This window comes from Mauremys reevesii, linkage group 8 (assembly GCF_016161935.1).
Source record: "Mauremys reevesii isolate NIE-2019 linkage group 8, ASM1616193v1, whole genome shotgun sequence".
NCBI lineage: Eukaryota > Metazoa > Chordata > Testudines > Geoemydidae > Mauremys > Mauremys reevesii.
The window spans coordinates 12678467-13690756 of NC_052630.1; the positions used below are offsets into that span (position 1 = coordinate 12678467).

At 41.6% G+C, this 1012290-nt stretch overlaps 1 protein-coding gene and 1 long non-coding RNA gene across 4 annotated transcripts; one reads left to right on the forward strand and one right to left on the reverse strand.

The window, feature by feature from the left end:
* The first annotated feature begins 5102 nt into the window (after nt 1-5102).
* Nucleotides 5103-822212, forward strand: FSTL4 (follistatin like 4). 2 transcript variants are annotated; one of them, XM_039485151.1, is made up of 22 exons: nt 5103-5304; nt 5983-6196; nt 104809-104894; nt 141865-142031; nt 147438-147487; nt 157485-157682; nt 368577-368626; nt 377822-377957; nt 408132-408165; nt 506987-507235; nt 623489-623679; nt 629358-629478; nt 748415-748581; nt 781242-781362; nt 797109-797270; nt 798235-798369; nt 800206-800232; nt 805282-805400; nt 808531-808680; nt 809301-809408; nt 812495-812604; nt 818797-822212. In XM_039485151.1, exons 5-22 carry the CDS (start codon nt 147452-147454, stop codon nt 819497-819499), a joined length of 2817 nt encoding a protein of 938 aa, XP_039341085.1. In that variant the 5' UTR covers nt 5103-5304; nt 5983-6196; nt 104809-104894; nt 141865-142031; nt 147438-147451; the 3' UTR covers nt 819500-822212. The 2 variants fall into 2 exon arrangements, with proteins under 2 accessions (XP_039341085.1, XP_039341086.1); XM_039485152.1 differs by lacking the exons at nt 5103-5304; nt 800206-800232 and having other exon boundaries at nt 5926-6196.
* Nucleotides 822213-823514: 1302 nt separating this feature from the next.
* LOC120370441 lies at nt 823515-947822 on the reverse strand. Of its 2 annotated transcripts, XR_005583737.1 has the most exons (4): nt 947500-947822; nt 937102-937226; nt 924091-924238; nt 823515-823942 (listed from the first exon to the last, which is right to left on the reverse strand). It is a non-coding gene; the product is annotated as an uncharacterized LOC120370441 (long non-coding RNA). The 2 variants fall into 2 exon arrangements; XR_005583736.1 differs by lacking the exon at nt 823515-823942 and having other exon boundaries at nt 923960-924238.
* Nucleotides 947823-1012290: the final 64468 nt, after the last annotated feature.

Consider the following 1012290-nt stretch of genomic DNA (forward strand, 5'->3'; position numbering starts at 1 on the left):
CCTCCTCTTCCAGGGCTGTTAACATCAGGTTTGTTACCAAGTGTACATAGGAATAGATGGGTTTTGGGCTTACTATGAAATGCAGCCCACTACGCTGTACAGGGACACAACTAATAGTCTTCTTGAGGTTTGACTTTGTTTACAATTAACTATAATATAACATAAGTCTCCTCCCCCAGGCTTGGCTGCTTCTACGGTTCCTTCTTTTGGACTGTTCAGACTAGAACGTCTCTACTCAGATGCTCTCATGTCCCTTTATATCCAGGGTGCATCTAATGAACCCCATTGCATCAAGTCATCAGGAGCCCATCAGCTTTCATTGCAGGGTTCCAACACTTGCCCCTGCAGAAGATCAGCAGAACCACCCTGCTGTTGTGTTACATACAGTTTAGCAGAACCTTGTCTCCCTCCTCCCCCCGCGTGGCCTCCCAAGTGAACTGCGCAATTTTTTTTTTTTTGCATGTACATTTCAAAATGTGTGTTGTCTTGTGAGCAAGTTGGGTAGTGTGAGACTAAGCCAACGTTTTCTGAGGGACAGGAGCCATACACCACAACCTATCCTAGAGGACACATGCTCATTTAACACAGCTCTCCTAGGACCTGTTAATTTGCTCCACTTGCTTCAGTCACAAACTTGAAGTATACATATTTCTCTCTCTAATGCTGTGTGACTAGCTGAACTTTCCTAAGGGCTTTATGGCACAGTGCAGATCTTATAGTCAGTTCATGGCAAACAAGAGAGCTATAAGGGTCTCTTTACATATCCTGTTCTTTAGAAGCATGGATCCTTAATCGCAGAATGTCCAAAGCAAACCTGGTATTGGGGATTCTTTTTTTTTTCATGTTTACAGTACCACTTTTCTTCTGTTTTAAAATCAACTGTTATTCCAAACACTAAGTCTTCAAAGGGGAGCTTTGTTAAAGTTCAAAGCAGTCTAATATATTTCTCTGAAGCATGTCAAAGTTCTGGATACTGTTCCCTTTCGAGCTGTATGCAAAAGAATTTAGAAAACACCCACTAAATTGACAGGAATACTAACATGGCTCCTTTCCAAAGACTAACTTTTGTTAGGAAATCCATTGCGTTCATCAGAACTGTAAGAATCAAAAGAAAATGCCCATTATCCAGCCCTCCATACTTTCTGCTTGACTTCCAGATTTCCCCTCTTACGCTCACCTATCAGACAATGCAGAGTAGAAGGCAGAATGGTGGGAAGATTCAAGGGAGCTGATTTTGTTTATTTAAAAAATAAACACATTTTTCAGATCATTTGGAGCCATCAAGATGTGCCAGGATAGGTAGCATGTCGATAGCTTTGGAGTGACACTTAGAATGGTGACTTATGACTATTCTAATATGTGTATTAAGTATCTGATTATACTCAGTGTGAACGAAATATCTCCAGAAGTCCTAGCAGACTTGGTCTCACGGAGTGCCTCTGCATCAAATAAATGGGCTGTACCCTCACTCAGACTACCTGATTTCCAAGTGCTGTATTAAATGTTGCTCTAGAAATGCACACAACAATAATGACCTGTTCTTTGGGGTTTCTTTGTATAAAGCTTCCAGTTCAGTGTTTATTGCCGTAATGCCTAAGAACCCCATTAGGCCTCTGTTGTACTAGCAAACAAACAAATAACACACAGATAATCCCTGCCTCAGAAAACTCATAAATTAGAACTTGGACAATAGATGACCGGAGCATAGGGCCAAGCAGCAGAATTAGAATGTAAAGTGAATATTGCTGGAGGGTGACATTGCAATGGGCATAGTAGGATTAGGTGTCTTTGGGATAAACTATAGTTTAATCTACATACTTAAGTACCAAATACCTCCAGTGAGGCCCTCTGTTCTGCAACAAATCCCACAACTCTCTATTGAGGTTAATGGATCTTTGTTTAGTGGGAGGTTCACTTGCAGGACTGGGGCCATAAAGACAATGGGGCAGTTTCTTGTACTCAAGTTGGGTAGCACCTTACTTTACCTCAGAAAGAGTGCGTGAGGCTTTCTGGTGCTCTTGGACATGAGTAAGTATCTGAATCTGGTACTATAGGATAAACATTTATACTTGCTGAAACTTCAATGTTGCTGAACAGGGGGATGAAGTAGGCTCAGTGTTTCAGATGGATAAATGTATTGGGCAGAAAGTTATGAAGGGCCAGACTGACTTTTACCCTTACTTGGGCATCCAGCTCTCCCCTCTGTCCCCCCTCTCCTCGCTTTACACAAGCTACTGGGACTGTTTCCAGCAATAGCTACAGAGGGCTGCATTGAGAGTGGAGTCAAGGGAGGAGGAAAATTTTCCTTCTCTGAAAGGATAAATGGGGGTACATCAAATTAGAGGCCAGGCCAGGCCTGGCCGTTTGGTTCCTGCTGTGAATGCAGTATGAATGGCCTTTCTCTGTATTCCGGTTTGCAAGCTCATGCACCGTCCCCCCTCCTCCCCCGCCCCACTGCTGTTTGTAGGTTTGCTAATGCCCTGCCGGTTGTGGGGAAGGGAATATATGCGAGGGTCATGGGGGAGGAGCTGTTTGTTATGAAAGGAGGGAAAAGAAGCCATGTTTTCGCTAGTGGTTAATTCCTGCTCTTCAGTTCAGGGAGCTTTCTGCAAAGCATATCTTTAAAATGACCAGCTGACTGAAGGTGTATGCAGTGTTGTAGCCGTGTTGGTCCCAGGATATTAGAGAGACAAGGTGAGTGAAGAAATAGCTTTTAGTGGAGCAACTTCTGTTGGTGAGAATCAAGTTTTTGAGCTACTGTGTGACAGAAGTTGGTCCAACAAAAGAGATTTCCTCACCCACCTTGTCTCAGCTGGCTGAAGGACAAGGCTGGCTGTGTTTGGCTTGTAAATAGGGAACATTTCTTTGTGCAGTTAAAGCCGTTAGTATTCTAGGCAGGAGTTGATAGGTTAGCTCCCGCATACACAATGTACATGTGAAAGTTTGGGCTTGTGGGTATTTAGGCTTCACCAGACAAGCTTTTCCAAAGAGCTTGAGAGTGTCTTTGTAGGCTATGACCTGGATGACTCCAAAGCCAGAGTGAGCACTAACTTTGCAGCTCGTATGGATGAACTACAGCATTTTTAGTAGCTTCTCTGTCCTGAAGGATTATGGAAATGTTGTACGCAGTGTTGTTGTAGCCATGTTGGTCCCAGGCTGTTAGAGAGACCTGGTGTATGAGAGAAACCTTTTATTGGACCAACTTCTGTTGGTGAGAGTGACAAGCTTTCAAACTTACACAGAGCGTACGATGGAAGTTGGTCCAGTAAAAGATATCACCTCACCCACATTGTCTCTCCAGTTTTCCTTGTGTTGGAAATGCAGCATCTGAGCTATTTCCACTGGGGTTTGGAGTATTAGTTGGTATTTCAGATGCTGTTTATTATGTACTGCTGTGGGGATGAACTGAGACTTGTTAAGGCCTTGATTCTTCAAGGCTCTGCATAGCACAGAGCAGGATGCACAAGGTAGCTGGGTTCCTGTGCAGGTGTGAATGAAGGCAATAGGTAGGCACAAGTAAAATTATGCACCAGGCATTATTAGTGTATAATACCCTGCCCTTCTCTTCCCTTGCAATTTTGTGCTCAGGGAAAGGGAGGGATGGGAGTGTTTTAGCTTCTAGTTGCTTCTGATCAGTGACTGGGAAGAATAAATTCTGCAGGCCAGTAAATGAAAAAACCTGTACTCCTGAGGGAATTCTGCCCCACAAAATTAAAATTTTTGTGTGCAATATTTTAAAATTCTGCAAGTTTTATTTGTCAATAAATAAACGTGGAGGCTCCAGCATGGCAGTGGGGAGCACAGGCCACTGGCTGTACAAATGTGGGAGATCGCCCTGCAGCCTCCCCATCTCCAGAACATGGACTCAGAACATGGACTGCACCTGACCCTGACACAGCAAAAGGCCTGGGCCTGCCCCAGAAATACCCTGGGGCCCTGCCTCTCTGTGCCAGATGCACCAGGTGTGGGACAGGCAGTCTCAAGCCTTATCCAAGTGTGAAGGGGCTCAGTGTGGGGGAATCCCAGGTGTGGGGTGAGGGGGTTCTGTGTGGGACAATCTGGGTGCAGGCAGCTCAGTGGGGGGGTGGGGGCTCGATGCACAGAGGCTCATTGGGGGGGTTCCAGGTGCAGGGGCCATGTGACTCCGCAGGGGCTTCCAGGTGATGGTGGTTGGGGCTCAGTGGAGGGATCTGGGTGTGGGGGTCTCAGTGGGGGACTCTGGATACTGGGGGAGTGGGGCTAGGTGGGGTGGGGGTCTGGGTGCAGCTAGTTGGGGGTCAGTGGCATGGGGTCTGGATGTGGGGGCTTAGGGTGATGTGGGTGGGACTCATCAGGATGGGGGGTTGAGTGCAGGGAGCTCAGTGGGTGTGGTCCAGGTGCATAGGGTCTCCAGATGCAGGGGTTGAGGTTCAGTGGGGTGGGGTTTTGGGTATGTAGTGCTAGGGGGGGTCTGGGTGCGTGGGGTGAGGCTTGGCAGGGGTGTCTGGGTATGGAAGGTCTGGATTCACAGGGGTTGGGAGGATGAGGGAGCAGCTTCCCATACAGTCACCCCCTCCACCCTGAAGCTGAGGAGTGATGGGGACTGGAAGAGTGCGTGTGTGGCGGGGGCGGGGGGGGTCTGGGAGGATGACCTTGCTGCAGCTGGGGGAGGTTTCTGGGGGTGGGTCTGGCTGGGGTGTCTCCAGGCCTGTGGTGATTTACCTCTCCTCTGGCTGTTCTGGGTGCCTGAAACATGCAGTTTCCCTGCAGAAAAGTGACTGACAGGGGAGCAAAGACATGCATGGAGGACATGAATTCTGTGCATGCGCAGTGGTGCAGAATTCCCCCCGGAGTAGGTAACCTTCCCCTCTTTTCTGTCCCATGCATCTCCACCATCTGATCTAAGTAGGCACGAAGGAACAGATTGGCCATAGCTTGCCAGCTGAGAATCCCTTTGGTGGGGTGGGAGGGGTATCTCCACTGGATGAAGCTGCTGGCTTAGATCTTGGAGCAGGTTCTGTGTTGGGGGTGGGGGAGAGGCACAGCTGTACTCACTGATTTTCAACTAGTGTATAGTGGTGACTTGTGCTGGGGTCATGCAGACTGGTCCTTGGAATCAAATTGATGGGGTGTGTACACTGTGCTTGCCCTGAAGGGGTTAATGGAGGCCAGATGGGCCAATTAACCTATTAGGCTAAAGGCTGAGAGGAAAGCCCTAATTACGGGAAGCTCACCTGTGTGGGAACAGGCAGGGCTTCTATAAAGCTGGGCTCAGGAGGGGTGCTGTAGGGAGACAGACTGCAATTGTTTCCTGGTGGAATGGAGGTGGGTTTGGGGGGCTATAGAGACAAGTAGCCCATAATTGCTCTCTCGGAGGAGGGAGTAGAGGCTGGCAAACCCCAGAGTGCTGGGTGGGCTGGGATAGGAAGTAGGCGGGCGGAGGGTTAGGAAGGGGCCCACCAATTTCAAGGCCCGGGGGGGCCCTGGCAAAAAAAAAAAAAAAAAAAAAAAAAAAAAACGGGGCTTGTATTGTAGGCGGTGGTGCTTGTCTTTAGCGGCACACGCGGTGGGGTCCTCACTCGCTCCAACGAAGACCAAGAGCGCGAAGGGACCCGCCCGCGCTCCGTGAAGGAAGAAGAGAGGAAGGACCCGCCGCTGAAAGTGCACTGAAGACCCAAAGCGCGCCAGGTGTAAAAAAATTAAAAAAATAGCCAGGAGAAAAAAAGAACAGAAGTAGGCAGACTAACAAGACAAATTTATTTTTTTTAAAAAAATTTGTTAAATTCAGGTAGCTCAAATACCTCCTGTTTTTCTTGATTGATAACAACACAGCTGCTACTCTACTCTAAATCTAGCAGAGAAGGGATCACTGGGCGGGGCTCCCTTAGGCGGGGCCCGATTTGGGGGAATTGGTGGAATAGGCCTAAAGCCGGCCCTGGGAAGTAGCCCTGGGAGTCAGCAGCAAGGTTGGGAACTGAACACTCCTTGGCTGTATGTTGTAAGGTCCTTGGGCCAGAACCCAGAGTAGAGGGTGGGCCCAGGTTGCCCTACCCGCCACTGGGGCGGCAGAAAAGCTGGAGCCGGCCCTGCCTGGAAGAAGGGGAAGCGCTGAGTGACCTGTGGTTCCTGGAGCGAGAGAGAGGCTGCAGACCAGAGTGACAGCATCTACCTCATCAGCTAATCCCCAGAGCACCCGGGAGGAGGCACCAGCCAAGGGGTGAGTGGAGCACCCTGTGACAGATGCCCAGTGCTGCTACCCTGTCTTTCCCCTCTGCACTGCTAAGTGGCTCTCAGCACAAGGGAAGTTCTGATTCTCTGTTTATACAGCATGCTGCAGGTGGAAAGACACTGTCAGTGCAAAGTGGTCGTGCTGATCATTGCGGAACATTTTTTTTTTTAAATCAACCTTGTCATTTGAAAAGATGATAAAGGTGTGTAAATGACACCTGCTTTGTTTATGGGTTTAATTATTTTACTGCATTTTAAGGCTTACATATGAACATTGTGTCTCTTTTAAATAACTAGCATATTTTATAAATATAAGAAATTATTAAAGCTCTGGAAAAGGAAAGTACTTGTGGGGGAAAGTTATGCAGTAGTTTCCCCTGTGATGTGTCGTGTGAATGCTTTAATGGGACTCTTGCAACATGACAGTGACATATTTTCTCTGATACCAACCTGTGGAAATTCCTGTGGTGGTTTCTGTGCCAATTGTAAGATAAGCCTGTTCTGCACATCCTTGATGGAACTAGTTGAACAGGTTTTTAGGCTTGCGCCCCTGGCCGCATTAATTGGCAGTACGATACAAGCATATGCCTGTATTGGACTTTAGTCATCTGTTGTCTGTATTCTTCATATCTGTATTTTTACAAGTCAACATGAACCTAGACTCCCATACAACAACTCAGCAGTAAAGCCCCATAATATCTACACTATGTCTGTATTCTTCTAAAGAAAATTACCATATGCATCCTGTGATTAAAATTTCCGAACTCTTTGCACCTTCACAGAAAGGTTCAAGTTTTTACTAGTGTTGACTATCTAGTGGAAACTTTTAATTTTGCAAATATTTATAAGGTTTTCCAAGAAACTAATAACTTTTTCACATAACCTGCTGCATTTTTTAAAACCTGTTTTTTTTTAAACTCAGACCTGCTTTGAAAGTGACTTTCTTTCCCCCCCAACAAAATGTTTATAGAAATTTCTGATGACTTCCTGTGAGAACTGAGAGTTACAGTTGATTGTGAAGCCCTGGGGTCAGATGAGATGACTTTTCAGTAAAATTGCACATCACACCTGACTTATTTCATACTTCTGAAGGAGGGAAAAGGTAGTTATTTTAGATGCACTTTTCACAGTGTACGTTGGGTGCCTTTTCTAGTTGTAGCAATTTCTAAACCAGATGTAGTCAAGTGGCAGATTCCAGCACCCACGAACACAGTCGTTATTGGTAATAAAATGACTTAAATGGGACATGTGGAAAATGCATGAAATAAAACTCTGGATGTGTCCCAGAGACTGAAGGAAAAACCCTCAACTTGCCTGAGTTTATCTTAGCCCATTGCCAGCAGAGCTGGTTTGTTTTCTTACGCTCTTGGTAGCACATCGGCTCTTCTATGGAAAGCAGCAGTGAGAAGGGCCCAGATCCTCCAAGGTATTTAGGCTCCTAACTTCTGTCAAAATAAAAATACCTTTTTGAGGATCAGGGCCAAGGACTTGACCCCTCTGCTGGGTTTTAAACATTAGGCAAACTATAGAAAAATCAATATTACATCTGTGCTTCCACAGTGGCAATGTACGTTCTCTTCCCAACTATTAGTAGTAACTATTTTTATTACGGCGTTGCCCAGAGGCCAAAATCGGAATTGGAGCCCCGTTGTGCTGGGTGCAGATGGAGACTAGCTCTGAAAGGGTTACATGGGAGAGGTTGGGTTAACTTGTAATCACCATTGTTGCCATCTAATGGTTGAAAATACTGCAGCAAATCATGCTGTCGCTGCCTTTGATTTCTGTTGGCAGTTTTGTGTTTTATGGCAAGAGTGGTGGAATTTGGCTTAAAGCCATAGCTGTAATTTTAAATGGATTTTGATGACTTCTTGTGATGGTGTGTATATCCCCCACTGGCACTGAAAGGATTAAAGGGGAGCTCAGTTAAGTCACCTGGTGGCAACTTCAGGATGTGTCAGGCTCATTTAAGGATGAGACCCATCAGTGGAGGAGCTGGGTGGCCAAAATAAAGGGGAGTCTGTGGGGCAGGTTGGGGGAAGGCTGTAGGATCCTTTCCTGGGAGGGGAATGCTGACCATAGGGCAGAAGGGACACTGAGAAGCCACAGGGTGGAGTGAGCTCCTGTGATGAGCCTTGGTAAAATGGCAGGAAGTGGATTTCCAGGGAGAAAGCCCTGGGAGGTGTGTTGTTCCCAACAAGAGTTAGGCTGGAGAAAAGGGCCTAGAGACAGCCAAGCTAGGGAGACATCTGGGGGAAGCAAACCTGGGCTGATCACTACAGGATCCCTGGACTGGAACCAACGGTAGCGGGAGGCCTGGGTTTTTCTAAAGTCACAGAAGAAGGTGGCATGAAGCCCTCTGATGCCAGGGGTAAGGGCTATTGGAAGCTCTGAGATAAGGATGTAAGGACTCCCCTGGGTCTAAACTCAGGGGCTGAAGGCCTGACACATGGTCATTTGACTATTTGTTGGCCAGAACTTTCTGTTACCCTAGAAGGGATGGGAAAGAGCATGGCCTTGCTGGAAGGTTGAGTCATGAGAAGAAGCAGACCACCTCATGACCGGCATGGGTATCAGCGATGGCGGCCAAAGGAGAAGCGCCTGCTATGCTATAACCAGCCATGAGTGGGGTGTCAGCCAGTGAGTCATTCTTCTGTACTTGTATAGCAACATAAATAAACACCAGACTTCTTACAATGTAATATACATAGAGCTTTCCTGCCCAGAAGAGCATCATTAAGGAATATCTGATCAACCCAATGACTGAGTTTTATATATAAAGTTCAATACAAAAACCCATCTACTTTTACAGGTAATGATTACAAAGAGAGATTCCTTAAAAACATCCAATCAGTGACTCCAAATTGAATATAGTGTCTTTTCAATGTCAGTTCTTAGTGCATGTCTCCCTCCGCTCCCCCCTGAAAGATGCACCTTTGGGCTTGCACTGCTGCAAGGGTGGGAACATAGCAGGGGTTGCAAAATGAATCTCTACTTATTCAGGCAGCTGTGTAGGAAGTGACCATCTTGTTCAGCCTTCATAAAACAGCAAAGGTTAAAGGACCCAGTTTGGGAATGGATAATTTTAGTTTTTCTACATGCTGTTTTCAGAAATGCTCAACCACTTACAATTCCCAGGGGAGATTTGGGGAGCTGTGGTGGGTCAGCAGCACCTGTGTCCAAAAGGGTCTGATTTTCACATCTGTGACAAAAATCAGAGTTCAGCATCTTTGCACTTTCAGTAGAAATCAATGGGTGACAATACAGGGCCAGTTCCTCGGCTGCTATAAATTGGCATAGCCCCCACTCACTTCAGTGGAACTACTCTTATTTACACCAGATGAGGAGCTCTCATAGTCTTTCGAGTGAAGAGCTGCTTATCTCCAGATTCTTTAATGTTCATGGGGCTGGATTGACCCTTTTGTTGATAATGTATTAATCATAGTGTCTAAATGTTAAGATCTAATGCCTACAATTATTTCTCTTAGAAACTCCCTGTCTGTTGCACCCACAAAATATGTAATTATCTGAAAGCCATGACATCTGTCATTTATTGCCTCTGATTTTGGGCTTAAAGGGCAGAGTAATTCCCAATGGTATATTATTAGAGGAGATTACTAATACACTTGCTCAAATCTCTCTAAGAGACAAGATTATTAGATGGGTAATGTTGCCATGGAAAACCAATCACTTTAATCATACCTATGTGTAGTAATGGATTTCCACTAGCCACGCTATCCAAAAACTAAATGAAAACAGCTACTCAGTACTTAAACATTAAAAAGCAGTTAAAGGAACTCTTAACAGTGCAATGTACTATTGCTCTGTGTGTGGCTACAAAGCTGAAATGGGAACATTTCATGTTCATTTTGTATTGGTGTGAACATCTGTGCAAGATGCAGGGCAATGATGAATCCAGTCCTAAACCTCTAACTTGCCCTTATAAAAGCTAGGAAATCTGGTTACAGAATCCTGTAGCTCTAGTCTGCATTTTCTAGCTTAAAGGTGGCAGTGACTCTTTTTAAATCTGTCCAGTTCCTAGTGGACAGGAGTCATTGTTATCTCTCAGACCATCCTAATGCAGCTCTGGGCTGAACTCTACTTCCCTTTATGAATGAAAATGGTGAGCACATCATTTTCAGAGAGAACTGTTTGAGACCAGTTGTTTTAAGTGATGGGATCACTGGAGACCCTGTCCTATATAATTGAAAAAGCCTTTCCACTGTAAGAATACTTGCAACAGTGATACCCCTTCTTTATCAACCCCCCATCCCAATAATCCACCCCAAAAAGTGCCAGGGACTCCATGAAGTCCACTAAGGACTTTGTTATTGCTACTGATTTTACTGGAAGATGCTCAGATACTACAGTGACTGGGAGACACTATAAAACCCTAAGATAGATATTGAGCCAGATTTACCTCTGTGGATATAGGGGTTTGAAATTACTCATCCTTGCACCTCAGGGCTAAGCCAGGGAGAGTGGGAGTCACACCAGGGAAGGGCAGCCTACAGTGTTGCTGCCACCCTCTCCTTGGGGTTCACCTGAGAAGGTAAATGCAGCTTAAAATCCAACAAAATTGCATAGGAAGTGCTTTCCTTTGGGGCTTCTCAGGAGCTGATGCAGCACATCTGTTAGCTATGCAGCCTTGGTCAGCCTCACCCACTCTGTGGGATGCTTTGAGCCCCTCTCCTGGGCCACTTTGGCAGAGGACAGGTGGGAGGCGGCTTGAGCAACAGTGTCTCTGCTCCTAGCAGCCTTCTTACTGCTGGGGCCTGCAGCTCAGAGTGAAGCTGGAAGTATCAAACCAGCACTCACTGGGTATGGCTACACTGGCAATTTGCAGCGCTGGAAAGCCTCCACCACGCTGGCTGCAGTTAGTACACCACACCACTGCAGCACTCAGCCAGCGCTGCTCCCTGGCTGCAGCGCTGGCACCACTCACTCGGCATGGGGGGGATCCATTCCAGCGCTGGTCAAGTGTACACACACCAGCGCTGTGATTGGCCCAGGGTATAAAGGTGTATCCAGAAATGCTTTATAAATTACTCTTTGTTTTGTTTGGCAGGTGTGAGAGGAGCTCCGACAGGAGCGAGAACAAACTGCTCCTGTTTTGCTGTGTCCTGAAAAAAACAAACTGTAAACAATCAAATGAGGAGGAGGCAGAGAGAGTGAATGAATGAGAATGAAGAGAAGGTTGCTCTGCAGAACTGCTTAAACTAAAAAACATTTAAAAAAACATCTCTCACAGCTATCTGTACCTGGCTGTGTACGAGAGTGGGAAGAGCAGGGGAGAGCAGGTGGAGGGTGTGGGTGCATTTTTTTTTTTTTTTCTCTCTCTCTCTCTCTCTCTTCCATTTTTGTGACATTTTACCACAGGAACACAGAGTCCAGTGTGGTTGGCAGGCTGTTTGCCTCTCAATTTTCTCTCTAAAGTACACCACTCTCCACCCCTTTTTTTTTCCAATCAAGCACCACACACTAAATGCTGGTGTCCAAAATCCCTCTCTCTCCTTCTCCCCCCGCTCCCACCACACCACCACCCCCCCCCCTTTTGAAAAGCACGTTGTTGCACTTGAATGCTGGGATAGCTGCCTCCTATGCAGCACTCTGACCAGCGCTGCTAATTGTAATGGAAGAAGAGAACCCTCTGTCTCCACTCTCCCTGGCCCTGAACAGAACCTATTCAGACTGTGAAACCAGAACAGTCTCCAGTTCCAAAACTTGTGACCTACCTAAACTCAGACTTTTTATTATCAACCCAAACTCAGGGAATGTGAAGAAGAAAAGTCAGTGGGAATTTCCTAGTGTCATTGAGAGAGACTCACTTAGCCACTTTACTATAGCTATTGGAATTAATGTAAATTCAACTGTTTTAAAAAAAAATGAAACCAATAAAAAGCAGAGATTTAAATAGGAAAGTGGCACTGGGCAGTTGGATTTAGAGCCAGTTTGAGGTTATGCAGTGGCGCTGAGATTAGGGAAGCCAAAAAGAGAGCCCTGGGACAAAATAAAGCTGATTTGTTCCAGGCACATGGCAGAAATAAAACAAATTCTCCATTCTGTTTGTTCCCTCACACATCCCCCGATCTCATAAAGTTACTAAGATCATAATGAAACACTGGCAAATTTTGGCATCTGTTGTAAAACTTGAAGGGCATAGTCACGTCTTTCAAATGTTACAGGATCGGTCTGGAGCTGGGACACACTATCTTGGTTCCTTCTGATGCAATCAAGCTATGCATTTTTTTGGTTGCATTTTCTCTCAGCAGGTTTTAGTGCCAGAATGGTGATTGGTGTCTACAGTTTAATGTTGTTTTCCCACCTATTTGTCATTTGATATTACTTTTTATAACTCAAAGAGATGAGCTTGGTACAAATTAGGAGCTCTGTTTCCATGTGTTCCTCTGTGGCTTTGGCTCTCTGTAAGGGATGTAGATCAACAGAAGGGTTTGTGAAGGTACAAACAAGTATATTCCGTGGCTTTTACATGCCAGCCTGTGAGATCTTGCAGACTATCACTCAATCAGTATAAAATGAATTTGTGCTAATACTGAATAGTTGCTATGCTGGGACAATAAACTATCCCATCACCTTGCAAAATGTTTCTTGCCCTTTTGTATTGGGTAGAGTAGTTCTTGGGTTCAGACCTCTGAACCGGATGCCTGTGGGAAACAGACATAAAATTAAATCTGGCTAATTTTAATAGCACATAGGCTTCTACATTATGGGGGGGGGGGAGAGATTCCTTTCATGTAACTAACTATGAACCTGACCTTACAGACAAAAAATGTGCCTGGGGTCAATTTATAGTAACGAAAACCAGATGCCATGTAAGACATGGGCAAATAGGACTCTAAAGGCAAAGAGGGACAACTGAGGTGTGCTGCCCAATTCGGCCATGTTTCCAATTCCCACCTGTGACTAATAATCTTGTTTATTCCTGGAGGGAGCATTTCACTTGATGGTTTTAAAGTGGTGGGTTTTTTTGCAGACATTAATGAAGGCTCACAGTATATTATACTGTTCTGTAAAATGGGTAAGATGGGGAACAGAGAACTTGTTCCTAGCCCAACCATAACAGGTGACGGTCTAGCTCATACTCAATTTATTTCTACCACTGGAGATCCCACTGTAACCATGTCTTCATGGGCCACAACCGAGAGTGCCAAATTTAGGACAAACTGCTGAGAAATAGGGCAGATACACCCACAAGACTGGTGACGAATCCCCCATAGGATATATCAAACCAGCGACAAAAGTAAACTTGTGCTTCACCGCACTGACTAATGAAGTCATAAAAGCAGTTTTCTTAGGCATTCCAGTCCTTGTATTACCACTGAAAACAACAGACTTAGAGATGAGTGGTTCTTTAAAAACAGTTTCGGCATAAAAGGTGGTTCTGATCCCAAAGGACCAGCTACACACCCTGGTCAATATATAACTTAGCTCTTACCCAAAAATCACACTGATGCTTATCCTTTAGTATCAAATCTAAAGGTTTATTCATAAAAAGAAAGAAAGGCGAGCATTAAAATGGGTTAAAGCAATCAAATACATACAGTAATTGCAAAGTTTGTGGTTTAGGCTTGTAGCAGTGATGGATTAAACTGCTGTCTTAAGTCAAGTCTCTGTTTGCTTCCAAATCATTGGAAGGTCCTTAGTCCATTTGTTAGAATGCTCCCATTAGTATAAGTCCATATTCCAGAGGTTTGAGCAGGCCAAATGGAGGAGTTTCCAGGGCCTTTTATCTTCTGCCACGTGGAGAGAAACACATTGTTCTTACTGTGGAAAAATACAGTAAGAAGACAGTGGTTGGAGTCAAATGGACAAGTCACATGTCCATGCATTTTTGCCTAGTCCTTGCAGGAAGCCATTTTCTATAGTTCGGATGGAACATTTGCAGGACCTTCCATTCAGTGTAGATGGGCATCTCCCATGGTCCATTGTCAGTTAAGTGTTTCTTGATGAGCCACTTAATTTGAATAGTTCCTTCAAAATGTGCAGGCTAAATACCTTGTAGGCGTTACCCCAGGAGCAAACATTTGAAATACAGGTATAGAACCAATACTTATAACTTCATATACAAAATTGATACTTGCATACCGATAGCATAATCATAACCTTTGCATAGACGCCTCACTTGACAACCTTTGTACAAGATTTGTTGCAAACATAACTGGTTGCAACAATGATCTATACGGTTATATTTTAATCAGATAACATCACACCCACCATAACCTCTCTTGGCAGCTTGTTTCGTTGCCTTAATCCTTCTCTCAGTTACAAAGATCTTCCTGATAAGCAACCTCATCTTTTCGCTGGTGCCACTCAAACTCATCACTTCAGCTGTCTTTGGTTGCTAGGGGGAATAATAATGCGATTAATTTTGAGGAAAACACTTGTTTAAAGAAAATGTATTCAGGCTGCAGGTGGAGGTAATGGCTGTTAGCATCTATAATGCATCAGACTGAAATTCTATCTCAGTGAAGACTTTCCTGGAAATGAGAACCTGTATAAGCTCCTTCTGTAAAGGAACAGCAATGCCTTATGGGCATCTTCACAGCTTCAGTCTGCCAAGCTGCCAGTAGAAATATCGCTTACTGTGGCTGACTGTCTTATGCCTATGACAATTTCACTGGCTCAAACTTTTAACTTGAGATCAGTTTTCTCTCCCTGCTGCACCTTCATCTCTCATCTTTCCCACCATTTCCTCTTTCCTTCCCATTTTCTGTCCCTTCTGCTGCTAATGCCCAATGGATAGTTCATTGTTTAGTGGCATGGGGACATCCAAGATAAATCTCCTCTCTCTCTCCTTCATCTGCTCACATCAAAATGATTTTGCTAGTTTATTGGTTAAAATGAAAGGAGCTAACAAATGACATCAATAGTATATAGACTGATAAAACCATACACCCATCATGGCTTTCTCTAGCTGGACAATATTTAGCCATCCAATGGTCCTTGGGTTACTCTTCCTGTATCAGATAAAAGTAACCAAGCAAATTTTCCTTTGGACCTTAAAAATCAGTATAAACCAAACTTGATTATGTATTTGGATGTGTCCAGATTTAAAAATCTGCCATGCCTCAGGCCTAACAAGAAAAGAGGCTGTCTGACCTTGGGAATAACCAGTGCACAAAGCTGGAGCCTCGCTAGGAAGAAAATCGTGCTCTTCTCTTTGACGTAGATTTTTCCCTTTAATTTAGCTACGTAATATTCTTTCAAGAAAATCTTGTTTTTCTTACCAATTAGCAAATCCCTGCCTGGCACTAGTGGGAGGCCGTACTTCAGTCAGGGCTGTTCTACATTCGAAGAGTAAGGCAATTAGCTGTAACATGCACAAAAGCTGATTCTCCGAACTTGTACAAAATCTTTAATGAGACAATTGGGATAGATACGATTGGGATCCAAATGCATTGTAAGTAGCTTGCTGTTATTAAACTGAAGTCATGAGCTTTAGAATCTCTTTAAGCTGCCAAATTTCTGTTGTACTCTCCCTCTTGATCAGATTGCAAATCTCCTAGGAAGATTTTTTTTTTTAAAATGGAACATTTAGATCAATGCAGAGCTCACTAGTACAGATGTATTAAAGGCCTTTCAGGCTTCTCTCTTAGCACCTGAGCTATTAGGGTGCTACAGCCTGGCTGTAAATGTTTTATCTCCCCAGATTTCTTAATTTCTACTGAGAATTGGGGCTTCAAAATCTCAGCTGCAGCTGCAGTGGTCTCTTGCTCTGGAAGCTCGTATATTTAGTTCTAGTTTATTTTTAGTTGAGGTGGCGGTCATTTTAATGCCAAGCAGGCAAACAATCAAGAACACTACCGTTATGTTTTATCCACAAGCCTAATGGATTCCTGTTTCTGGAACGCACACATGTGGTTCTGAGTTCGCACAGTCTAGCAGACCGAACACCCAGTGTTCCTTTAGCTGAAAAGTGCCATTGGTGAATCTGACCTCATTAAACTCTGACAGCCTGCAATTTAAGGGCCATGATTCAGCAAACTGCTCATGTGGGTTCAAGATCCGAATGCGGAGATCTGCTTGTTGGGATTAAAGTCTAAGGGTGCTGGCATTGCATCGTGTGGCACATCATGGCACCATCGTTGTGATCCTTGTGGAATGGTCCCTCGCACTAGGAGTTCAAAGCCTTCAAAGAGCGTATGGGCCAATTTGCCACCACATGGCTGTAACTGAGGAAGGCATTTGGCTCTAAGTGGAACCTAACTGAGATTCTACTTTGGCTCAGACAATGGAGCCTGTTGCTGTTAGATCTGAATGTGTGTGTTTTGAAGATGAAGGGTTTCATAGGCGGCTCTAACAGGATGTTGGAACCGTATGTCTGATTTGATTCTACTGAGTCCCTATTGTTCAAGGTTGGAGAGCTGAAGGTCTAGGTTCTCATTTGGTTCAGAAAAGTCAGACAGGGTCCTGACACCAGTGAGTGATAAACTTCTGCAGCTCCCATTCACAGAACCTCATACACATAAGCCCTCTGGCTTACTCCCAAAGAACTGATCTGTATCTGAGGTTTAATCAAAGATTTACTTACCTTGGACCTATTTCCCCCTCCCACTGAAATCAGAGGAAGCTTCTGCCATTGACTGAAATGGGCACAAGCTATTTTTCTGTGCATTCAGTATTTAGTTACATGTATTGATTTCCTATTTTTGTGTGTAATTTTTATCTGTGCAGGAGGGTGAGATGGGGTGGGAGTCTACTTTCTATTAGTCAGAGGGCCTGGGGGAGGAGAGAGCTCAATCTTATGAGCTGTTGAGAGTGGTGGGGAGTGGAGGGGACTCAGTAGGTCACAAGATCAGGCCCTAAAGTACAGGGGAGGGATTTTGATTTTTGCTGCTGCCCAGGGGGCGCGCGCGCAGCGCGCGGCCCGGGGGACCTGGGACGACGCGGCAGCGCGCGGCTGCGGGGGAGGGTGGGAGGGGGGGCGGCGGACCGGGATCCCCGCCGTCGTGGGAGGCTGGGGGGACTGGGGACGTGGGACCCAGCGACCGTCCGCGCAGGCATGACATGAAAGGTCGCGCCAGCTGCCTGCCGGCAAGATGCCGCCGCGCGGCGCGCCGCGCTGGGGGTCTGGAGCCGGCCCTGCTAAAGTAGCATCTGAAATACATTCAGGCAAATAATTTCTTGAAAGAAATGAGATATCCAGACAAGCACGTAGGGTGTTCATTATGATATGTTATTGGTCACCCTAATCTAAAATGCATCATAGTAAATTAGATGCAGTTCAAAACTTGAAAGTTGGATGCATTTTTCTTTTAATTTATGATATATTCTAGGAAAATATGATCTACCTGCTGGCAAATGTAAGCATTAAAGGAATAGCTTTTTCTTCATAGAACACAGAATGGTTACATTTTCTTTCAATTTCACTTGGTTTTTATTGCTATATCTCTATTAGTAATAGCCAAATGTTTTGTCTAGTCCTTCCTTTGAACCTTATTTAAAAATACCTTTTTGCCAAAAAAAATCCCTAGCTCAGGGGATAAGTGCATTTAAAAGGAAAAGCTCCATAACCTCAGGCTTTCAGCCCACATTACGAAGCAGAGGCAAATTGGACTTAGAAAAGTTGCTGAAATAACTTTCAAGTGATGGTGCTGATTCACTAGTGAGTTAATCTAGATTTATGGCTATGAAACTATTGAAATCACTGGCCCAATAACTTTTCTTTTTTTCCCCCCCATAATAGTCTTTCTAAACCAGGGGTGGGCAAACTTTTTGGGCTGAGGGCCACATCTGGGTGGGGAAATTGTATGCAGGGCAGGGGGTTGGGGTGCGTGAGGGAGTGCAGGGTGTGGGAGGGGGTGCGTTGTGCAGGAAGGGGCTCAGGGCAAGGGATTGGGGCAGAGGAGGGGGGTATAGGGTGTATGAGGGGCCTCAGGGAAGGGGTTTGGGGTGTGGAGTGCAGGAGGGGGCTCGGTGCAGGAGGGATGTGGGGCGCATGAGGGGGCTCAGGGCAGGGGGTTGGGGTGCAGGGTGTGGTGGGGGTTAGGGTGCAGGAGGGGTGCAAGGTGCAGGCAGGGGGCTTAGGGCAGGGAGTTGGGGGGTGGGGTGCAGGAGTCATTCAAGCTCTGGCCCGGCGCTGCTTACCTAAAGTGACTCTGGAGTAGTAGCGGCGCGCACCGGGGCCAGGGCAGGCTCCCTGCATGTCTGCCTTGGCCCCATGCCGTGCTGCTCCAGGAAGCGCTGTGGCCCTTGAGGAAGGGGTTGGGGTGGAGGGCTCTGTGTGCGCTGCCCTTGCCACGCCTCCAGGTATCTCCCCCAAAGCTCCCTTTGGCCGGGAACCGGGAACTGTGGCCAATTGGAGCTGTGGGAGGTGGTGCCTGGAGGCAAGGGCAATGCATGGAGCCCTCTGCCCCCTTCTCCCCCACGGGCTGTAGTTTGCCCACCCCTGTCCTAAACTGTGGTTATCTGTAGAGTGCTGTCCCAAAAACCGTCCTGAATTTAAAACAGTTGGGTAGCAGCATGTGGCAATGTACTTTTATAAATGAAAAAAGGAGATTAGAATTGGAATTTCAAAGTCTGTCTCAAGTCCTGCCACCATTTTAAAAAAAAAATAATTGGATTTCATTTTGATTCCATGGGTGCTGGTGTAAATCCCGAGTAACTCCACTGAAGTCAGTAGCATTAGTTCAGGTTTACACCAGTGTAAATGAGGTCAGAGTCTTGCACTGTGTGTGTATTTCCTGGAGTAGTGTGGCTTTGCTGTATATGGGTATATCTCTGGGTATTACATGGGTGTGCTGTGAATGTGCACTTTGCCATTTATATACCTGTGTGCTATATAGGGCTCTGCTGGCTGTGGATTGCTCTCCCATTCATCATCGATACCTGTGAATCCCTTAGTAGTATTAAGGTCAGTCTAACAAATGTTTCCCAGTTACTTTTGTCTTTGTGGTTTTCTGCCTTGCTTGTTAAGCTTACACAGCACCCTGTTATCTCTGCAGGGTACTTTATAAATCAATAGTGAACATACAGGTGTGTGTATTGTGTGTGTGTTCTGTCTCTTACACACAATCTTGTTGGTTAAATTAACATTTGTAAAAATGAGGGACCCAGAGCAGTAGTTACAGCTGGTCATTGTGGAGTGAGACACTGTGCAAAAATCCCACACGCAGGACTTCCACTACATCCATGCTAACCTGCAGTGCCCCCGCTAGGCTAATCTTGAGCTGCCCTTGCATAGACCCAGCTGTTTTTGCTAATTTGTGTGGTAGTTCCGTATTGCGGAGAAATGTCCCAGGGAAACAAGATTGATATTATCAAGCTGAAATCACACTGTGTGCTTCTAGCCCTGGTGTCTTGTCTCTGAAGGAGTGTATATATGTTAATATGAGTGGCTGTGCACGTGTGCCCATGCCTGAGGGCAAAACAATTAGTCTGGTAACAGGAAATTCACCAGTGATTACATAGTCCTCTTGTTGATGTTTCAGATCATCTTAAATTGGTGAATTAATATCTAATTCTGAGTAGGTCACTTCAGCTTTTTTTTAATATGTCATATGCCATTTATTTTTAGCATGCCTTCTAGCCACCGGGTCTCCCTCTGTGACTGAAGTTCAGGCTGCCACCCTTGGAGGTACATCTTCCATGCATGGCTGGATGGTTTTTTTCTTTCCCTTGTGACCCACTTCCTAGAACTCCCAGGTAATAGATACACAAACAGGGCCATATTGTGACAGATACTTTGCAGCCTCCTCTTCTCTCTGTACCTGTGCATAAAGGCTCCACTGAGTACGAGGTTGGTTTTCAGCCAGGGTTGCTAGCCATCCCACGTGAGGGACGGAGAGGACACAGAGCCTTGGGGTAGCGCTGTGGAGGGTTGTGCTTCCCTAGAATATTTGGGATCTTCCTACCTTCCAAATCTCCCGATGGGGTTGTGCAGCACCATCCTGAACAGGGACCAGAGCCTCAAAAGCACAATGAGCCCATAGCTACCAAGTTTCTATTCTACAGTCTAGTGACCAGTGAGAGGGAAACACTCTGAACAAGTCAGAAGTTCATTTACTTGGGATACCAGTTCGTAAGTCATCTTATTATGACTGGGAAAGAGGCTAAAGTCAGAGCTGGTATAAATGGGTGCACTCCACTGACTTCATTGGAATTGCATCCATTCACACCATTTTCTCACTGTTTGCTGGTTTCAGATCTAGACACTCTGGGAATGTGACTGAGACAGAAGCAAGACAACTTATGAAAAAGGTCGGTTGCTTTGCTCATTATTAAAGAGAACCGCATGTAGGAGGCTGTCATGAGGTCACTTGAAACCTCACTTTTCCCCTTGTATTTAATGCCTTCACTGAGGGGGGAGTGGACGGCAGGTAGTTCCGGAACATTCCTTTTCAAGCTCAGGGTTCTGGCATGCCCTTCTTCTCCCAGATGTGGCTTTGTCTGATTTGCCTGTTCTTGAATCCTTTACTTGGGCAAAAACTCCTTAGGTGTGCGGGATTGAATCCCAGCTTGGCACTTTTACACTAGCGGTTGTCTGTTACCATGGTATATGAGTCCTTTGTCTTGTGGGAGTGTTGCTTGTGAAGGAAAACCCCACATGGCTTATAACTCCCAGGTTGCTAAAGGGTTCATCATCTATCCCTAAATCTGCCCTCTAAACATGTGGTGATAGTAAAAACTTGTGGGTGTTACTGGCTTATGTTTGTAAACAGCTGGTGGCATTTGGGCAACTGTAGGTGGTTTCTAGCCTATTGGTATCTCTTCACTTTCTCTGTAGTTTGAAGCTAGGCAGTACATCAAGTAATACTGCTGCTGCTTGGCGCTTGTGATTGAATTGTTTATTATGATAAATGGTTTATCTGAACCCAATTATTTTGCCTTAACCAAATTTCATCAACATGCCCTGAAGCTGTAAGTAAAAAGTCACCTTTACCTCGCTTTTCCGATAGAAAATTTAGACTCACTTAATTTTCTTGTAACCTTCAGCCGGTTCAATGTGAAGCCTGCAGCCTTATAGCAGCTTAGTGCCCTGTTAATTATTTTGGAGGCTTGGAGTGCAAGGTGGTGTGGGAACTGTGCCTCGTTAGGACTGCAGTGTTCTGAAACAGAAGCCATTTATAGAATGGGAAGTAACTTTATGGCACAGCTTTAAATTTCCTTTAATAAATGGAGGCTGGTCACCAAGGGCAGAGTTTTCCCCTCCAAGGGAAGTGTTTAGTTTCATTGTGACCCAGAGTTTGCCTTGCATAATCTTCTTTTCCTGCAGTGCACACACAGCCACCCACTGTGAATAAACAGGGCTTCAGATGCCCTCTGGAGGTAGGAGAACATAAGATGTTAATCAAGTTCCTTTACTTCATCTGTGCTTCTGCTGCTAAGTCACAGGAAGGAATAACATTGAGTTGGTAATTTATTTCCATATTCTTTAATCATATTCCGTTCGATGTTTGGTTTATGGCCTTTAAAACTACCTTAGATTTTGACTGATAAATGGGAGGCAAATAAATTTAGCAAAATAAGCAATTTTCAGCCAATGGAAGGTCATCAGAGGGCTGTGCAATCATTGTTCCTATTAATGTTGTATTTCAGTCAGAAGCTTTTAAATGTTGAAGGTTTTCAGAGGGAAAAGCCATAGTATTGATTAATGGGTTTCTTCTAATAGCTGAATGGGAAATGGAAATCAAAGCAAGGGGAAAAACAGCCAGTCTTTTGTAGTGGAGGAAAGAAATAACTTTTTGTTTGTTGAATATCGAATTATAGAAGAATTCCAGTGAGTGATGAACCTCTCCTCCCAAAGGAGATCCAACTTGCAAAGGTGTTGCAAATTACATCCCAGTTAATACTCGGGGAATTCACAAAAACTTGAATCTTCTTGTGACACTATGCCCCATATTCTTCAGAGTTATTGTTATGAGTATGGCATAACTAAGATGTGTTTATACAAGATGGACCATGTGAGGTTTCCTTGGAAAGGTTATGATTTATTGAATGATTATCATTTTTGTATCTGAAGTTAGGAATGTTGACTATGTATCAATTACAAAAGTGTTTACACGCGGGGAACGTCCACCTGACAGAATGCAATCAATCAGCCTAGCTTTGCTATTAAGGAGAACAATAGGACTTTGAAGATGCTAATCGCCAACCTTCCTGGGAAGCTTCCTGGGATGCTTCAAATGGCCTTTTGTGCATGGCTGCTTTGATGCTGCAGGGTCATGTGATCATGTCACCTGGTACTGGATTCCATCTTGGACTAACAGTATTTTTCCACAGGGGAGGGGAGGGAATAACACTGAGAGACAAAGGATTCCTGCCATATGTAAATCCTCTTTAAGGCAGAGAAGTGAGTTAATCAGGGCTCATTCTTCACTGAATACCCACCCAGGATGACTGCTGAGAACATCTAAGGGCTTGTCTATACTGGTACTTTTCAGTGCTATCGCTTTCTCGCTCAGGGGTGTGAAAAAACACCCCCTGAGCACTGCAAGTTTCAGCGCTGTAAAGCGCCAGTGTAGGCAGTGCATAAGCCCTGGGAGCCATTTCCCCTCGTGGAGGTGGCTGCCACCGTGACTACACAAACCATGTTAAAGTGGTGCCATGGAGAGCGAGTCTGATTTACACCCACTAAGAATATGGCTTCTCATTGTCTCTGGTGTAGGGAATGAGGATGGAGGAGGGGAGTTATATTTGACTATCAGCTAGACTTTGCTGCTGGTGTAGTATCATTTAAGTAAGTGATGGTGCATGGTTTCAGTTAAGAAACAAAGATGCTTACCGCATCTAAATGATGTTTAGTTGGAAGAAAGTGTGTTGCATGGTCTTTCTGTTGTAGGTGAGGTAAATGGGAGCAAAGGGTCTCTTGTAGGTTGCTCACCGCAAAGGTACTTCACTGATAGTTGAGAAATGAGATTGGACCAAACTCAACCCTTGTGTATCAAAGTCCACGTGAAGTCTCTTAGTCAGATACTCCAAGTGTAAATCAGCACAGTTCCCTTGAAGGCAGGGGAGCTAAGCTTATTTACACCATCTGGGGATCTAGCCCAGGAAAGTCAATACTTCCTTGTAGCAGGAAGTAGACCAGCTCAACTGTGTCTCATATGTTCTATACTACTAACTTCAAACAGATTTTTTGGCTTAAGTGAGAAGGACCAGAGATCTTGGGGTGGGATGATGTGGGGTTCATCCATATTATGCTGTACATTATGGTCCTTCAGAAGACCTGGGTGCCTTCGGATTTGTTAAAATATTAATGCTCTGTCCAGCATTAGTCTCCAAAGGTCCCAGGTGCGAGCTAGAGTGCATGGTGAAATGAGACCTGAGGGCACCATCAAAATATTTTCAACAAGGCCAGCCTCTGTGATGGCTGATTTCATTAACATCTGAAAGGGCTTTATGTAATGGGGATCCAAATACATTCCCGGATGGAATTTGCAGTGTAGTTTTGTTGTGTTGAAGTATTGAGGTCCAATGTTAAAGTAACACTTCCTATTCTGGACTAGCAACCCATGCTCAGTGATGCATGATGATGTGCAGTAGGGAAACATTAGAATGTGGCCTCATGCGGCAACCATCACCTTAGCCATGCAAGCAAGGCCTGAGAGATAAAACTGGCTACTGTCCTGTGCAATCTCTCCTCCTCACCCCCTGAAAATTTGCTGAATGAAAGGAGGAAGCAGCTAGGGAGACAGAAGGATCCACAACACAGTGAATCCTTTGGCCCCATGCTTGTGAGTTGGTAGGGCTAACGAGGCAGAAGACAGCTCCCATGGAGCTAAGATTCAATGCTGCTTAGGAGGTCTGTGTACTCCCTGACTGTCCCAGCGCTCATGCAGTGAAACCACACCAGTTCTGCAGCCAGGGAGTTGGGACCCTTTGCAGCTGTTGTGCTGTTCCAAACAAATTTGCTTCAATCTCAAAATTTTACTTCCTAGTGCAAGAGTCTGAGGGTCCACTGGCTTCTTACTGACCTGGAGTTACACTAGTGACTTGATAATCTTGAAGCTTGGCTAAACAGAGGGGTAGGAGATCCCAGGCTCAATTTGTTATCAAGTGGTGAACAATAAAAACTACACTTCTCATTCTAGGACAGCAAAAACTAGCTAATTTAGGCTAAATTTGATCAGCTAATTGAGGCTTTGAGATGACAGGATATTTGTGCCTAGGGATCATTCCAGCCCTTGCTGAATTCAGCCGCCTCTGTTTCAATGCTCTTTAGAAGTAAAAACTGCCTGTCTCGCTCAGACCAGTAGTCTGAGAATTCAAAGGGGGATAAGAATCACTTCATATTGGGAATAAACTATGGACAGTCTTTGACATGATCGTGTCTAATTAAATTTGACATATTGGGAATGGGGCCTATTGCTGATGGCAGCCATCTTGCTAAAAATTGTCACTTGTGATTTTTACCTGTATGAGAGCTCAGTGTCTGACTGCATAAACCAGAACCCATGTTGGCTTGGTAATTAAGACTTTTTGGCTTACATATTAAATGTTAAGGCCCTGATCCTGCATTCCTTGCACACTCCAGGAGTCTTGTGTGAGTCAGCAGGGGGTCTGGCTGCTCGAGGAATGCAGGATTTAGCCTTAATGTGTCTACTGGTCATGAACGAAATATTGTAGCTGGTTGGAAACTGGTTTTGGATCTCTGGCACAGAGACACATTGTCAGTATTCATCAAGATGATACTGCATTTTGTATAAATTAGTCCCCACTGGCAATGGCACTATTAGGCTCAGAAGAAAAATAAATGCCACTTGTAATTAAAAATGCTCATTTCACATACATATCACTGTGTGCTGGTGAGAGACGTTCCTGAGTTCCAACTGTATGAACTTTCACACTGCTGAGCTAAACAAAATGGCTGTAAATTTTCCTTTAAAATAAGTCAGATGCTAACAAGCACATTAATCAATGCAAGTTAATTTTAGAAGTATTGTTTAGAAAGCACTTTGCTGCTCTTCTTGCTTTACATCACTTTTAACTGCTTATAAGGAGGGATATTTATCAGGAAGAAGGGGGAGGGGGCAATCTATCCCTTGACTGTAGAGTGGAAGTGAAGCTGCTGTGTATTTCATCCTTTAATGGCTAGAATAACCTCTACGGCCCTAGGCTATGATCCACAGAGAAGACTAGGTGATCCGAATATGCAAGTACTCCATCTTTGCTGCCTTCCCAACTGTCACCCGGTGCACAGCTGTACGAGGAGCCCCAGTGGAGCAGTGTGGAGCCCCTGTTTAGCCCTTCTCACTCCTGCTGCTCCCCTATGCAGGCGTTTCAGCACCAGTGCCCTCTGCACCTCCAAAGAAGTGGACTGGTTTTGCCCTTTAATTAGCGGTGACCAAAGTGTAGCTTGCAGGACACTGGCCCTCTGAATTTTAAAATGTGGCCAGAGGCTTTCCTACTCCCAATAGGAATATGGGCCAGGGAGATTATAGGGGGCAGCATGTGTTGGCCCATCTTGATCTGAAGAGACTTCTGCTTGGAGAATTGCGTGCATGGACGAGTGGACCTCACAGGCCACATCTCTAGATAGAAGGTGAGAGTCACTGTGAGTGACTCAATTTTATGTAATTTTGATGCAGCCCTCTGGGCTCCAATTCAGCCCTTTGCACTAGCCACTCCCTTGGCTGTGAGGCATTTGCACACTGCTGTTTAGTCCTTTCATCCTGGCCATTCCTAGGGCACCATAGAATTTAATGTTGCCAGCTCACTCTGTAGCTCCTGTGTAATTCTTCTCCCTTCGATGTTGCTGGAGTGAAGAGAACACTTAGGATAGCCTATGTGATGAGGACATAAGAAGAGCGAGCTATATCATGCATTTTCATGAATAATCACAAGGCAAAGATAAAAACAATGGGTGGATTAAAATATACATTGAAATAGAGGACAAGGTCAAAAATGATGTTGCAATTCTGAGATCATCTCCTGGGGCTGGGAGGAAGGGAACCGAAATAGCTGGAGAGTTAAAGACCAAAAAGGGAAGCGGAGAGAAAGCAACAGAATGCAAGGAAGGACAGATTATTTTTGCCTTCCACTCCTATTTGCTTTGTCTCCATTTTACATAATCAGGGCCAGAAGAAATGGCATGCAAGGAAGTGCAGAAATAATGAGGTGGGAATATGGGTTGCCAAGAAAGATTAGACCGAATATGTAAGCGTTTTGCTAGTGCAGCTGCTATAACAGTCAGTTTCTCTCCTTCTATTCCCCATCTTCAGAGGTTCTAATTGGAAAGATTGGTTATGATTATTCTGGTATTGGTTCTCACTCCCATTTCCAAGCTGACTGACATTATTGGTGGGCCAAGTAAAAGTGAAATTCTGCCTCTGTTCATTGTGTTGAGTGAGAGTCAGGGCAAAACTCCGCCATTAGAAAGGTCCCTTTCTAAGGTGATTTGATTCCTATATCACTGAAGTTCTTTTCTAGCCTTTTCCAGTCTACTCATGACAAATATTGACACCATCAATGTAATGTAAGCTTTGTTTACACCTGTACTGAATGTAGCAATGTAACTTTTTTCTAGATGAGTCTCCCAGCAATGAGGCAGCTGCCATTTTGTGTTCAATTCAGATGCAGAACATTAGTTACTTACAGGCTCCCTCTGTTTTATGGAGACTTTTTTTTGTGCTTTCCATAATCTGAAACAACATATCTAGATTGAAATACTTGTTTTGTGCTCAGTGCATGAGAGAACATTAAAAAAACCACTCCTCTGAGTAACTGCATATTTATCTGGTGGGAAATGCAGAAAGTGCTGTTAATATGTAACATTTACTTTTAAATCTGCTTCTAAATCTGCAGGCTAATATTAAAGGACCTCCCACTGCCATTGTTCTGTGTATGGACTGAGTGAAGTGTATGGGCCTAAACATTAGCAACATAGGAATTGCCATCCAGGGTTCACCTAGTCCAGTATCCTGTCTCTGACAGCAACTAGTAGCAGATGTTCTTGCATGTATTGTACATCTGTGTCCCTCATCTGTCTTCTGTGGGGTTTATCTGCTGCCTTCTCTTCTCCCACCAGGTCTCATCCTCATCTCTAATAGTTCTAGATCAGCTTAAGCCCTGAAGCATAAAGTTTGATATTCCTTCCAAAACTTTTGTTGTTAAATACGCTAACTCTGGATATTTTTTTTTACTAATGTTGCTCAGTTGGATGTCTCCACCTACCACAATCCTTGAGTAACCACTTTCACCAGTGATATAAACAAAGATGCATTTTATAATTTTTCCTTTTTTCACCCCTTCTAAAATTAGACTTCCTATATATTTACCATTGTTTGACTGTCATGCTGTAACGAACACAACAGTCTCATGCGTCTTCCACAGAAGTCTGTTGCCAATTTGCAATAACATGTCTTTGCATGAATCTGGTTGTCAGTGTAAGGATGTTCTCTTACATGGCTCACAGAGAGCTGAAAGGTAGAAATGATATGCATCTTAGATGTGCCACTTACTGTTGAGTTTGATGGGTTTTTTATTTTAAATGAACATTGGTGCTAGATAACTGGTTCAGGGGAATTGTCTGCACACTGTGCTCTTTGTAAGACCTCTTCATTTTCAGTGTAGCTGATTTGAAAACCCATGGAAAAATGTGGTTGTCCTCAAGAGAGACACAGCATAGTGATCAAAGCCAATAGTAATGGTTACAGAGGATCACCCTGGCAACAACCTTCCTTTTCTAGCCAGGTGGTGCTAGAAGGATGCCTCCATTACTCTTTCAACAAGCCTAGGGCGAGACCCAAACAAGTCAAAATTCCAAACCAAAGGACCACATCCTACCCTGCCACAGGAAACTGGTGTGAGGGTAAAATACATGACTAAAATTCTGAGTTACTAGCAAATTGTTGCTTCAAGGGGAGAGGAGAGGAGTTTGGCCTATGCATAGGAAATAGATGTGTGGGCAATAACAACCAATGTCACCTGTTGGGGAGGGGAAGAGGAACCAAGCCAGACCTCACTGCCTGTGGACTGCACCCATCCACCCAACCTTCTCTGATGCATTCCTAGCTCAGGAGCCATGTTGCCATTGGCTATGCCCTCCATGCCTGTGCTCTAACCCTGTTCTGAGAAGATGGCTGGAACAGAAAAGAGTGACTGCTGGTTCAACAGGATTCCTGCTCCTAAGTGGAAGATCTTGCAGCCAGCAAGCACTTCCCTTTCCCACTCCAATATCTAACCTCCAAAGCCAAACAAACCCTATCAAGTAGTGGGGCAAAGAACATGCAGAAGAGGTGCAGCTTTCCTCCATTTTGCTAATTTGAGAGCTTTTTCTGCCTGAATATGCGCCCCTCTGCACTTTGTAGCAGAGAGGCGTGCACGGCTTCACATGAAAGTATCTCCAGATCCATGCGCATGTATGATCATTGCTTTGCTAATGGCAATATCCTTCAGTGATAATACTATGTTGGTTATTATTCCTGTTTGTTTACTGACAGCAGGATTTTCAATTACTGAGCATTGGCTTAACTGTACTCCCTTCTGAAGTTAATGAGTTTTTACCACTGATTTCAATGGGAACAGTTACTCCACCCTGGAGTGCTTTTGAAAGTCCCACACTAAATTAGAGCCATCGGTGTGGTGGGCACTGTACACAGAGAAGAGATGCAGTCCTGGCCCCAAAGAACATACATTCTAAAATGGACAATACGATGCAGAAATGGGGCCCAACCTTGAGAAGTTCTTCGTGCTGTCAGCTCTTGTCGAAGTCAATGGGAATTGGCCTTGCAAACTCACCACCTGTATAACACAGATCAAAAGGTTGGGAGTGCTGCAAATATGTCTTAATTTAAAGAAACAAACACCTCTCTCAGTCACATTGTCATTGGTGGATGAATGTTAGGGTTAACACAGAATTAAACTTAATAAATCTATGCATGAAAAAAGCAATATAAGCACTAAACATTTTAGAGCATTAATTACAGGAAGAAATGTCCAGTTGCTCATCTTATGCATGCTTAAGCTTAGGAAACACTTTAAGTGGCTATTTCCTGAGTGTGCTAAGAACTTGGTATATCCTATTTGGGAGTGCAGTAAGTTGTAATATGCGAGTATCTAAGTGACCTTTGCTTATTTGTATAGGAAGCAGTATGGCCAACTCTGTACCCAAAAAAGAGATGCTGAGTAGAATGCTTCTTGAAGAGGGTGTCTGAGAACCTTTGTCGTAGATTAACGTGAACACTTTTTCAAGTAAGCAGACCCCAGAAGGGGGAAAAAGCAGAACTTGTCTAGGTGTATAATTCAAAAATATCCTCACACTTCAGTGAAAGTGTTTCTTAGAAGCAAAATTTTCAATATTACCAGGAGAATAATGAATGCTAACTGAAACCTCACTGTATCTGACACACATTGCTAGGTGCAACAGCACGGATCCTGAAACAGATGAAAGCTGCACCCCCTGACCTTATAGTGCTTGTGTGTGCGACTTTGATCAAGATCAAGGAGGGGGGGGGTATCTTCACGCAAAAGGCGGGGCAGGACAGGGATTACCTATATAATGTCTTGCTGCTTAGTATATAGTATACTATAACTCTCTATACAGGAAATGGCCTAAGAGCAACAAATTGGCAAGAATTTACAAGATGTATGAGGCTTTGAAAAAATACTACAGTGGTGGTAACTACAAGTACAAATGGCCATTAGATCAAAATGTCATGATGGTAATTGTGTGCAGTGATCTAAAAAGCTAGGCAGGCATCTACAATTATTGACTAAAACCAGATTTTTTTTCCATTGATCGTTGGGCTATGGATGCATCAGAGTGGAATACTTCTTTCTTCTGGCAACAAGATTGTATTGTTCTCATGCAAGGATTTGTATTAGATTCTTTAGGCAGTAAAAAAAGCTTCAGCCTTGGAAGGAAACTTTCTAAATTCAGATCAAGAGCAGCCACCAGAAAGTTTTCTCTTCTTAGACTACTGAAATAATTTACAGTTGAGTCCACCTGGTTAAAGGATGGAAAACTTATCAAGGCCACATCATTAATGCAAAGGTCAAGTGAGTTTAAATTTCTGTTAACTCTGACCATAAGTGATTTCTAAAGTGACGATATTGAGATTCACGTATTCCATTTTTAAATGTGTCCTATCACCTCTAAGTAGTCAAAGGGCCATTAGACAGTCAATGGAAGCCCAGTGTACTGTGCATGAGGAAAGAATCTGGACCTTTTAAAAATTTATTGCAAAGTTAGGTACAAAGTAGTGGGTCGTGAGATGTGGTGGTGGGTTTTTTTGTTACAAGAAAGGGGGAACCATCCTTTTTAAATTTTTAAATTCTTGTAATCCAAGAGGCAAGGTGCCTAGAAATTGTGGCCCTGTTACCTGGGGTTTTCAGAACCCCTACCGGGGCAACTTAACTATTTCACTCCAGGCAGTGTAAGAATAAATCAACAGGAACTCGGCGATTCTGTCTGATCAAGGATTGAATGCAAGTCAGCATGCGCTTGTCTAACAGTGCAGTTTATTATGTTTACCCCCACACACAAACATAAGCGCTAGGTTTAGAACCTCCCAGATATTTACCTAACGGTACCGAGTAATTAACAGCAAGTTTACAGAGACCAGTTGCTCCCCCATCGAGGAGAAAGGGTGTCAGGAAAAAGTCTGTCAAGATGTCTTCAGAGGACTGCTCCAAAGTACTCTCTTAGCTAATCTTTTGTAGAAGTTAGTTATAAAACACATAAGTCGTCATGACCTCCACTGTATCATTTTTTTTCTAACTTTCAATAAACTTTTAATATCAGAAGCATCTAGACTCAAGGTTTTCCAGCCACCACGGTTTTCAGTCTGTTGTTTACTTGTTTGCCCCCTCCTCCCATTCTGATTAGCAGACACTGTGTAGTTAGTTTTGACCTTGCTTCTGAAAGCCTGTCTCCAAATTAGCCCTTAATTATGTGGTGGCTTGTTTCATTACTTCAGGATGGCTGAGTGCACATCATATGGTTGCAATGAGCCTGATCACATTCTGGGGGATACCTACCCTTCAAATCCGGGGCAACAGCCCAAGGTAGTGAAGTAGAGCAAGTACGATGTTGGGAGCCAGGAGTTTTTATATTCAAGTAGCCCCACCTGCATGCGGGGCTGGTCCAAGACCCCCTGCTACCCACCCGCAAGGGGCTGGCCTGGCCCGAGCTGCTCTCTTGCGCCGTCCCTTCCATGCAGGGCTGGCGTTTCCATTTGCCCTCTGCACGTTCCTCTGTGCCCTGCTGGGGGTTGCATCCAACTTTTTTAGCAAAACTGGGCATTTATCCCTTTTGCTCTTGCCAACCGATCATCAGTTGGCAAGAGCAAGGGGGACAAATGCCCAGTTTTGTGTGTCTTCTCCCCTGCCCGCACTCCCCCATCCCCTCCCCCCACCAAAAAAAATCCGGGCAGCCGGGACAGGGCTTAAAAAAGGGACTGCCCGAGCCAAAATGGGATATATGGTCATCCTAATCCAGATTCAATCCTCTTGGCAAATGTACTTTGTCATTTGGGGGTGGACTAGAAGGCCCTTCTAGTTCAAATGACTGATTCATCAGTGCTAGATTGAGCACTTCTTCAGTTGAATCCTTTCCTGAACTGGAGAAAAATCTCTGTTCACTTTGTCTATAAAAATATGGGGAGGGGAGAGTGGTTAGGATAGGGCACTGGAGTAGGAGTCAGGAGAGCTGGGTTTATTCCCTGTTCTGCCACTGACCCACTAGATGACCTTGGGCATCTCACTTTTCCTTTGTGCCTTTGTTTCCCTTCTCAATCTTTATATTTTCTATTTAGAGTGCATGCTTTTTGGAGCAGGGAGTGTCTCCCTGAGTGTCTTGCACAGCGCTCAGCACAATGGGGCCATTTTTATGTAGCATCTAGAGATATGAAATAATGTAACACATCAGTGCCTTTTGATATTTTATGGTTGGTCCTCCTTCCTAGACGTCTAAAGAATTAAACATTCCTCTATTACACACTGAACAGAAAGATCTCACTGTTTATAAGATTCTGAGATATGGACAGGACACAGTAGCTTTCAGTAGCAGTTAATATTGCCATTGTAAGAACATAACGGCCATACTGCCTCAGACCATTGGTCCATCTAGCCCAGTATCCTGTCTTCCAACAGTAGCCAGTGCCAGGTGTTTCAGAGGGAATGAACAGAACAGGTAATCACCAAGTGATCCATCCCTCGTTGCACGTTCCCAGTTTCTGGCAAATGGATCAAATTGTAACAGATTTTTAGTGAAACTAACATGGCCATTATTTTGGCATCACGTAGAGAATTGGTGATTGGGTTAGGACAGTATTCCCCAAACTTGGGATGCCACTTGTGTAGGGAAAGCCCCTGGCGGGCCGGGCCGGTTTGTTTACCTGCCGCATCTGCAGGTTTGGCCGATCGCGGTTCCCACTGGCCGCGGTTCGCTGCTCCAGGCCAATGGGGGCAGCGGGAAGTGGCAGCCAGTACGTCCCTCGGCCCGCGCCACTTCTGTATCTTACCTTTTGAAACCGCATTCCAGGTGGCTTTGTGTTAGCAAATACAAGACCTTGTATGTAAAATGCAGAGGGGTAACTTCACCTGCTGAGGTGTTCTCCTTTTGCACCTTTATATGTGAGCAAGAGGTAATTTATTTAAATGAACGACGGCTAACAGGCTTATCTAACTACAGTTAAAATATCACATGAATAATTCAGTAAATTGTTTGGAATCATGAACAAATTAGCTAACTGGAAATTAATGTTGCTTATTAATGCATAGATTGGGGCAGAATACTGGGAGGGCAGGCAGGTTGATTCAGAGCATACAAATGTGAAACTTTTCCATTTTATAAATATTCTTTCAGTGACACGGTGTGCGGAATTATAGCTGGCAACTGTGTACGACTCCTGGAAACCAGAAGAAGACTTTGTAATTTTAATCAAGTTACTTGCTCTTGAAAATAGTGTCCAGTTCTTGGTATTCAACTGCAATGCTGCTTTTCCATCTTGTGGATGTTGCAAACTGACTAATTAGATACACACTCATGGTGGTCAAATCAGCAAGGTGGTTGGCCTTATGAGCAGAACACCTGTGTGGTGTTAAAGCAGGGGTTCTCCAACTGGGGGTCGGGACCCTCAGGAGGTCGCGAGGTTATTACATGGGGATCACGAGCTGTCAGCCTTCACCCCAAGCCCCGCTTTGCAGCCAGCATTTATAATGGTGTTAAATATATTAAAAAGTGTTTTTAATATATAAGGGAGGTCACACTCAGAGGCTTGTTATGTGAAAGGGGTCACCAGTACAAAAGTTTTGAGAACCACTGTGTTAGAGGGAGGGGGACACAGCCTGAAATGTTGCTGCCTTGCAAATAAGGAAGTGATCATCACAGGAGTAGGAAGAAGTTATTCCTCCTGCAACCTTCCAAACATTAGAAAAGGCAAATTGTGCCCATTTCACTGATTTTTGAAATCAGTTTGGCCTGGAGAGTGCTGCTTTTTGAAGATGAGTTTAACTGGAGTACTGTGTATACAGAACTACCACTTGTCTTCTACTGTGGCTTTCCAGGTCTCAGTGCTAACAGGAGATGAACAAATGATTTCTTACTTCATGTTTCCTAAATGTGTATTCTGGATGAGACTTTTTTCTGAACTAAAGGGCTGAAAATACTAGCTACAAAGGAAGCAGTCTCTTATGGGTAATATCATCGCCCTAGATTTCAAAGGTCTCTCAGTATACCACAGAATTAACACTTTTTGGGGGGAAAACTGTTGTGTCTGACACTAACATTTTTGGGGAATTGCCATTTAAGTTTTGCATTAGTACTGAGGTTCTGTTTCATCATTTGATGTGCCATCAGATAAGGAAAATATAATATACACAGGGCACGAATTGGATAATGAGGGGCAATATGTGAAGTTGCATGATTGCTTTGATTAAGATAATAGTTGGAAGCATGGCGAGAAGGAAATTATAATTTGTATATTGCTGATTGTGAGGTTTATTTTAAGGGCATAATTTAAAGATTGTCAAAATTGGAAAGAAAGATACTGAACTCGTTCAATCAAGATGGGACAAAACCATAGTGACGGTGCAATAGGGAACAAAAACTTAGCAGTCGGCTGGTCCTGAGCCTTGCCTCATTGGGGGACTGGATGAGGGTTTCTGTATTCCAGAATTCTGTGCTGTTTGTATTCAGGGATAGGAGCCAGGGGAGTTGGACAGGGCCGCTCGGGGGGAGGGGCGGGCAATTTGCCCCAGGCCCCCATGAGAGTTTTTCAGGGCCCCTGGAGCAGGGTCCTTCACTTGCCCTGGGGGCCCCGGAGTTTCTTCTGCTCCGGGTCTTTGGCAGCAATTCGGCGACGGGGGCGAGGTCCTTCCACTCCGGGACCCGCCGCCGAAGTGCCGGGTCTTCAGTGGCAATTCGGCGGCGGGGGCCCCCTGCCCGCGGGTCTTTGGGGCACTTCGGCGGTGGGTCCCAGAGCGGAAGGACCCCCTGCCGCTGAAGCGGGGCCCCCCCGCCGCCAAAGCCCCCAGACCCCTGAATCCTTTGGGTGGCCCTGGAGTTGGAGCTTGGGGTGGAGATGGTAATTGGATGGGGGTGACGCAGCTGGGGGTGTGAGCAATCTTGGGATGTAGACAATGAGGAAGAGGTTAGGTAGAAGGGGAAGCAAAGAGATCTGCTGTATGGGATGTGCTGCAAACCACTCAGCCAGCTGCATGCGGCTGGGACTTTGAGGGCTGGCAAAGCATTTGCTGCTGCTGGAGGTGCTTCAGGGGATGGGAACGGGATCAGTTGTTGAAGCGGCCTGTGGAGAGAAGGTGTAGAACAGCGTCTGTACAGAGAGAGCTTGTTTCCACTGTGTCCCCCCCATTATGGATCAAAAGTTTATTCGCGTCTCTTGTTCACGTGCAGGAGATAAAGATACGGTGTATGAGCTCCCAACGTGCACAGTCACAAATGAAATGCCTAAATGGATAGTGAAACTGCCCATGTGTTATGACCTTGATACACGATTAACAAATTAATTTTTCAAGCTGAATGAAACACTTCACATTAGCTGGTAGATGAGCCATTTTGACATGCTACAAATGCAGCCTTTTTGCCTAATTAATACAAAATAGTGGTGGAGTAGATTTATTATTGTCAGGGAAGCAGTTAACTGTCATACCACTTATGAGTCAATGGCTTGTTGTGTGGTAAATGCTGATAATGCCCAGACTTGGACTGGGCACTGAGGCTGTGCTGCAGTGATTTAGTTTTTACACACCATTTAGTTATGCCTCTATCTCCAGTTAATTTCTTTCTCCTCCCTTCTCCCCCCGCAAACCCACTTCAGTTCTAACTGGCTAGGCTCAGACACGGGTCACACTGAAAAGTTGCTGTCCCAGACTGAATTTCAGATTCAGTTGCTATTTGTCGGGCTCTTGTTGAACAGGAAGCACGTGAAGCACAACCAGAGGGATGGATGGAAGGAGCAACAGTTGGGACCAGTATGCCAGCACTCAAGGGTGATTAAGGACCTGAGGCCCATGGAGGGGGCCTACAAAGCAACAGTGAACCAGTGAGTGGCAGGCAGCCAGGCTCCGACAGGGGGAGCAGTGCAGGTCCTAGGGAGGCAACGTAATCCTGGGTTTATGGTGCCTTTTAACCAGACTTGCCTCACCTCAGGCTTTTGTACAATCTCTCGGGCCCTCTGGATAGCATCCAAATATCCAGATTTGTTTGGTGTCTGAGGGCTCTCCCGGTGAGACTAAGCAGGCCACAAGCAAGATGGCGTTTGAGAATGGGGTTCCATTATTATCTAGATCGGGGGTTCTCAACCTTTCTCTTTCTGTTCTCCCCCCTCCCCCGCCAGACATGCTATAAAAACTCCATTGCTCACCTGTGCCAAACTGTTTTTCTACATATAAAAGGCAGAGCCAGGGTTAGGGGGTAGCAAGCAGGACAATTGCCCAGGGCCCTGTGAAGCTAAGTTGCTCAGGCTTCGGCTTCAGCCCTGGGTGGCAGGGCTTGGAACCCCAGGCTTCATCCCCATGTGGTGGGGCTTCAGCTTTCTGTGCTGGGCTACAGCGAATCTAATGCTGGCCCTGCTTGGCAGACCCCCTGAAACCTGCCCTGGGGGGGCCCAGTTGAGAACCACTGATCTGGATTCACCTAAAGCTGAAGATGCCCAGGGTTAGATCCTCAGCAATGGCCAAATTGTGTGGAACCCTGGTTGGGAAAAGTAATGATAGATGAAAGCTCATTTTATGTTCTATGAACTCCAGTGTTGCTCTGTCTGGACCTGGTCTCCACATGTTGAGTTGGAGCAGTTTGCAGCTGTTCCAACTTGTATCAGGCTGTGAATGGCCCCCTTGGGGCCCAAACCACATCAGAGTACTAGCGTAATGCCGGAGTGTCTGGCCACCCTCTTTTTGCCTCCTGTCTTGTCTCAGTGTTTTCTTTGTTATACTGGTAACTGGAAGGTAGTGCAGTGCAGGAGCTCCTACGTTGACTGTATGCTACCAGGGAATCGCTGTTCCTCTGTGATAGGCTGGTTAAGATGGCACTAGGGGTAGGTTAGTCTGGCAGTGCCATATAAGTAGTTCCTTCACAGGGAAGGACCCAGCCCATTTTTCTGATTTAATTTTTGTCACCATTTCCCCCCAAATGTGAAAATTGGGGAGTAAAGGCTGGGAAAGAAGCTGGCTCAGAGGATACTCTCGGGCTTCAAAAATTTTCTCTGTAAACATGTTTTCTCTCAACCCCTCTGGCCATATCATGTGACCCAAATGAAAGGAGGGGAAGCAGCAGATGGGCAACTGAGGTGCATGGAGTCACATGATTCTCATTTGCAAAATAGGGATACAACTTAGATAATTTTTTACCTCAAGGTTCCCAAGACACAGACAAGGTTTTCATCTCAAGGCCAAAAGACCAAAAACATCAAGACACTTGATCACGGCCTTGGATAGACCAAGAGACTACTCACCCCATCTGAGCTCAAAGAGCTGACTCCTGCTCTTTGTCAGCTTTGTCTGTCTAGAGTGTAGGTTGTTTGAGGCAACAAAAAATCTTGTGTGTTGTCCAGCACCTAATAATGCAATGGGGACCTGGTCTCAGTTGGGGCCTCTATACACTTCTATAGCACAAATAGTGATGACTGTGACTTATCTAGCATGGGAGGAGTACCCTTTGGGATGGTGGAAGACTTTGTGCCCCCTTTTAAAAAAAAAAAAATTTGTAGATCTGGGACTCAATATATATTTTTTTCACCCCAGGATATGCTTAACCTATAATTCTCAACCCACTACTTCCAGTCCCGTAAAGGTTTAAGAAATTTATATATGTGTTTTATAAGGCTTAATTCTCTCAACATGCTATTCTCATATTTTTAGAGAATATTCTCTCCTGTTCCAACCCAAAGACTCTTGTATGTTGCAAGTGTAAGCCGGTCTGAATGAATTCTCCCCTGACAGCTAGTTGGGGAGGGGGAAGAGACTTCAGGAGCAAACTGTATTTACATGAACACACCTATTCTGCATAGGTATCTAGCAGACAGGAGCTGTGTAGCTCCAAGTGATCAGCTTTGGCTGGTGTTGGGTTACAAATCACTTTAGTACTGAATGCAGGGGTAGTGAAATGTTATCAATGTTGTCTTTTGTTGGAGTAAAGGGGAGCAGAACTGTACTTAATCTGTCCCAAATGAGGTCCCCCTCAACTGAAAGGACCTTGTTAAGCCAGGGACTCCTATGCCAGACCTCCTCTGGAAGCAGAGGGGTGGGGGACAGGTGTCCCAGCCAGGAGGTATGGACTCTCCATATGGGTCCCTGGTCTAGTTTAACCTGTTCCTCCCTGCTGTTCAAAGATAGTAAAATTAGGAGCCTTTTGTTGTTTGAAGTACTCAGTAAGAGGTGAAATCACTTGTGGTGGTGTAGTGTTTCTCCCCAGCCTGCTGAGAGCTAAAAATCACTGACTGATCTGCAGAGGTCACAGTAGCGAGACAAGTGGCAGCAGAAGGTGACAGACAAGCGGCTGGCAGGGACGGATGTGGAATTAGCGGCTGGCAGGGGCCCAGATGACATAGCAAGCAAGGTGCCTTCTTCCCCAGGTGGGAGGTGAACTCACAGATGGCTGTAGAATTCACAAATATGAGGCAGAAGACTCTGCCCCATGCACTATGGGCAAGGGCGCCAGGTTTGTATAATTTTTGGTGGTGTCCAGAATGGGTCCAAGCAGAGCCATCCCATACATAGGACAGACGGGGACAATTGCCCTGGGTCCTGTGCTTTGGGGACCCCCACGCTTCAGGGGGATGCAGGGTCCAGGGTGACTTGGGTGGTAAGCAGGGGACCTGGTGCTGGCAGCAGCAAGTGACCCGGCCCCAACCTGCTCTGCCCCGCCTGCTCCTGGCATTGCTCGGGGGAGGGGGCAGAAACCAGAAAGAGGTGGGGTGGGATCTTGGGGGAAGGGGTTGGATGGGGGTGGAGCAGGAACAGGGGGCGGGGGCTTTGGGGGAAGGGGTGGAATGGAGGCAGGGCTGAGCAGGCACGGGAAGAGGCGAGGCGGAGTGGAGCTGTCTAGGTCACTTGCTGCTGCCGGCGCCAGGCCCACTGCTAACTCCCCAGGCCGCCCTGGACCCCACATCCCCCTGAAACACAGGGCCCCCCAAAGCATGGGGCCTGAGGCGGTTGCCCCAGTCTGTCCTATGGACAGGAGGGCTCTGAAAATATATCTAAACATTGGTGGAGCCGGGCCCACCTTCCTAAATATTGATGGCGCACGGGCACCACAGGTCCATATAACTTGCCGTCTATGACTATGGGTGGATGTCCTGTTCAGTTTTATTTTTATGGATCATTCTTGTGGCATTTTTCCCTAATTAATGTTGGGTGATTTTTCTCTCCTTTCATTAAAAGTTTCTTTTCTACACTAATACTCTGTGCTTGGGAGTGGGGAAGTATTGCCTGTCACAAGCACCCGGGGCATAGGTGCCAACTTTCCCTGGCACCGGTGGGTGCTCATGCCCCCCCGGTCCTGCCCCCATTCCAACCCCTTCCCCAAAGTTCCTGCCCCAACTCTGCCCCCTTCCTGCCCCTATTGGACCCCTTCTCCAAATCCCCAGCCCCACCTCTTCCCCAAACGCGCTGCGTTCCCCCTGCTCCCCCCCCTGCCAGCCGCACAAAACAGCTGTTTCATGGCGCAAGCGCTAGGAGCAAGGGGGGAAAAAGCGGGCACGCGGTGTGCTCAGGGGAGGAGGCAGAGGTGAGCTGGGGGGGGCATGGAGCTGCCAGTGGGTGCCGAGCACCCATCAGTTTTTCCCCACGGGTGCTCCAGGCCCAGAGCACCCATGGAGTCAGCGCCTATGCCCAGGGGTGGGGTGTAATTTTCCCAGGTTATTGGGTGGGTGCTCGAGCCAGTTCTGTGTGTTGTATTGCTGAAAAGGAACCTCTAGATATTGAACCCGGCCCTGGCTGCTGCTGGCTCCACCTGGCAGAAGGGTTACACTACACAAGGCTCTTGTGCAATAGTTTAGATTTGTGCCTCCTTTATTGACAAACAGGGAATGGAGATCCTGCTTTGCAGCCTGTCTTTAGATTTGTGCAGTGCAAATTGTGATGAGTTTGTGTGTGTGCACTGACTAGTCCTGGGAGGGAGGAGGGGATGGCTCTTTGTGGTGCATGCTGTTTCAGTCCCTGTTGCTTTTCTTCCTTTACTCAGTGTGCTTAAACACCTCTTTTCATCAATGGAGTGACTCACATCAATTTTTTTTAAGTCACTATTTGGTTTGTAATCTTAAGCAGCTGATGCATTTTAAATGGTTGCTCCAGTGCTTGATTTATAATGAAAGAGGTGCTGGGGCTGAAGCAGTGTGTTTTGTTGTTTTTGTTTTGTTTGCTGGAGCCTAGAGGTGTGGAGGCTCAGCCCTGGCACAAATTAAGCACTGGGCAGTTCTAACCCTTTCAGACCGTGCTGTGCTTCAGAAGTGGATTCAGTGTATAGGAATCAGGCATTTCCGTAACATGTCTGGAACAGGAGAGGTTAGGGCTCCCCTCTTCTCCCCCCCCCCCCCCCCAAAAAAAAAAACCCACCAAAACAACCTAAAACAAAAAAACCTCTCATGGATTCACCTCACCTTCATGGACAACTACACTCCCACACAAGCAGTTTAGTGGACCAATCCCCGTGAGCTGAATTAAAAAGGCTTCTGTGCAGCACAAGCTGAAAGCAGGGAAACACTCTGCACTGCACATACCATGAATACCTTTAACTTCCTTCCTATTGTTCCTTTGAAGATTTATGCCGCTAAGCTGTATTGAGTGACTTCATTTGGCAGAGGAAGCCTTTTGGGTTTTTTTAACCCCAAAAATGTAGACCCAGCAATACTACTGGGAAAGTCGCACCCTGGGTATGTAAATAAGATGTATAATCTGTGTTGTGCTTTCAGGAAATCTGACAAATGGCAGGGGGAGGGGAGGAAGCAATTGACTTACAAATGAGGATGAATCTTTTAAATGGCTATTCAATTAAACTAATTCCATTATTATATTTAAATGCATTTTGTTACATAGAATAAGCAGCTCTTTGCTCACTTGAAGCTGTTAGTCCAAGGAAGCTAGAGGAAAGCTTCTGATGAGTGTTGGTCTGAGAGGCCACCAGTTGAGCTGAAAATTTGAGAGCCATTTGAGTCAACCGCTGTTCCCTATATTTCATGAATAAGAGCGATGTTCCGAAGGGTTCACCAAAAAGCCTTTGTTTCCATTGCTCCTGATCCAAAAGCTTTTTTAAAAAAAATTCCATCTAGATGTCTCTGTGCTTGCTGAATATCCACCACCCGGGGAAGGTTTTAAATCTGACAGAGCAGAGCTTGTAAATCTGTTCTAAAATAATAGGGTAAAATTAACCATTTACAAATATCAGCAGGAAGTGGAAGCTGCAAAATTAACATGCAGGTTTACGTAAAGTTAACTTTTGTGTATGGTACATTTGACTCTGAACTGTGGGCCAGATTCTGCCACCCTTTCTTATTTTGGGAGATAAAACATTGCACAATTAGTCTCTCTGATGTCTTGTACAAGGTGTTTCCACCTGTCTGTCTTCATGCCAGTCAGTTTCACTTTTAAATTAGGATAAATTTGTGCAATCACTATAATCCTACATGCTTAAGATATAAAATTCAATGAATTTTCACACACTCGCTCTAATTCAATGACACTCGGGCAAAAACTACATAATTAAAGATACCACTCCCAGTACTGCAATTGGATTTTCATAGGTAGATGCCTGCACCCCATTCACTTCAACAGGTTGCATTTGGGTGCAAGGGTCCACCTCTATAGAGCTGCTTGCAGGACTGGGGCCTAGGGACATGCAAGTATAGGTAAAATGATCAATGAGTTAAATTAAACAAATCTTAAAAAAAACAACAAAAAAAAAACAACCCACCCATAAACACTGAGAACCTCCCACTTCCAATTCTCTATTGTTCAATGCTATTTAAATGAGGCCACTTATTCCCTAGTGGGGAGGAGTTTCTGAAACTAGGCTTCAATGTTACTACTATTATTCTCTCTTTGGACGTGGCCTCAAATTTATAGACTTATTTTTAGCAGGGAACTAACTAGGTTAAAACTGAAAGCCAGCCAACATGTTCAAATGCCAGCATACTATGGAGTTTGTTTGCTCAGAGTAGCTAGTTGGAAGGTCGTGAATTTACTTGGGTTGAAAAAGTCATTATTTATTTAAGTTCAGGACATTTGTCCACATGGTTGCTGTTTAACTCTTATGAATTATAGACTAGGAGCTGGCACTGAATTTGTGTTGTAGAAAGCAAAACTCTGTTGATCAAAGGAAGAATTGACACATGGTTTTTCTCTGTAGGATCCAAGTTATTGCAGCTAGTTGTTCAGCATCACTTTATATCGGCTCAGGAGCTTCTCTGGTGACCATTTAAATCCAGTTTTAATCTAAAAATGGTCAGTGGTGGAGAATCCACCTTAACCCCTGGTAAATTGTTTCAATGGTTAACCACCCTCACTGTTAAAAATTTACATCTTATTAATCTGAATTTGTCTAGCTTCAACTTCCAGCCACTGGATTGTGTTATACAGGGGCGGTTCCAGGCACCAGCACGCCAAACGCGTGCTTGGGGCGGCAAGCTGCAGGGGGCGCTCTGCTGGTCCCCGCGAGGGTGGCAGGCAGGGACCAGCGGACCCTCCGCAGGCAAGCCGTCGAAGGCAGCCTGCCTGCCGTGCTTGGAGTGGCAAAATGCCTAGAGCCGCCCCTGGTGTTATATCTTTCTCTGCTAGACTGAAGAGCTCATTAAATATTTGTTTCCCATTAGGTACTTACAGACTGTAATTAAGTCTCTGCTTAATCTTTTCTTTATTAAGCTAAAATAGATTGAGCTCCTTGAGTCTCACTATCAGGCATGCTTTCTAATCCTTGAATCATTCTTGTGGCTCTTCTCTGAACCCACTCCAATTTATTAACACCCTTCATGAATTGTGAGCACCAGAACTTGACCCATCAGCCAAGCAGTGGTTGCACCAGTGGCAGATAGAGAGGTAAAACAATCTCTCTAATCCTATTCGAGATTCCCCTGTTCATATATCCAAGGATTGTATATTAGCTCTTCTGGCCACGCTGTCGCAATAGGAGCTCCTGTTCAGCTGATTATCCACCAAATCTTTTCCAGAGTCACTGCTTCTCAGGATAGTCCCCCCATTGTGAAGTATGGCCTACGTCCTTTGTTCCTGGATGTTTATGTTTACATGTTCAGTCTTGAAGTGGGCTGCTGTTAGCTTTGTTATCCAAGATTTGGTGGAGTTGTGTGAGCAGTAGGAGAGCTGCATTGGTATCTGGTTGGAGTCTCCTTTTGCTCTCTGGTAACCAAGAATTGATGCTGGGCTGAGTGTCCAACAGGAAAGAATTGCCTGCATGCAGTTTGACTTACACACACACACACACACACACACACACACACACACACACACACACACACACACACACACACACACACACATCCTCTGTTTCACAACGGGTGTGTGTGTGTGTGTAAACAAGCTACACTTAACATGTAGCCATCTACGTCACTGATTTCCTCTCCACAGGGAAGCCGACTGTCAAGGTCCTAGACATATGCATCCATTTGTCAGAAGAGGAACAAAACTGTCTTTGTTGCGCGGATGGAGAATGGAGGCACAGAAAGATGATGTGGCTTCCTCAAAGTCACATGGGAAGCTTGTGGCAGAGCTGTGAAGGGAACCTAGATTGTGCTGGTTCCCAGTCTGTTGCTTTAGCCACAAGACCACCCTTCCCTCTGCCACTGCAGTGTAATGATATCCGGCCACACATGGTATATCACCTTGGTGTTAAGGTTGTCAAACCTGAACACTCAGGAGTTTGGTTTACGATTGGCAGACGTGCATGTGGCTGGTGAGGACTGGCTTAAGTTTCCACCAACTGGGAACCCCTTTGTTCTCTCTTCATGTAAAGATAAAATATACAGGGATGAAAGAAGAAAATGGATATGCTATAGTACGTATAAAAAAGCAGATGATACTAAGTAATGACTGTTACATTCCATAATAAATCCTCAGCTAAAGTCTAATATCTTTGCATCTACTCATAAGGTAGAATTATTTCATTGTTTCCAGTCCACTTGCACTGATGTATGAGGCAGTGTTTCAATGCCTTCAGGACCATATCCACATTGAAGATGTTATTAATTTTCATACCAATGTTTTTTCCTGTCAGCTGAAGGTAATTATGTGGTTAAAGTGGAACCCAGTTTGGTACCTAATGCAAAAATAACTCATGCATTTTATGTCTCTTGGTCTTCTAATTTTTGCCAGAATGTCAGGCCACATTGGTTTTGTATTTACGGTAACAACTTCTCTGTAGTTTTGAGACCAAGCACATTAAGTGTGGGTCTTTATCACTTTTTGTGTTTGAATTCCAAATACCCACAAACCAGGCATGATCAGATTGGAATTTTGAGTCAGGCTGATTTAATACATATTTCAGATTTATGCTTGTGTTTGAAACCAACAGGTGACAGCAATAAGTAAACTAGATGCCTTTTTAATTATTTAATATACTGGACACAGTACAATAACACTCCTTTTCTACATATTCAGCTTTTGAAACTTGTTTTAGCTGTTACGATTTTAAGATACAATTGTTACAAGTATCATGTTTTATTTTCAGTAGCTCTTCTCCCTGGACTGACTGAAAAGGTACAGCAGAGGAGAAGTGCTGTGGAGTTTGTGCTAGTATTCTGCTCTTCTTCAGAAAGCCATTAAGAGTCTTCAGAATGGAATTGTTAGGGTTTGAAAGTGCTCCATTAAGCTGCAGTAATGGGCAAATTCAATATTCCAAGACAGTGCTCTGAGTTTTTTTTTCCAGATCTCATAAAGCTAATCATTTATTTCTGCACCATTCGGTCCGGTGTTTTCAAAGTTTGCATAGCAATATACAATATAAAGAACTACCTTTTAGAGTTGAGGAGGCTTTACTGCACAGGCAGGCACCTTTCTATTACAGCGAGCTTTGCAGTGCGTTCTTTTTTTTTTTTTTTTTTTTAAACGTATTCTATTGGTGAGGCAGTGTGGGATCCACCAATGTGAATTTAGAGTCTCTCTCTCCTTCAGCCAAGCTATGGGCTGACGGTTGGTGGCCAAGGTTGCTCTTTGACACCTCTTGTTCCCTGATTCTGGCCTAGCCAATGGTTGAGTCTGCCCTGTGTGCAAATGAGAACAGTCTCAAGGCTGTTCCTGTATTGTGCCCATCTCTCTGAGGCTATTAGTGGCTTTTCCGTCATGTTAGGATTGCTGTAATAGAGGGGCACTCTGGCTCAAGTCCCTTTCTCCTGAGGAATGTTCCCTACACCAGGAGGCAAGGACTGGGGTAGCATGGAATCCTTAGGTTAGCTCTTCATGCAGAGATTCCCCAAATGCAGGTGGAATCCCTTGGTAACATTTAAGATGGTTAATGGCTCCTTTGTGCTGCAAGTCTGGCCTATAGTAGGTCTCCAGATTTGTCCCTCCAATGCCTCTTCATAAGCAGGGAATCGTCTCCAGTCCCCAGGCACGCACTTCCTCTGGAGCATAAACCCAAAATTATACCAACTGTACAGCTCATAGAGTTTGCGCCCCTTCAATACACAGGCTAGAAATTCCTTTAGCCTGGGTCCAGCATTTTCCCCAGTTCAGTCTTTGTTCCTCAGTTGTTTTCAGGAGTTCTCTTGTGTGGGGAGTGAAGAACCACCGATGATGTCACTCAATGCTCCTCAATGCTCAGGAGCATATGGTGGTTTCAAAACTTGGTTCCCAGACCAGATTGTGGAAAAATACTGACCTCCCAAGATGGAGTCCAGAATCATGTGTCCTGGTCACATGTCCTTGTAGAGCCATAGCAGCCATTACTTGCAGGCTTTCTGGAGTGTTCTCAGGAAGCCTCACCAGGTGGAAGATAGGGAAAACAATAGGCCTTAGGAGATTCTTAATGGCTTATTGCCCTGAATAGGCCCTTCCAACCTGCTATCTAGACTGAAAACATCTTGTCTAGTGGGGGTTATCCAGGTGTAGCTACACTTGAAGTACAGATACAAATATTGACAATGTAACTTCAGATACAAAAGTGATACATTCTTACAAATAGGACACTCATTTAGCAAATCATAACTTTTCCAATGATACCTCACATGATTTACTTTTGCAAAATGCATCATAATATATCACTGAAGAATATGGTGTGCGGTGTCACAACAAGGTTAAAAACAGCTGGTGTGTGTGTGTGAGAAATGCGTGAAGAAACTTATGTAAGGTAAAGCTCTGTGTTATATTCAATGAATGAAGTATGACTGGCTTCAGTGAGTTACAGGCCTGGACAGAGATGCAGCATTCTGACAGTGGGATTCAGTTTCAGCGTAAATTGGTTCCTATTTTATCCAAGCCCAATTCACTCAATCTTGCTTTTGATGGTATAGTTGTTGTGAAGACCTAATTTTTTCCATATCTTATGTGTACTTATTTGGCACATGAGTGAATTAAAAAGCTTTCCTGATTTGACACGTGAAATGTGAAGTATCGATTACTTTTATGTTGCTTTCCCTTCTCTTTGGTCTGCGGTGAAAAATATTTTTAATTAAAAATGAAATATGATATTCACTTTTGAGTATGTCTAGTACAGAGCAATCTAAAATTATTGGAGTGATTTATATACATACATCTTAAAGCCTAGTTTACACTACAGTTACAGACACAAACAGACTTTTTGTTATTAGCTGACCGTTTTCTTTAATGAAATGGAAGTCTGGGGACAAAATCCTGCATATTTAAATAGCTGTAATGACCAGAGGTAATCTTCCTCTAAATTCATTTAATGGCATTTATTTTTATTTTATTTTTAATTTTTTTTTGTATTGACCAGGGAAAGCAACATAGTCATGAATTGTTAATCACAGGGGTTTTGGCGAAGTCTGAATATTTTTTGTCTTAAAAATGAACATCTATGGTTACATTTTAAGCCTATCTGGTGTACATTTGCAAAGCCAGAAGGAGTTGTGTGGCTACTCTATGCTTCAGACAATGCTATCCTCCATGTGCTCAGCTGGAAGAATGATACTCATGTGACTAAAATATACCATTGGTTTCACTTTGACAGCACTCTTTTCTTTGCACTAGAAGGTTGATAGTTAACACCTGCAACACTGGGCTGCAGTATTATAAATTATATTGTTTAGAAGAAAGTTCAGATGAGACCTTTCAAGTTACCCTTCTCAGGCTCTTTCTTCAAATGGTAAAGGATAGACTATGGACCAGTGCACCAAGAGCTATCTCATTACATAGCTTGAGAGGTCATGGCTGAATGCATAATAGGGGTTTTGAGAGAGACAAGGTAGGTGAGGTAGTATCTTTTGTTGGACCAACTTCTATTGGTGGAAGGGCCAAACTTTTGAGCTTCACAGAGCTTTTTCAGGTCTGGGCAAGGAAACCAGACTGAGCTAAATACGAGTTGGGACAGATTATTAAGCACAAGGAGTGCTGTAGGAGACAACTCTTAATTGCCCGCTTCATTTTAAGTTAACAGGCAGTAGGATGTGTTAAAAATGTTAGTGCAAAACAATGCTTATAACTCATTTTTAGTCTTCAGCCATTGGTAGATGAGATTGGTGCCTATTGATAAATATTTGAGTCCCAACTTATTTAATTACACATTACAGCCTTTAGTATGGAATCACTATATAAACTCAAATTACATTCTGTCTCTCAGTATATGAATGTAATTTTATATTCTTCAAGTGCTGTCCCCGTGGGTGCTCCACTCTAGGTGACGGTGTGTCCCGGCGCCATTGATCGGAGATCTTCAGTAGCGGTGCCTGGTCAGGAAGCACATGCTCAGCTGCTGTCTCATGGTCTCGTTAGTCTGCTTGAGCGCGCATGTCCCACACACCCCTCAGTTCCTTCTCAACAGTCCTTGGCTGAAGATGGGACTTGGGGGCACGGCTAACCTCTTCCCTGGTCTCTGAAGGAAAAAAGTACAAAGACATAGAAGTAGTTAGTTAAAAAATCCCAGTTATTTCCCTTCCTTTAAAACAGTTACCTAGTTTAAAATAACCCAACCAAACAAAAACCCTCTTCCCCCGCCCCCCCTCAAGTTTGTCTCCTGTTGAGACACTGTCCTCTGGCATTTCTAGCGCAATAATACCAGGATCTTCAGGATTTAAGAAATGTCCTTCCTGTCAAGAGTCTATACCACGGTCCGATGAACACTCATGCTGTGCGAAGTGCCTTGGTGAGACACATGTCTTTGCCAAGTGTGTCCATTGTACAGCCTCAAAACCAGGGCTCGTCATGACAGGGACATGTGGCTGAAAATGCTCCTGATGGAGAAATCCTTACAGCTGCCGATGGAGATGGGCAATAGCAAACCCTCTCCCTCTCCCTCACGCTCCCTGGCCAGGTCCAAACTGATTGGGAGCGTGGCTTCACCCGCTCGTGCAAAGAGGCAGGAAGCCCAACTGTCTCCATCCAGAGACTTTCAAAAGGGTAAAGGGTCTCCTGCGAGATCCTTACCCTCAGTGCTGACAATGCCGAAGGCAGGTGCCTTCGATCATCCCAGCACCACAGCGATGGCTCCTGCGGAGCGCTGGGGCAGAGACCCAACTTCCCATACCGGGAAGGTCTCCTTGGCACCGGTCCCTTTGGCACCGAAAATAGGCCCAGTGCCGACAGCACGTTCTGCCCTGTTGAACATCAGCACTGAGTCTGCCTGCTACTTCAGCAGCAGCAATTCTTAAGTCAGGATGACATCTCAGTGGCCCCTGAGCCTGACTCTCTGCTCCTTGACACACAGTGCTCAGTCTTTGACCAGCTGCTCTCCCCACCTGACCTGGCTACCTTCACTGACAGCAAGCCCGATATGCAGCAGCAGGTGGAGTTCTCCCCACCTGCCTCTCCTCCTCCACTGGAACCATTTGCACCTCAGGTCATAGCTCACAAGCACCAGCCTCAGTTTGCCTACTTTGACCCCCCTCCCCCTCCCGTGGGCCTCAGTGGTACCCTTGGCCAGCTCCTGCTGCCAGTCGTCCTCATGATTCTTCCACCAGACCACAAGCTTGTTCTGTGCCTCTATCCCAAGCTCAGTCTACTTCTAGAGCACCTGAACGCCCCCCCTCCAAGAGGTGGGCTATGGACCATACCCTGATTCACCGACTCCTAACTGTCCATCCGCTCCAGACAGAGCCCTCATGCCTCTGCCTCCACAGAATGTGGATGACTTTAAACAATTTCAAGAACTTTTCAAGAGGGTGGCACTCAGCCAGGACATCCCTTTTAGAGGAGGTCCAGGAGACACAACACATTCATCAAAATCCTCCAACCCTCTGCACCCTCAAAGATCGCACTCTCCATAAATGATGCACTCCTAGAACCAGCTGACACCTTCTGGCAGACCCCACCCTCTCTCCCACCAACTTGCAAAAAGGCTGAATGTAAATATTATGTTCCTGCTAAGGACGTAGACTTCTTATTTTCCCATCCACAACCAAATTCTCTTCTAGTGGATGCAGTGACACACAAGAGGAAACAGCCACATGACCGGCCCACCCCGCAAGACAAAGACCTCAAATGCCTTGACCTCTTGGGCCACAAGGTCTATACCTCCTCCACTTTGCAATTCAGAATTGCAAACTATTCTGCCCTACTTGCAAGCTACGACTTCGACAATTACAATGAACTCTTTGATTTTTTTTTTTTTTTTACCTCCCATATCCCGGAGGACAGGAGAGCAGACTTTAAGTCTGTCCTTGTTGAGGGCCAATTGATCTCCAGAATGGCCCTACAAGCATCTCTGCGCATGGTGGACACAGCAGCCCATGCTACTGTAACTGCCGTGGTTATGTGCAGATCTTCCTGGCTGTCTGCATCTGGTATCCCCAAAGACCTGCAGACCAAAGTGGAGGACCTCCCCTTTGATAAAGATAAGCTTCCCCCCCCCGCCCCCCAGAAAATGAAGTCTTTCACACTATGAAAGATGCTAGAGCAACCCTGCGCACCCTGGGCATCTACCCATCCCTTCTCAGGAGCCCATGGTATCAACCTTATCAGAGGCCACGCACACAACAATATCACCAGCCCCAGACCATATCATATAGCCAGGAATTACACTAGACCACCTAGGTGTAGACAAAACCAGGCATAACCAGCTACCTCCCACCCATCGGGAAACAAACAACAATTTTGAAGCATTGGTTGAGGGTCTGCACGACCACCCCTTGACTTCACTGCCCATTTGGCCACCGCCTCCAGGTTTTCCACCATGGCAGCAGATCACACAGGACCATTGGGTCCTGGAAATAGTTCAGACCAGTTATTCCATCCCTTTTATATCCTACTCTCCTACCTTTCCCTGTCCCTCTTCAAGGACCCCTCTCACAAGCACCTACTTACATAGAAATGGCTCATTTTCTACAGCTAGGTGCAGTGGAACCTGTGCCGACACAATGTTGAGGAAAAGGGTTCTACTCCCACTGCTTACTGACCCAAAAGAGGAGCGGAGGATGGAGGCCTATACTAGACCTACATTGACTGACTGAACAAATTTGTACATGTACAGAAATTCAAGATGGTCACACTTAATAATAATTATACCCACACTGGAACAAGGGGACTGGTTCATAGCCCTCGACCTAAAGGATGCCTATTTCCATATATCTATTCATCCAGCCCACAGATGCTTCCTGCGATTCACACTTGGACATGACCATTTCCAATACAGGGTACTCCCTTTCAGACTCTCCACTGCACCGAGAGTATTCTCCAAAACCCTAGCTGTAGTCGTGGCCCACCTCCGCAGAGACGGGATCATACTTTTCCCCTACCTAGACAATTGCCTCATCAAAGGCAGCTCATACGACGAGACATTACGAGCTACCCATTTCGCCATCTCCCTCCAACAGCTTAGGTCTGCAAATAAACTTCCAAAAATCCACCCTGACACCTATGCAGCGGATCGAGTTCATCGGCACTCACCTGGACTCAATTCGAACTAGGGCCTCGCTTCAACACAACAGATTCCTTGCTATTGCACATCTCAGACGCCTGTATCCTGGGTTTCTTCATGGTTCCAGACCCTGTTCTGAGCAAGTCTGGTATGTCCTCCTGCAGAGTAGAAAAGACTCCACTCATAAGACTTACTTACCTGCAAAAGTGGAAACGCTCCTCCGTGTAGTGCTCCCATAAATGCTTGACACCCCATACCGTGACCCTCCCTAACATCCTAGACTACCTTTTTGAAACTAAAACAGGATTGGCTCTCACTCAGCTCCATCAGAGTACACCTCGCGGCCCTCACCACCTTCCATGATTTGCTGGACGGATATTCATTGTTTGCCCACCCCACAATAAAATCCTTTCTCAAGGGCCTGCAAAATCTCTACCCTGAGATCTATCCCTTGGCAGCTCCCTGGAATTGCAATCTGGTTCTTCGCAGTCTTATGGAACCTTCCTTCGAGCCCTTAGCTACCTCATCTCTTCTTCACATGTCTATGAAGGTAGCTTTCTTGGCTGCCATAACATCAGCAAGGAGAGTAGGGGAAATAAGCACCCTGATAGCCTACCCTCCCTACACAACTTTCTCTAAAGATAGTTCCTTTGCGATCCCACCCTAAATTTCTCCCTGAGGTGGTGTCACCTTCCACCTTAACCAACCAATATACGTATCTGCATTCTATCCCAAACTTCATGAGGCTCCGCATGAAGTGTCTCTACATACCCTTGACGTCAGACGTGTAATCGCCTTTTATCTAGACAGGACTAAACCATTTTTAAGTCCCCGCGGCTATTTGTCTCCACTACTGAGAGATCAAAGGGTGTGGCTATCTCTAAGCAATGCCTTTCCAGGTGGATCTCTGACTGCATCAGATACTGTTACACTCGTGTGGCTGGGCATTCTGAATGCGGTATCAGAACTCATTCTACTCGAGCTATGTCAACTTCCATTGCCTTCCTCCATAACGTACCTATCACTGATATCTGTAAGGCGGCCACCTGGACATCTGAACACACATTTGCCAAATGTTATGCTATCACGTAGGATACCACAGCAGACAACATAGTAGGCCACACAGTACTGTCTACAGTTGTCACTGCCGCAACTCAAGTCCCACCAGCCATAGTGGGTACCTCTTCACATTCACCTGGAGTGGAGCACTCACAGGAACAGCTCTTGAAAAAGAAGAGACGGTTACTCGCCTTGCAGTAACTGAGGTTCTTCGAGATGTCGTCCTGTGGGTGCTCCACTGCCCACCCTCCTCCCCTCTACTTTGGAGTACTATTCTGACATCTCCACGGTAGAGAAGGAACTGAGGGGATTGTGGGATGCGCATGCTCAGGCAGACTCTAACGAGACAGCAGCTGAGCGCATGCGTCCTGACCAGGCACTGCTACCGAAGAGCTCCCACAGGGGGACACATCTCGAAGAACCTCAGTTACTGCAAGGTGAGTAACCTTCTCTTTTTTCTCTCTCAGAATGGAAACCTCTAGCTAAGTGACTACTATAGACAATACTGTTGGCGTTTTGAAAACTCAACAATAGCTTAAAATGGATTGACAACTTTTTTATACAGTAGAAATACAGAGGAGTAATCTGCCACTTTTTTTTTTTTTTTTTTTTAAACAAAGTGGATGAGGTAATTATCTTTTATTGGCCCAACTTCTGTTCATGACAGACACAAAGATAATTACCTCACCTACCTTGTCTGTCTGTCTAATATCTTGGAACCGACCACGGCTACAACAACTCTGCATACAGCTATTTTAAATAGTCATGAAACATTCAAAATATTTGCAAACGAGTGACTGAACAGATGGCCAAGGTAGCTAAATGCAACACTTACCTTTTTTAATTTTTATTTATTTATTTTTTTAAGAAAATGGGAAAACCGGAATAGAAAATTCCAAACCTTTGTAACTTGTTTGCACTTGCTTTTCAGAATGGTCTCAGAAGTTCATTGAATCATGTACTAAATAAAGGGCAATATTATCTGTCAGTTCTAGAATAGCAGCACTAGATAACAAGGGGAGGTTGTGTAACCATGGGGCCATAAGGCCATGAGTCCAGCCCTTTCTGCTGTGGTCAATGGGGCAGAGCTATGCAGGGGGGAAACATGTGGTTCACCATTTCAAAGGGTGTGGCAGCCCTTGCTTTGTTATGCATGATCCCGGAAGCATATCCAGCTGGCTAAGGTACACCTCCACCCATCAGTAGGAGCTGTATAATCTCATTCTTGCAAGTGGGTGGCAATAGTAAAGGGAAAGGAATAGTGTTTATATAAATTGCCTGGCCTACTGCTGGTGAGTTGTATTAAACTTTTCTGTTGTACTTTAAGATGTATTTTTAAGCAATGTCCATGGTGTCTACAGCATATGGATAGGAACTTTTTATTTTGGCATTTCTGAGAAGGTCAGGATAGAGTTAATAACATTAGTTTATTTACATTAATGATCACTTGTAAGGATCTGATTTTATTTAAAATGTGAAGTCCACAAGTTCTACCCTGACTTCAGTGGGGCCATGGCTTTCATGCTTGGCATCTAATTCCTCTAAATCTGAATGGAAATGTCTCCATTGTATACATTACTTCAAATACTACAGCAGTTGTGAACCTTACCAATTGTATAATCTATTATTTTATTTTACTTAGTGCTGGGATAGTCACCGTACAGGAGGAACTCTTGAAATAAACAATCATTAAATATGGCAATAATAATGGAATGTGTACTGTGAGATAGTTACCTAATTACTGACACGTCAGGTTTGTATCAACAATTTGTTTTGAAATAAAATATAATTAGATTCTTTAGCTCTAAATATTTCTCTGAGGAATAAATGTCAGACAGCAAATAATAGAACAAAGGAAAGAGAGCTCGTAAAAGACCTCCTGATAATTTAGAGAACGTGTACATTGTGACTTGACTAGTCTTGGCCTTGGTTCCTGGGCTCTATTATAAACAGTCAATGGTTGTGAAAATGAAGAATCTTGCCAATGGGGAAAAAAGAGAAGGATAGTAACAGATGCTATAGGCACCCAAATGCTTTATTGTTAGCTGTGGAGGGGATCTAAATTCTGAACTGAACAGTAATTGCTTTATTGGGTCATAGCTTTGGAAAGTAATGTAGCAAAAGAAACAGATGCACCTAATTTGGTATTCAAATCGAGAGTTCTGATAGACGCTTCCAAGAATGACAGCTCATTATTGCAATTTGTTGGTACGGAGTAAGGAATAGTCACATTAGTCAATGAGCTAAATACCAATCAACACTGGACACTTGGCAAATGCGTCTGCTGACATGTTAGCTAAATCTGACTTGCCGCATCGTTTGAACATCTTTGGGTCAGTTTCCCATTCGTTCTATTTGTTCACTTGAGGTGTACAGATGTCTTGGGGTACAGGCTTTTATGTAGGCAAATACAGGTATCCATGCATAGATGAGCAGGTTCACGTGTGATTCTGTGTTTGTACCAAAAGTGGCTGCACGCTACCCCTACATCTTTGGTTTAGAGTATTTGGGAGCTGAGGGTGCTAGGGGGAGACTAGGAGATTGAGAAAGCTAGTGATTACTGTGACATTATGCCCCACATTCTTCTTAGAAATATTATGATATGAATATGGCATAATTAAGATGTTATGCAAGATGGATCATGTGAGGTATCATTGGAGAGGTTATGATTTACTGAATATGATTATCCTATTTGTATGTGTGTATCATTTCTGTATCTCACGTTAGGAATATTGGCTAAGTGTGCAAACATGGTTATAATTGTTATAGTCTGGTGGGCATTCCCCAAATGCAATCCGCCGGATGGGCCATTAGGGAGGACAATAAGATTTAGAAGATGCTAATTTCCCGCCTTCCTGAGAAGTTTTCTGGAATGCTGGTTTGACACTGCATGGTCAGGTGATCATGTCACCTGGTACTGAACACCATTTTGGACCTCTAGTGTTTTTCCATTAAGAGGATTTGGGGGTCAATCTGAGAAACAAAGGATTCCTGCCTTATGCAAATCCTATTTAAGGCTGGGAAGTGAGTTAATCTTGGTTCTCCTCCACTGCCTCCCCACCCAAGAAGGAAGACTGCTGAAAAAACCTTAAGAAACAAAGGAACTAAGCTGGGGCGGGGGGATGTCGGGGCTGAGCCCTGGTGAGAAAGATCTAGCTTTGTGAAAGGAGATTTAAGCTGTAAGCTGTTCAGTTTCCCTTCAAGAAACTCTGCAACCTGCATAAAACAACATTTAGGATGAGCATGTGCTACTATTAACCAGTTAATTTGGTGTATTCAGCTTAGTTTGTGTGTGTGTTTACTCAGTAATCTGCTTTGATCTTTTTGCCATCCCTTATAATCACTTAAAATTTATCCTTTTGTAGTTAATAAACTTCTCGTTTTCTAAAACCCAGTTTGGGCAATTCATAACTGGTGGGGCAAAAGGCTGTGCATACCTTCCTCCACATTGAGGAAGGGAGCGAATTTCATGAGCTTACGCTGTGCCATGCAAGACCATACCATTTTGGGTTTACACTCCAGGGTGTGTGTGCACCTGAGTGTGGGGCAATTCCCTAACTGAAAGCCTTCCCAGGCAGCACTGATTTCAGTATTGGTGTCATTCTGCAGCTGGGTGTGTCCCTACCTGCGTGTGTGCAGTGGGACAGGGGGAGGGAGCCCAGGCTGGTTGAACAGATGGGCTCAGTGGAACCCCAGTTCATCAGGTGGCACCCTGAAGGGCAGTGGGCAACCAGTTACAATTACAACACCAGCACTTAGGATATGTCTACCCTTCAAGCTGGGGATGTGATTCCCAGCTGGAGGAGACATCCTTGTGCTAGCTCTGATGAGCTAGTGTGCTAAAAATAGAACATAACCATGGCAGCATGAGTGCTGGGTGGGGCTAACCACCCCAAGTATGTACTCATTGTGGCTAGCCCCTCTGCTTGCACTATTGTGGCTACACTATTTTTTAGCTTGTGTCTCTTCACACGCTGGGAATCACACCCCCAGCTTGAAGTGTAGACATACCCTTAGTGATCACTGGCAGGAACAGCAATGAAAAGGAGACGTGCGCTAGAAGCAAACAGGTCTCTTGCTTGGAGATATTTTTGTAGTAAGAGACTCACACGGGAAGACTGGCAAGAGATTGATCTTTCTTTTCTGAGTCTGTTGTATGACATTGGTCTGGGTTACAAAAAATCCTGTGTAGAATTTTACAGGAATACGACATAGAAAGCCCAAGGAAATGTGAAACCTTTCCAACCCTCTCCTGTTACAAGAGCATTATATTTAGTGGTGTACAGCTCCAATCAGAGGCAGGGCCAGGAGGGCCACTTGGCTTGGGCCTCAAATTTAGACACTTGTTAATTTTTTAGCATTTGATAAGTTTTGGAACTTGTTTTTTGGTGCCTTATTTTGTTTTCATGTGTCGTCATTTTTTATTTTTATTATAGCTAGGGGCTTCAGAAGCTGGAAATGGCCTGCTGGGCCTCTCTGGACCTCTGAGGGGGGCCTGGCTGTGTGCATTGACTCTGAGGATCACTTGACTCCACGTTAGAATAGAGAACCCTGGATATGATTGGAGGAAGGAATATCTGGCACATAATTCAAGCAAAGGTATCGAGAGAGCCATAAAAGTGGGAGACAGGAAAGAAGAGGCAATGGTCAGCCAAAATTTATCTTCAGGATGCGCTGTTCATAGCTTGCTAGTTACTTTCTGAATGTCTCTTTAATAGGAAATAGTAGTGGCATATATATATATTTTTTTTTTTTAAGGCTGCTTTTTCTCTACTAGAAATCAAAATTGAAAGCAGTTTTTTGTTAATTTTTACATAAATTAGAAAACACATATTCCAGCAGTTTAAAATATTACCATAGCTCACAATGTCATGTACAGCAGTATATAATAAGTCAGAGCGCACACTTTTTTATAACCATTTTTTGTTTGGTGCACATTCTTTATAAAGAACTTTTGGGTTTCAAATCTCTCCCTTGGCCCAAATCCATTCTTAATTTAACCCTATTGACTTCAGTAGAGTCATACCAGGGATGAACCTGGCCCATTGTGTCTTAAGCAAAAGATAGATCTCATATTTTGCTAATCAAATAAAAATATGCATACCCTTGTGCAAACTAATGCTAATGGAATCAATATGGCAATAGAAAGCTTACCTCTCCCCACTTTTCTACAATCTGCTTTCTTTGGCACCTATTAATTCTTATATGGATTTTGCTATAAACACAAACTACATTTCTATCACAGCCCAAGAAAAAAAGCACATTGATTACATTGGAACAAGGTACGTTGTAAAAATGAAATGCCTAAAACATTCAAATGTAGTAAACTCTCAAAGTACATAAATCACATTGCTTAATGTTGTAAATTAGCAGTGCCTCCTTAAACACCAGAAGAATATGATGCCATAAAACAATTTTGACATGAAATAACAATCTCTGTTTCTCTGTATCTGCCATTTCAAAAGTGCTATCAATAATGGTTATGGTTGTTTGTAAGCAGAATGGGAAAGTGTTCTCAATATCCCTTTTAAAAAGTTCCTTCAAAGTCACTTTGTAAAAATGACAACACTGGTGTTGCTTAGCTATAAATAAATCTTGATTTGCTATTGTCACGTTTGCTTTTATCGTTCACTCATCAAACTTTTTGCCCAGCAATTACTAATGATCCCTTTGTGATACAAATATACTGGTGGGTTTGACTATTACTGACACCTTGTCAACACTATGAGGGCCAAATCCACTCTAGATGGAGCTTTGTCCATTTACATCACTTTACATGGGAATAGACTTGCTTACACCTGCTGAGAATTTAGCCCTAAGTATTCAAAACCTCTAGTGGTTCTAAATACATTTTCCTTTGGGGGCATGTTATGTTGTGTGATGGAGCAAGGCCGGATGGCTACAGGAAAGTACTGAGGAACAGGTATGTTAGCCCCAGGCAGTTGCTCCAGGGTAATCAAGGCACCTGGGACCAATTAAGAACTTTCTAGAAGGCACTGGAGAGAGCTACATTGATTAGAGCACCTGCAGCCAATCAGGGCAGGCTAATCAGGGCACCTGGTATAAAAAGGGGAGCTCACTCCAGTCAAGGAGGAGGAGCCAGAGGAAGGAAGGGCGTATGAGGAGCTGGGAGCCAGAGATACAAGGAACTAAGAACTGAGAGGGTGTACTACTGGAGGATTGAGGAAACACCATACAATCAAGCAGTATCAGACACCAGGAGGATCCTATGGTGAGGATAAAGAAGGTGTTTGAAGGAGGTTATGGGGAAGTAGCCCAGGGAGCTGTAGCGGTCAAGCAGCGGTTACAAGTAGCACTATAGAGACTGCTGCAATTCACAGGGCCCTGGGCTGGAACCCGGAGTAGAGGGCGGGCCCGGGTTCCCCCCAAGCCTCGCTACTCCTAATCAGACATAGGAGGAGTTGATCCAGACTGTGGGTTTCATCCAAGGGGAAGACCACTGAGGGGAGGAAATCCGCCAATAAGCGCAGGACCTACTAGAGGAGAGGAGGAACTTTGCCACAGTTGATAAAGAAATAGTGTAGAATTTCATGGTCTCTCTATTTTAAAAAGAGAATGTTTTCATCACAAACATTAGAACTGTTTGCAGAATATTGATGGTACATATATTTTAATCCTTAAATTACTCAGTGCATGGGCTATTCACCCTGTACAACACCATACTCACCAAATGGTGAGTAAAATAAATACAAAAATAAATCTTCCCTTCCTCTGGCATTTCTTAAATGAGTTCAGGTGAGATTACCTGGCCTTGAATTATTTCGATCTTAACGTTCTGAAACACTAAGGTATTGGCTTTGTCCTGATTACCAAAGGGGAATTAATATATTTCACTTTTAAAAACTAGGATGTGGTTAAAATCTATTTCTGGCACTTGGGTATTTCTCTTTTGCTGTTACAGGTACTTTGTTGCTTCTGACATCAGGGCCGCCCAGAGGGGGGGCAAGTGGGGCAATTTGCCCCAGGCCCCACAAGTGCCCCGCAAGCCCTGGCCTGGTGACGGGCCAGGTCTTTGACAGCACTTTGGCAGCAAGGGGCCCTTCAGCGCTGCCGAAGATGCGGAGCGACTGAAGGGCCCCCTGCTGCCGAAATGCCGCTAAAGACCTGGCCCGCCACGGTGTGAGTACAAGCGCCGCAGCTCCCCCGCTTTACCCCTGAACCCTCTGCGCGGCCCTGTCTGACATCAGTGTGTGTATATTAATTTGAGTCTAATTCATATTCTTCCTGAATAACAGTATTTAAAGCAGCGTGAGCTAGAGGACCAACCCAGGACTAGGAGTTAAAGTCATAGTATGACTTTTCGCTCTAAGTCTGACACTGACTCCCTGTGTAGCTATAGGCAAGTCGTGTAGCCTCTTTGGGTCAGTTTCACCGTCTGTAAAATGAAGATAATCAATATGAATTATGGACATATAGGGACAAAACTCTGTTCTTAAATTTTTTTCTATCTGCTCTGATACATTGCTGCAAAATCCAGCCAAATTTAACTGAGTATAAAGGTGTCACTCTGGATTTACACTAGTGAACAGAATTTGGCCTATTAATTCTCAAGGAGAGAGGGAAGCTTTATTTTTGGAGATTGAATAGAATCCAAGGAAGTTCGCTTGCTTTTTATTTCCAAAGAGTTTTATGAACTAAAAGCAATTTAGTAAAGCTACTACTGCTTTACCAGCAGCTGGCCTCCATTCAGAATAGTTTTGGCTGAAGCCAGTGAAAACTGGGCTAAGTAGCAGCCTTTTGGGCAGGTTGTGTGTGCCAGACGATAATCACCAAAGGAACGCAGTGTATGCAGCATGCATGCTGTGTATTTATACTCTGTAAATGTTCCCTTTGTTGGTGCCTTTTCCTCAAGTAGGTGAAGGATGTGAAAATTATCTCACCCTTGGGTAGTGTGAAGTCTGCAGCTGCAAACGGTTCATTACTTGGCACTTCCTTATTCTAATTTCCTAACATTAGCTTTTCCCATATGGCTATCAATCTGCCCCTTTAAACTTGTAAGTACTTGTCTAATGGGAGATGCCTATCATACCAATTTGGCCAGCACTGTAGTGTGTTTTTTCACACCCTGTGAAGCTGTACAATCAGCAGAGAACAGCAGGCCTGTTGTGTTTTGCCAGTACCACTTTCCCCTGCTACCATCACAGGCCGCTGCATAAGGCGATATCAGGAAGCTTGTAAGAAGGTGGGGGGAAGAGGATGAAATTCATAGAAAGCCATGAATGTTGCAAATCTTGTTTAAATGGATTTCTGCACTTGTAAAGTGGCATTCTAAACGGATGGTGCGTATGCAGGAGAGTGTTACAGCTCCCCTTTTAAAGTCAATGGTGAAATTATCTTGGACTTCAGCATCCCGCAGAAAAAGGCCTCTGCTGAGGAGAACTTCATTTGCCAGTGTTCTGATCCTGCAAAGTCCTGAGCACTCTAGTCCTGACATACAAAAACACTTAAGCATGCACTCAGCGTACACTTCAGTGGAACTACTCATGTGCCTAATTATAATACATTGCTGCCAGTATAACATGGAAACAAGTGAATAATTGTATAGCTGCAGAGCCCAGTTCCAACACTAGTGCAGATACCTATTTTAGGTCATTATAAGGCCCCCATTACTGTAGTAGCTGAGACCTCACAATCTTTAATGTATTTATCCTCACAGCATCCCGGGCCTTTGGAGTAGGGAGGTGCTAGTTTCTCCATTTTATAGATGGGAGCTGAAGCACAGAGAGCCTAAGTGATTTGCCCAAGGTGACACAGCAAGTCTGTGGTGGAGCCGGAACTTGAACCTAGTTCTCCTACATTCTCAGCTGGTGCCCTAACACTGCCCCATCCTCTTTCTGCTATCCATTAAAGGTAATGTTACTCCAGATATAGTAACAGACTAACATTTGGCTCTGCAACTAGACAGGCTATTAATTTTTCTTCTGTTTTATGAGACTCTACACAGGTGTGAAGTGTATGATGGAAGATGTATATACTGTGAACTCTCTTCCCAGGCAGCAAACCATAATTACAAACACTAAAGATTTACTTTACTGGCACTGGAATGCTTCTTATTCACCTACACCTAATTTTACATTGGTACATTCTAGAAGACTTTTGGCCGCACTGTTAGGCTCTTCACCTACTTGATTTACTTCCTTGCTGAATTAGGGGCTAGTCTTAAGTCTTTGCTCAGGTGAAATGCAGCAGGTGTTTTTGTTTTCTAATAAGGCTTTCAGGAACAGGGCCTAAAAATCCCTACTGGATTAAGCACGTAGCAATATGAAGCTCAGATTATGTCCATGATGCAGAATGATAGTGACACGGGAGCATCTAATGGATTAGATTCTCGCCGATGAGCAAAGGCCCTGATTCACACTGCATTACGCTGGTTTTATGCCAATGTAAAACCACTGATTTTTTTTTGGGTGTAAAATTGGCACAGCAGAGTAGTGAGTGAGGCCCAAAGTACAGGTGGTGCAAGCAGTATCTGTGATTTAAAGCTTCCTTTTGCTCTCCCATGATGCTAGTGCAGCATCTTGGTCCTTCTGAGGACCACTGAAACTTAAGACTGCTGCAAATGGTGCAATGGGTCAGTGCAGCTGGTGGGGACACACATCAGTGTTCATGTTGCACTCCCTGTCCATGCCCAGCCTGAGCCGGGGCCACTAATGATCCAACCAGTGGACCAAATTTAGTGATGAGTCCTGGTTATATGCCACTTGAGGCACATTGCGCATACACTAAGAAATGCAACTAGTACCCCAATCTATGGTGGCAGTAGCAAAGCAGCCACAGTGCAATGGTGAATCTGTCCCAATAAATTCAATTGGGATACTCAGATTAAGAATTTCAGATGAGGCATAAAGGAAAGAGTTAGTTATTTTTGAGGGTTAAGCCCTTTTGACAGCCTTATTTCACGTGTGTGCAGCAGATCTAAGTGCTGTTATGATGGTTAGAAGAGAATAGATATTGTTCAGTCAAGAATGGACATCTTGGTTAAAATTGCAAGATTTCTTAAAGCACAGCAAATGTGAAGAATTGAATATCTGGGAACTGCAGGGCTTGACTGGGCTTTCCTAGCTGGTGCTAACAGGTGAACACACCAGTTCATACAGTGATTTTTCCCCCCCCACCCCATTTCAGGCCTCTGTATATTAGGCCCTATATACTGTGTGACAAGCTGGGCTTAAATTCTGCAGCAAAATGGAGATTCTAGCAGAGATGGTCAAGTAGCAGCCAGAGAAGAGTGAGTTAGGAGAATCACTTCAACCCTCCTTCAGTTTCATGGAGGATTTTGAACAAGAGTCTTCTGAAATTCCTGGTCCCTCTCAGAGCCCCTCCAGCATAACACTGGGAAAACACTTGGTGTCCTGTGAGGGACATTCTCCCTTTTCTCTTCAACCTGGATAATACTTGCTCCCCTTTAAACCCAAATGGATTTTCAAGCCTGACTTCCGTATTTATCTGGGATGATGATGCACCTCAAAAAAAACTGATCTAAATACATACATGGCCGCATACTCTGCACTCAGTTCAGTTGCTATGCTCTGTCCAGACAGCATAGAAATCCCTTAATGTTGTAGGAGTGGTAAAAAACTGCCACTATTTACAGGGGTGGCTCTAGGAACTTGGCCGCCCCAAGCACGGCGGCACGCCGCAGTGGGCGCGCTGCCGGTCGCTGGTCCCGCGGCTCCGGGGGACCTCTTGCAGACGTGCCTGTGGAGGGTGCGCTGGTCCCGCGGCTCCGGTGGAGCGTCCGCAGGCATGACTGCGGGAGGTCCGCCGGAGCCGCCTGCCGCCCTGCCGGCAAAATGCCGCCCCAAGCGCGCGCTTGGTGCGCTGGGGTCTGGAGCCGGCCCTGACTATTTATGCCAGCCATGGTGAGGGTTCTAGGTCTGGGCTGAGGTGGAAGCATGTGGGTGCTGTGACAATCCCCAGCCCGCAAAATGCTGCCTAGAATCACTCTTGCTGGCATGATTTATATCAGCCCTTAGGTTGCTTTTAAGTTATGTTTGGATGCAGTCAGCCCTAGGATTGGGGGAACAATGGCATAGAGATACTCTTCCTGCCAAACTGCCATTCTGGAGTAAATGCAGCTTGGCTGGCCTGTGGAATTTAGTCAGTGTGGTACAGATTCAAAAGCTGTCCCATAATGATTAGGCTGAAATAGTGAACATGTATAAAATGAAACTGTGGGCCTAGGAAGTAGTGGTATTTCCCCGGAAGACTGGCAGTGCTGTCGGGTTTCTATGAGTCAGTTTTTAAGTAGACACAAGAACATCTCCACCATGCCTTTTTAAAAAATGGAAGGGAAAACAAACCTGTTTTATGTAAATAATGCTGAGGTTAGGACACAGTGACGGACGACAGGACATATGAAGTGAAGCCTGACACTGTTCTTCAGTCACTCCATCCTGTGCCTGACTTCGACACTGTTTTTGTACCTCATGTGCCAACCATGAAGGACAGCGTTAACCCTAATGTTACTTTCCGTGGCTGTTGTGGGTGAGTGTCACAACCTTAAATGGCTTCTTCTATTTAATAGCTGCTGAGGCGCAGATGAAGTCACTTTGATTTTTGACAGATGTTAGATGACTGGGTAAACAAAACTTAATACCGTATCATCTAGAAATATCTTTTTGTGATTGCCTGACTTAGAATTCTGAGGGGATGCAGATACAACTGCTTTGTAATTATCGGTTTTAGATTAATGTAATCGTTATAAAAATACTTCCTTGGATTGGATGATTATCACTTGCCTTGTATTAATATTTACAATAATATTTTTTGCTGGTAACTTTTTGTCACTACAGGAAACTAGATGCAAATTAACTGTAAAGAATGTAACATAATGAAATAAGACACACACTCTAAAGAACTAATGAATAAAGTGGCTTGAAGGCACAAAATGTTTCCCTTCAAAAACAAACATGCAGATAAATGAGATAAATAATTTGGAAGCATTAAACTGATAAAAGGAAAGAAATACCACATTGTAGGATAAATTATTTAGTGTCAAAGTAGTAACTGCATTCTTTCTTTTCTTAACAAAGACATAAAGTTAACCAAGTGTGTAATTATTGCATGGTAAATTTCCTCCAAACTTACATAACAGTGCATCAAAATGTTTTGACCATCCTCATCAGGTTTTTAGCAAATGTACTGAACTAAAACAAACCACAAGTTGTGCAGTATTTATCTCATGTGCCTTCTGTTGTCTGCAGCAAGGTGTGCCTCTGAAGCCAAGAAAGGATTCTACTAGTAATTAAAGTTCTCTGCAAACTAATAGGCCCTGACTCAGCAAAACCCTTTAGTACATGCTTAAGTCCATGGCTTGGGTTACACAGGAGATCGCACTTGATGATTTAATGGCCCCTTCTGGCCTCAGAATCTATGGACATATTCAGATGGCTTTCAGGTGCTTTTTGTTTTTGATTTTAAATTCTGTTCAGCATTTTCTACACTCCTGCATATTTTATTTTTCATACAAATCTCTAGCCCCTTGCTAATTGCAGAATCCCTTCTGACTATTCATTTCTATTCTGATGCTTTTTTCCCTCCTGAAGCTGCCTCCTTCCAGTGGGACACTGTAATTAGTGATTTCACCCAGAAAATAAAGCTGAAGGAAAAAAGGCCAGATAGCCAAAGGTATTTAGGCACCTAAAGATGCCAAAAAACACCTAGTGGGATTTTCAAGAGTGCTAGGTGCCTATTTTGTAGGCATCTAAATATCTTTGAAAAACTGGCCTAAATTGCTATTTCCATTCTTTAGTTCAGAAAAAATGGCTGACATATTTTGAAGACTTGGGTCTTCACCTAGCAAAGTTCTCACTTGTGGCTACTGGGATGCGTAAAGTTTGCATGTGTTTGAGTCAGGGCATCAAAGACCTGCTGATGGCTCATGTTTGAAAACTGTTCCTATTCTATGCCGCTGCAATTCTGCTTTTGTTGCAATTTTTTCTCTGCCCCTTGTAACCAGAAACAAGGAAAATGTCATGAAAACAGGATCTCTTGTTTTCAAGAGAATTCATGTTCTTTGTTCTCAACCTGAAGTCAGAATAATTCCGTGTGCATTCATTGCCAGAGATCCAGATGTGGTAATAGCAAACAAAGGGCTTCACCTCGAGAGCAAACAGCAGGTTTGATTTAAAAAAAAATTTTTTTTTTAAAAATCAAAATTCCCCTTTAAAATGAAAAAAAGTGAATAAAAGCAAAACAGGCAACAGCTTTTCCTGTGGTCCTAATACACCGCACACTCCCGTTGATTTCAGTGGGAGCTGTTTCCCAATATCGTGGCTTTCAACCTGCAGTGGAGCATCTTAAGCTCTTTTAAAGTCATGTTTTATGAGTAAATTTTAGTTTTGTATCTTCTGAGCTCTTTATGGCCCAGGCTTGCACTAGGATCTGCTCATGCATCCCAGTGGGGGATTGGAGCGATAAGTTACACCAGCTAGGAATCTGCCCTTGGCTATGTGAAGGGCCCTTAAAGCTGCACCTGTTTAAGGTCTCTTTACAACACCAGGGTACTTTAAAGGGCCTTGTTGTAAATGAGAATCTGGCCGAATACATTTAATACATACACTTTGTACTTGAAATCTTTATTCAGGCTCCTCTCATTTTCCCCATGCACACATTCAAGTTGAAAGGATTATATTTGCAAATGTTCATAATTAAGCATTTCACTTGATTCACCTGAAAACAGAGTGTAATGGCTTTTTATTTCTGCTAAAAGAAAAGGAAAAATGAATTGGGGCAGCAAGGAATGCTGGGATAGAAATGACCTGGGTAAGTCTAGCTTTCTTGGCTCTGTGTAGAAGGGACAAGGGATGAGAGAACACCTGATAGAGGGGTCTCCACCCAGGAAAGCTGGGAAGCAGTACAGAAGGGGCTGAGGGAAAAGGGGAGAAAACTTTGAGGCAGACAGGATATAGAAGGTGTCCAGGCACAATACATGCTAACCATTAGTTTTGTCATTGTTTTCTTGTGCTCTCCCAGGAGATTGTATTGTGCCTGGACGCCTTCTATGTGGAACTGAGGCCTGAATGGGCATCTGAGGATTGTTTGGGACTTTTGGAGAGAGTGGAAGAAAGCCCCCTTGTCATTCCTGGCAATAACAGAGGGGAAAGATTATTGAACTGCTTAGCCCAAGGAGGCTACATGTCTCTTGGCATTCATCCTGTGCAGAGTCTCATCAAACTTTCAGACCACAGCTATATTTTATTTTTAAAGTAAGCATCAGGTGTTCCAGCCCATAATTGCCATACTACTGTGTCTGACAGCAGCTAGTACCAGGTACAAGTGCGAAAAAGGGGGAGGGGGAAATCCCTGCAATGGAAAATTTTATGAAATAACTGTTCACAGGGAAAGCCTCTTCCTAACCCTTGTCTACTAGTGACACTTGGAATGTGCTTTGTTTTCAGAGGCTAAGGGTGTGAAGGTACTTCCTCATCGGTAGATATTGCAACATTCCAGTAGTCATTGACATGCATTCCTGGTAGTCAAAGCAGTTTAGCAAGTATCTGAGCTCCAGAATATAAAAGACCTGAGAGAGGTCTCAGTACGTTACAAAGACTTTCCCTGACATCAGTTTGTTTAATTTAAAAATGCAAATCTGCAGTAGATGGTTAAATGTGCTCATCTTTAATTACTGGGATTACTCCCAATCTTTTTTTTTTAATCCAGTCTTTTGAGATCTAAACCCATGCTGTACGTTCTGTGGTCTGCCCGTCTATCATAGGAAAGTGTGGCTATGTAGAGTATAATGTTTAGAAATGTGCATAATCCTTTCATATGGCTACAGCAAGGTGGTTTGGAGAAGCGTAGAATGAGGAGGATAAAACAATCTCCTTTGGCACCTGCTTAGGATCAGATTTTCTGCAAGCCAAAGAGCTTCTAATTTTAATGTCTGTTTCCTGTTTTTCTTAGATACTGAGGGAAACTTTGAAAACAACAAAGGGCAGTTGGGCATATTGAAGGTCAATACTCTGTGAACCTGGTACAGAACCAAAGTGTGTGTCTTCTATCTGCAAACATAGGCCCTGTCTATACTTGAGAAATTCAGCAGAACTTTCCCCCTGCTGCATGTGCTGATTGTAAGAATGCTGGGAGCCCTGGTATGGTCTGGCTGCTGTTGGCTTTTTCAGCATTGTGTTCATTAGACTTCCTCTGAGCAGGCTTAGGTGCCATGGTGCTGCAGACGCTTGCAGCAGCTAAGACCTTGTCGGTTTCCAGTGCTGCTGAAAAGGTGCTAGCAACAGTGGGGAATTTTTAGCAAAGTGTAATTCTTTCACCTCCCACAAAATGACAGTGTTTCAGAAAATAGCAGCTATGTCTGAATGAACAGACGGCCTAGCATGTAGTTTTTGTCTGACTGTCTGTCATAGTGTTTTCATAAAGGTTGAACATCAACATGCTATGCTGCAATCCAGAGACTAGGGGGATGCAGTGAAGACTAGTGATCCTTTATGCTCCGAGGATATCAGACTCTGGCTGGTAGGGCACCACGTAGCTCAAAGGGTCAGTGGTTTGGTGCCACAGGGCACTATATCTTGCAATATGTAACTTGGAAATGCACCTGCGTTCCTTCTGTCCCAGGGAGCAGCAGCACAATGCAGTGCTGCTGAGATCAATGTGTTTCAGATAAGGAAGTGTGAAACCCATTGAGGAGTTGGGTATCTGTCAGTCACTGAACTTGCTTGTTTGTTACAAAACAGAATCCTTGGGCCTGATTCTCCACTTCTTTGTACAGCTGTTTACATTGGTGCAAAGCTGTTGTAAATGGCTAACCAGTCAGAATGGTAGCATTAAATTACTTCTCCAGATGTAAGGCAGTGGGGAATCAGGCCTGCTCCGTTCAAATCAGAATCTAAGCTTTCTCTCTGTTGCCAAAGATAATCACTATAATTGCTGGCTGTGCAGCTAATGATACTGATAACTAGAGAGATGCCACAGCTATGAAATTCACAGGACTGCCGGGGGGGGGGGGGGGGGCGGCAAGTGGGGTAATTTGCTCCCGGTCTTCGCTGGCCGGGGGTTCTTCCTCTCCGGGACAGAAGGACCCCCCGCCACCGAATTACCGCCGAAGTGCAGCCGGGTCTTCGGCGGTAATTGGGCGGAGGGGGGTTGGGGGGTCCTTCCATTCCGGGACCCGCTGCCGCTGAAGTGCCCCGAAGACCTGCGGTGGGGGCTGCACTTCAGCGGCGGTCCCGCTTCGGCGGTAATTCGGCAGCAGGGGATCCCCGCCGTGGGTCTTTGGGGCACTTTGGCGGCGGGTCCCGGAACGGAAGGACCTCCCGCCGCTGACTTACGGCTGAAGCAGGGGCCCCCCGCTGCCAAAGACCCCGGGCCCCCGGAATCCTCTGGGCGGCCCTGGAAATTCAGGTCCCAGGTTCTATCCTAGATTTTGAATCCTCGCACTTTCCGCAGGTGATTGGACCTGGGGTTCTAGTACAGGCTTCTCTCTCATAACAAGGAGATCTCTGTATTCCTTACTGACTGTGCTACAAAAGCAGCAGCTGGTCTGGTAAATCTCCCATCCAAGCAATTCTGGAATGATAGTGTTTTGTGAAGGGGGAGGCGGGGGTGGAATCTGAGCAAATGTTAGCTTCAGATAAACTTTCCTGAATTCAAACTGAGACATCTATAGGGTGACCAGATGTCCTGATTTTATAGGGACAGTCCTGATATTTGGGTCTTTTTCTTATATAGGCTCGTATTATCCCCTACCCCGTCCCGATTGTTCACATTTGCTGTCTGGTCATCCTAGACATCTATGACATAAGCTAAATGGAAAAAGCATTTACAGAGGCATGGCTCCATCTCCTTGATCTTCCCAAGATGGTGGTTGCATTGCTCTCTAGTCTGTGATTTCTACTAGTCATTTCATTTGTCTTAATGCTTCAGGCTAATTCCTTCTGAGTAGCAGGAACTGGTGGGCTTTAAGGAGCAGTACAACCTGTGAAGTGTGGAATGGAAGGAAAGGGAGCGAGCAAGAGAGAGGGCTTTCCTTTTGGGTTTGTGTGTGTGGCTTAATAATTTATATAGTACCATTAATCAGTAAATCAAATTGCTTTAGCAATCTTAAGTATGCTTCAAAACACATGGGTGTTCATACCCATGTTAGATCCATTTCAGAGGTAGGGAAACTGAGGCATTAGGGCCTAATTCTGATTTACACACTGACTTAGATCAGGAATAACTCAGCTGAGCTCTATGAAGTTATACTGTTGTAAAATAAGTGAGTGTAGAATCAAATGTAAATCCCTTTGAATATAGACTACACAAATACTTAGAATAGAAATGCTTTTGAATCTGTTCCCAAATACAATCATACAGCTTTTAATTACTTTAGTAAAGCATGAACAAATGTTTATAGTTGTAAATACAGTATATTCCTGATGATAAATGGATCTTTACATTGAGAGAAACAATGCTGGGTTTGCCAGGGTTTATTTAGTTTCATTCACTTACTTTTTTGTTAAAAGATATTTTTAGAATATTTACAGCAATAAAATTTACTCATGACTTTGGTGACTGGATTTCCATGATGCATGGGCAAATATATGTATGAAGGATGAAACAAGGGAAAAAAAAGTTTAGATCAAAATGGGACACGGTAATTTAGTGCTACTAAAATCAGAGGGGGGGTGGGGAAGCCATCAAATATCTTTTTTTAAACTGGCATCAAATCAGTAACTAACATGAAAACACAAGAAAATCTGAATTGTATTGTAGTAATACCTAGTAGCCCCAAGTTATTGACCGAGTCCCCATGTTGCTAGGTACCGTTCAAACACAGAATTGCAAGATGGTCCCTGCCCCAAAGAGATTAGAATCTAAGTATAAGACGAGACAACAGGTGGCCATAGAGCTAAAGATGGGAGAGCACAAGAAAACAATGACAAACTAATGCTTAGCATGAGAGGCAGTGGCCTCAGCATATCACCTGCCTGTCCACTGTCTGGTATTCTCTGATCTAAACCATACAACCAAAAGTAATTCTCATCAGGGATGAGATGGGGTAGGCTTTTAAAAGCTTATGTTAACAGGTGTATTTATCAGTGACTTATGCAGAATGGATGTAGAATTGTTGGTAAGACTTTATTTCATAAGGATTCAAATATTTGGGACCAAGATCTAAAAAATGTAGGAGCCTACGGTTAGGCTCCTACATCTATATTTAAATTCCTAAGGGCGGATCTACACACTACTGTTTAAGTCGATCTAACTTCCGCCGCTCAGGGGTGTGTGAAAGACACCCCCCCCCCCACGAGTGACACAAGTTACAGAGACCTAAGCACTGCCCACATGGGTGCTGTGTCGGTGGGAGACATTCTCCTGCCAAAATAGCTTCTGCCTCGAGTGGAGTGGAGTAATTATGCCGATGGGAGAGTGCTCTTCATCAGATGCAGTATGGTGGTGCAGCTGCACCATTGTAGCAATTTAGTATAGACTTGCCCTTTAACGAGGTCACAGTCTTGCACTCGGAGTTGCTCAGGGAAATAGATCCCTGTGCCTGCATGAAACCCCAAAGATTGCTGAGTGCAGAACTGAGTCCTAGTGTCGAGCACTATGCAGTTCCCATTGAAGTCAGGGGGAGCTGCGGGTTACTTCAGCACCTATGAAATTCAGGTCACTTGTTTAGGAACCTACATATCTGGAGCCCAAAACTAGGCTCATATTTTAAGTCTTTTGATCTTGATGTTCTGTTAAGAAAAAAAAAATTGTTACCCTTAACATGGAGCCTGATTTTTAATGGGAGTTTTAGAGCTGTTTAAATGCCATGTTCTGGTAGATTCGTTAACACCCTCCTTCTCCTCCCCACCCCCCAACACCCCCCTTTCCAACCCCTCCATCATGGGTGGTAATTTCAATCTTCTGTATTAGAAACAGCAGGGGAGAGGTTAATTTCTTCAAGATATCTAGGCTACCTGGATTGATTGATTTTTCACCTCTTCACAACTCTCACTTTCACTTCTCTTGTTTTAGGTACTGAAAACCTCTTTCAGTTCTGCTCAGAGCATAATAAACCTTCTAGTCTGACTGGAATCTTGCCAAAGAATTGTATATCCCTACAAACTTCTCTTCCCATTGTGTATCGGAACAATTGAAATGAGACTGAAAGAAATCAAACTGGTTAGACTTGCAACTCAGGAATTTATGCTTCAGATATTGGTTTTGCAGGTATCACCTCTTGTGCATTGCAGAAGTAATGCACTCATGCTGTGGACCAAATTCTAATCTGAGTAGATTCTGACCCAAAATGTTAATGTCCCCAATGTGCAAATCTAAAACAGAATAAAAAATGGAGACTGGCATATTATTCTAAGTCAGGTGACTGAATTGCTTTGTCATCAAGATCAGTTGAACCTCTAATCTCTCTCATACAGTGAGTGGCCAATTGCCAAACTTTTCTTATTGACCTCAGAGGTGACATTTACATAAGGATTATTTGTCCTCGAAGCATTTTCTAAAATTATTATGCACTGAGGTTCAGATCTTTAAAGATATTTAGGCATTGCTGTGCTCAGCATTGCAATGTTTAACTGATTTAGGAGACGGTATCTCATTTTCAAAAGTGGTTTAGGCGCTTAGGACCCTAAATTCTATTGACTTTGAAAATGACTCCTTTTTGAAAATGAGATCTAGGCTCCTAAATTAGTTAGACATGGCAAGGCTTAGCACAGCAATGCCTAAATACCTTTGAAAAATATGGACCTGAGTGATATTGACAGTGTAATTGTCAGATGTACATGGAATGTGTGTTTTCACCTTTTTTGTGGGGCAGAAAAAATCTTTCATTTCAGTTCTTCCTTATGTCCCATGTGTGCTGCATGTGATCACAAAATGGGGCTTAATTAGGCCTGGTCTACACTTAAGTTAGGTCAATATAGCTAAGGCCATCAGAGGGTATGAAAAGTTCACACCTCTTCACTCTGTAGCCTTGCCAGCCTAATATCAGCACAGCTGTACCGCTGTAAGGTCTCCTGTGTAGCTGCTCTATGCTGGTGGGAGAGAGCTGTCCTGCCACCCCAATGGGGAGTATTATCTATGTTGGTAGGAGAGCCTCTCCTGCCAACATAGCGCTGACCACACCAGCACTTTTGCCGGTGAAACTTATGTTGGTTGGGTGTTTTTTCATACCCCTGAGTGACAAAAGTGGTAGTGTAGATGCAGCTAAGTTGACAAAATACCATTGCTTGGGGTACTGAAGTTCCTGCAGTGATGGGAAACTTCTTCTGTTGCTGTAGAAAGCATCCGCATTGTGGTGCTACAACAGCATAGCTATGGTGCCGTGTCCGCATGCCTGTAGTGTAGACATGTCCTTAGAAAAGACATTTTTCTTAAGTCTCTAGAAAGAGTGGTGTGCCCTCAGGGTATAATCAGCCCATTGAATATCCATTTTGATACAATGAAGCTTCTTGCATGGTGTTTCGTTGGTTGCAAATAATGTTCTTTGTTAGAGAGCTTTAAGGATGGAATTCTGTGAAAGAAAGAAAACCTGCAACTCTCTCTCAAGCTGATGCAGCTTGGACTACATCTACACTTCCTGCCAAAATGGCACATCTGCAGTGGTACGCGTAGTGCTTCAGTGTAGACATTTACCACAGGTGCAGGAGGGGATCTCCCATTGCTGTAAGTAATCCACCTCTCCGAGAGGCCTAGTGCTGTCTACACAGGGGGTTAAATTGGCTTGACTCTGTCTCTCAGATGTGGATTTTTCACAATGTTGAGACGTGTAGCTAAACTGCTGTGACTTTTTGGTGTAAACCAGCCCTTAGATGAGCTATTTGAGAACTGTTTTCTCTCTTCCAGACTCTTAATTACACTGAATCCCATGGGCCTGATCTTAATCTCTCTTACATAAATGTAACTTCATAGACTTCCGTGGAGTGTTTATTCTTGTGAGAAACCAGAATCAGGCCCCATGAAGTTATGTTCAGGATAACATTGAGAAGATAATGCTGGGGAAAAGATTCACAAGTGTTTGCTTGGGAAATATATTGAAACTTGGACGTATTTCTGAATATTTGAAAATTATACCTGCTGAGCAGTTTAGACAGGCCATAATATCATCCAAGTTTTGGATCTGTGTTTGGGTCCGGAGTTTGTCCCAAACCCAAAGTGGAGTGGTGTTTGGTGTCAATTCAGTCTATTACTGAGAATGTAAATGTCACATCCAGGCTGTGGTCTAGATTTTGACCCCATCCCAAAAGGATCAGAGTATTGGCTTGTATTCTAGGTTAAAGCTTTGAAGCTGGATACAGAAAATGGAAAACAAAAGAAAACTAGAAATTTGTATCCCATATAACATCAACCATGATATTCTTCTCTGCAGACTAATATTAACACAGACATGATTTAAAAAAAATCTTACTGCACAGTTTCAGCTGAAAGCTAATTATTAGGATTGGTTATTTGTCATTGTTCAAGCGGGTAGTGTGGATGGCAGAGAAGAGGAGGGATGATTTGTGCTTTACTTTGCCAGCATTTACTGTGCCATTGAAGCAAAAAGATGACTAAGAGGGATTTATGGACCAGTTTGACTAATGAGGCCTCTCAAGACACAGGCTAATACTTGACAAACCAGTCTTGTGGGGTTGGGGGAGAGGGGAAGTAGTCCCAAATGCAACAAGTGTAAGCTGTAATAATACTTAGTTCTTACATAGCATTTTTCACCATTAGATCTCAAAGTGCTTTACAAAGGAGGTAAACATTATCACCATTTTACCAGTGAGGAAACTGAGGCACAGAGAGGTGAAGTGACATGTCTAAGTTCACCCAACAGGCCAGTAGCAACAATGTAATATTGTTGTGGGCGGGACCCCAAAAATCCTAAACGTTGTCCTGGAATGTATTAACAAGAGTGTTTCGTGAGCAGGAAATGAGAAGTAATTCTTCCACACTAGTCGGCACTGACTGGGCCTCGGCTAGAGTACCGTGTCTAGTTCTGCACACCAGACTTTGGGAAAGATGTGAACAAATTGGAGAAAATCCAGAGGAGAGCAACAAAAATGATTAAAGGTCTAGAAAACATGACCAATGAGGAAAGACCGGAAAATCTGTGTTTGCACAGTCGGGAGAAGAGAACTGGGCGGGAGAGTAAGTCTTCAAGTACATAAAAGATTGTTATAAAGGGAAGGGTGATAAATTGTTCTCTTTAACCACTGAGGATAGGACAAGAAGTAATTGGCTTAAATTATAGCAAGGGAGATTTAGGGTAGACATTAGGAAAAACTTGTCAGGGTAGTTAAGCATTGGAACAAATTATCTAGGGAGGTTGTGGAATTTACATCATTTGGAGGTTTTAAAGAGCAGGTTAGACAAACATGTCAGGGAGGGTCTAGATAGTCTTGCCTATGTGCAGGGGACTGGATTAGATGACCTGCTGAGGTCTCTTCCAGTCCTACATTTCTATGATTTGATTATTTTATTCTCATCGATTTCAGTGGCACAGGATTGGCCCCTTTGTTGTCTCCATATTTTGATACTAACATTAACTATACCTTGAGACACTATATTTCATTTTCTCCCCCCCCTTTCATTTTTTGTTTTAGCTTCTGGATGTCTTTATCTGGACTTGTATTCTTGTGATTCTTTCTACAATACAAACATCAGATTCTTCATTGTAAAGAACCCGTTCACTGTCAAGCAGACTAATTTCATTCACTTGTTTGCCTGCCTGCCTCTCAGCTTTGTTGATCGCCTCTTACTCTGTCCCAGTGGCTCAGTACTCTTTTTTAACCATTTCTATGAACTCATTTTTTCTCCATACTTCATAGTTTATCCTACATGCCCTGTAACTGTTGCTGAAAAATGTGTACAAGTTACGCTTACTACCATTAGGCCACTCATCATGCTTTCCCCCCTCTATTTGTGTTGGAATTAGGAAAAACTGATCAGTCAACTTTGTAAAATTAGGAGATAGGATTTTTCTGCACATGCTCAATTATGCATGTAAAAATTATTGTGAATAATTTGCACACGCAATTACCATGATTGATATAAGCATAGGAATGGCTCATGCAAGTGACCAGGTGGACATATCCAATCAGAATACTTGGCAGGTGCAAATAAGCACATTTTTTTTTTACATGCAACTGTAGGTATGTAATTTTGATGATATGGGCTAAGAGATGCACTGAGGACTTAAGATATTGAGTTTGTTCCTTGTTCCAGTACTGATGTTTCTCCTTCTCCCTGAGCTGTTGCCTTCATATATCACTCAGCTCAGGAATATCACCGGAGAATTAAGAACCTGATTTTTTTGGACGCTGTAGGATTGTCACCACCTATAAGCAATGTCATCAGACTGTACAGTTTGAAAAGGTGACAGGTTCACAAAGAGGGGCATCAGTGGAAGCTTACAAACTAAGGACCAGACTAATAAGGAAATTCACAGGCAACTTATACACTGAGATTAGCTGATATTTGAAGGGTTTGCAGCCATGGAAGCAGTGACCATTGATGTATTCAGTAAAGAACTTAATCAGTGCAAAGCAGAAACCATTATAGGATGCACATTTTAGAGTGATACAATAAGTGAACAGACCCGAATGGGTCACATGACTGCCTTGTATTAATGGAACTTTCACATAAGAGTGGCTGCTCTGACTAGACTTGTGAGTTTTGGGTTTTCATCAACAAGCTTTTCTCTCTAGGTTGCTTCATTGCCACTGAGCTTAGGCTGTAAACTACACTGAAAAGACAAACGCTTCTCTCCCGGCTCATGATTTTGCCATGACTCCACCCCCAATTTCTTTTTAAGGGTGGGATTTTAACAAGCACTCGGCATTCTTCTCGCTCTGCTCCCACAGAAGTCGGTAGGAGTTTGACCTTCGGCTGGAGTGGGCACAGAGTTAGGTTAACACCTAACAGAGCATTTTGGAAAATCCCACCCACGATGTACAAAATGTTTGTGTTAGCTTGAGGAATGATGACTGTCGTAATGGTCCCGGAACGTCAGGGACTGGAGGAGCTTGTTATGCTATCTGGAATGGTTCTGCACGTGCTCTCCTTTGCCCCTGCTCTGGGATGGGCAGTGGCTTGGAGTGCAAAGTTTGTGATTGCTGCTGTTGCAGGTGTGCAAGTGGGGGGAAACCTCTTAATCCCCATCTGCACACCCATGTGTGTAACACACACTTCCTGGGTGTGGTGCTCTGTCCCATCAAGTGGCACGGAGACCACTTAGAGAGAGATTAATGAGTTTGTTCTACAGCCTTAGCTAACAGTCATGGCTTTTCGCTCATGCAGTAGAGGCTCATGCACTAAGCTCCAGAGTTGATTTCCTCTCTTCCTCCCCCCCACCCCCAAACCGATGACCGGGGTCTGTCGGCATTACACATGCAGAACTGGTCACAATCTTTTCCTCAATATATGTGCCTCAATTTCCCATTGCTAAATGCCTTCTTATAGCACTTTCTGATCCTCAGATGAAAGGAACTATTTAAATATTGTGTTACTATTCTCTTTATTTTGAGTGTTAGCTGTCACTGTTCTCATTAGTATCATGGAATTCCAAGTATTTAACCTGACATGGACAAAAAGGCTGTGTAATGGGGTATGGTGGCACTTCAAGGGAAGGTCTAGGCTTAGCACTATCCTGTTACTGTGCTTGTCCAGCATTCTAGGGCTTATTGTTAACAGAGGGACTGATGTGAACTGTAGGCTGACAGCAAGGCATGCTGGGAAAAGGGATGCAGGTTATAAATAGGCTGTGTGTGTGTGAAGAACTGAGACAGACCTGTAGAGAATGCTTTGGGAGGGGTTGGGGGGAGAGGCAGGCGAGCATAGAAGCAGACCCATGGGGAAAAGCGAAGCAGGAGATGGTTTAAGTTTTTCATGGACAGCTGCTTCCATGCATAGGGCCTCTGTGCTGGAGCCTAAGGCAAAGCATGGGGGAGAAGGTTGCACAGACCCTAGAAAGAGGGCTTTGGTGGCCCAGGGAAGCTCAGTACTTTATGAACACTGGAAATCGAGGATGGATGGTCTCTCAGACCTTGGGGAAGGAGCTGTGGCTGGCAAAGGGCTGGGTTCTTTTTATTTGGAGTGTCACTCTGGTATGGGTGGACATTTCAGGTGTAACTTTCCACAGTGAGAAGCTGAGGTTAAACTACCTACCAGTGGGTAAACTGAGGCATGGTCAGATCCTTCCTTGGAGAGGTAAAGCATCAATCTAGAGGCTCTTAAGGGCATATTGTGTTCCAGATTCTTCCTCTGCATTCCCTAATGAACTCCTTCCCTGCTTTAAGCTATACGCTGTCTTGAACAAGGGCATAGTCTCCATAGTCACCCTTCACTTAGTATAGTTTGATTGCTGCTAAACTAGGGTTACGAGCCTGTTTTTGTAACATCAGGGCACCAGCTGTGCAGAGTGGCATGTGTGCACAGGCGTTAAACAACCTATTGAACTAGTTGTTAAGCACAGCCCATGGCCATTTGTGCACCCTAGTTAGTTGCAGCAACTGAGGTTAATTGACTTAAAACAAACAGCCACCTGGGTTCAAGATTTGTAAGTGGAGTAAATTCCACTGCAGTATGTGCTGTGCATGGACTAATGAAGTCAGGCTAAGAGTGAAGGGGGGGGGGGGGAAGCCTGATCTAACCAGGCTAAGTAAAGAAGAAATTAAATAGACCATTTTGGTTTAGAAACCATCCTGAGGAATAGCCCATTCTTTTCTTCAGTCTGTGATTGTGAAGGCATCTCATACCCTAATGATCAGATGGTCTTGGGACATCAGAATATTTCAGACTTAGGTGGGCAATTATAAGTGTTCCCATTCTGCCCTGCTGATGGGGGACACACATGTTTGGACACACGAGTTCCTCCTGAGGGTGAGTGTTCAGGTATGACCAATGCAGAAATGGATCAAAACAACACAGTTTCTGATGCATTGAAACAAATACAGGCCAATAAAATCCAACATTTGGGAAACACAGCATGGGAAGATAAAAAGGGCTAATCCCAGCATAGTCCACAAACAAACACCACTGTTCAAACTGGAGAGCGATAACACAAACAACATAAAAGCAGTCTGTAGAGCGTCTAATGGCTCCCCGTCATGTGACAAATCCAATATCTTGCTATGTGACTTGCTTCCATAGAACGGTTTCTGATGACACTATATTTAAAGCTGTGTTAACACTTCCATTTATAAACACTGCTTTGAGTTCCCAGCTGAAATCTGGCTCACAGGATCTCATCTCAGAAGTGATTTTTATTTCAGTTGAATAACAACAAAACCCACCTGAGTGGTGGTTACACCGGTGTTAAAAAAAAAAAAACACAACAAAACAATAGATATTTTCAGTAGGTTGCTCTTTGTGATGCTGCGGCTTCCAGGTTGCCAGTTAAAATAAATGTTGTGGCTACCTGTTCTATTACGTGTGTGTGTAAAAATGTATATAGTTCTGTGCATGCACAATAGTCAGTCTTGAAACCTCTGCACTCTAAACATGTTTTATACTTTTCATAATGCCCTGAAAGACATTAGTCCACAGTGTAGCTTTTTTGTAAATCAGTGTTGTTGTACTGGTGGATGGGTGGGTGCGTGCCTGCCTGCCTGTAAGATAAGCAAAGAAATATTCCCTCCCCTCCCTTGTCCAAACAGTCTGTGGAACTCATTATCACAAGATGTCACTGACATGAAAAACGTAACAAGATTCAAAAAGGGTTGGATAATTATTTCTAATAATGAGAACATCTAACATTACAATAATTTTAAAACAAACCAACCAACCCAAGCATTCAGGAAGGGTTATAAACAATCATGCTTTCATGGCCTAGCCAACCTTTATGTAGTGGGAGCTGGGAGGACACATCCCATTCGATAGATTATTTTCTAATGGCCTACTGCAGTGGTTTTTTTTGCCGTCCTCTGAAACATTTGGTACTGAAAAGATACTGGCCTAGGACAGCTAAGATAATTTGATCCAGTATGGCCATTTCTATGGTCCTATTTTAACCAAATTTTGAAAATACTTTAGGGTTGGACTAATCTTCTTTCCAGTAAATGGATTAATATGAAAGCTTGTCAAGGCAAAAATTCCAAGTCCACTTGCCTCCAAGGTGGGTGTACGTAGTTAATTCTTTCAAGATGTTACCATGTGAACCAGGGGCACCTCCAGTGCTGGAAGCATGAGTCTCTACAGGTTGAGCTAAAGATCTAGAATCTTGAGTGGGGCCCCAACAGACTCTTATCCTCCGTTGATTGGGCAAAAAGTGGGTACATGTTAAACCCACTGACCAGTGGGTTACAGTTGGGAACCAGCGTATGCCTATGTGTCTGTAACATTGGTGCACCCCCCCTTTTGCAAAGATTATCAGTTGTCTGTATAAAAATGGGGATGCAAGATTGTGGGTTGAGGATGAAAATGTAGTCTTGAAGAACACTGAAATCAGCACAGTTGCTGAACCACTTGATTTGTACAATAGAGGAAATCAGTGTGCTCAGAATGAGAACTTGTATATGTGCCTTGGTTCGGGAAGAAGTAATGACAGGTGCAGCAGCACACCGCTCATTCGTGAGCCTATGCACATTTTGGAGGCCCGGAAGGAAGTTACCTGGTATAAAAGAAATATCAAAGTTGCTTTTTAACAGTGTTGCTCGAAATGTCACCAAATTTTTAGTGTGAGGCCTGGTCTACTCTTAAAAAATTAAATCAACCATGCTACAGTGCTTTAAAGCTGGGAAATTTTGCACTGTGAGCCAGTAATTTGGTCAACTAACCCCTGGTGTAGCTACAGCTAATTACCCTCTTGACCTAACTATCACCTCTTGGACAAGTGGATTTAACTACATCTGGGGAAAACCCCACACCCCTAGGAAGGAAGTATTTACACTGCAGTACTACTTCAGGGCCAGGCTCCCCCTCCACACCACCAGTCCTCTTGAGCAGTTTTTGTTTGTTGAAATCATTGCGACTGCTCACAGAGTAAGTGAAGTGAGTAGTGGTATCTGTCAAAGGAAATGACAGTGGACTTTCTGGAAGCCCTTATTCCAAAGGACATTTGTTTTATAAAATTGAACAGACGTAAATAATTACATCCAAAGAGCTGTAAAATTGTGTTCACTTTCTGAGGACTAAACCATTTGATTTGGTCCTGCTGACGGACTGAAGTTTTCAAATGGATAACTAAATTCCAAAGTCCATTAAGCAAGGTAATTTACAATGTTCTCAAGCTTTGCCCATGGAAATACATTAACCCATTTCCCCATTTGGTTTGTAGAAAAGCCATTATTCTAAGCATGCGCGCACGCACAAAAAAATTAATGATGTTTGTGACAATAAAGAAATTGGCTTCCACTGACAAGGTTATTCATAGCACTTGACCAGTGCATTAATTTTAGAAGAAAGCTGTGGAGGTAGACAAGGTTCACAAAATAATTGAAAATGTACCAAAGGCAGATGGGTGGGAGCTGTTTTCTTCTTTGTTCAAGACATGTACTTGAGCAGATCTGTCTGAAAATGCTGCTACTAGGCAGATGACTATTGGGGAATGTGATTAGTAGAATTGTTTCTTTTGTTAGACCATGTACATAATTAGAACTGTGAATATTTTCCCCGCACTCTCCAAATATTTTCAATGGCTAGAGAATTTTTATTTGACTTTGGAGATGTGTGGAATTTACCCAACTGCTCTTTTGCTGAGAAAGATGGACTGTTCCACACTGTTAAGTTACATAAGCTATCCCTACTTGCCTCCCTGTCGCTATTCTGCTGGATGATGTGAGGAGCAGAGGTAGAATGGTGGTACCAAAACAGTTGCATATTTTATCTAAAAACAATAGATATGGTAACTGCAATGCTTGCACGAGTCCCTAGAGTGCTTCCTTACAGGAAACACTGATTAACTAGCAAATCTTACTTAGCTAATTGATCACAGATAACTAAATAACACCACTGCTTAATCTAAGGGAGCTCTTAAAATCCTCTAGGTTAAACATACTCAACACTAGGAGCACTTGTCAGTGATGACAGCCACAGGAAGATACATGTTGAATCCATGTTAGATAAAAATAGACAAATGAAATAGAAAAGTGTTGAATAGTTGATGATGTTAATTATAGTTGACTCCATAGTTCTCAGTACTGGTCTTCCCCAGATACATTTTAATATTTATTCCAATCAGGCTTTTTATATCCTATATTTTTTACGTCAGTAGGAGGTAGACTGGGTAGCTCTATCCTGGCTGAAGAGGACAAAGTCAAGTTCTGAGTTGGACAGAACTTTATTGCAACGTGAAACTTCCCATTAACGACAATAGGAAACTTCAACGAGGCAAAGATTTTGCTGCTGGTCTTTTTCAGTCTGGCTGTTGCCCTCTGTCTGTAGGTTTTGCCCTACTTGATAGTCCCAGAAGATGCTCATTGTTTCATGAAGTGTTTCTCACCCAGAAGATAGGAGGGTATTGTGTTGGCGCCCCACATTCGGTTTATAAGAAGATATTGTAAGGGACAAGGGCATAGGCATTTAGACCTGAGCTTACTGCTTGGCTGGCGCTATGGAATCAAGGTATGGCCATGATGTGGTGGTCAGCAAGCTGGGCTCAGAAGAGTTGAGAGCTAAAATCAGTAGGCGGGAGTCAGGATTGAAGTCAGGCCACCGGTGGGGGTTGGCAGGTGAGGTGAGGTCTGAAGCTGCAGCAAGCTGAAAGTTTTACGTGGTTGCCTGACAACTTCCTGGGGCACCCTCCAGGCTTAGATGGTATGCGTGGTCCAATCAGAGGGGCTGCAGGGTGCTGTCACTCTGGACTCTTAAGTCAGTGCTTTCTGAGGCTCCTAATCTCCACAGTGCTCCCTGTACATCACACTGTGTGGTTTCCCAGTGGCAACATGGGAACATCAGCTTCCCTGGGCTCCACAGACCTGGGTTCTAGTGACATGGATCCTTACAGATATATAAAGCAGGATGATGAGTTTTGTGTTTTGGCATGGGGATCAGACAATTGTTAGTGTATATTGTTTTCTAATTTCTCATTTACTGTTGAAAGTTGGGCTTGGAGGATCTGAACAGGCTTATTGGAACATTAAGAAATGCAGGGGGGAAATAAGACTGTACCAAACTATCTCCAGCGTTATTGTTACAAGTGGAGACATGGAAATCTCAGGTAAGAGCTTGATTTAGGATTATTTAGAGAGGAGGACCCAGATCCTCAAAGATATTTAGGCATCTAACTCCCTTTGAAATCAACAGGACTGAAAGGGGATGTGATAAAGTAGGTACCATAATGAATGGTATTGAGACAGTAAACTGCACACTTTTATTTATCCTCTCAATAACATAAAAAGGAAGGGGAGTCAGTGGAGATGAAAGGCAATCATTTAAAACTGATAAGGAAACCTACACGGTGTACAGTTCACCCATAGAATTCTCTGCCACAAGATATTATTGTGTCTCAGTGCTTAACAAGATTCACAAGAGGAGAAAAGAAGAATATAGACCATGAGAGCATCTGTAGTTACACTGTATATATTTTTATCTTGACTAATGTATATAAAGCTTAACGTTTTGAGGCAAAAACCAACCACTAAGTACTTGAGTCTAAAAGGAAACTTCCCCTTTACCTAGTTTATTCCATAATTCTATAATTGTCTATCACATAGATTGTTGCGCCTTCCTCTGAAGCTTTTGGTCCTGGTCAGAAACAGGGTGCCAGACCAGATGGCCAACTAGTCCGATGTGCTACTGATTCCTCCATCAAAGAATCCAATATTAAAAAACAAGAGCGCTTCAGGAGATGCAAAGTCAGTAAAAGTTCTTACAGCTATTAGAAGTAAACAGTTGGGAGGGACATGCTAGGCCCTTTGAGTCAGTGAGGGGAACCTGGTGGTAGGTTGAGGGAGGGAAACATGTGAGAAACAGGGGTGTTGGTGGCAGACAGAAAATGGGGGAATATTAAGTGAAGAATAACTCGTATAGGCTGTGACCAGAGTCCCAGGGGAGCCGCACTGAGGTCACTCAGTTAGGGTGAATTGCAGAGAATGGGGCAGACAATCCCCAAAGCTGGTGAATATTCATTCCATACTTAGATTTACCAAACCAGCACAAAACAGCTTCTGTAATACCTTACTGGTTATGCAGAAGCCAACAACACAGTTCTCTTAAAGTAACCCAGCCTCAGGCCTCTACCCAGACACTCAAGTCAAATATGATGAGGATTACTGAAAATCTTATTCATCATATAAAAGTTCTACCAATCCCAAAAGATCAGACAGATTACCTCCCAGGTTAATGAATATTCCAGATTTTACCCAAATACACACTTACAGCCAATTCTTATTAACTAAACTAAATTTTTTTTAAAAAGGAGAGTGTATTGGTTAAAAGATCAATATACCTACAGACATGGGTACAGTTCTGAGATCAGATTCATAGTAGAGATGGTGAGCTTTGTAGTTGCAAAGAGTTTTTTCAGAATTAGCCCATATGCTGTAGTCCAATGTTCATATTCAGGGTGATTCAGATCAGGAATGGAGATCTCAGCCTTATGGATTAAGCTTTCCCTGCATGAAGCATTAAGCAGATCTGAGATAAAAAGGATAGAGACCCATGGGGTTTTTATACAGTTCCAGGCCTTCTCTTGACAGTTTGAAGTCCTTAGGTGAACAATAGGCAATCATGGAGACTTTGAAGTAGACTTATTTCCTAAAAAGAACAGGAGTACTTGTGGCACCTTAGAGACTAACAAATTTATTTCAGCATAAGCTTTCGTGGGCTATAGCCCACTTCTTCAGATGCATAGAATGGAACACGCAGGAGATATTTATACATACAGAGAACATGAAAAGGTGGAATTATGCATACCAACCTGTCATTATTTCCTAAGCATCACCTGTAATTAGCAACATGGATTCACATAAGGTAATTGCCTGTTTTTCCACCATTTGCAGGTGATTTGCTATACAGTTTGAAGAGAGATGAATATAGTGATATTAGTATGTTTACAGTTCATTTAAATGTTAAGATGTCCTTTTAATTTCCGAATTCACAGAATACAGTAGACAGGTGGACTGTTAGACTACATTGTTAACATCTAACGACATGAGTGTACACACATAATTAGTATCACCTCTAATTTTCTGACAATACAGGTTTGCATTTCAAAGTTCTAGCCTATCTACCCCAAATGGCCCTAATTACCATTCACATACTTTTCTAACATGTCTCTAAAGGTTGGCTCTGGATCATTTAACCTGTGAGCCGCTTAACCCTTTCTGTAGACACAGTTTGTATAAGATTCATTGCAATGATATAACAGTGGTAGCAACAAGAACAGAAAATGGGGATGGGGGAATATTAAGTGAAGAATAACTCATATGGGCATGCCAGCTCTCCCTCTTTCATATGCTTAAAAAGCGTATAAGTATATGTTGCTCACATTTTTCTTATGCCTTTATTCTCTTCCCCCTCAGCCCCTTCTAAATATTCCTGGAAACAGAAAGTACATGCCAGAGCAATTTGGAGATTCACTTCATAGTCCACCATTTTCTCTTCCTCACTTTTTAGACGCACTCACAAAAGTCAATTAACTGGTGCTTCAGGGCTTAATCTGTGCTTCTTCAGTGCACGCAAAGTCTGGGGCCATCAGATCATCGCTTTCCCACAACAACCATAGAGCAGAAATTACGGAGCACGCAGGGACCTCGTTCTAAAGTTACTTTACTGCTCAGTGGCTTTATTGGATCCCTCACTAGAAGCGGTTTGAATTTCCACTGGCTTTGTGGCGAGATTTAGTGTGTGTGTATGTGTCTTTAGTAAGTCTTGCAATACATCACAAGCTTAATGGTGCTTTCCGGCTTACAAAGCAAGGTGAGGGCTGTAAGCTCACTTTCTTCGAAGGTCAAAGTTTGAAGGTCTGGCTGACTTCATTGCAGCTCTACTGCGCTTTAAATAAAACCAGGATGTTGTTTTACAGATTATCTTGCAATACTAGATAGCAGAGTTTGTACATTCCTAAATCACTGCAGCATGATAGAACTAGTGTGATATGAAGGCTTTACATTTCCAGCTGATGATTCACAGCAGAACATTTGATATTTAGGACTCTGTTCATTAATAAGTTATGCTCCATTTACCTGGTTTTCTGTGGAATTTATGATTCAAAAGTGCAGAGTGCACCAAAAATGATCCATTAATCAATTTCCTTTTCCTTCTGAATAATTGGCTAGCCCATCATTGTAACCCCAAAGGGCACATTACACCAAAAGGTGTATCCTGCATGAAAGAGTAAAGCAGCTTTATTTGAGGAGACAAATTCATCTTTTGTTTAAACAGTTGGCTGCTTCTGTTGGTCTCTTTGAGCTGCCTCTTTTCCCAGACTAGAAACTTCCAAATCCTATTTTTTTTCTTGTTTGCTGTATGTATACAACAGCAGTAGTGATGGGGCAGGGGATTCGGGTCTGAATCCTTCTGACTTTGCACATGCAAATAGTCCCATTGAAGTCACTACTTCGAAGCTAAGAGTTGCAAGTGAAACTGGAAGAATACCATTATGAAAATCTGGATGACACTTGCAGTGCTGTTTATTTCATCTAATTTTCATTAATCAACACCAGTGTAACTATATCAGTGGTACAGAATGTGCTTACATACAAAAGATGAAACAATTGGAGGTAAAACAGGACATATCAATGCAGCACTGGGCATTCCCACAACTTGCAGAAGGCACACGGACCGCAAAACTGACAGATCCAAATCTCCTTTTTATTTTTATTTTGTAATCAACTGGGAAAACATTTGCAAACCATAGACTCACTAGCATATAATCCTAAAATCCAGAGGTGGTGGTTTTGCTGTGTTTAGTGTGACGTTACGCTCCATATTCTTCATAGAAATATTGTTATGATATGAATATGGCATAACTAAGATGTTTTATGCAAGACGGGTCATGTGAGATCTCATTGGAAAGATTATGATTTACTGAATGTGATTTTTTTCAATTTGTATGCATGTTTTATTTCTGTATCTAAAGTTAGGAATATTGACTATGTAACAATTACAGCTGTGTGTGTACATGGGGAAACATCCACCAGACAGCAGGCCATCAGTCTTATTGGGCCATTAGGAAGAAACAATAAGACTTTGAATATACTAATCTCTCTCCTTCCTGAGAAGCTGGGATGTTGCTTTGCCACTACAAGGTCAGGCGGTCATGTCACCTGGTACTAAACACCATCTTGGACTTCCAGTGATTTTCCACTAAAAGGAGGGGGAGGTCAAGACTGGGAAACAAAAGGTTCCTGCCTTATGTAATTCTGTTTAAGGCTGGGGAGTGTGTTGACCCTTCACTGAATCCCCACCCTGGATGACAGTGGGAAAGATCTGAGGAAAACAAGACACAGGGGAAGAGTTGAACCCAGGCTGGAAAAGAGGTCTGGTCTGTGAATAGGGTGTCTGAAGATTTAAGCTGCAAGCAGGATAGCTAACCTTCAAGATTTTCTGCATCCTGCCCCAAAGCAACATTTAGGGTGAGAAATTCCTTCTTGAAACCAGTCTCTTTAAGATCTTAAGCTTAGTATGTGTGTTTTTGTTTTGTTTGCTTAGTAATCTGCTTTGTTCTATTTGCTATCCCTTTTCACTTAAAATCTGCTTTTTGTAGTTAAACTTATTTTTGTTTGTTTATAAAACCCAGTTTGTGCAATTTATAACTTGTGGGTGGGGGGAGAAGTTGTGCATCTCTTCCTCCACATTGAGGGAGGGGGTGAATTTATGAGCTTCCATTGTATAGATTTCTCTACAGTGCAAGACCATGTTATTTTGGGTGTATTTTCCAGAGGGGAGCTGCACTTGAGCACTAGGCAATTTCCTAGCTGAATCTTCCCATAGAGAGCTGCTTGCAGACTGTGTGATTTTATAGAGAGCCTGATTCAGCAAAACAGGGAGAGGGAGCCCAGGCCAGTGGAGCAGGCAGGCCCAGTGAGACCCCAGTACATCAGGTGGCACCCTGAAATGGGATGGGGGGGAAACCTGCCACATTTAGAGTCTAGTTTTATTTTTATTTTTTTTTACCAGCAAAAATTATTGGGAAATGTTCTGTCTAATGCCATTTGTGTTCTGGCATGGCCATTCATTGGAGTTTTACATCTTATTTACAGTGTAGCAGCAATAAAAGAAACTAAACAAATGCTTTAGTTAGCTGGCTTTAGTTACTTGTCTCCCACAGTTGGGTAAATAGATTTATTCCACTAAATCAAACTCTTCTAAAAAGGTTGTTAAATTTCTATTTTAAGGGCTCAGATCCGCAAGGTGCTGGGCACTCTGGCTCTGATCCATCAAACCACTTAAGCACACACCTATTTTAAGGGTGTGCATCATCCCATTGACTTCAGTGGAATTGCCCATTACATAAATGCTTTGGATTGGGGTCAGAGTGCTCACCACCTTGTAGGACTGAACCATAAAATCTCTCCTAGATTTGAGCATAAAAAGTTGTCAATTGGGAGAATCCTAGCATGTGCGTTCAAACTGAGACTATTGGGTTAAATTCTATGGATTGTCATGCTGGAGGTCAGATTAGGTTCTCATGTTGCTCCCATTTGGCCTTCATCTATTAATCTAATCCAGTGGTTCTCAACGTGTGGCCTGCGGGTTGCTTGCGGCCCAATCTGCACACAGCTGTGGCCCCTGTGACCTCAGGGCTGTACAGGTAGTGTATACATTGCATTGATGTGGCCCACATAACATACAGATAGCTGCACATGTGGTCCACAAAGGTAAATAAATGGAGAATCATTTAAGTCTGTTTTTCATGAGCTTGCTAATGTCAGATATAACGTCTATGGGTATGGGAAATGGTGTACCTGAAGAACCCAGGTTGGTTAAAATACTTAGTAAGTGATTAGGAAGTATTAAATTGATTTATGGTATACTTTGGTACCATGCAGTTAAGCACATGCCTAAATGCCTTTCCTGACTCAGCAACTGAATCCTGTTGATTTAAAATTAAGCATGTGCTTAAGTGCTTTCTTGAATGGGGACTTAGATTGAGTCTTGATTCTTCACCGGCATTAACAAGAGTTACATGGCAAAGTCCCTATGTATTGGTGTGGAATATATGCTCCTCCTCATCTGATTCATCAGAATTAAGATCTGCAGATGCTGAACTCTGAAAGAACAGCTAATTCTTTAACAAACTGAGTCCTACAGTATGTGACCAGACTTCAGATATGAGAACGTTGAAAGAGGCGAGAGTAATCTGAATAATTTGTCTTAATTAACTGAATCCTTAATGTTAGGAAAAACTGTGTTTCATAGTGAAAGCAAGAATGAAATATTTAGAAGCATTTTGGAAATTATGCCTCTTGGAAGGGATTTTTGTATGAAATTAACTTATTTGGGCACCAAATCTAATAGTAATGCAGGGGTCAGCAACCTTTCAGAAGTGATGTGTTGAACTTTCATTTATTCGCTCTAATTTAAGGTTTCGCGTGCCAGTAATACATTTTAACGTTTTTAGAAGGTCTCCTTCTATAACTCTATAATATAACTAAACTATTGTTGTATGTAAAGTAAATAAGGCTTTTAAAATGTTTAAGAAGCTTCATTTAAAATTAAATTAAAATGCAGAGCCCCCCGGACGGGTGGCCAGGACCCAGGCAGTGTGAGTGCTACTGAAAATCAGCTCGGGTGCCACAGGTTGCCTACCCCTGTAGTAATGTTACTTAAATAAAATCTGCAGTCAGTAGTAACAGCTTTTCATTTAAAGGCCAAATCATGACTCAACTGGAGTTAATAGTAAAACTCCATTGTCTTCAGTGGGACTGGGATTGACCCCTAGAGAAATATGTCTTTATTACTAAGACTTTATGAAGCCCTCACACAGAGAGGCTATTTTAGGATCCCATGTGGCTTCCTCAGTGTTTACATAGCAGCAGAAGAAATAAAAAGAGAGAACACGCCAGATCTTGATTACAATTTGCAAATCTTAGCACTAGGATATATTAAAAGAATTTACTGAAAGCACTTGGCAAATAGATAAAGTATGTTTCCTTTAGACAAAATTCCCAAGATATTGCACGCACAAAAGATGTGATCGATTTTTTTTTTGTATATAATTCATACAGAACTACACCAGATAACAAACCATATTGTCTACAGTTTACCTTGGTCAACTCTATATGCTACTAATGCTGTTCCCAAAAAGAGAACCTTCACACATTTGATTAGCTTTCCCCTTTCTGGGTTATAGATTTCTAGGATTAATTTAGTTTTGTATTCCTGGTTCATACTTTACTACACCTTGGAAAAGTTTTCAGATTTTCACAAACAATTATTTAACCCATTTCTCATTCAGAAAGTGTCACATACCAATTTCTTTTATTCACATCTATATCATTATCATGCGTTGACCTTACAGCCCTATCAAACCTGTATGTCTCATTTATGGGTACTGCTTTCTCATGTAACTGTAGGGGATTGTTAATCTTATAATTCAGTATAATCTCAATTGAATATCCAGACACCTTAGTTTTGTGCACTGGTCTATGTAAAACGAATAGTAGTCTGTATTATTGAAATAGCATTGCCTACATGTAGAACCAAGTACCCTACCCATAGGAACCCTAACCCTATCTCCAAGTGCGCTACCCTTAGGAACCCTAACCCTAGGGCAGGTAACCCTACCCATAGTAACCCTAATTCTAGCTCCAAGCGCCCTACCCATAGGAACCCTATCCCTAGGGTGGGGCGCCCTACCCATAGGAACCCTATCCCTAGGGTGGGGCGCCCTATCCCTAGGGTGGGGTGCCCTACCCTTAGGAACCCTAACCCTAGCTCCAAGTGCCCTACCCATAGGAACCCTAACCCTAGGGTGGGGTGCCTTAGCCATAGGAACCCTAACCCTAGCTCCAAGTGCCCTACCCATAGGAACCCTAACCCTAGCTCCAAGTGCCCTACCCATAGGAACCCTATCCCTAGGGTGGGGCGCCCTACCCATAGGAACCCTAACCCTAGCTCCAGGTGGCCTACCCATAGGAACCCTAACCCTAGGGTGGGGTGCCCTACCCATAGGAACCCTAACCCTAGCTCCAAGTGCCCTACCCATAGGAACCCTATCCCTAGGGTGGGGCGCCCTATCCCAAGGGTGGGGCGCCCTACCCTTAGGAACCCTAACCCAAGGGTGGGGTGCCTTACCCATAGGAACCCTAACCCTAGGGTGGGGCGCCCTACCCTTAGGAACCCTAACCCAACCTCCAAGTGCCCTACCCATAGGAACCCTAACCCTAGGGTGGGGTGGCCTACCCATAGGAACCCTAGCCCTAGGGTGGGGTGCCTTACACATAGGAACCCTAACCCTAAGGCCCGGCGCCCTACCCTTAGGAACCCTAACCCTAGGGAAGATAGCCCTACCCATAGGAACACTAACCCTTGTTCCAAGTACCCTACCCGTAGGAACCCTAACCCTAGCTCCAGGGGTCCTACCCATAGAAACCCTAAATATAGGGTGGGGCCCTCTACCCATAGAACCCTAACCCTAGCTCCAAGGGCCCTACCCTTAGGAACCCTAACCCTAGGGCAGGGCGTCCTACCCTTAGGAACCCTAACTCTAGCTCCAAGTGCCCTATGGTTAGGATCCCTAACCCTAGGGCGGGGTGCCCTACCCATAGGAACCCTAACCCTAGGGCAGGAAGTCCTACCCATAGGAACCCTAATGCTAGCTGCAAGTGCCCCACCCATAGGAACCCTAACCTTGGGGTAGGGCACCCTACCCTTAGGAACCCTAACTAGGGCTGGGCGCCCTACCCATAGGAACCCTAACCCGAGCTCCCAGTATCCTACCCTGAGGAACCCTAACCCTAGGGTGGGAAGCCCTACCCATAGGAACCCTATCCCTAGCTCCAAGTGCCCTACCCATAGCAATGCTAACCCTAGGGCAGGGCGCCCTACCCATAGGAACCCTAAACAGGGCCGCCTTAGCAAGTGTGGGGCCCGATTCGAAGCGTTGCAACGGGGTTCCAGCAGGGATGACTGAAAAAAAACAAAAACCCCCACACATAAAAAAACATATGGGGCTTGTACTCACTGGGCTGCGCTTGTAGTCTTCGGAGGCGGGTCCTTCACTCACTCTGGGTCTTCGACGGCATTGAAGGACCTACTGCTGAAGTGCTGCCGAAGACATGGAGTGGGTGAAGGACCCACCGCTGACGTGCTCTTGAAGACCCGGAGTGCCGCCAGGTGAGTAAAAATTAAAAAGGAGCCTCTAGCCAGGGAAGAGATTTTCGGCCACTTGCCCCTCTTGGCGGCCCTGCCACTGGGCGTGAAGCCGTCTTTGGCGCGGGGTCCGATTCGGCGGAATTGGTGTAATTGGCCTAAAGCCATCCCTGATGCCAAAGCAGTGCCTCCCACATCCACACCGCTATTTTTAGCAGTCTAGCGTCCCTCTGCAAGTGTCTTTTCCTGTTGCAATGTGAAAGGCTCTGGTGTGTGGGGCACTACTCACCATGAGAGAGAACTGCATGTAAATTGTGAAGTTTAAAGTAGCTGCACTAGATAGTTAGTTATTTAATCAAGCATTCGTTATGGTAGTTAAGCATTTAGGAATAATATGTTAGTGTTTTCAGTACAAGCTGTTTCTTGAAAATGAATATACTCTTGAAGAAAAATTGTTGCAGTAAGATTATGGGGAATATTAATTGTGTGAATTTACATACCCTACAGATGGGTATGCAGATGCTTGTTTTAACAAACAGCTACTTAAGGAATGTAAAAGAGAGAGTTTTTAAGAGATCAGACAGACAAAGGGGCAAAGTCTGTCCTGGATTTTCTTTTTCTGGATTTTAGAACTATTGATTGTGAAGCTGTCTTAAAAGGTAATAGAATAGACCAGAAGTCAAAAAGCTTTCTATCCTTCATCTAGAACACTTATAAAGCCCACTGTTTACTGCAGAAATACTTAGTTGGCATCTGAAGATTTCTCTCCTGTGTAATGGGTGGTCAGAAGAAAAATTTGCCTGGCAAGTAGAGTTTGGTGTGCATCCATCAATGGGAAAGTATGTGCAATGCATTAAATTACTATTAATTTTTTTCCGGTTGAATGACTTAAAACTATGGAACAATGAGTCTTCACCCATACTTCTTTATTACTTACATAATATCATTCTGGCACTGAAGAAGAAATTGAACAGAGCAGATGATCTTATATAATTTGTGTCAAAAGTGTTTGTTCAAATGTGCGGAGAACCATGCAAAGTGTTCCAACGTACATATAGATATACTGTGAGAACAGAGGATCTATGTGAGATAATTCCAGCTCTGCCTATTTGTCATTTCCCAGATGTGAAAGTACATTACTCACACATTAAAAATGTCTGTCGTGGGAGAAATTACCAGTTAGTGACACCTCCCTATTGTAAATATAGCTAATCTTGTTCATACATAGCTTGATTTTCTCCTTCTATCCTGTAGAGCTGATTGGAAAATTTTTCAACTGAGCAGTTTTCTGTTTAAAAAAAAAGGGCAATTTAATTAAAATGTTTAATGGAAACTAGTCAATTTTTCATGGGGGGGAGATGTGTTTTGACTACATTGCAGCTTTTTGTTTTGACTTTATCCCTTTGTTTCATTTTCTTTTTTATTAAAATGTTAATATAATATGGAGATATATTGAACATTTTAATATAATATAAAACTTGAAATTAGATCATCAAAACAAACTTGAAATGAAAATTTTCAGTGATCCAGAATCACTTCTTTGTGGAATTTTTGTCTCTTGTGAAATTTTGAAATCTGGGCTTTTTGTTCCACATCAGAACAATTTTTTGAAAATTTTGTTCTCAAAATGTCAGCATTGTTTCTGGATTGGAAATTTGTTTCCCAGCTTGCTCTAATATTCTGGAAAGTTCTTGGGAACTTTACCAATTCAAAGTGAAAAGGAAAGGCTAGACTCTCAACTGTGCCTGGTGGCAAGAGAGTTGATTGCAGCTCTCTGATTCTGGGACCAGCTCTGTGCCTCACCTGGCCTCAGTATAGTTTACAGCAGGCTGCTTTAAACGACACTAGCTGGATTTGGCTCCCAAGGGGCCTTTTGCTAGTCAGGAGTAGCTGAAGTATAAGGCATCCCAGCCACACCTTTTCTCCCTCACCATCTATGCTAGGGGAGTACAGGCTTGTGGTGGAGGAATCAGCTGTTCTCTATGCCCCTTGGTTATTTGCTCACAGAAGGGGACATGAGTAGCTTTCTGTTCCTTCTTTGCTTCCAGAATGGTGCAAAAAGAGCATAGCAGGCCATAGAGACAGTATATTCTTTAAAGCTGTCTGTCCATGCTATCTGTTGGTGTGTTCTTATGTGGTATGCTCAGTGTAATTGGTGCTTGATTATGCTGCCATTATAAACAGCATTTGAAAATGTTTTAGCAGTAAGTAATCTGCAAATACAAAATGTGTTAAGAATGCACTTTATTATGAGGAATTATCACACTAAAAGTTTCTGTGATGATGTAAACCGTGAAAGCAAAGCTTGAAGATGCAGTCAGTGAAACTCCAAAATCACAATAGCGTGAATACATCAGTTTGTTGATTGATGTTGCTCTTTCTATATATTTGAGAATATTGGATACATTAAAAAGTTTTTAAGGACTAATCCATAAATGTGACTAATTTTAATGTTTTTTTGCTATCTGTTATTTATATACCACATTACAAATCAAGCTTTCTAGTGCATTAGGTCATTAATGCATTCACTTTATAAATTGTGTTAGTTTTAGCTACTCATCTCACAAGTTTTGTATTATCCTTTGGAGGGTGTGTCTGGAGTCTTGGTGAATCTGTCTTTATATAAAACAAAATAAAGTAAGTGACAAATCTAAAAGGGTTCTGTAAGTAAGGAACTGTGACAGACCTAGACCAGTGGGGTACAGGAGTCTGGTAGAAGGCAAATACACTGGCCACTAGATGAATAGTTTTCTGTTCCCAGAGTGACCAGAGCAGGGGCTGCCCTAGGACAATCAGGAACCTGCTAGACCCAATTAAGACAGGCAGGCTAATCAGGACACCTGGTTTAAAAAGGATCTCCCATGCAAGGAGCAGGGAGTCAGAAGGCGTGCTGCTGGAGGACTGAAGACAGAGGTGAAAGTAAGCTGGTCCGGTACAGTGTACCGGCAAGAGCCAGTACGTTGTGCCGGACTGCACCGGCTTCCGCGGCGGGGATTTAAAGGGCTCTGGGCCCGTGGCTCCGGCGGCCAGGCTGGGGCCGGATTTAAAGGGCTCAGAGCTCCCCGCGGCTGCGGGCAGCCCAGAGCCCTTTAAATCCCGCCCACGGCTCCAGCGGCTGGGCTGGGGCCAGATTTAAAGGGCTCAGAGCTCCCCGCCGCTGCCATGCCTCTTCCAGATGAGGCCACGCCCCCTCAGGACTCCGGCAGTACCGGTAAGTCCTGTAAGTTACTTTCACCCCTGACTGAAGAGTACAAGCATGATCAGGCTTCAGGAGGAAGATCCTGCAGTGAGGATAAAGAAGGTTCTGTGGGGAGGCCATGGGGAAGTAGCCCAGGTAGTTGTAGCTGTCATGCAGCTGATACAGGAGACATTGTAGACAGCTGCTATCCACAGGGTCCTGGCCTGGAACCCAGGCTAGAGGGTGGGCCCGGGTTCCCCCCATGCCCCCAACTCCTGATTGGACACAGGAGGTGTTGACCTGGTCTGTGAGGAACACCAGAGGGGAAGGTCTAATTTGGAAAAGGATCTGGCCTGTCCCCGACCCACTAGGTGGGAAACAGACTGCGGGCAGGGCCGGCTCCAGGGTTTTTGCCGCCCCAAGCGGCGGGGGTGGGGGTGGGGGAGTTGCGATTGGCGACAGCTCCACCATGCCACTTCCTTCTTCTGCAGCAATTCGGCAGCAGGTCCTTCCCTCCGAGACGGACCGAGGGACCTGCTGCTGAAGAGCCTGACTTGCCGCCCCTTCCCCTTGGCCGCCCCAAGCACCTGCTTGCTGAGCTGGTGCTTGGAGCCAGCCTTGACTGCAAGGATTGTTCTCCATTTCCCCCATGCTGGCCAGTGATGAGGTTAACTGAGTGAACGGCAGGTTTGAGCCTCTATCAGAAGCAGCCAAACTGAGCGCTGCCCTGAACTTCTGAGGTGAGAAATTCCACCAAGAAGCTCAGGACCCACCAAGGCAGAGGAGGAACTTTGTCTCAGAACATAAACTCTTAGAACTTTTCAGTACCGGACTGTTCAGTTCCCATCCAGCCTGAGTGAAACCTTTTATTAGCTAGTTACTGTATATGCCCGGTAGACTTAGCATTAGTTTTTAAGAAATGTTTCTGAAAGCTAATTTTTCCTTCCTTCCGCCTCATAATTTAAAATCTCCTAACAAAGGTGGTTCAGATTGAGATCTGGTTTCATGTATTTAATTTTTATCTTGGCTTTTACCAGAACTAGGGAAAAACCCAACGTACACTATTCCTTTCATCAGTTACCAAATCCTGCCTGGTGCCCTTGCCATGGCACAGAATCCCCAGGGCTTTTGCAGTCTGGTGCCTTTTGGAGGCTAGAGAGGGAAAATGAAATCCTGAGCACCTGTGTTGCTCCTGTACAGACTCAAAGGGCTGGTCTTCACTATGGGGATATCGACGCTGCTGCGATCGATGCAGCAGGGGTTGATTTAGTGGGTCTAGTGAAGACCCGCTAAATCACCAGCAGAGTGCTTTCCGGTTGACCCCCAGTACTCCACCTCTCCGAGAAGAGTAAGGGAAGTCGACCGGAAAACATCTCCTGTCGATGCAGCGCAGTAAAGATACCAGAGTAAGTTGACCTAAGCTATGTCGTCTCCAACTACATTATTCACATAGCTGGAGCAGCGTAACCTTGGACTTGTCTTCACTACCGGGGTAAGTACACCTAAGTCTCACTTCCTCCTCAGGAGTCCACTCTTCACTATCACTCCCACTCCCCTTATTCCTGTAAATAGTACCACGTGGTCAGGGTTTGACATTTTATTAACAAACAGGTCTAGTGAAAGTTGCCTCCATGTTATTAATATAACTGTAGATTTCCTTTTTGTGACAGTAAAGCCCAAAGTCTCCAGCACTGGCTTGCCCTACAGCGAATCATTCCATCAAAGTTTAACCAGATCTGACACAACCCCAACCCCTTATCTAATCACTAATTCAGAAGCTTGCATAGGAAGCATTTCAACTGCAAAATGTTTAATAAACCAGAAGAACTCTGAAGTTGAGGTTTTTTTTTTTGTTAGTAATGGAAAAGTACATGAATGATGCACAGTTGTGCTATACACTGGCTCACAAAGTATGTATTAGAAAGGCTTGGTCCTAATACAAGACTTCTGGGTCAAGGGTATTCAGATTGGGTTTAATTTGTGATTATAGATTTAGATTAGGGCAGTTTTGTGGTGTTATGGTCATAGCATACACACAAAAGTTAGATTAAAACATAGATGCTGTTGCTGGAAGGATCAAATGTAAAACTATCTTTTCTTAGAATTTATAACAATATCACACAAGAACTCAAACAGAGACACAAAGCAGGCTGCTCCTTAAAACATAGAGGTGCAACATACCTGACCTTGCTATAGACTGTAGAACTGATTCTGATCACATGCTTCTTTACAGAGCCTCCTAGCCTGCAAGCAGGACCAGAAAAAACCCTGAGAATTTAAAGTGATCAGTTTTAACACAATTACGCCACACTTGGCCCACCAACTAGGGTTAGTATTGAGGCCGCTTTGGACCAAGAGTAAGGACATGGCTGGAGCCAGCTTATGTACTTACAGTAAGGTTAGGGTTTTGACAGTCACCAATTAGTTGCTGATGTAAGCCTGTTGACTTAAGTGGAGTTAAGCTGGTTACGAAAGGTAGGAGATGTGATTTCTATTCCTGGCTTTCCACAGACTGCCTGTCCCTTACCATAGAAGTCATGTAAGGCTTGATTTTTAAGAAGGATGGAGAACCCAGAACTCCAACTGAGTCAATGGGAACTGCTTCAGTGCTAAGTATCTCTCAAAACTAAGCCTTTAATCTCTCTCTCCGCCTCAACTTCTCCATGTGCAAAATGGGGCTGACAATACATACTTAATTCTTCTGTGGTCCTGTAAAGCTTAATTGCTGAATGTTTATGAATTCCTTTGATTACTCAAAGATGCCAAATGAATGCAAACCATCATTAATGACTGTTTCTTTCTGTTGCCTAATTACTTCATTATGAATTAGGACTAGAGGCCTTTCCTATAAGGGAGTAGAGCCGTTGGAACTTCTGGTTTCTGTTCTGTGGGCAGTTCCAGCATCCTGAACATGAGAATGGCCGTACTGGGTCAGACCAAGGGTCCATCCAGCCCAGAATCCTGTCTGCTGACAGTGGCCAATGCCAGGTGCCCCAGAGGGGCAAGTGATGTCTCTCCTGCTATACATCTTCACCCTCTGACAAACAGAGGCAAGGGACACCATTCCTTACCCATCCTGGCTAATAGCCGTTAATGGACTTAACTTCCATGAATTTATCTAGTTCTCTTTTAAACCCTGTTATAGTCCTAGCCTTCACAACCTCCTCAGGCAAGGAGTTCCACAGGTTGACTGTGCGCTGTGTGAAGAAGAACTTCCTTTTATTTGTTTTAAACCTGCTGCCCATTAATTTCATTTGGTGGCCCCTAGTTCTTATATTATGGGAACAAGTAAATAACTTTTCCTTATTCACTTTCTCCATACCCCTCATGATTTTATATACCTCTATCATATCCCGCCTTAGTCTCCTCTTTTCCAAGCTGAAAAGTCCTAGCCTCTTTAATCTCTTCTCGTATGGGACCTGTTCCAAACACCTAATAATTTTAGGTGCCCTTCTCTGAACCTTTTCTAATGCCAGTATATCTATTTTTGAGATGAGGAGGCCCCATGTGTATGCAGTATTCAAGATGTGGGTATACCATGGATTTATGTAAGGGCAATAAAATATTCTCCGTCTTATTCTCTAGCCCTTTTTTAATGATTCCTAACATCCTGTTTTTTTTATTGCCGCTACACACTGCATGGACATCTTCAGAGAACTATCCGTGATGATTCCAAGGTCTCTTTCCTGATTAGTTGTAGCTAAAGTAGCCCCCATCATATTGTATGTTTAGTTGGTTATTTTTTTCCAATGTGCATTATTTTACATTTATTTACATTAAATTTCATTTGCCATTTTGTTGCCCAGTCACTTAGTTTTGTGAGATCTTTTTGAAGTTCTTCAGTCTGCTTTGGTCTTAACTATCTGAAGCTTGTTTTCATTCCAAATGAGAATGAAAAGTCTGGATTTCCAGTAGCATGAAGAGTCCAAAAAATTTCCATGTCAAATTGTATCTTTTTCATAATATTAATGTCTAGTTTTGATAAGTAAAATGTTTAGTTTTTGAGACATTTCAATATTATAAATAGCAAACATTAAAATTAATATAATAGTTGAAACAAAATTATTTGAAATAAAGTCTAAATAAACCTGATCAAAATGAAAAAGTTTAAATGAATCACGGACTTTCTCCTGTCAAACTTAATCAGCCACAGTCCTGCAAAATGTTTAGATTTTAACAACTTAATTTTCTGATGGGGAGAACTGTTCTGTCAAAAACTGTTCACCCAAATCTGTAAGGGCTCATACCAGTATCTACAAGCACACAACCTCTCCCTGCATCCCTCTACTCATCAGACAAGAATGAGACTGGAGACAAATATCTGAACAAAATGCTGCAACCAGCAGAATGAAATAATGGATGAACAGTAAGGTCCTCTGGGTATATATCACATTGCTTTTTGAAAGAGTATGGTCAGTTAATGCACAAGATATCGACATGTACATTCATCTCCTAAACTGTCCACCCCAATAGATGTTTTGCTTATTTGAAATATTGTAGCCTAATGCATGTATAAATGTCAGTTAGCATTGACCTGCAGTTTAGAGATGGCCGGGATGCTTTTAGATGTATTTTGCTGTATTTGAACTTTCTGCTGTTTTATTGAGAGCCAGAAAACCTTATGGAAATGTAAAAGAAACAATTGCAGCATTGTATGTTATGCTGGTGCTCTGTTGTTCCATAAAGTACTATGTTTATTTTTAAAGTGCATGATAGTAATTTACAGTATCTATGGAATTTATGGCTGTAATGTTGATAGAATTGTACAATGTTGCCATTATTTTTATATTCTACAATAGTGCAAAAAATGATGGGATTAAGCAAAATGCTAACCATCTATACTAATGTATGTTGTAATTGCATTGACCAATACAACAATCCTTGTGTGAGGCAGTACGATGGGGTCAATCAGCAATGCTGCAGGTAAAGATTTATTAGAGTAGCTGCCTATTACAGCTACCCTGTAAATGCAATGGGGCTTCTACAAATTCCCTTTGTCTAATAGCTCTCCCCAATAAGAAGTTTCCCTATTTAGCCTAATGGTTCCTTTTCTACATCCCACTGGTGCTAGTCCTAAAAATTTCTCTCCTTATTAGGACTGGATTGGTAACTTGTTGCTCATATTGGTGTGTAAAGCTACTGAATTTAGTGGGATGAGTTGTGTGAGGTAAGCGGTTCTCAGGCTGACAGTTACGGTTTCCTTGATAGCATTTGATGGAGCTACGCATATCAAATAACAGTTATTAAACAATTTCATGACTAGGGCCCATTGTTTATATTTAATTTATTCCTCATTCAAGCAAGGAATATTGATCCCTTCAGCATACACAGGCACAATGAAAAACAATGAGACCTTTTCAAGCTGAGCGATTCCAGTGAGGCTCAGAGTTAGCGAGGGCAAGTCAGGGCCAAGCCAGTTAGACAATTTTGACATTTCTTCTTCCACTCTTTGAGTCCTATGAAAAAAGATCTGTAATATGGTATCGGAGTAGGGTCATCTTAAGTGACTTGGCAGCCTCTTGCTTCCTGGATTCATTGCTCCGGACTGGCCCTCCGTCGTGCTGGCTTGCTCAGATTAATGAGTATGCTGACGAGTGTCACACTGACAAGCCTCCTTGAAACTGGTAACACGCAGCTGAGAGCAAGGAAGCGTTTTTTGTAATGCCTGACAATAGGATTTGCAAATAGTAAGCTTCCATTACTGTTTGAGGGAAGCAAAATAGGTACCATTAGTAGAAGTAAGGTGCTTGCTAGAGGGTGGGGGGAATGGAAGCGAGAGAGGAGGACAGAATTGAGCAAGCAAAGCAGCAGCCATAATGGTTGTATTGCAATGCCTGTTATCCTTGAAGAACCAGCCCACCGGTAATCAGTAATTGCTACAAGTCAAAGCACTTCCACTCTTCTGAGAATGTAACCTGATATGCTTCAAGCTCAATGTAATTCCCAAATGGGCTTCTTTTATTAAATAAATTGCACTAAGTAATCAAATGCTGCATTTCTTAAGTACTGAATGTCTATCAGTTTCTTATGGTCACACATTCACATGGTAAACAGGAAAAAAATGAAGAGTTGGCTTATGTGCTTTTGAATATAAACCAGTGAATAAGGTCTTACAAATCGGTATATAGCCTTCTGAAAGCTTGCAGCTGCGCATGATGAAAGGTGGTGCCAGTATGTTCTAGATCAGTGGCTCTCAATCTTTCCAGACTACTGGACCCCTTTCAGGAGTCTGATTTGTCTTGAGTACCCCCAAAGTTTCACCTGACTTAAACTACTTGCTTACAAAATCAGACGTAAAAATACAAAAGTGTCACAGCATGCTCCTGACAAATTGCTTACTCTCTCATTTTTGCAATATAATTATAAAATAAACCAACTGGAATATGAATATTGTACTTGCATTTGTGTATAACAGCAGTACTCCAACTGTGGGTTGGGACCACAAAGTGGGTCGTGATCCCATTCTTTAATGGGGTCTCCAGGGCTGGCATTAGGCTGGCTGGAAGCCCCACCACCTGGGTCCAAAGCCTGAGCCCCACCACCCAGGGTTACAGCCACCTGCCTAGGGATGAAGCCCTCGAAGGAATCGAAAACTTGTGGATGTTTTGGAAAAAATTTGGTGTAAGTGATTTGCCAAAAATTACGCAGCATGTGAGTTTTAGAACCAAGAGTGGAACCCAGGTTTCATGACACCCAGTCCCGCTTCCATGGACATTAGTGCACCCTGAACAAATGATTTAAAAGGGGAAATAGCCAAATAACTACAGGTCTGGGGCTAGGAAAGGTAAACAGGCAGGGGTTAAGCCCCCGCCCCCCTTTCCCAAGAACTGAATATAAGTTACGGTTAAGGAACTGAAAAGGTATTAAACAGAAAAAAAGCCAAGGATTAAAAAAAATATGCAAAGATTATTTTATTTTTGTTACGTTAGTGTCCAGAAGCCACATTTATGATTGGGGCTCCATTGTGCTAGACACTGTAGAAACACAGTGTACATAAAAGACAATCCTTGTAACAAATTCCCTTGTGCTGTATCTCTTTCCTAATCCCTCCTTTCTTGGTCATTTATCTTGTATACTCCAGTACTGTGGTTCTGGAACTTCTTCTATACTGTGACTCTGTTAAAACAGAAAACATTTTTGGTACCCCTTCCCATCTAGCCATAAAGAAAGATGGAGAGTCTGTAACCCCTCTGGATCTGTTGTAACCGTTTTTGATGACTGTGACCCACGGTTTGAGATCCCCTGGTCTACCTACATTCTTAGCTCTTGTGGACAGGGACCTGTCAACAAAAGACTGAGCATGCCTCTGGGTGCCTTCAGTTCTGGTCACCCCATCTCAGAAAAGATATTAGAATTTGAGAAGGTGCAGAGAAAAGCAACAATGATTGGGGTATGGAATAGTTTCCATGTGAGGAGAGATTACAAAGACTTGGACTTCTCAGCATAGAAAAGAGAGAATTGGGAGGGGGAGATATGACCGAGGTCCATAAAATCACAACTGGTATGGAGAAAGTGAATAGGGTAGTGCTCTTTACACCTTCACATATCACAACAACTAGGAGTCAACTGCTGACATTAATAGACAGCAGGCTTAAAACAATCATAAGGAAATACTTCACACGATGCACAGTCAACCTGTGGAACTCATCGCCAGGGAATGTTGTGAAGGCCAAAGGTATAGTTGAGTTTAAAAAAAAAATTAGATAAATTCACAGAGGATAGGTCCATCAGTAGCTATTAGCCAAGATGGTCACAGATGCAATCCCATGCTCTGGGTCACCCTAAACCTCCAGCTGCCAGAAGCTGGGACTGGACAACATGGGATGGATCACTCTCAAAACTACTCTCTTCTGTTTGTTCCATTTGAAGCATCTGGCATTGTCCACTGTCAGAAGACAGGATACTGGGCTAGATGGACCCTTGGTCCAGTATGGCTGTTCTTATGTTCTTATGTGCATCTGCTGCTCTTACTGGGAGAAAATGAAATGATTTCTGTGACTGTATTCATTGTGTGCTAAATGGTGACCTCTGATCCTATTTATCCCACCTCTATAGATTACATTAATTTTAAATTACGTTAAATGTTTCATTTTATCCTTGTCAAATAAAAATAATCTAGCCTTCAAAAACTGTGTGGGGTTGCTAAATCACAGTATTGTTTAGTAGTGAATGTATAAATTACATTACTGAGAGTAACAGGTGATGCAGGTTATTGGATAGTGCAACATATAATTATTGGGGCTGAAAATCCTGGGACACAAACCTTGAAAAGGAGGAAGTTCTCAAAACCTTGAAAAGACATTAAGACTTGAATGATGCACTGAAGTTACTAGAGGCCAGAACTGTTTTTTGGATGAGACTCCAGTATATATTCAGCAAAGGCCATATGTCCTGGCCATAAGGAAAAGGAGTGTAATCAAAAATGTAAACCTAGTTCCATCACCCTTGAGAGTTCATAAAGTACCATTTGTTTTCATTGCAGAACTATTGAACATTTGGCTAATAGCTGTCCCGGCCTTGCTAAGAATGTAAAATGACAGTTATATGGATGTTTTGGTAGAATTAGCTATTCAGCTGCGCTTTGAATGTATGAATACTTTGTGTCTCAATGGAGTATTTTGATGTCTTGTTGTCCATTAGTTGTGTTTGTCAGCAGCTGTACAACATTATATTCTTCATCTGATTTGAGCCTGTATCTATTTACTACCGTTTCTTTTGCCAAGGGGCTTGGGAGTTGGGGCAGTGGGGCGAGGACAAAAGGTAAGTTTCCGCCATCCTCATTCATTGTTTACCTGGATCTTAGGCAGACAAAAGTTGGATAAATAGGCCTCCTTAAGGTAGGCATTCTTATGAAATTTGTAGTACGTCAGTGGTTCTAATGGCTGGGAAATATTGAGAGATACTGGCTCTTTTTGAAGTAGTTTTAGTACATCCAACTAAAAGTGGTTGAAGCCAGTAAGTGCATATTCGCCCATAACTATTGATAAGAAAAGTGTTTATATGGAACCAGTGGGTGGGTGCTTGCTTGTGTGTGTGTGTGTACCAGTCCCCTTCTGTGTCTGATCTGCCAAGGATGTGAATCTGTTATAGCACCATATAGAGAACTTTAGGTCAAGTTGTAGCAGCCTGTGTCCTGGAGGTCCCTGGTGCATCGGCCAAGGTGGCTGCCCATCACAAATGCAAATGTATTAACTTTTGTAAATAGAGCTCTGGTAACTTTCCTCTCCATGATCCTTGAGTAGAGCTGGGTACATAGAAAAGGGATTGCAAGAGTGTGAGATGGTCTCTCGCTATGAGTCAGTTGTGGCTGTACGTGGATGGCCAGATGCCTTCTATGTAGATATACTGCTGATTTGTTTTCCAAGTTAAGAGTGGCTAAGTAGTCTAGTGGGGGAGAAATGACAGCCAGGTATTCTAGTCTGAGATTCTGTGCTGCTCCTCCAGGGGCACAGCACAGAAGGTGCATCCTGCGGAGAAGGGAGGCAAAGATGGCTTTAAGCTGCCCTTATGATTCTGTGCTCCTAGCACAGCTTAAATGGCCCTGGTGTAATTTAGACAGGATGGGTGGCTGCTCCTAGTCACATCAGCCTTGCCTGTGGGTTGTAGTGCAAGCCAGAATTTCTATAGTGGCATGTCCTATTAGCCTGCCCCTCCCACCACTGCCCCACTTCCAGCATGGTCCCAGGGCAAGGTGCTAGCATAAGGCCACCATCTGCAGCCCAATACATGGTTTGTGCTAATGTAACTCTCACACCTCCTGGGTGTGGTGTTACATATGAGAGAGAGAGAGAGAGCGCGCGCGTGCTCTAAGGCTGTAGCAGATTCATTAATATCTCTTCCCCCCCCCCCCGGCTTTTAGCAGGCTCCAGAGATCCCCGGTTTGATCCTGCCTGATGACAACCGGGGTCTGTCAGTGTTACAAGTGGGGCTCATCTGGGATTTCAGCTGGGAAGTCTCTGAAACTTGGAATGCGCTTCCTCAGCTAGGGGCAGTACATAACCCACACACCTCCTGGGTGTGGTGTTCTGTCCCATCTAGTGAGGGGGCAGGAGAGAAAGAGAGAGACAGAGAGAGAGACTGAGACTGCTACAGCCTTAGCTAAGGGCCATGTGCCTTTTAGCTCATGCAGTGCAGGCTCATGCACTTAGCTCCAGAGGTCCCAGGTTTGATCCCGCCCGCCAACAACTGGGGCCCGTCAGCATTACACTAAGGCAATTCTTCTCCAGCCCCTTTCAGGTTGTTTTATGGCCCCTATACATCACCAGCTTGGCATTTGGGGTGTTTCCTCTTGGGCTACTTGCTTAACTCTTTGGGACAAACAAATACAGAATAAATAACGATATAAGTAATATGTCTGTTAGGCTTGTTTATACTCAGAAGGTCAGGCAATACAGCAGAAGGTGTAGGGATGCTTTCTCTTTGTCCTGTTGTTCTCTTTTGACCCCGGGTATGTAAATTTATACCATATCACACCTAATGTTGATTTACATTGACTTGCCAGCATGTAATTTGGCCTCTAGGTCACCTTTGTGTTTGGCCTTCTGACTCAATTCCCCATCTCTGAAATGTATTTATCATACAGGTGTGTTTTTGTGCAAGTAATTACTATTTTTATTTTCCTTTCCATACATTTCTGTATGCCATTGTGGGTTTCTATATGTTCCACAGAGTGCATATGTTTCACTTCAGTTGTAAATGATGTGGGTCTTGGCTATCCCCTGGGGCTTTCTCCTTCTCCCTATGCCATTGCAACTGGAGATAAATATGATAGTGTAGGTCAGCTGAGGTGCTTTCTCTAACTCTTCTATTTTGTCTGCAGACTGGAGGCAAGGCAGTCTTGGTGAAGAGCTGTTGGATGTGGAATTTGCTGCGCTGACCCAGATTTTGTCGTCTTTCAAGACCAAGGTGAAGTGTCTTCCTCAGGAACTGAAATTAGAGGGGGTGTTTGAATTTACAGGGGGGTGAGAACTGAGGGGTGAGACCATGAGGGCAAAGGTGGGTTGTACCTTTTTTATATGTTTTTGTTGGCAAGGCGATTTGGCACTAACTCTCGGCCCCACATTTTAAACACCATGAAACACCAATAAACATCAGCATTTGAATGTGATGGTTTGTTGTTTATAAATCATAATTTGAAATTATTAGGTCTGCCAACATTCCTGAAACGAATGCACTGACACTTCATAACAAGCATAGCCCTGTGAGGAAGCTAGTCTTTATTCATACTTTTCAAACCTATTATGCTTTTTCAAGTACAAGTATTTTTTTTCGTATATATGCTTTTAAAGTGTTTCATTAATGTTTGGATTTCAATTCAAATTTCCAGCCGCCAACTAAATGGACTATTTTTCTGACTAGAATTTTTTTTAAAACAACTAGATCTAGTTGGAAAATGACTAAGTTGTCAACACAATATGTAACAAGCTGACCACTGGCGTAGCTTGGGGTGGGGTTGGGGGGTTTGTAGGGAAATGCCTGCCAAGGTTTAAGGCTTATCTATTCATTCAGGCTTTTGTCTGAGGAGGTAGGATTGTGGGAAATGTATTGAGCTTTATTCTGAGGTGGGGTCTTTTTGGATTGATATGTAATAACTTCTTCATAGTGGGCCATATTCATCCCCTGGGTAAACCCACAGAAGTGAATTGTTACACCGTGGCTGAATCTGGACCACTATTTTTAAATTTCTGTGTATGTGCCCACAGATAGTTTTGATGGTGTCCTTCAAATCTCTAAATAAATAAATATGGGCAACCTGTAAAAACAAAAATGATGACGCTTCCTCTGCGTTAGTTACTGGCAGCTATTCTGTGAGTTTGTACAGTTGGAAAGAAACCAAAGGCATATTTTTATCACTTTTTAGAACTGAGCTGCAGAATGGATTTGTCAATAAATTTGAATTGTGCAGTGACATAAATGTCATGATTCAAAAATGAAAGTATTTGCCTTTGACACTTGGGGCAGCAATGTCTGAAGTACTAAAATACCTGGAAACTACTGGAATAGTTGAAAGGACTGATACATTTGAATGTGTCCTGCTTATATCACAGAGCTTAAGAAATGAAACTTGGATTCATGTTTGTTTGCCTGTTTAAGAGGTTATGACATGTCTTGCCTTCACTGAGTATTTGCTGTCGGCACTGTATTACTCATCTCCAGTTTAAAATAAACATCCTTACTTTCTTCATAAGGTAACTGGCCATATTTATTATGCATGAAAGTTGGTCTTTTTTTTTGGCCACATGCCACAAAATTTTAATGTGGCATCTGCAGTTGATTGAGTGATGACATCAATAATATTGTGCAAATTACTTAACGTATGAGTGTCAGGGATGTAATTGCTAGAGAAGTGCAGATGCCAGTTGAACATGAGAACAGCATATGTGCTTTCTTGTTCTGCATCCGTGAATTAGGCCTGAAACAGAATTTTAAAAAATCTAGGTCCTGATACTAGATCTTGGCTGTTGTGTGTTCAGAGCTACATAAAAGAAGGAATGGATAAAGCAGCCATCCCTTATTTTCTTAGGGGAGTGGTAAGAGCCACACTACTCTCATTGGTCTGTAAAGGCTGGGAAAATACTGTGTTCTTCTTTGAGTAGATGCACCTGTGTATTCTATGTGAGTGTGTGTGTCCTATGCAGCTTTGCCAGAGAACTTTGCCTAACAGGACCATAGAGGCAGTGGCCACACTTTGCAACCGTAACCTCCCCCAGCCGTATAAGGGTGACCCCACCCAGACCTTCTCCGTTCCTTCTCACCATTCATGGCTAGAGTTGGACTTCTGTGTGTTCTTCACTTTACACTCTCTCTTTTTTTCTTTCTTTTTTTGTTTTTGTGTTTTTGTTTCCTGGGAACTCTTTTTGTCTATGACAGTAGCAGCATCTAGAGGTTTTGGGTTAGTTTAGTGTTGATAGAGTAGTTGGCTACCTTGTGTGATGCCCTCACCAGGGTTCATGCATTATCTGTCATGTTGGGTGGCTTTCCCCAACGGTATCCCCCTCATGAGGTGCTTGGAGGGTTTTAGAAAGGGACACATTCAAGAGAGGTGCTCCATCTGCAAGTTGTTCACCAAGAGGACTCAGGTTGCGAGAGACTTGTTATTGAAGTGGCACTTTCTGGAGTAGGCCATGAGGCCTAGTTTGGTACCAACGCCCTTGGCTGATCACCAGTTGCCTTTGGATCTGGCAAGTGATGCTGGTTTGTGGTCGGGATCTGGTGTTTTTGCCAAGAGGCAAAGGAGTCATTTGCCTTCTTTTGGTGTGGCAAGGAAGAGGTCTCATAAAACCAATTGGAACCATTCCACGGCTACTCTTCTAGGAGGAGTGCTGACCAGCTCCGCTTCCTCCGGCACATGGGATGGAGCAAGTCCATCCAGCTGCTCTCTGGTACCTCTCCAAGAGCTTTCCCCTTCGGTTGGGCTCCCTGGCCAGACTACCTTTCCCATGATGCAGCACGGCACGCAATGAGAAGGGACAGAATTGCATTGTGGGAGATGTGGTCTCACCAGAGATCCTGGCCCATAAGAGAGAATGCAGGCAACATGTCTTTCCCATGAGGCAATATGCCAGAATGGGGAAATATAGTTTAATGTTGACCTGCCTCAAAATGAAATGTTTCAGGTCAGTTCAAATAAAAATATTTCAAGTCAGGTCAAACCAACCTGAAACATACTTGTTTTTGTTTTCCTCACAGAAAAATAAAAAAGTCATCTGCAAGTTGTTCACCAAGAGGACTCAGGTTGCGAGAGACTTGTTATTGAAGTGGCACTTTCTGGAGTAGGCCATGAAGCCTAGTTTGGTACCAACGCCCTTGGCTGATCACCAGTTGCCTTTGGATCTGGCAAGTGATGCTGGTCTGTGGTCAGGATCTGGTGTTTTTGCCAAGAGGCAAAGGAGTCATTTGCCTTCTTTTGGTGTGGCAAGGAAGAGGTCTCATAAAACCAATTGGAACCATTTCACGGCTACTCTTCTAGGAGGAGTGCTGACCAGCACCGCTTCCTCCGGCACATGGGATGGAGCAAGTCCATCCAGCTGCTCTCTGGTACCTCTCCAAGAGCTTTCCCCTTCGGTTGGGCTCCCTGGCAAGATGCAGCACGGCACGCAATGAGAAGGGACAGCATTGCATTGTGGGAGATGTGGTCTCACCAGAGATCCTGGCCCATAAGAGAGAATGCAGGCAACATGTCTTTCCCATGAGGCAATATGCCAGAATGGGGAAATATAGTTTAATGTTGACCTGCCTCAAAATGAAATGTTTCAGGTCAGTTCAAATAAAAATATTTCAAGTCAGGTCAAACCAACCTGAAACATACTTGTTTTTGTTTTCCTCACAGAAAAATAAAAAAAGTCATCAGCTTTGGAATTTTCCTAAGGAAAAATTCAATTTGGCAGAAACTGCATTTTCCATTGAAAAATTATTCTGACAGAAAACTTCTGAAAAGCTCTAGTGCTCAGCAATCGGTTTGGTCTCTTTTGTTATTGAGAAGGGCACATTGGCCAAATTATCTTCTTCTCGCAAAGTTTGTAATAGAGAAGATGTAACTCGTGCCTTTCTGAAAAAGGGTGTGTCCCCCTCCCTCTGACTTCGCTGTTCAGTTCTGTATTACTTCCAGATTTCCTTGCTTGAATGCACATAAGACATGAATAAGATAGTCTGTAGCCAAGAATGCATAGACTAGTATAAGGAAACAGTGTAAAGTTGTGGAAGCAGCCCAGACTCCTTGTACTCTCAGCCTGTATTTACTCCTGTGTCACAGTCACATTGTTGCAGCTCAGGGGGGGAGGATCCTTTACTGGGCCCCAACAACCAAACCGTGTGCTACTTTAAATTCTTCCAAGTTAATTTTCTCAGTGTTGTTAAAATGACAGACCTCTGGCAATAGAACTGATGTGGAAGACAATAAACAAGGAAATAGCTTATTCCATTGCAACTATATTAATTTCATAACTTGAAATATGAACTCATTTTCTAGAATGGCCTTTGGTGGTATGTATGGGTGTGCAGCTACCTGACAATCAAGAAGATCTATTTCCTATCATCTTGCAACTTACTGCAGGCTCACCTCCCAGAATGGATTGAATGTGTGTGTATGTGTGGGGGGGGTGGTACTAAACAAACTGCTAATTTGAATTTTGGCCAAAGGATATTGTCAGATTACTGCTAGCTGATGAGATCTTGTGTCATTAGAAGATACAAATGGAGCTCTGCAGTGAGTGGAGATCACTAGGGAGCATTGTCACTTCCCATACTAGATAGAAGGATGAAGGTGATGGCAAGGGTGAATGGTAGAAGTGGTTTGTCTGAGAATAAATGGCAATGTATATTACATGTAGGGTCTGATCCAAAGTCTACTGGCAAGATTCCCTTTGACTTCATTAGGCTGGGTGTGGTGCTCTATCCCATCTAGTGGCACCGAGACCACTTGGAGAGAGAGAGATTAATGAGTTTGCTCTACTGCCTTAGCTAATAGCCAGTTGACTTTTAGCTCATGCAGTAGAGGCTCATGCACTAAGCTCCAGAGGTTCCAGGTTAGATCCTGCCCGCCGCCAACTGGGGTCTGTCGGTGTTGCATATAGTGTTTAATATCGTTATCCCACTGAATTACCAGTTGCAACAGAAATAATAGATCACATTCAGAGGTGATAGCTTAGTTGAAAGGTTTTTGTTATAGTTTACATTTGCTTAGTCTCACCTCAGAACGGGTGTAATTTCATTGACCTTGGAGTTACACCAGGGTTGAATTTGGCCTAGCGATTTTTTTAATTGACCTATGTCCACAGGTAGATGCTATCGCGTAAGTCCGCAGATACGTATGTGGTTCATATGTTCAGTATCTAGTACAACCTCACATGTTAACGACCTTATTTTATAGCCACCTGCTTTCTGCTCTTCCCTAAATCCTTTTTTCCAAATTGTTTGCAGTGCACCCTTCATATTTCATAGCTTTTGCTGTTTAATGCATGAATGTTTCTATGTTGTAAAGGGAGTACTAGCTGGAGATACAGAATGAGCTACAATAGTCTGCTCTTGTAATGTCTATAGCGCGCCAGATCCTTTGCTGGTGCAGCTCTACTGAAGTCAATGGAGCTATGCTGACATAGATCTGAGCCAGTTCCCATAGTAGACAATGGTGAAGATAATCTGATTTCAGTGGCAGATGGATCAGATTTCACCTGAGGATCTGACCCATTAATTGTTTTCTGCACTATTTTGGGGAAGGTTTTTCAATAGGTTAGACAATTGGGACATAGTGATGCTAAACATGGTGGTGTACAAAGTATCTTCAACAATTTCAAGTGTTCCAGAATCTAATACTACTCAGAGTTGCATTTAAAACTGATGATTAAGCGTCCTTTAACTTTTTAATCTTGAACTGTTATTGAGAAGCCTTTAAAAAAGTGTTAGAGTAAAACAATGGCCTTTCTAATCAATCATTTAAAATTATAATATATTGGAAACTTATTATTAATAATGGACTATTATTCTTTATGTATCAAGTTTCACTATCTAATCTATCTGTATTAGTTACTTTTTAAAGGAATAGATTGATGAATTACTCTATTAAAATATCTTTAATAGGGCAAAATCACACAGGAATTTTTACGGAGATTTATAGTTTTGCAAAATACTTTGTGTGCTACTTTTGTCTTTCTGGACATGGCATGATTTAGGGGGAAGAATTTAAGCCAGAGGGGTGTAGAGCATTTGCATCCTGATGCAGTGATTTGGGTGCATATCTCCTGATAATTCTAACAAACGTAGGGTGACCAGACAGCAAATGTGAAAAATCAGACGGGGGGTGTAACCAGTTTCATGCAGATCTGTTGTTTGATTCCAGTTTAATCCTCCACACTCATGAAATTTTAAGTACAGAATATGAGTTTTTGCTCAAGTAAGGACCCATCCAATGACTGAAGTCAATGGGAGTCTATCCAATGGGTGCTGGATTGGAAGTAGAACTGTGGTGATCCATACAGCCGCTGGTAAACGGAGAGCAAGCTGTAGCCTCCCCTAAAGGCAAAAACAGTGATTCAAAGGGAGGGAATGAGGACTAGCAGAGCAGAAATTGCATGTCAGGGCTTCTGACATTTTTGCCCCCTAACTGGTCTGTGTAGACCCTGCCGGCATGCACTGAAAGTGCCCATTAATGTAGTGCTGTTTGAATCAGTATTACATTAGCACACACTAGGGAACTTTTTAGTGTGCGCCAGCAGGGTCTACATGGGCCAGCTGGTGCACAGCATGGTGGGGTGCTTTAGAAATCAGACCTCTCTACTGCATGTTGCTGTGCCATCTAGACAAGCCCTTAGATCTTACTGTAGGGAATGGTAATTAATAAATGGTTCAAAAGAGGCAGTGTGATTCTGAAGTGTGACTATAGGACAGGCAGCCAGGAGCCTCCTGAGCCTGAATACTGGCTCAGTTATGTGCGGCAAGTCACCCTCTCTGTCCCTCGGTGTACTTATTTATTTCTATTACCGTAGTGCCTAGAGACCCTGGATCGGGTCTGCATTGGGCTAGGCCAGGGGTAGGCAACCTATGGCACACGTGCCAAAGGCGGCACGAGAGCTGATTTTCCTGGCCACAAGTCCGGGGGGGGGGGGGGGGGAGCGCTGCATTTTAATTTTTAAATGAAGCTTCTTAAATATTTTAAAAACCTTATTTACTTTACATACAATAGTTTAGTTATATATTGTAGGCTTATAGAAAGAGACCTTCTAAAAACATTAAAATGTATTACTGGCATGTGAAACCTTAAATTAGAGGGAATAAATGAAGACTCGGCACAGCACTTCTGAAAGGTTGCCGACCCCTGGGCTAGGCACTGTACAAACATCTGTAATTTGAGGGGTTTTGTGAAAGAGTTTTGAAAGTATAGGGAGAATTTGGAAACTCAAACAAACCAATAGATGAGGTTAATCTACATTAATATTTCTGGCTGGGAACTCTCCATATATGGGGAAAAACCAATTTACCCAAACACTAAATAAATAAGTGATAATATTTTTTTCTCTCCAATTGAAAACAAAAATGGGAATGGAAAATAAATGGTTTGTATGAATGAACAAAAGTGTTAAAAGCACCCGCAGCAAACTTGGAAGGCTAAAGGGACTTTAATTTTCATTTAAAGCAAAATCTAAAAGCGGCATAAATTGAGGATAAAGGTTGAGTAGTAAGAGGTCTTTGTTTGTTTACTAATGCTCTAAATATCTCATTTCCCCCGCATTTTCATTTAAAATAATCTGAAATGATGGGGAGGGATTTGTTGGAAAGAAGCACAACATGCAGCCTAATCTTCCCTGGCACAGACTTACCAACATTATCATAAAAAAGCTGGAGGTTTTCTTTTTGATCTCACTTTTGTGAAAGTCTTGACAAATGAAACAGAAGTGCATTAATAATGGAACTAGAGTGATTTTTCATGTACACGGAAAAAATATACAAAATCCAAATAATGCATATGTTGTCTTTCACAGTCGTAATGATCCATTAGCATCTACAACCCATTCGTTCGGGATACAATTTGTTAATTGGGATTTTTTTGTGTTCCTCTACATTGCATTACTCCCGTAGCAAACCGATGCTAATCTAAACTTCAGAACAGGTGACTGAAAACTTTTGGCTCTGTGAGAAATAAACAGGATGAATGGCAGGGGACCTGTTAGTAATGTCATCTCTCTAAGAGAAGGGGTCCTAGCTGATCTGATTCCTAAATATGTAGCATTACACTGAAAATTGGATTTTGGGATGCTGCTATAATAACCTGCCTCTCGCCCCCTTTGTCTGTTCTTCCTGAGGTAAAAGTTTCTGGTTGTTAAGGAAAACACTAAAGGACATGGATATAACCTTCTGATAAAGTAATTGACATAGACAGTATTCTTTCCAAAACAAAGTATCTTTTATTAATGTGTAACTAATAATCCCTAATACTGTGGATCCTAAAAATCCTAAACAAAACACACAATCCCTGAGAGAGACATCCCTTATTGCAAGTTAAAGAGCATTCAAACCTCAATAGCATATGGTTTAAATGATTTTAAGCAAAACGATTTGTGACAAGTGGCCAGTTTGCAACAAATCACTGACAGCAATTCTTAAATTATACTTCGTTTTACATAAATGAAATACAATTAAAACACACAAACATTTCAAGCCTGCACATATTAAATGGCAAGCTTACTTTATAAATCCGGTTCTGCAATGAGCTGTGTGTGATTCTTGGGGGTGACCCTACCAGTACCCCCACAAGCAATGTGGACACCTCACAGGTGAGAGTCTGGAGACAACACAGAGGACTATGTGGTGGATGAGAAGGAGAATGGGAGACAGGCGAGTGGTGGATCCACTCTCCCTGAGAGCCAGGAAATATTTTTAACCCTGGAGCCCTGTGGGTCACAGGACATCATGGTGGCTGACCGTGATGCCGGGGAAGGCACCTCTGGTGAGTATACAGTTACAATCAAAGTCCAGTTAAACTTTAGCAGGCACACACATTAGGTGGTATTGCATGTTTACTGTGAAGAAAAAGCGAGGTGTTGTGGTTCTCTGATTACAAGAGGCTGCTCTAGCTACACAGAGGGTGGCCCCTGGAAAAGACTGTTTATGTGGACATGAATCCTCCCTGGATATCTCTAGGAAACTTTCATGGATGTACTCTGCAATCCTTTGCAAAAGGTTTCTGGGCAGGGCAGTCTTACTTCTTCCACCATGGTAGGACACTTTTCCACGCAATTCCTGAATTAATTCTGCTGGCATCACTGAAGTACACAGGATAGCAGCATACAGACCAGCATAAGCAGGTCTATTCACAGACGCTTGCAGAATCTCCTTCCTTTCTGCCTCTGTTACCCTCAGGAGACTATCACATCACATAGGGATGCCTAGGGGAAATGGGGAAAGTTCTCATTAAAAGTGCTCTTTGGGTATGTCTAGACCGGTGGATAGCGATCGATCTTTCGGGGATCAATATATCATGTCTCGTCTAGCCATGATATATCGATCTCCGAATGCGCTCCCGTCGACTCCAGAACTCCACCAGGGCGAGAGGTGGAAGCGGAGTCGACGGGGGAGCTGCGGCCATCGATCCTGCGCCGTGAGGACGAGAGGTAAGTCGTCAGCTACGCTATTCCCATAGCTGAAGTTGCGTATCTTGCATCGACCCCCCGCCCCACAGTGTAGACCAGGCCTTAGAAGATAAAAAAAGAGCATGTAGACCCACTGTGCCCCTCCACATTCTGGATCACCAAACCACGTGGCCACTAATATACCGTTACTGTGCTCGGCATGTGTCGGCAAGTAGTTTAAGTGGCTGATAGTGGACTGGGGCCCCACATGTGAGATTCCACAAGTTAGGAGTGAACACGTTCCCCCATCCCCGCCCCGTTTGTAAACAGCTTCCCGTGGTGCTAGGGGGAGGAGCGATTGTTTGACTAGCTGCCTCTGCTCCCTACATAAGCCTGCCATAAACTTCATTAAAGGTGTGATCACCGATGACTTGCGGGGGGGAAGGGGGAGAGGAGGAGGCTACTCACGATGGCTGGAACTGCAAAATGGCACAGTTAACAGTTATGGATGCTGATTTTCTTATGGCTTGCATGTAGTATAATAAGGTTTTTTTTTATGAAAACAACCTTGCTATGGGAATATTTTATCCATGTACAATGGTCCCTTTCTTTTTTCGCATGACTGACAGCTGAAAATGTGTCCTTCAGTGTGTCATCAACACCTGAAAGCAGACTTTTGTTGATTAGAAGGAAGAGAATGCGGGAGGACATGTTCATTGAGCTAATGAGCGCCTCCAGGACAGCTGACACAGAGTTGAGAGCATGGAGGATTTCACTGTCTGAGAAGTTAGACATGGACATAGGGTGGAGAGTAGAAAAGCTTCCCATGAGCATGAGTATGCAGCTCATTATGAGGGACCAATCAGACATGTTGAGGCATCTGGTTGAACTGCAGAAACAGCAGGAGGAGGGTAGAGTCCCTCTGCAGACACTGGTGGATAGCCAGCCAGCATTGCCTGGTGCAGAATTACCCTCCCCCAAGTGTTCCATGAGGCATGGGCAAAAAGTCCATTATCCCTTTCACTTAACTCAGGGGGTGGGTATAAGGAATAGAAGGCACCCATTCACAGACCTTTGATGGTCTAGAATGCGGTCTTACGTTACACAGCTGAAAATGTTTCTCCCATTCCAACGTTACAATCCCTTTTCCCCAAGGCTACCTTTTTTTCCTGTTCTTCCTCTTTATGTTTGTTAAATCAAGTAAATGGATTCGAGAAATAAATGTTCTTTATTGAGTAGAAGCAGTGGGATTGGGCGGGGATGGGGGGTGTTGGCAGCTTTACAGGCAGTGCATCATTGGATGCTGATGTTCCCATTCTCCCCTGTGACAATGTTTTGCTAGTATAGACCAAGCATATGTTGGTTAAATGTGATTTAAAAAAAAAAAAAAACTAAAATAGTTATACCAGCAATATCCTGAGTGTGGACACAGCTATACCGGTATAAAGGTAACTTATACTGGTATGCTTATTCCCCTTCCTGTACAGGAATGACTATGCCGGTATGAATCATCTTTGTATTAATATAACTGCTGTGACAGGGTCGGGCCAGATGGCTACAGGAGAATGATAGAAGGCAGATATATTAGCCCCAGGTTAAGCAGGTCCCTTTCCCCTGGTTAAGGTAACAGGGGCAGTTCCAGAACAATCAGGAACTTGCTGGAACAAATTAAGGCAGACAGGCTAGTTAGGACACCTGGAGCCAATTAAGAAGCTGGTAGAATCAATTAAGGCAGGCTAATCAGGGCACCTGGTTTAAAAAAGACCTCACTTCAGCCAGTGAGGGGCATTTGTGAGGAGCTGGGAGTAAGAGGTGCAAGAAGCTGAGAGTGAGTAGGCATACTGCTGGAGGACTGCGAAGTACAAGCATTACCAGACATCAGGAGGAAGGTCCTGTGGTGAGGATAAAGAAGGTGTTGGGATGAGGCTGTGGGGAAGTATCCCAGGGAGTTACAGGAGACACTCTGGACAGCTGCAGCCCACAGGGCCCTGGGCTGGAACCCAGAGTAGAGGGCGGGCCTGGGTTCCTTCAATCTCCTCAACTCCCTATTTGATATGAGGCGTCGATCTGGACTGTGGGTCCCACCAGAGGGGAAGGTCTCTGGCCTGTCCCCTGACCCATTAGGTGGGCCAGCAGAGGCTGCGGGGATTGTTCTCCTTTTCCCCATGCTGGCCAGTGATGAGTTTAGCCAAGTGAATGGCAGGTTTGTGTCACTAACAAAAGGAGCCAAACTGAGGACTGCCGGGAACTTCTAAGGCGAGCAAATCTGCCAGAAAGCGCAGAACCCACCAAGGCAGAGGAGGAACTTTATCACACTGCATCCACACTAGGAGGATTGTACTGCTTTAACCAAATCAGTACAGTTAAAATGGTACAATTTGCTAATGCAGACAAGGCCTTAAAAGTTGCTACTCTGGAATTACATCTATATATCGCAGGTTTGGTCTGCACTAAAAACTTTTATTGGCATAACTATGTTGGTCAGGAGTGTGGGGAGTGGTTCCGTCAACATAGCTAATGCTGTTTGGGGAAGAGGTGTTCTTACACTTGTGGACAACTTCCTTCTTTCAGTGTATGCTGCATCTATGCAAGCGGGTTTTCCAGCATAGCTATACAGACATAGCCAGGGTAGTGTAGACATAGCCTGGTATATAATCAAGCCCAGTATGTCTGTCTTGAGTACTACAGCATGTTGGAAAAAGTGTGTAGAAATCCACTAATTTCCTTTTTTTTAAATTCCCAATAAAATGTATTGTTTATTTTATAGATAGTTGACTAATTGTTGATCGTATCATTGCTGCAAGAATTAAGGAAAGCAAATAACAATATTAAACCTTTAAAGTTCTCATAGTGGATTAGATTGACTAAGTGGGTGTAGTGTTTTAGGGTGAAGCAGTAGTGTATAAACTAAAGTTGAACCTGCACTTTTCAGTGTGTTAAAATAGCAGTAGTAGTATCCGTGCTTGAAGATTAATCCAATGAGCATAACTGACTATAATTGTGCAGATAAAGAAAAGGTATCGATCTGACTTTCCTCTTACCACAGAGGATGACATTAATTAGTATTTTTAATTATGTATTTTCCTTATACAGCACTTTAGCTGTGCATAGCACTTTATAGACAATTTTAAAAATTATAAAATCATCAAGACAAGAGGACTATAATCTAAATTAGACATAAATCTGCAAGGAAAGCCAATAAACAATGAATAGTTAGGAGTGGGGGAAAGGAAGGATGACTTACAAAAGTCTACAGTGCTTCTGTCAATTACCAGAAAGTTTTGTAATGGATTTTTCTGGCTGCTGGCTGTCTTTGACTCATAAACCAGAACACAAGTTTAAAAGGTAAGTTTAAATTAGCAAGAGATTTGAGTTTCTCAGTTTACTCATTGGGGCATAAATGAGGCATGTGAGACCTGGCCCATTGATCTGAAGCCTGTGAATTAGAGGATTAAAACAGCTACAGTGCTTAGGCGCATGAAAGTGCTTTGTGGATTGCTGCCATATCCCTTAAGGCTGTGATCCCGTTGAATCTTGGGGAAGCATGTTAAGACCTAAACCACAATCCTGCACGTGGGTGAACAGAAGCTCCTGCCCAGAGCCCCACTAACTATAGTGGAGTTCTGTTCTGCAGGTACAGTACTCTTCCCACTGTCAATGACAGGATCAGGTCCCTAGTTAATATTCAGAATAATAAAGCCTAGGCTGTTTTAGGTATTGGAGATTCAGTTGGTGATATCACTGGCTAAACGGGATGAAGCTTTGGGCATTGACACACAGCTCTTTTTTCTGTACATGAAGGTGGTGGGGCTTGTGTGTAATTTCTGGCCATATTTTTTAGAATGAATTCAGATTTTTTGGCTTTTGTTAATTTAAACCAGATACTTTAGAGCAGTGGTTCTTAACCTGGGGTGCACGCACTGCCTGGGGGAGTGAGATGCCCTTCCTTGGGGTGGGAGACATGTCAGATTTTTTTTTAGAAGGTAAATCATCAAAAACACAAATTAAGCACAGACACGTAAGTACAACTACTTTGTTTAATCAAACCTATGTATTTATTAACATTATACATTTTTAAAACAATTACTGTAATATACAAACAAAAATATCTCGGTTTAAAGAACTGATCTACTTCAATGATTTTTGATAAGGGGTGCGAGAACATATTTTGAGAACCAAAGAGGGGGTGCAGGCTGCAGTAAAGGTTAAGAACCACTGCTTTAGAGGCATAGGGTGGGATTTTTAAGTGACTAGGAGCACAAGGACCACTCCAAGTCAGTAAGACTTGTGCTGCTAAGTCACTTAAGCACTTTTGGAAATCTGTGACTTTCCAGAATATATGCATATAATGTCTCCTAATGCCCATGGATATTGAGGCACTACTGAAGTTAATGGACATATGCTATTGACTTGAATGGGACTAGGATTATGTTCTGGGGGGAGACTAGAACTCCAAATGTGTTTCTTTAGAACACATCTATACATGGGCTAATTGCCAGCAAACATTACCTGTAATTTTTTTTCAAATTGTAAGAGTTCAATATGCATTTTGATGAGCTTGTCTAACTTGGACTTTATTTTAATATGAGAAAGACTTTGAGAATTTTTTTGTAAAAGAATTGTACTTATGAAGCATCTTTCATGTGATGAAACCCAAGCATTTTATTTCAGCAGTGCTGTGAAGTAGCTATCCCTATTAGAGCTGTGTGACTAATGGATTTTTTGGTTTGCTTTGCAATTCTGAAAAGTGTAAAAAAGAAAAATTGTTTCAGGTTCAACAATTTTAGATTAGGTTTAGATTTCCAGTATTTGTTTGTTTTTTTTGAATTTTTAAATAAAATTGAAGGGAATTTTGAAACCAAGTAATTTCAAACTGAAAAATCAAAACAAAAGCTCTTGATTGTCTTCAGATTTTTTTCCTGCTGAAACCATTTGGTGAAATTGCCACATTCACAAAATGTTTTGGGGTTGCCAAATCTGCATTTTTTCCCCCTGAAAAATGTCATCCAGATCTAATTACTACCCCAATTCTACACATGGAAAAACAAAGTATGGACAAAAAGAACAGGAGTACTTGTGGCACCTTAGAGACTAACAAATTTATTTTAGCATGAGCTTTTGTGAGCTACAGCTCACTTCTTCGGATGCATAGAATGGAACACACAGACAGGAGATATTTATACATACAGAGAACATGAAAAGTATGGACAGGTTAGGGGATCTGACCCAGGTCACACAGAGTGAGCATCTGAACTGAAATTATATCCCAGAAACGTTTCCCATTCCCTGCTTTAGGAACTAGGTAATATTCCAAAGGAAAAAAAGTCACTCAACATTTTTACATCTAAGAATGAAGCCATTTGAGGAAAAGGGATTTGGATGGAAATGCTGATTAGCCCTCAACTGCTGTAGAGTGAAAGATTATATTGCTTGAGTAGCATTGCCCATTTCTGCTACAGAGAGAGATTGTTGAATCTTGCTATAACACTAATTACCAAAAATGTCTTGGTGTCCTTTATCTGAATCGTCAAAGGGTGAGGCCATTATTACAGAGAACTATTGTATCACATGAAATAACGCAATTGGGTGTGCAAGGCCATGGATCAGGAAGATTGCTCGAATTAACTCGACTTTGTAATGAATGAGCAGGGCAATAGCTTTCAGAGAGCTGCAGGAGGCTGGCTGTGGGTTGATTAGCAATGATATATCACCTGTAAAGATCTAGTGAGACACCATTTATTTCCAAAAATGACACAACTTGAGTATCTTAGGGCCCTGCTTTGGGGAAGCGACTAGCAGTGCAACAGTGGTAAAGTAAATTCACAAGGAAGATGAGTGCATCAATTGACAGAAGCCAAGGTCACCAGCAAACTAATGTTTTGGAGTCGGATTGCAAGAGGAAATAAGGGAAGGTTCCCGGCTTCTCTGGATCACGCTAAGCTATCCGTGCTGGGGATGACTTGTCTCTGTCTCATAATTCATAATGCTCCTTCTGAAGAGCAAGAGCCTGATTCTCCTCTTACTTACCCTGCGTGAAACTAATATAATCCCACTGATGTCTATGGAGTTTACTCCTGATTGATACCACATAAAAGGTAAGGAGAATTGTGCCCAAAGGGTCACATCTGAAATCAGTGCACTCTGCTGAATTGTGAGGTGACACTGGTTTATACCCATTGAGAATCTGGCCCCTTATGATTTGCCTCTAGAGTGCTCCAGTTTTCAAGTGGACTGCAGTTGCAAAATATTTTCAAGGGGAAGAATATTCCAAGGTCCTACTTCAAAGGATCTATTCCCCCCCGCCTCTATACTATGTACTTGGTTCCAAAATAGTTCAGGAGTAAACCATATACATTATAGCTGTTTGTAGTTTTTTTTAAACGGGCTATTAGATCCATTCATGACATAACATCAACCAGCTGGGACTCTGGAGATGCTGTGATGGGACTCAATGTTTTATGATCTGATCATGATATCTAATGGGCTTTTTATCTTGCTGTTTCTAATGTGTGGTTTTCCTTTTGTGTGGCCTTTTTAAGGTTGCATTTTAATCCAGTTAAATTGTGCTTTAGGACATCATTTCCATGTTTGTATAGTGTACTTAGGTTCTGATCTAAAGCTGACTGAAGTTATTGGGAAGCTTTCTACCAATTTCATATGCATTGGATCAGGCCCTTAGGCTCAGCATGTGCTTTGAAGTCAATGGGATTACTCACAGTTTTAAAAAGTAAGCACAGGAGTAAGAGTTTTGGATGGGAGGCTTAGGGTGCTCTGAAAAATCTACTGAGGAACATTCTAGAAGGTTCAGTGTAGGCTTCAAAATGTCACCATATCTTTAATTTCATTAAATAAATACAATATATTAATTCAATAAAATACAATAAAGTCCCCCTCCCCCTCAGAGTTTAGAACGAGTCCACTTTGAACGAGTTCGGAAAAAACAGTAGAAACCTGGAAACAATTCTGTGGAGGCAGTAATCGAGATCAGATGATAAAATAGGTCTTTGGTTTCTCTAATTTCTATGATTCTCTTTCTAATTGGTTGCAATGAAACAGAAGCCTCATAGGGTGCAGTTCTGCAAACACTTAGACGCCTACTTCACTGATTTCAGTGGGCCTACTCTAGGGTTGCCAACTTTCTACTCACACAAAACCAAACACTCTGGCCCCAACCCTCACTCAGTCCATCTCCCCATGCTGTCACTCGCTCTCCCCACCCTCACTCACTCGCTCATTTTCATCGGGCTAGCTCAGGGGGTTGAGCGGTGTGTGTGTGTGTGGGGGGGGGGCGGTGAGGGCTCCGGCGGAGGGTGCAGCCAGAAATGAGTAGTTCAGGGTTTGGGAAGGGGTTCTGGGTTGTGGCAGCGGGTTTGGATGCAGGAGGGGATGCGGGCTCTGGCATAGGGCCAGGAATGAGGGGTGTAGGGTGCAGGAAGGGACTTGGGGTGGAGCTGAGGAGTTCGGAGTATGAGAGGGGGCTCCAGGCTGAGGCACGGGGTTGGGGTGTGGGAGGGGGTATGGGCTCTGGGCCAGGGGTGCAGGTTCTGGGGTGGGGCCAGAAATGAGGGGCTCAGGGTGCGGGAGAGGCTCTGGGCTGGGGCACAGGGTTAGGGCACGGGTGAGGGGGGCGAGGGCTCGGGGCTGGGACTGAGTTTTGGAGGGTGAGAGGAGGATTAGGGCTGGGCCCAGGGTTGGGGCATGGGAGGGGGCAGGGGTGCAGGGTCTGGGCGGTGCGTACCTTAGGCAGTTTTGGGAAGCAGCGGCATGTTCCATCTCTGGCTCCTACACGGAGGCATGGTCAGGTGGCTCTGTGTGCTGCCCTATCCGCAGGTGCCACCCCTGCAGCTCCCATTGGCCGTGGTTCCTGGCCAATGGGAGATGCGAAGCCAGCACTTTGTGTGGAGCCCCATGGAGGGCTGGTGGGAGGACATGCCATTGCTTCCAGGAGCCTGCCTTAGCCCTGCTGTACTGCCAACCGGACCTTTAATGGACTGATCAGTGGTGCTGACCAGAGCTGCCAGGGTACCTTTTTGACCAGGCGTTCCGGTCAAAAACTGGATACTTAGCAACCCTAGCCTACTCTCATCCTTTAAGTTAGGTACATGCATAAGAATTTTGTTGAGTCAAGACCTTACTAATGAGTATAGTATTTTCTCTGGTGAATACACCCATTGTCTTCACAAGTTGCACTCCGGTGATTTTCCAGATCAGGTCACTGGAGAAAAGTTTAAATTCATATAATCATAGGATTTTTCTAAACTACAGAAAAAATTGGATAAGTGCACTTCTGGTAAAGTGCCCCTAAGTGCATCTGAAGTTTAGTGTAATTACATAAGGTCAATGGGTCCCTTATGTAGGAGCACTTGATTTTCTCTTATATAGTTTAGAGCATCTCCATTGACATGCTCAGTTGATTCAACAAAGATGCAACTGGGAGCCCTTTTTTAAACCTTCAGTGGAGATGAGGGGAGCTTGCTGCTTCCATCCATATACCTATATAGAGCGTGTGTGTGTTTATATATCTTTAAAAGTCAGGCCTAGTTAATTTGCATCAGTTTGCAAACTCACATTTATTTGGATTTTTTTTTAAATCCACATTAACCAGTTCAGTGATACGAGATTATTCCTGAAACGCAGACAATTTAGATTTTCTCCATGATTGTAAAATTGCCATATTAATCCAAATCCCACTTGGTCTTTACGTGAGTATTCACATTATACAAAACCACTTTACCACAACAATTTTATTAAAGTAGCCCTGCAATTTACCCATAATGGTCTTTCTATTGATGAGGCGTTCATACCACCTAATGCACGCACACATGCATTGCCTTTAAAGAGATCACTAAATGCTTTGGGATTAAATTACTCGACAATAGGTTGGTATAAAAGACTTTAAGTCTAAAACTACTGTACATGCTGCAGGATGGATGAGTAAATGAAATCTTTCAGATACACAGGCATATGGAGAAATCAAGCATGAATGCACCACAACTGAGTGCATGGATTTTATATGTCCCTGGGTTTCACTAAAGTACAATGCAGAAAGAATCAAAGTAATATAAACAGTGCCATCTGCTAGGAAGAGTTGTGATGGATCTGTGGCACAAGGGGTAGCCAGGGGATATTCCTGTTGCAAAACTCTGTAGTAATCATTCTGTGAACCATGGTCCCTTTTAGAAATGGGCCTGAAACATAAAATCTGGATTTTGCAATATCATTTTTTTCCCCTCCAACTCTACCTCAAAGTCTGCTCTGAGCAGGGTTTCTGATTTAGTTCAGACTTCAGATTCCTCGTGTGTGTGTGTTTGCATTTTAGGGATGGGGTTTGTCCCTATGTTCAAGGTTTTCATCCCTGTTGTGGGGTGGCTCCCCCACTCCAGCAGAAAAAGGGTTAAAGTCAGCCCTGGGAGCAGGGCTGGCTTTATTCACTGCGGGGCCCAATTCGAATACCTGGTGGTGGTCAGAGGCTTCGGTGGCGGGGGGGGTCTGCTCCGGGTCTTCCGCAGCACCGAAGGCCCCCACCCCCCGCTGCCGAAATGCCGCCAAAAACCCCGGAGCGCACCGCCGCCGGGTGGGTAAAGGGTGGTGGGGAGGGACGGCACCTAAGGTGTGGGGCCCTGGCGCGAGGCCCGATTCCTGGGAATCAGGCGAATCAGCCTAAAGCCGGCCCTGCTGGGAGAAGGTTGTGGCTGAGAGCTGCTAAGCTGGGCTGCTTGGGAAAGCAGCCGCAGCTGGGCCATGCCCCAATCAGGCCACAGCTGGCCTGTATAAAAAGGCTGTGAGCCAGAGGCCCAAAAAAAGAAGGGCTCTCTCTCTCTCCAGCCTGGGAGAGAGCAGGGCCTGGCTGCCTGCAGAAAGGGTACTGGGAGTGAAGCAGGGCTGGGGAGAACCCGAGGAGCAGGGGAGCTCCAGGCTGGCAACTCCCCAGGCTGCAGGGCCTGGTCCAAGGCCCACAGAGCTACTGGGAGGCAGAGGAAGGCAGCAGGTCAAAACCCATCTTGCCTATGATGAGTGGCTTTTACACTGCAGTCTGCCCCAGTGAGCCGGCTAGATGGTGACTGGCAGTAGCCCATGACTGAGGCAAGGTGGGGATAGAGCATTGGGGGATCCCCTGGGTGGGGAAACCCTGAGACTGTGGGGGTATTGCCAGGGGGCAGCACCCCAAAGACAAGGGGTGCTGGGTCCTGGGAAGGACACGGGGGCCAGCGGCAAGCGGGACACGGGCCTGCAGAGGGCGCTCTGAAGCTGGAAAAAGAGCCAATTCCCAGGACACCAGCAGGAGCCTCCGCAGGGGTAAGTCCCGCCCCGTTACAATCCCGCTTGACCACAGGTACTGGCACCAAGATGACAGATTAGTTTTGAGTGGTGTGCGGAGCCTCCCTGGTTTCTGCGCCTAGGATTCAGACATGCCCGCAGCTTTAGGGAGCCACGCGGAGCCAGGGCAGGCAGAGGGCCTGCCTTAGCCCTACTGTGCTGCTGACTAGACTTTTAAAGGCCCGGTCAGCAGTGCTGACTGGAGTCCCTAGGGTCCATTTTTGACCTACGGTGACCAGGTGTCCGTTTTTTGACCGGAGCACCTAGTTGAAAAGGGATCTTGGCAGCTCCAGTCAGCACTGCTGATGAGGCTGTTGACTGTCCAGTTGGTGGCACTGCGCAGTGGGGCTAAGGCAGGCTCCCTGAAGCAGCTGGCATGTTCCTTCTCTGGTTCCTGCCCCAGGCACCACCCCTGCAGCTCCCATTGGCCAGGAACCACAGCTAATGGGAGCTGCAGGGGTGGCGCCTGTGGATGCGGCAGCGTGCAGAGCCACCTGGCCACGCCTGTGCATAGGAGCCAGAAGGGGGAAATGCTGATGCTTCTGGGAGCTGCTTGAGGTATGAGCCACCTGGAGCCAACACCCCTGACCCCCTCCCAGGCCCCAGCCCTCTGAACCCCCTCCTGCCCTCTGAACCCCTCAGTCCCAGCCCGGAGCACTCTCCTGCACCCCATCCCCTCATCCCCAGCTCCACCCCAGAGCCTGTACCCCCACCCGGAGCCCTCACTCCCCCCTTGTTCCCCAATCCCCTGCCCCAGCCCTGATCCCCCTCCCACCCTTTCAACCCCTAGGTCCTATCCTGAAGCCCTCTCCTGCACCCCAAATCCCTCATCCCTGGCCCCACATCAGAGCCTACACTCTCTCATCTGGAGCCCTTTCCCCGCCCCAGCCCGGAGTCTCCTCCCATGCTCCAAAACCCTCGGATTCATCTCCCAGCCTGGAGCCCCCTCCTGTGCCCCCAGCCAGTCAAAGCTCTCACTTCCCCCCTTGTGCCCAAGCCCCTCCTACACCCCAAATCCCTCATCCCTGGCCCCACCCTGGAGCCCTCACCCCCTCTCGCACCCAGCCCCCTGAGCTAGCCCAGTGAAAATGAGCGAGTGAGGGAGGGTGTGGAGAGCGAGAGACAGGGGTGTGTGTGTGTGTGGGGCATGAGCGGGGGCAGGGCCTCAGAAGGGGTGGGGCATGGGTGGGGCCTCAAAGGAGGAGTATGGCAGGGGGCAGGGCAAGGGTGTTCGGTTTTATGTGAGCAGAAAGTTGGCAACCCTATTTTGACCGGGATTCTGGTTGAAAACAGGACGCCTGGCAACCCTACTTTTTTTTGGTCTCTTTTATCTGGCATAAAGAGGCTGGAAGGAAGGTATTATTTTTGTGAAATCCATGTTGCTGGAGTCAGGCAATTATGTGAGACTCTTGGCTTCATTTACGTGCCCTCCCCACCCCCCGGGGGAAAAAAAGCTTCTAGCCTTTCTGGTTGTGGAGAGAAGCTTGAATACATGTCCCAAGAGTACCGTAAATGCTCACAAACCAGAAGGCAAATGAACTTTTTTTTTAAAAAAGGCTCATGATTTTAAAACGAATATCATGTTTTTTTTAGAGGCCTGACCCATGATATTTCACTGCAGATTGAGCACTCCTACTGATCACAACTTTGGCAATGTGGCATGAGGAGAAAGTCGCTTTGTATAGTGCCATTCACATCCCTGGGTATCTCCGAACTCTCCAGCATAGTCCATTGTACGCTGGGACTGCAGTGGCTTCAGTAACATATCCCACTTACGTAGCAACTTTTACATGGGCCTGACAGAGGTGTGTAAATATAATCTCTGTCCTAAAGATGGAGAAACTAAAGTGCAGAGATTAAATGATCTGCCAGGCAAGATCCCTAGGGTACACTATTTACCATTGTCCTCTCTAAGGACAGGCAATGATTTAGCTAGCTTCCTACTTGGAAACAAGCAGTGGACTTGTACAGGCTGATAGTCAGTTGGGTTGGGATAATCATAACGCATCGTTTATTCATACAGGAGCTCTGTTAGTTTTCTGCCTTCAGACTCGCATATGATATTCATGACACTCTCTGGAATTTCAGCTCCATAAGCTGATAAGGGATCTGGTTGTGTATATTAGCATTTTCAGTGGTCTTCTGAAAGGAGAAGTGCATCGTAGAAAGGCCAGGAGGAGTTAATTACTCTGGTAGCATTTATGAGCTATGCAGTACTGTGTGTGGATGTTAGTAGCTGCCTTCCTAAGAGAAGGAATGTTGGACAGCTCTGTTATCCACTTAAAAAATCACTATACTTTGCTGAAATTCCAAGCAGCATAAGGTTTGGGCTCAAGTTTTGTATGGTACCTGAAACACTCCCCTCTTGGTCCCAAAGTGACAGTGCCATAAATTGAGGCATTCTGTGAACTGAAATGACCCCTGGCAGCATTAGACAGTCATGGAGAAACCACACCATTGAGGCAGTGTCATGATGAAGCAAGAGAAAATCTTTACCTGTAGCACACAAGTGTTGCCAGCTCTCGTAATTATTTTTTTATCATGAGTCTATGTACTGCCTTTAAAGAAAAAAAAATTGGCATCCGGAACTAAGAGTGACAGTGGGATACATGTCTGTGCCAATTTATAGACTCCCTTTGGTATTGTGTTGAACACGTCTCAGCTTGCCTGAGGGCAAGCTCTTGTACTACATTCTCATAGACTTTAAGGTCAGAAGGGGTTATCATGATGATCTAGTTTGACTTCCTGCACATTGCAGGCCACAGAACCTCATCCACCTTCTCCTGTAATAAACCTACAACCTCTGGCTGAGTTACTGAAATCCTGACCGTCAACACATGTTAGGAGGACTTGTGGGAGAAAGAGGAGAGGAAGGACTCTGCCCAGCCTGAAATGCTCACAAACCTCAGTCTTGTAGGAGGAGTGAGATCAGACATGAGGAAGGTGGGTCTCGGGGCTCCTGTTTTCAAAGATCTTGAATGCCTTAAGAGTAAATCAGAGGTGAAAGTAAGCTGGTACGGTACATCATACTGGTAAGAGCCAGTATACAGCTGACTGTACCGGCAGTGACCGGGAGCGCCGGGGTTCCGGCAGCTATTTAAAGGGCCCAGGGCTCTGGCCTTTTAAATTGCTGCTGGAGCTCCGGGGTAGCGCTAGCAGCGGCTGAGAGCCCCGGGCCCTTTAAATAGCTGCCGGGCCATGCTGAAGGGCTGACTGGGGGAGTCTGGCCCCAGCCCCACCCCTTCTGCCTGAGGCCCCGCCCCTTCTGGTGGAGCCCCTCCATCACTCACCTGCTCAGGATCCCGGCTGCCCTGCATACCGGTGAGTCCCTTAAGTTACTTTCACCCCTGAGTAAAATGTCTGTGATTAAAAAAAAACTCTTTAGCTAAGACTGTGTGCCTTGCTTTCCTGCAGTGTAGTCCTCAACGCGGTTAAACTAGGAGCCCAGAGAGCTCACAGAGTAGGTGGAGCTCTGGGGGAGGGGAGTGCATGTAAGTTACAGAGGTCTGATTCGGGAAGTCTCAGATCTGTTTTTGGCATCTAGGGTGCCTGGGTTGCATTGTCCCACATCCCAAAGGAGGGGATCAAATAAGATGCCCTATAGACCCAGAGGTAGAAACTGTGACTAGACTCCAATTTGATTTGGAAGCATGTGTGACCTAGTAGTTGGGTCCACTTTCAACAGACTGGTGACCATACAGTGGTCTACTGGGCCAGGTTGTAACACTGTGAATTTCAGCTTTCAGTAAGTTTCTAGCTCTGATGGCTGTGGAGAAAAGCCTGAAAATGTGAATTGAGGGCACCCTAAAGGCTCAGAAACCTAGAAGTCAGAAAGAACGACAAATGTATTTATTTTTAAAATCTGGTGATTTTTTTTAAACTGATTTCATAATTTGTGAGGGCCTGACCCATGATATTTGAATGCTGGAGTATTGGCAATGTTGATTAATCTAAACAGCCCTAATGCTAGTCCAAATAGAAATTAATCCACAAGGGACATGTCATTGTTAGCCTGGAGCTATTGAAATGCTTGCCTGATACTCAGGCAAATAACTTCACCTATGGACATGTAGTTTATCCCACTGTATGTCCCCATTGATGTACACAGCATATTGCAGCTAGAGTATCAAATCAGCTGTGATAGTGATCAGCTTCCTGTGAAGTAACAGTGTGACAGAGGCTCTCTTCTTTGCATTTTAAATGTGACACAAGAGACAAACACTAATCTCGGGTTTCAATTACATGTAGAATGTAGAAGTTGATATTCTATAAAAATTCAATAAACCTTGAAAACAGCATCAGGCCTGATATCTGTAATTTAAAATAATGGCTATCAAGAAATTGTTTCTCATTTATCTTTACTGTGGAGTTTCAGAGGCTCCAAAGAGACTTCATTAGATGTTTTTAAAATAGCTTCATCTATCTCAATCAATGATGAATTCTAGAGGGCTGACTGTTATGTTTAATAATACATAGACTAGAAAAACCTCCATCTTTTCATATATCTCAAAAGGCTGTACAAAATCACTCTGCAGTGGGAGACCATTTTTTTAAAAATTTTGTTAGATAAATGTTTTTTGTGCACAATGCGAGGCTGTGGGTAGAATGAGTTTTTGTTTTACATGGATTGAGGATTCATTAGAAGAAATTACTCCAGAAGCTCTGCTTGTACTGTTTGCTTAAATAATGCTTCCTACACATAACATAATATAATCATACAGATACAGGCACTACTGTTAAGAATCCATCTCCAGAGAACCCAATTTAGTCTGTACTTCTCAATCAGAGTTTAGTCATTTATGGAAAATTGAAAGTTGTAGGCAGCTATTGTTTGTCTTTATTTCTTTAAAAGCATCAACTATCCCAATCATTAGTAGCTTCACGAAGGATGGATTTAACCCATTACTGATCCTGAGATTTGAGGAACCCAATAACCTTGAAGCTGTTTCAGTCCCTGAAAACAAATAAAATGCAACGAACCTACATTTTTCTATCCAAAACGATGCTGTTGTCTGCACAGAGGAACAATTCCCTTCCTGACAAGGAAGTGTGTGTTGTACAAACTTAGATACTGATCCTGCAACTGGATTTGCTAGAGAGGAGAAGGGTCTCCCTCTGCACAGGGATAAAACCTCATGCCAGTGGATCCCATTGCTTTACATCACTAGATGTATTTAGTACATATGAATGTATCTGTACAGCCCATGAATTAGCTGTAGCTGTATAAGTGCATGCCCAGACACAATCATATTGCTTCCAGCCTTACTGGCGTATTTCATACTTCTGTCTGCTATTAAATATTTTAGACATATCTTTATTGTGGGCCAGATCCCTGGCCCATGACGACTCCTTTGTGCCATTCTTCCAGTGGAAAGGGGCCTTAGAGCTGCCCTAAAGGGGAAACTGGGGAATCTCTCATGGTATAAAACCATCTGCCGCTCACTCTGTTTTGAGAGGCTTTCTGGGTTGAGGAGGGGGCATGATGATATGGCGAGGGGCAGAGACCAAGTGCACTTAACGCCAGACAGTCGGAGCTGGTGAATGGTCCCCAACAGCCTGTTCCAGTTGGCATAACTTAGAGCAGACTTGTGGCTATTTTAAGTTATACTGGGGTGAGTGCAGTCTAGACCCAGGATTGGGGAGGTAGAAATCTAGCCTAGAGTCACCATCTTCACCTTTCCCTGAACTACAATGTGCATGAGCTTTGCACCCCATAGGAATTAAGTCCTAGAAGTTTGACTGAATTCTTTATTCCTCACACCTTTCACTAAATATGGTGCAAATTGAGGGGGCACCAGAGCAGGGAGCTGATGTGTCTGATAGCCAGCAAAAGTATCTTATCTATATGAAGAGGCCTTGTATTTGGGAACAGTACAACACAGAGAGTTCATCCAGCCAAAGGGACTAAAGAAAAATGGCACCCACAAAATGAAGTCTAATTGATCTTGCTCTTTTGGGCTCATAGCCAGTGTTAAAATATGGAGTGCTGCTCTCTCGGTTTAGGAGAATTGGAGGAGATCAGATAAGAAAAGATGTGGATTCTCAAGCAAAAGTAATAAACCAGAAGTCAGACGAAGGGGGCAAGCCAGCAGTCACATCCATAATGTTAAATGTGGCGATTCAAAGTGGAAAGGTCCTCTGGTCACGTGGGGATTTTTATTCTATATAAACTGCCTGGCTGCCCTTCTCTTTTATAAAAGAGGACTCCTACCATTTAATAATGGTGTGTTTCGAATGGTTCAAATTACTAGGTCAAGCATAGATGGTAATACCTTAGAGTGTCCCTAATATAGTGGGATAATAAAGTAGAATACTAGTGCATGAACCCATTGAACATGAAGAATTATCACAGCAGTTTCTCAAAGGCTTTGTCCTTCACATTTGTTCTAAAGAACTTTACTTGACAGATGTGCACACGTTGTACTGCCAGATCATACGTCTAGCTGCAATATGAAAAGAGAGCAGTTCTACCACATTCATTAATACGTCCCTCTCCAATCTTAAGAAACACGAGGCTGGAAAAAACAAAAATTCCAGTTAATGAAATGGGGTTTCAGAATTTTTCATATTGTAACAAAATTGAGACCTTTTTTGCAAAGAAATATGAGACTCTACCCCCGAATAACCCAGTGGTTAGGACGCTTATCTGGGATGTGGGGGACCTAGGTTTAAGTCTAGCTGTCTTCATCTAGACTCTGACGTTAAAATCTGTTTAAAAAAACAACAAAAAACAAACACACCAAAATTAATTAAATAAATCCCCCAGTAATCTCCTATTCAAATGGTGCCAAAGAACTCACCAGAATTTGGTTAATCAGGAATTATTTTTCTTTCCAAGCGACTCTGGGTTAAAAAACACAACAAAAATCCCACTGCCTCTATTTTAAAGTGAGCTCAGATTCAGTGTGTCCCATCACTCTTTCTTTCTTTCTGTTCACTATGAGAAAAATGCCATCGTCTTTGGTTATGTACTTTTCTTTCATCCCTTTTAGAGCAGCAGGAGGAACATGGATGTATCCTGACAACATTTTCAGTAGATTATCTGTAATGTCACATACACTAGCAAATTCTCTAGCTGTATGTTGTATCTTTCAGTTTAACTTTGTGGGGTTTGGGATAAAACCATGATGGTGGTGGTAGGATTTTATTAAGATGATGTTCAGTGAGGCATTTTAGGGAGCGCTCGGAATAGCAAAGAGCAAAGACCAGCTCCTGTTCCCAGTGGAAATGATGGCAAAGATTCCCATGGATTTCGATGAGTGCATGATTGGGTTTCAGCCTTATGTAGGCAATGCATCATACATTTTAAATCTGACCCTTCATTCACATGGGGCCTCTAAGGACTTGAGTTCCAGGGATTGTCCTAACTGAGATCCTGTTCAGCCCATGTGCTAAATACTATTGCAAAATGCAGTAGTATTCAAAGGTTAGAACCACTGCTGGAATAATTCCTTCCCAATAGCTCTGGTAGCATCGGTGTCCAGAGCTTAAGCACGCTAAAATATCAGTAAGTGAGGTGCTTCTGTATATGTGTTGGAGGGATGTGGTGGGGTTTTTGGATTTGGCGGGGGTGGTATTGCCCTCCACACAAGGTTATTCTGAAGTGACTGATTTATATAGAACTTAATTTTGAACTCGTAGAAACGAGGGTGGGAAAGTCATGGGCTCTCAGCTCCCTGTAGTGGGCACTTGAGTCCTGATGCTTCAGTTGAAGGAATCATTTATCAGATAGGCTGCCCGTAGTGAAGTGGGTAGAAAATCTTGAAGGAAAAATCATTTGAGTGACCTTGTAGTGCTGTTTTCACACAGGTTGCTGGTTACCAGTGAAAGTTGCTAGACTCTGGTGAGATGAGGCCCTACTTGTGATGTGGCTCTTAAGTGATGCACTCTGGAAGGCACAGGAATGAAAGGGGAAGGAAAAAAACAGAGGGAAAAATAAAAGTAATAAAAATATCTCCAGTAATGAAGCATTTTGGATTTGCTGAATTGAGCTTGTTCTTTTTAGAATAGTTATTGTGAAACTGATTTGTTGTTTGTATTAGTGGTGGAAGTCGGAACTGATTTGGAGCCAACACCAGGACCTAGGGTCTTATTGCATTCGTAGTTATTTCATATCCAGTAAAACAACTGCAGATCACACATTCTTACCTGTGTATGTGTGGTGGTGGTGTTTTTTTTTTAAAGTGTGTAAATACAATGAGAGAGACATTACACCTAGTGTTCTGAGCACAGGACTGGAAGCCAGAAACTTCTGAGTAGAGCTGGGCAAATACTGCTTTTTCAATTAATAGTAAACTTCTCTTCCCCCCCCCCCAAAATAGTGCAGTTCTGGGGGCACTGAAACTATTTGTAAATAGCTTCATCTGAAAAAAAAGACAAAAATTTGTGAAAAAGTAAAATCATTCCATTTTGAAGTGGTCAAAACAAAACATTTTGACTTTTATTTTGACACAATATTTTGTTTTGGATATTAGCTTATTGTTTAAAAAAGGGGTACCAAAACACATGACAACACATGAAATGGACACATGAAATGGAAAAAAGTTGTGGGTCCAATGAAACATTTTGTTTGTTATGCAGTTGCAAAAGAGACTAATTTCATTTTGGCTGTAGTAACAAGAGGGCTGTATGTAAGACACAGGAGGTAACTGTCCCACTCTCCTCAGCACTGGTGAGGCTTCAGCTAGGATAGTGTGTCCAATTCTGGGCACCATTCTTCAGGAAAGACAAACTGGAGAGTGTAGATAGAGAAGAGCAACATAAAAAAATAAAAGGTTTAGAAAACGTGACCTATGAGGAAAGATTTTAAAAAAGTGGGCTTATAAAGTCTTGAGAAAAGAAGATGGGGCAGCGGGGGGGAACCTGATAAGTCTTCAAATATGTTGAGGGCTGTTATAAAGAAGACTGATCAACTGAAGGTAGGACAAGAAGTAATTGGGTTAATCTGCAGTAAGTGAGATTTTTATATTAGATATTAATAATTTTTGAATGATAAGGGTAGTTAAACTCTGGAATAGGCTTTCAAGGAAAGTCGTGGAATGGCCATCATTGGAGGTTTTTAAGAACAGTTTAGACAAACACATAGGGATGGCTAAAGTTTACTTATCTTGCCTCAGCACGGGGGCTGGACTTGATGACTTCTCAAGGTCCCTTCTAGTCCTATATTTCTGTGATTCTGTTGAACAATTTTTTTACTTTTGTTCACCGAACCAAAAACTCAGCTATTCGCTCATCTCTACTTCTGAGTTCTAGTACAGCTCTCTGAACATGTCATTTTATCCTTGCTGCTTCATATTAGTTTGCATGTCTGTAAAGTGAGGATAAAAATTTACTTACCTCATGTAGTGCAGTGTTTACAAAGTGCTTTGAAGATGTTACATCTCATTTTGTATTATTACAAAGACAAGTGGCCACAATAGCACAATTCTCTGTCGTATTTTCCTTTAAAAAAAAAATCTCTCTCTCCATGTTCTTATATTGGTGTGGACTAAGGCCCTACTTGAATTGCAGGATGATTGTCAAATAATTGCGGTTGAGTTGCGGACAAGACATGGAAAATCATGCAAAAGTAATAATGGACCTTTATAAATTGTGGTAATTTGGAAAAGCCAGAGAGGACCTATTGCTGCAACAATATAAACACTCAAGTATTATATTTATGCCTGTTAATTTTTTTGATAACCAGAGATTTTTCTGCAACTATAGTCCAATCATTAATGCAGCCTGAGCCGCTATCGGCTCAGATAAATGGGGTTCTACTGAACCAATGGAGGAAAAAAGTGTGTTGCAAACCTCAAAATGTATGCAAAATTGTGGACTGTGCAAAGTAAGCTAATTAAAATCAAAACTGTATTGGAAGCCTAATATTGCATGATCTGCGATATTGCAAATTAAGTAGGGGCTTAATGGGGACCAGTATACAGAATTGTCTGAATGCCTCCAAAAGCTGGTGAAGTTGAATTCCACTGTTTTTATGGCATACGTTAGCTAACCAATCTTTAGTTTTTCCAGATGTAAAGACCTAAAAACAAGGCCAATGTGAACTACACCAAAGCAATTAGCTATTTTTTTTAAGAGCAAATAAAATGTTTATACTTTTTACCCTTACCCTATAAGATGGTGTCTTCTATAGCTCAGTAGTCTTACCTTTCTAATGCAATGGATGTGCCCCCTCTCCCCTGCTGCAGCAGCCCTCGAGCTGGACTGGGAAGGAGGAGGGTGTCTCTCCCTCTATCCCACACTGCAGCAGCTCCTGAGCTGGGGCTGGGAAGGAGGGGGGTCTCCCCACTGCCAGAGCTGATGCTGGGAAGGAGGGCCTTCCTGGTAGCTGTAACCCTGGAGCTAGGGAAAGTTGCTTCTTTCTCTGGCCGCTGCAGCCCTGCACATCCCAAATTCCCTCCACCCCTCTTTTCACCCCACTGCTCCCTCCCACCTACCCCTTATTCCCCCCAAGGCCACCACTTCACCTTACATGTGCATCTTCTTCAGGGTCTAGGAACCTAATTAGTGGAGCCATGCCTGTGCGGCTCCATTAATTAGGTGGGTGGCCCTTCATTCTCTTGTGTGCAGCCGCCCACGCACACACTGTAGAGGAAGCTATCTGCGGACCACCTGAATGGAGTTCGCAGGCCATTATTTGAGAACCTCTAATATAGCCGATTGGGAATTTCCTATGCAAATACCTTTTGGATGTAAAATGCAATCACTGCCAAACTAAAAAATTTTCCTTGGGGGAAAAATGTTGATTTTTGCCAAACTTTTGTTTTGTGTTATGTTGACCCACATCAAAACATTTTGGTTTTTTGGGAAACAAATTGAAACATTTTGTCTTGGGTCAATTTGACATTGAGTTGTCTGCCTGAGTGGCCACAGTATCTTATGGGAATTGTAGTTTGGGTGCCTCATGCTTACATTTTCTTTTGTGGGCCAGACTGCCTGGGTGGACTACATCTTCCATGATGTACTGCAATATTCCTGCCAGTTGAACTTGCCCTAGGGCATCATGGGGTATGTAGTCCAGACCCAGAACCCAATCCATAGAGGAGAATGGGGACATGAGACACCTGAACTACGAATACCATGAAGCTCAGAGGGGACACAGATTAGTCTCAAAACAAGTAGAAATGAAATATTTAGATTTGGGAATGTTGAAACATTTCATTTTGATCAATTGAAATTGATTGAGTTGAAATTTTTTGAAACTTTCTGTTCCCATGAAACTTCTTGTGGCCAGAGGAAGAGTGTGTCTGTTTTGGCTTTTCTATCAACTCCTCTTGGGCAGTGGGTTGATTCAAACTTGAAGTTTTTAAAGTGTCAAAGACAGAAGGTGACCATCTCCCTCTCCCCCCCTCCATCAATTGATCTTAAGTTTACAAAGAGATGTTTTCTGTATGTATCAGGGTATGTTCTTCATGTTCAGACCGTTTATAATGCTATGCATCAGGTTTTTTTTGTTTTTGTTTTTGTTTTTTTTAAATTAGCAAACTTTTTCAAACTTCAGAGAAGTTTTGAGCAGGGTTGGGCTCAAGAATGGGGCAAAGATTTGTTAATTTTTGTTTTATCTGAATGAACAGTTAATTCCTCCAGACTCTCATCTCTCTTTCAAAGACACATACATAAGACATACTTAGGCTTGGCAGAATTAAATTTTTATTTTTTATAAATTTGCTGGATAATTTTTTTTAAAAGCAATTTTCCACTTTTCATTTAAATTTTCACAGTGGTGGGATATTATCAGTGGGTCAGACAATGGAGGTGGGTGGGGCTGACAATTATTTAATGACGGTAGACACAGAGTAAAAAAGTTAGCTTTATAACTGTTTAAACACAAATTGTCAACATTCACATGCCAAAATATACAAAGTAAATATCCTTAAATTAAACTATAAGTTCTCAAGCAGCATTTTTCTCTCTTTTGCCTCTCTGTAAATTTTGATGATGATAGATGGAAATATTTTTTGTGGGTTTGGGAGTTCAGTGAAATCAACACTTCCTGACAAAAATTGAATCCTTCCAAGCTTAGACATTCTGTATATCCTATACTATTGTCTCCTGGGACAACTGACATGATCTTTGTTGCCTGCCAAATCCAGGAAAAGTCTCGGGAGCAAAATCAGGACCTGTACATGGCTTTCATTGATTTGACAAAGGCCTTTGACTCTGTAAATTGTGCAGTTCTGTGGAAGATGCTGGCTAGATTTGGCTGCCCTCCAAAATTTATTAAGGTCCATGATCAGATGTCTGCCACGATTTTCTGTAATGGCCTTGAGACGGAACCTTTCATCATCAAAACTGGGGTTAAGCAAGGATGTGCTATTGCTCCAACCCTGTTTTCCATCTATTTAGCAGTCATTTTGGTCCTTGTTAAAGATCACCTCCCTAGTGGAGTTGACGTTCAGTATAGAATGGATAGGTGGCTCTAGACTTCAAGTGGAGACATCGAAGATTAAAAAGTCTTCAGGGTGTCCATTACTGATCTTCAGTACGCTGATGATTGTGTCATCCTCGTGCACACTGAGAATGACTCAGTCCATACTGGATTTTCTTGCACAAGCTTACTGAAGCCTAGGGCTCACTCAATATTGAGAAGACTAAAGTGCTCTATCAGCCTGTTCAGGCCTTGCACATGACCCACCACAAATCACTGTTGAGGGTCAGACTTTGGAGACAGTTGAGCACTTTGGCTACCTCGGTAGCCAACTTTCTCAAAATGCAAAATCTAGAGTATGATCCAGCACAGGATCCAGTGCGTAAGTGCTTCCTTTGGGAAATTACTCAGACGCAATTTTCATGGACCATGACTACGGCAGGACACCAAGATTCAGGTCTATAAAACAATTATTGTTCCTACACAGCTCTATGGATGCGAAACCTGGGTGACCTATCAACAGCACCTGAAGGGTTTGGAGAGATATCACCAATGATGCCTCCGGAAGATCCTGTGTGTCAAGTGGCAAGATTGCTGCACTAACACCAGCATTGAAACAATGATCCTCATGCACCAACTTCGCTGGGCTGGACATTGTGTGAGGATGCCAGACTCTCTCCTCCCAAAACAAGTCCTCTATTCTCAGCTCACTCATGGTCAGAGATCCCAGGATGGTCAGAGGAAATGCTACAAACACGCACTGAAAGTGTATCTTATGAACACTGATGTGGACATCACAAGCTGGGAAGAGCGAGCCACCAACTGACCTCAGTGGCACCATATCCTCCATCAGGCAGTGGCCTTTTTTGAGGAGAAGTGTCTTGCCCTGTAAGCTGAAAAGAGAGAGGAGGAAGGAAATAACTGTCTCCCAGCAGGCCACTGGCTGCCACAAAATGCCTGCGGGCGGATTTGTGGTTCCAGGATCGGACTCCTAAGTCATTTCAGGATTCATATGTAAATCCATGGTAGAGATCATCCTTGAATCGAGGGATTACCAGTCAATCATCACTGCTGTCTCAATAAGTTGTATTTTAAGCAAACTATTACACATGGCATGTAGAATGCCTGAAATCTGTAACAAATTTACTCTGACATGAATAATTTTTCCTGATTCATATAATATATTATTTCTTTGGAACCATTTTTATGATTTTGAAAATGAAATTCAGAGGAATCAGGCTTTCATTGAGGTGGTTCTGAGTGCCACTGGATACATGTAGAGACAATCTATTACAAGAAAGTTGGCCACATTTTATGACCTATTGTAACTCATCTGAAGCTCTGCCAATCCATTCATCTCTATAGAATGTCCCGGTCTATCTGAATTCTCTAGGGAAGTTCAACTAAAATAATAGATTTGAAAGCTCTTTTATGTGAATGCGATCAGTAGGAACTTTCTTATTTCTTCCCCAGAGGGTTTCTTTCTTAAATGTTTTCTGTTCACGTTCTTTCTGCTAATCTGTATATTTGATATTTTCCTCTTGATCTTTTTGACATCACTTCTATATGAATAATACTTCAGTTTAGGACCACTGCCACCTGGTGTGGCTATAAACCCTGAGGAAGCAAAAGTGAAAAGAAATATATTTTTGCCGTGGTGCACCCTATTGTGTTTAATTTTCCCTTGTTATATTTTAAAGTCACACGTCCAATGGTTGCCAGTTACTGCTGTATTTGTAGTACCTTCGGTATCCTAATATAGTTAGAGTAGGAAACACTGCAGTGCCACAGTTATTAGGGAGATTTTTTTATAGCACTCCATGTACACATGGTGGAAAGCATGATTTAACAAACATCCAACAACTATCTGAGGCTGAGCCAGCTCAGGCCCACAGTGTATTTTAGAGAAGGGGGGTCTTTTGAAGGATTTATTTAAAAAACTATATGTCTGAAGAGCCAAGCATTTAAGGCTAAAGATGAATACCCTGATTGTCACAACAGGGATAGGGTCACAACAGGGATAGGAAGAGGTGGGACACTAAGACCCAGGGGTGCCCCAAATTATTGGGTGCCCTGTGCAGCCGCATATACTGCGTATGCCTAATGTGACAAAATTCCTCCTCTACCTTGGTGGGTCCTGCGCTTATTGGCGGATTTGCTCGCCTCAGAGATTCACCCTGTGGGTCAGGAAACAGCTCAGAGACCTTCCCCTCTGGTAGAAGCCACAGTCCAGGTCAGTTCCTCCTGTGTTTGATCAGGAGTTGGGAGGAACCTGGGCCTGCCCTCTGCTTCGGGTTCCTGCCCAGGGCCCTCTGGACTGCAGCTGTCTAGAGTGCCTCCTGGTACAGATGCGTGACAGCTACAACTCCCTGGGCCACTTCCCCATGGCCTCCTCCCAACACCTTCTTTGTCCTCACCACTGGACCTTCCTCCTGATGTCTGATAACGCTTGTACTTCTCAGTCCTCCAGCAGTCTGCCTACTCACTCTCAGCTTCTTGCACACCTCTTGCTCCCAGTTCCTTGCACGCACTTCCTCTCCTCTGGCTCCCTGGCTTCCTTTGGCCTGACTGGAGTGAGCCCTTTTATAGCATCAGAGAGGCCTTAGAGTCAGGTGCTTAACAGCCTCACCTGACTCTTAGCTGGTTAATTAGTCAGGTGTTCTCATTAGCCTGGAGCAGCCCCTGCTCTGGTCACTCAGGGAACAGAGAACTGCTTATCCAGTGCCCAGTATATCTCCCTTCTACTCCTCTGCTGTTCCCATCTAGCCTGGGTCTATCACACTAAGGACAGCTCTGATGCTTATTTTGAGACCGAATTTAAAATAATTCAATTTCTGTTCAATCTGTTCCAAAGCTTTCTTTTCAGGAAGCTATCTGCAACCAGATTTTGTGGCTATGCTTATCGGGGGTGGCCAGGCATGTTAATATTCTGCAAACACAAGCATAGTGCAAGTACGCCTCTGCTTTATTGTTAAAAAAATCGCCCAGGGCGTTTGTCAGATTTCTCCCATGGCCACACATCAGGAGAACACTATACATGACAATATGGCTTTATTTCTACAGCCAAGAGGCTGAAAATTGCCTCCGATGGAGGTTAGAATTAAACTTGATCTATGGGCAGGTTAATTCATTGTTGTCCGCTATGTTGTATCGTTCTTTCTTTTATGTTTGATTCTGGCACTGTCAGAGACAATATACTGATTTAGATGGACAACTGGTCTGCTTCAGTATGGTAATTTAAAGGGGCTTTAAAAATGATCTTTCAACTAGAGACCACCAGCCTTTCATCCCATGGTGAGTACTGCAGTACCCTCTACGGAATGGTTCAGTTTCACTCATTGTTTAATGCGCACCTAATGGTTAGATTGTAAGCTTCTGGGGACAGGTACCAGCTTCTTAATGTGTGTGTACGGTGCCTAGCACAATAGGCTTTGATCCATGACCAGGGCTTGCAGGCACTACCACAGTGGAAATCATTAATAATTGTAATAATTTATAAAAATGACAGTTACATAAAGAAAAGTAACTCCAAAGCACACCTTGCTAGGTTAGCTACAGATTCCCCCCTTTATGCAGCTGGGGAGCTGCACCATCACTTCCCAGCTTAAACTGTGACCTTTTTGTTCTGCATCTTCATTCCACATATTTTATTCTAACGTAGTAGTTTTCAGCCACCTTGGTGGCATTGAGCCATTTTTGAAAGGGGCGGGGCAGCGGAGAAAGTGGACCACCAAACACTTATTAATATATAATTCAGATGCTTGTCAGCAATTCCTCATGATCCCATTAACAAAAATTAAATCAAAGGTGGTAATAAGGATGCATTTAGAGGTTAAAATACAGTAGTTACTTAATGTGATCAATTTGCTGCAAGGGGTAATTGATTACAACTTGTATTATCTTCAGCTGCATTGCTGTATAGTGCCAGCATTCTTCAGAACAACTGGTATATTTTTAAGAAGGAGAGGGGAAGGAGCAGAAAGAGATTAGCAACTTGGGGCAGGTCTGAACATTCCTTTCCTTTCCCCTCTTGTGAAAATGGATTGGCCTTAAAGCGCGTTGGGAATTTTTGGAAAATGCCGGATATGTGTATGAAGCTGCGAGTTATTAATCTTTAAAGGAGCCACACTTCTAAACTGGGACTTGGAAGATTTTAGATGAGCCCAAGAGGGAGAGGAAGTGTGGGGTAAAATTTTGAAAAGGGCCTAAGTCCCACTTTCAAAAGTGACTTAAGCCTGTAGATGCAGATCTGCAAAGGTATTTAGGTGCCTAACTCTCATAGAAATCAGTGGGAGTTAGACACCGAGATGCTTTTGAAAATCCAATTAGGTGCCTATCTGCATCTGAAGGCACCTAAGTATCTTCAAAATCTGGCCCTTAAGAGCCTAGCTCTCATTGGCTTTCAGTAGAGTTTAGGTTCCTATGTGCCTGAATCACTCTTGAAAATGGAAACGAGGCTCCTAAATCATGTAAGTGCTTTTGAAAATTTTACCCTTGATCTAGTGGTTAAAGCACAGGACTGGAAAGAAGACTGAAGTTGTGTTCCCAGCTCTGTGTGATCTCGATTCACCTACTTCATGGCAGTGTGAGGCCAGATTCAGTGAAGTACTTAAATGCATTGAGAGCCTTGAATGGAAGGCACTAGCGAGGGACAAAGTACTGGTATTAAAAGTACATAAAATAGATGCTCTCAGTGCAGGAACTTCCAAGTGCTACATGGAAGTGGAGTGTAACAAAGAGAAAACAAGAAAGCCAAAGCGATTACACGTTTGCTGTTGTTTTTTCAATGACAAGGGTCTAGTCTGTGTCCTCCTTTTGTAATCCTCCAGGTATTCGCTCAAATTTTGATTAGAGATATCCAATTGTTTAATTTTCCCACTTCACCTTCAGGCTTCCTGGGAAACTTTGCTCTGGTATCCCCCACAGGTCTAAGGCTTTACATCTCAGTAAGACTGATTTTGTTACATAGACTTCTGCTCCATTAACACAATCTATAGGTTACTTCTAATCCCTGGAATTGATTTATTTAATCCTTGTAGATGCTATTTATTACACATTATTCTCAGCATTTATTCACAGCACAAACAGATGGTCAATGAAACCAATTAACCTTTCCCGATCTCCCTTTCAGACTTTTCACGTCTTCTGAGTCTATGGACAAATGAACAGAAACTATCAAGAGACTTCATGCCAGACTGTGATGAATAGGAAGGCTGGTTGGTGTACATGCAGCTTGCTCAAATAGACCCCATGACCACTAGACTGGAGCATCTGAGGAGGGCTTATTTAATAAAATAGGTAAGGAGAGAAGAATAATAACAGATGGAATGACCCATGTTTATTTTCTGCTTGTGACTGTGGAAGAGGACAGCGTAACCTTTTTGCTCCTTTTATAGGACATGCAAGATGTGAAGAATATGTATTTTGAGTATGACATATGAGTGATTATCCAGAGGATTAGTTTTTACAATAAACAAAGCCTTCAGTATACACCATGTGAATATAAAAAAAATCCATTTTATTAGCCATATACATAAGTAGTGATAACTATTTTTTGCCCCTCTGTCTTGCATTAATATCCAGTAAAACAAACCATGTACATTAAGAGGAGCTTAGTTATTGTGGAGACTTTAGCCTAAGACTATTTATTACAGAGAAAATAATATTGGGGTGAATCAGCTTTTTGATAAATACATGGAATGATGTGGGTGAGTAGCATTTATGTTGTAATTTTTTGTCTTTAAAGTGTTATACAGGCAGTTAATTTAATCCTCACAGCATGCCTGTGGTAGGTAAGGTGTGGTGGTGGTCTTGTTTTTAAAAAAAAAAAAAAAAAGTGAGGAAAATGAGATAAAGCAGTTGCCCAGCTCCACAGAAAGAGTCTATATCAAAGCCTAGAATTAGAAATTGGGACGTTTCTTTTGTAAGAATACCCAGGTTTACCTGCTCTATCCTGGAGGTGCTATGTTGCTTAAGTGTGCCAGACCTTTCTACTAAAGACGAGTTATTTCTGTCTGGGCACCTGCCTGCATAAAATACTGATATTTTCTTTCCAACCCACAGTTATCTGTGTATCCCAAATGCTTTTTGTGCATGCAAGGTGTAGGTGGGGACAAGAAAAAAACCAGACCTGAATACTCTTTACCTTGAATAAAGTTTAGATTCACATCAAGATGTTGTGGCTTGTCCCAATCGCAATAATAGCTCAAAGCAACCCTCTACATCTGAATAACTTTGAACTTCTGGAGAGGATCTGTATCTGATATTTGAGGCTAGGGTCCATCTTTAGTCCATGCATTTTACTATTTCCTGTGCTATCTCTTGACCAGTGACTTGATTTGTATCTAGAGGGTCCTCAGGATGTTAGGGCTATTCGCATCTGGTCTACGCTTTAAAGGTGTTAGCAGCGTAACTGTCAGGGGTTTGATTTTTTTTTTTAAACTGACATAGTTATGTAGATGCAGTTATACTGGTCTAAGATGCTTTATATCAATATAGCTTATTTTGTTTTGCCAAAACTAAGTTTTATACCAAGATAAACACTTTTATAGTGGCATAACTGTGTCCATAACTAGGGTGTTTTGCTCTTTAAACTATGCCAGTAGATGAGGCCTCAGTAGTGATCATAGAGGTTTCAGTGGGAGTGGAAATATAATCACACAGGATAATTTAAAAACTTGAAAAAGCTCAAGTGAACAATGTGATTCATGAGATTCCAGTCCTTCAAAGTGCACATGCAGGCAAATATTGAGAAAACACAGATCAGACAGTTGAGAATTTAACAAATGTCTGTTGCGTGACATTCTAAGCATGCCAAATAAAGAATTCCTCTCTCACCTTTCCCAAACGATGGCTCTGTGGGGTACAGTTTAGCTATTTTAAACCAGGTGTGGATGGTGATGCTCTGTTCAGGGAACTAAAGACATGCCTGAACTCTGTGGGGATGCACCCTACACAGATCTCTACATGCCCAAGCAGGGCATGGAAGGGACTCCTGTCTGGGAGCATGAAAGCCACTGGCATATGGTAGCGTAATCTAAGACTGCTGACAGTGAGCCAGGTGCCCACCCCAGTGGGTAGGGCTGGGAGTGGTACAGCCACACCGGAGGAGCTGCCTGGGCTGGGCACTGACGTCTGCGAGCAGCAGTTTGACATGCTGCTGCTTTCACCACTCTGGTTCCTGGCCCATTCACTGGCCATGGCCCTGCTGGTCTTGCTTGTTGTCGCTAGAGCCCTGCAGCTCTATGGATATCCACGGATAGTCACATCCATGGATATAAATTGTGTATCCGTGCAGGGCTATACTGGTCTACTCCAAGTCAGAGCATGCCTGGAGCATGTAGCTGACATGCTGAGATTGGCATAGCACACAGCAGTGGAGAGCTGGTAGGTGTGCTCACCAAGCTGGACAACCAGGGGAAGGCATTTCAAAAATTCATGATGCTTTAAACGGGAGGGGGCCTCCAATCTCCATTACTCCTAGGCAGTGGAGTTCACAGTTGTGACCAGAGCAGTCAGTGACAGACATTGTAGGACAGCTGCTGGAGAGTACTGTTATGGCTGATATCAGTAACGCAGTGTTAAGACTTGTGCTGCATCAACCTCTGTACACTGACTGTGGCTCAATACCGCTCAGAGAGATGATGTGACTGCATTGCTGTAGTGGGGCACTTGCATCAGTGGGTGACAGATTTAAGCGTACACATGTGCACCACTAGGTCAACACGAGACGGATTACATCAGCTAAACATTGTAATGTAGACTAGGCCTTAGTGATGGAGGAGGATCTATTCAGAGACATCACAGAAATCAAAAGGGTAAGGGGTTGTGTGAAATGTGAGGCATCAAAGGCCCAGCACTCTCCTAAAAGAGTCGGATTAGGGTGGTGTTAACCACTTGTCGTTCTTGTACAATATGAAAGTGATTGACTCTTTACAGTACAGATCTGGTAACAGGAATCAGACTAACGTTGGAGACTCCTTTTTAAAAAGAATGTATATGTTTCCATTTTAAAAGGTGTTGTCTCTGGTTGGCCTGCATGTTTTGTTTTTCTGATCTAAAATTATTACCATTGGTGGGGGAAAGCAGAGAAAATACTACTTTTATTTAACCAAACTCCCTCCCTCCAATAAAAGAGCATCTATGGATGAAGACTTATTTCATGCACTAAAGTTAAGTCATGGACTGGAGTCTAATTTTGCACCTGCCATTCTCTGATGAAAATTTAATGGAACTATGTTCATGTCCAGCTGTATGTTATGTGGGAAAATAAATCTAACTTCTAGCTGGTGGCTCCATCTGTTCAAACTTTTCTATTCATATTGTAGGTAAAAGGTTTTAATAGCTTTCAGACCAATATAAAAAACCCTGGATTTTGAGGCTGGGTTAATTCATAGGACAAGAGGGATACTGAGGCCTCGTCTACATCTAAAAATTAGGTCTATCTAGCTATATTGCTCAGGGTTGTGAAATGTTTTCCTCCTGTGCAACAGCTACTGAGATTTGTTGCTGAAAATATGCATGAAGCATGTATTGCAGTAAAACTTTACATATTATACCCTGCCCCTTAACACTATTGGAGCAAATCCTGGTAGTCCCAAACGGTTTCTCCAAAGGCCAAAATCGGCCCCCCTTTTACTCATGTTAAGTAGTACACAATAAGTCCTGTTGATTTCAGAGGACTACTTTAATGTGTTGCTGGAATTGTGGTGGATGGATATTGAGAGGAACACTGAAGCCATCCTGCAAACTTTACACCCCTGAGCAATCCCTGTTCATCAGAACAATCCCATTGAGTTTGATGGAACTTCAGCCGTGAGAAAAGATTGTTTCCTTGAGTAATAGTTTGCAGAATCAAATGCCTAAAGGACTGCTCCTGCGGCCACTGAAGTAAATGGCAAAACTTTCCTTTAGTTTAATATTGGAAGGCTGCACAGAATTAGCGGCCAAGACAGGCTCTTCTACAATCTAAGAGTCCTGGCATCTAGTCCTCTACACTAAACAGTACACAACCTTGTTACACTGTTAGCTTTCCCCCTGCCATTCAGAAGTGTTTTGGATACATTTGTTCTTTAGACTGTAAGCTCTTCGGGACTGGGATCTTTTCTTCATGACAGTCATCACACTTCTGGTCCTGAAAGACATTTTTCTTATTCAAAGACAGCTGGCTAGACTTGGGCTAATACTAAGATGACCTGGAGAACTTTTTTCTTTTTTCTTTTTTTTAAATTTCATACCTTGTCTTTTTTTATACTCGCAAAAACAAGCAGAAAATACTTTAGAAAGGCTTTGGTTACTCTTCTGCTTTATTTTCTAGAGCTGTGTTTGATGGCATTATACAGCTAGCATTTGTATTACTCTTTTTCACTGACTGTTTTCTGTTTGAATAACAATAAGAAGTGGGGCGGGGAGAAGACAAACAGTAAATGCCATGGTATAGGCTTCTGTGTAATAATCCTCATTCTAAATGTACAGCATGTGTGTTTTTAAGATAACGCTAATAAAGTCAAATGATTATGATGGACATTTATTATTAACCTTCCGTTTGAATCATATGTCAGAGCATAATGGAAGCTGGCAAGGATGCTAAGCTGTATTAGGGGAAAACCTCTTATTCTGATTTATATGATTTTTCAGTTTTCAAAAAGATGGTTTGATGTTTTTTAGCCAGGTTTTGAGCTCTGACTATGCATTTATTAAAAACAAGGATAACATGCCTTTCTTTCATATTAGAAAGCCCATATCAAAACCCCAATCTCAAATGAAACTTGTCATTGGCCTCACTTCGGGGAGGAGAGGAAAGAATTAAACCTCAAGTGAGGTACAGATGTTCTGATACCAAAACTCCCTTCTTGTGTTACTTTTTTTTTTTTCTTAAATCTAAAACACGGATCTCCTGAAAATACTCTGACAATTTATGCCTGCTTTCTGAATGGGACAGATTTCCAAAAATTCTTGCATCCTTTGTAAGCACCTAATTGAAAGTGTAGATTTTCAAATTGCTCAGCACCCAGCATCTATAATTGACAACAATGTGTTATACTGGAAGTGGAGTGTTTTTGGAAATCTGTTCAACAGAATTGAGGCTTGTTACTGTGTGATCAGGAGTTATGAGAAGGGCCATAACAAAATCCAGCCCTGCTGAGACCTAGTGGAATTTAGAGTTTAGTGCTTAAAGGCTTTGCTCAATTGGGACATCAGCATTTTGAAGCACCCATCTGGAAAACAAGACACATCAGGTCCCTAACTGGTTGCAAATACTAACAATGAATAGGTTTTCCAGATGTCTGCTTTTGCCAGTGGTAAATATGATCCCTTTGTATTTTCGTATCTTTACAACAACAATTGAGAAATTATCATATACCGTAAAAGTGGTGATTTTTGTATCGAAGCCTAGAAATGCTTAATTTGTCTACCATCACTTACTGGTTTACTTGTAAATGGCTTGCTTACTATTTCTTTAAAATAAAATGCATTATACAGTGTTAGCTCACTGGGATTCAATATTTCACTTTAGATGTGTTTTGTAAATTACATTTTGGAGTGGACAAATAGCTATTGTGTGTAAGATACTCTTGCTTTCCATAGACATGGTCTGCAGGCTATGCATACATATACATTTGGCAGCTAATTTCATTTTGTTTTTCCATTAAAATTGTCTTGGGAGTTTACTTTACAACCATAATAATCTGTATTCCTTCACAGGTGTTTTCCAAATAATGCTCTTCAGGTCTGAATTAAAAACATATAAACAGGTAATACCATTTTCACTGATAGTACTACCAATAAACTCTCAGCATGTTCAACATGAATAATGTTGTTTTTGGCCTCTTTGTTTCAGATCGATAGTGTTTCTACTATGTAATTTAAAGGAGCAGAATCTTTAATCTAATATCATTGTTGACCCTAGTTATTCAAGGATTCTATTAAACTTGTTTAAAAGCATATATAACTGTAAATTCTATTTTGCAGTCAGGCAATGCTTAAAGAGGTGGTATTTCTCAGAAGCAGGTAAACCAGTCAGTAGAAAATGATGGAAGGTATCTTGTAATCAATGCATCTCAACAACCTGATTCTGAATGCAGTATGGCAAATAATTTTGGCAGCATAGAGGCCCATTGATCTCCCTGGACCACTATGTGGTGGGGTTGGGGAGAACGCTCTCTAGGATTAGGTCAGGAATGTAGTGTGTAATGGAACTCCTCACATGCTAAAATTTGAGCATGTGCTTAAATTGTATCAGGGCCAGAGTGCTCACTACATTGCAGGTTTTGAGCCCAATGTGCTCTTGCATGAAATATTTGGGGGGAAAATAAAATCTAGTTCTGTATGAGCAACCTATTTTCATCGTAGAGTAGAAAACATAATTTCCTTTTCCCCCACTCATTTTAACAAGAAAATCCCTATCCAATGTACGTAATTATTAGAGCTGGGTCAGAAATGGCTTTTTTTCATCTGAGAGTTTTCAAGATTTCAAAATATTTTTCCCCTTTCAAGTCAAATTTTCCATGATTCTGAAAAAAATTCAGATTGGGTCAGATGATACCTCTTGTTTCAATTTTGACCTTTTTGATTTTTAAAACTTTTCAAAATGTAAATTGCCTGAAATTTTGAAATAAAGTTTAGAGCAAAAAATGAAACTTTTCATTTGAAAATGTCACAACAGAATGTTTCAACGACTTCTAACCTTTTTCTAAAAATTCTCAAATTGAGAGATTTGTCGAAACCAACTCTTTTCCACAGTTTGTTTTGATGAATCAATATTTTCCAACAAAAATGCTTACACAGAAAATTCTCAACTAGCTCTCAGCACTATCATAAGCCTCCTGGACCCCCAAAAAGTAAAATTAATCTGGCTTCAGGAATATTTCTTGTCTGCCTTTGCTCTTTTATGTTTTAAAGAAAAAGGGTTGCAGAATTGGAATCTCAATGGTAGGAACATGTATAGACTTTGCAATGGCAGAAACCCATAACAATCTGAGTAGTGATAATAGCATTATTAATCCAAACACTCAAAACACAGTTTTTTTAGCCACTTCAAAATTTGTTAGACATAGTCTATAGGGAGATTTACTGTTTTGTTTTGGGTTTTGTATGGGTAGTTAGCAAGTCCGTTAACTTGACAAACGCAGGTAGAGGTTTAGTCTTGGAAAGTTGTAGCTGTTGGTAAATGTGGGGTATTTCTGTATTGATACTGAAAATAATTACACCTAATCTCTTTGAATTAAGTCTGAGCTGCAGAACCTTTTATTGTAATGGGCCCAAAAGTTAGCCATAGTAAAACCAGGATTTTACTCTGTAGCTTCATCGGTTTAGATTTGTGGAAAACCTGTTGATTTAGGGTGCAGGGTGAAGGTATGTAATCCAGGAGGTAGTTGCTCAGATCAAAGATCTTAGTCTCGCTCTTATTGGTTTTGTACACTTTTACTCTAGAGTGACTCTTATGAACAGTCCTGCTCATTTTTATATGGGTTATGTCTGTGGGATAACTATTATGTCTACATTGCATTCATAGCTCGAGGTATTAGTCAAGTGTGGCCTCTAACCTGACTCCCACCCACACCTAAAAATCTCTAACTCGAGGTAAATGGGGCTTTAAATTTGAGGTAGCTGGCCCACTAGTTCTGCTCAAGCTTGAGCTAGTAATGGAGTGGGGACTCAGCCTATAAAATTTAAACCCTTTAAATTGGCTCTTTTATGTTATGAGGCTCAGTTTGTAAACAAACATTGATTTTGAAAGCTAAAGATACACACATCGGCTGATGTAAACTGGCATAACGTCTTTGACTTCAGTGGAATTTGACCAGATTACACCAGTTGAGAATATGGGCCTAGTATGTTCAATAAAATCTTTCAGAGGCCTTTGTTTTGTGTGTGTGTATATGTATGTATGAGAGAGGCAGTGTCACCAGGGACCTCACATTCTTTTATTTCCATTTATTCAGATTTGCCAATTGTCCTGCTTAATGGAGTTTTGTAGGATCTGGAAAAGTGTTCTAATTTCCTGCTCCATATATTTCTCAGACTCAAAAACATCCATTAGTTTCATGTACTGTATAGATGGTGAATTAATTTCCTATTTTTCTCATGTCCTTGTGTTCACTGCATATTTAATTAACGATATATAATCTGAGTGTTCTTGCTGCCAGTTATTTCTCATTTGTACTCACATGGCACCCCACTTGTAACTCCTTCACTGGGTCCCAGATTGACCTTTAGGAGTGACAGCCTTTCAGTCTGCCCCTCTGTCTCACTTGAGAAAAGATTGTAAATACAACACTGCAGTCAAATCAATAGTCATCGCACCTACTACTGATTTCAGAATCTAAAAGCCACTGTGCCAAACTTACGCATCCGTTAGTTAACAGCTGCTCCCATAAACACCACCTAGCAATAAAACTATATAACTGCCAAGAAGATTTATGCTTTTCTGTTGCTAAGCTCCCAGTCAGATAATTTTTCAATGTCCACTTTTGTGTAGTATTGTATAAAATGGAATCGTTTAGAATTTGGTTAGATCCTTCTCTTTTGGAAAATGACTTCTTTTGGGAAGTGGATAGCAAGGACTTGGAGGGACTCCAGCCATTGGCCAGTACTGAGACATGTAGTGTTTTATCCATTATTTTGATATTAGTTCTGACAGCTTTTACGAATCCCACTCCCCACGTCCCTTTCCATTGCTGGAAAATGAGTTTGACCAGAGTTGTTGAGGTAGGAACCTGCGTTACATGGTTAAACACAAAAGCTGTCCAGTGACAAAACAAGGGGTGGCATAATAAGAGATAAAGATTCCCTGGAGGCTCTGGTATGAATGCAGCATTGCTCTGAGTTTAGGGTTTTAGTGAAGAGATTCTGTTTTAATCCCAGTCTGGAAAAAGTCACGGCTGCAAACCCACCAGTCAGTTTACAAGCAGTAAACTTAAACAATATACACAAACAATACAAGGTAGCTTTTCAGCTCCTTTTGCCCTATCTTTTGGCCAGCACAAACTCCATGTGTCTCTCTGTTCCTGTAGCTCAATTATCCCCCAGCTGTCCCAAAGCTCCTAGAGTGCCTCTAACCAGTGTGAGAGGCCAAACCACCCCCTACGACCCTAGAATAAAAAAGGAGGAAGGTGTTGAGGTAAATAGCTGCTAATGAAGGCTCTGAGGCTGTCTGGCAGTGCAGAGCTACCAAGTGTCAGATGTCTGGCCTGACACTGACATATTTGGCAGCCCTTTCATAGATTCTGGCAGCCCAATTGGATTCTTGTAGATTCAACTGGGCTGTGGGAAGCACTCCAGACATTGTGGGAGGGGGGGCCACTGCGGTGGCTGGCTTTAGGGAGTCAGGCCATCTTGCCCCTTTTTGATCTCATGTAGTTGCCAGGCTACCGTGAAGCTGGCAGGAGTTGGGGAAGGGTGGGGGTGGAGATTGGAATGGGGTCAGGGAGAGAAGTGGCTGAATGGGGGGCTAAGGGAAGGAGGTGGGAGAACAGAGCATGGGCTCAAAGGGACAGAATGGGGGATGGGTTAAAAAGGATAGGAAAAGAAGACGGTAGCTGTCACTGGCTCACTGAGCCCATACTGGGCATAGTACTTCACACAGGGCTGAGGCCTAGTTATTCTTTTGTAAAAGTACTTTGGGGTCCTTGAAAGGCAGGGGCAATAAGAATTTATTAGACAGGTGGAGGTATCCCTTAACATGTAACCTCATTTGGAATACAAGGGGTGTGACAGGGAGTATCCACAGGGCTGCTCAGAGATGTCCATTATGTGGCGAAGCCCTGAGGTTTACATGTCACATGTCAACACTTTATCTTGTGCTTTTTTAGCTGAGGCTTTGATTTCTGTGTGGTTTTATTGTAAGGAAAAGCCTGACTTTTCTGAATATTTGATTAATGAAAATTGGCCTTCCACATGGATGCACAGTACAGTACTTTATACAGAGCATTAGAAGCTTTAAATGAACCCAGCCGTTCTTTTCAAGAGAGAGACACACATCACCATTATGCAGCACAGTGATAAAGCATCTAAGGTGATGTGAAGTTCAAAAGGGAAAAAAAGAAACCACAGACAAGTGTCCCTGGTTTTCAGTGCTTGCTTGTTCAGTAGCTGCATTTGAACACAGAATCATAGAACTGGAAGGGACCTCGAGAGGTCATATACTCCAGTCCCCGTGCCTGTGGCAGGATTAATTATCTAGACCATTCCTGACAGGTGTTTGTCTAACCTGCTCTTAAAAATCTCCAATGATGGAGATTCCACAGCCTCCCTAGGCAATTTATTCCAGTACTTAACCATTCTGACAGCTAGAAAGTTTTTCCTAATGTCCAATCTAGACTCTCTTACTGCAATTTAAGCCCATTGCTTTGTGTCCTACCTCAGAGGTTAAGAAAAACAATTTATCTTCCTCCTCCTTGTAACAACCTTTTACATACTTGAAAACTGTTATCATGTCCCCTCTGTCTTCTCTTTTCCAGAGTGAAAAAATTGGGTTTGTTTAATCTTCCATCATAGGTCATATTTTCTAGACCTTTAATCATTTTTGTTGCTCTTCTCTAGACTCTCTCCAATTTGTCCGCATCTTTCCTGAAATGTGGTGCCCAGAACAATGCTCCAGTTGAGACCTAATCAGAGTAGAGTGGAAGAATTATTTCTCGTGTTTTGCTTACAACACTCCTGCTAATACATCCCAGAATGACATTGGCTTTTTTTGCAACAGCGTTACACTGTTGACTCATATTTAGTTAGTGGTCCACGATGACCCCCAGATCCCTTTCCGCAGTACTCCTTCCTAGGCAGTCATTTCCCATTTTGTATGTATGCAACTGATTGTTCCTTCCTAAATGGAGTACTTTGCATTTGTCCTTATTGAATTTCATGCTATTTACTTCAGACCATTTCTCCAGTTTGTCCAGATCATTTTGATTTTTAATCCTATCCTCCAAAGCACTTGCTACCCCTCCCAGCTTGGTATCATTCGCAAACTTTATAAGTGTACTCTCTGTGCCATTATCTAGATCACTGTTGAAGATATTGAACAGAACTGGACCCAGAACTGATCCCTGCGGGACCCAACTGGTTATGCCCTTCCAGCATGACTGTGAACCACTGATAACTAGTCTCTGGGAACAGTTTTCCAACCAGTTTTGCACCCACCTTATAGTAGCTCCATCTAGGTTGCATTTCCCTAGTTTATGGGAAGGTCATGCGAGATAATATCAAAAGCTTTACTAAAGTCAAGATGTACCACATCTACCGTTTTTCCCCCCCATCCACAAGGCTTGTCAAAGAAAGCTATCAGGTTGGTTTGACATCATTTGTTTTTGACAAAACCATGCTGACTGTTACTTATCACCTTATCTTCTAGATGTTGCAAATTGATTGCTTAATTATTTGTTCCATTATCTTTCTGGGTACGGAAGTTAAGCTGACGGGTCTGTAATTCCCTGGGTTGTCCTTATTTCTCTTTTTATAGATGGGCACTATATTTGCCCTTTTTCAGTCTTCTGGACTCTTCTGTCTTCTCAAAGATAATTGCTAATGGCTCAGATATATCCTCAGTCAGCTCCTTGAGTATTCTAGGATTCATTTAATCAGGCCCTGGTGACTTGAAGGCATCTAATTTGTCCAAGTAATTTTTAACTTGTTCTTATCCCTATTTTAGCCTCTTCTGTTCCTACCTAATTTTCACTGGCATTCACTATAAGATGTCCGATCACCACCAACCTTCTTGGTGAAAACTGAAACAAAGAAGTCATGATGCACCTCTGCCATTTCCACATTTTCTGTTATTTCCCACTCCAACCCCCATTGTGTAGCAGGCCTACCCTGTCCTTGGTCTTCCTCTTGCTTCTAATGTATTTGTAGGATGTTTTCTTGTTACCCTTTATGTCTCTAGCTAGTTTGATCTCGTTTTGTGCCTTGGCCTTTCTAATTTTGTCCCTACATACTTGTGTTGTTTGTTTCTATTGGGATTGCTCATACATAGTTGCTTTGATTGAGCCAAATTTACTTCAGGATAAGTCTGCAGCTTAACCACCTTTTGTAAAGAATTGGGAGAGCTATAGGTAACCCCCCCTCCCCAAAACTGCAAGGTATTATTACAGCCAGTTAGTGAAAGCTCCTGTTATGCACAATAGCTGAAGCAGTATTCTCTTTCTAAGTATGAGAATGCCCGGTTTACATAACATGTCTGTATGCAGCATTTGTCGGATATTTATGGTGCTAATTTGTCATGCAAACTTTATCTACAGCCCAGTGACAGGAAGCAAAGTTTTGACACCCTCCGTGATGACATTGGTGTCAGTACACTGTCATTTCTATATCATTTTAAGGGCAATGTGTGAAAATGGAATTGGTATCAACATGTTATAATGCAGTTAAAAATAAATTAAGTTGCTGTCCTGACTGTACAAGCTCTGTGGAAAAAATGAAGGGCTTCCTTCCTAAGGGCTGTTGAATTGGAAATCTGTCACAAGAAACAAGTTTACTTGAAAATTAAAGCAGCAAAGATTCCTGTGGCACCTTATAGACTAATAGACGTATTGGAGCATGAGCTCTCCTGGGTGAATACCCACTTCGTCGGATGCATGCATCCGATGAAGTGGGTATTCACCCACGAGAGCTCATGCTCCAATATGTCTGTTAGTCTATAAGGTGCCACAGGACTCTTTGCTGCTTTTACAGATCCAGACTAACACGGCTACCCCTCTGATACTTGAAAATTAAAGTGAATGTTGTGAATGGACTCAACAATAGCAAATGTTATACACTGTAACAATGTAATTCTAATTTTCTAAGCTACTTGGGTTGTTTTTATAAAGAGCTGGGTGAAATAAATAACCTGGAAACTGCCAGCTGTGGTCACAAATGCATATATACACAAACATGTCAGTTCAAGCCAATTCATCCACAACAGGGTACAGAATTCAGTAATTATTGCAACACACCAGATTGTGCCATGTTTTTATTGTTTTGGTACAATATGATTTGCACCACTCATTCGACAACCTGGAGAAGAAAGAATACCAACAGTAACAGACCAAATTTCTTCTTGTAGTTCCATAATGCTAAGATTATTCCCACAAATCTCCAGTAGTACAGTGAGTTTTGGCTTTGTGTATAAGGAGGTCCTAAATTTCTAGGTAGAAAAGGCAGCTTGAAATTAAGAACAACAAAATAAAACATGTACATTTTCAAATAAGTGGGAGAAAAGGGTAGAGGATTGAAGGGAGCCAGCGAGCTTATATTGCTTGTGTTGTACTCTTAAAACACCCAGGAGATTATGCTTTGATTTGAAATGCCCCCAAACAAATGCCCCCATGCCGTGTTCAGATCTTGCTCTTTGAGTTAAAATTCCTTAGGCCAGCAAGATACCACAACAAGTGAGATGATATCAGGTTAAATTATTTTACCTTGAATCACACATGAATAATTCAAACCTTTCACATTATCATTTATCCACACAACCTCAGTTGTCACTCCTCCAAAGGTTACATTTTCCATCTCTGGCCAATTGTACTTGTCCCTGACCTAGGCCCCTCACACTCTTGTATGTTAATGGTCACTGAATTAACAGGGGAACAGCTTGATGTTGCCTGCTGTCATCCAGCTTTTTCCAGAGCTGGGAACTATTTCTTCACCTATGCATTCCAAAACACCAAACCAGTAGCAGCTCCAGCTCTTGTGAGAAATAAAATCCATTAAAAAATATGAGCTTTAATCCCTGTATGGTCCTACAATAGATCCCCAAAATTCTCTTGATTAGAGAGTTTCATCCTTCAAACATTTTAGTTTTCAAGGTTCTTGAGGATCCTGGCACATCTGAGGCTGCAGACTTGCTTTCCTTACAAAGACATGAACACATAGAAGGGTGGCAGTTGTGGTTTTTTTGTTTTTTGTTTTTTTAATTGGGGAGGGAGCTTCAGCCTTTCTGCTTTGTACTTCTACTACCACCACAATGATCTTTTGGTCCAGAGTAGTTCAGCAGCTGCACTTTCTGAAGTGCTGCATCTTGGAAGACAAACGATATTCAGAAGAAACCCATACTGTTATAATCCTCCAGCATTAGAAACATTTAATAGTTTTTTTTGGCCTGGTTACGTCACTGTTGGCCTCAACATATACACTAAGGCTCTTTTACACCACTCTGGCGTGTATATGTAAATGCGAATTGTGTCCTGTAGGAGAGTATATTTGATTTAAGTAGCTGATTTTAATTAGGATTTAAATTAGCAAGCAGGAAATCCTGATTTTAAATAGTTGATTTTAATCATACTTTGCATTTGTACTCTTTAGTTATTTTCCTAAGTAACTACACCTCTACCTCGTGTTATATCGGGTCACGTTATACCGATATAATGCGGTAAAACAGTGTTCCGGGGGGAGAGGGCTGTGCACTCCAGTGGATCAAAGCAAGTTTGATAGAACGTGGTTTCACCTATAACGCGGTAAGATTTTTTGGTACCCGAGGACAGTGTTATCTTGAGGTAGAGGTGGTATTGGTTGGTCAACATAAAAACATGTTGATTTGCAACTAAATATAGCCTTTGCACTAAATTTGGTGCATCTTTTTACTAGCCGGGAGCATACACATTTAAGCAATTATATAGCTTAACTTACATTTATGCAGATTCTTAATTTTTAGATTTTCTGTTATGTTAGAAAATGGTGAATGATGTATTTCTTTTTTGCTTGTGATTTTTGTCAAGTCCTATTTGAATGGAAATTCAATTACAAAAACAAGAACAGCAGCATGTAATTTTTTTCCTATTAAATAAAACTACCTTAGATGTGCTGGATAGAGAAGGAAAAACAAAATTTATCAAAGCATGTTTTGCATTTCAAACTAACTGATTTATTTAACGAAGTATGATCTGTAATTAATTAATTGAACAGATTTTTTTTTCTGGTCACCATGTCCTTAAAGATTTTAGAAGTAGTAGATCTCACAGACTTTAAGGTCAGAAGAGACCATTATGATCATCTAGTCTGACCACCTGCACAGTGCAGGCCACAGAATCTCACCCACCTATTCCTGTAACAAACCCCTAACCTATGTCTGAGTTATTGAAGTCCTCAAATCATGGTTTAAAGACCTCAAGGTGCAGAGAATCCTCCAGCAAGTGACCCGGGCCCCATGCTACAGAGGAAGGTGAAAAACCTCCAGGGCCTCTGCCAGTCTTCCATGGAGGCTCATTTTCTCATACCGGGTTTTTATTCAGAGATTGGAAGAAGAAAGCAAGCTTTCCTGCTTTTTTCAACTCCCATTGATTTCTTAACTTTGGATTAACTAATCACTGAACTGAGCTAGTTGAATAGAATGAAATGAAGAAAATATTCTTTCTGCATCCCCCTCCCCCCGCAACAATAACAACAAACTATTGCTTTCAAAAGTTGGTTTAGCACTTCAACAAAATCTGATTCCAAAAACTTAGCCAGTGTCTATGGTTTTACTTTTTTTAAAGCTTGGCAACATACATTTACTGCTTAATATTTTTGTATTTAATGTAAATTATTGTAATAAGTCTAGGCCTTAACATAAGTTAATTTCAAATTTAATTTCAATAGGTTTATTTTAAAAACTTTGTATTTAATTTAAATAAAAAGTATTTAATTTTTTTATTCTATGATAGATAAAAATATTTTTTTCTTTTAAAATCTAAATAGTGCATTGTATATCTTCAATATAAAGGGATCCTGTAATTGGAGCTTTCTCAGCTATACTGCCAAGTCAAGTAGTCTGTTTTTTTTTTTTTCTCGTTACAGGATCCTGGAATTGAGAGAGAACTCATGCTGATATCATGTCTGATGGTCATTCCTTTAGAGCAGCTGGCATCATGGCTCATCACTGGGAAATGTTGTTTTGCCATGGTTAGGCTGAGCTCTGGCTTCCTTGGAGGCCTAGGAACAGCAGACACCGGGAAGCTTTTGGCAGCTTTGGAACCTGAAAGTACTACTGTCAGGGTAAGCAAAACAATTATTGCCATCAGCACAATGACTTGCTGCACAGTTAAAATGGCATCTTTTATTCTGAACCAAAATTGTATGCAAATAAAATAATCAATTATACAAGCTATAAAACATTTTAAAGTATGAATTTGCAAGTAATGACTACAGCTTGTTTAAAGGTCAGTGGATAAAAACTGATTTAAAAAAAAATTAGTTTTAATATTTTCTAACAGTACATGGCCAAGTTCTTCTCTCACTCTGTAGCAGGTGTCATTGCGGTTACTCCAGATTTACAGTGGTGTAAGTGAGGGCAGAAGTGATGTACTTTATTTTTAATTACTTGTTCTTTCAACAGCTTTTAACATTTCAGTTCACCTTTAAGGTAATGTGTAACCTGTCAGTTCAACCTTGAGTGCTGTTACAGACTTGCTCTTATAAACAGTTTATAAGAGTTCCATAATGCTAAAGTGAAGAAAAAAAAATCAATCTGGTCTGTTACTATTTATATTTTTTTCTCCAGCAGATTGTTGAATGAATGGTGCAAATCATATTATTGATTGTTTTGGTACAATCTATTGTGTTGTATGTTGAATTTTGTACCGTTTTTTTTGGATGAATTGGCTTGAATGGACAAGTTTGTGTGTATGTGTATTTGTGACCTCAGCTGGCAGGCTTGCTGTCATGGAGTCCCTGGGCGATGCTCTGGAACTGCTCCCCACAAAGCCGGTCAGGACTTTGGGGCGCCTCCTCTCCCTTGGAGCAAGAAGCTCACACGTCTTCACCTCCTGGGTCTCTCCTTGGAGCATTCAGCATCCTCTGCCCCTCCGTGCGCTTCCCACAGCGAGTCCACCCAGGCGGGGTCCTGGGGAAGCCACTGGGTCCTGCACCCCCACTTTGAAGTCAGACGTGACTCTCAGCCAGCCAGTAAAAGAGAGGTTTGTTCGATGACAGGAACACGGTCTAAAACAGAGCTTGTAGGTACCGTGAACCGGACCCCTCGGCCAGGTCCATTCTGGGGGGCAGTGAGCCAGACCCCCATGTCTGCACTTCACTCCTCGTCCCCAGCCAGCTCCAGACTGAACTCCTCCCCCGCAGCCCCTTCTCCTCTGCTCAGTTCCTTTCCCAGGCCAGGAGGTCACCTGACCTCTTTGTCTCCAACACCTTCAGCTGGCACCTTTGCAGAGAAGGGACCCAGGCCATCAGTTGCTAGGAGACAGAGTGCCAGGCATTTAGATGCACTGGCCCTTCGCTCTGTAGCAATCAGACACCCTTATTCCACCACCTAGATACTTAAGAACTGCATAGGGGACACTGAAGCACCAACACAGTATTCAGAGAAAACATTAAGAACATTCCCAGTTCGCCACACTTGCTTAGAGATGTCATTCTTTCTGCCATCAGGCCTCTATCTTCCCTGATACTTTGTTTCTATCTGGAATAAAATGATGTCCCTGTCTCCATTCAGACCTTTGGTAAAACTTCCATTGATTTCAATGAGATCAGGAATTGCAGCTGTTCATAGGTACCAATTAGAGATTGGTTTCACTATAAATACTATATAACAGCTCAGCTGCATTCGCTCCCAGCATGTTTGGTGCCAGTGTCACCGCCTCTGCAGCCTGCACGCTCTCTGTTCCATGGTCCACCTGAATGGCTGTGGAGAGGGGGAGGAAATGAACTTCAACCTGAAAATGGCTGATTCCATTAAGAAAACTTGAAGCCCATGATGTTTGAGTGACTTTGAATTTTTCCAGAATCCATTGCTATTATCCTTGCCTCTCTGGCTGAATGAACCTGAACACTTTTATTAAATTAGCCAGTTGTTATGTCTCTTCTTACACCACGGAAAGCAATTTCAGAGACTAATGACTGCAGGGCCCCTCACAATAGTAGGAGTAACCTTTTATTGTTACAACAAGTCTGGCTCAGGATGGTGTCATCTGCAGTGACATCTTTTGGACAAAGTTGTTAAAGCAATGTCAATATATAGCTTGGCTTTCATTTAGCATAAATTAATTCACTTAGAACCTCAGCCAAAGTCTATTGAAATCAGTGGAAAGACTTCTATTTACTTCAGTGGACTTAGAATCAGACCCCAAAAGAGGGGGGAAAAACCCCAGTATGGTCGGTCTCTCTCTCTCTCTCTCTCTCTCTCACATTCTGTATTTACTCGTCATTGGGAGAAAAGATCTGGTTGGTATTTAAGCAGATCAATGAATAACATCTGATAGCCTCTCTAAAACAAAATCTACTGATAGGGTAGAATGATCTCTGGTTTAGAGGAACATATTTTATTTTTGTTTTCTGCTTCCCCGCTCTGAAATGATGTTGTCAAAAGGGAAAAAGGATCAGGAATTAAAATGGGAAAATTCATTTTCAAGGGGAAGGTGGGGAATGACAAATCATGTAATAAATATCAGGAAATTTTTAACTCCATACAAAAATGTAGGGATTTGTTTTGGTTTTTGTGTGTGTGGGAAGAGGGGAAGGAGGCAGGGCATGTTTTGTGCTTCTCATTCTTATTTGTTTTAATGTTGTGTCTGGTATAAATAGCTCCTTTGCAGTATGGCAATAGTGCCCTTATTTGTCATGTTCTTCAGAAGCTAGAGATATGAAGATGTGTAATAGCTGCATGCCAACCAACCACCGCCTCATACTGCTGTTCCATTGCTGTGGAACTAGGGGTTGTCATCATTCTTTTGTAGAACCCGAGTGTCTGCTTTTTTACTCCCACAAATCTCCACGGGCTGTAGTTCTAGAAATGATGCCTTATTCTGGGCATTACCTCTGTGGGTAGGTACAAATATCTACACATACATCCATTTTACATGGTCAGTGGGTTCCTCATGTACAGAGGCATTGGGATATTTATGGGGCTTCTCACCACCTTTCTGTCAGAATCTGTTTTCCTAATATTTGTGTTAGAGTTTTTGAGTCCAGAGTACATGAAATATTATAAAGAATGCACAATAAATCTGCTCATATTAATTCAATGGCTCTCCTGTGCAAAGCCCTTTTACTGCTACAGATATTGAGTAAACACAAAGCAAAGTCATAGCACAATGATACTCTGTAACAACTCATGATATATACAGCACAGCAATCCACATCGGGAGCAGATTTCATGTGACTTTAGGATCCGGAATGACAGGTTTCTTCCCAGTGAGGGAAAAGGTGCCAGCGGAGGAAATTATTCAACACGTAGCTGGTCGGATAAATTCTTTCCATTCAGGACAGCGTTGCCTAGACACACAACCGCTTCTATTACCTAATGAGCCTGTGTGTAATAAAAATTCTGGGCCAGATCCTCAACTGATGTACATTGGCATAGCTCCCTTGATTTCAAAACCCCACTTTGTTATTGTTTTGGCTTTTGACTCAGAATCCCTAACACTGTGGAATTCATACTGTATGTGAAGATTTTTGGCATTGCTGCCTGCTGCCAATACTTTGTCCTTATGGTGGAGTTGCATCAAGTTTCTCAACTTGAGCAGGATCAGGCCAAATTGCTAGGGAAGAGCAGCAGTAAAGAAAGTGATGCAAAAATTGGTGTTGGTGATTCAGTAAGTGATGCTGTTGCATCTTAGGCTATGTCTATGTTAAGATCAGAGCTATGAGTGCAGCATGTGTAGATATATCTGAGCTAGCTTTGATATAGCTAGCTTGAATAGCAATAGCATTGAAGCCATGGCAGCAAGGAGAGCGGCTTGAGTACATACATAGAGTCCCGGGCGGGTTTGAACAATCTGTTTTGCCATTCATGCTGCCATGGCCGCATTGCTATTGTTCAAGCCAGCAGACTCAGGTATGTCTACCTGTGTTGCAGTCACACCTCTGATTGCAGTGTAGACAAACCCTGAGTGTTGAACCTGTTCCTGAGCATGATGCTAGGGATCACTGGGCACCTGGCGGGGTCTTTTGAATGGAACACAAAAATCAAGGTCCCAGGACACCTGTGGTCATCAAACGTTGCATGGCGTTTGTGCATATCTTTGCATAGGGCTGGATCTCTCTGCTGCTGGATATAAATAACTACTTCTAGCTTCAAAGAGAATGACTTGCAGCCTGTGGGAGAGAACTGAGCCCTGGTGTCCAAATTCAAATCTAGTAATTACATCCTTTCTGCCTGCAAATCCTCCCACAGTTTCCATTGGGTAGGATGTTTACTTTCTATTATCTGTGGTATAGTGTTGCCTTGCTGTTTACTGATAAAGAGATGCAGTGGCTCAGTTCCTGTAATGAATGAAGTGATCTCCTATGTAATAAATAAAATGATGATCAACACTTTCCAGCAGGGCTAGTTTTTGAAAGTTACATTATAGAACCAGAAGGGATGTGATATAAATTGGGACTCTCAGGGGTTGGCTGGCTCTAGATGTTTGGAGGTCCTGACACTTTTGTTGAGAAAGAGGGTACTGTTCCCTCAAGAGGGACAAAATACCCGAGATTCTGCCTAAAAGCCTGATTTTATTATTTATCTTTAGTGCACTGTGGTTACATCTGTGTCTAATAGTAAAGTAGTGCAGGACCTTCAAACTTTTTGTCTCTGTGTCTTTATTACTGTATTTGGGCTCTGTGTCTCTTGACATACAAACCTCAGACCAAGGCCATTTCTCCTGCTGCAAGGCTATTCATTTCTCTGGATGGACTGTTATGAGTTGCTCTGGCTTGGCCCAAGAATGCAGTACTTCTTTTTCTTTCTTTTTCTTTTTTTCCTATCTCTATCTTTTTTCTCTTTCTTTCTCTCCTTTTTTTTTCTCTTTTGCTTTCTCTTTCTCTTACTTTCTTCACTACATCTGGCAGACTTTCACCTTAAAAAAGAAACCTTAAAAAGCTGTACCATCAAACATTATGAAATTTCTGGGGGGATTCTGGTAACATTTGTAACACGATTAGATGCTTATTTTAAAACCACATTTATACCCACCCACGTGTTAAAATATTTAATGATAATATGCAGAGGGAAACTTAGAAAACTTTTTGGTCAGATCAGTAAAACAAATAAGTGACAACCCTTTTTATTGCACCATGAGACTGTTTTATTGGCGAATTAAAAGGAATAACTGAACTATTTTAGTTGCTAACTGGGAGCAGTATATTAGCAACAGTTTTAATAAGTGTAGAGTGACAGAAGACTGCTGAGAATCAGAAAACGAGACACTGTATTTATCCCTTGTGGAAAATTTCTGTAATAAAAGACTTTGGGTTAACTGGGGATAGATTTAATGGCTCAGGTATGTTTTTATTGGATACTCAGTGGTGAGCAATCCCAAAGGTGGTATGAGGATAGAAACGACCCTGTAAAGATGAAGGAAGGCATGAAAGGAACAGAAAGAAACCAAAAGGACAAAAGTTTAATGTTTCATTGTTGCCACCAGGGAGCAGGTTTATTTTTTTTTTCTCCTTCTGTTTTTTTAATAGTCGCCCACTGTTCGGAACAATGCTCTTCTGGGAGCCAGCATTTTAGATTTAAAGCACCAGATCCTCAACTGCTCTAAATTGGGATAGGTCCATGGGTGGCAGGTATAATAGGCCAGGGGAGGCTAAGCCTCCCGAACAGCTGCAGACCCACCCCCTTTGAGAGCGCAGACTCCTGGACTGTGGGTCTGCCTGCACTCTGCCCCGAGGCCCTGCTGCTGCTCTTCCCCTGTGGCCCTGCCCGCACTGCTCCAGCATCCCCAAATGTGCCGCCCATGTTTAGGTTAATGGAAATCAGCAACATAGATGTGTCGACTTCCCTCAAGTGAGAATCTAGCCCTTAACCGCTTTCTATCAACTTGATGGTCAGCTTGTTACACACTGAATTCTCTTCTATAACCAGGCCTCATGTATACACCATTCACTTTTAATCTAGATTTTGCATTTCTGCAGTTGTCAAATGCTATTGACATTTGTGTTTTTGGTGACTCAGTTCATTTATTTCTGTCTCTGTTTTCCTGGGGCTAATTTTAGCTCTTTGCTATTTTCAGTGTGGATAGGGCTGCTGTGAATACTAAATATTTGTGTTCTAGTTTTCTGTCTGATTTACATTTAGGCTATGTCTACATGGGCCTGCAGTTTGGACTCAAGATTACGGAGGTGTGAATTGGTGTGCTGCGCTATAACTCTCCTGTGTGGATGCTATGTGTATAAATGAAAAGGTACCTAATTGTATTAATGTAATCCTCTGGGAGTAAGTGAATTTGAACTAGGTACCTTTCAGTTTGCACTGGGATTTATAGTGCAGCATGTTCGTGCGTGCTACAATTCACAGCCCTGTAGTTTGAATTGCAGGGCTGTGTAGAAAAACCCTTAGAAAGAAGATTTAATATTCATTTTGTTCATTGTGATTTTTTTTAACATCTTAGCAAAATATGTTCCCAAATTTAATATAGTGCTGTTCATTTGTAAGCTTCTCAGGACAGGGGCCCTGTCTGTCATTTTCTTTGTAAAGAGCTATATATACTTTCAGCACTCCATGAATTCTAAATAAGGAGCTGGGTGAACACTGAAAAATGTGTCCAATGCACCTGACCCTGTTTTTTGTTTTGAAAACTGTTGTGTGAAGTGACATGGTTCTTAATAAGCACCAATAAAAGGTGGTAGTACTGATGAAAAGGATCTGGGGATTATAGTGGATCACAAATTGAATGAGAATCAACTCTGTGATGCAGTTGCGAAAAAAAAAAGACTTATTATGTTGTGGTGTATTAACAGGAGTGTCATACCTAAGATGCGGGACCTGCTTTTCTCAGCACTAGTGAGGCTTCAGCTGGAGTATTGTATCCAGTTCTGGGTGCCACACTTCAAGGGAGATATGGACAAACTGGAGAGTCCAGAGGAGTGCAACAAAAATGATATAGAAAACCTGACCTATGAGGAAAGGTTAAAAGAACTGGACATATTTATCTTGAGGGGAAAAAAAACCTGAAGGCGGGGGACCTGATAAGCCTTCAAATATGTTGAGGGCTGTTATAAAGATGACTGTGATCAATTGTTCTCCATGTCCATTGAAGATAGGACAAGAAGTAATTGGCTTAATTTGCAGCAAGTGAAATTTTAGGCTAGATATTAGGGAAAACTTTCTAACTGTAATGATAGTTAAGCTCTGTAATAGGCTTCCCAGAGAGGTTGAGGAATCCCCATCATTGGAGGTTTATAAGAACAGGTTAGACAAACATTCCTGTCAGGGATGGGTTAAGTTTACTTAGTTCTGCCTAAGCACATTGGGCTGGATTTGATGGCTTTTTGAGTCCTTCCAGCCCAACATTTCAATAGTTCTGTGGCCCTTAATTGAATGAAGAGGATCTCAAAAAAGGAATCCTTAGAAATGACTGACTTTCTCAGGCTGGATCACTCACAGATCAACAGGAAAGATGAATACACTATGCTCCAGCAGTGTGGTTTCATGGATAAGATAAATGACTGAAGCCAATGGCAAAAACTCCCACTGACTTTAATGGGGCCCAGATGTCATTCTGGCTTCTAGTCCCACCTCTGCCAATAACAAGTGGAAGAAAAGGGAACTAGATAGTAATGAATATAAACCAGAAGTTAAGAATTGTTGGAAAAATAAGGGAAGCTGAAGGACACAAAGAGAAATATATGGCCAGCAGACTTAAGCACAACAAAAAGGAGGTTTTTAAATATTATATATATATATATATATATATAAAATTAGGAACAAAAATAATCCTGGCAATGGTATTGGTCCATTACTAGATTGAAATGGTAGAATTATCAGTAAGAATACAGGAAACGCAGAAGTATCCAATAAATATTTCTGTTCTGTATTTGGGGAAAAATAGATGATACAGTCTCACTGTAAGATGATAGCAGTCTTTCCATTCTACTAGCATCTCTGAAGGATTTTAAACAGAAGCTATTAAAGTTAGACATTTTTAAACAAGTCCAGATCACTTGCATTCAAGAGTTTTAGATGAGCTGCCTGAGGAGCTCGCTGGAGCATTATTGATGATTTTCAATAAGTCTTGGAGTACTAGGGAACTTCCGAAGACCAGAAGAAAGCTAATGTTATGCTAATTTTTAAAAGGATAAATGCGATGACCTGGATCATTACAGGCCTGTCAGCCTGATATCAATCCTGGGCAAGGTAAAAGTGGCTGTTATGGGACTCGATTAATAAATAACTAAGGCAGGGTAATGTATTTAATGCAAATCCACATGGGTTTGTGGAAAATAGATCCTGTCTAACTTGATATCTTTTTTTGATGAGATGACAAGTTTGGTTGATATAGGTAATAGTGTTGATGTAGTATATGTAGACTTCTATTATCTAGACTAGGTCTAGATCATACTTAGTCCTACCAGGAGTGCAGGGGACTGGACTCTTGAGGTCCCTTCCAGTCCTATGATTCTGTAAGGCATTGAGTTGGTACTGCGTGACATTTTGATTAAAAACCAAGAATGATATAAAATTAACATGGCATACATTAAATGAATTAAAAACGACTGATTGATTGGTCTCCGAATGGAAATGTAAATGGGGAATTGTCATTGAGCAGGTGTGCATCTAGTGAGATCCCTCTGAGTTAGGTTCTTGGCCCCAGGCTATTTAACGTTTATATCCATGACCTGGAAGGAAACATCACTGATAAAGTTTGCAGATGACAGAAAAATTGAGGGAGCGGTAAATAATAAAGAGAACAGTTCACTGATCTAGTCTGGATCACTTGGTAAACTGAGTGCAAGCAAACAATGGATGTTTTAATACAGCTAAATGTGTACATGTAGGAACAAATAATGTAGGCCATACTTACAGGATTAGGGACTCTATCCTTGGAAGCAGATACTCTTTAAAAAAAAAAAAAAAAGATTTGGAGGTCATTGTGGATAATCAGCTGAACATGAGCGCTCAGTGGCCAAAAGAGCTAATGCGATCTTGGGATGCATAGATGGGACTCTTAAGTAGGAGTAGTGGTTATTTTTTACCTCTATATTTGTACTCCAGTAGCTGTTGCACCAGTGCCACTGTCCAGTTCTGATGCCCACACTTGAAGAAGGCTGTGGATAAATTGGAGAGGGTTCAGAGAAGAGCCACGAGAATAATTAAAGGATGAGAAAACTTGCCTTATCGTGATAGAGTCTAGGAGATCAATCTGTTTAGCTTAACAAAGAGTAGAGTAAGGGGTGACTGCATAACAGTCTATAAATACCTATATGGAGAACAGATATTTAATAATGGGCTCCTCAGTCTAGCAGAGAAAAGTAGAACATGGTTCAATGGCTGGAAGTTGAAACTAGAAAAATTCAGAATGGAAATAAGGTGTAAATTTTTAACAGAATAAATAACCACTGGAACAATTTACCAAGGGTCATGGTGGATTCTCTATCACTGACCATTTTAAAATCAAGATTGGATGTTTTTCTAAAAGAGACGCTCTTGGAATTATTTTGGAAAAGGCCTATGACCTGTGAGAGAGAGAGAGAGAGAGAGAGAGATATCAGACTAATGATCATAATGGTTCCTTCTGGCCTTAGAATCTATGAACCTTGGCCAAGTCACTTCACCGTTCTGTGCCTGAGTGTCTGTAGCATTGGGATAATGATAGCTTTTCTCTGAAGTGGTTTGGGATCTGTTGTGAAGCACAAAGTATAACTAGGATGCTTGGACACCACCAGGACTCCACCACCACCCCACTGAAGGAGGGGATTGACTCCCACTGATGCCTGTAATACTGAGCCCTCTGTGCAAAATGCCTATCAACTGGTTGTAAGTGAGGTACTGTAACTTACCTTTGCTGCCACTCTTCCCAAGGACACACAAAAGCTGGAGATCAGAGCCACAGGGAAGTCCTGGCTACATCCCCTTTCCTGTGATTGTGTTCCCTTAGGTGGCAACTGGGAGAGAGGTGGCATAGTCATGCTTTCGTAGTGCTATACCACCAGGGGATTTCCCTACACCAGGGGTCCCCAACATGGTGCCCGTGGGCACCGTGGTGCCCGCTGGGGCATCTATGTGCACCCACCTACTGGCCGCCAGACAAGCAACTGCCAAAATGCAGCCGAGAAGCAACAACATCAAGAAGTATTGCTGCCGAAATGCCACCAATTTTTGGCGGCGACGCCTCTTGATGATACTGCTTTTCGGTGGCATTGCGGCGCTGACGCTTATTGACGTTGATGCTTCTCGGTGGCATTTCAGCAGCTGCTTGTCTGGTGGCCAGGGTCCAAGGTCCAGCGCCCGCCACACGGAAAAGGTTGGGGACCACTGCCCTACACTGTGGGGTGAGCCTCCTGTGGGTGGTCACGCAGGCTTTAGCACAGCTATGTTCCAGAGGTGACTGCAGAGGGCTGACCTTGACCCTGTCCTCCTTCCAGCTTATGCCCATTGCTCTATCCAAACCACTGCCATGCTGGGTCTCGAGGAACCTGTGTAGGACTGCATTCTGGAGTGTGCAATGGGTGTGGGCCCATTGGGCAGGCTTCCAACCCCCCACCCCCAACTGCTGCACTGGGTTTAGTGCATTCAAGGCTTTCTGTGGGCATAGAGGGGGAGTGATGGGGAGGTGACATTTTCTCCTAATGCAGCATACGTTGACCTAACTTCTTAGTGTAGGCCAGGCCTAAGAATCCTTGTACTTCCCCTGTAATGCTACGCAGGAGAAGCAGCCATCTCAGGTAGTGCTGCAATGGGAAGTTTATAACTAAAGTGACAATTTCTTAATGGCTGGAATTTCCTCTCCCATTTTTTTTGTCAATAACTATCATTCAAATGCTTTAGATCTGACATTATCTTTTGTCTCGGAGTCTGGGATAAGGGTGCTCTTCCTCCAGCCTGCCATTCTTTTCTTTTGCAGCTCTCTCACTACTACTAAAACTACCAGCTGCTTGATGAAAATAATTTTCCTGTCAACACTTCCAGGAAATATTGTTTTGCGGTCAAATGATATCCCAGGAATTCTGGATGTTCACTGCTGGTCATGCTTCCCTTCTCTTCCAGTTCGAAGCCCTGATTTCCCACCACCACCCAGCTTTCTGAATTTCACTTTTTGAATCATAGAAGTTAGAGATGGAAAACCCTATTGGATTCGGTTAACCAGTCCACACCTACCCCTGTACTGTACAGGATTGTGCCTAGTGCCCAGTCTACTTTTAAAAGTCTCCCATGGTTTCGACCATTTTCCTTACAAGCTTGTTTCATAAAAGTTTTGGTCACCATTAAACTATGTGGATATCTGAGGACACTGGATATCTGAGATCACTGATCTGGTTGCAGTGATTATTTCACCCTTTCTTTGGCAACCTTCCTCCTCTGTTTTACTAACTTCTTTTGCTACCAGTTGCTCCACTCTAGAAAGTGGGGGGTGAACAGTGAGGTAGCAAAATATGCAGATGAGACAGTTATTTAGGTAAGTCAAATCCATAGAGGACTGAGGACTTTAGAGGGATTTAACCAAGCTAGATGAATGGGCAACATGATGGCAAATGATGTTCAATGTTGATAAATGCGAAGTAATATAGGTGTCCATCTCAAGTCCTGTATTATGGTTGCCTGCCAGGCAAACCCTTGCAAGATGGTTCACTGACTTTGTGTTAATGTAACTTGCTAACAGCTAGCCTTTACATTGAGCATCCCTCTTAAAAGCAAAAATACAAAGTGTACCAGTTATATAATTCTGACCATCCAAAGCTAGTTTGCGTCTCTGATTTTATCTTTAAAAAGCATGCAGTATAGTTACCGGTATTTACTTTTTACTAGATGTTTAAGATTTAAAAGATTAAGAATCTTAAGTGCTTGTAGGATGGAGATGTTTAAGCATTTTCAAAGTGCATGCAGGGTGCTAGCATTTTGGGGTGCTATATGTAAGCCATGCTTCCTTAGGCTAATTGTGCAGAAAAAGAACACAGTGCTGCAGTTTCATCTGCAGAATGGTGTGATTGTGCAGCAGTGCTAACATTTACTGATTATGGAGTCTGTTTAGTTCTTTCACTTTTTATTATCAGCAAAACTTTAATTACAGCTTACCTACCACCTTTTGCCTACATTTACAATGTAATAAATTTCCTTTCTCCCCATGCAATCGGCATCCCGAACAGGGCAGTGCATATGCAGTGGAAGATATTGATTCCCTGAAGAAATTATAACAGCATTTCTTCCCAAGTAAAAACACACACACAAAGGCTATTACAATGCCCCCCCAAACAGTCAATTGTCTGTTCTTTATTGAGCAACACAATACTAGACTGGAAACACAACAAAATTATCATAGCGATTGCTGGAACTTAAAGGGAACAAAAGCAGGTTTGGGGGCAGGAATTCTGACAGGACTTGATTCTTCTCTTTAAAGACAGATGTTTTCTGTTCAGAGGTTTTAGGACTTATTTTTTAAAAAAAGAGAAAGTTGGCCTTAGGAATTTAAAACAAATCTTGAAATGATTGTATAATGTTTAAACTAATCTTTCTATTTGAGAACATCAATAAGATATAGCTACGATTGTGAACTGTGTCCTTTAAAAATGTAGTCGGAGAGCTTTTAGATATTACAAATAAGAATAGAAGGGAAAGCTCAAGGTTACTAGTAGCTGCACATGGGGTAAATAAAATCTTATAAAAATCCTGTCTGTCATATTGCTGCTGATAGGAAAATATATATACAGTGAATTAATTAAATTCACTTGAAGGTGAAAAATGTTGGTTCTTATTCAAAGGTTGTGTTAATTTGTTAATATTCAATGGCTTAATTAATACGGTAACCAATGCACTATCTGGCTGACCTCAGACAAGCTTTGTCAGGTGCCTTTATGCTTTTATGAAGACGGCATTCCAAAATAATTTAGCTTTTAAACTCTATGGACCAGATTCTCAGCTTATGTAAACTGGCAGAAATTTAAATCAGTGCAACAATGTCAGTTAACACCTGTTGATGGTCTGGCATGTTTTCTCTCCTTAGAAGAAGTTACACAACCATAGTATTTACTCTGAAAGTCTTATCAATGGGTATGGTGTAGTACAGTAGCTCACTCTCAAAATCAAGGGAGATGCTAGCTGAAATTTGCAGACATCAGAAAAGCTGAAATTTGCAAGTGGAAAAATTAGTGAAATCTAAAGTAAATGACACTTGTATTTTTATCATTGTGACAAAGAAATCAGCTAAAAGTGTGATATGATTCATAAAGCTACAGGGAAAGGAAACTCTAAGGAAATACCCTGGCTGTCTAGCATATTTGCAGCAATATCAACGATTTTTGGATGAGATATGAAACAGAGATGAGCCCCCATTTTTGTAACACAGATTACACAATGATGCTTGCAAAGGGAGAATAAGACCTAGACTAGAAAGAGGTCCCTGTTCTTTCAACAAATTTTGATTTATCTGTAATCTTCTTTTGTCTTAAAGATAAACTGTTGTAACTGCTGAACACAGGTTTGTCTTAAACATGTTGGGCCATGTTCCCCTAGAATAGGAAGAAGTAAAGAACTAGAACTTGGTTCCAAAAATGTTTCCAAGACTATAGTGCAAGAAAATGTCTGTGGTCCTGAAATGCAAAGCAATGTCCTGAGAGAGCACAAGGCCAGTCATCTGCGAGAAATCTACAAAAATCACAAGTTAGGCTATGGAGGGAGTTGAGGGGGCACACGTGTCCAATACATGGAAATTAGGGCTGCCATAGGTCATGCGCCAACATTCATTGAAGTCAATGGACCTCTTTTAAGACAGTACGTGTCTGAGATGAGATTGGTTTTTGCTCAGGCCATGGGAATTGCGGTAAGGGTGCTAATGCTGCTGATCTCTATTTCTGTCCTGTTTGTGTATGCTTATGTACCTTTTAGCGGCTACTCCCATGGTTCCCTATAAAGCGCTGTTCAGTGGAATGAGAGCATATTCTGTGATGCAAATTGCTTTGCTGCATTGGTGCGTACTTCTCCAAGCTATTGGGCTCCTTCCACCTGCTTTTTGGCTGAAGGTAATTAGAGTCAATTTTCTGAAGGCATTAAGTGCATCATATTTTCTTCTTTTAGGATGGTCACATGGTTAAGGTACTAGTCTAGGACTTGAGAAATGGGATAAATTCCCCACTGTGTGGTACACACATCCTCTGTTACTTTTGGCAAGTCACTTAATCTCTCTCTGCCTCAGTTCCTAATCTCCTAACCTCCTAATGATGATGTGAGGATAAATTCAACATATGTAAGGTGCTCAGATGCTGTAGTGATGGTTGCTTCATAAGTGAGGTATAGACATACATATTTTTTTAAAAAACTGGTGCAGTTCTTGGGTACAACAGCAGGTGGCAGTTAACTGAACTGAGGGGAAGTTAAACTGCAGGAATTTTAGAGAAAAAAGTGTGGGATGTTGAAATAAAGAACAGTTAGTTAAATATAGAGTTAAAATAGTTGTTAAATATAGAGTTAAAACAATATTACCACATTCTTCAATTCCAGATTGTTTGGGAAATTCATTTTGCATGCAGTTTTCTATCTGCACCCTCTTTATTTTCAAAATCAATTTCACTGGAAAGTAACCAGACAAGCCAGCATACACTAAAAAGGTTTAGATTCCAACCCAGGTTCAACTCAAATATAGCCAGTAGTAAAGGAATAAACTTAACAATAAAGTTAGCATATTATGGGAAAATGAGAAATATCATAGCTGGTTCCCATAAGAAAGTGCACTTTTACCTTTTAAAAAATAAGAGGAAGAATTTTCTAAAGGAATTATGCTTTTCTTGTCAAAGAGGCTTCCCTTCGCTTACATGGTATATATCAAGAATAAACCCTGATATCAAAAATGACCAGGTGTAGTGCACTTACTCCAATAACTGGGGTTTACAGACCTGGTTCTGATCATACTTATAGTGGTTTCGTACCAGTGTAACTCCATTCACTTCAACAGTTACTCCCAAATTTACATCAGTATAGGTGAGATCAGAATCAGGCCCTATACCTCGCTATAACAATAACTAAAGGAATATGGTAGCAACCATATGAACAGGCTTTTTTAAAAAATCACTTTGTGCACCAGGATACTTATGCAAATTGACTGAGCTAAGCCTAAAAGAGAACAGTTTGTATATACTCACTTGATATACAATCTAACAATAATGGCTGCAAGTTCTTATCTGGGAAAAAAATTTACAAAATCATACAAGGAAGTGTTTAACTTGGCAAGCCAAGTGTTTTCCCATGTTTTGATGCTGTGTAATTCCTTGTGTTGCAATGTAAATCCCAGAAAACACTGGACTTTGTCAACCATAAATTAAGCTCATAAGCTCCAGTAAATAAATGAATAAAAACACAATATTAATAAAAACTAAAAACAAAAGAGCATATGAGCTTAATTCAGCTGGGTTTCAAAACTAACAGAGTTACAATAAAGCTGCACTCGGATTTCCTACAGGGAGCTCTGACGTCTACAGGACCAGTTAATTTTCAACAATGAGAAATTAGCTAGAGACTACATTATATACGTAACACATGCTCTGCAGCTCTGCTCCAAATTGAAGCTTCTGGAAATCTGGCACCTATTTTTAAATTAAAAACCTTGAAGACACAGAAAGATAGGGTATAAAACAAATCTTAGTTAAGCAACTGCGTAACTGACTACTCATACCTGCTTTCTTATGGTAATTTTAATTTTGATTGCTTAACTAAAGAAAAGGACTTGAGAGTTGAATTTAATGTTAAATTTTATTAACTATTCTTAAAAACAGCAAATAGTATACAATATGAGAAGACAAAAATGATATTGGACGATGATTTGGCTAACAAACTAGAAAATTTGTTGCTATAATCATTCAGGTTTTCAGACTCTGATCACATAACTACAATAGAAAATATGTTCAATCACTATCCAGGGAAGGTGACTTTGTTTAGATTTTTGACTGGATCTCTGAGAATGGAGCCTAACTTGTGCCAATTGGTTATCAGCTCTGGTGCTGCTTACACAACAGAGGAAAAACAATCCAAAACTGGATCACAAAACAATTGGGTCAGTCACCTACAGGCCAGTTTACCAAGGTCTCCTTGCCAATGGCTCTATAGTAGTCAATCCTTGTTACCTATTTCATAATGAATATTAGCCCCAGGATCTAACAGTCCTAACTATCTAACATAAACTAAAGTTATTACTGACAGACCATACAGACTGAGTGTAGTTCAAAAAACTTGGTCTCATTTTATATTTATATACACCTAGAACTTGAAAGCAGTGTGAAACCATTAACCATGGTAGACACATGTAGTGTTCTACATCTTAGTTAACAGTAACTTCTTCCGTTTTAAAGCTACTTTACAACAATCTTGATTGGAACCTGTTATAAAAGTAAAACACACCCTGTAACGGTGACTCTCTTTAAAACAGATACATAAGCATGCACACTTCATTAATTAGGTATTTAGTTTCAGAAAGTGGTCATTTGACAGATTTTGGTCGTCATCCAAGAGAAAGTTTGTGTTACTTATTACCCGATGTTTGTTCAGCCATCAGCTTTCAGTTCAATTATTGTTCAAAGCAAGAGTTGACACTTAGAACAGGTGGAGCAAAGGATAGACATGACTATAGTCTATTCCTAGTGTGGTAGTGGGCAATTTGCTGGAAAATAAAGGCGACTATTTCAGATACATACTAGGACTCCCAGGTCATTGGCCCAAGACCTGTCTTCTCCTTTCCAGGTGTCTTAGGCTTTCACAAAGTAATGTGCTGAAAGAGACAGGCTATTTTAGCATATTTCTGCTGGGTAGTCCAACTTGGTTCCTCACCTTGGAGATGCTGGAGTGGACCAATCAGATGGTGACCCATACTACTACTGAAGATTCAAAATATCCAACAAAAATGACACCATCCTATCAGGGAATGAGACATCAGTTTGAGTTATTGCAACTGAGACTGGAATTTTCTAGTCTAGTGTGACACATTTTGTCTCTCACACTTGGGTAAAACAAGTTAGGCTATAACTGTTGGTACAGCCATTTTCAGACATACCTTGTACATCAGCTGGTTTGCTCCATTAGCAACTTTGTTCCACAAGTTACTTTCGTTAGGTCCCTTTGTGGTGCATCCCTTGACCATCTTTGCAAGTATGTTTGCTCAAGTTAGTTTTTCCATTAACACTCAGCTAGTTAATGAAATGCCCAGTTTAAAATTTATATAATTTATACAAATTCCTTCTATGTTCTTTTGATGCTCTTTTAAACTGGTTTTAACAGTCCATTATAGAATGCGAAGTCACTCAGGAGCTGTTATCCAGAGGCCAGAACAGTCATATGCATCTTCCATGTCTGGTCTCCTGATTATAACAATGGTGGGATCTTGCTATGTATGGCTGAGCTGAGACTATTAATTAATAATAATTATTAATCAAAGAGTTACATTTCTGTGTTCTTATAAAAATGCTGTGTGGTCAGGGCTGGTGGTGGGGGTGGGGGAAGGCCGCGATTGGCGGCACTTCGGTGGCAGCTCTACCGCTGCCGCTTCATTCTTTGGCGGCACTTCTGCAGCAGGTCCTTCCAGTCCGAGAGGGACTGAGGGTCTGGCTGCCGAATTGCCTCCGAAGAGCCAGACATGCTTGCTGTGCTGGTGCCTGGAGCCAGCCCTGTATGTGGTTTCAGTTCCTTGCTCAGCTCAGGTGTATTTTACTAACTTGATATCACAAGCATTCTTGATGGCAAACATTAGCCTTCTCCATATCACTTAAACTAAAATAAATCACTATGAACACAACCCCTCTTTCCTAACCAGATTGCCCTGGAGGGAAACACTCAATAAAGTTTACAATATTTTGCCCAAAGGTGCGTCACTTATAGTTGACTTCCCTACACATTTTAATTGCTAGATTCCATCAGGTTCCCCATTTTCCTACTGTAGTTGGAATGTCATATAGCATCAATATTTGATATTAATTTAATATGATTTTAAATTCATTTACGTATTCACCCCTCCCATCTGTGAGGCGAAGAAGGAAGTCTCTTTAGCTACACCAGCAGTACATTCCTGTGAAAGCCTGCAGTAACTCTGTTTCCTCAGTCTATTGAAAAAATTAGCTATTAGACCTTGGGTTTTTATTGTCTGAGTCCTGTATTCTATTTTTTTTCCTTAAAGGCCTTGGTCTGTGGACAGTTCTTAAATAGTAACAACTCATAATTTTGGGGCCTTAGTTACTACAAAGGACAAGTTTATTCTTTACATGTTTGCGTTGTTTTTTTATTTTATCAAGCCAGCATTTTTTTCTCTGCAATCAAGTGATGTATGGAATATATAATATACTTTGATTAATAGTAAATGTGGTAAACAAACATGAGGTCCCAAATACATTTATCTTCAGGTAGAATCAGTTATCTGTGTGCTAGATGCTGGAGAAATGGAGGGGGACTTTTGTGAACCTCTTGATAACTGGCCTTTGAGTTAGCAAAGGAAAATCTCAGCTTTTATTTTTTATTTTAAAAACCAGAGGGACTTCCTTGCAAAGGGAGCCTGCCTAATGTAAACGTATCAAGTTTATTGCCAAGACTGAAAGAGAGAAGTATCTAGGTTTTCCTTTTTTTCAGCTGGAGGCTCAAGGATCTTAAGACTCTTCCTCACTCCCCCTACACATAATTTTTATGCAAATTAAGTTTGGGGCATGCTAAAGAATCTCATTAACCCTCCCCCCAAAATCCTTAACCTGGCCTTTGCATAGTATAGTGATAATTATAGGTTTGTTGTTTTTTTTGTTTGTTTGTTGCAAGGAAGCAAAGAGTTGTTTTATGACCTGCCTAAAAAGGCTAAGATCAGCTCTGTTTAATAGATTCACCCTATTCAGGGTTCACCCAATGTCTCTACAAAACAATTAACTGCTGGAAAGGGAGCTCTGTTGTTGTGCCCTTGCCAGTGCCTCTAGGGGTGTTGTTGTGCCCTTGCCAGTGCCTCTAGAGGGATGTGTATGCGATCCCACAGCATCTGAGCCTTTCAGCCACTCCAGTAGCCTGGGATAGAAGACAGGGCCTGCCTCTCTCTCTATTCTAGTACCTGCATGTCCAGCCCCAGACTGGAATCTGAAGAGCTGGTACTGGAAAGGCCTCACTCACCAGGTCGGGGAGATCTTCTTTCTCTGCTTCTAATCCTTCTACATCAGATTCTTGATCCTGCACCCAAATCTCTGAGATTAGGGGAACCTGCCCACCTCAGGAACCAAAGGGAACCCATACCCCAACTTACTATCCAGCCCACGCCACTCTCCACAAGTTGGACACTGAAGGACAACTTGCTTACAGATATGAGGAGCAGCTGCTAGGGATAGGAGCCACCTGGAGAAGCCTCAGTGAAGACTGGGGAGGAGGAAGCATGGTGGTTTGAAAGTTACTGAACCAAAGAGCGGAGAGTGGTGGGATTGATTTATGTGTGAGAGGGGAGAGTATTGAATTAGTGTGGATGCGTAGGTGGTGAGTGTTCCCTGGAAAATGTTGCATAGATGACGTGTAAGGCCATATACTACTTTGGAGTTACTCATAGGTGCCCTGGCTTGAAGTGGTTTCCATTATATACAGAGTTTACAGTTTGGTTCAATGGCTCTCAGCACCCCCACAAAAATTATTCCAGCACCCCTGGAGCTACTTCTGTTGGGCCTGATCTGCACCTAAAACGTAGGTCAACTTAGCTATGTCACTCTGAGGTGTGTAAACATTCACATTCCCAAGAGTCATAGTAAAGGTGACCTAATACCTGGTATAACCACTGCTAGGTTGACAGAAGAATTCTTCCATCCACCTAACTACCACCTTCAGAGGGGTTAAATTCACTATAGCAACAGAAAAACTCTTTCTGTGGCAGTAGCAAGTATCTGCACTGTGGTGCTACAGCGGCACATCTGCAGTGCCATGGTTGTGCTGCTGTAATGCCTGTAGTGTAGACAAGCCCTTGGAATCCACATGTGTTGTTCCTGTGAAATAACCAGGAACTATTCATACTATTCTTTTCAAAACACAATCAGAGGGGTGTGTGTGTTTCTTTCTAAATAGGAGAGAGAACGAGAGGTAAGAGGTCTTTAAAACAGATCTGAATGGTTATTTCATTTACCCAAGACAGGCTGGACCATGTGTGGAATTACTACATTTCCTTGTGTAGGCAAGCCCTCGGGGAGCATGCGTATTTGCATACATTTTTCAGACCCTGAATAGAACGTGATAGAGACAAAGCTAACAGGCTAGAAGGATCTTTCCTCTTGTTTCCAAGTTTCACTCTGATTTAACTAAAACTTGTTTCTTTTTTTCAATCCTCTCTTTGCTAGCAAAAGTTATATCTTGGGTATCTGTCCGTTTCTTAATGTCTCATGTGCATTTTACTGATCTTTACACTTGCTGATTTTGGTTTATTTTTAGGCATCTGTGAGTTGCCCTCTGACAAGAGCCTTGTCTACTCTAGCTCTGTCTCCCCCGATGCTCAGAAACAAAAAATGTTCAGATTATGAAGGGTCACATCTGTTTAATTGGATTGCATTTTGGATTAAGTGCATGTCATTTTGGTATGACAGATCATTGGGAGAACTATTTATTAATTTGGTTAAAAAGAACCTGATGATTATTTTTGGTCAGGTTGTACAAACCAGATATCTGATGACCAAAGAAAGGTTTTTGCTGTTGAATGCAACCAGTTACATTACTTAAATTGATTACACATTACAGTACTGTTTGTATTTCTTAACTTATTTGACATGGCATATTTAGGATTCTGAATGTATCTTTAACTGGATAAAGAAAGGACCATTGAGTGATAATATATTCTAGTTCCTCAAAATCCAAGAGAATTAACTGTCAGAGAGAATAAGAATTACATGGAAGATAGGGGATATGATATTCCTATCAGCACTGACCAAGATCAGAGGTTATTGAATACAGATATAAGGACGCTCAGTAGTTATCGATGTTAATGCTTTCAATTCAGTTTGACCACAGAGCCTGTAATGTTGACTCTTCTAAATAGATAATGCTTCCCTTCTAGGAAGGTCTGACCTTGAACACTGTTACACTTTATTTAGCACATAGCATATCCAGGGTAAGCAGGTGAGTCAATGCATCATTGGTTTATATTTTCAGTAAGCTGCCTTAGTAATTAAAAACAAACAAAACAAGAGATTGAGATCAAACTTCCCTGTGTCAGAGGAACTGGTGGAGAAAAGACCAGCCAACTCCAGCCTCTCTGTGACCTGTGGAAGAGCTAGAGGGTGAAGATTGAAATCCATTGTCATTCATATTCAAGAGTTCCAAATATTACCTTAATGATATAACCCTCAGTTATGAATACAATTGTGACCACAATGTTGACCATGCAGACATTTAAATGCATGATTTCACCTGCAAATGGAGGACTTAGACATAGTTTAATTGATGTAGTGTGACATTTACATGTGGACATAGATAGGGAATTAAATAATTTTTGTTTGTTTCTGTCTCTATTACAAGGAGAAAAAGTGTCTATCCACAATTTTTGAGACGAATTAAAAATATAGTCCTTTAAAACTGTCCACAAATCCAGCAGTCTATCCTCACCAGAAATAAGCCATAAATTTAATAAATAAAATGTGGATGAGAAATTCTCACTGAGCTTCCCCTTACTGCCAAACCTATGAAAATAAATGGGCTTTGCCGTGTGTCTGAAAGGTCAAGAAATCTCAGTTGTTTTGATCAAGCTGAAGGCCCCACATGGAGGATGCTCTCTATTCAGTAGTCAGCCAGTGCAGATCATGGAGGCTAGTGTTGTGTGTGTCTGGCACATGTCATTTAACAAATAAACTACCAGGTTCTGTACCAGCTTCAAGGAGAAGCCCCATGCAGAATGCTTCGAGATGGTCTAATCTCAAGGGACAAAAGGATGGATTATAATAGCTTCATCCACATCCAGAAAAAATGCCCAATCGTCCGTCTACACAGAGAGAGAAAAATAATATCCTTGTTACTGCTGCTATCTGATCATCTAGCAGCATCTGGAAATCAAACCAGTCTCCCATATTGCCACATATATTACAAACGGCAGGTACTCATCTTCTAGTTGACTTCCTCAACCTACCGGTATCATTTTAGACTTATCCAGATCCATTCTTAACTAATTTTCTTCCTCTATGCTCAGTCTGTGTTCTATACTGGGTAGAGAATTCAGTAGCATTGGCTGTGTTAGTAGAAAGAAGACAAGCTGCTGGGTTCATTAGCATACTGAATACTGAGTGGCTGTATCTCCTCCTATCCATCCTAACCAATGCAGGCATCCAATGAGATAGTTGAGGTACAAAGTATGAGTAGTTTTCAGAGTAGCAGCCGTGTTAGTCTGTATCCGCAAAAAGAACAGGAGTACTTGTGGCACCTTAAAGACTAACAAATTTATTGTAGCATGAGCTTTCGTGAGCTACAGCAGGGTGTTTGGCTGTTTGAGAGAGAGAGAGGAATTTGCTTCACCTACTACAGAAATCCAACTGCCTCTGTGGTGGAATGTAGCAGCAATTCAGCACTGCATAGCAACTCTACCCAACAGGTAAAGATATGAAAATGAGAATGGTGGTATAGCTATTTAAAAACAATGGCTGCCCTGTTCCATCATATAACTTTGTTGACTGGTAATTGACCTCCTTAAAGTTCCCAAGTGTGGATTTTTGAATCCTAGGAAGGGCTAAACTTGCCTTCTTTCAGTCTTGTTTAGTTTGGTCATTGAAATAACTACCTCTGAGGTTTTAAAATGCATAATGTGACAGCATGCATTTACTGTCTGATATGAGTATAAAAATACTCTTGGTGCACACACGTGGTCATTCCTAAAGTACTGTACTGTCATACTCCAGAGGGGTGTGATATAGCTGTAGCCAATCAGTATTCAGAGGTGGCACCACTGGTTTGAAGTCGATACTTCTTGGTGTGGCTACTTCCATAAGGAGTATGTCACTTTTGCCTTTTCAAATTAATAGTTGCAGCAGCAATATCTTCGAGGTGGTAGGAATCTCTCTGCTCAGAATTGCCTGAGATATAAATACTTAAAAAGATCCTCCGACACTTTAAAGTAGATGCACAGCAATGTATCATGGCAGCCTTTTAAATATGTATGTGTGAGTGACTGATTGTGTCAGTTCCCTCCTTTCTAAGCAACACGAAAGTCAAGATTTTGGTGAGAGCATAAAATATGTGACACTTTTATCAGTATTTATGTAACGACATAGATCAGCAAAGACCCACGGGGCTCAGAAAAGAATTTCCCATTTCCCCCTGGTCCCATAGACATCATTGCACAATTGGCTAAATGCTTTATGGTTTTTTTCACCTTCCTCTGAAGCATCAGGTATAGACCATTGCCATAGGCTACTGGACTTCCCAGACCAATAGTGTGATCTATGATGACAAATTTTCCCATCGCTGAACCTTGTAAGTTATTTGCACATAAAAGGGGTTTCTTCATGCCTATAATTGAATTACATAGATAAATCAGTGCTCAGCTAGCTTCATCCCTTGCTGTACACTCCTGCCTAAAACAGATACTGCAATTTTCTTTCTGAAGTTTTTATGTAGGATCTGTTCTCCAGAGTCTTAAAAAAAGAAAAAAATCACAGAACAAAATCTGACCTTATGCTGTATGTATTTTTTTTTTATGGCTAGAGCTTAGGTTATACATTCTGTAGCTGACTTTGCACCCCAAAGTAATTCTGGCTTATATTTAATAGCAGCAAGTAAGACACCTGGTTCCTTTAAGGCTGATTTATTGTTACCCTCATATATACATTTCACCTAAATGTGACCTCACCTAAGAATATAAATAGTTCCTGAGCTTTGTTTTAAGTGTATTTTAGTAGAAGTACAATCACTTGATGACAGTTCAGTGCAGAGAAAAGGAGTGCTAAGGCAGGGGCTGAATACACTGTTATTTCCGCTTGGCTTTGACAGTAATCAGGCCAGGCAGATGTCTCTGACAGCTGCAGTTAATGGGCTGCCATACTGTGAGGGGACCAGACCTGTAAATTCTTTATGCTCCACAGCAAGTGTGCAGACCTTAGTGTATAGGAAAAAAATAAAACCTGTAGGCATTTAACTTTATTATTAAATTCTAGCTTTACTACTAAATCAACAAATTGTCACAGTTTAAACTCCAAAGTCTATGTCTTCCACACACGTCTGTTTTATTTTTCATTTGTTTGAAATAACTATTTAAATTATTGATAGGAGCTTAAAACTGAGCTAATTCAGTTCAATTTATCCAATACACAAAACTATTTATAATTAACAGAGAAGCAAAGGTCACTTCAGTGTGTAATAGCTGCCAAGTCAAATGAATAACAATTAGGCAATTTTTTATGCTAAGCTAAAAATTATTCAAGGGCTACCTTCCGAATAGCCTTGACTGATTAGAGAGAGATTCAGGTGATAGGCTCTGGGTAAACAAATAAAAAATCCTGAGCTCTCAAAACTATATACCTATTTAGCTGGTTAGGCCATGTTGATTCTGAAAACAAGTGATCTTTTAAGATAAACCTGATTGTTAAATCATAGTGACAGCGGAAGCTATTTTAAATACATGGCCATACATAATTGAAAAGGGCAAAGGGTGAGCTTTTACATGAAAGGATCGGGTTTGAGTAGTAACTTGCTTCATCTGTGGAGTCTCAAACAATGATGTGCCTGTTGTGCAATCCCAAAAGCCACCAGTATGGCTTAGTTATCTCTGAGAGTAGCCTTATCCATTATGTAACTTCTTTTTTAAGGGAGTAGGAATTTGGTCCTAGCAACTCTCTGTAGACTCTCTTGCATACATACTGTATGAGGGAGCTAGACATAAAGAAATGGCCTGGTTCATTTATTGTCTGGGTAATGTGTTTCTGTTTGTACAGCTTATTTTTTCAGCATGGAGCAATGAACAGTAAAGGAAAACATTAGGCGAAGTTACAATACCAAGTTACTGCACCAAAACTGAAACAGATATAAAAAGTAGCAACAATTGCATAATAGAGCAATAAAAAAGAAGCCTCCTTTACCTTTACTTGCAGGACATAATATCAGTTCACAACACAATATAATTCGATTGCCACATCACCCCTTGTAAAACTAGAAGGAAACAAAATTTAGGGGAGCATTAAAACTCCTTTCATTTTTCTAATGCCATTAGAGCACTATTGGATATGGAGGACTTGCTCCATCAAAAAGCTCTAGTGAGCTGTTAGGTTTTTAACAATTTTATAGGGTTTTTATTTTTTTATCAGATCAAGTTTTTCAGTACAATGACTTTGTCCTCTCTCCCTCTTCTTGTTTTTCACGTGTATCAATTTTATGAGTAACATTCTCTGTAAAAATAAATCTAGGCTGTTATGAAGGGCTGTATCCTGCTTACCTGTCTTCTCTTTTAATAAGTCTTTTGCTGAATTTCTGGTGCAAATTTTTGTGTCAGTTCCAGGCCCCATAGACAATAGGATTTAAATTACATTTTACAAGGAAGTGGCTTCCCACCATCACTTTTGATGGACAAGATTTATGATTGAAACATACTGGAGGAAAGCAGAAAAAGCTCTCTGGTCAGAAGTCAAACTGAATGAAAGCATTCAAACCAGTGGCAAAAATCCTCACTGTGCAGGTTAATGAAAGATTTTTGCTTGTCTCTAAAATTTTTGGCTAGAAACAAACACCAGAGGATGGGTTGGAAGCAGAAAACCATTATTCAATAAGGGAATTTCTTTTTCTGCTGTCAAAATGGTGAAATTTTCCTTAGAAAAAGGCATTTAAAAAAAAAAAAGCTTTTATATTGCCTGGGGATGGTTGGAATTTGCCATTTTCAATGGGAAACAATGTTGCTTATTCATGGACTTGCCAAAGTTTTGTCTTGGGTCAAATATATCAGAAATGTCAGTGTTAACATACACATGAGAATTAGATGGACGTGGGTAACTTTGCATAACTCTACCCAGGTGTTAAAAATGGAGCAGTAGAGCAGCTGAAAGAAGGCTTGCAAATTGAACACTGGCAAGAAAAATGTTCCTATTCAATGCAATAAAACCTCTAACTATTTAAGACACTTTTATGGCTCTCTGAGCCAGAGACCAGTAGGAGGGTTGGGGTCTTGATCATGAACACATCCACCTAAACAGACCCCATCTTTAGTGGAGGCGCAGGCCCAATGCGCGTGTATGCTCAGGGGAGCACACTTTAGTCACTGGGGGAAGGGAGGTGTGTCTGTCTTTGCCCCATCATGTTCCCTTTGTGGCTTGGAGTCCTACAGTCAGCATTGATTGGCTTGCCCACTAGCACACCTGCATCACTAGTAACCAATTTGTGGCTCTGTTGGAGGAGGAAAGGTCTCCCTGGACTCTTTCCCTGGTCTCAGAGCCATGATGGTTAGCCCTGATCGTTCAAATTTGGGTTGGTTCTGACTCTCCTCTGCCTTTGGAGTATGCAGAATCAGGCTGAAATGTTACTATCATAGGCTTTTTAATGACATTTTAAGACCTTTCACTTCTGACTTTAGTCACAATAGCCTGTTTTTTTGGCCATGTTTTGGCACATTCATTTCTGTGTAAGTGTAGCAATGACGAACGAAACCAAGAAATTGTAAATGATCCTTTCAAACACCTTTAAAGTTCAGTTTAAGTGTAAATCTAAAAATGGATGAAAGTTTGAGTTGTGGGAGTTTCTGAACCAGTTCTCCTAACCTAGTGAAAAACCAATGAGGACTGGTGAATTTGCCAGATGAATTATAGAGGCTACAGAAGGTGAGGATGTGAAAATGGTAGGAGGACAGACTGCTTTCTCATGTGTTTCCTGAGGCAAGATGCTACCAGGTGGGCCATGTTAACATTTTCTTCATTTTAAATATGAATAAAAATTATAAATTGCTGACTAGATGATGGCACATACATGTACAACTGTATTATTACTCTTACTTTATTTTATGTGTATACCCTCCTACACACGTGTGTTTATATGTATTGTCCTATTTTTAAGATGTGGGCAGAGATTCAGATTTTCTGTTAAACTTTTACTCCCCAAATGAAAATGGGAAAGGGGACTCTTTTTGGTCTTAGCCACTGAATTCTATTTTATGTTCTTTTTGCCTAATATTGACGACTATTTCTGTGTGTGGTGTAGTAGATATCACTATAAGTAAAATGCATATAATACCTTTTGTATCCATTCTACTGATGGTTAAAACCTCAATTTCAGCTGACATGATGCTTGCCTCTTCAATTCTTAACTTCTTAGCTTACAAAAATCATCATGACTGCAAGTAGTTCTGAGTGCGGGATGATGAGAATTACAGCAACCCTTACAATGTGAGGCAGCATATCAGAGGTATGCATGAGTCTCTTTCCTTGGCTTGTGAATCAGAGAGAGGAATAGCACTGTATCCAGATTTATCATCACATGCTTAGGTGGTGTAAATTGGCATCTCTCAGTTGACTTGCTGACTTATACCAGCTGAAGATCTGGCCCATGGCATGCTGGTGGTGGAAACATTCCATCAATTGTCTATAGCAGGATGAAAACTGATTACAAACACAAGGTGAATTTTAGCTCATCTTAGAGACACTACATTTAAATAAATATATGTATTATTTATATAGTGCCACAGGTGTGCCTGAAGCTTTACAGGCAAATATACTGGCTCCCTGCAATGAGGAGATTGTAACCTAAATTATACCCTCAGTAAAATGAAACCTTCGCTAAAGGCCACCTCCAACAGGTGACACCTTGTCTTTAGCAACTAATCTAAAGTGTCCCCAAAGGTTCCAGTGCAGTTTTGTTTGACATTTAGTTAAAGATTCAGCTCTACCAGCTTACTGAGTTTTGCTTGTCTCTTGGGTTGCTGCTGAAGACATTTTAGCTACAAAGCGAATGGCAGTGGATAGAGCTGAAAATGTATATCCTCAGCACAGGAGCCAAATTCATCCCTACTGCAATTCACTTCACTTCCCTGCAGTTACACCAGGGATGAATTTGGCCTCTCCTGTAAAAAGATTGTGTATGAAGATCCCATGCTTGTCCCTGTGCTAACACCCTCCCATAGAGCCAAGAATTTGCTGTTAACTGCAAAGAGATACATTATTGAGTTTTTGTCAGTGCTCTGCGTAAGGAGTGGTGCATAGCTGGGCCACCCCAGGAGGAGCCCTTGGAAGATATCATTTCTTCTCAGTTCCTACTTTTGCTTCCATGGAGAAATAACTTATTCCATCTTTTAAAAGGTGTAGAATACACTAAACCCTCCTACCAGTTCAGCTCTGCTGGCTGGCATGTCTTTTCTGTCTCCCATCTGCCCACCTGCTATGGGGGAATATCAGGCTCGCATCCCTGCTGTCTTCCCCATGGACATGGGGAGCTGTAATGCAGCCACACACGGAGAATGGGGTAGGATTTTATTCACCCTATCTATGGGCATTTGAATTAGGCGAGGACACAATCAGACCCAGAGTAATTCAGTGACAGGTATGTTCTCCAAATGACAGTAAGATGTTTATATAGGAACATGATTTGTTGGGTATTTAGGAGTTTTTAAGGTTACCCCATCAGCATGTTACATGAAAAACTTGTATAATGACCATGTCATTGACTGGGAATGGGTGCAAGTATTGTATCTCTTTGGTACTCAGTGTAAAAGGGAATATTAGAGAAAAGCAAATGAAATAAAAAGTAAAAATGTTTAATTGTGCAGTAGTCACAACCCATGCCTTTGTCAAGCAACTGGAACAATACATTTCTCTTCAACCCTATTTTGTCTCTTCCTGCAAGGTAGAAAGCAGAGGTTAGAGCATAAATGACAAAATTATGAACATTTTCCAGATTTGTTTGAAAGGACTGGATGAGCAGAACGCTGCCTGCACACAATAGTTCATGAAAAGAATGACGTGCTAGCACAGTTTTGGGCACTGTGATTAATGATGATAATTAAGCTGTATGAGAAACCAGTATAAGGCAAATAATTGTAAAATACAATAACAGTGAACATTAAACTGTCAAGAATTGCAGATTTTGAATACTCTTTCTGTAGGTAATGACTTAAAATTATGCATAGCATAAAGCACAATGTCCAGTCATGGTTGGACAAGCAGTTTCCAGCAATACCCAAAAACTGCCTTGTTTGTTTATCTGACCAGGAGACTAGCCATTTCTTCCCAGTTCATAGATCACTGCTGTTATCCACGTTTTTGTCACCTCAAGGCTAGACTACTGCAATGTGTTCAATATGGAGCTACATGTTAAATACATTTGGAAATTGAAGTTAGTGAGGAATGTGGCAGCTTTTCTTTAAAGTGATGTATGTGTTTGCATTACAGTAGCCTCAGCCATGGACCAGGGCCTCACTGAGCTAGGCATTGTACAAACGCAGAACAAAAAGACGGTTCAAAGACCCTGCTGCAAAGAGCTAACAATCAACGAATCTCGTCACAAACAAATTGCTAGTATGCTAGCAAGGGCTTTTAATAAACCTATCTGTTCAGGTGTAGTACTGTGTGACTGCAGAATAGCTAACGTTGTACCTATATTTCAGAAAGGGGGGGGGGAAATGATCTGGGCAATTACAGGCTTGTTAGTCTGAGCTCAGTATTCAAAGCTTTAGAACAAAGAAAAAATTAAATTCTTGAAGGTAAAAGGAAAAGGAGATTAATGCAACATGAATTACCAAAGGTAGATTGTGCCAGACTGACTTGATTTACCTTCTCAAAGAAGAAAATTCATTTTTTAGGTAAGGGAAATACAGTAGACAGGGGCGGCTCCAGGCCCCAGCACGCCAAGCGCGTGCTTGGGGCGGCATGCCGTGGGGGGTGCTCTGCTGGTCGCTGGGAGGGCGGCAGGTGGCTCCGGTGGACCTCCCGCAGGTGCGGGACCAGCGGACTGCGGGACTAATATACTTGGGCTTCAGTAAAGCATTTGACACAATATCACATGGGACGCTATTAGTTAAATTAGAGAAGATGGGGATTAGTGAAAGAATTGTATGGTGGGTGAGGAACTGGTTGTGCTGAAAGGCGATCTATCGGACTGGAGGGAGTTCACTAGCATGGTTTCTCAAGGATCAGTATTGGGATCAATCTTATTTGATATTTTTATTAATGCTCTTGGTGCAAAGAGTAGGAATGTACCTTCATTACTGATTATACTCTCTCACAAGCTGCAAGAGATCATGCTAGATGTGAGAGAGTTGTGTTTGATCCTTGTTCATGTAGACTCCAATACTGCCCCCATCTCATCCTGCTTGTGAGTCATTTGAAGTGAAATAAATGTTGCAAGCAAATGAAGAAATAAAGGATTACATACCTGCTTGCTAATTGTTGTTCTATCCTCCTTCCCCTCTATATCAGTCAGAAAATTTGGGTTTCTGATGTGAAGGAACTGAGGGGGGATCAGGGTGGTTCTGCCCGTTATGCCCTTGGATGGCAGTACAGGTATGCAGAGGGCACACGCACTGCCCAAACGGGTACTGCTACAGGAAAAATATCTGGTTTTGGTGCACTGGCGTGTAGACACTTGAAGTGGAATGGACATACACAATGCATCTCAAAGAACAGCAGCTGCCGCCCAGGTATGTAACCTTTTTTTAAAATCAAATGTAGCTCCCGTTGGAGAGTTTTTTCAGTTTCTAAAATGCTAGTCCTATCTGACCTTCTCAGATCAGTCTACATGGAGACATTTTTCTTATAAATATGTACCCACAGCTTGGCTTTGCTGTGATACTATGGCTTCTGTCTAGGCTAGTGAAAAAGGGCCTGAGCTAATAAACTAATATTCTCAGTTGCACTCATAAATGATGCAGAGGTTCTAACAGTTTTTGCAGCTGCTACTGATGTTTCTAGTCAGTATGCTAAAATGCACTCCTAGATGCTGCAGGAATAGGTACTCTCCCCACCCTCCCTTCTAATTCTTTGGAGTGACTGTGGAGTGGTTATTACTGACCATCACTAGTTTCTTTTACACTCTTATGTTTAAAAAAAAGTCTCTTTTTTTACATGATGTGTACTTAGCTTCTGGCAGCTTGGGTGGTGGAGGGAAAAGGTGATGCTATAGCCTGCAGCACTTTGTTATGAGAACACTTTATATCTGTATTTCCATAATCTGGTGCCACATTGGCAACACTTCTGTTTTTAGAAGGCGGGCTGTCTGATATTGATGGTAGAGGGTGATAGGATGTGGAGGCCCAGATCAAGAAATGGCACACAGTACGTTAGCGTCTTGCAGCTGCAAGGGAACCTGGGCTGATAGGTGATAAGAAATATGGCAGACAGGCAGATTTGTAGGGAAAAGATCTTTATGCTGAGTGCTCCGTGTTACATGGCAAACGGGCTGTACTCTAGTTTGTGTTCCTGAGCTCCTGGTGCCTTACCAAAATCGATTTGTATCAAAAGCCTTTGTTAGATTTTTCTTAATTAGGGTTTAATTTAAAAAAATCCACATCCAAGCAAACTTGAACTTTTGGTGTTTGGAGTATGGTTCAAAACTTTGTGACAGTCTTAAAGGAGAGCTCTCTGGGTGAAAGACATTTCCTCCTATTGGATCAGCTTGAGCCGTGCTGCCATCTAATATGCAACTCCCTTAGTTTTCTTTGATGCCGACACTGCATCTGCCAAACAGTAATACTGACTTGAAGTTGTGGCACTGGTTCTGACATTCTGACCAGTTCAAATTGCTAGACAATAGAGATCAAACTAACAATAGAAGTCAGATTAAAGAGAAGTGTAACATCTGCCTTGCCTCACTTGTATTTACCAGTGCATTGATTAGCCCATGCTGTCTTGCCTTTCTGATATTACAAAGCTGTCATTCTGTTGACCCAGAAGCCTCTATTTAGGTCTGGGTACTTTTACTAAAAAATATTTTTAAGACCTAAATCATGGCTTCACTATGTGGATTTGTGCTGCCCCCGGGAGTAGATCAAGTCACAATCTGTTTCCTTGTTCCTCCTGCTCCGGGGGTGTGAGCGCTGGGGAAATAATTTGTACAAGCCTTACATTTGGTACAGTTACTTCATCAGCTCACTGACGCAGCAACACTGACTGGCGTGTAGGTGGGAGGAGCCAAGATTCTGCGTACTTCACACGCTTGTCAACCCACTCCCCACCTATTTTTATGGGAGGGGGAGTAATAGCTCTGCTTCTCCCCTCCCCTCCACTTGTTGCTACCTGCAATGTGGGAATATTAGAGAGGCCTAAATGATTAACCTGTAGTGCTTATTGCTGTGAGATGTAATAGAAGCAAATAGTTGAGTAAGAGTAAAGTGCTTAGGGTTCTGAAGCACTACTTGTGCTTCAAGTTTGGCATATTTTAAGTACCTTGCTGACCTGGTACCTATCCCATGCTATGATGCTATCCCTAGCTTAAGCCAATGTTCACTGAGGGCAGGATTTTCAATGCCTGCACTTGGACCCGAGTTTAAAAACTTTGGCCTAAGTCAAAAACAGTAAATTCACCCCCAACATTGAAGAGAAGTGCCAGCAGTGCCATGCCCCTCCAGCTCAATCTGATGGCTATTATATCACTTTTAGAAGTAGGATCCAAAGAAAGGGGTAGGTTCTCTTCTTCTTTTTTTTTCTTTCTGTTTCTTGCTCTATTTTTCCTGTTTTCCAGACTAATATTCAATGGCATTGCCTGGCTGTTAATGAGATCTAGCTCACAAATCAAATCCCATTGTCACATTAAAATGATCAAAGTGCATTATGATATAATGAAATTAAATACTTGTCTATTGCTTTGACAAAAGATTATAAGCGGCACAGAGAAATGTGCTATAAAATCCACTATGAGATGTAGCCAGAAACTGCTGTCAGCACTATATCACAGTGCCCTCTCTGTGGACTCAAATTTCAAAACAACTTCCTGGAAAAAAAAATGCGAGGCTTGTAATAGGAGGGTAGATTAAGGATTTATTTTGTTTGGTTTTTGGATTACTAGAGCTGATGATTTAATAAAATAAAAGCCCTGCACCCTGTGCCCAGTCAATAGAAGGGGGTGCTTTGAAAGCTAAAAATCAGGCTAACAGTATCCAGTAAATCCCTTAGAACAGTGAGTTAGTTTTGATGCCCCCGTCACTCTTTGCAAGATGTGTAGGGGTCCTTCGTGTTACTCTAGCTAGTCTACTGTTCAAATTACCATATATAAAACAAAACCTAATACTGCCTCCCACCCCAGCAAACTGAATTCATCTTATGAAACCCTGAAAGCCCCCTGATTTTCTCATCCTTTCAAATGCTGAGTTATACTTGGGGCTAGATATTCAAAGATATTTAGGCATCTTCATATGCAGATGGGTACCTGGCTGGATTTCAAAAGCATCTAACCTGCTTAGGTTCATAACTCCTACTGATTTTAATGGAAGACAGGCACTGAAGCAGATTAGGTGCTTTTGAAAATCCCACTACATGCTTATCTGCATATTTATGTGCCTTAATATCTTTGAAAATCTAGCTCTTCATGCCTCAAAATTCATTATCAAACTGTATTGCCTATATCAGTAAATAGCTGCTCTTGCTGAGAGCTACTGGAACAGCTATGAAGATGCCATATTGACAGTTCCAAAAATTCTTTTTAAAACTAGCATAAATCTTTATCTGATACATAGATAAATATGTATGTAAGGGAATATAATTAATAGCTGATTTTTTTTTGTGACCAAAAAGATCTATTTTTTTCTTAAATTCTCTGTGATAGGTATTGTGCTTAAATTCCTTAAATGATTAGGGGTCACTAGCCTGATAAATCTTGAGGGTAAATTTTCAGTGCTTGGAAAAAAAGTCTGGATTAAAGTCACTGTTCTAATTGGAGCTGGTCAAATAAACAAAAAACAGATTCATATATTATAAGTGCATGACTTTGCTTTGTCACTATTCCCAGGATAATATGATTCAGACACCTGCTGGGAAGCCAGGAAAATATTCATGAATCTTGACTGTTTCATGAATTTCAGTGCCATAATCAGCCAAAGGCGATGTCATTCCTTGGGGATTAGAAAAGTAAAACGCACCCTTTTTTGCTCCATATAAAATGACAAAGATTTGAATTGCATGCTTGAAAGGTCCAGGGTTGTTTTTGAGTGAATAAGTGAATCTATTAGTGCAATTGTCTTTGAATATAAACACTCTCTGATAATGAGTCAAAACCATTGCTTTTGTTTACTAAGGACTGCTACCTCCATGTTATTGAGATTGTTGACCAGAGGCTGAAAACACCGTTTAAATTGGGGTCTTAAAAGGTTAAGTGAACAATTAATGTGAAGTGCCACTGAGCCTCTTAAATTGAAATGGTTTTGAGATTGTAAGAAGAGGCATACCTTAACCTTAATGATTCCATCAGTTATTGGAGACAGAATGCAGGGAATGGACCTTCAAAGGTGCCTTATTTATGCAGAATTAAAGGGACAGATCTGCTTTGGTAATCAAGGATGTTTCCTTCCCTTGGAATGAAGGAATATCTTCTCTCTTACTAGGATTAGTCTGGAATCTTTGGGGGAAAAGATATCCTTGATGCCCAAAATGCCAACAGTGAAAAACACTGTGCCAAATACATTATTGTAGGTCTTATTTCAGACATCATATTTTGAAGCTGAATGGCTGCAATGTTCTGAATCTTTCTTTAGCATCAGAAACTTTGTAATAGCAAAGCGGATACAGTAAATGGAATTGGATGCCATCTGTATCAAGAGAAAAAGACTATGGCCTAGACAACATTCTAAAAGCTTTGCTGGTATATCTAAGAAAAAAAAATGTTGAAAAATTCCTGACCAATTCTGTGCAGCAGTGTTCTCATTAATGCAGGATTTGTGTTTCCCTGTTCTCACTTTTGATGCTTATATGCACTGTACAAGCCTGAAGTTGCATCCTTTCACATTCTGATCCCTCAGAACTGATGAAAATAAAATGAAATGATTGAAATACAGAATTGTGGAAAAGATGTATTCCTGCCCTTTTCTCCCTAAAATGATGTAAAATATTGCCATAATGAGACATGTTCAAAGTTAAGTAGGGCATTAAATATGAATGGGACGTTCTGCAAGCCCCTACATCAGTGTATGGTGTTACAGTGGTTTTATACCAGTGTAACAGAATGGAGAATGAGACCCCAAATATCTAATGACTTCTAAATCTCTAAGTCCAGTAGACTAAATACATGCTGGAATAAGAAAGTACCACTTTGTTTAAGTCAGTGTAGTTACTGGCTTATGCCGGCTGTACATTTAGCCTTATGCTTCTTGTGTGGTTGGTAAATAAACTACACAAAATCTGCAATTGGCACAGCTTTCAATACCTCAAACATAGCTATAATGATATACAAACAGCAGCAACTTCTATAAACATCATGAAACTAGGAATTTACCCTGATGTTTCTCATGGGATCTAATTTAAAACAGTGTTCTTGGTGAAACTCAGGTCAAGAATGAAGCAGAAAAAATTTGAGGGAAATGGAGTTTGACAGCACAGCTGTAATATCACAGAGTATGCTCGGTTTAACTACGAGGGACTTTATGAACAGGGACTTTTGGGGAAGGGTGTGCTTCAAATGGCAAGTAACTGGAAATACATAGTAAAGCAATTTTTTGTGTAATTTCCCATGGTGTTATCAATACTGATTGTTCACTGTCCTTGGTAGCCACAAAAGCCAGGAGGAATGCTACTGCCTCAAAAGAGCACACATGTATTGTAAGAGCAACTCTGCAATATGCCTGTACTCTGGCTGTGATCAGTTTTAGGCAGGACTCTTTCGGCAAACTATTTTCTTTGTATGGAAATAACTGGTAGGGGTGTGTGTGTGTGTGTGTGTGTTTTAAACAACCACCCTTGGTTTAATCAGGGCAGATGAATTTACGTAGCATTATAGGAGACATGATCCTCATGCTTATGTGCAGTGTATGATTTAGCCACTAGAGGGAAAAGGTTCAATATGCCCAAGTCCCATTTTCAAAAGTGATTTGGCCCTTGTCTTCACTAGGAAAAAAAGTGCACTCTCAGGGCCAGATTAACACCTTTTGAGGCCCTAAGCACTGAAAAGATTATGGTGCCCCCATATATAATTCAAAATAAAAAAAATACTATACAGTAAAATTTTATTTTTTGAAATGACACAAAACTTATATGTATGCTGAAATTAAAATAGCTTCTTTCTAGATTTTTCTGATTGCAAAATTCTGGATAAGTTCTTTAGAAGCTGACTCGATGAAGCATGTCTGCTTCTATACACAATAGGGAAAGTGAATCAAGTCTGTCCTGACATATTGTTGTTCTCTGAGGGTTTTTTATTCTTTTCAACTGAGAGAGAGCATTCTGCGGAGCAGTTAGTAATCATCAGTGTTAGAAAAATATGTAGTGCAATCTCTACATTTGGAAATACACATTGTATTCCATCTTTCAATATTGTGTCATGAAGATCAATGTGACTGAATTTCATTTTTCCCGTTTCATTAAACTTTGTGCGCATATAACAGTGGAACTGCCGTACTTCTCCACAGAGATTCATGTTCAAGTCAACAGGGTATGAGTCAACCAGCTTTTGAGAACCTTGTGAATATTGTTTGTCAGATAAGTCCATATCATTTAGAAAAGAAAATCTACTTGATACTTCTCTGTACACTTCACCTCCCCTCTTCATATGAGCTTCAAGTGTATCAATTATAGTGTAGTGAGTAGATACGCGGAATTTGTCTCTAGGATTCAATGCTGTTTCTGTTGCACTGCTATCATTTGCTTGTTTTTTCCTCATTTGCTTGCGGGACTGGGCTTCTTTGTAGTTAGTATCAGGCAAGATATCTTCTGATTTGTCTTCAAATCTTTCAAAATCGTTCCTCAAAGTGTGTAAGTGGTCTGCTAATGATTGACAGAGGTCTGCACATGTTTTCAAATCCAATTCTTTTTCTTGGAGAGCTTCACTTGTGTTGTAAAAGTGTTGTAAAATTTCATTCCACATGGTCAACATGAATACAAACTCTAGTTCTTGCATTGTTTGCAATGTTTTCTGCCTCTTGCATAGTTTCTCCCTTTTGTGATTGGTCTTCAGCTATACTTTCTAATGCATCCACAATCTTTGAGTAGGACTGCAGAATTGCACTTGTTGCCACTGCATGTGCCTCCCCACGATTATTAGAAAGAGATTTCAACACATGATCATTGCCCATGCTGCTTCTGCATTCCTTGATGATACCCTGACATGTTGGCAGCGTTGTCAGAAGATTGACTGCTGCAGTTTGAGAAATCTATTTTGCAAACTTGGCACAGATAGTGCAGTAATTGATTTGTCATTTCTTCACCAGTGAGACTTTTCAAATTGAGGAATGTTATAAATTGTTCAACTGATTTTTCCATCTGTGGGAGACACATATCTTAGTACAATACTCAATTGATCAATATGTGAAAGATCAGGTGTAGAGTCGACTGATAAACTGAAGTACCCATCAGTACTTATTTAATCCACAATAGCTGAATGAACTTTCACTCATTAGACCAATGAATCATAGAATATCAGGGTTGGAAGGGACCTCAGGAGGTCATCTATTCCAACCCCTTGCTCAAAGCAGGACCAATCCCCAGACAGATTTTTGCCCCAGATCCCTAAATAGCCCCCTCAAGGATTGAACTCACAACCCTAGGTTTAGCAGGCCAATGCTCAAACCACTGAGTTCATTACATATTGTCTTGGATAAGTATGATGGGTTACCTTTGCCAGCATTCCCATATTTTGAGATATGGGCTGCTAAAAATGGGTCAAACTGAGCCACAACCTCCAACAATCCCAAGCAATTTCCATTCTGCAATGATCCAAATGTGTCATTTGATCCCTGGAAAGGTAGACCACGTTCAGCTAATGTTTGAATAACAGCTATAACACGCTGCCAGACATGTTGCCAATATTCACACTCCCCTTTAATTTGTTCTTCCAATTTTTCTGTCAATCCAAATCCCTGTCTTTGATTTAAATATGTCAACATTGAATCTCTGTGAGTAGTGCTATTTTCATGTTGTTCAATTAAAACAGTATTCTGCCAGTCACTAAATCCATCTGCAGCAAACTGGGATGTTGAAGGTTTATATGCAAAAAGTTTGCAAACAAAACAGTACACAGACCCTGTTGTGTAGTGGAGTGTAAGGAAGTCTAACAACGTTCTGACTTTTCCCATGATGACTACTTCAATGCTTTTTTGAAATATCAAATTTAAAAAAAATCTTTTTTTTGGTGCGCCCTGCTTTGCTGGTGCCCTAAGCACATGCTTAGTCTGCCTATTGGGTAATCCAGCCCTGTGCACTCTTAACTCATTTGAGCTAACACGTGATTACCAATGTGAGACAAAATCCTATTGAACACAAGGTAGTTTGTAGTTTTAATGTTATCAGGTGGAAGTAAACTCTCTATAGTCTTTACCTTGACTTGCAAATTCATGTGAAAACTATGAACTGCCTTATCTTCATTAGGATTTTACCTCGTGCCAGTTACCACATGTTAGCTAATCTGAGTGAAGGATATGTAGTGAAGATGCTCTGTTGGGCTCTTAGATGAATATCTCATTGACTTTCAGTGGGATGTAGGCTCTTAAGATCCTAAATCCTTTTTGAAAAAAATGACTTCGTTTCACTTAAGCAAATGTGCCCTTGATGTCTCTGTGTGCTGTCTAACATTTCAGTAAGGGTCTGGTTCCTGGTTTAAAAAATGAGACACAAAACTGGACTAGGAGCTGTAGGGGCAGCTTGTTTGCTTGTATCTGTAGCTGTAGTACTTTTGTTTAATAAATGCCTCATTTTTAAGACCCTCTTGTGATTTTTGTGTCATTAGTTATGTCTCTCCTTACTCCCCATCTGTTCTCCTTCTTCACCGAGATCCAGGCTATGGGTAAGATTTGCAGTCCTAGTAACAGCACACCTCTCCTAAGTAGTTATGGGGGGGGAAAAAAAACCCACAACAAAAAATACTAGAGGGAAGGTAAAACTTGAAATGAACTGGAAATCGATCATGAGCCTTCTGGAACTTCTAATTTCAGGCTAGACCTATCTCATGCTACTTTTAGTCCTGCATCAGGTAGAGGGGAGATAGGAATTATGAAAAAAATAAAAACAGCATACAATAATAGTATATATGAACGTCTGAAAAAGACTAGATCTATCAAAATTTTTGGTCAAGGTTGGATTTTAGCCAAACCAGTTGGCCTGTTTGCTATTCACAGAAGGCCAGTTTCAGCCCCTGTCAGAGTTACAGGGCACTTACACAGGGCAAAAAATTGGGCCAATGTATTTGTGAGAGACAAATTAGTTAAGGGAGAAAAAGTTTAAAAAGAAAGAGGAGGGTGATGGGGGGCAAGAGAGAACGTACTTTCTAGTTTTAGTCTATTCCTGACATCGAAGAAGCAGGGAATCACTCTAAAGTGCCCAGTTCCCTTTAATTTGTTTTAAACCTTTGGCAGAGGTTCTGTAAGAGAAGGGTAGGGGGTTCCCAGAGAGAAAAGTCTTTTTACAATAAAAGCAGGAGCCAACAGATATGGCTTTTGTGTGGCTTTTGGTGATATAATGGGATATTTAACTGCCTTTGTATTCTGAATCTTTTTTTTTTTTTGCAAGGGGTGGTTGGAACATTTTAACTATATAATGTCCCATGGGGTTGTCTGAATTAAAGGTTTTTCTGGCTTAAAAGGTATAGGACTTTGAGAGAATAGATGGTAAGACCACCTGCATTCAGGGGTTTTCATGTTTGAGGCATAGTTTTTGTTTTAATAAGCCGAGCTCCCTCAGGACTTCTTAAAATACTATTTTTAATGCGTGGTAGGTTTTCAAGGTCCAAAAGTTATCAGTTTAAGATAAGCTTCTTTTGTTGCATTTAGGAGGAGGGAAATAGATGTAACAGATATAACTTACCTCAAAGGGAGGTAAAAATAGATGCAAAATTTAATCTTTGCAAGTTTTAATATAGCATTGTTAAAAGCAGGGAGGAGAAGTGGCTTAAGAATCTCGCTGTCTCTGGAGAAATACTCTTACACTGGGGTGATTCTCCATTTATTGGTTGAACCAGTCTTCAGGCCAGATGATACAATTGCTTTGCACTGCATCAAAGTTATCACACAACAAGAGAATCTGCTCCAGAAAATTAAGTATATTAATTGTTCTAGAAATAGATCATTGTTTCATCAGGAAATGGAGGGTCATAGCAGTTATTAAAAAATCAGATGAATTTATAGGAGATCATCCAATCATTATGAAATTAACTTGTGTCAAGCCATTCCACTGCAATAGTCGTGAAAACAAAACATTATCACACTAAAAAGAAAATGTCAGATCAAGGAAGGAAGCTGGAAACTGCAACTTTTTAAACTAAAACTGTACTTTGTTACTAAGGAAAGTAGCAAGAATTACCATTAGGCTTGTAGTATTTCTTAATATTCTTGTACCCAGCTGTAGCAGTACACGTTTGTAGAGTTTCTGAAATCAATCTGCCTTCGAGAAAGCACAATTTTGCTTGCTTTCTTATAGCCTTACAACTTCACAATGGAAAATCGCAGGCTGTTATGAATGACCCAAATCTTCAATTGCCGATATGGGACAATAGGAGTTTTCTTCTTTGAAGAAAGTATCTTAAACTGGAACAGAGAATAGGGATTTTCTCCTATTAATGAATGTCCAACCTTCGCCACTGCTTTGCAGTCCTTTGCCTTCAGTTTAAAAAAAGGACACATACTTTGGCATGCACATTTTAGAGACAGGTAATTTGATCTACATTGGGACAGAGGGATCCAAATCAAGGGATTCATAATATCCCCACTAATATTCTATATCCTGGAGACAACCCATCCTTAGGGTTGCCAGTGTGCCCTTCCTCTTGACCTCCCTTATATTTAGTAAGTGTTATGGCTCATTGTATTTTAGGTGCATATTTTCTCTTGAAGAATCTGTGCTATAAGCATAAAAGGAATGCTTTCAAGAAAGACCTTTTTGGCAACCTGACAAAAATCATCTGCGCACATCAGCAGCTCCTTTAAAGTCATAACTTCTCCACTGCAATTGTGATACAGTGTTAAGTTTTCAGAATTTGAAAATTTGCTTGTATGGAGTTTGGCTGCTAAAAGAGCACGAGAGAGATTTCGCTTCTTCAGAAGGGTTAAATCCAAAGGCGGTCTCCCCAGGGAAAGAGATTTGTTAACATGAATACACCTCTACCCCGATATAACGCTATCCTCGGGAGCCAAAAAATCTTACCGTGTTTTAGGTGAAACCACGTTATATTGAACTTGCTTTGATCCCCTGGAGTGCGCAGCCCCCCCCCCCCTCCAGAGCACTGCTTTACTGCGTTATATCCGAATTTGTTATATCGGGTCACGTTATATCGGGGTAGAGGTATATTATGGATAATAATACCCAGTGCTTACTGGTACAGAGCAGTCTGTGCAAACATTTAGCATTAATTCTTTTGACATTTTTGTGTTATCTCCATGTTGCAGGTGGGTAAAACTGGGACACAGAGCCCCTCTCTACACTAGAGAGAGTAAGAGTTGTGTTTGAAAGCAGTTTGAATATATTGTTCGAGCAAGGCTCCTTCCTGCAGTTTTTGACTGTTTTGGCTGTCAGTGCACCGAGGGCAAAGTCACATTCAAAACAGTCTTCAAAAGAGATGTTCAAACCTGTAGCTAGACCCTAATCTTGATCGCACTTTTGGAAAACTGTTTGGCTCTTTCTGTACCAGCCAAACGACGTTTACATTTGATTTAGAGCAGACCCATGTTGCAACTCCTTACAGCATAGAGAGGACCAGAAAGTTTAAATTACTAGCAAAAGGGCCACACAGAGAGTCAGTGTGAGAGTTGGGATTAGAACCAAGGAGCCTTCTGGCTCCAAATCCCCAGATTGTCAGTGAAGAAAACCAAAAGAGAAGAATGGGGTGGAAGAAAAGCATTGGTTTCAGTGTAGTAACACCATCAGGGAGTTTTGCCAAATGGGCCTAAATAAATAAAGGGTCTAACTGTGTGGGTAACAGTTACAGGAGCAGGCCTTTGATATATTTTTTTGTGCTTAGTCAAGTTTGCTGATGACTGGATTTGACCTAGAGTTATCAGCTAACATTCATTGTTATAAAACGTTAGAAATTATTTTAGGTTGCATCATAATAAAATTATAGCATTTGAAATGAATGACAGTCAATTATGATACAATGTTCTGCCTAGACTGCAGCTCTGAGTATATACAGGATATTTCACCTTATGTGATATTCCATCATTTTAATGCAAAACTGGATTAGTGTTGAGCAAATCCTTTGTATTGCTGTAATTAAAAATTAAATTAAAAAGTCATCAACTAATTAGGCTTACTTGCATCAGTTACTTCCATCCTGACCTACTCCCCAGCCCTGCTGTGATTGTCCTGAGATGCTTTTAAGAACAAAATGCTTAATTGGGCCAAAATCTATGGTGATTTTCATGATATGGCCAAGAAAGGCCAAATTTATCCCTGGAATAACCAGAATTATTCGTTACCCCAAGGATGAATTTGGCACGTAGGGTAATAGGCCTACTAGACATGCAGTAATTCTCCAAAAAGGGCCATATTTTTGATGTTTAATGTACTCACCCTACACATCCCACATCATAATCATTTGAAAGCTTATTTTATTTACATTTGGATGATGTATGATATGGAGCTGTCAAGTCAGCCTGTAGGCGAGGTTAAACAATGGTACCCAAGATGAGTGTCATCTTTTGCACAGTTCCAGAAACACTGCAACATGACTAGGACTACCAGTTTTACTGTTTACATTACTTTCAACACCTTAATGTGGTTATTGGTCAAAGCTACCAAAGGACGATGTATTAAAAGTCACCAGAGCAAACATGTCTTCAGTGATTGGTCCTGTTTCAATGTTTGCTGGAGATAAACACACAGGAAAGACAAGAAACTTCATGAAACAGAAGCATTTGAGAGAGCAGCCAGTCTAAGGGAGGCAGCACTTCAAAGCGGAGATGATTACATGTTGCGCGAAATATCTGTGGAAGACTTGATTGCTCAGAACGCAGTTTATCACTCAACATGCCTTTCTTCCTACTTGAGTAAAACAAATCTTAGAACAAAACCATCTAGTTACACTGCAACAACGCAGTCACCTTGTGACATTGCCTTTTATTAGCTGATTGAAGGGATAGACAATGATCTTATGTACAGCAAAAAGGCTCTTTTCCTGTCCAAGCTGCTACAAAGATGTAGAAACCGTAAGCTATTCCAGTAGCAAATTACAGGCAAGATTAGAAAAACTATCATTCTGCATTTCATTCCATGCACAGCATGGACAAGGCAAAACTACCATTGTTCTATGCAACACAATAATGTTAGCTGATTCTATCCAAGCTGCTAGTAATCTGAAGCAGGAATTGAAGTCATCCAAATGTTTTGTGGATGATCTTCTGTGAGCCTGATGAACAGTTGTCAAATGAACAAGTGGTTTTGTATAATACTGCTTCAGTCTGAAGTAGCCAAAGTGAAAGCCTCAGAATCTTAGAAAATGTTTCAGTGGCAGCTGTCCTTAGTCATTCAAAGGATCTTGGCTGTGTGCCTTCTCCATGCTGATAGAACAATGAGAAGAACAAAGAAAGCTGAATTAGGGCATCAGGTGGAAGCTCAAACTGAAACAATCCATGAGTTCAGAGCATGCGGCAAAGACACCACAGTTTACATGAGATGTCATTGCTGTCATACAAATGATGGCGGGAGACAAATTTCACACATTCAGTGAATTGGCTGTTGAGTACTTGAGATGGGTTCTAAAAGCATTTGACAAAGCTAATTCTATAATCGAATTGTTTGACAGATATGACAACAGTAACTGTGAAAACTTCAGAAAGTGCTGGACATGATCTAAGGTTGGATGCAAGAAATATCAGGTGACTGGGGGATGCCCTATACTTCAATGGAAAACATTTCTAAATCTGACTTCCAGCAAACAGTCACTTGTAAAATTCCTCTGTTCATATATGGTTCAGAATGCACCTGAGTGTGTAGGTTCACCCCCAACATAAATACTCCTCCTTGCTGGAGGTTTTTCCAATGGTGAAGTGGCGAAGTTCATCACCAGTAGAGGTGTTGAAAAAGCTCAAGACTTGTACAGTACTCAAGGGGAAGCAGACACGAGGATACTTCTTCATGCTGTATGTGCTAATGTGGCTTTTGGGTCTCTTGGTGTCAAAGGAATCATGGTAATTAAGTCAGCTGATACAGATGTTTTGGTCTTTCCCTGTTTACTACTGTCTAAAAAAGAGTACACAGATAACATGTGGATTGAAACAGGCACCACTACCCGCAAAACTGCAGTGTGTCACTTCATATCTGTGCACGCAATTTGTAACTAACTCACTCCTGACTTCTGCAATATACTTCCTGCTTTACATGCATTAACAGGATATGACTCTGTGTCATCCCTATTTGGTATTGAGAAAAAAAATTGTTTATTGTTGTCAAAACAAAGGGAGTTTACTGATTCAGTGATCTTGACAAATTTGGGGAGAGTTACGGACAAGCTGCAATTTCTGAAGCAAGGAAGTTGGTAGCAGTAGTGTATGACTTGAGTGAGAAAGAAAAGAAAAGACCCACAGAAACCTAAATTGTTTGCACCTCAATCTAGCCATCAAAAAAGAGCAAGTCACTGGCCAAATACCTATTATATGAGGACAGTTTTGAAGAGCATGCCAAAAGAGCATCTTGGCAAACAAAGATTTGGATCTCTTCACGCACACAGATATTGGATCACCATTGCAACATGTTTGGAAAAATGTGGATGATGAACTACTAGTATTCTTCAAAGACCAAATGGATCTGAGGCAAGATCTTATTTGTGACTGTACCAGAAGGGGTCGCTACACAAACAGCTTTGTCTATAGTCAGAACAACCTATCCTGCACAGAACTGTGCACCTGCCAAAGCAATGAAGACTGTTGTAACCCATACATTTGCAACAGAGATCATACTGATGAACAAGATGACAAGAATGATGTTGACTAGAAATGTCATTACCACCACTATATTTCAATGATACCTGTACAAATACATTATTAGATTTTGTTTTCCCCTTTAGATTGTTGTTGTGATGTTTTGAAGTCACAAAGAAATTCAACTTTATGTCTAGAAATAATACCGTCAGTAAACTAATAGAAATGAGTGCAACTATTTCAAAGTGGCCATTTTAATCTGTTGATGGTGTCATGGTTTATCCCTGTTTCTATGGTAATGGAACACCAGGGCAGTTCCACATTATACCTCTACTTAAAATAGACATAATAAGCTTTCAAATTATGTATTTTGTGTGTGTAGAGAGAGGGTACATTAAATTGACCAAATTGCTGGTGTCTGCTGCTCACGTGTGTGCACCACTTAAATCCTGCTTAAGCCATTGATTAAGGATTAAGCTATTGATTTGTAGATTATATTTTTAATTTACAAACCAATATCTTATTCCTTAATCAGCGGCTTAAGCAGGACTTAAATGGGGCATAGGCCTTGTATTAGACCTTTTCACAGAGGTAAATTTTACCCCTAGTAAAATGAAATCACTAGACTCTTCTACCTTAATAAACTGCAATTTGAAATTTGGTGTCTGGTAGTGAAAAGCTTGTGCAGTAACCCATTGAGTGACCTCACCACTCTCACCCAAAAGTTACTTAAATTATTTTAACTTAATTACCAAATGATCTAACATTAAAACACAATGCTTTTTTCTGGCCAAAGAATTCCACTGACAGTTCTCAAAGTACCAAAATATTTTTATCTACAAATCAATACCAAAGCTCCCCAACACTTGTACTATCAGACAATCAAAGCTGTGATAGCACTGTAATCAGTTATAGCCACACAGTGCACAATACAGACTACTAATGACATGAGTGTTATCTGAGATTTGCAGGACCTAGTGAATTGAATAGAACAGTAGTGACAATCAATAGCTTTCTATCATTATAGCAGCACTGTTCAAGCTGCCTGAGTAAAAAGTTTGTCAGCATTTCCATTTTACACATCTTTTTGGGGTCTTTGATCATTTCAAAATGCTCAGAACTGACAATTTATACTGGATACTTACTCAGAAGTAGATTTTGCCCGTATGCCAGAAAGCTCATTCTAGTTTTATATTTTAAATGTTAAGAAAGTTGCTTTAAAGTTCAGCACATAGAGAAACCACATGAATATAAGGCACACCGAGGGCATATAAATTCAGTGCATTACCATTACATTCAGAAATGAGAGCCATGACAACCAGAGCTGCTACTTCATACCACAGATCCTACCCTTCACCTCTCATGTGTACAGTAACTCCTCACTTAATGTTGTAGTTATGTTCATGAAAAATGCACATTTTAAATGAAATGATGTTAAATGAATCCAATTTTCACATAAGATTTAATATAAATGCGGGGTGGGGTGGGGGGAAGGTTCCAAGGAAATGTTTTTGGGGGCAGACAAAAGGCGTTATATACTGTACAGTACTGTACTGTGTGATGGGAAATGCCCCTGGCTTACCTCACACAGGCGCAGCTGCTAGGAAGCAGCTTCCTTGGAGAAGAACAGGTGCTGACTGCCGGGCAATGCCCCAGGCCCGCCTCTTCCCGTCCCCGCTCCACTCCAGGCCCAGCTCTTCCCACTCCCACTCCACTTCCTCTCCGGAGCATGCTGCATCCCCGCTCCTTCTCCCCACCCCAGAAAGTCCTAAGCGCTGCCAAAGAGCTGTTTCTCGGCCCTTAGGACTTTCTGGGAGGGAGTGGGAGAAGCGGAGACGTGGTGCTTCCCTGCTCCTCCCCCTCCCTCCCTCCCAAAAAGTCCAAACAGCTGTTTGGCAGCAGGGAAGTGCTGGGAGAGAGGGACAGGAGGCGGAGAAGAGGAACTTATTCAGTGCTCCCTTGTAAAGTCGCTGCTGTTCCACAGAATCTTACAAGCAGTGGACGGAGCAGGCAGCCAAACGATGTTATAAGGGAGCATTGCACAACTTTAAACGAGCATGTTCCCTAATTGAGCAGCAACGTAACTTTGAAACAACGTTAAGCAGGTGGACGTTAAGCGAGGAGTTACTGTATAGATGTTTGTCAATATTAGGGATAAAATAATCCAAAAAAGAGTTAAAATCTCGAGTTTTGTCACCCGTGTCATAAATACAGCGATCCTATAAAGGAAATTCCTCTAGGGCACAGACTTGTTAGCCTTGTGAACCAATATCTTCAAAAACAAAAGCCAAAATTAAGCTTCTAAATCCATATTTAGGTTCCAAACTAAGAGACCTGTTGTTTTTAAGGTGATGAGATCCTTATATCTCCCATTGATAGGATGCTCAGTACTCTGGAAATGAGATCACTTATTTAAGTGCTAATGAATTGATTTAGAAGATTAACATTAGGTTATTGTTTTTGAAAAAAATTGCTAGTTTTTGTGAGGTCATGTATTCTGTGTGCATAATTTTCTGGAAGGGTAAAATGTGTGGTCGAGACTCACTCAGTTGTAAGTATTTGCAGGATTAGTCTCTTATTTAGGATGGAGATAACTGAGCAAAGTGGCAGGCTATGTAAGGCTTCATACAATATAATCCTTCCCCCCGCCCCCTCTATGAACCTAATCTAGCTTCTTTTGAAATCAATGTGACTCTATCTCTTGCCTTCAGTAGGCCCTGGGTTGGGCCATGTGTGAAGTTTGTAGCACTTGCAGAAGTCAGCTCTCCAGAGGACCTTGAAAAGAGGTGTGGCTGCTGCAAAAAGGTAGCTAATCATCCACTCATCCTGGAACTCCCCCATAGCTCTGCCTCCTACAGGCTCATTAGTTGTAAGCATTTCAGGAAGCCTGGTGCTTCCTTAAAGAGCTTTGACACCACCTGTGGCCAACAAGCAAACCAAAATCTGTATTTGTGTGAGGGGAGAGTAAAGGCTCATCCTCTGGGAGCTGAAGTGGTGGTGCTGAGCCCAGCAGACAGCTAGACAATGGAATGGTGCTCCTGGGCCAAGCAGACAGCCTTAAGCGCTGGATGGGACCGATAAAGATGAGGCACAAGAGTTGATCAAGGATCCTTGCCTGCCATTGTTATTGCCACCCTCATGAATTGGGGTTGATGTTTGGAAGCTGGTTGTAAGACCAGCTGAAAAAATGGTTAGCGTGTTAGATCAGATACTTGGGTGTCATGTTTGACTTGGACCTCTCTCACATGCGGGGCATGTCTAAGGGCTTGCCTACACAACCATCTGGTTTGATGCAAGCCAGAGTGCACTAGGCAGCCATGCTCTAGCTGTGCATTTGGGGCCTACTCATGCACATTTAACAGTTTGTTCATGCTCTTTGGTCTAGTCCTGTTTCAAAGAGGCTAGTGAGGGTAGATTCACATCCCAGCTTGCCACAAACTAAATGTTCCTGTAGACAAACCCTAACTCTTGCAGATTCTTTCTGTATAATCTAAGATACAGCCTTTCTTATCCATCCACACAGCTACGACTCCCTCGGCCAGGCGCTCATCTTATGTCTCAATTACTGCAACTTCCATGTTTTCACTTTCGAGGCTCTTCATGGCCTGTCCCCACCCTTCCTATGGACATAGATGGGGAGGGCTCTGAGTTACGACAGAAAATTCTTTCTCAGGGATCTGGCTGGTGGCTCTTGCCAACATGCTCAGGGTCTAATTAATTGCAGTATTTGAGATGGGTAAGGAATTTCCCCCCAGGTCAAATTGGCAGACACTCTGGGGGGGTTTTTGCTTTCCTCTGCTGCATGGGGCATGGATCACTTGCAGATTTTAAACTAGAGTAAATGGTGGGTTCTCTGGAACTTTAAGTCTTTAACTCATGGTTTGTGGACTTCACTAACTCAGCCAGAGGTTATGGGTCTATTACAGGAGTGAGTGGGTGCAGGTCTGTGGCCTACAATGTGCTGGAAGTCAGACTTGATGATCATGGTGGTCTCGTCTGATCTTAAAGTCTATAAGTCTACCTATCAGTTCTCATTGACTATTGCGAGACTGATTTATGTCTCTGATCAGCCCATGATTCCAGCCTCCATTGCCCACTTGTAACATTTTCAAACAAGCACCTTTGTGCTTTCTGCCCCCTACACTTGGGAGGAACTCCTTGTAAATGTCTCCAAAGCCACTTCATTATCCTTCAAATCCCTCCTTAGAAATCTCCTTTGCCAGGATGCTTAAAAGTGGCAATGATTAGGCTGCTGTGGTACTGAGAACACAGTCTATATGCTGACCAATATGATCTCATTGTTTCCTTGTACTCCCATCTATCTGTATCCATCTGTTGTCTCTTGTCTTACACCTAGATTGTAAGCTTTTTGGGGCAGGGGCCATTTTTTAAATCTGTATTTGTACAGCACCTAACACAATGGGGTCCCGGACCGTGGCTAGGGCTCCTAGATGCTACACCAATACAAATAATAAAGCAGATTTAATGCCATATACTGCAAAGTGCTGAGCACTCTCTACTCCCATTGACTCTTGCTCTCTGGCAAGCGATGAGGCTGTTAGCACCTTGAAGGATATGACCCTAGGTTAATATTCCTCCAATATTTCCTTGCGCAAATCAGCTGGTGAATATTTCCCCAGAATATTTCCCTTGTACGTTATCCCTGCACTCATCAATTTAATTGTGTGTTACAGCTGGATATGTATTAGTGGATGAATGTTCGTTTTACACTCCCAGACAGCAGCGTATCTCTTTGTAAATTCTTTATCATGTTTGTAGAGAAATATACTATCTCATTTGAGTGTAATTAATTTTGTCACTACACAATTAATTTAGAGGATTTATTAATACAACTATTAAAGCCAGCTAATAAGCTCTGGCAATCCCTATGTGGATTTTCAACCACAAGGCAAAAAACCCAACCTTTTTGTATTCTTTTGTGAGTGTGAATCCTGGCTCTTACTTTAATTTAAATATGATGTAAAGGATGTGTCTGATAATGGTTCAAACCCTGAGGTCCTTACTTACTTTAGGTATATCTCCAATTATTATATTAAACATATCTCCTAGAACTGGAAGGGACCCTGAAAGGTCATCAAGTCCAGCCCCCTGCCTTCACTGGCAGGACCAAGTACTGGTTTTGCCCCAGATCCCTAAGTTAGCTCAGAACCTTGGGTTTAGCAGGCCAATGCTCAAACCACTGAGCTATCCCTCCCCCCATTAAGGCAGGACCAGTCCCCAATTAAATCATCCCACAGATTTTTGCCCCAGATTCCTAAGTGAACTCAGAACCCTGGGTTTAACAGGCCAATGCTCAAACCACTGAGCTATTCCTCTCCCCGCCAGTATTTGATACATACTTAGGCAAATTCCCATTGCCTTAGCCTTAGACTGAATGAAAAGTCAGGGACACATTCTACTTGGCTCTTTCACAAGTGTGTAATGATTGGAGGAAGGCCTAAAGACTTCATTAAGGGCTGTATAAAGGCCAAATAGAATTGCAGTCCCTGTAGTTAGGTCAGTTCAGCCACTATTTTGCCTTTGCTGTGGGGTATAGTGCCCAACCAGGGCAGGAAAAATAGGGTTGGATGAACATTTGTGAGGCCTTTGGTTCTGTCCCTCTTACACACCAGCCTGCAGAACAGGACAGGTGCATAGGGGAGTGCACGTTGGACCCCGTAAGGAGCTGTTGTCATGTACACATTTGCCCTGGGCTCTGGGGAGCACGGAGAGGAATTCGTTCTCTGAAGCAGATGAGTTCTTTGTGCTCCATCTGATGTGATGTGGTGCCATGCTGCCTTACCCTGGGCTGTTCTCAACCATCTAGCGCTGAATAAGAGTTTCAGCATTTGCTCTTGTGTGTCCATTGTGGTTTTTGAAGGAGAAATATTGGTCTTCAGGTTTGTCAGCTCTATGGGGAAAAATAATCATCTTAGCTTCAAGGTCACTTTATAATTTAAACTATCAGAAGGGGGGAGAAAAGCATACAATAGATGTGAAGTTTTAACTGACTTAAAACATAATTTCTGCAGTATAACCAGGGGCGGCTCTATGTATTTTGCCACCCCAAGCACGGCAGTCAGGCGGTTTTCGGCGGCATGCCTGCGGGAGGTCCGCCGGTCTCGCGTCTTCAGCGTACCCACTGCCGAATTGCCGCCGAAGCTGCGGGACCGGCGGACCTCCCACAGGCAAGCCGCTGAAGGCTCCCTGACTGCCGCCCTCATGGCGACTGCCAGGCCGCCCCCCGCAGCTTGCCGCCGCAGGCACGCGCTTGGTACACTGGTCCTTGGAGCTGCCCCTGAATATAACTTCAACAGTGCTAGTCCGGATTTACACCAGCTTAACTAATGGTGGAACTTGACCCATTGCCATCTGCCCTTATTTATGACAGCAATCTAATTTTCCCAGTCTCAGCTGTTAAAATGGCTTTATCATTGGACTCATTATATTCCTTAGAAGATGATTGTTTGTGTTCAGTTTCTGCTGTGTCCGTTGCTCTGGCCAAGTTTGGTGTGTCTTGAAAGCAAATCGATAGTGGGTTAATGAGGCACTGTTAGAGTGCACAAGAATTTCATGTTTTCAGTGTAATGTTTGAAAAGTTTGTTCCAGCTCTGTTTTTCTTATTCTGATCAGAAGTGAATACTCCTTAAGTCAAAGCCTCTATCTGCCACATCATTAATTTGTCCAGAAATTAGAAAACAGTATTTTTATGTTCAGTTTTTACACTTCAGATCAGAGGAAAAAAAGTTCAAGTTCTCACTGCAAGTTTTTAGACTCAGCTTGAATTCAGTTTGAAATGGCTAGAATCTGTGGAACATGAGGAAGAAAGGTAAGGGAAATGGACAGGTGATGTAAAATAACAATGGGGAACAATCATGCTGAAGCTCCTTGCCCTACTTCTAAGGATCTCATAGCAGAGGAAATCCTCCAACCTTTTCATGTTTTATCTTGGTGATTGAGATGTTCCACTAAACAAACAATTACTCCCTTAAATGAAAAGTAAATGTTAGTAATAGTACAGGTGGGTGCTGTTAAAGCCAATAGCTAGGCATAATTTTTGCATTAAAAATTGGGTTGAGACATAAAAGTCACGATTCAATCTTTGGTTGCTATTACACCAGTGAAATAGGATGGTGTTTTTATTTTACAGTAGCTGGCTGTGGGCTCCAGGACATACATGGGGAGCCAACTTTCCAGAGTGGCTGCTGGGGACCTGCACAGAAGTCAGCAGAATTTCTCAGAGGTGGAACCCCAGCACACACAGCCTGTATAGGTGCTGGATTGCTATGTTTTCATCCTCCACCTTTACTCTAGCTTCTCGCCAGGCACACTCATGCACATACATAACTTTAGGTGTATGTCTTTGCTACACAGTTAACTTGGGTTCTCACTCGGGGTTTAACCCAAGCTCCGGTACCATCTACACTGAAGAACTTCTCACCGGGTTTAGAGTTACTTTAAGCCAGGGCAACCTGGTATGGCTGGAGGGATAAGTTAAATCTCAGGCTCTGCTTTAACTTGGTCTAGAATCTGCCTAGTGTGCGGTGAGGACTCAAGCAAAATCATCTGAGTGCTGATAGTCCTCTAATGCCCTTCTATCTGAAGGCCAGACAGGTTCTACTGCAATTGACACAATGAACTGTAAGAGAGTGCTAAAGTGTTTCGGCACAACGAACCATAAGTTATGCCACCTGGCACACACTGATGCGCGTAGAAACAGTGAGGACACAGCAAAGTGGGTAGGGTTTTACTATGAGAACACTTGCACGGAATCTCGGCTAACCTGGGTGCTCAGACCCAAGTGCCAATCACTTGGGCTAATTGTGCAGTGAAGACATGCCCGAGTAGTTAGTGAATGGGGGCTACTTAAGCAAGTAAAAGTTAAGCATGTGCATGATTGTTTGCGGCATCAAGACCCTGGCTACCACCCTGTCAGTGTCCATCAATGCATCTCCTTAATTATCTGGGGGAGTGGGGGTGGCTGCTGAACAGGACATTGTTATTTCTTTCCTGACAGGCACTGAATACAATAGCTGTGCATCACTCTAAACCCCTGCCATTTCTGAGAGCAGGGGACTGGGAACTGAACTTTTAGGTGACCTTAATGAAAGTGCAGAGGACAATTAAACATAGTGGGCCCAATTAAAATAATAATGGCAACTGTCTGGCATAAGTGCTGTCTGGCATAAGTACAAGTCGTTATGATGATTGATTTAATTTTTTATTATTCTTTGAGTGGATTAATTTACAGGTGGGGTTACCCATTGAAAGCAGATATTTTCCATTAATGCCCACATGTACCCAGAAAGCCAACATTTCAGAACCTCCCTATCTGAAAAGAGACAGCTGTTAGCAGAGTGTGTAATCATGGTGAGATTAATCCTCTGTGATGGTGATAGGAAGATTGTTTGAAGCACTCTGGTATGATAGCTGATCATTCAACTGCATGCTACAGTGAAGAATCACACTAACTAAACATGTTTGTAGCCAATAATTATATATAACAAAAGACCACATTAACAGATTTGCCTATGAAAAGCCAGTCTTGTCTAACTTCTTGTTAATCTAATACAATAAAAAGGGAGAATCAGCTTTGTGTACATCTTCTAGGTACTCCCATTTCATTTTATGTGGATCACCCCTGCCTGCATAGTGCATCTGGTGTCTCCCCTGAAACCTTCCCACAAAGAAGTGGAGAGAGAGATTACAGAATGCACTGAGGTACGAATTTCCTGTATCTGAGTATGGAAAGAAAACTAGGAAAGAATGCAGACAGAGAAGAAATCCAGAGATGGTATATTTCTTTTTGTTACGGGGGTTGTACACTATTTCATAGGATTGGGAAACAATATACACAATTATTCAAACTAGAGCACCAATCCTGTAACTGGATTTGATGGGCAGACCCTTGCACCCACATGGAGTCTCACTGACTTTCATGGGGCTCTACATGGGCTGTGGGGTCTTTTATTCAAAAATAGAGGCATTCTGCAGTGGGTTATGACGACTCCTGAGTTTTTGCAGGAGTTTAATTTTATAATGGATAAGTTTTCCCAGGTTAGGAACTGTCATTTTCCCTTTATTTGTAAAAACAAAACAAAACAAAAAAAAACCAAAAAAAAAACAAACAACCCCCCCCTGCAAATGTGTGTCTAACTCAGTTATATATCTGTCGTCTGAGAATTGATTTTCCTGTCTGAATTGGAGATGCTTTACCATATATCATGAAATGAAATTTCTGACTCTTATCCAGGTGAAGTATCAAATGGATTAAACATTCTATTTAGAGATTATACCTATTTTCAGAGTAATATTTGTAGTTTTTTTTCTTTTTCTGGCTAGTTTTGTTTGCAAAACACCATTGTGGAAGATAAATATGTGCATTCTTTATATGTGGGGACAATAGTGGATTTATATTTACAGTGTATAGTAAACAGGTAATTATTTAGAAATTTTAGTTTGTGGACCAGTTAACAGTGAAGAAATTATTGGCATATAAACATTAAATGTAAGTAACAATGACAACTATCACATACCAGGGCTCCTACATATAGAGTTTGATTTCCAAGATTGCAATCAAGGATGAAATTCTGGCCCTATTGAAGTTAATGGGAATTTTGTCATTGATTTCAGTGGATCCCAGATTTCATACCAAGAGTAGCTGGAGTCCAGGGCATCGGTTTCTTCTCCTTCCATAAATACGTGTCTGTTCTCAGCAGTTAGCCTAGCCAATTGTAAACTACCCATGACAATAAGGTATCCTGTTGTAATGAAGAAGGATCTTTGGGTTCATATGGTTGATCTGAAGGGCAGGAGAGCTGACCCAGAGAGATTAGGGTGCAGATCTGAGTTGTCTATCTGTCAAGAAATGCACCATCAAGCCCAGATATAGTCCCACACCATTGGTTGCTATGGTTCCTTAGAAAGGTTGTGTCTGATGTACTGTCTGAGAAGTGAAATCATTTCAGAAAAGGGATGCCTTGACTTTAGCCATGTGGCTTGAGATGAAATTGTGAAGTAAACAATCTCAATAGTTGGCTCCATGCAGTAGTGTGTCCAGGGCTCTGCCTTTATCCCTCATTGCTGGGGGAGCAACGGCAGCCAGCACGAGAAGGTTGGAGACTGGAGTTGTCCAGGTCATACTAGTGATGTGAAAGGCTGAGTTAATTGCTAAGTCTACCTTGCCTCAATAACAATTTGGAGCACCACGTGCCGATTAATATTCATCTGGGGAAATAATTAGGGCATTGGCAGATGTCCATGAGGTTGCTGCTCTAGCAAGCCTGCAGAGGAGTACGACTCTCAACTGGCTCTTACATTGTGTCTTCGCAATGTGTTGTCTAAAGGACAGAGAGCAATCAAGCTTTATCCTCAAATAAGTAGGATATGGTTAAAAAATGATTGGCTGATTGTTCACAAAAACTTGCAACCGTCGATGAGCTAACAGATTTGTGAGATGGAAACAAGATGGCAGTCTTTAGTGTGTTTAGTTTGTTGTCACTTGAAAAAGTACTTGGCTAAGGTATCAAGGTCAGACAACAAGAAGGACTTGAGCTCCTTAAAGCTCCTACCGGCTATTGCCCAACGGATGTCATCAGCATATACAAACTTAGTTGCTGAGGTACATGGCAGGTCAGCTGTGTGTGTGTGAGCACTGGAGTGAGTACAGATCCCTGGGGAAGTCCATTGTTCATATGAGATGGGTGACTTGAACCATCTCCACATTTGATAATTGCTGCTGTTAGAAATCATTTGTATAAAGATCTCTACAAGTTTTCCTATCTGGAACCATGGAATATAATTTTAGGACTATTTCATGGTGCTAAACTGTCGTATGCTGACGAAAGGTCAACAAAAACAGTGACAACCTTCTGTCCTGCCTCACAGGCATCCTCAATACAAGATGTCCGTCAAATCACTTGATCCTCAGAACTATGGCTTGGTTGGAACCCTGTCTGGTAATGAGGTAATTGTGGGCCGATTAAAGGCAACAGTCGTTTAAGTACCAATTTTTCTCTCAAGCAGTTTAAATGTGATGCTGATCAGAGCAATTGGGCAATAGTTTTTTGGATCATGAGCCTTCCTTCCAGGCTTAAGACATGCCACTATGTCTGACCTTTGCCAGACCTTTGAAACTGTACAGCATTCCAGAGAAGCATGATAGTCTTAGCAGAATGTCACAACAGGATGAGCTCATGTGATGCAGGAACTCCGCATCAATGTTGTCAAGCCCAGGACCTTTGTTTAAGAAAGAAATCGCTGATTCCAGTTCTTCCCTACTGAATGGTTGGGATGAGCTGGAGTTGTCTGAGGGGGCTGACCAAATCTTTCTGAGAGCAGTCAATATATTCTGATTGTGATCTCTGTCATTACTTGTCAGCTGTTTGCCACAAGGTGGGCTGCCACAGCATTTGCTGAGATGGGTAGGGTATCTAGACTTCTCTGCCTGAAGGTGATGGAGGTCCCAAGTCCTATGGCTTCAGTATGTGAAGTCCGGGCTTTTAACACATTTGTGCCATTTTCCCTGTTTCTTAACACTAGGACATTCCATTAACATTATTAGTGGCTTGTTTTGTCCCCTCAGGAGAGGCAGACTGTCTGACTTTTTGATAGCGGTTGTCACAGACATCATCCTAGCAGGAGACATATGCCCTACCACGCAGAATTGACTTTCTAGCCACGCTTAACAAAGTCTCACAGAAGACCTTGTAAGTCAAGTTCATCTCATCAGCCACAAACCATGACTCCCTGACTCTGAGGAGTGAGTCTCTTCTTCTCTGAAGCAATCCCAGTTGGCACACTGAAATTTCCATCTCTTGTATGGGTATATTTCAGCCACTATGATCTCTAGCCCTGCTATCACTGTTAAAGGGGTGATGGTGAGAGTGTGGGAAATTTCCAAGTATATGCCAAGAGATGGAAAGTGGAGCATCCCCAGAGGTGAAAACAAGATCTGATGATGACTCAGTATCCCAACAGGCTTAAGTAGAAAGTATGAAACTGCTGGGGGTCATAAAGGCAGGATAGATTGAGAGCACTTGCTCAATCAAGAAGCATTCCACCATCAGCAGAATCAGTGGCATGGCCTGAATTCATGTAAGGTGAGCTGAAGTCTCTACACACCACTGCAGGATATGGAAAAAAAAGGGAGTGGAGGATGTTGCCACTATGCAAAAGAGGGGTAGTAAACATTCATGAGATTTACAGGTAGGTAGTGCCAGGCGATGTTGCCTGCCTCAGATTGGCCAAGTACTTGAAACTTAGATTTAAGTTCCATATAAGTGCAAATTCCGAACTATTGATGAATAGTAGCTGCAGTACGATAACCCCTCATCTCTAATTGAGAGTACTTGGTGGAAAGGGCCTCTTGGAGGATTAAAATGTTCGTAATCATATTAGCAACTTGCTGCTGAAAAACATCATTCATAGGGAGGCAAAGATTCCTTCTATATTTACCTATAAGATTGTTAGAGAGCCAATGGCCAAGTTTGCAGGATTGGTGCTCCCCATCCTGGGGGATTAATGGAGGACTGCAACGTGAAGGTTCCTGACATGTTTCCCCTAAAGGCTAAATTCACCAAATAACTTGTTAACTGCATATTATTCACTAGCTCCAAAGGACAGAATTAAACAATTTAGTAACTGTTCAGGTGAGGGGCATGGATCAGCATTCATGTTGCACTCCCTGTCAGTACCTGGCCCAAGCCGGGGAAGCTAGTGATCCAATCAGAGATCAAATTTGGTGATGAATCCTGGTAAAGTGCCACTTGAGGCATGTTGCGCATATGCTAAGAAGACAACTGTTCAGATATCCCCAAACACAAAGCTGCCTGTTTGTTGAGGGAGCCAATAGGCTGTATGATGTCTTGTTTCTTCCCCTCTCTGCCGTGGATGAGTTAGATACTACATCTAATACCCAATAGAAATAGCCTCCGAGACTGCAAGAGACTTACCTTTGTAAGTGTCCTAATAACACCAAGAATGCTGATAAGTTTTTCTTGTAGCCGCACTCCTCGGCATTCTTTTAATATGACCTTATAATCTCTCTGTTTTTAACTTCCCCCTTGTATGGCCTTTTGTCTCTACCTGCCTAGTACATCTCTAAAACTAAGAGTAATAAAAACAAAATCCTAAAGAAAACAATTGCTTGAAACCCAGAACTGTCATCACACCCCTCACAATCACATTTTCACTTGGGTTATACTGACATAGCCAATCCATCATTATTCTGTTGTTTACTGTGTAAGCGGTGGACTGTCTTTGGCATCTATTATTGTAGGTCTTAAGTGATCTTATCAGTCTTTACATGATCTACGTCTATCGTGGTTTTTGGCCACATCTCCTCATTATGTACTGATTCTCTGTCATCCATTTCCAAATAGAACTGTCTTTTTCTTTAATTTTCTGGCATCAAAAATTGGCATGGTTTGTAATCATCTTGATATCTGAAGTCAAAAGAGAGAACCATCGGTATTTTTTCCACATCAAATGATATTAAGAGATGTCTATTTTGTATTTGCGTTGACCTTTACCTACACATTTCTGCATCAATGATCTGTGCTAGGTTGATTTTTTTTTATTAAAACAAAAACTGCCAGTGGCACTAATGCATAAAAACAGACTTTTCTTTTGACTTCTTTTGACTTGCACTATTTCTTGTTCATACTGAAATCTTCCAAAGCAGTTTCCAAGTTTGAACCCACAACAGCATTTTCATGCCCAAGTTGGATTTGGTGATCACAAGTAAGCAGGGTTGCTCATGCTAATTTAGGAACTGGGTTGTGACACCTCTTGAAAATGTAGATCTTCAAGTTAAAATTGTTTGAAGACCTAAATTTTCAGATGACCTCCTTTGCTGCATCTGCAGAAATTGAGCCTATCTGCTAAAGCATATAAACCATCATATTTCTGCAGGCAAGCTTTGTAACCATGCGGGCATACGCAGGATTTTACATACACAAATGAATGCTCTTTCAAATTGGACGCAATAAGGAATATCGCTGTAAGCTTTTTTTTTACAGTGTCAATAGAACTGTGTTGCGTTATGCAGTGTTGAAGCCATGTGGGTCCCAGTATATTATAGAGACAGGGTGGGTGAGGTAATATCGTTTATTGTACCAACTTCTGTTGGTGAGAGACACAAGCTGTGTAACTTTTATGATGCCTGCATCTGCTACATATATCTCTATATTATTATTTATTATAGATATTGCATCCTGGAGAGGGGTTCCAGTGTACTATGCACTGAACAAACACATTGTAAGAGCGAGCCCTAGCCTTGAAGAGCTTAAAATGCTAAATAGACCAGACAAACAGGTGGGAGAAAGGAAGTCGTATTATCCCAATTTTAGAGATGAGGCAGTGAAAGAATAAACAACTTGCCCAAGATCACACAGGAAGATGGCAGAATAGCTGCGAATTGAACCCCGATCACTCAAGAACCAGTCAGGTGCGTTAACTACAAGACTGACTTTCTTCTCTTATCGTCTGGGGTTTGAGAGTTATTACAGGAAGTGCTCTTCATACTGTTTCACCATCAACATTTGCAAAGTCATCTTGAAGTATTCAAGTTGGTACAGTACAGTTTAACTTTTGTCTTTGGTTTTTATACTGAGCCACTCTCACACTAAGGTCCCTTAACATCTGGGATTCCAGATGACTTTTACCTTGTTCCCCACTTTCCCACGCTTGCTGCCGAACCTGAATTGCTTTTATGACAAGATGACGACAGTCACGTCTGTTTCCAGTTAATTTGTTCTGACTTATCAGGACATGGACTAAAGGCTTAGTTTCCCGGTACTGGAAATGTCCCTTGGTACATTTAATGTGAAATAATGTTCAATTTCCCTGAAACCAGCTATTCCACTTAGAGCAGCATTGCAGGTTTCTTTTCAGTATGACATTTAACATGTAACTCCTTTTTGTGTCCTTTTATTGAAGACTTGCTCAGCTAGTCACTGCATTAGAGAATCTGATCTTTCTATCTTAGATGAACTCTGTCATGCCCAGGTACTTATATACTTATATAATCATTATAACTAAAAAGTAAGAGTCCAATCCTTACTATTCATTGCCCTATTTCATTGACTAAAACAGGGCTACTTGAATTTGAATTGCAGGAACATGTTTTGGGAACTGTACATTATAATTGAAATTCAATAGTTCCTGAAAATTGAAGTTTCTACTATTTTTATTTTTAATTCATTTGATAAATTGGGAAACAGTGAAACTAGTGGGTAGAATCCGGGAATGGGAACCAGCGTGCTGTGTGACCTAAAGTGAGTAATATAATGTCTATATTCCTGTATTGCCCCCATCTGTAAATTAAGAAGAATAATAGTTACCCACCTTTACAAAGCACTTTTAGATGACCAGACAAAATGTGCTATGGAAAGGCAAATCATTATGAATTATTCGAATGTCGTTTCTGTAACCTGTTTTATTTCTCCTTGATTGCTTTGCCAGTTACTAGAGCCCAATCCTGCAGTGCTCAGAGTATCTCTTACAAGATGCTGAGCACTCTTACTCCTGCTCATGTTCAAGAGGGCTGAGGGTGCCCCAGCACCCATCTGGGCGCACTCAGAATCTTACAGGATCAGACCCTGAGAAGGTATGGCTAGCTTCTCATTTTTGGTAAATGCTACACAATACAAAGGGTGCTCTGACCCTATTTGTAATGCCTTAGAAAGCATAAGGCTTTCTATGTGAGGCCACTGATGATTAATATTTGTTTATCGAAATACTAACCGGAATAATGAAATAGAACTTCTGTAAAAGAAATCAGTCAGGCGTATTCATGATGCCATAGTTATTCCAGAGATGATATGGGGCACCGCGTTAGTTCATAGAGTACACTTTATCAGACCTCTATAAATGTTGAGTGGCTCTTGTATTCCCCATGCATGGTTCGTAGTCGTTATTACTAGAGTTTACATGCTCACGAGCAAACATAATTTTGGGGTAGAAGAGCTGTTCAAAGAGTTTCATCAACCAATAAGAATCAGATGCATCTTCTGCCTTCAAACAAAGCAAAATGCTTATTCATACAAAACAGGGAACCAGAGTGTTTAAGAAGAGTATAATCTTATTGGCAATCCAGTCAGAACATGGAGCTAGTTTCTTTGTCTTTCAGAGCCGCGTAGGGGCAAACAGCAGCGAGGCAAATTTACTGCTGGTGTAAGTGGGCACACAATTCTGTTGGCGACAGTGAGGTACCTCTTCTTACAGCAGTGCCGAGTTTGACTCGGACACTAAAAGACATTACCAATATTTGCACGTATGGAATGTTAGCTTGGTAGAGTGAAAAAATTGCAGATGCTTGTGCAAACACTTTTCCATGCCTCCTTCAGGGTCACTTTTGGGAATCACTTTTTGCATAGGAAAATACAAGGGTATTAAAAAATGTATTACACACGGAAAAGGCTCCCTACCTAGATTTTCATACCTAATGTAAGAGAAATTGCTCTTTCTGTTCCATCGAGGACAGGTGTTTATCCTTTTAAGGGTGTGTCTGCACTGCAGTTAAAAACCCACAGTTGGCCTGTGCCAGCTGACTCAGGCTTGTGGGGCTATTTAACTGTAGTGTAGATTTCTGGGATCAGGCTGCAGCCGGAGCTTTGGGACCCTTCCACCTCACAGGGTCCTTGAGCTCAAGATCCAACCTGTGTCTGGAAGTCTACACTGCAATTAAACAGCCCTGTAGTCCAAGCCCTGTGAGCCCGAGTCAGCTGGCGCAGACCAGTCCTGGGTGTCTAATTGCAGTGTAGACGTACCCTAAGTGTGAGTAACTGCTCACCAGTGGAAGCCAGGGGTTCACAATCTGGCTCTTCAGCATTAAACATTTTCATGTTTGTGCACATACACAAGTGCATACCTATCCTTTGTATGTTCAGTCACTGAGCCTGCATGTTCAAGTCATGCATATGAGGAAAATGCTGTCTTCAGTTTTAGCTGCTCTGCTCCTGCTGAAATAATGAGTTTGGTAAACCCCACATGGAGTTATATCTAATGATTCAAATTAGTCTGTCCCTCAACACCGGTAAAACATTAGTCATGGTAAGATGATATTTTTTAAAATTATTGTTTAGTGTATTAAGCAAGTCCATACTGGAACTCTTTTCTCAGTGGAGTCAGAAGAGGGGAAGGAAAGTGCACATGAACTTGATAGCTGCATTTTTGTGGAAAACAGTCCAGTTTCTCTGCATTATCTTCCCCTGTGATGTAAAAAGATGATAAAATGGGCACAGAGGGTTAAATGCTCTAAGTAATTGTATTCTAAGCATAGCTTGCAAGCTGGGCCCATTTTACCACTTATGTCTAGGATATTTAAAAATACACAAATGTTCTCTTTTAATATTCTGTGTAGACTGTATTTGATGCATATAACTAGGAAATTGCACTGTGTGTCAACTTAGTATCTGTATTAGTGGCCTTATTATTACACTAAGTTTTTGATTACACATGTGAGTGATCTTCTAAAATTGCTTTCAAATAATGCTTGGAAAATATGTTCCAGTGGCTTAGCTGTTTTTAAAAAAACCCTGTGTAATCAGAGATCAAGACCCATAGCTGTTTGAAGGGGGAGGAGAGGGTGATGGGGATAGGTGGTGTTTTGAGAACACTTGGCTTAATTTAATTCTACAGATTTTGTTTATTGTCCAAAGCAAGATGGTAAAGGTGGGTGCTTGGGGAATAATATAAAAATCAGATTTTAATAATTATGCCATCCTGCAGAACAGTTTAATGCCACAACTGGGCTCTGAGGTGGTCTATTTGAGAGACTAGAAATGCCTGATTAATTTCTCAGGTATAGATTCTGTTGCTTTTGGGCTGTCTTCTTTCCGTCCCACACTGGGGAAAAGAAACAAAGTATAGAGAGAAAAAAATGAAGGCAGCGAAGAAAAACGTGAGCAGTGATACAGGTGCAGTGAACAAAGAGGACAGAGACATTTAGCTTGACTTATAGGACTAGAAGAACTAGGAATGCTTGTCTCTTTAAATATAGCAGTTTTCATTTTCTTATCAAAATCAATAATGATAGAGCGACTGTTGTGGTGAGGTAGCCAGGCTATTGTGCTGAAGATTTATATATTACAGCTGGGTGCAATGTATTTTCCCTTTCTCCTGCTGAGCTGTCCTTTGCTCACCAGGTTCTTGGGATGAATTTGACTCCAGCACCTTTTTCTCTCCCATCACCAGTAAGATGTGTAAAATTCATGGTTGGTCCTCGTGGAATCATGTATTTGAAATTAAAGGAAAATATATTTAGTTTTAACCTGAAAGAAAAAAAATTAATAAACAGAAAAAACGAAACACTTTATCAGTGTTTGGAAAAAATCTCCCACCTCTTTATTGTTTTGTTCAGTGAGTTAATTTCCTGCGAAGGCAACTTTTAGGTAGTTTCAGGCTTCCAAATCCATTAAGGCAACTTAGCAGAGATGTAAAATGTTCAAGGAGCATTTTTCAATATGCACCATTCCATCTGAGAATCTCCTTATTGCTCTCCCCTCGGCCTGTTCCTGCATGATTCTTTGGTGCTTTTGATTAACGCAGGACAAAAATGCAGCAGATTGTTCCTTAATCAAAACAGTCCTGTTGAAATCAGCATGAAAGGTGCCATCATTGACCTGGGGCTTTGTCAACTGGCTTGTTATTTCCTTTAGGAGCAAGTGCAGGGCATTACCTGTATGGAATAGCAGAAACCGAAGTGTGTGAGGGCATTACCCTGTCCCTCCTTCAGTTCTGTTGTTGTTCCTGGTGAGGCCAGCATTGGGTTTGCCACCAGAAGCAGAGATGCTTGATAGGGAATAAAAATCCCCTTCCAATCAGTTACTCACAAAAGTGCACTTTAATGCAAATGCATGCAGGGCCTGGAACACACGAAAACTAGTTCTTCTGTGTACGGAGTGCACAGAGGTCTCTGCTCCTCTTGTTGGTCCCAAGACAGTGCTCCATAGTGGCTTTGTCTTTATGGTCCATAGACTTTTGGAGTGGGATTTAGCCAGTGGGTCCACAAACTATGCAGCCCACTAGCTAAATGCCCCTCCCACAGCGCAGACATTGAAGGGTGAAGAAGAGACCTCATTTCTGCACCCAAAATCTATATGCTATCCAATCCAGCTCACTTACTTAAGCATTGCACAGAAGATCAGTGATGGATCCATTCTATATATAAAGAACTTAAAAAAGTTTCTAAAAATACAAACTAGCCTCTTTTTATGAAAACAACACAGTTTTCTAAAGGAATGATCAAAAACTACAGTTTACAGAGGGCACAATTTTGCTACTCCTTATTCATGGTGTGTTAACTCCGATATACTCCTCGTTGCCACATTTGCTAAGTCCTCCGCACATAAGTCAAATCCTTATTTAGGCCAAACTCCCACCCTCATAGAAAAAAAACTGATAGGGTCAGGTTCTCCAATCTGCTAATTAAATTAGTGCTTTGTGTCCTGTGGCTGCTCTAAATTATGTTGGGGCTGTTTTGCCCCAGGCTAATCTAGAATTAGAGAGGTGGCTTAGGGGCTCCTTTCCTCCTTCCGTCTCAGCTGCAACAAATGCAAGCATGGCACAGCTAAGGATGAGCTTATACTTTCTATTAAGAAAAGCAATGAAAAAATAACTAATATAAAACCTCCATCAGTGGGAAAGCCGAGTGTGTACGTTTCATGTTGTACGATCCTTCCGTTTTTCAAAGTGTCATAGCCCTGATCCCTAGCACTATGACAGACACAAACCCCAGAGTTCATGAACCACTAAAGCAAAAAAAAAAAAAATAAAAAAATAAAAAAAAAAATCCAAGCAATAAGTGCAAAAGTGTATGGACCGTATGCCTTGTCACTTGTATGGAAAAGCCCTATACACTTTGTTACCCTATGGTTGCTATAAATTATGCTGGGTCATATTCAAATAGATTTGAATCAAAGGGGCGCTATAGAAAGCTGATAGGGCACTACAGAAATTATTTAAAAAAACATGTATAATTTAATGGGGAATGAGATCCTTTCTGTAGGGTGTTTTGTTTTAACCATCTCCTAGAATTCAAAAGCAGGGATATAATTTTCTGCTCCATGCTATATGATGGTGCAAAAAAGTTCTTATTTTCTAATTAATTTTACTGAGTTTTTCCATATTAGTAGTCTGGAAGATAAATAATTGTACATTTGGAGAACCAAGATTAAGCATGTGATTTTTGTGTCAGTACAGTGCAGCTTGGTCATGTTCAAAGATTTAACTCTGCATCAGCATTATAATATGATGTCTTCCAAATAGCTAATAATTAGAACTGCCAATGAAGATCAATACAGTTTTGAACTAATGAAAAACAGCTATTTAACCTTCATCTGCTTTACTCAGGTGTTAGTTCCAGTGGTATGAATTATTCTGTTCTTACCTGACTCATTTTACTGACTTTTTATAGCATGACATAACAGAACAGATATTTGGTATTAAAATACAGCCAGCCCAGCAACAGTATGTACCTTTCTGATACTGACGTTATGTTAAACTGGTTATGTGTAAGTGTCACCATGTGCTTGCTATGCTTCCATTGCTATGACAAATGGAATGAAGAGAACAGGGTTGTTTTTGGTCCAGAATATAGTTAGTTTTACTGTTTTCAGCTTATGAAACGACTGGATTGTTAAATGGGCCTGCCATGAATCCCCCCCCCCAGATGAGCTGGTGCAGTTGTTTTAAGTTCGCAGTCCTGAAGTACGGCAACTTCATTACATTTTGCTCATTTCAAGCTGTACTAAAGAAACAGTCAGTTCAGGTTTAGATGTTTCAAAGACCACAGTGTTAGTTCTGATATATTTGCCCAGGACTCTGTTTACCTCCGCTCAAATTCCACGTACACTTTGTTACAAGAAATGTTTGCTTTCCCATACATTTAAAAAAAAAGACCCTTTTAATTTCCTGAACCCTAGCAGTATTATCAATTTCTCATGTTTGCAAAGATCTGTCTTTGGACAAAATGCTTGTCTATGGAGCAAACCCACAGAAACCCCTGTCTGGGCACGATGTAGAATTTTCTCCATGTGCTCCTCCTCTTTGCAGTGAATGAGTTGACTGGAATCAGAGAGGCCTATCAAATACATGCCCCAGGCTGGCACATCCATTGGGCAGGGCTGTGGAGAAAGGAAGGGACGGTGTGGCACCTTTCAAATGGGAGAAACTGGCCTTTGTGTGGTGAACTTCGAGGGTTGGAACAACCCAGGGGTGGAAATTTAGTTAATTTCAGTGAGGCCTGTAGAGAGCCTGGAAATCCAGGAGAACCAGGTCAGTGCAGTCAGACCTCATGCAGCACGGGGTAAAGAAGAACTGTCAGAGGAAGCAAACTGGTGACTGACTGGGAGAAACTGAAGGAGAAAGACGCATATTCAGTCTAGTGGGAACAGAGAGAAATGGCACTGAGCCAGGAGGGATCAGGAATCAGGCAGCTGTTGCTAATGGGGTGGATTGCATGCTGGTAGGGGAACTGGTTGTGGGATCAGAAGTATAGACAGAAGGGGAAGGGGATGCTAGGAGGAGACTTGGAAGTCTGACCAGGTGGATAGTAGGTGATAGGGTTTGGTGTACAAGGCAGGGTATGTGAGTTCAGTGGGGGATCAGATGGTCAGTGGTGCTGTGGTGGGGAAAGGCAGTGTGAGAAATAGAAAAATTGAAGGGGGACCTGGTGTATGACCAGGATGAGAGAAGGCATAGGTGTCCTCCAATTCAGTGAGACCAACACAAAACTTCCATCCTGGAGCATAAGTTACACCAGCTACGACCTATTAGAAGCAATAGAGGAGTTCCTCTCCAGAGAGCCATCAGAGGAGCCAGGGCAATTCCTGCTTAAGGATCAGAGGTGCTGGCCTCTTTCAGAAGAACCACATCCTCTCTCATAACTATGTACGCCTGGAAGCAGAGAAGAGTCGGAGAAGAGCTTTGACTGCTCTGCTGCACTATCGGTGCATAACCTGAGCCTCAAAGGCACATGGCACTCCCCGCACTACTTCCTATGCCTCTGACCCTTCCACTGAGCAGTCCGCAGGAAATTCACTTTAATATTTGTCAAAACCCTGAAAGAGCAAAATGGGCATTATTATACTTGGAAATGCTCCGGCGTAATGATCTGGGCCGTTTGGGTATTTGTATTCACATCTTCCAGAAGAAGGGACTGGATGGACCTGGTAGATAAATTCCAGTATTACAGGAGCTTTCAGTTTGTACCCGAAGAAGTGACCTTTTGGATCCAAGAGCTTGTGTATAATGTATCTGTTGGTCTGGTGGTATCTCTATTTTCAGTGTAGTTATGAATGTTTTTGCTAACATGCCGTAGTCTGAATACTGAGAATTGGGCAGAAGGAGATACAGGGTACAATGAACATAAATCTTTCCTATAAAGAAAAAGGAGCAATCACATGGCATAACAATAAAACTTTCAGTCCTCACATTATTATATAAATGTGCATGGATTGTTTATATAGTACCATAGGTGTGCGGGATACTGGACGTTTCCTTCTTTTTTTTTTGTTTAATGTTTGTATTAAAATGTTTGTAAAATAGGGAAGATGTATCATGATCAGTGGAACTGGAGTCAGAGGGCCCATTTTTCCTTGGAGAGTTTGTTATTGTGGGGACACCAGGAAAACAGGGAATGTGAGTGTCACAGATCAGGGCAACTGAACCTGTATTCCTGCTCTCTGGTCCTCCCAAGGGCACCCACTCTCAGGCTTCCAGCTCATCAGCTGTCACCTCTCTTGAGTGGAGAGCCACATCTCTCTCCCTCCTGACCAGCGTATCTCCAAGCTGCACAGTTCCCTGCCTACTCTATGAATTCCCTAGCAAGTCAGACTGCCTAAGTAGGCCTGTTTTGCTTTCTACTCAGAGGCTATAAACAACGTAATTACCCACAGTTAAGTTACCACAGGGTTTTCTAAGCAAGCATGTTTATTTTTAAGGTAAAAGCATTACAGAGAAAACATTAAAATGATAAAAGAATGTGCACACATGCTAATAAGCTTAACAGAGATCATTCCAACTCCTACAAGAGCTCTGGCAAGTGATCAGTCCTTCAAACCCCACAAGGGTGTTTCTCTGTAGTTACAAGGTCACAGCTGCCTTGGCTCAGAACAAGCACTGCAAGAATCTGATGAGTTACTTTTTTAATACCATTTGGGTCTTTTATGTGTCCTCATGTAACAGGGTAATTATCAGACGAAGGTCCCCATCCTTAGGACAAAGCTTCAAAAGGCTGAATTCTGTCATAACCAGAAAGTTTATGTTTGCATATACCTCCTGCTAGAGATTTACTTAACTTAAAAACTTCACATTGTTTCAACCTGTCCTTTGAAGCTCATAAAACTTTCCAGAGTTTACATTAGTCAGGTCTCCTTGCTATAGATGTTACATAAAATCCCAGGATAATATATAATGCAAGGAACTACTTGGATACATAAACTTAATTCATTGAGGTTTTACTTGTAAGGTTTGTTGAGGGTGTTGCAGGAAATTGTCATACATGTCACAGTGAGTGGTTGGGTTGGAAGCAAAGGGCTGCATGGACAGAATAGAGCACAGGGACTAATTAAGTTCCATTTGCGCAACTTAACCTGCATTCAGCTTCACGCTTTGCTGATGAAACATGGTTCTACTCTAAGAAGTGACTTTATAAATATGGTGGCTTCTTCCTCATCCGGTCGTCTTCCCATGTATTTTTAGGAGTCTGGAGGTCTCTATTGTCCCTGAACACTGTATCAAAAAGAGTAAATAGCTATTTTTGAATTCTAGAGGAAAATTTTCAATGTGGTTTGTTCAAGATTCAATAATGATCTTGGGTGAGACATTGGTTAACAAGATACTTTTTATTGGTCATTATAGTAACAGGATTCTTTATATGGGCACAAAACAAAATGAATACCAGGCTGCAGAGGCTACTTAACCTCATCCCTTACCTCTGCCAGAATTCACACTGTGATGCATTGAATACAAGAATGGGTACTACAGCAGATTATAACCATCACAGAAATTTCCCCAGGAAGTGGTGGTAGCCAAATTTATCATTGGGGGTGAAATTTGCTCCCGTGCCATGTGTCAGTACAAGACTTATTCACTACTTATGTCTTCAGAATGCTGTATTCTAAGGACATATAAGTGGCGCATAGGCCTTGTGTTGGCTCTCTTCACAGGAATGAATTTGACCCTACATGCTCAGAGTTACTCTACATAGAGTAGAAAGTGAATTTATTTAGCCTGGAAAAAAGGCTATCCTTCTGGCAAGTGCTGCATGCGTGACAGTTTTAAATGATCAACAGCGCATCTCTGTCAGATGATGGATTAATTCAGAAGAGAGCTAGAGTTAACATTACTATGTGCTCTGCCATGTGTTTCATAATGATGAAATTTTCTATAAAATACCTAAAATATCAACGTGTAAAAGTTGAGCAAGCCATAGCAAGACAATGAATACTGTGTTTTGCCAATAGAATTTCCTGATAAATGCTACATTAAAGCAGAAGCTGCTGGCCTCTATGTTTGAAGTGTCTGCTGTATACTGTGGAGAGAGAATGCCCTGAAATAAGGTGCCCATGCTGTGTATACATTACAGCATAGGGCCCAATCCAACCCCCTACTGAAGTGTCAGTGGCAGGCTCTACATTGGTTTCAATGGTTGTAGAATTAATCTTTTTTGTAGGTCAGCGTCCTGCATTAATGCTTTGTCTCCGGGGAACAAAACCAACCTGAGCCATCTTTTAGAAAATGATGCTTTCTTAGTGATTCTACAAAGGTTACTTCCATCAATATCAAGATCATTCAAATTTCTGTGATCAATATTCTAGCTTTTGTGTTAGCCTCTCATGTATATGAACATGTGTTCTTGTTCTGTCTCCTCACCTTGCCCAAAAGGTCTGTTGGAATCAAGTAAGAACAACTGAGCCCAGGCCAAAACATGAGCCCTTCTGGAAGCTTGGAAAAGTTTGTTACTTAAATGCTTATAAACATGTTTGTGCTCCTCTGCACGTCCTGCTCTCATTTGGGGCTGGAAGCAAATGCTGGAAAACACTTTAAAAAAAAAAGGCCATTCTTGTGGTATGTTGTATGATGATAAAATAATACTATAGGGCTCGATTCTACTACCTTTACTCAGACTAAGTAGTGCCTTTCATTTCAACTAGTTCCATTTAAGTTGGTCTGAAGGAGAGATTTGAATGCAGAGATGGGAGGTGCTTTGTGCACAGGTAAGACCTAATTGGGCACAGTGTTGAATATCATCAAAAAGGTGCCAAGTGTACCTACAGCACCTCTCAGAAAACGCTCAGAACCATCTAGGATCAGGCCTGAGCGGTTTTACCACTTGTAAGTGGCAATGAGCCAAAAGGCATGGAATCAAGAGTGGGAACAGAGAGCATTTGTGAGGGAAGATTGGGCAGACTGTAGGGAGAGCCAGGGATCATGGCCTAGATTGTAGATTAGACCAAAAAAAAAAAAGGCAAGCAAGAGACAGCTAATTATCAGTAATGGTGGTTATTGAACACAAAACATTAAATATTTATTTCATTTTTGTTGTTTCTTAGCACATCTAAGTGCTTGTGTCAAAGAGTTGTTGCAAACCAGAGAACCCCAATTCGTATAGGTTGGATAGAAGTGTTCAGATATCATGAGGGACATATAATTGCATAAACAGATAAAGGTTCAAATGTTAGATGAAGGCCCTAGGGTGAATTAGAGGGGTGCAGGTGTCGGTTCAGAGGATACTTTTCATTCAGCCTAAGGATAAGTGTTTCTACTCAATGAGTGGTTTTGTTTGATTTTTGTTTTTCTGGGACTAGAATGCCTGTGCTGTATGGTTTTTTCCCTTTACGCGATAGCAGGGAAGCTGCAGCTACCCGCAAGAAATAAAATAAGTCAGTCTCATGTAGAATTTCACTAGAATTTGAGTTGCTACTATTAGAATAGGAAACTTTTAAAACATGGTGGTAATGGTAAGTAGAAATGGACACCAATATCAAAACAATCCTGAAATCGTGGGGCAGAGGGCTGTTCAGAATGTCGCATTTCAAATTCATATGGGACCCCTCTCCCTATAGTGGACTGCACCGACACTCTAGGTCCAAACAGCACTGACAGTTGGCAATGTTGAAATCTACATGTGGATTTAGATCTGCAATTTACAGCTTGGAACCATCTCTAATTCTAACATTTTTTCCCACTGACACTGACCACTCAAGGTTAAACGTGCTTCCTTATGTTGAGGTGGGCAAGCAATGTCATTTGTGCTCATAAGTCAATTACACAATGAAAATCCTACTCCGTTTCATGGCTCAGAGAGTATACAGGGCCAGGATTAAGGATTGGCTACTGCCTGACTCATAATTGTTCTATGCCAAGAAGTATTCCTCTTACAAGTCATGCAGTCTATTACCCTTTTAAAGTGCTAAATTCACTTTAAAAAGAGAAAGCTTGGCTCACAGTTTTTGATGGCCCTAGACGTTATGCAGAAGTTGCAGATAGTCTATTCCATGCAAACAATGGCTTTGTCACCAATGTAGTCTTTCCATGTCAATAAACTGTTCTTAAACATTTTTTCAGCTATAGTAGACAAATTTCCCCTGAAGATCCTTGATATTTTTCTCCACTCTGTTTGATTTCTAACAAGAGAAAATTCCTAGGCTATTCTTCCCAAATCTCAATAGAAAGAAATGTGTCTTTCAAAGAAAATAACAAAACACAAGGAGTGAAAATAATCACAGCAACTCAATTTCTTTGCAGGAAAAGAAATCAGTAAATGAACAAGAAAAGTAGAATATAAATGTAATTATAACTGTAATTTTGTGGGTCAGATTTTGAAAGGCTTGCATAAATAGGTGACAGACAAAATGTGCTTGCACTAATGAGTATGCAACACACCCTGCCGCCTTCACATGCAGAAAGGCAAAGTTTACCTTTGCAAATCAGGAACATGCACTTGCAAATAAGTAGATAATTCCACAAGCCACTAATTTGTGCATCCAACATCCATTTGAAGACACAAATTTGTAAGAGTAATAGGTGTACACACTTTTGTGTTAAAATGATGACTTGAAAATTGAACTTCCACAATTTTTTGCCTTCTTTAAAAAAAAAAACCAACAGATTACTGTGTAAGAATATAATTCAGACATGGATAACCAGCTTGTACTCTTATGGATCAGTATAACATTTCCTTAGGGTTCCAGCTCCCTAGCAGAAAAGCTGAAATGTAGTTTGTAAGGAGCCATAGGAGACTTCAGTAAGCATTCAGCTGATAAGAAGGTGCCCTGCTAGCAGTCAGATAAGGGGGAGGCACCAGAAGCAGTTTTGAAGAAGTCAGAAATATCTTTGAGATCAAAGCCCTGGCACTTTCAATTTCCAGGAGACTGAAAGAACATGATGAGCCTTTTGGTAAAAGTCTCAGCCAGTATCAAAATCACACCAGAGATGTAGATCTGAATCTTTTTCATCCCCATGAAATGTGCAAAATCCACATTTAACAAAAGACTCAAATACCAGTCAACTCAAGAATATGTTCAGGGAGGGACCACACTGATTAGGTTGCATTTCCAAGGATGATGTCACAAATGGTCTTAGAAATTGCCACTAAATTACGTTCTGTTTCCCTCAGTCACCAGGTAGCCTGCATAACAATGAGGTCCAGTCCTACAAGGTGCTGAGTTCCCTTGGTGTCCAGTGGCAATGGCAATTTAGGATGCTCAGCACCCCACAGGATCAGGATCACGTTTAATAATATTAGTTGTGATGCTGTTCTTTCTGAATCTCCCAGCTGTCCTGGTCTTCTCTATTAGTTATGCCTTTGAGTGAATGGCAGATGTCCCTAGTCGGGGAGCCATTGTGGCATGATCTACTTGACTGTATTTACTCTGAACTGTCGATGAAAGTGGAAAATATATTTAGTACCAGCAAAGTGGGAGGGAAGGGGGGAGTGAACACAAAGCAGCTAAGGACATCTCTGGTTTCATTAATGGCCCAGTCTCTCTCTCTCTTGCAGTCTGTGAGATGTTCCCAATGGAGCTATGCCTATTTACTCCATCTGATCATGAGGAGTTTTGCCACTGACTGAAGTGGTAGCATGATTAGGCCCTACAGGAGAGGTGAGAGGCCCAGTTGAATGGAATGTTCAGTCTTTCCATTCAGTTCTTAAGGTAAACCAACAAACACGTCATGGCCTCATTCCTGCAATCCTTGCTCCATCTAAACTCTAGTAAAAACTAGTCGAACATTCTATCCTGAAAGCAGTATTACTTGAAGAAGCATTTTATTGCACCTTTTGCTTTCAAGTGACATTTTCCTTTTCCTTTTTATTCCTTAGGCTTTTTTCCATTAATGTTTATGAGCAAATAAAAAGTAAATTGCTATCTTGAGCTCTTTTGGATCATTTAGGACTGTACATTTATGGACATCTAATTTAATATAACTTGTGAATCTTTTTTTTAACATTTGCCTCCTGATGGGTTTCTGATACATTTCATATTCTAAGACACGCACATAAATTGGAAATTTAATTCAAAATTGAGGCGACCCTAGTTACTCTCTTAACCTCAAGTGAGGTTACTATTGTTTTACTTAGATCTTGTAATTATTTTTATTGAAAAAATAAGGATGCAGTCACATTGTCCGTTTTCATTAAAATATACTTCCATTAATTGTAAATGGACAAAATGCTTCACACAGCATTTTGTAAGTTTAGAAATGAGACTTTATATCTTAGATTGCGAAATACTGTAGAAATGCTTTAGACTGTTGTAATTTTGCAGATATTTTTTAGACACAGTGAAACTGACCATAACACAAATTCTGCGCTAAATCATTCAGCCCTCACTTAAGCAAAACTTGAATTGGATAGGAATAATAATAAATAATAACAGACCTATCAAATGTGAATTTTGTCTTAGTAAAAATGTGCTAGAGTTGGTCTGTACAATAATCAATATATTTCAAATAAGAATGAGGAGGGGGGAAGAATCAAAATCATTGTGAATGAGCAAATTAGGTCTCTCTGCATGTATTTTTCCAGAAAACTTATTTTGAATGTTATTCAAACGTACCCAGATTCAAACTTCTTAGAGGGGGTGAGGGGGTTACATATTTTTAAAGAGAATGATACAAGCTGAAAAATCTAAAGTCATGATCCAGTTGCCAAGAACATATATTGAGATCCAAGGATACTTTAATGCTAATACTTCAGGCTTGGTTAGCAAGGAACTTTGGGATCATGGGCTTGAATTATGTTGGTGGTTGGTTGTTTATCTAGTACCCAAAAGAATGCTATCTGCCTCAGAGAGAGAGTGAGTCACTATTTGTTCTGGTTTGGATTAGTGAACTCTTATACATTTGAAAATACAGTCAGCTAGATCCATTACCCTGCTCCATTCCTTTTCCACCACTTTGGCGGGGCAAAGAGGACTGAAAACTGGGTTAAACATCTTCTGTAGGGGAATCCTTCCATGGCGCAAAGTCAGCATCACTGAATCTGTGCCATCTGTTTCTGAGCCCCTTGGCAAAGGGATGTCCTGGACGTGAGCAGCCAGCAGAACTCAGAATGGTTCTAATTATGTCAGGGGTCCAACTGGTTTTAGGTCATCCCCAGGACTAGGCAGAGGGAAAGATAGGAAAGTGGTGTGATGCCACCTTTGTCCACATCTCAAGTGTGCCAAGGACAGCTCTGGCCAATCTGCGAATCTAGACCAGAATATGTAAATTTTTCAGGTTACACAAAATAAACTACCAATGTGATACCAGTGAAAAAGGCCTTCACTCCAGCCCTAACATGTTAAGTCTACGTAGTATTGTCTGGTTTTGTTCTGTCTCATCTTGCAGCTTTGACAGGCTGTAAAATTGTGAAATTCCATAGTTCTATTGGAAATGCTGTGAAGTGTGTGACATTTGGAACCATATACAAGCCATAAGCCATTTACCTTTTTGTATTTTTCACTGTTTCTTTATGAAAATCAATAAAAATCCCAAATCTTAAAAATGAGGAAGGCTGTAAAAACAATAATACAAGAGGTATGAATTTCAGATGAGTAACTTGTTACACAAGAGAAATCAAAGGGCAAAGTTTTGCCCTCAGGTAAACTGGTGTAAACATGAAATAACTCCAGTGACTTCAGTGGAATTACTCTCAATGTACTTTTGGTAACTTAGAGGAACATTTGACCCAAACTATCCAATACCTTCACAGAGGTGCATTTTAAAGTGGGTGCTTGCTTTCTCTCCTGCGTATTTTGGGAAAGAGACACACAGCATTCAGTGCAGAGGAACAGCATAAAGCCCAAGGGCAGACTGAGCATTCAAAATAGAGTTTAAAGGGGACTTAAATAGAATGTGGACTTTGTGCACTGGGTGAATTTGACATCATGATGTGAACACAGCCTAGGTCCAGTCATCTTAATGGTTAGACCATTTGCTTTCCTTCTGCTTTCTGGTATCTGTGAAAATCCAAAGTTATAATCCAAAAATCTAATGATACATGGAAAAAGCAGAAACTGACAGTAACAGACATCAAACATTTTTTACCTAGCTCTTGCATGTAAAAGAATATCTGCAGTTTGCCTATGTTAAGGACCAGAATTGAATAGTGACCTGAGAGGATAGATCAGTTATACCTTCCACCGTATTAGAGTACAGATTACTTACTTATTTAAGAAGTTTGAAATGAATATACAATATATTTCAAACTGATTTTTTGATGCTTAGAAGGATGGTGAATTTAAGCCTTTAAGTAATTTTCAGTGGCTTAACTTTTTCTCCGGTTGCACAGCAAACCAAAGCTCTTGTCAAATTTTATACATATATAGTCAACTGCTTTCAAGCGCCTGTAAATTGATACTGGATCTGTGCATTGCAGGTAGTTTCTCTGTTAGGAATTGTTACAAATCTTACCCTGATAGGCAGAGTTTAAAATGAAAAATTTCAAAGAAAGGATTTAACAAAGATCTTAAATGAAATCTGGAAATAATAAAAGTATTTATAAGCTTAAAAGATGGCCATGCAATGGCGATAAGCATTGTTCAGTTCCTGAAAGATTGAGTAGTGTTTTTGTGCTAGCTTTGAACGAGATAGTATTCATCTTTATTTGTGCTACAGCTTGGATAGAATGGACTTAAAAGGTAACACACGTATGAGCTGTACTCAATCTACAGTAAGAATGACAGTCTGATTTTATCATTGCCAAAAGCAATATGCAGTCTTGTGTTCAGTAATCATACAGAAATCAAGATACATTTTAAACTGAGGTGTAAAGTATTCTTTTGTAAGAGGAACCAACGTGCCAGCAAGTGTTGTGTTACACAGAACTTCAGCACTATTTGGTGGCACAGTTGCAGAGTTGATATGTATTGCTAAGTATGGCATATGAGTCTGGAATATGCAGAGATGCGGCTCTTAGCATCCAAAAGATGCCATAGCAGGGGCTGGCTATCCAAACACAACTCTGGGTTTCAGTTTCAGTATGTCTCCCTAAATTGCTGTTACACCATGTTCTGTTAATACCAAAAAAGGTAATAGCAAAAGTTACGCATTTGAATGAGGTTTTTGTTGGATTTACACGCAGCTTTTGTAAATTCAAATGGGCAAGATGTTTCAGAGATTCTGAGGAGGGATGGAATATTCTGAACTGATGGTAGGTAGCACTGCCATAAAAACCCAAATTTATTGGGAAGAAATTAAATAAATAAAGATGGTGACATGGCCAGAGGGCCGAGTCATGAAGAGGATGCTGCGGAACTTGGACTGAGGAACCACCTGGAGAGGGCATACCAACTGGCAGAGCTAATCCCCATGGCGGCCAGCAGGAGGTGCCACTGCAGTGAGTGAGCCTCACACTCCCCCACCCTATTTGTATGTATATAAATGCAGATATAGTCAAACCACAGAAAATAATGTTGCCCAAATAAGGGCTGTGTTACTGCATTATGGCATAAGCCACACAGTATTTGTTATAATACATTAATGGGCTAGAGAATCATCTGGCACAGCAGCATTTATGGAGGAAAACTAGGAGTAGATTTCAAATGGTCAGAAGGCTGCAGAGAAGTTTCTGTAGGGGAGGGCATGAATTAGGAAAGAAAAGATGTGCTGGTCACTCCCATGGCGCTGTAGGAAGGCAGCACATCTTTAAACTTCATTAGTTATTTCCATGCTTTATATAGCAGGGTAGGAGTGTAGCCAGAGGAGTCCATTGGAGGTCAAGAGAATTCTATTTGAACGTGGAGGTGGTTAAATCATATGAAGATGAGTAGCAATCACCTGAGTTGTGAAAGTCTGCAGAGAGCACTTTGTTTCCTTGTTAGAAGCAGGTTTGGTGGTGACCTCAGTTATATAGGAGAGTTTGTTTTTCGTTAATGTGACTATTTTTAGTGAATCTTGCCTTCAGTAAAGTGGCAATCTTTCCCCATTTTTGGTGTTTTCATTCCCTCATGTCCTGGGGCAATCTTGATGATGTACATTGCTCATGAAGTCTCTGTGTTAGATATAACAAAATATAAGATCACACTTCTTTTTTTTTAAGTTCGTTCTATGCCAGTTCTTCCCTTCACCTCACATGGTTTTGCCCTGTTGCTGAATATTGTTTGCAGAAGTTTGCATCTCTTATGAAGCATTCTTTGCAGCTCTGCTATTAAATTCTCACTGCATTTATATTTTTGACAGTATATACCAAATTGCACATAATTCCATTATGTTCTGTATATCAGTGAGTGTCTGGGAATAATTCTGGCTTGTAGTAATGCATCTTGGTTTATACACACAAAATGCTGTTTTGGTAGCAAAGTATTGGGTATGTTTTATAATGGGATATATATCATTATAAATGGGACACAGTTACAAAATATTTTAAGAGGAAGGTAAATTAGATCATGAAAAGTGCATAAGGGCCATAAATTATGCAGTAGCCTAAAGAATTATTATAAAGAGATCTGGTCTCGGCTTTAGCCCATGAAACCTTTAATTGTGGCCATTAAAATAAATCATATCTGCTACTTTCAGTCTCAAAAGAAATATGACATCCCATGGAATTAACACCTGAGGCATCAAAATCTCTTGCAGTTGGAAATAAGAATGGCACCTAATTCTTGATGCAGATGTTTTTAATGAACAATATTAAAATGGGAAAATTGTGGAAACAAATAAATAATGAAACTATTATATACAGACAGATATATAACATTCAAAAATGTTTTCCCCATAAAAATATTATTACTGGACCTAGAATTTCTTTCCCCACTTATACAGATGACAAAGCTTTAATGTCTGATTTAGTTCGTGATACTGTGTGATGTAATGAAATATCACGAGATGGAGAGTGTGGGCATTTGAAGTCATCATTAACATGGCAGTTCTGTCTATGTCTTAACAGGATATTGTAAAAGTGTCTTGTTTCCTGTCCAAAAAGAGCACCGGTCCTCTTCATCTCTCTTTTCCTCACCAAGGCACTGAGCTCTTCTTACTTCTACTAGATGTGTGTTGCTGTAACTTCATTGACTTTCAACAGAGTTTCTCCTAATTTGCACCGGTTTAAGTGAGATAAGGCTCATGCCTCGAATTGGTGACCACTGTACTTGAGTAAAATTACTATAAAAAGGAAAATGGCTATTTTTCATAGTATCTGTCAGCCTGGACTCATATAATCTATACACATTGCCTGGAAGATTTTAAGTTTCACCCTTGGGAAGATTTAGCCCTTTGTTTCAACTGATTTGTTCTCTTGTGTTTTCAAATTGTATGTTTGACATTTTTTCTTTGTGAATTGGAAAATATGTTCCTTTTGTAGGTAATTTGTCCTGGCCAAACCACATGGCTATAAAATAAGGGGCCAGTTCTTCCTAATGTCTTCCTAATGTCAACTATTCCTTGTGGTAGCTTCTTGTTGTCCATGGAGACTCTTGAGAACTGCAGCCCACGCCAGGCCTTGGTTCTGTGCTCTGACTGCAACAAAGCAGTGACAGGGGGCCAGTATGCCCTGTTGCACACTGACATTGGTTGACTTGGGCAACTGGAGAAATAGAAACTCGGGGCAATAGCTGGTGCTTTATTTTCCAGCCCTCACCTACCTCAGTCTTTTCCAGGCCATCAACATTTGAAAGACCTGCTGTGGTCCACCTGGAATACCTCTGAAAGACATGCTATCAGGCCACATTGTAGTCCATTTGGAGCTTTGCTGCTAACTCTGAAAACTCCCTTGCATGCATAATATTTTGGAGCAGAGGGATGCTGTGTTCAAGTTAAAGTGGTAAATAAAATGGTTCTTTTGTGACCATAATCCCTTCACACCGTGGCCTTGGTGGCAATGTTAAACTGAAATAAAACAGCCTTGCAGTAGGAATATAGACTGCAAAGAGCTACAAAAGGATCTCACAAAACTGGGAGACTGGGCAACCAAATGGCAGATGAAATTCAGTGTTGATAAATGCAAAGTAATGCACATTGGAAAACAGAATCCCGACTATACATATAAAATGATGGGGTCTAAATTTCCCAAGTAGCTTTACTTAGGAGTTCACACTACCATTTTCTCATAATAGTTCTGTACCCTCTTGTAACAGGGAATCCGTCCCTGGCTCTTCATTTCTAGAATGCTCTCATTAAGTCACCCTGTCTCTTGGATTTTCCATTAGTTTTACAGTCATTTCTAAAACGGTTCAGACTTCTCTGAAAAGGAAATCATTGAGCAGAGGACTAATTGGGATTTCCCAGAGGAGATGCTTGAAGGTGGCTATGACTCATTGGTTGGCCAGCATTGCTATAAGCCATCCACATCCCTTTGTCAAGGTTAGTTAACTAAAAAGCTTTCTCCTATCATGGACTGTCAGACTGAATTTGTCTTACAGGGTGAGCATGAATCAATGAACTGATTAGCAACTGTTGAGCTGGTTATATTTCTCGAATTGTAACTGGTATGATTTGCATGTGTCTATACATGCTGTTAAACACAAAGGGACATGCTAACATTTGGTGTAAACGGATGTAGCTCTTGCTTTGCTTACATGAGGGAAGAATGTAACCCACTTCTGCAGAGAACAAGAATATATCCTATAAGATTTTCTAATATAAGAAATCAATTGCCCTTCCTTCTTGCATTCCATTTCCCCTTTTTTATTTTAATGTTACTGATGCAGCCACCAAAACTGTATCTGAAAAATCAATAAAAAGTAAATTAAAAAAAATCAATTGTCCTACACCATGAATTTAAATGTGACCCAATTTTACTATACTGTAGATACACTACATACAGTAACAGATTGCTAAGAGATTTATTTTTGTTTTACTTATTTCCATCAGGCTTTTGCAGAAGGATAATATCTTAGGAGAGGAAGATGGAGTTAATTTCAGTTCTTATTAGAAAGGGGCCCACATTCAAGCTGTACTCTAAAATCCCTAAGAACACCAAAGTTGTCTGGGATCTTTATCTATGTTGCCTGGTCCCACTGTTCGTTCTTACCTGGTTAAGTGTTTAGCTGATTTTATTTAGGTTTCCTCCCTTCCTGCCTGTGTTTTCTTCTTGTCTTGTAATTGCATTTCAGTCTAAGCCAGTTAATGTACTGTTGTTATCTTTGTAGGTCACTTTGTTTTTGTTTTGTCTTTCAATTTGTGTCTCTTCATTGGTATTTGGTGTATTCCCCGGTCCTCGTTGTATTCACTTTCCAATTACTGCCATGTTTGTTTCCACTTATTGCAGTTTCCCTTGCCCACACTTCAGCTGCCACTGTTGCTTGTCACCTTCCATTTTGGCACCATGTCTGCTGTTTCATGTGTCACTGGTTCTGTGGCTGCTGCTGAGTAAGAGAGGAGTTAGAAAAGGAGCTGTCTCCGAGCTCAGGCCATCAGGATGGGAGTTTCACATAAAGCAGAACAAATTAAAAAGAGATGAAGTTTGGTGAGATTAGGGAAGCGGATGGAATCGCATCAGGGAGGCCTGAGAGCTCACATAAAAATATATTTTTTCCATATTTATTATTAATGAGACAGATGTTCAGAGAAGCACGCTCCTACGTTTTGGTTTAAATAGCACTATGCAGGCAGCATGTTCCCCACACTCGGGTCTTTATTGTTTATTAACAAATAAAGGTTGAGCAAAACTCAGTACTTCATTAAGGAGCAGGTTGTGCTTGCTAGGCGCTGGCCCGTGATATGGGAAGGGTGGGGGAAAAGTTGGAAGACTTCGCTGCCCCAGGAAAGGAGCTCCTAGGTGTAGGGGAGTGTGACCAGTACTGACAGGGTCACTAGCAGGGAGTGGTCTCTGTGTTCAGGAGCTATCCTTTGGGTGGTGAAGCTGGAGGAGAAGGCTCCTTGCACCCACACCCACCTTACATGTGAACAGAGTAGCCGGGCAATGCAATCTGGCCACCCATAAACAGGGTATATTTTGTGCTGAAATCATTCAGCAACAAGAACCCAGCAGCTTTAAATTCTATCTGACCAGGTATTATGGAGTGGGAAATTCTAATGAGATCTGAAAGTGCATTCCAAAAGGAGGTAAACATCATTACTCCCCATTTTACAGATGGGCAGTCTGAGGCACAGAGGTGACTTGCCCCAAATCACCCAGCTGGCCAGTGGGAGAGCTGGGGAATAGAAGTCAGGTCCAAGCCCGTGCTCTGTCAGCTAGTCAGCACTGTCTTCATAATAACGTGTCAACATAATTTAGCTGTGCTGCAATTTACATCACACTGTGTGTTCTGCACGATACCAAATCTCACCAGTTTTGTAATATTAGTGTGTATATATGATCAACATGCCACTCAGTTCCCCTCTTTGGAGAGCAGTCCCTCATTTTAGACCCAAATCTACTTCTGTGAGTATAATGTAGCATTTTGCTTTCATTACTGGGAGCTAATGACAACCAGTGTTTGAAGCTAAGATTATAGACAATGGCCTGAAGTGTCAAAAGTGACTAATTACTATGGGTGCTGAACTTGTAACACCTGTAAGTGGTCTGATATATATATTTAGAGGGAGCGTGCTCAGCATTTTCTGATAATCAGGCCCTGTAGTGATCCACAGTGACACTGTTTTTGACACTTAGTCACTTCTGAAAATTTAGGCCACTAATCCCAAATTCTGTGAAGTTTCTACTACTGTTATTTTTCCCCCAAGGCCCTCATTTTGGATCTTCTCCCTTTGTCTCTCTCTTGTGGCCTTCAGAGTGTGGATGGCTATGTAGATAGAGAAATCCTGGGGACTTGTGCTCTTAAATCCCTTGGAAAATGCCCCCCTTTATGTATGATAGTCAGTATATACCACGTTCTATTTCTATCGCTACTATAAAATTACCAGGTTGGTTTTCAAGGCCCAAAGGGCTTTTCAGCTCCCAATTCCCAGGCAATAGGAGTTGGACACTGCTGCCTAATTCCCATTTATGCCTGTGAAAATCTCCCTTACATTGCCTCTGGTTCAGATATTCACCCTATCCTATGCAATGAATACCTGCTTCCCTTGTACAAGAATCCAGCCTTTCTGGGGCTTTTCATATAATGATGCCTCAAAATGTACAAACAAGCTCCTGGCTCTCACCTGGTGCCTCAGATATGTTTGTTCAGTTCATAGCAGGCTGAGGCTCCAACCTGATTGAAGCCTCTAGGAACCACAGCAAATATAAATGCTTAATAATAATGCAAATTTTCCTTCTCTGTTTAATCAGTGTTTAAAGCCAATTCTTTGCTAGATGAAAAATCTCCATTTCTCAAGTAAAATAGAAGCAATGTTTGGGAATTGTCATTAGTGAGACAAAGTAACCCTGCTGAACTCTATAAAGCAGAAATTTCTCAAGGGAATGCGTTATCTTGCTAACCTGCATGAGATTTGAAAGAACATGTTGAGAGCACTAAGCGATAAAAAGCCTATAAAGGGACCCTAGAAAGAGTTAATAAAGAGCACCATGTTTATAGGAATGCATTTTTTTAAACGGTGTGCAAAAATGCACTGCAATTTCTTCAAATTTTGCATGCGGTTAATGTGGTTTCAAAGAAAATAGTGCTAATTGCACTAATAAGTGACTAGCTGGATGTCTAACTGGTCATTTGCATGCACAATTACTACATACATTTACTTTTATTGTATATACAACTGCCTGCACACATTTAAAGATCTGTGGATTTTAATCCATCTATAAATACAAAGAATCATACCAAACTATACACAAGCTCTCAGTCTGTCCTCACACATTACAGTTTGTATGGTATTTTCCCTGGAAGGACAATTTGCATGCTTCATACTCTAAAGGAGTAAGGGGATTTCAGCTGCTCAGTGGTAAATTACAACAAAGCTCACGAATACACACTGCATATCTGACATCAGGAGAATATTTGTGCTGGGTCTAATAATTCTCCATCTTATCTTGGTGATCTTACACAATACATCTGCTCAAAATGTATTTCCTCTGACAACGTTGCCTTGTTCTGTGACTTGTCAAATTCAGTAACATTGACCACGTACGGTAACGTTAAGGCGGCATGTGCTGAAATAACTGAACATCATGTCTCACGGTAACTGATAGTATTGATACAGGGGACCGTGTAGTTTCCCTTCATCATCTCATTGGAAGTTGTCATACGGCTGTGGAATAGTGAATGGTGAGGCGCTACCTGCATCAAGGAGAATTAATAATAGTTGGGCTCTTAAGGGAACTAGTGTCTGTCACAGCTCACCATTCACCAGTTATTTTGGTTGAAAACAATGTCCTGTTCATATTTGCTAAACCTTTGATTTTATCATTTGAAAAACCACGGTCACTCTGCTGCAGAGCAACACCACGGCGTGGCTTCTACACTTCTGCTTTTAAATGTCAAGCGAAAGAAACCAAACTCCTGTGAATCTCTATAGGAGCCTACATCCCATTGACTTTCTATGGCATGTGGCTCCTCAGAGTCTGTCACTTTTGAAAATGAGGCTTAGGCTGCTAAGTCACTTAAGTGCTTTTGAAAATTGTACCCCACGTAGATTTAAAGTAGTGAACTACTGGTGAGACTTCATATCATTACATTACTCCCTGCAGCTGAACATTCTCCAGGGTGTTTTTTAACCTGATTTAGTTCTTGGTGGGTTTTGTTATTGGCTGTTTCTATTTTTCATAAATGGCAAGACATCAGCATTAACATAATTAACACGGATATGGTATAAACTACCCGAGAAGACGTACATTTCATTATACACATTCAGAAACTAATCTGTCCAGAATAACAACTGTGTCAGCACATTTCTTAACCAAATATGATTGTTTTATAACAGCAAATAAAATATAACTACAACGGAATGGCTAACTAGTGTAATTGGATATTGTTTCACATTATATAACTTTAATTTAGAGACAGTAAGCGGCATTCCAATAGCATGGAGACTTCATAGCAACATCTGATGTATTGCTCCTGCAGTTAAGTACGATATAAGAACGGTCTTATCTGGCTCACTTATTTCACAGTACCTATACACACAGATAAAAAGCCAACAGCTCCTATTTAGACAACAAAATTTGTGTGCACAGCACTCAGCAACTCCTATTGATTTATAGACTTCATTGCATGACATAGAATGTATGGATCAGGGTAACAGAACAGGCAGTTATGATGGGAATCACCAGTTGGCATTGTTACATAGTCTAACAAGTTCTTTTTGTTAGCGTGTGAGCAGCGTACAGCCTTGGAAGCAGTGTTGTTAGTTTTGTAATGTAGATTGTTTGGGAGGAGCTGTGAAAAACAGTTTGCTCTCTGCCTTCATCTTTGTAACTAGAGTCTATGCTTGGTGCAGAATTGCTTCCGGTGACCTGGGCACTGGTGTTTGGGCTGAGACTTCTGTAATGGAGGGTTGCCGGTGCACTATTTGTGAACACCTCTGTTCAAAGACTGGTGTATACAGTGTGAATAAACAAGTTGCACTAAGAAATACCTCATCTCTGTGTCATTGTTTTCTCCTCAATGGGAAACCAACCTGTAAGGTCCTAATATCTGCTACTGCGTAGCAGAGACACAATACCATGGGTTCAATATACTATGTCAAGTGTTTTTTTTCTTGTACTGTGTAAGGTTCCATAATCTTAAGTACAGGTAAATGATTAAAAATAGGTAACAAGGATGTTGTTTGTAAAAGGGGCAAAGAAATAAAATGGTGTCTTTTTTTAATTCAAATTAATTTAGCATGAACAGGTGCCAGATTAACTAAAATATAGAATGGGTATATCACTGCCAGCAGGCAGGGCAAGCTTCCCTGCCCAACCAATGTATCTCAAACCTCTCTTTGACGTGGCAGTCAAATCACTTTCTCTCCCAGTGTTCCTTGCACAGACTCCTTCTCTCTGACACATGTCCCTCATTCTCTGTACCCCTGATAGCTGTGTGCTATCCTGTAACCTCCATGGTTTGCTGTGTTTGGATGTAATGGAGATAATGGGCTGTGAAGCTATCAGTGATGCTATGGATGAATAAAGGTAGATATAAATAAATTCACCTCAGCATTGCTTAAATTAATGATCCTATTGATGACAGGCCACTGTAAACCGGAAAGGTTCATCTTTCCTGAACAGGACCTTGCTGCTTGCTTTTTAGGTGCACGAACTGGAAAATTAGTATGAGCTCTTACAACTTCTTGTGCTTGGAAATGCAGGGCTGTTGCATGCGTTTCACCAATATGTATTTTTAGATTTGACTTTAAAAAAATATTGACTTGTTCAACAGAACATTTTATGTCATTAATGGTTTAGCATTATACTTTTAGTGAACAAGTTATTTTTCTAGAACTAAACTGTGTAGCCTTACATTTAAAGAAAAACTCCCCCAAAAGTGTCTTCAGTTCACTGTGAAAGATGCAATTACTGTGTGAGCCATAGACTTACATTATCCCATAAATCCACTATTCAGGTTGTTTTTGGTACCGTAGTGAGCTACACCAGCTTTTTATTTCTTTCCTGGTCTTGATCTACCATAACTCTAATTGGGAGTAGTGAATTATCATGGTTATTTGAGGTATTCTAGGAAAAAGATTTATAAGCAGCAGGAGGGGATGAACTCCATTTTTGACTCACTGCTGGGAAAGAGGCATAGGAAAGATGTTGCTGTGATGAAAACTGCAAGAGTGAGTAATATGAATACAAATTAAAATTTGAAAGCCAGAAAAAGGTAGAAAGAACTATGCTTTTTCCAGTGGCGGGGAAGGCACCAATGACATGGAAAGCACACAGAAAAGACCCTCAAGGGTCTGATTTTCTTAAAATGAGGGCCACAGGCTGGTTTATATTTGTGTCATAAATGCACATGGCTAGACAGGCATCTCTTAGCCATATGCATTAGCATTCCCCTGGTTTCCAGTGTTTCATCTATAACGGGTTCACAGACTATGTCTAAGATTTCTAAAGGGCTCTACACCTCCATCTGAAATTTTTCAGGGGTCCGCACATGAAAAAAGGTTGAAAACCACTGATCTGTAAGCTAGCTTCCTGCATGAATCATGTCTCCTTCTAGCGGTTGGTCCCCGTGATTACAGTGGTCTATTTCTACTGGAAGCATTTTTATCTCAAGTGACAGAGGAATGTGCCTTTTGGTGCTGAACCATTCTGATTTGATTTCCAGTGTCTGGATATACAAAACTATGGTCCGATGCACCTGCACAAAAATAGCCCTCATCCTTGGGTATCAGTCTCCAGTGGCATGGAGCTAACAGCAGTTCTGAAAAGACTAAGCTCTTTAGGGCAAGGACCATGTCTTTGTGTTTTGTAAAGCACCTTGCACACACAGGGTGCTGTCAGAAACAAATATATAATAATTCTGTATGAACGATCATTAAAATGAAATATTTCTTTCTGCAGAATTAAAACAGATATGTCCACATTTTTTGCTTTTGCATTATTTTCTTTGTGGTGGTGATAAAACAAATCTAGGAAAACTTTCTGGGGTACAGGGGGAGTTGTGATGAGGGTAGCAGTTTTGCCCTGCTTAAAAAAGAAACAATATTTGTTTTTGTTCTGCCACTGCTGGACATTTTGTTTTACTTCCTTGCTCTGTTCGCTCCATCAGCCGTGGACACTGAGCAAGGGCAAATTCTACTGCTCTCTGTGAATAATCCTTCCTTCCCATATAAAATCTCTGTTTGAGAAGTCTTGTGATTGTTAAGCACACTCTATCTCTCCTCACTCTGTAAGAGTGTAATGAGTGGCAGTTGTGGATTTTGTCCTCTGGGTGGCTATACTGCAACACAATTTCTTTCCCCATTACTCTGAGATTTAGGCATATGGTTAGAATCTGTCTGTGGCTACTGCCTGTAATGTCTAGTTACTGAGCAGCATATTAGACATGTAAATATAAATAGTACTCGTATTTATCTAGGCACCAACCATGATATCTGGGTCAAGTTTTCAGTGCTTCCTTTGGCAAAACTTTTTGTGGGTGTCTGGTGTTTCAAATGGTCAAAGCCCACTCACAAAAATGAAGATGGAATTGCATCTATAATCTGTGCTTCCAGTTACAGTAACTTTGCTTGCAAACTAGGTACATGCAAGTGCAAATGGACAGGTAGCTATTTCATTGTCCGTTAGCACATGCGTTTCCCCAGTTTTGTGCACATTTGTGATACCTGCATGAACAAATTATATATGCAATTGCAAGCATATTTTTGGATGTTGTGATATGTTCTTGACTTCTAAAAAGCAGATTGTGAGTGTTTGCCTAGTATAAGGACTGGAGGATGTGAACCCATTTTTTCGGTGCTATAAAATACAGTTAGTGTAGTAGAAGTTTTTTAATAAATCTGACAGCTGTCATTCAGCCACAATAAATACAAAAATGAACTAAGAGCATTGTATAGGATAACCATGCAGCTGGTTTAAATGAGCATAACTGTATGGAAGCCAGTTAAAAAATAAACACATAATTTTCACCCTGGAGGAAGAAATGAGAATGATAGTCACTTTGTGTAATGCAATTCTGGAAGATAGTAGGGTGACGCATGTGATATATGAGCCTGGTTAGTAGAGAGAGGGTGAAATCCTGGGCATTTTGTCATTGACTTCAGTGGGGCTGGGGTTTAATTCACAGTCTTGGGCCCCCTTCACAACACAAGTTTTTATCTGTGTGTGTATTCAATTTTTACACAAGCTGATCCATTTTTTGGCTGAATGAGGGTGATCTTACATTTATATAATGACTTTTATTATCAAGAATTCCAAAGCACTTGGCAAACTAACAACAAATTTACAATCTGTAGATGGAAAACATCATATTGTCTACAACTGAAGAGCAATCACCTCTGGTGTGAATTGTAGCAGCTCTTATGCAACAGTTTTAGGAACAGCGAATCCAGTTGTTCTGTTGTAAAATCAAATGAATGGGAAAAGTCATCATTGTTTCTGAAAAATATAAACATGCTGCTACTTAGGCTGATACCTTCTTTTATTTAAAAACGAATGAATAACCCAGAGAATATTCAAACGTTGACCTTGCTGCAGTTGATTCACAGACATAAAGAACCATATTTTGTTGTTTGATAGAAGACAATGAGAACTCTCTACATGCACCTTGAGGATTGGGTTTTTCCCAAAGTAAACTCAAGTTAAGGAAGTCTGAATTATTTGTATAGTTCCCATCTAATCTATAAAATGAGATACAATGAGAAACATCAGATTGGGGCCCAGCAAATAAAATTACCATGTACTCTGTCTTAATTTAGAAGTCATGCTCAGTTAATAATACCTCTACCATGCTCCTTTATTGCTCAGGCTGAAGGAGAATGTAATTAAATGTAATAGGACCTGCCCTTGTTTTGAAGACACCCTGCATTTAAAGCTGCCATGAATGCTAAACAAAGACATATGATTTTAAGTAATACATAATGTCCTTATTTTTAAAAAAAAATTAAATTCTTATAGGTCTATAGCAATATAAATAATAACACACTTCCTCTTTAACAACATACCATATGGACGGGTGGGTGGACGGACACTCAAGTCACTCACACACACTATCTCTTTCCCTCACTCTCTCCCCGCATTCAAATTCCAACTGAATTTTCCCTCCTGCTTCCTCTGTCTGTTCTCCCATAGCATGTCTCAAGAAAAACTATTTTGTCCCGCTATAAATGTGATTTTTTTGCATTGATTTGAATGCAAATGAGAATCTAAAATATATATTTTCATGTTTCAGGTTCTAATAATGGAGGGTAAGCTTTGTGTATTGGTAGTGGCATGTGAAGTTCTTTGGTATTCATACAACATGAGAGATTTGTATTAGCAGAAGTACATATAGTTTTACAGCATGGAGTAAAATAGATGGTGACAACCGCTTAAAGCCGTGTTATGACCAGCTGAGCTATGGCATGCATGTTACTGGGTTCAATCGCCTCAAGAAAGTCGTCATTGTCACCCGCTGATGCAGCTAACTACCTCTTAAACCATGATAGGCATGGTTTTGCTTGGCATTGGTATCAGATCTTTCACACTGTAGGTGATGATGTCTTCACCTCATAGTCATGATCAGTCCTAGTTAGATGAGCCTGGCTGCTTCATGGCAACTAGTCAGTCTTGGGATGTGCAGCGATTGCTGTATTTGAGTTTGGGATTTTTTTTGCTCTTTGGTGCTGGGGGAATCTAAGGACCCAACATCCTATGATCTGGGAGTTGGATCTTTACCATTATGACTAGTAAAGTTAAAATAGAGAGGTAGTGAGTCCATTTCTGTCTGAGGTTGCCAATGCCATTCCTGGGAAGGGTGTGTGTGTGTGTGTGTGCTAAAGTCTCTTAAACAAGCAATAGTTTAGGGCCTTACTAATGAAACCATCTCCTGATTGGTGCAAACATTCATTTTATGACCCTGTGTTATAATTTACTCTTTTGGGTGAAGGTTACTGAGGAGCTGATGTACAGTGCTTTTTTGAAAATTTGGCCACTTAGTTTGGTGCCTCGGATCTTAGCTCTTTGGAAAATCTGGTCCCAATTGTAGGCGTTGGGCTGTTTTAGGCTCTCCTGATACCTTTAAATCTCAGTTCTGATTTCCTGCTATACAAACTGATAGGGCTGTGGAACCAGCATGGTCAGCCCCTGAAGAAAAGGATGGGCCAAGTTCAAGGGGAATCCTATTCCTTCCTTCTCAAGTCAGCAGGATGTGGTTGACAGGGCTGAGGGGACGGAGGGTGAATTAGGAGAAATGAAGGTTCTCAGCCTTTTATATAAAGGAAATGAAGGCTTCCTGAAGAGAAAATAGAGTGACAAAAACACCCTTAATGTTGTTTTAGGTAATATGTTCTTTCCATACATTTAAAAATAATGACAAAAAGCCATTAAAAATTACTAGGCACCAAGAAGGCCACTGAAGGGAAGCAAAGGCCTATTGATTTCTCGCTTTGCAAATATGGTATTTATCCTATTTAGTAACAGTGCAGTTTTGCCGTTGCAGCCCTTGTGAGGACAATTATTAGAATCAATAGAATGCATCAAATGACCAGGAAAATCCTATTTAGATTTGAAAAAAAAATCTCTGTAATAAATGCTTCAGGGTATTCGGTTGTCGGAATTAATTTTCTTTTCTGCTGCCTGGAAATGGTTTTAGGCACCTTCTGAAGTGGGAGCATTGGTGTTACCTGCTTAAATAGTGTACATTGTTCTTGTGTAAATGGGATTTTTGCTTTGCTCCAAATCTAGGGCCCAATCTTATCTTGTGTGGTGCTGAGCCTCCTATCGGCTTCCCAGCTGGCAAACTTCCCAGCTACCTCCTAGGCTGGGACCCTGGGAAAAGAATTGGCCACAGAATCTGGGAGTCTGGCAGCCCTGGTCTGGCTCCCAAGCTCTCTGCCAGGAAGGTTGCCAAGGAGCTGGGAGTCTGGGACCCTGGAGAAAGAGGGAGCCAGGCAGCATGGGAGCCCGGCACATAGGGATAATTGAAAACACAGTTTCCCTGCTTTTTATTCTGGTTCTCAGATTGCCACAGTAATCCCAGCCAGCTGGAAGCAGCTATTGCTGGGATAGTCCTTCTCAGCTGCTGCTGCCCCAGGATGGAGGATGATCAGTGCAGATGGGATCTACAGAGAATTTAGCTAACAAACTCAAAAACAAAACAAAATAAACAAAAAAACCCTCTACTGAGCATGTGGGAACCGAAAATTGCCAAAGGCTACTTTGGCTACATTAGGGCATTTTTTCACAAGTGTACTAAAAGGCACATCTCTGACACTAGGGCAATCCCTGGCCAAAGCATGGAGCTGGTAGAGCTTCTTGATTAAACAATTGTAAAAAATGTTTTTAATATGGGCAAAATAACGTATTTCCCCTGATCTCTTTCTTGGAAAGAGCTGAACTGTTTTTTGCTGAAACTTTCCAAAAAAATTCAGCCTGAGGCAAACATATGCTATGGAAAATGTTAGCCCAAGTGGTTCAATTTTGGAAAGTTTTATAAGCGTTTGTAAACAGAATTTTATCATGGGAAGTATTGGGTAACCTTAGCTATAGGTGGTGTGACTGTTCCCACCTCTAATAACCTAGGCAAATCCTGGTGTTAGCGTAATCTTTATAAAAGGAAGGAATAGGTCTTTTGGTGTGCTGGGCATAAACACCTTCCTGATCAGGTGGGTGTGTCATCTATTTTGCACCAATTTTTTTCTGTTCTCTCTCTCTTCTACCATAGCTGAACTAACAATTCAATTCAGTGTCTTCTTCAAAACCTTTGCTTCAAGCTTTTCCCCCAGTCTTCTTATATTAAGAAGCTCATGACCTCTTATACTACTAGTAGTTTTGCCTTTTGGACACTGAAATAGGCAAGTGAAGATTCAATGACCTTCTTGTTCCTCATCCTTCAATTGATCCAGCAGCAGAGGGAATTGAAGCAGTATCTCTAATGCTGATTAAATTAAATAGCTAAAGGAGATTCCAGTGTGTTGTTCCAAGTATGGCCCTTTGGAAAGCCCGTTTAGATCTGTTTTCAAGGATCTACAGAGTTTAATAAAACTGTGGCAGTTAGGTTGCATACAGAAATAATTTCCCCCAAACTTCTCTCTTGTACTCTCTCAGAACATGCAGAGTAAAAGATTGCCAAACGGTTGGTTACCAGACTGCCATCATACACATAACTCTAAAACCTGTGGAAAGTCTGTATTTAATCGTGACCTGTTTACAGGGTGAAAGGTTTCAAGAGAAAACAAATGAAGCACCAACTGATTTTCCTGTTGTACTGGACTAGCCTGTAAACCACTCTCTGCAACTCCCACTGCCAGCTATAGAGAATGCCGCTGCACATTTATTTTTTTATTGGATTTCCATGTCTGTACCAACTTAAGTATTTCATTGCATCATTCCCAGCTATTCTTTTCACTCTGTAATTTTCATTCTTAAACTTCATTGCAATCTTATTTTCAGTCAGTTTTACTCTTTTTTTCTTAAATGGCTACTATCATTGGATTTCCCCAGTAATGCTCTAATCTTATCATTGCTTTCATTTTTATACTGACCTTTTAACAACCTCCTAATTGGTCTCATTTTTTAAAGCTTCTTTCCTTCTCTGGCACTTACATTTTGCATGTTATTATAGAAGACTTTTGCACGTTTTCTCTCCCATTTTTCCCTGCTTTCATTCATCTTGATCTCTTCATATCTCTTCCATGTTTGCTACACATTTTAGTCAGCTGATAACTTTTGACTGTACTTTTAATATCTCATTTGTTGTACCACTGCATTACACACAATTACACACTAATATAGCCTCTTTCATCCAAGATTTTCAGAGCTGCACCAGCATTAGTTAAGCCTCAAAACAATTCTGTACTATTATGCACATTTTACAGATGTGTCAATTCAGGCACTGAAAAGTGAGACAATTTGCATAAGGTCATATGACAAGTATGTATATAGCATGGCTAGTGAGAAGGGACATGATTTCAGAGTTGCTGAGCACCTATGACTCCTATGGACTTCCATGGTAGTAGCAAGTACTCAGCACTTCTAAAAATCAGACCATAGTACATTGGGTACTGCCTCCCCCATACACACATTCAGGAATGGCAGAACAGACATGTAAGTTCCAAGCTAAGTCCAAATGTCTGCAAGGCAGCTTTTAGAGGCTCTTCAGAGGGTGAATTATGCTCTTTCTGCCTTTTCTCAGCCAGCCAACCCTGGTACTACTAGGGTGCAGTGCTCTGAGTTGGACAGGCATGTTGGGTCCCCTAATGCCCCAAGAAGCTGTGATTCCAACATAGAAGAACCCAACCAGGAGACACAGCAGAACAGGGAGAGGCTGTAAGGATGAGGAGGACTTCATCTGGATGGCCTGGGGTAAGTCCCAGGGTCCCATAGGACTAGAAAGATAAGACCCTCAAGTGCACTTGATCTCCTTGCCCCAAGTCCTAAAATGGGCCCTAAATTATTGGGGAAGAGAAGCAGGGCTCATATCTACCCGCCCCCAGCAAATCAGGGAACTCTGGCAATAAGACCACATCTCCTGGGGGAATGGGACCTTGAAGGGGAGGTCTCTGAGGGAGAAATTTATAGAGGGCTCAAGGCTCTGCATAAGATGAGCTGCAAAAGGCCATGTGCTGGCCACAGCCAGGCAGCAACCCTTGTAAATCAAGCCAAAAAGGGTAAAAAGGAAAAGAAAAGGTACAGAAAGCCTAGGAGGTCCTCTGACTCATACCTGTTCTACTGAGGATGGAAAGTGCTCAGACTCTGATTCTGAGCCGGACATGGAAAAAAAACACAAGAAAAGTTTCTTCCGCTTGAGAGGTTGAAACTACGCGCAAAAAGGTTGTATCCACAGTCTAAATCCAAGCTGAACAGGCTCTTGAGGACAAGCCTCAAAACAAACACCTTCCTTCCAAATCCATCCCAGAGGCAATGATTCACCTGCACCCATCCTTTGAGGAGTGATCAGAGAGGAGTGGGAAAGTGCTGACAAGTGTAAACATATACACAGGCATGCACGTAGATTGTTACTCTAAAGGTCGATGCTACAATGGCATCTTTAGCAAAAGATATGGTTATCTCATCAGAAAGGGATTTCTTCCCCACAGATCCACTAGATAAGAAGATGGAAGCTTTCCTCAGATGGGATTTTGAAGCTTCCTCAGCCACGCTCAGAACATCTCTGGCAGCTATATGCTTTGCAAGAGCTACAGTGTCCTGGATGGAGGACCTTAAGGCCCTGAAAGACAGAATCTACCTTGACTTCCAGTCTGCTCTTCAGAAAATCTCCATAGCAACAGCATTCGGTGCAGATCCCTCAGTGGAAGCAATGAGATTTTGAGCCAGGGCAAGGGGCCCCATCTAGCTTTGTCCCTGGAAGACAAATGCTCATTCCAAACAAATCCTGTGCTCCTAAATTCACAATCTCTTCTATTGGGGAAAAAACTGGATAAGATAGTAGCAGAAAGCACCAAATTGAAACAGGCCCTTCCCTCCCCACTCAGTGCTCTAAGGCAGGACTACAAACCTACAAATAGACAGAAACACTCCTCTTGTTCATTTTCCTCACAAAAGTGTCAGAGGAAAGACAACAGGTATCCTGGCAACCCTGGAACTGGGGATCAGATGGAAAGTCAAAAGGTGGCTCTCACTGCCTCTAATTGCCCACTATGGCAATGAGCAAATGTGCTTCCACCCAGATCTGAACTTAGGAGGCAGAATCTCCTGCTTTTCAGGAGATAAGTGGGTGAGATAGAGAATGAGTCAGGGATATTCCTTTGAGTTAAGGGCTCTACCCCATTCCTTCTTCATCCAGTCCCCTATCTCCAGTGACCCCACCAAACACAAAATGGTCTGGAATGAGATCTCCTAATCTCCTGGACATAGGAGCAATAGAAGGAGTTCTCTCAGAAGAATGGTTTGCAGGGTTTTACTTCATGTTCTTCTTCAGAATTGCACCAGGAGAGTCAGAGCCATCCTTGACCTCAAGCATTTCTACTAAATGAAGAAAAAATGAAATTCTGAATGGATACCCTTGTTTCAGTGGTGACATCCCTGTCCCAGGGGGACTTTCTAAACTCTATGGATCTGGTATACACATCTCTCCACATTGCCATGTGTCCATGCCACCACAGACTGCTGAGGTTTGTCTGAAGCACGGATCACTACCAGTATCTAACACTCCCATTCAGTCTCTTGTTGGCCCCCAGGATCTTTACAAAGATACTGGTGATAACCACAGCCAGACCCAGAGCTCAGATTAGTCACCTGGATCCATTTCTGGACAATATTATAATCAGAGTTCAACCCAGGCCACAGCACACAGTGTCACAGTCCAGACTCATGATCTCTTACAAGTGCATGGCTTTGTATTAAACAACAAAAAGGCTTCTTGATTCCCTCAAAAAAGATAATTCACCTGGGAGCAGTGATAGATACTTTGGTGGCAAAAATTTGCTCATCACTAGACAGATTCCAGAAGATCCAGGATTTGATGCCCATGCTGGGTGAGTGTTTAAGGCCAACAACAGCTCAATGTCTCCAGTGACTAGGCCTTCCAGTCTTGGGCATAGGGGTCACCCTGTGGGTGAGGTCACAAATCAGGCATCTTCAGGCCTTTCTTCTAAAGGTATGGGGTCATTTCCCAGAGTTCACGCAGGTGCTGGATCCTGAACCAGCTGCTGGATTTCCTAAGATGGTGGACAGTCCCAGAGAACATCCTCATGGGTTTTCCCATATGAATCCCAGACCCTCAGGTTCTCACAACTGACTCCAGCCTAATGGGATAGGGAGCACATCTGGGATCCTGAACAGTGCAAGACATCTAGAACTTGTGGGAAAAGAACCACGGCATCAATCTCTCGGAGCTCAGAGCTGTCAAACTAGTTCTACTAAGATTCCAGAGCTACCTAGAGGGCAACCATGTCTTGGTCCAGTCAGACAACATGACCACCATGGCGTATATAAGCAAGAGAGAGGAAGGAGTATAACTCTACATGAAGACACAATGGCGATAGTGGAGTGGGTAGAAAGGACTCTCTCTTCCCTAAAGGCAATACATATAAAATGAGAGATGAACCTAAAGGTAGACTGTCTCAACATTCTCAACAATAAGAATGGTACTGGAATGAAGACTACATTCTGATGTTGTAGAAGTTCAGTCTCTCCTCAGTTAACCTTTTTGCCAATGGCAAGAATTCAAAATGACCAAAATTCTTCACCAGGGAAGCAGACCCCAGTCCAGTGATACAGATGCTCTGGCACACCAGATGGCTGTTGGACTTATTCCTGCTGTTTCACCTCCAAGGAAAGATGATCCAAAAGATAAGACAAGAAGAAGCAAAAATGATAGTGCTAAATCCATAGTAACCAAGGAGACCCTGGTTTTCTGATCTGATAGACCTGAAGGAGGAACCACCATTATAGCTACTGCTGAGACCAGACATCCTTTACTAAGGCCCATTCTTCTGTCCAGACTCAGTGTTCAACTGACAGCCTGGCTATTGAAAGGGAAGCATTAGCTGCACTTAGTCTCTCTTCCAAAGTCATCAGGACTCTGCTGGCATCCAGGAGTGTTACCATGCTAAAAGCCTACTCCTCCATCTGGAACACGCTTAGTTCATAGTGTCAGAAATGCAACACAAATCCAAGAGATCCTGGGATTCTGGTTATTCTAGACTTCCTTCAAGAAGGTGCAGCTAAAGGGGTTCAGGCCAACACCATAGTGTTCTAGGTGTCAGCCCTAAGTACTGTATTATTCTTGGGATCCTTGGGTACCTTGGCAGAGAATCTTTAGGTATCCAAATTTCTCAGAGCAGTCAGACTGGCCAGACTAGTGATCAGACTTATCTTCCTAAAGTGGGACCTGCCACTAGTATAGAAAGCCCTAACCACTATCCCTTTGAGCTTCTAACATCATGCTAGATGGGTCAGACTATACATTCTTGAGGCATACAAGGCATTTGGCGTTCCTGTTCCAGGAATCAAGGTTCATTCCACAATATCCATGATGATTTTGTGGGCTAACAAAGCATGTGCTTCCATCACAGAGATATGCAGAACAGCTACATGGTCATTGGCTAACATCTTTATCAAACACTATAAAGTGGACTTTGTCTTCTGCAGAGGCCTCCTTTGGCAGGAAGGTGCTGCAGGTGGTGATCCAGTCCTAACCTTGACATTTGAGCAATCCTCAAAGGGGGTCTTTCCTTTCTCATTCTGTTCATTGTCCTATCTCTCCCTATTCCTGTTCACTGCTCGCTAATTCCCATACATACAGCATCAGAATTGTGGGAGACTCTAAGCTGCAGAATGGAAAATTTCTTACCTGATAATATCTTTTCTGCTAGCAGCATCTCCCATAATTCTATCCACCCTGGATGGCTTCACAACTGAGGGTCAGCATTTTATTTGGATAGCTACCAAGTAGGCAGTGGCCTTTGATCCACTGGGCTCAAAGCTATTGTTACTAATCCTTTTCTATGAGGTTTTACAAATCTTTGGAATGAATCATCCGGCAGCAGTTTGGAGAAGGGGGCATGGCTAGCATTGACTGTGTTATAGATTTGAACCACCTTCAGAAAATGCAGAGAAGAGGGAAATAGCCCATATGTATCAGAATTGTGGGACACCCCAGAAGCAGAAAGGAAAATTATCAAGTAAGAAGTTTCCCATTCTGGTTCCCTGTGCCCTTGCTTATTCAAAGTAACTTGGACACATTCATCATGACTAGGTAATGGTTTTTTCATATGACCAATACCACAGGGGTCTTGTTTTGATGTGAAACAAGGAGGACACCTAAATATAAATGCCCTGCCTTTTCCTCTTTAATTTCCCCCTTTAAATTAACTTTGTAAGTCTTCATGCCAATATAAATGAGATTGATAACTAGAAGATGTTAGACAGTTTTGATTTTTTTTAGTTAACTGAATCTGAACATGGTGTCTTAAAAAAAAGGCAGTATTGTGAAATATAGTGGCTTAAAAACAGCAGAAGACTTTATCAGATGTCAAAACTACAGGTCCCCACTCATGGAATTCAATGGCAGATCTTCCATAGTGTTTAATGGTGGTAGGCCTAAGTCTTTAAGGAACCCATAATTGAGCCAGTAGCAAAGGAATGAAACTGTTCAGAACAGATGAAGTGGCGAGCAGCGAGGGATACATACATGTTGTGATTCTGGAGCTTGTGGAAACATAAATGCAATTCACTCTTTTGAGTTGCATGTAAGGAATTTGGACATGTCTCTTCCAACACATGGTGTTGACCATGCAATTGCAAAGTCAGCACCACATAGTAGCAGATTATTTACAAGGGGGCAAATACTCATCCTTGTGTGCTATCCAAATAATAAACTTGTTCAGTAGAGGTTTCATGTGGGTTCAGGGGGAAGAATTCTCCATAAGCATCCCAGTGCATGTGGACAAAGGGGTTGAGCAATGAGGCTCTTGGTAATTATTGTGGATCTATTTCTGCATCTCTAATCACCATTTATTCTACATGACATACCTGCAAACTATTCTATCTGAGCTTTCTCCATCCCTTTCTTTGGCTCTTGTACACATCCCTCTAAGCTTGTAATGGAAGTCTAGATAGCAGGATGGTGGTGATATACCAAAGCCTACATGTCTGGGGCCACTAAATAGAAAATGTGTACTCATTCATGCATGTTTTGATGAATGACTACTAAAAATAGAAGCAGGGGCTGTTTTATCTAAGAACAATGTATTTTCCAGTATAACTTGGCGATAAATCAGATCGCACTCCTATTTTGAGAAGTTTTCATGGGCTTCTGACTACAAAGTTTCTTAGCTCTTGAAAAATGAAGAAGAAAAGCATAAAGACTTATTAGATTTTCAGTTTGTTGATCCTTTTCAGCATTATCTTTGGACATTCAACATAGTGTGGGGAGGAGAAGAGATGGTGGGTGTTGTAAAATAAAGTATAAGAACATGAAAGGCCCTTTGAGAAAAATAAAAGACCCCTCTGTATTTCTGAGAAATGGAACAGTGGCATTTCCTATGAGAGAAGATTTCTTTTACTGAACAGTTCTAAGCTTTTGTCTTTTAGAACTTTGGGAAATGGCAGGGGACATTTTTGATGCATTTACAGCTGGAGCAATACAGATTTCTTCATGTCTGCGGGTCATGGTGATGTCCCACTGAAACTCTCTGCTGAATTGCAAGAGATGCAATAATTAAAAGAATATATCTCATTGTACTAGGATCCTGTCTACTGTGGCAGAAAAACATTCCTAATAACATAATCTGAATGAAACTAGGAGGAAATTTATGTATCCAGTACTACTCCATAGAAGAGAGAGTCTGCTAATTCTTGACTAGGTGAAAGTGAACTACACTAATCTGAACATCAGAAGTTCAGACTGAAATTCTGTGATGAAATATACAGAATAGGGGCTAGATCATCCGTTATCTGCGTTTTCACAACCTTCGGCACTGGTGTCATTGTGTTCATGGAGTTTCTGCCTTTAAAAAAAAAAAAAGCTTATAGGCAGGTTTTATACCACACCTGTGGAATGGGGAAGGATGCCTTTCCCTAGATCTACAGTTATCTTTAAATCTGTCTCTCTGGTCATAGCTAACCATGTGGAAGCACTGTTTTATCCTTGCCAACCCCTCCATGACAGCATTGCTCAAATGGGATCCATGTTCCTATTGGTGCTCTCGTTCTGTCCCTCGGGTGGGGATGCATATTATCATATAAATGTAGGGCTGGAAGGAACCTCGGGAAATCATCAATTCCAGCCACTTGTGCTGTGTGAGGACCAAGTAAATCTAGGCCATCCCTGATAGGTGACCTGTTTTTAAAAACCTCCATTGATGGGGATTCCACAACCTCCCTTGGAAGCCTATTCTAGAGCTTAACTACCATTATAGTTTGAAGGTTTTTTCCTAATGTTTAACCTAAATCTTTCTTGCTGCAGATTAAGTCCATTACTACTTGTCCTATTTTCAGTGGACATGGTGAACAATTGATTGCAGTCCTCTTTCTAGCATATATGAAGACTGTTATCTAGTCCATCCTCAGTCTTCTTTTCTCAAGACTAAACATGCCCAGTTTTTTTAACCTTTCCTCATAGGTGAGGTTTTCTAAAGCTTTTATCATTTTTGTTGCCCCCTTTCCCTTGGACTCTCTCTCCATTTTGTCCACATCTTCCCTAAAGTGTGGCATCCAGAATTGGACATGGTACTCCAGCTGAGGTACCAGCTCCAGGTAGAGCAGGGGTCGGCAACCTTTGGCCCGTGGTCCATCAGAGTAATCCACTGGCGGGCCGCAAGACATTTTGTTTATGTTGACCGTCCGCAGGCACGGCCTCCCGCAGCTCCTAGTGGCCACGGTTCACCATTCCCAGCCAATGGTTGCCAAAGGTTGCTGACCCCTGAGGTAGAGCGAGGCAATTATCTCCAGTATCTTACATACAACACTCCAGTTAATACACCCCAGAATATTAGACTTTTTCGCAGCTGCATCACATTGACGACTCATATCCGATTTGTGATGCACTATAATCCCCATGTCCTTTTATGCACTGCCACCACCTAGCCATTTATTCCCTATTTTGTAGTTGTGCATTTGATTTTTCCTTCCTAAGTGAAGTACTTTGCTCTTGTCTTTATTGCATTTCATCCTGCTGAATTCAGACCAGTTCCCCAATTGTTCAAGGCCTTTTTGAATTCTAATCCTGTCCTCCAAAGTGCTTGCAACCTTGCCCACCTTGGTGTCATCCACAGATTTTATAATCATAGTGTCTACTCCATTATCCAAGTCATTAATGAAAATATTGAATAATATTAGACCTAGGATTGACTCGTGTGGAAACCTACTAGATATGCCTTCCCAGTCTGATAGTGAACCATTGAGAACTACTCTGAGTATGGACTTTCAACCAGTTTTGCTCCTTTCTAGTAATTTAATCTAGACCACGTTTCCCCAATTTGCTTACGAGAATGTCATGTGGGACCGTCAAAAGCTTAGTAAATCAATTTTATATCACAACTATTGCTTCCCACCTATTCACTAGGCCACTAACCCTGTCAAAAAAGAAAATTAGGTTGGTTTGACAAGATTTGTTCTTGACAAATGAATGTTGGCCATTCCTTATAACCTTATTATCCTCCAGGTGCTTACACGTTGATTTTTAAAATTTGTTCCAGTATCTTTTATGTTTCCCAGCAGTGTTAAGAAATGCCATGGAAAGTGGTTGTATCCACTCCCTCCCACCCCAGCCCACTGACCTAGCTGAAGATAACTTTTCCCATAGGACATCCAGGAGGGGAACCATGGACTTAGAGTAAATGAGGAATGATTGTGCAGAGGTAGCATTCTCCTCTCCCCATTCCTTTTTCCCCAGATCAAACAGACCTTAATTCTCTCCAAACATATAAAAGCAGCGAGGGGCTGATCTGTGCTCATGCTCGAGAAAATTCTGATTTCAGATATTGTTCTGCTAACCCCAGTTTTAATAATGTTCAACACATTCCTCCATTGTCTGAAATATTAATTATAACTTTCTATTCTTAATTGTGCAGCTTAAGTTTTGTATAGTCCGGTAGATTGTTTTAGATGGCTTAGGAAAAAAATATTTTATAGGACCCGGCTAGTGCTGCAAGCAAGGAGAGTTGAGAGTGCACTTCTGAAATGACTGGTGTGCAGCTTACAAGGTTGCTAGACAGGGTTATAAATTATGTCATGGGTGGTTCATCAATTATACAGATAAAACTGTGAAGGAGAGTGGTTTGTCAGGAAAGATAAGGAAAGAGGGACTGAACCTAGATATATGTTCTATGCTGATGATCTAGTCATTTTTAGAAGTGAGAAGAGTCAGTTGTAGGAGCCACTTAATGAATGTGTAATGACTGTTGGAAGGGACAGGATGAAAAAGAGCTAGGATAAAATGTTGAGTATACTTGCAATTGCCAAAATCACCATGTTCCTTTATTAAGTTTACTAATGATTGTAGATGTGGTCTGAAAAGAAACTGTAGCATGAAAAATCAAGAGGTTTCAGAGAGTTGATTTGTACAGGCATCTGTGTTTTACCTCAGGTCTTTCCTGATATTGCTGAGGAAGCTCATTGTGGTGATTAGGCTGAGAATATAGCACGGTCAGGCTTTCTCAGAGATTTCCCATATGTCTAGGTATGAAATACCATAAGAACAATGCGTCTCTGGTTAATTTTAGCGTTCTCTGTTGTGTCCCAGCCTAAACCAGGAAGTGGCAGGAGGCAACAAAATTAAAATCAAAGTGTAACTACATTTTTTTTGGGTGTCAAAAACTGTGGTTTTGGTTCATCGAAATGTTTCCCTCTCATTATTCCGTTGCAACTCTTATCGTAACACCTTTAAGTAGCCACTATTTCCTTCACCACCTCTTGCTAACAGCACTAATCACTCTAGCCAGGTGCTAGTTTCATATTTATACCGTCAGCTGTAATTGCTTTCTGCCCTTGTGATAAAGAGGTAGTGCCTGCTCCCCTGAAAGACAGCTGAATAGAATGTGAAAATCAAATTCCACTTTCTTACTGCTGCCTCTCCTGGCATTTGTCCGTAGTTCAAGATAAAATGACTTTCCATTTGTCAGTGACAGGAAGTCCTATGAGCTGCACTGAAGAGGGGGCAGGTGATCTAACACTGATAAAAGCAGGTTTCTCTGCTACTTTATGGCTTCTCAATGAATGAGAGCGGGGGAGCTATGGAGAGAGATGAGGAGAACCCTTGGGAGAAAAGGGATAGGAACTAGGAAGAGAAGAATAGGAAGACTGAAGGGCTTCATCTTTATCACTACTTCTAACGACAATACTGAATTTTTTTTAATGTAAAGTAGTGTATAATAAGCACCATTCAATAATAATGCTAAGCAACAAGCCCACTGAATTAATGGGAGTCTTTCTGTTGGCCTCACTGGATCAGGCCCTACATATGTGCTAAGTTCTTAACATTAAAAATAGCTATTTAAAGTGTGCATTACTTTACTGGTTTTGTCATTCGTCGCAAAAAGATAGCAACCCTCAACTCTGCAAAGCCTTCCAAGGGATGGAAATTCAGAGGTCACCACCTCAGCCTCTAACTCCTCCATTGTGATTAAGGACTGTAGGATGTCCTTGTTTCATGACCCTCCCTTTCAGAGGAAGACTCTGAGAGTTGCAGTAACTTTGCACAGCAGGGTCACTTGTATAATCATCACCTTCATGCTGATTATTTTTAGAGCTCATGAGGCTGAATTTTAACCACTCTTGGCAAGTGACAACATTTTGAATACTTGGCTCATTATGTCAATGTACTGTGTCACCTCATAGGGAGCTGGGGGTTTGACATTGAGAGATACACGTGAACATAATTGTCAGGGCTGTACAATACATAAAATAAAAATAAAATAATAAATACCAATTAACATGAAACTATTCACATGGACAGGTTTTCATCTGAGATAAATATCTCATTTGGCCAAATTCACCTTTTACCATAAATCTGTGCATATCAAGCTGTACCATTTTGCATCAGGAGTGAATTTGGCCCATGATCTGTTTTAAAGGTTTTATCAAGTCTATTTTTTAAAAATTAAACAGATCCTTACCCTCTTCTGTACCTTATTGCCAACAGCAGCCTCACACTATGAAGTTCAGCTTTCATTTGTTCCAGTGTGATGTAAGCAGAGTCTGAATGAGCTCCTCCGACATATAGTGGTGAGCTGTGAAAAAGAACTTCAGGCGCTGATATCATTTGCCTGGGCACACCCACCCTGCCTAGGTGCTCAGCATGATGGAATTGCTTGCCCAAATGATCACTTGTAGCTGGGGTTGGATCCCCGATCTCCTTGTTATTGGGGCAGGAGTAATAAAGGGTTGTTATCCTTGTTGTGTGAATTAAGGGCAGCAGAACTGTACCTGGCATACCCTGATGGAGGGACTCACCCTCAACTGAATGGCACTCACTAGGGTGGGGACATGGGTTCCAAAGCCCAATGAGTTGAGAGAGGATGGGGACAGGTACTTTATCGTGTGATGTTGGCCCTGTTTAAAGATTCTAGACACCACTTGATCCTTCCTCTCTTCATGGTATAATAAAAGAGCTATGTAGTGGGGAGGTTATGCGCTCCTGCCCTGCGGGGCTTGAAACAACCCAGGAGAGGGCTGGGAAAGGGAGCAAAGCCCCAGCTGATTGGGGGAAGTGGCTGCAGCTGGGGCCATGCCCCAAACAGACTCCTGGGCCTTATAAGAAGGCCAGGGCAGCCAAAAGTTCAGGAGTCTCTCTCTGCTTGTAGAGAGAGAAGGGCCTGGCTGCTAGGGAGCTGAGCAGAGCTGGGGGAAGGCTAGAGGAGCTGGGCAGCTCTGGCCTAGGAAAGCCCCAGGCTGTGGGCCTAGCTGAGGGCCTAAGACCAGTACTGGGGCTGCAGAGGGGCATCCTAGCTATAGAGAGAGGCAGCAGGTCCAACCCAACCTTGCTTGTGATCAGTGGCATATACTGCAGTTTGCCCCAGGGAGTGGGGCTAGATGGTGACTGGCAGTAGCCTTACACTGAGGCGAGGTGGGGTTAGTGGGTGGGGGTTCCCCTGGGTGGGGAGACCCAGAGTGTGGGGGTACTGCCAGGGGGGGCAGCAACCCAGAGAGAGGGGCACCGGGGCCCTGGCAGGGACACGGGCCAGTGGAAAGGCGGATCACCAGCTTGCAGGGGGCACTCCAGGATGCAGGAAGAGCCAGCAGGAGGCGCCGCAGGGGTGAGTCCACTCGCTTACAAGCTAATTTAGACTCAATTGAGAGTCTTGTTACAGGCTGCAGAGCTAAAATCACTGATACCTAGGTCTAAGTATTAGACCTACTTTGAGACAGTGTCTCTATTGCAAGAGACTGCCCAGGGTGCACTAGCAGTGAGGCTCCCCCACTAACAGCTGAAATCCCTGAGAGCTGTGTTAAGTGGTGACCAGCAGGGTGGCTGCAGAGAGGTGCAGCAATCAGCCAGCGAAGCAGCGAGCGAGTGCCCAAGCAGCGGAGCATGTAAGGTGCCTCCTTATCCCCCACTTCCAACCAGGGTGAGAGGTGAACTCTGCAGATGAACCTCTGAACTCTGGGGCTGTACTGGCCAAGGACAGCAACTGAGAGTGAGGTGCAGAGAAGAGCCGAGTATGTTAAAGGGACTTTTGGGTTGCTGGACTTAAGAACCTGTGAGGAAAAGGACACCGTCCAACTTACTTTGGGGTGGGTCTTTTGCTCATGGTTTATGCCTTAGTTGTGGTGTTTTCCCAAATTAATGCTGTTACTTCCCTCCTTTTTTTTTTAAAACAGTTTTTGCTATACTCAGATTCTGTGCTTATAAGAGGGGCGATTTCCTCTTGGAGGCGCCCGGGGGGTGGTGTGTAATTGTCCCAGGTCACTGGGTAGGGGGTCAAGCTGGTTTTGTGTTGTACTGGTGAAAAAGAACCCCTAGATACGGAACCCAGCCCTTTTTGCTGCTGGCTCCACCTGGCAGAAGGATTATAGTAATAATCATAGAATGATATCATAGAATGATATCATAGAATCATAGGACTGGAAGGGACCTTGAAAGGTCATCTACTCCAGTCTCCTGCACTCATGGCAGGACTAAGTATTATCCACACCATCCCTGACAGGTGTTTGTCTAACCTCCTCTTAAAAATCCCCAATGATGAAGATTCGATAACTTCCCTAGGCAATTTATTCCAGTGCTTAACTAGCCTGATAGTTACAAAGTTTTTCCATTAATCCATTAGGTCTGTAGAGGAATACCATGCGTCTTATGCAATGTCAACACCTCCTTCCATTTACTCTTACTCTTCAGAAAACACAGCATGAATCCCAGATGCTGAAGCTTGCCAGTGTCCTTGACCAATTGGAGTGCTATGAGAAACTAATTAAAGGAAACAAATTGATGAGGGTTTAATACTGGTAAAAAAAATAACAGATTCTTGCTTCCTTTTTCTGAGCTGGAATGGGGGCCTCCAAAGTTCACTAAGCACAGTGAGGTTAAAACATTTTCTTTTGGGTCAGAGAATTCCATATCGGTACTTTCTCAAGGCCTGAGGTCTGAATAATTTCAGGAATGCTAGAGGGTTTTTTGTTGTTGTTTTAATCTACTTTATATAGTGGCATCAAATATTGATGTCCAATTACCAGAAAAGAGAAAGCAAAATAGGCCTAAATTTGGTCTGTAACAACATAATTTTCTCTGTTGGGTGAGGAGGTAGGTAAGAAAATCAAAGTTAAATGAAAGGATTGCTCAGTTGTAGTATTTTGTTTTTGTATATTCTCAGAAAAAAATCTCCTGAAATTATTTTGCTATGATCTCCAAATTGTACCCTTAGATAAAAATCTACTATACGTGGATGGAATAAAAATCAAAGTGTTGAGATTAATTTCAAATGCTTGAACAACTTGACTACAAAATTGCACAAGAACTGGTGTTTCTAAAATGTAACATGAATATTAAGCTGTTCCATTTAAATGATCAGTTTAAATGTCTTCACATAGTGATGTGTCTAATAACTGAAAACTAGAAGTCGTTTTTCAAGTTCATAAAAGAGGTTTTTTGTTTTTGCCTCAAAATTCTTACAAAAAGCCTTTGCAACACAGTTGATTTATTCTTCGACATTCGTTATTTTGAGGTGGGAGGAGAAAGGAATTAATTGGGCCATTTTTGTTGGTACAAGACATCCTCTATTCTAGAACAAATAAATTGAACACTCAAACTCTTTGCAGTCATCTTTAATTATATCCTGAGAACTGTACCAAGCTCCCACAATGTCACTTGCAAATAAATCGGATATGAGTGCACATTTTTCTGACTTCCGGTAATAAAGATACAATTCCAGATATCCTGAAGGAAGAGTATGACTGAAGGTTGAAGTACCATATATGTTTCAAGTACTACAAAACACATTCTATGGAGAATTAATGCGTCTCTCTTTAGTATTATGGCTATTACAGTCTTTTATTTTAAAATTAAATTGGTGTTTGTCAAACTTTTTGAATCTAAAATTACTATATAAATATGTTTTTATTAAAGCTGGGGGAGGGATAAAGAATCAAGGAAATGTGATATACCTCCCAAGAAAAAAAAGTCCCTCAAGATTTCCAGACTGAACATTTTCAGATAAGTTTCTAAAAAAAAAATTGGAATTTGTGCATAGTCAACTGGACAGGTGTTTCTAAACTTTATCTGACAGTAAATTGGATAAGAACCTGGGTGGTAGTTAATTAGTTAAGGAACACCTGGGCCTTATATAGGGTTATGAAGGCTCAGGCAGGGGCTCAGAACACAGAGAAGATGCTTCTGGGAAGAGAAGTCCTCAGGGGAGGTGAGTAGGAAGCTGTCCAAAAGGTGTCTCCCTAGAGAGCAGAGGCTGCTGGAGAGAGGAACAGCCCCTGGAACACAAAGAGGGAAAGCTCTCCAGGCAAGGAAGCCTGAGTTAGCAGGGGAGAGACTGCAGAGCTCCAGGCAGTGGAGAAGCCTGGGGACTTCAAGCCTACTTCTGCTTTTTTGCACACCACATTTGGTGGTGATTAAATAAACTAGATCTCTTCAGGGGCATTGTTCATTGTATGCAGGCATCATTGGACTTACTGAAAGTACACTAAGGGAAACTGAGACAGGGATGCCGCTGGGTTTCTGCACCAGGCTGCCAAGGGGTACTCCAGGTGTGAGTGCATAGGGTTATTAGGGAGAAGAATATAGGGAAGGAGTAAGCCATTTCATGCTCTTGGGTGTAAAAAGGTGAGACACAGAGGAAAGACTTGGTTTTAAACTGGAATGGTTTATTTCAAGAAATACTGAGACAGACACCAGGGATATTCAGAAAGCAGAGAGGAGAGCAATTTATGGAGGCAGGAGGAGGGAGATGTATTGCTGGGGTTTATGGGTGGCTATCAGTGCCACAAGTTGAACAGCGATGAGAGCGTTCAAGCAGTAAATATGCGCAAAAGAAAAAATACACACCCACGCAGATGCACTGAAAAGGGAAAATCAGGGCTGCACTTGGAATACAGGTTGCTTCTTTATTTGGGAACTGTCTGGGTTTTATGTATGAAGGTCAAATAATCTAATTCTATTTGTTAGCCCCATCTCATATATAGTTCCCACATAAGTGAGAGCAATGGGTTGGTTTCTCATTGATCAAAATGTTTTGCACGTCTCTAAAATGCTCTGCATAAATGGGGTACCACCATGCACATTTGACCTCCCTGAGAGCAGTGACAGCAGTGCATAGTGAAACAGACCCAGTTCTGTTCCTGCTGAGTCAGTGGTTGCATTTTCCAGTCTACTAAGTCCATTTTGCGCTGCGTGCTCAAGAATACAGAGTGCATGGAAACTGGTCAGAGCTGGCCACAGGAGAATTTCCTCTGTGTAAAGTAGCACTCCGCTGCCATGAGACTGACAAAGGCAACCCTTTCACCACCTCTGGCATAGAGGAAGTGGCATATTGGTGGTAGATTGCTGGCAGGGAGGGACATGGTACGGCAGGACTTCACTGTGCTGATCCTCTACTGGAATAAGGTCACTGAGGGAAGCTAGAGTTTTTGAGATACAGTTTACATATAGGATTAAGGAGCTCCTCCCCTCTGCCCCCAAGTAGGTGCAAGAAGCTCAGACTTGGATGAGAATCCAATCCAATGAAAGATTTGCTGGGTGGTCCGGATTTCCTTGGAGATTGAGGACTAATACCCTGAGAGAAACTGCTTCCATAGAGAAATAACCCCCCTGTGACCAAGCGCCCTTCTTGTCACCTACCACCCCATACTGGAACCCATGCAGGGTATCCTCAAACAACTACAACCCACACTTGTTGGGGACCCCATCCTAAAAGAAATGTTTCCTGAATGACCTCTTCTGGCCTTCAAATAACCCCCCAACCTCTCCAAGCTCATCAGAAGCAAGCTCCCCACAGACCAGGAGTCACCAACTCGAAGCAGCACCAGACCCCATCTGAACAACAGATACAAGACCTGCAGATATCTCTCTACTGCTACAATGATCACACAATACCTTTCAGGATCCATGTGTCATACACATGCCTATCACAACATGTGGTGAACCTCATCCAGTTCACTAAATGCCCCAATAAACACTATGTTAGTGAAACCAGATAGTCACTATGTTCTCGAATGAACTTGCACAGGAAAATGATAAAAGACAAAAACATCATGTCACCTCTGGGTGAACACTTTTCCCAGAGCAATCACTCTATATCTGATTGGTCAGTCTGTATCCTCAAAGGAAACCTGCACAACACTTTTAAAAGACAAACCTGGGAGCTTAAATTCATAACTTTGCTAGACACTAAAAATCATGGTCTTAATAAAGACACTGGATTTACGGCTTCTTATAATAATCCGTAAGCCTCTAACCCTCCTTTTTGTCCTAGGACTACAGGGCTGTTAATGGTCCTTGAATGATCCCTTAGAATATGTGCTAACTTCTAATGCTAAACTATCTGTTCGATCTTGTATTTATCTGTACCCTTTTAGTACCTTTCCCAGACCTGAGGAAGAGCTCTGTGTAGCTTGAAAGCTTATGTCTCTCACCAACAGAACCTGGTCCAGTAAAAGATATTACCTTATCCACCTTGTCTCTCTAACACACCTGTAAGGTAGACTAATATTATATCCAGTTAACAGATGATTAAACTGCCACACACAAATTAAGTCAACATTTTTAAAGTGAGGCATATAAATTGATATTTAAGCACCTAAATCGGTGTCCTGATTTTCAGAGGTGTTGAGCGCACACAGGGAATGGGAGCTGCTAACTTTACGCATCCAAGTTTGAAAACTTTGGGCTAAGTGACTTCTCCCCAAAGTCTCCCAGCCAGCCAGAACAGAAACAAAAGACAGCAACAACACCTCAGCACAAATTGTCCTGATGCTAAATTTTCTGGTAGGAACGTTTAGAACATTTCTAGCCCAGAGGTTTGGTGTTTGAAATTGATAGTCATTGCTTGAGCGCTTGAACAGCTTACTATGGACAAAATATGTGTCATAAAGAAGTTCTGAACTGCATCGATAAAATTCCCAGGTTGCCACAATTCTCTTGGTTCAACCAAAGTAATTCAGAGTGTGTTTTTTTAGAATTTGCTCCAGTTCATTCGTTCATTAGTTTGTATTGGACTCTGGCCCACTAAAATCCCCGTAGATTGAGAACTTATATTACTCTGCTTTTTAAATTTAATTGCCTTTTTTTTCTTTTTATGGTAGTTAGAAAACTGCTCATAGAATGAGCTTGTTATGGCATGTGATTAAGATATACCAGTAAATGTAATATTTAATATGCATTTCTTTCAACATGATTACATGCGCTATTATGTTTAGTTAAAATCCTTCATAAAATCAACATAAGAGGTATTCTCTTTATGCCAGTACAACTTGGTAAGGTAAAATAATACACAATAGAACTACTGTGGAGTGAAACCCCACCCGCTGCTTGTGGCTGGATTTCCCCTGTAATATATACAATATAAACATGTGACAAAATAGAAAACCACAGAGATCTTAGCATCTTACTGCTGCCTGGTGGCAGGACTCCATTTACATTGAATCTTAACTAGGGTTTAGAAGTCCTGAGCAGGTAAGGTGGGATGCTTTCCAAGACAATGGGAGAACTAAATTAATGGGCAATAACCCTAACTGAGTCAAATTTATTATATTATGTAACAAATGCTAAAAGATAATAGCAGTTTTCCAAATGAAAGTGCAGTTCAGGTTAAGCATATGTGTAATTAAGGAACAGGCTCTCTAAATTTGATTATGTTCTATCATTTCTGAAAAGCAGAGTCTAAAGCAGCTAACAAAAAAACTTTTCACTTGGAATCTCAGCACAATCAATGTTTATTAATTTTATTTGTATTTTGGAGCCAGAAGTTTCAGTCTGTCTGAAGGTCCACTGGAATGGAATGCCTCCTATAACTTCAGTGGTAAATTGAGTCTAGACGAGTGTGGGACCTGGATCCTCTAGGGATGAGAGAATGGGTTAGTAGATAGATAACTGGTTAAATTCCTTGCTCAGCCATAAAATTCTTGTGTGACTTTAGAAAAATCCCTTTATTTCCTTCATGCCTCAGTTTTCCATCTGTAAAATGGAGATGATACTTCCTTCCTCATGGGGGAGTTGTGCGGATAAAATCCATTGATGATTGTGAGGTGATCAAAGGCTGCGGTGATGAGGATCCTATCAATACCAGTAGATATTGTTTTCCACTGTGGCTAATAAAATGCAAGAATAGTCACTTTTCAGCTGTTCATTTTCTCTTGTTTTTATTTCACGACGAGCAAAACTGCTCCTCCTGCCTCTTTTGTCTTGCTTAGTGAAAAAAACATGTCCCAGTGGAGGATGTAAAATAAAGGCCAAAGGATCTCCATTGATGTCAACAGTTATCTTGAATTTCTCTGAATCAGGAGCAGGATTGGGCCCAGAGAGTGAATGTATTTGCTGCGGCAGGTTCTCACTGGCTAACTCTTCTCTACATGGTCATTCATGTTCAGACTCAGGAACGGTGGCAGTTGGAGAACAAAGCAGCTTGCCTGGGCATCCTGGGACATAAAAAAAAAAAAAAATCACACAAGCACCATAAAAAATGGTAAGGCAGCAGAATAGACTAAATTGCGGTTTTCATTCTGTTAATGATTTGCTAAATTTTTTTTTTAGTTTAGTGTCCTATTTTTACTCAATACAAAAATCCATAAAGAAAGATACAGAGGATTAAAATAAAATAAAAATATATAATCCTTAAGTTAAAAAAAAATGCACTGACTGAATCCCAGATAAGGGAAAGACTCCACACGGTTATGAATACATTGAGGTTGTTGCGCATAAGAAGGGAGTGTGTCCACTAAGAAGAATTTCTCTGTGCTAGAATATGATTTCAATGACTAATGTGTTAGAAACTACTCAGTGCTGCTAAATGCCATGATTTTATTGTGTGTCTTGTGATTTTTTTTTTATTTTCGTGCCAGGCCTGTTACTGGACTCCTGATTGTATTAAGATCTCAGCTTTCATTTAAAAAAATAAAAAGGGGTGGGGAGGGTTAAGTTGCTAATTATCATGGTTGTGGAGAACAGTTTTTTACTCTGAAATGCAAATAAAAATAACCCAAATGTATTATTTTAAAACAGTCTCATGATTCTGAAGTCAATCTTGTGATTTTTTTGGGAGGCCCGACTCATGATTTTAGAACCCTTGGGATCGGCAATACTGGCAAACTCAATTTTCTAATATGCTAAAACAAAATTGTGATTTTTGTTTGTTTGTCTGCTTTTCTTTTGATTAGCCAAGCCGCAAAATTAAATTTGTTTAATGTAAGCATAATCTCTTGTTACGGACATGAAGTTTGATCTAATTCTTAAACCAGGTCAGGATTGAGGCACATTCCCACAGTGCATTGTTGGAAAGCTTGCCTGGTTGTTCCTGTGCTATGTCCGTTTTGTGTATAAATAGAAGACTTTGGTCTGCAGGCTGTTAATCTGGTACCTTTCATGAGTACTAAATTAATTTTTTAATGTATTTTAAGTGCTGGCAATGTGCTTGGTGCTGTACAGAATCCAGATAGCTTGAGGCCTGAAGACCTTACAGACTAGGCAGAGCACAGAGGGATGAGAAGGCAATAGCAAGGATTCTTTTTAAAGGTTGTATTAAATCACTGATTCACTTCTTGAAGGCAACATGGGATTATATCATAATATATAAGTCTTTAAGGGTGAAATTTATACATGTGCTGAGGGCTTGCCAAAGCCTTTAAGTGCTAGGTTGAAGGCATAAGAAGGACTATGTGCATAGATCTTGCACTGACCACGTACACATGGGGTGAATTTCACCAACATAGTGTTGTCAAAGCATTTTCCAGAGGAAGATAAATATCAATATCTCTATTTTACAAATGAGGAAACTGAGGCACAGAGAGATTAATTGACTTGTCTATGGTCACTAAGCAGGTTAGTGACAGAGCCAGGAACCAGAATTCAGGTCTCCTCAGTCCCAGTCCACTGGACATTGCTGCTTCATGGTGAGTTTTTTGGAGTGGTTTGACATTGAAGAAATGGAAAATAATTAGAAAAATTAGTCTAGGTGAAATACTGAAACACCAGAGTGGTTTTGATTAGCTTTTAACAGAATCATTTTGGGTAAATTAGATGATATGTCTCATGAATTTTGGATGTTGAAGAAAGAAAACACCATTATATTGCCTGTTGTTGTTTTTTCTGCCAAAATGTTCTAATGCTCTTTTCAAAAAACAGCTTCCAGACAGCAAACAATTCCTGCTTGGTTATGCTCAGCTTTGCTACTTTTTTCCCCCCATATGCCACTGAAATTTGAGCTATTCGCTACAACTCCCCAATCAAACTTGAAAGCATCTGTGTCTTTAATGACTAGTACTGGCAATCTTAGCTATTCAATATGGCTGGGTGATGAAAAGATTTAATTTTCACCATAAGATGTACTCCAAAACTCGCTTTAACAACTGTGCAATTAAATTCAAGTCATCTACAATTGTCCTGGATAACAAAACAAAAAAAAGTATTGTTAATTTCTGAAGAGTACATTTGCAAGGAAGAAAGCTATAAGATAAATGTGTCAAATGTACATTGACATTGAAATAGATAGCTTACCTCCTCTGTGATGGCTTTCACTGTACCTATGGTAAAAGCATAAAAGCCTACATTTTGTGTACTAATAATGAGTGATGCTATGGTGTTGCTTTTTAAGAAAGTAGAAGAAATGATTAGTTCCCAAAAACTTTTCCTGGCTGTACTGTACTTCGTCATGATTCTGCTACAGGTGTCGGAAGCCCTATCTGTTCTATCACTTCGTTGTAACCAAAAGAAGACAAAAATGGAGCTGTCTTATGTGAAGCCTTTACTTCTGAGAGGAAAGCATCTGCTTACTTGAATAGTGTTCGTCCTGCCCTCACACGCTCACCAGTCATCTGGAATTGCCAGCCAAATTCAGGAGTGGAGGCCTGCATTTTAGTGATGACATTTTATGTGTATTATTAGAGATCCTGTGCCAAATTCTGCCTCCATGTATACCAGTTGCAAGCCCACTGACTTCGTTCGGGTTGCAAGTTGTGGACCTTGAAATTCCCCTCTTTGTGTACAGGTTTTGTGATGTGTAAAATCACTGGAACAGGACTGAAACTAATGACCCATTTCATATTGGCCACCAAAAACCCTTTTAGTATCAATGACTTTCGTTCGCTATCAGCAGGGGCCAGTTCCAATTTTTGACCTAAAAATAAAAGGCTCCATATCTTATAACCATAAAGCCACCAGTCCTCCACAAATACAGTTAATTTTGTTTATTCCTCCACACAGCAAACAAGCCAAGTGTTGCATTTTGAAGCATAAAAGCCATCTAGATAGAAAAATACCCATTTTGTTGCTAAAATGCTAATCAAGAGAAAATTAGATTAAATATTCCAAAGCTTTGTCAGAGATGATGTAAAAATTAAAAAAATACCAACAAACATCTTATTTTTTAATTCCTAGCTACTTCCAGGTGGCATGTTCTTTCTTAGGTAATTAATTTTAGTAATGAACACCTGCGCTTAATTTTTAATAGGGTCAGAAATACACTCAAAAGGGTTATTTTCTTTGACCCTATGTCTCCACACTGGGTATTTCAACTCCAGTTTTTTTTTTCCTAATATGACAGAGCAAAAGCTTTTCTACAATTATTGGCCTTGTTTTTGCTGTAGTTAGGAGAAGGGTGACCATTTGAGAATTAACCATGGAGCCTCCACAATCCACTTTAGTTGACACAAACTTTTTCTGTAAAAGTTCATTTTTTTAAAAAACAAACAAAAATACTTCATTTGTGCACAATATGTGGGTTTCCACTGGGATCAGAATCAGCAGAGTCAAAATATCAGGAGAGAGATTGCCCAATGCAAATGGAAGCAGTGGATCATATGAGACAGCTTGTTTTGATGAAATTTGCTGAACAGTATTGGCCACTGGAGAGATGGATAGTTGGGCTAAGGTTCTGAAAAGTATCCAGACTTGTAGGTGTTTATCACAAGTGAACCTTTTGATGTTCGACCATCAGGTGTTTTGACCTTAACTGGGGTCCCTTGCAACATGTATGGCTGTATGCTTATTTATCATCCTTTCACCAGACTTAGGAATGACTGTCAGGGTTAAGGAGGTCAGATGGAAGAGTAAAGGTTTAAGTAGGACTTAAGTGGTCCTCAGCCCAGGAGTTAGAGAGGGGATAAAGTGACTGTTTATTTCCTTATGAACTCAAATTGAATGGCAAATGGCTTGAAAATCTCATTAACAAGAAGAGGTGAGTTTAATACAAGCAAGATAACCTGGGTTCTGCATTTTTCATAGAGAGTTCTGCTTTCACACAGGCCACCTCATTCTCACAACCTCAAAATCTGATGCCTAAAATTCCACTCATCTTTCCAAATGATGAGAAAAGTGTAAAAATGGGAATATTTTCCCATTATTCTTGTACCCAAATTTCAAACCCAAATCCAAATTCAGCTTGGGTAAACACACGTTAGCAAAATGGGAAACAATCCCAAACCTTAGTTTTCCCTTTATCCCCTACAAGTACACAGATCAATTTCTATGGTAACGTTTTAACATTACAGAGTAGGACAGAGTAGTGCAATCTATTAGTGTTTGCCTTACCTGTTCTCTAAAGTTAAAATGTTACCACAGAAACTGATCTGTGTTCTTAAAACACTCCAAATTTTTAAAGATTCTCTTACTTTTCTGTTTCTATAAATATTTCTACAACCCTTGGGATTATTTTTTTCTCCTTCACAAGATGCTTTGTGTCTCTCTGTTTCGAACATATGTAACTTTACAGGCTGCCATCTACTTTTTCAGTTTCGTTGGGTAAGAAGTGGTAAGAGAGTGGCTCACTACAGACAGTTGACAAGAAGGTGCGAGTAACAGTAGGGAGAAATTAGTATTGGGGAAATTAAGTTTAGGTTTTGTAATGACCCAACCATTCCTAGGCTTTATTAAGTGGCCAGGGAGGTTGAAGTGTTCTCTGACTGGTTTTTGAATGTTCTAATTCTTGACATCTGATGTGTCCATTTATTCTTTTGCATAGAGACTGTCCGGTTTGGCTAATGTACATGGCAGAGGGGCATTGCTGGCACATGATGGCATATATCACATTGGTGGATGTGCAAGTGAACGAGCCCTGGATGGTGTGGCTGATGTGGTTAGGTCCTATGATGGTGTCCCTTGAATAGATATGTGGACAGAGTTGGCACCGGGGTTTGTAGCAGGGTTGGGTCCCTGGGTTGGTGTTTTTGTTGTGTGGTGTGTAGTTGCTGGTGAGTATTTGCTTCAGGTTGGGGAGCTGTCGGTAGGCGAGGACTGGTCTGTCTCCCAAGGTCTGTGAGATGAGGGATCGTCCTTCAGGATAAGTTGTAGATCCTTGATGATGTGCTGGAGAGATTTTAGTTGGGGTCTGAAGGTGACAGCTAGTGGCGTTCTGTTACTTTCTTTGTTGGGACTGTCTTGTAATAGGTGACTTCTCAGTATCCTTCTAGCTCTGTCAATCTGTTTCTTCACTTCTCCAGGGGGGTATTGCAGTTTTAAGAACGCTTGATAGGGATTCTGTAGGAGTTGGTCTCTGTCTGAGTGATCAGAGCAAATTTGGTTGTATCTTAATAACAGACCTAAAAGTGGCAATTCTTCAACAAAAAAACTTCAAAAACAGACTCCAACGTGAAACTGCAGAACTGGAATTAATTTGCAAACTGGATACCATCAGATTAGGCCTGAATAAAGACTGGGAATGGTTGGGTCATTACAAAACCTAAACTTAATTTCCCCAATACTAATTTCTCCCTACTGTTACTCACACCTTCTTGTTACTGTCTGTAATGGGCCACTCTCTTCAAAAGAGATTTTTCCTCCCTTGGTATCTTGCTGTTAATTGATTTATCTCGTTAGACTGACTTGGCAAAACAACCCCCATCCTTTCATGTATTTATACCTGCTCCTGTATTTTTCACTTCATCATCTGATGAAGTGGGTTCTAGCCCACGAAAGCTTATGCCCAAATAAATTTGTTCTTCTCTAAGGTGCCACAAGGACTCCTTTTTTTCTTTCTTTTTTTTTTTAAATGTCTCATGACGCTTGTTCTGACAGTTAATGCATGTGGAATTTATTTTTACGTTTTCTTTTTTGATTATCCCAAAAACACTACTGTAAAAAGGCTCTTTCCTCTTACATACTGGTACATTTATCTAAGAGTCTTCCTCCTTAGAGAACTTTGCATTTGGGTGGGAATGGGGATGGTATTCGTCTTTGATTTTTATACAGGAGATTGTCCCCTTCAGGATGTCATTTAGTAGGGCTGTGTCCTTTGGCACTGAGTGTCGTTTTTTCTCCCACTCCAGATTTTCCAGTGATGGGCTGATGGGGGTTCCCACTGACAATCTTTACTCTTCAATGCCTTTTGACTGGGCACTGGAGGAATTTTGAATGGGGAAAATAACTTTTAACTACAATAGAAATACTCATCTTTGAGAATTCAACTCTTAGAGCAGATCTTTGATTTAGGAAAAGCTTACGTGTGCTGCTAAAAGCTTGTCCTCATACTGCACCTCACATATGAAAACTAAGACCTCTATCAAATGGACACTGCCACATGGTATATGTGCACAATTAGGACTCAATTATGTTTCTTATGAGCTGTATAATTGAGGAAGAGGCTCTGTGCTTAAACTGTTCTTGCATAGTTTGTGGGGAGCCCTACATTACAGGCCAAGGACATTTCCCTGTAACTCTGTGGCCTGTTTTTTATGTACATCCCAAACTTGCACAGAACATTTTGCCATACACCTCACTAGCCTATAATTTGCCACTGTGAAATGGATGAGATAGATGCAAAGCTGGAACAGTCCCATTGCCTGACATGATCACTGCAGACATAAGAGCAATTATAAAATAAGCATGTGATGAAATATTTTACTCAAGGGAGTTATAGGAGCCTAGCGATTCTTGCAGTATATTGTATCCTTTTAATAACATCATCCTTGGAAGCTGATTTTTTTGAGTGTCATAAACAGGCTTTGTCATAAGAAATGTAAAATATACTTGGATACCAAGCTAGCAACATAGCCTTCTGTATGAGATGGGGTATTATAGATATAGATAGCATCATCATTATAAGGGCAGTATTATTTTCTTTTTACCTCCTAATATGCAGCCACATTTCATGACTATTTTGTAATAGCGGCTTAGATTAAACAGAGAACAGGAGTTCTTTGCATGAGCTATATCCAGTATTTTTGTCTGTCTACCTATATATTTAATTGGAGACAGATGCCCTCTTCATACATGGGCGTAAAGCAAAATCTAAGAAATGCTGTGCACATGTGGCAAGGGGATGTAACTGTAAAGGGAAGAGGTGGTAGCTTTCCAGAACCAGAACCTGCCTGTAAACTGCTCTTCACAATTCCTATAGCAAAGCATATCAAAATAGGGATGACGCCTGGGAGGACAGGAAAGAAAACTGGAAACAGTTGTTCCATGTGGCACATTCTCTTTAGAAACAGTGCAAAATGGGGACAGTAATAGGAGAGGTGTCAGTGATTCGCCCTCATAAAATAACAGCTTGTTTGCTTGTTTATATATGTGTGAGTAAGTAGGTGCATTTGTGTGTCTTGGGGGTGGTGGGGGTGCAAATAAATTATTGAGGAAGAATTAAGTTGTGTTTTTCATTAACTTGTGGAAGTGGTGAGGTCCTTTTTGCAGTCCAGTCTGGGCACAGCTCCTGTGAAAATTCGGTTGCTTGCACTCGCAAGCCTCCCACAATTGGTCAAGAGTTGCATTGTTCTGGTGGAATGTAGCTGTCAGTCTAGGCTATGGTCATGGGTGGAGACGTGATTACACAGGAAGCTATGGTCCATCCCTTGGAGGGATTTCCATTTTGTGGAAGAAGAAATCCATAAATAAAATTATACACCTGGATTTTTCTTGTATTTTTCCCTATGGTAATACAGCTCTCTGTGTGCAAAATGCTTATCTTAATTGCATGTGCAGTTACTGCAAATAAGTTATTGCCATGTGGATATTCAGAGCTGTCTATCTGCATACTCTGCTGCCTGATTTGCATTAATGATCACTGTACATGTGCAATTGTATGTCTAAACATTTTAAAAAAATCAGGCCCAATAAGTTGTAGCACATCCATAATCAGAGCTGATTCATAGATTCATAGACTCTCTAGGACTGGAAGGGACCTCGAGAGGTCATCGAGTCCAATCCTCTGCCCTCATGGCAGGACCAAATACTGTCTAGACCATCCCGGATAGACATTTATCTAACCTACTTTTAAATATCTCCAGAGATGGAGATTCCACAACCTCCCTAGGCAATTTATTCCAGTGTTTAACCACCCTGACAGTTAGGAACTTTTTCCTAATGTCCAACCTAAATCTCTCTTGCTGCAGTTTAAGCCCATTGCTTCTTGTTCTATCATTAGAGGCTAAGGTGAACAAGTTTTCTCTCTCCTCTTGATACGCAATATCATACACGAACATAACCAAAACAAATGCTAAAACAAAGTAAAAATCAAATAAATTGGAGAGTCAGCATCTCACTACATTTACCAGTATCAAGCTGGTCTGTATAAACTGCTGGAAGCCTTTATTTATACATAGGATTGATGTTCCTGCTGTAAACTTGCTACTTTCTATGTTGGACCAAAGCTTTCTGTCTGTGAACTTTGTGTAACATCTCCATTTATATTCAGAATGCTCAAGCTCCATCCCCATAACTGTTAATGGGTTTTTGTATTCTCTTCAATGGAGTTGACCTGAAGTTGTGACTGGAGGAAGGTTGGCATTCAGTGGCTAATGGAAGATGCCATAGCATGGCAATCATGGAGCCTGTTTAGCCTTTGCTTTTGCATGATAGCAGGGATGGTTATCAGCCATATTGTACCATCTACCATACCATAAATTGGTAATAAGATGATTGTGGCTACCAGTCCTTAATGACTCTGAGTCAATCCCTCCTTTCCCTCCTTAAAAAAAAAAAAGTCCTGCCTCCCCCCTGGCAATATCCCTAGAGAATATGGGGCAAGTCCTAGTCCCCCTCCTAGAATATGGGCAAGGCAAGTAGAGAGAACCACTAGATAGAACCAAAGAAGACAGCTCTGTGCTGTGTCCAGATCCTGAGAAAATTATGAGCTGTATTATATTCAGGGGTGCTCCTGCAAACAACCCACCTGTTGATTCTGTTCTTCCCTCAGCCTTGATGTATAAAGAATGCAGGAATAAGACACAGTGATTTGTTAGTGAGATATGAGTGGAAGGCAGCCTCCAGCTGCTATGATAGTCCAGACAGGACAGTCTGCAGCATCAAAATAATAGTGACATGTAAAAAAAGTCAAGAGAGAGATTTTTTTCTTTTCACTTCTGGGCACGAGCAGTGCGCTGAGTCCCTGCTATGGCATCTGTCTGGAGATATTTAAAATGATAGAACAGATTTGCTGCCCTACCACGATCACTGATTAACTGCATCACCACCACGTGATGATGAGAGCTCCACGCTGGGTAAAAACAAGGAAAAAAAAAAAGTTCGGGGCTTTTTTGTCTACCTGGCCACTGCGCATCGAGTTTCAGAATGCTGTCAGAGCGGTCACTGGAGCCATTAAAATCGATATAAGGTGCCTCCAGGCCTAATGTTCAGCTTGTCTGATTCTGTGCAAGGCTCAGATATACCTTAAGGATGTGGAGAACTAACCACTTATAGAACTATGAAGTGTTAGAACCAATGATATAAATGTTGCTATTTTTAATGTAGAAAATAAATTTGTTTTACCTAATTTCAAGATCAGTTGCATAATGTGGGCTTGAAAGTGGAATTGCAAAGCAAGAAAAATGTGTGAAAAATGGCGAAGGGCGGTAGAGTGAAAAAGAGGAAACTGGGGGAAAAAAAAGCAGAGTGAGCAAAGAGAAAATTCTGTTTAAAAAAATAAGTACAACCCAGGACACGTGCAGTGATGGCCATTAAAAAAGCAGCACTCGCTAACAGTTTCCACATGGTAGTATCTGAACTACAGTCTTCCCTTCTGCGTACAATTGGAGATAACTGGGGAAACGTCTTTTTAATGGGGTTCATTGTACCATATGTAGGGATCTTGCATATCCCAGTCGGTTCTGATGTGTACCACAGGCTTCCCAGTAGCTAAAACATGTTTTAAGTATAATCAGTCTTGGAAACAAAGAAAAATGGGGCCAGACCCTCAGCTAGTATAAATCTGAATAGTTCCAATAAAGTCAATGGGAGCTGCTGGATGTTCACTCAGCATTTATTTAAAAATCTAAATTTGGACATGGGAGCATCATATTAGACACCCAGTTGAGATATTCAAAGGAATAACTTGCAGTTACGCTCCATTTGTATTTATGAAAACCTCCCTCCTGTTTCCTAAGCTCCTCTATGGTCCTAAAGCTAGCAGTAGATCACGTGACAGCTTATATCATTCTTTTCTGCATACCTTGCCATAGATAACCACTTGTGAAACGAACCCTTCCCCTTCCCATGGATCATCAGTGGGGTTTGAACCTAGGACCATCTGTGCTTAAAAACATGGGCCTCTGCCAACACAGCTAAAGGGGTAACTCCATTAGCAGTAGTAGTCTCTCATCCTCCTACGTGGATTATTCACTAGAGGGGGACATGTTACACGTACACATTAATACCAATACTCTATTTTTGCTCCTATGACCAAACTATGGTTCATAGCAGCTTAGTGGGGCAGGAGGAAAAGTCCCTGAGAACTTTTGACTGCACATTTTTATTTGCCATTAATGGTTTATCTTTCCTGTGTTAGGCTTTGAGTATGTTCAGACAATATCAGTGGGTTTGTATTTATGTATTTTGTGAATGTATTTTGTGAAGATAGGTTTTGATTATTTTTTTCTCTGTGTGGGTTGCCCTTTGAGATCTTTGAAATAAATATTTTTCTCCTGTTGTATATGGCAAACACTGATGTTTTTCCCTTATGATTTTCACACAAACCAACATGACTTCTGCTCCATTTAATACACTCTTTGTGTGACAGCAGCATTGGTGATGTCAGAAAAGGTCAGGGAATAAGATTTGTAAATTACAGTAACTTGAGCTCCCACTGTGGGCTCAACAGTAGCAGAGCATAAAGTTCAATTACTTATTTTATGTCATTCTAAAGTCTATTTTCCTTCCCTTTTGGTGATGCACCAAAATTTCATCAGATATAAGGAAATATGTTACCTTCCTGTTACGGTTGATTTCATTCAAAACCCTTTCAGCATCCCTTTGTAGAGTCAGATGTACTGGACGAAAAAAAGCATGACTGAAATCATCTGATGGCCAGATTCTTCTCTGATTTATACTAATTTCACACTGGTGTGAAGCCCTTGATTTACACTGGCATAAGTGAGAAGAGAAACAGCCCCACAGTGTAGGAGTATGACTGAATGATTTCAACAGGGTATGACATACATGTGTTTCCTTCCTAATCTCAATTATAATGCAGTAAGGAGTTAGAGAGGTGGCCACCAGGCTATCAATAAAGCAGGGTCTACATTTAGGAGGAATGGAAGGTTATATTTTTCACTAGCAAATTTTGATGGCAAAGCCAAGAGAAATTAAACAGTCAGTCTATATGTGCTTATTGATTACCAGAGAGTTTATAAATTTGTCTGTCAGAAGCAGATGTAGATGGCACTGTTTGATATGGATTTTCCATATAATGTAACTTCATGACTTCAATCACTATAAAACTATGAACAGCCATAGTACAAATGGAAGTGCTCAGTGGTGTGTGAAAAGAAAGCCAATGACTGGGATTGTTTTAACGTGATCATATCTGATCTTTATTGCCCTTGTTGAGAGAGAAATGAAAATAATTTTTCTACTATTCAGTACTAATTGCAAATACAACGTGACATTCTGTCACATGTCTGGACACTCAGAGACATAATGAAAGCTAAATCCTGGAAGTGTCCCACTTACCACTTGAATTTGAAATTTTGGTTTACTCATGTTCATAGTCCTTCTGTGTTCAAATTCCTCAGACATCTGAGCTTTGTAGCTCAAATACTCATTGAAAGGCAAGTTTTTTGTTTGACTGTTCAAATGTTCACTAATGGCAAATTTTAATTTTCTAATTGATTATAATCTTCATTGTTCATGTTTGCACTGTACTGAGCCAACACAGGAACTTGTAAACATTGTAAACTAAGATACAATTCTACAGTGGTGGAGTGGGCAGGTCCACATCTAGCTAGTACAGCCTCAAATGTGAATTTAATTTTCGAGAATAGTGTTGCTGTTCCCCACTCCATTTATACACCTCAACACTACTGCCAATATGAATTAATATCATATTTCAAGGATGATTATAACCAGATAAGAATGGAAGGTTGCTGCAAAATGTCATTTGTTTTGAATTAAGGATTTTTGTGTTCACAAGACAATGTGTTTTAATAATTGGCAGCAATGAATATATGGTCCCGGATTTGTCAGTAAGACGTATCCAAGCTCCTTTGGAGAAGTTACTAGTTGCTGCTGAGAGGAAATGGTGAGTCTTTTGATTAAAGGGATTAAAGTGGTTAACACTTTCTGATACAGAAATTACATACTCTGAGCATTTTGCCTCATCAAGAACTGAGTAAGAACTTAAGTATCTGACCCATTCTTATCATTGCTATATGCATTACCATTTGTTGAGTGCCAATAGTGTGCTTGGTGTTGTATGGAACACAACAGAAGACATGGGGCCAAAGTAATCCTTGGCATAAACTGGAGCAAATCCCATTACAGTCAGTGAGAATTGCATGTGTTCACTCTAGGAATAAATTTGCTCCATGGACTCAATGTAATTTCAAAACAAGAGAAAACATTATGCAGACTCTGTGTCTTCATCATGCAACCATTTCATGTATATACTTTAAAATTAGGTAGAGTTAAAATTGAACACTATTTCCTAAAAGCAGAGGGAGGCTGCCAGGCAAAAAAAATGAACTATTCAATTCTCCAGGTTTTTTCTAGATATGGAGTGACAGTTTCAACAACTTAATTCATTCTTAATCCTAAACTAAATATTTTTTTGATGCTTAAAAAGTAAAAAGTGTTCTTTTCTCTAATTCTTTTTTTTTGTCAGGGACATATGTCATGTGGGAATGCAGCTGTTTGAGTCAAAAGGCCTCCATAACCCATTGCAGAATTTCATGTCTTCCCATGTTGCTGCCATTTCCTGTACCTTTCACTTGTCAGTGGAGAATGAAAAAGAATTTGCTTCTGTAGGATTGTGGTAAACAAGCTTCAAGCTGGAACATAACATTCTTTGGGAATTCTTTTATTCCTGAAATATTGATATTAATCTATGGTTTGGGACAATTAACTATTTATAATGTCATGAATGCCATTTATATTTCCCCATACAAACTATCAGTGGCTCACTTCCAGTAATCATGTCTATTGTCAACAAACTCTTCTTAGCATGGAGAATTAAACAGAAATTATAGCCACAAGCAAACCTATTAACGCATGTTAGTTGCTAATTGTCATGCCTATTTTTTGGAAAGTAGTGTTTTATTTAATCTGTCCTGTTTTTATTTCAGTGCTTTGTTTTGATTGCTTTATTTGTTGTTTTTGTCTCTGTGTGGTGGTGGTGTGTGTGGTTTTTGTTTTGTTTTAAGCAATTGCCTCTGCTATCCACGGTGGATGGTGGGGAAGGAAAGATTAAACTTTTATTAAGATAGTCATTCTTAATTTACCAAACAAATTGCAGTTGTTATCCAGTCCAGTAGGTGGCGTAAGACTGTGACCTCTCAGGGTCATTCTAGTCAGCATGAATGCAGCTGAAACATCTGCAATGGCAGAGTGAGCACTATGGGAATATTGACAATTAGTCCATTGTTACCTGCCTTTATTTTGTTAACCCACTTGGTTAGACATCATACAAACCAAGAGCTAAATGCTGTTCACAAAACCCTGGCCCTTTAAAGAAATATTATCTTATAGTTTCAAGTTTTGTTTGAGACTATTGAATTAGGGTGAACAGTGATGCTAAGGAACAGAACACAATGCTGTCAGATTTACAGCACAGCCGATGTGCTTTGCAAAGCAATTCAAAGTCTGATGGTGTGCTTCTCAGAAATGGATGATATGATGCTGACGAGTCTGGGAAACTTTATTCTTCATGTATAATCTAGTCCATGTGTAGATAGTCACATTTATATTCACCTTTTCCTCATATAATTGCAGAAGAAGAATTGAACCCCTTAATTTACTACAATTACCGGTAACTGGCTACTCCATGTGTTCATGGCATTAATGTTTTTGTCTTAACCTGTAGCGTGAGCTTTGTAAAGTTATTTGCAAATGTGTCAATACAATGACATTTAGGTTCGACATCTTTTGGCCACCATTTGTTCTTTATTGATCGATCCTGGTGCACTGTTACTCTCTTCAGCTATATTTTGCATTATTACCAGCGATAAGAGAGCATCAATCAGTGCTATTACTGATATACATCTTTTGCTCATTAAAATGCAAATTTTAAGGTGTGCTGTGGATAGAAATCTTTGCCCCTTAAAGCGGTGAAAGGCCTGGCTAATTGTGACTCAAACTATTATTCAGATAACTGAGCAGGAAGTCATTATGAAATTTGTAATGTGAATCATTTTATTTCTCTCTCTCCCACCTTCTCCCCCCCCCCCACTCTTGGGCCACAGATAATCTAATAAGGCAGGCTCTCATTTCTGGCATTAGTGCCTAGGAATTTTACTTTTTTTCTTTCAGTTAAAAAGCAAATAGAGCCAACAAAATCAACTCATCATATGAACAGCTTAAAACTCAAGCCTCATAAATATTAAATAAGCAGCTAAATGGTGCATAATTTATGTGAAAAAGATAAAAAGTTTAAAGCCTTAGCTGTTGTACCACTCTTATATGGCCTGTGTATCTTTCATACAGGGTTTGTGGGGAAGTCCAGTTTCTGATGCTTTCTATCCTAGGGCTCAGCAGAAACATGGAGCTCTGTGCTACTCATGAAAAGATTCCATGACACTTCTTGGCTCAGTTGTTATGCCTAATCTTGATTAAGGAGACAAAAATATCCCCTTAGCTTTTTGCGCACAGATCTGAATCCTGGGTTTGTGACTGAAACAGGCAGGCGTGCCTTTTTCTTTGCCAAAATATACCATAAGGAAGGTGGTCCACAATAATGACTAGTAAGGACTCAGTTAACCATATAAACATACAGTACATCAAAGAAGGCTCTCAGATTACCCCTGTAGTTTATTACCTTGAATGGGAAAAGCACTGCATTTTGGTTTATTTGCCTGTCAGCAAAAACTCCCAGGCTTGTGTAGGCTCCAGATCATAGTGGTCAAGCTTCATGTGCAGCAATACTTCCATAGAGAGATCCATTTTTGGTAGGCCACTGGGCTGAATTCTAAACACAAATGTCTGGTAACGTAGCAGCAAAGGAACGGTTGTAGCAGAAGCTCAATAACCAATTTTTCAGGATACTATGTGTAGCAGCACACATCCATATAGGTGAGGATAGAATTAAGTCCTGGGTTAGTGGTGGTGTGTTGTTTTGGGGTTTTTTTTGTACTTGGCCTATTCTTGTATGTGCAAGCCTACAATGGGCTGAGAATACTATGGTTTTAGTCTATCTTAATTAACTTTGTCACTAGAGTGTTACTTTAACCTTTAGTTTAGTATTTTATAGTCATTCTTTGACTATTGGCATCCCTTGGTGACATCTCATAGTCATAGTCATGGCATTTTATGTTTACAAAATTGGCACAAAGTGAGGATATGGGACCAATCTGATCTGCTGTGTGATGTTTGGTTTTTCAGTTTAACATGACCTTTATTTTAATTGTCTCTTTCATCTCTCTGTTTCCTGATCTACACTATTTAGCACAGAACTTTAAATATTTTTGTGTTAAAGCCAGAATTAAGCTGTTTGCCCCTCAGAGGCTGTTAACCTGGAGATGGCAGACCACTTCATATAAAATACAAACAGACCTGAATCTTTGTTCCAAACTTACATAGAAGCTTTCTTGAGAGTTGAAGTTTGGTTAATTTTTCCCCATCTGTCCTTCACCTTCTTTTGTCGGCTCAGTCACCAACTGGCTTGTGAGACATAACCAAGTTCTTTGAAAGATCGACAGCCACGCTAAAGGAACTGCAGAGAACGGATCTGTTACTTAAAGCAGGTTAAAATGGAAAGCTCCATAGAGGAGGCTATAATTAGAAAAATACACAGTTATTTTTACATTGCAGCAGGTAGTATTGTCTGCATGCATCTATTTTAGGCTAAGTTTAACACACAATTCGGGGAAACATTCTTTAACTCCCCTTTTTAGGGGGTGGTGAGTAGATGGAGAAACTTTTGTATAAACTACCATAAATAAGGAGCTTTTGGGAAAATACATCTCTCTCTGTTTGTAGCAAAAATGGGGGATTCCCAGAATCTGACTCTTATCGGAAATACAAAATGAAACACGTGGGCTCCAGGTGGCTCCTTCTGTGTATGACACTGCTAGTCCATGTGGATTACGGTAAAACTCACATGCCAAATCTTTCCTAAATGTGGGTTACAAAGGGGATTTTAGTAAGTATGCAACAGTGTTGGAAATATTGATGGGCTCCTTGTGTCTGATGTACAATAAAAAGGATTCTATTTTGAAACAATTCTCCTTATTGTTGGGCCAGTAGTGTCTGATGTGAAACAGTGGAAAGGATTCCGTTTTTAGACAATTCTCTGACATAAGTTTGATCCGTAATTGTCTCCTACCTGGGATGTTGGTTGTAAACAGGATCTATGTTTCTTAATGGTGTACCTCCTGCAGCTCAGCTTGTTTCTCCACCCAAAGTAATGAGCCACTATTTGTAGTTAGCCACTTTACAATTAGTATCTCACAAATAGCAAAATAATGTTCAGGCGGTGGGGGGAAAATGGCTTTGTAGATTAAACTAAAGATGATGAGATGAACCAAAACCTTATATCCAAAATCCACTGACCTTTTGGTGAGTTATAGGGGGAAGGATAGCTCAGTGGTTTGAGCATTGGCCTGCTAAACCCAGGGTTGTGAGTTCAATCCTTGAGGAGGCCACTTAGGGATCTGGGGCAAAAATTGGTCCTGCTAGTGAAGGTAGGGGCTGGACTAGATGACCTTTCAAGGTCCATTCCAGTTCTAGGAGATAGGTAATAATTGGAGATATACCAATTACCTATCTGACCATGGATCCATGTTCAAAATTTGCAGAAGCTCCTGGGACAGATCCTCTGATTATGTAAATCAGTGTAGCTCCTTTGGATCCAAGAGAGTTACTCAAATGAACACCTACTGAGGATATGACCCACTTTTTTTTTTTATCGTAGTCTGATGTGAAATCCCATATTCCCAATCCCACCCAAATTAGGGAGATTTGGTACCAGATCTGAACTGTATGGCCAGAACCTTTCTCTTTAAGGATACATCTACACTATCAGCTAGAGATGTAATTCCTGGCTCATGTACACATGCTCACACTAGATCTCATCTGAGCTAATGCCATGGTAGCTTGGGCACTGGTGGCATGGACTAGTCGCTCTGAGTAGAAATGCTCCTAAACCGCCTGGGAACGTACTTGGGGTGGCTCTGCTGTCTGTGCTACCCACAGCTATGCTATTTGTTGTGGGCTAGTGTGAATATGTATGTGCGAGCTGGGAATAACACCCGTAGCCTATAGTGTAGATGTAGACCGGGGGTCCGCATGTGGCTTGCCTGGGTAAGCACCCAGGTCAATGGGGGCTGTGGGAAGTGGGGTGGACTGAGGGATGTGCTGGCTGCGGCTTCCTGCCGCCCCCACTGGCCTGGGATGGTGAACCGCGGCCAGTGGGAGCCGCGATCGGCCAAACTTGCCGATGCCGCAGGTAAACAAACTGGCCCTTACCCTGGCGAGCCGTGAGCCAGAGGTTGCCGACCCCTGATGTAGACAAAGATATAATTATCTTGGATTCATGTCTATATGCATTTGGCATGTTTCTGTTAACTTTAAACTATAGGGCAAGAGAGAGAGAATTTTGCAGACAACAGCTGACTTTTTCCGCCCCTGTTCATTTCTGATCAGTGGGACTTTATGGAAAGCCTGAGCCTGAAGAAAATAAAGCAAAGAAAGAATGAAAACTCTTCTCTTAAATGATCATTTGCGGCCCCCTAGAATAGCATTTCACTCCCTAGCCCAGGAGTCTCATCCAGCTAATTTTAAGTGCTTGTTTAATGTTGTTTGAGGGCTTGTATTCACAAGAATTTGTTACCTCAAGTTAACTGATGTTAATTAATTGATTTTCATATGGTAGTTAACATCTTTGTAAAGGCTAATCTGGATGCTCCCCAACATTTGTTCCTTGGGAAACATGTTGGGTTAGTCCTAGGGATGAGTTAGCTAAAATATATGTTTTTCCTAATGAAGACAAGGCCTAGGAGTGTACAATAACTTTGCCCAACAGTAGAATGCCGGAATGAAGAATAACATCTTCAAATTAAATCTACAGGGAGAATTTCAGGTTGGCAGAAATATACCTACCCAAGCTGAAATTGGATTAAGATGTCCAGGTTAACATACCATGAGTCTTTCAAAAAATGTCTTTGGATATTTAGATTTTATCAGTAGTCAGGACATTGGTTTTATATCTCAGCAGAAAGACAAATAGTAAATAATGAGTGGGTCTAGCAGCAATTAGCCTATTATAGAAAACTATTAAAATGTCAACATGTATATCGATAATGCCACAATTCACATCACTCCTCTGGCAGTTTAGAGCTAGATTGTACATGTAGCTAACAGCCTTGTACCATTATAATTGCATGCATAATATAAAACATCTCACCCATAGAGTTCATCTCTTTTTATTTATATAATTTGTTATCTCTGCATAATAATTAGATATTTTATTCAATCTTTTACATATAAATGAGTTTTATTGAACAAATGTTGCTGCTGTCCACCCGCCAAGCTTCAGTTTAGCACGGTGTGACTGTGTAGTTTATGGTTCCTATTTGATTCTATTGCAGAAACAAGTTTGTTTATTGCTTTTAAATCTCCCTCACTGACAACATGTAAAATTAAAGGCAAGGTTAAATTCTTAATCATTTCAGAATATATATATATTTTTTTACATTTCTGTAACCTTGGATGGTAATGTCACAAATCAAACGAAAATGCTGGTTGTGTTCTGGCTCATAGGAAAAGGTTGCTGGCAAAACTGCTGCAAAGCTTCCAAGATACAGGAACAAGTTACTGTTCAGATTTATAGTCTTGAAAAAGTACATCAATATTTTCAGCTATTCATGTTTGTTTCTCTTTATGTTTTACAACTGTGCCACCCACACGCCAATATGAGGCTGCATAAATCTAAGCTGTGGATCAGTGGAGGTGTGTGGCTGGTGGTGTCTGAATCTTAAGGACAGAGATTTTCTAACTTTTTACTGTTAGACCACACTGCATTATCTGGTTATGTCAGAAGGAGGACAGGCAATACTGGATGTGGTTTAATTAGGTCACAAATTTATTCCTAAATGTCTGAGAGTATCTGGCAGATAAAATTGTACAGTGCAGGTAATTCCATGGTCATTTACATATAGCCAGGAAGATTCCTGTCAGCCTTTCCCCTCAACCCATCCTGGTCCCCAACCAACCTGCTGCTGGGACCTCATTGCCCCGCCCCTCTCGAATGAGGGTTAAGGGGGACTGTAAAAAGTGGGTTGATTCCCTGCCATACCAGGAGTCCAACCCCATCCCCACTGGGTTTTCACTCCTTTAAAGAATACCTCCTTTAAATGCTTTACCAGTCCATTTTATTGGTCCCCATATTTCTTCCCTGTGGAGTATCTGCACTGGACATCTGCCGCAAAGAGGCACCAGCAATACGTTTCGCTGCCTCCTCTCATACCTAGCTGGGTTCCCAGACATCTACTAATGCCTCCTTTTATATCAGCCAAAAAATGTCAGCTCCCAAGTCTGACAGGTCCAACCCAGGGTCCCTAAATAATTCTGGTGCCCTGTATGCTACGTTGGATGAGAAATTACAAACCCATGTATGCCACTGGTGAATTTGGCCACCTCCCTATTAACAAGGTGAGGAAGGAGGTATGTGAAGTTGAGGGAGCTTCAACACTTCCTGACACACCTTGCATTGAAACATATCTGACCAAATCATTTTTACTCCTGGAAAAAGTTGCAGGATCTGCCCCCAGTCCCTCTTATCTCTGAGCATTAAGTCCACCCCTTTACACATTCCTAAATCATTTTCCCCAGGTGAATCATAGTCATATCTAGTGCCTGCTCATGGGCCACAACGCTGTACAGAAGGGGCATCAGCTGGTCCCATAACATGCCCCTCCTCCCAAGTTAGATCAGTGCTGCTTCATCACCAAAGCCCAGCTGTGAACCACCAGGCAATCTGGAAGCCTGCCTGAGCTCCCAGGAAACCAGTGGTTCTTAAACTTTTGTACTGGTGACCCCTTTCAAATAGCAAGCCTCTGAGTACGACCCCCCTTATAAATTAAAAACACATTTTTATATATTTAACACCATTATAAATGCTGGATGCGAAGCAGGGTTTGGAGTGGAGGCTGACAGATCGTGACCCCCCATATAATAACCTCGTGACCCCCTGAAGGGTCCCGACCCCCAGTTTGAGAACCCCTGCAGTAAACAACATTGGGCCTGCAGAGCTACACAACCATCTGCATGGCCCATCTGCCAGCATCTGTAATGCACAAACAAAGGAAAATTAACATTGATTCCTCACCTGGGGTCTCATGTATGCTTCAGAATGCCAACACCCAATTGGTTGAATTTGCATTAGCCTCTAGACCCAGCTGGGACTTTGGTGTTGCTGCCCGTATCCTGAATGAGTGGGAACCAAAATCATGTGCTGGAAGCCCCAATCTTGTCAGTCCCCATCTTAAAATGGTAACAATCTGGTATGTTTGATTCATGGTGACGGGCGTGCCCTCACCATGAATTAAGAGGGGCCCATCGCTCCCTGATCTTATTGCCACATGTGTCCTAACAGCTCTGCAGGGCAGACCCTGGGCTCACCAGCCTCCTGTAAAATAATGGATTCACCCTGGCTTCCTTGATCTGTCTTTGACCTCCTCAAGGTTGATATCACTCATCACCCCTCCCAGTGTATAAAATGGTCCTTCGGAGAAGAACCCCAAAAGGTTAAAGTCAGAGGGATGCTCCGCAAGTGCTCAAAAACGATATTACTGTTCTCTGTACCAGCAACGCATGTGCTAAAAACTTAGATATAAATGACCTCATATAAACAGTAAAGCTGTCTTGCACCATCTTGTATTATACGGAGGTACAATACTGCCAGAGTGCAATCTACTTAAGCTAAGTGGCTTCAATAAATGGAATTATTATATGATCAAGCCAAATAAAACACCACTATTCCTTATATAAATGTGTTGAATATATATTTCCTCATTGTGAGTCATCAAAGGGATAGTATCATACCAGAAACTGTAAATGATTTTGATGGACTTGCTAGGGAGTTTTAACCTACCCAAATAATTGCATACCTCTGTCTGTGTGAACAGGTGATTGGCATGGTTGGGCAAGAAGAGCACTCGCCTGAGGTATTCTGTAAATATAATCTCTGACAGCTAGACTTCCTCATATTATGGAAAGGTGTTTGGAATAAAAGTCTGTCCCTATAACCCTTACTCCTGGAGATACTCCCATTGAAGACTGGGCTGGTGTAAATTAGCATAGCTCCATTGCAGTCATTGGAACTACATGATTTACATCAGTGGAGGATCTAGCCCAGTAGGACTACTCGCTAACATAAGAGGAGATCAGAATGGGAAATTGCCACCAAGGATAATTCATGATTTTTTCCCAGAAGGGTGTAGTTTTGCCATTTCATCCCCCAAAGCCATTTTCCCTTTGACCATCTTCATGAATGAATTCAAATCAATCAAATAATAGTACTGTGTGTCACTAATACCCAGAAAAGTAGCACAGGTAGGAATGATGCTAACTCCAGGGACTTTTCAAATCCTGATAGCAATGTATTTAGAGCAACAATTTTCTCCCCAAACCAGTTGAATTCAAGAGTTACTAAATAACTTATTTGAACTCTCTTTATTCTGTGCTTCAGAGACTCCTGGTAGAATAGCCAGTTATGTACAGGTACAGAGTAGGAGGACATTGTGTCCTGGTTTTACAGAGGCGGTCCATGTTGCTTAATGCGCTGTCCTTGCTGGTTTTCATCAGGACATTAAAATGACCCAGTTTTCTTCTGCTTTACTATTGTCTTCCCTGCAGCTCACAGGTACGGGTGATATTTAAAGTCAGCCTTCCTTGTGAAATGTCAGATACAAAGGAGATGGGAGAGGTAATGAAAACAGCTAACAGAAAGAGGGAGAAGAGAATCAAATAGACTGCCAGCATGAAGTCATGAGAACCCAATACCAAGACCATTTTGCTCATTGCACTGCCTCCTATCTGCGTGGATATACTATGGGAAGGAAGGCATGGGGGGCAAAGTTAGAGAACAGTGGGAGGGCGTGGGAATGTTTTAGGAAAGGAATATCCACAGTTTGATGTGGGATACGAGCATGTTGTTATCACATCTTCGGTCTCCATCCAAAATGAGGAAAACTGGTACTGGTGCAGCATAATAAATATAAAATGATCACTGCCATTATAGTCTAGTCCTGCTTGAAATCTGAGTGGTTTGGACTAGAGTTCATTTTTTACACGCCTGTAAATAAAGTTACTGTGTTTTTTTCCTTCCTCTCCCTCCTTAAGTAGATACTGTAGCTTAATGAACAAAAGGCTTAATCAAGCTGGTATCAAGATAGCCTTTTTACAGCCATGCAAATGTTCTTTGGTATATAATTTGTACATGCTTCACTCATCTATTACCATTGTTCTTCCTAAATGAGTAAATGCAAATGTTACACTAAGGGGCCCATCTTCATAGCTTACTGAATATAATTCCTGACAGCAACATGAAGCTATTTAGCATAATTTTCCTGTTAATAAACTGCCAATTACAGTAATTTAGTTTTTAGCTTCTAAAGACCACAAGGTAAATGGTGATTTCCAACCTCCTCCCAAGTCATTTCTCATTTTATTATTTTAATGTTTCTGTGAAAAAAAGAGAAAAACGGCATTGACTCAGTTGTTTAAAGATACCCTAACCTAATTTGTTTCCTTTCACAAATTCAGAAGTCTTCCTCATTAAAGTGCAATTTTGGTGTGCGTAGATCATATGGAATATCAATATTAAACATGACCAACTATGAGGTGGCATGGAAATCTTACAAAACTAAATTGTTTGTGAAGGCTGCAAATAGTTAGAAACACCTGCCTAGCCGTGAAAAGGCAGGTGGTTGTGTAGCAGTTGTTACTCCTGAGGGAGTTTTGTGCCACTGCGCGTGCGCAGAATTCATGTCTCCCACAGATTTTTTTGCTTCTCCCCAGAAAAAATGACTTTCTGACAGGGAAGCAAAGGGAAGCTGCAAGAGCAGTCACACACCACTCCCTAGCAGTGCAGGTACATCGTTTCAGGCACCCAGAGAAGCCAGCTGAGAGGTAAATCACTGTGGGGCTGGGGACATCCCAGCCAATGGCAACTACCCTGAGCTGGAATCAGCTGCTAGTCCTGGCTGGGCTGGAGGCAGGAGAGGATGGGGCTTCCATGTCAGACCAACTCCCAAAAACCTCCCTCAGCTGCAGGAAGCTCAGCATTCTCCCCTGCTTCCTGCCCCCATCATTCCTCAGCTGTGTGTTTCAGGGGGAATCACTGTATGGGGAGCTGCTCCCCCATCCTCCCAACCACTGTGAATCTGGACCTCCCATACCCAGACACCCCTGCCACGCCTCACCGGGTACATCCAAAACTCCCTTTGCCCTCCATACCCGAACCCCACCCCACTGAACCTCAACCCCTGCATCCGGACCCCCACCCCTGCACTCAGACCACCCCCCACTGAGCTCCCTGCACTCAACCCCCCTGATGCTCCACACTCTGCACCACCCTAAGCCCCCACATCCAGACCCCCATACCACTGACCCCCAACTAGCTACACCCAGACCCCCCAACTGAGACCCTCACACCCAGACCCCTCCGCTGAGCCCCAACCACCTGGAAGCCCCTGCAGAATACCATTGCCCCTACACTTGGTCCCGCCCCCCATGAGCCTCTCTGCATCAAGATCCCTCCACACCTAAACCCCCCACTGAGCTGCCTGCACCCAGATTGTCCCACACAGAACCCTCTCACCCCACACCTGGATCTCTACACACTGAGCCCCTCCACACTTGGATCCTGCCTGCCTGCCCCACACCTGGTGCAGAGAGGCTGGGCCTCAGGGTGTTTCTGGGGCAGAACCAGGCCTTGCGCTGTGTCAGGGTTGGGTGCAGCCTCACCGCTGAGTCCATGTTCCAGGAATGGTGTGGGGAGGGGCGGTAGGGCAATCTCCCACCTTTGTGCAGCCAGTGGCCTGTGTGCCCCACTGCCATGCTGGAGCCTCTGCATTTATTTATTGACAAATAAAACACAGAATTTTAAATTTTTTGGTGCAGGATGCCTCAAGAGTAAGCTGTTTAAAAAGCTCCCCAACCTCAGAGGCTTTCTAAGAGCTTTACAATGGAGAAATGTACAACAGGAAAAAAGAATATTTAAGGAGGTGTTCATTGAACCTTTTCCACTAAGATGTATTTAGACACAATTATGTTTTGAACAGGATTTGGGTTAACAGCTCAGGTTAAACCCCAGCTCCCCTAAGGGTTTTAACTTGAGCTGCTAAACTGAATTCAAATCTGTATCTTCATTGCTAGCTAATTAAAGTTAGCTAACTGGAGTTCAAAATACTCCAATTTTTTGCAGTCTAGACATATTCTGAACATCAGAGTTTGTTGGATTATGTATTGTAAATAATATTAGCTTCCCCTCCCATTTCTGAGTAGTTTATGGACCTGTTATGACTCTTACCAACATATTATTTATTCCTAAAAAAATCAACCAATAGAGTATATAAACAAATTTCACTCTAATCACCCATCAGATCTAATCCAATCATAAATGATTTTAACTGCAGTTGCCATCAATATAAAGCAGCATCTGTTTATCACTGAACCACCCATTACTGCTGCTGATCTAGGATTGTGGTAAATTTAACCAGTTTATAGATTGAAAAAATGTGTTCTGTGTTACAAATAATTAACCCATTTTTTTTTAATTCTAGGAAGGGCTGACCTATAATATCTTGAAAGCTAGCAGCGGATGACCTCTTTATGGCCTGGTCCCTGTGGACAGCCTTGGTTTATTGAGTACAAGATGCTTATGATGACTTTTCGGAGTTCTCAGATTTGCACCTAGTTATTCACTAATCTTAGTTTAGCGTTATCCATTAAACAGAAAGAGAGCTAGCTAAGCTAAATTACTGAACATCAACGTGCCATGGCCTGGTTCAGTTGTCTTTGGACAGCATGATTCAGTGACATCCCAGTCACTTCCTTTAAACAGATCACTGCAAAATGAATCTGTTTAATTGCATTATTATTATTAATAATAGTGCTTATTTGACACTTCAACTTCAAATGTCTCTACAGAGCATAGGGGCCATATTGTGAATTGCTCCTGCAGGGCATGAGGAGCTGAGAATTTCCTTTCCTTACTCATCCACTGAAGGGCCAGTAGCAATGGTAACACTTGCTGTGCAAGGTGTGTTTGATTCTAGCACTTCTATCAGCAGTAGGTTCTCCAGAGGGAACCAGTTTCTGACTGTACCTTTGCCCCTGCACCAGAAAACAGAGTTGGCTCCATGCTGGTGGGGGTTGCATTCTGCACCCAATCCCATGGCAGTGCAGAAGCTGCTTTTCTCCTTTCTCCTGGAGGCATTGTGTTGTACTCCAGCATCTGTAGATGGCGTAATTTGCCTAAACACTTACTGTGCGGTTCATTGTACTGGGACAATTTATATTCACAGTTATATTGACAGTTAACAAGCTTGGGAATAAGAACAGGAGTACTTGTGGCACCTTAGAGACTAACAAATTTATTTGAGCATAAGCTTTCGTGGGCTAAACCCCACTTATTTGGATGCATGCAGTGGAAAATACAGTAGGAAGATATATATACGTAGAGGACATGAAAAAATGGGAGTTGCCATACTAACTATAACGAGAGTAATCAGTTAAGGTGGACTGTTATCAGCAGGAGAAAAAAAACTTTTGTAGTGATAATCAGGATGGCCCATTTCCAACAGGTGACAAGGTGTGAGTAACAGTGTGTGTGTGGGGGAAATTAGCATAGGGAAATAGGTTTTACTTGTGTAATGACCCATCCACTCCCAGTCTTTATTCAAGCTAAATTTAATGGTGTCCAGTTTGAAAATTAACTCTGCAGTTTCTTGTTGGAGTCTGTTTTTGAAGTTTTTGTTGGAATATTGCAACTTTGAGGTCTCTAATTGAGTGACCAGGGAGGTTGAAGGGTTCTCTGACTGGTTTTTTAATGTTATAATTCTTGATATCTGATTTGTATCCATTTATTCTTTTGCGTAGAGACTGTCCTGTTTGGCCAATGTACATGGCAGAAGGGCATTGCTGGCGCATGATGGCATATATCACATTGGTAGATGTGCAGGTGAATGAGCCTCTGATAGTGTGGCTGATGTGATTAGCTCCTATGATGGTGTCCCTGAATAGATATGTGGACAGAGTTGGCAACGGGCTTTGTTGCAAGGATAGGTTCCTGGGTTAGTGGTTTTGTTGTGTGGTGTATGGTTGCTGGTGAATATTTGCTTCAGGTTGGAGGGCTGTCTATAAGAGAGGACTGGCCTGTCTCCCAAGATCTGTGAAAGTGAGGGATCATCCTTCAGGATAGGTTGTAGATCCCTGATGATGCGCTGGAGAGGTTTTAGTTGGGGGATGAAGGTGACAGCTAGTGGCGTTCTGTTACTTTCTTTGTTGGGCCTGTCCTGTAGTAGGTGACTTCTGGGTACTCTTCTGGCTCTGTCAATCTGTTTCTTCACTTCAGCAGGTGGGTATTGTAGTTGTAAGAATGCTTGATAGGAATCTTGTAGGTGTTTGAGGGGTTGGAGCAAATGCGGTTGTATCTTAGAGCTTGGCTGTAGACAATGGATTGTGTGGTGTGGTCTGGATGAAAGCTGGAGGCACGTAGGTAAGTATAGCAGTCAGTAGGTTTCCAGTATAGGGTGGTGTTTATGTGACTGTCGCTCATTAGCACTGTAGTGTCCAGGATGTGGATCTCTTGTGTGGACTGGTCCAGGCTGAGGTCGATGGTGGGGTGGAAATTGTTGAAATCATGGTAGAATTCCTCAAGGGCTTCTTTTCCATGGGTCCAGATGATGATTATGTCATCAATGTAGCACAAGTAGAGTAGGGGTTTTAGGGGATGAGATCTGAGGAACCGTTGTTCTAAGTCAGCCATAAAAATGTTAGCATACTGTGGGGCCACTGTTATGCCCTGTGAAAAACTATTCAGGAAAAACTCTGCCTCACATCTGCACTGCAATTCTTTTATTCCTTCCTCTACTATTTGACTAAGGACAAGATCTTTAGGATGTTGATATTTAGTGGCATTGCTGGAAATAAACATGCAGACTTTGAGTTGTGGGACAGATAGTGGTTAATTTTCCTAGGGAACATGTTTAAGAATATTGACTTGAGTATCAAAACAGGTGCCTCAAACTCAGACGGTAAATTGCATTCTACAGTTCTAGATAGAATGTATTGATCTGTAGATGATGGGTTAGAGCTGGATTAAATATTTTTGTTGCCAAAAGAATTTGTCCCAAATGATTAAATTTGCATCTGGATTCAGATCTAAGTGTCATTAAAGTTAGAAAGAGTTTGAATGTGGGCTTTCAACTGTGGTTCCCTTTCTCTCTTCCTTTATATAGTGCTTTTTCCTTAAAAAGCAAACAGACGACCCTCACCCTAGTTTTCAATCATGGTTTCAAGGAAAAGATCTAATTTTTATTGTCTGATCTCATCAATCTGATATCAGTCATGTAGCATTTAGTCACAGCACAGAAAACGCAATGTGACTGATACAACCAGGATACGAGTGAATGCTGTGTCAGATCCTAACATCTCAGTTTAAGAACTTGAGGGATTGCTTTTCTAAAAAAGTGTAGGTAAGGGAGACATTATGTAGCTGTTAAAAAGTGTGCAAAATGCCTCTACAAACACCAGTGCTCACTCCTTTAATTGTAGCTTGAGAGCCTTTTTATGCTCAGTATCAGGAGGTAGCCGTGTTAGTCTATATCCACAAAAACAACAAGGAGTCTGGTGGCACCTTAAAGACTAACAGATTTATTTGGACATAAGCTTTTGTGGGTAAAAAACCTCACTTCTTCAGATGCATCCTGAAGAAGTGAAGTTTTTTTACCCACGAAAGCTTATGCCCAAATAAATCTGTTAATCTTTAAGGTGCCACCAGACTCCTTGTTGTTTTTATGCCCACTTACTGCTGCTGGCATATCTTCTAGTTTTCATGCTCACCTGGTGAAATATTTCTAAAATCATCAATATATAATGAATCTGTGGTTACAAAAATATACATGGACCCTGGCTATCAGCAGGGATAGACGGAAGACTTTCAGCACAGACCCTGTGCCCATTGAAGTCAATGGCAAAGCTTTCATTGACTGTGCAGGGATGGGGGTGGGTCAGGCTCGAAATGCAATCTTTAATCTTTCAGTAAGCACTCCGGGGTCTGGGTCCTCAGGAGAGAACAGGAAAAATTTGGTTAACTGCACAAGCATTCAGCTTAATCTGAGCTTTCTCTGGCTTCTGGAAACATCGAGGGTGGAATTTTCAAAAGTGCTCGTCATTGGTCAGACTAGGGCTTGTACAGGAAATAAACTGACCTCCCTGGGAGCTCTGTTAGGTCGATGCTGAGTGCCTCTATTACATTTCTGAGTATACCTAGTAAGAAGTAAGGTTTGAATTTACAGAGGTATTAGCATAGCCATATCCCTGCTAGCATTACAAAATCATATTTGCATACTCTCTCCCATAATAGTAATTTGATAATGATCCTTTGGCCTCTAGCACTTGAACGAAAGTAGTGACTATGAACAGTGACTAACGGGGGGGGAACTAGGGACGCAAGTTCAGCTACGAAAATAGCATAGAGCTTGAAAAAAATACCCTAAAGAACTACTCACACTCGTCCAGACGCCCGCGAAGTCCGTCGCGGCTCCAGGTCGCTCCGACGCCCGCTTTTTTGTGGTGGTGGGAGTGGGAGTCGCGCGCTTCGGAGTTTGAACTCGCGAACTCCTGATGATTACACATAGTTAGTTTCAACTCCGTCGAAACTCACTCTGCGTCGACCCAGCTGGTAAGTGTAGACTAGCCCTAAGTGGGAGGCCCTTGTCATCTGTGTGAATTACTCACCTCGAGGAAACAGGGTGATACATACTTAGCCAGTGTATTACATATTCTGTATTAAATGAAATTCTGAAACATCCTATGTCCACAAGATTTTAAATCTTATTGGGAGTACCATTTTGTAATAGCTCCATGGCTTCAATCCTACAGATGCTACATTCCTCAATAGGGATAGAACTCTTGACCTTTGGTACCAAAATCACCAGCCCAACCTCTTGAGCTAATGGAATAATTCTTAAGTCTCTGTACCATAACAGGTAAGATTTTATTTTCTATGTGGACCGATCATTAGCCAGAGACATGATCCCACAGGATTAGCCAGAGACATGATCCCACAGGATTAGCCAGTGTCTTGCAAGCATAGAAGAAATCCCAATGAACCTTGGTTGAAGAGATTACACACCTCTCAAAATGTTCTAATGTTGTTGATAATTAGCTCAACTGGCCAAATTCATCCCTAGTATAACTCCAGTGACTTTCACAGACTAAGGCTCAAATTGGCCTTTCGTGTGGAGTAGGTTCCTGTAATATTTTGAAAGCTAAAATTGAAATAGAAAATATTATCGAAGTTTATTAAAATGTAAGAAACCACCACATCACACACAAAGTAGTTACTTTTCATTATGTTTAACAGTCATTGCACTTTTTTTTAACCAAGTACTAGAATTGTAATATAGATTCTCTTTGAGATACTCTTGATTGTAATGGGATATATATCAAAAGGGGTTTGGAGTTGCTACATTGGTGTATTCATGTAGCTCCCAATTTGTACTAATGGAAGACAAGTGGGAAAATCCTCCACACAGAGATGAGAAAATATACCCTTAAAATACATGTCCTAATGATTATATTCACCTTGTCAGAATATTGGTTAGTACTGAAAGTAACTGACAGTTGAATTTATCCAACGGACACTTTTAGTGTGCTGAACAGTGTATGGGTATCACCTATATATCAGGATAAACAAATTTGGAAATAAATTTGAGGTGTGGAGTGTTTGTTGCTGTCTAAGATTTTCATAGGCTACAAACTGTGGTATTAAAGTATGTGAAGTCTCATGACAGTGTTACATTTTTAATGCAGTTGACTGAGATGAGATGAATGACTCAGATTAATCATATCGCTTTTCAGCCATCCTTGGTTGCAGGTTTTTTATTTATAGGCTAGAGCTGTAGGGCCTTATAGTACTTTTTTCCTGGCTACTGTCACTAGCAAGTACTTCTTTCTAGCCTGACCTCTCTCTCTCTCCCTCCCTCCCCGCCCCCAGCTGTAAACTCATCACCGTAGCCTGCGGCTGGAAGAGCCTGACAAGCAGTTGCCCTGAAACTAGTGTCAGACTCTTAAACAGAACAAGGAAAGAATTCTATAAGAGAGTGACACTATTGCTAATCTGCCCTGGAGCATTAACTCTTGGCTATGTGCATTACGCCTATGTATTGCCAGCCTAGAGACCAAAAGCCCCAAATATACTACCAGCATTGCATCTTATATAAAACAGCATGTGGTGCTGCGGACATCCCATTGCATTTACTTAGTTCATCAAAAAACCGAAAGATGATTTAACCTGATGAGATGGGATGAGCTTTCATCACTAGAAAAACTACAGTGTGTTTGTAATTATAATTAAGAAATGTGCTAACCCTGCTGTTCACTTAATTGATGTGAGGTCTTGATTGGGTGGAAGGTTGGATTTCTCGGCTGCTGTTAGTGCAAGATGAGCTTAGTTTGAAATGGAAGTTGTATGAAGTGCTGCCAGGTTTTATGCAAGTTTCTGCTTGGCCTTCAACCATTCGTGAAGGAAGAAGTAGTTAGCTGGATTTTCAATGGCTACACAGCTATCACGGCCAATAAAAGAGCAAAATGGTGCTTTAGATAGCCAAGAGCAGCATTTTCTAGGATAGGGCCAAGATGCAGAATCTTGGCTCTGACGGTTAGAAAAACGCTGAGCTGTGACCAGTGACAGGCTTCCTGTTCCAGCAACCAAAGAAAGAGTTTGTTTATGCTGAGATTCTCATTGGCTGACACACTTAGTGACCTGGTAGAGAGGTGGCAAAACAGTCTGTTTTTTAATACAATTCTTGGAGAAAGTAGCTGCTGTGCATTTTGAGAGTGTGAATGAAATTTGTAATTACAAAAACAAAACAAAACAAAAAAAAAACAACCCCCAAAGCAATGATGGCAAAAGTGATTTTTAAAAAATCTCTTAGTGAGATGATAACTTTGCAGTCAAGGACAGCAAATAAAATCATGTAGAGCCAAATTCTGTTACTATATGGCCAAATATAGGTCAAGTAATTTAATCTAAAGGCAGAATTTGGCCCTAAATGCCTTTAATAGAGTCCCACTGATATCTACAGGACATCAATTGTATCCAATAATATTGTTTAGTATTTGAAGTCATAATATTAATATTCTGAAGGATTATATGCTCTTTACATCTTCCCAGCACTTTACAAACATTAATGAATTAAGCTAAAATAAATGTTTTTGCAACATCAGCTTTGCTGAAGCCCTACCTATAAATGGAGACTGAACAGAATGACAAGAAGAAGCTCACAATTAACAGACATGAGCTTACTACAATATAGCAGGCAAATGTTTGGAGTAGCATCCACACCTGCTAATTGGCAGTGAGCCATAAAAATGGCTATACTGGTCCCCCTAGCCCAGTATCCTGTCTTCCAACAGTGGCCAGGACCAGATGCTTCAGAGGGAATGAACAGAACAGGGCAATTATCCAGTCATTCATTCTCTGCTGTCCAGACCCTGCTTCTAGTAGTTGAAGGTTTAGGGCCAGCTGTAGCATTGGAGTTGCATCCCTGACCATATTTGCTAATAGCCATTGATGGACCTTTCCTCCATGAATTTATCAAATTTTTTTTAACCCAGTTATATTTCAGGAAATTCACAGTATCTTATGGCAATGAGTCCACAGCAATGGCACAGGTATTAAAGTGTATTCCTGGCAGTCAGTGTTACTTGGACAATATACTGGTCATGGGAGGTAGCGATGAAGAGCTCCCTGAGAACTTCCAAAAGATGCTTGTGAGGACATCTGAATATGGTCTTGGAGCAAACAAAATCTGAATTTTTCCAGTTATTGATTTTGGCATTATCGCTAATAAAAAAGTTTTGCATAAGCCCCAAGACAAGGTTGACGCTATCTTAAAGCACCCCAACCACAAAGTATTTTGTAATTATGTTCCTTTCTGGGGATGGTCAGCTATTACCATAGTTTCTTGCTTAATATACCAACAGTGTTACATCCTGTCATAGAGTGTGCCTGCTCTGTAGCACCCTCTGCTGACTCAGTGTGATGCTGCAGGCACACTGCCTCAATTTCCTCCTCCCATGATTTTCTGTCTCTCCCCACATTCTTGGGGCTAGGGCCTCTGGCTGGGTCACTGAGTTCAATCCTCTTTCAGAGTAACAAAAGTCCCAACAAAACCAAAAGTATTTTCATCCCACTTGAGCTTCTGGCTTGGATCCCAGTCTCTTCTTGGTTACCTTCAGTCTCTCTATGGCTCTGAGATGGAGTCCTGACTCCCAGGCTCCTTCCCTGAGTCCCCTCACAATCTCCTGCAGAACATCACTCAGGGCCTTCCACAGAAGCCACTAACACAGCTGCTACTCTGAACCTGCCCATTTTCTGTGATTCCACTCTCAATCTGAGTTTTCTAGCCCTTTTAAATAAATCACCTCATTGATCAGGACCAGATGGGTGGTGGGGAGTATCTAATCTGCACAGGTGGGGCTCAGCCCAACTTGTCTTAAAGGGCCAGCCAACCTGTGACACATCCTTTGAATGGACACAATGAACAAATGATGTTGATCCACACAACCTACCAGGGCTTTTGATGAGGCCCAGAAGTGTATAGCATCCAAAGGGGTTCTTACACCAATGCATTTTTGTCTCCTCATGGAGGATGGGTGAGGTCCCAGAGGACTGAGAGGGGAAAACATAATACTTATCTTTAAAGAGGGGAACAAAGAGGACCCAGGAAATTATAGACCAGTCAGCCTATCTTTGATACCCAGAAAATAGTCCTACTGAACGGCACTTGGTGTTATAGTGGATCACAAATTGAATATAAGTAACAATATGATGCAGTTGTGAAAAAGGCAAATACTACTCTGCAGTGTATTCATTGTTCCACTCCATTCAGCATGTGTGAGCTCTCAGCTGAAATATTACGTCCAGCTTGGGCACCACATTTTAAGGAAGATGTGGACAAACTGGAGAGAGTCCAGAGAAGCATCAAAAATGATAAAAGGTTTAGAAAACCTGACCTATGAGGAAACATTAAAAAAAACTGGGCACGTTTAGTGTTGAGAAAAGAGGACTGCATAGGGGGAGTGTATCTGATAGGTTTTCAAATACGTTAAAGAATGCTATAAAGAGGATGGTGATCAAGTGTTCCCTTGTCATCTGAACATAGGCCAAGAAGTAATCAGCTTAATTTGTAGCAAAGGAGATTAGATACTAGGGGGAAAATCTGCAGGGCAAGAATTGGGCTCCTCAGTCACTTAAAAACTCACCAATGTATCCCCTTGGCAAAAACATCATCCTCGCATCGAGGGATAGCTGAACTAGGAGTTAAGTGCTGGAACAGGTTGCCCAGGGAGGAATCCCCGTCACTGGAGGTTTTTAAGAACAGGTTGGATGGTAAGGGATGGTCTAGGAATACTTGGTCCTGCCTCTGCATGGGGGGATGGTCTAGATGACCTCTCAAGGTCCCATTCTGCCCTATATCTGTATTCCAGCCCTGTGATTCTATAACATTTGCTTGTGACACTTCCTGATATGGAATAGGAGCCATAATTTCACGTGTGATGGAAAATCGCATTAAAAGACAGATTGCTTTGCTTCTAGATCTCCTATTCTGTGAAACATAACTATTCTCAAATTGATAGAGAAACTCTGAGCTTATTCTGGGGAGTTAAAAAAAAATCCTCAATATCTTTATGGGAAACCATTAACTCTGGCTGCAGATCATCAACCTCTAGTTTCATTCCTTAACTCAAAGAAAGGAGTCCCAGCAATGGTTGCAGCGTAAGTACAGAGGTAGGTGATATTCCTCAGTGCTCACTATTATATTAAATTTGAAAGTACCAACCAATATGTGAATGTAGATTGCTTGACATGTTTGCCATTGGATGTAGCAGGTAAAGATACTGAAGGGGAACCAGAGACCGTTGAAATGTTATATGTGGCACAGATTGAACTCTGGCCAGTTACAAATGTCATGATACAATTCAAAACTAACAGTCATCTAGTGCTGACTAAAATGATGCATTAAATGGATGCCCCCCCGCACACAAACAACTGTTTTGAGCTTTTTTTGCTGAAAAAGATCAGCTAAGTGAGTGTCAAAGTTGCCTGTGTGTGGAGCCAGGGTGGCTATTCCTACAAAGCTCAGGCCATGTGTTCTCCAAGAAGTACATGAGGTGTCATTTGGGAATTGTAAAAATGAAAGTTCTGGCTAGGAGTTCTGTGTGCTGGCTATGGGTTGATACACAGATAGAGGGACTGGCAAAGCAGTATCATGGTTGTCAGCAAATGCAATGCATGCTTGAGAATGCTCCTTTGCATCCTTGGGAGTGACAAATGAATCCATATAGGCTATAATGGACCATTTATGGGGATGTATATTTTTGATTGATGTAGCTATCCAGAAGTATTGTGTGTGAATTCAGATAATGGAAGAGTTAAGCCTGTTGTTTTTCAGAATAGGAGTTCTTGAGCAGATTGTAAGTGCAATGGAACTCGGTTCACATCCAGAGAGTTTATATTGTTAGGTTTGATACCATTTCTTTTGACTATCACATCAATTCCTTGCCATCCTGCCACAAATGGGTTGATGGAAAGATTTACCCAGGGATTGAAATAAGCGATTCATGCTATGGCTCTAGGTAACAGTAGTTTAGAGCACAGAGTTACAAATTTTCTATTGGCCTATGGGAATGCAGTTCATACTAAGACTATAAATCAGACATGAGTGATGATGTTTATGGGACATAATTGAAGGTTGCACATGGGCTTGCCTAAGCCTAATCTAGGTTGACCAGATAGCAAGTGTGAAAAATCGGGATGGGGTGGGTGGTAATAGGATCCCATATTAAAAAAAAAAAAGCTCCAAATATTGGGACTGTCCCTATAAAATTGGGACATCTGGTCACCCTAGCCTGAGGGCTCACACACCATTTAAAGAGCTACAACTCAATTCCTATACACTACATGTAGGTATGTAACAATACTCCCATTTTATAGATTGTGAGGAAGAGATTTAGGGTCTGATCCAAAGTCCATGGAATCAATGGGAGTCTCCATTGACTTCATAAAGCTGTGGATCTGGGCTGAAGACAGGTGAAGTGAATTTTCCAAGGCCACAGCCTGACTGAGTTAGCGTCAGAGCTGATATTTGCACACAGGACAAAGCACATGATGGGCCAGTTTTCATAGAGACCTCAACCCCAAATTATTGTTACATTGTACATGTGTGAGTTTTGGGCAAGCAAAAGTTGATGTTCAGATGTCTAGGATCTTGCGTGTGCATATGCACCCACATACCAGATGCAAACAATTACCTTGAGTAAATGTGCAAAATATCGGCATACAATTTTAGGAAAATTGGCTAAATCAGACATTAATATTCACTAAATCTCTGTTCTCTTCTGACTGAGAAGGTTGAGAATTATATTTAAATCTTTGTAGCTATGTAACGTTGATTGGCATGACTGAAAGTGAAATATTTTTATTCAGCATTCAGTATATATTGAGGACAGCAAAGACCACCTGTGCTTATAGTGGGGGAGGTGTTGCAAAAGTGCCTTTGATATTATTAGCATATTGAAGGCCTCTGAAGGATCATTGCGATGAATAAGGACAGTGGAGGCCATCAAAGGCCAGCACTTCAAACTGAAAAGGTTACAGCTATTGGAGAGGAGTTGAGACACTGTATATTTACAAAGGTCTGCCTTGGAAATGTTCCTTAGCGAATGCTAAGTTTGATTCAGAGCTTTCCGCCTTGAATTAGAGCAAAGACAAATTCAAATGGTACAGAAAAGAACAAGTAACAAGGCTGGCAAAATAAAATGTGACATTTCCAGCAGAGCTCTGCTAATGGGCCAGCTGCAAGCATTCATCAATGCATAGATCACATCCTAAAAATGATTTCATTTTTGGAGAGAAAGAATTAGTAAAACCCTGTGTGATTTCCCCCAATCCATTTTCTTTTGATAGAATTTGTGCTATGTTATGGTAGAATATTTCAATTACTTCTGTGGGAGTGTGGCTATTTGTAATGGGATAGAGCTAAGGCAGATCTATGTAGTGAACAAAGCTTGCTTTTCTTGGCATGTCCTCTTTTCTGGTTGAGATAAAAATACAGGTAGCTGCTAGAAAGACTTACTGAGTTTGTCTCTGCTCCCATTGAAGTCATGGTAAAACTCATGGGATCAAACCCATACTGAGGTTTGGGAGTCTTCTGAGATCTGATCAGAATAGGGCCTGACTTATAGTCCATAACAGGAGAGGCTAGGATCAAACTGAAGGAGAATGAAATTGTTAAGGACAATGGTGCTGCCTCCTCTTGGTCTTTGGTGCCACTACACACCAGTATTTACTATGATAACATTTCTCAATTCAGTTACTATGCTGGCGAAGGTGGGAACAAGACATGAAGAGGATATCAGCATTTCAGAGGATCCCTGAAAATGAACAGACAATTCTAAGGATGAAGGGTTGATGTTACTCTTTCACTCCTAAGATCTAGAAATTGCTTCTAGCTTTGGTAGGGAACTAATAGGGAGGGCTATTCGGAGGGAGGGATAGCTCAGGAGTTTGAGCATTGGCCTGCTAAACCCAGGGCTGTGAGTTCAATCCTTGAGGAGGCCACTTAAGGAACTGGGGCAAAAATTGGTCCTGCTAGTGAAGGCAGGGGGCTGGACTCAATGACCTTTCAAGGTCCCTTCCAGTTCTAGGAGATTGGTATATCTCCAATCATTACCTATTACCTAACTACAGTCTGGGGCATGGATCAGCATTCATGTCACTCTCCCCGTCAGTGACCAGCCCAGGGAAGCTAATGATCCAATCAGCGGACCAAATTCATTGATGAATCCTGGTCACGTGCCACCTGAGGCATGTTGTGCATATACTCAGAAGGGAGCTGCAGTAAGAGAGGGAGTCCAGAAGAAAACTTAAATGTTAACTTTTAATGTTTAATATTGGACCTTAAAACTGGGCCTCCTCTTCGTATGCAAGAGTTTCATGGCCTTTTACCTATTTATCTTAGTAACTGATTATGTTCTTATGTCTGTGTTCAATCACACTTTTCCAAACACAGATACACAGCAATGCTATAATGAACAGAAGGGATTATATGATACATTGAATAATCCCCTTTTTTATGAAGTTAATCTGTTTATGTACAAAAGGATTTTAACACTTGAGTCAACTGCAAAATTTCTTACCTTTTGAAGAAACAATGTGCAGAGTTTTTGGCAGCTTAACAGCGCTGTTAAAGATACCCTTTTTTGCCTGAATTATAAAACAATGTATATTGCATTGTGATTGTAAAAAAGGGGTTGACATTGAAGGTGTTACGGGGAATATAGTGATTAATTTACCTCTAGGGAGATCAGTATCAGCTGTCATATGCTGCACTATGCTGTATATTCATAATGATGACCAAATTAACAAACTCTTTCCAATATGAATGCTAACATTGGGAGAATCACACCTGTTCCCATTTTGGGTGATTTAAAAGGTTTCTGTGCCTACTGAGAAGGGCTGAGTGAATACTGGAAAAATTTATTTGCAAATATGGCTTGGAATAACCATTACAATTTCACATCACCTGTACTCACACTCCATTTAGTTTTTTTCCCCGACATTTGTATGAGTGAATTATTCACTCATCTGTAATATTTATCTTTAAAACAACTAGACAGTTCAGCCCCATATAGAGATGTTCCTCAGTGTGAATTCATAAATCCACCATAGCTGGCAGAACACTTTCTTCAGGGGGTGATGATCTATTTATTCTCTGTTTTCTCATCTGAAAAGGTTAGCTCAAGCCCTCTTTCGTTTACATGAACTGCAAGCAAACAACTTGTGTAATATTTTACTGTTTCCTCATTTGAATATAAAGCTTTTACAATGTACTTCTCAACTACTGTAGCCCATCAGGTTAGCAGTTCTCTCAGCTGATTATAAGACAGCAAAAGCAATTTCGTATGACATTTTTTCACACTTATATATACACCCACCCCCTATAATGAGCAGAAGGGATGATTTAATATGTTGAAATGACTGAGGAAAATGAGGAACTTTTAAGTGGAGAGGGAAAGTCTGAGTGTTTCATACTTCAGCTTGTCACTAAAATGGCAGCCTTGCTGTAGCTGCTGCTTAGTGATCCTGAGTCAGTTCTTGATCACCACAGCAACACAAAGGGGCCACACAACTGGCAAATCGAGCCATCTAAGAATTCCCCCAGCATGAGGAAACACTGAATGGTTTCCAAAGGGCCTGTATTTGGGCCTGGCTGGAACTAGGCTGTAGATGGAGTACTGCTGAGCTCTGGAAATTCCCAGCTGATGTAATGTCTCCTCATCTAATTGGGGAACAAAACCTCACCATGTTACCTCTCTGTCCAATCCATGCAGGTTAACTTCACAGTTGTGAAAATGAAAGACTTGAAGCAGTGCTCTCAGCAAAGAGTTTGTGAGCAACCTATAGACTGAAATACGTTCATGTAAAACTTTCATCAACAAATCTTGAATGAGGAATTAATGTGTGGAAATTGTCACCTCTTTGCAGACAATTCACAAACACAGAAAGGAGCTAAATGCAATGGATAATGTCTTCTGAAATAGTTCATCCATCTTTAGTGGTATAGGAGATCCCTCAAGGTGTCTTGTCACCAGACAAAGGAATAATTGTGATATCTCAGATAACATTGGCAAATTCTGTATAATAAGACAGTGTTTTAGTATCCCAATTGGAAAACATAATATGCTTTAGCATAGTCTGTAAGCAGCTCTCCTCATCCCAGCCAGTCCAAATAACTTCTACAGAGCAAGGTGGAATGGTACTTTCGTTCTCTCTAAAATGAATCATACTTTTCTTCATATGTCTAATGAAAATGAATACAAAATACCTTAGTGCATGTGTGAAAGAGACAGTTATTTTTAGTTAGGCTGTTTATGAAAGGATGTGTACTGAATTTCTAATTTCTCAACTCCTTCTGCATCATTATTTATTACTAAGGCTTCTGTATCAATGAAATATATTTAGCTACAAACCTAATCAAAGCTAAAAAACTAGCCCTGAGTATTCTATTCGCAATTTGTGTCCATGAACCTTGTGAAGAGCCATAAAAAGTACAGTGCAGTGGTTCCTAATCCTTGCCTTTGATCCCTCTCTTGTGATGGCTTGCTGGATGGGTGGAAACCTCCTTTCTTTGGCCCCTTTGTGCCATGTCTCAGCACAGTTGCCACTTTTCTATTTTTCAATCCAATCTCTTTCCTCTCCCTTTCTGCCTCTGTTTCCTCTTCTCTTTATCATTCTCATCTGTCTTTTCCTTTCTGTATTTACAATTTTTTGCCCAATTTGTTGCTTTAGTTTGTACTTTCTCCTGCCTGTTCCCTGCTTAGCAAGAGGCTACATGTTATTTGGGGTAGGCGTGATGTTCCTTATCTCTATCCATGTATCTGGCGGGAACTGCCTTTCTGACTTAGAGGAGAAAAGAAATAGTATGTATTGCAATTGATAATTGTTCAAGCTTAATTCTTGAAATAACTGCTCCAGCCTCTTTATTTTAAGAGAGTTTGGGCCTTAAAGAACATTAATAAGACTTTACCGATACTTAAATAATGTCCCTTGGTGGTCATTAATAAAGCTATGCTTTGTCTGGGCTATTCACAAAAGGGGAGATCCATTTTTGACAAGCATAAGGGACCCACATTTAAGAGAATAGAGATTTTGGGCTACATATTCAGCTGGTGTAAACTAGGGTAGCTCCACTGACGGTGCTGATTTACACAAGCTGAGGATGGGTCTCTAAATATCCATTCTCTTAATTGTGAGTCTGCTTAAGAGTTTGCTCATGAACATGAAGTTCCTAAGATATACTGGCAGGATTGATTGAAGGCATGCTGAGCATTGAACAATGAACTGAAGTGTGCTGTATATTTGATCACATTTTATTGGTAACTGATGAAGTTAACTGTTCCTATACTTTAAAGTCTCTCTTCATAGCTTAGATGCTCTGGTAATTAGTCAACAAGTGCCCCAGAAGAACTATTGCTGGTCACTACTCCCCTAAGCCTTTTCATATCCTTTCCCCACTCTTTGCGCAGTGGAAACTAGTTCTGTTACAAGAGGGCTCTCCTCACCCATAAAGCACGGGCTAGGATTTGTCCCTAAGTGCAAATTATTCCAAAAAGTCTGTCACAAATCCTAGGCCCATATCAGTTTGATCTCACCTTGAAAATGAAATGTTTAGATACAGTGAAGAGCTTTGTGGGGGAAAGCAGCTAAAATATTGTAACCTATTTCTACTGACTTTAGGATTTAACTTCTGATAATGCCTTGTGTATCCTTTGTAAATGTCTACATGAGGGATACAGGGCTTTAAATCTGAACTGTAATAGCTGAAAGTAAGAATATTACAGATGCGATTCTAGAGTCACAGATGTACAATGAGCAAATCATATCCACATCAGCTGTATTAGCTGTTTAGTGCCAAAGATATGCCCAGATGTATAGTATACAAGTTTCCCATTGGGCATGGGAGAGAAGATGGATCCATTAAAGGAAGACACAGTCTAAATCAACATTGCCCAGCAGGAACAAGACACCAGCCTTCTAACCTGTGCAGGTTCTTTACTCTATCTAAGCTAATATCTACAATATACACCACTCCACAATGATCTAATTAGAATGTTAACTGATGTAACATTCTGACATAGCTAACAGAATGACACTGAAGTTTTAGTTGAATAGACAAATTAGCTTTGAATTTTCCTGCAGTCATAAAAGCTTTTATTATAATTTTCCATTTCTGCTGCTGGCATATTTGCATTTTGCTTAACAATTTATCTCCAGTCATTTGTCAGATATTATCAGTCTCTTGTTAATAAATTAGGACAGCTTACATTAAGACTTTTTGAATTCTACCATGCTCATTGTCTTCTAAGGGCTTCCTCAGGCACTGGCTCCACAGCGACCCCATCATCTTCAGGCCCTAGGAGTGGGAGTAAGGATTTGGGAATTGAGCATAGATTTGTCATGTGCAGAGCATTAACCCTTAGGGCATCAGGCTGATCCAGTGACCTGCCAGTCTCATTACAAGCTTGGGAAACCACACAGGCAGTATGGTTCACTATTAGTATAACAATACACTTGGGGTGTGTGTGTGTGTGTGTGTTTATCCTCCCATAGTGTGTCTGCACTGTCGCCTTCTACTGGAAAGAATAGGTAAGACCTTTTCGAGTTTGGGTGATCATGTGACTGACCTGCTGATTGCAAGCTACAGAGTTTCTACGCCCTCCTGGTCCTTATTCAGTCGGATGCGTCTTTAGTGTACCAGCATCTTCCTTTGGTAGCTACTCATTATCCAACTACTAGAAAAATGGGGATAAACTGGGACCTTTCCTTTAGAGCTGAGATTCTGTCTGTCTCTACCTCTTCAGATCCCAGTCTTCCTTGTATAAAAGGCAGAAGGACCTTGCTCCTTAGTTCTTTCATACCTCTAAAGCACAGCTTCCACTACAAAGTACTTACAATTGTGTGGCTACATCAGGGGTCGGCAACCTTTCAGAAGTGTTGTATCGAGTCTTCATTTATTCACTCTAATTTAAGGTTTTGTGTGCCAGTAATACATTTGAGTGTTTTTAGAAGGTCTCTTTCTATAAGTCTATAATATATAACTAAACTATTGTTGTATGTAAAGTAAATAAGGTTTTTACAATGTTTAAGAAGCTTCATCTAAAATTTAAATTAAAATGCAGAGCCCCACGGACCGGTAGCCAGAGCCTGGGCAGCGTGAGTGCCACTGAAAATCAGCTCGTTTGCCACCGTGTGCCATAGGTTGTCTACACCTGGGCTACATTATGTCCTTAGTTTTTATCTGTCTGTCACCCTGGTGTCTAAGAACCATGCACCTGGGCTACCTCCGGATTCAGCTACCATCTCTGTGATGTCAGCTTGCAAATCTACCTTGCCACTCCTAACCTGTCTTCCCTCCATTCAACCTCACATCTCAGCCTTTTTCTTGGACACATCATCTGGGACATCACATTGTCAGATTACATTTATCCTGGCTAAAATTGAACTCCCCATCTTTCCTCTGAACCCCTCCCTAGTGCTGACTTCTCTGTGACTATTGATGACCTCACCATGTAGTTACTCAGACCTTCAACCTGCCTTCAGCTCCTCTTGTTTCCTCCACCTCAAATCCTCCCTATGTCCAATTCTTGCTGCTTCTTCCTTCATAATCACGTTAATTAGATCTGGTCTTTTCTCTCTGCCCATGCAACTACAACTGTCATCCAGGCCCTCCTTGTTTCTCATCCTGATAACTGAAGCCTCCTCTCGGGATAGCCTAACACACGGCTCCACTTATTCAGATCACACAAAATGCACAAAAAGTTCACCTTGCAATATGACCACATCACCCCTTCTCACTGAATCCCTCCACTGGTTACCTTCTCTCAATGGTATCAAGTAAATCTGCTTGTTCTCACTTTCTGCATTGTCCATCCCTCTGCAAATGTTCAGACCTTAATGCATGTTACCTTTCTGAGGCCATCAACTGAGCATGAAAAATCTGCCCTACCTCTCTATTAATCTCTGCAACCTCCCAATTGTTTTTGAACTCCTTGCTCATCTTTCACCTTGTACCATCAGCAACGCTGTTTTAACAGCCTTATTGCAGTCTGTGTAAATTATATTGCCAGTCTCACTCCTGTTCTTTTTCATTGTCACTTCCTCAGAGATATGAATCAGACATTAATATCAATTATCATTTAATGGAAGACAAAGGAAAATTTGCTTTCATATAATACAAAGTATTATTAAAACATTAATGTGGTGTGGAGTGGCCAGCATGGTAATGTCCTTTCCCCTCTGTTTGTCTTTGGTGTTAAGAGAGAGGTTAAGATGCTCATTAGGAATATGCAATGATCTGACACTTTTGGTCTGCATGGAAATATGGAATTGGAGGCATCCTACCTCCCAGCTTGTCTAAACTTGGAAAGGTGTCTGCATAGGTGTTTCACTCCCAAATGACAGGTTGAGATGCCATCCTACTGCACACTCACAAGTATTATTAATGTGCTGAATGTTAGCATCGTAAAGCTCATCCAGAATCTGATGCATGTCTTCTCTGTTATTTTTCTATTCGCTCAAGAAAAGTGTGTGTGTGTGAGTAAGAAAACATGGATGTAGAAATATAGAGGAAAGAAAGGGGGGAAGTTAAATGCAGAGGAGGCTGGTGAATCTGAAAATGGGGAGGCAAAATTGACATGTACACTGAGCTGATTTACAATAGTGGGTGAAGATCTTTCCTAATTCAGAACAAGTACAGGCACCCTTGGGATCCCCCACAGTGTAAAGTTAATTAGAAGTGAAGTAAAGAGAAAACAAAGGGAGGAGAAGAAACACGCAGCAGAGGGGGACAGAGGGGAGAAAGAATTATAGGACGAGAGAAATAGACCAAGAAGGGGAGGAGAATAACAATATCACAGGAAAAATGAAGATCATATCTATTAACAAAAAATCAGTGGTATTTCTGCTGGTAGTAAAAATGGTCTCTTCAGCTGAAGTGAGTGTAACTCCATTGAATGAATTGAGCTACTCTGGGTTTACAAAGCTACTGCTGGGTACAGACTTAAGGACATTGGATTTAATTCTACTTCACTTTTATGGGGCTGCACAGGTGTATACGAGGGAAGATGCAGTAGTTATGAAGCAGTAGGCAGCTAGTAATAGGTATAAAATCAAATCAGAAAGGTGGGACGAAAAGAAACAAGTGAACCAGCCTGTCTGGAAAGCTGTTGTTGCTCGTGAGACATCAGTTCTGGCTTTAAAAGAGCCACTGTCACCTTAGGTGGTTTTCTGTCATGTACTTTGAAGATACTTCAATATTTATTATGATCTCTTGATTATTTGATCTTCAAGTCAAATGCAGTAGCTGTTAAATTTCTGGAGGAGCTCATGAATGAAAGCGAATCACAGATATATCCGGGAGGAAAGGTACAGGATAAATAAAGGTGGTACAAGCTTCTAAATCATTATTCAGCACTAGAAAGATTTTCATTTTCACTATACTGTGTAATGAGTTTTTGCTTTAATTTTCCTTTCTAAAGTGTCCTCTCTGTAAATGTCTTACATCCCGTGTAAGTAGGAATGTAGTGAACTATACATTTAAATTTAAATTGATGCAGAAGTGCTTTTCATCCCTGTGTAAAAGGTATTTATCTGTACTCTGTGACCTAAACAATCTGAAAACCCTGAGCTGCCAAACACAAAACTTAGTGATTGGTCCCCACACTCTAAAACCGATGACCCTAAACTTTCCTAGAGTCAACAGAACCAACTTAACTAAATTAACCTCACTTGGGTACACACCTGAAGCTGTGCAGGCTACAAATACTGTCATGCTAGGAAATGTAATAAGATTAAATGTCAGCCCCATTTGTTGCTTTTTATAAAAAAAAGTCATTGTAGTTACTTCCAAGACTCTGTCAAATCATCATAAATTACAGGCTACTTCAGTGAAAAAAAAAATAAAGAAACCCAGTTGTTGTTGTTGATGGTGAACAAAATTTGAAGAAAGTTTCCAAGCAAGAAGATGGTTTTGTTCAATGGCTTTGTTTTTATAACTCATATGTTGTTTGTATTAATTCTTGTAGCAGATCTGCTGACTCACCGGTGCAGCGCCTCCTGCTGGTTACCTTGGGAATTAGCTCATTCCAGCCCTGGAGCGCCTCCTCCGGGTTGGTGTCCCTCCTGCCTTATGCCCCCATGTTCCTCCCAGACCCCCAGTTCCCCTTTCTCTTGAGGTGCTACCCACAGCAGCACCCTCAAACTCTGGGTCTCCCTTCCCAGGGGAGCCTCCTCCCCCTATGTCCACCTTGCCTCAGTGGCTACTGCCAGTCGCCCTCTAGTCCCCTTTCTCTGGGGAAAACTGCAGTCTGTCATGGCCACTCATCATTGGCAAGAGGCTTGGACCAGCTGCCTCTGCCCATCCCCATCCCCAGGCTGCACCTCTGCAGCCCCTGTACCTCCTTAGGCCTTTAACAAGGCCTCAGCCTGGGGAGCTGCCAGACGAGCTCCCCAGCCTCTCTTGCCCTTCCCCAGCACTGCTCTGTGTCAGGTACCCTGTGCTCCCAGGCAGCTAGGTCCTTCCCACTCCCAGGCTGGAGTGAGACTCACCCAGCTCCATCCTTAGCCCTTATATCAGGGCCAGTGGTGGCCTGATTGGGTGTGGCCACAGCTGTGGCTGCCTCCTTACCCAGCCTACCTCCTGCCTCTACCCCCTTCCTGGCAAGAGCGGGGTGTCCGCCCCGCTACAATTCTTCATTATTATTATTCATTCTTCATATTGTATTCATTCTTCATATCAATTATTATTAGTCAGGATTGGGACTCCAATGGGCTGGCGTTGTTCAAACATAAAAGAGAGAGAATTCCTGACCTGCAAGGCTTATGATCTACAGAGATAAACAGGAGAGGGATAGTGCATGTGCAATGCACTGTATGAACAAATGAATCTACTTAGCCATCTTAGTTACACAGATTACATTTTTGTAATGGGGGTAAAGGAAGGGAGAAGGGAAAGGAAAAAGAGGACAGGATCAGTCAAATCTTGTCACCTGCCCAGCTATGGTCAAGTCTGGGTTTTGTAGACGCTACGGAAGAAGTGAGTCGTAGGAGGGATTTGAAGGAGGATAAAATAGGGGCTTTTGAGATTTTTCTGAAGGATTTTTTTCTCCATGAAGGTGAAGACTAGAAGTATGCTTGTATTTGATGTGGAGATGAAGCAGGAGCCAGGGAAGGACTCAAAGAGGAGTTTGACACAATCAGAGTGACGAGCCCAGGAGATGATTTTAGCACCAGCATTCGGAATAGACTTGAAGGGAGCAAGGTTACAGGGCCAGAAAAATGTTTTTTTCTCGTATCTTTTTGGTTTTGTCCTTACCTTTGGAGGCAGTATGGTCTAGGGAATAGGGAACTGGCTCAGGAGACCTAAGTTCTATTTCCGGCTCTGCTACGGACAACTCAACTAACTTTGGGCAAGTCATGTCATAGCTCTGTGCCTGGGTTTCCCCATCTGGAAAATGGGGATGTGATGCCAAAATACGGTGAAATATATGGATTAAAAGGGCTATAGAAAAGCTAACTACTATTTGTTGCACAAATGAAAAATTAGAAGAGGGAAAAGAGAGGCCAATCATCAAAAGAGCATGGAAAAGGAACTACCCTTTCACTGATGAAAGTTGCCCCTCTGGACTTGAGTGAGGCACATTTGGGTGGGATGTTGCATGATTGAAGTTTGATGCTCTGCCTGTTCTGGGGATGGAGAGTTTTAGTCTCCTATTTCCAGTGCTGTTAATCTGATACTTTTAACCAGGTATCTATCAAAAGGGCACAAGTGATAAATCATCAGCCTTAAAGATGCATGTTATATATCCTTGTTAGAGACTGTTTTCAATGGTCCATAGTTTTAATCTGCTAAGAGTTCATCTTCCTGGCTGCTGTGCAGATGAAGAGAGTGACTGACTGAAAAAATATCCCAAAACAGGGGATATTAAGCAAGCACACTGGTGACTGATGTCTCCTGTTCTCCTCGTTTGATTTAAGTTGACTTCAGTGACACTTTTTCCCTTGAGAATTTCTCCACTTTTTGGCAGAACTCTCTGTGCTTTACTTTAAGTTTTGTAAAGAGCTGTGCAGTGAGGATACCCTGCTGCATAATCGTGGCACTGTGAGGACTGGCTGGTATTCAGCAGTGCTTCTCAGTGGCAGCACCTGTCACTGGTGCTCTGTGATTTCTACAGGCTCCCTTATTATTTCTGGATTGAATTTAAGGTGTTTATTTTAACCTATAAAACCCCCAATGTCTTGGGACCTTCCTACCTGAGAGACCCCCATTTCTCTATGTACTGTACTGCCATAGTTGTGATTAGTTCGAGCTGGACTCCACCTCAATTTAAAAAAGAAGGGACTGGCAGTGCAACATTCTCCATGAGGGGCCTTCAGCTCTGGAACAGTTCAGGACTCTCTTGAAAGTGTATCTGTTTGGGCAGATTGCTGTTAAGGTGGGATTTGAGGGAGCTGATCTCTTGTGGGTGGAGGGAGAATTACGTGTTCTGCTGCCTGCTTCATATTATTTCTATGTTAGTAATTCATGGCCAGGGTGCCTGGAGCACTGGATAAGTTGTGGAGTACAAATTTAAATATATTAAATAAATGAACACAGTAAACTCATCCAGTGTTGGGAGAGGCGGGGTGGGGGGGGGATGAACAAGATGTAAACCTGGCATTGACTAACAAAAATAAGCTAATCCATGGATAACCAAGTTTCAGAAAACAAAGGTGGGCCTAGACCATAACCCCAGACTTTGGAGATGTTCAGATCCACACATGGACTTTGTGACTTGGTCTTGTCTCTTCCAAAAAGTGCACTATGCTGACTTGGGCAAATGACCAGGTAGACAGTGAGATAATGCCCTACTGCTTGAAGGCCCTTTGGCCTGTGTAAAATGGATCATTGATCTTAATCCTGTGACTTATGGATAAGAGTTTTTGTTCACAATACACTGCAGCTAATGCAACTGAGCAGTTATGGGCAGTTTCAGAGCAAGCACAAGGATTAACCTACCTTTGCACCCATGGGGGCGGGGGGATTGTAGTCTCCTCTACAGAGAGGTGCCACAGTGGTGGCCAGAAGAAACAACATAACAATCCTCTTGCATCTCCCTTAACTGTCCTCCACTGAGACCAATGGCAATTGTTGTAAATGGTGCAATGTTAAGCCCCAATAGAGCTCGTCTTCTACTAAACAAAGACTCCCTGTTGTTCCAAATGATGGATGCAGATCCACAAAGGATCATGAAACTCATTTAGTAGATTTAACTTCACAAAATCTTGTCCTTGTACGGAGTTTTTGCTTTATTGTTTGATATCCTTGAAGCCGTCCATTTATTTATGAAAGGCTGAGAGAACTGAAAATGAACTCCGACGACAACTTCTTTGAGCAGCTAGGCCATGTGCTAGTGCAAGAAGTGAAAGTATGAGGGCTGGCCTACACTACGGGGGGAAATCGATCTAAGATACGCAACTTCAGCTATATGAATAACGTAGCTGAAGTCGAAGTATCTTAGATTGAATTACCTACCGTCCTCAGGGCGTGGGATCGACGTCCGCAGCTCCCCATGTCGTCTCCGCTACCGCCATTCGGGTTGGTGAAGTTCTGGAGTCGACAGGAGCTCATTCGGGGATCGATATATCGCGTCTAGATGAGACGTGATATATCGATCCCCGAGAAATCGATTGCTACCCGCCAATACGGCGGGTAGTGAAGACGTAGCCTATGGAAGTGAATTTCAGCATAGTGCTTCACAGAGTATGTTACAGGCAATAGGGAAAGATTGCTTTTCTCAGCTCACAGGGGAATGTAATTTGTCATTGTTTCCGGAAGCTACATTACTACCTTTATTAGGAAGTATTGTATGGCTTCTAATTTTTAAGATCATGAACAAGAAAAGATATAATTAGAACCAGCTACATTGCTGGAAATGTGCTGAGATGCAAATGTTGATGTGACATAGCTAGGATGTGTAGGGTTCCTCTTACCTAGATTGTAATACTGATTTTACTCGTGTAAATTGGTCATCTCAGCTTGAATCTTGTGGTAGGGAGGCACCCAAGAAGGGTTGTTTTAAATTTGTTACGACAGTGTATTTGTCAGAGAATAGACAGGACATATCTCTTTGGCCCAGAGTGTTGCTGAAAAGATTAGAGATGTATTAAGAGAACCTGTCTTCTCTTGGGTGTGAAATTATTCCAGCAATCTGTTGCCACTTCATTTGCAGTGCACAGAACTGAAGACTATTTCAGGAAATAACCATGTGTGTGGATGATGTATAAAATAATAAAAACAATACTTAGCATATTATAGTTATGTAGCATATAGGGCCTCCAATTACATTATAAGTATTCATGAATGGGGCCTCACAACACTGGTTGGTGTGTAAGTAAGTATTGCTATACCTATTTCACATATGGGGAATCTGAGGTCCAGAAATGATCAGTGACTGGACAAAATTAGACACTGAATCAGTAACAGAACCCAAGAACCCAGACTCTCCAGCCACCCCTCCAACCGCCAGATGACACTTCCTCCCTTTAAAGAAGCATATTTCAACAAATTGGCCTGTGTAAAAGGTGGTATAGAGGGATATACATTATAATATGTAGCCACACTAGAACCCCTATCTCTGGGTACTCCAACAGCTGTGTTCAGATTTCAAAACCAAATGGGTAAGTTTCTGGATGTAGAATACTGGGGAATGACCAAAGACAATGAGTATCAAAGGTCAGTGCCACTATGATACCATTGGCTTCTAAATACCATTCAGAGCAAACCTAGGACTCTTCCAATGCTTTGAAGTAACAATTGTCCAGATAACTGCAGAATTCTTATTTCATATTCTTCAGGTTAGCAAACAGTCCACATAATGGATCAGGTTTCTACCGTAATATGATCCATTATGATCAATCTAATCTACTCTAACTTATTTTAGAAAGCACAGAGGAGTTTCTGCAAGGGCTACGTGGAGTGATTAAAGCTGCTTCTTTCCAGTACAAAGTCTGAGTGTGCTTCCAGCATGGCAAGCAAAGTTTAAAAAATGCCTCTGCATAAAACTGCCAACCTTTATTCTTCCCGTAAATTTGGCCAAGGACTAGACTTGTTTTAGGGCACATCATCCGAAAAGTTTTAGAGTGTGGTGGGAAAGAGCCATTGTACTGCAATTTATAGCAGGGAACATTCACCTAGACAGTAAGTCTGGTGCATTGAGCTGCAAAATATGCTGCAGTGTATGGTATTGGCTTGTTTGTAATAAAAAAAAACCCAGTGTTGTATATTTTATTGTCTTTTACTGCCATTTATTGTTTTTGTTTTCAGAAATACATGTGGTAAGCAAAACCAGTAAAATAGTTTATTACATAGTAATTGTTAATGGAAAAAAAAAGACCTGACAAAAGAGGCATTGTATGATATGCTGAAAAACATACTGAAAGGGGCTCACGTGTAAGGGGCCAACATAGTGGAAAAGGTTGATCATCTACTGCAAAAATATGGCGAGTGTTTTGCTGTTGTTAATGGGTTATTATTGGGCAATAACCCATACGTTTCATAAATGTTAGCCCAAATTTTAATTCATTTGAAAATCCAAATCAGAAGCACATTGTTCACTATTTGTCATTAATCACTCTCATGTTTTAAAAGTTTCGAATGAGGGAACAGGAAGAATACCATGTGACTCTGGTGATCAATCACACAGCATTTTGACTAGCTTTAGCTGTGGGAGTGGTCATAATATACAGTTGTTCCAAAACGTTAAATACTTACAATGTGATTCCCTTGACTTTTCTCTCAAGTTACCAGATGTGCTTGCTTTAAATGTAGATGCTGCAAAAATTTACACACATGCTTATCTCTACTCACCTGAGTAGTCCTGTTTTCTTCAGGGGGACTACTCATATGAAGAAAACTTACCACGTGTATTAACGTTCAAAGGTCAGTTCAATCATGGGTTAGATTGTGGCTTGTAGTTATGGTGCGCCTTGACGAGAAGCCAGATTAGGACTTGGAGAGTCACACTCTCCACTCTGTTTTCTGCCGTGCTCCCTTGCCGCCTTGGGGAAGGAAGTTAAGGAACCGTATCATTTCTATCCCTGGCACAGATTATTTCCTCCTCTGTGCTGGCTTAGATCTACTATCTGGTGTGTTTGGAGGGGCGTAGCCAAAGCTCTGCGTACTGGCACTAGGTTGTACTATGACTCTCAATATTGGGTAGCCTGCACAAGATATTAAGGGGGTGTTATAATATTAATATTATATGTTGAATGTTGCTAGATAGATCCTCTGCAGCGATCCATTTGGTTCTTTCCCTTGTTTGACCATCAGCCATAAAAGGATCTATTTGGACAAACAAACTCCTTCAGACTTTGTTGTTTCCCAACTTTCATTATGTTCTAATCTCTTGGGTAAGGAATGATTGATACATAGTCACAATGCCAATATTTCAGCATCTTGAAATGCTTGCTGGGTCCCATGTTTTATTCAACCCTCTATAATAGAGCAGTTCTTTCCAGCACACCTACTACAGCTTCATCCTATACTACAGGAACCTATTCCAAGCTATTACTGCTCTGCTTAATGGTCCTGTGCAGCCTGTTTTGGAAGAGTAGTCTTTAGCTCTGTGTCTCACCTCAGGGATTTTAATAGGCTTGTATATCAAGGCCAAACCTCTATAATTCCTTTCTTTCTGTCGGTATTCTAAATCACAGGGGAGCCAGGAGCTTCTTCAAAGCAGGAAGAAAATGACTTCTAGCAATTAGGCAGTACCTATGACTAACTAAAAATATCCCTTACATTTGCATCTTTAATTACATCAATTGATCAAATTCAGTGTGATGAGCCTGGGAGGAGCTAATCACTCTTAACATTAATTATTTAAATTTATCATGTAAGAAGGGATCTCCTTCAACAATGATCAGTATCATTTTTGACTTGTATTATTGATTTGGGATTACAGATGGGTTTGTAAACTTTGTAGTTTTTTTTCTAGGCTGTGGGTTATAGACTCATATCAGTGTTAGAGGGAACAAAACACTTACAAGCTTTCAAATCACAGTGAGAACACATCACTACATATCTCTTATATAACAATCTATGCAACACCAGTGAGAAATTATTATAACAAGGTTATATTACCATGATAATCACATTCCAGTTGCTTTGTTCCACAGAGGTTAGTACACTTATCCCTGAGCTCCTCCATGTCATACATGGGCCGTCCCACTGAACTGACAGAGTTCATGATCCTGCTCTTCATTTTTTCCCTCTTTAATGGGATCTCCCGTCAGCACTTCAGATCTACAAAGCCGTGTTGGGAGTGCTCATTTACACATTGCCACTGCACTTGTTTCTTTCACCTGAGCCTATGAGGTATGTCTTTCCAGATCCTGAAAGAATTCTCTTGCCTTTTCTTGAGTGTCCTCAGAGACAGTCAAGGATTAAAAAAAAAGTGTTTTAAAAATGTTGGATATAAATGTAAGTTTAGCTGAAAAGGCAGGATACAATGCTAATGTTTTTCCATCTGCATCCTGTGCTGGAAATGGGAGTATTGCTAAGTAAGGAATGCAGGACTGTGCCCAGGGAGATGAAATACTCTTGTGGTTAAAGCAAAGAGGGCCAAATCAGATGAAGCATTTATATACACTTCAGTAAGCTTTGGATCACGGATATCTGGGTTTTATTGAGAGTGGAGCAAAAAAAATCATAACCGATTAGTTATTTGCTGAATTTTAGCCTTTTTTCTGTTTGAAAAATGCTCAAAAGTAGATTGTAAGGCTTCCTAACGTATTAGTTATTCAGAATTAACTTCAGTGCAAACTAATTTTTCCTATCTGACTTGCTTGTGAGCAGTTAACTGCAAAATATTCAATCCTAAAACTTAAACATTTCATCTATATTGGCCACTTGGTTTTGTGTCTGTTTCCTGATTGGCTGACTCTGAAACTAATGAAAATGGTGCAAATTCCAAATCATGCAACCTACCGTCTGACAATATACAACAAATATGGATTTTTGAAAATGACTAGGAAAACTTAAAATTTGCTGTTCCCATGTCTTCATGCTAGTAAAGATCACAAACTTGAATTCACACCAGACATAAACACAAAGGGGTTGCAAATACAGTTGACGTGAATACTTGTGCTGCCCATGATCACACACTTCATTTCTCTGTGCCTCATTTTCCCCATTTGTAAAATTGGGAGAATAATATTTGTCACAAGGTTATTTTGTGTTTTAATTAATTGATGGTTGTAAAACACTTTGAGTGTCTTTGATAGAAGGCACAATTAAATGTAGAGTATTATATTCTCCCAGACAGATCTAGACCTTGAATTGATGACACATCTCTACTGTATTTCCTTATCATTGAGCCTCTCTTTACAAAACTGTGTAATAACATTTACCTACCTGTAGCTATGGATATTGGGAGCCTCATTTACAACTTAAATATGATTAAAGTACCCGGGGTAAGAGTCTTTCTCAGGGAGAGGCACTGAACTATTGGTCATAAGACTGGGAATCAAAAGCCCTTGGTCTTAATACTAGTTCTGATGCTGAACCAAGGACACATCACTTAATTACTGTGAACACTGGTTTCTACATCTCTAAAATAAGTGTGTGGAATGTTGTTCATGTAAACCATGGTAAAAATGGATGAGCAGGATAGGGAGCCCAATCTTGCATTAATGAGAGTATTGGAACTACATGTGGGTACGGTAGCCTCTCACTGCTCCTCAGCTCAGGCTGTGTGGGGATGATAGCCAGTGGATTCCTATAGTGGGAGATCCCACTGTTCCCTAGCCCTCCTACCCCACCAATCCTTATCATAGCTCCTAAATTACATCATGTGAATTACACCAGTGAAGCCTGATTCTGCCGCACGTTACTACTGGGTTTTGGCCATAGAGAAGTGGACAGAATTTGCCTGTTCCTATATATCTCTTGTAAGTCCTTATTGCATAACTGCCTAATCACTCTTAAACAACCTTTCCAATCACGTTCACTTTTCCGGTATGGACTTCTAAATCCCATTACATTTTTGGTCATTCATTGTATGTTTAGGTAGATTACAGCATTTAACAATGTACAATACTCAGAATTGCTTTTGTGCATGAAGAGATTATCAGAAAGTCAACGTGCTGTTAGCATGAAATTACTGCCCTTTAAAGACTTAGTAAGACCAATGCAGTAATATTATGTTCAAGTAATGTGTGTTTAAAATTTAAATTCTCTATCTTTGGTATTTGAGTAGGACACTGAATTAAGCATACTGAGATGTATTTATAGCCAAATACTGATCATTATTATTAGCCAGTCTGCTTCTTAATGATTTGGCAAGCGTATTGGTTTTTATAGTAATGAATATGGACCTCTTAAGCAGGTGATCCTTCAATGTGCAATTAGCCAGGAAAATTATGCCAGACTGGAAGTGTTTGTATGAAGAAAGGACAGGACAAAAACTGAAGGAGCAATCCCACAACTGAAGATGGAGTATTTATTTTTACTATTATCATTTGTACCAGGGTACTACTCAAAGATCCCAATCAGGATCAAAGACCCATTGTGCCAGTTGCTGTATAGGCTCAAAGCCTGTGCCTAAAGATCTTCCAGTCTAAAGAAAGACAAAGAGAGGAACAACAGAATGCAACATATAAGCAAAGTGATCAAGATGATGGCTGGCACACATCATAGTGGATTCCTTTTTTAAAATAGAGTAGCCTACACCCAACTATTTCTCTACCTAGGCAATCTTATGTAGCCCCTTTCCTGAGGCGTGGTGAATGTTTCAGACACCCTCTGTGGTTCTGCATCTCTCTCAGCTCCTTCACTCAAAGCTCAGAAACTGAAACTTTACTCTTTGTCTCCGAGTCAGGGTATTCCCACCCCTGACTCCAAGCATGCTGGGAAATGATGTCAGAAGGCTTTGGTAGCCATTGTTGGGTAGTCCATAGAGTAGGACTCCTCAGAGGCTCTGTCCAGAGTTCCAGGAGCTAGCAAACTCCTTTTTTATTGTAAAATCAAAAACAAAATTACTCATTCAATGTTCAGTGTATATACATTATTCTTGCTTGCTGTTCTAACTCATCTCTCCCCAGTTGCCAATTCCCTACAGCCAATCTGGTCTGTTCATTGATACTGGTCTTCCCCTTTTTTTCTTGTCCCCCAGATATCCCTCCTCCTCTATCCAGGATCCTGGGCTGAGGGGAGAGAAAAGAAGCCCTATATAGTTTTCCGAACATCAGAGTCTCTGCAGGGCTGTGCATCCTACAGTGGTGATGAAGGGGCCTTCTTGGACAGGATGCCAGCCCCTCCACAGTCTCTAGAGCTTTGTTCAGAATATATTGTGAAAGATTCCCATTGACTTAAATGGGCTTTGGATCAGGCTTTGTATTATCAAGCCCCTCAATAGTTATCCGTGCAAATTTCCTCTATTTATATGCAGCCTGAATGGGTATGTGTGTAGATGGTGTGTAAAATTCAAACAATGACAACTGCTCTGAGGCGGGTGTACATCTGGAAGATCCCGCTGGCATTACTCCAGATTTACAGTGGTGTGAATGAAAGGAGAGTTTGTATATAATGTTTAGAAACTGACATGCCACTGAAAACCGAACTTTTCTCCCTTATTCATACTTAGAATGTTCTCTCTCCCTTTCCTATTCTGCAATTCTATTATGGACTGTATATTACTGTATAATTCGGTTACTGTATTTATTTAATCCTGTGGACCTTATTTTCAAAAATGGGCATGTTGTTATAAGTCCAAATTCCATAGGCTATGCTCAATCCTAGGTGGTGTTTGATACCTTCAACTCCCATTGACTTTATATGAATTAATATTATTGTTGGAAAAAGAAGAAACATTTCCCTTCTTTATTTCTCACGTGAGGGAATGGATCGAGCCGAGTAATCTTGTCCCATCCCACAAAGGAAGTTTCCCTGAAAAATAAGAGATACCTTTTAAATAGCCTGTATTTCAACTGGTTGATCCAGTTCACTCCTTCCCCTTGGCTCTAAGAGGCAGTAAACAGGCAGAGAGGTGGAATGCACCTAGTCAACTTGTATTGTATTGAAAAGGTCAGTATAGGACAGCATAGGAGTATAATTCACAAGGAGCAGGAGATATTAAAATACCCAATTCTTGTTTCCAAGGTTTTAACATTGATTAACAGCCTTGATTCCTGTTCATGACAATCATGACAACAATGGTGAATGCTATACATGTAACCCATTAATTGATCTGATTTGGAGACTGCAGCCCCATAATAATGTTCAGGGATGCTAGAGTACTTTCTACTTCAAAATGCCAAATGAGGACGTTTTATATTATAATTTTGGACCTTTCCCCCATTAAACTTTGCTTAACAACCATCTTTGGTTGCCGTGTGAATGTCAAAGAGCTGGAAAGTACGTGAAATGTTGGCAAGGGGAAAAGAAATAAGGAAGTTTCTATAAGCAGCTGCTTGGAGATAAGCCTGAACGTCTCTGGTTTAAATAAATAACATGTTTTATTTAAACAAGCAATTCTAGTTTTTAGTAACCAAAGATTCAGTGTGGTAGGTGGGTAGTAATAGCTGAACCCTCTTGGAGAATCTCATGTACCATATGCTAGTGGTTTCCAAACACTGAAGTATTACTGGTACTAGTATTGCATTCCAGGCTCTCTAAAACTTCTGAATTATGAGTCTGGATAATGGATCTCAGCATGTCACTACTGTTCTATTTGCATTTGGGTGTTCACTTAGTAAAAACTGATCCAAAGTCCATTGAAATCAGCTGAAAGAGTCCTACTGATTTTACTGGGCTTTGCATCATCCCTTAACCCACCATAGTGCTTGGGTAGCTCCAAATCCCTGCTGTGAATTATGCACAGTTTAATTAGTGGTAACATGCATTGGACAAGGTATGAAACAGGGAACTAGCTTAGGTCACAGCAGAGATGAGATGCTACAGCTTATACATCCTGGGTGTCAGCGAGAGCAGATGGACAGGATCAGGAAGATTAACAACAGCCTTGGGAGAAACTTTGCTGTACGAGATGATGGACAATACCATGAGGGTGTTGCCATTCTTTTGAAGAAGGGAGTGGAGCATTCCCTGCTTGAATGGAAATCCATCAGCAGCAGACTTATGAGAGCCAGACTGAAAAGAAAACATAATATCACCCTGATTCAGTGCTATGCTCCAACAAATGACAGTGATGAAGAAGTAAAGGACAAATTCTACCTTACACTACAGGAGGAGTTAGGTTGTGGCATGGTATTCTCTCTATCTTCATGGGAGACCTGAATGCCAAGGTCAGTAAGGACAACACAAACAACGACAGAGCAGTGGGAAGACATGGGTGTGGCACCATAAATGAAAATGGAGAGAGGCTTGTTGATTTCTGTAATAGGAATGACCTAGTCATCAGTGGAACCCTATCTGAACATCGTGAAATTCGCAAGCTGACATAATGTTCTCCAAATGGCAGAGATAAGAACCAGATTGACCGTATCATGCTCAATGGTGACACTCACTGACAGATGTGAAAGTGAGAAGAGGTGCAGATGTTGGTAGTGACCACCACCTTGTGACAGCTTCCATCAAGCTACAACTGAGAAGTGTGGGTCCACCAAACAAGACATTATGACATTGACAAGGTAAACTCCCCTGAAACACAGAAAGCCTTTGTTCTGCAGTTAAAGAACAGGTTTCAAGCACTTGCAGACCTGGATGAAGAGGAGGGGAATGTGGATGAGGAGATCAACAAGAAGTGGGAAAAAAGTAACAGCAATTTATAAACAGAGCAGTGAAGCCTGTCTAGGCTACAGGCAGAAGAGAAGGAAGGAGTGGATTACACCCAGCACATGGAACGCCATAGAAACCAGACGAGCCCTGAAGAAACAAGTTTTAGACACAAAATCCTAGAAGCTAAAGGACAAATACCATGAGCAGTATAGCAAGGCACACCGGGAGGTCAAACGCCTTGTGAGAGCGGACAAATGGCGTTATATTTATGATCTTCCAACACAAGCAGAGGATGCAGCTGCTCGTGGTGAACAAGGAACCATCTACAAAATGACACACCCCAAAGCAACATAAATTACGTATATGCAACATAAATTATCCTGGCATAAGTTAAGTGGTAGTGAGCACAGCGCTATGTCGGCCAACTACTATCGCTTGTTGGGGGTGGTTTAATTATGTTGACAGGAGAGCTCTCACCCGTCGGCATAGAGTGGCCACATGAGAGATCTTACAGCGGCACAGCTGCATCGGTACATGCTGCTGTAGACATAGCCTTAGTCTGGTGAACTGAGAATATTGGACACCGCTACTATGTTCTGTAGTTTTCTACAACCTTGCAGGACCTGTTAGAGCCAAATGTCTTTCCTTCTCACTCTCCCCCTCTCACAAGGTAGTTAGTTATTATCCGAAGGTAATAGGTGTGTTTTCCTTGGTTGCTTTGAAAAAAGTCATTGGAGATGACAGACAATAGAAACAAACCATGAGAGTGTTCAGATTTCATATTCTGAAAGAATTAATGGGAGCAAGGAGGCAATTTGAATTCTAGTCTCCTAAATGCTCTTACCTTTTTACCCACTAACTTTAGTGTTGTTTCCTTCTTGAACACTGACCATTTACAAAAAGGGATTTGATAAATTGGTAGAGAATAAGCACCAACAGTGAATCAATACCTCAACGTAAGAAAGAAAAATGCATTGTTGAGAAGCTGTATTGCATTATTCCTTTGTTGTCTGAAGCACCTGTGCCTCATGGATCTTTGGGAAATATAAAAATAGACATTTATCTACATTGTTAAACTGCAAAGATTACCTTGTGTTTTTTGTCATCAAAGGCTGTTGCACTGCATTGGATTCTGTATTATCTTCTTTAAAACTCTGAAATGGCCATTTAGATTAGTGCTCACTTCAGGCATTGAGATAGGTCAAGCTAGATAATGTCTCCTTTTCAGACACATTAGATAGATGCATCATTCAATAACAGCTTTTCAATATATTTTAATCATGGGCTGCTTTGGTTCTTTTGTTCCTTGCAAAGGATCCTCAGCATTTAAAATGACTAATTTTGTTTGTATCTGCTTTGAGATTGGATTTTGTATTTTTGAGCCATACACAAAATGACCTGAGATTTGGATCCATTCAGCAGTATGTACAGAGAAATTGTAAAATTCAAGCTAAATACTGAGAGATGAGCGTGTTGCTGGCACAGCCTATTGCTGATCAAACAGATGGATATCTCGGAAATGTTCCTAATGGGCTCCATCACTCGCGGTCAAAATTCTCATTGGCCAGGGCAGGGACTGTAAAAACAGCCTACCGTGGGAAAATAATTTTCTTGTTTTTTCTGAGTATTAGAATTTTATGGTGAAAGGAGAACCAAAGATTTATCTAATTTTTAAATGGAGATCAGTATTAATAACACAACAAGGTTGAGATGAAAGGAAGAATCCTTCCTAGGAGTTCTAATTATAGTAACATTAAAAAGGGGCATGACCAATCTCATATGTTGAAACAACAATAGTATTTCTCTTAATATAATCTAGGTGATTAAGCATGTCCACCAGGATAATGTATTTATGCTCACGTATGCAGCAAATAATAAATTAAAAATAGCATGTGTAACCCTTTGGTAAGTGTGTGGTGGGTCCCCCTCTGTGCCTGATCCACAGAGGATGTTACAGGTTTTAGCTGTAGAGCCTGGCTCTTTAGCTCAAGCTGTAGAGACCTGTGCTTTTGGCTGTGGAGGTTCCCCGGTTCAATCCCTGGTGTGGCCTTCACACATGATTGTAACCAACATAAAGATGAGAACTGAAGGATTAATGAAATATCTATTTCCATACAGAAACCAAGTGCCACGGGACAGGTCTGCTTTACAGTCCTATCAGTCTGGTAATTTGAAGCCATGAGGGGAGCAAAGGCATGTGAACCATGGGACTAAGGGTCCTAAATCCATAGAAGAGGAGGTACAAGATGTAAGAGCATGGAGATAATCTTCACTAAAGTCTAGGGACACCTCTCCCTGCCTACACCAGGCATCCAGTGCTGCAGAGTCAGAAAGAAATGGAGCCAGCCAGCAGCTATCTTCTGCAGCAGGCTCCATTTAGGACTCTACAGAGCTTTGAGTAAAAACTAAACACCTGTAATGTTCCTTCTATGGCTTCAGCAATGTATCCACTGTGTGTGTGACATCCCCTGCCCCATTATGTTAGGAAGAGACCTTCAGATATGGTCAGGAATTTATTGGAATGATCTCCAAGATCCCTGCTATCTGATAAATTCATGATGAACACACATGTTTCCCCTACTCCATTCTGCTATGGAAAGAAGAGTTGGAACCTTCTAACTTTTAACTCTTTTAACTTGCAGAATTTTCTGAGTAACTTTACTCACATATGGGTTTATTTGAGGAAAGGTGGAACGCTCTGTTCAGGGAAGTGCTCCAGAGGTCATGTGTAACTATGCTAGTAGGGCTAACTCTGTTTACTTTAGTTCTTTATTAGTCATCAAAACACAATCCCAGCAAGAATAATTTTCTTATTGACAAATTGAATATATCTTTGAGTAAGTGAAGGCTTTTAAAATATATAACCTAGTGAAAGTCTGACAGCTCAAACTACCCTTCAAACGTCTAATGACTTTGTCATTGATGGTGTTTTGATTTCCTTAAGATATGTTTAAAACTGGTTACAATTTTATTTAGTGACTATGTCTAGAAAAAGGAAAGCAGCGGTTATGAGGTCTGATAGCTTTCTGATTAATCCAGGCATCCTAGGAAACAGCACTGGGAAGCACAAGCAATGACTTGCTAACTAGGAGAAGAGAACCTCTGATATGTTCAGACAGATATAGCCCATATGTTGTAGGACTACTGCTTACTAAATTAAGGGGAAAGAGGCGAGCTTCTTTTACTTGGAAGATAGCATAAAACAGTCTGTAATAATCACCCTGTAATCAGTTCTCACCATATCTACAGTCTCTGAAGTGGCACTGCTGTTGTCATGGTCTGTTTTAATGAGTTTGGAGTCTTCATTTAAGGGCTGCAGAAATATAATCCTAGGAGTTCAGCTTTTTATAATTTATAAAGTATCCTAGAAACATGGAATCATCAAAACCAAGAAGCTATCAGCATGATTTGCTTGCGTAGAAAATTTAAAAACCTGGAAGTACCTTCAACATTACATAAAATGCATATTACCTATGGCTGGATCAGCTATTAGCCTTGGAGTGTGTGTGTGAGGGATCCAAATCCATATTAATCGTCATCTAGAGTAGCCCAAGTCAGTTCATACTCTGCATTATTTATTACAAAGATCAGCTATCAGTCTTTCCAACATCACAGTTTGACATTTGTTTTCTCCAACAAGCCCTCAATGGAATAGCCTTCCGTTAGAGATACAATGGGTGCCATGAAATGTGCAGCCAGTAAATGATGGTTTATTAATTGGAAACTTCATTTTGATAATCCAGGAGGTTTCCAGTAACCTAAAAAGCAATAATAGGATCTGCTGGAGGGGGTGGGGGTCCGAAGTCTAGTAATTCTCTTTATATAAATGATGGTCTTGTACATAAACAAAAAAGGGAGATGATGAACAGGAAGACTTTGTGAACTGCTGGGAGTCCTAGAATTTAACAAATATTTGTCTAGCTTTTTTTTTTTTGAATATAGAAAATGTCTGAATAAGGATGTTGTATGGACCAAACTCACTAATGCTGAGTTACTGTCAAGGGCAGTTCCATCTCTTAGTTCCATTTTGAAAACTGTTCTTTGAAGTTACTGGTTTTCTTATGGGACATTCCACTGCAGACTGCAAACCTAACAACTTCTTTCTAAATAAAGGACTGTATTATGGTAATTAACAGTTTCTGAGTAGCCATGGAAATAAACACTTTTTCCTGACCTAACAAAATAATTTCCTTTAAAGGCATTCATTTATTCTAACCTTATGCTCTCATTGAACAGCTCATTTTAGTGCATAAAATACATGCATCTGATTTCAATGAAAATATAGGGCATAATTCAGTCCACGTGATTGCGCTACATCCAGGGATAAATGCAGCCCTTAGATATGCGATGCAAAAAAGATGCCAGAGGCGATCTTGGCAATTACAGGCCGGTAAGCCTAACTTCAGTACCAGGCACAGGGGCCAGAGCTCGTGAAATTGCAGAATGTTGGATCATTCAACCACTGGGGCTGATCTATCTGTGGAACTGAACATAGGTGAGAAACCTGCTTAGGCAAAGATTGTAACTTTCTGAAATTAAGTTTGTCTTAAGGTGAATTTCATTTTTGTTTGTTTGTTTGTAACCATTTCTATCCTTATTCCTTATACTTGATATCACGTAAACACATGACTCGTTATTTAATAAACTTGTCTTACTTTTACTATAAACCAGCTCAGTGCTTTGATTAAAACAGAGTGTTTGCTAACACCAGTTAAAGTAACAAGCTGCTGGGTACTGTTTGTTTAAGGGAATAACAAACTTGACTTCTTTAAATGTTCAAGGAGAGGGTTGGGACGCTACAGGGCAGACAGTTCGGAGGGAATTAAAGGCCTGGGAGGATGTTGGAGTCACCCTGCAAAAAGTAACAGGACAGGGGAAGCCAAGATATGACCAGCATGCTTGTAGGTGTCAGGGCTGAGAGTCACAGCAGCATAGCATTTAAGGCTCTCAGAGTTGCAGGGCAGGCACTGACACAATCTCTTACTGGTCTGGGTTTTGCTCCCAAAGTGTCACAGATGTATATGGGCAACTCTTGTTGACTAGAAGGGTTGCCATTCTCACTCACCTAAAGGCAGAACTTCACCCATAGGCTCACTGGAAGCGGAACAAGGATTTAGCTGAGAAAAAAGATAGAATTTTCTCAAAAAAGTAAGATGCGGGTATCCTGCACCATAAAAATAAAATGTAAAAAGGTTAATATTTAAAGCTCCCCAGGTTATTGTTAAATTATTCATTCCTCAATTATATTCAATTTCTTCTTTACATGAATTATCTCCCCAAATTTTGCACAAAATCAATCCATATACCCCTTCATGATATAAATAATGTGTCACGATGATTTGCTTTACTTTGGTTCATCAAGTCTCATTTGCTCCATACACGTTTTTTTATACTATATGATGTATCACGATCAAACAGGGCAATCAGAGAGAAAGTTCAGGTTTTTAACAACTTCATTGGCTTTACTCACACATTCAGTATGTATATTAAAGATATATGAAGCAATGGCAAACTTTAGATTTAACTAAAAATATTAAGCTGAGGTAATAATTTGCATGCAGCAATATATTTTATGAAATCATCCACTTTTCTGCTCCTAGAATATCCACTAACAGACCACAATATCCTCTTATTTATTGTTGAATTAATTATTTTGTTTTCATTTCTGTTATGCTATTCTATGAATATTATTAGTTGTGAATGGTCTGAGAAGTCACATGGCATTTCAGGTTCCTAACCTTACAAGCAATTCAGACTTTTAAATATTTGTTCATGCAGATTTACATTTATGATTTCCATTATTATCAGATGTGTGACTTTGAAATTCTGTTTCCACAAACATTTAAGTCAATACAGTTCTGTTGCTTGATTGTTCTGAGAAACCAAACACAAAGAGGGCACAAATGTAGCCAAAAATAATTCATTTCAAAATTTGGATGAATATTTGAAGTTTTTTCTTGTTTATTATGCACCCAGTTCCACTAAAAACCTAACATAAAATGTAATTAAATAGTGGGAGATACATTCTGCAGACCAAATTATGCAATTGTAAGAGTCTACTTTGGTAGCTGACAGTTGATTGCCTATTGGTTTCAAAGTGAAGGGCTCTATGGGACTTTTTCAGTGGCAGCTGAGACAGAGTAACCAGGCTCCATATGTTTCAACATGTGGTCTGATCTTGTTTGGATAAAGTGGATATTTTAACAAGTGTCTATATTTGGATTTTTAGCAGAAGGCAATATGTTAAACTTTTTGTCCAAGTTTATATTGGAATAGTCATTAATTGATCCCATCAGTGGGGGATGCTAGCCTGGGAAGCAGGTTGAGTGTCATGGTGAATAATCAGCTGAATGTGGGTTCCTAATGTGATGCTGTGGTCAGAAGGGTTGATACATGTATGAACAGGGATCTCAAGTAGGAGTAGGGATGTTATATTGCCTCTCTATTTGGCACTAGTGTGGCCACTACAGGAATACTGTGTCCAGTTCTAGTGTTCCACAGTTCAAGAAGCATGTTGATAATTTGGAGAGGGTTCAGAGAAAAGCCACGAGAATGATTACATTATTGGAAGATGTGCCGTATAGTGATAGACTCAAGGAGCTTTAACACCAGTCTGTGGCCTCTCTGTTTTGTGCATGTCATTTCTGGTATCTGGACACACATTCGCTAGAATGTGTGAGACTGCCAATTCTTGTCACTTGAGGTATCACATAGTGACAATGTAATTTCTATCAGTCTAAATTTGACCTGATGACTTCAAGGTGAAGGCTGTGAATTCTGCAACCTTTTACAAATCCTTTGAGTCATCAAGACCTTCATTTGCATTTATTGCAAAATGTGTACAGTTCTGGAACCGTCTCAGCACAGTTGCCACTTTTCTAGTTTTCAATCCAATCTCTTTCCTCTCCCTTTCTGCCGCTGTTTCCTCTTCTCTTTATCATTCTCATCTGTCTTTTCCTTTCTGTATTTACAATTTTTTGCCCAATTTGTTGCTTTAGTTTGTACTCTCTCCTGCCTGTTCCCTGCTCAGCAAGAGGCTACATGTTATTTGGGGTAGGCGTGATGTTCTTATCTCTATCCATGTATCTAGCGGGAACTGCCTTTCTGAGTTAGAGGAGAAAAGAAATAGTATGTATTGCAATTGATAATTGTTCAAGCTTAATTCTTGAAATAACTGCTCCAGCCTCTTTATTTTAAGAGCGTTTGGGCCTTAAAGAACATTAATAAGACTTTACCGATACTTAAATAATGTCCCTTGGTGGTCATTAATAAAGCTATGCTTTGTCTGGGCTATTCACAAAAGGGGAGATCCATTTTTGACAAGCATAAGGGACCCACATTTAAGAGAATAGAGATTTTGGGCTACATATTCAGCTGGTGTAAACTAGAGTAGCTCCACTGACGGTGCTGATTTACACAAGCTGAGGATGGGTCTCTACATATCCATTCTGTTAATTGTGAGTCTGCTTAAGAGTTTGCTCATGAACATGAAGTTCCTAAGATATACTGGCAGGATTGATTGAAGGTGTGCTGAGCATTGAACAATGAACTGAAGTGTGCTGTATATTTGATCACATTTTATTGGTAATTGATGAAGCAATTCTACCTGTACTGCAGGAAGTATATTTAATTTGCTGTAACTCTGTGTTATTCAGTGGAATAAGATGCATGTGGCAGGAAATCATTCTCATAAAGGGGGATTTTTAAGGTTTCAGAGATCACATTTTAACTCTTAATTACATCTCGCCTTCTTCTGCTCCCCCATAAGCACACATTTCCAGGCAGATTCTGCCCAAAACATGTACAATCATAATACGTCATTAGGCACAAAATAACCCATCTCTGATAGACTGTGATAGTTGTGAGAGATGTACAAACAGTAATCTCTTGTTACACTCATTGTAAACATGCTCTTTTGAAACACCGAAGTATTGAGTCTTAAGAATTGATGCCCTGAGATCTTTAAAGCACAAATGAAACTTTTGTTCCTAATAAGAGAAAATGGGTATCTGTCATGCATTATATAGTTTTGTAAAATAAGAATCTGCATAATACCTTGCATTTGAATATTTCTCTTGGATACCTCTTGCTTGCACTCGTTTTTAATCTAGAGATTTGAATGAAGCCCAAAACAAGACCTTTTTCAAATGTTGAGCTTAATTATCCTTTTAATTCCAGTACAGTTAATCTTCCTATATCTATCTGCTGTTACCTGTCAGCCTCGGAGCATGAAAGATATGATGAAAAGGATTTTTCTGTATGCTCCACAAATTAACCAAAAGGCGCGCACAAGCACTGTGAAATCAAAACCTAATCGAGGCTGATTATGTTAGATTAGCTAAACAGGTAGACAATTAGCAAAGTTTAATATTACTTACCCTGTCTTTCAACACTAAACAGTTAAGGAATTTGTCTTAGTTCCAGTTCATGTTGGCAATATTGCAGGTCATGGGATGGATTTTTTTTTAAAATAAGAACATCTATTGTTGGCATTTTATGTTTTTTCTTCATTATAGGCTTTATGCAATAATGAAGATAAATGGTCTGCAGGAGTTGGTAGCAGCTCATTAATGAATTGTGGATTGTTTTCTAGAGTGGGGAGAAATTCTGCTGTTTTGAGTTGAAGAGATTTAGTGTGGCTTCTGTAGGAGCAAGGGGAATTTAGGTTCTTTCTGGTTTACATATTCCAAGTTTCATATAGGACTTCAGATGCAAATTATAACTCAGATGAAGCTGAGTTTTGCATAGATCCAGAATGAAACCATAAATCTCTTCCATGCATCTGAAACTTGGCCCAAGTTCACTCAAAACTTGCCCTCCCACTGGAAGATCCCAGTGAGCATCGTCATTGTATTTAAATTTAGCTTGAACATCCCACATAATCTCAAAAGCGGTATTCTGAACTAGCTTGTGCTTCCAAGTCATTTTCAAGTGTAGCCTGATGCTCACAGTAATGCATGCTATTGTGACCAGGCTAGGAATGCCTAGTTAGCAGCAGATACGAAGACATTCTTGTCCATTGATAGCATCAAAGTTTGTCTCTCTCACCAAGAGAAGTTGGTCCACTAAAGGATATTACCTCACCCACCTTGTCTCTTTCTTTCCAAAAGCAGTAAGTGCTTCCTAAAAACACCAGTCAGTTGCAAATCTTTTCGACAAAGGCTGGATGATACCATGGCTGTAGGCAGTAAAGAAGGACCTAAAACAGATAGACAATAATGGGTTCAAGAAACCTGCCCAATACACAAGATCTTTCTTCTAACCCTCTAAAATCCCCTCTGTCTCATTTGGATTGAGCGTTACTCAGGTGGCTTTAATTTGTGTCCTAATTAGCCTCTAGGAAAGCACAGACACTGCAGAGCCCAGTTGTTACGGAGTGTGGGGGAGTCAGGGCCCTGCACCCCTGGCTTCCTGCGATTCACCATGACTCTCAGCCAGCCAGTAAAGCAGAAGGTTTATTTAGACGACAGTAACACAGTCCAAGGCAGGTTTTGCAGGCACAGACAACAGGATCCTCCCCAATTAGGTCCATCTTGGGGTCCCAGGAGCACCACAGCCCCCTTGGGGGGTCAGAGCCCTGTCTGTCCTTCCCTCCATTCCCCAGCCTTCCCCTGAAACTCTCTCCCTCCCCAGCGTCTCCTCCCCCAGCCTTTGTTCAGCTTCCCGGGCAGAGGTGTCACCTGGCCTCTAACCCCCTCCTGGGTTCTCACTTTACACGCTCAGGCATCTTCCTGGAAGGCCAGTCTCCCATCCCCCAATGCAGATTGTCCTCTCAGGCCAACATCTCCCACTCAGCATTCACAGACCACAGTAAGAACAGCCCCAGTTCGTCACACCAGGTAGAGTAAAAATGAAATGTAGAGTTGTCTCCCTAAAGGTGATCCCTGAACTCAAATCTCCTCGCATACTCACTTAATAGCCTTACATATGCACACGGAACAGCTCAGATCGTAAAGCAATTGGCTTTGTTGCTCTCTCACCAGTTTTACAGTAGTGTAACTCTGGTGACTTCAGTGAGTTACTCCTGATTTACACTGGTATGAGCAAGAGGAGAATCAGACCTCCTGTTTCAGGCTGTCCCACAAGATGCTGAAAACCTGCAACTTCCATATGAATGACTTCAGGGGGAATTGTGGGTGCTCAGCACCTCTGTGGATCAGGCCATGACTACTTTACTGGATTTCCTGAAAGCATTCAGTACTGGAATTTATTTTTTGCAGCAGTGCAGGATGTTAGATGTACTGGATTTATGGTAAAAGGCCATATCACATGAAGCTAATCAGAAAAAAAAAACATTCCAGCATGAGAATGCCGTCGCTTCCGTAGCTTCTGTCTCTCATACTGATATATGAGGGCTGTGCTTTGTTTTTATTTTCTAAAATACCTTTGGCCTTGGAAGGGCTGCAAACACATGTTACAAGCTGCTGAAACACTGTTAGACACAGCACTGAATGTATCTAAGGTATTATGTAGCACAAAGTGTAATGCTGGTGAACTTGCCATAGTCACCTTTCCCCTCCCTACATTTGCCTTCCTGTCAGTGACAAATCATTCTGAATGCTGGATTGTTCACGTCAATCGAATTTAGCTGCACAGGTCCTGTCTATTAATGGCTCTGTATGCATCACACGTTGCGCAAAGTGTGCTTCCTTGTTTGATCTACTGTTGGTGGGTGTACGATAATAGTTAGCCTCCTTGCCACCAAAGGAGGCCTAGTAAGGAGCTGGGAGAAAAAGAAGGTCTATATGGTCTGATCTTATATGGTAGCCTAGAATAGTGTTTTAAATTCTGCAATGTCTGTTTTTCCCTCTCAAATCTGAAAGGAGATTGATCAAATCCAGTCTAAAAATAATCAGTTGTCCTCAGCACAAAAATGCAGAAGGTCGAGTGCAATTACATTCACAATTACAGTTACAGGCTTGGGGTTCTCCCCCCGGCGAAATATTTTTTTCTTTTGATCTTCAAATGCCTGCTGAATCACTGTTTGTTTCCTTCTGGTAGGGGTACATACTGGCAATTCTGGGAAATAAATCATAAGCACTTCGGAGATTGATATGAAGCCAGGATCATTTGGTGTTCCGTGGTGGTAAATGTATGATGGACTGTCAGAGTGAGAATTTTTTCTAAAGAGTGCCTTTATTTCAAGCAGATTTCCTTTTTCAGTGAGCTATGCAGAGAGGAAGTGCTGATTTTAAGGTACCTCTATCAGTCATTGGTCTATAGCTTGTAAAGAAATAGGTGCATCTAAGAAAATAATAAAATAGGGGGGTAAAGAAATAGGGTGAATCTAAGAAAATTAGTTTAACTCTCCCCTACCTCAATCTTTCACCTGCTAGGCTGGGAGATACTATGCCTGCTCTGGTATTTCAAGTGACCATAGTTTGCTCTTAGCTTAAACACAACTGCTGCTAAATTTGAAAGCAAGATTGGCTGCTGGACCCAGAAGAAGTGTATTTTGCCTTGCAACTGGAGTTAGAGGTGCTCTTGAAAATAAGTGAGACTGGCACTGGAGAGAGGAGCCATCTCCTCTGTGAGAAGTATTTGGCTGAGAATGGATGAAACCTGATGCTGGATTTTGGGTAGAAAAGGCTAGGGGGTTACCTTATGACAAAAAACAACCCTGAAGTCAGGTAATTGTGCCTTGAGGCTTTGTTGGAGAGGAACAAGAATACCAGAGCATGCAGCAAGCTTACAGCACAAATATGATGAATAGGGGCCTTTTGGGCACAGGGAATAACATGAGCAGGGAGGATCTTGAGGCCCAATGATCTATATGTCAAATGTTCAGTCAACTCAGAGCCGCATTCTTCACTATTGGTAAGTTCCATATTATTTCTGGGATAAAAGGTTGCAGATTCATCATGGGTTTTTACTAGGAAACGTACTCTTTTCCTTTTGCACTGGCATTCTATCACATACAATGCCATGATAATCTACAGCAGGTGGCCCGAACCATAGCCAGTAGGTGCCGGGTGAGGACAGGTTATAGCCTTTTCACCAAGGATTTGTAATCTTCTTCTGAAATGGAGTAAATATCCTTCTTATTTCCTTTCTGACCTCTTCCAGCTGCTGTCTATTTCTGTTGAGGAACACAAGCCAGTCTGGGACTGTTTTTTATATAATCATAGACGTCCAATCCTCATTAGCATAATTTCTCCTCGCACAGATTTTACGCCATGGATTATGTGCTTCATGTGCACATTTGTGATGTTTTGTTTTTAGGAGTACATTAGTCATACCTACTAAAGAGAAAAGTGGACTTCTGAGATTTTCAAACCACAAAAAGCACCATCCTGATGTAAATAGCTCCATCTCTAAATGTTTAGAGCACTGTCTAGAAATGCTTAAAAGTGCAGTGTCCCTGAGACAGAAACACCAAGCCTCTAAATGCAATCTTAATCCTTTTAAGAGACTTGTCTGTTGTGGTGTTTTATTGTTTTTTGGCATAGTTGGAAAATCCTTAAAAATCCCAGAAATTCAACAGACTTTTTTAAAGGATCCTTGTGGTAGATGAATGAAAAAGTTCTCAGTATACATCAGGGTAATATTGTTTTTTAAATTAAATGTTTTAAAGCCTTTAGTATACTTAATGGATGGTGAAATTCTGTTTCCCCGTGAAAAGCAGCTTTCCTTTTAAAGCCTGTAGCAGTTTCTGGCATAGTGCAGGATTTGGGAGCTATCATAACCCCTGGCATACTGACTCTGCCTATGACTCTTTGATGTCAGCAGAGTTCAGGTTTAAGAAGTTAGTTTACTGCAGCTTATCACAGGCTTTGGGGGCCTGATCCCAAGCCCACTGAACCCAAAGTAAAAGCTGTCATGTCATCAATGAGCTTTGGATCAGGCCCTAGGAGGCTACAGGGTCTGAGGCTAATGATGAAGTAATGGATTGTGACTATCTTGAACTAAAAAGGAAAAGGACAAAATGTTAGAACTAGAATAATTTGTGCCAGGTAAACTTCACAGCCACAATACTAGACCTTAGAGTGCCCACACTAATTTATTAGAGCAACAATTCAAAATCCTATGAAATCCTAAAAGTTAGTGTCACTGGTAAAATCTGTTTTGCTAATTTGCCTTTTCCGTGGCTGTATTATATATATTTGTACTAGTGCAAGGGGGCTGAGAGTCCGTAATAAATAGTTATTAATACCCCGTATGTGTGTGTCTTGATCCCACAAGTGCCTGTATATTGTGCCAGACAGAAAGGTGCACAAGGCTGTTGTGTGCCAGTGTAGAGGCAAGTGGAGGTTATGTATGGGAAGAAGGAAGGTTAATCAGCGGGCATAGTCCTCTGCATTGAGTGGTGCAAATCTCAATCTCCCAGCCTTTCTGCTCCCTTACTTACAAAGAAAAAGAGTGGGGCATAGGAGAAGAATGGCTCTATTGGAGGAGGTAGAGGTTTAAGCATATTTCCATGCTAATGAGACACATAACTACCTGCTCCCCCTTTTGCCTCTGTCCTGCTACTAGAAGTAAGTTGGCATCTGGGCAGCAGTATTTGATTGTGCTGTGGCGTTTATATTTTTAAAGACAAGATGCCAAAACCAAGAGTTTATAAATTATACATTTTATCAATTAGTGGGCAGGGGATTGGACTAGACGACCTCCTGAGGTCTCTTCCAACCCTAATATTCTATAAGTCTATGATTAGATGACACGCACAACAGCCTGATCAGTTAATTTCATAAATGAGCTCAGAATATTCAGCTGCCTGAACACAGGACTTTTTCTATGGCGCTAAAAGGGCAGCCTGGCGCTCTCATTGTACATTGTTCTTTCAAAGGTATCTTACATGAGTGGACTTTTATGTCTACATGGTTCCCTTTACAGGATCAGCGCCAAAGACATGATGGTTTTATAGGATCATTTGCTTTGCCACAGACCTCAAGCTAGGAGCATAGTTGTTCTGCCCAGGGAGCAGACCAGAAATTAGGTGGTGACTTATTTGCTTTAAGGGAAGAAGCAAGGGAAGATGATCTATACCTGGTGCAGATTATTTCCTTTGGCATGCTGGCTCACCTGGTCTAACAGTGCTTTGTGGAGCTAAGGCTCCACCCCCTGTCTGCCCATTCCTTATCCACATGTGCTGTAGGGAGAGTAACAGCCCCACGGAAGCAATACGGTGGCCCACATTTTGAGGCATAAGAAATTAAGCTTTTGTCTTTGCTTGTTTTTTACTTCAGAAATAGCTCAATCCTGCTTCTTTGTGAAGTCAGGAGGAATTTTGGCATTAGCTTCAGTGAAAGCAGGATTAGGATGCATGTAATCAGAGGAAAAATGTTTTTTTTAAAAGACTGGAATATTATAAAATGTATGATAGTTAAAATAAAAATATTTAAGTAATTGGTAATCCAGTTAAAAGACCTACATCTATATATCTATATCTACTAACAGCAGAAGATTTTTTGCCAAAAAAAACCCCACACAAATTTCAAAACAAGTATGAGCCTGATCTGAAGCAGTCATGTCCACAATCCCTATTAATTACACACAAAATTCTCTCCATTGTCCATTTATCCATACCTATTCAGTGACCTGCATGGCATTTAAGTAAACAAGACCTTTCCCTGTGAGGGTCTGCCTGCATAGATTAGACTGCTGCACTGAATGTCATGCAGTATTTAGGACTCATTTTGTGAATATATAAATAACATAAACCCTGATCATGCAAACCCTTCTGCATGTGGTTAACTTTCGCTGTCAACTGAGCTATTCACAAGTGGGAAGTTAAGTAAGTGTGTAAATCTTTAGCTACCTTGTTGTCTTTCTGGCCTCTTATTTTCTCTTCTCTCTTTACTTTCTCTTCCTCTTCCTCTTCTTTTCTCATTGAATTAGTAATACACCATATGTACAGTGAATAAAAATTTTTAAAGTATAGGATATAGAATACAGTATATTTTTACATAATTGATTTGTCAGACCTTGGCATTCATTGTGTATTTATTTCTACCTTTAGCTTAGACTATATTATTGAAAGGTAATAAAAGAAAATATTTTTAAAAGAATAATTAGTATTCGGCAATATCTCCATGGAGCTATAGAAGGGAAGGAAAAGGGATCTGATATTTAGGGCCATTTGTTCTCTTTAAATAACTGTGTGAGGATTGTTAGAATTCATGAAGCAATTGTATGCCAACGCTCAGCAATAATCACACACCCAGAAATCAGCCACAGCTGCATCTATGTTCCACTCCACCCACGACCCAGGGCTTTTGCCTCTATTTTAAATAATAATCAGCTTTGATAAACCTGAGAACTGATTCCATGATGCCCCCTTGCTGGGCATAACCCATATTTAATGACCATGGGGCAGAGTCTGCAATTTTTACTCACATCGTATAGGACCTTATTCTATGAGCAATCCCATGGAAATATTAATTTAATCTCAGAGTTGTGTACTATTCAGTGTGAGTGTGGGTATCAGAATCTGGCCCCACAGGAGTATAGAAGGTCAGCTGCTATTTTGAAAGTATTGCGGTGTAATTTGACCATAACAGACATTATTTTTCATAATCTATGTGAAAGTTTTATTTTTTCTGCTCTTCTCTGCTTTGAACTGGACTGAACTTCAAAAGGCCTCCTATGACCAGCGCCTAAAATCAGAACCTGCCTATTTTCAAAGCAGTTACCAGCACTAGCCTTTATTGCCTCCCTAACAGTAAGCTCTAGAAGAGATAGTAGTACTGAAGACCCCATCCTTCAAGATGTAACTTTAAATGACCCCAAAAGAATTATTGCTTCCACAGTATAATGTGGTCTAGCTGCATAGTCTTGACAACAAAGTCCATAATGAAAACAGAAACTTCTAAAATTTGCAATTTAAATGCTAACACATGGGGATGTCCTGAGGGCACTGATATTTCTGATTTGAGGGCCAGATCCTGCAAACTGTTTCTCCCTTACCCCTTTGTGATCAAGGGGGAGGGAAGATGCTCAGCATCTCTCAAGCGGTACTCCTCCCTTTAGCTTCTTGCAGGAGTGAGTCCTGTAGAACAGTATCAGAGGGGTAGCCGTGTTAGTCTGCATCTGTAAAAGCAGCAAAGAGTCCTGTGGCACCTTGTAGACTAACAGATGTATTGGAGCATGAGCTTTCGGGGGTGAATACGCACTTCGTCATGCATGCATCTGATGAAGTGGGTATTCACCCACGAAAGCTCATGCTCCAATACGTCTGTTAGTCTATACACAGGACTCTTTGCTGCTCCTGTAGAACAGCATCTGTGATCATGCGTCTTCAGTAGGTCTTTCTACCTGCATCTTTAACACTGGAGAAATGTAACACATGTTGCAGCAGACAGGGGCGGCTCCAGGCCCCAGCACGCCAAGCGCGTGCTTGGGGCGGCAAGCCGCGGGGGGCGCTCTGCTGGCGCCGTGAGGGCGGCAGGCAGGCTGCCTTCGGCAGCGTGCCTGCGGAGGGTCCGCTGGTCCCGTGGCTTCGGCAGACCTCCCACAGCCATGGGACCAGCGGACCCTCCGCAGGCAAGCCGCCGAAGGCAGCCTCCCTGCTGTGCTTGGGGCGGTAAAATGCCTAGAGCCGCCCCTGCCAGCAGATGTAAGGAGTGAGGAACAAGAATATGGTTTAAAACGCTGGTGGTGCATAAAGGTTGTAGCTATGTGGTACTAGACTGTGACTCGTGCTTCAGCACCACTGCTGCAATCAGGTTCATGTTAAGCTGACCCCAGCCTGTACATGGATTCCCACTGATGTTAATGGGATTCCGTGTATGGGAAGTAGTCTGCCCATGAGGATCCGATTGCAGGATCAGACCATCTACACTTTTTTCCAAATAATTGTTAGATTAGCAATATTTTGAATGCTTATTTTATTTATACAGTGACCCTTCTCATCTCTCAATTAAAGAGTGCTGGGTGCTGCAGCAACATAAACATCCCAGGGCAAATAATAAACAAAATAACAAAGCCAAACAAAGCAGCCTAATTGGGGGCAGAGATTATAATTGTAATTTAAAGGGGCTAAATATGAAATCAGTCAGTTTAAGATCTGAGTTTTGTTTGATTTGCAAATCAGAGTAATTAATGTAAAAGGATTTAATATTATCAAATAACAGTCATAGTTAGACTTCAATTACCTGGAAATTTCTGAATTGATTCAAGCATTAAACACATTTGTCTTTTCAGTTTGAACTTTAAAGGTTAGCAGAATAATGTATCTTTTGAACAGCTGAGCTTGTAAAGAAACTGTACTTTGTGTCCAATTCAAATGTTTTTTATATTCCCAGCCCTTATGTAAAATGAAGAACGTTAAGGATTTTCAGAATGTGTTTTTAACTTTAAAGCTTTAGATTACTAAAGGACTTTAATGACGCAGAGAAATTTCCTCTAGAAAAAAAGAAACAAAGACAACCCCCCCCCTTTAAAGAGTCTTTGGGAAGAACTCAGAGCTAGAAAGAGCACTAATTAGTAAAATATTTTTTGTTAGGTACAGAATAGCCTTGATATTTTTTCAATCAGTTTGAAACAAAACATATTGTTTAACTTGAATGAAAAGATTCCATTTTTGTAGCTGTGTATGAATTTGCTATTAAAATTCCTGTTCATATTGACTGTCCATCAGACTGCACACTGGAAATGCACGGGAAGGTTTAACACCACAAACCAGATACCCCATGAATATTTTATTAATATTTCAGTTTGTTCTAATTAATTCACAGTGGGAGGGTATCCCCCCAAAAATCTATTTTAAATAGATTCTTATACCGCACTCATCACTCTAGTATCTGAGCTCCTACCAGAAGTGCATTAAGCAATGTGACTATCATCTGCTACATGCTTATTTTTTTATCCTCTCCTCCGGGGGAGAAGTGTGTGCAGTGAAGTGCTTTGCTTTGGGGGCGGGGGGAAGCGTGCGCACACACACACAGAGCTATATGTTCATGTTAGATAAGTTCATCTAACGGGAGTTCATTCCACAGCCTTTGGCCAGCCCTTGAGAAAGCTCTGTATCCTACCTGTATCGTAGAAAGTTCCATTCTTCCATAAGAGCAGAGTTGTTGACCTACGAGGAAAGACTGGGAAAACTAGTTTTGTGTAGTCTGGAGTTGTGAAGACTGATGGGGGATAGAACAGTCTTCAAGTACGTAAAAGATTGTTATCAAGAGGACAGTGATAAATTGTTGTTCTTACCTACTGAGGACAGGACATGAAGCAATGGACTTAAATTGTGGCAAGGGAAATGTAGGTTAGACGTTAGAAAAAAACGTTGTCAGGTTAGTTAAGCACTGGAACAAATTACTTAGGGAGAGGTGGAATCTCCATTGTTGGAGGTTTTTAAGAACAGGTTAGACAAACTGTCAGGGGTGGTTTAAATAATCCTTAGTCCTGCCTCAGTGCAGGAGACTGGACTAGATAACCAATCAAGGTCCCTTTCAGTTGTACATTTCTATGATTCTGTTATCGAAGAGAAAGGAAAAGAAGATGCGCATGTGGAGCTGTGAAGAAGGAAGGTGTAGACAGCAGACTGGAAAATAGAGAATTTCAGGGTGGAAAGAGCATGTAAATGAATACTGATCTCACTGCCAGCATAATGGACATGATAGCAATTTGTGATAGTTCAGACCTGTCTTATCAGGATGACCTTGATTTAAAGTACGTTCACTGTTTTGTTTGACTTTGATTTAAAACTAGGCTAGCTTTTAGGACTGTTAAAGACATTGTATCATGTGCTCTGTACAATATTAGCTTTCCTCAGAAAAAATAACTAAATTTAGCCAAAATGGGAGACACTCATTTGTACCTTGGTGTCTACCAGACTTCTTGTAATTCAGTGTTAGGTGGCTCATCTTAAGTCTCAGTTAAAAACAAATCACTGTATTGTGAGCATAGCCAAAAGACTGGTTGTAAAAATGTGGACATGTCTGACTGTACAGCAAGTCTGTCTATCACGCTGATCAATGTTGTCTCATTGTTTCTTTGTACTACCCCATCAATCTGTCTCCATTGGTTGTCTCTTGTCTTATACTTAAATTGTGAGCTCTGGGGCAGAGATCTTCTTTTTGTTCTGCATTTGCACAGCACCCAGCGCGGTGAGACCCTGGTCCATGACTGGAGGTCTAAGGGTATGTCTACACTGCAATTAAACACTCATGGCTGGCCTGGGTCAGCTGATTTGGGTTTGTGGGGCTGTAAAATTGCAGTGTAGATGTTCAGGCTCAGGCGGAGTCTGCGCTCTGGCACCCTGTGATGAGGGAGGGGGTCCCTGCAGTTTTACAGCCCATAAGCCCAAATCAGCTGCTCCAGGCCAGCCATGGGTGTGTTTAATTGCAATGTGGGCATACCCTTAGGCACTACTAGAATACAAATAATAATAATATCATGTGAAGGAGCAATGGGAGGAACAACATACAGACGTTAAGGCTTGTATTGACAAATTTATTAGAGATGATGACTAGGAAGAGCTGTAGGACCTCGCAGAAAAATTCCGATAATATCATGTTAGGTGCTTTTCACTATACAAATCTGATTTTCAGCAATGGAACCCGTTCCTCCACACTTACTTTATCCATCTTTTGTGGGCTACTTGCAGAAGATCTGCAATCTTTTATCTGTCTCAGCATTTCACAAGGTAACACCTTCTGTTGGTGAAAAAGACACGTTTCTGAGCTACATGGAGCTCTTCCTTAGGGCTAGAGGAGGTAGCCAGAGTGCCTAAGCTAAGTACAAGGTGGGACACATAAGGAGCTCATACATGCTGTAGGAGACCACTAAAAATGAGGTGGGCATTTAAAGGCTTGCAGGCATTAGGGTGTGTTATAAGTTGTAATGAGCCATAAAACTAGTGTCTCTGTTAAGTTCATGGTTTTTAGTGTCCAGCAGATTTATGATTTTAAGTTTCCAGACTCATCTTTTGAGGGCGTTATGTAGATTTCTTTTGAGGGCATGTATCTCAGGTATGTCATTAGTTTCAAGATCCCTGGGTCCTACACATGCCTATCACAACATGTAATGTACCTCATCCAGGGCATCAAATGCCACAACAACCACTGTGTGGGTGAAACCTGATGCTCCCTGTGCTCTCACGTGAACTCTCACAGAAAAAATGATAAAAAGCATAAACAGCATGTGACGTGGCATTCCATATGCTTTATGAAAATATGCTTATGATATGAATATGCCATAATTGAGATATACTTTATGCAAGATGGCTCATGTAAGGTATCATTAGAAAGGTTATGATTTACTGAATATGATTATCCCATTTGTATGGATGTATCTGTATTTCATATTTGCTACTTTGGGTCACTCCAACTGCTCACACTTCTGGGACTACAATGGAAAAGTCAGACAGGGCTAGTGGCCCATCAGCTAGTACAATGGGCTGTGAAAAGGCTTGGCTTTCCTGTGGACATTCCGTAATGCTACTGACTCATGGATGACAGAGTCAGGTGATCTGGTCACCTGATACTAACCAACTCCTTGGTCTGATGTACTTTTCCATGGAGGGGTGGGGAATCAAACAAAGGATTTCCGCCTTATGAAAATTCTGTATAAGGCAGGGAGGAAAACAATGATTGTCTTCTGCGTGCTTCACCTCTGCTCCCCACCCCAAAGAGATACTTGAAAACACCTGGAAACAAAAGCACTCTAACTGAAAGGGTGGGGGGAAACTGCTGGACCCGGGCTAGAAAGGACACCTGTGGCCTGTGAAGGACTCTACCTGAACCAATATCTAGGGTGAGGAATTATTCTTTGTAACTAGTTTCTGTAGTGAATCTAGCTTAATTTGAGTGTTTTGTATAATTTTCTTAGTAATTGCTTTGCTCTGTTTGCTACCTCTCTATCCACTTAAAATATGCCTTTTGTAGTTAATAAAATTATCTCTTGTTTATAATATAACCCAGTTTATGTAATTTCTAACTGGGGAGGGGGGTGGGAACAGGGCTGGCTCTAACTTTTTTGCCTCCCCAAGTTAAAAAAAAGAGCGCCACCCCGCTGTAACACCCCCCCCACGAGCGCCGTGCTGCCCGAAGCCCCCGCCCCCCTCCGAGTGCCGCCTGGCAGAAACAAAAACAAACAAAAAAACCCCTCCAGCACTGCCCCGCCGAACTAAAAAAAAAAATCCAAAAAAACCCGAGCGCCACCCTGCCCCAAGGTGTCGCCCCAAGCACGTGCTTGGTCGGCTGGTGCCTGGAGCCGGCCCTGGGTGGGAAGCTGTTCATACCTTCCTCCACATTGAGGGAGGAGGTGAACTTCATATAAGTTTGGGTTTGTATCCCAAGGGGAGGGGGGGTGAACATCTGGGTGCTGTAGTAAGTCCTTTAAGCTGAGTCCTCCCAGAGCTGATCACCATTATCACACTTATAAGGGGTTGCCAATTCATTCAGCGTGAATAATAAGTGACGTGAAATAGTGAACAAACCTAATCACTACCCTCAGGCTACGGTCGGGGTCGGTTCGGGTTCGCGGCTCCTCCCACACTCCACCCTTGCATGGTGTGAGTGGAGTACCGATACATGGCGCTTCGAGTTCGAACTATCTCGCGTATTATATCAGGCGCGATGAAGTCGAACCTCGAGAAGTCTCGCTGCGTCGACGGGGCAGGTAAGTGAAGACCTACCCTCAGTGTCTGTATCTTCTGCAGCTGGGGGTGACCCTGCCTGTATGCTTTGCTGGAGGAGCTTAAGAGCCTGGCTCAGCGAGACAGGGCTCAAGGGGGCCCCGGCTTACAAGAAAAGGTGGGCTCAGTGGTATCTTCAGCACCTCAGGTGAAATCTCAGGGGTCCCAACCTGTCACCTATGGGCAAAATACTTCACAAAGCAATCACTGCATATCTCACCTCTCAGTCCTTATCTTCAAAGGAAACCTGTATAATCTTCTAAAGATGTGCCCAGAAACTTTCATTCATAACTCTGCTGGACACTAAAAACCATGGACTTAGCAGAGATACTGGTTTTATGGCTCTTTACAACTTATAACAGCCATCTGCCTGCTAACCATTAATTTTTCACTTCATTTTAAGTGGTCTCCTACAGCACGTGTGAACCCCTTATGCTTAACAAATCTGTACCCCCTTGTATTTAGCTCATACACTCTGGATACCTTCTCCAGACCTGAGGAAGAGCTCTGTGTGGCTTGAAAGCTTGTCCTTTCCACCAGCTGAAGTTGTCCCAATAAAAGATATTATCTTTAACTACCTCGTCTATCTGTTATTATTTAACATTTGTATTCCAATATCTTGAGGCTAACCAGATTAGGGCTCCCTGGATCTAGGCACTATATGAGCATAAAGTGAATGACATCGTACAGTCACAGGTTAACAATACGTGGCCATAAAGGGATGCTAGAGGGAGTTAGGATAGTTTTCCCCACCTTCCATATACTGCATAAGGATTTCCCACAATCACAGCCCCTGTGCTTTTGAGCACCACGCTACTGGAAGCAATTTGCTGGAAAGGAGGCAGGAGATAGGAAGCGCTTAGCCATGGTTCTATGTGGGAGCCAGCAGCAGAGCTCATCAGTTGCATGAGGAGGAATGTGCTTTGCTGTTTAAAGGGCTGCGGCTTATTCCTCCTTATTCCCTTCACCAGAGTGGCTGTGGAGCTTTTGGAGCGACTGTGCCTCCTTGAGGTAGAATGCCTTCCAGTGCTTCCCCTGGAGCGGTGGAGCTCTGCATCCTGCCAGTTGCTGGGCTGTGGCTAAGCACCACTGTTCAGCCCTGTTATGAGTGATTATAGTCATTGGTTCAGAAGAGAAGAAATTTACTGCTACAATGGAGGAGGGAAGATAGATGTAGAACAAATGCCTAAAAATAACATTCAGACCTTCAGAGCGTGGCTACTGCTCAAAGTGTTTTAAAGACAAATAATGGGGAAATTATGTTGAATATAAAATCAGATTTTCTGCATTTGAAGAACTAGAAAACTCACAGCATATGAACGCCACTGCAGTTTTGTAAATGGATTTTTAAGAAGCACAGTTGAGAAAAATGCTCCTATGATTGTAAAGATCCCTTTTAACCATGAGGCTTTTGAATTGAATGTACCGATTTACATACGACTAAAATGCCAACAGATCCCAGCGAAATATTAGAATTCATGTAACGGTGCAGAACACCAGCTCCTTGCAGATTCTGAAAGAAGTATTGGATAGCATAATGGGACATAGAATCATGAGAATTTAATTCTACTTATAATTCATCAAGGTCATGGTTTGATGCCAAAAGGGAAATGGAGACTCAGATTATAGACATCTAAAGAGGCAAGTGACTTTGTCTTGCTGGTTTATGATTTACTTAACAGCACAGTTTCACAAAACTTACTAGCAAAATATAAGGCCTTGATTCTTCACACTGATGCACATAGGCAGATCTCTACCTGAGGGTCTTTACAGGTGCAGGGCTCCACCTGTACAGAGCAGCTTGCAGAATTGGGTTCAAGCATTGCAAAGCTCTTAGAGTTTGAATTGCAGAAGTACACTGATACCTGAACTAACCACCAGGTTACCTTAAACAGGTATTTTGTTGGATAGCCAAAATCTTTCTTTCTGGGTAAGGGATTCCTAATGATGCAATCAGATGGAATTTCTTGAGTGTTCAGGTCATATTTATAAAATGTCACTTGCTTGCAAGCAATGTAAATAAGAAGAAATGTTATTTAACTTCAGTAATACTAGATATGGCTGAACTGGTTTAGGCGAAATACAAATTACCTTGAACATTTTTCAGGTTTGAAGATTTTCAGTTAGCTTTCATTAATTGCTTTTCAGTTTCTCGTTTGTCTTCACTTCCAGGGTTTGAGTCTGATCTCACTCACACAAGCATACTTCAATGGTATTTGTTCTGATGTTTACTGTTAGTGAGATTAGAACCAATTGCTTACAGATGAAAGGAGCAATGCTAAATTACCATAAGCAAGGCTGCTTTTTGTGTATATATGGCCTAAATGATGGATAGAAGTGTCTACAATCTCATAAGATAGCCTTTTTCATGATATTTCCTGCTGAAAAAGGACCAGATTAGCTAAGCACCAGGCCAAGATTTATAAAAATGATTAGTAATTATGGATGTCTCCATTTTGGGCTAAGAGATTTGAAAGGAGCTTGGTTTAAAGAGGCAGATGCTTAGCTGTTTCTGAAAATCAGAGACCTTTCAAGATGCACATCCAAAAATTCAGGGACCCAAATTCACTAGTCAGTGGCCCCAAACTTCTGGGTGTTGTCTGAACCAAGTCTTTTCAGATTTACCCATTACTAGTTAACACATGAAGTTGTTGTATCATGCAAAATAAAATAGCTTCACAAATAACCCAGGGGAAACCTTGCTCTGTTTGCAGATGCTGCTTTTTATGAGTGGTAATGGACATGAACATTGTGAAGCCAGTAAAGACTCCTGGATGTATTTATTTTCTTTCCAAAACTCCAAGTGCTCTGACTTACTGGGTACTGTGTTGTGCAATGTCAGTAAAAACAAAAAAACTGTCACTAATCAAGAGATCGTGGTTAAAAATAAATGAATAACTTCGTTCAAAGCTATCCCAGGTAACAAAAAGCCCTTGCTAAAATAAAAGACCTATCCAACCTAATAAAATAAAACTTGACAGAGTTACAGTGTCGTTTACTTGGGAGCTGTAACTACTGTGTTATCGCCAGTTTATTCAGAACTAAGCTCAGAGCCCACACACTGACAAAGCTTCCAAAGAGAAATGAATTGTGTTTGGATCGGAAATACAAAGAAGTGCTGTGGTAGAGGTTGAAACCATTTTGGGAGCTGAATAGCTTTCCTGTTCAGAAAAGGACATGACAATGAATTTCATTTAAAGATTGGATTCGTTTGCAACAGGAACAATGAGGTTGTTTATCAAAATACAGAGAAGTCATTTCATAGGCTAGCAAAGCTCTGAATAATGTTAGATAAGATGCAACTCATGAGTAAAGAGTCTCTTCTGTAATATGGCTATGAAATTATGGAGTGACTAAACTTGACTTTCACTTGTGCTATCAGATTTGTTGTTTGTGAAAATGTTGGGGTTGAGAACACATTGTTTGTACCAGGTCACTTTATTAATTGTGGATAATATTAATTGCAAATGTACCTTTTTTTGTTTGTGAATCATTTTGTGAGCAATCCTCACAGGGCCGCACAGAGGATTCAGGGGGCCTGGGGTCTTTGGCGGTGGGTCCCAGAATGGAAGGACCCTGCTGCTGAATTGCCGCCAAAGACACGGAGTGGAAGAAGCTCCAGGGGCCCAGGCCCTGCGAGAGTTTTCCGGGGCCCCAGGAGCGAGTGAAGGACCCCTCTCCAGGGCCCCCGAAAAACTCTCATGGGGGCCCCTGCGGGGGCCGGGGCAAATTGCCCCACTTGCCCCCCCCCTCTGGGCAGCCCTGAATCCTCAGCCTGTGTGATTGTATTTGCTATTAATAACTACTCACTGTATTAGTTGAATAATTTTCAGCCTATGAGTTTTTCACTGCAACAATTAGCTATTTGTGGCCTGTGATTGGTTACATAGCGTTGTTTCTGGATGACTGTAACTTTTACTCAGGAGAATAATGAATAGCATATGTCTGGAATGAATTTGTGAATACTCATTTGTACAAACATTTGTGAATACTCTGTGGTTGTTTTTATTTGCACAACTTATAATAACCTCACAAATAACAGTAAGGTCAATACATTTATTCATAAATGTATTTGTCAATAAATGGATTTCCCCTCCTCCTCCTCCTGCTTAGTCCCAACTGTGCTAATACAGCCTGGTACATCAGACTTTCGCTCACAAAGTCACTACTTGAAATCAAATTAAGTAAAAAGTTTACTCCAGGTGAGTCAGCTAAACTATTGCCCAAATCTTGATGTCCTGATTCAGTATTTACTCAAGCAAAACTCCCAGTGAACTGTAACCGGAGTTTTCCTCAAATTTGAGTTTTACTCAAATCTATTTCACAAAGAGAAATTAATTACCAGGCAGAGATGAAAATCTGGACTACTCTGAGTGAAACTGTCTTTCAAAATGTTATTAAAGTATAAGTAGTTAATAAGTATTATTTTCACAGGGAAGGGCATGTTCACGTGAAGGTATCACTTTAGCTTGAGAAAGAAATCCCAGGGATCCTTTAATAATACAAACTACTTGTCAATTCTTGTTGGTTTGTAGAAACCATTGTTGTACTGGTAGTGATAATTTTAGAATGTAAAATTTTAGAAACAGTCCAGTGAGGAATGCTGCTCTTCTGATTTAAGAAATGACAGTGCTGGTGTGTGTACTCCTGGCTAAAATTTTAAAGACTGGGTGCTTGAATTAGGCTCCTAACTCCATCTTTATGTACCTAAAGAAGTGGTTACATTGTAAAAGCAGCAAAGAATCCTGTGGCACCTTATAGACCCATATTCACCCACGAAAGCTCATGCTCCAAAACGTCTATAAGGTGCCACAGGATTCTTTGCTGCTTTTACAGATCCAGACTAACATGGCTACCCCTCTGGTTACATTGTGAAAGTGATTCAATGAAAGCTGGCATGTGGCCTGCGAAGCCTAATTTTAGGTAACAGTTTTGAAAGTCCTGTTCCTTATCTCTGGGGAAGTGAGGAAGGGATTAACCTATCTCAAACTAGAAGGGCCACAGCTGTCTGTCCTTACTGTGAGGACTGCAAGGGAGTGGAGTGAGGGCAGCTGTGGGGAAAGCAGTGCCTGGCTCCTTCAAAAGAGAACTAAGTGGAGAAGGGGGCTCAGGAGGGAAATGGAGGCTATTCCTGAGTTAGAAGCAAACCCAAATGGGTAGGCTGAGGTAATCTTAACTTCTTTTCTCTGTGTGTATGTACCCTTGATTTGAAGAAGGAAAAAAAAAGTATTGTTTGTTTGGCTTGACCTGACCTGCTGAGGAGCAAGGTGCAGTTTTCATTTTGCTGGTTATCTGTAATAATTGTAGTCTGAAGAGCTCTGTCTTGTTGTGGGTGTACCCACCCCCCGCCCTGTACCTCTGGTATTCTTCAGTCAGTTTAGGGGATGAAGAAGATTGTGGCGATATATAGATGGCAATGATTTAGGCATTTACATGAAGTGTTCATAGGGAATTTATGGGACTGTAATATATAATCTGAAACAACATCTTGTAAGAACTACAGTACTGCACAGCAAATAGCTACCCAGTATCCTTCTACTTGATTTTGTTTGAGTCCAAATACAAAAGTATAATCAAATGCTACACATGGCTGCCCTAAACCCCAGCTATCCTTGTTGGGGGCATTGCATCTTAGGAGGGTTCTGCAATTCCCTGGCCGACATGGGTTCTCGCTCTGGCTGCAGACATGGGTGGCAGCGATTTCCTTTCTGTATAAAACCACCAATGGCAACAGGACTAGTAAGGAAAAAACTGACCTGCCCCCTCTTCCTGACAGCAGGCCCACCAGAGAAGAACCAACCTCAGAATCTGAGTGCCACTTCCAACTGGAGCTGTAGCCTCCATTCTTGTTTGTGGCCATAAATATCTTAAGGCTGGCTCTGGCTACACATTTACGAGCAATCAGGAAATTTGAAAGAAACTATTTCCTTTTCAAACAATTTCCAGACAAGTCCCATTCAGAAAGATACATCTGGAGGGTGCAGCTTTGTGGAGGGTGGAGCTTAATGTGTAAAGTTTATGATCATGTCACAGAAGTCATGGAATCCATTCCAGACGCCTCCGTGACAGCTTCTGCTTCACCCAGGGGCAGCTCCCAGATGCTGCAGGCATGTACTTCCCTCCTCCATCCCCCCTGCAGCTCCCAGCTGCTGCAGGTGGTGGGGAGACCCCTCTACACACAGCTGCCGTGGGTGGGAGAGACACCCCCCCCAGCAGGCAGCAGGGGACCCCAGAACTCTCAGCTGTTGCAGGTGCTGGACCCTCCCCATTTTGTCAGGGATCTCTTTAGTAAAAGTCATGGACAGGTCACGGGCTTCCATGAATTTTGGTTACTGTGCGTGACCTGCCCATGACTTTTACTAAAAATAGCCATGACAAAATCTTAGCTTTTCTTATGTGCTATTGGCTTGTGGTCCTACAGCATACTCATTAGGAGTTACGGGGGAGGCTGATAAAGAGACCTCTATTTATATTTTCAGACAAGCATATTGTCTGAAAACTAACTATGGGTTTGACCCTAACCCTTGAATCTGAGCACATTGAAACTATGATGTTCTGAATGGGTACCCAGATGGTAAGATTACAAGCCAAAGGGAGAAAAGGAGGTAAGCAGCCCACCAAAAAGCCCCCTTGTGCTGGTCCCTGCAGTTTAAAAGTAGAGGAAAAAATGATGATGAGGTGCATTAAGTATATATTAAAAAACTGGAGAGGCAAAGGCAGCACCAGCTGCATCTGTAGTCCATGCTATATCTCTCCGCCTTCTACTCCAAGTAATCTGAGCTAAAAAGAGCAATAGCTATTCCTCCTGTCCACTGAACCAAATGGCATGTCAGTGTGCTAATCCACCTCTATGAGTATTGGCTGCTAGTCCCTAAGGGACTGCATTGCAACACTCAGAAATAAATTACCCATCAAAGTTAATGAAATTCATGGCTATGGCTTACTCAGGGCCCAGTTGTGGGTGCTCACCATTTGTGTGTACGTGTTGTACATCACAATTCCATTTACTTCAGTGGAACTATGTACAGCCCTTTCTCTTGACTAATCTACCCTTAGGGAGTATATCCCTGATCTGCTCCTAGTGAGTTATTTTGTACTATCAATGGGGATGTTTATTGTGCCACAGGCACTTAAAGGTGCAAGTGTTAAGCCAAAAAGAATGTACCTTCTTTTTGCCGTTGTAGAAGAAAGAGTCAAAGTATTAAATGACTTGAGTGATGCTGAGTTAATGATGGCTTAGTGAGGATGAGTAAGGTACTTAAGATGAAAAAATAACTCCCTTCTTTTCAACTCCAAACATTCACTTTAAAGTGTACACAAAATGTTGAGGTCCTAACAGGTTCAATAGATATACTAGGGCTGGTGTCACCAGCTGGAACTGTTACATATGGCCTTACCAGTAGTTTTTCTTAGCATGCAAGAGAGCTTTGACTCTTGGGAAGACATGCTGTGGTGGTACTAGTTTGGGGTATGCAATGTATTGTGTAGAGCAGGTGTAGGCAACCTATGGCACGTGTGCTGAAGGAGGCACGTGAGCTGATTTTCAGTTGCACTCACGCTGCCCGGTCCTGGCCACCGGTCGGTGGGCTCCGCATTTTAATTTTAAAAGAAGCTTCTTAAACATTTTAAAAACCTTATTTACTTTACATACAAAAGTAGTTTAGTTACATATTATAGACTTAGAGAAAGAGACCTTCTAAAAATGTTAAAATGTATTACTGGCATGTGAATCCTTAAATTAGAGTGAATAAATGAAGACTCGGCACAGCACTTCTGAAAGGTTGCTGACCTCTGGTGTAGAGGTAGCTTGGGGGGAGAGGGAGTTGTGTGAGCAGCAGGTGAGTTTGCTGTCTCTGGGCTCTGACTAGAGTCAATTCTTGAGACAGAGTTGCTTTCCTGGGAAGTGGGCATTGGTGTTGGGCTGATATTTCTGGGAGAAGGGATTGCCCCTTGATCACCACATTTCAGGTGTAAATATATCCAGTTATACTTTGAATATACCCAGACACTGTCACTGATTTCTCCTCCCCTGAGAAACCAACCTGAGACACTGCAGTCATCTGCTAACGCTCAGCAGACGGATGACACTGGTGCCCTAAGAAAGGGCAACCATATAACTTGCATATCCACATTCTTGTTTCAGGCCTGGGATAGACACACAAGTGAACAACTGCTAGTACATATAGGCCAGCTAAGTTGTTATCCTCACTAATTGCAGCTGAAAGCCTATGTTGTGCATGAGTATGCAGCTAAGTTAGGTGACTTCCTCATGACTCTCTGTTTGTGAAATAGTATGTGATCATACAGCCAATGGCAATATCATAATGCATCCATGGAAGGGGAATATGCTCTGAGGAAAAAGTACCATTAAACTGTGGAAGAGGCTGACTTGAGGAATCTGCTGTAGTAGCAGCAATGTCTGAGAGGGTCTGATCTGTGCACCTCAGGCTAAGCAAAAATAGACAGTGAGAATGTTTGACCTGGAAAGCTGTAAGGAGAGTCGAAGTCTTGGGAAGACAGTGGCCTAAGGAACTGCAGTAACAGTAGCAACCACATCTGTGAGAGCAGGACCTTGGAAAGTGTAGATATAACTGAAGGTGACAGTAAAAATGCCAGAATGAGAAACAGAACTCAGTTTCCACATTAAAACCTGTGTGTGTGTGTGTGTGTGTGTTGCATATTTTAAATCTCCAGCCGTGTTATGAAAACTGAAACTGAATTCACATCTTAAATGATAAAAATGTGTTAATTCATGTACAGTAGTCATTAGATTATCAATCAAGTAATTGAATTTATACTACATGCAATATCCAATGGATCTTTAACTTCTCAGAAAATGACTTTAAGACAGTGTTGCCTAGTAGTTAGACCACTGAATTTAGGTTTTGGGAGATCTGGATTCTATTCCTGGCCCTGTCACTGACCTACTGGGTCTGGGTGACCTTGGGCAAGTCATTTGGTCTCTCCTTGCCTCAGTTTCCCCAAATGGTGATGATTGCTTCCCTTGTGAAGTGCTTTGAGCTCTACTGAAGAAAAGCATTACCTAGTACTAGTATTAATAGTTACGTATGGATCTAATGTCACTAAAGGTTTGCAGCGTGGGGTGTAGTCCTGATGTTTTAATGCTGAGTCACTTGGATGTACGTTGATTTTAATGATAGTATTTTTCTCTTGTATGTAATATCTCGTGATTGGCTGAAAGCAGTTGACAGGTTGCCCCTCCTTTAAGGTGCCCCTGATGTACTGGGATGCCAGTGAGCCCGCCTGTTCCGCTGGCCTGGCCCCCCTTTACCCTGTCTTGCTGAACCAAGCTCCTAAGCCTCCTCTAGCACACACAGAGGCAGGAGCACACCCAGCTGCAGAAAGACCCAAACACTGAGATCAGCTCTGGGAAGATTCAGCTTAAGGGACTTGCCCCAGCACTCAGATGCCCACCTCCATTGGAATGCAGACCCACAGGTATATTGTCTTGAGCTGTATAGAAAAATCTGCACAGCGCAAGCTCATAAAAATTCACCCTCTCCCTCAATGTGAAAAGAGAGATGCACAGCTTCTTGTCATCCCCCCACCCTTCCCCGATATGGATTGCACAAACTGGGTTATGTTCTAAAAAAGAAATGTTTAACAACTACAGAAGACTGATTTTAAGTGATAAGGGATAGCAAACAGAACAAAGCAGATTACTAAGCAAATAAAACAAAACACGCAAACTAAGCTTGATTCACTAAAGAAACAGGTTACAAAATGTAATTTCTCACCCTAAATGTTGAGTTAAGCAGGATGCAGAGTTTCTGTAGCTTAGAGTTCCAGTTATCTCTTCTTACAGGCTGTCTCAGTCTGGACTCATCCCTGCCTTTCCCCTCAGGTACTTTCCGCAGCCTTTCTTCTTGGGTAGGCAATGGAGGAAAGTTGAGATTAATCCCCTCCCCAGCCTAAAAGGATTTACCTAAGGCAGGAAACCTTTGTTTGATCCCCATTCCCCTACAGAGGAGAAGGACCAGCAGTGTCCAAGGTGGTATTTTGTATCCGGTGATCTTATCACCTGACCTTGCAGTGTCAAAGCAACTATAAAACCAGGTTTATCTGCAATATCCACAGGAAGGAACTCCAGGAAGATGGGAGAGCCACATCTTTAAAGACTCATTGTCTTTTTCTAAGGACCCATCAAGGCTGATCACTTATCGCCTGGTGGGTGTCTCCAAGTATAACCACAGTTGTAATTGTTACATAGCTAATATTCCTAACTTCAGATACAGAAATGATACATGCATCCAAATTGAATAATCACATTCAGTAAATCATAACCTTTCCAATGATACCTTACAAGACCCATCGTGTATAAAATATATCTTAGGCTATATTCGTATCATAACCATATTTCTATGAAGAATATGGGGTGTAATGTCACAGCAGTCATGCGATTAAAACCAACTTTTAGCTTTTGCTTGGTTATGCCCATGTTTCTACTGTACATGTCACAGCTGGCAGTGAAAGGTATTTACGTGATTTAATTAGAGAAGGATCATAGTATTTATTCTAAGGCTCTCTAAAGCTTGAATCTTTTCTCTGTCTCATTCTTGGTATAGAATAGCAAGTGTCAACCTATCCAGGTTAATGTACTGTAATTTTAAAGGACTTCTAATTCTTTTCCATCCACTGTGATAGATTTTCTTTCCATGTTTGCATGCAATATGATATGAAGCTATGTTTTGCAATAAGATTTCGTGTGAAACTTCCATTAACTTCAGTGAATGAAGGCAGGATATAGCACTTGGACTATAGATAGATGGATAGCCATCATCCTGACCCTTCTTGCCTGGATTAGCTATACAACAATACCACTCCAATCATTGTGGCAGGGCAGTGCTGTTTTTATGAAGGAAGAAGTAGAAGCTGAATTTTGCCTTTAATTTTTAGACTAAAACAGCCCCACCAAAGCTGCTTTTAATGGTAATGATGATACTGGAGGAAACAGAAAATACCAATAATGTTATTTTGCTACATCATCTGGTTACCAGAGATTGTGAAGGGTCTGTAAAAAACCATATGTGGTGTCTAAGATATGAAAATGAAGCAACACTTAAGATGAATCTGCTGGGCTAAGATTTGGTTCCATTGAATTCCAGGGGAGCTTTACCACTGATTTCAGTGGGACTGGGAGTTGGTCCATTGAATGTAACTTGTCTGTGGAACAATAAGTCTTTTACTTTGATGTTCAATTCTTTACTTAGCCTCATGGGAGGAGAGGGCATTTGTAGGAAGTGATTTAGGGAGGCAACCACATAGCGCTCCAGTGTGCAGGGCTAAGCTGTCTACCACTGGGCTGTGGTGGAGAGAGTGGGCCTGGACTTCCCTACCAGTCCCTATAAAGGGACAATTATGAAAGCCTGTCCCTTGGTAGGGAACTTGATTGATGGAAGACCCGGAAGATACAAGGGTCCAGTCAATAGGGCTCTGGCCCAAGGGGGAAGCCATGAACCCCTCACTTGATGCTGAAGACTTCCTCATTGGACCCTTTATATATATACACCCTGAAATGAGTGGACTTGCAAATGTGGCCTTGCAGGAGGGCTGGGTCACTGAGAGGACAGACAAGGCAGGGTGGAGCAGTAGTGAGAAGTGGAATGCCTGGGAGGCCAGCCCACCTGACCACCAGGCGGCAGTGGCTGTGAGCGTTCCCCTTCACATCAGGGCTTTAAAAAAATCTCCATAAAGTTGCTCTGACATCATGATCAACTTCTTTCCCACTTACTCCATTCCTCCAATGTTGTCCTTTTCTCTCTTCCTGCCTATTGTTGTAGGTCGCGTTTGTGTCCCATCACCCTCTGCTGGCTGGAATCAGACCAGCTTAAGAATTTTATTTAGGAGTGCGGTCAAGTGGCTGCTCACAGGGAACTATCAGCTTTGACCTTATTCATAGCAGAGAATCTCTTTAGCTCAGTTGGGTAGCGGGCAGCATTATGAAGCAAAAGGTCCTCTGTTCTGTTCATCATTGCTCATCTGTGACGTTTAGCTGGAGACTGTTTTGTGAACAGCTGTGACTGTGCGCGCACACACAAATTGTTTGTACAAAGTTGTACAAATTGTGGGCTCGATCCTGCAATCTGTCATCTATCTGTCTTTGGTGTTTGTGGCATGCTAGTCACTGTAACATCTCTCTGAAGCCAACAGAAGTTGCAGACCCTTTGTAGCTTGCAGGATCAGTCTCTGGATTTGTGTGAGCAAATCTGTAAGGCAGGGGTCTACTTTGTGTAGATGTGCATGCAGGTTGAGTGCACAAGAGCTCTTAAAAATTGTGCATGGGAAGGCACAGGGAAATGGCTAGGCTACTTTAGAGCTGGAATGCAGTGATGGCAACACAAAGGATCAGCTAGTGAAGTTTCAGTGTAAATTATTTTCTTCCTTAGGGGCAATAAGTAAAAATAATGACCTTTCCCATGTGTTCAAATAAGAACAGAGTATGTATGCATTAAAAGATTCAAGTTTGCACGTACGGTCTTGTAACCCTTATCTTTGCAAGTTGGACTCCGTAGTAACCAATTTTTACACATTCATATGCACAGGAAACCTCTTATAGTGGAGAAGAAGAGAAAATTGAAGGCTTAAGGGTTTTGGCTTTTTTTTTTTAATATACTGAAAAAGGAGGAGTATTGACAAAAAATTTCCTCTCCTTAGAGTGGTGGCAGAGCCTTTCTTCATCCCTGCAATCACTGGGAGTGCTGGAAGCCTGAGTCCCAGTAGAGAGCAGTTGTAGCAAAATCGGCTTAGCTTCTCTTCAGTACTCACTGGTAGCTGACACTGAGGACTGGGAGCCAAGAATGTATCTTTTTTTCTTCCTTCCTATTCATTCAGAGAAGAGGACGGGGTGATCTCCTTCAAATGTAACACTTAATATCTGCTGGAAGATATTAAGATCTATGTTACAGACCTTTTAATACAGAGGAGACTATGTATAATGGAGTTATAATTAACTTCTAAACGGAGTGAAAGTTCAGTATAAGAGGTCTCTCCTATGGACCTGTGTGCACTGTACATCCACTGCCAGTGACTTTTTGCCACATCTCTCTGATTTAAAATCTACTTTAGGAATATATCTTAATCCGTCTGAGAAACATCTCTTTCCTTATTTGTTTTTCAATAACCATTTATAATTACTTTAAATGCTATACAGAAAGTTGTCCTTTCTGTAGCAATGAACAAAAATAATAATTTTTCAGCATTACTGTACATCAGTAGACAATTATTTTTGTGTGGATGGGTTCCAGCTGGCTGGTAATGGACTGATAACTCTTCCAGGAAAGAAACTCTCATTTCCAAGATGGAATGGTTGGCCCTTTAATTTTCAGGTATTACAAAAAATTACACCTTTCACCTTTTTAAAAATTGTAAATGGCCGAAGACCTGAACTAAATAACTTGATCTCTGCGAGTCAAGTTACCCTGTCCTCACTGCTACTTTGTGTAAGGGTTTGCCTTTCTGCTGCTCTAGAGCCTCATTTTAGATCTTGTTTCATATATTTTTTTTTTCTTGAAGAGCTGCGACCTCCATGCGTGTACACATCCTTCCAGGATTCCCTCCAGCCATCTCACGGTAGGGACAATACAAAGCGTACACAGCACGTTCATCCTTGCTCACACATATTGCTTGAGCTTGAATTCATGCTGACTGAGATATGTTATGCTAGTGGCCTGTTGAGACCTCTATTATTTCTACTAAACTCTATTTTAATACTACATGTTCTCGCCTACTTGAAAACCTTTGTCTGTTGCATCCTGTCTGACCCTCGGGACTTTTAACCATTTGGGATACAGACAATGGAATCCCGACCTTTGATTAGGCTTCCTGAAAATTACTGTTCTGTAATAAACAATCTGGCTTAAAATATGTGAAAGTTCCTGGATTTTTAACTTTCTTATGAGACCAAGGGGAAAGACTTGGATGTGCTTGTGTGTATGCACTGAATTCTTGTCTATGACTTAGCTTGAATTATGAAAACAACTGAGTTCAGAAAACTGCGTAGTCAATTTTATTTTTCTGAGTACTTAGAGGCCTAATTATCTTCCTGTCTGTATATGCGTAATTCCCATTGACTCCAACAGCAGTCTCTCCCCTGCATCTAGGGGAAGCAGTTGGTTCATAAATCTAGAGCCAAATCTGACCTGAGTGAAGTAGGTACCACTCCTGTTGACACGAGTCCAATCAATGAGAATAGCATCTGTTCACACTACAGTAGCATTGAACTTGGCCCTGTGTATGTCTGTTTGTGGAGGGAGTTGCTGAAAAATGTACGGTACATGCCATATTGGTTTTAATTCCCCTATTTGAGACTATTTAGTATGAACCATTATGCTGTGTCTCCTACACAGCAACAAGCTACCTGTACTGACAGCTTCTAAGTACATAAGAAATATATCTTGGGTGCTGTGACATTTTATATTCCAAACTTTGCCCAGTGGCTGATGGTTTCTTCCTCAAAGTGACATATTGATTGTAGGTACATGTAGGGTGAGGATGATTGTGTTCAGTATTTTGAGCTCATCATCTGTTATCCCAGTCTTATTGTCATCCAAGGTCCAGACAGTATCAAATTGGAAGCAGTAGTGTAGAAAATTACGAACAAATCAAAAAAGACTACAGCTGTGAAATGAATCAAGCCACTGTTTCTACATCTAGTATTTTCTTTGGTATGAAACATCTGTTACCTTTTTTGTGGGGGCTTACAGCTATCAAAGCAAGAATGAAGCATTGTAATTGCTGTTACACAGTGTAGCACCGCCAGGTCATCCAAAGTAACTGGAATCCAGTGGCATAGTATCTTCATCAAATGTGTGATGATTTACTAACGTGTGGCAATGAAATATTGGGCTAGATTTCCTGAGACAGTGGGGGTACTCTGAGCCATGCCACTGGCCCGGAAGCCATTTTAAGCAGCTGAGGGAGGATCAGTCCAGTGTCCGCAGCAGTGATGTAGCTAATGTAAGGGCTTGTATATGACACATACTCCTTGCTGCCTGCATAACTGCAGGGAGGGGAAGGGTGTGGCCAGAATGTCCTTATGCCCCTTCTGTCTTGGACTGTATTTTGGCTACATCTAACTGTTGCATTCTAATTGAAGTTGGGAAGACTGGCCCTGCTCAGAGTAGAGACTTGGTCAGAAGAGTACAACTATTAGCTTTAAACCACCTTTGTGTAGCACCCACTGACCAGTGCTCTGTGCATTTCAGCAGCACCCCAGGACCTGGCCCTAAGTGTGTGAGCTTGTGTGTCAGTGGCCACAGGCTTAAATGACTATAAATGCTAATTGTACTGGCGTATGTACACAAGACTGACAGACTCCCTAGAGGTTTGAAGCTGCTATTAAGCTTGTTCCTTCCTATTAGTTTGTGACCAAGAGGATAATGAAAAGATGACAAATTTCAAGTTGACATACAAGTAAGAGATATAGAGTTAGCATGGATAATTTTATGCACTGTCAAAGTGAAAAGGCTTAACTAAATGTATGTGGGCAAAGAGAGATGCTGTCATCTTAATATGAAATTAAAAGCCAGACTCCTAATAATTGAATCATGTCTCTTGTCACATTTGTATTTGTTTAATGCATGTCTAGTTATGTTTGAATGTAGTTCAGAGTTTCTCCTTTTAATCAGTATTGATTCAGGCTCTTGGTTCTTGTCACTAAAAATGACAATCCTAAATCCCTCTGTCATGTTACACTTCCAGCTTCCTGGTAGTATAGCAAATAAATTTGTTCCATAACAGACCTGGGTTCAAATTACCTCAGGCGTAGGATTTTGGATACTAAAAGAAATGACAAGCTATACTTTAAACCTAAATTTTCAGATAAGATCATCTTATCTCTTTCCCCATCCCTTCTTATTTAGGAGTGCTGCCAGTGTAGTATAAAGTGGTCTTAGTGTAAATGAGAATCAGGCCTGCTACATTTAAAAATGTGATCCTAAATTCCAGTACAAGGATCTGAAGCCTGGGAGATGGGGAAGCTGGTTTTGGAGACTTCTTTTTAAAAACATACAAATATATTCTGATTTAAGTGAATGTAGATAAAGCCTGAACTTCTGTGGCTTCCTCAGTGACTAACCTGTCTTTCCCTCTTCTTACTCTCACTGTATTTACTCATATTTATTTTATACAGCACAAGCTATACTACCTCACTGCTTCGTCTTCTGAGTTTCCAAAGAACTTTTCATTTGGCTTTTTAGTTTCCAAAACACATTGAGCCTGAAGAAAAGACTTTTCTCATCTTCAAATGAGCTGGTTTCAGTTTGGCGTTACAGATCACTATCCAGTCCTTGTCTGACAAGGAACAGCAGTGCCTGGCTTCTCTTTCTCTGCATCAGGAAACTCCCCATTCCCTGTGTCTGACCTAAAATAAAATAATCCATTTTTGTTTTCTGCTTCTTGCAATCACCATTTTCTCCTTTAATTAAAATTGTTTGGGCCCCTTTCATTCCCAGTTAAAAATAGTTGCTGCATTGAATTGCTTCAAACTCATCCATCCCTAAATATTAAGAATATATCTATTCTTCATCACCAATGGTGATAGTGGTTTGTTTTTCCCACCCCATCTCTGAAAGTCATTTTTGTTGCCAGCACATGTAAGCTGTGTGAACCAGTAAAGAGTATCTTGTGGCACATCAGAGCTTCAAAGATGACACTACGTATCACACCTTTCAAAAAGTGCCACATTATCCAATGGAGATCTTAGAATACATCTCAGTCACACAGGTGCCAGTTGCTGTAGCTTAACTACAAACTTTCTATTCCCAATATAGTATAATGGTAAGCAGGGGAACATGTCAGCTCATTAAGTGATCAGAGGAGGAGGAGGGCTTCTGGGGGGCAGAGAAGCATGCTAGACAGCAGTTTAAAATTTAATTTTTTTTTTAAAATGTGGTAAAATAAATACAGAAAGGTACAAAATACTTACTCTAAAATGTTCAGAGATGCCGAGCACCCTGGTCTGCCATGAAAATAGTAGGGGTGCTCACTGCCTTTGAAAAGATGACCACACATTTAGGTGCCTAAATGTGGAGTTAAGCCTGAAAATATTGGCCTTTTTCTGGGGTATGTAGCTTTCCAGATGGTAGGAAATTGTATGATCCTGATTATTTTCAATGGTTAATGAGTGAATTTGGTGTGAGTGAATTTATATTTGTGTGTTTTAAAAGCATGTTAGTCAGTGCTTGACTATTGTACAGCATTGTGTTAAAGTCTCTGCTTTTCCCTGGAAAGCTGCACTTGATGCACTCACTATTGCTAATATGGAAGGGCATCCATATCCTGCATGGCACTTGCTCCCCTGGGCACATTGCTGTTATGTAAATACAGTCCCATCCCATTGAAATATCTGTGGATGCAGAAAGCAGTCCCCCGATGGAATTTACCTTCATCATTCTACTGTGTGTTAGTGGACAGTGTGTTTCCCACCTACGCAACGAACAGTAGTTGCGTGCCAAAACCCACAGATGCTGATGGAGCTGCAAGAAGCCATGGTCATCCATATAACATTCCCCAGGTCTCAAAATTCCCCTTCAGTCCCCAGGACAGCTGTTTACCTCACTATGGTTGGGGGCTTTGTGAAAAGGTCATCTGTGTTGGCAGTCTCCTAGTAAACTCTGTGCAGGGGTGCCATCAGTTTCCCAGCTTGTGAGCACTGACTTCCTGTCCCAGGTCTGCTCAATTCCTATACCAGCCCCTCAACCATTCACAACTTCTGGCCCCACAGAGGGCTCCTTCCAGTGTTCCAGATTTGAGTTTTAGGTGAGAAACTGAAGTAGTTTGACTGTGAAATGTTGGTGCAGTGCATCATGGGAGTTATAATTCAGGTGCCTCTTGCTCACATTCTACTCTATTGGCTTGGCCCCCTGGTCAGACTAAATCACGGATGATGCACCTTCTTGGTGAGAGGAGGTGCCCCATCATGGAACTTCCATGGCTCTAGTATATCAAGGGAGACGAAGTATAGCTCAGGAGCTTGGCACATACAGGAGAATGGGAGCATGAGTTGCCAGAACAACTTCAGAATAACACTATTTTTTGTTTTCAGCTGAAAAATGGTTTTGGGGGCATTCAATTTTTCAACATCAACATTTTCTGTAAAAAGCCAATGCTTTTTGTGGAATTTTGTTTAGTTAAATCCAATTTTAGATAGTTTGATTAAAATTGTTCTGCCTAATCTCAACTTGTGTATTTACTGTTTTTTCTCTTGAATCAAATGAGAGTTGTGGAGAAGAGAATGAGAGTCCATTTGGATGAATCCAATGGTGGGGTAATGTGTCTAAGGTTCAGGAAAGAATTAGTTCAAGGTTTGAGAAACTAAGATTTTCATATTAAGTTACATGCATACAAAAAAGGGTTAGCCTGGCTTGGAGAAGAGAGAGACCTGAACACCTGTGAACTTTGAAGCTGATCTAGACTTTGTATCTCTGATCCATTTCTATAGGGTCTCCACATCAGGCCCCTCAGAACCTCCATGACCAACCAATACTCTTCTGAGCCCTGTAATAGTATCCCCCGCCCACCCCACCTACCCTGATCTGGGGTTATCTTGAGGTATATAGGCCACTTGACTTCTTTCCCCATCTGGTGACATTTGGAAGTATAACACTTCTTCCCCTTCCTCCTCAAGCCTTTGGGAACAGTTTAAAATAGTTTCTGCTGCCTCTGCTGAGCACATGAAGTAGTGTCATTCAGTGAAGTGACAATGCTTGTGTCAAAATGCAACAGTCCAGCTCAAGTCTGAACATTTCTTGAGATGAAAATGCATCAGAACTTTCACTCCCATCCCAATAATAGTAATTGTGCCCAAACTCAACTTTTGCTGCTGCAAAACATGGAGAGAGTGACACATTTTTACAGCTGCTTTTCAAACTTGATGAAGGATAATGTCAGTGTGAAATAGTCATCCCCAAATTAAACACAAACCGCTTTAATAGTAACCCATTTCTGAGAGGATTTTTCAGCAGGTATGATTTTTTGCTAATACAGCTTCCATTTTTTTTTCTTTAGGAATTAGAGCAGTTCCTTCAGCTTTCTGTCAGGGAGTCCCAGTCCTCATTAAGCAGTGCAGCTGCTGGTCTTCATAATCCCACCAAGTTGGTATTCTAGCTCCTCCTGGAGATTTTAAAACCTGTTTTTGTTTTTGTTGTTTTTTAGTCTGCAGCCATGTCAGTGGGGACTTACTTTGGCACCTTTCTGGATAGGGAGGAATAATGACTCTACATACAGCAGCCAGAGTCAGTGTGATTCTAAACTATGTGGAGCCTAATAACCTAGCATCACCTCCGTCCCTTGGGGGGTTGCCCCATCACTTAAATGAGATTTGAAAACTGAAGTTCAGCAAAAGGGACATCAGCTGCAGAGAAGACAAAAGTTTCAGTCTTGTAATGCATTTCTTTCCTCAGTGTTCATTTACTTGACTCCTGCTTCTTGTCTGCCATTGTAAGCCCTTACAGCAATCCTCATTACTCTGGCTGAGCCATTCAAAGGCCAGAGTCCCCTACTGATCAGCTGAGTAGGAGAGCAGTGACTCAGAGCCTGGGACCTAACCTCTGCTCGCCCTGCTGAAGCTATTGTCTAGAGTGATCTCTTCCGATATGAAAGCTAAAACTAAAAAGTCACCTATTGTGGTCTCAATCGGCCTGATTCGCAGTCGTTTACACCAGAGCAAAGTGGGTGTGACGTGCTGTATTCTGATTTCAATAGCTCCTTTACAAGCATTTGGCCCCGATGTAAATGGCCACAAGATGCAGGGCAATGGAAAATCGTGCCTACTGCCAATACGCTTGTCTGACTACTATGACTTTCCAGTTGATAGGAGTTGGAACTGAAACGCCAAGTGACACATGCTACCGAAGAGGAGGAGGTTTATTAAAAACACCTTATATCGGCCAACGCCAATGTGGGTTAGAAACAGTAATGAATTAAGCTTGACTGTTCCACGAGGAGGGTGGTATCATCCCCATTGTACACGTAGGGAAACTGAGTCACGATGGGGCACAGCACCTGGGTCGAGGTCAGAGTGAACTGGAGCTAGGGAAAAGCCCTGCCCTTTAGTCACATTGGATGTGGGGCTGGCTCTAGCTTTCCCCAGCCCGGCACAAAACCGGATTGTCGCTCCGCGTTCTGCTCAGAAAGTGCTGCGGCTCCGCGACCCCGCCCTACCTGGCTCTCCCGGAGAGGGAGCGCCCGGCTGGCGGCGTGCGGGACTCACTCCGCCCCGGCTCCCAGCCCCGCGCCTGAGCCCGCACAGGTGTCCGCGATTGGGTAGAATATGCAAATGACTGGGTGACGTCAGGCAGCTCTGGTCCAAGCAGCAGAAATAGGGCAGGATTCCGCATTTACACCTCCTAGCTCCTGGATTGCGACTGACACCAGCGCCAAGATTGTGTTGTGAATTATTTTTCGATTTTTTTTTCGGTCTTTCGTTTAATCTCCATTGGTTTTTTTTCCTCCTCCAGGCTCCAGCCTTTCATGATTTCCTCCCCTCTCCCCCACAAACGCTCCTGCAGACTTCTGTATCCTTCCTCCCCATAAGGAGATTTTTAAAAAACCAAACACACCAAAACTCTGACATCCTTTTCTTCTTCTTCTTCTTCCAGCTGCTACAGGCTTTAAACTGTGCTCACTCTCTGCCACGGGAATACTACAGGTAAGTGACATGATAGAAGCCTCTGATTCTATGGTGCTGTGCGGGTAGGGGAGGGAGATGCATGGGCAGTATACCCCCGCCCCCCCCAGTGAGGTTAATGTATCAGTGTTGTGGGGTTTTAAAACGATCTCCTGTTCCTTCCAGCCACATGTAGGCTCGCGGGGGGGCTTGCTGATCCCTGGGGTGTTAATTCAGAGTCCCTAATGATGACTGACAGAGTTTGCAACATTAACTTAGCGGATGGTAGCCTTGGTTGCACGGAGCAATTTTTGCTCCGGAATGCAGCGTAAGGGATGTGGTTGGCGGGAGGGAGGGAGCGGCAGTAGGGGGAAGGAGGAGCAGCTTTGGAGGTGCAATACTTTAACCCCCGTGCACCGGACCCGGGACCCCGAAGCCCAGGGCAGTCTCTGGAGATGGGGGTGCAGTCCCAGGCTTGCCATCTCTCTCCGGTTTTCCGCGGAGCATTTCCTGGTGTGCATCGTACGCGTGCAGGGTTTAGGGGAATGAGCACCAGCAGCTATGGGGGGAGAGGGATGAGCAGCCGCTATAGCACTGACAGTTCATTTTTGCCAAAGCTGCTTATCCTGCATCTTCCTGTGGGTCTGTCCTTGCTCCTGCTCGTGTTTACAAGTTCGAATGTGTTACAAGTAACTGCAGAGGCAGCAAATCGGAGAGGAGCAGATAACAGTGTTTGAGCCTCGGATGCAAGGGGGCCGTCAAAAATAGCCAGCCCGAAAAAGAGCTGGTTCCAACCATATCCTAGAGAAAGGCTCCTGCTTGGAAGTACTGTCCCCTTCTCTGGTTCCTCACTCGCTCCCTGGCTCTCCTCTGGAGCTCAGGGCGCTGGGGTTAGCAGCAAGACTTTTTGTCAGGGCCCCAGGGAGCAGGGGACGGAGCAGGCGGCAGCCGGTTGCCTTGCAGTTTGTGGAGCGATGCAAAATGTAATCGTGGGATCCTCTCGCCGGAAGCTAGTCGGGCTCGGAGAAAGCTGCCTGGGTCGGTTTCTCCACTGACCGCGTCTATACGCAGTAGTTATGGAGACACTCGAAAGCCAGCAGCACTTCCACCGATGGAACTGCGTTCTCAGATAAGGTGCCGGTACATTTCCCAACTCCAAGAGCTACCCTCGCCCCCTTCCTCTTTCGTTTTGGGGGCTGATCAGGGAGCTAGGAAATCTTGGCCATACACGTCCAGGTTCCCCCCCTCGCCCCATAACAACCCAGTCTCCTGCCACACATTTACACACACAACTAACTCAGTACCCTCTAATCCGGTCCCTCTTGAGTTACTTGTTAATGGACTCCTGAAATTATTGGAGGCTCTGTGTGTGTGTGTGTGTGTGTGTGTGTGATTTGTTCCCCCTTCCCGTCCACACCACTCTTCTCCCTTTTTTTTTTCCTTTTTGGCGGGGGATTTGGCTTCAGACGCTGTTTTGCTTTTGAGGTAATCAGCAGTACTTTAAGGCAAGGAGTTAGCTTAATTATGGAAAAATGGGAAGCCAGAGGCAGGTTGAATTCTAAACAGTTCAGTGCTGTGGAAGGCATCGGAGAGAAATCTTCCCCGGGCTTCTGAAAGTGTGTGTGTGTGTGTGGGGGGGGGGCTTATTTACCTAGTTTGGAAATATTTCTCCTATTTTTAAAAGGCCACAACTCTCACTTAAAAATGCAGCTTAAAGCTGCTCATCGCCTCCCTGGTTCTTAGATGAGATCGGGCTCTTTTTTGGGGGGGTGGAGAGAACCGTTTAGCGTTTGTGTGATGATTTAGTTCACAAAGCTCTTTAGGGTCGTGTCTCCAAGTGTAACGTGGCAGGCGGGGGGTCCCGCGGGAGGGACTCCTGGGCTGTTCTGAAGTATTTCCCATCGCAATCAGGCTGCAGCGCCAAAGAAACGTGAGCCTCTTCCCAGGGCTCGGATTCTTTTTTAAAACTCTCATGTGCTGAGCAGGAAGCCAGGCAGGCTGCGTTGCGTTTGTGTTTTGAAACGGGAGCGTGAGCTTGTCCCAGTCCCTGCAAACGTTCATGGGCGCAATAGCTGAACGACCCCAGATCTCTCTTGAGCTTCACGACATAGGTCCGATGGTGTTAGGGACGGACGGGCTGAAGGGAAAACACAGCCGCCCTTTGGGCTGTGCCGAGGAAAGGAGCTGTCCGCGGGCTGCGGTCCTGACGTCTTTTCCCGGCCTTCGGCCCCTAGGTGTCGCCTCGGTGGTGGTTCTGCCTTTTACCACTAAGAAAATGATTTAAAAAAAAAATCATTGGAATTTACCGAAATCCACCCGTGCCAGTTAAAGAATTTGTGACAACCCCGCCCCTCCCCACGCACTCCACATTTGCTACACGGGATTCAGCTCCTTACTCCAACTGGAGCACAAATTTAAGGGTAGAAAACAATCATCACAGCGTAGTGTAGATGGGGAATTGCCTCATATCTCGAAAGAGACGCTGCTGCCTACCAAACTAACGGGGATATTGATGATTATCTTCAGAGAAGCTAGGAAGATCAACGCGGAGACATGCATACACATCAAGTTTTCCCCTTAGATTAAATGTAATTAGTACTGGGAATGGCTGGCTGTGTGTGTGTAATTTGCCTGTGTGTGTATTTACAAACCTGTTATCTTCCTAGAGATCTGGGTTATTTAGATCATGGTAGCACCCAAAATGTGCTAGGTGTTTTCCAAACATACCCCAGTCTCTGCCTTGAAAAGGTAAATTGGAGTAATAGAAAAGCACAACCCCTCCCCCGCAAAAAAACCCCTTAGGTTGGAGAAAACAGTAGCTACCTGCTAGTCCACTTGTGTGTGTTTAAAGTTAAACATACTCAGTTTTAGCTCTTTCCAGCTCTTGCTGTGTGACAGTGAATTTTTTTGGATAGTTAAACTGATAAATGGTAGAGCGGGGTTCTCAAACTGGGGGTCAGGACCCCTCAGGGGGTCACAAAGTTATTACATGGCAGGTCGTGAGCTGTCAGCCTCCTCCCCAAGCCCCGCTTTGCCTCCAGCATTTCTAATGGTGTTAAATATATTTTAAGTGTGTTTTAAGTTATAAGGGGGGTTGCGCTCAGAGGCTGCTATGTGAAAGGGGTCACCAGTACAACAATTTGAGAACCACTGTGGTAGAGGAACCAACCAGAGTGAGAAGGCTTTTGGTTAAAAGTTTAGATTTTTTTTAAAATTGTGACTGGATCAAATGTGGCCACTCAACTAAAAAGATGTCACCAATCTTGAATCACCACAGCTGGTCAATGAGAAGCAATACTGCTAAAGTTGACTCTCAGGAACTTTCTTAAACCTTGGGCCATAGTCTATTGCTGTTGCCCTTAACCAAGGTTGACATCTGTGTAATGCAGCATACAAAGAGAAGAGGGATTGTGCGTTCAGAAAAGGGGCTACTTTCCCACCCAAAATAACAGTAGAATTGCACATCACTTCTTCAGCTGAGGATGACCTTGAACCTGTGATCTTTGCATTCATGATTTACCACCACTTACCCGCAATTGACATTGAAGAATGCTGAGCTAATAAAATATCTGGCTCCTCTCCCACCTCGCCCTTTTAAAAGTCTTATTTATGGATTGTGCAAACAGCTTTCCAGTATTATTGACATTTAACTAGTCAGTCATGTGGGGGTAATGAAGTGATATTGTGGAAAAACACTTCCCTGAGCATAACCACAAAACAAACTATGGGAATAACCTTGTGGAAAGATCACATCAGAGGTGATGCAACAGTTGAAGATGCAAACAGAAGGTCCAGTGCTGCAAGGTACTGAGGGACCCCTGAATGTCCTTCACTCCTGTTTCTGAAAACCTCAAGTCCTTTTGACATAATCTCTCCAGTAGCATGTAGTATCTTGCAAGAATGAGCTTTAGACAGCCATCAGAACAGCTCTCAACAAAGTATTCAGCTGTTGTTTAAAATTTGTACAAATGCTCCCTGTCTTAAATAGGATGTGTGTCACAATTTTACATATTGCACTTGGTACCATTTAGGCATCTCATTCATCAAAATTGAAGTATTAATCAGAGATAGTGTAGATAATTAATTGGAAATGTAATTTAACGTCATTATGGCTTGCTGAAAGGTTACCTTAGAATGATTTTTCATGACTACTTTCTTAGATTTAGTAGCATTTTACAAAAAGATGGTTATCAAAATGATTTTACATCACAGAAATACTCACTAATTATATAATAAATCAAACTTGAATCTTGCACTGAAGGAACTAAGGGCCAGATTCTCAGCTGGTGTAAATGGCTCCAAGTTATGACACCTAATGATTTGGCCCTAACATTTTCTCTTATAACAAGTCATAATTTTAGGAAGCTAAGATGTAACTTTTTCTTTCTAATGTAGGTTTGGCTGAAAAAAGATTACTATCTTATAATAGTTCTCATCTTTCTATATCTTTAGAATGAGACTGGCTTAAAAAGTTGAAAACAGCTGCATTAAGAGAGTCATTCTTAAGCTCTTATTTGTATGGTAGCAGCACATCTGGGACCCTGTCATGATTCGGGGCCCAATTGTGCCAGGCACTATCCAAATAAGGGATTCTTTATAATCACTAGAGTGGTTTTTCTTTTAATAATGGCAGATTTCTGCCACCCTTTTATGCATTGTAAGTACTCATGGGATAAAGCACTACTGGCCAGGAGTAAACATTTTTAAAATCTTGCTCAGTGTGGGGGAAGGAACCCTAAATGAGATATGTTTATATAGGTTTCATATTGCATCTTGAACTTTAAATTATTAGGGCCAAACTTATCCCAGATGTAATTGTACTGTAGCTAGTACAGATACATCAAGCATGAATGTGGCCCCCCAAAATTCATCCATTCTTAAAACAAAATCAGAATTACTGAGACTTTAGAGTTTAATTTTAAATGATCTAATATATTGGAATAATTTTTCCCTTGTTTGCACATGGGCTATGAAGAGTAGGTGTGTGACAGATTTTTTTTTCTGAGCTCTCAAGAGATTTCTAGTGTTCAGCCAAGCACTTTGTTCAATAGTTGCTCTTTTAATACAGATCGTCTTGCCTAGGCAAGTCCACACTGAGAGACTTACACAGAGAAGTACTGCCCATGTGGGCTTATGTTTTATGTATTTGTCTCCCACATTAGGAGGAAAAAAAACTGGTGGCACATCAACAATGATGGGCCCGATCCAAAGCTCGTTACAATCAATGGATGACTTTCTACTGAATTCAGTGACCTTTGGATCATCATTTATTTTAAATTTCACTGAGCATTATACAGCCATTTAAGATTCAGTATTTGAGAATTAAGGGCCAGATTCTGCAAGGAGCAGCACCCCTCTCATCTCAACCCTTAACTGCAGCAACTCTGTGCAAGACAATGCTGCTGAGCTCCTCCAAGGATTTGGTCCTAATTAAATTCCTTGCATCTGGGACTCATGACAAAATGGGAATTTTTGCTCAATTAAGGATCACAGAACTTGGCCCATATTTGTATTTCTGGCATCTGAATGAACTAACCCAGAGAACACACAGATCTATACTGTGTATTAATATAAATGTCGGTATTATGAGTAAAACTAATTAAAATATTGCCAGGCAGTGTTGCTATAAATTGAACTGAGAAAGATACAAGTTGTTCAAATCACATTAAAATATACTGGTGTTATTGGAAGGCAATTGTTGTTCTGGTAGTTTTAATATTGTACGCAACTATTATCTTTCCTAATCTGAACAATTTACCATCATGTTTCCATGCAGTTAGTTACTAATTCTAACTGGGCACGGCTAGTTCTTTGATGTTTGAGCTGTGGATAACTTCATACTGGAATCATAACTTCAAACTGCAGATATGTCAGAGATCTCCAGAATTGCAAAATGAAATTGTTCAATTTGCTGTGATTGTATCAACAAATGATACAAAATGCCTCTATAAAAACGTAAGGAATAGGACTGCAGTGCCAGAGTGGTTTATAATATTATATATTTGTAGCTTATTGATATAGTGGTTTTGGTTTATTACACATTTATTTATGGCTCTAATAGCATTACATCTGAGAGTTTTTAATTAAAATGTAGAAAGCCTAAAATTCCGATTTCACTCTGATCTCTTTCAACTGATGGTGTTTAGAACAGTATTGAGGAATAGTGAGGACTTAAGTGCGCTGATGAGTGTGCAGAGCAACTGTTATTGATGTTTGTTTTATTAACAGTACACATTCAGGCCGGCAAAATATCTAGGACCAAATTCTGCCCTGGTGTAAATGGACATAAGCTTTGAAATCCATAATGTTAGATCAGGACCAGATATAGTCCTTTATTTGTTTTACAACATTTTTGTATCACTGACTTGCTGTCTTTCAAGGGCCCTATTTACCCTGCTGTAACTCTATTGACTTCAATATGGTCACTTCTATTTACCCTCGGGCTTAATTTGATGACTGCCATGTAACTTGATAATGTACGGTGTTCAGTCCTACCATAACCAGTATGCTTGCATCTTTCTATAGAATCTAGTCTAGCTTTCCCCGAAAAACAATATTTCAGGGTTGTTTGTGGGTTTGTTGTTTGTTTGGAGGAAGGGATAGCTCAGTGGTTTGAGCATTGGCCTGCTAAACCCAGGGTTGTGAGTTCAATCCTTAAGGAGGCCACTTAGAGATCTGGGGCAAAAACTGGTCCTGCTAGTGAAGGCAGGGGGCTAGACTCGATGACCTTTCAAGGTCCCTTCCAGTTCTAGGAGATAGGTAATAATTGGAGATATACCAATTACCTTCCCCAACCCCCATGCAAAACAAGGAATAACTGGCAGTTTAACCTCATCATGCTTTGAGGAGACTTTGTTGGTTTTTTTATTATTTTTATTTTTATTTTTATTTTATTTGAATTGAAGGTTGGAACAAAACCAAACTCAGGAAACTGGTGGAACATGCATCATCCCCAGTCAAGCCCAACCAGGCAAACAGTAATGTCACCCTGGACTGTTTACCTTTTTGCCTGGGTCCCCCTGTTCAGACCTAGAAATTCCTCCTTTAATGGGGCAGGCACCTTTTGGGAGTCCCTGGCAGTGCACTGCCAATTAAACGATGCTGCTCAAGAGTTAGGAGGAAGCCTGGGGGGAGGAGGTGGGAAGGGTTCCAAAGCCAACTCCGAGGCATGTGCCTGGAGAGGCTGGTGCAGTGTGAAAACAGAACTGCTGCCATTTCACAGTCCACCAAATGGAATGATTTTGGAGGATCTGCTGTGAGGAAATCTTGGAAGGGTTGTCTCTCCTTCCTGGGATACTGGCACAGGATGAAGTGATCTGAGCCATAGCTTGGTAAATAATCTCATAAGCTCTCTTTAAGAAGTAGAACTCTTTATTAACTTAGTGCAGATGCATGTAAAATACATTAAGACCCTGATCCTGCAACTAGATCTGTGTAGATTGACTCCCTATACCAATGAAGAGTCCCAGTGAAACCACTGCGGGGGTCCACACAGGAGCTGGGGTCTTCCTCTGCAGACTAATTGGTTCAGTTCTTGTGCAGATGGGAAAGTGCCACTTCCTGTTTCTGCAGTTTCCTAGGCTTTTCTTAGTGCCTCCTCCATCCATTGAGCAAATAGACACCTGTATGTCTTTAAAAATCTGGACCTAAGTCTTTAAGGCTCTCAAGACAATTCCACCCCTTTTCTTCACTATATTATAAACTTTGTTGTTCCATGTGTGATGGTTGGACCCTCCACCCCATCCAGGATGCCAGATATGAATTGCACAAACTGGGTTTTGGAATAAACTAAAAAGTTTTCTTAACTATAAAAGGTAGATTTTAAGTGATTATAAGGGATAACAAACAGAACAAAGCAGAATACTGAGCAAATAAAACAAAACACACAAACTAGGCTTAATACACTCAAGAAATATAGTGAGAAATTACATTTTGTAACCTAAGCGGTGTTTTAGGCAAGTTGAAGAGTTTCTGTAGCTTAGATTTCCAGTTATTTCTCTTTACAGACTAGACTCCTGCCTTCATCTGGACTTAGCCCTTGCCTTTCCCTCAGTTCTGTTCCTTTCAATCTTCAGGTACTTTCAGCAGTTTTTCTGCCTTGGGCAGGAAGGCAATGGAGAAGAGACCTGTTTGCCTAACTCCCCAGCCTTAAATAGAATTTACATAAAGTGGGAAGTCTTTGTTTCCAGTGGGGAAAGTACTAGCAGTGTCCAAGGTGGTACTTTTTACCAGGCAACATTATCACCTGACCTTGCAGTGTCAAAGCAACCATGAAAACAATTTTATTTGCAATGTCCACAGGAAGGAACTCCTGGAAGATGAGGGATCCACATCTTTGAAGACTCATTGTCTTTTTCCTAATGGGTCATTAAGGCTGATTTCTTACTGTCTGGTGGGCATCTCCAAGTGTAACCATGGTTGTAATTGTTGTTATATAGTCAACATTCCTAACTCCAGATGCAGAAATGATACATGCATCCAAATTGGATAATCACATTCAGTAAATCATAACCTTTCCAATTATATCTTACATGAGCCTTCTTGTGTACAATATGAATAGGGCATAACTAAGATATATCAGAAGCATATTTCTATAAAGAATATGGAGCATCATATCACACTATGTATGGGATAGGCCCTTTCTGTACACACAGGGACAGCTCCTGTTCTGTCTAGGCACAGAGCTCCTCCCATGTGGAGCAGCTTGTAGAATCAAGGCCTGTGAAGATGAGCAACACATGAAAGGCAGGAATAAACCATTTTCTTTCTTCTCTTTATCCCATCAACTGGGGTTTGGGTCATCATGCAACCTCCACCATCTTTGTCTGTCCAAGGTGGCACTAAGATCCACCTGTTGACCATCTTCTTTTATGCAATCCATCCATCGCTTCCTCAGCTTTCCTTGGGGTCTCTTTTCTACCACCCTCTTCTGCCATGCTATCTTTTCTAGGTCTCCTTCATTCAGTTGTACATCAAATAACTAAAATAAAGGAGCATTTTCCAAGGGAAAATGCACATAACTTGGCACGTGTACCCATAGGAACTTCTTATTCCATTACGTATGCCATGTGAGTGAAATAGTTCCAAGTAATTTTTAAATGTATAGGTGCCATAAATTAGCTGAAATTTCAGCTGAACTACTGAATCTGCAAGCTGTGATGGGTGGGGGGGTGTTTGTTTTTGTTTCTGTAGTTTTTTCACATGATGGTTTGATAGTTGTCATCTTCTTCTCAACAGACTTGAAATAATGAAATCAAGAAGCTTTTGGTCACGTCTGGTGTTGCTTGAGGTTTTCCTGTCCGTCACTTGTGGGTGGATGGAATCGGACAGGATCAGAAGGCTTTATGCGGATGCAGGGAGGTTGCAACAAAAGGTACAGTGAATCAGCTCTTCATTTCATGTTCTCTCTAATGGTGCTTTCAGCTTTTTCAATGTGGTATGGGAAAAGCGGCGAGGGTGACATTGTGAAGATAAATACTTGCTGAGGGGGACAATGGAAATACTAATGGTGAGCTATATGTTCTATAAACCAGGTGGCTTCACTTCTTCTCCCCACTTGTAGTTTCTTTTATTAGTATATTACAGTAGTGCTCAAAGTCTCCAAGTGTCATATGAACACGGATGAAGACCTTGTCCCTGCGCCAAAGAGTTTACAGTCCAAGTTCTCAATCCTCCAGCTCATTTTGTGTTGGTGAAACTCTGTACCCATATGAAACCAGTTGCAGGATTTGGGTCTAAAAATGTATTTGTATAAGTAGTAATAGTTAATATTTCACCACTATACATGGACAATCACCTGAGGATCTAAAATCTTAGAAATTGGTATTCTCATTTTACAAAAGGGGACGCTAATCCACAGTTATTTTGTGGGTTGCCAAGATCCTCCTTTAGAACCTTCCCACATTTCATTAGATTCCCCAAACCTGAGGCTTGTGATGTAATATGGGAAAATGGAAAGGATTTCTAAAGGTATAATAGTTCATCATCATTGCTTACTAAGACTGCATACAGTCAACAGAGTAACTTTATAGTGGGTTATTTGATCACAAGTCATGATTTCTCATTCATTATTATATAATTGCAATGCAATCTTAAACCTACAGGCACTAGGCTTCTGGGAACTGTGCAAGTAACTGAATCTGTGTTTTCATGGCTGAAGTTAAAATGTTGGCTTTCTTTGCAATGATTAAACAGAGACTCTCTCTATAAACTCTGAATAGCATTCTGCATCAGTATTTCAAGATAAAAATATTCAGACTGTGTCCTTATCAGAGTTCTTGATGTGAATTTATTCATCATAATAGGTATGTAAATATCTAGTAAGCTCATTTTTTAAACTTATTTTTAAATAATGAGGCCCAGACCAAACTTGTAGGGAGAATAAGAACATTACTGAACATTTTTTAAAAGTACAATAAGAATGATGAAACTCTTTTTTTAAATTCCTATTTATCATGAATTTTCTAACAAAATGCCTTGTTTTCAAAATGAGTGACTTTTTTTAAAATTGGCAGACTCTTGAAGCAGTTGTTTAATGGCATACTTGAGGCATGTTAATTGTTACATCACAGATTCTGGACCAAATATTAGCCATTAAAAGTATTTTTATGAAGGAACAGCCACAAGGCGTTTTTATATTTAAGCATGTTGGTTTTTCTCTGTGTACGCATGCTCATCTCTCAATAAGATGGTTTACATGATGTGTTTCTCAAGATATACTATAAGTACATTTATTATTCATTGCTGGATCACTTCAAAAAATCAATTCTGACCGAGTTGGTGATGACACTGCAAAAGTTGGCACTCTGTGTCTCATGCTCACAGGCACTCTTTCTGTGATTTTTTTAGAGCAACAAAAATCTGTTGCTGCTTTCAGCTCTCCTGCCTCTACACCCCCTTCCCCATCATGCCATCTATTTTTCTGCTTTCGAGCCCTGTGCAAGATACTAGTGCTTGTAATGTTAAATTAATTTAGCATGTGTGCTTTAAGATCCACTCTCATGTCTTTTGTTTCAAATTGCTTTTGCTTTCTTTTTAAAGGTAACTAATTGTATCTTGCATGCTTTTTGGATTTAAAAACTGTTGTGCCATTCTTCATGAAGTACATCCTTATTAGAAATTTGACTTTCTAAAAGAATGTTACTCCTAGGAGTGAAATTCATTAATCAAATGATTTAGTATAATAGTTTTATATTTTTATATTAAAATACTTGAAAGACATTCATTCATTTGATCTTGCTCTAAAACCATAAAGTTATTACACCAATTACTTGATTTGGCTTGGGGTGAAAAGATCTAAGCTCCTGATGTATTTGTTCAAAGATTTGTAAAAGATTTATAAGAAGTGTGAATATTATTAAAATGTTTTTTATGTACAAAGGCTGTAGTTGAAATAGCTTCAAGGGGTATAACATTTATAAATGCAGATTAAATAAAAAAGTAGCGGCACAGAAGGCTTGTTCAACAAGCAATACTGTTTGTACAGTGAGGAATAGAATACCAATAGGAATTTGAAAACAAATTATATGCAACTCTATTCCAGACAGTCAGTGGAATTGTGAAATTCGGGCAGTTCCTATTCTCTCTTGGCTGTATTTAACTTCTGTTTTATTTCCTGTCTTATAACATCAGTAACTTTGCTGTTCTAGAAATGGAAAACTTGTAGTTTCTCACAGTTCCTGGATTTAGAACCCATGACAGTCAGTTGCTTTGTCATGGTGGTGGTTTGTTCATAAGAAATGTTTATTAATTATCAAACAAATGGTTTCTGATGTGTATATATAATTGCTGTAATTCTACTAGAAGACATTCTAACCATGGAATGATAAATGGCAAAATTCCTAAGCTGTAACTAACTAAAATTACATTTTAAAGTTAATTTTCTTAGAATAAGAAAAGGGCTATTTCACAGGTCAAATGATCTCCAAGTTAATTTTGTAGAGAGTTTAGTTCAAAATGTATCAAAACAAGGGTAAGGGACCCAGTAAGGGTCCTCCACCTTTACAAGTGTTTGCTCTGATTTACATAGGCATCAGTTTACTGAATCAAAAATGTATTGCTTAATTTATGTTCAAATTCCTAAATCTATTTCTTACTGGTCTATAGTAGAACTTGTGTTTGTGCTTTGAATTTGTAAAGCACAAGCAAGATTTGCAGCTATAGGCTGTGCCCTACATGTATTCACCCTTTATGTCCAAGAAATCTAAATCTACATTATCATGGCAGTGTGTGTTTTCCTGATGCTCAACAATCCCTCTCCTTAAAAGTATAGGACTTTCTTGATAAAATAAAATCATATTTCTTCTTTGAGTAGTACTTTAATTAGAATAGTAACAATATGCATACACATTTATTGGGTGTAAGTGCCTATGGCTGAATAATGAATAAAAACTAATACCATAACTTATTTTAAAAGCACAACATTATTATTATTTATTAAGCACCAGCTGAGTGCTCAGCAATGTATATGATCCAGTGAGTCACAATTCTTCAGAAGCTCAGTCTTTAATAGCCTGATTCTACAAAGTGTCTAGAAGCTCTTGCAAGGTTCTGGGTGTCCTCTACTCCCATGAACTTCCATTGAAGTTTAGAGAATTCACTTTCCCTGCATGGGATCAAAAAGAGTCAACATGGCCAGGACACAGGAGCAAAATACATTGAGTCTTTTAGAGGAAGTTTCTCTCTTAGAACACTTACTAAAAGAGTTTAGCAGGGGTGAGTTTTTTGGAGGAAGTAAGACTTAAACATTGGATGAGATTCTGGAATCCCAGAAGTTGGGAAAATCCCTAATAGCTGCTCTTCTACCCCCATTGAAATAAAAAGGCAACTGTCTGAAATCCACATACCTAAGAAAATTATAATGTCTTCAGTTTCAGTCTCAAGTAAGGCTGTCCAGAAAACATTTCCATTTCACACACAGTTTTGAGGTTTCAAAATTTGTTTTTGTTCCAATGTGGGGAAAAACCAAGACCTTTAAAAAATTGCATAGATATCCCCATAAGACATTGATACCCTAGAATAGCACAACTCGATCACTGCTCCAAATCAGGCAGAGCAGGGACTTGAATGTGGGTTTCCCACATTCTCTATGGATGTCCTGACTATTGGGCCATTGGCTATTCTGGTCTCTCTCGTTCAGACCCAGAATTCCATCCTGGATCTGAGAAACATTTTAATCAAAACAGGTATGTTTTCCCATGAAACATTAAGGTTTTTGGTGATGTGACCTTTTTTGAGAGAGAAATATTTGTCAACTTTTTTTTTTCTTTTAACCAGCTCTAGTCACAAGGAAGCTGCTGACAAATTCTGTCATGTTAATGGGGAGGTATTACTAAAAAATAAACATTGAACAACTGAGCTCTTAACATTTAGGTTGTTTTCACGTACAGCAAAAATGATGAGTTATTTAAGATTAAATCATAACATATGGAATTGAAACAAGTGCAGGCTTAAAAACACACACAATCAATCTGGGATGTTATGACGCTTAAGTGTGAAATCTCAACCCTATTGAAATTAGAGAGTTTTGCTATTGACTTCAATGGGGCCAGGATTTCATCTTAAATTTTTCAGCATCCCAAAATAACAACCACTTTCCAAGTTGTAACGTTCCTTAGAGGCTGCAAATCACATTTGAGCTAACATAAAACATCTTTGAAATTTGGCTTATCTAAGAATGGGAATGTAATTGTTGTCTTTGGTGGTACAATATTCTCTACACTGCTTTAGCTCCTGAGGTCTTGATATGTGATTTAGTTCAGAATGCCAGAAAAGGCTACAACTTTATTGAGATGAAAAATGGAAGGAAGTATATTTTTCCCCACTCTAAACTAGTTCAGAGTTGAGACACCTCCTTAAATTATCTATCCAGAAAAGCCATTTGGGCTCCTGTTGCCAGAACCATATGCCACAAATGCTGCTAAAGCTAGGTTTAGCTGGCTTCCCCCTGTTGCCAACCAGCCCTACAGACAGATCCAAAGGTGATTAGACATCAGAACTAGTAACAGGCTCAGGAGGTGTCCTTCAGCTTTGGATTGCCCTTAAACTAGAGCGTGAGTATGAGGCTGATCAGGGCTAGCACTATGGTTTCGTTACCTTGAATGATGGAAATATCATTAGATTGGATAATGTGAGTTGTCCGCCATCTTGCGCTGAAATCTTGCAAGAACAACTATTTCATGATGCATTAGTCAAAACTAAACTGGAACAAGAAAATAGGCTTATTTTTAAAATCAAACCCAGAACGAAAGTCAGATAGGGAGTTAAGCACCCAAGACTCCAGTAAAAGCCTGCCCAGAAATTTTGAAGGGGTTTGGAAGCCAGTGGGACTACTCACATGAGTAAGTCAGTCCCTGCAAGATCAGCACCTATGTCCGTAAATTATAGTTTTCCCAGTGGGTCAAAAAAACACCCAGTATTCCCACCATCAATGTAGGGTTTTTAAAAGGGAAGAGCTATGTTTTATTTAGCATTAAATGTAGATGTTGCTTGAAGAGGGGAGTTAAGTGAAAGTAATTATGACAGTGAAAGGCAGGTTTTATAAACATTGCTAATGTGCGATATGAAAAGTTTTTTGCCATACTCCTTCAAGTAATGGCCAGACATCTTCCCTCTGATCTGTGGTGCTGACGAGATTATCGCTGCTTCTCTTTACTGGCTATTCTACATGCAGAATTTCCATCTGCTAATGGGAGTTGCTCAAACAAAAGAATATGCATCACTGCATATCAAATGGAAATGTTGTATTATGTTTTGTGGTACATTGCTGGAAAATAGCCCTGGACAATATTATCATCCTTTGTCAATGTAAAAATGGAAAATATTCTTGTACCATTACAGGTATTGCTTGTGGGTTTTTGTTTAATGGATAAAGGAAATATTTAAATACCATTGATTACTCATAAGGTCTAGTGATTAGCATAGAAGATTTATTGACAGGACTACTGGGTTCTTTTCTTGTCTATGCTGCTGAATGACTGTGTGACCTTGGGGAAGTCATTTAATCTTTTTGGCTTACTTTTGCCACATCTGTAAAATGCAAAGTACTTTGAGCTACTCAAACGAAAGCCACTGAGAGCAAATAATGACATGCTGTTGATGATGATGAATAATCCCTCAGGTGAAATTTACCTCGGTGCAGAGGACTCATAAGGCTCTAAACACCATTTATGCTATGTGTAATAATTTAAGTGAACTGAAAGGTCTCATGCAGACTGTAATGATTTTCCCCCATCCCCCATACTGCTAGATTCTGATACTTTTGCTCATAGTAAGGAGTACCTTACACAATCAGTGATTCCACTGAAATGCATGAGTTTACCTGTGGAGTAAGATGCTACTAAATGTGAATGAGGGATTAGAGTGTGGACATAATAACTACGTTTAAAGCTGTAAATAAAAGGATGTGGCAATCTATCATCTAAGGAATCCAACTTCCTTGATCACTCGTATGGATGGCTTTTATAATGCTTGCATCACCTTGTGTCCTGGATAGCTATTTATTTACATAGCTAGAGAATATAACTGCCATTCATAGCTATTCTGCCATTTAAACTGTGGCATTAAAGAAAACATTTCATACTCATAAACAGAACTGCCATACATCTTAAATGATTCCATGATTTTCTCTTTGCTGGCATTTTGCAGGCATCAGTTTACCAGAGCATCAATCATTTGCCTTATTTATTACTTACTGTTTGCATGGCATCTGAGTCACTTAAAATTTCAGAAGGCAACAAATGTCACATTAGTTTTCATCACAACCATAAATAGTTATATGTGCACACCAGACTTTGATGACGCAAGTAGGAAGAGTGAATTGTCCACCTGGAACCTACATTGCACTCATAATGTTTTTTGCCTCAGGTCATGTCTAGGAGTCTCGATTGCTTGTGTTGGAGATTTCAAATTACCTATAGTGTCTAAAGGTCATTGTGCCTGCTCTTTCAGATGAAGATCCTAGCTTGCTATTTGAAACAACATAGAGGCCTATTTCACTTTTTGTGAGATCTTTCCAGTGTTTCAAAATCCAATGAGTATTGCACTGTTATGGCCAAGTGTAATTCACCCCTCTGTAGAGGGCCAAAAGTAAAGGGAGAAATTATCCCAAAATGAACTGAAGGTGGTACATAGATCCACGCTGGCTCTCTTAAAAAGGCTGAAATTCACCTACATGCATAACATTTTTTTATTCTATAAAAAGGAAAACATTTAATTTCCTACATATGACTGACAAAAACAGAACTATTTTCATTTAAATATAAATCTTTGAATAAGTAGCTCCCACTGTGTGTTTGTGTTTTTTGGGCAGATTATATATATCAAAACCCCAGCCAATCAAAAAAAACTCAAACAACCAAACCCTACTCCAAAACAGAATAATAGACATTAGGGTTTTTAATATTAAAATTGTAGTGCATTCAATTTATCATCACTAGCTGCAAGATGGTCCCTTCCATTCACTTGCACTGGTTCAAAATACAAAACCGTAACACTTAAGTAGTTTTAGATATTGAGCCTTTCCAAGGCTCTGGTTTTAATGAATTGGAGGAATTTGTTGCCAATTAGTTGTTTACTGGTATCATTTGTAAACTTCAATTGTGTCTGCAAAAAAAAGTGGCAAAGACATTTTCAACGTTGGTTTTGTATTTATATTACAAGTAATACATGATCTTGTCATCACTTATGTCAGGGCCCAAATTCAAAAAGACAAACCCAAATGAATGCCATTTGCTGAAGATTTAGATTGGATCCTATTGGCAAAGCTAACCTGACCAGTACTGTGTGTATATATATGTTGCCACCATCCTGGTGTGGCATGGTCATGAGAAGCTGGCAATTGTATGTGAAATTCAGCATAGTCCAATAGAACACCAGCCTGTGTAAAGTGATGCATTTATTGCTTTCATCTCCATGAAGAGCCTAATCTTGCAAGGTGCCAAGAACCTTCAGCACCCGCTGAATTTTATTGTTCCTCTGGAGTCTCCTTATAAAAGATAAGGGGCTGCTGACAGAGTGTTCTCTATGAGGATCCCATGACAACTTCCTCACCTGGGTCCCAAACAGCTCTAGTTTTGTGACCTTAGCTTTTGCAGCATAAGCTTATCTAATTGATAGTGTTTTTTGGAGAGGGGTGAGGATATGTTCCCAAAATGACACTGGGTGGGTGTAGCTAGCTGGCCTGGTTGAGTTGCCATTCCTGTCTGAATATTTGCTTTTTAAAGCTGCTAGGGCTAGTATTATATTGTAACAGTCAGGCCACTTAGCGTCTTTGTTATAGACTTTTTATTATTTAAATCCAAAATAAAATTATAATGGTGAGCTTGAGATCAGAATGGGATGAAAGGTGACCCACTGTCTCAGAGCTTGGAGGGCCAGATTCTGCTCTTGTTGACTTCAGTGGGAGTGTTCGGCACCTCTGAAAATTGAAGGCCCATTTGTCACAGGTTGGACACCCATAAAGTGAGGTGCCAAAAATTAGTGGACACGTGAAAAATGTAGGATTTATCTCTCTTTGCCTCAGATTCCTTATCCAAGAAGTAGGAAGTATGCTTCCTGCATCACAGAAGATTTGAGGAGTAAATCAGTTGATACTTGTTAGGTACTTTGAGGTCAAGGAATAGATAGTACATAGAACCTGTGGACACTTGTGAAAATCTAGGCCAAAGTGAATGGAACTCAGGTCTTTTGAATCTTGGTCTTGTTTGGTTTGCTTCTGCCCTGAGGTGCACTTAAAGCTAATACTGAGCTGAAATATCAAGACCTCCGTTGCGTGTGTATGTAAGAGAGGGAAAATAGCTTGCTTGTGGAATTTCTGAAATTGCATTTTTGTAACCTACAAACCCGGACCCAAATTGTTTGTTTGGTTCTTATGTTAACCATATAGGAAAAATAAGGTCAGTAGAAATGTTCAGACGCTTTTCAACAGTGTTTGGTGCAGTGTCAGGTGCAAGAATAGGAGAGCCTATTCTGGTCGTCTTTAGTGCCAGATAAGGAGTATAAGTATATTTCTAGACTAGGATAAAAGGATTTTTGCTTATAAGAGCATGTTAGTATGTTTTAGCTAACCCATTCTAAACCTCTAGTGTAGACGATGCTGGTGAAAGAGAAGACCAAATTCCTCCTTCGATTTCCACACAAATAGCTAGCTAGCCCATTCTAAAGAACAACTTACCTTGTTTTTAGAGTTTTAGAACATGCTAGTTAAATCCTTTTTTATATTACACAAGGGAAAGGCTCTATGTTGAGCTAGCTGGCATTTTTCAACCAAAAAAAATGAAAATTATTTTGCAGGAAGATGTCACTTTAAATTTTTTTATCTTTTTAATTATTTTAATAGGAAGTTTCAAGACTAAATTAAAAATTTCAAATTGAATTTTTGGTTTTTTCCCCCTCCTTGTTTTGGGTTTTCAGTTAGATATTTGGTTTCCTCCATCTAAGGAAAACAAAGATGAAAATTCAGTTTGATACTAACAATTTAATCTCATTTTGTCACCACCTTTGTGTCAGAACATTTTAATTTTAATTTTGTGTTTTGAAATTCTATGTATAGGAGAAGAAACCAGGTTTTATGCTAGCTCTACTTCTAAGGGTTGAGAAACTCTTTATAGCAGAGGACATGGGGGTGGGGGGGAATTGATCCTATAGGAGGAACAGCTAAGTTCTGAATGGAAAAAAAGTGAGTGTATACCCTGAGTGTGTATGTGTAAACATAAGGTATGTACAATAGGATGAGTGTGCTTTTCATTCCAGATTTGCATCTTCATCCCTTAGATCCATTTTATGTTTTGTTTTTTCCTTTACTTTGAGTCTCAGAAATACACACCTGAATTTACATTGGAGTGTTTTTGAATGCATTCACCTGTGTTCCCTCATCCAAACAGTTTTTTCCTTATCTTTAACTTCAGTTCAGGAAACTTCAGTAGGTAGCTCAGAATGCTTTCCACTCACTTCTGAAGGGGGGGCGGGGGGAATCTAATCTTTCTCAGCTGTAGGTAGCAAGCTGTCTAGGTATTTTTTTTCTTTTTGTTCCAGCTCTGAAGATTTGTTGATAAAGGCTTTATCCATTGTTCAGCACATGAGCTTAAAGTAGGACTGGCATAATGTATCATTCATTTTTATAGGCAGCAGTAGACCTAACAGCTTGTCATTTACATTAAGAATTAATATCAGTAATGCATTCTCTGTCATGCATATGTCATGCTCTTTTTTTTTTGTTGCAGGTAACTTGATGAAAACCTTTAGCAAGGGAATGAGAGAATCAGACTTGATTTTAAACAAAATAGGCAAGATTTCTCTCTTGCTTTACTGCTCATTCAGCATTAATTGGGCATAATTAAGCCTAATGTTTCTGGTGGAGCAGTTAAAGTATAATTTTTTTTTTACTGTGGACCCTGCTTTTTCATACTGTTATCTTCAGTAAATTGTACCTGTGCTCACTTGAGATAATCCTAATAATTAAAACAATTATGTTGTACTAAGTATTTGGAGATGGCAAGCAAACTTTTGCTATCAATTCTGCTCAACAAGTCTAGACTATGTCTGCAGATCAGGTAGTTACATATCGAAATTCTATGAACTCTCTCCTTCCTCCCTCAAAACCAAACACCTATAGAGCCTGATATGAATGCTCTGCAGGCTGTATTAGTATATGGGTGGAAAGATAGAAAATGCAAATATTCAATTGCTTGAAACAAGACAATGGTTTCATCTTCCCATTATTTATCACTTCTCAATTTATATTGACAATGCACAGAACCTAAACTATTGAAGTCAATGGAAATGAGCAAAGTCAACAGTAAAGTCGATGGGATACATGCTCAGTTGGTGCACATCAAGTATTCTTGTGGATCTAAAATCAAGTGGTAATACTGCAGTTGCCTTGTTTCTATTTATTTTTGATAACCCATGCAGACTGTTGCAATGTCTAAGTGTTCTGTCCACGCAGGATGTTGCAATGTTCAGTCTACTAGGGGCTTTTGTTGATAGCAACTTGGACCTTCAACTGAATACAGAAACATGCCTGTACTGCATCTGCATTAGAGATTGCTTGGATTCTAATGACCCTGAACGTTTGTAATATTAATGCTCTAACTTAAAGTAGCTATCTTTTAGATGCTCTTGCCCCATGCTGACTGCAGCACAAACTGACATTGGCAGGAGTCGAATGTTGATTAGTTCCAGTAGTGTCATAGTCAGGTGGCTGTGAAAAATCACATCTGGGTTGGAAAATGCAGGTAGATTCTTATAGGAGAGTTTAAAATGAGATTAAAATGTATGTTGTTGAAAATAAAATTCCCCTCACTTATCTAGTTCAGGCAGTTGTGTGATGGAGGAGTACACTTTCTGATATTCCTGTTGATAAACCACTTAACCTTAGCAGGTGAAATGGTGCCTGTTTATTTCTGAAATGTAAAGTCTATGTCCACAGCATATTTTATGGAAACGTGTGAACGGGATGGGGAAATCTCCCATTAGTGTATCAAGATTTTTGTATCATCAAGAAGAAGAGTTTTAGATGAGAAAGGAACTGTAAAAATGCAGATGTATCCTAACACAAGCTTCCAATGAGCTTTCCTGTGATGGTGTAGAGATTTATTGAGCTATACCTGGGTTTATTATCTGAATTTTAGAAACAGTAGTGAGTAAAATCAGAGATGCAGCAGTCATCTCAATTAGATACCGTATGGTGAACAGATGACACTATATGATTTGAGCCATCAAAGCTTCTCTGAATGTTTATACCAGAAAGGGCAATTTTTTTAAATTGCCCTAACTTCTGTGCTAAAACCCAACTTCCTCAAACAATAGTGAATGTTTTATTCCCCCAGCCTGGCTCAGAAGATAGTGAGGGAATGTTTTGTGCTTCATTCGCATCTTTCATGAAATACGGTAAGTCACAGGCACTGACTTTTAGCTTTCCCTGGGAGTGCTCCACCTCAGCTTGGCCCCGAGGCCCCACTCCTACTCCGTCCCTTCCCCCAAGGCCCCACCCTCACTGCACCTCTTCCTGCCCTCACTCTGCCCTCTCCCCCCAGCACTTTCCGCCTGCCACTAAACAGCCGATCAGTGGCGGGCAGGAGGCACTGGAGGGGGAGAGTGGGAGGAGCTGGTTGGTGGGGCCCACCAAACAGCTGGTTGGTGAGTGGCTGCTGGTGGGTGCTGAGCACCCACTATTTTTTTTTCCCCATTGGTGCTCCAGCCCCAGAGCACCCATGGAGTTGGCGCCTCTGCAGTAAGTTTGTAACTGTAAACAATAAAAATCCTAAAGTTTTAAACCAAAGTTACAAATTAAAGTTACACAAATGTTGCAAAGCCAACCAGCTGTAGGCAATCGACTGAAACGTGAGGGCTCTACGAGGCCTTTCGGGCCTCTTGCTTGTGATAGGGCAGTGCAAAGCCATACTGCTTTGCAGAAGATCCAGGAGGCATTATGCCTCCTAGAGCTCTTCCTAGCATAAGCATGGAGCATTGCTGCTGTGCCTAGTGTGCACACTATCATTGCACCATTCCCATCCTACTGCACCCATACAACCTCCAATCTGATTGTCCTTTCTCTGAAGAAGCTTGGAAATACAACTTAGCTCCATGGAAAGAGAGGATGGCATGGAGAGATGCCTGCAGAGAATATGGCCCATTATATATTGCAGGGTTGGGACAATGCAGGAGACCGGCTTTGGGAGCTGCAGTTCAAAACAGCTAGAGTAAGCAGCCTACTCCTATGAAAGAGGCCCCTGTGTTCAGTTTTTAGAAACTTTGTTTTTTAAAGGAGCTTCCTAGATGTAAAATGCACTGAAAAGATGACTGCTTATTGCCTGCTATTTAGGATCAAAGTCATGGGAGATGGCACCAATGCTGAATTTATCCCTGTATCTTGTTGAGTTAAACTGAACTGTGTAGGAGGAGGAGAGTGCGGCTCAAAAGCTTGTCTCTCTCACCAACAGAAATTGGTCCAATAAAAGATATTACCTCACCCACCTTGTCCCCCAGGACTGCCACAGAAAACAGTACACATATTTCAATAGGTTGTTACAGTGAGCAAAAGCTTATAGGAGTAATAGTGTTATTTGCTTTTGTCTGTGTAGCAGAATTATTGCTGTCAGCAGGAATGTTTTACAGCACTGAGAAAAGTGTCCATTAGTGTAATGCTCCTGAATAGCAACAGGTGGTTCTGACACATTGTTTTCAATGTGCTTCCATCAAAACAGTGCCAGTTCTAAAAATAAAAATGCCATCCAACAAAATCCAATTGAAAAAACAAACTCACTCACTCTGCTGAGGTTCCAGACCAAATCAAAGCAGGTTTTCATTTTAAACATTTAATTTAAATAAAATAAACTTTAAAATGGGGGAAGGTGAAAAAGGACAAATACATCCACCCAAATTTTAAAAAAATGGCCACTGATTTATTTTTGGGTGCCTCAGTTTCTGGGTCTCAGATGGGAGAAACCTGTGATCTGGCTATTTTCAGAGCTTCTGAGAACCTGCATCTACCATTGAAACCAGTGATATTTGTGTGTGCTCAGCATCAAACCTTATATTCTAAGAATATGTCCACTGCAGGTACAAATACACCTCCTACCCCACAAAGACAAACGAATAAACAAAAAAACCCAACAACCCAGTATTCTTAACTCAGGTTGAAATAGCTGTGAAGACAATGCAACTTGGATTTTAATTTGGGTTAGCAGCTCAATTTAAACCCGAGTTAAAACTCAAGATGCATTGTCTTCACTTCTATTTTAACCTGATTTGGCTCACCCTGAGATAAGAACACTTCCTGTCCCCACCCCATGTAAATATACCCTCAGAGTGAAGTTCTGCCCCAATTGACTTCACTGGTGTCAGGATTTCGTGCTAATTATTTGACTCTTGAGCCGAATCCATTAACTACTCTTTGAAGGGAACTCTGACCCCATCATTGTAAAAAGTATGTTACACTGATCTATAATTCTCAACCAATGCCTTACGTAGTGCATTGCTCCCACTGCCTGTTACCTTTGCTAAAAGATTTGCATTTGCAGCCATGTCTTGGGGACTTAGTCCCTTTACCATAGCAAAATGTCATAATTGAAATGTATTACTTTGCAAGTGATTTCTTAACGTAATTGCTTCATATTAATTTACAAAATAGAAAATGTGATTCTGCAATACCAATCCCTGCCTGTTCTTTCTAGGCATTCAAGAAGAGATGGTCCCAGCCTGGAGGGGCTCACAGTTTAAGGAAAGATAAATAGAAGTTAGGAGAAGGGCCAAAAACACAAATTTGTTTAAAAGGTCTGATTCCATGTTGACAACACAATTTCTTGACTTTTTCTGATTTTTTTTTAAGCATGAGTAAATTAACATTGCATTAATAGATTTTTTTGAGTTGCACTTTAATATAAAAGGTGCTTTTTAAGAAATAGCTTATGAAAGGTTAATAAATGATTATCAATTATGAAAGACTCTGGCTGCTTGTAACCATGTTGAACAGTTCTATATATATGTGTGTGTGTGTGTGTATATATGTGTGTGTGTGTGTGTATGTGTATGTGTGTGTATGTATATATATATATATATATATACACACACACACACACACACACACACACACAGCTCATTTCTGTAAGTGTGTGTGTAATTATATAAAACAAACAATATCAATCATTTATTAACTCTTTACAAGCTGTTAATGAATGTGCCCTACTTTGGTGCTAGATCTTATCTTTCTAAAACACTAAACCAAACCCCCAGAACTGAACTTCTGGAAAGTTCGCAGTTGTATTTTAACTTTGTTATTTGGGCCCATCTCTATTCTAAATGTGCATGGGTTCATTACGTTCACCAGTAGACCTGAGAGTTGAATTAACTTTGTTTCCAAATGATCTATCGGAGATGACACTGGAATCATTATGTTATGTAGGTAAGCAGTTCCACATACAATTTGTTTATTTCACTTAGTTATTCCCTGGCTGTAGAGGAAAATTTAGACATGTTAAGAAAGAATTCCCATAAGGCACTGGAATTAATCATCAATTGCTAACAGTTAGGACAATCCACGGCAGGTAGATTACTTGTTCAATGTGATAGACCACTGATTACCTTCCAAATCAAAATGTTAATTAGTTTTTAATTTATTTTGCTGGGAGGTGTGCGTGTGTTTTTGCTGGTCTCTTAATGTAACTTGCAGATTAACAGCCATAACAAGTTGAAATGGTCAATTACTAATTAACACTTGTTTAATAAAGTTAACCTGACATGTACAAGGCTAATTTTATGTGACATTAACACAAAGGCTGATATTTATTCTAACTTTGTGCTTGTTTTCCTATATTACTTCTGGTAAAATGCATTCAGATTTTGAAATTGCAGTACAGAGACTGGAATATACCACAGGGATATATAAGCAAAGCAAGAAATGCTGAAGAACCAAAGACTTCCAACATATAACTGAAGTCTTATATGAATCCACCAAAGACTGAATTAAGGGCCCAAACCAGTGAGGGTGTTGAGCCCTTTTTGGAAACAGTTGAGCATGTATAGATGTATTTTTCTGAACAATATGAGAACAAATAGCAGTAAATGGAATTTGAGCCACTTAATCAAACTCTATATTGTTTGTGAATATTCATGTGATTCACAAGAACATTTGCACATCGTGAAAGTTTCATGAATTCATGCTGAAAGTGTCTTTTTGCTATTTGTCATTTTCTTGTTTAACAAGCTTGTCATTAGAGCTGGTCAACATTTTTTCTGACAGAACAGTTTTCCATTGGAAAATACTGATTTGACTAAATCAAAACATTTCATGAGAAGGATTTTTTTTGTCAATTTTTACAGGAAACAATTGAAACATTCCATTTAAACTTTCATATTATAGTTTATAGTATAATGGAATGTAATAAGCAAATGTTTTGACTTTTTTATATTATAAACTATGAATCAAAATAAAATTTTACCTTCTCAAAACATTTCTATAAGATCAAAAAAAATGTTTAGAATATCTTGTTTCATGAGAAGTTCCCAGACTTCAACTTTTCATTCCAATTCAGGACAAAAACAAATGTCGAAATCTTGAAATTTGCTGCAGGACAGATTTCCCTCCCCTCTTTTTGGGGGTAGGGGCAGCACTACCTGTCATCCACTTAGGGACACCATGAATAAGAAATGGTGGACAGTTACAGTGGCTGTAATCTCACTAGTTTCACAAACTAGGTATGTCCATATAGCAAAAGTTTTATTTATATTTATTCTGACACACACACACACACACACACACACACACACACACACACACACACACACACACACACACACACACACACACACACACACACACACACACACACACACACACACCCCCACCAGCTAGCTTGAATCCATCTAGCACAGTGAACACAGAACAACTTGGGATCCAGAGTGGGCTAACAAATTCTCATCCAGGGTCTAGGCCAGGTCTACATGAGCCATGCTGAAACCTACATAGCACTGTTTTTACTGTTGTTAAGTGTAGGGTGACCAGAGAGCAAATGTGAAAAATCGGGACAGGGGGTGGAGGGTAATAGGAGCCTATATAAGAAAAAGACCCAAAATTGGGACTGTCCCTATAAAATTGGGACATCTGGTCACCCTAGTTAAATGAAGGACAAGGGATCATGAAGAAACCCAATCCTGTATTATTGAGTGTGGTTTTGTTTGTAGGAAAAAGGTTTGAAGGGAATGTTTAGCTGAGAACCTCATTTGTTTATGGAGGAGTGTCACCTTGCCTCCATGGGTCACACCTGAGAATACCAAATTCAAGATAAACTGCTGAGAAATAGGGCAGACAGACCCCAAAACTGGCGGTTATTCTCCCATAAGATATACCAAACCAGCAACAAAAGTAAACTTCTGTTTCACCACGCTGGCCAACACGAAGGCAGAAAAGCAGTTTCCGGAGATATTCCAATCCTTGTATCCGTGGTTCTCAAACTTTTGTACTAGTGACTTGTTTCACACAGCAAGCCTCTGAATGTGACCCTCCTCTTTATAAATTAAAAACACTTTTAAAAATATTTAACACTATTATAAATGCTGGAGGTGAAGTGAGGTTTGGGGTGGAGGCTGACAGCTTGCAACCCCCCACATAATAACCTCACAATCCCCTGAGGGGTCATGACCCCCAGTTTGAGAACCCCTGTTGTATCGCCACTAAAAACACTAGACTTAATGATGAGTGGTTATTTAAAACCAATTTCGTCACACAAAAGGGTTCTTCTGATCAAAAAAGGACCAGCCATATATCTAGGTCAATATACAACTCGGATCTTTCCCAATAATCACGTTGTTGCCAATCCTTTAATATCTAAAATTAAAGATTTATTTATAAAAAGAAAGGGAAAAAAGGTGAGCTAAAATTGGTTAAAGGAATAAAATAAACACAATAAATGCAAAGTTCTTGGGCTGTGCTTGTAGCAGTGATGGAATAAACTGCTGGCTTGTTAAATCTCTGGTTGCTTCCAAATCATTGGAAGGTCCTGAGTCCCTTTGTTAGAATGCTCCCATTAGTATAAATTCATAATCCAGAGGTATGAGCAGGAAAGAGGCAAAATGGAGATGTTTCCAGAGTCTTTTATAGCTTCTGCCAAGTGAAGGGAAACCCTTTGTTCTCACTGTGGAAAATTACAGGGAACAAGATGGTGTTTGGAGTCACATGGGCAAGTCACATGTCCAAGCATGCTTTGCTTAGTCATAGTAGAGGCCATCACGGGAAAGTCCATTAAGTGTAGAAAGGCGTCTCCCATGGTCCGTAGTGAGTTAAGTGTTCCTTGATAAGCCATTTAACTTGAATAGTCCCTTTAAGATGTGCAGACTAAATACCTTGGTGTTACCACAGGAGCAAACATTTGAAATATAGGTACATAGTTAATATTTGTAACAATATTAATATTCATAACTTCAGATACAGTCATACAAAAATGATGCATACAAATAGCATAATCATATTCATCAAATCATAACCTTTCCATAGACACCTTACTTGACATACTTTGTACAAGATCTGTTGCAATTATATAACATTGGTAGCAACAATTATGTAGTTGGTCATATTTTAATCAGATAACATCAGAGAGGACCATATTTAGGTTCTGTCTTAGGGCTTGGCTACACTTGAGAGTTACAGCGCTGGTGGTGGCTTTACAGCGCTGTAACTTACTCCGACATCCACACTGGCAAGGCACATACAGCGCTGTATCTCCCTGGCTACACCGCTGCCTGTACTCCACCTCGATGAGAGGAATAAAGAGAACAGCGCTGCTCTTGCAGCGCTGGGGTGCCAGTGTAAACAGTGATTAATCTTACTACGCTATAACTGACCTCCGGAACCTTCCCATAATGTTTTTAAGTAAAGATAACACTCTTTGTTTTGTTGTGATGCCTCTCTTTGTTTTGTTGTGAACTCAGGGCTCCCGGAGCTGCTTATCTAAAAAACAAACACAGCTCCTGTTTGCTCGAGCAGAGGCAGGCAGAGGGATGAATGTCCACAGCTAGTGTTTGCTTGAGGAGAGAAGCATCCTGGAGTGGGGGGGGGTCCGTTTTGGAGCAGCTGCTTATCTGGTCTGAAGGCTATTTGCATTTAGTGAATGAGAGGGGTGAGGGAAGGGGTCGAAACTTTTTAAATGATTGAAGGTTGGTGCTGTGTCTCTTCAAGTCCTTAGAACTTGCAAGGCAGGGAGCTCACACAGTGTCAGCTCCAAAAATCCACTCTCTCTGTCTCCCCCACGCTCCCTGTCACACTCCACCCCACCCCCCTCTTTTGAAAAGCACATTGCAGCCACTTGAACGTTGGGATAGCTGCCCATAATGCACCACTCCCAACACCGCTGCAAATGTGGCCATGACACTGCGCTGGTAGCTGTCAGTGTGGCCACACTGCAGTGCTTTCCCTACACAGCTGTACGAAGACAGCTTTAACTCCCAGTGCTGTACAGCTGCAAGTGTAGCCAAATCCTTAGAGACATTCACTCTTTGTCCCCTTTTTTTATCTTGTGCCCTTTTGAGTAAGGGAGCTGATGTACAGGGTCTTAAAAATTATTTCTGCTCAGTACTGATGTCGGTGCCAAGTTCTTGACCATACTGCATCCATACACACAGCTTCCACTTGCAAAATAAATTTGCACACCCTGCTCTGCACAGAACAGCGACTTGTAGTGTTAGGCCAAATTGTGTGTGTGGAGATATATTGATATACAATGTGTGTATTATTTCACTGCACACACACAGGCACACTACAAATATGCTTTTTTAATATAATTTTGTTGTACAAAGGTTTCATTTGCATTCATCTAGGTTTTGCTACTCAATCCATCCCCAAAGCATCAATAAAACCTTTATGCCACATTGCCATCATGCATCAGACTGTATATGCATCATGTTATGTAGCTATTTTCTCTATCACTCTGGAGAGTATTTGCCTAGGTCACTATAAAGGAATACATTCTGTCTAGAATTGTTTTTTGTTTTTTCTCTCAAGGAAATCTGATAGTCCATTTCAAAATACTCAAGTTTATTGGCAAAATCCATGGTTCAACATTAATCAGAAGACTGTTACACAAAGTAGTCATTGTCTCTTAGCGTGGCAGCTGGAGATGCTTATTTTATAGCAGCAGAAAAGTTGTTTGTGCAAAAATGTTGTCAAATTGTATATATGTTCATCCAGGTGTTTGAAGTGAGGCTGTGTTATACAGTTGCTCAGGCGAAATAAAGCTGTTTTGTAGTAGCCGGGGGGCGGGGGGAGCGATCTGAAGAAATATCCGATTTCCATTATATTTTTTCCATCTCAGGTAGTAATAGTGATTCACACTTGCTGACACTACATCTGCTTTCAAGTCATAAGTTTGGTTAGTCCTCCAGAAGGGCAGCCTTCCAATAGATAAATGCCTTGTGAATAAATGATACATAGTACATTGATTTCAGCATAAACAATGATTATGCAGTTCAAATACACAGTTAAATTAGACATTTACAGAACTGCATTTTTTATTTTAAGTTAGTTCAATTAACTGTCATTAAAAAGGAAGATAATAGGTGCTAAAAGTTAACCTTGATGACTAAAGCTGTTGTATTGTATTAGATAAATGGTATTTAACATGCTTTGCAAGCCACATTCATGTAAAGGTTTGGTACAGTGAATGAAAAATCTGAAACAAATTCCTCTCTTCAAAACATATGATTTATGCTGTGATAAAATTACGTTTTTAGTTAAAGAAATTTGCAGTCATTAAAGGATGCCCATGAAATAAGGCTCATTTGTAACCATCTGCTTTACAGCTTCTGTGGAAAATTATTCTTCCTCAGGCTATGCATTCAAGTACTTTAGTGTCATTTCTGTCAAAGTAGTTTGGTTCTGCACTAGTATATTATCAAACTTTATTGTGCTTTTACTTAAGAGGAAGAATAATAAATGCTTTAAAGAGAGGTGAAGTGCTTTTTAAATAAGGAGGTGGTTGAACACCTAAGGTCTGATCTCAGTTACACCTTTGTGACACATCTGACTTTGTGGACCTTCTCTGGATTTACTCTAGAGTAACTGAGATTAGAATATGTCTGCTCTAATTCGCTACCTCTGGAAGCAACAGGTACAAGGCTTTCAACCATTTAAACCAGCCTTATTGGTGATCTGTCCTGATGAGATTTAATAATCTATTATATACTGAGGCTTAGCTCTTACATAGGGCTTTTCATCCATAGATGTTAATATGCTTTATAAAGGAAGTGTGTTTGCCTCTGTCATGCTGTCTGGAGAGGCTCAGGCACTCTCAGTTATATCTCAGGGTAGACTGTTAGAAAACAAGGACAGACACCCTAAACTGGTGGTATGTTCTGTCATTAGATTTCACTAAGCCAGTAACAAATGTTAATTCCTGGCTCACTATACCAGTCACAGACAGTCCCCCTAGACGCTTCAGCCAGTCTTGCCACCCAGGCAAACTAAACTTTGTGATCAAAGGTTATTAAAACCAAAAATTACACCACCTCCGGGTACTCCCAATCCCAAAGGATCAGTCACTTGTCCCAAATCAATTGATACTTTAGATTTTACACTGAAAACATCACTGGTAGCCAATTCTCTAGTAAACTAACTACAGATGTGTTAGCTAAGAAAAATAAATGAGTTATTGAGAGGTTAAAGCAGGTAAAACACATTAACACGTGAGTCCAAAATGATAGCTGAGATGTAGTAATCTGCTAGTTTTCCAAATGTCTCTCAGGGTCACCCAGCGTAACTCGGGGGATCTCGGCCTAGCATCTGGAACGGTTCCCTGTCAGTGTCCAAACAGTTCAAAGATGAAGGATCTTTCTTTGAATCCACCTTTTATATCTCCATCACACAGAAAGCTAGCTGACCGCATCTGTACCCGCGTGTGCCTTCCTTTGTTGACTGTGCACAAGGAATGCAGAATGAGTCTGTGAATTTCCATTGTGAACTCAATGGCCCTGCTTTGAAGTTAGCATCTTCTTTGATGAGTAATTTAACTACAGAGATATACATAATTCAAATACCCACCACTACATAGCAATAGATAAGTGAGAACAATACAAGTAATATTCCATTAATTTTCACAAAGAATACACTTTTCATTAACACACCTTTAATCTAGGGTTATTTAAATAAAGGGTATACATAATGTACTAGTAATGTAATAGCAAACTACGGGATACAGGCAGATGAAAACAATGCAATCTACATCTCCGTTGATACTCACATGCCACTGAATTGTCCTGAGAATTTCACATGGGCTGGCACCTGCCTGTCAGCTTCAGAGTCTCCATTTACATTTTGCTTGGGCACAATGAAAAGTGGCTTGCCCGAGGTCAGGCATCCAGCAGGCAAATAAAATAAACTTGAGTTCTGGTCCCGCTGTGGCTTCACCAACACACGCACTGAAAACCTTCCAAAGCCTCTCTCCTCATTCACAGTGGCAAAAGTCTGGGACCTCTGTCCAAGCCCTACCTCACTGAATATTCCCTCTAATAAAGTTTTCTATGTAGGTTTCTAAATCTTGAGTCTGCTCTTCCACACTATTAACCAGGCTCAATTTTGTCTTAGTTTTTCTTGTGTTGTGGTTTCTCTATAGAAAGAGATGATTTAACTCAAGCTTTTTAAAAGCATAAAGCACCCTTGTTCTAGTAGTTAACGAAGAATGATGGATTGAAGTCTGTCACATTTTCCTATTACTTTTCCACCACACGTTTTTGCCTGCATTTGTTTGTGTTTAATATTAGGTTTAATCAGAGTTGTAGCTTAAAGGCCAATAGAAGAAAAGGAGCTGCCATGTAAATTTCACAGAGCCTATGTTTTTGTTTTTACTGATATACCAAAAAAGTGGGTGAAAGGGAATTGACTTTTCTAAATGTTTCATGTCTTCATTTTATTTTGATCAACGTAATGGTTCTATTACTATTACAGTCGCTAAACCTTTAAACTATGAAGAATTCAAACAACTTGTTAAAAGGCAGGGCTCCAGGGTAAAGTTAAAAGTGCTTTTCATTTTTGCTCATACTATATGTACACAAACTGAATGATATAGGAATATATCTGAGATCTTTCTAGCTTGTGCCTCATCTCTCAAACAGCAATATTGGGAAAAGCATTGAGAAGCCGTTGGGAGTATAACTGTCTACGTATTTCAGAACTTCACTGTATAAACAGAATAAATGCTTAAAAAGTCTCTTATCCTAATCCTGGCTGCCATTTTAGACATCCCTCGAGATCACACAGGTTGTATCTGTTGAGAATTATATTTGAACATTATAAGGAAATATGCAAACGGCTGTTTTTTCTACTTTGGCCTGGAGTTAGATGAGCCTGGCCAACTCTTAGTCTGATTTACATGTCCCTTCACTCTAGTTAATGAGGATAATCTGTTTCTAACAGTGCACTTGAATTTTCTAACCAGTCCTTTAGCCTCATTGAGGATTATTATTTAAAGAACCTGACTAAGATTCTACAACTCTACGGCATCAGTTCAGGTTGGAACCTCTAATTCAAGGGGTGTCACTACCAGAAGAGGAAGAAGGTGTCACTGAAGGAATTGTCACATACTAATGAATATATTGCACACAAACCTATAGCTAACAAAGCTCCAAATCCTGTAGCCTCCATTTGAACAAATTTCCCAGAAGGTTCAGTGCAACGTTTGCCTGGGGTGGGGGAATAAAAAGGATTTGGGATTAGAAGCTTTTATAGTTGGAAGTCCTTCGTATACTCAATCGTTTTTGAAGTCTGTCCAACTTGAATGGTGGATAATCAGGCTTGGCAGAATTTGTTTTTTGTTTTTTATAGTTTTGACAGATAATATCAATGTTTATTTTTAAGCACTTTTTTAGATTTCTCTCTAAATTTTCACAGTTGTGAAATTATGGGAGGGCGAAACAATTATTTAATGACAGTATACAGTGAGATTTAAAAAAATTAAGCTTTATAAACTGTTAAAACACATTGTATACTTTGACGTGATATTAAAGTAAATATCTTGAAATCAACACATCATACCTTTTTTTTAAAATATACTATTCATTCCCTAGTCCATTTGTAACAAGCCTAAATCACTGGATTTTCCTCTGTAAGATCTCAAGCAGTATTTTTCTTACAGTGCCTGTCTGTAAATTTTGATGATTATAGATGGAAATATTTTTTCATTGTTTTGCGTGCGTACAGTGAAATCGCTGTTTACCAGGATTTACTGATAAAAATCTAATCCTTGGACAATATTCCCCAAAAGAGGGATACATCATTATTTTGTTATTTCTATTATGGTATCCCTAAGAACCTTAATCAGGAATTAGGGCCCATTGTACTAGGCATTATACAAACAAGTAACCCAAGGACATCCCCTACCACAGAGATATTACTATCATATATTACCTAAGTACTAGAGAGAGGAAAAAAATAGACAAAATAGGACAGAGGACAAGGTAACAACAGAGATGTGTTTGGGTTGGTAACTAGAGTGGTCTCAATAGTCTCAGATCGTCACAGCTTTAATCAAAGTTCCAGGGGTTTAAACTAGAAGTTCTTCTTCGAGTGCTTGCATATGTCCATTCCACTGTAGGTGTGTGTGCACGTCTGTGCACTGGTGCTGGAGAGTTTCCCCTCATAATACGTATAGGACAGCCCTGTCCACATCTGAGCTGCTCCTGCTCTGAAGCCACAGTAATAAAGGGTGGAGCTGTCCCCTCTCCTTCAGTTCTATTACCATGTGTGGTCAGAACGTTTGTGTTCCCTGTGAGCAAACTTTTCGTTACTTGGTTGCTTCCTAGTGATACTCATTTTTCATCATTTGACATTTGATATTTTTTTTCTTTTTGTGTCTTTATTTCTTATTTCATTAAAAAAATGTTATTAGCTTTTCTTTCCCCTGGTCAGATGGGCCTCACCTGGTCCTAGGGGACATTACACCATGGTACCAGGATTTCAAACCTTGCTTAGGTGCAGGAAGCCTGTGCCTATCAATGACCCTCATTTGTGCAGTCTCAAGAGCTTAGGTGAGGCCATATTAGAGACAGATGTTAAATTTTTCACAGCTTCCAGCCCCATGATGAAGAAGCTGAGGAAGGAGTACCTCTGCTACATCCTGATGGAGACTGCCTATGGACCAGTGTTGGAACCCCCCTTTGGTCATCCATGGGACGCTCTTTGATGACTCCTTCCTGGAGTGCTTCCCAAGCTTGCCTGCAGATAGGAGCTGAAGAAGATCCCTATTATTGGGACTTCAGAACAATCCTGGCCTCGGAAACATAAGAGGTCAGCTCTTTGAAGTCTAGGATGTAGGATTCAGACTCTGAGGTAGACTCTTGAGTCTCACAATACCAAGAGTCCATAGCTTTCTTGCAGTCCCATTCCCTTTCTTGCAGTGAATCTGTGTAGGTTTGAGAAGAGTACAGCCAGGGACTGGGATGTTTGGGCCACACATGCCTGAGCCTCAGAATTGTACCAGCCACTTCATTTTGCCCTATTGGATGCCCCCAGCATCCAGATAAGCATAGCTACTATCTTCTGCAACCAGATCCCTTGGGAGGGAGCCTTCTTCTGATGGTACCGAGATCCTGTTCTGATCAGCCTATGGTGTGTCAAGTACAAGATTTGACTCTACCCTAATTCCACAGGACCACCCTTAGGAGCACTCTCCCCTTGTCTTCTCTTAATGCATCCTCATCAGCTGACAAGGCTCAGATACCAGAGGCATCCTCCTCGGTACTTGATTACTTTAAGGTATATCAAGAGCTTCTTTGGAGAATGAAAGCTGCTTTTGGCATTCAGATGGAGCTAGTGGAGGAGAATACCTAAAAACTGATTGATATTCTCCATCCTGCTGTGGCAAGAAAGGTAGCCCTGCCTAAAAATGATGCCATTATGCATCCAATCAAAGCACTGTGGCAAACCGTTTCCTCCATTCCAAATGAATGGAATGTGGCCAAATGAATGGAATGTAAATACCAGGATCTATCCCAGGGATTTGCGCTGTTTTACTTACATCCCAATTGAGTTCGCCTATTTGTGGCTGCAGTGAAGGAGGGAAACTAAGCTAAGGCTACCCTAAAGAAAAAGATGCCACCAACCTTTTGGCAGAAAGATTTATTCTGCAGAAAATTTACAGCTCCATATTGCCAATCGTCATGCACTGTTGTCAAGATATGACTATTCTAGCTGGGAGGCAGTCTCTCAATTTGGGAATAAACTGCTGGAAGGTTCCAAAAGAACAGATTTCAGTGCCTTGTTGCTGCCTCTTCTCTCAATCAGTTCGGCAGGCCTCCTTGGACACAACAGATTCTGCAGCCATGGCATAGGCAGTAATTATGCACTGTTCCTCCTGGTTGTACTCCGCGGGGGTTCCTTTGGAGGTGCGATGCACAATTGAGAACCTATCCTTGTGCTCATCTAAAACAGATGAGGCTTTGCACACGCAGAAGAACTCAAGTGGTTTAGAAGTCTTTGGGTCTCTACACTCTGGCTACCATGAGGACGAAATATCATCCTCAATACCTCTTCAACAAAGTCATTTTAGCTTCAATGTTCCACATAGAAATTTTTCCACTGGCGGATCTGTTGGCAACTCAAAGTGTCTCCATTTCTGTTCCAGGGTGGGTCGTAGCCGTGGATCAATATCCAATGCTTTCCTGTTTCTGTGGGACAAAGACCTATTTATACGGACATCCACCAGTGCCTCTGATCCTCAGTCATTCTCAAGCTGAAACAAGATCATGGCAGAATGATCCTCATAGTGCCAGCCTGGCCAGGACTGCTATAGTATTCAGACCTATGCAAGCTGTTGACTTGAGAACCTTTGCTGTTACTAATAACCAGAGACCACATCACAGAGAACCATAGCCGGGCACTGCACTCAAATCCTCAAATGCTGCACAACATGGCATAGTTTATCGCTGGTAAAATGCAGAGGAGGCTCACAGCTCAGCTGCAGTCAGGAATGTTCTCCTTAACAGCAGAAAACCTCCCACAAAAGCTGCTTACCTGTGGAAGTGGAAATGGTTCTCCATCTGGGCAGCCTATCATAATATGTCGCCTACTCAAACTTTCTGGACTATCTCTTATATGTTAAGGAGTCAGGTGTAGCCCTCAGCTTCTTTAGGGTGCATCTGGTGGCCATCTCAGTGTTTCTCCCTCAAATCAATGAATGTTTTTACTCACCCTATCACAACCTGAAAGGGCTAGTTAGATTGTTTCTGCCCATCAGGGATCCAGCACCGTTATGGGATTTGAGTTCAGTGTTGTCTGTTCTCATGGACCCTCCTTTCATACCTTTGGTGTCTCGTTTGCTTCTATGCCTTTCAGCAAAGGTAGCTTTTTTTTAGTGGCCATCACCTTCACTGGGGGTGGATGGGAGTGAACACATTGGTCACTGATCTGCCATACGCAGTTTTCTACAAGGACAAGGTTCAGTTTAGACCACATCCTAAGTTCCCACCTGAATCAGTTTATATAACTGCCAGTTTTCATGAAGCTTTCACATCCAGTACTTTCTTATCTTAAAACTAACACACTTTAAATTAAGGTTATGCAATTACCAGAGTACATAATGAGATAGCCAGGAACAATTCTTCATTAGTTTTCATATCATCCGAATATAAAGTAAGTTAACTTCTAAACACTAAATACAGGCCTTTTGACCTAATGTTAATTAAGTAGAGTAATATACATAATATAAAGGTAATTACAGAGTTACAGGACATGAAAAAGGATATAGCAACAACAGGTTAATGTAGTTCCACTGGTGTACATCAAACAGGATGTAGGTAGATGAAGACAAATACAATTAACATCCATTTTAACAAGTGAATTGTCCAGGTATTTTAACACTCCTTTGAAGTTCACCCACCAGTGAATTGCGCAAGGGCTCTGATCTTAGCTGATCTGTCAGCATCACACTCCAATTTATCGGTTTTACCTTAACTCACCACTTCTGTAAACCACACAGCATTTGTGAGCATTTTTAGTGGAACAAAAGTAGGGTTGTATAATAAAGAATGAAGATTGAACTAGAAATAAGAGAGAAGTGATGGAGGAAAATTGTTACAACACAAAACAAAATAATAAAATGCAAATGATAAGTGTAGACTTATCAGTAGTCTACTTTCCTCTATAATAAAGTAATTCCCCCCTCCCTAAGTTCACTCTGTTGCAGAACTAACTGGTTTCACAAGCACCAAGATCCAAACATTCATGAAGGCCCCCCTCTTTCCCCGCCCCCGCTCCTTAAGAAGTTTCCTCAATGAATGAATACTGAGTGCCTTTCTCTACACTCTGTTATACTGAAACAACCTTTTGCCTTTGTTCATAGCCAGGGCAATCTCCTGCCTGCTATTATGTTCCTTTTCACCTCCAAGTGGTTTTGAGCATTTACAAGTTTCTTTGATGGTTTTCCATTGACTGTTCATCGTGTAGCAAAGCTAGACAATAGAACCTTGTATTACATCAGCAGCTGACTAGGGAGGGGTAATAACTCATGTTGCTTGAATGGGCCATCTCCAACACACATTACCCTGGTGACTAATTTTTACTCCAAGTCCATAAAGCATATGTTCAATTTTAATATGTTATTCCTTATATATTATCTATCTAGGCTTCTTGCAATGATTGAGTCTTGACAAGTTATGTGCCTTCTGTAGATACCTTAATGTTACTCTTTATAGATAAATATTCTGCAGGACAGGTTTGTCAGGTCTGAAGTGAGAGTTGTTTCCAATGACCCTTTGTCAAGGAGCCTCTGTTACTTGGGGTATGTCTACACAGCAGCTAGACACCTGGCAAGAATTGTTTCTGGCTATACATATATGGATATTTTAATAGTAACAATTGCTTTGCACAGAGTAGAGAGGACATATTGGTTGTGTCACCCATTTCCAAGTCAAGCTGGGTTTCACCATGCCTGCTCTGTGAATGCAATGGTTTAATTCTCTACAAAGGATGGAGAAATTTGGACCCACTGGAAGGGACCTTCTCTCACTAAGTTGATAAGCAAATATGGAGCCAGAGCTGGCTGAAACTCAGGACTTAGATTCAGTCTGAGTGGCTAGCTAATCTGGCACTGTGGTCCCTATGTGCCAGAGTCCCCAGACCTGGAGTAGCCTGCACAGCAAGGCTCCCTGCTGTTGATCTGGCAGGGAATTCTGTCCGTGACTCAGCAAGTTTGTCAAACCTGACTGACTGTCACAAGAAATTTCTGGTTCAACAAATCAGCATTTTTCAAAGAAACTTGCTTTTGTCAGAAAATTTCCAACCACCTTGACTTGGAACTCTTATGCCCTTAAGATAGATGAAGACAAGACACTATCATCTACAGTAGAAAGTTGTATGTATCCAATATGTGACTAAATATAGTACCGCTTCGTTATATAACATAACTCGATCCAATACTAAATTTTCCTGCTAACTAGTTTGAGGTAGTTAATAACGTCGTCCACTACATCTTAAGTTTGATTTAACTTCGTAGGTACTGTCACCTGTCATCACTCTGATACCCTGTTTTTCTGTTGTTTTTCCTCTCAGTTTCAACATCTTTTTGATTTTAGAGTGCACTGTCTTGGTATCTTACCATATGGCAGGAATTCCCTGCCTTCATCTGGTTGTAGGTATATGTGGACATGGCATTAGCTATGTGGTGCTATATTTTACTTTGGCTAAATGTAGACCACTCTACTTTACAAATGAAAACAATAAAGTCCATATGAAAACAGAATAAGCATCATAAGAGCATGAATCTCTTGTTATCTAGGGAGGCGAGAAGCTACTTCACTCTGAGGAAGAAAAGTAAACTTTGCTTATTTCCACACTTAGATAAATAAACTTATATGAACAGTGAGTGCTAAGGGAATGAAATGAGGTTAAAGAGGCCACCATCTGTAAGAACAGAGGACTTTGAGCCTATGTCAGAGGATCAAGGAACTCAGATGTACAATGCATCTTTACAACCAAGAGCTCAGCAGCAGATGTAAGAGGGAGGAGAACTAGCTCTCAAAATCTAGGGTGGATCATCAAAAAAGAATTTTACTGCACAAGTAGGTGCAACAAAGGAAGGATTGGGATCTTTGCTTCCAAGCTGGTGGTAGTCAGCATCTGGCACTAATCTTTGCTGTCTCAAGGGAACACCAATATTGTTAGTCTAAGTGATAAATCACCATATGAGAACATGCAGAGACCTGCCTGGCTCACTGCGAGTTGGCTTTATTTGTGTTTTAAGGTTACAATCAATGGGCCTGATTCTGCAGCCCTTACTCAGGCAGGCAGTCCCATTGTCATGTGAGTCCTACTCAGTGTAAATAAAGGATGTAGCTTGTGTTTCTCTCAGCATCCTCCCCAGTGCCTCAGTCTCAGATATTGGTTGTTAGAGGTGGTATTTATTTGGAAATTTTCATGAAAATATGTTTGTGTGTAGTCATGAATTATTAGCTCAGCTTTAAATTAGATGGTCTGTTACATACCCACTTATGGTTGAGATTCAAGAGATGGCATATAGCCTGGGAATATACTGTAGGTCTCTTGGTGACTGTTGTGTATACATCAAATTAAAATAAGAAAGTTAGCTTTCCTAGAAATGGCAGTAATTAATGTTTTTGCAAGAGATGCTGTTGACAGCGCTGATCCTGTAAAGGCTTAATCACATCCTTAGTTATAAATACGAGTAATGCCATCAATTCATCTGGGCCTATTCACTTCCTCAAAACTAAGCACATAAGTCTTTACAGGATTGGTATCTGTTTTACAAGTAAAACCAAAACAGTTAATATAACAAAATCCCTTTGATCTGCGATCTTGTAACCCAAAAGGGAAAAAAAATATTGATTTGAATTAAGGTTTTATGCTTTTCACTGTAATTGATCAAAAATGATGACTCTGATGGATAACCTACTGATCCATTAAATACTTGACGTTGTAGCTGTTTAGTTATTGCTTAGAGCCTCATAAGCACTTCACTCTGACAGGGACTATGTTTTAGTGGGTCTGTGTTTATGCTACTTATGAATTATTCCTGTATACTTCAAAACAAAAAAATTCTCTTTTTCCTTGTAGGAATCCAGAAGCTTTGAAGGCACAAGAAGAAAAGGTAGGAAAAATATAGGGTTTTTTTCCTCCCAATTTGTTTGTCTCTGTTGATTGATCTTGAGGTAACATGTTGAAACAAACGTGAACCTACAAACTTGAAAGAGGCTACTGTTGTCCAAATTTTCAAGAGCCTGCTTCATAACATTTGTCTTTCAGATTTTATGAAAACCCACCTCCAGATGTTTTCATGGAAAAAGAATTCAATGCAAAGTAGCATGACAGAGCCTTGGGGATGTGTGAGATGGGTTTTTTTTTCTTTCCTCCTAGTGTCACTTAAAAACACACTAGCTGACTACGGGATTCAGGCTCAGACATTGAAACCTGCTAGGGAGAAAAAAGAATCACTTGTCCCAACTCCACTGCAGTTGGTGCTCTGAGAATTTCCATTGCAGGAAGGAAATGTCAGTGTTGGAGATACTCCCACTAAGGCAGTCTTGAAAATAACAGAGGTGGGCATTGATCACCAGCTTGTTGTGGACATCATCTTTATGAATAATTAGGACAAGTAAATATCCATCTTCCCATGAGCTGGCACAAAGGTACCATGTATATACAAGAAGATAGCTCTCTGTAATGCTTTTTATCTATTCAATTAAAAGTACTTTAAATTCTATGAATAAATCCCATTATATTTTACTGAAATTAAATTGAAAATCCTTTTATCCTTGTTGCTCATGTAAGTTGCCATTTTAATGTATTTCTCAAAAAGATACCTGCCTATAGTTTTGGTTTTTTTTACTCAAATCGTGATGCCAGAATATTCCCCATGAGCCAACTAGTTGAAAGCAACACATAAAGATACCTGATAGTTTAGTGGGTTTTTGGAACGGTAAAGGAGGAGGATGTTTTGTACAGATTGCCTGGGGAGGTGGCCCAGTTGTATAAGAGGGAAAGAGAATATTATAAGGTTGGGATGAGGAAGGTTAGAAGTAAAGATGGAACATGTGATGCTCTGACGTCCCTGTACTGCCACAAATGCAATTTCTCTCTCTTTGGTTCAGGATTTGGGCAAAAGTGTGATACTAAACGGCACACAGGAGAGTATTAGGTCTGCGAGCAGGTTACTTATTGTAATCACTAAAGTCTATCTATACAGGTGTTTTTAAAACCAGCATTTCACCTGAACTGGTAACATCATTCTGAGTTTTAGCAGTGACAGGGGGACCCACAATGGATGCAGTGAGTGGCCAGTTTAAATTAATTCTTGTCAGCTGCCTCTCCAGACCATCAACAAGATGTCACAGACAATTACCTGATTGTTTTGTGAATAAAGACCATCCAGGGCTTAAAAAGGAAAGGGAGAATGCCATCAGGAGGTACTGACTGATCATCACTAGATTTTTTTAACATGCATCCACAATTGTGTGGATACAGCCAGTGGCTATAGACTCCAGGAAAGAAGGAAGAGGGTGATGGGGGATGACATCACCAAATGGGTAATAACAGCTATAGCAATTAGAAAGTTTGTTCAAAGGTACATAAATGTTAAATAAAAGAGTCATGCCAGTGTACTGCTACTTGAGCTCAGATCCCACTTCCTGTTTTTGAATTAGCAACTAATTGGCAGCTGTCTCTAGCAGCTCTTTTATTGTTATAGACAGATGGAGGAAAATCAGCTATCAAAGAACTCATTCTGTTTATCATTAATTTTGATTTTGTTTAGCAGATGTTTTCTGGATCTCAGTCACCTGCCTAATCTGTTTTGGTATAATGTGAAGTGGGTAACAGTCATCCATTAAACAGATTAATAAATTCCCTAATTTCATTCTGGTAGCTTCCTTAATTGCTCCAGACATACAGAATTCTGAGAAGCAGGTTGTAAACCATCATGGGTTTTGTTGTATCGTGGATAATAAAAGGTCAATTTAAAATGTATGTTGCCATCTGGGCAGATATTGAGCTTTTGTTTTTCTTTGCAGTAGGTTTGTGTAAGGAGGAGTTCTGTAGGTTCCCAAGAAAGTAGGTCAAACTGAAACAGTAGAGAGATTTTGTTATGTATTTTTGTTATATGACCGTTGTTAAAGGAGAAATCTGATTGGCTGAGGTGCATGTATCTGCCTTGACAGTAGCTGGCACTCAGGAGTTAACTTGCTAAAAAGTGTATCGCTCCTTTTAAAAAAAAATCAAGATAGCAAGCTATATCAGATACCCATAAATTGTAGGTGGTTGAAATTACTTAGGTAGGCATCTTCAAAAGTGCGCATCATTGGCCTAACTCTGCTCCTGCTGAAGTCAATGAGAGTTTTACCATTGATTTAAGTGAGACCAGAATTAGGCCAACACAGATCACTTTTGAAATCTCAGACTTGACAGTGACATCTCTTAGGCAGATGGAGGTTTTACATAACTCTTTCAGATGGTTGAAGACGTTTATTCATATAACTCATGTTACCTCACAACACATTGGTTATCAGTATAACCACATTTCCAGTTCTGTTGCTATTTATCCATAAAGATATAAAGTACCAAAACTGCCAAAGAAGGTTTGCTGTGGCCCAAACAAAGCAGTCTGTTCTCTTGACTGACAGTTTTGAGTCAATGCTGAATATGAGATCCCCTAAAGAAATGTGAGGTTATGTGCTTTGAAATTAACCCCTTATGAAACCACATATTACTGTGATTCTTTTTTAAATTCAGGCCAACAAGGTATAAGGTTTAACCACTTTCTGTTTGTTCTTTTTGTTTTGTTTTTTCTGGGGCAGTTTTACAACTGAAAATAACTGAACCACAGTTTTATGCCCATAGTTTATTGAGGATGCAGATATTAGCTGCTAGATGTTGTTAGGGGGCTTATTCCTTCACCCTCTCACTTCCCTGGTCCTTCTCGCATCAGAGAGCAACAATACCCGAAGTCCAAAGGCGCAAACAATTCAATGTTTATTGGGGTGAACTTCCAGCAAGCATGATTCCAGTTTCCTTCCTTAGTGTCCCCCTTCCCATCCCCTGTTCCCATTCCCCCTTTAGCAAAACATGATCCCAATTCCCCCGTCCCCAGTCCCTGTTCCCATTTCCCGCCCCCCCCCATTACTTCCTGATTGACTGCAGACTATACAGTAAAACCTGAGTTTTGCTTAGCTATACCTTAACCAATCATTTTACTGAAATTTAACTAACCAATCCTAACATATTGTAACATGGTTATTTAACCAATTATATTCCACCACCTTCATTGGTTTACACCCAACAAAATTAATTATACAGCAGACAGAAACAATCAGAGACCCAGACAGAGACCATGCAAATAAACATACAAAACAATACAGAAGTGAGGATTTTACAACTACATCTATACAGACGTAAGGGTTTTCCAGCTGTCTCTATTGATAAGTGAGTTCTTGCCAGACAGGATGCTATCAAACTAAATTTCCTTTTACATCTTCTAGGCTCTTCCCTTTCTCTGGAGGTGATAGGAATATCAGGATAGGATTGTATTCCTAATAGCTCAATAGCACCTTATTTCAATGTAACTAGTTTGGAATGTGAGGATGTGACCATACACTTCCCAGCTTATGGCAGTCTTTGCTGCCTAGCCGAAGAACCAGGCCTCAGACTGTCACAGTAAAAGAAGGCCATTACACAGACAGACAGTGATTTTTTTATTCTTTCTTTTATACCTCTAACTAGCTAAGTGACAAGAATACACCTAAATTCTTAAAGTATAGGCCTTTGCAGACAGGCCTGAATATCTATATCCTAACAGATGTCTGACAATCTAATAATTCCGTTCTGTAACTATGAAAATAAAGGCCATGAGTAAAACTTTCAAAATTTCCTAAGGGCCAGATTTTTAAAGGTATTTAAGCATGTAGTGGTATTTGCAAAAGCATGTAGGCCCTAATTCCCACTGATTTCAAAGAGTGTTAGGTGCATTGGTGCTTTTGAAAAATCATACTTTGTGCCGGAATACCTTTAAAAATCTGGCCCTAAGTAATTTAGGACCCTAACCTCCATTTTCAAAAGGATTTAGGAGATGTAATCTCATTGGAAAATCATTGAGATTTAGGCTCAAATCACTTAGAAAACTGTGAGACTTAGGCTCCTAAGTTAGGCTTCTAAGTTATTTAAGTGTTTTTGGAAATCCCCCTTTCCCCTGAATATCAGTTAATATTGTCTACAGTTCTCTTAAGTAAAATTGACATGGCCAATAACAACGTCTGATTCACCACTGCCTTGCATCTTGTGTGGTCATTTACACTGGGCAAAATAGGTGTAAAATGCTCCTAAATAACTATGGTAGTGTTTTATGCCCACTTTACACAAGTGTAAATGGTTACATGAGGAGCATGGCAGTCTAGAATCAGGCCCAATAAGTATTTCCAGTCACAAGCATGTTTTGTTGCATCGCATTCATTTTCTCCAAGCCAGTCTCAGTGCCATGAATACGATCTGTCAATATGAATTCCCCAGAATGTTGGACTGCAATACAAACAGTCTATGTAAAGTGATTCTCCAGTTCTGGGGTAATTTAGCCTATCTGTAATCAAAGTATGTTCGTAGAATTACAAACAGCACAGAAGTCAAGAATTGAATGTTACCAAGCATGGTAGATGTTATATATCTGATCACAGAAAAATGTGAAAGGATTTTCTAAACTCGATGGACATTTTTATTAGTGCTTCCACATATGTTATTCAATGTCTTCCTTTCCTAAAAATCCCTTCAGCTGTTCCTGAATAAAACCGTTTGTCCTGTAATGCCATTTGTAAAACAATGAGGAAAAATGGCATTAGAACAGGACATGAAGGGTGTTTAAAGAATATGATTTCTGCCTTGCACAGAAACATTTATTATATGTCTGTATTAAGAGATAGGATGATCCAATTTGAGATTTAGGTCTGCTGTGTAATGACCATTTGCACTGACACAATGGCTTTTATCTGAGGATCTCAAAACTAGAGCTGTCTGGAAAAAAAAATGTCCTGTGGAAAATTTCAACTTTTTGACAAAAAAATTAAAACTGAAAATTTTGGGCTGAAAACTGAATTTCTATTTGGAAAATTCCACCATGTTCTCCTGTTCCATTGAGCCTCTGTGATGGGAGTCAAGTAGCATGATGCCTCATGTGAGATGTAGTCCATCCGGGGAGCCAATCCCATAGAGGAGAATGGGGCATGGGAAGCTGAATGACAACTCCAGGGAGGCACCGTGGTTGCTCAGAAGGACATTGTTTATTTTGAAGTGAAATGAAATTTTGATTTAGTTCCGTAAAGCAAAGCAAACTTTTTGACATTTCCAAATAGTTCTTGATGGAAATTTTTCTTGGATCTCTGGAATTCCATTTCTCAACTAACAAATTACAATTTTCTGTGGAAAGCGGACAATTTTTGTGGATAAAAATGTATTCCATTTTGGTGGTTGGTGAAAAACAGTTCTGATGGAAATATTTTGACCAGACTTGCTGAAAACTTTTCTACAAACGTCAAAGGGTCAATTGTGTCCATCTTTCCTTGTGTAGCTGTAGAAGTTCTAGTTAAACGGACAGTCTTTGAGCTCCCTGTATGTGAGGACGTCTCCAGGCTGGCACCAAAGGGAAATTAAGGCCCTGCTCCAATGCCCATTGAAGTCAATGTATGTATTTCCATTGACTGCAGTAGGCACTGGATCAGGTCCTAATTGCTATGGAGGGGCAATTCTTTCCTGAGCACAGCTGCTGATGATTTTATACCCTAAAGTGTGGAAATTTGTTTCCATCTTAATTCTGGTTAATGTAATTGCAGATTAGTTTTTATTCATGAGTCTAACCATTATTTGAATTTTACATTTTGAATAAAAATGATCTGTGAACTGAAAAAAAGGAAATTCTAGAAGTTGATTAGATGCTGAATAAATATTTCCACATTCTCAATTTTAAACATATTAAGCTATTCTTTTTGCTTTGATTTCCATGGGAGTTGCACTCATGTAATAGAAAGCAGAATATGGGGCACTGAACCTAATTTGGAGGGCTGGATTTCGGAAAAGGCACATGGGGTGAATAAGGGCATAGTTTGACATATATTGCCTTTTTTGCTGAACGTCCCCTAGATTTCATTTTAAGGGAAAAGTTGGAACAGACTGACTAGCTTATACCCTATTAGTCTTTTTTTATGTAACCCTCTCTTCTCCTTCGTAAAATGAATAATCCTAATAATTTTAATTTCCTTTCATAAAGAAGCCCTTTGCGTCTTACCTTTAAAAAATATCCATTGCTCTTCTCCAGACATTTTCTACTTCTAGTCTACTTTGTATGATTGTATAACCAAAACTGTGTGCAATACTTGAAATGAGGATGCACTATTGAGTCACATAATTCTCATGTTCTGTATTGTTCTCTATTCCCTGCTTAATACATCCCAGCATCCTATTCAAAGTGAATTGCATAGACATCTTCACTGAGCCAGATGCAGTGTGATCAATGTCTGACCTAGGCCACACATCCATTCTATTTTGCTGTCTGAGCAGCGGACTTCAAAGTGAAACTTACTAATGTCCTTAGTAAGATTAAATTGTTAGTTTCCTTGCAAGTTCCTTTGTGCTCACTACAGGCTGTAAAGGGAAACGTAATACATTTTTTACATAAATTTGACTTTGAAATCTGCTGTACTGCGTAAAAGAGTGAAATATTGCCAGAGAACAACAGGGACAAGAGAACAAATGAGTAGGCAGAGAGGTGAGGTAAGGAAAAGCAACAGCTCAGGAGGAATACAAAGAGGAACTGTAGGCATTGCAAATGGGAGGAGGAATCCTGAGCCCAGAGAGAATGAGAGCAAAGATGCAGCAGGGTAACAGAGAAAGTTGGGTAGACAGTGGGGCAGAATCAGAAATGGGCTCACATAAGTAGACAGGAAAGGAAGCATTTCATCTGACTTGTGAAAATGTCTATTGACTGTTTCCAAAGAACCATTTCCAAATGAAGAGAAGGAGCATTTGACTTAAGGGTGGGCAGTTTTACCTTTAAATGTCAATGAGCTCTCACCACGTATTGAGCACAGATGAATAAATCATACCCACCAGTTCTAATGTATCCACTATTTTGGTAAAGGTCTATAGAGAGTTCCAGTAGGTTAGACCAGGCATGATTTAGCCATATTAAAGCCTGAAGATTTGTCCTGATCAACTTCCACTCAACCAGTTGATTTATTATTATACCCTTTAATGGTTTTCACAAGCACTTAGGGCCCAATCCTGAGATGCTGCATAACCTCTGGATGTTCTGAATGCCCTCTCCTCCCCCCTCCCCCGACTTCACGGGAGTGGAGACATTCAGCACCTTGAAGGATAAATCCCTTAATGTTGAAACTGTGTGATGAGTATAAAAGGTGTGCCTAAGTGTATGGTTAATTATATTAAGCCTAAAGGGCCAGATCTTCAGCATATGTAAATTGTCAAAGCTCCATTGAAGTTAATAGAGCTCCACCAATTTACACACCAGCTCAGGATCTAGCCCAAAGAATTTAGTCATCCTCTTAATTTGTTTTTATGTTGCTCATATTCATCCATTCAACAAATTAGTGTCAAAAATGTTTTTTAAAGGCATCCACCCAAGAAATAATCAAACTGATTTCTTCCACTCTTTGTCCAAACAACCCTACTAAATGAGATGCATGTCAAGACTTATCCACAGACTAATAACAAACTACCATAAAGATCACAATTTTGACTACTGGTTGTGCATTAAAATGTTAAAACCCTGCTTAAAAGGTGTTAATTATAAACAGCTCCATGGTAGTATGCAGTTTTGCATTATTTATATTGATTGATTTAAAATAAGTGTTAACTGAGTTTTTCTCATTTTGTTCAGTAGTTGTACAGTGTTTATTTCAATGATTTCCCCACTGTGATAACATAATGAACCAGATCCTCAGCTGGTGTAAATGTGCATTGCTTCATAGAAGTCTGTGGAACTGCACCAGTTTGCACCAACGGTGGCTGGGCCCAAGAACTTCAGTAACATTTAATTCCCTATCACTTGATAGCAATTCCTAATGCCCTAGATGTGCAATTGGCTCAAGAGTTTAAAAACAATGTAAAGAATTTCCACTCTTTCCTTCCCTGCACATTTCAAAGGGCCACAAAATATCCTTAGGGCCTGATCCAAGACCCATTACAAGCAATGGGAGTCATTCTATTGCCTTTAGTGGCCTTTGGATCAAGCTCTTAGTCTTGATGGCCAAAGGGCTGGAGGTTATCCTAGGAGCTGGATTTCTTGGATTGTTTCACTGTCTCGGGCCAGCTCTGGAAACCATATTCCATGGCAGCACCCGCCTTTTAAAAAACCTAAACAGTAGCCAAACTTCCAAACTTTTATACAAAAATGCCTATCTTTTGCAAGGTCATAAGGAGGAGAAATTGCCCTGTACATTGTTATTTTACTAATTTTAACAATCATTCTCTCTTTGCTTGAAGCAAGAATTCACATCACTTTAAATCTCCAGCTGTTTTATCATTTCATATGAATTTTTATCATCGCTGGATGTTTTCAGGGCATATATTGTCACAAAATTGCAATCTGATTGCGAGGAGAAGGGGAATTGGACGAGGTCACAATAATAATCAAAAGTGAAGCTCACATTAAAAAAGAATAGACCAGTGCTGTAAACTTATAATACTCTAAATGGTATTTCCACTTCCTCCTTCATGTGCGATACCCTTGAAAAGTATGATGCAATGGAGTAATTAGCTTTGAGGTGGGGTGTTGGGGAATGGATGGAAATTAATGAAGGTAAAGACAACTCTTCTAGCAGCTGTCAAAGGCAATCTTACACTCTTTCTGGAGTCAGGATCTTCCCAATGTGAAGAAATGGTGAAGTTAATTACTTTTGTACAAACCTGTCTGTAGTGAGAGTTAATTATCACTTGACATATTTCTTAGTTTAAAATTAAAACAGCCTGGGAGTTCGGGGAATATTAGAAGAATCAATTCATTAGCCAGTGTCAGGCGCAGTATTAAACAGACAATACAGCTGATTTTAGGCAGATCATCCTTTAGTTGCTTCTGATATGTGCATAGATGTGGAATTCTGGACAAGGATGAGCCAGCCAGAAATGTACCAGAGTGGTCAGTTTCAGTGAATTCAAATAGTTTAAGTGCCATTTTCTAATATAAGCAATGCTAACTCCAATAGCAATGTTTGGCTCTCAAATTATTTTTCACACTCTGAAAAATCTAAATCCATTCCTAGTCTGCTCCAGCATTTCCAGTGGTTACAATAAAATAATTGTGAAATATATCCAACTCCTTCAGAAAAGCTGTATGTATTGGTAGAAATACCAAGGGGTTGTTCCCTGAACTAAATTCACAAATAACTGATAATTTTCCACATTTGGAAAATGTCTGGTTGGGGTGGAGGGAATGGGTAACTTTCCATGGCTGTTAACCTTCATTATACAGTATTCAGATATGTAACTTTGCTAGTGTCATGAGTTAGATGAACCCCCTAGATGGGTTTAAAAACCTCCTTGAACAGCAAGACACAAGGTAGCTGCTACAAGCAAACCAAATATTAGAATGGGGGCATGCAGGCAAGCCTAATTAGCAGTAGGTCCTTGACTCCCTAGAGGGCAGGGAATATGCACCAACAGTGCAAGAGAGCTGAGAGATTCTGACAGAGCTTAATTTGTAATGAAAGAGGTGCCAGGGCTCAAGCAATTTTTTTACATTCATAACTGATGCAGCAAGCCCAGAGGTGCCAGGACTATGAACTGCCAAACCCTGGCACAAATTAAGCACTGGATGTGATAGCAAAAAAATGGGCTATACCTGGAACCAGCTAGAATGGAATGGGATAGAGAGAGACTAGATCTGTTGTGTGTTGCCCCCCCCCCCGGTTGGGGTGACGGGCATGAATGAATGATTTGGGGACAAATAAGAAGGGGCAAAATAAAAAATGTTCTTTGTCATATGATAAAGCTTACAGTTTAATGTATAGATTTTCAGTTGCTGGAAATTACTTTCTCTTCTGTTTGGATGTGGCTGAAAGCAGCTGAATTTTTCCATTTGAATACAGAATGAACTGTACTGGCTGCTGAATAAAAACACCCTCATCATACAGGTTTCTTCCCTGGCACAATTAGCTGCTACACCATGCTTCCTGTCACCCAGTGAAAATGAGAAACACAGGTTGAACATGCAAACAAATGTGTTCCTTTTCTCTGCAGCTCCTTTCATTGTCTCTGGATGAGAGTAGCCTTGTCTCCAAGAAGGATCCTACTAGGTGGCCATAATATTTAATAAGAGCAGCTTCAGAAATCACACTTTTTCTCTGGTGAAAACCTACAGTTGAAAGGGATCCTAAAAATAAAAACGTTTCCAGCTACATGGGGACTGACATTCTTTTGGTCAGCCTAGTGAAATCCAGAGGCTGACTGGCCAGAGGGCAGGGATGACAAAATGCAGGTGATTTTTTTAAAAATATGTCCCGTTTAGGTCACCACATCCTAACCTGAACATGCTGGAGGTTAGGCTGATGTCTGAGCTGTCAGAATGTGAAGCAGACAAACCACAAGCACTCAATCAAAGCTGTCTGGCATTTGCACTGCACACATTCCCAATATTTGATATCCAGGGATGCAGCAGTTGCTCAGCAATATCAGAAATGGAAAAGCAGGCTCAGAAATCTGTTGGCTCCACTTGAAGTTGCAAGTCCAAAATGACAAATCGCAGTTCTGCTACAGTATACGCATTGCTCTTTTACACAAAGTGGTGCCGTGAAGAGCAAATTGGAAGCCTAATTCAAGAAGTCGGCAGATGTTGCAAGATGGCAGATTTAAGATTTCAGGGAGTTCACAGGAAGTGCTTGCGAGAGAACTACCAAAGGCATGTGAAATAACTGATGGATTTATAGATGTGAAGAGTGAGAAGGTGTTAAAACACGCAGAGGCTCAGTATACAAATGTGGCAAATATAAACAAGGAAGAAATGAAGTAACAGCTGGAGGGACTTTGGACTGATGGTACAAAGGAGAAAATGCAGAACCCAGAGGCAAATACATCCTACTTACCATTCTGGGTTGTTTTACAGACATCTTGGAGTGAAAGAGGGGAAATAAGCAACTTCTTTAAGGAGCAAGAAGCCACAAGAATCCAGGACGTCTGTTGATTTTGAGGTGATTCCAAATCTCAGCCACCCATTAAAATGTTTGAAAAGACAATATTTCAAATGAACAGGGGGCAAATTGTTTTTTGAACATGATCCTAGGAGGAGGAGGAAGCTCAGTGAAGAAGGTCTTGAGAGTTGTCTGTACTGGGACCAGTCCTATTCAACATATTCATAAGTGATCTGGAAAAAGGGGTATACAGTGAGGTGGCAAAATTTGCAGATGATACAAAACTACTCAAGATAGTTAAGTCCCAGGCAGATTGCGAAGAGCTACAAAAGGATCTCACAAAACTAGGTGGCTGGGCAACAAAATGGCAGATGAAATTCAATGTTGATAAATGCAAAGTAATGCACATTGGAAAACATAATCCCAACTATACATACAAAATGATGGGGTCTAAGTTAGCTGTTACCACTCAAGAAAGAGATCTCAGAGTCATTGCTGATAGTTCTCTGAAAACATCCACTCAATTTGCAGCGGCTGTCAAAAAATCAAACAGAATGTTGGGAATCATTATGAAAGGGATAGATCATCGGCTGAAAATATCATATTGTGTCCCTATAAATCCATGGTACGCTCACATCTTGAATACTGCATGCAGATGTGGTTGCCCCATCTCAAAAAAGGCATATTGGAGTTGGAAAAGGTTCAGAAAAGAGCAACAAAAATGATTAGAGGTATGGAACGCTTTCATATGTATTGCCTAGGGAGGTTGTGGAATCTCCATCTCCGGAGATATTTAAGAGTAGGTTAGATAAATGTCTATCTGGGATGGTCTAGACAGTATTTGGTCCTGCCATGAGGGCAGGGGACTGGACTCGATAACCTCTCGAGGTACCTTCCAGTCCTAGAATCTATGACTCGATATGAAGAGAGATTAATAAGACTAGGACTTTACAGCTTGGAAAAAAGACAACTAAGGGGGGGATATGATTCTATAAAATCATGTCTGGTGTGGAGAAAGTAAATAAGGAACACAAGAACTAGGGATCACCAAATGAAATTAATAGGCAGCAGGTTTAAAACAAGCAAAAGAAAGTATTTCTTCACACCATGCACAGTCAACCTGTGGAACTCCTTGCCTGAGGATCTTGTGAAGGCCAAGACTATAACAGGGTTCAAAAAAGAACTAATGGAGGATAGGTCTATCAATCTCTTGCATCTGACGAAGCGGGTATTCACCCATGAAAGCTCATGCTGCAAAACGTCTGTTAGTCTATAAGGTGCCACAGGATTCTTTGCTGCTTTTACAGAACCAGACTAACACGGCTACCTCTCTGATACAGGTCTATCAATGGCTATTAGCCAGGATGGGCAGGGATGGTGTCCCTAGCCTCTGTTTGCCAGAAGCTGGGATTGAGCGACAGGGAATGGATCACTTGATTACCTGTTCATTCCCTCTGAGGCACCTGGCATTGGCCACTGTCGGAAGACAGGATACTGGGCTAGATGGACCTTTGGTCTGACCCAGTATGACTGTTCTTATGTTGTCCTAGTGACAGCAGTTTTTGTGAGAATAGGGAACCGTTATAAGAGTGCATATTAACCTTTTAGGGGGTTGTACAGTACTTGGGTAGGACAGTGACCTGTAGAAAGTAGCCTGAGAATTCCAGCACCTGCTGGAGGTCAGTCGGTGTATAAGTTGTCTGGATCAGATTGCTGGAGCTTCTCAAATAAAGAACAGTAGCCCTCTACTGGTATTGGTGTGCCTACCTGGTTTTACTTCTCCAAGACACTACAGTATTAAAGAAACCCTAACACTCAGCAGTGGAGCAATTCATGTTGTTGTTTTAATTTATAAAATGAAACCATTCAGGGCTCTGGGTTAATAACAATTCACTATATAAAACATACACATTTGTTCACAATGTCGGCACAAAAATCCCTCCATCGTTCCCCACAAAACTTGAACCACTCCCCATTCAGCCCAGTTTTCAGGGTCTGGGTAGAAAAGCCAGGATTACAATGTGCCCTGAGGCTCAGCACCCAGGCTCTCGCCCAGACTGAGTTGAAGGAAGAGTAAGTAATTAAAATAGAATGGCTTGCTTGCAGGTGAAGAGCTGTTGGCTCAAGTATCTTCTCTGTTATCAATAGCCAGGTTAAAATGCAAGGAGACAGCCAGACTTGAAGGCATCTGTTTCTGATTATCCCAGATGGTGCATTGCTATCCATATGAAAAATTCCTTTTCTCTCCTCTACCATGTAAGCCTGCTTAAATGTCTTGCTCCGATGCAAACCTTGGCATAGGTGACTGAGATGTCCAGTACAACACCTGCTTTGTGGGCAGGTGCTTCTGCAAGGTGCTGATTGATTTGAGCAGCCTTAATGAAGTATACTAAACATATTTTACTGTTAGTCTAGAAGCTAGCCTCATTCTAAGGGTTAAATGAAAAGCTGACAACAGCTATATCTGATGGTCTGCATGGAGTACAGTGTGTAAATACTCACCAGCAAACCAGGTTATCCAGCATCCTCCTGAAATTAGTAAAATGAATTACCCAGACTTTAGGTGACAAAACCCTATAGCTAGGATAGTTTATAGGCTCTGTCAAAGATTTTCTGACTCATGATTTACCCTTCCATCCCCTGCCCGGCCCCAGCAGTCTCTCTGCTACACAATAATAGGTTATATTTTCAATTGTAGACTTATTTGCTCTTTTTAAAAAAAATAGGGCCTTATGTTGAAAGGCGCCAAGGACCAATTTCATTTTAATGTAAAATGCCATTTCTGTCTTCAATTGACATTTTAACCCAGAGGGAGCTCAATTGGGTTAATGTTTTCTGAGCTGCAACTGACACTCACGTATGACAACACTAAAATAGAGAAATTATACTGCTCCTATCGACTGTGTGTTTAATAATCATCTTGGATAAAGTGAGCTTTTTGGCCTCAATCCTGCATTTGGTTCGATGTGGCTGCACAGTGCCCCAGTGGAACCCCCGTGGTTACATATCTGAATGCAAAGGTGGTGATAATGTAGCAAACGATTGTAAAGCTCTGAAGGCTGCTCTAATTTATGGACCCAATGGGTCAACTGAGTGCTTGGGGAGTGTCAGAGCACTGGGATATCCTGACCACGCTTTTCTCCTGGTCATGCTTCCTTTACTCTCCATGGAGAGATGGCGTAGGAACCACTACAGTGGGTCTATAACATCAGAAGAGCTCCATAGGCAGGGGAGATCTTCCTCTGGCTGGGTAAACCAACATTAGGGAAGCTTTGTTCAACCGTACTAGCCCAAACCTTCACTAATGCACCAGAGGATCTGGCCACAGTCATGGAACTGTCAGCATTAACACAGAACACCCTGCCTCCTATGGTGCATAGAGCACTTCCTTGGAGGAAGACCTGCATTAAGTATCAAAAGTAAACTCTACTTTTTTTTAATTTGTACTTCAGTGTAATCTTCAGGGCATTTATTGAAAGGTGCCAGCTCTAGTACATGTCATGTCATGTCATGAAGGATGTGCTATCTAGGGCTACTAGAAAATAGGAGATTCTGCATGTGCAGACCTGGGAATGGAGTGCTGATTACGCTAATGCCTGGATGCACAAAAGGAGTTAGATGCCTAAGTCCTGTGCCATCCAAAACTCATGCTGAATTCCTAAACTCACTCGGCGCCTAAGTTTTTGCAATAAAAGTTCCCTAGAAGCCTATGTTTCTGCCTCTGAGCATGAGCCCTGCTGTCTCCCTCTAGGTGCTTGAACGCCTGTCTCCTGCCAAAGCCCCAGGGCAATTCACAAACTAGGGAGAAGATAGGCCTCTGGCATGCCTACCAGACTGGGCCCTTGAGACAGGCTCACACAAACCAGCCAGTGGGGTTGGACAAGAAGAGGGCCTTCCGCATCACTATTAAATAAGTTCTGTCGACCAAGCTACCACCACTTGGGGAGATGGAGTTCCTACAGTGACAGGAAAAAACCTTCCATCACTGTAGTCTGCGTCTACGCTACAGGGTTACAATGGCATAGCTTTGGCACCATAGCGCCTGCAGTGTAGACGTGGCATCATTTTGTGCATCCAGATTTAAGTGTTTCAGGAGCGCTCTTGAAGAATTGTGGCAGGAGGAAGAGCTGGCAATGCCTGGAGATGGTAAGGGGACCGTTAATCATATAAGGGAAAGTTTTATCTTAAAAAAAAAAGAAAAACCCTCAAAAAACGAAAAACAAGGCTCTGGAAAATCTCCCCAGGCCCAGCAGCCAGGAAACAAAGCACCATATTGGTGTATCATTTTTATCTGCTTCATCCTAGTCCAAAAGAGAAATATATTACCCTTTGGCGCAAATAATAAAACTCAAGGCTAAATCCTCAGTTGTCTCTTTTGGCAGAGATCTTTTGGAATCTATGGAACCTCACTGATTTTATACCAGCTAAGGATCTAGTCCACAGTCTACAGTACTCATCAGCAGTTCTGTTATCTTATCCCATCAACACAGCTCTCAAGAATCACTGGTGTCTGTGGTTTGGGGGTTGTACAGTTACATGATTACTGGTACAGCAGCGTGTTTATGGTTCCAGAGCTTAGGCTGAGCCAGATTTTCTCTTATAAACCCTTATTTTTCAGGGGGTTTCTGCTTCATTTGTAAATGTTCACTCCAGGCTACATGTTTGCAAAAAATGTCCCAGCTCAGTAATTAACGCTTGTGTGTGTGTGTGTGTATTTATGTTAATAACAAGTTATGAGTCTGTAAAATGGTCCAGTTGTTTTTGGTATTTGGAAAAGAAAAATGTACTGCACGTATGGTAATGTAATTACTTTTCAAAGAAATTTCATAAGGATTTTTATTATGTGCCTAAATACACATTTACTGTACTCAATAGACCAGAATAGATCTGAATAAGCCATTTTGGTCCATTGAGTAAATAAAACAGGTTTCTAAAGCTTTTATAAATATGTATTTAGTCAGTAGATCTCATTGGCTGCTCTGGAGCTGTTCAAGTCTCTCAGATAAATAATAATAATTTAATAACTTTCCATAAGTGTTTCCATGTTTGTCACAACCCTACTGTTGTTTACCTAAACCATTCCACTTGTTTATAATATTTAAAGAGGTCGTTGGATGAGTACTGTAGAACTCCAGAGCCTTTGCACATTAATGCAGTGCAGAATAGCATTCTTATATCTGATTGTTTTGCTAGGCAGCTGGGATAGGGAGAGGTGGTGTTGCATATATTTAGGGATGTCATGAAAATTGTCAGGCAGCAGCACTAGTTCCTTCACTTTCTTTGTCTTCCTCCTAGCTGGAGGGTCTCACCACTCACTGTCTATCCCCACAAGGTGCCTGCTGCTCTGCTTAGAAGAGGAAAAACTTATTTTCTTTCCACTTATCTCTGCTCCAGCTATTTGGCTGGCAACATAGGCCATGGGCGGAGGGATAGCTCAGTGGTTTGCGCATTGGCCTGCTCAATCCAGGGTTGTGAGTTCAATCCTTGAGGGGGCCATTTGAGGAACTGGGGTAAGAATCTGTCTGGGGATTGCTCCTCCTTTGAGCAGGGGGTTGGACTAGATGACCTCCTGAGGTCCCTTCCAACCCTGATATTCTATGATGTTGTAGGTGGCCACACATTAACTTGCCCCAAGGACTGGATCTGGAGACAGCAATGCCTTCCAATTAAGTGTAAAACTATTGGACTCAGATTGGGAAATCTCAGTAGCTAATAAATTTTGCCACATTGAAATTGGTGTTTGTGAAAAGTGACCCTGGATTGATGGCCCAGGATGCTGAATTCCTTCACTGCACAGCGTGGGGTGTGGCAGCCTGAGCTTCCTCACCCTGCTCTGTCAATATTGTAATCTGAAAAAACCACTTCTCTAGAGGGGATTCCAACCTCTATGCACATTCAGTACTTGGTCCCTCTACTGGGATTGCCACTGAGGTTACCAATTCTAGTGCTTTGTTGTGATATGGAAACCTATGGGAAGTCCTCTGACTGATTTCACTGAGGCCATCAGATAATAACACAAAGCCCCAGGTAAAGTCCCCTGAAACCTGGATTTGTCTTCAAACCCTTTTTCTCTGCACAATTGAACAGGAAATCTCACAAAATGCTGCTGCTTACAAGATTTCAATTAACTTCTCATTTCAACTGCAAAGTGAGAAATACTGTACATTGTCCCCTTGTGGTATTTCTGCTTCCCATCCCAGTCAATCCCTAAGGGTGGATTCCTATGGGAATGTATTTACTTTAAGCTTACTTAATATATTTGAACGTTTTGTTTCGTTTAAGCAGTATGTAATTTTGGGGCGGTTAATTCACAGTTTATTTGGACTAGTTTATTCATTTTCAGCATTTACATTATTTACATATATTATTTTTTTCTTATTTATTTCTTGGTGGTATATTTATGTTTATATAGTGGTGTGTAGAGAGTGTGTGTGTATGTGTGTGTATATATATTTTTTTTTTCAAAAATTGCCCTTTAAAGTCTGTTTTCTTATATTTGCATTATCAATAAAATATTTTCTTCCTGTCACGATGCATTTATTTTTCCATTCTGTTTAGAAGTTACATACTTGTTTTTATCAGACCTCTTGACTTTCCTGTGTTCATGCTTTTATATTTCCCATATTCTTTCATGTTTCCATATTTATTTTTCCCCTAAATTATTATGGTTTTATTTGGTTTTCATCTCTTCCTTATTACCCACTAAACACTGTTGGTTCATTGTCACCTTTTAGCAAAGGCAGCACTGGCAAATTTTCTTCTCTGGGAATAGACTCACTGAAGCTAGAAATTGGATGCAGTATTATGTGGTTTCTGTGTTCTTATCGACCTGTCCAACTCTGTATTGGCATCAGTGCAGATGAGAGATGATTCAGTGCCAAAAAGGTTCATGAAGAAAAACAGCAATTCATAGGAGTTGCAGTTAGAGCAGATGCAATACTGTGTATATGGGATGGACAACTCTTCATCCTGAGTGTGAGAGAATATTGACAGCATGCACCCAGCATGCTCAGTGCAAGACTTGAATGTTGTTATACTGCGTATGGAGGAAAGACTGACGTTAAAAATATCAGTTCTGTTTTCATTACACTGCCAGAAGAGATGATCGTCTTCAAAAACACTTTGGAGTGACCCCCAAGAGCCCCCTACACACTCCAGGATGAAAATTCAGTGGTTGGAGTCTGTAGCTGTAGAAAAAAAAATTTAAACTAGTATCTTAGGAATAGTTAAATGGTTTAGCCAATCTTGATGAGACCATGGACAGACCTGCTAGACAGGAGATCTCATTGTCTGTCACTTTATTGTGTGCCCCATTCGACACCAGCAATGTTAAAATAGCTGAAAGATTTTACTGAGTTTATAGATACTTTAGATGCAATTGGTTGTGAAAATTTTCCTGGAGTACATAATAGCTTAGGTCATATTAAGGGCTAGGTGAAAATGAATACAATAAAAGTGTGGTAGCTGCTATCATGGTGGGAGAGGAGGTGGCTACATAGGGCTGCAAATGCTTCAGTAAATGTGTTCTGGGTGCGGGCCTAAATCGGTCTACTTGTCTTTTGGCAAGTAAAATCTGTGTTGGAGGCCTCTTTAAAATGGGCATTCTCAATAAAGTCTTAGTATGTCTTGGTCTTGACTGGATGTAAATATCACTGCAAATTTTCTTAACAAAAGTCTGCCTCCAGACATTATGGAGACATGTTGAAAAGCCACCATGCCTTTGTGGACTTCAAAGACTTTGGTATGAACGTGGAGCATACCGGAAATGTCTCTTCACACTGTTTGACATTCACTCACTACAAATCACATCAGAATAGGTCCATGCTGATTCCTTCAATATCAGGCAGTGTAATTCACTGTACCAGGAACTATATTCATTGGTAATTGTTTGTTTGCTAGAGCTAAGCAATACATGGCTTCTAGCTGCCTGATTAGATATCTCCATTCTCTTTCCCCTACCTGAGCTCTTTTTAGACTTTTTAAAAGAGAAAAAATTCTTAATCTTCTCATTTTTTCCTTCCTTCCATGCATGCAGGAGCAATTACATTATTAGTTCATTGGGGGAGGGGGTGTTTTATTTTTTATTTAATGTGCATGCATGTGAGAGAGAGAGAGAGAGAGAGAGAGAGAGAGAGAGAATGGATGTGTAGAAAAATGTTTTAAACCAGTATCTTAGGAATAGCCAAATGGTTTAGCCAATCTTGATGAGTCCGTGGACAGACCTGCTAGACAGGAGATTTCATTGTCTGTCAGTTTATTGTGTGCCCCATTAGATACCAGCAATGTTGAAATAGTTAAAAGAGTTCTGCTTTCTTTTATATATACACACAGGCGCACAGACGCTTTGCAGTTAGCTCTGAAAATAGGGAGTCAAGTAGTCACTCAGGGTGTTAATCCATAGTCTTAAATTCAGCCCCTATACAAAGGGTAGACTGCAAACATAGACTTATGGGGTCTGATTCTTCTCTTAACATTGGTGTAAATCAGGAGTTCATTTAAGTCAATGTAGTTACATTTCTAGAAAACTGAACCCATGCTCTCCTAGAATAGGCTTAAAGACTCATAAAAGAAAGATAGAAAAGACCTGTTGAGTCATTCATCTTCTTGCCAATTGAATATTGTTTCCTACACATGGCATTTTCTAGTACTTTGCCCATTCTAGACTTATCTGAATCATGCAAATGAAATAGTAACAAGACTTGTCTTGCAGTGTGTCATGTGTGTATGACACTTAAATGTAACCCAGCACCCATTTTGGCATACACATTTTATTTAAGCTCAAAACATATTTCCCTGTTAGTAAATGTTGCTATTTTGTTAATGATTCAATGGCTTTGATTATGTTCACACAAATTTTATGTAAGAGCCTCATTCCCAATGTTACCAAGTAGCCATTCAGTAACTTCCTGGAATCCAATTTTGGGTTTTTTTCCCCTAGCAGGAAAGGTAAAAGGATTATTTCAGCATCAGATATCACAATGATTAATGGTGGAAACGAGCTAATTGAAATGCATTTTTATCTCATTTATTTGACAATGGAACCATAACAAAGGATGCTAATGCAGTGCAATTTACTTGATAATTTACCTTTTCATGCAGGGAGCTGAAACTTGACTAAATGTTCTAATGACATGCTCTCCTCTTCTGAGTTTCTATTTATTTTACTTTTTTTGTGTTTCAAGCAATAGGTCTTGGATTTTACTTTAATAAACCTTATTGTTCGTTCTTTCAGTGTATTCCCTAGGGCCAATGGGACTATTCTCAAAGCAGTTTCTTTCAGGTAACTAGTTCAAAACAGAAGAGACCCCCCCCTTTTGGGGGGGGGGTGTACTGACTGACCTTTGTTGAAGGTTTAATCAGAGCCATGGAGAAAGATAGCTCTAGAGAAAGTCCCTTTAGTATCCAAGATCCAGCCACTTTTTATGATCTCTTTGGAAATGAGCAAAGGGTTTTATTTTGCACTTGTTTTATGCTTTTAATTTTTACTTTGTATACAATTTTTTTAATATAAATCTCCTTAAAATTCCCCTCTTCAGGGTTAGAGCCCCAACCTGAGTCTATAACTCCTAGTCTCGTGGGGTCATTTTTTGGTTGAGCTACAGACTCTGTCTCTAAATGTAAACCTCCTTGAAAATGTATTTAGAAAAGAAGGTCAAATGTTTTGTGCAAATAAATGCTTAATGAAGCCTTTTGTTCATTGCCCAGTGCTCGTAAAAAGGCTAGAGATTGTGTTTCTGTGGCACAGCCTTTCACTGAAGGCAATGGGACATACTGCCAGAGAGCAAGTGTGTGCTGAGCGTGTGTTGCAGGCACATACACACCCTCCTCATGCTTTGTAGTGTATTGGCCAGTAATACAGGATGCACTCGTTTTTGTAATGACACTCTTTCCAATAGGCCCAGCCCATTTCATGGGTGTGCATTTTCTCTTCTCTTTTCTGCAATCCACCTACATGTACTCTCTGCTTCTGCACCACAACTCAAATCCCAGCTCAGTGCTGAGACGCCGCCTCCCCCTTCAGCGGTGGCTCCTATCCTGTGGGGCTGGGCCCAACTCCCTGCTTGCACAGGGTCACGGTGCCATTCAGGTTTGGTGCAGCTGCTCCACCGCCATGACAGCAGGATGGCCAGGCCAAATCTGAGTGAGTGGCATCGCAATCTGGCATTCAGGGTTGCAGCACCACTCAGGTTTGGCCCGACCACCCCTCCTGAGTGGCTTTGAAATTCCATGAGCCAGGTCATCACATCTGGAATGGGGAGGTGGGCCCATCGCCACCACAGAACAAGAGCCACCAATGCAAGGTGAAAGTTAATCTGGCCCTGGATGTGGCAGTCTTGCAGGGAGCCACCATTTGGGAAACACTGCTATCAAGCCAGATTTTCAAAAGTACTCAGCTCCCACCATGGGGAGCGTTGGGGGGCGGGGGGATATTTTCAAAAGAGCTGCAGCTCTGGCTTTAAGCCACTCGGCTAAGTTCCCATAAAAGTCTGTGGCAGGGCTGGGTGTCGCACTCAGATCTCTCAGTGCCAGTCCAATGCCTCTCCAGAAGAACATTGCAGTTTTAGAATTTGGGGTGGGTTCTTGTTTTTTCGCTAATTTTACCACATTCCTGTGACTCAGCCATGAATTAAATAGAGAAGATACAGTGCCACCAGTTCTGAGTAAGTGTAGGTTGGGTGAAAATGTTAGGGACAGTTGTGGGAAGTGTCTTTGCCTTGGAGTCAAATGAAATGAGATTGCAAGGAATAAAATAGCATCTTTATCGATGATCCTAGAGAGATTATGGATCTCATCAGTGCTAGTGGTACTGAAGACATAATTCATGCTGTCGTTTGCTTGGTGGGTGCCTTTAGGAAATGAAGCCAGTGTCACAAGATTGTATATTGTTCAAGGCAGGGAAAAGTGTTTTTTAAAGTGCCTATCACAGTGGGATGCTGGATTGGTTGTAATACAATCAACAACACATTTAAATGTCATGTTTGTAACTTGTGTGTGTGTGTGTGGGGGGGGGGGAATACTGTTTTTTCCCCACGTTCCCTACACCAGCATTCCCAGCTGAATCCAGAAAAAAAGAACAAAAAGTGTGATGGTGAGATTATGGTTGACTACAGGGCGTACTCTGATTCAAGAAGCTCCCAGGTTCTGGGCTAGCAGAATAGAAATGCTGGAAGTTATTTGCTTGCCTTGGAACACACAAAAGGAGGAGGAACAAGAAGTGAGCTGTTGGTTGTGGCTAGGAAAGTGAAACAGCCATATAGAAAGAAGTGGGGGTGGCTGTGTGAAAAGGATACTGCTCATTTTCTTCAAACGAGGGCTGTCGATTAATCACAGTTAACTCACGCAATTAACTCAAAAAAAATTAATCGCAATTAAAAAATTTATCATGATTAATCGCAGTTTTAATCACACTGTTAAACAATAGAATACCAATTGAAATTTATTACATATTTTTGAATGTTTTTCTACATTTTCAAATATTTTGATTTCAATTACAACACAGAATACAAAATGTACAGTGCTCGCTTTATATTATTATTTTTATTACATATATTTGCACTGTACATGAATCTACAGGTGAATAGGCTATTCTTAGTCACAACATTCAATCCATATATATAATATATATAAAATCTGCTCAAAGATATTATTTTACCCAACGTTCGATCTCATGCTGAGCGAATTAGGCTATTCTAAATTAGGACCCAGGCAGCAGAATGTTCAGACAACAATCTCTTTATCAGCAGATGAGGTTACTATTGCAGATCCTAGCTCTCCATGATGAATGTGGTAAGGCTGTGTCTTGACCTGCTAGCTCATACAGTTCTATAAATATTTCAAAGAGCAGTTAACTTTCTTTATAGCAACAATTCTGCACTTGTTTCTTGCCCTAACTATAGGAATTAATTCTGATGGGAGTATTTAATACTTTATATCCAGTTTTCCAGCCATATCCTTGCGGGGAATAAATATGTCCCATTGGGATGAAGGTATGATGAGTGGTGTTATTCTGATAGTGCTATCTGTTTAAACTGTATTTTCATAATATTTACATATCTTTAACCTGGTATAAACCTCTGGCCACATCATGGCTTCCCTTACACGGCTCCAACCAATTGATTTCATTGTAATTGTAATACTTTTCATAATAGGCAGCTTGTCCATTAAATAACAAATCCAGGAAATGTGCAAATTAATTTCAGCAGAATATGTTCAGTGTGCAGATCAACTAATTCCTTAGGCAATACAATCTTATGGTGAACAGGGCTACTGGAACAATTTGTAAACTGAAGGTGCTGAGAACCATTGAACCAAACTGTAAACTCTGTATATAATGGAAATCACTTCAAGCCAGGGGGTGCAGCGGCACTCCCTGTGCCCCTAGTTCCAGCACCTATGGTGGTGAATAGGTAACTTTTACAGGGAGGATGTAAGTAGATGCATCAGTGGGAGCAGTACTGTTTGGGAATCCTGTGCCCTCAAAATCACAAAGAAATATAATGTACAGATGAAAAAAATAAAATCTTCAAGAAGAGCCATCAGCTCCCACAAGCAGAAACAGCGTTCTGATCTTTCATCACCTAACATTTTGAGCCCAACCTCTCATCAGGGCTATACTCTGAGGTTTGAAACTTAAAATTGCAACCCTTTCCAACTGTAATAAGGTTGTGTTCCAATGAAAATGACCTACTCCCCAATAAACTGGGTCCCAGAAGAGTTACAAGGAATCCCATTAACAAGGAGGAAATCATCCAAGCAATGGGAAGTCAGGAAAGGAATCTCATCCAGCTCTGCTGTTAACCATCCTGTGACACCATATGCAAGAAGCACATCCCTGTGATAATTTGGAACAATTCACAGGACATGGTCAACAGGTAATGAATCCATTTTGGGGTAGGAAAAAAACAAATAGGAGTTGGCAGGCCCATTATTTGAGCTTTGCTTGTTTTTTAAATGTCAGAAATGTAATAAATGAGTCAGCGTTTAATAGCTGTGAAATGGGATGAAAACACTGACAGGAAACATCCACGTTTTTTAACATTGTAGCACCAACTATTCAAGTTCTTGCAAAAGCGAACAAAAACACCATTAATTTGACTCTGTTGCTGTCTGTAGTTCTCCATCTACTCCTCTGGTACTACCAGCACTTCCCATCTTGGAAGCAAAATTGATACTTATGAGAAATATCTCAGGGAAATAATCATCAAAATGATCCCTTAAGCTATATAAATTGATATGGCTCGTCAAACTTTTATACCTCTGTATATACCCCAAGACCCAATTGCCTCATAGTTCCCCTGTACCACAGTATGTGTCATGGCTTAATGTGGACATTTTAGAACTTTTCATAATAGGAGGGTATTTTGTAAATGCTGATTTTAAAATAGTGACTAATGTGCTAGCTAACTACTGTGAGACCCAGGCCAGTTGGGAAGAGCAGAGGAGTAGAAAGGAGATATACTGGCCACTGGATAAGCAGTTTTCTGTTCCTTGAGTGACCAGAGCAGGGACTGCTCCAGGCTAATGAGAACACCTGACTCCAGTTAACCTGCTAAGAGTCAGGTGAGGCAGTTAAGCACCTGACTCTAATTAAGATCCCTCTGATGCTATAAAAGGGCTCACTCCAGTCAGGCTAGAGAGAGTGGAAGTGTGTGTGTGAGGAGCTGGGAGCAAGAGGCGTGCAAGAAGCTGAGAGTGAGTAGGCATACTGCTGGAGGACTGAGAAGTACAAGCATTATCAGACATCAGGAGTAAGGTCTGGTGGTGAGGATAAAGAAGGTGTTGGGAGGAGGCCATGGGGAAGTAGGCCAGGGAGTTGTAGCTGTCGCGCAACTGTACCAGGAAGCATTCTAGACAGCTGCAATCCACAGGGCCCTGGGCTGGAACCCAGAGTAGAGGGTGGGCCTGGGTTCCCACCAAACCTCCCAACTCCTGATCAAACACAGGAGGAATTGACCTGGACTGTGACTTCGACCAGAGGAGAAGGTTCCCTGGGCTGTTTCCCAACCCACAGGGTGAATCTGTGAGGTGAGCAAATCTACCAATAAGAGCAGGATCCACCAAGGTAGAGGAGGAACTTTGTCACACTACCTAGACCTGGTTATGATGAAGCTGGTTCTTACTAGGCTTTCATGGACCAGATAATGCTAGGGGGTGATGAATGTGATTTCACATGGCTCAGTTGAAGGGCGTAACTACAGTTAATCTTGAAGCATGCAGCCAAAGCTTTTGATCAGGATGAGTGGGAATTCTTCTTTCAAACTTGACTCAGAACTAGATTTCCAGAACATTTTTTTTAACTTTTACTATTTTACAATTTTAACACTAGAAGAGGGAAGTGATGGGGCTCTGTTCTCTCAGCTTTTCTTTTTGATATATCAGTTAAGCCAGGGGTGGGCAAACTACAGCCAGCGGGCCAGATGTGGCCCGTGAGCTCCTGCTGGGCAGCGGGGTCAGGGGCTGCTCCGAGGGTCGCAGGCTGCTCTGCACCTAGGAGCAGGAGAAGGGATGTGCACTGCTTCCAGGAGCCACTTGATGTAAGTGCTGCTCGGAGCCTGCACCCCTGAGCCTCTCCGCACACCCCTTCCCCAGCCCTGATGTCCCGCCTGCTCGCCAAACCGCTCGATCCCAGTATGGTGCACTCTCCTGCACCCCAAACCTCTCATCCCCATCCCCAGCCCCACCCCAGAGCTCACACCCCAGCCTGAACCTACACCCCTTCCCACACCCCTGCCCCAGCCCTGATCCCCCCTCCAAACCCTTCAGTCCCAGCCCAGAGCACTCTCCTATGCCCCAACTCCTCATCCTCAGCCCCACCCGAGAGCCCGCATCCCCAACCAGAGCCCTCACCTACTTGGGGCGGCAGATTCTATGGGGCGGCATTCCATCCAATCCTAGGGTGGCACGACTGCCCCCCCCTTTTTTTCCTCTTTGTTCGCCGCTCTGGCCGTCCTGTAGGGGGAGGCGGCGTGGAGGAGGGGAGCGCCCTGCTGGGAGCCGGCTGCGCGCTCGATCTGCCCCAGCTGGTGCCAGGTCTGCAGCAGCAAGCCCAGCAACCCGCGTCCTTCCCTCCCCGCCAACCGGAGCGGCGCGGAGCCCTCCCAGCAGGTGGTGCGGCGGGAGGGGCCGAGTGGTGAGCGCCCTGGCTGAAGGAAGCTCTGGCCGCCCCCTTCTGTCTCTCTCTCCCCTTCTCCCTCCCCCTGCTAGCTGGGGCGCACACTCCACTGCCTGGGGCACGTCTGCAGCACAGGGAGTCCTGCTAGCCAAAAGTTTGCACCCTGGGTCCGGCCGCCCCGCAGGGTTTTGTTTTTGTTTTTTGCTTGGGGCGGCAAAAAAGCCAGAGCCGGCCCTGCACCTACTGCCGCACCCCAACCCCAATTTTGTGAGCATTCATGGCCCGCCATACAATTTCTATTCCCAGATGTGGCCCTCCGGCCAAAAAGTTTGCCCACCCCTGACGTAAGCCCTTTGACCATTGGGACGGAGCAATAAGGAACATACTGAGTATAGAAATGAAGAATGGACAGATGATGTCCAGCTATTTCTTTCTCATCCTGAACAATCTATAACCAATGCTCTGTAGGTAATGGAGAAGTATGGCAAGTATGGTTTGAGTCTCATAGCTACATAGGAAAATCATTTGTATTCGGGATTGGGACCAATCGTACAGAGTGTAAAATGGCCTGTCGATTATAAATACCATAAAGTCACACTTCCTCTTTTTCTCTGTCTCCCCACCATGCTGCTGCTTATGCTGCTGAATGACTTTTTAAGAAGCTCAATAATTTAACATGCCTCTCCTCTGGAGAGTTGAGACACCCTGGTTAAAATAGTGAGTAATATAGGACCCTAAAGAACTGGGAGGCCTTGGTTGCCCAATTTCAGATTGTGTCACTGGGGGTAGAATTTTTTAAAGTGCCAAAGGAAGTTGGCTTTCAATGGGAGTTTTGTGCCTAGATCCCTTAGGCAGTTGTCAACATCCCACCCTGGACTTATAAATTCCATATATTCCAAAATGGGTCTAATCTTTCAGTCCAATCCCACTGGATAAAGGTGGTCATCCTATTTTTGAATGCTCAGTATTAGCACAATTTGGCGGTGGACCAAATTAAACCAAAGCCAGAGTGTACAGCTGATTGTTTATTTGCCCTACCAGTTGTTGCAGTTTGGGTCAAAACAAAAATAAAAAAATCATGCCTCACCATTCACCACAATGGACAATGCAGAGGTCAGGGATAGAAAAATTTCCCAAGAGGTTCAAGCCAGTCTGATTTTTAGAAAGGGCTGAGGAGGATTTCTCAACTCTTTCAGCGAGGAATCTCTAAAAGTAGTGCCTTTAAACAATGACGTGTCAACATTTTTAAAATCTGCAGTTGAAACTGTTCTTATTTCGTTGCATTGCTTTGGAAATCCCAGATCAGGGCTCCATTGTGCGAGGCACTGAATAAATATACAACAAAAAGATGGTTGCCATCCCAAACTGCTTACAATCTTAATAGACATGCTCCTGAATGTAAAAATTAGTGCGTTGAACAAGCTATATATATTGAGGTATTCTGTAGAAACCACTAAAGTGCCCACCATGGAGTGAAGGGCTGGAGAATCCACACTGATGGATCTTTTCCCCGGCCCACCCTTAAATGCCTCCTGTGTGCACTGCCATGCAGGCAGCTCTCCATAAAGACCCCAAATCCTGGCACTTTGTCTGTCTGTGGAGATTGGAACAGGTGATACCACCTGGACTGAAGGCTGAGTCTGTGTCCTTCTGCTGAGGAAATGAATCTTTCTGAATGCTTCCATAGTCTTTATTATAGCAGGGGTTGGAGTAACCTGCTTGATTAAATAAATTGTTGTAAAGATGAGCCTTGAACAAATATTGCAAATGTACCTCTGCCTAGGAATTTGTTAACAATAGGTGGGAGTTTTTTAAAGGCAATGGCTGATTCACTAAGAGATGTGGACTTTAACCTAGTGAACATTTCTAAAATGTCTTGAAGTAGCTGAAATAATATGTAGCTGAGCATTATCTAGATAAACTTGAAGAAAAGGCTGATGTTCCATTCTTATCAAGTGGCACTAAAAAAAAGGGTGGAAGCTTCTTCTAAGGATCTCAAAGTGTTTAACAAACATGAGGGGTTTGTGTGGGGAGGTTAAATTCACTGAGGTAGAGACATATTATCCCCATTTTTCACATCAGGAGACTGAGAGAGAGGTTAAATGTCTTGACCAAGGTCGTATTGTGACACATTCAGGATTGGAACCCTGAGGTCCAACTTCTTCTCACACGATACAGGAAATTCCCATTAGTTCAGAATTGTATCTCACAAGAGATGAAATAGCTTGTATCTAGTTAACTCCCAATCCCCCTACTCTTTTTGCACTAGATCAGAAAATTATAAGGTTAAGGGCACTAAGATTTTTCTCGGTTAAATGGCAAAATTAGGACATTATGTTTTTTGACTTGCTGCTTTAGAACTTTTCAAATGAATACATATATATGGTATGAATATTGCAAATATAAGGTATATTTTTCAAAGCCACCAAAGTCATTTAGCCTGTCCTATTTTACAAAGTAATTTAGAAGCCGAAGTCTGATAGCCAATGGTACTTTGGCTCCTAAACCACTTAAACATTTTTGAAACATTTACCTATAGGTCAGTCAATATAAGGATGGAAGACCTGCAGCTACTCATGGCCTTTAGAGCATTATTTTTAATCTTTTTTTCCTCTTTCATGCTTTAATGCATTTTTTAAAATAGCTAGCTTTCTTTAGCAAGAGTGCTATATAGAGTACACTCATATAAATAACAGTGAGCCTTAAGTGTTTGGTATTCAAGCTGTGAGATCAAATATTTAATGGTAAAATTTCACAGCTCTGTTTGAAATTAGGCCTTGTCTACACTACCAAGTTTTGTTGCCAAAAACTGCCTTTTGGCGACAAAACAGCAAGAGCGTACACACTACAATGGGACTGTTGTCGCAAAAAACGCCCAGTTTTGGTGACAAAAAACTTCCACCCTTCCGAGAGTCTTTTGTCTTTTCCCCTCCCATTATTATTGACAAAGAGCCATTGTAGACACTGCTGATTGTTTTGTCGACAGAACTGGCTTCCGCCAGTATCCCACAATACCTGCTCTGCTCAATATTTTGATCTCTGCTGCCCTGAAGGCATGCACCCCTCCTCTTTCAAAGCTCCAGGAAGTATCTGCTCCGTTTGGGGAACAAACAAAGAGAAAATCATTGGAATGCTCCTACAGCAGCAGGCAGACTGCTGCTGCAGGGGAAGGGGAACAATCTGCTGTGGTGCTTTGCCATTCCTCAGCATGGAGAGCTCACAGAGCTACTCATGATGCTGCTCTCGGCAGCTGTGGGAGAACTTGGAGCGAATCCCAAGATTCAGCAATCAGCTCTTCCTTCCCACAACATGGCACTATGGGATACATACCCATGGTGCATTGCTCACCCTGTCGATGATGATGTCCCCAATGTGGACATGATCTGTTGACAGAGGGAGCAAGTGTGAACACCCTATGGCGATTTTTGTTTTGTCGACTTTTGGGTGTCGACATAAGTTTTGTCGACAGAACTTGGTAGTGTAGACAAGAACTTGGTTACTAGATGTAATGATAGCTTCTTTTATTAATTTCACTTAGTACTTGCTAATGTATCCAGGACAGCCAGCAGAATTCAGTGTGAAATAGTTATTAAGACTGGCGCTTAGATGAAGGCCAAATCAGAGGACAAAGTGACAGGAGTAAAACAAGAAAAATCTAAATTAACTTAATGGAGGACTTCACGACAGAATATTTTTTTAAAGGAAGTTTTCAAAATTATGTTTCAAAGCAGTTTCTGTCTGATGGCACTGGATTCTCTGATTAAACAAAAATGGAGATTGAGTTGCATCCATTCAGAGGAAGAGCAGGGGTGAAGGGGAAATGTAGAGCACATTTGTTTATTGGAGCCAGACTTGTTCCTAGCTAATGCTAAGGAGGGAGGACATGAAAGAGCATGTAAAAGGGTCAGGATGCAGGAGATTTTCATAATTTGGAAAGTAGGAAATGTGGAAGGTGTGATGGTCTTGAGAATAAAGCCAACTGCAGGTTATTAAAAAAACAAAACCTATCTTATGTATTTAATTGTGGTTAAATTTGATAGTCATGGAAGTGCGGAACTGACTGATGAACCCAGCTGCATAGATTGGTTTCTGGAGGAATTGCCACTCGCTGGATGCTTCCTGGGTAACAGTTATTTAAGCAGTTCTGTTTCCACTGCTTATTCTACATGCAGTGTCAGGGCACCAGAGAATGTTGCTAAGTGATGAAGAACTCTGAATACTGAGATGGTAGATCAATTGACATTCTTAAAGGTGAACACACAGGACCAAGTCTGACCACTGAGAATGGAAAACAATTTGACATTCATGGGAAATATGGAGGCTTTTCATCAAGATGCTACTGCACCAGATGTTGGTAGCCTTTCTAACACTGATAATATGTAATGTCAGTCCCCAGCTAGAGGCTACAGCACTCTGGAAAGGAATGTCCTGGAGGTTCTTGTGTCCTGACTTTTCTGCCTAAAAGATTGGGCAATTTGCTGGCAAAAACAAAAGACTTCCCAGCTAGTGCTGTGGCCACTGCATTATGCTATATTTATTTTGGAAGAGTAAATAATTTGAATTGTGACTCAGCCAGGGACAGAAGGGAAAGCAGTGGGGAACAACAACAGAGGCAAGGTGGACTATTTTTCATTACATTCCTGCCAGGAATATCAAGAAGTAGCTGACCCCTGAAAGAGTGCTTGAACAGGGATATGTTAAAAGCTTGGTTAGTTGGGGACTTTTAGCACAGAAAACTGGGCTTCAATCATCCTTCATTTTAAAGAAATGTTCTGACGAGTCGTCTTTGGGCCAGATCCTCAGTTGGTGTGAATCAGCATATGTTCATTGACTTTCAGTGGAACAATGCCAGCAATGCTTGCAGAGTTGTTTGTACCTAGTGGCCACAGTAAATGGATGCTAATCTCTCACAGATGCCTTTGAGATGAATGTTTGTCCTACTCACAGCTCTGTTTGTCCTACTCACAGCTCTGTTTGTTCTACTCACAGCAGTATGTGCTTTCAAAAGATGCACAAAACTGCTTTTTGAACTACTGACCAGCATTTCTCTCTCACTCCTTACCATGGAACAACTCCTACAGTCCTTAATGAGGCAAAGCTCCCACTGATTCATAGATTTTAAGCTCAGAAGGGAGCATTAGATCATCTAGTCTGACCTCCTGTATAACACAGATGATTAAATTTCATCCAGTTACCCCTGTGTTGAGCCTAATAACTTGTGTTTGACTAGAGCATAACATTTGATTTGAAGACTTGAAGAGTATATCACACAGCAGGTGTTATATACACTTGTTTCCTAAAATATCCGTACTTCCAGGACTCCACAGTGAGCTTTGAAACATCCACAGAAGAATGAGATGGATGCCAGGAGGTAGGGGAAAAATCAAGTAAGAGCTAACCTAATTTCTAGCCAGCAGCATGACTAATGAACGTAAATCTTGCTGCAACTTCTGTAGGTACTCTCAGGCCCAATGGAAATGATAGCCAAGAAGAGATCCACACTATTTCCCTTCTTGCTTTTTAGTAAAACAATAACCTTAAATATCCCTAAAGAATTACTATGCTAAGGTTTTCTCTCTGTTAAATACAACATCTCATTCCTGGAGGATCTATTGTGATCCCAGCTATAGACTCAGAACCTGTTAATCTAGGTTTATTTAAGAGTAGGTTAGATAAATGTCTATCAGGGATGGTCTAGACAGTATTTGGTCCTGCCATGAGGGCAGGGGACTGGATTTGATGATCTCTCAAGGTCTCTTCCAGTCCTAGAATCTATGAATCTATAGTTATTATAAGTTACAATAAATCTAGCCAAGGACTTCTATATTGTTTGTTGAAAGTTAAATGGACTTGGAAACGTTATGTAAAATGCAATGCAAGAAGGAAGAGGAGAGGACAATACAATATGTATATGACAAGTGTCTTCATAGTCACTTTTCCCATTAGACGTATTTCAGACTCTTAGCTATGAGGTCTCCTTCCACGTCAGAGTCAACTTCTGGAATCAGGTAGTGCAGAACTACGCAAGAGAACTCTCTCTCAATACACACATATTGCATCTGCATAGCAACATTCTATAGATGCAGTTGTAGGTCCATAAGCCATTTCAAGGACTTCTCTGTGACGTTTATATCATCCAATTCACCTTTGAATCCCATATTTGTGGAACTGCATTATGATGCGTTCAATGGTTTGGATGTTCTCACTACAGTCACATGAAAGGAGGTCTTTGACTTTCCACTTGTACATCAAATAGCCACATCATCCATGGTTTGTTCAGACGCAGTTCAATGTGGTCCAAAGTCTGCATGGCAGGTCGAAACCGGCACAGTGGCTTGTCAGATCAGTAATAATGTGCTTGTCTGGAATGGTAGATGAGGTCCAGACACTTTGCCATTCCCTGGCCAGATCCAGAGATATGAGGTGATCACATGTGGTCCATAGCGGTTTTCATGATTTCAGTCATTGTTGGGATATGTTATCTATAACCTGTTAGATGAGTAGTTCTGTCTAGTCTTCTGCATGTTTAAGTTCTCGTGCTGTGGGTATATCTTGATGGATAGCTAGACATTCGATGTTTGCTAATATAGAAAGGCACAGTCAAGGTGCTGATTTTACAGTTCACATAGTCTGATTTAGTTCTCTATCCACAAGTTGGCGTGGGACTAACATCATCAAACCAGTGACCCAACATTGACTATTGACCTCCTGGTCAGAAGAGCAACAAAATAATATGCAAGAATGAGAGCTATATACAGTGAATACTCTTTAAAAGTCCATTTCAGTTGTAGTGATATTACAAACTTCAGAGATAGTCCTTATACCTAAAGTGGGGAATATTAATAGAGGTGGTAATGTCTCTAGAACCAAAATAAACTTTTTAAATCACATCCATTGTATATGGGGGTGGAGGTGAACTTTATTATTTAAAATGTTTGGTTGAGGTTGGTTGTTACTTTAACTAATTATTATATGACCGATCTTGCTAGACAAAGTTTCCCCCCCTCTCCCCTGAGAGATGTGACCTCAAGCCCCATTAATGTTAATGAGAATTAAGCGTGAAGTACTAGGTCCTGTAGATTGTCGTGCTCTCTGAGAGTCATGCTGAACATTTGAAATAACACTAGTGTCAAATATTTCCTCATGCCTATGGCCACATTTAATGAACATGGCCAAATATTGCAGAAGCCGAACATTGTCTATAGAAGGACTGTGTTGTCAAAGTCAAAACAACTTTTCTTTTTAGCTGGATTGAATTCTTTTTTGAAAGAATTCCAGTTGTGTGTACCAACTTTATATGACTTTCCTCTGTGACTTATGGTGCGTATACAACTCTGCAAAATAGCTTTGTATACCTCTCTCTGGGGAAGGCAGCCCTCTGCAATGAGATAGATGTATGATTGCAAGATTTACAATCATCTTCCTTTAAAAAAATTCTCAGTTGCCAGAGGTAACTAAATAATGTTACTTCAGTATTTCCTCAGGTATCCCCTTTATTAAATATAGGGAAGTTCAGGCAATATGTGATATTTCCGTATATTGCAAAGGCAACATTGGAAAGATGTTATGGGCAACAATTGTAAATGGATATTCTTTGCCTGGATTAGAGGCAAACCCATGCATCTGTGATGTGGTGTAATGGAATAGCTGTGTGTGTTAGTTTGCCCTTTTCTCTTACTGAAATGCCAGCCTGACAGCAAGAACAATATTGCTGTTTGATGCTTGATGGAGTCTGTGACAGTGGATTCAGTTAAAGCAGAGGTCCCCAAATTTTGCAACAAGGGCCAAATTGACAACGTGCCAGAAGCCTACGAGCTGCACGTGATATGCATTTTAAAAAAATGCCTAAGATTTAAAGTATACGGACATCCATTTAAAACATACAACTTCATAATTTTTGCTTGTATATCCCCAGATAGAATAATAGAAGCTGCTTGTTTACAGGGCATTTGATTTATATGCATTTAAGAGCCAGAGTTTCACAATACCATTCTGTGTGGCAACCTTTTCCAGAGTTTGCACAGACTTGTTCAGGAACAAAACACAAACCAATTTCCCTCTTTATAGCCCTTAAAATTCTACCTGAAATAACTTCTCCTGGTTTGCCTTTCTCTCTTATATCTTGTTAGAGTTATAAAATGCCTTTTCATATACCCAACACATCTCTTGAAACTGCCCTGGTGCTGTTTTGATAGCTGCTATCTGGGTATCAACTTTCTAGAGTATTGTACCATAGCTAGTGTTTGATCTTATCGTTTTTTGTTTTTTTTTGCTTTGCTGGTTTGTGTGTGGTGACAGACTGAAAAGCACTGTAACTTCCTGTCTTCCCATATGCTCCATCTCTTACATGTGGTATTGGTATTCCTAAAATTAATGGTCAAATTAGTTAAATGAAGTCCTCTCTTTATGGATACATTTAATTCTTCAGTTGTAACTATGGCTATTTATTAGTATTACAACTAAACTGATTTTAAGTAATGCTTCATTGTCTTTCAGTAATTTCATTTTTTAAAAAAAGAAGTGTCTGGTTTGAATTCACCAGCATTAACAAACTGTCATTGATCAGTTTTATACTGATGTGTCATAGGAAGAGAGTGTCTGTGCACCGTATTTAGCCCTCTGACTGTATTGTAGACATGCAGTTAAATCATGAAGCATATGATGTGATTCTGTTTCAGCAGTTCCTTAAAGGTATATAGGAATGGATCTGAATAAATAGACTGGATCCCAAACCCCCTGAACTTGGGGGGAGGGGTGCCTGAAATCTGAATCCAGATCCAAATATCTGCAAATGGGCCGAACTACCCATAGATCATCCAAACTCTGCATCTAGATGCCCTGACCTTTGGAGTATATGAATCAGGATCCAAGCTTTGTGGTTTCAGTTAATCTTTAATCACAAAAAAAAATAGATGCAAAACACACATACTGAAACCCTACTTGTGTTTGAAATACATATGTCAGTCACATTATTACCATTCCTTTTCTTCATGAACAATTTTAGGCTAAATACTGCTGAAATTCACCCTAGCATGGAGAGTGTGCACAAAGACTTTCTCCACGAATTTGACCTTAAATGAATAGTGGTGGGCCTGACTCCAAACCTATTAAAGCCTGTGGAAAGTCTCCCTCTTTCGCTCATCTTCTATCTTTGAGTGTTTTATTCTATAACTCAAAATAGGGATTTGCAAACCTTTGTCTATTTTATCATTACTTTCTGGTTGCCATTTATGATTTGAAAGCCTCTAAAAGTGCCCTGTTCTCCTAAAAGCTTTCTTTGCTCCCAGCTAAGATTGCTTGTGAAAAAGCCCAAGGCCTATGCTTGAGAGTGAAGGAGGAAGGTTATACTTGTTCTTCTCTTCTGTCTGACCCTCAAATGTGAGTTACAATTCCTCAGACAAAGTCACTTGGGTCAGTGTTCATGGATGGATAATATATTAATATCAATAACCTACTTGCATACCATGGTGGTGAATGAGCTGTAAAGAACGGGATCAGAAACAGGAACCCTTCCTACTTACAGTTCCTGGATGGGGTGATCCAATAACAGCCCCGTTTGAGGGCCAAATTCTGCTTTCATTGACGTAGATGGCAAAACTTTGATTTACTTCAAAGGAAGCAAGATCAGATTCAGAGCTTTTAGACCTGTCCTTTCATGGAAGCATTGATGTGATTCTACCCTCCTTCTCTCTGGAAAGTTGCAACTTAGTGTGAGTGGTCCCATTGAAATCAAACAAGATGCTACTCCACAAAAGGCTGGCAGAGTTGGCCCCTATATGCCTTTTGTAAGCAAGGAGTGTGTGGGGCCAGAGTTTGTTTCAGATGGTGTGTAATATAGTTATCCAGTTCAGCTTTCTGTCCTCCTTACTCAAGTGTTTAAGCACAATGATCTACATGTTCATGTGCTAACTGTAGTATTTTTCCCCTCAACATTCAATATTACAATCCCATCCTAAATACTGAGCAAAGACCTGAGGATAATTTACCTTTACAAGCTTATCATACACTGAAATACAATCTTATCTTAGGCCTTGTCTATACTACTGGGGAAATTCAGTCTAAGCTATGCAATTTGAGTTACGTGAATAGCATACCTCAAATCAACGTAGCTTAGATCTACTTACCGCAGGGTCCACACTATGCATGTCAATGGAAGATGCTCTCCCGTTGACTCCCCCTACTCTTCTCGATCCGGTGGAGTGCAGGAGTCAACGGGAGAGCGATCGGTGGTCGATTTAGCGGGTCTTCACTAGACCCACGAAATTGACTGCTGATGTATTGATCACCGCTCTCTGATCCCCCCAGTAAGTGTAGACAAGCCCCAAAAGACTGTAAAGTTACTTCTTTTGGCTAATTCTTATCCTCTAATTACAATCTTTTTTTTCCCTTTTAAAATAATGAAACAAATTTTGTTTGGGGAGAATCATTCTTATCCAGAGCACTACCAAGTCCCAAAATATCATACCAAAGGTATTGGATTTGCCTTCAATAAAGGATAGTGGAATCTTGATTTCCTGCTTGCTAAAAACAGCACATTTTCTTTTATCTGCCAATATTAAAAATGATTGTGTAACTTCTAATATTTCTCATTTTGGATGAAGTTTACTTGAGTGCTGATGCAAAGCCCGTGCAAAAACCTCCACCCCACTTAAGGGAAAAGTTCACTTTATCTTTGAGATACCAGGCTTTATGCCAATGAAATGCACAGAGTTATAAAATTCGCATCACCAACTCCAACTCAGAACCAGGGTGACCCCCACAGACAGTCCAGGCTGTGACCTAGCAACAGTCTCCAGCAGGATGTAAAGGCCACTAGATCTGTGCATAAACAGAACTCCCCCCCACCAACCCCCATCACCACTTCCCAAGGCATCTAGTTCCTATATGAGACTTTTCCACCTATGGCTCCCTCATGCTTTTTCTCATGTGGAGTCTACCATGGGCCTTCATTACAGGGCAGAATTTCATCCCAGTACATTCTCTGCTGTGGATAGAATGTCTAAATCATGCAGCTAGTCAATCTTATTAAGATTCTAGGCCTTTCCAGCCTCAATGTGAAGAACCAAGTCTTAATCTCTCAGCAAGTAGTGGTGCTGTTTTGTGGGACATACCATTTCCCCCCTGTGCTCAGGATATGCAGGGCCATCATGTCTCAAGGACTGGGAACAGCTTTTGCAGGGACAGGAAACAGGTTTCCTTGCACCCTCTTTTCTGCCTCCCTCCAGTGTACTCATTGTGGGACAGCCATTATTTAGTCCATAATATGTAGTTTGCAATATATGTAGCTGTTAAACAACTGCTGAGTTTCACCCCAGAGGTAGCTGCAGTGGTCCTGGTGTGTATCTGCTTAAGTTTGTAAAGCCCTTTAGGACTTCTCAGGGATGAAAGGCTCTATTCAAATGTAAGATCATTATTACTAATCTTGAAAGTGGACTGATGCATTTAACGTATATAATTATATATCTTCATACAAGATGATTGCATCTGGCAGGGCATGTAGGAATTGCTTTTCCATTACTGTGTTTCAAAGAGTGAAAAATCTTCCTCTTCTCTGAGGATTTAGTGGAATTAGTTACTGCTGTTTGCTGTTTTCCATGGCATATTTTTGCAAATGTGTATATAAATATGTTCATCTAAAATTTGTTCTGCAACCTTTTGGTTTTGCTTCATTTTCCTCAATGCTGTGCTGTCCTCAGGGTGGCCACCTTCAAAATACCTTTCAAGGGCTAAGAAAATGGGTGCAGCTTTTCCAGTCATCAATTGACAATGTGTAAAGTTGTCTATTGTTGCATCAGGGTACTTACTGGCATTGACTCAGATAATTAATTTGGAGACAACCACGCTGACTTTAAAAACTCACTGATAAAATAAAATGGTTTTTGCACGAATGATGTATTTTAAGAATGAAATGCAATAGTAAATAAATATCTAATGATCCATTTTCATAGAAGAGTCTTTGAAATTCCCTGCCGATCTCCCAGCACAGGGAGGAGCATGGACTGGCTAGCCTGAAGCAAGCTGATGGCTCTGACAGGCTCCCAGTATGACATTGAGGAAATTGAACCATGCATGTGTGTATGATGTGTAAAAAGTAGGCTTTTATCATCCTGGAGGTTGAAAATTCCTCCTGTCTCTCAGGAAGGCAGTGCCTTTTCTAATAAGAACCTTGGGTTACTCAGTGGAATTTACCCTGCAGGCCAGGAATAATTTTAAGGCTCCAGCATTCATTGTAGATACTCAAAACACCACTGCCATGGGATCATTCATCTCTATCAGCAAAACAGTGTGTTTATAAGGGGAGATGGGCAAACCCTGTAAAGATGTGGAGAAATAACCTGGATGCTTATTGAAAGCTAACTGCCTCACAGAGGCTTCTGGTGACTGCTCCTCTCTTCTTCTTTGTTTCCACCTTCCCACTCAGTCACCCCATTTTGATACTCCTGCTATCAGTATACTAGACCTCACTCCATGCTTCTTGGAACTTGGATTAGGAGTAGAGGGCAAAGATATGATTAAATGAGGAGAGTGGAAATGGGAGGGAGGGGTTGGGTGTTTTCTGGGGTGGGAGCTTGCAGTTGGAACCAATAGTGGGACTGTGTAAGTAGGAGCTGCCAATGATAGGGGAGCAATGTGTCAGTGGCTGAGCCGAGTAGGAGCTTGGATTCAGGGTAGGAAGTCAGTTGGGACTTCAGTGGGAGCAGAACAAGAGAATAAAAGGCAGATGTGGAAGCGGTAGGGAAAACTTATCTGAAGAATGCTTGGGTTCATGATGGGACAAAGTTCATCCGGGTTTCTCTTCAGCCCAAGCCAGTCATCTGTATTTATAACTTATAAGTCTGCTCTGAAGTCAGCCATCCCAGCTAGCAGAGCAGGGAGTACAAGCACCACAACCAAGCCAGCAATGACTCAAGCTGTGACCAGCCAAGCATATTTAAATTAGATCTGTGCATAATGCTTTTAAATCACATTAGGTACATGCTCTGTGTTCTTGTTTGTTGCTTTGAACAGATGGCACCTGCATAGAGCTTTCCTGTCCACAATGCAATTATACTTCTGTTGTTTTAACACCATTTCCCTCCTTTGAAACTCCATGGTCTGATTTTCCTCTCTGGTGTAAATTAGGAGGAACTCCACTGAAGTGAATTTTTATATTGCTATAAACAAGGGGAGAATCAAGTTGATTACGCACAACAAAAGCTTTTTTAAAACAGGATGCTTTAAGAATATCACCAGCTCCTTGGAGTCTTGCATTTCCTTTCTACCTCTTTAGGCCGGAGCAGAGGAGACTTGCACATGGTTGGAGGGATCTTAGTTAAATGCAGTGGACAGGAACATATTGGCTGCAAGTGTGAGCTCTGCCAACTAGAGAACTGTTTGGTGGGCTGGCCACCGGACTACATCCGATTCAGGTTCAGTTTTACATGTGGGGCTGTAATGAAAGACTGGATTAGATTATATACTGATGGGTCTTGGCATTTTGAATCAGAAAGTGAAACTTTGTAAATCTTGAAATGTGAGCATAAGTGAGTGCTCATGAGCTTGAATGAGGAAAGGTTTAGGCCAAGAAGATCACACACTGGCTGGATTCTAGCAGATGGAGCTGCCACAAAAGACTGTTAGACCAGAAAAATGAGGAGGTCATTCTCTGTAAAATCCCTTTTTTCTTAGGATTTTTGTTTGGTTTTTATTGCCTTTTTTCATCAGAAACTACAGCTGCAAATGTAGAAATAGACCATTGACATTAAAAAAACCCACTATACATAATTTGAGCATTGTGAGTATATAAAAGACACCTCCTAGACTATTACACAGTGATGACTTCAGTATATATCATTGGATAGATATGGTAATCCTTGCAAAATTTACAGGATGTTCTCAATCTGACCTATGATGTTAGTGTCAAAATATATTAATGATCTCCCTGAAAGCAATATACAGGCAAAATTGAGTCTTTTGGTAGATTTGTAAAATTTAATTATTTTACAAGGATAAACTCTATAGGTAGAATTCATTAATAAATCAAGTTGGACTGATTTACACTGAATTCTCTTTCCTCAAATATTTAACTCCACTAGTAATAAACTAATTTAATTTTGAAAATTAGGAAAGTGATGCAGATTTTCTACAGGGCCTTGAGACATGAAGACCCTTCATTTCTGCTTTGTCAGAGCTTTAAATATGATAAATGGAGTGCTTGGATTCCAGCTGCATAACACCAATATTTGCACTATCCTTAGGACAGCTAGTGATGGATGAACCCCGCAGTGGCTTTAGAGGTTTGATCTGCTTACACATCTAGAACCACATCTTAGACCCGGATCAAAGACAATAGACTGCCACTGTCTTCAGTAGGCCTTAGATCAGGCCCATTGAGTCTACAGACTTGGGTCCCAATCCTGGAAATGGTTGAGCACGTATGAGTAGCTTGAGCGTGTATTTCTAGTATGAGTAGCCACATAGTAGTAGTTCAGTGAGACTACTTGTGGGCTGACAATTAAGGGTCTGGCCAGGTACTCAGCAACTTGCAGGATCTAGCACCTGGAGGGACTACAAAGGCAACTTAATCCCTCTCTTCTCTGAACAGATTCCCAGCAAAGGGAATAATTATGACAATTAGGCTGTGCTGTGAATACTTTTCCACCAGGCTGCAGACCGAGATAATTTTACATAAGCCTTTGAACTGCTGTCAGAGTGTGACTTTTTTTTGGTTACTGGCAGCCTGGGCCAGATTGGAGGCAATAAACAAGCAGTGAAAGGCTCCCTCCTATTACCAATCACTCAAACTGAGCCCAGAAAGATTTTACAGGTACCTCCCAGCATTTCTGATTAATCTTTCAATCAAATGTATTTTATAGTGTTCTTTTACACTTTGGAGCATTCCAGTATTTTTATATCTTCATGTGTGGAGCATACCTGCAACCCAAATCACTTTAAATCATTCTACAGTTGAATATTTAAGAGCGCATACAAAATGGGAAGTGATACAACAATTTTCTATTTGTAGTGCGGAGTAATTTTTAAGTCCATTGGGGCTTGTCTGTAATGTTTGTTTTTTTTCTTTTAAGCTCTTAAATCAAGAATATCTTAAATGGATACCTTTAACACTGCTTGTGCAGTGAGTGTCTAATGGGAGGATATTGTGGGAGCATATTGTCTAATGAGAGTGTCTAATGGGAGCAATATGAGGATATTGCTGAAAATAGTGGCTTCACAGTGCACGCACACGCACGCACACACACACACACACACACACACACACACACGTTGTCAGTCCCTGCTACTTGATAGGTCAGCAGTAAGTAGAAAAAATAATCCCTCCAGTATAGTCTCCAATAATGTTATAGCACAGTGCCATGTGAGCATCAGGTGAGCTGAGTTATAATAAACTGGAGTAAATTAAGGGCATTGTATTAGTTCATAAATTCTTTCCAGATTTATTTCCACTGACATTTCATGGATTTATTTGTATTAATATTATGTTCCCGTCCTCCTCCCCCGCCCCCCTGGGCAAGATTTTTTTTCAAAAGTTAGACATGCAATAACTTTCCTAATTTCTGTGCCTACCCGCCCCACCCTTTCAGATGCCACTCAAACTCCATGGGCCAATGGAGAAGGGGAAACACGGCCACAGCCATACCTCTATCCCGTTCCCGCCCTTTTGATTGTCACTGGGCTGTAGGGAGGGATCAGTCCTCTCTGCTACCCAGACAGCAGGCCTCATAAAGCGATACTTCACAACATCTCCATGTGCCCTCTTTCATTCACATAAGGACCAGCTACATTCTGGCTCTGTGTGTTTATACACACAGTATCCTGACTGGCAAGTACAGTTGCAATCACGGTGCATGCAAATAATGCGCCCATTTGTGTGAGTAATTGCACAGGGTATGGTGGGACTTCTTTATAATCTTGCCTTAATTGCCTGTTTTATGTGTTTTTTATTTAAAAAATTGTTTAACTTTTTAAGTTGTGCTTTTATATAGTGGCCTGATTATAATTTTTAAAAATGAGGGTTCATAAAAAGACTCAGAAATAAATTGTTTATTTGACTTGTGATATTGGAGTTGTTATGCTTAATCATTTGTAAAACAGGAGGCTGTAAAATATATTCCAGAGTGAGGTTACACCAACACTCATCATCATCATCATATAACTACATTCAACATTTATGATGTGTACTGATCTCTAAATAAAGGGCGATTTGAGTAATACGATGGGAGATATTTAATTAAACTGAGTAGGAATGTTGTAAACATCATGACATTGCCAATGAAAGCAAAATGTATTGGGGCAGTCAGAATTGTTAAGTTCCTAAAATGCATCTATAGCTATGTCCTTTTGAAATATGTTTCAATACCTCAGCTAGTGCCTTCAAATTGATTTGAGGATGTCCTGAGTGTCACAATCTATTTGCTTAAGCTTTCAGTCAAGATTGCGACGCTTTTCACTTGCAATGAAAACATTTCCAGTAAGGAATACATTCCATAAATATAAAATCAGCTGCTACAAACAACGCTGTTAACTGAAAATACAATTTGCATTTGAAGGACTGATGACTGGATTGTCACAGATGTCAAATACTCCACTTGTGGTGGTGGTGCAGAGAAAAGCCTGAACATAAGTGAAATTTTTCCATGTGCCATTTCTAGTCTATTTCTAGTCCTCTTGGTAAGTGTCAAAATGGACTTTGTAATTCAGCCATATCTGCTAATGTTATTCCACATGCCTTCTCCCGTTTCATTGTAAAATTTCTGGATCCTGAAAAGGGGTTAAGTGCTTCCTGAGACATGCTAAAGAGTTCTCAACCCCTATTGATTTCATCTTAATACCCTATAGCAGGGATGGCCAACCTGAGCCTGAGAAGGAGACAGAATTTACCAATGTACATTGCCAAAGAGCCACAGCCCCCAATCATTCCCCCCCCCCCGCTTCCAGTGCCTCCCACCAACCAGCAGCCCCACCGATCAGCACCTCCCTCTTCCTTCCCCCACCTCCCGATCAGCTGTTTTGTGGCATGCAGGAGGCTCTGTGTGCGGGGGGGGAGGGGAAGGAGCGAGGGCACTGCAGTCTCAGGGGAGGGGGTGGGAAGGGGTGGAGTGGGGGCAGGGCTTGTGGCAGAACTGGGGCTTGAGCAGTGAGCACCTCCCAGCACATTGGAAAGTTGGTGCCTGTAGCTCCATCCCTAGAGTCGGTGCCTATACAAGGAGCCACATATTAACTTCTGAAGAGCCTCATATGACTCCGGAGCCACAGATTGGCCACCCCTGCCCTATAGGATTGGGCATATATTGCATCATATGTCCCTGTAGAATTTGGTATAACCTGTTCAGATATGTCAGGTCTTGCACAAATGTGGAATAATGTTTTGCTTGAGAAAATCCTCACAAAGCAGTGGCAGAACAGTCTCCATGTTTACTGTGAGAGGATTTGCTACATAAAGGTATCAGAACAGGAATTTAATTTGAGTTTTCTGGCCACCTTGAGAAAATAGTTTAAATTGATTAGTTGATGGATTGATAAGGGTTCCATCCTTTCCCTAGCAACTGTGTTTCAAACTAAAATTGTATACAGAATCTATACATGCTTTTTTGTTGTAGAATACATGGGACTCCTTCCATAATTCAGCCCTAACTCCCCTTACTTACCCTGAATACAAACATCCACTTATGCACCACTGTGTCCCATTCACATACAACATGCCCGCCATCACATTAGCCAACTATCTCACCACCAGCCCCTGTTCTGGGACTCTCAGGGCAAGTCATCATGTCCCATTCCGGTTCTCAGTCCTCCCCACTCCCATACTCCTACTGTACCTACCTACCTTGGTGCCCTTGGTTTATTTTACCTGCATAGGAGAGCAAGTTGGAATTTACTGATATGCTGCCTTTTAAATCCACCACTGTCCTCGCAATACAAACAAAAGCAGCTATGACATTTCTTTTCAAAGTCAGACCAGTGCATGAATGATGGGAGAAGGTCTACAGAGCTTGTGTTATTAATATTACTTTGCTGGTGCAATAAATAGTATCATCCAAATAATCTTGTAAATTTCATTTTTAACCAATAAAGCTGCTCTTTCTGCAGCTCATTCTATTGTTCAAAATATAAACTTTAAGAAACAGGATGATATTTTATGTTCACTTTATCAAAAAACCTAATAAAAATGTAAGTGCAAAATAGATAGTAAGAATTATTCTTGGGGAAATATCAGGGTCATGAATTCCAAGTTAGTAAGTGTCAGTTTTCAATTTCGGAAAAGTCTGGTGATAAATTACAGGACAAAACCATACAGAAAAAAATTAGAATGTGAAGAACACAGTTTTTAAGTATCAAAATAGTGAGTATTAAAAACTGCTTCCTTGAGGTACCCTTTGTGATAGGAAAAGAAACTGTAAATCAGACATTTGGGCCTTTATCCTGCATCTGGTTCATCATGAAGAGATCCCTGTTCTACAATGATTTAAATGGGACCCTGCATAGGCACAGAAGTATGCCCAACTGGAGCATATAGCGATAGGAATGAACTAAAATATCACTAGACAGCCCTCTCCAATTTTGGGGTTAATTTAGTTCCAGATCAGAACTTTGCAGCTTGGGTCCATCTCCAGTTTCAGGCAGTCCTTGTAAGATTCGCATCAGGCTTGATGGTGGGCTCAGTCAAGGGTGTGTCTACACTTTGAGCTGGAGATGTAAATTCTAGGTCGAGGAGACATACCCATGGTAGCTCTGATTTAGCTAGCATGCTAAAAATAGAGTGTAGTCATGGCAAAGCACATAACAGGAGGGGCAAGCGACCTTCAGTTTGTGCCTAGCGTTTCAGTCATGACTAGCCCTTCCTGCTATCTGTACGGTTGCTGCGATGCTGTATTTTTAACACAGTAGCTCAATCTGAGCTAGTGTGGATATGTCTCCTTGACCTAGAATTTACATGTCCAACTCAAAGTGTAGTCTGACTTCTCACGCCCATCCTTCCTTTTTCTGTCTGTCTAATCTCTCTCTCTTCCCTTGATCTGATTATACAATGACTAGACCTCCACTTCCCCTCCCCAGAGTACTTTGCTCTCTCTTACTTGCCCAAAGGTTGTTTTTGCAATCCCCATGCGGTGTCAAGCATCCAAGATTTAGTTCTTTAATGAACCACCTGCTCTCTCTCTCTGCATTATGAAAAGCTGAAACAATAGCACTATGTAATGTGTGGATTTGCACAATATGAATAGGCTACTTTCAATATATCTTAAGATAGCTGCTCCTATCACATAATTTTTATTGTCTGCATAGAAAACCCCCAATTTAAAATAAATACATTTATAAGGTGAGATGGGATAACTATGATAATCTAGTCTGCATAACCCCCATGTCATGGAATTTCACCTAATGCAAATGCAGGGCATTATTCTTTCCAATTTTGTAAGTGAATGCTGCCATGACTGATAATGTATATGGCTGAACTAGAGCATCTATTTTAGAAAGACATTTAGTCTTCATGTAAAGACTGAAAGTAGCATCCACAATGTGTTTGATACTGTGTGGATGTAGAGGAAGGACCTAGTACCTGTCCTGAATAGCTTATGATGAATCTGAGACACTGCATGGGATTCTTTTGCATTCATTCACCGTAACTGAAAGTATTCAGTTGCACCATGAAATCTGCATGAAACAAAAAAGTTTAACCTAGCTGTGGTGATCAGTCTCTTCACTTAGACCTCCAACGACACACGAATGTGCACTGTGGAAAATAAGAAGTGTGCTTCATAAATCATACGGTACATAAAATGCCAGACCCATCTCAAATACTGTATTAAGAAAATGTGTTTGTGGGGGAGGGGAAAGCAACCATGGTGTTTTTTTTTTTTTTAAGTGAATGCATCTTTTTTAAGTTAATTCACATCTATCATGTGAGGCTTGAAAGGATCAGTGGTTTGTCGCTAGGTAAACACAGTTTAAATGTAGATAAGTAAATTACCCCAGTTATCCATCCATGTAAAAAGGTGCAACTTTGTTCTTCATGAAAAATTAAAAGCTAGACTTGGTCTGATGAAAGTCATAAAGGAAACTGATGAAGCAACTCGGTGGATGAACTCAGTCACTGTTGATAAGAGGAATGATAAACTATGTATTTATTTGAGCCCTAGGGATCTAAATACAATCTTTAAAAAGAGAACTACTGAAGAAATTATTATTAAAGTTGCAAGTGCATGATATTCAAAATGCATTCTAACGGCTGAAAGGGAATGGTATCATTTCCTGAAAATGTATAATTTATTCTAGGCACATTACAATAAGTACAGAATTTTCCTTCTCCATCCGAGACAGTGTCAGCTCGCTAAATAAACAGACAGGCTGACATGCAGAACACTCTTTTGCTCATTAATAAAGTCAGAGATTCAAACATCTACTTGAGATATTTATAGAATGAACTGTGTGTGTGTGTGTGTGTGTGTGTGTGTGTACATGTACATGTGAGCACCATAGATAGTCAAGTTGCAAGTGTTATTGTCTGGAAAGCTAAAACGTAGCCTGCTAGCTAGTTTAATACATATGATTAAAAGAAAAGCCCCTAAACTGAATATGCAAGTCAACTCCACTTGAATTAATGAAATCCATGAAAGAAATAATTGCTTTTTTGTTTCATGGCAATCAAAGGAAAAACATAATTTTTGAGAGTCTAAAATTATCTCTAAAATGTGACAGAGTCCTGTGGCACCTTATAGACTAACAGACGTATTGGAGCATAAGCTTTCGTGGGTGAATACCCACTTCGTCAGATGCATATAGTGGAACTTTCCAGAGGCAGGTATAAATATGCAGGCAAGAATCAGTCTAGAGATAACGAGGTTAGTTCAATCAAGGAGGATGAGGCCCTCTTCTAGCAGTTGAGGTGTGCACACCAAGGGAGGAGAAACTGCTTTTGTAGTTGGCTAGCCAACTATCTCCTACAATAGCAAGTTCCATTCTGAAAGTTCAGAAAGAAATGTATAGCACTAATGTCCCTGTATTGATATTTGTCTGAGCTGTCATTTGCTATTGAAATTGTATAAGCCTGACAGTAAGGAACATTTTTGGTAATTGAAGCATGAAACTATGTGCAATGCCCTCAATGTGAGAGATGCTGCAGTATCTGAGAATATGGTGGTCAGTTCTACGGGTAAACTTTTATCTGTATTCTTTACAAAATTCAGAACCCCCAGACAGTGAGGGGTGGACTTCTGAACATAAACATAGGAGTAGACATAAAAATTTGAAGAATGCTCTATTTCACAGGAACTGGCACAGACAGCTGCAATTCAAGCAGCCCTATTAACATTTCAGCAAATGCTTCACAGAGAGAATTGGAATCTACAGAAATGTTCAAGGTCAGGGGCTACCTGTCTCCTGTGTATCTTAAGCGGCTCACACTGGGAGAAAATCTGCGTCCATTGGAAAAAATGCCATTAAAGGCTGCTGCCGCTCCCAAATAATTGTGTGGAAACAGTTTACAATGGTTTTATTTCTGAAATGAGTCAAACATTTTCCTCCTGAGAATTGCAGAGTTAATGAGTAAGTTACAATGCTATAACCCGATCGTTTTGCATATCGTTCAAGGTTCGTGGAACATTTTAAAGTTTTTTGTTTTTTGTAAACTCATTCAGATTCCATAAGGTCAAAACATATCACTGAACAGACCTTATAATAGGATTTGTGAATATAATTCTGGTAAGCATTAGTAGCAACACCAAAGTAATAAGGATTCCTAATATCGTACTGAAATGCTAGCACAACAGGAGGTTCACACAGCACCAATTTATGGTGGTTCACAGAGCACAACAGGAAGTATCTCCTGCCATCATGGCTAGATAACAGCATCCAGGTGAGAGCAGAAAAGGATGTTGAGTAGTGAGGTGAGGCGTGGCAATGGCCTGGAAATGCTGAGTTAATAACTTGAGGTGAGGCACAGATGGCTGGAGAACAGAAATAGATCCAGGAAGAGAAAAGTACCTGTGTTGGCATACCGACCCCATTGAAGTCAGTGATATAATGCCTATTCCCCAGTGGAGCCACAATTTCACCCATGGTACCTAAGATAGGAATAGATGTGTAGGAAAACAAAAGGAGATACAAATACGAGGCATGGACAAAGAGAGAGTGTGGAAAAAGCACAATTCCCACCGTAAAGAGGCTCTAGCCAAGGTTTTATTAATTTTAGTTATGCCTCAAGAAATACATTGGTGTGTCTAATTGGGGGTGAGGGTGTATTAAATATGCTCTGACAAAAATCCAAGCTTCACTTTGAAAAGCATTCAAACATTTTGATACATTTTAGAGCACTTCAAAGATTTTTTCATCCTTGTCTGCTTTGCTGTGAATAGTACCTCAGCAATATGAAAGGAAATTGTATCTTTAAACAAAAAGGCTTCTAAGCCTGTGTTGACTTGATTGTCACTTTCATGCTAATAGGTTATTAGAGGCTGAATCAAATTGAAGCCAAAGTAGACAGAAAGGAAGCCGCTGGGATTCTTTAAGGGAAAACAAATATGGATCTCACTGTCTTTTGCTCTTGTCTGCATGCAGCTCATTTTTTTTACTATAAAGTCAGATAAAAGGTAGACCAATGTTCTCTATTAATAGAGGTCTTAGCCAATGGACAGTGAATATGTATAAATGGGAAAGATTGATTGACATTTTGCTCTTCCAAAGGTTTTCCCATTCTATAACACAGTCATGAACTCTGTGATGATAGAAACACGCCTGATTTACACCTGTTAGCTTTTGCTAACGTAAACTTTGGCAAAAAGTCCTGACATTTAGAGGGTCTTCTAGGAGGCCTGATCCATCCAGAGAGTAGGGACATTGGTTGAGGAAGGGAGATAGCCAGCATATTTAGGGAATGGGCTGATTCAGTGTATAGTCTCTGCTGGCACAGCTTCTATAGAAGTTCCCTGGAGTACTTCCTGGGGCAGAGTGCCTGCATCTGTTATCCCACATGAGGATTTCTCTGACCCTCAACAAAAACACAAAATGCAATGGGCCTTGTGGATGCAATTTGCACCTCTCTTTGCCAACAAAAATTAATCCTCATGTGGGCATTTTAGGACCCAGCAATGTCGAATTGATGCAATCATTGGGGTTCTCTGTCATTGGATACGTGAGATGTGTAAATCAAAACCACGTCTCTTTAGCAAGTAGCTGAGTGCTAGAGAATCAATAGAAAATTATGTATAATAATCCATTTTCTCAAATAATATGTAGTTTCAACTCATTTATGAACATTAATACCCGCTGTCTGCTTAAACAGGGAGAAAATTTCTGAATTCTGTGCTATAAAAATACTGTGGCATATGGGAGCTTAATTTGTATACAATAGTTCCTATTGTATTCAAACACTACAGGTTCCAAATACATCACTATGCCATGAATCCACTGTGTATTAAACTTATTTTAGTAAGATATTTGTGAGATATGAATAAGTGATTGAGAACACTTGTTTAAAATTTAACAATGTATGTTTCCTCCCCCTTCATCTTTGTATTGCAGAATCCAATACAATACTTTAGAAGTTGCAACAGGAAAACTTAAATGGTTTGGATGTTTAGCTGAGTTTGGATATTTGGCTGCTTGGGAAACTCCTCTAAGTCTTCTTAGGCCTTCTCAAAATGGTGACAGCATTTGCAATACCTGCCTCATATTACAGGAGTATTTAGCTAATGTTTCTAGAGTATTTGGAAAAAGTAAAGGGCTAAGTGTTATGATTTTCTGGACATGAGCCAGTACCAAATTTCTGAATACAAACATCCCCAGACTGGAGAAATCATGAGCTGAATCAGCATTTTACAGCCTAAGCCCTTCTGTTATTTTGCCTTTTCTAGCTCTCGTCTCCTACGTTGAGGATGCATGACAACATCAGGCCACAACTTCCTTGAGCGTGTCTCCCACAATGCTATTCTTCCCTTCCTGGACGGTAGTTATCTCTCCCATGGATCCACTCAACCTGGATGAATGACTCCAGTTGTCCATCTTATTCCCCCCTCCTACATTAGCTATTGTTTCTTCTGTAGTATTTATAGGTACTGAGATGGAACATTCATCCTTAGAGATAGATTTGGGGCTCTCGTTCTTCAGACCAGAAATGATGATCTCAGAAGTAGGGGAAAGATTGCATGATAAGAAAGGTACCATGTTTGTGTCATATATATAAAAAAATTAAATAGCGTCCGTCATAGTGAGGTTATAATTCCATCTCAGGATCCTACACCAACCACTCCAGATATGTTTTGTCATACAATAGGACTATAATTTGCAGTTGTTTGTTTGTTATTGCATAAATCGATCACGTAAATAATGAGAAACAATTATTTCAGTGTGCTATTATACAATCTCAGAAAAGCTACCTTCACCTAAGACTTGCCAGGAGCAAAAACAATTAGTTAAACTTTTAAATGTTTCAAACAAGAGCAGTATACTTGGGAAAATAGATTAAAACCCCTGGAGGTATTCAAGCCATTTTTAACTAGGTGCAGATATAAAAGCAGCATATTGAGAGACACTCCCAAATGTTGAGAAGAAAACAATCCCCCACAAAAAAAAGACTGGTTTAAATCCTGTAAGAGTCTAGCTCACATGTAGGGCTTTGATAGTCAGTCTACAAACTAATTGCAATGCTATTGTACTATAATGCTCCGGAGAAGGAATTGATTAAAACTTAAACATTCTTAAATGTATTCCCAGTTGTCCAAATTACTTAGGCACTGGTAATTTACAAGTGGTATTAATGCTACTGCTTCTGTTGGAACTTCATACATTCCACAGAGGAGTGTACCTGAAGCCTAGTGGTAAATTACAAGTGGTAAATGCAAATAATTGGCCTATCTCCTTCAGCTACACAAGTTAACCTCTCCGTTTTTAGTTAAACTGTACATACTTCAAATTTTCTACTGTGGATTTACCCAGAAAGAACAAGGGACTGTAAGACAATGTCTACATGTGGTGCTAGGGATGTGATCCCCAGCTGATGTAGACATACCCACACTAGCTCTGCTCAAGATAGCATGTTAAAAATAGCAATGTAGCTAGGCTAGCAGCTGAATATAAACCCTCCTAAATGCTTGGCTATGTAGTCAGGCAGCTAGCTAGAGCCACTACCTCTGGTTCTGCTGCTATTTTTAGCACTCTAGCTTGAGCAGATATAAAATGTGTCTGTCTACCCGAGCTGGGAAGCACACTCTATGAAGTGTCTGCACACTTATAACACTATACTAGCAATTGTCATGTTTAGTGGGAAGCCAGGAGGTCATTCTCAGGCAGTACGCTGGTTCTGTGAGATTTTTCTGATATGATACAGAGGTGTTTGATATTTTATCTTTGATTTTTTTTCTTTTAAATAAATATAACAATCTTAGTTACCAGCATCAGTACAAAGGAAGGCAAAGTACATATAATTGATATATTGTTTTATGAATCGAGTATCAATTTTCATTTCTTAGAGCACATCTGACATACGTCTTTTGCAAATACAACAAGAACCATACGCAGTCTGAAACAACAGCAACATCCATATAATACATATAGTGCATTAAAATACCAATCAGAATTGGATAAAAACTCTCTTCTTTGGCACAGTTCTAAAAAGGCAAAAATTACCACTGATTGAATTTCATCTGCAAATTTAACACCATCAGTTTAGGACTAAACAAAGACTGTGAATGGCTTGCCAATTACAGAACCAGTTTCTCCTCCCTTGGTTTTCACACCTCAGCTGCTGGAACAGGGCCCCATCCTCCCTGATTGATCTAACCTCGTTATCTCTAGCTTGCTTCTTGCTTGCTTATATATACACACCTGCCCCTGGAAATTTCCACTGCTTGCATCCGAAGAAGTGGGTATTCACCCACGAAAGCTCATGCTGCAAAACGTCTGTTAGTCTATAAGGTGCCACAGGACTCTTTGCTGCTTCTACAGAACCAGACTAACACGGCTACCCCTCTGATACTTGAATTACTATTGGGGATTGAGAAAATACTAAAACATTATCTTTTGAAGTGGTGATAAAAAAAATTGTACAAAAGAGGTAGAACTCAGCACCTGGAAAATTCTACAATCCAAAAAATAATGAGGTAAATTTTCCAACACTCCAAATTTACATGGGCAAAACCAAAGATATGAAAGAACTTTTTCATATCTACCTTTAACAGCTGTTTCTGTAGTTTGGAATCTGAACTTAGCATATGCCTTATATAAATGAGAATTTGGTAATTCATTCAAGTACGGTCAAAATCATGGCCGTCTTCAAAGTAGAAAACCAAAAGAAAAACTTAGAATCATTAATCTTTTTGTTGGATAATATCTGTCACTCTCTGTTTAAATAGTTGATTACAATGATTAAAAGATGTTGACTATAAGTGATTAATAGAAACACCCAACTTAACTATAATAAATTGAAGGGTCTTATACCATGGCAATAAAGAGTACATAGGCTGTTTCTCCATCTCCTGAATGACAGGGCAATCTATAATCTGGAGGAGCAGAGATTTTTAGACCAAAATTAAAAAAAAAAATACAAACTTTCCTGCTTACAGAAAAAAATATCCACCTTGGCATGTAAAAATGAGGCAGAGGTAGAATTTGGGACAATTAAGTCTCCTCAAAAATTTTTTGAATGATCTGTAAGAACAAAATTTGTTCTCTAATGATAACCCAAACCTTGGCCCTAGGGAGCATCTCCTATATTATTTTATCAGAATTAGAAATTCTTCATTCTGGAGCAACTCTGTACCCACCATATGAGCAGAGCAAAGGGCCTTTTGTTTTAAGCCTTTAGGAGAAGTGGACCATGGTCCAAATAATGAAATTTTATCCGTAAATAAGTAAAAGCAAGACTTGTACTACAAGGAGGCCTTCTATCTTCCGCTCAATTTGTGGAAGATTCTTCCTAAAAATCATGATCTTGGTCTTGGTGAGAGACCAAGGTCTTGAGAATTACATGAAGAAGAAAAAGGAGATAAGCAACAGAGTCCTCTTGGAATCTGTAATAAAAACTACCATTAATTGGTATATAATAAAACTGGGAGAGGTCTACCCTTAATTTGTAGCAGAAAGAAATTACCTTTCTTTGACATACACAACATCAAAAATAAATGAATTAAAAAGAAAAGGTGCTAGAAGGCATCCCTAGCATACTCCGCTAGAAGCAGGGAAAATGTTAATATGTCCATTGACTTTAGTTCTTATCCTAACCATATTGCTCTGGTGTAGTGCCTCCAGAATGTTGGCCTGCTAAACCCAGGGTTGTGAGTTCAATCCCTTGAGAGGCCACTTGGGATCTGGGCAAAAATTGGTCCTGCTAGTGAAGGCAGGGGGCTGGACTCAATGACCTTTCAAGGTCCCTTCCAGTTCTAGGAGATTGGTATATCTCCAATTATTATTATTATTAAGAATACATAATTTTTTAAAATCGATATCCATCCTTCTTAATTTCACACAAAGTTTGTCTTGGCTAATAGAATCAAATGCCAGCTTAGATCTATAGAAGTGGTATACAATCTAGTACCCTTAACCACAGTATACATCGCTACCTCAATATAACGCAGCCCGACATAACATGAATTCAGATATAATGTGGTAAAGCAGTGCTCCGGGGAGGCTGCGCACTCTGGCAGATCAAAGCAAGTTCAGTATAACGCGGTTTCACCTATAACACGGTAAGATTTTTTGGCTCCCGAGGTCAGCGTTATATCGGGGTAGAGGTGTATTTATAAATCACATAGGATAAAATGAAACAATTATCTATTGTGGCCCTATCAGCCCTAAAGCCAGGCTGCTTTTCATGTAGTAAATTAGCCTCTAAAGCCCATATTTCAAATTTAGATAGTAAAAATCTGGAACTAATTTTCCCTGCCACATCAAACAGACTCATACAGTAGCACCTCAGAGTTACGAACACCAGAGATACAAACTAATCTGTCAACCACACACCTCATTTGGAATTGGAAGTACGCAATCAGGTAGCAGCAGAGACCAAAATAAAAATCAGAACAGACTATGATTTCGGGCTCAGCTAACCATGTTTTTTGTTAAAAAATCAAATCAAAAGTTTCCAAAACTATTTTTTTTTTTTTTAAATAATCCCTCCATATAAATCATTTTCTTTTTATAACCAGATAAATTCCAGGATAAAATTGTTCTGACAAAAACTCTTGCTGGCCTGAGGGAAAGAAATTGGACCATCTAGTCAAATATAAGAGATGGACCAAAAGTCTGATTGTAAGAATTTGATCTCCAAATACCACATTATTCTGTTGAATAATCTGCATTTTGTGTGTTAAACATATGTTCACTCATTTTGACTTTTTATGTTTGTTTTAATATATAGTCCAGCACAAGCATATTAGATCAGTGTCTGTTAGCTACAAAATGTAGGGTGGGATTTCCACATGTATGTGCTCAGCATTGGCTTAATTCTGTTCCCATTGAAATGATGATAAAACTTCCTATGACTTCAGTGGAAGCAGTTAGAGCAATATCGGGCCATAAATGCGATGATGCCGGTTTTAGTAATGACATCTTGTATAAGAACTTACTTTATCACAACCACATTTATGCAAATTATAGTATATTTTCCTCTCTTTTGTTGCCCATGTAATTTATTTTCTCCATTACAGATGAGTTTGACCATTCTGAAATGTTCTAGATGTCCATTTTCTGGATAATATATGTTTTGCTACAAACAGATATTTCTGGTGTCCATTGGCAGATATAATTCATCTACCAATTCTAGTATGCAGATTTTGAAGCCATGTATATCTGTATATTAATTACTAGAATAAACTGCTTCTTTATATTTTTAATTCATTGCAAGAAAAATCACGTGTTGAACAGATTAGCTGCTGCTTGGCATCTTCAGCATTTACTGTAGTTGATTGTACCAACTTTGTGTAGTCTAATGAAATCTATTTAAGATTTTGTTCTGGAAAAATAGTGTAAAGATAATTTGATTTATTTCTGATGTACTGCCATTATCCTTCCATTTTTCTTGTGACTACAAGATAATGTAAATCAATTTCACATATATCTTTTATCTTCAATGTCTGCTAAGTGCCCTCTGTCACTGAACTTCTTAATAAAATCCTTTAGTGGGGAATACGTGTTTATTTTTCCATGTTCTACCCAATGGCAGTCATATAACTGATTGTATTAAGGCTGTAGAAGGTGTCTAATGGGAGTATCCTTGATTTTTATAAAGTTCAGACCTTTGTGTCAGAAAGAGATGATAGAGACTTTCTGTCTTCCCCTGTAAAAATCTTAGTAATGTTAAAAAGTGTATATTTATTAGTGTTGATGGTATTAATCTACTGAGTAACTTTGGAGGTACATGCTATGTCTAGAGAAGCAATTTGAGTATCATCTACCAATACTGCTTATCAGAAGATTGTTCAAATGCAAGTAGAAATATCTTAATTTTGGTGCTCTATCTTGATTTTCAGGGAGGAGTTTAGAGATACACCAGCGAGTACAGTACTTGGGGGAGGGATAGCTCAGTAGTTCGAGCATTGGCCTGCTAAACCCAGGGTTGTGAGTTCAGCTCTTGAGGGGGCCATTTACAGATGTGGGGCAAAATCAGTATTTGGTCCTGCTAGTGAAAGCAGGGAGTGGGACTCAATGACCTTCCAAGGTCCCTTCCAGTTCTATGAGATAGGTATATCTCTCTATATTATTATTTATATCATATTAACTCTTCTGATATTTGGGGTCTTCTTAAAGCCCCATCTGGGAGTCATGTGAAAATTTTGGCATTCATTAAAAAAATGTAAGTTTCTAATCTTCATGGTTGATGAGAGAAGATGGAAAAGATTAACCCTAAATGTTAACATTAACCCTCAAATCCTAGCAAAAAATTAAAAAGAACCCCACATTGAATTATTTAAAACAAAAACCATGATTGTAGGACAATCTCATGATTTTGGGGGATCTGATGCTAGGATTTGTCAGTACTGCAGTGTTTGATGATGATGGCATCCAAGCCTGAAAATAGTCTTGTATCTTGATGACTTGCTTTAGCACATAAATTGCAAAGCATAATGCAGATATGGTTAAATATAAATTGTGTACTCAGAGCAGCATAAATCCTGTTACCTGTTCATCTTTGGTCACCTTTTAAATTTGCATGACTGACACAAACTGAATTGTAAGGGGTAAGTAGCACTGTATTAGAATTTGTCAGTTTCTTTGGTCACATTTCAGATGCAAATGAAGTGTTGTGTGTGTCCAACATATATTGATGCTTAGCTTCTGAGTCCTAGCAGCTTTAAAGGTGTTGTGACTCTTTAGATCGGTGGTGGGCAACTCGTGGTCCATCAGGGTAATCCGCTGGCGGGCTGCGAGACAGTTTGTTTACATTGACGGTCTGCAGCTCCCGGTCTCCATGGCTCGCCGTTCCCGGCCAATGTGAGCTGTTAGTGAAGGCAAAGCCAAAGAAACACGCCTTGCATTTGCAGAAGGCGGTGAAGTTTCCTAGAGGAAATTATTCCACAGTCTTAGACCGTCCCCACAACAACATTATGTCTCCTCACAGACAGCCTTTACCCTTATCGCAGGGTTCCATTGCGCCAGAGGAGCGGAGTTGTCAGTCATAGGCTTCATCCCACTGCATGGTCCATTATCTACTTTTTCTCCCTTATCCAAAGAAAATATCATGAAAAGATCTGTTATCGCTAACGAAGACTGAAGAGCTTGTCTCCTTCCAGCTATACCTCTCAGAGATTGTTTTAACTGGTGACAAACAACCAAGAGTTCCCAACTGTAGGGTAAGGGAAAATATCCAACTATGACAGAGAGTAATAGACTACAAGTGAGAATAGTGGTCTGGAACATTTGAACATCTTATATAGGAAGAAGTAGTCTGCTGAATGTGGCCAGTGGGACAGGGATAATCCTTCAATGTGGTGAATGAGCCTCCCATTCCTACTTCCAAAAAACCACTACCCAGACAAAAAGAAAACTAAAAACAGACTATATAACAAATCTGATTGGACAGGAACAGTATGTACCAGAAAGGCACATCTGTGTCACTATAAAGACAGCTGCATTGCTCACTGTGTGCCAGCAGCTGAGGGGAGTTGGGGGGAGGGAAGGGGGGAATTCAGTTAGAGAATGTCCAGGGCAATTAATAATTTTCATTTTCCTTGCGGCTTTCATCTCTTTTCTTTTTTCATTCAGAAAGTGCTACAGTTCCAGCAAACACTGATATATCTTCTGACACTGATTGCGTCTGACACAGCATTAATGTGCAGCCAGACAGGTGAAAAACAAAACAAGCAGCACAGATTTTTATTTATTTATTTATTGCAACTCAGTTAAGTTCCCTTTTGTAGATGGAGTGAGTTTATCCATGGCTTGACAGACTGGAAGGGAATAAATACATTAGGGCCTGTTTCTGCTCCCACTGTAATTCATAGCAAAATTCTCCTTGATTTCAGTGGGCTCAGGATTGGACCCTCAGTAATCCTTGTAGAGCAGTGGTTCTCAAACTGTGAACCCCAAAGTGGGTTAGGATCCCATTTTAATGGGGTCGCCGGGGCCAACATTAGACTTGCTGGGATCCGGGGCTGAAGCTGAAGTCTGAACTCCATCTCCACCTGGGGTGCCAGGGCTTTGGCTCTGGCCCCCTGTCCCTCCTCCCAGGGTAGCAGGGCATGGGCTTCACCTGCCCCCCACCCAGGGTTGTAGGAATTTTGTTGTCAGAAGGGGGGTCATGGGGCAATGAAGTTTGAAAACGGCTATTGTAGAGGAAAGGTATTTTGAGGGTCCTCTTACTTGTCAGTACTGTGCAATAGCCATTAAGGTCCAGATTCTCAGACCCTTACTCAAGTTGAGTAGCACCTTTATTTCACAAATATTTTGCTTAATTAAACCTTTTCAGAAGGCCTCCGCCACTGTCCCTGACACTTTCTGCCACTGAAAGTAGGAATAACTGATGCTACCCTCCAGCATCTCCCAGACATCCCATGATACTTTTATGGTTACAATTTAATGCTGTCCTAACAGTGTTACACTTCTTCTCAGAGTTTGACTAGTGTGCCTAGGCTAGCAAACAGTTTGAAAAAAAAAATCAAGTTTACGAGTCAGATGGATTGCCTTCTTGGTATTCATTAACTTTTGACAAAGGGTGGATGGACCACCCTCTCTCACTAGCATGCTAACACCACCTCACACTTGCAACCTAAACACATTTTCTAATTGCAAAATATTTGGGCCCCGATGCACCCCTAGGTCTCTGTAGGTTTCTGCTAGTGTAAACCTTGGAGGAGGTGCCAGCAATGGGAAGACATGAGGAGGAGGATTTGGTGGTGAAAAGTGATATGATCCTTGCATCCACTTGTGCTCCAAAGAGAGTGTAGGCCGTTGCTGAAGGTAAGTGTGGCCAGGAACACTAGAGGGGACACTGTTTCCTATGGAGGCATGATGCAACCCACAGAAACCCTGATGAAATACAATAGTAGCTAGGGTAGAAGGATCCTGGCCGTTGCTGGAATGTTTAATAAACATTTCCTTGTGCCAGATTTAGTCAATCTAGCCCATGGCCTTAAATAATATTGCTGATTTTTTTTACATCTCAGTCCTAATACTACTAACTCCACATGAAATATTTGTTGCATATCTATTCCATTTTAATTTCAAAATCTTTACAGGAAAATGAAAAGCAGTTTCTGTGGGTGGAAGTCTGGAATTTAGTCACCTCAAAACAAAACAAAAACCACAAAACCCCATCAATTTTTATTCCAAAATGGTAACTCTTCCCTATGAAAATGTGTGTGTGTTTGGGGAAGGGGGGAATACCTGGAAAAAAAGTATAATTTTTCTTGGGCACTGATTTTTATGTACTGTCAACATTGACAAAGTTTCACCCAGGATCAAATTCATAAGCATTCAAGAAAATAACTGATTTTGTATATGGGTAGTCAAAAAGCAAAGGAACGGTAGCATGTCACAGCCCGAATAAGTTACATTACATTTGCAAATCAGCCTACAACTCTTTCATTCAAATTAGAACGAAGGTTGTTGCTCTTAAATGAATAAACTGCCTCAAAAATAGACCGAAATATCAATCACTTTTCTTCCTTGTTGAGTGGGGAAATAATTTCACAAGCTATTTTATTATATGTTTGAATTATTACTCACCTGGCGAATAAGACTCCTGGGGGCTTCTCTCTATTTTGTACCCTGGGAAAATATACTTCTGTAATGAAATTCTGCTTAATGCATTATTCACAGCTGACCAAGGGATATAATAAATAACCAGCTTCTTACAACATGCTTAGTTATGAACATCTCTGTACGATATAAAAACCCCATATATGATTTCTGCCACTCATACAATGAAATATGTTTTTCTGAAAGGAAGGTTACAATAGTGCCCAGAAATACTGGAGGGGATGCCAACCAGTCAGAAGATAGGCTGTTCTTGCTATGGCTCTGTAGTATCTGGATGGTTGGGGGCCAGTCAAAGCCCTGGTTCCCTGGAAGGAGAGAGAACTTCATTTTATGGATACTGCTGTCCAAAATCACCCTCAAATGTTCCTGTGTTTCTGGGTAACTATACATCACCCCACTTTTGGGTGACTAGACATCAGCCCATATGGAATTTTACTAGTTGCACTAGGTACCAAGTGCATAAGAATTCATTGGAGATGTGTGTGTGTGTGTGAGAGAGAGAGAGAGAGAGAGAGAGAGAACTTGGTTTCAATTAGCCCAATGTTGAAAAATTTTAAAATAATTGGAGTACAAAAAGCAAAAACATCAAAATCAGCCTTTCTGTCCCTCTGTTAACACTGAAGCTTTTACCAGTATCAGCTCTTTGAGGACATCAGATAAACCTTTTTCTTGTGCAGAACCTCTTAGCTGCTGGAGAGTGTATCTTTATTTCAATCTTGCAAGTTATTCATTAGCAGAAAAAATGATAGTTTTATTGTGCTGTCCTTTTGAACAAGTGGATAGTTTGACTTCTCCATGTAATCTGAAGAATCACAGCTTTGGGTATTGTAGAGGCATGCTGATTATAATAGAGACGTGGCATTGCATTCTCCCTTTGACTCGAAGGCCCAGCTATCATTAGTGCTATTATCCCCTTTGCTACTGAATTCTACTATAGCGTTCATTTTGAAATACTGACATTCAAAGTGAATGTGGTACATGGGGCAAGACCCCATATGTGTCTTGTCTTCTGTACCAGGTATGTGAAGCAGCACTCCGTCCAGTGAAGCAGCACTCAAGTCCTTAATTGGAGTTATGTACCCACAGGGAGGAGAAAATACTTCAAATCTTCAAGAAATCTCTACATGGACCAGAAAGAGAAATGCATCTCATTTAGTTAATAAAGCATCCTGCAGGCACCATATGTCATCACTAAGCATTTATGATTGACTTTTTATTGCCTCTAAACATTATGGGTCACAAAACTGTGAATTTGACATTTCCAAAGGGCTATATTCCATCCTTTGTCATGCTTCATTTAGTTTAACATTTTGTTTCAGTAAGGATAAGGGGGAAACACATTTCTTTCATATGATCTAGTTGTAGCCATGTGTGCAGTATGGGGAATTTTATATGTGCCTTGATTTATCTGCTTGATCTTATTCCGTCTGAGTACAGGGAGTTACCCCAAAAAGGGGTTGTTACGAAGAACAAGCAGGAAACTAAACAATGGCCAGAGATCAGACATCTTTGGACAAATAACAACAAAGTTGTTCAGGGAACAAAGGCTAGAACATTAACTGGGAAGATGATATTTCCGGACAGCAGCCAGAATTACACAGTCAGTTTTCCAAAGCTGAGAGGGCCCTGTAGCTATGAGATTACAGTTAGCAAAACAGAAGGTTTTGTAGCTTGGTGATCCAGTCTAAAGTGGGGTGAACTGTGGGGTCCACTCTGGAGGAAGTGCTGTCACTTGGAAAGAGTATCCCTGGAGAGAAATCACAGGTGCAACTTTCACCTGAACCATGACACCATATTTGTGAATGAGGGGATTGTATGTAATATTTTAAAGGCAGAAGAGGGAAGTAGAAAGTGGGTAGGAAAGAGGATGTGAAACTTTTGGAATGGACAGATAATGCTTATTCTCCTTTCTGTGCCCCCTATATCTCCTCAAATAGAAAAAAAAATGAAGCTGAGACAGGTTTGTGTTAAGTGACTCATCCATACAACAAGTCTTGCTAGAGGAATACCTACAGCTATGCCACCTCGGGCTGTGATCGTGTCAGATGTAATAAGTATGGTTGAGGCTAGTCAATACTTGGAAAGGAGATATCCCAGGGGAATCGAAGTACTTCAAGGACTCCTGGTGACTTACTAAGTGGGACTCTTTCCTCTGGGCCAGTAGTGAAAAAATCCCCCAGCAGGTGTAGAGATCACAGAGACCCAGCACACCACGGCTGGAGTGAATGCAAGACTGACTTTATTCCATTTACGCAGACCCTTACCTCCTTGCTCTCTGCCCCCTAGAGGCAGTTCTAAACATTCACAACTAACACCACATCCCTTTCTGAAGGGGGAAGGGTAGTAAAACCTTTATCCAAATTTTATATTAAACAACAACATACAACAAGAATAAAATATTAACATGAATAAAGAGCGCCATGAAGGACTGGGTAGACTGCCTGAACCTTTGGTCTTGTGTCAGGGTTTTATTCTGCCCTTTTAAGACATTTGGCGATTAGTCTCTGACTTTCTTGAATTCTCAAGATCTTATGTAATTCACCAGGAATGCAGGAGGGTGTTTTTATTTTTCTGTCCTTGCAGAGAGAGGGGAAGTAGGACCGGTGGCAGTTTTATGTGAGCAGATGGGGTGTTGTTCACAGGTTCAGTCTCTTGGTAGTGATCATGGTGAACTGGACAGCTACCTGGTGACACAAGATGACACTGGAGCTGATGGATGATTCCTGCTGGCACACTAACCAAGTAGGATCAAGGTGTCCTGGCACTTTTCTTGAGAATCTATCACCCAAACGTGACTTCCTGGATTCGATACTCCCAAGGATTTGACTCTATGGCACCTGTCAAAGTCCCTTTTCTGATTGCTTTTATATTAATCTTCCTTCTCCTGTGGTCTCAGAAAGCCAACAATGATCTATTCTGGAAGGGATGGTTAGGATAGTGGGCCTCCACTTTCTTCCCATCAACAGTTCTGCAGAGCTGAATTCATTTGCTAGAGGTGTTGATTGGTATTCCAACAGGAAAAGATGAGGATCTGAGGATTTACTGTCTTTACTGTACATTCTGTTTCACCATTTACTTTGGAGGATCTGTGGACTGGATGTGACCTGAGTGAAACCATAGTTATCTGCAAATCTCTTAAAGGTGTTGTAGGAAACTTGAGGATCACTGTCAGAGATGATTTGGTATGGAATCCTGAAATGGACAAAGATAGGTTTTAGCCTCTCCACAGCTGTACTTGATGTTGTGTTGAGCTTCCTGACAACTTCAGTTAATCTTGAGAAATAATCAGTAACCAAAATATTGGTTGTGTTATCTAGACAGAAAAGATCAATCCTGACTTTCTGCCATGATCTATCTGGTAGAGCAGATTGTAGTAACTGTTCTGATGGACTGGTTCTCATGCGATCACAAATATACCATTTCTCAACTTTTGGTTGCCGTTTGTTCAGTCCAGGCCACCACCAAACAGACTGTTTAGCTGTCTCCCCACATTTTGTAATGCCTTGGTGTTCTTCATGCAGTCTGTCAAGGATTTCCTGTTGCAGTGATGCAGGAATAACCAGACTGGACCCCTTTCACAACAAAACTTGGTTTATGGTAAGACCCCTGGAAACTGCCCAATATGGTTTTACAGAGGTTTCTTACTTAGTCTGTTTTGTCCGGTGTTCTTTCCAGTGAATCATAAGTTGACTCAGTAATTCATCTGCTTCTTGCTTCTTTTTCAGTTCTTGCAGAATTCATCTGCTTCTTGCTTCTTTTTCAGTTCTTGCAGGCCAAGAGCCAAAAAAGATTGACAGCTGAGGATAGTGTCCGTTAAACATGAAAGGAAAAATGTTCGCCTCTTTGTGTATATGGGTTCAGGTGTGTAGGCAGGCTATGGAGAGACCTGATTTAAATTCTTCTCTCGCTATTCGAAGGGGAGAGAGGAATCACAAATGAACTTAAATTCTATTCCCTCTTCCTTGCTATCCCCCTGCCCCTGATGTTGTAGGAAAATATAACTTGTCAATTCTACCTGAAGCACTTTACACTGAGAGTTTGTGTGGTTATGTTAAAATAAGGGATCCTCACAACCATATTTTTAATGTCTCCGTTATTCACAAGTGATATCCTGTGTATGCCTGAGCAACCAAGATAGCAGTTTGTTTAGACTCTACATCCTCCGAGCCAACGACTGAGGGTCTGTTGGTGTTACACAAGAGAGAAGCAAACACATTATCAGTTCCCCTGGTACAAACTGCTTTATGATCCTAGAATTCCTGAGCTTTTGGGTTTGGGTTGTTTTTTTTTTATTGCTGCTGTCACTTGTTATCTGAACCAGAGAAAATAAAATATCCTTTCGTTGTTGCAATGTGTTCATCAGTCTTAGCGTACAAAAATAAGTCAGGAAACATCTCATCTTGCTTATGTCATAGAGGTTTTGTATTTCTGTACATAGAATGTAGAAAATTGACTTCTTGATTAAGGATTCATTCTCTGTCCTGTCACAGACATTAGTTCATAGTGGTATTCTCACACCTCACATTATGCTTTATACAACTTAGCTGCACATCCCGATTAAGTGGAGTTTAAGCCCCTCACCTCACCCCCACAATAACAGCAAAAAAAAAGGGGGTGAGTGAAGAGGGAATCCAATATTGCAGCATTACCTGTAAAAATGTGGAACGGACGAGTTAACATTGTGAAGGCATCCTGACATCTAGAGCTACCATTTTCTAGAAGGTGTACCCTTTCTTTCCAAAACAGATGAGGCCCAAGTTTTGAAGGTGCTGAGCAATTGACGGGGACGACAATTCTCATCAACACCCAACAACTGCAATGAGAGATGAGGGCACTCAAGACCTCCAGGATTTGCTTGGCATCTTGCAGGATTGCAAGATCCATGGTTCTTTCCAAAGCCAGGGTTCAGATCAACAGCAGCAGCCATTTTCAGAATGTCAGAAAGTAGGCCTGCCTTAGTGACTGTTTGCTGTATAAGCATAAATTTGATTTCACCTCCATGTATCATATCAGCTGCATTCTCCCTCCTTGAGGTTGTATATATAGTTTTTCCAGGGTCAATTCAGTGGGATAGTAAAGGTGAAGAATGCTTTACTAAAGGCTAATTTACAGTCTCTTGTAAATGTTGCCTCTTTGAGTTCTACTTCCAGTTCTTTGCCATCTGGGCACGTTATGGTCCAAAGAATCCCATTTAATGGCAAGTTTTACTTTTTCAGTGTTAAAAGTTCTGTTAAAATTCTCAGATTTTGGGTGGGGAAAAAATGCTCTTCTAAACATCTGTGGACCTAACCATCTATGGTTTCAGTCAGACTTTGAAACTGAAGCATTGTGCCTACAGCTAATTTAGATTGAACAAATCAATGATCACCTTCATTCTTCCTGTTTGAACTCATTTGACCATCTTTTGAGTAATGTCATGTCTGAAGAAATTGGTGGGGGAAAGTGGGGGCAGGGTAATGGCCTCTGTCAGGAGACAATGTCCAGATGAACAAAAATCAAAAAGGGCTTATGTAAATGGAGATTGTCTCCAAAGTCATGTGCCATCCATAGAAGACTATTTTGTAATTTTTTTTATCAAAGATTCCCAGTGCTCTTTCCTTCTCTTTTCCCCCTTTAATTTTACATGTAGCATCCTTTCTAACTATTGTTTCATAAAACTTTTCAGGGTTTTTTTTCCTTCTGAGTACTTTCTTTTGTCTGTGATTGACTGATTAGTTTTGAAAAGTTACTGGTAAAATCTTGCATTAAGTCAGCTGTTTGTGAAGTAAGGCTGACAGGTGTGATGTTTTCCTGGGGATACTGAACTAAGAAAAGTATTACTTCATGCAGTAATGGAGCTAATGGTGTTACATTCAGGACAGCTGTGGGTACATCTGGTGTTAAAACTACCATTATTTAAACTTTATGATGCGGGAGACTGCCAACTCTCCCAATGGCAGCATATAAATTATGTTGATTGCTCATGCACTTTTTTTAACCCTGATTTCTCTTGAATTATGGATGATAGACAGGGCCAGAATTTGCTTTTAGTGTTCCCTTGTGACCATCCGTGTGTTGAGTGCAGTGAGCAGTCATAATCTCAGTGTGTGCAGTCAGGGGATGCATAATGTAATTTGCGCTGTGACCATTTAGCTTGTATCCTAACCATTAAGGCAGCTTTTACATCTGAAGCTCCCAAGTTATTTTTGGTTAGTGTGGTTATTTCCTCTGAAGGAGAAAAAACACTTTGCTGCTAGGTCTGTGCAGAAAACTTCAAGGCTAGAATTAGAAAGGACAGCACGGTTCAGAAACATGAACTCTGCGTCCCACATAAATGTACTTTTGAGAGCCAGAATAGTTTTCTTCCCTGAGAGACCAATACGCTATAGAGAAAACAGAATGACTGCCTTCGGAATTTCCTTATGCTTCAAAACAATGCTACATATTTTTAATGAAGGTATTTTGTACAGTGTCCTTGCAAGTTTAAGTCAACACTAATGCCAGGTAAGATCTGTTTTTAGAAAGTAAAGTCATGCACTTGATTAACTAAATGTGCTCGCATGCTGGCTAGCGCACAGAAGTGTAATAATAAATAACTTTGATTGTGTACTGATGTCATGTTTTCAAAAGTCTAAACTCAGCTTGCTCTGAAGCAGCCCGACAGAGTCTAGTCAGGGACTGGCAATCTTTGGCATGTGGCCTGTCAGGGAAATCCAATGGTGGGCCGGGATGGTTTGTTTACCTGCAGCGTCTGCAGGTTCGGCCAATCGCAGCTCCCACTGACCACAGTTTGCTGTTCCAGGCCAATGAGGGATGCGGGAAGCGGCGTGGGCCAAGGGATGTGCTGGCTGCCACTTCCCACGGCCCCCATTGGCCTGGATCGGCGAACTGAAGCCAGTGGGTGCCACGGTCGGCCAAACCTGTGGATGCTGCTGGTAAACAAACCGTCCTGGCCTGCCAGCAGAGTTCCCTGATTGGCCGTGTGCCAAAGGTTGCCAATCCGTGGTCTAGGTTGTTACTTAGCACTGATTACCCATTTACAGAGTAGTTTCAAAATTACTTGCAATGGTTTGAAACGTAGCTTTTTGTACAACTGCTGACAGGTAGGTTAGATGTCAGAATATGCTGTGCATATCTAGAATGCTGTGTGAATATGGAGATAAGTAAACGAAACTGGAACATTGTGTGTCTACATTCACAGGTAGGGTTGGATGGCCCTCAAGAGGGTTGGTATTCTGGTTCAGTTGCAATAAGCAACAGCTCTGGTGGGTATTGCACTCCTGTGTCAGCAACTTCAGGTATGAGCCCAAGTCCCGATTTGCCATTAGAAACCAAGAATCTTTGTTCTGAAGTCAGTAGTGTCAACTGAGCCTTCAGTGTATGCATATGACTCCTCACAATACAAATAGGAATTATGTGAGGACAATCAAAAGGCAACGAGTGAAATCCTAGCCACATTGAAGTCAATGGAAGTTCTGCCACTGAGTTCAGCGCAGACAGGATTTTGCTCAATATATCCTTTCCTTAAAGTAACAGTAAACACATTTAATACATTTTAAATATACTATACAGATGGCATATGCTTTCTGCAAAAACAAATCAACACATATATAATATTTATGCTACTTTGTGGTTACTGTTTATTGAATTAGTACCCATTTTAAAATGTATTAATTAGCAAATGTTTGCAAAGCGTGTAGAACATTTATAGCACTATATAAATATTAAGTTTCAATACTATTATCATGCTTGAATTCTGCACAAAGGTTACTAAAGCGATCCCCATTCATGTTAATAACATGTATTAGTATTGTGCAAAAGTCTGTGATGTTTGTATCCGATATTTACAGTACAAACATTTTTCAATAGTAAAGATTTATTTGAAATGTTACAAACTTGCCACTGAAATAAAGGGTTATAATTTAAAAATAAATGGTAAGTTCTACTCCATAGTGTATTGATTTCTATAGCTCCTCAGGCATTGTCACTTTAATAAAATATTTCTGACTTTTTTCAATGCATTAGCTAATCTGTAGGAGTAAAGTACAAACTGCTCACAGTGGGTAATTGGATGAAGTCTATCATTGCTGATATCATTCAAAGTGCTTGATGTTGGGAAATCTCAGGCAAAAGTTGGGGATAATGTAGAGATAGCAGAGAGTTTCAGGTGGGAAATAATTGGATGCAGGAAGAGAGCAGTGAGGGGGTGGGGAGAAGGTACTATGGAAAAGTTCACTTGAGGAAGGAACGCGATTTAGTAGAAAGGGATTTCAGGGAAGTTGTCAAGAATTTATATTAGGGCTGTGCAAATCGTGCAGGGTTCAGGTCATGTGAGGTGGAGATGAATTCTCTTTCTCCAACCCCAAAAACATCTGGGCCCCCATCCTAGCCCCTGCGACCACCCTTCTCTTCTTTCAGATGTCTTAGGGTTGGTGTGCCCTCGGGCTTCTAGTGAGGAGGAGTTGGCTGTTTTAAGGAGCAAGGGAGACTGGTTGGAATAAAGGAAGTTCACTAGCTGTGTAAACAACCGCAGCCCCTGCTTGGCAAGCTTTGGCGAGGATGGGCAGGGAAACGTGCACTGAATACATGAATCTTGGATTTGGGAAATGATTTTGAGGTTCGAGGTAAATATTTTGCACAGCTCTGCTTTGCCTTTCATTTTGGATACTCTTCCATCTTTTAATATTTTTTTAAAAGAACTAAAAATATGCACACATAGCAGTAAATACAATCTCTGCAGAATGGACATCTCGTGCTCCAACTCTGTAATCAGATCCACGTGGGCAGACCCTTGAGCCCAGATGAAGTTCTACTGACACCACTGGTTTCCTTGGGGAGGCAAGGGTCCCTTCCAGTCATAAAACCTGCAGCTTAGGCCTGGTCTTTTAAGGATTATGCAGATGCTTAACATTGTGTATTCTTACAGTGACTTACAGATGTGAGTAGTCCCAATGATCCCTACAATTGGATCCACATAAAACCGATAGGTCCGTATGTAGTAAGCTTCTTCACATAAGGGCTTAGCAATTTTTTCTGGAAAATACCATGCGTGTTTATAGCACTATAGATAGATCATTTAGCATGTGGGTTTAGATCCTTATTAATCCTGGTACATTTAAAAATGCATATATTTGTAAATGTTTATTTATAATGTGGTCTTAAGTAATTTTTTTTTCAAATTGTAATTTTCCTTAATACTGTACATACATTACTATTTTAGATATCAGGCACATTTAGATATGAACCAGTAGACTATATTTGGGATGTACTAGTCCAGACCCACTTATAAAAATATAAGAGATCAGAATGTGTATTTAACCCATTACGACCTGTCAGATAAACAAAAATCTGTGAAATAATTCAACTATAAAACTTTTTTTCAGTGGGTGCAATACATTAGAGATCTGCTTAGAGACATATTTAACTGAGGGACTATAACACAAACATGGAGCTACCTGGTCTCTTAAGTAAATTTTATGTATGTTATAACCTCACAGAGAAGCTGCAGGGTTTTTGTTTATTTGGGTTTTTTCTTTTCCTTTTCTCTTTTTAAAATGTTCTTTTAACGTTCAAGTATGTTAAATGCATTAACAAGCCTTTTGTTTAACTAGCATTGAGATTGTGACATAAATAAATCATAGCCAGGTAATAAAAATTCAAGGCTCACACTTGTGTTTAACTTATGATGGTGTGTAAAAAACCAAAATCAACAACAAAAACAATTAATAAAAAAGCCCCCTTGTCTAAGGTAAGAATGGATTATCTTCCTTAATTTTAATTTTCCTGGCTGTTGTTGTTTTTGGTAGAACACTAATGTGATTAGAGTTTGTTTTATTGGATTATATTTCATAGAATGCAATACAGTCAGATGTGTTAACAAGGTGAATCTATTCTGTTGTTGTTAATGTCAATGACAAAATTCCCATTGACTTTAATGGGAGCAAGTTTAGGTCCTGTTAGATTAGCAGAGTAGTATTCTTACAAGTATTCTTATTAGAAGAATAAATGTTATGCCATAGTACTGTCACTAGCAGTGAGTGAAGACTAAAGACTCAAACTTCTGACTTGATGCTTATCCATACATCTGGGCCCAATTCTGCAGACACCTTCTCATTGGAATATCATAATCCTTATCAATGCAAGGAGCCCCATTGAGGCCAATTGTACTCCTTGTATGAAGAGGGGTTTACAGGATGGGGCCTTGTCTTGTTCTTTTAAATCTGCAAATTGAGGCTTTCATATGAACTTCTGGTTCTGGACTGAATGTGGATGCAAATGGCTGAGAAAAACAAATGGTGTATCCAGGCATTTGGGAACCTGGGATTAAGGTACTTGCCAGATTCTTTCACTTTATAAAAGTCTATGCATAGGACTTTGAAAAGCACTTAGTATTGGCCTAACTCTGCTCCCACTGAATGATAAAAGTCTCATTGACTGCAGCTAGGCCAGCTTGGAGCTCTTTTGAAAATCCCATCCTATATCCTTCCAAAACAATTTATATCAGCTGGGTTGTCCTTTCGGGCTCTTTCAAGGTTCATTCTGAACCCAAAAGCACAGAATCTTATCATTGGTTGGGCTGTTGTCCCAGAGTTTGTTCTCAAGCCTCTTCTACACTAGAAAACAGACCCATTGCTGACAATATTTGTCACAATGGACCCTGCTGAACTGTTGAAAATAGTTGAGTAGCAGTGTGTGGAGAATGGAAGGCACTCAAGACCGCTGCCAAAAATCACTGGCAGTTTTCTAAACTCGGGGGAAGTCTGTCCTGTTTGGGTCAGTTTTTTTCATGCTCCCTGTTTCCAGTTGTTACCTTATATGCAGGAGTTGAAGGCTGAAAACTGGTAGTGGGCATTGATGTAGATAATTCACAGGCTCAGTGATTATCTCTAAGCAACATTATTTTGATATTCTTCCTCCTCTCCCTTCTCCCAGGTGTCATTTCAGTGATGGGTACTTTTGTAAATGATTTAAATATCCCTAGTGCCTGTAGTATACAAAGCAACGGGTGCCTGCTGAGATTAATTAATAAACAAAGTGAAGCTGAGGTGTCTAATCCATCTCAAAAGGCACATTTTGCCAATCTACTGCAAAGTCAGCGAGCTCAGCACTAATATTTAAGACATCCTACCACCAAAAGGAAGAAAAGCACATATGTTTCTTTCCTTGTGAGCTTTTGAAAGTGCTTTGCTGCTAGTCCATCAGTGTCATCGTCTTTTTAAACACAGCAAAATATTAGCTGTGGTTTGGTCACAATCAATCAGTGGAAGCCAGTACTGGCATTTAAACAAAGTACACATAAGCAGGGGTAGGGCTAATTCAAAGATCAGAGGAGATTAACTGTGTTCAGGAAAAATCAGCACTAATGATATGTATTTACATTCAGTGCTCAAGCTGCATAGCATATTCCATACCAGCAGGATGACGCAGTAAGTTCTAATGCTATAGGTGATTTTTAGAAAGAGTTGTATGATGTTAGGACCAGTACACCATTTAATATATGCAGGAAGAGATCATGATCAGGGAATAAACTGGATTCAGGGAGGAATCCCACAATTGGCAAGATGCTTTTGGGAGAGTGTGTGTGAATTTTTCACTTTGTTCTAAAGCATCATGTATTGTCCATAGTGGGATACAGGACACTGGATCTGGTACTCTACTATAATGATTCGGTATGACAAATCTTATGTTCCTTTCATGTTTCAGTTTTTCAGGTTGTCATTTATATGTTAAAATACTGTACCCAACAATTATCACTACAGCAGGAGTAGCCCCAGAATAAGTCCATCTAACCTAAGTATCCAAGGCAAAACTAGAATGATGCTGTGCATAATTCTGTTGACAGTCTTCTACGTGCTATGCTAACTGGGAGATAATCATTATGAAGTGCTGCTGAGGTTAAAGTGTAGTTAAAGCCATAAAAGTGACTATGTAAAAATGAAAAGTTCTTCCACAATGCCTTGATTTAGGTGAGTATTCGACACATATCTTCTTTTTTTTATTGACAAATCAAGCTCCATTTGAAACAAAAGTAGCCGTGGGGAAATATCTGGATTCCATTCTGCTTAGTACATAGTAACAAAATTATTATCTAATACCAAATTACAGCATGTTTATTACTGGTAATGAGTACAGGAAGAAAGAACGCAGCTTCATTTTCAGATCTCATGTTGAGTTTGCAAAGCTGTTTGTTAGAGAAATCTTCATTTGATTTGCCAACTGGATGCATTTGCTAAAGGAAAAGAGTGAGACAATGTGGAACTGCACCGTATCAGTTATATATAGTCACTGTTCTGACTGCAGTTGCTCTTTTAATAAGCCATCTTGATGAGATTCAAGAAATTGGTGAAATTTACCTCTTCCTCATGTTGTCCATATAAATGGGCTGTGTAATCTTCTGATAGAATTCAGAACCAAACTGTAAGTTGCCCATCTCTGTAACTTTTGTTCAAAATTATGCTCTGGAGCGATGGTTGCTGCTCCCCTACATCCACTACACAAGATTTTTTTTTTTGCCCCAGGACTCAAGTAAGAATAATTGATTCCAACAGCATCTCTTGATGGTTCCATCTGTGGTAGGTAACCGTATGCATGTGCATGTGTACACACACACACACATGCACTTGATATTTTATCATGAGTCTTGGGCTATTTGATATTTTTATGGGGTGTTCTAAACATGTGAGGATCTCAGCTTTCATAAAAGAGAGTTTCTAGCCCTCGTGCTTGTGGAGAAAACCTTTAAAATATAACCATAGTGCACCCTACAGGCTCAAAAGCCATAAGGTAAATAAAGAACCTCATATTTATTACTTTAGGCCAAAAAAATCAGGATTTTTTAATCTCATAATGTTGTGGTCTAACTCATGATTTTTCAGTGCTAGGGGCCGGTGATACTGCATACACTTCGGGTATATTGCATGCCCTTGATCCTTACACTGAAGGTACATTGAAGTCTCTGGGACAAACCCAGTACTTCTTCTGTTGTAGATGTAACTCCAGATGACTGGCAAGAAAGAATAATTGCAAAGGAAGAGATAAAAAAAAGTTGTTTGGTAGTGTGTGAGAATGAATGAAACAGACACCTGCAGACTGTATCAGACTCCTCCAGGAAATGTATGAGGGTGCTGTAACCACAGCGAGAAGGTCATGTGGAGAAACTGAAAAATTTCTAGTATGAGCTGGAGTACATTATAGCTCAGAACAAAATCCCCCTTTAATTCATATTGTTGCTCAATGCACTTACAGAAAATATCCAGAGAGTGGCACCCTGTTACATACTTTTTGAAGAAGATGTACTGCTTGTGGGGGTGACCAACAAAGACGAGTTAGAAAGATGGAAGTGCATACTTGAAAGAAATGGTGTGAAAATCAGCAAAGATAAAAGAGAATAAAGACATGGCTTGCAGATTTGATGATATCTTGCAGGATGATAATGAGACTTGGGGGGGCAGCCACTACAACAGGTACACAAGGTCACATACCTGGATTCAATAGCACAGGGTAATGGTGAACTCAGTGATATACTTATAATCAGACCAGGAAAAGCATGGACTAAATGGTGAAAAGTGAGTGGAGTGAACTGCAATAGGAGAATACCTATCAAATGGAAGGCCTACAAGACTGTAATTTGGCCTGCACTTTTGTATCACTCCCGAAGCCAGGCACTGAGGAAGAGACAGAAGCAAATCTTGAATATGGTGGAAATAAAAATGTTGAGATGGATGCTTGGAGTTACAAGGATGGATCATGTTCAGAACAAATGAATTAGGGGAAGTGTGAACATGATACCAAATACAGAAAAGCTGAGAGAATCCATAGGAAAGGGAGTTAAACTTAGAAGTGAAGGGTAAAAGAAGGGTTGGCAGACCCAAAACTAGATGGATAGATGTTATAGAAAAAGATTTGATTAGCTGGGGAGTTTCTGAGGAACTGCTTCAAGACAGATTAAATGGAAAAGGTTTCAAAGAGCTGACCTCTTCTGGCTGGGACTAAGGTTAGTAGTAAAATAAATGTAGTACTTTGCACTTGTCTTTATTGACTTCCATCCTGTTGATTTCAGACCAATTCTCCAATTTGTCAAGGTCAATAGGTAATTGTGGAAAATTTTTTATGAAGCCTGATATTTGCTCAAGATTAGCACAAATGATTATTCATCTAACAATTGTACCAAATGTGAGTTATTCATCATTCAGTGTTCTTATGTTTTTAAAAGGCTTTAGTCATGCAATCAAAGAGCAGCTGCGATACCATGTGACTGAGGTGAAAAATCACACTTCAAAAAAAGACAAAGTGAACAGTTTATGACCTGCTCACAGGCTAAAATTTGTCTATTATACTATTAGATGAAACTTTATGAATTACTGATACAGCTGTAGAAATCTGGATTGGTTCATGAATGATTCATGAACAGAATAAAGAGCCGAATTCACAATGTATATTATTTACAATAAATAATTCAACTAACTGTAGTGGTGCAGTTATCCAGCAATGGTTATATTCTCCACTACTATCACAAAATAGGGGGCACAGAGAAAGCTCCCTTTGCATTCTTGCTGTTCTTTTAGTTTACAGTACACTGTTTAAAATGTATCATACAAAAATCCTCCTTCTGTTGTTGTATATATTCTCCATCAATATGTCTATGAAGTTTTAATTAGCAAAGGCCATAAGTAATGGAGGTGGAGTCTCCGCTGTATTTCAGGGTCTATGTAGGAAATACGAGGATTAATTTTATGTATCTAAAAACATAAATTTTATGTATCTAAAAACCTTAGGTGGGATTTTGAAAAGTGCCGAAGTCACTTATGAGTAGGGATCTATTGATTTTTCACTGCAACTGGCGCTCCTACATCACTCAGGCACTTTTGAAAATTCTACCTCTCAATAAGACACCACTAAAAAGTATAATCTTTCATCTTAAAATCTAGCAAGGGGCAATCCCCGTCCTGTACACATGCATGCTCCTCACATCAATCCCCAATGTGAACCAAGGGAATAAGCTTTCAAAAGCTTTAATTTACAGACCTTTCAGCATGCCCTTCAGGTCACCAAACTTAGGCTCTGGTGAACTCCTGCAAGGAGTAAATTGTAACAGTATGAACCTTCTGCCACTGGATAGAGACAGATTAATGTTAGGAGGCAACAGTGAGAGTGATCCAATGGATTATATCTCCTACAGGGCATCTCTAGTTCTATATGTTTGTATACTGAATGTTGTTCTTAGAAAGTTATTTAGCAGAAAATACAAGTGAAGCAATATCCCCTACAGTACATCTGTCTGTTCAGAAAAAAACAGCATGAGCAGGTCAGAACAAGTAGCAGAGCATGCAGCTCCAAATCAGTGCGGGCAGGAAAGCAGAGTCTTTTAGTCCCCATGACATTTCATTAGTTTAGACTTCTCTGAAGTGAAATGAACCACTTACTCCTTGGGTGAACAAATCTGATGCTAATGTCCTGTGCTTTGTTGTATACTATGATCTAATTGAGAATTAATGCATTCTGGTCTGTCCTTTGCATGAACTTTTCTGTGTGCTCCCTGGACGATGCAATACAAGTTTAGCATCAGCAGCTTTCTTTGCCATATCTCATTTTCTGTCTTCAAAGACATTTAGGCACTTATCATGTGACTTACACACATGAAGTAGAATTGTGCTGAAGACTGCAGATTGGAAGTTTGTGTTTCTTTCCCGAATATGTATTTGTTTTATATCGGAATATTTAACTGTCATAATTTTATTCTATTTTACTCCTCATGCTTCAAAACTGCTTCTCTGTTACCAAGTGCATCAGAGACAACAGCACCTGTACTGTTACCCGGCGCTCTTTCAACTCAAAGCTCTTGGTAACTTTTACGCTGTGGCACCCCAAACCCGCTCCCGTTCTGCCTTGGTCAAGCTGAGGCTGCTGCATGGCCACTTTATGGCCTGCTGACTTGGCTGTTTTAGCAATAAACAATAGTGGTTTCAGGCACTGTACTGGTTTGCCAAAATCTCCCTGTACAGTACCAGCATGGTTGTACCTATCATGCATGTGTAATATTTTAAAGTAACATCAGTTTAAATAATCAGCACAGCGCCCATGTCGATCCATCAGAAGAAGGTTTAAACAGCTTTCCAGCACAATTCTACTGTGTCAGCTCATGGATCAGTGGCTTGTTCTGCATCTAGCCTCATTGTTTGCAGAAGGAGTATTCTAGCAGCAGTGAACCTGTACTAGGCTCAGTCCCAAAGATTAAGAGAAACATCTTTACAATGGACTCAATATCTCTGGTATTCAAAGAAAACTAAAGATTGATCTTCTAGTTAGGAAAGGAGGAAATTGCTGGTTTCGATGCTACTTTGGGTCCTAATTTTCACATTAAACAAAAAAGTAAAAAAATAAAAATAAAAAATCCAAAGGCTCAGTTTTTCATAAAACCCACTTCCCTTCCTCAGCTACTTGAGCAGTGGTTGCAGTGCAGATTCATTTGCACAGAGTAGTTGCTTATTTTTAACGTCCATATGTAGCCCCTTCCCCAGGATGTGGCTTTAAGCCTCTTCCCCTTTCTGTCCCAATTCACTCCATGTAGAAGCCTCTCTATTGTTCCCAGAAGGGATTTCTAGTTTCTTCTGTCCCCATCCCTGACTCTAGGCATGCTGAGAATGGTGTCAGAGGGCTTTGGCAGCCATCTTAGTTGTAGCCATTTTGGTAGCCCCCTAGAGGTTCAGACTGGAACGCCAGGAGCTGGTAAATCCCAAGTGGTGGTTACCCATATGCTTTTGACATATTTAAGTAAAATGCTAATTTAGCACCAATGTTGGCTTTAAATATGGACTCCAAAATTCAGAGATTCTTGGATTTAGGGCCATTCCTAGTACCATGTTGTAATGAATTATGTACTCACTTTCTTTATCCAATGAATTCCCCCCTCAGTCCCTCCCAACCACTAATTAACACAATTTCATAATGACAGTTTGAGGATATTTTTCTTTCTAGTCACACATTTAACTTGGGTTTTGATCTGTTTTTCCTTACTCAAAAACAGACTGCTGTGTGCTCTGTGACTATTTCTAAGAGCAGCTAACTAATGTAAACCAGTTCACTTCATTTCTGCAACAATCTGGAACACCTACAAATTACATTCCCTGATCCACATAGTGTCCTCATTCTGCACACTCAGCTCCACTGGTGTCAATGAGGATTACACACCTCACACCACACCTGCCTGGGTGGAGGGCAATATATGATCCTGCTCTGGGGTTTAACTGACAGCAAATGCTTCTGTTTAAAAAAACAACAACTTAGTTTGAGCTTTTTAATCTGAAAAATCTCGCAATATATGATCCTGCTCTGGGGTTTAACTGACAGCAAATGCTTCTGTTTAAAAAAACAACAACTTAGTTTGAGCTTTTTAATCTGAAAAATCTCGCAACAAGTAAAGTAAATGTGTTTTAAAGGAAGCCTGGCTCCCTTCCTATGGACCTGTAAGGGCCTTGATGGAAGAGAGGGGGCTTAGGCGGGATGAGGTAAAGGGGCCTTCTTGTAGATCTCCTGAAGTCTGCCAGAGCAGGACCCCCTCCCCCCATTGAAGCCTTCCTAGTGACAAGGTTACACTTTGAGCTCTCTTCCTGCAGAGAAAAAGACTAGAGACTTAGGGAGGGAATTTCAAAAGTGCTCAGAGTGCATAACTCTGATCCCATTGAAGTCAATAGGAGTTTTAGAATTTTTGAAAATCTTAGCTCTATAGAAATTCTTGGACTTCTGTATTTAGATTGCTAGAGCTATGTTCTCTGGTGATGTAACTGAGGAAAGCGTTAATGATTTTTGTTAATCAATAAGAACTTTTGGTCCTGTCGACTAGATCTCAGCCAGTAGAGTCCAGTAAACTGGATAAATCTCTCTTCTACTTTCTGATCACCACCCCTCAGTGAGTTCTGTAGAATTTGGGAACTTAGTTTAACAACTCTGTTGTTAGGTTGTTGTCTTTCAGGAACCCTCTTCTTTCGTTCACCCAAGTTTTGTAGCAAACATTCTACCACATCCCTAGATATAACCTACCTGTTTTAAGACCAGTTATTCTGGGGGGGATGGGAGATGGGCAGAAGAGATATGGAGACAGCAAAACTAGGCTGATGACAGAAATTCAATTGCTACCTTAACTATGGAGTAACTGCTGTCATTTTATTTTAGCGAGGCTGAAAACCACCTTTATCATTTATAATTAATGCACATCTTTTGCAGCATGTTCTGGTATCTGTCCTCCCATATTATGTCTTTGATCCTGCTCCTGGGGAACCCATGGCTTAAACAACAACCACCACCACAAAAGACTGGCAAATATTGCAGGTCAAAGAAGTTTACCACAAATACTAACACACACTTTATGCTTCAGGCATCTGTACAGACACAGCCTTGGGCACTCGTCCCTCTTACATTTGCCACTATCTGAGTCATCAACGCTTATTTCCCCCCATGTTCCCTGGAAATCAAATGCTCTGACCCAATGTGGTTAACTGTAATGGCATTGACAGGAAAAGACAAATTGAGACAGATACTTGCATTGTCCCTTAATTTTAAAATAAATAGATTTGTTCATTTTTTTTGTGAGCCACCAAGGAATTAGTTTGAACTGCAAGTTAATAAGAAATCTGATGAGTTCCAGCTTTAAATCTTAAATATAAAACCCTGTCCACACTTTGCTCATTTGCTGCTAATTTTTGTTCAACTTTATAGTTTGCATATTAACAGAAAATTGGGTCTGGTTGCTACATAGTTCCTTTGGATGTTTTTCTGTCACAATAAATAAAGTTGCCAAGTGAGAGAGAGAAAGAAAAATGCATAAATTGACAGCCCAGCAACAGCTGTAATCTTAAAAGCTGTCCTCACTGATCTTCACACAAACTAGCAGTTCTGATAATCTGCTTAAAGGAAAGAGGAATAGTGTTAATACTTGGGAAAACAGAGAGTGAAGGGCACCTGCAATAATACCAATGCTTAGCAATTTTTCTCACTGTTGGGATGTAAAAGTCATTTAGATGTCTCATTCTTCCTTGTTTATTCCTTATGAAGGGGCGAAAGGGAGGGAGGCATTCTAAAAACTTTACTCCTCTTTTGACCCTGCCTTTTCCATGGAATGCCATTGGTTGGACATAGTAGAACAGTGTTATATTTCAATTCTGCAATGTGCGTCGGCTGCACCAACACAATCTTGAAATAGCAGCATGAAGCTCAGTTATTGTAACTCACTCTCTTGGTAGGACTGCTCAGTTGCCTGGTGCTTGTTCAGAATGCAGAACGTAGATGTTTGCATTTTTGTGCTCATGTTATCCTCACACAGCATTCCTTTTGTCGGGGTTGACTAGAATCTGTGACTTTTGTTTTTTAAAGCTCGTAATGGTGTTGGCCCTTTGAGACTTACTCACTGAGCCTTCTACTACTGGGTATCTATATATGCATGATGTGCTCTTTAGGCTTTTATCCTTTGTGTCTCAGTTCATCTGGTGAGTACAAAGTTGCTGTTGTTCAGTTTGTGTGAAACATGCCCTGTCCTGAAATCCATTTTATTTCATTTGTCCCTTCTCTTAAAAATCACCATAAAGCTTTTTTTCCCACAGAAATGTTTTTACAATGATTGATGATGTCTGTTTATTCCTAACCTTTTAGCCCAATCCTTTTTGCTCCCTTTTTAAATTGTATCTCCCCCCCATTTGATTTAATGTATTTATATTGTAAGGAATGTGATGCCTTATTATGTTTTTTATCATATGGTTTTTTACTCTGTTGTATACAGCATTTTGAAAGGGAGAGTGCTGCATAGGTATATAATTGCTCTATCCATATTACCTTTCAAGTGAGGATCTCTGTGCTTTACTCAAATTAATGCATTTAGTCCCCCAATACTCACTGGGGCATAAGCATGTATTGCTCTCTTCATTTTACAGTAAGAAACTAAGTCACAGAGGAGTTCTGGTTTGCTCACGGTCATATAGCAAGTCAATGGCAGAACTGGGAGTAGAACCCACACCTTATGACTCCCACTGTGGTGCTTTAACCCCCAGACCATATTCCCTCTTTACTCTAGCTGTCACTTTGTGGCAGTGGGGAGGAGTGGCTACACAAAAAAGGGAGGTCCTACATCTATCCACTCCAACAACACATACAACTAGGTATTTCACCATCACAGAGTAAGTGTGTGAATGAACTTTGTTTTCCATCATTTGCACTGCAGTATTACAGTTCACTAGTAGATAAGTGATGTCAAAGGCTAAGATTTTGTCACAGTTATTTTTAGTAAGTCACGGACAGGTCACGGGCAATAAACAAAAATTCATGGAAGTCGTGACCTGTCTGTGACTTTTGCTTCTGTGGCTCCATGGTTTCTCCTGCCACCATGGTGGCTGGGAGTTGCAAGGTTCTCTCCCCCCACCTCCCGGCGAGGCTGTCCCCAGTCGCTGGAACCCTGAGAAGGGCCCCCTGAGGAGGCTATCGCCTGTCGCTGGAAACCTGCAGGGCCCCGCTGGCTGCCAGCTCCAGTCCTGCAGCCCAAGGGGCTGAAGCAGAAAATGTCAAGGAGGTCCCTGGAAGTCACGGATTCCATGACTTCTGTGACATAAAGGTAGCCTTAGTGATGTAGGACTAGAAAGAGGAACTGTCATGAGGTAACCTTAGCTTAGAGTTTTCTTGCCAGTCTAATGTTGTTTTCATACAAATTGGACCATACCCTCAGCTGATGTAAGTTGGAGTAGCACCACTGAAGTCTACTTATGCTTGATTTTTATAAAATACACGCTAAGTTATTACAGTAGGCAAGTTCTGTCCATCTCAACCTCCCCTCAATTTTCTACATCGTGAAGAGGATTATAAACCCCAAAGACTATGTTTAAAAGAGTATTAAGAGTGTAACAAAATTTGACAAAGCCGTGACATTCAGAATTTAGGCTGTCATTTTATCCCCAGCTCCTATGATTGTGAATAAAACCGGAACAAAAGAAAAGCAGCAGGAGCTAAGGATGGTGTGTCAGTGTTAACTTTCAGTTTCAGAATTTTGTCACTTTATGTAACCACATGAATGTTTTTTAAACCTTAAGGGTTCTTTTACCCCCACCATTTTTTAAAATTACTTTTCAGGAGGTTTTGAAAAAATGCATTTATCTTTTAACAACTTGGAACTGTTCCATCAGGCAAATGCATATTTGCTATGAACAAAATAAAGAAAAAGTCTCGTTATCTAACAGCAGTAGTTTTAATTCTCTCCATTTCCCTGTGTACTGAGAAGTGTGTACATGTGAGGAGTGGGGAGAAGAAACACGGGTGGAGAGTTATTGCTGCTGTTTTGCTTGTTTAAGTGGTGTTACATATTCTGTTTTTGTCAGCGTAGTATATTTGAAAGGCTTCTCAATGTCCTCACATTTCCACCACTGGTTCTGGCCAAATCCAGAAAGTTCAGAGGCTTGATAAAATGTGAGCCAATGCATGGTGAAGAGAAGTTATCAGAATTTTTCAGAAACCCCAGAACTGGACAGTTCAAGATTACAGAGAAATCTCAGTGGAATCAATGAGATGTTCTTTTACTAGGATGGCCATGTTCTCAGCCTCTCTGCCAGCCTTGAACTTTGTCCCTACACATCCACAAGAGCAATCAAGAGAGCTCCACAGTTGATATTCAGAAGCAGGAGTCTTGTACTTAACTGTTAGATCTCTAGGGACTACTAAACAGAACCTTAAAAAAAGAAAGAAATCTTCCATGAGAGAATCAGAATAATTTCCTCTCATGAGGAGAGAGTGCAATACTTTAGGAAGAGGGGATGATTAGCTGTAATGCCCCGGAGAAGAAGCTGTAAAAGGCAACTATTAGCTTAGAGGCTGTTAGCTTTGAGATACATCCAGTAGAAAGGTCAAAATGTCAGCGGTTTGTCTAAACATAGCTAAAGGACCCTGTGAAATAACAAAAGCCCCCAAATGTGTCAGACAGTGACAGAGGACCAAATTGAAATGCATAGGGCATATGATCGTGCTGGAGTAACATTTTCTATTGTAGTTAGGTGACCATACAAAATGCAGCTCTGGGAGTTTGCAAAACCAGCGTGATGAGCAACAGAGCTAGATGGTTTTATTCTGAAAATAATGTTTCTTTATAAGTTCACTAGCCCTGGAAAGAGCTTCAGTAAAGATATGAGTGGAATTAAAGGGAGGAGCTTAAATGCCCTTGTTAATTGTATTGCAGCTTGACAGCGTTTCGCTTTGATCTCAAATCAGGGTATATTGAATGTTCACTCATATTGGTCAAAACGGAAATAAAAGCTTATAGCTGCTCAGGTCTCAGACCTTTAAGAACATTAGGAGTGTCCAAAATAACATCCATTCCATGAACTTTTTAACTTTGTGTCATGTATTTAATAAGTGTTTCAATGGTTTCCATAAAATCAGGTAGTTCAGTTTGAAAAGGGATGCATCTAACTTGGATTCTACATCTGGTTAGCAATGACTTAAAAAGATCCCTATGCAGTTTCCAATACAATTTTGTTCAACCGTTTAGTTAAAAGTCACTTCTACTAAGCAGCCAATCTTTGCTTAGGACACCTTTCACTGTTATAAATATCCACACATACATACTTATGTGAAAAGAACAGGAGTCCTTGTGGCACCTTAGAGACTAACAAATTTATTTCAGCGTGAGCTTTCGTGAGCTACAGCTCACTTCTTCGGATGCATAGAATGGAACACATCCGAAGAAGTGAGCTGTAGCTCACGAAAGCTCATGCTGAAATAAATTTGTTAGTCTCTAAGGTGCCACAAGGACTCCTCTTCTTTTTGCGGATACAGACTAACATGGCTGCTACTCTGATACTTATGTGACTTTCCTTCTCTTTGCAAATGTTTTCTTCTAATTCAGCCTGTTTCTCTTTTATTGTTGTTTTAAATGAAATTGGTTTTCAATTTTCTTCACTTTATAGAGCTCTTTATATGCTGACTGGACTCACATGGTTTCCTTTACCTCCCTAGTTTCAGAAGGGCTCTAAAATATGTATCAAAAGCAATAAAACTTTAAAGAAATCTCTTGTCCTTATTGCTTTTAAAGGAATTTCTGGTTTCTGTCTTGCCTCCTCATTTTGGAAATTCCCTAATCCCCAAAGAAGAGATCTATGAAGGGTTCCTTTTGGGCTTAGAAAATGGGAAAGGTCTTCAAATAATTAAATATTTAGCATGAATTGCAGTAGTTTATTATTTGTAAACCAGTGAAAATAGCTCCCCATCCACACTGCCCATCTTCCTTACCCTTCTCCCTCAGATCTTCAAGTTGCAATCACACACAAACAATAATGTATACAATGAGGTCATGATGCAGCAATCTCATTTGGAATGGAATTTTATGTCTCAGGCAGTGCTGTAAGAACTCTCTGGACTGCCATGAAATTTGAATTTCTCTGGTGGCCCAGCAGGATATTTTTGTACTTAGGCTCACTCTTCAGGTTCGGAATGTTACAGTCCCTTGGTAGGCTGTCCCTGCTGAGACAGTTTTCTTGTCCCCCGGGATGGACCCTTTCAAATGGCAGGTCCATGCTTCCACTTTGTGTAAGTTATTGGAACTCCTTCTTGAGGCGCCTCCTTACATCAGTGATTAATTTGGCCCAGTGATTCCTTTTAGAGAGACAGCTGAACATTTAACTGCGTTAGACTCTTAACTGCTGCATTTTGAAGGTTGACAAAATCAAATAATTGGAGGGAAAAGGAAGTAGAGGAGGGATAGACTTCTACTGTCATAGGCCCACAATTGTAATGAAAGAGCTAGTGGTCTGTCTGTCTATTTGAACAGAGCCAGTGGTCTGAAAGAGCTAGTGGTCGGTCGGTCGGTCTGTCTGTACTACCATGGTGACCAGAAACTCTCTCTTCTCCTTTCTTTCTGTTTCTCTCTTCCTCCACTTTAATCCCCACATTGCAGCCCTCTCAACATCACAAATGATGGTCGAGTAGTAGATATGGACTGCCACCCTTCTGTCATCTGTCTACTTTTCCCCTCAATTCATTTGCATACTGCAATCTTATTGACTGGAATAAAATGATTAAGGGTGAGGTTAGGGAATGTACACTGACAGGCAAATGACTTATTTACACTGAGTTGGTGAGTAGGTACCGCCACTAGTTATTTTCCCTCTTGAGTAACAGCTCAAGATTGATTTATAAAAATGTCTTTCCGTCTATGTCCCACACAGATGTAATACAGCCTCATTCAGTAGTTACATGATTGTAATTCGCCCTGTAATGGAAGTGTTTGGCTCCTGCCTCACACTTCTATTATACGGTAAGGCTCTTTTGCTTATAATGTATGAGGCTGTACAGCATCTCAGCAAGAAAACATAAATGACATTTCTTGGGGGGAAAAAAATCTGAAAAGACTCAACAGTTTTCAGCAAGAAGTTTATGCTGATTTGGCTGTGATATAGGAATGATACTAATCCCATTTCTGAAGATGCCTCTTCAATCAAGTAATGTAGTAGTGAGTCAAACATGCAGTATGCTTTGAGCAGTAAGCTTCCCTCCCCCCCCCGAAATACCTACACTAATATAAACCCATTATAGCTAAATGGCTTTATTTTTTTTCCTTCCCATTTATTTTCTGAAACTGGCAACTTTTACACCCAAACATATTAAAGCCCACAAATAGACTCTTAATAAAACTTTGTATTTGCCCAATCTATCTTTTTAGCACCATTATCTCTCTCTAGTTATTCATAGGACGCATAGTAAACTAAGTGGAACATTTCCTTAATGGGTTTTGTTAATTATTTGTTGGGATTTAAAACTATTGGTTTAGTCTCCCTAGACACATGACCTGAAATTTAATCTAATTTGGAAAACATGAAATAAACTATGATCTGACTCTTGTAAAAAAGGCCATCCTTGTTCTCTCTTGAGACCACCCTAAAATATAGGAGCAGGGAGATATGTACGTATTTGTGAGATGCATGTGAATATTCAGGTTTTAAACTTTTGTCCCTTCTTGTTTGGGCAGTTAAGTTGTTTTTCATTCCTGAAAATTACCGTGCATGTTCTATTCCCACTGAATAGAGGATAATTTAATGAATTTTACGGGATAATTTAATGAAGAAAGCTATAGTATTTATTTTATTTTGTTAGTAAGGAGATGGCCAGGTCATGATGCTAGTCTTTCTTTCTCCACCAGTGAGAGCATTGTGTGGAAGCTTGCACTGCCACTCATTTTGTACCTGTATGGCCTGCCCCGAGAGCACTTAAAATATTGTTCCAAGAATGAGACGTTTGATGCCAGGACACAGTTGCATACCACAAAACCTAAAATAAGGAGTTGATATTGGAAATGCTGACACAGGCTTCACTATCATGAAGTCTATAACTCTCTATAATTAATCACATCAGTTAGACCTCACAGAGCAATAGCATAGCTTGGGATGAGGGAGGATCTATCTTTTTTCCCCAAGAGCAGCATTTGAGAATAATGTAATAAGAGGCCAAATAGGTATTCATTAAAGATATCTCTTCACCTACTCATCCTGCAGCCAAAAAATAATAAAATAAATTAAATTCAGATATGTTTCCATTTCTGGGTCAAATACATTGATGAGCTATTTTGGTTCTATGTGGAGTTTTATAAATTGATGTACTGAGTGAGAAAATGAATAATCAGGAAACTGAAAAATCAATCTATCCAATATGCAGTGCCATCTGGTTTATGTATGTGTCAGGATGAAATATGTATAAAATAAATGAGAAAAATAATTTTTCCCCTGTAAATGAGTTTACTACAAAGTGGGGCAGTGGATGACCAAAATCAGAGACCATGAGATTACAAGACAGTAAGGCCCTTCCTCATATCAGAGTTTAGCTTCTGTTGTTTCTGAACCATGGCTGCTAATATAATAGAAAAAAGAATTTTCACAGTAAATGAGTTGTTTACACATAGGGATCATACAATGATGGCTGTTGATAGGTTCATCTTTTGCTGAATTGTGGTGCAACATACTGATGGATATTGCTTTGATACTGCTTCTCCAAGCAGAGATAGGCCTGAGCCATGGATTTCAAACACAGACTGGTCTCTCAATCCAAATTCTTCCAAAGTTCAGGCGTATTTGGATTTACTGTTCTAATGGGAACCAATAGAAAGAGAGAAATTGTCTGGATCTGAACTTCTTCAAAAGCCATGGGGGCTTAGATCTGGTGTTCTAGGTCAGATCCATTTCTACCACTGAAAAAAAATATTATTGAGCCAGTTGTTGAAACAAAGTGTAAAGTGAGAACTCTGTCTTATTCCAGGGAAGGAGAGAAAAGCTATATCTGGAGGTATACGGAATCACAGCAATTTATAAAGAAAAGGCAATTTTTAGAGAAAGAAAGTTAGCTTCCTTGGAGAAATAAATAGACGATCATAATGGTCCCTTCTGACCTTAAAGTCTATAACTCTATGCCTATGAGGTATAGGAGGAAGTGGAAAGTGTGACCAATGCAATGGTCAGTCAAGACTTGAAAAAAGTCTTCAAACATGGTTCTGGAAAATATTAGAAGAGGGGAAAGGAAACTTTTATGTGGATAATTTACACCAAACCCACCAATGGTGGCATCAGAATTAAAGCTTAATAGAAAAGCATCAACAAGTAAAGATAAACAATCAGACAGAATTAATCTTTCCAACTCACTTCTGCTCTTTGCACTGGGAATATAGTTGAAGAAATCATTATGAAAACAGACAAGTCCTCTCTAATTATTGCTTTATCACTTTCCAACCTTTTCATACACTGTCACAGGAATTTCACTGAAGGAATAGCAGGTGGATACATGACTGTGAACTATTGATTGCTCAAATCTTTTACAATAGCCCATAGAGTGCAAGCTCTCATTGCAGTGGTCAAAGGATAAAAGACAACTGAAAACAAGAGGAAAGGAAGGATGGTCCTGAAAGTAAGATTGAAAGTCGGGGCAGTGAGAAGGGCTAATGGAAGAAATTAAATGCAACAAGACCAACCTTGAGCAACGTCCTATGTGGATTTCATATCTTTCTTTCAGAAGTGTGTAGGATATTGAACTCTAATGGTTCTGTTTCCCACAGTTACTGTGATCCAGATATTACCAATCAGATATTGGAGAGTTTCTTCACACTATTTTGAAGCACTATGAGAGTAAAGACCTAAACATAACAGAAAGATATGCACATTAACTCCTGCATTGGCCCATTGAGTTGTTCACTAAGCTTTAAATTTGGGTACCTTGGAATAAATTAAGTTTTAAAAAGAAAGGCCTTTTGGATGGATGAGGGGGATGTAACCGTAAAGTAATATGTCTCATTACTTCTGTGATTTTTTTCAAAGGGATTTTGTCATCTCCTTCGTGACATTTCCAGTCACCAAACCCAGGGCCAAATTCTGTCCTTGGATCAATATGAATCCCAATGACACAGCAGCCAAACATAATTTAGACTTTAAACTGTATTTGGTGCATTGTAATAATATAATAAAATTACATTCACTATTAAGGATCTATGATATATAATCCTCTAAATAAGCCAGTAAGTCTTGATGACTGATCTGCTTCAGGTTTTTCTCACTAAAGAGAAGAGAATGGCCCCAAAAGCTTTACTGTCATACATTAATAGTATGGATGTTTTGGCCAGATTTTCAAACACAGGTTTACATTTTTCTTCTGCAATTATCTCCAGATATAATTTATATTATTTGCTTTTTTGATTTGTTGGTATCCATGCCCTCTGTTTCTTGTTTTGTACTCTCATAAATATAACACCATGCCAATAATGTGTGTTAGCACCAAGCTTTTGATCCTATAGTGTTCGAGTGGGTTTGAAATTAGGCAAGACTTAGTCCAAATTATACTCATAACACAGTATAGCACTGGAGATTTTCAAAGCCTTTTCACAATGTCATCTATAATCCTTCTCATAGTCCTGTCAGGTAGGGAAGTTGTATTAATCCCCTTTTTACGATGCAAAAATTGACACAGAAAAGTTTTAAAGCCCACAGTTTCATAAGTGTTCTCTAACTTTGGGTGCCTCAGGCCTAATTTTTAGAGTTGCTGAATACCAACAACTCAAATTTTATATGGATAAATAATTACAATACTCACACAAATTAAACAGTTCCCTCAGTGCACATTATTGGGATTTCAGGCTTTTGTAGTTCAGTCACAGAAAACTTATAATGAAAAGTCTTTTCAAGATAAGTTTGCCGTTTCTTGTAGCAATTTTATACTTTCCCCTGCTACTACCAGTTTCTTTGATATGCGATTCTGAGGATTATACATTGTTAGGAAAGAGTCCAGCCTCTAACAGTTATTCTGGTTGTCCATAACTGGAATCCACTTATATGTGTGGAGAGTGGGGAAGAGAATTGCCCTTGGTTCAGTGAATTCATATCTGTACCTTCAAAGCTATATTCTGGAAATCCTCTTAAAGGATTGATCAGGTTCAAATTGGACACTTTATAGGAACAGATTGAATCCTGCCTTTTTGTTACAAATGCAGATTTTTCTTTTTTTCCATAGAAGCATACCGATTATGGGGACTTTTTCTCTGTTACTGATTTGTCCTTATTTTATAGGTTTCAACTGTGTCAATCCAAAGCTTGTTTCATCTCTTCTTGTACCAGCAGCTGTTGCCTTCACTGATTCATATTGCTGCATCCACTTTATGACAGTGTAGCTAAATATTGCTTTCATGGCTGCCAGCTTTATTTGCTATTCTTGATTTTTGTCATATTCTCCATTTAAAATTTATATATGCCATGTAGAACGTGGGTCTCTTGAGTTGATACATTAGATTTAGCAGACACCTTGACCTGGCTCCCCTGAATTTTGCCCACTAGAGGCTTGATTCTGCACCATAAAAATCAATAGCAAAATTCCCATCAGCTTCAGTAGCGTAGGGTCTGGTCATAATCCACTCCATCCCTGCCGGGACTTATTCAAACATTATTAACAACTGATCAATTTCAAACAGCTGCTGTTAAGTAAAAAATCTGCCAGAGAAATGTTTCCTCCTTCTACTCCAATCTGGCATTTCTGCAAAACACTGTATATGGGGGCACAGTAGAGACACTGCTTCTTTCTGCGCTGGTGGCAGGTTTAATATCCAAAGTCAGGACCTCGAAGTATAAGCTTTATACCACTGGAATGGAGAGATTCCTACTTTTCCATTGGGAGACAGTATTTGTTTGTAGGCCTGGAAAGTCTGAAAGATTGGATCTGAAAACCACAACATTCTTACATAAAGAAGAGCTATTTTTGGTCAGTTTTAGAAACTTCTAAGTTGTGCCTAATCATTTTCGTCTCCATCAGAGGTTTTTTCAGTTGGAATCGTTCTAACTAATTTACCCAGGGGCGGCTCTACCTTTTTGGCCGCCCCAAGCAGTCATGCGCGGGAGGCACCCCGGAACCGCGGGAGCAGCCTCCCGCGGGCATGACTGCAGAGGGTCCGCTGGTCGCGCGGCCCAGCCTGCCGCCCCCCCGGGAAAGGGCCGCCCCAGGCGCGTGCTTGCCGCGCTGGGGTCTGGAGCCGGCCCTGAATTTACCTTATATAATATGCAGTGATATATTAACAAGAGCATCAATTAAAAAAAATCTCTAAAATAGTGAGGTAATTTTGGAAGTGTTTGTTTTTTAATTTAATTTGTGGCATCCTCAGAAAATAAAATAGTGCAGTTTGGTATAAACTTCTGTTGGCACTCTTTTGGAATGACTTGCATTACCCATCCGTGGCTTTGGCACTTGTAAGTAATGTAGCTATCTAGAGAGGTGCCAATGTATAAAGATTAGAAAGAGTGTGTCTGTTGATATGTATGTGAATGTGTATTATAACTGAAACAATTATAGCTTTATCTTTTATGGCTTTTTGAACAATATTTCCATGTCATCATTTAGATGCAGTATCTTCCCTTTCTGATAGGGCCTTGTCACAGGGTGAGCGCAGGCTCTCCTACTTTTGTGCCTGCACCCTGTGTTTAGGCTGGTTTAATAAAGAGTGTTCACTCCCTCTTTTGTTGAATCACCCCAGTGTCTTTATTTACAGTGCTCGCGCAGTGCCCAGATCCCCCAACATTTAGTGCTCCACAGACCCTCCCCAGGTCTCCTGGCCCTTGAGGTTTCCTTATTGGCAAGGAGACAGAGATACTGCCCTCCTGTCTCCTCCCAGGCTAGCCTCCCCACTGAGGTTTGCCCAGGGATTTTACAGCCTTCTCCTGCCTCAGCCCAGCTGTCACTACTTAGCCCAGCACGTTTGTCTGAGCCAGCCCTCATTAGGGCTTGCAGCTGGGCTCCCTGCTGAGTACCTGCATCTCTATCCCTGGCCTACTGGCCAGAGAGCAGGCTGTAACCAGCATTTTGGCAGGGCTTTAAAGGAGTTTTACCCCTGCCCTGCCACAGGCCTCTAGATTAATGTAGTGGATGATAATTTTCTGTCTTTTTCCTCTGAGGCTACTGTATTTCTTTCCTTTGGAATGGTGAGTGAGAAGTGTGCATTTCCCTCCCTAGAAAGTGCTTGAGAATAATGCACATGACCTCCAAACCTTCTTATTACCTGAAAGAGTGGGCAGTCCTTGTAGTTATAAGAAAAGCTGTTAATCTTTTCAACAGTACAGTAGTGCCAAATGTCATGAGCAAACTTAAACTTTAGCAGGTTGTATCATTAGCAAAACAGCTTGAAGCGTATGTCCCATTTTCTATACTTTTCTTCCAGGATGAGTCACCATCTTGTTAAAAAAGAAAGAAAGAAAGAAAGAAATCAGAACAGCAAAGACTAGCAACAGAAATAATGATTGTGTTGGTAATGATTCAGTCAACACCAAGTAGTTTTTTCTGAGGTGACTTTCCTTTTGCTGCTGCTCCATTTTCATGATAGGCATGCAATGCAAAAAAAGAGATTTGCTTAAAGAGTTATGCAGATTGTCAGTGAATTTTTGCCCATTGCTTTACACTAGTTTTACTGCAGCGATAACACTGGATACACATATTTGTTAGCTGAACAGGAGCCAGTGCTATTTGCATGTGTCTGAACTTATATTACTTCAAAGCGTGAATTATCCTATGAACATATGATAAATATGTGCTAGTCAGAGAAGGTGGAAGGTCCCATGCTGTGGTATTTGCAGTTTTATTATCAGCACAAGCAAAATAATTGTTAAGTCAAGTGTATGGGGAGTTCCAAGCAACAAATGTATCTACAATCTGTATTCTTCCCAAAAAATTAATGTCTAATAGAGATGGGATATATTTTTTCAGGACTGGATCATACGTGATTATTGCAGGTAACAACCAAGATGTACAAAAAAATCTAAACTTGAAACTGCAGTGAAGTAATACATTACCAGTAGATTTACTGCAGGTTTTTTATTTAGTAGAGGTTATATTTTTTTTCCTTTCCACCCTTTTTCTAGTATATTCTAGTAGTAGAAAACCACTGCAATTAAGGTTGCTTATGTTTTCTCAAATGAATTCTTTCTGGGTGTAAATTTTCCATGATTAGGCACAGCTCAGTATGTGGATCTTCCTCATCTAAATTATCAGATCATTTCTGCTGGTTTCCGTGTGTTTGCTTAAAAAAAGAAAAAAATAATCCACCTTGTCTATATATTCCAATCAGAAATGATGCAGGCACATAATTCAGCAGTGGCCGAATTAATTTTGTTAATTTTTTTAGATTTCCATGAGATCTAAAGGACAAACCAGGTTGATTCCTAAGAAATTACTGCAGTTGTTTCTGCAGTTCTGAGGATTTGATTTTCATGCAGGTACAATAAAAATACATTAAAATCATATAACATTTTGCAAACATCACTGACTTCCTATCACTGCCTATGAAGCAGGAATACGACAGTCCCTCTTTTAAATAAGGGAAAACTGAGGACCAGGAAGACTAAGTATCTAATCTTGAGTCTAACAGTGACTTGCTGTGCGATTTTGGGGCTTTGTTTCCTGCATTGTAAATCAGGACTAGTTAACAACTTTCAAAAGTGTGTCTATGGATATTAATTAGCCCAGTGTTCATCTCAAAGAATTTGCCATCTTCTTATTTATGCAAACATTATAATTTATGTTTTTGCAATTTACAAGTGCAGAATTGCATAATTACAATTACAATATCTATTTTTTGCTGTGACTTTAACGCTGGGTGTGATGATGATGCCAGTTTATTATATTGCTCCTTATTCAAGCTAACTTTGAATTGAACTTCCTGGGAGTTTTGCCAAAGTAAGGAATAGAGTTTAGGGATGGGAAAATTATGAAAAGTTGACTGTACTTTGTAATATCTTCCACAATGTATAAAAGGCAGAAAGGGCCTTGAACTTCATGAATTAATCAGTGGTTAGAGGATGCATAGCCTCATAAGTCTGAGGATAGGAATTACATCTTCATTTTGCCTTTAAATTTTTATTTTGAAATAAACAAAACCCTGTTAAAGGACTTGACACAGTTCCTGAACTGCACCTGTCTTACGAACCACATCTGGCCTTTGTTTTTCAACCAGAATCCCAAAATTCTCACGTTTCCAGCCAAAATTCTGAGGAACAGAATCTTGTCATTGATAGAGACAAATGAAGTTCCACTTCTCGTCATACTAACTTTAATATAACTACTTAGGCTTTGGCCATGTTTGGTAAATTTAATTAGTGTTGAAAAGTGGCTTGTTTTACAAGATGATCATTTTTTAACCTAGGTAAATGACTTTCTTTATGACTAATAAATTAAACGAATTATATCTTTTTCATGCAGTGCTGTGGGGCTCATAAATACTGCAAGCAGTTAGCTGGTAGTTTCACTTGATTACCTTTTCCATTATTGTGTTTTATAATCCTTGTAGGAGTGGGAAATTCATTCAGTTTTCATAACATGAAAGAAAAATATTGTGGGGGGTTAAGTTTAATTAGTGAACTACATCCCTGTTTTTGTTCTTGTCTCAAAAGCAGGGAAGTTCAGTGTTTTAACCAATGGCGTGGTCCTTAACGGGCAACTACTGGAATAACAATGCCAGCATGACCTTGCATACATCATGCTGTGCAGAGGACGCCATTTCACTCTACCAAATGACGTCCTACATGTAGTGTGACCTTGCATGCGAGGTCATTCTGTGCGAAGGATGCCATTTTGAGAACAAAATGGTGTCCTCCATGTGGCAAAAGTGCCATTATGCCATTCTAGCATTATCTGGCCCTACTACAGCACAGATCTTAGCTGACAAGCCATGGAAATTCTATGTTTACTTTCAATTGAATGCTCTTTGGGTAGTTATGAGGTGTGTTCTACATAGCCATCACAAGAGGTAGCAAGAGAAGTGGTAGGCAAACATCTGTCAGTAATGGCCTAGATAATACTTAGTCCTGCCAAGAGTGCGGGTGACTGGACTAGATGTCCTCTCGAGGGCCCTTCCCTCTCTGTGATTCTGAGACTTCGGAAAGATTTTACACTGGATGACCAAAGTCAGAAGTTTAATGGGGGACTTTTACTCACCTTAGCTGCTAATTAATTAAGAATGTCTTTTAAAATCCTCCATGTGGCTTCTGGACTGCTCAGTGTATCTTAAGCCTTTCTCTTTAAAGTCTGTGTGCTAAAGGGTCTGTAGCACCACAGTAGCTTCCCCATGTGGACCCTTCAGTTAGATAATCTTTCAGTCAAGTTAACCGCTGTGAATGACATACACACAAATATTAGCATGATGTTAAATTTGCTTTAGTCTTTAGCTGATATTGATCAGTGCAGATCGTTGACTTCAATAGCACTATGCCGACTTATACAGTTGAAGTTCTGGTGCATTATTTCCTAAGTGGGGAAATGTCCCAGTGGCATCATTGTCATTAACCAAATACTTAATTTGCAGCCATTTACAAAGGTAACCAAAGTAAAATCATGACTGTATCAAGTGCTGCTACACTGAAGGTTGTTTCAGAATTTCCATTTTGCAGCACTGTTTGCAAGGATTTAACTAAATTGTATGTAAAAGTTTTCCCTGTGACCAAACTTTGGCACTCAGCTGTAAGGTCTTTGGGGCAGGGACCTTGTCTTCTCTTATGTTTCTACAGTGCCTACCATAGTCCCCTGTTCCCAATTGGGGTCTCTGTATACTACTATAATGCAAATAAATATTAATGTCCCAATTATAAATAAATACAGGAGAGAAAATATCACAGCTGAAACAAGGAAAAATTTGTGCCACCAGGACCATCGTTCCAGTGCCACAATTAATGCCTTTTGTGAGGATTCCTCTTGTATGACTGAGATCCTCCTACTCACAAAAACATAAGAATGACCTTATTGGGTCAAACCAATGATCCAGTATCCTGTCTTCTGACAGTGGCCAATGTCAGGTACTTCAGAGAAAATGAACAAAACAGGCAATCATCGAGTGATCCATCCCCTGTCATCCACTCCCAGCTTCTGGCAATCAGAGGCTAGGTACACCCAAGGCATGGGGTTGTATCCCTGACTATCTTGGCTAATAGCCATTGATGGCCCTATCCTCCATGAAATAATCTAATTGTTGTTTGAACCCTGTTATAGTTTTGGCCTTCACAACATCCCCCACAATGAGTTCCATAGGTTGACCGTGTGTTGTGTGAAGAAGTACTTCTTTTTGTTTGTTTTAAATCTTCTGACTATTAATTTCATTGGTGATCGCTGTTTCTTGTGTTATGTGAAGGACTAAATAACAAAATCATGAATGGAGAATGTTATTTAGTCCTTCACATAACACAAGAAACAGCGATCACCAATAAATGAGTATTTGGTCCTGTTAGTGAAGGCAGGGGGCTGGAACTGATGACCTTTCAAGGTCCCTTCCAGTTCTAGGAGATTGGTATATCTCCAAATTATTATTATTATTATATAGATCTCTATCATATCCCTTCTTAGTCGTCTCTTTTCCAAGCTGAAAAGACTTTTTAATCTCTTCTGAAATGGAAACTATTCTATAATCTTAATCATTTTTGTTGCCCTCTCTGTACCTTTTCCAATTCAAATATATATATTTTTGAGATGGGGTGACCAGATCTGCACACAGTATTCAGGGCGTGGGTTTATATAGTGGCATTATGATATTTTCTGTCTTGTTATCTGTCCCTTTCCTAATTATTCCTAACATTCCATTAGCTTTTTTGACTGTTGCTGCACACTGAGTGGATGTTTTCAGAAAACTATCCACAATGGCTTTGGGATCTCTTTCTTGAGTGTTAACTGCTAATTTAGACCCCATCATTTTGCATGTATAGTTGGGATTATTTTTCCAATGTGCATTATTTTTCCAAAGTAATCTTTGCACTTACTAACATTGAATTTCATATGCCATTTTCTAGCCCAGTCACCCAGTTTTGTGAGATCCCTTTGTAACTCTTTGCAGTTTGAGTAATTTTGTATTGTCTGCAATTTTTACCACCTCACAGTTTACCCCTTTTTCCAGATCGTTTATTAATATGTTAAACTGCACAGTACCAATACAGATCCCTGGGGACATGACAATTTACCTCTTTCCATTCTGAAAAATGACCATTTATTCCTACTCTTTGTCTTCTGTCTTTTAACCATTTACTGAGCCATGAGAAGACCTTCCCTCTTATCCCATGACTGCTTAATGTTTACTTACTCATGTTTGATGGACCTAGATCTTGGTCATAGCTATTCTTTATTAATAGTGCTGTCTAAGTTAACTTAGAGTATGTCTACACTTACCCCATGGGGATCGACGCTGAGGCGATGGTTGATTTAGTGGGTCTAGTGAAGACTCGCTAAATCGACCGCAGATCGCTCTCCCATTGACTCTAGTACTCCACCAGAATGAGAAGCATAAGGTACATCAATGGGAGAGTTTCTCCCATCGACGCAGCATGGTGTAGACACCTCAATAAGTCGACTTAAGCAATATTGCCTCCAGCTACATTATTCATGCATTCTCCCCGTAGTGTAGACCAGGCCTTAGTGAATAAAGAAGCCTGTGCTTTTGGAGTCAAACATCTTGGGGCTTTTTCTCTTATTGGGTCCTTATATTTCATATCCTGTTATTATCACTTTTGCATGCCATCCATGTGTGTTGGTTGGTGGCACTTGTATGATTCTTCACACCTTCAAAGGACTGTACAAATATTAATTTAATTAATAATTAGTGTTGATTAATTTGTTAATATCAACCTCATTCAGGTTCTGGCCAAAGAGAGTCCCATATCTGTAAACTTCACCTTGGTGATCTGCAGATTCCAGACATGTGAGACCACTAAAGACATGTCTGGTTTACTGAATGGAAAATAAACAGCTTTTTCTTTTGTTGTTTTTGGGGTACAGGCAGTTACTGGAATCTAGCCTTCACTAAAGTTACCATCAGGAGTTCTGTGGCCAGTAGAATCGCATAAATCTATCCATGAACAAAACCCATAGGGCACTAAAAACCAGAAATGTTTTAAATGATAATTTCATAGTATGTAGAATGGGCAAGGCCTGAGCTACTTAGAGGTCTTATATATATTGTTACTTACCCAAACGGTCACAGCATTAAAGGTCAGTAATATTTGCATTACAATGGGAATACAAATTTTTGTTTTCAAGAAGGTAGATGTTGTGACAGAAACCAACAAAAGACAAAAAAAGATCAAGATAAAGCTGATGCTAAGGTAGAAATCTTGTCCTTGCCGGTCCAGCCATAACAATGAGGTGGGTGGTGCACACAGCTGCTATGTTTTAAGAGTGGCTATAGTAGGGAAGGATGGCTCAGGATGGATTGGGGTGGGGAAAGGGCGGGGAATAAATATACAATGGGGGCAGTGTGCTTTTCTTTCCAAAAGGGCAGCATGCAACTCCCGGCTAGTGTTAGCAACATACTGCAAAACATACACCAGAGAGCAAAGTAACTAGCTCTGCTTTGTGTACTAGTTAGAAACCAGCCTAGCTGAAGGGTGTGTGTGTGTGTGTGTGTGTGTGTGTGTGTGTGTATAGGGGTGGATAGTTTAAGAATACTAAAATCCCCTCCACAACTCAGCACATCTATACAATCCAGGACACGTTACAGTCTTAAGCGAGCAACCAGGGTTTGCAGGAACTCAACCTTTTCCATCCTACAAAAGAATGTCCATGGACTCCATGTGGGTGGTCACACTGTAGGATATCTGGGATCTAAGAAGAAAGTATAGAAATGGATCTAATTTAGTTATGATTTTTGCAGAAGGGGTGGAAGGTCAATTATCTTACCAGAATAAAAAACAAACAAACAAAACACAAAAAATGTAATCTACAATAAATATTTTATCTTAAACTGTACCAGCAAATGCTGACATGCATTTCCTAGTGTGCCACATTCTGTTGAACAAGCTAAGCAACTATAATAATGCAAGTTTAACAGAGTTTCTTCACTCAAACATCGAGACCTTTGCTCTGACAAATGTACAATAGATATGGTAATTATAGGTGACCTTGACAATAGGTCATGTAGAGGTCACAGTATGTGTATTGCTGTGGATAGTTTTCAGAGACATGCTGAACAATTAGTGAACTGAATAAAGGATATTCAGATATCCCTCTGAGGGACTGTACTTTTTAAACTGTTCAGAGACACTTTTGACCTTCTAGTTTATTACGGGTTGGGAAAAAGTCAATATTTCTTAGCCTGCCAAGGTGCAAAAATTTTAATGAGTTATTGAGTCAAATAGTTAATCCTCCAATAACAGATTCTTTTCCTTTCGAATTTACAACGATAAAAACAAACTTAACAAGGAGCAAGCAAAAATGGGTTTTGTTACATGTGGAACTTTGACTTGCATTTTGTACAACTATTTTTAACCCCTTGGTGTTTGCAGTGGATCCGGAGGTCTTGCTTTTAACACTGTTGCATTTTCTATCAGCATGTAGCATTGGGAAATCATAAATGGGCAACAAGGGAGATTAATTAAAGCTTGCAGTAAAGTGTTGGTTACCAAACTACCTTCATGTTTTAATTATTCTTTCTGTAACATCCCTTTGTAATTCTCAACGTTATTCTTATTACAATTAATGCAGCCCAGTAATCTTCTAATTTTCCAAAACTCATAATTAAGTGTAATGCTGGTTATTACTCTTTGTACAGTGGCTTATTTCAAAATACCCCGTCCTCTAGAAATTATAGTAATAACAGGTCTGTTGTAAGCCGTTCAGTGCAGAAATTTTAGGTGCAGTGCTATTACAATCTAAAATTAAATTTTCTAGGATTATAATAATATCAAACGATAGAAATATAAATAATGTTCAGTTCATCATATTGTGCTAATACCTAAAAGAAACTAGACATTTATTTATTGTTATATTTACATAGGCCCATATGCTGATGGCCTCACTCATATTGGGAAGCACTTAACCCCATTAGTAATTCCATTGACTCCAATGAGACTCCTTGCAGGAGAGAGATTTCAAAAGCTCTCAGCATTGGCCTGACTTTGCTTCCATTGAAGTAAATGGGAATTTTATCATTGACTTCACTGGGAGCAGAGTTAGGTCAACATTGAGCACTTTTGAAAATGTCACCCATGTAGGAAGCTGATAGCCTATCTAGGTAAGAATATCAGTGTGTCTGACCCATAGCACGTGGGGTGCTAAATGGAGGTTTGCATGGTTAGAGTATCTGAGTGATTTGTTTATTATGATATAAAAATGAAAAAAAAGCAATGGATTAACTAATAGTTAATAAATATCTGTTGTTTTGTTTTTGGAGAGTGAGTTATTTATTGGTATCTATTTAATACATTTATAAGAGGTCCAGCAATAGGTATCTATCCTGCATATAACTAAGTAATGCAAAATACAAGAATGAAGTTAAAGAACTAACCAACCCCAATATACGGTACAGCCAATGTGAACCAAAGCATCAGCCACAAAGTTAAGCTTGCACATTAATATGATTAATTCCACCCTACACAAAAATGATTAATTTTTGACCCCTGCTATGGGTCATCCAACACATTTTTTTCTTTCTTTTTTCAATTGTCACCAGCTCTCAGAGTCTTAATTGTGTCATTGCTAGCCACTGTGGGGTCTGCCAGTGTCAGATGAGATGGCCAAGTGAGTGACACCTGAATAGACTTGTTTGAATTCAAGAACCTTTAGTTTTACCAGAAAAAGAGATCTGCATCTAGTTTGGTCATCGATGCTTATACAGGCCAATAGACATTGATTTTTCAGTGTTTGAGTTGGGAAGGAAGAATATAATCCCAACAAAGTCTTAAAATACCACCCCAGAACTGCAGAATGAACATAGTATAGGTATTTAGTCACTGAAGACCATGGTTCAGCAAAGCACATGCTTACCTTTAAGCACATGCTTATGCCCATCACTATTCAGCAAACCACTTAAGCATGCACTTTAATGCATTGCTGAATGGGGGCTGTAGAACTGCTAGCCTATGTATGAAGATACTCTCCATATCACAGTTGCAATATTGTCCATAGGATGCCCATGTATCCTTGGAATCCTTATATCCTCTACGCTTGCAATGTACATGCTAAAACAAAAGACCAATTAAATCCTGTTAAGCAAATATAGTTAATGTTTAAACTTTCTACTTTTTCAGTGCTTTATGGGCAAGATGGCCTACATGCATCATGTGAAAAAAAGTTCTGTGGCCGGGGAAGTAAGTGTGTTGTTAACAAGGAGACTAATCAGCCTGAATGCAAATGCCTAGAAGACTGCAAGCCCAGTTATATGCCAGTGTGTGGATCTGATGGCAAATTTTATGAAAATCACTGTGAAGTCCACCGAGCCTCATGCTTGCAGAGGAAGAAAATCTACATTATCCACAGCAAAGACTGTTTCTTCAAAGGTAGGATATCATTCTATATATGTATATAAAGCTATAGAGTTTCCATTGTCCATCTTACTTCCATCATGATAAATGACTGTGTGCTACATATTATTTCTAAGAGATACATTTTTGAAGGATGATTTATTCCAGCCCAACACTTTATCAAGCTATTAAATCCATGAGCATTGTTACCCAGAATGAAATAAGACTAGTAACTGGTAAATAATTAACATCATTGTACGCATTGTAGTCAGTAGGAACTTAATTTCCAATGTAATAACATTTTACTATGGAATTTGTTTTGTAAGGCTTTGAACAAGACAAACACCTTAGAAATAGTACACTTTGTTACATCAGGGTTGTTGTGGAAATTGTAAGTGCTCTGTGAGGGGAGCAGAAAGTCATAATTTTCTCATATAACTGAATGGGGAAACCTATAGTGTATTGGTCCCACGTTATTGGGGCTTTGGCAATGGATTCCACAGTAGGTGAGAATTAGAGGATTTGTGGATGTGCTAGGGATGATGGTATTTGGCTGTACATCCAACTAATTATCTTCCGTGCCATTTGGATCACTGGTGTGGTGCCAGCAATGAGAGGAAGAAATACTGGGATGAGATGAGAGGGATGGGGTATATAGTGAGTGTATATATGAGAAATAATAGGCTAAAACTGTCATGAACAAGACTTGACAAGATGAGAGGAATAATTAGGAGGTCAATTTAACTCATAAATATACCTGCCCAATAAAAAATGAAGTATGTCCTAAGGCTAAGGCATCCTGGAGTGAGATGCTCCCACAGACAGTCACCCTAGAAGTTATAATGCACACACCACTATTCACAAATGTTGTCTGTTCTGACAGTGGCAGAAGCAATGAGACCAGCCTTGGAACAGCTGCATGGCTGAATAAATGTATGTCCCCTGCAGAAAAATCTGACATAGCCAAAATGCAGGTCATGAACAATTCACTTAAGCAATTAAAATCTGGATTCTACCAGAATTAGTGGTAAGAGTTAAAGTTAACACAAATGAAACTCTCCTCCAGAGACCCCCCACTTAGGATTGTCCTTGATCGTCTCTGTGATTTCTACTTTTTCTTTCTTCCCAGTTCAATTAGAAGTGACCTTGGTATTGAGCAATGCAGCAGGGAATACACGCAGTGCTCCTGAAAAAAGTGTTTTTCTCTTCTTTACACTCAGCCGGATTCATTGGCGTTCCTTTAGATATCATTGAAGTTTTTGGAAACTGTTTAATTGACAGAAATCAGAGAACATACCTCTAGATAATTACTGTGAAGAAACAGTTTCTGCAGGATAATTACTGCAAATGTCTTTCAAATGGTCTGTTACATCAAGCTGCAGGTATTCGGGACTTCTAAAAATCAGGACCAGTGTGTCTCAAGTTGGGCATCCAGAAGTTGAGGCACTTGGAACAAGTGGCCACTTCTGAAAATTTTGATTTATGTCTAATACAAGTTAACCTCTGAATTCATTTGGACCAGTTCAAAAGCAAATTATGTGGACTAAGGACCTGATTCTATCTCACTCTAGTTTTATAGCAGCGTGGTTCCATTGACTTGAAAGGTGTTACTTTCGATTTACAACAGGGACAGTTCCTAATGAGTACCTATACTAACTCACAATTTCAGCTCTATCTGGAATGTATAACTCTCATTAAGAATTATGGGATAGCATAAAAATTGGGGGAAATTGAATTGAGAGAAATCAGGAATTCTAATAAGATTTTGTAGGCAGACTCCAGTCCTAATGGTGTTGTACCTGCTTACAACAGCTCTGACTTCGGGTCTGTGTATCCAATCAGCTTTGCATTGCTCTAAAATAATTTTAATGGTGTAGTCTCTTCTGTAGTTATTTATATTTGCTGTACAATCTCTCTTTTGGAAACTGTACTTCTCTACTCATTAACCTGTGAAATTTTCAAGACAGAAACATTGTGAGATCCAGAATGTAGGAAACAGAATTGCCTTTTCAGACAGAAAGCTACCTACCAACTAGGAAACTGTTGTCAGAGCACAACTACAAATGTCCCTTTTAGAATTTGCCTTCCATATCAGGGATGATATCTAGCCTCCCCAATATCATCATGAACCATCCAAACAGCATTCCTTTGTACAAGGAGAAAGAAAATTAAGTGGACCAAAGTCTCTGCTTGTGAAAATTGGCACAACTCCATTCATGTCAATGCAGCAAAGAGTCTTGTGGCACCTTATAGACTAACAGACGTTTTGGAGCATGAGCTTTCGTGGGTGAATACCCACTTCGTTGGATGCATGTGATGCATCCGACGAAGTGGGTATTCACCCACGAAAGCTCATGCTCCAAAACGTCTGTTAGTCTATAAGGTGCCACAAGACTCTTTGCTGCTTTTATAGATCCAGACTAACACGGCTACCCCTCTGATACTTGACATTCATGTCAATGGATCTATGACAGTTTACACCAGCAAAGACTTAGAGTTGGTGTCAGCAACTAATCTGAGAAAAGGAGAGGTTTAGAGGTATAACTAACACTGCTGCTTAAATATATCTGATTAATGAAGGTCAGATGGCATTAGAAAACCCTTTCTACAACTAGTCTTTACCAAGTTCTCTCTTCTTTTGTTAATTCCTCTGTTACCTTCTGTCTGATATGCCTGAAGTTTAGGGAGATTATTATATTGGTCATTGCAGCATGATTATCATAAGGATTAGAATGGGTTTAAAGTAAAGATTTAGCTGCTCTGTAATAACTCATACTGTAGATACAGATAACTGAACAATATGGGTATTTCTGTTTCATACATTAGACCCCCAATCCTGCAATCAGTTCTGCAGAAGCCATGTGATATAACGCAATGTACTGGGAGCAGTCACAGATTATTTCCAATCCAATGTGACATGCCATACAGATCACACTACTGAATATAAAGTGTAGCTGAAAATTACATTTATCAAATGTAGCTCTGGGTACCAGAAGAAAGGTATGAGTGGGGTGTTCCAGATTTCCCAGTGGTAATTAGGTGGTCAAGTATGAGAATAATTCCTTTATCTTCAGATCACTGGAGACTTGATATTCAGAAGTATTTGAATGTCTGCAGAACTATTCATCACCCCTTGTTTATTGATAAGTGTTTGTACATGATAATAGTGAAGGGTATTTTTGAAAAAAAAGTTGGATTCAATGGCAGAAATATGTCTATTTTTGGCACTTCTATGACCCTCATTACCATAGTATCTGAACACCTCATAATATTTAATGTCTTTGCCCTCACAATCCCTCTGTGAGTTAGAAAAGTGCTATTTACTCCTATTTTAGAGAAGGGAAACTGAGACACAGAGAGGCTAAGTGATTTGCTGAGGTCACATAGGAATTCTGTGGCAGAGCAGGGAATTGTACCCTGCCCTAATCACTGGACCATCCTTCCATCTTTAATGAGGGAGAAATGGCTGCCACTCCCATCTTTCAAGTGTGATACATTGTCATTAGATGCTAATTAGCCTCAGAATCAATGTATCTTGTTTTACAAGGGACAGACAGTTTTTAAAAAAATACTAAACATGAAAAGGGAGAGTCTAAAGGCAGATATATAAGAATAAAATATATGTTGGTCAGTGGAATTTGTTCGTTTTATAAACTTTTGAATCTGCCTTGTCTATTTCTATAAATATTGCTGATTCTGTTTTGTTTGCAGGAAATAAACCATTCACAATCTACTTTGCGTATACACATTAGTTTATGAAAGCTTCATTTGTATTGATATATCTTTGGAAATACTGGAAACAGGGCAACATGCTGATATCTCATTTTGCCCTAGAAGAGTAATCGAATGTTTCTACTCACGGAGTTTATGCTGATCCTTATTTAATTAAATATAGTACTGGAATGAATTGATCTATGGCATTTTCCCTCAATAACGTATTAGTGGGCGCCAAAGTAATTTACAAGTTACATACTTTGTCCTTGAGATGAATATCCGTTCCCTGTGCTCTAGTTCCACATACAACATAGCCAGTTAAAAGATAAGAGATACTGTGTTTTCCAAGCTGAGTACCAGTGTGGGTCTTCACTTTCTAAAAAAGAGCTGGTTCAACAAGTGAGCTAGTGAGCTATTTCCCAAAGTGCTAAACCCTGACCAATTCAATTGAAGTCAATGCAGCTGCAAGTGCTCAGCAGCTTTGAAAATTAGGCCCTATACTCTCCCTCCTCGTTAGAAAGTTGTTGGAATTTTTTTTCATACTTGCATATAGTCTGCCCTTTTAAAATTATGGTTTTGAACCAGTGTTGTATTAATTCTTAATTTTAGATACTGTTAAAGAGAATGAGTTCTTATATCAGTAATCGGTGTCCTTGCAATGGCTGCATTATGTCTAATGAGACAGTGTCATGCTTGAATTGTTTTCTGAATACACCATGAAATTATGTCAGAAAGGAGTAGTTTTGTGTTTCGGTTTCAATAAACCCTTAAACTTTAAGCAATGGAGCAATGTTTAGAGTCACTCTTCAGCAAATAGGAGTTGTGTAAAAAAACTCTCATGCCCGGGCAAAAAACAAGACAAGAAAAAAAATTGATTTTACAGATATTGGGAAATAAAATACTCCAGTCAAAATGTATTAAGAGCCACTTACCATGTGTCTATTAGAGGAAGGATACTCTTATAGTTAAAACACTGTTAAAACACTGGACTGAGATGCAGAAGACCATGCAATCGGAGGTGTGACTGCAGCATGTTGTTGATTTACCCAAGCTAGCTTTGTTCTAGCTAGCTTGAGTACCAATAGTAAGTGAAGCTGCGGCAGTGGCAGTGGCAGTGGCAGTGCAAGCTTCAGCATGGGCTAGCTGTCTGGGTAATTACCCAGGGTTCCAGGCGGGCTTGTACAGCGTGCATTGAAACCCATGCTGCCATGGCTTCACTGCTGGGCTAGCTAGATTAAAACTAGTTGCGGTTTGTCTCCACAAGAAGCAATCAAACCAGTGATTGCTGCGTAGACGTACCTAATAGCAGGGAAGCTGCAGCATCATGGGCTATAGCCATTCGAGTACATACATACTCAGGGTCCTGGGTGGGTCTGTATAGCCTGTGCTGCTGCCCATTCTGCTGTGTCTTCCCTTGGACTAGCTAGATCACAGCTAGCGTGAGGATGTCTACATGTGCTGCAGTCACACCTCTGATTGCAGTGCAGTCACACCCCTAATCAATCTGTGCTTTGGTTTTCTATCTGTAAACCAGGAATAATAATGCTCCCGTTAATCCACCCTTTATCTGTTTGGCCTGTAAGATTTTTGGAGCATGGACTGTCTCTTAATGCGTGTTTTCACAGCACCTAGCACAATAATATGCAGCTTGATCACCTTGATCGATCGCTCCTTCAGCCCTCGTATAGATTATGCCATTCTACGATCACAATAATATTAATAATAATAAATATTAGGCTGATAAATGTATATACTGGAATAATACATTTAGTTGTTTGCACTGCTACATCCGGGTGGTGGGAGAACAGAGCCTGAAAGTGCAAACTGGTCTCTTTGAACTAGAGATGAAGTTTATCTCAGTCAGTCTGCAAGGGCTCTCTATTTGTTTTCTATAATCAACATAAGTAGATACTTTAATTATTTGAGTAAGATTATGTTGACGAGAGGACTTCTTCAAGGTGCTTTTCCCTGTTGGCTTCTTCAATTAAGATTAAAATCCCCAAGGAGCAGTATCTGGATAACACTATAGATTGAATCCTTATGGTCTGCCAGTTTATCCAATTATCTAAATGTCAGACTTGATGGCCTTTACACATAACTACAGATCAACCACATTTCAATGTCTGAGCAAGGTCTACACTTACTAAAAGATAACAAAGATAGTGTCTAAGATGTTGGTTTCTTCATTTTATTTTTTTTTATTTTTTTTTAAATTTTGTTTCTGTTCTTGATCTGTGAAGTGCTCACATGTGCTGCTTTTAGGGATAGCATTGTATAAGGACAGATTGATTGATTCCTATTACATCATTGGCAGTTTATTCTGTACTATTATAGTTACTAGGATGATGAATGCAAAACTGGGATGGAATCTGGACAACGGGAAAATAAAGGCTATTTAAAGTCCTAAGCTAACTCTGCCTTCATCCCAGCATTTTTTCTTACTACAGTCTCTATGACAGCCTGTGTGGTTCTCATTGGGTCATTTTATTTCTTATGCAAAGCAGTTAGTTTCCGAGGCAGCGATCTCTCTCATATCTTATATTTATGCCTTTTTTTTTTTTTGGTGAAAAAATAAAAGGATACCCCACCTCTTTCCAGGGAATAAGGGTTTTCCACTAAGCCTTAATGGAGAAGAATTAATCATTCTTGGAGGCATTCATGTCAGGAAATCCATGGAAGATGATTTAAGATTCATCCTAGTGAATTTATATTTTATTTCCCTTTTTCCCGGTATTGGCTCCTCAGTCCCAGTATCACAACATTTAATAGCACCAGCAGATAGCAGTTAGGTTAGTACTAAAGTTGTTTAAGTCCACTGCAGGTAGACCAAATTATCTGACAGTAATCTGGTTGATTGGCAAATAGACTTGCTCAATGAGTGGAGAGTGTGGACAACCAGTAAATTATATCAGTAAAAATGTTCAGGATACATCAAAATTTTGTTTTTGTAAGACCTTACCATAAGGCATCATGGAGTACGTTATATGCCAAATTGGAATTGAGCAGCGGTCTGATGCCCAAGAGATGATCCATCTGGACAGACGCCTACATGAGATCCTCGAATGCTGAAAGATGAGTTCTGGGGAAATACTGGAAGAATAAAGTGGAAGCTAGGCACAAGCTAATAGAGATCTGGAGAAGGGCGATTCTGCTCCCCAATAGGAAGTTGGATCCCCACAAGACTTAATCTGAACACAAACTCTGGATGACAATTCACCTTCCTGATCTCCAGAGGGGCCAGTGGGACTCTGATGCTTTTCTGACTAATAGTACAGTTGTACAAATAGAATAAATGTGCTTGCTTAGAGGGAGCTGTGTGGTAACTTATAACTATGGGCAATACGCTGTTCATAGCCCTTAGACTCTAAGGGTTAGAGAGAAAGCAAAGTGCAGGCCCTGGCCTTTTTAGGCAGTCTGGCTTGCTGGGGATATCACAGTGTAAGGGAGTGAGCTATGCATCCTTAAAATCCCTGGTCAGGACTGAGTGAAACATGGGTCTCTGCCCAAGAAAGGTGATGGCTGAAAGCCAGAAGTCTAAGGCAGGTATCCTTGGTGAACCATGGAAGGGCAGTGAAGGTGCAGTTGACACTAAGTGCTTAGTGATTGAAATTGGGCAACAAAACATACAAGGATGAAATTCCTCTGCCTTTTAGAAAAAAATATTAATTATGGACAATCAAAAATATCCACATTCACCATCACAGCTGTTCCACTTATTTGAAATGCACTTTTAGTCTATGACTTTTCTATTTAAGTAGATGCACAGACACACTTTTTGGCAAAACAGCAAAGTAATTTTTTAGCACGGTGATTTGCCATCCTTACTTTGTTTTCCCATAGCAGAAGTTCTTTTATTTCCACTTCTGTTCATTTTTCTTTTCTTCTTTTTCTTTACACCCACTTAGTGTCTTCACTCATTTGTCTCTCACTGTTTTTGTGTGGCAAATACTATGCATACACTATTCCTCTTGCTGTAATTCCTTTCTATTTTCTCCCCTAATTTATGAGTTTCTTCAGATACTTGGTAACAATTTACTTTCCTTGCAATGTACGCATATTAGAAGATTTTTCTTCCATTTAGATATATGTTGTTGCCTTTTCATGGTTTTTTTATTTATTTTTTGCAAGATCGGCAGTCTTGAAATGCTCCCCTGTCAGTCAAACCTATGTTACAGAATGAAAAGCTGCATTGACTTTCCCTGCTTCATTCTTCGCGTTTACTTTTGTCAGATTCTGACATACCCCCCTTCATCCTATTATACTGTATTTTATACAAAGCTCAGCTTTTCTTGCTGGGATTTGCAGTGACTTTACACTATAGCTTGTCGGATTTAATTTGTACTACTGTATGCATTCAATGCCACTACCTTGACCAAATTCTTGACCGTTCCATTACATACGCACTGTGCTATGCTGATTTCCTTATCCATATTTTGATTCCGTCCAGTCTTTACCACATCTCTAATTTTATTTTATCTGACAGCAATTTAACTGGAAAATTGGAGATGTATGGGCTCATGAACAAACTAATATTCTTATTCCAATCCTGTTTTCTCTCTCATCCTCCCATCCCCCCAAAAATGTCAGTAATATTTTTTCAATAAGCTAAATAGATGTTTGCCTTTACATTAGTATATATTTTTATTTTTCAGCAAAGGCCTGGCAGCAATTTGCATCCTCATAACTTTTGCCAAATTTTGCGCTTAGATGAAATCAGTGAGCAGCATATGCATGAGCCTAGGGTCAGAATTTAGCACAAAATCAGTGTGGAATTCCATGTAGCCTCTTCAATGGACATAGAAGATAGTTGCTTCTGAGTTCCCTATTTTCAAAATGATGATACAGAGTACTTACCAATATATGCTCTTTATCCTGGGACTCTGGACAGGTTAAAGGAAATGGATTTAGTGCCTTTACATAAGTATGCCTCAGTGCTTTGGAAGAATCTATTTAATCAAGGATGTTGGAGAAACAGTACAGTAGGTTCAGGGTTAAAATGGGACTGGACACAGTTCTAGAAAATATACTGTTCTACCATGAACAATTCTTTATTGGGAGAGAGTGTGGATTGGATAGCTTAATAGGATTTTTCCATCTGCAACCTCTCTGATCTTGATTTTTCTCCATTCTGCAACACTATGAAGGTTTCTTTCTAATTATGAAAAGCTCAAGATTATCTTTGTAGGCTGACAGAAATCTTAGTGTTTGAGTGCAGGTGAGCTACAAAGCCTATGATTAAAAAGCACACACAGGCAGTTAACGAATCACACAAATGTGTCTTTCAGCTGGCCTTGTATAAGACTGATTCAGTCCCAAATGGTGTTATTTTTAGGACTGTATCTTATTTGCTGGCTTCTGTACCTTGCACTCTTAGAAGCAGCTTGTTTTGGGGCTTCAGCATTCTGAAACATTTCTGAGAGGATGTTCATATATTTGGTTGAATTCAATACATATGAACTAGCTCTGTTTAATGGTTTACAAACTTCCAGGAAATCTATTTGGTTTCACACTATGTAGCTGTCCAGCTGGAAAAATCACTGTATGCGTGTTCCAATGACAGCTGTCCCGTCTGACAGTTAGTATTTGCCACTTTAAATTTACAATATTACTTGTTCAGATGCCTCCAGTGGAGCTAAAACAGATTGCGAACTGGTGGCAAGCATGGGATTAATCCCATTTAGAAAGAGGCTCAGATCTTCACAATGTAGGATTGCCTTCTTAATAATGATCATATCAGTATCCAGCACATCTATCTAAGGGATTTCTAGGATTGTAAAACTAGATAGCTACAATAAATAGTAGTATTTCTATATTTTAGTATAGTAAAATTACATTTAAAAGATTTATTTGCTATTGACAGAACTGGTATATATATTTATATATATATGGACACTGTACATCTGCTTCTCTCTCCTGCTTTCTCTTTAAATACCAGCAAAACTAAATAACTTCTGCTCCCCAACCCTTCAACTGAGAACCGTCTTCTGACTTCATCTTTTTGGGATTGACTCTCTAGCTATTCAGGGTGCATACTAGAAGCTCCTAAGGCAGCGTTTCTCAGATGGGCCACATGTAGCCACCGATGACTTTTCTTGCGGCCGCAGCTCCTGGGCAGTGATGGGGGACAGGAGACAAAGCAGTGGTCTCTCCCACAGGGCCACCATCATGGGTTGGACCCTGCCCCCCTTCTGGAGACATAAATGCTGGAGGAGCAGGCAGCTAGTGAGTTCCCCACCTTCCTGGGGACAGTGGGGTGGGCTCCAGCCCTGGGGTGGTGGGCAGCAGGCTCTGGCCACCGGGCTCCAACCCCCAGCTGTGGGGCTCACACCCCCGTCACCCCTGACCCCCCCCCCCACTGCCTCCACCAGCCTGTCATTTTGCCCCCCACCCCCACATCCTCCCTAGTGACCTCCCCATCCAAGGCTTAATTTGTCCCTGGGATTGCCAGGACTGAGTAAGTCTGCTGATGTGAAAAGTGATATGTGTATGTTTGTTAATATCACTTTTCACAGCAGCAGACTTACCTACTAGCAAGTCTTTTAAAAAAAAAAGCAACCAAAAAAGCAAAAGAAACAACAACAAATGAGACAAGAACCTGCAGAGCACCTTATTTGTGTTTCTAATCTGTTTAGGTCCAGTAAACAATAGAGACAACGACATTGTTTTTATTACTGAGTCTGCAAAAAGATACAATACATTAGAATGATTTGGACATATGCATATTTATTTGTTTTTCCTAAAGTTAATTAAGTATTTTAGGAAAAATTTCTCAGCGTGGCCACCACCAGGAGTTAATGGCTGCACTTTGAGGCCACCAAAAAATTTGTTGTGAGAACCCCTGTCCTAAGGGGTGATCAAGAGCTTGGTTCCCAAGAAATAGAAATACTTGTTGGACCATATTCTGTCTTGGTGTAAATTGGTGTAGCTTCAGCTGAGGACATTTCCTCCTGTATCCAATACTAGAATTAGTTAATAGACCTTTTCGAAGGGTTGATGAAGAAGATTCTTTACTTCCCCGCTGCAAGGAAAGACTCGAGCGCGGGTGTCAGTCATTCCCCGCTGCCTCCTCTCTCCCCTTTCACTGACGTATGTCGCTACACACTGCAGTGTGGACACAGCCTGCTTTTCACGGCTGTGTGCAGTTCTATGCATACTACAGGCTGCCACCAAGGGTGTGTGATATAGCCTTAAGGTGCTCTGAATAAAATCCCGGCTGCATTGAAGTCAGTGGCAAAACACCCACTGACATCTGGGGAGTTAGGGTTTCATCTTGTACAAGGAAAATATTTCCCTTTTCAGTAGAGAAACCAAAGATATACTGTGGGTCCAGAATACCTGTCCCTCTCTTCCCCCTTCCCCATCGTCCCTTATTAGAAAGGCTATATTAGGATTCTAGACTTGTCCTTTCATAAGTACTCAGAGGTACTAATATTTTTGCTCTTTAAATATTTTTATTTAATTACAGTTTTTTATGAATTTTCTTTTACGTATTTGTGTTTTTATATCCATTTTAAAATGTTAACAATAAAAACTACAGAGATGAATCGGAATAAACATATAATGTTTTTCTAGGGAGAATGCCCCTTGACATCTCTCGTAGATTAACCCCGCACATCCCCATTTAACACAGAAACTCAGATAGATGGTTTTCAGTTTTTAAAAATCCTTGAATAAACCCCCAGTGCACATAATTTTATCAGTTCATAGAGGAGGACCAATTGTCTCCATTGCAAAAAAAAAATGCAGACTCAAATTTCTCTTGCCAATTTTTTTCTGCAAGTAACATAATTATTTGACTTCTGTAACATACTCAGTATTTAAATAATAAATAATTCCTCAATTCTTCCACGCTTAGCTCAGATCTACACTGGGAGTGTGGGGGGGTAGGGATCGATCTAAGTTATGCAACTTCAGCTACATGAATAACATAGCTGAAGTCGACATACTTACATCGACTTACTGTGGTGTCTTCACCATGGTGAGTCAATTGCTGCCACTCCCCCGTCGACTCTGCCTGTGCCTCTCGCTGAGCTGGAGTACAGGAGTCGATGGGAGAGAGCTCGGGGGTCGATTTACCATGTCTAGACTAGATGCGATAAATCGATCCCCACTGGATCGATCGCTGCCTGCCGATCTGGCCGGTAGTGAAGACATACCCTTAATCATGTCAGGCAGTCCCTTATCACGGAAATCAGTAGGACTATTTAACTAGTAAGATATTACTTGACTTGCATAAGAATCAGGCCCTGCACGTTCAAAGTTAAAAGTAGGTAACAATCCCCAATAGAATAGAAAATATGAACCTAGGGAAGAAAATCAAAAGAAACAACACAGATGAAGTCCCCACAGAGAGCAACAGCATATGCAAATTGGACTAACAAAGATGAATCATAAAAGAACAAAAGCATCTGATTAGAGTCTAATGCACATTACCACTACTAAAACCTTTGTCTGGGAACATTACATCCTATAATGGCAACCCCACTGGTGCAAAAGGAACTGGAATCAAAGGACTTCATCAGATACAGTATAGGCGGACAGTGGATAAAAGAAGGGAAAATATGCAATTACATTGGAAAAACAGCTAAAGAAGACTCCAAGTGAACCTCTTTCCCCCTCCCTCGCCTCCTAAAAGGATAATTGTTAATGAAGCAAATATTTGATATAATTTACAGGCTGATAGGATCTCTCTATCTCTTCAATAGAGAATTATGTTCATAGACACCCAGGGAAGTTAAACTATTCAAGCTAATTGTAAAAACATCTCTTCAGTGGAACCAGCTAGAAGTGTGGTGTCTGTATGCTGTTCATCACTAAGAAATCCAAATGTACATTGCAGTGTACTGGCATCCAGCCAGCCCCAGTCTAATCTTGTATGTGATGACAGATTTCAGATATGGTCAGTAAAGCCGTAATGGAAAATAAAAAATTGTACCATGGATGAAACTGGTGGGGAGGAGGAAAGTGATTTTAGCTAAATGGTCCCCATCCTGCATTCCCTTGTGCTTTTAAAACTCCATCTCAAGGCAGTGGAGTTTGGAGAGTGCAGCAGTGGGTGAATTACCATATCTGAACAACAAGGAGTCCGGTGGCACCTTAAAGACTAACAGATATATTTGGGCATAAGCTTTTGTGGGTAAAAAACCTCACTTCTTCAGATGATACACATCTGCGGACCTAACTCTTGGACTCCTTTGTATTTCAGCTGTTTCATCTCATCTTATATAAGTATCTGTCCGTGAATCCTTGTCAGTCTTGATTTTAGAGGGCCTGTGACCATAGTATCCATAAAGACAACAGGAGTGGAAGTTTGCAGCACCCTGCAATAGATGCGTAACACCTGTCAGAACTGGTCCTAGTGCTATCACATTGTGCATAAGCCAGTGTACAAAATAATTAAGGGATGTCTCTGCAGCAGTGCCAACAGTTAAAGGAAGAAAACCTTAGGATTTTTCATTCTGAGTTCTTTCCCTCCTATAATTTAAAGCAGATTGGTTGAACTGGGGTCACGTAAACCCACGATTTATGAAATATGCAATCTGTCAACCTTGCTTCTGAGCAAACTAGGCATTAAACTCAGTTTGGCAGTTCACTATTATGTATGAACATAAGGGAGGGTATCATTGCTGTTTATGTCGTTACTGAAACACACAACAGGGCTTTAAAGAGCCATTTACATATGAAAAGAAAAGTTCACTCTAAATTTTTATGGCATGGTAGGAGATTGAGAAAGCATGAGATAGCCTCCGCTTTTATAAACTGGAGCAGCAGCTCAGTGATTGTTTAGGGTAGAGATACATAATGCAGTTAATTATTCCTTAGGGTAGCATAAACTCATCCCACTCAAACACCAGCATTGGAACATCTGCAATGCATTCCTTTCACTTAAGCTGAGAGGTGAGAATTAAGCTTATTTTGATCCCTAGCATTAACACTTGAGATCAGAAATGAAACGAAAGCAGAGGGAGGTGGGAAAATAGGTGGGAAATTAAAAGCAAAGGATGTGGGAAAAGGTGCCAGGATGTGGCTCACACTTACCAGTTGGTGTTCCTATAAAAACATGTGTACTGCTCTCTAGTGCACTTGTTATCTGATGTGGTGCTAGTCTTTCATTTTCATACCTGGGTAATGTTAGCCACAAAACACAAAGAAAAATTAACTTCTAGCTTCCCCATACATTAGAAAATGGAAACGAAGAGCAGTGCAGAAAAGATCCGATCTTGGGAAGCACAGAGAACTTCCTGGAAAGCACTGAGTGTCCTCAATGCCATAGAGAGAGTGCAGTCTTTCTATCCCATCAGTCCCTTATTTTTCCGCAGAGTTTGTCACAGGAGCAATTAGTATCCTATTATGGTACGGTTTTTTGGATCCCCCCCCCCCCAATGTGGGGTACTGATTTTGAAGTATTGCAGCCTTTGGGAAATGAACTGAGACGGCTCTTTGCATGTAAGCCACCAAACAACCATCAGATAATAACAACAACTGACTGCAAACTGAGGTCTTGCATGCCAATTTCTAACCAGACAGGTCGGGTGAGGTAATATCTTTTATTGGACCAACTTCTGTTGGTGAGAAGACAAGCTTTTGAGCTTACATAGAACTCTTGTTCAAGTCTGGAAAACAGCTAAATACAAGGGGGAACAGTTTGGTTAGTGTAAGTAGTTAACACATATTTCAAGGGACCATTCAAGGTGAAGTAGCCAGTTAACGCTGCTCCAGTGATGGGGGGTGGGAAGGGAAGGGAGAGAGCTGTGTGATGTGTGTTAGTGAGTCTTAGATTGTTGCAATGAGCCATAAATTCACTGTCTCTATTCAGCCCATGATTTTTAGTGTCTAGCAAAGTTATGAATTTAAGCTCCCAGCCTCGTCTTTTGAAAGTGTTGTGCAGGTTTCCTTTGAGGATGGGGACTGAATGGTCCATTGAAATATGCATTAACTACTTATGCCACTTTGTATTTAGCGGTGACACTGAGTACATTTCCCAGACCTGAGGAAGAGTTTTGTGTAAGCTCGAAAGTCTCTCTCACCAACAGAAGTTGGTCCAATAAAAGATATTACCTCACCTACCTTGCTTCTCTAATATCCTGGGACCGACATGGCTACAACAACAATGCATACAATTTCTAACCGGGTAGACAAGACAAAAAAAAAAGCCCATTCTTGTATTCATCTGGTAGTGCTGGAGAAAGGAAAGTGTGGTTGGATTATTCTAAAGGAATATACAGTTTCAAGAATTCCCTTAAGTGTCTGACCCTACTGTACTCCTGTATGATATGCATGGATATATCCCAAATTGGCATTTTCTTGCCTAGTGCAAATGGATTCTTGTTACTTTCCTGCCTAAAGGAAATTTTTGTGACTAAGGGCATGCCTACGCTTACCTCCGGAGCGATCGATCCAGCGGGGGTCGATTTATTGCTTCTAGTGAAGATGCGATAAATAGACCGCCGAGCATCTCCTGTCGACTCCGGTACTCCACCGGAGCGAGAAGCGTAGGCGGAGTTGAAGGGGGAGCGCCAACAATCGACCTACCACAATGATGACACTGTGGTAAGTAGATCTAAGTACGTCAACTTCAGCTATGCTATTTTCGTAGCTGAAGTTGCGTAACTTAGACCGACTTATGCCCTCCCCGCCCCTCCCACCAGTGTAGACCAGGCCTGACATTAAACAAGGCTATACTAGAGGATTGCTTAAGGGTACTGTACGTTCTGCATACTGTTGATACTACTTATTTTTGGAGGCCAGAGTACATGCTCTTTTTGATGGTTGTGAACATTCATTGACATAGGCAAACTGTTGTCTGGACCTCTACTGAATTCTTCTTAAAAATGTAAAATCTTTTGCTCCCAGTCCTTACTTAATCTTTAGAATGTTGGCATTTTTCAGATCATCAGCAAATCGAATCCTTTGGAAAGGCATATGTAGGGTTTATTATTGGAAAGCTAGTTCTTGATGACAACTGCTAACAGTCAAAAGCCATTTCCTATTCTTTGTACAGGGAAGGCTGCATGTGATGCTGTGTATCAGAAAGGTGACCATTTATATCACTGTTGTTACCACTATCACACAAATTCCATAAATATTGTACAAAGTATGTCACATGGTATCAATAGAAAAGTTATGAATTGCAATTGCTATGATTATCCTGTTTATATACATGTATCATGTTTGTACCTGAAGTTATGAATATTGGCTATGTACTTGTATCTTACACATACGTTGTATTCTTGGGTGACGCCCCCTAGACAGATTTACATCAGGGCTAGATGGCTATGTATTGATGGCCCATTAAGGACACTCAGCTCTCCTAATGGCCCATTGAAGAATCACATCCCGCCCAGTAGGTCTTCTCGAGGGTATGCCTCATACAGCAAGGACAAGGAGCCAATGGCCACCCCCCTGTGAGTCAGCAAAGCATATAAGGACATGTGATATGCTCATGTGATCCTAGACTCCATCTTGAGCCAGTAACTTTCCATACCCAGGTGCTGTGGGCTTTGTTTGGGACAGTAAATTGCCATGCATGTGGTAAAGGATATAAAAGATACCCGAGACATCTCAATTTTGCCTCTTTCCTGCTCTAATTCTTTGGACTGTGGTTTTATAACTAAAAGAAGTATATTGAACTATGTACTGAGGACCTTCCAATCTTTTGGAAGCTATCAGATTTTTGCAAGCCAGCAGTCTATTCTGTCACTGCTACGAAACAGATATACAGACTTTGCAATAATTTGTATGTATATGATATATTAACCATTTCAACTCTATTCTTTTCTTTTATTAATAAATCTTCAGTTCGTTTACTAAGGATTGGCTGACAGCTAGATACATATTGACCTGAGTGTAAGTGGCTGATCCTTTGGGATTAGAAGAACCTCACATATAGTGAATCAGGTTACTAATGCGGTACTGCAGAAGCTCTTTTGTTACTGGCTTAGTCAATGTAATTTCAAAATAAACCACCAGCATTTTGAGGACTGTCTGCCCTATTTCTTGCAGTCTGCCCTGAGTGCGGCATTCTCAGTGTGACCATCCTGTGGTCACACTGCAGTATCTCAGAAATGACAGAATAGTCTCTGTTAGTAAATACTGACTCTTTAATGGTGACCACCATCTACATTCTATTTGCGTGTGTGAATTTATGTAAGTCAGTTTTCACTGGTTGTGTTGCAGTTGCCCCATGTGTAAAATGGGGTTAATGATATTTACCAATGGTACTTGAATTGGGAGGCTTAATTTATTGTTTATACAGTAATTAGAGATCATTAGATAGGGGACACTGAAGAAAACTGTTGGTTTTTTTTCATTCTGCCATGACTTAATGCACAAATAATTTTATTAAAATGTTCCAAAATAGTTCACATCTGGATTGAGAATAAACTTCAGAAATGCCAACCAGAAGGAAAATTACAAGGATGTGATAATGGGTTTAGAGCAAAATTATTCTTTCAGCTTTATTGGCCTGTGACTGTGATGTCATTACTTCTGGCAAAGGAATCAGGAAATCTAGAACTCAAATTCCTCAAGAACGCAGGAAGCTAAATGATGTCTCAACTGTTGTTACAATACATTGCTAATGATGTGTTCAATAGAGTTGGGTCTAGCTACAAAATCCAAGATTGGGTTTGAATTTTCCTACCGCTGAGATATGTTTAGATCAAGGATTTTGCCATTATACAGTGGTCAGTCACAATGTTAGGATTAGAATCTGGATCCAGATCTCCCTCAAATCAGAGATATTTGGACTGAGGGTTGATTCAGATTCATCTTCAATATATAAACAGTATCTACAGTAAACTACCTGTTTCCTCTTATGGAACCTACTACAAAAACAACTTACAAACAAGTTATTAATTTTCAACAAAACAGTTGCAAATGAGTTTTAAATTATTTATATGACCAAAACCCATATATCAATTAATGATACTGAACATTTCACATGAAATTTATTGCCAGTGACAAAGGTACAATACCAACATAACAAGCTTTCAAAACCTGGTGGGTCATTGTCTCCGTTCATTAGAGGTGGTGGAGGATAACTGCTGTTGACTTTTGTATTCAAATGCTTTTCAAAAGATGAATTCCAAAGTAAATAATCATATTCATTGCATGCAAAACCTGATGTTAATCTAGATGTACAGTAGTATCAATAAGCAGCAGTTCCTGACAAGGTATGCTTTTCCATAGAACAACTATCCCTCGGAGCACAATTAGAGTGAAAGGCCAACCTTGTCATAGTGATACGAATTTCAGTTTCCCCAATGGCACCACATTTTAGTCTATAAAACTCTGCATTTGTAATTCAGATTTATGACAGCCACCTGAGATAGCATGAAAAGAGCCCATATATAGAAGCAGTGGAATCATTGTCCAAAATCTGTCACATTCATAAATGTCACTAGCAGTACAACATCGGACTTTCATTGTTACCAGTTGTCTTAATCCCATTGTAGATGTTCATTGAAAGCAGCTTACTGGCATTCAAGTTCATTGCAATTTTCCTGATTTTATTGTCTCATGCAAATTGACACATGACATGAGTTCCTACATCATGTTAGATCACAGCAGTTCATCTAGCCTGTTGCCCCACCTTTGGCAGGGACAATGCTACCTAATACTTCAGAAGAAGGCAAAAAACCTCTCATAGTGAAACTGGCCTATTTGTCCAGTACTCTTAGAAGTGCTAATAGAATAAATTCCTTTCTGTCTTCTGAAGATAGTCGGAGGAGTCTCTCAATTACACAGAAGAGATGTGCAAAGAAAAAGGTTATTTGACTAGAACTCCATATGTATTAACCGTTATGCAGCTGTTCTCTCTCCTATTTTCCAGGAGGGAATAATATCATAATTTGCTCACAGCTTTTGGTTTCTTACTACACTTAGAGCCCATTCTCAAGATATTTTAGTAGTATCTGTTTCCAGTTCCAAAATCTATGTTCCCAATCCAGTGCTTGCTTACATATGAATGATTAAGAAACCACAGTGATTTACCAACATCCAAATATCCATGCTCAGGGATGATGGGAACTGAGTGCCCAAAAGCAGATGAGGAAATGACCAAAGGGATATATTGTTTAAAGTCAAAGCTATAATATCTCTGTGTGTCTACTTAATGAGAGTCTTCTATACAGGTAGAAAAGCAATAGTAGCATTCCTGGCAGTAAAGGGAAATTATTACAATAAAAAAGAACATATTCATACTGCGATAGTGATCTTAAATAACTAAGCTGCAAAACATAATGGGCCCAAACTATGGTGTGGAATTTATTTAAAAAAAAAAAAAGTTAACTTTACTGTATTTGCTAGTGGGCTGTTTGATTGAATCAGAGTACCAGATACTCTCCATCATTTCAAAGACTAATTATTTGTTAGGTAACTTTATAAATTGCTTCTTTATATCTAGTTCATTTTTTGCTATGCTTTGCTTTGTATATGAAAACAGAATTTATAGATTTCATTCTCATGTTTTGAACGTGCAGATAAATCCAAATCCCCCTTTTGAAAATCATGCTGGCTGCGAGAATGCCACAAACAGTGAAGTGGCAAAGTTTGCAGATGATACTAAACTACTCAAGATAGTTAAGACCAAAGCAGATTGTGAAGAACTTCAAAAAGATCTCACAAAACTAAGTAATTGGGCAACAAAATGGCAAATGAAATTTAATGTGGATAAATGTAAAGTAATGCGCATTGAAAAAAATAACCCCAACTATACATACAACATGATGGGGGCTAATTTAGCTACAACAAGTCAGGAAAAAGATCTTGGAGTCATCGTGGATAGTTCTCTGAAGATGTCCACGCAGTATGCAGAGGTGGTCAAAAAAGCAAACAGGATGTTGGGAATCATTAAAAAGGGGATAGAGAATAAGACTGAGAATATATTATTGCCCTTATATAAATCCATGGTACGCCCACATCTCGAATACTGTGTATAGATGTGGACTCCTCACCTCAAAAAAGATATTCTAGCACTAGAAAAGGTTCAGAAAAGGGCAACTAAAATGATTAGGGGGTTAGAGAGGGTCCCATATGAGGAAAGATTAAAGAGGCTAGGACTCTTCAGCTTGGAAAAGAGAAGACTAAGGGGGGATATGATAGAGGTATATAAAATCATGAGTGATGTTGAGAAAGTGGATAAGGAAAAGTTATTTACTTATTCCCATAATACAAGAACTAGGGGTCACCAAATGAAATTAATAGGCAGCAGGTTTAAAACAAATAAAAGGAAGTTCTTCTTCACGCAGTGCACAGTCAACTTGTGGAACTCCTTACCTGAGGAGGTTGTGAAGGCTAGGACTATAACAATGTTTAAAAGGGGACTGGATAAATTCATGGTGGCTAAGTCCATAAATGGCTATTAGCCAGGATGGGTAAGAATGGTGTCCCTAGCCTCTGTTCATCAGAGGATGGAGATGGATGGCAGGAGAGAGATCACTTGATCATTGCCTGTTAGGTTCACTCCCTCTGGGGCACCTGGCATTGGCCACTGTCGGTAGACAGATACTGGGCTAGATGGACCTTTGGTCTGACCCGGTACGGCCGTTCTTATGTTCTTATGTTATGTTCTTATTTAAAGTGTGTCTTTCCTTGTAGGCAGTTTGAGACAGGAAATCCACTGTGGTGCAGTAACAAGGTGTTTTGCCCTATAGGCTGGAGAAGCCTGGGTCCACACTCTGACCCTAACTAAAAAATGAGCCCTACCCATAGGGGCTGACTCCGTGGGTGCTCCAGGGCTGGAGTACCCACAGAAAAAAACCACCAGCAGCCAAGCTCCCCGTCCAGCACCTCCCACCTGCCAATCAACTCTCCCCCTTCCCCCAGTGCCTACCACCTGCCACAGATCAGCTGTTCCGCAACGTGCAGGAGGCACTGGGAGGGAGGGGTAGGAGCAGGGGTGCGGTGTGCTCGGGGGAGGGGCAGAGAGAGGCGGGGAAGAGGGGGGATGGAGTGGGGGTGGGAAGAGGTGGGATGGGGCATTGGGGGAAGGGGTGGAGTGGGGGTGGGACCAGGGCAGGAAGAGGCAGGGTGGGGGCTTGGGTAAAGGAGTGGAGTGGGGGCAGGGCCTTGGGCTGAGCGAGGGTTGAGCAGCCCAAGGAAAATTGGAAGCTGGCACCTGTGGCCCCACCTGAGAAGGATCAGGTGTGATTTCCCTATCAAGAGCAGCTGGAAGCTGCAGTGAAAGGGGGATGCAGAGACTGCTAGGACTGAGCAGGCTCCGGGAGGGCCCTAGGATTTGGGGATAAGACTCCCACTAGAAAGGGCTGGGAGTAGCTGGCCAACGCAGTTGAGACTCTGAGCAAGCAGGAGAACAGGTATAAAATCTCTCCAGGCAGGCAGGCCTGAGAGGGGCCCAGAGACAGTAGCAGAAAAACTGCAGAGCTCTCCAGGCAAAGAGGCCCAGGAGTAGAAAGAGAAACTTTTGTTTGTTGGACTTAAATTTAAGACTTTGAGTTTTATTTTGAGTTAATTTTCTGTGAATAAACCCAGACACCAAGATAGGGTGGCCACTCTTATTCCTGGAATACCGGACATCCCAGTACTTCCAGCAATGGTGTAGTTCTGCCCCTGCTGGCGTGCTCCCACCCCCGCCAGCGTGACCTCAGACGTGTGGTACGTGCAAGATCACACTACACGGGGGTGCCATTTTAAAGAGAATTCTGCTCTGCCCCCACCAGTGTGAGTGTGAGGTCACACCAGTGCGGGTGGAGCAGCGCACTCTTCAAAATGACGTCCACCATCCAATATCAGACAAACCATGTCCAGTTTTGTCTCAATACTGGACAGTGGAGAAACTCCAGAAAAGCAGGATTGTCCGGTTTAATACCCTAAACAGGGGTATTTTGACCATAGAAAAAGTGCATAGTGTCTGTATAAGGGGTCCTGAGGAGGGAGAAAGAGTCAGTGTGCTGCAGAGTGACCTCTGGCCAGAAGAGGATGCTCAGGAGGCGACTGATCTGTTTTACATGGGCATTTTGCTGTAAGCATGATAAGTATGATTCTCAATCAGTCATGTGCCAGCCATCCCACATATATTGCTGTAACTCCATCACTATTGTCAGAATGTGCCTGGGCAGCAGAACAAGATATGCTAGATATTTCAAGCCAGAATGGAGAAGCAGGTTTCTCTTACCTATGTGGTTTATCATATAGCAGAAAATAGCAGCTAATTTTAGTGTTGGATTCCAGTAACCACTATGCATTGGATAAGCAATGAAGGGTCTAAAAATTATTCCAGTACAGTCTGAATATTTACAACTTCCACTGATGGCAACTTTAGAGATTTAGAGGAATGATCCCTTAGCTACAACAAAATCATACACTAGCTTACCAATGAGACAGAGTCAGACATTATTACACTTCTGTGAGGTGGTAATTAAGAAACGAACAATCGAGTGCCAGAAAAATCACCATTTCCAGCGCTGTAACGTACTTCCAGGTATCACATCAAAATGAACAGAGTGAGATAGGTCACCAAATCCATTAATTGACTCTCGATGCTGAGTGTGTGCTGTATATTTTGGAGGGACCTGAAGAAGCAGCATGGGCCTAGGGTGAGCAGATGTCCCAATTTTATAGGGACAGTCCCAATTTTTGGATCTTTTTCTTATATAGGATCCTATTACCCCCCCACCCCATCTCGATTTTTCACACTTGCTGTCTGGTCACCCTACATGGGCCACATCCTAGAACATTTCCCAATCACCGCTGTAGGATTCTTCAGGCAAACCACAAGGAATGCAGCATAAATATGTAAAATAATGTAATAATATTTTTTTTAAAAAACCTTTCACTTGTAAAGATCAGAAACCCAATTACTTCTTAATTGAAGTGTTTACTGTACTTTGAAAGACTTCAAATGGCTGTACACACAGTGCAGTAATGTGCCATTATTGGAACACTCTCTCTTTTTAAGTGCTTCAGCCTGGAATTGCATCAGGCAGTATTTCAAGATAGAAATTCGAGAGAGTGAATTGATTTACATTAAGAGCATCAAAAATTAAAAGTAAATAAATGTTCTGGGCTTTTTATATTAGTTGCAGAGAGCACAATATTTAGATTTCCAGCTAGAAATTTTTTTGTTTTGTTTATGTTCTTTTTTGCTGTGCAAGGACAAAGAAAGAAAGAAAGAAAGAAAGTCTCCATGGAAGAGAGAACACAGTAACTGAGCCTAACAAACAATGGTAACTGGTTTGCAGTCTGGCCTGCAACTGATGGGGAAAATCCTTAGTGGTACATAGAAAACAGAATGGCATCTCCCTCCAGATGCATAGCTACATACAGAACCCTCCTGTCATCCATTAAATTTAGGTCTCTGGGAGATGTGTGTTTAGTGTATTCAGGAAAGCATTTGACACCTGCTTTTTCTCCAGTGCATTCTTCTCTGCACTGATTCGGAATATGACAACTCAGGCAACTTGTTGTCCATTTCTGTCCTGCAGCTTATTGAAGAAACTCTGATCTGATCAATCCAGTTTGGCTTTTCTGGTTTGCTGATATCATTTGTGATGTTTGTGACCCTATTGTGTTTTGTGGGCGGGGCCTTTCTCCCTGCTGATGGCAAGATGGCTGAGATGATGCTTTCCTGAATTGCTTTGCACTTGTCTTTGTGGATTCAAACCCCAAAAGTGACATTCACAGCCATAGGCTGCCCCCCAAGCAGCGGCGCGCTCGCGCGTCCCGCAGTCCAGTCCGGGTCGCTTCCCCTTCCGGCCGCTCCTGGGAGGAGGCGGCATTTTGCCTGGCGCTGCTCCGCCCGCCGCCGGCTCCGGGTCGCACCCCCGCCCGAGGCCGGGACCGGCCGCAGTCATGCCTGCGGCTCGCGGAGGGCCGCGGCGGGGGGCCGCCAGGACCGTCATGCCTGCGTGAGGTCTGCGAAGTCGGGCTCGGTGGAGGCTCCGGTGGGGAGGCATGCGCGGCAGGAGGACCCAAATGCCGCCCTCCCCCTCCCGCCGCGCCGTGCGGGCGCGGGCGCGCGCTGGTGCCTAGAGCTGCCCCTGTTCACAGCCCCTTCCAGGATCAGCTCCTCCGTATGAACAATGCTCAACACTTTCCCCATTACCCATAATGAATTGTGGGTAGAAATGCTACCACACAGAAATGTACCTGATTGTGCTTGACTAACTTCAGTAGGACTACTCACCTGAGTACAGGTTATAGAATCAAGCCCTCACTTAGATGTTTGCAATTCACTGCGGAGAAAAATTTTACCTGGAAAACCTGAGGCCACAGCTTTAAAAGCTTTTATAAGAAACAAAAACCATTCTCTTTCAGTAATTCCCCAGTACATTCAGCATACAAAAATATGAAACTGGTGTGTGTGTGTGTGTGTGTGTGTGTGTGTGTTTATAAAATATATATAAAGAGAGACTGGCTGTCTCCAGAGTTGAGGAGAATGTAAACTGATGTTGGTATATCACTGGGCTCACTATTGTGCCTGCCAGTACAAGAGTTTTAAGTGTAAATGTAACGTTGAAAGTTAGAATTTGTAAGGTTAGCTAATTGTACTCCTATATCACTTAGAGACCTCCTCTATATTTCAGTACAAAATTGACCTTGCCTACACTTGGAAAGGCTTGAACTGGTGTACAAACATCTGTGATCAAAAAATCTCTTTGAAAACACAAAATTCCAGGCCAGTGGAATAAAAACAGACTGCCAGTAATACGTCAGGAAATAAAAGAAAATGAGCAGCTCAGGCTAAAAGTGTAGTTAAAACCTGGTTTTCTGAGTAGTGCACACCAGGTAATTTCCCATGGACGGTTTTGAGCAGCTGACCATTTTGCCATTTAGAAAGATTATTTCTGCATTTGTTCAGCAAACGCCAAGCAGGTACATTTTCCAAATTGTGAGACCTTCCATCAGTAACCGAGAATTAATTTTAGTAGAATGTAAGGGAAAGATTAGCTATACTAAATTTGTTGTTTATTCCATGCCTGAAAGCTAAATTGCCTGGCCACAATTGCAATAGATCAGGCAAATAACCAAGCAGTTGAATGCACTTATAGCACCTTTCTCAAACTATATATATGTATTTGAATTTATTTTAAAATACTGATTTCCAGGGGTTTGCTAGTTTATATTACATTAAATCTTCAGTATCAGAGTAGAGCTAATAAAGTGATTTTTGACAAAGCTCAATAATGAAAGACGATCTCACTGAGTTCCATTTCAAACTTGGCAGAATAAACATGAAACTACATTGGGCCTCTTTTTCCAATACTTCCTATGCCATCTGGAGTATCACACCAAATTGAATTCAGCACCAGAGAACAGATGAGAAATAATGTTTTAAATCACCAACCTCCAATATCTTTCTTTTTCCTAACTAAGGTTCTGAATCAGAAAAGTACTTAAGCATGTGCCTGACTTCAAGCAGGTGAGTTCAAATTAATGGAACAACTGGCACACTTAAAGTCATGCCTCAGTACCTTTCTGAATCAGGACCTAATGTTCTGTATAGCAATAAAACACAAACAGAATAGTCATTTCCCAAGTTCTTTGAAACCTACAAAAGGGAGGAAATTCTAGGAAAGGCCCTGTTTCAGATCACCTTGAGAATGAAAAACATTCATTCCACTATACGTCCCAAGGCATGTGATATATTTATTAAGGATGGACAAGCTGGCTCAGATAAAATAAGAACCACTCAAACTTCTGCACAAAACATGAATCAGACTGAACCAGAACTTTTTATGAGGTTGACAAAACTCATCCTTTACCCTTCGCTATTTCAGCTGTGGTACCAATCTGTGGGAAGATCTTCAGCTGATGTAAATTGTCATAGCTCCATTGCTTTAGTGGAGCTATGACAGTTTTTAACAACTGAAGATCTGTTCCAAGACCAGCTCAGCACTGGTAATATTATAGCATCAAGCAAATATTGCTTGAAATGTTTGTAGCATATCATATGTACAGGCCCATTGGCTCCTCAATCCTTCACCACTTGAAATACAACCACTGGCAAGATTCAATATATTTAGTAAGGGAGGGAACTAACAAACCTTGCTGATGGACTCCGACAAGGTCAAAGGTCCAAATATGGTTTATTACAGGTAGTTCTGTGCATTTATAAGCCAACAAGCTTCATTCACATGGAAAGTCCTGTTCATGAATAGAAAATGGGGAAAACCAAACTACAGTAATTCTGCACTATTTGGAGATTCAAGCAGGGGTAACAAAAAAAGAAAAACTATTAACTAGCTTTCAGGAGACTATGGGGATAGTAATGGTATTGGTGAGAGAAAATGAATGTGCAAGGGGTAAAGGAGGCAATATCAACAAGACTAAAGTAACTCCTGGAAATAGAACCAGATAGAACCATTTCAGCACCAACATTATTAATATTCAGGCACCAACAATTCCAGATGTTATTCTGACGTTTCCTTTCCTGTCCTGTTATTTGTACACTTCATAAGACAGTGTTTCTCAAACTGGGGTCGCCGCTTGTATAGGGAAAGCCCCTGGTGGGCCCGGCTGGTTTGTTTACCAGCCCTGTCCGCAGGTCCAGCTGATCGCGGCTTCCACTGGCCGCGGTTCACCGCTGCAGGCCAATGGGAGCTGCTGGAAGCGGTGGCCAGTAGGTCCCATGGCCTGCGCCGCTTCCAACAGCTCCCATTGGCCTGGAGCAGCAAACCGCAGCCAGTGGGAGCCGCGATCGGCCGGACCTGCGGACGGGGCAGGTAAACAAACTGACTCAGCCCGCCAGGGGCTTTCCCTACACAAGTGGCGACCCCAGTTTGAGAGAAACTGTCATAAGAACATAATAACGGCCATACTGGGTGAGACCAATGGTCTATCTAGCCCAGTAACCTGTCTTCTGACAGTGGCCAATGCCAGGTATCCCAGAGGGAATGAACAGAATGGGTAATCATCAAGTGGGCCATCGTCACCCATTCCCAGCTTCTGGCAAACAGAGGCTAGGGACACCATCCCTGCCCATCTTGACTAATAGCCATTGATGGACCTATCCTCCATGAACTTCCTTCTATACAAGGAGAGCACTCCTTTTTTCTTACATTTCCTAAAGCACTAAACACCTGTAGTGCAGAGGGAATGGGGAAACCTGCTCAGTGACAAATATAGACGGCTTTCATGTTGGATTAAATAGGGAGTAACCAGGAGAACGTAATTTAGAAGGTTCAGCAGACTTCGAATTTACTTAGCCCTTTGAGATGGGATTCCCAGTCTTGCAGCTGTCGGTACGCACAATTGCTGTGTTGATTCAAGTCCAGTAGTTGTTAAGTGAATGTTATCGTACTCTTCTTCTATGTTGCCAATAATATGTTCTGTAGTAAAGGATGTACACCCAATGGGCTAAGTTTTTTCCACGTCATGTGCACCTAGTTCCCATGGAAACTAACAACACTTACACACATGCATGGTAAGAACATATTCCTATCCATTCAATAAATTACATGCGTTGCCAATCAAATACTTTTCCATATTGCTGTAAAAATGTCAAGAAAGTTGAAGAACATTTGCCCTTAAACCTTTGTTGGACAAATGGTGAATAATTGAAACTAGCAACATTCTTTCAAATATTCAGTAAAGGAAGGGATATTCTCTAGAAATGAGCTTTTCCTTGGTATGGGAAGCCTGTGGAAATATATGAGTATGCACACCCCTGCACTCATTTCTTCAAATCCCTTGGGAAACCAAAGGGGTTTTACTTCTTTAGTCACTGTAAAATTCCACAAACAGATTTCAGGTAATATTTGCTAATTTAATTAAGGCCTGCACAAATAACCTTGTGTGTGCCAAACCAGTGCTCTGACAGGTAGCGCTCCATATAACAATATCTTGATCTATGAAATGGATGCTGTAGAAAATCTTAATAGCTTAATGAATCCTGGGAGACACAGAGAGATCACTTTAAAAAGAAAACTGAGAAGATTAAAAGATAGAGATGAGCATCAAAAATTAATCTGATTAGACCATGATAAAGGATGCTGGAAACTGAAGGAGGGAAACCGAATACATGGAATACATTTTAGAACTGAGGGAGGCTCAGAGGCAAGGAGATTTAGAAATGCTTTAAAGATAAAAAGGTCTGACATTTGAGAATAGTTGATTAAAACCCATTCTGCACAAATGCTAATTTTTATTGGGTGCTCAGTGTAAAAATCCATGGAGTAAATTGAAATTCTAAATACTGGGGAATACTAAAAGACTCAATGCTGCCAATTCAATTAAGTGGCTACAGGAAAAATAAAAAGATACAACTTCCATCCGAGTTCATTTCAGCTCCTGACTGTCTGTCATATGATTTAACTAACATTTTTTGCTAGCGTGCATTCAGAGGAATGATTCCTATAGGAGGTGTCAAAAAGTCAGAGGAATACTATTTAAAATCAGCACACAGCTGGAGCCTTACAGTGTGAGGTGCTGATAAAATCCTTTGCAATTACTAGGTTGCTTTTTTGCATTTTGTTTTGAAGCTGTATTCTAGTTTGAGGTCTATTAAGTACTCGGTTATCTGCCTGAATATTTTCTTTTTAAAAAATGAAACTTCACTGAAGCACATTAAAACTTGACACATTCGACTAATGAGTGATCTGTAGATGTGGACTACCTGATAGCAATTCAAAACTTGCTTTTAGTAGACACTTTTCTTGCTAAAAAGCTGAGGGAGTGTGGGGAATTTCAATCTAAAATTGAATGGTTTGTTAAAAGTATAGCTATTATGGTGGTTGCATACTGATAGCACAATAGGAACCTGGGATCACAGTATGAATGCAGTGTTCTAACACAATGCATTGCAGCTGAATGCACAGCTGAAATTAGGGGATGAACTCATCTGAAGACCCAGGCATCAGGAGTCAATTGAGATGATGAGTATGCAATTTACAGTAACACAGCTGCAGACAGTGGATACTGGTTGACTGGCTACTTTATATGAATTAGCACATCTATGTGAAAGCTATCGTTATCATCTCACTGTGTGGTCTATTCGACTGTAAAGCATACCTATAAATTCCGTTAACACTAATTGAGTGAGCATCAATCATAAATTAAAGAAAAAAGGGAAAGATTACCAGGTAAGACTAAACACACGGCTTTTGCTAATAATCCTTTCATTTTATAGTGTGTTTTCCAAAGTGATTTATAAAGATTAATGAAGTGAGTCTCACAATAGTACTCAGCAGCAGGGAAATAGTAATCCTCATTTTACAGATCTGGAAACTGAGGGCTGGTCTACATTACCCAGTTAGGCAGCTTATGTCAACCTAATTATGCCAGTGTCTACACTACAGCCTTCCTCCCACTGATGTAAGTGCCCTACTATACCAACATAATAACTACCTCCACGAGAGGCGTAAGGCTTATGTCTGTGGAGTTAGGGCGACACAGTGTCTGTGTAGACACTGCGTTACTTACATCAGCTGTCTTGTCAATTTCACAGCAGGAGCTGGGAGCCAGGATGAGAAGCCAGGGCGGCTTTGGACCCAGCTGGGAACTGGGGTGAGAAGCCTGAGAGGAGATGGGCATTTTCAATCCTTGGTGCAAGGACTGCTGGAGGAAGTGCTACTTTTTCGGGGGGTGGAAAAGGAAGTGGCAGGGCTATGCTCCTTCCTCCCCTTCCAGACATCAGTGGGTGGAGCTGGTGCAATAGAAGCCCATGCTGTGTCCTGTGCTCCCACTAGCACTGTGCCTGAGTTAGTCACCGTGCCTCCTCGAGTTCTCACTGGGGCAATTCATTTTACATCTCCTTCTAGGCAGATCTACAGTCCCAGTCTAGCCCTAAATGACGTACCTAATGAGGTCTCACAAGAGTTCTGTGACAGGTAGGGTACAGAACCTAGGAGGAATGTGCTGATCCCATGAGAGTCAATGGCAAAAATTGACTTCAGTGGAGTCAGGACTTCACCCCATGTCTTCAGACTCCTAGTTCTGTGCTTCAGCCACAAGGCCATCCTTTTCCTTTAGAGAGAAAAGGAGAAGAACAAAGGGGAGAGTGACACCCAGCTACGGAGACTTATAGAACAAAACAGAGAGTGGGGCAAAATTGGAGGGACTACGTGAAGGGGCAGATAAAAGGTGGAGGCAAGTTCAGAGAAGTGGATTTTGAAAAACAATTTAACTGCTGTACATTCACTCACATAACAAGACTGGCAAACCCCCACAATTCTTGCACTGGGAAAAGAATGTCGAGAGGTATGTGAATATTGCAAAATCCACAATTTATGGGTTCCGGGATTTTCCAGTAATTTTGCTGAAGGGAAAACAGGATGATAAAAATGTGGAAATGAGGAAAAAGGGAATATATCATTGTTATGATCTTTCATCTTGGAGTTCTCTTCAGATGCAGAAGATACTCTTTACAAAGAAGAATGACAAATTTACTAGTTTAGTTATATAAAATGTCACATTTCAAGTAGAGAGACTATCATCACAGCCAATCCAAACTAAATGTTGAAAATAGGCTCTTCCCTTTGAGTTGGTCTTATTTTAATTGAAAACATCCTGCTGAGCTAAACAAAGATTCAGTTTGCCATCTTATTTTTCATAACTGTAATCATGTATTCAGGACCTTAGTTGCCAAATGTATTTATTTGTGTATGTATTTATTCTTTCTTTCATTTCTTCTGCCACCCAAATGGTTTAGTTTATCAGATTTAGTGAAGGCAGCTGTTGTTTGGGAATAATGATAGAAATTTTATTTTTAAAATAGAAAAATAATTGAGACGCATTGACGGAGCTTTATTTATTTATCTTTCTTCAGAAAGCGATGATAAAGGTATTGCAAAGCACAGAGAAATAAACGTCACTGCATCCAGAATATATGCAGGCCTTTCAGTTTGTTATCCAAGCTCAGAGAACGGTTTCACTTACAAACATCATTACCCACTTCTAACACACATGCTCGTCAAATACATTATATGCTTGTGGTAGGAGCAAGGATTATAGTCCCAATGCTGCATTGAGCACTCTACAGACAGACCCATGCACCAACATGGAACCCTGCTATGGTTAGCAGGATCATTGCAAGCCTTATATTGCCCCACTGCAAAGCACTTTACATACACTGATGATTGGCATCGACGTATGTATTTATTTGTATTGTTAGTGCCTCTGAGTTCCAGTTATGGACCAGGACCCCATAGTGCTAGGTTCTCTTTCAACACAAAACAAAAAGTTGGCAATGCCCCAAAGACTACAATCTGGCTGCACTGATTCAAACAGGGGGTTGGGTTCTATTCCAGTCAGCTACCGACTTGCTTTGTGACCTTGAAAAGCCAGTTGTCTCATTCCTCAGTTGCCTCAGATTCCTCATCTATAAGATGGGTATAACAGCACTCGCATCTACCTCACTTTGCAAGGCTGTTGTGCAGGTTTTGAGAGTCTCAAGTGAAAGTTGCAGTATGAACTTGAGGCATTTATTGTAAATTCTTCTAATAAATCTAGAGTGGGACAAATATTACAAAACATTTTAACAGATATTTGATTTTATTTTTATATGAAGGCACTTCAGCTGTTTCCGTGGAGCTTTAGTTTGCTATTCATGAATATTTTAGTAAATGAGTTTACAGGCAGGAATGTTGCTGAAACAGCCAATTTTAAGAAAATATTGCCGAATACTTGCAGAAAACTAGATTCAGATTTGTAGTCTCAAATACTTGCTGGGAAACCTGAGTCTGAGTTCTTCCGGGAGAAGACACATGCTATGTGACCTGTCAAAACAGCTCACATTTTGAATATTTTATACTCACACCAAACTGCTCATGAACAATCTACAGGTCAATCTGAGCAGGGATGACATTTTCTTTTCCAGTTAGCTCCATGTGTATAATTTAGTGACTAATTCTGAATAACCAATAAATCTGCTAACTTTGCATTTGTGGAGAATGTGTAAGCAGAAAAATAAATACATCACCAAATAAATTATTCATTACAATTCAAATTATTTGCTTTGCTCTATATAGATCATAAGGAGTCATATAATAAAGAGGGTGTGATAGCTAGTCTTTCCTTTTGGCTTCCAGATTCATATTAAGGACTATTCCCTAGAAAACACTTATTTATCTCTGTCCATTTTTTATTCTCTGGCACTAAATTTCTTGGCTGAGAGTTAACTCTTTCCTGGTTTGAAACTATTTAACTCACAAGGCCTTAGTGTTCTGCTTTTTAAATCTAGCTGCAATTAATGAATCTGTCTCCTATATAAATGCCCTGATAGGCTGGAGGAGAGGAATTGAGGAATGTCTATTGTGTTCAGTAAGAGATTAGTGTTATGGTTTCCATCTTGGCCGATACACCAGGGGGACTTGGGGACCTCCAGAGCTAAAAACATGTGCTGCTATAGGTTGAGCTAAAGAATCAATTCTCTCTAGTTTTCATTGTAGCAAACTCATATCCTCTGTGGACTGGGCAGAGATGGTGACCAGTAAAATGCACTCACCAGTGAGTTACATTAACATAAGAAAACCTCCGTTTATTTGATAGAGTGATGGGCATAAAATACTCTGAAAATAGATATCATGGTACTTTAATATGGTAAATATGCTTTAAAAATAGCTTAGAGCAAGCATTTTAAAAATAGTGCAAGGTATCTTGGACACCCAGTTAACCGAGGGACTCCCTGTGCCAGGGAATTGAGTGCAGCCTCTTTGTATGAAAGGTTTTAAAAGTGTATTTGAATGTGTGAAGCATGTGGCTGTGGTTCAGTTCTGTGGGTTACTGGGCAGACAGTGAGAGTTTCAGATTCTAGTGCAGGCAATAGGGTACAGTTATCCCTTCAAGGAGAGGTACTTCAAAAGGGTGCTTTTTGATCAACTCTGTCCTACTGGGCATTGCAGATCTGCAGTGGAGGATTCAGTTGTGTCACTCCCCACTCCTGGGCTAGTACTGTAGGTGACTATAAAAGAACAGAGAGGAAAAGCATGAAATACTGCGTAAAACCTCAAATACATGTATATCCTATAAAGGGAGGCAGGGATACTATTATAACTACTGAAAGTTATCTAAAAGCACCTTTGCTAAAATAAGAACAGCCAGAAGTATATTTTCTTAGAAATTATTATTGTTATGTATTATGGTAGTGCCTCGAGGGCCCATTGTGCTGGGCACTGTCTAAACATATATGAGACAGCCTCTGCCCTGTACAGTTTTCAGTTTAAAGAGTACCACAGACTCACAAAATGCATTAAATGGTGAAACTTACTTGGAATGGGTCCTTTTGTAGTACCAGTGGCCTATACATAAAGCAAAGAGTTTTCAATGCACATTTCTATGGAAATAGAAGACTGACCAATGACAAATTTTACAAAAGCATCTAAGTGATTCAGGAGCCTAATTATTTTTTTAACCATCTCTTAGGAGCATAGATTTCACATTTTCTTTGGTGACTAGGTCAGAAGGTCACAAACTCTCAGTGATGGCCTACCACAGGGACCAGTTCCAATACTGAACCTGTTCAACATTTATACCAGCAATCTTCCCAGAACGTCATCTCAGAAATTTGTCTATGCTAATAATGTTGCTCTGACAACAGGCACAGGATTTACCTGTCACAGAACAAATCCTAACCATGGACTTTAAACAATGGAAGAATATTTCTTATATTGTCAGCTAAAAGGAAACCACACCAAGACTGTCATGTCATCATTCCATCTAAATAATCAAATGACTAGGGTGGAACTGCATGTGGACTTCTGTGACCAGTAGATAAGACAGAATCCCAATCCAAAACATTAGGCCGAAGCCCACGTAGCACTAGCACCTGGAAAAATAGTCATGATAAAATAAAGTTGTGTGTCAATCTCGTCTAGAAACTGACTCGGACAACCTGCAGAGCTGATACACAAATTCTATGGACCTCTTCACTGGCACTTTTCTGCTCATTTGTTTGGACACATAGCTCCCACACGTCACTTGTCAACTTGCAACTTAACATTGCCATGTGGATCATTACAGGCACAGCAAAAATAGCGCCACAGCCATGGCTTCCTGTACTGGTATACATCCACCACCCCCCCCAAATCTGCCATGACATGAGTATCCTTTGGGAATCCCATTGTATTCAAGGGGATAAAGATCTTCCAATACAAGAAGACTTAAATAACATAGCGAGATTCCAACTCAAATCTAGAAAACCTTTTTTGACATGCATTGCAAAAGCTTGAAGACTCATAGTTCACTCTCAAAGAGCAATGGTGAATAAGGTGGAAGGGCACCAATGTCTTGAACAAACACCTCATCAAGGACCTAACCAAAGAACCCAGTGGTTCCTCACTCCTATGGAAAATATTGCATCCAGAGATGCGCTTACTTTTTCCATAAATGGGTACCAAGGCAGAATCTTATTTGTGACTGCAGAAACAACCTTCAGACTATGGAACACCTCATCAATCAATGTCCCAAATGACCATATCATGGTGGTATCTTTGCCATGCACTCCGTGTCACCTGAAGCAATTAATTGGATGGACAACCTAGACTTGGACATCTAACATTGCTTTTTCTAAGCCATAAGGGGAAAAATGACTTTCAACTCTCATTGAAAATCAGTGGAACATAGACTCCTAAGTGCTTACGTTGCTGTGATGTTTCGGGGGTAACTCAGACTGGTAAGGTGTTCTGTCACCGCCAGTCCTGTAATCTTGGGTGTATTAATTCTGTGCAGCTTTGGTTTAGATCTCTGACATGAGTAGCCTGCCAAAAAGCACAAAGTCTCACCCTAGGTTCCACCAGTCTGGTTACTTGTTGCGGGTGAAACCAACAGCCCTTCCAATCCTGCGTTACCAAAATCTGTCCTTCCTGAGTTCGTAATTCCCAGGCACTCAGACTTTTCCCTTCTGGTTCATCACCCTCAAAGATGTAAAGCCACCCACACACACACACTTTTCAGCTGACTTTGGCACACACTCCGCACAGTTTGCACACTATGGACCTGTTTGTGTACAAAAAACCCCAAACATTTGTTTAATAGAAAACATAGATTCAAAGATAAAATAATAAGAGAAGCAAACACATACAAGGCCTGGTCTACACTTGGGGGGATTGACCTAATAAGATATGCAACTTCAGCTACGAGAATAGCGTAGCTGAAGTCGACGTATCTTAGGTTGACTTACCTCGCAACCTCATGACGTGGGGTCGGCTGTCGCCTCTCGCCACAGTGGAGTACAGGAGTCGACGGCAGAGCGATCGGGGATCGATCACTACCCGCTGATCCAACGGGTAGTGTAGACGTACCCCAAGTCACACAGAAAATACACACAAAGATGCAACCTTAGGCTTTACACTTCTATATTAGATAAACATCCCTTTTCTAATACAAGATACCTATTGCCTTTGAATAGTTTCCCCTAACTGTAGGGTGGATCCATGGTTTCACAGACAGCTTCCCACTTAGAGGCTGTCCCTCAGTTTCTGAATGAAAACTTCAGTTTCAAGTCTCCTTTTAAAAAGGCTTTTCTCCTTTCTTTTCCTCCATCTCCTGGATTGTGACTCATGGTTATTCAGAGTAGGGGAAATTCCCAGTTGTCTCAGTGTCTTTTCATTAACTCTAATTAACCCATCATTTGTCTTGTCTTGGGTTGTACAATGGATCATTACTTGAGTCAGGTTCTTCATAAGCACCTGGCTTTGGAGCTGCCTCTCCATTTGATGGCTCACCTCCCTGCTGTGAGGTGGAGCCAAAGTTTATGAGCACAGTTCTATCTATACATAGATCCACAAATCCATAACCATCGCCTGTATACATATAATGATTATCAAATTTAGAATATTATAAGCTTTCCCAATAGACCTTACTCTATACATTTTATGGTACAATCTCTTGATTTTTAACTGCCTATTTGGGGGGTTTAAACTTTCTGTTCTCCCTCCCCACCCCCCAATCCCCATCTGGACGAGGATTGTCACAGTTGCTTATGACAATTTTGCCCTGCAGCAAATATCTTTCTTTATTTTGGCAAGAAAATGTAAAGAAGTCACTTAAATGAATGAAAAACTGTTCTTTTCTAAATGATCATTTCTTTAAGTTTTGAGTAAATTTGGTAACTTTTAGAACTCCAGAAAGTGAGGGTCTGAGAGCTCCAGCTAAAGCAAAACAGTGCAGACAACTGTGTGTGAGTTACTTCAAAGTTCTACTTCACTTTATTCCTGACTGGTGTATCATTTCTAGTCCAGGTCTGGATCTCCCCTGACAAAAGATGACCCATTAGGCTCGTTTGTACAGTGAGTTTATTGTGTGTTCAGATGCCCACTGGTAATTAGATTGAAATAGCCTAACTGCTATAGAAATGCATGACAGAAGAGCCAAGCACTTTATGTTGAACAAACAAGAAACTTAATTTAATTCCTCAGTGAAGGTAATTAATGAACCTGCCAGTGGGACGTGGAGGGGAACTGTTGCATAGGGTACTTGCAGAAGATGAAGGTGGAAAAGAGGAATATTTCTGGATCTTCGTGTCTGCCTGTCAGTATTGACACAGAAAGAGACTATAAGGGAAGCCACATCATTGGATTTACATAACAGAAGTTCTAGGTGCAGCATGGGAAGGAAAAATACACCAAAGGGAAGGAAAAATGAGGAATTTTGCTGTCCCAGTTTTCTTATTGGAGCTATTACAGGTATGGTCCCTTGACAACCAGTGTAAATGATGGGAAGATTCTGTAACGGAGGCAAATTCTGACCCACTTTATGGGAGGAAATGGGAGCAAGTGCCTTGAACAAAAGAAACTGACAGGCTTTACTAGATATTTATATCAGCAAATAAAATGTTCTAAAACTGGATCCAACAAGTTCTTTCAATTTATATCCTGTAGTTAGAGCAGTTAGTTCTTCTAAACCTCTCTAAGGAGGGTCGTGTTTGTGTATGTTAATATCTCAGTTATTTAAGACAGCTATTCTTTTTCTCTTCTGTGGCACAATTTAGTTGAAACCATCTTCCTGTTGCTGGAAAGGCAGGTCAGTGAGCAATGTTTTTTGCTTCTTTATTGAAAATGTTACAGTCTGTAGACAGTATTAACAAAATGACAGGCAGGTTGGCTGCCGAAATGCATGATCATCTGCAGGTTTCTGATGCACCACAGAAAACTGGACAGATTTAATGAAATTTGATTAGGTGCCTGGAATCTGAAGTTTATGTTTATGCAGCATGGAAGTCGTGGATATGGCACCATACCAACCAGTGTTTTGAGCTTTCCATTACTTTCCATACAACAGTGAGCATCAGACCCATACAACAGTGAGCATCAGACCCTTTCCCTCCCACCAAAGTGCAAAAGGCTGTCCATGGGCTTGTTTCCTCTCAAGATGTGAGAAATGTCACTAGAATGGAGAAATGACAGGAAATTAATTAGACAGAAAATTGTGAATAAGTTCTAAGTTAGAAGATAGAAAAACTATCATTTTACTTTAATCTTCTGCTATTCTCATGCTGCTAAACTAATGGAACAAAAATTGGAAACCACAAACACTGTCTCAGTGGGGTGAGGGGAAGGCAGGGCCAGCAGCTTTGGTCCCCAGAGGATGTGAATGGACTTAGAAGTGGGTTTGTTCATGATTTTAAATCTTTATGCAAAGCTGCTTGAGACGAGATCAGGAAGAAAGTTAAGCAGATTAATTCCTTGCAGGTTTATTTTCAGAAACAAGTTAATGGTTTACTCTATCATTTGCCACCACTTATTTTCAAGAGACATTTGGGACCAGATTTTTAAGTGGTCAGCATGAAAGCTGGCTGGAAAATCTTCATCAAAACGCGTTTTCAACAAAAAGTGCCTTGATGGGGTTTTTTTTGGTTCTGAAAAAAATAAGCGTTTCAGTAATGACGACACTTGACATTTGTGGAATGGAATGTTTCAATTTTTCTTATCAGAATTAAATTAATAGATTTTATATTAAATAAAAAGTTTTAAAAGTTCAAAGTAGGAATGAAATGTTCTGATAGTATCTAAATAAAAAGTTATGATTGATTTGAAATATTTTTTTTGGAATTTCATTTCATGGGAAATTAGTTGAAGGTTGGAGTTCTGTTTGGGAACAGAAAAAAATTGTTGGATATCCTGCAAATAGAAAAATCCATCTAAGATGCTGAGCCCTTTTGAAAATCAGCCCTCAGTTGTGTCTGTAGCTTAGATCTGCCTACCACAGTACAGTTTCAGGAGCACTGGAGAACAGTGTATCTATTACTATGTGCTGTGCTGTGCTCTAGATATTTTTTTCCTACTTTCAATAGCTAAAAAAACTCCAACAAACTGGCAAAGGATCTTGCTGAACTGCACACTAGTTGCGATAAACGGCAGCTAAGATGAAAAATTCATACCCTCTCTGAAGCCCATGAGACTTTTGGCTTTCGATTTGCTGGCATGGAATGGAAAGACAAAGTGATGACTTTTTGTGGTCCCACAATGACTTTCAGTTAGATTTTACTTTACATATGAGTGGCTCAAAATCAGAATCGAAGTTACTTTGGTGTCGTTCTAAAAATGTGAGCAGGTGGCAGTCTGCACTTTTGGACTCCTCAGATGTAGCTAGTACCTTTGGCTATTTTAAAGTTTAAAAGCTTCATTTTCATTTGCAAGAGCAGATTTGGACATAGGCAATGCTGCGTATAGAATACCCCCATTGAAAAGGAAACTTTCAAACTGCCAAAGAGACTTGCTTCTTTTGAGGAGTTGAATCTAAAATAGAGCCACATTCTGGTGTGGTGGGGTTTTTGCAGCATCTGTGTAAAGTTGGAGTCTGTCACTTGTTTAAAGTGATAACAGTTGGCAGCATATAATGGCAGTGATCCAAAAGGAGGTTGTTTTTTTTGTGTGTTTCTTCTCATGCAAGTCATTTGTTTTCCAGTTGACTAAGACTTTATTCATGGAAGGAAAGCTGTACAGACATGTGGCTAACTGATTTTTGATCTTGTTGCATAATCAGAGCATATGCTCTGGAATGATGAACAGAATCTTTGGCTACTTAATATATCTTCCTGTCCCCTTTTGAGGCTGTAAGCTTGAAGGAGATCAATAATTGAGAAGTGATTAAATGATGCTTTATTAGTCTGTTTTATTATATATATTTACTGTCATAAGAACATAAGAAAGGCCGTACCGGGTCAGACCAAAGGTCCATATAGCCCAGTATCTGTCTACCGACAGTGGCCAATGCCAGGTGCCCCTGAGGGAGTGAACCTAACAGGCAATGATCAAGTGATCTCTCTCCTGCCATCCATCTCCATCCTCTGACGAACAGAGGCTAGGGACACCATTCTTACCCATCCTGGCTAATAGCCATTTCATGATGACTTAGAATCATAGAATATCAGTCCCCTTTTAAACATTGTTATAGTCCTAGCCTTCACAACCTCCTCAGGTAAGGAGTTCCACAAGTTGACTGTGCGCGTGAAGACTCAGAACTTCCTTTTATTTGTTTTAAACCTGCTGCCTATTAATTTCATTTGGTGACCCCTAGTTCTTGTATTATGTGAATAAGTAAATAACTTTTCCTTATCCACTTTCTCAACATCACTCATGATTTTATATACCTCTATTATGTTCTTATGTTAAGCAATTTTTGTCAGACTGGAAGAGGACATTCTCATTCTCCGAGCCTTCACCTAAATTTGGAATTGTAGCACAGGCAGTAATAGTAGCAGCATAGATTAGATGCCCCAAGTATCTACCCATGGGTCTGGGCAGGTATGTTCTCAAGGTAGCTAACTTGTGCCACCACTGCTGCTGCCTCTGCTATTGCAGCTACACTACTGTCTTTAGTGTGTTGGCTTGATGAGAACTGGCCAGAGTATGTCTAATCAAGCTGGGAATTACTGCTAGCTTCAAGTGTGGACATAAGGCTAGTGTGGTTCCTGTGACTTGATTTATGAGCCCACCTGTGAAGTGACTTGCTTTGTTGACTTTGCACAAGTGTCCTCCTTCTTATCCTTGACAATTTTATAAATGGCCAGAGCCTCAGCTGATGTAAATTCACCAGTTAGGCACAACTGGGGTCACAAGAAGATAGTGAACACCGAACTACGTATAGCTTCAATGATTTATTCCAGCTGAGGATCTGGCCCTACATTTTCATTATAATTTCATGTCTTGTTTCACTCAGTGGCTAAAATCATAGAAATGCAGGGCTAGAAGGGACCTTAAGAGGTCATGTAGTACATGTCCCTGCACTGAGGATCAAGTTAGGGTGATTAGACAGCAAATGTGAAAAATCGGAACAGTGGGTGGGGGGCAACAGGTGCTTGTATAAGAAAAAGACCTCAAAATTGGGACTGTCCCTATAAAATTGGGACATCTGGTCACCCTAGATCAAGTATACCTGGACCTACCCTGACAGGTGTTTGTCTAACTTGTTCTTAAAAAATCTCCAATGAGGAGGATTCCACAACCTCCCTTGGAAGCCCATTCCAGAGCTAATCATCTGCCTTGCCGCAGACTAAGCCCATTACATCTTGTCCTACCGTGAGTGGACATGGGGAAAAATTGATCACTGTCTTCTTTATATCAGCCTGGTATTTGAAGACTGTTATCAGCCCTTGCGCTCCATCTTCTTTTCTCAAAACGAAACATGCCCAGGGTTTTTACCATTTCCTCACAGGTCAGGTTTTCTACCCTTTTTGTTGTTCTCCTCTGGAGTCTCTCCAGTCTTGTCCACATTTTTCTGAAAGTGTGCCACCCAAAACTGGACACACTGCTCTAGCTGATGCCTCACCAGTGCCAAGTAGATTGAGACAGTTATCTCCCACGTCTAAGGGATAGCCCAGCCTTCCTCGCAACTGCAGCCAATTGTTGGCTCATATTCAATTTGTGATCTACTATAACTCCATGATCCTTTTCTGTAGTATTACTGCCTAGCCAGTTATTCCCCGGTTTGCAGTTCTGCCTTTGATTTTTTTCCTTTCTAAGTGTAGTGCTTGGCACTTGTCCTTATTGAATTTCATCACACTGAATTTAGACCAGTCTCCAATTTGCCAAAGTTTCTCCTGTGCACCTCTTCTTATTGCCTTTTATGTCCCTTGCTAGGTGTCAGCTTTTACCCTCTTGTTACTTGATCTGAAGACATGGGAATATAAAAATTGTTATACCCAGCTAAGCCAATGATCAATTTGGTTTAGTATCCCGAACAGTGCAAAATACTAGAGGAAGCTATAAAGCTCACAATGGATGATTATATAATATACCTGCAGGGAATTTTTCTTCTTAACCCTAGGCAGTGAGAGGTTTGTTTCTGTCCTGAAAACTGATGGCTTATGAGTGTTTATTCTTTCTAAAGTAATTGCAGAAGCTCTTTCTATAAGTGTCTAGTCCTTTTTTGAATCCTAAGTTCTTTGTTTAAGTAGTATCTTGTAATAGTAAATTCTTCAGATTACGTACACTATTTTAACTTCCACGATCCTCATTTTGATTTTGCCTTTAATATAAATAAATAGCCCTTTTTCAACCTATGTCCAGTTTCCCTATAGCAGTTGCTTGGCATTTTACATTAATGTGCAGATGTCTTAAAAATTATTCTTTGCAGACTGCTTAATAATGGCACTTTTAATATCTCCCTCATTTCTGATTTTTGTCTCTTTCTTACTTTATAGTTTAATGTTTGATATAAATTCGTCCAAGCCCAGCCATAAGTTTACTTTTGCTGCTTAATCTTTTTGTTCTGCTGTATAGAATTGCTTACACACTTCCTTCTTCCCTAGTCATGAGGGCTCTGCATCCATGCATAATCTTGCATCCATGTAAATCAATGAGAGTTCTGCCTCTGAGAACAACTCCTTATTGCTTTTCAAACGTCTCACCTAGTACATCAGTATTCCATTGCATTTGTACAATCCCTATCGCTTTGTAAAAGAACCTAATTGCTCAGTAAAATGTGGAACTTCTCTCTGGTTGCCTGTACATGATGATCTGTCTAGATCAGTGGTCCTCAACCTTTTCCATACCAAGGCCTCATGTTACAACAGAAAACAGTTTGAAAACCTCCTCCCATGTAGCTGTAAGGAGAGGGACATTGTTTGTGTCCCTCTGAAATGTGTTTGTGACCTCCCTGGGAGGCCAAAGTTACAAGACTATGTGACGGAACAGAGTGGTGGGTCCTCCACTGCTTCAAGTATGCAGTATTTATTTCTTGCTCAGCATTAGTCCAAAGATACAGCAGAGAAAAGATAGTAAGCGCCATAGGGCAAGGGCTATGGTTTCCTTTGTGTATGTGGATAGTGCCTCTCCCTTTGTGGGTGCTACCAAACTACAAGTAGAGAAAAAAGAAAGAAGTTCTGCCCTGAGGTAGCTCTTTTTGGTATTAGCAGAAAGAGAAGTGGTTCAGAGGTAAGAAGGAGCACCTAGCTAGCCATCTTCCCCTGCAACATGCAAAAGGAACTCTGACATTTCAGAAAACAGAAATCTCAGTAAATGTGAACGTGTTTACTTCTGGCGCATTGATATCATTTCACAAAATGAATGGCATACTAAAATGTTAGAAAACAACCTGGTCCAATAAAGAGCCTGATCTGTCAAAAGACTGCAGGAAGATTTGTTTTTGTTGCGAACACACAACTTCATTATTAGCCAAGACTGTGTTTGCTGTGGAATGTGACATTTGTTTTCATTTATTTGTATGTTTGTTCAGTCTGTTTTTCCCTTTTCTCTTTTTCATATTATATTCTTACATTTCCTCCCCTTACTCTCATCCACTGACCCGCTGGGCACTGTGATGGGGTGTCATCCCACATAAGACCTTAAAGGGCTAAGTGGGCCAATTAACTCCCCAGCCTGCCCCTGGAGGAGGATCCAGGGAGCAGGAGTTGATTAAATGTGGCTCAGCTGGGCAGGAAGGGGGAGGGGGCTGTATAAAGCCCAGGAGGTGGCAGCAGAAGTTGGCTACAGGAAGGCAGGCTGCTGTTACTCCCTGGGAGAACAGAGGTGTGTTAAGGCCAACAGAGGGTAGTTCATGTTTACTCCCGGAGAGGAGAGAGTTGGGAGGCTGGCAAACCCAGAGAGGGGAAAGCCAGGAAGGTAGGAGAAGGCTCAGGGAAATAGCAGCAATGGATAGCAGTGCAGGCCTTGCCTGCTAAATGGAGGGCCCCTGAGCTTGAACTTGGAGTAGAGGGCAAGTTCCCCTACTAGCGCTGGGGACCTGGCACTGACCAGGCAGAGGACGGTGGATTGTCTGGGACAATTTGTCCTGGAAAGACTTCAATACCCCGAAAGCCTCCTGCTTGCTGTGCAGAGTTGGGGGCAGGTGTCCCCCTCCCCCTGCATCCCCCCTACCCAGGTACCCCATCTCTGCAGAGTGGGGGGATGGGAGGAAGACATACAACAGGTCTCAAAAGTGGGATGGAGCTTGCTGGTGGCTGCTACTGTATCTGAACAAGCAGGCTTCAGACTGGTGAGTGGCAATCTACTTAAAGGGGCAGCACATGTCTCTCTCTCACATACACACTGTGTGTCACACACTCACCTCCCAACACATATTTGTGGTGGTGGTGTTACTTCTGCAATGCACAGATATTCTCTGTAATTTTATTTGTTCAAAGTGTGTTATTTTGGTTTTTTATTTTGTCTATGCATTTCATAACTTTTATTTCTCTCTTATGCATAAATTTAATTCTTTGGGTAGTGAGTTCTAAAATGCCAAACCTGTCGTGGCTGGAGTAATTCACCCTATGGTGACTTTCTAAAAATATATATTATATCTAGGTTTTTTGTTTCTCCTGGTGGTGCACATCCACCCATTACCTCGATAATTTGGTGCACATAACAAAATTCGATCCGCACATGGATGGAAAAAATTAGAGGGAACATTGCTATAGTCCACTTCAGTCAGGTCTTAAGTCATCATCTCTCTCTGGGCAGAGACCCGTGTCTCACTCTCTTCTGACCAGGAGTTTTAAGCTTCCTGACATACACTGTAATATCCCCAGCAAACCAGTCTACCTAATGACCAACCCCTGTGTACTGGTTTCTCTCTCAGGTCTATGGACAATGTATTGCCAACAGTTACATGGTATCACATAGCACAAGCACATTTATTCATGTGGGGGGGAGGAGTACAGAGAGAAAAAAAAGTTCCTACACACCGACTAAATGCTTACCAGAGGTCACCTCCAACTCCAGCACAGGTGTCTTGGTAGGTGGCAGTCTTTCCAATCCTTCAGCAAAGTTTGGGGTCCCCCTAGGGACGAAGATCCTGTCAGTTTGTTGAATCAAAGACAGACCAGCAGTTTGTTTACACTCCTCCATTTATTCCAAAAGCCCTTTCTTCATTTCATGACCTCTGGAAAACCCAACTTCAACCAGTGTATGCAAACGTACCTCTCTGGGATTGTTCATGGTTTCAGTGCCTTGCCTTAATCTCCACCCCTGTTTTTTTGTTCCTGGAGGAGCTCCGGTAACTCTCCCTCCCACATACAGTGGAATGCAGTCATACATAAATCATTCATAAATTTAATATAGTGGTCCCCAAAGATATGACAGGGGGTTGCAATATCTTTCACACTAGTCACCTGTGAGGTGAATTTTCTTACCTGGGCAGATCCCTAACTCAACCCATGAGAACTGCAGCAAATCAAACGCAATATTCCCCCCCCCCCCACCAGCTTTGCATTAAACAAGAGGACAAGGGGCTATGTAGAAAAGTGTTTAGGCTGTTAGACACAGAGGTCAGAGTCAGTGTTGATGCAACTGTCACCACACAAAATAAAAACAAAAAGGGTTTGGATAAAGAAATATATGCACAATACAGAACAGCATCTTTAGCCACAGCAGCCGGTATGCCAAGCTGCACATCATGAGTATCACTCCATGTACACAAGGTATTACTGAGTCTTATGTTCTGTACATCACACATAATCACAGATAAGCAGGAAGGATGATTATAATCTAAGAAATTTTAGTCAAATAATAAACTCAGACAGCAGCAACAGGGTTAGAGACACCAGCTTCCTGGTCTGCAGCCAGTTTCCCTTCTCCAGTTGTGAATATGAAAGTGTTATTAAATCTGACTTGTGGATGGGCAGACTACATGCTCCAAGTGCCGTCTGAGTGCCAGGGAGTTTACATACTCCCTGCAGCCACAGGATAGTGCAACTGCTGTCACTGAGTAAATGAGCCAAACTGGCTTCAGTAGAATACTTGGTGTAGGCACAGCTCGGGAAAGAAATGGAAAATATATACCATGGAGCTTTTTGCACATGGAAATATATTGGGGAGAGTAGAGGGAGAGAGAAATCTTATCAAACTCCAAAAATGTAGTTGATAAAAATTATTATAATAATAATAATATACATTTCCAAGAAGCATGCTAGCTTTTTTTTTTTTATTAATCTTGGACTTCTTGGGTGGGATTTTCAAAATGTTCAGTGTTGGCCTAGTAAAACTCCCATTGTCATCAGTTAGAGCAGAATTAGGTGATCTCTGCAAATTTTAAAAAAATCCCACCCCTATTTTTTCCCTTTGATATAGTGCCCCCAATTGGTACTTTTCAGAGCTTAAATAAAAACACAGAATAACCTATTACAATTCACAGACACTAAGCAATTAAATGAATTACCTAGCATTTTATTGGCATCCTATATATTTCTGTTGGCATCTTGCAGAGACATATCTGATCAGTAAAATGCAAGCTCCACTGTAGATGTCACCTATGATCAGTAAAGACCCTACTTATTAATTTAACAAATATAACAGCTAGAACCAGCAGACTTTCCCATGCCATTAGGTCTTGATATGAACAAGTCTTCCTAAATTTGAATAAATAGCTATGATATGAGGTCACAAGGATAACAGATGACACAAGCAGGTGTATATCAACCTAGGGACAGTTGTATTTTTAGCATTACACCGAAATTGGCATCAACAACCTTTTAAAATAGTCATTTTACAATTGTCTATTGGGTGCTATAGATTAATAAAATGAGCAGGAGAAATTATTGGAAAAATAGATTTAGTTATCGTAAAATAGCCAGGGAAATTGACATGTCTTTTGGCCTCTGCTTTAAGTTTTTGTATATATTGTTCATCCAATAAAATGTGTCCTTCCAAACATCCCTTTTTAAGCACAAGTTTGGGGCAATCCTGCAAAGTGCTAAGGGTCCCAAATCCCACTCCAGCTTACCTTGCAAGATGAGGCCTTTATTAGGAAGAGGATCTCCCTTCCGGCATTTACAGTTTTTGAGGAAGATTGTCTAGATCCAAATACTGAGACTTCCACATTAGTGTATAATTGTTGTCTCAGGTACAATAATTACCCAATTTGTTCAGACAAAAGGCTAAAGCCGTGGATTTTCTGGGTCCTTAAATGTTGTGTAAAGCCTTGAATTTCAGAACTGAGCAAAGTCTGGCAATTTAAACTCTTAAACCTCATTAATTTATTTTTTTCCTAATGCAGTGAATTTTTCTTCTTCTTAGGAGTACTGACTTGAGAACAGCTTAATATTGCACATACACTTTCATCAGTCAATCTTTGACTATACAACTGTGTGAACTCAATGATTAAGCATTGCTCAGCATGACAGTGAGTGAACCCAGTTTAAATTCCAGCCTCCTGAGTACAGCTCTCACGGATTTCATAGTCTTCCATGGCACAACACAAGAGGAACCTAATTGTGATTCCTGAGCCTACCGTTCTACAGCACTGGCTGTATGAATCTCAGATACTGACCTCCCTTGTCATACCTCCCTAACTGGTCACGCTGCAGCAGTTCCATGGACTGCAGACCCACAGCCATAATTGGTACATAAATCACACACACAGGAGGAGAGCTGGGAGTAGAAACTTGGTCCTCAAGCTCCAGAAACACATGTCCTCCATCATGTAAGCCAAAGGAACTACCATAGGGATGAATTCTGTGATCTTTAAACTCTTTAAGCTCTTTTTTCTGGGACTTCAAATTGTACTGTGGAACTTTTCAGATGAATAAGTGTTACTCGGGATGAGTAAGGGTAGCAAAAATGGCCTTTAGCTAACAGTAATAGTAGGTCACTCACCTACTGTTCTGTGGACACTTACTTCCTCACATCCTGCCAGTAAACTACAAAACACAAAGGTGTGTTCTAATGACATACTTTCCTGCCTCAGTGATATGCACCACTCATTCCAGGAAAACCTAAAACTATCTTTTAAGTCAATGGAGTAAGTCTGAATTTACACTGGTGTAACTGAGATCAAAATTTATTTCAGTGCCCTTCAAGAAATATTAAAATGTACCTTGTTGATGAGGGGGATATTGTTCTCAATTGGATTCTCTCTGGAAGGAAAAACAATCAAGACTTTAAAAAGAAACAATAAGAGACTGTTTTACCAGCCAGCGACAGATAGCTGAGTGGAGATCACAGGAGTCCCATCAGAGCTGGATGAACTTTAACAAAAATCCCCTGTGGCCATTGGAAGGCATGTAGAAGCAGAGGAAGAGTCAGAGAGGGAAACATTCATTTTAAAATCAGGAGACTAGTTGAACAGGGAAGGAAACTAATTTACACAAAGCCTTCACCCGCCCTTGACTGTCTCTTCATGGCCAAAGACATGGTTTCTGTAGTCTTAATTAAGGATAGGCCTGGATCCAGATCCTTCTCTCCTCCCCCTCCCCCGGTAAGGTTGAACTCACCTGTGGAGTTGTGGCTGGGAGCTGCAACTGCCCAACATGGGTAGAAGGCAGCCCCCGGTTGAGTTGGGACTGGGTGCAGGTGATGAACTGGCACCTCCCTGTCTCCCCTGCCTGCAGTAACTGGACTTAGGGTGTCCAATCAGTAGATCTGACAGGATACCTGGCAACTCTAGCATGTGTATAGTATGCTAAACCTGATTGCCCTCTCACCTTCATTAGTGCGAGTCAGGAATAACTGCATTAAAGTCAATTGAATTACTCCAATGATTGCAAGAAGTGCTGGAGGGAGAAAAGAATCCAGCTCTCTGAATCTTGGGATTCATAGTTTTGTATGGAAGGCACAGTTGCTAATCTGCTATTAATGTAATTTAGTAGCAGAACACATAAACAGAGCCTTATAAGGTGTCATGGGCAAGGATCAACATGATGAGGTTAGCATCGGAGTAATGCTAATGCAGAGGGTGAGCTGTAACATTGATGCAGTAACCGTTAATTATTTCACCTACAACCATAAGGTTGGCTGTATCACAACCTCTAATGGTAATAACTCTTGCTGTATGCATAACCCTTGTTCTGGGAATCAGAAAACCTCTTTTGTCATACCAGGGTCAGAAGCTGCTGTATATTCCCCGCATGCAGGCTCTGACTCATACTTGAAATTTGCTCTGAGAGTGCTTTGCTGCAGACCCAAGTCATGGTTGGCAACATTATGTGCTGTCATCTTCCCTCCAGTGTCAGGAGGGAATAAGGCTTTAATAACAGTTACATTGGCTCTGTTTTGCTCTGCTCTGCCAAGAGTCTTTCATGATTTGCAGGCGTGTTGTGGCAATGGGCGGCACAAAGGCCGCATCCTCTTCAAAGGAGGCGTTTTCATTTTCAGGGTAAAAGGAGTTTTGAGAATAAAAATGAAACTCTCAGGACCGACAGTGATGAGGAGTAAAACTGCTCTCAGATATTAGCAATTGACGACAAGACCATACCTGTCTCTGTGTGGGCTCTGTGCTCTGATTAATCCATGGAATTTGAAGTCTAGAAGTCACACTCAGTGAAAATAGAAGAAGCTAAATAACCATTTTGTTTTGATTTCTGAACATTCTGGTTCTCAAAAAGACAAAAGCATATTTTTGTCTTATTTCATTCCATATTGCCTTCAAAAGCATGTGCTTTACTGGCTCACTTTTAGCAGATGGTGCTGAAGAAGTTATGATTAACTGGGTATTTTAATTAGCTGCTGCCGAGTTCTTTACTATGGCTTGATTAACTAATCTGATTACACAGTCTTTATTTATATGTTTTCCATCAAAGGAACAGCTTAGTGTAAAGACAGGTTGCAAACCTCAGAAGACTAGTCATATCGTGTGTGGGGAAAAAACTCAGCAATTCACCTACCCATCTCCTTTGCAAATGTGTTAACTGTATGCTCTTCAAAACAGCCTTTCCAATACAAAAATGACACTCACAACACTGCCACCCTATATAAAACCCTAAAACACAAGAATAAAAGCAGTATAAAACCCTAAAAGACATAGGCCAGGTCTCCACTAAAATGTTTAGTCAACCTAATTGCATTGCTCAGGAGTGTGACAAATCCACTGAGCAATCGCTGAGCAATGTAGTTAAGCTGACCTAACCCCTGGTGTAGCCGGTGCTAGGTTGACGGAAGAATTCTGTCAACCTAGCTACTGCCTCTTGGGGAGGTGGATTAACTACAGGGAGAATCCATTCCACCATGGTAGCGAGTGGCTACACTGAAGTGCCACAGTGGTGTAGCGGGTTAAGTGTAGACATAGCTGTAGATCAGGGGCGGTCAACCTGAGCCTGAGAAGGAGCCAGAATTTACCAATGTACATTGCCAAAGAGCCACAGTAATATGTCAGCAGCCCCCCATCAGCTCCTCCACTCTCACCCCCAGTACCACCCACCTGCCACAATCAGCTATTTCACAGCATGCAGGAGGCTCTTGGGGGAAGAGTGAGGGTACGGCAGGCTCTGGGGAAGGGGCAGGAGCCTTGGGTGAAGGTTTGGAGTGGGGTCAAGACCTGTGGCAGAGCCAGGGGTTGAGCAGTGAGCACCCCCGGCACATTGGAAAGTTGGCACCTGTAGCTCCAGCCCTAGAGTCGGCACCTATGCTAGGAGCTGCATATTAACTTCTGAAGAGCTGCATGTGGCTGCAGAGCCATAGGTTGGCCACCCCTGCCGTAGATATTAAGAAGTCTTACAAATAAGTCTCTTTAGCCATTGTCACCAGGTGGTACAACTCCAGAAGTCAGCAAACATTAGTTATTTAAACTGATGCAGGAAATATGAGCACTATTTTCAATCTCTCTTGTACAAATGATAATTGAGGGAAGGGGCAGATAGTCATCTAGAGAGGCTGGTGGAGTACTTGATCATAGTTGAGGCGGTAAATCAATCCCTCGCCTCTTCAGTTGCAAAAACAAATTAAATAAATTGCTTGGTTAGCAAATATGACAAAGGTTAGTCCAAGAGAACAGGTACAACTAGCACTTATTTCTGAGTACAAGGGGATCCCATGAGTTACCCACTGTCCCTAACTGAACAGTTATCTGACATGAAAGAGCAGCACTAGAGTCAGCTGCAGCATGAGTTTGAGTGGCTGATTTTAAACAAATGTGACTGCATGAAATGGTGGTCAATAAATCACCCATCTGCGGAGACAAGAATTAGGGATATTGCAGAGCTGATTTGTGAACCTGAATGAGGTTTTCCAGCAAAGCAAACCATTCATAAAATCCATTGCTGCATTTGATTGCAGTTACCATGTTCCTTCCTGCCGTCTTCACAAAATAGGTAATTTCACATTCCACAACTTAATGACACTGTATGCAGAAGAGAAATGTATGATCTGAAGCAAGCTGGGACAGAGTGCGTGTTAGAAAATAATACCCCAGGCTGGTTTCTTTGTCAGAGAAATTGTGGTGGCTCCTGCAGGTTCCCATGGGGTAAAGTATCTTTAGTAGTGCCAGACTGCTATTGTCCTATGACTGTGACAATGAGACTGACTAGTCTAGCATGAATTAGTGTTAATAGTCTGAGAACCTGATATTGAGTTGTAATGGCTACATATGTTCTTCTCATTTCCAGCACTGCTTTTCACCTGACCGAATACCTACCTCATTGGTGTTCTGTATCAGTGCCATCTTCTCTTCTTCTTCGGTCTTTTGCAAATTGTTGCAGACGCAGTTGGCAAAATTAATTTATATAGGGCTGTGCAACATCCTGTAATGTGTCTGAAGATTTCCTGGATTGCATATGACTTCCTAATTTGAATCCTGCCTACATTGGAAAGGAGCTCTAGAATATAGTACATTCTGGAGAGCGCTAGATTTAATCAGATGTGGGAGAAAGACACCTGGCTACATATGGATTTAGGAAGATTTTATATTTCCGTTACTTTTGTAGGACCTTAATATGTTTTACATGTCTTCTGTAGCCTTTAATAATATTGATAGGCTGGTATTACCAATGGTATCTTAAACCACAGTGATTTGTGCTACAATATTGGTATTAGCAGGGTGAGAACCACTATTAGAAATATCCTTAGGTCTGGAAACTCTAGGAGCACATGAGGATGAGTAACAAAAAGTAATATACTCACACTCATATGCAATAGAATGTCAACTCCTTTTCCCTTATTTGCAATTTGACTCCTATGAATTTTAGGGTGCCCCATTTCTCATAGGCTACCCCCCTTAGTTCTCCTTATTCTCACTGATGTCTACATCAATGAGTTACCATAGCAATTTGAAATTATTACCGAATCCCCCAAAGTGAACTATCTGGGGTCTTGCGTATTAACTGGCACTTTGCGGCATATTTTCCAGTCTATTCCTGCATAGTTTCCAGAACATCGGCACTTAACACATCTTTTTCTGTATTCTTATACTTTACTGGCACAGGGTTATCTCTCAGTCAACGAGTCATGCCAATATCTTTGAGGCCTGAGGCCTTTTATGACCATGCTATGATCTTGTAGGTCTTGCATTATAGCCTTATCTTAATAACTAATGCACACGTATCTTTGATACATACTTATTAGTCCTATATCCCCGTGGTGTGAGCCTACTTATATTTTACCACTTATACCTATGACTCAAATCTAATCTGTTATCCATACAGTGGCTACATGTTTCTATGATTATATATATATATATAGCTACACTTCTCTATTTTTTTGTTTAATAATTTTCAGTGAATAGATCTTTATTGTAAGATATTCAGTGTAATATTTTTTCCTCAGATGAAAAATGTTGATGAATTTATGTAATGAAAATGCCAATCTCAATGAATTCCGTAAATTAGCATACAAATTATTAAATTACAGCAGCCCAGTACTGATCAATAAGATGATGTGATTTGGGGCTTTTCACAGCCACGCTGCAGTTATTTATTACTGTAAGACAAGGTTTTTATCCTTGACTAAACAGGGATATTTAGGAAAATTTAATGCCTAGAGATTGAATTCAGGTGAAGTAATGACACTCCGAATTTCAATATAGTATTAAATCCCCTGCAGCCAATAAAAACCCATGTCTGTTATTAATAAGATCAATAACTTTTGATTTATAAATACCTTTCCCTGTTGTCACAAAGAAATGCTCTGAGCATAACAGTAAATTTAAGACTCTAACACATGAAAACCTCATTTGGTTAAGCAAAAGCAAATTAACATGACAATGCTTAAAAACACCTTAAAAGTAAGATTTAAAACTTCTGAAAAAATGTGTGTTTAAGGAAAACAACACTTTTCTCAGCCCAGAGTCTGAATTTTTATAGGGAAAGAAGCAATTCCCATCTTGAATAAACTGTGAAACATTTGAAAATAATTGCCATTAGTGTTTTTGGAAACTACTTTAGTATAAAGTGGCATAAGGTATGACAGTATGCAGATTGGATTTATTGTAAAAGATTATAAACCAGTTTTCAAACTGCTGTAATACTGGGTATAAATTAGAAAAGCATAACATTGCTAAGCAGGTGGCAAGAATTTAGCAGATTGGCAAGACAGGTGGTAACTCTGACTATTGCTTACCATGCAAAACTTGTACATTTCACTGTTACTTTGTCCTTCACTTCCCACCCATCCCAGTCTGTCTGTTTTGTTCACCTGTTGTCTTTTGTTATAAACAGGATTGTAAACTCTTTGGAGAAGGAACTGTATTGCTACTTCATATTATCTGTTCAGCACCTAGAACAATAGGGTTCTTCATCTCTGAATGGGACTTCCAGGCACTAGCACAATACAAATTATTATTTTATGTATTTATTAATATTATTGTAAATCTTGAAACATTTTTATCTTTGTAGTTACTTTTTTTCTTTTTGGGGAGAAGGGACAGTTTCTTTGTAGTGGTAAAACCAGGATTAAAACAAGATTAGAAAATAACTGTTTAAATTGTGCCCCCTCAAAACTGTGGGCATAGTCACTGTATTAAGAAGCAGGTATTTTTCTACAAAAGTCAGATAATTGTATGCACAAATGGGTACTTTTACACTCAGTTATATGATTTGTGCATGCAGCAGATATACACCCAGATACAAATCAGGAGCCAACTTTTGAAAAATTGAGCATTACTCCCTTAGGCTATCATACAACTTGACAAAATAGGGTTATTATATACTGAACATCCCTTACTTCTGTTGATAGACAGTACTCTCCTTACAAAGAGCAGAATTCCCTTTTGCAGATAGCTTCTAGTGGACATCATCTCTGCAGTCATAGGCGAAATGCTTACAAACAATTTTTTTCTCTTTATTCTGAAACACCTTTTTATACACTTGCTAACTAAAAGGATGAACATCTGGTTTATCTGAAATAAATGTTGGTAGAGCTCATTTATGGATAGGTATGTATACAAATGTCTTGTTGTTAATACCTTATAATTACAAAATGCCTGAATTTCTAGACTGCAGTAATATTCAGAAACTATGCAGAAATTACTTCCCCTACTACTAAAATACAACTGCCTCTGGAATGGAACATTCAGAGCACAAAACAAAATTATATAACAATTTTGCATAAGAATAAAGATTAATAGTGCATCCAATTGAAATGTCAAGCTGAATTTGGCAGGCAAAATATGGTTATTACCCAAAGTGTAATTTGTCTTAGACAGTGGGGTTACATCCTGCGTGATAGTCCCAGAGGATTTGTAATGATCTGAAGCAGTGAAACCCTATCTTTTATATCTTATCTGAGAGGCAGAAGGGAGAGAACCAGCTAAATTACCATCACCAGTTCTTGCAGCATCCTGGGATTTCACTGAGGAGTCTCTCATGCAAAAACTAACCAGGACTTGTTCTGATTGGTATTGATGCATGAATACAAAACTAATTTCAACTGCAGAGTAATGAGTGTTCAGATTTACTCCAACTGCTGACGATGAGTTAATGTGTCATTTCAGCATATTTTATTTACACTCGTAACTGCTATGAGCATCAATCCATTTGCAAATGTCAAAGGCATTGACATGAGAATATGCCACAAGGTGTTTGGCATAGCTGAGTCCTATATTGTAAAATAGAATAGGTACCCAAAAGTAACTTAGGTTGTGAAGAGAAAAGTATCTTCAGATTCGGGCAAGCTTTAAGAAAGGACAAAGAACAGCCCAAGATGCTCAAATGAGATTTGAAAAAAAACTTTTAAAAAAACTATCAGTCAGGATACTAGTGCTGCTCTGTGGGGACAAAAATTAAAACTGGAGACTCGCAACCAGTAGGAAATCAAATCTGTGACTTAAGGAAAAACTGAGATTCCCCAGCAGGAAGTAGAGCTCCTTGCCAAAAGCAGCAAAGTAAAGTTTGTCTGTGCTGAGCTGCATTTCAGAGAAGATTGGCCTCTCTGCAGAGCTTCTAAGAAAAGCATGAGAGAAGATAACTAACATATGGAGGAAAACCTTGAGCTTAGTTGCAGATTGTTGGGAGTTCTTGTGAGCTAGCTGGCAAGCTCAGCCAAGGAAGCATGTCTTGTTTCTTGTGGAACATATGGGATGAGAGGTAAAGAAAGGGTTCACTGTTGCTTGCCTGCTTGCTTACAATAACTACATTTTAAAGATGAATTCATATATTGGTGAAATGTTAGGGATTTTACACAAAATGAGGTATGAAAATTGTGTTGCCAACTTTCTAAGTGCACAAAATCAAACACCCCCTGCCCTGCCCCTTCTCTGAGGCCCCACCCCCACTCTCTCCCTCCCCTCTCCCTCCGTCGCTCGCTCTCCCCCATCCTCACTCACTTTGACTGGTCTGGGGCAGGGGATTGGGGTGTGGGAGGGGATGCAGGATCCATCTGGGGGTGTGGGCTCCTGGGTGAGGCCAAAAATGGGGGTTCAGTGTGTGGGAGGGGGCTCCTGAATGGGGCAGGGAGTTGGGGTGAAGGGCAGGGTGCAGACTCTGGCTGAGGGTGTGGGATGCAGGAGGAGGCTCAGGGCTGGGGCAGGGGGTTGGATTTGGGGTGTGGACTCCAGCTGGGTGGCTCTTACCTCAGGCGGCTCCCAGTCAGTGGCGGCACAGCAGGGCTAAGGCAGGCTCCCAGAAGTGGCCAGCACATCCGGGTTCTAGGTGCATGGGCCAGCAGGCGCCGCCTCTGCAGCTCCCATTGGCCACGGTTCCCAGCCATTGGGAGCTGCAGAGCCAGCTAGGGTGACAAGATAGCAAGTATAAAAAATCAGGACAGAGTGGGGTGAGGCAGGGGTAATAGGCACCTATATAAGAAAAATCCCCAAATATCGGACTGTCCGTATAAAATCGGGACATTTGGTCACCCTAGAGCCAGTGCTGGAGGGTGGGGGCAGCACACGGAAGTTCCCTGATTGCCCCTCCACCTGGGGGCCGTAGGGACATGCCAGCCACTTCTGGGAGCCATGCAGAGCCAGAGCAGTGAGCCTGCCTTAGCCTCGCTGCACCGCCAACCAGACTTTTAACTGCCTGGTCAGCGGTGCTGACCGGAACCACCAGGGTCCCTTTTCGACCGGGCATTCCAGTCAAAAACCAGATGCATGGCAACCCCCAACGAAAATCCCAAGAGAGGCTACTTTTGTGATTTTATTTTTCCCCAGCTAGCAGTACCTGAAATCTCACACAATATCCTGGTCTCATGAGATCTCCACTCTGACTAGTCCTACATAACTGGTATAAATAGGCATCCAAACATCTGGATGCTTTTCTGAGCTGTAAAAGTGGCCATAGTTTTTAAAGTTCTCTCAGGCAATTGTGAGTTAGGGAAGGTGGCATACTGAGTGAAAATGTGGCCCGGTAAGGAACGGTCAAGATGAAGAACAACTCCCTTAGAGCTTGTCAAGCTTTTGGCTATGGACATTCATTTTTCTTTCTGGCAATGCACTGTAGTGTTCCTCTTTGGCTTTTCCCTTTTGCTCACCAGCTAAAGCTGCAGCAATACAGAAACTGTGTTCTCCTGTCAATGTCAAAGTCATGAGCCCAATTTTACAGCATTGTGTTCATGCTAGTGGAAATTGATAGGTAATTTTCAAGTTTTGGAAGAAACGTTGATCAGCTTCCGCAGTTCATGCATTAGTACAGACTAATGATTGTGAAATTACTTCTCAGTAAGTGAAGCTGGCATATGGCACCGTCTTCATCAATTCTTCCTTATTGATACAGACAAGCAACTTAGGCTCAAGTTGTCCTGTCTCAAATAAAGTGTTATTGCCATTTATTAATGGTGAACGACACTTTTAGTACTTTCACAGCAGAAGCTGGTTTTTCTAGGCATCAACATGTAGTGCCAGCAATGGTCACAGCGAAACTGATGGCACTAAAACATGAAGTAGATTCCTTCCAGGAATCATGGATGCTATTTACAATCCTATATCTTAAACAGCTGGATTGAAACCTATGGGGAAAAGGGGCTGAGGATACATGAATAACATTTTTATTTTGAATACCTGAGAAATAATTACAACCCACTCAGCATGGATGTCTGAGCTCAGGAACAAAAGTAAATCATTACAGTGATTCAAATGTTTGTTGTACATTTAAACATTTATTTTTAGCAGCAATAATGTCTACGTTTTAGGGCCTGATAAAATGCCTATTGAAGTTCGGGTATTTTTTTTTGCTCCTCTGATAAATGCTTTTGTGTATTTAAGGGTGGGATAAAACCTTACTTTTTTATCCCTTCACTATGTGTGCTGCAATACATATATGTAAAAGTGTGTGTGCGCACACCTGTTGTAGAGAAATAAATGTGAACATACACATACATATATATATATTTGTGTGTATATGTATATATCTCTCTGTATACACAGATGCATGTGTGTGTAATAGATATTAAACACACACACACACACACACACACACACACACACACACACACAAATGTACATGTTCTCCAGGTAGCAGCACTTAACCACTATAATTGTGAAAAAGCCATTTGTATTAACAGATAAATCTTTATTTTCAGACCAGTCCCATTTATGAAGTAGCCAAAGATGCATTCATAACACAGAAACAACTTGAGAAGGCCTAGTAGTTCATTCCATCTAATGTCTGTCACTTTTATGGATTCTAGTTCGTTGTACATACATCACAGGCAGCACAGCAGTTCTTGTTCAGTTGTCTGAGAGAACCTGTTGCCACTGTAAAATATCTCCCACAGGATGTAGTCTGGAACTCAAACAGTTGCCCAAACAATTTTCCTCTGTGTGGAATTACAATGTAACTGCTGAGCTTTGCAACTATACTATGCTGGTTTAATAAAATGAAGTCTTTGCAGGAGGGCAGTCTGACTCTGAAGATGATTGACGGGACAGGTTTTAATACGGATTAGTGAAATATCCATGTCTGAACAGAAATAGAGAGAAATAAAATGCACAGTGGAGATGGCCAACACTAGGAGGGATCTTTTGTTTATTTTTGCAAATTATTGTTCAGTGGGTTTGGTTTTGGCAAATCAAACTTCAACCTCGTGTAGTTGAAAACCATGTTTGAAATTCAGTTAAAATAGGACATGGGGTGGTGGAAAGAAGCCAGCTGATTGGTTTCAATGCTGCACCATCTCTAATATTAAACCTTGCTCTTTTCAGTGTTGCTGTTTAAACAGTAGCAATTACACTAACTGGGACTCTTGCATGTCTCTCCCCTTCTCCTCTCCTTTTAAATCTGACTGAAGCTCTTTCATGCAAATGTTTTCCCAACTGTACACAAATAAGAAAACAAGCAATTGACTGGAGTAAAGAGAGAACACAGCAAATATAACAATGTGGTATGCCTCAGGAGAATCACAACACAGCAACTAGCACTGGAGAATCTTAATCAAGTCATTTTTCTTCCATCTCCGGAGATGGAGATACAGAAAGTGCTAGACAGAGGGGGGTAAGATTTGAAGTGCTCATAGAGGACTTCATCCCCGTAGATTTGAATCCCTGGAGCACCGCTCTGCAGAGAAGTTTCGGAGTGGTGCTCTGCAGCTATGGAGATCCCCTGACCATTCTGTTACTCCCAGGGCTAGCTCCGAGGGTACAATAGCTGCTGTTCCCTGACCTTTGAGCCAAGCAAATAATCTGAAACTTCTGAACTGTGAGCTGTGAGCTGGGAGTGAATTCTAGGTAATGAGTCAGCCATTGACAACACAAAGGTTCCGTCCACACTATGGCTGCTGTTGTGCTGACAGCAATGATGTCTACAAACAGCCGCTGCTAATACGATTGTAGCAGTGTTTCCCTAACCATGGAGGGGAAGGATTTCTTTCTGATGACTGTGCAAACCAAACTCTACTATGGAATATCAAGGAAAACATGCAGGCTAGCACATTTAAGCCAGAAAGTGTAGAAAATGCCTCAGTCCCTTACTTTGCTTCAGAAGTTAATACAAAGACAGACTGCATGCTGAAACAATGATGCAAACAATTTTTTTGTTAAGTAGAGCTGCTTCATTTTTATAATTAAGTTTCACCAATTGGTGTGTAGATTTAGCCAAAAACAGCCTTTGTTAAATCCACAGTATCAACTGACAAGATACAGGTCACCTAAGCAAGAGTAGAATTGGAGGGAATGGACATTCTTGGAACGGTTGATCAGTAATAGAAAATCCTCTGATCAGAAGAAAAATACTGGTGTTGTAAGGCAATTGACACATTTTTTGCTTTCTTTTTAAGATTTTCAAATATTTTATGGTACTTGTTTGATATTATGGCTAAATCTTTGATACAGACAGTTTAGGAGCTGTCACTGTTTGGAAATCCACTGATTGCCACTTTTGAGCATGTATGCTTGCCCTCTTAAACATTTTTTCCTTCTGATGTCTCAGCAAACACTGGTGTGAAAATGCTTTGCCACAATGTTGAACCAGTGCACTGAACAAGCTGTGCAGGCAATCAGTGGATTCCTAAACAATAACTGTTCTTAATCATTGCCCCTGGCAGCAGAGCTCTCATGAGTTTGTGAGAAATAAGACCAGCTATCAGTAGGTGTATATGGCATATAGTCCCTACATCTACGATTGCTTTCAGAGAAATTCTACCAGCAATTCATTTCATGGCATGTCTTAAACTGTCCATAAAATACATTTCCCTGACAGATATGCAAGTAGCAATGTTCAGCTTGTGCACTGAATATTTTTCAGTCTGAGCAATATAGAGGTAAAAATAGATCAGATGCTCAGACCAACAGATTGCATACCCACGGTGACACTGCATATGGAAGATGAGTGGCATATATTTTATTATATTCTATATGATAGAAATTCAAGTATGTTTCTATATGTTAATAATGAAAATGTAGCAACCAAATTTCTGTCCTTCGATGCATATAATCTGGCTTCATTGAAGCCAGAGAGTGCAGCATGGCAATCCTAATGGGAAAATTTGACTCCTGAATTTAAGCATGAAAATTAACAGTAGAATACATCGCTTAGATCCCAGTTCTGCAAAAATTTCTGTACATGCTTAACTTCAGGTACTCTGCATATACCATTAGTAATCCCATTGATGTCAATGGGACTAAATCTCAGTGTATAAAGTTAAGCTCATTCATCACTTTTTGCAGGTTTTGTGGACTTAGTTTTCAATTTCCATAAATATGAGCTATCTGAATCTCAGTAAATTCTCTTAATGGAACTTACAACACCAGGATTGTTTCCCCTCATTATGACCCTTGCTCTGATATGTTTTTTTAAAGGATAAATTAAGAAAGCTCCTGCTAGATCCCAACTGGGTAATTACATTCTGCTAATTTAAAATTTTTTGTCACTTCAGTTGGATATTTTATTCTTTTTCATTTGTTGTGTACTGTTGCTGTGTGCCATGAAACAGCTGCATTTTCTGCCCCAAGAGGTGGCTGAGTTTCAGTGCTATGAGTCTATATCTTGTTTAAGCAGCAGAGTCCTGTGGCACCTTATAGACAAGGTGCCACAGGACTCTTTGCTGCTTTTACAGATCCAGACTCACACAGCTACCCCTCTGATACTATATCTTGTTTGAATGTCTATTTGAAAAGTTGATAGAACACCTGGGGGGTGGAAGTGTTGGATGAATTGTGATATAGGACACAATCATAATAATAATTTATTATTGGAATTCACACAGTAACATACATTTTATGATTTTTTTTAGCTATAGATAACATAGTGAAGAAGCAGTATTGCAACCAACGATGTTCCAAAGCATTGTACCTATGTCTTCTGCAGTACTAATGTCATTGAAGATCATTGTTTGTTTTTACTACCAAAACAAGTACTTTCTATTATATTTTATATAGAAATTGTGACATCCAGTGGCCACTTATATTCTTAATGGGACTCAATATATGTCTCGATAGCCCTTTAGTAATATGTGTCTGTTCCTAAGTGTTTCAAGAGAGAGATTAAACTCAACAAGTATTTCTCACCAGCTGTCCTATTTAAAAGGCATTTTCTGTGTCTGTCAGATAAAATACTGCATTATTCAGCATATTCCAAGATGAAACAAGGTGTTCCCTGGCTCCTAGGTCTAATTTAATAAAGGGCTATGACAACGAAAAGGGCACAAATGATATTTTTTGTCCCTGTGATATGCATGTGGAACAAGTTGCTGTCAGGGAGAGAGCTGTTTATAGAATCAAGGAGGAGAATATGTTCTTAAGTTAAATCCATTAATATCTGTGGATAGTGAATGACATCATAAGACTAGAATGACAATAGATAGTATAGTCAACAAAAACAATCTGAAAAGCCAAAGTATTAGAAAGACAAATAACAATGTGTGTGAAAGTTTCAATTTTGAGCTGGTCACCTCTAGATAAGATTTTGTGATGTTCTGCCTAGTGTGCATATGTAACACTGTCCTCTGCTGAATGTTCTCATAGGCCCTATATTGCTAACAGCTAATGGACAGTCTCCTTTAGCTAAGTCTGTGCTCTAGGAGCAGGAGACCTGTACTGTTGTCATTGTTAAGTGCCTAGTGACCAAGGTGTGCAGCATGGGAACACCTGAGAAATTCCTGGTTAGGAAATAGAGCTGTTGAAAACTGATACCTATTTTTCGAAAAGAAAAAAAAAAAGGGAGGAGGAAATTTCAAAATTGTTTTCATTTCAAAGTGTTTGAGATGGACCATTTTTAAACATTTTTGTGAAATATTTTCAATATTTGTTTTTGAAATTTTGAATGAAAATATTATCTAAATGCCTATAGCTTTTTGTTTAATAAAACTTGATAAATTGCTATAACTTTTTATTATATTGTCAATAATATTTTGATATGAAAATAATTAAAATATAAAACAGGCACAATTTTTTTCACAAAAAAGGTATTTTTCAATAAGAGAGGAGAAAAACACGTTTCTTTCACATATCTTTGACCAGCGCTATTAGTAATGGGTTTGTTATGATACTTAATCATATAATGTATTTAGTCTGGCACAGCTCCTAAGATATAGATTTCGTGTGGCTTTAAGTAAAGGAGACAATGATAAAACCTAGCATTCAGACAGAGGGATCATACACCCTCAATGCTCTCGAAGACTGGAAAATCTACAGTTTTTCTGAAGAGGCGTTTGTCCTGCAGTGCATTCTGGCTGGAAGCTTTCACTTTCTCTAATTTGATACCCTGCATTTTGTAATCTGTTGCATTGCTTCAGGTCAACTCCTCACTGTGCTCTCCTCCCTCCAAAATCCCAGGAGTACAAGGGGAGATTAATCACATTAACTCCTTTTTTTAAATGCTCCTTTTATTGTGTTACTCAGTGGTGTAGGCCATGTGAATTGTTTAAAAGTTATCTGGAGCCTTTAGCGGTGAATAATTGAATGGATCTGGCTGTTTAACGGATACTCTGCCCTCTATGTATGTGCCTAAAGGAAGTCAGAAGGGATCTAATTCTGAAGCCAAAAACTTTTCGGTCTTGGTCTCCTGCTGTGTGCTCAGGACAAAGTTATACAACTTTTGGACTTTCAAACAGCACCCCCACTGTCCTTTTAACTCACTATCTTCAAGTCCCTAATCCAAATATGTATGGCAGCTGCTGGAAACTGGACTATATTGCGAAGAATTTCCACTATCTGCAAAGGGTTGCTGGTGCTGAAATTTCAGGGGTGGAGGGGGGAGGGGAAGGGGGCTTGGAAGATGGTCCACACACCTGGAATGGCACAGTGGTGCCTAACGGCCAACAGTAGCCGCCCCTCTATGAGGAAGTTGCTATTGGCCGAACCCAGCACTTCTTGCAGGCTACTCCCATAAAAAGAGACTCTAGGCAGAAGCCAGCCATTTCCTGTTTCACTCATGCTACTAGAAATCCCACTCTCTTCTCTTATAGGCTGGTGATTGCATGCATAGTGTTGACATCATGTGTTGCATTTTGTGTGTATGGGGTTATATACTGTGCATTGGATAATTGCAGAAGGTTTGCAGTTCATTGGGTCTTGGACTGTTGGTATGGGCTGAAGGACACTAATAAGGCTTGTCTGGATTTGAGTATAAAAAGAGAGTGAGGACAATGACAGTTCACTGCAGCTGTTGCCTCTTCCCTTTTCCTGTTGCCAGGATGAGTTGCCTTTAGGTGGTAACTTGTTTTAAATTTATAGCAGAGTTGGCCAAATCAAAGCTTGTATACATCCTCCTCTGACACCTGCTGTTTACGTGCAGAAGATGTGATGATTTCCCTGTGCGTTGGCACATTAATACATACTTCAGCACATCTCTACACTGCACAGTGTGTGTGCGTGTGCACGCGCGTGTGTGTGTGTGTGTGTGTGCAGTCTTAACAAATGCCAATGCTTATGTATGGTTGACCCAAGCCTGTAAGGCATGCATCTTATGCTGGCTTCAGTCCCGCTCATTGGGAATAAAGCTGAGCTAGCTTGGGAAAACTGCTGGACTCAGTCAAGAAACCTAAGGCCTGTTTTGTTAGTCTTGAGAGAAACAACGGGCTCTCGTGGATACATCAATATCTGATGTATATAGTTATTGGTGACTCTCACATTTCTTTCATGGCATTCATCCTTCTTTGCTTGGTCAATGCTCCTCTTCTCTGTTCTCGCTTTCAGGGGTCATTTTGACATTAGGAGCCTTTGAAAGCCGTCTATTGAGGTGCTTTCTTCTTTTTGTGGGTGTCTCTCTCACAAGTACATTGGATTTTAGCTCCCCCCCACCCATGTTTTCCTATATACGTTGTCGTGAAAGGTGAAACCCCAAGATAAGACAAACACAAAGCAGTAGTTGGTTTGGATGCAGATTCCTTAGTTTTCTGAGACATAGAGATGATATATACACAGGGTTACCGGATAGAAATATATTCTTGGGGGGGGGGGGCAGAATGTGGCTTAATGTAGGACACACACACACACACACACACACACACACACACACACACACACACACACACACACACACCCCTTGAAGTGAGAGACTCTCTACTGCTCTTCTCTACAAGGCAGAGTTACATGAATATCAATGTAGTGTTAGTCTTTTCTCAAACCTTGAGCCATTTTAGCTTGTGCTATTGGAGGGGAGAGTAACAGCTCAGTCCTCTGTAGGAGGGTGGGGCGTGGGGGTTAAATGTAAAGGGTTTTAATTATGTACCTACATCTCCTTCCTTTTCCTGCCATTACAGAAGGGCTTATGACCAAGGGGCTGTGGTCAGAGAGCAAGATGGAAGGATCAGAAGAATAGCATACAAATGAATATGTTTTCTTTGAAGTCCCTTGGGAATGATGATGCTTTGCCACCACCAAGTTCCTCAGTAGCAGCCCCTCCACAGCGTTTTCCCATCACCGTGGGCAATGCAGTTGGGGAAGGCTGGATGAAGTTGAAACATGTGTCAGTGCACAAAACAGGGGTAGGGCCCAGGTCTGGCCATCAGGGGTTCTGGCCTTTGCATATTTTGCTGTTCGTTCCCACAGAGCCTCAGTCTCTGTGTGACAGAAAGAATCATGTCCCCACCTCCCAGAGGAGGCAATGTGGCAGGTCAGATGCAGCGGGAGATGTGGATGTGTTCTTCCCTTCTGAACTTTGTCACACACAAAGAGGAGAATTTAGCCATGTATTTTTTCTGCGAGACCAGTATGCATCTGTCTAGTTCTGGCCATTGCCTTCCATTTTAGCAGCTTCGTTCAGGCTGCTTCAAATTGCCTTTGAGTCATTTGCATTTGGGGTTTTTTTGTTTGTTTGTTTTTAAATTTGTTTCTTAAGCTTGTTCTTCCTCAGCTTGTATGCTACAGGGCAGGGCTCCTAGCGAGAGGGACCCACAATCAGGGTTAAATGGAAGTATTTGTTTCACAAACACAGGACCAGGACAGAGAGAAAGATGACATGCTCCTTGTTAAGCATTTATCAGTCAAGCCTTGCTAAGCGGCACTTGAAGGCTGTAATTGATTGTGAACCTGCTGAGCTGGGAAGCTTAGAGGCTAAAGCTTTGTTCACCAGAGTTTGAAACTGCAACTCTCGCCTCAATAAGGTGCATTCATTTCCATTTTCCATGTCACTCTCAGGGTGGATTTTGCACCTCCGATTTGGTTGCTAAATTGAATTATTTACTGCTTTATCTTTGGTAACAAAGCCTTGTTATCATCTTACTAATGTATTTCTAGACAAGTGTTTCCAATCTCCTGCAGAACATGACAAGGTAAACCTTAATCAGAGATCTATACAGCTAGGATTTAAAGTTTTTTTCAGGCCTTAAGCTCCTCATATTAATTAAGATTTTACCGAATGCCTTTCAGGTTTTCTTTCAGCATTTTCTTGTTCATTTTTAGTATCTCATTTTGTCCACCAGCTACGAATATTTTTTACGCTATTAAGAGCTCTATCATCACCAAAATCTGAGAACCAACCTGGGATCTTTACCCAAAGCTGAAATAAAAAACATAACTTTTTTTTTTGTGGTTTCAAAAACAGTGGAAAACGTAACTTCCCTTTAAATATTTCCCTTCTCGCCCTGATTTCACACACCTATTGTTTAGTTTATTGTGTGTGATACATAAGCCTTAGCCAGGCTTCTCATGCTGGGAGATCTAATTGTGGGTGCCATGAAGGCAACTTTGACATTTTAGTATATGATCTTTGTGGGCAATAACAAGTGACATTAACTGCACACACAAATAATGGTGGTCCAGTTACTTGCACCTGGTGGACACAAAAATAGAGGCCATGTTTTACAAATATGTCCCTTATTGTAGATTTACTAAAAAATTTCCGTGGAATGATGTGCATGATTTTATGGCAGTCATATAAAAATAACATTCATATCCTTCCTGTGCCTGAACATTTAGTGTTGGTCATAGTGCTTTTTATATCTCCTGCCTGCTGCTGTTGGACAAAAACTCGCAGGGGACATCTTACTTTCTATTGCTTTTTTGCCCTCTGCTGCAAATCTTTTGGTCAGTAATCTCTTTCGTTACCCTTTTTTCCCTCTGGCCTACCATACCTGTCAGAACTTTCACTTACCTTATTATTTCTCCAGCAATGTTGCCCCTTGGGGAGGGGGACAGATCAGTAATAGATTACTTCAGTGTTTCTGTCCCCCATATGAGCATCAGCTGACATCTCATATTAGCCCCATTAATGCACATTATCTCCTGCTGTCAGAAGACACGACTGCTTAAGCAGGGCTTCATTTTCTAGGCCTTTCTTCTCCATAGGTCAATAATCTAAGAGAGCAGTACTAGCATGCCCATTATTTATTTGGTAATACTAGTCATTATCAAATTAAGGATGTTGTCAGCAGAAGTACTTGTTTATGCGTCCCTAGCATGAAACACTTAGTTACCACTATTCAGACACAAGTGACTAGATGTTCAGCTTATATAAATTGGAGTAACTGCACTGAGTTCATTTTATACCAGCTAGGGATCTAGCCCCACTCCCTCCAGTTGCCTGAATCTCCGAGTTTCGGCACCTTGCTATTTTTCAGTATATTGGGGCTATTGCTATTTGTTATCTTGTTGTGTTCTGAGTATTGCTCAGAAGTCAAAATAAACTTTTCCAAGTTCTGGAGCTTTGCTTCCCTGGCTGTCAGCATTTCCTGTTAGTTCAGCAGCGTCAATGAGCTCAGCAGCTGAGAGGAGGGAGGTCTGCTGTGTTGCTTGGTAGTGACCCACACACACTCCAAAAGCAGGCCCTTTTAGTCCTTTTTAGCTCAAACTGATAGCAAGTGTGATGCTGCTTCTTGTGAACCACGGGAAAAGGGAAAAAATAGGAGGGATCCTCAGGGCTTCTTCGGGATGAAGAGAACTCTGGCAGGGAAACAGGAAGCTGTTTTAAAAAGTTACGTTAGTCAATTATTGTTATCAATATTTATTTATTTTATTAAGAAAACAGATGTGGGAGAATCATCATCTAGTCCACATTTCTATCACCATATATATTTTATTCCTGACTGGGAAAGAGATGACATTTCCTTTCAACACCGTTACAACACTACAGTGAATGTATTTCCTAGAAGGTGTCATGGATATGCTACTATTATTAGCAAATGCATAAGTGGTACAACAAAGATGGAAAAAATACAAAATATAAAATGTACAGGAGGGAGATAAAACAGAGACGTGAAAGTCAAAAATGGGGGGAAATGTCAAAAGGGCTTAAGCAGGAATCACACATTTTAGCCATTCGTAGTCTCCGGATCAGCAGTGTGGAGTCTGGAATGTCCTCCTAATAGACCAGCACGAGATGAGCAGACATTCAGTAGGTGTGCAGTGTCCTCAGCTGCACCATAGTTACACAGAGGGCTGTTCCTGAGTCCCTAGATGTGACATATGCTGTACACCTCACCACTCTGCATTTGAAACATTTGAGCTTTCACCAGAGATTGCATGGCCGCTTGAAGCCAGGCAGTTTCTCATCAGGCTAAATGACGAGGGAGGAGTTTCCTAGAGAGGGAGCAGCTTGTTCCCCTTCTATTCGCCATAACGTGGCAGCATCCACTGCAGAGATGGTCAGTAACTTAGTTCAGATTTGTCTTCTGCTGATGAGTCGGTGGCAAGGTGCTTCCCATATATCTTTGAAAAGTGGCGGGTGTGGTATCTCCTGAATTTTGTCGAGACGCTTCTTTGCTGCAATGTAACAGCTGGTGTTAGGAGGTGGGATGTTAGAAGGAGGGACTGTTAGCCACTTGGTGTTTGTTCATCTCATAGCTCCTGTTGTTATTCTCGTTGTTTGATTCAGCTCCACAGTATTTGCACATTAACACCCCAAGCCAAGCCTGTATGCTTATTTCAGATGCCATTTCTTCTCTTAATCTTCTGAGCTACCTTGGTATGCTGACCCTTGTAAATATACAAGACATTTATCTTTGTGAGATATACTGTGTACAGAGTTCAGGAATGGCATCTGTAGGTTATTATATGGCTTTGAATAAACTGAATATTGATTTCCAAATAATTGTGCAGAATTAGAGAGATTTCCTAATTCTTTCCTTGTGTGTGGACTAAATCTTTGTAAATTTGCTTTGTTTCAATAAAATTCCTTCTGCAGTTCTCTGGTAGATGTAAAATGTTCTGCCCTAGCAGTCAATTGGCAACACATTACATAAGAACACAGGAATGGCCATAATGGACCAAATCAATAATGCGTCTTACCCTAGTGTTCTGTTTCCAGATGTGACCAGTGCCGGAAGCAATGTGTAAAACTCCAAAGAATAATTATTTAAAACTATGTTTATATGGGAAGTTTCTGGGCAGCTAGTGGGTGACTTATATCCTGAAACAGGAGAGTTAACTTGTTTTCTACATTTTATTGTAGCTACTGTAACTGTGAACAATATTCTTAGGACTCTGTAAATGTCTAATTTTTTTACAATCCCTATCCCGCTCTATTTTTAAATAATACTTTATAACAGTGAGTTCCACAGCTTATTTTTTTTTCTCCCCTGCATGATGCATAATTATTTCCCTTGGTCAATTTTGAATGTGTCGCCTTTCAATATCATTGTCCTCGTTTTCCCAGTGTTATGGGAAAGGGACTGCAAATACTGTAAGTGTCCAACTGACCCTATCAATCCCATTCATTATTTCATATACCAGTTTCGTGTAACCTCTTGTTCATCTCAGCTCCAAACTAAATAGTCCTAATATTTTTAAATCCCTGGTGATTGATGGAAAACTTTCTAAACTTCTAATCATTGTTATTGTCTTTCTCAGAACTGCTACATGTTTTCTTTTTGAGATGGGGTGGGGAGAAGGTTTGACCAAAAGTAAACAGTGGTCAAAGAGGTAATATACTATTGTCATATTATAATATCTGTAGGAATAGTCTCTATGGGCTTGAGTATAGTACCTTGAGTATAGTACCTTACTGCTCAACTGCCTTATTGAAATCAATGGGACTGTTTGAGAAATAAGGTACTACTCCAGGTGAGTACAGGGTTTACAATCTGGCCCTATGCCTGTCTGTCTGTTAAAAAAAATCATGCTAGGTTTTAGAGTTGTGTTGCCCATTGAGCAGGTATGGTGGTGCCTTAGGGAGAGTCCCAGATTCATTCCAGGCTCTCCATATTATCACTGGCTGGGGGTACTGAAGATGTAGTACGTTCAGTCTCCAAGGGGAAAAACAACGAGGAGTCCTCATGGCACATTAGAGACTAACAAATTTATTTGGGCATAAACTTTTGTGGGCTAAAACCCACTTCATCAGATGCATGGAGTGGAACATACAGTAGGGAGGTGTAAATTATTTAGTAGGTGTGTACCATTCCATGCATCTGATGAAGTGGATTTTAGCCCACGAAAGTTTATGCCCAAATAAATGTGTTCATCTCTAAGGTGCCACTAAGACTCATCATTGTTGTTGCTGAAACAGACTAACACGGCTACCACTCTGAAACCTGTCTCCTAGGGGAGGCCATCACTTTGCAACCTTCCCCCAAGTAGCTTTCTCTGGTTGATTGTGAGAGCAGTATTAATGAGTTCTATTCAGCCCCCTTCAACCTAACGGTGGGTTGTCACAATACGGAACCTCTAAGAATGACATAGAAGGAAGAATTAAACATCAGGGTACTTTGGAGTTATTCCCAAGGATTAAAAAGGGCTTGACTGACCATGAAGATAGAGGCCATTGTCACTCAGAACCTATGACATAGGCAATGCATTATGCTCCTTGACTCGTAAGTCAAGCATGAGTGGACGTGTTTTGGGAGAGCAACACATCCTTGTTATAGTTGAGTATGTCATATTGTTTATTGAAACTAGAAAAACAATATGTGAGGTAAGTCATAGAAGAGGAATTTAACTTGGCATTCACTGGAGATTTAGAAAAGAGCATGATAATACTGTCAGGCATTGTCCCAGAAAATCTAAATCCTTATATCACCCTCAGTATAATGTCAATGAGAGTTTTTCTCATGAAGTTTGAGTATTGTGAAAGTAGACTTAGTGTCTAATAAGAAGCACAACTCTAAAAACTACATGCCTCAGGGGTTAATTTTATAGGCTAGAGAGTTTATTATGGTAAGGTAATTGCACCAAACAGGAATGCCATATCCTATAGATTTAACAGTATGTAGCATGTCAGATCCAGGTTGCTAATCTTTAGAGAGAAAAAAAGATGATTTCCCAAGTTGAATGGGTATTCAAATGTATCCCTTGTGTCACCATTTGACAGTCTGGGTGTCTAGCCTACAAAGTACTTCAATTTATATTTTAGTTTTAGTTCTGTTTTTGTGATTCACTAGCTCTATTCGGTCATTTAAGAGATATAATCACTGTAATTTTGATAGGTTTCAGAGTAGCAGCTGTGTTAGTCTGTATCCGCAAAAAGAACAGGAGTACTTGTGGCACCTTAGAGACTAACAAATTTATTTGAGCATAAGCTTTCGTGGGCTACAGCCCACTTCATGATAGACGTGTATAGATGTACATAAGTGGGATATGAATACATCTAACCTAAAGAAAGATACCTATATATTCCATTATTTCTATCAAATGTTAAGATACTTAAACTATCATTTCAAAACATTGATTTTAATTTAGTTTAATAACATTTTTAAAAAATCATATGTCCAAATTGGTTGCAGATATGACTCAGTTCCTGTTGTCTTTCAAGATATTTTTAACAGCTGATGGATATCTGAGTGCACTAAGTAGCCAAAGAAGATACTTTTTTATTCACGTCAAAGTAGTAAATATTCATAATCTAAGCCAACATAGTGATTTTTAGCAATAATATATTGGGGGGGAAGCTTCAATTATATATTTTAATAAAAAGAAACTGCTTTCTGCTTCACACTAATATAATGAATGTCAAATGTGAGCAGTTTTGCCGAGAAGATATATTGCTTGACTCTGTGTTGCAATAAATCACCCTGTGATAGGATTTAAAGCTACAGAGGTGACAATATAACCACCTTTCTATAAAAGAGTTAATGTGGCTACATATAAAGTTGGGCTGAAAAAGGAAACAGATGCCTGCCCATAGCCAGCTGGAGGGCTCCATAGAATGTCAACTGCAAGGAAAAGGAATATATTGAAAAATAATTGCAAAACAGGCATAGAAGATCTTTTGATAACTCTGTTGGCTACCTCCTTACGTGCCTTTCTGTCATAGGGAAAATGTGCATTATGTTCGTGCTCTGAACTCTTACAATACTAGAGGAAGCTGATATTCACAAGCTTGTGATGTATCACCATACCTAAGATTTTTTATTTTTTACACTCTGATTTTCTTCAGATCTGAGGAGTCTGCTTTGCAACGACAGTTTTTCTTGTGCACAACAGACTTCCAGTTGTTGGTTCAAGCCAGTCAGGGACTCAGTAGCTAGTGGGTATAATTTAGGGGCGCTTGTGGCTCTTATGATCTATGCCAGGGGACAACTGAGAATCTCCCCTTTAGCATTGCCATTTGCTAATATACAGCATGATCGCGTATGTGTAGACATAGATACATACATGCACACTGCTGAGCTGATCAGGAGTGCACAATGTACTATTATGGTATCCAGAAAAGTTTAGGCTCATAAATTCATTGATGTTGCAAAACATGAACTGTTGGTTCACAGAACCAATACTTCTAGGAAGTACCGGACAGGAATTCTGTGATCTGGTCCCCTGACATGAACCACTGTGGGTGAGCTGTGTGTCTTTGAAACAAGCTTGGTCATTAAAGATTCAAAAGAGGACAGTACTCTTTCATCGATACAGGAGGTTAGTAGATTTTCCAACTTCGCATCTAGTTTCATATTATACTCACATTTTTGACAGCTGGGTAGCTGCAAGATATTCTCATTGCAATTGCATCAGAAAAAAATACTAGCTATTGTACAGTGCCCCACCAACACAATTTGGGGAGAGGAGGGAATTTTGCATGCAAATCTAAGAGGCGTTCGTTGTTACCATTTCCCAAGGGAAGAAAAACCTAATGTAATCAATTCATTATTGTGGCAAAATTTACAAAGGGATCACTACAGAGAGTGGTATCTTACTTCCCTATTAAAATACACACACATTTGGAGGAAATAATTGATGAGCCATATTCATGACCACCTATAACAGCATCAGTTAATAGGCTGGTGAAGGGCGGTAAAGCTTTTAGCAGCAGTTATTAAAAAGTGCTAATATTAACGATAGGCCCAAGCACAAAACGCAGATCTGGATCGGGGCTTCAGACATCCCAAACCTCAAGGATACTCTGATCCAGGATTTAGGTACAGCCCAATATAGAGATACAGGAAATTGCAAGATACACTATTGATTTAGAAGTCCTGATACTCTCCTAATAGCTTTGCACATATTTATTCTTGAAGTTTTGGTTCAAGCAAGTCTCCAGTTATTATCAACAATAATGTGAACATCAGATATATGCTTAGGGAATGTATTTTGCCCGACATACAAGTTGGTCCCCTATTCCATGGTGCATTTTGCATTAACTAACATAACATCTGCTATTTTGACGCTATCTCACAGCGGTGCTACTATGGTGCCATGACACAGAAGATTACTGGTAGCCTCATAGTGTCCATCAATCTCTGGCTGCATGTTTCTCCATTCCTCATTTGAATGTAGTTCTTTAGCATTTCACTCCTTTAATGAATTGCCATAGCAGCAGACATTATTTCATAAATGGAGGGAACTGCATCAGTAGATGTTTCTAGCAGTTGTCATTTTGAACTACCTTGTTCATATTTTGCCTGGCTCAAGCACAACCCTGGTCTCTTTTGCATCCCTCATTTGCAAAATAACAACTGACTATATCAGTGAATATGGATATCAGAAAATGTCCTCGGTTTAATTTCCAGTTCATGTTTTTTCTTCACTCTCCATATTTTACAAATAAATGCCCAAGGAAAGTACATACAAATGGAACATAACTGTTTCCCAAATCAACTTTTTAATGTGTCTTTTGTGGGAGTTAACTTGAAAAACAAATTGATTGTACAGTCAGTTGCTTCCATCTTCTGATACAGATTTGTGTTTTCTGTTTTTAGACTAAGATCTGAAGATAAATTCCTAGGCACTTTTTAACCCGACAGAACCTGCAGATCTCACTCCATTTGACAAGGAAATGTAATTTGTTTCTAGTGAGAGTTAATGAATGGCACTATGAGATCTGTATTTTGACAAGCAATCAATGGAGTGAAAATTTTATCATCATTCTTGTATCATTTTGAATATCTCTTAGAACAAATTCATGACATGATATGCCATAAAGCTCACAAAATAAAGGAAACGTCCTGATAATTATAGCTGAGCAAATAGTGAGGAAAGCTGTCCACTAATATGTATTCATATACAAAAGCTGCTTTCAACAATTAACTTTTGATTTATAATCTGCAGACCAGAGCTATATACCTACAAACTAGAGAATTCCATGACAACTTTTGACCCGGGGAGGGGCGCAGAGGGAGCCAAAATTAGCCAAATAGATTGCTCATTGCAGATTATAGTCTTAGTTATTTGGCTACTGTAGGCAAAATATGTACAATAGGTGGCAAGGACAATAGTCTCTGCTGAACATTGGATATTTTGTTTAGTGGGTCAGCATGCACTGTATTTTACACAAAAATACTGCAGGTGAAGTAGAAATGATGGCACAATGATTTTATAAAAACAAATAGTGGGAAAGTAATTCTAAGGTTTCCATCCATGCATTTCATATTTCACCTTTGAATGGCCCTTGGCATTCTGCAGCCATTTAAACTGATCCAAATGCTTTCTTGTTTGTTTTTCTTTTAAAAAGAACATAGTATTGTTACACTGTTACTGTAAATCTGACTCATGCATGCCATCACTACACAAGTTCTGTATACTAATGTTTATTTGTTTTCATGGGTCATTTTAAAAGTCTGAAACATGAATGAAGCTAATGGGTATAGGTTGGTATCTTTGGGATGACACGATGTTACATTCCATTAGATAGTGATATAATTTTTTCATAGCTCTCAATATATTTATCTGACAGCCATAGACATGTTTTCTACTTGACTGACTGTAACTCAAAACGTTTTGTGATAGTACAAAACCTAGCATGTGAAGCATAAAATTTTATATTATCAGTTTAAAAGTTTTCAGATGTTTGGCTGGTATATTAACAAAAAAAAATCAAGACTGTATTTTATTTGCTTGCCTAAGCTTCAGTTTGGAAGCTTAGTTGTGTTAATATGACTGTTCACTGTTTATCAAGGACCAAATTAGCAAACAAAAGGATCAGTTAATTTTTTTAAAATTCTGTTTCTGTGGATATAGATAAACCTATAAAATGATGGTCTGATGTGCTCTACTGTCTTCTTAAAGAGAGGAGCATTCCAGCACATGGTGAAGAAATGACAGTATTTGATTTTTACGTGTTCGAAAAATTAAATTTAGAAAATACATTTGATTATTTTTTAATTGTAGGAAAAACAGAGTGGTAAAAACAGATTGAATTGACAAATCTGGGGCCTGGTTCTAATCTTATTTACTCTGCTATGAGTCAGGAGTGACTCCATTAAAGTCAATGGAGTTATACCAGTATGAAACTACAGAGAGATCAGAATTAGTGCCATGATCTGTAGTCCTGCTGTGCCATGGGGAAAAAAGGTTAGGAAATCTTTAACTGCTTGAAAGGGCAAATATAATTAAACAGACAGAGCAGAATTGTTACATCCCTGTTAGTATTTGCTTATGGTGGCACTCACTGTGTGCTACCTACTCTCAAAATATTCAAGAACAGACTCACAATCTAAAGATATGCAGTGCTTTTGTAGCTGTGTTGGTCCCAGGATATTAGAGAGACAAGACGAGTGAAGTAATATCTTTGATTGTCTCTCTCTCTGTTGGTGAGAGAGACAAGCTTTGAAGTTTACACAGCCTTCTTATCAATCTAAAAATAGACAATAGGCAGAGATTAGGGGAAGAGGAACACCCATAGGCAATGTATGTACAAATCAACTCCATTGCTTGCTAATATGATCTAGATAAAATAAGCCCTAACCTGGTATTTGGATCCACAATTGAATTGACCTCATCTTTCTTTTACTTTTTTGTGAGCTTTAAACAGTGTAACTTATTTTTGTAATATTATTTTGTACATCAGCACTTCCTGGTGAAAGTGTCAGGAGAAGCACTCTTCTAATGGTAGTTTGGATTTATACTACACTCGGACAGTGTTTCTCAAACTCGGGTCCGCGGACCCCAGGGGTCCCTGAGTACTCCAGGAGATCCATGGGCGCTAATCAACTCCTCCCCACTCGCTGCAACAACTCTTCCCCCTCCCTGACAGCACCTCCTTCACGCCGGGGAACAACTATTCGCTGGCATGAAGGAGGCGCTGGGAGGGAAGGTGAGGAGCAGGGACCCTGGGTCCACACCACTCTCAGAAGCGGCCAGCACATCCCTGCTGCCTGGGAGTGGGGGAATGGGGTCTCCGTGCGCTGCCCCTGGCCAAAGCACCAACTCTGCAGCTCCCATTGGCTGGGAACGGTGGCCAATGGGATCTGCGGGGGCAGTGCCTGTGAGCAGGGGCAGTGCACAGAGACCTCTTGGTCCCCCACCTAGGAGCCGCTGACAGAGGGATGTGCCAGTCGCTTTTGGGAGCCGCCTGAGGTAAGTGCCACCCCCCTCATCCCCTCCTGCACCTCAACCCCCTGCCCCAGCTCAGAGCCCCCATCCAAACTCCTTCCCAGAGCCTGACCCCTCATCCCCTCCCGCACCCCACCTCCCTGCCCCTGCCCTGAGCCCCCTCCTGCACCCAAACTGGGGGTCCTTGGGTTGCTAAAGTTTGAGAACTTCTGCACCAGGAGGTACTTGAGAGAAACCTTATAACATTTAGGACCAGATCTTGCTTTCAGTTAAGCCAATAGGATTTTTGCCATTGATTTCCATAGGAGCAGCAGCAGCAGCGGCAGCCATTCTTTTTCCTACAACCAATTGTTGTACTTTATCCTCACTAGTTACAATGCTGTCTTCAGCAAGAAGAGAAACATGCATATTACATCTCCATGTACAAACTGATCTGGCTGTCAGATTAATGTTAATTCTTGTGTACAAATGTAACAAATTTTACTAAATTTACAAGATAATTAGAATAACTTTTTGCTATGGAGGCAGACATGTTATCCACATGCCCTATTATCTTAGAGAACCTGCTGTGTTCGAAGGACTTTTCCTATATAAAGCTTTAATTAGATCACTTTTTCAATGCACCTATCAAAAGAGCAAAGATCAAGTTACTAATAGTAGAGAAATCCCTTTTCATAAAGCTCAGCTAACTTGCAGCACAACATAATTAATTACCTTGGTCACGTGTGTTTATGCTTCACATGTGTGTTTATGCTTCATAAAGAGGACAGATTGAGAATTAACTATGACATCATTCCTTCCCATGAATGGAACACTGAAATTCAGTCTTTTTGTTTCTACTTTATTATGGATTAATCATAAACAATTTTTCAAGTATTGCAGAAGAGAGAGTCTCTCTGGACTCTCTGACTTGGGGGCATTCTGAGTGAGTGGGAAATATATATCACTTCTTTCTTATGCACCAACAACAAATATAATCCATGCCAGTAAATGTGTTACACCAGACTTGCTAGCACCAGACCTCCCATTTGAATGAAGAAAAACAAAATCTGCACATTTTACCATCTTTTCATTCTGCAATATTGAATTCTAATCTCCCAACTGCAATAAACCTCAGAGATGTATCCCCTTTGGGGGTTTCAATTATGTCATGTACTGTTTATACACAGCTACTTTGGGTTTTGATGATCTATATGTAAATGAAATTGGCCTGTAAATCATGAATAGGATCAAACCTTCCTGGCTATATATATACTGTGTTTTATATTAAAGTAGTCCACTAGTTTTAATAATAATTCATTTCTAGTAACTTAACAACAGTCTTTATTAGATACATAGGTAACATATATACAGAGCATCTTAACTTGAGAACTATCTGTCTAACCTCAAACCATCTGCCTCCTCCCACTGTCAGCTCCCACATCCTGAAGATGCTATTCATTCTGTTAAAGCCACAAAAGCACCATGGATACCATAAGCATAAGGAAATATATGTCTGTTGATCCATCATAGGGGCATGTAGTCTGTACTGTATCTAAACACTTGACTATATTCCATGTGCTTGAAACAAATAGAATTATGAATATTTAAAAAAATTCTTGTCTGAAACTAATCAGACTGAATTAATTACTATAATCAGGTCTTCCTGTTTGTTTTTGGTACCATTTGGGGAGGAGATGGGTTAGATGGCAAATATGTTATGAGGGAAGTTGTATAAATGACTTACTCTACTTTGCAAGAGTCCGCTGGGATTCCTTCCTTTTAATCTCACCTCCCACTTGCTTTCAAGAAACCTTACTCATCCCCAAGTCAAAGGGTCTGTTAACACTGTAGAGTTACTGCTTGATAGTTATGCCATGTGCTCCCCTCCTCCTTCATCATTTATCACTTTCCACACTTCTGAATTTGAGAGTTCTGGCTGAAATAGGAAGTGAAAGTGCCAATTTGCTATGGGAAAGTCTTTTTACAGTATACTTGGCCAGGTCAGCAGCAAAAAGTTATGGAAATCTTATGGGGAAAGGGTTTTCCCTCCTCCCCCCCAGAAGATATATAGCTATAGACAGCTTCTTTTAACTGGACCTGAGCTTGCATACAACAAAAGAGTAGGGACAATATGAACAAACTTACCAAACTCCTCTATGGCCTGATCTGGTAAGGTGCTGAGTGCCTCTGTCATCACCCTCTACTCTTGTTGCACTTGCAGATTGGCCCCTGAATTATGTTAATTCCACCACCAGAGTTCAGTGTGGTGCACACATGAATTAACGTCCAGGTACTGGATTTTTATTCACACGTTACCCTAGAATATCTGCCACTCTTAGCACTGAAAAGATAAGGAAAAACATTCCCTCCCCATTCAAAAGCTTCACTTTGTACTTTAACAGCAGCATATAATGAAAAATCCCACTGCTGACTTCTCAATTTTGCGATATTGTTACCTTGACAGGCTTCAAGCTGATCAGCCTCAGAATTGGTACCCTGAGCCACTCGAAGGTTATTTGCCTTGTCAGCAGCAAAGAACCTGTAGTGCTTGGATGACTGTCCCATTCATCATCTATCATTACACAGTTTAAGAGAAGCACATCCCAAAAAAGGAATGGAAGATTTCCACTGACAATTCAGTCTAAAGGATATATTGTACTTATAACACTTTATTTAATGTCTCCTAATTCATTATTTTTTCCAAGCATATTTTGCATCTTTAAAAAGAAAGCAAGCATAATTGTTGCCCTGAGAGAAAAGAGAGACTGCTTTTGTGTTGTCAGGGATAGCTGGTAAAAAAAAATGTATTTTTCTTCCTGTTACATTGCAGTTTTCAAGGTTCCAAACCTATAGTTGCATATTTATAGGCAGGACCAGGGCCTGCGTTATGTTGAAAAGAAGCAACATGGTTCAGTGGCAAAGTTAGTGAGTGGGAATTGCAAGACCTGGGGTTCTACTGCCAGGGCTGAATCCTGACCACAGAGGGTAGGGTCTGAGTTTTAACCCATTCATTATTTCAGGCAACCATTGCATGTCAGTAACTTAAAGGCAAATTGTGATGCTTTCATTCATCGTGAGCAGCACCTTCCTGCACAAGGGGCCCTGCTCATTTTTTGATTTCACCACTCTTGGAGAAAGATAACATGATAACATGTGTAACATGATTAAGGGTGTGAAAAAGTGGCCCTAATGTTAACAAACTGTCAAATTATTCAAAATGAGCAGTTTCAGATTCATACAGCTTGAGAGAATGAATCACTCATGTTTTGTAAATTTCTCCATTCAAAATATTACTAGATTATCAGATATAACCTTCAGCACCAATTAAAAAGTTCCCCATTTAAAGTTCCTTATTTCTTTTTTAAAATGTCTTCACCCTAGAAGTACTGTTTCCTCCTCTTGGTTTTTTTTTTTAGACATTAACATTTTAAAATGGCAGTAATGCCCTCTAGGCTGTATATTATGCCCTAATAATGAGATGTCTTGGAGGTCTAATAACAACTTCCTGAACAACAGCCACAGCATGTCATTATTAGGCCATTATACATGTCCTTGACAAATAATAAATAATCATACTTGCAATAATCTTATTGTGCCTTATTACTTAACGCGTGAATAGCACAAATTTCAGAGCCTGGGAGCAGTTTTGGGAAGTGCCTAAAATCTTGAATGTTTTATTACAAGATTTGGTCTGCATGATTTGAAAGGATATCTCCAGAGCAGGCTTCCTTGTGAGATTTCTGAAGCTTTCTGTTTTTAGTCTGACTGGAAATATGCCAGGAACTCTACAGTTTCCTGTTCTGCACCCAGGCACAGCAGGAAAGGGGCCAGCCCCATGGAAATAAAAAGTGATTGGGTGTGAAACAATTAACCACCTGGCTCAGAACTTTCTAGAAGCTTCAGCTGTAAAAAACAGGTGATGGTTCAGGGAGATGCAGCTAGCAAGGAGGAAGTGTTATTTCTTTCTGAAATCGCTTGCTCATCTCTAACTCTAAAGCTGAAAGAATGATTCAGCTCTCTGTCACTGCAATGATGGATAAACCAAAATGACTATGGACAAATCGTCTGGCCAGTGAGGAAGGGCACTTCCATATTAAACCTCCTCACAAACCTTCCCATGTAGAGGGAGAGGTCAGCAGTCAGAATCCTCCACAGAACTAATAGCCTCTTCCTCAGCCTGGACCTCCTGGCTGAGTTAGGGATCCACACTTCATGGGTGGTACTGGTGATAGGCTTGGGGGATTACCTTTATCTTCATGGAAAACCTGAGAAAAGTCTATACTGCCTGGGGCAGTGTAAACTCATCCACAGTCCCTCCATGCTGGGCAAACTATCATTAAAGGGAGGTCTGGGGCAGCTGCTGGCTAAGGATTTCCTAACAGGGCAGTCCAATAGGAAGCCAGAGTGAGGACCACGAAGTCCTAGAGCTGGCACAGAAGACCCTGGGTTCTGTGGGAAGAAGCACTAGGGTTTACATGGAGGGGATAGCGGGAAGCTAACCATACGCGCCCACAGAATGATCCAACTCCAACTCCATGAGTGGATCCTTGCTGAGTTCACCACCCGACCCCTCTCTCATGGGTGTTTCCATAGGATGGGGGCAATCCAGGTCATTATTAACATTACTGGACAAATTTTCCCTGCATAGGAATTCACTGGCTGTGTGATGGTACAAACAAACAAACAAGATCAAAGAGACAAGCATCTTTATTAACAAGCATGATTCCTAGGAGTCAATACAAAATGATAGTGAATAGCTGATTCTAAAAATAGAAAGCTGGTGAATTGTTAGGAAAGTTAAATATATTTTTAAGAGCACAGTAATATCTGTAAAATGTGTCTTAATGCCAGAGGGCTTTAACATTTATTAAAGTTTTCAAATATTACATTTGCTATCTAGAACTATATGAGAGATGTTCCATTCAGCCATAAGAAAGTGAGCAGTGGATACCTCTCAAAGGAATCCAGCCAATTTTGCTTTCGATAATAGGACTAAGATAGAGGACTGTAAAATGTCACACAGCAGATTGTATAGCATCATCAACTAAAGCAGACATACAGAGCAAACACAGCATTTATCTAACAAAGGTCCATGTGGTTTTGCTAATTTAAATTACCGGATACTTAGATTGTGGGTTGTGATGAGATTTTTTTCTCTTAGAATTGAAGTTGTAAATAGTGGGGTACAATAAAAAGGTAGCTACTGTCAAAAAAACAAGCTGGTTGGTCCAATCCACCCTTGGTGCACACCACTGAAGTCAGTGTGGTTATGCGAAGGATTAATTTGTCTCACTGAATGCAATCCGTTTAATTCAATACAGCAAATGAATGTCATAGACTTTTTTTTTTAATTGATGTACATTGCCAGGCACAAGATTTTGAACAGTGTTGCACCAATAGAGCACAGCAGTACTCCTCCTCACAGCTCTAACAAGCCCCCCAGTGTGTCCTGCCCTCCTCTGCTGCAGAGGCAACTGTCAGTGCACCAGCAAGCACCCATGGAAAGATCCTCCATGAAGAATGTAGCTCACCTACCTGTACTCGCTCTCCTGTTCAATCCCAATTCAACGAAACTCCACCATCTCTATCAGGGCCGTTAGCACCCACACTGGAAGTCGGAAGGATTTACCCCATGAAAAACAATGTTTTGTTCCCATGCAGCTGCCCCAGTAATAAAAGCATGAGAAAATATGTGGAGAAAATATATTTCAAGAGTACTTGATTCTAGAAAGTGTGTTTAAAAGTTTTCCCAGGAGGCCCAAAAGAGTTTTTAAGAATGCACCCGTGTACAAAACATGCAAGGAGTCTTGCCGTGCAGATGCTTGTAGTACTGCTCAAGACCGCACTATTCAACTCAAAAAAGGTACAACCCACAGGATCGTGAGACCTTTGGGATAAAAGATTAAACCACAGATAGCAAGCATTGCACTAATGGAGATGTCAGTTCTACACAGTAGGATTTCCTTAAACTAATTACCTCTGATTTGTTGAAGCAGCAAGGCAGAAATCCAAGTCTAAATGTATGCAGAATGCCTCTCTCTCCATTTTCAGGAGCCCTGCTCACTTCTTGTAATCCAGCAGCAGGTCTTTTCCTGTTGGATTGTTTTTTAATTGTGAAGATTTAAAAATATGAAAGTCATATTATTGGCCTGGGGGGATAGCTCAGTGGTTTGGACATTGGCCTGCTAAACCCAGGGTTGTGAGTTCAATCCTTGAGGGCGCCATTTAGGGATCTGGGGCAAAAGTCTGCCTGGGGATTGACCCTGCTTTGAGCAGGGGGTTGGACTAGATGACCTCCTAAGGTCCCTTCCAACCCTAATATTCTATGATCAAGGAACAGGCCCGCATTGGAGCAGTGCACAGCCACTTCTCCTATAAGGCAGGGGAGAGGTCTGTCTGGAAGACATTGCACCTCAGGGAAACACATGCTTTGTTGGGCTCACTGCCTTTCAAGGAGAACACACCGGTCACCTCTTAGGGGGGCTCAGCTTGTTGTACAGCCTTTGTGGGCTGTATTGTCTGGTTTATTGCCATACCTCCTTTCTGCCGATTTTGGGGTAGCTAGCACCTAATAAGGATCAGAGCCATCCTTGCTACTTTGACAGCACCAGACTGCAATTGTGCCTAGCCCCTTTACAGAAGGATATCAGATGAGAGAAGCCTCCAGACACCCATGTAAAGACCGGCACATCCTGACTTTTTACATCTCAATTAAATTAATACTTTATTCATGTTTATCTATCATTCAGGAGTTCACGTCTACAGAGGCAACTGGCGGCAGCATACAATTGCCCCTCTCTCAACCTTCAGAGGCCCCAGCAATGTTCCCATTTAGTAATTATCCTTCTGGCAGGGTAGGACTTGAATCTTTCACTGACTCCTGATGTGCTGTCACATCCCAGTCAAGCTTCTTGCCATCACCACCAATACTCTACATAACCCAGTGCCTCACTATTTATTCTCCCTTCTCAAACCTTGCATTGCCACCTGTCTCTTCTGTGTTGCCAGTGTTCTTAGCCTTGTCCATGTGAGCCTCTATGCATAGTACAAACTCCGTGAGCTCATATCAGCTTCTAGCTGCCTCTTAAAGGTCCACTGCTGATGGGAAGCCTATTGGGAATACTTCTAGCTTGTATATCATTTGCCTAGTGATGTTGTGTTCTCTCCCGTAATCTCTCTCTGCTTGCTTGCCTGCCTGTATTTAGATGGTTTGTGCCTTGTTATTATTAATTTTTCATAGAGGTCACAATCACATTGTGCTAGGCCTGGTACAAACACACGACAAAAAGACATTCGCTGCCCCAAATCTACACATATAAAGACAAGAGACAGAGGTGGAGACAGATGGGGGAGCACAAGGAAACACTAAGAGGCTGTTCTTATGGAATGTTGGGGAAAGTGCCCATAGCATGCACCACCATAAATAAATAATAAATAGTAATAACAACAACTTCTGAAGTCCATTCACACCACTCCTGGGTTTCCCAGGGAGACTGCCGCAGAGTCCAGTAAGGCTCTCCTTGGACGATAATCAAAGACTTTCATGGTGATACCATTACCCGGAAATAGTTGCTATGCAAATGCTGCTGTGCTCATTACAGCAGCAAGTGTGCTCAGTTCTTTTGTTGAGAAACCTCTGCAAGAAGCACAGTCTTCCCCAGATATTTCAACATACTGTTTCTCAATAATTGAATCAATTCATTATGCTGTGAATTTGTTTTGGGTTGGGATCTTAGGTAATTAGACATTCTTTAAGCTCATTTTCCTGTCATTGTTAAAACTAGCTGTGTAAAGCCCATTTGCTCTCCCCTTCCCCCTGCTCTTTCTGTCTTAGGATGCAATATGACAAATTTAGCTTAATGGTTGTTACATTGAGAAACAATGCAATCTAAAGAGAAGGTGTCATTTGGAGCGTGCATAATGACACAAAATTGTGTATGTGAGTACATGTATATAAGCTCTTGTTTTTGTGCGAATGTGGATCGAGGAATGAATAGATCGTAGGGCTGATCAAATTAGTTATTGTGAATAAATTAAGCAGTGAATGTTGCCCTTTTATCTGTTTGTGAATCATTTGTAAACCAGTCGTGATTTCCGTTGTTGTATTTGTTATTCACAAGTATTCGCTCACTAGCTTGGATGAACAATTCTAAGCCTAAGGATCATTCATCAACTGTTCACTTTGACTATCTGGTATTCTTTATTCACAGAGTGTGATTGGGCAACTAAATCACATGGTATAAGGTCATCTCTCTGATTGCATAATGGAGATATTTTTTAACAGGAGCATAACTAATAAAAGGCAGATAGTGAATAACAAGTACAGTAAAAGCTGTGTTATCCGGCCCTGTACCTCACCTCACCTCACCTATAACGCTCTATAGACTGGCATTTCTAATCTTCGTAGAAAATCCGGGGCTGGCACACTCCCTCCCTGGCTCCTCATGGCTCCGCTGCTCCTAGGCAGAGGAATGACCATGAGGGGTACCGGGCTGGGGATAGGGGTGCGGGAGGGGGCTCAGGGCAGGGAACCTGTCTTTGCTGTTCCTAGGTGGAGGCGTGGTTAGGCGGGTCTGTGCGCTGTCTCTGTCTGCAGGCACCACCCCCTCAGCTCCCCTTGGCCACAGTTCCTGGCCAATAGGAGCTGCGGAGCCAGCGCTTGGGTGGGGCAGGGTGAGGGAAGCACACAGAGCCACCTATCTATGCCCTCACCTAGAAACAGCAGGGACAGGTTGCTGCTTCTGGGGAGACACCTGAGGTGAGCGGCCCCCGGATCCGGCATCCCGAAACCCCTCCCGAGCCCCTTCCTGCACCCAAACTCCTTCCCAGAGCCTGCACCCTGCACCCAAACGCCCTCCCTCTTGGTTAACCAGAATTTTTCATTTAACGGCACCTCCTAATGCCCCAACATGCCAGATAAAAAAAGCTTTTACTGTAGTAAGTAGGAATACCCTTGTTTGTGTGTGAATGCTGATGGAGAGAGAACAGACGTTTCCCAAATATTAATGTTAACAAAAACTGATTTGTGCGCATAATTGCATGTAATGAATATTAAGCTGTACAGACATCCATATGGAATTTGAATGAACATTGTTTTAGCAGTATTGGACTAACTCTAATATATAGACAGATGCTGTATTTTGGAAAGCAGTGACTCGAAAATGAATTGGGGATCATGGTGGAATCTATTTGAACATGAGCTGAAAGTGCGATGCAGTGGCTAAGAAAGCTAAAACAATCCTTGGCTGTGAAAGCAGGGGGATGTTGCATAGAACCTGAAAGATTTGATTGCATTCCTGAAAACATTACTGGAATACTGTGTCCAATTCTCATATCCATATTTAAAAAAAAATGGTTGACAAAGTGGAAGGGTTTGAAAAAATAACAAGAATGATTCAAGGTCTGAAAACCTGACATACAGTGGGACATCCAGTGAATATATTTCGTTTATACAAGACACAGCCAAGAGGTGACTTGATTATGGTCTACAAATGCCTGCATGGGAAGAAGATTTCTGATAATAGAGGGTTCCTTTATCTAATAGAGAAATGCATAACAAGGGCTGGAAGCTGAAACTAGACAAAGTGAAACACAAAATAAGACACACATTTTTCATGGTGAGAGTAATTAACCATTTGAACAACTTACCTGGGAATGTGGGGGATTCTCTGTCAGCTTAAGTCTTTAAATCAAAAGTGGATATCATTCCAGAAGATATGCTATAGCTCAACCAGAAGTCATGGGATTGATGCAGAAATCATTTGGTGATATACAAGAGGTCAGACTAGGTATCGTAATCGTAATCATCCTTTCTGGCCTTAAAATCTATAAGTCTGTGATACACAGATGTGGTGGTGATAGGAGTGTGATAAATTGCATTTGTTATGCATCTTCTCACCTGCAGAAACCCATATCCCTTGGGACTACTCCAAACATTCCACACCTCTGCACCCTCAATTCTACTTACAGAGCATTCGCCATAATAAATTCTGAAATTCCCTTTTCCCCTTGGTAAACCAAAGTCCTGATTCATTAACTTTCCATGAAAGCTGAAAAGCTCATCTCTTTTCTTGGGCATTTGTAGATGAGGCAGATGGAGGGATTTAGCATTAACTTAGGTTTATGATGTTACAGCTAAGGGTAGTCTATTTATTTGTTGCAATGAATTTATATTTTAACATTGTGAATTTGAATGTATTTTAAAAGCTCCCAGAGCAATGGATGGGTTCCTTTTGTTGGTGATAAAATGAAACCACTACCGCTGAGGTAAATTTAACTCTTTCAAGCTGTAAATATCCAGTGCTTAATGGCAGCCACTCTATAGTATACATTCTGTTCCATTTCCCTGATTTATTCAGTGTGCACTCTTCTGCGGCTTTACAAAATATGGCTATCTGAAAAATATGGATATCGCATTAACTGAAAAATATCTTTAAGATTGGCAAGTTAGTTTTGATATTTATTTGTTACTTGCATTTTTCTAATAGTAGCAGCTGAAGATTGCTACTGTTCATGAATTTACATTGTTAAACATCTGGTCCTCTTAAGTGTAACTCTGGTAAAGTTACAGCTAACGTAAATTCAAACCAGGAGTAAAATAGGTACTTAGACTCTGAGGGGATTAATGGTTTGTAAAGTAGACGGCCAGATAACATACTGCAATGGGAGCATTTTAAAATTAACCAAATACTACTCAACTGTCCAATGTAGGGCCTTAAACTTGCACTGTGTATGGATGGTAGAGATCATTGTCATTTGATTTCAGCAGCAGTGTGTTGGGTTATTTGCCATGTTGTTGGACATTGTAGAAATGTTGCAGTGAAGTTGCCAATAATATAGTTATTGTAAAACAATGTCCTGTATTTTACAGCAACTGTGGGCTTGTCCATGTGGCCTGGCAGTGCGCACTTGAGGGGTATGAATTCTAAAGAGCACCAGTGTGTTTCGCACGAACTGGCCTGGGTAGACCCTTCTGGCATGCACTAACAGTTCCCTAGTGCACATTACTGTAATGCTGTTTGAATCAGCGCTATGTTAGCGGCCACTGGGGAGTTTTTAGTGCTTGCCAGCAGCGTCTATCCTGGCCAATTAATGCATAACACGGTGCGCTTTACAATTAACTCCCCTGTAGTGTGCACACTGCCAAACCAATAACTCTTGTCATCACTGTAGCAGAGTGGACCCCTGCTCCTGCCCTGAAGGGGTTAAAAACAGCCCTGGGAAGGGAATGTGGCTGGAGAAAGCAGCTTTTAAGCTGGGCTGAATGGGAAGTGGCTGCAGCTGGGCCATGCCCCAATCAGGCCCAGCTGGCCCCTATAAGAGGCTATGAGCCAGAAGCCCAAGAAGACAGTCTCTCTCTGCATTCAGAGGGAGATGGGCCTGGCTGCAGGGAGCTAGACCGGGTACCTGAGTGGAGCAGGGCTGGGGACAGGCTGAGGAGCTCCAGCCTGGAAAGCCCCAGGCTCTGGCCTAGCATTGGGTTAACAGGTACTGGGTGTTGCAGGGGGCAGCCCAGGGGTAGGCCAAAGCAGCAGGTCCAAACCCTCCTTGCCAGTGATGAATAGGCTGATACTGCAGTCTGCCCCAGGGCGTGGGGCTAGACAATGACTGGCAGTGGCCATATACTGAGGCAAGGTGGGGATAGAGGGTGGGGGTTCCCTGAGAGGGGAAACCCTGAGAGAAAGGGGTTACTGCCGGGGGCAGCACCCCATGTAAAAGGGCACCGCGTCCAGGGAGGGACTCGGGGCCAGAGAACAGGCGTATCACCAGCCTGCAGAGGGCGCTCCAGAGATAGAAAAGAGCTAATTCCCGGAGTCACCAGCAGGAGGCGCTGCAGGGGTGAGTCCGACCCATTACAATCACTCTGCAAGATTTGGTTTTGGAGCCTTTATTTCACAATAATTTGTTTGTTTGATTTTGTGGGAAGGGGCATGGATTATCGCTGTCCTAAAATTCCATAAGAAAGTAATCATGTATAGTGCTATGAGAGAGCCTGTTCTATTGATCGTTTTGTGCATGCAAAGGCCAGGTGTTCAGTTAAACTGCAACCTCAATAATTAACTATAGAATATGATGTAAATACTTATAATTACATTTTTGGATATTCTTGACCCAAAGTTCATTGCAAGGTTTCAGAGGGTTTGAATGTGCTCCAGCACTTCTCTGGCTGAGCCATACCCAGAATACAATGCATAGCTCTGCGTCCAGAGAAGCAGCATAACACACAAGAATGAAAGATAGTCCATCAGTGTCAGTAAGGACATTTCAAAGCCTCTGATTGATTGTGTGGACAACCAGCAGTGGTATCCGTGGGATGGCTTGCTGAAGAAGAACTGGTCGCTGATCTGGTATGGGAAGTACTTATCTGAAGTAGTTGAAGTGTCAAATGGTTGGTTTGCTTAGACTGAGGTTTGGGTCACTTATTTTTTCTAAACCAGTTTCCCCAGAGGCAGTGTTTAGAACCTGCAAATCCCACAGCTGAGGAAGGCTCAGAATTCATAAGGGTCCTCCACTTTGCAAGATAGCTCTGAATTTACCACAGGACTCTAGAGTCTGCTGTATATTGGCGCTTTGCTAGATGTCCCCAGTGGAGTGCTGATCAAGTTATTCTTTGCTGACCCAGTTAAGGGTCATTAAGCTTTTCCCTCCTGACTACACAGAGGCAGTGAGAGAGAAGAAAGGATACACCTATCTGACCATGTAAAAAAGAGTAAATAATTTAAAAAAAGGAGATGGTAGAAAGAGTTGTAGGACATTTGTATGCAGAGAATAGGTATTTATAAGAACCCTCCCACCCCCAATCATCCCTTATTTTCCTCTCCCTGACATGTACACTGGTAGAGTCAGACATTGGCAATATAAAAACTGAGGTCAGTTATTCTTAGTCTAAAGAGTTCGCGTAAGCGGGTTAGTCAGATTCCACAGCCTAATGCTTAAGGGGCCAAATTTTTACAATCGTAGGCATGCAAATAATACTGATTTCTTTTATGCACTCAGATGGCCCATTGGCAATTTAGCCATAAATGGCAAGGAAATTTAGAATGTTTCTTAAATACATTCAGATTCTGTAAAATTTTAATTAGGAATTTTGTTAATGCTTCCTGCCTCAGGTCTGTGACATTTCCTTTCCATCAGAAAATCAAATTTTAATATGATTTATAAAAGAAACAATAAAACAGCCTACACTATGTCACCTTAGCCTGCTTACAGAAGTGTGTTTCACTCTGGATTAGCCTAGGTAAAGCTAGTGACGTGTGAGGATACAAGAATAGAACATTTCAAAATTCCATCTTTGTAGAAAAAATGTGGCTTTTTCCCCCCTTTGTAGGCTTAATTGCCAAAATACTGGACAAAATCTGAACAGAACAACTGATGAGATGGGCCCTTCTTCAAATGCCTTTAATTTTATCCATTGAAGGACGAGTTTGCAAAAACCACTTCTTTTTGTGCCCCACTTATAAAAGGAAAAGAAAACAAAGCTATTCTTAGTGGTGTTTTCTTCTGCAGTGTATTTGCTCCTCAAGCTAGGAAATTACCATAAGAGCTGTGGTTCTGCAGCCTGACAGGCTGCCTAAAACAGCCAATGCATTCTAAAGTAACTGACAACGAAATGACACCTCCATTGCCTTCTTAGTTAGAAATGACATTTTCAAAACACCTCTTTATTACCACATTCAGTGGTGGTGAAGGGTTGTCCTGAAAATTAGTGCCACTGGAGTTCACCTTCTGTAGAGTCTTCAAGTATTGTTGTTATGCTTCACCCATTGGAATAGCTGAGGTCAGAGTTCCTTCACTAGCACAAAACTGCAGTTAAGGGCAAATATCTGATTGCAGCTGTGCTACATACAGCACGCTCAATTGCTTTACAGCTGAGCATGCGGATAAATAATCATGCGTAATTCACCATGCTGGCTGGAGGCAGACAGCTCCTAATGCGATTCCCAATCATGAAATTCTAGCGCACCAGCTTCAGGCAACAAAAGAATCTGTACTGAATTAGGATTAGCTACAAAAGTGCAAATACTTAAAGGTAGATTGCAGCATGGGTTAGGAGAAGGGTGTAAAGTTGTGTGAGTTGCCATTTGAAGCTCCTAGGTTGCATACAGTGCTTAATTTGCAATGAAAGAGGTGTCAGGGCTTAAGCAATTATGGGCCAGGGCTCAAGCAATTTTTTTACTTTCATAACTGATGCAGCAAACCCAGAGGTGCTGGGACTGTGAATTGCCAGCCTAGAGGTGCCAGGACTCAGCCCTGGCACAAAATTAAGCATATGTTGTTACTACAAGTAGGGATGGGTAAATTGATTTGGATAAAATAAAAATTAGCACATATTTCCAGGAGAACATCTCCTGTGTTTTCTGAGGTTCAAAAAAAGTTTGGTCAACTTTGTACTTTTCTTAATTGAATCATCAGGCACCTTTTCACTTTCTTAGTTGGGATCCTGACAAGACTGAAAGTTTTGCCATTGACTTTGATGGCGTCCTGTTCTGACAACTATCTATAATGGATATCTTATTTCTGTGGATAAAAATTAGAATGGATCCAGCAGCCTGTACTAATTTAGGGAACTGATTCTGTAAATACTTATGCACATGCTTAAATTCACAGATTGTGAGTAGCCCCACTAAGTTCAAGTTAAGCATTGGAGCAGCACATGGGTCATTTTGGAACTCACTTGGTACCACTTGACATTTTGATTAAAAAACAAGAAAGGTATAATATTAACATGACGTACATTAAATGGATTAAAAATGCTACCAATAGGTCTCAAAATGTAATTGTAAAGGCGAATCATCATCGAGCAGGTGGGTTTCCAGTGGGGTCCAGCGGCGATCAGTTCTTGGTCCTATGCTATTTAACATTTTTATCAAAGACGTGGAAGAAGACATAAAATCATCACTGATGAAGTTTGCAGGTGACACAAAGATTGGGAGAGTAGTAAATAATGAGGTTAGGTCACTGATATAGATCAATCTGGATCACTTGGTTAGCTGGGTGCAAGCAAACAATATGTGTTTTAATACAATTAAATGAATGCATCTAGGAACATTAAAATGGAATTGTGTATGTGTTGTTGTGGCATTGCATGTATCTTTGAAACCATCCACTGCAGCACATCCCTCGGCCTGCACCGCTTCCCGCAGCTGCCATTGGCCTGGAGCAGCAAACCGTGGCCAGTGGGAGCTGCAATAGGCCGAACCTGTGGAGGCAGCAGGTAAACAAACCGGCCCGGCCCGGCAGGGGGCTTACCCCGGCGGGCCACGTGCCAAAGGTTGCCGATCCCTGCTGTAGCAATTACCGCTGTTAACCATCTGTGAAGAGAAAGCAGCCTGTTTGTGCTGGGAAAATCACAGTGAAGGCAGGGACCCGTGCAGCCTGGAAATACCCCAGACAGAAGGGAGCGAGACGTGGGTTTCCTCTCAGAAAGGCAACACCTGGAGAGCTGGAAGCCTGAAAGTGGATGCCCTGGCATGACCACTGAGGGCAAATACATGTGCAGTTGCCCTGAACTGTGACAGCAGTGATTCTGAAAAAGATTGGGGGAGTTATGATGGATAATCACCTGGACATGAGCTCCCAGTGTGATGCTGTGGCCAAAAGAGCTCATGAGATCCTTGGATGCATAAACAGGGGAATCTTGAGTAAGAATAGAACAGTTACTTACCTTTGTGTCTGGCACTGGTGTGACTACTGCTGGAATACTGTGTCCAGTGCTGATGTCCACAATTCAGGAAAGGTGGTGATAAAAGGATTCAGAGAAAAGCTCAGGGTTCAGAGGGTTAGCCATCGATTAAGGGATTAGAAAACTTGCTATATAGTGGTAGACTCAAGTAGCTCAATTTGTTCATCTTAACAAGAAGGTTAAGGGGTGACTTCATTACAGTCTGTAAGTACCTATAGGGGAACAAATATTTGATAATGGGCTCTTTAGTCTAGCAGAGAAAGTATAACATTATCGAGTCTGGAAGCAGAAGCTAGACAACTTTAGACTGCAAGTAATAGTGAGGTTAATTAACCATTGGGCTGATTTATCTGGGGTCATGGTGGATTCTCTATCACTGGGAATTTCAAAATCAGGATTGGATGTTCTTCTAAAAGATCTGCTCTAGGAGTTATTTTAGGGACGTTCTATGGCCTGTGTTATACAGGAGGTCATAATAGATGGTCACAGTCCCTTCTGGCCTTAGAATCTATGAATCAAATCACTCTTCATATTTAAAGCTGTATGGAAATTTCTCAAAAGCACCTCATTATAATGCCCTTTGCAGAATATTTTAGCAGCAAGATTAGATTTTTCCATCAAAGAAAGCCTTCCATTTCCCTCCTTGTTTTTATTTTAGTAACATTCCTTTGAGGGACGTTTTGTCGCCAAAGTCGTTATTTCCTTGTTATCTGCCTTTACTTAAAAATGAATTGAGGATTGGTTTTGGATCCCACTGTAATAATCTGCTACAATTCAGAGAAACCTGGACTACAGATTTCAAAAGGGGGCAATTATTATGGAAGGTAGATTAATGAGGTGTCATCCCAATTTAGCCACATTCACCACTGACCTTTCACAGAGAGGATTGGCTTGATAAATGTACTTCATTACCAAGTTCTGACATGAAAATAGAATCACACTCTATGTTTCTTGGCAGGCTGATCAATATTTTATCTGCCAAAGCATGCGGAAGTTATAAACAGAATGAATTGTGCAGCTGCTACAAAAACAGAGCAAAAAACAGAATAGCTCTGAGTGAACAGAACATGTAAATGTGACAGGTGTTATTTGCAGCATTTTTGCAATCAGAGCTTAATACTCTGTTTATTTTTTTTGGTTTTCCTAATTCTGAAGATGGCTAGGCATCAGAGGCTTTGTGAGTGCTTTAAACAGATAAAAATGACTTGTTTCTTCAGAGATCTCCCATAGAAAGGAAGAGAGAAATCAAAGACTTCTCCATGTTATGATAATTTTACAGTTTGTTGACTCGCTTTTGGCTTCATCCCAAGTAATGCAACGTCAGCATAGGCTGCAGGGAGAAGGCTGGGATTGGGAGTGGAAGTGTCATTTCAGAATGTTCCTGGAGGATAAGTAGGTATTTAGATTGTTTAGCTAAACTTTCACCAGAAATCCCAGTCTTTGAACTTGGCAAATATGCCAAGGTTTTATCCAAAGTTCACAGGAGGGGATTCACCTTGCATGGGATTTATTTGAAAGTCATAAGCAATTTTTTTAGGGTCCTTGTGAGCAGCATGCACAGCTCACAGAAGGTAAACAGACTGATCTGCAGCAGTATAAGGGAAACAAAGGCATTTCTTCCTCCATGGTATCTTGTACCATGGGAAGAAAAAACATGCAAGCTATCCATGGGGAAGGCTTAAGGTATTGTACAAAGAATTACTACCAAATGACATTACCTCTGCATTTTATGAGCAGCAATATTTAGAAGCGACATGGATACTACAGAAAATTTGCCTAAATGAGGAAGATGATTTTTTTAAATAAAGATTACGGTCAGCCTGAGTTGGAGCACATAGAATCTTTTATTATGGTTTTATTATTAAGTGTATTTATTTTTGTATTTTTTTTTAAAAACTGTTACAAAGTAAAACCTAGGTTACAAAGTAAAAAATTAGAAAATCCCAGATTTATGGTTGCCCATACAGCCTTCATTCTGCCTCCTCCTGCTGTGTGCTGAATGATGTCAGAGTTCTGTGGGAACAGGTATTGCGTGATCATATATTTAGAGATAGCATCATAATGCACAAGGGATCTGAATTAAGGCTGAAGGAGCCCCAACCCCATTTGGCATTTGGGGGGGGGGGCGTTCTGGGGCCATGCACTTGGTTGTGTGGGAACCTGGCCGAGCTGCCTCTTAGAAAGGAAGCGGTAGCTCCACATGCTGCCCTCAAAGACAGGGGGGAAAGAGCCTGAGGTGCTGTGGCCAGGTGCAGGGTTTGGGAAGCACCAAAGGGGAATATTTGGGGACAGGGAGCCCAGCCTGATTCCTGCCCCATGTGACATCCCTCAGTGGGAGCCTGTGACAGGTCTAGGAATGAGGGCACCCAACACCAATTCCCTTCCGCCCTACTCCTCCTCCAGCTGCTCTGGTTGCTCCCAGGTGTTCCCAACACAATCTCTGCAGCTGCTGCTGCTGCTTGGATAGTGACATGTGTCTAGTGGTAGAATGTTGGTGTGTTTAGTTATTGTTCTGGCGTATGGATGAACAAAGTTTTCTTTGTTCTTTGGACATGAGAGAAGGAAAATAGTATTTTTTACAACAAAAGCTGAATGGAATTTCTTGGGATAAGGAAAAGGCACTTCCCTGGCTAAATAACAAGGGTCTGCTGCAAACAATGCAGGCGGGAGAGTTTATCAAAGGAGTGACGTTCTGGAACAGCCTTCCAAGGGGAGTAGTGGGGGCAAAAAACCTAACTGGCTTCAAGACTGAGCTTGATAAGTTTATGGAGGGGATGATATGGTGGAACTGCCTACAATGGCATGTAGCTCATCGGCGACTGCCAGTAACAAAACCCCCCGACTGCTGGAGATGGGACACTAGATGGGGAGGGCTCTAGTTACTGCAGAAATTCCCCCTCCCCCCGGGTATCTGCCTGGCAGGTCTCGCCCACATGCTCAGGGTCTAACAGATCACCATATTTGGGTTCGGGAAGGAATTTTTCCCTGGGTCAGATTGGCCAAGACCCTGGGGGTTTTCACCTTCCTCTGCAGCATGGGGTACAGTTCACTTGCAGGTTTAAACTAGTGTAAATGGAGAATTTTCTGTAACTTGAAGTCTTTAAACTGTGATTTGTGGACTTCAGTAACTCAGGCAGAGGTTAAGGGTCTATTTCAGGGGTGGATGAGGTTCTGTGGCCTGCAATGTGCAGGAGTTCAGACTAGATGATCACAATGGTCCCTTCTGACCTTAAAATCTGTGCATCTAAAAAGACTCAAGAATCCTTTGTAAGGGAAAGTGTTAGGCAGTCTAAAGATAGGAGTTATTACCAGCTCCCCCTATAATGCAGTGCCATGGGTATACTTGGTGTCTTATAAACAAATAGCTCTGATTAGGTTACAGTACAACTCCCCGGTCCTCCAAACAGGCATGTGCGTGACTTTATACAGGTGAGTAGTCCCATGAGGTCAATGGGACTATCAGTGCGTGAAGTTAGTCATGTATATAAGGGACTGCAGCATCAAGGCCAAATTAGACTTTACAAATGGAAAGGATAGAGGATATGGGAGAATGAGTTACAATAGTGGAAGATTACAAAGGTCAGATATTTACAAGGGCTGAGTGCTAGTAGATCTCATTTACTTTAGATGGGGTTGTGAGTACTCAGGTCTCTTGAAAAACATTCCCCATAAATAAGACGCAGAGTCTTCCATAAAGTCATAGAAATGTAGGGCTGGAAGGGACCTTGAGAAGTCATTAGGTCAAACCCTTTGTGCTGAGGCAGGGCAAATAAACCTAGACCACCCTGAGAGGTGTTTGTTCAACTTGTTCTTAGAAACTTCCAAGGATGGGGATTCCACAACCTCCCTTGGAAGCCTATTCCAGGGCTTAACTACTCTTATAGGTAGAAAGTTTTTCCTAATATCTAATCTAAATCTCCCTTCCTTCAGATTAAACCTATTGGTTCTTGTCCTACCTTCAGCAGACATGGAGAACAGTTGATCATAGTCCCCTTTATATCAGCCTTTACCATATTTGAAGACTGTTATCAAGCCCTTCCCCCCAAGTCTTCTTTTCTCAAGACTAAACATGCCCCATTTTCTTAACTGTTCCTCAGAGGTCAGGTTTTCTAAACCCTCCTACGCCTTCACATCTTCGGCTCCAATCCTGCAAAGAATTAAGAATGTACATAACCTTCCACACACAACTAGTATGATTGAAGTATTTGGGGCTACTTGTGTGTTGATTTATGCAAATGTCTTTGCAGGACCATGGCCTTAGGACAGAACTGAATTGGTGACTATCTGTGTAGACAAACTGTAGCTATTGTGAGACTTTGTGAAATATGTTTATGATTTTATTTTTATGTATCTTACAATTTATAACATACCCATCATTATGTCTCTAGCTTATTGTACAAATATATCAAGGAAACATATTGTGAACAAGGCCAACACCATCTCAGTTTCCCACCTGTTCAAAAGAAGCCTGAGTAAATAGATGAACAATGAATTCTTTGACAAGCCATCAGGGAAGCAAAATCACATAGGTGTAAGGGGTCTTGACCAAAAATATGTTGCCTCCAGACTGCCAAAGTTCAAACCTAGGGGCTGATAGCAGATGTGCCTCAGCTGTTCTTATCTGCTCTCATGAGAGAGAAATGATTGCTAAGGTAGCCAATACCTAAACCAAGCAAGGTTTTATACATCAAACTCCATGTCTTGAATTGCACTGGAGGTCACAAAGACCTGGATAACAGTGACAAGATTTGCTTCAGAGAAGAGGTCACAAGCTCCTGGCCAGAGGCCGACTGGAAAAAAGTATTTTTGTCCACCACAACTGTCTGGGAATTGAGGTGTTTTGGGATGCCAGAAGCACCTCTGTCTTGTGAGCTTCTTTGATAAAAGGCGGGCATACCCCTATCAACTAATGTGAGCAGACTTCCTGCAGCCTGTAGGTGCTTCCCATTTAGAGTTGGTCTGGAATTTTTCATTTAAAAATGTCAGTTCACTGAGACTGAAACCATTTATGGACAGGGTGGGTTTCAATTAATTTCTTGACTAAAAAAAAGTTTTGAATTTTTTTTCAAAACTGTTCAAAGGTTTCGTTTCAACATTTTTTAAAGGAAAAATTCCAGTTTTCCTATTCAAAATGACTATTCATTTCAAAATTTCAGCTAATCAGACTAAAAACAAGGCATAGGGGAAGTTTGAGGTACTGCTGTACCTGTTCAGTGGATAATGGGAGTATTTCAGGCTCTAATTTGGCTATCAATCTGGTAACTGTCCAAACACAACGTTAATTTAGAAAGTGAAAAGTACTCAGTCAGTCTTGTTCCCTCTTCCTGTATCTGAAAAAAAAGCAAAGCATTTGAAGCTCTCCTTTGGGGCTCATATGGTTTGATCAACTTTTTCTTTTGTCCTGTCCTCTTCTCTTGTGTTCAGTAGTAGTATTAAAAAATAGCCCCTTATGCATGCTCCATCGGGACTGAATTTACATTCTCCTCCTCTCCTTTTCTCTCCATTTCTGTGATGCTAAAGCTAATAGTGTACACTTTACTTACTGTTTAATCAGAATGTCTCTCAGGGAAATGACTTAAAGCAATGATAATTTATAGCCATTACTGATGCTTAAATAATTCTTCTTAACACTTTCAGTTGATTTAGTGAGGCATATGCCTTTTGAGTGTCTGAGTATCAAGCTGGTTCACTGACTTTTCTCCCCGAACAGCTTTCAGTCTTAGCAGTCAGTCCATAGTTGAAGTATATGCATATATAGTGTATGAATTGCTTCAAAGCTCTCCTATTAGGTGGTAATTAGAAGCAGGACAGAGTCACAAATTTCAGAGGTGCTCACATAGGCTATTCTGGTTCAGCCCATTACTGAAATAGTCCTTAGTGGCAAAGTTCACATCTGAACCCAAGTTGTCCAAAATCTTCTGGAGTTTTTTGAATCAAGCACATATTTTAAAGGAGTCAATTTTTAAGGTAAAAATAATTGATGCACTTAAATAAGTAATTCAGAAGTGTCAGTTTTTCACAGCTTCACACTGTAGCAGAGGGTGGAGTGAAAATGTTCCTTCTGAACTGTAGTTCGTGATTTGACTGTCCTCAGCATTCAGGATGTCGGCAGTGACAATATGTTTGCCAGGAGTAAGCTTGATAAGAATTTAAGGTCTGTGATGGGCGGGGTGTACTGGTGGCACTTCCTAATGTCCTTGGGGTACAAGTCTCCCCCATCTCCAGCATCCCCTGCTGGTGGTTGCTCTGGTGCAGTAGTGGTCTCTCTTGCAAGAGACAGGATTCAGCCCTCCGTCCAAGTTACTGCTGAAGTCCTCCCCTTTCCAGGGTAACAGAGTCCACCAAAGTACAGAAGTCCAAGGGCCCCCAAAAATGAGTTTCCAGCCCAATGCAGGAGCCCCAAAAGCCTCGCACTTACAAGGTCTTCATCCCTCTTATCTCAAGGCAAGTGGGGGAGGGTGATGCCTCCATGTGGCCCACCATCTCTATCAGGCTCCGACCTAGGGGCCTATGAGTGGCTGCAATATCAAGTACCCATGAGTGAGCCAAGGTTGCCTTTCTGGTCATATCCTACCACTTCCTTTCCCAGGCCAGGGCATGGTCACAGTCTCATAAACAATTCAAGAAAAAGCAGAGTGAAGGGCTCCTTAATTCTTAAGGACAAGCTAGCTCCTTGTCTGAGGTAGCTGCTGCTTGTGGATCTCTCTTCCTTGCAGCAAAGATTCCCTCTGTATCTTTACACATGAGCTCTCCGGATAAGGCCATTGCCTGATCCTATCTGCTCACCACCATCCTCCCTCCTCTCCTGAGCTGTCTGCTTTCTTTTCAACTCCTCCTCCTGCTGATACAGGCTCTGCAAGTGCTCTGGGGTGCAGCCATCATTGCTCCTTAACCCCTTCTATCCCAGTATGCAGGTTATATACCCCATCATAAGGTCAAACTAAAATGATGCTTTTTGCTTAATGTTCTTGCAGAGCTAAATGAAGCTCAGAGCAACTCCTGACTAGATTCAATAAACAGGCCATGAAATCAGGACTGGCAGAGCCTACTGAAATAATAACATTTTCCAGGTTACAGTGAAGAGAGGAGAAATAATAAGAAAACGGCGACAGCACATACTCCCAACATGTTCTGCAAATGCGCCGAGTGATTGAAAATGGCAAAACATGGTTGAGAAGCACCTGTGGCCAAAAAGTATTTTGTGAATTTTTTTCTCCCAAATTCAAAACTGGCACAAGTGGGCACAACTCTGTTGATGTCAGTGGACTTTCACCAGGTCTGCATTTCCCCATTGACTAGAGAGAGCGAGACGTGAATCCAAAGAGCTTGCAGAAGAGTTGTATATGAGGGCGTTGCATACAGTTGTGGCATACACCACATGCTAGGATGTAGAGTATCAGAAAGGAAGGATGACCTGGGTTCAACTCCCTGCTTAGCCACATGCTTCCTGTGTGACCTTAGACAAGTCACTTAATCTCTCTGTGTCAGTTCCTGTCTGTAAAATGGAGATAATAGCACTGCCCGATGTCACAGGGATGGGGTGAGGCTAAATGCATTAAAGATTGTGAGACATTGACATACTGCAGTAATGGAGGGCATGTAAGTACCTAAACTCTATGGGTATGGCTACACTTACGGTTTGCAGCGCTGGTCATCCAGCTGTGTAGGAGCAGCGCTGGTGTGTGGCCACACTCACAGCTACCAGCGCTGGTGTGTGGCCACATTTGCAGCATTAGCAGCGCTGTTGGGAATGATGCATTATGGGCAGCTATCCCAGCATTCAAGTGGCCGCAACGTGCTTTTCAAAAGAGCGGGGTGGAGTGGGGTCTAGTGTGACAGGGAGCGGGGGGAGAGAGAGATTGGATTTTTGGAGCCAACACTGTGTGTTTAGCTTCTTGCCTTGAAAAATCAGAACATTTTTCCGACCCCTTAGTCTTAACTCTTAATTGCAAACAGCCTGCAGCCAACACGACTCCCCGCTGTTTCATTCGCTCCCTGCCTGCCTCTCATTTGATTGTTTACAGCCAGGTACAGATGATCACAGCAAACAGGAGCTCTGTTTGTTTTTTAGATAAGCGGCAACTGCAACGGAGCTCCGCGGAGCTCGTTCACAACAAAACAAAGAGAGGCTGCATAACAAAACAAAGAGAGTAATTTATAAAAGCATTCTGGGATACATCCTTATGCCCTGGAGGCCAATCACAGCGCTGGTGTGTGGCCACACTTGATGACCAGCTCTGCAGCACCAGCGCTGGAATCCTTATTCCCCATGCTGAGTGAGGTGTACGGCCAGCACTGCAGCCAGGGAGTTGCAGCGCTGGAAGTGCCCTGCAGGTGTGGCCACTTACTAATTGCAGCGCTGGTGGAGGCTTTCCAGCGCTGCAAATCGCCAGTGTAGCCATACCCTGTAGTAGCTTCTGCATTTCTGGAGTTCTTAAACAACAGGTGGAGACAACTCCCTCCAAACCCAGCTTGGACAAACAGTGGAATTTCCCCCTCTGTTTTAAAGGCCCGGAGGCCAACCCTGAAAGCGAAGCCACGAAAACATAAATCCTGTCAGTCTGGAATATCTAAACTGAGTTCTATTTACAAAAGGAATCCAAGTCCCCAGTAGCTACTAACAAGCCATGAGGTAGCTTTTAGCAAGACCTACCAATGAGAATATTCCAAGATGAGAGAAACTGCTAATGATGCGTTCATGTTGTAAAGGAAATTGCTGGAGGGCACTTAAGTGGAGACAAGAATTGGAATCAGTGAGAGGGCATAAATATTTCAGAGATTCCTTTTTGTTTAACAGCCATGATTTTAATATCTGAAAGAACAGTAAACACACACAAACGGGTAGTACTACCAAAAACCCGAAGAGAGAGAATTTAGTAGATAAAGCTACTGGAGTCCAGGCACAAGGTAAGAAGATAAGTGTCATTGACAACAGGGTGGAGGGATGGAGAAATGATAAAAATGTAGAAGCTGTCCCTGTACAGGCCTATATACAGCTGCCTCCAGCAACTTGAGTAAGGACAAAAGACTAAAGGACACTTCCTTGTGGGGTAAGGAAATGAAAGATGTTTTATCATTGCTAACCTAGCTGCCCTCGACATTTATTTGCCACATGAAGGAAGTAAGGCAACACTGTATCATCCCTTCCTTGACACTCCACTGAGTATATGGGTGCAAAGTCTTGCCTGGTGAAACTCGGTGTAGTCACACCAGGGAGGAGTTTGGTCCATGGAGAACAGTGGAGATAGCATTTCAATTAGAGATGGCTCAAGCTGCAAAATGCGGATCCGAATCTGGATTGTGGACATCCTGAGCTCAGAGGAGTTTGAATCCAGGGCTTTGGTTTGGCCAGTTATAAAGATGAGGGCCATTTGCAAAATGGACCTGGATTGAAGTTTGGATTTAGAAAATCCACAACATTTGGGGTTGTTTGCTTCAAACTGATCTCTAACTTTAATAAAATATTTCATGCTCCTTGGGTCCAGTTCTAACTTCAGATCCTTAAGAGCGACTCCTACAGACTAATGTGAACTGCCCTGGAATACAATGGGTGTTGTGCCTGTGTACGTGAGGATAGGAGCCTCATGTTGCTCCTGGGCTTTAATAACCATTCTTTATCATTTCTTTATCTGTAATGGAGAATCGGGACACGTCTGTATCATTTTTCATCCGTATGGTGCATGCCTCTGTGTTTCTGTTTATGCTGGTTACTGGCTGTGGAGTTAGACCAAACTGGGCTGTTAAAGCAACCAAGCAGGAAAAGCAAAACAATGACACAGAGAAGAATCCTTGAGGAAACAATAGAAAAGCTGTTTATTGGGGAAGCCCCACACCTGACTCCATCCAGCCTAAGAACTGTTTACTTTCCCTAAGGTTATGCCTAGGATCAAAGAACAATAATAAACCATTAGAGCAGTGTAGCCCTGAGGATTAATCTGTTGGTCTGTATAAAATGTCTTTTTGATAAAAGTGTGTAGGCTGCATAGATTAATAGAATTTGCAATAGCTTTAATGCAAGATACCTAGAAACTTCTAGACCAGACATTCTGGCCTATTTCCTCTGTGACGCTGAAAGCAACCTTTAAGACCCTTACTCAGAAAAGTGATACTAGGAAACAAACCTACGCAAATTGTCTAGGGACTTTCTGAATATCTGCTAACCTTTCACCTAGTTAGGTGCAAAAGTAGGGTATTTCTGCCCACAAAATATAACAAGTCTACCACAAAATACGTAGATAGTTGTCATTAGTACGTACACAAAGGTCAGCCTATGAAAACAGGTACCCTCACCTTTTCATGGGGGAAAGACAAATTTGGGCATAAAGGGAAGGATTTTTACCTATAAAAGGTGTGATAATCCACCACTAGGGCAGGCGATACATCTCTCTGTTTCCTGGTCGTCTCAACCTGCTTCGAAGCCTCCTTCTCCTACGAAAGCTGTCAATGCTAGTCGTAGTATTAATTCTTTGTGAGTATGAAATAATTCTTAATTTCTACTTCACCTCTAAGCATCTATGCTAAGAAGGGTTTAATTTACAACCAGTTTCTTTATAACTATACTTCCTCTAGCAGAGGTGTGAAATTCACTTTAGTACTCTTTGCTGCAGAGTGCATTTAGGACTGTATAATATCATATTATATCTCTTAAAGAATTGTGATACTTTGTAATCTCATACTGCTTTTAACATTTTACATTTACTTCTTGTTTCATTGATTTTAAATAAAAGGTCTTGTTTGACTAAACTTTGTCTCAGTGTAATTCCTGTTATACCCCAATCTCCTTGGTATTAAATTCTGTGAAGCCTGATTCAAGACGAACTTTTATCTTCTGACCACACATATTGGCGAGCCATACCCATATTATTAATATCTATTAATTATTACTAACATTCTTAATTAATTAGAAGATTAATTAATAAATAAAACTAAATTAAGTGGATAAATTCCACTGTCCCTACTAACCCTCCCCAAATCAGGCAACAGACTGGCGAGCCAGCCAGGAGGAGATTTAAGGAGTGTGTGACAGGAATTTCAGGGAATTTCTTTGAACCGTAAGTAAATAGTTAATTTCAGTAAAATTCTGAAATCTTATTCTTAAACCAGAGACAACTTCCTGTGATTATTGTTGCTGGCAGTACGCCCAGTATTTCCGTTTTGTATTGTGGTTAAGCAATCTTAAGGTTTTTACTTTCACTTTTGCCTAAAGGATTTTAACTGTATTGATAACTGAATATTAAAGTAATAAAGTTTAAAAGTGATATATGTGCACAGAAAGGGGTTTTTATATATTGAAGAAGTTAATGAATGGTACCGAATAAAATAATTCGCAGCCGCACCTGGATCCGGTGACCCACACTAGTGGTGGCGGGGAGTTAATAAAGCAAGGTATTCATAGCCGCCAGAAAGGCCGCAATCAGTCAGAACTTGAATAGTTCAAAGATACCTTATCTTAGTCCCATTAACTCTTCCGGACTGCACCTCTGATCCGTCTGCCTCAGTATTCCCCGATATTTGGCAGGTCCCGACAGAGGGGAAAGACCTCTCGATCTGCTATAAGCCATCGAGAGAAGAGAGAAGAGAGTATCCCCACTCCCTCTATTTACTTGGGACTTTTATGATACAGTGTTTAAACCGTGTACAAGGGTATTATCCTGTTGTTTCTGTGAAGGGACGCCTTCTATATCAGAGTAAATCAACAGAAGATTGATTCTAGTGAATATACTAGACAATACTAGATTCTAGTGAATATACTAGGAAAAGAAAGAGATGAATTCTCTATTTCGTAGTAAGAGTGTTAAAAGTGAAGATAGCACAGGAGTGGAGTGTGTTGGAATTTCTAGTAGTTTAGCTTTGGAAAACTTTGCTAGGAAATATATTCAGGAACATGGTGGAGGTTTGGAGCAGCTGAGAAATAGTAGAATGATTTCTGAGCAGAGAAACCCATGGGGTTTTGTGAGTAATGTATTTGAGGATGAAACAGAGCAGAAAAAGAAAAGAGCTAAGGTGGTGAAGGGAATAGCTGTTGAATGCTTGCTTGTAGCTTGTAGTTCATTGGGAAAGAAATTGGATAAAAGATGGAGTTACTCAGGAAGTTCAGCAGATGCTGGTAGCCTATAGAGTGGACCGTGGTCGGCTGTTGGAAAAGATTAAAGAACTAGAAAAGGGAGAAAATAGAGCAGAGGAAGTTGAAGAATTGATTCCCATTCCTATTGGTATGGTGGACCCGACAGAGGTAGAAAATCTTATTGGACCAGTGACTAGAAGTAAAACAAGAGAATTAGCAAACACAGTACCTTCAGAAGCGAATTTGCAAGTTGAATCTGTAGAGTCAGAAGAGGAAATTGGCAGTGCAGAGAAAACTGACAGTCTGCCGATAAGAGACGGAAGTTCTGAAGTGACAGTTCAGGAGGCGGAGACAAGTGTCACAGTCAGTGAAGCAGTTAGTGACACAAACAGAGAAGCAGAGAAAGAGGAAAAGATCTCTACTTCTGTAGAGACAGCTTCTGTGAGTGAAGAAGCGATACCTTTACAATCGGTCATTGTTCAAGGGTTAGAAGAGGCTGTATCACAGGTAACACAGGTAGCTAATGCATGTGATGTAGTGATCTCTAAGTTACAAAGAGAGCTACAACAACAAGCAGGGAATAGAATTCCTGCTCCTCCACCCAATGTTACATTAGCACCATATAGAGTAGAAAATCCAGTCCCTTTGGGTGGACATTTATTGGCATTCGGGCAATCAACATTGCCTAGACCCCAGGAATTTCGTGGGTCCTCTACACCCCCGTGGTATATGCTGGTATCACCTAGTGTATCGGTAGAACGCCCTACCACGCCAGATTTTAGTGGACTAAGGGATGTCCTGCGTCAGTGTGGAGACACTTTGAATGTAACCCATAGACATTTCATGGAAAATTATCCTAGATACCCAGGATTATCTCCAGTGGAAAGTTTTGATGGTTCAGATGAGGAAAATGTGAATCCAGGTAGAAGGAGGCAAGGAATAGAAATTGTAGATTTAAGCTCAGATGAAAGCTCAGATGAAAGCTCAGATTCAGATCCAAAAGAAGGAACTGCAGGTTCCAATTCTGATTGTCCTGTAGCAGTTGTTACAGATATTAAAACCTTAGACCTGGTAGCTAAACAAGTAGGAATGATGGAGGATTCTTCAGTTGCTATGCATGCACAACGTGTGCAGGAGACAGCAAAAGTGTTTGGCTTACCAAGGGAAGATTGGGTTAAAATCTTACAACTCACAGTGAATCGAGCATTGTGGAGTACTTTGCCACTTAAGTTTAGGGTAGGAGAGAAAAGTTTTCAAGAGACAGTAGCCCTATTGGAACATAACCAGCACCCAGGGCAAGCTGGAGTAGCAATTCTGTCTAACTTAAAGCAGAAACCTAATGAAACTCCACATCAGTTTCATTTGCGGTTGAGTGCAGCTTGGCGGAGTCATATCAAAGAGGAAACAGATGAACTGCCATATATCAGTCTGTTAGTTAATAATTCTCTTCCTCAGTTAAGAGAAATGGTTAATATGCATATCACTGATGATATTTCTTTAAAAAGAACATTAGCCTTACTGGCTAAAGCACATGCACAGGGAGGCTCTAAATTAGGTCGGCGTGGAGCCCCGGTTGCAGTACTTCAGGAACCACAAACTAATCCTACGGTGAGGATTGAGGGACCTCAACCTCAGCCAGGATTAGGACGAGGAGTTCCTAAATTCCCTAAGTATCAACGTTGGCAAAATGACCCTAACCCACGTAATAACCCTGGACCTTCGAGTGGCCAGGCCCCTCGACAGGGTTATGCGTTTGGATCCTATGCAGGAGCCCGGGATCGTGTTCCTTTCTTTTCAGATGCTGCACAGAACAGTTCACGTCTGCAGAGACCCAAATCACCGCCTTTGCACAAAACTGAGGACTCAGTTGTGAAAATGTTTAAAACAGTGCAACAGACGCTTGAGGCTCAACGACGGGCTATCCGAGAACTTCATGCCCGTGTGAATGAGCTGATGATGATGGAAGGCCAAGGCTCAGCAACCTTGAACCGTCCAGTGGCCTCCGTCGATCCATCCCCTTTTCCCCAGTGGACAGCCACTCCTCCAGAATTGGCTGCCTCTGAGGAGATAGAGGAGGAACCCCTTGATTATCTGACAGCATATGCTGCATGACTACAAACAACCCCGAGTGTAGTCATAACCCGTTAGGCAGAGATACAAGTGGAAGACCCACAATATCTGCAGTGATAGAGGACTAGACAGGAATCTCATTATAGATACTGGAGCAGCAATCAGTATTCTCCATGTCGAGGATCCTAGATCCTCTCCTCTATCATCAGGATGTACCAAGACACTTGCAACCTTTGCAAGTAATCAGGTTACTACCACACTTTCTACACCCCTTGAAGTACAAATAGGTCACCTAAGAAAGAATCATACTTTTGCATTAATGAAGTTAGCAGACCCAAAGAATTCCTTATTGGGAACTGATTTCTTATACAAACAGGGATGTGTTCTTGATTTGTGTAACCAATTATTGTGTCTTTCAGTAGAACAGGAAAAGGATGACTCTCCAGTAGTCATACCTGAGTGTGGCATGGTATCTCCAGTGGAGGACTCTGAACCTGAAGGGTATGATTTGGACAAAATAGTGGCTAAACATGCAGACCAACCTGAGTTACAGGCATTACTGTACAAACATGCAGATGCCTTTGCTAAACACAAACATGACTGTGGATGCATGGCCGTCACTATTGTGGTGGAAGGAGGAGAAATTTCAGCCCAAAAACAGTATCCTTACCCAGAACAAGCAAATCCATACATAGAAAAGACTATTAAGTTTTTACTGTCCAACAGGGTAAAAGATGGGCAAGTTTCAAATGCTCGCCTTGCTCACTGGGCATTATTACTGCAAGGAAAAGATATTGCAGTCAAACCTATTAGGACACCATCTTTGTTACCAACAGCTCTATTGTATCAGGGAGAGCCACACAAGTGTCCCAACTTTGATCAATTGGATCTAAGGGGGGAGGAAAAACAAAAGCTCTTTCAACCTTTAATCCAGGAGACAGATCCCATTAATAGGTATAAATTCTTTGTTGATGGTTCTAGTTATTACCATCAAGGCAAACCCTATACTGGGTTCGGAATCTATGCAGTTCCCCCTGAGGGGAAAGGAGAGCCTTGGGAAAAGGCATATTCATGCACTCCACATTCGGCTCAATATGCAGAATTAGCTGCAGTGGCTTGTGTGTTGGAGTACTGTGTACAGTTCTCCATCACCACCACATACCAAGATATCTGTCTGTTTTCAGACTCTGCATGGGTATGCAATTCTCTCACAGAGTTCCTACCATATTGGGAAACAAATGGTTTTACATCTTCTGATGGCACACCTATTAGGTATGCATCACTGATGAGATACATCCATTGGTTAACAGTAATAGTTACGGTTTCAGAGCGGCCAATTAAAATAAAAAAAGTAAAAGCTCACTGGAAATTAGACCCTTATGCTATGGAAAATGAGAAAGCTGATAAATTGGCCCGTGAAGGAGCCCGATCAGGAGAATTTTGGGAAAGTAAGGATCAGGAGTATTCTGTTATTACCCCTAATCCTAAATGTCCTATAGCTGCAACTAAATTGGTACAACCCAATATACCAGATCTAAAAGACATGCAAAAATTGGATAAGGACATACTAAAAGTAATTCTAGAGCTTTCCAAAATAGACAAAGGGGGATCACTAACAATAGACCCTTTGTACAAACGACATGAACAGCAGTTACAAGTCGTAGATGGAGTTCTCATATATACAGGAGGTCCTTTCCCTGTGTGGGTAGTTCCAGCTCACCTACGAAGGGAAATGATGTACATGGTCCATGACACTCCTACAGGAGGACATCAGGGAGTGGACAAAACTGTCCAACGTCTTGCATCTGTAGGGTGGTGGCCACTTCTTAGGATGGATGTGCAACAATATTGTGAAAATTGTCTGGCATGTGCCCAAGCTAATCCTACTCCATCCAAAAGGAATGCGCCACTAAGATCCCAGGTGTATGAAGGTCCGTGGATGGCTTTGCAGATTGACTTTGTAGGTCCTTTGCCAAGGACCCAAAGAGGTAACCAATATCTATTGGTGATTATCGATCCTTTCTCAAAGTGGATAGAGGCATTTCCTCTTAAAGCCAATACTGCAAAAGCCACTGCCAAGGTTTTGGTAGAACAAGTCTTCTCTCGCTGGGGGATCCCTGCGAAGGTAGAATCAGACCAGGGATCACATTTTACAGGACAGTTCTTTAGGGATTGTCTTAAATTGATGGGAGTCCCGCAGAGACTACACATCCCATATAGACCACAGTCATCTGGGATGGTGGAACGAACCAATCGGACTATAAAAGTGATGTTGAGGAAACTGGTTGATGCCAATGGACGTAACTGGGACACCCTCATGCCTTTAATTTTAATGGCATTGAGGGCGACACGCTGCATCTACTGATAAAACACCTTTGAAGTGATGACAGGCCGAACAATGAGATTACCAGAACATTTAATTTGGCAAGCTAGTGGCACTCAATTAGAGGGAATAAAAATGGATACCTACCTGCAAAATCTGCAAAAACATTTAAATCACATTCACTTGCAGGTAGCTGCTAAATTGGGAAAATCCAGACGTAAGGCAAAGGCTTACTTTGACAAAAACCAGAGAGAGAATACTTGGGAGGTAGGAGATCAAGTAATGTTATTGTCATATAAGTCACCAGAACATGGGTTATGTAATCGATGGATTGGACCTTTCCAAATCATTGATAAACTCAGTTCAGCAGTATATAAGATCAGAATAACAGGAGGAAAGCATAATAGAGACAAGATTTATCATGCTAACCAATTAAAGCTGTATCGATCGTCCAGGTCGCAGGAGCAACTTCCTCCTCAGGACTTAAGGGATCAGACGAAATCGCAACAATTGGAGCCCAGCAGTTTGCAACCATGAAATTGACATTGACATTTTTGACTTATTACACCCTTATTGTTGCTCTAAGGGTAGGACTATGCCAAAATATTAAGTCTGAAACCGAACTATTGCAACCCCAAGAAACCAGACGACTGGATCGTACTCCGTTGTCTGAGCCCAAGCAACAGAACATACCAACAAAGAAGGAACGGACTATTATACTTAATCCAGAACTGGTCAACAACCCGATTCAACAGGTTAAGGGAATTCGGGGGGAGGATGTTACTTTTGAATATCAATTAGTAGAAGTAACTGCACTACCCTCTAGTGGTTGGAAAAAGATGTGTTAATTGCTTTTAAAGTTAATTGCTTTAAACAATGATCAGAAAAGAGATCAGCATTTGGGGAAAGAAATTATATGTTCTGCATATGGGGAATATGTTGTAAGCACAATTACTGATGCATTGCGATCCTTAAAATTAGGAGAAGTCCTGACTTAATTAAGGATGAACAATTAATGAGTTGGTATTGTCCTAAATGTTTTCAAAAGCTGGAAAAGGAAAGATCCACTTGTTTGGATGCATGCCAGCATTTGTCAGTGGGTGCTATGAGAGAGATAGGATCTGTGACACCTCACCCCAACCGAGACAGTTGTTCTCTTACAAAAGATTGTATGATGGCACGGTCTTTGTATGTCTCATTCACGGTCGGTGTTTGACCCAGACAGAGATGTGTACAGGCAATTGGCTGCTATCCATTCTATAGGTCACCTCGAAGATGACATCTACAGGGAACGTTAATGCACCTCCTGGTAGTCTATCACACTCCAACTCAGACTTGGAAGGTACCACAGATGGCCTGTTGTTCTGAAAAGGGACCCCAGTATATCTGTAGGTGTAATGTGTTTGAAACAGACACTGTTTTGTGTGGACTACAGGAGAGAGAAAGCACAGAATTCATCATCGTCATGCCTGGTGAGGCTGACCACATGGAAGACTCCGATGGAGAGGGTGACCTATGCTGGAAGGAACCAATTTTGCGTGGTTACCAACCAAAAGAGGTACCAGTATGGTCCCTTGGAGTGTCCTGTCACAGAGCCAAATTTCTGTTTTACCCCAGAGCAACCCACGGTAATAGGAAATCAAGTTATTTCCCCTATTCCTATTTTTGAGAACATGACCATTATTCAGTCTAACCCTGATTACCAGAATTTAACTATTCAAAGTACACCTACTTTTCTGGCTTATATTCCACCATTAGGGTTGCAACTGAAATCCTTAATGACTCGTAAAGAGACTCACCTCATTCAAATTACTAACAATATGGATGAAGCCCAACAAGTTATTACCCAATTAATGAATGAAGGGAATGAGCCTGTAACAACTTCCAGAGAAAATTTCGGATTAAAAGTATGGATAATTATCCAAGGAATTGGGATTGTGATTAATTTCCTTATGTTAGGTTATATGCTGTATAAATGCAACAAACCCAAGCCAAAAACTAGGCAGAGACCTAGACAGACACCCAGACAATCCCCTAAACAAATGCATAGACGAGCACCATCTGGGGATAAAGATGAATATATATACATGGTGCCCATTCCCGATACATACCAAAATTTGCCCAGGTATGAAACTAAAAGGGGCCCCACAGATATTAAGTCCTAGGTGACGGGGTTTCTTTATGTAAACCACCCCGTCAAAGGGGGGCGTGTAGCCCTGAGGATTAATCTGTTGGTCTGTATAAAATGTCTTTTTGATAAAAGTGTGTAGGCTGCATAGATTAATAGAATTTGCAATAGCTTTAATGCAAGATACCTAGAAACTTCTAGACCAGACATTCTGGCCTATTTCCTCTGTGACGCTGAAAGCAACCTTTAAGACCCTTACTCAGAAAAGTGATACTAGGAAACAAACCTAAATTGTCTAGGGACTTTCTGAATATCTGCTAACCTTTCACCTAGTTAGGTGCAAAAGTAGGGTATTTCTGCCCACAAAATATAACAAGTCTACCACAAAATACGTAGATAGTTGTCATTAGTACGTACACAAAGGTCAGCCTATGAAAACAGGTACCCTCACCTTTTCATGGGGGAAAGACAAATTTGGGCATAAAGGGAAGGATTTTTACCTATAAAAGGTGTGATAATCCACCACTAGGGCAGGCGATACATCTCTCTGTTTCCTGGTCGTCTCAACCTGCTTCGAAGCCTCCTTCTCCGCTGTCAATGCTAGTCGTAGTATTAATTCTTTGTGAGTATGAAATAATTCTTAATTTCTACTTCACCTCTAAGCATCTATGCTAAGAAGGGTTTAATTTACAACCAGTTTCTTTATAACTATACTTCCTCTAGCAGAGGTGTGAAATTCACTTTAGTACTCTTTGCTGCAGAGTGCATTTAGGACTGTATAATATCATATTATATCTCTTAAAGAATTGTGATACTTTGTAATCTCATACTGCTTTTAACATTTTACATTTACTTCTTGTTTCATTGATTTTAAATAAAAGGTCTTGTTTGACTAAACTTTGTCTCAGTGTAATTCCTGTTATACCCCAATCTCCTTGGTATTAAATTCTGTGAAGCCTGATTCAAGACGAACTTTTATCTTCTGACCACACATATTGGCGAGCCATACCCATATTATTAATATCTATTAATTATTACTAACATTCTTAATTAATTAGAAGATTAATTAATAAATAAAACTAAATTAAGTGGATAAATTCCACTGTCCCTACTAACCCTCCCCAAATCAGGCAACAGCAGGGGTTCTCAAACTGACCCCGAAGTGGGTCGCAACCTCATTTTAATGGGGTCACCACGGCTGGTGTTGGCCCTGGGCCCAGCAAGTTTGAAGCCAAAGCCCAGGGCCCCCTGCCCAGGGCTAAGGTTACATGCCCCCTGCCCAGGGCAGAAGCCAGAGAACATGCCTTGAGAAGGAGCCTGCTTATCCCAACCCAGAGATGGGCGTGGCTGGGCTAGATTAAATGTACCAAAGCCTTCAAGAAATGTTTGAGTTAGGTGAGGAAAAGTATGCAATACACGGTTATTGCTTTTACCATTTTGTGATGGAATGGAATGACCCCCCTCACTTCAGCAGCCAGGAAGGGATTAACAGATGGATCAGGTACTTCTCCAGCTGCAACTCAGGGTATATCTACATTGTATTGGGTCACCTGCAGGTAGCCCATGCCAGCTGACTCAAGTTTGTGGGGCTGGGGGGAGCTGTTTAACTGCAGTGTAGACTTCTGGGCTCGGGCTGAAGTCTGCGCTGTGGAACCCTACAAGGTGAGAGCATCCCAGAGCTCAGGCGGGAGCCCGGATGTCTACACTGCAGTTAAACAGCCCTATCTCTGGGAGCCTGAGTCAGCTGACATGGGCCAGCCACAGGTTTTTAATTGCAGTATTTAATTGTACACACCCTAAGTGGCTGATTAACAAAAGCTGAGATAAAAGGCTGCAACTCAGGCAGAGAGGTTTGGCTGCCAGAGAGGCTGAGGGAAACCCTTCTGCATCAGACTTGGGAGGAAACTGCAGGAGAAGAGACAGCTCCAGGGAGAGAGGATGAGAGAGCACAGCTCTGTGAAAGACTCCTGCAAACAGGCAAAGGTAGGAGCAGCCCAGGGAGTAGCGAGGAATCGAGGAATCAAAAGAAGCAGAGCTCAGCTGCTTAACCCAGTGTTTCTGGGCTGGAACCCAGAGGAGAGGGTGGGCCTGGGTTTCACCAACCCCACCAAGAAGGGAGGTATAAGCCTTGGGAATAAAGGGGCAGGGATTACTGAGCTGAGACCAGGCTTGAAAGCCTGGTATAAGTTCAATATATTTTAGATTTTGGTTGAACTTATTACCCTGGAAGGGATGAGGCTGAAGCGACCTGGTCAGAGGGCTGACTCACAGGAAGAGACAAAGCACCAGGTGGCCTGACCTGTTGCCAGCAAGGGGGCAACAGACACACCAGGGCTGCTATGGGCAGCCATCAGGGGCACAACAATGAGTGTGTCTTCTACCCCTTCGCTCTGCACACCTTGTACCTTTGGGTGAATGAATAAATAATGCTTCGTTGTGAAGCTGCTGCCAGGGTCCGTGTCACCTACATCTGGAACCCCAAATTTATGGCCCCACCCCAAAGCCTTCACCCCCCGGCTGGCAATCTCACCCCTTCCTGCATCCCTACCTCCAGCCCAGTGAAAGCGAGTGAGGGTGGGGGAGAGCAAGAGAAGGAGGGATGGAGTGAGCAGGGGCAGGGCCTCAGGGAAGGGTGAGTGGTTTTGTGTGATTAGAACCTTGGCAACCCAATTGCCAAGCCCAGTAGGGCCTGTTGCATTCACACCGTTGGGAAACGGGGCACTGGCCAGCCAGAGATCCCATTCCAGAGCAGCTGAACCACACGATTCATGCCAGAGAGGGGTGAATTTAATTAACCCTATCTCCAAAGTGGTGTTCTCCAGAGGCAATACAAGGGGTCTAAAGTAGTTTGCCCTGTAATGGTGATATAAGCTATGTAAATGTAATACCATATTCTTCATTATAGAAGAAATAATAATAGCTAAGTGGGCAAGACCTTAAAAATGCAGTTCTGTTTCTTAGGTGTCAATAGCAAAGATGCCATAGTTTTGTTTGTAAGGATAGGAATTTGCCCCAATTCCTTTAGTTCAAATTGCTATAATTTCCCCCTTTCCCCAATGATTGAGCCGTTTGCTACTCATTCCGCTGATTGTGATTTAAATGCCACTGGTGGTGGTGGTGTTTGTTCTTATCCTAGTGATCAGTTTGTGCTCTTTTAAACTGGAAGAAAGGATAATGCAGCTATGATGTTCAATAATATTGGTTCTCTTTGGTTTGTATTCAGTAGCATGACACCATAATACTGTTCAGGGCAGATCTTTGCTGGACAGTTCCCCACATTGGACATAGCAGCAGCAGGAGTGGAAGTAAAAGCAACAGGATGCTAAATGCATTTGGCCGGATATAATAGGATTTGCAAAGACTCTGGAAGTTGCTGCTAGTGGCTGTTGCTGACTTTGTCCATCTCTGGTCTCCATTGTGGTTTGTTTTGTGTTTTGGGACTGATCAGTGCTGCAATTTAAGGGCCACAGTTTCAAATCCTGTGTGTGCTCAGATCTCCGTAGGACACCTTACTTTAGGATACAAGCACCATGTTGTCGAGGATGGGCTTTTCAACGGATGAGGCGAGGTGCGATGAATTGTCAGGTTTCCATCTAATTCCTTGTAGTATCTACAGGAAAAATAGTGATGGGATGCCACTTAAAACTGCAGCTGCTTGGACCCTGAGGGAGGAGTGGGTGGCAGATAGAAAGCCCTTTACAAAATCCTAGTGCTGTGTGTGCCACAGAAATGTGTGCATACCCACACCTTGTCCCCACATGCAGTTCTGATTTTTATACCTGCCCAGCAATTCACACAAATAATTGGAAGGGGAATCAGGTGGATGTGTGGTGGTTGCTGGGTATGCGTAGGCACAAGCATAATTTAAAAACATGCTCTAATGGCCCATGGCAACAGGTTGAGCAGATGAGACTTCCTTGGGATAGAGAACGCATACAGAAGCATAAAAAATTACATTGTGTTGATAGGTGGTGAGGTTGTGAAGTGAGCTCTCTGCCCAGCAGATCCCTTCCAGCAACCCAGTTATTCAGGAGTCTAATTGCTTAGTGGTATTTATATAACAAATGAAGCATCCAATTAGCTCCAAAGTGTTCCAAAGGCAAGATATGTCAGCCCCCATGGTGTTTGTGTTCAAACACTCATTCCCTGTAAATGTCTGCTCTGCTTCATCTGGCAACATGTTGAGAGCAAACTCCTGTTATAAGAACGGCACATTGGTACAATGTGCCCATTCTTTTCACATTTGATATATTTGATTGCATTGACACATTATTATAACTTTTCTTTATATACGTAGCTGTGCTCTCTTTTTGGCTCAAGTCACAGCATTCATGGCACTGTGCCACAGCAAATTAATTTTGCAAATAGGCGTGTAATGACTCAGTGATCTGTTGCCAAATTCCAAGTCATTTGAGGGTGATTACGTCTAGGCCAGAAAGTTGATCAATTTTAAGATTAATAAATTGGAAAGAAGCATTGTTCGAGCACAGGGATGGGATTCAAGAGTTCTGCTATTGAATCACCGCCGGGCTACATCTCCGTGATGAGCTAGGGAGGTGAGTCCCTGCTCGTGTAGACACACTCTTATTGAGCTGGTGTGCTAAAAATAGCTGCAATGCCAGAGGCAGCAGAAGGATGGGTTAGCTGCCCCAAGTACGTACCTATGGGGCTCAGGCAGGGGGTTGTACATCCTGCCACTGCCCATGCTACTGCAGCTACGCTACTATTTTTAGCCTGCTAGCTAGGTGAGAGTCAATGGTAAAGGGCTCGTTAAATTCAATGTGCGCAGCAGCTGTCCCTTAACTTCTGTGTGCCCCCATGGTAAGATGAGAATGGGAACACTTACCTGCCTTGCAAGGACATTGCAAAGCTCATTCATGAATATTTGTTTAAACAGTTTGATATCTTTAAATGAAAGGCACTATAGAAGAATAAAGAGTTATTATAATTGATTACATACAAAAATTATACTCGAATAGTCAAAGCACTCATATGTTAGGTAACACCAACATTTACACTTCCCATGCAACCTTAACTCTGCCCTCGTATGCACATGCATTATGATACAGTATTTAATTACACGATCCCTTAGTACTTTTACCCCAGGACCTCTGCCTCAGTGAGTGCAGAGGACGGATGTTCCTCAATGAATGAAACAGCTATGCTATGCAATCTTCTTAATTTAGGACCAGATACAAAGTCCAGTGAAAGACTGACATTGACTTCAGTGGGCTGTGAACCAGGTTTCCAGTATGTGGATCTGTGCTTCACAGACTTCACACCATGCAAACCCTGCCCTGAATGACTGAGGAATTGATTATGACCCTTATGGACAGAGTTGTTTGGGCAAACTCAGTGTCAGTGTCACCAAATGGCTCACCTATAATAATAAGATACATTAAAAAAAACAGATCTGGAAGCAAACCAGACAGATTTATTTTTCCTACTTGTGGTATTCATCTGAAACACTGGAGAGAAAACAACTCTCAGATGAGGGGAAAAAATATGATTGCAGTAGACAAAGCCAAAAAGGTATCAGGACAGCAAAACTGTGTGATTACAATGGGTAAGGCAGCTGATTTTTTTTCTCTAACTAAACGTGTGACAGAAAGAAACAGATCTGGGTGCCTCACTCGGAATGGGAAACAATTGACATGATGTTGGAAAAAGTACAGAAATATAAATAAACAAAAGAGAAAATTGGCAACCCAGTATTAGCACAACAGGGCGTGTGAAAGTTCAGTCACTTGTTCCTAGATTAAAAGGAGGAAGGGCCAGGACCTCTGTGGCAATAACAAAAAGGAGAGGGAATTTTTTGCATCACTCTCCAGCAGTCCTTCTGGTCACTGCAGGAATTTTGATGACAGGCTCTGGGGGGGGGGAGCCCTTCTGAAAATGTAGGGGGCTGACAGAAGGGGAAGAGACATCCAAAGTATCTTGTTGATATTAGTCTCAGCATGGATCTTGCTAGGACACTGATTAGAAAATGCCACCTGAAGCAATGAAGCTAGGTCCTGCCTGTATGCCTTACATCTAGTAGAATCATAGTATTTTTAGAGGCTCTGAGCACAGATGTGCCAAAAAATATTCTGAGTGGATGTGTCCACTGTCAAAGAAATACATCCCACCTTGTAATATTAATCCAATTTTGGTTGGAGTGGGACAGAGGGAAATGCTCCTGATTCCCTCCTGTCTTTTTCTCCCATCAAAGTGACCAACCAAACGATGCAATCCAGCAACAAAGAAGATGGAAAATCTGTCCCTGAAAGAGCCTCTTCTCTTCTCTTGATATACCCCAGATCTACCTAAGCAATTCCTGCCTGTGCTAAGAGCAGACCCCAAAAAGGACAATAATGGGCCTGAAATTAAAAAGTTTTTTTTAAAAGCTGACGTCAAGAATTAAACTGAGTAAGAGCCTCAGGCATAAGCCTCAAATCAAAGTAAGATGCTCTCCAGGCTCACACAGAGGGAAGGCGTTGGAGAACTGCCTTTCATGCTTTTACAATACCGCCTCAGTAGGGCTTTCTAGGTCATAAACATTGAGTCTTATTCTTTGCTCAAATACACCAATGTCACTCCAGAATAATTGCATTGAGGCCACCATTTCTACTGGCAGCAAAATCTGGCCCTGGACTGGATAGTATCTCAGGGGTTAGTACAACCACTTTCTGCTTCAGTCCCACTCAGGGTGATAGATACAATCAGTGCCGTGAACCCTAGCTGCATTTAGGTCTTTAAGGTTGTCACCCTCTATTATTTTCCTGGTGGCCAATTTATCAGCTTGTGATGGATGTAAGGTTCTCTCTTTTTGTAGCACGTTGCCAGTGAGATAAAATACTTAGTGTCACTGTGTGTTTCATGCCTCATTTGCCGAAAAGCCTCACAGTTTTTAGTCAGGGCAATGCCACCTTTCACATGGCACAGGGCTCTGGAGTGGCCCTTATTTGTGATCATCAAGCTTTGTAAACTCAGACTTGCTAGAATTTATTTTTCCTTATCATTGGGTGTCTGTATTTATTTTATAAGTGTTGTTAAGGAATATATAGCAGGAATATAATTTAATATGGGTGGAGATTATTAGGCGTAATGTAGGTGCTAACCAAAGCTTTGTAATCTGTACGGGAACACGTTTAAGAGCTTTCTTGAAGGTAGGATTTATTAAAAATGCTAGCTATTACAACAGGGAACGACTATAGGATCTCCTTAAAGCATCGCATCTGAGAGCTAACATCTGCACAGACAGGCTGTTTTTGATTGTGCCTTCCTTTTCCCTTTAGAAGTTCAGTCCTTTACACAGATCAAGGTAAAAATACATGGTCCAGTGATACAGTCTTATCTTTTAGGTGACACTTGCACAATGGCAGACTACAGCCGTCTTAAAAGCATGCTCCTGGACCTTCCAGCTCATCACCACAGCCAGCTGAGCAGCCCTGTAGAGGACAGAACATCCCAGAAGCGCTTGTTAGTTGAAGACATGTTTAAGTACTTGGATATAAACAGTGATGGACACCTCAGCAGCTCTGAACTGGCTCAGGTGGGTTTATCGCTCAATGAAAATTGAATTATGAAATGGATTGCATTTTTCATTCAAAGTGTAAATTGAATATAACACAGCCAAATTCTTGTGAGAATAGTTGTATGTAACTGTCTGTCTAACGTTAGGGGAAGGAAGGAAATTCTACTGTAGTACAGTATATAAAAGGTCTTTTCCCCTCCTCCCTTGGGAGACCGAGGCATTTTGTCAAGCAGTTTAGGATCCTTTACCAAAAAACCCCCAATATGGCAGTTTATCCAGGCCTCTCACCATCCCCTCCAAAAATAAATCCCTCACTATTTACAATCATTCCTTGAAATTCTTCCAGCTAGCTGACAAATATAGACTTAATTTGCATTTAAAAATGGATTTAAATTAGAAAATGAACCTTGCCCCGCCCCCTGCCTTCCAAACACTGCATGAGTGTTACAGTAAGTTTAAAATATTGGAACAGCTCTTTGCAGTTACTGAAGTGTTGATTATTGGACATAATAAAATGAGAGAAGATGCAAAGTCTGGAAAAACAATAATCTTTAATTACCAACATGCTGTGCTGTTTGAATTAATCTAATTGGTAAAGTTAACCAAACATGGAGCACTGAGAGTTGAACTGATTTCCATGTGTACTCAAGGTGCATCCAGTTTCCAGCAGGTGCCAGAACGCAGGTACTGAGAGAGTCCTGACTGTGGAGGGTACCCTGACCTGACTGTGGTACCCAATGTATCAGCAAGAAGGATTTATATACTCTATGTTCCTTTCACCAAAGCTTGCTGGCTGCTGGGTACAAAGCAAGAAGAGGAAGGCAATCTCACTACACAACACACAACATTAGCTACATCACATATTCTGTGCCGGAACACCGTCACGGGCTAAATGTGTGAAGGATCTCGGAGCAGCCTGGGCCCCCGAACTGTAATATGTCGGCCCACAGTGTATGGATGTGCCCTAGCGCTCACCTACCATATCTCAGCCATGGATAAATAGTCCCAACCATAGATTAAATGGTGAAGGTGGCTATCCTTTGACACGGAGAAATATAACTTCTCAAAGTGACAAATTAGCTCCTAGCTATGGGTCAAATAGCTGCATCCAAGCCAGTGACCCTGCTTGCTGCAGATTTCTGTACCAGTTAGTCATTTGGCTGGCTGGGATGAGAGAGTGGGATTGGCCAATGCACAAACCCCTCCCACTTAACCCCACTGCAGGCAGGCAGTTTGTCTCCGAGTCTCAAGTCCTGCTGTGACGCAGGAGTGGCAGACGGAGGATGCTAGTGGGAGTCCCCAGTCAGAAATCTGCACGCATGGGGGGGTGGATGTGATTATTGGTCACTTGTCATAGACACTGGAGCAGTTGCTTTCGTATCCTAAGAGCAGCCCATTTCAGGGACATTGCTGCTCCCCCCCCAGGAAAAGGGAAGGAAAGTTGTTTGTGTGTTCATAGACTCTTAGCAGGGCATTGCCCTGTCAGAAAACTAGGGTTGGGATTTTAGGAGATCCAGTGTTAGAAAAGTGTTCAGAGAGCAAATAGTTGCATTCTGAATGAAAGGTGAGCATCTTCAGAAGAACTGTTAACGAATGAGAATTCTCTGCTGTAAAGTTGGATTTGAATGCATCATAGAATGTTAAATGATAGCCATGGACAGTGGGCAGAAGTGAGTTTGAAAAAGCCCTTAGGAGAGCGAGCTACAGAAAACAATAGCAGTTCTATAGGTCTCTTTAACACATTTGTCTCAGCTCACCCAATTAAAACCACAGGAGAATTTTAAAATTAGGGAACCAAACTCAGAATGTTTGTAATTAATTATCTGTATACATATTTACTATTCTGTTATGCTTTACATGAGAATAATTAGAAGCAAATGGCTCTTAGGAAGCCACTTCAGTTGCAAAAGTTAGCATTTTATCACTTTGCTCTAGATAAGTATCTCTAGTTCTGACTCTTCTGGGAAAGCATGTATGCTTTCAGCTTTATCATGAAAATGAATCCACTGGGCAAATGGCAGGTTAGCAAGCTTACTCCTTTTATGAGTTTACTAGTGGGTAGAACAGTTTCCTGTAGCTTTAATCCTAATGCAGTTGACACGATATAAGATCTTTGTTAGACAATTCAAGGTGTCAGAGTAAATTCTCTTAGATCTGATAGCTATGAACATATAAAGTAGCTGATCTAAATTTGATTATTTTTTTAAAGGAAAGGTCATGGATGTAAGACGATACCTTTCCCTTACTCTAAAAAGAGTTTTCGCATACTGACACTTGATTGTCTGTTCTACTCTCGTTCTCCATTTATGTGACGCTTACTCCATCAGGACATTAAAACTGAACTTGCACTGAAAAAAAGTAGCCATTTATAGTTATTAGATCACACAGTGTAACCTCATTTCCTCCATATTTCTACAAAAAAATAGAAAGCAAAACTCGATGAGCTAGTCCTTTGTGTAGGGTTTGGTTTATCGTTAAGAATGCACCTGCCTCCCACCCCCATTATTTCAGTGGGGAAGCAGCAAATTCTAATCAGCACAGGAGTGGAAGTTGGAAGCTCCTGAGTTTTAAAACCAGCCCTAGTGTTAATATGCTGTGCAGCTTTGGGCAAATTGCTATGGGTTTGATTTTCCACGGTGTGCATATGCACATCTCCCAGAGGAGAACACACTTAGGCCTTGTCTATACTTGATAGTAGCAAATGTAGTATGTATTCATCCGCACTGCAACTGGAAGTGTGACCGCAGCTCGGGTTGGTGTAACTGTGCTAGCTTTAATCTAGCTAGCATGCTCCAAAATAACAGTAAAGATGCAGCGGCACAGACCCTTGGCACAGGAGACAATATGAGTATGGATCGAAGGTTCCGGGTGGGCTTATACAGCCCATTCTGAACCTTGTGCTGCTATATCTTCGTGGCTATTTTTAGACATACTATCTAAATTATAGCTAGGATGAGTATGCCTATCCAAGCTGCAATCAAACCTTTAGTTACAGCATAGATAAAACAGCATATTGATATAAACAGCTTTATCCCAGTATAGCTTATTCTTTCCATGAAGTGAAATAAGTTATACTGGTATAATTGCATTGCATATAAACTAGGGCTTTTACTAGCATAGCTATGTCTGTTTAAAAAAATCACACCCTTAACTGACAGAATTATGCCAATAAATCTTTTTTCAATAAAGACCAGCCTTATATTAATCTTTGGTCCTCATGGATCAGTTACAGTGGTGCCTAGGCATCCTCTTGCCCAGTGTTATCTTCACCCCTCACTATTGTTTACAAATGACCGGCAACAGATGAAGCTAGAGAGAAAAGATCTAGAGTACTGGTAGTGGAAGTCTGGTGCTGAAATGAACTCCTTGCATGGTAACAATGCTTTTAAAATTATTTTTAACTCTCACGCTGTTGCTGACTTGCAGGGTATGCTACACGGCCAGTTTCTTTCCCGGACATTTTAAGAGATTTCTTAGGGAGGGATATATTTAAATTTCTCTACTTTGTGATCTCCACTAATTTGCCTGATTTGCTATGTAGATTGGTGTTTGATCTGAGCTGGGTCTTTTAATTTGTAAGAGTTTTAAATCCGAAATCTCCAAAGACCGGAGCTTTGCTGCAAATCAGAAGAGGTAAATAAAATAAATGTGGTGCCGTGGGAGATGCTGTGATCGCATTTTCTGTGGCCAGCACATAAATTGTTACTTCTCATTTCCTTTCATTTATTTAAAAAGAAGAATAGGCGGTAGGGAATCACAAGCTCACCTGCTATGGCGGAGAGGCATTTGTTAAGTTGATTGTCATTATTTAAGGCTACAGTGTAGCATTTAGGCATAGGCCTTCTCTGGGGACAAGGGGCAGCAGCACTGTCCCAGGAGGAGCAGTGGAGACACAATGCCTCCCAGAGCCCCGCAGTGTGGAAGGGATGCAGCCTCTTTGAGGAGTGCAACATATAACTCCTAGAGCTTCCAGCCAGCTCCACTGGTCATCCACCCCGACCACCTCCATCTACTCTCTTCTGATCCCCTCTCACTTTGGAGCATTACGCATCCCTGAGGAGCATTACCTGTGCATTGAGTTCTTCAAGTCTCTGATATAAACTCCAGAAGGGGGATGGCTCCTTATTCCATCCCACTCCCACCGTGTACTCATGTAAGGGCTAGACAGAAACTAGCCCTAAGAGGAGGGAGAATAGCTTTGGCAATTTGTTTATTTAAATTCAAATCAAACAATTCTTGTTCAGTGAGAAAAGATCCTTGGAAATAAAAAATGAAGTATGGTCACATTTTCTCCTTTTAGGGCCTAATCCAACTCCAGCCATAGTCAGTGGAACGACCCTGCTGAAGTTTCCTTCTGAGCCCATTACTGTGAAATATCACAGAAACTTCAGAGTTGTGGATGTACAAAGCTATTAACAACTGTGGTAACTGGAATGTTATTGCCATTTAAAACTCTAATGTATTTTAAAGTCATTTTCATAAATCTACTGAATACATTGCAGCTAACATGGGCTGTTTTTTTTCTTCTGACATGAAATCAAAGGAGCTAGTAAAAACTTGTCAGTCAGATGAAAAGTTAATACATTTTCAATACAAAAGAAGACAGGGAAATTTCTATCTTTAGAAGATTTAGCTCTGAAGTTATGGTTGATCTCACTTTTATTGAACATTTTTACTTGCTGGTGAAGGGTCATTTTTTTAGCATTATTACTTCAAATTGCCTTTAATACAATAAGGTCAAGACTAAAATTGTAAATATAAGAAAGTCTTAAAAGATTTTCCTGCCCTGAATAGTCTGTTTCAACAGTTTTATTTATACTCTTATAAATTGAAAGATCCTATCGTTTACATTATACTTAATATTTATTATGACTCTTTTAATTAAGTGTTTGCTAAAGCTCTGTCCATATATAGAATGGAATGTGTAAAGGGTTTATATATATTCTAAAGAAACAGCTGTCAGAGGTAAAACATACATTGAGAAATAAGTGTATAGTATATATGCTTTTGGCTGTTGTCTATACTAGTCTTTAAGACAGATAATAAAATTTTCTCCATATCTAAGAGGACTGCATAATCTATTTTATGTCTAGGATTATTTTTACTTTTAATTTTTCCATCTTGAATATTTTGGATACACTTGCAAGGAGATATTATTTCATTAGAGAAAATGTGTCCAGCTCTGCTCTCATCACACAATGCGCTGTGGAGAGATCACCTTTGTAGCTTGCATTCCATGGAGTCTTCAGTAACAAATTAACTCACTTCACCTGCTGGAATACCTGGGTGCAAGAGTTAGACTGCTAAGAAAAAAGCTACAGTTATGATGAGCCCTGTTCTACATCCGTGCTGACAAGGAATGGCTGACATCTTAGACCCCTCAACAGTTAATTCACAAGCAGTTGCCTCATAAATTACAAAAGATGGCTACAAAAAAATTCAGATAGGACGGTAAAGATGAAAAACAGGAAAATAACAATACCTGCATTGATTTCAAGATAATGGTTTTTAATACTTGTCAAGTTTAAACCCCTTGCTAGTTGTGACATGCACTATGTCTGTTAGGATCCCCTTGTACTAAATTTATGCCATTCTCAGTTTTTGGAGCATATCATTTTTCTTTGTTGAAATGGCAAATTTTCTTTCAAAATGACAATGTCGCAACTCACTATTAGTATAATGTTCTGTTCCCGCAGCTAATGGAGAAAGAAGCTCTAGAAGATGATTTCTTGGATTGCACGCTGGAAGATCTTCTCCGATTTGATGATTACAACAATGATGGTTACTTAAACCTGCAGGAACTCTATACTGCGTTCCGTAAGTCATGATGCTCTTTTCCTGCCCCCGCTCCTTTGCAATGACAAAATGTGGCTTACAGTCCAGATGTTCTATGAATACCCTTTAGGACAATATTTTGTCTCCAGAAATGTGTGTATGAAATAGTTGTTTTCATTCTGAACTTTCCATGGTATGTGTATGCAGGGGGAGGGAAGGGGTCAGCATCTGCGGGGGGTTGTTTCCTTAAGGTAAGGTGTGCTTATCAGGAAATAACTGAACTTTATGGATTTGATAAAGAGATACAGGCAATGGATTATTTTGTTGGCTTTGTTAATGGCATTGAAAAGATATTGTTGGATTTCTGGAAGTGTAAGTAGAACATGTATGTAGTCTCTAGGAGGCCACAAGGAACTGTGCTTGTAGGATTTACCACTGAATTTTCTCAAGAATTTTTTTCATGAAACCTAGCTAACCACAGAGTGAGAATAGCTGTTATTTTAGGGGTGAGAAAAGTAAGGTTTTTTTCCCTGCATCTTCTGCCTGGATTCAAAACATTTTATTTCCATCTTTAACAATGAATTGCTGTGTGATCTTGGGACAAATCTCTGTACCTGTTGAACCATTTTGCAACATGCATACTGGCTCTGATTCAGCAAGGTACTTAAGCTGTGTGCAACTTTAAATTCTTGAGTTGCCAATTATTTGCCTGGGGTTTGTAAGTTTTATGGATACTTCTCTGAGTAATTAACAATATCTATTATGAATCATGTATTGGTACTTCAAAGCTCACTATTCTGATTTCTAGCAAAAAATAATACTTTCTGTGCTTATACAAAGCTTGTTTATCTGAGTATGTTAAAGGCTTTACAAACATTAATGAAATCTCACGCCCTCCCTCTGAAGTGTACATATTATAGGCCTGATTTTAGCAAGATACATCTGCATATGCATAACTTTAAGCATGTAGGTAACGCTACTGAAATTAGTGGCATTTCCAACAGGATTCTGACCTTGTCAATTTAACATTTGTAAGATAAAAAGTATTTCAGTGGGTACTTCTGCCTCTTATTCCTCTTTACAAACTACAGAACTGCAAAATAAAAGCTCAATACTGCCCCCTTTACTCCCATTAAACATAGTACCTTGCTCCATGAATGCGCCCAATGATTACTCATGGAATAAAGTTCTATGCTCATCATAAGTAAAGGTGGGAGAAGTGGGTTCTGAGTCACTTAACATATCCTGAAATAGCATGCTAATTTTCAGTATTATTTGTCCATCCAGAGTAATAAGGCAAATGGAATCACCTTAGAATTGCTGCTTCCACAGATTTTCATCTTTTCTAAAGTGAGTAGCTTCCGTTATGTTGATTTCAAGTTTTAAATTTAAAAAAGGTTTGGGATAATAATTTTTTAAGTGCTCTAAAATTAGTCCCAGCTGGCACCTTGGCCCTCTTTTTAAACCACATATGCATTTAATTCATCACTGCATGCTGAAAATAATAGAGATGCAATAAAACATAAAACCTTGTACATTAAGAAGACTATAAAGTGAATTAACCCAGCTATAAAGACTTGACATGCAGTTACTTGGGAGCATATCTGGATCAATGGGTTTTCAAAGTCACAGGAACCCTAAGCTAAATTCTAATATCGCTTTGAATGGTTTTGTGGTTCAGTGAATTTTAAATAGGTAATGAAAATCAGACAGGTGTGAGATATTACCTAAAGAACAGTAATTGATAAGCATTCAAAAATGTCCGTAGTGTTGCTTCTTGGTTTTCTTTACGATATTTCAAAAGAACTTGCTGTGGAAAAAAATATTCTCCATCCAAACATCAAAATTAGCCCATTTGATGACTTTATTCTCTATTTTGGATTTTCCCAAATAACCTGCTTTTATTAGGAGAGGTTAATGGTTTGTCAGCATTCTGAATTAGAAAGTGGGATGGTTTATGTATCTGTAGAAACTTTGCAGCTTTTGCAAGTAAAGAGAAAATCCTGGTCAAATACAACTTTTCCTGGGAAATGTATTGTAGTAATATGATCTTGTAGAAACCATTTCAAAAATGTTTGCTCTTCACATAGTTGTCTTAAGTGCATAGTTTGGTTTTGTAATCTTTGTGTGTCTGAACTTTGTGTTAATCACTTCATTATGAACCAGAATGTCAGTAAACCAAGCCAAAGTGCTGTTTTTAAAGGTACAACATCCTCCATATTTTTCATAGATGTGACCCAGTGCATCGGTATCTCTCTTGTGCAGATCCACAAGAGTTAAGTCAATCACTTTTGAATTATGTCAATAGGCTTGCAAAGACGGCTGTTCAACAGACTGTGAAATCTAATTATCAGAATTCAATGACATCATAAAGTCTGAATCTACTTTACCCTTTCCCAAAATTGTTATGTTAAATTTGTCCCAATGCACCATATACCTGTACAGTGATCTAATCCAAGGGAGGTACAAAGATGACCTTGATGATTTGAAGAGCTGAACTCTCCAATGTGTCGTTCTTTTGCTGCTTTTGAAATCATAGTTCATTTTTAAAACTCCCCTGGCTTTTCTGTAAGAGCTACAAAGCTGTCGATCTGCCTCTCTCATGCTTGCTTGGTAGCTTTCTCTCTCTCCACTCCTCCCCCTGTTACTGTCCAGAAAGCATTTTTAACATTATGATATGCTGATCAGTTGTAAATGAACGCACCAGAGTAATTGCATAACTTATCTTTCCTGAGAAGTGGAATGGTTCTGGTTTCAAGTTACTAGTATCTAATAGGTACTAATTTAACAGATGTTTTAAATAAACTATTTACATACAAGTGTTGAATTAACTCTCACGTTTGGATTATGGGCAAAATAATGGATCTCTCACTGTCTCTAAATGAATCATTTTATTCTGCTTTTCTGAAAGATACCTTGTCCTTTTAATTAATCCACTGAGTACAATCCCTCTGAGTTTGTTTGCATTCATGTAAATTGCTCTAAATAGCTGTTAGCAAAGGGAGAAAAACGCTTAATATTTAAATTCTTCCTGATCATACATAAATAACATGTCAAGCAGTATAACTATTTTCCGGATGGGTCTTGCAAGAAGAGCAAATTGTGGGTGTCTTCCAATCTCTGATTATTGAACCTTATCCGACATCCAGGCTCAAGAGACATAGTGAAAAAAATCCCAGTTGTAACTTGATTATTTCAACATGTCCACATCCCAGGAAATGTGAAGAACACTGGTTAGGTGCTAGCTTGGCTGTTTTACGTGTTTGTCTGCTTCTTTCTTTCTATACAGCTGCATACAACTCAATACATGAATAACAAGTAGTTATAGGCCTAGCTATTGTAAGAATTAGAGCAGAGAAAACGTCAAATTAATAAGCATGGAAACAGTCTAGTAATTTGGCAAGCATGTTACTCAGCTGAGTAGGATGTTGAACATGCCCAGAAGAGTAATTTTTGGGTAGATCTTCTGAAACTATGTCAGACCAGAGGTCATTAAAATTAGGTACATGATTGCTGGCCTTACCTTTGTCATTCCCTAATGAGAGAGTAGTAGGTTGCAGATGCAAAACTGTCTGGAAATCTCTAGCTCTATATTATATCATCAATGTGGACAGGTCAATTAGTAATACAATATGACAAAGACCAGGAAAACATGTATTCAGTCAAAATTGCTTTATCTTGTCAATATTGCTTTAGTTAATAAGAGGTTATTAACAGTGAGATAAAAATCCTGTTAAATTATAGCTCATTGCTCGTTAGAGTTTTTCAAGCTGACATTCATTTTTGACAGCTTGGCTTTGCATTTCATTAGATTATAGGATAGCAAAAAACAGTCCTTTAGAGACTGCTTTGACTAACCTAAAACAGTTCCACTGTTGCTGGTAGGTCACACTAGCTTTAGAGAGCTTTTGATTGAAGTTGCTCGATAAGTATGAATGTCACTAGATAGGTCAGAAATTATGACAAGATAATTTCCAAATCTCAAAGCACTTTTGGCTTTCAAAGGTTGCTTTCTGTGCCCTATTTTTGTCATTGGCCATTGTCAAAGTGGAGCCCTATATAGTACTTTTTCTAGTACCTGAATAGTGCAATTTTTGAGGTGCTTGATGCTCTATCTAGGAAAAAAGAATTTGAATGAATACTCTCTTCAAAAGAAAAAAGTGAAATACTTGTTGTTCAGTCAATGCATTGATTATTCTTGTTATCCTATTTCAAAACATTTTACTTTACAGAGAGAGATACGTATATCTCTAAGTACATCTACATCAAATGAATAGCTGTAGTTTGGGAGGAACAAATCATTGCAGGAGAATGAATGATGAACAAATTGCAGACAGGATCAGACCGATGATAGTAGCTGGGATTACAAAATACAAACTAGTGGCAATAGAGCAGGAAAAAAAAGGGGGAACAAATAGGAACCCTCCTGTCTATAAATGTTTCTCACTCTCTCATTCCCATGCTTTGTTTTGAAAATCAGTTTTGAAAGGTTTTTTTCCTGTCCTTTTTGGTTCCAATTCAGCCCTAAAACTCTAATGCTACACGCATCCCCAATGTGTATTAAAAATGCACAAGGGAGACTGAGTGACTTAATGGGCCGAGAGACTTCTACTTTTAGGTCTGCCACAGACTCACTGTATGGCCTTGGGCAAGTCACTAAAAGCCTCTGGGCCTGAGTGTCATAGTCTGTAAAACAGAGATAATCATACTTCCCTCTTTCCTTCCCAGGCGTGTTGTGAGGATTCTATAGATAATGTTTGTAAAGCCCTCTTAATAAAGTCTTAATAAAATGTTAAAGGAAAATGTTAGCTACTTTTGAATTACACACTTGAGCAATGGAATTTATTTAGTCCCTGCACCATACGTTTGTCTGTTGTCTAACAGTGTATAAAGCATCAATACTGTATTGATTTTAACAGGAGTAGAAGAGCAAAAAAGGGCCCCACAGTTAGCATGAGAGGGGAGTACAAGCCTAAATGGGATGCTTAAGCCCAATTAGAAGCTCATCCACATTACGCCATGTCATTGGGGGTCTCTGGTTAGATCAGAATCCTGGGAGAGGCAAAACTGGGGAACAGCCATTCTATGCAGAATGCGACCTATGGGAAGAAAATTAAACTTCATGGCAAATAGTTGTGAAGGGTAATGCCAGTTAGATCTGCATTAAGGAACTCCCTGTGAGATGTGAAGAAAAAGCAGCCGGGGGTGGGAAGGGGAGGCATTGGCAGCATGATTTAGCTGCAGCCTGCAGCCATAGGGGAGGGAAATCTGGTAGCCACATGGTCTCTCTGCATGTGGTCAGACCATGCCTTTGGACCTTAGTTTCTTGTATATTCCCAGCTTGAGTGGCTGTAGCTCCTTTAAATGGAACAAGGGCAAATTAACTTCTGTGAGCGAAGATCCTGGACCAGTTCCTAATGCTAAGTAAACCAGTGTAAATCCAGAGTAATGTCACTGAATTGCTCCAGATTTACACTACTGAAACTGTCATCTCCTATTTTTATGTAAATATCCCTGGTAAGAAAGTAAAACTGCATGGCAGAGGGGAAAACAAAATATTGTGTGTGCATGCAGAATGATTTCTACTTTTTTTTTAGTCTTTTCCAAGAATCCTCCAGTTAAATCCTTAAGAATGCTGAGTTTAAAACAGAATTTTTTGAGCATATTCTGATTTTCCAGGCAGCTTCTGAAGAAAGATCTTTCCATCATCACAAAGGCACTTTGATGTTCTCCAACTAGTGGAAAAGATAAATACAGAGGTGCAACTTGAGTAAGAGGGAACAAACCCCCAAAAGAATGCTGACTGGGGCAAGTGAAGGAAGGGACTTCCTATCCAGTTAAACCCTATTTTGTAGTTGTGCATTTGATTTTTTTCTTCTTTCTGTAGTACTTTGCACTGTCTCTCTTGAATTTCATCTTCTGAATTTCAGACCAGTTCTCCACTTTATCAGTCATTTTGAATTCTAAACCTGCCCTCCAAAGTACTTGCGATCCCTCTAATTTGACATCATCTGCAAATTTTATAAGCATACTCTCCAACTAGGGTTGCCAACCCTCCAGGATTGTCCTGGAGTCTCCAGGAATTAAAGATTAATGTTTAATTAAAGATTAATGTCATGTGATTAATACATCCAACCGAAATTGACAACCCTATCTGCACCCATTATCCAAATCATTAATGAAAATATTGAATAATCATGGACCCAGCACAGTCCCCTGCAGGAGCCTACTAGATACATCCTACCAGTTTGACAGTGAACCATTGATAACTACTCTGAGTATGGTTTTTCAACCCATTATGCACCCACCTTATAGTAATTTAATCTAGACCACATTTCCCTACCTTGCTTTTGAGAATGTCATGTGGTCTACCAAAAGCCATACTAAAATCAATTTATATCAAGACCGCTGCTTCCCGCTTATCTACTAGGCCAGTAACCTTGTCAACAAAGGGAATTATGTTGGTCTGGCATGATTTGTTTTGACAAATCCATGTTGTCTGTTCCTTTATAACTGTATTATCCTCTAGGTACTTACAAATTGCTGTATAATAATTTCCATATCTTTCCAGCTATTGAAGATGCACTGTGTGGTCTCTAAATTCCTGGGTCATCTTTGTTCTCCTTTTTAAAGATAGGTGCTATGTTTGCCCTTCTCCAGTCATTTCGGACCTTACCTGTCCTCCATGAGTTCTTGAAGCTAATCACTAATGGTTCTGAGATTCGCTTCAGCTAGTTTTGTAAGTACCCTAGGGTGAATTTCAATAGGCCTGGCCACCTTGAATACAGCTAACTTATCTAAATATTCTTTAACCCGTTCTTTCCCTATTTTAGTTTGTGTTCCTTCCTGCTTATTATTTTTATTAATCGTGTTAATATTTGGTCACAATTAACCTTTTTAGTCAAGAATGAAGCAAAATAGGCATTAAACACTTCAGCCTTCTTGGTGTCATCCATGTTAAGCTCTTCTTCCCTGCTCAGGAGTGGACCTACACTTGTGCTATTCTTCTTTTATTCTTCCTTAGCACTTTGTCCATGATTCCTCTTCTTGTAGGATTCCTTTTTGATTTTCAGGTCATTAGAGAGCTCCTGATGCAACCATATTGACATCTTACCATTCTTCATATCTTTGTGCTGGAATAGTTTGTGGTTATGACTTTAATACTGTCTCTTTGAAAAACTGCCAGCTCTCCTGAACTCCTTTTTCCCTTAGATTTTTTTCCCCCTGTGCGATTTCTTCCTACCAGCTCTCTGAGACTCACATTTCTAAAGAAAAGGTATACATATACTCTATATGGCACACATGCCCCTATTTAAATATGTATATCCTTGAACACAGGAGGCACATGGCTTTCTAATGTAAAAATAGCAAGTCTAAATTACATTTTTAGATGAAGTTTATACCCAGCTGTGCTCCTGGTCAGTGGGATTTTGTGGGGTGTTTTTGGATACTTGTTACTCTATACTTTGGTAAGATTGGTCAAGTCTGCTTAATTACATCGGACAACTGTATTGTGAGATAAGGCATTTTGCTTCAGGTGTGCTCCTCTTGAGCCATAATATTGTAGCTGTTATATCTGCAGGATCAAATCATCATAGTCCTAAAATATTGACAGTTTACGTTCCACGGTCTGCCCCTTAGGCAGTTATTTCCTTGCTATGTGGTAGTCTTCCATGGGGCTGCAGATATCAGTACGAAGTGGGAAATGATTCATTAGCTTACCAACATTGACTTGTTTCTCCTGTGAGCTATGCAGTATCTTAACTTCAAACATGCTGTAGCAAGCAAGGGAGTTCCAGCCTCCCAGATCAGATTGAAGCAGTGGTAGAGGATGATGCTAGGCACCCAGGGGAAGAAATGAAGTTTCCCTCAAATTGACCGAGGCAACTACCTTTGAGCCCTGTTTGCCTCAAAAAATAAAACGTGCAGCTGGGTTGTTTGAAGATACTGTTTATTCTGTAAAAAGCGACAGAGAGTCCTGTGGCACCTTATAGACCAGGGGTCGGCCAGGCCAGTTTGTTTATCTGCCGCGTCGGCAGGTTCGGCTGATCGCAGCTGCCACTGGCCACGGTTCAGCGTCCCAGGTCAATGGGGGTGTCAGGAAGCTATGGCCAGCACATCCCTGGGCCTGCACTGCTTCCCACCGCCCCCATAGGCCTGGGACGGTGAACCGCCGCCAGTGGGAGCCAGAGTCTGCCGAACCTGCCGACGCAGCAAATAGACAAACTGGCCTGGCCCGCCAGTGTGCTTACAGATCCAGACTAACACGGCTACTTCTTTGATACTTGTTTATTCTGTGACTCCCAGAAGAGTGAATTAGAAGCAATTTAGCAGAACAGTCCTATACTTTCTGTTTTAAAAAAAAAATAAAAAGTTCGGCAAACAAGTTTGAACTTAAGAAATTCTCGCAAAATGCTAGATGCACAAAAGTGTTTTGATTTCACTGCTATTTTCTTTTGAAAATGCACTTATTTGATCTCCCTTTCATACATAATAATATCTACGTACAGTGATCGTTCACACCATTTACTAGCTGAGTATTTTCCAGTCACTGCAGCAACATTTTTGGAAGCCCTGGGAAGCATAAAGTAATAAAGTAATTGGAAATACTGTAGTGGGCTTGATCCTGCGCTCCTTACGCTCACACAGAGCGAATCACATTTTGCATTCCATTGCTGTGTAGTGGGTGCAGTAAGGCACTTGTTCATCCACCACAAAAAAGTGAGCGTACACCCACTCACGTGTGTGGAGGGAACCAGCATTGCCCCTACCTTTTGTCTTCCCATAAACCCCAGAGCTCTGGGTCCCTTCCAGCAGTGATGTCTCTCCCCTTGCTGCCTCTGGACTCTCTGTCTCTGGAGCTGTGCTCTCATTTAGCCAGTGATCTGTGTCTTTTACAGATCTGTATTCTTTGTCCCCCAGTGTTATCATCCCAGGGCTCTGTCTCCCCCCCAAAGCCCTTTCTCCCCATTTCCTCCAGAGCTGTTTGTGTGTTCATCCTCTTATAATTCATGCTATTCCTATTAGTCAGTGGGTCTCCATCCAGTGGAGTAGCCAGAGCATCTCCTACCAGTCCATGCACGTTACGAGTCCTACAAGCATTTGGATTTGTAGGTTTTCTCCAGTCTAAATACAGTATTTGGTGTATAAATCCTCCCCAGATCCTCTAAAGGGGAGTTGCACTAGGCTTTTGATGTCTTTTGCTGCATAGAATGTAGGGTAGAATTGAATGAACATGAAAAGTAATTTCCCCTTCAAAAACTGAACTTTTGCCTGCTGGCATAACAGCAACACATTCTGGCAAACAATTTGAATTTTTGCATTTTAGTGAAACTATCCTAAATGTAAAATTGTAAAGTTTTGTGTTGAGAATGAAAATTATCTTGCTGTGTTCCAGTAATGTGTAACGTGCTACTCACTGCTTCAGCAAAGCTGTGAAAGTGTGGTTTGGTTGTAACACATTGCATATTCTCCATAATTGTGCTGTGTTTTGTGAAAGGAAAAGGCATTTTCACAGTGGAGAAAAATCTTCCACATTGCAATAATAAAGCATTTTTGCTGCAAATCTAATTATATTTCCCTTTTAAAAAGGCAAACCATTGCACTCAAGCAAAATTAGGGAATTACCACATTTTATGCCCAAAGCAAAATTATGTTCAGTGTAAAGAGCTGTGTTTGCCAATGGAATGAACACGTTTCCTTGGGCGAAATTTGGGAATGCTTTCACATTCTGAGCTTGTACACAAATATTAGATCAATACAAATCTTATACATTGTGACAACATGATTTGTCTGTGGATGAACAGGGAATCTCATGAAGTAACTGTTGTATAAGATCACCAAGAAGTTTTTAGACTTGGTAAATTTTATTTATTTTAATTTTTTTAAGATTCATGGGGTCAAAACATTTTGGACAAAATTTGCTGTCAAAGCCAGAAAATTTGATGTAAGAATAAACTTTGATGCTCTGTATCAGTTTGACTGTTTTCTCTTACTCAACAATATCAGTTGCACACTAGTGCCAATGCATTTATATGTCAACTGCAAGATCATAATAATTTTTCCAAATACCTTTCATTTCAAAAGATACCAGCTGGAAAATGTTAGTGGACTTAATAGATAATGATTGGAGAAAATGAATTAATTACAAGTTCATATTGGAAATCTATTGTGTACAAATTGCAAAGAAAACTCATTAAAATACAGTGCATTGGTAATTTTAAAATGCTCTTCAGGGGACATTGATTTGTTTATCTCTGTTTTTAGATGTAAGAATTTCCAGTGTGGAGTAAAATAAGTGTTTCAAAGGTGACATAATCATACATTCTTGCAAGATTGGAATATCTAAATATTTATAAACGTGTATGGGTGATTCACTAGCGCATAAAACTGGCTGAAGGCTATATCCCAAATAATTATTTGATGCATACCAGCAGAGTTCATTGAATAAATTTTGAACATGCAAATAATAGTATTTTCAATTACTTATGGATGCAAAATTGCATCAGTAACCTTAAATGTAAACACAGTTACTTGTGGGCTGATATCATAGGATCTAGATCTAACCCTAACTACACATTTGTATCTGCATATTCAAGTAGCTAGAGATCTGTTATAATTTTCATTAGCCGTGAGTGCAAAATTATAGGCACAATTATTTGCTGGCACAATTTTCTTTCTACAAAAGTGGAGGCTGTTTCTAAAATTCAGACCCTAAAATGTTCGAGTTTTCTAAAATTTTTGCTGACATTATCTGTTTTGCTAAGGATTTTGAGAAGACAAATGTGACACATGGTTAATGTACCCCATAAAAGCATCTTTGGATACTATGCATAAAAATGGTGGTGGGGGTGCTGTTTTAAGAAACCTGCTTTTCCACTAAGGGTTCTTAGAAATAATAAATATATGGGAGGTGTACAATTTTATATACTGCTTAGATGGATAAAATGGCAACACACATACCAAAGCATTTTGGACAGAAGGAATGTTTGCCCAAGTGAGTCATCTTGGGTTTTGATATATTAAGTACTGAGGAGAATACCTTCTTTTCTTTATTTCTTTGCCACCGTTTTTTCATGTGTTTTCTTTCTTCTGCGCCTTTTATCTCATTTAATAATTTTATAGGAGCTGTACTGGAACTTGTGCTGCTTTTCTACCTGGCAGGTAGGGTTGAATAGCAGCGAGCTGTGCAGGGGAATATGGAGGTGGCGAGGGAAGAGTGAATGAGTGACTGCAGAACCAGTTCCATGGCTGCAATGGCCATTCCTCTAGGGAGACAGGAGCAATAAAGCTGCAGGAGCAGCTCCCTGGCCTGCAGAGGAGGGATTTCTCCCCAGAACACCTCGGCAAACTGTGTGGGTTCTCAGGCTTTGTGATGACACTGGGATTTGACCCCAAGAGCAGCTTTTGCTCTATGCATTGGTTTTCAAACTTGGAGGCACAATGAGCCTATCAGGGAGATGTGGGGCTGCAGCTGGCCAGGTGGCCAGGCCAGGGCAGCAGTGGGGAAAGCTCGCAGGGAGTCCCACAGCTGTTGGAGAAGGGGCACAGGCCCACCATGGCAGCAACCTGTTGTGTTGCTCTCCCCGTCCCTGAGTGCTAGGAACTCACTGTACACTCCTTGCTGCTGCTGCTCTGCCCTGGGCACCCAGCCAGCCACGGCCCGGCATATTTTAAACCCCTCCAGAGCCTCAAGGGCACAAAGCTGTACACAAGGGGAAGGCAAGGCAAGGAGGAGCCCCGTCCACTCCACACAATTGCGGGCTCCTCCACGGTAGGGTGACCAGATGTCCCAGTTTTATAGGGACAGTCCCGCTGTTTGGGGCTTTTTCTTACATAGGTGCCTATTACCCCCCCGACCCTCTGTCCCAATTTTTCACACTTGCTATCTGGTCACCCTACTCCAGCGATAGAGCAGGCCGGGTCTTACTGCTACCCCTGGCTTGAGCCACCTGCTCCCCTCGATGAGTCACTTTCTGCCCCAGACAGGCAGGAGTTCCCAGGGAGAGGGGGCTGTTCCGTGGTTCCCATGGAGAAGGGGAGGCACAGCAAACAAAACATGTAGTGTCTGTAATGTGTCGTTTTTAAACATGTCCTCTTGACTCCCAATGTTCACAGCGTCGAAGGGAAAGTGATGAGCAACGTGTAGAAAGAAATGTCTCCTGCAGTGTTTACGGCCACATTTCTGAAGCTATGCTGAAATCCTCTTCTGTGTATTTCTAGCTGCCGTATAAAATACATCAGCTGTATTTTTGTTATATTCATGCAAACTGACAATAGTCACAGCAACTCCTATTTTAAGCCATATTCACATCCTGTAATCAACGGACTGATATCCATGCAACATTAATAGAAACTAGATGCTTAAAGAGAATTTTTCATCCACCTAGTAAGCTGAGGTCACAAATCTGGTATACTAAAAGATATTACCATGCCTACCCAATCTCTCTCTAATATCCTGAGACCATCACGGCTACAACAACACTGCATATTTGCCATGAGTCAGCCACAAAAGCAGAAGCATCTTTTCACTGCCATGCAGTTTGTCACACAAACCTGAATTATTCGTTATAAAAGGCCTTAGATACACTCCTGAATACTGACAAGCATTAGGAACAGCCTCATTCTTCATGGCGATTTGAAGCATGGCACGAGTATGAAGCAGTTTTCATCTCTCGGCGTTAAAACATCCAAACGATTTCTAGAGAGAAATAAACCTGGAGAGGGAAGGGGTAAAAAGGAAAACTCCCATGGTGAAACAGGGTGAAATGGAGTAGAGCAGGGGTTGGCAACCTTTCAGAGGTGGTGTGCCGAGTCTTCATTTATTCGCTCTAATTTAAGGTTTCGCGTGCCAGTAATACATTTTAACATTTTAGAAGGTCTCTTTCTATAACTCTATAATATATAACTAAACTATTGTTGTATGTAAAGTAAATAAGGTTTTTAAAATGTTTAAGAAGCTTCATTTAAAATTAAGTTAAAATGCAGAGCCCCCCGGACCGGTGGCCAGGACCCGGGCAGCGTGAGTGCCACTGAAAATCAGCTCATGTGCTGCCTTCGGCACCTGTGCCATAGGTTGCCTACTCCTGGAGTAGAGAGTGGGGTAGGGGGAATAACAATAATAAAATTACTGTGCAAAGAAGAGCAAAGAGGGTGAGAGTGAAAACGTCTTCATCTGCAAACATCAAATTAGATCCTTGTTTCAATATTGTGTGTGTGTGTGTGTGTGTATATACACACACACACATGAAATCACCAGTGAGATAAAAAACTTTAAATTGCAAGATACAAAGGATTGAGAACTTGAACTAGTTCTGCAATCATAAAAATATACTTTCAGAATTTCAATAAAACATCTGATTGTACAAGGCTTTCCTGACCCCTAATTTAAAGGAGTTGTACAGAGGGAGGAGTGCAGAGCTGTGGTTGTGAATACAATTAACTGGAAAAACTTTCTCAAAGGGAGAGAAGGTGGGTGATTAGACTTCAGATTCATTTGACCTCTTCTGGAAGTTTGTTCCATTGATCTGGATCCAAGGTCAGATTCCCTAGCTCAGTTACGCTATTGCCACCACTTCTTTGTAGCTGAGGGGAGAATATGGGCCCCCTCAGATTCCTGCCCTGTGACCACCTCCACCCAAACCTTAGGCGTTTGGTCCCACTCCACTGTGAATCCTCAATGGAGCTCCACATCTAAGCTCCTGTGACTGGTGAAAATTCATTTACAGCCCAGGTTACATCATTGCTAAAAACAAACAATCTGTTAATTTTCCAATCAGAGATCACCTGTCCCCATCATATTCAAGGAAGTAAAAGAAAAATGTGCTAGGCCACAGATTCTTGGTATGGGGTATGCGTGCGGGTAAATGGCTTGTTACTCTGATACCCTTTGACCTGACTTTAGGCTTCTCTCTACACCAAAGAATTGTTTTTTAAATATATCACATTACAGCTTCATAGCCCATTTTTTATGGCAATTGCGAGTTAGAATCTTAAAGATTTAGCTGCACAAATGTCTTCATTTTATATTCTGCTAATCTTCCCAAGGCTATTGATCTAAAAAGCCCTTTGCTTGGTGGTAAAAGAAAATCACTTCTGCCATGAAAATTCAGGAGCTATGTACTGAGCCCATAGCAATCTGAGTGGAAACAAAGCACTGCTAGTGCCTGCCCAGCTTTAATATTATTATCATGGTTCTGTTTATTTAATCTGTCTCCATTAGCACAGCCCTTTCACATACTCTTAATAAAATTAGAGACTGAAGGAAAGGTATTTGCCAGTGCTTATGTGATAAAACTAGAGAACAATTGAAATACTTTGTTGCTTGGTATCCTGTGGCATGTAATAAGGCTAACATCTTAGATATATGCGGCCAATTTGTCGGAGAAGTATGTACTCATTTGTGGGTGCAAGCCAACCTGCAACATTGTCAGTGCATGCACAGTTGCAATAACTGAACATAAAAATGACCAGTTGCCTGTGCATCTGGGCAGTGGCACACGAAGTATCATGCCTGTGGAAATGTCTGCACCCTTTCTCTGGCCCATCTTAACTTGCATCGGGATGTTCTTCTAATTTAGATATAATGAATCTTGTATTTTCCCAGGATTGACAACTGTCTTCTTACAGAGAAACTATTTATACCATGTTTTTGTTCGTTAATCTCCAGCAAGCACACACAAAGGCTGTTTGAAAGTAAAGGTTTGCAATTAAAACAAAACACTGGATAGAAGAATTACCAGTGTAAGAGTTAGGAAAATAGACTACAAAGACCTAGAAAATGAAGTAGCTCCCCCATGCCAGGAATAGCCATTGCAGCCATGGAATTAGTTCTGCAATCACTCACCCACGCTTCCCTCTCCACCTCCATATTCCTCCTGCACATCTCCCTGCTATTCAACCCTACCCTCCAGGTAGAACAGCAGCACAAGTTCCAGTACTCCCATTTGGCTGATTAAGAGGGAGAGGCAGCACTTGGGGACTATAAAGGATCAGTGGAGAAGAGACTGGAGGGGGCAGGGGCGCATTACAATGAGTCAGAAATGGTCCAGTTGAGAGTTGCCAGAGACAAGGGGACTGGAGGAGTCCTAGAAGGAAGCAGCAGGTGGTTCCTGAGAGAAGGCTGAAGGCAGGAGAGCAGCAACGAAGGTTTGCTGGCTGATGTGCCCAAGCCAAGTACCCAGAGCGGGCTGAATGCAGAAGAAGCAATAGAGGGAGTTGTCTGCTGGTTCTAAGCCAGAGAGCTGGAGCCAAAGGACAGAGAGGATTGAAGGCAGGGGAGCAGCGGAGGAATTTATCCATGGACATCTCCAAGCCCAAGCTGGACCCAGAGGAAACTTGAGAGAGCCAGGGAAGTGAGGGATGCTCCCCTGGCCAGGATGCTCCCAGCAGATAGGCTGAGGGTCCTCCCACTGGGAAGAGTGGGTTTTTACTCCATTTGAAAGGTGGCGCTGGCTGTCCTGGTATGAGGATAGGCAGAGTCTGGCCGTGGCCAGAGGTGCTGGTGTGTGATGTGTGGTATTGAGGGACAAGACACCTTGAGCATTCATGCGTGTTTGCCCTGGGCAGTGAAGTGGAGTATATGTTTAGCAATATTACTAGGGCTTTCATATATATAAACTAGCTACCCAAGGAGGTGTTATTGTGTCAAGAGAGCCTGAAGTGAAGTTATTGAGGACTCTGAGGGAGAGAAAAAGAGGTACAGGTGCCTGTTGTGCCATGACCGGGCAAAGGAGGGTGCTCCAGGTGAAGTGACCCTATGACAAATGGCTTTCAGAAGAGAATGGAGTTGCAGTTCCTTTGCCACAAGCCAGGCATTCTTGGTGGGTGGGGAAGGGGGTTTCAGCCTTGATAGAAATGCACTGAAATACCAGAAGCTCAACCCTGAAAACACCACAGTAAACTCATTGCTGCATTGACTCCTCTGAAGGGATGTCACCTCGGCGCATAATGAAACTCACAGGAAAGAGGCATCCACATAAGAAATAAAACAGCAAACCCAGCTCAAAGTGAGCATGGAGAACAACAGTCCTGCTTTCAGCTGAAGGAAGTTATTGAACTGTTATGGGCTCCATTGTGCCATGCCCACCCCAGGAAGCACCAGAAGACATTCTGACTCAGAGAGACAAAAAGCCTCCTGCAGATCCTGCCTGCAGAAAGGTGATGCACCCACTATTTCACCCCTTCAGGGGAGCACCATACTCCCTTGGCACTGCTGCCCAGCTCTGTTTGCTGCTGTATGGGATGGTCAGAGCTATTGTCCCACCTCTCTCTGGCCCCTTTGGAGCACCATAGTTTCCTTAGGGGAATGGGATAGGAGCAGGTGGAAGCCCCTGCACTCTCCAGAGCAAAGGGTCCACAGCTCTGCTTGGCCTTTACACAGGCTGGGCAGGGACCCGGCCACCATCACTGCACACTCATGTGAAGTCCGGGCAGAATATGGCCCTGTGTCATTGTTGTCTAAGCTTTTATTTCATTGTTTATTGACGCACTGAAACTGGTCCTGAAAAAGTCCCTGCCCTGTGGAGCTTGCAATCTCAGCGATGTATTCTACCCAATCCTTCTGCTCTGCCTAAGGGCCAGGCAGAACCAGGGCTGAATTTCCAAATAGGCTCGTGCGTAGGGCTGCCAGCGTTCTAAGGCCACCTAAAAGTTAAAAGTGGGTTAAAAGTTAATACATACAAGGCATGTGCAGCCTGGCTCCTGGCAGGGGTTGGTGGCCAACCGGCGTGTGGGGCTGGAGCAGGGTGAATTTCCGAGTCAACCGGCCAGGGGGAGCTTTGAGCCACGGCTGGGCAGGGCAGCTGTTGAGAGTGTCCCAGCCGCCCCACTGCCTCCACCCAGTGCCAGGGAAAGAGAGGGAGGGGAGGGGCCAATGCCCCATTCACTTGCATGGGCGGAGCCAGAGCACAGCTGCTGCGCTGGGCTGCAGGAGGGATGGAAGACACCTGAGGACCACTCGCTATGGGGAGTGGTAGAGTCCCCTCATTGTGCCTCACCTGGGATGCATGGGCCACGCCCTGGTTTAGGCTGGGAGTGCTGAGCGTGGCAGTGTCTTGTGCCTTCCCGGGGAGGCTGTGTTTATATTTACCATTAAAAGTCCAGTCGGTGGTGCTACCTGGCTAAAGCAGGCTAGTCCCTACCTGTTCCGACACTGCGCTGCGCCCCAGAAGCAGCCAGCAGGTCTGGCTCTTGGCAGGGGTTCCACAGGGCTGCGTGTGCTGCCCCCACCCCGAGCACCAGCTCTGCGTTCCCATTGGCTGGGGAGCAAGCGAGAGCAGAGTGCAGAGCTGCCTCCGCCTAGGAGCCGGACCTGCTGCTGGCCACTTCTAGGATGCAGCGTGGTCCCTGGTGCCAGGACAGGCAGGAAGCCCATGCCCCAACCCTGCGCCCCATCCCAGAGCCTGTACCCCACAGCTCAGAGTCCGCACCTGCTTCTACACTCCAATCCTCTCCCTCAACCAGCAGCACTCTCCTGCACTCTGAATCCCTCGGCTCCAACCCCTAGCCTGGGGGGTTGGACAGGCAGGAAGCCCATGCCCCAGCCTGGAGCCTCCTTCTGCACCCCAAATCCCTGCCCCAGCCCAGAGCCCCCTCCCACATCCTGAACCTCTCATTTCTGGCCCCACCCCAAAAACTGCACCCCCAGCTGGAGCCCTCACCCCCTTCCACACCTCAACTCCCTGCTCCAGCCCGGAGCCCCCTCCTGCACCCTGAACCCCTTATTTCTGGCTGCACCCCTAGCTGGAGCCCTCACCCCCTCCCGCATCCCAAGCCCCTGCCCCAGCCCAGTGAAAGTGAATGAGGGTGGGGGAGAGCAAGCCACCGAGGAAGGGGGAATTAGTGAGTGGGGGGCGGGGCCTTGGGGAAGAGGCAAGGAAGGGGGTGGGGCCTCAGAAGGGGCAGGGCTCAGGTGTTCAGTTTTGTGCGATTAGAAAGTTGGCAGCCCTCCTGGCAGCTGCTGGTTCGGCGCCCCGCTCTGAAGGCAACGCCACCACCAGCAGCAGTATATTGCCACCTGACTTCTGCACTGCTGTTGTGGCTTATGGTGCCTGGTGCTCAGTATGAGGCTCAAGGTGGGCTTTGCACTGTCACACGGGGGCTGCCTTTTGCCAGAGCTCATGGCCCTCCTGCAGCCTTCTGGCAACTCCTGGCTCAACTGGGGCACTACTTCAGATTTTGGGAGGTGGCAGGAAACTTTAACCATGATTCCAGGGACTACTTGGGCACCTGAAAACTCTAGGGTTTTTGCAGATAATAACTTAGGAATTTGCTGACAGGAGCATTCTAAAGGAAAAATAAATAAGTACAAACTCCAATTAAAGCCATGTTTAAAATTTATATGTAAATTTAGAACAATCTGGAGATAATACAGCAATATAGTCTCAATCCCAATCCTCGAGGTATCAGTTCTGGAGCTTTAACAGATATTAGAAACACACATTTGATACTTCGTACACCATCTTTAGTAGGAATAAATAAAATCTGCCTTCTTTAACAGACACACTCTGTGTTATCTATTCTATTTTAGTCAAATGTTTTTCACTAAAAACATAATTTTAACATATGTGATTAAGGGTTTTTTTTGTCTTTTATTAAGCAAGGGAATTTATTTTTCTAATTATTTTGGCATTTAAGTTTATTGATCATGATCATGTATGTGACTCACTAACATTTGACTCTATCATTGGCATTAGTATCATAGTTGGAGCTGCATTTATTTTCATGCAAGTTATTTTACAGATACAACTAAAAATACAATTTGAAAATAAGCAGCCTTCATTTGCCCAGTGTGTAAAGTTATGTTTAGCTAATGTTTTTAAACTGGCACTGCTACGGTTAGTACAAGCTAAAGTTAGGTTCTAGAAGGATACTATTATTTGATAGTACCACTTTAAATAATGAATGACAAAGCACAATATGATGATAAAAGTAATAATAATTATTCCAGCCAGAACAGGTTAGGCATTTTAGAACTCACTACTTAACGAATTAAATGTAAAGCGTAGGAGAAAAATAAAATTATGAAATGCATAGACCAGTCAAAAATCTAAAAATAAAAGTACAGAGAATATATGTGCATTGCAGGAAGTACCAACAAGTAAAAACAACAATATAAGTATGTGTTGAGGAGTGAGTATGAAAGAGACGCAGTGTCTGAGCTGGGGAAGTGTGAGAGAGAGACTGTGCGCTGTCCCTTTAAGCGAGTGGCACCCACAAGTCTGAAGGAAAAGCTCCTTTAGACGCAGCAGCTCCATCCACTCTTGGTGAGCCCTGTCCCCTCATCCCACCTGACTCTGTGGAGATGGAGCACATGGGTGGGGGGAGGCAGGAGACTGCCTGACAGCAGCATCCCTCCTCTCCCCGCCGCCACCCTCCCCTATACAGAAAACAGGAAGCTCCTGGGAACAGTTGGCCAGGGGTGGCTCTAAGGCAGGGGGCAGGAACTGTGGGGCTGCAGATACTACTAACAGAGCAGTTTGGAGAGGGTCACTCCTGCTCCAGAGGTGCCTCGTTTATAACGGTGCCCTGAGCTTTTGCTCAGTTCGACCCGGGCCCTGCTGCTAAGTGCTAATACAATTATGTCCAGAGGATGCTCAGGATATAGAAGTAATGAGCTACTGGATTCTCTCCCTGTAAGAGCTATTTAAAAGCAGCCTTTAGGGAACAGAAGATTTCTCCTCAGCTATCTATAAACATCATGCTTCCAAGGCTTTTAAGAGGTGAGAGAAGAATGGTGGGTTAGTTTCACCCTTTATGTCCAGGGATAAAACCAACAGCTCCTAGCAATTATTGATCACGTTTCCCTTTGTTAAACATTAGGCAGGGGATGAATTGGCAGGTGTAATTTTCTTCAAGGAAAGAGAGAAATTAAGGGACTGGGGTGATATATCTTATTTAACTCTAGCCCTAGGACTACGGTGCACTGTGGGAAAATTTTACTGCCCACTCTGCTCGTTACCAGGAAGCAGCTCTCCACTGCAAACCCAGGAGGCTCTCTGATAGCGTGCTTGTAGATCGGCGATCAGAAGAGAACGGGTTAACGCTGACCTGAGCAGCTGCTGTTTGCAAAGGAGGGGTGTGGCTTCCATTTTCAATAAAGTGGAGTGCTGATTGTTGGGGTAGAGAGGACTAAGAAAGTTGTCCCACAGAAGTATGGGATATTTCTGGCTGACCCCTGGGACCCAAATCAAGCAGGGCTGCATCTACACTGCAAAGCAATGGGGCTCAGACACGGAGTCCCAGCTTAACTCAAGCTCAGACCCTCCGGCCCTGCAGAGTCCTGGGACCTGCGACTCTGGGTCTAAGCCCTGGGCTAGTGCAGTTTCAGTGTAGATGCAAGGTGTTAGGTTTGAGCCCAGGCTCAAACACAGACTTATGCTGCATACCCTAAATGCGGTTTCATGCCATAATGCTCACACTTTGAGCACTGATTCTAGATTACTCAATTTACACAACAAACTTACTGTACGTGTCACAGCTAACATTCCAAATCCCCAAATTGTTATCAGAGGCGAGAGAGAGAAAAGTAGGTTGCTTACGTAACCCCCTTTGATGTTTGCTAGCTCCTGGAACACTGAACTGAGCCTCTGGGGCAGGGGTCCCCAACACAGTGCATCTAAATGCGCCCGCGTTCTGGCGTTCTGCGGCATTTCGGCAGTGACGCCTCTCGATGACGCCGCTTGCCGACAAGTGATGTCATCGAGAGGTGTCGCTGCCGAAATGCCGCCGAAATTCAACGGCATTTCGGCAGGTGATCCACCGCCGCCACGGTCCTTCGTCTGGCGCCCGCCAGACGAAAAGGTTGGGGACCACTGCTCTAGGGGTACCACTCTTTGGACTACAGCAACAATGGCTCCAAAGCCTCCAGAAACCATTTCCCTGCCAGCGCAGGGTCAGGGGCGGGGATGGAATAGACTGGAAACTCTTTAAAAAGTCAGTGGAGAGCAAGTGATTTGTATCAACAGTTTGCTGGGTCTATGAGGAGCCAGGATTACTCAGTCCCTCAGTGGGAGGAGACAGGCTGTCTTGGAGACAAAGGGATTAGTTTGAGTTTGGGGCTGAGAGAGGAGAGGATCAGCACAGCCTAGGTAGTCTCTAATCAACTGCCGCTTCCCCCACACAGAGGGACTTTAGCTATGGTGGGATTTAGTAGGGTTGCCATATGTCTGGAATATCCTGGACATGTCCGGATTTTGGGGTTTTAAATAGCCATCCGGGAGGACTTTGTAAAAATCTAAAAAGGTCCGGGATTTCCCTCCCAATGCAGAGCGCGGTGCAGCTGACAGAGCGGCCGGGCCGGATTGAGCCACTCTCATTGGGGCCTCCAGCAGCCAGAGCCCCTCCCCTGCTCCCCCTCCCCTACAGCCTCAGCGTGCCGTGCCGGCAGCGCTCGGGGGGAGTGGGCGGGGCAGTCTGGGGGGTGCATGGCAGCGTGTCTGGCTCCATGTGAAGCCAGACATGCTGGTCTGAGCAGCATAGTAAGGGGGCTGGAGGTTGGAGAAGGGGCAGGGGATCCCGGGGGGCAGTCAGGGGGCAAGGAGCAGGGGGGGTTGGATGGGTTGGGGGTTCTATGAGGGGCAGTCAGGGGGTGGGAAGTGGGAGGGAGTGGATAGGGGGTGGAGCTACTCCCCTCCCCCATGGAGTGTCCTCTTTTTTGAAAGTTCAAATATGGTAACCCTAGATTTAGCATGTGATCAGGAAGTGCCAGTTTTCTGGGGCAGAGAAACAACCTGGCACTGGCTACCTAGAACCAGCCAAGACCTCAGTGCTTAATTTGTACCATGGCTGAGCCCCGGCACCTCTAGGCCTGGCTGTTTATAGCCCCAGCACCTTTGGTCTTGCTGCATCAGTTATGAAAATAATAAAAGAAATGCTTGAACACCAGCACCTACTTGCTTGACCCCTGCCACTTTCATTTCAAATTAAGCATTGCAAGACCTCCACACGAGTCCAGACCAGGGAGCTAGGAGAGGGCCCTGCCCCACTCAGGGGTGAAGACACCTTTCTTTTTTATTTGAGCCACCAACACTCGTCAGAGATCTTATCTTCAGCATAACAGCTGCCTAGAAAGGTGCTAGCGGGGAAGCTGGGATGCTGTGTGCGGTGGTGAATGCAGGGAGGATTTGTTACATTGTTGTGTTTCAGTATTTTAGTGAATTGTAACCTTTTCCCTCACTAGACCCTTTGTTTCCTGTCCCCAATAAAGTCCCCTGTGTTATATTGGTCATTCCATGTGTGGCATTTCACGTTTTGGAACTTGTATTCATGTATTGTGGTGTTTGTGTACTGGGTAATATTCCTTGCGAACAGAGTAGTAGTTATTTTCCAAAGGACACAGTGTGTCAGGCACAGAGAGGAGACACTTTGGGTAGAGACACCAAGTGCTGAAAAAATGAAGAACCTAGGACCCAACCCAGGTGAGGAGGGGCGAGAAGCCACTCTGATCTGCATGCATCATGAAGGAGGCTTGAGCGATGCTTTGGAGGAGGGGTTTCACTCATCCCTGCAGTTACAATTTGTTTCCTCATAGAGATACTTCACTTGACTGACTTTCTCTTCTCAGTGAGCTAATTCTGTACACCAGCCTCTTGCTACTCTCACGGAAATAAGAGGAAAGAACATTTTCAAATGAAGGCTCAGGAGGAACATTCACAATTCCCATTTTAACAAATTAAGGAGTTTATAAACTCCAGTTTGCTGCTTTAAAAACAGGACTGCAAATGTCTCAGAGAAGTTTGAGTTTCTTCTGCTTAGAAATGGTTGTATCTCAATAGCAGATGGACCTGCCCAGGGCCTCAGCTGCCCTGGTTCACTGCACTTCTCCTCATCCTGCAAATACTGGAAATCTTGAATTTTCATGAGTAATTTAAATCTCATATCTCACAGCAGTGTTTCTAAAAGAGGCTGCTTCCTCACCACAGAGGTGCTCCTTAACCATTTCCACAACAGGAAGAAATCCAAAGTACTATGGAATGTCAGTCATTTCAAATCTGTTAGTCAAATTCTCTCCGTTCTCACAGCTCAACAGACTTGCTATCTCCTACTTCTTCAGGCATGACACTCTGTATTATGTCTGCTGTTCCTGTCTCATCCCCAGCAGTATCAGCAGAAAGAAATGCATTAATACTAAAAAAGGGAAAGTACAACCACCATAAGATTGTAACACAAGAATAAGTAGGCTTACTAGAATTGATAAGAAGGTTCATTGGTTCCTGAGATCAAATAGGAAATGGCCAGTAGGATTTGTAGCTGAGAATCATGTGATCCAGAGCTTGGTCTGATTAAGAGGAAGAAAGAGGGTTATCAATGTAGGCTTCTGAATCATCTGATGGAAAGGAACTGTGTTCTCTATTTTCTCTGCTTCTGTTCTTCAGTAAATTCAGGAACAGACATTGATTTCACATGATAGTCACTTAATGTCTTTATCCGGGCTCAGATCAGCTCTTCTGCAATTACCCGTTAAATATGTAACAAGTCTAGTACTATTGAAACTGGAGATGTATTTGGAGGAATTGAAATACCTGGCCCCAGATGGTATGTAGACCAAGGGTGAAATTCTAATCTCGATTACACAAGTATTATTCGGGAGTAGATCCACTGAAGTCCAGTTACTCTGGATTAACCCTGGTGAAATGGGGCAGAATTTGATCCATAGTTTTTTTACAAATCCAGGGAGAGAACCATGGATAACTTAAAATAATAGGTATTTCAAGCATAGATTTTGAACAAAATTACAATTTAATCATACAACCTTTTAAAAATTCTATTTTTTAGTTAAATTAGATTGACGGGAAATTTTATTGGATTTGAAAACCCTCTCCCCAGCCAAAGAAGTTTATTTAATGAGTAGGATTTTGCAAGAGCCAGACATATTAAAATGAGTTTCTGAGGAATGTTTGAAATAACGGTGTACAAAAATATATTTCCTAAGATTTTTCCTATTAAATTTTATTTTCAAAATTGCCTCTAAATTATGCCTTGAAATCTTTTCTTCAATTACCTATGAGAAATTTGTTGTTTCTCATCCTCCCGTTCACACTTTGCTTCTTGTATTTACTTCCCTGCATGCAGTGAAGAAATTAATAGCTTTCCTTTAGTTTTTACTTAAACAGGATACATCCTTTATATTTTTAAGTAGATTTAGGGCTCATGAAAAGTGCTTAGCTGAAATTTCCAATAAATGAAGTCCTCTCTTTATTTACACGCTGGTGCTAGCCTCTCTGCATTGCCCGAGCTTTGTGCCATATCCCTGATCTGCAGGGGCTACTTCTCAAAATGAATGGCTTGGTTATTTGCTACGTCCATTTAGTCTTTCTCCATTGCTAAGATTGCCAGTGAGGGTTCCAAATACAGTAGTGGTGGTTGTGATATGGACACCTGTCCACTAGGAACTGAACTGATATCAATCCATTGTGCCACCAAACTGCCATCAGAAGGTGAGGACTGTTGGTCACAACATCCAACCAGCTCTAAATTTGAATAGGTGATTTAGGCTGCAATTAGAGAAAATACTTCAGCATGTGCTTAATCAGATCCCTGTTTAAGAAAACATTTAAACATGCGCTTCAGAACCAAAGGCACTTAAGTCCATATTTAAAGTTAAACATATGCTTATGTGCTTTCCTAAATGCTTTCCCAAATCAAGGTCTTAGAGTTACATGTCTCTTTATCTCTTTTACAATAGTTTTAAGCAGTCAGTCTCCTGCTTTTCTGTCTATTTAAAATGTACACATCAGTAGAGTTTATTTGACCAACTTTTTCTTTTCAATTTTCTGCTAAATTATATGTGAATAAGTTGGTTCCACTCTTCAATAAGTTCTAACGGGTACTGCAAAATAAAACAGAAATTAGAAATTAAAGTGCCAGATAAAGTACAAGAACTGGCTGAATTCTGAACAGCCTGCCAGAAAAAGTTAAGCAGAATTCTCTTCCTCTCAGAGATTTCTGCTGGCTTTTTTCCCCCATTCCTTATTTTATTTTGCTTTGCAGCAGACGGCAAGCAGACATAGTGTCTGTGAATATAAATGTTTTGTTTTGGTGCACAGACCTCAGAGTAGCTCCCTGCAGCAAATAAGCTTCTGTTGCTTCTCCTGGAAACTCTGCTTATCACTAGTCAGTTTTCTGCTTCTTAGGGCTGAGTGAGACTCCCTATTTACCTTCCTTCTTTCAAGAGCCACTTCCTGCAGCTGGTGTCAGCATGTGTGGCTATTAAGGTCCCTCTATTTAGACCTGTAGCAATGATGACGTCTGAAGGTACCTGATAGCTTTCAGCACTGGATTCGGCAACTCTTTATTCTCTTTATTCCAAGAGATTCTGAAATGTTGATTGTTACCAGTGACAATGCTCAGATTCCATTACACTGAAATTGTTGCTGAATGCTGCAAAAGTTTTTCATAGTGTGCATCTCATTTTTTTCCTCTCCAAAAAGCCCATCTGCTTCTAGTTCAACTGGAAACTTTTGAATATCACACGATGACTTTTCCCCAGAAGGATGACTTTGTGGTTGTGGCTTGCTCGTCACCACCTGATGTGCTTGTTATTTAAACCTGGGGTGCAGTAAAATCACTGCCACCAGCCAGTACTCATCATTGTCTGAAATGTAACAACTAGAGGGTGAAAGGATCACCCTGGTGTAACACGCAGAAGAACTAGAGTAACTTTAATGCCAGGATGACTCTGTTGTTATACTGAAGAACAGATTTCAAACTGGGAGCAGCATGACACGTTAGATTGAGGAGAATGGTATTTGTGTTATATAAATCCAACAGTGGCACAACCAGACCAGTAAAGCAAGGAACTGAAGGACCCACATCTTTGCCATAAAAAGAGTGAACAAAACCAAAGCTGCAGAGGACCAAAATCTGCCCTGACTTAAACCCTGTACAACCGATCATCACGGTGATGTCTAGACATGACCTAATCTGCCTTTCCAGTAAGGCTTATAGCAGCAGTTCTCAAACTTTAGAGAGCCCCCATTTTGTTTTAAAATTTTGCCACAGACTCCCAAGCCCCCCACTCAGCCCCAGGCCCTGCCCCCACTCCACCCCTTTCTCCCAAGGCCCCACTCCACCTCTTCCTGCTCCCACTCCACCCTAGCCTCTCCTCTTCCCCGCCTCTTTTCACATCCTCCCCTGAGTGCTCTCTTTCCCCACCCTCCCAGCACCTCCCACAAGCTGAGGAACAGCTGTGTTCCCTGGCTTGTGGGGGAGGAGTTGATAAGGGGGTCCGTGGACCCCTTGGCAGGGCCGGCGCTTCCATTAGGCGACCCGAGGCGGTCGCCTACGGCGCCAGGATTCGGGGGGCGGCGGCATTTTGTGCGCTCCTCACTGGGTGCACGGGAGCTTTCGGTTCTGCTCCCGTCGCGCTGCTGAAGACCTTCTGCCGACGTGCCGCGGAAAATAGCGGCAGGCAATTGAGCAGCTCAATGACTGCCGCTGTCGCCTGTGGCATTTTGGTGAAGGGTCCTTCTTCGGCGGCGTGATGGGAGTGGAACTGGAAGCTCCCACGCGCCCTGTGGGGAGTGCACAAAATGCTGCCCCCGAATTCTGCCTAGGGTGCCAGAAACCCTGGCGCCGCTCCTGCCCCTTGGCATACCCTTGCAGACCCTGAGGGGTCCGCAGACCCAAGTTTGAGAAACACTGACTTAGAGGGTTGCATTCTGCACCACAAACCCTGTGATCTGGCTAGTTTATGTATTTATTTTTAATGATGTCAAAACAGCAGATTATTTAATTTATATAGTTTTCTGTACTTGTAAAAATCCTAAAGCAATGCCAGGACACTTTTTGTAAATTAGATCATTAAAACTGATCTTATAAGATACTTATAAGATAATTGAAACACAATATTTGATACTTTATTAATATAGAAGGTTGCTGATAACACAAAAGTGTCAGGTGCCATCCAAAAACTTCTACATAAAAAGAGGGCTTGATGGCCAGAAGAGCTGCTTGTGCTGTCCAGCTTCACCAGGGCAGCTGCCTGAAAAGGAGAGATGGTCCCAGGATACTAGAGGGACAGGAAGAAGAACTCTGTATAAGTTCCAAAGCTTGTCTCTCCCTCCAGCAGAAGTTGGTCCTCACCCACCATTTCTTTCTAACAAGGAGAGACTAAAATGAAGTGAATTCTGAGCATAAAGAGGTTTGTATCTTTATTTGTGTGATGGATCTACTTTTTCCCTCTTCCTCTGGACTTCAGGAAGATAGGAAGTATCCCTTTCCTCTTCTGTTTAGCTGATGAGATTGGGGGAATTTAGAGAACTCCTCTCACTGCCTTCCTCCACTTGCTCACAGAGAAGCAAATCTCAAAGGATATCTCTGATTTTCCACTCCTCATTTGGTTAATTGTAGTATAGGTAATAGAAGGCTTATTCCATACCATACTGAAGTGCTTCCTTACTCATTCAAATCAGTCAACGGTCTATTTAGTCTTTTGGAAAACTCTTTGTCTGTTTCAGGTGTATACCAAGTTTGACATGTCAAACTTCAATTATTGTACTCCCATTGCACAGCAACTTTCATCTGTCAGAAGGCAAGCTATAGCCACTGAGGTTTGCTGCATACCCTGCTATGCTTCCCCTAGGTCTACCAGATGAAGATGGGAGAGAAGCTACTGTATCTATCCAGCTGGAAGTAGCAACAGTTCTGATGGTAGGTAGGGAATGAATAAAGTAGGCCTATTCTCTTGAACAGCTTGGAAGATGATTGATGTCTGTTTCTGAAGTGTGGCAAATTCAGAATCTGTCTTCTCAATTTAGGAAGGCTCAGAGGGGTTCTGGAGGCCATTTTGATGTTCTGATTTTATAGGTACAATCCCGATATTTGGGGCTTTGTCTGGTCACCCTAAGGCCATTGTGACTTGCAGTTTCAAACATCTGCATAGTGGTGGTTCTAATGAAGAGAGGAGGAGCAGGCAAGACCAGCGAGCTAGAAAGCAGATAGGAGGGGAGACACGAGAGCTGTATAGAAGGCATTCACTGTGGAAAGGGCAATAGCCCTGCTCCCGTGGTCATCAGAACCCTCAGTTGTCAGACTATCATTGCATTGTACAAATATTTGCTTTTCTGAGCTGAGTGCAAGATAGATATAGATGATAAATCTCAAATCCAATATATTTTATCCCAGCAAATAATTGTTATCCTATTATTTTTTTCATCTCAAGAAGCTCATCTGTAAGAAATAGGAGATGTGAATTCCTCCTTATGATGATTGAATTGCAAATTGCCAAAGATACAATTTTTGAAGATACATTCCAGATGATAAGATCCTTTTCCTCCCAACATCTCCATAAACAGACTAATGATTTCCCACATATACCTTAAAAGAACATTTCCTTGGTGATGGGGAATGCGTGGTTTATGATGAATAGCATAATCTGGTTTGAGGACTCTCCTAGTTGGTCAAAGACATTACAAAGATGCTGACTAACCACCAATGGCCTACTATGGAGTGGCATTTATGATAATTTTGGAATAAATTAATTATCCTCCTCTCATGTCTAGACCTACTGTAAAGGTAGCAAGAGAAAACAGGAGATGACTGGCCAAGGAGGATAAAAACAACACCTGGAAAGGAGAGGTTGATTGAGGCCTATGTCCCCATCCTGCATTTTGCCCTTCTTGTCACAGAGTATAAGGACAGAAGGGGCCACCAGAACATCTAGTCTGACCTCCTGTAAATCACTAACACCCAGCACCCGCACCCCAAACCCCAAAATTAGACAAAATTGTTATAGCCCACAGGAGACACAACTATTATGTGCTGAGGCACCAAGGTGCACCAGTACCTGAGGCCCCTTCGATGACAGAGAAATGATTAAATGAGAGAGACCCACATAATCCTGGCAACTGACCTGCACCCCTGCACTACAGAGGAAGGCGAAAACATCCTCAGGTCACTGCCAATGTGACCTGAGGGAAAATACCTTCCCAACCCCACATGTAGCGATCTGTTAGACTTTCAGCATGTGGGCAAGACCCAGCCAGGTAAGCACCTGAAAGAGAGAATGCTTGGTGCCAAATCAGAGCCCTGGCCCTCTCCAGTGTCCCATCTTCAGCTGTGTCCATCTCTTATGCTTTAGAGGAAGGAGGGGAAAAAACCCTTCCTGACCCCTTCAGGTGACTGTCTGAAGCCTTGAAGCACAAAACATAAACTTGAAGGGACCCTCAGGGCTCCCAATCCCCATCCTCCATCATACAGTCTCACTCATAAATTTGTCCAGCTCTCTCTTAAAACTAGTAAGTTGTTTTCCACCACTATTCTTACTGGGAGGCTGTTCCAGAACCTCACCCTTCTCATGGTTAGACACCATCTTCTAATATCCAGGCTAATATTTGTAGTCAGTTTATACCCATTTGTTCTCGAGCCAGCATTGTCCTTGAGTTTAAATAACTCTTCACCCTCTCTGCTGTTTACCCCCAGATGTATTTATTGAGATCAATCATAACCCCTCTCAGATTTGTTACAGTAGGCTAAACAAACCAAGTGCTTCCAATGTCCTTTCATAAGACAGAACCTACATTTCCCTGATCATCCTAGAAGCTCTTCTCCCCACCTTTTCCAGTCTGAATTCATCTTTCTTGAACATGGGTGAGCAAAATTGTACACAGCTTTCCAAACAAGGTCTTACCAGTGCCTTGTAACAATGGCATTAACACTTCTTTACCTCTGCTGGAAATGCTTGCCTGATACATCCAAGGATCACACTTGCCTTTTTCACAGCTGCATCATATTGGTAGCTCATAATCATCCTGTGATTGACCAACACACACAGGTATTTCTGCTCTGCCACTTCCAACTGATGAGCCCTCAGTTTAGAGCAGAAACTCTTATGATTTGACCCTACGTGCATGCCTAGTACTTTGTACTACTGAATTTCATCCTATTTCTGTTACTCCAGCCTTTCAGGTCATGCAGATTTTCCTGTATAATATTCCTAACCTCCTCTTTATTGACGATACCTCCCAACTTTGTGTTATCAGCAAATGTCATTAGCACACTTCTACTTTTTGTGCCAAGGTCATTAATAAAAATATTGCCTAGGATTGTTTTGAAGACCGATCCTTGAGGAACTCCATTTGTAACTCCCCTCCAGTCCAACAGTTCATTCTTCAGCACAGTCCCCTTTAACCAGTTCTCATCTGACTATGTCCAGAGCTTTCAGGTTGCAAAAACTTAAAGGGACACTCTTGAAGGGAACTATTATCCAGCCTCAGTGGTGCCTAGAGAAACAACAGACTATATGAAACTATGAAAAGAGAAATGCAGTTTGGTCAAAGCACCAAGGCTCTGTCATTAAATCTATGAATCTGAAATTATAGAGGTGGATTCCTTTGTGGAAAAAATGTTTTAAGAGAGACAATGTTCCTTTATATCACCATCCCCAGTTGCTGCTGTAAAATCTATGTTGTTTTTTTCCCTTGCCTTTCACCTTGCAAGAAGCAGAAAATCATAACAGAGAGGTTTTGTGCAGGCAGTTTGGGAATAGGAATGCTCACCTACAGGAACTCAAGCTACCACATATATGCGAAGCTGTATGCCATTTGCTACTTAACACTTATTTTAACAACACTGCAAGGTTGTTCCATGCGGTTTAGTCTACAATCTGGCTAGCATATTTAACTGTTAATCATTTTTATCTGTATTTTGAGAAGTTTATTATTCTGGTATTCACACTTCTGAGGTTTAAGATCATCATTTTTGGGCATGGAAATAAGGCTATTTCACTAGAAGCCCTGCAGCTGCACCTCAGTAGCACTTCAGTGTAGACACTCACTACAGCAATGGAAGAGGTTTTCCTGTCACTGTAATTAAGCCACATCCTTGAGAGGTGATAACTAGGTTGATGGAAGAATTCTTCCATCACTGTAGCAATGTCTATGTTGGGAGTTAGGTTGGATTAACTGTTTCACACGAGGGTGGATTTTTCACATCCCTGAGTGACAAAATTGGGTCAACCTAACTTTTTAGTGTAGACCTGGTCTTAGATAAAATATTTTATAGAAGCAGAGAGCCAAAACCTCAGCTGGTGTAAATTGGTGTAGCTTCACTGAAGTCAGTTATTTGACTCCAAAAGAGGGCTCTAGATGGAAATCTGGACTTGGGAACTAGAATTAGAGACAAATATAGTCATGGAAGTATTAAAGCACAAAAGAGAAACATGATTTGGAAATGGAGAAAGAGAACAGGAAATGAGAGAAAGATGAAGAATACAGAGGGGCTTTTGAAGCCATTCAAAACTAGGGGTGTAGTATGTTCCCTGGAAGCAGCAATGAGAAGCACAAAATATAGCTTTGATATAAAGGTACAACTCTAATGGAAGTCAGTGGGGGTTGCCCTCACTTATGTTAGGACTAAATGAGACCCTAAGGCCATGTCTACCCTTTGGGCACTACAGTGGCCCAGCTGCAGTGCAGTGCTGTAGCTATGCTAATGTGCCATAGTGCAGATGCTTCTCACAGTGACAAAAGGGGACAGAGTGTTTTCCGTTGCTGAAGCTGGGTCAATGAAATTCTAGCCACATCTACACTGGGGGTTAGGTCTGCTTAACTGTGGTGCTCATGGGTGTGGATTTTTATATCCCGGAGCGCCATAGATATGTCAATGTAACTTGTAAGTGTAGACTAGGCCTAAGTCTTAAAAGAAACAGAGACAGATATGGGACCCTAGCAGTAGTGAGAGAAAGACTTATCTGTAGAAAACCAAGGGGGGCTGGTTGATCTAACCAAGGAGAATTAGTAAATCTTTAGTTCTTTCTACTTGTATTTGTTTATATTAATCAATTATTGAGCTTACTATATTTAGTTTCCAAAGAGATTGCTGCCCAATGGTTTATGCCATGAACTGCTTTTTGTATCACCTCACAGAACGTTACTAGCTAATTACAGAACATTTACTGATCATTTAAGTGCATTTTTATGTAACACTTCTATGAAAGGCTTCTTATAAATAGACTTCTATGCATTCTGCATCCTTAAACACATTATTGTGCAATTCAGTCACGTTAAAAAGGAAATCTTGTCAAACTGTAAGCTCCATAAATCTCTCAAAATAATTTTTCTTAGTTTTACAGCCATATATTCAGCACTGAGGGCTGGATTCTGCCCTCAGTCAGAATGGTGTAAACACTTGACTTCAGGGGACTTACTCAGGATTTTCACTGATGAAATTGAGATCAGAGTCTGGCCCGGCGTGACTGTATTGCCAAAATGGAATATATTGTCTGTGTACAATGGTGGAAAATGAGAAAGGAAAAAAACTGATTTATTTATGCTTGTTGGAGCTTTTATTTGTATTCCAGGATCGAAGTGTTTGCAATGCATATAATTCATGCAAACAGGCCTATGCATGTCACTTCATGACTCCTTTCAAACCATTCCTCCTTGCTTTGCTTATCACCCAGCCTTCAGTTTTGAAGAGGTTAAATCGTTGTGTGAGCAAGGTGAGAAGCTTTTTGATTGATTAGACTTTAAATGCTTTCTTCATTTAGAGCAACCAAAAGCCTGAACTGCTCTTCATTGGCCAAATACTAAGATAAAATTCTGTTTCATTCATTTGCTATCCTTACATTCATATGCTATAATATAAAATAACTAATCCTCATGCAGCTTTTTCAGTAGTACACAAATCTTGTTGGCATTGCTCAGTTGCTTCAAACACAAGGAACTTGCATGGTTGCTTAACAAATTGACTGCTGAAGATTTGTTTAGAGTACTCATTTTTCATCTTGACTTTTTTTCTTGGAGGGATGAAAAGCTGTCTATAGGTTTCAATATACTGCATGTGCAGGCAAATGGCAGCATATTAGGACAGAATATGGAATTTATCTTTATTCCATTTGAATACAAATGCAACTGAAAGTAAATACTTTTTGTTTTCAAGAGCCATTTTCCATATTTTCCTCTCTCATCAAAAACTACAGCAGAATAATCAGAACAAACAAAATCAAGCTTTCTTCCCGCCAGATTAAGTGAGCCTTTCTCGATTTCATGGCATATGCTTTTTTAAACTCCTAGGGGCAGAAGCTGTCTCTTGATATGTTTGTATAATGCATAGAACTCTTGGACTCCTATCCAAATTGGGGACTTTGGGCACTACCATAATAGGAATCAATAATATTAATATACTACAATTAGGAATTAGTCTTTCACCCTTTGGAGTCAATGGGAATTTTGACTGGATGGGTCCTTAATTTGTAATGCATTTATATAGTATAATAATTACTGCATGTTTCCATTTTGCTTTGTGTAGAAAAGGCTTTAAAGTATGAATTGAAATTTAGACTTAAAGTATGAACTGTTCCTGGTTCCCTAAGGCAATTGCAGAGGTTCACTTTTGTTTGATAAGAGTGTCCTGGCTTTCTTGAGTAGGAGGACTGTGTCCTAGTTATTCCCATTTGCTGTTTGATATGAAGTTTAAATGAGCAGGTTAAAGAGGTGCCATTGCCGTGAAATTATTCTCTTTAAAACAATAAGCTAAATATAGTTAAAAGTAGTTTCAAGTAGGACTCTTGCCCTTAAGTGGTTTTATGATCCATTGCTTTAATTAAAAAAAAAAAAAAATTCTCCCCGGCCACACATACACAAATGGGTAGGGTGGGGGGAATTATACAGGTGAAATAATGAAACTGGCTGTACCCAAAATCTTGTCAAATGCACAAAGAAACTAAAAATACATTGGGAAATATTTTCCCTATTCTCTTTGAGTTAGATTGGCCTTAGGCATTACCTATAACCATAGTAGATAAAAATGAGACTATTTGTGTGATTATTAAATTGATGGTATCCCTTTAAATAATCTAGTAGGGCACACTGAACTTTGTGGAATCTGCCCATCAAGCAAGATAAATAGGTCTCTTAATAAAACAAAATATATTCTTGTTTGTTAAGCCTTGGAATTTTACGCTAGATTAATGGAAGTCAGTGGAGACTTTAAAACTAAGGAGGCAAAATTTAGGTTTGGAACTGATTCATGGAACAATTTTCAGACCTGTCCCTACTGCTGCCTCTCCAATCCCCACAGATAGACCCTACTGCCCACCCCCACCCCCTTCCCTGTAGTTCGTATGCTGTACAGAGTCCCTTCTGAGCCAGCAGCAGATGAGCCAGCAGTATTTATCAGGAAGAGAACATTACCTTCTCCTTCCAAGGAGTGCTGCAAAGACAAACAAGTCAGAGGCAGAGTATGGGAAGTGCATTACTGGCACTTAGAATATAACCAGTGTTCAGAGATTTAGTCAGAATTCTTTTGTCAGATCATCCATCACAGATCCTATAAGAGATGCCAAGTTAAAAGAACAACTAACAAGCTACTTGTTGGCCTACGCAGGCATTTACCAAGTTTATGTTGTTGCTCCTCTCAAAGGACTGTGGGCTGTAATGCTTTGGTCTAATTTTGGTGGCTGGGTTTAGCGCGTGGGCGCTGGCTGGTGTCGGTGGCCTGTGTAATACAAGAGTCCAGACTGGACGATCTGGTGGTCCCTTAAACTCTAGGACTCTGAATCTATGATGGATTCAGCTTTCACGGTTCACTTAGATACTATTTGCAGGTATCTAGAAACCATAAGAGGCAGGGCAAAAATACCCATACCCGATGGTTTGGGAATCCCACAGGTTGCATTTTATACCCTGCTGGGTGCAATTAGCTGTTTGTTTCATTGTTACTGTTTTAGTTTTATAGTTACACTTCCATATTCACAATCCTCCTGTTTTAAATCTCGGCTGCTCTAAAAATCTTCCTTTCAGTTTTCTGTTTGGCTGTATTGTGCACATCTTGTTGACTTTGTCAAGGGTGGTGCAATGATTTAGAGCAAACTGCTACCTGAGGCATATAATTGAGATGGAAGGGTAATATTCATGCTGGTGCAATTAATTGATGTTTTAATTGGTCTAAATCCTCTTAGCTGGGGTTGTGGAGAAAAAGAAAGGAAAGCAAAGGTAATTGTTTATACAACACAAACTACAGTATCTGATTAAATTACTCCCCCTATCCTCCTCAGATTAACTCTTTCATAGCACTGCCTTCACTGCACTAGCTCTGACACCCTTTGCTTTGGGTTACGTTGCTATTATTGATCTCTCAGAAGTATGATTGCCCATTAAGTGCCATTGTGTTTGCACTGCTCCATGAAAGTGGCTGGCTTATGGAATGGTCTCTGTGTGACTTTTGCTGCATGAGCACATTATGAAGCTAGATGTAGCCATGGATACAATGCACCTGATTTATTTTGCACCAATGAAGGCCACTCGTACGTTGCATGTTCGTTAGTATCATAGGTGGCTACTATATGCACAAAGGTGTACTTTGCACATCAGGAAATAAAACAGACCCATTCTGTGAATAGAAGAGGATGGTCCCTTTATAGTTGTTATTATGTTGACATTGTGATAATGCCCAAATTATGCTAGTGCTGTGCAAAATGGCTTAGGGGGAGACAGTTTCCCACCCCAAAGGAATCTCAATAGATAAGCTAGTCAGACAAAAAACACAAAAGCAAAATGTTAGTTGTGATGTGTGGTACAGTCTTGTTGTTCCCTATACTTCCCTCTTTCTCTCTCTCTGTCTACGTGCCCCAGTCAATCTCCTCTTTCTTGAGGCCCTAGCTTGCCTGCTTTCCACCCAGCTCCCCCCAGAACATTCAGTCCACGAGCTTAGGGAGAACAAACCACCAATCAGAGGGTGCCCATATTAAGATGGGCTCTCTCCTGCGGTCCCGGGGAGCTGTCCCCGCACCCACCCACAGAGATTGGGAATGGTAGTCCCTTGAGGATGGAGGCAAGAATGTCTCTGGCCATTCCTGGATTGATTTCACCTTTCTCAGACGTAGCCTCCTACTATTTGTTGTTGCTCCCGTTGCCCTGTGCTTTGTTCACAAAATCATTGGGCCTGAGTTTGCTTGTGATTATAACAGTGTAAATCAGGAAAAACATAATTGAAGTCAATTGTGTCACGTGAAGTCAGTGGAGCTACATTAGTGTAAAACCAGCATAAGAGAGAGCAGAATCAGGCCTGCTGCGTCCGGCTTTAGCAATAGATGGAAAACCTCCATTGCAGCCAGGTAATATGATGATGAAGCGTGGCTTCTCTCAGGGTTCAGTGGATGAGAGGAGAAGATATAAAACTAAGATCTTGACTACTTGTAGTTATTAAAGATCCCAGGGCACTGTTAAAGTTAAAGGAAAGCCATGTCTTGCCTTTCGAGAAGCACTGATACACAGGACCCTCTTTGTCATTTACAGCATCACAATCTTTACTAGTGTGGCAGAATGGACTTCTGCTCTTATTCACAACTCGCACTGTCAATATTTATCTCTTGAAATACTGCCATTTCTATGACACATTGCTGTACACATACCTTTATGAGGGTGACATTTAAGCCAAGTGTGTTTCTTGTTGTTGTAAAAATAAAAAGGTAATGGTTAGCAGTGTCCAGTTTAGAATGTGCGGTTGGGTTGCATAGACACTGGAGCTGTATGCGCAGCCATCCATCTACAGTCAAAAGAGTGTCTAAGCGAGAAAGATTAAAAGATATCTAGAATCAATACTTCTTGAATCAGGTTTTCCTTTTATTGGATTAAAAAATGTTTCATGAGAACCCTGAGGAGAAATGTAGGCTGAAGGCAAAGAAGAGATGATTATTATACCTAATAACTGCCCGGTGTTCAGAAATATTTTGAGTAAAAAAGTAAAATGCCAATTTCCAAGAACTATATTAGTTTCTTTAAAAGAAGGATGTTTATTTGTTTTTAAAGCACTGCAGGAAAACAATCCTTGCTCAAGAACTGTAACGTTAAAATTTTTTTTCCATTCTACGTAGAGGTGGGAAGAATAGTTAAAAAAAAACTTCTTGTTGCTTATTATTTACAGAACCAGAAGACTGCACCCTGCTTTACAACATATTTAAAAAAAAAAATCCCAGCTATCTTTTGTTTCCTTTGCATTTAGGTCAGACAAATTAGTTATACAGCACAGTAATTCACATGCAAGAAAGTATGAAGATATTTGGTTATATTCTGCTCTCATTTATACCATTGTAAATCCAGAGTAGCTCTACTAGAGTTGCTCTGGATTTATACCAGTGTCAGTCCTAGCAGATTTGATCCATTTTGAATGAGCGGATCAACTTACGTGTTCAATCAAAACTGACCAGCACCTTTCTAATTTCAGATATCCAGTAGACACAATAATCTCCTTGTGAACAATCTATATGCCAAAAATGATTCACTGAATAACTTCAACAAATGAATATATTGAGAAAACAATGATCTTTTTGCCAACAATTTGTGAACAAAAAGACATGTCATTTATGTAAAAAATAATTTGCTATAAAATCTCCCAGCTCTGAGTCTTTCCAGCAGTCTAAGACTTTTGTGTAACACTGTGGTATCTGAGTACCTTCCATCTCAAATAGGTTGGCAGTAGCTGACTTTCTGGAGTTTCTGTCTCACCTCCTTTTTTAGATTATAGAATGTTCTCCTTGGGGAAGGGCTCTTGGTTGTTCTCATTTTATTTAAGGGGAAGGAGGAGATACAGTATTCCATCACTATTAATATCCTAAAGTATATAAAAATATATTAGACAAATAAGTCAATCAATCAATAAATAAATAAATAAAACCCAGGACTTGAATGGGATTATCTAAATAGAAACCCCTGTTTTGTCACTCTGTCAGCTTTAAATCTGGCCTGTCCAAGTCATTCTCCTGCAATCAAAATAACATCTATTATGCATAGCAGCACATTATTATCAACAGAAGGGTCATTTTACAATTTACCACAAAAAGGAATTAAAATAATACTCCTGGTATCAACAAAAAATAATAAATTCTAAACCTGTTAGCATATTTCATCTAGCTGCTGATGAAGACGAATGCATTGCTTCTACTGTATCTTTAATAAATACAGTTACTATTGTCACCTTTCAGCAGCAGGGATTTTACCCTTTAGGTTATTGTTTATTGAATCTAGAAGAAACTGAATCACTAAACATGTTAGCCGTGCTCACCAGAACACTTCTCTCTACAGGAAGGGACTTGTAGCTTTAATCACATAATTGATTTAGTCCAAATATTTTAAAATCCAATTATAACCCTAAAGAAGAAGAAGTTTTCCTTTATGTTTAACATATTAGAGAAATTGTCATATTAACAAAACACAAAGGCACAACACAATCTTGTATGTCACCTATACAGTGTGCGTTTCATTTAAAACTGAGAGCAATCATACATTTTACATAAATGCCTTTTCATTTCATCTGTATATGTATCTTGAATAAGCTAGGTGAAGTTTTTTGACCAAATTTTTGAGGGGGGGGGTGTGCAGATTCAGTGACACTGAAATGTTTTGCCAATTCTTGTCAATTTAGCCAAATTGTCTGTTTATAAAAGTTCAGAAACAATTGAAATGTGTCATTTTGATATTTTCAAATGAAAACTTCAAAAATTTTTGACGTTAAAATTTCATTTTTTAAATTTCCTTTAATTTTATTTTAAAATATTCCAAAAATATTTTAAAATGTTTGACCTTAAAAAAAATGTTTCATTTCAGGTCAAATGAAACTTTCCTTGACCCTAAATGATTTTTTAAAACTTTCTGGTGCATTGAAAATTTCAAAAATTTTCATTTTTTATCTGACTTGGAACTTTTTTTATTATTATTTTTTCAAAATTGCCTGCACACCAAAAAGTCTATTATTCACCCAGCCTTGAGCTTGACTTTTGCTGTTTGCTCTCCTGAGTTGGTCATCTCTCATTCCTGTCATACTAAGTCTAAAAGGCCAAAAGGAAGATATGAGTTCGTATCTTCTCTTTTTATACGTTGTGTCCTACCCAGCGGAATCTCCCTCATCTCAAAGGTCAGTGAATTTTTAGTGAGAAGGTGTTTGAGTCTGGTCTGACTTACAAACACCAGTGTAACTCTATTGATATCAATAGAGTCACTGGTGTAAGAGAGATCAAAATCAGGTGCGAAGCCTGGAACATCACATGTCAAACATAAAGAAACAGACTGACATGTATTGTGATCTGAATTTGACTGACTCAAATAAAATAGAAACCATAATATTAATTATTAATGAGGCCACAGGCGGGGAGCATGCTTGGTGTTGATGTAGTACGTAATGTATTCTGAATTTGAATTAGAAACCCATGGGATAAAATCGAGAGAAACCTAAATAATGATGTAATTTGTGCATTGCCTATGAATTGAGTGCAGTGCATTTATACAGATTAGTCCTTGAATGGATGTGTAAAATTAGAGTAATTCACACCTATTTTGATACTGATGGGTCTGATACTACGCTCTCACCTTTTATGGGAGTCTGAACAGGGGCCAGGATTTAGCTTTGGGTTACCACCTGGGCATTTAAACTCATATATATATATACACACATATAGTGGTTCTCTGGGAGCCTTGGTAGGAGATTAAGGATCAGATGTGGATAAATGCTGACTGAGGTTCTCTGGATTTACACTGCCGTAATTGAAATTAAACTGTGTCCCTAAATCCTTTCATAAAGGTCATACCAACACTAGGAAAAAGGTTGAGCCCTCTAACTAGCTAACACGTATTAAAACAACAACCTGCTTTGTCTCCACTAAGATTGTAACAGATATTAACTAGCGTTAAACTACACCTTTTTTCCTAGTGAAGACAAAGCCAAAATCAGATGTCCACTCTCTTTCAAAAACAACCTGCTTATGATATTTCACTCTGCAATAACTCCAGCCTTTTTTAATGCATTGTGGCAACAACTCAGAGGGGAGCAATCTTTGGCAATTACATGTTAACTGAAGATTCAAAATCCAGGTAATTGATGAGAATTTGCCTGAGAGGTAACATGTGATTATTCTCACTCCATCTGTTGAGAAAATAGTGATTCATGTTTCATGACAAGAGACAAATCATGCCTTTTTTGAACTTGTGAACTTCAAATGTGGTACACTGCCACCAGCCCTGTAGAAGGCATTTTTAGCACATTCATAATCCATTATTTCACACTGTTTGATGAGGTTCAACTGCTGTCAACTCCTCTTTCTCCTGTTGCTCACACCAGTTTTATATTGGTGTGAATCTGTTTTCTTCAAAAGTGTTACTTCTTATTTACACTGGAAGAAAATTCGGTACAAAGCTATTAGATGAAACACCACAACTTTATAGTGTTTAGAGTTTAAAACAAATTACCTAACTTGCAGGGGACTGTTAATTCCTTTTATTGACTAGATCAATAGAAACTGTTTTAAAGCTGAGTGATCTCAAAGGCCTTGAATACACACTACAGAACTTAACAAAAGGCTGGTGTTCAGTGAAAGGCAACATTGAGGTAAGCAATATGTGATTTTTGCTGTAAATATTTTACATAGAAGTAATGTAGTACCATCTAATACAATGCTGTGCTGGAGATGAAGAAATGTAATGGTAAGCAGGATAAATAAGTTTGAGAAGTAGATATTGTTCAGGGTATTTTGAGACTAACCCATGCCTTGCTTCTTCTAAATGTGGCTTCTTGTATTGTTTGGAATCTGTTAAATTGTGTTGCAATGTCTTCAGTCTTATGGTGGCCCTATACAAAGCAATGAAGAGATGGAATGTAAAGCACAATAGAGTTTCTTCCTTTTCAGATGTCTAGGAGCAGACATTCAGCTAGAAATGGTGCTTGCCTAAGAATAACAATTCTCGCTCTCAGAAATTTGCAAGTTTGAATACTTGTTGTCTATAAATCTCAGTTGACAGTTCAGCATCTTAACATCACACCATATCAGGATGTAAAACTGACTCTAGACCCAGCAGGCAGGAAATACATGCTTACTAAACTACCCTCTACCATCCCACACCTGTACAAGTGGAAAGCACTGTGGTAAAGAAGTGCATCTCGTGATTGAGGACTCAGTCAGAAATTCAGCGTTACTAGGGGCACTGTAAAGAAAGCTCCCTTGTTCCTGCCTACAATCAGAAATTTCCTGATTTCTTTCTCCCCCTCCTGGCACTGTTTCAAGGGGAAGCAGACATCAAATATTATTTTTATTAAATGAAAAAAATAATATTCGTTATTGCAGGGGAATCTGGACAATAGTGGGATTCAAGAACTCTGGAAATGTCTTTTTAGTCTGTCTAGACTCTCAGTTTCTCCCTTCAGTCCATTCACCATAACTTTCATGGTTGTAATGTCGGTGGCCATGATATCTGAGGTATGTCTACACAGCAGCTGGGAGTGGTAATACCCAGCTCAGGTAGACATACATGCACTAGCTGTGCTTGAGCTAGTTCTCTAACAATAGCAGCATGGCTGCGTCAACACGGTCAACAGTTTGGACTGGCCACCTGGGTACGCACCTAGGATCTTGGACTGGGTTGTACTCAGGTGGCCAGCCTGAGCTGCTTCCTCACTGCTATTTTTAGTGTGCTAATTTGAGCAGAGCTAGTGTGTGTAACCTGAGCTGGGAATTACACCTTCCAGTTGGGTATAGACACCCTGAGACACCTGAAGCAGCAGTACTGCTGAAAGTCCTGAGATTTTGACAGCAGTCCTCAGGGCCTGAGACCCCTCCCAAAAATCTGAAATTCAGGTCAAAATCTTGAAGTAAAATACCTATACTTCCTGTATCTCTTGGACACAACATATATGCCCTGATTAGAAATCACAGCCAGGGGCGGCTCTAGGCATTTTGCCGCCCCAAGCATGGCAGGCAGGCTGCCTTCGGCGGCTTGCCTGTGGAGGGTCCGCGGGTCCCACGGGACCCACGGACCCTCCGCAGGCAAGCCGCCGAAGGCAGCCTGCCTGCCACCCTCGCTGTGACCGGCAGAGCGCCCCCAGTGGCTTGCCGCCCCAAGCACGCGCTTGGCGTGCTGGGGCCTGGAGCCACCCCTGATCACAGCTATATAGATTGAATCCCATTCCTAGACATGTTGGGCGTGATGGTTCAAGGATGAGCTGTAACTTTGCCCTTGCTCTGTTTCTCCATGGGAATCATTTCCAAGTGACAGGCCTACACCAGCACTTCTCTGAGTGGAATTCTGTGATTCACCCCACTTACTATAGAGAGAGAGAAAAGGCTTAAAAAGCCAAAAGACTTCATGAACATTGTCTAACTTAAACTTAGCCTTTCCTTGCCCGTTTAAGTAGGTCCCACTTGACCTGGGCCTCCCCAAACATTCTGCAACATCTGCCTCTCCGTTAGTCTGACCTCCCCACTCAGTGGGTGGCTCCCTCAGGTCACAGAATGTCTTTTATCTATTTCAAACTTTGTTTAAGAGTTCCCTCCTAAAGACCTCTGAGGTTTTGAGTAGGGCTCCTGTCCTCTGGCCAGACTTCTTAGTGCAGGTGGGTCAGAGGCCGACTGTCAGCAGTCGATTCACTGTACTGTCCATTCAGGCACCAGGCAATTGAATGGAAATCAGTGCTGAGTTCCTGGATACCTGTGTATACCCAGCTTGGATTAACTCATGGGTTCCATAAAGCCAGACACATCACTATAATCACCAAGTCCATAGTTATGTGTATCAGACAAACTTTAGTTGCAAGGTCCACAACATTAAATGTATAAAACAATTGCACCAGTCAGCTACACAGAATGGGGTTTTGTTTTGTTTCGTTTTTTTGGTGCAGTTATTTAATTTGCTTCTACATCATTACAAGTTTTTAACTGACCATATACTACATTGGTGTTTGGGAAATGAATGTACCAATATATCTGCAGAAGATTTAAGTATAGTATCTGTGAAGAATGTGGGCAATATCTGTATTAATGTTATGGATGTTTGTATATATATATCTAATGTAATGTGTATATATATAATGTAAATTAAATAACTGCACAAAACCACTCTCTGTAGGTGTCAGGTAGTGTTATTGTTTTATAAGTTAAAGCTGTGGACCTTGCAACAAAAGTTTGCATGAACTTACTACTTTCCAAGTATGGATTACAAGCTGTTATCCTCTTTTTATCCTAGCCTTGCTGATCACTGTGCATGCTGTAATATGAAACATTTTTGTTACTGGCAATTCATTCTAGGGCAGCACACGTGCTATAGAACCCTGTGCATTTATTTTATCTCAAGAGAGATCCAAAAATTTTGGGAAAACATTATTCCAGTGCTAATTGATTTAAATTCATTTCAAGTTTTCCAATTACATATTTCACTTATTCTATGAATGTCAAATGAAATTATGTAGAGCAAAAGTGTTAGTTGGCATTCATCCAGAACACAGGTTTCACTGTTTAATTTCTGTATTTAAATATGTGGTATCAATTATTACAATGTAACTCATTCTCATTTGCCAGGAAATGCCTTGGGGGGGGGGGGGTTGTATTGATCTTGTGTTCCATATCATGTTGCAAGCCATCTTTTCATGTAGCAGAAAAAGAAGATGCACCAAGTACTGATCTGTTTTTAAAACATACTATGCTGGCATTAGGTGGTAATTGACACAATTGTCATTATTATGGAAAGGCAGGAATATGTTGCTTGAGCAATTAATTGAATTTGAGATGGAATCGAATGTATGCAGTTATTTCTGTCATACTGCTTCTACTACATGAGGTTTGGGTTTTCACTAATCGAAATAACCATTTATAGCACTTGAAGAATTAAAAAAAACACAGACATTTTCTTCAGCCGTGTCTACTTTAGCAAAATTGTATGTTGCCAGCAAGGTGTGTTACCAAGAGATGCAACTGTACCAGTAGTGACTGTGATTTAACAGCAAATGAAGCCAAGGACATACCACATTCAACACCATTTCCGAAACCGTGGTTAGCAACCATATCAACTTGGCCTTCGCAGAGAACTCCCCAGCAGTGTGAAACATCCTTTTAGGATATAGAATCATAGGGTTAGAAGGGACTGCAAGGATCATCTAGTCTAACCCCCTGCCAAGATGCAGGATTTGTCATTTTTAACCCATCCAAGACAGATGGCTATCCACTGAAGGAGTTTCCACAACCTCTCTAGGCAGTCTGCTCCATTGTCCTGCTGTTCTTACAGTTAGGAAGTTTTTTTCCTGAGATTTAATCTAAATCTGCTATGCTGTACTTTGAACCCATTGCATCTTGTACTGCTCTCTGTGGTAAAACAGAACAACTTTTCTCCATCTTCTTATGGCAGCCTTTCAAGTATTTGAAGATTGCTATCATGCCCCCCTTAATATCCTCTTTTCCAAACTAAACATACCCAGTTCCTTCGGCCTGTGCTCATATGGCTTGCCTTCCATCCCTTTGATCATCTTTGTCACTCACCTCTGGATCCTTTCCAGTTTCTCTATATCCTTTTTGTACAGTGGTGACCAAAATTGGACACAGTATTCCAGATGAGGCCTAACCAGCACCGATTAGAGCACTACCTCCCGTCACTTGCATGCAATACCTCTGTTAATGCAACCTAACATCGCATTTGCTTTTTTTTGCAACAGCATCACACTGTTCACTTATGTTGAGGTTGCAACCCACCACAACTCCCAAATTCCAAGTCAGTTATTCCCCATTCTCTATTTGTGCATTTCATTTTTCTTCCCTTAGGGCAGGTCTACAATAAGAGCGGGGGTCGAACTAGGGTACGCAATTCAGCTACGTGAATAGCGTAGCTGAATTCGAAGTACCCTAGTTCGAACTACTCACCCGTCCAGACGCCACGGAATCGAAGTCCGCGGCTCCAAGGTCGACTCCGCCACTGCCTTTTGCAGTGGTGGAGTACCGAAGTCGACCCCGGCGCTTCCGGAGTTCGAGAAGTCCGAACTCCGAGAAGTCGAACTCACCGCGTCGACCCGGCTGGTAAGTGTAGACTAGCCCTAAGTGTAGCACCTTGCATTCATCTTTGCTGAATTTAATTTTATTGCCTATAGCCCAGTTTTCCAATTTATCAAGATCCCTTGGAATTGTAGCTATATCCCTCTAAGTGTTTGTACTCCTCCCCCTGCTTTGTGTCATCTGCAAATTTGATCAATATGTTTTCTATACCTACATGCAGGTTGTTAATAAAGATGTTAAATAACACTGGACCAAGAACTATACTGTGGATCCCTGTGGAATCCAATTCGAAACCTCCTTCCAATCTGACATCATTCCATTAATAGTTACTCATTGTTAGTGGTTGTTTAAACAACTAAATATCCACTTAATAGTAGTTCCGCTGAGCCCCACATTTTTTACTTATCAGAATGTCAGGCAGGACTGCATCAAAAGCCTTGCTAAAGTCCAGGTATATTATGTCCACTGCCTTCCCCCTATCCACCAAACCAGTTACCCTGTTAAAGAAGGAAATCAAGCTGATTTGGCATGATTTGTTCTTAATAAATCCATGCTGGCTGCTCCAAGTATTCACAAATTGAATGTTTTATATATTGCTCTAGTAGCTTCCCAGGCATCGCGGTCAGGCTGACTGCTGTATAGTTCTCTGGCTCCTCCTTTTCCCCCTTTTTAAAGACGGGCAGAACGTTAGCCCTTCTCCAGTGTTCCAGGACATCACTCACTTGTACCTAGCATAACTTAAATAAGAACCCTCCTCATGTTATCTGTGGTATAGTCTGATTTATAATTGGTGGGTTAAGAGGTTGATTGGTTAAAGTGAGAGAGTCCACAGTGCAGTTACCTTTTTCTTATATTCGTTTTCTTTTAGCATCTCCCCTTCTCATAGTTCTTAGTTTCTTTTCTCCTTCCTGCCTTGGCAATAATGCTGCATCACAATAAAGTAATATCTGATCCATTCCCTGCCAGTCCTTCTCTGTTAATTTAAATATTAAACATCTGTCTGTAACTTTATTAAGTAATCAATTAACTGAATATTTGATACCCTGTAAGCTGGTTTGTGGTGGTTGAGCATGGAGGAGGAGGATGGCTCTCTGGTTGTTAAGCACTCTTTGCTTCTTGCATGGTCTAATTTGTATTACATTTTCCATAAAGTTCAGATGGCAGAAAGTTTCAATATCCAATAATCTTCTTTTAAATAATTTAGCTACCTCCACCCCAGCACCTGCACATCATTAGTATAAACCACAGAAAATGCATCTGCCTTTTGAGTATGCTTCACCATTTGCAAAACTTTTTGGTTCAACAAGCCTTGTTTTTAATTGACATCAGTCATGCGATACAGTTCCAACATTTCACTAAACCGTACCATGAATATACTCCTGGCAAGTCAAAAGGTGAATATCGAAGCTCTGAATCCTTTGTAAAAATGATTCTGCGCAGGTGGCTTGAATGATATCTTCATCACCACCAACAGCAGTCTTGTGGAAATGGAATCAGTATAAATTTGCTTTTGGCAATTGGATGCTAACTGAAGTCTTCTATTATTCTGCCAGTGCAAGAGTTTGGAATGATAAACATTCTAGGCCTAGTATAATTACTGATAGAGCATATGGAGCTCTGCAAAGCCTAAGGCAGTTTATAGAATCCTGCAGTTTGTGTTATAATCCATATGTTAAAAGTGCAACATTTAAAACAAGCTTTTTGCAACTTAGTTCACAATTGTTACTTCATCAACTCCAATTAAACACCATTCTGCATTTGTTATGCAAATCAACCTTTAAAGAAAAGTAAAAAGGATTACCAGCAGTTGAAGAAGGTTCTTTCATAATGAGTGCTTTTCTTTTGAATACAAATACACAGTTTTATTGTTATTGACAAACTTGGTCTTCTGCCCTTACTTTTCAGAAGGTCCTTTTTAATGGGTAGGGTTTCTTTTCTCTGTGCTCCCTGCTATAGGCACTAATTACAGTCGTGCTTTTTTAACCCATTTTTGTCCATCTTACTAAATATGCATAGCATTTTGAAGAATAATCAATGCTGATGAAACTCCGAGATCCTAGGCTGCTAGTCCTAAAGACCATTATTGAATGGAGAATCCTGGACATTATGGGCCAGGTTTTCAAAGGTATTTAATTGCCTAAAAATGCAGATAGGCAACTACTGGGATTTTCAAAGGTGCCTAGGCACCTAACTCCCATGTTCTATTGATTTCAATGGGAATTAGGCGCCTAATCTGTTTGGGTGCTTTTGAAAAATCCCAGTAAGTATCAGCTTGCATTTTTAGGCACCTAAATGCCTTTGAAAATCTGGCCCCATGTGCATAACTAATCAAACTTGAAATAGAACCAACACCAGGTAATTCTGGATTTATGATTCTCCAGTGAATAAAGACAGACAAAATCCCATGCACACATTTCCAGTTCTAGGAGATTGTGTGAGAAGCTTTTAAAATCACATATAGCCAGGGTTATCAACATCTCAAATGAGTAAATTAAAATCCAATAATAATAATACTTGTCCACAGTTAAATCCAAATCCACTTGAGAAAGCCATAACAAATGAAGAATTTCAGGGTTTTACTAATTCCATTAATTTTTTTGTTCAAACATGTCCCTTTTTGCAAATTCACTAACACAACAGTGAACAGCATAAGATCTGCAACATATGAGCAGGCTGACTTATGCAGTTCCCTGTGTGTGTCCTTAATACTATAGGCAATTGTCACAAGGGCAAATCATTGTGATATTGAACCAAATATCACAATTCTCCATAGAGATGTAGGAAAATATTCTCTTCTTCGTGTCCATGTTTAATGTCCATTTTGAATTGTGCAAGATGCCTCATGTAGTCAGGTGTCTCCATCTGCAAAAATCAACCCCATGATTTTTTTCATTGGTTTTCCTACTGGAGAGAATCTGCTCCACTCATCTGTATGCCCTTCTCCTCCCCAATACCTTGGAGGCAATACAGGACCAGCCCTGCTTGTGGGTAAAGGGACTGCAGTTTTGATTGGCTCTTGTGTAGGCTTCTTCCTGCCCCTCTCCTGCACACCTGAGTGAGGCTCAGACACAGTCTGGCCTACAGTACACTACACTGTGTGATTTAGACCCATTCAGCTAGGTATTCAAGCACATGTGACTTAAGCATGAAAGTAATCCCATTAAAGTCAACAGGATTATTTGCATCCTGAAAGTTAGGCACATGCTCAAGTACCTTGCTGATTTGGGACCTTAATATGTACACGCACTGCACTATTACACTTTGAGCCAGGCCTGTAGATGTAAGAACACTGCTGAACTGCAGACCAAACGTAGGTCCTGGGAGTCAGGGCCGGCTTTAGGCTGATTCCCTCGATTCCCCGGAATTGGGCCCCACGCCTAACAGGGCCCCATGTCCTTCGTTCGCTCTGGGTCTTCAGCGGCATTTCGGCGGCAGGGGGTCCGGAGCAAGTGAAGGACACACACACACACACACACACACACACACACACACACACACACACACACACACACACACACACACACACACACACGCCACTGCCACCGCCACCGCCACCGCCAAAGACCCAGACTGCTGCCAGGTGTTCAACTCATGCCCTGCAGTTCCTAACGCCGGCCCTGCTGGGAGTACAAATCTTGAGATTGTCATCAGCATTAATACAGGTATTAGTCCCTGCATGTAGTAGAGCATGGTTAAATCTTAAAATGTGAAATCTTGGTGTTCAGAGGTTTTTTATTCCACAGAGTAAAGCGACATTGGAATTCTTTGTTGGACACGAAGAAAATTAAAAATGTGAATGTCGTAAAAATGCATTCACATCTTTGTTTTTATTTATGCGTGTAGGATCAAACAGGAACAAATGCTTGATAGAAGCATATTACAGGCCTAATTGTTTCAGATATCCTTTCATGATGAATAGAAATTGGCCAAGGGGAAGCACAAGGCTTAACTATTCCACTGACAGTTTCATGTACCAGAAAATTTCTCGTCCACTTTTCAACCTGTGGTTCCTACCCTGTTCTAAAATATATAGTAAAGAAAGATAATTTAAGTCACCTTCACTGAGCCACCTAGAGCTGACAGTTTTACATTTAAAAAGAAAAAGCAAGTTGATTTATAAGGTCTTTCCTTGAAGTCCTTTAAAGCAAAATTATCTGTCATAAAGGTCATGGATATCATGTCTAAACATTTGGGTAAAATTTATAACTGACTTTTATAATCCCACTAATGGAACTGCCAGTGCAAGTCAGTGACAAAGCTCTCAATCTGCAGTGGGAGAAGTTAAAAACGGTACTCACTTGGTACCTGCCTACTTTGGAACTCTGAGCAGAACTCTGAGCTGCTGTATGTTCAGGTCATTTCCAAAAGTGTTACTTTTTCCAGGCATCATGTCCAATAATCCTGTCACTTGTATGGTCAGTCGGCATTGACAGAAGCTGTAATGTTCAAAGCAATACAAGTGGCTTGACTGGGAGAGGAAGGCAGAACCTGAGTGACTTCGAGTGGACCTGCAGAACAATTTTTCGTCTCATCTCCAAATCTTCTTCTTTCCACTGTGCTCAAGCCATTATACAGTGGTGGCACCAGACTTTTGTGAAGATCACTGAGATGATTCTTTGCTTACCTGAATCATTTTATCTGAAGAGGGAGGAAAGTCGATCTTCATGGCATTGCCAGCTTTCGGCTAATGAGGAAGAGGCACTCAGCTGCTGGTACTGTGACCGGTTGCCAACATATAGAAAAGTTTTCCACAGGACAGGTATCCAGATAACAGGGCAGCTTGAGCCCCAGTAACTAGAGGATTTTATGAGAATTCTGGTGAATTTCAGCACTGATGTGGTCATATGATCTCCCCCCCCCCCCACCCCGCCAATATTGCTAGGCTGTGGTTCCAGGTTTTGTGGATATTTTGAAAGGGGACTATAAATAATCCATGGTCTTTAGGAAAAATCACATGGAAAAATTCTCATCCCCCTTCATTATGGTTGATTTACCCTTCCAAGATTATATCTGCAAGGAAAAAAATAGGCAAAGTTTTCAAGTTTGAGAACCTAAAGTTAGGCACCTAAAGTTAAGTGTTTAAATGAGTGGACTTACGTTTTCTGTTTTTTTAAAGGAAAGCTGAGACTAGCCTTCATATTTCTATATACCTAACATCAGTTGAGCCCAAAACCAAACCTGACTGCAGAAATGATACCTCTGAGATGGTGCCAGCCATTACTGAAAAGGTCAAATTAGACAAAATATTTACCCAGTTAACACCACAGTAAGCGAGATACCCCATATTTAGATCAATGTGTACTATATATCGTGGTACATAAATAACACATACAATGAGTTGTAGCTAACTTTTTTTTAAAAATCAGTTTTATTAAAATACAGATAAGTGGTTCAAAATAGAATTTTATTTTCATTTTGTTTTTATTTTTCTGCTTCAAAATTGGAGTTGTTTCACCAACTATCGGTATCTGAGATCACGAAAATACAGTACCCACATAGCAACGGATGAGATGGATGATGCATATTTTGTTTTTCTTCCCTGATTCTCCAGTCAGTAACATACACCAACTCAGCTGAATGAGTCACATCACAAGAATAAAAGTACGTTACCAATTCTGCAAAAATTAAAATAATGGAAATTGTTTCTTTGGAGTCTCTATTTAAGGTAACATACTGTCATCAGAATCATACTGCATCCCTAGAGGAATTGACATACTCATGTGTACATCACTGAAATGAGACTGGAACATTTGAAATAAAACCCTCCATACTTTATGAACAATCCCAACTGGGGCCTGCTGTAATGATGCTTCTGTATCAGTCAGGGATAAAGGTCATCACAAAATAGCAGAGTCAAGTTTTCCATACATTCTGTGACCGTACCTCCTACTCATCTGAAGTGAGTTTATCATTTATCTGTAAACAATCCACATCAGCTACATGGCAAGTGAAAGAAGGATGAAGTCATTGGGTGAAGTTTAATGCATTATCAGAAACGCACAGATATATGTCCTCTGTTTCAATTTCCAAATATACTTTCTAGAAATTCAAACAAAACAGCAGATGTCAGTCTTTTTCAACCCATCTGGTTTGATACAATGGAAGACCCTATAAGGTGTGAGTCAGCGCCATATGTAGAAATAGGAACATTCCACCTTTCGAACCTGGTTGATGTCCACGCAGATATTCATACCTGAGTTAAAGCTGCTTGAAGTGCCACAGAGATGTGTACAGCATATGGTGCCTGGCCAGACAGGAGAGAAGTCAAAGCTCCTAACTCTCTGCAGAGCTATAGGTTCTCTTCCCCGTTTTCCTTCAGATCGTGACTGCACAAGGTTGAGACACTGCACCCCGACCTCCTTCAAAGATTCACTCCCTCTCCAACCTTTCCCTGCGAAGGAACAATTTGAATTAAATACCACAAGCTGAACCTTACAAAATTTCCTAGCCTCTCTAATCACTTCCCATGGGTTTTGGGATACAATTTAGCTCTTAATGATTCAACTTTGTCAGAGTACAAGTTTAAGCATTTTTTTTCCTGTGGCTATTTATACCTTGCACTGATTCATCATTGGTATGAAATGCACATCTGTAATTTAAAGCTTGCTCTGTTTTATTGTGCTTACATCCCATGTACACAAGGCAAACCTATCTGGGAATATCACACACCAAAAATTACTAGAAAGCCTGCAATTTAATTGAAAAGCTTTCTCTAATATGTTGAGAATGTAGGTTTTAAGTGCTAGTAATATTTAGGGCATAAATGTGAAGTCTAATGGACATGTGATAATACAGAAGGCATGTTTATTATGATTTGTCGTTCAGCTAGGATGTGCTGATTGGTGGTAATTTTTGTTTGTTTGCTTGCATTTTTATCAGACTCTGAAAGAGTTTGAAATACCTCTGAACATGTTCAAACCTGCAAGTAATTCTTATAGTATGAAACTTCTGGGAAAACCTACAAGTAATTTATTATTTAATTTACAATTTAATTAATTCACTATAATATAGATATATAAAGATATATACACACACGTACGTGTGTAATAAGTCGTACAATACGCTTTTTTTCTCCTTATTGTCAAGTCAAAGAGTTTTCCAAGAAAACAATGCTAGAAAATCTCCAGCAACTCTTAATATAAGGGAAAAAACAATAGCAATTTTACACATACTGACTAAAATATTCACAGCTTTTGGCACAGAAAAAATTCAGTTATATCACTTAACGAAAAAAAGTGATTGCAGCCATTATGATTATTAATTATTTCTGCTTTGGTGGTGCCCAGAGGTTCCAAATGAGATTGGGGGTCCCGTTGCACTAGACACTGTATAAACACATCCTGCAAAGGTTTATGCACGTGTTTAACTTTACACACCTGGAACCTTCCCACTGGCATCATTGTGACTGCTCATAATGTGTAAAACTAAGCACATGCCGGATGAGCACTGTAGTGAGAGACAGTCCAAAGATCTTACTATCCAAGTAAATGAAACAGACAAGGTGAGAGGGGAAATGGAAGGCCTTGTCTTCGCTGCTAAAAAAGGTGCATTTTATTTACCCCAGAGTAGCTAATGTGCATGAGCTATCCTAAGGTAAAAACACAATGAAGACAAGACACTTCAGTTTTGCTTAGGTAAACTAGACAAGGTGTCAGTATTATACAACTGCCTGGGGTTGACTTCACTTAGTTTACCTAAATAAAACGAAAAGGCCTTGTCTTCCCTGTGTTTTCACCTCTGGATAGCTCTCATTCGTTCGTTACCCCAAGGTAAAAAGCTAACTTGTTTTTTCAGCAGACAAGGCTAAAGGCACAGAAAGATGAGGTGACTTGCTCAAGGCCACACAGCAGGTCAGTGACAGACCTGGGATAGTTTGGAATTTTAACAAACGCTTTCTATGATTTTTATTGAATAGCATTTATATATATTGATAATGTTGTTGTAACCTTGGCTCATTCATTTCTAATCAACATGCACCCTGGTTTTTCCCTGCAAAACACATGAAAAAGCTTCTATTCTCCACACAATGGGCCTTTTGTATAAAGCTGTTGTTTTATAAGCTACTCCTCAAAAATGTTTTATCCCTATTCACCGGTGAGCCTCCAAAGGTTCAGTATTGGCAAGGACTAAGAAGCTGACCTGGTTTATCTGAACAGATCGTAACATTTTAATCAAGTAACATTGATATCAAATGCACCAAATTTTGATAATTTTAGAAAACTATCATGAAATACCAAGTTGGGTATTAAAAAAGTTTGGGGACGTTTTCTACCAACTAGACAATGGTCCAAATCGGACATCAGCCCCCTAGCTTCATATCACTGTAATGGACTGAACAACACCTGGGGGTCCCCAACCCATCTGAATTTGTAAATTTTGAATCTGGATCCAAATCTCAATTTTCCCAGCATAACACAGAGCGTCTATTATTTGTGAAATATCCTCAAAATAACTTTCTTTTTATTAATGGAAATAATGATTTCTTCTCCTGCTCCCTTCTGGCTCACTAAGCCCTCCTTACAAACAGCAGTCCTTCCTTCACCCTGTTGCTGTTATAAAACTCAGACTTCCCATAAGAATTCAAAACCATCTTTTGCTTCATCTTTAAATCCTCTTTGTAGAGATGGATTTCACAAACCTCAAATAAAACCTATCATTCCCCTTAATTTTTAGTATGATGTTCTATCTTGGCCATTCATGCGGCCCTTGACGGCCCTGGATGGTAAGTTCTGCTCTTAGCTGCATGCTGTGCTTCTCATTTCAACAGACAAATAGACTCCTAACCTTGGATGTTCACTCTGGAGTCAGTGGAGCAGCACACCTTTGTCTGAAATTTCTTTCATCCCCCCTTTTGCTCAGAATTCTCCATCTCCTCCTTCAAATCTCCCTTTATGGCCCACTATTTTAGGCTTGCCTGGTATGATGGATGGTTTCCTGTGATCCTGTCTGCTCCTGCTGTTGTGACTGATGCTTTAAATGTGTGTGCTGGTTTTAGCCAAATGAGATTATAAACTCATGGTTTTGGACCCAGGTAGTGCCCAGGGGTTGTAAAGCACTGTGCATACCTGTGAGTACTAAAGAATAATCTGAGGGTAGAATTGGCTCCATTGCAGTGTTGGGAACTGGTAAGAGAAAACTTCCTTCTCGTGCATTTAAAGAGAGGGGATTTAGTAAAGGGAAACTGTGATGATGACCTGGGAACTGTGAGGAAGCTCTGATGATTTCATTGAGCTTTCAGTCATGTCACTAAATTAAGGGACCCAATCCTGATGTCCCTTTTCAGGCAAAACTCCCATCAAAGTATTTTACAGAATCATAACTAGGTAGTGGGTTTAAATTTGTTATTATCTAAGAGATCCTTGTCCTGTAAAACTAAATTGTCTAATTTAGACCTCAATCCTTCTGTCACTGTCTTTGAGAGCCATTGACTACACTGGGAGCAGGATCAGCCCATTCCCCTCCAAAGCAACCACACTGAAATCAAGAGGATTGCAGCAGTGCAAGTCAGCACAGAAGTGGCCCGTGGTATTAATAGTGTTAATGACAACATTTCAATATCCTGGGCCAGATTTTCTACTGACATACCACCGTTGACTTCAGTGGAGTTACGCCAGCCAAAAATCTGGCATAGTCGCTTCATTGGAAAGTGGGGTAATTACACCGTAACTTACTCCAGCATTACTGTAATAACTCCCTCTAATTACATAATTAATGCACATTGCACTTTGGCACTAGTCTTTTAAAATTGCTAACAGTGTTGCTAGTTCTTGGAGTGCTGTGAAATGCTGCTGCTGCTGCTGCTGCAGCATTGTTACTGCTGCCAGCGTTGCTGTTCTTGGAGTGATGATGCCAGCTGCACTCGCAGACAGTGCCGCATGTTCATTCAGCAGACCTCGATATTATTCATAGGAAAGACCACAGGCTCGGTTGAGTGGCGAAGGCGCTCGGCCAGGTTTATTGTCAACAAAGCACTGTACTTACACCCCACAGGAGCTACAGGCACTCCAGACAACAACGGTGCCTGCTCAATTAGCACTCCAGAATGCAGTCCCTCTACAAGTACAAAGTTGCCCCTCCTATGACTTCTCCTTTTTTTATCTTGATGCAAACAAGTTATGTATTACACTCCAGACATTCCTAGTTACCACCCTTCTCCCTGTACCTGCTAGTTTGAGTAAAACACCCTGATCCTGTTATCCATCCTTCCCTTAGGAGGGGTCAGTGTGTTCCTGCACCATCTCTTAGGAATGCATTTACGTTGGTACTTGAGAGATCTGTGTGATTTTTTTTATACCATCCTCTCTGGTCAGGAATGTGCTTACTTGGTTAGCCAATACCTGGTGTGTTCCTGTTCTGCCAAGGCCAAACCTACACAGGTTCATAGCCCTTGGTTCACACTGCAAGTTATGCCCTGGCTCCAGCAAGGCTTACACATGATAACATTTGTTTAAAATTTGAAAAACAAAAAATATCTGCCCTTCATTTGGATAAATCAAGATCCAAAAATATGTTTCTGCATCCAAATGATCATGGCTTTTGCAAAGCTCGTTCTAGTCCCAGGGGCATGTTCATTTTCACCATGTTCTATTCATGAAGAACCCTTCCTCTGCATGGAAATAGGGAGCAGACACCTCAGTGTCAGCATCTACCCTTCCCTGGACCCCTGATGCGCCTTATGTGGTCCAGAGTCCGTGGGTAGGGAGCAAATGGAGGGGTCAGGGTGTGTGGGACTGTGTGTGGCAGCCACCATGGCAGAAAGTTAGAAGAATCGCCTGTGGCCAGGTATAGGGGTATGTGAGGTATAGGGCTTCCAATGATAGCCGTTGTCTCTCATGAATTTCCTGGAACTCTCCAGATCTGGAATCTGCCTCTCCAGTTAAATCCCACTCCTCTGAAAGGTCAATGGAGGACAATCTCCACAAGGGATTTATGGGATTTTGCTGACCAAAAAGAGAAAATAGGGAAAATCAAGGGTCCAGTCTTGCATTTTGCACTCAAGAAAAACTCTCATTGACATGAAAGTGTCCGAAGACAAGACTAAAAGTTACATGATTGGGTCTTCACTCTGTGACCTTGTCTGCACTAGAAAGTTTTGCCACTATGATTATACCTTTATAATGAAAGCAGCAACCCCACTTCCTCATGTAGATGCAGTTACAACAGTATAAAAGTTCTTCTATCCAGTACTGGTTTATGTGGTTTGGGAAGGAGGAATAAGCTATACCCGTGTAAATCACCCTTATACCAGTATAACTGCATCCACACTATTGCTTATACCAATATAACTGTTTCAGTAAAAAAAAAAAAATCACACTCCGAACCCATATCATTATACTGGTAAAACATTTAAGTGTAGGCTAGGCTGACAGTGCCTTGCTCTATCTGACCCTATTTCTTTAACCAAGCTAAGCAAAATTCAATCTTCACGTTATAAGGAAATTCTGCAGAAGAGTCTTGTGTGGGGGAATCACTTTGCCAGGGTTTGTATGATAAATGCATATATACATTAGCCTCAAAAAGAACCCACAGACAATCCTGAAATTGTTAATACAGTCTGGAAATTTGTAATGGAATACCCATTAGAACATACATAGAAAGATTGTTTCAACAGTATTAACAGTCCAGGAACAATATTTCTGCATTACCCCATTAATGAAACACTGTGGTTACATATTCTGGCTTATTTGCAATACTCCTGTCACCTGGACCAGGAAAAAAACACATTTCCAGTAAACCAAGGGAAAGAGACAGCATAAAATATTAAATTTCCACACTACTTTATATTGCATTATTTTTAATTATATTCGCTTTCTTGCCACGTAATCACTCTGCAGCTATATTCATAAGTAAAAGCCATGGGCCTGTATTTGCACTGACTGTGTTCTGTGCCTAAGGTGTAACAATACTTATGCTATGTTTTATATGTGCATAATTTAACTGGGAAATTTGCTAGATCTTTAAATACAAACGATAATTCTAATCATTGTGTGTGCTTTTTGGCAAGTTCAGATTGTGTTCATTGTTACAGATTGCATTACTTAGTTCATTTCTAAATGCTATTGATTTCATATGGGACGCTGTACAACTAACCATGAAATAGTTTTTTAAATGTTTTTATTGTACTAGAGAGAATAAGCCAATAAGACTGCAGAATGAATGCACTAGAAAGGTCACCTCCATTAATGGCAGAAAAAGGGGATTCAGTGTGTGTGGGGGGGGGAGTTAAGATGCCACTGTTATAAATACTAAACTACCAAAAATAAACCATGATGGGCCTGATTCTGAACTTAATCTGGCTTCAGGCCCAACATATCTCCATTGACTTCACTTGACCTATTCCTGATTTGTACTAGTGTATTGCAATCAGTCTCAGGTCCTATGTAGAACAGTGTAACTGCTGAGTATTTAAAGCAATATAATAATGTGGATTTGATCACTGTAACACAGGTAGGATCCCTACAAGAATTTTTTTGCTAAAATGAATGAATTAAATTAACAGAAGAATATACACAGAGACTAAAAATGGAAGCTCACTGCAGAGATCAAGAACAATTTTTTTTAACATTTTCCAATAAACTGTTTATTGCAAGTGCAATACCGTCGGTTAAAGATGCAGCCTGACTTTTTCCAGCAGTTTATGCCTGTGCAAGAGAGGCTGAATTAAGATAATTTCCCTCAGATAAAAAGTGGGATATTTTATCTAAGTTTAACAATAGAAATTTGCTTCTAAGATGTTATTCCTAGTGACTTCCCTTACAGCTGTGAGTGCTCAGTAGTTCTGTAGATCAGACTCCAGAGTCTCAAGGCAGGAACACAGAAAATAAGAAATGTTAGTGAATACCTGTGAAAAGTATGGTTTATGTGACTTGAGTAGCATCAGATAGGAAGCCTATGGCAGAAGCAGAGAGAGAATCCAGTTCTCCAGGACAACATTCAACTGCTTTAACAATGAGACCATCTTTTTCTCTTCCTGCCATCCTCTGCCTCATACACAACACACCTTCCAATTTCTGCAACAAATGAAGTAGGGGTCCCACGGACAAGAGTCTTCTCTATTCCTCAACACTGATTCATCCCCAGAGCAGCTCCATCTTCTGCACTGAATGAGGCAGGGGCTATGGGAAAAAAATAGCATATGATCATGTAATTAAAGACTATCGTAACATATATGTAATAATTAAGTTTGCACAAGCAATTTTTATTTTGGCATTTATTACCTGTCGAGTGCTTGACTTTGCAACCTAAATAATGTTATTTTAACGTGTGTGTGTGTGTGTGTGTAATTTCTTAGGTTTTTAAAGAAGCAAACTGAACCCCCCCCCCCCCGAAATTATATCATGTTGCATCATATTGATACCCACATGGATTATCAGCAGTATTGGAACCTTTAGATCCCCCACACACAGCTCTGCCACTTAAGCTAACAGAATAAATGACAGCAGTAGTACGATGCCATTCTCTTTGTGGACCACCACAAGAGGGAGATGGGATTTTTGAAAGTTTATAACTTGGTCAAAATTGGATGGATTTTTCACAGGAACAGCAAAAGTCACATGACCAATACAAAGGTCAGTCCCCTTCCCCCCCAGCCCTGGCAATTACAAATACCTATTTCAAAGCATGGGGGCAGTAAGAGTTTTTCAAAGAAAAAGGTAATCAGAATTGTTTTAATAGGCAAAATGATGTATTTTCCCTACCCTCAATCTCAGAAATGGCTGAACTGTTTTTCTGAATTTTTCCACAAAATTCTGTCTGAAGCAGATACCCGATAGGCAAAATTTCAGCCCCAGTGATTAAAGATTGGGCAAAGTTATAAGCAACTGAAAACAGGGTCTTATAATTGAAAATGTTGGGCAACCTTAATAATAGGCAGCACTACCATCCCTGCTTACAATATGAATGGATTTTATACAGTGATGACCAGTTGGAGGTGCCATATGTGCACAGCCACTAGGGGCACTGCATACTTTTCCAGTCATCTGATTTCTTGTTCAGCCCACAGTAGGATTAATTTTTGAAAGAACCAGAGGGAGTTCTTTTTATTCCCCTGAGACAGATCTTTAGACAGAAATAACACTGTACATACTCAGTGCCTCTACAGAGGAAACAAAACCTTCCAGTTAAATATTTAATATAATTGACTATTGACATTTTTAACTAGATACAGTGTTATCTTTATATTATTTAACAGAAAATGTATAGCCTGTGTTCAGAAAGTAATTGTATTTGTCCTGTACTTGGAGTAAATTATGAAATTTCCAGTTAGAAACGCAATGTATATTTACACAAGCTATAAGTGCATAGTCATCTGACTCAGGGTATTTACACAACGTCGCAATGTTCTTCACATTTTCTGTAGATGTTACATACAGCTGCTGCAGTATCATTTTTTCCTTAAATTTCAAGTTATATGTAACATCTGTTTGCAATAGTTCCGTAGTAACTTAAAAGTGGTACCTATAAAATATTGTTAACCTCCAGGAGGTATATGTTTGTCATTTGGATGAAACAATCACAGTTTAAATTAACAGATTATGAAAAATAGGGCACCCTAATATATCAGAGCCACATACAGATCTGCTCATTTAATGTAATTATTTTATTGCTTGTCCATTAAAGAAGCATGTGTGATCTTTTCCAAGAAGTGTGACATTAATAATATAACTACAGTGAGGAAGGAAATTAGCATTAAGATTTTATGTGGTTTTTCTATTAATCCTTCATTAGACATTTTCAAGGGTCTGCTGCTAACACAGATGGAAGTTATGAACACAGGAAATTAACTGCTCAAAGTTCTATGAAATTGAAATTGCACTTAGCATCTGTAAAATCTAAGGGAGACCTGAGCAAACTTTCTTCTGTCTTCTCAGTGCACTAGTACATGACCTAGTAGCATATCCTATGTAAAGAGATAAATCGGTCCCTTGATCAGAGCACTGGTATAATTTAATAATATTATTAATAAAGTGAACATTTATGCCTCTAAAGTGCAGGCATTAATCACACAAATTCTAAATTCTGTGAAGCTTTGTGTTTTAATATCATACAAGCTGCCCAAATTTGAAGTAGGAACTTAGGCAGATTAATAATATGAAAAGTCTGATTAGGTGTGTTTAATAAGCAAAATATTGTTCATATTTATAATATATATTTGTGTGCATGTTGTGAGTGTTAGATGGAAACACAAAGTACAGCAAACTATGGCCTCATTGCTCCATGCTGATGGATCCTGGAACCAGCATAGAACTCTAGTGAAATCTGTAGACATTGGTGCAGGGGTCTGTCCACCTGGAGCTCATTGCAGGATCAGCCGCAAAATTAGGAAGATGTTAAATGCTTCTCAGCCATAGTGTCTCCTGGATGCTGGGTATCATGCTAAAGGAGTTTCACCTGTTTAGCTAGTCTCCCACCAACACTGCAATTCTGCACTCACCAGGAGACCATGACCTTTCCACACTCCTTGCCCCTCAGCAGCTTTTCTCCTGCAGACTTGGGAGTTTGGTTTATTTTTTTCTCATTGTTCATGTAGCCAGTCTTCTCCTGAACATGTGAGCCTGGCACCCTGCCCCTGAACATGGCTGTCTTTGGGTTTGTGTGTAGGACATGCTGCATGTCTAGGCCCGTGTTTAAGGTAATGGCCATGTAATTTATCCAAACCAAAGTAAAGAAAAAGGAAACTGGAATGATTTATTAACAGTGAACATATAGCACCTGTGAGCTTGTGGGGGGCCAGATGATGGCCTTCATCAGGGGAATGGTGTGGAGCTGCAACCTCCAAGGGAATCTCCAGAAGATGTTCTGCTTCAGGAGGTCCCCATTGTGCAAAGGATGGTGCAAACTGTTTCCTTAATGAGGTTGGTCAGCTCTGTGGGCAGGTGTTGTTAGAGGGCTGGAGCATTATCCCATCAACTAGGGGTCAATTTGCATCTGGTGTAAACAGAGAGAGACGTCCCAGTGCTTCTGCTAGCACAGATTTCAATTGTCCCTGACCTTTGTGAGGTGAACACAAGGTGAGTAAAAGCGTATTGTGCTGTCTCCTTTGTCTACCTACTTAAGGGTGAGGAGCAACCAGGTCATCTAGAAGAGTAATTGTCTTACAATATTTTTAGGTGCTAGAGCCTATACCAAACCATTTCCCTGTGGCAAGTGAAATGCAAATACATTGTATCAGTGCCATTCTTTAATTTATGAAATTATGCATTCATTTCTATATAAAGCCCTCCTGTTTGTTTGTGTAATTGAAAAAAAATAAAATAAAAACAGAGGTCATTTATTTACGTACTAAAGAATGCCCAGTGCCCTCTGTTTTTGGTATTTCTCTGAATTCACACAAACTAAAATACATTATAATAAAGCAGTAATAGCCAATAGATCTTGCATTGCATTAATAATGCTGAATTTCTGGTTTACATGTACTGATACCAGAACAGACTGAAAGTTTAAACCATATGTGAGATACACTACCAGAAAGTTAGATGCTACACTTAAGCAGCAGCCTGCTAATTAGATCAGTATCCTTTGAAATAACCTTGAGTGGTTTTGTATAGGTTTTTACAAAGAAATGTTTAAAAACCTGCCTTCCTAATTTGTGTTTGATCCAAAGAGCTCTGACAATGTAGTGAAAATCAGACTGTGGTATTTGTAATATTAAATTTACTATGTGCAGTAACATTTATCATTGTCACCATGATTATCTGCCTCTAATTAGAAAGAAGCTAAGAAATCTATCAATGCTCAGATGCTGCAACATTGAAAGGAGCTAGTTAACCTTCTGTTTAAAAAAAATACCAACAGAAATAATGCTTTTATGATAAATCCATGTGGCTCTCTCTTGACACCTACAAGAGCCACGCTAAAGAAAACTCATTAAAATACTTTTTTAAAAAATATCCTGGCACAAATTGTCATAATGAAGAATGTTTCATCACTTAAAATATTTTATCTTGAAACGTAAGCTGTGCAAACAGTTTCACGCTGCAAAAGACATCTAAGAAATTGTACATCTTATTCTCACACATTATGGTGAGCTTCTGCACTGGGTGCATGGGTCTCACAGACCCATGAATCAATGACCAAATATTGACGGTGATACTGAGCACAAAGTGCCAAGTTTTCTTTATACATTTGATTTGATTCGTCAGTGTTATCCAGGGGTGGATGGGGAAGGGTCTGCGTTTTTTTGTTCTTCATTTTTGGTACCAGACAGTATTCCTCCAGTATATCATTTCTTTGAAATAATCATCAGAGAGCACAAAAAGGCCACAGGGGCAGTCAACCAGACCTTAAGAAAAGTGCAGAAAACATTAAAATATGCACTGAGTATTTAAGATTATTTACACTAAATAGTATCCCCCTGAAGTTTTGTATGTAAAGGGATATAGATATGATGCCAGAAAGTAAATTTTGCCCCCCAGGTCAGTGGAAGGTTTACAGCTTTTTGGTGGCAGTATATCTCATTGCATTAGGCAGTCACACTGAAGAAGGTGAAGTGGCGTGCTTTGCCATTGCTATAGCTAAAAAATTTGGGCCAAGTTTTCAAATGCCCATATTCCAAAATGGAGGATGCATATCATATTCCATTTCTGCAGCACTACACAATGCAGAATTTGCACGGAATTAATGTTCTGTGCAGATTTTCATTTTTTCTCGCAGAATTGGCGCTTCAGAATTGCTGGCCACTGCTAGAGGTCACTGGATCCAGCAGAATGCAGCTCACAGTGCGCCTGCATGGGAGTCGCAGGTGGGCTGTGATTCCTGGGTTTTTCCGGCCCTGCTCAGTCATATCGTGTGGCCAGGCCCTCTTCCTGCACAGCACCTGCCATAGCAGAGAGGCAGGAACAACAGCTGGGAGCTGCAGAGAGGGGCCGCTGCTTTCTGAGAGAGGAGACTGAGAGTAAGTGGGGGAGCCTAGCAGGGGGAGGGTGTGACTCCAGCTGTTCTGGGGGTGGCCGAACCTTAAAATTGTGCCCCCCCCCCCGTCAGCGGTTGTCTCTGCCCGGACAGTAATGAAGCTGTGTGGAGTGGAGACTGTGGCTAAGCTCTGATAGGGAAGGGGGTTACCTGTGGCTGGGCTCTGGGGGAGAAGGGGTGCAAGTGTCTGGGCTGTGTAACCCCCTCCAGTACCCCACCAATACCCCTTCCATCACTCCCCAAATACCCTCTCCCAGTGCATGCACACACCCCTCCAGCACCTCCTAAATACCCCATCCAGCAACCCCCCAACTGTATCCCTCCAGCTGCCCTCCCCATCCCTCTGGCAGTGTCCTCTATTTGGGAACTTGAAATATGGTAACCCTACAGGGGCAGGGCTAAAAACCAAGCACCAACTAAGAGATTGAAGGGGCAGTGTTTCCCCCCAAGATGTGCCCAGCTGGCACGTGTGACAGACCCAGACTGAGACACCCGACAAAAGCATAACAGAGAAACAAGAGCTGGGTTGTCTTAGGGGTTTCTTTAACACTTGACTCCTGGGGGAATCTTTTTTGTTGTCTGTCATGCTAGAGACATAACTGCGGAGAGGTATTTTGAAATAAATTACCAAAATAATTGAAACTGGCATGGTTATATTGTGTTATTTTAACAAATAAAATTGCAGAATTTTAAAGTATTGTGTGCAGAATTTTTAATTTGTTGGCACAGAAATTCCCCCAGGAGTAGTATATGTGCGGCTACCTGAATTAGGCATGTAAATATACTGATGCATACATGTAGGTTAGGATTTTCTTACACACATGGCGTGTGTGCACAAACCAAGATAAGAATGATTGCTCCAGGTTACTGGCAAACCTGACTGTCTGGCTCACACAAAAATATATGCATGTGTTTTCAAATTTAATTCCTTGCCTCTAAACATCTTTACACTGAACCTTTCTGTGGTCACCATCAGTGTCTCTGGATTGCTTTTATGAGTGTGCAGCTGTAGAGGGCAAGCTGAGGTGATTCGAGACAATCTGCCTGTGCCTTGCAGCTGCAGACAGAGTACTTAGCAGTGACCCTGGCCCATAAAGGAGCAGTGTGAAGTACCCTTAGAGTCTTTTTTGCAGCTATTAAGAGTGATGAAGGAGGGTGGCCTCACCCGTACCACACCTCTAGCCCCCTTAGAGGGTGCAGATACATGACACTCAGGAAGCACTCCCCTAGGTAGTGGGCTGGATGAAGAGACATTTCTTGCCCCCTTCCTGTCCCCGCCTCAGCACATCTACAAACGACTAGCCGAAATTTAGCTCATAGCATCATGTCAGTCACTTATTAATTGGAACCAGCATGCTTCATTTATTTGATTTCCACACACCCCACACAACTTATGTACAGCTATTTAAGCACTAGAATATTTTCTGTTCTGTTGTTGTGAAGAGTGAGAATATTAATAAGGGAATGTGCCTCATTGCCAGTGTGTCTTGTACTTGATGCAGTTTCTCATTGCATGCATGTCCTGTGATTTAATGCATTGCAAGTGTGCCCTGGGGCTTAATGCATGCATAGAAAGGCTTTCAGTGCAGTTGTTTGGCTCACTGCCAAATCATTTTGTTTCATTGGGTGAAACCCCAGCAGTGTTAATATCCCTGCATAGAAGGAAGTGTGAAGTTCTAGATTTAGAAAAGAGGAAAAATGTTGTTATAGATTCTTTGACGAGTTTGTTTCAGAAGTTTCAACAACTATTTTTTTTTAAAGGAGGGGTTTTTGGGAGCACAATGAAAGAAAATGGCCTTAGGTCCTGATTCAGAAAAGCATTAAAGCATGTGCTTAAATCCATCCCTATTCAAGGCAGTAGTTAAGCATGTGGTTAAAATAAAAAAAAGTCCAAAACAAAACATTCCTTACACACACTTCTCACTCAGTCATCCGGGGACAGTATGAGAGAACAAACATGTGACTGATTTTAGTCATTTGCTTAATGCAACGTAGGTGCTTAGATACTGTCATGATGAGCATGGGATAAGACCTTGAATAGAATAGAATAGAATACGTGGCCTTAATCAGGGGCGCTGGAGCAATTTTTATAGTGGGGGAGCTGAGAGCCATTGAGTCAACTGTAAACCCTGTATATAATGGATATTGGTTGAGGTGGAAATAGGAGATAGACTTGTTGAAAGTCTCTGGGTAAGGATAAAAGGTGATGTCATGGTAGGGGTCTACGACAGACCACCTAACCTGGAAGAAGTGGTGAATGAGGCTCTTTTTAAACAACTAACAAAATCATCCAAAGTACGGGACTTGGTGGTGATGAGAGATTTCAACTACTCAGACATCTGTTAGGAAAATAAAACAGCAGGGCACAGATTATCCAGCATGTTCTTGAAATGTATTGGAGACAATTTTTTATTTCAGAAGGTGGAGGAAGCTATTGGGGGGAGGCTGTTCTAGATTTGATTTTGACGAACAGGGAGGAATCTGAAAGTGGAAGGCAACTTGGGTGAAAGTGATCATGAAATGGTAGAATTCATGATTCTAAAGAATGGTAGCAGGGAGAACAGCAAAATACAGGCAATGGATTTCAAGAAGGCAGATATTAGCAAACTCAGGGAGTTGGTAAGTAAAATCCCATGGGAATCAAGTCTACAGGGAAAAACAATTGAAGAATACTGTGTACAGATGTGGTCTCCTCACCTCAAAAAAGATATACTGGCACTAGAAAAGGTTCAGAAAAGGGCAACTAAAATGATTAGGGGTTTGGAGAGGGTCCCATATGAGGAAAGATTAAAGAGGCTAGGACTTTTCAGCTTGGAAAAGAGGAGACTAAGAGGGGATACGATAGAGGTATATAAAATCATGAGTGATGTGGAGAAAGTGGATAAGGAAAAGTTGTTTACTTATTCCCATAATACAAGAACTAGGGGTCATCAAATGAAATTAATAGGCAGCAGGTTTAAAACAAAGGAAGTTCTTCTTCACGCAGCACACAGTCAACTTGGGAACTCCTTACCTGAGGAGGTTGTGAAGGCTAGGACTATAACAGCGTTTAAAAGAGAACTGGATAAATTCATGGTGGTTAAGTCCATAAATGGCTATTAGCCAGGATGGGTAAGGAAGGGTGTCCCTAGCCTCTGTTTGTCAGAGGATGGAGATGGATGGCAGGAGAGAGATCATTTGATCTTTGCCTGTTAGGTTCACTCCCTCTGGGGCACCTGGCATTGGCCACTGTCGGTAGACAGATACTGGGCTAGATGGACCTTTGGTCTGTCCCGGTACGGCTGTTCTTATGTTCTTAAGACAGTTGGCAGTTTTTCAAAGAGACAATATTAAGGGCACAAGAGCAAACTATCCCACTGCACAGGAAAGATAGGAAATATGGCAAGAGACACCCTGCTTAACCAGAAGGTCTTCAATTATCTAAAAATCAAAAAAGAGTCCTACAAAAAGTTGAAACTAGGTCAAATTACAAAGGATGAATATAAACAAATAACACAAGTATGTAGGGACAAAATTAGAAAGGCCAAGGCAAAAATGAGCTCAAACTAGCTAGAGAACATAAGAACGGCCATACTAGGTCAGACCAAAGGTCCATCAAGCCCAGTAACCTGTCCTCTGACAGTGGCCAATGGCAGGTGCCCCAAAGGGAATGAACAGCCAGGTTATCAAGTGGTCCATGCCCTGTCACCCAATCCCAGCTTCTGGCAAACAGAGGCTAGGGACAACATTCCTGCCCATCCTGGCTAATAGCCATTGATGGACCTATCTTCCATGAATCTATCTAGCTCCCTTTTGAACTCCATTATAGTATTGCATGAAAAAATACTTTATTGTGTTTGTTTTAAACCCGCTACCTATTAATTTTGTTTGGTGGCCCCTTGTTCTTGTATTATGAGAAGGAGTAAATAACACTTCCTTATTTACTTTCTCTATACCACTCATGATTTTATAGACCTCTATCATATCCCCCCATAGTCACATCTTTTCCAAGCTGAAAAGTCCCAGTCCTGTTAATCTCACCTCATATGGAGACATAAAGGGTAACAAGAAAGCACTCTACAAATACATTAGAAGCAAGAGCAAGGCCCATTACTCAATGAGGGCGAAAAAACAATAACAAACATGTGGAAATGGACGTCTAATGTAGTGAATGCCAGTGACAATGAGGTAGGATCAGAGGTTAAAATAGGGAAAGAATAAGTTAAAAATTACTTAGACAAGTTAGATGTCTTCAAGTCACCAGGGCCTGACAAAATGCATCCTAGAATACTCAAGGAGCTGACTGAGGGGATATCTGAGCCATAAATTGCCTGGGGAGGATGTGGAATCTCCATCAGTGGAGATTTTTAAGAACAGGTTAGACAAACACCTGTCAGGGATTGTCTAGTAAATGCTTAGTCCTTCCAGGAGTGCAGGGGACTAGACTAGATGACCTTTCAAGGTCCCTTCCAGTCCTGTGATTTTATGATTCAAGGCAGGGGGTGCAGTAGCACCCCTAGTTCTAGTACCTGTGGGCTTAACTGGTGTTCTGAGTAGAAATGGTGAATAGGAATGATTAGGCCCTTAAACATTTCCATAGATGTTTGTGGAACTAAAAAGACACCTATCCAGAGCCATAACTAACATACCATTAACAATGCAATTTAAATCTCAGCAGCATTAGAATAATCAATTCAATAGGAATTCAGACATCTATCCACCTACAGAAACTCCTTTCTGCCTTTTGGGAAGGAATACCCTCAGCCCTTGCAATCCCCTCTCTCAAATGGATGTCTTTTGCAGCATTCCAAGAAAGTCACAAATTTCAGGCTATTCTAGCTCAAGGGAGGAGAGCAAGTTCCAGAGTCCTGGAGCTCTCACAGCGGGTCCAGCTCAAGTGTCCCTGCAGACCACAGAGGTGGCAGCATAGTGATAGAGAAAGAGGTGGTCCCAGGGTAGGGCAGTGTCTTCTATTTAAGGCTTTATAAATCATAGACAATGCCTTAATCTCTGCCTGGAAATCAGCAGGCAAACAATGCAGATCCCATAGCACTAAAGTTATATTCTCCCAACACAATAAGTGAACCACTGCATTTGTGGTTTGATTGTGATTTCTTTGGTCAGCTATCCCACTTATCTGCAATGTGTAAAGTGGGATAGAAAATTAAAACAAAATTTGACACCTAGAATAAAAAAAAAGACATTTGTACATGTGGTTGACTCTTAGCTATATTCCCTTCATTAGATAACAGTAGTGACCCAACCACCTTTTGTGGGCCATAAACTACAAAATGGAAAAAATATGTAACTAATTTTCTGCTGTCAGTAGAAATTATACCAAATGTTTCCACACCACAGAGGAATAAACAGTTGTTTAGTATCAACATGCTATTGATTTAATACCATGGCATGAATCAGAATGCTCACAACTAGATACTGTAGTTACCCAGCCTCTGCAGAATGATCTGTCATTTACACAACACTATCAGACCTGCTTTGCCTATGGTTTAAAGGAAACAGGCGGTAGCCGAAAACTGCCTGATATTTAAAATGTTACCCTACATGGCAGGTATTTGTTGAATGTTTTCTTCACAGCTTTGTAAAGCAGAATGTAATTATTATCAATCCCACTGCAGCTTAACTCTAAGCCAAGATTTATGCTAGAAACTTTTAACAGTATAATAATGTCAGTTACGGGGAGTGATTTTTTTAAAAAACATTTGTATACCAGCCAAAGCCCTAGTGTGGACATAATTTTTGCATTGCTGATATAGCTTTGATTAAACTATACCAGAAAAAGCACATTTCTGCCTGTATAAGCTGTGTGTATTCTAGGATTTGCTGGGATATCTATTGCCGCATTTTCTAGTATAGACCTAACCTAAGTTTGCTCCTCAGCTGAGATGTGTGGGAATTTACAGACTCCCTTCTGGAACAAGCTGTGCTGTGCCAATTATCTCTAAAATCATAGAATATTAGGGTTGGACGAGACCTCAGGAGGTCATCTAGTCCAGCCCCTTGCTCAAAGCAGGACCAACCCCAACTAAATCATCCCAGCCAGGGCTTTGTCAAGCCAGGCCTTAAAAATCTCTAGGGATGGAGATTCCACCACCTCCCTAGGTAACCCATTCCAGTGCTTCACCACCCTCCTAGTGAAATAGTTTTTCCTAATATCCAACCTAGACCTCCTCCACTGCAACTTGAGACCATTGCTCCTTGTTCTGGATAAGATATGTCAGTGCCCTTGTGCCTTTGAAAATCTCCCCCTTGTATTCTGATGTGGGTATTCTTTGTTTTAAAACATATGAATTTCCAGTGTTTGCTAAGCAAAATTTGGCACTGAATTGCACCACACCTCATTCTAAGTCAGCACAGAATTTTGCTGTTGAGTACCCAGATCCCACTGAAAGTCAATGGAATTGAGCAAATAACTCCCATTTGTTCCTTTGAAAATCTTCCCCTATGTCTTTTTCTACTTCTCTACCATTCCTGTACCCATACTCAATGGTATTTCAGTGCCTAGCCAGGTATTAGAGCTTTGTTCACTAGGCAGCTGGCTGTGAACTCTATACAATGTGATTCTGCTCTGAAAAGGCTTTTCACAGACACATTTCAGAGGAGAACACTTGTGAAGTGTGAGTGATGTGCCGTTGATCTTGCTGACCTCATCCTGGTGACTCATGGGTAGGAAATGTTTTAGAAGAATGAGTAGAGCACAGCAATGAAGCCACGTTGCCTCAAGGCTGGATCTAAGAGAGTCTGGGACCCTAGGTGCACTATGACGTGGGCCCCATCTTTGCACCATGAACCCTACTTGAAGCAGCAGTGTCAGGGGAACCTCCTCCTCTCCTAAAGAGGCCGGGCAGCAGCAGAGAGCACCTTCTCTCCCCACGAGCAGTGGCAGGGGTCTCCTCTTCCCTATGGACAGCCAAGTATGTCAACAGGGCGTCCGCCAGTACTCCCAGCAGCTGGGGGATATCTGCTTGGGTTTATGCAGGAGGGGTCCAGTGCAAGTTCCTCCTCCTGACGTACACAGAGCCCTTTGGGTGGTGGTTGCAGTGCGTTCCCGAGCAGGGTCCTGAAGTCAACACTTCACTGAGATTCATGACATTCACTCCTCTCAGAGCTATTGTTTCAGGCTCTCTGCAGACACAGACAGACAAAACAGGATCAATTACCCTGGGTAATTTCAAACATTTCTTTGCACCCCTGAAGGCTAGAAACTGACTTTTTTAAAAAAAATGAAAACTGGAATTCTGCTGTAACCACGCGTCTGCAGGAGCTGGCATCCCTAGATATTGGCTACAATCCTGTGCCTTAAACCAGTGCCGGCTGATAGGGCACCTGCTGACAACCACATCCCCACATTTCCTGGCTACCCTGCCTCTTTCCAGTCAAAGGAAGGATGCTGCCATATAAATAACTGAAACCCCACTCTTCTATGTGGAATGAAGAGTTCTGTGCAAAGATGGGTCCCTTCTATGTACAGATCTTGGAAGTTCTATCAGAGCTGGAATTCTGGGGGTTCAGATGTTCAGTCTCTCACCTATGAAAATTAACTTTTGCTTCCATGAAAAAGATGAAGTGTAAATGGGAAAAAAACCCTTCTCATTTGTTTTTTTAAACCTGCACATGTGTGATGTTTAGCTGGTTGGTTATTCACAGCGAGATTTTTTTTTCTTTCACATTTCTCTATATAAATACCATCTGTGTAACTCTGTCTGCCGTATGTTTTCAAAAGACCTTACCACCAAATTATCCCCTCAACAACACTAGAAAGGAATTTAAGTATAGTACGGGTCACTACTGTAAAGAATTAGAGGGGCTAAGAGTAGTTTCCTTGTTCTAAATAGAGGGAGTAGCTACTCATACCTTACCTAATGTTAAACAAATGAAAGGAACTTTATAAGGGTACTTGCTGTATACATTATCATAATTTTACTGAGAGAGAAACCGAGCGCAAAGAGGAGAAGTCTAAGGTTTAAAAAAATGACTAATAATTTTGGGTGCCTGAATTTGGGATCCATTTAAGGGGCCTCATTTTCAGAAAGTGCTGAGTGCCCACCTTCTGAAAATCAGGCCCCTGTAAGGTGTTTAAAATTGGTAACCCAACATCACTGGCTACTTTTTAAAATCTTGGCCTAACTGACTCATCCAAGGCCTCACAAATGAGTGACTGGCCAAAATGAATAGGATTTAAATTGCTTTTAATAAAGGGCTTGGTTGGCCCACCTCATGGGAACGTGGAAGAAATCTCCATGGAGTTCTCCTTACAAGTTGTTTTCGCATGTTGTTCCATTGGGGGTTCGGGTTTGTCTTCCTGCAGAACAGGATGAGGTGCCAGCCCACAAACTCTGAAGCCCTCTGTGGTCTGCTTCCACACTAGCTGTAAGTCTCTGGCATTCCCCATTGAACAGAATCATGCTGACAAGGCTCTGAGTCAGCAGCTGAGCCAGGTTACCTCCTGTTGAAGAGTATCCCCACTGCAGAGGGTGGGTAGAGTGCAGGACAAGTTATGTCTAGGGCTGAATTTATATTTCTGCTCTGAGGACTGAAAAGGGATAAAATATCCCTTGGTGAATTGCCTGCTGAGGGCAAAGGTTGCAGACCTCTGGAGACATCTAGATAGACTTACGTGCAGTGCGGGGGAGGAGCTGGTGTTTGTGGTACATGTAGGTGCCAATGACAGGAAAAGGTGGGAGAGAAGTCCTGGAGGCCAAATACAGGCTGCTAGGTTAGAGATTAAAGTTCAGGACCTCCATGGTAGCATTCTCTCATTCTCCGAAACACTTCCAGTTCCACGCAGACAGCCAGTTAGACAGGCAGAACTGCAGGATCTCAATGTATGGATAAGACAATGGCGCATGGAGGAAGGATTTAGGCTTATTAGGAACTGGGGAACCTTTTGGGAAAGGAGAAGCCTATACTCCTTTAGAATGAGCTTCACCTAAACTAAAACAGAACCAGATTTCTGGCATGTAAAATTAAAAAGGTCATAGAGGAGTTTTTAAACTAAGGGCTGGGGGGAAAGCTGACAGGTGCAGAGGAGCACATTGTTCAGACAGAGACATCCCTTGGGGTGGATTTAATAAAGGGGATACCCTATATCCTAGTAAAGGGAAGAGGATAGAAGTTGATGAAGTACAGATAGGAACTGAAGAGAAACAATCAAATTAAAGAGAGTCCCATTCAGTTAACTCACATGAAGATAGACAAATAAATACTGACACATTTTAGAAGTATTTGCATACAAATGCTAGAAGTCTAAATACTTAGATGAGTGAACTTGAGTGCCTGGTATTAGATGAGGATATTGATATAATAGGCATGATAGAAACTTGGTGGAATGATGATAATCAATGGGACACTGTTATGTCAGGGTACAAAGTATATATAAATGACAGAATAGGTCATGCTAGTGGAGGAGTGGCACTATATGTGAAAGAAAGTGTAGAGTCAAATACAGTAAAAATCTTAAATGAATCAAACTGTACCATAAAATCTCTATGGTTAGAAATTCCATGCTTGAATCATAAGAGGATAGCAATAGGAATATACTATTGAACACCTGACCAGGATGGTGATGGTGACTGTGAAATCCTCAGGAAGATTAAAGAGACTACAAAAACAGAAGACTTGTAATATTGGGGGATTTCAACTATCCCCATATTGACTAAATACAGGTCACCTCAGGATAGGATGCAGAGAGAAAATTTCTAGACACCATTTATGCCTGCTTCTTGGAGCAGCTAGTCCTGGAACTCATAAGGGGAGAGGCAATTCTTAATTTAAAGTCCTAAGAGGTGCACAGGATCTGGTCCAAGAGGTGAATATAGCTGCACCGCTGAGTAATAGCAACTATAATGTCATTACCTATAACATCTTTGTAGTCAGAAAATACCAAAGAAGCCCACTACAGTAGCATTTAACTTCATAAAATGAGGAAGCTAGTTCAATGGAAATTAAAAGGAAAAGTCACAGAGTGAAATGTCGGCAAGCTTCATGAATTTTTTTTAAATAGCATAATAGAGGCTCAAATTAAAGTATACCCCAAATAAAAAAGTCAGAGGACCAAAAAGTGCCCCCAGGGCTAAACAGAGTAAAAGAGGTGCTTAGAGACAAAAAGACGACCTTTAAAAATTGGAAGTCAAATCCTAGTGAGGAAAACAAAAAGCAACATAAACTCTGCCAAGTCAAATACAAAAGTATAATTAGGCAGGGCAAAAATAATTTGAAGAACAACTAGCAAAAGACATAAAAACTAACCACAATTTTTTTTAAAGTACAGCAGAACAACCAATGGGGTCACTGGATGACCAAGATGCTAAAGAAGCACTCAAGGAAGACAAGGCTATTTTGGATAAACTAAATGAATTCTTTGCATCGGTTTTTCACTGCAGGGGATCTGAGAGAGATTCCCACACCTGAGCCATTCTTTTTAGGTGAGGAACTGTCCCAGATTGAAGTGTCAATAGAGGAGGTTTTGAAACAAATTGATAAATTAAACAATAATAAGTCACCAGAACAGATGGTATTCACCCAAGAGTTCTGAAGGAACTCAAATATGAAATTCCAGAACTTCTAACTTCAGTATGAAACCTATCGCTGAAATCAGCCTCAGTACTATACGACTGGAGGATAGCTAATGTAGCACCAAATTTTTAAGAAAAGGCTCCACGTCAGTAATTTCAGTACCAGGCAAATTGGTCAGACAGGTGGATGAATACGATATGTTGGGGAAGATGTTGGGGAAGAGTCAACACGGCTTTTGTAAAGGAAATCCTGCCTTACAAATCCCTTAGAATTTTTTGAGGGTGTTAACAAACATGGACAAGGGTGATCCAGTGGATATAGTGTATTGGACTTTCAGAAAGCCTTTGACAAGGTCCCTCACCAAAGGCTCTTAAGCAAATTAATAGTCTTGGGGGAATTCTGCACCACTGCGCAATGCAGAACTTTGTAGAAATTAACAGATACGCAGAATTTCCTTTCCACCAAAGAAATGGGCTGCAGTGCTGCTAGCCACCACTAGGGGCTTCTGCACCCAGCGGAGCCCAGCTCACACACAGAAGACACTGCCAGGTGGAGTGGGAGCTAGAGGGTTCCTAGCAGCTGCAGTTCCCAGCATGCCTTGAGGGAAGGAGAGGGTGGTGCATAGGAAAGTCCATGCAAACCTAGGACCGAGCATCAAGCTGTTTTTCTCTCTGTATCCCTGAGCTCTTGGGGGGGGAAGGGCATGTGGGTATCTGGGCAAGGAGGGGCCCTGCGGCTGGGTTTGTGGGGGGTGCAGGGTTGGTATCTGGGCCAGGGGGGTCCTGTGGCTGGGCTCTGGGGAGAAGGGGGTTCAGGTATATTGGTGGGGGGGCATGGCTGGGCTCTGGGGGAGGGAAGGAGGCAGAGAAACAGGAACTGGATTGTCATAGGTTTTTTTTAATTCTCTATTCCTGGGGGGAAATATGTATGTGCCTGTGTTGTTACAGACATACTTGCTGACAGGTATTTTGAAATAAATTACCAAAATAATTAAAACTGGGGTGATTATGTAGTGTTATTTTGACAAATAACATTTGCAGAATTTTGCAGTATTTTTAATTTTTTGGCACAGAATGTCCCCAGGAGTAAAACTAAGCAGTCATGGAACAATAGGGAAGGTTTTCTCATGGATCAGTAACTGATTAAAAGATAGGAAACAAGGAGTAGGAATAAATTATCAGTTTTCACAGTGAAGACAGTCATTGTGGATAATTCCCTGAAAAGATCTCAATGTGCAGCAGCAGTCAAAAAAGCAAACAAAATGTTGGGAACCATTAGGAATGGGATAGATAAGAAGACAGGAAATACCATGATGCCACTATATAAATCCCTGGTATACCCACACTGTGTGCAGTTCTGGTTCCCCATCTCAAAAAAGATATATTAGAATTGGAAAAAGTACAGAGAAGGGCAAGAAAAATTATTAGGGTTATGAACAGTTTTCATATGAAGAGAGATTAACAAGACTAGGACTGTTCAGATGCAAAAGAGATGACTAAGGAGGGATATGATAGAGGTCTATAAAATAATGAATGGTGTGGCGAAAGTGAATAAGGAAATGTTATTTAACCCTTTACATAACACAAGAACCAAGGGTCACCCAATTAAATTAATAGGCAGAAGGTTTAAAACAAACAAAAGGAAATACTTCTTCCCACAATGCACAGTGAACCTGCGGAACTCATTGCCAGGAGATGTGAAAGCCCAAATATAACTGGGCTCAAAAAAGAACTAGATAAGTTCATGGAGGACAGGTCCATCAATGGCTATTAACCAAGAAGTTCAGGGAACCAACCGCATGCTAAACCTCCAACTGCCAGAAGCCAGAGCCAAACAGTAGGGGATGGATCAGTCAATAATTGCCCTGTTCTGTTCTTTTCCTTTGAAGCATCTGGCACCAGCCACTGTCAGAAGACAGGATACTGGGCTAGACGGACCATTGGATTGACACAGCATGGCCATTCTTATGTTCTTATAATGTAGCCATTCCTGGAGTAATAAACTGAGTTATACTATTATGTGAAAATGCCAAAAAGACTACAGTAAAATGAACATGGAATAAATTATCTTGTGGATGATATTTTTTAAATTAAATTGCAATCTAACATTCCAGTAATGTATTGCAATAATAACAATATTTAGGATGATTAAAATATATTTAAAATTCTTATCAAATTAAATGATTAGACATAGCACCGGGTAAAGGGATGCATGGTATATAGGTTCATCTGAAATTGATTTTGGTAAATGGGCAAGTAACTAGCTGTTGTTTAACACTGCACACTACCTTAAGGCTCTGCCCTTACATGTAAGTGAAGTCTGTTCACTACTATATAGTGTTAACTAGTTCATCTCAACACCAGTAATACTGGAGGTTATAGTAAATGTGATTATAAAGAATATCATCTTTCGCATTCATCTTCTAGTACAATTATTTATGCATTTGTACAGGTTCACAATGGATCAACAGTATAGAGAGGTACAAATACTAGATTTCCTTTTTTCCCTTCTTTGGAGGCATAGTCTTACTCTGAATGTCCTACACTGGAATAATCCTGCAAGTGGAAGTGGGACGGAGGGAGGCTGATGTAGTGATCAGATCACAGGACCGGGACTCGGGTCTCTTTGGTTCTGTTTTCAACGCTGCCACTAACTAGCTTTATGACCTTGAGCAAGCCTCTAAACATCTTTATGCTTTCGTTTGTAAAAGGGGCATAACACTTGAAGATTATACCTCACGGGGATATTGGGAAGACTCATGATTGTAAAGAGCTTTGAGAGACTCCGATGACAGGCAATTTTAATACTCTAAATGCATAATTATGAATAGTAACATTATTTATGAAGTATTGGCCAATTATCTATCAATATACTAGCTGCAATATAACTATACTTCTTAAAACTGTATTGCTAAACATTCTGTAATGGCTAGGAAAAAGAGAGAAGGATACCTGCTTTGAGAACAGGGCCATTCCTGACATATTGTGTATGCTAATATTATGCTCTGGCAGGGTGATGTAAATGTCTTTTGTTTGACCTAGAGATTTGATGAATTGCCTAAACAGGCTCTTCCCACACCTTTTTATACCACATGTAATTTCATGCCCATGCCCCTACATTAATTAATTGCAGGTAAAGTATTTGCTATCCAAATGATCAGGAAATATTTGAAAATGCCTGTATTTTAGGGGTTGTGATTGTGCTGGCTTGTTGGATTTTTCTTTTCTTTTTTTTTAAAAAAGAGTTTGCATATTTTCATATTGCCTGCTAGGATGTAAGGGGATGGGGGCTTTTGTCTATTGTGAACGTATTCTGTATAGGTTCTTACACTGCCCTCATCACCATAGTGTCTGATGCCTTCCAGTCATAAATTAAGCGGCGTGAATGACATCTCTCACTGTAAAAGATAAGGTGGGGGAGGTAATATCTTTTATTGGACCAACTTCTGTAAGTAAGGGCTAGTCTACACTTACCTGCCGGGTCGACGCAGTGAGTTCGACTTCTCGGAGTTGAACTAATCTAAGCGTCTAATCTAGAACTCCCGGCGCTCGGTCGACTCCGGTACTCCACCACTGCAAACGGCGGTGGCGGAGTCGACCTTGGAGCCGCGGACTTCGATCCCGCGGCATCTGGACGGGTAAGTAGTTCGTACTAGGGTACTTTGAGTTCAGCTACGCTATTCATGTAGCTGAACTTGTGTACCCTAGTTCGACCCCCGCCCTTAGTGTAGAGCTGCCCTAAGAGAGACAAGCTTTTGAGCTGCAAAGAGTTGTCCTTCAGGTCTTGAAGAAGAGCTCTGTGTAGCTCAAAAGCTTGCTCTCTCACCAACAGATGTTGGTTCAATAAAATATATTACCTCCCCCACCTTGTCTCTCTAATATCCTGGGAATGACATGACTACAGCAACACTGCATCTATCTCTGTGGTTTGTTCTTTTTCTGATCCTCTCCCACAGGGGAGAATCGTATGTACAGGGCCATGTCTTGTTCTGATAGGGTCTTTGGTTTTGTTTTCTTTAAATTACATGCTGCTGCTTTTATGTCAGAGAAGGCAAGTTGGAGAAGTCCACCTTGCACTTGGAGCGAAAGGTGGTGAGGTTTGTGATGGTCCTTAATTCCTGGGGGAGTTGGTTCCATGGTCTCTGGCTGGTACCTAAGAAAGCTCAGTCCACTACACAGCTGAGTTTCACTCTTATGGTAGAAAGTGCCATTGTGCCAGAGGAGCACAGTCGGTTGTTGATCGCAGACATCTTGCTGAAGCTTTCAGCTCTTTTAGATATCCTGGCCTCAGGCCATTGAGCACCTGGAATAAAAAGACAAGACCTTGAACTTGACTCTATACCCATGGGTATAAATGAGGATAAAATATGGCCCAAGGAGTCAAATGTTTCCTTTCAGAGTAGTAGCTGTCTGGTCTGTCTCTGTAAAAAAAGCAGGTCCTTACCTTATGGCTAAAGCTAGTTGGGGGAGGATTTTGTTTGTGGGTGAATACACTACCCACTTCGATCATGCATGCATGTGGTGGGTATTCATCACTCAACTCAACTGTCTGTTAATATAGTGCCACACAACTCTTTTGCTTTTTAAATGTTCCTTATAGACTAGAATAAGAGCCAAATCATTTCCCCATTTATTACAACAGAGTTTTGCAACTGACTTCAGTAGGAGCAGAGTATAAACATAAACTAATAGAGCTTAATTATGCATTGATTAGGATACCCATAAACAAATGCAAATTCTGGCTCTGCCCTACAAATAACACAGTACAGTGGATCTCAGCCCTTTTCTGTACTGGCCCCTCCTCCCTCTCTCTCTCTCTCCCTCTCCTACGTAGCATGGATCTAGCTGAGATCTTCCTCCATTTAGCAGTATAGAATAGGCAGGGTGGTTCTTGACAGCTTTTGTGAACCCCTGGGGTATACAGCCCCCAAAGTGAGAAGCCCCGACTGAACAAAACCAGCCTACACGGCCACAATCTATTAGAAAATGTAATATGCCTTAACTGATTTCTAATTGATATAGCTGGGTTAGTATTTATTTATCACTGTACAATGCATACTCTGAAACCCACTGAAATGCAAACCTATTCCAAGAACAAAACTGCTGGCTGTAGACATTTGCTACCTGTCACAGGGGAAAGTAATATAGCCAGAATCCCCTTAGGTGTACGCCTACCAAAGGAAAAGTCAGCTTCCTTTTAACCAAATGATAAAATGCAGCCATAATGTAAACTGCATGAAATAATAAACTGTTACCATACATTTTACCTTGTACCGCAATTTTGCACATTCATTACTGTAGGAGTGAATCGCTCCCAAATCAGTTACTGGCAAAAGTATATGATTTTTCAAAGAAAAATATTTCCCATGGATTTGCCCTTGGAAAGTATGTGTGTTGGGGTTTGTGCATCCATATATACATGCACACACATATATATACATATTACACACAAAAACTGTTCAAATAATGTTATTGAGGTTGCAAAGTCAAGCACTCAGAAGTTAAGAAAGGCCAGATTTATGGTGAAGAAAAACAAACATTATTTTGTACAACTCCCTCTCCCCCCATCATCCACAGGCTTTGAAACCTGAACCTTCAGCACTGACGCACAGACTGCTGTACTACCCCAGCTAAAAGGAGTAAGATGGCAGCAGGAAGAGGTGGTTTTTCCAGAAAGGGTGGGGATTAGGGTTGCCAACTTTCAAACTGCACAAACCCAAACACCCATGCCCTACCCTTGCCCCATGCTTGCCCTGCCCCTCCATGAGGCCCCGCCTCTTCCCTGCCCCTTCTCCGAGGCTCCGCCCCGTTCACTCCATACCCCCTCCCTCCATTGCTTGCTCTCCCCCGCCATCACACGCTCATTTTCACTGGGCTGGGGCAGTGGCTGGGGTGTGGGAGGAGGTGAGGACTCTGGCTGTGGGTGAGGGGTACGGGCTCCGGGTGGTGCTTACCTCAGGCAGTTCCTGGGAAGCGGCTGGCATGTCCCTCCAGCTCCTAAGCGGAGGCGAGGCCACGCAGTTTAGCACACACTGCTCTCCCCCCTCCCCGCACAGGCATGCTCCCCACCCCACAGGTGCCATCCCCACAGCTCCAATTGGCCACAGTTCCCTCCTCAGGTTGGAGGGATCCCAGCCTGGCTCCCTTGCTCCCCCTCCCAGGTGTCTCCGGAGCCAGGTGTGCTCCTGCTGCTTGGGGAATGACATGAGCCCAGCCTGAGAATGTTTAGTAACTTTCGCAGTCTGCCAACATTTTTACTGAGGAACATGTGAGAGAAAGGAAATGGCAACATTTAAAGTCAGTAGCTGAGCTAAATTTTAATGGAATTTTGTCGGGACAAAGAAAAGGCAGTTCCATAGCCTGAGGGGATTCCTGCTGCTAGATATCAAAGGCTTGATGCAAACAATGGTGGTGTGAGAGCAACTCAAAAAAAAAATGTTGCAAGAAACCTTAGTAATAGAAAGCTGTTAGGCAACCAAAATCTAGGGTCACTACAAGCTCTTCCTGTAGTGTGTAAGTGTATGTGTATCAATCTTTCTAAAAATATTATGTCCTATGTTGTTATTTATGTAGCAATAGTGCCCAACATATGTAGTTAAGGTTGATCAGCACCTTTCATTCTAAGACCCTGTTGTCAGTTACTTATAACTGCTAGACTTAAACATTTCAGCCTGAACTTTTCCATGCCAGGTGTTCGCCTGAATTTTTTTTGGAAAATTTCAGCTAAAATGGTTCATCTGTTTCCAGGGATAAGATTAGGGGAAAATACATTGTTTTGCCCGGGTTTAAAAAAGTGCTTACAATGGTTTCACTAAGAAGCTCTAGTGCCCTCTTGCTTTGGAGCAGGGAATTGCAATTTGGCAAGGGAGTCACATTGGTGTCACTTTTAGTCATCCCTGTGAAAATTCACCCAGGCTTGGCCCTGCTCTGCTTTGAAAAAACTCATTTCCTCTGTGCCCAATAGGTTGTTAGAGTTTGACAGCTAAATCCTCTAGAGATTCTGTCTGCACTGAGCATGTTTCAGTCCGTCACAGCTCCTACAGGTGACTGGATTGTACGTGCACCGTTTTCACTGAGCGATTAAACATGCAAAGACTGAGCAGGATTTTCCCTACAACTGCTTTTTTCTCGTTAGCTGGGGGCCACCATGGCGCCTAGCACCAGAATTAAGGGTGTGAGATTGTCTCTTTTGCATGGTCAGTGCTCTCCCTGCTGACAACTAGGCAATATAGAGGAGGAGGAAGTTGCCTGATTTGAATGAAGAGGGTTCAGAGACTGGAGAAATGGGATAAGAAATTCAAGGTAAGATTCAAGGGATGTCAGGGTCGGGGATAGGAACCTGAGGAGCAAGGGGTTGGGAGCAGGAGCTGGAAGGAGGGGACAGAGGAAGGACAAGAAGAGTACAGAATCTAAAATATTTCTACAAACTTTTGCCATGTACAGATCAGTGCCACGTACAGAATCCACAATGATGTGGAGAGATATGAAGGTTTTATTAGGACCAAAAGAAAAAAAAACACCTTTAGTCCACCATTCATGACAATTATGGCTGAGATTTGCAAAGCCACTTAAAGGATTTGGACTCCTAATTCCCTGAGCTGGCTTTGAAATTTTTAGGCTATGTATTTGACGTAGAGTAGTTTCTAAGAGTGAATTTTATTTAAGTATACTTGGGAAACCTGGGTTCAAGTCCCTGCTCTGGCACAGACTTCGTGTGTGAACCTGGGTAACTCACTTAGCTGCTATGTGTGTCAGTGCTCCATCTGTAGAAGCAGGATAACAGTACTTCCACCCACTTAACCTCACAGAGGTGTGAGGATAAATCCATTACAGATCAGTAGGCACTCAGATACTATGGCAATGAGGGCCATATAAGTACCAAAGATAGATAGATATAAATATCCAGGTCTGTTGAATTATTTATTTATTTATGTATTTCTATTAGTCATTTTGAGGGTCTCTAACTCTAAAAACTCACTGGTGTGACTAGTTTCTCTCAAATGATTCCATTACGCATAGCAAATAGGAACATCTGAAGGATTCTTACCATTGAGCTGCTAGTCTGCTTCCCTCCAGGAAATCATAATGAATAATTAATTTTTTAATTATAGTGCTGCTAAGAGTCTCACATATGCCCTTAAATAGTACCAAACCCGCAACCTCCTGCACAGGAGGTTTCTCTGCCTTGTGGTGATTTCAGGTGATTTAAGACCCTTTACAATTTCACCTCCATTTAGTGGCCATGGAGTTGGAAATAAGCTAAGGGAGCCACTTTTGTGTTTTTTCCACAATGGAATGTGCTTAGTATGCACCACATAAATACTTACATGAACCTTGCCAACTGGGCAGTGATAGACTCTGGCGTTTTAGGGTTACAATTAATGCCCTTACCTCGGTGTGTTTTATTTCCATCTTTTCCTGTGGGTAGAAACTTTGAAAACATTAATTTGTCAAAAGCCTGGAAGCTACACAACATAAAAAAGAAGAAAAGAAGCAATCATGGCTTTGTCATTTGAGGAGGAGGCCGGCCCTAGTGTCCTATCAAATTTAGTCCTAAATATATTTTACCATTATTGTAAAATGCCCTTCAGCTGGCACCAAGTGTTCCTCACACACTGAGTTAATACATTCAGCAGCACAGACTCTTTAAGGTGAGAATTGAATCTTGTTGCCCCTTGACAGAGAGGGAATAATAGTGTAATACAATGGAACGTTTTTGAAATGCTAATGCACGCCACCTGCAACTTAATTTTATTTTTTCGTATTGCCTTTTTTATATGACATTTCACAGTCCCATAGCTTCAATAGATGGATCTGCATCATAAAAATGACACACCAGTGATTTAAGAAAGATAGTCCGTCGGAGTGAAATGGATGGAGCGCTTTCAAGTGTCAGTTTAGCACCTATTACATAGGGTCAATGTTCGTTTTCAATACATCATTAAAGCATCCTGTTAAATCACTCAGAAAATGTTCATGTTCTTCTTTTTGAGCCGCCGTGTTAGATTATAGGGATAATGAAGTGTAACTGCACATAAATGGCAGCATTACTCAAGCATATTTTATTGTTTTCAGGGCCACTGTTTTAGGTTATTCTGAAAATGAAACAAAAACAAAAAAAACCCAGAAAAACCACAAAGAAATACAGAGTACTTCTTTAGGTGATAGCTCCCATGCTTATGTTTGCAGTAAGCTACCAGCTCCATCAAATTTGATATGTAGTGAAGTCATTCCCCACTCTATCAGTTTTACAATATACAGTACTCACTAAACTAATATCAATAAAATCAAAACTGCCATCAGCCTAGTAGTTCTTAAATTACATTATAGAAGATATATTTCTCTTATTTCAAGAAGACCCTTGGAAAACCAGTTACTTCAATAGACCTCACTCTGCGAAGGTCATTTCAAGTGCAAGACTATTATTGCTTGCTCCAAATGCTATTAATGGTCGAGGGGCTCAGAGGTACCTAACTCTTCGTTAAAACTTTGACCAGCAATTTCAGATTAAAATTAGACCTCACGGGACATGAATCAGAACTTAATAATAGAAAACTTTAAAATATTTAAATGTCCTGAGGGAAGATACCATCAAAAATATAATCGTACAAGTAATCCCTTTCAGGAATATTTATTGGTATCCAAGGCAAGAGAAATATTAACCCACGATACTTTGTTATGAAACCATGATTACAGTGTTGTTTGAGTTATCCACATTAGGAGAGGATAACACATTGTGTTCTTTAGGCTAATGTAAATGGTTATTTCCCTTCACCATGGCTTTTTATGGACAGAACTACTTTCAATTACAGAATATCAATGCAACTATGTCACATCCTGTGCCCAACCTTTCACACACATTTAGACCATAGTCATCTTAGCTCAGGGGTTGTCTTCTTCCATTTGTTTGGACAGTGCTGATCACTCTTTTGGTGTATTGTAAATAATAATAAAATATTACAAAACACGGTGCAGTGGTGGTGGTTTTTGCATGACATCAAAGAAAAAAAATGCCTTTGAACCAATCTCTACAAAATAGTGATTTCCTGCTATCTTGGGGTGATCAATAATGTATGTGTCTATACATTATATGGAGGAATCCCTATTTCCCCCCAGATAATTTGAACTCTTCCTTGGCTGTAAGTATAACTAAAAATGAATGCAACCCCATGTCCTGGGTGCCCTTTGCCTCTGACTGCCAGAAACTGGGAGAGGACAACAGGGGATGGAAGCACGTGGCATTGGCCACTGTTGGAAGACGGGATACTGGGCTAGAGGGACCATTGGTCTGACCCAGTATAGCCATTCTTTTGTTCTTATGAATGGCACAAGAAGCAGGGGTGCTGGAACAATTTGTATAGTGGGGGTGCTGAGAGCCATTGGACCAAACTGTAAACCCTGGATATGATGGAAACTGCTTCAAGCCAGGGAGTTCGGCAGCACCCTTAGTTCCAGGAACTATGACAAGCTGAATCAACATCAAGTAGGAAACAATGTAAATATAAACCTATTTATATGGGTCTGTGGAATCAGGAGGGATGGTGTCAGCTCAGCAACCCAAATGCACACGAAAACACACCTGCAGAAGATGGCAATTACCATGATGGTGTAAAGCTTGGGTAAAAGGCTTTAAGAGGTGGCTAATGATTTAGTTTTTCAATGCTTCAGTTGGGAAATTCCTACCAATAACAAGACATTTGTCTCAATGTCAGGCTTATTTTAAAAAATGTTCCAAGCAAATAACTATACTTGGTTATGACAGTTAATGGCATTGAGTTTTCCCCATTCAACTGTTAAAGATTGTAAAAATCTGCTACCCTGCTGCCAATAAACCGGTCTGCAGGTTACACATGCTGCAAATCAGCTTTTCTAGACCCCAGTCCTCCTGTCAGTGCTTGAAAGGAGGCATTGATTCAAAAGTTGCTGATTCACATAACAAGGAGGTGAAAGTAATGGCAGCAAAGTAAAGGCATTGCCTGTTAAGGGGCTATAACAGACCACATATGGAACATGAAACGATTGCATACAGAACAGCCTATTTTTAGAGTCTCTACAAGGTCATACACCTCATTTTTACGCCTGGGAGAAATGCAAATGTAAGCATGCAGTGATCCAAGAGACCTCTGCATTTCTTTCATCATTCTCTCAGCCTATGCACAGTGCACCCAGACATTTGATGGCATCATCATCAGCCAGGTGGAGAGCCAGTAGACCACCACTGAAATACATCAGTGGGCTCTCTTTGAGACAACATAGGCAAATGCAGCAGTGCCACTGTAAGGTCTACTGAATAGCCACTCTATGCTGACGGGAGAGAGCTCTCCCACTGGCATGATTAAACCACCCACAACGAGTGGCGGTAGCTTCGTTGGCAGGAGATGCTCTCCTGCTGACATAGCACTGTCCGCACTGGCACTTCTGTTGGTGAAACTTTTATCAATCGGGGGGGAGGGTGTTTTTTCACAACCCTGACTGACAAAAGTTTTACCGACAAAAGTGCTAGTGTAGATATAGCCATAGTTGACCACAGCTGCATCACAGATCATTAGAAAAGCCCCATTTAAAGAGATTTTCCACACAGTTGCCCTGTCCTGTTCAAAACCAGTTCAGTGATGACCACAGGTACCTTGGCAGATCAAAACCTGGTGGTCAGATGGTTGGGTCAGTGAGGAGAGAGAGTGATTGACAATGGTCACCGCTGACCACTCATTGCGCCAAGCTGATTCCACCATCATGACCTGTGGTGGCATAAATGACCATAAAGGGTGTCTAGAAGACAGGTGAGCTGGCAGGGGTTGAAGAGATGTGTGTACAAAGGCAGGTTGCGGTTCTCATGGATCTTGGCCAGCAGCATGACAGAGACCTTCTCACAGTGAATATGGGGTGGTGTTACGTTACTACGTATTGGCAGCCATGGCAGTGGAGTTGCACGTAAAGTCCCGGTAACAATACACACAGCTTTGTTAAGCTCTACATCAATCAGCCTTTTGTGAGATGAGCGACACCAGGCCGTAGCACAGTACTCTGCGGTTGAATAGCAGAGGGCAAGGGCTGATGTTCTAAGCATCTGGGTGCTCAAACCCCAAATTGAACCGGACAATTTTCTGAGTAGGTTGCTCCGAGTGCTGACTTTGGCTGCTATCTTCTTCAAGTTGTTGCAGTACGTTAATGACCTATCTAATGTCACACCGAGGTAACACATGCTGCACACATTGGCTGTTGAAGAAAACATTTAATTTATGGCTTGCGCTTGCATTATGCAAATAAAATACACTACAACCATCTTGGAAAAGCTCAGCTGCAGGCACCATCGTATAGTCTGCCATGAATGTCATATCATTCAAGACTTCATCAATTTCTGAGAAGGACTGAGTGTGCACATTGAAGAGTATCAGTGAAAGAACTGAGCCTTGAAGAAGGCCATTGATCTGATACTTCCAAGAGTTACAGTGGTTGGCCATGTGTACGCTAAACCGCCTGTTTTGGAGAAAGAGTTCTACTACTTCAACCATCCAATATGAGCCAACTCGAGAGAATTTGAACAAAAGGTCTCTGTGCCAAACCATGTCATAAGTGGTGGTCATCAAGAAGATGGCTCCAGCCTTCAGATTTGCTTGAAAACAATTTTTGATAAAGGTGGTCAAGGCCGGGACTTGATCACTGGTGCTGCGTCCTTTCTTAAACCTTGCCTGCTCGACCTGCAAGTCATCGTCCAAATCCAGAGTGATTTGTTGGAGGATCAAACGCTCAAACACCTTGAAATTACGCTGACAGCAAGAATTTTGGACAGTAACTTAACACATTGTAGGGGTCCTTGTCCAGCTTACAAATGGCAATAATCATTGCTTGATGCCGAGTGCGTGGTAACTTCTTCTCATCACTTCTTTTCATTGCTGATGCATGTATAGTATATTAGATAACCCATTCTTCTAGGATCCCTATGATAGGGAGCATACAAGCTGCAGTAACCTAGCACAGTAAGGTTAAATAGGGTGATTGTGCCGGTAAGGAAATCCTCTCCCAATACTGACACAAGTCCACACTGTTCTTTTCTCTGAATTGCTATGCTTTTGTGCAATAAAGTAAACACAATTTCACAATACCATTTATTTCAGTATTTAACCTTTTTTATTAACCCAGAGAGAAATTGTTTGGCCTCAGTTTTAGCCATCTGTAAAATGGGGGCAGAAATGTTTGGAGTCTTAGTAAATGTTTGTGTAATGCTTTCAGATCCTCGTATATGCCATATAAGCAACAAAGCATTATTAATTATTTCATAACAAAAAGGGTTAGTGAATTGATTTTTCTAGCTGTTTCAGTTCCGAGAGGATGGATTTGGTTTAGTTGTTCATTCAGCACAAATCTCTCCAATATATGGTTTAAACATACTTATCCGCAGACCACCCAGGGCCTTACGAGCTTCAGAAATGTAATTACTGTGGAGCTGCTGCAAAATGCTTGTCAGAGTTGGGAGCTTTGCTGAATAAGCCCGTCAAAGTAAGTTACAGTTTGTGAGCTTCCTACCCTTCAGCCAGGTTCATTCATCATCATAAGGCCAGAATATGCCTATTAGGCTTCCAGTGATGGCCATTCTAAATTTAAAAATTAAAAAACAAGAGAAATTGTGCCATCAAGCTTTGGGGAATTTCAGGCATCTTCGCAAACAGAAGCCAATAGAGAACACATATTGATCATTAACTATCTATCTTAGGTATAGCCCACCTTTCTGATTCCTACTAGAGCTGGGTACATTTTTTGGCCAAATATTTTTTCAGCAAACAATACAGATTTGACGACACCAAAATGTTTTGCAAGGTCATATTGATTTCACTGAATTGTTCGTGCCAAAAACAAACAAAAAAAAGTCCCCAAAAGTCAAAACATTCCCTTTTGACATTTTCAAATGGGAACATTTTGATTTTTCAGTTCAAAATTACTTTGTTTAGAAATTTCCTTCAAAATACATTTTAAAAAATTTAAAAACATTTTCCAAAGCTCAAAATCAAAACAAAGCATTTAGTTTCGGGCCAAACAAATGTTTCAGATGACCCTAAACTAAATTATTTTCAACTTTCCGATTTGCAGAAAATTTCAAAAATGTTTCGTTTTGGTGTGATCCAAAACCTTTTTTTTATTTATATTTCCAAATTGCCAATTAAACAAAAAAGTCCATTATTCACACTGCTCTCATTCTTAGCATACCCCTTAGAAACAAGCAGTGATGTTCCTGACTCTGATTCCCAGTGAAGATCTACCCAAATGCCTTTTGCTGAAGCAAGAGTCAACCTGTTCTTTTGCATTCTGTTCAGACAGTAATAGTATCAGTTCACTTTTCTTTTTTGTTGCTGTGCATTGAGATATTATGGTTTCAAAGGCTTCTACAAAAATAAATCAAATCCTGATCAGTATGTTGCATGGTTGTGGTAGTTAGCACCAGACAGGTTCTTTGCTCAGAGACTAATTATTTTACATTTGTCTACATTGATCAGCATCTGCCTTTTGCAACTCCAATCACTTATAAAATCCAAAATGTCTTGAAAATGGGTCCATTTTTCCTCATTATTTACTCTGCCTCTGGATTTTGAAAACTAAAAAATTTGTCATTTTTAGGTAAAAATATCTTACCCGATTTGCAATGTATTTTTAGAGTATAAAATTAAATATTTTTATAATATAATAACAAAGAACCAAATTCTGCCTGACTTCAAGTTGCGCATATGTATCTAATAGCAGTGTTTGGCCCAGAGTTTTCTTTTGGACTAGCAGCTGTGTAGCAAGATTCAAACTAGCGTGACTTTAGATGGCCTAATTAAAGACCTCTCCAAACTGGGATTTGGAATGGAAATGCTGACTGACAGCTAGAATGATGACCAAATATTTGTCATCATTTCACAAATTGTAAAATTAAGGATCCTTAGTGAGTATTGTTTCACATCAGTTTTCTTGGTGGGAAAAAAACCCCTGCTGAATTGAAGAATTTGGCAGGGGAGAAATAAATATGAAAAATAAAGACTAACATGACCTTTAACACTGGTCATTAAAGCATATTGGAACACAGTGATTTCTGAGACAAAAACAACTGAAGAATTTAAGTGTTACCTTCAGGATTATTCTACCACATGATTTAAATCTTCTGGCATTTCAGACCATTGTTTTACTGATAGGTCAAAGACAAGAATGATTTTTTAAAGGAGGACTTAACTTTTAGACAAATGGTACCAACCTGGTGTTTTTAAAGGATCATTATCTGTACCTATTCTATAACAATTCTGGACCAAGGCTAAAATAGCACTTTCTGAGTGTAGCTCTCAAAAATCTGCTCTGGATCCTTGTACTGATTTACACTGTATATTTTGCTGTAATTTCTATGGCAAACCTACTTCCAAGAATGTTCATAACATCCAACAGTCTTATTGTTTCATTTATTACAGAGCATAGGGTTCCCTCCGTGCAAATGGGGAGATCCTAAGTGAAGTTGTAGAATTTTGGTAGCTGTAGAACTTGAGGCATTTGATTCACTTTTCACCTGATGGCTCAATAATTTTTTTGCTGCATCTTTGAGTAGGGTCCCTATGGGTGCTCTACTATCAGCCCTTCTTCCCCTCTGCTTCAGACTGTTCTTTGCTGGACGTTCAGATAGAGAAGGAACTGAGGGTGGTTTTCCCGCACAGCCCTGTATGCCCTCAGAGAGTGGCACAAGGTTGTATACAGCACATGCTCAGACTAAACGGACATTGATAACAATAAATCTATATTCAAGGGTTCGAGGGGTGTATGCACAACTGAAGTGGAGCACCCATAGGGACACCCATTCCAAAGAACCACAGGTCCTGCACAAGGGAATAACTTCTTCCTCTTCCTAATATATTTTAAACTTTTATGCACAAACCTCTGAATGCCAATTTTGTTCAATGAAACCTAAAATGAGCTGAAACTGTTTGATCTATCTCTTATGTGCCCCCATGTTTGTATCTATTATTCTACTGAAAAACAAGATACAAGACGATAAATTATTTGAGGTTGATAATAAAAAGGCATTTTAAGTGAGGATATACAATAGGCTGACTCTGGGTACTCCATTCATTTCCTAGATTTATTGATGACCTCATAACTCATGAGTGGTAGAGCAAAGAGGAATTTTTGAAAGGTCATCAATAACAAGTGGAAATAAATGATGTATCCAGAGTAAGTCTGTTGTGTTTCCTATCTATGCACAGTGCTTGATGATAAATGTGGTTGAAGATGACATGTTGAAGAGATTGAAAGGGAACTTTGTATGGATCTAGACAGTCAGGAGTCAATGTAGCCCTTAGTCTCTACTTTGACAAGGAGCCTTCATAGGTCAGAAATATTCAGCTTCATCTACCAGAATACCATCCATGTGGGTTGGAATTCTACAACAAGAATGTTGCTTCTTCATTCAGAAATGGGCAGGGAGAGTGTTACTTATTGCTCAAGTAGAAATGTGAGAAGCCAGGAGAGATGTTAGTATTACAGAGGATGTGATTCATTGCTTCTATTCCTAAAGGAAGCAGTACGGTGAGATAGCACTGCCTATTTTATTATCTGAAGAGGCTTCAGATCCCAAGGAAAGCCAGGAAAGGATCAAACGATTCCAGTAATAGCCGCTTTAGTGACGGATTTACAGTATAACAGCATGATGATGCAAGAAGTATTTAGATAATATTTCTTGTGGTGTTAAGCTGTTAGTTCAACACTTGTATGTTAGTATAAAGTGCCTTGAACTCAAACTGTGACCTCATCACGAGGTTAGTGAGATAATATCTTTTATTGGTGAAAGAGACATGCTTTCAAGCTTACACAGAGCTCTTCTTCAGGTCTGGGAAAGGTACATAGGCCTGGTCCACACCCTCTGGACAATGCAGTTAAACAAACCTAACCTTTGGTGTAGACAACATTAGGTCAATGGAAGAAATCTCCTGTCAACCTAGCTACTGCCTCTTGGGAAGGCAGATTACCTACACCAATGGAAGAAACCTTCCCATTGGTTTATGTAGTGTCTTCACTGAAGCACTGCAGCAGCGCAGCTATGTGGCTGCAGCATTTTAAGTATAGACAGGCTCTCAAAATGTCACAGCTATAGATGAGGTGGAACAAATTGTTTAGCAGGAGGAGTTAACATGTTGTTTAAAACCATTCAAGGTGAAGTGGGCAGCTAACATCTCTGCAGTGACAGGACAAAGAAGGGTTAGTAAGTAATAGATTGTTGTAATGACCCATAAATCCAGTGTCTTTAGTAAGTCCATGATTTTTAACGTTTGACAAAGTTTTGAATTTAAACTCCCACACTCATCTTTTGAAGGTGTTATGCAGGTTTCCTTTGAGGGAGTGGGCTGGGAAGTCAAATATGGAGAAATCATTTTGTGAAAAGTGCTCGCCCATGGGTGATATGGTGTTTTTGTCATTTTATCAGTTTTCTGTGTGAAATATCTGAGATACATGATGATATTTTCATTCTCTGGACTGATAACCTAAACTCCCATAGAGATTTTCACCACAACTTCAACCACCACCACCCATCCATCAAACTACCTCTAGAACCCTCCCACACCAACATCAACTTCTTGGACCCCATGATCAGCTTCAGCGATGGAACCCTACAGACTATTATATACAATAAACCCACGGATCATCACGCTTACCTTCATGGATTCAGTAACCACCCCAAACACAGCAAGAAATTTGTTACCTGCAGCCAAGCACTCAGATACCAGAGAATATGCTCTGAGGAAAAAGACCGGGGTACACACTTCAACACACTTAAAACCACCTTCACCAAATGAGGATACTCCACCAGAGAAGCCTATTGCAGCGTGCAATGGACCACACAAATACCCCAAGAGAAACTGCCCCAAACCTTCCAACCACACATTCCTAGTTGTAACCTACCCACCATACATTGGGATCCCTACGGGATATCATTAAACAATTATGACCCATACTTGACAGGGACCACTTCCTGAAAGGAATCTTTCCCAAACTCCATCTTCTGGCCTTCAAACAACCCCCCTTCCTTCTTAAGCTCATCATCAGAAGCAAGCTCCCCATAGAACAGGACCAGCAACTCGAAGTGGTATCATACTCTGCCATAACAACCAATGGAAAACCTGCAGACATATCTCCACTGCTCCAACAATCAACACCCTGCACAATACACCTTTCGCAATACGTGGGTCCTACACATACCTGTCACAACATGTGGTGCACTTCATCCAGTGCATTAAATACCCCAATAACAATGATGTGGGTGAAACGACACAATCACGACACTCTCAAATGAACTCATACAGAAAAATGATGGGTAAACGCTTTCCACAAAGTGTTTCCTCCGTATTTGACCTCTCAATCCTTGTCCTGAAGGGAGTGAGCAAGCTCTTTGGCTACTCCCAAAGCAACTTCTCTTTCCCAAATCTGCCTCTACGCAAAACCTAGTATAGCCCAAAGTTAACTCCTCCCAAGAGTCAAAACTTGCTTGCACATTAAGAAAAAGAACTTTCAAGACTCTGTGTAACGTCGTCACCTGGTGAAGCATGTCACAACAGGATTGTAAACTACCCAGGGTCAAGCTGGAGAAATGGTCTTGTAAGGCATGAGACTGGGACTCAGGAGATTTGGATTCAGTTCTCGCTCTGCTGCAGACGTCCTGCGTGACTTTGGGCAAATCACTTACGATTTCTTCTTTTTGTACCTCAGTTCCCATGTGTGAAAGGGAGATTATATTACATCCCTGCCTCACAGGGATGTTGTGAGGATAAATTTGCTAATGTTTGTGAGGTGCTCAGATACTGTGGTGATGGGGCCATAGATAGATCAGTTCTTGAATAGGAAACTTCTAGAAGAAAACTAGAAGAAAGCTAGTGTTGGTGAGTCAATCACAACCCTCTGAAAAAGCATTGAATTCCAGCAAGTTGTTAGATGGCACTTTGTTGCTGACAGTGCCACCTTTCAAAGGACAATTGAAATCAACTTCCTGACCATTTGTCATCATTAAAGATTCCATGGCACTATTTTGCAAAATAGGGATGTTGTCAACCTTGGTGTCCTGGCAAAATTCCAGTTTCTGTAATTATATCGTATTCAATCTACTTAAATTCTTCACTTCCTCCTCTGTAGTATATGATTGTTGTATGCTGTTAGACATTTGATGTATTTCACCCAAGTTGTAGGTGCACCCCCAGTGGTGAGTAAACTTCATCCTGTCTGTATGGGTTGAGATTTTCAAATGTAAATGCACACAATTGTAAGCCTACAGTTACATGCACATAAGTGGCTTGGGTCCTCTCTACCTGATATTTTGACAGATAGTCTTAAGCTGACAGCTCCTTGTTTACCCCCAAAGGTCATTTTCAGCTAAGAAGTCTCACCTTTGCAACTTACATTCCCACTTTCTCAGACAGAGATGGAATCTGTTGACCTTCAGGCAGACTACTTTCCCATGCTGTTGAAAGGAAATGGATTAGGAATGGATGTAAGGGAGTGTGTTGTTGAGTTTCTTTTTGTTACTCCTTATATGCCTCTGGAATGAAGAGAATTCGTGATTAATTATTGATTTATTTGTAAGATTTGATGCATCCAGAGACCAGATGGGCAACTTTTTGAAAAAGCCACAAAATTAAATAAATATATTAAGAGATACCCAACATGAATGTGCATGTTGGTTATTTGCTTACACCCAATGCCATTTAAATGTCCACCTAGCTGTCTGATATCCAAGAATTTCATGTACACCAAAAAGATAAATGCATAACATAAATGCATATGACAGCATGAGCACAATTTTGTAGACCCGTATTCAAAAAATCAGCCCATAATTGCAGGTCATCTGTACAATCAGGTAGTATAGACAGATAAGCTTTTGGGGGTTGTTTGATTATATGGTGCTACAAAATTGCCAATCTCTCTCTATTCACTTACAGACAGTCCTCATTTAAGGGCTAGACTGTGGTTTTTAAGTCACAGCTCAGTGCAGAGGGTGGTGTGGCAGCACATCACCTAAGGAGAAGCACTGGAGAGATTGTGCATCAGAGACATAGGATCCCAGTGCTACTCATTACAGACATGAGGCTAGCAACTGGCTCCATATCTTAGGACACAGACTGCTCCACTAGAGTCCCGGCTGCACTCCGGTGGTGGGAGTTATGGCCTCGCTGCTCACAGTAGTGGGGAGCAGTAGTGAGTGATCCCTGCATTCTGGAAGCACAGGAAGTAGAAGGGATCTGCTTGCTCGCCCACTCTCCCATTCCTGAGCAACCACACAGGGGCCAAATACAAAGTCTTTCAATGAGAAGTTCAAAGAGCGATCAATGGCAAAAAGACAGGCCCTATTTCCAGTATGCAGAAATCAGGGAGGCTACAGGCTGATGGCGCTTGAAGGAAATGGTAAAAACAAGCAGTGCATGGAATTATCACAATTGCTGCTTCTACCATATGTTAAATATCATGCACCACAGCGTAGCAATGTGAATGAATACCACAGACTTGGAGAAATGGACTCAGAGTTCTTTATTTTGTCAGGAAAAAAAACAAAATCTTCTCTGTCGATAGAGTTTGTAAATAGAAATATGCTTTGTCTCAAAAGACCAAGAAGCAAGCGTGCATCCTCCCAGGGCTTTTTAAAAATGTAAGCTCTTGGGAAACGCAGCCAGGTTTCTTTAGAAGAATATGCTAGTGTCATACAGTTAAGTATAAATGGCACTAGTGAGTGCCTCATATCTGTAAGTTTACAGCACAGCTCAGTACAGATGCTGCTTCTGGTTTCTGCAATAAAATTCAGGAGATGGGAGGCCATGTCTAGGCACTTAAGTGGGAGTCAGGAATCCTGGGTTCTACTTCTGGCTCAGCAAGTCATTTCACTTCACAATACCTCTGTTTCCCATCCCCCACTCTGGTCTGTTTTCTCTGTGTAGATTGCAACTCTTCAGGGCAGGAACTGTAACTTACTGTGTGTTTGTACAGAGCCTAGCATAATGAAGTTCTGATCTTGATTGGGTCCTCTAGATGCTATAATAATAATAATAATAATAATAATGAGGCCGAGCTTTCCATAATATCTAAACAAAACCTTTGCAAAACTTAACTCTAGTACAACTGCAGTGTTAGAATTGGTTAAATAATGTCTCAATAAATTGCTATTAATTATTTACACAAATTAATAATAATGAATAGTTGAGCTAATTAAAAATATAGGATTTGAGATTGCTTTGAATGGATATAAATCACAAAGGAGTATGCATCAAAGCTTGCAGAACGCTTGTCAGGGGTGCCCTACAGTTATGTATTATGCCATAGTGAATCAATGTCATGTTAGGTTTCTGAAAAGCCTTTTCATTCTCAAAGCTATAATTTAAGCAATAGATAATATATGCTGGTGTTTACAAACTGACTATTGCTCTTATTAATATTGGGTGTTGGGTTGCAAGTTTTATCTGGAAATGCTTTTAACTTTTATGCTAAAGTTGTGTTCAGTAGATATAGTTTGATGATGTAGAACAAATACAGTTTTCTGTGGGGGTTTTCCTAGTACATGAGCATTATGTAGTCAAGCTGCAGTCGGAAGCAATTGAGCCATAAATGCGTATGCTCTGTACAGAATTATGGCTTGTTGTTGTGTACTAATTTTTATATAAAGGTGCCTGTCATTTGTGTCTCTCAGAATGATACTCTTACTTTGGATAGCTATAGCATGTTGTGAAGCAATCATTTAAACAAAGCTACTAACTACAGATACACCTACTGCATTTCAGAATGTGTGTGTATTTGTGTCACTTAGTAGTATTATGGTTCAGAACAAACCAGAAAGCAGTGTGGTCTTGTGAGTAGGTCACTGGATTGGGAGTCAGGAGGGGTGGAGTTCTGACCAGCCATCTAATCCTGGGCTTATCCCTTCCCCTCCTTGCTTCAGGGGAGAACGCTTCAGTTCTAAATGTTACTGTGTGTGGCTCTTCTCCGAGAGTGGGGGGATGGAGGTTTCTTTACTCATGCTCCACATTTGTTTCAGAATTTGGCGCTATATGTGTTTCTTCAGGAGAGAGAGCACAAAGCTTTAAAAAAAGACTGTATTGCCTTTAGGAAATTGAGAGTGAAACTTCTGGTGAACTGTCCTCTTCACAAAGACCAATTCTTTAATTCAGGATAATAAATCTATGAAATGGTTTAACATACCTGGCCAATCAACATAAATTTTGTAATCTGGGATGTATTGATTCTCCAGCTATAATTCCAGATGTAAATTTGACTCTGAAACTATGGGGCCTGCAACTCTGCTTGTTTTATTTGCAATCTTGAAAACATACTTTTCTGTTAAGATTCTTATCCGGCTGCAGCTAGTCTTTTATGCACCTAGCAATGCATCAAGTATAATCAGTGGAGCCACTGAGGCATGAGCACTAAGCACTCCTCCTCCACTCCTCCTGATCCACCTCACCCTCCTGGTGACCAGTCAGCATAGAGCCAGCTAAGGAGGAGGAGGTTCAGAAAAGATTCAGAAAAGGGCAACTAAAATGATTACGGGTTTGGAGAGGATCCCATACGAGGAAAGATTAAAGAGGCTAGGACTCTTCAGCTTGGAAAAGAGGAGACTAAGGGGGGATATGATAGAGGTATATAAAATCATGAGTGATGTGGAGAAAGTGGATAAGGAAAAGTTATTTACTTATTCCCATAATACAAGAACTAGGGGTCATCAAATGAAATTAATAGGCAGCAGGTTTAAAACAAATAAAAGGAAGTTCTTCTTCACGCAGCACACAGTCAACTTGGGAACTCCTTACCTGAGGAGGTTGTGAAGGCTAGGACTATAACAGCGTTTAAAAGAGAACTGGATAAATTCATGGTGGTTAAGTCCATAAATGGCTATTAGCCAGGATAGGTTAGGAATGGTGTCCCTAGCCTCTGTTTGTCGGAGGATGGAGATGGATGGCAGGAGAGTGATCACTTGATCGTTGCCTGTTAGGTTCACTCCCTCTGGGGCACCTGGCATTGGCCACTGTTGGTAGACAGATACTGGGCTAGATGGACCTTTGGTCTGACCCGGTAGGGCCGTTCTTATGTTCTTAGGAGGAGGTGCAGGTGGTGGCAGCAGATTCTGATTCTTGCTAGCAGAGAGGTGAGAGGGAAAGAATTGGGATGACAGGAGCCCTCAGTAGGTAATGGAGTGACCAATGATTGGAAGGTGGCAGGAATAGGCTAAGGGGGCTGACGTTCAAGAGTAAACCGGCTGGGAGGATTGGCCCAAGAGAAAGGTGGGGGATAGATTGAAAGAAGAGGCATTCCTCTTGAGCCCCTGTTTTCCCCCATCATATTCCCCAGGGACCTCCCTTTGAAGACTCACAGATCACTCTCCAGTTTCAATTTGGGTAAGTCTTTACCCAGCTGGATAATTTCTGTGCCCAGAAGCAAGCTCCCCCATATCATTGAAGCATATCATGGCAAAGCTTGTATAATGGTTTATCCTTCAGTGTTCTGCTGTTTCATTGGTAGCTGATGTATTTGAATGTTGTCATGTGAAGATGGGCCCTAATCTCATTTGTTTGGATAAAAGTGTGAGTGTGATGGTAAAAAGATTGAGAACCACTGTGAAATAATAGATTACTTCTCAATTTGTTGAAGTTATATCCTGAAGAATTTCATGATATCAAGAACGAATGTCTTCTCCTTCTATGTATAGCTTTCTTTTTTCTAACTTAAATAAACAAAAAAATATTCCTACCAAAGGAATAATTATGTTCTGTAGAACTTAAAAAGCATTTATAAAGCTGCTGATTTTCTTCTATGGTACAAGAGAGAGCTCCACAAAAGGGAAACTTGCAAGTGAGAGAAAAATATTCTGTCTTCTGTGGAGACCTTTTATCAATAACTACAGGTGTCTAGACTATCTCTTCACTTCATTGTGCAACTCTTTTACAATACACTCATTGAATTCATAAGTTTATTCAAACAGATTTCCATAATCTATGTGACCATGTAAACTATAGACAATTTGGATAGCTTTGTAAAAGTCAATCTGAAAATGGTTCGGTAAGAAAAGGAGAGTGAAATGCAATTACAAAAGGTTTAGCATTGCAGAGACATTGAATATAATACACGTTCAGTACCCGAGTTGCAGTTTGAAGAAAAACTGACATATGAAAGTTATATTTAAAAATTAAAATGTCAAAGAATGCAAATGGCACACAAAAAGTAATTTGATATATGTGTGTGTGTGTGAGAGAGAGAGGAAATATGGGGGTATGTATTCTGTAGGCATCAAGATTTCTGTGTCTCTGATTCTCCGTTTCTTGAGAAAGTCCCATGTCAGAGGAAAACTATTTTCTTGGAAAAAAATAACCCACCTCTGGACTTTCTTTGAGCTGAAGTTTGTATTTCAAGCACGGTCTCTGAAGCAATTAACTTTTTAAAAGGTAATTCTCTGAAAAGTAAGGGACCTTGAGAAGTCATATTGTCCAGACCCCTGTGCTCAGGCAGGACCAGGGATACCTAGACCATCCCTGACAGGTTTGTCTAACCAGTTCTTAAAAACCTCCCATGATGGAAATTCCACAAACTCTCTTGGATCCTATTCTAGTGCTTACCTATCCTTATAGTAGAAAGTTTTTGCTAATATCTTACATAAATCTCCCTGGCTTCAGATTAAGCCCATTATTTCTTGTCCTACTTTGAGTGGACATGGAAAATAATTGATGATGGTCCTCTTCATAATAGCCCTTAACATATTTGAAGACTGTTACCAAGTTCCCCCTCTCAGCCTTCTTTTTTCAAGACTACACATGCCCATGTTTTTTTCCTCATAGGTCAGGGTGTTTTTTTTAACATTTTATCATTTTTCTTCCTCTCCTCTGGACTCTTTCCTATTTGTCCATATCTTTCTTGAAATGTGGAGCCTGGAACCAGACACAATATTCCAGCTGAGGCCTCACCAGTGCAGAGTAGAGCAGGCTAAATATCTCCCATCTCTTAGCTTAATACACCCCAGAATGATATCAGCCTTTTTTGCAACTGCATCAGATTGTTGACTCATATGCAATTTGTGATCCACAATAACTTCCAGATCCTTGTCAGCAGTACCACTACCTAGCCAGTTTTCCCCCATTTTGTAGTTGTGCATTTGATTTTTTCTTCCTAAGTGCAGTACTTTGCACTTATCTTTATTGAATTGCATCTTGCTGATTTCAGACCACTTCTCCAGTTTGTCATGGTCATCTTGAATTCTAATCCTGTCTTCCAAAGTGCTTGCAAGCCCTCCCAGCTTGGAGTCATCCACAGATTTTATAAGCATACTCTCTACTCCTTTATCCAAGTCATTAATTTTGTAAGACTAGAAGAGACTGAGGGTGAAATCCAGGCCCAGTTGAAGTCAGTGTTAAAAATTCCATTGACTTCAATGGGGCCAGGATATAATCCTCCATATTTATTCTCTTTCAGTGACTTACAGATCAAGGCTGCAAACTTGCAAACATTTGTTCACATGTTTAACATTATGCATAAAATTAAGTATATGTGTAATTAGCTGCAGGGATCGCGGCCTAAATGAGCACAGTTTACAAGTAAAAGATTTTTGCCGCCTAACTGCCAGGATCTGAGATTCTGTCTGCAATCTGAATGTCAAACTGAGTTCTTTCTAGACTGCCCATTGCCAACAATAGCAGTCTCAACTTAGTTAATAATTCAGTTGATGCATTATCTGGAAATGAAGCCAACTCACTTTCTTATAGCTATGGTGGCTCTGCCGGGCTAATGAACCTGTAAAGCCTTACAACATTTGTTTATCAGCAAATAAAGTTCAGAATTCTCATGGGGCAGATTTGTTGACTTAGAATGTGACATTTTTACTTTACTCTTTCAGAAAAGAATCACACTTCAAGTACTTACTATTTGTTTTTTCTCTACATTTAGAGTGAAAATGGTTTCTTGGAAAAACAAACCATCTGGTTGAAAATATTTATGTGATGAAACGATTGCTGCTAGACGCTTGATTTGATTAATTTTATTGTTCTTTGTGACATTTTGCATATGGTACTGTACTGGTAAATAATTCAGTGTTAAACCAGCTTTCATTTGTTTGGCCATCCACTCAATGTGTCCCCAGCTTCAGTAAATTAATATAAAAAATTATCTCTAAAAATATGTTCCAGACTAAATTGGCAATAACTAAGGCTCTGATTTTTGTCATGAAAATCGACAATAAAGTCCATGAAACTGAGGGGCACAGCGACCTAGTTTATTGGGTTCCAAAACCACTCAGGTTTGATCCGTCTGATTTTCTGCCTCCATTTATGGAGTGTCGGACAGGGCAAACTGGAGTGGAGCTGCGACCCCATGTGCAAGATTGCACCTGCTGTAATGCAGAGCCAGCCCCAGCCCCACAGGACAGGAGCCACCTCTGTAAGGTGAGTGCAGAGTGGGCTCACTCTCCATCCCCCATTGTTCGGTGACTTTTCCATGACACATTTTTCCTGCACCTCTGCTGTGAAATTTACTAACATTTCCATGTCAAAATCATAGACTTAGCAATAACTGCTTATTTAATGTATAATATGCATGTAATTGTATTAATCGGATGTGCATTTTATTTAGTTGGTTTTAATTTTCTGTCATTAAATGTAAACAATATATGTATGTACAGTGATCACCCTAAATGCCAACATTTGTCATCAGTTACCATAAAGTGAGGTAACTGAGGGACCTATACTTTCTCCTAGAATTAGAACAGGAGAAATCTCCGTAACATTATCTATAAGGATTTATATAGGGAGGAAACATCTGAAACTGCAAAGCTATTTAATCTCACGTACAAATAGGTGACAAGATGCAGGTGCTGGAAGTTGAAGCTAGAAAAATTAAAAATGGAGCTACATTTGTAGCAGTGAGGTTTCTAATCGGGAACAGTGCCAGATAGAATTTTTAATAGTGTGGGTTAACCTTTGAAACAGCTTACCAAGGATGCAGTAGTTGCTCCATGATGTGATGTGTTTAGATTGAATGTCTTTCTAAAAGATAGGCTCTACTCAATCACAAGTTGTTGGGTTCGATGCAGGAGTTACTGGGTGAATTCCCGGCTGCCTAAATGGTCCCTTCTGGCTTTAAAGTATGTGTAACGTGCCGTGTTTGTGTAGTAACTGTAAAGTAGCAATTGGCAAATGTTGATTTTTAATGGCTTCTGTTGAATGTTTCATTTTTGTTTAAATCATATGAGAGCATAATGTATCGGGTGCCCACGTAACATGGAGGAGGAAGCTGCCTGACTTGAATGCACAGGGGAGGAGGACAAGGAGCCAAGGGACAGAAAACTGGAGGCCAAAGGAGGGAGAAGATTGGGAGTGGGAATAGGAGGGAGACTGGAAGCCAATTGGAGATACTGGGATTGGCTGGGCAAGGACACCTGCTACCTTGAATAATTGTATTCTGTTTCTGCCTGTGCCACAGTGTTCTTATCTGATGCTAGTCAAGTCACTTAAACCAAACTTTTAACTAATTGTGTGTGCCTCATTCTCTGGGTGCCTGACCTGAGAACCTAGATTCTGAGCGCTTACTGCTGCAATTGAAGTCAGTGGGAGCTGTGCTTCGAACATATACAGTGTCATATAATTCTAAGTATTCTGAAAAATCAGGTCCTATGCATCTCAGATTTGATGCCCAAGCGTAGTAGACACTTTTGACTTTAAACACTAACTGTTTCCCTCTGTAAAATGAGGATAATACCACCCCCTCACTACACAGAGATGTTGTGAAAATAAATTAATTAGTATTTGTGAAGCACCCAGAAACTATATAGATAAGCACCATAGAAAAGCCCATGAGGAAAATGATAATTCTGTTTTCAGAGTAGGGATTGAATAGCATGCAGTGAATAGAACATGAGGCCACGTATTGAACAACAAGGAGAAAAAAATTATTGAATAGCTGCTCCTTAAATGTGCATCATCCATTCTGTGCACTGTATAAGGCAGGGGTCCTGTGCAAAAATAATGTGCAAAGAATATTTGATCGTGTAATTAAAGACCCTATCACAAGGCGTACTCACAAAGGGGCTGAATTAATGTTGCAAAGGAGCCATAATTCTGGTATTTCCTAACTTTGGAGTTTTTGACTTTGCAACCTTAATAATGTTCTTTTAATGTAGTTTTTGTGAGTGTGATATAAAGGAAATCCATGGTGGCTTTAGTAAATCATTTTGCTACAAGGTTTTATTAGCCTCAAGAAACTTACGTCAGGTTGTATGCATATATCACTGAATGAATAGTATTTTACTAGTGGCACATTTTGGTTTCTAATGTATCTTTTAATATGATATACTAGATTATCTGCTTTTCCTATTATTTTTTAGGATGCGCTGTTTAAAACTTTATCTTCTTCAAATAGCTGAAGCTCAAGTTTCTCAAATTAGTTGCCTGGAATCTCCCCTTAAAAGCATTTCCACATAATTAAATTTCAATGTGATACCCGGTTTTATCTGTGAAACCTTATGGTCTTTAATGGGAATCCACATAAGCTAAAATTTAGTGACGTGATTTCTGTCTATCTTAGGTACTTATTTGGCCCCCATTACTGTGATACGTGTGCTATCTTATCACCTTAACTGAGTTTAGTATCTGAGCCATCTTTTTAAATGTATTTATCACCACAATACTCCTGTGAGGCAGAGGAGTCCTATTATCCCCCATTTTATAGTGGGGAACTGAGGTCAAGTGACAGGATCATGGAAGATTAGGGTTGGAAGAGACCTCAGGAGGTCATCTAGTCCAACCCCCTGCTCAAACCAGAACCAAAACAAACTAATCATCCCAGCCAGGGCTTTTTTAAGCCAGGCCTTATAAACATTTAAGGATGGAGATTCCACTACCTCCCTAGGTGACCCATTTCAGTGCTTCATCACCCTCCTAGTGAAATAGTTTTTCCTAATATCCAACCTATACCTACCACACTGCAACTTGAGACCATTGCTCCTTGTTCTGTCATCTTCTACCACTGAGAACAGCTGAGCACCATCCTCTTTGGAACACCCCTCAGTAGTGGAAGGCTGCTATCAAATCCCCCCTCACTCTTCTGCAGACTAAACAGGCCAGTTCCTTCAGCCTCTCCTCATACGTCATTTGCCCCAGCCCCCTGATAATTTTTGTTGCCATCCACTGGACTCTCTCCAATTTGTTCACAGCCTTTCTGTAGCGGGGGGCCCAAAACTGAATGCAGTACTCCATATGTGGCCTTACCAATGCCAAATAGAGGGGAATAATCACTTCCCTCAATCTGCTGGCAATGCTCCTACTAATGCAGCCCAATATGCCGTTAGCCTTCTTGGCAACAAGTTCGCTGCTGACTCATATCCAGCTTCTCATCCACTGTAATCCCGAGGTCCTTTTCTACAGAACTGCTGCTTAGCCAGTTGGTCCCCAGCCTGTAGCGGTGCATGGGATTCTTCCTTCCTAAGTGCAGGACTCTGCACTTGTCCTTGTTGAACCTCATCAGATTTCTTTTGGCCCAATCCTCCAATTTGTTTAGGTCACTCTTGACCCTATCCCTACCCTCCAGCATATCTACCTCTCCCCCCCACTTTACTGTCATCCACTTTCACCACTGAGGGCTGCTCACTTCCTCCCGATACTGTGTTGCCCAGGACAGCAGTGTGGGAGCTGACCTTGTCTGTGAAGACCGAGGCAAAAAAAAAGCTTGTATACTTCAGCTTTTTCCACGTCATCTGTCACTAGGTTGCCTCACACATTCATTAAGGGTCCCACACTTTCCCTGACCTTTTTCTTGTTGCTAACATAGCTGTAGAAACCCTTCTTGGTACCCTTCACATCCACTGCTAGCTGCAACTGCAGTTGTGTTTTGGCCTAAAGTCTTAGCTGGAGAGGGGACTTGAGCCCAAGATTCCCACATTCTAAACTAGATGCCCTAATCACTCAAGCTCAGCTTTGAGAATTTACCAGTGACTACACCAGGGCCTACTACTTATCTTCGTTCCTAAGGCTGCATATGGAAATGAATTATCATCTACCTAACATAGGGGTTTCTTATTCTCTGGCTAGAAGCAACACATGAAACATTGACATGGAAAGGTGGTGCTTTTGTTTAAAATGGTGAAAATCAGAATTATCAGAGGAAAGCTGTTAAAGTCACCACCATATCTCCAATTTAAATCAATCTTCTCCCAGTGACTAGTGCAACTGGTAAAGCCATAAGCACATTGTCCAAAAGCTATTATATGAATTAAATCTGAGATGACTTTAAGTATCATTTATTCTCTCTTCTCCACTACCATTCCTCTTTAAAAAAGACCATTTTTTTCTTAGATATGTACATGCAAATCCCATGAGCTTACAAAATGCACATGCATATCTGAGAGCACAATTTGGCCCACAATATTTATTTTCATTCTGTGTAAGTATAACTTCAACTAAAACTTTCTAGCAGTGTAACCTTTAGAGACATTTCTTTATTTCTAAATGCCAAGGGTTCAAAAATAGAGAGATTGGCTTAAAAATCCTAAGATATTTTTTTTTTTAAATAATGTTTTGGGTCTTTATTTTCCTTCTGTTTTTTCAGCTTTTTAGGATTCATGCTTGTCAGCCTTTTTCTGCAGCGTGGGGGCTGGAAAACTTCTTTAAAATGAAAGCTGAAATTCTCATGTAATCATGACTCCAGGAGCTAGGGCTTTAAAGAAAAAAACATAACATATGACATTTATGAATAAATCATGGGTGTTGACAACACCGCCATTTTGAGGGTATACTCACAACAATCATCTCTCACACAAAAACTACAATGTGATTTCTTTTCATCTAACCTCCCTCCCCTGATCTTTGAAACATTCTCTGTAGAGATTTCCACTCTGGTGGGATAAACTGCCTCACTGGCTACATAAAACCTGTACTTACCATTTACCCATTGGTCCCTTCCAAGAATTTGCTTGTCAGTACTAGAACTCCCTGTGGAGATTAAACCCACTGAAACTCTGAGCCATGTGTCTTTGAAATGCTGATTCAAAATTTTGTAAAAAGCTCTTGATGCCTGCCAAGAATCAAACATGAGCTCTGATGAATTATCTGTTCAGTTTATGTGGTATTGTTAAAAGGTTCTTTACTGCAGGGATTCTAATTTTAAAGGATTTAACCACAAGAAAACCTGGTCACAACAATAGATGTGCTGATAAAATGAATCATGTGGCTTTTCGGGGGTGGATTACTATTCTTTTTTCATTTGTTTCAGTTGACTCCAGTACTTGTTTTGTTTTGTGATATATTTCTTTGTAATATTACACTTATTTTGTCTGTATATTTTTGCTTTCTTTTGAGTTTTTGTTAAGATACAGGTTGTGTTTAGAACATGCTAAGGTCATGTGTGAAATAGCTGATGCATAAGTTATGATATTATGAGCCAATATGTTCTTAAAATATGCAAGATGCGTGTTATCTGAATAAAACTGTATTGTTGCTGTGCAGTAACTTCGAGTCTAACTGGTTGGTAGCTCCCAGATTTGCCTTTGGCCTGTTTCATTGGAGTCATTATTTACACAAAAGCCTATAACGTCCATGAAAGCTACGTTTATAATGAGCGCCTAAGGAAAACACTACCTAAGTACTCATGTATCTTTGGAAACAGGAAAATACATTAGCAAAAGTGGACATCCAAAATTGAGATGCCCACTCCCATCCGCCACTTGAAGCAGCAATGGCAGGAGACCTTTTCCCTAAAGAGAGAAAGGGCAGTGGCCATATTTTCCCCCAAAGCTTGACTACAGGGTCCCCCTTCCACACCTGGAGAGGTGGGGTGGCAGCAGGGAGGGGAGCCCCTGGTACTTACCCCAACAACCAAGTGTATCAGCTGGATGTGTGCATAGGCCAGACACCACTCTCCCTCCCCCCCCACACACACACACTCTCTTCTCTTGCCATACACAGTCCTCTGCTGAAGTGGTGTTTGCAGGGCCCCCCAGAGTGGAGTCTTGGCATTAATACCTCATTGATATTTATGGAGCAATTCACACCTCTCTTAGCTATTGTTTCAGGCCCTCTGCAGGCTCAGACAGACATCACATTTTCAAGTTTTTCTTTGCAACAATGTTGGCTTGACACTTTTTCTGTAACTGAAAGCTGAGATTCATGATCACAATATTCCAGGAGCTGAGACCATACTCACAGGAACATATAGCAGTTATGCTTTAAATCAGTTGCGGCTCCCACTAGTGTCTGGGAGGGGATGTGAAGTTCTGCCACCCCAAACTACATGTCTGGGAGGTGGGTGGAGAACTTAGTGCTCAGTGAAGGTAACAGGTAATTAGAGAGATGAATGCTGGGGGGGTTGGTTGGAGAGAGAGAGTGAAACATTGGAAGGATAGGAAGTGAAGTGGTGGAGAGAGAAAAAGAGTGAGAAAGGTGGGAGAGGATTGGAAATGTCATGAGACAGAGAGGCAGAGGATGGGATGAAAAGAGTAAAAGCAAGACAGAGTGGAGAGGCTATAACGGCCTTCTAGTGAATTTATTTATGGTCACCCACAAAACATCTAATCTCTTCTCCCATCTTGCACCATTCCACCTCAGGCCCTTCAGTTTTGCCACTCCAATCCTTCCACTACCATCTGTGTGTGTGTGTGTATCTTTCTCTTCCTTCCTCTAAAGCATGAGCCCAGGATGTATTATGCAGATTTATGTAAATGTAATGCAAATGTATGCAGATCTATACCCATTTTGTTCAGATAACATCAAATGTTTTGACGACAGTGGCAGATATGTAGCCATCCAAACTGAATTCAAACCATTTGTATCATTCTGGTCTGGATCCAGGGATATAACTTAACACCATATGTTAATTTTGGTTAACCACTTGTCAGCCAAGAGGAAGATTATAAAATGAACTGCACCATGGGACACGGAGAGAGCTACTTCCTAGAGACACATGGCGGACTGAGAGCTTTTAAAGTGAGAGGTTTTGTTTTGCAATGCTGTAGGTAATATTTCTATATATTGTAATGCAAGCTCTATGCCTGCCCAGGATGCATTTCATAAGTGTCTAGCTATACGTGTTTGTGTTCAGTTATCATTTATTTTCTATTTTTTTCTGTACATAACTGTAATTTACCAAGAAAATCTGTTTTTATTTTAATCACCTAGACTGGGGCTTTCGAAACGGTTAGTGGGGACAATCACTGAATAGTGCCTTCGAGAGAAACTAAATACTGACTACAGTGAGGGCAGAATCTGATGTGGGTAACAGCTTGAGTAGACGTTCAAGTATATAGGAGAATGATGAAAGGGCTCAAGCTTTGCCTTTGGTCAGTGCGGGCATGGAGAGAGCTGAAGCAACGTATTTATTAAGTATCCTAAGCATGGTTACAGTCAGAAAGGATGCAAAACCCAGCATAAGCATCAAGGCTAAATTCACAATCAACCCTGGAAACAGCAGTGAAAGTTCCAGGAATAATATTAGTAATGCACATTTACAAACACAAAAGATATGATATCCCGGATTGGTTATTTACTAACACTGTATGCTGAGAGATGCTGAAAGCAGTGTGTAAATATAAACGTAAATGCCTGGAATTTTTCCAGCAATCTTAGAATCATCATGGATCACTTATTAGTACTCTTCATTCTGCATACTTTCATTATTCTACTTGCATGATGCAACCTTTCAGAAGTCACAACATACATTGGAATGGAGGGCATCAGATCGAAGCATTTTGATAGAGCTATTTGTGAAATCCGAGTAGTTTTAAACTATTTCTGAATGCTTTCTGAACCCCCAATACCCTATGGCCTGACTTGTCTCTATTTTCAAAGTAATTTACTTACATATTATAGCAATTCCCACAAGTGCTGCTATAGTTAATGGTCTGTCAATGCTTCCACGATAAACCCTAGGGGTTTACAGAGCAGCCATAAAAATTCACTCCATAGAGAACTTGGTATGCCAAGTCCTACACCAGAAGCTATTTTTTTTCCTTCTCAAATCAGGTATAAATCTGTTCAGCCACTGTAACTTATAGGAGGTTTTTAAAAAAGTTTAGTAGTTTCAGATGTTTTCGGTGCTTCTATAACTTAAAAACAACATAGTTCAAATATATACAGTGATTGCCCTTAAAAAGTTCCATTAGTTTGAAAGACTGCCCATGCTAATTGAATTCCATTCCCATTTTGAAGATAGGGCATATTTAAAAGACTAGTAGAAGTTTTAAAGCCGGTGGACGTTTCAAGTGTATATATTTGAACTAAGCTATTCTAGAGTTACAGAAGCACAGGGACAATTGAAACTACTAATTTTATTTTGTTGTTGTATATTTTACAGTACCAGCTTTTAACTGGAAAGGCAAGAATGGGTTGGAAAACAGTTTATGGGCGAGCTAATAAGCTACTTTTGCAGCTGACTTTCTGTGCATGTTCAGTTAACTGTCCTAGACTCAGACAGGGCTAATGTCATTGTAAGAACTATAAAAATATTGAATTCAAAGCAAAAATATTAGTGATAATTCTAAGGTTTAAAATTAGCAACTGTATAATAGGTTTTCATATTTCTTTTTAGTACACTTTCCTATTGTACAACATACTATCTGAAATACATGGATTATACCGAAATCAGTAACTTACATTTAGACTCCCAGTATCAGGAGATAACACAAATACATTCATGTGCCTAATAATATTTGCTATGATTGCAGCCACAGGCTTAAAGTAATAGGCCTGTTGCTGGTTCTTGAAGGGACTTATTTGAGATTGTGCAGTTTACACAGCTGTAGATAACATCATATACAGATAACAGACTCCTACAACAATATTCTGGTAGAACACAGAGAAAGCATTAACTTTAACCCTCTACATTACCAAAATAATATTCAAAGATTTAGGAGTGCAACTCTCTTTGACATTAATTGGAGGAGAGCAACTAAACTCTCGTTCATAAATGTCAAAACTTAGAAATAAATCCCCTGGCTTTGGGTTCAAAGAATAGCTTTAAAATTACTTTCTCAATGTTATTCTATGAGAGTTGGAAATTACAGTATGTCTCTGCTTTTTTTTTTTTTCCTAAAATGGGCAGAAATTGTGAGTTAAGTGTTTTAATGGCATGTGGACTTTTAGAAGTAATTAGGAGAAGCCATTAGTCCATTAGCAATTTTACTTTTTAAATTAATAAATTGACTAAAAAAATGTAAGGTCATTATAGTCTATGCAAGGCACTGTTGACACAACATGGGAATGTTTAATCAAAAATTAATCATATCGACATCACTCTTTGAATCTGTGGTAAATAGGAATTTAATATAAAAACAAATATATTTATGCAAACTATTCTCTAAAATAGTCTACTTATACCTATTTACATAACTAATCCCTCACTTATCACCCTTAGGAGATTAGATAAGTAAGCAGTGAACAACTTATATTTATTCATGTACTTTCAAGAATGAACAAACGATCTCTTCCTGCATAAACTTAATATTTTCCCTCTGATTAGTAACATGGATGGAAGGATAGGATTTTACAATAGATATGTTATGCTTATTCCTTTAACAGAAAAGGGAACCTAGCTTTCAAAAAATGTGTGTACAGAATGTTTGCTTGGTTAAACTTTAATATAATTGATATCTACAAATTTATATACTATGTGAATAACTGGAGAGTTATACAGTGTCTTGGTCCAAATTCAAATGGTAAAATAGGGTTTTAAAGGAATTTGTATATGATTAAGAAAACATAAATATCTAAGTATTCATTCAAACCCAGATCCTCGAAGATATTTAGGTGCCTAACTCCCATGGGAGTTAGGTGCCTCAATGTCCTTTGAAATGAATGGTCCCTTCTGGCCTGAAAATCTCTGAATCTAACACCCATTGAAGCTAATGGGAATATGTGTTGAGGGACCTCTCATCGCCTTTGTTATGATTCTTCTTCACTTTCCTCTTTCACTGCTCTTCTAGATGTCCATGTTCACTAGCTGGAATATTGTTAATCTGCCAATAAGCATAAAAATCAGGAACATGCAAATAAATATAGGGCTTGTCATACTGTCTCAGACTGTGGTCCAGCTTGTCCAGTGTCCTGCCTCTGATAGCAGGCAGCACCAGCTGTTTCAGAGGAAGGTACAAAAACCCGATAGTAGGCAATTATGGGATAATCTGCCCCATGAAAGCTCATCTGTATCCCTCATAGGTAGAATTTGATTTAAACTCTGAAGCATGAGGATTTTATCCCTTTCAAAACTCTTTGTTTGTACTAACTGCTATAACTATAATTGAGTTTAATACACATCACGATGGATGGGCAAGTGGGGTTCATATATTATGTCAGTTACTGAAGAACAGTTAAATGGGGTTTTAATATTCAGTTTATTTTTTTAAATTTCCCCTATTCCCATATTTTACCTAATCTAAAATACACTGTCATCTGGACTGTGAGGAATTGTCCAAACTTGATTGGCGTGAGAGAGGGAGTTGTCTTCTCTAAAAATAACAGTACATAGAATCACTTCCATAAAATGGTGATTATGTCCCCACTCATATTTTGAATGCCACATCAGGATACATTTTATATTTTCAGTACAAGATTAGAAAGCTATCTTAGAGAGTCATAGCTCGTGGACTTCATGAGTAATGACAGAGAAGGTTTGAGGTATTAAATTCTTTCATACCTCTAGAAATATGGTTATGCCTTTTTATGACTCTGAAAACAGCATTACTAATTTAATGGAGGATTTACAATAAAATACTCCTTGAGGTAGCATACCCAAGGTACTGAGGATTTATAAATTACATTAATAATTTGAATTATTGCAGTTACAAAATAAAGCTGAGGTGTGTATATTTTCACTTGGCTACAGAAATCATTTTATTATATATATTAATTCAGCTTACAAGCCTTATCTCAATACTGCATTGCTGCATTTTCTTTCTGTAGAAATCAAACTCTGAAAATGTATTGTTGCAATAAAATAGACAGTGGTTGATCGTTACTAAGGGACTTGATTCTTCCTGGCTGCCCCAGAAAGGTGGAAACAATAACTCCTAATGCGGGATGGGGCAGCTAAACCAAAGAGGGAATTTTGCTGGGGGAGGGTGGTAGTGTTTGAACTGCTGTCCCCCTCAAGGATTCCTCTAGGGGAAAACATAGGAGCCCCACTTGTAGAGGCTGCCTCAGAGATACACTGATTTAGTGCAGATTCCCTAACCAGATATCCTCTCAGTTAGTGGCACCTACTTTTGAGGAGATAGTGGCTTATTGAGGTCCCTTCCTCCCGCCCCCAGTCAGAACGGGGATTATGGATGCTCAGTATTCTTGTTTTTCCATAAGGCAGCTTTTTGGCGAATCCTGATTTCAGCTCGTCCTTTACCTGATATTGATGGAGGGGGAAAGAGAAAGCAAAACAGGCCCATGGTGATGTTCAATAGCAGGGCTGTTTTTTCTGTGTTTCCAGGCTGTTATTCAGGAAATCTTTTGTTTGTTTTTGTTTGATGGATGATACTCCATTGACTCTGAACATGTCTACAGCTGAGGAGGTGATAAAACACTTCTAAATAAGATTGGTTTGTTGACCCTCAATAACCTGCAGAACCTGTGACAGCAAGGCCATGTTCCTTGTAATATATATTGTTAAGGTGTCTGTTCTACAGCTTTATGAAGCCATGCAAATAATTTCTAATGTAAAACTGATCACATGTGAAAGTTTTTCCTCAACACAGTGACATTGTCTGTCCACTGGGGCTGGGAACAAAATCAAATATATATTCCAAATACCGTAGCTATTATGTCAGTTATAGTTATTGTCTCTAGAACACATCATGCATATACACACAGGAATCTGTCCTTGGTTATCTTCTCCTCTTCCTCTACATTGTCTAATTAGATAACCACATCTTCCCTCAACATCTCACCTCATGTCTCTCTAGGCAGTAGATTCATCCTTTTCCTCTTCTTCAGTCTCATGTTTACAATTACCCGCAGGCAGCTTTTCCTAATCAGGCATCCCATTGCCAACTTTAAGTCCAGGAGCCAAATTCAGCCCAGATGTAACTAAGGGCCATTTTTCCCCCTGGGGTAACTCTGTGGAAACAGAGACTAATTTCACTGAAGTCATGTGAAAATGAAAAATCATGTTAAAAGGCTTGCTATAATTTTCAGCATCTCCTGCCCATTCCCCAGCTAATGTTCTTGTTTTCTTGGGTTAGTATTCCCTTCTGGCAGTAGCTGTTAAACTGAGCCTTGTTCAGAGAGAGAAGACCAGATTCTGCTCCCATTGGAGTCAATGGCAAAATGTTCATGGAGTTCTGGGATGCAGTATCAGGCCCGACGGTAGCGAACAGACTTTCTGGTACCGGTGAAGTACATAGAGGCATAACTTTGTGTCCCATGAGGTACATGTTAAACTCCCCCAGGACAGGAGTAACAGGCATACACCTGTGGGCTGCGCAAACAATTGTTCCATCACCACCCCAAAATACATGTTTTTGTTCTAACTCATTCTGAGGTTTTGAGTGAAGGTTTATATTTGATTCTTATCTCATAGAAAACAGTTCATCCATCCCTACATTCAGGTCAGAATTAAGTTTTCACTCATCCTATCTTAATTAAGAACACTTATAGGATAAAAATGATTTTGTCCTTTAAGCAGAGCTTAAGCAATAAAGTGGATTATTTCATTTTTCTAAGCACTGAAAAGGTATCTGTGAACAAATGTAACAGTGATGAAAGGCAGTAACAATTTATTTACAGGGTTTAAACTGAAAAGATCTAATTAAAGATACAAAGTATTTTTAAAATATAGAATCAACTTCTGTATAGACTGTCACATGAGAAAAGGAGGGCTGGCAACCCACATTTACTATGTAAATTATGTCTAAACCATGTTAAATCAATGAGTTTTGCTCTATAGATGCTCATTCCAGGTTGCTCCCTATAATGACCTCAATTATACATGTCTTCATTGTGAAATTATGATTGCCTTTGGCGGGCTGCAAATGACAGCAGAGGAAAGATTTCCATGATAAAACAGCACAACAAGTAATACCTGCTCACATTAGCATGCATATCTTGATGTGGAAGTCAATACAACTCCTGTTTAACAATCTAAGAAATAAAATAGGAGAGAGGAGAAGGGATAGGGAAAAAATGTGAAAAGGTATCTTGATATTAATAATAATAAATAACTTAACAAGGTAGCGTATTTTAGAAATATGTCAGATCGGGATCTGTATTTGTAAGGAATTTTGTATGTCTTATAAGTGGAGTGTGATCACACAAAGACACCGTCTGCTGGGCTACATTGGGTCCTCCCACTCTAAGGCATATTTTGTAGTATCAAAGGGGCAGCCGTGTTAGTCTGGATCTGTAAAAAGCGACTATAGTCTATAAGGTACCACAGGACTCTTTGTCGCATATTTTATAGTAATTTGGGGATTTGTTTTGCCCTTCTAGTGTTGCTAGCACTAACAATTTTATCACACATCTCATGGTATTTGCATTGTTGTAGAGAAAATCTTGAAAATCTGATCCAATTCCCGCCCCCCCCACAAAGGCTCAAAAACCAGAAGGCAAATAAAACGTCTCTAATATGTATTGTTTCTATAAAATCTCATGATATTTATACCAGTCTTGTGATTTTGGGGGAGCAGACTCATGGTTTTTTCAGTGGTTGGAGTTGGCAGTATTGTTCAGTTGACTTCTAGAAGCCACCCCATACCATTTCTGAAAAATGAACTACTCCAGCAAACAAGCAGTTTTTGGCAGCCTGGAACCAGATTTAAAAGTCTGGACCATATTTACAAACAACTGGAAAGGAAACAGAAACCTGAAAGCTGCTGAGCCAGCCCCAGGGAGCAAAGAACTTCCTGGCAGCAGCACAAGTTCATGACCCCCAGGCACTGGCAATGAAGAGTAGACTCTGCTTACTTCAGTTTGAACTTAGGACACACTTTCTCACCCCGATATGCTTTTTGCTCCACGTTTTTTCATTGCAGTTCTTCTGCTGCCAACCTCACTCTCTGTTCCATCTCACTATGCCCCATTTCCTCCCTCTTTCCTCAGTGTACGCATCTCTTCTCTCTCTCCTTCCTACTAAATGTACAATGTCATTGTAAACCAAACATCCTGTACTGATTTTTATGCTTTATAGCATGCATGCAATTGCTCAGTCTTGGGGTAAATTCTCTGCTGACCTAACTCCATTTGAGAATTGGCCCTTAACGTGCAGAGTTCATTTCTGTGCTATGGAAATAGGCACTCTTTGAACGGTTTCAATTTCCTTTTCTTCAAGCATGTTGAAAATCCCTAGTCTTCTAATAGTTTTGAAAAATAATGGGATCACTTCAAAACTTAACATGGGGAATTTATAGAAGAGATTATGCTAGAGAAAAGCTATTGCTATTTGAGTCACTTATTTATACATAGATGTAACAGGTTTCAGATTTTTAAAATTGGAGAAGTATTTTTTTTAAAAAGCACTCAGGATTTTTTAAAAAAATGTTTGTACTGATATATCAATACTTGAAGCAGTTGTTGATTTTTCTCTAACAATACTAAACATCTAGAATATCACTGTCTATTAACTAGAATATTTTGGAAATGGACCCACACGGCTTACTCCGTTAAAGAAAAAAAAATCTTCCTTTTTAATGTATTGATCTGTTAAGACACCCAGTGTATTTCCAAACCCACATCAATATCCAAAGCCAATCCAATAGCTCGGGTTTTATTAGTTAAGTACTAAAGATAAGTCTAAAGTAATGATGGCCCATCTTTGCTGCATTGTATTGCCTGCAATGGATCCTAGACTTGCATTACTCAGTGAACCAAGTTTGGGTGTCAACTGGCAGGTCATCCTATCACAACATCCTATCTTGTACGTAGGCTGAATTTTCAATCTGTTCTTCTTACAACAATGCAATTGTTGCTGAGTTTTGTTGTTGTTTTTTTTTAATGCCTGACTTAAGTAGACATAAACTATTCTCCTCAACTATTAAAGCCTTTTACCTCCTTTTTGTGCCAATTCTCCTTATTTTTACAGCATTTTAGAGAGATTATTATAACTAACACGGCTATCACTCTGAAATCTATTATATCTCTGGCAAAGAAGAGTGGTGAAACGTACTGGTTATGTGCCGGAAGTGCCCAGATTCCCCAGAATGCACAGGAGTTTCACTCAAAACCATGCAAATAGAAATCAGCATGTTTAATACGGCTCAAAATGATTATATGCAACAATCCTACTCTTACTTTGAATACAAATTACCCAATTAAAAGAAAAGGCAAGTCAAAATTAATCTGCACTGATTTACTGGCACTGTATTAACTAATTCCAGTGATTTAAGAGAGAACAGAAACTAATTTTAGAGGGCACACAGACCCTTCATCTACTTTTTGTGGGATTACAATCATACATTCCTATCTTTTTAACTCTTTCTTCTCTCGGCAGTTGTGTGAAAGATCCACAAATAACATGTGAAACTCATTATTGCCCTGTTCCAACAAAGCTAAATTAAGCACATGCTTAACTTTAGGCATATGCGTAGTCCTGTGGACATGAATACTCACTGGGACTACTCTCTTAAAGATAATTGTCAGCTTAAGTGCTTTGCTGGATCAGTGCCTAAGCAGAGGATACAGTAAAACTGAGTATACTCAAAGTATTGTCAAATATGCAAAATCAACAAACAAACAAATGGCAATTTTTCTCTCTACTCCATTTGTTGCTTGTAACAGCAATAGCTAAAAACAAATACATTGACAGAGAAGTGTGATTTTTAAGTTGATTGTGTCCATTTAACATAGGGCTACAACTACATCTGAATAAACCTGGTTGTATAAGCATATCTTGGATAATGACAAAGATCTTTGGTAAAGCAATGATTAAGGGTGCGATAAATTATTATAACTGTTTTAATGTAAAAGTATTTAGAACTTAATGTGCTACTAACTGCAAGCTCGGTGAGAAACATACTCGGTGAGAAAACAAAAATTGATTGTGTTTTTGTTTTTCAATTGATCTGTGTTGTAATCTCAAAGTGACCTCCTGGATATTATTTCACTAAAGTATGGCAACTATTCAATTTTCTCCTTTACTAGAAGTAGATCTGTTTTCCACTACTTCACTTCTAACATGCAAAACTAAAGCCTGTTTGGCTATAATTTGCAAAGAAATCTAATTTTTATTGCAGCAAATCACTGAAACAAAATCCTGCTGAAGAGGGTGTTGATAGGTTTTAGGAGTGTTTTGTAGAATTTAATGCAGTGTGAAAAACAGCGCATGAGAGTAAGGAAAAAATGTAATAAGAAATAAAACCCAATTCTCTAGTGAATGATCCTCTATTTCATTTCTCTTTAAAGGAAGATGGTCCTGATTAGCCGTACTGCATGCTACATATTATATTAATTAACCATTGTTATCCTGTCAAGTACATTGAGAATATTGTATTCATAAAAAGGAACTCTGTACTTTATTCAAAAACAGCTACAATACTAAAACATGTAGCTAGTATGCATTCTCAGATCAGAAAGTGAGGAAATGATGATAGAATATGGTGTCATAATTAGCAACTATGGCTACGTATTGCACCTAAGATGATGACACCAATTGGAGTTTTGCATGAACAAGGACAAAAGGATTTTAGAAGCAATGTGGTAGGGAACTCATCTGAATTGGGACTCAGGAGGTTTATTCCCAGCTCCGCCACTGACCTACTGTGTGGCATTGGGCAAGTCACTCCACCTGGCTGTACCTCTGTTTGTCCTCTTACTCTTTGTCTCTCCTGCTTGGGGGCAGGAACTTGTATCTGTTTTCTTACTTACTTCGCTCTACTTATTTATTGTTTGCTTACTATGTATCTGTACAGAACCTAGCACAATGAGGCCCTGATCCCGGTTGAGGTCTCTAGGCACTACCATAGTGAAAATAACAATAATAATTCAGCCTAATACAGTAACTCCTCACTTAACGTTGTAGTTATGTTCCTGAAAAATGCGACTTTAAGTGAAATGATGTTAAGCGAATCCAATTTCCCCATAAGAATTAATGTAAATAGGGGGGGTTAGGTTCTAGGGAATTTTTTTTTTTGCCAGACAAAAGGCATTATATAAATTTTAAACAATTTTTAAACAAGCAATTTAATACTACGCTGGGGAGGGGGGAGGAAGTGGTGTGCACGTGCAGTGTGTTTACAAACATACTGTACATACAGTACAGTACTATAGTTGAGAGCTGCCCCTGCCTTACCCTATGCAGGCACAGCCCACTGGCACTGGAGACAATGAGGTAGGCAAGAAGGCTGAAGGTGCTGTAGGCTAGGAGAAGCACCTTGAGCAGCAGCCGTAGCTTCCCCTACTCTACAAGCAGTGCAAAAGATTTTCCTTATAAAGATTTTCAGCAGTAGGGGAAATCACAACCATGTCTCCCCTGTAGTTTTCTAGGACATCAGTCAATATGGTTGTGTGAACAAATGAGTGTTCAGATTATATGAAGTTCAACTCTCTTCAGAGGGCCAGAAGAGGGCATCTACATCACTTCAATTTCATTTAATATCTATTAGATGACTTGTGCTGGCCCTCTGCACAGGGGTCCATTTCGCTAATTGGAATGGGGAAAGGGAAAGAGGGATAGATGCAGTGGTGAGCTGGAGCAGGTTCCCACAGGTTCTCAAGAACCGGTTGCTAAAATTAGACCTCCGTGGAGAACTGATTGTTAAAGGGCCAGAGGGTGGGCAAAGAACTCCGGTCCGCGGGCCGGACCATCCTGTTGCTCCCAGGATTCCCAGCTGGGGAGGCTGAGGCTCCCCTGGCCCTTCCCCCGCTTCCCCCCAGCTGCAGCGTGGCCAGCCGCTAGCACCAGCTGGGCAGCTCAGCTGAGCTCTGGAGTCGTCCTGCTGCCACTTTTTGAATGGCCCAGCAAGGTGTGTGTGTGTGGGGCGGGGCTACTGCAAGCTCCAGGCCTGGCCAGAGGAGAGGGGAGGGGGCAAGTGCAGCAATTGGCCCAGGCCCTGCAGGGGCCTCTGGCCCCACGACGATCTCTACCTGGCCCCTCCCCCGCTCCCCCCCCTTAAATCAGAACTTTTTATAGGGAACCGGTTGTTAAGATTTTGGCAGCTCATCACTGGATAGATGTTTATGTTGCCAATGAAAATTAAGGGTTGGGGGAAAATAAATTGGCCCACCCCAGCATTTCATATTCCAATGTGGGCATTGGTCAAAGGAAGTTTTTCCTAAAATGTGTGGCCTAGGCAGTATCAGTTCCTTTGATCTTTGTCTCACAACAGCTAGTTAATTTCTGTGGATATGTATAAAGGAAAAAGACACTCAGACAGCAGAGGGTATGCAACCAAATGATCCAGTGATTCAGTCCCTAATCAGAGTTTCTGACAAATGCTAATCAGCCCTAACACACACAAAGGGTGAAGCGGGTATTTTCCTGCTATTGTCTTCCTTATAAATTCCAGATTGTCTGGAACCAGAGTAATGTGTGGCTGTAATATTGTTGCTGGTTTTTCATGGCCACTCAGCTACCTAGTGACAGGCCCATGTCATATGTCTGGTTTACCCATTTTAACAGTCTCACTTAAAGCATCCCCATCGCTATCAAAATGAAGAAAAGTACTTAATGTTTCCATACTCCTGAAATTGTCTCCAGAGAAGTGACAGGTTTAAGGGGGAAGTGCTGTTATCGGAATCAAATTCCAGTTCTGATAACTCTCGTTACTTAATCGTGATGAGACTCCTGCTGTTTCTTCACAAGTTTTTATTTCCATAATATCAGTGTTTGTGCTTAAAATAAAAATCTTGTTTTGCTGTTTCCCTCATGGCAGCTGCCTTTCAGTTAGTATTATACAGCAACTATTAAGCAGTAGAAATCCACAGGCACAGAAGATGTCTGAATTCCATAGATGTAGGGGCTCTCTAAATCAATGCACTGCTGTCTTGTTTGTTCTGCAGCCAGATACTGAAGCAATATAGCACCAAAAGTGATGTTGAACTTTCCACATTCATCTTAGTGGGTTATTAATTTGAAAGCCCAGTTTTGAGCGTTTAAATGCGACATAGCTTCGAGAGTTTTTCTTGTAGGAGCCTTGTGAATAGGGCCAAGAAAAAAAAACATCGTAGGAAAGATGAAATTGTGAAGGTTGTGGTTTTGATGACAGTGCAGCTTGATTCCCCTGCTGCTTGCTATCTGCCTTGGCAGGAATTAATTCTAACATCAAATCTCTTACCTATACGTACAGCCATATATGGCAAAAGATGCGAACACATCTTTATAACCATTGGCCGGGAAAACAGTATGAAATTCTTTGGTTTTAAAGAAATATTAAAGGTGCCTAGAGCCTGAACTAGTCATGTATTTTAGATGTAGGTGCAAATCAAAATAAATTAAAATTTAAAATATAGGAAAGATGTTGCAATTTCTTAATAGAGGAAAAAAGTGGTACCTCACATGCCACGTAATATTTGGCAAATGTTGATTTTTTTCTTACTGGTAGCCTCCATAGTTTTTTTTTTAAATTAAAACCAGAAAGGTTTACTCAAAAATGCAGTTAAAATATTTTGTTGATGCAGTATATGTAATTTTAATTCTGCTTCTTCATGGAGGAAATGAGCATGTCTGATATCACTGCTCTTCTTAAATTAGCAAGGAATCTGTCTGACATCCAAAGAGCATGAGCTAGTTATAGCAGAAGATTTCATTGCAATGTTTCCTATTTTGGTTTGTTGCTTAGGCTGATCCTTTTTACTGTGTATATCTTTGTCAAAGCTGAAATCTTCCCCAAAGAATCAATGGGAAAATAGTGGCTTCATTCCGGTATTGATAATTTCTTCCTTTTTTCCCTTCCTTTTTCCAGAGGTGGTTCAACTCACTCTTCCAGAGGAACGGAAGGTTAGCATTACCACAGTAACAGTCGGACTGAGCACTGTACTGACATGTGCCATCCATGGAACCCTTAAGCCCCCAATTATCTGGAAACGCAATGGAATCATACTGAACTTCTTAGATTTGGAAGATATCAACGTAAGTTTTGACTTGTGATTTGAATTTGCTTTCTAGTGGATTGTGTATGACTGTTCATTTAAAAGATGGTACCTTTAAGTGATCTGTTTTATTATAATGGAATATTGGAAGATGGATATTTTGTTTCAGTATGGACTATGATTAGAGAGGAAAAGGAAACTGAGTCAGACAAAGTAAACAGCTGGAGCATGGGTAACGTAGTACAGTAACACCTACCGCCAACATTTCATCCCTCATGGTTCATGACAGTCCAGTGAGACCGACGGCCCATGGGTGCCAACCCTAAAAATCATGGGCAAGCTGGCTACATTAGTCATGAATCTCCCATTATTCCCAGTGAGAGGAAACATATTTATCCATCATGAGAAACCACAAGTCAGTAGTTAACTGAAATCTCTCCTATACATCCAATCTAATAATATACATTTTACCCGCTTTTCTCCCACTCTCCACTTACATTATGGGATGATCAGGGCTAAACCTTTCATGAGCTACTGGTTGATTGTTGGGAAGTTTCAAGTTTCAGCTCATTCTATAGGGCATGACAATGCCCATCCAGGAAGGAACCTGTGTATCTGTTAACTCATCCTACTGCCCGATGTTGATGCCTAATATTATGAACATGTGGGCTAGCTGCTTTCTTTCTCTGTGCTTTTTTACATTAACTTGGCGAGTTATAAACTATGTTAAAGAAAATACTTGAATAATGTTAAAAGCTTATTCATTTAATTAATAACATTTCATTTTTGGAGAGGATGGGAAATAGTGCACAGAAAATATGGTGCCTATTTCTTTTCTTTTAGCATTAAAATATGCAGTAAATCAGGTTTACTTTAATTACAGAACAATATTAGTTGATTTATAATTTTTTTAGCTCTTGTTAATTCTAATATTTATTAATTTAGGTTAAGAGCTGATATATACAATATTATATCCCACTAAATTGTTGTGGAATCTGGATTGCTGAAATGTAGAGAAGCCATCATTTTACTGTCTGCATTAAAAAATGAAAACTACAAAGTATGGGATATAAGTGAACACTGCACCTTGGTATTGCATTTTTCTTTGCCACTGTATGAAACTTTTGTGTGTGTGCAGGCGTGCACCTGTGTCCTCGAGGCAGGGAATCCGTATGCCTAAAAACTATTTTATTGCATGTGCAAATTGGCTATGTTCACCTTTCTAAACATTCTGTTCTTTCCATCAAAGCAAGTGCTACCCTTTTCAAGTGTAGTTCTTGTTGCCATCTGGAACGTGACATTGAAATGCAACTTGAAACCAGCAACATATTGCTATAATATTAACAGAGGAATGTAGAGAAACTTTAATGAAGACAGGCAGGGCAGCAAAGCTAGCCAGAAGCCAGTTTACCTAACCCGATTTCTCATAAATATCCTTCAATGGTATGGTGTGAATAACCACTTTTGGGTCATTGGCAGTACAATCGCATGGAATCTTGCCCAGACACTAAGTGCAGGATTGTGGCTTTCCAAATTATAGCAGGAAAGTGACATGACATAAAATGCATTGTGGGGTTTTGTTAATAAATAACTATGTGTTTGGTACAGATATTCTTCTAGAATTAGCTTCTTTCTGGTCACAGACTAGGCTTGTTATTTGTAGGTGGTGAAGGCTACATATCTCACCAAAATGTTTAGTTTAGCTAATCATAAGTCAGTCAGCTTCATGTTAATCAGGAGTCCAGGAACAAACTTTTTTGGCTATAATTTTCACTAGATATGGTCTGAGAAGACTGTTTTAGTATCCAGCTCTGGATTAGGTTTAAGCCAGGATTTGGTGGTCAAGATCAAGTTTAAACTAGGGCTAGGGTTCAGGTTTAACTGCTTTAAATCTTCACACTCAAAAGTAGGTTTTTACAAGATTTCAGCTAAATATAGGGGAAATCCATGAGATCAGGTGTTTTTAGGAGATACTGTCCACATCCACACTGGAGGCCCCTTTTGTGACCTGGAACCAAAACCAAAGTCCAGGAATTTGAATTCCAACACACACTTAAATTAGAAGGTGCTTGGTTTGAGGTTTCAGATCATATCTAACTTTTGTTATATTAATTAGAATTTTTAAGATAGAACTTTTAAAAAGGAATAAAAGTGTACTTGATTTTGAATCACATAAATTTAGCATTGGAACAAGTGGACTCTGGTTTACATGATTTACAACTGTGCCTGGTATTGGTTTGTTGATTATAAACAAGACTTGTCTTTGAATGTTAAGAGGAAATATGTCCTAATGCGTAAATGGAATCATTTCTGCACAATCTCATCACTCCTTTAACTAGTGTTCACTTTGGACCTGACCTCAAACAATCATTCACATTTTAAACCCGTCTCTGCTCGCAGTTATTCATGCTGGCTAGGCCTCTTTCTAAGTGGTTATCACTGGAAAGTTTATCAAAATGGCACTTGCAAAGACTTACATGGAGGAGAAGCAATATCTATTTTTCCATTTTAATGTTTCACATTACAGTTTACTATCTTTTTCATCTTGTCATCTAACACATAGTATTACGGTAAACAGCTTTTGCAGCTATGAAACACCTTGACATCTTTTCCTTTAACATCTTTTCCTTCAACTAATCTCCAAAGACTTTTACTACTACTTACACTCCACTGGCATCTGTATTATTCCTTCTTGTTATTAGTGATGTCACACAGTAGCTTTTGGAATTATGATCTTTCTCCTCCAGCCCTTTATCAAAGTAATCTAAAGGTCTCTGTGGGTTCACATATATCATCTAGCAGGTGGGGAGAGGCTGTATTTTTCAAGCGTTGCTCAGGAGGAGGAGATTTGAGGGATGAATACAGTGGTTGACACTAGAAAGTCATCATTTACCACTAGATACCTCTCAGTAACTATGGTAGGGAAATGTAGGGAACATCTGTCGAAACTGACTGCATGTCTCATGCCCTCCCTAAACATCATTAAATCAGCGTCCTCTGAGTGGGGGAATCCCATGTCCATACAATTGTCTTTCTCAACCTATTCTTCAGGTATGGAACTGGGATGTGAATATATGAAGCAGCAGTGTGTCAGTGCTGCTCAGTTCTGAAAATGAGGCACCAGTCTCTGCAGGTGATTCCAGAATTAAGCATCACTTCCTTTGCTCATCAGTGCCGTGGACCAAAAACATAGTAGATTGGCATTGACACCACTTCCTGAGGTCATTCTGTTTTGTCACAATCTCACAACATTGCATCCCATGCAACATGAAGTTGCATTTGAGATGATGACGTTGCATCTTGGTATGTATGCATAGGCATTTCTTGGGCGACTGAGCACATGGGACTGGAAAGGCTAGTAATTTTTGCCATTCAGGTTTGCAATGTGGGTGTCAGCTCTCAGAGATTTGTGCACTATTGCTCTAGTTGGATTTAAGCTACATTAGATAATTTAAAGGTTGACTGTGATGTTTTGCAGTGTCTCTTGTGAGTACTGAAATTCACATTATTCAATGTTCTATTTAAAGGCATTGGGGGAAAGAAAGCAAAGACAGTATGCTTCTTAATATACTTGAAGTCAGTTAATTAAATTACTTCAGTTTTTTCTCTTAGTATGCCTCAAGCAGAAACTCAATTGCATTTCTGCTTTTCACAATAAGGTTAGCAATTTGGCTAATTGGAAGTGCAGCAGGAGATTAATTGTACCTTTTTAACTTCAGGGAAATCCTCCCTGCTTCTGGCACAGTTGCAATCACACACAAACCTACTGGATCTTCATGCACTCAGAAAAACCCACATATTATACTTCAATTAGACTCTCCCTCCACTAAATACTAATGGTTGTACAGGAAACCAGATCAAAATATAAACCCGACCGTGAGTGGAAATCAGAATCCTTCCAGCAAGCTGTGGTACAGAACTAGGAATACTCTACGACTAAGTGATTTAGCTGTATTTTACTGTTCTGTTCAGACTCTTGATAAATGTACTGTGAGAAGACAGAAATATGATCTAAATTAAAATAGGAATTGACAAAGATGGACAACAAAAGACTGGATTAATACTGAATTTACATAGACACTAAAACTAGAAGATTAAAAAACCTTGTTATTTATATGCCTTTTTTCTTTATAATATTTTTGAGACATTTTGATTGGCAACAAAATATTAATCACTTTTCGCTGCTTATTTAAGGAGAAGCTTTCATGAGTAACACAATAATAATGTGTCTTGTCTGATCTATTAAGAGCTCTGTTAATGAATTCAGTCACATAGCTATTACAAAATGCCATCCTAATGACACATGTAATTAAATGTTTTTTTCCCCTTGAAAATATTTAGGATTGCCTTAAGCACCAAAATAATATTAAATCATAAGGAGAAACTTTGTGACTATGAAGTAGAAGCCACATCAGTTTTCTTACAAAGAAAATTTATTTTTTATATTTGACCCTTAGTTGAGATGTAGATGCTTTAGATAGTGATAATGGGTTATCTAATTATAAAGAGTTAAATGATGAAATTGTTTTCTTTCTAAAGTGTATCATTTTGCTCTCCAAGAACAATTGGAGCATTTGCTAATATATTACGAAACCACTCCTAAGTCCAAAATATAATAAATCAAATTATAGATCCCACTGGATTTATAATATCTGCAGAGCTGTTTCATATTGGTCTGTGTAAAGAACTGGCACACAGAAGGGTTTTAAACTCATATATTTCAACAGAGATGTTGGAACTTATCTAAATTTGTAAAATAACTGAGTGCCTCCTCCAGAAATATGGAAAGAAAAGATACGTGAACAATTGGGCTTACAATTTAACCATAACAAATGGACTGCAGAATCCAAGAACAAAAGAACTGGTTGGCTTGCCAAGAGTCTCATAGGTAGCTAATACATAAATTCATCTCTGCCTTCCATTACACATTTCACATTAATCTGTACAGTTTCGTTTAAATCCCCATTAGGTCATTAGTCCAAAAATATGTTTTTTTAATTACATATCATTAAGATATAGGTTTGATACTGATGCTGGATAGAATGAAAGTTACGTACTGTCTAAAGATTTGATTGGAGACAAACGCAAACCCCAAAAGTCAATTGCTTCCTTGTTGAAGACACGCAAGGGAATTAAATGCATGGAAGCAAGAGTACTTAGTAGCTAGTTTATGGCTCGTCTTTCTACTTACTTGATGAAAAATCAATAATTTCCCTTAAAGAATATGCTCCCAGGAGTTAACAAAATGCAGCATATAATTTGCTTACTTCTGTAGCTTGTGTGTATCAATTCATTTATCTTGTGACAAGTACAGAAGAGCTAAATTCTCCATTGTGTCCCCAGTTTTCCCAGCAATTCTACACATTCATTCTAGCATTAGGCTTTTTTATTTTTATTATTTGGAATATTCTTGAATGAAGTTTTTTTTTCTTTTAACACTTCTCAGTCTTTTTGATTTTCTTACCCTGAAAAGGTGTGAGATTATAAAGCTATTATATAAACTGATGGCATTCTCTCATCTGGAGTACTATGTGCGGTACTCGTCACTTCACCTCAGAATACAGGTTACAGAATATGAGCAGGTTTAGAGTAGAGTGAGGAATATAATGGAAAATAACTCTCATGTGAAGAGAGATTAAAAGATTGGGATTGTTTTACCTCAGAAAGGAGACAAATAAGAGGATTCAAATAAGTGCACTTTCTAAGTTGTCTTCAGCAGTAGCCCCATAAAGAATGCACTGCAGTAGTTTAAATTTCCTCAAGAAGTTTTTGGATTTTTGGATTCCTGCTAGCTACTGGAGTGCCAGTTATCACTGTAGTTGTTATGAAGTCTGGATCAGAGAGGAAAGTCTTCAATCTCTTGAGCAGGCAAAGTGAAAAAAAATACTTCCAGTCACTGCTGCTACCTGGAGATCCAGTAGCTATTGAGAAGACTGAGAAGCCCCTTCGCAAAGGGAAGGCACCACTCTCAAAAGAGAGAACATTTCTTTGTTTCCCCTTTTCCACCAGCATCACCTCCATCTTGTCTGAGTTGAGCTGCAGCCAGCTCACTGGTTAATCACTTGCAAAATAGCTCTTCAGAGATCCAATTTGTGGACCTTCAGAACAGCTTCTAGCCACCCTCCCCATAAAACAGATATTAGATTAGCTACGGTGGTATTTAGTCAAACTGTTCATGTTGAGAAGACCCAGAAGCCTCACACTTTTATATACAATATTATTTTTATGTAACATATATTAGATAACTAATCTTTTCTCCAAACTTTCTTCAGCTGTCGTACCTTTCACTACAGTTTTGAGAACAGAGGCATATATTTTCATCTACAATAAGGCACCTAAATCCACAATTTGGCACATAAATAAGTGGCCTGATTTTTACATGGCCCCATAGCTGCAGTGGGAGTCAGTGGGCTCAGCACCTCTGAAAATCAGGCCACTTTTTAGATGCTTAAATATATGCCCATTTTAGTCACCCAGTTTTAAAAATGATGGTCAGTGTTTGCCCTTAATGAGTCAATCATGAGACGGTACAGTACTTCGCTTCAGAAAGTCAAGACATTTCCGATTACATGCTGCCATGTGATATGACTAACACAGGCTATCATGCTCATCAGCTGTGAATATGGTTTAATAATAATCCCTTTTAAAGAAACATCAGTTCTGAGCAAAGCACAGCACTGAATGGATTAAAAAATAGTCAGAGTCACACTGCTAGCAAAACCAGCAAAAAGAAATCACATTTCCACTGCTTCACAATGAAGTAAATATTTTAGTTCATACCCTCTTGATGAAAATAAAAAAGGCAAGCTTTTGCAGATTGAAAACCATCATTTAGCTACTGTCATGCTGTTTGGAGTGGTTCACGCCCATGAGTGCCAACCCTCAGGGCAGACTGTCAAGAAGCAGGGCAGAGACCTCAATAGTTAGATTTTACCAACCTAGTAACACATGTGAACTTCTGAAGCACTATAACAGTCTTACCGTGGAGTCACAGACACTCTCCTTGGGCATTCCAGTCTATCTTGCCACCCAACTTAGTGAGAGTTGGTTGTTTATACACCAAAAATCTCAAAATACTCAGGTTGTTCCCAGTCCTAAGAAAATCAGTCATATACCCCAGGTCAATGTGTATTTTAGATCTCTCACCAAAGACAATGCTTGTTGCCAGTCCTGTAATAGGCTAACTAAAGAGTTATTCCAAAGTTAAAGCAGTAGGCATGTATGGATAAAGGAGTTGCAGTCTATGATTTTAAAAGGTTACAGACTTGTTGTCCTCTATAACCTCTGAATGTCTTTCAGGGCTAACTAGGGTAACCAGACAGCAAGTGTGAAAAATCGGGATGAGGTAATAGGCCCTTATATCAGACAAAGCCCCAAATATCAGAACTATCCCTATAAAATCGGGACATCTGGTCACCCTAGGACTGACCACATTGATCCTGGGGATCTGTGCTCCTGTTTTATAGCTCCAGCCCTGTGAGAGTCTAAACAGCAAAAGACAGATGAAAAATTTTCTTGTTGGCTATTTTTTCTTTCCTCCTTCCATAATTCAAGCTGATGGGACAAGCCCTTTTGCATGTATCCTCTCCATCTGTGTATTGTGATGTCCCACAAAGGCCCATTTAGTTTTGATAGGCTTCTTGGTGGTTGGAAGAATATCCCTCCCGACTGGGTTCACAGTTTCAGAGCAAATATTTTTTTACAGTCATAAAGCAAAAACTTAAATATGACTTTATAGCATGTGATAAAGGTAGTATAACTGAGATTAATACATGCATTAATTTACAAAGATTTCATAAAGAGTAAACACATTGTTCTAAGTATAATAGCCATCTTAACTGTAGTAACGCATACATCGGGGCCATTTCTATCACGGGTGATTGACCCACATTAAAAATCAATCGCGGGCCACACACGATTAAAAGCAAGTAAAAAGCAACTTAATTTGGGGGGGCGGGTGAGAGAAAAATATAAAATGTTCAACTCACCTGCGGGGGGGGGGGAACGACCTCGGGGCTTCCCACCATGGCATGACGAGTGGCACTCATGGCTCCAGCCCCACAGTGGGATGGGGACGTGGAGGCTTGGGGCTTCCCGCCCGTGGCGGGGTGAGCCAGCACTCGTGGCTCCGGCCCCACAGGGGGGCACCGAGACTTGCCGTGGGCTGGATGAAATTAAGCAATGGGCCAGATCCAGCCCACGGGCCGTAAGTTCCCCACCCCTGACATGTGAAACAGACTGGTTTCCAGCAGCAATGAATTTGTCAGTGCTTGGCACAAGCTGGCACCTGGGCTCCCAGCTTACAAGCTACAGAAAACTCTTTCTTCTGCCAGAACAGCAAATTACGGAGTCGGACAAATTCCCAATTTTACCTGGGTTCAGACTTTCTTCATTTTCATCTTCTGAACAGTGCAGAAGCCAATCATTTTTTTTGATGAATTGGTCGCTGGTTTTTGGTGAACTGGCTAAAGGGAAGTTAAAAATTAATTGCAGCATCTCATACATCTGTGGACTTCTAAGCAAGGGTACAATCCAGCTGCAGTCAATGGGGTTATTTCCATGGACTTTACTGGAAGTTTGATTGGATCCCAAGGAGTCAGTAGGATTTTTGTCTGAATTAAGACTGCAGGTTGAGTCCTGAGCGGGCAGATCCTGAAAACTATCTGGAGTTAGACTTTGTACCTTTTGCAGAATAAATGTTCAATGGTAAGGAACTTGTATTGACTTTGTAGGTTCTGGTTTTGTGTGTCCAATATATATATATATATTTAGGGACTACTTGTGCATCAGTCCCCCACAGGAGTTTTGTGCATCAGTACAGTTGTATACCCTACTCAGTCTGAATCCTAAGCAATACTTCCCAGAAAATGGCTACCTTCATGCTGCACTGGACCCAAGTTGGTGTACTGGGACATATTTAGACTAACAGGGGCCAGAGTGAGTGAAGTGATTGCAGACCAGCAGTAGGCCTGGGCAGGCCTGGCCAGGCAAAACCTGGATTCCTTGTTGCAAGTGCACAGGAACGGCTTCCCATGGAACTAGTTGCTCACACTCTGTTGCTGGAGTAACTAAAGAGCTGCACTTGAGTCAGCTGCTGATGACAAGGATGGGAAATGGTACTTCAGATATGTGTCTTCTCCTCCCACATCCATGCATATCCCTCTATTTTGCAAGATTCATCCCCCATGCACATCCCACCTTATTTTGGCTGATTCTGGATCCATCCATAGACCCCTTAGGATGTATATAATAAATCTGCTCTTAAAAATCCATCATAAATGTGTGATTTTGAAATCCATTCTAGAGTTAACAGCCCAAATGATAATTAAGTTAAACTTCTCATAGAGCAGGCTGTATGAAGGAGGAATATCCTGTTTGTCCTTAATGTAGTTTCCATTGTTAACTACTAAAAAGGTCACATGTGAGTAACCCTTCTGAATATCCTGGCTGATAGAACAGGCCATTACAATGATCACGCTCTCATGCCATCTTAGATTATACAGTAATTGAGTGATGTGAGGAAATTATGGGATGTTGTACAGTTTGAGAGAAGCTTTTTTCTTTAAAGTCAAAGATCAAGAAATTGCAATTGATCATACAATACCTAGCAAGCGACTTAGGTCCTTCTAGGCCCTGGATGGTGAAGGTTAAATGGAAAATTGATATTTATGATGTTTTCAGGATACATAATCTCTCGTACTGGCATAATAAGGTTAATGGATCTTGCATCTATTTGGTGCCTTCGTTGGACTATTTCTGTTCTGGTTCAGAGGCTAAAATTAAATAGGTTGTTAGTGCAACCACAAAAATACCAACATGAGAAACATCTGGCTGTTCGTTTTGTCCTTTGGAGCACACAGCATTAGAAAGTAAGGCCGTTATGTTCTCAGTAACACATCAACATGTATGATAAAAATTTAGATCAATAAGGGATTTTGAACCATCCTCTGTCTTTACCATGAATAGTACAATCTGGGGCTTTATTATTTATTTAGAACACGGGTGGGCAAACTTTTTGGCCTGAGGGCCACATCTGTGTGGGGAAATTGCATGCAGGGCCATGAATGTAGGTGAGGGCAGCGCATGGAGCCCTCTGCCCCCCCTTTTCCCCCAGGGGCCACAGGGACATGGTGCCGGCTGCTTCCGGGAGCAGCATGGGGCCCATGGCGCCATGGGGGTGGCAATCCCGCAGGCCAGATCCAAAGCCCTGACAGGCCGGATCTGGCCCACAGGCCATAGTTTGCCCACTCCTGAATGTCTCTGGGAGTGTGTCTGCTGCTTTGAAAGAGTACAGGTCAAAGCTCTCCTCTTCAGTGCCTCCTGCTGGTTACACATGCCTTAACTCCCCTTTCTCCTTTTGGGTTTCTGTTCTCCCTGGCTAAGAAGTACCTCACCCTTTGAAGTGCTGCAAGGCAGGGGAGAACTTGTCTTCCATTCTCATCCCCACTTCATGCGTCTATGCAAAACAAGATACACGCTAGCCCGAAGGTGTTTAGCCCGGTGCTGGAATTATTTCAAAGGATTAGAACCCCAGCAGTTCCAGAAAAGGCTCCAGAAGCTCTCATGATGAGAGCTGAGCCTAAATGAAAGACACCTATATTGCATCACTGGTTCAGGCAGTTCCCCTACCTTTCAATAGGCACATCGTCATTTCACAGAAGTAGTATTATTAAAGGCCGGAACAGCCTTCTCGTAACTGAATACTGTCTAATTATTACAAGAATGCTCTGATATAGTCAGGGGGAAAAAATCCCTGTCTCCTGAATCCATTTGCAGGAGGTCCCCTTTAGGCATGGATCTCCCGTGTACTGCATGGAAAGGCATAGGGATCGGCCACATTCATGGTCTCTGTCCTTTGGACCCCAAAGAGAGTTCTCTGTGGAGTCCAGTCATTGCATGGGGGATTGGGGTAGCTATTAATATTATTATTTGTATTGAGGTAGCACCTGGAAAGCCCAATTATTGACCAGGGCTCCATTCTGCTAGGTGCTGTACAGATGGGGCACAAAATGATATTCCCTACCTCAAAGAGCCTAAGTAGCTAGTGGGGCTAGGCCCATGGTGTGATGTGCATCTACCCCTCTATAGTCCTGAGATTACTCAGAAAAGGTAATAAAGCTCTTTCTGCAGTGAAGACTCCCCCCCCACACACACACCTCCTTTACAGGGAAGAAAAATAGGGGGACAGTGGACCACAGAGCTAGGGGGAAGGCAAAGGGTTTCTTCAAGCATGGCACTGTGCCTCAGACACATCCATTGAAATCCATAGGTTCTGGAAGGTGAACAGAAAGTTTGTTCCTTAGGAGAAGAGGCAAACTCTGCCATCGCCATGAGGAGCAACTTGGAGTCAACTCAGTGGGGAGTCCTTTGTGGAGTTCCAAAGCTGGGGAGGCAGGGAGGTGTGTGTACATGTCTATATAAAATGTTAGACTAAAGTTCACAATGTCTAGTGTAGACAAGGAGAGCAAATACCAATTTGAATTAAAGATTTCAGCTAACAGAATCTGTGGGGTTTGCACTTTTAGGTAGTGAGTCACGTTGTTTGAATATGTTGTGCAGCAGTAACGTTCTTTTTCCAGACTACATTAGGCAAACAAATATATATCTTTGAGACAAGGTAAACTTGATGCAGGTTTATCTCTGCATAGTCTGAAACATCACAATTCCAGGAGGTCTGAACTGTTTATATTATTCAGGAGACATAAATTTTTCTCTTTTCTTTTTTCAAATGCGCTAGTGGGCAGATGTTAAATCTTTTTTCCTGCTGCTATCCCTGAACACTTGCCATCCATAGTCCTCCCATCACAACTATTATTAGGAACTGTCTGATTACAGGAAATAAGAGCAATACCTTGTTTGTTCCAAACCCTACAATCTAGATGTTAATAATTTGATTGTAATTCCCAAAAGGAGCAACCAGGGAGTAGAATGTGTTGGCAGAGACTTTGTAGTGAATTAGGATTGCTCTTCCCTCCCTTCTTCATGAGACTTTTCTGTATACACAGTTTTAAATAATTATCCCAGTATTCATTACAGAGAAAATATCTCAGTGTGTTAGTACAAACAAAGTAATAAAATATAGGTTACAATAAATCACTAATAAGCATTTTAGAAATACATAGAGCTATGTGGACACTTAGGGCTTGTCTACACTACAGGACTATTTCGAATCTACTTAAGTCGAATTTGTGGATTCGACCTTAATAAGTCGAATTTGTGTATCCATACTAAATACACAAATTCGAACTTCTGAGTCCACATTCACGGGGCCAGCTTCGACTTTGGAAGCGGTGCACTGTGGGAAGCTATCCCACAGTTCCCGCACTCCCCGCTGCCCATTGGAATTGTGGGATTTCCCCCCAATGCATGCTGGGGGGAAAAATGTGTCGTCATTGAACCGTCAATCCCGCCCTCCCTCTCTTCCTTGAAAGCGCCGGCGGGAAATCTGTTCGCGCCCTTCTCTGGTCGGTTACAGCGCGGACGCCACAGCACTGCGAGCATGGAGCCCGCTGCGATCATCGCTGCACTTATGGCCGTTGTCAACTCCTCGCACGTTATCGTCCACCTCTTCCACAGTCAGATGCTGAGAAACCGGGCGAGGAGGCTCCGCAGCACGGTGAGGAGAGTGGCGCAGACCTCTCAGAAAGCAGGGTACGCCGGGCAGTGGAGATCATGGTGGCAATGGGTCAAGTTCATGGTGTGGAACGGCGATTCTGGGCCCGGGAAACAAGCACAGACTGGTGGGACCGCATAGTGCTGCAGGTCTGGGATGACACAGAGTGGCTGCGAAACTTCAGGATGCGTAAGGACACTTTCCTTGAACTGTGTGACTTGCTGTCCCCTGCCCTGAAGCGCCAGGACACAAGGATGCGAGCAGCCCTGACTGTGCAGAAGCGAGTGGCCATAGCCCTCTGGAAACTTGCCACGCCAGACAGCTACCGGTCAGTAGCGAACCACTTTGGCGTGGGCAAATCTACCGTGGGGATTGCTGTCATTCAAGTAGCCCACGCAATCGTTGAGCAACTGCTCTCAAAGGTAGTGACTGTCGGAAATGTCCAGGTCATCATAGATGGCTTCGCGCGATGGGATTCCCAAACTGCGGTGGGGCTATAGATGGGACTCACATCCCTATCCTGGCACCAGCCCACCAGGCCAGCGAGTACATTAACCGAAAGGCTACTTTTCAATGGTGCTGCAAGCTGTGGTGGACCATAGGGGACGTTTTACCAACATCAACGTCGGGTGGGCGGGCAAGGTTCATGACGCGCGTGTGTTCAGGAACTCTGGTCTGTTTAGACGCCTCCAGGCAGGCACTTTCTTCCCGGACCACAAAATAACGGTTGGGGATGTGCAGATGCCTACAGTGATCCTCGGGACCCGGCCTACCCGCTAATGCCCTGGCTCATGAAGCCCTATACAGGCGCCTTGGACACTGAAAAGGAACTCTTCAACTACCGGCTGAGCAAGTGCAGAATGGTGGTGGAGTGTGCTTTCGGACGTCTCAAGGGAGATGGCGGACCTTACTGACTCGCTCGGACATCAGCGAAAAGAATATCCCGTAGTTATTGCTGCTTGCTGTGTGCTCCACAATCTCTGTGAGAGCAAGGGCGAGACCTTTTGGCCGCTTGGGAGGTTGAGGCAAATCGCCTGGCTGCTGTTTATGATCAGCCAGACACCCGTGCTGAGAGAATATCCCAGCGGGAAGCGATATGCATCAGGGAGGCTTTGAAAGCGAGTTTCCTCGCAGAGCAGGGTAACCTGTGACTGTCCACTTGATTTTAAGAGAGCCTGATCATAAACCAAGTTTTCCCCACTTCCCAAGGACGTTTTAAAACTAAGGACATGTTTTAGTAATTAATAATAAATCTTTCGTTGACTTTGCATTTCTGTTTCTTCGTTGAAACATGGAAGCATTCTGTGCTGGTTAAGGTGTGCACTGATGGGTGGGTTTGCAGGAAGGGGCGAGGGGTGCCGTCCTTGGATAGGGGTTACCATGACGGCTGTGGGTTTGGGCGTTGGAAGGGGTGAGGGGTGTGGGGGAAGGGTGAGTATCTGCCCCTGGATGAGGTCTCTTTTTGGGGCTCGGGGCACCGGGGAGGATCGTGACTACGGTCCAAATGCATGTGAAGGGAAGCCTGCCTTTACATTCGGGGATGTCAGGCACCAGGACCCTACACATCAAGGAAAGACCCGGGGCAGCATACACCACACAGACTGTCCCTGGTGCCTAGTGACTGCAGTCTGTGTGTGCCCTGCAGTTGACCCTGCCCCCAAGTCTGTACCCTGGTAATGTGGGCTATGCACTGTAATTAAAAATCCCCCCCCCCCACAAAGTCTTCTGACACGAGAAACGTGACGGAAACAGAGAGTAACAGCAAACCGCTTTTAATAATGTTATACACAGTGGGGGGTTGAAACTTGGATTTGGGACTGGGTGATCCTGTAAGGGAAGAACTTCTACAAATTTACAGCGCGAGAGGTGTCTTGTACATTAGCGCTCTGCTGCGGTGCAGTGACAGTTCTCACGGCCCCTACCGCCCCTCCTTCTTGTCACTTTGGGTGAGGGGGGGACAGGACTTCTTGGCGTTGGAGGGCGGTTGCAGATGCACTGCAGGGGGGCTCTCTCCTCCTGCCTGTGGTCTTGCAGAACATCTACAAGGCGCCGGAGCGTGTCCGTTTGCTCCCTCATTAGACCAAGCAGCGTTGAGTCGCCTGCTGGTCTTCCTGCCGCCACCTATCCTCCCGTTCCAGGTGTGTGCGATGCTGCTGACACAGGCTCTCCCTCGACTGTCTCTGCTCTGCCGCCTCCGCTCTGGAGCTGGCCATCAGTTCCTGGAACATGTCGTCCCTTGTCTTTTTCTTTCGGCGCCTAATCTGAGCCAGCCTCTGCAGGGGATGGCGGGGCAGTCCGTGAAGGAGCCAAGCTGTGTGATGCGAAAAAGTAGGTGATTTCCTTGAACAAATACATGTTTGCCAACAGTAAACACAGTCTAGTCATTTTCAGTTAAGAAGACCAAACAGGGAACCAAGTCTCAGGAGATCTCGGAACTAGTCCGAGATTTCGGAATACGCTCTCATTGGCGCGCGATTGCACTGGATAGCGCACAAGCGAGGAGAGACAGCTGCATCCCTCTTGCACAAAGTCCTGGTAAGCCTTACAGTACAGACTGCTTATCAGATAGTGCTTAGCTGTGCTCTCCTGCTGGAGGCAATGTGCAAAGCAGAAAAGATGAGCGTTATGCGGCATCTCCCGCCAGTGACCGCGAAAGACACCTGTATGCTTTTCCTCTGAGGCATGCAACACGTGGCTGTTAAGAGAGGGTCATTCTAATGCAAAGTAAAACTCTGTTAAGAGAGGGTCATTCTTAAGCAAAGTAAAACTCTGTTAACGAGGGTCATTCTTATGCAAAGTAAAAGTCTACCATGCACAATAGTAACAGTACACTAATTCCACTAATTAGATGCAGCACTTCCACAACGACATCACCCTGAGGCGTGTCAGGCGCACACAGAGAGAGCGGATGTTAATAGAAGCCTTGCACAGACCAGGACCCTACGCTGCCATGCTCGTAGAGGCGATGGTCCCCCTCTACCTGAGGATGGCATGGCGCGGAAGAGTGTGCTTCAACGGAGCACCCAATAAAGCACCTCTCCCAAGAAACCTCTTGCTGAGGCTTTTCCAGCTGCTCTCTGAGAGCTTTTTTGAAATATCCCCAGAGGACTATTGCTCCATTGCTGTTTGTGTAGACCTGCTGTTTGTTTAGTTTCATATTTAAAAATGTTTATATAGTATTTCTATTTTTTATATAAATCCCTGTTTCTTAAAAAAATAAATGTTTCCCTGTTTGTAGCACTTACCGCCTGATCCTTCCCCTGATTCCGAGTCCTGGTTAACGGGCGGGGACGGTTGGTAGGGGATCTCTGTGAGGGTGATGAAGAGATCCTGGCTGTCAGGGAAAGCGGGAGTGGGTTCGATGTCGCCTGCGCCGTCCTCTAAAGACCCTTCCTCATCTTCCCCATCGGCGAACAGGGAGGGGGAACTGTCCCGGTACACTATTCCGTCCTCGGAGTCCACCGTCACTGGTGGGGCACTGGTGGCAGACCCACCTAGAATGGCATGCAGTGCCTCGTAGAAGCGGCATGTCTGGGGCTGGGCTTGAGCGTCCGCTTTGCCGCTCTGACTTTTGATACCCTTGTCTTAGGTCCTTCACTTTCACGCGGCACTGCATCGCATCCCGGCTGTATCCTTTGTCTTTCATGGCTTTAGAGAACTTCTCGAAGGTCTTCGCGTTCCGCTTGTTGGAGCGCAGCTCCGAGAGCACAGACTCCTCGCCCCACACAGCGATCAGATCCTGGACTTCCCGGTCACTCCATGCTGGGGACCTCTTTCTATTCTGGGATTGCCCGGACTCCTCTGCTGGAGAGCTCTGCATCGTTGCAGGTGCTGCGGAGCTCGCCCCGATGTGCAACCAGAACGTCAGATTCAAACCGCCCAGACAGGAAAATGAATTCAAATTTTCGCGGGTCATTTCCTGTGTGGCTGGCCAGAGAATCCAAGCTCGGAATGCTGTCCAGAGCGTCAACAGAGTGGTGAACTGTGGGATAGCTCCCGGAGCTGCTAAGTTCGATTAGCATCCACACCAAGCCTAATTCGAGCTAGCAAGTGCGAATTTAGCGTTACTCCACCTGCCGGGGTGGAGTACCAAATTCGAACTAAAGAGCCCTCTAGTTCGAATTAAATGGCTTCCTGGTGTGGACGGTTGAGCGGTTAGTTCGAATTAACGCTGATAAATTCGAATTAAAGTCCTAGTGTAGACCAGGCCTCAGATTAGGTAGGCAGACGGTAGATAAAGAAGGGGGATAGAATATGTAGAAGGTTCTGTTGTCATGACCTGTCTGGACTAGAAACAAGGGGTGAAAATCTGGCCCTATTGAATTTAATTGGAGTTTGACATTGACTTTAATAGGGCCAGGATTTCACCCAAGAGCTTTATGCTATTGAAATGGGAAGAGTGCCACTTTCCAGTGGGATATATGATACTAGCTGCTAAATCTGGAACGCTCACATTTTTCGCCAAGAAGAGTCACAATATATCAGACTTTAAACCTTCAGGATTGAATGACAGGATATTGCCTGTCCTTAACATCAAATCTATGTAATTTTGGGCAGAAAAAATCCACATTTTGGGAGGAAGAAGATAATATTACGCTTGTCGTTTATTTAAAAAACAGATGGCAAGTGTGTGAAGCATCTGAGAAATTTGGAATGTCAGATGTAATCCCTCTATAGATGGATCAGATACACACTGGTGTGTGTGTGTGTGTGTGTGTGTGTGTGTGTGTGTGTGTGTGTGTGTGTGTGTGTGTGTAAAAACAGGTAAGTATACAAATATGCATACACATTTGTTTTTTACAGCACATTCCATGTGAGAATCTGAATTAACCTGAAAACATTACATATTAAAGTTTCACAACATACCAGAGAAGCAGAATGATGAACAAAACAGAGATCTCCTAAAATTAAAAGGGAGAAAGAAATTAACTGAAAAAACTCACTGCTGCAAGGTATTGAGACAAATAGGATATTAAGATTAAAAAATTGATTCGATCTTAGGTTGAAATCTTGACTCATTGAGATCATTGGACTTCAATGATTTCACACACAAATGAACCAAGATAGTTACAGTAGCTTGAATAAAAATGTCAAGGACTGTCAATTCTTATGGTTCAGAGTATAAGATGATTATTGATTGGAGTCACAAAGAAATCTTCTCCCATGATATACCATTGCACAACTGGCCAAGTGCATCACCTGGGACTGGTCATTTGCTTTCTTCTGGAGTTCCTAGTATAGTGAACTATTAAAAGCATGTCAGGACCCCAGCATTGAATCCAGTCCTTTGGCGGCATCCTTAGTCACTGTGTCATGGAGCTGCACTGAACCGCTGCCCCTCACCAACAGCCTTGGTGCTAAAGGTTTACAGGTCCCCAGCAGCCACACCTCAGGCCCCTGATGGACGGATAGGCAGCACTGTCACTGGGGGTCTGGATTATATAAAGGCCCTAACAGGAAAAGGAAGCTGTCCAAGCAACAGACCAGTGCCTGCTGGTTGCTGCCTAGACTGCCTTACCCTGCTGACTTGCTGGCTTGCCCGACCTCACCTCCCCCAGCCATTGACTGCGCCTCTTGGATTGGATCTTCCGGCTACTGACCCCTGTGAGAATTCTGACCATTGTCCCAGACTGCCTCTGATACGGATTGACCTGCCAGCTACCTGACCACTTGCTCACACTTGACTTCTGCTCTGGAACGCCCCTTCGCCTGCCCTCTGCCGCGAGGCATTACAACATCTTAAGACTATTGATATGGTAACACCTTCCTTCTGAGGTAACTCATCAGCAAGTCTGCTCCATGATTATTATTATAATACTGACTTTGAATATGTATGAAATTCAGGGAGCATGCAGAAGTCGGTTATTATCTACAATATAATAAAGAAGCTCCAGAAAATGCCCCCTTTCCATATGTTCCTAACAGAAAAAAATGTCCTGTGGGCCAACCAGCAGACTCTTATGTTGTGCTAAATACTTTTTAGTACAATAATAGAAAAAGAAAAACTAAACTCTCCATGAGGCTGCCTTTGCATTTGTTAAAGGCTGAATTTAACCCCATTTAAATTATTGAAATGATAAGTGTCACAGTTCAGGGCAAGTGCACCTGTATTCCCGCTCCGTGGTCCACCAAGGGCGCCCATTCTAGGCTCCTAGCTCCTCTCTCGGGTAGAGACCCATGTGTCTCTCCCTCCTGCACGGGTTTTTTCAAGGCTGCACAGTCCCCTGTCTTATTCCTGGCAAGCCAGACTGCCTAACAGGCCTGCGTCTGCACTTTGCTTACTCTTCAAAGGCTATGAACAATGTAATTGCCAGCAGTTATGAGTTACCACACAGCTGTTTCTAAGCAAGCATATTTATTCTTAGGGTTAAAGCATGACAGAGAAAACATATTAAAAATAAGAAAAGAAACCATATGAATGCTAATAAGCTTATCAGATCACCCCGGCCAAATCCAACCTCAGGCTCTGGTAGGTATCAGTCTTTCCAACCCTTCTGGAAGGATTACCCCCCAGCTGCCTGGAACAGAGGGTTCTGTCCATTTGCTGGATCACACTGTCCCTGACAAGTGTTTGTCTATGAGCCTCTCTGCGTAGTGATACCTCTCTGGAGATGTTACAACCAGAGTGAATTTGCCTAATCATCCCTCAGTGTTCTTAGTCCCTGGAGGGCTGTGGTCACCCTCCCCCATGGAATTACATTCAGTCCCTGGCTCACAATGATACATAAAGTTAATATAGTAAGATCTCTCAATGATATTTTAGGAAATTGCCATATCTGTCACAATAAGCATGTTTAAACCCAAGAACAAATAATTCTAATGAAGCATAAGTTCTCAGCTTGCCTCTGGAAATGAATTATTAAAAGGGCGAAAGAAAGTGATTTAAGAGTCCATGATTAATTTAGTTTTCATATGAATCACTCATGAATCTATTGTAAAAAAGATGAGACACGTTTGGTTGGTGTGGAGAAATTATTTTCAAAGTGATAGACGTTGTAGAGTTTGCATTGTAATTATAATCTCATTAAATGCCTGGGTACATTTTGTTTTAAACATTATCAGATGGCTATTTCTGGGACTCTGAGGATCAAGCAAGATTTTCAGAATACAAAAAAAAAGAATTAACCAAATTTTAATCACAGTGTGGTCATCAATAAATACTGGCATTGTTTCTTTACCTTTAGAGTGAAATACATTGCATAGCGAGGCATAAAATCAGCCCTGATACGCTGTAATCAGTTGGTTTGAAAAAACTCGATTTCAGAGAGACAGTGGACAGGAGATCATGTCCCATTTGGTCTATGAAATGCATTTAACAGCTCAAATGGTGATGCTTTGTTCTTGCTTTTATATGGGATGTTTCATATCATATAAGTTCTGATGGACTAAAATGACAAGAATATCATTAGCTGAGGTTGTATGTGTTGCTAGGTCTTGGGATCAACCCTTTGACAGCTGCTGGTAATTACTGGCATTGGTAGCTCTTTATCATTATCAAATTAGAAATCCACAGGGCCTCTTCTGTCACCCTTTAGACAGGTGTTTATCAGCGGTGGAAAGCTGATGTTAGTTAAAATCAAGGATGAGAAGGATTTCAGACTCTGGGTCAGCACAATGGGAGGGATGTGGGGCACACCACGTTTTCACTAGGTATGCAAGGCAGCAAGCAGAAGCATTTTTATATGATCCAGATGTTTTCAGATGTAAATATTATAAATAGAGTTGGGCTCAAACCAAACCCTCAGATCTGATCTCTGAAGTTTGGGTTGATTTAAAAAGTCAAACCCTGAGGGAAGGTGTACAAATCTTTGCAATCGGCCAAACCAACAAAGACTAAACTTGAGGGTGTTCAAAATTCAAAGCCATAACTGCATTTGTAACTTGAAGTTCCCTCTGCGTCCTTGTTACCTTGGCCTAACATCTAGCTCCAGGCCAGGCTTTGGTCAAATACATAGGAGGGAGGCAGAAGGATGCTCCCTCTGAGCCATTCCAAATGCTAAAGTAGCCTTCTATTCCACTAAAAGTGCCCACCACACCTGCCCCTTTCACACAGGAAGTTTGGGCAGGGCAGTGGCCCACACAGTGCATATCCCCAGTGTGAGGCCCATCATCCATTCCCACCCTTTTTAAAAGGAGAATCACAGTGGTTCCTTTTGCTAAGAGTTAGTGACAGAGGAAAGAACTAAATATGTGCAAGTGATCACCCATACCGCATTCAAGTCCATCTTTAATACAGTTTTCCCATTAAGTATTTCAGCAACAACCCACTAAAGAAAGATGTGCATAAAATTCTTCTCCGCTGTGAGGTTAGACCACAATATGGTATGCCTAAAGGCTGTGATGGAATAGTTTGGTAAAGGCATACCTCTCATCCTGCCAAAGCCCACATCTAGTGGTGCAGTGTGTGAGAAGGATCCCAAATGAAGGCCATACAAAGATTATGAAGGACAAAAGGCTTAATCTGCAGCCAGGGAGATTTAAATTAGGTATTCGGAAAAAAATTCTAACTCTATGGGTAATTAAGCCGTGGAATAGGCTTCCAAGGGAGGTTGTGGAATCCCCGTTTCTGGAGGTTTTTAAGAACAGGTTGGACAAACACCTGTCAAGGATGGTCTACTCTAGGTTTACTTGGCTCTGCCTCAGTGCAAAGGTCGGACTTCATGACTTCTCAAGCTCCCTTCCAGCTGTACGTTACTATGATTATTCATGCAGGATAATCTGAAAAGTGCTGTGGGATTCATTCCTTTAGTGTAAATAACTCAGTAACCACAGCTGTGGGATTCTTTATTTCTGATGTAAATAATTTTCAGTAATAAAAGCAAGGGGACACCAAATGTATGTGGAACTGAGGCAGCTGCGATTAAATTAGTGATATGTCTCAAAAAGAGAGACCTGGGTGAAAGAACCAGGAGTTTGTGTTTGCTTTGTTCAGAACCTGGAACGCTAATACTGTTCAATAAATAATTATAATAGTACCTGATGTACATTTTTGGTCTGTTCACACAATATGTATGTGTGTGAGGGAGAGAAAGACTACCACTTGTATGTGTGTGAAAGAGACTACCACAAACCTCTGTTGGATGCCAGGTCAGACCTGCTTAAGTATGTGTTGCTGTCTTCTGGCCAAATGCTACACTGCCTGATTGAGAGTGTTTAATGGTTGTCACTAGTACACTGGGACTAGTTGTGACTAGTACACTGTAGTCTGGTTTTCAAAATACGGTCAAATATTTTATTTGCACGTGATGATATTATGAATGTGCAGGCAGATTAGCTGTTAGCTTCTACCTGCTTATAGTTTGTCGGTACTTAGAGTATTTGTTCAGCAAAGTAGACACATGGGATTGCACAAGTTTATCTTTAAAAATTAAAAATTAGCTGACGCTGGCCCTTAGCCCCCTGTGCAGAAAGAATACTTTCACTCATGGCACCGAGCTGTAGTTTTTCCTTTTTTCTTCTTTTATTTTTGCTTAAACAATTACAAATCATTCTATAAAACACACAAGATTTTAGCATATGCTAATTGCCCTTTGCATCACTCTGGCAGGGCAAAGGGACCGCAAACCTGCCCTAGAAGGGCAGCTGGGCACTGCCCCTTGTGTATTGTACAAGCTTTCTTAGGTGACACAGAGTTGGTGTAGCTAGTTCTATGCCAGCTAGTCCTCCCACCTCAGTGTCAGGTACACACACGTTTAGTAGCCGTGAGCCTATTCTAATATGCACTGTGGGCCAAACTGCCCTCCAGGACTAGAAGCCAGAAAAACATCAATGCCTCCTTTGAACCTTCCACCTGCTCTTGGGTGCACAAGCAGAAAGCTGGGTCACACTGGGGATTGAACCCAATAAGTCAACGTTTGCTACTCATTCCCTTTCTCTCAGCTTCATTCACTTATGTAGCAGTACAGGACTCGTGACATTACAATCACATATTGGATAGTGAATGAAATTGTTTCACCTGAGGCAAAATCAGTGGGATATTATCGCCTAGACCAACAAGGCCTAGGCCTAGGGCAGCAAATTTGCAGGGGCGGCAAATTTGCTCATGACCCCTCCCCAACTCTGCCCCTTCCCCAAATCCCTGGCCCGCCTCCTCTCCCAGAGGTGCTGCGCTTCCCTCCTTCAAACTCCCTCCTAGGCTTACCGCGCGAAAGCGCTGGGAAGGAGGGAGAAGCGAATAGTGGTGCGCTCGGAGGAGGCGGAGCAGAGGTGGGCTGGGGCCCGTGGGTGCGGGGAGTAACCCGGGGGCGGGATCTGCTCCCCGCCCCAGCTCATCACTGCTGAGCCATCCCCCGAGCTCGCCATCCCCCGAGCGCCGCAACTCCCCTTCTCCCCACTCGCTCCCAGGCTTGCTGCAGGGGAGCGGAGGTGAACTGGCGCGGGGGGTGGAGAGGGCGGCAATTTTTTGAGGGCCTAGGGGTGGCAAATTTGTTAATCCACCACTGGGCAAAATGTGAGCTGGATTTACAAACAAAATTGTACACATCTCTGAGTGCGGTGTCTCAGAGCCTTAGCAGATAGTGATGTCAATGAATGTATTGGGAAGGAGGAGTAGGATAAATAAACATGCAAAATCTTTTGTTTATCAAGACCCGTACCTTGGTAATCAGTACAGATGGAAGGGAAATGGAATGCAGAAAAGACGTGTCATTTGTCTACAGTAGTTTTGTTTTAAAATTGACTGTGTATGATAATGACTTTAAGATTGCTAAATATCATACAGGCTCTGAACAATTTAAAACACTGGCTTTTAATTTTTGCAATGTTTGAATGTATCCAGAGAGTGAATTATCAATCCCTTTTTTTTTTTTGAAGGGTAACTGCAAAATGTAAATGATACTCACGAGGAAGTACAGCGGTTTTTATTTCAAAGAGGGAAAAAGTGATACAAGCTGTAGAATAAGACAGTTTGCCATCTGTCACTGCTTGAACTTATCAGTCATGAGCCTGCTGAAAAACAAGGTTTTTTACTAAAACATTTAACAGTTGTTTTGTAATGAGATTATTAGATTGTACCACATACAAAGGCAACCTTAATTCTGGCATTACCTAACTTTCAGTGCTTGACTTTTCAACCTACATAATGTTCTTCTGAGATAGGGTGGGTGGGTGCATGCATGCATATGCCTATCACAGTTCTAGAGCAAATGGCACCTTAGATCCCCTTAGGTGCTTGGCTTCCTGAACCTCACTGCTGGAACAATGCAGTCCAGACACTCTTAGACTGCCTCTCTGGGAAGCAGTCCTCTGTTTCTCAACCATGTTAACACAACAGGCCCACCTGTGTTAGGCCCCTGTAAGACCTTTCACTCTGGGGACCTGTGAGCTGATTAAAGTGACTTAGTGCTTTTCAAAGCAATGCATTATTTATGCATTCTCCCAAAAGGTACAAAGGGTAAAAACAATAAGAGGTCTATATACATGGGCCTTAGTTACACTTTAATCTTTCCTAACAGCTTCTATAAGTTCCCCTCAGGTCAGCCAACCTCCATGTCTGGCTGGGAGAAGCAGCCTGTCCTGCTCGCAGCATGTTCTCTGTCTGTGTGTTGCCTTGTGAGCTGCGTGCTCTCAACTAAAGTGACCACCTTTTCGAAAGGCAAAAGCAGGACACATGCAAGACTCCCCCTGCCTCCTCGCTTCTCTTTCCCCTAGAGCGCCCAACCCCCTCCTCCTCCCCCTGAGGCTTTGTCCCTGCGCCTTCTCTTCCCCCTAAGGTCCCACTCCCTGGCCATTCCCAGAGCCAGGCTGTGGTAAGAGCCACCCAGAGACCCTGTCCCTCTGTGCAGAGCCCTGGACCCTCCACCTGTCCTAGGCAGGAGGTTGGGAGGCCCCCAAGAGCAGCCCCTGATCTGTGTCCCCCCCCCCCCAGGGCACACCATCCAGGGCTCCCCACAGCAGCCCGCGTTCCCTTAGTGGCTCTTAGTACTGCCCAGCTTTGGCTTCTGGCCTGAGTAGGGGTGGGGCCCCAGGGGGAGAGGCTTTGTGGCACGGTAGGGGGGAATAAGACCCACCTTGCCCCCCCCCCACACACACACACAACAGGAAGAGCCTCAGGCAGGTGTGGGGAGGCACCACAGGAAATCTGGAGTCATTCACTCGGGACTGGGACTTGAACTCTGCATTTCAGGACTGTCCCGCCCAATTCAGGATGGGTGGTCACCCTAGCCCTTACTGACAGTCCCTGGGCAGCCTTTCTTAGCTCACCCAAACGCCTTCGCTTCTCTAGGCCTGGGGTCCTGTAATGGCGTATTTCCCTTGATGTCTCTTTTCTCAGCCTTGGCAAAATGCTGTAGTCACCAGGTGTGGGGTTTAGGAGTCACCTCTTCATGGCTGTAAGCCGGCTATTGGGTTAGAGTGTTTGTTGGCATGCTCGTTATCGAGGCCATTATTTTAATCTTTCTTCCTCTGTTCTTTTAACAAGCCCTTTTGGTCTAACTCCATAGCAAATAACCCATCCAACACAGAGTTATGCATCATATGCATAAACAGTACAGCTATTTCCCAGTTTGTTACAATGTGTATATGTAAATGTAAAACCCTCATGTACTAACTGATCTGGTCCATAGGGGAAAAACAGAGAAAACCATAAGATGCAAAAAAGGAAAAAAACAGTCATTAATGTTACAAAAATACAATATTCTTTCTGTAGACAATATACATCATTGGAAGAGACTGTAATAATCCCAGGTTTTGATATCGGTCGTCCTGAGTAATGCTCTTATCTTCAGTCATGGGGATTTACTATATATGCATAACTGCCTATACACTGCAAATATTATCCCTCTATGTTTGACATTAAAATATGGTATTATCTCAATCATATTTGATAAACTTCTTTATTAAGAATTAGAAAATAGCTTTTAAAAGTCAAAAACTATGCTTTTAAGAAAAAGCTTTTCTTTAGAGGAACAATATATTAGAGGAGAGGAATAATAGTATAATCTTGCATCTGTTTGTTTTTGGAAGGATCTTTGCTTGTACTAATACATTTGTATGCATCAGAGAAAATATATCATCCATAAAAAGACAATTACAGAGCACCAACCAAGCGTTTCAAACATTATTCAACAATGTCTATAAGGAAGCATCACTTGAAAGAAAGATTTTATTGTTTTGTTTTTCTATAACTCCATATAAATCATTCCATAAAAGTAGCCACCTTACTTTTATTGATTGAAACTCAATCTGAGCTGCATCTAGGATTAGCTTTCAAAAATGTTAAATATTCTGTATAATATGCAGTTTGCTTATCTGGTGCAATTTTTTTTTATTATTAACATGGTTGCCACCTAGAGCTGAGTGAATGGTTGCTGGCCAAACTGAAAAAAATCAATCTGAAAAACCAGAAAATATTTGGTGTATGTATTTCAGTGTGTCCTTATAACCTTTACCCCAGTGGTTAAGATACCTGCCTGTGATTCAGGAGACATAGGTTTGAATTGCCACTCTGGAGCAAGGACTTGAACTCAGATCTCCCCCTTCTCAGGTAAGTGCCCAAACCACCTGGCTATAGTCTCTTTTGAGGTAGCTATCTGTCAGTCTCTCCTGTTGAAGCCGGTCTACCTTGTATAAATACATGAATATTCATTGAGCCAAAAAGAGAAAGAATGACTCATAAGCCTGGTGGTTTGGGCACTCACTTGGGAGAGGTAACAGATGTATATTCAAATCTTCTTTCTGCCAGATTCAGAGGAGGAATTTGAATCTATTTTATATGGATTTACTTCTGTCCTTTAGATCTGTGGCCTGAGTTTGTCCTTTACCTTAAAAAGTCTCAGCACATTGATTACCAGAGGTTATGTCTATCCTACAGCATACATCAGTATAACTTATGACTAAGTCAGCTCCCTGAGTGACACAAGTTACACCAACATAAGAGCCGGTGTGGACAGCACTATGTTGGTGGGAGAGCTTCTCTCGAGACATCTAGATAGGCTTATGTGTAGTGCTGGAGAGGAGCCATCGTCGTGGTACATGTAGGTACCAACGACATGGGGAAGGATAGGAGAGAGGTCCTGGAGGCCAAATTTAGGCTGCTAGGTAAGAGATTGAAGTCCATGACCTCCATGGTAGCATTCTCTGAAATGCTTCTAGTTCCACACACAGGACCAGTTAGACAGGCAGAACTGCAGGGTCTCAATGTGTGGGTGAGATGATGGTGTAGGGAGGAGGGGTTTAGATTTTTAGGAACTGGGAAAGCTTTTGGGAAAGGGGGAGCCTATACAGGAAGGATGGGCTCCACCTAAACCAAAATGGAACCGGATTGCTGGCACTTAAAATTAAAAAGGTAGTAGACAGTTTTTAAACTAAGGGCTGGGGGAAAGCTAACAGGTGCGGAGGAGCATGTCATTCGGACATCCCTTAGGGAAGGATCTATAAATGGAGATTCCCTATGTCCTAATAAGGAGGAGAGGATGGAAAATGATAAAATACAGGGAGGATCTGATGAGAAACATTCAAATGAAAAAAAGTCCCATTCAATTACATCATGCAATAGGGAAGAGCCAAAAAATGGCAAGTGTTTAAAATGCTTATATACCAAGGCTAGAAGTCTAAATAATAAAATGGGTGAACTAGAGTGTCTAGTATTAAATGAGGATATTGATATAATAGGCATCACAGAAACCTGGTGGAATGAGGATAATCAATGGGACACAGTAATACCAGGGTACGAGATATATCGGAAGGACAGAACAGATCATACTGGTGGGGGACTGGCACTATATGTGAAAGAAAGCGTAGAATCAAATGAAGTAAAAATCTTAAATGAACTAAATTGTACTATAGAATTTCTATGGATAGTAATTCCATGCTTTAAAAATAAGAATATAGCAGTAGGGCTATATTACAGACCACCTGACCAGATGGTGTTAGTGACTCTGAACTGCTCAGGGAGATTAGAGAGGCTATTAAAATAAAAAACTCAATAATAATAATAATGGGGGATTTCAACTATTTCCATATTGACTGGGTACATATCACCTCAGGAAGAGATGCGAAGATAAAGTTTCTTGACACCTTAAATGACTGCTTTTGGAACAGCTAGTCCTGGAACCCACAAGAGGAGAGGCAATTCTTGATTTAGTCCTAAGTGGAGCACAGGATCAGGTCCAAGAGGTGAACATAGCTGGACCTCTTGGTAATAGTGGCCATAATATAATTAAATTTAACATCCCTGTGGCGGGGAAAACTCCACAGCGGCCCAACACTGTAGCGTTTAATTTCAGAAAGGGGAACTTCACTAACCTCCTCATTTTTGTGTAACAGAAATTAAAAGGTACAGTACCAAAAGTAAAATCCCTGCAAGATGCGTGGAAACTTTTTAAAGACACCATAATAGAGGCTCAACTTAAATGCTTATCCCAATATAAAAAAACATTGTAAGAGAACCAAAAAAGAGCCACCGTGGTTAAACAACAAAGTAAAAGCAGCAGTAAGAGGCAAAAAAGCATCCTTTAAAAAGTGGAAGATAAATCCTAATGAGGAAAATAGAAAAGAGTATAAACTCTGGCAAATGAAGTGTAAAAATATAATTAGAAAGATCAAAAAAGAATTTGAAGAACAGCTATCCAAAGACTCCAGAAGTAATAGCAAAAAAAATGTTAAATACATCAGAAGCAGAAAGCCTGCTAAACAACCAGTGGGGCCACTAGACGATCGAGATACTAAAGGAGCACTCAAAGACGATAAAGTCATTGCGAAGAAACTAAATTAATTATTTTTATCAGTCTTCACTGTTGAGGATGTGAGGGAGATTCCCAAACCTGAGCCATTCTTTTTGGGTGACCGATCTGAGGAACTGTCCCAAATTGAGGTGTCATTAGAGGAGGTTTTGGAACAAATTGATAAACTTCACAGTAATAAGTCTCCAGGACCTGATGGTATTCACCCAAGAGTTCTGAAGGAACTCAAATGTGAAATTGCAGGGCTACTAACTGTCATCTGTGACCTATCATTTAAATCAGCTTCTGTACCAAGTGACTGGAGGATAGCTAATATGATGCCAATTTTTAAAAAGGGTTCCAGAGATGATCCTGGCAACTATAGGCCAGTAAGCCTCACTTCAGTACTGGGCAAATTGGTTGAAACTAGAGAACAAAATTGTCAGACGCATAGATGAACATAATTTGTTGGGAAATAGTCAACATGGGTTTTATAAGGGGAAATCAAGCCTCACCAATCTACTAGAATTCTTTGAGGGGGTCAACAAGCATGCGGGCAAAGGAGATGCAGTGGATATAGTGTATTTAGTTTTTCAGAAAGCCTTTGACAAGGTCCCTCACCAAAGGCTCGTAAGCAAATTAAGCAGTCATGGGATAAGAGGGAAGGTTCTCTCATGCATCGGTAACTGGTTAAAGATAGGAAACAAAGGGTAGGAATAAATAGTCAGTTTTCAGAATGGAGAGACATAAATAGTGGTGTCCCTCAGGGATCTGTAGTGGGCCCAGTCCTATTTAACATATTCATAAATGATCTGGAAAAAGGGGTAAACAGTGAGGTGGCAAAATTTGCAGATGATACAAAACTACTCAAGATAGTTAAGTCCCAGGCAGACTGCGAAGAGCTACAAAAGGATCTCACAAAACTGGGTGACTGGGCAACAAAATGGCAGATGAAATTTAATGTTGATAAATTCAAAGTAATGCACATTGGAAAACACAATCCTAACTATATATCTGCAATGATGGGGTCTAAATTAGCTGTTACCACTCAAGAAAGAGATCTAGGAATCATTGTGGATAGTTCTCTGAAATCATCCACTCAATGTGCAGCGGCAGCCAAAAACGCAAGCAGAAAGTTGGGAATCATCAAGAAACAGATAGATAACAAGACAGAAAATATCATATTGCCTCTATATAAATCCATGGTACACCCACACCTGGAATACTGCGTGCAGATGTGGTCGCCCCATCTCAAAAAAGATATATTGGAATTGGAAAAGGTTCAGAAAAGGGCAACAAAAATGATTAGGGGTATAGAATGGCTTCCGTATGAGGAGAGATTAATAAAACTGGGACTTTTCAGCTTGGAAAAGAGGCGACTAAGGGGGGATATGATAGAGGTCTATAAAATCATGAGAGGTATAGAGAAAGTAAATAAGGAAGTGTTATTTACTCCTCATAATACAAGGACAAGGGGCCACCAAATGAAATTAATAGGTAGCGGGTTTAAAACAAGCACAAGAAAGTATTTTTTCATGCAATACTATAATGGGGTTCAAAAGGGAGCTAGATAGATTCATGGAAGATAGGTCCATCAATGGCTATTAGCCAGGATGGGCAGGAATGTGTCCCTAGCCTCTGTTTGCCAGAAGCTAGGATTGGGTTACACGGCATGGATCACTAGATAACCTGGCTGTTCATTCCCTTTGGGGCACCTGCCATTGGCCACTGTCAGAGGACAGGATACTGGGCTTGATGGACCTTTGGTCTGACCCAGTATGGCCATTCTTATGTTCTTATGACATAGCTTCTGCCGCTCATGGAGGCTGGAGTAGTTAAGCAGGCAGGAGAGCTCTCTGCCATTGGCTTAGAGCGGTTACATTAGAGAACTTACAGCGGCGCAAGTGCATCGGTGCATCTGTGCTGCTGTAAACGCTAGTATAGCTGTGTCCTAAGATCTTTGCTTCAGTATAAATGCAAGTTTTGGCCAAGTTTCCAGGAGTCATGCAGTACAATGTGCTGAGTTGCATCTTGCATGTTATATTGTTAGATGGACATTTTTCCCTGAATACAGATTTATGATAGAAGAGTGATTGATTTCAGTGGGAATGATCAATGCACTATGCTTAGTAGCATTTGCAAGTTCAGGCCCTAACTTTCCATTAGCTATTTCCAATAGATCAGGCTATACATTTTAAACTTAGGGTGAAATTCTGGCAGTCATTGGCAAACTCTCGTTGACTTCACTGGGGCTTGGATTTCACCCTTAGGGCCAAATTCTGAGTAGATGTTTGAATAGGCAGACAAAAAACTGAAGGGAACACACATCTTTGTAAAGGAGCATTGGCAAAATCGTAGTTTATGTGCTAAGGTCATGCTAGCAGAAACAACAGTTATTTCTGCCACCTGTGAGTTTGTAGGCATCAAAGAGCATGATCTGAGATGAAGGGGCATGTTAATTCCACTGGCAAGTTCCTCTCATGCTTCAGACACTTTCTTATTCCATCTTGTAACATACAAAACTTAACAGAGCTCCAGGGCCACCTTTTCTACCCACTCATGGTCTGCCCTGGATTGATAGTATACCCTCATTGATGCCTGGTGTGGTTCAGGGACAGAGATTAAAAAGAGTCCGTTAGCAATGTTTTTCTTTAAGCCCCAGCTGCTGGAATCAAGAGATTGAATGAGAATCACAGCTTCCATATTGTAATAACATCAGTTTCTAACCCTCATGGTTGCAGAGAAAAAAATTTATGACCCGAAGCAAGGGAACCTTAGTGGCTCAGAAACCAGAAGACAACAAAAAAAGACAAATAAACCAGAAGACAAAATAAATCTCATTATTTTAAAACCAGTCTCATGATTGGAGGAAGGTGGGAGGGACTGACTCAATTTTTGAAACACTTGGGGTTGGCAGTCCTGCAGTGGGAGATGATAGAGCCCTCCTGCCCAGTAACTGTGGCTGGAAAGATCTGGATAAAGAGCTTGCTCAGGGTAAAGTCTGCTGACTGCACGTCCTTAGCATCCCTCAGCATCTCCAGGCATGTGGATGGGGGGCAGCATTGGATACATCTGTCCCATCCCCATGGAAACTCTTTCTATTTGTCCTGAACAAAGACACACATTTTGGCCTACACAGATTTCCACCATTCTCACTGATGAGGGTTTGATGCATGTAACTCAGAATTTGGCCCCATAACTAAATTGTGTATGTTTTCAAGATCATATCAAAGAAACCAGATGGATTGCATTTTATTCTTAAAGGGTGTATTTAAAAAGGATGGCACAACCAATAAAACTTCCTGTAGGGATTTTCCCATTGCATATTCCATACGTGGCTTTCCTTCCTCCATCCACACTTGGAGTTTGGTCAAATGTTCTTGGGTTTTGACCAGTGGAATAATTTTGCATCTCTCTTTATTATTATCCGGTTGTATTTATTTCGTATTCCTCTTATTACATCGCATGAAATTATACTGTACTTCTCCAGTGAAATTCTGCAAAGGATTTCATTTAGCATGCTTCATGCTTTGAGCTAATTAAGGAAAAATCATTCTTTGAACTAATTAACTATGTTTTTTAAGTGTTTCCTTCTGGGTTTTGCATAAAAGTATAAACATTTTAGAGCAGCAGAAGTCTGAATGCTAATGAGAAGAGAAAAGAAGCTACTGTGTATGTTATTCCCCAGTTATTCCCTGTTTGGGATCGCTTGCAATAACTTGGTAAGCAGAGCACAAGGGCAAAATACCCAGATACCCAAACCGAGCAACAAAGTCATGAGAATTCTCTGGAATAACTTTCATTTACATAAAGTAAAGTATAAAGTACACATGGAGAAAATATAAGTAAAGCTGCTGCAGATGAGAACTAGGGGAAAAGGCACATAACCAATTTTAAAAAATCAAAACATTTTTGAAAGAAATGCTCTTTTTCTCCTTAACTCCTAACTCGGTTTTGACATAAGGTGTTTTATAGATAACTGACAAATAGTTTCAGTTCTTTCTCATCAAGACTCTAGGTCAAGGTGCACTGTGTTAGCAATCAGCATAGATCCAAACAGTCTTTAACTCAGCCAGAAGTTAGAGCTTGCACTATAACCTTAGTAGACAGCTATTAAATTCCACTATCAATTACTGATAGATGGCCGGAGATTGTCATCTTTTTACAAGCATCGAGCATCTCGTTAACACCGAGCAAAAAGTTCACACTCAATTGAATTACTTTAGTTGCATCACCTTACTCTTAAATTGTCACTCATTTCCTCCCGCATGCTGATTTATAAATTCCAAAACTTACTACTGAAAAGTCAAGCTGTGTTGCCAAGCTGAGATCCTATCAAAACAAGCTGAAAAAGATAGCCTAGTTTTGTGTGATGTTTAAAATAAATTTGCTAAATAAGGCCTCTTTCTTGTCTTTGGTTACCTATAGGATTTTGGAGAAGATGATTCCCTCTACATCACCAAGGTAACAACTATTCACATGGGCAATTACACCTGTCATGCCTACGGCTATGAAGAGCTATATCAGACCCACATCCTTCAGGTGAATGGTTAGTAAATGGCATATATGACAATCCACTGAAAACGTTCCTGTAAGCAATGCTGAATATTAATCCTGTTCTCACAGAGTTATGAAATGGAGCATGCCGAATTTTCTCTGTAAAGGGAAAAAAACACAACTCTTGGTTTGCACCCTCACATCGTCATACTGTGCTACGCAGGTAAACCAAATATAGTTAGTATTAGTAGAGTTAGTGAGGCTTTAGTAGGCATATCAGCCATTATAAAACAAAAAAATGTGTGGTAGTAAATTACAGTATTTTCTTGTATTAAACTGTAGTGCTTCATATCATAGTGTGGACAAATGACTATTTTTAATCAGTAGGAGTATTACTTCAAATCACTCATTTCATATTTCAGAGACTGATTCATGATGTATTAAATAGTTTGGAATGCTTAAATCAATATACCATGATAGCACAATACTCTTGAGGCCAGTTATTTGGTATAGGCCAGACTATCAGCTGGTGTAAATCAGCACAGTTCCATTGAGGCCATTTTACACCAGCTAAGAATCTGGCTCATTGGATTCCACAATGAAGAGGAACTATTCAACAACTGTAAACATCTTTCTGAGTGATCACGTAGAGACAGATTCTGACATCCTTACTCTGGTGTAATAGCACCTTACTTCTCCAAGAGTGCTGTGGAGTAGATTTCCAGCAGTGAAAAGCTTATATTCACTTGTGAATCACCTTTTTGCTTTCCCAAGCCTGGACTGGCTAGTGGCTGGAATGGCCCCCAGCTAAGTTTAAAACAGCATAAGGGAATTCTGCCAAAATTCCTCCTTGCCCTTAACTGTCCCATACCTGGAGGAAGGAGGTGTGAAAGAGTCAGGTCTGCACCACTGGCTAATCCTCGGCCGTCCCTTTAAGGCAACTGTGTGACTGATGGGTGCTACTGAGGAACTGGTGGATCTGGCTCACTGACTTCATTTGGATTACACAGTGAGTAAGGTATATTCAACTTGAGTAACAGAATCAGACTTTGGCCCCACATATGGATAGCCTTTAAAAGGCCCTGAGCTCCCCAACTCAAGTAATGTAACAATTTGTTTAAATGCTTTGGGCCTGATTTTCCAGAACCTTCCCCCAGTGCCATCATTTACAAATGTGGAAGTTACTTCCCCCGTCTGCAAAGTGGATGTTACTGCTACTGTCTGGATTTGATAGCATTTCATATTCTCTTGGCACTGGTGTAAATGATCATTGTTAGTGCACAGACTGATATACTCTACCTTCAGCCAATGCATTAATTTGGCCAGAGAATCAATTTTTTTGCAAAATATAGCTGTGTTTACTCCACTCCACCTGGATGAATACTTATGTGTCTGATATTTTAAGGGCTCTAGTTTTGTGGAAATATTTTGTCACAGAACAAATTATTTTTACAGGAGCATCCTTAATGAGCTATGCACTTTCCAGATATTCAGAAAGAGACATGGCCTGAGAGCGGCTAAGGACAGAAAAAATACAGACAGATCAGTAGATGGAGGTTAAGGCAAAGTGAATTTTTATGCAAGTCAACTAAAGTGAGGCTCTCAGGGGATTTAAGTATGACCAGGGTACGGGCCTTGTGGATAAGCTCAGGGAGGTCTGCCTCCAAGCTTTTGTCTGGTGGGCCAAGATACCCTGACCAACATAAAAAAGTGAGATTGGGGAGGAGGGTGGATGAGGAACATGAGCCAGAGAGGGTGTAATAATGCTTTGTACACCCAAAGTCTCTAGTCCCATTTTCCCGTAGTTCTCTTGCCTCTATGGCAAGTCTACAGAATCCTGGGGAGGCAAGCCCCAGCCTGCACCCAGCTGTCCCCAAGATCAGTATCTTTTTCTGCAACATATCTCCACTGCTACCAGGGCCGGCTCCTGTGTTTTTGCCGCCCCGAGCGGTGAAAAGAGAGAAAAAAAAAAGCCACGATCGGCGGCACTTCGGTGGCAGCTCTACTGCCGCCACTTAATTCTTCTGCGGCAGGTCCTTCCCTCCGAGAGGGACTGGAGGAGCTGCTGCCGAAGAGCCAGATGTGCTGCCCCTTTTCATTGGCCGCCCTAAGCATGGGCTTGCTGCGCTGGTGCCCAGAGCCGGCCCTGACTGCTACAGTGATCACACACACACACACACACACACACAGTACACCTTTCAAGATCTGTGAGTCCTACACATGTGGTATAGCTCATCCAGTGCACTAAATGCCCCAATAATAACTATGTGGGTGCAACCAGGCAACCACTACACTCTTGAATGAACTCACACAGGAAAATGATAAGACAAAAACACCCTGTCACCTGTGGGTAACACTTTTCACAAAGCAATCACTCTATATCTGACCTATCAGTCCTCATCCTCCAAGGAAACCTGCACAACACTTTCAAAAGATGAGCTGAGAGCTTAAATTCATAAGTTTGCTAGACATGGTCTTGATAAAGACACTGGATTTATGGCTTATTACAACCATCTGTAATCCACTAACCCTCCTTTTTGTCCCCTGCCTACAAGGATGTGATAGGCCACTTCACCTTGAATGGTCCCTTAGTTTAGTATAAGAAGTTAGCACATATTCTATCTGTTCCACCTTGTATTTAGCTGTGACACCCTAAGTTCCTTTCCCAAACCTGAAGAGCTCTGTGTAGCTTGAAAGCGTGTTTCTCTCACCAACAGAAGTTGGGCCAGTAAAAAATATTTCCTCACCCACTTTGTCTATCTTTTTCCCAGCATTGTTTGTATCTTCCCCCATGCTTTTTTCTGTAGCTGTTTTTTCCCTGGGTAACTGCTTCAGTCATCCAGAGTGTCACCTCAGCTTCCTTTCATCTCCTCAGAATGACCTGGGTCTAGACTCCTCCCATTCCCAGCAGTCTCTGAAAGATTGTTTAATTGGACTCAGATGCTTTTTATTTTCTTCCTCCCCTTCCCCCCAGTTCATTCTGTTGCAAGATCATACAATGCACAGGGGAGACCAAATGGAAGAAGCTTGCAGGTCGTTTGATTGGAATCTATCCTAATGTTTATGGACAATAATTTCTCATCTTTTGGTATGGTAACTTGCAATGTATTAGAATAAAGATAACTAGATTGTATGTGTTTCAGTGAGAATAGGTGTCCCCTCTCAAAATGTTACTTGTGACATGACTGGCAGTTGAGGAAAAAGCAGACTAACAGCTTAATCTTTTGTACACTATATGATGTATTATGAGCTTTGAATGGAGTTTAGTTGGCAGGCAACAATGTAGACTTTGTCATTACTTAGAATTCAAAGCCCAAAGGCTTTTGAAACTAAAACCTAAATGCAAAGAAGATTAAAGGAAGTAGGATTTTTCAGTCAGTGGTTCCAATGAGAGGCATACTCAAGCTTGTATGTAACTTGTTGGGAGCGATGTGTGGTATTCATGAATGAATGTGCTGGGGGGAGAGTTTTGCAGATTAGCTCCAAAGTTTTTCTTATCGAAAGGAGGGCTTTACAGTACATTTCTTCTTCATTTGCCTTGTAATGTTGTAAAGTACACTCCCCAAATACCAATATAAAAGTCATGTGCACTCATGTCACCACAAGTTTGATCTAGTAATACTGTAGTCTGTAGAAATCTTTGTCTTACGCAGTGTCCCGTATTCCCGTGTGAGCTCTTGAGTTTTGCAAAACTGCTTTGTTGTAGTTCTTAATGTGCTTGGCTACTCTCCCACATCACTAAAACTCTGCTTTTATACTTGAGTGATTACTTGTTCCAGCAACTGATGTTGAGGCAATGGAACAAAAACTGATGATAGAAATATGCTGCTTCACCAACAGAAGACATTGTGAGTGTCCCAAGACACATTACTTCTCAGGAATTTCTTGTCTTTTTACTTAACAGTTAGGGAGAAATTCTGGAAATTCCCCTGCGAAGCAGCGAAGAGGAAAGGAGCAGAACTGTAGCTGCTGAGTTGAGATCCCATGAGTCATTCTGCCTGCATGGGTTCTTGCAGGCAGAATGTCTTAGGAGTACCAGGGTATTGCAGTGCACTCAGCAATAGAAGTGCTTCAGAAGAGGATAGCATGTGATTCCCACTGCCCTACACCTGCTGCTGCTTACAGTAAAACACATAGGTAGGAGGTAGGAGGCTTGAATCTTGATTGCTCTCACAACCCAAATGACTGCACACCTTTGGAGGGAATGTTAGAAGCAGTCAGATATGACTGTGATATGACAGTGATGTCTTATATGTACCTACCTAAACCAGAGGTTTTAAAACTTTGGATCACAACCTAGTACTGGATTGCGGAATGCAAGGCACTGGTTTGCCTTGCTCAGCACCCAGGGACCCTGGTGGCCAGCCAGTAAAAACTAGTAGTCCCTACCTGTTATGACACCGTGCTGTGCCCTGGAAGCAGCCAGCAGTGGGTCCGGCTCCTTGGCAGGAGGGCCTTTTAAAACCACGGACTTAAACTCTTCATGGTAGCTCCCTGCACCCTCCTACCACAACTCTAGTGCACTAGAGTTAGGCAGAGAAAGACAATTCCATTTCACAGAGGATTTTGATATTCTGAAATTTGGTTTTGTCCCAGTTTGGGAAAATAATCCCAAATCTTGGAATTTCTCCATGAAAGGCAATGGAGCCTTGAGTCTGGGGCAGTCCCTCACGGGACTCGGGGACCCTCAGAGCCTGAAAATGTGGGCTTCCAAGGAGCCACAGGCTGCCAAAGACTTAGGCAGACAAGCTGGAAGGAAAAGCTGCCTGGCAGGCCAGTTTCTACCATAACCCGACCTGGGTTCCATCAGAATTTAATCAAAATTAAACTGTCCCCATGAAACATTTTGATTTTTGACAAATCAGCAAATTCCAATGAGAAAAATATTTATCTGGAATTTTTGCAACCGACTCTATTGATGACCACAATGCAGCCCTAAGGGACTATATGAGCCACTGACATTTTTCCTATTACAAAACCCAAGCCCTTACAGATGATATACCAAACAGGTAATAGCTCAGAAATATGAAGTGTATTCTTTTTGAGAAAACCATGGTAGACAGGGACTGCAATGTATTTGGCTTCAGTATATTGCAACTGAATGCTTTACAACACATCTGGTTTATTTAAGCAGTGAAGATGCATTTAACTATAAGTAGACAAAGAAGAAACATTCTTCATCCTCCCCACGTTCAATGACCATTTTAAGGTATTTTCTAAGACTATTATTGATACCATCCTAAACAGTATTTTGGCTGAAGCTAAATTAAATGGAAAAACTATGCCCTCTAATTTACGCTCTGGGTTGATGGGGTTTGAATAAGCAAATGTAATGTAATAGTGCTATGTGGTTGGTCTTTGTTAGTCTGGATTAGGATTATTGATAAAGCAGCACATTTTTGTGAAAAAGCAGAGGGTTCTGAAGGATCCTAATGAAAAGAAAGGCAGTAAATCTCTTCAGTACCTGCCTAAATCAGCAGCTAGTAATACCGTTAGCAGGATGGAAGCAGGGGAGGAGGAAGTTGTTTCTTCAAGGGCACATGCGGTATTTAGTATATTTGACAGGCCTGCATGTCATCTTTCAGATCTCATTTGGAAATATCAGCAAGCAACAAAGAAAGGAACAAACTTAAGTTTTGCTCTGCTACTCTAAATCATTCCACAATTAAGATGCCAAGCCAGTTTTTGTATTATTTCTTTCCTTTGCTGTCAGTCAGTCATTGCTTTCCTATTTAATTATGTGTTGATGTATCATTTCCCCCATCATATCTTGGCACATATATGCAACAGTTCTAAATGCATAGTTACAACTGTACACAATGATAAGCACACTCAGTTCCAGTTTTCAAAACACGTTTCCTCCATTCTTTTCCTCCACTTAATTTTATACAAGGAAGTGACTTTGGCCCCGGTATATGCCCCATCCAACCTGAAACACTGATCTTCTGAGTAACTTCAGGAATCGCCTTTGTCTCTTTTAGGAATGTAACATTGCCATGTGATGCCATAGTGATTAGGTTAAAGATAGGCATGAAGCATGAAGTTCAGATCCTAATCCAGATCCAAACATCTTCCAAAGTTAAATGTTGTTCACATGCAAGGTTTAGTTTGGGGCCGATCTCTGTTGGTTAAATGTATTATAGGATAATCTCATTTATTGAAAATCCACTCGTGGAAAGGTTTCATTTCATCTAACCACACTAGTAAACTGTTCACACGAGTTCCCTTTTTGTCACAGTGAAGGTGGCTGCATTCCAGAGAGAATGTCACTGTTTGAAGACAAAGATCTTTTCCGGAATCTCATTTGAATCTTAGAATAAACACGGGTTTAGTTTCACATTACTGCTAATTGTAACACAGTGTTTCCCTTTCTATCCAAACATATATGAGCAAAAGCAAGAAAAACATGTTTCCTCCGGCCTCTCTTTGAATCATTTGATTGGCTTTCTACTTCATTAGGTCAGCTAATTTTGTTTTGCCTCTAATGTCACACCACACATATACTTCCATTACAGGAAGCTTCAGCCGTAAGATATTTTAATGGTTCTATGGCTTTGCAGCATGCGGTTAGGCATGTTTGTTGTTCCTGTTGACCCTTTGATACTTCAAAGATGTTAGTGTTCTTGTCAAAAATCCACAAAGGGACTTAGGGGCTGTAATGCTCAGCATTGCAGCATCCAGATTTTATCTGCTTAGGCACCCAGTGGACTCCACGAACCATGGATTAGGCATGGGGAAAGAGAGTTGTCGAAGAATGGGATCCACCAAAGCCAGCACTTCAGATGGGGAGCAACCTGAGACAGCCAATAGCAAATGCTGAGGAGAGAGATGTGTCCTCCTAAACCCCATCCCCATGCCTAAGAAATTAGGTGCCTAAGTTTGAGCTGGAGGGAAGTGCCTATTTTCTCTTGAGATCCAGAGCCGTGAACTGTCTCCTGGAGTCTGGTGCCTAAGCTGTGTCTTGCAAGAGCAGCAGAGGCAATACTTAACTCCATACAGACTAGCTGGTTGGGGGGGACTCCCTTATAACCTTTATTCCAGTGGTAAGGCCACTCACCTGGGATGCAGGCACCCCAGTTGAATTCCCCCCTCTGCCTGATGAGAAGAAAGGATTTCAGTTTGGGTTTCCTGCCTTCCTGGTGGGTGCCCTAGCCACAGGACTAATGAGTCAGTCTCAGTCTCTCTCTGGCTCAGTGCATGTTTGTTTATTAATGGAACAGCTTCAACAGGAGTGAGAGAAGCCCACCTCAGAATATCCCATAGTTCCACATCCTGGATGAGTGCCTTCACCATTGGGTTAAAGATTATAAGGGAGTCCTATTCTATCCACACACACACACACACAGACACACACCACCATCATCACCCCATTTTGTCTGGAGTTATGCATGCTCTGAGAACACTTATTGGGTGAGGGCCCTCAGGCGAGATAGGCAGAGCAACATCTAGTATCACCTACTTTGAGGATCCTGCTGGGGCTTAGGCCTCAGCCGTCAGAACAAAGGCAGCAGTGCACATACCCAGAGGCAGAAACCCTAAGCACCTCAGGAACTTTAATAGCAGAAATGTAGACAACTCCAGGTTAGGTAGCGTCCTACAGGGCTTTTGAGGATCATGGTGGATTTGGGCCTTTGTCATCTTGTTTTTGTAATCAGAGGCTTGGGGACCTCAGTGAAAGGTTTATCTGCATTTTTCTTAACTTCAGCCCCTGAGTGCAGGCTAACAGTTTCATAACTTTGCAGTTCTGTAAATGATTCCCAAGGATCTCAGAGCACTTCACAGGCATTAATGAACGAAGATGCATACCTGTGAGTTAGTAAGCATTGTCGCCATTTTACGTAGGCAGAAAGAGGGCACAAACCATTTGAATGACTTACTCAGGGTCAAACAGAAAGCTAGTGGCAGAGCCAGGAATGAAACCCACATGTCCTGACTTCCTGTTTAGACTAAGAGTCCCCTTTCATAGGGAACATCAAGCCTGGTATATGGTTAGCACAGGGATCGGCAACCTTTGGCACACAGCTCATCAGGGAAATCCGCTGGCAGGCCAGGACTGTTTGTTTACCTGTAGCATCTGCAGGTTTGGCTGATCGCAGCTCTCACTGGCCGCAGTTCACCATTCCAGGCCAGTGGGGGCTGTGGGAAGCAGCACTGGCCGAGGGATGTGCTGGCCGCTGCTTCCTGCAGCCCCCATTGGCCTGGAACGGCGAAGCATGGCCAGTGGGAGCCGTGACCGGCCAAACCTGGGGATGCTGCAGGTAAACAAACTGTCCCGGCCCGCCAGTGGATTTCCCTGATAGACCGCATGCCAAAGTTTGCCGATCCCTGGGTTAGCATTCCACATATGCAGTATTAATATGACTTGGGGGGCATGGATCAGCATTCACATCTCACTCCCCAATGGTACATGGCCCAGACCAAGGAAGCTAATGATCCAACCAGCAGACCAAATTCACTGATGAATCCTGGTCACATTCTACCTGAGGCACATTGCATATATGCTAAGAAGAAGAATATGGACTTGCTTGTATGTTTAGAAATACCATTGATGACATGGTCAAAGAGTTTATTAACAGTGAAATGTAAATAAAGTCTGATGCTAGTTTTGATGTGTATGCGTAAGAAAGCTAGTACAAGGAAGGATATGCAGACTTGGATAAACAATGTCAGCTAACATCCTTTATGCCACAAGGATAAAGGCACCTGCCACAAAATCTCAACACCATATGTAGTGGCTATGTGGCATATGTAACATGTGATCTGATGTGTGTGTGCTGAGACCAAAACTAAGATTTAAATCTCATGATTTGTATAGCAGTGGCAAAAGCAGAGAGCAAATATGCATACACTAGCTTGTTCCTAAGGTCTTCTGAAGAAATGAACATGTTGAAAGACAGATAGTGCAAGGATCTAAAATGAAAACAAATCCATCCACATTGTCCTTGCAAATATATCTTTGATAGAAAGAGTACTTGGAGATGTTTTTTTCTTCCATTTGCTGAAATCACATGAAAATTCTGTACTGCATACATTGAGTTTAGTGGGAGAAAAAGCAGTTCATCATTTCTAACAAAAAGATTTGCTGCGGATAAAGACTCTTGTAAAATTGTAATCAGCTATAAAAACTGATAGTTTGCAAATCAAGAGACCGCTGAGTGTAGAGAATAATTTTCCTTTGTTCCTGTGCTCTGGAAAACATCAGCATAACTCATAATAATGTGTTCCTTGAATACAGTTTCCATAGGTAGTTGGATCTTCAGCTCAATTATGAGGCTCCTCTAGGAGAATTTGCCAGCAGTGGAGACATGTTTTGAACAATGCAATGTTTTGTTATGTGGCATTTAACTGAAAAGAGAGAGGGCTGCAAATCCCTTTCATTTGTGAACTGAAAGAATTAAAACATCTGAGGAATGATTAATCCATTAATTAAAATAATCACTAAAGCATGCATATGCTGTAGCAGCAATGTATTGCTTTGGGGCTTGATTTGGTCATCCTTATTCATAGTGACTTGCACCTTATCACTGGGAGCTCTTCTGCAGAAATGAATGGGTCTACCCACAATGTAAGATGGCATGAGTAAGGATGGCAGAATCAGACCCTCTGCAGACAAGTCTATTTAGCTAATCTCTCTATTGCATGAGTCCTGTTCCTTTACAACTTTGTCTAATGTAATGGCATTTTTATGTTGCCTTTGGCTGTAGACATGGTACAATTTTGGAGATATATATTCATAAAGGGAAATAGCAAACAATAGTCCACATATTCCAAAGTCTTAAGCTGATATCTTTGCAAGTCTAAGAACAAATGTGCTTACCTGGACAGTACTAATTTGTAGCAAGGACAATAGAAGCAGAGGTGAAAGTAAGCCGGTACAGTCTGGTACTGCGTATCAGCAAGAGCCAATACGCCATGCCGGACTGGACCGGCTTCCGTGGCGGTGATTTAAAGGGCCCAGGGCTCCAGCCGCTGCTCCTTGGTGCTCCTGCTCCTTAAAGGTTTGGTGCTCCTGCTACTTAAAGGGCCCAGGGCTTCAACCCTTTAAATCCCTGCTGAAGCTCTGGCAGCCAGGCTCAGGAGGGGATTTAAAGGCCCCAGAGCTCCGGCTGCTGCGGGGATTCCCGAGCCCTTTAAAGCACCGCCGGATCTCTGGCAGCCGGGCTCGGGCAGAGATTTAAAGGGCCCGGTGCTCCGGCCACCGTGGGGAACCCCAGACCCTTTAAATCCCCGCCGGAGCTCCGGCAGCCAGGCTCGGGCAGTAATTTAAAGGGCCTGGAGCTCCGCGGTGGCCAGAGCCCTGGGCCGTTTAATTTGCCCCTGAGCCCTGGGGCTCCCAGCCGCCTCTGCAGCTGGGAACTCCAGGGTGATTTAAAGGCCCTGGGGCTCCCAGCCAGAGCCCCAGGGCCTTTAAATCTTGAAAGGCCCCGCCTCTTCCGGTTGACGCCACACCTCTTCCGGTTGAGGTCACGCCCCCACTCAGGACTCCAGCGTACCAGTAAGTCCTTTAAGTTACTTTCACCCCTGAACTGAAGTGCAGTCTGTAGTTTGCCAGGTATCATAAGACAGTTGCACATAATGACTTGCCTGTATAATGAATTATGATAAGACAAGAGAAAGGCAATAAAAGTTAAAATGGAGGCAGAGGAAGCAAGGTGTGGGGAGAAAGCAGGAGTAGATGCTCTCTATTTTGAAGGTGAGAGAGTAACGTGATTCCCTTATTAACTATTCTGAGAAAGATGTGCAGCAGGCCATAATTTCAAATTAAGCCAGTTTTAGTGTACTACATTGATTCAGTGTCTAGGATACCTAGTGGCTACATTTGGCAATGTAAATCTATTCTAGTCTCAGGCTGCTAATAAAGTACGTGAATGCCTTAAATCCAAGTAAGCAACGTGAAGAAATAGAGAGCTCCAAGTAACCTCTGCTTTGTTAATTAGTACCCCGTTCATAGAGGGCTTGAACATGTACCCTTGAAATCAGTGAGAGTTTTGTCATTAACTTAAATGGGAACTGGATCAATTCCAGAATGATGTAGTACAATACAGTACAATGACTCCTAACCAATCTGCACAGCTTTTGTGAGTGATAACTAAGTAATATTCATAAAGTGCTATGAACGTGTTAAAGAATGAGTGCTTGAGACAGCACCACTAGATTTAGGGTAAAATTTTCACATGCACCTCAATGACTTAGGAGTCTAGGTCCCATTTTCAAAAGTGACTTAGGTCCAGATTTTTAAAGGTATTTCAGTGTTTCTTTGCTCACCATTTCAACATTTAACAGACTTGGGAGCAAAAGTCTTATTTTCAGAAGTGAGGTAACTAAGAGTTTAAATCCCCTTGACTTTCAGTGAAACTCAGGCTTCTAAAGGGCAGATTTTCAAAGGCATTTAGGCACCTGACAAAGAAGATTGGTGCCTAGTGGGATTTTCAAAATGCTTGGGTGCCAGTTAACAGTTAGGTGCTTTTGAAAGTCTGAGTAGGCAACTATCTGCATGGAGGCTAAATACCTTAGAAAATCTAACCCTTTGGAATCAAAACAAATCCTATTGACTGTCAGTGGGACTTAGGCTCCATAGATGCTTTTGAAAATGGTATTTAAGCTCCTAAATCACTTTGGCTCTTTTGAAAATGTTACCCTTTGTGTGTCTCCATGAAACAAACACTGCACTCCAGGTCTTCATAAAAGTTCAGTAAGGTGATCATGTCCCCACATGTGAAATACATAGAATCAGAGAACTTTAAAGGGTTTGTCGAAAGCTACAGAGAGAATTGATATCAAGACGGGGGTGGGAGTTCAGGAGTTTCTGGCTCACAGCCTTCTGATGATACCAATAAATCTCAGCTTTCTTAAGTAGTATGCCTTCATCTAACCTTAAGGCTTCACAGTAAACAAAAAAAATCCAGCAATTGCCATGCCAAAATAAAATCTTAAATCATCAGTCATGCTTGGAGATCCTTATCACAACAGTGTCCTTTGAGCAGTTAAAAGGCCATTTGAGCAGGAAATGGACTAAAAAAAGGCATGATAATTTATAATGTATTATAAAATATGTATATTTCCTATCCTATGGCTTGATCCTGCACCCACTGAAGCCAATGGGAGCTTTGCCATTGACTTTAATGGGAGGAGGATTAAGTCAAAATGCCAATATGTCCATTTGTTTAGGAATTGCACTCTTCTAATGTTAATTGACTAAAACAAAGCTTGCTTTTTGTAGTAGCCTTTACATGCAGCTCTCTTGAAATATTAAATCTAATCAATCTGGTTTTTATATCTCTAGACAGACTATGATTGGTAGACTTGGCAGGGTCAGAAACTAAGCTTGTCAGTCTGATTAAAAGTACTTGTGGCTTGTGTTACTTATTGCCATGGATGACAGGACACTAATGGTGCATTGTGCTTTTTTTATGAATAGGAAATAAAACGAATCTAAATATCTAATGCATAGGTAGACTCTAAAGACATTCCTTTGTTGGAAATTCTGGAGTGGTTTTTTTCTTCATTGCCTCTGGTCACTTTAATAGTCTTTTTCTAAGCCATAAAAACAGACTTGAAGCCTTGCTGTCATGTCTGACTCCATTCAAAAGATTACCCAGAGGTGCTAACTCAATACCTATTTTAGGTACCCAGTAGACAAGGGAGAGAGAATGGAATCTTCTCTCACTAGTTATGCTCATCAAAAAGAAGCTTTAAGGAGCATGTTGTTGAACTTAATTACTAGAACTACCCCAAGGCAGCTATCAAGCACCCTCGCAAGCTGTAGATAAGGTTCGTTTGGTAGCATTTCTTTCTATACCAGCTGTTAGATTAAGGTACTTTTATCATCCCGGGTCCTATGCATTCTACAGCATTGCGAGTCTTTAAACTGTTACTTCATTGATTCCCAAAATTTCCTAACTGAAAAATGGACAGAAATTTGTCCATTTCATTGGTTACTGCCTTACAAATTCTATCGACAGCCGAGCATTAGCAATGAATTAATTTTGATACATTTTTGAAATGTTAAATACACAAGTCTTTGCACCTGATGTGCCCAAGATTCTCAAACTCATAGAACTGGAACATTTTCATCTACTGATTTTCAAGCCAGCGACCTCCAATATCTTATGTCCCTTATTTGGGAGATGACTGCGAACATTCTGCTGATTTCAAATCAGTATGATGAAATGTGGGGCAGTCTGTGTTTGATCTCCTCTGTGTTTTCAAGATGTGACTAGAAAAAGCAGTGAGCACGATGAGTAAGAGAATCTTGATCCTTCTCTTCTTTGTACCAAACTGATAGCCCAACCCTTATGGTTGACAGTTTTGTTTGTTATAGGGCCTGCAGTACTATATAATAAAGTACTAAGGGACAAACTTTGCCCTTGTTTCTCTTTGGAGCACTGTGAAGAGAGCTGCAATGGCCTAGTGATGGTGCTCTTGTGTATTCTGAATGCACAGGGCAGATGCAAGCTGCATTCCTGTATACCAGTACTTTTACTTTCTGGAAAAAGGTGCAGTGTGCACTTCTGTGATTGAGAACAGCCATTGAACATTGCCAAATCTCCTAGTTTACACCCCTTTGAGAGTGTTAGTGTCAGGAATCTGGCAATGGGTACTGTACACTGTAGGGTTTTACACAGACTCTGTTTTAGATTGCTTCATCTAAATTACTGTATATGCAGTTTCCTGTTGGCAAATAATATATTCTTCCCTTTATAGAAGAAATTTCCCTTTTCACATCACAACTTTCTATCCTCCTGAGAATGTGGGGGAGAAAGGGAATTCTTGTTCTGGGACACATTATATTGTATCATCATTTGCTATTATCCTTCAATCTTCTGTAGTCTGTTCTTTTCACATCCTCGCATTTTCCCATGTTCTGTGTCCTTCAGTAAATGGTATTGTTTCTTTCAAATGAACATACTTTCTTCGATCTCCACAACCCCCTCTGCAAGTGCTACTTCAGACTTTGAAACATAACCAGTAAAAATAGAATTCCACATCTCCTCCAAAGAAATACTCTCTCAAATTTGGTGAGAAGGGGGCTTAGTTCTTTGCTATGCTGCAGGAACTATTTCTTAGGTGTAAGAACAAGCCATAAAAATCTTCTCCTTTCCCCCACTGTAAGAAAACATGATCTGTCAACTGGGGGAGTTACCTTTGGCAGTGTAATAGACTGGTGGCGCTTGTTATGTGGCTTTCTGATCAGGCTATTGAAGCTATAATCACAGTTACTGAAGTCATAAACACTACAAAGACTCTTATCTCCACAGGTTGGTAATGGGATATGGAACCTTTCACTTCTAGGCTGCTGGAGTGAATCTGACATAGGTTACCAGGGAATGAAAGTTTTGACCTTTTCAGTGGCCTACCTAAAAGTTAGTGGTCTTAGTCCAGTTCCTAATGGACAGACGTCTACACACACACACACCATTGATTTCAATGGTAGTTAAGCACCTAACTTGCTTAGGTGCTTTCAAAAATCCCTGTAGGTGTCTATCTGCATCTATAAATGCCTGAATACCTTTGAATATCTGCCCCACACAATTAAAATTGGGAATTTCAGCTGAAAGACCAAAGATTTAATGGGCCTAATATCTTTACAATTATTTTTGCAGTTTTTGATTAATCACCTCTTTAGGTCAGGACTTGAGGTACATTGGTTGAACAATCCAGATGAATAGTATCCATGGTTTGCCTATTGTCTCCATTCAAAATTTGCCAACAATTTTTACACAGTGTGGTGTATGAAATACCGCAGTATTTCTTTATATTCAAAAATAGGAGATATCTGTGGAAATTGTATGGTAATGATGAGCAAATATATAATTTTAAATGGCTTTCATTTGTTGTAAGTAGAGGACTTAAGACTTCAGTTCTGTAATTCTGTTACCCTGGCAACTTTCACAAGCATTAAATTGAAATGTATTTAAATAGTATGAGTAAGAATAGTACACTGAATAGAAACAAACTTAAAAACACTTATGAATTATTTAAAACTATTTAAACATACCAGAGTAGATAGTTAAAAATGATTAATGGGTAATATTAAGGTTTGTTGAATTGAGCAATGATCGGAACATGACTGAAAATCAATTAACTTGTTTGAAATTGTTATATAATTAGTAGTTCTGCCAATCAGTACACAAATGCTTCCTGCAAGAAATTGTCAATTTTTGGATACCTTCCAACTAAATAAATAATTTATACATATCCTACTTGCTCAGAATCATATGTAGTAAACATTTAAACTATTTTATTGCTATGAATTCTTAATAATTAAAAATATTGAATAGCTGGGTGCCTTTTGTTGAATAAGTGCAGGCAAAGAATCCAGTTCTTCTCCCACCAATTTCAGTGCAATGTTTCCAGTTTATATTAGAGAGAAAGATCGTTAGGCCCTGAGCCAGCAAAGCATTTAAGCACATGCTTAATTTTAAGCACATGACTTATGTCCCAATCCGACTCTCATTGAAGCTGATGGGAGTCTCTCCAATAACTTCAGTTGGAGTTGGTTTAAGGCCTTACTGAAAAAATTAAAGGTGATTTGACTACAAAATCAGATACAAGGATAACCTCCTGAATTTAATTTTGGAACGTTTTGTTTTGATTCAGTCAACAGAATACAGTAATGATTTTTCTACACTGCAACCTTAACTCTAGTTTACAATGGAAAAGAGAGTGTTGTTTATTTCACAATCCTTTGGATCAGGCTTTTTCTACAACAGAGATCGAAGTCAGTGGATTACAAAGCACAAAGAAAGATGACAATTGACCAGTTAGTTTAAAATCACCAATTTCTTATTTCCACAGTGCCACCAGTGATTCGTGTATATCCTGAAACTCAGGCACAGGAACCTGGCGTATCCGCAAGTCTCAAATGTCATGCTGAAGGCATTCCTAATCCCAGAATTACGTGGCTAAAAAATGGTATTGATATCATGCCAAAATTATCCAAACAACTAACACTCTTAGGTAAGGACAGAATTCTGGGAAATGTATGTACTGTTAAAAAAAAGGAGTCAAATTGTTAATGTTGCACCTAAAAATAGATATTCTTTTTCTTTTGCTGTCACAAAAGTATGAAAATTATGTTCCATGACCTCTGTTCTTTTTTTCTCTCTCTTTCTCCAGTGACTTTCCCATAAAGTACAATGTTGCTTGGTATAAATGATAACAGCATTCTATTAAAACACAGTGTACCTGATACTCCACTGCTTTGCTCATTGTTTAAATCAGGAACAATCAGAAAGGCAATATATTACATTCACTTTGTACAGATGTAAATGACTATACAAGATGCAAACCTACTGAGAATCAGGCTCTGACTCAGGTGTCTCCCTTTTCAGATTAACATCTGCAAATGAAATTATTTCTCATTGCTAATTTTAGACCCTCATTTTCAAAAGCTAACAGAGGGCAGGATCATGTGTAAATTGTACTTGCAATATAAATATAAGGAAACGAGACCTCCCCTAACACAGTTAAAAGGGTATTTTAAATGATAGTGCATTATAGGAGAACAACACAATAGGTGGGATTGTGTAGAAAACATTAACACCCTATACTAAAATGGTGAAAAATCAGATTTTCATTGATTTGATGAAAAAAATTGTAGTATTTGTATGATTTTGTGCAAAGAAAGGGGAATTTTACAAATTTTTACTTGAAGCAAATAAGTAAGATGTTGCATTCTGTTTGGATGTGGAATTTCACTTTATTTCTTTGTGGGAAGTCTGTATTTGACACTAGGAAAAGAAAACACTTCCATCCTCTAGCAATCCGCAAACTCCTCAAAATCTCAGTTTAAACATGGAAAATATTCAGAGATAAAAACTTTTCACTTTGCAAGCCTATAACAAGCCTCTTTAGGAAGCTAAGGCATTTGAACAGCTATGTTACATCAGTGAGGAACAGTTTATGGATGTCTTTGTTGCAGCAAATGGAAGTGAACTTCATATCAGTAGTGTTCGATATGAAGACACCGGTGCCTACACATGCATTGCTAAAAATGAAGTGGGAGTGGATGAGGACATATCTTCTCTCTTCATCGAAGATTCAGCCAGAAAGACTCGTAAGCTTAATTTTTCCTTTATCTTTTTAGGAACCCACTATTTATTTTTGTTCTAATGCTATGTGGTTTCCCCTCTTTGGTTTTAATTACTGTGTACCTGAACACATTCAATGGGAATTTTGCCTTAGTAAGGATTTCCAGGAAGAGGCCTAACATGAATGTAATCTGCTTTGTGTTCTTTAGTCCACTAAAATAACCATCACACATTTGCAATTACAACTCGGTCCTGGAATCATTTCACACAATCTGTGGAACTCCCATTGAAGCTAGTGTGAATTCTGCCCACATAGTGATTACAGAACTGGGCTGTACTGTGAGAAGATATCACATGAAGTATGATAGAAGACTGACTGTATCACCTTGTTGAGGGCTTTCGTGTGTTAGGGTTGTGTTGATATATGGGCATAGATAGCTTTACTACATTGCTAATACACCGCTACCCCGATATAATGCTGTCCTCGGAAGCCAAAAAATCTTACCGCGTTATAGATGAAATCGCGTTATATTGAACTTGCTTTGATCTGCCGAAGCACACAGCCCCGCCCCATCAGAGCGCTGCTTTACCGTGTTATATCCAAATTCATGTTATATCAGGTTGTGTTATATCAGTGTAGAGGTGTATTTTTGGATGTAAAAGAATACAACCCAGAGATTTCTTCTAATGACTGCCTGATTTCAAAAATGAAATTTCATTGTTCTGTTTGTACAGACTTTTCCTTTTTCAAGACAAATAATAGTCAAAATAGCCAAATATCGGATGCCTAGAATAGTGATCTGTGAAACAATTTTAACTTTAAGGGATGTTACCAGTTCAGATTGCTTGAGTTTTTTAGTGTACCTGTATCACATTGAAAAGAAGCAAAACAGGTTTTTAAAATATTAAGATTATTTTCCATAACAAAGACAAATATTTTGCCATCTAAATCTTAGCCACTGTCTTCGGTTAGAGCACAGCACTGTTATATTAGCAGTACCCAACAGGAAATTGCAATATTGGAAGAGCTGATTGGTTGCCACTTTGGAGTAACTCTCCAGAGTGCTTCTGCATATGATGCTTCTAAAGGTTCTGCAGATTGTACATGCGTGGGTTGATATTTTAGGGCTATGTGTAAACAGGATTCTGCTGCGTAAGTCACCTCCCAAAAATACACCACATTCTGAATTAGATGTTAACAATAGATACACACACTCATGGCAATACTTGGTTCATTAAATAGAATGGTGTATTCTTGCAAATATCTGTCACTTTCACTTGAACCCATGGGCAAAGGAAATTATACTATGGTGAGAAATAATTTGAAATATTACAAACTAAAATTCAAGTAATATACCTAAGGATGTTGTATGAATCCTAAATGAAAATATAGTGTTGTTGCGTAACATTTCCAGAGGAAATACTGGAAAGCATTTCATTGGTATAACTGTCTATTCTAGGCTTCAGAAAGATATTATATTTGCTTAATGAAAATGTATGGGAAATCACTGTCTGTAATGTAACTACAATTATATTCAGGAGAACATTCTGTACATCAAGACTTGATCCTGCAGTCTTGGTACAGTCAAAACTCTCATTCATTGTAATGGGAATTTTACCAGTGCAAGGACTGCAGGATTCTCCCACAAGAAGTTTGACTTTGGAAATGTCTTTCTTTCCTGGTGTTTTATTCAAATTAAATACTTTGCCTGGATTAATGCCATGAAGTTTTTACAAATTAAGCAATTCACTTAAAATCACAGTGTTAATTCAGTTAACTGCTACAATGAAAATTTTGACATTGTATGTTTTTTTTCTTTTCTTGATTATTTTCTGGCTTTCCCAATTTTCTGATGCTGCAGTTGCAAACATACTGTGGCGAGAGGAAGGTACTGCAGTAAAGTTGTTTTGTTGTAGTGATAATGTGCTTGTCTGCTTCAATAATTCCATAATGGGCCATTCTCCACTGACTTGCCACTAACTTTATCAGCTCTCACGGCTTTCAGATTAAATATCAGGCCAGCAGTCCAAAAGCCACCCTTCATATAATAGATGTCACTTTTGTGATGTAAATTCTGTACATAATCCCTTAGATTTTTTTTGTATAAAATAATAGATGATCATGATGTATTTGAAATTGTTGATTTGGCAGAAACAATCACTAATGCAATTTAATGTCAAGTTCTTAGCAAATAACAATAGCTTAACAGAATTTCCAGAACAACTATGATCTCAATTTACTGTAAATGAACAAATGTAGACATAAATATAAGTTCCATTTTTAAACATGTGGTTCATGCTGTTCTTTACCTGTTCTTTAATAGTATGTACAAATGTTTATTATGTAAACCACACACACACTGCTTATGTTCATATGTGTTGGATGAAACAACAGTTATTGCTCCCTCCAATCCTTTAAATAGATGCAGGGCACAGGATGCCTCATTTCTTTTTGTTTTAATTGGCAATTAAGAACTCTAATCCGATCAGATTTATAGTGTGTCCTGCACAAGGTCAAAATTTCTGTAACTTGAAGGCTAAATTAGAGAAAAAGCATCCTAAGAAGCTAATGGACTCAAACTCAGTTAGGAGACACTTGTGGCCAACATTTCATTTGATTTTGTGTGTGCATATACTGTAGTTATGTGCAAAAATGGGTATTAAGATATCTAGATACTGATTTGCACGTGCAATGGCAGTAAATGAAAAAATATCTAAGCAGTTGTGCCCCCAACTGGATATTTTACAGTTTATCCACTTGCATATGTACAAACATATATTATCCAACTGCATGCACAAATGTGGACGTTTGGGCACTATTGGGGTCTTGCATGTGTGCCTCCAAGCCACTGGAAAAATTGGCTCCTGGACTATAAAACACCTACTAAAAAGATGTGACTGTTTGGGGTTGTTTTATTTTAAAGTCCAGTCACAAGCTGGTGTTGCATTGGGTGCAGGCTTAACTTGTGCAGCTTCCACACAAGGAAGCCTAGATCATACTAGCCTACTAGCATTATGGATCAAGCCTTCACCAGTGAATAAATTGTTCTTGAGCAATTTCCTTAATGTATCTGACACAAGCATCCTTTCCTTCTGCCATCCGGCAAAGCATATATTTCCATCCTACTAGTTGAGAGTGCAAGGACCATTTCACACCCGGTCCCCTCTGCGCTATGCAAAGAGAGGATCTTATTGCATCGCTTGGCTTAGGGCTATTCGTTTTGCTTTGGCTTTGCCCTGAGGATTTTAGAGGCATAAGGAAAGTGACAGTTTTCAGTGACCTGTAGTTCTTCATCTTGGCATATGAACACCCAGAGTGTATCCACTGTCCCATTCCCTGCAGTAGTGCTGATGGCATATGTGTAAAAGCAGCAGGTGTGGGGTCATTAGAAGTGGCAGATTGTCCTGAGACAGTTCTTCCCTATTCCCAACTCGGCACCAGCTACTGTGTAATACACAATGATGGAGATTGTTTCTCCTCTGCTGAGCTTCATGTAGATTGCACTGTGGGCATTTAGATTTGCTCCATTCCAGTGCATAGTTTGCTCAGATCTGAAATTGCTGTTGAATTAAATCAGTCAAGCGTCACCTTATGTAATGGTGCATGGTTGTTTATATACTGTGTATCCCATGTTCTACCTTAAAGATCCTCGAGGGGAGGGGTGAGAAAACTTTACATGGAATAAGCAGACAGAAAAGGAATTAAAGGAATATGTAAAGTTGAATAATAGTTCTACTAAATATAGTGCAGTTACTGTAAACTGACCAGAATCAAACCTGCACATTTCTAAATTAAATTAAATTAAATTCTGAACATGTAGAGGGAGAAACAGTGCTAGTGAGATCAGATGTATTATTCATTTTCCTGAAATAACTGTGTGTTTAGAATATGATTATATAAATCTTTCCCTACATATTAGAAATTAAGTTGTAAAATATTTGATCTGCAAATTCATTCTAGAGAAAAGAGCCAATTTAGTATGATAAAACTTGGCAAAGAGAAAAGACTGGATGAGAAAGAGGGCTTTTTGTTTTGTCTGGTTTTTTACATTTTATTTTACTTATTTTTCCTTCCTGTTAAAATTAAAACTGGTGACTTAATAAACATTATTAACCAAAAGGATGGGTACAGCTGAATCCATTAAGGTGATCAAATTCTCGTGTTGTCATATTACAATACATTAGATTTTGTAGTAAACTAATGATGAGTTAATTACTGTATGTTGTGCTGCATGAAGCAAGCTTTTTGCTTTAAATCAGAGTTTAAATAATTGCAGTGGATCATTAAAAGAGGGCTATATTTTCAAAAGTTTTCATATACACAACTATAACCCAAGAAACGAGCGCACATAGCATGCTCAGCCAGTTTCACATAGAATAGAAAGTATATGCAATAATTCATGCTTTTATGTGCATGTATCTTGTACAGTGAAAATAGTGGATAGAAGAGTGGGTGGCTCAGATATAGAATTAATCATCACACTATTTTCAAAGCTGGACCAAGGGAGGACAGGGAGAGCACACAAATAATGATCAGAATTATGGATGTATATACATTTAAACATGAACGCCTCATATTACCAGTTTTAGCTATTTAAATGCTTCAATCGATTTGGATTAGAGTGAGGAAAACCATTACATGGATTGCCCCATTGATACTGATTGGACCATTACTCTGCGTAAGCCAGTCAGGATTGAGGTGCATGTTTTTGATATGACAGTTGAACTCCAAGGGTTAACTGGTGAAAAGTAACTTTTGTGTTTAAAAGCTGAATTGAAAATTACCGACCATAAGAGCATTTTAATTTAATACCCTCTAAAACCTGAAAAGATGTTATCTTCAACAAACATCTTAATGTTTTAAATAATGCCTGGTCCTGCTTCCATTGAAGTTAGACACAAAACTCACACTGACTTTAGTGGAAATAGATTCAGGACCATCATGTTAAAACATTGCAAGGTAACTAAAGTAAATTGGAAGAGTAACTCCAGATCTGCACAGAACTGAAGGCATTATCAAGCAGTGTTTTTGCTGTTAGGGACTACTAAAAGCTGGAAAGTGCATTCATATTCCTAACCAAATCATCAAATAAAATAACACTAATAATGTGCATGCAGATAATAACAGGCATCTACCACAATTGTCATAATTTATTGCATGAATGTTTTCACTTTTTAAAATGAAACTTTTATTTTACATATGCAAATTCATTCACTTATTGCACAAAGGGCCAAATTCTGCTCTCCGATACATACACTCAGTTCCCATTGAAATAAAAGGGAGTTATGTGCATGCAGTGGAGTTTTGGCTATAATGCCTGGGCAAAATGACCTGGTAATGTACTTCTGGAAAATTAGCCCTTAGCACCTACCAAGCTACTTAGTCCTTAGGTAGAGTCTGAGTGGAAATTCAATATTTATGCTTTTTTCAGAATGCATGATCCCTCACTGTGGCATCACCTTTAAGGATCACAGCTCCTGTATCCGCTTGATGCCTTAACTGGGGTATTTCTGTGATATGGTTCAGAGGCTAATCTTAAAGCATCAGATTCTCAGTGCAGCAACAAACATATCCAAAGTTAAAACGTCTCTCTACATGCAGTTGTACTCTGAAGCCAGATATCTGACACCAAGATAGTTTAGATTTAAGGAATACCCTCCCATGCTGAAATGTCATTTAAATAAATACAGCAAATATTTTATGAAATTTTCTAAAACTGTGTTAGTCCCAATCATATGTAGTTCTTACTGTAAAAATCTCCTATGATGGTTCAGGCGCCAATCCTGGAAGCACTTAATGCATATGGAGTAACACTTTAGATGTGAGTATTCCTAATAGGATTTATAGATGGTAATCTACGGAGAACTAGTCCCAGTAGTGTGAAGTTGCTCATGTTTCTAAGTGTTTGCAGGATCAGGACCTTATTTTCTATGGAACAAATTTTATTAAAAACAAAATTCTATATCACCAGTGCCATGGAAGTTTGGCAGATAAGTACACTATCAACATTATCTGAAATAACAAAGGCCATTGGAAGAATTTATTTAGCAGGTGGTTTAAAAATTTAAAGAGTGTTGGGAATCTTTCTGATTCTAGTGTTTGAAAAGATTCCTTAACCCATTTTATAAGATATTATTTTCTGCATTTGCATGTAGCTGAAGAAGAATCAAACGATCAATGTTGTAGGGCATTTCTGCTCAACAGAAATGTGAAATTATAATCTTACAACAGAAATCCACTGAGAAGCAGCCAGTTTGTCAAAAGCTCCTGGAATGCCCCAGTTTTGATAGATGAGTGCTATTGCAATGCTGAAATATTCCACATTTGTGAATTACAGTTTGCAAAATTTCAAAAATGTATTTGTTTTGGTGGCTATTTTTGGTTCATGCAGATGGTTTTAGACTACAGGATGGATTTTTTAAAATGTATTTCATGAAATAATCAAGCAACGCTTTTATTCATCTTTACAATTTGCAAATTACAAAAGGTCAAATTAATTGTAACTGTGTGACTTTGAGGGGTTATTTTGTTTGTGTGTTTTAGCTGACAGTTCCTTCTCAGTTGCATAACAGTTAGCAAGCTATTTCCAGTGTAAATGGAAAGAGAAAAAAGTCATGATTTGGCAAGGTTAGAATGTCACACACATTCAAATTCTGAGACAGATATAAGCATGGAAGACCTCAAGATATTTCCCTATCTTTGTTATTGCTGCCACCAAAGCAATGTGTTTTTGAATGTGTCTGTACCTCCTTCCTCACACCTTGAAGCCCTCGTTATGACATGAAGTTTGATTTTGTGAATGCACCAACTGCATCCAAATTACCAGTTTTTATGTAAAGTGATTTTTTTGTTGTTCTTCCAAAAATAAAGTCTAGAAATGTGGTTTTGTAGTTGTTTTAAATTCTGCTTCTTTCGCTTTGTATTTTTTTTCTTAAAGGCCTAAGTGTGGGAAACATGTTTTATGTCTTTTCCAATGATGGGATCACAATCATTCAGCCAAACGAATGTGAGATCCGAAGACATATCAAACCCAGTGAGAGGATTTTTACAAGTTATGTAAGTTTTTGTTTTGTTTTGATTTGTTGTAATGAAGTATCCAAGTCATCTGTCAGCTTGTGCTCCCTAGATCTTGTGAAGAGGATATACAGTAAGTGGGAAAAGTTACATTAACAAGGTGTCCAGTTGAGGATGTGCAAGGCGGGGATTTGTGGCAATGCAAAAGGTGAAGGAAGTTTAGCCTTGGAATCACAGAGTGTCTTGGGTCTGACTTGCCAATATCCAACACCTTGCATAGTCATTTCCAACTGTGCCAAGTGGATATAAAATTCTACCAAATCAGAACTGGGCCACAAAGCAACTAAGTCTCCCCAGCTGAGGGCTGCCCCATTGTGCCCCCCCCCAATGTAATTCTGGTGTAAATCCTTTCATGGCCCCTCTCCCCCCATGCTCTACAGCCTCCGGGTGCAGGTGGTGAGGGAATGTTGGTGGCAGGACAGGGCATGCAACTGGAATAGTACTGTGTTCTGTGTATTCTTAGCTGGCAGATGACCACTTGAGATATGGCTCAGGAATCAGGGAGCCACAACCAGCTGCTTTGCAATCCCTGTCACAGTTGCACCCAGGAAATACTGAGCTTTGGGCCTAAATCTATGCAAGGGTTGGTACTTCCACAGTACTTGTTCAATATAGTTCTTCTTCAAGTCCCTATGGGTGCTCCACTTCAGGTCCATATGCATCTGTGCAGCCCTTGTTCAGAGATGTTCAGTTAGCAGCGTCTGTTCAGCCCATATATGTGCCTTATGCCTCCTCATGCCAATTGCCGAAGCTATATAGGGGTGTGCAGGTGAACCACCATCAGTTCCTTCTCAGCCACCTCAGTCTGAGGTAGAACTCTACCATGTCTACCTGGAGCAATGCCTTGGCTTTTGTAACATTTCTGTAGTGGTTAGATAGTTTTTATAGTTAGATAAATAGTGAGAGGATTGTTTTACTCCTTTTCTTCTTGGGGAGACTTTTTTTTTCCTGGTAGAGCATGCCTGGCTTGCCAGGTTTCACACTTTGTCTCTCCTGCCAAGAGATTATACCTGTGAGTGACAGCCACACTTAAGTGTGTTCATTCCTTGCAGGAGTCCCACATCTCCCAGAAGTGCAACTTCTGCCTGGCCCTCAAATCCAGGGGAAGGAAAAACAGGGAGATTAAACTCAGACTGCTAATGAGGAAATTCTAGGGGTGGTTTAGAACAATTTATTGTCCAGTCAGAGACACCTTGGACACATAGGTGACAGTTCCTCTACAAGTGAGAAACTCCTTAGACCGGTGGAAGAACCAACTCAACATCTGTGCAGATGTTCCTTTCTGTTAGCCAGCCCCATCAGTGACTTTAATGACAGATGCATCGCTGTTGGGATGCGGAGCCCACCTCTGTACCTGCACGAATCAAGGCAGATGGACAACTCAAGAAACCAGTCTCCACATCAATCTGTTGGCATTCGGGGCTGTCGGGGCTTGCCTTCATTTCCTACCCTCATAAGGGGCAAATCAATCAGGGTCATGACGGACAATGTATCCTGCACATTCTATATCAGCAAACAGGGAGCAGGAAGATCTCCCTCTCTGTGCCCTGAAGTCATGAAGCTATGGAACTGGTGCATAGCTCATCAGATCCGAATCTCAGTGGTCTGTCTCTGAGGTATTCAGAACACCACAGCCAATGTCCTCAGCAGACACCTCTTGCACGTCTACAAATGGGAGCTAGACACTCAAGTTCTCCCCAGCATATTCCTAAAATGAGGACTTCCAGAGGTGGATTGCTTCACCACCTCCAGGAACAGGCAGTGTCCTCTTTTCTGCTCAAGAGAGGGTCTGAGCCACCACTCCTTGGGAGAGGCCTTTCTTCTATCTTGGAAGAACTATCTGGTCTATGTGTTTACACCAATGTTACTGATATTAAGGGTGATAAACAATATCAGGCAGGACAGAGCCAGAGTTATTCTAATAGCGCTGACCTGGCTAAGACAAGCTTGGTACCTTTACCTGCTTCACCTGTGTGTCCAACTGTCATTCAAGCTCACAGCCATTCCTCATCTCCTGTCACAGGATGCAGGTCATGTGCTTCTTCCCAACCTAGTGGTTCTCCGCCTCAGGGCATGGCTCATGTTGCTAGACTCTTCCTGCTCTACGGAAGTACAGCAGGTATTACTGAACAGTAGAAAGAGGTCAACCTGCGCTATTTACCTGCAGAAATGAAATAGATTCTTCAATTGGTGATGGTGTTGCTGCCTTCTGCCTGATTTGGTGCATCCTGGATTATCTGTTGGATCTAAAGAAATTTGGGTTATCAACCCAAGGTCCTTCTGGCTGCAATATCAGCCTTTCATCTTCTAGTAGAAAGATTCTCCATATTTGCTCATCTGGTATCATGTAGGTTTATTAAGAATCTGGGGAATCTGTGGTCTGCAACCAGATTGCAGGCAACATCTACGGCATTACTGAAGACTGTACCAATATCTGAAAAATGTTGGGCCACTACATGGAGAAGCAGCATTACAGACAATATAGCAAATGACAGATCCTGCTGGCTCTAATAATGTGTAGTCCCACAGACAAAAGACCCAGATGTGAATAAGGTCAACAAGATCGAGCCCACACTATATGATACTTTTATAAAATGCAAGATGTTTCCAGGTTGGAGTTAAGGAGACTATTGGACTCTTCTGCTGCTACTCTAAATGCACAAAGACCTGAGAGCAAGATTTCCTAAAACTGAGAATGAAGGCGATAGGAACAATGCAGTGCAATAATTCACTAAAACATAAATCACTGTGTTTTAAACCCAAAATGAGATTTATATTGCTAATAAATGTTGACAGCACTATAAGTCCTCTTGTACCAAGGGATACTTCAAAAGATTCTGTTCTGTGCAGCATCATGGTTATTTGAATATAAATGGGATCTTGCAGCAAGCTCCAGTTGCTCAGTCTCACTGGGATAGATCCAGACTACAGTGTGCTACCTAATACAATAATTATTTCATGTTTTCCAGGTAAAAAGTTGGAGGGGGGAAATAATTTAGGCATACGATAGTCCCCACGGATTTTTTTGTTCTACGATTCCAGGCTAAAGTGCAGGCTGCTTAGAGCATAGCCCCTAACTTGCACAAATTAAACCTATTCTTCTCTCTTTCAGGAAGAGATCTGTCCGAAAGTTGAAGGTGGACCTGTTCAGTCCTGCCTCTGGGCTTCAGCTGTCAATGTCAGAGACAAGTATATTTATGTGACACAGCCCAAGCAGAACAGACTAATGATCATTGATATCCAGACACAGAAAGTCATGCAGGTACTGACCAGGAGAGCTATTTATTCAGTGATGGCAAAGAGGCTTTGATATGCTAAAGAATTAGGTACCTACCCAGTGAACCTGTGACCTAGCTCATGTGTCGGACAGATGTACTATTTTCACTCTCATCGGGGTATACTGTGTCATTTGCCATGCTATAACCTCATCCTTAAAAAACTGCTTGATGGCATGATTCTCATAGTCCTAGGACGACGTCTGCAGTCATGTTTGCAGCTACCTAGAAAGTATTTCTCACCTATACTTACTGGGTCAGTTTGTGACCTCAGTTATAACCAGATTGCCCAGGTTTAACAGAAATTGGCCCCTGTAGATAGAAGTTGTGGTGTGAGATGGACTGTTGTCTGCTTAGCCAGATCAGGGGACTGGAATCAGGATACCTTATTTCTATTTCTGGCTCTGTCACTGACTCACAGTGTGATTTTTTTCAGCTAATTACAAACTTTGTGCCTCCATCTTCCTAAAGTGCGGGGGGTGGAAGTGGATAATGGATTTCAGGGGAACGTTCACAGTAATCTTTGTAAACAAATGTTAACATAAATAATGTTCACAAGCCACCTTCACTTCACTAAATATCAATACAAATATTTGTTTCTTTGAAGTCTATGGATGTTGACCCCCTACCAGCCAAATTACATTATGATAAATCACATGACCAAGTCTGGGTCCTTAGCTGGGGGAACATGCAGAAGTCCCATCCAACACTGCAGGTAAGTGTTGTGTAACGTTAACATTTTACCCTCTCTTTCTCTTAGCAGCACCACTGGCTACTGATAACACTTTCTGTCTCGAATTTAAGCTGGTCTTTAGTTGCATAGTCATTGTGCATTATTTCTCCCCCACCTCTCTTACAGTTGAATCTGGTTTTGAGTCACTGTCAGGCACAAAGCAGAGAATATGTTGTAAACCAGTAGTGGGAGTGTGTTGTTACCATTGTCCATTTTGTTTTTAAGACTGATGACAGAGCCAAATGCCACAAATGTATGCAGAAAGAGCTGAGGTAACTGAGAAAAATACAATCAAACAAAGCTCATAGTGATTTTTGCTGCCTGATCAGCGCCTCCTTTAAAACAGCACTGGTACAAAGTGGTTGTAAGGCAGCTGTAAAGGATACCCCTCTGGTCTAGGTGGTCTCTACAGCAGGCACAGAACCAACTCAGCCAGCTCATGACCCATATAGCATGATCCCTTGGAGCAGGGAGCAAGTTTGGGGAGGGCCACCGACGTTCTTACACGCTGGGTATTCCCTTTTAGTATAACAGGCCATAGGGATCATTTTATCTGGGCTGGACGGCCCTCAGCCAGCTCTGATCTGTGCCAAACCAGCTCTAGAAGAGGCGCAGAATTAGCCCAGCACAGGATGTCAAGGAGGATGAGATAAGAATGCAAAGCATTTTGTGGTATTGTGTGGAAAAGGCACTATATATAAAAATACACTGTACTGTAGTTTTATAGTTCCTTCAGAACTCTTTGGCCTGCATCCAAACAAGCCGGTTTCTCCTTTTTAACATCAAGGAAGGCTAGATAGTATATTAAAAACAATTAGCTATTCAGCTTTATACAGTGTGGGGCTAAGTTTTCTGCTGGTCCATTAAGATGCTGCTTATTTTCTTTGAATTCTGCTGATTTTGTTTCACTTCTTTCCCAAATCTTGAGTCTCTTTCGTGGACCAACTATGGCACACAATACACTAGTATTCTTCTTCTCCTCTCAATAAAATATATACCTTTAGCAGAGAAGGAGGTTGTGCGCTGCTTCTGAGACTTTTGTATCGAGAAATAAAAAAAAGGAGTGATAATTGAAAGCATTCTGCAAACTCAGTTTCAAATCCCTCTTTCTGAATAAAAAGGTCAGGCTGGTTTCCAAAGCAGCTCTCAGGAAGAAAGAAGCACACGCAAAGCCTCTAGGACAAATTCTTCTTTAGACACCCTAGTGCAAATGTGGAATAAGTCCATGAACCTCCATCTAGTTACTCCACGTTGATCCAGGTTTAACCAGAGTCCTACACATCCTACACCAAGCTAATACAAGACCCAAGTTTGGCCCATTCACATATACTCCCGTGTAATTGCTATTTTCGGATACCCATGATCTAGAACCTTCTGGATCTATGAAACTCAATCTTTTCCCCTTTATACATCATTGCCGACAACATCCAGATACTTAAATACTAGACAGCATTGGCTCCTAGCCCTGCATTAGGAGCAACATACAGCACTGCTGTCCTGGGAAGGAACTGAGCCTCTGCCAATGGCCTTGCCCCGCAGCAAAACACATCCAGTCGTTTTTACACTAGCCAGTGTATTGGTGGGGCAGATCCACTTGGATCCAAGGTTCTCTTCCCATCCCCCCCACCACCACCCCAGGTGGCTGCCTCTGTAATGCAGGAGGGTGGACTATGTGTTCTCACTTCACCTTTGGTCCTTGTGCAGTCGTGAAGGATTGACTTCCTACCTCCACTCCTCATAGGGAAGCAGGAAGCTTAAGAATCACAGATGCCTTTCTGGAAGATAGATATGCTTTACAAGTTGTTGGGTTAGGTACAGGAGTAACTGGATGAAATTTAAGGCCTGTGATATAGGGGAGATCCAACTCAATGATCTAATCCCCTCTTCCCATCCCCACCCCCACCCCCAGTGAATCTAGGGCTAGCTACGGACAGGTACTTGGGTGTTGCAATGCCTAACTCATAGGCACCTAGTGGAATTCTGAGCCCTGAGCTACCTGCCTGGACTACCCATGCATTGCATAGGGAGAGTTAGGTGCCCAAGAAAGAGATTCTTCGGAGCCAGCTGAGCAGCTTGTCCTTAATTTTCTCCCTCTTCAGAAATCAAGGGTTTATCAAATAAAGCTATGCAGCCTATGAAGGGGCTGCTATTGTTTAGTTGTTACTCGTTTATGAGAAAGCAAATGTACAATACTGTTTCTGGCTTCATGAAAGCACTCTGCAAAAATTGGCATTTTTTTCAAACAATTTAATTGGAAGAAATCGAAATGGCATGACCAGAATGTTTGAACTAAACCTTTTAAGATTGTAGCACATCCTGTAATTAATTATTTAGCCATAAATTCAAAAGAACTCCTGTTAGTATGTCACATTAGCAAAAACTTCTAATGAATTGACCTAAATCATCTTGACCCAAACCAATCCCAGTAAACAATTTCTGTATTTAATATTTTAATTGTTTAAAATTTCTACCTCCTCATTTTTCTGGGGTTATAAGGGAGATGATAAATCAGAGTTTCCATGGCAGCAGAAGGTTTGCTTTGTTCTGAAGGACAGCATTTCGAGAGAGTGCCTTTCTCTGCTCTTCCATGGATTTTACACGGTGCACTAGATGGGTGAACATTTATGTTCCTTCAAAGTGATAATTAATTTCTGTGAGTTAGCGTTAGATCATTCAAGCCAGTGAATTAACATTGTGCATTTAAGTGAGTTTAATACATATGAAATAAATGTTTACTTTAAACAGTTTGGAATACATTATTGTAGGTTTAGTGTTGTCACACTATTTCAACTTGTGCACGATTGCTTTGTCTACTGATATAAACATCATATTATGAAAGCAGAGAGAGTTGTGCACGTATCTTACAAATGTCAGTCTTCAAATGCCATTTTATTAACACTATTTTTCAAGGCAGCTACTCCAAATGCTATTTTGAAAGTATTAATCAATTTGAATCTCCTAGATGCAAGGCAAATATCTTTTTGGTGTAACGTAGTTATGTAACCTGTATTTACTTCTCTCTTTCTTCTTCTTTTCCCTATGCTCAACATTTTGTTTATTTATTGTAGGTAATATCAGAGGCAAGTTCAGGGGAAAATCAGCATATCATCCGCACGCCATTTGAAGATGTGGATGATTTTTTCATACCACCTACAAATCTTATTATTAATCACATTAGGTAAGGAATGGCCAGAATGACTTGTCGTCATCATGCTTTGTGCTTCTAGGGAACCTTCTATCTAATCAGCTTAAAGTACTACACAAACATCAATGAATGTGTGATGTGATTAAGTATTATTTTCCCCATTTTCCTGATGTGGCAATTGATGTAAGAACAGGATAAGCATATTGCCCCAAATTATTCAGCAAGTCTGTGTAGAGCCAGGAATAGAAACCTGAGGTTCAGGCTCATGCTTTAACCACAAAGCCATACTATAAGACATCTAAGATTCAAAATGTACTGCTGAGGGTATGACTACACTGCAAATTAAGGTGTGCTTGTACTATTTGTAACAGTAGCTAGCAAACACATGACAGCACAGGCTTCAGCATAAGCTAGCCATCCCAGTACAAGCCCCGAAGGACTCGGTACACATCTCCTAAGATTTATTGAGCTGAGTGGTAAAAAAAATTTATTCTCATCTGAAGTTTGGCTGTTGAATACATAACTGACCATTTGCATGCTGAAATATGTGATGTGTGTGCAGTAGCAGCGACTGCACGAATGGTGCATGCATTTAAAAAAAACCCGAGTACCGTGTCTTGTGATTACAATAATTTCCAAGGGAATTACAATTTAGCTAACAAACAACTCAAAATAATATGCATTATTTCCGAATGTGACAACTACATGTTAACTGTTGAAATCAGTGGTAAATACATAGTAACTGATTATATTGCTACCATGTTATAGCACAACTACTAATCATTTTATGTAGCCAATATAGCTCAGTTAAGCTAGTTGTGTGCCATCTTCGGTTTTTTAGAGCCCAGTCCAACAAAGCACTTAAGCACATGCTTGACTTAAAGTTAGTTGCTGGATTGGGGCTCTACTGGTGACTGCCACACTATTAGTGACACTGGTGTGACTATGTGCAGCCTTTGACCCAATGTAAATAGTTCTGCTCGCTGAAACAAACAGTAATTTGACACGTTCAACTGGCTGTTAATTCAGATAAATATCTAGAGGTTCTTCAAGTAGTGTCCCTATGGATGCGGCATGTCAGATGTGCATGTGCCCGACGCACCTTTGATCGGAGATTTTCATTAGCAGTGTCCATCTGGCCCATGCACATGCTGCTGATACCTGCGTGTCCCACACTGAGGCTATATCAGGCTGTGCAAGCGAACTGCCCTCAGTTCCTGCGTTGGGCCTGAGACAACGCTTAGTGCGTCCGCATCATGCTTGCCTCGGCCACTTGCTGAGTTCTTTTTACTTAGTTTGTTGGAAAGTAGTAGTAGTTAGTTACTTGTTATTGAAGGACTGTGTTATTTCCTGTGGGGAAAGCCTCCCTGCATAGGGCATGCCCGGTTCACTGGGGTTTAAATGTTGCCTTGTGTGTAAAGAGGCTATCCTGGTCAGCAACGGACACTTTACATGTGTTTGTTGCCCATGAGAGTCACATGTCCCACTTAAGTGTAACATCTTGTTTAGCCCTCAAATCCAAGCCATGGAAGGACCAGGAAATCAAGCTGTGACTATTAATGATGGAGTGCTCCCTTTGCCTCACTTTGGAGACAGGGCGGGAGACCTCCCCATCAGTCGTGAACTCTAGGCCCCTTCGCATCCTTGGCATTCAGGGCATGACAGGACACTATCATACTGTGTTAGAATTATTCAAGGGAGCCCCCGGACTTCAGTCAGAAACAGTCTTCAACTTCTAGGTAGCGTTGCCAAGTGTCTAATCGCACAAACCCAAGCACCCTTGCCCTGCCCCGCCCCTTCCCCAAGGCCATGTCCCTTCTCCAAGCCCTGCCCCCCTTCCTCCATCACTCGGTCTCCCTCACCCGCACTCACTTTCACCAGGCTGGGGCGGGGGTTGGGGTGCAGGAGGGGGTGTGGGTGGGGGCTCTGGGCTGAGTCTGGGGCAGGGGATTGGGGTGCTGACTCTGGGAGGGTATTTGGGTGTGGGAGGAGGCTGAGGGCTGCAGAAGAGGGTTGGAGTGTGGGAGGGGGCGGGGGCCCTGGGAGGGAGCTTGTGTGGGAGGGGGCTCCAGGCTGAGCCTGGGGCAGGGGGTTGGGGTTCAGGAGGGAGTGCAGGCTCTGGGAGGGAGTTTGGGTGCAGGAGGGGGCTCAGGGTGGGGCAGGGGGTTAGGGTGCAGAGTGCAGGCTCTGGGAAGGAGTTCGGGGATGGGAGGGGTTTGGGGTGCAGGCTCTGGGAGGGAGTTTGGGTGCAGGAGGGAGCTCAGGGCAGGGAGTTGTGGTGCAGGAGGGGGTGAGGAGTGCAGGCTCTGGCCTGGCGGTGCTTGCCTCGGGTGGCTCTCGGAAGTGGTGGCATGTCCGGCAGTGGCTCCTAGGCTCAGGGGCAGCCAGGCAGCTCGGTGCACTGCCTCCTGGCACCACCCCCGCAGCTCTCATTGGTCACAGTTCCCCGTTCCTGGCTGATGGAAGCAGCAGAGTCGGGGGCAGCGCACCGAGACCCCCTGGCCACACCTTCGCCTAGTGGCCGCAGGGACATGCTGGCCGCTTCTGGGAGCAGCGCAGAGCCAGGGCAAGTAGGGAGCCTGCCTTAGCCCTACCATGCCACCTGACTTTTTTAGTGGCCTAAAATCTCCCGGATTGGCTTCAGTAGCCTCTGGGAGATCGAGATTGATTCCAGGAGACTCTTTGGCCAAACTGGGAGGGTTGGCAACTGTACAAAGTTCTAGGTCACACAGCAGCTTTCATTTGTGACTGAACATGCAAGATTATGCCTTCGCTGTTTCTAGGGGTGGCTCAGATCAGCTTTCTTGCCAAACAGGTGTCAGTTCCTCCGCAGGTTAATTGCTACCTGGACTGGTGGAAGATTCATTAACCATAACCACGGATGCATCTCTGTCAGAATGGGGGGGCGCACCTCAATGCTCTAACACTATATGTTCACTCTGAGACCACCCCCAGATGTTCACCCCAGGAAACCACCCTCCATATCAACCTGTTAGAGTCAGAGCAGTCAGAAATGTCTGCCTTCATTTTCTGCCTCTCCTCAGACAGGTCTACCAAAGTCTTGACAGACAATGCTGCCTGCATATTCTGTATCAATTGGCAGGGAGAAGTGAGATCTCCTTCCCCCTGCACCAAAGCATTAAGGTTATGGAACTGGAGCACAAAACATCCCATACAAATTTCAGCAACCTATTTCCCAGGCAGGCAAAATATCACAGTCAACACTCTGAGCAGGTGTTTTTCCCCAAGACTACAAAGGGGAGTTGGATTCCCAAGTTATTGCTGGTGTAGTTCAGACTTGGGGATTTTCAGGAGTTGATCTCTTCACCACCACTACGAACAAAAAATGCCAACTCTTCTGTTCATTGGGGGGAGTTAGGTCTCAGTTCCTGGGGGGGGGGAGGGGGCTTCCTCCTCACTTGGATGAAGAAGCTGTTTTATGTGGTTCCCCCGATGCCTCTGATTCTCAAAGTGGTGAACAAAAGAGTTATTCTAATAGCCCCAACATGGCCACGGTAGACATGGTTTCCCCTGACTCTTTGTCCAGCGATAAATCTTCCAATCCCTCTTCAGCTCCTCTCCCAGGATGCCAGTGGTCTGCTGCATTCCCAGCATTCTCCACCTCAAGGCCTGGCTCTTCAATTATGTGTGGGGTTAGAGTCAGTCTGTTCTGCAGAGTTACAACAGATACTATTTAAAAAATAGGAAAGATCCAGAAATACTTACCTTCAAAAATGGAGACCATTTAGTCACTGTGGTGAATTCCAAAATGCCACCCCCAAATTTGCCTTACGTCCAGTTGTTCTGGAATATGTGCTGCAGCTAAAGGAAACAGAACTATTACTTATTTTTCTCAAGGTTCATTTGGATGCCTTAAGAGCTTTTCATACCACTATTGAAGGGTTCTTGCCATTTGCTTGCTGAGGTCACAATCTACATACATCTATGGCTCTACTTAAAAATGTCCAGTATGAAAGAGCTGCTACAAGGTCTTCAGTACATATGCCTTTGTCAGTGCCTCTAGCTCCGATGCAACAGCTGGCAATGCACTTTTTTCCTCTGTGCTGGACTTGAGTACGAAGTTCCCTCCTTGTTATGGGAATACTGCTCCATTACCCACCTTCCTTCCCCGTGCTTTGGAGTTTCCTTCTGAGGCTCAGTGGTGAAAAAGGAACTGAGGGGCAGTTTGCTCATGCAACCTGATATAGCCTCAGTGCAAGGTGTGAGGCTATCAGCAGCATGTGTGAGGATATCCTCACGTGTGGGCTGAACGGACATTGCTAATGAAAATTTCCAATTAAAGGCACATGGGGTGCACATGCACCAGAAGTGGAGCCCCGATGGGGAGCACATCTTTGAAGAGCTACAGTTAGCGCACAGGGTGAGTGAACATCTCTTTTGGAGGCAGGGTTAGTTCCCAGGCTGCCTTCCAGACTCGATGGCTTTCCATTAAAAGAATACCAAGAGCAAGTTTTTTCATTGAGATTTCAGAGTACAGATTTCACACAGGCATAGCACCTCTTCAGCAGCTCTGTGCACATAATGCCCATTCTGACCCACTTTTTCAAATTAAAGTTTATGATAAAAGCCTGGTTTTTCTCTTATTCAAGCACTTGGGCAGTATTAAGGGAGTCTTGAAAGAAACGCTGTAAAGGAAGGCTTTTTGAATAGTCCAGGAGAAACCCTGTCATCTCCTATTTCCTCCACACCTGGTGCCATGTTAATCTTTCCTGAAGCTGTTTTAAGTGACGTTTCTAAAGGATCTGAGCATAATGGGAAAATTTAAGGCTAAGCTCAGTGATTTTCAAGGGATCGTATAGTACATTGGCTAATTCTTCAGCAGTGAAATCATTGCTGAGTGCCTCACTGACATGCTGCTTAAGCGTAAAGAAATAAACCCACTGATTGAAGCAAAATATATATTTTAACTGTGTGAAAACAAGTCTCTTGTCACATTTCATAATCTTTCAAAGACCAGCCGAACATCTCACTTAATTTCCTTCTTTCTGTATTGAATGGATGAAAAAATATTCCATGTAAAATTAATTTTCACTCGCGCAAGTGAATACCGGCATCCTAGGGAACACAAGAGGTGCCGTTTTTACTGGCTTCCTTTCAAATTAAGTAGAAACATTGCCTGGCTATTGCTCACCTTTTTCTCTGGTCAACAAAGGTCAAATGCACTGCAGCTTGTTGCTTGTATAGGACATTTTATTTGGTATTCATTTTATTTTCGGTTCTCTCAAAACTGAAGACAAAGACCTCCAATTTCCACTGCAGTGGTGCTGCTTTGAGGGGATCCACCGGTAAGTTCCTAAGCCACCGACCCATCCTCCCAGCAGATGGTGTGAGGGCATGGCCCAGACTCTGTGCACTGCAGCAGCCCCAGCAGCCATAATGGCCCCCTGGAGCCATGGCAGCACCTGTAAATTAGAGCTCCTCTCAGATGGCTCTAACTTATGCTAAGGGACTGGCCCAGAATCAAAGGGCACAAATATGCCTTGAAGTTTTCTTTGCATCCTCTCCCCTCTTTAGGATTAGGTCCAAAATACGTTTTAGGCCTGGTCTACACGGGGTGTGTGTGTATGTGTCTCAATGTAAGATACGCAACTTCGACATATCTTATTTTGATTTACCTCCCATCCTCATGGCGCGGGATCGACGGCCACGGCTCCCCCGTCAACTACACTACCGCCGCTCGCTCTGGTGGAGTTCTGGAGTCAACGGGGAGCGCGTTCGAGGATCAATATATCGCGTCTAAATCGATCGCTACCCACTGATCCGGCGGGTAGTCTGGACGTACCCTTAGTTAAGGAGTTGTGATTTGGAGCTATAAAACATCTGAAATACACATTGAATTATATCACACCAGAAGAATTTGTAACTCAAGCATAACACATAAAGTGCCCAATCCTGCACACTGTTCCCATGGTTGATTACTGGTGTTGATGGAACTGTTTATGAGAGCCAGGAATTCTTGCATGTATAACGGCTTGTGAGGCCATGTCCCTAGATTGTAATGACATGTTAACCAAAAATGTAGGGTGTTTTTTTTTGAGCACATAGCAGAAGAATTAAAATGTTAGCAGTTGCATAGAGAAAAGTGAACATTATTACGCACAATAGAAAACAACTGGAGTCTGTGAGTTCTGCTGATTTCAGTGTTTTCTCAAGCAGGTTGTCACAGTTCCAGAGATGACGCCAGTGTCATGTTTTATATTTCAGGTTCGGTTTCATCTTTAACAAATCGAAATCTGCAGTTCACAAAATTGACCTGGAAACTGTGACCCACATCAAGACGATCAGCTTCAAAAACTATAGCTGCAAACCACAGAGCATGGCCTATACCCACTTGGGCGGCTACTTCTTTGTCCAATGTAAAAATAGTACATCAATATTAGCATCTCCCCAGCTCATTATTGACAGTGTTACAGATTCTGTGATTGGCCCTAACAGTGACATATCGGGTATGCCCTATATTTCCCCTGATGGACGCTATTTGGTCAGTGCAGCTGAAGACAGTGGCAGGATTAAAGTCCAGGCAATAACCATCCAAGGGGAAATCAAGTTGATTTATGACTTACAAACAAATGTACATGTATCTGATCTGACATTTCAACCCTCTTTCACTGAAGGCAATCAGTACTATATATATGCTACGTCACATTTGCAAACAGATGTGCTTTTTGTAGAGCTGTCGACAGGGAAAATGAATGTACTGAAGAATTTAAAGGACCCTATCATGTCCAAAGACTGGCCCTGGAGCAGCTACAACCGAATTATGAAAGACAGTGGATTATTTGGACAGTATCTTATTACACCAGCTAAGAATTCACTGTTTGTTATTAATGGGAGACAAAACACATTACACTGTGAGGTTTCAGGTATCAGGAGGGGTAACACGGTGGTCTGGGTTGGAGAAGTATGAAAGGGCACAAAAGTAAGAGCCTGCAGCAGACAAGTACTGATTGGACCTTACACTGCAACAAATAGGCAGTAGCATTGTATATTTTTACACTGGGGAAAAAACCTGTATAAGCTTCATGGTGCAACACTGGTCTACTTGCAAGTTTTATAGTATAAGGTATGCTCTGCTAATAGAAATTGGGTTGTGTTGGGATATTTTTTGGAAGTATGATTTACGGCTTGGCTTATGAAAAGAATGTATACCTGGAAAGAGAATAATTTCTCCACCGAGGTATTGAATAAGCTACATAACTTGATGATTCTGTAGAACAAAACAGCTTCTGAGTTTCAGTACTGATGAGTTTCTAAGTTATGTTGAAGTCATCAGTTTTCTTTCAGTCAGTCTAACTTCAAATCACCTGTACTTCTGACTGTAGGGCCCTGATTATACTGCCCTTAACATTTCCTGGACATGTAAGCAGTAAAAACACATTTAAAACTGCCCTTTGTATAAGAAAAATGAATCACGGAGAGCAGTTTTCAAAATGCAGACATCTAGGTGAGAAATTTAATGGAAAATGATCAGTTTCCTTTGAGGGATGGTGTTAGAAGAATTCTTTGATGTAATTTCAGAACCAAACATGACAGAAGTATCTACGGTCAGCTATCTTTTTTTTTCTTTTCTCTCTTTTGCTATTGGAATACCGAGAGGAATGCAGTAGTATCACCTCTTCCAGGGTGTATAAAGAACATTGTCTGATTGTATTTGAGAAACTTCTTAGTGGAAAAATTGGGGATGGGAAGGTGACTTTGAAAGCCAGAAAACACTGGTAGTCAGATATGCAGAATCTATCCTATCAGGAGATAAAGCACTCTTCCTTCAGTACCATGTGACTCGAGTCAGATAGGACATAGTGTGAAAAATCATTTCCTGCCTGCCAGATAGCATAATAGCTGGGGTTGTTCCCAATGTAGGCAAAAACATTTCTAGAAATTATTCATTTCCCTCATTAGCAATTTACCAACACTGAAGTGACTTAGTTCTTCATAAAACAATGGCTACATATCCAACTCCATCTCCAGCAGTTTCAGTAACATATTTTTAACAAAGCATTCACTCATTAGAATTGTAGTCTTAATTTACATGTGTCTCATCAAAGATTCTGGAAAAGATTAATTTTGTGTTGCCTTTTCCCTCCCATTTATATTATACTTCTTTATCGTCAATTACCATTTAGTTATGAACAATGAGATTAATATAAAAACCAAATAAATTACCCCAGAATGCAACAGCTGGCAGTGAGAAAGTTAAGTTGATTTCCCATAAAAATAAACATCCATTTGCACTTTTATAGACATATAAAAAGCTTTTCTCCAGTCCCGTTTAGTAGCTTTCAGCATTCACCATCATGAAATAATCAGGACAAGTGTAGTTATGGGTAACTTTTCAAAGTGGTGCAAGCCAGACAAGTACTAATAAAAAAAGTAAGAAATGAGCAGCTAAATCCCACACACTGTTTTGAAAATGTAATCTTGATATTCGTGCAAACTTCCTTTTCTAGGGACAGCATCTGTTACATCACAGCAGTTGGCCTTTTGAATTACATGAAAGTATAACTATGCTCTAGCATGACCTTGACTGCCCAAAGTTTATACGAAAGCAGTTGTTGAATATATACGGACACACTTAAAGGTGCAGTAACTATTTTCTAACATACATGTTTGTCACCCTCATAAAAAAAGGATTTTAAATAGGAAGGACACTGAGTAACACTGATAACATTGCTTTAAGCATTAGCTTTTACTGAAAGAGTTGCATTTTAGGCTGGCTGTAGACATCAAGTAAGTTATAACCATCTTAGTTCTCTAATGATTAGTATAAATCTGTTTGGACAGACGAAAAAAGGCAATGAATCCTATGAATTCATTAGATATGAAATCCTTTAAATTGCCCTTTTACATCGATAGGATGAAACCTACATATTTTCTCTTATGAGCCATAAAGGTTAGAAGACATTAGCCCATCATTAAAACATGGACATCCCTTCATTTAGAAATGCATGGTGCTCATGGTTCTCTACTCATCTAGCGAGGAAACATACAAGTGTAAGGAAAGGAGGAGATCAACTTTGTAAGTACTTTTAAATATGCACAACTCCTTTCTAGAACAAAGCTGTATCCATACATTGCACTCATCCTAAACGGCTTTTAGTAGGCCAGACCACTGCGCTAGTGTTATCTTTTATGACTTCTTGAATATTTTATTATGCCTATTGTAAGTTTCCTTGTAGAGAAGTTCATTGTGTGATAGATCAAGCAAATATTACTTTTTTAAGAATATTTTAAAAGAATTGTAAATATCTGTTCAGGTAAATATTCTTACAACTGGTGTATATAGGCTGTGAAGGATGTGTAATAGCCCTCACGTCTTTCTGTTTGTCTCAAAATATTGAACTAGAGATCACTCAAACTCCCACTTTTACCTTCCAAAGATGCTCCCATTTTCCCTTCCGCAGCCCAAGTTCTGGTGATGTGTTTTCTAAATTATCCAATGGTTATATCATACTTACTTGGACAATGAAGTACAGTTTAGATTGTCCACGCTACTTGTGAATAGTTCCAATCATGGTCAATCTAACATTAAAGTGCTGCACATTTGTTATTCTGAGGTGTTTTTTTTCTTATGCCACAAAGATCACCCTTTTCTCTGTACCAGAAAGGTTTAACTTGTGTTTGCCTTTGATTGCAAGCATATTAAATCTCCTTGATTGCAGTTTCTTTTTCATTTCTTTGGTACGTAAGTAGCAATTGCTTCACCACTTCACATTTTTTCCTGGCTAATGAATTACTAATCACAATGATTAACTGAAATGAATTTAAATTGGATTAGCAAATAATTAGTTACTTTAATATGCTCACGTATCACTTAGGCGTTCTATTGATGGACACTAGGATCACAGACAATAGTCACTGATTTCACTAAGCATCTAGTCCCTGATCATTCACTGCTTAGATTAAATAGTAATACAAAAAAATTCATTGCTGTTCTAATCAGTAATTTTTCCCCTTTCTTTTTCATTTTCTAAATATGGAAGGCCTCTTATTTAGCAGTGCTAGCTATTCAGTCCAAGACTTGGGCATATAGCTGGTTTTGAAACAGTACAAGCTAAAAAAAGAGCAGGAGTACTAAGATTTAGAACCAGAAACTGTGAATTGTCTGTTATTACTGAGATTTTTTTAACCTCTGCACTCATAAATCAATTAAATATCCACAGACATTCCTCAAACCTAGGGTGGGTGCGCACTTGCAATTTGTTACAGGTAAAACAATGAAAATGTGGCAGAAGGAGGCTTTCATGTCTGTTCACTAAACTGAGTCAGAAATTTCCTTTTAATGGAAGCGTGGGTGTTGGAAAATCTTAGGTCACTGAGCAGTAAATCTACACTGGAACTCTTCACCTTCTTTGTATCATTATAATTATTTCTTACAGTGCTCAAAAGTCTGCTGGGTGCCTCAGAATACAGGTAAAAAGACCATGACGTGTGTTCCCTAATGAGCTCACATGCTAATATCAGACATGATCTTACAAGGGGTTAACAAGATAGAAGGGAGGGGGTTGGGAAGATGTACATGGTGACATCTATATGGTTACTCAACACAGGTGCAGCTTGATGGAGTAAAGAAATCATCTGCCTTTTCCCTGGTTCTCCTATGTTGCTATAGCCTGATGATGATGCTTGAACTACTTATTCTGGGATGCACACACATACACAACTACCTCTGCGTCATACTTGTCTGAGTCAGCCACAATTATCATGCCATCCAGCAGCTTCATTGCCTAGCCCAGTCCCCATGGTACAGAGACATTTTTTTGCTGCTCTTGTTAGCATTCTGAACCATGACCGAACAAAAACAAAACCAGTAAAAAAATCTCTGCAGCTGGGGAAAGAAGAACCTGTGCATTTCTTTAAGGAATTATATGGTGATCAGTAGCAAACATGATATAAATGCCTAAAAAGAAAAATGTTGGCTTAAATAGTCCCAGTAAACAATGCTGCAGCTAAAATTATTTCCTGTGCGATGGACTGTAACAAAACCACAGGGAAAGGAAAGGCCAGCGGAGACTTTGACTGTTTGCAACAATATGTTTTAACATCAAGATTTTGTTTAAAAAAAAGAGAGAGAGATCAGGGATTAGTGAAGAAGAGGCTTAAATCTGGCCTACTGGTGAATTTTGTACACGTTGACGTTTTGTAGGTAATGGGCAAAATCCAAAATAAAGAGGGGGACTTATCTGAAGCCCTGCCTGTGCCTAAGAAATCAAGATGGTGTTACATCTTTGGGGACTGTGCTAGAAAACTTGCTAATTGAAGTGAATGGCCATAGCTTTGCAGATGAATGATCCCTCTTAAAGTGTGTGCAGTTCTTTTTACTATGTTACAGCCATCATCTACTCACTAGCACCTGTGAATAAAAAGAAATCAGTGCAAAACAGTTAGTCTGATACATTTTTTGATAGAAGTCTGAAATATTAAAACCCCATCTTCACCTGCTCAAAGTAGGTGGACCTTACATGTCAGTGCAGGTGCAAGTTAACCATACCAGTGTATCTCTGCCAGATACCAAAGGCTACACTGCTGCCCTATCCAAGCATCAGCTGCACCCTGTTCACAGAAATGCATTGCCCAGAAAGGGCAAACCCCAGTTAAGCCAGCTGGAAATTTTTCAGAATTTTCTCCAAACATCAATGTTAATGACTCTTGTGATTTTTGTACAAGTCCCCAGACATCTGGTTCTTTAACTAGAGCCCAGGCTAACTGAAACCAGTGATGAGATGAGAAGCTCAGCTTTCATTTAAGACAAAAAGTAAGTTTCTAGACCTCTTAGGTCAAGTTTTCAGGATCTTCTCTGCAACTAAGTGCACCATAAAGGCAAATAACAAATTCCTAAAAATGGCTTTTTTTAACTTATTTTTAAATCTTTAAGCGCATCTCAGAATTTGGCACTGAGTAGGGGCTGACACATGATTTTTGAATGTTTGGGGTTGACAATACTGGAAAACAGAAAAAAATATATTTGCAAAAAAAAAGTTTGCAAATGTATTTTCCATTTTCAAACCAGCTCAAAAAGGCTATTAAAAAAAATCACTTTCACTGAGATAATTCTGTCACAGTCTGCCACTGCCTTGAAGCTAGCTTAATTATTAACTTCAGCATATAACTGTGTGTATTACATAGTATGTCTGTCACTTGCCTGAAACCATCAGATAAAGTTCATAAACACAAAAGAGGCCGGGAAACCAGATGACTATAGCAAGTAAAAAGAGCATTCACTTAGTCAAACAAGCTACTAAGTTTACAAAGATTAGAGCACTGACATTTTCAGAAGTGCAAGTCAAATGAATGCTTCTGGATTACCACAGGCTTCCATCCCTGTAGTCTGAACTTCATGTCTATTCATGCCCATATCACTGTCTGAACCCCCAATAGCTACCCAGCTATATACTACAGCTGTGCAGTTTCTAACTACGCTGAAACTTAAAACAAGAGGAGCTGCGGGGGGACTGTAAGTCAAATACTCTCCCATTTGTGCAGGCAAATGAAAAGTAACCAATCATTTGTAATGAATGCACTATGATACCTTTGAAAGGTACCTAAAGAGTAGAACTGAGACCATGCAGTTAACATATTGGAGCTATTGGTTTTATTCAGAAGGACAAAACATAACTGGCAGATAGCTTAAAGAAATGGGATAAAGTGTCTGTATATGTACAGCTAATATTCTTTATGGTCTCGCCATCTTTGTGACAAGTGGTCATAATTTAAGAGCGAGAGGTCTAGCATTTTATACCCTCTTATTCCCTTCACCTCACGCCTTTTATTAGGAAGCTCCAACCCAGTCAATCAGGATTCTCCTATGGGTTTATTTTAAATTTACTTCTCTGGCATCTACCACTTTCAGACCAAGTAAAGATGGACTCAACCACCACCTCCTTGTTCAGATTGGAGTTCAGAGCTTGAATTTATACATAGATCTGAACACTGTGAAGTTTGGAAAAGTTCAGCTTGAGCTTTCACACATCTGTTTAGAAGTGGGGCACTGATTCAGGCCTATAGCTTATGTTACATAGCGTCAAAGACAGTTTCTTCACATTACAGTGGTCAACAATCTTCTTCGTTTCAAACATGCACGTCCCCGAGATAACTGATTACCTGTTGCCCATCACCATTTGATTTCTAATGACGCAACTTTTTGGTCAGTTCACCATATGGTGGGTAAGTTTCAACTTTATCTTTCACGGTGTTACAAGATTTATAAGTTTAAGACCAGAAGGTACCATTAGATCAGCTAGCTTGTCCTCCTGTGAAGCACAGCCATTAAATTTCATTCTGCTACTGAGCCCAATAACTTGGGTTTAGCTAAAGCATATCAGCTAGAAAGGAATCGGGTCTTGATTTGAAGATGCAAAGAGATGGAAAATCCATCAAGTCCCTTGGTAGTTTATTCCAATGGATCATCACCCTCACTGTTAAAAAAAAATAATCTGCGAGTAATTTGAATGTGTCTGGATCAGCCTAACCTTTGGTGGTGGTTCTGCTTTTCCCCACTAGATTTAGTACCCAGTATTTTCTCCCCCATGAAGGTACTTAGACACTGTAGTCATGTCACTGCTCACAATTTTTTTCTGACAAAGAAAACAGATTGACCTGTTTAAAAGGCATTTTCTCCAGCCCTTGAATCATTTTTGTGACTGTCTTCTGCACCGCCTCCCATTTATCCTTTTTGAAGTGTGGACACCAGTGCTGTACGCAGTATTCGAATATCAGTCTCACCAATGCTAGATACAGAGGTAAATATCAAGCTCCTTGCTCCAACTCACTACGCCCCTATTTATGCATTTAAAAATCAGATTAGCCCTCTTTGCCACAGCATCACATTGTCTACTCTGACCCCCTAAATCCTTTTCAGAGTCACTGCTTGCAAGATACAGTCTTCCATTCTGTGGGTATGCCTGCATTCCTTGTTCCTAGATGCATAACTTTATAATTGGCTGTATTAAAACACATTTTGTTTTAATGGGACCATTTTACAGCATGATCTGGCTCACTTGGTATGACACCCGTCTTCATCATTATTTACCACTCTGCTAATCTTTGTATTATCTGCAAATTTTAATCAGCAGTGATTTTATATTTACTTCCAGATCATTGATGAAAACATTGAATAGAATTGGACCTGCTCCCAATCCCAATGGTGCTGCCTAGAAACAGCTCCTTTAGATGACTCCCAATGACAACTGCTTTTAGAGATGTGTCTGTTAGCCAATACGTAATCCATTTAACATGTGCTTTATTGGTATTTTCAAGTGCTACTTTTTTTAATCAGAATGTCATGCCCCACTACATAACATGTCTTTAAAAAGGCAAAATATATCATAGCTACAGCATTATCCTTATCAAGCAAACTTGTAATCTGTTCAAAAAATGAACAGTAAGTTTGATAAGTATTTTCCATAAAACCATGTTGACTAGCATTAATTATATTCCTATCCTTTAATTCTTTATTAATTGAACCCTGTATTAGCTTTTCAGTTATTTTGCACAGGATTGCTGGCAGGAGTCATCCCTCTTCCGCTTTTTCAATATTGGCACAACATCAGCACTCTTCCTGCCTTCTTGAATTTTTCCAGTATTCTAAGGTTTATTAAAATTTAACACTAGGGGCCCAAAGATCTCCTCCGGTAACTGTCAGGATTCTTGAGAGCAAGTTATCTGGGCTTGCTGATATAGAAATGTTTATCCCTCATAGATGTTGTTTAACATCCACCTAGATTATAATTGTACTGCAAAGGAATTAATCATCCTCGTGTGATATAATAGAGCATCCTGCTTCTTTCCAAATACAGAACAGAAATATTTAGTTAACTCTTCTGCCTTTTCTGCATCATTATTAACAATGTTACAATTTCCATTGAGTTAAGGGCCTATACCAATAGCAGAATTTCTTTTGTTCCTAATGCAGTTTAAAAACTCCTTTTTATTGTCCTTAGCCTTCCAGCAATGTATTTTTCCTTGATATCATTTGCTTCTCTTAACGATTTTCTGCACTTCATAGCTTCTAATTTATATGGATTTCTATCTATGTCCTCTATGTTCCCATTTGTTAAATGTGTTTTTGTTAATATCTGATTGCTGCCTTCACTGTTGAACCAGGATGGGTTTTCAGTCATAGATGTCCCAAGAGTTTCCCATCTCCACAGAAGCAGAATTTTTAAAATAATAAATAAAGAAAATAGCAACTGAAAAAACATATTCTTTCAAAATAATATAGGGCCAGACGCAAAGCCTATTGAAGTCGATGCAAAGATCATCCTTCACTTCACTGGGCTTTGGCTCAAGCCCATACATCAGAAAACATGCCCAAAATTTCTGGAGGGCTCAGTATCTCACTGCAACACCTCAGTGTAACTTCACCCTCTTTCTTCCCCACTTTCCTTAGGTGTTTGCTGCTACACATCAGGAGCACTGTGGTTCTATCTTATTAAAGCACAAGGAATTGACCACTATAAAAGGTAGACTGCTGGACTAGCAGGCCAAATAATCTCCTGTGGAAGGGACAACTCAAAAAGAAATACTTGCAATACAACACCAAGTCTAGTGATGCTATTTAATTACACACAGTTTCCGTCTAGAACGTGGGCTTCAACCCATCTTGTAACTCAATAAAACTGGTTTACTCTAGCCTGAAAACACCTTCATTGTCCTCCAAAATCTAATAAAAAAACTGGGTGGGAGAAGTTTGTTTTAAAAATACAGGCCATTTATCCCTTTGAAAGAAAGAAAATCACTTGTGTTACATGAACAGTGTCCCAAATAATTAATAAACAAAGTTATATCTGAGGGTTATTATATTTTGGTAATTCAAAATTTGTTCTCATCTTCCATTTTACATCAGGCATTCAGATTATTTGGAATTATGGCACTGATAAGCAAGGAAGCAAAGGCTTTGGGAGATGCAGTGATAAACTATATTGCTTGCTGGCAGTCCTTTCCCTTCTCTCCAGTTGGAGAGCTACCCAAGCTATACATAAAAGTTGAGAACAAAGAAAGACAAGAAGGGGGAGCAGCACTCAACCTCAGAAGGGAGGTGGGCAGGACCATAACATGGGAGTAAAGGAACAGAATTACCAGTGAGTTGTTTCCCATGGGGTTTTAATTTTACTTTCATTGTTTGCAGATGTGTGCATCAGAGTCTATGGGGGACACATGGAAACATGTCATTAGAATACCTAATTGATAACAAATAAACTAATAAGATTCCCACTGAGGCAATAAGTTTATCCACTCCCAGCAATCAGCTGCCCCTTATTCACCAACATCAGCAAAAGATTAAATAGACAGGACTTACACAATAACCTGATGGTCAATAGACTCTGACTCCATATAATGTGAGGGAGCTCTGGGTTGAGATTTTTCAAAGCCAAGAAGGAGACTGAAATTAATGGGAATTGTGTGACTAAATCTATTAGTTGGCTTTGAAAAAAATCTCAGCCAGAATTTCTCTGGTCGCCAAGGTTCAAATCAAAGAGGGCAGAAGGCAATAGGTTCATTTTGAACACCAATTAGCATTTTAATAGAACCGTATTTGACTGCTTGCCAAAGCAACGTCTATGAAGCACTCGATCTTACTGCCATTTGCCCATGTGGGTTCATTCTTCATCCTGGATTTCAAAGTGTCCATTAAGTTTGCCATTAAACACAAGTCTAGAAATAGCATCACAAAGCTCTTGGGAAATTCACACTGCTGCAGCCACGTGACGTCGGCAAACAGTTATGAAAATGGAAAGTAATGCCAAGACTTCCTTGTGCCCATGACTTTAATTTGGAGTGTGTGAGATGAGCTCAAGGACAGGCTGCCATGTGTCCTTGTGAGGCAGCTGGAGAGACGGTACAGCACAGCTTGAGCAAAATAATGTCGCCTAAATTAAACCCACCACTATTGCTCATTGGATAGTTCAAATGTTGAATTTTTTTCATTTTGCATCAAGAAAGCATTTCCAGTTGCTCATTTTGTCCCACCATTGACTTTATAATCAATCTCTCTTTTAACTCCAGAAAAAAAGGCTCTCTCTGTAAATCAGGGATTGTGAATGCATTGTACAGAAAAAAAAACCTATAAAGATCACAGGATCCATTGTACAACTCAGAGGACTTGGGCTGTTTTTTTGCTTAGGCTGGTTTCCCTTCCTTAGCTCATTCAACTCACATTTTAATGTCTGTGATCTAGTTAGTCCTGTAACACCCAGCACCTCTGGTCTATATAGTGAATACCCTGCCCCCCTCCACACATACAAAGATGCTAGTGTGGCTCAAGGTAGACAGTCATTTTAAGCAGTGCCACACAATGTGAAATGGTTGTTTTCTTCTCAAAATGCCTCCTGCTTGTAATGACTATACATGTGACCTTTTCCCTTATTTATTTATAAAATAAATATACATTATTTTTAATACATCAACTTTAGTAGAGAGCGATTTGTACCAACACAGTAACAGTTTGTGACATTTGAAATAAATTTGTGTTTGCTTTGAGTAACGATGACACAATGTATTTGCATTAACACTTGGTCTATAAGAACATGAGCCACAAAAAGCTATCTATAAATTATTGTACTTGCAAAAGTTCTTTTGCCGAGGATTTTTTTTAACAATAAAACTTGTAAAAACTTACCTTGACATGCTCGGTTTTATCCCTGTTTAGTTTCAGGAATTCCCATCCTGGCATACACATTTTTACACTGGATGTATGTAAAGCCTCCCACTTGCTCTTTTTAAAGCAAACAAAAGAAAATAGTACTAGTGAAAAAGTGTCCAACAATTTGCTGTATTTAGTTTCAGAACTAACACACCATGGATAGCGGTAGTTTGAGCGGCCTTCAGCGCTGATCAAGGGTGTTCAGTGGTACTCCATTCACTACAGCCATTCAGCACCGCCAGTAAATGGGGGCCATTTAAGACAAACAAAAACCAGACAGTTTTTGCTTAAGACTGAGATCTTCAATAGGAGTTGATGCTGAAGTTCCTTAGACCCCTCTTTTGAAAATTACTCCTGGAGGAATTCTGCGCCACTGAGCAATGCAGAATTTTGCAGAAAATAATGTTGTGCATGCAGAATTTCCTTTCCCACACAGAAATGGGCTGCAGTGCTCCTAGCCACCACGAAGGGCTGATGGAGCGAGCCGAGGCCAGTTCGCACATTGGCGACACTGCTGCGGGGAAGGGGAGGGAGCTAGAGGTCTCAGCATGACCTGAGGGAAGGAGAGGGCAGCGCGCAGCCTGGGACTGAGCAGCAAGCTGTTTCTCCCTCTGGATCCCTGGGGTGTGGAACAGGGAAGGTGGTAGGTTTCGGGACATGGGGGGGGGCCTACAGCGGGGCTCTTGGGGTGGGAGGTGAAGGTATTTTTGTCGGTGGGGTCCCGCAACTGGGCTCGGGGGGGGGAGGGAAGGGAGTTTGGCTGAGACAATATGTCAGCTGTACACCTTTACGCTGGTACAGCCTGCTTCCCTACTGCCACCCTGGCACACCCAGCTTACGCCACATGCCAGGAAGGAGGTTGGGCTGTATCTCCATGCCTACCCCTACAGGAAGCAGGAAGGCAGCAGTTCCGGCACATTCCTGAGATCAGGAGATGCAATTTTCCCTGCCCTTTGTGCGTGATGCTTTGGTGGGGCAGCTCCTTGCACCATCTACCCATGCACAAACCAGTCACAATTTGGCCCTAGTATAAGCCAAAAGATTTTTTTATAAATCTCTACCTCAAATATGTGACAGACCCATTTAATGGCTTGTCACGTCATATACTGGAATATCTTATTTGTTTTTCCAATGTATCTGTCAACAAATAAGTTGAGTCAAACCCTGAATGTGCACATTAGCTAGAACAGCGTAAAGCACAATAACAACTGTATCATGACGTTGTCGCCTGCATTGACTCCTGACTGATCAACTGCAAAGTGTGGTCGTGGTGGTGTTTTCTGATGTGGACAGGTGCACTAGAAACTGGACAGACACCAGCAACCCCAGCTGTTTCATGGTGTGTCACTTCCAACCTGGGCCCAATTAAAACCAGAGCACTAAACAAGGGATGCCTGTGTGGGCCAATGGAAAGGGCATACGGGACTCGGGAGAGCTAGGTGCTGCTCCTGGTTCGCTGATGACTGTGCTGTGACCTCAGGCAAGGCACTTCCTCTCTCAGTGCATCTGTTGCTCCTCCTACCTTTTGTCTGGCCTGTCTATTTAGACTAAGTTCTTTGGAGCAGGGACTGTCGCTCTCACTATATGTTGGTACAGTGCCTGGCAGAATGGGACCCTAATTTTGTTTGGAGCTTCAAGCACTGTAATACAAATAGTATGAATAATAATACTAACCTATTGCCAATCCCCTGAGTCACTCTGTTCCTCTCATATGCTTGATCATCGGTGTTGCGGGCGTAAATCAAAGGAACTAATATACCTCTATAATTCAAATGGCGGGAAAGAACTCAATTTGCCATTGAATGCCTTACTATTAGTAATACGGACAAAGCAAGGTTTACAGAGTGAGAGAGATCAAACTCGTTTTTGTTATGCCCTTAAGCCTGGTTGTGACAGTGTGCGGGGGGGCAGGGAGGGCAGCAACAAAGCTGCTGATAGATCACTAATTTAAATACAGAAGTCGGCTGTTCCTCCTTGAACTAGCAAAGCTCCCCACATACACTATTGTATAAAAGATTTTAATCAATGTTTCTCTTTCTACTTCATTAAAAATAGAAGAAAGGTCACAGAAGCAATCCAAAGCAATTTTTGTAACCCAGCATGCAGGAAGGAAAATTCCCCGCCAAGGATATTGTGCTTATATTTTTAGTATTTGTCTTGAACTTCTTTGTTGAAGACAAAACGTTCAGTTAGAAGTTAACAGCGCAGAGTTTCACTTTTCGCCCTCCCCCAACCTTCATTTCATTGCACCAGCACCGGCACAGCCCATGCAATCCCATTGGTGTAAACTCGGAATCAGAACTCAGTTTGGACTCAGTTTCTTTTTACCTACAATGTCTCCTATATGTGAAGAAGGGTCCTAAGTAAAGGGCAAAAGGTTTATATGATCTGAAGAGAAACCAGATAGTACAGGAACTCCTCACTTAAAGTCGACCTGGTTAACAGTGATTCTATGTTAAGTTGCTGCTCAATTAGGGAACAGGCTCGTTTAAAGTTGTACAATGCTCCCTTCTAACGTCCTTTGGCAGCTGCCTGTTTTGTCCACTGCTTGCAGGAAGAGCAGCCCATTGGAGCTAGCTGGTGGGGGCTTGGAACCAGGGTGGATCAGCAGCCCCCCCCCGCACATGAGCTCCCCACTCCCCTAAGTTCCCTGTGCAGCAGCTGTCCCTCCCCTCACTACCATGTGCTGCTCCTGCCCTCTGCCTTGGCGCTGCTCCCAGAGACTCCTGCTTGCTGTACGGGGGGAGGGGGGAGAAGGGGGGGCTAATGTCAGGGTGTCGCCTCTCTCCTCCCCCCCGCTCCTGCACCCCACTTACCCTATTTCCATAAAGCGGGGGGGAGGGGAACACACGACAGAGGGAGGGCGCATCTAGGCAGTAGCTGCCATCTCAGATCTCAGCAAGCTGATTTAATCAGGAGTTCTCAAACTGGGGGTCAGGTTCCCTGAGGGAGTTGCAAGGTTATTATGTTGGGGGGCGGGGCGGGTCGCGAGCTGTCACCTTCCACCACAAATCCCACTTTGCCTCCAGCATTTATAATGGTGTTAAATATATTAAAAAGGGTTTTTAATGTTTGGGGGGGTCACACTCAGAGGCTTGCTGTGTGAAAGCTTAGGTTTTAATGGTTGGAAGCCTCAAAGCAAACACATATTTAACATATTCTATATCATCCCAGTCCTGATATGCTGTGAAAGGCATGAGAGCGTGAGCAGCAGTCCGCCTCTGTGTTTAGGACCAGACGTTCAGACGGTCCCAGCATTTTCGAATCAGTTTGGACATGCAGAGCATTGGAGGCCCACTCTGAATGTGTTTCACAATACAAGCGAAGTGAAAACACCAGCCACTGTAGCTGTTTACAGTGCTTTTCACGGTGGGCCCAAAGCAATGGAAAAGTGTAGCTGCAGAGCTATGTGTGTGTCCTCTCTCGAGGCGTTGGGGGGATGGGGGAGCGGGAGGAGTGAATGGCAAAAACAGTTACGTCTCTCACTTTGTGCCTTATCCAAAGCCCATTGACCTCTGTGGCACTATAGCCACAGACACCAGTGGGCTTTGGATCAGTGGGAGGCCATGAACATTGAGCTGTCTGCCTCTGCTTATAACCTGTCTCTCCTCCCTATTGATTCTATTGCTAGAGTGGTGCGACGTATTGAAAAACTGAGTCCAAGATGTCCAGTACATCCCTGCTGTAAGGTCATTGATTTCAGTGTGGTCACATGGGGCTCAGTGTGGCCTAGCGTGTTTGCTTTACGTCACAAGTAGTTGTTCAAGGCTGAGGATGGAAACGATGGAATGGCCACGGCAATATCATATGGAAGACAATGCGTTTACTGGCTCGATGTTCAGGCAAAACGTGGAGTGTCCGTGAACGGAATGTGCTTGGAAAATTTACGTACCCTTTCAGCTCTTGAGGTGACGGGCAGGCTGCATTAGCAGGGCAGTGTGGAGGAGTCTGCAGTCTGTTCGGGGAATAACAGAGGCTCTCTATCTCCAAAGGCTAGCCGACTGAATCTTTTCATTAGCATTAAGTTGAATTTATAAAGTATAAAAATACTAATTAAAAATGGCCAGCTTGGCTATGCCATAAAGGGACCATGGAAATGCTTCGAAGGCGCCCCCCCCCTCCGGTACTCTTAAGGTCTAGTCCAAAGCATAACCTCTAGCAGCATTTGCTGCAGTTAATGTTGTTGACAAGCTAGGATGTCTGCCACCTCACGTGTCATGTCTTAATTAAGTGGAATTTGTTTCAGCAAATAATGCTTGTCAAAAGTGTGTTTTGCCTTAGGACTACTTTACGGCTGCTATTAGAAAGTAAGATATTCAGCCATCTGTGTCGTGGTGTTGCCCCAGTTTCATGGAAAGACACACTAATTTTCCCTAGACTAAAATCATAAAGAATTTTAAAAAAATAACACTGCAGAAAGGGCAGAGTAAGCTTTAACTATGTGCAAGCAGTACTATAGCACACTGTGTCTGAGAAGCACATGTATTGCTGAGCGCTAAACCAGATGGTTTTTTTTCAAGAAAGGCTCCCTTGAGGCTTGCTTAGGTTTTGCTGCCAGACACAAGATGGCCCTGATCCTGTAGCTTAAGGAACTCAGAGGTTATGGATGGTTCTAGGAAGGTCAAACAAACATGTAAAATTCATTTACACCCTAATCTCTCCTTTGGTGACTTAAAGCACCTCAAGTATCAGAGGGGTAGCCGTGTTAGTCTGGATCTGTAAAAGCAGCAAAGAGTCTTGTGGCACCTTATAGACTAACAGACGTTTGGGAGCATGAGCTTTCATGGGTGAATACCCACTTCGTCAGATGCATTAAAGCACCTCCTACTTTAGCCTTTTGTTCAGCGCGAGCCTGAAGGTGGAGTTTGGCCCTTAAAGTGTGGCAAGAGGAGTGCAAAGCCCCAAAGGGTGAGTAGGTAACAGGTTACTTCCGCTCTCGAGAGCATATTATATTCTATATGGGGTACCTAGTGCCTTAAAAAGTAGAGTCCTCAGTACAACTGCTTTGTTATTCTATTCATCATACAATAAAGAGTTAATTACCAAAGATGGCTAAGTAGTCCATGGCCAGGGGAGATGTCCTGTGTTTCATGTGCCTGAGCATATTATTTGTAATTTAAGATGCATTTTTGCTGTTAATTCTTTCCTGTGTCATTTACAGTCTCTTAAATCACTGATCCCCTTCATGGTTATAGATTTCAGGAGGGATGGCTTACATGGACACCTGGTATCCACAGCTTCAAACGCAAGCAGAGTCAGCAAGGTCCTTTGTTCTTCCAGCTAAGATATATTTGTCCATATCCTTGAAGCTAAACTGATTTACACAAGTTGAGGATCTGGCCTTTTGCTTCAATATAGTATCTTAGTCTTTCAGAATATACCTTAAAAGCCAAGGATCTCTCTGTTCCACATGGACATTAAAGAGCTTGTGGCTCTCCTGGTTCTTAGAGTAGGTATTTACGCAGAAGGGCATGACCAAAATTTCCCTATGTTCCCATTTTCATTGGATTGCCCATCTGACTGCAGCATTCCACCCCAGAGGTAGTTGCATCCTAGCTAGGACACAATATAAAATATTATTATTATCTGCAGTGAACTCAAGAATCTTACTGAGGTATAATTAAAAGTGAGACAATAAAAAAGGTAGCAAACACGATATTAGATCTTGAAACCATTTCAGAATCTCGAAGGACAAGTATGCAGCATTATAGCTTTGATGCTGAGTAGCAATTAATTAATCAAACTATTGGCCCAATACTGCTCTGTTATGCAATAACTCAGCTGCAGTCAGTGGTGTCACTCCAGATTTACCTGGGTGGCTGTGGGAGAAGATATGTGTTTTTAAAGGCTTCTCCCACCCTTGCCTCAAAAATAGTGAAAAGAATATTTTGAGTCTGGTATTAGTTTCCTCTGTTTTCTATTTTAACTTCCCATTACACACATGTCATTTACTCTAGTTAACTATGGGCAGTCACCTCTATCTAACTCCCCCCATATGTTTTCCTCCTACAAAGTCTGCCTGCAAATCATTTGTTTTCATGGAATAGTTTTGCCGGGTATTGGAAATTGCTGAGGCTATTCAGCAGGAAGGGTAGTCAGCCTTTTATTTTCTAAGCCTCACGAAGTTAGATAAAACGAGGGAGTGAGAGACTGTCTTTTGCCCATTAGCTATTACCGGAGCTTAGTGGTGACATGGGATTACGAGACACTTGCTGAAAAGACGACGGATGTCAGTGAAACGTTTGAGAGAACAATATTAAAGTGAGATTTGTAGAAATATACTTGATGAAAAATGATGCTCTCACAGTTAACTGCTTTGATGCAAGGAAATGTACCTGGGGAGGCATCATTCCTCTTCCATTATCCAGTGGGGGCCTCTTTCATTGGCTGCCATGGGTCTTCCAGAGCAGACCGATTGACATTTCAAATGTCTGCCTTGCTTGGTGAGCTAAGGGCACACTGTACTTGCCATTATCTCGATAGACAAATAGGTTTGGGGAAGTGCTATTGAGTTCTGTAAACGTTAATGTGAGTCCGAGCCTGGAAAGACTGGAACGAGATGGGGGCAGAAGCTATGAGACCGAGGAGCAGAGTTTTTGCATTTAAGGAAGAATTTTGAATAGTGGTTGATGCAGTGTTGTGCTGGGAAACATTGTACAGTATGAAGGCACAATGCTGCCTGGTGTTCCTGTAACACCATCGGGGAACATTAGCAATGTGCAACCCTTCAGCGCAAGGGATCAAGCATGCTCCAAGTGCCACTATGCAATGGGGAAGTGGGAGCAAGTAGTTCTTCCTCTTGCTCACGTCTGCGGATCTACACAGGGACCAACCACAAGGGGGCACAAAGTTGCAGATGAGATGCCATTATTTTTTTTCCTGCCCCTTCTTCCCTTGCCTCGACACCCTTTTCTTATCCTCTCTTTTGCATGAATTATAGCCCAATCCCTACGTGAATCCTCTCAGATGCTCCCGCCCCTGTACCGTCTTTCTCTTTCACCCTCCCACCTCTTTTCAGTTCTATTTTTAGACTTGTCTTTCCCCCAACGTTCACCTTTAAAACTTTAATCAAGTTTCTGTTTTTAAAAAAGAGGGAAAGGCTGATTTTATGACTAAAGCCGAGGTGTGGGATTCAAGCAGTCCGTGTCCTAATTCCTCGTTCCTCTGACCTGGGCAACTCACCTAGACTCCATGTGCGTCCAGTTTTCCTAAATCCAAAATGAGGATACAGCAAAATTGCAAACCTCAGGATAATATTTCCATGTGAATTGGAGGAACTTTCTTTTCTCTGATATGTTCCTAGTTTGTGGTAGTGATGAGCTACTAAGTATAATTTCATTTTTAGATCAAATTTTGTGGACTTGGACAATTTTTTTTCACGTATTTTTCATGTTCATCTCAAGTTCACGCATATCCATATTTCCAATGAACTGTACAATAAAACATTAATGGAAATGCCACTACAAGTTAAACAGTTGGCTGAGTGAATGTGAGTTTTATTTAAATTTGCCAGTGGTTGGTGTTGCCACCTCGTGGTCTTTTATCATGAAACTTGTGATATTTGGTGGTTATCTTGAAGCCCTAGCTGGTAGAGGGCTGTGATTAGGAGAGTATCTTTAGTGTACTTGTTTTTTTAAAAATAAGTGTATCATCCTCATGGTTGCAGAGAAAAGCCGGAATATATAACCCAAATATTGCTTGGAAAGCTCAGAAACCAGGAGGCAAAGAAGAAGAACCCAACATTTTTTTTTTTCAAACTATCATGACTTTTTGGGGGCCTGACACATGATTTTTTGGATGGTGATTCTGCTTCCTTATCCCAGCATACATTTCTCAGACATGTTACTCATCTCTAATTTTCAGCCTTGTCAGATGTCACCTACTGTAAAAGTGAAATGCTTCAACCTGGTGAAGTCTGAACTCAGGGATTTGAGCTTTATCAAATTTTAAAGAGGCCTGAAAAAGTTCGAGGCTGCTGTACCTGAACATGAATCGACACTTCGCTTTAGCCTTACAATTTGTATAGCTCAGTCCTACACACTGGTAGAGAATCCAGTTTTTAAAATTTATTTCTACATGTTATACCTGAACATCAACTGAACCAGCTTAATAGCTTCCAATTATACATAGTTGTTTTATGTGGTCATAGACACAATCAATAGTTCAGTTCTAGTTGCTGTTTCCTCCATTTATAGTTAATTTACTACTTTGCATCCTTTTTAGGGAGTTTCAGAATGGATCTTCACATTCTTTCCATTATTCAGGAGAATTTTTTTTCAAATATTAATGATAGTTAGTTATTAAAAAATTGTCAGTGGTTTTAATAGTTGCAGGCAACGGTTCTCTATCAGAAACTCCAATAAATGGGAACGAGAGAGTATGTGGTTTTCTTCTGGCTCCACTGTTGAGTTCTTAGTTGTGTTTATACAAATTATCATGGAGACATTTTTTTTATCCAGATCTTTCTTCTATCAGTGCTTCTGCAATGGCTCATTGTTTGTTGGCAGTTCAGAAAGAGCATTTATGGGTCACCGGATGTAGTGGCTTTTGTCACCCAGTGTTTCTTTAAATACCAAAGTCAGGGGTGCAAGGCAGGGATGTTTTAGCAGCCAGTTATTTTGGCCTGGCTAATTTAAACTTTTAAATACACCCTTCTACTTTAAGGGCAGCTGCTTGCTTTTGCCTCATTGACATCTGTTAAGGCTGGTGGAGTAGAAAGGCCAGGGTCTCTTCTGAGACTCTGCTTCTCAGCTCTCTGACGTCCCCAGTAAGGTAACTCCAATGTTTGCCTGCAGTAAGAAATTCACTTAGAACACTTTGCACTTTGAGCTTGGAACCTATCTGAGGGACTGAAATAATTTTTAACCTGAGGCTCCAATCAGGACCTGTGCTCTGACTGAGATGCATGTTCTCAAACAGAAAGACATGCAGTAAGTGGACCAACTTTACTATGACAAACTGATGCATCTGCATCAATCACTAAGGATCAGAGTCTTCCCTGATTTCTACCCTGCACAATCCCATCAGCTGCAATAAGATTGCACAGGGCTTGCTGACTTCTGCAGTGCTAATAAACTAGAAATGGATACCTTGGCTTTCACGCCTGCATGTCTTAGGCTTTATACCCTTAAAAGAAATTGATAGGTGTCACTGATACTTGACAGATACATTGCATGCCTACAGTCATTCATAGGCCTTTCCACTAGACTGTCTCGAAGCCTGTAGTATTTGTCCAATCTAGATTTGCAAATGAGCTTACAAAAGGACCTCTGAAGATATGATGGGCCAAATTCTGCTCTTAGCTTGCAGTGGGAATGGCACTGGAGTAAATGTGCTCAGAAATTGGCCTGCTATACCTATGAACCTCATAAATTTACCAGGACTGTCAGTACACTCCCTTCTCTACAGCACAGCCCCCCAGATCCTCCAAGCCAATGAGCTGTTTTGTTACCCTCTCTAGTTACATTAGCTCAGCTTAATATAAGAGACCAGATCCTGCAAACCCTAAGGCATGCAAGAATTCCCATTGCAGTCAAGTTCTTTGGCACTGGCGCATCCGCATAGTTTTTTGGTTTGTAGAGCAGCATGAATATTTATGGCCCTGAATAATAAATGAGCTGTGAAGATCCCAATCTAAATAAACGTCAGGGTTATAAAGTTGGTCATTTATGTATTATACATTTAAATTCACATTCCCAAACAAATACTAGACTGCTACCCACCCATTCTGCCACCTTTACTCACACAGCCTAGCACCTTATTTATTGCATCTCATTGACTTCACTGGGACTGCTGGAGGAATAAGATACAGGAACTCCTCACTTAACATTGTCGTTATGTTCCTGAAAAATGAGACTTTAAGCGAAACAATGTTAAGCGAATCCAATTTCCCCAGAATGTAAATGAGGGGGGGTTAGGTTCCAGGGACATTTTTCTCACCAGACAAAAGACTATATTTGTTTCTCTCTCACACACACACACACGCACTTTTAAACAAACAATGTAATACTGGTACACAGTGATGAGGATTGTAAAGCTTGGTTGAGGTGGAGGAGTCAGAGGGTGGGATATTTCCCAAAGAATGCCTTAATGAGCTAGCAATTGACCGAGCCCTCAAGAGTTAACTCTCACAACACTCTACAAGGCAGCAGGAAAGGAGGGATGGCAGACAGACAGACACACACCCCCCCTTGTGTGTGAGAGAAAAAAGGCACATTTCCCCTTTAAGTAGCTGACCCCAGGCTTAAGTACACTGCCTTGTTAATTAAATCCAGGGATTCTCAGCCGTTTGTACTGATGACCCTGGGAGGCTGATTTAGATTGGTTCTTTAAGTCATCTTACCAAACCCTGAGTCTTCATCGGCAGCGAGCGAAACCACAGCTGCACTAGCAGACCACACTGTAAATATTGTTGAAACGCACACCCAGACTAATAAATTAGGCTCGTGAGGTAGCAATTGTACTAATGCAGCATTGGAAGAGATGCTCACTGGGGGAATAATGTATTCTCTACATTGCAGGAGAAACTAGGAAGACAGTTAATGGATGTTAGTTGTGCAGCATACATTGTTCAAACTGCCACCGACTGCCTTGAGACCAACGTGGAAGTGAGAGTCAACAAGATTTACGGTCACTTTCACATCTGCTCAGCAAGAGTGGGAAGGTCGAACAAATTCTGTATGTTGAAAATTCAGTGCCAACAAATCCCAGGTCACCCGGCCCTAAGTACAGTTGGTTTGTTTCCAGCACACTCAGTAAAGTGACTATGGCACCTTCAGAGGATTCATAGTTCATTCTTGCTGTCAGGAGTAAAATGTTCTATGATTTTCTGCAATTTCCTGAGAAATCTTAAGCTGAGCTTTTGTGCAGCAACAACTCGTAGTTACAGGACAAGACTGGTAGTCCTGGCTCGGATCACAAACTTAGGCCTTGTCCACCCCGGAAAGTTTTGCTTCTTTAACTACATTCCCATTGAGAGCAGGATCAAGCAAAAAGAAGCCAAACAACACTCCAGTGAAGCGGACACCTACATTTCAAGGATAATTCCCCGTGGTTCCTATAGATGTTTACTGATAAAAAAAAACTGAAAACAAAACCAACACTCGTGGGACCGATGTGACGATTGGCACCCATCACTCTAATTGCCCTGCTTGTGTACTGCTGCCTTTTCTTCCTCATGTGGCTTTCTACGTAGACTGTAAGCATTTCACAACAGCACCTGTCCTGTATGTTTATAGCCCACCTGGCACGAGTGCTACTGGACTAAAAAAATTAAGCAACTGTTTTCTAAGTATAAAATGGCAACAAAATGCATAGTTTTTTGCAACCTTGAAAAATAGATCATTATTTGAAATCTCATTTTCGTGAGGGATGGGCTGCCAGGTGCTCTGCGTGGCTCCCAGGATGCAGCAGTCATGGCCAGCTGCCAATGGGCACTGCAGGGGTGGATCCTGTGGGTTGGGGCAGCGCACAGAGCCCCCCGGCAACCCCTCCACCTAGAAGCCGGAGGGACATATTGTTGCATCCCGGGGGCTGCCTGCAGACAGTGCCACCTGGAGCCTGCAGCCCTGAGCCCCCTCCTACACCCAAACTCCCTCTCAGAGCACACACACACACACACACACACACCCGCACCCCAATTCTCAGCTCCAGCCTTGAGCCCCCTCCCACACTCCAAACCCCTCGGCCAAAGCCCCCTGCTGCACAACAAATTCCTTATCCCCAGAGCCAGCACCCCCAGCTGGCGCCCTCACCCTATCCTGCACTCCAACCCCCGACCCAGCCCGGTGAAAACAAGTGAGGATGGGGGAGAGCGAGTGATGGAGGGAGGGGGGATGGAGAGAGCAGAGGCGGGGCCTTGGAGAAGGGCCAGGGCATGTGGGGGCCTCATTGATGGTGCAGGGCAGAGGGAGAGGCAAGGGTGTTCATTTTTTTGCAGTTAGAAAGTTGACAACCCTAGGGGTGGGAACCATCCCTTTGATGATTATTCTAAGTATTTATAATCCAATCACTAATATCCTCATTCCTATGTATGGGGATTTACATGTTTAATTCCAATTAAAGCTAATTACACTGAGCCAGGTAAATTTCCACTCAAGTGTGATGCAAATTGCTCTCTCACTCTTAGATAATGACCGTGTCCCGTCTGTTGGATAGCCCAGCCTCTTCTGGGCTGCAGAGTGAAGGAGCACGTAGCGCGCGCGCTCATAAATAGAAAGTTCAGAATTGCAACACTTTAATTAATGGGTAAAAAGAAAAGTTTAATACTCAAGGCTTTCTTAAGAGGTTTTATGATCATTATATGAGTTTGATGATTTTTTAGGGCTTCACTTTGCTACTACACACAGCTTTAACTAAACAGCTTTTCGTTAAACTTGTCTGTCCTCTAATTAATATTCACAAACGTGACTTTCTGATTAATCCACAAGTTGTTGCATCGCTGGTGAGAAAACTGGCCCTAACTGTTTACCAGGAGATCCACAGGGTGGAAAAAGTAATTGATTTAGCTTGCCTCATTGGGTGGGTTCTTTTAGTTAATCATCTGTGCCGCCTTCTGGTCTAAAACGGTGTTCATTGTGAACATTCTGTGAAGTAAAATAATTCTGTGATGAGAGAGCGGGACAACAAACCCTGTTGTTTTTTAGGCAGAGGATGGATGTCTCATACAGGTGTGCACTGTCACTATTGGGACCCTGTAGAAAACTCCCAGAGCTAGCAAAACTCATGAGCAACTACCCTCTCCACCTCTTTCTGCCTACATTAGGAAACTTGCCTAGGGATGCATGGGAGAAATGGAAGTGGTTTCCAATTACCAATCCAGCCAGTCACAACTCCCAGGTTACCAAAGCAGGTGGACGGACTGGGTGGCACTGGTAACTCTGCATGAGGACATTGATTGTCCAGCCCAGGGAAGAGCACACTCTTTAGCTAAGAGGATGAACACCTTTGCAGCAGTGTTTTGGTTGACAGGGGCACTGTAAAGTTACACGCTTCGAGGGGTAGTGTTAACTCTTGGACACTGTCATTCCATTGCCAGCAGTTGTTTCCATCCTTCTGTTTTGGGAGCACTGAACGGGGGGCATGTATCAGCATTCACGTCGTACTCCCCGTCAGTACCCGGCCCAAGCCGGGGCAGCAAATGATCCAACCAGCAGACCAAATTCAGTGATGAATCCTAGTCACATGCCACATTGCGCATACGCTAAGAAGAAGGGAGCACTCAAACTGTCTTGGTTGTTTGTTTTCACTGGTTCTGAATGTTGCTGCCATAATTTTTTAGTCTGAAGGCCAGATGGGGTGTATCCTTCCAAGGGTCTTAAACTGATAAATCAGATTTAGGCTGAAATTACACACTGGAGGAGGGGGTAGGGCAGGGATTATTTAAGACACATGAGATATGTGAAAACCACTGGTAGAAGATACAGGGACTGTTCTAAGGGCAGCTCTCTCTTGCTCTCTTTTGATGGGCACAAAGCATTACAGTAACTCCTCACTTAAAGGTGTCCCGCTTAACGTTGTTTCCTTGCTGATCAATTAGGGAACATACTCATTTAAAGTTGTGCAATGCTCCACTGTTACGTTGTTTGGCTGCCTGCTTTCTCCACAGCTGGCAGCCTCCTACGCCCCCGCAGTGCCTCCCGCCCACCAGCAGACCCCGCAGATCATCACCTTCCCCCTTCTCCTGCCCCCGGCAATCAGCTGGCTTGCGGCGTTTTGGAGGCAGGAGGGAGGAGCGAGGACTCAGCACACAGACTCCCCCTGCCTCCAAAACACCACAAGCCAGCTGACTGCCCCAGGCAGGAGGGAGGGGGGAGGAGCAAGGACTCGCACACCTCCCCCTCCCTCCCCTGCCGGCGGCAATCAGCTGGCTTGCGGCGTTTTGGAGGCAGGAGGGAGGGGGAGGAGCGAGGACTCGGCACGCCTTTCCCCTGCCTCCAGAATGCAGCAATCGGCTGGCTTGCGGCATTTAGAAGGGAGGAGCTGGAGGGGGGAGGAGCCAGGCTGCAGCATGAGAAGTAAAGAGGGAGGACGTTGGGGGGAGAAGAGGTGGGTCTAGGTTGGGGGATGGGGTGGAGTGGGCGGGCTAAGGGTTGAGCCCCCCCGCCCCTGGTGCTTGCAGAGTAGGGGAAGCTGCCCTGGAACCTAACCCACCCACCCGCCCCATTTACATTAATTCTTATGGGGAAATTGATTTGCTTAACATCGTTTCACTTAAAGTCGCATTTTTCAGGAACATAACTACAACGTTAAGTGAGGAATTACTGTATCTGGCTCATGATTTCGCTCTAATGAGCAGGTCTGGAAGGCAGAGCGCCTGTTGGGCCAATGAAGCTTGTCTTGGGAGGGGGGTGTCACATTCAAGGGAGTGCACCAGGACAAGGATCATTAGCAAAAGGTATGACTAGCCATTTTCCCATGCAGTTACCATAGCAGCCGACACAATCATAGTCACTTCACATACACAATGTGCACATGTACAATAATTAAATTCTGCAATGTTTATAGTGCGTCCTGCTTTCTCTTTCACAAAACACAGATTTCCTTTCTATTTTTTTAAAACTATGATCAGAGATACAGGTTTGCTATTTATTTCCCCTCCCTTTCTTCTGCTGCCCTTTCATAGCTGGCTTGCTCTCTCTCGTGCGATGAAGCCTACTGAACCAAAAGGACACAGCTTAGGGGAACATCACTGTTCTAAAAGCACATTCAAAAGGCAAGGATGAAAGGTATGCACTAGAGTACATTGCTTCCAATATGCTACATTCTATTTAGCTTCTCTGATGTTCTGCTTTTCTGAATTTCTTACAACATGTGTTCAGGTTACCACTCATTCCGCACTTCCTCAGAAATCTCATAGCCAAGTGCTAAGACAAATTTAATGCATCAGAATTGAACATGACTGTGTCTGTCGGAAGTAGCCCAACAAGAACATGAATACATGCAGTGTTTGCCTTTGTCTCTCCTCCTAGTAGAAAGCGGATGGAAAAAAAATCGCCTCAGACGCCTACACTCTTGGGAGATTTGTTTTTCCATAAAGGTGTCTCTCCTGGCCAATGATGGGAATGAACCCAGTACCCTTTATATAGAAAAAAAGAAAAGTGCAGAGAAATAAGAGTGATCTATGGGAACAGGATGAGAATTCATTCTTCGGTTTGCTGTGGGAAATGATGGAACATCTCAAGCTTTGTCTGATGCCAACAGCTCTTAGAATTGGTTTTGTTGCATTTAATTTATATGAAACATGGTGGATTGACAGCCAAGCAGAGTGAACTCGTCTGCATCAGCAGAAGCGTACTATGTGTCTTACCTTACTATTGAGGCAAAGCCAATTAACTGGGTAAATATCTAGTGGAAGCTAAATTTCAGTATATGCCTATCATTTATGTCTGCACGGCCATTCCAGCACAGGCAGTGGCAGGGCTAGATTCCCTTCACTGCCACACAAAGTAGCCTCATGCCATGCTTAGTGGACAGAGGGCAGTTCAGTCTCTCTGGCCCATTCATGCCATGAGAGCTGCAACAGCTGTGAACAACATCATGAATGGAATCCTGACCCGACTGTAACGGACTTCAGTGGGGGCCAGGATTTCACCCTCTATGTCTATGTGATAATATGTGAGGTTAGTCACTCTGTAGACACATCATCTTGTTTGGATAAGTAAGTCTGCATTAACTGAAGAGTTTCCAGTGGCTTGTTCCTGGCATTCGGTGGGTTACAGTCTTCTGAAGTCGGTGAACTTCAACAAAATGCCCTTGAGTTGAGGAAGTATTCACTCTGAGCCAGATACCTTAGCATTTTCTGCTCCGGCATTGCATCCATCCGAACAGCCTTTTAGTAGCTGACATAGTGCCCTAACCGCTTTCAAAGTAGAAGGGTCTATGTTGTTATACAGTATATGGGCATATTCATCCTCTGTCTGTCTGCTACTTGCAGTACATTACATTAGACTATGTGCAAAGGCAAAGCAAAGAGAACTATTCTGTCCTGAGTCACTTCTGCTATTTGAACCAGGGCAAGTTACTGTAAAAAAAATCAGAGCATCTTTGAGCCAAATACAAATGTGTACCCAGAACCACAGATAGAGTAGATATTTTGTTCTCAATCTACCTGTTATTCCCTGAAATACCAGTCCCCAAAAGAGATCCTATGGGTAATAACAATTAAAGCGGGTAACTTCAGTTGGCCAATGCTGCAACTCCATGATCAAAAGCTGCTTTTCTTGCATGTGTGTGTGTACTTACACACAAGTGTTTGTTGGTACTACTACTACTATTAATTATTAGTAGTATTTAATGTTTATATTACAGAAGCTCCTAAAAGCCACAACCAGGTTGGGCCCCAGTGTGGTGGGCACTGTAAAACTGGATGTCTACACGCAGACACAATCCAGATAGAAAGTGGGGAAACTCTAGTATTATCTCAGCTTTGATAATGGTAACAGAGAAAAAAAAGATCACTTCGCAGTTCACTTCATAGGCCCTGCTATGGCACAAACATGTTAGAGAGAGTTCAAGAGTTGGAAAAACTTTCTATGTAACTAATAAGGAAAAAAGGATCTTTGCTTCCCAAGAAAATTATTAAAGATTAAGAGATAAGGGTTCCTAAATATGGCAACAAAGAAAAAAATGGGGCCGGGGTGGGGGAGGAGGGATATGAACTGTTACATGGGGCTCTCCATTCTGGAAACCTGTCACACAGACCAACAAGCAAATGGATTGGTAAGTGTCCTTTGTCATTTCCTCTATTTATCGGCACATTTTGACACTTGCAACCTCTTTAATCGGCATTTTGTAGTCAGTCAATCTCACACCTGTTTTAGCCCTCGTACTTCATTCAAACAGCAGCAAACAAACATAAGTGAGCCTTGGTTCAAGACCCACCACTACATCCTATTCTTCCCAAGATTGTTTGCAAGGTCACCCGCTTCTAACTGGAAAGACCTCAAAACCAGTCCAGTTGAGTATGAAAAGGTCAACCAAACCAATTCACTGAGGTTTTACATTACACAGTTATTTGGCAGAGGAGTGAATATAATTCATGATGATAAATATGAATGTGTTCTGAAAAGTCTTAACCAAGTGAGTATTATTCAACTGTAAAACAATTTTATACATTTGTTATTACAAAGTGTCAGAAGGTAATAGGTACTAATGAAAATAGTCACGGTGGGCCAAAATCATCCATGGAGTAACTCCATTTGCTGTGTTTATTCTGCCATTGTACACTATGAACTCCCTCCCCCCGCCAAGATTGAACATTAGACTATTCCATGCCTTGATAGATTGGGTAACCAGAATTCCATTTTTGAATCAGTCAGGTGTTACACAAAAAGGTGTCCCCGAGGGTACCCTGAGATTGAAAACCTTGACCTTTGGTTCCACTTTAGTAGAGCAAGTCACACTACATTGACTTGATGTATGAGTGCAGAAGAAAGAGTTGGAAGAAATAAGGAAATCTTAGTAAAGATAAATAGGATTTACAATACTGTTGTCTTTAGCAACTTAGACTTTTCAATTCATTAGAAATCCAGATAAATTAGATGTTTGGATTCATTTAAAATTATTTTTTTCTTTGACCTAGGTTAGTTTATCATTGTGTTCTCTTCTGCTGTCTGGGAAAAGAACCTTTTCAAAATGAATTCAGCAAATTTATGACTAAAACCTTAAGCAGTTATCAATCACAAGATGATATTTAAAAAAGCCCAGCCCCATAAAACTTCCACAGCTATATTTGCTATGCCGAATGCAAGCAAGATGCAAGAGGCTCTACTAAAACCTAGAGACCTTATAAAAGTGTTTTCATAGCTAACACATGTACATCTTGGGAATTCCATTCTAAGTCACTGTCTTGAAGCAAAATATTGCAAAGGAAATCTTTGCACGTCAAAGTGATTTAATCTAGGCTCAAAGGAAGATTTTACTAACCCTGTTGATAAAAACCTCCAATTTTTACATTCCTGTCATTTTCTGTTATAACAAACAAGATATGGTGCTTGTGCAGCGATATTATCAATGCTATTTATAATGCTTTGCCTGCAAACATGTTAACAAAGGGAATGCTAGATAATTACCATACATCTTTTTAAACATTTCTGACCTTATATTTCTGAACAACGTGTTTGCTGTTATGTCCAATATTGGGCATACTCTGAAAGTTCCAATGTGCAGTATTCTCTACGGACATACACAAGATTACAGAGAGCTCCCACCCCGCCCCCCAAAAAATCAGTCATTGCCCATTATTTTATCTTTATGCAAGAAAGGCCTATGTGACCTCTGGATCCTATCTTCCCTAAGCACTTTGAATCCATAAAATCTTACAGATAAAAGGTGTTTTTCCTTCTGAGTAATTAATCAAATATTCACATCTCATATGGAACAAAAGTAGACTTAGTTTGCATGTGAATGCTATATAAGTAAAACTTATCTTTTACATATTGGGATTACGAGAGATCATATTGTATCCTGACTCTGGCTCCTAATACTGAATACGTATATACCACTTTTAAATAATAGTTCTGAAAGTGCTTGACACAGATGTGTTTTCAGATGGGGAAACTGAGGCAGAGGATAATGAACATGTCCAAGGCCACAAAGCAAGTCGGTGACAGAGCAAGGGACGAGGGAATACAGAAATCCTGACTCCTAGCCCCCCTACTCTGACCACTAAGCCCAAACATATTTACTAAGCTATATGCAGATGATGATGCTCTGAAGACACTACTACAAGGCTTCCACAAAACAAATAACCTATTCATGTATTTTATTTAGACTAAACTGTAGCAAAGCAGGCAGTTTTTCCCATGAACACATGATCTAGATTACACTAACATGATCTCAGTAGGTAGATACTACAATGTTTCTCCATTATGCAAAACCCACCGTATACTTTCAGTCAGAATGACTTATACACAGAGAGACCAAAATAAGAAAGAACAAATGTAAGCACACCCCATGACAATAGAGCACACAATGTATGTCTGGGGTATCCTCTCTATATCAAGCAAAATGTCACCACTTCATCTGGGAGAGGAGGACTTCTGGCCATTAAAAGGTGGAATACACTAAAAAATATCATTAATTTCATGTATTTATTTCAATGAGATACAGCCTACATACACAACCAGCTTCTAAAACACAGAATTGCAAAGAATCGCTATGAAGTGGAAAGAAGAGGCTTAGAATACTGCACAATTAAAAGTTCAAAGGGGAACTCATTCACGGTGAAATGATTTCTGCCGGGCTCTATTCCACATAATTTCTGCAGTGCAGAGTGGCTCTCTGAAGACAATATGCATCCTTACACCATTAAGTAGCAAAACCTGGGATAAGGTGACTGGCACTAGAGGGTCTCTCGCCCAACTCTGCTAGAATGTTGTGAGAATTCAGCTTTCCTGCTACTGCCTTTCCCCTACTATTAGTTTTTATAGAAGACTCAATTTAAATTTAACCCCTTGATGACTGTCTGTAGTTTGTCAAATGGGAAATCCTGACTCCTGTGGCAAGGCTACCATATGCTGACTGTGTAAGGAAACTTTCAGTGGGATCTTTCCATGTGTTCCAATTTGATTTCTGCCTGTAATCCATGCTGCTTTATTTGGATGACATCCACAGAATGCCTGTGATTTTCCTTTTCAAATACCATTTGCAACCTGCTACATGCTGATTTGGGAGTTAAAAGGTCTATGGGGGAAATGAGTGACACTAGCATAAGTAATTTGTTACTGTGAGTGAGATTGTAACAGGATAAAAAATATGCACCAGCATTACAATGAAACTAGAGTTCTTTCTATCTCCCCCCATGTGATAGAGAATTTCTAGCAAATAAAATCAGATTCTCTTCTTTTCTAACCTTGTGCTGTACTGTGGAAGAAGTAAGGGAAATGCGGTTAGGGAAGTGGTTCTCAAACTCTAGTTCGCAGAGGTTTTCCTGGTGATACTATGCTGACTGAGAGAAGATGGGAATTGACAGGCTGGAAGAGAAGTACTGGGGTGGTTGGAGTTCAGGAAGGAAGTGGCAGATTAGGGGTTTTGGAAGCAAGGTGGTCAGTTAGAAGGATATATGGATGGAGAGAACCTCTGGATGAATAATTAAAATATAATTTCTTCTGTGTCAGCTAATATTACAAACTGTCCAGGTCTTCAACCCATGTCGCTTCTTCCCTAACAAGTACCTGGTTCTGTGAGAGACTTGACACAAACTCAGGAAGAGCCTACAGCTCTGACCAGGTGGAGCCCAGGTATATCCAAAGGATCATGATAAAATTTGGCAAGTGCCTTCTCAAAGCCCAACACTCACAGAGGAGGTATTATCTCTATCACTCAGCCCCCTGCCAGATGACAAACATAATGTACCGGTATCTACATGAACAGAAAGGAAGAGGAACAGGGACATAAGAAACAAAATTTATAAATAGAAACTATAATCTACAAAATTTTCATTTTACGCCCATTCAAGTAATTTTCTTTGGATAGATACATATGTTATCTATAGAAGTTTCCTGTATATCCTATAGCTACTTAGAGCTCAAAAAATAATTTTACCATGCTGGCTTGCAATATTATTGTTATAATATATATATGTGTGTAATTTTTGGCAGACTTTCATTTTGGGAGCTCAAGATTCTCTTTCTATTAAATCAGATAACAATTAGATAATTTTAAAGAGGGAACCAAACTGCTTCCAGGCATTTACTGCAGTTGATGCAATGAAATTACTTTATAAGCACAGAGAAACATCTATCACAATTGAGAGTTTGCAATATGCATTACAATTCACCAAATGCCCAGGCAGCAACTAGAGTAAATGTATCATTAAGTTGTATCCTTTCTCATTCAAAGCACATTTTTCAAGATTTATATTCTGCAGTCTAAAGAAAACATGCGAACCAACTTGTGCTCTACTATTCTGGTATTCATCCCAGTCCAATGATAAGAACATTTAAATGAAAACGATAAAACAGACCATGAAAGTTGGATCAGTTCTACTCACAATAATGTGAATATAATTGCATACAAAAAGTGCATTAAAAAGAATATTAAGGATGCAAAGTCAAGCAGGAAAAGTTGGGAAAGTCAGGAAATGCCAGAATCTACATTAGCTGTGCTACCTTAATGTGACACCCTCCGCCCCTTTGTTCATTTGTATTATGGTACAGTCTTTACTTACATGATCACATGCTATATTTTGTACAGGACTTCTGCCTCCTTCCATGCACTGAATGGACAGTGCTCGCTTAATGAGCAGGAATTCAATATTTAGTTTTCTCCTTGTTGAGTGTGTGGCCCCAGACCTGATTTACTGCACAGTATTCCATCCCTGTTCCAAAACTGAATTAGTAATTTCCTCGTGGATTTTTCTCTGGCATATATTTCTATAGTATCTGAGGGCTTTACAAACGTTCACTGATTTATTCTGAGTACACCTCTGTGAGCTCGGGAGGATGTTATTATCCCCATTTTAAAGATGGGGAACAGACACAAAGATTAAGGTCATAAGTATACACTGATTGTAATTTAAGACTCCTAGGATCTGATTTTTCAGAATACTTACCACTATATAGCACTTTATATGTTCAAAACTCTGCTCCCGTAGTTGCAGCTGAGCGTGCTTGGCACTTCTGCAAATCAGACTCAGCATCTCAAATTGGGCAGCCAGAACATATGACCACACATATAGTGACCAACCGTGAAAAGTTTGGTTGTAAGTGACTGAATTAGCATCACGCTAGAACACGATGGCAGAGACAGGGATAGAACTGAATTCTCCAGGACAGCATTCAACCACCAATTATTCTCTCTCTGCCTGCTATCCCCTCCCTCGCTCCTACACACCAGTGCTCTCTGGGTGGGGCTTGCCACCGCTGCTACACCTGTTCCTTTTGGAGAACAAAGCTGCCATTGTTGGGCGGGGCCCTCACCCAGTCCATCCACTCCCTCACCATTTCCTGCCGCGGACGACCATCTGCTGGCTGGACTGCCTGCCTCCCTCCTCTCACCTTCTCTGGGACTGTTTCAGCACAGACTCTTTCACAAGCAGGCTTGGGTGCATGTACCCCCTTGGACTTCCACTCAGTTTGCATTGAGCTGGAGGGTCTCCTCGTCCCCCTGCTTGCCCACCAGGCACACCCACCCATGTGTGGTTTGCAACCCTCAACTCCAGTCTCAATGGCCCCCTTTTCCTTGCAGTTTTCGGTGTCCCCCTCCACATACATTTACATGCCTCCCCTGTCTCCTCTGCACTGACTGTTACCTGATTCCCCTCCACACCCAGGGCTTCACCCTTATTGTTTGTTACCTGCCTCCCCTGTCCTGTCCTGCCAGGGACCCAGCCACCATTGTTGCCCCACCCTAGCTTTCCCCCCATCTGCCCCTGCAGTTGCCACCACCAATGCTGCTGGCAGTACCACCCCCACTCCCCACCCCCCGCCAATGGGGCATCAGCAGCAGGCACAGCAAGGAACTCCGCTGTCAAACCTATCATCACCAACGGAGCCCCCGCCACCCCGCTCCCCGTCAACAGAAAGGGGCAGGCATAAAAAAGGGCAAGAGCCCCACCCAGAAGGCTTCCTCTGCAGCGATGGCCTATACTGCTGCAAACCCTGCCATGGGCCGCAGCTCCCCCTTCCACCAGCTCGGGGGGGTGCTTGTTCCTCAGCCTCCAGCAAGAACGCCCAGTTGGCCAAGGCTGCCACCCCATCACCAACGCCCACAGCCCCTTCGCCCACCACAACCTTCCCTACCATCAACGGCAGCTGGGACCCCTTCCCTCCCCTCCCCCTGCCTAACCAAGAGGCATGGCCGCCTCACGCCATGTCGAAACCTACATGCGGGCATTGGCACGGGTGGTGGTGACCCCACTCCCGCTCTGTTGTTTTCATCTCTTGTCCAAAGAAATCAACTGTAGTCTGGGCTTAGTGAGCCCAGTACTACAAATAGCCTGCACCTACCAACCTCTGCAACAAATGCAGCAGAGTTTTCTCCGTGGGACATCCCATACAAAGAATAGGGTAATCTGCATTTCCTGTGCCCAGGAATATGGAGGTGTCTGTTACAGCTGTCCCCCCTGCTGAATTCCTTTTTTTCCTCTCCTTTCTGTTGTTCTGTGTGGCCGCCCCTCCCGGCCATGGTGCTAACTGAAGTCAAAGCCTGGTCCTGCTCATGGAAATGGCTTGTGCAGACTAACTGGAGCCATTGCTCTGCTCAGGGAGGGGGGCTTTTGGCTCCTTTGTTCAGATCTGGGCTCGGTGTAGGGTGCTCTGCCCAGGTATGCAAGACCTAAAGTGACCACATAGCTGAGTGTATGAGTAATGCCTGTGGCTTAGAGCTTGTCCGGACATGTCTGTGCTCACCTGAAGGCTCCTCTCCTCCCCTGTAACAAAGGGAACCAATCAAAGTTACTGGCGGGAAACTGCCTAAGTTTGCCTTTATAATGAGACATTTTCTGATCAGACCTCGGAGAAGGTCTTTGCTTTGCCACCTGGTCTGATCAGCTAGGGGTCTTTGGGGGGCCCTCTCCCCGCTCTCGTTTATTTTTGAGCGTACCCCCATTTTTAAACTCCCCTCCCACGAACAACGAATTTTGCCTGGAGATCTCCTGATTATTGTGAGCGAATCGAGTCCTCTCTGCGTCCTCTGATGCTGAAACTGCTCTTCCTGCTGCTGCTGCTTTGGGGATTGGTAAGAACTCCCTCTTGCAAACTCCCCCTGTCCTGGCTGCTGGCTCTGTTTCCCCAGCAGACAGACCTAAGCTAACTCTGTGGTCTGTGCTGCTAAAAACAAGCCTGTGCTGCTGCTAAGCTGTAACTCCCTGAACTCTATCCTGGGCACACACCACTCTGCCCTCTGGAACCACCCCTAGTATAAGGTGCACCCATTAGGTTAGGTTCAGCCTTTAGTCTAGATAAATTGTAATTTCATTTTGCATAGCTGTGGTTAAGTTAGGTTTAGCATTGTACTCTGTAAGTTAGGCTTAGAGAATTGTTGCATTGTGTTTTGTTACTTGCTAATTTGTGTAGTCTTGGTTAAGTTAGATCATAGATAAGATTTTGCTGTGTTCTGTATAATTGTGATTAAGTCTGTCTTCCCACTGTCAGCCCCTCCCCCTCCCCTGGGCTTCCCCAGTCACTTGCAGCTTGTCTGCCCTCTGTGTCTCACGGAGTTTAAATCTCCCTCCGCAGCGCCTCTGATGCTGAAACTCCTGCTCCTACTGCTGCCAAACCTCAACTGTATTGCTAAAGTTTAGCATAAAACCCCATTGGTTACCCTCTTCCTCTCTGACACACCTCACATGCTACATTTACACCACTGGGACACATTTTCACCTAGAATTGTTTCCTATTTAACATATTTTATCCATAACTGTTGGTTACATGCTGCTGTAACACATCCCTTGCATAGAAAATTGTTAGCTACCTGTTACATCATATATTTCTGTGTTAATTGGTTACCCACTGTATTGTATCCTACTGTATTGTACCCCACTATTGAAACCCCCTATACTGTTCAACAAAAGAAACCCCCTCCCCAATTGTCTACCTTAACAACCCCATACCCCTCACTATTGAATTTTCCCTGTTTTTGCATTTTCTTAATAAAGTTTATTTTGCACCCCACCAGTGCAGTAATTGTCCCCCAAGATCCCCTACCTGCTGGCAGGGACAGGAGGAACTGCTCCCTCCATACATTTCTAGTGAGTTAGGCAAGGAAAGACAGAAAAGAGATAGTCATAACTGTGCCTCCTTCTTGGCATAAGGAGCAGCCTGGGGGCACTAAAGGAAAGCAGGCTGCACCATCCTAAAGGCGTACAGGTTGCATGCTCTCAAAGTGTGCCACCTATTATATCCGAAAGCAAACATTGGCTGCTGGCCAATAGGAAGAGCTACAGTTAAGTGCCAAGAAGATGGTGCCAACACACTAAGGTCCAGAAAGTGAGTAGTGATTTTAGGTGCCTTCATTTTTTTGGTGCTCGACATAGGACACCTAAGAGAGGTCTGATTTTGGGGGGATGGGTGTTATTATTGCCACTGGCAGGCTGAACATATTTGTAGCAACTGATAGCAAAACAAACAAAACAAAAATTAATGCAGGAATACCACTGTGCAAGTGAACAGGAACAGAAATCTCATTGTCCCTCAGAGCAGAAAGAATAGCACAGAGGGCATCATGATGATATTTATGTGAGAGTCACATTTTTACTATAATCTACCACGTCAGACTCTCCATGTCACTAGTCACCATAACTTTCCATTAAAATTAGCTCTGAACGATGTTGGTTAGTTTCCAAGGGCTCCATTTGGAGAAGAAGCCACAGAAGGTAAAACTAATAACTGAACATCTTGATGATCACAATTCTGTCTACACTGATAATAAACAGAGCCAGACTAGGACAGAGCCATGATCATAATACCATGGGCTTAAATTGCAGCAAGGGAGGTTTAGGTTGGATGTCAGGGTGGTTGAGCACTGGAATAAATTGCCTGGGGAGGTTGTGGAATCTCCATCATTGGGGATTTTTAAGAACAAGTTGGACAAACACCTGTCAGGGATGGTCTAGATAATACTTAGTTCTGCCTTGAGTGCAGGGGACTGGACTAGATGACCTTTCGAGGTCCCTTCCAGTTCTATGTTTCTATGATTCAATAATGGTATTCTCTGCTGGGGTGCTACTGCTGTATAGTTAGTTGAAGGTTAGTCATGGCAACAGTATTTTCTGTACTTCTACCAACAGTAACCAACTCTTTCCAGTCCTGACTTTTTCTTTCTATAATTTAGTTATAGCAATGCAAAAAGTCATCTCTGCCACTAACCTCTGGGGAGGACAGTGGCTTTGGGAAGGAGGGAGTTGAACTCAACAAAATAATAATCAACCAAATCAATTTTGGTCAAATGTTGGGGGTGGGGGGAATTGCTCTCAGAGACCTTAGATGTGGCTAATTTCAACAAACTCTTAAAATCCATCCAGGCGAGTTATTTACCAACTCCCAACACACAAACAGTGACTCATCATGGCTATGTTGCTATTACGGTTTCCATAATATAATGCTAGGAAAATGTGAAGGACAGAGAGTCGATTGGTATTGTAAATAAACAGAGTAATTGGGAGATACTAACTGCACAGTGCTCTAGGTAAGATATAATGGAAATCCCTTGCTTCTGGGATATGTTATTTGCTCTTAAGTCTGAACTACATGTAGTTTGCCCACATTCTACATTGCTGGGCAGACAGTAAATTGCTGTAATAATAATAATGAATATATTATAGGTCTACTTATAGGTACCTAGTACACATAGACCAAAGCTCTATGCTCTTCAAGAAAGTATGAAACAAACCATGGAACCCTTCAAAGTTATAGTAGCGAAGGATAAATACCGGTATGGGCAAAGAGCTGATTAATATACTTCAGTGCTATACTCAGCGGAGCTCTCTTATAAATGATCATTATTTGCCTCCTGAAATGCGTTCTTCCCACGACTGAATGGTTGATTTTAAAAACGTCTAGGCTATTCGGGAATGACAAGTGCCAGGGAGCCAAACTGCGCTCCGTTTACAGAGTATTCTACTATACTCTGCAAATTGATTGAAAAGAAATTTCTTTAGTGCTGGAAAGACTTTCTAGGAGGATATTTAAGGGCATATTCCACATTAAGGGAAGATGGCACTTTAAGGAGCACATCCTAATTATACATCTCTAGGCCTACCAATGACAAAATGTAACATATATGCTATAGAGGATATTTTTAGTCTCACGATTCTCCTGATCCCTAAAATGTGCTTATTCCCCAAAATCAAAGTTATTGTGGAAAAGGCTGAACTTATTTTACTGCACACACACTCAGGAGGATGACAGATGCTTTCATTATCGTGGATTCAGGCATACCTAGGCAGGTCAGGCTACCCTCTGCCTTCCTGCTCCATCTCAAACAGGCAGCAAGATACTGAAAGGTACAAGAATCTTGCTCAGAGAATATAAGAGCATATACATGTCCACAGACCAAATCACAACTTCTTAGGCCTACCTATTTTAACGTTGACCCTTGAACATACGTAGTAATCAGCATGCAAAATTATGTTCTCAGTTACATCAGTATTTCTTCTGTGACAATAGGTTTGCACACATGGAGCTCAGCTCAGATTTTGGCCTACTGACTTGTCAGCTCAGCTAGCACAGAGACCATTTGTAAAACTTCAGGCTGAAGGTCCTGGATGGAATCCCAGAAATGGTGTGCTAGTCAAATATGGGCAAAATTCTGCTCCCACAAGCCATGCAGAAGATCTTGACTTGCATATTCTGTGCTTTCTAAGTGTGCACAACTCCCAGTGTAAGCAGCAGCTGGAGCTCTGCATATGATGGAAAAGTCAGATATCAGTTGAAAGCTACCCTACAGCTGTGGTAGCAGAACTATGCTCAAGACTTGCTAAAAAATGAATCCATATACACTCTGCAGATTTGAGATTTTTATCTGGATCTTGTTTACCATTCATGCATCGTTTTGCTAAGTAGTGTCACTTTAATATCCTGATTAGCATGGTACATCTTTCCTTTTGTCTAAATAATGGCATAAGTCATACTAATTGAAGGAACACAGTGTGTCAAATGCTATGGTGCATGATTTACTTAAGAATTGGATGTCTGGTCCAATTAACTCACAGTGCAAATTGCACCAAGTTGTGTCCTTTTTTTGCCTTCAATAAGAGACAAAGTTACAAAGCAAAACTGCAGAAGTGTTCTTCATTCTCCACTATCCCAATGACCTTCTAATAGGAAAACAGACATTAACAGAGAGTCATGGCTATTTAAATATTTGCGTCTTTTACTCATGCAATGGATCCATGCCTATTCGTAGTGCAAAATCATTGACCAAGGCACTTTCTCCTACTAGGAGCAGACTTCAAGCTTTGCAATACATTCTGCAGTTGCTATAGCAAGCAGAGGGGAAAATTGTCCAGGGAAAAAAGGATGCCAGTGATATAAGGCCATATGGTTGAGTGAAATCAGATTATTGTGACAAAATTGCTTTTTTTAAACTGAATTTAGAGGTGTTTATAAACCCTCTATAACGCACAAAAAAAGCATCAGTCAGGTGGATTGCCATTGCAAGTGTGACCTTATTAACATCCATAGAATCATATCTTTTGAACTAACACTACTGAAATCTGTTGTATTGCCTGGTACTGTACTTTTGAAGTTCAAAAGGGCAATTGCAAAATGGTTTACGTGACAATCAAGTATCAATTTCAGGCTGGGCAAATGAAATGAGAAGTGAAATAAAGGAAATGCTAATGAACACACAACCATCACCAAAAAGAGAACAGAATTCTTTTTAGTTACTCCTATAATGAAATGAAACAGAACAAAATATTCAGCACTTGTATAGATGACATTTCAGTGCCAGGAAAGACACATGTAAAACAAGAAAATATGTCACAAAATAGCAAAAAAAAAAAAAAAAAAAAAGGCAGGTTTGTGTCTAATGCACTGTTCACACCTATGGTACTCTGTAAATAATTACAATGCTATCTTAGGGTACGTCTTCACTACCCGCCGTATCGGCGGGTAGCAATCAATTTCTCGGGGATCGATATATCACGTCTCATCTAGACGCGATATATCGATCCCCGAACGCGCTCCTGTCGACTCTGGAACTCCACCAACCCGAACGGCGTTAGCGGAGTCGACATGGGGAGCCGCGGACATCGATCCCGCGCCGTGAGGACAGTAGGTAATTCGATATAAGATACTTCGACTTCAGCTACGTTATTCACGTAGCTGAAGTTGCATATCTTATATCGATTTTCCCCCGTAGTGTAGACCAGCCCTTATTCAGGCTCCGATTTAACAAAGCACTTAAGTATGTGCTTAACTTCGAAGTGTATAATTAAGAAAGCACAAACACATACTTAAGTCCCATTGATTTAAATGGACCTTAGATACATGCTTAAGGGCTAGCTTTTTAAAGGAATTTAGGCACTAGTTGAATTTTCAAAAGCATCTTGGCACCTAACATCCACTGAAATCAATTAATTGTAAGCACCTAGGAGCTTTTGAAAATCCAATTACGCACCTAAATACATTTAAAAATCTGACCCTAAGTGTTTTGCTGAAGCGGGGCATTTCTTCTGGTTGCATAACTTGCTCGCTGCCAGCCTGTGTGGCTTCCACAAACTCCAGACCTTTTGCCTCTAATCCAGAAATATAATTTTCTGTTCCCTCATGACACCTTTTTATATGGATTGGTGCTGATTTTTTTTTAACCAGTGTAGAGATAGAAACACTCTGAGTTTATTACAGGCCATGCCACAAAAAGAACACAATGAGACAAACAAAAAATAAATAGGGACTCTTTGTTAGAAATTACCCTTTAATTATGAACCAACCATTGTAAAGTGACTGCTCAGGTGCCACAAGTACTCCTGTTCTTTTTGCTCCAGTAGGACATCTTCAATTTAAAACAAGAAGTCATTCAGACTCTGATTTAAAGACTCTAAATGGGAGGTTTCCCATTTATTTTTTCAATGATTTTTGGATCAGGCCTGAAGTGTGGTGTGTGGGTGTGTACATGTGTGAGTATGTTTTTACATATGTTTGTTTTTATTAAAGCAATAATTTTAAAGCATTTCTCTGTTCAGCAGGTATGGAGAGCCCTAAACATCACAGTGACTAACAATATGCTCTATATGTAGGATATTTATTATTTTAATATGACAGAACAGGAATCAAGAGCGCAAACTGTTAAATGGAATTTCACAGAAGTTGTATATCATACTTTAAAATAAAAAACATAGAATATCAAGGTTGGAAGGGACCTCAGTAGATCATCTAGTCCAACCCCCTGCTCAAAGCAGGGCCAGTTTCCAGACAGATCCTTAAATGGCCTCCTCAAGGATTGAACTCATGACCCTAGGTTTAGCAGGCCAATGCTCAAATCACTGAGCTATCCCTGGAGTAGCACTAATTAATCCTATACAGAACTGCTGCAAATTAGGACAAAATTCCATGACCATGTAAAGTTTGCAAGTAGCATTTCATGTCTTTTCATTGCTGGCCAAGATATTACATTTGTCTTGTCTTACCTGTTCCTGTTGGACCATATCAGGGAATTTCTGTATTAGAACCATAAAGTGTATGTGTATAACAAGTCAGAGGCCAAAAGAGACAAGGGGTAAGATTGAATTCCCCACAGCTTAGACTTCAAGATATTGGTAACAGAACAGGCCTCTTGCTTTTTCATTTCTGTATCTCTCCCTCTTTGTAAGAAACATGCAAGGCCAAACCGCTAATTGTGTTAACACGTCCTAAGACAGAAAGTCTGTTCTCAAAGAGTAATAAAGCTTTGCAAAAACAACTGTAATTGTTCTTCAAAACAGAACACAGCTTCCCACTCTTCATAGCTTTTAACTTATTTGCTATGTATGTTAAAGTTTAAGTAGATTTGCAACATCCTGAGAGTTGTTAGAAGTTAAAAAAGATAGTGAAGTAACAATAGTGATAAATGTATGTTAAAATAGAGGCTGTATGTGAATGGATGCTTGATTTAGATAAAGAATGAATGGTCAGGGAAGTGCCAGCCTAAAAATTACAACTTCGGTCTCCATCGGCGGAAGAATGCACAGAGTGGAGATAACCAGATGACCCCTGGAGAGCAAACCACAATCCACCCAAGGATCCCAAGAATAAAAGAATCAAAAAACAAGATAAACACCTGACAGCCATTGTGGAGCCATCCCTGCTGTGCCATCTGCATGATGGACTTATTTCAAACGTGAGACCAGTGAGTAATTAACACCTCAAATGCAGTAACAGCCCGATGAAGCAATTCCCAGAGACTGGCATAGGAATAAAATCCTACAAAAACAGACTCTAAAGACTGAAAACTTTGAGTCTGGTTCTGCAACCACCCTCCAGGAGCATCGGATGCGCATCTGACAAGGACTCGGCTCCATCCTCGTGTGCAGGCTACCTGGCCAGTACTCTGCTACGAGCAACCTCTAGGCTGGTAACTATAACAACTTTGCAGAACTTGTATAAATAAGTGTGTAAATGAATAAGGAATAGTAGTGAAATAATATTAAACTGCATATCCTGATTTCTCTCTCTTTCTCTGTATTTACAATAAATGTGGCATTTTTGCCTCATCCCTCTTATAAAATCCTGTTGGTATTATTTTATTAGTGTAAAATTCCTTCTTTTTAAAAGAAAACTGTTATATCATGTTTGTCATTTTGCAGCTTAGCTCACTGTACTGTCTGCAGAGCTGGTGGACTAGGTAGAAGGAAGGTTGATGTTATTACAGGGAAGGGACAAACTTGTTTTCCCCTAATTTTGACCTCACTTCAACACTGCCTATTTGAAAGCTCAACTTGGACTTGTCTAACTATTAGTCCAAATGTTTAGGTTTGTGTTACACAAAGGAGAGAGTCAAACACAGAGGAGAAAGTGAAAAATCCCTTGAAAAAGGGTAAGGTGAGAAATGGAAGAGTAAGCAGAATTAAAAAGGTTTCAGAGTAGCAGCCGTGTTAGTCTGTATCCGCAAAAAGAACAGGAGTACTTGTGGCACCTTAGAGACTAACACATTTATTTGAGCAGAATTAAAAACATATGATACAACTGCGAGCCTAATTCATTAACATTAAAATGACAGCAAACGTAACGAAAACATTCACCTAGCCAATTCCAGCTTAATTTCAAATAGAAGTGAACCTTTCAATTTGCCAATACTTCAAACACTAGAAAATCATCCTTCTACCTAGTCCACCAGCTCTGCAGACTTAAACTAAGAGCAGCTTTATAAGATGAAAAACAAGCCCAAATTCTTCTTTGCATTTGCCCTGCATTGCACCTCAGGGCCAAAGCAGCTTTACAGTCCCTGTAGCCAACGACAGATGCTTACTCCAGGGGCTGCTACACCACTGCCATCCCTGTATCCATATCTGGGAGCGTGGCTAGAGACAGGGGGCAGTGCTGAGGTTTCCCTGCAGATGCTGTTATGGTCTATAGAGCCATTGGCAGCCAGTTTAACTTACAGCATATATGTTCCAGGATTTGTAGTTGAAAGGCCTCTTTGTCTCCCTTCCTCAGCTGCAGCTGAGGAATTGGTCCTGAGTATTTGGTATCACTTTAAATTCTAGCGAATCAGATATATCAGGAAGAAAAGGGGTAATTATTTACCTACTGTTTGAAATAGACAGCTAGTCTTGATGATAGATACTGAATTTCTATATAGGAAATTGACTTTTATGCTTAAAACAGCACAGCACATATTCATGAGGGTATGTGTGCTGTGCATCAAGAAATATCACTAGAAATACAGGAATTACTACCATTTCAGCTAACTCCTTAATAAAACCAGCCCTAAAGGGCCAGAATTTTGTCAATGCTTATGCAATGGACCTTATAGTATGAAACCTTCAAACCAATAAGGAAAACAAAACATTTCATAGATTAGTTCTCACAGGGAAAAAAGAAATTGATTGACACCAATCAAATATTGGTAGCAAGAATCAGTGAATTCCTGCAATAACTGGCAGTACTGATATAGTATTGGAGTTGCACACATATATCCAAGGCCAGAATTTGGCCCAATCTAAGGCCCAGATCCGAAGCCCTTTGGAGTTATGTATCAGAGGGGTAGCTGTGTTAGTCTGTATCCACAAAAACAACGAGGAGTCCAGTGGCACCTTAAACACTAACAGATTTATTTGGGCATAAGCTTTTGTGGGTAAAAAACCCACATCTTCAGATGCATGGAACAGTCCCCACATGCTGGAAATGAGAAGCCTTAAGACTGAACTTCCTAATTTTTAATTAAGATAGTTTCTTAAGTCGCTTTAACATGCTAATTTGCATTTAATTTCCTGTACCGGGGGGAAAAGATTGGAAGAAACAGATGTTGCCCCCCCATGGTCTGCTGAAGAAAAAAAGAACCATGAAAACTCATCCGTCCATCTTATTGCTTTTTTATTAGGTAACACAGATGCTGGGGGGAAAAATGAAGAGAACTGAGGTATTCAAAACACTAACTTCTCCTTTGGGGGGTGGGGTTTTTCCCCATGATTTGCATTATCCAGTAAATAATAAGATGGATAGGTAGCAAGTGTGTTTTTCCTTCCAGCTGTAGAAAGCAGAACAAACATCTGTTTTGCCTTTTTTTTTTCTTTTTCTTTTTTTACTATATGAGAAAACAATGCTGGCTCTGTGGTAAAGCACCCATTTTTCAAAGGCTACATGACAAAAAAATGTTTGCCTGGTTCATCTGGTGTAGTGTTTGTAGACCCTGTTTCACAGAGACCCCCTGTTTCACAGAGACTGCTGCTGGGGAGGGAGTAGACCTTATTGTATGACTGGATACGATTGCAAGCCTTGCCTGAGGTATCTGAGTCTTTCAGCGTTTTGATGCGGCCTGGAAACAGCTTGGCATGGAATGAAAAGTACATTAGAAATACATTGAAATGGGAAAGGTGGCAGGAGCATTGCAGAAGTGGCACATTCACGGCTCATATGTGGAGGAAGGACAGATCACTCTGATGTGCACAACACTAGATATGCTTTAATCAAACAAATTAATGGGCTGAAATCAAGAGTAACTGGGTGAAATTCTATGGTTTGTGTCATGCAGGAGGTCAGACCAGATGTTCTGGTGGGGCCGTCTGACGTTTACATCTACGAATCTATATCCAGACCCCCCTGACCATAACCAGTTATTTAATATGATATGAATGAAGCTGCACGAACACCCCTTGCGTTATAAGGAAAGTCACCAACACATAGGCTGTGTCCACACTACAGCCGGGAGGTGTAATTCCCAGCTCAGATAGACACATACACACCAGCTCTGTTCAAGCCGGTGCACTAAAAATGGCAGTGTGGCCAGAACAGCACCGGCAGTGCCTTGGGCTCGTCCTAGCATGTACCTAGGATGGGATTGTACTTGGGATTGCCAGTCTAGCTGCCTTTATACCAGGGACTTCTGCTGGCACAGCTATGTCAGTCAGGGATCACCCCTCTTCATACCCCTGACTGACAAAGCTATGCCAGCAGAAGTGTGTAGTATACTTGACCTCAGGCTCTGAATAGCCTGAGGAAAGTGCAAGTTACCTCGCCCTCTGTTCCCAGAGGTCAGGGCTGTGTGTATCTGGGGATTTGGGACAGACTTGGCCCTCAGAGAGAACAGACTGAGGAGGGAGTCTATTTAAATTGACTCCAATGAGAAAAGCCATGGCTTTGTCCTGACAAAGAATGTAAGTGTCACAAATTATGGGGAAAAAATGCAAATTGTCCCTGGCTGGGTCACATTAATTGCAGGGAATTATGCCATCATCTGCAATAAAAAAAAATATTTAAAACCCCAGGCCACCCTCCCATTAGAGCAAAACTGAATAGTTTATGGCAGAACACTACTCAGCAACAGGCTGACTTGGATGAAAGAGATCAGACCATGACTCATTATGTAAATAAACCTGATCTTAGACAGGAAAGCCCTGTAACAAACACACCCCTTAATTAGATGGATTGTTTCATTTCTGGGCAGGTGCCCACAGATTATGCCCGGAGTGCATTTTATCAATGTCTAAATAATCAATCAGTTAAATCAATTAAAAAATCTTTGGCACTACCCAGTTAATAACTCTTCAGGAAGTTTCATCCATTTGTCATTACAATGATAGAATTGAACTACTACATCAGAGCAATCATGTCAATATATCAATGTGCAGCATTAGTGACCTTTAATCCATGCAGTACAAACATAATAAGCCACGAGAGCCCAAGAAGAGTTGTGTTCTTGTAAATTATTTAATATACTATTACTAATAGGGAAATTTAATGTAGCACTTACTATAATAATAGCCTATCAAGGATCCCTCAATACAATCAAAGTCTATTGTCTCAATGGGAATTTTCAGGTTTAAAAAAACACAGCAAGCGGTATAAATCTGTATATTATATCGTGCAGTTGAGAAAAGGACATGAGTAGTAGAATGCTTCATCACAAAGTACAAACCACAGTGTCCGGCATGATTTTGTTACCCAAAGGCATTTGTCCACATTAATTGCCATAACATTTCAGGTTTTATAGAAAAGGCATTTGTTAGGAAAAGAAGTGCCCCCAAAAAAGCAACCCTACTTTAAAAATTCCTTCCCTCTTATACTTAAAAAAAACCAACTCCAAAGCAATGTCAACTCAATATTTGTAATTGCTCGTACATTAAACTCCACATTTCAAATTTTCAATCTGGGTCATTTTCTTAAAGTTGAATTTACTTTATAAAATAAATCCACCAAATTCAGGTTATTAAAAAAAATAGCAACTTACATTCAAAAACTTGAAAGTGTTCTACAAACAACTAAGTCTCTTAACACCCCTGTAAGATAGGAACATAATGTCAGACCTATTTCACAGGTGGCTAAACTGAAAAATCAAGAGGTTATGGAACTCAACCAGGATCACACACATGGCAGAGGAGGAAATAGAGTATCTGTCCCCTAATATAACCATTAGAAATACTCCTTTTCCAGTGGACTCATGCTCAAACCAATAAGGTGCTACAAGACCATACAGTACAGTACTACAAGGTATCATTGCATGGTCAACATAAAGCATTTTTCACACCAATTGTATCTGGCCTTTTACCTCCTTCTGCAAATAAATGCATGTTATGAGTCTGTGCATAAAAATTAAACATTACGCCTCATTAAGCCAGTAGGTTTTTGACAGCCATGACTTTCATGGGAGGGGGATGGGAGGAGGTGTTTTACACATAACATTTCAGCGGGCTGACTTGGGTGAAAAAGTCAATGGACCTAAGTGGCTACGTCCCATGACTTTTTCATGCAAGTTAGCCTGTTGCAGTGCCTTCTACGTGGCTGTTAAAAATCAGACTTAGGAGCCTCGGTCAAATAGTTGCTTCTGAAAGTTTTACCTATGGACTTTTTGACCAACGTCAGCCTGCTGCTGAATTAACCTGCCATAAAATTTGACAATTTGGGAGTGTGACTTTTTTTGGTGTTAAAGGTTTTAAATGCAAATAACTTGCAAAGGGATTGATCACTTGTACACCAAGCTTCCTTCATAATTTTCACTCACCCTTCAGTAATTAATATCAATTTTCTTGAAATAACTGACTGTTTACTAACAAGCACATCAAAATATATCATGACAGGGATCCCAGAAAAAGGGGCAAGTTTCTTTTAAAGGTTTCTCACATCAGGTTGTGACATATATGGAGCTGCCCTGTAATAATTCATGAATACTGTATGTCAGCCTGTTTATTGGGATGGTGGTTACTGTATGAATGTATCGATGTAAACTCAGTAGGGGGCTGTGTGTAATACTGGCAGGAAGGAGAAGGATGGCTCAAGATAGCCAATCATTAAAAGTCATTAAGGGACAATGCCAGTCTCTAGCCAGCCTATTAAACTAGTTTGACCAGGAATGGCCAAGACCTGCAGAAGAACAAAGAGACCAGATCATAGCATTGCCAATGTCAAGAGTTTAAACAAAAGATAATATTTTGTGTTTTGGTGTGGTTTTTTAACTCCCCCTCCCAATGTGTTAACAGCTTCCAAGCACAGAAACAACCACTGTGATCATCTAGTCTGACTTCTGGTATAATACAGGCCCCAAAATAATTCCTAGAGCAGATCTTTCAGAAAAACATCCATTCTTGATTTAAAAATTATCAGTGATGGAGCATCCACCACAACCCTTGGTAAGATATTCCAGTGGGTAATTACTCTCACTGTTAAAAATTAACACCTTATTTCTATTCTGAAGTTGCCTAGCTTCAGCTTCCAGCCATTGGATCGCTGCTAGACTGAAGAGCCCATTATTAAATATTTGTCCCCATATAGGTATGTATAGACTGTAATCAGACACCCTTAACCTTCTCTCAGTTGAGCTAAATAGATTGAGCTCTTTGAATCTACTTATATAAGGCAGGTTTTCTAATCCATTAATCATTTTTGAGGTGCTTCTCTGAACCCTCTCAAATTTATCCTTGAATTGTGGACACCAGCACTAGACTCTCTCTCTCTATGTGTGAGAGACACAGAGAATGTGAATTAGTGTTGCCAACTTTACGGAGTAAGGTGATTTGGGTCCCCAGTGCAGGAGCTCTCTCTCTGCTTCGTGATGTAGAGTTTCCAGCTTCTCCTCAAACCCCCAAATTCTATTTAATTCTGTGCCCTCCTCCCCCAACCCACTGCTCCAGGATTCTTCATCACCCTGTCCTAAGCTGTGAGGAGAGGCAAGAAAGCTGCAACTGGGTGCTCTTCTTCCCCTGCCTTTCCTGGGGAAGTAAGGAAGCTCCACAGGTTCTTCACTCCCCTCTCCCCTGTGCCAGGCCGGATGTTGCCGGGAGGCAGAGGGGAGGGGGAACAGGGAGTACACTGACCCATTGCTCTCAGGAGGGGGAAGGGTGCAAGGCCACCCTGAATTGCTGGACTCTTTCTGCTCTGCCCACTTCCTGTGAGAATCGTGTCAGCTGCTCCCTCTCCCCTATCCCAAAAGTCCTCTCTCCTGAAGGGAAGTGGGAGAGCTCTGCTTGCCTCCTGCCGCAGCTCTCCTGAAGGGAAGTGGGAGAGCTCTGCTTGCCTCCTGCCGCAGCTCTGATTTGCTGCTCTTACCAAGGAGGCTGGCTGCCTACCCCACGTGCCTATCAGAGGGGTTTTCCCCGTCACTGGCATGGCAGGACTGAAATTCACACGAGGGCAGCCTCATCGTGAGACCGGCTCATGCTCCAGCCTAAACTGTGCGAGTTGGTAATGCTGACGCCCAGGCGCAGGATCCCACTGGGGATGTCTGGAGAAGCCAGGCCTCGCAAGGTTGCCACCAGGCACAGCAGGACGTTTAGGTCAGACAGACATGCGTGCAGACTGCTTTCAAATCTTTTTTCTCCAATGCTTTGTTCCTACAGCTGAATAAAAACAATCATAGGTTTAAGAAGGCTGTTTGCAGGGCTGGCTCCAGGCACCAGCTTAGCAAGCAGGTGCTTGGGGCGGCCACTCCGGAGAGGGGTGGCAGGTCCAGCTATTCGGCGGCAATTCGGTGGAAGGTCCCTCACTCTTGGTTGGAGCAAAGGACCTCCCGCTGAATTGTCGCAGATCGCGATCGCAGCTTTTTTTTTTTTTTTGGCTGCTTGGGGCGGCAAAACCCCTGGAGCCGGCCCTGGCTGTTTGGTCACTATATCACTGGGCACTGCCTCCCACACAACTGCATATGACCCAACCCACTCAAGCCTTTCAGGGCAATGAGGGCTGATGCATAGGGTACTGTAGCAAGCTCCCAGTCTCAGAGTAGGAGCATTGCAAAATTCCACTTCAAGACAAATGAGGCCAAACACTCTTAAGGGGGGGTTGCACTCAGAGAGACTAGGACACAAGGTGCCGTTAACCCTGTAACCATAACACAGGTACTAGGATTGAAAGATCAAAACCATTATTACCTTTGTTTTCATGTTATTCTCTAGGAGAAAAAGCTCATCACAATCAACACACACAAATTACCAGCAGTAGATTTTTAAAGTTGGGTATGCACAACACCCTGATGAGAATGTGCTAGGCTCTATTCAGACAAACACTTAAGCATATATTTAATTTTCAGCATGTGCTTAAACCCCATTGACTTCAATGAGACTTAAATCTTGATTAAGCAGAGTGCATAAGCACGTGCTTAAATGCTTTGCTGAATCTGGGCCATAATCAGGGGTTTGTGAACACACAATGCTTGTGAGCGACCCAAGTAGCAATGTACAAACACAAACAGTGGTATTCCAATTTGCACACTCACGTTCTGTAACTAAAATGGATATAATTAGTAAATAATCCCCCCACAAAAAAAGTTGAAACTTCCTGCAACTTGTGGATAAAATGTGACGCATACATTTAAATAATATGTTGTCCATCTTTAAAAGCTTTTCTACTAACATTTTGAAGCAACAGCCACTAAGCGCTATTTGTTTGGCACTATACTAACATACAGCAAAGCATGAATTAAATTTGGCTGGAGGATTTCTCCTATGATTTAGCATTAGTTAGTTTAGCCATTATTTAGTGTCCCTTTAACACAATCCTGGGTTTTAAAAAAAATTAGGGTTCTCTCTTCAGCGCCATCACTCATTTGTTTCTTCTTGCAAGCAATGTTTACAGTTTCAGTTATTTTGGATCCAAGCAGAGTGAGTGGTGTATTTAAAATTCAATCAGGCGTCTGGTTTTAAACATCTTTTTGTGCATGCGTGCAGCACCAACCATTGACAAGCACCCTGAATTTAACATCTGTTCCAATCCGTAAATGGTTTTAATTTGAGAACTGAAAATAAATATACAGCAATTACAGACTGCTCGCTCATATAAATGGTGCGTTTGCTTCAACCACTGCTGTCAAGTCAGCAAAAATGCATGAACCAGAGCTGCAGAAATTAGGCATTTTTGAAAACTGGGCAAATCAAAGCGAGCCCAAACATCAAAATTGGGACCTGGCTTTTGAAACACTCCCTTCCCCAGACACATATACAAAGTGTTGGGGCCAGTCTGTAACAAGAGCATGTGCGAGCCACAGAATACACAGTGATGAGTTAGAATCGGTTGCTTGGTTTTGAATTTCTTTCTACATTCTCAGTATTTTTTTTTTTTTTTTGAAAAATGGGCAGAATTTGGTGATCATGAAACCCAGGGCTTGTAGAAATGACTGAAGTCAGGCACAGTGTAGGCAAGTAATGTGCATTCTTCCCCATACAGCTCGAAGTTTGCATCTTAGTCCTGGTCCCTATTATTACAATCCTGGGTCTACACACAGCTTTGCCAATGTCCTCCACTGCTTTGCTGGACGGCCTCCGATATTTCATTCTGAGCAAATATTAAGTATGCCAGATGTTGCCATTTTGTGAGTTGTGCCAATGTCCACTAGGAGAGCAGTGAGTCTATTTCACTTGTGATCTAAAGGAATATTTGAAGCAGTAAGTAAGTAAATCCACGTATTCATGTCTGGATATCAGTGACACCATAGCAGAATTTTTGGAAGCCTTCACAATCCAACACTAACTTCGAGCACACAGCAGCTGACCTTCCAGTGATCTGCCTGCACATTATCACATGGGAGGAGGGCAGGAAAGGATAACAAGAGGAGGAACAGTGGATTTACAGTAGCTGTAGTGGAGCCACTCAGCAGCCCCATGTGGAAGACACCCTTCCTGACCTCAATTCCACCAACAACTAGTGAGCTTTCCAACCGTATTTATACAAGCAACAATGAGTCAACAGGGTATTTCCAGGGGATTAAGAACTGGCTGTGAGAAATTGATATCCTGAGTTAAATGGGCTTTACAATCATATACAAGATGGAAGGAAAAGTTATGTCAGATTTTAACCCTACCAATATGAACTGTGTCTTTCTAAATTTCAAATGTGGATTGTCAAATGGCACTATTTATTCACTGCAACTAAAAATCCTGGCAAATAAAATATCCCTTGCCCTTTTGAGGTATCCAGAGCCTTATCTCATAAGATTTTACTAGATTGGACATATTTGTATCTCAACACTTCTGGAGACAGTACACAGACAGGGGGACCCACCGAGTTCTCTGGCAGTGCACGGACAGAGAGCAAACATATAGCCAGTCTGTATGGCTTTGTGAACCCATACTCTAGTTCCAATGTATAGAAAAGTACATTTCTGCCAGAGTTTCAGTCCTGGCTCAGTCACTATAAAGAAGATTATCATTGTAGGTAGCATCAGCATGGACTGATGCAGCGGATTTATCCCTTGAAAAGGTTTAGTTATATATTTGGTCTAGCAATCATGGCATACCTCTGTTTGACATGTGAGGCTTGATCCATTTCATGTGTTTATTCTCTCCCAAAAGACTTATTGCAGAGGATTTAAGAATGCATTATACATAACACAGGGAGACTGGCACACACTCATCTCAGCAGAGATATTGTTTTAACAAGCTGCTTATTCCATCAGGACTAGCTGCATTTCAAGTTGTCTGTGTCACACCCTAGTTCCGGACGTTAGAAGGGTGCAGGCATCCACTGCCTCCCAGAACTCTTTTAACAAAACTTACATTTCATTCCTCATTTTTGTTATTTATATTTAATGTCAGCACTTGACGGGGATTATAGTCATCATTGAACCTGCCTAAAATGGAAACAGCTTGAAGGATTATTTGGGAGGGTTTTTTTGTTTTGTTTTTAAGTAAAACAGTCCTTTAGCCATCGGAAATGATTCTTCAAGCCTTCGGAAGGATAAAAGTGCTTTCAAAAGCCATTATGCCTGCCATGTTACAATTTCCTTCCTATAATGTTTCATTTCTGATTCCTGACAGCCTATAATAGAATGGTTCCTACAGAGCTAGTCACTTTATACATAAGTGTACCTGCCACAGAAGAAAAAAGCCCACTTTTCAGTGTTATAGACTGAGCGTTTGACAATTTGGTGTTTGCAATATTTTTGGCACAAACTGGCCTCAGACTGGCTAACCACTGAGATGTTGAATTCATTCCCCCAATGATAGAAATTTAGACTTTCTCTTAATAATGTAACCATATTAGCCCCTAGGAATTCCAATTCAGTGTGTTTTTCCTTCTTCCTGTACCATTTCTAAGAGGTCTGTAAACTATAGGACCAAGAAAAAAGGTTTATTATGCCCATCCAAATATTCCCAGTTGAACCTGGAGAGAACACCAAGAGGATCTCATTATGTAGCTATGTTTCACATAGTTTTCCTTACTAATCTTATGCTTGGTGCTGCTCAAGACAGGACTGTCAGCTTCCCATTAAAACAAAGAGGAGCCAGTTAAAGATTCCTGTGCACCATACAGTCAGGTTAGTCATCCGGGAACAGCAAATTTTGGAGGAGTACAACAAGGATCTGTGCTGAGTTCTCATTATGGAAATCAGTGGCTGGCACTTGACTATGATGGACTTCCTGTTGCCAATGCAATAGCAAATATTGCAATACTGGGCAAAGCCAAACAAGTGGCAGTGAAGCCTGTGGGGAAGGGCAGGAGACCCCCCTGAAGTGTACTTCCAACCCTCCCAGAAAACCTTAATGTTCATGAGCACTGACTGGGATTCAAATAGTCAAAGCATTTACAAAATGGTAAGCTTTATTCAGAGGGCAGCACCTTAGGTTTCCGGTGTGTGACACTCTTGACAACATCATGGAGGATGCTATATCCCAGCAGTACATGGATCTTTTTATGTGCATCTGATAAGGGTAAGCAGTGCAAAAATAAATGGAAGTCAACCATCCAAATATAGTTAAACTTAACCAGGAAAAAAAGAAAGCTTAGAAAAGTAAGAAATCATTCAAAAGAGAGATATGCGTTGCCATTCAAACCTTCCTGAAAGGGGCTTAGTGTTGCCACTGAAGGAGATAGCCTTCACAAAGTCTACACCTTCCTTCAGCTCAATAGAACATACTGTCTATTTTCTCCTCCCCAAGTAGCATTCACAGCACGAGCTCCCCCAGTGCTGCAACAACACAGATTGCAAAGAATTCTCCATGCTGGTTTTCAACCTCAAATGTAGAGCTGGAGAGCCCCAATAGGTTAAACTAAGTAACAGTGACAGAAGAGTATCAGGCTTTTGATCCGTTAACAAGCACAAAACTAAAGATCTCTCAGCTACACTGCTGGAAAATACTGAACGTGTGAATTGAAGTGAATGTGAAACTTTCTGCAATTATTATCTGTAATGAATATAAGTAGCAGTGAATCTCAGAAGGTTTGTTTTCAAATGGATTCTCACACAAACCTCTTTGAGCAAGAACAGAGCTTCTCACGAGACATTTTTGACGCAGTTTTGTATAATGGTTAAAACAGCGAACTACAACATCTCAGGGTTACCTTGTGCTCCCCTTTCTGCTTGTTCTATCCCACTTACATTGTAAGTTGTTTGGGGCAGGGACTTTCTCTGTTATATGACTGCACAGTGCCTAGCACAATGGGGCTGGCGCCTCTGTGCTACTGCAATACAAATAAGAAATAATGATACAATACACGTGTCCTGACTTGCTGTGTAACACTGAAGCTGTCACTTCATCCCAGTGCCTCAGTTTTCCCCTTTGTAAAATGGGGGCGAATATTCACTTTTTTAAAGCATCATTTGATTCTCAGAATAGAAGTGCAAAGGCCTCCCATTTTAGTAGAAGGAGTGAAGCGTTGCCGCTCATCACCACAAAGGAGCTTTTTGAGCCCCTGCTTCTACGGGAGCCTCTTCTCCCTGGGTTTATGTAAACATTGTTATTTTTAAATGTGTGTATATTCTGACTGGAGCCAAGATGATGGGAAATGCACTGAAGTGCAACTGATTATACTTGTCAGCTCATTCAAGTTACAAGTGGATTTTAATTATTTCAGCTCTTCAGAGAAATGATCAAAAGTCTGCATGAAATTATCAACTTTCACATAATCCCATTGCTCCCAATATTTTTTATTCTAAAAATAAGATTTTCACCCCCACATTCCTAATATTTCCATTGCATTATTTCACCCGCTGTTTTAAGCAGAATTTACGGCGGTGAATTTTTGCATCTCTCTTTGATAATATTTGGTTTGGCCTTTTCAGAATGATAAGAACAGAAGAATAAATTATTTCATTTTTAAGTGACTGGGAGGCTCAGAGAGCTTGTAATATAATTACCAAGTAATCCTTTGCTATCATACATGTATAAAACCGAAAACAGGTGGCAGGGTACTTCAATAGGTTTGGTTTGATATCAACATCACGTATCACAGAGGATACCACCCTCAGTTAAGTCCCACTCCAACATCGTACGGAGCACCTTCAACGACCATTGACTTTAAATGAGAGACATAGGTCTCAGCAACCTATAGCCTGTCCATACCTTGAAATGACCAATGAAGTTTTGTCCCTGTGGTTTGGATTTATGTTTTGCTCCCCCGTCCTCCCCCCCAGCAACTTTCAAACAGAAAAACAAATGAAAAATGAAATGGCATTTGTGTTAGAAACCATACATTCACTTGTTCCTGTCAAATGACTATGAAAAAAAGTATTTTGCTTCTCATTTTTGCTGGAAATGCTTCATTCAGTTCATAATTTAGATATATGGTTTTGTAGTTCATGTCTGCGCAGTCAAATGCCCACACTTCTTAATTATTTTGAAATGATTAAAATGGAGCAATAAATCTACTGTTTGACATAACATCATTATTTGACCCAAACATACACCATAATGGCTTATTAACATGCTTCCCACATTTATTGAAATTTTTTCAAAACCAGTCACTAATTAATAGCCGCACATGCAATAATCATTCTGAATAGTTATGCCTTATTGCCACATTGTTTTGTGATGAGAATATAATTATTATGCCCATTACAAATATATACAGATTTTAACCTTATGTCAAAAAAGTAAATGAAGCTGGTCTAAGGGTAAAAAAATTAATGAACAGAAAGGATTAAAAATTAACAAAGATTATCAAGTCTGCAATACTAATTTTCTAAACCGGCAAATTCACTCATTGACTTTAGAAAAGATGGACATGCACAAATCCATGCAGCCGGATGCAAGGCATCCGAGGGTGCTGAGGGCTGATGTGATTGCAGAGCCGTTGGCCATTATCTTTGAAAACTAGTGGACAACTGGAAAAAGGCAAATATAGTGCCCATCTTTAAAAAAATGGAAGGAGAATTCGGGGAACTACAGTCTCACCTCAGTCCCCAGAAAAATCATGAAGCAAGTCCTAAAGGAATCCATTTTGAAGCACTTGGAGGAGAGGAAGGTGATCAGGAACAGTCAACATGGATTAACCAAGGGCAAGTCACGTCTGACCAACCTGATTGATGAGATAACTGGCTCAGTGGATATGGGGAAAGCAGTGGATGTGATATACCTGGACTTTAGCAAAGCTTTTGATACAGTCATGACATTCTGTATCTTGGGGGAGCACCCAGACTGGAAATAAGGCATAATTTTTTAACAGTGAGGGTAATTAACCATTTGTTCAATTTACCAAGGAGCATGGTTGATTCACCTTCTATGCCAGTTTTTAAATCAAGATCAGAGGAATTATTTTAAGGATGTTCTATGGTCTGTGATACAGGAGGTCAGACTAGAAGAGCACATAGGTTCTTTATGGCCTGGGAATCTATGAAACATTATTAAGAACAATAGCGTCAGTAAAGGGCCTGGAAGGAATATGAGGGACACCATTCAAATCCTGCAGGGTTTATTATCCCCAAACTTCTCCACTTTAAGGTTCCTTAGTAAGGTCTCCTAGGCCAAGGCCATAAATTAAAATAATTAAATAATTCCATAGACGGCCTTGTATTTCCTGGAATTGACACCACCTGGTATCAAATTAAATCCTGCTTCATTGTATCTGCCAGAGCACGTTTAGCCACAACCATAATTATTGAATTATGGACTTTTTAAAAGTGGCAGCTCTTCGGAGCCGTGGTACATGCTCCCCACGGTCCATGCTCCCTCCATGATTGGACTGGCCACAAAAAGCGCCCCAAGGACAACTAAACAGAAAATAGGCTGATAAAATGCTTACCAGGATGAAGAGAGCTAAGGAGGAGGAACTGAAGGCTCTTCTCCACTTTCCTGCCCCAGTTTACAGGTCACTGGGGAACTCTGAAGAGAAGCAACCTCAGCCTGAATGATCAACAAGAGGCAGCCCTTCTATGTTTTGAATGAGCAGAAAGGGAGTTTTGCAGGGAAAGTAAGTTACCTTTTCACTTTGCATACAGCTTTGTATTGCATTCATATTAACAAATACAACTTTACCCAGAATCTTAATTCTTATTCAGGGGAGAAACCCCATCTCTCTTCCTCCAGACTCCTGCCTATTCCTGTTCAGCTCAGGGATCATGCCTGCCTTGTTGTATGCTGTATAATTGTCATGAATCTGGGAGAATAAGGGCATGTCTACATTTGCCATTTAAAGTGCAAAACGTCCCTTTTTTGTGTAAAAACCATGGGAGCGTCTACACTTGCTAATGACTTTTTGCGGTGAAACTCAGAAGTTTCACTGCAAAAAGAAAACCACCTTCCCGAGAGGCGTACAGTTGTTTACGGTGTTCTTTTTGCAGTGATGTGAAAGTAAAGAGACGTTCTTCCTGTGTAAACACCTTTTGGCCTCTGGAGGATATCCCACAGTTCTAAAAGTGACCACTCTGGCCAGTACCTCCACTGCTCTGACGCCAGGTAAAAGGATTTCTGCCCCTCCCCCTGTAAAGCCCCAGGAAGTCTGAAACTCTCTTTCCTGTTGCGAGTGCTCATCTGGCCAGGTGATCATGGCTGCTCCACGTAGCAAACGATCCCCTGCTTGGAGCAATGCTGAGCTACTGGACCTGATCAGTGTTTCGAGAGAGGAGGGGGTGCAGTGCCAGCTGCATTCCAGCCGTAGGAATTTCAATACCCACAAGCAGATTGCACACAGCTTGCAGGAGAAGGGGCATAACAGGGGCACACTGCAGTGCAGAGCAAAGCTGAAGGAGCTGAGGAGTGCATACCACAAGGTGAAGGAAGCAAACCATCGGTCTGGTGCTGCACCCATTTTTACAGTGAGTTGAATGCAATCCAACCTCCATTGCAAAGAGCCCAGTGGATACTTCTGCATGTCCGGAGGCACTGGAAAGTGGCCCTAATCAGGAGAAGGAGGTCATAGATGAAGAGGAGGGGGCTGAGGAAGCTGTTGAGCCCATTGCTGCGTGCACTCTGGACCCCTTCTCCGCTATGGAAGTGCCTAGCCAGTGTGAGCAGCCACTATCTACTGAGGCAGAGGCAGGAGAGCAGAGCTCTGGTAAGTTGCTTTGCTTTGACAATGCATAAAGCAGGTTGAGGGCACAGAAAAGTATTAAGGTGGCTGTTTGTGTGCCCTCCCTTCATGCTAGCCCTTTTCAGAATGGGTGTATGCAATAAGGTAAGGTAATAATTGGAGATATACCAATCTCCTAGAACTGGAAGGGACCTTGAAAGGTCATTGAGTCCAGCCCCCTGCCTTGACTAGCAGGACCAATTTTTGCCCCAGATTCCTAAGTGGCCTCCTCAAGGATTGAACTCACAACTCTGTGTTTAGCAGGCCAATGCTCAAACCACTGAGCTATCCCTCCCTTCTTGACTTCTGTCACCAGGGCAGTGATTTCTTACCAATGTTGTATTGCAATGTACAAAGGCATTCCTGTATGTTTCACTGCAATGTGTTGCTTTTGTCTCCCCCGGAAATGACTGTGGAAGACCCGTCCCCGCACTGTAGCGGACCGTCTGCAACGCATTAGAAAGCAGCCAAGATGCACTAAGGCGGACATGTTTCGTGAGGTGATTCTGCACTCCCAAGCGGAGACACATGATAAAAATAACTGGAGAGAAACCATGACAAAGTGGAAAGAGGGAGAGAACCAAGACCAAAAAGAGAATAATGCTTTCCATAAGGAAGCCACGGAGAGGCTAATCAACATTCTGGAGCATCAGACAGATACGTTGTATTCTCTCATTACACTGCAGAGTGACTGGAGTCATGCCCGCCCCCCCTTGCAGCAAGTGCAGAATTCTTTCCCATGCACTCCCCTAACTCGCACTGCACATTCTTATAGGCTCACTGCAAATTTTTCCATTCCTCAACGATCCAGACAGCTTGTCAAACGACAGCTGGAGTTATACACAGCTGTGAGGTGTATGGGACCCGCCCCCGTTCCCCACCATCACTCAGGATGGATATATGTGCATGGGATGTTTTTTCTGTTTTTAAAATAAAAGCACAATTTTTTTCAAAAAGAAGCTTGATGTGTGTGTTCACATTTCTGTACATGTCATCACAGCTACAAGTCAACTAGCTCTTCATCTTCACTGAAATTACAGACAGAACTGCCTTGTAGCACAGCACATGCTGTTAACACTTCCTTTCCCAAGCACAGCAGCAAAGTTTAATGATTTTCATTTTCAAACTTTTCCCTCAAGGCATCCTGGATCCTAACTGCCACACGTTGCTGAAACTCAGCAGCCAGGCGTTCGGCCTCCACATATGAGTAAACCTTTTTCCCTTCCCCTCACAAATGTTATGTAAAGTACAGCACACTGCAATAACCATGGGAATCTTTTGTTGACCTGATTTCCAGTCTACTGTACAAACATCACCAGCGTATTTTCAAACGGCCAAATCCACATTTGACAGCCATTCTGCACCTGCTCAGCCTACTGTTGAAATGTTCCTTACTACATCTAGGTTTCCAGTGTATGGCTTCATGAGCCATGGCATCAATGGGTAAACTGAGTCTCCCAGAATCACAATGGGCATTTCCACTTCCCCGTCAGTGATCCGCCGGTCTGGAAAGAAAGTCCCTGCTTGCAGCTTTCTGTACAGGCCAGTGTTTTTAAAGATACGTGCATCACGCACCTTTCCAGACCATCAGGATTAATATCAGTGAAACACCCACAGTGATCCTCTAGCACCTGCAAAACTATGGAGAAGAATCCCTTACAATTTATGTACTCGATGCCAAGGTGTGCCAGGGCAACAATAGAGATGTGTGTTCCATCTATTGCCCCACCACAGTTAGGGAAGCCCATTTCTGCAAAGCCATCCAAAATGTCACTCACACTACCAAGAGGCACGGTCTTGCGCAGTAGGATGTGATTAATGGCCTTAAGTATCAGAGGGGTAGCCGTGTTAGTCTGGATCTATAAAAGCAGCAAAGAGTCTTGTGGCACCTTATAGACTAACAGACGTTTGGGAGCATGAGCTTTCGTGGGTGAATACCCACTTCGTCGGATGCATGGGACGAAATGGGTATTCACCCACGAAAGCTCATGCTCCCAAACGTCTGTTAGTCTATAAGGTGCCACAAGACTCTTTGCTGCCATTAATGGCCTTGCACACTTGAGTTACCACAGCACCAATGCTCGATCTCCCCATCCAAACTGGTTCACAACCAACCAGGATCAGTCTGGAATCACAACTTGCCACATGCTTCTCTACAGTGAGTGCAGCTCTAAGTCTGGGTCCTTGTAACGTAGGTCTGGGGAAAGCTCAGCACACAGTTCCACGAAAGTGGCTTTCTTCATCTGAAAGTTTTGAAGCCACAGGTCATCATCCCAGACATGCATAACCACTCTGAGCTAGTTTCCCCAGCCCAAAAACGCCATTCCACAGTGCTCAGCTCCTCAGTTAATGCCAAAAGCAATCGAATGTTGCTTATTTCCATTTCAGGCATCTCATCAGGAGTCTCTGACTGCAGTTCTCTTTGCAAGTTTAAGACCAGCTGCACTGTGCAAGTGACAGCTATCAGAGTAGTGGACAGCAGTGCAGGATCCATTCCTGCTTGTACATGTGGTGGGGAAAGCAGCCAGACAGCAAGAAATGTTTAAAAAATGCCCGGAAAGAAACAAGGAAGTAATGGGGCTGCTGGGACATGAAGCATTGCATCACGGGGCACTGAGCAGGGACCCAGAATGCCTTCCGCTCACTCCCGCTTCTCACAAGACCTGTCGCAAGAGCTGCACTGTGGGATAGCTGCCCTAGAGAGCTGCTCTCAACAGAGATGGAAGTGCTGCTAACATAAACACTCTCCGATGCCTGAGGAATTAAGTGAGTACATAAACCAGTGCTTTATTTTCACCAGTTCCCTATCAGCGGCGAAACTTACAGCGCAAAAACTCTCTGTGTGTCTGCAAGCCCAGTAGTTGATTTACAAAATTATGCAGTGGTTCAAATTGTGATCTATAGGGCAGGATCAAATCCCTTAATATTCGTAGTGGACTGGAACCAGAGAGCAGGATTAAAAGAATACAGTATTAGAAACTGTATCAAAAATAATTATTTGTAAAAGTATTATATCTTTACCACAACTTTTTCAGCACAATACCTCCCAAAATATAATAAGCGCAACTATTTATAAAATCTTGGGATGTTATCTTCTCTGTTAGGATTTTGGATTAGAAGTCACACATAGAGATAAACTAGCAATTTTCCCCAGGGATTCACATTTCCAAAACTAATACAAAAGCTCCAGACTCATTGAACCACTGGGAGCCATAAAAACATGAAACTTGCAGAAAAGGCAAAATTGTTGCATTTACAGTCAAGTAGTTTTGCAGGCATGGCATTGGAAATTAATTTTTTTTTAAATCTGCTGCCCAAGGATAACCTTAACGCTGCTAAATTTACTATTTAGTCTCAAAGGTCTATGAAATGAGCTAGTCACATCAGGAATTATCAGTTGAATGAAAGGAAAATATTTCGCATATAAACCTTTGCTTAAGAAATCCAGGAATATTGATGGTAAAATTAGGCGTAAGTAATTTTTCTGAAAAATGAATTTCCAAACTGTCCACCGGCTTATATTAAAGGTTGTGTATTATCTAGTGAATAGGATTGTGATAGGTCTGTGAAATACCAGACAAACTGGTTCGCTGTTTGAAACTAAATCACTAAGCCCAAAGATCATGTAGCAGAGTAACTGACATGAAAAAAGGCTGTTGCTTGAGCTGGTGTCCTACATCCTTTCGCTATTCTGCACCTGTTTTGAATGCATTCATGTAGAAGTGATTCTTGCTAATCTTATTCTTATCAGCAATTGCCAGGGCTTCGAACTGTAATTCTGAATTAGCATAAAATGAGTCCCATTGTAATTCCATGTCTCTGCTCCCTGGGTCCTTTGCAAGAGTTTTAAGCAATCTCTGCTTTGTGAAATGATTCATTTCCCCTTGCTGTCAGTGCTGCTTTTATTTACCATAATTTTTCTATGCCTAATCCCTCAGCCTTAATTTCTGACCTTTAGCTCAGCAGCAATATAGCAGTTAGCTTTATGGTTTCCATAGGCCTGATATATGCCTCTTAAACTGAAAGACTGGATATACAAGTAACAATGTCACAACGGGTTACCTCATTTTCTGCAGTTGCATTCCAACTCCAAAGCAGACACACGTTAACTAAAGTCTGGTTTTGGCTGTCCAAGTCAAAGAAAATGCTTATATGTACATGTGATGGGATGCACAAACCCCACATTGGCCAGGTGCAGGTTAATGTACTGCTTTGTGTTTGAAGATCCCTGCCACTTCTGCAAGGAGCATCAGACCTGAAGGGAGGATCTAAAGGGGAGAAGCCCAGCTCAAAGCTGTAGACAGACCTGAGAGGAGAACAGATCTTCAGTTCGTAGCTCCTGGCGAGGGCTTAACGGAGACTCAGGCAGGAACCACTTGAAGGACAGCTGTCTGTCAGAGCCCCCCCTCCCAAGGGGAAGGTGGACCTCATGAAGAACAGTTACTTCAGGGCTATTGCCAGTGACCCACCTGTGGATGCTGTCCAGGACCCAGCCTGACAGAGGCTGTCTGAAGGAAGTGAGGCCTGCTACAGGCTATAACAAAACGGCCTTTGGTGGGACACTACTGAGAGTATCAATTCAGGACAAATTGCTTAGAGCAGGGCAGTTCCAGCCCAAGGCTGGGGGTTCTTCGCTACTAACGCACAGCAAACCAGCCAAACAAAGAAGACTTCGGTTTTACCCTACTGGCTAACCAGAAGTCATACAAGCAATTCCCTCAGACACTCCAGTTTCCCAGTATCACCACCAGCACCGCTCCTTATGGGCAGCAGGGGCAGCGCCTCTCACAGCGCGCGGCAGGGGCGGGGGGGGCGGGCGGCGGTGGGGGGCTTGAGTGGCCGCTGCGCCGGCATGCCCGCCGGCGCGGAGTCCGGCGGGCCGCGGACGGACCGACTGCGCAGCAGGCGGCGTCCCCGCCTCCCCCCGCCCCGCCGAGCTCCTGCGCTCGCGGCTGCGCAGGGGTCGGGTCCCCCCGGGTGGACCTGCGCGGGCAGGGCATGCCGGAGAGAGCGAACCGAGAAGGGGGGGGGGGGGACCGGGACCGGGGAAGAGGCGGCGCGCGCGGCGCGCGCTGCTTGGGGCAGCCCGATTTCTAGAGCCACCCCTGCTTATGGGGATGAATAGTTATGAAAACCAATACCCCAGGAAAAGAAAAAGGGTTCTCCCGATCCCAAAGGACCAACCCCCAGACCCAGTTCAATATACAAGTCAGATCTTACCCACAAATCACGCTGTTGCCAATCCTTTAGAATCTAAAATCTAAAGGTTTATTAATAAAAAGAAAGAAATATAGATGAGAGTTAAAATTGGTTAAATGGAATCAAGTACATACATACATACTATAATTGCAAAGTTCTTAGTTCAGGCTTGATGGGATTACTGCTGATTTAAACCAATCAACCAAACATCCCATCTTGGATGGGTCATTCAGTCCTTTGTTCAGAGCTTCAGTTTTAAGCACAGTTCCTCCAGAGGTCAAAGAAGCAGGATTGAAGACAAAATGGAGGGGTTTCCAGGGCCTTTTAGATCCTCTGCCATGTGGAAGGAAACCCCTTTGTTCTTACTGTGGAAAATCACAGCAGCAAGATGGAGTTTGGAGTCACATGGGCAAGTCACATGCCCATGCATGACTCAGTTTGCAGGCAGCAACCATTGCTCACATGCTACCTTGAATGTTCCCAGGAAGGCTCCTCAGATGTGGATTGGAGTCTCCCAAGGTCCATTGTCACTTAAGTGTTTTTTGATCGAACACTTACTCAGAATAGTCCTTTCTCAAGAAGCTGACCAATGCTTCACTGATGCTACTTAGAATCAAACACATTGAGATACAAGTACACAGCCAATATTTATAACTTCAAATACAAAAATGATACACACATACAGACAGCATAATCATAACCAGCAAATTACAATCTTTTCATAGACACTTTACTTGACCTCCTTTGTACACAATTTGGTGCAACTATAGGACCTTGGTTGCAACAATGATCTATACAGTCACAGTACATGTCAATAACATCACACAGGCTTGTGTTGGTACATGTGTGTTTCTTGTCCCTTTGGATCGTTGAAAGCCCCACATGGGGTGAACTCCAATGGGACTCAGTCAGAGAGCTGAGTGTCCCACAGCTGGACCCATGTTGTCAACTGCCTCCACACTGAGGACCCAAGGCTTGTGAGTCCAGGACCCAGTCGCACCAAAAGGATGCACTTTGGGAGACTAACTCCATGAAATGGGATTGAAACCAACCACTCCCTGCATGCTTCTTTGGAAATACACTCAGAACATAGTACCTAGGTAATGTTGAAAATGTTATTTCTCACTGTAGCGTGTGCAAAGAAGAAACAGAGAAGAAATTAATTTTAAAAATTATGTCCCTCTGTTGGAAGACTCAAGCTAGGATGCTCCCCAGTGAATCAAAACTTCTGCCTCCCTGAACAGGTTATGTATTCTCTCTCAGTGACTAAATGATCAGGCCTTTGCGAGTTATGATCTCTATACAGGGCCGCCCAGAAGATTCAGGGGGCCGGGGGCAAAGCAATTTCGGGGGCCCCTTCCATAAAAAAAAATTGCAATACTATACAATACTATATTCTCGTGGGGGCCCCTGCGGGGCCTGGCGCAAATTGCCCCACTTGCAAATTGCCCCACGGGCGCCCCTGGGAAAAATAAACCTTCTGCATCTTGGCACAAACCCAGATTTGAGAAAACTTCTTTACAAGGTATCACTGGTTCTCAGCATCAGCTAGTGCTAAAAAGCACTAAAGCTCATTAAAAGGGTTGGGCAAATATTTTCCGTCAAAACTTTTTCTGGATCAAAAACTAGGGGTTTTTAAAAAGCAGAAAAAAAATCACGGACAATGTCTGCTTTCCTTCAAAATTTGTTGTGTTTTTTTTAATTGAAAAGCTGAAATTAGTCTGCCAAAACCTGAATATGGTTTGGGGTTTCAGAAATGTGTGGCCAAATATTTGCTGCTTGCTGTGTTTGATTGTTTAAAGAAACAATACAAAAATTCTGCTTAAAAAAAATCCAAAACTTTTGAACCATCTCAGCTTGTGACCAAACGCCTGAGCCCAGCCAGTCAGAGATTTTTCCAGGTTTCTGATACTCTGCTGGCTTCCTTGACTCATATCTGTCTCCATAACCTTGGGTTCATTTAGGTTAGAACATAAGAACAGCTATACTGGGTCAAACCAAAGGTCCATCCAGCCCAGTATCCTGTCTACCGACAATGGCCAATGCCAAGTGCCCCAGAGGGAGTAAACCTAACAGGTAATGATCAAATGATCTCTCTCCTGCCATCCATCTCCACCCTCTGACAAACAGAGGCTAGGGACACCATTCCTTACCCATCCTGGCTAATAGCCATTAATGGACTTAACCTCCATGAATTTATCTGTTTCCCAGAGACTGGCTCCATGGGGTCCCTCACAAACTGGAGACAGTTACTGTGGGTTTGTCTTTAGTATAGCTTATGTACATACTCCATGAACTGAGCATTTGAACTTGTTCCAGAATCTGGGATGAGCCTATGTTGTCAAAACTGAAATGCTCAAAATAGCACATGCATGTGAATGGACACAGGGTGCTAAAATTAAATTAACCCAGGAGTTCTCAAACTGGGGATCAGGACCCCTCAGGGGGTCACGAGGTTATTACTGGGGGTCGCGAGCTGTCAGCCTCCACCTCAAACCATGCTTTGCCTCCAGCATTTATAATAGTGTTAAATATATAAAAATGTGTTTTTAATTTATAAGGGGGGGGGGTCGCACTTAGAGGTTTGCTATGTGAAAGGGGTCACCAGTATAAAAGTTTGAGAACCACTGAATTAACCCCTCTGAAGCCTCAGGGAATTCAGGGGAGGGGGGGATCTCCCTTGGTAGGGTTGGGAAGGATATTGCTCTTCTCATGTGATCCCTCCCCCAGTGGCTAATTTTAAATGAAGCTACCCTCCCCTGACTTGAATCTCCCTATGGCACTGAAATTAAATATAGACTGTAATTTGGCATTTGAGAAGTGAAAGGGATGGCAGCCCTAATGGAAAAGCTAACAGCTTGGCTCTTCTGCAAGCCTCAAACTGAGCTTTACGGTAGGGAAGGTTGTGCCTCCCCAAACAGCCTGGCCCTGCCCCCTATCTGACCCCCACCCACTTCCTGCCCCCCGACTGCCCACCTCCCTCAGAATCCCCAACCCATCCTGCTCCTCGTCTCCTCACCGTCCCCCAGAGACCCCACCACCACCACCACCACCCCAGGACCCCACCCCTGCTCCCTGTCTGCCCCAACCCCTATCCACCCCCCAGCTGAGTCCTTACAGACCCCCGGAATGCCCATGATCCAACACCCCCATTCTCTGTCCCCTGACTGCCCCCCCAACCTCTGCCCTCTCCCTGTCCCTTGACTGCCCAGACCCCTATCCCCCCCCCCGCCACGCTGAGTCCTTACAGACCCCCGGAATGCCCACGATCCAACCCCCCCCCCATTCCCTGTCTCCTGATCGCCCCCCAACCTCTGCCTCCTCTCTATCCCCAGGACATCCTGCCCCTTAGCCAACCTCCCCCCCCCAGCCCCTTACCCCCAGCTCCCCCTTCTCCCGGAGCCTCAGCCCATCCAGCAGCATCCCTCGACAGCGGCAGCGTGGCTCCAGCGAGGCTCCTGAGCTCCGCCCCACTCAGAGCCGCGTGGTCAGGGGGCGGGGCTGTGAGCTCTGGGCCGAGAGGAGGGAGCTGAGCTCAGCCCCCCCCGGCCGCCCTGTCTCTATAAACAGTTTGTTACCAATAGATTTTTCAGCCGCATCTTTACATTGATATTTTGATGTATTTATTGCCCCAGGAATCAAACAATTGTTTTTTGTTTTTTTTAACTTCCTAGCCAATTTGCATTGGATTTCACCTGTGTCAGTGCCCAGTCTTCAGTGGTAGCTGGAGCTCAATGTGACTTCCACTTTTACACTCACATGTATTGCATCCACAATAAACTGGGGGCATAAACATCAGTTCAGTCAGAACAGAAGGTCAGAAATCACTGTGGACTTGACTCCTATTTCATGGTTATTCTATTTCAATCAAAATGGCTGCTGCACTAATTGTTTTTCTCAGTGTATATGACTTGCTTCTATTTGCGTGCCATGTTTAACTAATGGAATTATGCTATGGAGAATGTAAGAGAAAATGCTTCATTAATTGGCTTGCTTGTGTTGAGAAATTATCATGACCAACACACATGCAGCGTGATCATGATAATACAAATTGAATAATTCCTGCAGTTTTCATTTAAGCACTTCCAGTCGACGTGCATAGAAAACACATTTCACATGAAATCTAAGTTACAGAGTGAGCACAACTTTTGTATAAAGTATTAAATTGTTTCTATTTATAAAATAAAATTCAGAATCAGATTATAGATTCCTGGCTGGAATCAACTGTGAAGAATACAAATTCTCCACAGTGTGACTTGATTAAAACACATTATGAAAGAAAGATGGCAGAAAGGCTGCCTGCATTTTCAATTTAGGACAAATTCACCTGACTTGCTTTGCGGCATGGCCTTTTGAGCTCTAGGAGCTGCTTAAAGCATGTGATGTGTTTACTGCACATTCAGATAAGCTAGGTTCCAGAATGCCACGTTTTCCATTCCACATTTACATTTAAAATTCCTGTTTCGTAAGCTGTTCTGAGACCAGTTATTTGCTATCTGGATCTTAATGCAAACGTTCAAAGGTGCAGATAGCAAGAGGACTGGATGGCTTGGGGAACTGATGAAAGCTGACAGCCTTTTACCTCTACAGGTTACCATTTCAAATCTGGCCCAGAATGATAGTGAGAGCTCAAGTGTAATAATACCTATCTCTGTCATAGCTAAAACGAACATAACATAAGAACAATCCATTTACCTAGTGAACAGGTATCCAAATCTCTACTGGCACCCTGGGTGGTAGTGACACAAGAGAGCTAAAGCAGTGATTAGACATGTCCTTTACTTGCTTTACCTGTAAAGGGGTAAAAAGTCCCCCGGTAAAGAAAAAAAAAATTGAGCACCTGACCAGAAGAGCCAATGGGAAGGTAGAACTTTTTTAAATGGGGAAAGAAACTTTCCCTTTGTCTGTTGAGCTCTGGGCTGGAGGGGCGCAGCACAGCAATGCTATAAGTAGGAATGCTGTGTAAGGTATGAAAAAGTAGCTTCCATACCTAGAAGAAATTATTTGGATAGGAAATGTTTAGCTAGACACAATCAGGTTTCTTTTTATTTTGGCTTGTGGATCTCCTCTGTGCTAACCCCTGATGCTTTTGTTTGCTTCTAACCTTTAAGCTCAACCCCCAAGAAAGCTAGTTTGCCTGCTTAATTTTTGGAATTGCTCTTTTAAAATTTAGCAAAAGCCTGTGTATTTTCTTTTTTTCTTTTGTTTTCATAACATTTACCTTTTTAAAGAACAGGATTGGATTTTTGGTGTCCTAAGGGGTTTGTGCACGTTGTTTGATTAGCTGGTAGCACAGCTTATTTCCTTTGTTTTCTTTCTCAGCTCTCTAGGGGGCAGGTGTGGGTGTGTGTAAAAGAGCTTGAGGGGTACCCCACAGAGAGTAATTCCCAAGTGCTCCTTCCTGGGTCCAAGGGTTTGGGGTTTTTTGCATTTGGGTGCTGGCAGCGTTTACCAAGCCAAGGTCTGAGAAAAGCTGTAACCTTGGGAGTTTAATACAAGCCTGGAGTGGCAAGTATTAGTTTTTAGAATCCTTGTGGACCCCCACCTTCTGCACTAATAGCCTATTAGGCTATTCCCTAAAGAATCACAAAAGCTGTTGGTGAATGAGCAAATTCCTGTTGGGGCAATATTCCTGGATGTCGGGCCATTGATTACACACACAGAGCATTTTTTATTGTCTCATAAGCTCTTCTTCTGATTTTTATTTCTGGCAACAGATGGCTGTTTGTCAAAGTCAAGAAGTTAATTGTTATAGTGCAGATAATTAGTAACACTATCTGAAAAACAGTAGATTTATGACCCACACTTTCATTATCTTACTGTGGGAAATACAAGGTACATCCTTTAAATGGTTACAGTTTCAGGAAAAATATTGCATAGAAGCTGCTTGGTTATTCAAGCTGTAAATGGATAGATATTTATCTTTACAGCATGATATTACTGTAAAAAGTAGGACAGGTTAATGGCAAGAGGCAAGGGTCACAGACAGGTCAAGATCCGGACAAATGGAAAGTTACTTGACTTCCATGTTCCTCAGTGACCTGTAAAACTGGGTCAAATATGAGGAACTTTACTGAACTATTACACACACTGAATCTATTTCCCCATGTTAAGTATTCTCCCACACCTTGTCAAACGGTCTGTAATGGGCTATCTTGATTATCACTACAGATGTTTTTTCTCTTAATTAATTAGCCTCTTAGAGTTGTTAGGACAACTCCCACTTTTTCATGCTCTCTGTATGTGTATATATATCTCCTCACTATATGTTCCATCCAGAGAAAATAGGCCAGATCCACCAGCCCAGCCGCTGGTGCCTAGATGGTTCCATCGCATCCAATGAAGTGGGCTGCAGCCCACGAAAGCTTATACTCAGATACATTTGTTAGTCTCTAAGGTGCCACAAGTACTCCTGTTCTTTTTACTGAAAATGAAGATGTATTCTGGATAAAGAAATCAAAAATGTCAGAGGCCATATCAGAGGTTCCTAGGGAAAGAGAGCATGTATTTTCATGTGTGGTACATTTCATAGTGATTAATGTAAACTAATAACTTCCAGAAAAAATAGGTGGATATCCTGGGTACTGTGCAATATGCAGGAGGAATTACCTTTAAAGATAAGAGTGTGACTCAGTTTCCATGGACATTCCCTTCTTGGTGTCTCTCCACTGAGACTGCCAACAAGCATGCCAGGTGGGGAGCTGATCTTTGTGATGTGGATTCCTGTTCAAAAGGAATTTCTCCAAGTCCATTTCAGAGCTGTATGATAACTGCTTTCCGTTGCTATTAGCCTGGTTGGATTAGAACTGGCAACCAATTGATGACAGGCTATGTATTACATTATTGATCTCCTGAACCATCCATCCCCCTTCTCCTGTTATTGTAATGTATAGGAAATGATATTAGGCTAAATTTTTGTGCCTAGCTTTGTCACAAAGTGACTACCTGAAAAGACAGCCAGATTTCTAAGAAGGTCTTTTAAAAACTTTGCTTCTATAACAGAATGAACCGAATATATCCCTGGTTTAACTCCATTGACGTCCATAGAGGTACAGATGAATTTGGCTCATTCTCTTAGAAGCAACATTTTAAACAGGTTTCCTTTAAGGTACTCATACTGTGCTATCAATTTAACTTTGCACTGCTAATCTAGCAATGTGATTACTGGGTCATTAGTAATGTATAGCATAAGCCACTTTTATTTAATATTTATAGATTGTTTTCTACCTCTGTTTGGCTCAAGCTAGGAGTCCACTTATAACTCGGTTTTCACTAATGCTTTGTTGCTGGGGGATTTGTGATGTACATAGTTTACCAATTTGCATTTGTATATAAGCCTTCCTAATGAATTGGACTCTTGAAATGCAGTACTACTTCTGTCTGTAAGAAGCAATAGTAGAGAATCTTGAACTATACTTATTTAGTTTGCAATAAGTATCTAATTATTTCCCTTAAGAATAGCTGTGAAGTGTCTGAGTGAGTCAAGAATCCCTTTTTGGAGGTGGGGGTGAAGTGTGCACATTTTCTGAACAGTATACCGTTGTTCAGGTTTTCTGCCCTGCATAATTTGAACATAGCGAGCCAAATTTTTCCATGATGTAACTTTATACATGCCAGTAGGATTGGAAGATTGTGAATGTGAGAAATGGCAAATTTCTCATTCTTTTCCAAAACATAGGGGCTACAACGGGGTCTTATGCTGACTGGAGACTGACTAACAACCATTATTCCCTAAGTGACAAATTCATTACAGAAACAAGTATGAGAAACAGTCAAGGTCACAGATCTAGCCGAATGGCCCCTCTTGGGCACACAGACTACAGGAATGGTACAACCACCTCTACACTGGTACTTTCTTAGTGCAACTCCCAACTCCCAAAATGCTTATGCTGAGACTTCTAAAGCCACCTACAGGATTTAAACACCCAACTCCCATTACCACTAATGACTTTGAACATCTCAGCCGTAGTATGTTTCTATACAGTGTGTGTAGCCATGCCATGCATATATAAAGCATGGACATGTGTGTTAAGGGCTGTTATAAAGAGGACCGTGATCAATGTCCGCTGAAAGTAGGATAAGAAGTAATGGGCTTAATCTGCAGCAAGGGAGATTTAGGTTAGCTTTTGGGAAAAACTTTCGAACTATAAGGGTAGTTAAGCACTGGACTAGGCTTCCAAGGGAGGTTGTGGAATCCCCATCATTAGAGGTTTTTAAGAACAGGTTGTACAAACTTCTGTCAGAATAGTCTAGATATAATTGGACCTGCCTCCGCACAGGAAGCTGGACTTGATGACTTTTTGGGGTCCCTTCCAGTTTTGCATTTCAGCCAAGCTGCTCCCAGGAAATCTGGCCAGGCTGCCAGGGAAGTGGACAACCCAGGGAGCTGGCCACCTAGGGAGCCCAGCTGGTGGGCCAATGGAGAGTTGGGCAGTCCAGACAGCATGGAAGCCAGGCAGGCACATCCAAGGAGCCGGGCACACCCGCGGCCTTTCTGTCTGCCTCATTTCCACTAAAACGTTCACATTTCATCAAATCAACATTTTCCAAAGGAAAACTGTCCAGTAGAAAACTTTCAACTGCCTCTAAATATAACCTCCCTACTCGATATTCCTGTTTATACATACAAAGATCACACTAGCCCTTTTGGCCACAGCACCATACTGGGAGCTCATCTTCAGCTGATTATTCACTAGGACACCCAAGTTATTTTCAGGTCACTGCTTCCCTGGATAGAATCCCCCAGTCTGTAACTATGGTCTACATTCTTTGTTCCTAGACATATGACTTTACATTTTGCCATATTAAAACAATGTTGTTTACTAGTACCCAGTTTATCAAGTAAGCCAGATTGCTCTGGATCAGTGACATGTGCTCTCCATTATTTACCACTCCCCCAATCTATGTCATCTGCACATTTTATCAATAATTTTGTTTTCTTGCAAGTCACCATTAAAAATGCTACAGAGAATAGGGCCAATAACTGATCTCTGCAGGACCCACTCAATGATGATTTCACATTTACAATTATATTGAGACAGATCAGTTAGCCAGTTTTTAAAGCATTTAATGTGTGCGGTGTTGATTTTGTATTGTTCTAGATTCTTAAGCAAAATTCCCTGTTACCAAGTCAAATGCCTCACAGAAGTCTCTTACACCAACACTATTTCCTTTATCAACCAAACTTGTAATCTCAAAAAAACAAAAAGTCAAATTAGTCTGACAAGGTCTATTCTCCATAAATTCATATTGACCAATATTAATTATATTACTCTCCTTTAATTCTTTATTAATCAACTCCCATATTAGCTGTTCAATTATTATTCCTGGGACTGATGTCAGGCTGATTAATGCCAGATCATCCTCTTCTACCCTTTGTAAATATTGGCACAACATTAGCTTTTTTTTTAGTCCTCTGGAATTTCCCCAGACTTACTGAAAATCAACATTAATGGTTCAGAGGGCTCCTCAACCAGCTCTTTTAAATGTCTTGGATGCAAGTTATCTGACCTCTTGGTCTAACTTTAGTAGCTCCTTTTAAATTCCTCAATTACTATTGAAATAGAAAATAGTTGATCATTATCATATGAGATTAATACATTAAACTTTTTCCCCAAATACAGAACAGAAGCATTTATTGATCGGTCCTCCTTTTTCTGCATTATTACTGACAATTCTATAATTTCCATCTAGTAGTGAACCAATACCATTGTTTAGGTTCCTTTTGTTCCCATTTACTTAAACTCCTTATTGCCATAAATGCTACTGGCCACATATTTCTCCTTGTGTCCTGCTTCCCTTATAATCCCTAGCTTCTTATTTATATTTATTCCTATGAACTTCCCTCATTATATCAGTAGTCCCCAAACGTGCCCCACATCCTTTACCTGTAATAGAATCTGTCTGCGCCTCCCCGGGAGCCGTGGTTGGGAGCTGGGGCCAAGAGTGGGGCAGGAGCCGCTGGCGGGCCTGGGCCATGGCTGGAGTCGGGGACCAGGAGCCAGAGCTGCGGCTGGTGCTGCGACCAGTAACGGAGCCTCAGCTGGAGCTGAGAGCAGAGCTGAACTGTGGTCAGGGCTGGGAGCCAGGGACCAAGGGCTATGGACGGAGCTGCAGCTGGGGCTGAGGGCACAGCTGGAGCTGGGGGCCAGAGTGATGCTGGGTGGCTCTCTCTCCCCAGCATGGGGGCTGGCCCCAGCCCTGCCGTGACTCCCCTGAATGTTTGATAATATATTATAAGTGCCTTCTCTTCCCCTTTAAGCCAGGCTGTTTTTTAATCAGTGTAGCCTTCTCTCTCAATTGTGGCTTTTTGATCATCTAGTAAAATGTTCTTAGACAGTTCCCAATTCTCATTCAGATGTTTTTCTTTAAATGCTTTTGCCCTGCTGATTTGTCTGACAGTTGTTTTCATCTTTGTGAAACTGGCCCTTTTAAAGCACCAAGTATATTAATTATTATTATATTATATTATATTTATATTATATTTATTTAACTGGTTTGGACTTTATGATGTTTGCACATAACAAATATGATTAAGTCATGATCACAGAAGCTAATTTTTAATCCTGTGATTCTGTTCTATTAAGACAAAATCTAATGCAGAAATTTCCCATGCTGGATGCAACACTTTTTGAGTTAGGAAATTGTCATCTAGACTTTTTTTTTTTTTTTTTAGAAATTCCTACGATATTTTAGTACTGACAGCATGAAACTTCCAGTATGTCACACAGATTGATGTCCCCCATGATAATGGAGCTTTTATCCCCCGATACATTATAGGTAGTTAAGGAGTCGATCAACCTGTTCTCTAGTGTGATTTGGCATTTTATAGCAGACACCAACTGGTATCTCATATTGTGCTTTATCTGTTAGAACAGTTGATCCACAAGCACTCAAGAACATTTACTTCTGAACTGTCAGTAACCTAAATATAGGTAATGCCATTTTTGAGAGTGCCACCTCGCCTTTCTAGATAGGTTATAACCAGTGATTTTAACAGTCCAATTGTGCTAATCTTCCTTTCAGTTATATCAACCAGTTTGAATAAGTAAACAAGAGGAACTGAAATGGCTAATTTATTAGCATAAATTCAATCTCTTAGCATTGGTACATAGGCAATTAAAGAATTTCTTCTCTTCATCTCCCTTGGTGCCTTGATTAAATTTTGTTCTCAACATCTTGATTCTGTGTTAAATGAGTGCTCATTTGTTCCCCCCTTTCACCCTCCCATTTTGTTGTTAGTTTAACGACGTCCTGACTAGTATACAGGGCCAGCTTTAGGCCAATTCCCCGGAACTGGGCCCCATGCCTAAGAGGGCCTTAGGCACCTTTTTAATTTTTTAATTTTTTTTACTCACCCGGCGGTGGTCCAGGTTTTTGGCGGCACTTCGGCGGCGGAGGGGTCCTTCCCTCGCTCTGGGTCTTTGGCGGCATTTTGGCAGCGGCGGGTCTGCGGAAGACCCGGAGCGAGGGAAGGATCCCCCCCACTGTCGAAGTGCCACTGAAGACCTGGACTGCCGCTGGGTATTCGAATCAGGCCCCACAGTTCCTAAAGCTGGCCCTGCGTGCTAGTATAGCCCGAGAAGATCAGTTCCTGTTCTGCTGAGATGGATCCCATCCAAACTGTACAGCTCCACACCCCAAAGAAGGTGGACTAAATTTTGCACAGAACCAAACCCTTTACCTTACACCACTTACCTAGCCAGTGATTCACTTCCAGAATCTTCCACCTTCTGCATCTCTTCACTCACGGAACAGGATGGATCTCCAAGAAGATGACTTAGACATTCCTCTCCTTCAGCACTCTTCCAAGTTCCCTGGAGTTGTCTATAATCTGTGCGATATCATGTAAAGCAATGTCACTAGTGCCAATAATGCACCATCATCAATGGAGCCTTGCCCGCTGACCTCAGATCCAATCTCAGTCATATCTTGTGCCTTGTCTTCCAGGAAGACAACTCCATCTAATTTTCTGCCCGTCCCTAGGAGAACGTTCCTTCCATTATTCTTTGCACAGCATCCCTGACAAGGATCATCTGTCTTTCTTCTCCCCTGTGAATGTTGTAAGTTCTGCAGCCACCCTGCCTTTACAGCCACTTCAGCAGAGCTTCCAACAAGCTCTTTGGATGGTATTCCATGCCCTGGCAGCCCCCTCCTCATGATCTTTCTTACCCTGACCCCACCAAGCACACTGCCACTTCTTGGCTTGCACAAGTCAGATTTAACAGTTTATTTTAGTTCAGAGGGATGGGGACGGAGTTTCTCTGCAACTTCTGACTGAAACTTCTCAACTCAGTGAAAATGAATTAGTGAGTCTTGATTTTGTGCTGAATATCGTTTTGGGGCAGGGGGCAATGAGAGCCAGATGTGATATATTAGCAGCATAACTAGAGATGAAGAGGAGAGGAGAAGGGAGTACAAAAAACACGGAAAACAGCACTTTCCCCACTGGCTCCATTAATCACCCAGATGCATATGCTTCATCAATTTGTAGTCATTTTATTTTATTTAGGTAAGTAGGTTTGCTTGCCAAGCAGGTTTTCCTCAAGTTTTCCCCCCTCATAGCTTCACTGCACACTTCTCACAAGAGGACACTGCTATATTTACAGATGGGCAGAGCCAGTGAAGTTTGGCTCTGGATCTAGGTCAGATTTCTGTTTGGAATAAAGGTTTGAGGCAGAACCAGGGGAAGGGTCAGGATTAAAAATACCAGATTCTGTTCTTCTGAACTCAGGAGATTTCCACTTTCCACATCCTAATGGGAGCCAAAAAACAGCTCTGAGCTGGAACCAAAACCAAACTGGGTTTAGATGCAGAGATTTGAATCCAATCCCTTTCCCCTCCCAAGCATAAAGGATAGGAGGGTTCTGATTACTGCTCCTCCTCTCTACTCATATCATAAGACAGGGGTAGGCAACCTATGGCACAGGTGCCGAAGGCGGCACATGAGCTGATTTTCAGTGGCACTCACACTGCCCAGGTCCTGGCCACCAGTCCAGGGGGCTCTGCATTTTAATTTAATTTTAAATGAAGCTTCTTAAACATTTTGAAACCCTATTAACTTTCCATACAACAATAGTTTAGTTATACATTATAGACTTCCAGAAAGAGACCTTCTAAAAAGGTTAAAATGTATGACCGGCACGCAAAACCTTAAAGTAGAGTGAATAAATGAAGACTCGGCACAGCACTTCTGAAAGGTTGCCGACCCCTGTCATAAGATGTTCTACATCCTCAACGCTATATAGCGATTTAGAATCTAGCACAAATCCCTATTCAGATGGCTTCTTTACCCACTATGGGGGTGCAGCTGCTGCCCTGTGTAGTGACATGGCCCAAAATATATAGAGGATTCACCCCACTCCTTGCTGCAGACCTGTGCCCTTGTCCACACTGGAGTACCAGAACTCCTCTGCTTGGATACACACAATTCAGTTCCTTTATATAATACCCTTCGCAAAATACAAAGGGCGTTAACACCATAAGCACCAAAAGAGACAAAGGGAAGGTCGTCCATTCTTACAAATCTATTGAAAGGATCAGAAAAAAAAATCCAGTAATTTGTCTTTTTTATTCTCAAACAAAGGATATTCCTGCCCTGGCAGAATTGCCATCAGTGAACGCTCTCTTTACAGTACATGCTTTGACTATTATGCAGTGGATAAAAAATTGTAAAGGTTCGCTCACCATGCTCAAAGGTTATGTTTTCCCTGATGGGATCCTTTGACTCTGGATTGAAAACACCTCCTCTCTCCCATCTATTACCATGGAACACAGTCAGCTACAAAGGCAGTAATTGACTTATATTTGTTTTCTTGTTCCCCACTTCCAGGATGCTTTGAAGAATAATTAAAAAAGGCAGAAAACCATTACTCTCACCTTAAATATTGTTATGCTCCCAGCATACACACAGAGAAGTTAGAGTATTTTATATTGTTAATGTGTTTGGAAGGTTGCAACATGACACTGCTTTATTTCTTAAACTCCAAACCCTTGATACACAAGAACCAAAAACAAAGAGAGCCAAAGCAGGCTGCTCCCTGAAGGCAGAGAGGCACAACTCATCCCATCTTGCTATAGGATGGCTCTTTACAAGCTGACTGTTCAAGGCCCATATTGCGTGCTTCCCTGCAGGGCCCACTAACCTGCAAGCAGGACCAGGAAGCCCCTTAAAGTGATCATTTGTAATTTTAACACAATTTTCAATACACCACAACCATTATTTTTATGTGCGTAAGAACAACACATATCTATGTTTTCACACAGTCTTCTAAATGCTTGCAACACTGTTCTCAGACTGAAGGCTCCAATCAACTCTGATCACAATTAGCTAGTTAAACGTAATCTCAGTCAATATGCTCCAGACTTCGTATGTTAACCATATGTGGAATTATGGCCCAAATGCATCCTTTCTATTCCTCCATCTAAATCGATGAAGTTGCATGAGGGATTAATTTGCCCCTATATGTTAGGTTTAGAGCATGGAATATGTTATTTTTTTTGCATTCAGTATATACCGGTATTCTGTCTCATACACAAAACCACCACCTAGCTGCCCGGGGGAAAGGGGGGTTGTCTGCTGGCAAGATGAACATTTGAGAAAACATAACAATTTCCTGCCTTTCATAGTTTATGTTTGAAATACAATATTAAAATGTCTATCAAACTGATTCACTTGCTAACACAAAAGCTTTACATCAAAGAGAATTCAGACATCATACAATATTCTCAACATTTATATATAGAACAGAGGGCTTTTAAAAGATCAGCGTTTGGATCAGACAGAAAGCTTCATATACATTTTTGCAAAAGATAAATATTTGCTTCTGCTCCTACAAGAAGATACATTACATTTGGGACGAGAACACTGCAGATGCAGCACGCAGCAAAAGTGATTAAAATAATAAATAAATAAATAAGAGTGCCTCTCTCACAAGCCCCAGTGCAAGATATCAAGTGTATGAACTCACAACGTGGCATTACTCCGGAAAGCGCATCCTTCCAGTGCTCATGTGAATCTCCCTCAAGTGACTTGGGTGCAACATCTGCTAAATTTTATGATCCGTTGATTGATTCCAAAGGGTACTTAATGCTCCATTAAAAAACAAACAAACCTAAAAAGTAGTTTTGGGTGGCAGAAAGCCTTTAATCAGCCTGTTTACCCCATAGACAGGGAGACGAGGGGGATATGTAGTTTTTAACTACAAGGTATTAGAGAAAGACACAGTTCACTTATTTTAGCCCTTTGTTCAAACCTTCTCAGAATGAGCCGCAAGCCTTCTTGGCCACGGGAGACTTGGGCCATTCATTTCTAAAGTGATTTTTTTAATGCCTGGGAAAACTGCTGGATGTACAGGCCTGCTATTTATTCAATGAAGCATGCAAGCTTCCCCACACCCCTCCATCAACGTGCCATAAGCCTGACCCAGAGGGACCACACCCCCACCAAGGACTAGAGGATAGGTCAGTCTTTGTGACCATTCAGACTTTGGGGTCTTTGCTTTCAATGAAAATTACTGGCAAGTGTGTGTGTGATGGGTGTTTTTAGGATCTGGACACCTCTTCACTAAGTGTTGGACTGACCCATCAAATCATTTCCCATCACCAAATTGCCATCGGGAGCTGCAAAGTTTGTTATTATAGGAGCACCAATCATCCCCAATCAAGATCATGACCCCACTGTGTTAGGTTCTGTACTAACATGTATTTGACAGACAGACAATCCCTGCCCCAAGAAGCTTCTAACCTAAATAGACAAGACAGACAAAGGGCGGGAGGGAAAACAGAGGCACAGAGAGGTGAAGTGACTTGCTCAAGGTCACAAAGACAGTCAGTGGCAAAGCCAAGAACCAACTCTGCTCTCCTGACTCCCATTCCTGTGATCGATCCACCAGGTAACACTGCTTCTAATTTAAGATTTATTAAACCCAGTGACCCACCCATGAATGGAGTCCATATCCATATTGGACTTGAGTCATAAATAAAGTGATATTTTATTTTTATTTTTTAAAAAGTGGGGAAACAGAAGACTTTTTTGTAGACTATGACAGCAGTATCTGAAGAGGGATGGGGAGAGCAGATGGTACCTTCAGAGTTTATGTTTAGACATAACATTACATGTATTTCAACCTGATCCACTTGCTACAGAAAAATGCAATCTTAACACCAAAGAGAATTAAAAACACATTGCACCATGCTTGCTTGTCTGTTATAAAGCAAGCAGTAATGCTTATCTGCAAAGCCTCAGGTGGATGTTGCTGAATTACATTTATTTACTTGTGGAAAGAGTGCAGCACATTGGCATCCGTTTCTCCAGGAAAAAAAATATGGTGACCTAACGCAGAGCTGGTACAACCAGGGGCGGCTCTAGACACCAGCGCGCCAAGCGGCGCGGGGGGGCGGGGCGGCAGGGGGGGCCGGTGGCTCGCTGAGCTCCCGCATGCCTGCGCGGCAGGTCCACCGGAGCCCGGACGAGGCGACGCCGCGGCATGACCGCGCGGGTCGTCCCGTCTTCCCCGCCCCCCGCTGAGGCTCGGCGGCTGCGGCAGGCAGGTCGCCCGGTTCGCCCCGACCTGCTGCGCAGGCATGCCGGAGCAGGAGCAAGCCCGGCGGAGGAAGGGGGACCCGCGGGCCGGGGAGGGCGGCGGCGCGCGCGCGCGCGCTGGGGGGCAGCCCGATTTCTAGAGCCGCCCCTGGGTACAACACACATCACATACATCAAGCCACATAAACCAAAAAGATTACATGCCATTGTATCCAAACTTTGTTCCGGATTTATCTGGCTATTGTTGTGGCTAGCTAAGAAGGCTGGGTATATCTGTAGGAGACACCTCTGTTGTTTTCTGTGGCCCAAAAAGTTATGCACAGTTTGCTCACAGGAAGCTGAAAGCCACTCAGCTATTATCTCACTGTTAGCTACTGTCAGCAGAAGTGTGAAGCACAGAGTTGTGGTACTGGTCACTTGGGGTATGTCTACACTGTGATTCAAAAACCAGCAGCCCCACATCTCAGAGCCCGTATCAGCTGACTTAGGCTCGCAGGGCTCAGGCTGCGGGGCTAAAACGTACAGTGGAAATAGACTTGGGCTGTAGCTGGGCTCTATAAAACCTCTGTACCTGAGACCCAGTGTGTACTCTGCAATTTTATAGCCCTGCAGCCTGAACCCAAGGAGCTCGAGTCAGCTGACCTGGGCCAGCTGTGGTCTTTTATCGCAGTGTAGGTGTACCCTGGTGTCACGGAGTGTGGGGGAGTTAGGGTCCTGCATCCCTCTTCCTGTGACTCACAGTGACTTCCTGTTACTCAGCCAGCCAGTAAGATGGAAGGTTTATTGGACAATAGGAACGCGGTCTACAGCAGAGCTTGTAGGCACAACCAGGACCCCTCAATCTAGTCCTTCTGGGGGTTCAGGGAGCTTAGATCCCAGCTTGGGATTCCCTGCATTCCACCACCCAGCCCAAAACCGAAACTCACCAAACCCTCTCCAGCAGGCTCTCTTCCTTTGTCCAGCTTCCCGGGGAAAGGTGTTGACTTCCCCTCCCCCCTGCCTGGCTCAGGTTACAGGCTCAGGTACTGTCCATCACCTAAAGTCATCCCCTGCTCTCCCATCCCCCACACAGACAGTCCCTACTGCATCACATCTCGGAGACTAGATGTGTTGCGATATCATATAAAGTTCTAGTGTTGAAAGAAAAGAAAAGAAAAGAAAAGAAAAGCTGTTAGTGGTGCTCCAAGGGTAAAGTGCAGATGGCTGTCCTAACACACAGTTTGCTCACTGAAATCTTAGATGCTTTGTTCATATTCTCCAGTCTTGGAAGGACCCTGAAGATCAACCTGTCTTTTAAAAACTTCTTCTGTGTGTGTCTGACTCATTTGACCAATATAGTTCCAAAATTAGAACACAGGGAGAACATTTTTAATAGGTTTAAATATGTAGAGCTTGGCTGAATGACAATTATAGGACACAGGGGAGTAGGAGACACGATAACCCCTTCTAGCATCTGAAGGGTTTAAACACCACAGAGGAAAATAATGTAAGGTGGTATGAGATGGTATTAGCTTTAAAGGGATGAAATTTTTAAAAGCAAAAATTCAGGCTGAATGCCACATTCTACTGTCAGGAAGTTTTCCCTGTTAGACTGTGGAAAAACCACACTTAACCACTAAGAGAGAATCCCACAGCGTGTGAGGGATCACAGCTCTCAGACCCTGGTCCTTAGGCAGTCCTCAGACCACAACCACTACTTGACAGCTCACTGGTACCAGCACGGAGGGTGGCCTGGTGGACCCAAGCTCACCCCAGGCACTGCTCACAAAGTTCCTGACTGGAAGAGCAGTCCAGCCTCTCTGATTGGCTCAGACGCTCTATTTAAACCAGAAAGAGGCACAGAAAGTTATCTGAGCAGCTAGGTGAATCCTTGTCTGAATGCTACATCAGACCCTGACTTCTCGCTTGGCTCCTGAGCCCTGCCTTGTTCCCGGTTCCTGCTCCCTACCCCTGGCTGACTGACTGACTCTGACCCTTGACTTGACACCTGACTCTGTCTCCAATGCTGACCCCCCACCCCCCCCAGCTCCAACCACTAGGCATGACTACCACTGCCCTGATCTCTAGGTCTGACGACCTAAATCCTGGTCCACAACACAGTGGCTGGCAAAGCAATGGATAAAATAAGCGAACAGATCTTTTCTATATGATTCTGTGATATGGGACTTATATACCAGATATCTACTATAGCCCTCTCCCCTGATAAAGGGATAGTGCAGAGCTGCACTGCCACAGTGGGAGGACCTGGAGGTATTGAGCGCAGTTCACAGACTATGCTGGGAAAGGTGTTTGGAAAGCAGCTGTAATGCTCCTCCAGAGATAGCTGTATTCTATTCTCCTCAAACTTTACTATTTCTTTGTGCCTGTGCTTACCCAGCATCTTGAAATGTTGTTCTCAGAGGCACCTCTTTATTACTTATTCTAATCACACTGATTTTTCTCTATTTCCTGCCCTCTCTTTAGCCTAGACTGTTTTTGTCTATTTGTCTTCCTCCTTTCTAAATTTATTCCATCAGTTAGGAGCGTCAGTCTCTTCACACACGGCACTGCTCAGTTTCTCTGCACTCTCCTAAACCAACACCAACGACAGAAAAAAATCTATATAATTTGAAGTTATAAAGTAACTGAATTAAGCAGACATGGTTTTGGAAGGAGCAGCTTTGGGACTTTGTTCTTCTCACCACTATAAACATGAGTCACAATGGGTTTGCATTCGCTCCTGATAAATTGATTGCTTCATTGGTAAGCTGTACCATTCCTGCTAAGGTTTTGCTTTTTTCTCTCCTCCTCTCACTTCCTGGAGCTTAGTCTGAACTTGTATGAATGTCAGAAATAACACTTATCTCCTCTGTGAACCTGCAACATTTTTACATTTGGCCAATTGGTGATAGAATTCAGTTTAGACAAAATAAAGTAGGTAACAATGAGCAGATGATCCTTAAGCTTCTCATAGATGTATCAAAACTGTGGCCTGATCCTGCAAAGAGATCTATGTGGGCAGATGCTTAGGTTCATGAGGATCTCTCTGCACACAGCTCTCTCTCTCTCTCTCTCTCTCTCACACACACACACACACACACACACTCACGGCTAAATCCTGGTCCAATTGTACTTCATATGGGAGTTTTTGTCATTGACTGAATAGGACCAAGATTTGGCCCTAAGTACAAACATAGCATAACCCAATGTGGCTTCAGAGCTCTTACTAAGTCATTGTGTACCTACTACAGCTGCACACTGCAATTTATGGACACTTTGAAGGCATGGCAAATTATATGAGCACCTGCTGTGTATTCAGTGCAGTTCATCTATAGAGGGCTGCTCCATTAGGCACCAGTTGTGCCTGGTCTCATTTATTGTGAAGAGATTCCCATGGTCCTGGATTCTTCCAGGACTGAGATATCGGTAAGACTGTGCCTGGTGTGCGCTGTGTCATGCATAGTGACAACAAATTTATAGCCATAAATTTTGTACAAAACCAGAGCAGCAACATCAAGGCTGTTCACCTTGAAAACTCTGGAAAGACAGTCACACTCAGCATGTGACAAACCTTCCTCATTAAGTTGATATACACATAGCGTTGGTCCTATGGTTTGTCCGCACTGTCTCAGACAAGGACTCTTAACAAATTTCACATTGACAAATCAATGTCCAGTAGCCTTTTGATTATTTATTGTGTTAATCAATAACATGTAACAGGAGCACCACATGAAAATTGCCACCTTGCCTCAGTGAATCTTTAGCTATGCAATTTGCTGCTGCAAGGAGAATCATAACTGGAACATTAATATCAACACCCATTCAGTGGTTTCCCACCGTGGCTTATGTACAACCACCCCAAATCCAGAGACACATTCATACAGCTCATCAGCAGAACTGAACCAGGGCCAACTTAAACTTTAACAATTCATGAGCACCTCCAGAACTTTCCAAAGACATGCCTGAAATCTCACAAGCCTTTCTGGAATCAGGCTCACGCTCTCAAAGCATCCTCATTCAATCCTGAGGCACAATGGAAAGACTACTGGGATAATGCAAATGTCCCACACAAATATTTGATTGCCAACCCCACAGAAGAACTTCCAGGCTTCAAATTACTCATGAAACAATGGTCCACACTGGACCATTTGAGAACATTGCATGGCAGATGCTGGCATCTTTTACACCTCCAGAAGATGGCAGACAATGCACAATGTGACTGTGGACCACATTGTAAATCGGTGCCTGCTTTAATCATTTGCCAGTGGCATTTCAGCTTTCCGCTATGACACATCTGACACTCTTCACTGGCTCACTAACCTAGACTTGGGCCATGGCTACACTTGCAGATGTGCCGCGCTGGGAGTTACAGCTGTGTTCGTACAGCTGTGTAGGGAAAGCGCTGGTGTGTGGCCACACTCACAGCTACCAGCGCTGCAGTGTGGCCACATTTGCAGCATTTGCAGCGCTGTTGGGAGTGGTGCATTATGGGCAGCTATCCCAGTGTTCAAGTGGCTGCAACGTGCTTTTCAAAAGAGGGGGTTGGGGTGGGGTGTGACAGAGAGCGGGGGAGAGAGAGAGAGTGGATTTTTGGAGCCGACACTGTGTGTCAGCTCCCTGCCTTGCAAAGCCTGCCTTGCAAATTCTGTGTCAGCTCCCAGCCTTGCAAAATCTGACCAGTTCCCCGATGCCTCATTCACTCTTAAACGCAAACAGCCTGCAGACCAGATAAGTAGCTGCTCCGACGGACTCCCTTTCTCCCCCCACCCACCCACACACACCCCCCCCCGCCGTGCTGTTTCTCTCCTCAAACAAACACTAGCTGTAGACATTCATCCCCCTGCCTGCCTCATTCACAGCAAACAGAAGCTGTGTTTGTTTTTTAGATAAGCAGCTCCCGGAGCCCCGAGTTCACAACAAAACAAAGAGAGGCATCATAACAAAACAAAGAGAGTAATTTAGTTAAAAGCATTATGGAAAAATTCCAGAGGTCAGTTACAGCGTAATAAGATTAATCACTGTTTACACTTGCAGTCCAGCGCTGCATCACCAGCGCTGCAATAGTTATACCCGAGGCAGAGCAGGAGTACAGCCAGCGCTGCAGCCAGGGAGATGCAGCGCTGTATGTGCCTTGCAAGTGTGGACGGTGAGTGAGTTGCAGCGCTGTAAAGCCTCCACCAGCGCTGCAACTCTCCAGTGTAGCCAAACCCTTTGGTTATTTGAATGTTGCTAATCATCTCTCTTGCCATAAGAAAGAAGACTACTTATTGTGAAACTAACTGTAAACTAAGTTACAAGGTGGGTGAGGCAATATCTTTCATTGAACCAACTTCTGTTGGTGAGAGAGACATGCTTTCAAGCTTATGCAGAGCTCTTCAGGTCTCAGGCTTCAGAGTGGTAGCCGTGTTAGTCTGTATCAGCAAAAATAACGAGGAATCTCTAAAAATGTTAGTCTCTAACGTGCCACAAGGACTCCTCGTTATTTTTTCTTCAGGTCTGGTGCACTTAGCATATGCAACAGCATTCCAAGACCTAAAGCATTCTATAGGGACTGAGACTTTCAAAAGTATACATGCAAAACGAGAATTATGCTCAGAGACGTGACTGTACATGTCTTTGTTGCATTTCCTAAACTAATTCTAATTAAACTGTTGTGCCCTCAGGCAAAGTTGACTCCCCGGGGCCCACTCTGAATAGCTGGGTTGAGCACTAGGGCAAGGAATTATCTCCCCTGTGCCTGGTCCCCAAACGTGGAGCTGTTGCAGAGTCACTCCGTAGTCACCACTGCAACCCTGAGGCTGTACCAGACTCCAGGGCTTTAATACACCCCTTACATGTGAGAAAAGTTCCCTTTAGCAGCAGATCCTCCAGCTCTATGTACTGTGCTCCCACCTCCTGGTACAACATCCTGCTTCATTGATTTAGTCAGAATGATTGCACCATTGTTTGCTCACTCTGTACTATTATAAAATTGGGCTCCCGTCTCTTCTCCGCTCTTTTCAAATGCAGTCTTATTCCTTTTCTTAAGGCGGTAATGTGCTAACAGCAGTGAATCGATCCAACCTGATAATACATGCTCCCAATGAATTTTACAATGAACCAGACTCCCGCTCACGGCTGCTCAGTGAGAGAACATAGCTGAGTACGGAATCTTATGGAAGAATGCACAGTTATGAATGGCCAGAGTACACAGAAACACACACCTTACAGGAAGGATAGGGCCTAAAAAATGATTTCTAACTGCAGTGAAATTAACCAGGCCTTCGACAAAAACTCAAAAAAAAAAACTTGTTTGCATTGTGCAATGTGAAGAATTGCATCTCTTTTTATCATTTTACCAATAATTAAGCTCTGAAAAATTTTAATTACTTATTAGCAACCAGAATATCTGAAATATAGGCCCACATTTGCTGTGTATGCCCCTGAAATAATACAAGTAATGCAGCAGATCACACTTGGAAAGTCATTGGCCTCGATCCTGCAAAGATTTATGTTGGTGACTAAATTTATGCACTGTGAACAGTCCCACTGAAGTCAGTTTCATAAATCTTTGCAGGATCAAAGCCTTAGTTAGCTTAAGGTAGATGGTTGGCAACCTATCCAACAAAGCTGTGGTTGGATGAGGCCCCAACTGAATTGAAATATAACATCTGGAGTAAATTTGTAGTAACTGCATTGTTGACAATGGAGTTATTCTGGACTTCACCCAAATCAGTGAAGTTATCTTCTTGCCCATGATAACTTCCTGGCTTTAAGCCCAGATCCACAAAGCACTTAAGTTTGTGGATCGCTCTAGGGCTTAAGCAGAATATAGGCATCCAGACACGTAGCATGAAGCAGCAGTGCACATGCACAGAGGCAGAAACTTAAGGGCCAAGGGAACTTTTATCCTGAAAACACAGGCATCAAGTAAATTTAGGCACCGACAGCACTCACAGGTGTTTTGTGGATCACAGTGGAGCCTAAACCAGGGCATTGGGCACCTAAGTAGTTTTGTGGTTAGAAGCCTAAATGAATTGCAATATAATTATCATCAATCCAGAGGCCATTAGCAATACAATAGTGAAGATAAACCAAAGTGCTAAACACTCAGTTAATAAAGATACTGGTACACCAGAGTCCATCAAAGCACTATAGAACAGAAGCACCAGATGAAAGTATTGTTAGAATATACCAAAGGAACAGAGACTTTTATAGCTTATTGTGTCTCATTTCAGTAAAGGCTGATTGACTAAAGGACTGAGTGTAAGGTAAAAAACACTAAGACACACGTATCTACAGTATGGGAGTGAAATGAGGCAAAATGAAAGGATGCAGTTACTTAGATGATAAGCTTTTGGGGGCAGGACACCCCTTTTCCGTGTGTGTGTACAAAGCCTAGCCCAGTGGAATTTGATCTCTGACTAGGGCTCCACCCCTAAAAAGCTCCCACAATACAAAAACAACAATAGTTGATTTCAGTATGAAACTAATCACCAAACTAGGTTAGTTCTCAATTTCAAGTCAAACCCAAGGACCTCAACCTGTTATCCTCAAGGATGCAGACATTAATAAATGAATTTCTTTAGGAGTCTTCCTTTAATCTTAAATTATCAGGCAAGCTGGAAGTACACTGGCATTTCTGCTATTAGAAGAGTTTCTGTAGTTTCTGGGTTTTTTTTTTTAAATTACCACACAATGAATATTTGCACCACACAAGGCAGCTTGTCTATTTTCCATTAGCGTATCAGTAGGTGGTAGCATTTTGATGTTATAATGTCACAGTAAACAAACAACACTTCAAAAATGCACCAAGTAGATTTCCCTTAAGAAAATTTAATGTAATCTTCCGTTTCTCCTCACATTTTAGTCATTACATTCTCACATTGTAGAGGATGCTAGGTATTTTGGTTACACGGCAGAATTCTCTTTTGTACTCTGTATAAGCCATGGACAGACCAAAGCTGGGTCAGACCAAAGGTCCATCTAGCCCAGTATCCTGCCTTCCAACGGTGGCCAGTGCCAGATGCCCCAGAGGGAATGAACGGAACAGGTAATCATCAAGTGATCTGTCCCCTGTTACCCATTCCCAGCTTCTGGCAAACATAGGCTAGGGACACCATTTGTGCCCATCCTGGCTAATAGCCATTGATGGACCTATCCTCCATGAATTTATCTAGATCTTTTTTTAACCCTGTTATAGTCTTGGCCTTTACAACATCCTCTGGCAGAGAGTTCCACAGGTTGACTGTGTGTTCTGTGAAAAAAAATCCTTTTGTTTGTTTTAAACCTACTGCCTATTAATTTCATTTGGTGACCCCTAGTTCTTGTGTTATGAGAAGGAGTAAATAACACTTCCTTATTTACTTTCTCCACACCAGTCATGATTTTATAGACCTCAATCATATCTCCCCTTAGTCATCTCTTTTCCAAGCTGAAAAGTCCCAGTCTTATTAATCTCTCCTCATATGGCAGATATCCCCCTAATCCCTATCCCCCTAATCATTTTTTTGCCCTTTTCTGAACCTTTTACAATTCCAATATATCTTTTTTGAGATGGGGCGACCACATCTGCAAGCAGTATTCAAGATGTGGGCGTACCATGAATTTATATAGAAGCAATATGATATTTTCTGTCTTATTATCTATCCCTTTCTTAATGATTCCTAACATTCTATTCCATTTTTTGAGTGCCGCTGCACAGTGAGTGGATGTTTTCAGAGAACTACCCACAATGACTCCAAGATCTCTTTCTTGAGTGGTGACAGCTAATTTAGACCCCATCATTTTATATGTATAGTTGGGATTATGTTTTACAATGTGAATTGCTTTGCATTTATCAACATTGAATTTCATCTGCCATTTTGTTGCCCAGTCACCCAGATTTGCAAGATCCCTTTGTAACTCTTCGCAGTCTGCTTGTGACTTAACTATCTTGAGTAGTTTTGTATCATCTGCAAATTTTGCCACCTCACTGTTTACCCCTTTTTCCAGATGATTTATGAATATGTTGACTTGAACTGGTCCCAGTACAGACCCCTGGGGGACACCACTGTTTACCTCTCTCCATTCTGAAATCTGACCATGTATTCCGACCCTTTGTTTCCTATTTTTTAGCCATTCACCAGTCCATGAGAGAACCTTCCCTCTTATCCCACGACAGCTTCCTTTGCTTAAGAGCCTTTGGTGAGGGATATGGTTATTTCTGAATTTGACTGTAGTGGTCCCTCGCTGTCCAGTGGGGAGGGAGGCCACTCTGCCTCACTACATTGACATTTCATCTTTACTTTTTAAGTATGTCTGTCAAACATACTTTATTGGCACAAAGTGCTCAAAGCAAAGGTACTTGGAAGTTCAATTCATATGTTAGGAGGTTTGGATGTCTCTAAAGAAAAGAAGCAATGACATTTTGAACAAGAGCCATAAAACAATGAATAATGTTTACTTGTGCAGCATATACCATATGGACCATTATTTTTCCTCCTTATCCAAAAAAAGGTTCACAGTTATGGGGGAGTGGGGGATTCTTGGAACTAAATACTAATAGATTTCCATTGATTAAGAGGACATCCTAACCACAAGTCACAGAAAATCCTTCAGCTCATTTTGTGTATTTCAGACATGAGTTGAGCTGACGAAGAACTATTGCATGGTGCCGAGAAAGAAAGTTAAACAATTACTAAGCTTGGAAAATATCCAAGAGAGAAAGTGAATTCTCCAGTTTATATTATGATTGATCCCTGATAATGAAGAGGGTGGGGAAGGAAGTGGTACATGCATGTACACATTTGATGTTGATATATTATCTGCATAAAACACCAAATATTAAAATAATTATTCCCTAGACTCTGCAGGATAACAAACTCCATCTCACTTCTGGAAGCATAATTCCTAGCAGATTTTGTAGCTCCATAATCATAAAAACAGCATGTAACTAATAATTTAGATGTAGCTGAAAAGAAAGGGAATGGGAATCCTACAGAGAGAGGAGGGAACTATTCAAACAGATGAGCAGAGCAGAGAATACAGAAGAGCTACAATGACCATGTGATGAGTCTGTATTGTAGTATTAAGTGTTTTTCCTGTCAGAAGCGTTGTCAAAAACCTTCCCACCTATCAGTAATGGAAGTGAATAAACTCAGTGCTCACCACAAATGTTGCCATGGTAGTGAGAGTAAGATTACAGGAATAAAATCTGGCCAGTCAAAGGAACCTATGATTACACTTAAGACAAAAATCAAGGAGAAAGGTTTACATTTCCTCTGCCTTATTTTCCTTTACAGCGGTACAGTTACACCTTGCTTTAAAAAAGTCTGAACAAGCCAGTACATACGTTACTCCAAATAAATTTTTACGTAAGTGTTTTTTATTCACTCCCACAGTAACACACAAAAACCCAGGAACCTTTCCTAACTTTCCTTGAAACTATTAATTACAGATCCAAAATGGAACAGCCTAAAAATTACAGGATTAGCACAATGGCTTGTGATTCATTCCCTTTATTCACTCTGAAGTCCTAGGACTAGATGGCGTTTAGTCCACAATTTGGGAGAGGACAGAAGTGCATCACCAGAGCAGGCATCCAGGAGGCACTGTGCAACATGCCTTCTAAGCCTCCCAGGAATGCGAGAGAGCTTAGCTATATCTGTACCCCAACATGGGCTGCAGCATGTTCTCCCCTCTCCTGGCCAGTACACAGGATGGGCAGGATCACAGCTCCACCCCGTTAGCCCTTTCCCACCCTCAGCAAGGTGGCAAGCAGCCCTAGTGATGCTATCCAGAAACAGTCCTTGAACTCAGGGAAACACACTGACTACGGTAGTCTCAAATATAGGAGGCCAGCCTGGGCGATACAGCGTTACAAAAGAGAACAAATGTTGCTTTTTAAAGCAGCAGTTCCCCACACACTACCCAATACCAGACTAGAGACCTAATCCTGCGAAGTGCTGAGTAGCCTCAACTCCCAGTGAAATCAGTGATCTGAGGAGGATGCTTGACACTTTTCAGGAGACCCTCAGTCACTCGACGGTTCAGGCTTTTAAAACCTCAGATGGCTGTCGTGTTCACTTTAGTGAAGTGAGCACAGGCCCACAAGCCAGAAATTGCCACTGACTCACTTTCTTTTGAATGGGAATAATACCGAGAGTAATGCCCTGGGAATAAATCTTCCAGATTTCTGACCAGGCCTTTGGAACAATCAAAGAAGAGACTGAGAATCCACCACAAGTTTTAAACTATTTTACTTTCATTGTGTTCACACCCCTTTACGTTTTTATTTTCTGGGAATATTCTAGCAAACAAGTTTCCTGGCAGGAATGGGCATGGAAACAGCAAAGTTTAAGCAATAATTGCAAAATATTAATTCAGAAACATTTATAATGGACAATATTTGCAGCAGAAATCTGTTTCTAAGAGCTATGCACATCCAATTAGGGAACAGAAGCATGGCATGTAGCCAATATGTCCATTTGATACTTAAAGGAATATCTATTGGTCAAACTTTTTGAGCAACCCATATACCAACCTGGTGAATTATTTAGAACAAAGACAGAGAAACTACAGCTTTCCTGTGTGGATAATTCACAAACTATAAGAATAGCTACCACTGTCAAACAGCTTTCCCTTGATTTAAAAGCAACCCATTCCAAAGGCATTGAATGTTTGTTGTACGATAATTTCTATGAGCTTCCTGTTTTCCAAACAGATTTACACATTTGAGCTGGAAATTACACTTCGCAGCTCCTGTGTGGTTCAGCTACTTGGCTGGGATCATAGAGCTGAAACAGACAAGTCAAATATTTAAATAAATATATAAGTAGAATATTGTGAAAGTGAAAACATTATGAATTCATAATTAATTAAATCCAATCTGTGTGGCTGTCTGAATTCTTTGGAGCATTCAGAGGCAGAGTGGCTCAGTGAATAGGACACCTGACTGGGAGTCAAAATCTAGATTCTATTCCCAGTTTTGTCATTGTCTTACCACATAGTCTTTGATGGCCATTTACCAGTTCTGTGCCCCAATTTTCCAGTCTGTAAAATGGGGATATACCACCACAGACCTTCGTAAAGCTGTTGGAGATCTATGCATACGATACACTATATAAATCCTAAATTTTATTGAGACATTGGTATTGCTATCTTCCATTCTCTTCTCCAATCTGCTCTCTGGAAGATGAATTACTTGGCTATGTCTTAGCAAATGATGTTCTTCTGGAAGTCAGAATCACTGCTCCCTCACTTCCTCCTTCTAACCCAATGATCAGGAAGGGTGAGCCCTATTTTGATCTCAAAGTTTTCATATTAATAACATCATACATTATATCTGACAGCCTCTCACTGCCCCTCTAACCTTTATGTGACTGCTTCTTTTGTCAGCATTATTGGCTCTCTCATTTTTTTCCCCCTAATAGTCGAAGTGAAGAGATGTTTTGACTAGAACCACACACTTTTAGAAAGTAAAAGTCATTAATAATTTGGAGACATCCTGGGGTATAATTTGAGGATATAATTTACTAGACCACCAGCCAAAGGTGAAACATAAATGAAGTGTTCCCTGGATTTATTAAGGCGATTTGTGTTCTCAAACCCCTAAGCAGCAATTGTTAAATGAATACATATAGCAGGTTCATGACTAATTAAATGGTAGCTTTCTAGCTGGTCATTCAGTTACAAGGCATTTTGTGCTCAAAAGCAGAGTTTCTCAAACTTTTGCATCTCTGGTAAAAATAAAGATTTTTTAATAGTACATACATTAAACACAATCCCCAGAATGCATGTACTCAGGAGAATATTTCAAAGGATATACTTTCTCTTATGCCTTTGCCCCATTTCATCATTATTCAAGAGGATAGATTAGTCACCTAGTAACCAGGCAATCAGGATGCAGGAGGGAAGCCCTCATGCTGGAAACAGAAGAGGAGAACGATGGGAAAAAGGAATGATCCCCATCCTGGACAGGCCAAAGAAATGTCACATCACACACGCAAAATGTTTCAGACTTCATTTGTAAATGGTGTGTGACCACCTTTTGTTATGTATAGTGCCTGCCACAATGGGGCTTCAATCCTTGACTGGGTCACCGCAATTGCAGTAGAAGACAATAATAAAGCAAAACTTCTAAGCCAATAGAAGCCATGCAGCAAGACCACAGGCAAATGGCTCATGTGGCTTCTGCCACAGACCATCTCTATGCTTCCTTTCTAAAACTAAAAGCCTGTGGATGAAGTGCAAAAGTATATAAGAGAAATGACATGCACTAATTAAAAGCATTATACAAGCTACAGTAACTCATTTACCATTCGGAAATCCCAGTTCACAGTCCTGTGCTCATCCATCAGACAACTCAGCCTCTTTAAACCTGTAGTTTTAAAAATTAATATTCAATAATACAGAAGTTATTTTCTTGAGGCATCATTACGGAGAAATCAAGCCACCTTGAGAGGGCTTGAGACATAAGTTGTAAGTTGTTCCCAGAGGTGGCTCTTGTCTCAGAAGGACTCTTGCAGCTGAACATTTTGGTCATCCTGTTGCTCCCCAAGCATCTCCTTCTTGCTCTGCCGCTGCTGCAGCTCCAGACTGAGCACTATGTTCCGATCCTGGAGGGCTTGCAGAGCCATCCTATGCTCCTTCTGCCATCTCTGCAGCTGGTCCTGTATCTTGGAGAAGCTTTGCATAGCTGATTGCATGTCCTGTTGCAATTCTGGTTGCAGATCTGCAGAGATTTCAGCTCCTCATCCATCCTGTGCTGAATCTCCTCAATTCTGGTCCTGCTGTCAATGTAAAGAGCTTCTTTCTCCATCTGTAGCCACAGGAAACTCTTGCTGCCTCCTCAGCTATTGTTCAGCTCTTCCTGGAGACAAGAGGTCTTGACCTCTTCAGAACTGTTCCTTTAGCAGACTTGTCTCCTCTTTCTCTACCTCCCATTTTAAGTCCACCTCTGACAGCCGCTGCTGGGCCTGGGAGGTGCTGATGTCTGGGTTTTGCTGTTGGTCAGGATCTCCTGTAGTTGCTCGTTGTCTGCTCGCTTCAGTTCTGGATGCCCCAGCAGCTTTATACCCTTCAACGTGGTGCTGTCATTCTCCTCCGGAATGTGCTGCCTGTCCACAGTGTCTCTCACCTCCTGTTTCAGCTGGTTGATGCTGTCCATTGACCATAATAATCATATCTAGCTGCCCCTTTTGGAGTTGCTCCTTCTCAAGCTGTAGGGCTTCCTTAAGCCTCTCCAGTTCCAATTCCTGGGTAGGTTTCCCTTGTATAACTCCTTTTCCACCTTAGCTTCCCAGTGACAAGCAGCCTGGCATTCCTTGGATTCAGAGTCCATTGGCTTTTCTCCAGTCATGCTATCCTTGTTATCAAGGCTATAAGGGAAGACTGGTATTTGGACGTCGTCGTTCTTTCCAAGTCCCATATCTTGGCTTTCAAATCTTTCCCTACTTGGCTGACACGGAGATTTGTTTTCTTAAGCTGGCTGTTCACAATATCATTGTTGCTCGGTTCCCCCTCCAGCTGAGCCTGCATGCGCTCTTGCAAATGCTGGATGCCCCTCTTCAACTGCTGGGTTTCTTGGAGGCTAACCTGCAGTTTCCTCTGATGAATGCTGTGCTTGTTTGCCAGTGTGTGGACTCGTGCAGTCATCTTAGCCACAATCAAGTGGTTTCTCTAGTACTTTCTGCCCGCCCTCTAGGCACTGGATTTGTTCCTGTTGCTCAGCCAGTTTCAGTGGAAAAACCTGCCTCTGGGTCTGCAAATTACCCAACCGTTCAATAAGACTCTCAGAGCCATTGTCACCCCATGAACCTTTGACTTCCTCTCAGTCTTTGCTCCAGTTCCCCCAACCTGCGTACCCTGCTTCCTATCAGAGCTCTTCAGGCTCCTATATTAAGCTACCTGAGCTCCTCAAGTGGGGAAAAGTCTAAAACCCATGGCCAACCCTACCCCTGAAGCTTGCCCCCCGTCCCAAGCATCTGGGGCTAGCCCAGAAGTGCAATCTCATATATTCCCATAATGACAGTCCCTCAGTCCAAAGTTCTTGTAGATCAGCATTTTATAACATGCCTTTCTTTCCCATATTTAAAGCAAATTACCCACATAATACCACTCTGCATGGCCCAAAACTGTGTCCCCTCAGTCCTTTGTTCAGCTTCTGCAGCTATCTGTGTCCCAGTATCCTTAGTAGTCCAGACCTCCCCATGAATCTCAGAGCCCCATGTCAGCCAGCAATTCAGATAATCTCTGGTTGCCCAAGGGCAGACCCAACCTGTTTTTCCCTCTTGGCAACAGTCTGCACACCTGATTGGCAGGACCATATGTCCCCAGGTCCCCACCTTTTTGGTGTTCATGCAGAGGTGGCCTGTCCCATCCCTACTGCAGCCACTAGGCCCCCTGCCAAGCCCTGGGATGACAACTTGTGTGGTCATTGCAGTTTCTCCACCAGTCTGGGAGGTCAGACATCTCACAGCCCTAGATAGCACAGGCACCTCTCTGCCTTCTCCATGGAAGGGGGATTTTCAGTCTATTCAGGTGCTGCGTGTAAAGGCAGAAGCAGCCCCCGAGTACTTCCTTGTGTCACTATGTGGTGGTGCAGATGTGTCCCCGCTTCATTTCCCCAGTGGAGCAGCAGATTGACTTTAACTGGCCAGGGCAAGGAGCGACTGACACATTAGCAATGCCATATCCCCTTTTTAATCAGGTTTCAGCACAGGAATAATTGCAAAAAAAAAAACCCAGTTCATCAGGATAGTGGTTCAGGGCTCCCACACTTACAGTCCACACTCAAGTCTCTGAATCAAGTTAAGGTGTCTAGTGGTGCCTGAGAGAACAACTATCATCTACCGCTGCCTACCTGGCTTCTACTCCCCTCTCTCGTGCCTCACTTCCTGTTTATATGGCTCAGCCTCGGGGAAGAAAAAGGCCTCCATGATTATCCCCAGGGTGCAGGCTCCAGCCTGTACCTTAAAGGGATACTATGCATTTCCCCTGACCCCCCCATACATTCTTTCACATTATTGCATTATTATTATTTGTATTGTGGTAGCACTTAGGGGGTCCCAATCAGAAATCAGGGCCCCAAAGTAACCCAAAATATAACCAATAGACAGTCCTTGTGCCAAGGAGTCTACAATCCAAGTATAAGACAAGATACACCAGGTGGATACCGACAAGCCAACCGGGGGGGGGGGGAGCGCGGTGGTGACAAGCACAGTTCTTATATTCTGTATGTATTGACTTTGTTTCCCACAGTAAGCATTGCGAGAGATTGATCAAATAACACAGGGAAACAATGAAACCAGGCTAATTACTGAGCAAGATGTCCAATGTCAGAATAAGGTGGAAAAGTTTTATTGTCGTGAAAGACATTTCTTCCTGCCTACTAACTCCAGTATTCCAGAAGAATGCAATCCCTCAGCAGTATTTATAGGCAGCACTCAGAAGAGAGCTGGTCCTAAGCCAAGCCCCTATATCCCAATAACCCCTAAACATCAACAAACCAGCATCTAGCTCCAAAAAAGAACTTTGCAGCTTAGTCTATCTTTAAATCATACGATACAGAGCAGTTCTGAACTATGAATGGAAAATCTCTGTCATAACCTTTCTTATCACCGCATATTCAGTGCTATAATAGAATCCAAAATGTGCCTAACACTTCCTTACGTTTTTCAGATCATATTAATCAAAGCAAACATGAATATGGTGGAAAATAGGAGTGATTAATATTAAAGATGCCTTACCCAATTGAAATCTGTTAAACTAAAAGACAAAACAAAACACAGGATGGTTTGCAGTACATAATGCAGTAGGAACTAGATGTTAAATTATGTGTTAGATCAATAGCCAAGAGAAAGGAGTTCAGATTCTGGGACAGAGTGTCTTTGTTAAAACACGTATGTGTAAGCAGAGTCAAGATGAGCTCTACCCTGACATCTGGTGGTGAATTGTGGTGAGTTGTGGAAAAGAACTTCAGGGGCTGATCTTGTTTGCATAGGCACACCCACCCTGCCTAGCATGATCCCAAATGGTCACTTTGGATGCTGTGGGATTCCCCAGTTTCTCTGATATTGGGGCAGGAAGAATAAAGTGTTGTTACCCTGATTATGTGAATCAAGGACAATGAAACTGTTTTATGACAGAAGGCCTCACCATCAACTAAGTGACACTCACTAGACAAGGGACATGGGTTACAAAACCCAGTAAATTGAGAGAGGCTGGGGATAGGTATTTGTACCTGATGGCATGGGCTGCCTTTGAGGGCCTGAAATACCTATTGTACCTTCTCTCTCGCTACATTAGAATATCAGAGCTAATTTTAATTCCATTAGGAGTCTAGTTTGCTACTGAGCTGAAATCATTTTGTGCCAATGGTGCACTAGCATCTGAGGCTCCCCTACTACAAGCTGAAATCACTAAAGAGCTGAAATTACTGAGTGCTGTGGAGGGGGCTGAAAATATGTTGCTGAGCAGCAGAGCAGAGCTGCAGGACAGCTTGCAGAGCAGAGCAGTTTGCAGGATGACTGGAGCAGAGCAGTTTGCGGAATGGCTGGAGTGGCTCACGGTGAAGACTGCAGCAGAACCCCATGGAGAGGCGGAGCAGTCGTCCTAAGACCACATAAGGTGCCCCTTAACACCGCTGAGTGCCCCCCTCTTCTCCCCCCCACCCCAGGCTGGGAGGTAAAACTCTGCAGATAAACTTTTGAACTCTGGGACTGCACTGACCAGGGACAGAGAGTTTTGGGGTGTTGGACTTTTGGGACTTTGGGTGATTTTTTTGGGTTGCTGGGCATAAGACCCTGAGGGGAAAAGGATACTGCCAAACTTACTGGGGGGGTAAGGGGGAGAGGCAGAGGGTCTTTTGCTCATGGTTTGTGTTATGAATCCTGTTTGTGGTGTTTCCCCAACTTAACACCACATTGTTTCCCTCCTTTATTAAAAGGATTTTTCTACACTCAGACTCTGAGCTTGCAAGAGGGGAAGTATTGACTCTTAGAGGCACCCAGGGGGATCGTATGTAATTGTCCCAGGTCACTGGGTGGGGCTCAAGCTGGTTTTGCATTGTGTTATTGAAAAGGAATCCCTAGATACTGAACCCAGCCCTTGTTACTGCCAACTCAGACGGGCAGAAGGTTACATATGTCAAAAGGCATGAGCAAATATAGTAAAGGCTAAATTAGGGAACAATTTTGCCAACTACTGTGATGAAGTTATCTTGAACTTTTAGCTCATAAAATGTGCTGAGTTATGTTTCTAGAAGTTAAGTTTTAAACTCCTTTGCTACTGCTATAGAACAGTGAATGCATCCAAATCAACTACCAGCTTGATTACATCCACATTACATGGCTTTTTTCATCATAAGGTCACTGTGAGGTTCAATCACTTCAGTCAAATGGCTTTTTAGAGAGAAAGAGAGAATCACCTATTGATCCCTAAAAGAGGCTGCTGCTATGCTGCTATTTCATTAAACGCCTTCACGTGAACTTCAAATGTGTGCATGGAATCCCTTCCCATAGGGGTAAAAGGTTGTGTTTGTTCATGGCTCTGTAACATTCTCTGCATATCATTCTCTGATTATCTTCCCACATGCTGACTTTCTTGTCCCTGGAAGTGCTTACTTCTTTTCTTTTTTATGATTTTTCTCAGGAAATATGTCTTCCAATTGATGCATTGGCTCCAAGAAAGACAAAACTCAGTAAGAACACATGTATCTTGACTTTACCAGCTTCTCTAAGAGACACTTGGATTGAAGTCCATCCCCCTTTCTTTTATTTTTTGTCCCTTATAGCCATGCACATACATAGTATGATGGATTTCTTTGTATGCTTAGAGAAAACAATAGAAAAGTTAGGCTTTTGCTTAATTTCCAGGATCAAACTTCACATATGCAAGGGGTGATGTGACTAGTCTTCCTTCCAGAAACTACATCAGCAGTTGGCAATTTAAACCAGATCCATCAATATTTGTCCGATTACTGTAACTCTCATTCCTAATATGTACTATAGAATGAACTTAAAATTAATAAAGGATTGGGAAGGTATACACGCTATCATTAAATTTGACTTTAAGGACCTGATACAAAGTCCATAGAAAGATTCCCACCAACTTCAACAGGTTTTGGTTTACGGTCTTAGTTTGGTGCAAGAATACTTACATTATGAAGTATATATAAAAATTGTATGCCATCTATTTAAGAGATGAGCTGAGAATTTTGCTTATTATAGTGAGACATGTTTCAAAGAAAAAAATCTATAGTAAAGTGTAGTTGAATTGGAAACTAAATCTCTGTAGCTTCTCATCAGGGGCATTCTAATGATGAAAACTAGAAAGGCCTGCAGTCTTTACTTGGCAAAGCTCCCTGTGCCACGGTGGTCTACCTTTATAAGAAGCTGTTATGTATTTATTATTACTAAGCTATCTCTAATCATAGGTATTTGAAGTCTCTGAAGGGAAGATGAGCTGTCAAAACTATCAGGGCAAAGAAAGGTTTGTTTTTGCCATTCCCTTAAGGATTTTTTGTTTAGAGGTATAGGAGAGTGGAGCTGCATTTCTATGCCTCAAGAAGAACCTGATGATATTATCCTTTAATAACTGATTCCTCTCTACACTGGAAATTCTTTTCTGTGCATACATGCACGTATATATGTATACGCTTCAAGAGGAATCCAGAATTGGTCCTCGATGTGCTAATAAATAAATTACACAATAAGCAAAGAGTAACGTTTTTATTTTTATTTTATTTATTTTTATTTTATTTTAACGTTGGTCTCAACTATGCTGATTCTAGAAATAATTTTAATAACAAGCTAGGTTCTCAAACTGAGTGAATAATTGATAACTAATAATTTATTCATCAAGCTTCAGCTCTTTGTCTTATAAAGTGTTCAGGAGGAGATCTCGAATTTATTCTCGACATTTTCCCCCTCTACATAAATAGCTCACGAACAGTTGGTTGTGAATATTCATTATTCAAACCTTGAAATCTGCACTGTGTGGGCCAGTAATATAAATGATGTCATATTATTTCTGTTCCTTGATGACTTACCTAACAAAGAGCAGAGTATAAAATTTGAATATTATAATAAATCCATTTCACCATTCCTATAATGATAAATGATGTGGGGGTCTCAGTTATATGGGAGATGGATCCTGGTACAGCAGTGGGGGTCCCCAATATGAAAAGGTTGAGAATCACTGTGGTACATCAACTCAATATGATTTTTTGATTTTTTATTTTTTTTAATATTCTGGCTTAAAACTCAAATTTCATGTGAATTTGTCTCAGTAAAACTCAATTTCTTAGTTGATCATAAAAAGCCAACTTAAAAAAATGTCATGAACAGGGTCAAATCAACACTTGTTTACGAATTCAAAGGACTATGCGTGGGGGTGGTATTTGCTTCCATTGTCTCGGTGTTAATAGGTATCTACCCATTTGCTAGTTGTATGCTATGAGAGAGGTCTAAAGTTTTTCAGAATTATTACAGTTGCTTGGAATCAAAATGAGAAACACAAAGGCAAAGAGCTGGAGGCTTGGTACAAAATGAGGAGCTCCCATCAAAATAGGAGGAAAAGACATTTGTCCTTTAAAACAAAAATTGAAGGCTTCTAAGGAAAAAAATGGCAGATTAACCTTAAAATAATAGGTATTAAGGTACTGAAGGGAGTAACCTTTAAGGCATGTCTTCAAAATGAAACTCTGAAGTCTTGAATCTGAATACCAGTGGGGAAGAGAGAGAGCCTTGAAATGAGCAAACATTACTCTGGCAAGTCATCAGAGCTGACAAAAGAATTTAAAAGTTTTGAGCTAGAATACTTCCTTTCTGTGATAAAATCAGAAACCAAAAAGCAGCAGGGAGAGCAAGTGGGCAAAGGAGAATATCAAGGGGAAATAAATCTCTTATTTTAAATTTATTTAGTGGTGCAGTCACAGAGGAAAAGATTAAATTCAATTTACTGTGGGTGGGTAACAGTACAGTATATTATCTATTGCTTTATATCCTGCTATCCTTAAAGTTTTCAGTGAAACCGCTTCACAATTTCTTTCTGTACAACTATCTCTAAACTTCCAGGACGGTGAGTTGTGTACTATTTACCAGGGAACCACTAATGTTCAGAATAGCCATCTGTAAAATCAGGACAATGACACTTCCCTGCCTCACAGATAAATGGATGACCTCATGGAAGGCAAGGTAGTCTAATGGCTAGCACACTGGACTGGGACTGGGACTTAGAAGACCTGGGTTCTAGTTGTGGCTTGGCCACTCTGTGCCTCAGTTTCCCTATGAGGACAATGATGCCTACCTCCTTTGTAATGCACTTTGTGATCTACTGATGAAAAGTGCTAATATAAAAACTAACTATTATTAACCTTTATGAAACAGATAATACAACAATGGGGAAGAGGGTCACCAAAACACCATAACAGAAACAATCAAAATGTTTCCCACTTTACATTTGTGTGCTTTACTTTATAATTACATGCTGCAGCATTTTTCCTGAGTATAGAAAGCATTCATAGGTTGCAAGTTCTGCTTCTGTGATTAATATTAAAGCTGCATAATTAACAAAACCCACAGATCAGCATAACTATGAGATCTTAACAAAAGGATTATAACCCCTGAATATTCAGAGACACAACTCACTATGGATGCATTACAGGAGGCTCAATCCTCCTGCACCAAAGCACCTCCTGCTTCCTACAGCTGGACTCACGTGGAACAGATTGTTATAGTGAATTCCTGGAATCATTGAAGAGAATGGGAGTTTTGCCATACACTTCAATAGGGCCAGGATTTCATCTTTAGTTTCTAGAAAGCCACGTTGGCAACCCCAACAAAGATCAATCCTGCCTCCCCCAGAAAGTCAGAGCCTCGGTTGCAAAAATCATGAGATTCTAAAAATAATAATAATTTTTTCTGCCTTCTGTTTTTGAGCCTTTATCTGTCACATTTTCTAGCTTCTTTCCACAACCACAAGGTTGAGACACTTAAAAAAAAAAGAAAGAAAGAAAGCTGAAAATGCAGGCGCGGGAGCTTTAAGAAAAACACTAAACATCATGAGACTAGAGATAAACTAATGCAAGTTGGCAACATCAAGACAGAGAGGCAGACATATAGAGCTCCAGCATATTGCCCAGTTTTGTGGTGAGAACACACTTCAAAAAATTGTGTTAAGTTCATATTGAAAAATACACTTTTTAATGGTACAACAGCAGCTACCTCCATCCCCCAGCAGAGAAAGAGGACCCCAAGGAGACTCCTTATATATTATTCCTGAGGGAATTCTGTGCCAAAAATTAAAAATTTTGCGACAAAAAATTAAAAATTCTGCACATTATATTTTAAAACTTTACAAAATTCTGCATATTTTATTTGTGACAATAACACAAAATAATCATATAATTTTCAATTATTTTGGAGATTTATTTCAAAAGACCTGTCAGCAAGTATGTCTGTAACAATACAGATGACAAAAAAGATTTAGGAAATGTTTTCTGACAAAAAGATTCCTTACTAGACATATTAGCACATCCATATGGCTTCATAGAGCAGAGGGCAATGCTAATATTTCCATGTATGTCAAGCACAGAAGACTTTAAGGGTATGTCTACACAGTAAACGGGGCGGCTCCAGGCATCAGCAAGCACATGCCTGGAGCAGCAAGCCACGGGGGGGCGGCTTGCCGGTCGCTGTGACGGCAGCAGGCTGGCGGCTTTCAGTGGCACGCCTGCGGGAGGTCCGCCAGTCCCGCGGCTTCAGCAGCAATTCAGCGGCGGGGACACCGATGGCGCGGCACTGGCGGACATCCCACAGGTATGCCGCCGAATCCGCGTGACCAGCAAACCGCCCGCAGGTGCGCTGCCAAAAGCCTCCTGCCTGCCGTGCTTGGGGTAGCAAAAAACATAGAGCCGCCCCTGACAGTAAAGAAAAACCCGCAGCTGAGCCATGCCATAGCACTTAAATATGTGCATAAAGTTCAGCACCTGAGTACCCCTGTTGCCAGATTGGGTCCTTAGTGAGTGGCATGGCTAAGTAGTACTCAGCATGTCACTGGACTAGAATTGAAATTGTTAATGACAATAGATTAGAAGGACAATGGGAATGGAGGCTCCAGCACAGCAGAGGGGAGCACAGGCCACTGTCTGGGGAGAGGGGGTCACCCTGCAGCCCCTCCCCTCCAAGACACAGACTTGGCAGAGAGTCTGCACCCAACCCTGACACAGCACGAGGGCTGGGTCTGCCCCAGAAACACCGCAGGGTCCTGGCCTTCCATGCTGGGCACACTGCGATAGTGAGTGAGAAGGACAGTCACACACCTGCCCCACCCTGTCCCCCCAGTCCAGGTGTGGGGCATGCAGGCTCAGCCAGCAGGATCCAGGTGTGGGGCAAGAGGGTTCTGTCGGGGGCAATATGGAAGCTCGCTGGGGGCTCCAGTGTAGGGGATCTGGATGCAGAGGAGCTTGTTTGGGGGTTTCCAGGTGCAGGGGGAGTGGGAGTCGGAGGCAATCCAGCTGAAGGTGATTGGGACTCAGTGGGATGATCTGAGTATGGGAGGGATGGTGCTTATCAGGGGAATCTGGGTGCAGGTGGCTTGGGGGGGCGGGGGCTGGTTGCTGGGGGATTAGGACTTTGTGGGGTGGGGGTCCAGGTGCAGCTGGTTGGGGCTCAGTGGGGGTGGGGGTCCAGGTGCAGAAGGCTCGGCAGAGTGGTCCTGATACACAGGGAGGTGGCTTGGCAGAGTGGGAGTTCGAGCGTTGGGGGCTCAGTGGGGAATGGTCTGGGTACAGCAGTAGGGGTCAGATGCACGGGGATTGGGCAGACCAGGGGGGTGGGACAGTTCCCGCACAGTGACCCCTACCCGCACAGCTGGGGAGCAGAGGCAGCAGGAAGCGGAGGAGAGCTTCCTGCAGCCAGGGGAGGATCCCGGGGTGGGTCTGACCCAGCCCCGACCTGGAAGCAACCTTTGCAGGGAAAAGGAAGTCCCATTCCCCCTGCCCAGCCAGGACTAACAGCTGGAGCCCAGAACATGATAAGAGCCAACAGCCAAGGCGTCCTCAATCCTCAGCCCTGGCTCCAGGCACACTGCAAGAGCGAACGAGAGGGACAAAGTCTCACACGCACACCCAGCCACACCCTCCAAGGCTGCTCCAATGCCCAAACCATATGCACCCCCTTGGGACTGCTGCCCAGGAGATGTGCATGAATCAATTATTCTGAAGGGAAAGAGTAAAATCTTCAGGGGACATTAATTCTGCACTTGCACAGTGGTGCAGAATTCGCCCAGGGAATACAGGTACAATACATAGAAGAGTCACACATCATCCCGTGCCTGCATGGCTGCAAAAGCTACAACTCAGGGCCTCTGCTTGCATCTGCTTCCTCCTCCCTCCTGCTCCCAGCAGCATCCTCCCCTGTGCCTGCTTTCCTCCCTTCAGGACATTCCACTTTACTTGTCTGAACTTCCATCTACAGTTAGGACAACCTCAGTCTCACCAACCTCCCCGTTGTTCAAAAATCATGAATCAGGCCCCAAATAGTCAGGAGATTTAAAAAATAATAAACTGAGGATTCTTTATATTTGCCTTCTAGGTCTGGCGCATTTAGGGTTTCCATTTGCAAGCTTTTCTCTACAAATATGAGAGCTAGAAACTTGTTTTACTTTTAAAATGAAAGCTGAGATTCTCAGATAGTCACCTGATTCCAGAAGCTGGAGCTTTAACCACCAACCATCAAGAGTGAATTGGCAACACACATGCATGCCTTCCCACCCATTCTCTCAATGCCTGCAACAACTCCATGCACACTTCCTCACCTCATGTACCCACTAACTTGCCAGAGAATGTTACAACCCCTCCAGGGATTAGAGAGGCTTTGGTTAAGCTCTTCAGAAGGGCAATGAGGATGGAGTTAGTTTAGAAGTTGCGTGCTGAACAGCCTGCAGGATGCGAGTTTCTCAGCTGTAGCTCCAGTTGCCCGGCTTCTGGCTGGAATAGACACAGCCACTGAGATAAGCACATAGGGGAGGAGCTGAAGAGCCAGCTGGAGACTGAGCTGTGGCCTAACTGGCTCTGCTTTGCAAGAACCCCGTTTCTCCAGATACACAAACCAACCCAAGCCCCAATATGGAACTTTGAGGCACCCACTGTTAAGCTTTTGTCACACTGAACATTGCTCTTTTCCAGTTTCTAACCCACGAGAATGCTTTATTTTTCATTCACAGGCAAAATCATTGTCAAGGTACCAGGGTGAGATTATCCTAGGTGCTCAGATAACACAGTGACAAACAGGGGATGATGGACAGAGTAGATTAGACAGATTAGCTCTTTTCTTATGCAGGCTTCTTACAGAAACTTAATTAACTAATCGCTTGGTGTTTCCTACCTCAATTCATCTGATCAGTGCCATCAGGGTATTTGATAGGGTTGAGTGGCTATACAGAATCTGCACAAAATAATCCATCACTTCATAGAGGGCCAGGCATTCATTAGCTGGGTTAATTGCTGCCAATCCAGACATCTGAGCTCAGCACCTTAGAAAAAGGAAAAGATAAACCCTGGTTTTCTGAAATGTTGATGATGAAGAACTTGTCCTGAGGTTACTCAATCCCAGCTCCTATGTTCCAGATCAGCCAATCAGAAAGAGAGAGCCAGGCAGGCTAACTTATCAAACAAGTTGATACATTTCTTTTGGGGAGAGTGGAGCATGTGTCCCGGAATGACTATTTTTAGAAGGACACTTCTCCCCCACCCATTTCAACTTTCCCCAAATCTGAGAGAGAAGCTTCAAGGAAAATAAGAAGTTGGAGATTGAAATGAGAGTCCCATTAGACAAATGGAAGCTATTTGGGGAATTTCTTAGCTGGAGAGTCGTTTCTTTTAACGTAATCCTGAGTGATACAGTTGCTTGAATTCCCCATATTATCTTTCATTGAAAATATATGAAGGGGAAGTTGCTATTCTGTAGTTCAGGGTTTCAAACTTTTGAACAACAATGTGCCTGACTAGAAACTTGTTTCAAAACAGAAGTTGGAGTGAGGGAGAATTTGAACTAATTTAAGGAACCCCAGAGTTATTGAACTAGAAATGTATAAATGACTTGTTCACTGAATTAGACAGTATTTTGGGACGTCTTGGTAGCTAAAAATGAATTTTAAAATTACAAGAATTTAGTGTGTTTGGCTTTTTCCTTTCCCCTCGCTAACACTTCAAATGGAATGATTATATATGAATGGCATTGAATTATAAATGAGCAATTACTTTTTCTTTATCTGCTTTGGAAAGTATTACTGAGTTATTTCATGAGATTACTGAACTAGGTAATCTGAGAAGGTTTGGTTGTCATGATGAAGAAAAGCCACATCATATTTGATAGGTGGAAAGAATTAAAGGAGTTTGGTTAGTCGCAGTAACATCTACTAAATGTGCAATGAGCTCAGGCATCTTTAAAAGGAAACAAAATTCTGTGATACATGGAAGCAAAAGTGTACAGAGTACCAGATAAAACAGAGTAGATATAAGGTTGTTATAATGAATTTAGCAAGTGGACATGTAACTGAATAAAAATTATCATTCCTTAAAAAATTATCATTCCTTAATTTGTAACTATGGGTAACCAAAAAAAAAAAAAAAGAATTGGAGAGTGTGTTTCACAAGAAAAAGTTCCAGGGATGTTTGATTGAAATGAGATATTAATAATTTGTATTGTAGTCGTTTTTAGAGGCTCTGATTAAGGATCAGGGTCTCACAGTGTTAGGAGTTATACAACCAGCAATGAATTTTTAAAACAAGACTGCAATTTGTCTGCTCTCCTCTGTAAGTTTGTTCCATAGCTGAAGCCCTGCAATCAAGACGGCTTTATTCACAGCTCTCTCTCCTGCCTGCAAAGGGGTGCACTCAAAGAAACAAAGGAGGACTAAGAGATGCAGTTAGCCAAGAACCTGGGACCGTACTGTAAAACCAGCGGGCCCTCCTGGTGTAAGGGAGGGGGAAATGTGCAAGGATAGGGAAAAAAAGGAAAAGCAGCACTAGTTCTAGAAACTCAGTTTTCATTTACTTTTTTAAACATGTTTGCAAACAAAGAAAGATTCACTCAATGTGAGTGTGGTACATTTGAGCACTCCTGACAATGACAATATTTTCAGTGTACTGTATAAATGGGAAACAGACGGGCTGGCTATTTAAATCTAATCTGAAAGTCTAAATGATAGGAAACAGCTGTTGGATGAATGCTAATGTTGTAAAGAACAGCTTTATCATTTTATCAGTTTGTTTTTTTATGTATCCATTCTAGACACCCCCACAGTTCTGCCAACTTATTTCACAGAATCTCACCTCATCAAATGTGAATGTACTCATGCTGTTCAGGTCCGTACAGAAGCTTTTATTCTGGTTTGCAGTTACTTATGGAGGCTGGTACCTTTTAGTGGCCCGATAATACATTCCTTGTGTACCCAAAATGCGCTTTGATGTGGTGGTTCATAGAATGCAAGGCCAGGCATTTAGTCTTTAAATAGAAAAGATGCTAACTATGTTTAGATATCTGATTATATTCTTAAACATCTAAAGAAATAAATTCATACATAACAGGGCAAACTAAGGGCTGGAAAACAGCTTGGAATCTCTGAAATCTTGGTTCATTTTCAGAAGTTAAATCACATATTGTCCAACTGCATTGTCCAATGGATAGAGCACAGAAAAGTTGGATCCTCTTCTATGTTCTGCTACTGACTCTCAGTGTAACATTGGGCAAATCACTTCTTCTCTCTGTGATGCCATTTCCACTCCAACCCTTTGTCTTGTCTACTTTGATTGCATGGTCTTTGGGGCAGTGACAGCCTCTTGTGTGCCTGTATAGTGGCTAGTACAATGAGGCCCTGATTCCTGTAGGTGCTACTGTAATGTACTTTTTTTTTTGGAGGATTATGAAATGTTCAGAGAAGTGCTATTACTGCCCCCTCCCCATCCCCCTGCAGACCTGAACTAGCAGTCTTGTGAGAGAGGCTTTTCTGACTGCAACCAGAAACAACCATCTTGGAAAATTCTATGAGAGAGGATTCTGAAGATTTTTCAAATCCCATTTTGCACACTCATCAGGTTGGGACATCCATCTAGGTTGGGATCTTCAAAACACATTAAACCATCCTCATCTCCCATAGAATGTCCAAGTCCTTATCTTCAAGGAGCTCCCTGGCCTGGACCCAAGGCAACTAAACCATCTATAGCTCCAGGATGAAAACCATGGTTGACAGCTATACTCCTCTGGCACAATGGGACTTTCTACAGCAAGGGTAAAGCTCATTTATGCAGGAAATAGAGCGTTCTCAGGAGCTGGCCCAAGACTATGGAATGAACTGTCCCAGGAACTAAGCACCTCACCATCTTCCAGGCTAAGTGAAGAGCACATTTCTTTAACCTTGCCTTCTACTTTACAAACATCAATGTGTGTAATGAAAAACATTCAAACACAAAACACCCCACTACATTCCCATCTCTCCAAGGAGAACTAAACGTGTGATGGATGTTTGTCACATCGTTTAATGCATTATTGGAGGGTATTAAGATACTATGCAGATGAGCATGGTTCATGAAACTGTATAGGATAAAATAGACACACCCAACTACCACTGGATTTCAATGAAATTTGAGCATCTAGTTTATTTACATTCCTTTGAAAATCCCAATCCCAATGAAAATCAGACTCCAGAACTTTTGAAGTTCTGCCATCACAAGTGAAAACAAGGATAGAACCATTAAATTAACCCAAACTCCACAGTATTGTGCTCATTAAGCACCTCTCTGATTTAGGGAACTATAAGCTATTGCATTTTTTTTACCCATCTTGACTCTTTAGCTTAGGGGGAAATATTGTATATTTCTCCACAGGATGAACAGAACACAAGCTCTTCAGCTGGAAGACCTGAGTTCAGAGGGATATAATGGAAGTTTCACAATACCTTTTGCAAAGCATCTTAATACACATTAACTAGACCATTTCTGCTTCTGAATTAATTCCAACTTCCTTTCACTATTGGTTATAACCTGTGAAATATGATGGTTTTATGATTAGAGCACTGTCATTCACAGGCCCAACTTAGGCCATTCATTTGGCAAGAAAACCTTTGTCAGGCAGAAGAGGATAATTTCCAGAGCAGTTCAACTGTATACAGTTCTGGATTGTATAACACTTTTATTCAGCCAGCCAATCAAAATTCAGGATTATACTGTACTGCTGATCTCTTATTTTTGTCATATGCCTCATGTCCCAGAAAATTAAACACGTTTTAAAAATACCCAGCCTGTAAAATTCTTTCACAAGCTGCAGCTGGGAGAAAATTTGCTGTTTACACAAAAGATATTATTCCAGAAGCTAAGTGGCAAAGCAGAGGCCATCCACCATCCAGCTATGCACACAGAGATAAACATCTGTCATACGCACAATTAGATTTCCAGAGTAAAAATGAAGGGGAGATTGAATGCCTCGGGGCACTGGTAACATGACATGGATTCACTTGTATAGGTCAGTGACTCACACCCAGCCCAGATCTGAAAAGGATGGTGGTTTCTGAAACCATCATCAGCTTTGTGAAATGAAATGGTGATCTCAGTCCAGTTCTTAATACTAATAATTTAAACAAAACAAAAAAAATCACCCACCATTACAGCTGGCAGCCTGTGTTGGCTAGTCTTAGCAGAAGGAGTGAATTCATAAGAACAGCCATACAGGGTCAGTCCAAAGGTCTATCTAGCCCAGTATCCTGTCTTCCAACAGTGACCAATGCCAGGTGCCCCAGAGAGAATGAACAGAAGAGGTAATCATCAAGTGATCCCATCTCCTGTCACCCATTCCCAGCTTCTGGAAAAACAACAAAAAAATTCACTTGGCGGATAAACTACCACCTCTTCAGGATCAAGCTAAGCTACATCTTTGGGGGTAGTGTTGGGAAGCCTGCACTGACACTACTGCTGCAGTACATGTTCTGGGGATACAAATCAAAAAAATACCCCTAAATATTTACTTTCATATTCAGTTCATGATTTTCAATATTGAATGCATCATTTCGGTCAGGGAGTTCACTGCTTCCATATCTTAAACACAGTGATTCATAGCTGTATAGTTTATAGTCAATGACACGCCATGTTCTCTGCATAGCTTTATACTTTATTTTTAAAATCTCCACTATGTATCTTTTTTATTATGCTGATGAATTTTCACTTATTTCATTTTGTAATATACAGCTCTGCCACCAATAATATGCCTGGGAACAAGATGATTACATCTCAAGAGGGTTTTTATTTTTCCTCCATATGCATAGTTTAATACACTGAAGATAAAATACAGTTTAAGCTGAAGAGGAAGAAAAAATACTTTATTAATAATTCTGGGCTCCCTCTTACAGCAAATTCTCTATGTGGAGAAAAGAAAAACCACAGTCAAAGGTAGACAATTAGATGTAGAGGTCAGATTTTGACCTGATGAAATTGGCATGGCTATTTAGGCAGAGAAATTTCAGTGGAGTTGCTATAGCAATGAGAACTGTTTGGTAAAAATTAATGAGAGATTATGATAGAATTAGAGATCACTGTAAATGGTCAAAGATGCTGTAGAAATAGAACCCTCGTGTTTCTGAGCAACGCCCTCAGAAAATACACTGATCTCTCCGGAAGGCATTGTATTAATTTAAACATTTCTCCAGTAAGTTCACGGACCAAATGATCACAATACCAAAATGAGCATCCTCTCAATTACAAGGAGGTATTCATGAATTTTCTCCTTGGTGTGAAACACATTTTATTATTAAAAACTTATAAAATACTTGGCAGGGTGCCTATCAAAGTGCTTTATGAAAGTTACTACCAGTGCTGGAACTTGAGCCTCTGAAACTCCCGCCAGAGATATATGGTACTAAATACATTTTACAGTTTGGTAAACTGAGTCAGAAAAGGTAAACCATTTATTTAAGGCCCCAACAATGAATTAGCATCAGAGCAGGGAATAGACAGAACACAGAAACAGTTGCACATTCAAATTCATGTGATGAGTATGAAAATAAATATCGAGCAAAACATGGGAAAGGAGATGGGAAAGGTGGAGACGCCACCGTGTTTCACTAATGGTAGACAGCTGCAGTCATTCTCTTGTTTATGCCAGTATATGATTGGTGGAGGAGCTCTGTGTTCAGTGCCTTCGGACACTGCTCAAGCAGGAGTGTTCTCGCTTTCAATGGTGAACTTAGAGAAGAAGGCTCCTTTTCAGTAACTAGAGGAAGAGGGATTCTCCCTATACACCAGCTACTCAATGATATTCTTACAGAGGTCAAATAATTCCTTTATACAAGCAGCAAAGGTTACTAGGTAAAAAATAAATCAAATCAAATGCATGAAGCCATTCAGTCTGGATGCTAGTTTGGTTGTAAGGCGACCCTGGAGGGGCATCTTCAGCAAGTCACCCTCATACAAGTAATTCCCTTGAATTACATTCATGGGAACTGCATGCAATCCGGGCCAATATGAAACTGGAAAAAGGCCAGATTTGAGCTAGACCCTTTTATGCACGTGCAGAATCTTGTGAGCAGGTGTTATAGGTCTTCCTCCTAGTGCACAGAAACTATGAGTCCGTTATAACCCCCCAGCCACAGAGTTTTGGCTCTTTTGCTTTAGCAGCTCATGCTTTTAGCTCTGGAGGGCTCCAGTTCTGTCCCCGGAGTGTCTGCCAAGAAGGCAGCCATCATAATCACAGCAGAGAATCAATTTCAAGCAAGATGAGAAACTGCATGTTATGTTGCCAGAGTGAAACTATTACATATTCATCTGCAATGTTGCTTGACCCTGCAGGGCAAAATGAAGCAGTTCACACAAAGAATGACTCCAGAGTTTCTACAAAAGGGGTCCTGATCATATCATTGGAGGTGCAGCATGCTATTTATGGCAGCAGCAAGGACTACGGCATCTCCTTTTATTGCAAATGAGATATAGGCTTGGGTTGAATAAATAAGATTGATGTTGGAACAATAGGTGGAGCTTAAGACTCCCTTTACCACTTATAATGGTTACAGTAGGTTGAATCAACAAAGCAGCTCTCTCATCACACCAACCAAGAATAAGCAGGAGTTATAGAGCAGTGCTGCTTCCTTCCAGATAGGGAGCAAAAAGAGCTTTGACACTTTAACCCCTAGCAATATACAGAAAGGAGGAACAGCGTTGTGAGGACTGGAGAGCTCATTTCCTTTGCTGTTGTGCCAGAAAAGATGAGATTCTGACGTGTTGTGCTGCCAGCTGAAGAATCGTGCTGTTATTATTTCTGCTTCTTGCAATATGGCAGGGCCTGAACTGGAACACCAGCTCCAGACTGCCTCTCACTTTGAGGGAGTTTTTAGTTTACATACAAACTTCATGACTGGCTCTAGGTTTTTTCCCACCCCAAGCCAAAAAAAAAAAAAAAAAATCTGGGAGTGCAACTACCAAGGCAAAAAACAAAAAAACCACAAAGGTGGCCAGAATGCCACCCCTGAAATTGTGCAGCCCCAAGCACGTCCTTGGTTTGCTGGTGCCTAGAGCCGGTCCTGATGACTGGAGACCGGCTCTCATACAAAGAAATGACTGATATAGACTGTGGCTGTCTTGACTTCAGTGAAATTACATTGGCTTCCATCTGCTGAGGATCTAGCCCAGTGACTATATAGGTTTCCAGAAAAACTGCCTTTTTGGCCATACATCATGTGTGTGCTTATCCCATTGAAACTAAGGGCAGTCAGTAAAATGGCCAAACCACGGAGTGGGCACTGTACCCAAGTCACTCAGGGCTGTTTAGATGAACATCCTAACGATTGGGGTGCCCAGATAGCAAGTGTGAAACATCAGGACAGGGGTGGGGAGTAATAGGTGCCTATATAAGAAAAAGCCCCAACATTCAAGACTGTCCCTAAAAAATCAAGATATCTGGTCACCCTAGTTTGGCACCATTGACAATAAAAACAAAAAAATACAAGTATCAGAGGGGTAGCCGTGTTAGTCTGGATCTGTAAAAAGCAACAAAGAGTCCTGTGGCACCTTATAGACTAACTGATGTATTGGAGCTATTCAATATAGCTTTCATCCCATGCAGTGCGTCTGACGAAGTGGGCATTCACCCATGAAAACTTATGCTCCAATACATCAGTTAGTCTATAAGGTGCCACAGGACTCTTTGTTGCTTTTTAAAAAAATACAAGTTACCTGCTGCCACCTAATAAAGAGAGAGGCACCAGTACTAGCCAAAGGAAACTGAAGACTCTTGAAAATAAATACTTCTCTAAACTTGATGGTCTCTAGTCAGAACTTGTACAAAATTACAAGAAGAACCCCTAGAACTTCAGTTAAGATTAGGTTTTAATCTTTATTAAAAGATTTTTGCAGGCAAAACTTCCATTAAGTTTTTTTACCTTTCTAAGGATTTCTGGATTGGAGCATTGTGGCATAAAATCTAAACAGGGGCTAAAGTCTATCTCTGGTGCGACTCCATTGACTTCAGTGGAATTAAACAAGATGAATTTGACACACATACTCGAGACCAAATGATTTAAATTTAGAGTATTTATTCCCAAAATATATTAAAGTATTTCCAAATTGGACCAATAGCGTGCTAAGGTATTTCTTTTAAGGAAAATAAACAAAGGGACTAAGAAAAAATAATTCAAGTTAAGCAGTAAATTTCTTTTCGTTTTTCATGAATGGAGTGATCAGTTATTCCTCTGCTCTTTTGGGTGAATGGGGTGTAAACTGGAATAGAACAAGTTAGTATGAGGAACAGCCTGCAATGGTTCAGGTATTAATATAGCAAACAGCAATCTGAGAACTGAAATGTTTGTTTGGAGGGGTTTTGCGGGAGCAGGTGGGGTTGAGAGCTTTATAAATCATTTTTTACTTTCTTAAAATGCATCGTCTAACAGCTGGCAAGCATTCAGAACATGCTTAAGAGCTGAAAAAAATTGACATTGACTTCAATTCTGAGTACCCCAAAATACGTAATGTGTTGGAAGCCTTGACATGGCAAGCCAATATGCTAAGTAGGTGATGTGAGCTTAAAATCATTTATCAACAATTACTCCAAGATTGATTTGTACAGAGAGACAACAATAGCAAACAGCGTCTGCTTCCCTGAGACCCATGGTGCATGTACCCATGCAGGAGGACATTCTAAACCATTAAAGGATCATGATATTAACCCCTTAGTTAATCATTCCCCTTGGCAACCTCATCACAGCTATTAATCTGTTGGATGCCATCCCTCTAGCTATACTTATCAAACAATCAGAGCTATGCTTGATATGTTGCCTGCACTCCTAATACATTCTATATCCTATTTTTAGGTGGTGTTAAATATAATAGAGCTAGGTACATGCAGAAAATGCCATTTTAATTTTTAAATGAATTTGTTTCAGCTCTATTAATACCCCTTTTATGTTTACTTGCTGTGAACGTTCAATCATCTCTTACCATCAAAAGTGTTCATAGAGAAGGAATTTCAAAGTTGCATGTGTGAATATCCATGGAAACCAAATTTTGAATTCACAAGAGAGCATCAGCACCAGAAGTCTAAGTGTGTTCATCCAATTGGGGAAATCCAATTTACCTGACCAATCACAGCAAAGCAACACTGCTTAAATTTTCAGTGATTGCAATTGATCTATTCTGGGATGAAAAAGGTATGTGTTGAATAAATTCAACTAGAATCTGATTGGAAGGCCATTGAAGCCACTGGAAAGATTCCCATTGATTTCTGTGGGATTTGGATAATACATTTCAAAGCAACAGGCCAAACGGTCCATCTAGTCCAGTATCCTGTCACTGACAATGGCCAGTACCACATGCTTCAGAGGAAAGTGCAAGAAGCCCCACAATAGGCAGATGTGGAATAATCTGTCCCCCAGGAAAGTCTCATGTCAATCCCTAATAGTTAGAGGTTGGTTTAAACTCTCCAGTATGAGGTTTTATCTCTCTTCCAATATCCTTTTTGTTAGCATTAACAGTTACAATGCCGGATACTCTTGTTATCCATATAAATATCCAACCCCCCTATGACCTTGCTATTGGCTTCAATGACAACCTGGGGCAATCAGTTCCACAGTCTAATTGTGGATGGTGTGAAAAAGTATTTTCATTTAGCAGTTTTGCATTTTCTGGTTTTCATTTTCATTGAATGCTACCTAGTTCTTGTGTTAGGAGGCAGGGAGAAGAGAACCTCTCGGTCTAATGTGAAATCATGATAGGCTCGTGGATAGTCCCTAAACTGAAAAAAGGGGAAGACATAGATGTTATTCATTTTGAATGATTCACTCAACTCCACCTTTAAATATCACTCACTGTGTACACTATTTTTTCTTTTTACCTGTCTACTAAATTGTAGTATTACAGCATTTCTGTTACGCTTTGTCAGTGAATTTGAATTTTAGTGTGACCAGCTCTCTCCCTCTGATTATTCATGGGCTTGAGGTCTCCGCCACTCTCCTGCACAATAGGAAGGACAGAGCCTGAAGAAAGGTCCCTAGCCTGATACCCTAGCTTCATTTAGAAGCTATGTCTAAAACATATTCATGTTTTTGAAGATGGGGTGTGAATTAATGCTAACGGGGAAAATATAAAATTACAAATGCATGAGAGGGAAGGTTGGGTCCTGCTGAATGTGTAATGATGTGTCACATGAGAATATAATTTCATTATCAATGGCAATGTTTTTTTCTGGAGGCCTTGTTGAATGAGAAATCTCACACTAGGTAAGGAAAGATCAAGCTGTGTTGATTGGATGAGCTGCCCTCCTGCATTATAAGCTCTTTTTGTTTTGTCCTGAAGGGCGTCTCCCGATTGTTATCCTTTGTTTCAATATAATTTGTAAAAGTCTTCTCAGAATGCTTGAAAACAGAGCCTTGTGCTTAGGGCTGTCAAGCGATTAAAAAAATTAATCATGATTAATCGCACTGTTAAACAATAATAGAATACCATTTATTTAAATATTTTTGGATGTTTTCTACACTTTTAAATATATTGATTTGAGTTACAACACAGAATACAAAGTGTACAATGCTCACTTTATATTTATTTTTATTATAAGTATTTGCACTGTAAAAAAAACAAAAGAAATACTGTAGTATTTTTCAATTCACCTAATACAAGTACGGTAGTGCAACCTCTTTATCATGAAAGTTGAATTTACAAATGTAGCATTATGTACAAAAACCACCTACATTCAAAAATTAAACAATGTAAAATTTTAGAGCCTGCAAGTCCACTCAGATCTACTTCTTGTTCAGCCAGTCGCTCAGACAAACAAGTTTGTTTACATTTTCAGGAGATAATGCTACCCGCTTCTTGTTTACAATGTCACCTGAAAGTGAGAAGAGGCATTCACATGCCACTGTTGTAGCCGGTGTGGCAAGATACTTACGTGCTAGATGCACTAAAGATTCATATGTCCCTTCATACTTCAACCACCATTCCAGAGGACATGAGTCCATGCTGATAATGGGTTCTGCTCAATAATCATCCAAAGCAGAGTGGACTGACGCATATTCATTTTCATTATCTGAGTCAGATGCCACCAATAGAAGTTGATTTTTTTTTTGGTGGTTTGGGTTCTGTATTTTCTGCATTGGAGTGTTGCTCTTTTAAGACTTCTGAAAGCATGCCCCACACCTCATCCCTCTCAGCTTTTGGACGGCACTTCAGATTCTTAAATCTTGGGTCGAGTGCTGTAGCTATCTTTAGAAATCTCACATTGGTACCTTCTTTGTGTCTTGTCAAATCTGCAGTGAAAGTCTTCTTAAAATGAACAACATATGTTGGGTCATCATCCGAGACTGAATATATGGCAGAATGCGGGTAAAACAGAGCAGGGGACATATAATTCTCCCCCAAGGAGTTCAGTCACAAATTTAATTAATGCATTATTTTTTTAACGAGTGTCATCAGCATGGAAGTATGTCCTCTAGAATGGTAGCCGAAGCATGAAGGGGCATACGAATCTTTAGCATATCTGGCCCGTAAATACCTTGCAATGCTGGCTACAAAAATATCTTGCAAACGCCTGTTCTCACTTTCTGGTGACATTGTAAATAAGAAGAGGAAAGCATTATCTCCTGTAAATGTAAACAAACTTGTTTGTCTTAGCGATTGGCTGAACAAGAAGTAGGACTGAGTGGACTTGTAAAGTTTTACATTGTTTTGTTTTTGAGTGCAGTTATGTAACACAAAAAAAATCTACATTTGTAAGTTGCACTTTCATGACAAAGATTGCACTACAGTACTTCTATGAGGTGAATTGAAAAATACCATTTCTTTTGGTTTTCATTTTTACAGTGCAAATATTTGTAATAAAAATACTAGACACTGATTTCAATTACAACACGGAATACAATAGATATGAAAATGTAGAGAAACATCCAAAATATGTAATAACTTCCAATTGGTATTCTATTGTTTAACAGTGTGATTAAAACTGCGATTAATCACAATTAATTTTTTTAGTTAATCATGTGAGTTAACTGCGATTAATCAACAGCCCTACTTAATAGGCAATACAGGTCTACCCTGATATCTTCGGACATGTTGCTGGCAGCATGAGACAATTTGCAAAAAAAGCCCTGCAAGCAAATAGAAAGGATTTTGAGTACTGTACTTCTAAACTGTAGTAAAAGAAAAGCTTACTGCACCAAGGTTACTCGTGTAAGAGAGAGAGAGAAGACCATGTGCAAATCTGTACGTGAGATTCAAGTGAGCAATTCACATATTTGGGCCCAGATCTGTCCTTATGGATTAAATGGCAGGACTCTAGCAGCTATACAGAATTAATTTTCCCAAGAGTATTTAGTGGTCAGATTATTACGTGGCATTTGCTATTAATTTCAGGACATGCAGCTAGTGCTAATCATTCCCTCTGAAGCGCCTGGCATTGGCTCCATTGGAAGACAGGATACTGGGCTAGATGGACCTTTGGTCTGACCCAGTAGGGCCATTCTGATGTTCTCATGTTCTTAGTCATTTTAAGCCATTTTTTAAGTTGTATAGATTTAAATTCTAGAGTTATTCTTAAATTTCTACTCCTTAAAATCAGATTAGTTTCTTTGCAGATAAAATATTAAACACTTTGAGATTCATAGATGATCTAAAGAACCAAGGAACAGAGGTTACAAGATGAAAGCAACAAAACATTGCTTTATCATTTTGAGTGTGAACATATCAATTTTCAATTTCATGGCTTGAAAACCAATTTTAATGTATGTCCAGGATGAGTTCTTGGAAAAAGAAAGAATTTGAGAAAAATGAATAGAAAAAAAAAACAATTTCAAACCTTCCATGCGAAAAATAGTTACAATGAGGAGAAAAAAAAGGGGGGTGCGCATGGGATTTGCTCTATTCAACTAACCTGGAAACTGAAGAGGAGACAAGAGACTTGCACTCCATTTCATTTCTTTAAACACCCAGCTGTGATTTATGTGAGGCTGGCTGACTCCAGGATTGCTGTAGTGTCTCTTTGCTAAGAAAATGTATCTGTGGAAATTAGATGGAGTGATATGTTATCAGGGAGTTTCAGAGTTGGTACAAGCCATTGTCAATCTGAAGAAATACGCAAGCATTGTGCATCCTCTATTCACTATAGAATGTTTAATCAATGATCAATACTTTCAGTGATTCCTTTGGCAATTCAATTAAAGCTCAAATAAATCAGCAGTTTGTCTTGGATCAAAGTTTTATTATAACTATTTGGTTTCAGGGTCAAATATTTCCTGAACACTACCAAAATTTGTTTCAGATGCCTCTCAGGCACAGCAATCTTTAGGGCTGGTCCCATGAATCACTGGGCATCTCCTTTAAGAAACTAAGTGCCTTCCATTCTTGTTGATCTACTTGGGAGTCGAAGGCATACAGCACCTCACAGGATCAGCCCCTTGAGCTACTGTGAAGTGCTTTTGAACTCATTCACCTGTTATGTATCTCTTTAGGCCAAAATTTGTGAAAGTGACCAGTGATTTGGAGGTGTCGGTACTTTAGTGCCCAATATGACATTCCCAAAGGGGTTTTGATGTTCAGAATTTTCTGAAACTCCAGCCCCTTTAAGATGTCTCAAGTTGAGCACCCAAGATGCTTTCGTAAATCTTGGCTTTTGATTTTTTTAAAAATACAACCAACTCTCAACAGATTTACAATAAAGTAAACAAGCATTACAAATGAAGAGATCAAAACCATTACTCTGCCTCTCCGTCGAGTTTATCAGCTAGACCACTGGACAGGTCAGACCCAGCTACCCAGATCCATTCATGCTTTTATGTCTCCAAATAAAAATCCCAGCAGGAAAAAGAAAGCTCTAGAGCAGTGGTTCTCAAACTGTGGGTTGGGACCCCAAAGCGGGTCACAATGGCGTAGCCACGGTTGGCTTAGACTTGCTGGGGCCCAGGCCCAAAGCCAAAGACCAAGACCAAGAGCTTCAGCCTTGGCCTGCGGGACTAAGGTTACAGGCCCCCTGCCTGGGACTAAAGCCCTTGGGCTTCAGCTTTGGCCCCCCAGCCTGGGGCAGAGGGGCTTTGCCCCCCACTCCCAGGCGTGGCGGGGTTTGGGCGGGTTCAGTCCCCACTCCTGGGGTCCTGTAGTAATTTCGGTTGTCAGAAGGGGGCCACGGAGCAATGAAGTCCAAGAACCCCTGCTCTACAAACTAGGACTCTGTCAGCAAGAGCGGAGGAGCGAGTTACAAAGCTGAGGGTGACCCTCACTGAGAACATCCAGCCAAACTGGTGCTGGTTGGTTTGTTTTAAAAAGAGGATACTAGCTTGAGTGCCTCAGTTGATCTCACCTATGATCAGAACACCTGGAAAGCCAGGCACTCCCTTAGACAGCCAAGGCCCAGACTGTTTACTGACTATACTAAGCCTTTAATAATACTCTTGCTTTCCTCTGAAAACTTTTGCGAGTATGAGGACCTTGGGATAGGTTGTTTTAGACATGGGCTCAGGTTGCACATATTGTATAGCAATTTTATGTGAGTATTTTATTGTTGTGTTTGTATGGTTTGTACTTGGTGTTTATGTTCATAGCTATACAAGTGATATAATGAGAGGAATGGGAGTTGCTCCTTCAAAAAGAGCGGGGCCATCCAGAGGCCTGGGAGCAGTGTGTGAGGCTGTGTTCGGAAGTCAGCATGAAGCTGGAGGACTCTACTTGTAAGAAGGCCCCAAGAAACATTAGAATCAATAACGTTTTTCTTCAAAAAAAAATATGGCTTGTCACTAAAGGTGCAACCGAAATAATCAGGTCACGTTGGCAGACTGCACTGTAATAATTGGACTCTGTTTCCCTTAATTACATTTTCTGCACAAAAATAAATCAGAGACCACTTTCTGTGTGGCAGCTGACACACAGGAAATTTGACAAGGGCTATGCAAAAATGCCTTGAGCCTGCATATACGGTAACAGCATTAGAACAGTCATTCAGGGCAGTGCAATTTTTTTTTTTTTTTGCTATCCTAGGGAGCTGGAACTAGGCTTCATTTACACCAAACAATACCTGCATTTGCAGCAATTTCAGTAACTGAGGATAGAGAATTCCTAGCCTGTCTGGTTACTTCTCTCATAGTTGTAGTTTAGAAGAGCAGACCCAGGAAACTTTCATACAACAAACAAAGTAATATGGTTACATTTATAGCTCTGATTCAGCAAGGTACTTATGCACATTCCTAGCTATAAGCAATGTAGTAGTCCCACTGAAGTCAATGGGATTACTCACAGGCTGACATTGAGAGGTGTAATTAAGTAGTTTGCTGAACTCGGGCCACAGTTAGGACGTGGTGTAGCAGAAATGTACCATTTCCCAGTGGGTATGAGTGTGTGGAAGCACTAGTATGGGGTGCAGAGGCTCCTCCCAGCACAGTAGAGAATACCTCCCTTTTCTTGAATGTCTGCAATGTTAAATTAGCCCCTTTTCCAAATGAAAATGTTTCTTCTACTTCTAAGACTCCCTCCTACTTCTCTTTCCATGTCCAGGTTAAGATGTGTCATTCTTGTAAGGTTCTTGGTATAATCATATTTAAGAGCGAACTGAGGGATAGCTCAGTGGTTTGAGCATTGGCCTGCTAAACCCAGCGTTGTGAGTTCAATCCTTGAGGGGCCCATTTAGGGATCTGGGGCAAATATCTGTCTGGGAATTGGTCCTGCTTTAAGCAAGGGGTTGGACTAGATGACCGCCTGAGATCCCTTCCAACCCTGATATTCTGTGATTCTAAGGCACAAAGATCACATGGCTTGCTCAAAGTATACTGTGATACAGTGACAAGGTTGGGAATAAAAGCAGGAGTCTCACCTCTCTTAACATACTAAGACATTTCCTCCTAGAGTCTCAAATATTCTTCCTTTCACTTGCCAAGCTTCTGCCTCATTCCAACACTTACCCACAATACATGTTCATTTTAATGAGGCTCTCCCAGGAGTAAGAGGTTCCAATACATTTGGCGCAATCTGGAAGATATGGGGCAACACCACTGCTCTGTCACCAGGCTTTCTTGGAAAATTTCAGCACAGCCAGAGATATGAGAAAGTGGCATCAGTGACAGCTGCCTGGTTTAATGAGCACATTTCAAACATATGGCCATCAACTGTATCTAAAATGTGGTCAAGCAAATTCTCTGATCCCTAGGGCAGGTATATTCCATAAACTTAATAATTTAGATGTCCTTTTTAGCAGCACAAACAGTTCAGGGGCACTTCATGTGCAAAATGGGAAATTAGGAATCCACCTTCAATTTGAGGGCTGTCCATTAATTTACAGTCCATTGATTTACAATGCTTTTAAACCTTAAATTATGCTCAACTTTGTAAATGTTAGTCTATAGTCTTGATCCTAAATAGCATCAGTTTGTTACTGAAGCAAAAAAAAATTTTTTTTTAAATTCACATTTAGGGCAACTTGCTGCAAGACATATTGGGGAGTTTATCCACTGTTCCTTGAAAACAAAAGCTAGAGTGCATCTTGTAAATTGCATTATCCCACTGAGAGGCAGAAATAATCCTGAATGCAGAAACTTAAAATCACAACTTTGTACTTTGCTAAAACCAAACCTACACCTAAAGAATTTCTGTATTTGCTATCTTTATAGCAATGTTCAGTATTAAAGTGACTACAACTGCAATTCGTCACAATGAACAAACAGAAAATTGTAGCTCTTTTGCAGTGCAGAAGAATTTACTATGTAAAGCTGTAACTTTTTTTTCCTGTGAGAACTAAAATGCTTGGTATGGTCTTAAGTACCACCTTGAATCATGCAAAATTATTAGTTTGTAGGATCATAACCCTACCTTTTATTGTGCAATGCCAAATAAGGGCGATCATCTTAAATTAGGCAATGAATTCTCATCTAAGGCTGCTGATTTCAGACAGTGTTTAGGCTTGCTATGCAAATTTTTAAGTCACAGGTAGAATGTGAATAAATTTAATAGCAAACTGGGGCTGTTTCCAGCATTTTTGCAGCTAATAGTTGGCTCTCCTACTGGTCTTTTTAAGAGAACTCACCAGCCTTAACATTTTTCAGCGATTGACTTCAAAAGAAAGGAATTTGTCCCTCTTATTCTCTTCTCGCCATCCAGTTTTCATTCTGCCTCAGCACTTTTTTTTACCTTGCTGACAGATAAATGCATCACTTTCTGAAATTGGCACTAGAACGGCCCTTCAGTACAACACAATGTACTGCTCAGCTTCTCTTTATGCTACAGCATCAAAAGCCTTCTATTTCAGCTGATTTTATGTCAAGAAAGAGTGTAATTATTGGTAAATCAAGGGATAAAAAGGTTATATGAATTTCTGAAAAAGCATATCCGAGCTTCTATATATGGCCATTATCCAAAATCCAATTCTAGCCAAATAAAACTGCACCCTAAATGTACAAAACAATCTACAAGAATGGAGGGATAAAATATCTTTAGGTGACGGTCTGGATAAGTGAGTAAGAGAATCATTTAAGTTCCACAGGGAAATAAGGCCACTGCCAGTGTTACACCAGGGCATGCAAATGGTAACTGAAAAATAATTACAGTGACTCCTAACATTCCTAATTGACAGTCTGGATTTAATTATAGAACAGACATCACCACTGGGTTTGCATAGATTGATGGATCTTGAGAATATCAGGGTTTGAACAAGCCCACTTTTCACCATGGTTGTACCTCAGTGTGAACTCAAAAGGCAAAGTTTAGGTTTAATGGACTCTATGCATTTGCACAGGTTCACTAGGACCAGAACTGATGGTTCTATACGATGATATCATGTGATTTGTCCCCGGTTATATTCCACAGTGTGCACAGCTAGAAGCTGAAATACTTCAGCAAACAGTTGTCTTACAAGGTTTATTAAAATCCAGAGAATGAAAAAAAGGTTTTTTTCTCCATCTTTGACAAACAGTTCATGGACATGGACAAAATCTGTGCAAGCTACTGCTCATGTGTGAATTCAGGTGAACCGCAAAGCAAGCTAGAGTTCAGGTGAGTTTGTGGTGTGAGCTGAAGGTTCCACACAGCTCTAGGCCAATACGGATGAACAGAGAAGGGGAAAATGTAATCTAGGTTATAAAGAGATACGTGTAAGCTATGAAACATCAGTCACAAAGGACAAGTGAAGTTCTGGGAGTATAATGAAAGATCAGAAAAGGAAAAAATGGAGAGTGTAAAGAAGCCGGCACAAGACATTAAGATAAATAATAAGCAGTGTTTCAAATAAATAAAGAACAAGAAATCATGGAAAACAGTAGGGCATCTAAACTGATGGCAATGGTAGGTATAATTTATTGAGCGAAATGGTATAAGAAAACATTTTTCAGATTTCCCCAGTTGTTACCCTTGATGGTAATCTTATTTATCCTGTACCCAAGGACCATAACCTTGGAGTTACACTTGATTCTAAGCTCTCTCTTGGGAATCATATTTATCAGGCACTAAAATTGTCATAGAAACATTTCAGGAGAATCTTTCCAGACTGTGACCTATGTTGTCTTGCCAAAATGCTGAGAAACTCTTCTTAGCTTTTATCATGTCCTGTTTTGGATTATTGTAACTCCTTGTTTGCTAATCTCTTAAACATTTCCCTGCATGCCGATCTCAGCTGCCAAAATTGCTTAGTGAAGGCAGAAGCTTAAGTCACCCCAATGCTGAGAGAATTTCATGAAACAATAAAATAATTAAGACTATTTTTAATGTCATGGTACATAAAAGCCTTGCTCAGTTTAACCTAAAGATGCTGTTTAGCTCAACTCTCAAAGCCATGTTCTGAGGGCTTGACGACTAATTTTTATGTCCAGAGTGGAATGCTTGAGAAAAGAAAGACTGATTCTTTACTGTGCACTTTATTTGATTAAAGTCATTCTGCTCTGAGTCAAGATTAGAATCTGAGCCCTGGCTAGATTTAAATCCCTTATTTTGCCCTGCTAACTTAGTCCAGCTTTTTGTTATCTTTTTCCATCTTTTCTTTCGACCAGGCTAACACGCTATAATGAGGCTAGAATGAAGGCCATTTACATCTGGAGGAACATAGGAATTGCTATTCCTCTTTAAACCAACTCCCCCAGTGACCTTCAAAAGAAGATGTAAAGTCTCTGAAATCGATAGCTATGTGAAAACATGCTTATAGGGGGAGGTTTTTTTCTGAATTCCAGATAGCTAGCAACTGGCGCACATCAAAGTGCACACTTAGCATCTGAAGAAAGCATCTTAAAGTATCTTCTCTGTTTCTTTTTAAATTCTTAGAACCAAAGTGTTGATGCCCTTTTCTTATATAGGCAAATTCCTATTGATTCCATGGGTGAGGACTAAGTAAATAATGAATGAGGATACAGGATTTAAGCCCTCTACAAGTTAAACACACAGTCAGATTTAATTGATTTAACTGTTAAATTCTTTCCTTTGTATTTCACTTGTCACGCTCTGGGTTTTTCTGGCTTCTTTAAAAATAAACCCTGAAAATAAGGGTTATACAGGGGAAGCAGCAATTTAATTGTAGAAACAGGCCAGGGGAGCTGGAACAATTTGTATAGTGTGGGTGTTGAGAGCCATTGAACAAAACTGTATGATGGAAACCACTTCAAGGCAGCACCCCTAGTTCCAGCACGTATGAAACAGGGAGGATATAATACACAAGAAATGAAATATGAGGCAGCTTCCTAGTACAAGTGAAAGCAAAAGGGTAGTCTCCTCCAGCCTGCCTGCTTTATCTCCTGCTTATCACTGACTAAAAAGCTTTATTTAAACTATTATCACTCACATCTAAGTGACCCAAATGCCAAGTGATGTGCAAAGAATTCAAAAATATTTGGGCTGGTAAAGGCTGTGATGCAGTAGGGACTGTCTGCACAGTGAATGGGAGGGCAGGGGATGACTTTAGGTGATGGACAGGACCTGAGCCTGTAACCTGAGCCAGGCAGGGGGGAGAGGGGGCCAACACCTTTGCCCGGGAAGCTGGACAAAGGAAGAGAGCCTGCTGGAGAGGGTTAGTCAGTTTCAGTTTTGGGCTGGGTGGTGGAATGCAGGGAATCCCAAGCTGGGATCTAAGCTCCCTAAACCCCCAGAAGGACTTGATTGAGGGGTCCTGGTTGTGCCTACAAGCTCTGCTGTAGACTGAGTTCCTATTGTCCAATAAACCTTCTGTTTTACTGGCTGGCTGAGAGTCACTGTGAGTCCCAGGAAGAGGGTGCAGGGTCCTGACTCCCCCATACTCCGTGACAAAGGCAAGTTGGGTTTAAATGTGAATGTCGTCTTTCTCGCCGCACTTGAAAGTTAACAAAATTTAATACGAATGACAATGAAGGGCGAATAGTCATAGACAGTGTAAGCTTCCTGCATATAGCACCTCAAACCTGGCCGCCTGAGCCCCAGGCCCCCATGAGCTAATCAGAGGTGGGAGAGAGAATAAGATGAAACCGCAAACCTCATTTTCACTTGTGGCCTAAAGAAAGATTTGATCTCATATGGCGATAGGCTGCCCTCAGAGACACCATTGTAAATCCAGAACTACTCCTATTATATCAGCAGAGTTACTCTAGACTTACACAGGTGTAAATAAAGGTAGAATTTGGCCCAGTAGCACTAGTTAACTTTTCAGAGCATTACATTCACTCAGAGGTTGAAGAATAATTATTGTGAACATTCCCTAGATAAAATCAGACTTGTCACCTCAGAACGGCCTGTGGGCCATGCTCCAGGTCTGATTCAGGTCTAGTTTGGAGAGCCAGGCACTTTAATATTTTCTCCTGCTCCACCTGCCACAGAGTTCGCTCCACTCACCACTGTGGCACCTCCTTGTGGCTCATCTGGGGATCAACTCACCACTGGTTTGATGCTTGCTCTCATGGTTTCTCAGCCCCTCATCCCAGTCTCTCATTCTGTGGCCTCTCTCACGCCCCACAAGCTGCAGTGTTTCTTTTTTCATGGTGTGGCCCTCCAGCCAGGTCACTATAGTTTTCCCTCTTTGGGGGAATCAAAGTCTCTCGAAGCAAATCACCTCATGCACTCTGCCAAGCCCACTGCCCCAGTGGCTGGCCGCAGAATTCAGCCCCACACTCCACGCTGGGTTTCAGCCTGGACCCTACAATCAGCAGCTAAGGTCCATGCAGCCTCACCCTTGCTACAGTTTTCCCTAGGCTGCTTCTTACTCCTTTTTCTCAACCCAGAGAGTGGCTGCCAACTCTCTCCCCACCTCCCCAACAGCCCCCTTATTCTCTCCTCTCCCTGGATTCGTACAAGCCCAGCGTCTTCCTACCCAGCTGGACTCCCTCCAGGTTCAATTAGGGCTGTATATCCAGCCTACAACTCACACAGGCGCAGCCTCTCCTGTCAAATAGCCCCTTTTGAGCCATTTTAACCCCTTCAAGGGTGGTGTGGGGCAACGTTCCCTCTAATTTTTTCCATCCATGTGCGGAATGAATTTTGTTGTGTGCACCAATATCAAGGTAATGTGTGCCACCGGTAGAAACATAAACCTAGATATAATTTTTTTTTTTAAAGTTACCACAGGGCTAATTATTCCAGCCAGGACAGGTTAGGCATTTTAGAACTCACTACTCAAAGAATTGAATGTAAGCATTAAGAGAGAAATAAAAATTATGAAATGCATAGACTAGTCAAAAAGCAAAACTTTGAAAGAATAAAATTACAGAGAATATAAGTGAATTGCAGGAAGTATCAAGAAGTAACAACAACAACAATACAGTACAAGTATGTGTTGGGAGGTGTGTGTGTATGTGAGACACACACACCATTAGGGTGACCAGATAGCAAGCGTGAAAAAGAAGGATGGGGGTTGGGAGTAATAAGCAGGGGCGGCTCTAGCTTTTTTGCCACCCTAAGCACGGCAGACAGGCTGCTTTCGGCAGCATGCCTGCGGGAGGTCCGCCGGTCCTGCGGCTTCAGTGTACCCGCCGCCGAATTGCCGCCAAATCCATGGGACCGGTGGACCTCCTGCAGGCAAGCCACCGAAGGCTGCCTGACTGCCGCCCTCAGAGGGACCGGCTGGGCACCCCTCGCGGCTTGCCACCCTAGGCATGCACTTGGAGCGCTGGTGCCTGGAGCCGCCGCTGGACTAGCTCTATAAAATCGGGACATCTGGTCACTCTACACACTGTGTGTGTGTGTGTGTGTGTGTGTGTGTGTGTGTGTGTGTGTGTGTGTGTGTGTGTGTGTGTGTGTGTGTGTGTGTGAGAGAGAGAGAGAGAGACACTGTGTGTGTGAGAGAGAGAGACTCTGTGTGTGTGTGTGTGTGTGCGCGCGCGCTTGTTCAGACACAGCAGCAGCCGCCAGCAAGCTTCGTTCCACGTCCCAATCTGAGTCCTTTTGTGTCATCCCCCTGCCCTGTGGAGATGAGGTACATGAGCGGGAGCAGGGACACCCTAACATCAGCATCCCCACTTCCCCGCCCCCATTCTGCACAGCAAGCAGGAGGCTTCTGGGAGCAGCTGGCAGGGACTCCAAGGCAGAGGGCAGGAGCAGCGTGGCACTGAAAGAAGGGACACCTGAAGCGCACGACACTTGTTAGACTGCTGGGTGGCTGCCCAGCCACGCAGCTTAGAGGGAACTTAGGTGTGGAGTGAACACCCCATCACACCACTCCTCACAGTCCAGACCGTAAAGCGTACACTGCCTTTTCCTTCTTCTAGTTCCTCCTCAAAACTCATCTCTGCTCTAACACAGAAAGAAAGCTGCAGCCTGAGAATGACTAAGCAGGTGGCAAGTTGTGATCACAGGTACTCATTGGCTGAGAGTTTTTTTGGTGGTTTTGGCGGGGGGTTGTTGTTACCCTGCCTCCTCCAACCTGCTTTTTCATCTCATTCTCCATGTTGTGTCTTTAGATTCTACACTCTTTGGTATAGCACGCAGCACAAGCCTACCCTGATTAGCCTCGAGGCACAAATGCAACATACGTGTTTAATAATTAATAATAACTGAAAAACCTTTGCCCAAACCTCTCCCTCCCATTCACAGCTGTGCACAGCCACCTGCATTTACAAGCAGCAAACGAAACACACAATAGAAAAGATTAGGGTAAGATAAACAATACCCCATGCTCTTTAAAACTGCTTCATATTATAAATCACCCTGTGAAGGTGATTAATGTTGGCACTCTTTTAAAAAATAAATAAATAAAACCGCAACCCTCCCACAGCTTTTACTCAGTTGGCAGTTCAACCAAACAAAGTAGCCCTGGGGCAGCTCAACTAAAACAAGTGTCTCAAGAGGCACTATACTTTTTAGGGTGGAAGGTGTTTGTGTATCCCTACAAAGAGAAAGTTTCATCACTCACATATATCCTGCGTTCCGCTTTGCTCAGCAAGATGTCCGTGCCCAGTTTGCTTGAATAGATGTGCATGGCTAACAACAGACCACCTGGTTTCCACACAATGGACTGGCCAATAGAGTAACTGCCATTTAAAGAGACATCACAATGTTTATTCCAGGCATTTGGAGATAATGGTCCTTTTGTTACATGGCCTCTCCTGCTAATATCTTTGCTCATTGGCTGGAATGTCATTCTACAACAAAGCTGGGCAAACTACGGCCCGCAGGCCACATCCAGCCCGTAGGACCGTCCTGCCTGGCCCTTGAACTCCCAGCTGGGGAGGCTAGCTCCTGGCCCCTCCCCCACTGCCTCCCCTCCCCCTCAGAGCCACGCCACCATGCAGACAGCGCTCTGGGCGGCAGAGCTGCGCACTCCTGCCAAGCAGAGTGGCAGCGTGTCTGGCTCTGGCCAGCGTGGAAGCCAGACATGCTGCTCTGCATACTCTGCTCAGCATGGTAAGAGGGAAGTGGGCTGGGGGGTTGTATAAGGGGCAGGGGACCCCGGGGGGCAGTCAGGGGATGGGGGCGGTTGAATGGGGTGGAGGTTCAGGGGGGCGGTCAGGGGATAGGGAACAGGGGGGTTGGATAGGCATGGGGTCCCAGGGGGCCTGTCAGGGGACGGGGGTGTGGATGGGGTTGAGGCAGTCAGGGGACTGGGAGATGGGGAGTTAGATAGGGGGTTGGGTCCCAGGAGGGGGCAGTTAGGGGACAAGGAGCAGGGGGGGTTGGATGGGTCGGAGGTTCTGAGGGGGGCAGTCAAGGGGCGGGAAGTGGGAGGGGGCAGATAGGGGGCAGGGGCCAGGCTGTTTGGGGAGGCACAGCCTTCCCTACCTGGCCCTCCATCCAGTTTTGCAACCCCAATGTGGCCTTCGGGCCAAAAAGTTTGCCCACTCCTGTTCTACAAGCAAGGTAGTTATCTCGCTCTGCTTAGCAATAATGAACTTCTGTATTCCATTTGGGGCAAGATACTTTCTACAAACTAAAGGACCCTCCACCAAACTGTGACTATATGTCCTGTAATTATACCCAATTTTATAGTTGGATAAACTAGCACACAGAAGCGGTTAAATTTCCCTGAAGTCACAGAGTGAAGCAGTAGTAGAACAGGACCCAGGAAACCTGAATTAGGCCTGGATTTTAAAGGCATGTAGGGGTTGCTGTGACAGTATATACCCGTGTCTGCACCCTAACACACTATCGTAATCATCTTTATACAAAGTATGCCTTGCAATGTATCATTTGAAAACATATAATTCACTAGTCATTAGCATCCTGATAAAATATGTCTCAACACTGTATGTAAAGTTATAAGATTCCACGGTGTGATGTTATTAACATGTTCTAATCTGAAGTTGGCAAACAGGTCTGTCTCAAACAAAGGAGTGTGTTCTCTGCTTAATGTTCATTAATTGGGGAGAACTGACCTTTTTAAAATCAGACCATGTCCTGGGAGGCTCACTGCTGAATTGGGGCCGAACGATAAAAACACTGCCTTCCTTCAAATTACAAAAAAATAACCGGTGAAAACAATGACAGGAAGTTAATCTTGTCTTCCTAACATCCCAGTAGCCAGAATCTGGAGATGATTGATTGTTTTCTATTGAAATGATGCAACAATCCTGGTTTTTTTCAATTGCAAAAATAGGCGAACCTTGGCTGGGTCAACTGAGATTTACTCTTGAGATATTGGGTTCATTCAAACCCTACGTTGAAAGGAAAACTAGAAAAAAGTAAAGGAAAAACAGTTATTGAGAAGCTTGACAAGATTGTTGTGTCAGTTTTACAAAATTAAAAACCACCCTTGTTTGTATATTGCAACCAAAGCCTTCTGTCTATACACCCAGCTGAACTAGGTTGATTTTGATAAAGAGGGACCTTGATGCAGGCCACCCCAGGACATGGTTTGCTTTTAAAAAGATCAGTTCTTCTCAAATGTCTGTTTTCTCTCGATTCCCAATCCAGGGCAATCAGGACTGGAATTATGTCTGTGATGCCACTGCTTCAAAATGAATATGCAGGTATTCACTTTGCTAGCACATGGGTTTCTGAAATGGTATAGTGCAGATTGTTTTGGTGTCACAGACAGACTGGAAGATGTTGATAGAGACACCTTAGCACTTCACTTTGCAGAGATTCAGAGGAGGATTAGCTCATTTTCTATTGGTAGAAATGGGGCTGTATTCTCTCACTGCTCATTTAGTGACACAAAGGAAATAAAACCTAAGGATAAAATTCCCTTGTCCAGTGTAAGTGTCTATAGTCCATATTAATCGATGCATGGAAATCCTACTGATACCAACTGAAATTCCACATATGGAACCAGTGCTGAATATTCAGTAGAGATCTTTAGGGCAGAACAGAGAATGATTTTTTCCAAATTTCTCCCCAAACCCTATTAACTTCCAGTGCACATTGTTTCCATTACCATCATTCTAATGAGCTGGTTATTTGCATGTAAACATAAGCTTTCCCCTTGCTAATTGGCCTATTCTGCCTGTCAGATTCATTTAGTAATGCCACAGTCCAGCATATTTCACATCACAATCCCTGAGTTGCGACACTATTGAAAGAATCAGGCAACAGGAGAAGGAGGTGGTTATAGAGGAGACATTTCTATTTGGTGAAAATTACTAAGAACCATGAAAACAGAACCTGCAGCTCTTAGGCTAGTTAGAAAAGCTAGCTAAGGAAAATATTCTGGTAGGGGGGATTCAAACCTCTCAAGTTACTTCCAATCATGTTATCAATTCACTGACTTATTGGACATTGGAAATTTGTGGAATGAAAATGGCTCCTCTGCTCAGCTTGGGAATTAGTAAATCAATACATGGAAGCTTTACCCCCGTTTTAGTCATAATAAATGACTCATCAAGGTGGGGAAGGGAGAACTAATTCAACATTTGCTATGTCTACCCTACGAACTAGGGGTATGATTCCCCAGTGTGAGTATAAATAGCAGTGTAGCCACAGTAGCAGAGGCATGTAGGGTGACCAGATGGCCCGATTTTATACGGACAGTCCCGATATTTGGGGCTTTTTTTAATATGGGCTCCTATTACCCCCCCACCCCATCCTGATTTTTCACACTTGCTGTCTGGTCACCCTAATGCCAAGCACAATCCCAGCGAACCCCATGGGCATGTCTTCCACCCGGCTAAGCCATGCCTCCAGTGCCACTAGCCGTTCTACTGCTGCTACATTTATGTGTATGAGAGCAGAGGAATCATACCCCTAGCTTGTAAGATGGATGTAGCCTAAAGAAGGGGAGTAGACTGTATAATTGGCCTAGGTAGTGCCATGCCCATCATGCAAGACTTTGGAGAGCTTTTGCAGTATACATTTATGAGCAAGCTCCAATATGCCTGAGCCCAAGCCCACCCCTTGTCTGAAAAGCTCTTGAAAGGAGGTCACGGCATGGAGAGTGCTTTCGTTCCCTGCGGTGCCTATCTCACTTTTGTTGTTCTAATTGAGTTTTTGTGCTGAAAATAAATTTCTTTCTGAAGAACAAGAGAAGGGTAGGACAAATCCTGGCTGCCTTCCAGGGAGCTATAGTCATTTCAACATCATCCTGAGATTTAGACTTTAAAATGAATTATAAATGGACCAATTTTGTACTGCTTAATGGAAGACCTTGTACAAGACAGACCTGGGGATTACAGGTGTCATGCCAGCTGGGACAGCTGTCTTAAAGGTAATGTATGTTTTATAACCGAGGAAAGAGATGGACTAGTTTGGGATGGCTCATCTACAAAATCAAGGTGCTCAAGGGCCAGATTCTCTTCGGGAAAGATTATCTTCTTGGTGTACGTTGGGGGCGGGGTATCTCCACGGAAGTCTGTGGAGTTACACAGACGTAATACTGGTATAAGTGAGTGGAGAGTCAGGCTTCAGTGATACAAGCTGACAAAGCATTTCCTTTGCACCTTGATGCCCTGTGCGATCTCTTAAGCCCAGTGTAACCAGGGTAACAAATACGGCATGGTCAAAAGAAAGAGTCACACTTGGCTAAGCACTGGCTTTGGATTCTCCATGTCTGTTTCCAGGAGTGTAGATATAGAGGTGGGCCCTACATAAAATCCCTGGATGTGGACATTGCAGAGTTTTCTGCTTGGCCCAATATTAGCTCTGTGTGTGTTAAATAGGGGAACTGTATTATACATCGTGTGTGTTAGACCATTACCTGAGTGACAGTTATTGGTGTCCTGGTGGGACGCAAGCAGTATGGTGCTTGTGGGAAATGATATAGCTCAGGTCATTTAAAAAGAGAAATTCACTATTACTTTTGGATGTGTGCTTCATTTTGGGTCTCTCTCCCTCCATGGAGTCCCATATTTGGATCGCAGAAGATTGCTCAGACATTCTTTGGCAACCCTGAGCAGACACAATTCTTGATTTTACTTTCCAGTCCCATAGGACATTGACATAGGGCAGTTTACACTAGAAGTGCTGCACTGTTGCAGCTGCACCACTGTAGCACGTCTGGTGAAGACTGTCTATGCCAACAGGAGAGTGCGGAAGCTGTCTCCTGCCGACATAGCACCAATGTGGACAACACTTAAATCACTGTAACTTGTGTCACTCGGGGGGTGGCTTTTTCACACCCCTGAATGACGCAAGTTAGATGAACTTAAGTGGTAGTGTAGACCTGCCTATACTCACACATGTTTGACAAATACATTCCAGGCCCAGTTCTCAAAAGTGGTCTCCTAAATTGCATTTGTGCATGTAAATAAGTTCTTCACAGCAGAAAAGGCAGCTGCTCATCTAACTGCCTATTTACGTGTACATGCAAAGCTGCACATGCTGCACAGAAAGCTGCTTTGGAAAAACTATAATGCTGCAACCTTCACTGGTCAATGACACTTTAAAAGGAAAGATGAAACCAAGACAGCCCAATGACAGAGAAAGAAACAGGATTTAATTGACGTATCCACAACTTGTGTTTAAAATGAACAAACAACCCAGGAATGGATCTATGTGAGGAAAATCTCTGAACAGCTACTTAGCCTAGATCCAGCCTGCACACAGGGCTGGCTCCAGCTTTTTTGCTGCCCCAAGCAGTGAAGTGGGGGCGGGGGAAAAAACAAAACAAAGATAAAGCTGCCATCAGCGGCACTTCAGCGGCAGCTCTACCACGCTGCTTCATTTTTCGGCGGCAATTCGGCAGCAGGTCCTTCCCCCCGAGAGGGGCTAAGGGACCCGCTGCTGAATTGCTGTCGAAGACCCAGACATGCCGCCCCTTTCCATTGGCCGTCCCAGGCACCTGCTTCCTTCGCTGGTGCCTGGAGCAGCCCTCGCTGCACAGAAAGGCATTCCGAAGAGTTCTCTCAACAGGAGAAGCAGGGGCCTTACAGAGACACCATGCATGAACATTTCAAATTAAACTACTTGCTTTGGAGCAAGGCTTGCTCCTCTTTCAGCCCTTTTTATGTGACATTACTGCTGTATCAGAAAACTCCCTGAGACAGACAGACACACTCCAGTGGGCTCCCTGCTCACCCAAACACCTGGCAATCTTAAATTAACCCCACAACTTTCTTAGCACCCTGTCAGAGTGTGACGCTAAAGAAGGTATCACACTCTGAATAAGACCCGTGGCATTAAAACTTTCTCAACGTATATATATAATATATATAATACCGTGACAGGGAAATAAGATATGTTTTACTGCATGAACTTTATGACCTAGAAAATCAAGCACTTATGTGTGAGTCAGTACCACTGCAATTTCATTTGCTCTGCTCTCCACAGCATATGGTCTGATGGTGCTATTCCTATCTCTGTCCCCCAGAGAGCTGTTGGAAACAGAGAAATAGCATGGTACATTTGAGTTTATAGGGTATTAAAGGGCTACAGTGAATGGTAGCCAAGGCACTGGAGTGAATTATTTATAGGCCAATTGCACTTTCTCCTAAACTACCCTTCAGACAGGTCAGGCCTTGACACACACATTAAGATCTTGTTAAGGCAAAACAGAGAGTTGAGGCTCGATAAGATAATGAAGATATTTCGGTATTACATGAAACTGCACTTGGGTAAAAAATCCTTCACAGTAACATTTTCAAACTGACGTGACTAGGTTCCCCAGTTTAGAGACATAAAATAAGTTCCCATAAAAACTATGTAAGTTCCTTTTCTTCCCCCTTTTAGGGCAGGATGCTGAATTTCCTCTCTTTAAGTGCAAAGGTCTAAGGGCAGGGTCAGTAGTTTCGAAGACAGGCCGGAGAAGGACATAGCACCCAATTTGTTCACCAGCAGTACCACAAACAAGAATCACAGTGAATCAAGAACCATTCTCTTAGCAATAGCACCTGCCAGGCATAGCTTGTCCATAGGCTTCATTCCCAGGGAACGTGGAACCAGCTTCACAGTGCTGAAAGCTATAATTACATGCTGGATTATTTTTTTGTATTTATTGTAGAGTAAATCCTGTGCTTTTCTGGGATAAAGCAGGTCTCAAAGCCCAGAACAAAATCATAGAATCTCAGGGTTGGAAGGGACCTCAGGAGGTCATCTAGTCCAACTCCCTGCTCAAAGCAGGACCAATTCCCAACTAAATCATCCCAGCCAGGGCTTTGTCAAGCCTGACCTTAAAAACCTCTAAGGAAGGAGATTCCACCACCTCCCTAAATAACCCATTCCAGTGCTTCACCACCTTCCTGTGCTTCACAAAGCCTGTGAGAGTAGAAGATAAAGTTCTCTTAACAAGGGATTCCGTTAGCCAGTGCAGAAACTGACTACCTTTAGGGCCTCCTCTTTGAGAAATCATTCCCCAAGAAGAGCCTCCTTTAATTAGTCAAGAATGAAGAGCAGAAAACTCTATGGAGTCCCTTAGGAATCTTACCATGAAGATTAAGTATACTGGGAACCACTCAGATACTAAGGAGAATCATATGCTACATCACACTACAGAGAATTAATCAGAACAAACTGATAGGCAAAGTCAATTCTTAGGGTTCAACTTTAATGGTAACTTCAATAATAAAAAAGGAACCTTCAGCTTACACTTTCTGCTCAACCATGACTTGTGCTAGGATTTCCTGCAGGACCTTTGCAAGCCACTCAGCTAGCTCACTGGCCCAGCAAGGATCCAGGCTATGCCAAAGACTGCTTCAGAGTAGGGTGACCAGGTGTCCGGTTTTTGACCAGAACACCCGGTTGAAAAGGGGCCTTGGCGGCTCTGGTCAGCACTGCCAACCGGGCCATTAAAAGCCCAGTCAGCAGTGCTGCAGGGCTAAGGCGGGCTAGTCCCCACCTGTCCTGGGGCACCGCGCTGCTCCCTGGAAGCAGCCAGCTGGTCCGGCTCCTAGGCAGGTGGGCCACAGGGCTCCGCGCGCTACCCAAGCACCAGCTCTGCACCCGGCCAATGGGAGCTGGGGGGGGGGAAGGCGGTGCCTGCGGGTGAGAGCAACGTGTGCTGCGGAGCATCCTGCTCTCTGCCTAGAAGCCAGACCAGCTGACTGCTTCCGGGGCACAGCACGGAGTCAGGACAGGCAGGGAGCCTGCCTTATCACCACTGACCAGGACCTGCCTGAGGTAAGCCCACGCACCATGCCCCAACCCCAAGCCCCAACCCGCTGCCCCAGCCCTGAGCCCCCCCCAAACCCAGAGCCCCATCCTGCACCCCAAACCCCTCATCCCCAGCCCAGAGCCCATACCCACCTCCTCTACCTCAACCCCCAAGCCACCCCAAACCCAGAGCCCCATCCTGCACCCCAACCCCCTGCCCCAGCCCAGTGATAATGAGTGAGGGTGGGGGAGAGCGAGCCAACGAGGGAGGGAGAATGTAGTGAGTGGGGGGCGGGACCTTGGGGAAGGGGCGGGGTAGGGCCTCGGGGAAGGGGCAGAGCGAGTGTGTTTGGTTTTGTGTGATTAGAAAGTTGGCAACCCTACTTCAGAGCCAGAGAACAAATTAATGGTTAAACAGAAACTTAGGCAAAACACTAAAATTAAGAACTTCCTTGGCCCCGTACAGGCTACAGTTCCCAAAGGCTTTTCCCTCATCTCTCCCAGCCAATGTCCTGACCCAGGGACTCCCGCAGGAGCCTTCAAACTCTGTGTAGGCCTCACTTCCTGAGCTATCTTCCCAGAAATCACTCAGCAGGTTTGTTCCTCCCCTCTCCCAGGTCAGTGGCTACTACCGCGGGAGCCTTCCTGCTCCCTGCAGTCCTATAGCTCCTTTAAGCTCTTCCTGGTCTTTATAAGGATCAGGAGCTCTTCAGATTAATCACATGGGTGGAGGGGGAGCATCTCTCCTTAAACAGGCCAGTCAGCCTTTGAAACCTATCTGCCACTGCACTTCTGGCCAGAAGTCACACCTACCCTTCTCACAAACTAGACGTTCCATGGCGAGACAGCAGATTTTACTCAGCCTCTTCAAGCAGGGTTCTGACTCCTGCTGTTAGCAAGGCAAGGCTGAGCAGCAGAAGGGGCCTACTGCTTTGGTGCATGGGAGCAAGTAGGAAAAACCAGTAGAGCAGCATAATCAGTCAAAGCAGCAGTAATCCCCACCTTCCCCTCCAAACAAAAATCTCCTTCTGCGAGGCAAGAAGGCAGCTCTCCTCTGCAGCTCAGAAAAGGTGCAAATCCCATGCTACACAAACTGCCTAAATCCTGCCCCATTCTGCCACACACAGTGGGACAGCAGTGAGAGCCCACTGGCACCCATATTTGGACATAGTAGGGTTTGCTAAGAGTTGTTACCTCTCAATGATTGAGCCTAGACAAAGTACTATGTAATATTATTTATAAGGCGCTTTGAAGATGTAAAGTTCCACATCAGCACTAATGATCTCAGAAGACCTGGTCACACTTGTTTCACATGTCATTTGCTGACAGGCTTGTTTCAGGTTCTTTTGCAAGACAAATTAAAGAGCTGTCCCTGTGAATAGCTACAGCTAAAGAGAACAAACCAGGAAAGCACACAGAAACTTCAGACATTTAAAAACCCAAGCCAAAATATTCCAATTTGGCACCTAAAGTTAGATGCCTAGACAAAAACGGTATAATTGTAAAAAGCCAGGCTATCTGCCACTCAGCACTTCTGAAAAGTGGGGTCAGAGCCTCCCACTTGCTCCAGTCACATTATATTGGGTAACCAAGCAGTACAGGGACCCGAAAAGTCTCATTATTTAGCCAGAGGGGGATTTCTCCCGGTGTCGGAACTGGTGGAGACAGTCATGCCTCTAACTTCTGAGGGCTGCTCACAAGCCTTTAGCATAGGGGGCAGACTTAGGCAGATCCAGGGCAGGAGGAGCCCGTTGGGGTGAGGCAACAGCATGTCATTCTGCAGAAATTTGGGGCTGTGCTGTGGCCCACAATGGCAACCTGGGGAGACTGTCTTAATTGAGAATCATGGGAGTGCAAAGACAGCTAAGAGCCAGCATTGTCCTTCCTCCCCCGGAGCTCTTAGCAGCTCAACACACAGTCTCATCCCAACCTTTCTTTAGTAGCGCTTAAATACGCAGTTAGATGCCTGGCTTTAGACACTGAAGGTGAAATTTTTGTCCCACATTTTTGCAGTACAAAAACAAAGAAACTAGTGTTCTCAATGATAATTCAGCAACTGTGCTGTTCGCAGTCCTCTAGCAGGGCCATTAGACTGCCAGCAATCAAACCAGAAATACCGTCTCAGCGGCAAACTGGTGATTACACATTTTTATGAGAGTTAATGGCACATTAATTGATTTTATTGCAATTTATGGTATTTGCATAATGATGTGAATCAATATAGAGATAGTAACGCAGGATGTTATAAAATGTCCAAGTACAGCAAAAGCCCAGAGAGTTTGAGTCTCCTCAAACCTCAACTCATTTTCCCCCTTTCATTTTTCTTTTTGATAGTGTAATTATTTTGCATAACTCCGGAAGCAAATTAGTAGCACTGTGTCAATGGGATAAATAGCAGTCCAGTGTATTTGCCTGTGCTCAGGGCCGGCTCTAGGCACCAGCGCTCCAAGCATGTACTTGGGGTGGCACTTTCAAAGGGTCAGCACTCCAGCTTTTTTTTTTTTTTTTTTTTTTGCTTGAGGAGCAAAAAGCCGGGAGCCGGCCCTGAGCGGAGGTGAGCTGTGGCGGTGGGGGGCGCAGAGGAACTGTTCCCTCCCCAGCTCACCTCTGCTCCACTGCCGCCTGGTCCCCCGAGCGAGCCACTACTCCGCTCCTCCCCCCTCCCTCCCAGGCTTGCCGCAAAACAGCTGATTCGCGCGGCAAGCCTGGGAGGGAGGGGGGAGAAGCGGAGCGGCAGCGGTGCGCTCAGGGAAGCAGGCGGAGCGGAGGTGAGCTGCGGCAGTACCCCAGCTCACCTCCACCTCCTCCCCCGAGCGCCGCCGCTCCGCTTCTCCCGCCTCCCTCCCAGGCTATCCTGGGAGGGGTAGGAGGGGAAATGCTGCACGCCCAGGGGAGGAGGCGGGGCCGGGGATTTGGGGAAGGGGTTGGAATGAGGCGGGGAAGGGGCAGAGTTGGGGCAGGACGGGGGGGGGGGGTGCGAGAAAATTTTTTTGCTTGGGGCGGCAAAAAACTTGGAGCCAGCCCTGCCCATGCTACCAAATGTATATCCAATCTGATCAACTGAAGGTGCCAAATCTTTAATAGTATGATTTTTACTTGAGAAATCAAATCTGTCATCAGACAGGATCAACTTTTCCCCTCCATTCTAGCACTTCCTAGTCAGTTCAATACTATTGCTGAGCTAATGGGCATAGAAAATGCGACACACCTCGTGCCTAAATCATTACTTTGCAGAGTGGCTCTTGGCTTATTTGTTATGAATCTTCATGCAATCTCAAAGTGCTTTTATGGCACACTATGTTTCCAGCTCACAGGGACTTTGGTGCAGCGATTGGTTGCAGACCCAAAATCATAGAGAGAAGACCTAGAAAAGACCTATTAAATCAATCAAATCCCTCCTACTGCCAATACAGGATTGTTTCCTATTGAATTCTTATTTGTGTCCGGCAAGACAAATTATTTCCAAAAGTGATTTGTGGTTCTGGTATTTCAGGGGACAAATTCTGAGCACTCATCCTATGAAAACCCCTTCATGGTTTGACATCCAAAAATTTAGTCATCCAAAATCACTAATCATTTTACACAAATCCTGACCCTAGTTTACCTTTCAAGATCAACACACACACACACACACACACACACACAGAGCGCTATGCGTTTGGTGTGTCTGTTCAGAGAGTTCTAAAGAGGTGGAGGTCAGCTGTGATGGGTGTTTTCAGCAGGTCACTAGTCATCACTGCTCAAGACAACTGCTTTCCAGTTGTTGGTTGGTTTGTTTGTAAGGACAACACAGTAAGAAAGAGAGTCTGTCTTGCCATTATCTTGTACAAAGCTACTATGGTGTTTGTTCACTGCTTCTTTCAGGGATTGCAATAGTGGTGAGATCATACCACTCTGGCCAGTACAGGAGCTTTAGCCAATCTTGTCCTATATTGTAAGATGTACTGTAGCTTTAGATACTCTCTACATTTTGGTATTCAAAGCATTAGGCAGAAATATAATTAAAGAGGGGTTATTAAGACTTGAGAGCAGTTAAAGGAGGTTCTGTTATCAAATTAATTATATTGAATATCATGGAATAGCTCCTACAATGAGCCAGTGCAACGGGCAACGCACTGGGGGATCTATTTGAATAAGGGGCTGTATATACAGCAAATGTAAGTTTATTATCATTATTATACCAACCTCTCTAGCACTGACTGTACAGTGGTGGTGATAGATAACGGCATAAAAATCAACACTCAAGTGAACAAAATTAGGCCTGCATCCTGCAAAGGGATTGCTATAACCCCTATATTTTGGTAAAATGATCTTCCCATTAAAAATGTAATTTCAGACATTATAATCCACTGGCTTCATCTGAGCCCATGTCAGCAGGACAGATTTGAGGAGAACTGTGTTTTTGTTTCCATGGGTTCCAATCAGTATGAGGCTCTATAATGCTTATTAACATACGTGTGGGAGCCATTATCGTCATTTTCAATGGGATACATTATCTATTAATTAGTGATTCCTGCCCAAGAGACATCTTTTCTAGATTCTCATGCCCTATCATACATACAAAGACACAATGGGCCAGATCCTTAGCAAGCTTAAAGTGACATACCACTTTCCAATATGTCTGCACTGCAGCTGGGAGGTGTGATTCCCAGCAAGGGTAGACAGACTCAAGCTGGTGTGCTAAAAATAACAGTGTGGATTTTGCTGCATTAGCAGCAGTTAGGAGAGCTACCCAAGTCCAAGGCACCCCCCGCACACACACACCCAATCCCCTGGGTCAGAGCTCAGGCCTCTAGCCTGAGCTGCCACCAGTGTCACATGATCCACGCTATTATATTTAGCATGAGCTCCAATCTGTCTACCCATGCTGGGAATCACACCTCCCCCAGTTGCAGTATAGGCATATGTATAGAGGCCAGGCTGTTCCTCAGCAACTTCCATTCAAATATCAATCTTTGAGGGCGCAAATAAGACAAAATACACAAAGAGAAGTGACGGGTGGCTTTATAACGGGGCAGAGGTGTATAGTTAACGCGCTCACTTTTTATCTGTTACTAGTTTATAGCTTCATATGATCAACTAATATTTTCAGTATAGTTTCATCATCTTAATGAAAGTACTTGATTTAAACCCATAACCCGTGAACACTGACATGGTATCATTCAGTTGCAGATTCCAAAGTGCCCTTAATTAACTAAACCTCACAACACTTATGTGATGCAGGTAGGTTTCATTCTAAAACTGAAAAGTGGAGGCACAAAATGGTGAAGTGATTCGCCAGAGGCCTGAAACAAGATTAAGGTCACCTGGCAGTAGGGTGACCAGATGTCCCGATTTTATAGGGATAGTCCCGATTTTTGGGTCTTTTTCTTATATAGGCTCCTATTACCCCCTGTTCTGATTTTTCACGTTTGCTGTCTGGTCATTCTACTTGGCAGCAGTAGAGCTGGGAATAGAATCCAGAAATCTTAATGACCATCCCCAGCTCTGACAGTACAGCAGAAAAAAATATGATCTACTACTAGGAGATTAGAGCATTTCTCCTTCCTTCCCTTCTAAGAGAGAAAAGACTTTCAAGACATTATGTGATATGATTGGGTGTGATTTTTCCAAGTGCAATCTGCCTTTATTCTGTGGTACAGAACTGCAGCCACAGATGATATAGACAAAAGAAGCACATAATTTTCACTTAGACAGACACTCATGTATGTACCTAGGAAAATAAAGTTAAGAGGCACTTGTACTATTCTATACTATTTCTAAATTACTGAGAAATGCTTATTCCATACATAAATAACAGCCATGGCATGGCTTTATGTTTTACAAGATTTAGTTTATTATTTAGGTTTCGTATGAAATATCCCAAATATCAAAAGAGGATATTTCTTTTTTACATATATGCACACATAAAATATGTCTAAAGTTATGTATTTTCTGTCCAAGTATGTTGTAAAATCCCATTATCATGTAGTTTTTTTTTACTTTTCTAATTCAGTGAAATAATTAGTGGTAATTGCCGCAGGCAAAAGGTTACCAAGTGAGCCTATACTGTCAGCGAGCAGTTTGTGCTTTTGAGACGTCCTTGTCGTTATGTGTGTGTGTCAGTGGGGTTCTATCAGCGAAAGCACATGCTGCACTGCAACCAAGATTCAAGGAAGAACTTAGCAAGAACATTTTGCAATCATTATTGAATAGTGTCTAGGTACTTAGTTACTGGTGCTCGGAGAATTAAAGGTAGGATTTTCAAAAGCCACAATGACAGCCAGATTTTCCAAAGCTCTCAGCATCAAACAGCTTTCACTGAGGACAGTGGAGAATCTCTTCCCCCACCATCATTCCCGCCCTCCCTCTCTCTCTCTCTCTCTCTCACACAACCACAGCCCCTTTAATGAAAACAATGGAGCTACTGGGAGCTGAACTATTTTGAAAATCTAGGCCTAAAAAAACAAGGTTAATATTTTTTTACAGTCATGAACTAAAAAGTAGCTGTGGGGAAGGGGGTGTTTCAATAGCATTCAGACATTTAAGGGAAGGGACCATGAGATCATCTAGTCTGAACTCTGGCATAACACAATCCATTGAATTTCATCCAGTTACTCTTGTATTTAGCCCAATAACCAATAGGTGTATTCTAGCCACACATTGTGCTCCTATGGTAAACTCCAAGCTGTTGTGTAAAAACATATTTAAGGCCCTGAATGCCTACGCAGAGGAGTAAAGTGCTATAAGTGCCCTTATTCCCTTATGTAATGCAGCAGGGAAAGGGAAAGCAAACATAAAGAAGTGGGTGTGCAGCTCCATCCCCTCTGAATGCACTGGCTGGCAGAGCTCAGCCGATCGATAGAGAGGGTGGAACAATCTCTTACTTCCAGTTGGCCATTTCGCTGCCCCATCCTTTATCCCAACATGATTCCAAGTGTGGGTGGGGAGGGATTTAAACACGCAGCCATTGATTTATTCTAGCTACATTTGAACTGATTACTGGAGAAAAAAAGAATCAAAGCTGGGATTGCCCTCACGAGTGCATATTTCCACACAGAGTTATAAAAAGAGCAGTCAGTCCATCATACCTGTGTACCTCTATTGTGTCATACAATAGTAGCATTACAGCATTGTCCCAGACAGCCTGCATTATAAGTCCCAGTGGCTGTACTAAGTGAAAAAGTCCCTTGATGACAGTGGTACTTGACCTCCTGGCGCTCTGTCCAGGTGGGTGAGGGTCAGGGGAGAAGGCAATTCTGTTCTTATCAAGCTTCTTCATCCTAGTTCAACCTCCTGTTAATGTCCATCTGAATTTTTCCCTGAATTTTTCAGGGGATGCTTGAAATTTTTTCATGCAAGTGAAACACAACACGGTGAGTGATTTCCTAGCCTGGGCAAACTTCCAATGGCCAAGCTTACTAGCCGTCTCCATTGATTGATCAGTCAACAGGAGATAAAATATTTTCTTTGCATATAAATGGTCTTCTACCACAGGCATGGAGAAATTGATCCCTCTTTTAATCAGGGATATCCAGAAGATTAACATCTTTGAAGACTTCTTTGACCTGAAACAGCATTAAAACCAATATGGGTAACAGCACTCTGGCCTGTTTGCCCTATACCAAACTGGTCATCCACTGACCTGTAGCAGTCTGGGGTAGTCAACTTCCAGATGGCAATAGCTACCCATTTCTGCACTGGTATGGCGTCCCTCATTTGCATGGCCTGGTGCTGAAGGGTTGGGCCAAGTTCCTCACCGAGCTCCATGAAGGTGGACTTCCTCATGAGGAAGTTCTGTAGCCCTCCCAGGTCTGCATGAGGAGGTAATCCCACCACTCTGGGCTAGTTTTCCTGCATCAGAAGTGCCAGTCTGCACATGGGGAATCTGCGGCAATGGTAGCATGCAACAGCCGTCTCCTCTCCACCACGGCAGCATCCAGGTTGCATGATCTCCTTGCCAAGACCCGCCGTCACCTTCTGAGGGTCACAAGCCACTGCTGAAATACCTTCCACCGTGTCCCATTCTCTCCGTCTGCATCCTGTTGCAACAACGCCGCAGCCAAAAGCCGGAACAGTTCATTCACCCGGGCTGGATTCACGCCTTAACAAAGGCTGGAATGGACAGAGGTGAGGCACATGCTGAGCCAGAAACGGTTTATGCTACTGTGTAGGCGAGCTGAGGATACTTCCATGCAGGGGCTTGGGGAGGACAAAGAAGTTGTCCCGCTGTATACCACAAAACAATTCCTAGAGCATCTCAGTCTTAGTCAGGCGCTAAGAACATTGGGATCTGTCTCCAGAAATCCAAGTGCTGAACCCGGGCTACTGCTACTGCAATGTCCAGTGTGGACACAGCCACTTAGGCCTGAGTGCAGATGTTTGCAGGCAGGCTTGACTTACCCAGGTGCCCAGACCCAGGAAACTCTGCAGTGCAGATACACCGAGATAGCCCCTAGCTCCAGATGGGCTGAGGAGTCTGCCAGGAGAAGACAGAGTTTAATAATTGAGTGGGAAGCTTCAATGAACTCCATCAAGCTACAATGGCCACAATGCATGTGAGATATGTCAAAGGTGCATGATAAATGAATTTATCATGGCTCTGCCATCATCGTGTGATTATTATTTCCATGGATGCATAGATTAGACTAGATAAAATAGACACACACCGATCTCTATAGTGCTTTAGCATGTGACAACAGCTGAATTTTGTCCTATGACCGTAAAAATTTCCAGTATATCTATTACTCAAAATCCTGGTGTCTCTGTTAATAATTGAAAAGTCAGTGCTGTGTTCCTCCTCTCCTCTGTGTATGGCTCTTCAATTAATCTGAACATTTTGGTGTAGCAGTTTGTGGAAACGGGGAATAAAAACAAATCAGCATCTTTCAGTGAGAGGCTGAATGAGTTGAGAGGCAAACATTCGGAACAACCAAGCTGCTGTACACGAAAACAAAAACAGAGATTTATGATGACTGCAGCACTGCAACTCTGAATGCTGTGTAATGGCTTCTTGATTGCACAGTACAGAATTGACTACATTAATCCATTTAAAGTGCACAAACACTGAATGTAGAATATCTGAGATCTCTACGTGGTGTTCCATAGAATAACAAAACAAAAAGTGAAACACTGTCAGGTCCACATGCCAGTGGGCACAATGGAAGAAATCAGTGCTTATCCTGAACAGTTCTTCTCTGGATTTAATCGTTTTTATTATGGACATTGATCTTTAAGATTTCACATCGCAGTCTGAGGGACATGAGCTGTAAATATATTCCAGACAAAAGCTAATTCAAAAAGGCCCATACACAGCAGTATTTAAAGGAGTCTTATAATGATACTGTGTACTTTATACAGTGCCTTTCATATGAGGCTCTCTAAGTTCTCTACAAACAGGAAGTCTAAAAAAAATGAGTTATTTTATACCCATTTTACAGAGGAGTAAACTGAGGCACGAACTGAGCTCAAGTAACTTGGCTAAAGCCAACTCAAGCACCTAGACTTCTGCTTAAAGTAACATATACCTTTATGTATCACATATTGTAGTATTACTGATTTCTGCATGTTTATGTAGTTTCTTCCATGATCAGCTATTCAGCAAGCTGGCCAGTTGGCAGAAACTGTCAGGCTCAGCCTCCGATAATCAGGCCTATTGGTTGGAGCGTAGGTTGCAGCTAGGCATAAGGTTGGGCCTCGGCCAAGAGGAGTGCTGGAATCGAGATCCAAGGACTGGCTGGGGTCAAAACCGAGATCAGAGTCCATAGACAAACCAGAATCAGAGCCATAGGCAGAGTCCAGGTGCAGGCCAAAGATCGAAGCTGGGTAGTCAGGGTCCAAAGACAAGTTGCTATCAAAGCCAGTGTCCAGATACAGGTTGAAGATCAAAGCCAGGTATTCAGGGTCCGAGGGTCTGCAGGAGGTGGAGGCAAGTCTGGAATGGTTGGTGTGGGGCAAAGACAATACTGGGACAGGTCTCAGGCAAGGCTGGGGTAGGACCAGGAACAGGAGCAGACTGGGAGTCTCAAGAGTCTGGTGCGCAGCAAAGCAGCAGGAGGGTTCCTGGCCGGGTAGCGCTGTTGCTTAGACTGATCTGCAGTTCTGGTGGGGCTGTGGAAGTATCTGAGTCTGGGGACTCTGCTTAGCGATAGGTTGCTGCTGCATGCCTGAGGGCTGAGTCACTGCAGGCTCTGCTGGAGCGGTAAGTCGGGGTTGCTGCCTGGGTGCTGACTCACCCCAACTCTGGTGGAGTGACACCTGTTGAAGCACTGGGGATGCTTGGCCTGCCCATATCTAAAGCCCAACCCATCTTAAGGGGCGGAGCCATTGAACTCAGACATCAAATAATTTCAGGGGATAACAAATGAAAAACTGGACCAGGTGTGATGTGCCCAGGGATCCAAAGAGGGACACCGACCAGAGAACCCTGGACAGCGTCCACTGTTCCTCGAAAGCATCCAGGGAAGCAGTGGACACAGCCCAGAGGCAGTCTGCCAGCTGAGGGAGCAGCCCCGGCTTGGCTGCGAGTTTGCCTCACAGAAACTCCGTATACTGTAGTAAAGCATCTTCCCAGTTTGTTAAAAACAGAGCATGCATTTAAACCCCTGCCCTGCACTACTCCAACTTATCTTTCAACTGCTCAGCTCCTCAAAGATGATAATCAAAACATAGTGGGATCCTTGGCATTTATTCTAAGCCTGCTCCCTAAATTACTGCCTCTATTATAACCACTGACTAATAGAATAACCATCAATTCTGAATATTCTGAAGTATTACTCACACTGCTGTTTCTGTATCAATGTTCAACCTCTATTATAGTTCAGAATTGTGATCTTTTTATGATACATCATAGTTGATCTTGATAATTGTAAAGTAAGAAAAAAAATGTACTTTAAACTAAGGGCCACTCTCTCGTATCCAGAAGTCTCATCACTCATGCATGACAGATGTTATTGCAGAGGTGGCATTATGGCATTGCTATTTTGAAAGTATATTTTAAGCAATTCTTCATTCTCTGGAAGAATTTTTTTCCTAAGTCAAAGATATTGTTAACCATTGCTTCCAGGAACATGCAGAGTATTCTGCAACAGTTAAAGTAAATGCAGATCTTTAAAAAATATCTGTAGCATCTTCCAATGACTGACTTGAGAGCTGAGGTTTTTTCCCTGGGAACATTCCATGTAACAGCATCCTATCAAGAGTGGGGAATGTTTCTAGTCATGCTACCACCAGCACTGGACATCTCCTCTGCAATTTTATAGCTTCACGAGCCCAAGTCAGCTGACATGGGACAGCCGCATCACTGTTAAATACACTGAAAAAGAGGAGACAGAGACACAGAAACCAATAAATCTCCTCACAATACTGATGTGACTGAAGCCATTCATGCTGCTGAATAAACAGCCAAAAAATATTCACACAGCTGTCAAATTCTGCTTTCAGTTATGAATATAAATCTAAAGGAACTCCATTGAAATCATTAGATATTCTAGGGACCTATACTCATGGAATAGAATTTGGACCAAGAACTACTCAAAATGTGCCTTTGTTTACTAAACCATTCACACACACCAGCAATGGCCAGAAAGGAGTGTCCATAGAATAACTTCAAGACAAAGACACACCTGAGCATCCTTACAGCCCCAGACTTACACAGGGTGAGGAATCGTACCAGAACAGCACCAAAGTGTTCATGTTAAGCAAACCAAAGACCCAGTCATTACTGATGAGAATGATGCTTCTGCAAGATCAGGATACCTGTATCTAAGTGTTTCTTCATACATAGTTAGAGCATGAGAAATGCCCAGGATTGAATGGTCCCACCCTGGAAATACAAAGAGGGGAGAGACTATTTTAAACTACTCCCAAGGGCAGAAGTAAATCACAAAAATTAGATATGAAAAACGATTTGTTATTCCACCCCCTGCCAGCACAGGATTCTTTCCCCATGGTTTATTCTTGAGTGCTTTGTTCAATCCACATTTTAAAATGTCTCCAGCCCCAGGGCTACCACCTTGAAGAGATAAAAAGAGCATGTTGCGTTCTGCAAGAAGGTCAGTTTCCCTAACTCACCTGTTTTGAAGCAGTTACCACAACACATGATGTTACCCAAAGCACCCAACAATTAACTGGCATATGCTATCCCAAAAGTACTGTCCTTTCAAGGAGGTACTTCTTGGAGCAACATAGACGCATAAAACTGAGCCCAACAGCTGAGTATATTTCTGTTTGTGCTCTATATAGCTACCCTAATTTCCTTCTGGAAGGCAAAAAGTCCTCAGCACTGACTATGCCAGTGTAATCATTTCCAAGAAAAAAAAATCCAAATGTGCAATTGGAAGCAAACAGGTGGTCTGGCACCACATGATATTAAGCAGTAAAAAGCCCCACAAATGTAATGACATTGCACATAATTTGGATCTCTCATGCCAGTTCTCTTTAGCAGGCTTTATGGCGAATGCCAACCACTACTGAGTAAATGCACACCATGCACTGCACCCTTGCAAACTAAGTCAAAGAACATGGCGTGGGATACTAGAGAAAAGCATGTTTTGCCTGTGGTATAAAAGTTTTGCCTGTGGTATACAAGAGCTGGGACGGCTCCACTTTGGTTTTTAGTTGTTAGTCACTTATTTGACTCTAAAAAAGGGTGGCTACTGAACACAAACTCAGATAATACCCGATGCAGAGTGGATTAATTTAATAAAACATGGCAAAGCATCAATTTGTGAAGAAATCATCCTTTTCATTGTATTAAAATGGAATGTTTTTAAAAATCTCTAGTGTGTCAGAAAGACACGCAGGCCAAGTGCTGTCCTAGCTTTCTGCTCCCTGTGCAGGGTATTCCCATACACGGTCAATCCACCAGCCTGGAATCTGACTTTTGGTTTAGGGATAGCTCAGTGGTTTGAGCAGTGGCCTGCTAAACCCAGGGTTGTGAATTCAGCCCTTGAGGGGGCCATTTAGGGAACAGGGGGTTTAAAAAAACATACTGTCTGGGGATTTGTCCCGCTTTGAGCAAGGGGTTTAACTAGATGATCTCCTGAGGTCCCTCCCAACCCTGATTCTATGCCCATCTGGGCCCACAGAGGCAGCTCATTGGTGCAGACCTTGGGCACCAAGATAGCTCCTCCTAGACCTCATTGGATCAGAACTCAAGTATTCTGCATCTGTGCTGAGAGAAGCAGCTTGCAATGCTGCACATTTGTATTAAAATGTTGCTTAATTATGGTACATGTCTGCAGAAAAACCACTTTCCATGGCCTCTCCTGGACTGTGCAGTCCTCCGTGGCTCTCTGCAAGGCTCCCAGCTGCCGGTGGTGGGACCGTTCAGGGCTATCTTCACCTTTGGCTCCTCCTCCAGGAGCATCCTCTTTAGGTGACTGACCTTGCAACTTCACCTCTCTCAGGATGGAATCCTGTGATTCTCCCACTCTCGTACAGGGCCCCAGAGTACAGCCCCCTGAGTGCCAACCATGATTCCTCAGCAGGCCTGACTGGGCTCAAGCCTTGTGAATCTGCCCTCCGGGAGCTGTGAACACAATGACAAAACAGTCTTTCCAAAACAAAGTATCGTCTAATCTCAGGAGAAGGAACAAAGCATAACAAGAGCAAAGGGCGGGGGGTGGGGGATAACTCAACAGTGTGTTTGCATGATTGATTTATCTAAAGATTAGGCAGGTCTAGTTTATCCAGACAACTCCAGTTCCAGGATTGTGGAGGTGAGTGTGGCTGGCACCTCCACAGCCTCTGCCTCTCTAACCTGAACTTCAGGGCTGTCCATTTCTCAATCCCAAAGCTCTTTGTCTCCCTGTATCTCTTGAACCACTGGGGCTGGGGATAGACTTGAAAGGAGTTGGTTCTCTGCACAATAACAAACACAATAACAAACAGATGTCCTTCACAAGTGGGTTTTGCGGAAAGCTCTAATTAATGCTCGCATACGTTTCTAGGTACTTGGTTTCAATCTGCTTTCTTACAACGGATGCAGAGTAGCCAGTCATAGCAATGTCTCTAAAGTGTTGACTTTACTGAATTTAGTCAACTTTAACAAAAAGTTACCTGACTGACTTGGGAAAACTGTGAGGCAGGTCTTCGCTTTTTCTGATTCTTCCTGCCCACAAAGATTCAAACTGGAAAGCTCACACCAGATGAGCTCAGGTTGGCCGATTTTAAACCTGGACTGAATAATTAGAACACACAACAATCAGAGCAGGTGACCTGGCTGGGAAATACATGAGGATCATGTAACTATTTGATTTACTCAAATGAAACCACATTTTAAAAAAAACAAGGCCAAGGAGGATATGACCTGAGGAAGAATGAATCACTAAGGGGATATCATTAGGGTAGTAAACAGATGGGAGAGGATAGGAAATTTTTTTTCCAATTATGCCAAATTCTAAATTGCCCCAAGTGCAAATCAAATCCAGCTGGAAGATCCAGTGCACCCCTTCTTTAAACTCAAGCCTTTGTCTGTTTGTCTTTAGTGAGACTGATTCCCAGCTAGTTGTTAAGTGAGCAGAGCTTATACTGGGCAACCGCAGGCAACATTCTCTCCGGCTTGAACTACCAAACATTTGAATAATGTATTTCTCTGAAGCCTGCTAATTAGTTGTTTGAAAGCCACAGGGTTGTTTTCTTTTCCTTTTTTAGAAGTACAGACCATTTCCTAGCAGCACCCTTTGAAAGTGTTTTGAAAAGGCATAAATCCGAATTTAACCCTGTTTTTGCAGCTGCTTCCCCTGGATATGTTCTGCAAACAACTTATGTCTGGCCCAGTCCTTAATTTTTGCTATTAGCTAGTACAGACACCAATTAGCCATAAACTCTCCACAGGAGAAAAGCCAGTTCTGCTGTGGGGAAACCTAATGACTATGACTCATTTTTTCTTATACATACAGACCCCTCCCTCCAAAAAAAATAAATGAGTTGCCTTTTCTTACAAATAAACAATATCACCCAGTGGTGCAGGAACTAGGGGTACTGCTGTACCCCCTGGCTTGAAGTAGTAATAACAAACACCAAATACACGGTTTCCCTCATCAGCACCCCCACTATAAAAATTGTTCCAGCACCCCTGATATCACATGAACTAACTGTATCAATGTCAAAAGGAAAAACAATGACTTGCAACGTGTTCACGCTCTTAGCTGGCTGATCCACCAGGCAGCTGTTTATGTCCGGCCTGACTAGGAAGAAAAGCCCTTGATCCTTTAAGGTTATCAGTATATATGTAGACACAAAGGATAATATATATTACCCATCTATGGTATCTATCTATTTGATGGGAGATATAAGCTATTCAGCACAAAAAGCATAAAATGCAGGCATTATTTCACAGTGATAGACATTTTACAGTTATAGCTCAAATCTCTCTTCTGGATTTCAATACAATCTTATCAAAATAAGTAAGTAATTTATATGCAGAATTGCATAAACCCTCTCCACTCTGTCTCTGTCAAGGGAGATTGTCTTCTTGAAATACAGTCAGGCTACACTTGCCTTTCAGTTACTGGAAGAAACAGATCACTAATATAAGCAATATATGGAATAATATTCCTAAAAGTACCATTTGATAAGAGAGTGCAGAATTATTTGACCCAGGCAATTCCCACTATGCTTCATGTGCTGCTGCCAATAGCAATCGCTCCTGCTTCTGACTCCAACATAAATGAAAAACAACAAGCTAAAGGCCTTTGAACATGCCTCCTGCATAAAAGAACCAGCACATCTGCAGCAATTATTTTCTCGTTGGCTTGAGCAATTTTGAACTCATCATAGGTCTGAAAAGTACTACCATCCAGTGACTTATCAGAAACTGTTTAATTATCAACCATCGGAACCTATAGCATCCCTCTGTTTTATCTGAAGACTAAAGCATCAAATGCCTTGCCACCTCATTTCAGCCAAGCACTAAGGGCCAGATGTTTAAAGGTATTTAGGTGGCTAAAGATGCAGCGAGGCACCTAGTAGGATTAGCAACCAATGGGAGTTAGGCACTGAACTTGCATAGATGCTTTTGAAAATCCTAGTGGGTGCCTATCTGTATCTTTATGCATCTAAATACCTTTGAAAACCTGGCCCTGAGTGTCTGCAGGAAGTGTACTGGTGAAGGACACAGCTCCAGTCATATGCTTGCCGCATTAGTCCATAAGTTATTCATTGCCATTGTATCCAAGCATTTAATGAGACAGTTAAAAAGCATATTAAAAATAAAATGCCTTGCCTGCATTACCAATAAAGCTTTAGATTATTAAAGCAGAGAATTTTTTTAAAAGAACACCTGGTTTACGTGTCACCAGTTTAGCCCAGTTTAAGCATTGAAAATAGACTAGCCAACACCACATTTATACATTTATTTTCTGGTCAGTTTTGTTTCTTGGTCTTCATGCATTAGCACAATACTGCATTGTCTGGATTGCTAACCCCACAGTGGAATGTTTAAATCCAAGCAAAAAACTGTTTTCACTTTAAAAAAAAATCTTCACAATATTTCTTTATCTGAATGTTGGGCCCAAACCACTTTGATCTTATGTCAAGATCAGCTGGAGTTTAGATCTTTATTTCTGACACTTAATATTTCCATTTCCTCTCCCTCATACTGAGTGTCATGGTCTGGATATATAAGTAAAGGCCTGGCAGCTGGTAACTCCAGCATTCCAATCAAGGGTCTGACACTGACTGAATATGTGTAAAGAATGTTGACGCTGAACTCTATATATATGCTAAGTATGATTAACTTTCCATTTCCATACCCCACAGTCTCCAATGAAACAAATTTATACATGCTTAATTTTCATTACTAGAATCACTATGTATGCACTTGTACATGTTTCAGGAAGCACCATTGCAAGCTAGTTTTCAAAAAACACCCATGTGTGAATCTCTCAGCAGCAATGTATTAATAGAAAATATTTCTTACTAGCCACATTATTCTGAGGTTATTAAAATTGCTCAAGTGTTTTGGCCAAAATTTTCAAAAAGGGGTGCCTAAAGTTAGCCATCTGAATGCAGATTTAAGCTGCTAAATAAATGGTCTAATTTTTAAGGGGTAAGTATCCAGAGATCCCATTGACTTGTGTTTAAGGGGTATCTTTGAACTTAGAAAACAGCTTCACTCATTGTTTCTTCAGTCTTGTTTTTGTATGTCTATTATAGAAGGTTATTTCTTGTTCTTGGGAGTATTAGACTTAATAAAACACAACTTCACGGATTTGTGTAGGTTTCTATTTGAAGATGCCCTTAAAAGTTCTTGTCTTTTTCTATTTGCATTTTCTTACTGAAGTAAAACAATTTGTTCTCACTTTATCTCCCTTGCTGGGATCTTTGCTTGACTATTCCTGTCTCATAAACTGCAGTATAGATGTTGCCAGATCAAATAATCCTGCATTATCACCTCCAATTAAGCAATCAGACTAAGTGAATTCACCAGGGGATGGAGGTGCATTTAGATCACTCAACCTGTTTTTTAAACTCCCTGTAGTTTTATATTTTCATTTCTTGGGTTGCCACAGGCAGTTATATGGACATTATACAGGGACTGAAATACTGCCATCAGTTATCCTGTAGAGTTCCCAGGAGGGGAAAAAAAAATGTAACAGCACAGCAAGACCAGACCGGCTATTATGGAGGTAGCCTACAGTATGTCATAGCTTCTTGCTGGAAAACAACTACACTACACAAGCAGCTACTTCCATCCCACCTTCTACTACTCCATCTTATTTTTATGTCTTTTGAAACTGCAGAGTTTTGTATTAGCAGCACTGAGCTTGCATTGCATTAGGAAATCACAGCCGCCCCTTGTTTAAGATGTGGGATGTGTACCTAATGGACTAGCTACAACAGGTCTCAGGGGTAGAGAAAATGGTGCAGCTAAGCGGGTCACAGCCAGTCAGTCCCATACAGGAGCAGCATATTGTCAGGGAGCAATATTATTGGCTTGTAAAGGAAACATGATGCATTGGCAACCTGCTTGCAGTAATATTCTGCTTATTTTTGCCATGACAGCTCTGCGGTCATTACCAGCTGATAGTCACCTGGCTAGAGAAGGGGGTCAGAACTCTTTGCATTTCCTGCTGCTATTTCACGTACCCCTTTCCCTCTCAGAATGTCATTTCCCCAATCCTCTGGCTCCGATCTTGTCCTTTCATGTTGACGAGTGTGTGAGTGGGGGGGGCAGGAAGAGCTATGCAATGGCAGTAATCAGGGCCGGTGCAACCATTTAGGTGACCTAGGCAGTTGCCTAGGGCACTGGGATTTGGGGGGGGCACCATTTTCTTCGGCAGCGACTGTGGCGGCCGGATCTTCAGCTGCCCCGGTCGCCTCTGGCATTTAGGCGGAGGGAGCTGGGGCAGGGGAGCGCAGGGAGGGCTGCCTACAGCAAGTAAGGGAGGGGGGTGGCACGCAGGGGAACTCCCCGCCCCAGCTCACCCCTGCCCCGCCTCCTCCCCGAGCACGCCGTGGCTGCTTCACTTCTCCCGCCTCCCAGGCTTGCGGTGCCAATCAGCTTAGGTGCCGCAAGCCTAGGAGGTGGGAGAAGTGAAGCAGCCATGGCGTGCTCGGGGTGCTCGTGCTCGGAGCAGGGGTGAGCTGGGGAAGGAGGGAGGGGTGCCTCAGGAGCTGCCGCAAGGGGGGTGTCTCAGGGAGGGGGCGCCGGGGGCGCAAGGTGGAAGTTTTGCCTAGGGCACGAAACATCCTTGCACTGGCCCTGGCAGTAATCCCAGCTTTACTCCGACCCAGGTTTCCTCCATGCTTTGGGATCCCCTCAGCTACTCCTTTCAGACAGCTTTATGCCACTCTGGCAGCACAAAATGATCTCAGTGGGGCTTAGGATCTGGCCCCAAGTGCCCAACAAATCCAAGAGCTACAGGCAGGGGAAACCTTGTGCAAAGTGCTGTTTTACCTCTCATTTTAAAAGTGGTCAGGTTCAACGCGAGGATCCACTGAAAGAGAAGCGAGGGCCCTCCCCTAAAAAGTTGCACCCACTCCCTTCCCTATGTAGATGCCAGTTGGCAGCCACATTGTGCACTAGCTGCAGGCTTTTGAGGTTATCCTCAGGTGTAGTGTACCATAGTAATCTAGCCTGGAGGTAACAGGTATGTGGGTGACCACTGAATAACTTATCATGTAGCCGTATCCTCAGGTCCACCCAAGCTGCATTCAGTGCAGGCTCAGGGGGCTGGAGGATGGATAGAGGAGGGAGGAAAGGTTACTTAATGCCCCTTTTGTAGCTTCCAGATCCTGGGACCAACCATGGGCTGGCTTTCTCCCTAGCACCACTTAGAGCAGCCTCGGTGCCACTCCCAGTTACTCCTAGCTGTCTATGGCTCCAGGGGGGCATGCCAGAAGCCAGGCTTCATCACCCTTACCATGGATGCAGAAAAAATTATACCAGCTCTGGGCCACCCAGGGATTCTCCCTAGCCTGGGGAAATCCTCAGAACGCTAGTTCAGATGGCTGGAAGGCCCCTTTGCACTGCCAGGGACCTAGTCTCTTTGTTACAAGGCCAACAGGACTGAATGAAATGTGTCTTTCCTTTTTTAATATTAAATTTTAAAAATATGCTTGAGTTTTCTTTGTAAAATGTATAAAACACCAGCTGAAGTGACATTCACTCTGTGAAGCTGCATCTCTCCACCAAGGCTTCCAAAATGAAACACAATAATATTACAAATACTGGCCATTAATAACTGAGGAAAGCTCCTTCCCTGTGTTATTTTTCATCAGAATGTTGTGATATTAGTAGATAGATAGACAGACAGACTTTTTTTTTTTAGGCTATAATTTGGCCTTCACGATAATGGGCTTTACTGTATGTAAAGCCCTGGAAAATAATGCATTGGAGAGAAGTTCAATAGTGAATAAAGCTGGTTTGTGAAAGGGAATTTGCTTTACAGGGAAATAGAAAAACACTGCCATCTTTTGGACTAAAGAGCTATTTCAGAACAGTAACTAGTTGACTATACACAGTAAATAGTTTAACAAATTTATTTGGGCATAAGTTTTCGTAGGCTAGAACCCACTTCATCAGATGCATGAAGTGAAAAATATTTTTCACTTTATGCATCTGATGATATTTTTCACTTCATGCATCTGATGAAGTGGGTTCTAGCCCACAAAAGCTTATGCCCAAATAAATTTGTTAGCCTCTAAAGTGCCACAAGGACTCCTCATTGTTTTTGCTGATAGACTAACATGGCTACCACACTGAAACCAGTAAATAGTTTGTCGCCTTATACATACAAATATGGATGCAGCGCTAGCCAGATGTAAGCCTGAAGAGCCTTAATTTTACCAAGACCCACAAATAATTTCTGGGTCTAATTTAATTCTACAAATGAAAGGATATTTAGGCTACAGTGTCAGGACTCTGTCCCTAACTCTCCTTATCATGCCTGATTAGCAGTGTCAGAAATATCAAGTGTACTCTTTCCTGGTGTTTACTAGAGGCCTTGGACGTCCCAGTGATATGGATCGTGTGAGATCCCAGTACTTAATTGAAGGGGCGGGTGTGCTGAAACGTTAACTAAATACTTCTGTCTCAAGGGTTATGCAGAGGTTTTCATCAATGAGGTTTTACAACAACAAAAGTTCCTTAACATATTTGAATTAAAAAAATCATTCACCTCTTTAATTTTCCCTTGCATGTTATAATACTGTCACTTCTTTAGTCATCCACAAAGTCATCCAGGAAAAAGATGGTAGGCAGCACCTGAACTTTTTGACTTCAGTGGGGGCAGGATTTCAACACAGAAGTCTTCGCTCTCTTGTTCCTTCTCTAACCACTACACTTTTCTTTTATAGAACTCATGAATACATAGGGCCAGTTCACTAACCAACATTAGCCTCACATGGCCTTTCCCAAAAAGCACTGTGTGTGAGTTTGATGTTGCTCTAATTCAGGTTTACTTTACCTCCCTATGGCCTCTCCGGAGCTGGAATTTTAGAATTACAAAAGCAGTTTAACTCTGAAAATAAGTTTCCGTGGTCCAATGGACCAAGTTCTGCAGTGCCCAGGCCCAAAGGAATAGGGTGACCAGATGTCCCGATTTTATAGGGACAGTCCCAATTTTGGGGTCTTTTTCTTATATAGGTTCCTATAACCCCCCACCTCCTGTCCCGATTTTTCACATTTGTTGTCTAGTCACCCCACAAAGGGATGAGTTAAAGATGGAATGTCAACCTCTCCTTCCACTTCTCTTTTTTCTCAGTTTCAACATCAGATTTTCAATGGGGTTTTTCATATGGATTTGTATATATTATCTTTATTGTGTTTTGGTTGGCTTTTCTTGCAGAAGCGGAACTTGTATGGGAAATTTCCTTTGAGCTTGAAGATATTATGAATGGAATTGGCAATCATCTAGGGCCTCATCTAAGACCTAGAAATCAATGGGAGCCTTTCCATTGACTTCAATGGGCTTGGGAACAGGCACGCAGATTGTTCTTCATAGGACAGTCTTCCAGTTTTCACATCTGTTGCAACAATGATAAAGTGCATGGGAAACCACCTCCACTGGTATCACATTTACTCTTTCATAATGCCTGATCTGTTGCCAATTACATCTGTTGCATGGTGGTCTCAACTCCACTTCACTGACAACTAAAAAAATCCACGATAATGAAAATCAAAATGCACAAGGAATAAAAGTTAACTGTTTCGGGGTTCTTAAAAGCTACTTGGTAACAAAATATCAGAAATCAGTTAATCTAAAATACCAAAAAAGGAGCAGAGAGCAAGCTGCCAGCAGAATACCATTTTTATCATTACATGTTTTTTTTAAGCTACAAACTGTCAAAAATCTAAAAACTCTTTTCAGCTGGTCTTTCAAAACAGCAGCATTTCAGTACCAGCTACAGTGGATTAAATGCAGCAGCTGGAAGAGTTGTTTCTTTTTAAAGACCTGGAACTAAAATAGTAGATTATCCCCCTGTAACTCACACCCAAACTTCACAGCACAATAATTGCAGTGCTTGGCTCATAGCTCATTTGAATTTCACTTATGTAAACTTAAGTGGTGTGACTGGTGGTGATGGTAACCCTTGAAAAGCCACAGATGAATGTCAAAAAACTGCTCTGAGGAATAGCAAATATTATCCTCTAAGTGGGAAAGGAGCTTACTGAGGATCTTGTCCACAAGGCAAACGGCCCGAAGTGCACAACAAATATTGCACCCTAAAAGGGCTGCCTTCTCTATCCAAGGCTTACTGCCCTAGAAATATAAAAGCAACTGTTAATAGCTTCAGAGATTTCTACCACTTTCAGATCTCAGTTTCAGCACTTACCTACCTGCCCAAATGGGGTCGGCTCTTTGGGAAGTGGCTGCCTCTGCCCCTTCAGCACTATGCCCAAGAAGTCTGTTACCAGTCAGTTGATGGCCCTGAACATATGGCTCATTATTCAAAGGCTTTGGAGCACCTAAAGATGCAGATAGGCACCAAGTAGGATTTTCAAAAGTTCTAAGGGCTGGTCTACACTGGGGGGGGGGGGAGATCGATCTAAGTATCTTAGATCGATTTACCTCTCGTCCTCACAGTGTGAGATCAACGTCCGCAGCTCCCTCTGTCGACTCCACTACTGCCGTTCACGCTGGTGGAGTTCTGGAGTCGACGGGAGTGCTTTCGGGGATCGATATATTGTGTCTAGATGAGACGCGATATATCGATCCCCGAGAAATCGATCGCTACCTGCCGATACGGCAGGTAGTCTAGACGTACCCTAAATCAGGCACCTAAGTCTCACTGAAATCAGCAGACATTAGATGCCTGTTTTTGAAATTCCAGTTAGTGCCTATCTGCAATCTTTAGGTACCTAAGTAACTATGGAAAAAAACTATGAAAATTTGGCTCTTTGAAGCCTACATCACACTGAAAGCCAATGGCACAGACTGGTTGTAAAATTTTTGCCCAGTATCTGTGCCACACCCAATTGATCGGCTGCATGGAGCTGTTTCTTGGACCAGTGGTATATATATTTTTACCAAAAAAAAAGGTCAATGTTCACAACAATTTTGAATGTTGTACATTTTTACCAGTGAGATGGCTTTTTGTAGTGAAAATGGTAACATTCAATCCCACCACAATAAAGCAATACAAGTACTGGGTACTGACTAGCTTACTGATGAGCAATCATTGCTTCTACACTGGAGTGCATTCGGGCATCATGGAAATAGTTGTACAACACCATCTTGGACAGACCACTAACTAAGGACACAGAGAAAATGCAAACAGTTGGGAAAACTATAGGAGGTTTTCCAGATTTAGGTCCCATTTTATTTCTAATCAGAGCCCCAGCAGGTTCAAATAAACGGCCTTGGCCCATCTTTACACTAAAGCGATGTCAGTTCAGGATTAGCTCTACCAATTTCAAAAATCCCATCAAGACGTAAAATGTGATGAACAAGAAGCAGCTATTAATCTACATGGTTTATTGTCTTGTCAGCTTGCCTTACTTATGTCTGAAATGGAGACGACAAAACCAAATGAGGAGGGAAAAAAAACATGAAGCATGTCAAAATGGATTTTACTTTGTCATGGAAACACTAGATTTTTGTGAGAACCGAAAACAGGATTTAAGGATACTCCTCAGTAGATGTTCAACTTCCAACTAATTCTCCTTGGCAATTTAGTGAAGTATATTATAATCCTCACCAGAGACTGGGACTGTACAACTCAGGTCACTCTCTACCCTCCTCCCCCTACACACACTTCATAGAATAACTAAATGAGGAAAATCCTCTCACAATCACACCCAATGTTGTGTGGTTCTCTGTTGAACACCACTTAACTTGCAATGCAGCAGGACTAAATCCACTCAACAAGCCAGTTCATTGGGGGAAGTCACATTTCTTCAAAAAGATGCAAATTGATGCAAAAAAATAAAAAAGCCAAGCATTAGAGTACTAATTTTGTTAGAAATGGTATAAATCATAGGGCTGTCTGCAAGAGCCAAAAACGACAGCTCAATTGATATTGCAACAGCAGGTTTTTACTGAGACAGAAAGATGACCCACATAATAAAGTGAGGCTCAGGGATGCAAGACAGTTTAGTCAACACATAGGCAGAGTAAGTGATGGGCCAAAAGGCCGCTTCAGAATTTGTCTCTGGGGGCTTCCACCTTAAAAAGTCGAGCGTATTGACAAATACTGGGAATGCTTTCAAAGTAATACTCTGTATTCACTGTACCTGCGCTCTCTTCTGGTGATGGATTCGCAAGGCATTGACAGCATTGTGATCAAAGTTAGTGGAGCATGAAACCATACAATGCAGTCAGAAGGATGAAGTTACAAGAAAATAGCAGCTGAATGACTCAAACAATTGGGATGTTTTTAAAAGGTTAACTTTCTTAATGGTCAGGTACATAAAATGGAAGGAGTGGTGGAATGGGGCATGAATTTCTCAATGGCTTTGAATCACCAAAAACCTCACAATTAAAGATATTTTAATCATTCTCAAAATTCACCATTAAACAATTCTTGGTTTGAAACAAAAAGAAAAAAAGTTAGGATAGAAAGGAAGGTAATTCAGGGCAAGGTCAGGCTAACATTAAAGTAGCAAACGCAATAAAAGCTCTTAGCAAATTCCACGCAGAACAATTCCCTTGGCCAAAGATCAAGTGAAGGAAAAGAGTTGGGACCCTTTGCTAGGCCAGTAGAGGTTAATTGCGTTGTGGAGGCGGTGACTCCAGTCTCTGGAAGGGAAGTCGTAGCCATGCCATCAGGCAGCCCTGCAGCAATACTGATAAAGTGCATACTGCCTAAGTAAGATACTCTGGTGATATCTGGTGGACATAACGGGGAGGTTTGATAAAAAACACAGCCCTAGAGCTTTAAAACTCCTCATGTACTACAGGAAAGGAGTGTCTTATTAACCAGTATTCAACACCCTGTGCTGTAGGATAGAAAACCCAGTGAAGGACAGGAGGAATTGTAAAGGGCCAGGAATGTACTTTCCACTGTACGTGTAACAATCCTTCCATTGGATCCTTGCAGGCAAACCCCTGTGGAGATCCACTGGCTTCAACATGGCTTCCTAGGCGCACCGAATTGCAGGGTTGAGGCCTAAAATACTACGGAGTGTTATCTATCTTTAAAGGTGCATTTGCAAGTGACACTGTACATTTTTAGAGCTGTTATTTGTACATTAAAAAAGGCTCAGCCCTGGTGTAAGGGCTGAAATGGGCTGTTTGAGAAACGACTGACAGCACTAAAGTTCTATTGAGGGCATTGCCTGGTAATGAAAATTAGTTCATTCTGGGTGCTGGTTAACTTGTGCAATTTTCCCCCTCCAGCAGACGAGTCTCAGAACTCTTACATTACTGGTCTACCCAGCTATGCAAGCCAACTCGTGTTAATCTATACAAAGAAATATGCAACATTTATTCATAGTACTTAATATTCGCTGACAGAACTGACATGTGGATAGAATTCAGCTATGTGTCTCTTCATTCTTTGCGCTATACAGAACAATGCTAGGCTTACTGTTTTTTTCCATTCTAGCTGTATGTCACTGAATTATTGATCTGAAGAATTTTAGTTGGCCACACATCATTTGCCCATTGAAGAAACCTGGCACACTATTGACACTCACAGAATGCAGTACTTCTTGCTGTCACAGCCACAGGTAGGCACAGAACAAACATCTACATGATAACTGAGACACTGCTGTTTAGAGCACAGAGCAGAGCAAGATGTGTTCATGGTTTTGTTAGGTATTTCAAAACGTGTAGTACAAGGAAGAAGGAAATCCAGGATGATCAGTTAGAATTCCTGGGTTTGTAGTGTGGGTTTGGTTAACAAACAGAGGATACATACAGGGACTGTGACATTCTTCTGTTCTATGCTATGAACCGAAGTCCTCTGATGCTAAAAGTGATCTTGTTTGCATCTCAAACTATGAGAAGTCGTCCAAGGATGGAAGACAGCAGAGAACCATCTATACTATCCAGGACAAAGTATATTCTTCAACAAGATCAAGTAAATATGCTTACTGCTATATGATGAGAGGAAGGAATCTGATTCAAACATCTCATGGAAACAGCTTGGATACTGATCTGAAATTTAAATGAGCAATGGACTCAAATTATTTAAGGAAAGTAAGTTTAAAATAGGTTTTTCCTATAGCCTAAGCAGGGTTGAGAAAGAAAAGGAGAAATATCTAATAAATTAAAGAGAAAGGCAATGTAACTGACTCTACTGTTTCCCCACTTTGTTTTTGGGTTGTTAATATTTATGTTTCCCACTTAAACTATAATTATGAGAATATCATAATAATAATAATAATCACACACACACCACACTTTCCATGTGAAGATCATAGACTTTAAGGTCAGAAGGGTCCATTATGATCATCTAGTCTGACCTCCTGCACAACGCAGGCCACAGAACTTCACCCACCCACTCCTGTATCAAACCTTTAACCTATGTCTGAGCTATTGAAGTCCTCAAATCATGGTTTAAAGACTTCAAGGTGCAGAGAATCCTCCAGCAAGTGACCCATGACCCATGCTGCAGAGGAAGGTGAAAAACCCCCAGGGCCTCTGTCATTTGCCCTGAAGGAAAATTCCTTCCCGACCCCAAATATGGCGATCAGCTAAACATGGGAGATCAGAACTGCATACAGTATTTCAGACGAGGTCTCACTTCCTTATCTCTACTGGAAATACCTCACCTGATGCACCCCAAGACCGCATTAGCTTTTTTCACAGCCATATCACATTGGCGGCTCATAGTCATCCTGTGATCAACCAATAGTCCGAGGTTCTTCTCCTCCTCTGTTACTTCCAACTGATGCGTCCCCAGTTTATAACAAAAATTCTTGTTATTAATCCCTAAATGCATGACCTTGCACTTTTCACTATTAAATTTCATCCTATTACTATTACTCCAGTTTACAAGGTCATCCAGATCTTCCTGTATGATATCCCAGTGCTTCTCTGTGTTAGCAATACCTCCCAGCTTTGTGTCATCCGCAAACTTTATTAGCACACTCCCACTTTTTGTGCCAAGGTCAGTAATAAAAAGATTAAATAAGATTGGTCCCAAAATTGACCCCGAGGAACTCCACTAGTAACTTCCCTCCAGCCTGAGAGTTCACCTTTCAGTACGACCCATTGTAGTCTCCCCTTTAACCAGTTCCTTATCCACCTTTCAATTTTCATATTGATCCTCATCTTTTCCAATTTAGCTAATAATTCCCCATGTGGAACCATATCAAATGCCTTACTGAAATCTGTGTTTCCTTTGTCTAAGAAATCTGTTACCTTCTCAAAGAAGAAGATTAGGTTGGTTTGGCATGATCTACCTTTTGTAAAACCATGTTGTATTTTGTCCCATTTACCATTGACCTCAATGTCTTTAACTACTTTCTCCTTCAAAATTTTTTTGCATACTACAGATGTCAAACTAACAGGCCTGTAGTTACCCAGATCACTTTTTTTTTCCTTTCTTAAAAATAGAACCTATGTTAGCAATTCTCCAGTCATGTGGCACAACACCTGAGTTTATAGATTCATTAAAAATTCTAGCTAATGAGCTTGGAATTTCATGTGCCAGTTCCTTTAATATTCTTGGATGAAGATTATCTGGGCCCCCCTATTTAGTCCCATTAAACTGTTCGAGTTTGGCTTCTACCTCGGATGTGGTAATATCCACCTCCATATCCTCAGTCCCATTTGTCATCCTACCATTATCCCTAAGCTCCTCATTAGCCTCATTAAATACTGAGGCAAAGTATTTGTTTCGATATCAAAGAGTTTTACAGAAGGAGTCCCCACTCTGTAACACACAGAGAAAGAGAAGCACAGAGAGGTTAAATGACCTTTCCAGATTATATAAGAGGCAGAATCAGGAATAGATCCCATACCTCCTCACCCCAGCTCTCTGTCTCTAATAGATAACCCTCGTCATCCATCCAGCGCAAAGGTGTTTTATGAAGGAATCACTATCCCCACTTTTCAGATCAGGATACTGCAGCACAAGGTGAAGACGTGGGATGCCTAAGGTGGCAGTGACGGCACTAGGAATAGAACCCAGGTCTCCTGAAGATGAATCCAGTGCAGTAGCCACTGAACAACGCTGCCTCTCAACACAAACTCCCGAAAGCTGTGTTTCTGCCAGTACCATTGCTTGACAAGAGCCAATAAGCAGGAATTTGGACAAATGTATTTAGTGTTTGGAATATTTTTGCAGCTAATTCTTTGCACCACTTATCTAGTCTACACACTGTATGTACAAGGAGGGAATCAAGTATATGAACATAGGCCACACAGCTGAATTACTCTAAACTGTGAAGTATTTCTCTCTTCAAAAGATAATGCAGCCAGAATACTTCTCACTGCCGCAATAGGTGTGTGTTTGTACTTTAGTGCACACAAACATGTGCCTCCTCTGCACACACAAGCAATTGGATGAGTGCCCACACACAGGCACGGGCAAACTGAGGGATTTGCATGTTCTATGTAGTAGGGCACAGAAAATCAGACCTCTTATTTCTGGCCACTTGACAAGAACTGGTGACAAAAATGAGATGGGCTCTCACGTGTATCTCATTAAAATGGAAGGAAGACAAGCATCACAAAATCCTACCAATTTAGCCCACTTGGTAAAGCTACTGTCTTTGCACCACTCACGGCTCAGCAGCTGCAGAGACAAGATGGTTTTGTGATTGAGGCCCTGGGATTCCTGAAATGTGGGTTCAATTCCTGTTTCTACCACTAGGTGAGCTTAAGCAAGTCACAGAATTTTCAGTGTCTGTTCACCATCTGTAGCCTGGGAGTCCCCGTACTTCCTGTAACTACTCAGGGCAGGACAGTTTCTTAATGTGTGTGTGTGTGTTTGTTTTTTACAATGCCTAGCACAACAAGGCCCAGCTCCTAGTTAGGAGTCTCTGGATTCTATTGTATTAATAATAATTAATAATAAAGCATATCGCACATTGCCTGACAACTATTTAATGTCCTAGTGGACTTGGCAGGAGTTTTCTTTTTTCTTTCCCTAGCACACTTTGGTATTCTTGATGGGAGATGTCAACTTCTCTTCAATGTAAGATGTCACTTCTACACGGTGGGAGAGCATATTATTAAGCCCAGTGGCAGTTGCTGAGAATTTTTACTGGATTTGAAGAGGAATGTTTTAACAAAATGACAGTCAACGCTGTATTTAATAATTTAATTGGCTAATTTCTCATTGACCAGGATCTCGAGTTCTGTAAGCCTGTGGCTTCACAAAGGTCGGTTTTTAAGTTTTACACTTTATAATTGAATGAGAATGATTTTTTTTAATATGTGATTCAATCATTAAGGGCTTTTCAGACTAGCAATGCTGCTACGGCAAAACATCTGTCTGTAGCAACAGACTAATCACCTTCCTCCTCAAATCTTTTTTGCATAGAGAACTGCAGTGAAATATTCTATTTCAGGAAACAAGGATAGCAGAAATTCAAGAATCTCCCAAGCTTGTAGTGCTGCTATGAAATAAATAAATACTTAAATAAAGTCACTGCCTGGGTACTGGCCAATGTGCATGACACTTACCTACAACTATACAGACTATTCTAATACCAGTGGATTTCCCCCCCCCTTTTGGCTTGTAGTATCTTTCGATTAAGCAAAGAGGCTATTGCACTACCACTACAATGAAAAGAGCAAGCAAGAAATAATGCCTTTAGCCCAGAACATTGTTTTTGTGTGTCCTTGATTAATTGTTTGTTCCTTCTGATGTCAACTCCATGGTTGGAAACCATATGTCCTTGTTTAGACGTCACATCTTCAATTACATTTAATTACTTCCCCCACCACTGTAAAACTGAGGGTGACTTCTTTTAAATGTAATTAATTTCTTCTACAGATGGCAAAGGTGTGACTACTAAACACAGTGATTACTGAATGAGGGTGACTTCCAAACAGAGATACACTGAAGAGACAGCATAAAACTAATACCTCTTGTAGATGAGCATGGTTCAGAGACACTGGCACTTGATGGGGATACGCATACGTAATAAATACAATCGGTCAGACAGATGTAATAACGACATATGGTGAAAATCGATTTGAGAGAACATAGAATCATAGAAATGTAAGGTTTGGAAGGGACCTCAAGAAGTCATCAAGTCCAGCCCCCTGCACTATGGTAAGACCAAGTAAGCCTAGACCATACCCAGGACCGTCCTTAGGATTTATGGGGCCCTATGCAGTATTATTAAACTGGTGCCCCATGCCCGACGGCAGCCCAGGGAAAGGGATGAGGCAGCAGAGGATAGCAAGACGCCCGACCCACCTCATGGTGGCGGAGAGTCACAGTTCCCCACAGAGACCCGTGTACCCTCATGCAGAATGGACATGCAGAAGGTACCTAATTAAAAGCACTAAACTTGGGAATAAAAAAAGTCAGTCACAGGTTTTTTTGATATGCTCTGAAGTTTGTCAGAGATTTATTCGCAAAAACTTTGTAGTAAGGGTGAATCACCTGTCCTGCTGAACACAACATTAAATATTATGGAATACATGATGCAGCTCTTCTCTGTTTTACATTTTCTTAATCAGCATTTCTAAGCTGATTTTATATTTAAAATGCACTCTTAAGCCTTCACAACGTAATCATTCCAGATTACTGCCTATTTAGCTCACTGAAACAAAGACATTATTTTAAATTAATCAGTCACGGAGGTTTAGTGTGTTCATAACCATGTTCATTGTGTTTAGAACAAGGGAACACTAATGTACTGTGTGTGCTCTCCATAACAATACGCGTGTTTATGAAATGTCACCAACTTTAAAAAATATGTTTCCAAAGATTTTAGGCATAACCAAGGATTTATTATCTTACTAAGGTTCTGATTTTGCTGGAGGCTTCTCTTAAAACTAGTTCATCAGATAGTCGGAAGTAAAGAAAGGGAAACTTTTTTCCCAGCTATCTGGAAGGAAAGGGGTGTTGTCCCTTTAAGGGCTCTCTTCAATGGGTGTGCGTGAAGGGAGAAAGAGATGGACAGAAAGGACAGGAAGACTTTGGAAGCATTTTAGAGAAGGGTGGTCTTTTGAAAGATTTATTTAAAAACCTGTGTCTGAAGATCCAAGCATAAAAGGCTAAAGATGATTGGGCATCTAAAAATCTCTGCAAGAATTTTTTGAGATATGATTTTATAATCTTCACTAACTCACTAAAGAAATATTTTTAAAGCAAATTTTAAACTAAGGTCCTGTAGACTGACATGTCGTGAGTAAATATTAGAGTCATGCACAACTGGTTTGTCAGTAAATTCAGAAATTGACAGTAGATACCTGGGGGTTGGCAAATGCCTGTTAAATGGCTTCATTTCCACTTGAACGGTTTCAATGTTGTGCTACTAGGTCTGGCAGGCTGGAAGGCCTTTTTCACTTTTAAGTTACTAGATCCCCTCCGGAGTAAGAGTCACCAGGCTGCAGCAGCTAGGAAGGGTCCAAACAGGGATAGGAAGAGGCCAGGGGTGCAGGGCCGGCACTTCCATTTAGGCAACCTAGGCGGTCGCCTCGGGCACCAGGATTTGGGGGGGTGGCAATTCGGCGGCGGGGAGGTCCTTCCGCGCTCTGGGTCTTCGGCGGCAATTCTGCAGCGGGTCCTTCACTCGCTCCGGGACTCGCCGCCGAAGTGCCCCAAAGACCAGGAGCGCGGAAGGACACACACACCCCCCGCAGAATTGCCGCCAACAACTGGGAGCGTGGAAGGACCCCCGCCTAGGGTGCCAAAAACCCTGGCGCCGCTCCTGCAGGGGTGGACACTAAGACCCAGGGTGCCCCACGCAGCCGCATATTCTGCATATGCCTAAGGACGGCCCTGACCATACCTGGGAAGGTGTTTGTACAACCTGCTCTGAAAAACCTCTAATTATGGGGATTCCTCAACCTCCCTTGGAAGCCTCTTCCAGTGATTAACTGTCCTTATAGTTGGAAAGTTTTCCCTCATATCTAACCTAAATCTCCCTTGCTGTAAATTAAGCCCATTACTTCTAATCCTACCTTCAGTGGACATGGAGGACAATTGATCACAGTCCTTCTTATCACAGCCCTTACAATATTTGAAGACTGTTATCAGGCCCCCGCCTCAGTCTTCTTTTCTCAAGCCTAAACATGCCCAGTTGTTGTTTTTTTAACCTTTCTTCATAGGTCAGGTTTTCTAAACGTTTTATCAATTTTGTTGCTCCTCTGGACTCTCTCCAATTTGTCCACATCTTTCTTTAATGTGGAGCCCAAAGCTGGACACAGGACTCCTGCTGAGGCCTCACCAGTGCCAAGTAGAGAGGGACAATTACCTCCATGTCTTACACACGACCCTCCTCTTAATACACCCCAGAATATTAGCCCTTTTTTTGCAGCTGCATCACATTGTTGACCCCTATTCAATTTGTGATCCACTATAACCTCCAAATCCTTTTCAGAAGTACTAGCACCTAGAAAGTTATACCCCATTTTGTAGTCGTGCATTTGATTTTTCCTTCCTAAGTGAAGTACTTTGCACTGATCTCTATTGAATTTCATCTTGTTGAATTCAGACCAATTCTCCAATTTGTCAAGGTCCTTTTGAATCTAATCCTGTCTGCCAATGTGCTTGCATGCCCTCCCCAGTTGGTGTCATCAGCAAATTTTATAAGCATACTCTCCACTCCATTATCTGAGTCATTAATGAAAATATTGAATAGTACCAGACCCAGTACTGACCCCTCTGTGGGACCCTAGATACACCTTCCCAGCTTGACAGCAAACCATTGAGACCTATTCTTTGAGTAAAGTCTTTTAACCAGTTCTGCACCCACCTGATAGTAAATTCATGTAGACTACATTTCCTACTTTGCATACGAGAATGTCAAGTGGAGCTGTGTCAAAAGCCCTACTAAAATCAAGATATATCACGTCTACTACTTGCATCCACTAGGCCAGTAACATACAGAGGCTCAATAAAGTAGCCAGATGCACAGCTTTGATGAAAACTGCCTGATCTAAATCCAGCAAAAGAGATAAGAGCATATTCCGGATTCCAACACTCCACTGTGGATTAGCTCAGAAATATCATACACAAAATCATTATGTATCAGCAGAATGGCATATCAATGACTGCACAGACAAGTTGTAAACAATTTATGCAACGGTAATATACAGAGAAGAAACAGAAAAAAAATGTACAGTAGAACCGGAGTTATGAACACCAGAGTTACGAACTGACCAATCAACCACACACGTCATTTGGAACCAGAATTACACAATCGGGCAGCAGCAGACACACACACACACACACACACACACACACACACAAGCAAATACCGTACAGCGCTGTGTTAAACAAACTACTAAAAATAAAGGGAAAGTAGCATAGTAAAGTTTCAAAGCTGTATTAAGTCAATTTTCAGTTGTAAACTTTTGAAAGAACCATAATGTTTTGTTCAAAGTTACGAACATTTCAGAGTTATAAACAACCTCCATTCCAAGGTGTTCGTAACGTTGTGGTTCTCCTGTATGGCAGTTCAATCAGTTCTGGAGGACAAAGAGATGGTGAGGTTGTAACCGAATGCACCCCTGTATTCACTCCCTACACCCTCTGGTAAGAATCTTTGTACAAAATATGCCTAGTGAGGTATCATTTGAAAACTAATAACTTGCAGATCAATAATATTATGACAGAATGTATAGGAATATTATATGTAAAGTTATGAATTCCCCCTGAATGATGTTTGTAGCACATATTCAAACCCATGTAGCCCTGATTAGGCAGGAGAGGTTAAGCAGGTCTATTTTAAGCAAAGGAGTGTGTGTTTACGTGTTACCTCAGTTTACATATAAGTAGTAAACAACGTCCATGAGACAGCAAGGGGTCAGGAACAGACCAATCTGCATTTTAGCAACTAACAGCATGGAACCACTTTCACCATAAGCCTCCTTGCCTCTGTCCTCATAGCGAGAATTAACTTTATCTAGGGATAACCCTCAGGAAAAAGCATTTCAAAGGGTGATTGGCCCATAAAAGTGAGGGACAAAAACACCCCATGGTTAGGGTTGCCAACCCTCCCGGTTTCGTCAGGAGTCTCCCAGAATCAGGCTCTATCTCCTGGAGGTTACTGAAGCCAAACCAGAAGATTTTAGGCCGCTAAAAGTCTGGTGGCACAACAGGGCTAAGGCAAGCTTTCTACCTGCCCTGGCCCCACTCCCGGAAGCGGCCAGCATGACCTGAGCCCCCTGGGGGGGGAGCAGGGGGTCTCTGCACACTGCACCCATCGCGAGCGCCAACTCCACAGCCCCTGGGGACACAGGGATGCACTGGCCACTTCCAGGAGCAGTGCACGGAGGGGACAATGCGCGGAGCCCCCTGGACCTGCTTACCTCAGGTGGCTCTTGGTCGGTAGCGCAGTGGGGCTAAGGCAGCTCCGCCCCCAAAACTCTCATTGGTCACAGTTCCCAGCCAATGGGAGCTGCAGAGTTGGCACTCGGGCAGCATCTGGAGACCCCTGACCTCGCTGGGGCTGCAGGCATGTGCCCTTCACTTCCAGGGAGCCTGTCTGAGCCCCACTGCACCGCCGACCAGGAGCCACCTGAGGTAAGTGCCGCCTGGCCGGAGCCTGCACCCCCCACACCCTCCCGCAACCCAATCCCTGCCCCAGCCCTGAGCCCTCTCCATCACCCAAGCTCCCTCCCAGAGCTTGCACCTCACACCCGCTCCTGCACCCCAACCCCTAGCCCCAGGCCCAGCCCAGAGCCCCCTCTAACACTCCAAACCCCTCAGTCCCAGCCAAGACCCTGCACCCCCAGTTAAGGTCATTAGGCTAATGCCGGCACCTGACCTCAATTAACTGACAAAGGGTCAGTTAAGGCTGTTAGGCTAATGGAGACAGCTGGAACCAATTAAGGTCCCACTTACACTGCTTTAAAAGCTCTCCTTGCCAGTTCTCTGGAGAGGAGCCCAGGTGAAAGGAGCTGGAGGAGAGGAAGCATTACTGAGCCCTGAGGTAAGGGTGAAGCTTGGAAAGGGGGAGCACGGGGAAATGGCCCAGGGAATCAAAGCAGCGTCAGTGAAGGAGGGAAGCCGCTAACAGCTGCTACCATTAGGGTCCCTGGGCTGGAACCCAGAGTAGAGGGTGGGCCCGGGTTCCCCTCTTCCCCCGCACATGCTCTACAGAGATCTATTTTAAAAGGGGAAACAGACTTTGGTCCAGGCAGGAGACCAAACGGTACCTACGGAGCTCTAAGGAGCAACAGAGACTGCGTATTCCACCTTCCCACCTCCCATGCTGGCCTGTGATGAAAATAGCTCAATAAGCTGTAACCTCTGCCACCATACTGGGAAAGGGAGGTCATCTTGAGGTCCTTAGTGAGCTTCTGAGGCCACTGTATCCGCCAGGAAGCGCGGGACCCACCAATACAGGCTCGGAGCTTTGTCACCCTTGGAGCATCCTTACACAGCATTAGCATTGCCAACTGACCCCTATTCGCAGAATGGTTAATTCCATCATGTATCAACATCATCCTGAACTGGCAGCATGTACATTTCCTGCTCCAAATGTCTTGCATACTTACAATTCCCATGACTATTATACTGTAACATTGTTCAACACAAGTGTTGTTTACTAATAAATTAGTTTGAATTTATAATAAACTCGATGGTGCCTAACTGATAGGTCTAAAAAAACCCCAAACAATTATCTGACACTCTCAGCTATGATCCTGAAACAGATGTTCGAGTGTGTAAAATTATGTTGTGTGGTATGATGCTGCAGATACAATTGCAACCTTCACTTTTATTGCTACTCATAAATGTTAAATGCAACTAGATCTACATTTGAAATGTAGTTATCATTTTTCCTCATATCTCCAAAGCCAAGATCGACGTACAGAGTTGTCATACTGGTAATTACTCTACTCCTCTAATGAATATACAGAAATGAATTGAAATGTTTGTGGAACCCGATTAGCATGCATCTCAAACAAATAGAAAAAAAAATTCTAGGCTTCCAGGAAGAAAGGAACTGGCAGTTCAGCCAAAAAAAAAAAAAAAAGTGTTCTGTTTACCCCCAGGAGAAGCATTCAACAGCAGGTAGAGAAAGTTGGTCTCTCATTCCCCGACACCATCCGCCAAGCTCTGTGTGGACCATCGAAGGATGAGCTGTGGGAAGAACTAAGGAGGAAAGACATTGCCCCTTTACAGAAAACATGAGGTCATTTCCCAAAAATACAATTCATGCTCTCCTTTAGTGGTGATACCCTGGCTGTCAAACTCCCAGCGTGAACAGAACTCAGGACCTTCCACTTCAAAAAGCTCAGGGATCCTGAACTTGGATTAAACCAGAATCCTCCTTGGACACAGAAATAATTCATAATAATAATACTTAACGCTTATACAGCACTTTTCATTTGAGGTTGTAAAATATATTTGCGACAAAGGCCCAGATTTTTAAAGCCATTTTAAAGCCATTGCTGTCAATAGGATTTAGGACCCTGAGTACCTAAATCTCTTTCAAAAATGAGTTAGACTCCTAAATCAGTTAGGTGAAGCAACACTGAGCTCAGCAATACTGTACCTCAATTCCTTTAAAAATCTGAGCCAGTCTCTCAAACATGCAGGAGCAGAGCAGGTGTGATATTCCATCCAGCAGAGGGCAGCAGTAACACACTAGTTGTTACTTTATACTATGCCATGTCTTGTGGTACATCATGGGGTAAGTGAAAAAAGTTAACTCATGTCACCATTGTACTCAGCAGACAGAAACCAACTTCCTGCATGACCACAGCTGCACTCCCTGTTTCTATCATAAGTAAATACAACAAAATAAATCTCCATGCCATTTGGTTGACAGACGAGAAAGAAAACAGCGAGAGTAACCAGAGGACAACAAAGAAAATCAAATATGGCATAAATGTTTCAAAGTATCACTGAAATTAAAGTTGGAAAAGAACCATTAGGTCACCTAAAGCAGGACAAGGATGAAGGGCTGTTGCTAACCCACCTCTAGTGGAAGATTCCAACAAACACAAACTATAATTCTCTGTTGTTTGTTGACCAGGCTGATTCAAACTGAGCTGAGGTGGAGCTGTGGAGCCATTCTGTAGCTTTATGGCCATTCAGGCTCTGGTGGTCCAGTTCTTATAGTGACTCTGCCCTCCAGCAGGTCACATATAGCCTCACCCCATCCAGAGAAACAACGTCCCAACATCCAGATTTGAAAACACAACATACCACAAATGGATATTCAGCCCCTCTTTCCTAGGCCTCGGACCTCTGAGGCCCCTCAAAAATGTAAGTAATCAAGTAAATCGACTCCAGCATGTTCTGCGCTAGCAGGCTTAAAGCCTAAGTCTGCTCTGGGTTCTTATTTTGTCCTCTGCCCCTCCCTAGGGCCCACTGCCGGGAGAACCCCGTCTCCTGCAGTCCTTGTCAATTCCTTTCCCCTTCCTAAAGGCTGCTATTGCAGCTGACTGTCCTGCTTCCCACAGCCTTCCTCAGCCCTCCCTCGCCCCTCTTGCTCCAACAAGGAGGAGAAACCTGTATGTGCTCCCTTCCACCCCCTTCTAGGTCCAACTCCCTTATGAGGCCTCTCCCCCAGATTGACTGTGTTGAACAGTCATAGCAGGTTGGATGAGCCCCTCTTCCCCTTAGAAGGGCCACCCACCCACTTCTGCCACAGGGTTTAGAAGAGGAGGAAGTAGTCTTTTCCCCCTCCAATACTCCATGAATCAAACACAGAGAGCGAAGGCAAGGAGGGATTTTCAGCACTGTTTTTCCCAGCAGGGTAGACTGAGCTCTAATGCTGTTTCCCTCTCCTCCCTTCCTGGAGTACTTTATCCTCTTGATAAAAATAATGAATGACCCCTAACCAATATTTCTTGCAAACCTTTACAAGAGCCCCAGTGAGTAGAGCAGTCATTTTGGGGAGGAGGAAGAAAGGGAAAGCAGAAAAGCGGGCGTTAGATGTATTCTCAACTGTCGGGAATAGTTTTGTTCACCTCTCAAAGTTTATTTTTATAGCAAGCAGAAAACAGACTTTTCTAGCCAACAACATCTGCTAAATTAGCACTAATTCCCCTTTGTGCTTTAAGGAAGATTAATCTCCCTTTTCAGATTTACTTTGGAGAGGCAATTCTTGACTTTTCCTCAAGCACATAAAACTGATATCCTTCCAGTGTAATAAGCAATTACTAATTCTTCCCAGTAAAATCTGTTTGCGACTTGCTTTCCAGCAGAAAACTAGAAGATATTTTGGTTGAATGCTCTCGGTGAATGAAACTCAAACTTCGACCGACAGCTCTTTTGTACAGTGAAAGTTTGTCAGCAGATCTGGTGGAAATAAGCATCTTGAATAACGAAGCACCGATACAGTTAGCAAGGCACCACTCCCAAAATAGTCAATAACGGACAAGCTGGGAAATGGAAAACAAGAGAGTGCCAGGAGTAGGAGCTGATTTTGTAAATTACATGACTGGTTCTGGTTTGTTTTTAATTATTATACATGATCCTGATTTTCCTGTTACTTATGCTACTACATGGCACGGAGTCTGGGGAATGAAAACTCGTGGTCGGTATTCTCTCTGCTTTGTTGCTGACTCACTCTGTGACCTTGGGCAACTGTGTTAGTGCACCAATGTGCAAAAGGGGTACGAGAACGTTCATCTACCTCCCAGGAGCATTGAGAAGTACGCACGGATGTTAAATGCTCTGAGATCCCTTGACAAATGCACTGACGCATCGTAAGTGCAAAGTATGATTTATTAACACAAAAATGCATTCCTTTCTTTTTCCATTCATCAACAAGCCTTTCTTTCTCTCCCCCTCCGCTCACACTTTTGGGTAGTTGGCATCTATTCTCATGCTCCTTGTAAACGGGGCGTTACTCACCCCTGCCGCGCCTCCTGCTGGTCGGTCCCGGAATGTCCCTCGGTCCGGCCCTGGAGCGCCCTCGGCAGGCTGGTGACCCGCCTGTTCTCTGGCCCCGGCGTCCCTCCCTGGACCCGGTGCCCGCTATCTATAATTGGGTCTCCCCCTCCCAGGGGAACCCCACGCTACTATCCCCGCCTTGCCTCAGTAGTGGCTACTGACAGTCATGGTCTAGCCCCACCCCTGGGGCAGACTGCAGTATCAGCCCACTCATCACAGGCAAAGGGGGTTTGGACCTGCTGCCTTGTCCTACCCCTGGGCTGCCCTCTGCAACCCCCAGTACCCATTAGCCCAAAGCTAGGCCGCAGCCTGGGGCTTTCCAGGCTGGAGCTTCCCCAGCTCCTCAGCCTGTTCCCAGCCCTGCTTCACCCAGGTACTCTAGCCTCAGCCTCTAGGCAGCCAGGCCCATCTCTCTCTGGAGCCAGAGAGAGACTCTGTCTGGGCTCTGGCTTTCCTGCCTCTTATAATCCCCAGGGCTTCAGTTTGGGGCGTGGCCCCAGCTGCAGCCACTTTCCCCATCAGTGCAGCCTCCAGCCACAGCTCTCAAGCCCTGCCAGGCTGCATTTCAAAGCCCTTAAAACCCCGGAGCAGGGTCCACCCTGCTACACACCCTCCCCCTCAAGAACCGCTCCACCGGGGGAGGCAGGGTGCTCTACCGGCCCAGGCTTCTCCTTAGCTGGACCCGCAGGGAGTCTCTTTCTCTCCGCAGGCCCTCTATTTCTCGGAGAAGCCTGTCCACTTCCCTCAGGTTCTGGGTCCTCACCGTAGACCTCCCCGGTCCCCTGTGGGTTTCCCCGCGCGTTTGGGTCCCCATGTCGGCCCTCCCGGCCGTTGTCTGGGTCCCCCACTCACGGCGAGGCTTTACCGGCCCGTCCCCCCTTTTCCCCAGGGGCCCTTGCCCCTTGATAGGGGACGGAGTATGGGAGAGGAAGCATGCTCGCTGCCTCTCCCCTGCCTCAGCCCCTGTGTTGTGGGCTTTGGCCCGGGCTTTGGGAGCCTTATGAGGGCATAGTCTCTTTATGTGTCCCTGCTCCCCACACGCCCAACAAGTTCGGAGGCCCCCTGTTAACTTCACAGGGGGCACTCGAGTCTGGTAGGGACACTCCCTTTTCAAGTGTCCCCGTCGCCCACAGGCGAAACAGTCTTTGGGCCCTGGCACTGGCCTCCAGCCCAAGGTGCCTGGCCCCTGTTGAGGTCCATGTGCCCTGGGCCGTTCCTGAGCGGCCGGTCCCAGAGTGCCCGGCCCCGGACTCGGGGCCCGGGCGGCCGGTCCTAGAGGGGCCTCAGCCTCGAGGAAGTCCTCCATAAGGCTAACGGCCGTGCTGAGGGTTTGAGGACGGTGCCGCAACACCCACGCCCTCGCGGAGGCCGGGAGGATGTGCAGGAACTGTTCAAGCACTATCTGCTCTGTGATGTCCGCGGGAGCTCTATGCTCCGGCTGCAGCCATCGAGTCGCCGCATCCTTTAACTCCTGGGCCACAGCCCGGGGCCGGACACCCGGAGGGTAAAGCCTTCCCCGAAACTGTCGACGATAGGCCTCCGGGGTTACCTCAAAGCTGTCCAAGATGGCCGCCTTCAGCCGACCGTAAACCCGGGCCTCATCGTCGGGGAGGTCCCGGTAGGCCCTCTGAGCCGGCCCCGTCAAATAGGGGGCGAGGATGGTCGCCCACTGGTCCGATGGCCACCCGGCGACGGCCGCCACCCGTTCGAACGTCACCAGGTATGCGTCGGGGTCGTCCTCGGGCCCCATCTTGGTCAGCCGCACAGGCGGCGCAGGGGGTGCGGATGAAGCAGCGCCCCCTGGTGCGATGCCACCGGGGCTCGGCCACAGGGTGGCGAGTTGCTGGAGCCATTCATGCTGTAGGTCCTGATACTGGGCCTCCACGGTCTGCAGCCACTGCTTCTGGAGGACCCCCAGCTGGTCCAGGAGCTGCTCCTGCTGCTGCCGCTGGCTTTCGGCCAGACAGGTAATGAGAGTCTCTGTCTCCATGCCTATCTAGGCTGTCGTCCTCTGGGCAACTGTCCCCCAGTTCTTGCCCTGGCCCTTTGTATCAGGGGCGGTTCTAAAGGTCCCTGGTCAGGTGCCACTGTAAACGGGCGTTACTCACCCCTGCCGCGCCTCCTGCTGGTCGGTCCCGGAATGTCCCTCGGTCCGGCCCTGGAGCGCCCCCGGCAGGCTGGTGACCCGCCTGTTCTCTGGCCCCGGCGTCCCTCCCTGGACCCGGTGCCCGCTATCTATAATTGGGTCTCCCCCTCCCAGGGGAACCCCACGCTACTATCCCCGCCTTGCCTCAGTAGTGGCTACTGACAGTCATGGTCTAGCCCCACACCCTGGGGCAGACTGCAGTATCAGCCCACTCATCACAGGCAAAGGGGGTTTGGACCTGCTGCCTTGTCCTACCCCTGGGCTGCCCTCTGCAACCCCCAGTACCCGTTAGCCCAAAGCTAGGCCGCAGCCTGGGGCTTTCCAGGCTGGAGCTTCCCCAGCTCCTCAGCCTGTTCCCAGCCCTGCTTCACCCAGGTACTCTAGCCTCAGCCTCTAGGCAGCCAGGCCCATCTCTCTCTGGAGCCAGAGAGAGACTCTGTCTGGGCTCTGGCTTTCCTGCCTCTTATAATCCCCAGGGCTTCAGTTTGGGGCGTGGCCCCAGCTGCAGCCACTTTCCCCATCAGTGCAGCCTCCAGCCACAGCTCTCAAGCCCTGCCAGGCTGCATTTCAAAGCCCTTAAAACCCCGGAGCAGGGTCCACCCTGCTACACTCCTGTATAAGCATTTAAAATGTATCCCTAGGTTAGCTGGCCTTATTCCTACTCCTTCCCTAAAATGTGTGTGCAGTACATCTAATTAAAAAAAAAATCAGTGCAGCCAATAATGCTTTGCCTTGATGTACCATATACTCCACATTAAACACCAGGAGGGCACATTAGGTACTTTGCTGCAGCTGGGCAATAAGAAAAGCAATTACTCACTAGGAAGTTGCATGTAAAACAGGAAACATATCAAGCAAACCTATTGTCTGACATCTGCTAGGAAAAGAGTTCAGAGGTGAGAGTAAATAGATTTCAAACATTATCCCAACACAGAACATCTCGATTCCTTTTAAGAGCTGCAGGAGATCACAATCATTAATAAAACTCTGACTCCCTAAGGAAGGCAAGGGGGAAAAACTTGGATGAATAGTTGACATTAAAAGCCACAACCTCACTGCAAACAGCAACCCGCCTCTGCTGCTCCCTCTCCTCTCAGCTGTCGGGGGCTTACCTAGAGCATGGACATCACAACAAATAAATTATTGGCTGGCAGCAGGTTGAATCAGTTCCCTAAGGAGCTAAGAAAAATAGACAAGATAATTTAAGAAAAATGCCTTATATGAGTTACCTAATGGACCACATAGGCTTCCTATTCTGTCTGAATGTGCGATTGTGCATGTGTGTGCATAAGACCTTCCTTCCCCTAGGTTCTCCTATATATGAGATGAATATTTCCCAAGGGCAATACTGGTTTCAGAGAAAAATAAACCAGAAATACCAATGAAAAGGGAAGTGGCAAGTTCAGGACGCCAATATCCATATGGAAATAACGTCAGTGACACAGAATCAGATCACAATTACAGGCTTTATCAGCAAACCCTGTTTCAACCATCAACATCCTCACTCTTATTTTCAAAGGCCTTATCGGTCCTCATACGCTTCAAAAACTGTTGATTTCCATTTCAGAGGAGACCGAGCATTATACAGTTAAGCCTGTGGCAGGGCAGAGAATGCCTGTATCCGTTAAAGACACTACCCTCCCCCAAATGTTTCTTTCATCATGAAGCATTCACTCTGTTGGGCTGGTGCTACAGGCTCAAGTCTCAACTATTTTCCTTGTACAGTGCATCTCCTGTCCATAACTCCTGGATCTGGGACTACTAGGGTGACCAGATGAGAGGGAGACAATATTGGAACACATCGGGGGTGGGGGGTCTGCCGGCAAAGCAGAAACAAAAAAAGGCAAGTGCTGCCCACAAAGCAGCAAGGGGGGGGGCGGAAATAATAATAAAAGCCGAATGCTGCCAGTGGAGCAGCAAAATAAATAAATTAATTAATGATAAAGGCGAGTGCTACCGGTGGAATGAAATATTGGGACAAATTGCGTCCCAACCGAAGATCAGTCGGGACGCGGGACAAACACCTAAATATCAGGATGGTCCCGATTTTATCAGGACATCTGGTCACCCTAGGGACTACTCATGAGCTTAAAGTTAACCATGTGCTTTAATGCTTTTCTGGACTGAGGCCTATATCAATCAGGCCTTTGCAGGACTCTGCATCCCACTGCTGTGCAGCGTAGTTAGGGAGCTTTCTTAGCAAGCCAGAGATAGTGGGGTTATTGCTCACATTCTCCAAACTGGTCAAGGGCAAGCGGCCTCTAGTCGACTAAGCACGGGGCTTGGAATCAGGAAACCTGGGCTCTAGTCCCAATTCTTGGCAGGTCTTAGCCTCAGCTACCTCATCTATAGCATGGAGATAATGATGCTTTTCCACCTTCATAAAACATGTAGAGATCTACAGATGAACAACTGCTATATAGATCCAAAGTATTGTTATGCTGAAAAGTACTAGTGGCTGCCATGAGGAGTGTGTGTCTTGGATCCACAGACCATCACAGACCTCATTAGACCCAACAGATGTACTCAACATGCTCCGGTTCAACAGAGTGTGCAACCTAGCCCTTTTATGAAGTAAACCAGCTGCAGATGATAGGGGCTACCACCCAAGGACTAAGTCACATGGCCAAGCCAGACCTAACTCTTGTGCACGAACAGGGTTTTTCCCTAGCTGCAAACACAGGATACTGGTTGCAGGCTATGTGTGTATTGGAGGGAGCATGTCAAAGCCGAAGGAGTTGTAAGCATGACCCTGAAAGGAAGTAAAGAGATGCAACTTCTCAGGCACAGAGCTTGCTGCAGTGGTACATTTGGGGATTTCTGACCAAGAAAACCCCATCCTGTTCTCTGTTTCTAGTGTGCTCTGGGAAACACAACTGTGTGTACTTTTTTTGGTAAGTGAACAAGATTACACCAGGCATATACCCAATGTGTATCACTGATTTCTCATCCAAACAAAAGCAACCCGGCTAAGACCCATATTTTGGCTAACCACTTAGACCAAAGGGGCAACATTATCATTAATGTGACAACTAATGTATGAAACATCCACAATAGAACTATCGTTTCTGTTTCCCATTATAGATGCCCCAACAGATAGGGAAGGATATTTACAAAGATCACTTGCGTTCTCCCCAGGAATCTGACTCAGTCAGAGGCTTCAGTGCCCGTTTGGATTTTTAACATACTGATAATTCTTTGCTAGCACTGGCTTTTCAGGAGATTCAATTTTCCTTTTACAAAACAAAGCCCTAGCTTTAAACGCATGAAGAAAGATATCGTACTGGTTGGGGAATATTGGACTCCTGGTTCCTGCAGCTTTCCCTGCCATAGCATCGAATCTACACTCAGCCTCTAAAGCACACACGTGCAGTTTGGGTATTTCAACATAATAAAGACTGCGATCATGCAACAAGGACAATTTGGCTTGCAAGGATAATACAGCTTGCATTTGTCAATCATGCCTTAATACTTCTAATCGACTTTCTAGCCACAGACATTTTGGAAATGTTAATAACTAGCCTGACAGCACCCCTAGGATGATGGTGAAATATCCCCACTTTACACATTAGCAAATCAAAAGATGTTAAATAATTTCCCCAAGGTCACAAAGGAGGTGAGTAGCAGAAGTGAGAATAGATGTCATGTCTCCTGCACATAGGCCTGTGCTTTCACCACAAAGCCATCCTTACCATCCAGAGTAAACATAGCCTTCTCAATGGGATCCCCAGGGGTTAATCTTTAACACTCGGCCAGCTCTTTTTTAACCCTGCAAACAATAATGGGAACAATGTTAAGGGCACAGTTATCTACAAGCTCAAATAAGGAAATATAGCCCTAGCTCTGGCCAGAATCTGGTAACTAAAGGTCTCTGGGTCCTCATTTGCTGAACACCAAATTGTATTTGCAGAAATAGGGTGGGCAAGTTTTTACAATCAGGCCCAGTATGTGACAAAAGCCCTAGAAGAGGAACAGGGAAATAAAAAGAATAGTACAGGAAGCGTCACATGCTAGGCAGTCATTTTATTTCGTAAAACTAATCTTGCCTGCACTCTCAGTTTCATGTGTCAGTATTTCTGATGAAAATCTAAAATAATAGGAGCGGAATAACCTCAGGTTTGTGTGAAGCTGAAAATGCATCTAACACGAGGGCTCTTTCTTGTAATGAGGGGCAGCTGAAAGGGTATTTGTACTATATTCACCCTCACTGCACTGTTCAAAATACGCACCCTGGGCTAAGTGGAATCCAACCCAGGTCTGACAGAGAACCATAACCCCAACTCATGATGCCTCTGTGGCATTTTAAATATATTTATGGTGTTATCAGACATTCTGGTCTCAGTTATCTAATTAAAGCAATTTTAGTTAAATAAACAACTCTTCAGACTGTTCCAAATAGCTTTTAAGGACACTTAAAAAAAATCAAATCAAAACAACTCATTAAGCGGCAATACTCACTAATGAAACTGCTTCTTGTTAATTTGATTTTACAAAACAAATTTCTCACTGCAATATGACAATAAAGGCACTGCACCTTTCAATAAAAAATTTGCACTGGAAAAGCACTTACCAATTTTCTTAATAGTTTGCTTGTCTCTCTAATAGACAGAGCTGTAGGACAGGAAAATTCTACAGACATTCATCAGTTAGGGAATGAGCTAATACAACTTCCTACCATGGAAATCAGATACAGAGCCAGACAAGAGTGTGAAAAAGCAGTGAAGACAAGGCCCGGAACTTTTAATCTGTCTCGCTAACTATTAAAAGATAGGATAAGTATTACAAATGAAAGACAGAATATAAAAGATGCTTGAGAAGAAAACTTGGAAGAATATTGGATTGAATCCTTTAAAGGTCCATAAACTTTTCTACAACCTCAGCCTCTCATTCCAGCACTTACCTAGAGTCAAGACTCTATAGCAGGGGTCAGCAACCTTTCAGAAGTGGCGTGCCGAGTCTTCATTTATTCACTCTAATTTAAGGTTTCGTGTGCCAGTCATACATTTTAACGTTTTTAGAAGGTCTCTTTCTATAAGTCTACAATATATAACTAAACTATTGTTGTATGTAAAGTAAATAAGGCTTTAAAATGTTTAAGAAGCTTCATTTAAAATTAAATTAAAATGCAGAGCCCCGCGGACTGGTGGCCAGGACCCAGGCAGTGTGACTGCCACTGAAAATCAGCTCACGTCCGCCTTCAGCACCCGTGCCATAGGTTGCCTACCCCTGCTCTATAGTGACAATGAGATGAGAGCCATTTTGTGCATGGAGATTAGTTTGGGGCCTGTGCCATGGAAAGACTCCCACTGACCTCAGTGGGTTTTGAATCAGGCTCCAAACCCTTAAAATGAAGTACAGCCAGAGACAACTTTTCATTAAAACTACCATTTTTTCACAGAAGTCACAGAATCCATGACTTCCAGTGACCTCCATGAATTCAGCTGCAGTGGCCAGGGATGGCAGTGGTGCAGCTTCTGGCCGCCGTGGGCAGCAGGGCTTCCTGGAGCTGCAAGCCACTGCAGGCAGGGGGTACCCCTGAAACTCCCGGCCGCTACAGGCGGCATGGGGTCCGAGCGCCAGGGCCCCTGAGCTCTGAGCCACCACAGGTGACAGGGCCACAGCTACTGGGCACCAGGGGCTCCCCTGGAGCTCCCGGATGCTGCGGGGTACCCTGGAGCTCCAGGCCCCCACTGAGGGTGGGGACCCCTAGAGCTCAGAGCGGGCCCTCACAGTTTCCCAGCCTCTGCAGGCAGTGTGGGGACCCCAGAGCTGAGCTCCCCATTTTGTCATGGATATTTTTAGTAAAAATCACTGACATGCCATGAGCAGCCTTATGGATGGAGAGGTGGGATGGGGTTAGGGTGACCAGATAGCAAGTGTGAAAAATCAGGATGGGGAGAGGGTAATAGTTGTCTAAGACAAAGCCGATAATATCGGGACATTTAGTCACCCTCGAAGGGGGTCCCGGGATGAGTAGGTGTGGCAGCACAATTGTTGGGGAAAGCAGGGTGGACTGATGTAGGCGTCAGGAGACCCAAGTTCTACTCCTCTATCTGCCACCGACCTGCTGCGTGATGGATGCTGGGCAAGTCACTTCCCCTCGCTGTACCTGTTTTCCCTCCCACCCTGTGTCTGACTCATCTATTTAGATTGTGAAGTCTTTGGGACAGCATGACGGAGAATGATCCTGTAGGTTACTACTCTCATACAAATAATCATGACAACAACCTTCGCTGGAAGGTTCTGAAGTGCTCAGAGAAGTATTTTTCCAAGTCTCAGTGGGGGCCTGTAGGCACTGCAAAAACAACAAGCTGGAACGTCTCAAAGAGCTTTATGGAGAAGAACCATCATGACTCTTGGGACTCAATGGCACTTATTTTAGAAATACGCGATCATTGCCCAGACCTGGCCATTTGGAAAAGGGATGAGCCACGAAGGCCCAAAGGCTAATCCTGAGCAATTGGAAGCTTAAATCTGCTCCGTGCCTAGATACTGGGATGAACACCTATTTAGACCTTCTGCAGTTAAATACAAGACACCTAGTTCTTGGCATGGCTGGCTGGAAGGTTATGACTGTATAATGCCACCTGCAGTGGCTCAAAAGCATAAATACCAACCTCAAGGGAGACTGTTAAGAAGCAGGACAGAAACCCCAACTTGGTTGTGAGTTCTATGCTTTGATTTCACCGACCAGCTATCAAGTGTAAATGCCTGAGATAGTAGAACAGCCTTAACATGGAGTCACAGACCATCCTCTTGGGTATTCCGATCTGTCTGGCCACCCACATGGGTGTACCTTTGCAATAGATGGTCTCTCACACCAAGAATCACAGCATTATTCAGGTTACTCCCAGCCCCAAAGGACCACTCACTTATGCCAGTTCAGTTGCATCTTAGATCTCACACCAAAGACAATGCTTGTAGATAATCCTATAATAAACTATGTATAGATTTATTAACTAGGAAAAGGAAAGAAGAGAGTTATTTACAAGGTTAAAGCAGGTAAACATACACACACACATGAGTTACTATCTTAAGTTTCAAAAGGAAATAGAAGCTTCTATAATAAACAAGCTCTATCTGTCTCTTAGGGCTAATGCAGGCTAAGCAGCTGGGATCTCTTGCTTATGCCTAGAAACCTTACCCATGCCCAAAGCCCAAGCAGCATAGAGGTAATCAGTTCCTTTTGTTTGGGGCTTTTATCCCCCACCAATCATGCGATCTGGGCTGTAAACTCAGCTGATGGGAAGAATCCACTCGCATGACTCATTTTCACAGTGGGAGGGCAAGACAACAAATGTAACAGCTTTGGTTGGCAATGAGCACATCACACTAGTTAATATCTCTCTCCTGTCTTACAGTCACAGAAGCTCAAAATACAACCTCTCAGATGTTATTTTACCATATGGGATACAGTGAGATTACAAGGGAGATTAATGCATGAAGCAACTCACAAGCATTCAATAAAGTCTAAACACTAAACGTATTCTTATAATTCTACTACTTGTTTTAACAATACTAACCCACAAGTGAGCCAGACTGATTCCAGCTATGTATTTGCCAGTGTTCAGTTGAGAACTGGGGACTTTGATATGAGCTGGCACCTGGTCTACCAGCATTACAGACCTGACGTGGGATTAGTACATCAGTATGTGTAACAGATTCTTGTGTCTGCGGATGGTTCATCAAACAAGTCCTTCAAGAACAGTGATTGTGGTGTCTTCATCCTGTGGCTTAATAGAGCGAGAACAAGAAAGAGCCCCAGTTCAGGCTGTATCAGCTTGAGCTGTGTGGCCAAACTGAAGGCTATTCTCACTACGCTGCAAGAAATACACAAAGCAGAAAAGGGTGAATGGTGTGATGTTTGTTGACTCCCAGGCAATGATCCTTGGTTCCTTTAGAAGAAACCAGAATGCTATCAACAAAATATAATTCATAAGGAGGCTCAAAGGATCAAACAGTGAGATAAGAAACTAACTTGTCAATGGAGTCCATCACACATTGGTGTGTACAGGAGTGAGATACCTGATGACCTCGTCAAAATTGGGAGATCGGAAACACAGGTTGGAATGACAATGGTTGAGAATATTGATGCCCTAACAAGGAAAATATTAGCTGAAATACAAGGTCAAAAGATGGAAGATCCTGTGATTGATATAAAAGAATCTCAGAAAATAACATTCACTGCTGTGGATTGCTGGCCGGGCACACTGCATGAATGAAAATCAACAGCAATGGGATGAAGATATGTCCGTACTCTGTAAGATGCGTCAGGAGCCAGCTTACCACTTCCCATGTTTTTGAATGTAATATCATAAGGAAAGTAAAGCTTTTCTGATGGGACATCTTGGATCAAGCCATTACAAAGGACTACGTATGAGCTGCTGAAGTCAGTCTTGAACTTTGTGGCCTGATACGATTGTTGCGGGACAAGTCAACAACAACTACATCATCAGTATTCTGAATAGCTGCTTGGACAGGATTTTCTGCTGTAGCTTTGGCAGACACCTATGTTATGAAATCTATTTTATTTTATTTTACGTTGTTGTTACGGGTTTGCTGAGTTTATTAGTATTGAACTGACTGCTGCTAGCACTTTGGAGGACAGGATTAGAATTCAAAAAGACCTTGACATATTGGAGAATTGGTCTGAATTCAACAAGGTGCAATTCAATAAAGACGAGTGAAAAGTACTACCGTTAAGCAAGGGAAAACAAATACACAACTACAAAATGGGGTATAACTGGGTAGGCAATAATACTGCTGAAAAAGATCTGGGAGTTACAGTGGATCACAAAATTATTAAATTGGAAAAGATGGGGATCAATATGAAAATTGAAAGGTGGATAAGGAACTGGTTAAAGGGGAGACTATAACGGGTCGTACTGAAAGGTGAACTGTCAGGCTGGAAGGAGGTTACTAGTGGAGTTCCTCAGGGATCAGTTTTGGGGCCAATCTTATTTAACCTTTTTATTACTGACCTTGGCACAAAAAGCGGGAATGTGCTAATAAAGTTTGCGGATGATACAAAGCTGGGAGGTATTGTTAACACAGAGAAGGACCGGGATATCATACAGGAAGATCTGGATGACCTTGTAAACTGGAGTAATAGTAATAGGATGAAATTTAATAGTGAAAAGTGCAAGGTCATGCATTTAGGGAGTAATAACAAGAATTTTAGTTATAAATTGGGGACGCATCAGTTGGAAGTAACAGAGGCGGAGAAGGACCTCGGAGTATTGGTTGATCACAGGATGACTATGAGCCGCCAATGTGATATGGCCATTAAAAAAGCTAATGCAGTTTTAGGATGCATCAGGCGAGGTATTTCCAGCAAAGATAAGGAGGTGTTAGTACCGTTATACAAAGCACTGGTGAGACCTCATCTGGAATACTGTGTGCAGTTCTGGTCTCCCATGTTTAAGAAGGATGAATTCAAACTGGAACAGGTTCAGAGACGGGCTACTAGGATGATCCGAGGAATGGAAAACCTGTCTTATGAAAGGAGACTCAAAGGGCTTGGCTTGTTTAGTCTAACCAAACGAAGGCTGAGGGGGCATATGATGGCTCTTTATAAATATATCAGAGGGATTAATATTAGGGAGGGAGAGGACTTATTTAAGCTTAGTACCAATGTGGACACAAGAACAAATGGATATAAACTGGATACTAGGAAGTTTAGACTTGAAATTAGACGAAGGTTTCTATCCATCAGAGGAGTGAAGTTCTGGAACAGTCTTCCAAGGGGAGTAGTGGGGGCAAAAGACATATCTGGCTTTAAGACTAAACTTGATAAGTTTATGGAGGGGATGGTATGATGGGATAGCCTAATTTTGGCAATTGATCAAAGATCAATTGCCAAATTATCAGCAGGTAAGTATGCCCAGTGGTCTGTGATGGGATGTTAGATGGGTTGGGATCTGAGTTACTACAGAGAATTCTTTCCTGGGTGCTGGCTGGTGAGTCTTGCCCACATGCTCAGGGTTTAACTGATCGCCATATTTGGGGTCGGGAAGGAATTTTCCTCCAGGGCAGATTGGCAGAGGCCCTGGAGGTTTTTCACCTTCCTCTGCAGCATGGGGCATGGGTCACTTACCGGAGGATTCTCTGCAGCTTGAGGTCTTCAAACCACAATTTGAGGACTTCAATAACTCAGACATAGGTTAGGAGTTTGTTATAGAAGTGGGTGGGTGAGATTGTACAGCCTGCATTGTGCAGGAGGTCAGACTAAATGATCATAATGGTCCCTTCTGACCTTAAAGTCTATGAGTCTATGAATATGAGTCAACAAGCTGATGCAGCTGTTAAAAATATATATCATTCTGCGGTGTAGTAACAGGAGTGTCATATACAAGACTTGGGCAGTGACTCTCCTGCTCTATTCAGCACTGATGAAGCCACAGCTGGAGAACTGTGTTCAGTTCTGGGCGCCACTCTTTAGGGAAGAGGTGGACAAATTGGAGACATACCAGAGATATGTTTAGAAGAGATAGTTTAGAAGATCTGACCTATGAGGAAAGGTTAAAAACCAGGGCATGTTTAGATTTGAGAAAAGACGACTGAGGGAAGACCTGATAAGTTTTCATTATGTGAAAGAGCTGTTATAAAGAGGACAGTGATCAGCTGTTTTCCATGTCCACAGAAGGTAGGACAAGTAGTAAAGGGTCTTAACCTGCAGCAAGGGAGATTTAGATTAGAGGGTAGGAAAATGTTTCCAACTATAAGTCTAGTTAAACTCTAGAGTAGGTTTCCAAGGGAGGGTGTGGAATCCCCATCACTGGAGGTTTTAAGACCAGGTTGGACAGACTCCAGTCAGGTATGGTCTAGGCTAGGTCTATTTGATCTTGCTTCAGCACAGGCAGGGTGGACTAGCTGACCTCTCGAGGTCCCTTCCAGCCCTACATTTCTAGGATTCCATGACTTTTAAAAAAATTTCACAGTGTTTTACCTGTCATTTTCAAAGGTGTCTAGAAGATTAGAACAACCATTTTCCAGTCGTTTCAATGGGACTCAGACAGCCAAATCCCTGAGGCAGCTTTGAAAATCTCAGCCATTTAGTCCATATACACTAAGAGAAGATTCTTCTTGTTTTTTTTAATATCAGTAACACTTATTTTTATTACGTGCCTTTTTTCCTACTTCTAAATGGCTATTCAGTGATAAGGAAACACTATAGGGAGATTAGTCATTTAGGAACTTGGGGCTGTGAACATGGAACAGTGCTGAGAGAACCACACTGCTCTGCACACACATACCCCTTGCCGCTGGGAGAACCATGCCCCCCCCACAACTCACCCATGCCCCCTTCACCACTGAAAGAAACCCCTCCCCCCACTGTTTTACCCTTAGGATTTCATTATTTTAAGTTTTCAAAAATTCCATTAGTTTTCATTTTTTGGATGCACTATAAAACCAAGGCTGAAGAGATGGACATAGGCTGCCAAGGAGCCTTGTTGGTGGCAGAGAGAGCCATGAGACGGCTGGTGTGCAGCGAAGCATGGGATAGTGTTGACCCATTTAAGTCTCTGTACCCCTTGTGCTTTGGAGGTTATCTTGGTACTGGCTCTGAATAAGTCAGTTTAGAGATCTGCTGGGGATGAGCCCGGGGGGGTTCCCTGAAAAGGGCAGGCAGAAAGGCAGGAGCTGGTACTTCAGCCTGTAGCATGGAAGAGGGGCTGCAGTGAAGCCTTGCAACCTGCCTATGGATTGAGAGAGTAAAAATCCATCCCTCAGACCTTTGCTAGTTCCCTGCACATAGCCCAGTGACTCAGGCTGCAAGCACAAAGGGATGTTCATTGTTCGGGAATAAATGTTTTAAAAGGACTTTAACACAGCCTTTTCCTTACTGGTGCTCTGAATATTTGCACATCTAAACCTGCATGACAGCTGCTGTCCTACTTAATTGCACTCAAGCCTGGATTCTCAAAAGGATGAGTTTCAAAAGCGACTAGCTAAAATGATACGCAATGCTACCCTCTGGTGGCAATTCTTCCACCCACCACCACTGCATTTAATTCACACTCCTCAGGTTTTGCATTGTGGTTCCTTTTTAATGATTAATGATCAAACTACTGCACAGCAGGATGCTTGTTGTCTGACATGTTACAAATAGACCAACAGATATTGTCTCTTTCTGGATTTACAAAGGATATATAGATCTGAATGCAGAGCTGAGCTCTCTCCTGAAGGTTCCCAGAAGTGCAGACAAAAGAACCAAAGGGCTTAAAAAATCAGTCATAAATATAATAGGTTAAGTGTGTGGGTGGGTGGGGGGGTGTCTGTCTCAATTTCCTTTGCTGGATACTTTGTTTCTCTGACACTGAAATAAAATATGCCAGCGCTTGACAAACCGATTAAAAGCGTGTGTCTGATTGCTCAGCAGCTTCTTTAAATACCAATGTAACCTGTGCCAAAATTCAAACAAATACTCCTCAGTGATCCTCTACAGCAACAATATTCCCAATAGAGTTATGAGCCCTTTTCCATGGGATTTTCAACGGTGAAAACAGGTAAGCTCAACAGTGACTTAACTCTGCTCCAAGTGACGCCAATGGGAGTTTTTCCACCATTGACTTACATGGGAACAGAGCTAAAGCCAACATCGAGCCCTTCTCAGAACCCCACCCTCTGGCTTCTAAATCCTACGACTAGATATGAGTGATGGGCACGAATCCCCATTTACTGCTAGACCGGACCCTGGCATTTTTCTTTTCTTTCAGGGTTAAGAGGTTTGCATTTGTTCCTTACACGTGGCTGTAACAGGTTTTATTCCACCATTTTAAATAGTCAGGTGTCTTGGCGATCAGCCACACACCCAGTATGATCAAGATACAGGAAGTCTGCCATGCTGGGATGCCAGAGATCAAAGGGGAAGCACATGCAATGAAGTAATCTGTCAAAGAAGAAAACAGCTACCCTTGGGAAATAGAAAACAGATGCATTTTACTTTCCAATTTTAAAGCATTCTTAGTCTTCTATAATTAACAGAAAGAGTTCGGAAGAGCTCTAGCCGCTTGTTGCGTAATTTTCCTGTGTTTAACTGGCTAGCTCAGTTTTTTCCTGTGCTCTACAGGCCGAGTGAAAACTTCTGCCAATGGAAATAGTAGTTTTCTGCATATGATAGCGAATGCTGGTGGTCTCGTCTCTGTATGTACTCATGGACCTCATGCTTCAGATTTTCAACTCTCATGCTTCAGGGTTTAAGCCCAATCTCTATCAGAGACCAAAATGAGACCTGTGGAGTTGGGGGGAGGGGAAGATTATCCCAGATTTGCCAATTGTGGGGGTTCTGACACCTTCCCCTGAAGTATCCTGTCTGACAGAAGGTGTTGGTCACTGTCAGAAATGGGACGCTGGACTATATAGACATTGGGTCTGATCCTGTCTGGCAATTCCTATGTGCCTATGGTTAATACTTGTCGGTATTATTTGCTATGATAATTACAGATAAATAATATCCAACACTGCATCAGCGTGCTTAAAAAGATGTGGCTCGCAGCACTGGAAGCTAGTCTGACACAACTTACTCTCGTCTCAGAGAGGGCAAACCCACCCACGTAATCCACTTGCCTTTTGTGCAATCTCAAAACAAGGGAAGGGCCACTTGGTGTTTCAAGCTCAATGAGAAGAATAAGAAGAGCAAATGAAGCGTCCATCTTGAGGGAAGAGCCAGGCTGACCAGAATCTTGAGCAGGAGACTGTGGCTGTAGGAATTAGGATCTGGGAGAGAAGATATTTTCCTGTACTTTTGAGACCTTCCTGCCTCTGTTTTGACTGGTTAAGGGTTTTGTCTTATTGGTTATATTCTTACAACATGCAGTGAAGCAACCTCTTGCCCTCCTGAGGTATTGAGCTTATGAGCCACTGCCCTCCTGTTCCAAAGGGAAGTACATGTGGGGAGTGGCAGGTGGGGGCAGGGAGACTTGCACCACTATTCTCTAAATGCAGCGCTTCCACCCGTGGTTTATTACAGAAGGCAGGTAAAACACTATTTGTCCTAGTCTGGGGCTATTCAACTGAACCTGGGAAGTGCACAGTCGGAGGCCCTGGGAGCCTGGAAAGAAGCCTGTTTGCTTTTCCAACCTGTCTGGTGCCCATTTCAGTACATCCACTTGGCCTTGACTAAGTAAAACAGAGGGTGTTTTGTATATGGGAGGGCATTTCTCACTTGCCCTGCTGTAATCCCATGCTAGAGCAGGTACATAGGAAATGGAGTCCTTATGTACTTCTGTTGTGGGCACAGCCTGCCTGGAGTGCTGCCTTTAGCACGGAGATTAGTCTGTGGAATGGGAGGTGGGGAGATCCCTTTCTGCTTGGGAGAGACAGAGCCCTTTCCCCGGCAGAGTGAGAGTCCGAGGGCAGTCCCTGCCCTGATGCTGACAGACAAGGCTTCACAGAAGCAGTAGGGCAAAGCCAGGAGCGTTTCTCTGCAGGCCGAGGGGAAGAGAGTCTGAAGCAGAGCAGAGCTAGAAGTCACCACACAGGAGAACGGCTGAGACCCCATTTTACGTGACTTACTCATCAAAGTTGTAAATTAGTTCCTTAAGTGGGCACTTGCTTCTTTTGGGACATGGTGCCTCGGGAACACGCAAGACTTACCCCTGAGCAGACTGTGTGGGGGGTACCTCATTTGCAAACCTGGTGCTCCTGGTTACACTTTCCCATAGCAGCTTTATAGGGGGAATAGGCCCCAACGTGCTTGTCTGACCCCAAAACCACATGCCCTGGGCGAATGAGGATTGGTTGGAAGCAGACAGGCCACAGCTCGCCCACAGCTCCGCCTGAAAGGTTGCTGTACAGGTATAGCACCTCCCCAACCACCTCCCTGGTAGTGAGGTGTGCACCAGAGGATCCAGAGGGTTAGTGCCTCAGGGCTTCTGCTGAGGAGAGGGAGATGGGAGCTAGAGGCTGGAAGGAGGTCACTCTTCTGGAAAAAAAAAATGCAAATTCAAAGGGGAAAACAAACTTAGGACTGGTTTACACTAAAGCTGTACGTCGACCTAAGTTACTCTACCTCAGTTACACAACCGCGCTGTAACGACGGGAGATGCTCTCCCGCCAACTTACCTTCCGCCTCTCAGGGAGCTGGAGTACAGTCGACGGGAGAGGCTCTCCTATTGACTTAGCGCAGTGGTCCCCAACGCGGTGCCCGCGGGCGCCATGGCGCTCGCGGGGGCATCTTAATGCACCCGCATCCTGGACCCCGGGAGAGCACCCGCCGAAATGCCGCCAAATTTCAGTGGCATTTCGGCGGGGACTCCTCTCAATGACGACGCTTGCCGTCGACAAGTGATGTCATCGAGAGGCGTCGCTCCCGAATTTCGGCGGGGACGCCTCTCGATGACGCCGCTTGTCGACAGCAAGTGGCGTCATCGAGAGGCATCGCCGCCGAAATGCCGCCGAAATCCAGCGGCATTTCGGCGGGTACTCCACCACTGCAGTGGTCCTTTGTCTGGCGGGCGCCAGACGAAAAGGTTGGGGACCACTGACTTAGCGGGTCTTCACCAGACCTGCTAAATCAACACGGCTGCATCGATCGCAGCAGTGCCTATTTAGCCGTAAGTATAGACAAGCCCTTAGTGGGAAAAACTGAGCCTAAGTTAACTTGTATCATAGCTGGAGGCAAAACTTCTGGTGGCCTGATGTGAGCTGCAGGCCCTTGTCCTACAGCCCCCAGCAGCAACATTTTACCACCTCCCAATGCCACAGGAAAGTTGCCTGCCAATTTGTGGAGGAGGGGAGAAGTCATGCAGCAGAACAGCAACGAGCTCTGTGTTTCAGTCTCAGTCACTCTGCCTGCAGACCCAAGGTTAAGCATTTTGTCAAGAAAATCTGATCAACACTGAAGGTGCTAAATTCCTCCATCCCTCCACGACCAGGCTCCCATTGCTCTATCCTATTTTTATTCCTATTTAAAACAGAAACACTCACTTAATTGCTGTTCCTCACCAGGGCTGAAGGTGGTGCCACAGACAACAAAATGCCACTTCTGACTGCACACTTTGCATATCCCTAGGACTGAACTCTGTCTCAGTGGAATCCTCTGCTTGGTTACACACTTTTATCATCAAAGAAAGTCAGCTTAAAAACAATGAATGTATGTAGATTGTTTATTGATTCCAACATATTAGTAGATTGGATAATAAACGGTACTTTTAAACATTCTCTTAACCAAAAATATAACAAATATTTACAATCACTCAGTAAAAATACAAAAAGCATACAGAGGCACTGTCTTTC

Excerpts from the sequence above, each read along its gene's own strand:
- FSTL4 (XM_039485151.1), top strand. The coding sequence starts at position 147,452 with ATGCTCTTCAGGTCTGAATTAAAAACATATAAACAG. Across the intron at positions 157,683-368,576 it reads CTGAAAGTACTACTGTCAGG|CTGCTACAGGCTTTAAACTG; the intron begins GTAAGCAAAACA and ends TTCTTCTTCCAG. Across the intron at positions 808,681-809,300 it reads AGACACAGAAAGTCATGCAG|TCTATGGATGTTGACCCCCT; the intron begins GTACTGACCAGG and ends GTTTCTTTGAAG.